The following is a 1090384-nucleotide window of genomic DNA, read 5'->3' as shown; positions in this document are numbered from 1 at the left end:
AATTGACATTTTCAAACAATGTTATTGTCTTTATAAAATTTAAAAGTATGCATCAATAATGTGCTGTTTTTTGCTTATTTGTATTTTGTTTCCATCTTCAGAATCTGACTATTTCACAGAGCACAAAATTTAATTTGTCTGGAAATGAAGCGAGGAAAAAATAAAATAAATAAATTTCAAAAAAGGAAAATGGCTAATAGTATGAAAATAGTTACGGGAAGTCCTTGGTGAAACATTAACAGTGGAAGCAGTAAACTGAACAGTTCACTGTACAGTTAAAGGGTTAAGTAGTCAGTAGCCACATAAAGAAGAATGAAAGTATTCCTAAGCTTTTGACAATTTCCTCCTTCTAACCAAACTAAAAGAAAAAAGAAATATAATTATAATAATATAAAAGTGAATCCACAGCTATAAATTTTTAGTGGAGACCATCTCAATGGCAGTTACTACCATATGACATGAGTGCCTAGCTTCTTTCTGTATCACAGTTCTTGTCACTGAGATACTCTAGTACTTTTACTCATATTGAAGTGCTAATGGTGTGTTGGCAACTATCCATTATTGTTAGTTGCAGGAGCAATCTTAGGTTGGTCAGGATGGCATAGCCACTCTCCCATTCTCCCATCCAGTCACTGTGGGTTAGATGGCCTGCTTAGGGGGACAGGTGTCTGTCGGAGGTGAGGGTGGCCGCAGTAAGGTATTTGGAGTTCAGAAAGACTCTTTATTACCCACCAAGCTAGAACAAATACAGGTGCTTGCCCTTGTCTAGTATGTGCAGCCTGTTGTCGATCCCCAGTGTGTTCGTACCAGTGCAGAAGAGGGTATTATCCCCGAAGGTCTTATATACTGCTGACAAGGTACTGAATGGCTCAGCAGTTGTAGTGGCCACAGCAGCCAGCTTAAGCTAGTGTAGCATTCTGACAGGCTAGAGCAACTGCACTTATCGCAGCTGGTGATGGCTTGGTGAAGGCTTCCCTGAAATCTCTACGCTGTCCATTGGCATCAAACCTTGGTGGGTGGCTGGCCGACTCGACACTTGGGAGTGCTGCAGACTGTTACCGAGGTCCTGTCTACCCCTTCATACAAGATGGGTTGATGATGACAACAACTTTCTGGCAAATGCTGGGTCATCCAGCAGCATGATGGATCTCTAGTTACAGCCATTGGCTAGCACAATGCTCCATTATAGAGTTGTTACCAGAGTCTCGCTATATGTCAATGTAACATTTGGGGCAACTTGCAGGTCATTGTGTCATCAGCCGTGTGTCTTCGGCACACTGAGTGGATCAATGGTTTCTGAATATATTTGGGTTTGCAGCATTTCATCCATACGGCGACATACCGTCCCTCTTCAGAGAAGTTCAGTCCCCACATTTAGGGTGCTCCCTCTCTGACAAAAGCTAGCTAGAACACACATATGGACACATTTAGGAACAAGTCTGTCCATAGTTTTTATAGTTATAGTCACTGGCTGGTTCTGAAAAGCTATGCACATGTGCTATGAACAGACACTAGGGTTGCTGATAAATTTATGCACTTTGACTTCAGTGGTTACTTTTGTCCACCTATCCATGCTCAGGTCCACTTCTCTTACAGCCCACTTACTTTCTACACTGTTCCACGAAGCCTCTAGGCAAAGCTAGTTCATAACACATTGAAAGTCCACAAAATTCCCTCATCCACTCTGCAACCATGCTGACCAGCTCTTAGGGATCGGATTCTGTGTAAATATGTAATTTGTACACCATACCCATTTGACCCAACTAAAAGTACAGAATTATATACTCACTCATATCTTCTAAATATTCTCTTTAAATACATACCCATCTTCATCACTGTATCTCTCATTATCAATATGTTCATCATCTTCCCCACAGTGTACATCATCCTACTAACCAATTACATTATTGTCTTAAAATCTGCTTCTTAAAGTAAAAGGTCAAGAATTTGGCCAAGATGACCCAAAATATAAAGTATTTACAAGAAAAATCCATGATAATCACTAATGTCACATCACTGACCATAACAGTAGTAGAACTATTGCCCAATTCTTACATCTTCATCTCTCATTGCAGAGAGAACCATTCATTGTATCGTGCTCCACAAGCTCTATGATATCACTGACATACTCGCTTAGCAACAGGTGTCTATCAGCTTCAACCTGTGCTACTTTATTTTGACTCCTGTTTCATAACTAGTACTTTTCATCAACACATTTTTCCCCTAGTATCTCGCTGGGTTCTACCATAAGACATCTTTTACCTTTCGGCCATAACTCTCTGCACTGGTTTCAGGTACATTCTTTGCTATGAGTTGTGAGGAGTCGGGAGTGGGGAGTGATGTAGTGATGATGATGTGGTAATGACACATCTTGAATCTGTGTGGTATCTCAGAAGTAACTATGCTGTTCTGAGACAGGTGAAGCATGATGCAAAGACAAAAATTATACCACAAAACACTGTTGCAACTATGCTGTATTTGTTGAGACTCTGGTCTATGGAGTACAGTGGCTTTTGCCTACCTAATTATAGAAAAGGATCACAGATAGAAGCAGGAGTGCAGTGCTGAAATGGGAAGGAAGTGAAAAATCTCTGCACGAGTCAGGCATTCAGTGGATGTCAAACTACAAATCTGCTATGATGGATCCCTCGAGGACTCTTAAATATATGACGTACATAACAACACTACTTTCAATAAATTACACCTGTACTTTATCATTTACACTCACCTACATCCATCTTCATACTGAACACATTGCCTATGGTATATTAATACAAAGGAAGAGGACATACGCAAAGCCAGGAACAATAGAAATAAGAAACCCATGAGTGGTTACAGAACACACATGCCACTACTTACTCGTAACAGTATTGCTGAAGGTGCTGCATCCAGCTCTGTAATCACATAATCACAACACTTGTCAATCTATCAACACTCCAATCCCAGATGAAAGGGTGACTGGGACATCTGACTTGTGAAACCAGCAGTGGTACTGTCAGAAATTAATGACAAACTATTTCTACACCTGTGCCTTTCCACTTCTGTCACCAGTTGTAATGGTGCAGTGACAACTGTCTGTTACTGTAAAGTGCGGAAGCATTTCTTTGATTGGTCAGAATGATGTAATTGCTCTACCATCTGGGCTTTGTGCATTTGATGGGCTTGTGAGAGAGACAGATGAACATCTGAGGTGAGGATGAGCACGGCAAGGTAGTCTGGAGTCAGAAAAACACTTTATTATTCCCAAGCTAGAGCAATTACAGTTGCACGGGTCTGGTGGGTGCAGCATGGTTTTGATCCAAGGCATCTTCATATTGGGACAGTAGAGGTGGTTGTCTCACAGCATCCTTGCATGCTGCAGTGACTGTGCTTAGCTTACTGGGTGATGATTAGGCAAAGCTGTCACGGATTCCATGGGCAGACTGCCGGTGTTGAACTCCAGAACCCGATGTGTGTGGCTGGTGGCTGGCTGCGGAACCCTTCTGATCTGACATATGGATCTGCTGTACTCTTATGGCCAAGCTCTTCCGTGACCCCTTCATACAGTTGGTGGCCCGATAACAAAGGTGACTGCTCAGCAGATGGTGGAGTGTCCAGCGTAACAGTGGCCATCTGACTATGGCTATTGGCTCATTGGCTCAAATATGCCTGCTGGCTTGACTGCCTCATGTAAATGATGCTGCAGTGAGTGTTTGTGTGGCTGCTGCAGGCGGCAGTTGCATGCACAGGTGACTGACACAATGCTGCATTGATGTATGTTAGCGGAATCCTACCACACATCGTTGTAACATGGGGGGGGTTTCCAGAATGCTGTGCAGTCAGCCACATGCCCTCCAGAACAGTAACTTGATCACTATGTCCCAAAATTCCTTTGCATCATGGTATTCCATCGATATGGCACGAAATGAATTTCGGCACACAATAATGATAACTCTCTTGGGACTTGAGATTTTTTAACAAAGTTCCATTTATCACTTACAAGTGTTAGTTAACATGTCCAGCTTCAAGAATTGCTATTTTCTTTTTCCATACTACTACTACTGACTTCAAGTTCTCCAAATTGCCGCAAACATGATATTTTTTCCAGATTGTATGGGGAATCTTGACTAATCTAACCAATTGTTTTATCCATCATAACATTGCACAATTCAGACTAATTTAAAATTGTGAGCACGTAGTTGCCTTTTTCGAGCATAATGTAGTTATGTTTCTTGTGTGGGTCAGCACGAATAATGAGATACTGGCAACCTATGGCTGGGAATCGGGTGGGTACTCTGAAAACTGCTTTGACAAGTGTGTGAACTGTTGCATATCAATCATAATAAACTGCTGTAAGACTTAGTTCAGAAGTGCTTATCTTGAACAGTGACAGAATTATTTGCAGATGTCATGTTGAATACTTTTGTTAAGTTACTACAGTCTTATTTCTGCATTCTGTGGGGGGACAATGTTAGTTTCAGGGTAGGAAGTGGGTTCTGTGAAACTTCCTGTAACATAGAAATCCACAGATAACCCATGAAAATATTGAATTTATTTGATGAAAGAGAAAATTTTAAAAAATATAAGAAATGAATAGGGTGAAAGCGAATAATATGCCTAAAAAATGAGAATGACAGAAAGTGCAAAATGGCTAAGCAGGGGTGGCTAGAAAACAAATGCAAGACTTTAGAAGCATGTAGTACTTGGGATAAAATAGATGCTGAATATAGGAAAAATTAGACATTTTGAGGAAAGCAACACAGCAATATCATAAGCTCTGATGGCAAGCCAATACGAAGCAAAGAAGTGAAAGCAGGAAGGTGGAAGGAATACTTGTTATAGGTTGACTCTTACATGGAAGATAACAGCAACTAGCCACTTTTTACAATGCTTTTTATTTATTTAAATAGTGGCACTATTTTGTACACAGCCATGGGCTCAGAATGTCAGTTTTCAACAAAAGAGCAGGAATACATAGATATGATACTGCAGAAAGAATTTAACGCAGACCTAAGTGGTAACTAGACTCCTGGAGCAAATGACATTTCCTCAGGATTATTGAGAACACTGGGAGAGCCAGTCATGACAAAACTATTGCATGTGGCATGCAAGATATACCAGTTTAACAAAATACTGCCAGATTTCAAGATCAATGTAGTAATTCCAATTCTGAAGAAGATAGGTGCTGACAGTAGTATTACTGAAAACGTGGCACCAAGCATAGGTAGTGACAAAGACAGTCCCTTAGTTTCATTATTATGTGATCATTCCATATGTAATATTTGCTCCCAAAGGTAGTAAAAGTTATTTTATGCACAGAAAGTGTTGTTATCATGATAAGTGCATGAAAATAAATCTCAAATTCATAAAGGTTGAAGATCAGTGGTAGTGCTGTAAATGTGTGGAATGTTTAGTAGAAATCAATTTAAAGGAATTCCTAACACTGTAAGAAAAGGAAATACATACTGTAAAAGATCATCTTGTGGTGATACGCTCCGAACATGAAGAACTCATAAAGAAACACAAAACAGTAACAAAAAAACTACCTACCGAGAGCTTAGTTGTAAGTAATCTCAAAGTTCTTTTGGAATCACAGGAAGAAGAAATTAATGCATAGTTGGCTACAACACATTCTGAATATGAAGACCACACGAAGAAATTCGAAGAAGTAAAGATAATATTAACAATGGAAAGTGATCAACACAACCCATGTACTGTGTGCGAGTGACTCCTGTGACTAAAAGCCAAGAATAAGATGCTTGTTATTCTAAACAAGGATCCTAGTGCTTCAGATAAGATCTCCTACAGGAATATATATGTATCCAGTAGAACAGGTCTAAATGGGGGGGGGGGGGGGGGAGAACATCCATGGTATACAGTCACTGTAAAGAAACAGAGATTACTGCATAATAGGTGTAAAACTAAGTGTAGGGCTGTAGGTGGAGAGATGCTGAATTACATGTGTTTGACTGTCAAGAGAGCAATGTGTGATGCCTCCAATGACTACTGTACCAGAATATTGTCAAGTGATCTTTCACAGAACCCAAAGAAATCCTAGTTCTGTGTAAAGGCTGTTAGTGGTATAAAAGTCAGTGTCCAGTCCCTAGTGAATGAAACAGGAACTGAAATTGAGGCAGCAAAGCAAAAGCTGAAATGCTTAACTCCATTTACAAGTCTTCCTTACAAAGAAAACCCTAGGAGAATTGCCCCAGTTGAATCCTTGTACCAGTGAAGACACAAAGGAAATAAGTATTAGTGTCACTGGTGTAGAGAAACAGCTGAAATCATTAAAATTGAACGAAGCTACAGGGCCCTATGGAATCTCTGTCAGATTCTATACTGAATTTGTGGCTGAGTTAGCCCCCCTTCTCACTGTACTCTATCATAGATCCCTCAAACAAGAAACAGTGTCCAGGCTTGGAATAAGGCACAGGTCACACCCGTCTGCAAGAAGGGTAGTAGAAGTGATCTGCAAAACTACCATCAAGTATCCGTGAAACGATTTGTTGTAAAATCTTAGAACATATTCTGAGCTCAAACATAATGAGGTATCCTGAACAGAATGATGTTCTCAATGCCAATGAGCATGGATTCTGGAAACATCGATCATGTGAAACCTGACTTGCAGTTTTATCACATGACATACTGAAAGCTTTGGTGTATCAAGGCAGTCAGGTAGATGCTGTATCTCTTGATTTCTGAGAAGCATTTGACTCAGTACCACACCTACACTTACTCTCAAAAGTACAATCATATGGGGGTATCAAGTGAAATTTGTGACTGGGTTGAGGACTTTTTGGTAAGGACAATGGAGAGTCATTGTCAGGTGTAGAAGCAACTTTGGTTGTGCCCTAGGGAAGTGTGTTGGGACCCTTGCTGTGCATGTTGTATATTAATGACCTTGCAGATAATATTAATAGTAAAATCAGGCTTTTTTTCCAGATGATGTATTTGTCTATAATGAAGTACTATCTGAAAGAAGTCACATGAATGATCAGTCAGATCTTGATAAGATTTCAAAGTATTGCAGAACTTGGCAGCTTGATTTAAATTCAGAAATGTACAATTTTTCAATTCACAAAATGGAGGGGAAAAAAGACGTAGAATGCTATGACTGTAATATTAATGAGTCATTGTTGGAATTGGCAAACTCATACAAATTCCTGGGTGTAACACTTTGTAGGGATACAAAATGGAATGATCACATAGCTCGATTGTGGGTAAAGCAGGTGGTAGACTTCAGTTTATTGGTAGAATACTGAGAAGTGCAAGCAATCTACAAAGGAGATTGCTTACAAATCACTCATGCAACCCATTCTAGAATATTGCTCAAGTGTGTGGGACTTGTACCAGATAGAACTAACAGGGGATATTGAACGTATACAGAGGAGGGTAGCATGAATGGTCAAAGGTTTGCTTAATCCATGGAAGTCTGTCACAGAGATACTGAGGGAACTGAACTGGAAGACTTTTGAAGATATGTAGTCTATTAACAAAGTTTCAAGAACTGCTTTAAATTATTATTCTAGGAATATACAATAACTTCCTATGTATTTCTCACATTGGTTTCGTGAAGATAAGATAATAATTAGAATAATTACTGCATACACAGAGGCATTCAATCAATCATTCTTCCCACACTCCATAGTGAATGGAACAGGAAGAAACCCTAATAACTGGTACAATGGTACATACCCTCTGCCATGCACCTCACAATGGTTTGCAGAATACAGATGTAGAAGTATATGTAGATGTTTCCTCTGTTTGTTCTAAATGCTGATTCCTTTTATTGTGGCTGTAAACATTGCTGTTTTATGCCACTGATGAGATAAATAGAGTCCAGATCATGGTAATATTTGAGGAATTTGGAACCAAATATGTAGATAATGTGCATATCACCAGTGACAAAAAGCCAAGGCAAACATATTGTTGCAAAAGCAGTACAGATACTGACTGCAGTGTTGATAGCTATGGCAATGAACGATTTTCTGAACAACGGAAAGCTTAACTGCTGGCTAAAGACAATGTCAGTTCAAACAAAAATCCATGAAGTAATAAATAGGCAATGTGATGTTTTTGGCTGACAGTCACAGCAGGAAATTAACTAATGTATAAAAGGTTGTAAACCTGGAACTGTGAAACAGGGAGCAAGAATGAGTGCTGCCCAAAAGATGCCAGCCAAGAGAAAATAATGCTACAAGAAACTGACCATGTTGTGCGTGTACATGGCTCGAATGACGTGGCTTGTAATAGAGCAGATGCCTGTATTACAGGTAGAAAGAAGTTTTTAGGACTTAACCAATCAAAATATTCAATTGTTGTTACAGTATCCCATAGACATGATTTAACTGCAAGTTCATGTGTCAACGGAGAAGTAAACAAGACAAACACCTAGACCATACAGCCTTGTTCACAGTACGATTACTGTGACATTATACGAGGGGCATTTGAAAAGTCCATGCAAAGTCCGAAAGATGGAACCACCAGCACGTGTTGAGGTCATGTTTAGTTAGTAGCATCTTTGGAAAGAATGCACACCAAATTTCAGTCATATTGGTCTATTTCTTTGTGTTTGGCATTTGTGTGAATTAAGGAAGTCGAGTGATTGTCAAAAAATGGATGAAGAAGAATTTTGTATGGTCATTAAACATTACTTTGTGAAAGGCAAAATGCCTCAGGAGACTAAAGAGAAGCTTGATCAACATTATGGTGACTCTTCGATTATAACAGTTTATAAGTGGTTTCAAAATTTTCAGAGTGGCCATATGGCCACAAGCGATGCTGAACGTTCTGGACGCCCTGTGGAGGTTATGACTCCAAAAATAATTTATAAAATCCTAGATATGGTGATGAATGACAGAAGAGTTAAGGTGCGTGAGATTGCTAGTGCTGTGGGCATCTCGAATGAATGGGTACATAATATTTTGCATAAACATTTGGACATGAGAAAGCTATCCGCAAGATGGGTTCCGTGATTGCTCACACTTGACCAAAAATGGAATCATGTGATGTGTTGCAACGATGGTTTGAAGCTGTTCAGGTAGAATCCGCAGGACTTTTAAGTGTTGTTTCGTCACTGAGGATGCAACATGGATACATTACTATACCCCTGAGACTAAAGAACAATCTAAACAATGGGTTACCAAGGGAGAATCTGCACCAAAAAAGGCGAAGACCATTCCTTCAGCCAGAAAGGTTATGGTGACTGTCTTTTGTGATTCACAAGGGATAATCCTCATCAACTATCTTGAAAAGCATAAAACTATTACGGGTGCTTATTATTCATTGTTATTGGACCGTTTAAAAACCAACCTTCAAGAAAAATGCAAGCGATTGGCCTGCAAAAAAGTCCTTTTCCATCACGACAATGCACCAACACACACCTCAGCAGTTGTGGTCGCAAAATTAATGGAAATAGCATTCCAGCTTGTTTCACATCCTCCCTATTCTCGGGCTTGGCTGGCTCAGACTACTATTTGTTCCCCAATTGAAGAACTGGCTGGTGGGACAAAGATTTTATTCAAACAAGGAGGTGATTGCAGCAACTAATAGCTATTTTGCAGACTTGGACAATTCCTATTCCTGTGTGGAGTTGCTAGTTTCCCATCGGGCGCCTCCCCAGGTGGCAGATTTGGGAATGTGCACCAGATATGGTGGACACTGGGGAAATAAAATACCCAGGGCGGACCAATACTAGCAAAACAATAACTGCTGCCTTGCAGTTGGGAGTTGGGTCTCCAAAGGTTAAGGGCAGAAAACCCTGATTAAAACTCACCCGCCCCTGGTAGGGGTTGGACGCAGGGTTGACATCCCCCTCTGTAAAAAACAACTGTTGCTAAACTTCTACAAAGTAAAGTCGGATGGATGAAGGAAGATGGACCTGGCATGGAAAAGGACAAAGAGAATGGAATACAAGTAAATGAAGGAGGGAAAATTAGGAAGAAGAGAAATATTAGGCGTAGATCAGATCTATATATTGGTACTTGGAATGTGAGGTCCCCATATCGACCAGGAGCACTGAAAGTAATGCTGGATCTAATAATGAGTCTGAAGCAAAGTATAATAGCACTACAAGAAATTAGATGGACAGGGAGTCGAGTTTTAGAAAAGAAAGAGGCAAATATATTCTATAGCTGCAGTGAAAGAAATCATCAGCTGGGGACAGGATTTGTTGTACATCATCAATTGAAGCATTTGGTAATAGGGTTCACACCCATTAGTCCAAGATTATCAACACTCAGGATAAAGGGGAAATTTTTTACCTACTCCATAATTAATGCCCATGCACCAACAGAATAATCCGAAGAAGAAGAGAAAGAAGTATTCTATGAATCTTTGGAAAGAGTATATGATGAGTGCCCAGGGCATGATATTAAAATAATAGCTGGAGACCTAAATGCTCAGGTGGGCAAAGAACAGATTTATAGACCGATAATTGGCCCCACAGCAAACACGCAACAAGTAATGATAACGGAGCAAAGCTTATACTGTTCACAGCATCTAGAAATATGGTAATAGGATCAACACTGTTCCCACATAAAGAAATTCATAAGGGAACATGGAACTCACCGGATGGAAACACAGTAAACCAGATCGACCATGTGTTGATAAATGTGAGACACAAATCGGACCTATTGGACATGAGGAGTCTCAGAGGCCCAAACATAGATACAGATCATTTTCTGGTATGGGCACGGGTGAGGGCAAAGATATCTAACACAGCGAAAGGAGACTGACCCAGGGCACAGAAATATAATATAACAACTTTAGAATCAATGGAAGTAAGAGAACAGTATCAGGAGAAGATAACTCGGATTCTGGAAAACGCTGGAGAATATAACAATATTGAAGATCAGTGGGAAGCGATAAAAACGACGGTGGAGGCATTGGCAAGAGAGATATTTGGAATTGGGGCAAGACAAGTAAGACCATCATGGTTTGATACCGAATGCAAAATAGTAACTGAAGAAAAGAACATATAGAAGGACACTGCGATCACACTGTACGAGGAGGATAGTAGAAGAATACAAAGAAAAACGGAGGATTGAAAAGAGGACTCATCAAAGAAAAAAGAGAGAATGGATGAAAGCAAGTTTCAAAGAAATGGAGCTCATGAGAAGCAAAAATGAAATAAGAAAATTCTATAGAGAGGTGAATGCGGCACAGAAGACTTTTGGTAGCGAAACAAGCTTAATAAAAGATGAGACAGGGAATATAATAAGTGAAGGGAAGGGAATATGCGAAAGATGGTGCAGGTATTTTGATAGTCTTGCCAACCCTAGAATAGCTACACCAGAAAACCCAACAGACATGAATAGGGAAGAGGACCCAGACAACAACACTACCCCACCAAATATAGAAGAAATGAAAACTGCCATGAAGAAACTGAAAAACAACAAGGTGGCAGGGACAGATGGTATTCCAGCAGAACTGTTTAAGCAAGGAGGCAGAGAGCTGGAACGAAGCCTTCTGAAAATGGTCACCAGAATATGGGACGAGGAGAAAATGCCCCAACAATGGAAAGAGGGTATCATACGTCCCATATATAAGAAAGGAGATAAGATGAAGTGTGGCAATTACAGAGGGATCACACTACTTAATTTGGGATATAAAATACTCTCTAATATACTATTCGACAGAATACTCCCAATCATACAGAGGGAGACGGGGCCGTACCAATGCGGATTCCTTCCTGGGAAGTCAACCACAGATCAAATATTCACCTTAAGACAAATCCTGGAAAAAACAAACAAATACGGAGTTGGCACGCATCATCTCTTTATAGTTTTCAAAGCTGCTTATGATAGCATAAATAGAGAGCAGTTATATCAAGCTCTAGATGAACTGGGAATCTCTAAAAAGTTGGTAAGGCTGGTGAGAATGACAATGAGCGAAACACAAGGTAGTGTAAGAATAGGAGGAATGATGTCCAATACTTTGAGTATTAAAAATGGAGTGCGACAAGGGGATGCATTGGCATGCCTTCTCTTTAATGCCACCCTGGAGAAGGTGATGAGAAACGCAAACCTTCTGAACAGAGGAACGATCTTCTATAAATCGGTGCAGATACTGGCCTATGCAGGTAACATAGATATAATAGCAAGAACCCAAAAAGCAATGGAAGAGACATTTACAGCTCTTGAACAGGCCCGTAGGAACATGGGGTTAATTATTAATGAACAAAAAACTAAATATATGGCAGCTGGAAAAGCACATAGAGAAAATATGCCAAATGTAATAACAATGGGCAATTATACATTTGAAAGAGTTAAACATTTCAAGTATCTGGGCTAGACAGTTACACATCTAAATGATACCTCCTTTGAAATTAAGCAGAGATTAATACTGGCCAACAGAGCCTATTTTGCCCTAACAAGACTTCTGTCCTCAAGGCTCCTGACTTGTACCACGAAATTAACTATGTATAAATCACTTATACGACCAGTGCTTACATATGCCTCTGAAGCCTGGACATTAACAGCTAAAGATATTGAAACACTGGATGCATTTGAAAGAAAGGTACTTAGACGAATTATCAGCCCAATCTGTGAAAGAGGAAGATGGAGTAGGGATACAACCATGAGTTGTATACCATATACGAAGACCAACCCATCAGAAGGATGGTGAAATCATCCAGACTGAAGTGGACGGGACATGTGGCTCGCATAAATGATACAGAAGTACTAGAAAGAATATTATAAGGAAAGCCAGGAGGGCAGAGAGGACGTGGTCGACCAAGAGCCAGATGGAAAGATGGAACTGGAGAGTATTGGCAAAGGACAGAGAGATGGAAGGAAATTGTAGAAGAGGCCAAGGCTCATCGTGAGCTGTAGAGCCAAGAAAGAAGAAGGACAAAATTCTTATTATTCAGAAGGGATCAACAAATTAGAACAGCATTGGACAAAGTGTGAAGTCTAAAAGGAGACTATTCCTATTATTCAGAAGGGATCAACAAATTAGAACAGCATTGGCCAAAGTGTGTAAGTCTAAAAGGAGACTATGTCGAAAAATAAAAAGGTTTACCCCAAACACATAAGTAGTTTTTATTTTTGGATCGACTTTTCAAATGCCCCTCTTAAATACAGGCATTATTGATTGATCTATGCAAACCAAACTTGGGTTACATTTAAATTACAAAGGGAAACTTTTTTTTGTTTGAACAAGTTAACAGATTAGTTGAGAAAAGACTCAAAACAAATAAAACGCTGAGTTCGACAAACTTTACAGTCAAGGAAGACCCAGTTTCTTTTTTAGAGAAAATTGTGAAAGTTTAGTTCCAGAGTCATCACAAAGTACAAATACTTCATGTAAAACACAGGTTCCTAATCGCTTAGAGAGAAAGAAAAGCAAATGGAAATGACTTACTCTCATGCAAGTCAACATTTGCTGTATTAGAAATAAATTATTACAATTGGAACATTTTTGTAAGATAAAAAAATGACTTATTGTGTATCTCAGAATGTTGGATTACAGGAAATCAAGTAGCACTATTATGAAAAAGAAAGTTGCGACTCACCGTATAGTGGAGATGCTGAGTCACAGGTAGGCACAACAAAATGACTGTGAGTTATATGTGTGTGTGTGTGTGTGTGTGTGTGTGTGTGTGTGTGTGTGTGTGTGTGTCATCTGTTTTCGATGAAGGCCTTATTGGCCGAAAGCTTTATTTGTGACAGTCATTTTGTTGCGCCTACTTGTGACTCAGCATCTCCGCTATATGGTGAATAGCAACTTTCCTTTTCATAATCTTGTTACATTCTGCCCTGGATTTTCCATTATTTGAGGAAATCAAGTAAATTTGTTCATATCTAATGAGTAGATCCTGGCAGGTATAATGTGCAGAAATGGGAGAAAAAATAGGGGGCTGCAATATTTGTCAGACAATATGTAAAATTTTCTAAAATATAGGCAAGCTTGTACTACTCTGAACTACATGGAGAATTTAGTTGTATGACTGATCGAACACAATATCATAACTGTCAGTTTGTTTGGATCTGCAAATGGTGATGTTAATTTATTTTTTGAGAAATTTGAACAAATTATGAGAATAATTTTAAGACTCAAAACAAATGTCACCGAGTTGTCCAGCTCCAATGAGTCCAACTCAAAAACATTTTTAAACTTATTCAGATCATTAAATTTATATTAGGCTAACAATAGTCCAATATGTGGGAATGCCTGTTTGGAAAATATTATAGTTAATTTCTCAAGAGACCTACATGCTGTTGAAATAGCAGATGAATGTTTTGCAGATCATGATCAACTACTCCCCACATACCACTATACACAGACAGATAATGATTATGTGACTACAAATAAGAAGGCATGCACTTTGCGAGTTAGAAGTCAGGAACAGGAATATATTAAGTTATTCACAGACTGCGTTAGAAACACAAATTGGGTCTTTGTTTATGAATATGATGCAGATAAATCAACAACAGTTGATTAATAATTTCTTGAAGACACATATTGACTTATGGTACTCTTGCACACCACTGAAAAGAAACAGTTCTAAACCAAACAAAAAAGAAAAAAAATCTTGAATGGTACACTGATGATGTTGCTAGTTTCAGGGAAAGAATGCTTCTATGAAAATTACATACAAGCAGCTCTGAATGGATGCAAGGCTGCCTCATATATTATAACACAAGAATCCAATTCTATCAAGACTAAAGATGTTCTGCGTGAGCCAGAAGAGCTCAATAAATACTTTACTAGTACAGTAAATGAATTAAGGTCTTAAATTAATCAGTTGAACACATCAGAAACTGATATCCTTGCTGATCAGTTTCCTAGAGCACATGAATTCCCTTGGGATCTTGTCATGCTGTTTCAAAATTTTGTATTTCAAAAAGTATGGACTCCTGCTGGCTAACTAACTGTTTTGTCTAGGAATTCTGCATACTCAGTTCGCTAGACAAACAAACAACTCATAGTGGTGAGTTTTATTATAACAAGTACAAATACTTAACTTTGACATGAGAAGTCTTTTAGTCCTTTTTACATGATCATCCACAAGTGCAATGACAGATGTGTCACAAGCAATGGGTAACACAAAATATCAGTCTTCTTCAGAATAGACAAACACAAATAACACATGTGGTCCTAGCGACCACTTCAAATGAAAATCTGTCAACTGAACTGCAGTGACTGGTGATCTCTAACTGTGCTGCTATGTAGAGACTGCTAATGAAGAGGCTACGATGCATCAGCTAACGAAACGGATAATGTTGAAACTGCTATCGAAGTGGGCTGCCACCAGTCATATGTGGCACTTACATCGTCTTCACCTAGGAGCCACTACTGCTGTTGCGTTGTCATCCTGGAGGGAGGTTGGTCAGTGTGCGATTGGGTGACCTCTTCTCTGTTATTCCGAACTGGCATGCCGATGCTGACTTTACACTATAACATTCCTTTCCCCAAAAGTGATGGACCATCATTGTATATGCAACATGGGGGGCGGGAGGGGGAGTCAGGAGCATGGACACTGTGATGGACCAGAAGCTGTGGCTGCAGGTGATGTCAAACTTCTGGTCTTACTCCACCATCTGGCCTTCGCTCTAGTTGAAATGTTCCCTGGAAAACGCCCAGGAGGGTACATGTCCATCTCCTGGACCCATGCCAAGATGTAGAAGGCGTTGACTACTGCAGCGTGAGCAGGGCCAGCTCCATCGGTAGGATGGAGGCGAAGGCTACATCTCCAAAGGGTTGTCCTACAGTGTCGTGATGACACCCACTGGTGGCTGCTGTGACTATGCTGTCCTCGGGATCCATGAAACTAGGGGAAGAGATACAGAAGGATCACCATGCCCATGACAGTGGCAAATTTGATTATGATGTTGGCACTGTAATCCATCTGGGCCTGAAATGAGATGCATGCACAAATGGACAAAGGATCTCACCTTGCGCCCACTGTCTGCTGCCACTAAAAACCCTGAAAACACAATATCATTCAGTGTGAAGCGATACTTGCAGCCTTCCATAGGCACCGAATGTTGAGGAAGGTGGAGCAGATGGAGCAGAGTCCAATGGCAGAGGCCATGAAACAGTTCCGTCGGCAATGGTCCGTCTCCCCGATGCGACCAATAGGAGGCAAGAAACAGTTGCAATGCTTGATCCGTGGTGTGTGTAGTGCAAAGTTTGGCTACCTGCTGCTTGAAGGTTCTGACAAAACATTTCACTTCTCCATTGGACTGTGGATGGAATGGTGCAATAGTTGGATGCCGTATGCCATTGTGTTCACAGAATGTTTCAAATTCATTTGATGTGATTAGAGGGCCATTGTCTGACACTATGACTTCAGGCAAATCTTCGAGGCCAAAAATGGAGGACAATGCCTGAACTGTGCTACGTGACATTGTTTAGTTAATTGACACAGCAAAAGGAAACTTGCTATATGAGTCTACCACAATCAGTCAAATGCATGTTCCAAAAAGGTCCCACAAAGTCTGTGTGCACTCATTGCTATGGTGATTGCGACTTAGCCAAGCAGAGAATTTTTGTGGCAGAGCAAACTGATATTCCACACACGCTTGATACTGTGACGTCATTTGTTCTATTTGGGCATCCATACCCTGCCAAGTACAGTGTCAACATGCTAACTGTTTTGGATGAACAACCCCACCAGTGTCCTTGGTGAAGTAACTGCAACACTTCCTTTTGCAAAGATTTGGGGATCAACACACATGACTGTCCACTGTCATTTTGAACAAGAATCACACCTTGATGTATAGTGAGACTATGCCAACATGCAAAGTATCGGTGCATTACAGAGTTCTTTATTCTATGCAATGAGCAAAGCAAAGATGTGCAAATGTATTTTAGCAAAATGTTCAAATCTGAATCAACTTCCGTGGCCTGCGCAATTTTCCTATAGTTCAGAGGAAAGGATTGAAGTAATTCAGAATCCTGAGCATTGATGTCACAATAAGGCGCAGCAGAAGAATCAAAGTGTGCATCAGGGCTAATGGGAAGATGTGAAAGTGTGTCTGCATTACCATATTGAGCTGTTGGACAATATACAATCTCGTACTGGTAGTGAGACAACAAAGCCCATCCTTGCAATTTTTGTGCAGTTCATACAGGAACCAGCTTCATTGGATGAAACAAGGACTGCAATGGCTTGTGATCCATTACTGACTAGAATTTTCTGCCATACAGATAGTGGTAGAATTTGGTGACACCATACACAATAACCAGTGCATCTTTCTCTATTTCTGAATAGTTACCCTGAGCTTTGGACAACACTTTTGATTCAAAAGCAATAGGCCTGTGTGTATCATCAAATCTGTGCGATAGCACTGCACCGATTCTGTAAGAGGAAGCATCAACTTGCAACACTTTTGATTCGAAAGCAATAGGCCTGTGTGTATCACCAAATCTGTGCGATAGCACTGCACCGATTCTGTAAGAGGAAGCATCAACTTGCAACACAACCGATTTTCAGGAGCAAAGTGAACCATGCATGCATCACTGAGCAATGCATCTTTAAGATTTTTAAAAGTTTCTTGGCACTCATCTGTCCAAACAAAGGGGACATTCTTGCAATGCAAGTGATGCAATGGAGATGTGACTACAATGGAGCTGCACTTTGGGCAGCATTCATTATGAACCAAATATAATAGTTCATTTTCCCTATGACTGACTGCATTTATGTAACACTGTGAGGAACTGGCAGGTCTTGTATGGCTAACACATGTGATTGAAGAGGAGGTACACCTTCACTGTTTATGACATGGCCAAGATACTGCAACTCAGGTTTAAAAAAAAATCACTCTTGTCAGTGTACAATTTAGTCCTGCATCAGATAACACACCAAACAAAGAACATACATTTGTAATGTGCTCTTCAGATGTATGGCCTGTTGTGACAGTATCGTTCAAATAGTTTGAACAGTTGGTACTTGAGTAGTCAGCTGTTTCAAACACCATTTGAAAATCACTGGTGCGGAAGCACTGCCAAAAGGCAAATGCAAATATTCAGACAATCCCAAACGAGTGTTCACAACACACATGGTTTGAGATTCTTCATCTTATGGGATTTGAAGATATGCATCACATAAATCAATTCTGGGAAAGTAGCGACCAGCGGCTAATCTGTCTGTGAGATCCTCTGAGCATGGCAACGGGTAAGTATCATTCACAGTTTGTGGGTTGACTGTGGACTTAAAGTCAACACAGAGGTGAATGCGACCTGAAGGTTTGGGGAGCAAAACCAGTGGACTTGCGAGCTGACTAGCAATAGCTCCGCGATCTTGCAATTCTTTGAGTTCAGCAGCGACTTTGTCCCGTAATTCAATGGGAACAGATCTGGCCTGGAAAAATTTTGGCTGAGCATTGTCTTTCGTGGTAATATGTGCAACAAAATTATTAGCCTTGGCGAAATCTTCAGGGAATTTTTTTCAGCAAGCTAGCTACACTATCTTTTGCATGGAATGCAGACACTGTCAACACATTGTCCAAATTGTTAAAGCCAAACAAATCAAATGAATCAAGACCAAATATGTTCTCACAGTCGTGTGATTGTAGTACCATAAAAGTCACTGTTCACGTATGTGAGTGATATATGGCAGGCAAAGTACATTTTCTGAGAATGGGAATGTCTTGTCCATTACAAGCCGTCAGGTGCATGCTAGGTTTAGACAAGCATGGAGACCCTAAGAGTTCTTAAGTATTATGATTCAGCAATGTAACAGAGGCACCCATGTCCAACTGAAATTTCACGATTTCCACTGAGAAGCAAATGAACAGAAAGTTTGCTGGACTGGCGTAGCACTGAAGAAACTGTTTGCTTTCTAGTTTTCCTAATGCCTATAGCAGGGCTTGAATACACTGCATTGATTGTATGAGCCTTGTGACTAGATTTTTGTGAGTGGGAGGAATTCTTATGTTTGTTCCATTGCAAATATACGGATTGTATATGACCTTTCTTGCCACAAGCATACCACTGCACTTGTGTGGACAGGCAATCTTGGTATGTGTGCCATGAATAGCACCGAGGGCATGACTTAATTCTATTCACTGATGTAGCTGCTTATTTAAAGAACTGTTTACACAGCTTGGTACATGCATGCTGTAGATACCTACTGGTCCAGTCGTAAGCAAGGGACAACTCATCCTGACAAATTGGTGGCTGCTCAACTTCTTGGCATCTATAGTACCTGAATCATGCTGATCTAGAATTTGCACTATGTGATGCTAAATGATGGATCTGTTTCACAATCTGTTCTCCAAGTGTGATATTAGTTATGTTGCACATGATCACATCACGCTACATGACATCAGAATATAAAGCACCACAAGCACATCTGAATTTGCATTTCCTTGTCATACCCTGCAAATCTATTACCCTCACTTATAGTTAGAGAACCTACAACCTGCTCATAGGAAAGTCCACTTGGAGTGGTGTTAGGGAACAATTTCTGAATGAGGCAAAAGACTGCATTTCCCACTGTTGACAAAATGTGATGGGAGTGGTGTTAGGGAACAATTTCTGAATGAGGAAAAAGACTGCATTTCCCACTGTTGACAAAAAGTAATAGGAGTGGTGTTAGGGAACAATTTCTGAATGAGGCGAAAGACTACACTTCCTGCTGCTGACAAAAAATGTAGTTTCACAGTACCTGATAATTTGTGAATAAGGATGTGGGCTTCATACTGTTGCAACCACTTGAGCCATTCCCCTTCTTTTTCGTTAAACTGGTGAAAAGGCAATGTGGCACTTGGAGCTACAGTTGTTGCATGTTGGTTGGGTGGTCACACTGCATTTGTTGCTTGGTTGGCCAGTAACTGCTGCATCGTGTTTAGAAGGGTTACAGTGTGCTGTGTCTGAAACTGAAACATCTGTGTTAGCTGCGTTGCTAGCTGAGGCACCTGAGCAGGGGGTTGGGAGAAGTGGGTTGCTCATTTTGGAATAGGCAAATGCAATAAACAGACAATGCAAGCAATGGAAATAAGCACACAAGCAAAGAAAATTTTTGCAACGACCACCTGAAAACACTGAATAGAAAAAACACTGCCAGAGACACTGTTAAAACTTGTAAACATACACCTGCAAAGAAAAGACAAGGTAGAAATAAGGCGCCAGCAAAACACAAAAGCCCACAACAGAACAAAACAGAGACAATCTGTGGCAGTTGGTGGTTCTGGGTTCGGCATGTTAATAGGTTGTCACTATGTTATTGCTCCTATGTTATTGACACCATGTTATTTGAACACCTCATTGTCACGTTGTTGTGTCTAGGAATCCTGCATACTCAGTTCGCTAGACAAACAACCAACTCGTATTAATGAATTTTATTATAACAAGACAAGTACAAATACTTAACTTTGACATGAGAATTCTTGTAGTCCTTTATACATGATGATCCACAAGTGCAGTGACACAGGTGTGTCATAAGAAATGGGTGACATACAAAATAATCAGTCTCCTTCAGAATAGACAAACACGAGTAACACTTCTGGTCCTAGTGACCGCTTCTAACAAAAGTCTGTCGACTGAACTGCAGCGACTGCTGATCTCTAACTGTGCTACATAGAGATTGCTAATGAAGAAGCTACGATGCGTTGGCTAACGAAGTGGCTAACGTTGAGGCTGCTATCGAAATGGGCTGCCACCAGTTGGGAGCAGCGTTTATGTCGTCTTCACCTAGGAGCCGATTATGTCATTTTGTCATCCTGGAGGGAGGTCAGTCAGTATGCGGTTGGTTGACTTCTTCTCACAGCCTTCTCTTCTCTGCCGTTCCTGACTGGCATGCCGACACTGACTTTAGGCTGTAACACTAACTACACAATGAAAAACAAAAAGACAACACAGCTTATTTTCAAACCACTTGCTTTTATTGTGAATAAATACCTTTAATCTGGAATTTTCCCTGACCAGCTAAAAATTTCAAAAGTTATACCTATATACGAAAATGGGGGAGGAGCATCTCCCTGAGGACTAAAGGCCACTGTCTATTGTTACAATCTTTCCCAAAATATTTGAAGCAATTTTTTGTTTAAAACGTAGTAACTACTATGAAAAATGTAACTTTCTTTGTACAGGGTGCCCCACAAACATACAGTGGCATAAATTACACTTAAAAGGCTTTGCATAAAAATCAGGAAATGAACATGTCATACCTTGTAAAAAATAAGGAAGTAAATGTGAATCACAAAAGGTAGTAGAAGTGGCCATCCATGTCTTGTAAATGCAGTTGAACACAACACTGCAGATTCTCGAATGTTGTTGCCAGAACTTCTAGTATTGCTGTGTGGATTTCATGGATGATGTTCTCTCGTAAATCTTACAAGTTGTGTGTTTTGTTCCTGTAGACCTCACCTTTTAGGCCACCCCAGAGGAAAAAGTCAGGTGGTGTCAAATCAGGTGACCTTGGGGACCACTCTGCTGGGGAAAAATGACTCAACCTCTGCCATAGTCACTTGAGACATGTTGCATGTGACACCATCCTGTTGGTATGAGCTGTGGGTAAGTTCTTCTTTGTCCAACTGGTTCACAAATTCCCAAAAAATTTTGATGTAAACTGCAATTGTCACAGCAGACTCAAAAAAAAAAAAAAAAAAATTGGTCCAATGGTGTGACACTTGCTATTGCATAGAACACACCAATTGTTTTTGAATGCAGTGGTTGCTCGACCAGTACATGTGGATTTTCATTATGCCACAAATGTGTCTTCTGAGGGTTTACATAGCCAGAGAGATGGAGCTACTTCATCACCGAACCTGTATTCCTGGCCTTTGAGCAATAAATTGCTGAAACCAATGGCAAAATGAATGCGATTATCTTTGTCATTGCCATCCAGTTCCTGAACAACTGTAAACCTGTATGGATAACAGCTGGTTCTCTTCACAGCTCTGTGACATGTGCTCCGTGACATTCCACATTCCTGAGATAAATGTCGAACAGACTTTGCAGAAGAGGCCAACAATCATCACTTCACGTGAGTCACTTTTTTTCCGATAATGGCAGCTGTCCTGCATTGTGAAGGTCCAACACTGTTCCCCTCCTCTCCATCTTGTTTACTAACTTTTTTATGCAGCATTTAGATGGTATATGTTGGTCACCAAATAGTTCAACAAACGTTTGCTGACAGGCCTTAATGGAACAGTAATCCAATATTGTTTCTCAAGAAACACATGCTCTTTGACAGAATACTAAGCTCCAGCCACAGCGATGTGCGAAAACACACTGTTGCATCAAACAATTTTGCAGAGTGCAGTTGTCATGCCAAATGTCCGAAATTACACAGTGCAATTTCAGTGGAATTGCTATACGTGTTTGTGCGGCCTCTTTTGAGTGGGACACCCTGTAGTAGACAGCATGTTTTTTGACAAGGAAAAAATACCAGTTCTGCTGTCCTTTGAAAATGTTAATCAGACGTTAACTGCATTTGAAAATAAGATTACGGTCTCTCTTGATCCATGTGATTTGAGTAAGGCTTTTAACTGTATTCCATATGACAGCTTACTAATCAAACTACAGTTGTTGTTGTTGTTGTGGTCTTCAGTCCTGAGACTGGTTTGATGCAGCTCTCCATTCTACTCTATCCTGTGCAAGCTTCTTCATCTCCCAGTACCTACTGCAGCCTACATCCTTCTGAATCTGTTTAGTGTATTCATCTCTTCGTCTCTCTTTCTCTATGATTTTTACTCTCCACCCTGCCCTCCAATACTAAATTGGTGATCCCTCGATGTCTCAGAACATGTCTTACCAACCGATCCCTTCCTCTAGTCAAGTTGTGCCACAAGCTACTCTTCTCCCCAATTCTATTCAATACCTCCTCATTAGTTATGTGATCTACCCATCTAATCTTCAGCATTCTTCTGTAGCACCACATTTCGAAAGCTTCTATTCTCTTCTTGTCTAAACTATTTATCCTCCACGTTTCACTTCCATACATGGCTACGCTCCAAACAAATACTTTCAGAAACGACTTCCTTACTTTTAAATCTATACTCGATGTTAACAAATTTTTCTTCTTCAGAAACACTTTACTTGCCATTGCCAGTCTACATTTTATATCCTCTCTACTTCGACCATCATCGGTTATTTTGCTCCCCAAATAGCAAAACTCCTTTACTACTTTAAGTGTCTCATTTCCTAATCTAATTCCCGCAGCATCATCCGACTTAATTTGACAACATTCCATCATCCTCGTTTTGCTTTTGTTGATGTTCATCTTATACCCTCCTTTCAAGACACTGTCCATTCCGTTCAACTGCTCTTCCAAGTTCTTTGCTGTCTCTGACAGAATTACAATGTCATCGGCGAACCTCAAAGTTTTTATTTCTTCTACATGGATTTTAATACCTACTCTGAACTTTTTATTTGTTTCCTGTATTGCTTGCTCAATATACAGATTGAATAACATCGGGGATAGGCTACAATCCTGTCTCACTCCCTTCCCAACCATTGCTTCCCTTTCATACCCCTCAACTCTTATAACTGCCATCTGCTTTCTATACAAATTGTAAATAGCCTTTCGCTCCCTGTATTTTACCCCTGCCACCTTCAGAATTTGAAAGAGAGTATTCCAATCAACATTGTCAAAAGCTTTCTCTAAGTCTACAACTGCAAGAAAAGTAGGTTTGCCTTTCCTTAATCTTTCTTCTAAGATAAGTCGTAGGGTCAGTATTGCCTCACGTGTTCCAACATTTCTTTGGAATCCAAACTGATCTTCCCCGAGGTCAGCTTCTACCAGTTTTTCCATTCGTCTGTAAAGAATTCGCATTAGTATTTTGCAGCTGTGACTTATTAAACTGATAGTTCAGTAATTTTCATATCTGTCAACACCTGCTTTCTTTGGGATTGGAATTATTATATTCTTCTTGTAGTCTGAGGGTATTTCGCCTGTCTCATACATCTTGCTCACCAGATGGTAGAGTTTTGTCAGGACTGGCTCTCCCAAGGTACAGTACTATGGAATAAATAACAAGGCATTAGAAATAATTCATCCTTATCTAAAACAGGAGGAAACTTGTGTCAGTATTCTTCCCTGAAGAAAGTTACATCTGAAGTGCCCCAAGACTGTGCCCTTGAACCGTTCTTCTTCATTGTTGCAGTTAATGATCTGCCACATTATGTTGGGCTTCAGTCGGTTATCTGCTATGCCAACGACACAACTCCTATCACCACAGATCAAGATAGATTAAGTTTATGCCAGAAATCACAGGATACACTCTCCTTAACACTAAAGTGGTTCACATCTAATAAACTACTGTGCAATCCAGAGAAAATTCAACACCTGCTGCTGGACTAGCTAAAGACATAGAAGCAGAATCTGTAAAAGTGTTTGGAATATGTATCGATTCCGAGATAAACTGGCAACTCTATATTAATCATACCTGCAGAAAGGCATCAAATATGTTACCTGAGATAGTGTGAAATGAGTATCTTAGGATAGCTTACTTTGGACTTTTTCAGTCTCTCATATTCTATGGGCTGTTGTAATGGGGTCACTCATATCATGACAGTGGTTATTACTGGTACAAAAAAAAGTTGCTAACAGTAAAATGTAAGGTTGTTCCAAGGGAACCCTGCTGCCCTTTATTCTCTAAGACCGAAATAATGACACTGATAAATCTTTGTATCTATGCATCATTGATATATACAGAAAACAACTTATCAGAGTTTGGCACCAGAAAGAACATACATTGTCATGACACCAGAAATTGGACAAGTATGACAAGACAATCCTAGACATAAGCCAACAAAAACAGATAACTCTCACAAAGTGAACTGCTTGAAAAAATTGGCACATCCTGCAATAAATTCACCTTTCAATAATTTTAGAAGTAAGTTGTATAAATGGTTAATAAACAATCCATTCTACAGTTTATGAGAATTCTTGGATACTAGTAGCATAGAAATTGAGTTTTAGGACTAGCATTACAATTCTGTACAACAGATTAATGTAGGATAAATTATTTGTACATGCTATGTGAACAGTAATTAATATTGTGTTTACTATTGTATATCAGTGTAACGCCCATTCTGCTACATGTAGTCAACAGCTAATAACAAATATGGTTCAGTTTAATAATTCATGGCTGCAAAATATTGACACAAATTATTTTGAGAAATATGGAAAAGCTGGTATAATCCAACCCCGAGGAAGATTAATTTATGTTCTGGAAGCATGGCAGCATGGGGTAATACTAACCCTAGGAATTATCGTAGAAAATATGCTAAAAAAAGGCAAACTTATGTTTATAGCATGTGTAGATTTAGGGAAAACTTTTGACAGTTTTGAGTGGAACACACTCATTGAAATTTTGAAGATAGCAAGGACACAGTATAGGTAGTGAAAGGTTATTTGCAACTTGTACAGAAAACAGACTGAAGTTATAAGAAGTGAAGGACATGAAAGGGAGTGGCAGCAACTGGGAACCCACACACATGACTTGGAAGAGCAGTTGAACAGAATTGTCACTATCTTGAAAAGAGATTATAACAGTGCTCACCAACATAGTCCTGCAAAACCATATCAACCAAGGCCAAACCTCCTTGTAGTACCTTCTCTCCATCCACAAAATTCTCCTGCTATGCAATCCCAAATTCCTGGAACCCAGAACACACATTGAAACTCTTGCCCTGTAGGAACTTGAGAAACATGTACAACACCACCTCAAAAAGCTCTCCATCCTGCTCACTGGCTACTCCCACCTCAGATACCACTGTCCACCACCTCTACAGCAATCTCCAACCCCCCCCCCCCATCCCCTCATAGCTGACAATCCCTGTCTGGCAGACCAACTACACTTACCCCACCCTCCAAACCTCCCTCCCACCATCACACAGAATACAGAACCTAAACAGACCCACAAAACAGTCATGAACCTTTCCTCCAGAAGCCTAAGCCCCACAGACATATCAGTCCTTTCCAGAGGCCTCAACGTTTGCCCCACTCCCAAATTCAATCATGCAGGACTTGTTAAAAAACTTCTCTCCTTTTCCTGGTCCCTACAGTGGAAATACTTTTTTGCCACCATCCTTACCAATCCGACTCAACCCAAAGACCATTGTTGAACCCTGCCTAACTCAGTTCACTCCTCCATCCAACTGTCATCCACCTCTCCTGCCCCCAAAACACCCCCTTTTAACTTTCAAGAATTTCTTAACCTCTAACCTTGCCTCACCATCATTCCCCAAATTCCTCAACATGCAAACTAACCTTACATCCACAGAAAGAACCACAGTCCACCATTTAAAAACTGATCCTGACTTTATAATCCTACCTGTGGATAAAGGCTCCGCCACTGTTGTTTTTAACTGCAAGGATTACTTGGTGGAAGGACTCTGCCAGCTGTCAAATACTTTCACCTTCAAACCTTGCCACAGTGACCCCTTTCCAGTAATCCAGTAGGATCTCCAGTCACTACTCAAATCCTTAAACCCATCCCAGAAACTCTCCCCAGAATCTATCTCTCTGCTCACCCCTACCACTCCCCGCACTCCTACCTTCTACATGCTTCCTAAAGTCCATAAACCGAATCACCCAGGACAGCCCATAATGGCTGGTTACTGTGACCCCACTGAGAGAATCTCTGCTCTCATAGACCAACACTTCAGCCTATTACCTGGAACCTACCCTCCTTTATACAAGGGTTGTCCGTAAAATAAGGTTCCCATGGCGCTATAGTCCTGAAAAGTGCTGTTACAGTGGATCCCGCGATTCTGTAGTGTACCTTGGTTCCCCCACTCCAAATCCCCTCCTTAGCGAGTTGCCTGCAGGACTCAGTCTTGGCTTGGCAGCTGTATGTAATGGATCTCCCCCTCACTTCGCCCACCAGGTGTGAGCTGCGCTCGGAGATACGTGTCCTGGCTGCAAAAAAAAGTGCAGAAATCCATTCCCAGCTATGCAAAATCTATGGAGACAAGTGTACAAGCATAAAAAACACACGCAAATGGTGCAGAGAGTTCAAGAATGGGTGTACTGACGTCCATGATGAGGAACGTTCCAGACATCCATCTGTTTCTGACGAAACAATCACAAAAGTGAAGGCAGAGGCACTCTCAGATCGAAGAGTGATGGTTAGTGAGCTCGCCGAAATGATCCCTGATGTCAGCAAAACCTCTATTGATAAGATTTTGATGGACCTTCTAGGGCATGCTAAGGTTTGCGTGAGGTGGGTGTCAAGAATGTTGACCGAAGACTACAAACGCCAACATGTTGAAGTGGTCCATGAACTTCTTCAAGATCACGCAACTCATGGCGAGGAATACCTTGACTCCATCATCATTGGAGATGAGACTTTGGTGCACTACTGCACACCTGAAACCAAAGAACAGTCCAAACAATGGAAGTACCCAGAGTCGCCGAGATCGCGAAAATTTAAAACAATGCAAAGTGTTGGCAGAGTGATGGCAACAGTGTTTTGGGACAGGAAGGGGGTATTGTTGTGTGAGTTCTTGCCCACCGGTACAACAATCAGTTCTGGTGGGTACTGCGAGACACTGCAAAAATTGCGCCGTGCAATTCAAAACAGAAGAGGGGTATGCTGTCCAAAGGGGTGCATTTGCATCAGGATAACACTCGACTGCACACCGCTAAAGCCACCAATGAGCTCATCACAAAATTTGGGTGGGGTATTGTCAAACACCCACCCTACAGCCCAGACTTAGCCCCAAGTGATTACCATCTATTCCCTGACATGAAGAAACACCTGGGTGGAATGCATTTTGGCGACAGAGAAGAGCTGGAATAAGCAGTCCTTAGATTAAGGTCTGAACTTTCCAACAATGTAAGCATTCATGAAATAAACACGTGAAAAAAAATTGGAAACCTTATTTTATGGACACCCCTTGTAAAAGATACCAACCATTTCCTCCATCAATTCTCCACAGTTCCTGTTCCTTTACCACAGTCACTATTGATGCCACTTCCCTGTACACTAACATCCCTAATGCCCATGGCCTTACTGTTACTGAACACTACCTTTCCCAATGCCTGACAGATTCCAAACCAACAACCTCCTTCCTAGTCATCATGAGCAACTATATCCTCACCCACAATTGCATCTCCTTTGCAGGCATTACCTACAAACATATCCGGTGTACGACTATGGAGACCCGCATGGCACCATCCTATGCCAACCTATTCATGGGCCATCTAGAGGAATCCTTCCTAAAAACCCAGAATCCTAAAACCCTCACCTGATTCAAGCAAGAAGCCCCTTCCATATAGCCTAGCCACCTGTGGTCATTGCATCTGCAGTGACGAGCAGTCCCTCGCGAAATATACCAAGGGTCTCACTGAAACCTTCACTGACCATAATTATACTCCCAACCTTGAACAAAAACAAATCTCGTGTGCCTTATCTTTCCAGTCACCTACCACCTCCCAAAGTCTCATCATCTGGCCACAGAGGAGCATTCCCATTATAACTCAGTACCACCCTGGATTAGAGCAACTGAATTACATCCCCCACCAGGATTTCGGTTACCTCTCATCATGCCCTCAAATGAGAAACATCATGCCCACTATCCTTCCCACCCCTCCCACAGAGGTATTCTGCTGTCCACCAAACCTACACAATATACTCGTCCATCCTTACATAACTGCTGCTCCCAATCCATTATCTCATGGCTCAAACCCCTGTAATAGCCCTAGATGCAAGGCCTGTCCCATACATCCTCCCATCACCACGTACTCCAATCCGGTCACTAACATCACCTATCCCATCAAAGGCAGGGCTACCAGTGAAACCATTCATGTAGTCTAAAAGCTAAGCTGCAGCCACTGTGCTGCATTCTATGTAGGCATGACAACCAACAAGCTGTCTGCTTGAATGGCCACCGACAAACTGTGGCTGAGAAACGAGTGGACCACCCTGTTGCTGAACACGCTGCCAAACAGATATCTTTCATTTCAATGACTGTTTCATAGCCTGTGCCATATGGATCCTTCTCACCAACACCAGGTTTTCTGAATTGTGCAGCTGTGAACTTTCCCTGGAATACATCCTATGTTCTCATAACCCTCTTGGGCTCAACCTTTGTTAGTCACTGTCCTCACCCATCCAGCCCCTTCCCTGTTTGCATTCCAGCACTAAGCAGCCATCATTCCACGACCACACCCAGTCTTTTCATCTCTCTCCTTTTCCGTTACTTCCCCCCCCCTCCTCCAACCATCACTCCTCTGGCCTCAGTCTAACTTGCAGCACTTCGCTGTCCACCAGCCCCATCACTATCCCTCCCCCTCCCCACTCCAGCCTCCTCCACCATCCAGTCGCCACTCCCATCATGCACTGGTGCTGCTGCTGGCAGTGTGGTTTCAGTTGCTGAGATGCATTTGTGTGTGTGTGTGTGTGTGTGTGTGTGTGGGTTGGGCAGTCGGTGTGCACATGTATGTGCTTATGTCTGTCTATTGTTGATGAAGACTATCACAACTATAGCTTTCAGCTGTTAAGGTAACAGCTGAAAGCTATAATTGTGATAGTCTTTTTGTTGTGCCTATCGTGACTCAGCATCTCTGCTATATGGTGAGTAGCAACTTTTCTTCTCATAATATTGTTACATTCAATCCTGGACTTTTCACTGTTTGATTTTTACATTGTTTAATAGATTCACATAAGGTTTGCATTGCATTTACATTACGTTGCATTAATACTTGTTCCATAGATCATGAATATGAAATTTTGTAATGATGTGGAACACATCAATTTAACATAAGGTTTAAAAATTACTACTTCATTCCTAAGATTTCATCTACTGCATAGAAGGAGTTGTTAGATTTTTAATGCTGTGAGGTAAATGACTAAAGACTTTTTTTTCAGCATAATTCACCCTTTTGTGTCCCAAACTTTGATTTAACCCAGAATAGTGAAGATCATCCTTTCCTCTAGTGTTGTAGCTAAGCAGTTTGTTATTATTTTTGAAGTGGGATGTATTATTAATAACAAATTTCATAAGTGAATATATGTATTGTGAAGGTACTGTGAATAACACTGGTTCCTTAAATAAATCTCTACAAGGTGATCTTAGGTGGGCTCCAACTATTATTCTGACTACAAGCTTCTGTGCAGTGAATACTTTATCTCTTGATAATGAATTACCCCAGAATATGAAAGCAGTGAATGGAAATAGGCATAGAAGGCTAATTTACTGATATGTTTATCTTCAAAATTTCCAACAATCTTTTGGAATAGGTAGGTGAACTCAAATGTTGATTTCAACCTTCTAGATTCTTCCTGTTATATGCGAAATAAACCATTTGTGCACTGTCCCACTCATACCACAATACTTAAGCTTATCTAGAAGAATTTCATGATTCACATAGTCAAAAGCCTTTGAGAGATCACAAAAAATCCCAGTCAGTGATGTTTGATTATTCAGACTATTTAATATTTCATCAGCGAAAGCATATGCATTATTTTCTGTTGAAAAGCCTTTCTGAAAACCAAACTGCCATTTATTAGCACTTCAGCTTTGCAAATATACAAAGTTACTCTTGATTACATTACTTTTACAAGATGAAGCTTTGGCTGCTGAGGTTCCAAAGGGAGGGGCTTAGCAAACAACACTTGCATTTGAGTGCACTTGAGATTTCCTGATATGCCGAAGTGTTCGGTACAGTATTGATCCTTCCTAGAACAATCATGTGACATTTGACTTGTGGCACTAGTGCAAGGAATAAACTAGAAACTATGAACTAGCCACTACAAAAGCCTAAGGCTGTGCTTAAAAATAGACTAGTCTATCAACTGTTGTATTTGAACTGGTTTGTAATGGAAGTTCTCTTAACTGTACGTGTATGGATATCATACACATATGCAACTTTCTAGGGTAATATTCAAAGGCGAAAATCTTGTCCATCAGAAACCATTACTTAATTCTAGACCCAAGTCAATAATTTATTTGGTTATGTGAAACAGTAATGATTCACCAAGCGGGTTGCAAATGAGAAATTCGTTCATTGTTCACGTATCAGAATGCCGGAGGAAAATGTTACCAACTTTTAATCAACTGTAGAACAAGATGGTGACACTTAGCTGAAATGAGAAAGAAAATTAATCCATAATTAAATACCGAACAAACGAAATAAATCACATTAAACTTACTGCAATTGTAATCACAAAAATAAATTACAGCGTAACGTGTTGTGGAGACACCACCAACAGATGTCACTAGATCACGGGATGAGGAAATACCAAATCAGAATTTTAAGGCAAATGACCACAATCACGGCTGAAGGCCTCACACGCCAAGAATGGCAATAAACCTAAAAAATCGAAACGTACTGTAAAACCGCAAGTGCAATAGCAAAAGTTAATTAAAAAAAACAAGCAACTGATCCAGATGGTGCTCCAAGAATCGACCTCTGAGAAGGTCTGGCAACAAACACTTTCACGAGTGATGAGATAGGCAGCCGAGAGTTGTATTCACTTCACAAGATGGTAACTCGGACTAGTGGCAGACTAACAAATGACTAATGATGATCTTGCTGAAGCTTCCTGACTTCCGATAAACCAAACGCAATGATGGAACAATACGCCAAAGCCAGAACTGGTGGTCTGCACTACGTCCAGAATACTGTGTTTAGAGAGCCCGGAACGAGAAAGGAATGACTATCACCAGAGTAGAAGAATCATCAACCGGCACTAACCCCCAGGGCACGTAACTGTGGCGTTAGCGGCCACCAGGCAAGAAAAATTACCGCTGGTTGAAGTTAACAAACAGTAACAAGTTGAACGCAGTAAGTAGTAGGCCTAATAAGAAGGCGAGGAAAGCTAATCAGATCCGCCTTCCCCAAGCACTCCACTCGCTGCCCTTCACCTTGGCGACACTACGAGCAGCAACAGGAACCCAGGTCACTGGAGAATCTTGAGATATCACAATGGCGGAAGTTTCTCTACTTCGATTGAAATACACTCATCATAAAGCTTGTTGGATCCGGTTTATTTTTTCGACGCGGTCGTGCACCCTCATGACCACAGCCCTTCCATTCGGCAGTCCAGACATGCCGCCAGCAGTCCCAGCATGTTCTCGCACTGTGCGGACCTGGCTCCTCCTGAGTCCCCAACCGAACTCGCCCACTCACACGACCCGGAAAACAACGATAGGGCAACAGTTACTATAACCATCGCTGCTGCCACTAGTGGACTGGCAATGCTTGCGAAACCGAGTGGCACCAGTCAACACGAGAAGAAGACAATCAACCGCAACCATGCCAACTAAACGATACCGTCTGATCTCCAAGAGAGGGCGGAAACCTACAAACAGCACCAACGCGAGCCGCAACATGGCTCAACCTCCCCCTCTCAAGAACAAACCAGGGGACAAACCCAACTAGCGGCCCAACCAAACTTAATTTGATTAAGGTGGACCCGATATTGCTTACTGGTGTGGTTGTCCTTAACCAGAAGCTTAACTGGGCCTAAAATCTGCATAATCGTACATGGATCCAGTAAACGGGGAGTAAACTTACCAAGATTGCCAATACGCACCTCACTTCCCAGAAAATTACGGACATACACCTGATCCCCCGGCTTATCCCTGAAGGCTTGTCAGTTACGGTTATAACGACCAGCTTGTCTGTTGTGGGCCCTGAGAATATTGCACCTCGCATGATTCCAGTTTTCTTTGATGACCTGAAGGGTGATCTCCGCAGGAATTATATCTTGATTTCCCAGTAAGTTCTAAAGGGGGGATTAAGAGGATAAGCAAACATCAAGGAAATGAGTAGCCTTCAGAGCCTCATGGCTGGCGGTATTGAAGGCAAAGCTAAGCCAAGGCAGACTAGAATCCCACTTACTGGAAGACTTCTGATGAAAATCTGTGCAGATTTAAGGTTACGATTGACCCTTTCCACAAAGGACCCCTGCGGATAATACGGAGTGGTAGTTACACGCTTAACACCGCTTTGAAAACAGAAGGCCTTCAAGGGAGCCGAAAGAAAGGCCAGTGCATTATCACTAACGATTTGCTTAGGAGGTCCAAAAACACTAAATACGTTAGTTAAATGCACAATGGTGGTGGCAGCAGTCACATCACCACTCGAAGAATCCAGGTACCCCTCGAAAACCCGTCAATAATAACTAATAAATACCGATAGCCCCTTTTGTTGCGAGGTAAGGGCCCCACATAATCGATATAGAGTTTGTCCATGGGGCAAGATTCACGCTCAGAACTAAGGAACCCCTGTTGAAGAGCGTTATTCGGTTTGGCCACACGACACAACTGACACCGAGAAACCATTTCTCTAATGTCTCGGTCAATAGACGGCCAAGTCAGATGCTCCTTAATCTTCTGCAAGGTCTTATAGGTTCCTAGATGGCCGCCAATCAACGAGTTGTGAAAATAATGGAAAACCAGGCATACTAGCGTGCCTGGTTGACAGATCTTAATCTCCTTGGTGCGTCCCACCCTTTTACACCAAGTGCCTTTCCTGATAATGTATTCATCCAAACGCTCCTCCGCCGAAAGCAGTTTCTTAATGGGTCCCCAGGTGGGGTCCTAATCCTGATGGTAGGCAATGTCACTAAACAAATGAGGAATACCGCCTAACATGACACAAGTAAGATTGCCTTCCGAAGCTTCTTCGGCGCCTTCACTGGATGGTCCGCGATCTTATTCTCAGTGCCTCTAATGTGCTTAATCTCGAACTGAAACGCCAAAATGCGTACCGCCCACCACGCGATACGGCCAGTTTTACGCGGCTTGGCTAGCACCCAGCTTAAGACTTGATTGTCAGTCTCTAGCTGAAATACTCTATATTCGAGATAAAACCGGTACTTATCCAGCGTCAACAAGACGGCCAATGCCTCACATTCGTAAACGGAATATTTAATCTCGGTGCTGCTTAACCAACGAGACGCTTATGCTAATGGTTGCCTTTGACCCTCGAATTCCTGGAGGAGGACTGCCGAAATTCCCGCATTAGATGCGTCAGTTTGGACAGTAAATTTCTTATTAAAATCAGGCACTCCGAGAACCGGAGGATCGGCTATAGCCGCCTTAATGTGCTCAAACGCGGCCTCTTGAGAAGGTCCCCACTCAAAACGCACCACTTTTCGGCGCAGTTCATTTAAAGGAGCCGCCAACTGAGCAAAATTAGGCACAAAACGCCTAAAATAATTCGCCATCCCTATGAACCTGGCAATCCCTCGCTTATCACTGGGCGGCGGAAGGGCTCTCAAGGCCTTAGTCCACTCCTGATCAATGCGAATACTCTCGCCTGATACTAGGTGACCTAAGGAGGATACCTGCTGCCTGGCTGGGTTCAACAGTCAAACCAGCCCCCTGCAACCTAGCAGAAACTTGCTGGATATGTTCCAAATGCTCTTGAAACGATCATCTATAAATTACCAAATAGTCCAGGTAATTGTAAATACAGACCAATTTAAAGTCTCCAAGAATATTATCCAACAAACGAATAAGGACGGCTGCGCCAGTAGCCAAACCAAAGGAGACCCTATTAAACTCAAACAGATTCCAATCATTACAAAATGCTGTAACGTGTTTACATTCTTCGGCTAAGGGAATCTGATTATAGGCTTGATTCAGGACGAGCACACTTGAGCCGTGGCTGGATGTTACGCGTTGAATTAAACCTTGGTTGCTATTCTGTGTTTAGTCTAACGCGGTTATCGCGATCATGCTGTTATTCTCTCTCTCTCCGCGAGTGGCACCAGCGGTGTGTATCGATATTCGCTCCTTGTACTATCTTTGACCTGGCGTTTATAGTTTCGGCTGTGCGGTGTGCGATGGGCAGTTGGTCGGTTGGCGTGGAGCAGCGAGGAAATCTCTGCGGCACGTAGTTTGGCCGAGGCCGCTGGCGGGCGTCCACGCGCGGTCCGAGTGTGTGCTGCTGTTCCCGTTGCTACGAGGTCCGTGGCTCACTGATCCTGGACACGAAAGTTGAGTTTTGGCTTAATCTACCAGCAAGTCACGACAGTTCACATTGTGTCGTTTGGATTTCGTTGTCGGCTGTTGGGACATTCTCGCGAGCAACAACGTGTGTTTTCAAGTTGGCAAATTTTAGCCACCCTCCGGTGTAGTTTAACTGTACTTGGTTATTTCGAATTGAAGTGTACCAGCGGAATCTTCTGCCTTGTGGCCGTTAACGTTTTGGTTACCTGCTCTGGCCGTTGACGTAATTTCAGGCAGTGTATTTTCCTTATCGTATTGTCGCTGTCCGGCACGGTGTGTAGTTTGTAGAATTGGTTGTGGGCGCCAATACCTTTTACGTTCTTCCATTGAACTCCCTGTTGTATGCTGGTCGGGTGGAGCGGAAGTTATCTGGTCGGTGGGTCCGTTGACTGTCTGACGGTTGGGTCGACTGCCTGTCTCACCTAAGCGAACGTTAGTGTTTGAATTCCAGGCCGACCCTTGGAAACTTGTGAGCGCCGTTGGGTGTACTGCCTTTTCTTATTATAGAAAACGAGCGCATAAGGCCCAAATAGAAGATCAAGGGCGCTAACTGTGAAGAACTAAAAAGAGTGTTTCAGTGGCAAGGAAGTCCATCGCTGGGTCATAATGTAGACGTTAAATCGGAAGAACTGGGAGTGGCTATACACAGAGCAGATACCTGTCAGCAGACGTCATGCTAAAGGAGTGCCTTGTATTTGGACCGAGACGCTGCAGGAATTAAGATGAGAAACAAGAAGAGTCAGAAAGCTATATCAGAGCACCATGACCAAAAAACAATTCGTGGAGGCTAACTTAGAAACTTATCCCTGGGGTGTACCACATAAAGTAGTCTGCGAGAAAATACGATCACCAACAGTCTTATCCACGCTCAAAAGGAATGATGGGACGCTAACAGAAAGTTGGGAACAGTCAGCTGCCACGCTAATGGAAGCACTACTTTGTGACAACGGAGAATAAGGCGCAAAGGATGATAGGCGTAGGTTACGGGAAATGTTATGAGAAGAATACAGAAACAATAAACTTGTTTATCTCTTCGCACAAGACGAAATTAGGTAAATAATTTAAAGACTGAAAAAGAAAAAAGTCTCCAGGACCGGACAGGATCCCCACCGAAGAAATACAAACCTGATGTGACCAATTAGATAGCCACTTGTGCGATCTATACAAATAGTATCTCCTGCAATGAAGGGTCCCTGAGCCGTGAAAGAACGCTGAGATGGTAATAATTAGTAAAGGGCAAGATAAGGGTCCAATAATACAGACTAATTTGTCTTTTAAACATTCTCAACAAGATATTTGAAAAACTATTATGCAAAGGATTGCAAGGTCAAAGACTGCTACACTGGACGAGTCCTCAGCAGTACGTGTGTAGGAGACGCAAATCAACTGAAGACGCAATTAATAAGGCGATTTCGCTAGCGACAGATACTCACTCTAAGTACACTCTAGTAATGATGACTGATATTGCTGGCGCTTTCAAAAACATATGGTGGCCGACTATCTTTGGTTGTCTTAGAGTTTTGGAGTGCACAGAAGCTCTGTATAATTGCCTGAGAGATTATTCCCACAGGTGACATGCTTCTTTAACATGCCCAGGAAGAAAATAACAAAGACAATAACAAAAGGCTATCCGTAGAGGTCAATGCGTGGTCTAGAGTTTTGGGATGTAGCACCAGAGCTGGTACTGCGGAAATTACATGACAGCTGTAACATAAGCGGACTGGTGGCGTTTGCAGGTGACGTGCTGTTCGTTGTAAGTGGTGAACTCAGAAGAATTATAGAAGACAAATGTAATGCGGCCTTCCAAGAACTTGAGGGCTAGTATCGAAGTGTTAAATTATCACTAGCACCTCACAAAACAACGTGCCCCCTGCTTAACGGAACCTAATAAGAAACTCTGAAATAAAATTAAATGATCTAACTGTTAGGAGAAGTGCAGTAACGAGAGAGCAAGGGGTACTTCTGGACAAACGTCGTAACTTTGCCCATCATGTGGAGGAAGCAGGCAAAAGAGATACAAACGTGGTGAATAAAATTCCAACCATTGAAATAGGCAATTTAAGCTTCCCTTGAAGACGACCAGAGATTACCACCAATCTATATTAGTATCAGTCGTAGGGTATGGTGCGAGCTTTTGGGTTCATAGATTGCAGCTAGTGAAGCCAGCCTCAGTAGTGATAACAGATCAACGAGGAATGCTACTATTCCAGTTGCCTTAATTTACAAACATTCCAAAACTAGTGCAATATTAATTCACAAGCAGAAATGTTTTTAAAATCATATTTAAAGTTGTAATCACAAGACCTTTTTACATACAGGATAAGCAGTCATCTTGTTTTATATTATTTTCTAGAGAATCCAAAATGTGAGTTTTAGACAATGAATTGTATTAAAGAATAGGATTGACACTGAAATTAATAAATACACACAACTGAAACATGTTTTCTCGAAGTTCTGACTCCTAAATTTTTGTAATTTAGTGTGTGAAATGAGATGATGAGCTGTGCCATTTATGACTCATTAAATGATCTTAAACAATGATTAATATGTGTGACAGTAACAAAATAAAAGTACAATTTATGTAGACCTAATATTCAAGTAATCTCATGTATTGCATAATTCACTTGAGAAGTTTGTCACCTACTCCTATACGAATCTGTTATTGGATATTTCATTATGCAGCTCTTCTAATTTAGTAATTACACCTCAACCAGGAATATCTCTAGTTGAGGGCATGAGGTGGCATCAGATTCAACCTCCACATTGATGACGGGAGTCACCATTGATTGTTAAAGATCGTGGTATGGGACACATGGAGCACTGTGCAGCATGAAACACAACAATTTGATGTAGAACAACAAGTGAGCATTTGTGGTGTACAGATTATCCACCTCACACATGTACCTCTGTTCACTGCATATTACAGGGAACAGAGATTAAAATGGCCGGGACCATCACCATTTGATGCTTGAGGATGAAAAGAATTACCCAGGCCGATGAAATTTGGTACACATCAGTTGCAGGATAGGAGTAAATTGGCAGCTGAGTGAAGACAGACATCTTGCTTACCAACAGGGTAGTGCTCGATTCTGTCTTGGGTTTGTTCTTCCAGCAGTCTTAGTTGTATGTTAATAGTGATACACAGCTGTATGTATAAGTTTACTGATGAAGAGTTGGCGGATATGTGCCTATTATATGGGTTTACTCGGCTTTGCCGCAGTGGTAACACCGGTTCCCGTCAGATCACTGAAGTTAAGCGCTGTTGGGCTGGGCTAGCACTTGGATGGGATAGCGGTGTGCTGACCACATGCCCCTCCCTATCCGCATCCAGTGACACCTGTGGTCTGAGGATGGCACGGCGGCCGGTCGGTACCGTTCGCCCTTCATGGCCTATTCGGACGGAGCATATGGGTTTACTGAATACGTCGGAAAAGTGGCACAACAACACTATGCCGAGCTTTTCCTGCAGCAATGGCAACCACTTCATATTAGAACGTTTCTTCTGTGGGTTGTCGCATTACTCTGTTTTACGTGGTGTACATTTTGATTATTGTATATTATAGGCTTCTTCACTGTTGTGAAGGTATTTTCACAAAAAAATGTTGCACAGCAAAATAGTTTTAGAGTGGAGAATAAAATCTTTGTACCGCTTGGGATGATGTCCCGACATAACGTGCCTGGCCAGTATGCATTGGTTGTGCAAAGAGGTAAACATTCAGGGATGCCAGAACACAAACAATCAAGGAGCACATTGCCACAGACTGTGGGAGAGAAAGCATCAGGAACACCTGATTCTGCACAATGACATCACTGCAAAGGAGGCGTAACAATATTTTGTTAGTGGATTACCTTCAACTCAACACTTTGCAAGAACCTATTTCCAGGCTGCTAACCTTGGATAAAAGAATGCTCTGAAGCTAAACATTAGTCCGGCAGAGGATGCTGACTGGCTAGAGAAACTGAGTATGTTTTACCACCCACATGTGGGAGTCACATCATCAACCAATATATAACACTCCCCTCCCTTTCACCCTGGCTCAGAGTCTAGTCATTTTGTTTGCATCACTGATATCGGATCCGTTTCTTGCAGGATGACCTGTTGACATACTAAAAAGAGTTGTCTGCCGCTGTCAGTTTGGAATCTACTTTTGCGTGTCTGCAGCCTTCAGCTGTGGGGGGGGGGGGGGGGGGGGGAGGAGATTTTAACTCTGTGAGCTGCCATTGCCGCCAGTCCTACTGCAAGCTGTTCAACTTGGCAGCAGGTCCCAGGTGCCGCCATTCCTTAGTAGTGCATGTACCGCATTACTGGCTGTCTGCTGGGACTGTGCTTCAGTCTGGAACCGCGTGACCGCTACGGTCGCAGGTTCGAATCCTGCCTCGGGCATGGCTGTGTGTGCTGTCCTTAGGTTAGTTAGGTTTAAGTAGTTCTAAGTTGTAGGGGACAGATGACCACAGATGTTAAGTCCCATAGTGCTCAGAGCCATTTGAACCATCTGCTGGGACTGCCCATCAGGCTGTCCTCCATGTCAGTGTTGGGATTTCCACCTACTCACCATCATGTCAACCATCATCAGGGGTTTGCAGATTTCTGGGGCAAGCCTAAGCGCAACTATGCTGAGGTGCTGAAGCTTTTCCACAGGTGTGTTAGGCTGTAGGCATATGCCGACTGATTCACTGCCACGCACAGATCCACAAAACTGGCTGCAGGCAACCACAGGCAAGTACTGACGTGCCACTCTGCATGTTCCTGTGACATGGACTCAGCTGAGCTGTTTCCAGGCTGTGCCAAGGAGGAGATTGAATCACTGTAAAACTCTCAGCAGTAAATGGATGTTAATTTAGTGTTGCCTCATTGACGTCTTCTCCAACTGTCCTGAACTCTCTTAGGGGGTCACATCCGATGAATCCCTACAGAAACAAGGGTGACTGCAGTAAAAAACTGAATAAATCATAACTCCATTATTATTCTGTAATGAGCTGTCAGAGATCATCAGTCCCTTATACAGAACTACTCAGAAGTTATCGCTGAACAATCTTTGAAAGTTTGTTGGTGGAGTTCTGGTCCACCCTTAACAGATATGATAAATTTGATTATGGCAATGCTTACTGGTGTGATAGTATCTTAAAACTGTTGTAACAATGAAGCATCAATTGAATATAAGGCTCTAGTGGACAGCAAACACTGTGAATGTAGACAGCCCTCAGCCCCTATTGTCTCTTTAAGGTTAACGAATGTGTCAGCTACTGTGGGAGTCAACACTGACACAAACATGGCGGGATAGCCATGCGGTCTAGGGCGCCTTGCCACAGTTCGCGCGCTCCCCCCGTCGGAGATTCGAGTCCTCCTTCGGGCATGGGTGCGTGTGTTGTCCTTAGCGTAAGTTAGTTTAATTTACGAGGGCAGTTCAATAAGTAATGCAACACATTTTTTTTTCTGAAACAGGGGTTGTTTTATTCAGCATTGAAATACACCAGGTTATTCCCCAATCTTTTAGCTACACAACACTATTTTTCAACGTAATCTCCATTCAATGCTACGGCCTTACGCCACCTTGAAATGAGGGCCTGTATGCCTGCACGGTACCATTCCACTGGTCGATGTCGGAGCCAACGTCGTACTGCATCAATAACTTCTTCATCATCCGCGTAGTGCCTCCCACGGATTGCGTCCTTCATTAGGCCAAACATATGGAAATCCGACGGTGCGAGATCGGGGCTGTAGGGTGCATGAGGAAGAACAGTCCACTGAAGTTTTGTGAGCTCCTCTCGGGTGCGAAGACTTGTGTGAGGTCTTGCGTTGTCATGAAGAAGGAGAAGTTCGATCAGATTTTTGTGCCTACGAACACGCTGAAGTCGTTTCTTCAATTTCTAAAGAGTAGCACAATACTCTTCAGAGTTGATCGTTTGACCATTGGGAAGGACATCGAACAGAATAACCCATTCAGCGTCCCAGAAGACTGTAAGCATGACTTTACCGGCTGAGGGTATGGCTTTAAACTTTTTCTTGGTAGGGGAGTGCGTGTGGCGCCACTCCATTGATTGCCGTTTTGTTTCAGGTTCGAAGTGATGAACCAATGTTTCATCGCCTGTAACAATCTTTGACAAGAAATTGTCACCCTCAGCCACATGACGAGCAAGCAATTCCGCACAGATGGTTCTCCTTTGCTCTTTATGGTGTTCGGTTAGACAACGAGGGACCCAGTGGGAACAAACCTTTGAATATCCCAATTGGTGAACAATTGTGACAGCACTACCAACAGAGATGTCAAGTTGAGCACTGAGTTGTTTGATGGTGATCCGTCGATCATCTCGAACGAGTGTGTTCGCACGCTCCGCCATTGCAGGAGTCACAGCTCTGCACGGCCGGCCCACACGCGGGAGATCAGACAGTCTTGCTTGACCTTGCGGCGATGATGACACACGCTTTGCCCAACGACTCACCGTGCTTTTGTCCACTGCCAGATCACCGTAGACATTCTGCAAGCGCCTATGAATATCTGAGATGCCCTGGTTTTCCGCCAAAAGAAACTCGATCACTGCCCGTTGTTTGCAACGCACATCCGTTACAGGCGCCATTTTAACAGCTCCGTACAGCGCTGCCACCTGTCGGAAGTCAATGAAACTATACGAGACGAAGCGGGAATGTTTGAAAATATTCCACAAGAAATTTCCGGTTTTTCCAACCAAAATTGGCGGAGAAAAAAAAATGTGTTGCGTTACTTATTGAACTGCCCTCGTAGATTAAGTAGTGTGTAAGTCTAGGGACCGATGACGTCAGTAGTTAGGTCCCACAGAAGCTTACCACAAATTTCCAAATTTCCAAGGAAGGAGAGAAGTCGCGATGGCCGGTGGCAGGAATCCAAAATCATCTGTACAAAACACTTTCTAATTAATAGAAAACTTTATTTCTAAAAAGAAGAGGGATATAAGTTAATTTGATTCCTGTGCTTCTTGTACCTGTTGTGCCTTCACATGCAATTGCACTATTCGCTATTACTACTCACAGAACGCAGGCTAACTAACATTTTCCTATGACTCAGTACTGATGCTCTGTAAGTCTGTGACTGAACTGCGCCGACCAGCGATGGACGGCTGGTTAAATCAGCATAGGTTGGGGGCGCTGAAATCGTGTCTTCTTGGAGGTGTGTCGCTGCCCCCTCTTTCCATTGGCGCACAGATCAGCGCCTTGATGCCGTTTCGCGGCGCTGCACTGGTCGGTGTGTAGTCGATGATTTAGGTTCAAAAATGGTTCAAATGGCTCTGAGTACTATGGGACTTCACTTCTGAGGTCATCAGTCCCCAAGAACATAGAACAACTGAAACCTAAGGACATCAGACACATCCATTCCCGAGGCAGGATTCGAACCTGCGACCGTAGCGGTCGCGCGGCCCCAGACTGTTGCGCCTAGAACCGCTCGGCCACCCTAGCCGGCGATGCTTTAGGACTGCACACTGAATACATATGCAGCAGTGTGTATGTGATAGTTATTTTGCGTTTCGACTTGCAATCATATTGAATTTATGGCAATATTTCTTGCTGAGACAAATCTGCTGCAATATTTTTCCTGATATATTGTTGGCTTCATGAGAAATAGTTGTGTACATCAAGGCCATTGTTACTAAAGACAGTATGTTTAACTAGGAAATGAGCTGTTGTTCTGAGCCTGTTTGAAACAACCGAAGTTATGTTAAGATTTATTTTATTATCTATCTGTCACGCAAACTAAGGACATTATAGCCAGTGAACAGAGTGCTTCTCTGATTTAAGGTCTAGTGCGTGTGGGTCATTTTTGTCAACGTGACAAAAACTTTTCGTCACTGTCACGTCACATCATCAAAGTGGCGTGAGCTCATGATGGATGCCGGTCATTAAACTGGCCGGCCATGGTGACCGAGCGGTTCTAGGCGCTACAGTCTGGAACCGCGCGACAGCTACGGTCGCAGGTTCGAATCCTGCCTCGGGCATGGATGTGTGTGATGTCCTTAGATTAGTAAAGTTTAAGTAGTTCTGAGTTCTAGGGGACTAATGACTTCAGAAGTTAAGTCCCATAGTGCTCAGAGCCATCTGGTCATTAAACATAGTTTTTAAATCTAAGCGTCATTTGTCAATAGCCTACGGATTTAGATGAGTCAGCCATTCTGTGCAAGCTCATGAGACCTAAAATAAAAAAAAAATCATAAAAGTGAATATTGGGAACACATCATTTGGAGTGGTAGCCTAATAAGTCGAAAATTTTACACATTGATTCATAAACTCCGACATCATCCAAAGAACTTTTTTCAATATTTTTGAATGGGTGTTGAAAGTTTTGTTAATTACTTCATATTTTACCTGCATTAACATAAAAAATACGAATATGAGAGTGTCTGTTCGAGCTGAACACAAGTTGTCCCAAGAGCTTGAAAATATTCAGCTGATTTCTTCCCAGCCATTAATTTTAATATATATGCCCGAATAATCCTTCAGATTTTTGCCGAAAAGTGTTGGTCTTTTTTCCACTTCTTCTACACTGAACAGCCAAAGAAACTGATACACCTACCTAATATCGTGTAGGGCCCCCGTGAGAACGCAGAAATGCCTCTGAATGACGGGGCATGGACTCGACTAATGTCTGAAGTAGTGCTGGAGGGATTTGACACCATGAATCCTTCATGGCTGTCCATAAATCCTTAAGAGTACGAGGGGGTGGAGATTTCTTCTGAACAGCACGTTGCAAGGCATCCCAGATATGTTCAATTATGAACATGTCTGAGGAGTCCGATGGAAAGCGGAAGAGTTTAACCTTTGAAGAGTGTTCCCGGAACCACTCTGTAGCAATTCTGGACGTGTCGCATTGTCCTGTCCGAAGTGCCCAAGTCCGTTGAAATGCACAATGGACGTGAATGGATGCAGGTGATCAGACAGGATGATTACGTGCGTGTCACCTGTCAGAGTTGTATCTAGACGTACCAGAGCTTCCATATCACTCTAACTACACACACGCCACACCATTATAGAGACTCCACCAGTTTGAAGAGCCACCTACTGACGAGCAGGGTCCATGCTCCATGGATTCATGAGGTTGTCTCCATACCCGTATACGTCCATCCGCTCGATACAATTTGAAGCGAGACTCCTCCGACCAGGCAACATGTTTCCAACTACCAACAGCCCAATGTCGGTGCTGACGGGCCCAGGCGAGGCGCAAAGCTTCGTGTCGTGCAGTCATCAAGGGTACACGAGTGGGCCTTCGGCTCCAAAAGCCCATATCGATGATGTTTCGTTGAATGGTTCGCACGCTGGCACTTGTTGATGGCCCAGCATTAAATCTGCAGGAATTTGCGGAAGGGTTGCACTTTTGTCACGTTGGACGTTTCTCTTCAGTCATCGTTGGTCCCGTTCTTACTGGATCTTTTTCTGGCCGCAGGGATGTCGGAGATTTGATGCTTTACCGGATTCTTGATATTCACAGTACACTCATGAAATGGTCGTACGGGAAAATTCCCACTTCATCGCTAACTCGGAGATGCTGTGTCTCATTGTTCGTGCGTCGTCTATAGCATCGCGTTCAGACTCACTTAAATGTGGCTAACCTACCATTGTAGCAGCAGTAACCGATCTAACAACTGTGCCAGACATTTGTCTTAGATATGCGTTGCCGATCGCAGCGCTGTGTTCTGCCTGTTTATGTATCTCTGTAATCTAAAACGCACGCCTGCATCAGTTCCTTTGGTGCTTCCGTGTATAAGGATATCATTATCGATATAGTCTTCATGCACAGTCGTATTGTGTTAAGACGTTGATGCAACGCTTGCATGTCACAGGGTCGATGGTCGGAAAACAAATGCGGAGCGGAGAATGCACGGAGAGTGACAATTTTGTCACCCGCGGCTGTCAAAACCTATTGCCGCAATGGCAGTTTTGTCACAAGCATATTTACAGGTTGGCAGACAAAAGTGTCAACCGGTTGTCGCGTCATAACATGCGCTCATATATTCACAGACGGGACAAGAGTGACGAAACAGCCACGGTGACAAAAACCACCCGTGCACTAGCCGGAAGGTATTTCTCGACATTATTTTCCTTTTATCACACAATTCGATAATCACAAAATCTGCATTGATTTCGATCTTTCGTGAGCATGCGACCCATACTTGACAATGCTACGGATTGAACCGAAAACATACTTCGCTGTAAAAACAGAATCGAAAATAACTATACGCGAGCTAGTGGAAGAAATTCGGCGTGGTCGAAATACTTTGACAGGCTCTAGTTGGCGAAACAAACTAGAATTAATATCGGCAGGAGGGATAGGAGAAACAAACCCCGCCTCACTCACTCAGGGTAGCCAATCTACACCCGTGTTTTGTGTTTCTGCGAAAGCAGAACTGACACATGGTAATAGGAATCGCCGAACACTTCTGGTGTTCTGAGGGCGTAGTTGAACTCTGTGATGCACACTTATTTCAAATAAGAAACCATCGGTTAACGCATAACACAAAGCAGTGGGTAATGAATATCGCGCAATTGCTTGTTGACGTGAACGACCTCTACCAGTATTAGAAACAACCAAAGTTCAGAACACCCGCCACCTAAAACTGCAGCGTTAAATTATCTCACTTTTCAACTTTAGCTACAAGACAAAAGTACTCATTTCTTTGGTCTAAGATGCTAGGCTCCATGGCTGAGTGCTACGTTGCACTATGGGGCGAGTATTTTATACACACCACTCAACTACTCATAGTTGGAGTGGAACCAGAGCATCGATCGCAGTGGTACTTTGTTATAACTTTTAATGTGAGATAGATTAATCTCACTTTCCTCTGGTGGTGTCACTGGTGAATGCTGTGAAAGTGTGGTCTCTGGTTTGGCGAGACTTGTTGGTTAGTTTTCTTTGAATCCTTTCTTGAACTTACAACATAATACTTATAGGTTGTGATGTGTTTAATATGTTCACCACTAAGCTTGTAATCGGATTATGTAGGATTGTTGATCTCTGTTACAGGCACTATACTGCACTGAGCCACTTTTAAATGTACCATTTATTACACCAAGTGGAAATTTTCTCCAATTCTTTTTGATTTTCACTTACTATACTTTCCCGCAAACGACAATATCGTTAGCGAACAGAACTATAGCGTATGCATCGTATCTCATAAAACGTTTACCGTATATTTATTGACAACTCTTGTCTTAATCAGGAGAGGAATATGTTGTAGTGACCTTAATCCACGGCCGCGCGGGGTAGCTAGGCTGTCTCGGGCCCCTTGTCACGGTTCGCGCGGCTCCCCCCGTCGGAGGTTAGAGTCCTCCCTCGGGCATAGGTGTGTGTGTGTGTGTGTGTGTGTGTGTTGTCTTTAGCGTAAGTTAGTTTAAATTAGATTAAGTAGTGTGTAAGCTTAGTTTGGTCCTATAGAACGTACCACCACCCCTACCTTAATCCATGTAAAACCATTCTCTGACTGAAATATGGATTGAAAGCTTACTCCTATGACTAACTATCCCTTCCAGATTGGACCATACACAATGACTATTTGTTGATGGCCATTCACAACTTCAATAAAACGTTTCCGGGTATGTGACCACGTCGTCATGTTTATAAAACGAATATATAACGCCATTGGTGCCATTTTGCCTTGGTTACATATACTATCTGAGCAGAAGTATGGGGACATCTATTAGTGGACATTAATATGGGTTGTGTCCGACCTTGTGACGGCTTGAACTCTGCTGGGGACTCTTTTCATGGTATCTGAATGTCTGTGGAGGAACTGCAGCCCATTCTTTCTCAAGAGCCGAAACCAGAGAAGGTAGTGATGTTGGATGCTAGAGTTTGGAGCGAAGTCGACGCTCTAACTCATCCCACAGGTGTTCCATTGGGTTCAGGCTGGGACTCTGGACTGGTCAGTCCATTTCCGGAATGTTAATGTTCACAAACCATTACCTCACCGATGTTCCTTTCTGATAGGGTGCATTGTCATGCTGATACAATGAGCGTGTCCGAAAGTTTCCTATACTGTGTCCACGGAGTCTTTCACGGCGGCATGTTTGAATAAAATTTCTCGATGTTCAAACCGCGTCAGTTCGAATTCTCGAGTTTTCGATGGCTATCTCTGCCATCGTTGTCAGGAGAAAAGACACTGATTGTCAGGGTTGGTACGGTTTCCCTCTGAACATCAATAAAACCGACAAACTGCAGGGACGGATTCCTAACTGGAATTGGAAAAAGGTCCTATGAACATGTGCCCGGAAATGGACAGTGTGTATAAAACGGCAACAAATCGTCCTAGAACACTACGGAACTGCATCGCATCCACCTCATAACAGAAGTTCAAAGTGGCCACCACGGGAATGCAAGTGATTGAGATAGTAGCGGTTGTGATGCAGGATACACATAATCGTAGTTTGGCTTACACCATTTTGGCGGGTCACTTACCTGAAGCTTGTACTAGGGTTCGCCTTAACATCCTGTAGACCCGGTCCTGCAAATCTGGTGTACGCACAGTCTACCACCTCCCTGTATTTTCGCCTGTCTGAAAGGACATATGATCACACAAGCGCCCAAAAAAGCTTCAAATGTTGTGTGATGTAGTTGGTGTCTGCGAGGGTACTTGTTTTGGTATAGCCGTGCTGCCTGTCGACCGTTTCCAATTCCTTGGCCGTACACGAACTCGACTTGCTCCCGACTTGGATACGGAACATTCTGCTGCTTAAAGTACGCTGCGTCAGTCACACAGCCTGCAACACACAACTAACACACGACACGTTGTCAGAGGAACTTTCATTCGTCAATATCGATGCATTTCCGAACACACATTTCCGGACACATGTTCATAGGACCTCTTTTCCTCGATTTCCAATTTGAGAGGGCCCAAACAACGGGTGCGCGGCAGTTGAGTTGGGCAGTTCGTAGCAGGTCTGGCCCGCCGCAAGACCAAGTGCCGTCATGTGGCGCAGGGGCCGGAGCCACGTTTGAAACTGCCGCTCCCGCCTCCCTACAAATATGAAGCATCCATCGTTGCTTCCTTTCGACGCCCAAAGCTCGCCCCCACGCCCTACTAAGTATGTACCCTTGCTCTCTGTTAAAATAGTTGCTGTTCATTCTATTTTCAGCCGCCTCTTTTATCATGGAATCCCACCATGTTGACGCATGAGCCAAGACTCATGTTTTCAAAATTTTGTGTCGGTTTTCCGGGCAGTGGTCAGCTACGACCGAGTTGTCAAGCTCCCTTTGTTGAATATGTCGCTTGTGCTCACTACAGCGCTCTGCAACTGTGCGAATTGTCTGACCTATATAGATGCTGCTGCATTCGCAAGGGACATCATACACACCGGGCACACGAAGGTCTATACTCTATGTCATCTTTAACAGGGGGCAGGATATCTCGCATCCTGGGAGCGGGCCCGGAACGCTGGTCTCCGTACATGTCTCTGTAGAACACGAGCTAACTTGCTGCTCGTTGCCCCACAGTATGGCAGGAAAGCTGCCGGCTTGGCCTCTTCTGTCGACTCACAAGTCGTCCTTCTTCGGTGGCACCCGGAAGTGTATCCAATATCTCTCTTGCTATAACCATTCTCTGTGAACATGTTTCTCAAATGCTGCAATTGAGACTGTGCATGCTCGTCGTCAGTAATAACTTCTGCTTTGTGTACTAACGTGTTCAGGACCTCTCTTTTGTGTACAGGGTGGTGAAAATCGGTGTTCAAGAATTGATCTGTGTGCGCCGGTTTCCTATACACTGAATGACGAAGCCGCCCTCCTGCCTTCTGTGCAACTAAAACATCCATTAATGGTAGCTTCCCATCCTTCTCAATCTCGATGGTAAATTTAATGTTGGATGGACACCGTTCATGAGATCGACGAAATGCTGTAATGCATTTTCACTGTGAGGCCATATTAGGAAGGTGTCATCGACGGAACTCGGGAAGCAAGACGGAAATGCGTGGGATATGCTGAAACGATGGGTGCAGTGCTGTGTCTCAATTCCAACCACCACAGATGAACTCTGGAACCAGGTGAATGCAGCTCGGATGGCTATACCACTGCACGCCATTCGCACCTTATAACGTCAATGCCATCACACATGGAACAAGCTATCAGGGTCCATGGCGGACCCTGCTACTAGACAACAGGAAACTTGCTGAAGCAAGGTGGCTGAAATGCTAATCATTTCTGCAGAACATCCTAATGTACATGTCCTATGAATATGAACATAATATCTCTAGTCGCTCACGGCGTTCTTTTTTTTTTTTTAACGTGAATGTACTTATACACTTCATTACTTTCGTGAAACTGAAGGATATTTTGATAAAATGATATTTCAAGAATATATATGCGTAGTAGAAACACACTTTAACCAATAATAACCTATGTGGCACAGAAGTTTAGACAAATTGAGGAATGCGAACGCTTAGATGACATATGCGGTTATGTGCACGATTATTGTCATGTAAATGTGCGCGTTTCTCCAAAGCATTCATTTTATTTAGTTTCACTTCAGCATTTATATTTTACAAATTGTTATTTACGGTGACCACAATTAAATTGCCTGTGTTCTTCGTATGGTGTGCATAAATCATGCCATCACTCGTAACACTCACCACATTTTATTCAACTCTCATCACATCCTGGAGAGACATAAACATTATTCTTTTAGGTTCCGTTCCCCCCGCCCCCACTCTCCCCCGCCCTCTGATGTGCTTGGTCCAAATCGTCACTGTTATGAATTTGAAGGTCCCTTGGTTGCTGCACTTTTTTTTTCACTTTTCATGTCATCTTGATCGGTTGAGGATTCGTCCTGGTGAGCAATTTTGAAGCTTTTTCCTTCAGACTTGCTTCCTTTTTCTTTTCTTCTTGCTCTTTTAACCTTTGCTTCTTCTCAATAATTTTCTTGTGAGGCGAAGTTAGAATCTTTGATTTCTGCTCATTTCGTTATCTCTTTTTTAAGGTTTTGACATTTAGGGATCGGATGAATGTTGATGAGAAGCATTTGAGATGAAATTAAGGGACTGGCGCATTGATTTCCTTGATCACTGGCATCTGATTATTGACCTGTGTCGTCTTTCATGGTGGTTTCTCCTGCTTCTCTCTCCTACTGGTCACCTGTCTCACTATAATTATCGCTGGAGTGAATGCTGGTTACTGATTCATCGAGATCTTTCGCCACTTGTCAGTAGACTTCTTTTGTTTTGGCTAGTAAGAAATCTTCTTCTGAGAATACATCTGGATTGTGAGGGTAAATCCATGTGTCACGGAAAGAAACTACAACATTCCAAACAGTGCGCAGAATAGACTGGACGCTTTCATTTGAGTAATAGCTGTCCCTGCACTGCTTCTATGTCTTTTCTCAATTTATTCTACATAAAATTTCTTGAATGAGACAAATATGACTTCATCTAACGACTGTAATATACGACTTGCATGAGGTGGCGGACTTAACAATACAGTACGAAGTTGTCTGCATGATACTACAGCCTAGAGGGTACAGTGAGAGGCATGGTTATCAAGAGCCAGTTAGCCGAAATAATCTGTAGAAGGCTTAACATGTTTTTCGAAGTGCTGCAACTACACAAGGAAAAGTTGAGCATTCATGTAACCTGATTCACTCACCAGGCCAAGAGATCCTGCTGAAGCATTGTTGGGTAGCTCTGGTTTATTCCGCTAATGAGGAGAAATCAGTGCAAGTAGTATGAAAATCCAGAAGGATTAAGACAGCATAGGACTGTTACTATTTGACCTTACTCTACTGATTTAAGTTTCTTTACAAATTTCTTCTCCTTTGTCGCCACAACTTTGGGAGTCTTATAAGGAACGGTAGACATGTCAGACTCGTCCATGTTGTGCAGCCTACGAGGAGGGAGCTTGTACTTCTTCAGAAATTGTTTCAGATTCTGAAAGTGCCTTTCTACTTGTACCTTACTGAACCCTACAACCCTTCCTAAGCTGTACTGCTCTGGTGTACATAAAGAGAGGCAATAGTCTTGAAGGAAACAGAATACACGATCTTTTCATGGAACCTTCAGTTCATTGCTAAAGTGATACTGTAACCCATTCTGCTCAGCAAATTCATATTCCCCTTTCATGAGTATCTTACGGCTCATTCCGAAAAATCTATCCTTGAGATCTTTAATAATGTGGGGCTAGCTGTTATCATGGAAAACTTTATTGTATCTTCCCATGGAATTAGCTATGATACCGTAACTAGAAGAATAAAATACTAATTAAAAATAAAATAATTATATTGATTATTAAATGCAAATTTAGAGAAGTTTAACGATCCCAGACAGCTGAGTTAATGCTCACCAATTTGAGTCTTTTTCTACGGGTTGCTTCACTGTAGCCAATTTTCTTCGCAACAGTTCTCTTATTGGCTCCCTCAGTATTATGTTTTCTCACTTCATCATATTGCCTCCATGAGACCTGATTTGCCGGTTTTTATTTTGTATTTTCCCATTTTATTCGAACTGAAAAAAACAAATACGAATAAGTGCGCTGTGGGCGAGCGGTTCTAGGCTCTGCAGTCCGGAACCGCGCTGCTGCTACGTTCGGCCGGCCGGAGTGGCCGCGCGGCTCTAGGCGCTACAGTCTGCAGCCGAGCGACCGCTACGGTTGCAGGTTCGAATGCTGCCTCGGGCATGGATGTGTGTTATGTCCTTAGGTTAGTTAGGTTGAAGTAGATCTAAGTCTAGGGGACTGATGACCCCAGATGTTAAGTCCCACAGTGCTCAGAGCCATTTGAACCATTTGAACGAATAAGTGCTCTCACTAGACAGAAACAGACATGGAGTGAAACGCTATAACTTCTGCCAAATACACTCTAAACGTGGAGGTTATGTGTACAAAGTCTGAATATGGTACACATTCTTGACTTGACCGACTGTATCAGTGTTTCGTTTGAGCTCATACATAGACGGAACTGGTTGTGCAACTACCGGCTAGAAATGTGCTAATCAACAAAAATAGCTTTATCCGTGGTGTTCAAAACAATCACGTTCATTTATTTTGACGACTTTGAGAGCCCATCTAAGGTCACTGTAAAGTTACAGTCAAAACAATGAAAAATGATACCTTACTTGTATCCCTGCAATAATCACGTAAATAATGCTGTTATACGATTACACCTTCTCTTCACAGTCACACTACCACTCTAGATAGTCAGCTGTTATTCTGTGGTGCCAACAGCTGAAAAAAAAGTGTGTAGGCTTACCCGCCTGCGCACAGTTACCCTCCATCACATCAAATAAACAGCGTTTTTAACAGGCGGAATGTCCAATATGGACATTCTATGACTTCTCATGCAACAAAGATTAAAAAAGTAGCAAATGAAGAGTGGAAACAGAAGTTCTAAGTGCCATTTTTTTTTACAAAAAAGGCATTTTCATTGCTATTATATTCTCGTTAATTTGCTGGATGTCTCTAGACTTGATCCAGCCGTTAATATTGAGGCACTTGTAATCATACAAGTACAGAAATAGAGCATTAGGTTTTTAACTTGTAGAACTGTAGTCACCAAAAACCAGTTTTCATGTCTTTTAAATGTTGGAACTCCGGAGGCAAGCACAACTTGGCACCAGTACCATGTTTCATTTACTAATGATGTCTGAAAGGTTTGGTTTGGCAGCTGGATCAATCTAGATACATCCAGCAGAATAACGAGAATATCATAGTAATGAAAATGTTTTTTTTTTTTTTTGTAAAAAAAATGGCACTTATTCTGTTTCCACTCTTCATTTGCTGCTTTCATAATCTTTGTTGCACGAGAAGCAATAAAATGTCCACGTTGGAATATTATGCTCTGTGAAACTCGAGGACGATATAGCTAAAGTAACATAACAAACCAACAACTTGGTAGAAATGAGTGAAAGTGCAGGAGCATGTTGCCAATAGTCTCCCTGTCGCGCACAGGAAGCTGCACATCACCTGGCGTGAGTTCAGCGTGACTATACCTCTAAATGAGGCAGTTGAAGAAATGGGAAAAGACAGTCTGTGTTAATCAGAGAGCAAGTACAGTCCAATGTGATGGTGTTCTTAATTACAACATGATCTGGAGACAACAGTTGGACGACTTAACACGAAACGGAATCATTGAGGACGAAGTGTGGCGAGTGTAGTCCATGAGTTTGGTATTGCTCACAGCATTGTTTCACGTGCTTGGGGAGCGTTCCGAACACAGCCCTGCTGTCCGAACCAAAGGGGTTGGTCGACCACGGTCATCTACAGCAACAGATGACCGCTACATTGCGCAACAGACAAGGAGGGACCCATGTCAAACAGTGCGTGAAATTGCACCCACATTTAATAGCACTGCAAGGCACACAATCTCACGCTCCACAGTGGCATGGCGACTGCATGAGGATGGGCTCTTCACCTGACGACCAGTGTCTTATGTTCCGTTGACAGCCGCACATCGACAGCGCCGTTTGCGATGGTGCCAGGAGCATAGGGACTGGACCAACGGGGAGTAGGGTGGTGTGGTCTTTTCGGACGAGAACATAGTCTGAGTAGTGGTTTTGGGCATACCTCATATGGCGACAGGTGGGAACACGTAATGCACCCGAGTCAATCGTGTTCTTCTTTTTATTATATTGTGGGGGAGATGTACTATCTGTAGTGTCCTGCGATCGGCAGTAATGAACTAACAATCAAATCTGAACACACTTTATTTGACTAAAACGCCTTCTTGGCGTGCACTAATCTTCAAACGCAAGGACAGCGAAACGCAACAATTCTTGTGGTGACAAAAGCCAGAGAAGAGTAAAGAACAATGAAAAGAAATAATAACCAAAATACTATGCTACAAAATTACAAGTGGCGTTACGCCCAACAAGATACAACTTTCTACTGAAGGCTACGGCGAGTGTTTACTAGGCTAGAGTCGGTGTAGGTATTGGCCAGAGCTGTCCTAGCTGCAGATACACACTGCCTCTGCTGGCGTGCTTATAACACCGATTCGGCAGAGTGCTACACGTAGTCACATTATTTCCAATTGGGTGATCTCCGTCACGTAGCTTTTCACGAAGTAGAGTCGTGTTTATGCGGGAAATCTGTTAACGTTTACATCCACTGGCGATGTTTTGATCTGAGCTCTTGAAGGGAGGTCGGCAGCCCACCTTGCTTGTCTGTTGTGCGGACCCTCTGAGAAGGGGCGGCTACGACACTGTTATATGGACATACGGATCTCCAAATGTTCGGACACGATACACACTCTGATCAACTGTGAAACTGTACTCCTGTCCCGTATGTTTCTTTTCAGGGGTGCAGTCGCTCCTGGCTTCGCTATTATACGTGACAATACGCGACTGTATCTAAAAGCGCAGGTGGGGCAGCTCTTGAAACGAGAGGGTACTAGGCGAATGGAATGCTGTGCCTGTTCTCCCGACTCAAAATTCTACTGAGCACGCGTGGGATGCGTTGGGAAGACGAATTGCAGGACGTCTTGCATCAACAACCATCCAACAGTTGTCCACCACACTGGTGGAGGAACAAAACGTCCTACCACAAGAACTCCTTGTGGCCAGCATGGGAGCTCGTTGCAGAGCACGTACTGCCGTTCGTTGTGAGCACACACCCTACTAAGAACACTGACCCGCCTTTTGTAATGCCCAGGGGACCGTCATATATTGTGATGAATTCAGTGTAATTGTTGTCTTTGATTAAGAGTGTCATTTTTGTTTGTCTCGCTGCGTATTTCTTTCAGTTACCTTCTGTACAATACTGTGCCAGTTCATTCTATGTGTGTTCAAAGTTTCATCGAGACATTGTGCGACGGTTGCTTTCGTCGTTAAGTTTTGCACACCATTGTAGTTATACCAGCATTAAACTCTGGAGCAAGCCTTTCGTTCTGCAGCGGAGTGAGCGCTGACAGACAGAAACTGTGTTCCAGGCCGCGATTCGGAGCTTTGTTCTTTGCGGGCAGCACTCATACTGACAAATCTATCTACGCACGATCCACAACCCTCCCTCAAATTAAAAAAAAATGGTTCAAGTGGCTCTGTGCACTATGGGACTTAACTACTGTGGTCATGAGTCCCCTAGAACTTAGAACTACTTAAACCTAACTAACCTAAGCACATCACACATATCCATACCCGAGGCAGGATTCGAATCTGCGACCGTAGCGGCCCCTCTAATTTCAGTCTCAACAGCAACTCTCCCCTGCTTTCCAGACTTCACAGATCTCTCACCACACATTGCTGGAGTAGCACTAGTGGAAGAAAAGATATCGCTTTGGCGCAGACTAGAAGTTTCTTTCCAGTGGAAGTACTTCAGTCTTTAGCGGAATGTGTTCTGTTTCGGAACTTCCTGACAGACTAAACCTGTATCCTGGACAAGAAACAGATATCGGAACCACGCTTTTGGCAGGTAATGATCTTTATCCACTGAGCTACGCAGGCACGACTCACGACCCGCCGTTACAGGTTCAGTTCTGCCACTTCCCCGTCTTTCCAAACTCACCCTGTAGAAATCAATTTCTGTGTCCGGCTCTAGTACCGGGTAACAGTAATGGCACTGTTTGAGGGAATATGCGCAGTGACAGTCGCCTTCACTTACGCAACCGCTGCAGACAGGCCTCATTTCAGAAGGTGTTGACAGTTTGTAGCGTGCTCATTTCTGCTGTAAACACCGTCCATTAAATGTCTAACGCAACAATAAAAGTTCTAAGGTAGGGGACCCTAATTCCGTCTCTACTCCTAATTTCGTCCCCACAGATAATTCCGGTTGCCACAGTCGATAAGTAATATTTAGCTGCGCGCGAAGCCACCGTCTTGTTGAGGGAGTCTGTTCTGTGCATCACGTTTTTCTTCCGTGTACGAAGGAACTGACTTTTTACGCTGAACTGAATGAGTGCAGTAGTCAGGTTAACAACCTGCTATTCATAATGTGGGCACATATTTGTGTACAAATATTGGGCTGTATGTTTAATAAGTGTCTTGTAGTTTCTGGCGTGTAAACGCTGTAGTCAACAGTTTGAAGTATGTTAGAATAGCGGCCATTTTAATAAGCATGGAGAGGTTCGTAATTTCGTTTACCTTGCAGTTGGTATTTTCGTCCCGGGAAATAAATTTATAACTGCTACAAAAATCTTATTTTATTTGCTATTTATAAACTTTTTTTTAATTTTTCAGATGAGGGAACGTAAGCAGTGGGATAAAGAGGCCATGAAACCGACTACTAAGGCAGTGAGAAAGAGGGACTGGAATACAAGCGCTCAAGTAAATTTTAGAATCCCTCGAGCAATATTGAAAGACTATGTAAAAAGATCCGTGTATAAAGATACCTGTCTCGTAAGAAAAGGAAGGTACGATGCGCCCGTTAGAAAACCTAAGGAAACAAACACAGACAGGAGAAAATCCTCTGGTTTGAGTGAAAGTGAGTGTAGTGGTAACACGTTTGTATGTCAACTGATAACGAAGATAGTGATGAAGGTGAAGCTGAATGCCCTGCCTAGGTAAGCTGCATTCATCTGATAACTACGGGGAGAAATGGATTCGTTGCACGAAATGTTTAATTTGGTATCATGGAGGATGCTGTTCGTCTACACAGATAAAAATTCACACGTGAATCATGTTTAGAAGGCTGAAAATAACAATATTGTCCCTTCATGATATTTGTGGTTCACAATAGTGCAACTGTTTGATACTATTAGACTGGAAAAATACACATAAATTAAATATGTTTCCAGAATTATTATGGGAGACGAAACTGTGAACACTTTTTTTGTATTTATGTTTCTGCAGTGTTGAAGTAAATGTCAAGTACTGGCTGTAGCATAACAGTGTGGGTGTAAACTGCCAACAAATAGAGAATAAATTCACGAACATATATAACAATTTTTAGCTTTGTCCATAACGTCTGGGTGCTTATACAGGCCCTAAGCAACTAGAAATTTGGGCTACGTACCTTAATAAATTAATCTAATAAATGTGAGCTTAGGTCCCGTTTCTATGACTGTCATTACAGTAATGCCAACGTCAGCATATGGTAAATAATCTAAGATTGTTGTTTTTTACGATTTTGACAGCCGTTAGTCGGTGAGCACCTCAAGGAAGTAATCATAGAGAGTAGAAGCTCGGTTTCTTGTATGAAACCGGCCGTACCTTTCTAAAACGAACCGTGCCGTTATGTTTCTTAAGCGACTTAAGGAAATAATAGCAGACGTAAATCTGGATGACGGCACGGGGAAATGAACCAGCGCCATCCAGAAAGCGAGTCCAGTAGCTAACCCCAGTGCGCCAGCACTCTCAGTCTTGAGCAGCTGAATGGCAGCTCTTAAAGGCTGTGACGTAGCAGACTTGCCACGTGGCGACAGCGGAGCTTCCGGCACTTGTAGTGTACGTGACCACTGCGCGTCCTATCGAGCGGCTGCCATGGTGACAGCACAACAAAACACGTGGACATCACGGCGGCACTTCTCTCAACACGTTTCTGCTGATGAAATCTGATTCCTGCCGCTGGTCTGCCCCCTCGTAAAATAACGACCTACTTCCGAGAGGCAACTGGATTCTGACCAAGAGCTTCAGCCGAATCACAGGCACGTATGCTATCTGCGTCTACATTCAATACTACATGGCGGAGCGTATTTCGTATTGTATCAGTTATTAAGGCTTTTTCCAGTTCCATTTACGGAAATAAGTTCAAGAAGAATGCTTCCGTGCGCTTTGTAATTAGTCTAAACCCGTCGTCACGATCGTTACAGAAGCGACTCTTAAGGGGTTTCAGTGTATTCCTAGATTCATTTGAAGTTGGTTCCTGAAAGCTTGTAAACAGGCGTTTTGGAGATAGTTTGCGCCTGACTTGCAAGTATCTGCCAGATCAGTTTCTTCGGTATCTCCGTCACACTGCCCTTCTCTGTACACGTTCAATATCCTCCGTTAGTCCTATTTGGTATGGGCCTACACACTTAAGAAATGTTGTAGACTGACTTGATGTGTTTTGTAAGCCACCTCTTTTGTAGATACGAGGGCCGTATGAAAAGTCCGTGCAAAATTAAAAACTACTTGCGTGTTTGGGGGAAACCTTTTTTATTTTTCGATATAGTCTCCTTTTAAACTTTTACATTTCGTCGAACGCCGTTCTAATTTGTTGATCCCTTCTGAATAATAGGAACTGTCCAAGGCTGCAAAATAGCTATTAGCTGCAGCAATCACCTTCTCGTTTGAATAAAATCTTTGTCCCGCAAGCCGTTTCTTCAAATTGGGGAACTAATAGTAGTCCGAGGGAGCCAAGTCTGGAGAATAGGGGGGATGTGAAACGAGTTTCCACTAATTTTGCGACCACAACTACTGAGGTGTGTGCTGGTGCATTGTCGTGATGGAAAAGGACTTTCTGCGGCCCAAATGCCGATGTTTTTCTTGCAGCTCGGTTTTCAAACGGTCCAATAACGATGAATAATATGCACCTGTTATAGTTTTACCCTTGTGAATCCCAAAAGACAGTCGCCTTAACCTTTTCGGCCGAAGGAATGGTCTTCGCCTTTTTTGGTGTAGATTCTCCCTTGGTAACCCATTGTTTAGTTTGTTGTTTGGTCTCAGGAGTATAATAATGAAGCCATGTTTCATACACAGTGACGAGACGACGCTTAAAGTCCTGCGGATTCTTCCTGAACAGCTGCAAACCATCCTTGCAACACTTCACACGGTTCCGTTTTTGGTCAAGCGTGAGCAATCGTGGAACCCAACTTGCGGATAGTATTCTTATGCCCAAATGTTTATGCAAAATATTATGTAAACGTTCATTCGAGATGCCCACAGCACTAGCAATATCACGCACCTTAACTCTTCTGTTATCCATCACCATATCATGGATTTCATCAATGATTTCTGGAGTCGTAAGCTCCACAGGACGTCCAAAACGTTGAGCATCACTTGTGCCCATATGGCCACTCAGAAAATTTTGAAACCACTTATAAACTGTTATAATCGAAGGTGCAGAGTCACCTTAATACTCATCAAGCTTCTCTTTAGTCTCCTGGCGCGTTTTGCCTTTCATAACGTAATGTTTAATCACCACACGAAATTCTTTCTCGTCCATTTTTTGGCAATCACTCGATTTCCTTGATTCACATAATGCCAAACGCAAAGAAATAGACCAATATGGCTGAAACTTGGTGTGCGTTCTTTCCAAAGATGCTAATAACTAAACATGACCTCGATATGCGCCGGTGGTGCCATCTCTCGGACTTTACACGGACATTTCAAACGCCCTACGTAGACTGCATTCCCCTAGTGTTCCACCAATGGAATACCTGATTTACAGTTATAGAAATCAGCATAAAGACATCGGTGTCTGCAGGAAAATTAAGAGTGTCTGTTGGAATAGCTGTGCACAATGAAATTCAGTATACTAACAAATTCAGTCATGCCTTTACTTTATATGGGTAACAGACACCATTAGTGTGAGCGCGTTGTGTGCATAAACCACGATTGTGGCAATGCCAGCCGTCCTATCCACCTCACTCCTACCCTCAAATACCTTGGCCTCACACTCGACCGCCACCTCACCTGGAATCCCCATCTCCTTACCATCCAAAACAAAGCTCACAACCGCCTCCGCCTCCTGAAACTCCTGTCCGGCCGGACGTGGGGTCTGCATCCTTCCACCATCCTACACACCTACAAATCCATGATCCGCCCCATCCTTTGTTATGCCAGCATCGCTTGGATTTCCGCCCCTCCCCGGTTCTATAAAGCCCTCCAAATCCTCGAACGCCATGCACTCCGCCTCGCCTTTCGCATCCGCCTTCCGTTCCCACGCGCATCCTCTATGACCTCATCCCCTCCCCCCACCTTCTCCTTTTCCTTGAACACATCCGCACACTATATATTGTCCGCCGCCTTGATCCCCCTCACCCCCTGGTGTCTCCCTTCCTCTCCACTCCCAACCAGTTGCCGCGTATTTACCGTTGTGTCCCTCCCTCTCTCCATCTCCACACCCTCCATCTCCTTTCCCAACACAACTTCCACCGTCTACCCCTCCCGGATGATGAGCTTCGCCCTGACATCTACCCTTCCTACCAACTCTAACCCCCTCTTCCTGCCTCCTTCTCAGGGCTCCCTCTCCTCCCCCTCCCTCCTTCTGAGCGGATTTCCCCTCCTACTCCCCCTCCATCTCTTGTGCCTTCTTTCAGTGTCTCTGCGCTCCCTCCTGCCCTGTCTTCCCTTTTCCTCTCCTGCCCCATGTGTCTCCTGCCTCTTCGTGAACCCACGGTTGCCCCTCCTCTCTTCATCCCGCCGCTTCCCCAGGTGCCCCATGCTCTCCCCTCCTTTTCCATCCTCTCTGACCTTTCCCTCGGCAGGTCCCACCTGGTAGTTTTATTCTTCGTCATGTGTGCTCCAAGTGGGTTTTAAGTGTGTTGTTTCGGAGTGTTTTTAATACTGTGGCCAACTTTTAACCTGTGCGTGCGCATCCAGTGTCTTCTCTGTGTTTTAAGAATCGCCAACTGTGTTTTTTAACTTTCTGGTGACTTTTTTAACTGTCCCCAATGAACGTCTACATGTCTGTATTTTTACCTCCATTTTCTCCCCTTACTCTGTTTTATGTTCCCCTATTTTATCTCCTTATGTATGTATTATTTTATTCTTGTTTTAGTTGTCGTGTCACTCGGCTGAAGAGCGGCGGATTGTGCTGCTGACAGCCCTCCCCTGCCCATATGGGGCAGGGGAATGAAATCACAATAAAGAAAAAAAAGCAATGCCAGTTATTATTTTTTATTGTTATTTTTTTATTATCTTCATCTTTTTAAAACAAATTCTGTAGGCTGAAGAGCGGCGTAATAAGCTGCTGCCAGCCCGCCCCCTTTAGGGGGAATCTAAACTCAATAAAGAAAAAAAAAATGGCAATGCCACGCGGAAAACAATTGTCACGTGATGAAAACGCAAAAATTGGTGCGTTCAAGGAACTGGGTCTCTAATAGTCAAACTGCCAAGAAATTGAACTGGTCAGGTACAGTGATTGATTATTTCGTTAGGTTTCTTACCAAATTCAGTATTGTACCACGAGCAGGAACTGGATATCACTGCTGATTCACGAAATTCTTACGAAAGGCATGTTGCACGCGCACGATAGATTCGCCGTAGCGAAAATAGCACTCCACCGCCAACGCACGATATTGCTTCGACCAGTGCGACCATTGCGACACGATTCCTACCTGTCACCTATAGGATGAAGCATGACGCTCCACACTAGTAACAGACGGTGATACCGTCGCTGTATCTTGTTTTTAGCGCGGATTGCTCAAATCTGAAATCGTCAGAACGTTGTGAAAGACCTTGTATCATAGGAAGGAGACAGCATATTCCCACACACGACCTTATCATTTTCACTCACACACTCTCTTTTCCTCCGACCAAAACAAGACAGACAAGACTCTATACTACGAAATGGATAGCCAGGAACACGATTACAATAGATGGCTGCCTACCTAACGGCTTCGAGGGGCATCAAAATTTTGATTTTCGATGTTATTGGTCAAATTTAAAAAAATTAAAAATGCTGTCATAATCTAGTCTTTAAGAGGTATAATCTTAAGTTTAAGGCTTAATACAGTAATAAGCATATTACAGTTAGGAACCGTGTAGCCCTACATGTCTTGATGCGGCTATACTCACGGTGCGTAAATTATCCAGACTGCATTCATCCAGTATTTGAGAATGAGAGCAGTTAGCGACTTCCAACATACTATACACATAATTTCAAATCTTTAAGATACTTTTTCTCCCTAGCGCCCTCCACTATATTTTCACTGTTCCATCAGTAAGACTTCAGCATCAACCATGGCGTTTTAATTTATTACTTCGTTACTACTAATTCTGTCCGCAACACATTTCGGAAACACTATGTTCATGTATCAGTAAATGTACTTCCAAAATTATATCATTTTACGACACATAGTTCAGTACATATGACGTCATAAACCTTGAGATGCGTGAAAAACGAGCCTTTTTCTAAAACGGAAATTACACTCCTGGAAATGGAAAAAAGAACACATTGACACCGGTGTGTCAGACCCACCATACTTGCTCCGGACACTGCGAGAGGGCTGTACAAGCAATGATCACACGCACGGCACAGCGGACACACCAGGAACCGCGGTGTTGGCCGTCGAATGGCGCTAGCTGCGCAGCATTTGTGCACCGCCGCCGTCAGTGTCAGCCAGTTTGCCGTGGCATACGGAGCTCCATCGCAGTCTTTAACACTGGTAGCATGCCGCGACAGCGTGGACGTGAACCGTATGTGCAGTTGACGGACTTTGAGCGAGGGCGTATAGTGGGCATGCGGGAGGCCGGGTGGACGTACCGCCGAATTGCTCAACACGTGGGGCGTGAGGTCTCCACAGTACATCGATGTTGTCGCCAGTGGTCGGCGGAAGGTGCACGTGCCCGTCGACCTGGGACCAGACCGCAGCGACGCACGGATGCACGCCAAGACCGTAGGATCCTACGCAGTGCCGTAGGGGACCGCACCGCCACTTCCCAGCAAATTAGGGACACTGTTGCTCCTGGGGTATCGGCGAGGACCATTCGCAACCGTCTCCATGAAGCTGGGCTACGGTCCCGCACACCGTTAGGCCGTCTTCCGCTCACGCCCCAACATCGTGCAGCCCGCCTCCAGTGGTGTCGCGACAGGCGTGAATGGAGGGACGAATGGAGACGTGTCGTCTTCAGCGATGAGAGTCGCTTCTGCCTTGGTGCCAATGATGGTCGTATGCGTGTTTGGCGCCGTGCAGGTGAGCGCCACAATCAGGACTGCATACGACCGAGGCACACAGGGCCAACACCCGGCATCATGGTGTGGGGAGCGATCTCCTACACTGGCCGTACACCACTGATGATCGTCGAGGGGACACTGAATAGTGCACGGTACATCCAAACCGTCATCGAACCCATCGTTCTACCATTCCTAGACCGGCAAGGGAACTTGCTGTTCCAACAGGACAATGCACGTCCGCATGTATCCCGTGCCACCCAACGTGCTCTAGAAGGTGTAAGTCAACTACCCTGGCCAGCAAGATCTCCGGATCTGTCCCCCATTGAGCATGTTTGGGACTGGATGAAGCGTCGTCTCACGCGGTCTGCACGTCCAGCACGAACGCTGGTCCAACTGAGGCGCCAGGTGGAAATGGCATGGCAAGCCGTTCCACAGGACTACATCCAGCATCTCTACGATGGTCTCCATGGGAGAATAGCAGCCTGCATTGCTGCGAAAGGTGGATATACACTGTACTAGTGCCGACATTGTGCATGCTCTGTTGCCTGTGTCTATGTGCCTGTGGTTCTGTCAGTGTGATCATGTGATGTATCTAACCCCAGGAATGTGTCAATAAAGTTTCCCCTTCCTGGGACAATGAATTCACGGTGTTCTTATTTCAATTTCCAGGAGTGTAGATTACCCAGACGACACTTATCCAGTGTTTGACTCCGAAACCACTTAGCGATTTCTAACAAACAAAAAGCATAATCTACAACTTCTCTAAACTTTTTTTACTTCTATACTTAACGTCAAATCTTAATGCGGGATAGCCTCTCGGTCTCGGGCGCCTTGCCACGGTTCGCGTGGCTTCCCCCGTCGGAGGATCGAGTCCATGGGTGTGTGTGTTGTCCTTAGCGTAAGTTAGTTTAAGTTAGATTAAGTACTGTGTAAGCGTCGGGACCGATGACCTCAGCAGTTTGGTCAGATAGGAACCTACCACAAATTTCCAAATTTAGCGCATTAACTCATTTGTAAAGTAATCAGGCATGTAAAGCCGTTTTATACAAGGGCGTTCGACTCTTTAAAGGTCCGGTCGGAGGGGGGGGGGGGGGGCGTTGCTGGTAATATTATATCATAAAACAAAATATTAAGTACTGTCAACATGAAATGCTTTGTTATCAAACAGAACACTTATCCATCCCGATATTGCAGTGCCTGTGTATTCTGATTACGGTGCTAAGTTCCTTTGGACAGGCAAGCATGTTCAAAGAAACAGACGCTGCGGTAACTACAGCCGTTATGAAAGACATCAGATGTATTCGCAATTGCGGATAATGACAACCATCGGCTGTACTTTGCATCGTAATCAGAATATCACAGGCACTGCAGTATCGTATTTCTCTGCCGATACCGTGCAAGCGACATCAAAGTACAGCGTCTGACCTGTACGGGAATATACATAATGGATTTACGAGTCCAGGTCGTAGACCCATGGTTGACGACATATGGAAGTTTGCTTCTGGCCGTGAGCCGTGCACGACTAGCCAAATGGTAAGGCGACCGCTCACGATAAGCAGGAAATCCGGGTTCGTGCCCCGGTCCGGCACAGATTTTCATTGTCGTCATTCCACTATACAGCTGAGGGTGGTCATTGTTTGCAATTGCGAATACATTTAATGATTATCCAATCGGTTCTAAATGTAAGTAGAACTATGGTTGCAGACAGGACATCACTGTGACGGTGTTCTAGGGTAACCAGTTCATACGTACTGTCCTCTGACGGAATCGTGTATGCAATGGGAGTCCACCCCCCTCAGCGTCAGTTACGGCCTGAAGATCGATGTACTGAGTCATCGAAACTGGCTGCAATGTAATAAAATGACATCGAAAAGACGGCTGCAGAAGTTTCATTTTATTACGTAACGTTGTGTTTCATTTTATTATGTAAAAGTTCTGCTTGTTGATCTAACTGGACGAATGGAAATGGGCCTCGCCACTCATTCATAAATTGTTTACAATGCCTTCTTCATTAATTATATTCAACATTTCTTCACAAAAACGTTTTGGGTTCACGTAATCTCTCTAAGGCTAGGCGCAAATTGAGAAGCGTATAGCACGTGTGACGTGGCACGACACTACAGCGCGACACGCACGTGCCGCACGGGTCACGCGGGTGCAGCGCATATTGCGACGCGTACACCATACTTTTCACGCGCCGACTGGCGACGCTCTGTGCTGACTGAACCGAAGCGCGCGCAACCTCTTTATCTTTCTCAAACGATTTTACAGAAACTATTCACTGAAAAATATTTGATTTTTGCCTTACTTGTAGCGTTACATGTCAGCTTCGTGGCGAAGCGCCCATCACCTCGCTAATGACCATTCTTATTGTGATGTACACATTTTAGTAAGACACTACGCCAAACTCAAAAAGTTTGCAACGAAAATTAGGGGTCGCTATGATTTTGCGTTTGGTACGTATTATACCATATGTTGCTGCGTATGAAATTTAGGTAACATGTTGAATTTTTATTTAGACTTGGGAGGAGGTCTCTATCTGCCTCCTATCTCGAGAAAATGGATGCCATGTAGCGCGCTCACTTCCGATCTCACGCTCGCGATAATGAAATACTCGCAACATCTCTCATATCTCCTAAACCGCTCGAGACATCGAAACGAAAGTTTGGCGAGTGATAGCACACAAGGAGGAGAGTGTTTTGCCAGTTCTTAACCACACGGAACTTTATTATCTATGGCGATATATCAGTATTTATACTTCCCTTTTTATTTATTTATTTTACTCCAGTAACTGTAATTTTTTAAGAGTTATCGACAGCTACTGAATCAAGAGCTTCCTTGTATGAAAATAAACATGAAATTTCTTCTTTTATGATACTGCAAAACGACACTATGAGGTTTTTCGTAAGCTATTGAGCTCTGTGATTGTCAATTACTTGATTAATGAGGCACTCCGTTTCGGAATTCTGTTGCAATAGCTGCTGTGAGATGAGTTTGGCAAATTACACTGTGACAAAGCAAGTATAATTTAACCAGTCACCAAAAGAAATGTGGCCGTTACTCACAAACTGTGATGCTTCTTCGAATGAGAAAAGTTACCAACTCACGCAAAAATAGATTGCCAATCCTGTTGGAATTTTGGTGGAATCCCCGTAACCCACCGTATTTTTAACAATGAGCGTCTGGAATGGAAACTTAACAAAGGATTTTATTCCTTCACAATGGTCAGTGTATCGTCAGCAGCGGAGGATAATGCGCGCGACAGGAATGCACAAGCTAGCCATGTGTGCCTTGTGAATTGGAGTTCGAAAAACATTGTCATCAAAGAACATCTGCCTTTGTCAGCAGTACATTTCAACAAATTAAATGTATCTAATCATAAGACTCTTTTAGGATATTCCTACTTTCGCAATAATACCGACCATTTTCTTCATTTGTGTAGCCGGTTGTATAATTAGTTTGTTAATGCTGATAATATGCATGCAACAATTGAAATGCTTTTTCTCATCACGCCGAACCAATTAAAACATGGTATTTGTGACTGCTTTTCGACTGTTTCTAGCTTGCAGTGGACATGCGATGTTCACATGCATGTAGTACAGTGTATCGTATTACATTATTACATCCATATTAGAGTACTCACAGTGAGACTTCTATACTTCAGATCTTGGACGCTTTTTAATAGGAGCACAAAGGGATCACACCTGTGGAGATTATCGCTTTCTAAATTTTTGTAACAGATCGTACAGATACGCCAGCATACTAGGCAGCGAGAAGATAACCTTGTTTTACTTTCCTACCTTGATTCTTAATCACATGATTTTATGATATTCCTTAGTTCCTTATTCAATACCCTCTGTCCCTTCTTGCGATCTGAAAACATCGCGGAGGCGTGTGATACAATTCCAGCGGCCAATGGCTCATCAATTACTGAAGTATGCATTTTTATTGGCAGAAGAAAAACAAAACAAAACTATACAGATATAAATAACAGAAAAGTATAATGTACTAACGAAGAATGCTGGAGCGCTTAAATGGCGAAAAACGAAACACTACCCAAAGGCAATAAAATTTAGTATACAGTAAGGCAAAATTTATCGTATGGGCAATGCTACCACTGCTCATATGCGCCGTTCCGAAGTGAGCATATGGCCGGGCTACTTATCCGCTCCCCGCCTCGAATTTCCCACGGTGCTAGCGAGGCACGCGCGAAGCGCGGCGCGAGAAACTGTCCCTCAACCACAACGCCGCGCGACCTGGCGCAGGCGCGTGTCGCGTCCCAGTCGCGTCGCGTCGCAATTTGCGCGGCCCCATTTGAACCTGTGATGTTACAAAAACGCGCGCTGCGCTGCGTCGCATCACACGCGCTATACGCGTCTCAATTTGCGCCTAGCCTAAGAGTTTGTACAGTTTGAATCTTCTAAGGATGATAGTGTCGTTAGTTGTGTAAAATCCGTACAACCGTTTTGTTTGTATTTCAGCGTGTTGTGCTACACCAGTGAGATGAACGATACGGGCTTCTATCGATTGCAATTCTCGCACTATCGATGTTTTCAGGAGTTCGCACTGGCGTTGCTTTCACAGTCTTCTTTATCGTCTCTAACACACGTAACACTTACCGTTTCATTAATGAAAGGCCGCTCCTGTTGGTTTTTTTAGAACTTTATTAAGATCACACGACCGGTTTCGGTCTTTATATTGCGCCATTATCAAGTGTATGTGAAACTACTAATATTAGTACATAATATGATCCATAATAAATACATTTGACTTATACTGTTTTTATCACTTGATGGTGCTTCTATCTAGTATAAGTTTTATATTATTTCTGCACTTGTACCGTACGTATATAAGCATAGTGTCTCATCTCTTATTATAAAAAAACAAAAAATATCTATATGCCCATCATATTATGTATTAATATTTGGCAGCTTCAGATACACATGATAACGGCCTTACACACTGAGGCGCCAAAGAAACTGGTATAGGCGTGCGTATTCAAATACAGAGATATGTAAACAGGCAGAGTACGGCCCTGCGGTCGGCAACGCCTTTGTAAGACAACAAGTGTCTGGTGCAGTTTTCAGAGCTTTGTAAATTGGAAATTTGTGGTTAGGTCTTATGAGACCAAACTGCTGAGGTCATCGGTCCCTAGGCTTACACACTATTTAATTTAACTTAAACTAACTTACACTAAGAACAACACACACACACCCATGCCCGGGGGAGGACTCGAGCCTAAGACGGGGGCAACCGCGCGGACCGTGACAAGGCGCCCAAGACCGCGCGGCTATCCCGCGCGGCTGTTACAGCTTTTGCGGTAGGGCCAGGTACTGGCCCCTCCGACCAGTTAGCCAGCTAGTTTGCAATAAATAACGCACAACGATATATCCAGTGCTGAGATGACAAGATCTTTATTCGTTCGCTCGGCAATTAATGTAAGTTGGGCCACCCTTCCATGTGTTTTCCTTAAATTAATCCCGACCCTTTTTCTCGTTCTCACGCGTCATAACAATAACGCTGATGCCTGAAAGAAATTCGATTCTATAGCCCGCGCTTCAGCCATATATCATACAAAGTTTCTCCGATGCAAAGAAAAAGGATCGATTGAGGTGACGCAGTTGTTAGCATACTGGACTCGTATCGGGGAGGAAAACGCTTCAGATACGTGCCAGGCCCTTCAGATTTAGATTTGTTTTGATTTCTCTAAATCGTCCCAGGCAAATTTCAGGAGACTTCTTTTGAAAGAGAACTGCCAATTTCCTTCTTCATCCTTCAAACAATCCGAGCTTGTACTCCGCCTGTAATGACCTAGATGCTGCCGGGAAGTTAAACGAAATCTTCCTTCCCTCCTTGGAACAAAATGGTTGTGTTCTTGTTTATTCCACATACATCTCGAGAGAACATGCGTATGTTCTCGGGAGAACAAAAAAAGGGCACAGACCCACGTCACTTATGTAACTAGGACCAAAAAACGCACTATTTGGGTGTTTTTTTTTGGCATCGTATCTCGGGTTTATGGGCCAATAGAGAATGGTGTAACTTATAATTTATTTCTGTAACATTTTCGAGGCTTGCTGTTGAGCCGTGTCACGCCTCAGCTTATTTGATTTACCCTCGAGATTATTCACTTGTTTTCGCCACAGCGATAGGGGGCGTGGTCGCGGAGCGCTGTTGGCGCTGGTGCGCGAAGCAACAGCTTAGGACGGCGGCTCGGTTGGGAGATGGCGAGAGGACCAGTCAGGAGTCTCGGCGAGTCTGGTCAGTCGGTTAGTTGCTCAGTGTGGGAGTCGTTGCAGTGAGGCGACAGAGTCAGTCAGAAGCTTGTTACTCGGTCGGCTCTAAGTCTCAGTCGCTGTTGGGTTGTGCAAAGAGTCGGGTTCGTCGTTACTCCGCGGCTGAACGTGTTGGCAGTCAGCAGCAGGCAGGTCCGCACGGTGCAAGTACGCGCCGGGGCTGTGGTCGACGCAGACGGAAGGCCGTTGGTCGATCGGTCGGCTGGTCGTCGGATGGCGACAGGACGGAAGCGGCTGGGAGTCAACTGGTGCCTGTCGTTGAGGACTGCGATAAGATGGCTATTTGCGAGCATGTGGGGAGGACGGAATGCTCGCTTGCTTAGGGTGGTTCTCCATGACTATACTCCATTCACCGAAACAAGAGACGTAATGTAAACACGGCAAGGCGCATGACCACAGCGCTGCCGTCGAGGGGTGTACAAGGCAGGGGCGTCAGAAATTAAAAAATGAAAGTCGTGTTTTTTATAATTTGGCACCTGAACATGATAAAGAGATCCGAGAACTACCTTCAGACGCCTTTATTTACATTACATTAAAATTTATTGTCACTCAAAAAGAGAAATATTTAAGCTTTCAGGAAAAGTTGTTTTTTCGTGTTACTCTATATTTATCACGCCATATCTCCTAAACTGTGTGTCACGCAGCAAAATAATTTTATAATTGCCTTCAGTACTATATGTTGATGACGTCTGCAATTTTTCTGCTCAATAGAGTCAGTAATAGTGAAGCAATGAATTAAAAAATGGTTCAAAATGGCTCTGAGCACTATGGGACTCAACTGCTGTGGTCATCAGTCCCCTAGAACTTGGAACTACTTAAACCTAACTAACCTAAGGACATCACACACACCCACGCCCGAGGCAGGATTCGAACCTGCGACCGTAGCAGCAGCGCGGCTCCGGACTGGAGCGCCTAGAACCGCACGGCCACCGCGGCCGGCAATGAATTAAAATCTCACGTCTGATATAGAACTGTTACCAAATCATCGTCCGAAATATAGTAAGCGACGAACTTTTTCCCTTTACATTCTTTTGTGGGGGTGTAAGCGAGAAAAGTTTCAGAAAGGTTTGAATTTAATGTTGTAGTTTGTTCGAATGCGATTGGTGCAACCGTTTGTCATTTATGAGCGATACATTGTGCGGTTCGCAAACGCGGCGCTCAGTAAGTGTGGCCGTCTCAGTTGCAGGTGTGAACTCCTTAGTGGGTGTTGTACAGCGGCGATTTCAGGATATCTTAAGTTCATCTGTAAAGACGCTTCAAAGACTCGTTGTTGATTATTAGAATAAGTATATGTGTTTGTAGTCACGCTGAGCATTCACTATTTATGTGCGCATCCAATAGCATCGCATGGTTTCTTACTTTTTATATTCACTTATTTCATTAGCGTCACATACGGCTGTCCTCATTATGTCATCCACGGATTCAGCGAGCGAGGTCGACGTGTCAGTTCTAAGTCCACCAAAGAAGCGAGCAAAGAAGAAATCATTAAGCTCTTCTTGTAGCAATTGTAAACGGTAAGGCTTCTGCTTTAGCCTTTTCCGTAAGATTTTCCAAACCGTCGGCTGTGGTACGCTTAGCTCCCTGCTTGCTTTATTCGTCGACTTCCGCGGGTTACGCGTGAAACTTGCCCGCACGCGTTCAACCGTTTCTTCGCTCACTGCAGGCCGAGCCGTTGATTTCCCCTTACAGAGGCATCCAGAAGCTTTAAACTGCGCATACCATCGCCGAATGGAGTTAACAGTTGGTGGATCTTTGTTGAACTTCGTCCTGAAGTGTCGTTGCACTGTTATGACTGGCTGATGTGAGTGCATTTCAAGCACGACATACGCTTTCTCGGCTCCTGTCGCCATTTTGTCTCACTGCGCTCACGAGCGCTCTGGCGGCTTAAACCTTAAGTGCGGCTTCAGCCGAACAAAATATGAGTTTTTCTACGTATCTGTAGTGTGTCGTGACCATATGTCAATGAATGGAGCTACAGTGAATTTATGAAATCGCTTCAATCATTTGTAATAGCCCTGTATTATGGAGAGAATTAGGAGAGGTTCAAATGGCTCTGAGCACTATGGGACTTAACATCTTAGGTCATCAGTCCCCTAGTACTTAGAACTACTTAAACCTAACTAACCTAAGGACATCACACAACACCCAGCCATCACGAGGCAGAGAAAATCCCTGACCCCGCCGGGAATCGAACCCGGGAACCCGGGTGACTTTCGGAGTTTAACGATTTAGAACAAACCAAAATTTAAATTTTTATAACGTTTCATCTTTTAGTACATATATGTTACATATAAACCAGATGGTGATCCAGCTTGTATATTAAAACACACGAGTATTCGAATGCAGTGTTGTGTCCAAGCCGGCCGGTGTGGCCGTGCGGTTAAAGGTTGCTACGTGTTATGTTTACAAGGAACGCCTAGAGTGCGAGTTCGCAAAGGGCAATGATGTTTACAGCATTCGACGGCCCACATATTGTGTGCCACGCAAACACAATATTGGCTACCTGTGGCAACAGGGGACGGGACTGGGGATCTCCAATGGTGAGCATAGCGTCAGGCTACAGGGCGTAGTTCGAACCGCTTGCTCGGCGAGTAACTCACAACAGTGCTGCAGTGCTAGTGGTTTTGATACACAGCAGAGCAATGTCTACGATAAACAAAGCAAACATTGCGTTATATCTACATCAACAGCAAGCTGGTCAGAATTGTGCTTATGGAGCCTATTTAGGAAATCTCGCATGGCTACGAATTTTGTGTATAGTTTACTCAGACTTCGTGCACATTCTAGAGGTTATAATGTATAACTCGTTATCTAGTAACACTGTGTTCTCTCTTTGGAATGAAATGTAAGTAATAGGTTTGTTTATAAAAAACATTTTTTTTACTGTCAGCCATGTTTTCGTTTTTAAATGCATTGTGTGTTTTGACCCATAGACACTTTATACAGTATATCAGTTTCCACTAGTAGGTCGCCAGATACTTTTTATCAGAAAGTAGAAACCTCGTGGGGTGGCCTGCAGCTGCGTGAACTGCGGCGGGCCACACGCCGCCAACTCGCGTAGCTGCGGCGCTACCTCCGCGAGTCACGCCGTCTACCCGCCGCACCACGCCCTGCGGCGACGTCAAGCGCCTCGACGGCTGCCCCCCCCCCCCCCCCCCCCCCGCTCAGGCGAGGGGTGCGAGCCGCGCCGCCTTGAGGCCGCCACCGATGAAGCTCTGAGCACTATGGGACTTAACATCTGAGGTCATCAGTCCCCTAGAACTTAGAACTACTTAAACCTAACTAACCTAAGGACATCACACACATCCATGCCAGTGGCAGGATTCGAACCTGCGACCGTAGCAGTCGCGCGATTCCGGACTGAAGCGCCTAGAACCGCTCGGCCACCGCGGCCGGCCTCAAAATCTCGTCAGCAATTAGTGAACCACAGGGAGGCAGTTTCAAGCTTTGATGAACTGTTTGTCTAGGTCAGTGGTCGGTAAACCCCGGCTTGCGAGCCACAAGCAGCTCTGTGGCCACTTTTGAGTGTGGCTCTTCCACAAAACACCACGTGTGGACGCACACGTACAACGCTACAGCTCATGATCATTCCCAATTCAATGAATTTTTACGATATTGCAGTGCCTGTGTTATTCTGATTACGAGGCAAATTTCCTTTGCATATGCTTGCATGTCCTAAGGAACAGGCACTGTGGCAACTAGAGCCGTTATGAAATACATTAAATGAATTCGCAATTGTGAATAATGCAATCATTAGCTGTAGAATGGAGTGACGTCAATGAAAATTTGTGTCTGACCGGTAGATGCATGCCCGTCCAAAGGACGAAATAAATCTCGGGTGAATAGCCTGGTATGTGTGTGCATAGGACACAATATTTCGGCAATGGACCACGTTGCCATCATCAGGTGCGCTGATGTACTGACCGGTGTTTTTTTTTTTTTTAATAAGAGGTGGAGCCCCTCCACGCCCACAATTTTATAATTGCCTTCAGTACTATATGTTGATGACGTCTGCAATTTTTCTGCTCAATAGAGTCAGTAATAGTGAAGCAATGAATTAAAAAATGGTTCAAAATGGCTCTGAGCACTATGGGACTCAACTGCTGTGGTCATCAGTCCCCTAGAACTTGGAACTACTTAAACCTAACTAACCTAAGGACATCACACACACCCACGCCCGAGGCAGGATTCGAACCTGCGACCGTAGCAGCAGCGCGGCTCCGGACTGGAGCGCCTAGAATCGCACGGCCACCGCGGCCGGCAATGAATTAAAATCTCACGTCTGATATAGAACTGTTACCAAATCATCGTCCGAAATATAGTAAGCGACGAACTTTTTCCCTTTACATTCTTTTGTGGGGGTGTAAGCGAGAAAAGTTCCAGAAAGGTTTGAATTTAATTTTGTAGTTTGTTCGAATGCGATTGGTGCAACCGTTTGTCATTTATGAGCGATACATTGTGCGGTTCGCAAACGCGGCGCTCAGTGAGTGTGGCCGTCTCAGTTGCAGGTGTGAACTCCTTAGTGGGTGTTGTACAGCGGCGATTTCAGGATATCTTAAGTTCATCTGTAAAGACGCTTTAAAGACTCGTTGTTGATTATTAGAATAAGTATATGTGTTTGTAGTCACGCTGAGCATTCACTATTTATGTGCGCATCCAATAGCATCGCATGGTTTCTTATTTTATATATTCACTTATTTCATTAGCGTCACATACGGCTGTCCTCATTATGTCATCCACGGATTCAGCGAGCGAGGTCGACGTGTCAGTTCTAAGTCCACCAAAGAAGCGAGCAAAGAAGAAATCATTAAGCTCTTCTGAGAAGCACATGGTGCTTAATGTGTATAAAACGGAACTTTTACATCCAGAGCAGCCGATGAGTGACATTGTTTCGAAAACAGCTGCAGCTACAGGTGTTGGAAGTTCTTCAGTGCATCGTGTGATAAGTGAGTACAAGGCCACACACTCTTTGAAGTCTCCCAAGAAAGGAAAATTACTACAAACTTTCTGAAAATGTTGATGACTTCGATAGAAATGCGATACGAAGGAAAGTACACGAATTTCTTTTTTCGTAACGAATTGCTATCAATTGACAAAGTGCTTAGAGTCGTGAACGAAGATGCAGATCTGGGCAATTTTTGGAGAACTACATTTTATAAGTTATTGAGAGAAATGAATTTCAAATATGTCCGGCGTGGGCGCGATGGCATGATAATAGACAGGGATGACATCTTTTTATGGAGGCGGCGTTATCTTCGAACCATTAAACGGTTGAGAGATGAAGGCAGACCCATTTACTATTTGGACGAGACGTGGATGAACGCAGGACATACCCGAAGTTACGTCTGGGTAGATGACACTATAAATTCCTCAAAACAAGCGTTTCTGTCTGGGTTATCCATCGGAAGCAAGGGCCCATCAGGTAAAGGGAAACGTCTGATTATCGCACACATTGGCAGCAAAGCAGGGTTCGTTGAAGGATGTTTGTGGACTTTCGAATCCAAGAAAAGTGGAGATTATCATGAGGAGACGTGCGCCGAAACCTTCGAGAAGTAATTTCAAGATGTTCTTCCTCGGCTTCAGGAAAATGCAGTGATTGTTCTTGATAACGCGCCGTACCATTCTCGGAGAAAAGAGAAAGTTCCCAATGCGAATTCCAATAAGCACGAAATATCAGAGTGGCTAAAATCTAAAAACATCGATTTCGAAGACGGTATGTTGAAGAAAGAACTTTTAGATATAGTTAAAAATCACAGAACAGCGCACAACGAATACGCAATAGATGAAATGGTGAAGAATGCAGGGAAAACTGTTCTCAGAATTGCTCCGTACCACTGTGAATTAAACGCCATCGAGTTAGTGTGGGCCAGAATCAAAGGCTATGTTGCAGCGAAAAACAAAACATACAAAATGCCGGAAGTTAAAGTGCTGCTAGAAGAAGCAGTAAGAACAGTGACTGCAGAGGATTGGAGCAAGTGCGTCCTCCATGTCGTAGAAAAAGTGGAAATCAAATGTGAAAATCAGATTGCATTATAGAGGAGAAAGAGGAGCGGTTTATTATAAACCTCAATGAAAACAGTTAAAGTTCCACAGAGTGAACCGTGTTTCGTCATTTCTCATTATTATTACTGGTGTTGTTATTAAAATTAATAATTAATTGTGTTTTAATGGAGCGTTTTGTTAGAAACCTGAATGAAAATAAATCTGCTTCGACAGAATGAACTCAGTTTAACATTATTTTAACATTGTTGTTAAATTCATTTCCTACATTGTTGCCCAGGTTTCTCACAGTCCACTTGACAGCTCGGCAGCCAGCCGAACGCCGCCAGCTGCCAGCTGCAAAGCGTGCGCCAAGGATTTTCCACACCCCTGCGTATTACGTGAACACCGAATGCTTTCTCTGGAAACGAGCGTAGTCGCTCACGTGGCACTGTTTGTGTTTCGTCCCAGCTCTCGGTGAATAGACTTTAGCTATTGTTTGTTGGGCCTAGCACTCGAGTGTAACAGGGAAATGCGTTGGTGTGGTTCTCGTCACCTGGCTAAGGCCGAAATTTTCATATACTTTTATTATATTTCATGATCATTACTTATTATGGGGTTCGTACTTTTAGCCAACATTTTGTGATTTGGAATAATTCAAAATATCATCGCGTGCCAGGCGTCTGATGTGAATAATTCTTAATTTGTTTCATAGTGTATGGCACGGTATCCACTATCATCGATCATTTTATGAAAGTTCTGTCCAAATCGTTATTAAATTACATCTTGTTAAACTTGGTGCGCTTAAATTGCAAATTCCCTAATTCTACTAATACTGCTTGGGATATAGATTTTGTGTATGCACTTAAAAGGACTGTTGTGAGTGAGAAGCACACTTGAGTGTGTAATCTTTTTCAGTTCCATTGTTACGAAGTGACCATTATTTATATTGCGTGATTTGTTGGATTTTGGTAGTGAGTGGAACTTTAATTTGTGTGATTCTGTTTTGTAGAATGTTTTTCGTGGCAGCACTTGAGAATCACTTGTTACAAGAAGTTGCTAGCTCTGAATTGCCACCTCGTTAATCAGTCATTTATTGACAGATGTGTTTGTCTGTCTGTAGCTAGAACGAGACAGCAACTGTACCTTGTTAGTACAAAAACTGTTATGCAGAAATTTGAATGGGAAGAAGGGGGCAGTCATCTTTTATTATAAAGTTGTTTTATAGTATGTAGGAAGATAATTCTTTTGAGCTGTGTTTGTTCTGTATCAATCAAATTTAGGTATCACACAGCTGGCAGAAATGACTGTTGAGCTCGTAATAGACTGTATGTGTGAAATAATTCGTGTAGTTTTGTGAGTGATGTGTTAAATTGTTTATTTGTAAGTTGTTTTGAAGATCTGAATTTTTTGTGTTTTCACCTTAAGTTGAACCAAAACAGTATTCTTGAGGTCTTGATGACTGCAGATGATATATCATATACCTTTTACTAACAGTACCTTTTGTGTAATGTTTCAGAGTGGGGCTGCATGTTCTACTGGAGAATGTTTTAAAAAGGATTTTTCTATTGCTAAAATTTCCTTTGAACTGTTAATTGTATTAACTTGGATGTATAACCAGTTACTGTTAAATAATAAATTTGCGTCCACGAGGCTTGGACCAAATAAATGTGCCTACCCCTTCCCCATCCTGGCTCTGCTACCGTCAGTACATTACAGCTGTAAATTTATTTAAATAATTAATTAACATTTTGAGAGTACATTTCATCCTTGTGTCCTGTTTCGTTATAGTGTCATCACAAACCAGGTAGCACGTCGAAGGTGTGTATATGTCAACGTTACTGCGTATATACATATATAATTATGCAGGGTGAATCAGAACTCCACCGATATATTTCCAGAGATGGTAGAATGGACCAAAACAAGAAAACGAAATCCAGTAAACATGGGCTTGTGCATGCCTAAAGAGCTATGAACACTTTCTCATCTCCGCTACTGTGAAACACGTTTCCTCTACCGGTCAATTGCTCATAAGTCTTAAAGACGCTTTGAGAGCCCATGTTTCCCGGACACTTTTTCTTGTTTTGATCCATGCCACCTCCTCCGAAAATATCGAAAGCAAAGAGCTTGCAGTAGAAGAGATGGGCTTCATAGTATCGAAGGTGAACAAGACTCATAGCTCTTAAGGTATGCATTTTAGAGGCCATGTTTATTAGACATTTCTGACTTGTTTTTGTCCATACTACCACATCTGAAACTTGTTGCTGGTATTTTCGGTCCTCCCTGTATGAATACACTGATGGGAAAAAAATTGCAGCACTAAGAAGAAGCTGTGATAGACGTATTACTGCATATGAAAGGTGATGTGTATTGAAATTTTGCGCCAGTCATGTAAGTGGCGCTAGTAAAGCAGCTATGAGGATGCAAATCAGGTTTCTTTAAATACACGATGTAACGGTCGTGAGCTTTAGTTATCTTTGAGATTGGACGTGGTGAGCCGACGTTAGTCAAGAATGCCTTTAAGGCGACCAGTACTCCAAAATCAATCCGTCAGCGAGTTTGAACGAGGTCGTGTAACAGGGATACGAGAAGCTGGACATTGCTCCTGCGATATTGCAGAAAGACTAGGCAGGAATGTAGCCACTGTAAATGACCGCTGGCAGCGGTGGTCACGAGAATGTACGATCTTAAGAACACAGAGCTCCGGACGGCCATATAGAATTACCGCGAGAGAAGACCTTCGTGTTCGGCGTATGGTTCTGACACGTCACACTGCATCTGCTACAACAATTCGAGCAGCAGTAGGCACCACAGTGACACAACGAACGGTTACAAATCGGTTACTTGAAGGACCGCTCTGAGGCAGATGACCTGTAGCGTGCTGAGTGGTGTCAAGCGAGAGCTCATTCGAGGGCAGGGTGGAGGTCTGTTGTGTTTTCTGATGAAAGCTGGTACTGCCTTGGTGCCAGTGATGGCCGTGGGTTGGTTAGGAGGAGGCAGATCTAGACATACTGGACCTACAACTGGAGTGCGATTGCGTATGACAACAGGAGCACTCCCATGGTTATCCCACGCACCCTGGCTGCAAATCTGTACGTCGATCTGGTGATTCGACCTGTTATGCTGCATTCATGAACAACCTTCTGGGGTTGTTTTCCAACAGGATAACGCTCGTCCATATACCGCTATTATAAACCAACATGCTCTACAGAGTGTCGAGATGTTGCTTTGGCCTCCTCGATCACCAGCTCTGTCTCCAATTTAGCACATATGGGACATCATGAGATGACAACTCAAGCGTCATCCATAAACAGCGCTAATCGTCCTTGTATTGACCGACCAAGTGAAACAGGTATGGAACTCAATCCCGCAGACTGGTATCGACACTTGTACAACACAATGCATACACATTTGAATGTCTGCGTTCAACATTCTGACGGTTACAGCAGCTATTAAATGTACCAACATTTTACATTTGCAATGGTTTACCTAACACTTACATTAGCTTCTGATGTTAATCACTCTAATATATTAGCTATAAGAACGTATTCCAGAAATTTCGTTACTCTACATTAATTATTTTTTGGTGTTTCCATATTTTTCCGTCAATGTATGTATGTACATACACATACATACGTACACTGAGGTTACAAAAGTAGTCATGGGACACCGATATGCCCATATACAGATGGCGGTAATATCGCGTACTCAGCGTATAACAGGTCAGTGCAATGGCGGAGCTGTTATTTGTACTCTGGTGGTTCATGTGAATATTTTTCCAAAGTCATTGTGGCCACATGACGAGAGTTAACAGACTCTGAATGCGGAATTGTAGCTGTAGCTCGACACATGGGAAACTGCATTTCGGAAATCGTTGAGAAATGCAATATTCCGAGATACAGTGTCAAGAGTGTGCCGAGAATACCAAATTTCAGGCATTACCTCTCATCACGGAGAACGCAGTTGCTGACGGCCTTCAGTTAACGGGCGAGAACAGCGGCATTTGCGAAGACAGACAACAAAACTACGTGAAATAACCACAGAAATCAATGTGGGGAGCACGACGAACGTATTCGTTAGAACAGTGCGGCGGTATTTGGCGTTAATATGCTATGGCAGCAGACGTCCGACGCGAATGTCTTGCTGACAGCACGAAATCGCCTGCAGCACTTTTTCTGGTCTGTGGCAAAGCCACGTCTCCTCAATATCCTTTCTTCCAGGGGTGCTAGTTCTGTAAGGTTCGCAGAAGAGCTTCTGTCAAGTTTGGAAGGTAGGAGACGAGTACCTGACATAATTGAAGCTGTGAGGACGGGTCGTGACTCGTGCTTGGGTACCTCAGTTGGTAGAACACTTCCCCGCGAAAGGCAAAGGTTCCGAGTTCGAGTCTCGGTCCGGCACGCAATTTTAATCTGTCTGTATGTCGGAAGCTTACTGATAAGCACAGCTACAATTCTATTCTGTGTCTTTGTGTAATAATTACCGAATCGGTTTGCTTATGGATGCTGCTATTACTGGGCAGTTTCCTCCAAAATTGCTCTGGAGCCTAACAAATAAGCCATATCAATTCAAATTACTACAGACGCATGTAACTGAAAAGTGCCATCTTGATCTCTCCATTAGCAAAATATTCCAGACTAGCCTCCGATTGGGATCTCCGGCGTGGGGACTGCCCTTGGGGAGATGGCGGTAATATAAAGGTTGAGTAACCAGCGAAAGGATAACGTTCTACGAGTCGGGCGTGGAATGTCAAAAGTTTGAACGTGGTGGGGAAGCTAGAAAATCTGAAAAGGGAAATACTAAGGCTCAATCTAGGTATAGTTAGGGGCAGTGAACTGAAATGGAAAGGAGATAAGGATTTCCGGTCGTATGAGCACAGGGTAATATCAAAGCGGCATAAAATGGTATAACGGGAGTAGGATTCGTTATGAATAGGAAGGTAGGGCAGAGAGTGAATTACTGTGAACAGTTCAGTGATAGGGTTGTTCTCATCAGAATCGAAAGCGTATCAACACCGACAGGGTTCAGGTTACATGCCGACGTCGCAACCTGGAGCTGACGAGATAAAGTATATGAGGATATTGAACAGGTAATTCAGTACGTAAAGGGAGATGAAAATCTAACAGTCATGGGGGATTGGAAAGCTGTTGTAGGGGAAAACGTAGACGAAAGTGTTACTGGAAAATATGGGCTTGGTACTAGGAATGAGAGAGGAGAAAGATTGAGTTCTTCAAAATATTACATCTAGTAATAGCAAATAATCTGTTCAAGAATCACAAGAGGAGGAGGTATTTGAAAAAGACCGTAATATATGGGAACATTTCAGTTAGATTACATAAATGATCAGGCAGAGATTTCGAAATCAGATATTGGTTTGTGAGTCGGACCCAGGAGAAAATATAGGCTCATATCATAATTTAGTAGCGATAAAAACCGCGCGAGACCGCTACGGTCGCAGGTTCTAATCCTGCCTCGGGCATGGATGTATGTGTTGTCCTTAGGTTAGTTAGGTTTAAGTAGTTCTAAGTTCTAGGGGACTGATGACCTCAGAAGTTAAGTCCCATAATGCTCAGAGCCATTTGAACCATTTTTGAACTAGCGATAAAGAGTAGCTGAAGTTTAAGAGACGAGTCGGGAAGAATCAATGCGCAAAGAAGTGGGGTACTGAAGTACTAAGGAATGGAAAGGTACGCTTGAAATTCTCTGAAGCTATAGATAATGCGATAAAGATTAATCCACTAGGCAGTTCAGTTGAAGAGGAATGGGTATCTCTAAAAAGAGCAATCACAGAAATCGGAAAGAGAAGCGTCAGTACAAACTGCGAAGAAACCTTGGGTAACAGAAGAAATACTTCAGTTGATTGATGGAAGAAGGAAGTAAAAAATTGTTCAAGGGAATCTAGGAATACAGAAATACAAAATACTTAGGAATGAAATAAATAAGAAGTGTGGGGAAGCTAGGGCGAATTGGCTGCATGAAAAATGCGAAGAAATCGAAAAAGAAATGATTGAAGGAAGGACTGAATCAGCATATCGCGAAGTCAAAACAATTTCTGCTGAAACTAAAATAAAGGGCGCTAACATTAAGTGTTATAGGAATACCACTGTGAAATGCAGAGAAGAAGGCGGATAGAGGTGGAAATAATACACTGAAGGCCTCTATGAGAGGGAGGACTTGTCTAATGACGTGACAGAAGAAGAAACAGGAGTCGATATAGAAGAGAGGGTATCCAGTATTAGAATCAGAATTTAAAAGAACTCTGGAAACTTAAAATCAAATAAGGCTGAAGGGATACGTAACATTATATCGGACTTTCTAAAATCATTGGGGGAAGTGGCAACAAAACGACTATTCACGTTGGTGTGTAGAATGTATGAGTCTGACGATATACCATCTGACTTTCGGAAAAATATCATCCTCACGATTCCGAAGACTATAAGAGCCGACAAGTGCGAGAATTATTGGAGAATCAAATTAACAGTTCATGCATCCCAGTTGCTGACAAGAATAATACGCAGAACAATGGAAAAGCGAATTGAGGATCGGTTAGATGACTGTCAGTTTAGCTTCAGGAAAGGCACAAGTTCCACACATTCAATTCTGACATTGTGGTTGATAATGGAAGCAAGACTAAAGAAAAATCTATACACGGCCATAAGATTCGTCGACCTGGAAAAAGCGTTCGACAGTGTAAAATGGTGCAAGATGATCGAAATTCTGAGAAAAGTAGGAGTAAGCTATAGGGAAAAACGGGTAATGTACAATATGTGCATGAACCAAGAGGGAATAATTGGAGTGGAATACCAAGTACGAAGTACTCGGATTAAAAAGGGCGCGAGACAGGGATGCAGTCTTCCGCCCCTACTTTTCAACCTAAATGTCGAAAAAGCAATGGCGGAAGTAAAAGAAATGTTCAAGAGTGGAATTAAAATTCAAGGTGAAAGGATATCAGTGATAAGATTCGCTGATGAAGTTACTATCCCCAGTGAAAGGAAGAACAATTACAGGGTCTGGTGAATGGAATGAACAGCCTAATGAGTACAGAATAAGGTAGGATTGTAGTCTTTCACCCCTACTGTTCAGTCTGTACATCGAAGAAGTAATTATGGAAATAAAAGAAGGGTTCAGGAGTGGCATTAAAATTCAAGGTGAAAGGACGTCAATGATGCGATTCTCTGATGACATTGCTATCCTCAGTGAAAATGAAGAAAAATTACGTGACCTGCTGAATGGAATGAACAGTCTAATAATCTGAGAATATGGGTTGACAGTAAATCGAAGAAAGACGAAAGTAATGAGAAGTAGCTGAAATGAGAACAGCGAAGTAGATGAAGTTAAAGAATTCTGCTATCTAGGCAGCAAAATAACCCATGACGGACGGAACAAGGACGACATCAAAAGCAGACTAGCACTGGCAAAAAGGGCATTCCTGGCCAAAAGAAGTCTAGAAGTATCAAACATATACCTTAATTTGAAGAAGAAATTTATGAGAATGTACGTTGGGAGCACAGCGTTCTATGGTAGTGAAACATGGACTGTGGGAAAACCGGAAAAGAGGGTTCAAATGGTTCAAATGGCTCTGAGCACTATGGGACTTAACTTCTGAGGTCATCAGTCCCCTAGAACTTAGAACTACTTAAACCTAACTAACCTAAGGACATCATACACATCCATGCCCGAGGCAGGATTCGAACCTGCGACCGTAGCAGCAGCGCGGTTCCGGACTAAAGCGCCTAGAAACGCTCGGCCACAACGGCCGGCCTGTACTTGTATTATCACAGATAAAATAAAGCGCTTCTGTATTAATGGCACTTGGAACAAAAACTTCCTTATTGGCACAGAGAAACAGTCAGTTTCCTGGTACGGCATTTTGAATGTGTACCGTTGCACGATCGATAGCTCGCGACAGTTCTCTAGGAACGCAGTCTTTGGCGTGAAGGTGGCGTGGCACGTTTGCCGCCAGTGCTGTTGACGCCGGGATTCCGTGAGAGGCAGTGTATGAAGCGGCAACGGACCGGCTGTTTTTCTCTGCCGCCCGTGTGACTGCCAAGATGGTCCGGCTGAACATCTTCCGGACACGACGGTCCTGCACTGGGAACGGGAGTGCACACGTTATTCCTTTGGCTGACGAGGTCTGGAGGAGAGCGGTGGGTCGTTGCCATCCACACATCTTCTGGCGGCTCCTAGTTTTTCCACTGTTTGTCATCGCATCATCGCACAGCGGGTGCTGAGTCCACGCTGCATTCGTAAAGGCTGAACTTGCTCTACACTGTGTGCGTGATAATTGTGACTGGTTTTCTTCCTGCGCGTGTTTGTGCCCTGCTATCACTATATTGGACTCATTTCTGCCTCCTGTTATTGTTATTCCTTGTTCCTGGCTCTGGCCAGGCAATTTGAGGGGCTTGTCGCTCGGATCAAAACGTAATAGCTTCCATTTGTTGTTATAGAGCTGTGATTTGGTGGTGTGTTTTAAATTATTGGGGTTTTGTAAATTGCTTTAATGGGTCATTATTTAGGACGTCCAAGTTTTCTTTTTCCTGGTACGTTGTGCACTAAATCGCCAATTCGCTTTCTTTAGTTCCTGGGAGCCCCCAAGGTTAAGCGGAGGTTTAGTATCTTTGGCCCGAAAAAAGCATGTTTTTGAGAATTTCATATAATGTCAAATTTGGTCAAAATGTTTATTGATATTTCCCCTACAAATTGGAATTTTTTCGACCGGAAATGTCGAAGAGCAAAGGTGGAAGTGCCGTCGGAACGGAACAAAATTTCGATGTAGACCTCCACGCGCGGTATGTCACAGGTCAGCCGGCTCGTCTGCAATAAAAATTGAGTTGACGTTAGCGAAGTATATAAGATTCATTAGGAGTTGTACCTCGCTTAATTTATTTAGACCATAGGAAACTAAATGGCTGCCATCTGAAAAAATAGGGTTTTTTTCATCGATTTTTCGTCTTCGTCGGCCAAGTAAAAATATTTATAGTTTATGGATCGGAATAAAAGTGGTACAACTCCTAATAAATTTAGTTAGCTTCGTCGGAAACAAAGAATCATGACAATCGGCTCAGTAGATTTGAACTTACCATACCGCGCGAAAAAAAAGACATTTCGAGAAAAACGCGTTTGAAGTTTCGACTACACGTAAATGCAATATTATGCAGCGTACGTTCAAGCTGCTATTCCGGGTCCATAAACTAGTCCTTCGTCATAGCGGGCGTTCTGCTCGATCTGGGCCATCCCGCACTGCTCCAGAGCCTTTCGTACGGCCAGTGACAAGCGGTTTTCGGCCGCTTGAATCCTGTGGTCGTCCGAGTGCTTGGCGAACTGCGCAGAATAGAGTCCCAAAGTGACTTCCATCGTCGTCATGGTCTTCAGAATTGTTGAATACCCTTCCTTGAAGCTCCTCACTGTCAGGAAAGTCGCAGTCTCCACAGTCTTCGCACCAGAATGCAAATGCTTGGGGGCTAACTTCCAGACACACGCGTTCAAACTTTCATTTGAATTTTGTGTGTTTCCTCCCAAGCACCGGTACAATAACTCGTCCTCCGAAAGAAAAAAACAGTTACGTGAAAAAGGCCGATTTCAGGCAGGTGTGCCCGCATCTCGTGGTCGTGCGGTAGCGATCTCGCTTCCCACGCCCGGGTTCCCGGGTTCGATTCCCGGCGGGGTCAGGTATTTTCTCTGCCTCGTGATGGCTGGGTGTTGTGTGCTGTTCTTAGGTTAGTTAGGTTTAAGTAGTTCTAAGTTCTAGGGGACTGATGACCATAGCTGTTAAGTCCCATAGTGCTCAGAGCCATTTGAACCATTCAGGCAGGTGTATTTTTTTGCTCAACCGTGAATAACAAACATTTCCGTTCCGTATTTGAAAAAACCATTTCAGGGGTGGATTCTAAACACTTTTATGGATCCAAAAATGAAATAAAAAAAAATCGATTTTTTGAATCAAAAGATAGTAAACCTCCCCTTAAGCGCCTTACTGGGTAAATCTTGTTCCATGTACTTTGGTGGGTCCCTACCTGCATACATTGCCATCGGTGTGGCCATGATCTACAAGCTGCCTCCTCAAGCGACACTCTGGGAAGAGGCCACGCCCCTGCAGCAGAGGTCGCATCACGTGACGGGAACCCGTGACAACCGACCGGCTACAACTTACGCCCGCCGCGAGAGTTGGCATTCTCTCGTGTGGTCTGTTAATGGAACTTACATTACACTGGCCGTTATCTGTTGACGACATTTGCTTTCGTACCTGACCGCGCGTGGACTTTAATACTGGGTGACTACTTTCTGTTTATGTAGCACGAAAGTTACGAGTAATTATATTAGCTGTGTACCTCTACTGTGTCAGTGTATTTCACCCAATAAATTTTATTAGTAACAGTATTCAACAGTAGGGATGAGTAATTCCGAACTCGTAGTGCACCGATATATTAGCCAAAATTTACCCGGATTTTATGAAGCAGTTTCTTCTCCAGCTGCAGGAAAAATGTCAGCTTGACAGGAACTACTGGAACAACAGCAACAGCAACAGCAACAGCAATTGTCTTTACTACAGCAGCAAATCACAGCGTTGCCCATCATGAACGAGACGACTTCGTCATTTCCACGAACCCTTCGTATCTTGACGGCTTAAAAGCTATCCAATTCAGATCGGTAACGGCCATTTTTTCTTTCGTCGTCTTCACGTAGTATGTTGGGTTTGTTCCTAAGTTGTCCCCACGAAAAATCCTGATAGTTTGTCTTTTGATGACCTTCATAAAGTGTTGTCGGATCATTAAGGGTGACAAGGCCCGTGTGGAATTTGCTAGACTGAAATTTTACTGGTGCTGTAAACGAACGTCGGAAACCTATAAAGACGGGGTCCTAGGCGCCGTTGTGACTGCGTGTTCTGAAGAATGTCACTGGTTGTAAGCTGATTCTTTTATTCGGGACTTGCTTCTTCAGAATTCGCCCGACAAGGAAGCAAGCGCACAGGCTTTTCGGCATTCGGATAGTTACATAGACGAAGTCCTTAAAATTGGTCAGGCTTTCCAATTCGAAGAGGGAACCGAAAGCCAATGAGAGACTCAGTCCGCAATGTCCGCCAACACCACTGGTTCGATGGCAAACACTTGCCGTAAGCACAATAGGAATTAAAACACTCTTGTTGGCCACTCCGGTATGCATGTCACGCCGCGTCACCACATCGACCTAGAGACATGCGAACAGGGCAGCGACACTTCAAGTGCCTTCGAACAATCTCTCTCTCTCTCGTAGTTCAATTTCAGCATCTTTTCGGAGTTTACCGTATCGACGGAACTCCAATCCACGCACTTTGCCCTCTTGTCCTCAATGTTCCCACCGACACCCACATCTGTCGGCCACTTGTTTTTCGTGCGGCATTGAGTGCCACATTAATGGTTTGTGTCCGTCGCCTGACACCGGCCAACTTAGGTAGGATGCAGAGTCTGGTTCTGCCATTCCCTCCCTAGTTGAAGCTCGTCAGTGCTTTCCTAACGAAGAAACAGACTCATCCTGATAGGGGAAAACCTGTCAAATTATTAATGCTACAAGCGAATGCTTGGGAAGTTTCTTTACAGGTGGATACTGGCTCATCCTCTTCTATTGAAATACGTTGCATTAGATGCTCCTCCGCTACAACCTTTTCGTAAGAAAGTAACGGCATATGGTGGCCATGATATACACGTGAAAAGTGTTCTTGCTAATAAAGTCTCTTATAACAATATTTCAAGGCATCTGTCATTTTTTGTTATTACTTCTCGTAATGCAGAAATTGTTAGATGCTTCCAAACAGTTTGGGTTTCTATTTCGGAGAATGTGTGTTTGGTATTCATGGCGATTCCATTTTACAGCACTGAACAATTCATATTCAGATCTGTTTACCACTGGGTGATGATGGGCTGGGATGTAGCAGTAAACCATCATCATCTTCGCCATCATTATCTCCTTCCAAGGAGTAGGTGTTGTAATCACCTATTCCGGTCATCCATCAATCTATCTCTTATGAGGCCTTCCTACTACTCTCTTTCCAGTGAGCCTGAATTCATTATCTTTTTTGGCAATCTGTTTTCTGTCATTCTATCAACACGATCATACCATTTCATTCTATTCTCTTCCGTCTCATTAAGTGAAAAGATTTTTAGATATGATATTATTGTTTCATTCCTATTTTTATCCATTTTATTACAGCCTCTTACATATCTCATGAACTTCATCTCTGCTGCTTGTATACGTGATTTTTCTTTCTTTGTTACTGCCCATGGTTTGGAACCATATACAAAAGTACAGCAATAACTGTATAGACCTTAACTTGTGTTTCTTTTCATGTTTTTCTTGCTAAATTTCTTTCACTTGTTCCGCAGATATCTTGATATTTATTAACCTTCTTCTCAATGTCTTTGTCCTAGTTAAAACTAATATCATGTCCTAGATAGCTGAAGTGCGATACTTCGTCCAAATTTTTTTCATTTGCTATTGTTTTCGACTTGACTGGATTCTTTCCTTTGAAACCCATTATCTTTGTGTTACTTTCAGATATAGTTAAGTTGTAATACATTGCGTTTTGGCTCAGTCTGTACACTGCAGCACAAATTCATTTAAAATCAGAGTAAGTGCCTCGCTTCTCGCGAGCGTACCTCATCCCACACGTCCCGAGGGGCGATGTCACGGCAAAATTAGACAGACTGGAGGCCCCCGTGGTTATTATCCCTGTCTCATGAAGCTAGTGGGCTTCACCGCTTGTGATCGAGGGAAACTGGATGGTTCTTCCGATGATATGGCAATTTGAGACCGTTAATGCTCCTAGTCATCGTGGATACTACACAAGCGCATAGGCATGTGTATTCAAATACAGAGCTATGTAAACAGGCAGAATACGGCGCTGCGGTCGGCAACGCCTATGTAGGACAAGAAGTGTCTGAGGCAGTTGTTAAGCCGGTTACTGCTACTACAATGGCAGATTATCAAGATTTAAGTGAGTTTGGACGTGGTGCTATAAATATGTTCAAATGTGTGTGAAATCTTACGGGACTTAACTGCTAAGGTCATCAGTCCCTAAGCTTACACACTACTTAACCGAAATTATCCTAAGGACAAACACACACACACACCCATGCTCGAGGGAGGACTCGAACCTCCGCCGGGGCCAGCCGCACAGCCCACAACTGCAGCGCCCTAGACCGCTCGGCTAATCCCGCGCGGCGACATGGTGTTGTAGTCGGCGTACGAACGATGGGACAGCATTTCCGAGGCAGCGATGAAGTGGGGATATTCCCGTGCGACCATTTCACGAGTGTACCTTGAATATTAGGAACCCGGTAAAACATCAAATCTCCGACATGGCTGCGGCCGGAAAGAGACTGTGCAAGAACGGGACCAACGACGACTGAAGAGAAGCGTTTAACGTGACAGAAGTGTGACCCTTCCGCAAACTACTGCAGATTTCAATGCTGGGTCATCAGCAAGTGTCAGCGTGCTAACTATTCGACGGAAGATCGTCGATATGGGCTTTCGGAGCCGAAGGCTTACTCGTGTACCCTTGATGATTGCACGACAGAAAGCTTTAAGGCTCGTCTGGACCCGTCAACACCGACAATGGAGTGTTGATAACTGGAAACATTTTGCCTGGTCGGACGAGTCATTTGAAATTGCATCGAGCGGATAGAAGTGTAATATGGAGACACAATTAATAAAACATTCCGGTCGATTGTATCATGGTGTAAGGGAGTTCACTTCAAAACCCGACGTTTCGTCCCCATCTGCGGAGGACATTTTCAAGGAGGATCGTAGCTTTGTTGAAGGTCCGATTCACACCCTGGCTCGCTACTGACTACAGCAAAATTCCGCCTCCGCGCAGTGGCGTGACGTCACATGTTTTGAATACACGAGTGCAACTTGCCGGTGTCGACTGCCGTCGTCCGCTGTTTCTGTCATTCCATGGTGGAAGACTGGTACACATCTTCTTCAGCGCCGGAATCCAAATTTCATCCAATTTCACGCCCTCCTCCTTCCCGTTAAAATTCCTGGGGTATTTCACAATCTCTATGGCCTCTCTGTATTGGCTTTCGAGGTATCCGTTTGTGGCTGCCAGTACGTGAGTCCGGTCAAAATGAATGCGATGGTCTCCGGGCTGTAAAGCATGTTCCGCAACAGCTGATCTGTCAGTCTCCCCTCTTCTGAAATTGCCCTTGTGCTCTTCGAGTCGTTTTCTGATAGTTCTTTTTGTAGTACCCACGAACACCTCCCCACAACTACACGGAATCCTGTCAATTCCATCTTTTACCAGCAGTTGGCGAGCATCCTTGGCCGATTTTAGATGACATTGTTTCTTCCATGTGGGTGTTTAAATTACCGCAATGTTTCGCTTTCTCATGATTTTTCCTGTGCTGTCAGTCACGTATTTAATGGAGACAACCTCATGACTCAATGGACCCTGCACGTCAGCAGGGGACTGTTCAAGCTGGTGAAGGCTCTGTAAAGGTATGGGGCGCTTGGAGTGATATGGGACCTCTGATACGTCTAGATACGACTCTGACACATGGCACGTACGTAAGCGTCCTGTCAGATGATCTGCATCCATTCATATCCTTTGTGATTTCCGACGGACCAGGGCAATTCCAGCAGGAGAATGCGACACCCCACACGTCCAGAATTGCTGCACAGTGGCCCCAAGAGCACTCTTCTGAGTTTCAACACTTCCGCTGGCTACCAAACTCCCCAGACATGAACATTATTGAGCATATCTGAGATGCCTTGCAACTTGCTGTTCGGAAGCGATCTCTGACCCCTCATACTCTTACGGATTTATGAACAGTCCTGCAGGATTCATGGTGTCAGTTCTCGCCAGCATTACTTCAGACATTAGTCGAGTCCTTGCCACTGAGTGTTGCGGCACTTCTGCGTCCTCGTGGGGGCCCTGCACGATATTAGGCAGGTGTACCAGTTTCTTTGGGTCTTCAGTGTATAATAATTTGTGAAGGTGGTTCGATGAACCCTCTGCCAGGCACTTAAATGTGATTTGCAGAGTATCCATGTAGATGTAGATGAAATAATTTTCAGGTCTTTTGGCCATACTTTTTATTATTTCCGAAATTGCATTACTTGTTCCGAAAATCCGACATTTTGAAAGGCAATGTTATGTCAATCACATAAAAATTTTCAATAGATACATTCTCAGTCACGAGCCAAGTGCAGTAAGAATGTTGACGAGATACAATGTGTCTATTGATCAGTTTTGTGCAACTGACATAACATTGCCTTTGAAAATGACGAATGTCGAACCGCGTTAGGCGCTATTGCAAATAATAAAGGCGTAGTCGAAATATCTGAAATTATTAAAGTGCATGTATAAATTGCTGCTTCGTGCCATAGCATTTTCATTCAAATTGCAACGTCGATACTTTCCCAATCCTCCGCCCGGAAGATTTGTTTTCCAGAATACAAAACGGTGTCTGTTATACTAAGATTGATTTTTCGGCACCCCGCACCCCCAGATCTGTCGGTGCTCGACACACCCTTTGGCCTCTAGCATTATAGCAGACTGCCCTTTCTTATTTACAGCGCCGCAGCAGTCTTCCAGCGTTACTTGGAGCAGCTGATACAGAACATTCCTTCGTGCTGCAATTATTTAGATGACATCATAGTGAGAATGGCATTAACCGATGAACACCGCTGGCCGCTGTGGCCGAGCGGTTCTTGGCGCTTCAGCCCGGAACCGCGCTGCTGTTATGGTCGCAGGTTCGAATCCTGCCTCGGGCGTGGATGTGTGTGATGTCCTTAGGTTAGTTAGGTTTAAGTAGTTCTAAGTCTAGGGGACTGATGACCTCAGATATTAAGTCCCATAGTGCAGAGAGCCATTTTAACCATTTTTCCGATGAACACCTTCAGAAATTACAATCATTCTTTTCTCAGTTAATCGAGGCTGGCCTCAAATATAACCTCCAAAACTGTAAATTTTTCCAATAGTCCGTTGAGCACCTGGGCTTTGATCAGCAAGTGCGTCATCTGTCCTACAAAGCAGCATTCCTGAGCCACAGAAAACATGCCCATTCCGCAGAATTTATGGGAAAAATTAGCTATTACAGGCGTTCCATTCCCCATTTCGCAAAACCATCCAATATGCTCAGTACATTTTGGTAACAGGGATCTTAATTCCGATGGTCTCCAGAATGTGACGCAACATTTTTCTCATGTGAACGAGCCCTCCGATCAGCACCGTGCCTAGTTCCGTTTTCATCGGAGGAACCTCATCTCCTTGCCACAGTCGGCTCGCAGTCTGGAGTAACGTTAACCGTATGTAGGCGAGCTATCGGCCGCCTAGAGTTAGTAGAAGGTAAGGTGAATTTGTTTACGAAGCTGTTCGGCCCAGGGCCGATAGAATGACTCGATCGGGCGGGCTGCCATGGCCGCTCGAGGCGAGCCCAAGCAAAGGATCGCACTCCGTCTTCAGGCCACGAGTGGCCTATCGGTGCCATCCGACCGCCGTGTCATCCTCAGTGGAGGATGCGGTTAGGAGGGGTGTGGGGTCAGCACACCGCTCTCCCGGTCGCTATGATGGTATTCTTGACCGAAGCTGCTACTAATCGGTCGAGTAACTCCTCAATTGGCATCACGAGGCTGAGTGCACCCCGAAAAATGGCAACAGCGCATGGCGGCCTGGATGGTCACCCATCCAAGTGCCGACCACGCCCGACAGCGCTTAATTTCGGTGATCTCACGGGAACCGGTGTAAGCAAAGGACCGAATGTTGGGAAAATCCCCAAGCTGGGAATTTGGACGGCTGCTACTTGCGTGTCCTTCGTGCAGGAGATGCTCCAAGAAATGGCGGAGTATAAAACTATCTTAAAGATGGCTAAGTCACAGCTCTTCGAGATTCACTCACATCCAGTATTAATGCAAATCTGAATACATTTGCAATCTTAGAAAAGTGAGGCACACCCAGTGACACAACAGTATTTCAATATCTTTAGAACTACAGGAGTTTATATATCATTCCGAATATACATTTTCAGAATGAGCCTCTGAATTAACAACTTCTAATCGCGTCATACGATTTCAACAAACGGGAGTTCAGATGATAGCATTGCGCTATAGGTGTCATCCCTGAAATCTGTGGATCTGTATCTATTTTATTTGTTGATTTATGGCGTTTTTTACATCTTTTTCCTTATGCAAATGCTTGTCAGAATATTATATTCTCCACATTTACACAGCAAATGAATGCAGCATGAATACCTCATATTTTGTTATGCTTCTGTTTTTATTTAATTACTAGTTTACTAGTAACTTTATTTAAATGTTGATTTCAAGTGCTGTTAAAAACAGTGCTAATTTAAAAGTGGTCAGTAGCATGTGTTAGCGGACACCCTTTGTAAAAGAATGCCAAAAGACACTTCTGACAAGCAGGTACAGCTAATTAAAGTTTTAAACATGGCTGCGTAGTCAGCAACAATTCACAAATTAAAGTTAAAGCAATTACAGCCCTCGGTCGCAAAATTTAAGTCTTTTGACCTGGTTTGACACTTCACTCGACCGAGGGCTTTAACTTTAAGGTGTAAATAATTGTTTAAACTACATTCAGCGATAATTCATTGTCATTTATCGTGAGCGCATTTGCGCAAGAATGCTACCTTATTTATTTAGGACCCAACTATTACTTTTATGTATTATAAAACGCCTGATTGTAACCGAATGAGTATAACATTTATTTTATTTAAATGATTTTATAATATATTAGTTTAGTTAAATCAGAGAATGTATGTAGAGCTTGACAACGATGTATTTTTGGTGGGGACACAACGGAGTCAAGTGGAGATGGAGACTTTTCGAGTGAAGAGCTCAAGGGAGCGATTCGGGGAAGTTTATGTCGAGGGTTGGAAGAAGACAGTCCTGCCTTTGGTAACGTACGCGAGTCAGTGGTGGAGATGATTGATTATGAGCGATGAACGGCCGCTACAACAGCTTTTGAAGGGACTCTAACTCACGAGAGATCTGAATCTGCTCCGGTTATGTTACGGAAGTGAGGACAGACGGAGTATGGATTACTATTCTTTGTGTCGCTAATGTTAATTTATGAAGCATCATGTTGAACTCTGAACTGTTTTGAGACGATGAATATTTCGTATACTGTGGTCACAATGTGGACTTATTTTTCGCTATTTTTGATTGTTTAGTTTGGAGATTTTGCTACCATTCTCGTAACGCTCTCCATGTAACTTTACTGCAGTTGATAAGGGTATTTTATGTCTGTATTTTAACGGAATATCGTAGGACCACTTCCGGTTTATTTGAGATGTCTTTTCTTGAATGAACATTATTCAACATAATTCTCTGTCGCCTACATCAATCACAGACGTTAGAATAGAACACTTGTTATTAAATTATTCGTTTAACTTTCACATTGTATTTTTGCGTATTTTACTAACTCACAATTCTATTCAGTGCCTAGACTGTTTGACTGGAGGATCACAGATACAGGTTATTATTTGTAGCGAATGAGCTGCGGGGCATGAAAGCAAACGTGCGCGGCTAGACCTTATGACTACATAGAGCTATTCTTTTTAAGCAGAACCGTGCGTAGCCCAAGTACCTAAAGTACGAGTAACTGAAGGTAAAAAAGCAACTGGTTTGCTGTTTAGGAAGAGCAACTGCTGAGCAGTAGCTGTTAGGTAGTGTCGCATTTGGGGCCTCGTTCGGGATATGAGCCTAATCCCTTTAGAATTGCGACTGTAATTCTAACTCGTTACAATATTCTGAGATCTAGGTCCCAAACCTGCTACGTGATAGATAGGTTGTGTGGGGGTCAGAGCATGCGTGCTTGAGAATCGGTAGCAAAAGTTATCTGTGGGGAAGTTAGCAGCGGACTTTCAAGAAAGAAGAAGGAGTCTACGCCTAGGAGTCCTGAGTTCGAGTCTGCAGCGGACCTCGACGGTGGCATAGCGGCAGTGGCGATCGTAGCAACGCGTGCGACCGGCGGCGACTTCTAGTTCATTGACAGCGTCTACATCTTCGTTAGCAGCAGTAATCATTAGGTACTGTCGAAGCACCCTACTGTGTTGGCGTCCACGACGCTCAATGCTGCCCAATGCAAGAAGCATTGGCCATCGTTTACACAGTTAAGAAATTTCACACCTATCTGTCTGGCGTGAAATTCCAGCTGCTGACTGACAACAAACCACTACTCGCACAATTTGGACCGCATTCTTGCCTCCTGGACAGGACAGCGTAAAGGCTGCAAAGATGGGCATTGTTCTTATCAGTCTATACCTATGACATCGTCTCTAAGCCTCCCAGCCCTCACGCGAACGCCGATCTATTTCCTAGCTTCCAGTAGACCCAGATCCTGAATTTGATGTACAGTTATATTTCAGGTGGACCCTGATTCTGCGTCGACCGTGCACAATTTTCCCCTTGATGATACTTTGGTCGCAGGCCAGGCAAAAGAGCAGACCCTTCTTCCTGTAGAGTTAAATACAGGTGACCGCAGCGTATCTCGACGAAGGACAATAGTCTCCTTAAAACGTTCTTTCCTTTTAAAAGAACAGCCTCTCCTTCCATGGTGACGTTCTCCTGCTGAAAACAGAACAGAAACAGCCTTGGGTGGTTATTCCCCCAGCTCTGTGCCCCAGGGTTCTTGAACTCCTCCAGGTGGGTGCATCCCATATGAAACAACTGGCCCACCATTGATACTGGTCGTCCGTCGACGACGACATCAGAACAATGGTCTGGTCTTGCACTGCATGTGCTCAGCCACAATCTGCACCACCAAACTGTTTTCGTTCTGGGGCCTTGTCAGGCCCTTGGAAGCGCCTCCATAAAGACCTCACTGGTCCTTTCTTGCATCAGATGTGGTTAGTTGCGTTAGACTCATACTCCAAATATTTGTATATGGGCCTTTGGTATCACATTTTGATGCCATCTCACGAGCATTTTACAGTTGGCAAAGGAATTGCAAGTTTCCGTGAGACGGTAGTGGTCTCGCGGGATCTGGTGGACCCAATTGTGTGTGCCCTCTGAGCCACGACTTCAGCGGCTCTGCGCTACGAACGCCCTCTTCTTCTGAAATATAGGATGGCCAGTGGCAGATACAGAGCCCACTTGCACTTGGAGCCTCAACGCTATGACACCATCGTTCATGTTAACTGCAGCTAGCCTCAAAGTAGTTGCAATTGTATGAGTTGGACTCAAATTCTTGCTGCATTATTTGTAATGAGTCTTAGTTTCCTTGGTGAAAATAATGTTAAGTAAATCATCTGTTTATTGTGCTAATTTGTTCGCTAATCATTCTTGGTCCTGTCCATCTTTCCTATGACGACAGTTTAAGCACCACTGTGTAGTCTTCCTCTCCTTGCAATGGAATATGAGGTCATACACGACCCGACCCCATGGGATTCAAGGTAATGACAAATGTGATCAAGGCCCTGTCGCAGATCTTTGCCATTGAAGGCCATATTCATGCCATCGTCTCTAACAATGGCCCCCAATGCACCTCTGCTATTTTCTTGTTTCCGTGACGAGCACAGAATAAAAGACTCTCGTATGGATCCGTTTCACCTCCAATCTAATGGGGAGGTGGAATTAATGCTGCTGAATTTCAAAAAGAAGATGGGAATCCTAGCAAAATCTACCCTGAGAACGAAGTCTTTCGCGACCGCACTTATATGTAAAACATTCTCGGTTTTCTTGCCGCGTCAATTCGGGATAAAATCTGAAGCTTTCGACGATAGCCTCCATCAGTCAGTTGCTCCTGGCGATGACGGAGGCTTTCGTGGAATGCTTGAGATTTTATCCCGTATTGACGCGGCAAGAAAACTGACAATGTTTTACACATAAAATCTACCCTATCAGATGTTGCCGTCACCTTTCCCTGGCCACCACCGGACACCCCCGATTACCTCTCTTCCAGCACCAGCTGCAACAGATCTGCCTTCCACGAGTGGTGTAGACTTGGAGGGAACCTGCCTCCATGCAGTCTTAAGTCCTCGAAAGGAAGATCTAGGAGCGTCCGGATTCAGCTCCAGTGATGCCTGATGCCCCCCCCCCCCCCCCCCTCCAGATCGAGTTCCAGAGTCCCAGGTGAAGCTGGAACAAGCCGGGGAATGGGATGGTACCACATCTATGTGTGAGGGAGGGAGCGATATGGAACTGTCACGCTTGTTGGAGATCGATCCCTATCTGCAGTTTTCTGCACTGGTGGTGTTGCGCTCTACTAGCTGTCTCCACAACCAGCGTTTTGGGTAGAGGCCACACCCCTGCAGCAAAGGTCACATCTCCTAGCAGGACCCCGTGACCACTGACCGGCTATAACCATGAGCCCGCCGTGCAGAGGTGGCATTATCTCGTGTGTTCTCTTGAGGCGAAATTTCACTTTACTGGCCGCTATCTGTTGGCGACATTTGCTTTGATGGACTTTAATATTGACTGCTATCTCATATTTGCGTAACACCAAAAAGATATATTATTAACTGTGTAGCTCTACTGTGTCACTGCATTTCGCCCATTAAATTGTGCTCATAATTGCAAACATTGCACCCTGAGTGCATGAAAAATTTAGTTTACATTTGTGGCAACACTGCGTTTCTTTATTGTAAGATCGTTCGATTCCGGAATTGGTAATCCATTTTCTTTCTAGGAACATTTTGCGTATACTGTAAATTGTTATGAGCATATATTTCAAACATGGCCCAAATGTAATTCGTTCCACAAATAGTTCTAAACACAGTGCAATAGCTGTCAGCAACATAGGAGCTCTTGGTGGTGTGCTAGTCCCGACTTGAAGAACACAAGGCATTCGATCGGTAAGTGGAATCCTGCAACAATTATATCCAGCGACCAGAATAACAATAACCCTCGCATTATATATCAGGTGATGTGGTACGAAAATAATTTTTATTAGTTTACGCAGGCCCCGCTGTTTTTCATCTTCTTCAGATACTGTCACCTACTTGTGAACAAGTGACTGTCGTATTCTGGCGTTAATGAATGGCTTGCAACATATTTCCATGTAAGAACTGAAAAAAATTCACAGAACGAAACGTCACTTGAACGCCATCTTTGCAAGCAATAACAAGTCAGTATGTGTAACTCATAGAGTTGACAAAGCGCCGATCAATTTTCAAATAGGCACATAGTCGTCAATTTCAATCGTTAACTAGCGCGCACTTCGAAGGTTATGGACACCAAAGTTAGCAGACTTTCGAAGTTCGCTGTTCAATTACTGCACTCAGTAGACACCGGTCAAACAATAATTTTCAACAAATAGGTAAAGAATTCGTAGTTGTAAGGTCAAATGAATCGACGAATTTAGTAGGACATAACCCTATTCAGTGTTTTGGTCTTCACCATTCACGAGAGAGCGAATCAAATTCAAACTGACATCCCGAATACAAAGTTAGCTCTTGTAAAAATATGATATTTTTTCCGACGCAGCGAGAAGTGTCGAAGGTTACAAGGCATACGTTATGTTGAAGCCAAAAATACTGTTCCGAAATTTTGCAAAGGATTCGGCATCTAAGCAGCAAATGAAAATGACTAGAATGAGGTTACCGAAGGTATAAGATCTACATCTATCTGAGCCGTGGCGAGCTGGCGCCAGTGTTATTTTGTTCATGTATCGTTGAGATCGATTGTAGGTGAGCTAGGTTATCTTTGCTTTTCGCGTGTCTTATCTTCCGGGTTGGCGGGCGAAGCGAGTGGGATGTTAGCATTCGAAGGGTAACCATCGAGATCTCGCGACATTCGCGCGGAGACGAGTGTCAACGGCTGCCGAACGAGCGTGATGACCGTTATACGTTGTGGTGTGAAATTGGTTGGGCGTTTTGCCAACGTGGGCAGTTTGGAGATGCAAGTTCTGTGACTTCTCTGGGAACAAAATTTGAAGGGAAGCGGTGAAGCTGTGGAACCCGCTCCTTCGTATTGTGTAGCCGATGTGGAGTAAGTCGTCGTAATTGTTTGTTCATCGACGCACTCAGAGATTTTAAACTTTATTATTATGGTGAGACTTTCATAGTCGAACCGTAAGACGGTGTGGAAGAGTTCAGTTGGCCCAGTTAAATGGGGGCCGTTATCTGAAAATTTTCTCAGAAGTTTTACTAGTCAAATGGTTTTATGTTTCTGTTCTTTAGGCCTGCATTCGATTAATACAGTTGTCCATGTGTGAGTCAAAGATTCTGCCGTGTGTTTCTATGTTTCAGAGTTATGGGAATGTCTTTGTGACTCGGGCAGAAACTTTTGATTGTGCCAGCGCCTTGGCAGGGAGTGAAATGTCATCCGAGGTCTAGGCGTGGCAGTGTTAGGAACCTGGCCACTACCGGAGTTGTTCACATATCGCCTCCCAAGGTTTAGTATTAATCTACCTTCCGTCAAGGCAGGTTAAGCTGGTATATGTATATATATATATATATATATATATATATATATATATATATATATATATATGTATGTATGTATATATAATGTGTAACCTGTTTGTATATGAACTTGTTTTTGTGTTAACACGTCTGAGCACGTGAACATTTATTTTTTAAAGATCAATGTTCCAGTTGTAGTTTTTTATTTAAGTGGTTCTATCATGTTATGTAATTGGATCATAGCTTGGTACTAGTGTTCAAGTGTTACTAAGTCACCTTTTATCTGTAATTGTTATCATTATATCTATTTTGAGGGAAGTCCTATATGGGAGTTTGAAGTTCTCAAGTTTGTCAGTAGCCCTGTTTTCTTAATTTGGAATTGTTTTAGTACTGAGTACGTTGGGTTTCAAACTGTATTTGCAAAGATTTATCTAGTGGCTCGTCCACAATTTGTAATTGTCAATTTTTTTAAAAGGGCTAATGTCAGTAAACTCCATCCCGCTTCCTCTTTTATGGTATTTAAGAAATGGTGTAAGTGTGGTACGATTAAGGAATCACGTTTCACATGTACGTACATACTCGGCAATCCATCGTACGGTGCGTGTCGGAGGGTACCCTGTACTACTACTAGTTGTTTCCTTCCCTGTTCCACACTCAAACAGTGTGGGAAAAAAAGAGTGTCTCCGTATTGGACGTAATATCACCTGTCTTATCTTGGTGGCAGTAGGATGATTCTGGAATCAGTTTTCTCTAAATTTTCTCAATAGTCACCCTCGAAAAGAACGTAGCCTTCCCTCCAGGGATTCCCATTTGAGTTCCCGGAGCATCTGCGTGTGTTATTCGAACCTACCGCTAACAAATCTAGCAGCCTGCGTTTGAATTGCATCGATGCCTTCCTTTAATCCAACCTGGTGCGAATCCCAAACAGTCCTGCGGTACTCATGGACAGGTCGTAATGGCGTCCTATATCCAGTTTCCTTTACAGATGAACCACACTTTCCTAAAATTCTCCCAATAAACCGAAGTCGATCATTCGCCTTCTCTACAGCAATCCTCACATGGTCGTCCCCTTTCATATCATTCATAGTCCTGTGCAGTTCTACCTCCAGATATTTAAACGACGTGACTGTGTCACGTAAGACATTACTAATCGTGTATCCGAACATGACGGGTTTGCTTTTGCTACTCATCCGCATTAAGTTAAAGTTTTTAGCATTTAGAGCTAGCTGCCATTCATCACACCAACCAGAAATTTTGTTTACGTCATCTTGTGTCACTTTCGACACCTTTCCGTACACCACAGCATCACCAGCAAACAACCACAGATTGCTGCTCACCCTGTCTGCAAGATCATTTATCTCTATAGAAAATAACAGTGGCTCTATCACACTTTCCTGGGACGCTCCTGACGCTAGCCTTGTCTCCGATGAACATCTCTGACGAACACTTGTCAAGTACAACATACGCGGTTCTATAACTTACGAAGTCTTTAAGCCACTCAAATATCTGGGAAAGTATCCGTGTTAACAGCGTGCAGTGAGGTACCGTGTCAAATGCTTTTCGTAAATCTAGAAATATGGAATCTGCCTGTTGCCCTTGTAATCTTATTCTCCCTCACATCACCTGTTGATTATCACTCATTTCCTAATTTCTTTTAATAAGCTTCGAAAGGAAAAGATTTACAAACAAACTTTTTAACTTATCTTCTTTTTCCAGATTGGCTCCAGTTCGTCACGTCTAGGGGTTGATTCTTAAGGCTGAAATTTTTGACATTGTAGGTTACAAATGACATGATACTGTTTAAGTAAGCCCGCTCCGTAATTTCTGTTGTTATAATGTTTATTATGTCACATTTTTCTATATCACACCGTCTTTTCGATTTCCACTTAATTTTCAAAAATTACATTTTTATTGCCAAGCATAAAAACACGTCCGGTCACATCAGAGACATACCCACTACTACTCATTCTACGGTACTAACAATATTCCAAAGAGTTCACAAACAAAAAGAGTTTACTAACTTTCTTGACAAAAGAAGAATTTTCACCAAGTTATATCATTATTTTGTAAACGAATCCAGAAATAAATTTAATAATTAGCGTCAGATTGCGTAATTAATAATAGGAATTTTAAGTGTCACAAATATTTCGTAATTTCAAATGTTTCCAAAAGAAGAGCGATTTTAACTGTACCTTCAGAGTTAATACATATCGATTGTTATGAAGTAATAAAATAATTTCTTTTTATACATTTTAGCCTGAAATGTAACACATCGTATACAAAATCATATGAAATTCTTTTAGGAAAACAGCTGAGATAATATTAATCTATACAAGATTCGAGTTCGCAGCTCGTGGTCGTGCGGTACCGTTCTCGCTTCCCACGCCCGGATTCGATTCCCGGCTGGGTCAGGGATTTTCTCTGCCTTGTGATGACTGGGTGTTGTGTGATGTCCTTAGGTTAGTTAGGTTTAAGTAGTTCTAAGTTCTAGGGGACTGATGACCATAGATGTTAAGTCCCATAGTGCTCAGAGCCATTTGAACCATTTGACAAGTTTCGAAAATATTTTTGGCATCGATTACTTCTCTTGGTGTCCCTTTACACCCTTCATCCATAGTTCTTAGTATATCAGGTGAGAAAAGGGCGAGCTGAGTTTCACATGAGCGATGATTTCTAAAACGGTGCTGATTCGTGGACCAGTAGTAGCCAATGGCAGACGTCGATAGTAGTTGTACAGAAACCGAATGTCTCATTTCACTTCTGCGGAGATTTCAAATCGATCGTTAATTCTCGATGTATTATTGTTTCATATCCTATTACCTAGCCAAAAGAAATGATGTCAAAATAAGCTGATGGTGTGTACTCTGCCACGCTAGATTTTAATGAAACATTTTTGGAAATTCTTTTGGACGACGTCACTCAGATTTATGGCGATAGATACTCCATTTGGTCTCTACCGTTACAAACAGTTATCCTTCGGAATAGCCAGTGTACCGAGTTTGTTACAGTTGTATTTAGGTCAGTCAGTTTGGAAAGCTCTGAATGCTATGACCTATATTGGTGCATTGTTGTTTCAAGTACAACTCCACAGGAACTCTTGTAGAATTTGGAATATGTTCCCAAAATACAGAGCGTTTCAAAAGGAATGACCTGATTTTGTACGATAATAATTACGAAACATGAGAAGTGATAGCAAGGAAATGTGTGTTGTTTGAAGGGGCGTGGCCTAGAGTTTCAGAAAATCACCGTTAGATGTCAATCTATGCGTCTTCTCAGTCATAAGTAAGATGGTGTCCGCTCAACAGAAGCCGTTTTGTGAGCTGCAGTTTGCAGAGAGTGAGTCAGTGATTTCAATATAGTATGCTTTTCATCGACGTTTTTGCTCGATCCGCCTGCACCCAAGATCATTCGTCGTTGGTATCGCTAATTAGAAGAGACAGGATGCTCATGGAAAGGTAAGAGTCCACGTCGACCTCGCACTTCCCATGACATGGTGTAAGGAATTCGGCAAACATTTCAGCAGATTCCCTGTTAGTCTATTCGCCACGCAAACAGAGAATTGGCAATGCCTCATACGACTGTCTGGCGATTGTTAAGGCGTTGTTTGGTCCATAAACCATACAGACTACAATTAGTGATAAAAGGAAACGGGTTGAGCTCAGTAATGCTCTGCTAGAATACATCGAAGACCATGTTTTTACCAAAGTTAATTTTCAGTGATGAAGCAACGTTTCATATTAGCGGTAGAGTAAACTGGCATAACGTGCATGCGTGGGGACTCCAGAATCCTCACAAAAGAGAACTTTTTTGTGCTGTTTCTTGTGGAAAAGTATAGGGTTTCCTCTTTTTTAGGGAAATCACTGTGACTGGAATGAGCTTTCTTCAAACGCTGCGGAAATGACTCTTTCGACAACTTCAGAAGGACTCTTATGACTTCATTTTCAACAGGGTGGAGCTCCACCACAGTGGCACAACAACGTACATCAATTTCTCAAGCTGGCCGGTGTGGCCGAGCGGTTCTAGGCGCTTCAGTCGTGAACCACACGACCGCTACGGTCGCAGGTTCGAATACTGCCTCGGGCATGGATGTGTGTGATGTCCTTAGGTTAGTTAGGTTTAAGTAGTTCTAAGTTCTAGGGGACTGATGACCTCAGATGTTAAGTCCCATAGTGCTCAGAGCCATTTGAACCATTTGATCAATTTCTCAATAACACTCTGCCTCAACGCTGGACAGGGCATTCAGGACCCCGAGACACTGCCCTTCATTCTGGACCTCAAAGATCGCCAGATATGACCCTCACGATTTTTTCTTGTGGGGATACATGAAAGAAAGTGTGTTCATTTTCCCTTTACCTCTGACATAGAAGTGAAGAACAGAACAACAGCCGCCATGAATTCTGTAAAATCAGATACATTATGTAACGTTTATGACGAATTTAGCTATCGTCTACATGTCGTTCGTACTGCTGCTGGTGGACGTATAGAGCATTTGTAATAGCATAGCTAAAACTTAAATTTTGTGTGTACTTTGTAACGCATCCTATGGCGGTAATATGTCCATGTCAATAAATATGGAGTTTTGAAATCAGATCATTGTTTCTGAAACATCTTGTACTATTTGAAATACAACGAATATAAGTGCATATTTTTTCAACGGGAAGTACTTTGGACACATACTGTGAGCATACGGCATCACCGAGCGAGGTGGCGCAGTGGTTAGACACTGGACTCGCATTCGGGAGGACGTCGGTTCAATCCCGCGTCCGGCCATCCTGATTTAGGTTTTCCGTGATTTCCCTAAATCAGTCCAGGCCAATGCCGGGATGGTTCCTCTGAAAGGGCACGGCCGGCTTCCTTCCCCATCCTTCCCTAATCCGATGAGACCGATGACCACGCTGTCTGGTCTCCTTCCCCAAACCAACCAACCAACCATACGGCATCAAGCCAATGCCACAACACATTGGCGCCATTAAAAACCTCCCGGCTCTCAAGAAAATAAAGCAATTACGATCGTATTGGGACAAATAAATTATCAGAAGTTTCTGCCTCATGCAGCTTCCATTAGTGAACCACTGTAGAAGTTGCTATATAAAGGCATCACATGGAACTGGAACAGTGAATGCCAACATGAGTTTACAAATTGAAACAATGTTTACTTGACGCCAAATGTCTTACAACATATGATCCGAGCAAAATGTGTACAGTTACTGTAGATGCCTTAGACTAAGGAATAATCACTGTTCTGAGACAACCGTTCTGTCCGGAACCGCGCGACTGCTACGGTCGCAGGTTCGAAACCTGCCTCGGGCATGGATGTGTGTGATGTCCTTAGGTTAGTTAGGTTTAAGTAGTTCTAAGTTCTAGGGGACTGATGACCACAGATGTTAAATCCCATAGTGCTCAGAGCCATTTGAACCATTTTGAAGAATCGTTCTGTCACATGGACATTATGGTTTTAAATGAATAATTGAGTCCGCTTCAAAGACTCTGACAATGGCACCAGTTGTATCTGCGGACAAAAAGTTTCATGGTTGTGTTGACGAACGTAAATTTATTCTCCTCACAGACCATAAACCTTTAGTGGCTATGGCTGAACCGAACAACTTCTCCTACACGGACAGCTCAACGTTTGCGGCACTGGGCGCTATTTCTGTCGAATTACGACTACATACTCAGATCCACAGCACAACATGCAAACGCAGGTCGGCTTTCGCGTCTGCCAGTAAGGTAAGGCAATATGTTTGACTCAAGATTAATGTTTATTTTTCAGCAGGCATCAACAGTGAAGACACCCTGAAATATTTCCCAGGTTACTCAACTTTAATTGCCAAATTTGAGCCTAAATATCCTGTTTGTCTAAGATCAGACACTATATTCAGACGGTGTGGTCTAAAATAAGAAGTTACTTAATAAACAAGAGATTAAATATTATTCGATTATGACGCATTCACTTACAATGTACAAAGGCGTCATTTTGGAATGTTCAAAAATAGGCAAGGCATGAGCGGTTATTCCTGCGGTGCTTAAATCTGAGGTATTACAGATGCTACATCAGTGTCATTGGGGCATAGTTCGCACCAAATACAGAGCATTGCTACTGGAAATATATTGACAAAGACATTGAAATTGTGTTGGGTAAATGCTGCCTACGCCAAAAATACCAATCAGCCCCATGTTGACAGTGTGGTCCGAGGCTACAGGCGTCAGAACTCTGATCGCGTCAGTATACTGATTTTTGCTTTGAAGCTACTAGTTCATCCTCATCAACGCAATCTCCATATGTGTATTTGTGATACAGATGTCATCGGTATCTTCAACAACGACTATTCAGCCTTTGTCAAAGGTCTTCTCTATCGGGGGACTGTCGCAGTCTATTATCACTGACAACAGCACACAATTTTCTTCTCAGGAATTTAAATTATTTTTTGAAACTAACGGCATTTCGCACGTCAGGACTGTGCTGTTTCATCCTGAGGCTAATGGACACACTGAAAGATTCATATGGACTTTCATGTCGCACGTGACGAAGCTGGTTCACCAATGCAGTAAAGATAATACTTTACTGATCTTCCTGTTTCAGAACAGAGCCACTCCACATGGTGCACAATCTCCAGCGGAGAAATTCCGTGGAGGAACGCATCGAACATTAATATCAATTTAAAGCTATCGTGCATCCACAAGCTGAGCCTTGACACCAGTCGAAATGTTTTTAAACTGAATGATTCGGTACTCATTTCAGTGTACAAGGATGAGAAAAAGACATGGATACCAGGAATAGTCGCAAAACTGCTCGGCAATGCTATGTATAAGATTAATGTTCGCATAGAATCACAGCGTGACATAAAAAGCAAAGCAGGCCACACCGCACTCGCATGCATATAGGCATAACTCCTAAGGGGGCGTATATTAATGACGTTAATTCAAAATGAAGGGAACGGGTCTGGCAAAATCTCAGCAAATCTCATTTAAATCTCATGTCGGCTTTTTAATTCACAGAATATGTGTTACTACACTCCTGGAAATGGAAAAAAGAACACATTGACACCGGTGTGTCAGACCCACCATACTTGCTCCGGACACTGCGAGAGGGCTGTACAAGCAATGATCACACGCACGGCACAGCGGACACACCAGGAACCGCTGTGTTGGCCGTCGAATGGCGCTAGCTGCGCAGCATTTGTGCACCGCCGCCGTCAGTGTCAGCCAGTTTGCCGTGGCATACGGAGCTCCATCGCAGTCTTTAACACTGGTAGCATGCCGCGACAGCGTGGACGTGAACCGTATGTGCAGTTGACGGACTTTGAGCGAGGGCGTATAGTGGGCATGCGGGAGGCCGGGTGGACGTACCGCCGAATTGCTCAACACGTGGGGCGTGAGGTCTCCACAGTACATCGATGTTGTCGCCAGTGGTCGGCGGAAGGTGCACGTGCCCGTCGACCTGGGACCGGACCGCAGCGACGCACGGATGCACGCCAAGACCGTAGGATCCTACGCAGTGCCGTAGGGGACCGCACCGCCACTTCCCAGTAAATTAGGGACACTGTTGCTCCTGGGGTATCGGCGAGGACCATTCGCAACCGTCTCCATGAAGCTGGGCTACGGTCCCGCACACCGTTAGGCCGTCTTCCGCTCACGCCCCAACATGGTGCAGCCCGCCTCCTGTGGTGTCGCGACAGGCGTGAATGGAGGGACGAATGGAGACGTGTCGTCTTCAGCGATGAGAGTCGCTTCTGCCTTGGTGCCAATGATGGTCGTATGCGTGTTTGGCACCGTGCAGGTGAGCGCCACAATCAGGACTGCATACGACCGAGGCACACAGGGCCAACACCCGGCATCATGGTGTGGGGAGCGATCTCCTACACTGGCCGTACACCACTGGTGATCGTCGAGGGGACACTGAATAGTGCACGGTACATCCAAACCGTCATCGAACCCATCGTTCTACCATTCCTAGACCGGCAAGGGAACTTGCTGTTCCAACAGGACAATGCACGTCCGCATGTATCCCGTGCCACCCAACGTGCTCTAGAAGGTGTAAGTCAACTACCCTGGCCAGCAAGATCTCCGGATCTGTCCCCCATTGAGCATGTTTGGGACTGGATGAAGCGTCGTCTCACGCGGTCTGCACGTCCAGCACGAACGCTGGCCCAACTGAGGCGCCAGGTGGAAATGGCATGACAAGCCGTTCCACAGGTCTACATCCAGCATCTCTACGATCGTCTCCATGGGAGAATAGCAGCCTGCATTGCTGCGAAAGGTGGATATACACTGTACTAGTGCCGACATTGTGCATGCTCTGTTGCCTGTGTCTATGTGCCTGTGGTTCTGTCAGTGTGATCATGTGATGTATCTGACCCCAGGAATGTGTCAATAAAGTTTCCCCTTCCTGGGACAATGAATTCACGGTGTTCTTATTTCAATTTCCAGGAGTGTATAATGGACAATATTAAAGTTCTCACCTATCCTGATGTCGCGAAGTGGAGCCGAGGCAGTTTCAGGTAAGTTTTTACAGTCTGACGATAATTTATGGATTTGTAGTTTTAGCTTGACGATGTCCACTATGGACAAACGGTAGTTACCGTTATTCTGAAGAAGGTTGGGTTATCCCGACCGAAACCCAGGTTAATTCTAGGTAAACGGTGCAACTGAGGCTGTTGATTATTAAAATTGAAATTAATCCTTATGGCCTCTTTGAACTGAACTGAATGCTGCACGTATGTGTATACCCAGGATTCCCCGATTTGAAACAAGTGCTGGACAAGTGTCATATTCCATTCGATGAGTTCTCTGCCGCACCATTAGTTAGTCAGTGAGTCAGTCGTGATATTCTTGAACGCATATAAAGCCGATATTACTTTGTTCAAGGTGAATTTGTATCAAAACATTTACAACGCATATGCGAAGCTGAATGCTGGCAAGTCGAAACACATATGAGAGCAAGAAGTTAATCGTTTGTGGAAGGAAGCTAAACTGAAGTTCACGGACAAGAATTGTCTTAGTGATCATATAAATTAAGAAACTGAAAAGCTATGCCATCATACGGTTCAAAGGAAGTTACAAACAATGTTGTCTTTCATCTGCAAAGTAAGTAATGTTCAATGATGTACAATGTATGCAGTATTCCAATAAATCTCAGTTTTTCAGGGGTTTGTCAAAACAGTTAATACTGTTTTCATGGAGCCAGTTTTGTCTGTCTGCCTCTGTCTGTCTATCCGAATACTACTTAGGGTTTGTATGTTTGAAATAATGTTTTCAATCACGCGTTAAAAACACTGTTCAAATCACTTTCTAAATAAAACAGTTTTCTTAAAGTGTCTTAATCAATCTCTAAAACAAATAAACACCTTTTTTACGTATTTTTAGCCAACTATGTGGTAACTCTCACATGAGGGGGAGGAGTTCCCAGCATATATCACGGGGGGAGAGGGGAGGGGTCCAGCCACATTTCACCAAATGGGGGGAGGGGACACATAATTAAAAAATACTCCTTGCGTAATTAATGAACGTCCTCTAAAGCTGTTTTCTTATAGAGAATCAGGAGAGCTAAGTGAGGGATCTTCCAATGCAGCCGGCAGCCACCCTTACTGGGGCTTCCAGTAAAGGGTCCCAGCTGCATCGAGCCTGCAACCAACTGATGGAAGTGGATGTCACGCCTCCCATGTCAGATCAGCCTACGGATATCGAAAAGGCGGAAGCTTGATCGGCTGCCCCCTTACTATGGTATTGCGTGGGTTTTCTGTGGTGCCACAGGCAATCGCCGAAAAGAGCAATGTATGCTCACCAACCAAATACACACACTGGCCAACAGGAAAGCAGGACGCTAATGAAACCAGCTGACTTCATCCCCCTCCCCCCCTCCCCCCTCCCGCCCTCACCCTCACACCCACAAGGGCGGGGTGTTGTGTACTAGGCAGAAGGTACACTACAAATACCGCGAGAGGGCGCTACCACCTAGGCACAACTACTCGCATAGTGTCTCATTTACGTGTAGCAGCATCCAGATGGTGCTGACAAACCGGAATCTCTGCCAGAATCTCTGCCTCTTTCCGAACCACTTCCTTCTGGGCATCGTGTACGCCCACAGACATTGTGGACAGAGAATAGGGAATGCTTGCTGTCAACTTCGAAGTATTTCGTTTTCGCCTTGTGCTGGCGGACAGGGATATTCTTCTGCCGAGAGGTATATTAGAGGTCTACCACAACTACGGTTCGCTTGTTTTGATGCAGTACATAAGTGACGTAGGAAATAGTAGGATTATGACAGTATTGGAAGCATTGGTAGGAAAATAAACATAAGTGAATATCTGAGAGAAACTGGGAGTCGACGACGTCTCCTTTTTTTGTTTTCCACATATTTATAACCGCACATCATTCAGTGTTAGACTGCTGTGTCTTTTATATCCTTACAAAGCATAAATTGCATTTCATAAATAATAAAAATTAACTGACTGCGTGACTTCTGCGCTCTTATACAACCAAAGCAATTACTTTTGATGCAAGCACAGTTTACATGCACTAACATAAAATAATCTAGATAATTAGTGTTATTTCGTACACAATGTAACGTTCTTCATCATGAACAAAGGCAAGGATTTCCTGTTATAATTCCTAAGTGCGAAATTTGTTTATGAATAGCAGAAATCATATGTTATAAAATCTCTACGAAGCATTGAAGCGGTGTTTGATTTGTTTTTGTTTTGCGTTTTTTTAATAGATTTTGTTTTCCTTTATTTATACTACAACATCCCTCTGTTTCACGTTACAAATAAACAATTTCCGAATAAAATCTGAATTAAACATTGACAATTTTAATTTTGATATGAAATTCTGTTTATTTTTAAGTAACAGATAGGAGGATAACCATGTAAGAAAAAAACATTCGCAGGTTATGCTGCTATTTATATTTGCTCACTCAGTTTCTGGATGGTTCACCAGTTTCTAGGTGAATCTAGTAAGACCACTGCATACACAAACAATGGAATCGAAATGCGGTGACGGCCAATAGGTATGCAATAAACTTAATGTTATGGGAACGCGGCTACGATCCTAACTGACCAAAGGTACTGCGAAAACTACAGTAGTCTACGATTAGTGGTGATAGTATACGGCAGCCTATGCTAGACTTATAGGTCTACCCAGAACTCAATATGCCGTAGACACAGATGGTTCCACACCAGCAATTAGGAAGTATTGTTCAGTGCCTACAGTTAACTCAATACAGTAGTCTGAAGAGTACCTTCCGACTTAATAGCCACTATTTACGAAGAACTACAATCGATAACAGTGTCTGCAGACATTACATTCGGTGATAGTGACTTTGGTATTGAACGTCTATCTATTATTTATTTATTGCAAATTTAGATATCTGTTACCTGAGTTTTAAAAACATGGAATACATTTCGTTTGTCATCTTTCTTGTAGATTCTTGGTTTTTTTGACTGCAATATTTGACTGGGAATAAATACTTAATAAAAGACAAATGATTTGAGGTTGAAATATAAATAAAATTTTGTGTTTTAAGAAGAATTTAAAAAGATGGTAGGGTAGAGGAGAGATTTGTTAGTGCCATGTCCTCGGAATGGTTTTGTCGAGCTGTTGACTGCCAATTACAACAAAATAATTTATAGTTAGTAGTAGAGAAATGATATTGCTGATGCTATACATTAATATCAGGTATTCATCCAGGTACAACGCCAGTTACTTTCTTGGCTAGATTGCCAGCACCTTACACTACGTTTAGTATTCGAAATCCTTAACTATTATTTGACTGATATGTACAATTTGTCAGTGCATTTTGGCTTGTTATGTCTGGTTCATAATTGTAGGTATCTTATTTGCTGTTACATTTCATCTTCCTCCTCCTCAGCGTCTTCAGTGTCACTGTTGTTGTTGCCACTGTGAGTGTTGCTATCCATCCTCTGGGGATTGTTGTTATGTTGAATATAGGGATGTCTCTTATGCCACGTCAACAAGTGGTCTTCATGTGTTGTTTTTGAAATACTGTATGTTAATGCATTTAATTGTGCCCATTGATCTTGATCTCTTATTGCTGTGTATATATGCATTTCTATTTCTGTGTAGTCTAAGTGTAACGTATGTCTGCTGTTCGCGTATTGCCCGCGGAAGAACACAGTGTGTTTTGGGGAACCTTCCTTCTCACATGTGCATGTAAGTGTCTGTCTCAGTCACACTGTTGAAGTGCGTGGGATGAGGTCCATGTTCAGTTAAAAAATGTACTATGCCGCGGCTGGGATCAATATGTTTCATTCTCACCGCCCCTTATATCAGGGAGGAAGTTGTGCAGTCTACATCACTTATGACTTACTTCGCACTCATTTAAGGTGACGTATCGTCTGTATCGGTACACCACTCGTTGTTTGTACCGTATCTAGCCTCACCATCTTTAACTAGTATCTATTGTGATATCTATCGGGCGTATTTCGAGCACTACACATTGTGCATCCACTGAGGCGGTGCCGAAGACTCCTGATAGTCTACATAGGACAGTTCCCTGCCCTTGTCTCAGTAATGCTTTGTTCGTGATCAGGTTTAGTGTGTGCCTACGTGCTAGCTGCAAAGCTGAGTACTGACTCAAGGAGCGCACAGTGGTATGTCCGTATGGCTGGTGTGTAGGGAAGCAGCCTACTCACGCCGTAATAAATTCACATCAGTCTGTCCATTGTGTGCCAGCCGAGTCCGCTGTAACTAGCTCTGACGTCATGAATATTGCGCAATACTTAAAAAATCAAGTAAATAACCTGAAACGGTTCTAGCATGTCAGGAGTAATACTAAATCAACATGTGTTGACTGTCAGTTCAATAACTTTAACCATTTTCGAAATTTGGATGTTTCTCTGTAAAAATCATTGGCGCAACAGAAAAGAGCTAGAGACTTAAGAATTTATATTTAGATTCCTTTTTCATAATAATTTAATAGAAACAGTACTTTGGATCTCACAAATTAAAATTTTAGTTGAAATTCAATATTTTCTGGTTTTTGTCTTAAAAATTAAGGAAGCAAGATAGATTAAGTAGGCTAATAAAAAAGGCTAGGATGTTTAAATTTAAGTAGAGTGGAGATCCGCTATAATCATAAAGATGTGAGAAGTTTCAACTCAATAACTATAAAACTATAGCGATAGCGTATCTCCAAAGGGCAAGTTCAGAGCTCGTCTACTGCATGTAGTGTAATTAAATTAATTCTCTCGCCTAAAATAATTGACGTAGCCACATCAGCCTTTTATTATGATTACTTACGTGTGTGCTGATTGCGCATTTAAATTGAGAGCTTCATCTGCCATCAGCAAAGGAAGCAATGATTTATTCAATAACTTAAAGTGGTGCATTACTAGCCCAGTGGCTAGTCGGGAGAGCCGATTTGATCAGGCGTTCCCTTAGCCGTCCGCACCGCAGCTTTATATATAAGAACGCTGCGCGAGGAAGGAAGGCCCCACTTCTCTCCAGACGCTGATTAGCACATCACCTGTGTTGGGAGTCGCGTCGCGTCGGTATCATTACTATAAACAGCCTCGGATGCTGTACTAAGTTACTCGGCATACGCGTAACCATGAAATAGTTTTCGAGTGAAGTGTAAATTCTTGGATGACTTTAATGATATATCTTCAGTTTGCGTATGTCGTATTTTCACGTGCCGTCGCGGGACAGACATTCTACCATTATTTAGCGTGGCGTTTGATGAGCATATTCATCAAATTATGGCGATAATTCACTTATACATTTAATTTGAACAGTTATAGTTATATCGGCGCATTAGACTCTGAACTGCTCTGGTAGTTGGATTGTGTGGATTCTTTTTTTTTCATCTGTGACTTTCAGAATATAACGAACGTTTTTTCACGATCGTTTTTGATTATGAATTCCAGACAATCTCCCAATTCCTCAGAGCTATAAGCTGTAGCTATAAGTGTATTTCTCAGATGAAGTGGGCACTAGGAATTCTAATTACAGGCTTCACGTTTTGCTAATCACTTTCTGGTTGCCAATATTGTAGTTAGACAGCCAGTGTTGCGAACGGCAAAAGACAGCATAAATAATAGGAACATTTATATAACAATTAATTCCACCTGCCACCCCACATATGGTTAAACGGCAGGGAAAAGCATCTTTTCTTCTCTACAAAACATATTAACAGTTAAATTCCAACTGCCGCCCCACAAATGGTGCATCGGCCGGGAAAAACAAAACATTTAGTATTAACAGCAATAAATTCCACCCGCCGCCCCACAGGTGGACGTAGTTCGTTCTGTTTTGGATTTAACCTCAGCAGTATATGTAGCATTTTTCCTGCTTTGCCGTTATTAGCCTTATGTGTTCGTGGAAATTGAATTACTCGTTTATGTGTATCCCAAGATAATATGTTACATATGCTTATTCGATGTTTGTGTCCCCTATTTAAACTGCAGGATTGCTTTGGAGTGATCCTTTCAGTAACCTGGCCGAGCGGGTCTAGGCGCTACAGTTTGGAAGCGCGCGACGGCTACGGTCGCAGGTTCGAATCCTGCCTCGGGCATGGATGTGTGTGATGTCCTTATGTTAGTTAGGTTTAAGTAGTTCTAAGTTCTAGGGGACTGATGACCTTAGAAGTTAAGTCCCATAGTGCTCAGAGTCATTTGAACCTATCAGTAACGTGTATGTTGTTCTGTTTTCGGCTATCCTGAATGTGTTGTTGTGACACCACTGAGTAATTGTTGGCAGTATTCCACCGGCATTCTCTTCTAGCTGGGCCCTGTTGTTTGCAGTAAATACAAATAATAGGTCATCTGCGTAAGCGGCAATTCCGTCTGACGCGTCAGACCCATCTAGGAGTTGCAGGTTTTGAACAGCATTACCCCACGGATAAAACTTTACCAGACATCCTCTTAATAAATGTTTTTTTGTTATTTCTAATTGTGTTGCCGCATTATTATTGTAGTCCCCCCTTACTAAACGAGTTTTCATTATCAAGCGTGCAAATGAGCCACTATTAAATAACCTTAGCAGGGAAATGGTTTTCTGCTACCGTGAATGTTTGGGCTGAATTAATAGTAGCATTCAGTTACTACATTTATAACAGAATGATACCTCTGTACTTAGGTTTCGAGAGGGGCAAGGTAGGGATGGGAAAAACCGACTGGTTGAAACCGATACCGATATTTTAGTTCTGAATAACCGGTATTTTTCAGGATTTATTTGGTCTCGGTTATAACAGGTATTTTGTTTACTGATAAGCAGTTAAAAACTGTTATGTCAATTTACGATGGCAGTGGTGGTAAAACTTTTTTTAAAAAAAGAGTTTGGTAGGAAGTGCTATGGATTGTCAAAGATTCGTATCGTCTTTGATTAATGTTGTTTCGCATTAAAGGAGTCAGTATACAGATCAATACATAAGAGAACGAGTATTTATAAACCAACTGCAGAATAAATATTGGCCAATGCTTTAATTCATTATTGAAATTTTGTCATGTAATCGTTTCTCGTAAATGTTATACTTTGCCTATTGTCTAACTTGTTCGTTTGAATATTCCGAAAAAGCATTTTTTATTTTGCCAGTAAAAATTGTATATATATATATATATATATATATATATATATATATATATATATATATATATATATATATATATTACTTGATAGGAACTTCAGTGTTGCATATATATACTTGATAGGAACTTCAATCCAACTAATTTTTTGCTGGCAAAATAAAAAATGCTTTTTCGGAATATTCAAACGAAGAAGTTAGATAATAGGTAAAGTATATATATATATATTTTACTACAACATGGGTCTTTATTTCGAAATAATCAAGGAAAAAGAATGTTACAAACTTGACACGGACGCCATATTTGTCCGTCATTTCTAGAAATAATAAAAGAGCAATGAAGTTATGGGATCAGTAATAATTGAAGAACAATTCATTAATTTTTGCAATAAAAATAGAAAGTAGCTGATCTGCTGCGTACGTCTAAATACTGTGCCTTTATCTGGATGTAGCCCTTGGAAAAACACACAATTTAATACGGAAAATATTCTCTAAACACAATTTTCAGACTAACCATTCGTATGATTTTTGAGACGAGATATAAAAAATTAGAATCAGTGGGAGAGAACTGATGATTTTTTTTTTTTTTGTAGCGTTCGACCCTTCATTACTTTACTAGAAAAGCAGTAAACGATGGATGGAATATGTTTTATTTATTTTTTTTCTTTACTTAGTTTCGATTCCCCCTGAAGAGGGGGGGGGGGGGCTGGCAGCAGCTTAGTATGCCGCTCTTCAGCCTACAGAATTTGTATTAAAAAGATGAAGATAATAAATAATAAAAACAGGCGATAAAATCGGAGACTTAAATGGTAACATGACGGAAAATTGTGGAGCTTAAAACATAGAACAAAGGGATGATGATGCTAATAAAATACATATGAAGCAGACAGGTAAAATAATAGACAGACAATTAAAAAACACGGCGACAGTCTGGTTTCTGTTCGCATGAGACATAAAAGTCACACCCAGCGACAACATGATTTCTGTTCGCAACACATTGGAAAGACGAGCAACACTGAACATTCACTTGAACACAGAACTAAAAAGTTGGCAAATATGACATACCAGCCGAGGGCAGGTGGGGGGGGGGGGGGAACCTGGACAGATGATGGGAAAGAAAAAGGGGGGAGGAGAGGAAAAACGAAGGGGGTGGGGGGAAAAGGAGCCGATGGAAGACGAGGACCCATAAGAAGAAGGGGGCGGGGGGGGGGGGGGGTGCTGGGCAGACGCGACACGGAGCACGGAGTAGGGAAAGGCAGAGGAGGGGAATACAAAAGGACTCGGGGAGGGGGGGAACGGGGGATACGTTTTCCTTTATTTAGCTACTTTATTTGATATTTTGAGAGTATGCTTAGTGCGAGCGAATTTAAGTATTTTTCAGTCTTTGTTCGATGTCTACGTTTAATGCTGAAATAACAGCAACAAAAAATTAAAAAAAAATGGTTATTTCAACAACCGGTTGCTTCGTACGGTTTTTCCATTCACGTTAAACTGGAGAGGGAAAGGCTTCAGCGATAACCGCCGTCCCTCTCGCCTCCATTGCTGACGCCTCTGCCTGTAGCTGATCGCTTGGACGTGCACTGCCACGTGCGTGTGTAGGAGCTTGCGCTGTGCGAGACGGTAGACGCGAACGGCGCAAATAAGCAAGAATCAGGTCAGGTAGGAAGATATGTATAGTGCAGCACGGCCATTTCCAGCCAGGAGCGGGGCTGTCTGTCCGTCCGGGCCGCTGCGTGACTGATTCGGCGCCCGGGCCTGACAGCGCGGGCGGGCTCGCTTAAGGCGCACGCCGAGCACCTTTCGGGGCCGACGGAATAGGGCCGTACACATCACGCCCGGCTGAATAATTGAGCGGCGCCATCGACCGGAAGCGGGAAGCGCCATCCAAGTGGCTGGCGGCCAGTGCGACGGCCGACGGCGCCGTGGGAACACCCTGCCTGCCTGCCTGCCTGCCTGCCTGTCTCGCTGCGTGCGCGCCGACCGCCGCGGCTCTCCACAGCGCCGCTAGGGGACAGCGGCACTGCCACCTAAGTCACCACGTAAGGCGCCGCGCTCCTCCGGAGGTTCCGAACCAAGTGAAACACCTTCTTAGAACTGATTAGCATTTTGACCTAATGCCAACATAGCAATCATTTATAACCGATTATTTATTACGATCCAAACTGCTGCATAATATACACTGAAGAGCCAAAGAAACTGGTACACGTGCCTAATACCGCGTAGAGCCCCCGTGAGCACTCAGAAGTGCCGCAACACGACGTGGCATGGACTCGACTAATGTCTGAAGTAATGCTGCGGGGAATCGTCACCATACATCCTATGAGGCTGTCCACAAATCCGTAAGAACTCAAGGGGGTGCAGATCTCTTCTGAACAGCACTTCCCAAATCATCCCAGATATGCTCAATAATGTTCACGTCTGCGGAGTTTGGTGGCCAGTGGAAGTGTTTAAAGTCAGAAGACTGTTCCAGGAGCCACTCTGTAGCAATTCTGGGCGTGTGGTGTCTCGCATTGTCCTGCTGGAATTGCCCAAGTCCGTCGGAATGCACAGTGCACAGCAATGGATGCAGTTTATCAGACAGGACGCTTATGTACGTGTCACCTTCGACAGTCATATCTAGACGTATCAGGGATCCATCACTCCAACTGTACACGCCCCAAACCATTACAAGCCTCCACCAGCTTGAACAGTCCCCTGCTGACATGGATTCAGGAGGTTGTCATCCGTAGACGTCCATCCGCTCGATACAATTTGAATCGAGACTCGTCAAACCAAGTAACATGTTTTCACTCATAGTCGGTCCAAAGCGGGTGTTGACGGGCCCAGACGAGGCGTAAAGCTTTGAGTTGTGCTGTCAACAGAGGTACACGAGTGGGCCTTCGGCTCCGAAAGCCCATATCGATGATGTTTCGTTGAATGGTTCGCACGCTGACATTTGTTGGTGGCCCAGCACTGAAATCTGCACCTGTTTGCGGAAGGGTCGCACTTCTGTCACAATGAACGATTCTCTTGACTCGTCGTTGATCCAGTTCTTACAGGCAGCAGCCGTGTCGGAGATTTCATGTTTTACCGGATTCCTGGTATTTACGGTACACTCGTGAAATGATCGCACGGGAAAATCCCCACTTCATCGTTACATCGGAGATGGTGTTTCCCATCGCTCGTGCGCCGACTATAAAACCACGTTCAAACTCACTTAAATCTTGATAACCTGCCATTGTAGCAGCAGTAACCGATCTAACAACTGCATCAGGTACTTGTTATTCTATTTAGGCGTTGCCAGGCCGTCCGCGGTGGTCTAGCGGTTCTAGGCTCTCAGTCCGGAACCGCGCGACTGCTACGATCGTAGGTTCGAATCCTGCCTCGGGCATGGATGTATGTGATGTCCTTAGGTTAGTTAGATTTAATTAGTTCTAAGTTCTAGGGGACTGATGACCACAGATGTTAAGTCCCATAGTGCTCAGAGCCATTTCAACCATTTTTAGGCGTTGCCGAACGCAGCGCGTATTCTGCCAGTTCACATGTCCCTGTATTTGAAAACACATGCATATACCAGTTTCTTTGCCGCTTCAGTGTAGCCTCATTACTAGTTTCTTCCATTAGTGCTCATCTTCAGATACCCTCACAGTAAAAAATCGCAACCCCAAACAATAAGTAACGTAGAGTAATGAAATTTTAAGAATATATTTGCCTTGGTAAACATTTTTAACTTATTGACATTGTAAGATCAAAGATTAATGTAAGCATGAAATAAGCCATTGAAAAAGTGAAATGATGGAACATTAATAACAGTTGTAACCGCCAGAATGTTGAATGCAAGACTGCAACATGCATGCATTATGTTGTACAGGTGCCGCATGTTAGTTTGTGGTATGCAGTTCCATGCCTGTTGTAGTTGATCGGTCAGTACAGGAATAGTTAATGCTGTTGTGGGTGACGCTGGAGTCGGATGACATCCAATTTGTGGTCCATTGGAGACGGAACTGCTGATAGAGGCCGGCCGAAGTGGCCGAGCGGTTCTAGGCGCTACAGTCTGAAACCGCGCGACCCCTACGGTCGCAGGTTCGAATCCTGCTTCGGGCATGGATGTGTGTGATTTCCCTAGGTTAGTTAGGTTTACTTAGTTCTAAGTTCTAGGGGACTGATGACCTCAGAAGTTAAGTCCCATAGTGCTCCTCAGACCCATTTGAACCATTTGATAGAGTACCACTGATAGAGTAGACCAAGGCAACATGTCGACGCTCTCTACAGCACGTCGGAATACAATAGTGGTGTACGGTCGAGCGTTACCCTGTTGGAAAAAACACTCCCGAATGCTGTTCATAAATGGCAACACAACAAGTCGAATCACCAGATTCGCGTACAGATCTGCAGCCAGCGTGCGTGGGATAACCACGGTAGTGCGCCTGCTGTCATACGAAATCGCATCCCAGACCATAACTCCAGGTGTAAGTGCAGTGTGTCTAGCACGCAGACAGATTGTCTGCAGACCCTTAGCTGGCCTCCTAATAACCAACAAACGGCCATCACTAACACCGAGGCAGAATACACAACAGACCACCAACATTCCTTCCAATGTGTCCCCGCTTGACACCACTGAAGTCGCAAATGGATGTGGAATGCAGACAGAGCGTCTGTACCGGAGCTGTCTTTGATGTAGCCGATTTATAACAGTTTGTCTGCTCAAATTGCTGCTGCTGCAGATGCAGTACGATGCACCAGAGCCATACGCCGAACACGATGGTCTTCCTTCTCGGTAGTGTCAAATGGTTCAAATGGCTCTGAGCACTATGGGACTGAACTGCTGTGGTCATCAGTCCCCTAGAACTTAGAACTACTTAAACCTAACTAACCTAAGGACATCACATACACCCATGCCCGAGGCAGGATTCGAACCTGCGACCGTAGCAACAGCGCGGCTCCGGACTGGAGCGTCTAGAACCGCACGGCCACCGCGGCCGGCTCGGTAGTGTCACTGGGCCGTCTGGAGCCCGGTCTTCTTGCGACCCTGTATTCTCGTGACCAACGCTGCCAGCAATCATGTACAGTGGTAAATTCCTGCCAAGTCTTTCTGCCGTACCGCAGAATGAACATTCAGTTTCTCGTGGTCCTATTGCGCGACCTTTTCCAAACTCAGTGAGGTGCTGATAATGACGTCTTTGTTGTCGTGAAGGCAACTCACCACGTCCAATCTCGAAGGTAGCTCACGTTCATCATCACCTTTACATGTTTATTTGCATCAGCATTACTAGCGCCACTCTTATGCAACTGGCGCGAAATATGAACAGGTATCATCTTTGCCGGCCGGCGTGCCCGAGCGGTTCTAGGCGCTTCAGTCTGGAACCGCGCGACCGATACGGTCGCAGGTTCGAATCCTCCCTCGGACATGGATTTGTGTGATGTCCTTAGGTTAGTTAGGTTTAAGTAGTTCTAGGTGACTAATGACCACAGATGTTATGTCCCATAGTGTTCAGACCTATTTGAACCATTTGACCATCAACTTTCAGATGTAGAAACACGCCTACCAATTTTCGTTTATGTCGCACAACTCCTTCTTGGTGTTGCGATTTCTTCTCCGTCAGAGTACACAAAATGGAAAGAAAAAATGGGAGACATACGGAAAGCGCCAAGGCAGCCTCCTGCATTATTAAATATACGGAATTGTTTGAAGTAAAATATGCACGAGGGTCAATTTTTCCATCTTCGATCGGTCGCAAAATAGAAATAGTGTAGCACTTAGCTGCACCTTCCAGTTACTTCCCTACATAGCCACCGCTCCCACTTAGACATTTGTATTATGGTTCAAATGGCTCTGAGCACTATCGGACTTAACATCTCACGTCATCAGTCCCCTAGACTTAGAACTACTTAAACCTAACTAACCTAAGGACATCACACACATCCATGCCCCGAGGCAGGATTCGAACCTGCGACCGTAGCACATTTGTCTTAGCGTGATACGAACTTTGCAATATCCTCGCCATAGAAGGCAGCCGCCTGTGATTTCCGCCTATTCGCTACGCTAGCCTGCAGTTCTTCGTCTGTGTAAAAATGCTACCCTTACAGCCAGCGGTTCATGTGAGCCAAGAGACGAGAATCAGAGGGAGCCAAATTCGGGCCGTATGATGCGTTATCAAATACTTCCTGTCGAAAGCGCCTCAGCAGCGTGTTCGTTGCACCTGAAATATGCGACTGAGAATTGTCGTGAAGAGGGAAACGCATGGGCTGCATGAAATCAGCCGAAACCCCTCGGCAGCACTTCGCCTTTGGCAGGAGACACCATTTTCTAGGCATCTTTACACGCTCACTGCGCGCTCAGAAATGAAAAGTGCTACTTGATGCAATAGACGGGCATACTGGAGACGTTGGGCAACACAATGCGCAAAACGTCGTCGTGATTTTAGTTTCGCGACCGTTCGGAGGTTGAAAAAAAAAAAAATTCGTATACTGGAAAACAAACCTGGCGCACAAGTTGTAGGACTTGATACAGTCGAAATGCGAGAAGTTTTCAATAGGAACTTATGGCCTTGGAAATAATTCGAAGCCAGATAAAGCTCTGGAATGTCGGGAACAACAAGCACAATCAGTTCATATACGCCATAAATTTAGTAAAGATAATGTAATATTTTCGTGTACGTGAGGATAGGTGTAACTGGACTTCGCATCTGAACACTTTTCTTTGCATGTACGTGACGTACTATAGTATTATATATCCCAGGCGTTGGATCGGTAAGGAAGGTCCAATTGAATGACCATCTCTGATCTGATACCATTTGATTTTTGGAAGAAAACATTCCCTGTGCAGAGACTGTGATTGCCTTCTTGCAAGGTATTATTATTTTTATTTTTGACTCAGTCACTTTTTATGACACAATCATAACCGGTTTCGGCCTTCAAAACGCATGAACACTTGATCATCAAATGCTGCCCGTAGCATTAGAAGATGGTCTTTGATGGCCTAAAATGGTTATCACGGTATCACAAAAAAGTGATTGAGTCAAAGTAAGAAAGATTTTTATTTGTTATCAAAAACCTCGAGTACGTGACAAAAATTTTCGGCAAAGAAACACGTCTCACCAGGATACTTGTAGCATCTGATGGGGTTCGTAAATGAATGGTGTACTTGACAGAGGGCGCCAGAATTATCTGCGAAGGCGTTATGCCAGTATTGAATGTGGCAGTTGCCATTCTGAACACCTTCGTACATTACCTTCGATGAACTTGTTCCTGACACTCCAAAACATGCAGGATGTTAAAAAGAAGTGTTCCATATTTTGAGACGTGGCGGTGTGGACAGAAAAAAAGACAAAAATGTCCAGTAGACGGTGTCTAAACAGCATACCTTAAGAACTATTAGCACTTCATCTTCACTATTGCGAATCACCTCTTATACTGGTCATAGCTCTTAAGGCATGAATTTTGCAGCCCATGTTTACTGGACATTTTGTCTTGTTTTAGTCCATACTACGCCTCTCGAAGTACGGAACACTTTTTAAAAAAAAACTCTTTTAATATTATCTCATACATTTTGACCACCCCAAAAAACTTTTTGTCGAAAAGAAAAAAAAATGTATCAAGGAAATATTCTTTAGCTGGCAGGGGGACATTAACCAACATGGCTCTCTTTCTTGTACGTTTGTTTGTAAAGAAGAGGCGAACAGCGGTACGACGTTTTTTTAGATAATATCCTGCGTTCTTTTTTTATTCGGTAGCCCACTTAGCCTCCTCACATATTCACATAAACTAATATTAAAATTAATAGGAAATACAAACAGGAATTTTTAATACCATTTTGTAGAGCTGCAATCCACTATGGGTACAAAAGGGGGTAGAAAATTCAAAGGCGCCCATACTGTTGACCATGGACTGTCACACACTGCCCCACACGTTGGATGAAAGAATTCATTGCTGTTTCCAACGTTGGTGCTGAGGTGAATTACAAACAAGGACAATAATTTCCTGTACGTAACTGTTGCAGTGTCGTGGAACACAGAGTCTTTTAAGCATCCTCAAAGAAGGAATTCCACATGTCAGGGGGTCGAGCATGCCAATTCACTATTCCTGCACTCTCTATCAATCTGACAAGATATCTTCCGTTCAGCAAAGCATTTTTTCTGGCCATCCACCGACTTGGTACCGCATAATCATTCTGAATATTAGTAGCACTTCACCCAGAACACGAGTATGAATTTGTGTGTGAAAGAAGCCATATGCCCTTCCATTTAGGTTCCAATTGATGAAATAAGGGCCAATAATTGTAGACCAAGCATACCACACCAGACATGAACTCTCCATTGCGGCTGATGTTCCAGCCGCAAGACATCATGGGTTTTCTTTAGAACCAATAATGCATGTTCTTTGTCTTTGCCTGTCCTTTACTCGAGAAGGAACATTCGTCGGTAAAAATAACATCGGAGAAGTAGTTCTGGTTGGCGAGAACTTGCTGCTGTGCCCACGATTCTGGAAATTATTCTCATGAAATTCTTGATGTAAGTGTACATGATAAGGACGGAAATCATGACGGGTTACAGTGCGATGTACACTGATTTTAGGAATGCGAATCGCCTGTTCAAGATTTCGTATGCTGACGTGTGCATTCACTCCAACAGAACCGAAGACAGTAATTTTGTCGGCTTCATCTGTGCGAGTTGTGCTATGATTATATTGTCTTGGGTTGAAACTACCTATTTTCTAAAATATCACAACAAGACAAGGAAACAACCGTCGAGAATATGGGTTCTTTTAGAGTTTCTCTGCCTCTGTAGCATTAGGTTTACGTTCATGCACAACAAAAGGAAAGTAACAATGAGGCAGATTTTAATCAGGGGCTATCTTGACTGTAAATACTTGCAACATATTGTTCAAAAGTACCAGAGCACTGTACTACCTGTACCTGTAGCATAAATAAGAACACGATGGCAAATACTGTTTTGCTGTCTCACATTCATCGTGTTCAATGATTTTAGAAATACGAATCACCTGTTCAAGCTATCGTATGCTAAGCTGTGGATTCATTGCGACACGACTGATAACAGTAACTCTGGCAGCTTCGTGTTATGATTGTGCTGTCTTGGACTGAAACTGCCCGTTTCCTGGAGCATCACAACAAGACAGGGAGACAAACGCCGGAAATGCGGGTTCTTGTAGAATTCCTCTGCCTCAGTAGCGTTAGGCGTACATTCAACATCTGTCTTATTTTCGTTGATGTACATTGTACTTAGGCAGATTTTCAACTTAAAACAGTTGACGGAATTACCAGTGAACGTTTTGCGTATGTTTTCATTTGTCTACTGTCAACCACAGCGCTATGGCCGATCGGTTCTAGGTGCTTCAGTCCGAAACCGTGCTGCTGCTACGGTGTCAGGTTCAAATCCTGCCTCGGACATGGATGTGTGTGATGTCCTTAGGTTAGTTAGGTTTAAGTAGTTCTAAGTCTAGGGGACTGATGACCTCAAATGTTAAGTCCCATAGTGCTCAGAGCCATGTGAATCTTTTTTTTTTTTTCAACCCGAGCAAGTCGACGAATGACATTACTCTGGACACCTGTAATGAATGATAGCGTAAGAGTCAGTAACGTGTCTGGTTTTTAGTAACGTCAAGTTTACGTGAGTGGTGCACTGTGATGAGTTTTTGAATATATTCGAGGAGAGGAGGTGGATTACCGGAAAAAATGTATGGTTATACTTAAAAAAGACATGCTGCTGTTCATATCTTCTCAACGAACAAAAATATAACAAAGGCGATCATGCAGGTTGAGGGGGAACGTTCATGAAAATTTTCACAAATACAAAATAAACTGAAAATGTGAATTTTCAGTTTATTTTGTATTTTTGAAAATTCGTGGTGAAACCTTTATTCCTTAAGTTTCAATGATGAAATCACTTGAAAAATAATTTAATATATGATGCGACCTTCCTGCCACACCCACTTCAATACTAGCTCCGTGAACAACGATTCCGGGATCCATCTAGAAGGCTGTGATATATACTCTTTGGTGTTCTAGATCATCTGTGACTCTTGTCTGTGATATGAAGGGCAAGAAGTTGGAAGGAGAAAAGGGCATTGGTGGACACAACAGACTCTCAAAGAAGATGATATCGCTCTTCAATTGTACTATGGCAAGGCTATCAGACTGAACTTATCCAGTGTAAATGACATGGAAAGTGCAGTGTGGGCTATATATTTCCATATGATGTCACCAGATGAACATCCCGTTCATCATCTGTGCCACATTAGCTCGTGTAAATATCTGCAGGCTCAGAGCAATAACAGCCCCTTCATTCACAAGGAGAGGCTTCCAAATTGTATCCTGGACGTTGTCAAGCCCACTTACAGGTTTCTGGCCGAGCCTGAACTTCTAAAAATGTGTGTTCATGCCAAAACCTAGAACCAAATGAGCTTCTAAATCCAGTGATATAGAAACGGTGCCTTAAAATAAATTTTCTGCTACAGTTATCAGAATTGCAACTTATGATGCAGTTCTTGTATTTAATGATGGAAAGGTAGGGAGGATGAAGATATTAGGCAGAATACCCTTTAAGATAGGAAATTTCACTCAAAGCATCTTGAGAAAAATAGATTTACAGTGCTTCAATGTCAGTTGAATATCTGGTAAGGGAAAGAAGGCAGAAAACAAGAATCCAGAAGAGAAGCCTTGAAAGAAATGAGGACCTGAGTACAAAGCTGGGGCCTCCTGAAAACATGGCATTAAAAAAAACGTTACGTTCAACTTTAAATTTCGCTTTCTGAATTTTTTTAAGTTTATGTACCTTTTTCTCAGCATCTATGAAGACTACAACTATGAATTTTATACAGTTATTTCTGCAAACCCAATAAATGTTGTCTCAAGAGCAAATTTTGAAATTCTGAGTGTAAGCTGATATATAGGAGAAGAGTGCTTGGAATTTCGCATGAATTTTATAATATACTTACAGAATTATAATTAAAAATTATTAAAATTTTCCTGTTATATGTATTAACAAAAACCTCAAGAGAGAAGCTTACCCTTTGCAAAAAGATTGAACAGAGAAAATTTTGTAGCAATCTCTTGAATACTTTATGAAAAAAGGTACATATATTATTTTTGGAAATAAAATTTAAATTCCATAAAGTTAAATATGTATAATGCAAGGAACTTAAAAGTAAATATGTTAGTTTAATATAAGCATGGTACAAAATTCTTTGCCGTATCTTCAAACTTGTGGATTTGGTGCACATTTAAATAGTATGTGTTTTTCATGAACGTCCCTCTTTAACGTCGCATTGGTTGCTAAACATTATTTGTCTGATACATTTTTTAAAATTTTGTTTCTGGATTAATAGTTATTTGTGGAGGACAAGATAAATGGGACATACCATATATATTACATGCTTAATGTACTTAATCTTGTACAAACTCAGATATTGACGCAGGTATGGAGTTTTGAATGGATATGCTCCTTTTACCGGCGTTTGGAAGCTCTTGCAAAGACGAGTATAGTGATACAATGGTCGCTGTACACAGATGAGCCAAAACACTATGAGCAACTGATTAATAGCATGTTCGCCCACCTTTGAAATGCAGTTCGGCAGAGGTTGTGCGTGACGTGGATTTGACAAGTCACTAAGGTTTTCTGAGGTATGTGTCACCACATGTTTAGCACGGGTCACGCAGTTACCGTAAATCACGCGCCGGTGGTTTGTGCAAACGCAACTGGCTGGCGTCCTACAGCGCCCCAGATCACATATGATCACGTGATCACGTCCAGATCACGTGAACTGAGTGGTCCTCAGACCACGTAGCACGATTCTGGCCTTGTGACATGGACGATTATCCAGCTGTAAGATGGTATCACCATCGGGGAATATATAAAACAGGAAGGGATGCATGTGGAGCACAATAATACAGGGTGTCCCAAAAAGAATGACCCGATTTTGACTTCTAATTATACTGGCGAATGTCACTAGGTAACTGAAACAGCGCTAGGTGTAAGCGGCATGGCTAGAATTTCAGAAAAAACAGCTAGATGTCGCTACGAGCGCTGACCTGAAGCGTGCAGCCAGTCTCGCGCAATATGGCGTCCGCGCAACAGAAGGCGTATTGTGTTATTGAATTTAGTCGTACTCAATCAGTGATCGCAGTTCAGTGGGCGTTTCATATTCGATTACGTGCGAAACCACCATCCCCAAAGAACACTCGACGGTGGTATAAACAGTTTGAAGAAACAGGGTGCCACTGTTAAGGCAAAAGGTCTGGTCGGCCAAGCGTTCCTGAACAAACAGTGGAACAAATCCGCCGAGCATTTGAGCAGAGCCCCTGCAAGTTTACGCGTAGTGCTAGCCGAGAACTTGCGTTACCGCACATAACAGTGTGGCGTGTGTTACTGCGTCGTTTAGCCATCAAACCATATCGATTACAACTGGTACAAACTCTTCGAGATACTGACAAAGTGAAGCGAGTGGACTTTAGCAATGCTATTCTACAGGACATGGAAGATGACCCTTATGTCACGGTTGATGTTCAGCGATGAGGCAACTTTCCATATTAGCGATAAGGTTCACCGTCATAATGTGCATATATGGGGGCTCGAAAATCCTTATGAAACAACTGAACACGAACGTGATTCACCAAAAATGAATGTTTTTTGTTCTGTTTCGCAAAGCAAGGTTTATGGACCCTACTTTTTTGAGGAAGAAACCGTAACAGGACAATCATATCTAGCAATGCTTCGGAACTGGTTATTCCCACAACTTTAAACTGACAGTTTCATCTATCAGCAAGATCGACCACCACTGCACTGGCACAACAACGTGTACAGTTTCCTCAATGCCAACGTGCCTCAACGTTCGATAGGGCGTACAGGACCGCGAGACCAGGCTTTACACTCTTGTGGCCTCCTGGGTCCCCTGACTTAACACCATGTAATTTCTTCCTATGAGGATATGTTAAACAATGTGTTTACTTTCTTCCCTTACCTAGTGACGTTGATGAACTAAAAACCAGAATATCAGCTGCTGCAGCTTCAGTGACAGAAGACACCTTACGCTCAGTTTGGGATGAATTCGGCTATTGGCTAGATGTCGTCTGTGCAGCCAGTGGAGGATATATTGAACATTTATGATGGATTTTTATAAACTTCTGTCTTTTCTGAGTAATTTAGTACGCAATTTGATGGTGTTAAGCCCTTCTTCCGATTAATAATTCTATTTAAAATCAGGTCTTTTTTTTGGGACACCCTGTATCTATGTAATAGACAGCTGTCATGGTACCTTCGATTATTACCACATGTCCTATGAAAGACAAGGTTAATAGCGCCAAAAGCACACTACTGCCACAAAAGGCTGCATCCGTGGCGCAGTCCATGTTTCGAACAGTCCTTCGCTAGATGACGACGCATCCAGATGGGACCATCGAGCTGGTGTACTAAGAAACGCGATTCATCCGGCCAGCCGAAACGTTTCTATTGATTCACGGCCCTATCTTGATGGTGTCGTCGGACATACATGGGAAGGCGTAGGGGTTGTCTGCTACGAAGCTTCTTGTACTGCAGTGTTCGCTTCTACGGTCTGCTCCGAAACAGTTGTGCCTGCACCTGGAATGTACACTGTTGTCAATCAGCCACAGATCACCGCCTATCTTCGTTTGCCTGCTCGACCAACACCTTATCACCAACTCGTGATTTTATCGTGCTTCGACCACTCTGCATAGATTCTCAAGATAGCGCACGCGAGCAGCCGACTAGCTTCACCATTTCCGAGATGTTCGTTCCCCGGCGCAGAACTATCTCTTCACGGATTTAGCCCATTTGCAGCTCATGTATCTTGTGAGGCGCCTAATTTTTGTACCCAAAATTATTTTTGTCCATTTAAATACCATTCTTTGCAGAACCAACAGTTCATAAAACAGCATTGCGGTACATTAATAAGCGAGGTACAGATATCTACTTCTTCTTTAAACAGAACGGAGCTATTTTTTCCACCAGAATACCAGACCTCCATGAGACAAATTCGGCGATCTGGCTGTTTCTGTGATCTGCAAAGACCTAACCGAGTAAAAACAGATTGACCAGTCTCATATAAATTTTGTACTGTTGCTGCGGTCGTTGAATGCTCTGCAATCCAAAAGTTTAACTATTCTCCGATGAATCTTGCTTAATTGGGAAATATGAACTGTTTATAAGTCTACGATAACACAAGTAAAAATATTCTGGCAAACATGGTTCCACAAACCAGCCGTTTCGAGGAAGATGCGAATGTGCGGTTACCAGCTTCACCTGACTTCAGTACCAAGTACATTGGCGGAAAACAATCGCGACATCAAAAGATAATTAATGTAGACTAATGGAATTTCCGGAATATACAGGGTGAGTCACCTAACATTACCGGTGGATATATTTCTTAAACCACATCAAATACTGACGAATCGATTCCACAGACCGAACGTGAGGAGAGGGGCTAGTGTAATTGGTTAATACAAACCATAAAAATATGCACTGAAGTATGTTTTTTAACACAAACCTACGTTTTTTTTTAAATGGAACCCCGTTAGTTTTGAAACTTCCTGGCAGATTAAAACTGTGTGCCCGACCGAGACTCGAACTCGGGACCTTTGCCTTGGGCGGGCAAGTGCTCTACCAACTGAGCTACCGAAGCACGACTCACGACCGGTACTCACAGCTTTACTTCTGCCAGTACCTCGTCTCCTACCTTCCAAACTTTACAGAAGCTCTCCTGCGAACCTTGCAGAACTAGCACTCCTGAAAGAAAGGATATTGCGGAGACATGGCTTAGCCACAGCCTGGGGGATGTTTCCAGAATGAGATTTTCACTCTGCAGCGGAGTGTGCGCTGATATGAAACTTCCTGGCAGATTAAAACTGTGTGCCCGACCGAGACTCGAACTCGGGACCTTTGCCTTGGGCGGGCAAGTGCTCTACCAACTGAGCTACCGAAGCACGACTCACGACCGGTACTCACAGCTTTACTTCTGCCAGTACCTCGTCTCCTACCTTCCAAACTTTACAGAAGCTCTCCTGCGAACCTTGCAGAACTAGCACTCCTGAAAGAAAGGATATTGCGGAGACATGGCTTAGCCACAGCCTGGGGGATGTTTCCAGAATGAGATTTTCACTCTGCAGCGGAGTGTGCGCTGATATGAAACTTCCTGGCAGATTAAAACTGTGTGCCCGACCGAGACTCGAACTCGGGACCTTTGCCTTGGACGGGCAAGTGCTCTACCAACTGAGCTACCGAAGCACGACTCACGACCGGTACTCACAGGCAAAGGTCCCGAGTTCGAGTCTCGGTCGGGCACACAGTTTTAATCTGCCAGGAAGTTTCATATCAGCGCACACTCCGCTGCAGAGTGAAAATCTCATTCTGGAAACATCCCCCAGGCTGTGGCTAAGCCATGTCTCCGCAATATCCTTTCTTTCAGGAGTGCTAGTTCTGCAAGGTTCGCAGGAGAGCTTCTGTAAAGTTTGGAAGGTAGGAGACGAGGTACTGGCAGAAGTAAAGCTGTGAGTACCGGTCGTGAGTCGTGCTTCGGTAGCTCAGTTGGTAGAGCACTTGCCCGCGAAAGGCAAAGGTCCCGAGTTCGAGTCTCGGTCGGGCACACAGTTTTAATCTGCCAGGAAGTTTCATATCAGCGCACACTCCGCTGCAGAGTGAAAATCTCATCCCGTTAGTTTTGTTAACACATCTGAACATATAAACAAATACGTAATCAATGCAGTTTGTTGCATTGTAAAATGTTAATTACATCCGGAGATATTGTAACCTGAAGTTGACGCTTGAGTACCACTCCTCCGCTGTTCGATCGTGTGTATCGGAGAGCACCGAATTACGTAGGGATCCAAAGGGAACGGTGATGGACCTTAGGTACAGAAGAGACTGGAACAGCACATTACGTCCACATGCTAACACCTTTTTATTGGTCTCTTTCACTGACGCACATGTACATTACCATGCGGGGTGAGGTACACGTTCACACGTGTTTTCCGTTTTCAATTACGGAGTGGAATAGAGTGTGTCCCGACAGGTAGAACTACAACACATTCTCTGTTAATGCCCATTGACAGAATTGCACTCGATGATTAAAGTCATCACCATGTAATTGCTGATGTAGCGACACATGAAACGGGTGAAAGCGGTGACGATGCAGTATGCGCATGACACTACTTTGACTCAGTCCACCGACTCTCGCAATGTCCCGTGTACTCATGTGTGGGTTCATGGCAACAGCAGCTAACACACCAACTGCACCCGCGTCTCCTGTGACGGGCCTGTTACGGACCCGTTTGCGTGCTACGACCATACCTGTTGCATACAGTTGGCGGTAGATGTTTTGCAATGTGCGGCACGTTGGATGCTCTCTGTCCGGGTACCGTTCTGCATACACCCTGCAGGCTTCAGCTGCATTTCGTCGACACTCGCCACAGATGAGTATCATCTCCGCCTTTTCAGAGTTCGAATACACCATGCTCACAGTTCCTACAACACTGCACTATCACAGACGTCTGGTAACACGGTGTGCTACAGTTGGTCTGCGTGCGGAGACGAATGCAGAATAACAATAGCAGCAAGCGCTACATGCGGACACTGCGACAGCTAGACCAAACCACAACAGTGCATTACAGCCACACTCGTAAACACGGTCGTCATCGTAAACATGTCCCTGCAGATGCTGCTCGCCGACCGTGGCCCGTGTTTGTTACAACACGCAACTGAACGTCGGAGGTTTCAAGCGTCAGCTTTAGGTTACAATATCTCCGGATGTAATTAACATTCTACAATGCCACAAACGGGACTGATTACGTATTTGTTTATATGTTCAGATGTGCTAACAAAACTAACGTGGTTCCATTTAAAAAAAAACGTAGGTTTGTGTTAAAAAACATACTTCCGTGCATTTTTGTATGGTTTGTATTAAACAATTACACTATCCCCTGTCCTCACGTTCGGTCTGTGGAATCGGTTAGTCAGTATTTGATGTGGTTTACGAAATATATCCAGCGGTAACGTTAGGTGACTCACCTTGTATTTGTATGGGTAACACATTCAAGTGATTAACATCGCAAATTAATGTAAGCGCGAGATAAGCCACTGCAAATGTGAAATGCTGGTACATTAATAACAGGTGTAAACACTAGAATGTTGGATGCAAGCATGCAAACGTGCACACATTGTGTTGTGCCAATGACGGATGTCAGTTTGTGGAACGGAGTTCCATGCCTCATGCACTTGCTCTGTCAATAGAGGGGCACCTTGTGGATGACGCTGGAGTTGTTGTCCGGTTATGTTCCATATGTGCTCGATTGGAGACAGTTCTAGTGATCAAGTAGGCCAAGGCAACATATCGACACTCTTTTGACCATGTTTGATCGCAAAAATGGCTCTGAGCACTATGGGACTCAACATCTTAGGTCATAAGTCCCCTAGAACTTAGAACTACTTAAACGTAACTAACCTAAGGACATCACACACACCCATGCCCGAGGCAGGATTCGAACCTGCGACCGTAGCAGTCCCGCGGTTCCGGACTGCAGCGCCAGAACCGCTAGACCATTTGATCGCAACAGCGGTATGCCAAATACTGCTGAGTCTACAGTATACAATATGAAGAGACACATGAATCGAATGGTCGAAGGTTCGTATCACTCGGCAATTGCGAATGTAACGTCGAAATTCTGCAATGAAATTAAATCTGTGTGTACTATCTTAACGACTTTAAATGATCAGTATGATAGTGGAAGTACTTTTGAGAATGCGGTATATTTCTGCAAACACTTATGGGTATCGATGGTCCAGCAATTAAATAAAACGTAAGTTGAATAACAGGGAAACAATCGATTCGTATTTCACGTAATCAGTTATGAGCAACAACATAGCTCGCGAGATATTCAGTTCTAATTGCATACTACGTCTCCACTGTAGAAACGACCAAAACCTGACAAGTTCGCAAGTCGGCACTCCGAAGTGTTTCTATCATCCACGATCACACGCAAACCGGTGCACACTCCCCAAGTCTCTCTCGTGGCTGTGCGTCCATCGCGCCGTACTGTCCCGCACTCTCCTGTGTCCTGTGCCGTACCGTCCAGGACTCTCCTGTCCTCTCTTGCACTGTTCTCCCTCTTCCATCCAGTCTCCCCATTCACGACCGCTGTGACTGGCTAGAGCACTCGCGCCCTGTTTCCAAGCCAACGCACACTCATCAACACATTGAAACACTTTCGAAATACTGGACTTACATTGAAATAACTTGAAATTAAATAAATTGGCTGGACCATAAACACGCTCTAACACACATTATTAAATAGATAATCAAATCAAATAAACATATATCAAAGGAACAGGAACAAAAGGAGGCCAGTAGCCCAATGCCTCTGTGCTTTCTAAAACACAGTAAATATTTAACCAATTTCTTCATGAATAGTGCATATTGGATATAAACAAAGACATAGATGAATAAACATATTTATAAGTATGCTGCTACCGTTTTTTCGTGTAACTGTGGAGTACTTATGGCCTGACGAGATCGATAGTAATCGGCCACTTTGACCTCCAATAACTCATGTACTATTCAAGCCACATGCCTGTAATTTATACCAATTTAGGTTTACACTAACAGCTTTCTAAAGACACGTTGATCGACAAAATTGGATGAACCGATTTGATTTCGGAAATTCGTTGCTGGATGTTACTTGCATAATTTATCATCAGATACTAAATTTAAAACTAATACAGATATTGAAAATCTGATTACATCATCAGAATCGTTGTGCAAATAATGGTAATGTATATGTACCTTTTTGAGGTATCATAATTCATCTGGCTACTATTAATTTCTATACGAACAGTGAAATGTCTGCCATGATGGTTTCACAAAGTCCTCCATCTTTGGCACTCTTGGCATACAAGTCTCTTTCATCGACACAGCGTCACCATGGAATTCCCAGCCACGCGATTCCTGGACCCCGGCTGACGTCGGCACCACGTGTTTGCTGCCGGGCCCCGGCTTGCCGAACGGCCCGTGCGGCAACGCCAACTCTGAACTTAGAATATTTCCAGCACGCCACAACTCGCCCGTTACCTCACAAACGCAAGCTATAGGGTCTCTGACTCGAGGCTGTCCTTCATGTAAACGATTTATAACAGTTTGTTGTGTCCCTGCAGTGCGAAATACTTCTGAAACTGGTGCAGCAGTTGCAGTAAGATGCCCCAGAGCCAGATCACAAACACTATGGTCTTCCATCGCGGTAGTGCCACGTGACCGTCTGGAGCTCGGTCGTCTTGTGACCGTTGCCAGAAATCATGTATAGTGGCTACATTCCTGCCAAGTCTTTCTGCAGCGTCGCAGAAGGAATGTCCAGCTTCTCATTACCCTATTAGACCTCGTTCACACTCAGTGAGATATTGATAATGTCGCCTTAAAGGCATTCTTGATTAACATCAAGTCACCACATCTAGTCTCTAAGGTAACTAACGTTCGCATCTGTTACAGCGCGTATTTAAAGCAAACCTGATTTTTATCCTCATACTGGTGCTACTATCGCCACTGTTATGCGACTGGCGCAATATGTGAATAGGTATCATCTTCCAGAAGTAGAAAAAGGCCCACCAACATTTGCTAATGTCACACAAGTCCTTCTTGGTGTTGTGATTTTTTTTCTATCAGTGTATTATCCTGGTTAGTACAAATTATTTGAAATGCAAACCTTTCGATTAAGCATCCCATTTATTTCGGATCAAACCACACCAATGGCCTACGATTGGGGAATCTGGTGCATTTGTGACATGGCACCATCACATTGTGCAACTGATGTAAGACATCTAACGCGCCTAGATGGTCGTAAATGGACAGGTCAAGAAGGGCGTTTTCATCGGCCGCTACCATCACCTTACCTTCATCCTGTGCAATTTTCTGTCCGGGATCATCTCGTTGATACTCTTGAAGAACTGGGAAAGTATTGCCACGATGCACGCGAAGATGTGTGTGTGTCTGAATGAATTCGTAACTCATTGCAGAGATGAGTGCAATATTGCTTCCAAACAGACAACATGTGGGACACTTTCATCTAGTACGAGTCTACTGTAAACCGTCAAAGTGCGGTGCTGAAACAGTCTTGCATTTCTTATCAAGGTAGGACGTAGGTGAATCGTGAATCTCATTAGATGGGACTTTGAAAAGTTTACACTTCAAGTACATTTGTAGTAACGAGGACAACATTTCGTACTGAAGTCAGTGGCAGCTCATAACCACAGATCCACACTTATCTCTGAAGTGGCTTGGTTGCGGACCTTTTATGCTAATAATTATGATACACTCTTGTAACTCAACAGGGTATAATTGATAACAGTTTGCAAAGTACTGCAGTGGTACATGGGGAGTCGCGACGAAAAAATTGATACATGACACTTGTGGTGGTCTACAAATGTCCTCTCGCCCTCTTACGCCACCGACTTAGTTGGTCGTAACCGTCTGAAGTTCATTCCCTTTTATCGCTAAAATCTTACGTGAAGATCAAACACACTTTGTTCTTGCAGTTACATGTCATACTGTTGGTGTCTGTGTAAATTTTACGTCCTAAGTTTGTGAATTTACCGTAAAAATTAACAATTAAATAGTATGTTTCTCTGCTCTTCTTACTACGAGACTATTGCCATTGTAAGGTGTAAATTTAGATCAAATTTACAAAAGTCTTTTTTTTCGCTACCAGGACGTTAAAGTTTACATTACTGAAATTAACGAAATAAAATGTTGCAAAAATCTGACCGATTTAGGCCGGTAGCTTAAGATAGTGAGAGAGTATTGAAAATCTCGCGCATCTCTCATGTACTGTAGCGCATATGGCTTCGGCAGACCAATTTCAGGTGGATTCTCACCTTGATATATCACATTTATTCTCTATCAAATTGTCTCAACTTCCCCTCTATCACTGTGGTACATTGTAAACAGTTACCGCATATACACATCTGATTTCACGACTGTAATTTCTACACCGACTCCGTTGATGAGGGGCAGCGTAGAAGGCTCCCATGCGGAGGACCCATGTTCAATTTACTGTAGTGCTAAGCACTTTTTCTTGGATTTTTCCTTAGTAGGAGGACTGGCATGCGATGTACTCAGCTCGTGATGCCAATTAAGGAGCTGCTTGAATGAAAGTAGCGGCTCCTAGATCTGGAAAGTCGGTAGAACGGGTGGGGGATCAGAGTGCTGAGCACACCCTTTCGACGCCGCGTGGAAGCGTATGACACGGCGGCCGGTCGACATCTCTCCAGCCTTCAGGACGCTGACGAGGAGCTCGTGTAATCACTTCAACGAGAATAGTACACTACTGGCCATTAAAATTGCTACACCAAGAAGAAATGCAGATGATAAACGAGTATTCATTGGACAAATATATTATACTAGAACTGACATGTGATTACATTTTCACGCAAGTTGGGTGCATAGATCGTGAGAAATCAGTACCCAGAACAACTACCTCTGGCCTTGATATGCCTGGGCATTGAGTCAAACAGAGCTTGGATGGCGTTTACAGGTACAGCTGTCCATGCAGCTTCAACACGATACCACAGTTCATCAGGATAGTGATTGGCGTATTGTACGAGCCAGTGGCTCGGCCACCATTGACCAGACGTTTTCAGTTGGTGAGAGATCTGGAGAATGTGCTGACCAGGGCAACAGTCGAACATTTACTGTATCCAGAAAGGCCCGTACAGGACCTGCAACATGCGGTCGTGCATTATCCTGCTGAAATGTAGGGTTTCGCAGGGATCGAATGAAGGGTAGAACCACGGGTCGTAACACATCTGAAATGTAACGTCCACTCTTCAAAGTGCCGTCAATGCGAACAAGAGGTGACCGAGACGTGTAACCAATGGCACCCCATACCATCACGCTGGGTGATAACGCCAGTACGGCGATGACGAATATACGCTTCCAATGTTCGTTCACCGCGATGTCGCCAAACACCGATGCGACCATCATGATGCTGTAAATAGCACGGATTCATAAAAAAATGACGTTTTGCCATTCGTGCACCCAGGTTCGTCGTTGAGTACACAATCACAAGCGCTCCTGTCTGTGATGCAGCGTCAAGGGTAACTGCAGCCATAGTCTCCGAGCTGATAGTCCATGCTGCTGCAAACGTCGTCGAACTGTTCGTGCAGATGGTTGTTGTCTTGCAAACGTCCCCATCTCTTGACTCAGGGATCGAGACGTGGCTGCAATATCCGTTACAGCCATGCGGATAAGATGCCTGTCATCTCGACTGCTAGTGATACGACGCTGTTGGGATCCAGCACGGCGTTCCGTATTACCCTCCTGAACCCACCGATTCCATATTCTGCTAACAGTCATTGGATCTCGACCAACGCGAGGAGCAATGTCGCGATACGATAAACCACAATCGCGATAGGCTACAATCCGACCGTTATGAAAGTCCGAAACGTGATAGTACACATTTCTCCTCCTTACACGAGGCATCACAACAACGTTTCATGACGACAAGAAGGGCATCCGGTCAACTCATAAATAACCATGCCGGATCCGTTAATGACCATGCGACCCTGGAACTATGCGGGACAAATGGCTAAGAACAAGGAGAAGTGCAGAATGTATTGAGGTGGCTGAAGTCCCGTCGAAGCGGCACACTTTATTTGCACGCGGATTGCTGTAAAATGCTTCATATTTACTTACATACAGAATTAAACAGTTGCACGGTGCACAGCAACACAATTACATAGCCTGATTTCCGTTTCATAAACTCATTTTTTCTACATACACTGCGTTTCAAACGAAAACAGTTAAAATAACGTGATATTTTGCTACTGTTACATGTTTTAATCTTCCCGTCTTTTAATAACATAAGATACTCTGATGCTAGATGCTTTTCTACTAGTTCTGAAGCATGGTGAATAGCTGCGACTAAGTTTCTGGTGGCACTGCTCTGATACGTAAGCGATGTTGTAAAGTTGTTTTTAGTGACTCAAGTTGATCTTTGGGAAGGTCACTGTAACAAATCCAAATAATTTTCTTGGAATCAGGGTATCTTGGATCTTACTTCATGTACAAAAGTATTTTGAACTCACGTTTATCCATAAAATGTTCGATGCTATACTGTTGTCACAGTACGAGAGATATTCTGTTGCTCAGAATCACCTTACTTGTGTTTTCCTATATACAAAAACTGAGGGCTTGAACCAAAATCAGGAGGAATAGTACTAAACCATCACAGAGCCTCCATTGCATCTAGCGATTGATTGTTATGGTACGCTTTACAAAGATCCCATCAGTTAATTTCTGGGATCTATCAGAGCGGAGATGAAATCTAATTCTAATGGAGAACTAGAAAAGTCAATAATAGGAAATGGAAGAGAAGGCGAAATAGTATGGGCACATGGAATGCGGAAAGAAATAAAATGGGAAGTCGTCTAATAGCATTCTGCTTTGACCATAAATGAATTGTTGCTAACGGTTTCCGGCCAGTGTGGCCGAGCCGTTCTAGGCGCTTCAGTCTGGAACCGCGCGACCGCTACGGTCGCAGGCTCGAATCCTGCCTCGGGCATAGATGTGTGTGATGTCCTTAGGTTGTTATTTTTAAGTAGTTCTAAGCTCTATGATGACGTCAGACGTTAAGGCCCATAGCGCTCAGAGCCATTTTTGAGCTTACGGTTTGTTTAAAAAGCATGAAAGTATGTTCTGCACTGGGAAATGTTCTGGGAATATCGGAAGGTTTCAAATAGATACGTTACGGTAAAACAGAATAGCGGACCAGATTAAAACTGCAAAAGATCTCTTGAACAGACGTGAACTGGCCTTAATTTGTTATGAAGTATAGATTCCAGCTGACGAAAATGGAGAAACCTAGGAAATTAAAGAGATGAGATGTGGATAAATTGAAACAAGAAGAGGTTGTTGAGAGTTTCGAAGCGATCATTGGGAAATGAGTGACAAATTCATACCAGTGCTGACTAACTACAGTTAGCAGCCCCGGATCTGAACATGAACTGCTGGGCATATCGAGATCGGTAATGATTAGTAACACGGATAATGATCGATAGACTGTTCTTCATTCAAAAGAAAAATACAATAGAAGATTAATGAGTGGCTTTGAGAGACGGTATAGTGAAGGCAGTATAGGAACAATTAGGCAAAACAACTAGGCCTGGTCGAAATGCTTCAATAAAGCAAGAGATATTAAATTTAACTAACGAAAGAAGAAAATAGAAAAATGGAGTAAATGAAATAGATAACAGAGAATACAGATGTTTAAAACTGAGACAGAAAGTACGAAATGGGAAAATGAATGTTTAGAAGCGGAAGGCAAAGTTCCAGAAGCATTGCATGACTATAGGACAGATATATGCCACGTGTCAGACAATTAAATGAATTTTCAGAGAAAATAGAGAATTTTATGAACATCAAGAGTTACGATGACAAAGAATTGAAAACTGAAAAGTGGAGTAGACAACATTCGCTCATAACAATTACGTTCCTTGGGAGAACCTACCAGGACAAAACTATTCCGTCTGGTATGAGAGTTGTATGAGACAGTAGCAACACTTCAGATTTGAAAAATAATGTAATAATCTCAATACGAAAGAAGGCAGATACTGATAAGTGTGATTATTACAGAACAATCAGTTCAGTAAGTCTTGGTTGAAAAATAATAACACTAATTATCTACAGTAGAATGGAAGGACGAGTAGAAACTGAAGTGGAGGAAGATTATTTTTAGTTCCTGAGAAGTGTAAGAATGCGTGAGTCACTACTGATGTAAAAGATAAATTTCAGAAGCACAAATCTGAGTTTATATTATTTGTGCGCGTAAAAACGCGTTTGACATCGTTGACTACAACGAAGTCTCTGAATTTCTGAAGATATCACGGATAAAATATAGAGGGCTAAAGCACATCAACAACTTGTAGAGAAAACACACAGCAGTTATGAGAGACGAAGGACGTGACGGGGAAGAAGTAGCTGAGAAGGGAGTGAGACGCGGTTGTGGACTTTACTGTATGTCACACAAACTGTGCATAATGAAAACATTAAAAGAAACGAATACAGCGAGAGGAAACAATTATTTGTAGGCTACCTATGATACTGTAACACTGCAAAAGTCTTGGAAGATAAGACGAACAGAGTGAAAGTGTCTTTAAAATAGGTTATAAGGCGGGCGTCAGTAGAGCAAGGGCACTGGAGTTACTCGAATTAAGTGAGGTGATGATAAGGGGAATTCATTTAGGAAATGAGACAATGAAAGCAGTAGACAAGCTCTGCTGTTTGGGTGGTAAGCTCCCTTTGACAGTAGTGGTAAAGAGGATATAAAACGAAGAGTAGCAATGGCAAGAAAAGTGATTTCAAAAACAGAAATTTGTTAAAATAGTATATAAATTTAAGAGTTTGGAAAGTATTTGTGTGGAGTTTAGCCTTATACGAATCTGAAATGTAGACGATAACTAGAACATTTGTTATGGCGTAAAGTCAAGCGCCGGCACCCCTGTCGGGAACGAGAGAGAAGAGAAGGCGGTGAGAAGAAGTCAACCAATCGCACGCCGACCGACTCCTCTCCAGGACGACAACGCGACAGCAGCGGCCCCTGTGTGAAGAGGACATAAATGCCGTGCCCGACTCGTCGCGGCCAGTTCTATAGCAGCTTCAAGACTAGAGACTAGGATAGAAGCGTCGACTCTGATCACTTGCTTGCACTGTCTGTGTAACACAGACTTGAGATTGTCTATAGTGTCGCCCTGTGCTTGAGACACATCCGTGTAGTTGCGAAGTTAAGTATTGCCTCTATTTCATTTTGTGATAAAACTCATTAATACGATTTGTTTGAATTGTTTGTTTAGCGAACCGATATGGCAGGGTTCCTAGACCCCATATTTGACGACAAGGCTGGATTTAATAACATATAAGAACAGAGCGGAAATATTTGAAAGCTGATGTTGGAAAAGAGTGCTGATGATTAGAGCTACTGAAGAGGCATCGAATTGAGTCTGAGAAAAAAGATGACTAAAAGAAGGGACACAACGTGAAGCACCAAGAACTAGTCATTTGGTAACTGAGTCTGTGGTAGCAGCTGTAACGGGAAACTAAATTTTATCTACAATAAGCAGGTTCAGATAAATGGTGATACTTGGAGGATGGACTAGCTCCATCAAACCAGTCTTCGGTCTAAAGACCACAATTACATCAGAACGGTCATCGGATTTAGTTCTTAACCAATTTGATCACCATCTACATCTTATGGTCTGTGACGGAGGGTGCTTGTTATTTACTGTTCTATTCACGAGTGGAAAGAACGATTGTAGGAAAACCGCTGTATAAGGTCTAATTTCTGATTTTCACGTACTGGTCATTTCGTGAGACTGGAGGATTCCTCTCGGAACACAGACATTCGGAATTTTAAAAATACTCTTCTACGTGATGAACACATAGAGCGACATGTTGAAGTGGTTAGCAAACTGGATTCACATTCTGGAGGACGACGGCTCAGATTCTCTTCCGGCCATCCAGATTTAGATTTTCCATCATTTCCCTAAATCATTTCAGGCAAATGCCGGGATGATTCCTTAGAAAGGGCACAGCCGATTTCCTTCCCCTCTTTGAAACATTCTGAGCTTGTGCTCGGTTTCTTATCACCTAGATGTCAGCGGGACGTTAGATTCTAATCTTCTACTCTTCTTCCCTGACGCATGACCCTCTACTGCAGCTTTTGTCATTGGAATCTGTCATCTCCGTAATGCTCTTGTGATTACTGGACGAACCCATGATGAAACTCGCAGATTTTCTTCAGATATTTTTCTTTCTCTTCTATTATTCCTGGATGGTCTCGTACGAACGAGCAATTCTCAGGAATAGGTCGGTCTAGTCTTTTGTAAGCTGTTAAATCCTTCTTATGGCGGATATTCCCAACCCTAAGGGCAAAGGCTTTGTCACTTTACATCAAGCATAACAGTCAACAGGTCAAATGGCCCGTCGAAGTGGCTTACAGCACAGCTACACATTGAAGATCGGACTGGTAGTAGTGGCTTGCGGTGAAAGTTGCGATCTGTTGACTGCTACCTGCGATTGTTGTCTCTTGGCTGATGTGAAGCGACGAGAATGCAATACAACTGAACGGTACCAGTCTGGAGGGAACGGTGGAGGTTGTGAGGAACCGGACTGTACTCAGTCTCCTGAACACGACCTGTTTTGCCCATTACAAGCAACAGTGTCGTGAGCACAGAGAGACACAAACAAGATGGGAAAGATAACCTGTACCGACCTTACCGTCAATTTTAGTATTTAACTCACGACTGATGACTTTGGATATTACCACTCTCAGGTTTGATGTACCAACGCTACTCAGCAACAGATTTTGATTCACTGTTGTGCAAAGACGTGCACTTTACGCTAGAAAGAGTTTATGTGCAAAGGAAAACAGAGAGATCAATAATCATAACGGGCCGCCAACGACTTCCGGCGTAAGAAGTCACCCTCATTCTGCCAACAGCCTTGTCAAAGAGGGCGGAGGAGCGGACAGAGGTTGAGGGCACTCTCTCCTCCTAGAGGTCGGAAACTGCCACTAAAGGCCGAAGAATCAGCAATAATCAACGGCATGAGGATGCAGAAGGCAATGGAAACCAATGCATTAAAGACACGTAACAGGACATGTGGCTTGTAATTGGAGAAGTGTCATAATGATCTCTCCATTGGCAAAAGACTCCGGAATACTCCCGCATTCGGATCTCCAGGTGGGGGCTGCCAAGGCGGAGATTACCATGAGAAAAAGATTGAATAATCAACGCAAGTATAACGTTCTACGAGTCGGGGCGTGGAATGTCAGAAGCATGAACGTGGTAGGGAAACTAGAAAATCTGAAAAGGGAAATGCAAACACTCAATCTAGAAATAGTAGGCGTCAGTGAAGTGAAGGGGAAAGAAGGCAAGGATTTCTGGTGAGATGAGTATAGGGTAATATCAACAGCAGCCGAAAATGGTATAACGGGAGTAGGATTCGTTATGAACAGGAACGTAGGGCAGAGAGTGTGTTACTGTGAACAACTCGGTGACAGGGTTGTTATCAGAATCGACAGCAAATCAACACCGATAGTTCAGTTATACATGCTGAGGTCGCAAGCTGAAGATGAAGAGATAGAGAAAGTGTATGAAGATATTGAAAGGGTAATACAGTATGTAAAGGGAGATGAAAATCTAATAGTCATGGGCGACTGGAATGCAGTTGTAGGGGAAGGAGTAGAAGAAAAGGCTACAGGAGAATATGGGCTTGGGACAAGAAATGAGAGAGGAGAAAGACTAATTGAATTCTGTAACAAGTTTCAGCTAGTAATAGCGAATATTCTGTTCAAGAATCACAAGAGGAGGAGGTATACTTGGAAAAGGGCGAGTGATACGGGAAGATATCAGTTAGATTACATCATGGTCAGGCAGAGATTCCAAAATCAGATACTGGACTGTAAGGCGCTCCAAGGAGCAGATGCAGACTCAGATCACAATGTAGTAGTGATGAAGAGTAGGCTGAAGTTTAAGACCTTAATCAGGAAGAATCAATATGAAAAGAAGTGGGATACGGAAATACTAAGGAATGACGAAATACGCTTAAAGGTAAGGAATGAGGAGGTTCTACGCAGAATTGGAGAGGAAAGGAATATGTGGAAAACAAGGAGAAGGGACAGGATGATAGGACATCTGTTAAGACATGAGGGAATGACTTTCATGGTACTAGAGGCATCTGTAGAGGGCAAAAACTGTGGAGGAAGACAGAGATTGGAATATATGCAGCTAATAATTGAGGAGGTAGGTTGTTAGTGCTACTTTGACATGGAGAGGTTAGCGCAGGAGAGAAATTCGTGGCTGGCCGCATCCAACCGGTCAGACGACTGATGGAAAAAAAATGAAAAACGACATATTTGTTCTGCCAGATCTGATAATTCTTTATTCACAACAGATTAGGATCTTCAGATGTTGTTTAGTTAACTTTAAGTTTAAATTCATCCTTTACTATACCGTTTTGGTTGCACTAGTTTCTATCAATATTTGATTTTTAGATCTATGTATCCATACAGAACTACCTAGTACAATGCGTTTGTGATCTTAAGAAGTTTGGTAGTCCAAATAAAAGTCAAAAAGACAACATGGCTCGTTTTTGTTCAATGTTGATTTCGAATTTAACACTGGGATGAATAGGGAGTATGTTTGCTGCATGCGGACGCGGCAAGAGAAGGCGACAGGTCCGAACATCTGATGACGCTGTTGGCCATGGTCAGCCGTCTGCTGGCTGCTCCCTCAGGATGTAGCGGCTGCGGGAAAACTGGCACTCCACATGAGACACCTCAGATGTCGCTTGATTTGCCCAGAGACTGTGCTGCCGAGGCAGCTTGATGCAGAGAGACCGCGCTGTCCTCTTGTAACACATCGCTGGAGGAGAAGGTGAACGTAGGGACTGTCTGTCTGACTTCGCGCACTCGCCCTACGAGCGGACACTTGGTTGCTCCTTCAGCAGCATACGAACATTGCTAGCTTTCGGGATGTCCAATGTTAGGCACGTAACGGATCTTGTTGGGGAAATAGCGTCCAGGGCGGGAAAAAAGACCAAGGTGCTCTCGGTATTTCTGCTAGGGAGCCTCATCCGAGAGTTGGACGATGCGGCTGCAGCCATCTTCAAGTTGGGCCCATGTCGACACCAGTGACTCCTGTTGCTTATGCCCTAAGGCCATTCTTTATTCCTACAGGCAGCTGGAGGAAGAGGTGAAGAGTGCTGGCGTGGCTCGCGGGATGTAAGCATAGTTCAAAATTTACAGTCTCATGCCCCTAGACGACAGGGGTCCTTTCGTTTGGAGAAGAATGCAAGGACTCAACTAGAGGTTCTGTCTAGGTTTAAACAGTAAATTTCCTAAGCAATCGTGTAAATATGTTCCTGAATTTACCGCCCTCCAGGAAAGCTGTCATGCTCTGTGAGAGTTAGATGAAACCCGGTGCACATACTTAATGGGGCCTGGAACATATATCGGAAAGACAGAATGGAGGGGAGTTTATTGCAATCGACAATTGTGTTTATTCAGATCTAAATTGAGCCTACCTGCTACGTTATGTGGACGCCAGTAACTGGCCTAGGTGGACTTAAACTAACCATCCGAAGATTTTACTGTCTGCCCTATTCTGCCGTAACAGTTGTAGTATCATTCAAAGAAAATATACGCAGGAGTATCCTGATCATGCAGTACCACTTCTTGGTACTTTTAACCTGGAGAGTTGCTTGAGAACCGGCAGAAATTTGTTCAGGAGGATTGAAGAATAGGACTGTCATTTTTTATATAAATAAGTTGGTAAATTTAGAGACGTGTCATGCCGCAAGAACTAAATTATATTGATGTCATAACAAAACTTACGCGTTTATCTCAGAGAATTGATGGTTGGCACTCAGTTCTAGAAGTGTGCGAGGCTTCTGTAATGAAGACCCCAGGGTGAGGGGGGAGGGGGCAAGTGGCCACTCTACTCTTGCCCGCCCCTCCCCCTTCGCCCATGCGGTCGTCTGTGCCGATTGTAGTCTAGGACGCCTATGAATTCGTTGCAGGTGGTACGGATAGTCAGTCATGCGATGAAGTTTTGAACGCTTTCTCCGTATAAAGCGACAACCATCACGCATTGGAAATATTTTAGACCTCATAGCAACAAACCAGCCCTGAGCTTATCGGCAGTGTCAGTATAGAGGCAAGGGTTAGCCATTATATCTTCTGCATGAAGGTTATTAAATGCGTCAAGAAGCCAAGGAGAGATTTTTTTCCGGAAAGATGAGATAAGCAGTTGTTAGCGTCCTACTTGCACAATAAATTGATGTTATTTATTTCCAATATGACAGATGGAGAAGTATGTGCCTAGTAAGCGGAGCAATGACGGAAAAAGAAAGACTGTTTAATTCTCGGTTCAAAAAAAGAACGTAGAAAAGTCGACAAGCAAGTCATAAATACGCTTGTCCATAAAGAGATCGATGCGTGAAGCCACGTTCGTCGTTCTCGAAAGATCTCGCCGAGAATCCAAAAAAATTCTGACTCTACATAAAATCAATAGGCGGGCCGAAGGCTTATATTCAATTACTCTTACAGTAGTACTGTGTGGCAATAGCAGAAATAAGAAAGAAAGCTGAAAGCTTAGAATTCATATTTATAAAAGCACTCACGCAGGAGGATCGTACAAATGTAATATCGTTTGACTGCCGCATAAACTCCTGTTTAGAGAACGTAGACATAGCCATCCGTGGCGCTGATAAGCGTTTAAAAGAATTGAAAATGAGTAAGTCATCAGGTGCAGATGGAATCATAATTCGGTTTTACAAAAAGTACTGTTCCACATCGGCCCCATACTTAACTAGGATTTATCGCCGATCTCTCGCTCAGAGGAAATGGAAAAAAGCACAGGTGACACGTGTGCATAAGAAGGGTAAAAGATTGGACATGCAAAATTATGCCATCGAAAACGCTGCAATGGCGTCCTCATCGCCCCGTGCAATGTGTGGTTGAGAATTATCATGGAGAAGGAAACGCATGACAGATATGTTATATGGGGTTGCATGAAATAAGGCGAAACTCGCAGTGAGGCTACTATTCTAGGCATCTTTACATCCTCAATGCGTGCTCGGAGCTGAAAAGAGCGGCATGACGCTATCTAAGGGCATAGTAGCGACACTGCCCAACACATCTGTGCAAAGCTTCATCGGGTTTTCACTGTCGTTTCCATTTTGCGACCTATCGGACCTTACTTTCCGAATATCCTTCTTAAGTTTGAGTATGATAAATTTCCGCGAGAGCTCCTATTCACAGATAAACATGAATTAATAAAGCACTGCTAGTGCGAAAATGACCTGGCTGTTTCGCTGCACGATATCCTGCGAATCATGGATGTAGGGCAACCTTCCTACAGTTATGGAAGGTGATCGGTATTACTGCAGATCATACGGAACAGGTTCTGAGGTATGTGTTTGGTTCGAAGACTTTAAGTAATAGAATCCAGTACGTTCTCTTGGAGAGTGAGTTTCATCAGAGACTAGGGTATCGTCAAAATTTGTCCAATGGAAACTGACAGAATCGCTGTTGTTCTGCACATTTTTGTTTTTTTTGTGTCATCAGTCTTCTGACTGGTTTGATGCGGCCCACCACGAATTCCTCTGCTGTGCCAAGCTCTTCATCTCAGAGTAGCACTTGCAACATATGTCCTCAATTATCTGCTGGATATATTCCAATCTCTACGTTCCTTTACATTTTTTGCCCTCCACTGCCCCCGCTAGTACTATGGAAGTCATTTCCTCATGTCTCAACACATGTCCTATCATCCTCTCCCTTCTCCTTGTCACTGTTTTCCACATACTCCTTTCCGCTCCGATTCTGTGCAGAACGTCTTCATTCCTTACATCATCAGTCTACCTAATTTTCAGCATTCGTCTGTAGCACCACATCTCAAATGCTTTGATTCTCTTCTGTTCCGATTTTCCCACAGTCCATGTTTCACTACCATACAACGCTGTGCTTCAAACGTACATTCTCAGAAATTAAGGCCTGTCTTTGATGTAAACGTCTCTTGGCTGGGTAGGCCCATTTGGCCATTGCTAGTCTGCTTTTGATGTACTCCTTGCCCGGACCGTCACTGGTTAGTTTACTGCCTAGATAGCAGGATTCCTTAACTTAGTTTACTTCGTGACCAACTTTGACGTTAAGTTTCTCGCTGTTTTCATTTCTGCTGCTTCTCATTACTTTCATCTTTCTTCTATTTACTCTCAATCAATATTCTCCAATTATTACACTGTTCATTCCATTCAGCAGATCATGTAATTTTTCTTCAGTTTCACACAGGATAGGAATGTCATCAGCGAATCGCATCATTGATATCTTTTCACCTAGAATTTTAATTTCACTCCTGAACCTTTCTTTTATTTCCTTAATTGCTTATTCGATGTACAGACTGAACAGTAGGGGAGAAAGACTACAGTCCTATCTTATATGCTTTTTAATCCGTGCACTTCGTTCTTTGTCTTCAACTCTTATTATCGCCTCTTGGTTCTTGTACGTATTGTATATTACCCGCCTTTCCCTATAGCTCCCGCTAGTTTTTTTAGAATTTCGAACATCTTGCTCCATTTTACACTGTCGAATGCTTTCTCCAGGTCGACAAATCCTAGGAACGTGTCTTGATTTTTCTTTAGTCTTGCTTCCATTATCAACCGCAACGTCAGAATTGCCTCTCTAGTGCGTATAACTTTCCTAAAGCCAAAATGGGCGTCATCTAACACATCCTCAATTTTCTTTTCCACTCTTTTGTACATTATTCTTGTCAGCAACTTGGACATATGAGCATTCAAGCTGATTGTGCGATAATTTTCTCACCTGTCAGCCCTTGCAGTCGTCGGAACTGTGTAGATGATATTTTTCCGAAAGTTCGAAGGTATGTCGACAGACTCAAACATTCTACACACTAACATGAATAGTCATCTTGTTGCCACTTCCTCCAATGATTCTAAAAATTCAGATGGAGTGCTATCTATCCTTTCTTTTCCTCCAAAGCACTTTCAAATTCTGACTGGAATACTGGAACCCATATCTCTTCTAAATCAACTCCTGTTTCTTCTTCTATCACATCAGACAAATCTTCCCCCTCATAGAGGCCTTCAATCTACGCTTTCCCTCTATTCGCTCTCTCCTCGGCATTTAACAGTGGAATTCCCGTAGTACTCTTAATGTTACCACACTTGCTTTTAGTGCTACCGAAGGTTGTTTTGACTTTCCTGTATGCTGAGTCTGTCCTTCCGACAACCATTTCTTTTTCCATTTCTTCACATTTTTCTTGCCGCCATTTCGTCTTAGCTTCCCTGTAATTCCTAATTATTTCACTCCTCAGTGACTTGTATTCCTGTATTCCTGAATTTCCTTGAACACTTTTGTACTTCCTGCTTTCATCGATCAGTTGAAGTATTTCTTCCGTTACCCATGGTTTATCTGCAGTTAGCTTCTTTGTATCCATGTTTTTCTTTCCAACTTCTGTGATGGCCCTTTTTAGAGATGTCCGCTGCTCTTCAACTGTACTGGCTACTGAGCATTCCTCATTGCTGTACCTACATCCTTAGAGAACTTCAAGCGTATTTCGTCATCCCTTAGTATTTCCGTATCTGACTTCTTTCAAATTGATCTCCCTTGCTAATCTCTCAAACTTCAGTCTGCTCTTCATCACTACTATATTTCGATCTAAGTCTATATCTACTCCTGGGTACGACTTACAATCTAGTATCCGATTTCGGAATCTCTGTCTGACCCTGAAGTAATGTAAAGGAAATCTTCCCATATCACTCGACCTTTTCCAAGTATACCTCCTCTTGTGTTCTTGAACAGAGCATTCGCTACTACTAGCTGAAATTTATTATAGAACTCAATTAGTCTTTCTTCTCTCTCATTCCTTGTCCGCAGTACATATTCTCCGGTAACCCTTTCTTCTACCCCTTCCTCTACAACTGCATTCTAGTCCCCCATGACTATTAGATTTCCATCTTCCTTTATGTACTGTGTTACCCTTTCAACAGCCTCATATACTTTCTCTATATCATCATTTTCAGCTTGCGACGTCGGCATGTATACCTGAACTATCGTTGTCGTCTTTCGTTTGCTGTCGACTGTGATAAGAACAATCCTTCACAGAACTGTTCCAGTAACACAATCTCTGCCCTACCTTCCTATTCATAACGAATCCTAATCCCGTTATATCTTTTCCTGCCGCTGTTGAAATTATCCTGTACTCATCGGACCATATATCCTTGTCTTCTTTACATTTCACTTCACTGACGCCTACTGTATCTAAATCGAGCCTTTGGATTTCCCTTTTCAGATTTTCTAGTTTCCCTACCACGTTTAAGCTTCTGACATTCCACACCCCGACTCGTAGAACGCTATTCTTTCATTGGTTATTCAGTCGCAAGGCCACCTCCCCCTTGACAGTTCCCACCCGGATATCCGAATGGGGGACTATTCCGGAATCTTTTGCCAATGGAGAGATCATCATAACATTTTTTTCAATTACAGGCCAGATACAAAATCAATCTAATGGACAGAGTGAGTGACAGTCTACGACTGTTTGATAAAGAGGCTGTGGTGAATGGTGAAAGTGTCGGCGTTGAGTGATTCTCGGAGGATACAGGATGACATGGAGAGAATTTCTATTTGGTGTGATGAATGACAGTTTCTTTTAAATGTGGAAAAATTTAGATTAATGCTGGAAAGTAGGAAAACTGTCCTGTATTGTCGGAGTACTGTAATGGTGATATGCTGTTTGATAATAAAGTCGATAAAATGTGTAAGCGTAGCGTTGCAGAGCGACGTGAAAAGGAAGAAGCGCATAATGGTCCAATATGACTGGGTTTTTGCGTTGTCCTCCTTGTTTTATCATCACTCATGAAAGTGGCGAGATTGGACTGAGTAAAGATTGGGAATTTGTACGGGCGCTGATAACCGCGCAGTTGAGCGCCCCACGATCCGAAACATCATCAACATCATAATGGTCCACCCCCATTGGGAAGTTTCTGGGAACGTCCAGCTCGTCTACAAAGAAGAGTGTGTACTTGTGCGATCCTTTCTTGAGTATTATTCGAGTGTTTCGGATCATTACCAGCTCGTATTAAAGAAGACTTGGAAGCATTTCGGTAGTGTCCTGCTGGATTTCTTACTGGTTGGTTCGATCAGCACGAGAGAACTTAAATGGGTATCACTGGAGGGAAGAAGACGTTCCTTTCGACAATCACTATTGAGAAAATACAGAAAACCTGCATTTAAATCAGACTGTAGAACGATCGTACTACTGCCAACTTACTTCCGGTGTAGGGACCGCGAAGACAAGATAAGAAAAACCAAGGCTAATATGGAGACATACATAAAGTCATTTTCTCATGCCACACTTGCAGCTGAAAGAGGAAGGGGATGACTAGCAGTGTACCGTATGTAGTCTACGGATAGCGTAAGTAGATGTAGAATGTTGTAAGATTTCTCAACTTCGCTGCACTCTTGGATCCAGAATATTGTGTCTGGATACGGCTGGTAGCTTGAACGTTGTTACAAGAATCTGACGATTATCAAGTATCGATCGAAACCAACCGAGAAAGTAAATGTGTAACTGAGGAAATAAACTAAAATTCTGATAGAGTTAACTGGGGGAAGTAGCACTAAAACGACTATTCACGTTGGTGTGTAGAATATATGAGACTGGCCACATACCATCGAACTTTCGGAAAAAATTCATTCACACAATTCCGAAGATTGCAAAAGATGATAGGCGTGAGAATTATAGCACAATCAGTTTAACAGCTCATGCAACCAAGTTGCTGACAAGAATAGTATACAGAAGAATGGAAACGAAAATTGAGGATGTGTTAGATGACGACCATTTTGGCTTTAGGAAAGGTAAACGCATCAGCGAGGCAATTCTGACGTTGCGGTTGATAATGCCTAAAGAAAAATAGAGACCGCTCCCAGGATTTGTCGACTTGGAAAAAGCATTCGACAATGTAAAGTGGAGCAAGATGTTCGAAATTCTGAGAAAATAGGGACAAGCTGTAGAGAAAGACGGGTAATATACAATATGTACAAGAAAAAAGAGGGGATAATAAGAGTGGATGACCATGAACGAAGTGCACGGACTACAAAGGATATAAGATAGAAATGTAGTCTTTCGCCCCTACTGTTCAGTCTGTATATCTAAGAAACAATTATGGAAATAAAAGAAAGGGTCAGGAGTGGAATTAAAATTCAAGGTGAAAGGATATCAATGATGCGATTCGCTGATGACATTGCTATCTCGAGTGAAAGTGGAGAAGAATTACATGATCTGGTGAATGGAATGAACAGTCTATTGAGTACAGAATATGGCTTGAGGATAAATCGAAGAAAGACGAAAGTAATGAGAAGTAGCTGAAATGAGAACAGCGAGAAACTTAATATGAGGATTGGTGGTCACGAAGGAAATAGCGTACAGGGCTCGAAAGAAATCCAACGTGCACTCGGTTTGTCCGCCGGGGGGCGTCATCCAAGATGTGGAGGCGGCCTTGCCTGCGGCTATCGAGCGTACGGGGTGCAGTCGTCTGCAAGCAGTTGCTCACGTCGGCACCAATGATGATTGTCGCTTGGGTTCTGAGGCGATCCTCAGTTCGTACAGGCGGCTGGTGGATTTGGTGAAGACCGCTGGCCTCGAACGCGGGGTGCAAGCAGAGCTCTCTATTTGCAGCATCGTTCCCAGAGTGGATCGGGGTCCTTTGGTTTGGAGTCGAGTGGATGGTCTCTACCAGAGGCTTCGTCGACTATGTGACGGTCTTGGCTGCAGATTTATAAACTTTCGCTATTGGATGGGGAATTGTAGGACACCCTTAGATGGGTCAGGGGTGCACTACACAAAGGAAGCGGCTACTCGGGTAGCAGAGTACTTGTGGCGTGCACATGAGGTTTTTATAGGCTAGCAGTAGTGCGAGGTGTCCTGATGAACACTCACCAGTCGAAGTTCAGGCAGGGAAATCAGTGTAAAGACACTTCAGCTATCAAGATATTAGCCGTAAATTTTCAGTGTTCGGAATAAAGTTCCTGAATTTACTGCCCTCCAGGAAGCGTGTGGCGCGCAAATTATTCTCGGGACTGAGACCTAGCTGAACCCTGAGTAGGAAGTTCTGAAACACTTAGTGAGGGTTGGAACATGTATCGGAAAGACAGATTATACACCGTAGGAGGTGGTGTCTTCATTGCAGTTGACAAAAATATTGTGTCTACTGAGGTCGAAGTAGAGTGTGATTGTGAAGTTATCTGGACACGTTTAACAGGGCTAGGCGAAATAAAGTTAATTGTGGGGTGTTATTACCGGCCACCAGGTTCCGCCGTGACAGTTCTAGAATCATTCAAAGGGAGTCTACACTCTGTATTGTAGTCGGAGGCGACTTCAACCTACCAAGTATAGACTGGGATGTCTATGGATTCATTACAGGTGGTACAGACAAGCCGTCGTGTGAATTACTTTTGAACACATTATCCGAAAACTGTCTTGAGCAACTAAATCGCCAGCCAACACGTAATGGAAATATTTTAGATCTGGTAGCCACGAACAGACCAGACCTCATCGACGGTGTCAGTGTCGAGACAGAGATTAGTGATCATGATGTTGTCATTACGACTATGGTTACGAAAGTTAAAAAGTCGGTCAAGAAGGCTAGGAGATTATTCTTACTAGAAAGAGCAGATAAGCAGTTGCTAGCATCCCACTTAGTAAATGAATCGACTTCATTTACTTCCGGTACGATGGACGTGGAAGAATTATGGACAAATTTTAAACACATTGTAAATCACATATTGGACAAGTATGTGCCGAAAAAGTGAGTTACGGACGGAAAAGACCCACCGTGGTTTAACAGCGCAATTCGGAGAATGCTCAGGAAGCAAAGGCAGTTGCACTCGCGGTACAAGAAAGATCGGGAGAATGAGGACAGGCAAAAGTTAGTAGAGATTCGTGCTGCTGTAAAGAGAGCGATGCGCCAAGCATTCAACCGCTACCACCGTCATATCTTAGCAAAAGATCTTGCTGAAAACCCAAGGAAATTCTGGTCTTACGTAAAATCGCTAAGCGGGTCGAAGGCTGCCATCCAGTCATTCACTGATCAGTCTGGCCTGGCAACGGAAGACAGCAAAACGAAAGCTGAAATTTTAAATTCAGCATTAGAGAAATCTTTCACGCAGGAGGATCGTACAAACATACCGCCGTTTGAGTTTCGTACAGATTCCCGAATGGAGGACATAGTGATAGACATCCCTGGGGTTGTGAAGCAGCTGAATGGGTTTAAAATAAATAAATCGCCAGGTCCTGATGGGATTCCAATTCGGTTTTACAGATAGTACCCTACTGCATTGGCTCCTTACTTATCTAGCATTTATCGCGAATCTCTTGCCCAACGTAATTACAGACCAATATCGTTAACATCGGTTTGTTGCAGGATTCTCGAACATATTCTCAGTTCGAATATAATGAATTTCCTTGAGACAGAGAAGTTGCTGTCCATGCATCAGCACGACTTTAGAAAGCATCGCTCCTGCGAAACGCAACTCGCCCTTTTTTCACATGATATCTTGCGAACCATGGATGAAGGGTATCAGACGGATGTCATATTTCTTGACTTCCGGAAAGCATTTGACTCGGTGCCTCACTGCAGACTCCTAACTAAGGTACGAGCATATGGGATTGGTTCCCAAGTATGTGGGTGGCTCGAAGACTTCTTAAGTAATAGAACCCAGTATGTTGTCCTCGACGGTGAGTGTTCATCGGAGGTGAGGGTATCATCTGGAGTGCCCCAGGAAAGTGTGGTAGGTCCGCTGTTGTTTTCTATCTACATAAATGATCTTTTGGATAGGGTGGATAGCAATGTGCGGCTGTTTGCTGATGATGCTGTGGTGTACGGGAAGGTGTCGTCGTTGAGTGACTGTAGGAGGATACAAGATGACTTGGACAGTATTTGTTATTGGTGTAAAGAATGGCAGCTAACTCTCAATGTAGATAAACGTAAATTAATGCAGATGAATAGGAAAAAGAATCCTGTAATGTTTGAATACTCCATTAGTAGTGTAGCGCTTGACACAGTCACGTCGATTAAATATTTGGGCGTAACATTGCAGAGCGATATGAAGTGGGACAAGCATGTAATGGCAGTTGTGGGGAAGGCGGATAGTCGTCTTCGGTTCATTGGTAGAATTTTGAGAAGATGTGGTTCATCTGTAAAGGAGACCGCTTATAAAACACTAATACGACCTATTCTTGAGTACTGCTCGAGCGTTTGGGATCCCTATCAGGTCGGATTGAGGGAGGACATAGAAGCAATTCAGAGGCGGGCTGCTAGAGTTGTTACTGGTAGGTTTGATCATCACGCGAGTGTTACGGAAATGCTTCAGGAACTCGGGTGGGAGTCCCTAGAGTAAAGGGGGCGTTCTTTTCGTGAATCGCTACTGAGGAAATTTAGAGAACCAGCATTTGAGGCTGACTGCAGTACAATTTTACTGCCGCCAACTTACATTTCGCGGAAAGACCACAAAGATAAGATAAGAGAGATTAGGGCTCGTACAGAGGCATATAGGCAGTCATTTTTCCCTCGTTCTGTTTGGGAGTGGAACAGGGAGAGAAGATGCTAGTTGTGGTACGAGGTACCCTCCACCACGCACCGTGTGGTGGATTGCGGAGTATGTATGTAGGTGTAGATGTACATTAAGTTAAGAAAGTCTACTACCTAGGCGGCAAAATAACCGATGACGGTCGAAACAAGGAGGACATCGAAGCAGATTAGAACTGGCAAAAAGGGGAATTCCTAATCAAGAAAAGTCTACTAGTCCTTAAACTGAGGAAGAAATGTCTGAAAATGTACGTTTGGAGCACAGCACTGTATGGTAGTGAAACATTGACTGTGGGAAAACCGGAACAGAAGAGAATCGAGGCACTGGGATGTGGTGCTACAGACAAATGTTGATAATTAGATGATCTGATAAGATAAGGAATGACGAGGTTCTGCGCAGAGAGAAGAAAGGAATATATGGGGAAGACTGACAGGAAGAAGGGACAGTATGGTAGGACATCTGTTAAGACATCAGGAAATGACTTCCGTGGTACTAGAGGGAGCTGTAGAGGGCAAAAACTGTAGAGGAAGACAGATTAGAATACATCCAGCAGATAATTAAGGACATAGGTTGCAAGTGCTACTTTGAGATGAAGAGGTTGACACAGGAGAGGAAAAAAAAAGTTGCACATACTCTTGTGACGAAGTCGGCAATACTAATTTAAAGGTGTTTGCGAGGCAATATTAAAGCTGTGGCATCATTTCCATGTAAGCTGTTGTAAACAACTAAGATATTTAAAAAAAAAGTCATTGTATTCTGCGGAAAGCTACTGTATTGTCTCACTTGTCGAAACCAGTTTCAATCATCTAATCTTCTTCAGTCAGAAGCTTTTACCAAAGAGGATGTATTATCATAAATACATAACTTCAATTTTGCGGCGAAGTTTACAAGGCAAAATCCTTACAGTAATAAATTAGAAAAGTCTCACTATTATACTTGTGAAAGTTGTCATGTCCCTTGCACAAACTGTTTAACGTAACACCGAGCTAGGTGGTGCTGTAGTTGACACCCTGGAGGCACACTCGGGAGTGGGCGGTTTAAAACTTAGTCTGGCCAATCGAGATTTAGGTTTGTCGCGATTTTCCTAAATCGATCCAGATAAATTTCGGGCCCTCCCCCCATGAACCATGGGCCTTGCCGGTGGTGGGAGGCTTGCGTGCCTCAGCGATACAGATAGCCGTAGCGTAGGTGCAACCACAATGGAGGGGCATCTATTGAGAGGCCAGACAAACGTGTGGTTCCTAAAGAGGGGCAGCAGCCTTTTCAGGAGTTGCAGGGGCAACAGTCTGGATGACTGACTGATCTGGCTTGTAACACTAACCAAAACGGCCTTGCTGTTCAAATGGTTCAAATGGCTCTGAGCACTATGGGACTTAACTGCTGTGGTCATCAGTCCCATAGAACTTAGAACTACTTAAACCTAACTAACCTAAGGACATCACACACATCCATGCCCGTGGCAGGATTCGAACCTGCAACCGTAGCGGTTGCACGGTTCCAGACTGTAGTGCCTATAACCGCTCGGCCACTCAGGCCGGCGGCCTTGCTGTTCTGGTACTGCAAGTGGCTGAAAGCAAGGGGAAACTACAGCCATAATTTTTCCTGAGGGCATGCAGCTTTACTGTATGGTTAAATGATGATGGCGTCCTCTTGGGTAAAATATTATGGAGGTAAATTAGTCCTCCATTCGGATATCCGGGCGGGGACTACTCAGGAGGACGTTGTTAGCAGAAGAAAGAAAACTGGCATTCTATGGATCGGAGTGTGGAGTGTCAGATCCCTTAATCGGGCAGGTAGGTTAGAAAATTTAAAAAGGGAAATGGATAGGTTAAAGTTAGATATAGTGGGAATTAGTGAAGTTCGGTGGCAGGAGGAACAAGACTTCTGGTCAGGTGAGTACAGGGTTATAAATACAAAATCAAATAGGGGTAATGCAGGAGTAGGTTTAATATTGAATAAAAAAATAGGAGTGCTTGTAAGCAACTACAAAGAGCATCGTGAACGGATTACTAAGGCCAAGGTAGACATGAAGTCCACACCTACCACTGTAGCACAAGTGTTAGGATTGTCAGAGTTCTTGGTGCAAGTGTTTACGTGGAACTGTGTGTAACTTCTGTGATTTCCACTGAGGAGCTATGAATGCTGTCTGCGTACTGGAGTAGTAGTTAGTCGGTTGTGACAGAGCAGCGAGGAAGTCTCCACGGCGTGAGGTCAGGGTGGGGCTGCTGGCGGCGTGCAAGTGCGGTTCCAGTTGTGTGGCACTAGCTGCGAGAGCTGCAAAGTTCGTCGCCCACCGAACCTGCATAATGGAGTTGAGTAATCAGTGAACCCGTTATGAAATCTCAACTGCTGTGACGTCTCTTCGTTGATTACTGGTTGTTGCTTCCTGGGCTGTTCCCACAAGCAGCAATGTGATGATGTGCTGGAGTTGGCAAAATTTTGCAGCCGTCTTCCTGTATGGTGTTTAATTTTTGAAATGATTATAATTTATTAGTGAAGCGCACCAGCGGCATCTGCTGCCTTGTGGCAGTTAACGTTTTGTTTACCTAACCTGGTCATTAGCGTAGTTTTCTGGCAGTGTATTTTCCTCGGCGTGTTGATGCTGTCTGGCATGTCGTGTAGTTCGACAGCTTGATGTTGTTCTCCCTTTTTCTTTGAGTGGTTATTGTGCCTTGACTGTGTTTAGATGCCAATTATTAAGACGTAGTTCTGCTGCAGTCCTCGTCCTCACTGATATTTTTGGTTGTTGTCCCATTGGTCGGGTGGAAGGGAATTGATTGGGTTGTTGGTTGGTTCTTCAGACGTCCCTAGGTCGTGCTGCCACCTGATTATTTAATGTTAAGCTTGGCTGCCCGTCTCATCTAAACTGCTGTTAGAGTTTCCTCCCCAGGCCGACCCTTGGAACACTTCTGTGCACCACTGTTCTGTTGTTTGTGATTATGATTTTCTTTTGTCACAAGTACTGCCTTCAGCCGTGTATTAATTTTTGTCTTTTCTATGTTCAGTATATTGCCTTCAACTGAACCTTATGTGAAGTATTTTAAGCTTAGGCCTTCAGCCGTGTTTTATTTAAAATTCTTGTTTGCTCTGTGTTTAGGCCATCAGCTGCATTTGTTTTAAAATTTGTGGCTTTCAGCTGTAATGTGTGTCTGTAAGGTTTCTCTTTAATTATCTTGAATTCTTAAAATGGCCTTTAGCAGTACTGTGTAAATGCTTATCTTAAGGTTTGTCTTTAATCATTTTGAATAATTGTTTGGGCCTTCTGCTGTCTAGATATTTCAAGTTTTCTTAAGATGGTTTCTGTTGTATTGTGTAAATGCTTGTCTTTAAAGTTTGCTTTTTATGATGTTGAAATATTATTGCGCTTTCAGCTGAGGAATTAATTTAAATTTTCCGTAACATGTCTTTTAGCCGAAATTGGTAAATGCTTGCCTTTTAAAGAATTTCCTTTCTTGATCTGAAATACACTCCTGGAAATGGAAAAAAGAACACATTGACACCGGTGTGTCAGACCCACCATACTTGCTCCGGACACTGCGAGAGGGCTGTACAAGCAATGATCACACGCACGGCACAGCGGACACACCAGGAACCGCGGTGTTGGCCGTCGAATGGCGCTAGCTGCGCAGCATTTGTGCACCGCCGCCGTCAGTGTCAGCCAGTTTGCCGTGGCATACGGAGCTCCATCGCAGTCTTTAACACTGGTAGCATGCCGCGACAGCGTGGACGTGAACCGTATGTGCAGGTGACGAACTTTGAGCGAGGGTGTATAGTGGGCATGCGGGAGGCCGGGTGGACTGGAAATGGAAAAAAGAACACATTGACACCGGTGTGTCAGACCCACCATACTTGCTCCGGACACTGCGAGAGGGCTGTACAAGCAATGATCACACGCACGGCACAGCGGACACACCAGGAACCGCGGTGTTGGCCGTCGAATGGCGCTAGCTGCGCAGCATTTGTGCACCGCCGCCGTCAGTGTCAGCCAGTTTGCCGTGGCATACGGAGCTCCATCGCAGTCTTTAACACTGGTAGCATGCCGCGACAGCGTGGACGTGAACCGTATGTGCAGGTGACGAACTTTGAGCGAGGGTGTATAGTGGGCATGCGGGAGGCCGGGTGGACGTACCGCCGAATTGCTCAACACGTGGGGCGTGAGGTCTCCACAGTACATCGATGTTGTCGCCAGTGGTCGGCGGAAGGTGCACGTGCCCGTCGACCTGGGACCGGACCGCAGCGACGCACGGATGCACGCCAAGACCGCAGGATCCTACGCAGTGCCGTAGGGGACCGCACCTCCACTTCCCAGCAAATTAGGGACATTCCTAGGCCGGCAAGGGAACTTGCTGTTCCAACAGGACAATGCACGTCCGCATGTATCCCGTGCCACCCAACGTGCTCTAGAAGGTGTAAGTCAACTACCCTGGCCAGCAAGATCTCCGGATCTGTCCCCCATTGAGCATGTTTGGGACTGGATGAAGCGTCGTCTCACGCGGTCTGCACGTCCAGCACGAACGCTGGTCCAACTGAGGCGCCAGGTGGAAATGGCATGGCAAGCCGTTCCACAGGACTACATCCAGCATCTCTACGATCGTCTCCATGGGAGAATAGCAGCCTGCATTGCTGCGAAAGGTGGATATACACTGTACTAGTGCCGACATTGTGCATGCTCTGTTGCCTGTGTCTATGTGCCTGTGGTTCTGTCAGTGTGGTCATATGATGTATCTGACCCCAGGAATGTGTCAATAAAGTTTCCTCTTCCTGGGACAATGAATTCACGGTGTTCTTATTTCAATTTCCAGGAGTGTATTAATCAGGCCTTTAGCCGAGAAGATATTTTAATTTTACTTAAGTAAGGCCTTCAGCCATTTGTCTGAATTCTTGTGCCTTAAAACGAAATATTTAAGGATGTTTTAATTTTACTTAAGTAGGGCATTCAGCTGTTTCTCTAAATCCTTGTCTTTAAAAGGAATTATTTAAACCTTATTACTGAGAAGTTATTTCGGCCCTCAGCTGTGAAATGGCCCTTGTTGTTTTAAAGAGAAAACTGTGCATAGTGTTTTCGAGGAATAAGGCTGTGTGTTCTTGTGTTACTAACTGTAACTGGTCTTGGCCCGTTTCCACAACCTGAATCACTCTGTCCTGCGACACCACACTGCAATATTGTTCTGTTTACTCATTCGGACGTGTATGCGTATTTGTCTGTATGCATGTATAGTATTTATACGTGTGTGTGTGTGTGTGTGTATGTCTTACACTGTCCACAGTCTCACTAAACAAAGCTTCGTTAGACGCCATCCAATCCTAAGAGTGGCTCTTTTTTATCCGGTCAGTGGTACATTACAACAGAAAGATTGAAGATTGCACACTGTTTCCATGTTACATCACAGCTTTATACTGTAGCACACTTTTGAGGAGGAACGCGTTTACGAGTAAGATGCGACCGCAGTGCCCTCTTGCTTGGACTCGTCATCCCCATAGACTGACAGTGGGAAGGAAGGAAGCCAGTATTATACTGGCATAAGAGCAGCTCCTTCATTTCTAATATTCGCAACAGTCAACACTCTACTCGTACTCACTCCGTTTCTGATCTCTGTGATTAGGTTATAATTTAATTTCATAAGGCTCAATCTTTTAGTCCCCACTCCACTTGACTCTAAGCCCTTTCACATTTGCAGATACGCATGCGATGCAAAACCTTTCTTTTAACACAACTGTGTCTGTTGCGGGATCACATCCTCTTAGAGCTTCTTAAATGTAATCACAATATTCATCGACTTTTCTATTTATTACAAACTGGACTGCAATTCCTTCCCCAGGTCATTTTCGTGTTGTCACAGGTTTACAGGTGCTGACGACTGGTGACTACTTCTGTGTTATCAGCACCTGTAACCACTTGAAAATGACCTGGGGAAGGAATTGCAATTCTAGAAAGTGCAATAAATAGTACAGTCGACGGCGAGTATGACATCCTTCCCTTTCATTAGTTGAAGAGCCTATTACTGCTTAGGTAGCAACTTATTAGCATTGTTAGGTAGTACACGTACATTGAGAGAGAGAAAAAGGAAACATAAAATCGAGAATGTTGGCGCGACTTAGACAAATGAAACATTATGCACCAAGAATACACAATAGAGCTATGTTTACTGTTAAATTTATGCCAGTTACAGTGAACCAGTAGTGTCAACGGCAGTATACCCGAAGAATTCAGAATTCCCAATTGAACATATCAATAACATGCACTGTAAGCACTCTTGAATTTTACGTAAAATTTATATGTGAACTGTTTTAAATGGAAAATCAGTATCTGTTGTGAAATAGGACACCCCTCAAATATTAATTTAAGTAGAGATGACTTTCATCTAATAAAATGCGAAGAACCCTGATACGTGTTCCCTGAAAACTCATGCATGTAAATTGACCGTTAAGTGAAAACAGGAATGTTTACTTTTTACCAGGATGAACTGAATATTACACCCAAAAACGCAAGGAAGGCTTATAAAGATATAACATGTAGAGTATTCACGCATCTGCCAAAAACAAAAGTTTCCCGGTACGAAAGCACTTCACGAAACATATTGGATGCATATGATTGGCTACTCCGTTCTAACTTAATGCCGGGCACCGCACAATGCACGAACTGCTTCAGCAAAAGCTGATAATCCATTTCGGCATTGGCACAAAAACAAATAGATATGCAAATGCGAAAGTAACACTAGAAGACAATATAAATATGCACAAGCCGTTAAAAACAGATAAAAAATAAAGACTGAATGACTTTAGTCTCACTGATAATAACAGCAGTTATTTACAACAATGTGAACTGTTTGAATTTAACAGGTTTGCAAATTCATGAAGTTTATGGCAAAAACTGGTTTAGTCAACGAAATAACTTATATTTATTATTGTGAATGTTACTGAGAAAACTGGTTCAAAACTGCATGTCATTTACCTGAAACACAGTCACCAAAAATATAATAATTGGCAAATAAAGATCTTTTCGCGAGTGTTGAGCTTTTGCGTGATAAGTCAGTCCTCACTTAGTGTTGTTGGTTGTCCGCAGCACGTGGTCGTGCGGTAACGTTCTCGCTTCCCGCGCCCGGGCTTCCGGGTTCGATTCCCGGCGGGGTCAGGGATTTTCTCTGCCTCGTGATGACTGGGTGTTGTGTGATGACCTTAGGTTAGTTAGGTTTAAGTAGTTCTAAGTTCTAGGGGACTGATGACCATAGATGTTAAGTCCCATAGTGCTCAGAGCCATTTGAACCATTTTGTTGTTGGCGAGTTGTCAACGGCCATATTATTGGTCCATAATCCTTAAGCGTGTAGTCCAGTGGTTGGCTTGCTGAATATCTTGATCATAGCAACTCCTTTTGAACGCGGCAGGAACGCGGGGGATGACTGTAGAATCATCTCGCGCATCTACATGAAGCGATGAAAGTAGAACACACATCATTCAAATAGCGCGTGACGTATCCCGACATCATAATGCTTGTTATCAGTTTCCAGTCACAGTTTTAGATTTATAGTTTTCCGCTCGGTCGGTGGTCGGCACAGTTCACGTTACCTGCCATCATACACTATGTGATCAAAAACATACATTTTTCATATTAGGTGTATTGTGCTGCCAACTACTGCCAGGTACTCCACACGAGTGACCTCAGTAGCCATTCGACATCATGAGGGAGCAGAATGGGACGCTCCGTGGAACTCATGGACTTCGAACGTGGTCAGGTGATTGGGTGTCACTTGTGTCACACGTCTGTACGCGAGATTTCCACACTCCTAAACATCCCTACGTCCACTGTTTTTAATGTGATAATGAAGTGGAAAAGTGAAGGGACGCGTACAGCACGAAAGCGTACAGGCCGCACAGTTGAAGAGTCGGTCAGTCAGTCAGCCAGTCAATCAGGCAGCAGTAGCCGACCGAGACAGACGCAGCAACAGATAAGCAAACCGCTTTTGTGTCATTTACGAGTTCCTAACCAGGAGCGAATTTTATTGTATCATCTGTGTGCTTTAACAGTTTCGTTTCTTGAGTTTCTGCGTGTAAATTTGACATCTAATAGCCACAGTTATCGCGTTTCGGTTTGCATCAGAAAGTAAACCGATTTTGTGACATATTAAAAGTTCCTGATCAGGGTCAAATTATTTAGTTTCACTTGAGTGCTTCGGTAGTTAGGTTTTTGAATATCGGCGTATTACTAGACACAGTTCATGCGTTTTCGTAAGGGTCTACAGTAGAGTTGCGCAGCACGTACCGATAGTCCGTTTATCTGAATAGTTTAGTTTTCCACGGTCTTTAGTATGGACAGGGACTGCGATTGTTGTGTGCGGATGCGAACCGAGCTGTAGACACTTCGCTCTCAGCTTCAGTCTGTGATGGTTTCGGTTACATAGCTTGAGGCTCCAGTGGATGACCACCACTGTTGTGGGGCGGCCGTGGGAATCCAACGGACGTCCAGCACGTCAGAGTCCTCCGATGACTCCTCACCGGTGGCAGACCCAGCTACTGCTCGCACTGAGACCGACCCCTCATCTGTGGTCGAGTGGGAGGTTGCCCCGGATCGAAAGACTTCCCAGGCGGCCGCAAGTAAGTCCTCCCCCCGCCGGTTTGTCTGACAAACAGGTTCCAGATGCTGTCTGTGGCTGACACTGTCGCTGAGCCGCATGCTGTCACCTGTCCTGTTTCAGAGGAAACCACTCAGCCTGCAAGATCCGGGCAATCGCAGAGGGTGGGATTATTGTTAGTTGGGAGCTCCAACGTTAGGCGCGTCATGGGGCTCCTTAGGGACTTGGATGACAAGGAGGGTAAGAAAACCAATGTGCACGCCGAGTGCATACCGGGTGGAGTCATTCCAGATGTGGAAAAGGTCCTCCCGGATGCCATGAAGAGCACAGGGTGCAGCCAACTGCAGGTAGTTGCTCAGGTCGGTACCAATGATGTGTGGATCAGCAGAGATTCTCTCTGGTTTCGAGCGGCTAACAGAAGTGGTAAAGGCTGCCAGTCTTGCTTTCAAGATGAAAGCAGATCTGACCATTTGCAGCGTAGTCGACAGTATCGATTGCGGACCTCTGGTACAGAGCCGAGTGGAGGGTCTGAATCAGAGGCTCAGACGGTTCTGCGACCGTGTAGGCTGCAGATTCCTTGACTTGCACCAAAGGGTGGTTGGGTTTCGGTATCCGCTGAATAGGTCAGGTGTCCACTACACGCAGGAGGCGGCTACACGGGTAGCAGGGACCGTGTGGTGTGGACTGGGCGGTTTTTTTAGGTTAGAGGGTCTCGGGAAAACACAAGAAGAGCTTCAGTCACAAAGGGTGCAGGCCGAACACAGGAAGAACGTAGATATAGAACCATTCGTATAACAGTTGTAAATTGTCGCAGCTGTGTTGGGAAAGTACCAGAGCTCCTAGCGCTAATAGAAAGCACTGATGCACAAATCGTTACAGGGACTGAAAGCTGGCTAAAGCTGGATATAAGCCCACCCGAAATTTTTGCGAAGAACCTAACGGTGTTCCGAAAAGATAGGATAAACACGGTTGGCGGAGGCGTGTTTGTTGCTGTCAGAAGTAGTTTAACTTGTCGCGAAAAGAAGTAGATACTTCATGTGAGTTAGTGTGAGCAGAGGTCATTGTTGGCAATCGTAATAAAAGAATGGTTGGATCCTTTTACCGATCTCCCAATTCAGGTGATACGGTAATAGTTGGTGGTGACTTCAATTTACCCTCGATATATTGGCGAACATGTATGTTTAATTCCGAAGGTAAGCATAAAATATCATCCGAAATTGTGGTTAACGCATTCTCTGAAAATTATTTCGAGTAGTTAGTTGAAGACCCACGCGAATAGTAGACGGTTGTGAAAACACACTTGACCTCTTAGCAACAAATAATCCTGAGTTGATAACAAGCATCAAAACCGATGTAGGGATTAATGAACACAGGGTTGTCGTAGCGAGACTGAATATTGTAATCCCCAAATTCTCGAAAAATAAGCGAAAAATATACCTACTCACAAAAGCAGATAAAAATTCACTTGCGCCTTCCTGAGAGACAATCTCCACTCATTCCAAATTAATAATATGAGTGTAGACCAGATCTGGCTTTAATTCAAAGAAATAGTATCGGCAGCAATAGAGAGATTTATACCAAATAAACTAACAAACGACGGAGCTGATCCTCCGTGGTACACAAAACGGGTTAGAACACTGTTGCAGAAACAACGAAACAAACATGCCAAATTTAAACAGACACAAAATCCCCAAGATTGGCGATCCTTTACAGAAGCTCAAAATTAAGCGCGGAGTTCAATGCGAGACGCCCATAACAGTTTCCACAACGAAACTTTGTCTCGAAACCATGCAGAAAACTCAAATAGATTCTTGTCGTATGTGAAGTATGTTAGCGCCAAGAAACAATGCCTTCTCTGCGTGATAACAATGGAGATACTGTCGAATACAGTGCTGCCAAAGCAGAGTTACTAAACGCAGCCTTCCGAAATGTCTTCACAAAAGAAGACGAAGTAAATATTCCAGAATTCGAATCGAGAACAGCTGCCAACATGAGTAACGTAGAAGTAAATATCCTTGCAGTAGTGAAGCAACTCAAATCACTTAATAAAAGCAAGTCTTCTGGTCCAGACTGTATACCAATTAGGTTCCTTTCCGAGTATGCTGATGCATTAGCTCCATACTTACCAATCATATACAACCGTTCGCTCGACGGAAGATCCGTACCTAAAAGTTGCACAGGTCACACCAATATTCAAGAAAGGTAGTAGAAGGAATCTACTAAATTACAGGCCCATATCGTTAACGTCGATATGCAGAAGGATTTTAGAACATATATTGTGTTCGAACACTATGAATTACCTCGAAGGAAACGGTCTATTGACACACACTCAACATGGGTTTAGAAAACATCGTTCCTGTGAAACACAACTAGCTCTTTATTCACATGAAGTGCTGAGTGCTATTGACAAGGAATTTCAGATCGATTCCGTATTCCTGGATTTCTGGAAGGCTTTTGACACTGTATCACACAAGCGGCTCGTAGTGAAATTCCGTGCTTATGGAATATCGTCTCAGTTATGTGACTGCATTTGCGATTTCCTGTCAGAGGTCACAGTTCGTAGTAATTGACGGAAAGTCATCGAGTAAAACAGAAGTGATTTCAGGCGTTCCCCAAGGTTGTGTTATAGGTCCTTTGCTGTTCCTTATCTATATAAACGATTTGGGAGACACTCTGAGCAGCCGTCCTCGGTTGTTTGCAGATGACGCTGTCGTTTATCGACTAGTAAAGTCATCAGAAGATCAAAACAAACTGGAAAACGATTTAGAAAAAATATCTGAATGGTGTGAAAAGTGGCAGTTGACCCTAAATAACGAAAAGCGTGAGATCATCCACATGACTGCTAAAAGGAACTCGTTAAACTTCGGTTACACTATAAATCAGTCTAATCTAAAAGCCGTAAATTCAACTAAATATCTAGGTATTACAATTACGAACAACTTAAATTGGAAGGAACACATAGAAAATGTTGTGGGTAAGGCTAACCAAAGGTTGCGTTTTATTGGCAGGACACTTAGAAAATGTAACAGACCTACTAAGGAGAGTGCCTACACTACGCTTGTCTGTCCTCTTTTAGAATACTGCTGAGCGGTGTGCGATATTACCTGGTAGGACTGACGGAGTACGTCGAAAAAGTTCAAGGAAAGGCAGCACGTTTTGTATTATCGCGAAATATGGGAGAGGGTGTCACAGAAATGATACAGGATTTGGGCTGGAAATCATTAAAAGAAAGGCGTTTTTCGTTGAGACGGAATCTTCTCACGAAATTCCAATCACCAACTTTCTCCTCCGAATCCGAAAATATTTTGTTGACACCGACCTACATAGGGAGGAACGATCACCACAATAAAATAAGGGAAATTAGAGCTCGTAAGGAAAGATATAGGTGTTCATTCTTTCCGCGCGCTATAGGAGATTGGAATAATAGAGAATTGTGAAGGTGGTTCGATGAACCCTCTGCCAGACTCTTAAATGTGATTTGCACAGTATCCATGTAGATGTAGATGTAGGGTCGTAATGTGTAATGGGCAGACTTCTATCCAGACCATCACACAGGAATTCCAAACTGCATCAGGATCCATTGAAAGTACTATGACGGTTAGGCGTGAGGTGAGAAAACTTGGATTTCATGATCAAGCGGCTGCTCATAAGTCACACAACACGCCGGTAAATGCTAAATGACGCCTCACGCGGTGTAAGAAGCATAAAAATTGGACGACTGAACAATGGGATAACGTTGTGTGGAGTGACGAATCACGGTACACAATGTGGCAATCCGATGACAGGGTGTGGGTATGGCGAATGCCCGGTGAACGTCATCTGCAAGCATGAGTAGTGTCAACAGTAAAATTCGGAGGCGGAAGTGTTATGGTGTGGTCGTGTTTTTTACGGAGGGGGCTTGCGCCCCTTGTTTTGCGTGGCACTATTACAGCATAGGCCTACGTTGATGTTTTAAGCACCTTACGGCTTCCCACTGTTGAAGAGCAATTCGGGGATGGCGACTGCATCTTTCAACACGATCGAGCACCTGTTTGTAATGCACGGCCTGTGGCGGAGTGGTTTTGGAAAGCCGACTTCGTGCCTTGCCTCACCGACCGACATCGATACCTCTCCTCAATACAGCACTTTGTGAAGAATGGGCTGCCATTTCCCAAGAAACCTTCCAACACCTGGTTGAACTTATGCCTGCGAGAGTGGAAGCTGTTATCGAGGCTAAGGGTGGGCCAACACCATACTGAATTCCAGCATTACTGATGGAGGGAGCCACGAACTTGTAAGTCATTTTCAGCTAGGTGTCCGAATACTTTTCATCACATAGTGTAGTTGTGCTATGATCCGCACACCGTGTATCCAAGAGTAAAGCTGCTAACATCAGTTCACGACAAGGAAGTGCGTTACCATATTTCCGTTTAACTCTACGGTCCGCGGTATGTACTAAAGGGTATGTGCTGTCTAGAAACAAAACCATGCAGTTACAGCACTCACACAGCTTCGTCGTCTGAATATCATAGTTCTTAAGATTAACCTGTCGATCGGCAGGTCGGACAAATAAGCTACGCTATACGTGTGGCTATTATTTCTATCTTTGAGGGACACATCTAAACCACAAAAACTTATCACTGATGAAACCTAATTGACCTCGGCTACGCCAGACGGTGCACTCTCACTCACGTGACACGAGAATGAAATTCATATTATAGCTCCAGACCCTTTGTTAATCAAGAAAAGCATTTTGAGGCACCGGCTGTACATATATATACACCTGTATCCTCAACTGGCATCAGTTTTAGCAAACATAATCATGCAGAGAAAGCTGGCCTTAAATTAAATTCAAATGGGTTACTGCTGCATGTCCAGTACAAATTTGCTCCATAACAATAAGCGTACGCCCAATAACCCTCTAGACACCGTCAGGACATCTTTCTCGATTCTTTTCTGTGTCGACCTATCGATATCTTTCTACATCACTCGACACTTATTATTCAGCACTACACCGAGTATTACGATTTACAGTTTCATATAAAATTGCAACATATCATTATGCTGCCCATGGAAAATGAACTTAAACATCTTAATATACCCACGAACAAATAACATCAGGAAAAATGATAATAGCAGTTACATTCACGACAACTGTTTTGTATCCCGCGTGGATAGGCGGCGCGTGGATCTGCTCCTGCAAACTGAAGGGTAGGCCGAATGTAGGAAGCGAGTAGCAGCAGGAAAAGGTGAAGTACTGCGGTACTGCGTATAAGTTAAAATTCTTTTGCTGGTGTATGAACATGTACAAATTATAATATTACTTAACTTTGGCTAAGATGAGCACGTGGGTGCGAAGCCGTGCGGGTATCAACCTTAAGAGCTGCTAGTAGTGAGACAAACTATCATTGAAGTAACAAAGTCTGTATTGACTAGCTCCCTATGAAGTTGCTTGGTCGTCGGCTCGGAATCAAATGGGCTGAATCTGTATCGGCGCTCGTAGAGCTGCGCAGCGTCGGCTAGAGGGCGCTGTCGTCGGTGTCTGTCGTAGTGCCAACCTAAGAACTTGCACCTAAGCTGTGGCATTGTAGCTATAGATACCACAAACTGCTTGATGCAAACGGAAAAAGAAGTTGTACAAAGAAATGAATTTACACAACTGACCGTAAAGAATTCTTTCGATCAATCACGAATATAAAGCGGAGAAAAAGGAAAAAGGAAATACAGGAAAAAGGAAAAAAAACGTTATATTGTGTCGTAACGTTATCTTTACACTGTAATTCAACATAATGAAACATTCCAGGGAATCCCAACGCGGTGCAGGTGCGTGTCCCAGAGGAATGTAGATCGCTGAGCGGCAAACGGGCGAGATGGCAGCGACGGTGGCGGCACCGGCGGAGATGAAGCGCGAGGTGCGCCAGCAGCGCGCCAAGATGTCGCTGCGCCGCAAGAGGGCGCTGGCGCCGCACCAGCAGCAGCAGGTCAACGGCCTCTACGTGCACTCCAGCCCGCCCAGAGGTACGCCAACGCACGCTCACCGCCACCACTACCCTGAGGCAATGCTGCTCAGCTACGGATACAAGATGGGGGCGTCACGAACACTGCCAAGAAAGGGAATGTAGTGTACTAACCACTGATATAAACAAGTGTCCCATGATAAAAAAAGAAGCATCTAGAAGACATGTTCAGATGTCAGCTTATCTTAGTACACGGTGGGTATGTAAATGATTGGAATTGCAGTTCTCTGTACAGGTAAAGTAGTCATCAGAGTGCATTACTGTTGTTCGTGTTGTTGTTACCAGGCCTAGTAGGGTATACAGGATAAATCACTTAAAACTTGCAACACAGATATTTCGGAAATGGAAAGTGCTATCGAAGTGCGGTTTTCACAGAACTGATTGGCACTGAAGATCTCGTATTGTCAGCCAATAAACATATTGCAGTAATACTCAGATAGAATATCTTCTGTGTTATAATTTCTAAGACTTTCCCGGCGATTTGTTGTCATCTCGTAGAATCGGGTGTACTGCCGGTGGTCCGCGTCTTCCCAACACAATATTTCGACGTCGTAACTGGGCCTCACCATGCTACAGAAAAATGCTGAAGATTAGATGGGTAGATCACATAACTAATGAGGAGGTATTGAATAGAATTGGGGAGGAGAGGAGTTTGTGGCACAACTTGACTAGAAGAAGGGATCAGTTGGTAGGACATGTTGTGAGGCATCAAGGGATCACCAGCTTAGTACTGGAGGGCAGCATGGAGGGTAAACATCGTAGAGGGAGACCAAGAGATGAATACACTAAGCAGATTCAGAAGGATGTAGGCTGCGGTAGGTAATGGGAGATAAAGTGGCTTGCACAGGGTAGAGTAGCGTGAAGAGCTGCATCAAACCAGTCTCAGGGCTGAAGACCACAACAACAACAACAACTGGGCGTCCTTATCAGGTGTTCCCTGAGACTGGTTGACGAGCTGACCTTGTCCCATATTAATGCCTGAGAGGTGTGTGGCTCTCCCTATGCCGTCCGCGCCCACTATGGCCATTTCTGGCGGTGGTATCAGTCTCTAGGCGCTCCATCTTCGGTCCGCGCCCGTTGCGGCTCTCTTCTCAGGTATCGGACATCCCAAGGTGTTCCGTATTGGGTCCGCGCCAGATAGGCGCGATCCTAGCACTATCATGGCTCTGTTGAAGTTCCTTATGCTGTCCGCGACCGCGGCGAGTTTCTCTCGTGGCCGAGCCATTCTCCTGGCCTTCTGAACCCGGTATGCGCCTGTGAGGTGCGCTTCCTGCATCATCCGTCTGCTGTTGGAGCTGCATATTATGATGGCCATCCTCCAAGGAGCTTGCAGCCGCCTGCTATCGCGTATGCCGTTCTGTTCCGTCACTTACGCCCTTGGACTCTGTAGTTCATTCCGGCAGGAGGGAAATTTCTTCTGTTGTTTCTGTAGTAGTTCCAAAGCAGGATTCCACGCAGTGCTAAGCTGATATCCTGCTTCCGGTTGATCAAGTTGTCTGCCAACTTGATTTCAATCGATTGATTAATGACACTAGCCCAGAATAGGGGGGTCTGAGCAAGGATCCTGGTTTTGTCCTAATCCATGGTGTGCTCAAGTTCCCTCCTCCAGGAATGAACTACAGAGTCCAAGGGCGTAAGTGACGGAACAGAACGGCATACGCGATAGCAGGCGGCAACAAGCTCCTTGGAGGGTGGCCATCATAATATGCAGCGCCAACAGCAGCCGGATGCCGCAGGAAGCGCACCTCACAGGCGCATATCGGGTTCAGAAGGCCAGGAGAATGGCTCGGCCACGAGAGAAACTGGCCGCGGTCGCAGACAGCATAAGGAACTTCAACAGAGCCACGATAGTGCTAGGATCGCGCCTATCTGGCGCGGACCCAATACGAAACGCTTTGGGATGTCCGATACCTCAGAAGAGAGCCGCAACGGGCGCGGACCGAAGATGGAGCGCCTAGAGACTGATATCACCGCCAGAAATGGCCATAGTGGGCGCGGACGGCATAGGGAGAGCCACACACCTCTCAGGCATAAATATGGGACAAGGTCAGCTCGTCAACCAGTCTCAGGGAACACCTGATGTAGACGTCGAGTTACGACGTCGAAATATCGTGTTGGGAAGTCGCGGATTCTACGAGATGTCAATATCTTTTGTGCAAAAATACACTTTTTAAAATGAAAAATGCCTACTGATATAAACAAACAAAAATTATGGTAAATTAGAATGTCCGTTCTGCTTGTAGCAGGATTATAGTGCGAGTTGTTTAAGAGATACCGTATTTTGGAAAGTTTCCACACCGATACTTGTTTGTGGCATTCAGTCTGCGTAGTTGCTGGATACAATGTTGTTACGGTTATTCACAGAGTGCTTGTGTGTTTCTTGAGTGCATTGAGACTTGCTAGTCAGTCAGTGTGTGACAGTCCAAGCAGTAGGTCGTGAGTGGACGATGGGATTTATAGATGCAGAAAAAGCCGACATGGTGAGTAGAGAGTGTAGGAAGAATGCAGTTCGTTCTTGTACGATGTATGCGACAAGATATCCTAATAGACGTCAACCGTTTCAGCAGTTAGTTATAAACATCTTCAACCAGTTAGGTGAAAGTGGCAGTGTAACACGTAGAAATCGTAACAGAAGGGAAAGAGTGACAACGGAAGAAAGGGTATGTTCCTGCCGCTGTTACAGTTGATTCACACATTAGCTCCTGCGCAATCGCACGAGGAAGTGGCATGAGTCAGGCAAGTGCCGTAAGCATTCTCCATCGATATAGATTCCATCCTATCACATCTATCTCTATCAAGAGCTGTATGAAAATATTATGAGAATCGTGGTAACTTCTGTACGTGGGAATTAAGACAGCATAATCCAGATATATCGTTCACCTTGTTTAGTGATGAAGCCACATTTACCAATTGCGGCGACGTAAACCGCCGAATCATGTACTATTGGTCTGCTCACAATCCCCGTTGGCTTCGTCAGGTGAAACTTCAGCGTCCATGCAGGGTAAACGTATGGTGTGAGATAGTGAACCATCAGCTCATAGGCCTGTTTTTCATAGACCGGATACTGAACGCGCACAGGTATAGCAGCCAACTAACAGACCATCTTCCACAGATCCTAGAAGACGTTCCTCTGAAGACTAGGAGGAACCTGAGATACTAGCTTGATGGCTGTCCAGTCCGTAGTGCACGAAGTACCACAGTATATTTTCAAGAATTGTTTCCAAATCGTTGGACGGGGCGCAGAGAACCAAAACCTTAGCCTTGTTCCCCGGATTTGACACCTGTAGACTTTGTTCTTTGGGGAAAGCTGAAAACGTCGTTTACAAGGACATACCAACTACATCCGACGATACGATGCAGTCTGCTCAGCCATCTCCCCTGGAAAGATAGCACGTGCGCAGCAGTCGTTCCATACCAGACTGGAAGCGCGTATTGCCGCTGCCGGCGGTCATTTTGAGCACAAGCTGTGATGGTCCATTGTCTCGTTACTGATCAGAACCCAATAAGTAGTGTACGCACTTATTTTGTTCGTAAGTGTGTGCTACCACACTTATTGTACAAGCGTCGGTGTGAGAACTTTTCAAAATACAATATCTCGTAAACGACTCACACTTAGAATCCTGCGTAAATACCACTGACATTTTAATTTACGCTACGTTTTGTTTGTTAATGGTTCAAATGGCTCTGAGCACTATGGGACTTAACTTCTGAGACAATCAGTCCCCTAGAACTTAGAACTACTTAAACCTAACTAACCTAAGGACATCGCACATATCCATGCCCGAGGCAGGATTCGAACCTGCGACCGTAGCGGTCGCGCGTTTCCAGACTGTAGCGTCTAGAACAACTCGGCCACTCCGGCTGGCTGTTTGTTAAAGTCTGTTGACATTGTTCTATTCTAAAAGTGTACTTTTGCACAAAAAATACAGTTTCCAAGTATTATTACAATCCGTCGAATGGCTAACAATACAAGCTGGATCGATAAGATACATAGGTGTGCTCCACGAGCCGAGAAGCAAACGTACATTAGATGTGTTCTATCTCGAAAGGCATTCGGAATAGCACATATGTCCATATGAACGTTTTTGCTTCAAATGACCATACTGTATTTGCAACATGCCTTAGGCATTTTCACTTTATTGTTCGTTATGTGGATATTTCATACTCGTAAAGTTCCACTTCTCACAAGGCTCGGAAGCACACAGGAAAGCACGTGAAGTTACTGATATCTCGTAGTCGTTTAGTCGAGATTACCTCATGGCTCCATAACGGTGTTAGACACAACATATCATTGGACAAATTCTTCATGGTGCGATACAACAGTTTTTCACGAACTGCTCAGTTATGTATCTTTTCCTAGGTTGTTATACCGTTCGAAGAGTGGTTGAGATGAATCTGCACTCTTAGACGGCAGAGTTGCTGTCGGGTTTGAAACATAATCCCATTAATAAGGTGTCATACTCGTCACTGTTGAAGTTCTGAGGAGAGTCACCCACTATATTGCTTCCTCAGACGTGTACCTCGCGATTAAAACACGAAGATAAATTTTAGAGAGTTTTGAGCTCCCACGGAGGATTACCAACAATCTTTCTTCCCATGAACCATTTGCGAATGAAACAGTAAAGGAGGAAAATGACAATGGTACGGAAAGCGCCATTCGCTACATAAGGAGTTTTGCGGAGTGCAGATGTAGACGTGGGATATTTTTACCAACCCTATTCTTCAGCTGTGCTATGTGTCTGCTGGTGGCACACCACTCACTGTAGGCATGTTGCAGAATCCGCATTGATACGCCAATAAATCAGGCAGTTTCATTCTTGATGTGACCATGGGCAAACCATAATACGATCGCTCATTTCTGCCAGGCTCTAACGTCCTCGTTTCTATCCTTACTTCGCTGGTTCCTATAACCGAATGGCGCAACAGAACGTCGTTGCCATAACTTATGTTAGCGGTGGAGTGTCACGTGACCGACTACTAGCCGATCTTACACCATCTACGGCGATCCAAAGAGATCAGTGTACATTTGTAAAGGGGTAACTAGTAACGTATCCGGTGAGCTTAAAATATTCTTTACACTTGTGAGTCCGGATGGACAACCTGATAACATGTATACTATCACAGGTACATATTTGCTTGAAAATAAACTTTTGAAACTGGCTATCAATGATAATAATTAAAGGATATTATTCAAATATGCAGCCTCAGTTCAACACCGATTACTTCTCAATATTTTGGGGGAACTTTTTGGTACAGGTGAGAATATTTTATAATTTCTTGCATCGCTTCTAGCTATTTTTTTTTCTTGTGGGATTTAACTGTTAAGGTCATCAGTCCCTAAGCTTACACACTACTTAACATAAATTATCCTAATGACAAACACACACACCCATGGCCGAGGGAGGACTCGAACCTCCACCGGCACCAGCCGCAGCTAGTTATATTTCTCGTAAATGATATAAGTTCAGAATTACTAGCAATAATGGAGTTATTAGTGTGCACTGTACAGGGTTTCCCAAGAGTAACGATTCACTTTCATGAAAAATAGATTTAATACAGAAAAGATATATCTATACGACAAGGGCACATATAAGATAGCACAAGTCATTAAAGTACAACGTGGGCAACCTGCATGCCAACACAAAGAGACACTTTTTCCACCTCAGCCCTGAACACATACCGTAGTATATGACGTGTGATGATGAAACTTCTTGACAGATTAAAACTGTGTGCCGGACCGAGACTCGAACTCGGGGCCTTTGCCTTTCGCGGGCAAGTGCTCTACAATCTGAGCTGCCCAAGCTTCTGTGAAGTTTGGAAAGTAGGAGACGAGGTACTGGCAAAATGAAGTTGTGAGGACGGGTCGTGAGTCGTGCTTGGGTAGTTCAGATGGTAGAGCACTTTCCCGCAAAAGGCAAAGGTTCCGAGTTCGAATCTCGGTCCGGCACACAGTTTTAATCCGCCAGGAAGTTTCATATCAGCGCACACACCGCTGCAGAGTGAAAAATCTCATTATGTGTGATGATGTTAGCCGCCTCCATAATCCGATCACTCTATTGATACAAGGTGCTGATTTTAACCCTATGAACAAGGGACTTGATGTAATTCCAAGAGAACCAAGAGAACCCCGCCCTTCAGGAAACATACAATTGTCTTAATACAAAATTGTTAAGGCTTTCGTGGCCACTTGTTGACAAACTGCCTATTGGCTTCTGTCTCGGGTTCTTCGGCCGACGTTCATCTAATGATTTTACTGACGTTTCCCCAGCACGAGTGGCTGGCATTGTCAAAGCTTCACCACCAGCAATGGAGGGTGAAACTTTGACAATGCCAGCCACTCGTGCTGGCGAAACGTCAGTAAAATCATTAGATGAACGTCGGCCGAAGAACCCGAGACAGAAGCCAATAGGCAGTTTGTCAATTGACTTAATACCGAACAATAAGATCAAAATTGGTGGGAGCCCCGCCCTGCTAGCACACAACGGATTTCAGAATTCCATTAGACTCCAGCTGCGGTTCCAGGAAAAGCTCAGGCATATCACGGTAACTGATATTTGTTAAAGTTCGTCTCCAAAAAGAATGGTCCTTAATCCTTAGTCTTGGTCACCCTTAACAATACGTTCAGTTTCGGGGCGTTTTACTCCCATTCTTGTATCCTAAACGCCTTCCAAAAGGTCAGTACACACTTCCATATGGGGGTCATGATCTTCTTCCACCAGGGGACTCGTTACTTGGATGCTATACGTCGTCTTCTTCAGAATAAAACGGAGAGAACGACAGACAACGGGTCATGGAATGTTCAACTCACGGCTCAGCTGATGACAGGAAGGTCGTGGGCTCCTGTCAGTGGTCTCGTCAATTGTCAGGGCTGTGTCGTCAGATGTTGATGGCGTCCATGAAGTTCCTCATTAATCGGGGCTGTGTTGTCAGATGTTGACGGTGTCCATGAAGTTCCTCATTAATTATTAATTGGTTAATAAATAATTAATATATTCTCAAAAAGTCAGATATTGGTACTTGTTGATAGCCCTTTTCTATATCATCGACGGTGCAGCTCATGCACCTCCTAGAACTTTGTGGTAAATCACGAAGTTTCCAGGAAACAATGGTTTTTCTGTTTCTTTACAGAGAGTATCTGGAACAATCGTGAGAGGTGAATTGTTTAATTTAATGTTGTCATGAAAATGAATCGTTGCTTTTGGACATCCTGTATTAAAAATACTGTCGAATCACGGGGGTATACCTGGTCTTATCAAGCAATCCAAAAAGCCTAATGTGCAGAGGGATGACGAAGAGAAAGCAGGCGGTTTGGTGATTCGAAGTGGTGTGTTGCAGTGGTGCAGATGAACCCGAGCACGATCCGGCAGTGGCTGCGCGGTGGCGACCTGGAACGGCTGGAACAGGTGGTGCTGGAAGGCCACGGCCACCGTCTGGTGGGGGAGTACAGCCCGGAGCCCAGGGTGCGGGCCTTTCTCAAGACCGTGCCGGACTACATGGTGAGCCACACACGCGCGCGCGCGCGCGCACACACACACACACACACACACACACACACACATATATATATATATATATATATATATATATATATATATATATATATGTATGAAAGGTATCGTCCTTTTAAGATAGTGCAAGAAGAAAGTTGAACTGTGATTTTTAACTAATAACTCAGTAATTCTGATTATGCCACATTTCTAGATTTCCTGAACGCTTTGAGCACTGTTCCTCAAAAGCGGCTTCTAAGCAAATCACGTGCCTATACAGTATCGTTTCAGTTGTGCGATTGGTTCCTCCCCTGTCTACATAAAGAATTTAGAAGACAATCTGATCAGCCTTCTTGTTTGTTAATGGTGCTGTCTTTTAGCCTCTAATAAAGCCATCAGAAGACCGAAACGAATTAGAAATGATTTAGGCATATGTACAGTTTAGACCGCCTCCGTAGCTGAGAGGTGAGCTTGCCTGACTACCATTCAGAGCATCCGGGTTCGATTGCCAGTACTGCCAAGGATTGTCCCTTGGTGGGAAGGTATGGGATGCACTCAGCCTCATGAGGCCAATTGAGGAGCTACTCCACCGATTAATAGCTGTTCCAAGGTTAAGAAACCCGACAACGACGGGGAGAGTAATATGCTGAATACATGCCCCTTTGTATCTCATCCGATGACGCCTTTGGCAGAGGATGGCATGGCGGTCGTTCGCGCTCGATTGGCCGTCTGTGGCCAGAACGCGGAACTTACTTTATTCTATAGTGCAAGACGTGTCAGTTGATCCCAAACAATAAAAAACATGAGGTTTTCCACACGTATGCTAAAAAAAATCTAGAGATTTGTCTGTTGCACCCCAGACTTCTGGCTCTGTGTGATGTATCCTCGTACTGAGGAGTGACCGAAGACACTTTGAAAAAATAGTGCGTATTTACAAAACTCAATTATAATGTTCCCGGATGAGCAACCGCACTACTACGTGTAACCGAAATATCTCTCCTGTGACGTTGTCTGTGATGTACTTACACGACGAATCCCACAGTCGTAGCAGGCAGCGGCGTGAAGACGTGGTATGTTACTTGAGCCGGTGCTGCCTGCGTATGATGGCTGTTGTACCACTGGTGAAGACCACTACGAACTGAGTCGTGTCCGCCGGAATGGAACGCTGAAACGAAACCGCTAGAACTGCCAACTTGTAGCGCTGAGACTGAGCTGCTGGTGCGTGCGGACTGAACTGCTGTTACGTCTACATCTACATCTACATCTACATTTATACTCCGCAAGCCACCCAACGGTGTGTGGCGGAGGGCACTTTACGTGCCACTGTCATTACCTCCCTTTCCTGTTCCAGTCGCGTATGGTTCGCGGGAAGAACGACTGTCTGAAAGCCTCTGTGCGCGCTCTAATCTCTCTAATTTTGCATTCGTGATCTCCTCGGGAGGTATAAGTAGGGGGAAGCAATATATTCGATACCTCATCCAGAAACGCACCCTCTCGAAACCTGGCGAGCAAGCTACACCGCGATGCAGAGCGCCTCTCTTGCAGAGTCTGCCACTTGAGTTTGTTAAACATCTCCGTAACGCTATCACGGCAACCAAATAACCCTGTGACGAAACGCGCCGCTCTTTTTTGGATCTTCTCTATCTCCTCCGTCAACCCGATCTGGTACGGATCCCAGACTGATGAGCAATACTCAAGTATAGATCGAACGAGTGTTTTGTAAGCCACCTCCTTTGTTGATGGATTACATTTTCTAAGGACTCTCCCAATGAATCTCAACCTGGTACCCGCCTTACCAACAATTAATTTTATATGATCATTCCACTTCAAATCGTTCCGCACGCATACTCCCAGATATTTTACAGAAGTAACTGCTACCAGTGTTCGTTCCGCTATCATATAATCATACAATAAAGGATCCTTCTTTTTATGTATTCGCAATACATTACATTTGTCTATGTCTTGAGGCGTAGGGCGTAACTGACTTCGCACCGTCGGGCGTTGGTGTAAATATTCGGCTTAGACGGATGTTCGCGTGGCTCTGTGAGGGTACGCGACCTGGCGTAGCAAAGTCGTACCCTGCTGACAGCACTCTCTGTTTCGGAAGCCACACCGTCTGTCGGCGAGGTTGGCACCCCTAGACGCTGTGAAGGCGACGTGTAACCAGGCCATACAAGGAAAATATCTCTGTGTTACACTGAGGTGACAAAAGTCATGGGATACTTCCTAACATCGTTTCGGACCACATTTTGCCCGGCATAGTGCAGGAAAATCGACGTGGCATGGAACTCCCCTGCAAAAATATTGAACCATGCTGCCTCGATAACCGTCCATAATAGCAAGAGTGTTGCCGGTGCAGGATTTTGTGCACGAAATATTATGTCCCATAAATCTGGGTGGTCTAGAGATTCGACTGAATTGTCCAGAATGTTCTTCAAACACATTGTGAACAACTGTCGTCTGGTGACATGGCGCATTGTCAGCATTAAAAATTTCAAAATAAAACACCTACAGCCGTCCTTATGATTTTATTTTATTTTGTTGCAACCAGTTTCAACGCTTCAGTGCGTCATCTTCAGGCTTGTATGCATAAAATAGTAACGACAGCATTATCAACTTATCAATCAAGTTACATAGAAACGGATTAAAACAAAATGAGAAACAATGGCAAGGCTCTACAAATGGTTTTACACCGAACATTTGATAGATCGAACGGATACATCCATTGTCACATATCTAAAATATACCATCACGAGGAACTAGATAGGTTGAGAAGGGTGAAGGGTGGTGGGGGAATGGGAACTGGCAGTTGGCAAGAAGGTAGCTAGGAAGAGGAGGTATTCAGACAGTTACACTTTGCGTGTATGCAATAGATTTGACCAATTACCAGAACTGAGTGGAGACTCGTGTAGCTGTAGATGTAGGGAACATGCAGCAGTCCTCAGCAGTTCGGAGGCCTCGATTAGTTGCAAAGTCCAACAGAAAGAAGATGGTTCTGCTGCTGGGTAGTTCGCATGGTAGAGGTGTGGGCCAGCAGTTGCAGGAAGTGTTGGGGAGTGAGGACCAGGTCACCAGCCTTATGAAGCCTTGTGCAGGGTTGGCTCAAGTGACTGACTGCATAGGGGAGTTACGTAGGAATTTTACGAAGTAAGCTCAGGTAGTGATAGTGGGTGGAGCAGGAAACTGTCTTGATAGGGACGGGGAATATGATGTAGGTGGTGCCACGGTTAAGATAGCTACTCAGACTGGTGGCGCTAATGTGCATTTAGTGCAACTGTTTCAGCGTCATGATCGGCCTCATCTTAATGCAGCTGTTGACATGGGGCTGGGGAGGGTGCTGATGGCTGAGGGTATGGGTCACACCTCAGTGGTGCCACTTGGGTCTATCAGTAGTTGGGATTTACTAGGCATGGCCTGCACCTCAGTGGGTGTGAGAAGGGGGGGCTGGCAGAGCTTATAGGTGACAGTGTAGGGGGTGGTGGTGGGATCACTCATGGAAAAATTCTTGTAGTAGTTGGTGTTAGAGCTGCATCTTTTTTAGATTGAAGTCAGCTGATAGGTATACCTGCTTAGAGGAAGTTCCTCTAACTAAGTGCTCACCTCCTGAGGATGTAATGTTTCCAAGTAGAGAAAGAATTAACATATTTCATCGAAATATAAGTGGTATTAGGGATAAAGTTAGTGAACAGCTTATAGATGTTGACTCAGAAATTATTGGTATATCAGAACACCACTTAAATAATTTGACAATTCAGAGGCTTCCTTTCCTGGATACAGATTACCTGGCTGTTTTTCAAGGAGTTCCTTGCGGGGTGGGGGAGTGTCTATGTACGTAAAAAACAATATTCCATTTGAGTCCATAGACGTAGCACCATACTGAGCTGAACAGATATTTGAATGTTGTGCAGGGGCAGTTGAATTTAGTAAAACTAAACTTCTAACTGTTGTTGTTTATAGGTCCCCTAACTAGGACTTCAGAGCATTTCCGCTCAAGCTGGAAAGGGTTCTTGATTCACTTTGTAGGAAGTACCAGAAATTAGTTATATGTGGTGACTGCAATATAAATTTTGTATATTATGGCGCAAGAAATAGGAAGTTGGTAGATCTCATAAATTCATATGATATGATGCAGTCTGTGTTTTTTCCAAAGAGGGTGCAGGGGAACAGTAGCACAGCCATAGGCAATATTTTTATTCGTTCTTAATTACTGGATGGGCATTCTGTTAGTAAAAGGGTGAATGGCCTTTCAGACCATGATGCACAAATTTTAATACTTAAAGGCTTTAGTACTCAAATAAAAGTCACATTTAATCACAAACTATGTAGGAAAGTTAATCCAACAGCAGCAGAGAGTTTTCAAAACCTTGTCAAGGAACGGGAGTGGCAGGATGTTTATAGTGTCGATAACATGGATGACAAATATAATGCGTTCCTTAACACATTTCTCATGCTCTTTGAGAGTTGCTTTCGATTAGAACGTTCTAAACGGGGTACTAGTAGTAATGGGCAGCCTGGGTGGCTGACCAGTGGGATAAGGATATCTTGTGGAACGAAGTGGGAATTATATAAAAATGTTAGTAGTCACAATCAAGCTACAGTAGCCCATTACAAACAGTATTGTAAGGTGCTTAAAAATGTTATTAGGAAGACAAAGAGTATGTGGTATACAAATAGAGTAGCTAATTCACGGGATAAAATTAAAACCATATGGTCAGTTGTGAAGGAAGTGTCTGGTCAACAGCCCAAGGTCGACGATATAAAGTCAGTTCACAGCAAAGATATTTCTGTTACTGATAAATCAGACATGTGTACAGTATTTAACAATCATTTTCTGAGCATTGCTGCTAAAGTAAATAAAAACTTGGTTTCTACAGGGAATCATACAACTTTCTTGGCAAATGCCTTTCTGAGATTGATGTCTGAAATACTCCTCAGTGATAGAGACAAGAGGGAGATTGAACCAATAATGAAATCACTGAAGACTAAGGACTCTCATGGTTATGATGGAGTGCCTAGCAGAATATTAAAGTACTGTGCTGCACATGTTAGCCCTGTATTTAGCCTAATTGTAATTTTTCCTTTAGGAATGGTCAGTTTCCTGAATGATTAAACTACTCAGTAGTAAAGCCACTCTATAAAATGGAGAAAGGGATAATGTAGATTATTTTAGATCTATTTCTATGCCATCAGTGTTTGCTAAAGTCATTGAAAAGGCTGTGTATATAAGGATAATTGATCATTTTATATCACACGATTTGCTATCATACGTACAGTTCAGCTTTAGAAGTCGTTTAACAACTGAAAGTGCTACATTATCTTTCCTCTGTGAGGTATTGCATGGGTTAAACAAGAGGTTTCGAACGCTTGGCATATTTTTTGATTTTACTAAGGCTTTTGATTGTGTTGATCACAAAATATTGCTCCAAAGTTGTATCATTACGGAACACAAGGAGTAGCTGACAATTGGTTCACCTCTTACTTTAGCAACAGACAGCAAAAGGTCATTACTCAAAGTTTTGAGAATGGCTGTGATGTGGGGGTATGTGTGGGGTACGGTCAAGTGGAGGGTGCCCCAGGGATCAGTGTTGGGGCCACTACTGTTCCTTATTTGTATAAATGATATGCCCTCTAGTATTACGGGTAACTCTAAGATATTTCTGTTTGCTGATACACTAGCTTGGTAGTAAAGGATGCTGTGGGCAACATTCGCTCAGTTTCAAATAGCGCAGTCCATGACCTAAGTTCATGGCTTGTAGAAAATAAACTAACTCTATATCACAGTAAGACTAAGTTTTTAGAGTTTCTAACACACAATTCAACAAAACCTGACGTTTTAATTTCACAGAATGGGTATATGTTTAGTGAAACTGAACAGTTTTTTTATCTTATGGGACTTAACTGCTATGGTCATCAGTCCCTAAGCTTACACACTACTTAACCTAAATTATCCTAAGGACAAACACACACACCCATGCCCGAGGGAGGACTCGAACCTCCGCCGGGACCAGCCGCACAGTACATGACTGCAGCGCTCTAGACCGCTCGGCTAATCCCGGGCGGCAAACTGAACACTTCAAATTTCTAAGTTTTCAGATAGACAGTGAACTGTCGTAGAAAGCCCACGTTCAGGATCTTGTTCAAAGACTTAATACTGCCATTTTTACTATTCGAACGGTATTTGAGGAGAGTGATCGTTCGACACGAAAATTAGTCTACTTTGCTTATTTTCATTCGCTTACGCCGTATGCTATTATATTTTGGAGTAACTCTTCCCATTCTGAAAGGGTATTTTTAACTCAGAAACTGGCGGTTCGGGCAGTAAGTGGTGTAAGTTCAGGAACCTCTTGTCGACCCCTATTCACAAGTCTGGGTATTTTGACATTGGCCTCTCAGTATATATATTCCTTACTGCCATTTCTTGTTAACAATATTAGCTTGTTCCTAAGAATAAGCAGCTTTCACTCAGTTAATACTCGGTAGAAATCAAACCTGCATTTGGATCGGACTTCCTTAACTCTTGTGCAGAAAGGTGTATAGTATAATGCTGCATCCATTTTCAATAAGCTACTACTCGAACTCAAAATCTTGGCAGTAATCCACGCGCTTTCAAATCGGTCGAGGAGCTCCTTGAAAAATTAAGCCGATTCTTGTTCCATTGTTGACTGCGTTTAGTTACACTTATGGACTAACTTTTTTCGGGTTCGTAAACATTTATTTTTATCTCTTATTACTTTTATGTTGTAATTTCATGTACTGACACGTTCCATGACTTTGGAGATTTGCTCCTCAATTTGGTCCTACGGAACTTGACGTGTAAATAAATAAATAAATAAACAAGTTTCCACTGAGTACATTGTACAATTATACTATCTATTAAATCTTCTTTAAATAACTATTCATGATTTTTATTGTACAGTCGGACATACATTATCTGCACATCATGAAATAACCTACTGTAAGACAAAATAACCGTAGAAGGTGATAAATGGAAGGAAACAATACCTCACAAACAAGTAAAAAGGAGGAACACGACCTATGTGTCGTGTCAAAGTATAAAATGCTTAGTTGTACACAGATGAGGGGCATACACTATGTCATATCTATAAAATGAACATCCAAGACGTGTTATAAACCGAACGTAGGACCCGCCTCAGATAATAGCATATGTAGAACGTATGAAAGATGCCCACAAGGAAACTGTTCATGATGCAAACATTCATATGCGAGTGCAGCATATATCGTGTACTGCCGTGAAACAATCACACACGTGGATACTAAGTAGTCGCACTGGCTCCTGGTTCTTAAGAGGAGATCATGGCAAGTTCAATTACCCGATTTCGTTCAGAGGAAGAGGAGTCAAAATAAATGAACACGTGTTTCGGCATGTCCATAGATACTCGACCGTTTCTGAAAAACCGGCGGTCAAAGTCTTCGAGGTATTTTTGAGGAACTTTATATGCCTCTTACCTCGCGATATGTTCAGACAAAATGGCGGCTCACTGGTTAGCGTCGCTGGTTATTAATTTTCCGCCGCATTTTCGAAACCCGGTTACTGTTTTTATTTATTTTATTTTATTTTTATTGTTTTCATTTATCTGCCCATGTCTAGAGGGTTTCCTACGTGAATGTTTATTATCAAATTGGGGATACAAAGGCGTAAGCAATCTTAGTCGCCCACAAAAGACTTATTACAACACAGCACTGATAATCTCTTCCATGCTTAATTTTAAATGACACCGAAATAACCTTTTCTCCTTTTGCAAAAAACTTGGGGATAATCCTGGACCACCACTTAGACTGGACTGCACACACTACTGCAGTCTGCGAGAAAGTTTCTGCATCCCTTCATTGTCTACAGACATATAAAAAAGTATTTCCATTCGTGCTTAAGAAGAAGCTCGTAGAATCTCTAACACTCCCTATTCTCGACTATGGCGATGCTATTCTTCAAGGACTTTCGTACGAAAACTCTCGCAGGCTTGAACTGGTGAAGAATGCTTGCGTCCGATATATTTGAGACGTTCATTATTACGATCATATCACTCCAGCCTATGAACAATTATCGTGGCTACGTGCTGATAAACGTAGGGACTGCCACACTTTATGGTTACTCCATCGTCTTCTCAGTCATCACTCCCTCTTACTAATCCTCAGCCATTACATTACTATCTGAACAGCACAGCAGAAATACTCGATCTCAACAAAGTAAGAGCCTCTCTCGGTACCACCACACAACACCGTCATGTTTTCAAAGTCATTTTCTGTATCAGGAACCCGACTTTGGAACAATCTTCCTCAAAATATCAGAGAAATTAAATCCCTTCCAGGCTTCAAAAAGCAGCTAATGGCTAACCTTCTCTCGCAATACCTATCTCCCCCACATACTGGTCTGCAGCCCACACTCTCCAATCCCCCCACCCCCTAGAACGTTTCCCTTCTCCTCGCTTACACAGTTATATACTATTACTGTCATTCCACTTTTCTTGTTCTTCATCCTTTCCTTTTCCGACAGTACTAAACATGATTAAATATGTTCTAAACTAGTCTATATTATTTTTAATGCACTTCGTTTTATTATTGCTGTTTATCATTACTTTCTTTACTGTGAACTGTTATTATTATTATTTTTATTATTATTACTATTATTAGCTTATTATCATTTTCATGAATGTTTTGGTAATACACTCCTGGAAATTGAAATAAGAACACCGTGAATTCCTTGTCCCAGGAAGGGGAAACTTTATTGACACATTCCTGGGGTCAGATACATCACATGATCACACTGACAGAACCACAGGCACATAGACACAGGCAACAGAGCATGCACAATGTCGGCACTAGTACAGTGTATATCCACCTTTCGCAGCAATGCAGGCTGCTATTCTCCCATGGAGACGATCGTAGAGATGCTGGATGTAGTCCTGTGGAACGGCTTGCCATGCCATTTCCACCTGGCGCCTCAGTTGGACCAGCGTTCGTGCTGGACGTGCAGACCGCGTGAGACGACGCTTCATCCAGTCCCAAACATGCTCAATGGAGGACAGATCCGGAGATCTTGCTGGCCAGGGTAGTTGACTTACACCTTCTAGAGCACGTTGGGTGGCACGGGATACATGCGGACGTGCATTGTCCTGTTGGAACAGCAAGTTCCCTTGCCGGTCTAGGAATGGTAGAACGATGGGTTCGATGACGGTTTGGATGTACCGTGCACTATTCAGTGTCCCCTCGACGATCACCAGTGGTGTACGGCCAGTGTAGGAGATCGCTTCCCACACCATGATGCCGGGTGTTGGCCCTGTGTGCCTCGGTCGTATGCAGTCCTGATTGTAGCGCTCACCTGCACGGCGCCAAACACGCATACGACCATCATTGGCACCAAGGCAGAAGCGACTCTCATCGCTGAAGACGACACGTCTCCATTCGTCCCTCCATTCACGCCTGTCGCGACACCACTGGAGGCGGGCTGCACGATGTTGGGGCGTGAGCGGAAGACGGCCTAACGGTGTGCGGGACCGTAGCCCAGCTTCATGGAGACGGTTGCGAATGGTCCTCGCCGATACCCCAGGAGCAACAGTGTCCCTAATTTGCTGGGAAGTGGCGGTGCGGTCCCCTACGGCACTGCGTAGGATCCTACGGTCTTGGCGTGCATCCGTGCGTCGCTGCGGTCCGGTCCCAGGTCGACGGGCACGTGCACCTTCCGCCGACCACTGGCGACAACATCGATGTACTGTGGAGACCTCACGCCCCACGTGTTGAGCAATTCGGCGGTACGTCCACCCGGCCTCCCGCATGCCCACTATACGCCCTCGCTCAAAGTCCGTCAACTGCACATACGGTTCACGTCCACGCTGTCGCGGCATGCTACCAGTGTTAAAGACTGCGATGGAGCTCCGTATGCCACGGCAAACTGGCTGACACTGACGGCGGCGGTGCACAAATGCTGCGCAGCTGGCGCCATTCGGCGGCCAACACCGCGGTTCCTGGTGTGTCCGCTGTGCCGTGCGTGTAATCATTGCTTGTACAGCCCTCTCGCAGTGTCCGGAGCAAGTATGGTGGGTCTGACACACCGGTGTCAATGTGTTCCTTTTTCCATTTCCAGGAGTGTATATCTGTATGTGTTGATCCTGGTCAGATGTAAGAGAGGGCCTTAAGGCCCTAATCTGGTCAAGCTAAATAAGCAGATAAATAAATAAATAATATTAATTGTAAAATTACAACTGGATTTTACAATGCGTGTCACACATTTATCATATAGTATATGTGTGTATTCCATGTTCCCCTCGTTGTTAATATTCCGCCATCCTCCGTAAGAAACCACAGTCATTGCTGAGCATGTGGCTTACAATCTTTTTAAATTCTCATATTCTGATATTTCTTTCTCATATCAATTATTACATTAATTCTCATTTTTATTCATATTTTTATTCTTCAGGAACATTTTGTGCCCACCCTTGGATGATACCGATCGTAGAAACTTTCGGGACACAGATATTCCGAATACCACGAACATCGCACGGAGATGCGTTTGCCACAGTGACATTTCTTCGCAAGAAACTTTGTCGAGGAAAAAAAACCACTGTTAACATTGGTGAAGACTTCGCGCGTTGGGAATAACTTCGCGGCAAACTATGCATAAGATATCACTTTTTCGAAAACTGGCACCTGTAGTTTATTATGAACCAAGATACTCTACAGGGATTTAACCGAAATCAATTTCAAATAATTTTCTCATTTCTTAAAATTCATTCATCTGACATACAATTACTACACGAGTAAGGAGAACGTTATATTACTATACACTGGAAATAATCGTGTAGTAATCTTCTACAGACATGGGTATATAAATGAAAAACAAAAATAAAAGAAATAATCGGGTTTCGAACACGAGGCGCAAAATTAATAAGCCCCGACGCTAACCATTGTGTCTTCATTTCGTCTGACGGTAAAGCATGGTAAAAGACACATAAAGGACCTCGAATATATCTTGAAAACTTTGACTGTCGTTTTTTCAGAAACGTTCGATTATCTTTGGATAAGCCGAGTCACGTGTTCGCTTATTTTGACCACACTTTTATTCTGGGAAACAGGACGATGGCACTTCCCATGTTCTCCTCGCTGTTAATATTCCGCCATCCTCCGTAAGAAACCACAGTCATTGCTGAGCATGTGGTCAAGAAACGGAAAAAAACGCATAACAACCACATACTTCAGAATTTCATTAACAGAACTCAGCGACTGAAGTCTAGAAAACGACTGTGACCCACAACACTCAGTGTGCAGAAGAGTCATATCAACATGCAAGAAACCTGGAACTATCAGAGGCGTGAGCAAACTTCCTTGATGCATCAACGTTGATTAAAACTCCCTGGTAGTGATCAGCAGGTTTTCATCTACTCCGATGATCCTGGTGCATACTGCATCGGATCAGACCTGACTGCGGCATTGGTGCACCTATGGTGATAAGTCTTCCTTCAATATTAGCACTGAGCGGGGTGGTGCACTGGTTAGCACACTGGACTCGCATTCGGGAGAACGACGGTTCAAACCCGCGTCCGACCATTCTGATTCAGGTTTTCCATGATTTTCCTAAATTTCTTCAGGCAAATGTCAGGATGGTTCCTTTGAAAGGATATGGCCGACTTCCTTTCCTAATCCGATGGGACCGATGACGTTGGTGTTTCGTCTCTTCCCCAAAATCAACCAACCACCTATCAATATTAATACGGCGAAGAGCATTTGAATGTTCACTCAGAGCAACCGAAGGGAAGAGGAAAGACCTTTACAATTTGTCTGCAGTAGCTTCTGGCTGGATTTCGAAAGTGGACTTACGACTCTGAATCCACTATGAACTTGTGGTTGCGTGTATGTGTCCAAATTTATATTTTTCTTGCAAGTCGTTGTCTAGTATTTTCTCTTGTCTTCGCAGGATAAATAAATAATTGGGAAATTTGGAGACAGTAGTTCAGCTATACTGCTAAATGTGTAACACAACAAGTAATTCAGTTGTTAAAATGAATGCTCGATTTGGCGTATAAATGAGAAAAACTGCTTCTGACGACTCCAATCCATCCAGCGCATAACGACTGAAACGCGGAATTTTTCCCTCCGTCACTTGATTTAGATGTTGGATTTTTAACATTAATATTGCAAAGATAGTAGTGTAAATAGGATATTGTGAAAGCTCAATATGTCTGGAAAGTTGGTCGATGTACGGACTTCTGGTAACACGCTCTTGGTTCGCTGCCACGCCACCTGGAGCGCTTCAAATTTATCGGTCCATTATCTCGTTATTTTGTTGGCTCACATTGGTCTTTCATTTGGTTTTTTCGTTTCATAGTTCACACTCAGATTCGTAAGTAATAAGAGCTACACGTCAGTCCGCAGAAGACCATGCAACGAAAACAGCCTCTGTGTTATATGACACAAAAACAAATTTGGAATCTTTTACTCCACCCAATACAGGGTGTTTCAGAATTGATGGCCATTATTCAGGGATATAACAGGAATCACCATTCAAAACAAAAAATCAGGTAAGCGCATACCTTAGGAGCTATGAACCATTCTTGATCTCAGATACCGTGAAACAAATCTCTTCTACTGCAAGCCCTTTGCTTTTTGTATTTTGGCATGTGGTAGTGTGAACTAAAACTAGAAAAAAATGTCCGGTAAGCATGTGTTCTAAAACGAATACTCTAAGAGCAATGAGCACTTGTTCATCTTCACTGCTTTGAAACACAACTCAAGGAAGATAAGCGAGCCTATGTTTACTTGACTTTTTTGTTTTGAACGATCATCCCTGTCATATCCCAGAATATTGACCATCGCTTCTGCAACAGCCAGTATAACTAGTGTGAGAAGAACGCTATTAGAAAACGAGTAACATATTTACAACAAAATTCAAAGAGCGCAATATGCGTCCCTGTCCGACGATTCTGATTTAGGTTTTCCGTGATTTCCCTAAATCGCTTCAGGCAAATGTCGGGATGGTTCCTTTGAAAGGGTACGGCTGCAATCAGGAACGTAATTTCCACTTGATAACAGCCACACGGTTTTACAAATGAATGCACTTTACAACCAGGCTTCCAGACCGAACCATAAAGTATAAACGACAAATACAATCATTTAGTTCTAGTATTTCCGCGCCACATTTCTCGTACTCAAAGTACGCTACCACGTCACTTGGAGCGCTGCTGTCGTTCTGTTACCGTGTCATACTGTGGGCATTGGACTTACGATATTTTGGTGTTCTGTGCTCAGTGGGTCTCGCGAAGTGGCCTATGAGATACATTGAAGAGCCAAAGAAACTAGTACACCTGTCTAATACAGTGCAGGGCTCCCGTGAGCACGTTGAAGCGCCTCAACACGACGTGGCATGGACTCGACTAATGTCTGAAGTAGTGCTGGAGAGAATTGACACCATGAATCCTGCAGGGCTGCCTATAAATCCATAAGAGTACGAAGGGGGGTGGAGATCTCTACCGAACAGTACGTTACAACGCATCCTAGATATGCTCAGTAATGTTCATGTCTGGGAAGTTTGATGGCCAGCGGAACTGTTTAAACCAAGAAGAGTCAGTCTGTAGCAATGCTGAAGGTGTGGAGTGTCGCATTGTCCTGGTGGAATGGGAGAAGTTCGTCAGAACGCACAATTGACATCAATGGATGCAGGTGATCTGACAGGATGCTTACGTACGTGTCACCTGTCAGAACAGTATCTAGATGTATCGGGGGACCCATATCATTCCAGCTGCACTCGCCCCACACCAATACAGAGCCTCCACCAGCTTGAACAGTTCCCTGCTGATATACATGATTTCATGAGGTTGCGTCCATACCCGTACACGTCCATCCTCTCGACACAGTAAGAAACAAGACTCGTCCGACCAGGCAACATGTTTCCAGTCATCAACAGTCCAATATCGGTGTTGACGGGCCCAGGAGAGGCGTAAAGCTTTGTGTCGTGCAGTCTTTCTTTTTTTTTGTCATCAGTCTACTGACTGGTTTGATGCGGCCCGCCACGAATTCCTTTCCTGTGCTAACCTCTTCATCTCAGAGTAGCACTTGCAACCTACGTCCTCAATTATTTGCTTGACGTATTCCAATCTCTGTCTTCCTCTACAGTTTTTGCCCTCTACAGCTCCCTCTAGTACCATGGAAGTCATTCCCTCATGTCTTAGGAGATGTCCTATCATCCTGTCCCTTCTCCTTATCAGTGTTTTCCACATATTCCTTTCCTCTCCGATTCTGCCTAGAACCTCCTCATTCCTTACCTTATCAGTCCACCTAATTTTCAACATTCGTCTATAGCACCACATCTCAAATGCTTCGATTCTCCTCTGTTCCGGTTTTCCCACAGTCCATGTTTCACTACCATACAATGCTGTACTCCAGACGTACATCCTCAGAAATTTCTTCCTCAAATTAAGGCCGGTATTTGATATTAGTATACTTCTCTTGGCCAGAAATGCCTTTTTTGCCATAGCGAGTCTGCTTTTGATGTCCTCCTTGCTCCGTCCGTCGTTGGTTATTTTACTGCCTAGGTAGCGGAATTCCCTAACTTCATTGACTTCGTGACCCTCAATCCTGATGTTAAGTTTCTCGCTGTTCTCATTTCTACTACTTCTCATTACCTTCGTCTTTCTCCAGTCATAAAGCGTACATTAGTGGGCCTCCGGCTCCAAAAGCCCATATCGATGATGTTCCGTTGAATGGTTCGCACGCTGACACTTTGCTGATAGCCCAGCATTGAAATCTGCTGCATTTTGCGGAAGGGTTGCACTTCTGCCACGTTGAACGATTCTCTTCAGTCGTCGTTGGTCCCCGGTTTTGCAGTATCTTTTTCCGGTCGCAGTAATGTGGCAGATTTGATGTTTTACCGGATTCCTGATATTCGCAGTACACTCGTGAAAAGGGTCATACGGGAAAATCCCCATTTCATCGATACCTAGGAAATGCGCCGACTATAACATCACGTTCAAACTCACTTAAATCTTGATAACCTGCTATTGTAAGAGCGGTAACCGATCTAACAACTGCGCCAGACACTTACAAGGGGAGGCCACAACGTTTGGAACGCGGATTTAGTTTAAACTTCGTACACTCGTAGTACTCCATGAGGACAACAAAATGTGTAAGCAGTAGCGCGTACTTCTCAAGCGTTATTGAGAAAATCGCAAGACGATTTGCCATGAAGCGGCTGCACCGGAGTGCTGCAGGCAAGGTAGCTCAGGGTGTTCGGTCAGAGCGTTACCTACCCTTTCTAATAAAAAAACTAAGCTAACAGATCAACGAACAAACTGAGTGGGTGTCATCAGACGTCCGCCCTGAACAAATTCAACGAACAATATGGAACAAAACATTTTTTTTTAAGTGGTTGGCGTTCAAGCCGTTAGATCGCTGGATCGAGTTCCGCTCGTCAGTTTTTTTTTTAAATTTTCGACACAGTCATCTTCTTTACTATTTATATTACAATTGATGTAATGGGGAAAATACGTGTAATCGGATGAACTCTTATTAAATGTACAATGTTATTTGTCAGTCTACTAATTTTTGCTGTCACAAATAATGTAATATTCGTAACTACCTACTAGTAAACGACCAGGTATGAGGGATTTCTCAAATCACTGACAAGCATACATTTTCAGTATCACTTTATGCGTTTTGTCGTTTACTAGTCGATAGTTACGAATATTACATTATTTGTGACAATAAAAATTAGTAGACTGCCAAATAACATTGTACATTTAATAAAAGTTCATCCGATTACACGTATTTTCCCCATTATATCAATTGTAATATAAATAGTAAAGAAGATGACTGCGTTGAAAAAAAAACTGACGAGCGGAACTCGATCCAGCGATCCAACGGCTTGAACGCCAACCACTTACTAAAAAAAAATTTGTTCCTTTTTTTTTATTTTGTTAGTTATTGATCGTTGTGTTTGGTCGTTGCAGACGTCGCAAGACATCCTGTTCAAGTTCGGTGGTTGATCCTTCCACTCAGTTTTTTTGTTACAGAGGCTAACCGGCTCTCTGACCGAACACGCTGAGCTACCGTGCCGGCTGTTCGTTGAATTTGTTCAGGGCGAACGTCTGACGACACCCGTTCAGTTTGTTCGTTGATCTGTACGCTCAGTTTTTTTTATTAGAAAGGATAGGTAACGCTCTGACCGAACATGCTGAGCTACCTTGCCCGCAGCACTCCGGTGCAGCCGCTTCATGGCAAATCGTCTTGCGATTTTGTCGATAACGCTTGAGAAGTACGCGCTACTGCTTACACATGTTGTTGTCCTCATGGAGTACTACGAGTGTACGAAGTTTACAGTAAATCCGCGTTCCAAACGTCGTGGCCTCCCCTTGTTAGTGTCTTACATTGGCGTTTTGGTGTTACCCGACCGCAGTAACTGTTTACATATCTCTGTATTTGAACACGCATGGCTATACCAGTTTGTTCGGCACCTCAGTGTACAAGCTAGGTGAACTCGCAGGCGCGGATCGAGCTGGTGCACGACGCAGCGTCGCGCGGGGACCTGGAGGAGCTGCAGGCGCAGCTGCAGGAGGCGGGCGGCTTCCGGCGGCTGGCGCAGAGCAAGGACGCGGCGGGCCTGGGGCTGGCGCACAAGGCCGTGCTCGCCGACGACGAGCGCATGCTGCGCTGGCTGCTCGACGCGCACCCCGCCGCCGCCGGCGTCAAGGACCGCGTGAGTACCCGCTCTGCCACAGAACTACTGGCAGTTCAGAAGGGTCACCAGCAAGTACAGGAACCAACTTTTTGTTGCACAGAGGCCCGTAATAAGGACTATACAGGGTCGTCCATTGATAGTGACCGGGCCAAATACAGGGTGGCGCACGAAATGTGTTACCATTTTGTTTTTGAGTATAAACTTTATTGTGAATACAATCTGAAAGGAACGTATACTACAATGAAGAGCCGTCCTTGGAGATTTTTTCTAACTCAGCACATGCTCAATATGTCCATCATTTCGTTTTCTAACTTCCTTCAAACGAACACTGAAGTTAGTGATTACCCTAAAGCCCGCATCTCGTGGTCGTGCGGTAGCGTTCTCGCTTCCCACGCCCGGGTTCCCGGGTTCGATTCCCGGCGGGGTCAGGGATTTTCTCTGCCTCGTGATGGCTGGGTGTTGTGTGCTGTCCTTAGGTTAGTTAGGTTTAAGTAGTTCTAAGTTCTAGGGGACTTATGACCACAGCAGTTGAGTCCCATAGTGCTCAGAGCCATTTGAACCATTTGATTACCCTAAGGCACATGTCTTCCGTAATTTCACTGCAAGCTTGAAGAATAAGTCTTCTAAGCTCCATTAAATCACGTGGACGTTTCAAGAAAATTTTTTCCTTTAGGTACCCGCAAAGAAAAAAGTCACACAGATTGAGGTCTGGACTATTGGGGGACCAATTTTGTCCCTCATAGAAGCGACCTGGAAACCTGAGTGAAATGATCGGCATGTCGGAATGCTCGTGCAAAACCTCCAACACAATGTTTGCAGTATGTGGCCTTGCTCCATGTTGCATGAACCACTGCGTGTTGAAGGGCAAGGCAGTAGAAAGAAGCTATTGCGAAGCATGCTCAAATAACGCTCGCTGTTCACAGTTTCTTCTAAGAAAAAGGGTCCAATAAGTCCATGACTGGAAATTGCTGCCCACGCTGTAGACCTCGGAGCATTATGTCGTTCGTGAAGCACTTGTGGGCTTTCAGTGGCCCAAAAGCGTACATTTTGTTTATTAACTACACCGTCTAAATGAAAATACGCTCGTCTGAAAACCAAACGTTGTTGAGAGTTTCTTCTCAATCATCCGCCCACTGACCAAACAGTAGTCTCTGCTGCTTGTGTTCTTCAGTGAACTTCTGTGCACAGGTCATCTTGTATGGGTACATATGGAGGTCACTTTTAAGAATGCGTTGAACGGAGCGTCTGGATATTCCCAGTTGCACTACTGCCTTTCTACACGACTTCCCGGGACTTCTCTGTACAGCAACTCGTACCGCTTCAATACTCCCCTGCGAACAAACAGGCTTAGGTCGAGGTCGCTTTGCTTCCAATACTGTTCCTTCCTGTACAAATTTATCGTACAATCTGTGGATGGTCTTCTTGCAAGGGACCAATCGTGTGTTAAACTGTTGTCGAAAACGCCTCTGACTCACAACAATGCTTCTCGTTACATGAAAAAGTAACACAATTGCCGATCGTCGCTGTGTCGTCAGTCTTCATTGTCAGCCATTGCTGCTTACTAGTCTCCTAGCGGCAGTATCGTGTATTACACGTCATTTCGTAACTCATTTGCTTTTCAAAGCTCTGCTGGTACTGCTGTAGAGATCCCAGCGGGATATCTAATGTGCGACGTAAATTCTGAAGGAAACAATTGGTAACACATTTCCTGCGCCACCCTGTATATCACGAAGTAAGTATCAAACGAAAAAATGGCAAAGAACGAAACTCGTCTAGCTTGAAGGGAGAAACCAGATGGCGCTATGGTTGGCCCGCTAGATGGCGCTGCCATAGGTCAAACGGATATCAACTGCGCTTTTTTAAATAGGAACCCCCATTTTTATTACATATTCGTGTAATACGTAAAGAAATATGAATGTTTTAGTTGGACCACTTTTTTCGCTTTGTGATAGATGGCGCTGTAATAGTCACAAACGTACAAGTATGTGGTATCACGTAACATTGTCCGCCGCTCGTGGTCTCGCGGTAGCGTTCTCGCTTCCCGAGCACGGGGTCCCGGGTTCGATTCCCGGCGGGGTCAGGGATTTTCACCTGCCTCGAGATGACTGGGTGTTTGTGTTGTCCTCATCATTTCATCATCATCCAGGAAAGTGGCGAAATTGGACTGAGCAAAGGTTGGGACATTGTACGGGCGCTGATAACCACGCAGTTAAGCGCCCCACAAACCAAACATCATCATCATCATCACGTAACATTCCACCAGTGCGGACGGTATTTGCTTCGTGATACATTACCCGTGTTAAAATGGACCGTTTACCAATTGCGGAAAAGGTCGATATCGTGTTGATGTATCTCTATTGTTATCAAAATGCCCAACGGGCTTGTGCTATGTATGCTACTCGGTATCCTGGACGACATCATCCAAATGTCCGGACCGTTCGCCGGATAGTTAAGTTATTTAAGGAAACGGGAAGTGTTCAGCCACATGTGAAACGTCAACCACGACCTGCAACAAATGATGATGCCCAAGTAGGTGTTTTAGCTGCTGTCGCGGCTAATCCGCACATCAGTAGCAGACAAACTGAGCGAGAATCTGGAATCTCAAAAATGTCGGTGTTGAGAATGCTACATCAACATCGATTGCACCCGTACCATATTTCTATGTACCAGGAATTGCATGGCGACGACTTTGAACGTCGTGTACAGTTCTGCCACTTGGCACAAGAGAAATTACGGGACGATGACAGATTTTTTGCACGCGTTCTATGTAACGACGAAGCGTCATTCACCAACAGCGGTAACGTAAACCGGCATAATATGCACTATTGGGCAACGGAAAATCCACGATGGCTGCGACATGTGGAACATCAACGGCCTTGGCGGGTTAATGTACGGCACGGCGTCATTGGAGAAAGGATAATTGGCCCCCATTTTATCGATGGCAATCTAAATGGTGCAATGTGTGCTGATTTCCTACGTAATGTTCTACCGATGTTTCTACAAGATGTTTCACGGCATGACAGAATGGCGATGTACTCCCAACATGATGGATGTCCGGCTCATAGCCCGCGTGCGGTTAAAACGGTATTAAATAGCATATTTCATGACAGGTGGATTGGTCGTCGAAGCACAATACCATGGCTTGCACGTTCACCGGATCTGACGTCCCAGGATTTCTTTTTGTACGGAAAGTTGAAGGATATTTGCTATCGTGATCCACCGACAACACCTGACAACAGCGTCAGCGCATTGTCAGTGGATGTGCGAACATTATGGAAGGCGAACTACTCGCTATTGAGAGGAATGTCGTTACACGCATTGCCAAATGCATTGAGACTGACCGACATCATTTTGAGCATTTATTGCATTAGTCTGGTATTTACAGGTAATCACGCTGTAACAGCATGCGTTCTCAGAAATGGTAAGTTCACAAAGGTACAAGTATCACTTTGGAACAACCGAAATAAAATCTTCAAACGTACCTTCGTTCCGTATTTTAATTTTAAAAAACCTACCTGTTACCAACTGTTCGTCTAAAATTGTGAGCCATATGTTGGTGACTATTACAGCATCATCTATCACAAAGCGAAAAAAGTGGTCCAACTAAAACATTCATATTTCGATACGTACTACACGAACATGTAATAAAAAATGGGGGTTCCCATTTTAAAAAACGCAATTGATATCCGTTTGACCTATGGCAGCGCCGTCTAGTGGGCCAACCATAGCGCCATCTGGTTTCCCCCTTCAAGCTAGACAAGTTTCGTTCATTGTAGTTTTTTCGTTTGACGCTTATTTAGTGAGATATTTGGCCCGGTCACGATCAATGGACCACCCTGTATGTGGTGTCTACTGTGACATATCTGCACCTCACATTATTTTTCGAAGGGTTAATTAGCGGTCGCAAGTGCAACCGAGGCCGTTGGAAATCATTGTAGTTGCCTGGGAAGAAGTTTATTTGACCTGGAAATTATTAGAAAATATTTGTTGGCGCCAGAGTGTTTCCATTTGGTTCTACCCCAAATTAACAACTATTCACATTACTAGAATAGAGCTGTGTGGCAAAAAATATGTTGTTCTCCATTTATTAAAATTGATTTAATACTATTTTGAGAGATACGTGTGTCTAATTCAGTCTTCATTTCTACAGATTTATTTTCTGTAAATGCTGCTGATACACTATGATTTACTTTTGTTTATTTGTAATTTTATTACTTTAATTGTTTATGTTTTAAGAATATTGGCGTTTGTGACATTATTAGAACATGAAGTTCTTATGTAGCATTCATATTTGTAAGGGTCCTAATAAGATATGATCTTTTGGCACTCCTCGATCTTTCAAAGATGCCATTAATTTAATCTAAGCACTAAACAATTCCTATTGTATTAAATTATTTACCTTACTAGTTTTCGTCAGTTTTCAAACCACAAATTCCTTAAATGTTTGATTATTTTTCTCTATTTTACTGATGTAAGGTCTTTTCCTTATTGAGTTTTCTATGTCGTTCTGAGTTGACCACCAATGTTGATTTGTTCTTTACTAGGTTCTTTACATTCTGCGGCTTCATCTGTTATTTGAGAAGTCAGCTTAGCTTTATATTACTATTTTTAAGTATTTTAATTGGTGAATTGAAAATTAATCTTTCATAGATTATCAATATTATTATTGTTTATTTTCTATTTCTTTTCCTTTAGTTTTAGCTTGTTTGGCTTCCTTTTTAGTTCAAAGAACCCATACTCCTCTTGATTTTGCTAAAGCATATCTTGGTAGGCAGCAGTGTTGAGTGAACTGAAAGAGGTTTATTCTCATTTTTTGCTGAATATTTTGAAATTTTTTCGTAAGTGTACGTTGTCTTATTTTTTATGATCTGATTTTTCTAATTTAATATTTTTACTAAGTTTTCTGTTATCTTTTGGTTTTATTTGGTTAAATGGTTTTTTTCCACTGTTCGATTCTTGTCTTTGTGGTTATCGTTGCGTTCTGTGCAAAGACTGGTTTGATGCAGTTCTCTACCCTAGTCTACCCTGTGCAAGTCTCTTCGTCTCTGAATAACTACTGCAACCTACATCCATTTGAACCTGCTTTTTGTATTCATCCCTTGGTCTCCATTTTCTGTTTTTGCCTCCGCACTTGCCTCCAGTATCAAACTGACATTTCCTTGATGCCTTAGAATGTGTCCTACAACGATACCTTCTTTTAATCAAGTTGTCCAGTATATTTCTTTTCTCACAAATTCTATTTAATACTTGCTCATTAGTTGCTGATCTATCCATCTAGTCTTCAGCACTCTTCTATTGCACCGCATTTCAAAAGCTTCCATTCTCTTCTTGGTTGACCTAATTATTGTTTATGTTTTGCTACTGTACAAGACTACAACGAGACAAATACATTCACAAAATACTTGCTAACACTTAAATTAACATCTTAAAAAATTCCTCTTATATAGAAATTCTTTCGTGCTATAGTCAATCCTCATTTTATATTCTCTCTACTTTGTATATCGTCAGTTATTTTGCTGCCCAAATAACAGAGATTATCTACTATTTTTAATATCTCATTTCTTAATGTAGCTGCCTCTGCATGGCTTGATTAAATTCGACTACATTACATTACCCTCGTTTCACTTTTGTTGATGCTCGTGTATAACCTTTTTTTCGAGGCTGTTGCCATTCTGTTCTACGCTCTTCTAAGTGCTTTGCTGCCTATCAGAATTATAATGTCATCGACAAAACACAAAGTTTATTCTTGTTCTTAAACCTTAATACCATCTCCAAATTTTTCTTTGCTTTCCTTAAGCAATTGCTCAATATATGTACGAGGTGATTAATGTCGGGGATAGGCTCACTTTCATATCAACCACTGCTTTCCTTTCATGCCCTTCGACCCTTATAACTGCAATCCGGTGTCTGTACAAGCTCATAACGTTTAGCTCCCTGTATTTTATCCTTCCTACCTTCAGAATTTCAAGTAATGTATTCCAGTCAAAACTGTCAAAAACTTTCTTTAAGTTTACAAGTTCTGTAAATATAGCACTAATATAGCATTCGAATTAGCTGCATTTGATGTAATGTTTTCTATTAGTTATTCTATATGGATGCACATATTACAACATAGGAGTAATATTGGTTTTAAGAATTTTTAGGGCCTGACATATAACATTCAAAGATTTTACGATGTATAGTAGCATCCCTATTACTAAACTGTTCACAATAACTCACTCTCTGCCATTTCATCCTATTCATAAAGAATCCTTCTCCCGTTATACCATTTTCTAGTTGATGTTCATATGAGACTATACTCATCTGTCCAGAAATCTTTGTGTTCTTTCCATTTTACATCACTGATCACCACTATACCTAAGTTGAGCCTTAGCATTTCCCTTTTCAGATATTGTGGCTTTCCTACCACGTTCAGACTTCAGACATTCCGTGCCTCGACTCGTAGAACGTTACCATTTTGTTGGTTACTCCACATTTTTACCATAGTCACATCCTCTTGGCAATCTCCTCCTGGGGATCCGAATGAAGAACTAATCCGGAATCTTTTGTCAGCGGAGAGATCTATATGACACTTTTTCAGTTACGTACGACATGTCCTGTAGATAACATTACGTATCTTTAATGCAGTGGTATCCATTGCCTTCTGTACCCTCATGCCGTTCATCATTGCTGATTTCTCCGCCTTCTAGAGGCAGTTTCTCACCGCAAGGGCAAGAGAGTACGCTGAAGCCTTGTCCGCTCCACCGGCCTCTTTGACAAGGCCGTTAGCTGAACGAGACTAACCTCTTATGCCGGAAGACTTCGGCCGCCATTGCTGATGATTTTATTCAAAATTCAAGCAGGAGAGGGCTTTTTCGAACCCGGGACCGAGGACGTTTTGATTACTAGTCAAAGACGCTAGCCCTAAACTACGGGTGCCACACGCTGTTCAAAATATTCTTTCCAGGCCTGTAATATATCATCTGACCGAGTGATAATGTTTCCATCGATGCCGTGAAGAGGTGCTGTCCACGGTTTATATTCGTTCCTGATGTAATGTAGGTTCGATATACTTTGCGAATGTTGTTTTCCTTCTGGTAGTTCTCAGTAGTCTCTGTATCTGCTTCAGATACAGCCTTTTTTTCTCTTCATAGGGTTTTGCTCGTTTACTTCTGTCTCTCCCTGTAGCGCAGTTCTAATTCTTCGTTTTTCCTGCAGCTGTGCCAATTGGCTGTGATGATAGCTTCTGCTATCTTTTTTTATGTATCGTTCAAACATTTCTTTTTCTTTCGTTCTGCTTTTCGCAATGTGTTTTCTGCTGACGTTTGAAATCCCCCAGATTCCATTTAGTACTTATCATTTGTTGCTCACTACCACTTGACACTGATAAGTTTCACGACTGTAACTCAGTGGTTGAACTTCATACTGCACTGTCTGTCCTTGGTGTTTTCTGTGATTTATTTTCAGCTTGTGTTCCACAGATGCAACAACCACGTTATGGTCAGAGCCTATTTAGGTTATCTGGTACATAAGAATATCTCTGATGGGTCTCCTATATGCGCGTGAGATTAATATATGGCCAGTTTGGTTTGTTGTCTTTCCATCTGGCGAATATCAGGTCTCTTTGTATATATCTTTGTGTGGAAATATTGTAGTTCTAACACTCATGCTTTTTGATTCAGCAAATGAGATCATTCTCAGTCCGAATTCATTGGTTTCCTCATGGAGGCTTTCAGTGCCTATCTTCAATTGCAAATTTCTCTCTTTTCCTACCCTGGCATTAAAGTCTCCTATTATGATTTTGATGTCTTGCAGCAGGTTGCCATACACGTTCTCCAGTAGTTTATAGACACTCTCTTTCACAGCATCTTCTTTTTGTAGGTGTATGAACATCGACAACAGATACATTGGACTATCGACCTTTCGCTTAAATGTAGCACAGTATTTCATTAATTGCCTCAAACTTCATGACAGTTTCAACGAGCTGCTTTGAAATGAGAAGTGCTATTCCAAATTCGTGTCCTTCAGTTTGTATTCTGCCGTTAGATATAGTATGTTGTCCGAGGTTCTGTTGGCATCTCCAGGAAATCATCTTTCTTGTGCTGCAGAAATTGTTACACTGTGTTTATCAATTTCTTCTTGCAATCTTTGTATCTGCCCAGGTTTCCACAGACTCCTTGCATTTCATGTACCAATTCGGAAATGCCATTTTCGTTCGCCATGTCGTCATATAGGGTTGTTTCATAGAGGGTTGTTTCTTAAATTGTTGAGAGGCGTAAATGAGGGATCCGCAACAATTTGTTGTTGCGTGAGAGGGTTTTTAGTCCTTAGCCAGCCCACAAACTGGGAGGGGGGGGGGGTAGGGGGGCAGGGGCTGTTCTGTCGGAGTTACTGTAACTTAACGAGGAAAAGATGGTGAAGAAATAACTAAGGACAGCAGGAGATTCATAGTTGCTTCATCGGCTCTTGCGGATAAGGAAACGACAGGTAGTTGTGGGACACACTTCTTTTGGCTCCTCAGTTAGACAAAAACAGAAAAATATTGTTTGACATAAAATGCAAAACAACAACACAAAAAACAATTTACGTCACGAACATTGTTTGCCTTTGGGTAATGGTTATGATTTTGACAAAAAGTTCGGTACAAGAAAACGACGTGAAAGCGTTACATAAAAAAACAAAAAAAGTAAATGATGCTCGAAAGATGTGAGATTAGAGTAATAATGTTTGCTCAAATATGCATCATATGAAGAGCAACATTACGAACAATAATTAAAACACTAAGTTAAACTTTCATCTCATTCAGTTGTTGAAGAAAGTACATGCATGTTAAGTGCCCTAGAGCGTCAGTGAAAGATTTCACCACCCAGTGCACACATCCGTATGGCTTCCTTATATTCCCAACTCAGACGCAGCTGAAACCACACACAAACTGGGCGTGTCCTTGAGGCCAGGAATGAGAACGTTCTTCTGAAGGTTACTTGGGGAGCAACCTGAAAAGACCACCGCACTGGAAGGTCTTCATGACGGTACAGCGTTCAACAGGGACCGCGCCAGTTGTCTCCGGTCTCGCTGCTGAAGGACTGTCGATGCAGCCCCTGTAGCATCCTCCGCACCAATCTCGTGCAACGCAGTAAGTCACGCTCGTCTGCAGACATGGCCGCCACATATTGTCGCTGCTGACTGTCACGTTGATGGAACTTGACACACAGATTGGTGGTCGTGTCGCCACTGATGACGTTTTGGGCATGTCATTGGCATGGCAGCCAGTGTTAAAATTAAATTGTCCAGACTATGCACTGACTAGAGTATCAGCACAGATCTGCCACGTTGAAGGGACCTGACATGCAGAGCGGTGGGCGTACGCCCTCTCATGATATCTTGGCTATGTGTCAGGCATGGCAGCTGGTGTTAAAATTAAATTGTCCAGACTCCTTACTCACCACAGCATTTGAAAATGTCTGCCACATTGATGGAACATGAACAGCTGGTGATAAAATTAAATTGTCCAGATACCGCACTGACCGTAGTATCGGAACAAATGTTCAGTATTGATTGGACATGAGACTCAGACTGGTGGACACGTTCCCTATCATGAAATCTTGGGTATGTGATACACATTACAGCTGATGTAAAAATCAAACTTTTCAGACACCAGATCATATGGCTTACCATCAGGAAAATGACATATAAGCTCTTTATATTCTTGATATTAGCTTGTAAGCAACCCAGTAGGAAACATTGTCCACTACGCTACCTTTTCTACACTTTCTTTGTTTTACGAGATTACTTTCCTGGCTGCATGGGGTCGACCTTGTTTGATTCCTTTTTTACCTGACTATTCACTCTTGTGAGACGTTGTTGACTGAGGGTCCATATTTCTCAAATTATTGCTCGTAGTGACTTAACCTGTTAATACGATCGTTTGCAGACTCGCTAGCTGTAGTTTGCAAGTTATGCGGGATAGACGTATGTACCTAGATTTCAGGTGATTATCTGTACCTCCCTGCCGTATGGTGGTCACGCACAATTCAGCCGTCATTAACATTATATCTTGTGCTACTGCGCTGTCTACACAGCTGTGGACAAACTTCTACAAAGTTAACACCACGAGAGAAATGTTTCTCGCACTTCTAGAAAATATTCGGACAAAACCGCATTGGTATTATAGTTCCACAACAGTGCATTTCCGGCATATGGTTAATTGGAAAATTGTGCTCGGTTCAATATTACTATCTTGCTGTGATCTTATCAGGTTCTTTCTCTGTCCCCTTTATAAGGCTAATAAACAACACGATCTAACCTGCAAGCCATCACCCACCATAACTAAACAACATAAGGCATTCAAAACACAAGACTCGGTTTTATTGCCCCCAGACGGGAAAGGAAGCACGACCCGAGATTTACAGGATAAAAACATCCCAGACGCGATCTAGATGACGTCCGATGCCTGGCGTTTTCCACTTGACCCATTTTGTTTCCAAATGTGTGGGGTAGTCCGCTCTAGCATCAGGCCTCGTCAAACAGTGTAAAGGGTTGAACGGTGGATGACGTCACAGGAGGGCCGCACGGCGCTGCACTACTGCTCGGGCTGCGCGGACCCTCGCGGGATGTGGTCGCTGCTGGAGGCGGCGGGGGCGGACGTGGGCGCCGTCGACTCGGCGGGCCACACGGCCGCCTTCTACATGCAGCACCCCGAGCAGGCGCCCGCCAGGCCCAGCCACAGCGCCGCCAACGACGCCTCGCAGGCGCGCAAGCTCACCACCGGCAAGGAAGGTAGGGCCGTCTGCTGTACCCTCATACAGATGGGTAGTTCGCGAACGAATGGGTGCAAAGGAACGGTTTATCAAGATGAACCAAAGGACCGAGGAACGAATTCCAAGGAACGATCTGTTCATAGTTCACTTCGGTCGCGGCGGTATACTTATAGTTCCCGGGAACGAGGAACGATCGGTTCATAGTTCACTAGTTCACTTCGGTCGCGGCGGACACTTCGGCTGTTCTCGTTCCAGTCTCGGTTGCGTGCTCGTCTCAGTATCGGTCTCCCTCGGCTGCACTCGTCGTTCTTCGCATGACCACCTGTCTCAGTTCCACTGCCGACTGCTCCTAGTTGTTCAGTATCCAGTTGTTCGTTTCGTTCACTGCGCTCGACCATTTTACATGTGTTCCAAACTGTTCTTCCAGTTGGGTCTGGCTATTCAGCGTCCACGACCGGTAATCAAAAAGTATTTTATAATTACGTAAATTATAGAAAAATCACGTTGTATGTAGTACGTACGTCTTTTCAGGTAACAAAAGGGCATATCAGCTCACTTCATTATATCGATGAACAGCAGAAGACATACTTACAACAAGGCAAGTTTTTTTTTGTTATTCGTATATTTTTTGGTTTCATCGACTTGATTTAGCAACTAACTTTCAATAATTTGCTTAATTTTTAGTGTAAGAAAATTCATATAAAACTATTTTCGTGTATCTTTCATATACAAAACATTACATTTAGGAAGGCTCTAATTATTTTTAAGTTTGATTGTTTCCAATTTGCATTACCTGCTAGTTTGGTTTCTTTGAAAAAAAAAATTGGGTTGTGGGTTATTTTGGCTCAGTAGCAAAAGTGGTGCCTCTCCATTGGAACAGACATAGATTGCCATAAAATCGTATTTACTTATTATCTCAAAAACATTTGTTCAGAAGGAGCTTTCAAACCAAAAACTTTATTACTGCGAACTTAATTATTATTATTATTGCTGCATTAACTTTAATAATGCAACATAAAAACTTAATTTTTACTAAGCGTGTGACGCAACTATGATGAGAAAATCAGATTTTATTTTATGCTTCCATGAAGTCTACTTCGCCTACGAACTCAGAGACAACGTGAAGTATATATAGGGTGTAAACGATTATTGTTTACAACGTACCATAGCTATGTAGTGGAAATCGAAACGAAGAACTTTAGACAAGACACTTGTGGTCTATTAAGTTGGGAAACAGCCACCAACAGGTTTACAAGACTACATGTGCTATAGCCCATGCGCGTCGCGTGAGATTTTCATGTTCTCTTCTCCAGCTCTCTACTCATCATCATCGATTGTTCCGCAATTGTTGCTTGCATTAGCTTATTTCTTCACTGCCTAATTATTACATTTTGTCTGTTTGTTGTATCTGCTCGTAACGGGCAACACATCGTCCGTAATTGGCGAGATGTCTGTACTCGGGGCCGGTTTTCCGTGCGCCACCCTATATTATTTCCCTGCCATCAGCCACACAACGCTACAGTTGGCTAAACGAGAGGTTCTGCAGAATCACAGAAATTCTTACACACTTCTAAAAGTGTGTAAGAATTCTGTGATGAATAAAAACTCTATACTCCAGGGGGGAGGCAAGTGCCCCCTCTTAGTGCCCTCCATCCTTCAGTCACCTACACTACTAGATTTCAGTTTTTCATAAAAACCATATACCAAGCACAAATGAACGGTGAACGAGTAAAAATGAACGGTTCCCAAAAAAGAACGATCAGCAGTGAACTAGTTCCCAAGGATGAACGAGTTTTCCCATCTCTACGTATAGTCAGTTGCAGGAATAGCCAGTAAAATAAGTTGCACTTTCAGGCACAGGTTAGCGTACATCTTACTATTTAGTTTCTGGTCCAGCACTTTATTTTACAGGTCCATATTGATTACATAAAACTTTTATACTTCCTGTTACCAGTTCCAGTTACTGCCATCTTCAGATTTGTTACAAACGAAAAAAGGTTGTAACCAACTAACTACAATTTGCTGACGCTAAATCTACAAAAAGCCTGGTGCTACATGATCAAAAGCGCTGCATACCTGTTGCACATACCATAAAATATTCTGATGTAGGTATCAACGTCAGCTTATGCATGTAAGTACACAGTAAGTGCTAGTGACGATCGGGATGCGACTGATATTTATACAAGTAACTGAGGCCAGCACAGAGCACTATAGCTAGAGTACATAAGTAATCAGTATCGCAAATTTAATAGTTAAAATGCAGTGTGCGTAACCATTAATTAAAATTACTTCACATGGCAAAATAAGAATCTGACAATAAAACATTTACTGACATACAGGGTGTTTATAAATGAATATCGAGGTTTTAACACTTTACAATATTTATTATATTAAACTTACAGTTATAAATGATATGCCAAATTAAAGAGCAACTCAAACATTGTTACCAAGGACCTTATTAATGTTCAATGAGAGCACCATTTGTCATACAGCACACATCAAGTCTATAGCTGAGTTCTTCCCAAATGTTGATAACTGTGTCTTCAGTGATTGTAGCAACAGCTGCTTCAATCAGGTTTCTTAATTCAGGGATGTCTGGTGGTAGCAGAGGGCTGCAAAAGATTAGCCGAGCAGTCAAGTGCGCTGCAGTCATGGACTGTGCGGCTGGTGCAAGCTGAGGTTCGAGTCCTCCCTCGGGCATGGGTGTGTGTGTTTGTCCTTAGGGTAATTTAGGTTAAGTAGTGTGTAAGCTTAGGGACTGATGACCTTAGAAGTTAAGTCCCATACGATTTCACACACATTTGAACATTTTTTGTAGCAGAGGCAAGTACACACAATCCTTGACGAAGCCCCAAAGGAAAAAATCGCATGGCGTTAGGTCAGGTGAACGTGGAGGCCATGCAAAGCAAGCCCTGTCATTGGGCCCCTTGTGGCCTATCCAGCATTTGCGTACAGTGATGTTCAACCAATCATGTGAGGTGGCGCACCATCTTGCTGGTTCTCTGGCTTATCTTCTTCCAACTGAGGGAAGAGCCATCGCTCTAGTGTATCAAGGTAAGAAGTGCCAGTTACAGTAGGTTCACCAAAAAAGAAAAGCCCATAAACTTTCTGCTGGGATATGGCACAAAAAAAAGTCACTTTAGGGGAATCTCGTTGCATTTGTACCACCTTGTGGGGATTTTCTGAGCCCCAGATGGGCACATTATGAGTGTTAACATGTCCACAAAGGTGAAAGGTCGATCCAGCACTGAGGACAACATGGTCCAGAAAATCTTAATCGTCATGAAACAACATTCCGTTTGCAAAGTTGGCACGTAATCCATGGTCTGCCGGCTTTAGAGCCTGTAATAACTGTAAACGGTAAGGATGTAGTTGTAAGCGTTTTCTTAAAACTTTCCAAACAGTCGACATGGGATCTTGTAATTCACGACTAGCCTTCTGGACTGATTTCTTTGGGCTACTCTCTCACTCGCAAAACAGTCTCTTCACTAAATCTTGGTCGTCCTGTGCTCTTCCCTTTACAAAGGCAACCAGTATCTTCAAATTGATGATAACATCTACGAATGTTATTATCACTTGGAAGATCACAACCGAACGTCGGCCGGAACTCACGTTGCACAGTAACTACAGATTCGATCTTTGCAAACTGCAAAACACAAAACGCTTTCTGTTCACTAGTCGCCATCTTCGCGACTACCGCTGTCTAGCGGATTGCGGCGGAAACATTGCGCGCTGCGCATGCGCACTGGTGCCAAATACAGCTGTTTGAGTTGCTCTTTCATTTGACATATTATTTATAACTGTAAGTTTTAATGTAATAAATATTATAAAGCGTTAAAACCCCGATACTCATTTATAAACCCCCTTTCCAATACGTACAATTAGATCCATACTTAAAATCCACATAACAAGTGCAAATAATAATAATGGGAAGCTCCTAGCCTGACTGTGCACCCTAAACCACTAATCATCATCATCATCCTAGCCTGACAAAGTGAAACACATAATTGTGTAAAAGCCAGTATAAGTAGTGTAAAAATAAAATCACGTCTATGAAACGAAGTCTTCCAGCTTGACAAAACAATTAAACCATAACCGTAAGTGTAAGATAATTAACAAAGGAGTGCCTATTATTTAAGAAGTCGATAATACATCCGGAGTGGTATCTCAATGGCACCGCCTCGTGACTTCTCTGTATGACGTGCTTGTTTTCCTGTGGCGGAACTTGAGGAGGAAGGCCCAGTCTCCTCGTGGCTGGCGGCCGGCGCACACGACTGCACGCCAAGCAGTTTCGGCCTTCGATGTTGCTCGAACTAGAAGGTTTCTAAATACATAAAAAGAAGCATTAAGGTTAAAGTCATCCCGTTCATTCAACAGTAATTCCGGTTGCAGTTTTCTTTGTACACAAATCTCCATTTCCTCGAGTAGGTTCAGTAATTGCCCCTTTGGCAACCTATGCAACGCTTCTATATTATTATCTATGTTTCCTGTCGAATGTTTCTCTCTGTCCAAATGTGTACCGAAAGCGTTCTTATTTTTGTAAGACGTATTCTTTCTAAAACGAGTCTTGAAATTGCTTCCCATCTGACCGATGTAACAGATCTGAATATGGCAGGATGTCGAAACCGGTAATAGTGAAGAGTAAAATATGATCACGGACTCATTTTCAGACATTACGTCTTCGTTTGATAGATCTTGTTCAGCGCGTGGAACATGATCGCGCAGGGTCCGCAACTGTAGTAATTACTTGGAACAAATAACAGCACCAGCTGCACTTTTATGTTCGGTCATCATGAGCAGTTTGGTTCTCCAAGGCCGTTTTCAACTGTTTGTGAGTCAAATGTCGTGGGAGTACACTTGCAGACTGTTTGTGAAGTGTTGGTCGTAACGTAAGTATAATCAAACGAACAAAACTTTAGTTTAATAGAAAGAAACACAATTCAGCTTAATAATGACAAATCCTGGGCATCATGAAACAAATTAAGTTCTTTTAGTTAAGCATAAACAGTCTTTCAATCCTTGGAACGACAAAACATAGTTTTACAGGTATGAACTGTGTTTTCTCCTTGCAGGATTTGAAACACTGTTCGTGCCAAATTACTTCTGAACTATCTTAGTAAAGGAAACAACTAGACGAAGTCTCGGAATCGAATATAAAAATTGTCCATCTTTCTGGCAATGAGGAAAACAATGTGATACTGGGCTCTGGCTCTAAAAGATAATAAAACGACTCTCATCATTGACTTCAGATAAACACTGTCAAGGAAAAGTTTTTAAGTCACTTAGAAAACTAACTAAGTCTGTTCAAGTTAACAACACGATAATGACAAAATCCGATATAAATTCTAAATCTGACAACACAGTCCGGTAGGGAAAAGTTAGTGTTAAGATTCAAACAAGAATGTTCTATGTCCAGCGATGCCAACAGTAGGCAGTCACGCAAATACTACGAAATCAGGACTCAGTCTTGCTGTCGGGGCTGCGCCTTCTGCAGAGTGGCCATGCAGCAGGATCCAGCGCCAGGAGGCTGGCTCGGGCAGCGATTACAGCGTAGCGACGACCACAAAGAGAGTTCCTGATTCTGGAAACGCGATAAGCATTCGGGGCCCTGCGATTTTTCCAAATGAATCTCCACTTCCTACACAGACAGTATAACCTTTGACGTGTAGTTGATTTAAATGAAAATGAGAACTATTAATGTTGGTGTGACAGACGATAGTTTACTTCCAGTTATTTCATGCTATTAAGATTATTTTACATCAACGAACTGAAAACGAAGACATTGTACGAACTACGATTACAAACTTCCCTTAAAAGTGAATGGTGACTGGATGCTCCGTGCTGCGTTATGAACAGGTTTCATAATATGTTCTTCTGTTCTGCCTGCTTTGGGTGACTTGTCGTCACTGTCCCATCACGTCAGCCGACTAATGTGATGCTTTCTTAGAAGGCGTTTGGCTAAAGAAATCAAAGTAAACAAAGTGTGTACATAAAGTAATCAATGAATTTAACACACAGAGCAGTACTTGTGCAAACTTTGCATTTTATCTGGAAATTGATCTAATATCCAAGTAGCGTGCACAATTAGATAAAAAGGATCAGGGAACAAGTGAAAGTGAAAGATTCTCCAAAAGGAACGATCATCAGAGAACTACTTCCCAAAGATGAACGAGTTTGCCTATATATACTAATGTTCATGATGTACTACGATTAATGATAATAGTTCACTTCACTTCCTATAGTTTCACTACTAATCACCAAGTATACACATAAATATACCCATAAGCATACTCATATATTCACAATTGCTCTCACATTTTGGTAGTGACATTTTTTTAAGATCCTTATTGGGTTGCAACCCTCTTACCTTGCCTGTTCTAGGATAACTCAATAAATATGCCCCTCCATGGGGTATACTAGTTACTATGAAAGGACCATTATATAGTGTTTGATAATTTGTATTTTTAGTATGTATAAGAGAGGAACTATGATAGTTGCTTAGTGATACCTTCTCTCCTAGCTCATAGCTTTGTAACTTTCACAGCCTTTATCAAAGAGCTTCTTCCTCTGAGCAGTTGTTTCAGTTAATGTTACAGTAGCTTTTCTCATTTTTCTCTTCCTAATCGATGTTATCTCTGGATTTACTTGGTAAAAGGATTTATCTGTCAGTCTCTTTCTACCCTTTGAAACACTAATTCACTAGGTGTGCATCCAGTAGATCTGTGAGGTAAATCATTAACAGCTTATTCAAACATATGTAAATAGATAATCTCCTGGACTTCTTATTGAAACAATATGTTCTAATGAATCTGTTTAGCTCTCTAATTGTTCTTGCAAATGGGTTTGCCTCTGGATGGAACCTGGAGATTAATATTGTATTTGATTTACCTCATTCACTCAAGAAACTTCTCCAGCTAACATTAGTGAAGTTCTGTGTGTAATGAGACAGTATTCCTGTAGGCTTGTCAACCTTGAGGATGTAATTGTTTACCATTCTGTTTGTTATGGCAGTGCTTGTGGCAGTTCTCAGAGTGTAAAGTTTGATATGCTTTGAAAAAAGTCATTCACTGCTGGAATGTATTTTGCTCAAGATTAAGGATGAGGAAGAGGGCCACAAACATCTGTTGTAATGATTTGTAAGATTTCATTGATTAAAATACTCTTTAGCTCTTCCTTGCAGCATATATTAGGAGGTTTCGCCTTCTGGAATACTAAACATGTCTGATAATTCTTAGCGCTTTCCTCCACCTTTTGGGGAAATAACAATAGGGACCTATCTCACTCACATACTTAATAACACTGAAATGTCACCAAGCTTGATGTGTGTACAGCATTAATTTCTTCTCATACATGACGGGAATATACACACACCAGCTGTCAGACACAGGGTCCTAGCGAGAAACAGTACTCCCTCACGAATCTCATAGTGATTCATAAATTTTGTAGGAGGATTAGTGGCTAGCTGTTGTTTAACATTGCTCCAATGTAGATCCTTATCCTGTATGCTGATCATTTTTTTGTACATATCAGTGTAGTATTTCCTGTAATGCTTATCTTGCACTAACAGGACCCCAAATTCAGATTTTTTTCTCATAACATTGTGTTTCTTCTTTCAGGTAAGTGGGATAATGAATTCATCACCATGTTATCATATAATTTCCAAAATATACTCAAGTACTATGAAGTATCACATGACAGGTCACTCATGCAGTAACCTACAACTCAATAAAAGCCTTAGTGGCTGAAGCTCGCAAAACAAGAATGAAATTTTTTGAATGCCCAAACAACTGCTAGGCCGCTAGGGCTTTTAGCTCTGCTGTCGAAAATGCTGTTTTGCACTTGAATAGTAAGTGCCTGGCAAAGGCTTTGGCTTGAACAGTTGGTGTTTTATTATCATGTTGTATTTGAATAAGACATGCACAAAATCCACCCAACAATGTGTGATAGCTAGATAAAATTCCTTTGACACATCCAGAGCAACCAAGAAGAAAAAATCTAAGTCAGATTTAAAATTTGTCTTGCTGCCAGTGAACATTTTATGTTACCAGGAAAATAATCAACGACAGTTGTTGCTGCATATGGAATTTCTTTTTGATACACTGACGCCGGCCGCGGTGGTCTAGCGGTTCTACACGCTCAGTCCAGAACCGCGCGACTGCTACGGTCGCAGGTTCGAATCCTGCCTCGGGCATGGATATGTGTGATGTCCTTAGACTGGTTAGGTTTAAGTAGTTCTAAGTTCTAGGGGACTGATGACCATAGATGTTAAGTCCCATAGTGCTCAGAGCCATTTGAACCATTTGATACACTGACAGCTATAATAATGGGTAATAAAGATCATTTTCAATCTAGTGTTGTAGGCCCTTACAGTTCTTTGCATATTGTGATGGATTATTTATGACAAATTTCACTAGCGAAAATATGTATATTGACAGTGCAGTTAAAGTGCCTATCTCCTTCAAGAGGTACCTACATGACATCTTGGTTGCACACCACAGACTATTCTTATTACTCGCTTTTTTGCAACCTATATTTTCTTCCTAAGTGGAGAGTTACTCAGAAAATTTTCTATAAGACATTATTGAGTAGAAATATTGAAAATATGTCAGGAAGTTAATTCGATGCTTCTGAAGTTAGCAATTATACGAGGAGCAAAAATGGTGAACTTAATCGTCCGTGATGCTCACTAATATTCTTCTTCCAGTTCAAGTTTTATCATGAATATGTTCACCCAAAAATTTGAACCATTCTACCCTATTTACTGACTTCTGCTCATGTAGTACAACAGTTGTTAGTATGACTCTACTTGTTGTACAAAACTGAATAAAATGTGTTTTTTTTTTCAAAATTTAGATAGAGTCCATTTTCTGAGAAGCACTTAATATTTTTCTTCTGAAAACCTAATTTAGAATCTCTTCTGTTGTTTTCTCTCTAATTAAGATTTACTGTAATACTAGTATCATCTACAAAAAGTACCAATTCTCTTTGTTGAATGTTACTGGAAGTTCATTTACAAATCTGAGGGATAAGAGTGGACACAAAACTGAACTCTGTGGGATACTCGCTTTGTGATTTCTCCCCAGCACAGACTGAATTATTCAGCACTACTTTTTACATTCCGTTTAGGTATTATTCAAAGTAACTGGGTGTAAAGCTATCAGTTCCACAAAATGTAGATTTTTACAAGAGAGTAACACGATCTACACGATCAAACACCTTGGAAAGATCACAAAAAATACCATCTGGTGACATTTTATTACTTAAGGCTTCCACTACTTATCGAGTGAATGTATAAATAGCATTCTCAAGGGAATCCAAACTTATATTTGCTAAGTAAATTGTTTCTACTTGTCAGACTACTCTTGAGCACATTAATTTTTCGAATATTTTGGAAAAAGATGTCAATAAGGAAACTGGATGACAATTATTTACGTCTTTCTTTTCAACTTTCTTATGGAGAAGATTAACAATTAATAATTTTGACCTGTCTGAAAAAAATCCCTGTGCCAACGATGCATTACGTATACCACTCAAGACACCGTTTATTAAGTTGGAGAATTTGAAATTCTCTCAACACTACATGAGATTTATGATTCAGTTAATTTCAGTGAATGTAGATGCTACTTCTTGTTCCTTAAAGTTTTGTGGAATATCATTTTTAATATATTTTCTTGCTTGTTCAGTTGAACAATTTAATCCTATTTTTGCTATCACATTTAGAAGGTGATTGTTAAAAGTACATGAAGCTTGTTAATTATCAGTCACATAATTGTTATTTAGTTTAGTTGTTATGGTATCTTGTACACTGACTGGCTCTCCTGTCTCCCATTTGACAATATCCCGTACAGGTTTGTAACATGTATGAAACTGGTTCTGATCTACCATCCTTCCATAGTTGCGCTAGGACGCTCTGTGAGTGTTATAAGAATTTGTGTTGAACCTGCGGCCTGCAAGGTAGGAAGATACCATCTCACACATGCAGAAGAGTGCAGCAGTATGGACAGTAATGTAATCAGACAATGACCTCAATGTCAGTTCCACCACACTCCCTGTAAAGGAAACGGTATCGCTAACAGAAATTAGTGTAAGGTTTCAGGCGTAACTGTATGTTAGCAAAAAATGAAAATGTTAGACTTTCGTTATTAAGGTGTATTTTTTCTCGAAATATGACTTCATGACATATTATAATACGTACATGATGGTAAAATATTGATACGGGGTGTTCACAACTGTGAAGCAAACTAAGGTTCTTTAAGAGTAAGATGGTGGATGACCATGTCCGGCGGTCGATAACAAACAAACAAATTAAATACAGTTGGGGCCAGAGATATCAATTACGTTAAAAAGCGTAATGACAATACCCAAAATTGGATGGGGGTCGGTAAAGAGCAATCAAGAAGAAGTACACAGTTAAAACAATTCAATAACGACAGGGTATAAAGCATTCTACAGTGGCTGATCAGTTCTTTTCGTTAAATCGGGTACCTCGCATTTCTCCTTCAATTGAGCCTGACAATCGTGAATATGTTTAACTGCAGGTCATGGTTGAACGTACAAAACAACAGGAGAGACGGAGACGACCGCAGTTCTGAGTGTCAACTCAATATCACTTGCCGACGTAGCACGAGAGCTCCTGTTTACCTTTCGTCGGCGGCGGCTGTCAGCGCGACCTGTGAACCTGAGAACGTGTTCTAAATCTCTCTCGACTGTTGAACCCCAGTCTGATACATTATCTACGTCTTCAGTGAATCTGAGACTCCAGTTGTTCCCTAGCTAATTTAATTGGCATTATATACGCCATTTGACTGGAATAGCGCGTACGTCGTTGCCCTCAAATCACAAGTGTTAACCGTCAGTGCTCGGTGCGATTCTCCGAACTAACAAGGGAACCTCCCCATCGCAGCCCCCTCAGATTTAGTTATAAGTTGGCACAGTGGATAGGCCTTGAATAACTGAACACAGATCAATCGAGAAAACAGGAAGAAGTTGTGTGGAGCTATGAAAAAATTAGCAAAATATACAAATTGTGTAGTCCATGCGGAAGACAGGCAACATCAAGGACAACGTGAGCACAAGAGCTCCGTGGTCCCGTGGTTAGCGTGAGCAGCTGCGGATCGAGAGGTCCTTGCTTCAAGTCTTCCCTCGAGTGAAAAGTTTAATTTTTTATTTTCAGACAATTATTATCTGTCTGTCTGTCCGTCCGTCAAATTCGAGGTAACTGCGCCGTAGTATGGGGACGCTACACCTAAACAAACATCGAAACACACGACGTCAGTCGACTACAGCGCACGGAAGAGAGAGTATTCCTGCTAACGAGGCTCCCTGGCTGGCAGTTGACTGTTCGTTACTTTGGACGAGAGTGCATTAAATACGTGAGATGTATTCCGTGGGCAATATGAATCCAGCAAATATAGAGGTTGCAAAACACAGACACTAAACTTATTACAGTGAACAGAGACGTCAGTGAACGAACGGACAGATCATAACTTTGCGAAAATAAAGGAGTAAACTTTTCACTCGAGGAAAGACTTGAACCAAGGACCTCTCGTTCCGCAGCTGCTCACGCTAACCACGGGACCACGGCACTCCTGCGCTCATACTATTCTTGATGTTGCATATCTTGCACATGGACTACTCAGTTTGTGTATTTTGCTCATTTTTTTCGTAGTTCCACACAACTTCTTCCTGTTTTCTCGATTGATATGTGTTCAGTTTTTCAAGGCCTATCCACTGTGCCAACTTATAACTAAATCTGAGAGGGGTGTGATGGGGAGGTTCCCTTGTAAGGGACATTGCAATTTAACTCCTTACGAGTTAAGACGAGCCTGTGGACAAGTGTTCACATAATGGCATTCGCAATCGTCTCAGCATAGCGCGAGTAGCCTTGGTCAAACATTCGACGATTTTCTCAAGAGAAGAGTGAATTTCTCTGTCTACATTTCCGTTTATCACAGTTGGTGGTCACCCGTTTTCTTTCTGGCCAATCAGAGCGTTCATACTTGTTATAACTCCACCCACAAAGGTTTTTGAAGCCTATCACAGGCGTTGCTTCTTTCTTAGGGCAGAGTTCAACTTTTGCTACGTACTACTGAGATAAAAGGCTTTTTCTTTCATGCGAGTTTTAACACAGGTGGCTACAGTGAGGCACCAGTGTTTTGAGTTGGGTTTCTCCGGACATTTATCTGCCCTCTCCAGCCATGTTCCTGTAGCAAGGCTTTCCGAAGTGTCGTTTTTAAAAGCAGGGACAAGGGCGGCGTTTACCGACGACCTGCGCAATGACTCCGGCGTCTCATTGTCCTACTGTGTGAGTTTCAGCCTAACATTGGGATGGGCCTTGCTATTGTAAAATTGAAACTTCCTGGCAGATTAAAACTATGTGCCCGACCGAGACTCGAACTCGGGACCTTTGCCTTTCGCGGGCAAGTGCTCTACCAACTGAGCTACCGAAGCACGACTCACGCCCGGTACTCACAGCTTTACTTCTGCCAGTATCTCGTCTCCTACCTTCCAAACTTTACAGAAGCTTCTGTAAAGTTTGGAAGGTAGGAGACGAGATACTGGCAGAAGTAAAGCTGTGAGTACCGGGCGTCAGTCGTGCTTCGGTAGCTCAGTTGGTAGAGCACTTGCCCGTGAAAGGCAAAGGTCCCGAGTTCGAGTCTCGGTCGGGCACACAGTTTTAATCTGCCAGGAAGTTTCATATCAGCGCACACTCCGCTGCAGAGTGAAAATCTCATATTGTAAAATTCTCCTTCCCTCAGAACTGCCTCTCATAGCTTGGGTTTGGGATATTACTTTTGTCCAATTACTGGTGTTAGTGGTTTATATTCACGAAAGGCTGGCTTGTTTATTCACTTTGTCTATCAATAATTCGTACATTTTCATGTAACTACACTATATGATCTAAAGTATACTGACTCCTGGCTGAGAATGACTTAAAAGTTCGTTGCGCCCTCTATCGGTAATGCTGGAATTCAATATGGTGTTGGACTACCTTAATGACAGCTTCCACTCTCGCAGGTATACATTCGATCAGGTGCTGGAAGGTTTCTTGGGGAATGGCAGCCCATTCTTCACGGAGTGCTCCACTGAGGAGAGGTATCAATGTCGATCGGTGAGTCCTGGCACGAAGTCGGCCTTCCAAAATATCCGAAACGTGTTCTGTGTGATTCAGATCAGGACGCTGTGCAGGCCAGTCCATTACAGGGATGTTATCGTCGTGTAACCACTCCGCCACAAGTCGTGCGTTATGAACAGTTGCTCGATCGTGTTGAAAGATACAATCGCCATCCCGAATTGCTTTTCAACAGTGGGAAGCAAGAAGGTGTTAAAAACATCAATGTACGCCTGTGCTCTGATAGTGCCATGCAAAACAAGGGGTACAGGCCCCATCCATGAAAAACACGACCACACCGTAACACCTCCTCCTCCGAATGTTACTTTTGGCACTACACACACTGGCAGATGATGTTCACTGGGCATTCGCCATACCCACACCCTGTCATCGGATCGCCGCGTTGTGTATCGTGATTCGTCACTCCACACAGCGTTTTTCCACTGTTCAATCGTCCAGTGTTTACGGTCCTTACATCAAGCGAGGCGTCATTTGGCATTGGCCGGCGTGATGTGTGGCTTATGAGCAGCCGCTCGACCATGAAATGTAAGTTTTCTTACCTCCCGCCTAACTGTCATAGTACTTGCAGTGGATCCTGATGCAATTTGGAATTCCTGTGTAATGGTCGGGATAGATGTCTGCCTTTCACACATTACGACCCTCTTCAAGTGATTAGATTAGATTAGATTAGATTAGATTAGATTAGTACTTGTTCCATAGAACATGAATACGACACTTCGTCATGATGTGGAACGTGTCAGGTTAATAAAAGGTGTCTATACAAGAAATTACGTGACACTTAATATTTTTAATTTTTTTGTGGGTGTTGGGGAAATTACCCACTTACTATATCCAAAAATTCATCTAACGAGTAGAAGGAGTTGCCATTAAACATTCTTTTAATTTTCTTTTAAATGCTATATGGCTATCTGTCAGACTTTTGATGCTGTTAGGTAAGTGACCAAAGACTTTTATGGCAGCATAATTTACCCCTTTCTGAGCCAAAGTTAGATTTAACCTTGAGTAGTGAAGATCATCCTTTCTCCTAGTGTTGTAGCCACGTACACTGCTATTACTTTTGAATTCGTTCGGATTGTTAATAACAAATTTCATAAGTGAATATATATGTTGTGAGGCTACAGTGAAATCTCTAGCTCTTTAAATAAGTGTCTGCAGGATGATCTTAGATGAGCTCCAGTAATTATTCTGATTGCACGCTTTTGTGTAATGAACACTCTTTTACTCAGTGATGAGTTACCCCAGAATATGATGCCATACGAAAGCAGAGAATGAAAATAGGCGTGGTAAGCTAACTTACTGAGATGTATATCGCCAAAATTTGCAATGACCCAAATAGCATAAGTAGCTGAACTCAAACATTTCAGCAGATCCTCAGTGTGTTTTTTCCAGTTCAACCGCTCATCAGTGCATACGCCTAGAAATTTTGAATATTCTACCTTAGCTGTCAATTTCTGATCGAATTCTATATTTATTAATGGTGTCACTCCATTTACTTTGTGGAGCTGTATATACTGTGTTTTGTCAAAATTTAATGAGAGCCCATTTGCAGAGAACCATTTAATGATTTTCTGAAAAGCATCATTTACAATTTCACCAGTTAATTCTTGTCTGTTGGGTGTGATAGCTATACTTGTATCATCGGCAGAAAGTACCAGCTTTGCATCTTCGTGAATATAGAATGGCAAGTCATTAATATATATTAAGAACAGCAGAGGACCCAAGACCGAACCTTGCGACACCCCATTCTTGATTGTTCCCCAGTTTGATAAATCACCAGTTTTTTGCATATTACGTGAACTGATTATTTCAAATTTCTGCACTCTTCCAGTTAGGTATGATTTAAACCATTTGAGCACTGTCCCATTCATACCACAGTACTTGAGCTTATCTAGAAATATTCCATGATTTACACAAAAATGTGTGTGAAATCTTATGGGACTTAACTGCTAAGGTCATCAGTCCCTAAGCTTACACACTACTTAACCTAAATTATCCTAAGGACATACACACACAGCCATGCCCGAGGGAGGACTCGAACCTCCACTGGGAGCAGCCGCACAGTCCATGACTGCAGCGCCTTAGATCGCTCGGCTAGATTTACACAATCAAAAGCCTTTGACAGATCACAAAAAATCCCAACGGGTGACTTCAGGCTAGTCAGAGCATTTAATATTTCGTTAGTGAAAGTATATATAGCATTTTCCGTCGAAAAACCCTTCAGGAAACCAAACTGACATTTTGTTAAAACGGCGGTCTCTGTCAGTCAACAGACGAGATCAGCCTGGACGCTTTTGTGCTGTACGTGTCCCTGCACGTTTCCACTTCACTATCACATGGGAAACAGTGGACCTAGGGACGTTTAAGAGTGTGGAAATCTCGCGTACAGACGTATGACACAAGTGACACGCAATCAACTGAGCACGTTCGGAGTCCGTGAACACTGCGAAGCGCCCCATTCTGCTGTCTCACGATGTCTAATGACTACTGAGGTCGCTGATATGGAGTACCTGGCAGTAGGTGGCAGCACAATGCACCTAATATGAAAAACGTACGATTTTGGGGGTTTCGGGATACTTTTGATCATATAGTGTATGTCGTACGACATATCGATTTAACCGAAATTGTTTCAGGAATTCAATGTAAGATGTGCTATTTGTTTGACTCCTTACTATTTTCCTCTCATTATCATAATCATTAATTCCTGTCAGGGTATACATATATTTGCACTTTTAATCAATTTCTTTAAAATACACTCCTGGAAATGGAAAAAAGAACACATTGACACCGGTGTGTCAGACCCACCATACTTGCTCCGGACACTGCGAGAGGGCTGTACAAGCAATGATCACACGCACGGCACAGCGGACACACCAGGAACCGCGGTGTTGGCCGTCGAATGGCGCTAGCTGCGCAGCATTTGTGCACCGCCGCCGTCAGTGTCAGCCAGTTTGCCGTGGCATACGGAGCTCCATCGCAGTCTTTAACACTGGTAGCATGCCGCGACAGATTGGACGTGAACCGTATGTGCAGTTGACAGACTTCGAGCGAGGGCGTATAGTGGGCATGCGGGAGGCCGGGTGGACGTACCGCCGAATTGCTCAACACGTGGGGCGTGAGGTCTCCACAGTACATCGATGTTGTCGCCAGTGGTCGGCGGAAGGTGCACGTGCCCGTCGACCTGGGACCGGACCGCAGCGACGCACGGATGCACGCCAAGACCGTAGGATCCTACGCAGTGCCGTAGGGGACCGCACCGCCACTTCCCAGCAAATTAGGGACACTGTTGCTCCTGGGGTATCGGCGAGGACCATTCGCAACCGTCTCCATGAAGCTGGGCTACGGTCCCGCACACCGTTAGGCCGTCTTCCGCTCACGCCCCAACATCGTGCAGCCCGCCTCCAGTGGTGTCGCGACAGGCGTGAATGGAGGGACGAATGGAGACGTGTCGTCTTCAGCGATGAGAGTCGCTTCTGCCTTGGTGCCAATGATGGTCGTATGCGTGTTTGGCGCCGTGCAGGTGAGCGCCACAATCAGGACTGCATACGACCGAGGCACACAGGGCCAACACCCGGCATCATGGTGTGGGGAGCGATCTCCTACACTGGCCGTACACCACTGGTGATCGTCGAGGGGACACTGAATAGTGCACGGTACATCCAAACCGTCATCGAACCCATCGTTCTACCATTCCTAGACCGGCAAGGGAACTTGCTGTTCCAACAGGACAATGCACGTCCGCATGTATCCCGTGCCACCCAACGTGCTCTAGAAGGTGTAAGTCAACTACCCTGGCCAGCAAGATCTCCGGATCTGTCCCCCATTGAGCATGTTTGGGACTGGATGAAGCGTCGTCTCACGCGGTCTGCACGTCCAGCACGAACGCTGGTCCAACTGAGGCGCCAGGTGGAAATGGCATGGCAAGCCGTTCCACAGGACTACATCCAGCATCTCTACGATCGTCTCCATGGGAGAATATCAGTCTGCATTGCTGCGAAAGGTGGATATACACTGTACTAGTGCCGACATTGTGCATGCTCTGTTGCCTGTGTCTATGTGCCTGTGGTTCTGTCAGTGTGATCATGTGATGTATCTGACCCTAGGAATGTGTCAATATAGTTTCCCCTTCCTGGGACAATGAATTCACGATGTTCTTATTTCAATTTCCAGGAGTGTATTACACTATTTCTTGAGTATGCAAATAATGTCGGATCTTGACTTATTCTGGCCTTTAAATTTCCCTCTTCCTCGTACATGAGATTTTAATTCCCTTGAGTATCCACGGCTTAGTTTTGTAAATGGATGTTGTGGATAACTTTCAGGCAATCAATTTTCTAATGTTGAAACAAATTGATTATAAAACAAATTTAATTTGTCTTTATCATCTCTTCTGCATATGACTCAACTCATACCACATCCGTTACCATTCTCTTAAAACGTTGTATCCTGTTGCCCCCAGTAAGCTTCGTTGCTTTATATGAACCCCCCCTCCCCCAGGGATACAAGGTACTGTGTTGTTTATTTCCAATGATTGTGCATTATGATCAGATAGTCCATTGACACTGTCCTGAGCACTATCTATAAAAATGTTATTAATCAGTGTCCTATTATCTTGCTGCACGTGTGTTGGTAAATTGACTTCTCAAATTTGATTCAGACTCAAAAAAATTATTCTAGTTCATTTCTCCTGTCCGTATCTTATATGTTCTGTTTCTTCTTCTCTCACAGGTTACTCAATAATGCATCTAGATTTCTGGTAAGTAGCTGAATGTTTCCTTGAGAAGATCTGAGACTGCAGTAAAAACTCACAAACACATGCTGCTAAGTTCTTATACACACAAAAACTATTCGTTTCAGTATTTTTGACTTTATGTCCAACTTTTAAATATATTGCAATTCCCCATTTTTGCACGGACTCCACACGAAAGTGATACTAGTCTGTAATCCCTGATATTTAACTTCTAGATCCATTGGTTACGTGGTGTCCAGAGAGGCACAGAACATATACCACTTCAGAATTTTTCACATATTCTAGAAGTAGCAGAAGTTCATCTATCTCATTCTTCAACTCCTTAATTTAATTTAATTTTTCTGGAAACTATTACATATATTACGATACTGCCCTGCTCTGATTTAATTCACTACTGTCTGTCTGACATTTTAACCTAAAAACGGGCCCCTTTGACTCCAGCAATCACAGGGATTTTGTCTTGTTTGGATGTAGCCCTCCTTGCCCCCTTATACTTTCTGCAAGATGCTCAGCTAATATTACCTTGCCCCTTCCAGTCAGATGCAGGCCATCATTTATGTATCCCCATCTCTCAAATGCTACAAAATTGAGTTCGAATTGTGAAACTCTCAACTGAGTACTACGCAAGTGTAGAGAAATGTAACATACTTGCGTGATTCCTCGCCCCTTGTCTAAGGTGATCTGCCAATGTGAGGCACAAAATCAGTATTAGTCAGGTGTCTTACTCCACGAAACTTTTGAATTTGCTCTTCCTCATTCTAAGCTCAAGTCCTTATGTGTATGATAATCCTGTTAATGTCAATGATGTCTACAACACGTCATACACTATCATCAGACTTATCGACAGCTAATAGCCCGTTACAATACAGAATCATAGATGGTTCTATAATTTACCATTCCAGCATTTTCCTTATTTCCTGAGTGACAGCCAATCGTTTCACCCAATGGATGGAATAGGAAGTATGGCACTATGTGTCATGTGGTACACCATTGAGGTGGCATACATAGCGTCTGATAGCCCGTGACATTCCTTCAAACACTTTGGCATACTATAGAAAAATACTTCCTAAGCTTGTGCAGTGCTCATGACCTAAGGATGTAGACTGCCCTATTCTTTATTCTATGTTTTCCTGCACGTCGGTCGCGGTAGTGAACGCCAGCAACTGATCACCTAAATAAGTGGACTTGTTGCTTATCATTTTAACTTGCAAGCTCTGATAATACGAGTATTTACGGTGCCCTACTTCAGATTTTAACAAATTCAGCTGTACTGTACCTTCTGTAATAGTCATGTGACATTGCCTCTAGTTCAGTTGTTACGTCCCTTTAATGAAGAAATTCTATGACTAGCCTATTTTTCTGTGTTTTTATTCACAATTAAAGATTCGATCTCTTGAAACATGTATCGTATGGCTACATTTTTAGTGTCATTGGTATACAGACTTGCCATTTTACGTTGTGTATCGCTTCAAGCATTTTACGATTACTAACTGGCAAGGTACATACACATTTTTCTGTACCAGGCTTATTGAACACAGCCCCAGAATTACTGTAGTTAGGATACCGCCTGCTTACACTTTTAGTGCTGACTGTGATTCTATTACACATCAGTTATCGCAGTTCTCACCATGAGAATGCAATTTATTCATCATATCATTACCATAATCGTATTTGATCAATTGGATACATTGATCGCTGTCCATGTTCTACCCTTCGACTGCCACGTTGGAGCTTAATGTCGTCTTTGGTCATTTTCCATCTTCAGTCTAGACAGACGGCTAGCAGTTCTGTCACGTGACTAATCTGAACTGTGCCATTCTGGTTCGGATTAACTGGAATATTTTGCTGTGTGTCTGCCACCGATGATCATTATGAACATTACTATATTCAAGATTAACCTGTCATTGTGGCGCCTTTGTTTGCACTTGTTCATGAGACTGTTGCAATTATTATAATTATTGTTGTCGCTACCATTCTGTTGGCCTCGTAAGCCATTCTCTAGCAGGATATGACTCGTACACTGGTTTTATCCTGAATTCTGGCTGTGACTATGTCTATTAAACTTGAGACGTTGCCTTTGCATCCTGATGAATCAGGTCAGTGGAATCTAATACAGACAGGAATTGCTCCAAGTTAGGTTCTGACAATGTAACGAGTTTTGCTCTTATATGCACAAGTAGTCTGGGTTTTAAAATCTGTGGCATATCCCGGTGTGTCATTGATTTCTCCCAATATCTCATTTTGCTAATATACTTCGCAAATTATTACCTGAGATTTCCTTGTCATGCATGGAACAGTTCTGCATTAAAAACCTTCTTTACGAAGTTGTTCCTGGACTCCAGCAGACCAGTACTTTGCGAGAAAAGCCTTCTCAAATTCTCTTCGTACGTTTCAGGGGATTCTGCAGCTTTGTAGCCCCTAACGCGACATTGCCCAAGATGTAACCACTTACCAGCCTAATTTTCTGAGCATCTGTCTACGATTTAGGCATTGCAGCTTGAAAAGAATAGATGAACACAACAGAGTGTGTTGTTCTTTCATCTGATGCGAAAATTTTAAACTACCTGTGGCATGTCAAATATCCTCTAACATGATTGTATTTAACAGTGTAGCTGCTATGGTAGCAGACTGTGATTCACGCATCAGTGCCACGGATAGTTCCTGTTGTCCTTGCTACGGCAGATTTAACACAGGCTCAGGAATGCGCCCATTCTCTGATCCTTGTCCTGTAGGGTGATTATCTTGCACGATATCTCCCATTCTGGCCAGTTGTCTTTTCACATTATCTATTTGTTCATGGACAGCATCCTGCCACCATGAAGAGTTTTGGTCTAGTCTTTGCGTAGCGTTATACAACTCAAACTCCGTTTGACTCTCCGCAAGGTCATGTTCCACTATGGCGCCGTTCGTAATTTTAGGAACCACAGTATGAACTTTCTTTTCTATGGCTTGGTCTATTGCTGTATTCTTTGCGGTTATCCAAGCCTTATTGTTTCCCTTGTTGTTCAATTTGCTCCTGCAGTGGTGTTTGCTCTTCTGTTGTCATATTATCCATCTTCGTGGATATTCTGCAGGGCTGCGGTCAAATAAGACTGCATCAGCTGAATTTCGGTAATTTCGTTTGCTAGTTTCTCTACCACTTTCGATAAATCAAGCGCTGAAGTGTCTTGGTTCCCTGCGAGTTCGTAAGTTTTGAATGTGATAGTATCCTGTTTATGTGCCATTGTCTCCCGATTTTGAGCTATTGTCTCCAGATTTTGCGACAATTTTGTCATGATTAATGACATACCTTCCAACTTTTTACAAGTACCTCGACCTAATAAGTCGACTGCCTTTCTTGTGACGTGGCTTCTTCCGCTCCAGATTCCAAAGCGACAATATTACATTCTTTCGTTTCCACAGCTAACTTTTGCTACCTGATTTTCACCATAGTTTAAAATTACCATAGATCTGGTAAATACAATGCCTATTTTGCAAATACACTGGTTCTTAATGCTATCCCGCTGTCAAGTGATAAAAGTGATTGCAACGTAAGACGCTTGGCAATGAAAAAATAATTACTTTCTGCGCAAACTAAATTAATACTCGGCGGCATTCCGATGAGAGCGACCCTATAGGCATTTCCCATTTGCCTGCCGGAGTGGCCGTGCGGTTCTAGGCGCTACAGTCTGGAGCCGAGCGACCGCTACGGTCGCAGGTTCGAATCCTGCCTCGGGCATGGATGTGTGTGATGTCCTTAGGTTATTTAGGTTTAAGTAGTTCTAAGTTTTAGGGGACTGATGACCTCAGAAGTTAAGTCCCATAGTGCTCAGAGCCATTTAAACCATTTCCCATTTAGGTTCGCACTCATCAGCCAAAGCGCCAAGTGTCAAAAAATTTAGTCTGCGCGGTCAGTATCGACCCCTAGACTGATTATTGTCAGAGGACGCAAATTTTCGACAAAAATTACTGGAATTTCGGTACTGAATGAAATTACGCTCTCTTCCTAGACAAATTTACAGAGCTGAAATTTGAGTTCTCCTCAGAAATTACCTGTTTACAAGTTTGTCTGTATGAAAAACTGAAGTTTAAAATAACGGTTTTTCTGCTCCGCCGGCGAATTCCTTTATAACTTTTATTTATAACTAGCGACAAGTAAAGGAAGAAACACAGAGTTTTACTGAAAATGTATGCCTGTAGTGATTTGCGAAATCCCTTTCACATGCAATCTGGTAAGGTAACCGGAAGTACTTTGCATCTCAACGCTCCGAGCTGCAGACACAGAAGCAGGCCCCATTTGAAGTTTACCTGCATGGTGGTGAGACGTAGCTTGTGACGAAAACTGGTCACTGCCCATCTGCCACCGTATCCTGCAAAAGCTATACCTACGATGTTTCAGCGTCTTACTATGTATGCAGCCGGCACTGCAGCACTAAAACACCTTCAATTTAATTATAACCACCAAGTACATTCTTTAATGATTCGAAATTGAAGTGTAAATATTGAGAGTCAATGAAACGATTAAAAAGTAGGAAAATGGAGCAGTTCGTGGAAAGATAATTAATATGATTATTGTGGTTTCAATATTGGACTGCCACAATGTAGATGCGCGGAAAATGTTGAAGCAAGTCCCATGTTATCCTCGTCAGGTGTGATTATTGTTTCATTCCCCTGGGATTTATCAGTTCATTAAACTTCAAAAGTTAGCATATCGATGACGTATAGGAAAAGAGCAGTCGCAAACACAACCATCTCTATTTTGGAAAACTTCATACTGTAAGTGCAACGTATACAGTTCATAGACAATCTCATCAAATTTACGTGGACGCCCCTATGTAATGCGGAATGGACCAGCAGATGTCAAGAGAGGCAAAACTACTAATAAGGAAGCAGGGAATATTTCGTTGGCAGCAGAAAAGCAGTAACAGCGGAAACGATCTGTCAGGCTCAGTAACTTCGAATGTGGACTAGTCATTGGATGTCACCTATGTCGACTGTTGTTGATGTAACTGCAAAGTAAAAACACAACAGAATACAGCGAACTAAGTAGTCATTAGACATCGTGAGAGAGCAGAATGTGGCGTTCCGCGGAACTCAAGGACTTAGAACGTGCTCAGGTGATTGGGTGTCACTTGTGTCATACGCCTGTACGTGAGTTTTCCACACTCCTAAACGTCCCTAAGTCCACTTTTCCGATGTGATAGTGAAGTGGAAACGTGAAGGGACACGTACAGCACAAAAGCGTACAGGCCAACCTCTTCTGTTGACTGACAGAGACCGCCGACAGTTGAAGAGGGTCGTAATGTGTAATAGGCAGACATCTATCCAGAACATCACACAGGAATTCCAAACTTCATCAGGATTCACTGCAAGTACTTTGACAGTTAGGCAGGAGGTGAGAAAACTTGGATTTTGTGGTCGAGCGGCTGCTAATAAGCCACACATCACGCCGGTAAATGCCAAAAGACGCCTCGCTTGGTGTAAGGAGCGTAAACGTTGAACGATTGAACAGTAGAAAAACGTTGTGTGGAGTGACGAATCACGGTACACAATGTGGCGATCCGATGACAGGGTTTGGGTATGGCGAATGCCTGGTGAACGTTATCTGCCAGCGTGTGTAGTGCCAACAGTAAAATTCGGAGGCGGTGGCGTCATGGTGTGGTCGTGTGTTTCATGGAGCGGGCTTGCACCCCTTGTTGTTGTACGTGGCACTATCACAGCACAGGGCTACACTGATGTTTTAAGCACCTTCTTGCTTCCCACTGTTGAAGAGCAATTCGGGGATGGTGATTGCATTTTTCAACACGATCGAGCACCTATTCATAATGCACGGCCTGTAGCGGAGTGGTTACACGACAATAACATCCCTGTAATGGACTGGCCTACACAGAGTCCTGACCTGAATCCTATAGAACAACTTTGGGAAGTTTTGGAACGCCGACTTCGTTCCAGGCCTCGCCGACCGACGTCAATACCTCTCCTCAGTGCAGCACTCCCAAAGAAACCTTCCAGGACCTGACTCAACGTATATCTGTGAGAGTGGAAACTATCATCTAGGCTAAGGGTGGGCCAACACCGTATTGAATTCCAGCATTACCGATGGAGGTAGCCACGAACTTGTAAGTCATTTTCAGCCACGTTTCCGGATACTTTTTTCACACAGTATATATAATGTTAACTGTGAAGTTCGAAGAAGCTGCTGTTACAGTATTGGCATGTGTGTCGCTGTTAGGGCGTGTTCGACTTATTGCGCTTAAGAAAACATTAAAACGGTATAGATATGGACACATTTACTGCATTGTGGACTGCATTGTGAACCGCATACAGTAGAGGCACAGTTTGGAGACGGTGAATGTATTAGCATGGCAACGTGCCCTGTCATAAATCAGCGTCTGTGAGGGGGCAGTGGTCTGTGAACAGTAACTTTCCTGAAATAGACTGGCCAGCGCAGAGACCCGACATGATCCCAACTGAACTTATGAGAGCTGACTTAGAACGTCGACTTCGCTCTAGACCCCAGCGTCCATTACTGCTGACCTCTCCACAAACATTCAGACATCTCACTGAAATCACATTGTCTTTATTTGTGACAAACGTGTTTTTTAACAAACCTATGAGGAATTTGCTTCACACTTTCATTACAAATTCAACATGGCATGTGTGATACAATCATAATGGAACAGAACATATTAAAATTTTCTTGGAGACCTGAAGATGACACTCTCAACTGTTGAAACCTGCCATCAGGAATAAATAGCACTGAATATGATTTTGGCTGTTGAAGGTTTCTTAAAAGCATCCCCATCAGAGTTCATGCCGTCATAAAGCCGAATGGTGGATACACAACATATTAATCCCAACTTCTAGGTGTGCCGATATTTTTCATCAGATAGTGTATATAGTTTCAATCAGTTTTTTATCCTTTCACCAAATAATACGTCATGTGAATCTGCTGTGCATAATTGTCCGTTACACGTTATTGTTTCTTAAGCGACTTATTCGTCAGTTGCCTTTTAAATTCGTTAACATTCAAATAGACTTTTACCTCTATGAATGATAGAACAGAAACTTATCCGTTTTCACCATAATTTTTATTCAGGTTCGGACGTTCGAAGTGATATACTTCTTCTTGTAAGGGTAATGTTTTCTGTGAAAACGTTTCTTGAAGTCCATGAAAGTCATTCTTGAAATTTCGGCAATATTTTCCATGTAAGTAGATTACAAATTAAGATTGTTACTCAGTGTCAGCCCATTCAAATTCTGATACTGTAGTTTGCCAACGAATTACAACAGCTGTACTCGAAAGAGTTATACGGCAAAGTTTTAATTTGCCTTCTTCAGTTGAACCGCGGACCTATTCCGAGGAAAACAAACTGGAGCATTTGTCTTTCTCTCTTTCCTGCCAGCGTCGGTTACAACCGGGAAAATCAGTTTCTGCTTCACAGACATCTTTACACAACTCTCAAGTTGCGAGAAAGCTCTGCCATTTTTATGTTCGAGCATGCAATTCGAAGAATCGTTCGTGTTCCGTGAAATGTCAGAACTCTGCTGGTCGATTGTTAAGTGAGCTGTTGCGTGTTGGGCCGTGAGTAGATCGATGTGCTGTTCATTATTCAGCGAGATCGACCAGCTGACGCATGTGAAATGTATACACGCGTCTTTCGCTGACGCTATGTAGGCTGCTCTACTGGTTGCAAAGTGTGTGTTAGTAGATCAGGGCGTACGAGGCATTTTCCAGCTGCGTGTAGCTGCTGAAGGACTATTCTACACAGTACAATACTTTACTACGACAATTTATCCCGAAACTTTATGGACATATCGATTCGAATGCTAAATAAGCCTTAACAGGATATTTCTATATGAGTAACTAATGGATATTTAGTTTTTTGTTCACATAAACGGCCTACACACTGCAGGAACGACGAGCGGGGTAACTAGGGCAACTGGCGGCCATTGGAAACGCTAAGTATTCGTCCCCGCCTTCCTCCCCTGTTGACAGTTAACTATTTTTAGTTTCATACTCATCACTGCTTAGCATGTATATTTCTTTATTGACGTCAACACGAGTTTAGGATGAAGTAAAAGATACACATTTCAATAACAGCACCGTCAGTACAAAAAGTTTCGAAACTGGATTAATAAAAATACTGAAAAAATTTAATATGGTGGTTTTAATGCTTCAGATGTTCTACGTATTCTTCTCCCCACTTCAGCACAACTCACGGAACGTTCATACAAGCAAATAAAACTGTCAGAATACCCCTTTTTTGGGATGTTGTTCAACTTGTGCTTCACGTTCGCTTGAATGTCGGTTATGTAGTCAAAACGTTGAGGGTTCGTATTGATAACACCAAGTCTCGTCACCAGTAATGATTTTTTTCGTAGAAAAGAAATATACGTGATTTGCCTTTCAATGAAGTTGCGTCAGGCGTCCACTTGTTGCTTTTGTTCGGGACACAAGATGTGCGGGACAAAATTCTCTCCTTAAAATATAACATTCTGAGGAATGTCTTGAGCAGTTGATTTAGGGATGGTGCAGCTTTGCGATTCATGGCACAAAAACGTCGACACTCTACGGCCGCAAGTTCATTACTTAACATCGCCTTTTCACAACTGACTGGTTGAATGCACACCTATTGTTCGCAATTATTAGTTTAAGCTGACACCGTAATTATAGCCCAGACATTTCAGAATTTTTTAGACGAACGTTGTATGTATAAATCTGTGTTTCCGACTGAGCTTGTTTCTTGTCAATACGTAGATCACGGAATCGAAGGAACAGTTTCAAAAATAATGTTGCAGATTCTCTTACCTCCAACACGAGGGAGAAAAACGTTAGAAGAATAGCAGAGATGACAGTAATAAGTTGTTTTTACTGAAACAGCCGTCAGTTAATTCAGTTATCCGCCGCTGAGCGACAAAGAGATTGCATATGCAGGTCCAGAAAACAGTAAATAAAGCGCTTCACTTATATTCAGACTCTTCAATAAAGCAGCACCCTCTGTTTAAAATATCTTGTATGTACTTCTTCTGACCTTTTCGCTTTGCAGATGTAAAATGTATCATTAGATGGAAAATACACTCATGCTCATCTCATAAATTAAGGATAATGCTGATACATGGTGAAACAACGCTTTGGTGGGCGGTTTGCGGGTTTAAATCACTTCGGGGTATGACCATGCGATGCATTTGACCTGCGGTCGTCACACGGTGGCGCTGGCAGCAGTCCACTTACGCAGAGGTGTGTTGGTGCATGTCAGAGTACGGTGCAGCGAGTAAGTGCGAAGACGTTTTTTAGAGGCGCTAATAGTGAATGTGTATTGCAAATGGCTCAAAGAGCACATATTGATGAAGTTATGACGGGTAGAATACTAGGGTCACTGGAGGCTGATCAAACACAGCAGATCGTAGCAAGGGCCTTCCGTGTGCCACAAAGTGTGATCTCAAGATTATGGCAACGATTCCAGCAGACAGGAAACGTGTCCAGGCGCTACTGTACGGGACGTCCAAAGTGTACAACACCACAAGAAGACCAATATCTCACCATGAGTGCCCACAGACGGCCACGGAATACTGCAGGTAGAATTGCTCGGGACCTTACCGCAGCCACTGGTACAGTTGTCTCCAGACACACACTCTACAGACGACTGAAAAGACATGGTTTATTCGCCCAGAGACCTACAAGGTGCATTCCACTGACCCCTGGTCACAGGAGAGCCCGTAAAGCCTGGTGTCACGAACACAGTACATGATCATTGGAACAGTGGTCCCAGGTTATGTTCAGGGACGAGTCCACGTGTAGCCTGAACAGTGATTCTCGCCGGTTTTCATCTGGCGTGAACCAGGAACCAGATACCGACCCCTTAATGTCCTTGAAAGGGACCTGTATGGAGGTCGTGGTTTGATCGTGTAGCGTGGGATTATGATTGGTACACTTACACCCCTGCATGTCTTTGACAGAGGAACTGTCAGGTATATCGGTACGTCATTTTGCACCAATATGGCCGCCGTTTCAGGGGTGCAGTGGGTCCCACCTTCCTCCTGATGGATGATAACGCATGGTCCCACCGAGCTGCCATCGTGGAGAAGTACCTTGAAACAGAAGTATCAGGCGAATGGAGTGGCCTGCCTGTTCTCCAGACCTGAACCCCATCGAGCACGTCTGGCATGCTCTCGGTCGACGTATCGCTGCACTTCTTCAAACCCCTATGACGCTTCAAGAGCTTCGACAGGCACCGGTGCAAGAATGGGAGGTTATACTCGACCACCTGATCCAGAGTATGCCAACCCGTTGTGTAGCCTGTGTACGTGTGTATGGTGATCATATCCCATATTGATGTCGGGATACATGCGCAGGAAACAGTGGCGTTTTGTAGCACATGTGTTTTGCGACGGTTTTCTCAGCTTATCACCAATACCGTGGATTTACAGATTTGTGTCGTGTGTGTTCCCTATGTGCCTTTGCTATTAGCGCCAGTTTTGTGTAGTGGCACGTTGTGTGGCACCACATTCTGCAATTATCCTTGATTTATGAGCATGAGTATACTTACATTGAACACTAAACTGCTATTAATTGCATTGCCGCTCACATACATGTTAAGAAGACTTACTCTCAACTAGAATAACTTCCGAATCCGTTAAACAGACCAAGGAAATACATAGACTAATTATGTTAATTGTTACTCTGGTGCTGCAACACTGATCCGAAGTTACAGGGCAAAACTCGAGCGTATCTCTGAGAAGCGATGGGCCTTGGATGCGTTGTAGGAGGTGGTCAGCACTCTACAGCACACTCCCATTGATACCCGCTACATGAAAATGAAATACATAATCTCTGCACATACGTAGCGAACACATATTTCAACAAATTCTAAAAGTTGTACAGTGCTGACTATATACGAGCACATATGGTCGGCTGTTGCAAGGATGTGTGACACAAATACCTTTGTGACACTACAACCTCCAGACAGTCCAGTGCAACACTGATTGCAACAATAATGCGATTCTTTCTTCCTTGTTCCATTACCGATCAATGCAAAGCCCTTAAAAACAAAACAATAACTCAAAACATATTCCTTACACGTTCAATGCGTAGCGTGACTTCGCATATGGAGAGAGGCCCCATTTAGCAGTCGTAAGCAGGACACAAACGTCTACAAACCAGGTGCAGGCAGGTCTTACGGAAATGTTGCTCAGCACAACCCAATCCGAATTGGCTATGAGTGCCTTTCATACACTGATCAAAAGTATCAGAACACCTGTTAATCGACATTAATATGGGTTACGTCGCCTTTTTCTTTAGGGTGGCCTCAACTCTGCTGGAGACACTTTCAATGAGGAGTCTGATTGTATGTGAAGGAATGGCAGCCCATCCTTCCTCATGAGCCGAAAGCAGAGATGATAGTGAAGTCGGACGCTAAGGTCTGGGGCGAAGTCGACTTACTAACTGATCCCAAAGGTGCTCCGACGGGTTCAAGTCGGTAAGCGGGGAAGTGCAGTTCATTTCTGGAATGTTATTGTCCACAAATCATTGCCTTATAGGCGCTGTTTTTATGGCAAGGTGCACTGTCGTGCTGATACAAATTATCATCATCTCCGAACTGTACCTTACTGTACGCAGCAGACGATGTTGAAAACTGTGTTCACATGTTTTCACATTAAGCGTTTTCTTGAGCTTTTTAAAGGGACCACTCCCTCAGCACGACAAATACCCCCACACAGTAGCACCACATTTTCCATACTTCACTGTTGGTACTACACATAATGGCAGGTAAGTTTCTCCAAGCATTCGCGAAATCCAAACCCTCCCGTGGAAATGGCAGCCGGTGTAGCGTGATTCACCATTCCAATATCACTCGTTTTCAATCATCCACTGACAAGTGACGTCACTCTTTACGCCACCTCCAATGCTGACAACGGAAATCTTTGGCTCTTGGAGAAGCTGCTCGACTATTGTAGCCCGTTCTTCGTACAGACGGTCAGTGAGCTTGCTGGATTGCTAGTAGTCTTCACGACTGATTCCTTCAAGTGGTTTCGTGCAATTTTTTTTACTACCACCCTTCATAATGATCCATAGTGCCCGCCCGTCAGTACGTGAGGCCTTCCTGGTCTTCGTTTGGCTGTTGTTATTGCTTCGTTTTTCCACTACATAATCACGTCACCACCAGTGGGCTTTGACAGCTTTGGAAGGAGTGAGATGTCCCTGATGGATACTTAAGTGACATCCAATGACTATTCTACGTCCAGAGTCAATGATCTCTCCTGACCGACATATTCTACTATTACTGCTTCCCTTCTGACAACATATACGTAGCATTCCTCTTCTGCTTTTATAATGGCGGGTCCGTCTCACGTAGCGTCTAGTGGACAATTACGGATTTCGTCGGTGTGTCCGGAATCTCTGATCAAATTATATACATGTCCACCCCTTTCCTATTATAGTATGCTACAGTCCTACAAATTTCTTCTTCTTCCATCTCCTATTTCGCCCTCCTTACTCAAATTTTTTCGGGTGTCACAGAATTGCGCTGCCACAGAAACGGTGTCCAAGGCACGCACTCAGGTTGCCGAACCGCAGTTATATCACTGGCGACAACCTACGCTGAATGGAGCTCTGGAAGGTGACAACTACCAGTCATGATGTATGCCTTAACATGTAATGTACGGTCCGGCCATATTAATGTGCCCATTGTCTATGTTCAGAGTCAACGTGCAATAACCACTCACAGACGGCAGTAGCGGAGAGTACACGAAGCGTGTCAGGGAAATGTGGAAAACAATGCAGTCGTTGACGTAATGGATAAACAGAGTGATTTTTCTAACGTTCTAAAGGGCAAAATAATTGGCTTTTCGGGCCAAAGGTGAAAGCATGTCCGAAGTACCTAACAAGGAACCACTAGAGTGCAAGGTCCCGAAAGGCCAATGATGGTTACAGCATTCGACGTCCCACATATTGTCTACTATGCGTCACAATATTGGCTGCTAACGGCAACAGGGAACGGGATTGGAGGTATCCAGTGGAGAGCGCAGCATGGTTCTACGGAGCCTAGTTGAACTGCTTAGTCGACGAGTAACTCACAACAGCGCTACAGTGCTAGCGGTGTTGATAAAAACCAGTGCAATGGCAACGATAAGCAAAGCAAACATTGCATTATAGTTACAACAATAGTTGCTGAAGTTGACATTTCGTTATAAAGGAACACAAGGAATTGTGCATAGTGGGAAAGAAGTGGGGCAATGGGAGTCTGTGGCATGTGTGGTGTCGTATACGATCGACTGTGCAGATAATGTACACGAGGAGTACAGCGATAACGATGAAAGTGGTACCGACACAGGTGTCGAGATATGTAGCTGTTCGTCCTTCTTGGACAGGGAGTCACAAATCCCATCCTCAGTAAAACGTACTAAAAGACAATAGTTGTACAACGAGCGGGTACTAAACATAATTATGTACATAGAAGATCATCTGCAGGATAATAAAAAAATTATGAACAGATTTCGAATAATTCCGCAGCAGTATGACAGTGTAGTGGATAAAAAAACTAATGAAATTCAAAGGAGGGACCCCTAGATGCACTTGTTACAAAGACAGGTGTTCGTACGTTTCAAGGATGCTCGATACAATTTATAGGACGTGCATGATATGACCTACTATGCAACGCAGCTGTATGAGTATATGCTGATGTCTCAACAGTTTTCGCCACACGTTTCCAGACGCGTGCATCGAAACTCTCATTGTTATTTTGCGTATAGGCACCTGTAAATATTTTAAACAATAATCATTGGACAGAAACTCGTGTACTGATTGAATCTTTTCTGGGACTAATTCATTGTGTTCCTACAGGGTGTGTTCGGAAAGTAAGTTAAATGACTTTTTCCTACTAACCTCGAAGGTTTTAGTGTAACAGCTCTTGGGAAGGCAACATGTTCTTTGCCAGTCGCCTCCTGACCAGTGCCCAGGGCGAATTGCTCCCAGTGCGTACCTGTGTTCGAATGATGCCGTGGGAGATCAGAATACAACATCTGCTTAAACTATTGTGGAAAACTAATCAAAAATCACACAAGCCAAGGCCATTAATATGTTATGCGTAATCGACCCTGGTCTGGCCCAATTTGCTGTTTCGCAAGTTAGAGCGATGCGCTTACGCTATGCGAGCAGGTTAACCTTCCTATACTGATATTTACAGTAATTACTTCTAGATTAATTTGCACATGTGTATTAGCAAAGGAACGGTTACTTTGGGAAAAAAAGAAAAGAAAACGTCCCTTCTCCTGCAGCAGTAAGTTGGTGTTCTTATCTAATACTTCAAACGAAATACCAATGTACTCGTAACTCCACAAAGACAACTATCAGCAGGCTATATAACGGCAAACTAACGTTCTGTCTAATACAAATTTAGAGGTGTCATCAATTTTCATTCCAGAATCCGGGAATTCTGATAAGTTGCAGAAAGAATAGCTACTGAGGTATTATTTTACTTTGTTGTTAAATGTTAGTGGAGTTTCAGTTTCCCGTCTGACGCCCACGGGCGAGCGATTTATAGTCTTGAAATGTATCTTATTTAGATCGCGGTGGAATCTTATGCAGATCATGTACTTCGTGATATCTTTCTCGTCGTTCGCGTAAAGGAGGACGTCCCACCACATGTTTAGTTTGACAGCCATTCGGCGGCAGAACGGGCGGAATTAAGAGAATTGGTAGACGTTATCTGCGCGTGGAAAAAGACACCAGTTCTAAACTCTCGCCAATCCGCGCGTGCGCACTGCATTGCGTTAACGTCCACATGTTCGGAAAGGAGTACTAAGAGTATACTTTCTGCTTGATATTGTTTACTGTGTACTGTTGTAGCTGACACCTGTGGCCAGCACCTAACATCAAGTTTTCATAATGGAGACTTCTGAGCACTTTTCAGTGAGCAAGTTTTCATAAATGCAGTAATTAAACAAAAGCAATAGTTTTTACAAGCAGACTTTCTTTTATAGAAGCTGTTTGCGAAAACCATTTTTTGTACTGGTTGCTTCGTATTCTAGAAATGGAACGGTACAAACAAGCACTCAGTATCCTAATCCAAGTGTATAGTGAATGCAAGTTTCTGTCTGATCCTCAGGACCGGCTGTATCAAAATAAGATGCCACAGCAATCGTTTATTTCTAAGTAAATAAGCATAAAACTTTAAATGTGCAATTTTCGATTTGTATTCGTAGCTCCTTAAAGGACAAAAGTTCACGTTTGATTTGATTACATCTTTAGCTTTATTTCAGCATGCTAGGAAGGAGAAACTGGCTATAGTCGGTAACAGAGTTCGCTCGCAAGATGAATAAACAAACTGTTAAGTCTTATTTCCGATTAAGTGGAACTGCCTCAAAAAAAAAAAATGGTTCAAATGGCTCTGAGCACTATGGGACTTAACATCTGTGGTCATCAGTCCCCTAGAACTTAGAACTGCTTAAACCTAACTAACCTAAGGGCATCACACACATCCATGCCCGAGGCAGGATTCGAACCTGCGACCGTAGCAGTCGCGTGGTTCCGGACTGAGCGCCTAGAACCGCTAGACCACCGCGGCCGGCAGTGGAACTGTATCCTCAGTACTATGTCACTTTAGCGAATTCCTTCCTACGACAACGAGAGCAGCTTGTACAAACAATCCATGTCCTCTAACACGAAGTTCCAAAGTTCCTTCGGATTTTCTGCCTTAGTTCGTTCTAGGAAAGGTATCTCCATGTCATCTTTTCTTCTTCGCAGCCAGGGCCGGACCCATCAACGACTGGTTTCTCGTCGTTCACAGTCTGCCCTAATCCTAAAGGTTATAGACACTGGCAGTGGCTCCAAATACAACTGCTTCCTCAAATTACTATATGGTGTATAAATCTAAATTTAGATAAAATGTCATTATGGAAGCAAGTGTCATCCCGGAAATTTTTAATTGGAATTAACGACTTTACAAGGAATCAGACAGTCTCCATCCAGTTTCTTAGCACACTGGACTCGCATTCGGCAGAACGGCGGTTCAAACCCGCGTCCGGACATACTGATTTAGGTTTTCCGTGATTTCCTTAAATCGCTTAAAGAAAATGCCAGGATGGTTCCTTTGAAGAAGCACGGCCGCTTTCCTCATCATTCCTTAATCAGAGCTTGCGCTCTGTCTCTAATGACCTCGTTCCCGACGAGACATTAAACACTAATCTCCCCCTCCTTCCAGTTTCGCGTGTTACTGCCGTCTAGGACGCCTACGCAGACTAAGTCCATGAATATCAAATGTGTATCGTGTAATCGGTCGATGCAGTTCCAAACATGTACGCTGCTCCATAGGGAGTCTTCACCTTCGCCTGCATCGTGTAATAGGGGCTGTGTGCAGATGCGCTGTATGCGCCGTCTTCTCGAAAGTCTCTGACGCTATTCTACATTCTGCTCACCGCAGTAAGAGATCATAAATGGTTCAAATGGCTCTAAGCACTACTGGGACTAAACATCTGAGGTCATCAGTCCCCTAGACTTAGAACTACTTAAACCTAACTAACCTGAGGACATCACACACATCCATGCCCGAGGCATGATTCGAACTTGCGACCGAGCAGCCGCGCTCTGCCGCACTGAAGCGACTAGAACCGCTCGGCCACAGCGGCCGGCCAGACAAAAAGTGTCCGGCGCAGTTGTTAATCATTACTGCTGATACAATGGCATGTTATCAAGATTTAAGTGAGTTTGGACGTGGTGTTACAGTCAGCGGACTAGCGAAGGGCACAGCATCTCCGAGATAGCGATGAAGTGGGGCTTTTCCAGTACGAGCATTCCACGAGTGTACCGTGAATATCATGAATCCGGTAAAACATCAAATCTACGACATCGCTGCGGCCGGAAAAAGATCCTGCAAGAACGGTACCAACGATGACTGAAGGGAATCGTTCAACGAGACAGTAGCTCAAAGCATCACCAAATTGCTGCAGATTTCAATGCTGGACCATCAACAAGTGTCAGCGTGCGAAATATTCAACTAAACATAATCGATATGGGCTTTTGGAGCAGAAGGCCCAATTGTATGCACGGCACGAAGCTTTACGCCTCGCTTGGGCTCGTCAACACCGACATTGGACTGTTGATGACTCGAGACATGTTGCCTGGTCGAACGAGTCTCGTTTCAAATTGTATCGAGCGGATTGACGCGTACGGGTGTGGAGATATCCTCATGAATCTATGGGCCCTCCATATCAGCACGGGACTGTTCAAGCTGGTGGAGGCTCAGTAATGAAGTGGCGCGTGTGAAGTTTATATGGGACCTCTGATACGTGTAGATACGTCTCTAACAGGTGACACGAACGTAAGCATCCTGTCTGATGACCTACATCCACTCATGTCCGTTGTGCATTCCGGTGGAGTTGGGCAATTCCAGCAGAACAATGCGACACCCCAAACGCCCAGAATTGCTACTGTGTGGCTCCAGGAAAACTCATCTGAGTTTGAACACTTCCGCTATTCACCAGACTCCTCAGACATGAGCGTTATTGAGCATATATGGGATGCCTAGCAATGTGATGCTCAGAATATATCCACTCCCTCGTACTGTTACGCATTTATGGAGAGCCTTTCAGAATTCATGGTGTCAGTTCCCTCCAGCAGCACTTCAGACATTAGTCGAGTCCATGCCACGTCGTGTTGCTAGACTTCTGCGTGCTCGCGGGGGCCCTATACGATATTAGGCAGGTCTACCAGTTTCTTTGGCTCCTCAATGTAGGTCGCAGCATGAAATAAGTGAGAGCAGGGTAGTATACAGGGTGTTAACAAAAAGGTACGTCCAAACTTTCAGGAAACATTCCTCACACACAAATAAAAAAAAGATGTTACGTGGACATGTGTCCGGAAACGCTTAATTTCCATGTTAGACCTTATTTTAGTTTCTTCCACCCACGCTCAATGGAGTACTTTATCATGATTTCATACGGGATACTCTACCTGTGCTGCTAGAACATATACCTTTACAAGTACGTCACAACATGTGGTTCATGCACGATGGAGCTCCTGCACATGTCAGTCGAAGTGTTCGTACGCTTCTCAACAACAGATTCGGTGACCGATGGATTGGTAGAGGCGGACCAATTCCAAGGCCTCCACGCTCTCCTGACCTCAACCCTCTTGACTTTCATTTACGGGGGCATTTGAAAGCTCTTGTCTACGCAACCCCGGTACCAAATGTAGAGACTCTTCGTGCTCGTATTGTGGAAGGCTGTGATCCAATACGCCATTCTCCAGGGCTGCATCAGCGCATCAGGGATTCCATGCGACGGAGGGTGGATGCATGTATCCTCGCTAACGGAGTACATTTTGAACATTTCCTGTAACAAAGTGTTTGAAGTCACGCTGGTACGTTCTGTTGCTGTGGGTTTCCATTCCATGATAAATGTGATTTGAAGAGAAGTAATAAAATGAGCTCTATCATGGAAAGTAAGCGTTTCCCGACACATGTCCACATAACATATTTTCTTTCTTTGTGTGTGAGGAATGTTTCCTGAAAGTTTGGCCGTATCTTTTTGTAACACCCTGTATATGATGTACTTTGGTTTCTTAGTGGTTGATCTAGCAGTACAATTGGCGTAAGATATTTTTCCTCGCGGCCAATTTAAGAACATGGTACTTCGAGATAGTTTTCAAAGATTAAATGTATCCTTTTTCACACTACAAAAGTCAGTTTGTTTTATGCCGCATATCATCAGACGGACGAGGCAAACATACTACCACATATATATGGCTTGGGGATGCGTAACATATTATAGTCTATCTTGAAATTCTTCTTCACTTTATGTATTAGGTAAATTGCCTATTACGATACCCGTCTCTTGTATGGTCTTCCTAGATTCCTTCTTACAGTGCATTTATAATTTCTACCCATTACCAGGAATCTTTCTCCACCTATGTGGTCTACTTGTTCCTAGCATTTCATCCTAGTTTACTTAATTTTTTCTTTTAGGTTATATGTTCCTCAATCTTTCCTTATATCTTCATTTTTTTTCCGATCATCCCTTTTACATCCATCGCTTCTTAGAATCCTCATTCTGCGATCCTGTATTCTACTTCCCTGGTGTTTTTTAGTTGCCCATGCTTCACTTCCGTAAGTAAGAGTTGGTTCTTCTATTGTTTTATAATACTTCAGCTGGGCTTCCTTCCTTGCTTTATTCTGCGAACGTTTTACGATGGTTTCATATGTGGAAGTAATTTTATTCAATTTTTGGTCCACGTCATGATTGTATTCACAAGTAATGTCGCAGACTAGAAATTTAAAATGTTTTACATGCTCCAAGGCTTTATTATTCAAGCCTATTTTAGATCTTACTGGTTGTCTGCCCTGAAATGCCAATTCTTTTGTTTTATATACTGGCAATGTTAGTTTGTAATCTGCGGCTATCTGCTGCAACTTATAGAATCCACCTGAAGATTATTGTCATTCTCTGTAGTCACAGCTAGGTCATCTGCCTATAAAACTGTATTTAATCTAGTGTCGTGATCTAAAGGACTATGTTTAACATTTTCCATTTGCTGATAACTCATCCATATTATATATTGAAGAGTGCTGGAGAAATTCAGGATCCTTGTCGTACCCCTCTATTTGCGTTGATTGGCTTTGTTATTATATTTCCTATATGTGCAACAGTGTCGGCTTTTGTGTGTAGAGTCTTGCTAGGATTTATAAGTTGAGACGGAAACCTGGATCAGCCACGACAGTACATAACATTTCTGTATTCACATTATCGAATTATTTCCCCAGAATCCACAAAAGCAAAATAGGTTTCGCTACTGAACTCTCGTCTCTTTGCCATTACTTGTTGCAGTGTACAAACATCGTCAATAGCTAACCGTCCTTTTCTGAAACCTGATTCTTCTCCAGATATTAACTTTTCCATGATATTTTTGAGTCTTCCATTTAGGATTTTGGCATATAATTTATAGTGTAAATCCAGAGGGCTTATACCTCAATAGTTATTACATTTATTTTTATCGCCCATTTTAAAAAATGGTTCAAATGGCTCTGAGCACTATGCGACTTAACTTCTGAGGTCATCAGTCGCCTAGAACTTAGAACTAATTAAACCTAACTAACCTAAGGACATCACACACATCCATGCCCAAGGCAGCATTCGAACCTGCGACCGTAGCGGTCGCTCGGCTCTAGACTGTAGCGCCCATTTTAAGGATAGATATTACTTTGGTTCTCAGCCAGTCTTTTGAGACCTTCTTATTTCTCCAACATTGATTAAATATGCGAAGAAGTCTTACATGTGGGAAAAACGCTCCATATTTCCACAGTTCCATATTGAACCATCTACACCCGTGGATTTCCTAATTTTGTAGCTTTACGAGCTTCCGTCAGTTGTCTCATGTCAGTGTCGTCCAGGTATTTTGTATAATTTAGTTCTAGTAACGTCTGAATTAGATAATTATCATGCCACAATTTTTTTTATTATGAGCCATCCATTTATTGTCTCCTGTATTATTAATACTTACAACATTATTTTCTTATCTGTTGAGTGATTTCATCACTTCACAAGCGATAGTTTGTTTTTCATGTAAATCATGTTCTTTGTTGCTAGTAAAGCTTTCCCATGATTCCATGTGAGTTTTCAGAGTCATGCGTTTCTTTTCTCTTTGTATTCATTATACTTTTCATCACTAAGCTTATCTATGTAGTTCTTGAGGGCTTCTTGTTTTTCTTTAATTTCTGTTTCCGTGTCTGGCGTCCCCATCCTTACACCTCTACGTTTTCTGTGTTTCCATTTCTTCTCCAGAGTCTCATTAGCTGTGTTCGATAATGCTATTTTTATATTGTTCCAGTCTTCTTCCAAGTCTTCTACCATTTCTAAATTTGCTAATGTTTTTGTTGTACGGTTTGGTAGAGACCTCTTATGCTGCTATATTCTAAAAGGCAAACTTTAAGAAATTGTTCTTCCATTTGATCCTGAATTGTTTTCTTCGGTTTTTTAAATTTTGCACAGACGTCAATTAGTGACATCAATAATAAGTGGCCTGATCCAGTATCCACACCTCGATAATCTATGGTATCTCTAACCAGTCCAGGAAATCCCTCATTTCTTATTACATAATCTACGAGTATAATAGACCTATACCCTTTGCTGACCAGATGAAATTGTGTATGTCTTTATTGCTAAAGAATCTATTGGTAATTTTTAAATGATTAAAGGTAAAAAAACCTCTGACTGTTTTTCCTTTTCTGTACATACGTGTTCTTGAAACGTGCCTACTGTTATTGGAATGTAGCATATTTCCCATTCTGGCACTGAGACCTCCTTTAAGAAAAAACTGATTTTTATTGTAACTGTTTAAGATCACTTGTAATTGTAAAAGGCTTTGCACTCGTCAATGTTGCTCCTTCTGGGTCATAAGTTGCTATTATTCTTAGGAGTTCTCTTGAACCTTTTCTTTCTACTAATACAATGCGCTCAGTTACATTTTAATAGCCTAATATTTTATCTGCCCATGATCTGTGGGTGTAGGTGGCAATACTGTTACTTCCTCTTTGTTCGTGCTTTTCTCCGTTGTATGTCATATTATTGTCGCCCACATACTTAGTTCCAGTTTCCATAATTGCTGCAAACCCTATTTCCCTTTCTTTCTTCCGAGTGTTTAGCTAATCCGACTTCGTTAAGAGCAATTCCCTTAATGTTCTAGGCGGCGATTTTCCAAGCTCAATTTTTCATTTTCTCTTGTTCCTATTTCTTGCCCCTGTCATATCCCGGTAATCCGTTCTGTTTCCGAAGCTAGACTGACTACTAGAAGTACCTCTATTGAGTCCTTGGATGGGGTACTGGCTCCCTGCATTTAAGACGTGATGGGACTGCCGCCTCTGAGCTTTATCAGCCACTGCTCGTAACTCACGTAAGTCAGTGTGGTACACCATTTCCTTTGTACTCAATGTTATGGTTGTACTGCCAATACTCGGTCTGAAATTATTCTTACCTTTGGTATTTTGGTTGAGATTCATACTGTCCATTCTAAATTCACAGCTGTTCTTAGCCGCACATACCATCAGGGATTACATCTTTGTCTGCGACTTCCTGTCCACCTTCGACAAACAGATTTGAACAGAAAAATCAGGTAAACTCTACTGTGGACACATATGGGTTATTCTACAAGGGTTGTCCATAAAGTAAGTTCCGATCGGTCGCTAAACGGAAACCACAGTGAAAATCAGAAACATTTTATTGGCAAGAGTGAGCTTCACTTTCCAGATACCTCTCTACGTAGTCGCCACTACGACTTAGACATTTGTTGGAGCGTTATACCAAATTTCCAACAGCATCGTCATAGAAGTCAGCCACCTGTGCTTTTCGATAATTCTCTATGCTGGTCTATAGCTCGTAGCCTGCGCCCAAGTGTTGTCTTCGCATCCAGCGTTTCATGTGAACAGAGATGATACTCTGGACGAGCCAATTAGGGCTGTGTTGTGGGTGATCGAACACTTCCCATCGAAAAGGCTGCAGAAGCGTCTTTACTGCACCTGCAGAGTGCGGCTGAGAATTGACATGAAAAAAGAAGTGCTTGGCAGTTTTGTTAGGTGGTCTGCATTCATTAAGGCGAAGCCTCTCAGTGGGCCATCCTTCTTGGCGGGAGACATCGTTGTTCTAGGCACCTTTACTCGCTCACAGTGCGCTCACAACTGAAAAGAGCGCCTTGATGCGATCGACGGTCATACTAGAGACACAACCCAACACATCTGTGCAAAGCTTCATCGGGTTTTCAGTGTGGTGTCCATTTCGTGAACGATCGGAACTTACTTTCTGGACAACCCTCGTATATTGTTTTTCAAATCTCCGTCATCATCTACGTGAGAGACAGCCGTGTGTTACGAAACGTAAATGCCTTACCTGCACTTGTACGCGTTACTCAATCAAGACGTCGGACCGCCTGAAACACTCGTTGGCGACTAATATTCCCTAGTCTCTAAATACTCGGTTTGGAATTCTCTCCTGTCTATACGATTTTGCGATTTTGACTCTAAAGGTTTTGGTCACTGGATCAAAATTTTTGGTTAAATTACTTCTTTTATACTCCTATTCTGTCCACTTCGCCTCTACTCCCTTAGCCAATGACGTGTAGAAATACAGTTTTGGTCTAAAATTTTTAAGCCTCTAAAGCTCTGGTGACATCACAGCCGAATTATGCATGGCCTCGCTAAATTCAAATCAGTCTGATGATATGATACTTATGTAATCACAGTACAGAGAACTTTCAAGTACGTAACATGTGAATATTAATTTTGTGTCCCGCAGAGTAGCGGTGACGATTCTTGAAACAAGGGTGCCCTGTTTATGCTCGGGGCCTTTATTGTACATTTCCACTAGCTTACCGAGCGATGCGGCGCTGAGGTAAGATACTAGGCTCTGATTCCGTAGGAAAAGCATTCAAATCCATAGCGAACTGTTCAAGTTTTCCTTGGTACCCCTAAACCACGTAATGCCATTGAGAAGCAATGTCCAATTTCCTTCCCGCCCGCACCCAGTGCGAGGTTGTGCACTGTCTCTCATGAACGGAAATGACCCATCATGGTTTAACAACGAAATGCGGAAAATTCTTATGTAGCAAAGGCTTTGGCACTCTCGGTTCACAAGAGAGCACCCAAATGACGACACGCAGAGGTTAGCAGAGATAAGTGCGTCTGTGGAAAGATGTACGCGCAAAGCATACGTTACCACCGCCACCCTTTAACAAAATATCAGGTCGAGAAGCCGACAAACTTCTGGACCTATGCAAAATCGCTGAGCGCGCCTGAGGCTTCCATCCAATTACTCGTCGACCTGCCTGGTGTGGCAATTGAAAATAGTAAAATGAAAGTCGAAGTTTTAAATTTCGGCTTTAAGAACATAACAAACACATCGTCGTCTGTCTATTGCACGGCTCCTGTACAGGAGACATAGTAATAAGCATCCCTGGTGCAGAGAAGCAACTGAAAGATTGGAAAAGAAATATATACCCAAGTCCTAATGGATTTACAGAGTGTACTCCCCATGAACCACGGACCTTGCGAATGATGGGGAGGCTTGCGTGTCTCAACGATACAGATAGCCGTACCGTAGGTGCAACCACAACGGAGAGGTATCTGTTGAGAGGCCAGACAAACGTGTGGTTCCTGAAGAGGGGCAGCAGCCTTTTCAGTTCCTGCAGGGACAACAGTCTGGATGATTGACTGATCTGGCCTTGTAACATTAACCAAAACGGCCTTGCTGTACTGGTAATGCGAACGGCGGAAAGCAAGGGGAAACTACAGCTGTAATTTTTCCCGAGGTATCCAGCTCTGCTGTATGGTTAAATGATGATGCCATCCTCTTGGGTAAAATATTCCGGAGGTAAAATAGTCCCCCATTCGGATCTCTTGGCGGGGACTACTCAGGAGAACGTCGTTATCAGGAGAAACAAAACTGGTGTTCTTCAGATCGTAGAATGGAATATCAGATCGATTAATCGGGCAGGTAGGTCAGAAAATATAAAAATTGGAAATGGATAGGTCGAAGTGCGATGAAGTGGAAATTAGTAAAGTTCAGTGGCAGGAGGAACAGGACTCCTAGTCAGTTGAATACAGGGTTGTAAATGCAAAATCAAATAGGGGTAATGCAGGAGTAGGTTTAATAATGAATTAAAAAATAGGAGCGCGGGCAAGCTACTACGAACAGCATACTGAACGCGTTATTGTAGCCAATATAGACACGAAGCCCACACCCACCACAGAAATACAGGTTTATATGCCAACCAGATCCGCAGGTGATGAAGAGATTGAAGAAATGTATGATGGGATAAAAGATATTATTCAGGTACTTAAAGATATTTAATGGAGACGAAAATTTAATAGTTATGGGGACTGGAATTCGACAGTAGGAAAAGGAAGAGGAAGAAAAACAGTAGCTGAATATGGAATAGGGAAAGGTATGAAAGAGGAAGCCGCCTGTTAGAATTTTACACGGAATGACATTTAATCGTATAACACTTGATTTAAGAGTCATGAAAGAAGATTGTACGTGTAGAAGAGATCTGGAGGCATCGGAAGGTTTCACATATTATACTGTACAGGGTAATTTTTCCACTGAGTACAAACTCTATGGATTGATCGATTAGTTAATACGGGACAGAAAAGGTCTAATGAACTTATGTTCGGAAATGCATGGTTCCCATGCAAGAGACTGCGGTCTAATACGCGCTGTGCCATACAGCCACAGTTACAGTATATGCTGAAAATGGCTTCCATGTGCCTCAACGCATGCGTGTTTGCGTCGCAGCATGTTTTGTCTCCCGCGAGACATCGGCCAGGCTGTATCCGAACAGTGTCAAAGGCAACACGAATACGTTGCCCCAATGCCTCCACATCTGGAATTTTCTCTGTACATACGATACTTTCGAGATGGCACCGTAACCAGATATACCAGATATCGCACAGGTTGAGATCCGGTGAACGAGCAGGCCTTGCAACTTGACCCCTTCGTCCAATCTATCGACCAGGGATCACACTATCGCGATGTATCCGCACGTTAATGCAAAGTGGAATGAGGTACTATCACGCAGCAGCCAGATAACAAGTCGAACCGTCAATGGCACATCTTACAGCAGGGAAGGCAAAGCCACTCGCAAGAAACACCGGTAGTTCCGGCCTGTTAGGCGATATGGAAGGAAGACTGGTCCCAAAATTGGTAGCCAACCATCCCGGCACAAACATTTCGGCTGCACCGATGCTAATGATTCGCTGTCACCATACCATGAGTGTTCTGCATACTATCTCACAGATGACTGTTATGAAAAGTGAAATACTATTCCGCGTAAAGATGGCCTCATCTTTGAATAGGATGGATGAGACAAATCCCGGATTCGTGGTTGCCAGGTGAAGAGACCAGTGACAACACTGCTTCCGACGTGGAAAGTCTGTCGCTAGTAAGCCCTGCACACGCTGTAAGGGGTTAGGGTGGTAATAACTGTCACGGAGAATGTTCCACACGGTCGTCTGGCTTACCCTGTACTGGCGGGACAACTGCTGCCTGGTACTGACACGGCGGTCACATTTTCCTGCTGGTCTGGCGTCCGAACGTTTCTGGTACGTCCTTTATGACTTCCTTCTTCCTGAAACGACCCTGTCTCAGACAAACGACGAAGTACTGTTGCAAACATTCAGTTCTGTGGTGGTTGTCGCAGGGGCTAAGTCTCCTGATACAACCTTGCTGCCCATCGCCCGTTGCGATTTGCCTTTCCGTAAGCATCCACCATGTTGGCAAGCTCCCGATTCGAATACGGAACCATTGTGTACAACGCTGCTTCACACCCACTACAAGGCGAGTCAGTAAGAGAAGTGAATCGGACACAACATTGCCAATTAGTATATTAGGAGAGGGCGCAAGGCCATGCCGTATGAGGAATAGTACCACCTTCTAGGAGCAAACCATGCATACTGTAATTGTTGCTGCATGGCAAAGTGCATTACAGCCTCTGTAACAAAATATCGTTGAATAAATGGTCTCTTGCATGGAAACCATGTATTTCCAGACATAAGTTCATTACACCTTTTTTGTTCCGTATCCTCTCATCGATCAGTCTCTAGAGTTTGTACGGAGCGGAAAAAAATCACCCTGTATAATGGTAAGACAGAGGTTTCGAAATCAGGTTTTAAATTGTAAGACATTTCCAGTGGCAGATGTAGACTCTGACCACAGTTTATTGGTTATGAACTGTAGTTTGAAACTGAAGAAAATGCGAAAAGGTAGGAATTTAAAGAGATGGAACTGGATTAACTGAAAGACCGGAGGTGTAGAGAGTTTCAGAGGGAGTCTTAAGGAACGATTGACAAAAAAAGGAAAGGAATACAGTAGAAGGAGAATGGGTAGCACAGAGACGAAATAGTGAAGGCAGCAGAGGATCAAGTAGCTAAAAAGACGAGTCCTAGTACAAATACTGGGTAGCAGAAGAGATACTGAATTTAACTGATGAAAGGAGAAAGTGTAAAAATGCAGTAAATGAAGGAGGCGAAAGGGAATACAAACGTCTAAACAGTGAGATTGACTGGAAGTGCAAAATGGCTAAACAAGAGTGGCTAGAGGACAAATGTAATGATTTAGATGCATATATCACTAAAGAATGGTGCCGCCTACATGAAAATTAAATCGGCCTTTCCAAAAAGAGAACTACCTGTATGAATATCAGGAGCTCAGGTGAAAAACCAGTCCTAAGCAAAGAAGGAAAAACAGAAAGAATGATGGAGCATATAGTGCTTCTATACAAGGGAGAAGTACTTGAGGGCAAATTATGGAGATGGAAGAGGACGTAGATGAAGCTGAAAGGGGTGATACGATACAGCGTGAAGAATTTTATAGAGCACTGAAAGGCCTAAGCCGAAACAAGGCCCCGGTAGTAGACAACAAGCCGTTAGAACTGCTGAGCCAGCCCGTGTGGCCGAGCGGTTCTAGGCGCTTCAGTCTGGAACCGCGCGACTGCTACGGTCGCAGGTTCGAATCCTGCCTGGGGCATGGATGTGTCTGATGTCCTTAGGTTAGTTAGATTTAAGTAGTTCTAAGCCCTAGGGGACTGATGACCTCCGATGTTAAGTCCCATAGTGCTCAGAGCCATTTGAACCATAGAACTGCTGATAGCCCTGGGAGAGCCAGCCATTAAATCTTCCGTCTGGTGAAAAAGAGGTATGAAAAAGGAGAAATACCCTCAGACTACAAGAAGAATATAATAATTCCAATTCCAAAGAAAGCAGGTGCTGACTGATGTAAAAACTACCGAATTATCAATTTCATATGTCACGGTTGCAAAATACTAACACGAATTCTTTAAAGAAGAACAGAAAAGCTGCTTGAAGCCGACCCCGGAGAAAATCAGTTTGGGTTCGGGAAAAATGTAGGAACACGCAAGGGAACGTTGACCATACGACCTCTCACAGAAGGTACGTTAATGAAAGGCAAGCCTACGTTTATAGCATTTATAGACTTAGAGAAAGCTTTTGACAATGCTGACTGGAATAATCTCTTTCAAATTCTGAAGGTACCAGAGGTAAAACACAGGGAGTGAAAGGTTATGTAAAACTTGTACACGAACCAAACAGCAGTCATAGGAGTTGCATGGTATGAAAGGGAAGCAGTGGTTGAGAAGGGACTGAGACCAGTTTGTAGCCTAACCCCGATGTTATTCAATCTGTATATTGCGCAAGCAGTTAAGTAAGCAAAAGAAAAAATTGGAGTAGGAATTCAAGTCCAGTGAGAAGAAATAAAAACCTTAATGTTCGCCGATGACATGGTACTTCTGTCAGAGTGTGTAAAGGACTTGGAAGAACAGCTGAACGGAAGGGACAGTGTCTTAAAAGGAGGATATAATATGAACGTTAACAAAAGCTAAACGAGGATAATGGAATGTGGTGGAATTAAATCTGGTGATGCTGAGGAACTTGATTAGGGAATGAGTTTTGCTATTTGGGAAGCAAAATAACTGATGATCGTCGAAGTAGGGAGGATATAAAATGCAGACTGGCAGTGGAAAGAAATGCGTTTCTGAAGGAGAAATTTGTTAATGTCGAGTATAGTGCCAGGAAGTCCTTTCTGGAAGTATTTGTCTGGAGTGTAGTCATGTGTGGAAGTGAAACATGGACGATAAATAGTTTAGACAAGAAGAGAATAGAAGCTTTTGAAATGTGGTGCTACAAAAGAATGCTGAAGATTAGATGTAACAAATGAGGAGGTAGTGATAGAACTGGGGAGAAAAGAAAGGAAGGGATCGGTTGGTAGGACACATTCTAGACATCAAGGGATCACCAATTTAGTGTTGAAGGGAAGCGTGTGTGGTACAAATTGTAGAGGAAGACCAAGAGATGAATACAGTAAGCTTATTCAGAGGGATGTAGGTTGCAGTGGTTACTCGGATACGAAGAGGCTTGCACGGGATAAAGCCGCACGGAGAGCTGCATCAAATCAGGTTTCGGACTGAACAACACAACAACAACAACAACAACAACTCTAAATATTGACCCCATGCTTAGTTTACATTTATCGCGAGTCTCCCACTCTGTGAAAAGTCACAAGCGAGGAAACCGCAGGTGACTCCTGTACATAAGAAGGGTAGAAGAGCGGACCCACTAAATTACAGACCAACATGATTAACATCAGTTTGCTGAAGAATCGTTGAACATATTCTCAGTTGGATTATAATAAGTTTATCGGCGGTCGAGGAGCTTGTATCCGTGAATCAGAACGGTTCTAAAAACCATCGCTCGTGCGAAACTCAGCTTGCTCTTTTGTCACATGATATACTACGAACTACGGATGTAGGGCAACAGACATATTTCATATTTCTAGATTTCCGGAAAGCATTTTGGCTCGGAGTGTTCTTAAGTAAGAAAAATCATTATGTTGTCCTTGACGGCGAGTGTTCATCAGAGATTGGGGTATCATCAGGAGTTTGATAGGACCGCTATTATTTTCTGTATACATAAATGATCTGGCGGAAAGTGTGGCCAGCAATCTACGGTTGTTTGCAGATGACGCTGTCGTGTACGGTAAGGTGTCGAAGTTAAATGACTGTAGGAGGATGCGAGATGACTTATAAAAAATTTCTTGTTGGTGTGATGAATAGCAGATAGAGCTAAATGCAGAAACATGAAGTTAATGCGAATGAGTAGTAAAAACAAATCCGTACTGTTCGGATGCTGCATTAGCAGTGTCCTCCTTGACACAGGCACGTCATTTAAAAATCTGAGCGAAAAGTTGCAAAACGATATGAAATGGAAGGAACATATGAGTATTGTGGCATGGAAGGCGAATGGTCGACTTCGGTTAAGTGGGAGAATTTTAGAAAAGTGTGGTTCAAGTGCAAAGGACACTGCGTACAGGACGCTAGTGCTACCTATTCTTGAATACGGTTCGAGTGTTTGGGATCCGCACCAGGTCAGTTTAAGGGAAGGCATCGATGCATTTCAGAGGTGGGCTGCTAGATTTGTTACCGGTAGATTTGTACAAGAAGCAAGTATTACTGTGGTGCATCGAGAACTCAAACAGAAATCCCTGGAGGGAAGGTGACGTTCTTCTCGAGAAAAAAATATTGAGAAAATTTATAGAACCGACATTTGAAACTGACTGCAGAACGATTCTGCCGCCACCCACATACATTTCGCCTAAGGGTCACGGAGATAAGATACGAGACATTTGGGCTCATACGGAGGCAAAAAATAATTGTTTTTCCCTCGCTCTATGCGCGAATGTAACAGGAAAAGAAATGACTAGCAGTGGTAGAGGGCATGCACCGTACGCTGACTTGCGCAGCGTGTCTGTAGATGTAGATGTCAAGAGAATATCGTGGATCAGTCTAGTGGGAAAAGTAAAGAGAATAGACCGAAAACCGAAATATTAAGCTCCTCGTCTAAGAAGGGTTTCAAACATGTGCTCATTAAAACTTTATTATTGATTGAGAGCGTCTCTCTCTCTCTCTCTCTCTCTCTCTCTCTCTCTCTCTCCTTACACACACACACACACACACACACACACACACACACACACACACACACACACACACATACACACGCCTAAAATATTGAACTAAGAATTTCCAGTATCGAGAAACAGCTGAGATTGCAAACGGCCCAACAGGCCGTGACAGTGTGTCTATTACATTTTACTTTGAAAGCACTGCGTAAGTTGACCATTTCCTATTTCATATGTGAATGCAGACTTCCTCCGCGTATAATACTGACGAGAAGCTATCGGGATTTCAGTCGGGTCGCGGTGTTTTAGCATTGGCATCCGACTGCAAATTCGAGAGCTTCTCATCAGTTTCGTATTTAACGTTTATCGAGCAATTATACAACAAGCGGTCTCACGTACCTGGAAAGGAAAGCAGGTCTCGCCTGTTTTGAAAGAAGTTAAAAGAATTAAACTAATATCCGTTACATCTGGCTGTTGAAGGATATAACATACAGGGTAATTTAGCTGCCCTAATGGGTTTTATGCAACAAGCAATGCTTTCAAATAGTAAGCGCAAAATATTCATTTTCTCCCGCTCGCTATGAGCAAGCTATTAGTCTACAGAAAAGTAAATAGGAACTTTCTGTAGAAAATTTCATGTACTTAAATTTTGTAGTGTGATACGTTTTCGCTAGACGCTATAGTTGTCGAATTGTACAAGAAAATCGTACAAAAGTAACTTCAAACGCGTTTTTCTTGAATAACTCAGAAACCGTGGCCTCTAGAGGAAATATGTCTCAGTACAAGAGTTAACTAAATTAAATTTCCTACAGAAGAGTCCTGTTCAGTTTTTATGTAGCAGTAATAGTATGCGCATAGTGAGTGGGAATTTGAAAATCTCGTGCGTGGTTTCTGAAGGTGTTGCAGATTGCATTAAACTCTTAAAAAATGATTCAAATGGCTCTGAGCACTATGGGACTTAACTTCTGAGGCCATCAGTTCCCTAGAACTTATAACTACTTAAACCTAACTAAGCTAAGGACATCACACACATCCATGCCCGAGGCAGGATTCGAACCTGCGACCGTAGCGGTCACGCGGTTCCAGACTGTAGCGCCTAGAACCGATCGGCCACCCTGGCCGGCATTTTAAACTCTTAGATAGGGGCAGTTGAATCACACAGTACATATCATGACATTTCTCAAGGAGGAGAGGAAAAAAATATCTCAGAGAATGAGAACATGTACAGGAGAAACTAGTTGTGGGAAACAGCTCAACTTTACCACACACGGTAGTACACACGGTAATGACTGTATACTGCTACATGTACACCCTCATTCCTCTAGATATTTAGCAGTTTATAGGTTCTCCTGTACCGAGATAGAATATGATGTAAAAAGGTTAATACTTATGATTAAAAAATTCGTATTTTGCAAGTTAATGAGCATTATTTGTGTTATACGTTTAGAATGACCATGAAAATAAGACGTGATGTTGAAAGGCTCTTTTAATAATCCAACATTTTGCTTAAAACAGAACTACGAAACTGGTGTTCGGTCTAAGTCCTCTCCCTGGAAATGCTGAGAACATGTTTTGCTATGTTTGGTCGCTTTTCGATCTTTCCTTCTCACAAGTTTCATCTAGAGAGCTTTTCGAATTGGAATGTTAGAAAATCTTAAGTAAACTAACTAAAACCACTACATTAGAAGTAAACAGTGTAACCAAAATTAACATACACTCATGTTCATAAATTAAGGATAATGCTGATACATGATGAAACAACGCTCTGGTGGGCGGTTTGCGGGTTTAAATCACCTCGGGGTATGACCATGCGGTGCATTTGGCCTGCGGTCGTCTCACGCAGAGGTATGTTGGCGCATGTCAGAGTATGGTGCAGTGAGTAAGTGTGCAGACGTTTTCAGACGTGCTAATGGTAACTGTTGTGTTGAAAATGGCTCAAAGAACACATATTGATGACGTTATGAGGGATAGAATACTAGGGCGACTGGAGGCTGGTCAAACACAGCAGGTCTAAGCACCGGACCTCCGTGTGCCACAAAGTGCGATCTCAAGATTATCGAAATGATTCCAGCAGACAGGAAACGTGTCCAGGCGCTACAGTACGGGACGTTCACAGTGTACAACACCACAAGAAGACCGATATGTCATCATCAGTGCCCGCAGACGGTTACCGAGTACTGCAGGTAGCCTTGCTCTGGACATTACTGCAGCCACTTCAACAGTTGTCTCCAGACACAGTCTACAGATGACTGATCAGACATGGTTTTTTCGCCCAGAGACCTACAAGGTGCATTCCACTGACCTCTGGTCACAGGAGAGCTCGTAAAGCCTGCGGAGTGAAAATTTCATTTTGGATTTCTAACCTAGGTTTAATTGACTCCAAAACTGGTTTCAAAATACGGGGTTGGCATTTCAACTATTTTGTCCATTTCTAAAATGTTGACCTACAGTTCTTCCTTCTCAGATACGTTTAGGGGACAAATCTCTCAAAGTAAGATCATTTGCAATGTCCTCTGAGCTCCACTTTACTTGCTTTCTCTTCTTTAACAAACAGCGAATTTGTCCTGGTGTGAATCACCGAGAAAGTGTAGTTCTTGCATCCGAACACACACATTTATGCTTCTTAGTGTGAGACACATTACGTTTTATAAATGCAACCTGTTTAACTTTTTTCATGGACTTAATTTTTTTGTTCCGTAGAGCATTTTTAATCCACAAACTTATCAATTCTTTCTTTACTTTTTGAATGTCTTGGTTCTTAAGTGAAATTACCGGATCAGTACAAAAGTCTGTGTTGTTAGATTGCTCCAGCTTACTTTTCTTCGGAGACAGAATTTTCAACGTTGAGAGAGCTCCTTTATTTTTTATTTATTTATTTGTTTTTACGTTCTAGCATTACGACTCTCTCTCTCTCTTACAACGCTATCAGTAACATTCGAGGTGCTAGGACCTGCAGTTTAAAATTTATTTCCGTGCCAGTTTGATATTTTTTGAGACGGAACAGTAATTTCCATGTAGGTAGATCCACCAATTCATTCTGCATGTTTAGTTTGTAATCACTTCCACAAAAAGTTCAGAACAAATTCTTGCACTATTAACATTAATTTTGTCCTCTCGCTTACAACGAACAATCCACTTACGCTATAGTTCAATACTTTTTTGGAAAACGATACGAAATTACGCCTTCAGCTTTACGGCCGCTATTGTTACATTCAGCAACTGCACAATGCGACGTATTTCTTAACAACTGAACACTCGGCAGGCCAAGAAATACACACAAACGATCACGAACTCACGTTTACGCCACAGTAAAATGCTGAGCGACACTATTGTAACTTAACCAGCGATAGTTGCAGTTCTGTACGGCAAGCAAAAATCCGGGACGTCGATTTTACGGCCCATGCACAGCACGCGATTCTATACGGTGGGCACCGAACGAGGTGGCGCAGTGGTTAACACACTCGCCTCGCATTCGGGAGGACGACAGTTCAAGCCCGCGTTCGGCTATCCTGATTCGGGTTTACCGTGATTTGCCTAAATCACTTCAGCTAATGCCGGGATGGCTCCCTTGAAAAAGAAAACGCCAGTTTCCTTCCCCATCCTTCCCGAATCCAATGGGACCAAACAGTGAGGTCATCGGTCCCATCGGATTCGGGAAGGAAACCGGCGTTTTCTTTTTCAAGGGAGCCACCCCGATGGGACCAATGGCCCCGCTGTTTGGTCCCCTCTCCCAAACCAACCAACCAGCGGCGGGCAAAGGCCCAAGATGTCGGTTTAAGACCCTCCTGTGCCTTACAACCTACAGAAATTTTCCATTCTTTTGGATTTTAAACTTTGCGATAAAGTGCTTGCCTGCGAGTATTGGTTAAGCTTTACTAGGCAGGGCTGGTTTGAGGCCCAAGTCACATAAGCTGCCGCTTGGGACCAAGGCAACATGTGGACAGTCTATAGAGCGTGTTGTGTTAGAACAGCGCTATTTGGGCGAGCGCTGTCCAGTTGGAGAACACCCCCTGAAATGCTGTTCGAATCACCAGACGTACAAATTTGCATTCTTAGTGCGTGGTATAACCACGAGAGCACTCCTGCTGTCATACGAAATCACATCCCAAAGCATAACTCCAGGTATAGGACCAGTGTGTGTAGCACACAGACAAGTTGGTTGCAGGCTCTGAACCGGTGTCCTTATAACTAACACACAGGCCGCCACTGGCACCGAGACAACAACAGCTTACATCGGGAAACACAACAGACTCCCACACTGCCCTCTAATGAGCACTCGCTTGGCATCATTGAAATCGGCCGTGGTTTGGGGTCAAGGGAATACACACTACAGGTGCTGATATCGAAGTAATCGATTTGTAACAGTTTGTTGTGTCACTATGGTGCCAACTGTAGGTCAGATTGCCACTACAGAAGCAGTGTTATGCGCCAGAGCCACACGCCGAACAGGATGATCTTGCTTCTCGGTCTACCCGTGCTCACTTCAATGTGCAAAATTTATCGAGGAGCTCTGTCACCCGCCAGGGTAGCCGAGAGCGCTAACGCGCTGCTTCCTGGACTCGGGTAGGCACGCCGGCCGCGTATCGAATCCGCCTGGCGGATTAACGACGAGGGCTGATGTGCTGGCCAGCCTGGATGTGGTTTTTAGGCGGTTTTCCACATCCCGGTAAGTGAATACCGGGCTGGTCCCCATGTCCCGCCTCAGTTACACAGCTCGCAGAACACATTCGCACTATTCCATGGATTACACTGGATGCAGACAGTTGGGGTACAATAATTCCGTCCCAGGGGGTACGGGTGGTGGCAGGAAGGGCATCCGGCCATCCCTTAAACATTAACATGCCAAATCCGATTAAAGATGGCTGACCCTGCTCAACTGCGGGACAAGGCTCAAGGGATAGATAGATAGAAAGAATCGAGAAGCTCTGTCGTCTCACATGCGCTAGAGATGCCCATGTCTTTTCAAGAACTGTGTGTTTGGTATGAAGTCATCATACCTGACGTTTGTAATGTGTCCAAGCTAACTCGGTACACAATCAGTTTGGTATATAGTGTCAGATCATTATTCATGAACACATCCAAAGACAAAATGGACAGCACATACTCTGTTCCCCATGTCCAATTCCGGTGAGCAGCTGATAATATACTTCCTAGACAGAGGAAGTGATCTATTTGTTCCAACGGTGGCTAGAAAGAGAGATACTGGAATCCAAAAAGGCAATTCCAGGAGCCGGTTGTGGGAGTGCCTTTGTTTTTATGATGTTGACATTCAGGCCAAGCCGTGGATATGCACTACTGCAACAAGTTACAGATATTTGCAGCTCTTCGGGTGTATGAACTGGAGATGCATGGTCGGCAGCATATTGCAGTTCAGTTACTTGGATGAGACCTGTGGACTGAATACTACGTTTAGTTTCCTTTTTCTGATGTCTCATATTTGCGCCCTAACACGATCCTACTGAAACGGCGAATTTATTGGTTATTTTCCAAAAAGGCTATGATTCCAGTGAAGATGTTAACAGTCGTATGTAACATTAAGTCTATACCTTCAGGTCCTTCTGCCCTTTTTCGGATCAAATCGCCCACAAAATTCTGCTCCGACGATCTCATATTTTTCAGGCAATGTACTTATTCATTTAGGAATATAGAGGACGAAATAGGATGATGCAACCAACTCCAGCACTCTTGAGCTAATGTCGTTGTCGAATGGAAGGAAAGGTCTGACTGTAGAAACATGTTTCTCCGTATCACGGTTCTGCAAGAGATTGGTTTCGAAAAAGAAATTGAGAGACTGCGACAAGATATGGTAAATATATTGCCCTATAGAATTCCAAACTGGTCTCTCTTGTAGTCTGGAGCCAAACAACCTACGTTTCCCCATTATGCACTACACTCACTCATTGATAAATAGGGCTGTAATCACACATCGGATCTCTGTTTTCATTTGATTTGATATCTCCTCCCAAAGCACACACATGTGCCAGAACGGTTATGATGTGTGTTAGAAAAACTTTTCGACGAAGCTATCAGCTTTGCTCGTCTCCTGTAGTATACAGGGTGAGTCATGTAAGACATAACATCATTTACATCGTGAACGGTTACACATGTCGAAACGCGGATTTCGGCAAATGTTAGGGTGTCGAGCGGCACGCACTGTTTTGTTTGGTTAATGTTTCTAGCTCTGATTTTAACGGAGATATTGAAACAAGTACGCTTTTTTAAATGGAACCGTATAATTTTTATAACCGCATTCGATAGCTCTTGAGGAGACAGTTACATTGACATAGTATTTGTTAATTTTGCCGTCAAAACCTGAATAAAAAAATTCAAGAAATGTTCTAGAATCTGAGAGCACGATGGCCTGAATCGGGATTAGCGGGGCAAACACCTCCAACCAGAACTCTCGCGCTACACTTGTCAAAATGTCAACACATTTATCTGTTTCTTGTCTGCACTGCAGATCGCTCATTTCTGCTTCAACATTCGTTTCGTGTAGACGTGTACACCAATGAGTAGAATTTGGATATACTCCTTTTATTTGGTGAATGTAAAAGAAATGCCATAAAAACAGTACAGCGGTATGGGGCTACTATCCGGATAGCCAATATCTGAAGTTTCAGGCAACTGCACAAATTATTCGAATTATTAAGACAGGTAACTTGAACGTCAAAAAGAGAACAAGAAAGAGAACACGAGTAAGCTGCTCTGACTACTAGGCTAATGTTTCCGTACAGCGGTACGGTACATGTTGCCGAGAGTGTGGTATCAGCCAGACGAGTATCGTTCGGATCCTGCATCGACAGAATTTCCATCCCTGTCATCCGTCTCTACATCAGGCACTCGACGACCGTTATTTCGAACGTCGTACAGATTTTGTCGGTTTGCGCTACAGCAAATGAGAGACGAATCTACGTTCCTCTAACGTGTGCTCTTTCCCAATGAAACAACGTTTACTAACTACGCTGATGTACATTTGCATAACACGCACTACTGGGCAGCCGGAAATCCACACTGGCTTCGTCAGGTGCGATATCAACGGGCATGGAGCGGAAACGTATGGTGCTGCATCATAGGACCTACATGTGGAACCTTACTTCATCTCCCACGTTCTAAATGGACATTCGTACGCACACTTTCTGACGAACATTTCCGGTTCTTCTCTAAGAGGTACCACGGGATATTCGACAGTATGTGTGGCTGCAACACGACGGTTGTCCAGCTAAATCGTCCCATGTTGCAACCCAAATACTGAGCGAGGGCTTTACTGAACGTCGGATAGAACGAAATTCTGTTGTCGAATGGCCTGTAAAATGTCACGATTTGACTTCTCTGGATTTGTTTCTTTGGGGAGCACTCAAAGATGCAGTCTGTGACGAAGCCCCAACTACGCCAGACGGTATGTGTCGTCGAATAGCCAGTGCTTGCTCTGCTGCATCATCCACTAATCACATCTGTTCTCGTTCTTTCGGACGGCGATTGCAAATGTCCCTTTCAGTCCATAGTCAGCAGTTTGAACACTTGCTTAAGTAAAGGATAAAGTTATTTGTTTAGAAGACAGAATATATGTTACATGATTTGGGTGGTTGCCAAATCATTGTCAGTAAATTGTTCGTTTCTCTCACATATGTACGAAACTGCACTGCAATGTCAAACAATCAGTGAAATGTCCTAGAACCTGAGAGAACGATGGCCTGAATCGGGATTAGCGGGGCAAACACCTCCAACCAGAGCTCTCGCGCTACACTTGTCAAAATGTCAACACATTTATCTGTTTTCTTGTCTGCACTGCAGATCGCTCATTTTTGCTTCAACATTCGTTTGGTTGTCAAGAGGGCAACGCGTGAAGCCTTCAACGACTACAATAGGAGAATATAGTCGGAAGATGTGTCACAAAATACAAAGATGTTCTTGTCATAGGTAAAGGCTGTTCGTATGGAGCTAACGTTAGTGTCTGAACGCTCAAGTACAAGGTAGAGACTGAAATGGAGAGTAGGAAAGCAAACGCTGAAATGCTTAACTCCTTATTCAATACAGCACGTATTGCATTGTTATTACGCGCTTACGTTCAACCTGAAACGACGTTTCGTTAAGAAGAATATTTATTTCGGGTTGTACAGGTGGTCACCAAAGTATTTTTAATAAAATGTTTAGTTCAACGAATGTACCGCATATGATATAATTTACAGCAGTGTAGGTAGACAGAATTGCCCAACAGCATGTATTTTACCTTTATGAAGTGAACAGCCACGTACAGGAAAAGATAGGTCAAATCTTCCTTCTAACATTTAGACATGTACGACAAGTTGATTTTTGCAGCGTATAATAACCCTTTATTTTTGAAGAATGAACAGTTGATTTCTTTGTTTCAGCTCACGTAAATCTGGAAGGATACACAAATGCGAAATAGTTTTGCTAGATCCTTTATGAGGTGCTAAATGCTAGCCTATGTCGTATTTCTATATACAACATTCGTAGGTGAAGCTGCATCTACGGCGTAGGTTTATTCAAGGGGAAATAAAGCTTTACTCTCGCAGCGCAGGCGTACCTTATGGTATACAATTATTCAGCCTGGTCCGAGACGCCTGCCTGGCAGTATTTGCACCGCAGATGCCGTTTCCGGCCACCATGCTCTCAAATTAAAGGACATTTCTCGAATTTTTTTTACAATAGGTTTCAACGTCAACATTAAAAAACGCTATATCACTGTAAATGTTTTTCAAAGAGCTATCGAATGTAAGCATACTGTTCCATTTAAAAAACCTACTTATTTCAATTTGTTGATACCAGCGCTAAAAACATTAACAAAAAAAAACATACGTGCCCCTCGGCGCCCTAACATTTGACGAAAACCGCATTTTGATATCTGTAAACGTTCACGAAATAAAGGGTGTGTTACATCTTACGTGACTCACCCTGTATATTGGAAATCATTACTGTGATTGCATGAGGAGCACAAGGGCCTCACTGGTAGTATCCACGAAATAATTAAATTTTATAGCTCTTTATACTTCGTATTTTTAAATATTCAAGAGGTTTCTGACGCAAATCTTAACAAAATCTGCACTCACAGCCCCTAGCATTTATTCAGCCTCAGTTGGTGAAACGATAGAGAGTCTAGATCTAGGAGTGATAAGACTCTGAGCATAGAAGACTTGAAGATTCCGCACTCCTATTATTATTATTATTATTTCAAATTTTTACGTATGTGAATTCTCAGACATTTAAGAACTTAACCCAGAGGCCCTCAGCACAACTATTTAAAAACTCCTTTGACAACGAAAGTTAAAGAATTCGGAAACATTTTACAAAATGCAAATTTAAAAGACAATAATCAAAACCAGAAAGTCTGGTTACAGTTTTTAAAAGTTAATTGCAAGGAGCCCTAAATGCAGATGCAAAATAACCACCGTTCAAGTTTAAAAAAAGTTTTAAATTATTCCAAAAATAAATTCACTGAGACAGCAAAGTTATCGATTTCTAAATTTTAAATAATTAAATCAGCACAAAGCAAAAATCAAAATCACGTGCATTCAAAAGGGGGGCTGGAACTTAAGTAACCAACACATTGTTACTGGCCTGAGCTCAGGCTAGACGTCAAACAGTTGCTTGATTCAGCTTTGACTCTAAAACGCACACAAGGTACACATTAAAATTATATAACATACGCAAATTACAAATTGCAAGTGGGTGCGTGCCCTCCTTGCTCTTTTAGCTCACAAACACAACAGACAACAGAACCTAAAAATATTCTAAAACAATTCGACAACTGATCTTTTAGAGTGACACTCAAAATACTCGACGCATGAGTGCCTTAAATGCAAAATAAGTACAGAGTTTGAGCCGCTGAGAGGTTAAAAATAAGGCACAGTTACCTGTATTAAAGGAACAATGTTGGTCTTTAATCAAGTAATAATGGAACTAGAGGTAACCAAAATATGACCTCATTTACAATTGTCTTAAACGTAAGTCGGGCATGTTCCAATTACCAAGGATGCTGACCCACTTTTAACGCCCAGGCCAAATAACGGCCACTAGCGAGAGGTGCACATTGTTAGAGGTGTGAACCCAAACCAAGTCTCAGTTAGCAGGGTCGGTTGGGAGGTTTCCGCAAATTACAACCATCACATCGCACGGAGGCTCTCACCGTTCATTTCTATGCCGGAATACGAAGGATTGAAGAATGCAGCCAGAACCACATCCATCCACCTAGGCACCAGACTGGCCGATGCAGAAGACCCAACCCGCGTCTGCGAAGGCAGAGTGAAGCAATGAATCTTAAAATGGCGTCGAAACCCTCTACTGACGGGACCCCATTTCACGAAAGCTATTCTCAGCAGTCACACAGAAAGTTTTCAAATTCTTCCCAAACCGGAAAAAAGACAAAGAAATACTTAATTATGGGGCGTGTTGGAGACATTTTTGTGTCTTCCATCAATACAGATAGACTTAAAAAAGTAACTGAAGAGTTAATATGGTAAATATGCACGTAGGCTTTAAATTCAGTTGTAATAACACTAAATAAAGGATAATTAACATGCACAAAAGTACATTGTACACAGTTACAATGAGTTTGCAGAAACGGCTCTTGAGTTTCTACATTTAGGGCAACTGAAGATACTATGAAACAGAAGATAAAATTTGTCTTGGAGTGAACGTTAAGAAAAACACCACAGCAGTTATTTTAGCCACAGTTATTAAGTCACGGCCGGTTTTATTCTATAAGAATATCCCCAGGTAACAGAGGCGGTTCGAGGCGCTACGGTCTGGAAACGCGCTGCTGCTACGGTCGCTGGTTCGAACCTTGCCTCGGGCATGGATGTGCCTGACGTCCTTAGGGTAGTTAGGTTTAAGCAGTTCTAAGTGTAGGGGACTGATGACCTCAGATCTTAAGTCCCATAGTGTTTAGAGCCATTTGAACCATTTGAAAAAGAGGCGGAAATGTGGTGATGTGACTTAAAAATTTAATCCCTAAAAAAAAGTTTAAATGTATATGTTAGAATACAAGAACTACAATATTTCATTGCGTTGACTGTGCTTGGTATTAGCACATCCAGGATCCCGTGTTTGTTACAGAACAACATGCAACACTGTAATGGGCTGCGTTTATATGGGAGCATACTCTGAGAGATTTGATCCAGAAAAGGAGAGGGGAACCTCAAGGTATAGACCTAAAGCCACCTCGTACTTCTGTCGAATTATTTCTCTTCAGTGAAATCATGTCCTTGGAAAAGTAACCTAAAAGAATGCATTTTGAGTAAGGCCATCTTACGCTACAAATGTTGTATATTTATGTGAAAAATTTTTCTTGACATACAATTTACGTGTTTTGTTCATGATGTGTCGACAGAGGGGCCGACACAGTGTTATTTTGAGGGGGCCGAATAGGCACGCTATAAGCTCACCCAGAATATCGTGAAGTCTGAAACAGGACGCTCAATGAATGCTAATAAGAAAAGAACGTAATGTCGGTTTACTTATCTTTATTATCCTTGTGGTATACACCGTTCTTGTTGAGACATGCTTTGGACGATAATTATCAATTGCTATGTAAGGCTAATGGCGACTTGCTAGGTCGTAGCCATGGACTTAGCTGAAGGCTATTCTAACTATCTGCTCGGCTAATTAGCGAAAGGCTTCGTACGTCTAGTCGCTAGCAATGTCGTCCGTACAACTGGGGCGAGTGCTAGTTCGTCTTTCTAGACCTGCCATGTGGTGGCGCTAGGTCTGCAAGTACTGACAGTGGCGACACGCGGGTCCGACACGTACTAATGGATCGCGGCCGATTTAAGCTACCACCTAGCAAGTGTGGTGTCTGGCGGTGACACCACAGTTCATAATTTATTTCTCACGAAGTAGTAGTCCTTCGTGATTTATAGTTACTGTCAATAATTAAAGTTCCGTTCCACATTAGTTTTTTTTCTTCTTTTGACGGTAATATGTACTGCCTGCGTTTATCGTAAATTAACGCTATCGTCTAATTTATTGGCGTACTTAACCTTAAAAACGTTCAAGAGAAAAAGTAAATTTGATAATAAGTTTTTCTGTTATATTAACAAATATTTCGTTTTGGCTGTTCATCGCTTCAGTTCTTAAAGGAAACAGACAATACTTGTAGCACATCAGGCTCATAAATTAAAACAGAGTCAGCAGGCTTAGTTTAAAGTTATTTGTCTACTGTTCTGTAAAACATTGCACCAGTCACAATGCAATCCCACTGCATATGCTGTTTTCAGGCACAGGATGAGTTAGTTACTATTCGTAAGCAGCTGGAAATCGCCATGACTACTGTCAAGTTGCTCTGAATGGATGTGTTGGGAGGGCTACCAAGGGTCATTTAGCAGAGGTATCTCAAGTACTGTCTTCTCCTATGGCTACTGACTCCTCTTCAGGAAGTACAGGATATATCAATACTCGTCCACAGGACTTGTGAGTGGTGTATCAGCGTTTGGTGTATGCTCCATGTTCAGGGGTGACAGGGATCAGGCACAACTCACGCTGTTACACCCAACACCCTAACCAACAAGTCTGAGGTCCTGCTCTACACTGAATCTGAAACTGAGCAAGTGAGAGCCACCTAGGTTTTTGGGGAACATGCTGTGTCTCGTGTAGTAGCGAGGAAACGACAGAACGACGGTTCAGGTGTGCGACGAATAATGGTACCCCTTACGGAAATGGCACCATGGGATGAAAAGGAACATCAGGTGTACTCAGTGCGTATACCGGGGGCCTCATTCAGCACCTTGAGAAGGCTGGTCCGACTGCAACAGGGGAGTGGGGTGCAACCAACTGCATATTGTGTAGCTTGTTTGGACAAACGATGTCTGTCGTCTGAGCACCGAGGTCATACTTGGATCATTCCATCGACTAGCAGAGGAAGTCGGGCATACCAGCCTCGTTGAAGGTGTTTCAACAAAGCTCACAATTTGCACCATTTTCCCAGATCTGATTGTGGTCTCTTGTTCTGAGTGGAAGGATTGAAACAGAGACCACGAACGTTTTGTGTCAAGGTAGGCTGCGACTTTCTGGACTGAGAACTGTATGGATTTTGAACTGTATGGATTTTGAACTGTATGGTCCCTCTAAATTGGTCAGATCAGAGGCTAGCACCCAGATAGTTGAGTCTGTGTCGGGTGCACACAGGACTTTATATTAGGGGACTCCCCATTCAGTCCAAATAACGATAGCTGTTGAAGACCCAGCAGTAGTAGTGTAAGAGCGAAAGAAATACACCTCACAGGAGATGGTATTGAAATCCTATTGATTAACTACCGAAGCATTCGCCCCAGATTTTCAAGCGCGCCTAAGAAGCAGTTAAGGTTATATAACAGTAGGTATAGAAAGCTTGTTAGCATGCGAAATTCACAGCGGTGACATTTTTTATAAAATTTAAGCGTATGTTGCCAGGATATGCTAATGGGAAGTCACGATATCCAAGAAACTGAAATTCACCCAGACAGAAAGAGAAGTTGCATGTGAGATTATTTGGATAATTCTCCGTGCCAGGGTTGGTATAAACTTATCTCAGTGAGGGTTCCTGAAACATTTAGCTTAGCACAGAAGCATGTAGAGGAACTATGACTCAAATTTAAAAGAATAATTGATCGTGCACTTGATAGATGGGGGGAGCCTCCACTCATTGTATAGTTGACATGCACTTGATAGACGATAGAACATTTGATGATGGGAGAATCTTAGGAAAGAGTGGCTCACCTGTTAAGGAAACCGCATATAGGACGCTGGTGCGACCTATTCCTAAGTATTGCTCGAGTGTTTGGGATCCGTACCAGGTCGAATCGAAGGAAGACATCGAAGGAGTTCAGAGGCGGGCTGCTTGATTTGTTACCGGTAGGTTCGAACAACACGTAAGTGTTATGGAGTTGTTTCGGGAACTCAAATAGGAATCCCTGAAAGGGATTTCGAGAAACACTGTTTTAGAAAAACGACATTTAGAGAACAGACATTTGAAGCTGACTGCCGAACGATTCTAGTGCCACCAACGTCCAATGCTCATAAGGACCGTGAAGATAAGATATAAGAAATTAGGGCTCACACAGAGGCATACAGACAGCCGTTTTTCCCTCGCTCTCTTTGCGAGTGGAACAGGAAAGGAAATGACAGGCAGTGGTACGAGGTACCCTCCGCCACGCATGGTGCGATGGCTTGCTGAGTATCTATGTACATGTAGATATAGGTGTAGACCCTCCATAGTGTACTCTCACTGTAAAGAAACGTCTAAACAGACATTGCTGAATAAAGATCTGAAATGAAGCATAGGGATATAGATGGGGAGATGCAGAATGAAACACGTATGGTTGTCAAGAGGGCAACGCGTGAAGCCTTCAACGACTACAATAGGAGAATATAGTCGGAAGATGTGTCACAAAATACAAAGATGTTTTTGTCATAGGTAAAGGCTGTTAGTGTGGAGCTAACGTTAGTGTCTGAACGCTCAAGTACAAGGTAGAGACTGAAATTGAGAGTGGGAAAGCAAACGCTGAAATGCTTAACTCCTTATTCAAATGTCTCATTTAGAAAGAAAAGCCCTGGAGTATTTCCCGAAATTTCACTGGTGTACAAAACTTAAAGAAGAAGGTAAGTTTCGAATGATGTGTCAGTAACATAGCTCGATGAAGTTTTGAGCAGACAAAGAAAGAACTATTAGTACAGGCGACTGAAAGAAATACGCAATTGCACGAACAGAAATGACACTTTGATTCAAAGACAATAATTATACTTAAGTCACTGCGCTCCATAATGGTCCTCTGAATATTAAAAAAGCGGGACATAGTTTTCACTAGGATGTGTGATCACAACGGACGGTAGTAAATCCTCTGGAACATGCTCGCAGACCTGCCACACCGTTAACAAGAAGTTCATTCGCCCACCAGCAAGGTTGACAACTTCTGGATGGACGTTGGTTTATGTGGACATGCAGGAATACGTCTCCCCAACGCATCCCACATGTGCGCGATGGGATTTAATTCGGGGGAACGGGCAGGACAGTCAGTTCCAAGAGCCCCTCTACCTGCGCTGTTCGATGGGATCGCGCATTGTCATCCACAAAAATGAAGTCAGCACCCAGTGCACCACTGAAAAGACGCACATGGAGGGGTGGGGATGGGGAGTACAATGCCACAGTAACGTTGACTGGTGAGTGTGTCGGGTTCACAAAGATTTGGAGCGCTTCATGCTTCCTCGCATGCAATGGCCTTGCCGCAGTGGATACACCGGTTTCCGTGAGATCACCGAAGTTAAGCGCTGTCGGGCGTGGCCGGCACTTGGATGGATGACCATCCGGGCCGCCATGCGCTGTTGCCATTTTTCGGGGTGCACTCAGCCTCGTGATGCCAACTGAGGAGCTACTCGACCTAATAGTAGCGGCTCCGGTCAAAGAAAACCATCAAAACGACCGGGAGAACGGTACACACTCGCCGACCGCACGCACGTCTCCATATATTTTCATTTTTCTCATTATGTCCCTGGAAAAGAATGACACATTCTCTCCACGGGTTCCCATTTAAGTTCCTGAAGTATACTTGTGTGTTGCTCGAATCTACTGGTAACAAAACTGGCAGGCAACCTCTGAATTGCTTCGACTTCTTCCTTTAATCCGATCTGGTGCGGACTCCCCAACACTTGAGCAGTACTCAAGAATGGGTAGCACTAGCATCCTATATGCTGCCTCCTTTACAAACGAAGCACACTTTTCCAAAATTCTCCCAATAAACCGAAGTCAACCATTTATCTTCCCTACCTCAGTCCTCACGTGCTCCTTCCATTTCATATCGCTTTGCAACATCACGTCCAGAATTTAAACACCGTGACTGTGTAGCAGGACACTACTAATGCTATATTCTAACATTACTGGTTTATTTTTCCTACTCATCTGCATTAACTTATATTTTTCTACATTTAGAGCGAACTGAAATTCATCACACCAACTAGATATTTTGTCTGACTCATCTTGTATCCTCCTACAGTTATGCGACGACGACACCTTTCCCTACACCACAACATCAACAACACACAGCCGCAGATAGCTACTCAAGCCATCTGTCATATCCTTTAGGTGTATAGAAAATAACAGCTGTCCTATCACACTTCCATGGGACGTCTTTGACGATTCCCCTCTGTCTAATCAATACTAGCTGTCAAGAACAACGTACTGAGTTGAGGGCTTAAGAAATCATCGAAACACACACATATGTATCAGATAATATCAGGTAATGTACAAAAGTGGCAAAAGAAATCAGGTGACTCATGCCCCCTCAAGAGAGTGACATGAGGGCAGTTGGCATGTGCAAGCAAGCAGAAGGCATCGTAGGTCAGAACAGGAAGAGAAGGCACTGACTGTCGCAGCTAAGAGATCCTAAAAGACGGGAGCAAGAGATGACATGCTTTGTCAATGACCCCATGTCAACTGACCAAATTGTTGTTGTTGTGGTCTTCAGTCCTGAGACTAGTTTGATGCAGTTCTCCATGCTATTCTATTCTGTGCAAGCTTCTTCATCTCCCAGTACCTACTGCAGCCTACATCCTTCTGAATCTGCTTAGTGTATTCATCTCTTGGTCTCCCTCTACGATTTTTACCCTCCACGCTGCCCTCCAATACTAAATTGGTGATCCCTCGATGTCTCAGAACATGTCCTACCAACCGATCCCTTCTTCTAGTCAAGTTGCGCCACAAGCTCCTCTTCTCCCCAATTCTATTCAATACCTCCTCATTAGTTATGTGATCTACCCACCTAATCTTCAGAATTCTTCTGTAGCACCACATTTCGAAAGCTTCTATTCTCTTCTTGTCTAAACTATTTATCGTCCATGTTTCACTTCCATACATGGCTACACTCCATACAAATACTTTCAGAAACGACTTCCTGACGCTTAAATCTACACTCGATGTTAACAAATTTTTCTTCTTCAGAAACGCTTTCCTTGCCATTGCCAGTCTACATTTTATATCCTCTCTACTTCGACCATCATCAGTTATTTTGGTCCCCAAATAGCAAAACTCCTTTACTACTTTAAGTGTCTCATTTCCTAATCTAATTCCCTCAGCATCACCCGTCTTAATTAGACTACATTCCATTATCCTAGTTTTGCTTTTGTTGATGTTCATCCTATACCCTCCTTTCAAGACACTGTCCATTCCGTTCAACTGCTCTTCCAAGTCCTTTGCTGTCTCTGACAGAATTACAATGTCATCAGCGAACTTTAAAGTTTTTATTTCTTGTCCATGGATTTTAATTCCTACTCCGAACTTTTCTTTAGTTTCCTTTATTGCTTGCTCAATATACAGATTGAATAACATCGGGGATAGGCTACAACCTTGTCTCACTCCCTTCCCAACCACTGCTTCCCTTTCATACCCCTCGACTCTTATAACTGCCATCTGCTTTCTGTACAAATTGTAAATAGCCTTTCGCTCCCTGTATTTTACCCCTGCCACATTCAGAATTTGAAAGAGAGTATTCCAGTCAACATTGTCAGAAGCTTTCTCTAAGTCTACAAATGCTAGAAACGAAGGTTTGCCTTTACTTAATCTTTCTTCTAAGATAAGTCGTAGGGTCAGTATTGTCTCACGTGTTCCAACATTTCTACGGAATCCAAACTGATCTTCCCCGAGGTCGGCTTCTATCAGTTTTTCCATTCGTATGTAAAGAATTCGCGTTAGTATTTTGCAGCTGTGACGTATTAAACTGATAGTTCGGTAATTTTCACATCTGTCAACACCTGCTTTCTTTGGGATTGGAATTATTATATTCTTCTTGAAGTCTGAGGGTATTTCACCTGTCTCATACATCTTGCTCACCAGATGGTAGAGTTTTGTCAGGACTGGCTCTCCCAAGGCTGTCAGTAGTTCTAATGGAATGTTGTCTACTCCGGGGGCCTTGTTTCGACTCAGGTCTTTCAGTGGTCTGTCAAACTCTTCACGGAGTATCATATCTCCCATTTCATCTTCATCTACATCCTCTTCCATTTACATAATATTGTCCTCAAGTACATCGCCCTTGTATAGACCCTCTATATACTCCTTCCACCTTTCTGCTTTCCCTTCTTTGCTTAGAACTGGGTTTCCATCTGAGCTCTTGATATTCATAAAAGTCGTTCTCTTTTCTCCAAAGGTCTCTTTAATTTTCCTACACGCAGTATCTATCTTACCCCTAGTGAGATAAGCCTCTACATCCTTACATTTGTCCTCTAGCCATCCCTGCTTAGCCATTTTGCACTTCCTGTCGATCTCATTTTTGAGACGTTTGTATTCCTTTTTGCCTGCTTCATTTACTGCATTTTTATATTTTCTCTTTCATCAATTAAATTCAATATTTCTTCTGTTACCCAAGGGTTTCTACTAGCCCTCTTTTTTTTTTTTTACCTATTTGATCCTCTGCTGCCTTCACTATTTTATCCCTCAAAGTTACCCATTCTTCTTCTACTGTACTTCTTCCCGCCACTGCTGTCAATTGTTCCCTTATGCCATCTCCTTAAATTCCCACCTTTTTGCAGTTTCTTCAGTTTTAATCTACAGTTCAGAACCAATAGATTGTGGTCAGAGTCCACATCTGCCCCTGGAAATGTCTTACAATTTAAAACCTGGTTCCTAAATCTCTGTCTTACCATTATATAATCTATCTGATATCTTTTAGTATCTCCAGGGTTCTTCCATGTATACAACATTCTTTCATGATTCTCAAGCCAAGTGTTAGCTATGATTAAGTTATGCTCTGCGCAAAATTCTACCAGACGGCTTCCTCTTTCATTTATTAGCCCCAATCCATATTCACTTACTATGTTTCCTTCTCTCCCTTTTCCTACTACCGAATTCCAGTCACCCATGACTATTAAATTTTCGTCTCCCTTCACTATTTGAATAATTTCTTTTATCTCCTCAAACATTTAATCAATTTCTTCGTCATCTGCAGAGCTAGTTGGCATATAAACTTGTACTACTGTAGTAGGCGTGGGCTTCGTGTCTATCTTGGCCACAATAATGCGTTCACTATGCTGTTTGTAGTAGCTTACCCGTACTCCTATTTTTTATTCAGTATTAAACCTACTCCTGCATTACCCCTATTTGATTTTGTATTTATAACCCTGTATTCACCTGACCAAAAGTCTTGTTCCTCCTGCCATCGAACTTCACTAATTCCCATTATATCTAACTTTAACCTATCCATTTCCCTTTTTAAATTTTCTATCCTACCTGCCCGATTAAGGGATCTGACATTCCACGCTCCGATCCGTAGAACGCCAGTTTTCTGTCTCCTGATAACGACGTCCTCCTGAGTAGTCCCCGCCCTGAGATCCGAATGGGGGACTATTTTAGCTCCGGAATATTTTACCCAAGAGGACGCCATCATCATTTAATCATACAGTAAAGCTGCATGCCCTCGGGAAAAATTACGGCTGTAGTTTCCCCTTGCTTTCAGCCGTTCGCAGTACCAGAGCAGCAAGGCTATTTTGGTTAGTGTTACAAGGCCTGATCAGTCAATCATCCAGACTGTTGCCCCTGCAACTACTGAAAAGGCTGCTGCCCCTCTTCAGGAACCACACGTTTGTCTGGCCTCTCAACAGATACCCCTCCGTTGTGGTTGCACCTACGGTACGGCTATCTGTATCAATGAGGCACGCAAGCCTCCCCACCAACGCCAAGGTACGTGGTTCATGGGGGGGGGGGGGGGGGGGGGGGGGGACCAAATCGTTAGGGAAAAAAAACTGCTGTAAAATCTACAATCTTAGGAGATACCAGGGCGATAAAGAGTGAGGGTAATAACTTTATTTCTATTCCATTTTTGGGGAACGTATCATACAAGATAAGCACACTTCTACAGAAGTAATACGGTTACAGAGTTGCCTTTTCCGTAAAAAATAGCTTAAAACTAAGAGTGATTCATACTATTGGGGTACGAGAAGATGATGTGTGATGATGATGTTTGGTTTGTGGGGCGCTCAACAGCGCGGTTATCAGCGCCCGTACAATTTCCCAACCTTCGCTCAGTCCAATTTTCGCCACTTTCCTGGATGATGATGAAATGATGAGGACAACACAAACACCCAGTCATCTCGAGGCAGGTGAAAATCCCTGACCCCGCCGGGAATCGAACCCGGGACCCCGTGCTCGGGAAGCGAGAACGCTACCGCGAGACCACGAGCGGCGGACGGGGTACGGGAAGAACATGTCACTAAACCCGGAGTTAACAAAATTACTTGTAACGACTGCCCCAACTATCACGTTGGACAGACAGGTAGACCCATTAAAGTAAGATATAAAGAACACATGCTAAGTAAAAATTGGGGAAAACTTGTACAATTCCACGTTTACTGAACGTCTATTGCTCTTACAGCATACGGCACGTGAACTGGATGACGTAGAATTGCTGCACGATGTGAGTAGGGGTTACAGGCTGGACCTGTTCGGGGAGTTAGAAATTTTCAAACATCTATCTCAAAAAGATGGATTTATTCTAAACGAACAGGTGTACCTTAGAAACAAAAATTGTTTGGACAGTTTCAAACTCCTTCTTGCTCTAACGTAAACCGAGCGAGGTGGCGCAGTGGTCAGCACACTGGACTCGCATTCGGGAGGACGACGGTTCAATCCCGTCTCCAGACATCCTGATTTAGGTTTTCCGTGATTTCCCTAAATCGTTTCAGGCAAATGCCGGGATGGTTCCTTTGAAAGGGCACGGCCGATTTCCTTCCCCATCCTTCCATAACCCGAGCTTGCGCTCCATCTCTAATGACCTCGTTGATGACGGGACGTTAAAAAAAACCCTAACCCCTAACCCTCTAACGTAAAATAGTCTGGCTGACTAGAAGCTAGTTTTCTTGTCTGTTGATGATGGTGAGATGCTCCTTTCCTGTCTTGTCGGGATTTTACGTATTTTGATGATTGTTGTTCGCGGTTTTCGATGTATATGTGTGGTTTATACGATTCTATTATGTTTTTCATTCATGACGGCAGATAGTTACGATTTACTACAACATTTTCTTCGTAATCGCTAGTATGTATCCTAGTCTTTAATTTGCGCGAGATTTTCGCGCATAACACTAGTGCCCTCTCTTGTTAGATGTGTTCCTTAGCGCAAGCTTCAGCTGCTTGACACTAGGACACAGGCAAATTGGTGTTAATATTTTCTGTTGTATGTAGGTGTTTTAAATGATTTTAATATGTTTTATTTATTAAGACAGAGCGTTTTAACTAGCACAACCTTTAAAAATTTGATACACATGAGTATGTATCCCTGGGTTTTAATGTGCGCGAGTGTCTCGCGCATACCATAAGTACCCTGTCTCGGTGAAACTGTCTGCGCCGGCCGGCGTGGCCGTGCGGTTCTAGGCGCTTCAGTCTGGAACCACGTGACCGCTACGGTCGCAGGTTCGAATCCTGCCTCGGGCATGGATGTGTGTGATGTCCTTAGGTTAGTTAGGTTTAAGTAGTTCTAAGTTCTAGGGGACTGATGACCGCAGATGTTAAGTCCCACAGTGCTCAGAGCCATTTGAACAATTTTTTTGAAACTGTCTGCCCTAGAGCTTCCACACCCTCTTTACTCTAGTTAACAGGCTAAGTACTGATAATATGCCGTGTTCGCATTGATCGTCTCTTCATAAAAATGGTTCAAATGGCTCTGAGCACTATGGGACTAAACATCTGTGGTCATAAGTCCCGTAGAACATATAACTACTTAAACCTAACTAACCTAAGGACATCACACACATCCATGCCCGAGGCAGGATTCGAACCTGCGACCGTAGCAGTCACGCGGTTCCGGACTGAGCGCCTAGAACCGCTAGACCATCGCGGCCGGCATCTCTTCATAATTATGCTGTACAGATGGAGGTGATATTTTAATTTTAACTACTGACGACGCCTTTGGCTCCATTGTTTTATGTATCTCCACTGCAGGATGTGATTTTAGTAAGTGACCAAACGTTTTTGTGGTTGTAATACCTAGATAATTTTGATGGTTACCTAAAGCTGTGTTTTTTTTCCCTTCTATCTCAGTTATGGTGCTAAGTTTTATGCTAACGAAGGTGTCTTCCGGTTCAGGTGTATTTTTGCTTCCGATGAAGGTATATTTAGATATACCGAAACCGTGGTCAAGGATTTCAATAAATCTTTATCCTGCAACTGTTTGGCTGTTATCATTTACCGTGAACCTGAAAGGAATTGCTCGGGTCAATGGATGTAGGTCCATTTCAATCAGCTTCCGAGCGAACACTGCAAAGGGGACTACATACGGTACGAGTTTGGAGTCGAGAACCTCTCGGCGACACATAAAGCTGTTCATTTTCGACGGGTCAAACAACACAGAAGCGGGACAGTAGCTGACAGGTGGCATACACTGTGGCCTCTTCTCAAATCGTGCAAAGTGTCGAGTGCGCCGACGTGCTGATGACGCGTTCAGCCCGCTCTGTGTGACGTGTGAACTCGTGCCGGAGGTGGTTGTACGGTGTTTAGATGGAGTCTTTCGTTAAGTGTCTTGAGCACAAAAGTTACTGTGAACATGAACCAGAATGAACAAAAAGTCCTCAGGTTTCCAGCCACGTCAAGTGGTTAAAATTATACGAGCTTCTGGCCAAGCACTCCTTGCCAGTTGTCAAGTGGTGTGACTGCTTGTGGGCTGCTGGAAACCCCTTTTATACACTAACTGTCGGCTGTGACATCACAGGTGCTCACGGCATCACCATACTTGGGCATACGTTGTTTTCGGTGTGCCCAGTTCAACCGCTCAATCGCTGGATCCCACGCCGCTCTGAGCTGCTGGCCATCATCTCTGTTTGGGTCGTTATGGGTGATATTTATTTCAATGACTTACAAATGGCTCTGAGCACTATGGGACTCAACTGCTGTGGTCATAAGCCCCCTAGAACTTAGAACTACTTCAAACCTAACTGACCTAAGGACATCACACACATCCATGCCCGAGGCAGGATTAGAACCTGCGACCGTAGCGGTCGTGCGGTTCCAGCCTGTAGCGCCTTTAACCGCTCGGCCCCAAAATGACTTACACAGTCCCGGAAACCGTTAGTGCGAGCTACGACCGACCTTTCATCAAATTTTATCCGATGACCATTTTCTAAAGCATGCTCAGCCAAAACGGATGTCTCGGTATAGCGTAGGCAACAAAACCTCTCATGCTCCTCCGTGCGGTTTTCTACAGTGCATGCTGTTTGTCCGACGTAAGAGAGGCAACACACGCAAGGTGTCTTGTGGAGCTCAGGTGTTCTTTAACTGGCTTCAGCAGCTGACGGATTTTCGTCGGAGGCCTGATGATCGATTTGATCTTGTTTTTTTTTTTCAGTAGGTGGTTAATCTTGCCCGACACAGTCACAGAACAGCGAGAAAGAAGGTTTCTTTTCATATTACTTGACGGTGGTCTTATTGTGATTCTTATTTGAAATCACTTCATTAATTTGATGAATATTACAGGTTGCGAGTGCGGTCAATCTTACGTCGGACAAACAGTACACGTTGTGGAACAACGCAGAAAGAAGCTTGAGAAGTTTTATCTCCTACGCTACCCCGAAAAAATCCGCTTTGGCTAAGCATGCTTTAGAGAACAGGCACCGGATAAAATCTGACGCACCGTAGTGGTTCGCACAAACGGCTTCTGGGACTTCGTAATTAGAGAAGCCATTAAAATATTACTAAAAATCTTCGATTACATCCTTAATGGAGACGACCGCCTGCGTCTCAACGCGGCGTGGGATCCAACGATCGCGAAGTTAACCCTTTCAGACCCTCCGGCTACAATTGTGTACATTAACTTTTACAGTCTGTTAGCTGCAACAGAAGTACTTGTTCCCTAAGCGAACCTGAGCCACACACTTGTAAATGTTCAACCTTTACATCACGTGCAAATGCTGCCAACCTTTGGGCATCACTATAAAAATATCAGCAAGTCAATGTAGCAGTGCGCAGCAACTCGTGACCACCAGAATACATGGTTCGCTATAATCCAGTGTATAATTGAATATTGTTGTTATTTTACATGGAAATTATTAAATGATAATTTTACTAATTATTACAATAGACAATATTTAATAATTAGTTATTTTAGTCCTTAAAGTGAAGCCAAGTGAACAAAGTAAGTTTTGGAAACGGGTACGTATTTTTCTATAAATCTTGCTCCTAAAATCATTAAAATATCAACTAAGACCACTACCACATAAGTAAAAATTTTTCTTCCTCCAGAAATATTTCGGGTCTGAAAGGATTAAAGCGGGCATGTAGAGCGCCGAGTCAACGTACGCCGATATACGGTATTGCTGCGAGCACCAGCGGCGCCAGGCCAGCGTGTAGCATGTATAAGGGCGTGTGAGGAGCCCCCAGGCGGTTATGCCACTTGACAATGGCCAAGAAGTGCTTCGCCAAAAGCTTGTGTAATTTTAATGACTTGACACGACTGGAAACCCGAGAACATTTAATGATACCGCTACGAGTCTGTGTTCTTACACGAACAGGCTGTTTATTTCAACATTTTCGGCGATCAAACGCCGAACTTTCCCTGCATTTCATGATGACTATACGTGAATTATTTCTTCTTCTGCTATGGCAATGGCTATATTAATACGTTACTGCCGCGCGTGGTAGCCGCGTGGTCTAGGGCCCCTTGCCCCGGTTGGCGCGGCTTACATCGTCAGAGGTTTGAGTCCTCCCTCGGACATGAGTGTGTGTGTTGTCCTTAGCCTAAGTTAGTGTAAGTTCGATTAAGTAATGTGTAAGCCTAGGGACCGTTGACCTCAGCAGTTTGGTCGCATAGGAACTTACCATAAATTTCCAGTTTCCAATACGTTACTGGGTCGACGACCACTCATTCTGTCACACCTCAACCTGCCTGCTAAATCACCCAGCCTTCCTTCCACAGCAAATGTCTGGGACTATTTGGAAATGTAGCAGTTAAGATCCCCGAAATTTTGTACGTCTAAGGTCTCGAATAATGCTATATGTGGCATACTTGAAGAAACTTATGGACGCTCTCTCTCGTCGAACTGAGGCAATTACAAAAATTAGAGTACGTAGTAAGTTACTTGGCCACTAGCTGCGCGGACAACGCATTAGGGCCTCCCGTATAACCGCCAGGTTGTTGGATGGAAGCATGCAAACGTGCGTGCATTGTGTTGTACAGGTGGCGGATACCAGTTTGTGGGCTGGAGTTCCATGCCTGTTGCACTTGATCGGTCGGTTGGTGCAGGCTGCGGAAGACGCCGCAATCATCGTCCAATGATGTCCCATATGTGCTCTATTGGAGACAGATCTGCTAATCGAGCGAGCCAAGGTAACATTTCAACACTCCGTAGAGCATGTTGAGTTACAACAGCGGTATGTGGGCCAGCGTTATTCTGTTGGAAAACACTCCCTGGAATGCTGTTTATGAGTGGGAGCATAACAGGTCGGATCACCAGATTGACGTACAAATTAGCAGTCAGGGTGTGTGGGATAACCACGAGAGTGCCCCTACTGTCATACGAAATCGCACCCCAGACCGTAAGTCCAGTGTGTCTAGCACGCGCACAGGTTGGTTGCAGGCCCTCGACTGGCTTCCTTCTAACCAACACACCACCATCACTGGACAAAGCCATCAGAAAACACAACAGAGCTCCACCCCGTCCCCCAACGAGCTCTCACTTGACATCACTGAAGTCGCTAATGGCAGTGGTTTGAGGTCAGTGGTTTGAGGCAGTGGCTTGAGCCTGGTCGGAGCTGTCCTTGAAGTAACTGGTTTGTAACAGTTCGTTGTGTCACTGTGGTGTCAACTGCAGCTCAGATTGCTATTGCAGACGCAGTGCGATGCATCAGAGCCATACACCGAACATGCTGGTCTTCTTTCTCGTTAGTGCCACGTGGGTGTCGGGTGACTGGTCTCCTTGTGGCCGTACATTCTCGTGACCATCGCTGCCAGTATTAATCTACTGTGGCTATATTCATACCCAGTCTTTCTGCAGTACTGGAGAAGGAACAGCCAGCTTTTCATAGCCTTATTAAACGGCCCCGTCCAAGCTCAGTGAAGTGTTGATAGTAGTTTTCTCGCCGTCTTACTGGCATTCTTAGTTAAATCGACTGAGTTCGTCCAGTCTCAAATGTAATTAACGCTCACGACCGTTATTAAAGCGTGTATTTAAAGCAAACGTGCTTTGCATCCACATAGTGAAGCAACTAGCGCCACTCTTACGCAGTTAGTGCCAAATTTGAACAGCCGTCATATTTCAGACGTAGAAACATGACTACCGATTTCCTTTCATGTCGCACAACTCTTTGGTGATGTTTGCAATTTTTTCATTTAGTATATTTGGCAAAGTATTCTTCGCTTTGCATGCTGTATTTTGCCAAAAGACCTTTCGGTATGTCAAACTGCTTATGAGGGATGTAACGAATATTTCTCTTTCACTCTATCGTTTGTGCATGTCTGGTAGCGAGTCCACTACGTCCATTCAATTTTCTCGAGATTGCAGATAGATAGAGCTCTCGTCTCAAGTTTAAAAGAGAAATTCAACATCTTAGCTACATTTTGTAATCAGCACTGTATACTCTAACATTGACGAAACGCAGACTCATAAGAAAATTGTCGAATTTCGCACAGTAGTTTATGTAGTGGTGAAATATCACAATAACTGTGATCATTAACGAAGTAATCGGCAGGTCATCATGAAGATCGATTTCCCTGTACGCCGTTCGAGAACGTAACGACAGACAAATAACTCGGATTTTTGTATGTTTATCTTTGTGACTAGGGGACTATGACCGTTCACTATTGTAAGAAACTGAAACTCGTAAAGCCGTCCTTATGATGTCATTTATTGTACAGCTGCCAGTTTTGGTGCTTCGGTGTTTCAGTGTACCTTCTTCAGGACTTGGCTGATGCTGAAGGGATTAACACCATCGGTATACACGATCCATCGTGGCCAGTATAACTGGTTTGTGCAGACTACCTGTAACTGTGATGTTGTCTCTCCAATCATCAACAGTTGACAGTTGATGGTTGGTGAGACAACTTCATGGTGAGACAACTTCATGGTGCACTGAAGCGCCGAAACTGGTAGCCGTACATTAAATGACATCAAAAGGACGGCTGTAGGTGTTTCATTTTCTTAAAATAGCTTGGATGTGGTTCGATGAATCCTCTGCAAGGCGATTAATTGTGTGTAGATGTACAAGGTCGACAACTTTGCTTCCGTCGTTTTTTCTCGAAGTTCGGAGCTCTATTGTGAAAAACTTAGCAAAAAAATTATGAATGATGGTATTGCCCATCACTGGCCACTACTGTCTTTCGGATAACGTACGAATCTCGTGGCGGAAGAACTGGGCGTCTTTTGTGGGGCTCCATGAATCGATTCAATTTTGCACTTGTTCATATGATCGGAAGTGCTGGTCAGCCAAACTGTACAACACTGATTGAAAAAGGTGGTAGTCAGAGAGAACAACGTATGGCGAATATGGCTGGAGGGACAGGACTTCTCATTTCAACGTTTCCATGTATATTTTGACGGGTTTTGCGACATTGGGTCAAGCACTGACCTGCTGCAAAATTACCTTTACGTGTCTATCGCTGTATTGTGGCCGTTTGTGTTTCAGTGCTGGGCTCGAACGCATCAATTGCTTTCAATATTGATGTCCTGCGTCTTCGTCTGTTTCAGTAGCTACGAAAACGTTCCGTCTTCCACTGCCATGCCGGTCTTCGACATCAAAATCACCGTTCTTAAGGCGTTGAATACATTCTCTGCACGTTCTTCCACTAATAGTTTCCTCACCATTGGTCTTACCCAGAATTCTAATAGGCACAGCCGCAGATTTCTTCATGTTAAAGCTGAAAATTAAAACTTCCCGCAAATGGCGAGAAATGGGTACGTAAGTTGACGTTGTTAATCGAGAATAACCTTGTGAGGCGGCCATTGTGGCCGAGCGCTTCTAGGCGCTTCAGTCCGAAACCGCGCTGCTGCTACAGTCGGAGGTTCGAATCCTGCCTCGGGCATGGATGTGTGTGATGTCCTTAGTTAGTGAGGTTTAAGTAGTTCTAAGTCTAGGGGGCTGATGACCTCAGATGTTATGTCCCATAGTGCTCAGAGCCATTTCAACCATTTTAACCTTGTGATGCAATCACAAATCAACTAATATTATTATCGCATTATGTTTACAGATGTTTAAGCTTATTAACCCCCCCCCCCCCCCCCATGAACCATGGACCTTGCCGTTGGTGGGGAGGCTTGCGTGCCTCAGCGATACAGATAGCCGTACCGTAGGTACAACCACAACGGAGGGGTATCTGTTGAGAGGCCAGACAAACGTGTGGTTCCTGAAGAGGGGCAGCAGCCTTTTCAGTAGTTGCAGGGGCAACAGTCTGGATGATTGACTGATCTGGCCTTGTAACACTAACCAAAGCGGCCTTGCTGTGCTGGTACTGCGAACGGCTGAAAGCAAGGGGAAACTACAGCCGTAATTTTTCCCGAGGGCATGCAGCTTTACTGTTTGCTTAAATGATGATGGTGTCCTCTTGGGTAAAATATTCCGGAGGTAAAATAGCTCCCCCCCCCCCCCCCCCCATTCGGATCTCCGGGCGGGGACTACTCAGGAGGACGTCGTTATCAGGAGAAAGAAAACTGGCGTTCTACGGATCGGAGCGTGGAATGTCAGATCCTTTATAAGAGGTATTGAATAGAATAGGGGAGAAGAGGAGTTTGTGGCACAACTTGACAAGAAGAAGGGACCGGTTGGTAGGGCATGTTCTGAGGCATCAAGGGATCACAAATTTAGCATTGGAGGGCAGCGTGGAGGGTAAAAATCGTGGAGGGAGACCAAGAGATGAATACACTAAGCAGATTCAGAAGGATGTGGGTTGCAGTAAGTACTGGGAGATGAAGAAGCTTGCACAGGATAGAGTAGCATGGAGAGCTGCATCAAACCAGTCTCAGGACTGAAGACCACAACAACAACAAGCTTATTAAGCCTATGACCAACCACCTGAACCCCACTTGTCGCTACTGTCGTCTATTGCATAACGGCGGAAGCAAAGTTGTAGACCTAATAGATGTAAAGCTGATGAATTGGGCTACGAGATATGAATTATTTCTTTTACCGAATAGATTGCCGAGCAGCATGCGTGTGCACATTTCCGTTCCTACTGTGTAACTCTGTGTGCGGCTAGCAGGCAAAGAATGTTTCGTTCAAGGACAAAGGGTACAGCGACGCAAACCAAGACGGCCGCCCCTTCGGAACACAGCTGTGGACTGGCCCAGTTCTCAGAACGACAATACGTTTCTGTACAGGTGCTATGCTATCTCGAGAGAGCTGTACATATATTACTGCAAAGACGTCTTTCGGGGCGATTAATTTTATCCAGTTTGCTTGTACACATCCTACGAGTAGTGAATCCTCGGAACGAGGTCAGTGGGGAAGGAAGTGACTTACTGGCCGACGACAGTGTTGCCTGTTTTCGCTGCATTCCTGCCGGTACAATTAGGGGCGCCGTCGATAGCGTCCTTTTAATAAGTAAGAAGCGTTGCGCCAGCAATGAGGACGGAGTGGTGGGAACGGCAGGTGGCGGTCAGCCGAGTTCAATACGCGCGGCGCATCGCAGACCGACGGGCAGGTAGACAGCGGGAGTCTACCGTGGGCTGCCAGTCCGTCACCATGACAGGTAGGGAACGCCGCCTGCGCTGCTCGCGTCCGCTGTACTGGCTGCCACACGCCGCGCGCACCTGTCGTCCGCGAATACTCCTGGAGAAGTCGATCTATCGAACTGGGCCAGTCTATTGTGGCGTTAGGTCGTCTCTTTACTATATCATTTTTAGCACGCAACGTTAACCCAACACATCACGGGGCTTTGCGGATTTACTCGGCAAGTGAATGATAGACAAAAGCCCCATGTCTACATCTACATCTACATGATTACTCTGCAATTCACATTTAAGTGCTTGGCAGAGGGTTCATCGAACCACAATCATACTATCTCTCTACCATTCCACTCCCGAACAGCGCGCGGGAAAAACCAACACCTAAACCTTTCTGTTCGAGCTCTGATTTCTCTTATTTTATTTTGATGATCATTCCTACCTATGTAGGTTGGGCTCAACAAAATATTTTCTCGTTCGGAAGAGAAAGTTGGTGACTGAAATTTCGTAAATAGATGTCGCCGCGACGAAAAACGTCTTTGCTTTAATGACTTCCATCCCAACTCGCGTATCATATCTGCCACACTCTCTCCCCTATTACGTGATAATACAAAACGAGCTGTCCTTTTTTGCACCCTTTCGATGTCCTCCGTCAATCCCACCTGGTAAGAATCCCACACTGCGCAGCAATATTCTAACTGAGGAGTAACGAGTGTAGTGTAAGCTGTCTCTTTAGTGGACTTGTTGCATCTTCTAAGTGTCCTGCCAATGAAACGCAACCTTTGGCCCGCCTTCCCGACAATATTATCTATGTGGTCTTTCCAACTGAAGTTGTTCGTAATTTTTACACCCAGGTACTTAGTCGAAATGACAGCCTTCAAAATTGTACTATTTATAGAGTAATCGAATTCCAACGGATTTCTTTTGGAACTCATGTGGATCACCTCACACTTTTCGTTATTTAGCGTCAACTGCCACCTGCCACACCATACAGCAATCTTTTCTAAATCGCTTTGCAACTGATACTGGTCTTCGGATGACCTTACTAGACGGTATATTACAGCATCATCTGCGAACAACCTAAGAGAACTGCTCAGATTGTTACCCAGGTCATTTATATAGATCAGGAACAGCAGAGGTCCCAGGACGCTTCCCTGGGGAACACCTGATATCACTTCAGTTTTACTCGATGATTTGCCATCTATTGCTACGAACTGCGAAATTCCTGACAGGAATTTACGAATCCAGTCTCACAACTGAAACGAAACCCCATAGGCCCGCAGCTTGATTAGAAGTCGCTTGCGAGGAACGGTGTCAAAAGCCTTCCGGAAATCTAGAAATACGGAACCAACTTGAGATCCCCTGTCGATAGCGGCCATTACTTCGTGCGAATAAAGAGCTAGCTGCGTCGCACAAGAACGATGTTTTCTGAAACCAAGCTGATTACGTATCAATAGATCGTTCCCTTCGAGGTGATTCATAATGTTTGAATACAGTATATGCTCCAAAACCCGACTGCAAGCCGACGTCAGTGATATAGGTCTGTAGTTCCATGGATTACTCCTACTACCCTTCTTAAACACTGGTGCGACCTGCGCAATTTTCCAATCTGTAGGTACAGATCTATCGCCGCCTACACTACAATTGTAAATGTTTCTTTAATACGTAACAGAAAGAAGTCGGCACAAATGGTGGTTATAATTAAGAATAGTTTGCTAGTTTTCTCCTTAATCGTCGATGTAGATGTGGTATCGATAGCTACGATGCCACGGCGTAGGTGAAGTTCTTACTTTGGTACTACGACACCGACACCGACACCGGCAGCGCCCTCTAGCCGGTGCTGTGCAGCTCTACGTGCGTCGCTCCAGATTCAGCCCATTTGATCCCGAGGAGACGACCTAGCAACATTGTTTCATTTTCATGGTGGGCGAGCCACTACAGAAATTGCCTGTGTAACTTGTTAGCGTTTATACATTCGGCTTCACACCTACGTGCATCTCAGCCAAAGTTTGGTAACAGTTTATGTATTCAACTTAAAATTGTTGCGATATAGTAAAACCACTTTAACGTATACGCAGTACCTAAAGTTGTACCTCACCTGCTCCTACTCGCTTCCGACATTCGGCCTACGCTTCAGTTTACAGGAGCAGGCCCACGCGCCGCTTTCCAGGCGTGATGCGAAAGAAGATGTATCACGCAATTTTACCCGTGTCACACACCCCAGTCATACTTTTACGTCGAGCAGCAACAATATTGTTGCTGCTCGACGCTCTTGTGATTAAAATACTATACCATCGATCCTTTGGAGCTATAATAAGGAGAGTAATGACGTCACAAACTTCAAGGTGACGTTCAGCATGTTAGTTGCCCCATACATTAGGTTCTGGTGGAAGTGTTTTCATCAAACGTGTCAGCCTGCTTCGTTTACGGGTGTACTAATCGTTCTGATTGTAGTGTAAAGGAATAACGTTTTAATCCTGAGTGGACATCGGTGATGTCGTCAGTCATACGATCACACCGCCGCCTGAGAGATCGATCCGCCGGATGCGATTCTCTCGATAAACGGAACAGAAGAACGGCTGTGTTAGCCAGAGTACACAGCCAGTCGCAGTACTTCTGCTCGCCGCGAGGCGCCGCTACGCCACTTCATGTGCAGCAGGGGAGTAGTGCGGTTGTGCCAGTCTACAGTTCGTAGCCGCGCTCAGTCGTCAGCCAGCGCCGATGTTAGTCATCGTCTGCAGCTCAGTCATTGCTGCCATCAAGTCTTTGTAGCTCCGTTCCAAGCTAGTCTTCAAATTCACCCGATTCGACTTTCAAGATTACGAGAGATTAATTCGTCACTGCAAGATTTGTGACTTGTAAATTCTGTCATTCTACAGACGCTTAGTCTAGTCGCTTCTTCTATAATTGTCAACCAACTGATCATGGACTACAGCAAAGTTAAGTAATAAATAATTTCTTATTCTGTACTCCTGCTAAGTAATTGTGTTTTCCTGTTGTAGCTACCAAGCAGTCTTGGCATAGTAGAACCCACGTTTCCACTTCCTTGGCTACCTCATATTTGCCACCTCCTGCTGATGGACTCGATTATGGTGGAAGATCGAGAGCCATCATGATCTTTTATATACATGAATTTTGGTTCCTCTGTTTACTTTTACCGTAGTGGTTTTATTTCTGTCAAATGGCTCTGAGCACTATGGGACTTAACGTCTTAGGTCATCAGTCCCCTAGAACTTAGAACTACTTAAACCTAACTAACCTAAGGACATCACACACATCCATGCCCCAGGCAGGATTCGAACCTGCGACCGTAGCAGTCCCGCGGTTCCGGACTGCAGCGCCTAGAACCGCAAGACCACCGCGGCCGGCCTTATTTCTGTCATTTGACTTTAGATTTCCTATCAGTCCAACTCTAAAAGCTCTCTGAATTAAGGGAAGACTGGAAACCGACCAAACATAGCAGAATACACTGAGGTGAGGAAAGTCATGGGATACTTCCTAATATGGCATCGACTTAACAAGCCAGTGCAGGAATTTGTGCGCGATGTGACCTCTCGATTATGTCTCATTGTTCTATGGGATTCACGTCGAGCCGGTGGTCGCCCAAATAATTCGCTCGAAATGTCCAGAATGTTCTTCAAACCGATCGCGAACAATAGTGTCCCGGTGACATTCGATCGTTGTCTGGTACCATGAAGTCCATGAATGGCTGAAATGCCTTCCAAGTAGCAGAACATAACCATTTCTAGTCAGTGATCGGGTCAGTCGGACCAGAGTACCCGGGTCATTCCTTGTGAACGCAGCCACAACCTTTTGGAGCCACCACTGGTTACAGTGCTTTGTTGACAGTTTGGCTCCATTGGTTGGCGGGGTCTGCATCACACTTGACCCCTACCAATGGCTCATACCGACTGAAATCAGGGCTCATCAGACCAGGCCACGGCTTTTCGTTAAGGCCATTGCGTTATCCGTGGTGAGAGGTAATGCCTGAAATCTGGTATTCTCGGCAAACTTTTGACGCTGTACGTCTTGCAGTATTGAATTCCCTAACGATTTCCCATGCGTCTTGCTCCAATTATCATTCAGCGTTCAAAATCTGTTAATTCCGGTGGCGCACCCATAATCGCGTCAAACATTTTCATATGAATCACCGGAGTACAAATAACAGTGCCATCAATGTGCTGTCCTTCTATACCTTGTGTATGCGATACTATCACCGTCTGTGTATATGCATATCGCTATAACATCACTTTTGTTGCATCAGTGCACGTTGTCGGGAAGAGGACATAGAACGTACATCAATTTCGTGAGTTCGTAGTAATGTAAATGCAGGATTACGAAGGCAACCTTTTCGTATCATATTCTTCTCTTGTCCGCCCTCGTGGTCTCGCGGTAGCGTTCTCGCTTCCCGAGCACGGGGTCCCGGGTTGGATTCCCGGCGGGGTCAGGGATTTTTCCTGCCTCGAGATGACTGGGTGTTGTTGTGTCGTCTTCATCATCATCATTCATGCCCATTACGGTCGGAGGAAGGCAACGGCAAACCACCTCCATTAGGACCTTGCCTAGTAAGGCGGTGCGGGTCTCCCGCATCGTTCCCCTACGCTCTGTAAAGAAGCATGGGACTTCATTTCCATTCTTCTCTTCTTCGTTATTTGAAACATATAACAATAAGAAAGTTACATAAACGAGGATATATGAGTCGTGTTACTTCTGAAAATGCCTCATGACGCTGTGTTATTCACAAAAGCAATGCAACATATTCTCCTTAAATCAACTGTTGCTTGCACACAACATAAATTGACAACAAGGAGCAATCGTAAATCTTAGTCTGCTAATGCTTTGGGGCATGTAAAATGGAGGCGCCGACTTCAAAGCAACTTACAGGGCGAGTCTTTAAGGCCAGCTTCTCCCCTTATAACACCTCCCAAGCGATACTCAACTGACTTTGCTCTTTTTGTATGGAATTTTTTAAAACTAAACCCACGCAGCACCAAAAAGAACGCATTTGACCTTCTCTCTCTCTTCCTTCGTTTTTTTAGAGTCGTTACTGATACTTAAAAGAAAGTGATTGTGCTGTTACAATATTTTGAGAGGTTAGTTACTAGAGGATTAATTATTTTTGAATCGATATCCTGCATTTCATAACCATAGGATCAGGTTCTTCGATATTCGAGCGTTTCTTTTAAACATTTTTAGTTGCTTTCAAATTAAACCAGTTTATAGTGGGCAAATTTAATTCTGTTCTTTAATATTTAATTCTTCTTAGGCAAGTAATAAAAATTTTATTTTCATATCATACTATCAGGCTGAGATAATAAGATAACTGCCGGCCGCGGTGGTCTAGCGGTTCTAGGCGCTCAGCCTGGAACCGCGCGACTGCTACGGTTGCAGGTTCGAATCCTGCCTCGGGCATGGATGTGTGGTGTCCTTAGGTTAGGTAGGTTTAAGTAGTTCTAAGTTCTAGGCGACTGATGACCACAGATGCTAAGTCCCATAGTGCTCAGAGCCATTTGAACCATTTTTTAATAAGATAACTACCAGTCCACATTGCTTAAAATCAGGGATCGAAAGATCAGCTTGACTGTTTTAAATAAAAAACATGTTTCACCTACGGTTGTGTGTAGCACCCTGAGTGATACAATAATGATATTCACAGTCTTGCCTATTGCCTTTCCCTCGTAATTGGGCGAGCAAACAATATAGCAAAAATTATTTCTACCCTCACGTACCACTTTTCCCTACCAAACAAAGTTCTTTTCCACTTTAGGTGTGATCCATTCTAATTTCATCCCAAAAATATACTATACAAATTAATCAGTCAGCTCAGATGCTACCCACTCAAATGTGAGGTGGGCGAAGCATTATTGTTTGACATAATTTACCGCAAAATATTATCGAAGTGCGACTATTCGCTGAACACACGTATTCTCTAGCCGTCAGACAATAGGCAACTCTTAGTCCGCCGCTCGTGGTCTCGCGGTAGCGTTCTCGCTTCCCGAGCATGGGGTCCCGGGTTCGATTCCCGGCGGGGTCAGGGATTTTCACCTGCCTCGAGATGACTGGGTGTTTGTGTTGTCCTCATCATTTCATCATCATCCAGGAAGGTGGCGAAATTGGACTGAGCAAAGACTGGGTAATTGTACGGGCGCTGATAACCACGCAGTTGAGCGCCCCACAAACCAAACATCATCATCATCAATAGGCAACTCTTCTTTAATTAGACCAAAATTCACGAAACTTCGATCACCTTACAACAATACATTTCATTATCATGCCAAACGAATAATGTGTCAATTGTGGTCAAGTTAATTTTACAATTTATTTAATACTCTGGTCAAGCTTCGCTGCTCTCAAGTTGCTCAGTCCGTTTATTTTATAGCTTTTCCCGCCAGATACCGCCTCCTCTATAGCTGACCACCTCGTGACTCCCACAATTGTCACTGCAACGCTAGTTAGCTATGGAACGATTAGCAAGACATATATTACACAGTCATCGTTACTACAAACAGTGTTCACTATTTGTGAACATAACACTTCGATTTGTACTACTTCTGGCGCGACCTGATTACTGTAGAGGTTTTCCTCCAAAGAAACGTTAATTAGTGATCGATTGAATTCCTGACGCAGAGCGATCCGATGATAGCATTTCTGAACAAACTAATCACCTTCGAGGAGTCGTAATGACTACTGAAGTCTCTCACTCGTCTGAAGTTATTTGCACATGTGTAATGATGTCCAAGAGTGACAGCTTTTCAGACATCTTGGTTTTAGCCTTTGCAGTTGCTACTACACGTCCTCTGTGCGCCAAGAAATGGCCTTGGCCTTATAGGATGAAAGTGACGTGGACTGTCAGTAAACCGACACAATCACCATTACTTGATGAATTAATGCATTTACGCGTACCAATGACTTGAGCTAGTGGGAAGGGGAGGGCCCGGGGGGCAATCACGTTAATTTCGTGAAAGAGGAGTGGCGAAGGCAACTAAGCGCAACTTCTTAAAAAAAATTTTCATCTGCCCTCTAATTGTTAGACCTCTTGATCTGTTCCGGTCTCTTCCAGAGGTTCCCATGCCATCTTCTCAATGTTAGACATAGACATCTTACACAGTTGCGGTGTCATTGCTGCATGGATTTTGAGATACTTTTTCAAGCCATTCTTTATAGACGTTCTCTCCAGTTGTTTTTGTAGTTCTACAGATAATGTGTGATGGACTCAGTTTTAAGTTCGTTAAACACATCTCCATTCCTTTTGTGATCGCATTTGGTATAACCAGCTGTTCGTCTCAAGAATTTCATTCACAGGCTGTTAGTTTTTTCTCATCTTTTGCATCTAGGGCCTACTCTGGTGTTCTTCTATGCTAGAGAAGGTCTCATTGCATTATTAATGCCACCCCCCCCCCCATTGTTTTTGTATACCTGCTGGATTTTTCAGTCAGTTGTGTTTTTTTTTTTCAGAAAGGATAGTTTGCAGCCTAAGTATGTGAATGTGTTCACTCTATCAGAATTTTATTTTTCAAAGAGATCTTACTTTGTACTGGGTAATTTCCTCATAAGGCCATAGGTTTTCATCACTTAACACTTCCCGGCTCACCTGACGTTTCGCCTTCGACTGCGGAAGGCATCCTCCAAGGACAATCGGAGGATGCCTTCCGCAGTCGAAGGCGAAACGTCAGGGGAGAGTCTTATGTATGGATCACGGCATCTCAGCCCGGAAGTGTTAATTGATGACAACACCTGCAGTGAAAGCCTTCATTCTATGACCATAGGTTTTGTTTTTTTTGTTGTTCAAATGTGTGTGAAATGTTATGGGACTTAACTCCCAAGGTCATCAGTACCTAAGCTTACACACTACTTAACCTAAATTATCCTAAGGACAAACACACACACCCATGCCCGAGGGAGGACTCGAACCTCCGCCGGGACCAGACGCACAGTTTTTTTTCCGGTGTCGATGTCCATTCTCTGTTTCTCGAATATAATCTGTAAATTTTACACAGCACGTTTGAGGCCATCCTCTAAAAATAAAAATAAAAAATAAAACAAATGCTACAAGTTCTAAATCATCTGCAAACGAAAACAATTACTGTTGTGTTCCTTCTGATTTAATGAATACCTGTAGCATTTTTTTCTACTCTCAGCTGATTTTATTCAAAGAAATAATGAACAAGAGTGGTGAAAGGCCGCACCTCTGTTGTACTCTAGCATGGATTCCATTCCGATAATTTCTCTTTGTTGACAGAGATTAAATCTGTTCTGTAAATTTTGTAGGCACAGTATTTTGACAAGTTGCTGGGGGATATGATCATCTGCCAGAATGTCTAATAATCCCTCTCTGTTGACATCATCAAAAGCTTTTTTTGAAGTCGACAAAGGCGATACGAGTTTCTTGATTAAGTTCTATATTTTTTTCTATTAGAAATTTCAATGAAAATAGCCATCTCAGCATTCTCTTCCATTTCGAAAGTCGTTTTGCTCTTCACTCATGATCGGTGAATAGTATCTGTAAAACTTAGTTTTGAAGATAGCAAAACCTGTATATTCCTAGTTCAATAACCTAATTCCTCTATAGTTACCACAATTGTTTACGTCTCCGTTTCTGAAGATAAGAATGACAATTGACTTATTCCAGATCTCAAGTGTATCATCTCCTGACCGGATCATATTTAAGAAGCTTAGGAATCTGTTTGTAAATGACTTGCATGCATATTTAAACGGCTCTACATTGACTGAGTCTTCTTCTCGGGCTTTATTACTTTTATTTTCTTTAATATTTCTTTAAATTCACTCTTGGAGATTGTTTCTATCGAATTAATTCCTAAGAACTGGATTGTAACATGCTCTGATGTTTGAGGCTACAGATTCTGAAAGTGTATTGAAAAAATTGTTTACTGATCACAAAACATCATAATAGATACTTGCGAGGACAAGCTGAAAAGTAGTTTTGTATAGCAAAATTCTCAAAGCTTTTTAAATAAAACAACCGTTATTAATATTCTATATCTCTATTCTTCATGTCTACATATTTCTTTTTCAACAGTCACCCTGGCAAGAACCACATTTCTCCTAACGGGAGACCAGTTTGTTGATACCGTCACTATAGACTGTTTGGCTCTGTTGACGGAGCCACAAACTCACCTGCCTGCCCCGTTCAACACTATCAACGTGAAGCCCTCGAAAAACTGATAAAATTCGATGAGAGCAAGTCAGGACTGTGTGGAGGGTGATCGATGACAGTGAGCCCAGGTCGTTCGACTGTTGCAGATGACGCAGCTCTCGTATGTGCTCTGGCGTTGTCGTGCTGAAGGAGAGGGTGTTCCATGTGTGGACGAATATTTCCTGTGGTTAGGAACTCCATTACAGAACGCTGCTTCTCACGCGCCGAATGGTTATGTTATAGCCGCCTTGTCTGGCGCTACAGTTCGGAGCCATCTACATCTACATCCATACTCCGCAAGCCACCTGACGGTGTATCGTGTAGGGTACTTTGAGTACCTCTATCGGTTCTCCCTTCTATTCCAGTCTCGTATTGTTTGTGGAAAGAAAGATTGTCGGTATGTCTCTGTGTGGGCTCTAATCTCTCTGATTTTATCCTCATGGTCTCTTCGCGAGATATACGTAGGAGGGAGCAATATTCTGCTTGACTCCACGGTAAAGGTATGTTCTCGAAACCTCAACAAAAGCCCGTACCGAGCTACTGAGCGTCTCTCTTGCTGAGTCTTCCACTGGAGTTTATCTGTCATCTCCGTAACGCTTTCGTGATTACTAAATGATTCTGTAACGAAGCACGCTACTCTCCGTTGGATCTTCTCTATCTCTTCTATCAACCCTATCTGGTACGGATCCCACACCAGTGAGCAGTATTCAAGCAGTGGGCGAACAAGTGTACTGTAACCTACTTCCTTTGTTTTCGGATTGCATTTCCTTAGGATTCTTCCAATGAATCTCAATCTGGCATCTGCTTTACCGACGATTAATTTTATATGGTCATTCCATTTTAAATCACTCCTAATGCGTACTCCCAGATAATTTATGGTATTAACTCCTTCCAATTGCTGACCTGCTATATTGTAGCTAAATGAAAAGGATCTTTCTTTCTGTATATTCACAGCACACTACACTTGTCTACATTGAGATTCAATTGCCATTCCCTGCACCATGCGTCAATACGTTGCAGATCCTCCTGCATTTCGGTACAATTTTCCATTGTTACAACCTCTCAATATACTACGTCATCATCCGCAAAAAGCCTCAGTGAACCTCCGATGTTATCCACAAGGTCATTTATATATATATATATATTGTGAATAGCAACCGTCCTACGACACTCCCCTGCGGCACACCTGAAATCACTTTTACTTCGGAAGACTTCTCTCCATTGAGAATGACCTGCTGCGTTCTGTTATCAAGAAACTCTTCAATCCAATCACACAATTGGTCTGATAGTCCATATGCTCCTACTTTGTTCATTAAACGACTGTGGGGAGCTATATCAAACGCCTTGCGGAAGTCAAGAAACACGGCATCTACCTGGGAACCTGTGTCTATGGCACTCTGAGTCTCGTGGACCAATAGCGCGATCTGGGTTTCACACGATCGTCTTTTTCGAAACCCATGCTGATTCGTACAGAGTAGATTTCTAGTCTCCAGAAAAGTCATTATACTCTAACATAATACATGTTCCAAAATTCTACAACTGATCGACGTTAGAGATATACGTCTATAGTTCTGCACATCTGTTCGACGTCCCTTCTTGAAAACGGGGATGACGTGTGCCCTTTTCCAATCTCTTGGAACTATTCGCTCTTCTAGAGGCCTACGGTACACCGCTGCAAGAAGGGGGGCAAGTTCCTTCGTGTACTCTGTGTAAAACCGAACTGATATCCCATCAGGTCCAGCGGCCTTTCTTCTTTTGAGCGATTTTAATTGTTTTTTCTATCCCTCTGTCATCTATTTCGATGTCTACCATTTTGTCATCTGTGCGACAATCTAGAGAGAGAACTACAGTGCAGGCGTCTCTAACGATAGAGGGCTGCAACTGCTCTCACCGAAGCGCGAAAGCCGACCGAATAATATGCATGACATGTAATACCTCGACTGACATTAAGAACAGAATAAAAAGTACGTCCTCGTGCTATGCACTCATTATTTAACTGACAGAAAATCAAGAAATTAGAATAAAAATCTACAAATATTACATCGCTTGCTGTACAGCGATACCTAGTTTCATGAAAGAGAGCAGTTTGTTGAGATCTGCACATATTACACTGTTCTCACGTAGATGACTTTCGATTTACGTGCGAATACTTTTTATATTCAGTTTCAGTAGATTTTGACACTGGGTGATAACAAGAGAAAAAACATCGGTAACTGAAAATCAACGCTACTGGAAATGTTTGGAATTCAGGGCCCTCTAACATTCTCACTTACAGGGAGACCAGCAGCGGACAGCGAAAACACAGATTTTGCTGGATACATTTGCTACTAGTCAGTTCAATATCCATAATTTGTATTTCTCATTACTGATGTTTCACTGGTACGTCTACCTACATGGCGAGCCAGGATGTGAATTTGTTTGTGAAGATAGTTTTTGTTTTCTAGAGGCGAGGCACTTTCTAGCACCCACGTTTTTTATACTGTCCAAGCTATACTATACCACTGACCTTATCAGGACAAATCAGCCTGTTTAAGACATTAAAAATCTCATAAACGTTCTTGGTGGTACCAAGAATCGAGTACGATTCCACCAAGTTATGCAGGCAAATGTAGAAAACTGCAGTGCTTCACTCTGAGATGGTAATTGACTAATCTTACTTTCTACAACGTATTTTTTGCCAGGTCGTATATCTTTCGATAACATAAGTAAATAATTATATCTCTGGAGAATTATATTTTAGATTAGCTGAGCTCTTTGTGAGCGTGTTAGATTTGTCTGGATGGATGTACAGTCGTTTCATGAACGCATCTGCGCGCCTGACTTCTGTCAAACAATACCAGTGTAGCAACATTCTGTTTCAAGGATACGGTCGTCTTTTCTTTTGCTACAAGTGACACATGATCTCTTATGCTCCCCTCTTCATTTCCTTCCATAGTTGTTTAGAAGAATGCGAGGTCCCCTACGCGATAAACGATCGCCTGTTGTGGATTTAGTTTCTGTTACTGTACGTGGCTGTACATACACCGAAGCGCCGAAGAAACTGCTATAGGCTTGCGTATTCAAATAAAGAGAGATGTAAACAGGCAGAATATGGCGCTGCCGTCGGGCACGGTTATATAAGACAACAACTGACTGACGTAGTTGTTAGATTGGTTACTGTTGCTACAATTTCGCCACACTGTCCTAACGGATACATTCGTCGTACGCTCCACATTAATTTCTGCGGTTATTTCACGCAGCGTTACTTGTCTGCTAGAAATGGCAACTGTTCACAAACGCCACTGCTCTCGGTCGTTAAGTGAAAGCCATCGGTCACTACGTTGTCCTTAGTGAGAGGTAATGCCTGAAATTTGGAATTCTCGGCACACTCTTGACACTGTGGATCTCGCAGTATTGAATTCCCTTATGATTTCCAAAACACAATCTCCCGTGCGTCTAGCTCCAACTACCATTCCGCATTCAAAGCTGTTAATTTCAGTCTTGCGACCACAATCACGTCGGAATCCTTTTTACATGAATTACGTGAGTACAAATGATAGCTCCCCCAAATCACTGTCCTTTTACATCTTGTGTACGCTATACTACCATTATCTGCACTGAAGAACCAAAGGAACTGGTACACATGCCTAATACCGGGTCGGGCCCCTGCGAGAATCCAGAAGTGCCGCAACACGACGTGGCGTGGACTTGACTAATGCCTGAAGTAGTGCTGGAGGGAACTGACACCATGATTCCGCAGGGCTGTCGATAAATCCTTAAGAGAATGAGGGGTGGAGATCTCTTCTGAACAGCACGTTGCAAGGCATCCCAGATATCCTCAATAATTTTCATGTCTGAGGAGTTTGGTGGCCAGCCGATGTGTTTAAAGTCAGAAGAGTGCTCCTGGAGCCACTCTGTAGCAATTCTGAACGTGTGGGGTGTCGCATTGTCCTGCTGAAATCGTCCAAGTCCGTCGGAATGCACAATGGAATGGATGCTTACTTACGTGTCACCTGTCAGAGTCGTATCTAGATGTGTCAGGGGTCCCCATATCAACCTAACTGCACACGCCCCACACCATTGCAGAGCCTCCACCAGCTTGAACAGTCTCCAGCTGACATGCAGGATCCAGGGATTCTTGAGGTTGTCTCCATACACGTGCACGTCCACCTGCTCGACAGAATTTGAAATGCCACTCATCCGACCAGACCACATGTTTCCAGTCATCAACAGTCCAATGTCAGTGTTGGCGGGCCCAGGCGAGGCGTAAAGCTTTGTGTCGCATCATCATCAAGGGTACACGAGTGGGTCTTCGGCTCCGAAAGCCCATATCGATGGTGTTTCGTTGAATGGTTCGCACGCTGACACTTGTTGGTGGCCCAGCATTGAAATCTACAGCAATTTGCGGAAGGGTTGCAGTTCTGTAACGTCGGACGATTCTCTTCAGTCATCGTTGGTCCCGTTCTTGCAGGATCTTTTTCTGGCCGCAGCGATGTCGGAGATTTGATGCTTTACCGGATTCCAGATATTCAAGCTGTACCGGTGAAATGGTCGTACGGGAAAATCCCCACTTTATCACTACCTCGGAGATGCTGTGTCCCATCGCTCATGCACTGACTATAACACCAAGTTCAAATTCACTTAAATGTTGATAACCTGCCATTGTAGAAGCAGTAACCGATCTAGCAGCTGCGCCAGACACTTGTTGTCTTATACAGGCATTGCCGACCACAGCGCCGTATTCTGCCTGTTCATGCACTGAGGAGCAAAAGAAACTGGTACACCTGCCAAATATCGTGTAAGGCCCTCGCGTGCACGCAGAAATCCCGCAACACGACATGGCATGGACTCGACTAATGTCTGAAGTAGTGCTTAAGGTAATTGACACCATGATTCCTGCAGCGCTATCGATAAATCCCTAAGAGTACGAGAGCGTGGAGATCTCTTCTGAACAGCACGTTGCAAGGCATCCCAGATATGCTCATTAATACTCATGTCTGGGGAGTTTGGTGGCCAGCGGAAGTGTTTAAATTCAGAAGAGTTTTCTGGAGCCAATCTGTAATACTTCATGAATAAAAACTTGAACTTGGTGATCGTAGTCGGCTTCCCTGAGTGTTAATAGCCGCGCGGGGTAGCCGCGGGGTCTCGAGCGCCTTGCCGCGGTTCGCGCGGGTCCCCCTGTCGGAGGTTCGAGTCCTCCCTTCGGCATAGCTTTGTGTGTTGTCCTTGGCGTCAGTTAGTTTAACTTAATTGGTGTGTAAGCCTAGGAACCGATGACCTCAGCAGTTTGGTCCCATTTCAAAACTGCGTGATAATAAATACTAAATAAGTTTTGCTTGTACTCGCAGCTGAACATTAATGAGGCTTCCACTATGCTACAATATCAATATTGAGTACCTTCAGTTACCTTGACTCTCGAAGTACATGATCAAAACAAAAATTTGTTTAGTACGTATTTATGTGTTAGACGGTGTCTTATATTTTTCTATATCATCAGCTGAGACAAAAGATACTCTTAGATCTCCTTTTTTCTGATACATACAATTTCTCTAATAAGATAAAATAAGAAAAACATCTTACACTGTACTTATACAGGACATTTTTATGCTTAGACTGGTTACTAACAGGAAATTTGCTTGACGTTAAAGAGTGTATAGCAGCATTACGCGAATTGTCTTGCTGTTTTGTCACAATGACTCCGGATTTTAGACCTCCTAATGATGCACGGATAGAAGTCCCTACCCTCTAGAAACCGTTACAATGAAACTACAACATTCTGTTACTTATTTGCACCACCCATCATATTTACTTTGGATACAGAAAGAAAAATTTCATTACCTCATGACTAATTAGGTAGCCTAGTCAGCGATAATGGATACAGTATATCAACAGACATGACACAAAACACGGTTGAGATAAGGTCATTCCGCGAGCAGCGTCTTCAGTCCGCCCGTCGTCTGCAGATGACTTCAGATTCTTTGTCACCGCGTAAATGCCACCACATTAAGACACTACTCTTCTGTTTCTACAACTTGCTCTCTTATTTCAGCTTAAGTAGAAAAGACTTCATCGTAAGGTCACAGTAGAATAAATTAGTCACTTAAGCGCACACGCACACATGAATAGTTAAGCCTTCATAGACCTTATTAAGGAATTCTGCTACCTAGGCAGTAAAATAACCAATGACGGACGGAGCAAGGAGGACATCAAAAGCAGACTCGCTATGGCAAAAAGGCATTTCTGGCCAAGAGAAGTCTACTAATATCAAATACGGGCCTTAATTTGAGGAAGAAATTTCTGAGGATGTGCGTCTGGAGTACAGCATTGTATGGTAGTGAAACATGGACTGTGGGAAAACCGGAACAGAAGAGAATCGAAGCATTTGAGATGTGGTGCTATAGACGAATGTTGAAAATTAGGTGGACTGATAAGGTAAGGAATGAGGAGATTCTACGCAGAATCGGAGAGGAAAGGAATATGTGGAAAACACTGATAAGGAGAAGGGACAGGATGATAGGACATCTGCTAAGATATGAGGGAATGACTTCCATGGTACTAGAGGGAGCAGTAGAGGGGAAAAACTGTAGAGGAAGACAGAGATTGGAATACGTCAAGCAAATAATTGCGGACGTAAGTTGCAAGTGCTACTCTCAGATGAAGAGGTTAGCACAGGAAAGGAATGCAGGAAGATCTGCAGCGCATAGGCACTTGGTGCAGGGAGTGGCAACTGACCCTTAACATAGACAAATGTAATGTATTGCGAATACATAGAAAGAAGGATCCTTTATTGTATGATTATATGATAGCGGAACAAACACTGGTAGCAGTTACTTCTGTAAAATATCTGGGAGTATGCGTGCGGAACGATTTGAAGTGGAATGATCATATAAAATTAATTGTTGGTAAGGCGGGTACCAGGTTGAGATTCATTGGGAGAGTCCTTAGAAAATGTAGTCCATCAATAAAGGAGGTGGCTTACAAAACACTCGTTCGACCTATACTTGAGTATTGCTCATCAGTGTGGGATCCGTACCAGATCGGGTTGACGGAGGAGATAGAGAAGATCCAAAGAAGAGCGGCGCGTTTCGTCACAGGGTTATTTGGTAACCGTGATAGCGTTACGGAGATGTTTAACAAACTCACGTGGCATACTCTGCAAGAGAGGCGCTCTGCATCGCGGTGTAGCTTGCTGTCCAGTTTTCGAGAGGGTGCGTTTCTGGATGAGGTATCGAATATATTGCTTCCTCCTACTTATACCTCCCGAAGAGATCACGAATGTAAAATTAGAGAGATTAGAGCGCGCACGGAGGCTTTCAGACAGTCGTTCTTCCCGCGAACCATACGCGACTGGAACAGGAAAGGGAGGTAATGACAGTGGCACGTAAAGTGCCCTCCGCCACACACCGTTGGGTGGCTTGCGGAGTATAAATGTAGATGTAGATGTAGATGTAGATGTAGAATTCGTGGCGGGCCGCATCAAACCAGTCAGTAGCTTGATGACAAAAAAAAAAAAAAAAAAGACGGCGCATCGTACGAGTCACGCGCTCAAACACGCGAGCACTGCCTTCATGTGATCATAAGAAGTGGCGGTCAGTGAGACATCTATATTTCAAACTGACATCTTACGTAAACATGGGTAACTTTGAGGACGTTACAGGGTGGCTGAAAGTGGCAATCGTGCTTCGTCGTGCCCATGGGCATATGGTGTGAAGTTGCTGGATTTGTTGGTCTTTCGCGGTAGACTGATCAACGCCTCTACAAACAGTGGTGCAACACACGTGGCCAAGAAACACGGCGTCAGAACAGTGTTCGGAAAAATATCCTGCCTGAGAGGGAACAGAGACGCGTTTCAAGGCTTCCAAATCAAAATCGCTTCCAAACTCGACAGGAATTGCTGCAGCCTGCAGGCACTTGTTCGCGAGAGAACATTGCAGCGGGTACAGCATGCGATGAACGTTTGGAGTCGGCCTCCGCGCAAGAGGCCATTCCTCACGCAAAGATACATAAAGCTGCGAGTCTTCCCTGTGCTAAGAAGTCATCAAACTTGGACAGTAGGTGACTAGCGGAACGTGATGTGGTCAGACGAACCACGTTTTTGGCTATATTCAAACGACGCACGTCGTTGAGAGCACCGAAGGACAAATGAATGGCTGCAAAGTCAGGTTCAAGCCAGAGGTGAGCTCTGATATTTTGGGGTGTTCTTATCATAAACTGGGCCAGGGCACCGAGATGTCTAATAACGTGAACCAGCGTGTTTATTAAAACACTGTGAATGATTAGACTTTGTCTTTCAGTGAATATTTGCTTGACGGATATGCTACTGATACCACTGCTTTTCAAGACAACAATAGCAGACTTGATCGGTCTGAAAGAATATTTGATTCGTTTTCTGAACACTCCTCCACCTTATTACATTTCGACTGGCCTGCAAAATCGCCTGATTTGAGCCTCATAGCAAATCTACATCTACATGGATACTCCGCAGTTCTCATTTAAGTGCCTGTTCATGCAACCACCTTTACAATTCTCTATTATTCCAATCTCGTATAGTGCGCGGAAAGAACGAACGCCTATATCTTTCCGTACGAGCTCTGATTTCCCTTATTTTATCGTTGTGATCGTTTCTCCCTATGTAGGTCGTTGCCAACAAAAACTTCTCATTCGGAGGAGAAAGTTGGTGATTGGAATTTCGTGAGCAGATCCCGTCGCAACGAAAAATGCCTTTTTTAAAATGATGTCCATCCCAAATCCTGTATCAGTTCAGTGACACTCTCTACCACATTTCGCGATAACACAAAACGCGTTGCCCTTCTCTGAACTTTTTCGATGTACTGCGGCAGTCCTATCTGGCAAGGATCCCACACCGTGCAGCAGTATTCTAAAAGACGACGGATAAGCATAGTGTAGGCAGTCTCCTTAGAAGATCTGTTACATTTTCGAAGTGTCCTGCCAATAAAACGCGGACTCTGAATAGCCTTCCCCAGAACATTTCCGCCGGCCAGAGTGGCCGAGCGGTTCTAGGCGCTACAGTCTGGAACCGCGCGACCGCTACGGTCGCAGGTTCGAATCCTGCCTCGGGCATGGATGTGTGTGATGTCCTTAGTTTAGTTAGGTTTGAGTAGTTCTAAGTTCTAGGGGACTGATGACCACAGCAGTTGAGTCCCGTAGTGCTCAGAGCCATTTGAAGCAGAACTTTTTCTGTGTGTTCCTTCCAACTTAAGTTGTTCGAAATTGTAATTCATAGGTATTTAGTTGAATTTACGGCCTTTAGATCTGACTGATTTATCGTGTAATCGAAGTTTAACGAATTCCTTTTAGCACTCATGTGGATGACCTCACACGTTTCGTTCTTTAGGGCCAATTGCCAACTTTCGCACCGTTCAGATATCTTTTCTAAATCGTTTTGAAGTTTGTTTTGATCTTCTGATATCTTTATTAGTCGATAAACGACAGCGTCATCTGCAAACAACCTAAGACAGCTGCTCAGATTGTCTCCCAAATATTTATATACGAGGGCTGTTTGGACAGTAAGGAACGATAGGTTGCAGAATGGAAACCACAGTAAAAATCAAAACTGTTTTATTTGCAACAGCTACAACTTCCAGGTACTTATTTCCGTAGTCGCCGATCCGACTTAGACGTTTGTCGTAGCGTTGAACCAACTTTCCAATACTCTCGTTATAGAAGGCAGCCACCAGAGCCTTCCAATTCTCTGTGCTGGCCTACAGCTCGTTGTCTGTGCGAAAATGATGTCTTCGTAGCCAGCGATTCTTGTGAGCAGAAATGAAACTGAGGGAGACTATTACAGGCTGTATTGTGGGTCCAGCTGGAGAGGCCGAGCGGTTCTAGGCGCTACAGTCTGGAACCGCGCGACCGCTACGGTCGCAGGTTCGAATCCTGCCTCGAGCATGGATGCGGTGATGCCCTTAGGTTAGTTAGGTTTAAGCAGTTATAAGTTCTAGGGGACTGATGACCACAGCAGTTTAGTCCTATAGTGCTCAGAGCCCTTTGAACCATTTGTATTTTGGGTAATGAAACTTTTGTATCCCGCCTGGAAGGCGGCGCGTAGGTTGGATCAGGAAAAGGTAAAACACTTCGGTATTATGGTATGAATTTAAATCCCCTTTACTCAAGCAATAAGAGTACATAACTTGGAATGAGGTGCGAAGCTGAAGCGAAGTGTCCTGGTTGGCTGCACCTGATGAAATGGGCAGAATCTGTAGCGGAGCTCGTAGAGCTGCACAGCACCAAATAGAGGGCGCTGCCGTCGGTGTCTCGTGGTAGTGCCAACCTTTGAAACTATATGGCGTGGTTACTATCGGTACCACACAAACATTTCCCACTGAAAACGATGCAGGAGCATCTTCATTGCCCCTGCAGAATGCGGCTGAGGAGAGTCTTGAAGAAGAAAACGCACGACAGTCATGTAATGTTCGCTGCATACGTTCACGCAAAATTTCTCACCAGGCCCTCGTACTCGGCGGGAGACACTGTTGTTCTAGGTGTCTTTATGTGCTGCCTGTGTGCTCAGAACTAAAAAGAACGACGTAACGCGATCGACTGGCATACTGGAGACACTGCCAAACACACCTATGCAAAAGTTCATCGGATTTTCACTGTGCTTTCCATTTCGCGACCGATCGTTCCTTACTTTCCGAATAACTCTCGTACATAATGAACAGCAAAGGGCCTATAACACTACTTTGGGGAGCGCCAGAAATCACTTTTGTTTTACTCGATGACTTTGTCAGTTACTATGAACTGTGACCTCTCTGACAGAAAATCACAAATCCTGTCACATAACTGAGACGATATTCCATAAGCACGCAGTTTCACTACAAGGCGCTTGTGTGGTACAGTGTCAAAAGCCTTCCGGAAATCCAGAAATACGGAATCGATCTGAAATCCCTTGTCAATAGCACTCAACACTTCATGTGAATTAGGGACTAGTTGTGTTTCACAAGAACGATGTCTTCTAAACCCATATTGACTGTGTGTCAATAGAGCGTTTTCTTCGATGTAATTATAATGTTGGAACACAATATATGTTCCAAAATCCTGCTCCATATCGACGTCAATGATATGGGCCTGTAAGTGGATTACTCCTACTGGCTCTAAGCACTATGGGACTTTATATCTGAGGTCATCAGTCCCATAGACTTAGAACTACGTAAACATAACTAACCTAAGGACAACACACACATTAATGCCCGAAGCAGGATTCGAACCAGAGACCGTAGCAGCAGCGCGATTCCGTACTGAAGCGCCTAGAACCACTCGATCACAGCGGCCGGCGATTACTCCTACTGCCTTTCTTGAATATTGGTGTGACCTGTGCAACTTTCCAGTCTTTGGGTATGGATCTTTCGTCGAGCGAACGGTAGTATATGATTCTTAAGTATGGAGCTAATGCTTCAGCATACTCTGAAAGGAAGCTAACTCGTAGACTTGCTTTTATTAAGTGATTTAAGTTGCTTCACTACTCCGAGGATATTTTCTTCTACGTTATCTTGGCAGCTGTTCTTGATTCGAATCCTGGAATATTTACTTCGTCTTCTTTTGTGAAGGCTTATCGGTAGGCTGTGTTTAGTAACTCTGCTTTGGCAGCACTGTCTTAGACAGTATCTCCACTGCTTTCGCGCAGAGAAGGCATTGATTGTTTCTTGCCGCTAACATACTTCACATACGACCAGAATCTGTTTTGGATTTTCTGCCAGGTTTCGAGACAAAGCATCTCGCATTGAAGTCCGTGCTAAATTTCGAACTTCTGGTAAAGATCGCCAATCTGTTTAAATTTGGAATGTTTGTCTCGTTGTTTTTGCAACAGTGTTCTGACCCGATTTGTGTACCAAGAAGGATCGGCTCCTTATTTCATTAATTTATTTGGTATAAATCTCTCAATTGCTGCCGAGCTATTTCTTTGAATTCAATCCACATCTGGTCTACAGTTATGTTATTAATTTGGAAGGAGTAGAGATTGTCTCTCAGGAAGGCGTCAAGTGAATTTTTATCTGCTTTTTTGAATAGGTGTATTTCTCGTTTATTCGTCCCACGCTTCGGTGTGTGTAGACACATGTTTTTCCAAACTTGTTACTTGTGTTTTACGTTCTGTTTTATCTTACTGTTCTGAGTATTTTCTTGACATCCGTCTCAATCTGTTACTGAGCGGGCGCTGAAGACCTTGCCGTCGTGCGCCCATACAACCCCCCTTCTTCTTCTTCATCATCATCATCTTTTTTTTTTAGAGGATTTTGGGGTTACAATATTCAATCTTGCTACGACAACTCTGTGTTCACTAATCCCTGTATCCGTTTTGATGCACGTTATTCAATGGCTCTGTGCACTATGAGACTTAACATCTAAGGTCATCAGTCCCCTAGACTTAGAACTACTGATACCTAACTAACTTAAGGACATCACACACATCCATGCCCGAGGCAGGATTCCAACCTGCGACTGTAGCGGTGGCGCGGTTCCAGACTGAAGCGCCCAGAACCGCTCGGCCACAACGGCCAGCGGTGCACCTTATTAATCCAGGATTTTTGGCACTTTTATTTTGACAAGTCCGTCTTGATCACACAGATTTCTTTACACTTTATTACCGGTTTCGACTTACCGCCATCTTCAGATATGTTATAAATATAAAAATTGTGTAATCGACCAGGTTCAGTTAGTTAAGAATAACAATATACAGTATGAATTATGCATGAAATATAAAATATAAGACATTTATAGCCATGTATTGCAGCCATACACACCGCTAAAATATTCTGATAGAAAATGATCGTTAAATTAAACATGTGAGTACATCGTACGTGCTGATAATACTCAGATTGCGTCAGGTATTTACACAGGAGCCTACTGCCAGCAGAGGGCACTTTAGCTAGAGTACATAGTAAACCAGTGTCGCCAATACTAACATTACAATGTAGTATGCACTGTCTTTAGTTAAAATTTTTCTTTGGCGTAGTGAGCGTCTGGTATTAAGAACATGTGCTGATATACTATATGTGAAATTGGACTCATACTTGAAATCCATAAAAAGCACAGATACTATACAATACAGCCCTTAGCCTGGTTAGTAACATACAACCTTTTATGAATGCCAGTATAAAAAGTACAAAACAAAAAATCACAAAATCTTCTATCCTAAGAGATCAGTTAACAGTGAACGTAATAATAATACAACTAATAAAATAGTGCCCCTTAACTGAAAATAAAAAATCTATAATCGATATTATATTAGAGTGCGGTATTGGTGGCGAATATGTCGTGACTTCTCTGTGTGACTTGTTTTCCTGTAGCTGAGCTGGCGGAGGATGGCCCAGTCTCCTCGTCGCCGGCGGCCGGCACACGCCAGTCCGCTGGGGTGCTCCACGCTATTCAAACTAGTAGGTCTCTGAGTATATCCAAGTAAGCACTCAGGTTAAACTCGTTCTGTTCATTCAGCAGTAGTTCCGGTTGTTGTTTTCTGCGCACATAAATCTCAATTTCTTCGAGCAAGTTCATTAACTGTCCCTTTGACGCCCAGTGAACTGCATTTTAATCTTTATATTGGCGACACTGGTTTACTATGTACTCTAGCTAAAATGCCCTCTGCTGGCAGTAGGCTCTTGTGTAAATTCCTGACGCAATCTGAGTATTTTCAGCAAGTGCCATGTACTCACATGTTTAACTTGACGATGATTTTATCAGAATATTTTAACGATATGTATGGCTGCTGTACATGGCTATAAATATTTTATATTTTTATATTTCATGCATCATTCATACTGTATACATTTAGTCTTAACAAACTGAACCTGGTCGATTACACAATTTTTATATTTATAACATATCTGAAGATGGCGGTAAAGCGAAACCGGTAATAAAGTATAAAGAAATCTGTGTGATCAAGATGGACTTGTGAAAATAAAAGTGCCAAATATAACATGATTGCGGACTCATTTACAGACTTCATGTCCTCAATTGATAACTCAGGATTATTTGTTGTTAAGAGGTCAATTGTGTTTTCACAACCGTTTACTATGCGCGTGGACTCATGAACTAACTGCACGAAATAATTTTCAAAGAATGCGTTTAGCACAATTTCGGATGATGTTTTATGCGTATTTCCGGAATTAAACATGTATTTTCGCCAACATATCGAGGGTACATTGAAGTCACCACCAACTATAATCGTATCAGTCGGGTACGTGTTTGAAATCAAACTCAAGTTTTCTTTGGACCTTTCAGCAACTGTATCATCTGAATTGGGAGGTCGGTAAAAGTATCCAATTGTTATTTTATTCCGGTTGCCAACAATGACCTCTGCCCATACTAACTCGCAGGAACTATCTAGTTCAATTTCACGACAGGATAAACTACTTCTGACAGAAACAAACACGCCACGGTAACCGTGTTTAGCCTATCCTTTCGGAACACCGTTAGGTTCTTCGCAAAAATTTCGGCTGAGCTTATCTACGGTTTTAGCCAGCTTTCAGTGCCTATAACGATTTCAGCATCGGTGCTTTCTATTAGCGCTTGGAGCTCTGGTACTTTCGCAACACAGCTATGACAATTTGTAACTGTTATACTGTTGGTTCCTGTATCTACGTTAATCCTGTGTTCGTCCTGCACCCTTTGTGACTGAAGCTCTTCATGTGTTTTCCCAAGACCTTCTAACCTAAAAAAACTGCCAAGTACACGCCACACAGCCCCTGCTACCCATGTAACCGCCTCCTGCGTATAGTGAACACCTGACCTTTCCAGCGGACATCTATGGAACATGTTGGGACAGCTGGTAAAAACGCTGAGATCAGTATCCTCGCAAATTGGTGTAATTGCGCCATCAGATCCTCATAGATTGGCTTAACCTAGATGCGACATACCAGCACATCCTTGTGAACGCGGTTCCTAACCGAAACCACGAGGTTATCAAGTCCAGAGACGGAATTACACGGTATTAAATGATGATTGTCATGATTTCTCTAGGGAGACAAATTTTTTGTTCACTGAGCTTATAAAGTAACGTCTTTCCTTCGGTGTTTCATGATAAAGTGATTATGCCTGTGAAGCGTTTGGTAGTAACGTTATTTACATCATTCTTCATGGTCACGGTGGATTCAGTATAAATCAGTTTTTCCAGTGAAACGTAGCTTGATGACTCAAAAAATGACGTGAGGTTCTGCAGACAGGTTCCTTTAGTATGTTGGTGCTGCTGACAATGTCTCTCTTTCAACGTATGGCGAGCCTCATCCCGTCAGGGCTCAGGTGTTTGGCGAAGTGTGTCAGTGTGAGGTTACAATTCGAAACTTGTTGCCAGTGTTCTTTCAAGGCTTCAATCCTATTCAATACTATTTGTTTACTTAAAGTACAGACTAGCCATCGGGTACTACCTTCTACGACTTTTCCAGGGTGGGAGAATCTCCTTCTTGTAGATGCGGAAAAATCTGTCAGAAGCATGAATCCATATTATGCAGATGCCGAAACAGGTTCCTCCATTTCTGGAGGCTAAACAGCGGACCGATGGACAAAAGTTTCTTTTGTTCGTCGTCTTTCTGAGCTGTGGCGCTATTGCAGAAATGGTCTTTTCGTGTCATGAGGCACTTTGAGCATAATTACAGAGCACATAGAATAGGCCATTGTATTATACGTCAGTTTAAAGTATTTCACAAGACAAAATTGTTAAGGCTTTCGTGGCCACTTGTTGACAAACTGCCTATTGCTTTCTGTCTCGGGTTCGTCGGCCGCCGGTCTGATGATTTTACTGATGTTTCGCCAGCACGAGTATCTGGCATTGTCAAAGCATCAGCCTCCATTGCTGGTGATGAACTGGAGCCGAGCTCTCGGCCCCGGACTATATGTACCTGGCGCGCCAACTTCCGAGGGCTTCTCCGCGGTCATTTCTGGTGCGGTTCTCCTCTTGCTATCTGTGACGGTCGTTCGCTGCAGCACGGGAAGCCACGATCCGTTTACCTTAAGGCTTTCTTCTTTCTTATTGAAGTTATTCCCTTGTTTTTGTATTTCTACAGCTTCTCTGAACAATCTGGTGTGATATTGCTTCTCTACAGCCAGAACTTCCATGTCGACGAATTTTACTACGTGGTCGGTCTCACATAGTGCGTGCCCTGCCACGGCCTATTTCTCCATCTGCCCCAACCTGCAATGTCGCTTGTGTTCCAGTCGTTCCGTCATAAACTTTTCCGTATGTGCATAGTACGCGGTATATTCCCGACATTGCAAGTGGGTCCCTTTTCTCCTTTGCCGATGTAAGACACTCTTTGATCTTCTTTGTCGGTTTGCAAATCGTCTTTACGCATCTTTGCGCAATATATGGCCGATTCTGTCCATCCCTCTGAGAACGTATGGCAGAAAGGCCGTACCCGACATTTCCTTTTCTGATTTGTCACTTCGCCGAGTATCTGGCTCTGTAACACTTCTAATATAACTTGTGGAGTACCCATTGCTCCTCAAAATACTTTCCAGGTGTGCCATTTCTTGTCTGAGATGCTGCGGATCGCATATTTGTCCTGCTCGCGTAACGAGCGTATTAATAATGCCTCTTTTCTGGCTCGCGTTTTGGTTTGATAGTTTGTGCAGGTATCAGTCCGTGTGTGTCGGTTTTCGATACTCGCTGTGTCCCAGGTTTTCGCCGTCCCTTGTGACCAGCGCATCTAGAAATGGTAGTTTTTTGTCCTTTTCTACTTCCATAGTAAATTTTATGTTGGCATGGAGGCTATTAAAGTGTCTTAGGAAGTCACCGAACTGTTCTTCACCATAGCTCCACGCAACGAAAGTATCATCGACGTATATGTACCACATCTTAGGTTTACGAGTCCAGTGCGTGTGCTTAGAAATGTTCCATGAAGAAGCTGGCCACCACTGGACTAAGGGGACTACGCATGGCGACGCCTTCCATGTGTTCGTAGAAATTGCCATTCCACTTTAAGTAGCTCGTGATGAGACATGCATGAAAGAGCTCTGTGATGTCTTACGGGAAAATGGAACCGATACGCTCCATTGAGTCACTGAGTGGCACTTTCGTAAACAAAGAAACGATACCACAGCTGATCAGGATTTCGTTTGGTGCTACTTTTAGTTTCTTTAGCTTCTCAATGAAATGTTCTGGGTCCTTTATGTATGTGTCAGTTTCCCCAAGTGCGGCTGGAGCAGAGGCCAAGTGTTCTGCCAGTTTATACATCTGTGAGCCAGGAGCGCTAATAATCGGTCTTAGTGGAACGTTGTTCTTATGGGTCTTGGGTAATCTGGTATCTGCCGGCGGAAATACAGAGGAACCTGCGCAACACAGAAGCCCTACCACCTTTGCTCGTAGGTAGCAAGAGGAGAACCGCACCGGAAATGACCGCATAGAAACCCTCGGAAGTTTGCGCGCCAGGTACATACAGTCTGCGGCAGCTAGCTCGGCTCCACTTCTTCACCAGCAGTGAAGGGTGAAGCTTTGACGATGCCAGCTACTCGTGCTAGCGAAACGTCAGTGAAATCATCAGACGAACGTCGGCCGAAGAACACGAGGCAGAAGCCAATAGGCAGTGTATCTATTTCACAAGACTCTATATCACCTTGGGGCAAATTTTTAGCTTGCGCATAGGATCTAAAAGTTCACAATGGCGTCAGATATAAGTTCTCGTTTCATTTAGTTGCCGACAGGTTCTCGTTGCTGCAACTGGCTCACTAGCTCGTTCACTATCCGGCGTGCACCGAATCGATACCGCGGTAACACAGCAACAGACAGGTGTATTACGTTTCCTCTTTGAAGAGGTACAATTGAGTTCCAAGTGAGCGCCATGGAACTCGTCGAAAGTACAATACAGGGTGTTTGTACAGTAGTTGTACAAAATTAACCTTTAATTGTGGAAAGGTTAATAACTTACAAAAATGTTTGATACAACATTGAATGCATTATATCTTCCAGTTTTATTCCCACGGAACAGAGTCAGTTCCCACAATTCCCACTAGGTGGCATGCACGAGTGAGTTATTCCAACAGTCATCATGGAGTCGTGTAACGCTGCAGAGTGTGCGCAGTGTTGTTTACGGTTTCATGAATCCAAATCCTTAGTTCCGAGACAATCCAAGAGTAAATATCACACGCCACCATCTCTAAGACAAACTTCTGTTAATTGATATAATCGTTTCACCGAAACTGGGTGTGTATCACATAGGACGCTGGGTCAGGGTCGGCCAGCAATCTCTGACACAGCAGTTTAACGTGTGCTGACCAACAGGTCGACGAGCCGTAACAACGGATAATATAAGCAGTTGCTACCATACATCAAGACTTACGTCATAAGATTTGGCAGGAAACTGATTACAATGGGGACATGTGTTACGTTACAAAAGGTAGCCACATTGAGCATTTGTAAATTAAACTTCAAGATATACTGTATTCAATGCTGCATCAAACATTCCTGTACATTATTTACCTTTTTCACAATTAAAGGTTAGTTTTGTATTACTAATTTATAAACACTCTCTATTGCATACCCTATATCATAAATGACGTACAAATCTCACATTACATAACTAGTCTCCAAGGTCGCCTTATCTTGCCTTGTGAGAGTTTTATTGGTTATTTTGAAAAACTATGTGCTTCCGCTTGAAAAAACTTTGGGGGACCTGTGAAACCGTGTGGCGGCGAAGATATTAAGTCTGTGGCTTCTCTGACACGAAATGTCACTTCTTTGATTACTCTCTTTGGCTTTGCATGCTGTCTTTGTTCGCTCGAGCCATATTCGACATCCATTTCTGTATTCGCTCTGTTCAGTGCCGAAGTAAATCTTACTTATTACTCTAAAAGTGTGTTATTACGGTTGTACGCCATGTAATACCCACATGTTTGAAGGACTCCATATAATTTGTTATGTAAGGCCTGAGAGAATATTAAGAGGAAACTCTTATCTTCAGATGTGTGATATCCTGCCCAGTACAGTAGTTGGCAAGAGCAGTGTACACCTACTTACACATCACATAAAGAAATGAGACAATATTCATAAATACGACTTTCACCTAAGTTGATAACAATATCGCGACTGGCATGTCTGTCGAAAGATCTTTCTGTCACCCTGACCTCATAGAGTTCATCAGTTCATTTATCGAATCGTACCAATAAATTTAACTGACCACTGCTTACCGTCAACTGCAGAAATGTCCAGCAAAATCTTCTCTCTCAGTAGCAGTGGATCGTGTGGTGAATGTAAATGTCTGTAGCAAGTATCACAAATGCATATACACGGCTGTCCATTACAGATGAAATACAATAAAGAATAGCAAATAAGTAAATTACACTTATTGTGCCTGCACAGTATAGTTGGACGAATAAACGATTTGGGAGTATACAGAGGGGCATTTAGATCGAAATGCAGCCCCTCAGGCAACAACAATGGTCTTGACCCGACTTGGCATCGAGTCGAACTGAGCTTGGAGACAGATTACTTGTCGCTTCAACTCTGTACCAGAGATCATTATTTATAGCTGACGAATGGTGGCGTGCTACTATCTCGGATAACCATGACCAGATGTTTACAACTAGTGAAATATTTGGAGAAAGTACTGGTAAAGGCAAAAAGGGAACACACTCGCATCGAATAGGTCAGGACAGCACAGGCAACATGCGGACTTTTGTTATTTTCTTGAAATGTAACGGCATGGAGACCTTCAAGACAGAACATACCCACCAACACTAACATGTCAGAAATTTAATGTCTGTTTTCCGAATTACCGACTTCGAGAACCTGAGGTTGTAGTGTTGTGTACCTCAAGGAACTGCATACCATCAATCCATATTCTGGGCCCGTATGATGATAACGAATGCAGTCTGGCATCGTCCTTTCAGCTCTGTGACTCCACACACGGATACGTCCATCGTGATTCTGTACATGGAACCGGTGATGCAATTCCTGTGTTCAGTATTCAATGCAACGACTTTACTCCATCTTACTGGGAGGGCCTGTATACCCACATGGTACCACTCTGGCTGCTCGCGTTGAAACCAACATCTTGCTGCTCCAGTAACCTCGCCATCATCCACGTGCTGCCTCCTGTGGAGTGCATTCTTCATTGGGCCGACAGATGCTCTATATGGTCATCTGTTAGGCAACGAGGTACGCAGGGGGCGCACACTTATGAGTACCGCAATTTGTGGACGACTGGATCAGCAGCCGCAACAGAGACATCGAGCTGATTGTGATCCATCAATCACCTCGAATGAGAGTGTCCACACAATCCATCATTGCAAGAGCCACAGCTGCATGCAGCTGACCGGCTTGAGATCAGACTGGTTTGTGCGACATTGTTGCCATGATGGCAGACACCTTGACCAACGGCTCATGGTGCTTTATTCACTACCAGATCTCCATAGACATTCTGCATATGAATTCTGCGCATATGAATATCTGTGATGTTCTGGTTTTTCGACAAAATAAATTAATGATATTCTCTGCTCGCAACGCACCTCCATTATGGACGCCATCTTGAAATCAGCATGTAGTACAGCTATCAGAACTTCATGAAATTATAGGGGCTGAGAGGGGAACATGTCCCACAGCAAGTTCCGCATTTTTTCAACCGAAACTGGCCGAGAGAAAAATGAGTTGCTTCACTTACTGAACACCTCTCGTAAATGATGTTAACTCTATGCACTTCGTTTGGCTCTGCTGAAATGCTAGCAGCATATATTGTCACTTTTTTTTTTAGTCATCAGTCATCTGACTGGTTTGATGCGGTCCACCAGAAATTCCTCTCCTGTGGCAACCTCTACAAAATAGCTCAAATGGCTCTGAGCACTATGCGACTTAACTTGTGAGGTCATCAGTCGCCTAGAGCTTAGAACTAATTAAACGTAACTAACCTAAGGACATCACGCACATCCATGCCCGAGGGAGGATTCGAACCTGCGACCGCTGCGGTCGCTCGGCTCCAGACAGCAGCGCCTAGAACCGCACGGCCACTCCGGCCGGCCAACCTCTACATCTCCAAGCAATATTTGCAACTTACGTCCTCAGTTATTTGATGGATGCATTCCTCTACATTTTTCATCCTCTGCAGTTCCCTCTAGTACTATCGAAGTTATTCCTACCATTCTGTCCCTTATTCTTTACAGTGTTTTCCATATATTCCTTTCCTCGCCGATTCTCCCCGCTCCTTTCCTTATCAGTCCTCTTAATTTTCAACATTCTTCTGCAGCAACACATCTCAAACGCTTCGATTCTCTTCTGTTCCGGTTTTCCCACAGTCCATGTTTCACTATCGTACAACGTTCTGCTCCAGAATGTTTTTCCTCAGATGAAGACCCTTGTTTGAAGCTCGTAGACATTCCTTGGCCAGGAAAGCTCTTTTTGCCAGTGCTAGTCTACTTTTTATGTCCTCTTCGCTCCGTCCATCATGGATTATTTTGCTGCCTAGGTAGCAGAGTTCCATAACTTCATCTACATAATGATAACCATTTCTGATGTTCAGTTTCTCTCTGTTCTCATTTCTGCTACATCTCATCTACTTTTTTTCTTTTTCGGATTTAGTCTCAACTCATATTCTGTATTTATCAGACTTTTCACTCCATTCAGCAGATCCTGTAATTCTTCTTCATTTTCACTGAGAATAGCAATGTCATCAGCGAATCTTATCCTGTCACGTTGAATTTTAATTCGATTCTTGAACATATTTTTCTTTAATATTTGTCATTGCTTCTTCGATGTGTAGGTTGGTCACTACATCCTTGTCTTACAGCCTTTTTAATACGAGCAATTTGTTCTTGGTCTTCAACTCTTATTCTTCCCTCTTGGTACTTGTACGTGTTTTATATTACCTGTCTTTCTCTATGGTTCTTGTACGTGTTTTATATTACCTGTCTTTCTCTCTGACTATGGATCTCAAAGAAAGGGAATGAATCCTGTGCTGAATAAGAAGTACGAAGTGTCATTAAGCCTTTCAGTGCCATGCGATGGCCAGTTCGCCGTCACAAGCTTTCTCAATCCATATGACATAGCATGGATGTTCAGAATTTAAAACAGAATAGTGATGGGACAAGATAGCGCAGAGAATAAAAGAAAACCACCCCTTATCCTCTTTCGGGGCTAGTTGTAGTAATAAATAATCCTTCAGTGGCAAGGGTTCGAGTTGTTTATCTCCTGGCAGAACGCGACTTAAGTTGGCCTCAGAGTCGAGCTAATCCGCAGACATTATGCAGTAGATGCCATCAGGGCACAATTTCTGACAAAATAATTCTGTCGTGCAGTGATGCGATGTGTTCACTTGCTGTGTGATGGCTCTTTCACTGTCGGCACAGGAGCTGCATTGATGGATCATTGGTAGAAGAAATATGGTGGACAACAGCTTTGGCACAGCTCGAGGACTAATTCTAGAATGAAGATTTGAACTCAGGTCTACGTCTACCTAAATAGCCCATAAGTCCTTTGTAAAGCGGATGTTTGGGGGCCTCATCATGTATCACTCAATCTGCGCCACAGAACTACATGGCAGTGTCATTAAAATATGGTAGATACTATATTATTTTTGCCTGTAACATTTGTGAATGTTCTCCACACTTGTCTTAAGATTTTTTCTCACACGTAAGAGAAGTAGCTTTTCCTCATAATAAATTGAATGTACAGCCATGCTTCTACGATGCAAATGTTTAACTAGCACAATTCGCCATTTCTAGCATACCAATAACTCCCCCAACACGCGAGTTTTTAAAGAATCGAACTCCCGTGTGTAAAACAGTTATAAACTGTTTTCGTTTCGTTCTTTCTTCCGGCTGTAAGTGAAAAAAAATTAGCAAAGGTTTGAAATTATGTTTAAAATTTCTTAGATGTCGCTAAGTTGCCTCATTATCACATTCTGGATGAATGTAATCCGGGTAATTTGCAGTCCATATCAAGAAAAACTAGTTTTTTTCCGCATCTCTGTGATTGTGACACTGTATTTCCTTAACTGTGTGTCGTAAAAACATGTAATTTTGCAATTATTTTCAGTGGTCTGTATGGATACTACCCACAAAATGTGTTGCGAATAGAGTTAGCGGTAAAGAAGTATTTGATCAACACGTCAAGGCTGATGCTGAAGTTTAACTGCTCATATTCCCAAAAATATACTAAGCGATCAACTTTTTCCCTTCACTGTTTTAGGAGGGTGTCAGTGAGGAAATTTTTCGGAGAGGTTTGAAATTACACTCCTGGAAATGGAAAAAAGAACACATTGACACCGGTGTGTCAGACCCACCATACTTGCTCCGGACACTGCGAGAGGGCTGTACAAGCAATGATCACACGCACCGCACAGCGGACACACCAGGAACCGCGGTGTTGGCCGTCGAATGGCGCTAGCTGCGCAGCATTTGTGCACCGCCGCCGTCAGTGTCAGCCAGTTTGCCGTGGCATACGGAGCTCCATCGCAGTCTTTAACACTGGTAGCATGCCGCGACAGCGTGGACGTGAACCGTATGTGCAGTTGACGGACTTTGAGCGAGGGCGTATGGTGGGCATGCGGGAGGCCGGGTGGACGTACCGCCGAATTGCTCAACACGTGGGGCGTGAGGTCTCCACAGTACATCGATGTTGTCGCCAGTGGTCGGCGGAAGGTGCACGTGCCCGTCGACCTGGGACCGGACCGCAGCGACGCACGGATGCACGCCAAGACCGTAGGATCCTACGCAGTGCCGTAGGGGACCGCACCGCCACTTCCCAGCAAATTACGGACACTGTTGCTCCTGGGGTATCGGCGAGGACTATTCGCAACCGTCTCCATGAAGCTGGGCTACGGTCCCGCACACCGTTAGGCCGTCTTCCGCTCACGGCCCAACATCGTGCAGCCCGCCTCCAGTGGTGTCGCGACAGGCGTGAATGGAGGGACGAATGGAGACGTGTCGTCTTCAGCGATGAGAGTCGCTCCTGCCTAGGTGCCAATGATGGTCGTATGCGTGTTTGGCGCCGTGCAGGTGAGCGCCACAATCAGGACTGCATACGACCGAGGCATACAGGGCCAACACCCGGCATCATGGTGTGGGGAGCGATCTCCTACACTGGCCGTACACCACTGGTGATCGTCGAGGGGACACTGAATAGTGCACGGTACATCCAAACCGTCATCGAACCCATCGTTCTACCATTCCTAGACCGGCAAGTGAACTTGCTGTTCCAACAGGACAATGCACGTCCGCATGTATCCCGTGCCACCCAACGTGCTCTAGAAGGTGTAAGTCAACTACCCTGGCCACCAAGATCTCCGGATCTGTCCCCCATTGAGCATGTTTGGGACTGGATGAAGCGTCGTCTCACGCGGTCTGCACGTCCAGCACGAACGCTGGTCCAACTGAGGCGCCAGGTGGAAATGGCATGGCAAGCCGTTCCACAGGACTACATCCAGCATCTCTACGATCGTCTGCATGGGAGAATAGCAGCCTGCATTGCTGCGAAAGGTGGATATACACTGTACTAGTGCCGACATTGTGCATGCTCTGTTGCCTGTGTCTATGTGTCTGTGGTTCTGTCAGTGTGATCATGTGATGTATCTGACCCCAGGAATGTGTCAATAAAGTTTCCCCTTCCTGGGACAATGAATTCACGGTGTTCTTATTTCAATTCCAGGAGTGTATGTGAGAGGTTATCTGGAGGTCGCCAAGTGTTCTCATTCTCAAATACTAGATAAATGTATTGTCGGTAACTTGCTAGCTGTGAGTTATGCTGTCTCAAGATATAAAACTGCCAATTTTAATACTTGACTTACTGTGTTAAAACTTTAACGCAAGATTGTAGCTCTTAATGAGGATGTTACGAAAGCATTTTCAGTTTCTAAATTCGGCCAATAATTAAATGAAATACTGGAAATAAATTTTTTGTTGCCCATGAAGCCTTTAGATAGGCAGCTTGAAACTGGGATTAGGCCGTTTGCGTGTGCAGTGTTATCAATGTTAAATTGAGCGGAAGTTTTCTAAATGTTGGCGAATCATGTAACCGAACCAACACTTGTGTACCAGCCCGGTATTAACCTAGTGGAATATGGGAAAACGCCTAGAAACCATGCCCAAACTGGCCATCATGTATTAATTTGTTAATTAGCCAGATTGATTCCATGTGGCGTCGGTGCAGCTTCGTGTTCAGGACGTGCTTCTTTAACACACTCACAGGTATCCGGGCCGCTGAATACAGCTGGATATTTTCATAGGAGATCTCTTGAAACACCACTTGGTGCGCGCGTGCGTGTGTACGTGTGTACGTGTGTGTGTGTGTGTGTGAGTGTGTGTGTGTGTGTGGTCTGGAGAGGGGTAGCGGCGTTCTGAATGCCCTGGAGGAATCTAATCTGATCACAAAACTTAGTAACCAACTACTATTATTTTTGTCATGCGACGAGACGTGCGCTATCGGAGGGGAGAGCAGCATAGTAAGACCTAAGCGCCCTGTGTGCATGTGCAACACTAGTAGTGAAGTCCTAGAGGCAAACATGAGTCCTTTCACTTTCAGTGTGGTAAGTGGACCAATATACAATGGGCTCCAGCAAAAATGTAAACACTCCTTGATAGTAACTATTAACGAAACAAAATTACATACCATTACAGCTCTTGCACAGGGGGGAAGGTTTATTATGTTATGCGTTGAAAGTGACCCCCATTAACAGCCAAACACCGTCGATGCCAATGAACTGTCGACCGAACTACGGCTGTCAGTGTTAGCGGGTGACAGGCTCAAAGGACGCTTCGATGGTTTCTCGAAGCTCGCTCAATGTAGATGGTTTCCGTTGTTAAACATTTTCCAAGGTCCCTCATAGGTAGAACAGATGTAAAATCTGGGTACTCAACAGCTCCTCTTCGACCTGTCCATCGTTCCCGTAGATGTTCATCCAAGTAAGCTCTGACAGCCCTGTGGCAGTGAGTCGTAACGCCATCTTGTTGTAGGTGAAATCGGCCTTTTCCAAACACCTCTCGGATGACAGGTAAAATCGATGTTTGCAGCATACGAAGATACACCTCACCAGTTAGGGCCAATCTGACCGCGCGATGACACCACACCACACATTAACACCCGGTAGATTAACATGTTTGTCAAAGTGAACTTGTCAGGCCAGATAACCATCCCTGCAAACCGTTCATCCTCGCGAAACATTCGCAGTACATCCTCCGATCCGGATGAAATGATAATGAAATAAAGACCCTAAGCTGTCGACAGGCGTTGATATACATCAACGGGGACATTTGAAAACGTGTGCCCCGACCGGGACTCGAACCCGGGATCTCCCGCTTACATGGCAGACGCTCTATCCGAGCCACCGAGGGCTCAGAGGATAGTACGACTGCAGGGATTCATCCCTTGTACGCTCCCCGTGAGACCCACTCTCCCAACATAATGTCCACTAACTACATTCGTAGTGCCCCTGCCCATTACACCCATTATTAACGGCAGATAATCGTACAGAGTTCCGTAAGAGTTCGGGCAATGCGTGTTCATCCAGCACAGAAGAAGGTTAATGGCCGGTTAACCTTAACTATATGAAGATAGCATCTATTCTTTCGGACATGTCCAAAAGAACAGATACCATCTTCATATATTTCGATCCGGGTTGTCCTCATTTATAGCGTGCAGCGATCTTGGATGTACACTAACCACTTTGCAGCCTTGAGAATTCGTCGTATGCTTGATCGGCTTATCGCGCTTTTGCATGCACATTGCTTCACACATTTTTGAGGTGACCAAGTAAAGTGTTGCAACACAGCAGCGCTGGAAGCTTCACTTGTTGATATTTTTGGTCGGCCAGACCTTTCCTTGGGCACATTCTGAACAATACCGTCGGCTTCAAATTTATCCAAAATACAATAAATTGTTGTACGTGTTGGTGGCTGAATTCTGTATACAATACTCCATTACCGTTGTACCTTCATGTTTTCCTACTTTCAGTACCATATTAATCTCACTCCCTCCATTGCTGCACTATCGTCTGCTGGAAGACGTGTTCCAAAATCTGTTGAGAAAACAATGGACTACGCTACCGCGCAATATTGCAGCGACATGTCATTTTGTTCCAATGATTTTAGCTACCAACGAATGCATGTCTTTCTGGAGCCGTCTGTTGTCCAAGCTGAAGCGTCGGGAGCAGTGGCATCCTAACAAGCTGTTGCGATTTCTCCTGACGCTGGTGGTAGCCAGATACCTATCATGTAGGAAGTAACGGTGCGTTTTTATCTGTCATTAAGTTTCAGGCCGATCTATTTTGTAAGATGTTTCCTAAATCTACATGACCCCAAGTGAATTTAGTGACAATGCTCCGTTTATTTGTACTTGTGTAAGACGATGGCAGCGACGCTACATTACATGTAAATTGTGAGACCTGAGTTTCTCCTGGCGTATACAACTTTCAAATAACTTCCGGGAATTCAGATAGGTAACATTTTCAGCGACCGCCGATATTTCGGCGGGAGAACACCCCGCCATTTCCAAAGCAAACTGCAACTGACAGGCGACGTACATGCAAATTTAAAACCTCGGTTCTCGGACTGATGCAGGAAAGATAACACACACACTGAACACTAGTGCCACCAAAAATGACCAAATCAGAGCTATCGATAGTGAGATACGAATTCGCAGGTGAGGTAGCATTGACTCTGTCCCTCTGGTTTTTTGACAAGGGAGAGAGCCGGATTCCAAACAGAATTTAAACATGTACCTTGGTACACAGGGCACATGTCGCTTCCGACGCTGAGACTTTGCCAGCTGAGCTGTCCCATCTTGAAGTTAAGTGTCATCAAAATGGTTACATTCATAGACAGATTGAATGTGCGTTGTGCTATCGACCAACTGTACATCGGGTGACTGATGATAATTCTGAGTCGACACCTAAGTCAATTGCCTTTTTGCCTTACATAGGAAACACTTCCAACAAGATTGGTCGTTTTTTATGGAAATACGATGTGAAATGTGTTTTCCGACCTCCATCTAAAATTAGAGTGCTTTTGAGTTCTATTAAGGATGATCCTGGTCTGCGTAAGGCGGGTGTATATCGCATTGCTTGTAGCTGCGGCATGGCACATATTGGTCAAACTACCAGGACCGTGGAGGACCGATGTACTGCGCATAAACGGCACACACGATTACATCAGCCAAGTAGATCTGCTATTGCCGAACATTGCTTGGATACTGGACACCCCACGTTATATAGTAACACCGAGATATTGACATACACGTCCAGCTATTGAGACAGTGTTGTTAAGGAGGCAGTTGAGATTAAATTAGCGATCAACCTCTTTAACAGGGATGGAGGTTTTTGTTTAAACTCTGTTAGGAATCCGGCTCTCTCCCTTGTCAAAAAACAGAGTCAATGCTACCTCACCTGCGAGTTCGTAGTCTCACTATCGATAGCTCTGACTTTGGTCATCTTTGGTGGCACTAGTGTTTAGTGTGAGTGTTATCTTTCTTGCATCAATCCGAGAACCGAGTGAGCCGTGGCGGCTCATATCGATAGTGGCACTCTGGTAGTTTATCTTTCCTGCCACGGTCAGGGCGGTAAGCAGCGCCCTCTGGGGCCTACGCGAGGAGTAACGAGGCGAGGTCCTGTGGGAGGGGTGTGCTCCGGGACGTGGTGGAAGACGGTTGTCGGGTTGACGCAACGAGTGTGGGACCGGACCTATAGCATGGAGATATACAAGTTGGCTCTGAACGGAGGGCACCGTAGCAAGCAGCGGAAAGCGGGCGTCCTGTAATTTGTGTGAGGGAGTAACGATTTTTGCATTCGATGTCTCAGTGGTTCCCGAGAGTTGCGATGGCTGCTTTCGGAGAAGAGAATCGGTAAGAGTTTGTGCTCTGCTCTTTTCAGTACGATATTCCTGCCTGCCGTTATAAACGGGTGAAAATAGGGCGCTTGTATTGACTATACGGGAACTGGTGATGTGAGTAATTTGCTATTGTATTGATGGTTATGTTGTAAAGACTGTTCTCTGGTGTGTTAAATCACGCGCTGATTTGTAGCCAATCTAAGCAGGAGTTACCATTGCTACTTGCTTATGTGCTACCGTCCTTATGATTGGCGTTGTTTGTCTTTTGATTGTGGGTGTGCTCATGTTTAAAAGAAAAAAAATACGGCTACTATTCATAAGGGTTGTCTAGTAAGGAAATTGCTTAAGCTTTTGTCATATGCTGGTCTGTTTGCCTATCACATTGGCTTTCTATGCAGTAACTGAATGAAAGTGTATGATGGCTCAAGATTGTAGGCTGACTAGTATTTGAACTGGTGTTGAGGTTAAGGGCGAGATCAGCATCCCGAAAATCCGCACATTGCGCGTGGTTAAATGTTCCGCTATTGGGGAGCCGGCTCTCTGTTCTTGGATTTTGTAAGGATACGTGATGAGTGCATCGCTGTAGTTTTTCGCGTGCTAAATTGCGGGATGTCTGTGCCGTCCTAGGGCTAGACTTGTGATGTATGTTTTGTTGAAAGGGAATTAACTGTACCAAACGTAAGAGAGCATTTAGTTTGTTTTAGGTCTGTACGTGGAATGATGTTGATATTTTGTCGATTGCGGCAATAACTTCCTGTGTGGGGAGATCCTCTGAGGGACTTGTATTGTACTGTTGCAGCGGAGACCATCTGAAACGTGCTGCTTAAAACTTGTAAATGCAGCTCTCTGATGTTATATATTACTGTTTAATCTTAAATGTCTTGGATGTAATATGGTTGTTGAGGATTATGTAATTAATTTTGATCGCTGGTTCCTTAAAGGAAGTATTTCGTTTTAAAATATCGGCTCGGTCAGAGCCTATTTAAATATGATTTTAACTCATCATTTAAATTTTCTAGTCTTGCTTTCCTAAAAGGCTTTCAGTTAAATGATTGCTATTTGTCTGTTTAAATGTTTGAGTGCCTTAAAGGAAAAGAATATTATTTTGTAATTTGTAGTGATTGTTCCTTTTGGGTAATACCTGACTTATGTGTTCAATAAATGAGTGTCTAGTCAATGGTGATGCACTGTTCTATCGCTAGCCTACCCCTTCCACTCCACAGCCTATTGAGCTGCTTTGTGTCGAAATTGTGTTCAGAACACCCCTCTGACCTGACACCTTATCGAGGTTTTAAATTTGCGTGTACGCCTCCTGTCCGTTGCAGTTTGTCTTGAAAATGGCGGGGTGTTCTCCCGACGAAATATCGGCGGTCGCTGAAAGTGTTACCTGGCTGAATTCTCGGAAGTTATTTGAATATAGATGTACATTGCTATCTCGCACGGCAGCTGAGTGTAATCAATGGCTCCCGACGACTGATGCAGGCATTCGATGTACGACGCTACTATGTACTGGCGGTGCCGGCTGCGCAGGTTTCGTGGTGACGCGGGCCAATATCCGCATCTGGATCCACGACCGCGACATGGGCCGCCTGCAGCAGATGCTGTGGGAGGGCCACGGCGACAAGCTGCGGGTCGAGACCAGCAACAACCCGCGCGTGCGCCGGCTGCTCGTCGGCGTGCCCTACATCATGGTGAGTAGGCCTACCACGCCGTCCACAAGCCGCCCACGACAGTGGGCAACGGCGCGTGTTCAGTTAAGAGGGCCGGGGCGGCCATGTGTGACGCAGACTGCACAAAGAAAGTTTCGCACCGTCCTTATTAACTGCATAGATTGTGTCTTCCTTTGACCGGTAACACTCTTCTGACCAAGATACACTACCCGCCATTGAAATTGCTACACGAAGAAAAAATGCGGATGATAAACGGGTATTCATTGGACAAATATATTATACTAGAACTGACATGTGATTACATTTTCAGGCAGTTTGGGAGCATAGGTCCTGAGAAATCAGTACCCAGAACAACCACCTCTGGCCGTAATAACGGCCTTGATACGCCTGGGCATTGAGTCAAACAGAGCTTGGGATGGCGTGCACAGGTACGGCTGCCCATGCAGCTTCAACACGATACCACAGTTCATCGAAAGTAGTAACTGGCGTATTGTAACGCGCCAGTTGCTCGGCCATCATTGACCACATGTTTTCACTTGGTGAGAATGTGCTGGTCAGGGCAGCAATTGAACATTTTCTGTTTCCAGAAAGGCCCGTAGGACCTGCAACATGCGGTCGGGCATTATCCTGCTGAAATGTAGGGTTTCGCAGGGATCGAATGAAGGGTAGAACCACGGGTCATAACACATCTGAAATGTAACGTCCACTGTTCAAAGTGCCGTCAATGCGAACAAGAGGTGACCGAGACGTGTAACCAATGGCACCCCATACCATCACGCCGGGTGATACGCCAGTATGGCGATGACGAATACACGCTTCCAATGAGCGTTCACCGCAATGTCACCAAACACGGATGCGACCATCATGATGCTGTAAACAGAACCTGGATTCATCCGAAAAAATGGCGTTTTGCCATTCGTGCACCAAGGTTCGTCGTTGAGTACACCATCGCAGGCACTCCTGTCTGTGATTCAGCGTCAAGGGTAACCGCAGCCGTGGTCTCAGAGCTGCTAGTCCATGCTGCTGGAAACGTCGTCGAACTGTTCGTGCAGATGGTTGTTGTCTTGCAAACGTCCCCATCTGTTGACTCAGGGATCGAGACGCGGCTGCACGATCCGCTACAGCCATGCGGATAAGATCCCTGTCATCTCGACTGCTAGTGATACGAGGCCGTTGGGATCCAGCACGGCGTTCCGTATTACACTCCTGAACCCACCGATTCCATATTCTGCTAACAGTCACTGGATCTCGACCAACGCGAGCACCAATGTCGGGAAACGATAATCCGCAATCGCGATAGGCTACAATCCGACCTTTTTCAAAGTCGCAAACGTGATGCTACGCATTTCTCCTCCTTACACGAGGCATCACAACAACGTTTCACCAGGCAACGCCGGTCAATTGCTGTATGTGTACGAGGAATCGGTTGGAAACTTTCCTCATGTCAGCACGTTGTAGGTGTCGCCACCGGCGCCAACCTTGTGTGAATGCTCTGAAAAGCTAATCATCTGCATATCACAGCATCTTCTTCCTGTCGGTTAAATTTCGCGTCTGCAGCACGTCATCTTCGTGGTGTTGCAATTTTAATGGCCAGTAGTGTAAATGTAAAACTGTATTCTCACTACTTTTTATTACAGTGTGACGTCTCTGCAATCATAAGCGCGACACTGCGGCTTGTGTACACTGTTCAGCCAAATTGTCTCGAAGGGTTATTTCATAGTAGTTCAAAAGAAGTCTCGTGTTCTACAGGTCAGAGCATCGGGCGTCAGATACCTTAAACGGGTAGGCAGCTTAGATGATTATAAGACACATAGATATGTTGAAGCTGCACTAATCACCGAGAACATTATAACCACCGAGCTACTATCGATATAAACCTGTCCAGATAGCAGCGTCACCTGGCGAGGAATGACTCCTAATCAGACACACACAGTGCATGTAGTATCTCTGAGCGGCCTGTCTGTGTGCATAATGGGGAAAGCGCGCGATATATCTGAGTTTGACAGAGGGTAAATTGTGATGGCCCAGAGGCTCGGCAAGACAATTTCGGAAACTGCACGACTGTTGGGGTGTTCGAAGATTGCCGCAGTGAGTGTCTTCAACATGTGGCGAAACCAAGGTGAAATCATGTCCAGATGTCATGGGGTTGGGTGGCCACCCCTCATTGTAGGTTGGACGTCGTAGGCTAGGCGGACTGGTAAAACAGGACAGGCGGCGAACTGTGGTGGAACTAACACCTGCCTTTAATTCTGGACAGAGTACAAGTGCGTCTGAAAACACAGTGCACGGAAAACTAACGATTTGCCTCCGCAACCGACGATCACGCATTTGCCAATGTTAACACCACGACATCGGCAACTACGACTGAAATGTGGACGTGACCATCAGCACTGGATATTGGGACAGTGACAGAGCGTTGCAAGGTCTGATGAATCCTGATACCTTCTTCATAATGCCGATGGGACGGGGATGAATCAGTTGTCGTCCAGGGGAACATGTCCTTGACGCCTGTATTTCGGGATGGAGCCGAGCCGGCGGCGGATCCATTACACTCTGGGGAAAATTCACGTGGGCATCGATGGGTCCAGTGGAGCCCGTGCAACATGACGGGCAAGGAGTAACATACACTCGTTACAGATCATGTACGTCTCTTTCGTAAGGATCAACAAGATAAGTGAGAAAGTTCTCAGTGAAATCGACGAGAAAAGAAAACATGTGGAATGCCGTATGAAGAAGGGGGCGGACGGTAGGATGTGTGTCAAAATACCAGGAATAATGTAGAGGGTAAAAATTTTATGGTAAGATAGAGGCTGGAATACAGAAGTCAAATAATTGACGGCATTGGCGGGCCGCGTCAAAACAATTATACAACTGATGACCAAAAAGAAAATAAATGTACTAAAGCCAAGACATGAATAACTACACAAAAAGACAAGGAACAGAATCAATCTTTAGATAACACAAGAGGTAATGAATGTTGCTGACTAAAGAAGAAAATATTAAAACATAACAAACGAAACAGGTAAAAGGGATACAGACGTCTAACAATACCTGACTGCAAATGAAAAATAGCTAAGTGAGAAAGGAAAGTTAAAGATATCTTAAGATAGAAGTAAAGCATATTATGAAACTCAAGGTCAGAAATGGCCTAGTACTGAGCTGAGAAGGAAAGGCTGAAAGGTAGGAAAAATACAGAATAGAGAAAAATTCTGCACTTGCAGTTCGGCGTGCAATTCCTCATCTAGATTCCAGACAAAAGATTATCTAGAAAAATCAGATCGGGTGCATTTTGTTAACATATGTGTGAAAACAAGGAGCTGGCAGCAATCACACATCGTGCAGCGCATCGGAATGTAGAAAAGAAAAACGTGCATCAGGGAACACACCCGTGCCAGCCGTCGTAGATCACTGAGTAGATTGCTGGGACATAAAACCCCACCCCGCATGGACTTACGATTCGAATCATAGTAAAGTTTTCATTTTTTTAGATGTCCATTCCCTGGTTCTTGTTATTTATAAGCAGGACATCAATTTGTCAGATCACAATAGCCTATCACATGACAGCGGCATCCATTACACTGCATGTACGTGTCTGCTAATCGCGCAGTGCACAATCATAACTGGGCCTGTCAAGTTCACATAGATCGGCTTCCCGGTAGAGTACATAAACGATGAACACCTCGACTAGCATTTGGTGCTGGATGCATCCGATAACAAATCTATTGCTATTGTTGCTTGTGCGTATGCTGCACTGTACTTTCAAAGGCAACATCGCTATAACAATGTTTTTCGTCACCTTTTTCGGGAACAGTAAACTTTGTACACAGCTAATGGACAGAGGACGTCCAAGGACTAGACTAATTCCACAGACAGAGGACACGATTCTTGAAACCTTTCACCAATCGTCATGGCGAAGTAACCGCGACATTGCAAGGCAGATCCAGATATACCAAAGACTAGTTGTTGAAGAGTTGCACGATAAAGAAGTGCACCCATATCATTACACGGTAACTCAACGCTAGCGGACAGAAGACTGAATTTTGTGCAAGGTTTTTGGACTAAGACGAAGATAATGGACATTTTATTGATAACGTGAAATGGGCTGACGAATCCAGCGTCACTCGTGGCAGTACTTTCAACCTCCACAACAGCCATTACTGGACGGAACACAACCCACATGTTACCTATGAACGTGGCTTTCAGGTTTGTTGTTGTTGTGGTCTTCAGTCCTGAGACTGGTTTGATGCAGCTCTCCATGCTACTCTATTCTGTGTAAGCTTCTTCATCTCCCAGTACGTATTGCAGCCTACATCCTTCTGAACCTGCTTAGTGTATTCATCTCTCGGTTTCCCTCTACGATTTTTACCCTCCACGCTGCCCTCCAATACTAAATTGGTGATCCCTTGATGCCTCAGAACATATTCTACCAACCGATCCCTTCTTCTAGTCAAGTTGTGCCACAAACTCCTCTTCTCCCCAATGCTATTCAGTACCTCCTCATTAGTTATGTGATCTACCCATCAAATCTTCAGCATTCTTCTGTAGCACCACATTTCGAAAGCTTCTATTCTCTTCTTGTCTAAACTATTTATCGTCCACGTTTCACTTCCATACATGGCTACACCCCATACAAATACTTTCAGAAACGACTTCCTGACATTTAAATCTATACTCGATGTTAACAAATTTTTCTTCTTCAGAAACGCTTTCCTTGCCATTGCCAGTCTACATTTTATATCCTCTTTACTTCGACCATCATCAGTTATTTTGCTCCCCAAATAGCAAATCTCCTTTACTACTTTAAGTGTCTCATTTCCTAATCCAATTCGCTCAGCATCACCCGACTTAATTCGACTACATTCCATTATCCTCTTTTTGCTTTTGTTGATGTTCATTTTATACGCTTTGGCATAAATCTGTGGGCTGGAATCGTGGGAGGAGTGCTTTTGGGCCCCTACCTACTGCCGGACAAATTGAAAGCGCGCCTGTATCGTTACTTTGCCTGACGCGTTAGAAAACGTTCCACTTGGTGTTCGGCAACACTTATGGTTTCAGTATGATTGTGCACTCCAACACGTTGGAATGAATATGCGTAACTATTTCAATAAATCGTTTCCAGGGAAGAGGATTGGTCATGGAGGTGCAATATCTGAGCTCCACGTTCCCTGGACCTTAATCCATTACATTTTTAGAATGAGGTTTTCACTGTGCAGTGGAGTGTGCGCCGATAAGAAATTTCCTGGCATATTACAACTGTGTGTTGAACCGAGAGTCAAACTCGGGACCTTTGCCTTTCGCGGGCAAGGGCTCTACCAAGTGAGCTACCCACGACTGACGACCTTTCCCCACCACTTCAATTCTGCCAGTAAGAACCTCGCACATAGTTTTAATCTGCCAGGAAGTTTCACACTCCGCTGCAGAGTGAAAATATTTTTCTGGAAACATCCCCCAGGCTGCAGCTAAGTCATGACTCCGCAGTAGTCTTTCTTCCAGGAGTGTTAGTTGTGCAAGGTTCGCAGAAGAGCTCCTGTTGGGTTTGGAATGTAGAAGACGAGGTACTGGCAGAATTAAAACTGTGAATAGGAGACGTGAGTCGTGCTTGGGTAACTCAGTTGGTAGATCACTTGCCTGCGAAAGACAAAGGTCCCGAGTTCAAGTCTCGGTCCAGCACACAGTTTTAATCTGCCAGAAAATTTCACTAGATTTTTATTTGTGGGGATACTTAAAGTAACAAGTTTGTACTCCACCCATAGATATAAACGAACTAATAGCTTGCTAGCATAGTATGATCCGGCGAGTGGCGAAGTGCTTTCAAAATGCAAGGTGGTCGCTTTGAACAGTTTCCCTAAAGTGAACATTGCTCGTACGTGTACGTACCGACCCTGTGAAGACAAGCCTTAATGTTAAATGCACAGAATGGAATTATTGTTTGTAGTATAATGTGCAGTCTAGTGCAGCCTAGCTATTGTGTTTTTGTACCTCAGTGAATACAGACGATATTACTGTAACCACTATTATTTTATATTGGCTTTATTTGTGCCTTAGACGAATCAGAGTGGTCGTTTATATCTGTAAGGAATATTTAAATAAAGATAACAGTAACAGAAAGAAATACACAAGATACCGCACTGTGAAGGGGTAAATCCGATACAATTTGATGCTTTAACTGAAAAGAAAATGTTCGGCGCGAACGCGACTCCAACATTAGCGAGTCTGGCACAGCCCAGAGTTCATGCTATTTGTTCTTGGCCACGCTGCACGCAGTTACAGCGTTACAGAGCCTGGTTTTTTAAATCGCATGTTAAACCTACTGGTGGGAATAGGTTTTGCTAGATACACGTTTGTCTTGACTGGGATGAGGAATCACACGCCGATCGCCAAGTGAGGCATTTTTTCTTCACCCTGTATATATGAGAGCAATATATGGGCACCGAACCCTTATAGTGGTCCAACTAAAACATTCATATTTGTTTAGGTAATACACGAATATGTAATAAAAATTGGGGTTCCTATTTAAAAAACGCAGTTGATATCCGTTTGACCTATGGCAGCGCCATCTAGCCGGCCAACCATAGCGCCATCTGGTTTCCCCCTTCAAGCTAGACGAGTATCGTTCTTTGCAGTTTTTTCGTTTGACGCTTGTTTCGTGAGATATTTGGCCCGGTCACTATCAATGGACCACTCTGTATATCTCCTCATGTACCAGCCGTCTTTGTATGTTGTATACTTGTCAACAGACAGTGCTCTGAAAACCTATGAATCATTTAGTCTAGCCCTGCATACAGGATGAACATGAATAAAACTGACAAATTGCAGGGACCGATTCCCTTCTGGAAATGAAGATGTGTCCGGTAATGGACGGTATAATTGCAACGGCAACAAATTGTTCCAAAACACAGTACTGAGCTGCATCGCATCCATGTCATAACAAATATTCAAAGTGGCCTCCGTGGGATGCAATGTCTTGCACGATACACATAATCGTACTTTGGTTCACACCATGTTGGTGGGCCTCTTGGCTGGAGCTTATACTAGAGCATTAGAGCCCTGTCCTCTAAATTTGTTATATTATGTTATGCCCCCGGTGGACCCCCCCCCCCCCCCCCCCCAGGGAACGTCTCACACCAGTCTAGTGTAGGCCCTATGTTTGCGTGGTGGAGTAATGGTGGTGTACGCGTACGTGGAGAACTTGTTTGCGCAGCAATCGCCGACATAGTTTAGCTGAGGCGGAATAAGGGGAACCAGTCCGCATTCGCCGAGGCAGATGGAAAACCTCCTAAAACCATCCACAGACTGACCGGCTCAGCGGACCTCGACACAAATCCGCCGGGCGGATTCGTGCAGGGACCGGCGCTCCTTTCCGCCCGGAAAGCCGTGCGTTAGACCGCATGCGCTACACCCGAGGACCTTTTAAGCGGTTATTACGCCGAGAAAACCTCAAACAGCACAATATTTGCGACTTGGGAGTTACCAAACTCCTTGCCCAAAACAGCTACTATTTCTTTTCAGTTAATGTCAGTCTGCCTGTATCCAGTTGAAACTGACCTCGACCACAGGATAATTTCTTATCAGCTGTATCACTTATTTAGGATAGTAATCGCTGACCTGGCATCTGATAGTATGATGACAGGGTCTCTGACTTGTTATGAATATATCGGAAACAGTGTAAGAATGCCATCAGCCGCCAGGTTAGCCGAGAGCGCTAATGCGCTGCTTCCTGGACTCGGGTAGGCGCGCCGGCCCCGGATCGAATCCGCCCGGCGGATTACCGTCGTGGGTCGGTGATCCGGCCAGCCTGGATGTGGTTTTTAGGCGGTTTTCCACATCCCGCTAGGTGAATACCGGGCTGGTCCCCACGTTCCGCCTCAGAGACACGACTCGCAGACACCTGACCACGCTCGCACTACTCCATTAATTACACTCGACGCAGACAGCAGGGGTACACTAATTCCGTCCTGGGGGTACGGGGTGGCGGCAGGAAGGGCATTCGGCCACCCCTTTCCACTAACCTTGCCAAATCCGTTCCTAACAATGCATCAGCGCGGGACATGGCACCATTGAAAGAAAGAAAGTGTAAGAATGCCGTCAGTTCTGTTCTTAGTATAGCGGAGTTGAGGCATACATTTTTCACTATTTTGAGTCTCCTGACAATCTTCTCCGCATCCTTCTTCACTCAGTGAGGTGTCGGTATGTTTGTAAAGATCGTTTGCTAGGGTTCTACGTGTGTCTCCGTTTGTATAAATGAGGGCTAGCGAGATTTTCGGCTGAAAGATGGTGCACTCGTAGATAATCTCTGAGCAGATCTGCTACTTTTCATACACGGACTTGTAGTTGCAAACTTCCCCATCTTTTCGGAAAGGCTGCCATTGAGCTAATATTTCCAGATCTACCCCGGTTAGTTATTGAAGATACGCTGAGAGCTTATATGCTGTAAAATGCGTTCGTTTCAGTAAGAGTTTCGGTCTAAAATAATGGCGTTGTATATGATCCAGGGTTCCTAAGTATACACAAGTTTTGCTTTCGGTAGCGTGTATACTATGGCAGTGATAATTAACAGCATAAAATAATCGTCACGAATAAGATAATAACGACCTAGAGAAGTAAACACGGACATATGTGGAACGTCTTCTCATGAACAGCGGTCAGCGCCACTAGTACAGCATAGACTGAATAAGCAGGCCCAGGACTAAGAAGAACAACATGGTAGCCCAGCTCGTTTCTACGTGTTCTGCGCTTACACTGCTGTGGGTTCTTCCTAGGACAGGGCCTGCTTGTTATGTCTATTCTCTACTAATGGTGCTGGCCGCTGTACATGAAAGACGTTCCACATATGTCTGTGTTTACTTCTCTAGGTCCACTCGCTATTTTATTCATGACGGCTGCGTATTTTCTGACGCCAGTTTTATGCAGGAAGATAGGGGACTTCCATTGTTTACCCTTACGGAGATGTTAAGCCATTATGTATTGAAAGGTCAACAGTTTGCTAACTGAAAATATGACAACTTCATGCAACTAGTTGTGATTAATAAATCATTTTGACCTAGCTGTTGTGGTTTTTATCATCTTAAAAATTCAAAAATTGTTGTAGTATTCTGAAAAGATGAAACTCATTTTGTCACAGCTACAAAGTGTGGAACAAAATATACCATCTTGGGACTTTTCTAATCATTATCTGATGCCATTAAAATCTTACCATCTGATCTCGGTAAGAAATTGGCCCCAAAAATGCTCTAGCGCGGGGTTTTGTAAAATGGATGTATCGTCGTTTCTTCTACGCGAAAGTTCCGTTTAGTACCGGGTGCCTCACGTAGGGCGCAAGTTCCATGTCCGGCGTTCCCAGGAGCCAGTATCCGACAACTAGGCTTCGATAGATGCATACGAACCAGCCAGTTCTTGGGACTTTTTGCAAGTGGCCTACCGTTTTTATCCGAAATCGACCGGTTACGAGCGACTCTGGAAAATAGTCCTAGAAAATCGTTACACTATTTAGTACTTCATATCGGAGTGATGGATAGTTCCCGTCATTAAAATTCTTCGTTTTGCTGCCATACTGACCATGCATTGTACTGCATGAAATAAGCTTAGTGTCTCCGTTATTATGGTTTGTTGGAAAATGATTGGTCCAATAAGTCTACAAATTCATACTTTCTTTCAGTTTAGCTTTCTGATAGCCTCGGAAACCTACTTGACACATACGTACTCGAAAGTGTTATCATCTTTGGTAGGACTCTAATGAATTGTTTCTTAGTTCCAAATTTTATATGAAATTGAGACAAGAGTATTTTTTGGGTCCATCAAATAATGAAATGGTACGTTTTTTCCTCTACAGTTTTGCTTTTTGTCAGGGGAGAGTTTCTGAGTTCTGGGCTCGTATTTAGCACAACTGTCGCACAGAGAGGTAGCTGTTTTATAGCCTATAAAATAAAACTACTTTCTGTAGGAGGTTACAGTGTAAAACATCACGAAACGACACTGACGTGATAATGAATAAATAGCTACATATTTCGTACAACACAAAAATTCTGAATTTGTACCAAAACTGCCTGCGATTGAATATTGTAAATATTTTATCTGAAATCGGCACCCACAAATTGTGCAGAAAAAACTTTTTTCTTTAAGAAAAAATCCAGGGCCCAGTGTAAATCGTGTTATATCAGTTGTCCAAGACACTCTTGTTTCCACATTACGGAAAAAAATGTTAATATAGCTAACGAGGCATTTCAGAAATCGAACGGCAATTTTCTGAGGGTTCACGTAGCACAGAAAACCAATTTGAATTGCCAAGTGGCGCGAAGATTTTCTGAGGCTTCTTTCCAATGTCGCTCTTGACTCCTTTATTTCGACTAAAACCGGTAGGCTACTTGTCAAAGTCCGAGCATCGGGCCGATGCGCATGCAGCGATCAAAGCCTAGCTCTCGGGTGTTGGCTCCTCGCAACGCCGTAGGGTGTAGATCGAGAACGCGACGGCGAGCTGTTCTACCCCTACCCGCCATTTTGCTAGGCAGCCTGGTGATACATACTTTGCCTCTCTAGATGGTGACTTGCCCATCCGACTCTGCGCAGCCTTATGTGATGGATCACAGAGTCCATCGCCTTTGTTTGGTCGTAAAAGACACATAGAGGCACCACCTTCTTAAGCCAAAACATCATATTATTTCATAGGAGAAATAAGTACCTAGTGAACTGTTGAGTCGTTCCTGTAGCCAGATGCGAGACTGTTACGATTAGCCGAGTGGTCTAGGGCACTGCAGTCATGGACTGTGCGGCTGGTCCTGGCGGAGGTTTGAGTCCTCCCTCGGGCATGGGTGTGTGTGTGTCTGTGCTTAGGATAATTTAGGTAAGTAGTGTGTAAGCTTAGGGACTGATGACCTTAGCAGTTTAGTCCATAAGATTTCACACACATTTGTTGTTGTTGTTAAGAAATTGTGATCACAGAAGAAAACGCATTTTTCAGACGAGGTGATTAAGGATATACCAGCAAAACCATAAAATATAAGTATTCTGCATACTCTGGATTACGTTCCCTTTAGTCGTAGTCAGGTTCTTTATGAGATCTGTGACGAACAGCTGCCTGATGTGCATGGAGGTTCACAGAAATCTATCGAAAAGAGGGCAAGATTCTAAAATTGCCCTTATTGATATAACTGGTTCGGCGAGTTTGATCTTGCATCGTGCCCCAACATTTAATTATTACTGCATATACACAAATCTTATTCTATCTCAAATGAGTGATTGGGGTCCACTACATTCTTATCACGATAGATTGTTTTAATACCACACAGATAACCCTATTTTATTAGGGTATGCAAAGTAACATATTTCTATATAATTAGTATGATTATAAATGCCATCTACGTCAAAATAATGATCCTATACTACATGTGATAGTGATTAAATCAAGTGTATTCATGGAGTTAGTAAATGAAGCTAGAAAACATTTGCATAACGTATCTTTATCCTTACATCAATAATATTAATTTGCCACTGAAAATTAAAAATCTGAAATTGGGAGAAAGCCGAAAGGAAAAATTCCTGTTGAATATAAACAAATATAACCAACATAAAATACTACTGAATAAAACTCCTCGAAATGGACATACAGGAAATAAAAGTTTTAAAAACCCTTATTTAACTTTGATAGCGTATATTTGCTTGCAAACTTGCCATCTGGCCATGTTAATGACTTTCTTGTATTCATGCTTTCTATTTCTTAATGTCGACTGACATTATTAAAGCTGTAGAAAAATGTGTTGTTCGTGTGAGGTACATTCCAGTCGTAATATTTGACTGCATGAACGTGACGGTATTCCCAAAATTATCTTTAAATTGTCCTGCAGAACCGACTCTTAAGAACCTAGAAATGAACCAAGACCGTCTTCGCCTCCCTTCTTAACACCTAATTGTGCAGCCATGCCACCTATATTGCCGAAATTGGGAGTTCGACTCCAAAAATTTTATCAGTAAATTGTCGAATTATTCGTAACGAAGTTCTTGAATTTACTGCCCTCCAGATAAGTTCTCAAGATTAAATTAGTCTCGGGAATTATTCTTGGAACTGATAGCTGGCTAAAATGCGAAGTAAGAAGCTCTGAGATATATAGCGAGTCTTCGAATATTTATAGGAAAGAAGACTAGACGCCTTAGGAGGGAGAGTGTTCATTGCACTCGACAAAATATATTCTCTCTACTGAGGCTGAAATTGAGTGTGATAGTGAATTTATCCTTGTTGTGCATAACCGGTCTAGGTGAAACCAAGTTAACTGTTGGACCCGACTCCGCTGTCATAGTCCTATAGTCATTTAAGGAAAGTTTATGGTCAGTTGTGCATAGATAACCAGATCATGCAATATTAGTTGGTGGTGACTTTAAGCCACCGAGTATAGATGGGGACGAATATGGACTCACTGCAGGATATACAGTCAGTCAGTCTTGCGAAGTACTTTTGCACACGTTTTCCGAAAACTGTCTTGAGCAGCTAGTTCGGTAGCCCACACGCAATGGAAGTATCTTTGACCTTGTAGCTACAAACAGACCCGATTTTATCGATAGCGCCAATATAGAGAAGGGGATTAGTGATCATCATGTCATCATAGCGACGAAAGTTAATAAATCAGTCAAGAGAGCTAGGAGAGTTCTTGTGTTAGAAAGAGCAAAGTAGTTCTTATCGTCTTACTTGGACAATGAACTGCAATCATTTAGTCCCAAAATGCTTTCCATAGAGGAATTGCGACCAAAGTTTTAACAGACTGTAAATCGTGCTCTGGACAAGTATGTGAGTAGTAAGTGGATTAAGAACGGAAAAGACCCGTCGAGGTTTAATTAGAAAATTTGGAAAATGTTGAGATAGAAAAGGATGTTGCACTCTCGGTTCAAAATACGACGGACAAAAGACTATAGGCACAGAGATTAGTAGATATTCGTGCCTCTGTAGGAAGATCTATGCGCGAAACATACAATAGCTACCACCCTCATATCTTGGGTAAAGATCTGACGTAGAACTCTTTAAATTCTGGTCCTATGCAAAATCTCTAAGCGGGGCTAAGGATTCCATACAGTCACTCGTTAACCATTCTGGTTTGGCAGTAGAAGATAGCAAAAGGAAACCGAAGTTTTAAATTCCACATTTAAGAAATCGTTTACGCAGGAGAATCGTACAAACGTACCGTCGTTTGACCATCTCGCAAGAGTCTCGTAAGCATGATATAGTAATAAGCATACCTGGCGTAGAGAAACAACTGTAAGAATTGAAAACAAATAAATCGACAGGTCCGGATGTAACTCCAATGCGGTTTTACAAAGAGTACTCTACGTCATTGGTCCCTTACTTAGATTGCGCTGGTCGAGAGATTCGCGATAAATGTAAAGAGCCAAGCGTCTGCAAAAAAGCGCCGGTGACCCCTGTGTATAAGAAAGGTAAAAGAACGGACCCGCAAAATTACATACCAGTATTCTTATCGTCGGCTTGCTACAAAATTATAAAGCATATTCTGAGTTCGAATACGATAAATTTACTAGAGATCGAAAAGATCGTGTCCACGAATCACAACGGCTTTAGAAACCATTGCTCGTGCTAAACTAGCTTGCTCTTTTCTCACATGATGTACTGCGAACTATGGCTGAAGGACAACATGCAGATTCCATGTTTCCATATTTCCGAAAAGCATTCGACGCGGTACCCTACTGCAGACTGTTAACCAAAGTACGTGAATACGAAATAGACACCCAGATGTGTGACTGGCTCGAGAATTCTTAAGTAAAGAACTCAGTATGTTGCCCTCGACGGTAAGTGTTCTTCGCAGACAGGGGTAACACCAGGAGTGCCCCAGGGAAGTGTGTCAGGACCGTTGCTATTCCCTATGAACATAAATGATCTAGCTGACAAAGCTGGCAGGAATCTACGGCTATTCGCTGGCGATGGTGTGGTGTACGGGAAGAGGTCGAAGATAAGTGACTGTAAGTTGATATAAAATGACCTAGATAAATTTTCTAGTTGGTGTGACGAATGGCAGCTGGATCTTAATGTAGAAAAATGTAAGTTAATACGGATGAGTAGGAAAAACAAACCCGTAATGTTCGATACAGCATTAGTAGTTTCCTGCTTGACACAGCCACGTCTCATAAATATCTGTGCGTAACGCTGCGAAGCGATATGAAATGGAACGAGCGTGTGAGGATTGTGATAAGGAAGGCGAATTGTCGACTTCGGTTTATTGGAAGATTTTTAGGAAAGTGTGGTTCATCTGAATATTACATGTAGGACGCTTGTGCGACCTATCCTTGAGTACTGCTAGAGTGTCTGGGATCCGCACCAGGTCGGATTGAAAGAAGACATCGAAGTAATTCAGAGGGAAACTGCTAGATTTGTTACCGGTAGCTTCGATCAGCATGCAAGTGTTACGGGTATGCTTCGGGAGCTCAAGTGGGATTCCCTGGAGGGAAAAAGACATTCATTTCAAAGAACACTACTGAGAAAGTTTAGAGAATCGGCATTTGAAGTGGACTGCAGAACGATCCTACTGCCGGCAATAAGCATTTCGCCTAGAGACCACGAAGATAAGATAAGAGAAACTAGGACTCATATGGAGACACATAGACAGTCGTTTTTTCCTCTCTTTATCTGCGAGTGGTACAGGAAAGGAAACTAATTATGGTAAACAGTACCCTCCGTCACGCACAGTACGGTAGCTTGCGGACTATATACGAGGGTTGGAACTTTAATAGTGGTAACTATTTAGTTACAGATGGTGCAAAAGTGTTTCAAAGTTTTACTGACCTTCTAGCCGGCCGGTGTGGCCGAGCGGTTCTAGGCGCTACAGTCTGGAATCACGCGACAGCTACGGTCGCAGGTTCGAATCCTGCCTCGGGCATGGATGTGTGTAATGTCCTTAGGTTAGTTAGGTTTAAGTAGTTATAAGTTCTATGGAACTGATGACCTCAGATGTTAAGTCCCATAGTGCTCAGAGCCATTTGAACCATTGAACTGACCTAAGTAGTCACCAGCATTGTGTATAACCCGTCGCCAGCGATGTGGAAATCGTAGGATACTCTTAGCAGTGCCAGTTGTGTTGACAGTTCAAGCGGCGCGATCTATTGCCCTACGAATTTGTAGCAGTTCTGAAGCGAATGCCATGAAGTGTTTCCTTCAGTTTAGAAATCGAGTTGAACTCACGAGAGCTTAAGTCAGGGGAGCGCAGTAGGTGGTATAGCACGTAGCAGCTCCATACGTCAAAAAAAAAAAAAAAAAAAATCAGCAACTGCTTGCACTGTACGTGCTTGAGCATTGACCTGCAAAATGACGGTCAGGCCCTGCACAAATTGTGATCACTTCTGTCTTTATGCTGGTCGTAGATTGTGTTCCAAAAATGATTAGCGTAGAGACAGAAGTGATGACACTTTCTGTAGGACCTGACCATCATTTTGCAGGTCAATGCTCAAGCACGTACAGTGCAAGCAGTTGCTGATATTTTTTTTTTTTTTTTTTTTTACGCATGGGGCTGCTACGTGCTATACCACCTACTGCACTCCCCTGACGTAAGCCCTCGTGAGTTCAAATCGATTTCTAAACTGAAGGAAACACTTCACGGCATTCGCTTCAGAACTGCTACAAATTCGTCGGGCAGTAGACCGCGCCGCTCGAGCTGTCAACACAACTGTCACTGCTAAGAGTGTCCTACATCGCTGGAAACGGGTTATACACGACGCTGGTGACTACTTTGAAGGTCAGTAAGACTTTGAAACACGTATCTACACTCCTGGAAATGGAAAAAAGAACACATTGACACCGGTGTGTCAGACCCACCATACTTGCTCCGGACACTGCGAGAGGGCTGTACAAGCAATGATCACACGCACGGCACAGCGGAAACACCAGGAACCGCGGTGTTGGCCGTCGAATGGCGCTAGCTGCGCAGCATTTGTGCACCGCCGCCGTCAGTGTCAGCCAGTTTGCCGTGGCATACGGAGCTCCATCGCAGTCTTTAACACTGGTAGCATGCCGCGACAGCGTGGACGTGAACCGTATGTGCAGTTGACGGACTTTGAGCGAGGGCGTATAGTGGGCATGCGGGAGGCCGGGTGGACGTACCGCCGAATTGCTCAACACGTGGGGCGTGAGGTCTCCACAGTACATCGATGTTGTCGCCAGTGGTCGGCGGAAGGTGCACGTGCCCGTCGACCTGGGACCGGACCGCAGCGACGCACGTATGCACGCCAAGACCGTAGGATCCTACGCAGTGCCGTAGGGGACCGCACCGCCACTTCCCAGCAAATTAGGGACACTGTTGCTCCTGGGGTATCGGCGAGGACCATTCGCAACCGTCTCCATGAAGCTGGGCTACGGTCCCGCACACCGTTAGGCCGTCATCCGCTCACGCCCCAACATCGTGCAGCCCGCCTCCAGTGGTGTCGCGACAGGCGTGAATGGAGGGACGAATGGAGACGTGTCGTCTTCAGCGATGAGAGTCGCTTCTGCCTTGGTGCCAATGATGGTCGTATGCGTGTTTGGCGCCGTGCAGGTGAGCGCCACAATCAGGACTGCATACGACCGAGGCACACAGGGCCAACACCCGGCATCATGGTGTGGGGAGCGATCTCCTACACTGGCCGTACACCACTGGTGATCGTCGAGGGGACACTGAATAGTGCACGGTACATCCAAAGCGTCATCGAACCCATCGTTCTACCATTCCTAGACCGGCAAGGGAACTTGCTGTTCCAACAGGACAATGCACGTCCGCATGTATCCCGTGCCACCTAACGTGCTCTAGAAGGTGTAAGTCAACTACCCTGGCCAGCAAGATCTCCGGATCTGTCCCCCATTGAGCATGTTTGGGACTGGATGAAGCGTCGTCTCACGCGGTCTGCACGTCCAGCACGAACGCTGGTCCAACTGAGGCGCCAGGTGGAAATGGCATGGCAAGCCGTTCCACAGGACTACATCCAGCATCTCTACGATCGTCTCCATGGGAGAATAGCAGCCTGCATTGCTGCGAAAGGTGGATATACACTGTACTAGTGCCGACATTGTGCATGCTCTGTTGCCTGTGTCTATGTGCCTGTGGTTCTGTCAGTGTGATCATGTGATGTATCTGACCCCAGGAATGTGTCAATAAAGTTTCCCCTTCCTGGGACAATGAATTCACGGTGTTCTTATTTCAATTTCCAGGAGTGTATTTTGTACGAGCTGTAAATAAATAGTTTCCACTATTAGAGCTCCACCCCTCGTATGTAGATGTAGAAACTCTGCATGTTGCAATTTTCAGTATTCCATAGAAATGGAGAAGGTGCCAGCTATTCAATAGGACAACTTTTCTAAGAAGAAATTTCACGCTTTTTTCTCTTTTACAATGTAGACAGTGCGACTGTTTCGTTTGGGTTTACAGTTGTAGTATAGACGTGCCAATTCTCTTTCAGGCTTTACTACAATTTATCTGACTGCAAAGTTGAATGTAGTCGGAGAAAGCCTTCACGAGTATCATTTGTCCACGGCAAAAAACGAACTGCTATTTTGATCACGTTGAGCAGTGATATTGGGGTATTCTTGTAGGATATGGGGATGGATGTCGAGCAGGTACGTTACAACAATGTGTATGTGCCGAAGATGTAGGAAGAAAGGAAGGTCATGGTGAAAGGCGCCGGAATCTCAGCTGGGTGTCGCGCCAGTCACTTACTGCAGTTTGATAAATATTGTATGAACAAGTGACAGAGAAAAAGTTTGGGGACTATTTCGACAGTGTTCTGCAGGACAGTGCTGAAACCGTCCATGCGCCAAGGGATTCTACAGCTTACTGTCACAATCGGATGAAGTGGATTGCTAAATTCAGCTATTTTCGGTCACTCTCGGCAATAGTGAATCTGCCACCATCGTAGAACCATGGAGAATCGTTTCCATAAATGAATGAAACTCCGTACTCCAGATTCTAGGAGGGCGCAATTGCCCCTCCTTGCAGGCACCTATGCTGATAGGACTCACAACTGAAATGCAAATTGTTGTGACTGACAATTTGTAATTTTTCACAAACAATTTTTATTGATGTAAGTTCACAAGGTTGATGACTGAACATACAAAGAAAGTAACAATAACGATGCCAGTAAAAGTCTCCTAATTGCGACAAATAAAAGTTCACTTCTAATTTTTCAAAAAGGTTTGTGGTAACAAACTCACACACTAGTAACAGTCCAATTCCGAGACAAAGAGTAATCTTCGACGGTCGCAGTACACGAGGTCGGAATCCGGCGGGAACTGAAGTTCGGGGCTGGTTCTAGCCCCTATATAGCTATCTCCAGCCAATTAGGTTTTCGCGTAGTGATACTTCCTGCAGGCCCTGGCTCGAGCTCACCCTGCAGGAAGTAGTGCTCGGAATATGTTTCCATTATCTTGTATGTAAATAGCTGGTGTTTACCATGGTGCTTTTGGTATGCATTTGGCATAGACAACCTCACCCTCTGTGGTGTAATATGGGTTGCCGGCATTCAGGGGCTACCTTGGCTCCGGTATAACACAAATTTTCCAGTTTATTCCGTGTATTGGTAGCGGAAATTATTATTTGTTTGAAGATATTTAAATCAACTTCTTTCGCCACAAAAATAAACTGCCCAAATAATGTTTCTACCAAGTCCCTCACTTGTAATTTGTATTCTGTTGAATCATTCAATTTGCCTCGAAGGGTCATTTCAAACTTAGACCATGCGCGCTTTGTCAATTTAGGGCAAGAAGGTGAGTCAGCACGAGATGTCGTCCCCTGAATTGGAGCACATCTACATCCACATCCGCATCTAGGTACTTACTTAGCAGGCCACCGGACGGTGCATGGCGGAGGGCATCGCGTACTGCTACTAGTCATTTCCTTTCCTGTTCCACTCGCAAATAGTCCGAGGGAAAAATCACGATCTATAAACCTTCGTATAATTTCTCTTATCTTCGTGCTCCTTACGAAAAACGTACTTTGGCGGCAGTAGAATCGTTTTGCAGTCGGCCTCAAATGCCGGTTCTCCATATTTTTCTCAATAGTGCCTCGTTAAAAGACCGTCGATTTACCTCCAAGGATTGCCATTTGAGTTCACGAAGCATGTCAGTAATACTTATGCTGACCGAAACGACCGGAAACAAATCTAGCAGCACACTTCTGAACTGCATCGATGTCATCCTTTAATCCGACCTGTTGGGCGTCCCAAACGCTCGTGCAGTACTCAAGAATGGGTCGCGCCAGTGTTCTGTGCACGGTTTTCTTTATAGAAGAGCTACACTTCTCTAAAATTCTCCCAGTAAACCAAAGCGAAAGTACGCCATCCTTACTACCGAACTCACGTGCTCTTACCATGTTTTATCACTTTGCAACGTCACGCCTAGATATTTAACCGGTCTGACTGTGTCAAGCAGCACGCTCATGCTGTATTCCAACGTCACATAATTGTTTTTACCTTCTTATCCACATCAACTTACATTTGTTTACGTTAAGAACAAGCTGTCATTCTTCACACCAACAGCAAATTTTAAGTCATCCCGTATCCTCCTAAAATCATTCACCGAAGACACTTCCACGTATACCACAGCATCGTCAGCATACTGACGTAAATTGCAGTTCACCCCGTCTGTCACATCATTTGTGTACATAGAGAATAACAGCGGTCCTATCACACTTGTCTGGCTCATTCCTGACGATCCCCTTGTTTCTGATGAATACTCGCCAGCGAGGACAACGTACTGGAATCTATAACTTATGAACTCTTCGAGGCATTCACGTATCTGGAAACCCAGTCCCTATGCTCGAGTGAAACAGGAAAGGAGATAATCAAAATATCCACGGGTGTACTGCCGGCCTATAGTGTCCAACGGGCACAATATTTCGGCGATCATACATGTCGCCATCATCAGGTGAACTGACGGACTGAGCTCCTGTGAACGTGCCGGCACGGAGATCCGTGCGCTCTGGCTGCTCAGAGGGAACTGGGTTCGGTCGCGGCGGCGGCCGATTTAAATATCCTCCGCCCGCGACGCGCTCCCTCCACCGTCCGCGCCCCGCGCCACGGTCGCGCGGTGGAACAGATTGCGAAGGCGTCCGAGATGACGTCGGAGTGTTGGCTCTGTCCGCCGTGGTCGTCACGACTATACGTTTGCTCGATTTACTCTCGATTAACCCAATTGCTGGTTCCCAAGTCTTGCTAAGATTGTAGCCACAGTCACGGTTTATGAGGTCGTCATTGGTGCGAATTTCGATGGCCTCTCTAACAACGCTGTCCCAGTATCTCGACGTCTGTACCAGAATCCTCGTGCGTTCATACTCCATAGCGTGATTTTCCGACAAACAATGTTCAGCGACCGCCGACTTGCTCGGATACATCAGTCGAATGTGCCTCTGGTGTTCACGGCATCGATCCTCGACGGCACGCATCGTCTAACCAATTTGTTCCACCACGCGACCGTGGCGCGGGGCGCGGACGGCGGAGGGAGCGCGCCGCGGGCGGAGGGTATTTAAATCGGCCGCCGCCGCGACCGACCCAGTTCCCTCTGAGCAGCCAGAGCGCACGGATCTCCGTGCCGACACGTTCACAGGAGCTCAGTCCGTCAGTTCACCTGATGATGGCGACATGTATGATCGCCGAAATATTGTGCCCGTTGGACACTATAGACCGGCAATACACCCGTGGATATTTTGATTATCAAATACGCCGGGAGAAACTCAAGAATCAGGAAAGGAGATGACTAGTATCTGTAAACGGTAGCCTTTGCCATGCACCATCCGATGGCTTGCTGAATAGCAGTCTGAGGTGGAGTTCCGTGTTAAACGCTTTCTCGAAATCTAGAAATATGGAATGTGTCTATTTCCCTTCATCCATGGTTCCCAGAATGTCATGCGGGGTAAGGGCAAGCTGAGTTTCGCCAAGAACGATGCTTTCTAATCCGCACAGATATGTGGGCAGGAGCTTTTCTGTCTGAAGGAAATTTAATACTTCGATCTCAGAACGTGTTCAAGTATTCTGCAGCAAACCGATGTTAAAGATATTGGTCTCTAAGTATGCTTGCCCGTTCTTTTACCTTTCCTGCATACGTAAGTCAATTGCGCTTTTATCCAGTCGCTTGGGACTTCTCGCTGGAGAGATTCGCAATAAATGCAAGCTAAGTAGGGCGTAAATGTCGCCGTGTACACTCTTTAAAACCTATTGATAGTCCATCTTGCCTGGGGACTTATTTGTTTTCATCTCTTGCAATTACTTCTCTATGCCACTGACGCCTATTCCTATGTCTTCTGTGCGGTAATCTGTCCGATCCTCCTACATGAATGATTTTCTGATGTAATAAAATAAAAATAGTTGACTCTTTTCCTTTACTATCAGTGTAATGTAATAGAATGAATATAAGCCGTGACTTATATAAAAAAAGAAACACACAGTAATGCAGTGGCTCAGCATAAAAGAGAAATAACTAAGGTAGGAATATTATTAACAGTGCAATATGTTGTTTAATTTAGCCCGACACGTGTAAGCACTCAGTAAACTAGCTCAGTTCTCAGGGGTTCCGGAATTGTAAATACTCATTTGTTTAACTATTAAAACACCACAGATATTCCTCAATATATGCCTAGTCGACGTAAAGTTAAAACCCGTGTGCTTGTGGCACCAGAGAATATTTCACCAGTCCATTCATTGTACAACAATAAATTCCGTAACTCAAAATCGTGGTTTCGTCTTGATTCCCAATATAGGATAACAAGCGTAGCTTTTGCATTAAAAAAAAAAGTTATACCAGAACTAGAATCCTGTGACCAGGTCTTCCTACCTGCGATGTTATCTCGCAACTTTGATAAAATCTGAAAGTGATTCTTATTAAATTATTTGCAGCGACCGCCAGGTTCATAGAATCTGAACGAAAGGTTTAGTTTTCTAACAGGCGGCACCTGTCTACGATGAGCTAAAAGAAAGTTCTTAATAATTTTTTTAAGACGGCGCCTAACAATGAAGGATTTCTGTTAAGGCCCATGTCTACTCTAAACAAGCAAGGTTTAGGATTATAAATTATTTCAACACGGACACAATTTTTAAGTCACAAACAACTCTAATTTCAGTAACTTACATTGGCTGATACAGCAAGATGAACCTTCGTTAAACGCTCCTTACGGTTCGCGTCCAGATCATAAGCCAACATGAAGAATAGTAATCGTGACAAAAGAGGTCAGAGTTAAAACACAGAATGTCAATTCCATGGAATAGGCATACATTGTAGCATAATAATTGTTCCATGGTAAAACTCGCAAGTTACTCATACAATATTTATCGTAAAAACATGTAATCTATACATTTCACATTCATGTCTACCCATGAGAAACAGCGCAATTTCTCAAATGCGGAATTTAAAACTTCAGCTTTCTGTTTGCTGTCTTATGTTGCCACCCCAGACTGGCCGACGAGTGACTGTATAGAAGCTTTCGACCCGCCTAGTGGTTTAACGTATGACCAGAGTTTTCTCGGGTTCTAGGAAAGATGTTTCGCTTTGCTATGACAGCAGAAGTTGTTATGCGCGTCGCTCATCGGCCTCGTTAAGGCTGCACGGATTCCTATTAACTTTTGCCTCTCGATATTTGCACTTTGTTTTTTGAACCGCGAGTGCAACAATCTCTGCTTCCTCAGTATTTTCCGAATTTTATCATTAAACCGCAGTGGATCTTTTACAGCCTGCCTCTGTGGCCGAGCGGTTCTAGGCGCTTCAGTCCGGAACTGCGCTGCTGCTACGGTAGCAGGTTCGAATCCTGCCTTGGGCATAGATGTGTGTGATGTCCATAGGTTAGTTATGTTTAAGTAGTTCTACGTCTAGGGGACTGATGGCTTCAGATGTTAAGTCCTATAGTGCTCAGAGCCATCTGAACCATTTGATCTTCTACATCCTTACTCCACTTACTTGCCACAAACGTCTGCAGAGCGCGTTTTACAATCAGTTCAAAACTCTTATCAGTAATTCCCCTCCGTCCGTCATCTGGCAACTAAATGACGTCCGCTCATTGTCTAAGTAGGATGTTAATAACTGTCCATCCGCTTTTTCTAGCACAAATACTATCTTAGCCCTCTTGATGGACTTACGTTGATCATCGCTATAAAGCCAGTATCGTGAGACACATCACACTGAAGAGCTGCATCGTATTGGTTGCCCGTCATCAACAGTGCCAGCTGATGCTTGCTCCAAATTACGGTTCGTAGATACCTCGAGGAATGGAGACAATGAATTTTTTTTTTTAATTTAAATTAGTATCACTCTCCTGAGACCCAAATTCCCCTCTTTTGCCAACCGCAGCAACAGAACAACATGCTGTATTTTTGGTGGTAACTGCGAGGTCTTCAGCTAATTAGTTTGACCTCTAAGCGTCCATTAATGGCAACAATACATAGCCTCCTGGACTGCGGTACGAAAAGGAGGTGAACAAGTGAATACGAGCAATTGACCTTGGATGAATGGTGTCACATGCAGAATACGTCTGATGCGTGACAGTCGTTGTAGAGGAGTGTTACCAACGCACTTAGACATGCAGTACTATGGGTTCATCAGGTAGGTGTATCAGCTGCAAACTACATGTTACCTGTGTGGAATGCATCTGCCCACACCAAGAAAGTTGACAATGCAGTCAATGAGACTGTCCAAAACTTGTCATTACGTATAAAGGCAACTACAGTCAACAATAAAGAGTGTTGGAATAGCTTCCCCCACTGTCACAAGGGTCACTGCTGCCAATGAGGAGAGGGCGAAGCAGATCCGTGATCCCTCTCAACCACTGCAATGATTATCAAGCTGTAGTTTGTCGTCTGAAATCTAAAAGCAGTTTCACTGGTAGAGCTCAAGCACTTGAAGAAAGACCGTAGTGTAACTGTCTCAGGAGACGGAAGAATAAGCTGATGCGCCATATCTCTGTAAAGAAAGAAAAGGAAGGGTACGATGTGTCCCTCCCTGTTTGGAAATCACTTAACCGTTTTACGGTGGGCGTCCCGCCATTGCAATACCAACACACAGAAATGTGGCATCCTTCTAGATGGTGGAGACGTATCCTGCAAGTGGGCCACTTGCACATATGACCGCCACAGGAACAACTTTGCACAAGATAGGACTTGGGCGACGCAAATAAGAAGGCAATCAGAGTTGCTGCGTTTTGCAAATACTGACCGGACACGGGTATGAATGAACTCATGACGCCCCTCATACATATCGAAGATAATTTGAGGGCTGTGAGGTATCGGGAAGACAGTGCAAGAGCACATGAAAGATTGCGACTGAGCAGTCAACATACCCCTCGAATTTCAGACTATCCTGTATCGGGTGAGCTTACCAATCAAAAGATGACTCCCCATACGATGGTGTGAATTTAATTACAGGTGTCATGCAGCAGGTAACGTAATGAACTGAATTTATTAAAAAATGGTGGTCCGAGAATACATGTAACTCATAAAATGCTAACAATGGAGGTTTCATCAGGTTACTGAATGTATCAGTGGTCACTATAAAATCCTGTTTATTACAGGTCTCTGTAGACTTCCAATTATACACAAGGACACAAAGACAGGAAACCGTTACTTTCGTTACACAATGAAGTTAAAATATCAATACCGCGCCAAAGATTATATAATAGACTGAGGTGAATATGTCAAAATCAACGCGATATTTGGGGAAACAATTAACTCTCCTTAATTGCACGGAAATTGCGGAACGTTAATCAACGAGGAAAGTATTAACTACAAAGGAATTATGCATGCGTCTACCATCTTGAGTGAGCGCATGTTGAACTCACAATTGTTAATAAACATACTTGAATTGAAAATACGAAATGATTATTTTGGAAAATATTAGTGGAGGTATCAGCAGTCCAATTATAATCTTCGAGGAAAAAATGGTTCAAATGGCTCTGAGCACTATGGGACTCAACTGCTGAGGTCATCAGTCCCCTAGAACTTAGAACTACTTAAACCTAACTAACCTAAGGACATCACACACATCCATGCCCGAGGCATGATTCGAACCTGAGACCGTAGCGGTCACGCGGTTCCAGACTGTAGCGCCTAGAACCGCTCTGCCGCTCCGGCCGGCAATCTTTGAGAATAATTATATCATTCTAGATCACAGGCATATTTATTCAGAGGTGACCAATTTCGATCATTACATGATCGTCTTCAGAACTAGCCATATTGATAGACACTGGCTGTGTATGGAGCAAGAACCACTGAATGACCGTTATTCAGCAGTTTAATACCAGTGGCACTGAGTAGCTGCGATGACGACTGCAAAACTCTAAGTTATTTGTTCTACATCGGAAGCTGCACTGCCGCAGAGCCTGGAATCAAATTCCCTCCCTCGCTTTCTGGCATCGAAGATATTGTGCCCAAAGTGCCCCCACAAGACAGAGAAAAAGACTACGAACGGAGATCGAGCTTTACCCTGTCTCCTTGAGAGATAGACTTGTGCGTGACTGTCATCATCATTGGCAGTGATTCTTGAGATTGCCGACCAATAGGTCTGTTCTAATAAGGCAACAGTATCCTTTCTATACTCAGTTTTAATATAATTAACTAGCCACGGAGTTTCTTAGCGCTGCAGCTCAGAAACAGGCAACCTTTGTCTTCCCTATCTGTCCTGTTTCCCGTTACAGCCATCAAAGTCTTCTCCCGTATGTTTAAGTGAGATCTTTATTTATAACAGCCAATGGTCACTGTTCTTACCGTTTCTTAGCAGAGTCAATAAGGATTCAATTAGCTTGGTGCCAGCTTGGCGACTGCAGGTGCCACACGCCCGAGCACGAAAGTGCTCGATGGTCTCTTCCCACTGCACCGTTCTGTGCCCAGCGGTTCCCAGAATAAGGTTCAAATGGCTCTGAGCACTATGGGACTCAACTGCTGTGGTCATAAGTCCCCTAGAACGTAGAACTACTTAAACCTAACTAACCTAAGGACATCACACACATCCATGCCCGAGGCAGGATTCGAACCTGCGACCGTAGCGGTCGTGCGGTTCCAGACTGTAGCGCCTTTAACCGCTCGGCCACTCCGGCCGGCCCCCAGAATAAGGCATCATGCTGAGTGCATTGCACTACGATACTAAGCGTGTTGTCGCGATTAAATAGCGATGCGCCTTCCTGGTGCCAGAGAACATATCATATTAAAATATTTCATTACATTATAAATAGTCTTTCCGTCGTTTAGGACACAAATGCAGAAGGTATGTGCCTGACAAAGCTCGGTCACACGCAATATACCAGACCCAGTGGCTTGTACCTGGCTTCTGCTTCTCTCCTCGCAGTGGCGCTCCGTTTCTTTTGAAAATGACTACAACCTCCTAATTCCCTGACACTGGCTCTATCTACCCTAATCTGCCAGCCTCCACTCAACATGCGTTCAGTAGAATTCCTAACTAATCATTTAAACAATCCTGCAGAATAAGAAATAAATGTGGAATTTTAGTAGTTAGATATGGCAATCACTGACATTAAGTTTAGCTACGATCGTACCCTCACCTAGGTTATATGGGTTTTTCAATTTAATGGTGTTTAATTGTCATATCTACATCTACATGGATACTCCGCAATTCACATTTAAGTGCCTGGCAGAAGGTTCACCGAACCACCTTCACAATTCTCTATTATTCAAATCTCGTATAGCGCGCGGAAAGAACGAACACCTATATCTTTCCGTACGAGCTCTGATTTCCCTTATTTTATCGTGGTGATCGTTCCTCCCTATGTAGGTCGGTGTCAACAAAATATTTTCGCATTCGGAGGAGAAAGTTGATGATTGGAATTTCGTGAGAAGATTCCGTCGCAAAGAAAAACGCCTTTCTTTTAATGATGTCCAGCCCAAATCCTGTATCATTTCTGTGACACTCTCTCCCATATTTCGCGATAATACAAAACGTGCTGCCTTTCTTTGAAATTTTTCGATGTACCCTGTCAGTCCTATCTGGTAAGGATCCCACATCGCGCAGGAGTATTCTAAAAGAGGACGGAAAAGCGTAGTGTAAGCACTCTCCTTAGTAGGTCTGTTACATTTTCTAAGTGTCCTGCCAATAAAACGCAGTCTTTGGTTAGCCTTTCCCACAACATTTTCTATGTGTTCCTTTCAATTTAAGTTGTTTGTAATTGTAATACGTAGGTATTTAGTTGAATTTACGGCTTTTTAGATTAGACTGATTTATAGTGTAACCGAAGTTTAACGAGTTCCTTTTAGCACTCATGTGGATGACCTCACACTTTTCGCACCATTCTGATATTTTTTCTAAATCGTTTTGTTTGGATCTTATGATGACTTCATTAGTCGATAAATGACAGCGTCATCTACAAACAACCGGAGACGGCTGTTCAGATTGTCTCCCAAATCTTTTATATTGATAAGGAATAGCAAAGGGCCTGTAACACCACATTGGGGAACGCCAGAAATCACTTCTGTTTTACTCGATGACTTTCCGTCAATTACTACGAACTGTGGCCTCTCTTGTGTGTTACCATGTCAAAAGCCTTTTGGAAATCCAGAAATACGGTATCGATCTGAAATCCCTTGTCAATAGCACTCAACACTTCATGTGTCAGTTGTGACTAAAAACGGTTGCGTTACACGTATCACATCCACATCATGAAAGCCTTACCCCAGGGGGCAGGAAACAGCCAATTAGGATGGCCTGCAGTATCAGCAGTATTTGCAGTATGTCATCGCAGGGACTCTTCTCACGTGCCGGACGACCAGACAAGGGAGTAGTCCAGTCAGACTCGTCGAAACCAAATTTGAAATTTGTCACATAGGAAGATTACAACGAAAAAATTTACCGTCAAAATTTTAACCGCTAAGCACACTGCAAGAATTAAAAATAATGATAAAGTTACTCACATTTGCCACAGAAAGAGTCGCTTACAACAGCGGTTTGTACAGTCCTTTCTGCCGAGCGAGCGAATCGGCGAATTAACAGACGCAGCCATGCCAAGAGAATAAGCGCCACGTAGCACAAATCCAGAGTGGTCACAAACGAATTTTAAGCATTTGAACCACATCAAAAACGCCTCATGTCGTTGTTTGATCGAATAAATTGCAGTACATATCAATAGCTAAACTGTTGGAGATGTAATTGTTATACAAGTGACTAATAGAGGAAAGTAAATAAAGACAATGTACAGTGTTACATTACAGACCATTTCCATCAAACAGGACATTAATTTCTAGACATAAAATAATTTATAACAATATTCTTATGATAATTTTTAAATTATCTGCATTTTACTAACAATAATGCAGTTCATTTCAGTCGATACAAAAATGAGAAGTGTCTCTTGGATGACGAAAACAGACATTTTACTAACATCAGGCACACCTATTACAGGAAAAATCAAGTAATTCAGGCACTTAACAGTAATTACTAGTTTCATTTAGACTAAATTGGGATGGAGGAAAGAATGGTCGCTTCCTTTGTTCAGCATATTATGCGTCCTACCAGGCATACTTGATCAAATTTGTAAAACATGGTGATGCAAAATGACAACCCGCAAATGCCTGAAGCTTACCAATACCGATCTGCTGACAAATCAGGAATGACAAAAGTTATCGTACATTATGTAGTCCGATAATTTTCTGAAAAATGCTTCACACTGCACTAATATTTCTTTATCGAGAGGATGAATCAAACTATCAGTTTCGGGTACAATCCAAATTATATTAAGAGTCGTTTCGTTGTCCTGGCAATGTTAAGTCCAGGCCAAGAGCCCAACAAAAGCAAAGAATTATTTTCTGCAGCTGGCAAGAGGACTTAAAGGATGTAACATTAAAACTTATTTTGTTACACTTTTTCAGATTTTTTAACCTATATTACAAGATTTTTGAAACTAAACAGTCGTTTTTTAAATTTTTTGTTGTAATTAGCCCTGAGGTTCCTGAAGAAAGATATAAAGCACCGGAAACAGTAATCGACAAATACTTATTACTTACACTATTGTATATAAATATGTCATAGCATTCATCGACTACACAAGCGACTCTCTCTTCTTTCACTCGAAATGACAAAGAGCGGTTTGGACACAGTTTTTGTGCGAAACAACGAAGATTTGCCATATACACTGTATTTTATGGAATAACAAGTAGCTTCGCCTTCACGTCTACGAATTTCACGATAATACATTACTGGCCATTAAAATTGCTACACCACGAAGATGACGTGCTACACACGCGAAATTTAACCGACAGGAAGAAGAAGCTGTGATATGCAAATGATTAGCTTTTCAGAGCATTCACACAAGGTTGGCGCCAGTGGCGACACCTACAACGTGCTAACATGAGGAAAGTTTCCAACTGATTTTTCACACACAAACAGCAGTTGACCGGCGTTGCCTGGTGAAACGTTGTCGGATTGTAGCCTATCGCGATTGCGCGATTGCGGTTTATCGTATCGCGACACTGCTGCTCGCGTTGGTCGAGATCCAATGACTGTTAGCAGACTATGGAGTCGGTGGGTTCAGGAGGGTAATACGGAGCGCCGTGCTGGATCGCAACGGCCTCGTATCACTAGCAGTCGAGATGACAGGCATCTTATCCGCATGGCTGTAACGGATCGTGTAGCCACGTCTCGATCCCTGAGTCAACAGGGGGGGACGTTTGCAAGACAATAACCATCTGCACGAACAGCATGGACTAGCAGCTCGGAAATCATGGTTGCGGTTACCCTTGACGCTGCATCACAGACAGGAGCGCCTGCGATGGTGTACTCAACGACGAACCTGGGTGCACAAATGGCAAAACGTCATTTTTTCGGATGAATCCAGGTTCTGTTTACAGCATCGTGATAGTCGCATCCGTATTTGGTGACATCGTGGTGAACAGACATTGGAAGCGTGTATTCATCATCGCCATACTGGCGTATCACACGTCGTGATGGTATGAGGTGCCATTGGTTACACGTATCGGTCACGTCTTGTTCGCATTCACGGCACTTTGAACAGTGGATGTTACATTTCGGATGTGTTACGACCCGTGGCTCTAGCCTTCATTCGAAACTGATAAACCCTACATTTCAGCAGGATAATGCACGACCGCATGTTGCGGGTCCTGTATGGGTCTTTCTGGATACAGAAGATGTTCGACTGCTGCTCTGGCCAGCACATTCTCCAGATCTCTCACCAATTGAAAACGTGTGGTCAATGGTGGCCGAGCAACTAACTATTGCTGAACTGTGGTATCGTGTTGAAGTTGCATGGGCAGCTGTACGTATACACGCCATCCCAAGCTCTGTTTGACTCAATGCCTAGGCGCATGAAGGCCGTTATTACGGCCAGAGGTGGGTGTTCTGGGTACTGATTCCTCAGGATCTTTGCACCCAAATTGCGTGAAAATGTAATCACATGTCAGTTCTAGTATAATATATTTGTCCAATGAATACCCGTTTATCATCTGAATTTCTTTTTGGTGTAACAATTTTATTGGCCATTAGTGCACATGATCTGTGCCACATGTGTCCACAAACCTACCAACAAACTTTCGCATGCCTGATACGAAGAATCAGTGATATATTTCTTTTTAAAATGGACAAACAAGCCGATTACCCCATTGGTCATATAATGTTCCTCTGCACGTTTACTTGAGGCAAACTTCGTAATTTTGCGACTCCCTTTCCCGTATAATTTCTTGTCTCTCTTTAATCAGGTAGAAAAATCCTGGAAATCAGTAATGCTCATCTCGATTCCAATTCACAGCACCGAGTCTCTTAAACCTCCCTCAGTAATGCTGCAATGACTTTCAGGAACAGTTATAAATCTTTTCACTGGACTCGCATTCGGGAGGACGACGGTTCAATCCCGTCTCCAGCCATCTTGATTTAGGTTTTCCGTGATTTCCCTAAATCGTTTCAGGCAAATGCCGGGATGGTTCCTTTCAAAGGGCACGGCCGATTTCCTTCCCCATCCTTCCCTAACCCGAGCTAGCGCTCCGTCTCTAATGACCTCGTTGTCGACGGGACGTTAAACAACACTAACCTAACCTAACCTATAAATCTTTTGGATAGTGTCACATTTTTGCGAGTTTCGCTTTGACGCGCATTTCCTACTTCGTGTAAATTTTTCTCCAATTTATACAATTCACACTCAGATTTTACGAAATGAAACCGGTTTCGCAGACTCCTGGAGTTTAGACATTCCCCCTCCGCCCCGCCTCCTTTCGTTTAACCAAAATTCAGCCTTTTGTTTGTCAATGAAAGCTATTACTGCACAAGTTTTCTTCGGGCTTGGAAGATAGTCAGTTTTTGTTACGGAATTTAATTAGCACATCAATCACCGTTCGAAGTACAATTCATAGAATCGTCCGAGTTATTCCCTGCTTCTTCTAAGACTCGTATTTCCACAATTTCTAACGAAATGTCGACGTCTTTCAAATGAATGCCCAAGAAATTAATAAATAACACATATGTCGTTCTTCAGGAGACGTACGTGCTTTCGATTGCACCCCACGTTCTTCATGTTTCATCTCTGCTAGTTTTAAAACTTTAATTAGCTTCCTCTTACTACGAAACTCTGAACATGCACAAAGTCAGATGGTATTAGAAAGCATACACGAGGAAATTAGAGCGAATAGTAACTGTGAATAACTGTGTCAAAAAACAGTCAATGGATACTGAAATTCGCTTTACAAATTAGTCGCGTTGTGCTGTGTTATCTGTTTACCGATGTACCGTCAACCAAGAACATGTGCCTGCCGTGTTGCGCATGCGCTGTCTGCTACGGCTACGGCAGGGGTATACCTTTCTCCAGCCGTCTGGAGAAGACGAACTTGGAAAATTTCAACATTTCTTTTTTGTAAAAAATACTTGCAATGTGTCTTCTCAGCTAAAAGTTTGACGAAGTCTTTCTTTCCGTGTATTCTCCCCATATAAAAAAATTATGTACGAGTTTCGACATATCGGATTGGACAGTTCCCTTGTTGAGATACGCTGTCGAACAGTGGGAGAGGCTTGAACAGTGTCTGGGCTACCTTGTACACAGCGTGCCAGTGAGCTTATATTACAGTAACCAGCAGCATGTTTCAATTTTACTATTTCTGGGAGATGTGCACTTTGGAAGTGAATGCATTTATTTTGGTCGTTGTTTTAACTTTATTTCACACTAATTTGTTAAATATAGTAATGCCTTATATTTAATTCCCTGCACATTTGGAATAGTGGCCCGTAATCGCAGATTTGCAGGTGTTGCAAAACAATTTTTGAGTCTTTTATTCAGAACCACCGGCAGGTAAATCAATGTCCGTGAAATCCCTGAGCTAGCAGGACAGAGCGGATGAGTTTATATTTGTGGAAAGTTGTCAAAATAAGTTACTGTCAGTTGCACTCAGCATATAAAATTTATTTGTTAAAATACACAATCACACAAGCAAGAATCAAAACCTCAAGGTTTTAACGAAAGACCTCCATTGATTTAATTTAGATTAGCTGAAGGCCACATCGAAAATCCAAGGCATAAGGCCTAAGCAAGGAATGAGGTACAGCCATTCTTCTGGAGGTTTCACTTCTTTAGAAAAAATTTTTTATCTTCAACATAAATAGGCTGAAAGCCTTAAATTTTTCGCATAAAACTCAGCTGAAGGCCTCACATAAATCAAGAACAATGTTACAGCTTAAGGCCGAGACAAAGATTTTCAATGTTTAATCTAAATAGGCTGAAAACTCGACTGAAGGCCGCATATCAACTAAACAATTTAACGGCTTAAGCTCTAGGATGAAGAAATTTCAATTTGAAAAGGCTGAAGGCCTTATCTTAAAATATTTCGTGTAAAACTGGACTGAAGGCCTCATATTAAAGAATAACAATCTTATGACTTAAGGGCAAGACAAGGAGATTAAAACTCGGCTGAAGGCCACACACCATGCAGAAAACAATTTTACGGCTTAAGGCCTAAAGGTAAGAGCTTTTAAATTCCAAATAAAATAGGCTAAAGGCTTTATCGTAAAATGCTTCACATAAAACTCAGCTGAAGGTCACATACGAAACCCAAACAATCTCACGCTTTAAAGCCCAGACAAAGAAATTTCAAATTTTCAACTTAAGCTGGAAAACTCGGCTGAAGGTCACATAAAAACTAGAAAATATTTCTTACGGCTTAAGGCCTAGACAAAATTTTTCAACTTTTGATTTGAAAAGGCTGAAAATTCGGCTAAAGGCCACATACCAACTTGAAACAAATTCACGGTTTAAGGCCTAGACACAAGGAATTTTCAATTTTAATTTTGAAAGGCTGAAACTCGGCTGAAGGCCACATACCAAACAAGAAACAATTTTTTCTTTTTTACGGCTTAAGGCCTAAGAAGAAAAGCATTGCATTTTAATACGCTAAAACCCGGCTGAAGACCACACAGAGTACTTAAGACTAAAAAGGAAATCACTAAGTAAAATACAAGGAGCGGTGCTGAGAAGGTTCCAAGGATCGGCTTGGGAAGTTAACAATAACTAACATTTGGGTGAGACAGACAGGCAGCCAGACCGACAACCTTGGAAGGCAACCCAGCCGGAAGCCATCTAACGAACCAACCAACAAGATCAGTTCTGCTTCACCCGACCAGCAAAACGACAACAAGGAGTCAATAGCACAACGTTATGGATACTGCTGACCAATCCAGTCAAGTCAGAATAAGCACCCAAAGCTACCAACAACACCTCAGCTGTCAAACTACACGCTGTGCTGGGCAGCATCAACATGACGAGGAAAATGCACTGACGAAAACTACGTCAACGACTAGGGCAGGTCATCGGAACGATAATAGCCACAAGGCAGAAGATACCTTCATTAATGAAGAAATGAATTAAATTAAGTTAAACACCACACAGGAAGACGGCTGCAATTCTAGAGCCGACTTCAATGCACACACGTTGTTGCTCGTGGGAATCTTCCAGAAAAGACAACCAGAATGAAACGAAGATATGTGATAGCAGTTGAGGCTTGTTAGGTTAAGTGAGCAGTCAACTGTAATGTCCAGGATCGGTGGGCGACGAACTTCGTAACCCTCGCTAGAAGCGCCTCACAATTCCAACCGCGTGTGCACGCTGCTAGCGGCTCCGGCCTGACTACGCGCCATGGAGACTTCCTCGCTGCTCTGCCCCAACCGACCGACCACATCACACACGGAAACTGTCAAAAGACCAGATACACGTCGGCCGATGAGACGACCGACCGTACCACCAATCAACGGTCGTTCCCGCTCCAGTCGCCTTCCGTAGGACAGTGCATGTGTGACCCCAGCGGTCGGCAAGGACTGTCTGTCAGCACCTCACTGGCGCTCTGTCTCCGACGCTGCTCCGTGTCCGACTGCACTCCTGGTCCGTCTCCAACTGACTTCCACACGACGACCCGGAAACACTATCTGTCGCTCCAGAGATGGTTCGACAGTGCACTTATCGATAAGCGCTGCTGCTGCCGCCACTCACAGGCAAGTAAGGCCGAAGTTAGTGACGCCAGTAATGGAATCAGAAAACGAGGCGGCAGTACCGCAAAAGATGATGATAAACAAAAAATGGCATGAACATGAGCCGCGCACTGCACAGTCTGCAGTGCATTTCCAAACCGTTTCGTTATTTATATAAATAAAAGATTAATTTTTTGTATGTTTCATAGACATTAGTGGAACGTCGTTTTCTGAAGAGCGGCCGGCATGTGAAAAAGATCCAACTCTGTAGGTGCTGCCACGAGGAACCCACTAGAGGCTGAAATGTAAGCAGTGAAAGGAATTTACGTCGCCGTCATTTGGCTGGAAAGACATGTTCCAACAATCAGGATTAAATCCTGAACCCATTCACTTGCCCCATGGAACGATACGCACAGGGTGCTGAGAAACAGTCTGCAAAGCTTGTAAGCCGGCCGGAGTGGCCGAGCGGTTCTAGGCGCTACATTCTGGAACTGCGCGACCGCTACGGTCGCAGGTTCGAATCCTGCCTCGGGCATTGATGTGTGTGATGTCCTTAGGTTAGTTAGGTTTAAGTAGTTCTACGTTCTAGAGGACTGATGACCTCAGAAGTTAAGTCCCATAGTGCTCAGAGCCATTTGAACCAAAGCTTGTAAGGGTGCTGCAGGACAGATTGTGCTGAGAAGTAACTGTTAGGAAAAACATTCGATACGCTGTGCCGTTTCCTAGTTATTTAGTATTGAAGTTAGCCAACCAGGTCTCAGCGTGAACAAATTCAAACATTTCGAAGCCTAAAATTCGTAATGTACGGACATCTGTGGATTCGTGACTCACCACTATTTAAAATATGCCCCTTTCGTAAGTGGTAAATTTAATCCAGGTGAGTAAAAGCTACGTATGTTCGGTTTGACGAAACCAAACGAAGAAGAAATTTGGCGCGCTACGACCTGATTGTTAACTTCAATGCTAAATTACTAGGAAACGGCGCAGCGTATCGAATACTTGTCATAACAGTTATTTCTCATGACAACCTCCACTGCGACACCCTTACAAGCTTTCCAGACTGTTTCACTACCCTGTATTTACGCGACGACTGATCTGAGTGATAAAACAAAAAAAACACAGTTAAAATATTATATGTATTAAAACTTTGCTGTCCGTTCGTCTCGTACAAATTTATTCGCTTGGCGCCGGCAGCGCTAATTCGGATTACTTGGTTTGTCGTCGGCAGCATCTTCGTTTTCGTTTACTCGTTTCGGAAATACGTGGACCTATTAGTTGGAGTTGCTTTATGTGACCGGAAAGTCTGTCAACCGGATCATAATGAGACGTACGCGATGTAGTGGCAACTCCCAAGTTTTGCTCCCCGCATTCATCGTAAATAATCAAATGGCTCTGAGCACTACGGCACTTAACATCTAAGCTCATCAGTCCCCTAAACTTAGAACTACTTAAACCTAACTGACCATTAGGACATCACACACATCCATGCCCGAGGCAGGATTCGAACCTGCGACCGTAGCAGCAGTGTGGTTCCGGACTGAAGCGCCTAGAACCGCTCGGTCACAACGGCCGGACGTAAATAATCGTATCGTCTCTTTCGTCTACCATGATGAAAGGGCAAAAGTACTTATAAATACAAAAAAAAATTGTTGACGTGTGTAACTTATTGTTACCTAAACAAAACACCAACAGAATGCAAAAGATACTAAAGTGCTGTTGCCGGCCACTGTGGTGTCGCCGTCCACTGAGCGATACTACGCACACGACACCACTGTGGTGTTGCCGGCCGTTGATCGCTATTTCGCACACGACACCACCTTGGTGTCGCCGGACGACAGAGTATTAATATCTTCCTTGAGAGAATACTAATACTTCTGCACCGTAAACCGCTAATGACTGAATGGCTTGTTGGTCTGAGAAAGCGGTGTGTTCATCGTTGTATAGAAGTAAATCATGGACTGGGAGAAAAAAAAACCAGAAAGGATGAGAAATGAAGCATTTTAGATAGTGCTGTAGAAAGATCTTGGAAATTAGGCGAACTTGTAAGAATAGGGTTCTCCTCAAAATCAGCGGATACATGTGGAAAACTCGACAAGAAGAAGAGATACGATGGTGGGACACGTGTTAAGACGCTTGGGAATAATATCCATGGTACTTGAGAGATCTGTACAAGGTAAAAATTGAGCGTAGAATATATCTGACAAAGAGTTCAAGAAGTTGGGTGAAACTGATACTTTGACACGTTGTCACAAGAGAGGGATCCTTTTCGGGCTGCATAAAACTAGTAAGAAGACTAACAACAAAAAAGAGCAGGTTTTTCACATAATCTATGACTCATCATAGTAAAAATAAAGAAATCATCGTCTGGCATTGTTGGCCGCGAGGCCCCATCCAGGGAAGTTCGGCCGCTGAGTGCGAGTCTTATTTCAGCCGACGCCACATTGGGCGACTCGTGTTCCGGTGATTAGTATGAAATGATGATAACACGACACCCAGTCCACGAGCAGAGGATATCTCCAATACGGGAATCGAACCCGGGCGCGCTGCATGGAAGGCAAGCACGTTAACATTCAGCTAACCGGTCGGAGACTCATCTTCATTATAATACCTCTATTGGCGAGTCCCTAGCGAATATGGGTCGCCATTGTGTTCTTTTACGTTGTGTAGGATGCATCGAAAAATGGTTCAAATAGCTCTGAGCACTAGGGGACTTAGCATCTGAGGTCATCAGTACCCTAGAACTTAGAACTACTTAAACCTAACTAACCTAAGGAAATCACACACACTCATGCCCGAGGCAGGATTCGAACCTCCGACCGTAGCGGTGCGCTGTTCCAGACTGAAGCGCCTTGATCCGCTCGGACACACGGCCGGCCAAGGATGCAACAAGACTGTCATTCTATAATCTACGGAACACAATCAATGTTTGCTTGTTACAGACTTTTACAGACATGAAACGTAGGTAGAGGGTGAAACTCTGTGTTGATACGTAGCGTACTCCTCAGCAGCAACAAGCGACCGCCAAACCTAACGTCACACGCGCTCTCCTGCTCCCCCTATGAGACACGCGATCAGACTCACGACTTCGGCTGACAGTACAGAGAGGTTGATCAGTAAACCGCTACTTCCCTCACCAAACGTTTTCTGTTGTAAATTACTGTCCACTTTCAGGGTTGCAATGGCCTACTTTCCTTTTCAATATCACTTCGCCTCCATGGTTACAACAGCAATCGCCTAATATATTTACATAAATAAACGCGGAAGGAGAATGCTTTATCGACGATGGGAACATGTTTGTGACTTGTTACTCACGAATCATAATGACCACAATCCAATGACACGCTAAGGCGGAAAGCCTCCCGGGCAGCAGTGGCGATTCGTTCTGTATCCTTTTAGGGGGAAGGACTTCCTAACGAACCGAAACTAATGGAACAGCCCTGTCAAGGGGGGTATTCATAAAGCACTATGGAGAGCCAGCAAAGGGCTTCCCGTATCGATCTGACACATTTTTTTCTTGGCAACGCCCGCCGTATTGACTGGCAATGTTTGTTGGGTTTATATAATCGATCACTCAATCGTGACGTGGCACAAAGTCTCAGCCGCCCAGGGGCCAGTTCGTAGGCTCCGAACGATTTGAATGTTAACCCTTTCATGGTAAAAATTTATTTTGCGTACATTTGAAAAATAAAGATCAAAAGCTGTCTTTCTCACTCATAAATAATGCACTTTCATTACAAAACAATTTTAAGCTGAGCGGTTTTGAAAATCAGCGGAGTGGGAGCCCTCATTCCGTGTGAACCTAGGGCTTCCGGAGTTAAATTTTTAATTTTACAACGATTCCATCATGGCAGCTAAGGAAGAAGTATAACGAATCAGAAACGAGACACATTTCTTCTCCTGACAATGAAATGCAGGAAATATGGCACACAAGTTTTCAACATAATATTTGAAGATGGCATTGATGTACCACACACCACTGTTTTGTATATTCTATGAAGTTTTCTAGGGCGCATACGTCCCACTATATACAGATCATGTACAAACCAGCAGAATTACTGAGGTGCATAGTAATGTTTCAGAACATTATCTATGATATTGTCTTCTTTGTTTTTTGGCCTCTTTTTACCGCATTTGCACATATGCAAATTGTATAGGTTAAGTCCCATCTTTAGCAACTGTAATAAGACCAGAAGCGTTTCGCTTTGTTTTAAAGCACCTGCAGTGGTCACTGTAAGAATATGATTTTTCTCTTACAATTTTGTTTTGATCATTAACAGTTCGCATGCCTTACTTATTACTGTAAACAGCTTTTATTCTTTTCATGGACGAAAATTCACAGTAAAAAAACCGTGAGTAACACGCCGTCCCATTTCATCTCTCACAGCCTTCTACGTATCTACCCTATGGTCCATAGTATTTTTCTCCAAGTTTCGAAAACCATTCGCTACATGCTAATGGAAGACAGATATGAGATACAGACGGCCCAAAGTTAAAAACAGCCTAATACTAGACGGACACATTTATCACATCAACCGCGAAAGTGTTACGCATCGCAATGAGTCTACTGATAACACTTGCACGAAAATTCACATTACACTTTGTAATATTCGAAATATTCTTTTATGTTTAGTTTATCACATTGTTTTGACTTGTTATATTATAAATTAAATTATAAAGAACAGTAAAATGAGCGCAATTCATTCTCCAGAAAAACTTTTTTTTTTTGCCATCGTCGAAGCCAACAGAAGGTTGTACAACTTGGAATACCGAGCGAGGGTGGCGCAGTGGCTAGCACACTGGACTCGTATTTGGGAGGACGACGGTTCAATCCCGCGTCCGGCCAACTTGATTTAGGTTTTCCGTATTTCCCTAAATCGCTCCAGGCAAATGCCGGGATGGTTCCTTTGAAAGGGCACGGCCGACTTCCTTCCCCATCCTTCCCCAAATCCGATGAGACCGATGACCTCACGGTCTGGTCTCCTTCCCCAAAACAACCCAACCCAACACCAACTTGGAATAACACAGTAGAATTATAACGAAGAGGAATACTAGAGTTCGACGTCCCGTCGACGATGATGTATTACAGCTGAAGATCGATGGAAGGATGGGGAAAGAAACTGGGTCCGTGCCTTTTTCAAAGGAACCATCCTGGCATTTGCCTTATGCGACTTAGAGAAATCAGGGAAGACCTATACCGGATCGCTAGACATTGGAATTGAAGGTTTTTTTTATTTTTAATGTGAATCAGAGTTTTGAAAACAAACCTTATATTAAAAGAGTTGCTAGAAAAATTATGATTTCATCGACCTGACTCGTTCAAAGCTTTTGTGAGGTATTTTCTTCATTCATTCGGTATCTGAGAGGAAATGAATAGGGAAAGGTATCAGTCAGACTCCGGGGGTCCAAGCGAAGGATGCAAGTATTTACAAGTATGAGTACACAATCGTGCCTATTGTTGCTTCAGATAGGTTATCTAGGGTGTTGCTTGGTACACGAACGCAAAAAATTCACAACGGCAAGAAGGAGATGTGCGACATAACTCCAGTTGCATAAAAGTGGCACTAGTAAGACCACTATGAATAGGCAAACAAGGTTTGCTTCAAATACACGCTGTAACGGTCGTGAGTGCGAGCTGCCTTTGAGACTGGACGTGGTGAGGTGATTTTAGTCAAGAATGCCTTTAAGGCGATAAAGACGTCATTACTAACATGTTACTGAGTTTTAACGAGGTCGTATAATAGGGCTACGAAAAGGTGGATGTTCCTTCAGCGATACTGCAGAAAGGCTTGGCAGGAATGTAGTCACTGTATATGATCGCTGGCAGCGGTGGTCACGAGAATGTACCGTAGCATGGAGACCAGGCTCCAGACGGCCACGTGGCACTACTGAGAGGGACGACAATCGTGTCTGGTGTACGGCTGTGGCGCATCGTACTGCATCTGCAGCAGCAGTTAGCGCCACAGTGAAACAACGAACTGTGACAAATCGGTTACTTCGAGGACAGTTCCGAGCCAGACGCCCTCTAGCGTGCATTCCACTGGCCCCAAACTACTCTCATCTGTGATTTAGGATGTCAAGCGAGAGGTCATTGGAGGGAATTTACATCTACATATATACTTCGGTAGCCACTAAGCGGTGTGTGGCGGGGACACAATTCGCGCCAGTCATACGAGGTGTGGCTAGAAAAAAACCGGACTAGTACTGGTGAAACAATAAAACGAATGCAATAATGCTGAAAGTCACGTGGCCTGTCACGTGACTCTCGCTCCGCCTACTGCTCGAGTTTCATCTGCCTCCTGCACTCAGTCTGCCCGTGGCGTCTGTTTTAAGTAGTTGACGTTTTGTCTGTGCGTCGGAAAATGTTGAGTGTACAGAAAGAACAGCGTGTTAACATCAAATTTTGTTTCAAACTAGGAAAATCTGCAAGTGAAACGTTTGTAATGTTACAACAAGTGTACGGCGATGATTGTTTATCGCGAACACAAGTGTTTGAGTGGTTTAAACGATTTAAAGATGGCCGCGAAGACACCAGTGATGACACTCGCACTGGCAGACCATTGTCAGCAAAAACTGATGCAAACATTGAAAAAATCGGTAAACTTGTTCGACAAGATCGCCGTTTAACAATCAGAGCAGTGTCTGAGTTAACAGGAGTTGACAAGGAAAGTGTTAGGCAGATTCTTCATGAAAGTTTCAACATGAACGAAGTGTGTTCAAAAATGGTTCCAAAGTGTCTCACAATTGAACAGAAGGAACGCCGAAGAATGTTTTGTTCTGACATCCTGGAAAACATTGAAAGTGATCCCACCTTCTTACAAAATGTTATTACTTGCCATGAATCGTGGTTTTTTTACTTACGATCCCGAAACTAAACGCCAATCGATGCATTGGAAAACTCCTGGTTCTCCACGACAAAAAAAAGTACGAATGTCAAAATCGAAATTCAAGGCAATGATGATTGTTTTTTTTTTACATCAAAGGGATTGTGCACATTGATTGGGTACCAGAGGGACAAACAGTGAATCAGCATTACTACATTAGCGTCCTGGCTACCCTACGTGAGCGAGTACGGAGAAAACGGAACGATTTGGGGAGAAAAGAGTCATGGATCCTTCACCAAGACAATGCCCCAGCTCACAGTGCGTTGTCAGTGAAGACGTTTTTGGCAAAACACAACATTCCCATCTTAGATCATCCACCCTACTCACCTGATTTGGCCCCCTGTGACTTTTTTCTTTTCCCTAAAGTCAAGTCAGCTTTGAAAGGAACTAGATTTGAGACTGTTGAAGCAGTAAAAGAAAAAGCGACGGAAGTAATGTATGGACTTACCGAAAATGATCTGCAGCATTGCTATGAACACTGGAAAATTCGTATGGAGCGGTGTAGAGACCGAGGAGGAGAGTACATTGAAGGAGATAACATGAAATTGTAAATAATTGTAAATAAATGTTTTTTCCAGCATCAGTCCGGTTTTTTTCTAGCCGCACCTCGTATTTCCCCCCCTATGTCTGAACGCCTCACTACGAGCTCTAATTGCCCTTAACTTTGATTGGTGATCATTGCGCGATCTGAATGTTGGTGGTAATAATATATGCTCTACATCCTCGGCGAAGATCAGATTCCGCAATTTAGCGAGCAGCCCCTTCCGCTTAGCACGACGTCTATCTGCAAGTGTGTCCCACTTCAAACTTTCTATGAGATTTGTAACGCTCTCGCGATGGTTAAATGTACCAGTCACGAATCTTGCCGCCTTTCTCTTTGGATCTTCTCAGTCTCTTGAATCAGACCCAACTGGTAAGGATCCCATACAGACGAACAATACTCTAACACTGGACGAACTAACGTATTGTAAGCTATTTCCTTTGGTGAAGGACTGCATCGCTTCAGGATTCTACCAATAAACCGCAATCAAGAGTTGCCCGTTACTTGTGTAATCTGATCATTTCATTTGAGATCATTTCGAATAGTCACATCCAGATACTTGTCGGATTTTACCGCTTCCAAATACTGAGTATGTATTTTGTATTAATGGGGATTTTCGCCTTGTTATACGCAGTAAGTTACACTCACTAATATTGAGAGATAACTGCCAGTCATTACAACACGCATTTATTTTCTGCAAATCCTCATTGATTTGTTCACAACTTTCGTGTGATACTACTTTCCGGTAGACTACAGTCTAATGCCGCTGTCGGTATCATCAACCTGATCGTTTATGTAAATCGTAAAAAGCGTCGAACATATTACACTGCCCTGAGGCACACCTGAAGTTACTCTTGTTTCTGTTGAAGTCACCCCTTTCAGGACTACATACTGCTCCCTGCCTGTTAGAAAACTATCGATCCAACCGCATATGTCATCTGACTGGCCGTAAGCGCGCTCTTTTTGGAGCAAGCGACAGTGCGGAACTGAGTCGAATGCCTTTCGAAAGTCGAGAAATATGGCATCAACCTGGGAGCCGGTATCTAGAACCTGTTGTATATCACGCACAAATAGGGCCAGCTGTGTCTCGCATGACCGCTGTTTCCTAAAACCGTGCTGGTTTCTGCAGATGAGCTTCTCAGAGTCTAGAAAGGTCATTATTTATAGGGTGGAGATGTGTTTTCTGATGAAAGCTGTTTCTGCCTCGGTACAACTGGTGGTCCTGTGTTGGATAGGTGGAGGCCAGCTGAGACCCTGCCACCAGCCTGTCTGTCTACAAGGCACACTGGACCTACACCTGGAGTTAGGGCCTGGGGTGCGAGCTCGTGTGACAGCGGGAGCACTATCGTGGTTATCCCACGCACCCAGACTGCAAATTTTTACGCGAACCTACTGATTCAGCCTGTGCTGCTATTCATGAACAGCATTCCACTGGATATTTTCCAACAGGATAATGCTCGCCCACATATCACTGTTGTAACCCAACATGCTCTACGCAACAGCATTAACTGTTCCTGTATTTACCGCTGACCAAGTGCAAACGGACATGGAACTCCATCCCACAAACTGATATCCCGCACCTGTACAACGCAATGCATCCACATTTGCGTTCTTGCATTCAACATTCTGGCGATTTTGTCGGTTGTTAATGTACCAGCATTTCACATTTGCAGTGCTTTATCTCGCGCTTACATTAATCTGAGATCTTGCAATGTTAATCAGATGTGTTACCTAGACAAATGTATTCCCGAAATTTTGCTACTGTACATTAATTATTTTCTGGTGTTCGTTTTTTTCTGTCGGTGTATTCTGACTATTTAGAGATTGTATTCTCATATTCTGTGTCAGAGAAAAGACCTGAATTAACATACATGTCACAGCAAGTGATGCTGCAAAAATGTCATCAGAAGTGCAACTGCAGTTCCAATACAGCTAATTATCGTTCACAGCTGGCCGTAATAAATTTCGTCAGCTACAAGGACAACCAAACGGCGTACAAAAATTATTCCTCTTAAAGCGGCCTTTTAGTCCTTATGTTGTGTGTGTGTGTGTGTGTGTGTGTGTGTGTGTGTGTGTGTGTGTGTGTGTGTGTGAAAACTGAAACACTCCCTTGAGTAGTGAAATTAAAGTACTGAAGTTTTAATATATGCAGTAAGTACGAATTTTTATGCCATAGAAAACAATTTGGAAACGCAATCCGATCTCGTACTTCTAACAGAATAAGTATCGACACACACACACACGCCTGCATAATCCAAGCGCAACAAAACGGATATTACATAATTTCTGTTCAAACATCAAATAAATGATTCATCAAGAAATTGGTTTAAGACCTGAAAAACATGTTTGATTTCGGCTTGTAGTGCAGATGAGAGTGTCTCCTCAGGTATGTAATAATTAGTTCTAAGCACAAAAGAACAATTGAACAATTAAGATCAGCACACAAGTTATGACAACCATTTCCATATAATATCTAAGTAACGTGCCCGATCACTCCGTTGTACATTGAGAAAGTAGAGCTCGTCCGTAATAGCAGCTGTCGAGTTACCTCACTGCACCTCGAACCTAATATCATGCAAAGACAAAATATTTATTGCTAATGTTTTGCTATTGCAGACTTAACCTCCAGAGCACCTAACGGGAAGCGTCCTTCAGAAACCAGGACACCGTAAAACTTCAGGGCCACAAGGAATCTAAAAACTGATTTTTAGACAGATACGAATCTGCGGGGGTGAAAACAAATTCGACCCTTCTGAAAGGGAAAAACGACACCCTGGCGAGAAAGCAGGAAGCCAGGTATTCTTCTCGTAAAATTAGTTGGTTCAAAAATGGCTCTGAGCACTATGGGACTTAACACATGAGGTCATCAGTCCCCTAGACTTAGAACTACGCAAACCTAACTAACCTAAGGACATCACACACACCCATGCCCGGGGCAGGATTCGAACCTGCGACCGTAGCAGGATCGCGGTTCCGGACTGTAGCGCCTAGAACCGCTCGGCCACGACGGTCGGCAAATTGGTTGGGTCACGAATCTTATTTTAATAGCCGCAGTAAGGGTTCACATGTGTGTAAGTGCCTTTCCTCTCATTGGCCAGGACGGAAAATCACACTCTTGGCAAGAGAACTATGAGTTTCTGCCCCTACTCTTAGTCAGCCAACATCATTGGTTAATCGAGTCAAAACACGTATGCGAAGGGATTTTTGTAAGATGTTCCTCAATTTTGCGTTGGGTGGAGCTCGCAACCTTTACTGTAATTGGTTAGAGACTTTCCGATGCTGGGGAGACAGTACAATTTCTGTAATAGCGAGCTGAGAACATTTCATCTTAGGCAGACACCGAAGAACACTTCGACTTCGGGAGCCTATCATAACGCTCTTTTCCTCCGGAAACCTTGCAGCCATCTTCACCTCCGTCTTGTAGAATTCGTACTCTGTCGCAAAGTGGTCGCAGTGTCGTGGTCATATTCAGAGACCAGTGCCACAGCTTCAGTCAAAATAGCTCTAAGCACTATGGGACTTAACATCTGAGGTCATCAGTCCCCTAGAACTTAAAACTACTTAAACGTAACTGACCTAAGGACATCACACACATCGAGACCCGAGGCAGGGTTCGAACCTGCGACCGTAACAGCAGTGCGGTTCCGGACTGAAGCGCCTAGAAACGCTTGGTCACAGCGGCCGGCCCGCTTCAGTCACCCGCCACTGCAGAACTGTAGAAGTGTAGTGAAAACGTGCAGCAATTGGACGCGTCGTGACTAGGGCATCAGAACTTGTTTATTTCGAAGATTTAATTGGCTTAACTGAATTCACATTGGCAGCTCACGTGACCCACTATGTGCTTAGGTGAGGGTTCTGTATCCTTTATATAACTTCCTGGGACTGTTATTTCTGTCTGGTCTTCAGTTCAATTGATTAGCTAAATTCTCACCCATTCGCGTTTACGTGGAGACTTTTAATCACTTTATTCACAATTCGATTTCCACCCATTCATGCCATGATATTAATATGTCATTTTGTGAATCTCATTGAATCATTATGCATTCTATGCTCTGACTGTAAATTCAGTCCATGTTTATTGACGAAATTTTACATTTTTGTAATATATTTAACTTGAGTATGGCCTCTAGTTTCATTCGGTAGTCAGATGAAACCCTTATTTAATACGTCTGGTGAGTTTACGGCAAGTTGAAAAAGACAGAGTTAGAGAGAAGAGAGAGGGTGATATATACGCCTGCATAATAAATTCTTTCCCTAAAAACTATTTCTCTTTTTCATTCCTCTTCTGTGTTACCACAGATGACATGTCACTGATCTCATTTGTACTAAGACTGCAATATATGCGAGCTGCCTATTTGCTTCCACCGCCCTGAGTGGAATGCATAAGTTCTAACTATATTCACCAACCTGCAGTCTTCTATAGTTGTTGCCCCTGCGCAGAGAACATCACGTAGGGCGCGAATCCGTAATCTTGAGGCTGTAAGAAACTCTTAGAGAGGAACTGTTGTTTTAAAAATGAATAAACTTGCAATCACGTCGTTTATACGGAATGCCACTCGCTTTTTATTAGCAGAACACGAGAAACTGCAAAATTACATTCCTTTTTAGAATCATAAATTATTTTTATTCTTCAGCAAATTAATCAACTGCATATTTCCGTATTCTGTATCACTCTGATCTCAACTATCTTTCTAAATAACCATACATTACTAATTAAGTCTTAACTAACATTGACCGCGGCAGACTACACGTGTCTTCCGACACTGCCGAACCAGCTCTGATTTACGCACTAGACATTGCTAACTAAATCTTAACTGATACCGTGGCGGACAACATGTCCGTTCTCCGAGTCTGCCGAATGAGCTCTGTTTTTACATTCGAACAGCTTCGCCCTCCATCCAAGTTAGGCGCGATCCGAAGATCACCGAAGTGCTTCGTCTGCCTTTTCATTACTCAGTTGTTTATTAGTCTAATAGTTGTTAATACATGTGTGGTAATGGAATGGTAGCACGCTATTGAGAGACGCTTTAAATATGATATGCAAGTAAATACGCTGTTTAGTTTGTCTAATATTAATAATAGAAGATTGTCACTTTGGCGCGCAACTTCCAAATGCAGCAGCTAAACGCAGAGGAGGACCACAAATAAGCGGGCTTTCTCACGATACCCGTACTGACCAAACCGTATGTCATCGGTACCTCACTCCACATTACGAGGTGCATTCAAATTCTAAGGCCTCCGATTTTTTTTCTAATTAACTACTCACACGAAATCGATGAAACTGGCGTTACTTCTCGACGTAATCGCCCTGCAGACGTGCACATTTTTCACAGCGCTGACGCCATGATTCCATGGCAGCGGCGAAGGCTTCTTTAGGAGTCTGTTTTGACCACTGGAAAATCGCTGAGGCAATAGCAGCACGGCTGGTGAATGTGCGGCCACGGAGAGTGTCTTTCATTGTTGGAAAAAGCCAAAAGTCACTAGGAGCCAGATCAGGTGAGTGGGGAGCATGAGGAATCACTTCAAAGTTGTTATCACGAAGAAACTGTTGCGTAACGTTAGCTCATGTGCGGGTGTGTGGTCTTGGTGAAACAGCACACGCGCAGCCCTTCCCGGACGTTCTTGTTGCAATGCACGAAGGAATTTGTTCTTCAAAACATTTTTGTAGGATGCACCCTTACCGTAGTGCCCTTTGGAACACAATGGGTAAGGATTACGACCTCGCTGTCCCAGAACATGGACACCATCATTTTTTCAGCACTGGCGGTTACCAGAAATTTTTTTGGTGGCGGTGAATCTGTGTGCTTTCATTGAGCTGACTGGCGCTTTGTTTCTGGATTGAAAAATGGCATCCACGTCTCATCCATTGTCACAACCGACGAAAAGAAAGTCCCATTCATGCTGTCGTTGCGCGTCAACATTGCTTGGCAACATGCCACACGGGCAGCCATGTGGTCGTCCGTCAGCATTCGTGGCACCCACCTGGATGACACTTTTCGCATTTTCAGGTCGTCAAGCAGGATTGTGTGCACAGAACCAACAGAAATGCCAACTCTGAAGGCGATCTGTTCAACAGTCATTCGGCGATCCCCCAAAACAATTATCTCCACTTTCTCGATCATGTCGTCAGACCGGCTTGTGCGAGCCCGAGGTTGTTTTGGTTTGTTGTCACACGATGTTCTGCCTTCATTAAACTGTCGCACCCACGAACGCACTTCCGACACATCCATAACTCCATCACCACATGTCTCCTTCAACTGTCGATGAATTTCAATTGGTTTCACACCACGCAAATTCAGAAAACGAATGACTGCACGCTGTTTAAGTAAGGAAAACGTCGCCATTTTAAGTATTTAAAACAGTTCTCATTCTCACCGTTGGCGGTAAAATTCCATCTGCCGTACAGTGCTGCCATCTCTGGGACGTATTGACAATGAACGCGGCCTCATTTTAAAACAATGTGCATGTTTCTATCTCTTTCCAGTCCGGAGAAAAAAAAATCGGAGGCCTTAGAACTAGAATGCACCTCGTACATCATCTTGTCACAGCTGCATTCTCAGCTGCTCTAAAAAGAGCTTCTTGTAGCCGAACGTGATGACCGCAAAGTCAGAAATATTACAAGCTACGGATCCATTACGTTTATTACGGGCACCACTATTGCCACTCCAGATTGCAGTAGTTTCTGTTGTGCGATCATTTCACTGATTAACTTCACATGATTTCGTGTCAGCTGTTACAGTTCTTACTAGCACCGCAGAAGTATGCTGAGCACCCAACCGTAGTCTCACAATTGCATACTCACAATAAGTAAAATTGAATTATTTGCTATCTTCCCTAGGTTTCGAATTTTAATGGCCTGTAGTACATAAATACTTTTTCCCCGAAACAGTGCTATCAGTGACGTTATAATGAACTGCATTATTTTGCGCCCAAAGTAAAATTCCTTCATTTCGTCTTCCATATAGTCACCAAAATTGATAAGTTTGTCACTAGCGTCGTTTCTGATGCTACTTGTTGTTTTCGTCTTTTTTTCATGTACTCTCATTCCGTATTGCCATCGCTTCCCGAGCATGGGCTTTGTAAAGATTGAGAGCCACGGATCCCTGCTACAGGGGATTCGGTGGTCAGATGCAGAGTGAGAGGGATCTTCGATTGTCTGGCGTAAATTTGCTAATTTGAATAGATATGATCAGAGGATGATGAGGATAACAATCTCTTATTAACTTGTATTTTTGTTGTGAATCTGAAGTTACAAAAAGACTTTTCTAGCGGAGGTGCCTGCACACTAAAGCAAAGTGCTTACAGAGATGCAGTGACTGTTTATCATCGCTCTATCCGCTTACTGCAACCCCCGTATGAATTCCAAGACCAGCAGAGCCCTAGCAGTTATCTAACTTCCTCCCAGCGACTGCAACGTAAGACTCTGTCTGCCGAGCCTGCAACTTCGTAACTCTGAAAGAACTCTGACCACATCTCCGTGTAACTCATATCCAGTTCCCGAACTTCGGCCACTGTCTTCATGTTTGTAGCTTTTTCTCCGCACTGCACACTTCTCCGACGACTGACTCCTCCTGAACGCTCCATCCTGGAGTTTTGTTTCGCTTTCTCCTTCGAACCCGCCTGTCCCTCACGTGACATACTGTCTAGAGCTTTACTTTACCTTATTGGCTACCCTGGTGCTTTATTCTTCAGATATCGTTCAGAGGCTGAGTGGAGGGGATAAAATTCGTTCCCTGTGAGGTAAAGAACTGCTTTCTAAGCCTTTCTTTGCCTTCTTACGACACAGCGTTTTCCCCACCATAGACTCTCTCTCTCTTCCTGTCGCAGCTTCACCTCTCTCTGCCTCTCTCAGTTCTTGCCCCCTGTTTCTAAAGTCGTGCCTTCTATCCCATTACTTTTTTTATCGAACAAGGGCTGCCGTCATTATCCTTATTTCCTTATCTACTCCATTATAATGATTCCCATAATTAATTCTGTTACTTCTTGCGTTATCGTCTAGCCCTTGCTCCATTAAGCGCGTCACTTAACTTATTTCACAGGGCTTCTCCGGTCTGCGCCGTCTGATCTCGACCGTTTGATCCCTCGTTCTACCTGTGTTTGCTTCCTCTGCGCCCCAGCTCTTTAGCATTGTCTTTACTCTCAATCATAAACTATTTTATATTCTGGACATCCGCAGCTGCTGAAAGTTATGGTGCTAGGAAGACTTCCGCCAACAGCTGGTAAAATGGTTGTTTATTAAAACGCAAATGCTTTCGGGCCTAAAGCCGCAACATCAGGTGTTACCTACATGGTGAAGAGCAAAAGACAGTATCACTACAGTTTATGGATATTAAAATTAATAAATGAATGTCTAAAACATATCACAACGTTGAAAGATCAAAGGCATACCTATCGCTCCTAGTCAGAATTTACTATTTAGTGAAAGGTGGCGAAGATCCATTTAGGACAAATTGCTGATAAGTTAAACTAGCGGCTACAGACCTACGTTTTAAAATTTTCCTGCATCTAAAACGAAAAAAAAAAAACATTTTATAGTGAGAGGACATTGAAAACGCTTAGACGGGCCGGATTCACGATAAAAAATTGTCACTGCCAACATTTCTAGTCGCGGCACTATGCACATCACTAAGTAAAATGTATCAGGTGGCAGCACTGTTTTACAGGTGTGACCGCTGGGCAGCCATGTGTTGGGCAAAGTAAGAGCTGCCCGCACTAACGTCTGAGACATACTAGCTGGGTGTCAGAATGGAAGCTATTCATGTGGACAGAGTGGCGTCACATATCTTCATAACGCTGGGTCGCTTAGCTTTACAAGCCAGAATAATATAGAATTTTATTACGTACTAAGATATAATCGTAGAAACAATGAAAATTAGCTAGAATGCTATGGTGTTAAAACACTGCAAAGCATTCAGAAAATTTGAAAATACTTCACAAAAAAGAAAAGTCATATTCTGAATATTTTAGAGGAAGTAGAAATTTTTAGATTAAAAAAAAAGGTTTCAGTAATTACCGCAACCAATCGCCGTTTTTTCTTCAATTTTTATTTATTCATGACCGGTTTCGAATCACCTGGCGATTCGTCATCAGATGGTACAATTTAATTCGGAGTATTGTGGGGGTCGGCAAATATAGAGACGAAAAATATTTGCCACAGATGCACGACCCCCACAGTACTCCGAACTAAATTGTATCATCTGATGATGAATCACCAGGCGATTCGAAACCGGTGATGAATAAATAAAAATTGAAGAAAAATCGGCGATTGGTTACAGTAATTACTGAAACCTTTTTTTTAATCTAAAAATTTCTACTTCCTCTAAAATATTCAGAATGACTCTTGTCTTTTTTGTGAAGTATTTTTAAATTTTCTGAATGCTTTGCAGTGCTGTGCCCCTCTTGGTGTAACTGCGCTGTTAATGCAGATCGGGGATTATTTAACACTTTGTACATGGTGATTTGCATAGTGCGCAAATAATCAAGTTAGCACTGACAATTTCTTATCGCCAATCCTACCCGTCCAAAATTTTCAACGTCCTCTCACTGTAAACTTTTTTTTCTTTTTAGATGCAGACAAATTTTAAAACATGGCTCTGTAATTGAATGCTTCCGTCACTTCCAACAGATAGCGTAGCTGCAGGACAGTTTCAAAATGACGAATGTAGGTGATGTACGTTACAAGCAACGCGCCGTCATTGAATTTCTCACTGTAGAAAAAGATACTTCGGGGAATATCCACAGACGCTTGTGCAAAGTCTATGGAGCATTTGCTGTCAACAAAATTACATTTAGTCGCTGGGTACGGAGGGTGAGGTCATCAAAAGGCAGTTCGGTGGAGCTCCACGATTCGCAGCGGTCGGGGAAACCATTCACGGCTGTCACACCTGACACACCTGAGCTAGCCCCCTCGGACTTCCACTTGTTTGGGCACTTTTTTTTTGGTCATCAGTCTACTGACTGGTTTGATGCGGCCCGCCACGAATTCCTTTCCTGTGCTAACCTTTTCATCTCAGAGTAGCACTTGCAACCTACGTCCTCAATTATTTGCTTGACGTATTCCAATCTCTGTCTTCCACTACAGTTTTTGCCCTCTACAGCTCCCTCTAGTACCATGGAAGTCATTCTCTGATGTCTTAGCAGATGTCCTGTCATCCTGTCCCTTCTCCTTATCAATGTTTCCCACATATTCCTTTCCTCTCCGATTCTTCGTAGAACCTCCTCATTCCTTACCTTATCAGTCCACCTAATTTTCAACATTCGTCTGTAGCACCACATCTCAAATGCTTCGATTCTCTTCTGTTCCGGTTTTCCCACAGTCCATGTTTCACTACCATACAATGCTGTACTCCAGACGTACATCCTCAGAAATTTCTTCCTCAAATTAAGGCCAGTATTTGATATTAGTAGACTTCTCTTGGCAGGAAAGGCCTTTTTTGCCATAGCGAGTCTGCTTTTGATGTCCTCCTTGCTCCGTCCGTCATTGGTTACTTTGCTGCCTAGGTAGTAGAATTCCTTAACTTCATTGACTACGTGATCATCAACCCTGATATTAAGTTTCTCGCTGTTCTCATTTCTACTACTTCTCATTGCCTTCGTCTTTCTCCTATTTACTCTCAAACCATACTGTGTACTCATTAGACTGTTCATTCCGTTCAGCAGATCATTTAATTCTTATTCACTTTCACTCAGGATAGCAATGTCATCAGCGAATCGTTTCATTGATATCCTTTCACCTTGTATTTTAATTCCACTCCTGAACCTTTCTTTTATTTCCATCATTGCTTCCTCGATATACAGACTGAAGAGTAGGGGCAAAAGGCTACAGCCTTGTCTCACACCCTTCTTAATACGAGCACTTCGCTCTTGATCGTCCACTCTTATTATTCCCTTTTGGTTGTTGCACATGTTGTATTGACCCGTCTCTCCCTATAGCTTACCCCTACTTTTTTCAGAATCTCGAACAGCTTGCACCATTTTATATTGTTGAACGCTTTTTCCAGGTCGACAAATCCTATGAAAGTGTCTTGATTTTTCTTTAGCCTTGCTTCCATTATTACCCGTAACGTCAGAATTGACTCTCTCGTCCCTTTACTTTTCCTAAAGCCAAACTGATCGTCACCTAGTGCGTTCTCAATTTTCTTTTCCATTCTTCTGTATATTATTCTTGTAAGCAGCTTCGATGCATGAGCTGTTAAGCTGATTGTGCGATAATTCTCACACTTGTCAGCTCTAGCCGTCTTCGGAATTGTCTGGATGATGCTTTTCCGAAAGTCCGATGGTATATCGCCAGACTCATACACTCCTGGAAATTGAAATAAGAACACCGTGAATTCATTGTCCCAGGAAGGGGAAACTTTATTGACACATTCCTGGGGTCAGATACATCACATGATCACACTGACAGAACCACAGGCACATAGACACAGGCAACAGAGCATGCACAATGTCGGCACTAGTACAGTGTATATCCACCTTTCGCAGCAATGCAGGCTGCTATTCTCCCATGGAGACGATCGTAGAGATGCTGGATGTAGTCCTGTGGAACGGCTTGCCATGCCATTTCCACCTGGCGCCTCAGTTGGACCAGCGTTCGTGCTGGACGTGCAGACCGCGTGAGACGACGATTCATCCAGTCCCAAACATGCTCAATGGGGGACAGATCCGGAGATCTTGCTGGCCAGGGTAGTTGACTTACACCTTCTGGAGCACGTTGGGTGGCACGGGATACATGCGGACGTGCATTGTCCTGTTGGAACAGCAAGTTCCTTTGCCGGTCTAGGAATGGTAGAACGATGGGTTCGATGACGGTTTGGATGTACCGTGCACTATTCAGTGTCCCCTCGACGATCACCAGTGGTGTACGGCCAGTGTAGGAGATCGCTCCCCACACCATGATGCCGGGTGTTGGCCCTGTGTGCCTCGGTCGTATGCAGTCCTGATTGTGGCGCTCACCTGCACGGCGCCAAATACGCATACGACCATCATTGGCACCAAGGCAGAAGCGACTCTCATCGCTGAAGACGACACGTCTCCATTCGTCCCTCCATTCACGCCTGTCGCGACACCACTGGAGGCGGGCTGCACGATGTTGGGGCGTGAGCGGAAGACGGCCTAACGGTGTGCGGGACCGTAGCCAGCTTCATGGAGACGGTTGCGAATGGTCCTCGCCGATACCCCAGGAGCAACAGTGTTCCTAATTTGCTGGGAAGTGGCGGTGCGGTCCCCTACGGCACTGCGTAGGATCCTACGGTCTTTGCGTGCATCCGTGCGTCGCTGCCGTCCGGTCCCAGGTCGACGGGCACGTGCACCTTCCGCCGACCACTGGCGACAACATCGATGTACTGTGGAGACCTCACGCCCCACGTGTTGAGCAATTCGGCGGTACGTCCACCCGGCCTCCCGCATGCCCACTATACGCCCTCGCTCAAAGTCCGTCAACTGCACATACGGTTCACGTCCACGCTGTCGCGGCATGCTACCAGTGTTAAAGACAGCGATGGAGCTCCGTATGCAACGGCAAACTGGCTGACACTGACGGCGGCGGTGCACAAATGCTGCGCAGCTAGCGCCATTCGACGGCCAACACCGCGGTTTCTGGTGTGTCCGCTGTGCCGTGCGCGTGATCATTGCTTGTACAGCCCTCTCGCAGTGTCCGGAGCAAGTATGGTGGGTCTGACACACCGGTGTCAATGTGTTCTTTTTTCCATTTCCAGGAGTGTATATTCTACACACCAACGTGAATAGTCGTTTTGTTGCCACTTCCCCCAATGATTTTAGAAATTCTAATGGAATGTTATCTATCCCTTCTGCCTTATTTGACCGTAAGTCCTCCAAAGCTCTTTTAAATTCCGATTCTAATACTGGATCCCCTATCTCTTCTAAATCGACTCCTGTTTCTTCTTCTATCACATCAGACAAATCTTCACCCTCATAGAGGCTTTCAATGTATTCTTTCCACCTATCTTCTCTCTCCTCTGCATTTAACAGTGGAATTCCCGTTGCACTATTAATGTTACCACCGTTGCTTTTAATGTCACCAAAGGTTGTTTTGACTTTCCTGTATGCTGAGTCTGTCCTTCTGACAATCATATCTTTTTCGATATCTTCACATTTTTCCTGCAGCGATTTCGTCCTAGCTTCCCCGCACTTCCTATTTATTTCATTCCTCAGCGACCTGTATTTCTGTATTCCTGATTTTCCCAGAACATGTTTGTACTTCCTCCTTTCATCAATCAACTGAAGTATTTCTTCTGTTACCCATGGTTTCTTCGCAGGTACCATCTTTGTACCTATGTTTTCCTTCCCAACTTCTGTGATGGCCCTTTTGAGAGATGTCCATTCCTCTTCAACTGTACTGCCTACTGCGCTATTCCATATTGCTGTATCTATAGCGTTAGAGAACTTCAAACGTATCTCGTCATTCCTTAGTACTTCCGTATCCCACTTCTTTGCATATTGATTCTTCCTGACTAATGTCTTGAACTTCAGCCTACTCTTCATCACTACTATATTGTGATCTGAGTCTATATCTGCTCCTGGGTACGCCTTACAATCCAGTATCTGATTTCGGAATCTCTGTCTGACCATGATGTAATCTAATTGAAATCTTCCTGTATCTCCCGGCCTTTTCCAAGTATACCTCTTCCTCTTGTGATTCTTGAACAGGGTATTCGCTATTACTAGCTGAAACTTGTTACAGAACTCAATTAGTCTTTCTCCTCTTTCATTCCTTGTCTCAAGCGCATATTCTCCTGTAACCTTTTCTTCTACTCCATCCCCTACAACTGCATTCCAGTCGCCCATGACTATTAGATTTTCGTCCCCTTTACATACTGCATTACCCTTTCAATATCCTCATACACTTTCTGTATCTGTTCATGTTCAGCTTGCGACGTCGGCATGTATACCTGAACTATAGTTGTCGGTGTTGGTCTGCTGTCGATTCTGATTAGAACAACCCGGTCACTAAACTGTTCACAGTAACACACCCTCTGCCCTACCTTCCTATTCATAACGAATCCTACACCTGTTATACCATTTTCTGCTGCTGTTGATATTACCCGATACTCATCTGACCAGAAATCCTTGTCTTCCTTCCACTTCACTTCACTGACCCCTACTATATCTAGATTGAGCCTTTGCATTTCCCTTTTCAGATTTTCTAGTTTCGCTACCACGTTCAAGCTTCTGACATTCCACGCCCCGACTCGTAGAACGTTATCCTTTCGTAGATTATTCAATCTTTTTCTCATGGTAACCTCCCCCTTGGGCCCTTAAAGGATGAAGGATGCCATTCGTGGACGTGATTTCGAGGACGATGAAGGGTTATTCACACTGTGAAGCACTGGCTCCGCCACCAGGACAAGGATGGGTACCGAAAGGGCATACACGCTTTTGTTTCGCGCTGGAGGAAGGCCGTAGAATGGGATGGAGATTACGTGGAATGAAAGGGTACGTTGATAAAACACCATTCTTTCGTGTGTGTAATTCTCATTATGTTCAATAAAGAATTGTTCAAGAAAAAAGATGCGGTGCATTACTTTCTGGGCAATGCTCGTACTATAGTGTACAGCAGTGTTGCATTCGCTCTCGTTGATACTGGTTCGCTTTTGGATGATATTTTGTCTGGCTATATGAGCTCAGCCACTACATTACCATAGAGGGCCTGCTTGTGCCATAATGAAATGCCAATGTCGCTTGCCAGTGGAAAAAATCAGAGATGAAAATGCAGCAGTTGGTGTATTTATTGCTGGTTATATATATCAACTGTTGCTCTATCATCCCTCCTATCAAGGATGGATGAATTGAAAATAATATTTCAAATGTTGTTAACATTTACATCAATGCAGTTTGTAAAAATTTCAACAAATGAACGCTACATATAATTTACTATTATGATATGTCATTTGAAAGGTAATGGTGCACGCAATCACGACAACCAGTGTATTTGTATTAAACAAATCTGTAAAAAACAATCTATTTAGGTATGTTTATTTACTGGCACAACTACGAATTCCTCCACATGAACACACTTTATAAGCTCAGCATGAGAATCTCAGTACATGATCCAACAAATTGCTATATTTAGCTAGCCATAATTCAATGTTTATAATGCATTTAAAATTAGTGAAATGTCTAGAAACATTAATATACAAATGTTTCATTAAGAGGTCGCAAACTGACCACGAACATTTTCTGTGTGGACATGAGGTACGTACCAGATGGCCCCATGCAGGTCGTCCTTCATTGACATTAGTTAATCCCGGATACCACAGACGCCAAACGGTTTTCCTAAGCATAAAAATAAAGGAGACTCCACACCAACAGAGAGAAGACCCTGCTAAACGTAAGTGCTTGAAAACAAACACTTTGCAGCTATAACTGGTCCTACAGCTCGTCACTAGAAATCCTGCTGGCTGTAGGAGTGGTGCCAAATTCTAAGAATGATTGTCCCTGACCAAAACAATAACCACATGGGCCAAAGCATATTAATTACATGTTTCGAGACATGTCGATATATAACAGCTAATTTATTAACAACACATAATGCACCAATCGTGCTTCACAATAGGCAGTATTACAATAAATGCTATCATATTGAGCCGTTCTTGGCTCGTGTTCGTGCCATCTCTTATTTAACATCCTGTTTTGGCCATACTGCCATTTCATTATGTTAGTCTCAGTTACTTGTGTCACTGAGTTGCTGCTTTGCCTGCCCATGAGCGGCAGCAGCAGCAGCAGCAGCGCTTATCGATGTAAGCCCTGCCGTATTACCTTTGCGGGTTCACCTCCTCCTTTTCCTCCAACATCTCTGCATCATTTACACTGTCTGCAGGTTGATTCCCCCCACCCCGACCCCCTGGTTTCCTCCTTCCTCTTCACCCCCCCCACCCATTGCCGCACCTCTATCACTGTATCTCTCCCTCTCACACCCTCCATCAGGACAATTTCTAGCACCTCCCCCTCCTGGATGTTGAACTTGGCTGTGACATATACCATCCTTCCACTGTGACCTGGCCTTGTTCCCCGCCATCCCCAAGGTCCCCTTTTCATTTCCCCTCCTTCTCCCATAGCGGATTTTCCTCCTTCTCCCCCCCCCCCCAAGTCCCTGCAACCCATCCTCACCTCTTTCTCTCCCACGCCCTTCCCTCCCTGGTCCTTTTCGGTGCGCCCCCCCCCCCATCTCCCGCCTCTCTTCTCCTCCCTCTCTTCTTCCCTTCTCCCTCATCTCCAAGCGCCTGGCAGATCCTCCATTTTCCTCATTGTGATCAGTGTGCTATGTCAGAGTTGTGTTTGGTGCTGTTCTCCTGTGTGTCAAGAGCTGTGATTTTAACTGTGTGCTGGACTTGTACATAGTGTTACTGTCAGTGATTGTTTTGTGCTATGCCTTCCATCGACACTTTTATGCTCCAATAATACTTCGCCTTGTTCTTTTAATTGTCCCAGTGTGTGGTTTTCTGTGTACACTACTTTTTTACGGTTTTCTCTCTCCATTTTACAGTCGTCCCCTTTTTGTCTATTGTCTTCCATAATGTTCCCCCCTTTTCTATATCTATGTACACCATATTTTCTCCTTTATGTTATTTTTAAATGTCTTCTATTGTATGTTCTGTGTCTTTCGGCTGAAGAGCAGTGCATATGCTGCTGCCAGCCTGCCCCAATGGGGAATTGAAATACAATAAAGAAAATAAAGAAAAAATCCTTTGTGGCACTCCTATTACTTCCCGGTCGTCGTGTGTTGTGAAGTCAGTTGGAACGTGCCAGCAGTGGAGTTTTGGACCTGGCAGTGTTTGAGTTGGCACGCGGCACAAGTTCAGTTGGGGCGCAGCAGCAATGAGGTCCAGACCGCCATGACTCACGTGATGGTTGCTGACACACGATTTGAGTGGGGACGACTTCGGTTGGTCATCGGTCAGTCGTCTTGTCGGACAACATGTATTTGGCCGGCGATCACTTATGGGTTGGCTGTGTGCCGACTCCTGATTCGTCCTTGTGACTGTACAGTCACTGCCATTAGCATTGTCTAGTTCTTTGAGCAAGTGTTCGTGAAACTGTGTGTAGTTTGTGCGATTTTGACTGACAAGTTATTTTAAATATTGTCAACGTACTGGTTCTCAGTTGGTTGGTTGACGTGGAGCAGCGAGGAATTCTCAGTGGGGCACAGTTTGGCCTGGCGCGCTGGTGGTCTCTACTTGATGTCGGAGTGTGTGGCACTGTTCCCATTGCTATGAAGTCCGTTGCTCACCGACCCTGGACACAAAAGTTGAGTTTTGATTTAACCTACCAGCAAGTCAAGGCTGTTCACATTGTGTCGTTTGGAGTTCTTTTTTGGCTGCTGGGATATTCCCGCAATCAAACGTGGTTTTCAAGTAGGAAAATTCTAGCCAGCCTCCGGTGGATTTTCACGGTATTTAGTTATTTGAATTGAAGTGCACCAGCAGAAACTTCTGCCTTGTGGGCGTTAATGTTCCGGTTATCTGCCCTGGCCGTTGACGTAAATTTCAAGCAGCCGGCCGTAGTGGCGGTGCGGTTCTAGGCGCTGCAGTCTGGAACCGAGCGACCGCTACGGTCGCAGGTTCGAATCCTGCCTCGGGCATGGATGTGTGTGATGTCCTTAGGTTAGTTAGGTTTAATTAGTTCTAAGTTCTAGGCGAATGATGACCTCAGAAGTTAAGTCGCATAGTGGTCAGAGCCATTTGAACCCATTCAAGCAGTGTAGTTTCCTCATCATGTTGTTGTTGTCTAGCATGGTGTGTAGTTTGAGAGCTCCATGTATGATTGGTTGTGGGCGCCAATATCTTCTACGTTGTTCCGTTGAATTCCCTGTTGGCCTGGTCAGGTGAAGTGGAAGTTATCTTGTCGGTGGGCCCGTTGACTGTCGGTCAGTTGGGTTGTCGTCGGATCGTGAATGGTTGATCCGACTGCCTCTCTCACTTAAGCGAGCATTAGTGTTTGAAATCCAGACCGACCCTCGAAGATCTGAGAGCCCTTGGGTGTACTGCCCTATTTTTTTTAAAATTTGTTCTTGTTCTTTGTACCTGTATGGTTTCTAGCCGATTTTTTTAAATTAGAGTTCTTTTGCTCTTAAGGCCTTCAGCCTAAATTAAAGAACTGTTTCATGTAAGGCCTTTGGTATTTAAAAGAAATTAATGTTATGGAGTTTTAAGTGTTAGGCCCTCAGTCGATTTGAATTTAACTCGTCTACTTCAGCCTAACTAATGTACTGTTTTAAGATAAGGCTTGAGTTTTAAATTTCTGATTATGCTTGCGTTTTAAGTTATTGGCCTTCAGCCGTTTTTAAATTAAAGTGGCTTTCAGCTGGTAATTAAGTCTCAAAGATTAAAGCTGTGTGTTTTAAAAAAAGAATTTTTTTTGATGTTGTGATGTTCGATCAAATAATAAAGTTGTCTGTTCGAGTGTAGCTGACAGCCCCTTATTTTGGCCACTTTCCACATTTTATACTATCTGTCCGGTCCTGCAGGTTTAGCAGGGCGTCTCACATATCTCTGACTACAATAAAGAACAATGAATATAATGAATATCGTAAATGATGTTCCTTTCAACCTTTGTTATAGGCTGACTGATATTTATAATTGCATTATTCATAATACAAATGTTCGAATGCATGTCCGTCTTGTTAATGCATTGATGTAAGCACCTCCGGTATTAGCATGGGCACTCTTAAGATTTCTGCAGATACTGAAGCGCAACTATGACGAACTCGTTCTTTTAACACATCTGGATTTTCCGGTTCCGTTTCTTAAAAACTGGCTTTGATATACTCGCAAAAGAAAAACTCCAAGGGCGTTAAATCGGGCGATCTCGCTGGCCATCGAATTCAACCACCGCGAGCTACTCACCGTTCGGGATACACGTTGTTGAGATATTCGCTAACTCCTCTACAATAACAGGTGCTGCGTCATGGTGCTGAAACCAGTGCCTCACAGCTGACTGAAGTGGGATATCTTGTAGGAGATGCCCAAGATTCAGCTCCTTCTGTAGGAATTTCAGCAGCCAGCCAAATAAACTGGTCCAACGATGTGGTCTCCTAGAATGCCGCACCATACGTTAACACCCCAGAGCGTTTGCTTGTGATGTGGTCGTAACCAGTGAGGATTTGCAGGAACTCACTAATGCAGCTTGTGCCTACTGATAGTGACGTCTTTGGCGAAACAGCATTCATCTCCCCTCAAAATGTCTGATGAAATCCGGATTTACGGATACTTTATTTACGAGACTGAAATCTGATTTCGCAGGACAGAGTGGATCAGGTTCTGGAAAGGGGCCAAGGTCAATTAGTTATACACGAACACACTCAACTTCATTCCTCATACTAATGCACAGTTTTATCTTTAAGTCAACAAAGATAAATTCACGGCCGAGGGCCCAAGTAACTTCTGCAGAATAAGTTTAAATGATTCCTTTTAAAACAGCAGGATTTAGAGTAACAGCTGAAGGCCTTACTTAAGTAAAATTGCAATGTCTTCTCGGCTAAAGGCCGAAATAATATTTCAGATCAGCTAAGGAAATTCTTTAAAAGCCAAGCATTTACAAATTTCGGCTAAGGCCATATCAAGGAAAATTCAAATTAATTCTTCGGCTGAAAGCCCAAGAAAAAATTTTGCATAATAAAAGAGAGGCTTTAAAGATATGCTTTTACACAGTACAACAGAAAAATATCTTAAGAAAACTTGAAGTGTCTTGTCGACTGAAGGTCCAAACAATTACTCACGAATAATTAAAGACCATCTTAAGATAAACATTTACAGAACACGCCTTAAGGCTGTTTCAAGAATTCAAGATAATTAAAGAGAAACCTTACAGACAAGGATTTACATATTACAGTCACAGATTCTGAAACAAACTCGGCTGAAGGCCTAAAAACAGAGGACCAAGAATTTTAAATAAAACACGGCTGAAGGCCTAATCTTAAAATAGTTGTCATGAAGTTCGACTAAAGGACATATACTAAACATGAAAAAGACAGCTGGCCGAAGTGGCCGTGCGGTTAAAGGCGCTGCAGTCTGGAACCGCAAGACCGCTACGGTCGCAGGTTCGAATCCTGCCTCGGGCATGGATGTTTGTGATGTCCTTAGGTTAGTTAGGTTTAACTAGTTCTAAGTTCTAGGGGACTAATGACCTCAGCAGTTGAGTCCCATAGTGCTCAGAGCCATTTGAACCATTTTTTTTGAAAAAGACAGTACCTGCGAGCAAATAAAATGACAGTCACAAACAACAAAGTGGTGCTCAGAAGTGTTCCAAGGGTCGGCCTGGTGAAGAAACTCTAACCACAGTTTAGGTGAGACTGACAGCCAAGCGCAATACTAAACAATCGGATGGGAACACGACTTAGGGTCGGCTGAAGGACCAACCAACAACCTAATCAATTCCCTTCACCCGAACAACGGCACGACCACCGAAAATATCAGCGGGGACGAAGATACCAGCAGCACTATTTTCAAATATTGGCGTCTAAATACAGCCAAGGCACAATAACCACTCCAAAATGTGAACAAACACAAAGGCTGTCGAACTGCACGCCGTGTCGGACAGCATCGACACAGCGAGGAAACACACACTCGCTGCTCTGGCCCAACCGACCGACTGGCTACTCCAGTACGCAGACAGAATTCATCTGCTCGGTGGAAATCACAGAAGCTACACACACTTCCACGTAAACACTTGCACCAAGAACTCCGACAATCCTAAAAACAATCACCGTGTAACAACAGAGAGAAATGACAAGTCGACACACACAGAGTTACCATAAGCGACCAAATAAACGTTGTCCGATGAGACGACCGACCGAACGACCAACCAAGGTCGTCCCCACTCAAGTTATGTGTGTCGGCAACGGTCGGGACGAGTCATGGCTGTCCGGAGCTCACTGCAGCCCTATCCCGACTCCCTTGATGTCCGTTCGGAACTCGGAGACACAGCGACCCTGGCATACTGGCTAGGACCCAACCATGCAGAGGGAACACTGGCCCATTGCCCACCGGACATCTCTGCACAAGGGAGTAACCGACCCAAGTCCCACAAGACGACCAATTGAAGAGGCCCAGAAGCGGTCAGAAGACCAAATACTCGTCGCCCGATGAGGCGACCGACCGTCGCCGCTCAAGTCTTCTTCCGCCGGACAGTGCAAGTGTGTCACCAGTGGTCGGCGAGTACTGGCTGTGCAGACCTTACTGGAGCTCCATCCCGACAGAACTCCCGACACAAATCGCTCTGAGCACTATGCGACTTAACTTCTGAGGTCATCAGTCGCCTAGAACTTAGAACTAATTAAACCTAACTAACCTAAGGACATCACACACGTCCATGACCGAGGCAGGATTCGAACCTGCGACCGTCGCGGTCGCTCGGCTCCAGACTGTAGCGCCTAGAACCGCACAGCCACTCCGGCCGGCTCTCGACACAGTATGACCGGGAAATACTAGCGATGGTTCCAGAGATGGTACGACAGTACCCTTATCGATAAGTGCTGCTGCTGCCACTCATGGGCAACAAAACCAGCAACATAGTGACGCCAGTAAATCGGATTAAAAGAAAGAGGCGACAGAACCATGACCGCGAGCCGCGCACGGCTCAGAAACGTCTGCAGAACGATACCCGATTTCGGAAATTGTTTCCATACAGCTGTTGGTGTAGATGCAGCTTAAAGGGATTTTGGTTCCTCCAGAATTCTTTGTATCGCAGACCTCGAGAAATGGGTATTGCTGGGCGAGATCGAATGACTTTCATAATAATGACCACAACAATATTTTTATTATTATTGTAATAATACTGCAACCTAGATGCAATAGCATGATAACACTTTCGTTTATACTATATTGTACGTACGAATTATTTTCATTTAAGCTATGCTTACCACGCGTGGGATGTGCTTCAAAATACTCAATAACGTTCTGGGCAACATCGGATGCGTCGTGGATTGATCTTTCCACTAAACGTTGTACCTGGAACGCTCACTTGCTTCTTAAACGCATCTCTTTACGTCTAAAAACATGCACAGAAAGTAGACGTTGCGTTGGAAAACGTGAATACAGCCTTCGGCCCTCAGCTGCACTGTGGTGCGTCTCCCCATAGATCAGTATCATATCCGTGTAGTCTTCGCTGAAGTATACCACAGTTGTTACCTGCTTGACTGTGAGATCTGATTCGAACTACAAAAAGACGGCTACGCAACCTTATCAGAACGGAACCAGGAGGAAAACTCACGCAGACGACGGACAGTTTGGTGGAGGTTCGCTTGTACGTGCACTTCCCCTTTGGACAGTAGTGATGAGGGGACCCTTCTTGCACTAACATATGCAAGAAACAGAAAACCATAGACGACGGCTTGCGTGGGCCACCTAGTACAGGTACATGTGAAATCAGTACTGATAAGCGAATGGTGCTCATTTTGTTTCATCTTGAGTTGAATAGTGTTCATGAGACCGCGCCTTTAAGACAGCTTGCACAGCGTAGCACGTGGCCTTTTGGTTGGTGCGGTAAAATCGATAATATTTGCGTGATCAGAGCGCTGCAGGCTTTCAGACAACGTTCATAGGACTAGACTATTTTGTGGTCGTGAGTTGAACTCTGGGAAGTACTTCGGGACTTTAAATAATTTCGTGGAAGTGAGCTGTGGACTTTGAATTCAGCTAGGAGCTTCGTAGTTATTTAACTGTTGGTAAGCAGATGTGAATTTTAATTTTTCAGTCTTCCATGGTTTCAGATTACATGACGAACATGTTCTTTATCATAATTCGCGACTGCATTTATGGCCTCTGGACCAGGGATGTGTAGTAGACTGTTTTGCAGGTACCCAATCAGCGCTCAGTCGGTTTCCGTGTTCTCTACTGTGTAAACTTCCGTCGCATTTGAGCCCGCTATGGTGTTTTAAGTATGCGAAACTACGATTGACTACAGTAGTAGTAGTAGTAGTAGTAGTAGTAACTTTATTCATCCATAGATCTCTTTTTACAAGGATATAAGAAATGTCAAACTATTTACAATTTTGGCCAATTTAAAATAAGCTAATTCGTATACACATACATACCTCTAGTTAGACACAATCATTACATTTACTCCTGATAGAAAATACTTTTTTTTACATGTAACTTCTTAAATAATGTAATTACACACCGTTCACTCATATCTCACTATCAGTCACTGCACACACTATACACACATTTTTTCATAAAACTTCACTCACTACACACACAAACACGCACTGGTGATCTCTGGTCCATTTTCTGTACCGCCACTCCCCATTTGCTATCCTGAAAAACTGAGTCAGCATCCCTCCATAGTGAGTGAGACATTGAGCTCAGAAAGAGGAACAGGTGTTAGTATTGTGCTATGCATACCTTCGGGGTAAGTATTTCTAGAAAGGAAAAAAGAAGGAAAAAACATAGTGTGTACGTGTCATGTGGAATGTTGGATGTTTTATAATCATCGTTATTGTTATTTATTTGTATAACATTTTTTATCAAACCCCTACTCTGTTTTATCTAAGTAGTCCTTCAATGTTTAAAATATATTGCATAACAGGTACTTTTTAGTTGCCTTAATAAATAAGTGTATTTTTCAATTTCTTTAATCTATTTTGGTAACTTATTGTACAGTTTTAATCCTTGGCTCTTTCCTGGAGTTTGAAAATTGTGTTCATATTTTGTGTGTTTGTTCCCCAAAAAAGAATGGCATAGCTAAGAATTGAGTGTACATATGAACAATATGTAACTAAAAGACACTGATGATATGATTCTAAGGGCATAACATGCTGATGACATTCTGTTTGCAAGTAGCTTTGTGTGTTCACACCGTTTCAACTGAGGATCAATATTCATTCTTAGAAATTTTGCAGTTGTTACAGTCTATAAAGGTGCCAACTACATTTAATTTAACATTGTCATTTTTCCTCTTCAAACTGAAATTCATGGCATTAGTTTTCTTTATGTTCAATGTCACTTTATTGTTTAGTGACCAATCATTAACTTCCTCGAAAGTTTCATTTGCTTTCTGGGCAAGGAGTTCTCTTGTTTTCTCAGTGACTAGAATATTGCTGTCATCAGCGAAGAGAATGTTTTTACCATGAGTAACACTACTGGGAAAGTCATTGATGTACATCAGGAACAGCACTGATCCTAATATGCTACGTTGCAGAACCCCCATATTAATGTATTTTGGTTCTGATAAGTGTTTTACTAAATGTTTGGATCTCCTTGAAGTATGTCTTATCTGTACTCTTTGTACCCTATCTGCAAGGTATGATCGAAACCTGTCATTAGGTACCCTCTTTATTCCTAATGTTTCTAATTTATTTAATAGAATCTTGTGATCGACTGTATCAAACGCATTAGAAAGATCCAAAAATATGCCTGTCACACACTCATCTTTATCAAGAGAATCAAGTACAACTTCTGTGAATTCTACTATTGCTGACTCCATATTTTCGCCACTTCGGAAACCAAATTGCGATTCGCTTAAAAGATTGTATTTATTCAGGTAATTCATCAATCTGTCTTTCATAATTGTTTCTATTATTTTTGAGAATGCTGACAGTAGGAAAATGGGCCCGTAATTTTCTGTCTTCTGCGTCACCTTTCTTAAGCAAAAGGTACATCTCTTGCCTGCTTTAATTGCTCTGGAAATGTCCCTGAGGTGAAGGATTCATTTATTATATTTGTTAAGGGGCCTTGTATAATCCCTATGCATTGTTTCAGTACACACATCTAAGCCCACTTACTTTTTATTATTTAGTTTCTGAACAGTTTTATTGGCTTCATTCTCTATGGTTGGAAGTAACATCATTGTATTTAGTGCAACATTATTTACAAGTGTTATATTTGTTTTGGGGAATTTTTGCAGTAACTTCTCTGCAATACTTGAAAAATGCTCGTTTACATAGTTTTATAAATGTTGTGGATCATTTATTATCTTGTCCCCCTCCCTTAGCAGTATGTTATTCTGAGTTTGTTTGCCTCTCCCCATTTCCTTTTTCATAACATCCCAGACTTATTTCTGTGTGTTCTGTGAGTTGCCGGCCGAAGTGGCCGTGCGGTTATAGGCGCTGCAGTCTGGAACCGCGAGGCCGCTACGGTCGCAGGTTCGAATCCTGCCTCGGGCATGGATGTGTGTGATGTCCTTAGGTTAGCTAGGTTTAACTAATTCTAAGTTCTAGGGGACTAATAACCTCAGAAGTTGAGTCCCATAGTGCTCAGAGCCATTTTTTTTTGTTCTGTGAGTTTTTTCATAATGGCTCAAGTACTTAGAAAGTGCGAAGTGTTTCACAAACAGGGAAAGGGACCTTATTTTTAAAGTGTGCTCGTTCAGACGAGCTGGTCTGAGAGATTGCCAAAGTGCAGGGACGCGTTGCAGCGGTCTTCGGCTATACTGGTACACTTTCAGCCGAGCTGACAACGCAGCATTCCATGTGAACTGCGCAGCTACAGGCCATTGATGATGTCGCCGACTATAGTCGCAGTAGTCTTGATGATTACCAATTTTACATTATTCTGCGTATATTAGAGAGATTTTGTGCCAACAGGCATTGAGATTTTACTACTGGCCCTTCGTGAATTAATGCACAGCTTTATGCACTTATCCCACACATGCTATTGCGTGTAAATGCTCTGCCTGCACTCGTAACAACATGTGCGTTAATGATTTAAATATCATTCAACTGATTCACAGATTTTGTCATTTAAAGGCAACCATTACCATAATTGTATTCTGGCATTTGGGTCAAACTTTAAATTATCTGGTTGCTGTCCTACATGATTTTATTTAGTTGTTCACACAATTCATTTATTATTTCATAATTTAATTCGGTAAACTGATGTTCTACTATTAATTAGTTTGATCCCTGCTCCTCTTAAAATCGATTACAGTTATGACATTATCATCCTTTCACCTTGAATTTTAATCAGACTTATGGCTCTTTCTTTTACTTCATTCATTTGTCCTTATGTATGAAGGTTGAACAAGTGGGGAGAAAGGCTGTACCCCCGCCTTGCGCTCTTTTTTAATCCAATCAGTCGCCTCTTGTCCTTCCATTCTTATTATTCACTCTTGGTTGCCATACATATCGTATATTATCCACCATTCCCTGAAGTGCACACCTAGCTTTCCAAGGTTTCCAAATGTCTTGCCTTTGAGTTTACTTTGTCAAACGTTTTTTCTAGCTAGCATTGCCGGTTTTATCTTTTCTGAAGCCAAACTGATCGTCATCTACCAGATTCATAATTTTCTATTAAATTTTTTTGTATATCATTCACTTCAGCAACTTGAATGGGTGGGCTATCAAGCTAATAGTGTGTTCTCGCATTTTTCTGCCTTTGTAAACCTGGGGACTGTGCGGGTGCTATTTATTCGACGTTCAGTCGGTATGTCACCAGTCTCATCCGTTCGACACACTAACTAAAATAATCAATTCTCGCAGTTATTTAACACCCCCCTCCCTCCTTTGATATGTTATCCACGCCTTCTACCATGATTGATTACAAATCTTCCCAATATCTATCTAATTCTGATTCCAATAATGAATGTAACATATTGGTCAAATCGACAGTTATTTATTCTTCAATGGCGTTATCAGACACTTCCTTCACTTTGAACAGACCTTGAATGTAGACTTCCCGTCTATCCACTGCCTCCTCTGTATTTAATACTGGGATTGCTTTTGTACAATTGTCGTTGACATCTTAGTAACTAAATTCTTTGTAAGTTCTTTTAAATTTTCTGTATGCTAAAACTGGCTTTCAGACGACGGTTTCTATTCCGATTTATTCACTTTTTCCCGCAGCCGTTTCTCTTTTATTTATTTCCACTTCCTGCTGATTTCGTTCCTAAGTGATTTATATCTCTATAATTATTACTTTTCCCGAACATTTATGTATTGCATTCTTTCATGGATCAACTGAAGTGTTTCTTCTGTTGCCTTCGTATTTTCGCTATTACCGTTCTTATATCTATATTTGTCTGTTCGGGTAGAGTTTGGTTAGGTTTGTGGGGCGCCCAACTGCGCGGTCATAGGCATTCAGGTAGTGTGATAACTCTTTTAAAAATTCCGTCCTCCTTAGCTGTATTCCCTACTGTGATATAAAGTACAAAAATGTGTGTGTGTGAATATCTAAGAGACCAAACTGCTTTGGTCATCGGTCCCTAGACTTACACACTACTTAAACTAACCTATGCTAAGAACAACACACACACCCATGCCCGAGGAAGGACTAGAACCTCCGGCGGGAAGGGCCGCGCAGTCCGTGACATGCCGCTCCGTGCGACTGATATACAGTACTGTAGTACTGCGAACGCACATCTTCATTCCTGAATGCTTCAGTATCTCATTTGTATGTACGTTGATTCTTTCCCACGTTTCTCTTAATCTCCAGCCTAATCTTCATCATTGTGATTTGAGTTTACATCTGCTTCTTGGGACGCCTTACAATCCAATATCTGATTTCACAATCTCTGTCTTAACATTTACATCAACGTGACTACTCTGCAATTCACACTTAAGTGCCTGGAAGTTGGTCAACCGAATCACCATTCCACTACAGAACAGCAGGAATGAGGTACATTTAAATCTTTCCGTGGGAGCTCTGATTTCTCTTATTTTTTGTCAATGACAAAATTCCTCTATAGACGGGTGCGAGCAAAATATTTTCGCATTCATAGCAGAAAGGTGATGATTGTAAATTTGTGAAAAGACCTCGCCGCAACGAAAAACGCCTTTATTTTAATGATTGTCATCACAATTCGCGTATCATATCCATGACACTCTGTCTCCTATTTAGGTACAACAGAAAATGAGGTAATCTTCTTTGAATTTTTTCGAAGTCCTCCGTCAGTCAAGGATATCATACCGCACAGCAAGACTAGAAGAGGACGCACAAGCGTAGTGTGTGCAGTCTGTTTAGTAGACCTGTTGCATCTTCTAAATGATCTGCCAATAAAATGCAGTCCATGGTTGACCATCCCCACAACATTATCTAACTAATGGTAACAATTTTAAGTTTTTCTTAATTATAATCCTTAGATATTTAGTTACATTTACAGCATTTAGATTCACATGATTCATCGTGTAACCGAGCTTATAACGGATTCCGTTTAGCATTTATGTGGAAGACCACAAAGTTTCCAATATTTAAAGTCGATTGCCACTTTTCGCACTATAATATATCTTGTCTAAATCGTTTTGCAATTGCCCTTGATTTTATGATGACTTTAGTATACGGGAAGTGACAGCATCACCTGCCACCAATATAAGAGGGCTTCTCATATTGTCACCAAAATCGTTCATGTAGATTAGGGGCAGCACTGCCTTGGAAACCGCAGATATCACTTTTTTTTTTTTTACACCATGACTTGCCGTCTGTTACTACGAACTGTGACCTTTTCGTCAGGAAATCACAAATCCAGTCACACAACTGAGACGATACTCCACAGGCAAGCAATTTGATTAGAAGTAGCTTCTGAGAAACCCTGATGTAATCAAGCTGGTATCTTCACGTGTCATTTGCGACTTTCCAGTTTCACCTTTTTTTGTGATTTTCGGACAGTGTAACTGCTATTATAAGCGGAGGAGTCTCTCTCTCTATCTCCCCCTCTCTCTATTGCCCATCCCATATTCCCCTGTAGTGCTGTGTTCTAATCTTTCGGCTACTATAACATTTAAATTTAAATCCCACTCAATAATTCGACTTTTACAGCATTCTATGTACGGTACTGAATTATCCGTTCGCTTCCCACATATACGCTACTGGCCATTAAAATTGCTACACCAAGAAGAAATGCAGATGATAAACGGGTATTCATTGGACAAATATACTAGATCTGACATGTGATTACATTTTCACGCAATTTCGGCGCATAGATCCTGAGAAATCAGTACCCAGAACAACCACCTCTGGCCGTAATAACGGCCTTGATACGCCTGGGGATTGAGTCAAACAGAGCTTGGATGGCGTGTACAGGTACAGCTGCCCATGCAGCTTCAACACGATTCCACAGTTCATCAAGAGTAGTGACTGGCTTATTGTGACGAGCCAGTTGCTCGGCCACCATTGACCAGACGTTTTCAATTGGTGAGAAATCTGGAGAATGTGCTGGCCAGGGTAGCAGTCGAACATTTTCTGTATCCAGATAGACCCGTACAGGACCTCCAACATGCGGTCGTGCCAAGCACTTAAATGTGAATTGCAGAGTAGTCATGTAGATGTAGATCCTGCTAGAATATAGGGTTTCGCAGGGATCGAATGAAGGGTAGCCACGGGTCGTAACACATCTGAAATGTAACGTCCACTGTTGAAAGTGCCGTCAATACGAACAAGAGGTGACCGAGTCGTGTAACCAATGGCACCCCATACCATCACGCTGGGTGATACGCCAGTATGGGGATGACGAATACACGCTTCCAATGTGCGTTCACCACGATGTAGCCACACACGGATGCGACCATCATGATGCTGTAAACAGAACCTGGATTCATCCGAAAAAATGACTTTTTGCCATTAGTGCACCTAGGTTAATCGTTGAGTACACCATCGCAGGCGCTCGTGTGTGTGATGCAGCGTAAAGGGTTACCGGAGTCGTGGTCTCCGAGCTGATAGTCCACGCTGCTGCAAACGTCGTCGAACTGTTCGTGCAGATGGTTGTTGTCTTGCAAACATCCCCATCTGTTGACTCAGGGATCGAGACGTGGCTGCACGATCCGTTACAGCCATGCGGATAGGATGCCTGTCATCTCGACTGTTAGTCATACGAGGCCGTTGGGATCGAGCCGAGCACGGCGTTCCGTATTACACTCCCGAACCCCCCTCCCCCCATTCCATATTCTGCTAACAGTCTCGACCAACGTGAGCAGCAATGTCGCGATACGATGAACTGCAGTCGCAATAGGCTACAATCCTACCTTTATCAAAGTCGGAAAGGTGAAATATGCATTTCTCCTCCTTATACGAGGCATCACAACAACGTTTCACCAGGCAACGCCAGTCAACTGCTGTTTGTGTATGAGAAATCGGTTGGAAACTTTCTTAATGTCAGCACGTTTTAGGTGTCGCCATCGGCGCCAACCTTGTGTGAATGCTCTGAAAAGCTAATCGTTTGCATATCACAGCGTCTTCTTCCTGTCGGTTAAATTTCGCGTCTGTAGCACGTCATCTTCGTGGTGTAGCAATTTTAATGGCCAGTAGTGTACTTTCTCGAGCTCTTCATCCTCCGTTTGTGACTTCGGCATGTCTATATGAACAACAGTTGGCGTTGTTTTTTCATATCTTATCTCTAGTCTCGTGCCCTTTTTTTTTTGCCGTATTGCATATCACGTTGTATTACGAGTTTTCTGTCGTCTGCGTTTTAGTGGTCTATTGCCCTCGGTGCGATTTGTTCTCTCATCTGCCCGTCACTTCTTCGGAATCCATTATCTGTTTAATGCTTGGATTATGATGGACTCTCTTTGCTATAGTTGATCAAGAAGCAACATGTGTACGGAATTCCGACACTGAGATCGCCATTCTGTCTGTTCAGAATATTGTAGCGATATACGTGCTTTGGGAAAGGTACCGATACTAATAAAAATCTACATCATTAAAGAGTGGAGATTTAAACCGCTACTTACGGATTCGAACAATTATGCCTTTATTAAATGGTTACCTGTTGTTTTTTCTTCTTGTAGCATTAAATTTTGAGGCATGGTTTATATTGGCAGTTCATGGTGCGGCTATACAGAGTAATCACTTAAAACTTGCACCGGAAATGTTGCGGAAATCGAAAGTGCTGTTGATGTGCGGTTTTCACAGAATGAATCGGTAGTCGATGCTCGTATTGTTAGCCAGTCAAAAGATTGTAATAATACTTAGAAAGCGTATTTGATGTGCAAACATTCACTTTTTTAAATGGAGCAGTGCCTATCGACATTAACAAACTAAAAGTAGGATAAATCATTGTGCCAATGGTGTTTGTTGCAGGAATCTAGTGCGAGTTATTTACGAGATATCGTATTTTGAAAAGATCCCACACCGTCACTTGTACTATACCTGTGGTAGAACACACTAAAGAACAACACAAGAGCATACATAGTTACGTCGCCATAACAGACCAGTAACGAGACAATTGACCATCACATGTTGTGTTCAAAATGACCGCAGGCAGCGGCAATACACTCTTCCAGTCTGGTATGGAACAACTGCTGCACGCGTGCTAGCATTTCAGCGGAGATGTGCGAGCAGGTTACAGCAGTACGTCGTTGCATATCATCGGTGCAGTTGGATGTCCTCGTAGACAGCGTCTTTCAGCTATCCCGACAGAAAAAAAAACGTCAAATCTGGGGAAGGGGCGATCAAAGTACAGGTCCTCTGCGTCCAGTCCAACGATTTGGAAACATTTCGTGAAGACGTGCTGTAGTACTTCATGCATTATGAGCTGGACAGCCATCATGTTGGTGTCACGAGTTTCTCCTACTCCGCAGAGTAACGTCTTCTAGCATCCGTGTAAGATGGCCTGTTAGGAGGCTGCGGTATTTGCGCACGTTCAGTGTTCCGTCTATGAAAAACGGGGCTATGAGCTGATGGTTCACCATCCCACACCACACGTCTACACCCCATGGACGCTGATGTTTCACCTGACGAAGCCAACGTGGATTGTCAGTAGGCCAATAGTGGATGTTCCGGCGGTTTGCCTGGCCATGATTAGTAAACGTCGCTTCGTCACTAAACAAGATACATGATATATCTGGAGTATCCTTTCTTAATGCCCATGTACAGAAGTTAACACGATTCTCATAATCGTTTCCATGCACTTCATGATGGAGGGAGATGTGATATGGATGGAACCTATGACGATGGAGAATGTGTAGGACACTTGCCTGACTCGTGCCACTTCCTCGTGTGATTGCGCGGGAGCTAACGTGAGGATCAACTGCAACAGCAGCAAGAACATTAATTTTCCCCTCTTCTGTTGTCACTTGTTTCCTTCTGTTATGTTGTCTAGATGTTACACTACCACTGTTACACTACCACTTTCACGTAAATGCTTGAAGAGGCTGATAAATAATCACCGAGATGGTTGACGTCTATTGGGATACCTTGCCGCATACACCGTACAAGAACGAACTGCATTCTTCCTATACTCTCCAGACACAATGACCATGTCGGCTTTTTCTGGATTGGTAAATCCTAGCGTTCACCCACGATCTAATGCTTAGACAGTCGCAAACTAACTAGCAAGTCGCAACGTACTCAAGGAAGACAGAAGCGCACTGTAAGCAAACATAACATCTTACCTAGCACTACACAGGTTGAATTGCACAAAGAAGTGTCGGTCTGCAAATTTTTCAAAATACTATATCTCTTAAACAACTCGCACTAGAATCCTGCAACAAACACCATTTACATTTTAATTTACCCTGCTTCTAGTTTGTTCATGTCAATAGGCATTGTTCCATTTAAAAAAGTGTATGTCTATACGGAAAAGACATTTTTTAAGTATTATTACAGTGTGTTCATTTTCCAAACAATACGAGCATCTGACTGCGAATTCATTCTGTTAAAACCGCGCATCAATAGCACTTTCCATTTCGGAAATACACTCCTGGAAATTGAAATAAGAACACCGTGAATTCATTGTCCCAGGAAGGGGAAACTTTATTGACACATTCCTGGGGTCAGATACATCACATGATCACACTGACAGAACCACAGGCACATAGACACAGGCAACAGAGCATGCACAATGTCGGCACTAGTACAGTGTATATCCACCTTTCGCAGCAATGCAGGCTGCTATTCTCCCATGGAGACGATCGTAGAGATGCTGGATGTAGTCCTGTGGAACGGCTTGCCATGCCATTTCCACCTGGCGCCTCAGTTGGACCAGCGTTCGTGCTGGACGTGCAGACCGCGTGAGACGACGCTTCATCCAGTCCCAAACATGCTCAATGGCGGACAGATCCGGAGATCTTGCTGGCCAGGGTAGTTGACTTACACCTTCTAGAGCACGTTGGGTGGCACGGGATACATGCGGACGTGCATTGTCCTGTTGGAACAGCAAGTTCCCTTGCCGGTCTAGGAATGGTAGAACGATGGGTTCGATGACGGTTTGGATGTACCGTGCACTATTCAGTGTCCCCTCGACGATCACCAGTGGTGTACGGCCAGTGTAGGAGATCGCTCCCCACACCATGATGCCGGGTGTTGGCCCTGTGTGCCTCGGTCGTATGCAGTCCTGATTGTGGCGCTCACCTGCACGGCGCCAAACGCGCATACGACCATCATTGGCACCAAGGCAGAAGAGACTCTCATCGCTGAAGACGACACGTCTCCATTCGTCCCTCCATTCACGCCTGTCGCGACACCACTGGAGGCGGGCTGCACGATGTTGGGGCGTGAGCGGAAGACGGCCTAACGGTGTGCGGGACCGTAGCCCAGCTTCATGGAGACGGTTGCGAATGGTCCTCGCCGATACCCCAGGAGCAACAGTGTCCCTAATTTGCTGGGAAGTGGCGGTGCGGTCCCCTACGGCACTGCGTAGGATCCTACGGTCTTGGCGTGCATCCGTGCGTCGCTGCGGTCCGGTCCCAGGTCGACGGGCACGTGCACCTTCCGCCGACCACTGGCGACAACATCGATGTACTGTGGAGACCTCACGCCCCACGTGTTGAGCAATTCGGCGGTACGTCCACCCGGCCTCCCGCATGCCCACTATACGCCCTCGCTCAAAGTCCGTCAACTGCACATACGGTTCACGTCCACGCTGTCGCGGCATGCTACCAGTGTTAAAGACTGCGATGGAGCTCCGTATGCCACGGCAAACTGGCTGACACTGACGGCGGCGGTGCACAAATGCTGCGCAGCTAGCGCCATTCGACGGCCAACACCGCGGTTCCTGGTGTGTCCGCTGTGCCGTGCGTGTGATCATTGCTTGTACAGCCCTCTCGCAGTGTCCGGAGCAAGTATGGTGGGTCTGACACACCGGTGTCAATGTGTTCTTTTTTCCATTTCCAGGAGTGTATTTGCGGTTCTAGTTTTAGAGAACCCGCAGTCGATGACGTGTTTAATCATACTATTCCTACTAACTATTTCGAAATTTTTATCCACGCCAACCATTACCTGCACAATCGAAAGAGCATTACCCTACGCTCCACTGTGTACCAACCACTAAAAGGAGAGCTCATTTAAATTAATAAAATAATATTCCTACACGGTCGTCAACTGCCGTAACTCATTACTGAAACTACACTAGCTTGAGGCAGTTTCTTTTCTTACGGTGGCTATTGATGTCATTATTAAGGCATCAACCAAACTTAACGTCAGAATTTCAAACTGTCTTTTGGATCAAATATTATTACGTAATTATCATTTATACAGTTGGAAATGACACTGCGAAACAATTTTAAGGACGATTCAATAGTTCAAAATAGTTTTTGAGGATCTCTCAGCTTGCCTGTTCTTTTCACGTGCAAATCATGTTTGTATTATATTCATCAAACTGGGATACAAGGGGATGGGAGGGCTAAAAACATACAAAAATCACGACAAAAACTATCACAACCAAAAAGAAATATTACATAAATATATAAATGTTGCATTTGATTCATAAATTATAAATCTGGACTCGGATTTTGCCAAATCAAAGTATTCCAAAAGTTACTGACGCATTTGCATCTATGTTTTAATGAATTAATATAACTAGTAATAGCAACAAACAATACACGAATCATACCAAAACAAATATAATAACACTTATCATCGAAAGCAAACCTTTAAACTATCGCCTTTAGCTTGATTCAAATGGCTCTGAGCACTATGGGACTTAACATCTATGGTCATCAGTCCCCTAGAACTTAGAACTACTTAAACCTAACTAACCTAAGGACATCACACAACACCCAGTCATCACGAGGCAGAGAAAATCCCTGACCCCCCGGGAATCGAACCCGGGTGTGGGAAGAGAGAACGCTACCACACGACCACGAGTTGCGGACGCCTTTAGCTTGGAACAGGTTACTTGTATCGAGACATACTATCTGAACGAAAGTATTCGGGCACCTATTATTGGACATTAATATGGAAAGCATCCATCCTTCGCTTTATGACGGCTTGGACTCTCCGGAGGCATGTCTGTGGAAGAATGGCAGCCCATTTTTCCTCAAAAGCCCAAATCAGATAAGATCACCGGCGTTAAGAGCGAAGTTGATGAACTAACTCATGCCAAAGGTGTTCTTTTGGGTTCAGGTTGGGATTCTAGGAAGGCCAATCTATTTAAGGAATGCTATTCGCCACAAACCATTGCCTCAAAGATGCTACTTTACGAGAGCGTACATTGTCTTAACTATGTGATCATCGTCTCCGAAGTCTTCCTTATTGTGCGCAACATACAATGCTGTAAAGTGTGTTCACACCCTTCTTAAGTGCAACAAGGGGAACACGTTGTAAACATGAAATACACCCCCATACCGATATATCACCTCCTCCATAGTGTTGGAACGTGCTCCAGGCTTTTCCCTGACCAAAACCCTTCCATCGGATTGCCAGAGAGTATAGCATCATTCATCACTCCAGATCATTCGTTTCCAGCTGTCCACCGTCCAGTAACGTCGCTCGTTACGCCACCTCAAGCCTTGCTTAGCATGGACTACAGAAATATGTGGCTTACGAGAAGCTTTTCGACAGTCGTACCCCATTGTGCTTAACTCTCTATGCACAGTGATTGTGCTAGCTGATGACTTCGTGCGATTTTTTACTACCATTCGTCGGCCGGTGTGGCCGAGCGGTCCTAGGCGCTTCAGTCCGGAACCGTGCGTCTGCTACGGTCGCAGGTTCGAATCCTGCCTCGGTCATGGATGTGTGTCCTTAGGTTATTTAGGTTATAACTTCTAGGGGACTGACGATCTCATATGATAAGTCCCATAGTGCTCAGAGCCATTTGAACCATTTTTACAACAATTCTCTGCAATGTTCGACTGTCCCTGTTGGCCAGTGCATGACGTCAGCCTGGACTTCTGTAACTGTGGTTGTTCCGTTTGACTATCACCAACAGTCGAATTGGGCAGCTTTAGAAGCGCTGAAATCCCTGTAATGGATTTGTTGGGTGACATTAATCTACTTTCGAAGTCACGGAGCTCTACGACCAGTTTCGCTGTTAACCACTTCTCTGCTGACAACACTATAGTCAGCGCCTCCTTTTTTATTGGTAGATCCGCCTCTCGTGAGATCTAGTGATTAATTCCGCATTTCAAGTGGCTGTCTGTATATCTTTGGTTATATCTTTGGTTATATCAGATGATATATTGTTTGCAACATATCGTGTATGAATAAAGCATGTTATATCTTACAAAAGTGGTTTTTTCTCTTCTGAGTGGTCCATTCGCAGCGTCGGAATGATGGAGTCTCGCTTTACGTATGTTGCAGGGTACCATCCGGGACGTGCACATGGGCGCCGTGACAAACGACCTGGCCCTCTTCCAGATGCGCAGCGCCGACCCGGTGCCCGTGCAAATCCTCGCCAGCAAGGACCAGAACGGCCTCACGCCGCTGCACAAGGTAACTTCTCGTTCATAAGTCAGCAGTTGATTCCTCACACACGACACTGATGTGTCTGTTACCTTGTGTAACAACCCGGTCGCGAATAGGGCGCATATGTTCTCTTCGTATAGCTCCGTATGACGATGGGCACGAAACCTACTTATTAAACTAAAATCTAAGAAATCACACGTCATCCTCATATTACGACTGTCGTTCAGCAGAGGTTTTCCTGAAACACTTCCACCAGTACTCCTTGATTCTGTCCAACAAGCAGTTCAAAAACAGTGAAAGATCTTCCCGTAAGATGCAAGAGCTTGTAAATTAGGAAGTACAAATTGTTTCAAAGTACAGGAAATATCTCCCTTTCGTACATAGAATCCACAAACTTAGAAAAATATTTGCACCTAAAATAAAACAAGTGTTCAGTTCCGCCAAATCTTTACTGCTTTGATATAGTTCAACATGACACAAACAGTGAAACCTCAAGACAACATGAGTTACCCAAGTGCGCATGCATAAGATGCGGTTGTTTGATCACAATTATTCCTCTGCAAAGGTAAAGTTGATGACACCCGACAGGTGACGATAATTTTGCGCACTCTGGTTTTCTTCGTCTGTTTTACTAGTCACTGATATTCCCAACGTCTCTCTTCACATGAAAGATTGGATATGTTCCATCTTCATTTCACAACTAATACAACATCGATTACTTCAAACAACTCGGCTACACCTTTGCGTAGCACTAAGTCCTTTACATTTCAGCTAGACGACTCTGGAAGAAAAACTACCTACTGCCCTGTTTCTTATGCAAAACAACTATACACTGAAGAGAAAACTAAAGCGTCGTCTGTTATCATTGGGGTAGCTTCCCTCTCTATACATCTTTCTGCCAAACATTCTAACAGTTTTCGTATCACATCTTTTACCGCTGCTTTCCTTGTCCCTATTTCTTGTCAGGTGACGTGACAGAAGAAGAACCATGAGTAGATAGGGAAGAGATAGGGGATCCAGCATTACTCATAATTTAAAAGAGCGCAGGAAGACTTCCGATCAAATAATGCGGTAGCAATAGATGACATTCCACTGGAAATTTCTAAAATGATTGAAGGAAGTGACAACAAAAGGGCTCGTCACGTTGTTGTGTTGAATGTACGAGACTAGCGATATACGAGCGGACTTACCGAAAAATGTCATCCACAGAATTCCGTAGATAGCAAGAGCCAACAAGTGAGAGAACTGTCGCACGTTAAGCTTAACAGCTCATGTCTCCAAATTTCTGACAAGAATAATGTACAGAAGAAAAGAAATTTGAAGATCTGTTAGACGATGATGAATTTGGCTTTGCCAGAGGTAAAGACATCACAGAGGCAGTTCTGACGTTGTGGTTGATAGTGGAAGCAACACTGAAGAAAAATCAAGACACGTTAATAGGATTCGTCGACCTGGGAAAAGCGTTCGAATGGTGAAATTGTGCAAGATGTTCGAACTTCTGAAAAAAAATAGAGGTGCGCTATAGGGAAACAAGGGTAATATACAAGTGTACAAGAACAAACAGGGAACAATAAGAGTGGAAGACCAAGAACGAAGTGCTCGGTTTAGAAAGGTCCAAGAAACGATGCCAGATATAAAAGAAAAATTCAAGAGTGAGACTAAAATTCAAGGAGAAGTTATATCAGTGATAAGGTAAGCTGATGACAATGCTGTAGCCACTGAAAGTGAAGAAGAATTACAGGATGTGTAGAATGGAATAAACATCCTAATGAGTACAGAAAATGAATTGAGAGCGAAAAAAGTGGCCCAACTAAAACATTCATATTTATTTACGTACTACACGAATATGTAATAAAAAATGGGGGTTCCTATTTTTAAAAAAACGCAGTTGATATCCGTTTGATCTATGGCAGCGCCATCTAGCGGGCCAACCATAGCGCCATCTGGTTTCCCCCTTCAAGCAAGACAAGTTTCGTTCTTTGTAGTTTTTTCGTTTGACGCTTATTTCGTGAGATATTTGGCCCGGTCACGATCAATGGACCATCCTGAATATGAGAGACTTGTACGTGATAGTAAAACTTATCGTCCAGGTGGATGCCCAAATAGTTGCTTCACTTTGTATCCTTTCTAGTTTTGCCGCTGTTACTTATACTTCTGCCCAAATTGCAAAACTCGTCTGTTACTTTTAGTGTCTTTGTACCTTATGTAACGTCCTCAAATTGATCTGCTTTAATTCGCAGCATTCCATTACCATTATTTTGCTTTTGGTGATGTTCACCTCTTTCAAGACTCCGTTCACTGTACTTCCAAGTCCTCTGCCATTTACAAAGAATTACAGTGCGATCGGCAAAGTTACTATTGTTCTCTCTTTGTATTACAATTCCGTTTCAGTATTGCTTGTTAGTCTTCTTTCCTGTTTGCTCAGTGTACTGACTGAATAACGTAGTGGATACCCTACAATCCTGCCCAACTTATTTCTGAATTACTGCCTCTCTTTCTTGCCCTTCGATTTTTATAACTGGAGTTTTGCTTCTCTAAAACTACTAGATTTAATACTTTGACTAAGAGAGTTCTATTTCTTCTGATATGACAACAGACGAATATGTGTTCTTAAGACTTGTACCCTAGAGTATTCACGTGACATCTGGCAATTATGACAAGCTCATCTCCCAGTTTTAGAAGCACTGATTCGTATTTTATGTTGTAGCTGCATTTCTTTAGAAATCAATAGGAAACTGGATAGCACAAATAATGTATATGACATTAACACACTGTTCATACAGTGTCTTTCGATATCAAGTAAAAGGAACTGAAATTTATATTCCAAAAAGGAACCATGACTAACTAAACATAAATAAAAATTCTAATTCTTCTTTTCTTTCTTTGGTACTTTCTCATTCTGTACTGAAAAGAATAGAGGGTGTTGTTTGCGCTTCAGAACATTACGTATAGTGTCATGATTCTTTTCAGTTAATTGCCAGGTGGCCTAATATTGGGACACAAGGAGTTCCAATTGTAGTCCATGTACAGAAAAAGAAAGTTATCGGTACTTATCTAGTGGCAGGGGTACTTTGGAGACCGAAAACTAACAGCTATCGCAGTGCAGAGCTGTCTTTCCACGTAGGGACTAGTTATAGATTTATTGATAAATACACTGACGGAAAAAATCCCAACACCAAGAAATAATTAATGTTGAGTAAATAAGTTTTGGGAATACATTTCTCTAGGTAACATATTGAAGTGATTAACGTCGTGAGTTCACAGGTTAATGTAAGAACGAGAAAAGCCATTGCAATTGTGAAATACAGGTACATTAATAACCGGAGTAACGTCCAAAATGTTGAATGCAAGCATGCAAACGTGCATGCATTGTGTTGTACAGGTGGGATGGAGTTCCATGCTTGTTGCACTTGGTCGGTCAATACAGGGACGGTTAATGCTGTTTGTGGATGACGCTGGAGTTGTCGTCCGATGATGTCTATATGTGCTCGACTGGAAATAGATCTGGTGATCGAGCAGGCCAAGGTAATATCCCTATACTCTGTAGAGCACGCTGTGTTACAACAGCGGTATGTGGATGAACATTATCCACTTGGAAAACATCCCCCAGGAATACTGATCATGAATGACAACACAACACGTCGAATCACCACCCTGACGTACATATTCGTAATCGGGGTGCGTGGGATAACCAGAAGAGTGTTATTGCTGTCATACGAAAGCGCATCCCAGGCGTTAGTCCAACGTGTCTCGGCCGCATACAGATTGGCTGCAGACCCTCGGTTTGCTCCTCCTAACCAACACACGCCCGTCACTGGCACCGAGGCAGAACCGGCTTTCATCAGAAAACAATAGACCTCCACTCTGCCCTCCAGTCAACTCTCGCTTGACCCCACCGAAGTCACAAACGGCGTTGGTTTGGAGTCAGTTGGACGCACGTTACATGGCGCGCGGCTGGGAGTTCTACGTGAAGTAACCGATTTTAACAGTTCAATTTGTCACTGTGGTACCAATTGCTGCTCAAATTCCTGCAGCAGACGTAGTATGAAGCGCTGCAGCCGCAGGCCGAATATGGTGGTCTTCCCTCTCGGTAGTGCCATGTGGTCTTTTTTTTCTTTTTAATAGAGGTGGAGCCCCTCCACGCCCACGCCGGCATGATGGCCAACTCAATAGGTCTACTGCCATCTCCGCATAAGGGTTAGTTTTCACTAAAGTGAGGTATCGCAGGATGTGGGTACTGCGATGTTTGCGTACGTCTGATTAAGGATAACCATTAATACGCGCTCATTTGGAGATAGATAGGGTCGAAGTCGAACGAAGGGTGGCGGTTTGAAGGGCAGAGGAAAAAAAAGAGCCAAGGCAAGAGCCAGGGGACAACAACCTCTGCGATAGTTAGGTCGGGTGGTAAGAGCAGTAGCGGATGTCTTGCTGCCTGCGATAGGTCGTGTAAGGATAGGCTTTGTTAGTAGTGGGTATCATGTATGTCGATACCTTTGACGTTGTGCGGTGGTGTTGCTCGGAGGCTGCCCCTGGGTGCCGGTGCAGAGCTCTCGTTCAGTGTCAGCAACCTGCAACAGGTTTATCATCGTTTTTGTGTCCGATAGGTCATAAATCGGGTGCACAGTATAGGGTGATGTTGGCGGATTGTTTGTGCGTCTGTGGGCGAGCTCGTCGGTGTCCCTGCTGTGGCCTGTTGGTCGGCTCTAATAGCAGCTGGTAATTACCAGTGTTGCTGATATGCAGGGGCTTGCCGACGTTTGTCGCTTGTTAGTGTATGTTAGTTTACCATAGGTGGCTATGCCCTAGCTAGTAATGTCTTTGGCCGCTTGTGCTTCCACCTATGGTGTATGCCACGTGGTCGTCTGGCGCCCAGTCTTTATGCGACCGTACCTTTGCGTGGCAGCAGCAACCAACATTCATGTGCAGTGGCTACATTCCTGCCCAGTGTTTCTGCAGTATCGCAGAAGGATCTTCAAGCTTCTTGTAGACCTCTACAAGACATCGTTGAAACTCAGTAAGCTGTTGATACTGGAGTCTTCGTCGCCTTAACGGCATTCTTGACTGACACCAACTCACTACGTCCAGTCTTAAAGGTAACTAACCCTCACGACCGTTACTGTGCGTATTTAAAGCAAACCTAATGTGCATCCTCATAGCTGTGCTACTAGCCCCACTCTTATGCGACGGGCGCGAAAATTGAATAGACACCATCTTTCAGAGGTAGAAAATGCCTGCTAACTTTCGTTTATCTGGCACAACTCCTTCTTCGTTCCGTCAGCGTATATCGCAGACCCTGTTTCGCGACAGTATAACTACAACTGTGACACTATGTTTACTTGCATACTGTTTTACTGTTGCTACAACCACTTGTGGCACTGGCACCGAATCTGTTTTCTACAAACATTGCTCATCATAATGTAGGTACAGTGCCTCGTACTCTTCTACGTACTGTTCATTGCTTATTTCTTCTACCTGTTTTCTCTTATTCTGCAGAGAGGACCTTTTATTACTCTATACTAAAGCACTTCAGAGAGTCATCCTTCAGAGAACAAAAATAGTCAGGGGCAACAGCTCCTCGTGCTCCCCAATTTCCGTCTCTAAAGTATGTTCCTGTCAAGAGGCGTTGCACTTTCTAGAAAACTCAGAAGCAAGTACATTCGTCGTTGTTTTCTGGGGAAACTATTTCCGAGGGTCGGGAGTGCTCAGCAGGACACAGTCACTGAATTACCACTCTATTTTCAGAATTCTATAGACGTTATTCGATTTGTCTATTTTTTCCTCTTACGCTGCTATACTTAGAATGAGCCTCCGCTTGCAGTCGTCATAAGCCAAATTATAAATTCGGTACAGAACCGTAGTAATTGGCGGAAAGTCATCGAGTAAAACAGAAGTGATTTCTGGCGTTCCCCAAGATAGTGTCATAGGCCCTTTGCTGTTCCTTATCTATATAAGCTGTTTACGAGACAATCTGAGCAGCCGTCTTAGTTTGTTTGGAGGTGATGCTGTCATTTATCGTCTAGTAAAGTCATTAGAAGATCAGAACAAATTGCAAAACGATTTAGAAAAGATATCTGCATGGCTCGAAAATTGAAAAGTGGCCCTAAATAATGAAAAGTGTGCGGTCATCCACATGATTGCTAAAAGGAATCCGATTAACATTGGTTACACGATAAATCAGTCAAATCTAAAGGCCGTACCGGTAAATTCAACTAAATACTTAGGAATTACAATTACGAACAACTTAAATTGGAAAGAACACACAGAAAATGTTGTGGGGAAGGCGAACCAAAGACAGCGTTTTATTGGCAGAACACTTAGAAGATGCAGCAGATCTACTAAAGAGACTGCGTACACTACGCATGTGAACCCTCTTTTTGGAGTACTGCTGCGCAGTGTGGGACCCTTACCAAATAGCATTAACGGAGCACACCGAGAAAGTTCAGAGAAGAGCTGCACGTTTTGTATGGTCGAGAAAGAGGCGAGAGAGTGTCAGTGACATGATACAGGACTTGGGGTGGACATAATTAAAAAAGAGGCGTTTTTCTTTCTCTTCTGAATGCGAAAATATTTTTTTGTCTCCGACCTACATAGGGCGAAAAGATCATAATAAAATAAGAGAAATCAGAGCTCACATGGAAAGATATAGGTTTTCGTTTTTTTTCCGCGCGCTTTTCGATATTGGAATAATAGAGAGTTATTGTGAAGGTGGTTCGATAAACCTTCTGCCAGGCACTTAAATGTGTTTTGCAGAGTATCCATGTAGATGTAGATGAAACTGCACACATAGGTTACATAGCCTATGCAGATATGCACAGCAGCCGTAGGAAATGTATCAATTACTCGGAAACACATTTACTGGTTACTTGATTGGTATAGCAGCTCAAAGTATAGAACTCAAAATACGTCTACCGACATGTGCTGAGTCTCGAATGTACCTTAATCTAAAAATGGTGGAACCAAAGGAAACTAGCGTCTGCAATTCATAGCTGTTGTCTTTACAACGTCACCAGTATGACCATTCATAGCAAAACAGAATGTTTAAAATTAAGCAACATATTTTTAAAGATAAGATGTATGAAACAGGCGAAATACCCTCAGACTTCAAGAAGAATATAATAATTCCAATCCCAAAGAAAGCAGGTGTTAACAGATGTGAAAATTACCGAACAATCAGTTTAATAAGCCACAGCTGCAAAATACTAACACGAATTCTTTACAGACGAATGGAAAAACTAGTAGAAGCCGACCTAGGGGAAGATCAGTTTGGATTCCGTAGAAATACTGGAACACGTGAGGCAATACTGACCTTACGACTTATCTTAGAAGAGAGATTAAGGAAATTCAAACCTACATTTCTAGCATTTGTAGACTTAGAGAAAGCTTTTGACAATGTTGACTGGAATACTCTCTTTCAAATTCTAAAGGTGGCAGGGGTAAAATACAGGGAGCGAAAGGCTATTTACAATTTGTACAGAAACCAGATTGCAGTTATAAGAGTCGAGGGACATGAAAGGGAAGCAGTGGTTGGGAAGGGAGTAAGACAGGGTTGTAGCCTCTCCCCGATGTTATTCAATCTGCATATTAAGCAAGCAGTAAAGGAAACAAAAGAAAAATTCGGAGTAGGTATTAAAATCCATGGAGAAGAAATAAAAACTTTGAGGTTCGCCGATGACATTGTAATTCTGTCAGAGACAGCAAAGGACTTTGAAGAGCAGTCGAACGGAATGGATGGTGTCTTGAAGGGAGGATATAAGATGAACATCAACAAAAACAAAAAGAGAATAATGGAATGTAGTCGAATTAAGTCGGGTGATGTTGAGAGTATTAGATTAGAAATGAGACACTTAAAGTAGTAAAGGAGTTTTGCTATTTGGGGAGCAAAATAACTGATGATGGTCGAAGTAGAGAGGATATAAAATGTAGACTGGCAATGGCAAGGAATGCGTTTCTGAAGAAGAGAAATTTGTTAACATCGAGTATAGATTTAAGTGTCAGGAAGTCATTTCTGAAAGTATTTGTATGGATTGTAGCCATGTATGGAAGTGAAACATGGACGGTAAATAGTTTGGACAAGAAGAGAATAGAAGCTTTCGAAATGTGGTGCTACAGAAGAATGCTGAAGATTAGATGGGTAGATCACATAACTAAAGAGGAAGTATTGAATAGGATTGGGGAGAAGAGAAGTTTGTGGCACAACTTGACCAAAAGAAGGGATCGATTCGTAGGACACGTTCTGAGGCATCAAGGGATCACCAATTTAGTATTGGAGGGCAGCGTGGAAGGTAAAAATCGTAGGGGGAGACCAAGAGATGAATACACTAAGCAGATTCAGAAGGATGTAGGTTGCAGTAGGTACTGGGAGATGAAGAAGCTTGCACAGGATAGAGTAGCATGGAGACCTGCATCAAACCAGTCTCAGGACTGAAGACCACAACAACAACATTTTTAAAGGACGAATGTAACACATGCACTACTCACGTAAAGTAGCCATTTCAGCTATACTGGCATTTGTCAACATAACCACAGTTTATCGAAAATGACCGTATTTCAATACATGCGATTATAAAAAAACCAGTGGAAAAATGCTCCTATCGCTGAACAAAAGATGCGAATTTGTTCCTGTTTATTTAAAAGACTCTGACTGAAAAGTGGGGTATCAACTATCTCATTCTACCTTGCTCAGAACCTTTAAAAAGTTCCAAAAAATATTGGCATGCGAATATATTCGCGTTTTTTTAACATGCAACTCACCTCAAACTCCCACATGCTCTCCAACTGCAACTCACTCACACCCACTAGTCCGCCGCTGTAAGTTGCTCATACCGACCCACTCCCAGTTGCCCTTTCTCACTCACTCATTCAGCCCACCTCATTGTGTCTCTCTGCCGTTGTCTCCTGTGTCACACCCAGAGTCCCCTTCGCTCTGTCACTGTCACTGTCTCCCTCGAACTCTCTCGTACTGCTAACATCCCATTCCTTCCTTCCTACAGCTGTTGTCTCTTCTCACTGTCACTATCTCTCTCTTCCTCGTTGTTGTTGTCATATACTTTGTCTCTCACTATCATTTTCTCTCACCCACTTCCACCTCCTCTTTCTTTTTATACCCCCCCCCCCCCATAGCATTGTCTCCCTCACTCTTTTTTTAGCACTTTTCTGTCGCCGTCAACTATATTCCACTGCCATTGTGTCACTCTCTTTCTCTCACACTACCACTATCTCCTTCACTCTTTCTACAACATGATCACTGTTTACTATCTTCCAGTATTTATTACCTTTCTGTCTCTTTGCCACTGTCTTCTCCACTCGGCATAAGAAAACGCGAACATTTTCGCATGCCGAAATTTTAGGGAAATTTTTTAAAGGTGCTGAGGAAAGTAGAATGAGGCAGCTGGTACCTCATTTTTCAGTCAGAGTCTTTTAAACAAACAGGAACGTATTCACATTTTTGCTCTCAGACAGGAGTATTTTTCCGCTCGTTCCCTTCTCCTCCCAGCTGCCGCAGGGTATGTAACTCCTATGGAAAGAAATGTAGTTATCAGTAAAATTTAGATAAGTTACTTACGTGAAACTGAAATAATGTAAAACTAATTTTACTCCTCAGATTGGGTTTTACGTGCAAAAAAATTGCATCTGGTTCAGTCCTACACTATGGGGTTCCCTGCTGATAATGGAGACACTTTGCAACATACACTCCTGGAAATGGAAAAAAGAACACATTGACACCGGTGTGTCAGACCCACCATACTTGCTCCGGACACTGCGAGAGGGCTGTACAAGCAATGATCACACGCACGGCACAGCGGACACACCAGGAACCGCGGTGTTGGCCGTCGAATGGCGCTAGCTGCGCAGCATTTGTGCACCGCCGCCGTCAGTGTCAGCCAGTTTGCCGTGGCATACGGAGCTCCATCGCAGTCTTTAACACTGGTAGCATGCCGCGACAGCGTGGACGTGAACCGTATGTGCAGTTGACGGACTTTGAGCGAGGGCGTATAGTGGGCATGCGGGAGGCCGGGTGGACGTACCGCCGAATTGCTCAACACGTGGGGCGTGAGGTCTCCACAGTACATCGATGTTGTCGCCAGTGGTCGGCGGAAGGTGCACGTGCCCGTCGACCTGGGACCGGACCGCAGCGACGCACGGATGCACGCCAAGACCGTAGGATCCTACGCAGTGCCGTAGGGGACCGCACCGCCACTTCCCAGCAAATTAGGGACACTGTTGCTCCTGGGGTATCGGCGAGGACCATTCGCAACCGTCTCCATGAAGCTGGGCTACGGTCCCGCACACCGTTAGGCCGTCTTCCGCTCACGCCCCAACATCGTGCAGCCCGCCTCCAGTGGTGTCGCGACAGGCGTGAATGGAGGGACGAATGGAGACGTGTCGTCTTCAGCGATGAGAGTCGCTTCTGCCTTGGTGCCAATGATGGTCGTATGCGTGTTTGGCGCCGTGCAGGTGAGCGCCACAATCAGGACTGCATACGACCGAGGCACACAGGGCCAACACCCGGCATCATGGTGTGGGGAGCGATCTCCTACACTGGCCGTACACCACTGGTGATCGTCGAGGGGACACTGAATAGTGCACGGTACATCCAAACCGTCATCGAACCCATCGTTCTACCATTCCTAGACCGGCAAGGGAACTTGCTGTTCCAACAGGACAATGCCACCCAACGTGCTCTAGAAGGTGTAAGTCAACTACCCTGGCCAGCAAGATCTCCGGATCTGTCCCCCATTGAGCATGTTTGGGACTGGATGAAGCGTCGTCTCACGCGGTCTGCACGTCCAGCACGAACGCTGGTCCAACTGAGGCGCCAGGTGGAAATGGCATGGCAAGCCGTTCCACAGGACTACATCCAGCATCTCTACGATCGTCTCCATGGGAGAATAGCAGCCTGCATTGCTGCGAAAGGTGGATATACACTGTACTAGTGCCGACATTGTGCATGCTCTGTTGCCTGTGTCTATGTGCCTGTGGTTCTGTCAGTGTGATCATGTGATGTATCTGACCCCAGGAATGTGTCAATAAAGTTTCCCGTTCCTGGGACAATGAATTCACGGTGTTCTTATTTCAATTTCCAGGAGTGTATTTCTCCGTTCTACGTCACTTTATAAACTACGTTTTCGCGTCACACCGGATTTTACGTGTGTATTTTACGTGTAAGTAGGGTAACTTTGACCCTCTGTATCCCAGAAACGGATGAAAACTAACTCCGTCCGAACAGACCTCGGAAGGCCCTATAGTACCGACCGGCCGCCGCGTCATCCTCAACCTATAGACGTCACTGGATGCAGATACGGAAGGGCATGTGGTCAGCACACTGCTCAATCAGTTTTCGTGACTGTAGCGCCTACTTCTCAATTCAAGTAGCTTCTCTATTGGCCTCACAAGGCTGAGTGCACCTCGCTTGCCAAAAGTGCTCGGTAGACTCGGACCAGAATGCATCGAAGTGCCAGCCAAGTCCGACAGTGCTTAACTTCGGTAGTCTTACGAGAATCAGTCATAAACTGCGGCAAGGCTGTTGGTTGATATGAAGCAAATTTTCAGTGTTGTTCGAGAACGAGATCTTGCGAATATATCCTAAAAATTTCAGCCGTTTGCTGTGTATTGCCGTCTTTTTTGCACTCTTCCGAGGAACAGCCCATGAAATAATGCTGACACCATAAGTCCAATCAAGCCTACCGTAGACCACATCAAATGGAAAAAGAACCAACCGATTTGCTTCTTTCGCCTGAGCAGGAGGAAGCGTGTAATATTGATACTTTAACCCGGTACTGTATGTTAGTGATACTAAGATCCTTCTGTTGGGTATACAAATGGTCCCTAGCCCAAGGTCTATACAAAACACCTGACCCTTCCTCTCTATAACCAAAAGCATCCAAGGTACGAGCACCGGAAAATCGCGCTTTTATACGCGTCGTTTTGGAACATATTAGGTACGCATGCTGTCACATGCATAGCAATTTTCAACTATGTTTGATAAAATACGTGCTATAACTGACGGCGAGCGTTACAAGTTAAAGTAATTTCCTGTAGAGTACGACTATAAAGACAATACCATAGTGCAGAAGTCTTACGGGAAGAGATGGCGATGAGCGCTTCGATTAATCTCAAATTAGTAACGCAAAGCTTGTTGGTGCTTTCTAAAACTGTTCTCACACGTTTTCGGCAAATATTAATATTGTAATCATAATTCTAATACAAAGTCTAGGCTGCACTAGGTTTTCGCAAACGGCTCACTGTAGAACCTTTCTCTAAGCGTCTCGGAAATACGGGCTCTAAACTGTATACGAAGCGAGTTCAGCTATTTGAGACTTAAACGGCGCTGTGGACAAGCTACACACCGGGCTGAATTTGTCATGACTCGTCGCAACGTCATTCAGGTCACCTTGCTTCCCCAAATGTTTCCCTTTATCGATTTGTAAGCGCCGAAACAAAGGGACGTCTTAAGTGCTTTAGTCATTACCGCAACTCCATCAATGCCCACCGACACGACGCGCACCTTCCTGGTCGTTACTTTGCTCATTTCAGAGCAAACATTTATTTAATTGACTCCTCTTATAACGTTCCTACGGTACTGTGGCGTGGAGATTTCAGTATGTATCACGAACCGCAAACAAACAAATAATAATAATAGTAACCATCTGAAACAACACATATAGGTGGGCAAACTAAAATCAAAAAAATAGAGAAACAAGAAAGGAAAATTCTCAGGAAAATTTTTGGCCCGATACAAGAGCTAGGAATTTGGAAGAAGACACCAACATCAGAATTATATAAATACACAGACAAGATTACGGATACAATAAGGAAAACAAGAATACAGTTCTACGGACACATCCACAGGATGAATGAAAACAGAATTTCAAAGCGAATTCTTAAAGTCATCAACTCAGGCAGGGGAAAAACAAAATGGATAAAAGAAGTTGAAGAGGACCTCACACAAGCAAACATAACAGTAAACGATGCAGAAAATAGAACTGATTCAGGAACGTCATCAAAAAACAAAATTTGATACCAGAACACAGAAGAGACCAGGATGCAAATGGACAACGGAGCGAAAGAAACAACACCGTGAACACATAAAGAAAATTTGGGCTCAGAAAAAACATAAACAATCATCATAAAGGGATTCAAGTTCAAACGCTCTCTTTAAATGGGAATGATTAAAAATAATAATAATAATAATAATTGTAACCACGTAACTTTGTTAAAGCTACACGATAAGTAAACAAACAAAGGAACCTGCCGATATTCATCATCAAATTTGTGCGATTTAGGCTGAGAATGTTATCAGTGATAGTGTTGTGACGCAATCAAGCTGCACTTTCCAGAAAAAAACAAATCTTGTACCCGATCTGGAAAAGCAGACCACGGCGGCCTACAGCCACTGATGAACCTGTACAAAACGTGCACGAGGCGCTTAGAGACAATCAGTGAATCATAATTACGTAAATATCGGATCGGGTATCTCAAATGTCGCAAAGAGTTTTGTACGACGTCATGGTAACTGACGGATTAGAATATCGCTGTTTATGTCCTCGTTGGGTGCCGAAATTTTTGCCTAACGACCGGAAGACCAACAGAACAGAATCGATCCATGTGTTTTGTATAGACCTTGGGCTAGGGACCATTTGTATACCCAACAGAAGGATCGTCTTAGTATCACTAACATACAGTATCTGGTCAAAAAGTATGAATATTACACGCTTTGGCAAATAAAGCAAATCATTTGGTTCTTTTTACATTCGATGTGGTCTACGGTAGGCTTGATGGGACTTATGGAGTCACCATTATTTCATGGGCGGTTCTTCGGAAATCCGCAAGAAAGGTTTTCCGCCGTCGTCAGCGGAGCAAAACGCAGACGAGGGTTCCTAGATGCAGATGAAACTAATCTTTTTCTTGTCTGATTCAAATGGCTCTGAACACTATGGAACTTAACTTCTGAGGTCATCAGTCCCCTAGAACTTAGAACTACTTAAACCAAACAAACCTATGGACATCACAAACATCCATGCCCGAGGCAGGATTCGAACCTGCGACCGTAGCGGTCACGCGGTTCCAGACTGTATAATCGTTTTCTTGATTACATTGTTTTCGGTCATGTAACATGGTTTACTTCAAATCGATCGACATACCGTATAGAGTTACGGGATAGTTATGTTTGTCCATTCTCTGGATTTCTTTTTGTCACCAATCTTTCGAGTAGTTTCTGGTTTTCATCCACCCAACAACCTGTACAGTATGTTTCACATATTCCAGTCTCTGTCTGCCCTTACTATTTTCTCCCTCTTCTACTCCTCCCAGCGGTAAGCCAACTATTTCTGGACGCCGTAGCAGATATCCAAGTAACATGTGCTGTCTTCACAGACTTCTCACCTCAGCTATTATTTTATCCATGTCTTTATTTCATTCTTTATCTGTCCACTTAATTGTTATCATTGTTCGAAAGCATCACTTTTCAGGTACTTCCAGTTTTCTCCTCTCGTGATTTATAATGGCTCATATCTTACTTTCCCTCTCCAAACACCCCCGATTTTGTTCCAAGCATTACCATCTTGCAAGGTTTCTATACGTCTTTGCTATAGAAGAGCCTGTTTTTAATTATCTAAACAGAGGAACCGACTGGCAGGGCGGTGACGAGAAGAACCCTGATAGCATCTGCTATTTTTAGTGTCTCATTTTCTAATTTAATTCCCTGAGCATTGCCTGATTTCAGTCTACCACATTCCATTACCATCGTTTCACTATTGTCGACGCTAATTGTTCTCCCAGCTCTTTTACCCTCTATGACAGAATTACACTGTCATCGGCAAACTTTCAGTTTTTTTTTAATTTATTCTCACTGAGCGTTAATCCCCATTCCATATTTCTCCTTGGTTTTCTTTACTGCTTGTTTAGCGCAAAAACTAAATAGCTTCTCGACTTCTGCATCTTTTTCATGCTCTTGGACTCTTATAACGGTTGTCTGGTGTCTCTGCAAGTTGTAGATACACATTCCTTACTGTATTTTATTTATGTTACCCTCAAAATCCCCCTCATGAACCATGGACCGTGCCATTGGTGGTGAGGCTTGCGTGCCTCAGCGACACAGATAGCCGTACCGTAGGTGCAACCACAACGGAGCGGTATCTGTTGAGAGGCCAGATAGACGTATGGTTCCTGAAGAGGGGCAGCAGCCTTTTCAGTATTTGCAGGGGCAACAGTCTGGATGATTGACTGATCTGACCTTGTAACACTAACCAAAACGGCCTTGCTGTGCTCGTACTGCGAATGTCTGAAAGCAAAGGGAAACTACAGCCGTAATTATTCCCGAGTGCATGCAGCTTTACTGTATGGTTAAATGATGATGGCGTCCTTTTGGGTAAAATATTCCGGAGGTAAAATAGTCCCCATTCGGATCTCCGGGCGGGGACTACTCAAGAGGATGTCGTTATCAGGAGAAAGATAACTGGCGTTCTATGGATCGGAGCGTGGAATATCAGATCCCTTAATCGGGCAGGTAGGTTAGAAAATTTAAAAAGGGAAATGGATACGTTAAAGTTGGATATAGTCGGAATTAGAAGTTCTGTGGCAGGAGGACTTTTGGTCAGGTGCATAGAGGGTTATAAATACAAAATAAAATAGGGGTAATGCAGGAGTAGGTTTAATAACGAATAAAAAAAATAGGACTGCGGGTAAGCTACTACAAACAGCATAGTGAACGCATTATTGTGGCCAAGATAGACACGAAGCCCACGCCTACTACAGTAGTACGAGTTTATATGCCAACTAGCCCTGCAGATGACGAAGAAATTGATGAAATGTATGATGAGATAAAAGAAATTATTCAGATAGTAAAGGGAGACGAAAATTTAATAGTCATGGGTGACTGTAATTCGATAGTAGGAAAAGGAAGAGAGGAAACGTAGTAGGTGTATGTGGATTGGCGGTAAGAAATGAAAAAGTAAGCCGCCTGGTAGAATTTTGCTCAGAGCATAACTGAATCATAGCTAACACTTGGTTCAAGAATCATGAAAGAAGGCTGTATACATGGAAGAAGCCTGGAGATACTAGAAGGTATCAGATAGATTATATAATGGTAAGACAGAGATTCAGGAACCAGGTTTTGAATTGTAAGACATTTCCAGGGGCAGATGTGGACTCTGGTCACAATCTATTGGTTATAAACTGTAGATTAAAACTGAAGAAACTGCAAAAAGGTAGGGATTTAAGGAGATGAGACCTGGATAAACTGACTAAACCAGAGGTTGTACAGAGTTTCAGGGAGAGCATAAGGGAACAATTGACAGGAATGGGGGAAAGAAATAGAGTAGAAGAAGAATGGGTAGCTTTGAGGGATGAAGTAGTGAAGGCAGCAGAGGATCAAGTAGGTAAAAAGACAAGGGCTAGTAGAAATCCTTGGGTAACAGAAGAAATATTGAATTTTATTGATGAAAGGAGAAAATATAAAAATGCAGTAAATGAAGCAGGCAAAAAGGAATACAAACGTCTCAAAAATGAGATTGACAGGAAGTGCAAAATGGCTAAGCAGGGATGGCTAGAGGACAAATGTAAGGATGTAGAGGCTTATCTCACTAGGGGTAAGATAGATACTGCCTACAAGAAAATTAAAGAGACCTTAGCAGAGAAGAGAACCACTTGTATGAATATCAAGAGCTCAGATGGAAATCCAGTTCTAAGCAAAGAAGGGAAAGCAGAAAGGTGGAAGGAATATATAGTGTGTCTATACAAGGGCGATGTACTTGAGGACAATATTATGGAAATGGAAGAGGATGTAGGTGAAGATGAAATGGGAGATATGATGCTGCGTGAGGAATTTGACAGAGCACTGAAAGAGCTCAGATGAAACAAGGCCCCAGGATTAGACAACATTCCATTAGAATTACTGACAGCCTTGGGAGAGCCAGTCCTGACAAAACACTACCATCTGGTGAGCACGATGTATGAGACAGTCGAAATACCCTCAGACTTCAAGAAGAATATAGTAATTCCAATCCCAAATATAGCAGGTGTCGATGAGAGATGTGAAAATTACCGAACTATCAGTTTAATATGCTACGACTGCGAAATACTAACGCGACTTCTGTACAGAAGAATGGAAAACCAGGTAGAAGCCGACCTCGGGGAAGATCAGTTTGGATTCCGTAGAAATACTGGAACACGTGATGCAATACTGACCTTACGACTTATCTTAGAATTAAGATTAAGGAAAGTCAAACCTACGTTTCTAGCATTTGTAGACTTAGAGAAAGCGTTTGACAATGTTGACTGGAATACTCTCTTTAAAATTTTCAAGGTGGCTGGGGTAAAATACAGGGAGCGAAAGGCTATTTACAATTTGTACAGAAACCAGATGGCAGTTATAAGAGCCGAGGGACATGAAAGGGAAGCAGTGGTTGGGAACGGGGCGAGACAGGGTTGAAGCCTCTTCCCGATGTTATTCGATCTGTATATTGAGCAAGCAGTAAAGGAAACAAAAGAAAAATCCGGAGTAGGCATTAAAATCCATGGAGTAGTAATGAAAACTTTGAGGTTCGCCGATGACATTGTAATTCTGTCAGAGACAGCAAAGCACTTGGAAGAGCAGTTGAACGGAATGGACAGTGTCTTGAAACGAGGATATAAGATGAATATATAAAAAAGCAAAAAGAGGATAATGGAATGTAGTCGAATTAAGTCGGGTGATGCTAATGGAATTAGATTAGGAAATGAGACACTTAAAGTAGCAAAGGAGTTTTGCTCTTTGGGGAGCAATATAACTGATGATGGTCGAAGTAGAGAGGATATAAAATGTAGACTGGCAATGGCAAGGATAACGTTTCTGAAGAAGAGAAATTTGTTAACATCGAGTATAGATTTAAGTGTCAGGAAGTCGTTTCTGAAAGTATTTGTATGGAGTGGAAGTGAAACATGGACGATAAATAGTTTGGAAAAGAAGAGGATAGAAGCTTTCGAAATGTGGTGTTACAGAAGAATGCTGAAGATTAGATGGGTAGATCACATAACTAATGAGGAGGTATTGAATAGAATTGGGGAGAAGAGGAGTTTGTGGCACAACTTGACTAGAAGAAGGGATCGGTTGGTAGGACATGTTCTGAGGCATCAAGGGATCACCAATTTAGTATTGGAGGGCAGCGTGGAGGGTAAAAATCGTAGAGGGAGACCAAGAGATGAAAACACTAAGCAGATTCAGAAGGATGTGGGTTGCGGTAGGTACTGGGAGATGAAGAAGCTTACACAGGATAGAGTAGCATGGAGAGTTGCATCAAACCAGTCTCTGGACTGAATACCACAACAACAACAACCTTCAAAATTTCAAAGAGTGTAGTCAATGAACATTGTGAAAAGCTTTATCTAAATCTGGAAATGCTTTACTAAATCTACAACAGGGTCGGCTAGGGCGTGGCACACAGCACGCCAGCGGGGCGTGCGGGTTGGGTGGCGGGCCAAGACCGTATTCGGAAAATAGCGACATTTCATTTACTATATCAGTGCTGCATTTTTGTACGACACAAATCTCTTCATTTCGCCAAAATAATGGTGTTCGCTATTTGTTCATGGTATGAAGGACGTTCATATGTGCAGTGCCTGGTTGCACAAAAAGAGGCAGTCTAGCGGTCTGTCGTCACAAACCTTTAAAAATGAATGGTAATGACAAAATAGATGCGAGAAGTCTCAATATACATTATTCACTCGCCTAAGCGACGGGTACTGCAAATGAGATGTGAAACGACGTTGAAATACCTTGCAGAAAGAATTTAAAGATTTAGTTGAGAATGAAAGAGCAAAAATTTAAAACGATCGACAGACTGAATTCATTGCTCTGTACATTAACAATGTGCGCTAAATTTGCAAGCATGGGGCAAGTGAAGAAAGTGGTTGTACGAATAGTAAAATTTATGAAATTGCTCGCATTATTTCCACTGTCAGTTGCAACAGTTTTCGATGCAACTGAACGAAGCGTAGGGAGTCTTTATATATACTGAGAAGTACGTCGGTTAAGTCAAAGTGCTTATGTGGAACGATTTTCGATTTAAAATTCACCATTGTTGAATTTCTGAAGGAAAAAGGGGTGCAGGAACGAAAATTAGAACACCCGCAATGGACTGCAGACCTCGCACTTTAAGCGGTCTTGACTACACACTGCGCACAGTAATACGTTACAAGATGACAAACAACTTGTTTCTGATTTCATGGGGATGTACGTTAAAAAGAAACTCGTGTTGTAGAAGGGGCACATTCTGACAAATACAACCCAGTTCCCTAACTCACTGGGGTCAAAGAAAACGTGAGGTTTGTAGAATTCATTGTGGCCTTCGAAGACTTCAGGGATATTTTCCTAAAAGTTTTGAGAACAGTGCCAGTCTTCCATCGGTTTTCGAGCTTTTTCCGAGACCGTGTGACGTTTCAGCTGAAAGCGCCGCTATGCAACTGTAACTGATTGGTCTGCAAGGTCCTCTTTTGAAGAAAAATCCTTTTAAGGTTAAAACTTCCCAGGACGTCTACATTGCTTTCATCAGGTAGATGTTACAAGAGCGCTACAATATTTTTAGCAACATATGCTTATGAAGGACATTTTTTCAATTATGAAACTGATTACGAAGTAACCTGCGTGCGAAAATCTATGAAACTGTCTGCATCTGTCCATATGCCAACATATGTATTATTTAAAGATTGTATTGTATTTTCAGCGCGTCAAAAATAATTAAATAATAATGAAAATCTATTTTGATTTTGATATATGTTGTTGAGAAATGTGGAATACAAAACCAAATCGCATGCAGTGCGACTTCACTGTGATTTAAATGGGAAGTGTTCCTCTCCCAAATCGCCTTCTACCAGTCGCCCCATATTTCTATAACGAATTTCCTCTTAATGTTTTGCAGGCATGAAAGTGATGTTTCGGTAACGTGCACCTCTGCGAGTACTTGTACTCTACAGTTTTGGCTTTCACAGGGAACATTGCTTATCGAAGGCACCTTGAAAGTTGGGAGGGATGGTTTGTGCGCCTCAGTGAAGCTGATGGCCTGACCTGCCAGGGTAGCTGAGAGCTCTAACGCGCTGCTTCCTCGACACGGGTAGGCGCGCCGGCCCCGGATCGAATCCGCCCGGCAGATTAATGTCGAGGGCCCATGCCGGCCAGCCTAGATGTGGTTTTTAGGCGGTTTTCCACTTCCCACTGGGTGAATACAGGAGTGGTCCCCACGTACCGCCTCAGTTACACTCCTCACAGACATCGGAACACATTCGCACTATTCCATGGATTACACTGGGCGCAGACAGTGGGGGGGGGGGAGGGGGGGGGGGGTACGGGGTGGCGACAGGAAGGGCACCTGGCCACCCCAAAAATTAATGTGCCACATCCAATTAACCATCAGATCCCACAAGTCGGGATAAATGCTTGGAAACAGAGAGAGTGAAGCTGATGGCTGTGCTGGCTTTAGCGTAGCTGCTGGTACGGCTACCCAAGCTGGAGAGGCCTCAACAGAGGGACTTGATGAATTGTCTTCCTCACTTTTCTCTCCAGGGCGTTCCAGCGGCAATGGATCTTGGAGAGTCCTCGTCGCCACTACAGAATTCTTGTTGGCACTGTAGAATCCTCGTAGCCACTGTACTACCATTGTACCATAAGGAAGCAGGGGTGAGGATGTTGTTATGGGTGGTCTGTGTCCTCTGTCTACAACATGAATGCATACATGAATTAATACCTTTCTTTACGTACATGAAGCTGCTACTTAACTTGAATAGAATCTGTGTTTGTGGTACAAGCTCATCAGTAGTACTCCTCTTGCAGAGAATATCGGTAATCTGGTCACTATGTCCTGTTGTGACACACTCTGCAATGCAATTGACAGACGCCAAACTGGAATGTGAGTTAGTGAGTTCTTCCGGTCAGCAGTGGCAGCCTAAATACATGATGTCGAGAGGGCGTTGGCGGGGTGTTGCTTGTCATTGTGACTCTGGCCTCTCTCGTGATAGCACACTTAGTCCAGTGCCTACTTATCGATCTTCCCACTTCATCTTTGCTGATCTGTGTACTGGCTACAGCTTACGCCATCATATTTATCGTAACTCGTGACGAACTATTCCCACTTCGTGAGTGGACTGACAAAATCAAGGTTAAGGTTGTGCTTAATCCTCGCCCTAGTGCTGTACAATGATGTTCTAACAAAGTATTTGTTTCAGTACAAACTGTTGGCTGTCATGTGAATTTTCAGTTCGATACAGATGCCTCAGTAACTTTTCTTAATCGTGCCATGTACGAACACTTAGGCTTACCATGCCATTCTAAATCTAGCAAGCATTTCAGTGCTTACAACTGACAGGAAATTCCAGTACATGGACAGTGTAGTTTGTCTGCCACTTACAAATGTGACACTAGGACAGTGAATTTTACTGTGTTGAAATCAAGAGACAGTGAGTTCCTTCGGTGAGTGTCGGCGGCCTAAATACATGCTGTCAAGAGGGCGTTGGCGGCCTGTTGCTTGTCGGTGTGTCTCTGGCCTCTCTCGTGATAGGCGCGCTTGTCCAGGGCCTACTTATCGATCTTCCCGCTTCATCTTTACCGATGGGTGTGCTGGCGACAGCTTACGCCAGCACAGACCTATCGAACCCGGGATTGCGCAGCTGGCGTCTGGTCAGCGCCACTCGGCTTCTTTTGTCATAGGCTCCAACTATAAACATCTCTCTTTCTGGGAACGTTCACGTCCCAAATTTCTCTTTTCGTTGTTCGAACAGAGCTGTTGTGCGCTTTGCAGGCGGCGGGCCTGGGCCACGAGAGCATCGTGGACGACGTGCTGGAGAGGCTGCCCACGGCGGTCAGCAGCGCCGACCACGAGGGCCGGCAGCCGCTGCACTATGCGGCCGCGCTGCGCGACGGCGGCGCCATGTACGGTCGACTCGTCGCAGCCGGCGCCGACGAGCAGGCGCTCGACAACGTGAGTACCGGCAGCGGGCGCGCGCGCGGCGGGAGTGCGGCAGCGAGCGGGATGTGCACAGTCACGAGCCTTGCAGCGTTCACGAGTTCGTTTGTTTTGCGTGTTGGTATTCCGATTGCTATCAGTCTCATCTTCAACTTTTGTAGTCCTGTCTTCCTCAGTTACGTGTAATATTACGGTATATTGATAAAAAAAAAGAATTATATACATAAAACACCAAAACAAACACACACACACACACACACATACACACACACACATACACAAACGCACACACAAATGCATACACGAACAGATCACAGATATTTCAATGATTACACTCGAAAGTTTGGCAATAACATTCAATCTTCGGCAAAAACATTTGACAGTCGGCAACAGAAAACAAAACATTGCATTGAAATAAGCGTTCAGTTCGTAGTGCTGTGGAATGGAGGGAAAAAACGCAAATTGGCATTCATAAGAAGAAGAAGAACACCAAAAATGCAACAGGAGCGTAATATGTAAGAAATTGTCGGCGCAACCTGTAAGTACAGTTCAAAACATTACTACTTAATAGGAAATACCAACCACCAGAACTGTTTATTACCTATAGGTACAGCGACAAAAATGTAAATTAAATAGCAAATATATGTACATATTCCAGGCCACTGATGATGCCTTGCAGAAAATAAAGGCGAAACGCGTATGGCACTAAAATTGTGTTTTATTCAGTTGCTGTCAGACGGTCCATAAGTAAAAATTATCACTATACCGTGCTATCAGTGTATTTATCGATCGTCATTTTTTATCAATAGTTCACCGCTGCTGTTTACACTTGGTTACTTTGCCGTCTGGAGACAGTGAGTGGAGCTGTGGAGGCCAGAAAATGGAGTGCCAAGCAGAGAAATCGGCACATCTCCGACATATTCTTTTGTTTGAGTTCAGTAGTGGGGTAACAGCAGCGGAGACAGCAAGGAATATTTTCGCTGTGTGTGGGGATAATTCCACTGGACAGAGCATAGCAAGAAAATTGTTTCCTCGTTTTAAGGAGGATAGTTTTGACATTAGAGACTCCACATTCAGGAAGACCTTCAGCGTTTGAAGAAGATCGTTTAAACACATTAATTCAAAATGATCCACGTCACTCTACTCGAAAACTGGCAAATGTGATGGACTGTGATTATTTCAACATCGTACGACATTTGCACGCAATTGGGAAAGTTCAAAAATCGGATGTATTGGTACCGCATGCTCTAAGCCAAAATCACAAAAATCTGCGGTTGGGCATATGTGCATCTATTCTTGCTCGTCATCAATTGGCTCGTGAACAACACTGATCATTCCTATCTTCTATCGTTCCTGGCGATGAGAAATGTTGCCCTTATGCTGACATACGGAAAAGAACGGAATGGCTGAGCCCAAACAAAACATCAACTGCCCGTACAAAGACCTGCACGCATCCACAAACGATAATGGTATACTTCTGTCGGAAGAGGGGTAACCATCATTGCTGACATGTATTGTCAACTACTGAGACGCAGTCCAAGACCAACAACCAGAAAGACTCCGTGAAGTGATGCTACTCTACTATAACGCCCTCCTGCTAGACTGTCAAAAGACACTATACAGGAGTTGGTATGGGAAATCATTCCATACCCTCCTATTCTACTAATCTTGCGCCCTCAGATTTTCACCTTTCCCGCTCTCTTTCGAACATCCTTCAAGGAACTTCCTTTCCCGATGAAAACGCTCTCCGAACATGGCACAATGAGTTCTTCGCCTGAAAACCACGTGATTTCTATAGTCGCCCAGCGGTGGCGGACTTGCAAATAGTGAAGGACAGTATACTGTTAATGACTAAAGTCTCTGTTATTTGTATCTTTCGTGTTTATTAAACTTATGGGAAAACGCTGCGAACTTATGCACCGAGCTAATAGTAAGCGTCATGCTAACAACATTTTCCTGCATGCAAATAGCCTGCTAGTTGCCAGACTGTTCATGAACTAGGCAATCGTTGGCACAACTTTTAATCAACTGCCTTCTTATCAACGCGGAATATTTGAGAAAGTGGTATCCTATAAGTAACTTTTTCTTGATGCACGTCTATTAAAAATGAAATGTGAAAAATTAGGAAAATTCGAAAACACATAATTGTATATGCAATTATAGGTTGATATTACACGCGATTTACTTGAATTTCTTAAATAAAACAGCAACCAATCACTTTTTGTATATTTTTATTGACGCCAAAATACGTTCCATGCTATCATCCGTCTTCTTTAGGCATAACACACCGTCCAGTCAGATTAATGTGACCATCTGTCCCAAAGCCTGAAAAGCCACCTTTTGCAGCGCGAGACGTGTAGGACGATATTCACTGAGGTTCTGGAAGGTACCGACAGGGATCTAGAACCATGCTGACTTTACTGCCCCGGTCAGTTACTCTAGATTTCTCGATTGAGGATCCGTGGGGCGAAAAGCCCGGTATGGATGGCCCCACAGATTCTCAATTGGGTTTAAATGTTTGGCGTTTGGTGGCCAGGGGGGTACGGTAAACTCCTTCTGGAGCTCTTCGAACCACACACCTACACTGCAAGCTGTGTGACGTGTTGCATTGTCCTGTTGGTAGATGCCATCATGCCAAGGAAAAACAACTTGCATGTAAAGATGGACATGGTTCCCAAGTATATATGCATATTTGTGTTGATCCAGAATGACAAGACCACACAGGGAATGCCACGAAAAAGTTCCCATAACGCCCCCCCCCCCCCCCCCCCCCGCCTCGGTTGGTGTTTGCTTTCAGACGTTTCACCCATATTCACCAACAGCGATCTGTCCGATGGAGCATAAAACGTGATTCATCTAAAAAGGTCACCTGTCACCACTCAGCGAACGTATAGTGCGGTATTGGTGTATAAATTCCAGCCTTAATCGCCAATGAACAGCAGTCAGCGTGCGTGCACGAAGCGGGCGCCTGCTGCGGAGACCCATACATAGCAATGATCGCTGTATGGTCGTCGAGGAGACACTGCTGGTAGCCTCTTGGTTCATCTGGGTCAGATGCTCAACAGTTGCACGTCTATTCGCCTGTACGCATCCCCGCCGCCGTCGTTCACCCCTGCCATCTATGGCCCAGGGTGCACCAGAGTAGCCTCGGCTCCGATTTTGTATAGCATCAATTTGCCATGCATGGAGGACTTAAACCACTAAGGCACGCGAACAGTTTATAAATTCAGCCGCTTCGGAAATGCGTCCACCCCTGGCCAGAAAGATGATCATGCGATTCATGTCCTTTCGTGCGTCAGGTAATTCGCTCTGTTCCTGCGTTGTGACAACAACTGCATTGTTTTCCGCGTCCCCCCACCGACACCTTTTATATACCATCTGCTGCTATCCTGCTAACAAGTCGTCTATGAGTGGTTACTGCATCTAAACGTCGAACATAGGCGACGGTCACATTAACGTGACTGGACTGTGTACACTTATATCTTGTTAGTATAATTTTTATCGAATCCATTTTGAACGCTGCAGTTTTTATCTATTCTGTAACTCGCAGTTCATTTTTCCTCCTGTATAGTCTAAACACAAACACTTTTAGGCTCGAAAATGTTTAAAATTTTTTTATAAAATCTTTCAATTATCTTGATCGTAATAAATACATTAATTTACAGTTAATTACTAGTTTTGGTTGCTAAACATCCATCTTCAGGCTACTTATGGTAAAAACTCTGTTTACGAACATTTTTGATTAGAATGCCTTCGTCAGTATATCGTGGCACATCGTCAATAATGGGACAGATTTCAATACGCTATTGTTTATATCAACGAAGTTATGGAGTGCAGTTCTGGAATATGGTTATTAAGAAGTGTACTAAGTACAAAGTACACATAGCCTCGCTAGGAATGGTACTTACTTTACTTCAGCAGCGGCTTCCACTCATGAGCAGTTGTCTGCTCTTAGATGTCACAACGTTTATCCTAACAGCCTTCTCAGTCATTTCGAAAGCCTCAGTTTTCCCCTTTTGTCGCTCGTTCAATGTCCAACACTCTGAACCATGTATCAGAATGCTTTCAAACACACCACACAAGCACTACTTTCTTTGTTCGTTTGAATATGTGCCGAACCCAAAAGATACCATTTAATGACCTAATAGTCACCCTTGCTTGTCTTACTTTGTGGGATATCTTCATTTCACGCTGGCCAGTCTTTTCGATTAGGCACGCAGAAGCGTTAGCACTTCCACATTTCCTACCCAGCCAAACTCAAAACCCAAACCCCGACATCGTCTACTTCAAAAAACAAAATAGACTTCATCAGTTAAAACTTACGAGTTAATAGTCGTGATCGGTGTATAAAAATTTCTCTTAACGTTTTCTTTCCGGCTGCGTAAAACATCTTCAGAGGTATAGTGGCAAACTTCAACAAGAATTCGAGGGAGCACCGAAACTAGGGCAGTGTAGAGCGCCCCACAGTCCATCACATGACGTCGACTACGAAATATTCTCTGGTAATGCAAAAAGCCTCGATTGAAAGTAACTGATCGTCATTCTTACGGTGCAGCGTTTACAGCCAAATTTTATATACTTTAACACCTTCCTCTTTTCTGTTAAAATTGTTACGGTGCTTATCCACGAAAGGCAAAAGTCCCAAGATCGAGTATCGGTCCGGGACATAGTTTTACTCTGCCAGGAAGTTTTATCCATTAACTTTCTCATTTTATATATGGCATCAACCTTGCACAGAACCATAAGTATTTCACTGTCGACAAACCTAATAAATGTAAACATTGACGTCGTATTGCCACATCCAAATTTCTGCACTGTCTATTCGAGTGTCCACGAAGAACTTCTAAACACAACTTAAATAATCGTGGTAATACAGAACATCCTTGTCTTAGCCCTTTACATGTTTTAAAACTTTTCAGTAGCTTACCCGTAACTTTTGGAACTGCACTGCTTTAGTGGTACATCCTTTTCACCTACCCTATTAATGTACCAACCACTCCAAATATTCCCAATGCTGTCCATAGCAATATCCTTCGCACAGAATCATAGGCCTTTTCTAGATCAATAAACACCAAATGGAGATCTCGATTTTTTTTCATCCCTTTTCTAACAGATCTGGCGTACACAAAAGAGCTTATCTCAGCAGTAAAACTCGACTGTTCCTAAGATACAACGACGTGCACAATCTATTCCAATCCGTTCTTTACACAACCCACTCATAGAAGCCATTACTCTTGTTCCGGTGTAATTAGTCAGATCTCTCTTGCTCTCTTTCATATATACGGCGATAATATACACTCCTGGAAATTGAAATAAGAACACCGTGAATTCATTGTCCCAGGAAGGGGAAACTTTATTGACACATTCCTGGGGTCAGATACATCACATGATCACACTGACAGAACCACAGGCACATAGACACAGGCAACAGAGCATGCACAATGTCGGCACTAGTACAGTGTATATCCACCTTTCGCAGCAATGCAGCCTGCTATTCTCCCATGGAGACGATCGTAGAGATGCTGGATGTAGTCCTGTGAAACGGCTTGCCATGCCATTTCCACCTGGCGCCTCAGTTGGACCAGCGTTCGTGCTGGACGTGCAGACCGCGTGAGACGACGCTTCATCCAGTCCCAAACATGCTCAATGGGGGACAGATCCGGAGATCTTGCTGGCCAGGGTAGTTGACTTACACCTTCTAGAGCACGTTGGGTGGCACGGGATACATGCGGACGTGCATTGTCCTGTTGGAACAGCAAGTTCCCTTGCCGGTCTAGGAATGGTAGAACGATGGGTTCGATGACGGTTTGGATGTACCGTGCACTATTCAGTAACCCCTCGACGATCACCAGTGGTGTACGGCCAGTGTAGGTGATCGCTCCCCACACCATGATGCCGGGTGTTGGCCCTGTGTGCCTCGGTCGTATGCAGTCCTGATTGTGGCGCTCACCTGCACGGCGCCAAACACGCATACGACCATCATTGGCACCAAGGCAGAAGCGACTCTCATCGCTGAAGACGACACGTCTCCATTCGTCCCTCCATTCACGCCTGTCGCGACACCACTGGAGGCGGGCTGCACGATGTTGGGGCGTGAGCGGAAGACGGCCTAACGGTGTGCGGGACCGTAGCCCAGCTTCATGGAGACAGTTGCGAATGGTCCTCGCCGATACCCCAGAAGCAACAGTGTCCCTAATTTGCTGGGAAGTGGCGGTGCGGTCCCCTACGGCACTGCGTAGGATCCTACGGTCTTGGCGTGCATCCGTGCGTCGCTGCGGTCCGGTCCCAGGTCGACGGGCACGTGCACCTTCCGCCGACCACTGGCGACAACATCGATGTACTGTGGAGACCTCACGCCCCACGTGTTGAGCAATTCGGCGGTACGTCCACCCGGCCTCCCGCATGCCCACTATACGCCCTCGCTCAAAGTCCGTCAACTGCACATACGGTTCACGTCCACGCTGTCGCGGCATGCTACCAGTGTTAAAGACTGCGATGGAGCTCCGTATGCCACGGCAAACTGGCTGACACTGACGGCGGCGGTGCACAAATGCTGCGCAGCTAGCGCCATTCGACGGCCAACACCGCGGTTCCTGGTGTGTCCGCTGTGCCGTGCGTGTGATCATTGCTTGTACAGCCCTCTCGCAGTGTCCGGAGCAAGTATGGTGGGTCTGACACACCGGTGTCAATGTGTTCTTTTTTCCATTTCCAGGAGTGTATGATATCTTCCATTCTTGGGGTACTCCATCTCCTTGAATCACTTCATTAAAAATAGTTAATAGTGCTGCTTCTACTTCAGGTCCTTTGTACTTCAATAATTCCGTTACTATGCCTCCAGAACAGACTGCCTTTCCATTTTTTTAATTTTATTTTTGGAGACCCTGATAAACTTCATTGTCAACCATCTCTTCCACAGCTGCTCTTCTCAATACTCTTCCGTATCTCCTGTAAGACGACGTTTAAATTGTGCCTTTCATTCAGAAATGGCAATCATTCTAGCCCCTCTTCTAACTTTAGCAGGGGCTCTCACTTAACATATAAATCACCAGGCTTCTGTTGACCTGTTGTACTCAACTAAATGTTCTACGTCGACATATTACGTCTCCCACGACTCTTTAGCTCCGATAACCATCCCTTTTACGCCTCTCTTAACTGTGTTTCAGTGATCCCCATCTTCCTGCCTTTTAGAGCTTAACTATTTCTCGTAAACGGTCTTCTTTTCTTCAGTCATTTCTTTTAAGGCCTGAGTTATCCACGCACCACCCATCCCTCCTCCTCGTTCTCTTCCAAAAGCTCACTCAGTAGCTCGCAGTAAACATGGTTTTAAATCACTGTGCAGTGATGTTGCAGCTACGAATTGTAGCTCGTCGATATATTTTACATATCATATGTATGTATCGCCATGTTTACTATATCTTACTCTTCGAATATTGTCGAGTTAAAATTCGTTGCGGCGATGTGTATACTTTGTACTCAGGTACACTTTTTAACAAGCACGGTTCACAATTGCACTCTGTAACTTCGTTGGTATGCTGGTCCTGGCACAGGTTCCCTACCCCTGCGTGGCGCAGTCAAGACTTTAACGATATTGTGGGTTTAGTTTTCTTTTTTATTAACCTTTGCAGTGGAGATGAGAGGGAGAAAATCTTAGTTGGAGGGGGTTACGTTATGGAAGATTGATAACTCTTGTGGAGTTAGGAGGAATGGTTTGATGAAGTAGCAAGTTATTAATCTTTCTTTAATCAATTCATTATTCTAACAAAAACATTTACTTAGTGAAGTGTCGGACCAAAACCCCTTATCAGAATGTCAGAAGCTTTCAATAACAACTAGAAAGGACGTCTATCAGAGACGAGTGCTTGAGTGTTACTCAGTCTGTTAACTACGGGCCACTTGGCCTAAATAATCAGTCATCAGCACTATGACCCATTTCACTAGTACTCACAGGCCTCTTTACCCACTATACAAGAGACAAGTATTAAGCAGTAATTTGTTCCTCTTATTCACTGAAATTCCGATGTTGTGGCTCCTCGACACACAGAAATACAGTCGCTGTTCAGCACCATTCTAATGGATGTTGTAAAACACTACTTAGTACCCATGTATTGTGTGTCCACCACGCCCGCATCTCGTGGTCGTGCGGTAGCGTTCTCGCTTCCCACGCCCGGGTTCCCGGGTTCGATTCCCGGCGGGGTCAGGGATTTTCTCTGCCTCGTGATGGCTGGGTGTTGTGTGCTGTCCTTAGGTTAGTTAGGTTTAAGTAGTTCTAAGTTCTAGGGGACTTATGACCACAGCAGTTGAGTCCCATAGTGCTCAGAGCCATTTGACCCATTTTTTTGTGTCCACCACAATCTCACCGTCTTCTCTTAGTGTTGAAGTGTTAGTGCACCATCAGATGCTGCTGCGGAGCATCTCTGCCCTCTAGACGCTCGATGCTAGAACTAAATACTACCCCTACACCCTGCTACGCCACTCTTTTGTATCAATCTTAATGGACTCTGGTTGCACATGCCCCTCTTCAGTCTCCATCTAGAACATTCCCTTCGACCCTTCCCTGGACTGTGATCGCCTTAATGTTTGATTGATTGTCTCTATAGATCGTAATCTGGATTCTTCCATTACACACGTTGGAAAGTTTAATACTATTCCGTTGACCTTGACCCTCGGCGCCTTTGGCGGGGTGTCAAGTGTAGCCTACCACTTGCTGGCGTGTTTGGCCAACCTCGAAGAAGCAAATAGTGTCCAGCTGCTTAGGGAAGCATTATCTAGCCCAGTATCCTGTTTGACTTCTCTCTTTCATGCACACAGGTAGTCTTGCATATGAAGCTCGGCTACCTCTCTCGTTATGATCTGGCATGTAATAAGATTAATTAAACTTTTCTAAGGTCATGACAGGTATAACCAGCAGTGTATTGAAACCTTTCCCATTAGTGAGCATGTGCCGAGATATACTGACAATGGCGTACTAGTCTGCAGTGTACATAGAGAAAATTTTTACCATTACTGGGCTGAAGATGGTTGTTTGGCAGCACAAACTAATAATCGATAGTAAAGTATTGTTTTTCTGCTATAAAATCAGTTGACATTTGGCAAAATTCCTTAAAAGTTTTAGAAACACATATGGTCGCTTAATGCCAGGTCTTACTACCTTCTAGATCCACTTATGCACTAATCCAGCTCTGCATTCCTAGTACATGGTATAAAGCACCTGCTATCTTTATCCATTTATACAAAGTCCCTCACTGTGAGTTGGTTCATCTCTCACTAGAGTGCGCATAACGTAACATGGCACATACTTAGCGCTGAAAGCCTGACAGGGGAGGGGGAACAGCGGCATTGGTGGGGGTTCCATTGTGTGTGGCGCCCATGAAGCGGTAGGGGAAGTGCAGTTCAACTACTGAAGACTACTAACAAGCAGAATTTTAAATCTGCAGCTAGCGACTCTACCAATATTACATTACATTACCATTTGTTCCATAGATCATGAATACAACATTTGGTAGTGATGTGGAACATATCAGTTTAACCTAAGTTTTCACTACTTTTTTTTGACATTACTACGTCATATCTAAAAATTCATCTATCTAGTAGAAGGAGTTGTAATTCAGAAATCCTTTTAATTTGTTTTTAATTGCTGGTTGGCTTTTGTCAGACATTTAATGCTATTTGGCAAATGACAAAAGATTTTTGTGGCAGCATAATCAACCCCTTTGTGTGAAGTCAGATTTAATCCGCAATAGTGAAGATCATCCTTCTTCTACGATTGTAGCTATGCACTTCGCCACTATCTTTGAATTAGAATGGGTTATTAATAACAAACTTCATAAGTGAATGTATTATATGAAGGTACTGTGAATATCATGAGTTCTTTAAGTAAATGTCTGCAAGATGATCTTGGGTGGAGTCCAGCTAATCTGATTACACGCTTTTGTGCAAGGGACACATTTTCTCTTAATGATGAATTACTTCAAAATATGAGCCACATGGAAGCACTGAATGAAAATAGGCATAGTAGGCTAATTTACTGATATGGTTATCACCAAATTTGCAATACCCCTAACAGCATAAGTATCTGAACCTAATAGTTTCAGCAGATCATCAATGTGTTTCCTCCAGTCCAATTTGTCATCAATGCACACACCCAGAAATTTTGAATTTTCTGCCTTAGTAACAGACTGCTGTTGAAAGTCTTTATTTGTCAGTGGCGTTATGCCATTTACTGTGCACAATTCTATACACTGTGATTTCTCAAAATTTAGTGAGAGTCAATTTCTGGAGAACCAATTAATAATTTTCTGAAAGACATTATTTGCCATTTTCTCAGCTAATTCTTGTTTTTTGTGTGAATGCTATACTTGTATCCTCAAAAAAAAACTAGCTTTGCATCTTCATGAATACAGAATGGCAACTCATTAACTTATATTAAGAACAATAAGGGACCCAAGACTGCACCCTGTGGGACACCATTCTTGGTATCTCCCTACTTAGAGGACTCTACTGACTTTTGCAGACTATCTACACTGTCAGTTTCAAACTCCTTCATTCTTCCAGTTGAATACGAATTAAGACATTTCTGCACTGTCCCACTCATACCACAATACTCTGGAAGAATTTCATGATTCACACAGTCAAAAACCATTGAGAGATCACAAAATATCCCAGTGGGTGATGATCGGTTATTCAGAGCATTTCATATTTGATCTGTGGAAGCATGTATAGCATTTTCTGTTGAAAAGCCTTTCTGTAAACCAAACAGACATTTTGTTAATACTTCATTTTTACAAATATGTCAAGCTACTCTTGAATACATTACTTTTTCAAGAATTTTGGATAAAGTTGACAGAAGCGTGAATGGATGGTAGTTTTAGCATCAGACCTATCCCCTTTTTTATGCAATGGTCTAACAATAGCGTATTTTAGTCTATCTTAAAAAATGCCCTGTTTCAGTGGGCTGCTACATATGTGGCTGAGAATCCTACTTACCTGTTGGGAACAAGCTTTTAGTACTCTGTTGAAAATGCCATCAATTCCATGTGAACTTTTACTTTTGAGTGAATTTACTATTTTCCTAATTTCAGTAGGAGAGGTGGGTTGAATTTCAATTTTATCAAATTGCATACATATTGCCTCTTCCACGTACATCCTTGCATTATCTAATGAACAGCTGGATCTTATTTTCTCTGCAACACTTAAAATATGATTATTAAAATATTTTATACTTCTGACTTATTGTTAACTAACTTTTCATTGAGTTTGATAGAAATACAGTCTTCCTGTGCTCTCTGTTGCCGTGTTTCCCTTTTAACAATATTCCAAAGTGTTTTAATTTTATTATGAGAGGTGCTAATCTCAGACACAATGCACATACTTCTGGACTCTTTAATAACTTTTATTAATACAATGCAGTCGTTTTTACAATGTTTGACTGTTTCTGTATCATTACTACTTCTAGCTATAAGATATATTTCTCTTTTCTGTTTAGAAGATATTTTCATCCCTTTAGTAAGACATGGCTTTTTAGATGGTTTCTTACAATTATCTTTTACTATTTTCTTAGGGAAACTGTTTTCAAATATACTCACTTATTAACAGGTTATGTCAGACGATCAACAATTCAACAAGTCGGTAGTCTCTATCTAGAGCTCCACATAAGAAAGCCGGCGGTGGTGGCCGTGCGGTTCTAGGCGCTCCAGTCCGGAGCCGCGCTGTTGCTACGGTCGCAGGTTCGAATCCTGCCTCGGGCATGGGTGTATGTGATATCCTTAGGTTGGTTAGGTTTAAGTAGTTCTAAGTTCTAGAGGACTGATGACCACAGCAGTTGAGTCCCATAGTGCTCAGAGCCATTTGAACCATAAGAAAATCTCCGCATAAACAATTGAAATGTATACTTCAAATGAACCCATCGCACAGCTCTGCAGCCGACAGTAAACTAAGACAGTCGCCCACTTCGGAATAAAGGTGTGAACGCGCCCAGCGCTGATAGTGAGAATGCGTAACTCTGCATGTGCTACGTTTTACGCACGAGATTTATTTCTGCTACGAGGTATGATCTCACATGCTAAAAAGGCTGGCATCTAACCATCATTGCTGCTGAAAGTACCAAGCCTTAAACTACCTGTTTTCAGTTCCGTGGTATAATATGTGCTACCTCACTTTAGAGCCTTTTAATTCGAAAATAATGTAGACCTAATCCGGTCACGTATCATATTAAGGATAGTTAAAATATTCCAATATTAGAAAGCATGAATATGACGATCATTCGAATAGGAAATGGAGATATTCTGCAAATAGGGGTAGAATCGGAAACGCAAGGATTCTTAGAAAAACATTATCATTCCACAAAATACCACGTCAGAGATGAGGAAATGAAATAAATTGTAATTATTAAAAATTTCAGTAAAACCTGACTATTACCAACATTGGTTCTTGAGAGAGAAGGGTCCGCCGCTCGTGGTCTCGCGGTAGCGTTCTCGCTTCCCGAGCACGGGGTCCCGGGTTCGATTCCCGGCGGGTCAGGGATTTTCACCTGCCTCGAGATGACTGGGTGTTTGTGTTGTCCTCATCATTTCATCATCATCCAGGAAAGTGGCGAAATTGGACTGAGCAAAGGTTGGGAAATGGTACGGGCGCTGATAACCACGCAGTTGAGCGCCCCATAAACCAAACATCAACATCATCATCATCTTGAGAGAAGGGACTTTATTACATTGAACGGAGAAGATCTCTAGTGCTTTTTGTAATGGTTAACACCGTCAAAAACTGTAGGTTCCAAAGAACATGTTATACAAAGTATAATGCTGGACATGTTTCTAGTATTTCGTGAACTTTTCAAATGCTTCGATGATTATGCTTTGAAACAATTCATTTCCTATATTCATGTACTCTCTTGAAAATAAACATCGTTTTGAAAAAAGTGGAAAATATTATAATGAAATTTTAGTGTTTTGTGTTTTTTAGATATCTCAAATATGTGGAGGACATAATGAAATGAAGAAATTTCGACTAAAATTACGTTTTTCTAAAATTTTGTGTGTGTGTGTGGGGAGGGGGGCGGGGTTAGGCACCACAATTGTTACGGAACATCGAGACTTCTACGTTGTAATACATTATTCCATAGCCTATAGGGAATTGCTTTTATAGCATCAACCTACCCGATGAAAGCTTTCAAGGCCATTGTCTGCTTCCGTTTTTACTTCTGGGATGAGAGGCTGTGGGTCATTCTATGGCCAAGAAAAAAGTTTTCTAGGAATAATGGAAAACAACAGGTGCCTGTAGGAAAAGTTTTTTTCCCATTTTAAAATGACTTACTGATCACACTGGAAAAGTTTTGATAAAGCATTGAATTGAAAACAATTTTGAAGACCACCAGCAAAAAAATGAAATCCTTAGATTTGTAACAGATGTAAATATTCACTTGGGACAATTCAAATTTACAAAATTACGTGCAGTTTTGGACAAATATATGTTGCGAGTAAGGGAAAAAGAATGAAGAGCTGTGACCCATTTAACAGAACACAAGAGGAGCTGTCGGTTTGCAGAAACTTGTAAGAACGCTATAGTGAGACATGCTGTTTAGTGCAGAGACCATGAAATAAAATTTCATTTAGTCAAATGGTTCAAACGGCTCTTAGCACTATGGGACTCAACTGCTGAGGTCATAAGTCCTCTAGAACTTAGAACTACTTAAACCTAACTAACCTAAGGACAACACACACATCCATGCCCGAGGCAAGATTCGAACCTGCGACCGTAGCGGTCGCGCGGTTCCAGACTGTAGCGCCAGAACCGCTCGGCCACCAGAGGCCGGCTCATTTATTCAAGATAATGCATTATCATGCATGCTTGTATGTAAGGGCAGTAGAAATTTATGAATATTGTAACACAGTAATTTCAACGGAAAGTAAAGTAGTGTTTAATAACAAAATGTGGATGACGAGAAAGAAAAGAATTGCAACAATAAGTTAAATGTATACCAACATCACCTTTCGGGGATAATCATATGCATTCAGCTTCACGTGACGAATAGTGATTTGGAGGAGGAGGGAGGAGATTAGTGTTTAACGTCCCGTCGACAACGAGGTCATTAGAGACGGAGCGCAAGCTCGGGTGAGGGAAGGATGGGGAAGGAAATCGGCCGTGCCCTTTCAAAGGAACCATCCCGTCATTTGCCTGAAGCGATTTAGGGAAATCACGGAAAACCTAAATCAGGATGGCCGGAGACGGGATTGAACCGTCGTCCTCCCGAATGCGAGTCCAGTGTGCTAACCACTGCGCCACCTCGCTCGGTACGAATAGTGATTTCTCTATAAAGCTCATAACGACCTTTACATTATGGGACCCTCGAGTTTTTTTACACAGTTGCCGATGTTTCATCTCTGGAGATATTCTCTGAAGATAGGAACAATCAAAATGAACAACTTGTCATCGGCAACAGGCTCTCAACCAGTACTACAGAGTGAGCACAAAGTCTTGCCATGATTATAAACATTTATAACAGATTGACAGTTTGACATAATAATATACATTTCATGCCGTTAGATAGGTTAGTGTTACTAGTTTTTTTTTAAGACCACTTACGTTAGTAAACCTCAACGTGTGCTCCCTTGGTAGCTCGGAGAATGTCGAGACGGTATTTCGGTTCTCGGCAGGTGTTTCGTAACATGTGTTCTGTCACAGCACTCACAACAGATTGTACCCTAGCCTTCAGTTCGTCGACGTCACCAACTGGTGTGACGAAGACTCTGTCCTTGATATAGCCCCAGAAAAAAAGTCAAAGGGCGTAATGTCTGGAAAGCGGGGTGGCCAGGGTGTTGGGCCGTTTCTTCCAATCCACCGATCCGGACATTACTCCCCTCTCCAGACATTACGCCCGTTGACTTTATTTTCTGGGGCTATATCAAGGACAGAGTCTTCGTCCCACAAGTTGCTGACGTCGACGAACTGAAGGCTAGGATACAAGCTGCTGTGGGTACTGTGACAGAACACATGTTACGAAACACCTGGCGGGAACTGGAATACCGCCTCAACATTCTCCGAGCTACAAACCGAGCACACGTTGAGGTTTACTAATGTAAGTGGTCTTAAAAAAATAAACTAGTAACGCTACCCTATGTAACGGCATCAAATATAAATTATTATGTCCAACGGTTATTCTGTAATAAATTTTTATAATCAGGGAAATATTTTGTGCTCACCCTGTATTTTGGATTATCAGCGTGCTTGATTAGTTGCAGGACATCAACTTGTGCTAATCAGTACGATGTAGAAACACTTAAGTTGTAACATTCCATTTTATTTGCGAGTAACTAATGACTAGTTTCGGGTTACCTAAACCCAGACAGACAAAATAGTATTTTATATGCTAGTGCTGAAAATACTGATTTGTCTATGTGGATGATTTGAAAACGGGTTCAGCTCACCCGAATCTAGTCAACGATAAACTGAAGAGTGAACCTTGCAACTGTGCATGTTTCTGTATCGTACAGGATTATTTTAATAGATAGATAGATAGACTGCGTTCGCTGCAGTTGGGATATGATTTTTCTCGTGAGATGAACAGTAGATTTTTCGGTGGATTTTGTACGCTAGAAGCAGCCTGCATCGCGTCAGTCGGTCAAGCCTCCTTTCCGAGCACAGCTGGATTCAGGAAGTGTTCGCACATCATTCGGCACAGGCCCCAGTTGTCAGAAGTTGTTTCGATAAGAATGACAGTGTTCTGTTTGCTAGCAATTCCGCAGTCCATTCAGAAACCTGGTCTGATATTCTATACACTGATAATTACTTCATTAGGAAACAGTACACAACAGTATCTAAGGCCTTCCAGGAATACGATATGAACCTGGTGCCGGTGGCTAACGACTTCTCCTAATGAACAGAAAGAGCTGGGTTCTACAGATCGTTGTTTGTGGAATAAATGTAGATTCCTATAGATAAGATATTCGAATACAGAAAGGTCATAATAAGTAAGCATAAACGATGTTACAGGTAATTTGTTGCACAATTTTACTCTTTGGCAGCAAATGCCGTTTTGAGTTTCATGTTTGTTGTTCCTTGGTTAATACAGACTCAATCATTGCACTGTCGACTTGTGGCGCGACTAAGGTGACCAGATGCAATTGTTTAAAAACGAGGACAAACAGCCTCAAAAAGGAGGACAAAGGAAGAAAAAAGAGAACACATCAAACGGGTCAACTGCAGAAGAGGATATCACACGTCAGCTTTGGACACGTCACGCGACTGCTAGGAATTACCGGTAAAACTAGTCGTTAATTGTTACTGAAGGCTAGGTGGTTAACTGAGCAATACGAAAAAAATTAAAAACAGTAATTGTGGTGACAGTGTGGCGTCAATCGTTTTATGTCAACAACACGGAATTGTTTACAAAGCGAAAAACGTAACACCCTTCACCTCCCTTCACTCGACGCACCGCTACCAACATCTACAATTCAAGCAGTAGCTGATGACATGTAAAAGGCACTTTAACCTTCCGAATTCAAATAAATTGAATGACTATGAAACAATGAAATAAAACCATGACAGTTAACCTGTCGAGTTATTTCTTACCTTTATGGCCACTGAGACGCACGTTCCAGCTGCACATATCTTACATTCCGCTTCAAATTCATTTCTCCCTTTCTTGAAAGCCGGATATTTGGAGGAAAGGACATCAGAAAATGTACACTTTCGTTTAGACATAGCTAAATATTTTACGTAACTCACTCGGTTAAAAATTACTCTCACAAGTCATACGTGTGCTACAGGAAGCCAAGCCAATACAAAGTGAAGATACCAAACAAAAATTTTGAATAATCGATATTTGCATTCGCTTATAGGTCGATCAACGATACCATCGACGATCCTGGTGCCACCTACTAACACCGCCTTCGTGCGTGTTTATCACGAAGGCAGTGCCAATAGTTAAAGTATTTGAGAAAAGAGCAATAGAACGGGACGAAATGTAAATTTAACTGTATTACGCTCAACTCTGCGAAAAAGCCGGACACTGTAAAAATCCGCCCGGACCCCCGACAAAGAGCTAAAAAGGAGGACATGTCCGGATTAATCCGGACGTCTGGTCACCCTAGGCGCGACGGAATTTGAAGACACCACACTGTGTCATCATACAGTGTAAGGCCGGTATATTGCGAGAGAGCTGCAGTGTCTTTTACTTTGATGCAGACGCAGCTGTGACGGGTGCTCAGTGTGACCCTGTGTGTGTTCCTTTTCCACTGTTGCGGACGCTGCGCAGCGCGGCCGCCCCGCTGCCTGGTACCGGGCCCACCCCGGCGAGCTGGACGCCAAGCTGCTGTCTGTCATTCCGGAGGCTCCGAGGACGGCGTCCGTGGTGCCGCCCGGCTGGGACTGGCGCATCGCGGGGGGCGGCGCGGGGGCGGCGGCGGGGGTGGCGGCGGCGGTCGCCGCCTCAGAGGCGCCCACCGCACCCGCCTCGCAGGTCACCACACCCGTCTCGCCCAAGGTACGGCCGCACAGCTTCCCCACCGTTTCTGATAATCCTGGGACATTTCTAGCAATTTCGTTGTAAGCTGACAGAGAGCATAGTGTGTGTGTCAACCGTAAGTTGCCCTATATGCTCCCCCGACCTGCGGTAGGTTTCGTCCTGTAGTCATTTGCTTCTGGTTGCAGCCAACGTTTCCTTAGACCACAGTACTGTTTGAGGTAGAAATTGTCTTCAGCTGTGTTACGATGTTACACTTCACACTGTTTCGTACTTTGTCATTTCCTTCTGAAAAATGAGTGCGTAAGTGTTACAGTTACAGTCAAGGTCTCAGTGCTTGAGAAGATTTCAAATTTGATTACGAACAATATTTAACCAATAGTGATCTTCGTGTATGACTTTTGATTTTGTGGAAGTTCAGGGCACAGTGTGGGAGGCAGGCGTGGCTTGTTCCACCCTCATCACTTGGCAGTCTGTAAGGACCGGGCTTGCTTCCTGTGCTTCCCACAAGCCTCTTTGGCAGTCGGACAACTTAACAGTCGGTCCGCAGTTCGTGGTCGTGCGGTAGCGTTCTCGCTTCCCACGCCCGGGTTCCCGGGTTCGATTCCCGGCGGGGCCAGGGATTTTCTCTGCCTCGTGATGACTGGGTGTTGTGTGCTGTCCTTAGGTTAGTTAGGTTTAAGTAGTTCTAAGTTCTAGGGGACTGTTGACCATAGATGTTAAGTCCCATAGTGCTCAGAGCCATTTGAACCATTTGAACTTAACAGTCGGCACACTATATATATGCATGTTATTTCGTACGACGGTCATAATGAAAGTCGTGAGCAACCCATTGTTAAAATTCCAATTCTAACAATGTAACAAAAACGGTATCTTACCCACAAATCTTGTGGAACAGACAGTGGCGTCTGCTCCAGTTTTACAGGGCTTTAGTTCCATCCCAGCTGGACTGTGGCTGCACAAAATGGTTCAAATGGCTCTAAGCACTATGGGACTTAACATCTGAGGTCATCAGTCCCCTAGACTTAGAACTATTTAAACCTAACCAACCTAAGAACATCACGCACATCCATGTCCGAGGCAGGATTCGAACCTGCGACCGTAGCAGGCGCGAGGTTCCGGACTGACGCGTCTAGAACCGCTCGACCACAGCGGCCGGCTGTGGCTGCACAGTGTACGGGTCAGCGAGCCCTTCGTACGTGAAGATCAACGCTGTGCATCATGAGGAGATAAGGCTGGTCACGGAAGCTTACAGAACGAACTCCATAGCCAGTCTCTGGGGAACCGCCACTTACTATCCGGCAGTAGCTTCTCATGCTGCGACAGACACGTCAGTTTCCCGTTACGCCCAATTCCCCAGCACACAAACCGTTGCTCGTCCAGCTATGGAACCCCAATTTACCAATCAGCCGCGCTACGGTCGCAGATTCGAATCCTGCCTCGGGTATGGATGTGTGTGATGTCTTTAGATTGGGCTTAAGTAGTCCTAAGTCTAGGGGACTGATCGCTACGGTCGCAGATTCGAATCCTGCCTCGGGCATGGATGTGTGTGATGTTCTTAGGTTAGTTAGGTTTAAGTAGTTCTAAATGCTAGGAGACTGATGACCTGAGATGTTAAGTCCCATAGTGCTCAGAGCCATTTGAACCATCTAAGGGACGCCAGATGTTAAGTCCCATAGTGCTTAGAGCCATTTGAACCATTTGAAATCCAGGATATGCAGGACGCTCTAATGCGGGAACAAAGACTAGGGAAGAAGACGCCCTACTGCTGGGTGCCAGAGCACATGGGTACTGCAGGGAACGAAACAACGTATGTAGCGGCCAAGGAGGCGTGTCGTGTTCCTCGGTCAGCTCAGTATGCCATCCCCCTGGATGTTGTTGTCTCGCCGTTGAGGCGCAGAGTCGATGGGAATATGAGTGACTGGAAGTAACAGACAGCAATCTCCCTCCAGTAAGGCCCACAACGCCGCCGTGGTGTACCTCCTTCCAGCACGCAGGTGAGACGAAGTCCTCCTTACTCGTCTTCGTGTAGGCCACAGCAGTATGGCGCATGGCTTCTTGATCCGACGAGAGAACCCTCCACTGTGCGTCACTGTGCGCCACATTTTATTAGTGTTTGTATTATTTTCCGACCAGTGGGTAGCGGTAGATTTGCCAACAGATCGTCCCTCTATCGTAAGTAGCGTCTAAAGAAATGTGTTGAAATATAAATCTGCAGGCTTTCGTGGCCGTTGTCACTGAATTTAAAATCTTCTGGGTTATTATGATGCATCATATTTCCTCTAAAATGATCGAAGTTTCGACCCCTCTGCTGGGATCTTCCTCAGGATCTTCCGGTGTCCACTAATGCAAGAACGCTGTCAGAGACGATTGTCGTGTCCTTTTATAAAGGGGAGTTTTCCCGCGTTCGTGCTGGAGAAGTGGTAATATTAGTTAAAATTCTAATGGCTACAATTGGTGGGCCATAGCCAAAGGCTTATATTCCCACACTGATGCATATGAAAGGGTGTTGTTGGCTAAACTCCTGTGGTTACTATTGGTGGCCCATCGTCATTGGATAGAAAGGCACTATTCCACACTTAAGCTGGAGAAGGGTTATTAGTTGAAATTCGTCCTACTGTTATTGCTTGGCCGTCCTCATTGGCTATATTCGAAACGGACAGAGCAAGAGAGGGGGAATGTTTACCTAAAATTTTCCGCCGATGTGACTTGCAACGAATTGCTTACGTCGCTCGCACACTGCGGCTGCATATTCACTTCCTCGATGGCGGGGAGCCATGATGACGGAAGCCTATAGCCGTCCTCTCTATTGAAATTAGATATATTCTTGGAAATTTCAACCGCTTCTCGGACCTTTCTTCTATAAACGTTAGTTTCCATAGTCAGGACACGTACGTTATTAAAATCTGTGTCAAAGTGACAGTTCTCGTGATGTTCCGCTACTGCCGATTTTGCAGTTTGTTTTAACCGCATGTGCCGTTCGCGTTCCTTAATGCGTTCTTTAACAGGTCTTCCCGTTTCGCCTATATACACTTTGCCGCAGCCACATGTCACTTGATAGACGCCTGCATTGTGAAGGCAATCAGGTGCATCCGTTTGCCGTCGGAAATAATCTTTTATTTTGTTTTGTCTAAAGAAAGATGTCTAAATACCATTATTCTTTAGAATTCTGCTTGTGTGGTCAGTGACCCCAAAATCAAATTTACCTTGGAGGGTGAGAGTGAGGTCGGTCTCCCGTTTTTAGTTATGTTGGTATAAAGAAGATCTGATAACACTCTAGCTCACAGAGTGTATAGAAAGCCGACCAACTCAAACAGGTATTTAGATGCCACTTCACACGACCACCCAGCCCAGAAGCAAGCAGTACTCAACATTCTGTTTTCACGTGCCTTCCGTACCAGCGATGGCAACTTGGAATTTTTTTAAAGAGGACATTGAAGGCAAATGGCTAGGATAGTTATTCAGTCGACAGAGATTTTAGGCGGAATATTAATAACGCCAACAAGAATGACAAGGAACTGCCTTCTCACTCGGTTAGGTTACCGTTCGTTTCTGGGGTCACTGACTGCATAAGCAGCATTCTAAAGAATAATGGTATTCAGACATCTTTCTTTATTCAAAACAAAATAAAAGATTTTTCCCGACGGAAAACGGATGCGCATGATTGCCTCCACAATGCAGGCGTATATCTAGTGACATGTGGCTGCGGCAAAGTGTATATAGGCGAACGGGAAGACCTGTTAAAGAACGCATTAAGGAACGCGAACGGCACATGCGGCTAAATCAAACTGCAAAATCGGCAGTAGCGGAACATCATGAGAACTGTCATTCTGACATAGATTTTAACAACGTACGTGTCCTGGCTAAGGAAACAAACATTTATAGAAGAAAGGTCCGAGCAGCGGTTGAAATTTCCAAGAATGCATCCAATTTCAATAGACAGGACGGCAATAGGCTTCCGTCATCATGGCTCCCCGCCATCGAGGAAGTGAATATGCAGCCGCGGTGTGCGAGCGACGTAAACAACGCGCTGCAAGTCACATCGATAGACAATATTTTGGGTAAACATTCCCCCTCTCTTGCTCTGTCCATTTCAAATCTATCCAATGATGACGGCCAACCAACAGCAGTAGGAGGAATTTCAGGTGTGGAATAGTGCCTTTCTATTCAATGATGATGTGCCACAAATAGTATTCACAAGAGTTTAGCCAACAACGCCCTTTTATCTTCATCAGTGTGGTAATATTAGCCTATGACTACGGCCCACCAATGGTAGCCATAATAATTTTAGCCAATGCTATCACTTCTCCAGCACGAATGCGGGAAAACTACCTTTTATAACAGTACACGACACTCGTCTCTGATTCCCTTCCCCCACCTCCTCCTGTTCCTCAAACATCTCCGTATCCTTTACATTTTCCGCAGGCTTGATCCCCCCCCCCCTCTGATTTCCTCCTTCCTCTCCACCCCCCCGCCCATTGCCACGCCTCTATTGCTGTATCCCTCCCTCTCTCCACCTCCACATCCTCCATCTCCTTCATCAGGGCAATTTCCAGCGCCTCCCCCTCCCGGATTATGAACTTCGCTGTGACATCTACCCTGTAACCTGGCCTTGTTCCCCCCCACTCCCTAGGGCCCCTTTTTTCCTCTCCCCTCCTTCTCCCAGAGCGGATTTTCCTCCTTCCCCCCCCCCCCCGAGACCCTGCACCCCATCCTTGCCTCTTTCCTTCCCACATCCCTCCCTACCTGGCCCTCTTCGGCGCGCCCCCGCCCATCTCCCCCTCCTCTCTTCGCCTCCCTCCCTCCCTTCTTCTGGTCTCCCTCATCTCCTTGCGCCTGGCAGATCCTCCATTTTGATCATCATCAGTGTGCCATGACAGTGTTGTGTTTAGTGTCGAGAGGTGTGATTTTAATTGTGTGCTGGCATTGTACTTAGTGTCACTATCAGTGTTTGTTATGTGTTACACCATCCGTCGATACTTTTATGCTCCGGTCATACTGTGCCTTGTATTCTTCTAATTGTCCCAGTGTGTGGGTTTTTTTGTGTGCACTACTTTTTTTACAGTTTTTATCTCCATTTTACAGTCGCCCCTTTTTTGTCTATTGTCTTTCATGATGTTCCCCCTTTTTTATATCTATGTTCACCATGTTTTCGCCTCTGTATATTTTTAAATGTCTTCTATTGCTTGTTCTCCGTCTTTCAGCTGAAGAGCAGCGCCTATACTTCTGCAAGCTCACCCCGATGGGGAATTGAAATACAATAAAGGAAAAAAAATCGTCTTTGACAGTTTTCTAGCGGTAATAGACACCAAAAGATCCTGAGGAAGATCCCAGCAGAGGGATCGAAACTTCAATCGTTTTAGAGGAAATATGACGATGCCTAATAACCCAGAAGATTTTAAATTCAATGTGCTGAAAGTTTTAAAGTTTTCTGATTTGTCCAACTCGTTTCCAAAAATTTTAGGAAGAAGCTTCTAACGTGTTAACTGGGTTACTGGCCACCCACGTTTTTCCTAAGTGGACAGCTAGTCAGATTTCCCTGCGCATTTAGATCCTGTGTCGTTTTACATATGTTTAAATCCGAGTATGACACCTTTCTCCCTTTTCTCGTTGTCTTAAGGCGTGTGAGATAGAGTGATTGTGTAGGCCAAAGCGTGCTGTGATTTACCTCCTTGTTAAAGAGGGGAAAATGTTTTGCTGAAATTCACCTCAGACTTTAACATGCCTATAGAGGTATCTGCTTGGGCGTCAGCTGTATTGGATGGGTGAGACATTTCATACGTGGAGTCACCAGTATCCAAATGAGCCTCATACGGATCGCCATTGGAAAGAGATGGTGAGCTCATAGGAGAAGACAGGCATGTCACTGAAAATGAAAACGCAGTAAAACGTGCAGTTGGACACAGTTCAGTGAAGAAGTGATTCAAAGCTTAGGGTATCAAAAAGTTTGTGGCCGTTGGGTTCCACGTTTATTGAGGAAAGACCACAAGCTTCAGAGAAGAACCATCACCCAAAACAATGAAATAAATTCTCTATACATTCCTGACTTGGCACTCTCTGACTACCATCTTTACCCTTCTGTTAATGACCAAATGTGAGGCCAATGCTACGAGATGGTGGAGGACATTCGGTAAGTAGTGCATCAGTGTCCTCGGGAAGCGGGAATGGAGTTTTATCGTAAGGGCGTTTCCAAATTTGCAGACCGCTAGGAAAAAAGGATGCAAAGAAACACTGACTATTTTCGAAACTTACAGAAAGTATGTAGGTTAAGATGAGGTACTGGTTTGACTAAAAACAAAGGATTAAAAATTTTAAATGTTGTTGCTCATTACTTTCAATATGGCCGTCCTACATAAAATAATAAAATAATTTGAAAAATAACATACAGATATTTTATGACAATATTTGTCTAAGAGTAAGAAATAAAACAGACTAGAGAAAAATTTGATGCGGCATTCAGTGACACCCGAGATCATACACAGCAAATGATGTCCCAAATTTTTACCGCTTCCATTAACACAACAATAGTATCTCAATGCCACACAACAGCAGCCTACACGGTCTACATAATCCACCAGAAAAATATCCTCTAGTACTCTTCAGAATTCTAAGACTCTAAGTTAAAGTCTGAACTTGAAATTCTCAATCGGCAACCTATTTGCTGTACGTGATTACGGCTGTCACATCTCACTTTTAGTCAAATAAATTCACAAAACATTCAAACGTTATGTTTCAAAAAAAATTTTATTGACCTCAATTCTCTAATTAAATTGATCTTAATCATCCTGATTACTTACAAGCAATTAATCTTTATTGCAAAACTATACCTCACACTGATCAATTTGATACCTTATTTGTCCATTTAAAGCTCTTCTTTGGGCTATGAAAATTTGGACAATAAACCATTGTGTAATTTTCCCCTCAAATTACTAATGGAGTTTCTCTTAATTATTCTGATTACCTTCAAGCAGTTGCAGGACTAGATCAGTTTGCCCACTTCCCACCCTTCGTTTGGCTGTGAAAGTTCGGAGAAAAATTTTCCTTCAAATCACAAATTAAGTTATTCTCAATTATCCTGAACACTTTCAAGTAATTAAATATTTCTTTACAAAAATATATTTCATGGTGGTCAATTTGGTATCCCATTTGTCCATTCCCCACTTTTCGTTTGGCTACGATAATTCGGACTAAAATCCATTGTGGGGCGCGCGGGGTAGCTGCGCAGTTTGAGGCGCCTAGTCACGGTAGTTAGTTTAAGTTAGAGTAAGTAATGTGTAAGCCTATGGACCGATGACCTCACCAGTTTTATCCATAGGAACTTACCACAAATTTCCAAAGTTTTAAAATCCATTGTGTACTTTCTGGGGATTAAAGATGGAGCCCTCCACGCCCGCACCAACGTGGTGAGCACACCAAAAGTTCTACTGTCACCTCTGTCAACATGTTAGTTATCTAGTAAGTGGATCACAGGATGCTGGGCTGTGATGTTGTACGTGCGTCTGGGTAAGGCTACGCATTATCACGGTCCATCAGCTGATAGATAGTGGACGAAATGCGAGTGAGGGTAGCAATTTGAAGCGCAGAGGGAAAAAAGTGCCAAGGCTCGTGCCGTGGGAAAAAAACCTCTGCGACAGTGGGATGGGTAGTAAGAACAGTAGTGACTTACTAGCTGCGATTGTTCATGCAAGGTTGGATTTGTTAGTATGGGTATCATGCATCATTACCGTGGCAAGCGATGGTGATGTATCCCAGTTGCTGCAGCCGCTACATTCCTGGAACAATCAAGATCGTTATATAGTAGTGCGAGATCGGCCATTGATCATCTCACTTTGTGGGGCGCGTGGTGCCAGTTATTCGGCAGTGTGTTCCAGCTGGATATCCAGTAAAGGCGTCTGATTAACAGGGGCTCACCTGTACCGTTGTGTTTGCGTGTGCTTGGCCATAGATGTTAGGTCCTTACAAGTACGTCTTTTGGTCTTTTATGTTTCCATCTGTGGTTGTGGTCGTAGTTCCCCAGATTCAGAATAAACGGGTTCTGCGAATGTCTGGAGTTTCTGTGTAGTCATGTGGTGAGTTTGCAGATTACCTCCGTGAGAGTCTCAAGTCGGTATTCCCGGTGAAGGTCCGCGATGCTTGTGTATCGTGGAGCATTGCTTATGATTTTGAGTACTTTGTTTTGTATGAGCTGCAGACGGCGCAGGCGTGTAGGCGCAGCGTATCCCCAGACAGGAGCTGCGTGCGTCATCAGGGGTCGAATAAGTGTCATGTACATGGACCTTCTGTTCAGTGTGCTACGCCTGCTGAATATAGGGTAGAGCTGTTTGAGCCTCACGCTTGCTCGGTTGGTCATGTGTTGTATGCGGTCCCCCCAGAGTAATTTCCGGTCCAGCCAGACACCGAGGTATTTGACTTTCTCACGGAAACTTATTGGGCGTGCCTGTAGAGTTATTGGTCTGCAGTATTGGTGTTGCTTCGGTCTTCTAGTGAACAGAACGGCTTCGCACTTGTCGACGTTTACTTTCTGGGGAGTCCTTTTTTCGATCCGCTGAAACATTACATCAAAAAACGAAAAAGCAACCAACCACTGTTAATGGCGTCATTTATCGAAAACAGATAGGATCTTTACCAGATTCATACTGGCAGATTCACCATCAGATGGCTGGTCTTCTCTAATTTTTTAAAATGAAATTATGCTGCACACGAGACGTCAGATCTTTTTACCTGAGAAGAACGTATTTTCATCTGCATTTACATCTACGTGAATACTCTGCAATTAACTCGTATGTCCCTAACATTGAGCCACTTTCACGCTATTTCTTTGCCGTTTCGCTCTCGGCTAGGGCGAGGGAAAAACGAACTCCCAAATCTTACCACGTGAACTCTGATTTCTCTTATTTCATCATGATGATCATTTCTCCCTATGTAGGTGAGCATCAACAATAATTTTTCGCGTTCAGAGGAGAACGTTCGTGGCTGAAATCTCTTGAAAAGATTTCGCCGCAAAAAAATAAAAATCACCTTTGTTTTAATGATTGTCAGCCCAGCTTGCATGTCATATCCGTGACACTCCCTCCTGTATAAAACGAGCTGCCTTTCTTTGAATTTTCTGTACGTCCTCCGTCAAACCTATCTGGTAAGGGTCCCACACCGCACAGCGATACTCTAGCAGAGGACGGACATGCATAGTGTCCTCAGTCTTTTTGGTTGATTTGTTCCATCTTCTAAGTATTCTGCCAATAAAACAAGATCTTTGATTCACCTTCCCCACAACATTATTTATGTGATCGTTCCAATTTAAGTTTTTCATAATTTTTATCCCAATTGGTTGAATTGACAACCTTTAGGTTAGTATGATTCATCGTGTAATCAAATTTAACGGAGTTCTTTTGGAACTCATGAGAATGACCTTATACTTTTCATCATTTACGGTCAATTGTCACTCTTTCACCAAACAGGTATCTTGTCTAAATAGTGTTGCAGTAGGTTTTTGATCTTCTGATGACTTTACCGGATGGTAAATAACAGCATCATGTGCAAACAATCTAAGCTCGTCGCTTATATTGTCTCGTAAATCACGTATACAGGGTGGCCCATTGATCGTGACGGAGCCAAATATCTCACGAAATAAGCATCAAACGAAAACACTACAAAGAACGAAACTTGTCTAGCTTGAAGGGGGAAACCGGATAGCGCTATGGTTGGCCCGCTAGATGGCGCTGCCATAGGTCAAACGGATATCAACTGCGTTTTTCTAAATAGGAACCTCCATTTTTTATTACATATTCGTGTAGTACGTAACGAAATATGAATGTCTTAGTTCGACCACTTTTTTCGCTTTGTGATAGATGGCGCTGTAATAGTCGCAAACGTACAAGTATGTGGTAGCACGCAACATTCCGCCACTGCGGACGGTATTTGCTTCGTGATACATTACCCCTGTTAAAATGGACCGTTTACCAATTGCGGAGAAGGTCGATACCGTTTTGATGTATGGCTATTGTGATCAAAATGCCCAACGGGCGTGTCTACGTATGCTGCTCGGTATCCTGGACGACATCATCCAAATGACCGGACCGTTCGCCGGATAGTTACGTTATTTAAGGAAACAGGAAGTGTTCAGCCACATGTGAAACGTCAACCACGACCTGCAACAAATGATGATGCTCAAGTGGGTGTCTGAGCTGCTGTCGCGGCTAATCCGCGCATCAGTAGCAGACAAATTACGCAAGAATCGGGAATCTCAAAAAAGTCGGTGTGGAGAATGCAACATTAACATCGATTGCACCCGTACCAAATTTCTATGAATCAGGAATTGCATGGCGACGACTTTGAACGTAGTGTACAGTTCTGCCACTGGGCATAAGAGAAATTACGCGTCGATAACAGATTTACTGCACGCGTTCTATTTAGCAACGAAGCGTAACAGCGGTAACGTAAACCGGCATAATATGCAGTATTGGGCGACAGAAAATACACGATGGCTGCGACAAGTGGAACATCAACGACTTTGGCGAGTTAATGTATGGTGCGGAATTATGGGAGGAAGGATAATTGGCCCCCATTTTATCGATGGCAATCCAAATGGTGAAATGTATGCTGATTTCCTACGTAATGTTCTACCGATGTTACTACAAGATGTTTCACCGCATGACAAAATGGCGATGTACTTCCAACATGATGGATGTCCGTCACATAACTCGCGTGCGGTTGAAGCGGTATTGAATAGCATATTTCATGACAGGTGGATTGGACGTCGAAGCACCATACCATGGCCCGCACGTTTACCGAATTGACGTCCCCGGATTTCTGTCTGTGGGGAAAGTTGAAGGATATTTGCTATCGTGATCCACTGACAACGCCTAATAACGTGCGTCAGCGCATTGTCAATGCATGTGCGAATATTACGGAAGGCGAACTACTCGCTGTAGAGAGGAATGTCGTTACACCTATTGGCAAAATCATTGAGGTTGACGGAGCATTTATTGCATTAATGTGGTATTTACAGGTAATAATGAGTTCACAACGGTACATGTATCACATTGGAACAACCGAAATAAAATGTTCAAACGTACCTACGTTCTGTATTTTAATTTAAATACCTGCCTGTTACCAACTGTTCGTCTAAAATTGTGACCTATAAGTTTGTGACTATTACAGCGCCATCTATCACAAAGCGAAAAAAGTGGTCCAACTAAAACATTCATGTTTCTTTACGTACTACACGAATATGTAATAAAAATGGAAGTTCCTATTTTAAAAAAACGCAGTTGATATCCGTTTGACCTATGGCAGCGCCATCTAGCGGGCCAACCATAGCGCCATCCGGTTTCCCCCTTCAAGTTAGACAAATTTCGTTCCTTGTAGTTCTTTCGTTTGACGCTTATTTCGTGAGATATTTGGCCCGGTCACGATCAATGGACCACCCTGTATAGATTAGGAACAGCAGAGGGGCTGTGACACTTCCTTGGGGAACGCCAGATGTCGCTTCTGTACAACTCGATGACTTTCCATGAATTATTACGAACTGTGACCTTTCTCAAAGGAAATCACGAATCCAATTGCGTAATTGAGACGATAGTCTATAGGCACGCAATTTGAGTAGAATCCGCTTGTGAGAAACGGTATTAAAAGCCTCCTGAAAATATGGAATCAATTTGAAATCCTTTGTCGATAGCACTAATTAGTTCGTGAGAATAAAGAGCTCGTCGTGTTGCACAAGAACCATATTTTCTGAATCCGTACTGACTATTTGTCAATAGAACTTTTTCTTCGAGGTATTTCATAATATTCGAACACAGTATACGTTTCAAAATCTTACTGCAAATAGATGTCAGTGATATGGCGCTGTAAGTCAGTGATTACCTCTGTTTCCTTTCTTGAGTATTGCTGTGATTAGTACAACTTCCACTCCTTAGGTTTGGATATTTCGTCGAGCGAGCGGTTGTAAATGATTGCTATGTATGTAGCTCTTTTACCAGTGTACTGTGACAGAAACATAACTTGTACACAATCTATATAGGAAGACATACTTTTATTACGTAGGCTTTCGCGGCGTTTGCTTAGCAAGACGTGGAATCCTGTATCATCTCGCATCAAAACTGAACGTTCTTCGGTGCGGCCTTGATTGCGATATATCGTTGCCAGCAGTGTTTCACTAAGGGCGGCGCCACCTCCCTGTTTTGGAAGACAGAAACCGTGATGGGCGGCGCATGCACCGTGTACTGAACGATGGCCTATATAGGACGTCGATTTACAACCTGGCGTCAGTTCTCAGCGGGACTCATCAGCAGAAGCAGCATTTTCCTGAACATGGCGACCAGTTGGATCGCCGAAATATTAAGTCAAGTTGATTTTAGGATCCAGCAGCAAGCCGGAAGAGACTTTCATGCTTTTATTAACTGATTTACGTTGCTTCGCTACACCAAGGATGTCTGCTAATATATGATATTAGCAGCTGCTCTGATTCGAATTCTGGAATATTTACTCCGTCCTCTTTGGTGAAACAATTTCGGAAACCCGTGTTTAGTAACTCTGCTTTAGTGGCACTGACATCGGTTGCGCAGTGAAGGTACTGACTGCGTCTTGCCGCTAGTATATTTTACGTACGCCCAGAGTCACTTCGTTTTTCTGCCAGATTTCGAGATACAGTTTCGTTGTGAAAACTATTGAAACCATCTTGCATTGAAGTGCGCTCCAAATATCGAGCTTCTGCAAATATCGGCCTATCTAGGGGATTTCGCGTTTTTTTAACTAGGCATGTTCCTTTCGTTGCTTCTGCAACAGAAGTTCTCATCCTTTGAGGATCAGTTCCATTAATTTATTTGCTATAATTCAGCCAACACCAGGTTTTCCCTTACACAGTTGGTTCGTAAGAAACGGAGACCTTCTATTAGGAAGGCATCAAGCGAGTATTTATGTGCTTTTTAAAACAGATCTCTTGTGCATTTATTTTTGGTGCGTTTGGATGATATGGTGTTCAAGGTTTGGATGATACGGTATTCAGTCTCGCTACAACGTTCTCGTGGTCACTATTCCCTGTATCCATCATGATGCTCCTCATTTCCTCATGATTATTTATTATTAAGAGGTCAAGTATGTTTTCGTAACCAGTTATACTTCGAGTGGGCTCCTGAACCATTTGCACAAAATAATTTTCGAAGAAAGCATTTAGTACAATTTTAGACGATGTTTTATGCCTGCCACCGGCAGTGAATACGTACTTTCGCCAGCTTATCGAGTGTTGCTTCAAGTCACAACCAACTGTAAATGTTTAAGTGGATACCTATTTGAGATGAGACTCAACCTTCCTAAAATGGTGTTTGTGTGAGTATGATGTTCTCACATCGTTCACTTTCATTAAATGTTCGCAGTATTTAATAATGGCTGTATCAAATAGTTTCAGAGAACTATAATTTAAATTGCAACCTTCGTCGAAATTCATCTTGTGTATAACCTCTATTATGCCTAGTTCAAAAACAATACTAGGCACCAGTTATATGTGTTACTGTTACACTACTGGCCATTAAAATTACTACACCAAGAAGAAATGCAGATGATAAACGGGTATTCATTGGACAAATATATTATACTAGAACTGACATGTGATTACATTTGCACGCAATTTGGGTGCATACGTCCTGAAAAATCAGTACCGAGAACTACCACCTCTGGCCGTAATAACGGCCTTGATACGCCTGGGCATTGAGTAAAACAGAGCTTGGATGGCGTGTAAAGGTACTGCTGCCCATGCAGCTTCAACACGATACCACAGTTCATCAAGAGTAGTGGCTAGCGTATTGTGACGATCCACTTGCTCGACCATCATTGACCAGACGTTTTCTGTTGGTGAGAGATCTGGAGAATGAGCTGGCCAGGGCAGCAGTCGAACATTTTCTGTATCCAGAAAGGCCCGTACAGGACCTGCAACATGCGGTCGTGCATTATCCTGCTGAAATGTAGAGTTTCGCAGGGATCGAATGAAGGGTAGAGCCACGGGTCGTAACACATCTGAAATGTAACGTCCACTGTTCAACGTGCCGTCAATGCGAACAAGAGATGACGAAGACGTGTAACCAATGGCACCCCACACCATCATGCCGGGTGATCCGCCAGTATGGCGATGACAAATACACGCTTCCAGTGTGCGTTAACCGCGATGTGGCCAAACACGTATGCGACCATCATGATCCTGTAAGGAGAACCTGGAATCATCAGAAAAAATGATGTTTTGCCATTCGGGCACCCAGATTCGTCGTTGAGTACACCATCGCAGGCGCTACTGTCTGTGATGCAGCGTCAAGGGTAACCGCAGCCATGGTCTCCGAGCTGATAGTCCATGCTGTTGCAAACGTCGTCGAACTGTTCGTGACGATGGTTGTTGAATTGCAAACGTCCCCATCTGTTGACTCAGGGATCGAGACGTGGCTGCACGATCCGTTACAGCCATGCGGATAAGATGCCTGTCATCTCGACTGCTAGTGATACGAGGCCGTTGGGTTCCAGTACGGTGTTCCGTAGTACCCTCCTGAACCCACCGATTCCATATTCTGCTAACAGTCATTGTATCTCGACCAACGCGAGCAGCAATGTCGCGATATGATAAACCGCAGTCGTGATAGGCTACAATCCGACCTTTATCAAAGTCGGAAACGTGATGGTACGCATTTCTCCTCCTTACACGAGGCACCACAACAACGTTTCACCAGGCAACGCCGGTCAACTGCTATTTGTGTATGAGAAATCGATTGGAAACCTTCCTCAAGTCAGCACGGTGTAGGTATCGCCACCGGCGCCAACCTTGTGTGAATGCTCTGAAAAGCTAATCATTTGCATATCACAGCATCTTCTTCCCGTCGGTTAAATTTCGCGTTTGTAGCACGTCATCTTCGTGGTGTAGCAATTTTAATGGCCAGTAGTGTATATTATCTTCTTTACCAGTAAACTGATGGTGATAAACTTCTAAAAACGTTTGGTGATGATAGTACGTTCTATGGCACAGCACGAGACTGGACACCTTTTATGTTTTTAGAAACCGTTGTAACAATTTTTTTTAGTCATCAGTGTTCTGACTGGTTTGATGTAGCCCCCCCCGAATTCCTCTCCTGTACAACTTGCAACCTACGTCCTTAATTATTTGCTGCCTTTACTCCAGCCCCTTTATTCCTCTGCAGTTTTTTTTTTCTCTACAGTCCCCTCTAGTGTCATGTTCCTCGATGTCTTAAAAGATGTCGTCAGTGTTTTTCAAATATTCGTTTCCTCGCCAATTTTGCGTAGGACCTCAGCATATCTTACCTTGTCAGTCTACATAATTTTCAGCATTATTCTGTAGCTCCACATCTCAAATGTTTCGATTCTCTTCCGTTCCGGTTTTCTCATAGACCATGTTTCACTACCGTATAATGCTGTGCTCCAAATGCCCGTTCTCAGAAATTTCTTCCTCAAATTGAGGCCCAAGTTTGATACTAGTAGACTTCTCTTGGCCAGGAATGTCCTTTTCGCCAGTGTTAGGCTGCTTTTTATATCTTCCTTACTCCGTCCATCATGGGTTATTTTACTGCTAGATAGCAGAATCCCCCACTGCTTCATGCTGTTCTCATTTCTTCGACTTCTCATTATTTTCGTCTTTCGTCTATTTACTCTCAATCCATATTCTGTTCTCACTAGACTGTTCATTCCAGTCAGCAGATTCTATAAATGTTCTTCACTTTTACTCAGGATAGCAAAGTCATCAGAGAATCCTATCATTGATTTCCTTTGACCTTGAATTTTAGTCCCACTCTTGAAGCTTTCTTTTATTTCCGAAAGTTCTTTTTCGATCAGTATATTGAACAGTAGTGGTGAAAGCCTACATCCCTGTCTTATATCCTTTTTAGTTCGAGCACTTCGTTCTTGGTCTTCCACTCTTATTCCCTCCTGGCTCTTGTACATGTTGTGTATTGCCCGTCTCTTCCTATAGTTCACCCTTGTTTTCCTCATAATTTCGAACATCTTGCGCCATTTGACATTGTCGAACGCTTTTTCCAGGTAGACAAATCTCATGATCATGTCTTGATTTTTCTTCATTCTTGATTCCGTTATCAACATCAACGTCAAGACTGCCTCTTGGCTGCTTTTACCTTTCCTAAAGCCAAACTGATCCTCATCTAACATATCCTCAATTTTCTTTTCCATTCTTCTTTGTGTTATCATTGCCAGCAACTTGAATGCATAAGCTGTTAAGCTGATTGTGCGATAATTCTCGCAACTGTCGGCTTTTTCCATCTTCTCAGTCGTGTGGATGATGTTCTCCCGAAAGTCTGGTGGTGTATCGCCAGTCTCATATCATTCTACATATCAACGTGTACAGTCGTTTTGTTGGCACCTCCCCCAATGATTTTAGATATTCCGATGGAATGTTATCTATTCCTTCTGCCTTATTTCACATTATGACGAGCAAAGCTCTTCTAATTCTGATTGTAATACTTGATCTCCTACTTTTTCCCTGTTAACTCCTATTTCTTCTTCTATCACGAAATCAGACATGTCCTCCACTTCGGAGAGACATTCAGTGTACTCTTTCAACCCATCTGCTCTCTCCTCTGCTTTTAACAGTGGAAATTCCATTGCACTCTTAATGTTACCGCCCTTGCTTGTAATTTCACCGAAAGTTGTTCCGATTTTTCTATATGTTTAGTCAGTCCTACTGACAATTTTTTCACGTTTATCATGCAGTCATTTCACCTTACCTTCCCTGCACTTCCTATTTATACAGTTCCTAAGTGACTTTTATTTCTGTATATCTGAATTTCCCTGCACATTTTAGTACTTTCTTCTTTCGCTGATTAACTGAAGTATTTCTTCTGTTGTCCGTGGTTCCTTCGCAGTCACCTTTGTTATATCTACGTTTTTCTTTTCAACTTCTGTGATTGCCCTTTTTAGAGGTGTCCGTCCCTCTTCAACTGAACTGCCTGCTGAGCTATTTGTTATCGCAGTATCTGCAGCCTCAGAGAAATTCAAGCATATCTCTCCATTTCTTAATATTTCCGTATTCCACTTCTTTGAGCATTGATTCTTCCTGACTAGTCTCTTAAACTTCAGCCTATTCTGTATATATACTAAATTGTTATCTCTGTTTATATCTACTCCTTACTACTACTTACAATCTAGTATCTGATTTTGGTATCTCTGCCTGACAATGATGTAATCTAACTGAAATCCTCCCGTATCACCCGGCCCCTTCCAAGTATACCTCCTCCCACTGTGATTCTCGAAAAAAGTATTTGCTATTACTAGCTGAAATTTATTGCAGAACTGAATTAGTCTCTCTCCTCTCTCATCGCTAGTAACAAGAACATTCTCCCATCATCTTTTCTTCTACTCGTTCCCTTACAACCACATTCCAGTGTCGCACGGCTATTAGATTTTCATCTCCCATTACGCACTGAATTACCCGTTCAATATCCTCATACTTTATCTCCATCTCTTCATCCTCCGCTTGCGGACCCGGCATGTATATTTGAACTATTTTTGTCGATTTTGATTTCACTGAACTCTTCACACTGAACTTTTGACAGAAACTCAGTCTCTGTCCTATCCTCCTATTCATAAATAATCCTCCTCCCGTTATACCATTTTCTGTTGCTCTTGATATTACCCTATACTCATCTGCCCAAAAATCCTTGTCTTCTTTCCATTTCTCTTTACTGACCTCCACTGTATCTAGATTGAGCCTTAGAAATTGTCGTTTCTCATTTTCTAGCTTGTCTACCATGACCAGTGTTTCGATATTCCACGCCCAGAATGTTACCCTTTTCTCGTGGTCAAATCCTCCCAATGGCAGTCACTTCCCGGAGATCTGATTGAGGAACTAGTATGGGCCACATATCTTGTGGATGCATGTTACGTGTCTTTAACGTAATGCTTTCCATTGCCTTCTGCGTCCTCCTACCTGTGATCATTGCTGACTCCTCCGCGTTTTAGGGACAGTTTCCCACCCCAAGGACAAGAGAGTGTCCTGAATCTCTGTTCGCTCCTCCAGCCTCTTTGATAAGGCCGTTCGCAGAACGATCGTGACTTCTTATGCCAGAAGTCCTAGATCATCACTGTTGATAATTTTTATTCAAAATTTAAGCAGTAGCTGGTTTAAATCCCGGGACCTAAGATGTTCTGATTATTAATCTAAGTCGCTATCCACATACCTCAGGTAACACTCATAGGTATAGAAACATTCAATTTAAGGGTGTATTCAGCCCAAAAAATAAATAATTTCATACTTACAGTAATTTAGAATGCCTGTTTCTGTTTTTGTCTAATGTTTTAGGTAACACGTATTTTCTGTCTGGTCAGGTTACTGTCGAGCATCTAGGTCGTACGTATTTTTAGCAGACATTTTAAGCTTGTAAAGAATATTGTGACACTTGACGAGTATGACAGATGGTGAAATCATTAATTTCAGGCTCTGTAATGCCTTACACTGTGTATGGTATATTAGTCGAACTATGGGCTTTTACCAGTGCAACCATCTGTTGGGGACGTCAAGCGACAAGACCATAAAGCGGCAGTTAATTTTATTAGAAATTTTTTTATATTTTGCGGAATAGTATTTAAAGTGTTACTCATTTTTCGCAACTCCATATTTCTAATTTGTCAATTACGTTGCAAAATTGAACATTGGTTTTTAAATACACTCCTGGAAATTGAAATAAGAACACCGTGAATTCATTGTCCCAGGAAGAGGAAACTTTATTGACACATTCCTGGGGTCAGATACATCACATGATCACACTGACAGAACCACAGGCACATGGACACAGGCAACAGAGCATGCACAATGTCGGCACTAGTACAGTGTATATCCACCTTTCGCAGCAATGCAGGCTGCTATTCTCCCATGGAGACGATCATAGAGATGCTGGATGTAGTCCTGTGGAATGGCTTGCCATGCCATTTCCACCTGGCGCCTCAGTTGGACCAGTGTTCGTGCTAGACGTGCAGACCGCGTGAGACGACGCTTCATCCAGTCCCAAACATGCTCAATGGGGGACAGATCCGGAGATCTTGCTGGCCAGGATAGTTGACTCACACCTTCTAGAGCACGTTGGGTGGCACGGGATACATGCGGACGTGCATTGTCCTGTTGGAACAGCAAGTTCCCTTGCCAGTCTAGGAATGGTAGAACGATGGGTTCGATGACGGTTTGGATGTACCGTGCACTATTCAGTGTCCCCTCGACGATCGCCAGTGGTGTACGGCCAGTGTAGGAGATCGCTCCCCACACCATGATGCCGGGTGTTGGCCCTGTGTGCCTCGGTTGTATGCAGTCCTGATTGTGGTGCTCACCTGCACGGCGCCAAACACGCATACGACCATCATTGGCACCAAGGCAGAAGCGACTCTCATCGCTGAAGACGACACGTCTCCATTCGTCCCTCCATTCACGCCTGTCGCGACACCACTGGAGGCGGGCTGCACGATGTTGGGGCGTGAGCGGAAGACGGCCTAACGGTGTGCAGGACCATAGCCCAGCTTCATGGAGACGGTTGCGAATGGTCCTCGCCGATATCCCAGGAGCAACAGTGTCCCTAATTTGCTGGGAAGTGGCGGTGCGGTCCCCTACGGCACTGCGTAGGATCCTACGGTCTTGGCGTGCATCCGTGCGTCGCTGCGGTCCGGTCCCAGGTCGACGGGCACGTGCACCTTCCGCCGACCACTGGCGACAACATCGATGTACTGTGGAGACCTCACGCCCCACGTGTTGAGCAATTCGGCGGTACGTCCACCCGGCCTCCCGCATGCCCACTATACGCCCTCGCTCAAAGTCCGTCAACTGCACATACGGTTCATGTCCACGCTGTCGCGGCATGCTACCAGTGTTAAAGACTGCGATGGAGCTCCGTATGCCACAGCAAACTGGCTGACACTGACGGCGGCGGTGCACAAATGCTGCGCAGCTAGCGCCATTCGACGGCCAACACCGCGGTTCCTGGTGTGTCCGCTGTGCCGTGCGTGTGATCATTGCTTGTACAGCCCTCTCGCAGTGTCCGGAGCAAGTATGGTGGGTCTGACACACCGGTGTCAATGTGTTCTTTTTTCCATTTCCAGGAGTGTATTTGTGGAGAGTATATTTTATAATCGTTCTCTTATTCCATTGCGAATGCTGTCTAGTTTCCCATGAAATTTACAAATACATATGGCGAGACAAACCATAAACAATTATTTGTAGTCAGGAAAGAAAACAGAGTTAGAAACATGATTTGTTAGCGTTATCTGGCGCAATTCAGGCGGAGGCTACATATTTTTTAAGTGTGTGTGTGTGTGTGTGTGTGTGTGTGTGTGTGTGTGTGTGTGTGTTTTTCGTGTGTGTTTTGCTGAGCGCAATTTTAGGCCAAATAATTCATGTCCTTCAGATAGTTTTGAGCGTGGTGAAAAAGTTCAGATCATTCAGACACTTTCGAGTACAGCCAAGATGTTGTTTCTGAGGTATATTGTGATTGGCTGTTGATTTTAATCACCCCTAAAATACTAGCCTGTGACTGGCTGTGGAGGAGGAGGGGAAGGGAGGCATGGAGGCGTGGCTTGTCATGAGACAACGTCAATCATAATGTCGATGAAGTCACTAATAAGAGTAACGATGTCACTGATCAAGGAAACCTGGCTTTTGAAGCCACCCGTAACACGCTGACCTGGGTCACAAGATGTCACAAATGTGAACAAAATATTTCTGCATTACCGTAGATATACTGCTAAGGGTATTCTGTAGATTTGTTCAAATAACTTACGGGAATGCAGAAGATGACATCTTCCACAGCCTCCGGTATTTTCAACGCACAAATGCAGCAAGGGAGTGCTGTGCAAGGAAATTTAAAACATTGGTTTGCAGAGCATGTTCAGAAAGATAATACAAAACATACACACAAACAAATGGTTCAAATGGATCTAAGCTCTATGGGACTTAACATCTGATGTCATCAGTCCCATAGACTTAGAACTACTTAAACCTAATTAACCTAAGGATATCACAAACAGCCATGCCCGAGGCAGGATTGGAACATGCGACAGTAGCAGCCGCGGAGTTCCGGACTGAAGCGCCTAGGACCCCTCGGCCACAACGGCCGGCACGCACGCACACACACACACACACACACACACACACACACACTGTACACCTTAGCGATTGACGTTAGAAGTTTTCGACAGTGAATATTAGAAACCAATTGCCGAAATAGCAATAACCCTGTCCCTCCGTTTTTTACAAGGGAGGGACCGGGATTCCGTGAGGAATCCAAGCGAAAACATCCATCTATGTTTATAAGATCACTAGCTAATTTAATTTCATGCTTCCTTAGCATGGAAATGGAAACAGTAAAAATCAAAACTGTTTTATCTGTAGGACTTTGCACATCTTCCAGCTACTTCTCTACATAATCGCCGCTTTGACTTAGATATTTTTCTTAGCGTTGTACCAACTTTCCAATACCCTCGTCACAGAAGGCAGCCGCCTGTGCTTCCCGCCACTTCTCTACACTGGTCTGCAGTTCTTGTCTGCGCTAAACTATTGTCTTCACAGTTAGCGGTTCATGTGAGCAGTGATCAACATCGGAGGGAGCCACGTCCGGGATGTGTGGTGGGTGATCAAACACTTCCCATCGAAAACGCTGCACGGCGTCGTCTGACCCCTGCAGTGTGCGACCGAGAATTGTCATGAAGAAGGAAATACCTGACAGGTACCTTACGTTGGGACGTATGAAATCAGACAAAACCTCAAAGTTGGAGCCCATACTTGGCTGGAGACTCCATTGTTCTAGGCAACTTTACATGCTCAGTGTGTGCTCAGAACTGAAAAGAGTGACGTGACGTGATGCCCTCTACAGGCATACTGGAGACATTACCCAACACATTTGTGCAAAGCTTCATCAGATTTTCACTGCCGTTTCCATTTCGTGACCTATCGGACATTCCTTTCCGAATAGCCCTCTTATATTCCACAGGCTGACCGATACCAAGGCGATGTTCTGCGGTATCAAATTTGCTCGACTGTTGTAAGCATGTGTGACACTTGTGCTCAATTCACCGGTCCTGCACGGTCGTGATGGTCTGACCAATATACGAAATGCGACAACTGCAAGGAATACGATAGACATTCGTCTTACACAAATCAGGATCACCCTTTATGGAGTCTAAAAGGGCCCTAATCTTGAATGGTTGTCGTGAAATACATTTCACATCACATTTCCGAAAAATACAACCAGTCCTGTTGCAAACGCTTCCTGCGTAAAACAGACTCTGGTGTTACTTCGGTATTATCATTACTCATCCGGTGCATTGATCTGTCTTTCACTATAACCATTCTCAAGAAAGGTGAGTTAACTCACCTTTCAAACTTTTAGAGTCTGAAATAACGTGGGCCTGTAGGCCAAGGTAAAAGTGTCCCTTCACGCTGAGCCAGATAGTGACAAATATCAGCTTGTAGATACAACTCATGTCTTATTGCCTGTGACTTATAGCACTTAGTGGTTTTCTTCTTTATCTGTCTATACTTTTTGATAAAATCTTCTTTAGCACTCTGTTTCAGATTTTCTCGTGGGCCATGTTCCACTTTCTGACTACGGCCGTCCTTACTTCTAACCAACAGCACGTCGTTCAGTTCTCAATCCTCGGCATGGTTGCGGCAGGGCAGTGTTAGGAACCCTGTGGACGTCTTCTGATAAATAAAAAGCATAAGACTGGCATAAGTTCAGTCACAAGTTTAGAACAATGGAAACATCATTGCCGGCAGTCAAAATCGGGCTTCGGCTCTGTGGAGCATTGAGGATGCCGATCTCAGCAAGCAGTTTCAGCCGCGGTCGTTCCTGGCGTAACCAATCCGTAGTGGCAGTGTCATTCGTCGGCATTACGGCGGTGAGGAATTGCCACGTTAGGGCTCTGGCCACGATAGCTTGCGGATGCATCAGCCTCCAGGAAGGACTTTAGCACTTGCTGGAAGTGGTGTGTATCTATGTGCGGAGCACGGCAATATGTACAGAGCTGAACTGCGGATCCTGTTGCGGACGGCAGCGTCAATATTGGTAGCTGTAGAATTTGCCTGCAAGGGGTGGCGACGTCTTAGCTCCTAGGTGGTCCAGGTGTGAAACACAAACCGCCAAGTAGGCAGCCTGGAATGGATGGAAGTTAGCCAGCAGGTGGCCATCTGGCTGGAAAGCACCAATTTCGTAGCACTCAGACTTAGGTGCAGCTAGCAGACATGTAGCTGGTGAAGACAATATCTAGCAGTGGTGTAGACTTCACCTTGTGGCTGGCTGCAGGAAGTGGTGCTTGTCTAAAATGGATAGTATTTATAAGAGCTTGGGCCATAATTTTTTTTAAAAAAATTGGCATTTCTTTCTCTCCCCTAAGCCACAATAGAACACAGGCACGAGGATTGGTTGTTTGGCAATCATGTCGCCTCCACTTAAGTTTCTGGACCTTCGCATTGTATCTGCGATACCACAGTCCTGGCTGTGCCGTGATGTTGCAGGAGATCCAGCTGGAGATATCTGTGGTATCAGCGTGGTCTGAATACAGCTTCTTACCCAAGAACACCTAACTGACTCCTGTCTCAGAGCTTTCTTGAGTCACCCCGCCGTGACGTCCTCTGCTGAGCTGGTCACGAGACTCTACTTCTAAACTAAGCGAACCAGTACTGGAACAGCATGATATTTTCTTCTCTCACAGACGAGCATGTTAGTTTACTAAGATATCCACGGCTTTTTCACCTCTACTTTTGCTTTATCTATATTTATTGCATTGCATTCTTCTTCAGATGAATTACTTTAGACTGTTTTAGTAAGTATAGCTTTATCACACAGTTTTTGTTATTCTTTCGAATTTCTATCTAGTGCTCGACCAGTACTAGATTATGTCCTATGTCTGTGTTTGAACTTGGCATGCTTTGTACTCCAGGGTTTAATTTCTGTGTCTTTCTTTGATCACTGATCGTACTGTATCTCATCTGTTACGTACCCATGTCTCTGAGTCTTCTGCAAGCATATTGTAAGTTGTCAAAGGGTGGTGTGCAGTTAAAACCAGTATTGTAAGTACAGATGCCTTCCCCTCTTTTTTTATTTATCTCTGCGATACTTCTCCTGATTGTAATAGTATAGCTTTGTGTTTAGATAAACCAACGCCACTTTTACAACCCGTAAAATATTTTGTCAACTCATCCTATTTTCTCATCAACAGACTGCTGCATGGCCATGCAAATCTAGAGAAATGATGGCTGGAGTTCGTTTCTTTTTAATTATCAGAAGTAATATTTAGTCACTCTCTTCCACTAACGCCTCAGCCTGTTTACCTTTATATTCAAATCATTTACTCAGAAGTTTGTTCTCGCCCTTCAAGTAAACGACTATAAATTTTTATTGTCTTTCCGTTATTCGACACTAATTAGAATATAACTCAATTTAGTCTTCTCATTTCTCTCTTCAGTGTCTATTGTTTACCTGCAATATAAACACTTCTAACGGATTTTGTTTCAATTCCTGATAACTCAGTCCCGATCATCGTAGTATAGCGAACAGAAAAAATATTACAACCAATACTTCTACATCCAAATTACATTTTTCAAACCTAACTAAGTTTGTGCAACAGCACGAAAGACTTTTCATGTTTTTGCTTTTCACGTATTTGTATTTCAACAGACATCTATACTACACTCCTGGAAATTGAAATAAGAACACCGTGAATTCATTGTCCCAGGAAGGGGAAACTTTATTGACACATTCCTGGGGTCAGATACATCACATGATCACACTGACAGAACCACAGGCACATAGACACAGGCAACAGAGCATGCACAATGTCGGCACTAGTACAGTGTATATCCACCTTTCGCAGCAATGCAGGCTGCTATTCTCCCATGGAGACGATCGTAGAGATGCTGGATGTAGTCCTGTGGAACGGCTTGCCATGCCATTTCCACCTGGCGCCTCAGTTGGACCAGCGTTCGTGCTGGACGTGCAGACCGCGTGAGACGACGCTTCATCCAGTCCCAAACATGCTCAATGGGGGACAGATCCGGAGATCTTGCTGGCCAGGGTAGTTGACTCACACCTTCTAGAGCACGTTGGGTGGCACGGGATACATGCGGACGTGCATTGTCCTGTTGGAACAGCAAGTTCCCTTGCCGGTCTAGGAATGGTAGAACGATGGGTTCGATGACGGTTTGGATGTACCGTGCACTATTCAGTGTCCCCTCGACGATCACCAGTGGTGTACGGCCAGTGTAGGAGATCGCTCCCCACACCATGATGCCGGGTGTTGGCCCGGTGTGCCTCGGTCGTATGCAGTCCTGATTATGGCGCTCACCTGCACGGCGCCAAACACGCATACGACCATCATTGGCACCAAGGCAGAAGCGACTCTCATCGCTGAAGACGACACGTCTCCATTCGTCCCTCCATTCACGCCTGTCGCGACACCACTGGAGGCGGGCTGCACGATGTTGGGGCGTGAGCGGAAGACGGCCTAACGGTGTGCGGGACCGTAGCCCAGCTTCATGGAGACGGTTGCGAATGGTCCTCGCCGATACCCCAGGAGCAACAGTGTCCCTAATTTGCTGGCAAGTGGCGGTGCGGTCCCCTACGGCACTGCATAGGATCCTACGGTCTTGGCGTGCATCCGTGCGTCGCTGCGGTCCGGTCCCAGGTCGACGGGCACGTGCACCTTCCGCCGACCACTGGCGACAACATCGATGTACTGTGGAGACCTCACGCCCCACGTGTTGAGCAATTCGGCGGTACGTCCACCCGGCCTCCCGCATGCCCACTATACGCCCTCGCTCAAAGTCCGTCAACTGCACATACGGTTCACGTCCACGCTGTCGCGGCATGCTACCAGTGTTAAAGACTGCGATGGAGCTCCGTATGCCACGGCAAACTGGCTGACACTGACGGCGGCGGTGCACAAATGCTGCGCAGCTAGCGCCATTCGACGGCCAACACCGCGGTTCCTGGTGTGTCCGCTGTGCCGTGCGTGTGATCATTGCTTGTACAGCCCTCTCGCAGTGTCCGGAGCAAGTATGGTGGGTCTGACACACCGGTGTCAATGTGTTCTTTTTTCCATTTCCAGGAGTGTAGAATATCTTAGACGATAACTACAACTCCAGAACCCCAATGAAGCAAGTCACCATGGTTACCCGTAATAACATACAAATTAAAGAAACCTATACCACTAATACATTTGTTTTAATACACGTGTCTTAGTACATTTGACGGCTGAAAACTAAAAACTTGACTTTTATTTAAACTTATTAAGTCACTAAACACTTCGAGTTATTCTTTAGGTACTGGTTACAAGTACTGTGAAGAAGTACATTGGGTATGAATGTACGTGGCAGTGTCTTTAGCGACTAGGTGAACAATGAGCTACAATTGCCTGTGTATGAACTTGGATGAAATCATTGCTGACAGAGTAAAACCTCCAGTATTTGCTTGGATAACTGGCAAACATTCACCCATCAACTGAACAGCAACATTTGTGTCAAACACCGGCCACAAAAACTTACTGTCTCAACGAAAAATGTTGTGCTGTTTAAGCTAAGTTTCATTTAAGTTATTTACACTCTGTCTGCAGCGCCCGAAGATTAGCTCATTAAATCTCTAAATGCATACTGATCAAATAATTTTAAAGAAAATCTAATTCCGTGTGCGGTAAGCTGAGAAACATATTTACATTTTCAAATACAGTGTAGTGGATCAAAGAAACTAAAACGGTATTTGTTAAAGTTATACATAGCTAAAGTTTAGTTCTGCTTGTCGCCAGAGGTAACTATTGAACAGCTCGTGACTAATGCAGCAATTTGAGAATTCGAATGGGCCAACAGCATTTTTCGATATTGATTGATTCTTAGTCATAAGTAATATTTATGATAAATTATACTTAATTTTGGATCCATAATTACAAGCATACAAGCGAATGTAGCCCAATAACTCCCATTCTATAAGGACTAGACACAGTTTCAGAAAAAACTATTAACATCAGAAGTATAGGTGAAAATTCTTATTCCTGTGGGAGGATAATGCCGAAAGCTTATTAAACAGAAAAGTCGCCCATCAGTGTAACAAATGAAAAGGAAGAGAATAAAATGCTGAAAACAACTGTTATAATGGTGAAGGGCATTAAAAAATTTTAGTGAAAAGATGACAACATGAGCCAATCAGTTCCGTTCAGAATTACCAAAATATCTAACGGAGTTGCGTCATAATTCTATTTGACGTATATAAGTTATAGATTACGTGTATCACATTTCGAGAGTAGTATGCCCTCAAATTACCAAGGAAAGAGGAACCAGGTAAATATGGTAGTTAGTGCATAGTCAACCCTTTTCAAAGTAATTCACCCGATTAAGACACAAAAAATGAGAAAGGAAAGTTACCTGTTTTACTCCGTAAGGTTCTGGCACGAAACACGTTTAGTCTTTTACTTGGAAATGGAATGAAGCATCAAAGGAAACAAGAATTCCCTCATGTAATTTCCTCATTTAGAGAGAGATTCCTACTTTGTAAAGACGAACAATACGTTCTGAATTTTGGGGAGAATATTGGGCTACATAAAAACAAACAAATAATTTAGAATATCAACAAACGAAGAACGGTATCATCAAAAGTGGATTGTGGAAAAGGTCATGTACGTAGAAAAAGTGTAGAAGATATCAGATGGACTTTTTATCCTACAGTATGCCGAAACAAGTAACAGAGGAAGTGAAAAGTAAATTTTGCAGTAGATCTGGAAGTTCTCTTAGGAAATTTAGCTAAGTTAAGATTTTTAAGCAATAGTGCATTTGTTTGTCAGAAAAGAAGACTTACAAAAGTGGAAAGGCCACCTTGGAAAATATTTAGATGGGCACAAAAACACTGACACGGATGAGGAATGTTATATTCTGTGGGACAAATATGGCATGATCAAAAGTGTCCAGACGCAATTATGTAATGCAGAATTGACCACTACTTGTTGCGAGAGGCGGACCCTCCAGTATAGAAAGAGGCGGGGAGTGTTGTCTTGTCGGTAGCGAAACAGCAAAAGCTGAATGGGTCGGTCAGGAGAATTCAATGAATTCGTACATGGGCTAGTCAAGGGATGTCACCTAACAAATCCTTCAGAGACAATTCAACCCTTCTAAAGCTGTCCAAGTCGACTGTTGACGATGTGATCGTGAAGTGGAAACAGCTAAACCAACACCAGGCAGAGTTCATGTACTGACGGACGCGAACCGTCATGCATTGCGTTGTAAAAAATCGCATGAATTCAGCAGAGGGAATCACTCGAGAGTTGTAAAGTGCTAGCAGCAGCCCAGGTAGCACAACGACTGTGCTTAGAAGTTAAAATTAATGGGTACAACGGTCCACCAACTCCTCATCAGCTTCATACACTACTGGCCATTAAAATTGCTACACCAAGCAGAAATGCAGATGATAAACGGGTATTCATTGGACAAATATACTATAATAGAACTGGATTGTGATTACATTTTCACGCAATTTGGGTGCATAAATCCTGAGAATTCAGTACCCAGAACAACCACTTCTGGCCGTAATAACGGCCTTGATACGCCTGGGCATTAGAGTCAAACAGAGCTTGGATGGAGTGTACAGGTACAGCTGCCCGTGCAGCTTCAACACGATACCACAGTTCATCAAGAGTAGTGACTGGCGTATTGTGACGAGCCAGTTGCTCGGTCACCATTGACCAGACATTTTCAATTGGTGAGAGATCTGGAGAATGTGCTGACCAGGGCAGCAGTCGAACATTTTTTCTGTATCCAGAAAGAAGGGATCGAAATAAGGGTAGAGCCACTGGTCGTAACACATCTGAAATGTAACGTCCACTGTTCAAAGTGCCGCCAACGCGAACGAGACGTCACCGAAATGTGTAACCAATGGCACCCCATACCATCATGCCGAGTGATACGCCAGTACGGCGATGACGAATACACGCTTCCAATGTGCGTTCACCGCGATGTCGCTAGACACGGATGCGACCATCATGATGCTGTAAACAGAACCTGGATTCATCCGAAAAAATGACGTTTTGCCATTCGTGCACCCAGGTTCGTTGTTGAGTACACCATCGCAGGCGCTCCTGTCTGTGATGCAGCGTCAAGGGTAACTGCAGCCATGGTCTCCGAGCTGATAGTCCATGCTGCTGCAAACGTCGTCGAACTGTTCGTGCAGATGGTTATTGTCTTGCAAATGTCCCCATCTGTTGACTCAGGGATCGAGACGTGGCTGCACGATCCGTTACAGCCTTGCGGATAAGATGCCTGTCATTTCGACTGCTAGTGATACGAGGAATTTGGGATCCAGCACGGCGTTCCGTATTACCCTCCTGAACCCTCCGATTCCATATTCTGCTAACAGTCATTGGATCTCGACCAACGTGAGCAGCAATGTCGCGATACGATAAATCGTAATTGCGACAGGCTGCAATCCGACCTTTATCAAAGTCGGAAACGTGATGGTACGCATTTCTCCTCCTTACACGAGGCATCACAACAACGTTTCACCAGGCAACGCCGGTCAACTGCTGTTTGTGTATGAGAAATCGGTTGGAAACTTTCCTCATGTCAGCAATTTGTAGGTGTCGCCACCGGCGCCAACCTTGTGTGAATGCTCTGAAAAGCTAATCATTTGCATATCACAGCATCTTCTTCCTGTCGGTTAAATTTCGCGTCTGTAGCACGTCATCTTCGTGGTGTAGCGATTTTAATGGCCAGTAGCGTATTTCTGTAGGTGCTAAGCGACAATTGAGGTGACATAAAGCGTGACGCCTCTAGAGAGTGGATGACTGGACCTGAGTGATTTCGTGTGATGAATCCCATTATTTCCGACAGAGCGATTTTGATTTGACGCTATCTGTGATTAAGCACAATGCCAATAGTGAAATACAAAGGAGGTGGTATTACAGTGCGGGGGGGGGGGGGGGGGAGGGGAGGAGGAGTGCTTCCTGTGATTAGGATGTGGCCCCATACTGCGCCAAGAAAACGCTAAATGCGGCAGGACACGAACACATTTTATAGGATTGTGTACTGTGTACATTAGAGGAATAGTTCTGGGCCAAGGATTGTAGCAGCATGACAGTGAACAGTGGCGTAAAACGGCGTATTTGAGGCAATGGTTTGTGGACCATAATATTCCTGAAATAGACAAGCCTGCCCAGTCTCCTGACCTGAACTCGATCTTTGGGATGAGTTAAAGCGTCGACTTCACTCCAGGCTCCTGTGTCACTTTCTTCTCTGGTTTCAGTTGTTGAGGATGAGCGGGCTACCATCCCTCCACTGATATTCAGCTACTTGATTGAAAGCGTCATCAGCATATTTCAAGCAGTCATAGAGGCGAAGGAGTGGGACACCTCACATTAATGTCCACTGACAGACATCCAGATATTCTTGATCAGTTATTGTACATGTTTGTTCATAAACTATGGTGAAGAACTGAGGTAAACGTTAGTGAACTGTATAGGGGGAGCACAGATCTGCTCCCTGTGACGCAGTTGTGTACAAAATAGGAAACAAAACTGTTCTGGATAAAAAGCGATGGGTTTTTTTGGGTTTCGGTTTATGGACTGAGAAATTTTGAGGGATACATAATGTAATTCACTAAAGACTTCTATTAACTCAAACGGAAATAAAAGGTAAATTCAGATAAAACAAAAATAAGTAGACAAATTAACTGTAAAAGAAATGGAATCTATGGCATGTATTATGTGAGATGTTAAACTAAATTATAGTAAGTTTGAACATACAGTAGAAACAGAGTAGATTTTGCAAGCACTGGATGTCAATCTTTTTATTATTTTTGAAAATTCAAAAGAAGATTTATCATTTCGTGACAAGTTGCTGAAGGAAAAGTTGAAGCAGAAGCAAACTGGAAATTTATCCTCTGGATAATGAGCAGTTGCAGCTCGCAACTCCTATTATGACAAAATGAATTATTTTCACTTTCCCATACTTCAATTACTGTCTGTTCATTGTAAAAGGCATTTTATCGACAATACAAATTTATGAGGCTAATAAGAAATTAATGCTTTATTTGATAGCAGGTGATTACTAAAAATGGTTTGGATGTAAAAGAGCTCGGGGAATCACACCCACTGTGTCATGTGCTATTTCCTGATCTATTGTTTTATGCTGTGCAGAGCAAAGACGGCGATACAGAGCCGTCGGAGGAAGTGGCATCGGAAGAACAGGTGAAGGCTCCAGAAATTAAGAAAGCAGCAGAGGGGCAGACGCCGGAAGATGAGGTGGACGAAGGCGTAGGCGAAGAAGGTGACAATGGAGACGACGAAAGTGGTAGTGGGGGCAGAGACAGCGCACAGGCGGAACAGGAGGAGGAGCAGCAGAAGGGAGAGATTGAAAAGGAAGCGACCGAGGAGAGCTCTGGCATAGGAGAAGGGGAACTGGCAACCGAACCGGAAAGCAGTCCGGATGAAACTGTGGGAATGGACAATGGAGAAGAGGGAGAGAAAGGAGAAGAGAATGAGGGACCGACGGCTAGTAACGAGGAGAAAGGGGGCGACGGTGTCGACGAAGAGACTGGAGAAGGCACAGACAGAGATGCAGGCTACGAGGAGAACAGGGATGAGACGGAAACGGAGGAGGACGGGCATAAGAGAGAGGAGGTGGAGAGGGAGGCGACGGAGAGGGAGGAGGCAGAAAGGGAGGAGAAGGAACGGCAAGAGGCGGAGCGGCAGATGCAGCTGGAGCGAGAACGTGAACTGGAGAGGGCCCTGGAAGAGCGCAGCAGGCGACGGCGCAGCCAAGAGGTACGTGCCCACACCACGTTCTCCTGTTATGGCATGCCGCTGTGCTAGTCTTGGCTTGCATGTCAGTGTGCGAGCATGTTGGCCGTCGCGCAGCGCTGCATGCCGCACATTCCAGCATCGTGACACGACGTGAAGAGGACGCTCTCTGCTTTCTACATACGGGAAGTTGACATAGAAGAAGCTGCACTTCGTCATTCTGTTGTACCCCATCTGCACATCTATCTCATGTACGGGTAAGAGTGGGAGAATACACTGAGATTACTCAGAGTAGAAAACAAGAATATGTATAACAATATGAGCTATTTGGTCGATTTGGACGTCGTCGATTGTTGTCTATGACTTACATGCCACTTCCGAGCCTTCTGCAACTTAAGATGTGTAGATGACAGTTAGTATAGAACAACGAACATGTAGTAGTCAAACTGAGCAGTTAATTCCGTTATGGTGGATTTCTTTAGGCCCCACAGCTGTGAAGTCGGGAGGACGACGGTTCAATCCCGCGTCCGGCCATCCTGATTTAGGTTTTCCGTGATTTCTCTAAATCGCTCCAGGCAAATGCCGGGACGTTCCTTTCAAAGGGCACGGCCGACTTCCTTCCCCCTTCTTCCCTAATCCGATGAGACCGATGACCTCGCTTTCTGGTCTCCTTCCCCAAAACAACCCCAATCTCTAATTAATGTTTAATCATTTAAATATAGCAGTAACGATTATACATGGTGTTGCGATCTCTACGTGACAAACGTCTAGGAGTGATACATAACTTCATGTACAGCTTCTTTTGTTAGAGACAAAGCTACCTGGCGACGCCAGGTGTCTTACATAATCAATTACGCCGCTGAGAGGCAGCAACGTGTAGGCACTCTGTGGTGTTCGTATGCAATGTGTGTTGCCTATAAACCAGTTATATTCTCAGCGTGAAAGGTGGTAGGCCGAATTTCTAAAATATCTTTCTCCGCTTAGAGACACTCATTCTTATAGTTTTCTTGTTGAAAATCACTCTGTCATTTTACTGGGATAAGTAACACACAGATGCAACGCAGCTGGTTAGTAGGCTATGCTAATTCGGTGAGATCTCGTCGTCCCATGGCCGATGGGAAAAATGGAAAAAAATTCAATAAAATGACGACTACTGTCGCTGGTAAGCCAGCGAAGTATTTGTCACTAACAAAAGTTATTCCCCATCACCCGTGAGCTACCATCCCTACACGTTTATCATAACACCCTATACACACAAATAAATGGATTAATTAATTGTGCCACCTCCAGCAATATTTTGTAGAGTACATTACAATCGTTTTATTTGAATAGAATATTCTGTTTTGACCACGCCTATTTCGTAGCTCCTCATTTCCTCACCTGGAACATCTCTAATACCTCGATTCCCACCTTTTGTGGTTTTCCTACTGTCTATGATTCACTTCCATGCAACGCTGTACTCCAAACGTACCGGGTGATCAAAAAGTTAGTATAAATTTGAAAACTTAATAAACCACGGAATAATGAAGATAGAGAGGTAAAAATTGACACACATGCTTGGAATGACATGGGGTTTTATTAGAACAAAAAAAAAACATATTGCTAGACGCGTGAAAGATCTCTTGTGCGCGTCGTTTGGTGATGACCATGTGCTCAGCCGCCACTTTCGTCATGCTTGGCCTCCCAGGTCCCCAGATCTCAGTCCGTGTTATTATTGGCTTTGGGGTTACCTGAAGACGCAAGTGTATCGTGATCGACCGACATCTCTAGGGATGCTGAAAGACAACATCTGACGCCAATGCCTCACCATAACTCTGGACATGCTCACAACATTATTCCTCGACTACAGCTATTGTTGAGGACTGATGGTGGACATATTGAGCATTTACTGTAAAGAACATCATCTTTGCTTTGTCCTACTTTGTTATGCTAATTATTGCTATTCTGATCAGATGAAGCGCCATCTGTCGGATATTTTTTGAACGTTTGTATTTTTTTGGTTCTAATAAAACCCTATGTCATTCCAAGCATGTGTGTCAATTTGTACCTCTCTATCTACATTATTTCGTGATTTATTCAGTTTTCAAATTTATACTGACTTTTGATCACCCGGTTCATTCTCAGAAACTTCTTCCACAATCAAGACGTGTGTTTAATACTAGTAGACTTCTTTTCCTGTTCTTGTTTGCGTCTTATATAATCCAGTCGTCATCTATCGTGCGTAAATTTGCCTCACATCATCTACATCGAGTTCCAAAATGAACGTATTGAGCGGTCTCTGAGTTTGAGCTGAAGTACCTTACATCGGTTCTAACAGCCAATTCTCTCTCATGAAGCATCACGCAGAAGTTCCTCATCTTGAGAGAACCTCTACTTTATCATTAGCATATAAACAGCCATTTCACTTACTCCCTACAAATACGCATGGGACGCAACCTCTCACATATCAGCAAGGACAGAGGCGAATGTGCGTGGAGGAGAATACAGTTTCTCACAGGTGGCTGAACTCATACCGTGGGATATCTCAGCCAAGAATAGCTTATGACAATTACATTCATATTTTTAAATTATAACTTAGGGGCCCTCCTACGCAGCTGCTTCCGCCACTGGCACTAGGCAGCTACAGGCTTCCTCTTGGCTGGGACAATACAACCGTTTTCCATGGTTAGATAATAATCTTCTGGTTTTCACACAGACGCAGAGGGTGGATTATTTTAAGAGAGTATTCTCTCTTAAATTCGTCTTAAGATCTTCGGCAGACGTTTTTTAAGAATTTTTCTCCCGTTTCACCAGTGCAAGTCGCTGGCGGTCTCAAAGATTCACCCTCAATTGCTGATGGCGTAGAGTGAATCTTTTAGTATGCAAGCCACTCATGCTGGCAAAACATCATAAAAGTAATTATACAAACGCCGGCAGGAGATCCTGGGACAAATACAAACAGGCAAGACGAAAGCCCGGACAATTTTGAACGTTTTATTATTTTAATTTTTTGTTGAAAAAAACTGGGACAGATGTGTATCATGTTTGGCATAACGTCCATATCGTTCAATACACTTGTTTCAGCGCTTAGGAAGTGCATGTTTTCCTCCGGAAAAAGAAATTATTTTCGTCGTGTGCACAGCCACTCATGCATTTCCTGTTGCACCGCTTCATCGGAACGAATTGCTTTCCTCCAGTTCCCTCTTGGGTGGTCCAAACACGTATCAGTCACTCGGTGCAAGGACTGGTGAGGTGGCGGATGTAGTATCGGACTGCAGGTCATCGATGGGTGCAAGCGTTGCACGGGCAGTATGAGACCAAGCGTTATCATGCCGCAAAATGACACCTGTAGTCACAAGGCAAGTCAGTTTGATCTTGTTGCAGGCGAAGCTGATTTTTAAACACGTAGGATTCCAAGAAAATGCCTCATTCGTCCCCAAAAGAGATTCAGCAAAACCTTTCCAGCGGATGATTGCATCTGGAACTCCTTGCGTTTTGGTGATGAGGAATGGCGCCATTCATTGCTCGCTCTCTTTGATTCGGGTTGGTGGTTATGTACCAAGATTTCGTCTCCTGTAACGATTCTCGCGAAGTAGCCATCACCTTCTCCTTTAAAGCACCGCAAAAGTTCTTCGCAAACGTCAATGCGTCGCTCTTTCAGTTCTGGAGTGAGCTGCCGTTGCACTCATCTTACAGACACTTTCCGAAACTTGAGCGCTTCATGAATGATGTGATGTGCTGAGCCGTGACTGATATTCACATCTGCGGCTAGTTTATCCAACGCCAGTCAGCGATTTTCCCATCACAGTAGTTTCAACTGCTGCAGCAGACTCTGGTGTCACAGTGCGGAGTGCCTGACCTGGACAACGCATTTCCGAGCCTTTTGCTCCACTGATCAACTTTCTGCAGAGACAGACACGCATCACCGTACTGGGCCTTCATTCCCTGATGGATATCAATAGTGTCTGTACCTTCACTGCTCAGAAAACGTATGGCAGAACGCTGTCGTTCCTTGGTGCATGTGGCCGCGTTTCGCTTGCCTGTAGGCGCTTTTAGGGCATTTTTTGCATCGTTGGTCTCAGTACTGCCAACGTACAGAACAATAGCGTGAAATGTCGATTTTTAATTAAACTTTTAAGGTTTCAATTTGACTCGACCTCTTATTTGTGAGCACATAGGTGCTCATGTGAACATGTGAAGATGACTCCATAATAATTGAAACTGGACATATTATTGAAATAAATGTGCCATTGAACTTTTATTTCGTTTTCCTTTTTATTCCTTTCATTTAAGGCTTATTTCACCATCCACAACATTAAATTAGTGTACATAGCTGACACACAACGAAAGCAGCATATTAATTTACTGAGACGAACGAAATGGCAAGTAGTTTTCGCATTGGAAGTTTTGAAAGATATGAGGCATAGCCTTAGAAAAAAATATTCGATGATTTTCAAGATACTGTGCTGCGTAATTGAACTTCGATTATTATATTAATTAGATTCTGCCAAGATATGTACAATGTTCTTGACACGAGTTAGAAGTCGCTGTTTGGCGAGGGTATTAATTTTAACTTAACAAGCGCCATGTTTTCAATAGTTTCTTTCCTTCTGAGTTCAGAGTTGATAAACCAAGGATAGCGTACAGTATGTTACTGTATTGTCGAATAACATGTACTTTTTGCGTTGCGGTTTTGGTACGTTAACATAGACTATTCTTTCTTTGGTTTGTACTATAAAAATCAGAGGTACTTCAGTAGGAAGTGTGTGTTCACGTTTGTCGTCAGTTGGTCTGTGTGTTCGTTGCCCGTTATACCTACATCCACTGTAGATGGATCAATCTGTGTGTCTTCTTCGTTCTGTTAGCGCTTCCCAGCATGTCGTCTACAAGGACTTCACAGTTCTGCCTTCCGTTTCCTACGTAAGAGACTCGAGGGCACTCATCGAGTCCATATATTATTATAACTCTATCTAATTGTAAATCAATTGTATAAAGAATAGCCCAGAGAATAACAAAAAGTCGGACAGGTAATACCGATGCTTCTTTAGATAACAAGAACGATTGCCCCCACTCATATTTTTCATCAAATAAACCAAATCCTGCAGACGCGTAATACATATTGGAATCTCCTTCGAAAATGTTTACCTGAGTGTAAATTTATGACATGGCAATAATTGTCCATCGTACAATGTCTCATAAATTTTTGAAGGTGTATAGATAGTTTACCATAGTCCTTCGCAAAACTCATAACGTTGTGGAGTCGAATGCACCGTAATTTCACTATACAATAACACAGTATTATATGTTTGGGTTTCTTCGCCCAGTATGAATTAACCTTCATTAGATTTAGTAATTACAGTAGTTTCGTTTACTTAACATGTGTGCTGTCACCATAGCGGAGGCAGCCAGTGCACGTCTATGGGTTGGTGCTCGATCTGGAGGCAGCCGATTCGACTCTTGGTGTTGGCGGATATTTCCATTGCCAATCTGTCAACAGGAGAAGCGAGAGCCTACAGTTGCCCATCATAGGACTGTAAGCCTAACTTCTTCACAATGTCTCGTGGAGAGAGGGCAAGAAATGTGATACTGTCGATGACCTACATAAAAGATAGATACATTAATCAATACTGAAGATATTCATCCCAGTTGGCAATCGTGTGATTATTGCCAGAACATGTTTCACGACAAAATTATCCCATTTTCAAGTGCTTACAAATGTTTATGCTGTTAGGCCTCGTCACACCTTAAAAACAAGCTGCACACGTACATTGTCAACTCAAACCATGAAACCTGACACAGTTTGCAATGGCACCTCGGGAGCGGTGAATGCACCGGCTTGTGATGTGTCAAGTTTTATGGTTTGAATTGACCATGCACGTGTGCAGATTTTTTTAAAGTTGTTACGAGGTCGAACGAGATAAAAAAATTTAAGCACTTCAAAATGGGATAATGTTGTCTCAAACATGTTGTGGCAATAACCACATGATTGACAAATGGGTGTATATCCTCAATATTGCTTGAATAAAAAAAAAATGGTTCAAATGGCTCTGAGCACTATGGGACTTAACATCGATGGTCATCAGTCCCCTAGAACTTAGAACTACTTAAACCTAACTAACCTAAGGACATCACACAACACCCAGCCATCACGAGGCAGAGAAAATCCCTGACCCCGCCGGGAATCGAACCCGGGAACCCGGGCGTGGGAAGCGAGAACGCTACCGCACGACCACGAGCTGCGGACTTGATTGAATAACAGTTGTAAGATGATGTCAGATACGTTAATTGCGGCAGCCTCCCTAATTACTCGAAAAGAGTATGCTACATGCTGTCGATTAGTTTCGCCCTCCATCTTCCTTCATTTCCTTAATCATCTATACCAACAACAAAAAATACGCTATAGGGATCAGTTTTATTCTTTTCAACTAGACACAAGTACTCATTAGACTGAGAAAAGGAGCGCTGCTGTACCTCAGAAATCGAGTAAGGGTCACTAAAATCTTAGCGATAAGCTCTCACTCAGTGACGAAAGTCGCAGAAGTTTCTTTGCTATTACTGTACTTAAATTCTGAATACTGTTTGAGCTACTCTTCCGAACGTGCGATATCGCTGCTCGTATACTAATCAGTAATTCTATACTGAATTTATAAGCTTCTCATCTATTCCGCTCTCTGTTCTTGATTCGTTGCTGACTCAAATAATTTCCGATATTTCCTTTCAGTTCGATATCTAAACAGCAGAGTATTTATGTTGCACTTATAATGTGTGTTATTGCTTTCAAAGAGAATTCATGTGGCTGTCACGAAATATTTTAATTTTGTTCTTGAGTGAATTACATTAATTGATTTCATAAAACTGGACCCGACTTCTCAATTTTAAGTCAGTTATCGTTAGTTTCATTTTCATTTCGCTTATACTAACTCCGCTTTCCTGAAGAAAATTTCTCTCTTTCTGTTGCGATGAAAATGAATATGAAATTAAATGGCTGTACCTGTGAGCCTCTGGCACAATGAGTCTGTTCAGTAACGCTGTTACTTCTTGCGATGTGGTTCTAGAGAATTTTTCCGTCTCTTACAAGGCACACGAGGTATGCCAGAAAAGTAATGAGACTGATTTTTTATCTACCCAAGGTTCTATTTTATTTTTCAAACAAGAATATTGTCCCCTTCACAGTAGTTCCCATAGGCAGCTATAAACCGGTACGAGCATATGGGATTGGTTCCCAAATATGTGAGTGGCTCGAAGACTTCTTAAGTAATAGAACCCAGTACGTTGTCCTCGATGGTGAGTGTTCATCGGAGGTGAGTGTATCATCTGGAGTGCCCCAGGGAAGTGTGGTAGGTCCGCTGTTGTTTTCTATCTACATAAATGATCTTTTGGATAGGGTGGATAGCAATGTGCGGCTGTTTGCTGATGATACTGTGGTGTACGGGAAGGTGTCGTCGTTGAGTGACTGTAGGAAGATACAAGATGACTTGGACAGGATTTGTGATTGGAGTAAAGAAAGGCAGCTAACTCTGAATATAGATAAATGTAAATTAATGCAGATGAATAGGAAAAAGAATCCTGTAATGTTTGAATACTCCATTAGTAGTGTAGCGCTTGACACATTCACGTCGATTAAATATTTGGGCGTAACATTGCAGAGCGATATGAAGTAGGACAAGCATGTAATGGCAGTTGTGGGGAAGGCGGATAGTCGTCTTCGGTTCATTGGTAGAATTTTGGGAAGATGTGGTTCATCTGTAAAGTAGACCGCTTATAAAACACTAATATGACCTGTTCTTGAGTACTGCTCGAGCGTTTGGGATCCCTATCAGGTCGATTTGAGGGAGGACATAAACAATTCAGAGGCGCGCGGCTAGATTTGTTACTGGTAGGTCTGATCATCACGCGAGTGTTACAGAAATGCTTCAGGAACTCGGGTGGGAGTCTCTAGAGGAAAGTTGGCGTTCTTTTCGTGAATCGCTACTGAGGAAATTTATAGAACCAGCATTTGAGGCTGACTGCAATACAATTTTACTGCCGCCAACTTACATTTCGCGGAAAGACCACAAAAATAAGATAAGAGAGATTAGGGCTCGTACCGAGGCATATAGGCAGTCATTTTTCCCTCGTACTGTTTGAGAATGGAACAGGGAGAGAAGATGCTAGTTGTGGACGAGGTACCCTCCGCCACGCACCGTATGGTGGATTGCAGAGTATGTATGTAGATGTAGATGTATATGACTTGTTGTTAAAACTCTTCAGCAGCGCTGAAAGGCTTAAACGGATAGGGCATTTAATATGTCAGTCAAATTCTTTTGAATGTTCTCCGGAGTCCCAAAATGGCATTCTTTTAAGACATTTTTCAATTTCAGAGGAAAAGAAGAAAATCGCAAGGACTCAGATTGCGTGAATAAGGGTGCTGTGGAACCAAAGGAATGCCTTTTGAGGTAAAAAATTCCGTGATCGAAGTGGCCGTGTGACATGGGACGTTGTCATGATGCAGCTTCCACTTGTCTCCAATGTCTGGTCTCACTCCATTCACTGTCAAAAAAAAAAAGTCGGCAGTGTTTTGATCTTTAATTTGCTCGTTGGAGCGCCGCGCGGGCTTAACCGAGCGGTCTGAGGCGCTGCAGTCATGGACTGTGCGGCTGGTCGCGGCGGAGGTTCGAGTCCTCCCTCGGGCATGGGTGTGTGTGTTTGTCCTTAGTATAATTTAGGTTAAGTAGTTTGTAAGCTTAGGGACTGATGACCTTAGGAGTTAAGTTCCATAAGATTTCACACACATCTGAACAATTTTGCTCGTTGGAGCCTTTTTCAGTCAACATGTTGTCGGCCTTCCATAAATTATTTGTGTCAGCGAAAGACTTGTGCTCTGGATAAGGAAGGTTCCCCTAGGCTGTTTCAACTTTTCGAAGGTCATACTCTCGGGTTCCCCATGTATAACACAGAATTTGATTCCATAACTTTATTCTAAATTTCTCTAATTTCGTAACACACGACAAAAACTCAACTTCACTGATGGAACTTTCACAAATCACATTATGGCTGTACGGAGCTGAAACTTAGATGGAACATCTGGAAGGGAGGAACACGCCGGTAAACACAATTAGAACCACACAGAGTTTTGTCAGTCTCATTACTTTTCTCACACACTCCGTGTATAGTAGATACAAACTTTAAAGTGACTGTTTTCTGATCGATGATATTCGGCTGAGTTGAGGCCGCTACGGAATGTCTATGCTCGTTGCCAACCTAGCTCCATAACAATACTGTGCACCATAGCAAGAAATTAAACATTGTGAAAACAGTGTTGACAGGTGTCTTGTATGGTGCATAGTGGATATTATAATTATTATATTTATTGTTATTATTATTCAGGCCCTGTCCCCGAATCGCCATCAACTTTTGTGTCACTTCCGCGATAAGCTATCAGCTGGCTGCCCTGGGAGAATAAGACAAGGTTTGCTACCCGTTAGATTTGGAGACCTTCGTATTGGCTGGAAGTCGGAATCGGATGAGGATTATGACGTCTTAGTTAATCAAACACGCTCTTTGCAAATTCTTATTTAATGGCAGAATGGATAGTTTCGATCGTGGGCAAGACAGTAGAAAGGCACGAGCAGAACGGAGAAGAACTATACTTTACTGTACTGTACTGTATTGTCAATTCATCGTCCAAACTGTCATTATGTGCTTTTACAAGAATTCTTGAACTTCCCAGCATACTTCAAAGAGAGCCGCCGCGCTGCAATTTTGTTGCTTCGTCGGAGGCGGGCGGCCTTTCCCCACCTGGAAAACTCCTGCGACTAGCTTCTGTCGGTTTCTACACCGTATCGTTTGTACCTCCGTTCTGCGACCTCACAAGTCGAAGTTCTGAACTGTTCCCCTTGTGGTATACGAATTTTGCTTTCTTTGAGACTCACTGAACTTCAAAAAAGGGCAAAACAAACCTCCAAACATGTAATTAGCCCGGTTTGTGTGCTACTAATTTTTCTCATTAGTGTCCGCGGCTCGTGGTCCTGCGGTAGCGTACTCGCTTTCCCCGCACGGGATCCCGGGTTCGATTCCCGGCGGGGTCAGGGATTTTCTCTGCCTCAAGATGACTGGGTGTTGTGTGTTTTTCATCATCATTGACTCGCAAGTCGTTGCAGTGGCGTCAGCTAAAAAGGACTTGCAATTCCGGCGGCCGAACACCTCGCTTGGGGTCTCCTGGCCAACAATGCCGTACGATCATTTCATTTCTCATTAGTTTTTGCATTCACAAGGCTGTATGATCTTTTAACTTGTTTGGAATGTGCTTTTATCGCATGCATAAAACACAGATGGAAATTTGTGAATATTAGGTAGCACGTTGTTTTTCTACTTCAACTTCTTCTTTGAACAATTATTTCTTTCCTACATCTGATTACAATATCTACGTACTCGCATAATATGGAGCTAAATCTACGAAGTATCGCAAGTAGAAACAGAAGATACGGCTCTTCCAGCCAATCGATAATAGCAGCAGTTAGAAGAGGGAAACTTCGGATATGAAACCATAAATGGCAGATGCCATACATTAGTAGGATTTCATGATAAAGAACAAATGTGAATAAAACTGAAACTGAATATAGTTTATCAATATTGAAACTGAAAAGAAAATGGCGTCCCTTTCCTATTCGAATCAGCAATGTCCATAGTTAACAGAGTATTAGTTGACAAGGCAACGATGCAGAAACCAACAGAATGAATACTGTACATACGTAAATGAAAGAAATAATTATTTAAAAAATTTTTGTGGTAATTTCCTATGGGACCAAACTGCTGACATCATCGGTCCCTATGTTTACACACTACTTAATCTAACTTAAACTAACTTGCGCTAAGGACAACACACACACACACACACACACACACACACACACACACACACACACATGCCCGAGGGAGTACTCGAACCTCCGACGAGGGGGGAGACGCGCGCACCGTGGCACGGCGCCCAGGACGACGCGGCTACCCCGCTCGCCGTAATTATTTAACACAATAATTTAAGTAAACAGCAAAGCGAAAAAGAATATCTCAAATGGAACAAAGCTGTTACTAAGCAGGAGCCGGGAATTGAAGAAAACAATAATAGGAAAGCGATCTAATAGACTGAACTGAACGAAAAGTATATGGAAATTTCTTCGACAGGATATGAGAAGATACAATGAATATTTCATGAGAGAAACAACTGAAAAAAAATGAATATTTGATGGCACAAACAATTGAAAACAAGGCGGCCGGAGTGGCCGTGCGGTTCTAGGCGCTACAGTCTGGAACCGTGTGACCGCTACTGTCGCAGGTTCGAATCCTGCCTCGGGCATGGATGTGTGTGATGTCCTTAGGTTAGTTAGGTTTAAGTAGTTCTAAGTTCTAGGGACTGATGACCACAGCAGTTAAGTCCCATAGTGCTCAGAGCCATTTGAACCATTTTTGAATTGAAAACAGTTAGGCCGGCCGGTGTGGCCGTGCGGTTAAAGGCGTTTCAGTCTGGAACCGCGTGACCGGTACGGTCGCAGGTTCGCATCCTGCCTCGGGCATGGATGTGTGTGATGTCATTAGGTTAGTTAGGTTTCATTAGTTCTAAGTTCTATGCGACTGATGACCTCAGAAGTTAAGTCGCATAGTGCTCAGAGCCATTTGAACCATTTTTGAAAACAGTTAGAGCATGAAGGAAACAAACAAAAATTTACAATGGATACACATCAGATTCGCCAGATAAGATGGTACATGGCACAGTAATTAAAACAGGATGCTGATTAGTAATACACGCCGGTGCGAATAACAATATTGACTTTAAGTAGTGCCCGATGAGTTGCATAAACCCATTCAAAGAATAAAGAAAGGAGTGTCACCTAAAGATAATGGTGTTTCATTAAAAATGGTGAAACGTAATACAAAACTTTTTACACATTGTCTACAGAGGAACAAAATACAACAAAACTGGGACAATACTGGAACAATTCTACTTCATGACGAAGGAGACAGACAAGATATAAAACTCATAGCTCTGTCAGACAGGTCTCCGTAATGTGCCAGACGTATAGTGCTTTATCCAGACACATAAATAAGTTCTCGAGAAATGATTATTTGTGTTGGATTCGTAGATGTTCGCAAGCTGTTTACTTAGTTTCTACTTTATCTGTAAAAAAGCCCTTGGAAAGCAAGACATGCTAGTATACTGAAAAATATATACGTCGATGCCACGGCTTTCAGTTGACTGGATCATCAAAGTGAAAAATTTAGAACTGAAAGAGGAGAAAGGTCAGAAGTTCCCTTATAACTAATACTATTCTCAGCACTACTGGAAGTAGTTTAAGCCTTAAGCCAGGAAAGTCAAGAAGTAATCCCAGTTGATGGAACGTATCTGGCCTTCTTTCGCATGGCTAATGATAGTCTATTGCTTATCTCTAGTGCAGGTAGACTTCAATAACAAATGTAAATGAATGTTTTTAACGGAGCAAATCTGTATAATACTCATGAAAATCAGTTATAATAACATAAAAATTGTTGTTTGTCTGGCCTCTCAACAGATAACTCCTCCGTTGTGGTAGCACCTACGGTACGGTCATCTGTTCCACCGGGTAAGCTACTACTAACAGCATAGTGAACGCATTATTGTGGCCAAGATAGACACGAAGCCCACGACTACTACAGTAGTACAAGTTTATATGCCAACTCGGTCTGCAGATGATGAAGAAATTGATGTAATGTATGATGAGATAAAAGAAATTATTCAGGTAGTGAAGGGGGACGAAAATTTAATAGTCATCGGTGACTGGAATTCGAGTGTAGGAAAAGGGAGAGAAGAAAACATAGTAGGTGAATATGGATTGGGGGTAAGAAATGAAAGAGGAAGCCGTCTGGTAGAATTTTGCACAGAGCATAACTTAATCATAGCTAACACTTGGTTCAAGAATCATAAAAGAAGGTTTTATACATGGAAGAATCCCGGAGATACTAAAAGGTATATAGATTATATAATGGTAAGACAGAGATTTAGGAACTAGGTTTTAAATTGTAAGACATTTCCAGGGGAAGATGTGGACTCTGACCACAATCTATTTGTTATGAACTGCAGATTAAAACTGAAGAAACTGCAAAAAGGTGAGAATTTAAGGAGATCGGACCTGGATAAACTGACTAAACCAGAGGTTGTACAGAGTTTCAGGGACAGCATAAGGGAACAATTGACAGCAGTGGGGGGAAGAAGTACGGTAGAAGAAGAATGGGTAGCTCTGAGGGATGAAGTAGTGAAGGCAGGAGAGGATCAAGTAGGAAAAAGACGAGGGCTAGTAGAAACCCTTGGGTAACAGAAAAAATATTTAATTTAATTGAGGAAAGGAGAAAATATAAAAATGCAGTAAATGAAGCAGGCAAAAAGGAATACAAACGTCTCAAAAATGAGATCGACAGGAAGTGCAAAATGGCTAAGCAGGGACGGCTAGAAGACAAATGTAAGGATGTAGAGGCTTATCTCACTAGGGGTAAGATAGATACTGCCTACAGGAAAATTAAAGAGACCTTTAGAGAAAAGAGAACCACTTGTATGAACATCAAGAGCTCCGATGGAAACCCAGTTCTAACCAAAGAAGGGAAATCAGAAAGGTGGAAGGAGTATATAGAGGGTCTATACAAGGGCGATGTACTTGAGGACAATATTATAGAAATGGAAGAGAATGTAGATGAAGATGAAATGGGAGATATGATACTGCGTGAAGAGTTTGACAGAGAACTGAAAGACCTGAGCCGAAACAAGGCCCTCGGCGTAGACAACATTCCATTAGAACTACTGACAGCTTTGGGAGAGCCAGTCCTGACAAAACTCTACCATCCGGTGAGCAAGATGTATGAGACAGGCGAAATTCCCTCAGACTTCAAGAAGAATATAATAATTCCAATCCCAAAGAAAGCAGGTGTTGACAGATGTGAAAATTACCGAACTATCAGTTTAATAAGTCACAGCTGCAAAATACTAACACGAATTCTTTACAGACGAATGGAAAAACTGGTAGAAGCCGATCTCGGGGAAGATCAGTTTAGATTCCGTAGAAATATTGGAACACGTGAGGCAATACTGACCTTACGACTTATCTTAGAAGGAAGATTTAGGAAAGGCAAACCTATGTTTCTAGCATTTGTGGACTTAGAGAAAGCTTTTGACAATGTTGACTGGAATACTCTCTTTAAAATTCTAAAGGTGGCAGGGGTAAAATACAGGGAGCGAACGGCTATTTACAATTTGTACAGAAACCAGATGGCAGTTATAAGAGTCGAGGGACATGAAAGGGAAGCAGTGGTTCGGAAGGGAGTGAGACAGGGTTGTAGCCTCTCCCCGATGTTATTCAATCTGTATATTGAGCAAGCAATAAAGGAAACAAAAGAAAAATTCGGAGTAGGTATTAAAATCCATGGAGAAGAAATAAAAACTTTGAGGTTCGCCGATGACATTGTAATTGTGTCTGAGACAGCAAAGGACTTGGAAGAGCAGCTGAACGGAATGGACAGTGTATTGAAAGGAGGGTATAAGATGAACATCAACAAAAGCAAAACGAGGATAATGGAATGTAGTGGAATTAAGTCGGGTGATGCTGAGGGAATTAGATTAGGAAATGAGACACTTAAAGTAGTAAAAGAGTTTTGCTATTTGGGGAGCAAAATAACTCACGATGGTCGAAGTAGAGAGGATATAAAATGTAGACTGGCAATGGCAAGGAAAGCGTTTCTGAAGAAGAGAAATTTGTTAACATCGGGTATAGATTTAAGTGTCAGGAAGTGGTTTCTGAAAGTATTTGTATGGAGTGTAGCCATGTATGGAAGTGAAACATGGACGATAAATACTTTGGACACGAAGAGAATAGAAGCTTTCGAAATGTGGTGCTACAGAAGAATGCTGAAGATAAGATGGATAGATCACATAACTAATGAGGAGGCAATGAATAGAATTGGGGAGAAGAGGAGTTTGTGGCGCAACTTGACGAGAAGAAGGGACCGGTTGGTAGGACATGTTCTGAGGCATCAAGGGATCACCAATTTAGTATTGGAGGGCAGCTTTGAGGGTAAAAATCGTAGGGGGAGACCAAGAGATGAATACACTAAGCAGATTCAGAAGGATGTAGGTTGCACTAGGTACTGGGAGATGAAGAAACTTGCACAGGATAGGGTAGCATGGAGAGCTGCATCAAACCAGTCTCAGGACTGAAGACCACAACAACAACATCATAAAAATGACGCTCAATGAACTCACCAAAAAAAATTAGAAATTAACAATAAAGTCACAAAGCCAGACGATGAATTATTGTACTTCGGGCAGTTAAAGGCATTGGATGGACAACAGCAACGAAGAGAATAGCATAATTGGCCCACAGTGTCTTTTATGAACTAAGCTAGTTATTCAAAACAAAAATTCCGATGAGTCTGAAATGTGATGTTCACATACAGTGAGATACGAACTTTCTGTCCACCCCGATAGCTGAATGGTCGCCGGCACGGTAGCTCAGCGTGTTTGGTCAGAGGGTAAGCTGTCCTCTGTAATTTAAAAAAGCTGAGTTAATGGACCAACATAGTACTTCCACAAGCGTCATGGGACGTTCACCCCGAGCAAATACAACGAACATTAACGAACAAAATGAGATCAACCAAAGGGTCCCGTGTTCGATTCCCGGCTGGGTCGGGGATTTTCTCCGCTCAGGGACTGGTTGTTTTGTTGTCTTCATCATCATTTCATCCCCATCCGGCGCGCAGGTCGCCCATTGTGGCGTCGAATGTAATAAGACCTGCACCAAGGCGGCCGGACCTGCCCCGTAAGGGGCCTCCTGGCCAATGACGGCTAACTCTTCATGATCATCATCGTCATGTGCGCAAACCATTTAAAAATTGTTTCTCAGTGACCTCAGTTGAGATGGATGTTGAGGACTACTAGACGACTCAATAAAACAAAGAAACAAATCTGGTAGCATGCTGACGTTGAAGACATACTTATTTAAAATTGTCCTAAAATCGCAGTTCCTCACTACGTATAGTCCTGTTGGAGGTGTACTGTACTCCTGTCCTGCTCCGTTGGAGCAGACTTCCCCAACCAGTTGTCGGAGGACTTGCAGTTCAACTTTGGCCTCCCAACCGTGGTAAAACGTAACTTTTTTTGTGTAATCATTGCAAGAAGTGAAAGAAATGATAAGTAATTAAAGTGATTTGGAGACTTGCACATTGAACGTATCGTAAATGGACCAAGGAAGTTCTTTCCGGGATTTCAAGTTGTAAGGAAAAAGCGAACGACACTGTAATTAATGATGGGTAAATTATATTATTAAATATGGAGGGGCAACGTACTTGCGTGTTGCCGAGCGTCGAAGTTCATAGTCCACTGAAATGCCGTGAGGAAACCTTTAACGCACATGGGATGACACACAGCTCGTGATAACGAGCAGATAGAATGACATTCTTAGAGTAAATAGTATGAATTCTTCCCTGGAATTGTTTTAATGTTAGGATTTTTTATGCTGTAAGTATTGCAAGTTTCATTTAAGATGTGAAGCTACAACACACAAGAAAGTGGTTTGTGCAGATTACGAGTGGAAGACATAGGACTAAATCTATAGATTTCTCTAATGTAATTATTTTACTCGACTTTTGTCAAAGTGATACTAACAAACTCATATAACAATGTCGAAATGGAAGCCTTAAATATTCTTTTTTGTTTTCTTACAATATTTGATAAATAACAGGAGCTTCATTTATCAAATTACCATGCGCTTAGTTGAAAATTCTAATTTTTAACTTTATACTGTCTTGCATTTCTTTATCTTCAGTCAACTAACGGCCAGGTTTAAGCCAACAAGTTGACCTTAAGCTTTTACAAATACTTTTCACCTATTGACATTTTTCTTTCTTGACTTATTGGAATTGCTTTCTTTTGGAGGCCTTTCTACTTTGTATTTTTCTTTCTGTGCTTTGGCCTACCTTGAATTCCTTGGTTATTTATAATAATTTTTTTCTAGATCTCCATGCGCTTGTCATTAGCTATTCGCATTGAGTTTTCAAAATGTACACATTTCCTTGTCATGTGCTAGGACATGTTCTTTGGGTGTGACCATATTACATTAGTCTTCTCTTTTCTAATTTCATATCTAAGATTCTCTGCATGTTTGTAAATGGCTTTGTGATTTATTAATTCAAATTTTTTATGTTCTCCTGTTTTCTAATATCTTATACCGATTTTTTTTCCGTTTCTGATGTCTTACTATCCTTTTATCTATACTAATGTTCATGTTTCTGATGCAATTCTGACCGAATTACTGTCTCATAGTGATAAATCGTATATGTTAGTGAGTGAGATTTTACCTTAAATTTCTTTTGTTGTTTGGAATGCTAAGTTCATCTTTCGTAGTTTTTCTCTGATATCTTTTTGCCAGTCATTAGGCTGGATGATTTCTCCTACACATTTACATTTGTCTGCTATTCTGATACTTCCATATATTGCGCTTATTTTTGATGGTGCAGTATTTTTGCTTGTAGGTAAAGGCGATGTTCTCCTTGGTTCCAGCTCCCATTTAGAAACGTACCACTGACACACCACCCACAGCTAAATGGCTGCACAATTATAGACCCTGGACTTCTTGTTCAAGAGACAGTATCAGTTGGAGAGGACAATACTTGAGATATCTCTGATATCTCTGGCACACGATTCTTGACATTTCGCCCAAGGCACCCACCCACCCGATGTTCCTTTTACACTGTATTTTGTCCTACCGTTACGTAGTTCTCTCATAATGAGTCGTTCCACATCAAGACGGTTTATCAGGCAAATTGATCCACGGAACATTAAGTTAACTAACTAACTAATGATATAAATTCCTCACAGAAGTCACAGTTGTTCCTACATCTTCTTCATTTGGTGGTTGGATTGGATACTGAGTGACTATAGGCTTACTAAATGTTAATGTTCCCTTTGTTTCCTTTCTATTTAGTATTTATCGAAGAATTTGGCTTAACTTATTACTTTTTTCCTTACAAAGGTTGCTTTATTCTCTGCTAAAACACAAATCCTGTCTGAACTTTCCTTAATTTATTTTTAAATAATTTGAAAAAATTTCTTATATTATGTTCCTTGACATTCCGCTCAGTCAGATCTAAATGCTATTTTTCGTACTTTCCCTGATAATATTTTTACAACTGCTAACTCATATTCTTCTTAGCAGTATTTTGTCTTGTTTTTGTAACTGTACCAGTTTTTTAAACATTTAATCATTCGTATACTGTTCTGTTGCACTCCATTCTCCACCATTAGTGTTTTCCAATTTTTTCACTGGGGTCGAATGCCAGCACTAGTTAAACCCTCTTTCATTTTTTCCCAACTCTTCTCATACCTTGATAAATTTTATATTATTATCTTTCAGTTTTATTTCATTATATTTTTTATCTTTGGGGCATTAGGTGTACCCTTATTCTGTTACTGCTGAAGGTAAGAGTCACAGTCTACGTTGATCCCTATTTTAAACTCTTACATTCAGTAACTCTTTGAAATCTTGTTTAATAGAATTGGACTGTCTCTGAAATATGGAAGGAAGTGACCATCGTATCATATGCCATTTGTGAAGAACTGAAGTTGGTCTTTAGTGGGATCTGGCATTTATCCACGTGGTTGTCTTGCGCTCGAAAAGTCTTACGTTTTCATTACTCATTCACTTTATCGCTATTGTCCACCTCCCCGCCCTTTCCCCTTCTACAGATACAAAGAATCATCCAGATTGTAATAAGATATATGTGTATTGTCAACACAGTACGTGTGATCGAATAATTAACCAGTAAATATTTTCCTCTTCATTACCTTAAGGTACCTCTTAATGAAACTGCGCCGGCCGGTGTGGCCGTGCGGTTCTAGTAAGCGCTTCAGTCTGGAACCGCGTGACCGCTACGGTCGCAGGTTCGAATCCTGCCTCGGGCATGGATGTGTGTGATGTCCTTAGGTTAGTTAGGTTTAAGTAGTTTTAAGTTCTAGGGGACTGATGACCACAAATGTTAAGTCCCATAGTGCTCAGAGCCATTTGAACCATTTTTTTGAATGAAACTGCGATAAATCTGTTTATTTGATAAATTAGCTGCACTCAGAAAGACAAAATCCGGTTTGCGACGGCATTTAAATGAACTTAACTTGGAGATGTTCCCAGTTCCACGAAAACATGTTATTGTTGCCTCCACAAAAAGAAAAAATAACGACAACTGCACGAAGACCAGTTTAGTTTCAGGAAGGGGAATGGTAACGACAGAATCAACGTTGGACTTGCGCTTTAGTAATTGATTTAGAGAAAGCCTTAAACAATATAAAGTGGAATAAGATGCTAATAATCCTTGGAAGTCTAGGTCTAAAGTACAAGGACAGATGACTAATGTACGACATCGACAAAACCGAAATAGGAGTAATAAAGATGGAAGACCATAAAAGGCAAGTTCGTGTTAAGAAGGGTGTAACACAAAATTGCAGATTAGCAGGGTTTGTCAAATTGTACGACGTCAAAGTAATGAAGGAAGTGAAGGAAAATTTCGGAAGAGGATGAAAAGTGGAAGGGGAGCAGATATCAGTGATAAAGTTTGCTGGCAACGTGGCCTAATTTAACGAAGACATACACTCTCTGATCAAAAGTATACAGACTCCTATTAATGGACTTCAGTTTGGGGTTTGTGCACCCTTCGCTTCTGTGATGACTCGAACTCTCCTGGAGATACTTTCAGTGACGTGCCTGAATGTCTGTGGAGGAATGGTAGCCCATTCTTCCTCAAGAGCCAAAACTAGATAAGTTAATGGTGTTGGACGCGAAGGTATTCCATTCGGTTCAGGTAGGGACTCAGCGAAGGCCAGTCCGTTTCAAGGACTTCACTGTCCACAAACCATTGCCACACAGATGCTGCTTTAGTACAGGGTGCTTTGTCATGCTGATACAACCATCGTCTCCGAACTGTCCCTCTGCTGTACGCAGAACACAGTACTGTAGAATGTGTTCATATCCTTCCACATTTAGCGTTCTCTGAAGCGCAATAAGGGAACCACGCCCAAAACAACCGAGCGAGGTGGCCCAGTGGTTAGCACACTGAACTCGCATTCTGGAAGGTTGACGGTTAAACCCACGTCCGGCCATCCTGATTTAGGTATTCCGTGATTTTTCTAAATCGCTTCAGGCGAATGCCAGGATGGTTCCTTTGAAATTGCACGGCCGAGCTCCTTCTCCATCCTTCCTTAATCCGATGGGGCCGATGACCTCGCTGTTTGGTCACCTCCCCCCAAACCAAACAACCAACCAACGAGGACACTAAACAGGAAAACATCCACGTACCATAACATCACTTCCTCCATACTTCTCTGTTGGCGTCAAACATTACGGCAGGTCACGTTCACCAGGTATTCGAAAAACCCAAAACCTTCCATCGGAAAACTGAAATTTGTGGTAAGTTCCTATGGTACCAAACTGCTGAGGTCATCGGTCCATAGGCTTACATACTATGTAATCTAACTTAAAGTAACTTACGCTGAGGACACACACACACACACACACACACACACACACACACACACACACACACACACACACACACATGCCCGAGGGGGACTAGAACCTCCGATGGAGGAAGCCGCGCGAACCGTGGCAAGGCGCCCAAGACCGCGCGGCTACCCCGCTCGGCCCTTCCATCGGATTGCCACGGGGTGCAGCGCGAGTCATCACTATAAATCAGTCATTTCCAGTCATCCAGTGCTCAGTGGCGTCGCTCTGAACACCACCTCAAGCGTATGAGTGTTTATGTAGAGCTGTTCGACCACTGTATCCCAGTCTTTTTAACTCCTTATCCGCATTGTCCTAGCTGGATTGATTGTAGCAGATTGGAAATCACGATTCATAATACCGCTGACTTCATGCGATTCTTACAAATATTTCTCGCAATGTTGGACGATTTAGCTGTGGATGTTGCTTTGCACATTACCAAAAGTTGACGAGGGCAACTTTGGAAAGGTTGAAATGTCCCTGCCTAATTTGGTACACAAGTGGCATCCAGTGACTAACCCGCGTTCGAATTCCCTGAGCACTCCTGATCGATCCTGTCTGGTATTAACTTCCTGCTTCTATTAGCGCAATAAAATCCTCACCGCCTGCTTTTGTAGTAGCGGGTGCGCCTCTCCTGACTACTACCAGTCAATTCTGCATTACATAGGGATGTCCAGATACTTATGATGAGATAGTGTACTTAGGCTTCGGAGTTATCAATGTTAGTTGTGAAGGTGTACTAGCTTTTGAACACAGCGCTAACTACAGAGGAGAATACTGGGTGGAGAGAAAGGAAGAAAAGGCAACCTGCCGAATTTTTGGAAGTAGGTAGCTACGACAGAACGTATGACTAGAAAGTAATGCATGATGCAGTTCGTCTATGTTCCAAGAAAGAAAGTTTTGAGTGAGCCATGTTTGAGTAAGACAATGGATTCAGGAGATCCCTGTATCGTTTTTCTATCATAATGTATAAACTGCGTAGCAAATAGTTATTATTATACACAAGCTCAATATCATCCTTTCAGCTACCATTCCAGTCCTTCCTTGATTATCGTACCACTAGCAGAGTTTTTTCACTCATACTTCGTAAGATTCTCATAGGGAATTATAAAACCGGAAGCAACTCAGTCTTGCTCCCATATTAAGACCCAGCTAGAGAGATCATGACTCTCCAAAACACATCTAGTAAGATCACGAATATTTCCTGAACTCACATGTGTTGCGTTTATTTGTATACGTTTCAGATACTTCTGCAGTCTATAACGGAATGTACTTTGTAATGAAACTTCCTGATACTTTACATCAGGAGGTGAGAGCCGAGCTTGAGGCCGAAACTTGGCAAAGTTTGAAACATTGAGGAAATTATATTTCGAATTCCACTGAATTACGTCTGTCGGTGGTTGTATATCATAATATCAAACAGATAATTAACGATTTAAGTCGACGTGAGGAACTGCCTGGCTATTCTAGCCATTTACGAGGTATCTTAATAAGGTTCGAATTATCGTCTCGAAAAAATAAGTTTTCTGTTGTTGTGGCTTCCTTCAGTCCGAAGACTGGATGGATGCAGCTCTCCGTGCTAGTATCTTGTGCGAGTCTCTTCATATATGCCTAATTAATGCAAACTTTATCCATTTTAATCTGCTTACAGTATTCATCCCTTGGTCTCCCTAAATAATTTTAGCACCCCACATTTCCCTCCACAATCAAATTGGTGATTTATTTATTCCTCAGGATGTGTTCTATCAACCAATCCCTTCTTTTAGTCAGGTTGTGCCACAAATTTCTTTCCTCTTCAGTTCGATTCAGTAAACTTATCTACCCATCTAATCTTCAGCATTCTCCTGTAGCATCAAATTTCAAAAGCTTCTATTCTCTTCTTATCTCAACTGTTTGTCGCCAATGTTTCATCTTTTTACAAGGCTACACCCCACGCAGATATTTTCAAAAAGAACTTCCTAACACTTAAATTGATATCAGATGTTAGCAAATTCCTCTTATTCTGAAATGCTTTTCTTACTATTGCCAGTCTGCATTTTATATCTTCTCTGGTTCGGGAATCATGAGTTATTTTGCTAATCAAATAGCAAAACTCAGCTACTATTTGCAACGTCATCGGCTAACCAAAATGTTTTCATTTCTGCTCCCTGAACCTTAATTCCGTATCCAAATTTGCCCTTTGTTTTCTTTATAGATTGCTCAATGTACATACTAAATAACATTGTGGATAGGCAACAACCCTGTCTCACACCTTCTCAACTACGGCTTACCTTACATGTCCTCCACTCTTGTAGCTGCCGTCTGGTTCTTGTGCAAGCTGTAAACGACCTTTCACTCTCTGTATTTTATCCCTGCTATCTTCAAAATTTAAGAGTAAAATACAGTCCGCATTGTTGAAAGCTTCCTTTAAATCTGCAGACGTTACAAATGAACTTTCCCGCTTCCACAACATACCTTTTAAGATAAGTCCTACAGTCATTACCGCCTCGTGTGTTCCTGCATTTCTCCGGAACAAAAACTGATTTTCCCCAAAGTCGACTTCCTGCAGTTATTCCTTTTATATGGACCTTCTGCATATCCTTTCCACCTTTCAGCTTTCTTTTCTTTACTTAGTACTGGTTTGCCATCTGGAGTCTTAATGTTTATACAGTTACTGTTCTTTACTGCAAAGGCCTCTTTAATATTCCTGTAGGGAGCATCTGTCTTTTCCATAGTTTTGTTTGCTTCTACAACCTTGCATTTGTCCTGTAGCCATTTCTGCTTAGCCATTTTGCACTTTCGCTCAATCTCATTTTTTTAGGTCTCTGTTCTCTTTCGCTTGCTTCATTTGCTGCATTTTCGTATTACCTCCTTCATTCAGATAAATGCAGTACCTCCTGAGTTATCCACGGATTTCTGCAGGGCCTTGTCTTTTTACCTTTCTTATACCGGCTTCCCTATTTCATCTCTTAAAGCTATCCATTCATCTTGTATTGTACTGCTTTTTTCAGTCCGACGTATTTAATATTTTGCTTGTTTGGACGTACATTTATACAGCTCTGGTACACACTGAAATACCAGCTCCACAGGGCAGCACCACAGTTCTAGAGGTAAAAGAACATAATGGCGCAATCCAACTCCAGTTTATTGTCAATGGGTTGCGCAATATTGCTTTAGCTCTCAGGCCGCGCGCTATGGCACTGTGACTCTGGGATTTCTCTGCGTACCGGAGCTGCAAACATGTACCTAGAAACATGCAAAAAAAAGTTAATTGCGTAATTTAGTGTTTCGAAGTTATAATTAAAACGGTATGACTGCTCTTCGTCCAGTGCATAAATCGTTCTTCAGTAGTTCTCAAAGGTGTCTCATGTTTACCGAAAACAGTACTCTATAGAAAAGTAAAAACAGCCGTGGAGCGTTTAAATAACTTACGAGAATGCAGCCGGGTGGCGTCATCGACAACCGCCGATATTTCGACAGGTGCACACCCCGTCATTTTAAAGGTAAAACTGCGGAAAGTAAGCACTATGCAAGAGAATTTAAAACCTCGGTTTGCAGTGCAATTCCGGAAAGACAACACACACCCACACACACACACACAAACCCCCCCCCCCCCCCACACACACACACACACACACACACACAGTAAACACTAGCACCAACGAAACCGACGTTGACCAACGTTAGACGTTATCGATCGTGACTCTTAATAACCAACAGGGGAGGTGCCATTAACTCTGTCCCTCTTTTGTTTGACCAGAGGAGGATTCCATGTATAGTTCAAACAAAATCCTCCATTTCCATTTATAATGTCACTCGTTAATATAATCTCAACTGCTTTCTTAATAACACTATCTCAATGGCAGGAAGTGAGTGCCAGATTCGTCGTGTTGGCATTTATTCTATAGGCTGACCAGTGAGAAGGCAACACATTGAGGTGTCAAAGAGTCATGGAATAGCAGTATGTACATTTAAAAAAGCGATAGTACCAAGTGAGCAAGGTATAAAAGACAGTGCATTTGCACAGCTGTCTTTCGTACTCAGGTGATTCATGCGAGAAGGTTTCCAAAGTGATTATGGTCGCACGACGGTAATTAACAGACTTTGAATGCGGAATTGTAGTTAGAGTTAGTCGTATGGAACACTCCATTTCGGAGATCGTTAGGGAATTCAATATTTCGAGATCCACAGTGTCAAGGGTGTGCCGAGAATACCCAATTTTAGGCATTCCCCCCCCCCCCCCCCCCCAGTACGGGGACAAAGCAGTGGCCGACAACTTTCATTTAAAGACCGAGAGCAGCGGCGTTTGCATACAGTTGACAGTGTTAACAGAGAAGGAGTACTACGTGAAATGACCGCAGTAATCAGTGTGGAACGTATGGCAAGCGTTGTGACAGTGAGGCGGAAATGTGGCGTTAATAGGCTATGGAAGCAAACTGCCGACACAAGTGTCTTTGCGAACAGCACATCGCCTGCATCGCCTTTCATGGGCTCGTGACCATATTGGTTGCACCCTAGACGACTGGAAAGCAGCGACTTTGTTGGGGTTGGGTTGTTACGTGGAGGAGACCAGACAGCGAGGTCATCGGTCTCGTCGGATTAGGGAAGGACGGGGAAGTCGGCCATTCCCTTTCAAGGGAACCATCCCGGCATTTGCCTGGAGCGATTTAGGGAAATCACGGAAAGCCTAAATCAGGATGGCCGGACCCGGGACTGAACCGTCGTCCTCCCGAATGCGAGTCCAGTGTGCTAACCACTGCGGCACCTCGCTCAGTAGCTTGGTCAGATGAGTCCAGATTTCAGTTGGTAAGAGCTGATGGTAGGGTTCAAGTGTGGCGCAGACCCAACGAAGCCATGAAACCAAGTTGTCAGCAAAACACTGTGCAAGTCGGTGATGGCTCCGTATTGGTGTGAGCTGTGTTTACATGGGATGGACTGAGTCCTCTTGTCCAGCTGAACCTATCACTGACTGGAAATGGTGATGTTCGGCTACCAAAAAAAATGGTTCAAGTGGCTCTGAGCACTATGGGACTTACCAGCTGTGGTCATCACTCCCCTAGAACTTAGAATTACTTAAACCCAACTAACCTAAGGACATGACACACATCCATGCCCGAGACAGGATTCCAACCTGCGACCGTAGCAGTCGTGCGGTTCCGGACTGCGCGCCTAGAACCGCGAGACCACCGCGGCCGGCGTTCGGCTACCTGGAGACCATTTGCATTCATTGACTTCATGTTCTCAAACAACGACGGGATTTTTATGGATGTTAGTGCGCCATGTCACCAGGTCACAGTCGTTCGCAACTGATTTGGAGAACATTCTGGACAATTCTAGCAAATGATTTGGCCACAGGTGGTACATAATAGAGAGGTCAGTTCGTGCAGAAAATCCTGGACCGGCAACATATCCGCAATTATGGCAGACTGTAGAGGCAGCATAGCTCAATATTTCTGCAGGGGACTCCCAACGACTTTTTGAGTCCATGGCACATCGAGTTACTGCACTACACCGGGCAAAAGAGAGCCAGACACGGTATTAGGAGGTATTCCATGACTTTTGTCACCTCAGTGTATTCTGCAATAGCAGATTTACTCGGCTGTCTGTAACCTGTGAGACGCTTATGCTCAGTACATCACTTCTCGGAAGTCCTCCATCGGTGTACTGAGTATAAAAGTCATGCACATTTAGAACAGCAGAGCAAATCTGCTGTTGCATAACATTATCTTGGCACCGATTGCTTGAGATTCAATTAGTGGCATAAAAAGAGATAAATGTGGTTGCTTAAATTCTAAGTGGAATCTATGCCCTCTTCCAGGTCAAATAACAGAGGGACAGATGTATGCTACTTCGCCTGTTGTTTATTAATATCCACTATCGATAACTTCTGATGTCTGTCATATTTGGTTGTGTGATGGTGTTAGTGTTTAAAGTGTGTATATCTGAGTATGTGTATATATATATATATGGCGGTCCATTGATAGTGACCGGGCCAAATATCTAACGAAATAAGCATCTAACGAAAAAACTACAAAGCACGAAACTCGTCTAGCTTGAAGGGGGAAACCAGATGGCGCTATGGTTGGCCCGCTAGATGGCGCTGCCAGAGGTCAAACGGATATCTACTGCGTTTTTTAAAATAGAAACCCCCATTTTTATTACATATTCGTGTAGTACGTAAAGAAATGTGAATGTTTTAGTTGTACCACTTTTTTCGCTTTGTGATAGATGACGCTGTAATAGTCACAAACATATAAGTACGAGGTATCACGTAACATTCCGCTAGTGCGGACGGTATTTGCTTCGTGACACATTAACCGTGTTAAAATGGACCGTTTACCAATCGCGGAAAAGATCGATATCGTGTTGTATGGCTATTGTGATCAAAATGCCCAACGGGCGTGTGCTATGTGTGCTACTTGGTATCCTGGACGACATCATCCAAGTGTCCTGACCGTTCGCCGGATAGTTACGTTATTTAAGAAAACAGGAAGTGTTGAGCCACATGTGAAACGTCAACCACGACCTGCAGCAAATGATGATGCCCAAGTAAGTGTTTTAGCTGCTGTCGCGGCTAATCCGCACATCAGTAGCAGACAAATTGCGCGAGAATCGGGAATCTCAAAAACGTCGGTGTTGAGAATGCTACATCAACATCGATTGCACCCGTACCATCTTTCTATGCACCAGGAATTGCATGGCGACGACTTTGAACGTCGTGTACAGTTCTGCCACTGGGCACAAGAGAAATTACAGGACGATGACAAATTTTTTTCACGCGTTCTATTTAGCGACGAAGCGTCATTCACCAACAGCGGTAATGTAAACCGGCATAATATGCACAATAGGGCAACGTAAAATCCACGATGGCTGTGACAAGTGGAACATCAGCGACCTTGGCGGGTTAATGTATGGTGCGGCATTATGGGAGGAAGGATAATTGGCCCCCATTTTATCGATGGCAATCCAAATGGTGCAATGTATGCTGATTTCCTACGTGATGTTCTACCGATGTTACTACAAGATATTTCACGGCATGATAGAATAGCGATGTACTTCCAACATGATGGATGTCCGGCACATAGCTCGCGTGCGGTTGAAGCGGTATTGAATAGCGTATTTCATGACAGGTGGATTGGTCGCCGAAGCACCATATCATGGCCCGCACGTTCACCGGATCTGTCGTCCCCGGAATTTCTTTCTGTGGGGAAACTTGAAGGATGTTTGCTATTGTGATCCACCGACAACGCCTGACAACATGCGTCAGCGCATTGTCAATGCATGTGCGAACATTACGGAAGGCGAACTACTCGCTGTTGAGGGGAATGTTGTTACACGTATTACCAAATGCATTGAGGTTGACGGATATCATTTTGAGCATTTATTACATTAATGTGGTATTTACAGGTAATCATGCAGTAACAGCATGCGTTCTCAGAAATGATAAGTTCACAAAGATAGATGTATCACATTGGAACAACCGAAATAAAATGTTCAAACGTACCTACGTTCTGCATTTTAATTTAAAAAACCTACCTGTTACCAACTGTTCGTCTAAAATTGTGAGCCATATGTTTGTGACTATTACAGCGTTACCTATCACAAAGCGAAAAAAAGTGGTCCAACTAAAACATTCATATATCTTTACGTACTACATGAATATGTAATAAAAAATGGGGGTTCCTATTTAAAAAGAAACAGTTGATATCCGTTTCACCTAGGGCAGCGCCATCTAGCGGGCTAACCATAGCGCCATCTGGTTTCCCCCTTCAAGCTAGACAAGTTTCGTTCTTTGTAGGTTTTTCGTTTGACGCTTATTTCGTGAAATATTTGGCCCGGTCATGATCAATGGACCACCCTGTATATATATATATATATATAATGATTTGACTTACCACACGAAAGCGCTGGCACGTCGATACACACACAAACATACACACAAAATTCTAGCTTTCGCAACCAACGGTTGCCTCGTCAGGAAAGAGGGAAGGAGAGGGAAAGACGAAAGGATTTGGGTTTTAAAGGAGAGGGTAAGGAGTGATTCCAATCCCGGGAGCGGAAAGACTTACCTTAGGGGGAAAAAAGGACGGGTATACACTCGCACACACACACACATATCCATCCACACATCTACAGGCACAAGCAGACATATACAGAGGCAAAGATTTTGGGCATATATTTTTTCCCACGTGGAATGTTTCCTTCTATTATATATATATATATATATATATATATATATATGTATGTGTGTGTGTGTGTGTGTGTGTGTGTGTGTGTGTGTGTGTGTTACCTTTCTGCATATGCTCTGCATACCGAGGGTTTAAATTTCCTTCCGGGGCACTGTCTCGTTGCATTTGTGACTTCAGTATCAAAGGCGTACACCTGCCAAAATATCGGCGGTTGTCAAAGACGTCATCGAGCTGCATTCTTGTAAGTTATTTCAATTTTCTATACGTTGGGAGGAACTCATGTTCCAAATCGTAGGTTGGATAATGAGAAACGACGAGAGAGGGCTTATTAACTGTTTTCTGCTTGTGCTACAGCGCACCGCAGCATCTGGCCACTTTGTGTGCAGGTGAGCAATGAAGACCTGGCAGAAACCAAAGAACAGCGGGGCGATGAAGACGGCGGTGAAGAAGGCGGCGAAGATGGCGGTGAAGAAGGTGGCGAAGAAGATGAGAAAAAAGGTGGTGACGAGGGCAGTGAAGAGGCCGGCGAAGCAGGTGATGAGCCCGAGTCCAACGGCGACCACGAGAACGGCGTGGGCGAAGAACAGCCCGTGGCCGAGGGTGTGGTCACTGGAGAGGGGGCTGGCCATGACGTGCAGCAGGGACAGGCCGACGTCTGGGTATGTGCGAGCAGCGCCTGTCTCTGCAACCGAAAAGTTTTAGCTCTTTCTACGCATTCACATGGAGATATTTATCTTATTTTATTTGCCTACTCTTTGACAGTCTGAGGCAAAGTTACTTGTTCAAGTGCCTACCTTCCTATCTAATAAATTCGGTGTGTAATTATACTGTCATGAGCATTTGCTAGAATGCGCAATAAATTCCTGTAAACAGGAGACATATTAAACAGTAGAAATAGCAGATGCAAGCCGCTCTGTCAAGTCCTGCTACGTCTTCACAGGTTATGTCGAACAACTTTGGTTGCAGTGCTTCACAGCTGTTGAGAAGTATGATCGAGGTCATTACACATCTCTTCACATAGGTTATTGCGTTACTTGGGAACTAGAGAAGTACATTGAAGTATTGATGTTGCTTTTTCTAATAATCCTGCAAACGTCTGCAGTTATGTCTCACTGTTCAAATACTACGTTATATTTTTTCTCTTATTTTAGGAAGCTATCATAACTTCGAAGTAATAAAGTTTTCTTCAAATGGCTAGCACTGATTCGAGGTTAATAATCACAGTATATTGCTAATGATTTAATCTACCGATACCGGGAGCCCCATTACTTAGTCGATAGCACAGCATGAGATTGGGGCCTAGTGAATCAGACCTGATATCAGGTCCCACAGATTGTATTATCTTTAGGGGTCTTAACATTCGAGCATACAAGGTGGGCTAGAGGGAACAGAAGTAAGGCATCTTCTGCTGCATTGAACAAAAGCAAATACTGATGTTTCTAAGTGCTGTTGTTGGTATCGCAGGTATCTGACTTAGTCTTCCAACTTGACGATGCTATTTAGCGCACGTACCAGCTCAATAATGAAAGTTCTGCAAATTCTAAATACATAATTTATGCTCAACAAATAAAAAGGAAAACAAATACTCTTGTGAGGAGAAGATGATTACATCTGTCATCCAACAATGAGCATTTCTATGTTTGTGATGATTCAGGCTGGTTTTATGAGAGCTTCCATCTTCGTAAGCGACAATATTCACCAGATACTGGCCAACATAAAAAAATTCTGAGGACGTGTTCATAACCAAACTGAGTCATAAAATCTTTCGTGTGGTTTACTGGTCCTAGAGAATGCCACTGAAACAGTCCCTAAACTATAATATTGGCCCTGTGGCCAAATACTCTTCCACAGTGTTCGTTCTTCTGTGTCGTAAAATGTTGATGACCGGAACGTCCATTTCAAAGGAACCATCCCGGCATGTCAGCCAAGTTATTTAGGGAAACATCAGGAAACCTACATCTGGATGGTCAGATGCGGATTTGAATCACTTTCCTCACAAACGCGTGCCCTGTGTCTAACCACTGCTCTTTCTGAATCAAATAGCACTATATTTTGGAGCCCCTGTTAAAGTTTAATTTCTCCTTATAACGGGTAGGTACGTTAGCCGGAAGCATGGCAAAGATACGCTTACCTGCTGCAGTAGCACCATACGTAGTGAGTCGCTGCGCTGCTCCAATCATACATCGCGTTGTTGACATCCTAACTTTTACATACCACTCTTATTCCTTAGATTCTAACATAATTTTATTATTGTGACACTGTTTGCATGCTACTCAATGATTACGTATCTCTGTGTCTAATGCGAATGATGATCATGTTGTCTACACTGTTTCCTAAGCGCAGACCTCTGCACCTCTGTCTTCATACAGATGCACTGTGCACACTGTTTTCGTTCTGCAAGTTTAACTGTAATTTCCTACTAGTAGTTTATCCCATCGCTTTTCGTGAAGCTTCCATTTTCGTACATGAATCAATGTACGTAAAACTGTCGTGTTATTAATTAGAGTTGTGTATTAGCATGCTCTTTATCTTCACTAATTATAGGCTGTTTTCCACATGTATTAGCAAGTCTTATGATGAAGATGCTAGCTGTCCACTTGCCATCTTCACTGTTTTGCACATTTCGTGACATTTCAGATTTTGGACGGAAATAAAACCGTAAATTATCACAGTTTATTTTCACTAAATAGCCTGTAAAATATTTTGAGATGTCTCATAGATAAGAAAGAATCTTTTCATTGCATTAATTGATACAGCAAGAATAATACATTGTATGCACTCACTTTCCGTTTGTAAACAACTAGGTTAGAAGTACGTTAACTACATATTCTCGTACTTTTTCTAAGTGAGAGCAATATTCCGCACTGGCTGTAACTGGTTGGATTAAAATATCCCTTTATTTTGCATCCGCCAGTACTGTGCAGATTCGGCTGTGTAGCCATTTTCAAGTTATCCCGTAGTACGACCCATCAGGTGAAGCGTCCTCCAAACACGTGACTATGGAGCTGACCACATGTGTCGTTGTACACAGTAGGACGCTCTTACATTCTTATATGGTAGTAAGGTCTTTTCCATTTACCAGACACTTCGTGTCATGTCTTTAATTGTAAAGTCAGGCCAACACGCTACGTTTTTACACCAATGCGTGACTTGAAGAACGCTTCAACTATAACCCGAGTCTGTTATAGTGATGGTTTATGCTGCATAACGGAAACTGAGCAATAGTGGTGAATGCAAAATAAACTGACATTTTAATTCATTCAAAGCACACCGAAATGACAGAGTGTAACCACTCAGAAAATGAGAGATGGCTGTAATCCTATTGCAACCAAAACATATTTTACTCGTGAAATTTGTTATATGTAATCCATTACATCCCATAATGAAAAATGATGCCCATAATTACATGACTATAAAACCGACTTAAACGCAGACACTGATGAATAATGGTTGGTCTAAGATCTTTGTTCACTTACCTAATTACTTAAAACTACTGTTAAACAAGCAAAGCTGAATTTGAAAATAAACCGAAAAAAATTTTGGGGGCCTCTCCTTTTACTTTGTACAGGAGCTCTTTACTTAGAATCTTATAACTTAAGTAGTTCATATGGAATATATACTTCTGTCATTATATTACATTTTTGCTGTTTATATAGCCATGAATAATAGCTAAAAATACGAATTATGTTTGATACCGTGTAAGGATGTTCGACGATTATCGGAATTTATGAAATATAGGTGTTCGGAATTTAGACAACGATGTTTCAATATCGACAGCACCGTCAATAATTGTTTAGTCATTTAAAATAACTTTTTTCTGAGCATTCCCGTAACGACTCCAGTGAAATACATAAATAAAAAAATGGGATCCGGATTGCTTTTTGTTAAAATATGTAGTATGAGCGCTATGTACCGTAATGACGTAAAAAATTAGTAATTCTGACATGTTCATGAGAGCGAGGAAACTGAACAAGGCAAGACGGAAAGGAAAATAACTTTTATTAAGAAAAATAATATTTCGTAGATTGACCTTTGCGAAACAGGCGGAAACGGCCAAATCAGGCAGTATTGCTCCCCCTTACAGTGTTGCATAGCCGTAGCCTGCAAACCTGTGTTCACAAAGTTAGTGATAAATGAAATACTTGTAATGGAGGATGCACACTTCGATTTTATGTAGTGTAAATTATGACCTTATAAGAGTTGTGAAAGTTTGTTACTCGTAAGTCAGCTGCATGACATGCATATATCCAACATTTTCTGAAGTGTGAGTTCTTTGCAGTTATGCTATAGCGAAGTACTAAGCTCTGATGTAAGCAAATTATTAATTTATTATTATATTAAAATATTTGTATATTTATTATTATTAAAGTTCCTGGCATGTGATCTCGGGATTTGGTGAGGGGAAGAGGGGGAGAGGGGTGGAGGTAGGGAGCTGCGGGGGGGGGGGGGGGGGAAGGGAAACAATTAACAGTCACTGTCGGCATAACATTGAAAGGAGTCTACACACTAAACAACATCAATGAACACTTGTATTTGTTTTGGGGTGCAGTCTCTTAGAATTTTTAAATGACTTCATATTCACCATCGACTGTACTATTTATTTATAAGATCATCTATTGCAGTTTCGTGGGTAGGTCATTTTGAAATGGTTACAAGTGCTGAAAACAGCTGCAGTCAACATTAATAAACAGAATAAAAATTACATGTGTCTCGATGTGATAATGGCCGAGATGAACAATAGAGACCACACCATTCTTGTTCTCTTTCTGTTGAACACTGCTGTATTTTCAGCATCTTTAACCCCTTGAAAATGACCTAAGATCGAAATTGCAATCGTGGATATTTTAAATAAAGAGTATAGTCGTTGGTGAATATGGAGTCATTTAAATAAGACAACAATTAACTCGGGAAGAGTGTAGGAATCGCTCTCATTTTCCTTTCCTCCAACAGAGGAAGATAAACTTAATTGCTTAGTTTACTTTGGTTTACTTTACTTTACCTTAAGAGACACCGTGACTTCCCCGAGAGCTGATCCCTGGCCTCATGCCTGGGCTACAGGCGGTGTTAAGGGTGAGGGTGCATCAAAAAAAATCATCCGATTTGGTACGTCTATATTTCTGAAACTAATAAACACATACAATGAATTTTGTTTTTTGATGAATGGGAAATTCAAAAAGAGTTTTTTCATACCTTTTCAATCTGGAAACACCCCCCAGGTTGTGGCAAAGCCATGTCTCTGCAATATCCTTTCTTCCAGGAATGCTAGTTCTGCAGGTTCGCAGGAAGTGAAGTTTGGAAGGTGGGAGACGAGGTACTGGCGGAATTGAAGCTGTGAGGACAGGCCGTGAGTCGTGCTTGGGTAGCTCAGATGCTAGAGCACTTGCCCGCGAAAGGGAAAGGTCCAGCATTCTAGTCTCGTTCCGGCACACAGTTTTAATCTGCCAGGAAGCTTCTTTTCACAGGTGTTCAATATGCCCTCTTGAGATGCACCGCATATGTGAATGCCGTATTCAAATTCTTCCCATACTGCAGCGAGCATGTCTTGAGTTACAGCTTCCACAGCTGTTTTTATGTGATGTCTCAGTTCATTCATTGTTCTAGGTAACGGAGGCACATAAACAATCTTTTACAAACCCCCACAAAAAATAATCACATACAGTCAGGTCTGGTGACACACCCCCGCCAGGGTAGCCGAGAGTGTTAACGCGCTGCTTCCTGGACACGGGTAGGCACGCCGGCCCCGGATCGAATCTGCCCGGCGGATTAACGACAGGGGCCGATGTGGCAGCCAGCCTGGATGTGGTTTTTAGGCGGTTTTCCACATCCCACTAGGTGAATGCCGGGCTGGTCCCCATGTTCCGCCTCAGTTACACGGTTCGCACACATCTGAACACATTCGTACTATTCCATGGATTACACTCGATGCAGACAGTTGGGGTACGGGGTGGCGGCAGGAAGGGCATCCGGCCACACCTTAACCATTAACTTGCCAAATCCGATTAATGATGGCTGACCCTGTGTACCTGTGGGAAAGGCTCAAGCGATACATACATAGTCAGGTCCAGTAACGTTGGAGGTCAATTATGTGTTCGACGTTCGATGTCTGTATCAGACACTCGGGGACGGCCTGGCCATTTGCCTTCACACACATAACCTGTTTCTCGGAGCCGTTCATGCCATCGTCTAATGCTCAGTGTTGTAGGAGGATCCACACCATACCTAGTACGAAAGTCAAGCTGAACAGTTATTACTGAACGTAGAATATAAAACACTTTCTGTTGTCCCGACACCATTTTTACCAGAACTGAACTGGGCGCACACTGGTGCTACCTAGCGAGAACCATGTAAAACTCGAGAATTTGCTCTTTCCAACAGTACGTTGTTCGAGTACATATCTCAAATAACATAATAGTTATGATTTTTTAAATAGGATGATTCTTCTTGATACACCCTGTATTTTGTGCAGTGTGGTTATATTTGTCCCAGTGCCAGTCGTCCATCATAACGTCTGCGTATAAGGCATAACCCATTGGAAGAACTGCAGTATGATTAGTCCACTGGTCTAATTTCTGCATTACTCGAGCTGTAAATGTAATTTTCTGTTTCAACCGACACGCTCCTGACTTTTCCGCGTGTTGCTCAATAGTTTCACCGTTGCTGACAGGTGCGGAGCGAGGAGGAAGACGAGGGCGAGCAAGCGGACGACGAAGACGCGGCAGGGGAGGACGAGCAGCAGGACGCGGAGCAAGAGAAACCAGAGGACGCCGAGCAGGCGGGAGACGAGGAGGTGTCGCGGCTGGTGGCGGCGGGCGACGTCGACCAGCTGGCGGCCATGGTGCTCAGCGGCGACGGCGCCCGGCTGGCGGGGCTGCGCGCGCACCACCCCGACGTCCAGGCCTTCCTCGACAACGTGCCCGCCTACATGGTCAGTCCCACACAGAAACCTACCTACATTGTTGTTGTTGTTGAGATTGGTTTGATGCTGCTCTCCATGCTATTCTATCCCGTGCAAGCTTCTTCCCAGTACCTACTGCAGCCTACATCCTTCTGAATCTACTTAGTGTATTCATCTCTTGGTCTCCCTCTACGATTTTTACCTTCCACGCTGCCCTCCAATACTAAATTGGTGATCCCTCGATGTCTCAGAACATGTCCTACCAACCGATCCCTTCTTCTGTTGTGCCACAAGCTCCTCTTCTCCCCAATTCTATTCAATACCTCCTCATTAGTTATGTGATCTACCCATCCAATCTTCAGCATTCTTCTGAAGCACCACATGTCGAAAGCTTCTATTCTCTTCTTGTCCACGTTTCACTTCCATACAAGGCCACACTCCATACAAATACTTTCAGAAACTTAAATCTATACTTGATGTAACAAATTTTTCTTCTTCAGCAACGCTTTCCTTTCTATTGTTAGTCTACATTTTATATCCTCTCTACTTCGACCATCATCAGTTTTTTTTGCTCCCCAAATAGCAAAACTCCTTTACTACTTTAAGTGTCTCATTTCCTAATCTAATTCCCTCAGCATCACCCGACTTAATTCGACTACATTCCATTATCCTCGTTTTGCTTTTGTTGATGTTCATCTTATACCCTCCTTTCAAAACACTGTCCATTCCGTTCAACTGCTCTTCCAAGTCCTTTGCTGTCTCTGACAGAATTACAATGTCATCAGCGAACCTCAAAGTTTTTATTTCTTCTCCATGGATTTTAATACCTACTCCGAACTTTTCTTTTGTTTCCTTTATTGCTTGCTCAATATACAGATTGAATAACATCGGGGAGAGGCTTCAACCCTGTTTCGCCCCCTTCACAACCACTGATTCCCTTGCATGTCCCTCGACTCTTATAATTGCCATCTGGTTTCTGTACAAATTGTAAACAGCCTCTCTCTCCCTGTATTTTACCCCAGCCACCTTGAGAATTTTAAAGAGAGTATTCCAGTCAACATTGTCAAAAGCTTTCTCTAAGTCTACAAATGCTAGAAACGTAGGTTTGCCTTTCCTTAATCTTTCTTCTAAGATAAGTCGTAAGGTCAGTATTGCCTCACGTGTTCCAGTATTTCTACGGAATCCAAACTGATCTTCCCCGAGGTCGGCTTCTACTAGTCTTTCCACTCGTCTGTAAAGAATTCGTGTTAGTACTTTGCAGCTGTGGCTTATTAAACTGATTGTTCGGTAATTTTCACATTTGTCAACACCTGCTTTCTTTGCGATTGGAATTATTATATTCTTCTTGAAGTCTGAGGGTATTTCGCCTGTTTCATACATCTTGCTCACCAGATGGTAGAGTTTTGTCAGGACTGGCTCTCCCAAGGCACAAAAAAAATTAAATGATCGTATGCCATTATTGTCAGGGAGTGGTTGGGCTCACTAGTGCAATTATTTCCATTTTACGGCACTTCGGTGACTTGCGTGTCGATGATGATGAGTTGAATAAAGGCAACAGAAACACCTAGTCCCTCAGACGAGAAACTATCCGATCCGGCCGGGAGTCCAACACGGCAGCCCAGGATCTGTACAGGCAGCAATGTCAACCACTATACCACGAGCTGCGAACTGTAGGCGCAAAGGAGGGTACCAACAAGCAGGGTATTTAAATTCTTTTATTTTTATTATACTTTGCAAATCACACTTAAGTGCCTGGCAGAGGGTTCATCGAACCACCATCAAAATAATTCTGTTATTCCAGTCTCGAACACCACGCGGAATAAACGAAATTTCCGTGCGACCTCTGATTTCCCTTACTTTATAACCATGATCATTTCTCCCTACGTAGGCCGGCGTCAACAAACTATTTTCGCATTCGGAGGAGAAAGCTGGTGATTTAAATTTCGTGAGACAATCCCTCCACAATGAAAACCGCCTATGTTTTAGCTGTGTCCACCCCAAATCTTGTATCATGTCAGTGACATTCCCTGCCCTATTTCGCGATAATACAAAACGTACTGCTCTTATGTGAACTTTCTCCATCTATCTATCGCTTGAGCCTTGTCCAGCAGTTACGCAGGGTCAGCCATCGTTAATCGGATTTGGCAAGTTACTGTTTAAGGGGTGGCCGGATGCCGTTCCTGCCGCCACCCCATACCCCCTGGGACGGAATTAGTGTACCCCAACTGTCTGCGTCGACTGTAATCCATGGAACAGTGCGAATGTGTTCAGAGGTCTGCGAGCCGTGTAACTGAGGCGGAACATTGGGACCAGCCCGGTATTCACCTAGCGCGATGTGGAAAACCACCTAAAAACCACATCCAGGCTGGCTGGCACATCGACCCGTTGTCGTTAATCCGCCAGGTGGATTCGATCCGGGGCCAGCGCACCTACCCTAGTCCAGGAAGCAGCGCGTTAGCGCCCTCGGCTACCCTGGCGGGTTTGTGAACTTTCTCCATCTACTCCGTTAATCCTATCTGGTAAGGATTTGAGACCCCCCTCCCCCAGCAATATTCTAGAAGAGGAGGGATAAGTGTAGTGCAGGCAGTCTCTTTAGAAGATCTCTTACATTTTCTAACTTTTCTGTCAAACTCTCTATGAAGAGGGTCCATCTGCAGAAGAAACGTTCCAAGCTGGTGAAACATTTCTGCAAGCCATTTCAGCAACTCGCAAGGCCACGTGGAGTAACCTTGTAGAGAACCTCGACATGAAGCTGAACAGTAGATAAGCCTGGAAACTGTTTATAAACCTGAGTGGCAACCCTACAAAATCACAAGACAGTTTCACGAGTGTGACTCCTGATAAAGTGGCAACCCAGCTCCGGCAGAACGGCAGAATAAAAGGAAGGACGCACAAAGAAGCTCTTCAGCACGAGCCAGAAACAGAGCCTTCTCCATGGCTGAACTCGAAGCTGCCACCTTCAATTTGAAGATGTATAAGGGTGCAGGTGTCGAGGATCTTAGAGTTGAACAGGTAAAGAACCTCGGCAGTAAAACAATGGAGGGGCTTCTAAGGCTAAAGACCACATCTGTCGCCAACCTACACATCCCCAACATTTGGCGGAAGTCTCGAATCATTGCAAGACTTGAGCCTGGGAAGGAACCAAACGACCCAAAATATTTTCGGCATATCTCCCTTTTATGCCGTTATGTTAGAACGGCTGGTACTTAACCGAACCAGTGCCACTCTCGAAGTGAAGTTAATCCCACGACAAGGACGTTTTCGTGTTGGCAAATCATACTGTTGTCAGATCTTGAATCTAACTCAGCACATAGAGGACGGTTTTGAGCGTAGTGAGATTACTGGAGTCGCTTTTTTTATCTATCAGCAGCATACGACACTATGAATCATTTGAAGAAAGTGTATGACGTTACTAAGGACTATCAACTAACATCCCTTATTACCGCCTTCCTTCAGAACAAAATATTCCATGTCTAATTACAGGGTGGAAATGAGCGTTTGGCATCATTGGCCGGGAGAAACCTTGCGGAGCAGGCCGGCCGCCTTGGTGCAGATGTTATTACATTCGATGCCACATTGGGCGACCTGCGCGCCGGATGGGGATGAAATGATGATGAAGACAGCACAACTCCCAGTTCCTGAGCGGAGAAAATCCCCGATCCCCGGGAATCGAACCAGAGCCCGTAGGACGGCAACTGTCACGCTGACCACTCAGCTATCGAGGCGGCCATTACAGGGTAAGAGAAGTAGATGGCGAACGCAGAAGAACGGTCTCCCCCAAGCCAATGTGCTTGCTCCAGCACTGTGCAACATCTACATAAATGATCAGCCAATACCAGCAAGTACTAGGCTCCTCATCTATGCAGATGACTCAGCAGTAGCTGTTCAGGGGACAACCTTCAAAGAAGTAGAGGCAAAACAGTCTCTAGCAATGGATGAACTCTCCAAGTACTATGATGCCAACCACCTGAAGCCCAATCCCAGTAAAACTCAAGTCAGCGCCTTCCACTTACGAAACTGGGAAGCACAGCAAAAGCTGGACATCACATGGCGAGGAGAGCAACTGAAACATTGCCCAACACTGGTCTACCTAGGTCTCACACAGGACAGGGCTCTAACGTACAGGCAGCAATGTCTAAACCTGAAACAGAAAGTCACTGCTCACAATTGGATACTTAAGAAGCTGACTGGCAATAGCTGGTGAGCCAACCCGCACCTCCTAAGTATAGCCAACCTGCACCTCCTAAGAACTTCTGCACTTGCGCTTTGTGTATCCACTGAGTATGCTCCTACTGTGTGGAACGCTTCAGCTCATGCTCAGCAAGTCGATATTGCGGTCAACGATACTGCAAGGATCATCTCAGGATGCTTGAAGCCAACACCAGTCCGATTGTTGGAATAGCCCCACACCACCCAACATCCGGAGGGCCACTGCTGCAGGCAATGAGAGGACAAACCAGGAGAATGACCGCTGACATCCTCTGTATGTTCATCAGGGAGCAAGATCCCGCCTTAAATCCCGCAAGAGTTTCCTTGCTAGGACTGCGCCACTGGAGGGAGCACCAGAGGCAATTCGTCTTGCAACATGGAAGAGCTCACTGCCCTTAGACGTATCACCAAGAGGAGAACTAGCTCCTGGTTTTAAAAAAAAATGGTTCAAATGGCTCTGAGCACTATCGGACTTAACATCTGAGGTCATCAGTCTCCTAGAACTTAGAACTACGTAAACCTAACTAACCTAAGGACATCACACACATCCATGCCCGAGGCAGGATTCGAACCTGCGACAGTAGCAGTCGCGCGGATCCGGACTGAAGCGCCTAGAACCGCTTGGCCACCGCGACCCGCAACTAGCTCCTGGCGCAAACCTACAATACCCTTTATGGAGGTCCCTCAACCGCCTAAGAGTGGACGTCCCCCGATGCAAGACCAGCCTGAAGAAATTGGGAATCCTTCCGGCGAGCTCAGACACCTCTTGCGACTGCGAGACTGAAGAAGATTCAAGCCACCTACTTGTATGCCCCCACCTGGACAACCCGCGCACAATACAACAAGACGTTTACGAAGGAAATGACAAAGCTGTCGCAGTTGCTATATTTTGGAAATGCTGGCCACACATGGAAATGAATGACTGAAGTGAGTGTTCTGCCACCTCTCTACTAGGATTTAGCACCTTTTCTCGTTGGCTCATTGTGGCGTGGACTAGATGTTGAGAGTCGCTCTCATGAACAGTCACTCAACAAAAACTCACTAGCACTGTGGAATATTAATTAGCGTCAGGCGCATTGTGTACAGGATTTCCTGGGAGTGCAGTAGCCCATGCTAGGCGTAGCGAATCCTTTACTGGGAGAAAATGTGTGATAAAACATCAGCAGTATGATTCATACACGGAAGGGCCAGAGAAACTGGTACAGGCATGCGTATTCAAATACAGAGATGTATAAACACGCAGAATACGCCGCTGTGGTCGGCAACGCCTATATAAGACAACAAGTGTCTGGCGCAGTTATTAGATCGGTTACTGCTGCTACAGTGGCAGGTTATTAAGATTTCAGTGAATTTGAACGTGGCGTTATAGTCGCACGAGCGACGGGACACAGCATCTCCGAGATAGCGATGAAGTGGGAATTTTCCCCTACGACCATTTCCCGAGTATACCGTGACCATCAGGAATCTGGAAAAACATCAAATCTCCGACATCGCTACGGTCGGAAAAAAATCCTGCAAGAACGGGATCAACGACGACTGAAGAGAATCGTTCAGCGTGACACAAGTGCAAACCATCCGCAAATTTCTGCGGATTTCAGTGTTGAGGCATCAACAAGTGTCAGCGTACAGACCATTAAACGATACATCATCGATATGGGCTTTCGGAGCCGAAGGCCCATTCGTGTACCCTTGATGACTGCAGGACACAAAGCTTTACACCTTGCTGGCCCGTCAATACCAACATTTGGAATGTTGATGACTGGAAACATGTTGGCTCGTCAGCCTGCCGGTGTGGCCGAGCGGTTCTAGGCACTTCAGTCTGGAACCGCGTGACCGCTACAGTCGCAGGTTCGAATCCTGCCTCGGGCATGGATGTGTGTGATGTCCTTAGGTTAGTTAGGTTTAAGTAGTTCTAAGTTCTAGGGGACTGATGACCTCAGAAGTTAAGTCCCATAGTGCTCAGAGCCATTTGAACCATTTTTTTGTTGGCTCGTCGGTCGAGTCTCGTTTCAGATTGTCTCGTGGGGATGGATGTGTACGGGTATGGAGACAACCTTAAGAATCGATGAACGCTGTATGTCAGCAGGGGACTCTCCAGGCTGGAGGAGGCTCTGTAATGGTGTAGGGCGTGTGCAATTGGAATGATATGGGACCTCTGATACGTCTAGATACAACTCTTACAAGTGACACATACTTAAGCATCCTGTCCGATCACCTGCATCCATTCATGTCCATCGTGCATTCCGCGGACTTGGGTAATTCCAGCAGGACACTGCGACACCCCACACGTCCAGAATTATTACAGAGTGACTCCAGGAACACTCTTCAGAGTTTAAACACTTCCAATGGCCACCAGACTCCCCAGAGATGAACATTACTGAGCATGTCTGGGATGCCTTGCAACGTGCTGTTCAGAAGAGATCTCCACCTCCTCGTACTCTTACGGATTTATGGACAGCCTTGCAGGATTCATGGTGTCGGTTCCCTGCTTCAGACATTAGTCAAGTCCGTGCCACGTCGTGTTGCGGCACTCCTGCGTGCTCGTGAGGAACCTACACGATATTAGGCAAGTGTACCAGTTTCTACATGAATCATGTAGATTTTGATGCAATTCAATGCAGGTCCAAATAATTTACTTAATATCATAAAACACATACTAAGACAAAAATCACTCACCACGAAGGAATTATCCGAATGGGACGGAAATCGGTAGATGTGACGTACATATACAGACATATAAATCATTCAGACATATTGGGTAACTTATTCAAGAGAAGAACTTCACAAACGGAACAAGTCAGTAATGCGTTTGTTCGCCTCTGGCTGTTATGCAAGCAGTTATTCGCCTTGACATTGACTGATACAGTTTTTGGAGATTCTGCTGACGGATATTGTGCTAAATTCTGTCCAAACTAAAACTTCTAAGTCCTGAACTGGTTGGAGGGCCCTGTCCATAATGCTGTATCAGACATTTCGTGTGTGGATGAGATACATGATGGGCCAGGTGGTAGGGAATCAACGAAACTACAGAGATGTGTTGCAATAGACGCTGGAAGGACTGTGCGTGAGAGCAGATGTGGACACAGTTTCATATGCTGTAAAAGGAGTAAACTGCTGCGGTTTTTTCCTGTAACGATTGACCCAGGAGGAACGTTGGGGACTGGAATCGTCCGGAATAATGACGACGCTGACCAACGGTTCTAGTGCTTTGCCAGAAGCAGGAAACTATTGCAGACATGTCTAGAGGTGGTTTACACTGGAAAAGCGTATGGGACAGTGGCTCGGAACCTCTGGTGTGGAGATGTCAGCCATCTGTTTCATAACCTACATTTGTTGTATGTTGGAAAGCAAAGGTAGGACATGAGGCGTCGCTTCCATGTTGAGGATGAACATCTGGAAACTAGACATGTTGTGCAGAAAATTACTATCAAACTCATTGCGAAGTAGGAGCCACACAAACACGCACGCAAACACACACACACACACACACACACACACACACACACACACACTCCCAGATAGTCTATGGTGAAGAATATGCGTGCAAGTTGGCTAAGTACACAGAAAAATGTCACATACTTTGGGACGGAACTTGGTACTGGAGCCGAAAGAGCTGCGTGGGCCCGAAGAATCCTCGTCGCCAAATGATATGGGACGGAACTTGGAGATGACACAGGAACTGATGGAGGTGTCAGGGCCTGAAAAATCCTTATCACCAACCGACATGTAACAATAACAAAGATAAGGCAAAGCTCAGGTCGAGGTAAACAATATAGAACAGTTTTATTAATAAATGCATCAACGGAAAGCTCCTGTTGGGGAAAAGTTGTGACTTACAACAGTTCGTAAAGTTTTGCAACTAGCACTGAATTTGCACAAGTCTGAACGTAGGCTGAAGGTCTTAATGATTAAATAGTCAAAGTTTTATATCAGGACGTTTCTGCTTCCGTGTGCCCTGTGATCGAAAATAGTGCCTCTAGTATCTCTACACAGCCTGGGTATTTAGGGTGGAGCAGCGCCACTCCAAACCAGTCTCCCATCGAGCTCTGGCCCAAGCGCTGACTGCACCTGGAGTGCTTCAATAAGAGTCCCTACCAAAACCTGTGCCGTGCATGATACCACGCCACTAGTCGCACAAAAAACAGTCTAAGGTTTACTTGGTAGAAGAACGATGTACGAAGATAAGATTGACGACTAATACCAAAATCCTGGTCACTCCCGATGCGAAGGCCACGTACTAGTGCTAGTGGTGAAAAACACTGGCAACTCTGTCTGTCGGCAGTGGCTGACGAATGTTCAGAATGTTCAAATGTGTGTGAATTCATAAGGGACCAAACTACTCAGGTTCGTTGGTCCCTTGACTTCCCGGCACTGAGGCAAGTGTGGTGCACCACAGGCCATAGATGACAGGGGTGAACAACGGATGTGGAGTTATGTACCGGCGAATACACGTGCAACTGTTGAGCAACTGACTACCCAGACGTGTCTCCTCAACTACCATTCAGCGAACGTTTCAACATAAGGCTGTCCACAGCAGGCGCCTGGTGCATGCACCCAAGCTGGCTGCTGTTCATAGGTGACGAAGGCTGGAATTTGCACTCGAATACCGCAAGTGAGCGGTGACAGATGGTCTGTTCAGATGAATCACGTTTTATGCTCCATCGGACAGATGGCCGTTGGTGTGTACAGCGTGAAACGTCTGAAAACAGACATTCGCCGGAAGGGTGAAAACCGGAGGAAGGAGCTTTATAGTCTGAAGAGTGTTTTCGTGGCATTCCCTTGCTGGTCTCGCCGTTCTGAAAGCCATAATGGATAAGCAAAAGTATGCATCTGCCCTTGAAGAGCGTGTCCACCCGTACATGCAGTTTCTTCTTGTAGGGACGATGGCATGTACCACTAGCACAATGGAATACGTCACATAGCTCGCGGCTTACGTACGTGATTTGAAGAGCACTAGGATGATTTTACCGTACTCTCCTGGCCATCCGAGACACTGGATGAAAACCCAGCCCAGAATCTATGGGACCACCTCGATTGGGCTGCTCTCTCCAGGAATCCACAACTGAGAAATCCGGTCGCAGGTTCGAATCCTGCCTCGGGCATGGATGTGTGTGATGTCCTTAGGTTAATTAGGATTAAGTAGTTCTAAGTTCTAGGGGACTGATGACCTCAGAAGTTAAGTCCCATAGTGCTCAGAGCCATTTGAGAAATCCGGTACAGTTGACGACGGCAGTGGAGTCTACACGGCTCGACATCCCTGTCGGTACCTCACAGGACCTCACTGATTCCCTTTCCGGAAGTCTCGCAGCCGTCCGTGCTACAAAAGGTGGCTATTCAGGCTTCTGGCAGGTGATCGCGTCAGTGTGACTGGACGTAGTGTTTCACGACACGAAACGCACAGTGTGACAGCTTCTCCAAAAGTGAGGTTAAGTTTGAGAGTACGGATTAATACGTACTTATTTGACAAACGAGGCAACGGCCTTGCCGCAGTGGTTACACCAGTTCCCGGGAGATCATCGAAGTTAAGCGCTGTCGGGCGTAGTCGGCACTTGGATGGGCGACCATCCAGGCCGCCATGCGCTGTTGCCATTTTTCGGGGTTCACTCAGCCTCGTGATGCCAATTGAGGAGCTATTCGACCGAATAGTAGCGGCTTCGGTCAAGAATACCATCATAACGACCGGGAGAGCGGTGTGCTGACCCCACGCTCCTCCTATCCGCATCCTCCACGGAGGATGACACGGCGGTCGGATGGTCCCCGTAGGGCACTCGTGACCTGACGACGGAGTGCTTTTTATTTGACAAACATGTGGATAGAAAAGAGCGAATTTGACAAACAAGTTTGGTCTTTACCAGAGGGCTCGAGTCCTCGTCTGTTTTCGCTAGCGGCCGGCTGCCAAGTTAAAATGTACAGCTGTCAATCCTAAAGTAATTTTGAATATAATGCATGACTCGTTTTTAAAAGCTTCGTGCTCGTGTGGCTAGCTTTTTCGCTAGTAAGTAGGATGGCAGCCCCTTGCTGTACAGAGCCCGTTTGCTGTGCGGTGCAGGAGAAGATCGCAGCGGTGCACGCGGCTGCGCGCGCGGGCAGCGTGCGCGAGCTGCAGGCGGCGCTGGACCGGCGGCGCTTCGCAGTGGCGCGCGACGCGGGCTGCGTTGCCAGGCCGACGCCGCTGCACGCGGCCGTGCTGCTGGGACACACCGACGTCGTGCGCTACCTGGGCGCGCGATTCCCGGAGACGCTGGCCGCCAGCGACGCGCGCGGCCGCACGCCGCTCCACTACGCAGCCTGCCTCGCCGACAACGGCCACTACTACCACCTGCTGACCGCGCTCGGCGCCCGCGCCGATGCTCTCGACCAGGTACTGCCGCAGCACGCCCTATCGTTCTCCACGTTCTCGACTTCCTAGCTTAAGATTCCTTTCTAGGCCATGATCGAAATATACGAGGGGTGCTGAAAAATATGTCTTCGAATTATATACGTAAAAACCTCTTAAACCTTTTTAAATAATTTTTTTTATTAATTTCTATATTCTTATTGCAACCTTCTGCTTCTAGAGGGCTCCAAGTTGTAGCATGTAACTTGACAGTGTGCAAAGTACACTGTGTAATCAAAAGTATCCGGACACCTGGTTGAAAATGACTTACAAGTTCGTGGCGCCCTCCATTGGTAATGCTGGAATTCAGTATGGTGTTGGCCCACCCTTAGTCTTCCACTCTCGCAAGCATACGTTCAATGAGGTGCTGAAAGGTTTCTTGGGGAATGGCAGTCCATTCTTCACGGAGTGCCGCACTGAGGAGAGGTATCGATGTCGGTTGGTGAGGCCTGGTGCGAGGTCGGCATTCCAAAACATCCCAAAGATGTTCTATAGGATTCATATCAGGACTCTGTGTAGACCAGTCCATTACAGAGCTGTTATTATCGTGTAACCACTCCGCCACTGGCCGTGTTGAAAGATGCAATCGCCATCCACGAATTGCTCTTCAACAGTGGGAAGCAGGAATGTGATTAAAATATCAATGTCGGCCTGTCCTGTGATACTGCCACGCAAAACAACAAGGGGTGCAAGCCCTCCCCATGAAAAACACGACCATACCATAATACCGCCGCCTACGAATTTTACTGTTGGCACTAAACACGCTGGCAGATGACGTTGACCTGGCATTCGCCATACCCACACCCTGCCATCGGATCGCCACATTGTGTCCCGTGATTCGTCTCTCCACACAACGTTTTTCCACTGTTCAATCGTCCAATTTTACGCTCCTTACACCAAGGGAGGCGTCGTTTTGCATTTACCGGCGTGATGTGTTGCTTATGAGCAGCCGCTCGACCATGAAAACCAAGTTTTCTCACTTCCCGCCTAACTGTCATAGTACCGGGTGATCAAAAAGTCAGTATAAATTTGAAAACTTAATAAGCCACGGAATAATGTAGACAGAGAGGTAAAAATTGACACACATGCTTGGAATGACATGGGGTTTTATTAGAACCAAAAAAAAAATTGCTAGACACGTGAAAGATCTCTTGCGCACGACGTTTGGTGATGATCGTGTGCTCAGCCGACACTTTCGTCATGCTTGGCCTCCCAGGTCCCCAGACCTCAGTCCGTGCGATTATTGGCTTTGGGGTTACCTGAAGTTGCAAGTGTATCGCGATCGACCGACATCTCTAGGGACGCTGAAAGACAACATCCGACGCCAATGCCTCACCATAACTCTGGACATGCTTTACAGTGCTCTTCACAACATTATTCTCGACTACAGCTATTGTTCAGAAATGATGGTGGACATATTGAGCATTTCCTGTAAAGAACATCATCTTTGCTTTGTCTTACTTTGTTACCCTAATTATTGCTATTCTGATCAGATGAAGCGCCAGTAACGGTACCAACAAATAAGTCCCTGGTTTGGAGTAATGAGTTTGTCGACAGGGTGACTATGTTGAGAAATAAATATGTAGACATGAAAATATGGACGTAGACTATTAATAACGTTTGTTTTATTTAAAAGGCTTTAAGGGCTTTCCAATTAGGAGACATTATTTGTCAGCTGGCTTTCGTAAAACTCGTCCCTGAAGTTCAATCAACTGTGAGACACGCCTTTGGAGGTACAACGGCAATTGCATCAGTGGCTCGAGGAGCGTCATTTAAATAGAGCTACATAGAGGGCACCCTCTCCACCGTAACGTTAATGGAGAGGTTTATGTGTCTCAGTCTTTCACTGGTCTATACTGGCGGGAGCTAAGCTCCTGCTAGGGCCATGTGTGCCAGATTGGTCAGTAAGTGAGAAACCAAACAAAGAGTAGTCGTACTAGGGAGGTCCCTTCTTGAGGCTATGTGGGTGGCAATCACATGGAACTTTAGCTAAGTCTCTTGGCCCATCTTGGCCAACTCTTGTTTTTCTTCGACCCCAATGGTACTATGTTGCGAGGACCAAAGGTCTCTTTCATTTTCATTTCTCATTTTATCATCCGTGGAGGAGGAAGGCCTCCACTGGCATGGTGAAGCCATTCTTCCTAGGGGACCAAATCCTTAAAACAAAACATGGTCGTCCATGTTGGGGGTTATGTGATAACGCTGGCAGCCTGTCCATGTGAAACTCTTCATATTTGCAAGCCTCAAAATAAACCTTCGATAAAAACCGAAAATCATGGATGATGATCAGGCAAAGAAAAAGATAAAAATTTCAGAACTTAAGCGTTACTCATTGTGGCCACGTGGAATGTGCAAGGTCTGGGGACACACGAGATTGAGCTTAACAAAATACTCAACGGTTACAGTATCGTTTTAGCAGTCATTACAGAAACAAAAAGAAGTTATAGGAATCAGATATCTAGAAGATTACTTTATATGCAGTAACATCTGAGCAAAGAGGATGTGATGGAGTGGAAGTCTTGATAGCAATATCAGTATAGCAGTCATTACAGAAACAGAAAAAGAAGTTAAAGGTACCAGGTATCTAGAAGATTACTTTGTGTGCAGTAACATCTCAGCAAAGGAGATGTAATGGAGTGGAAGTCTTAATAGACAGAAAATGGGAAGATAACATACAGCAGTATGCACCAGTAAACGAAAAGGTCATCACAATGAGACTGAAATTTGATAGAGGATATCTAACAGTTATAGGAACCTACGCACCAGAGGAAGGAAAGAAAGAAGTAACACATTTGTACTACGAAGACTTACACAAACACCTGAATGAAGCACACAGCAGGAATACATATAACCAATGCACAAAATTAGAACATAGCACGCTCATTAACATAACCAAATCTAATAAACAATCATGCAAGAGCACAATTATTACTAACTACACAGATCACGCAAATAAAGTTATAAACGTCTTTGGAAAAAATAATATTAAAGAAATGCAAACAGATTCCATGAATAAATATGCAACTTAAACCATTAAGACTTGTCACAAAATGTTAACTGAATACGAAAATAAATCTAGCATTGTTAAGAGTGTTCGGCCACCAATACTAAGGAGTCAACCAAAAGTACATAAAACACTGATTCCTTTAAGCTTCATAGTAAACAGTAGATACATCCCACCATACCACATAACCAAAAAAATGCATGAATGGAAATTTACAAGCAAAAACTCCAGAACACTGTCCAACAATGTAAAGGACAAAAAGTTACAAACAAAGCAATATTTGTATAGTTATATACACCAACACTCCTATAAACGAAACAAAGTTCTCATACAACAAAATCTAAAATACAGAATGTTACCTTTCACAGGTGTGCAAGAAATGACAGAGGTTCTCAAACTTTCAGTGTCACAAACCTAATTCAAATTTGATGGAAAATCCACAAACAAGCAGATGAAGCAGCCATGGGCAACAGAACAGACTGAACACTAGCTGATATTTTCTTGAGTAAGCTAAAAGGAAAAGTCTTCCTGTCACAAAATCTGCTCTTAAAGAAAATGGCCTGTTATTACGCATATGTAGAAAATGCATTATGTACATAAAAGTACCACAACTAGTTGCCCAACTAATCCACCAAGAACTTACATGTAAAAATAAAATTACCATGTAAAATGAAAACCAATAAGTCCATTGGCTTTCCGAACCTAAAAATATGCAACATTAATAACAAGCATACCGTCAAAACACATAGAAAGCCGGAAACATCAAACATATGATAAATTACAACTCTTGCTATTCAAAATACCAAAATTAGGCCTTTTTCCAAGCAATGATAAACAGAATTACACATTTACCTTTGAAACAAACAGCCATACAAAAATAAATAACACTGAGATACACAAATATAGTACAACAACTCTATAACAGAAAGAAAACCAAATAACAATCTATAAAACAAAAAATAACAGTCATACACGAAAACCCACCAAAACAAATAACCTGATACAAATTCTGAAACACTATAAAACGACATTAAGGACAAAAAATTGCAACAGGGAGTTATTACAGAAACGGACTTAGGAAGCAAAAGAAAAATATAATGAAATCAGAAATGAAACCAAAAAACAGCCACATAGATCTTTGAAGGATACATTTATAAGCAGATTTGCACATGACATACATGGTATACAGGACACAGCATATAAAATGATCAGATAGCTGAAAAGAACAGTGAAGGTACTCCAAATAGAAATATTATTCCTTCAGTAGACAGAATATATAAAATTATGGTATAATCCAGATGCAGAAGAGCCAGTGGAACAGAGAGCAGAGGGAAAGACAGAGCTAATAGATTTGACAAAATTAAAGTAGGCATTCAAGAAAACAAAACATAGAAAGACACTTCTATTAAATGGAGTTATCTCAGAACTGATAACATATGTTTAAACATTTCTAGAATTCAGAATCCTCCGTCTATACAACATTCGTTGCCATATAGATGAAAATTCCAGAAGAATGGAGATGTGCTGAAGTTATTTCACAATTTAATGAGGAAACAGAAGTAAAACAACCAATTACAGGGAATGCAACTTCCGAATGCCTCCTATAAAATCTACAGCAAAATAATTAATCAGAGGCTTCAAAAAACTCTGATTCAATTTTATTGGAACAGTAAGCAAGCTTTCATAGAGGAAGATTTTGTGCCAGCGATGTTTTAGCTCTGAAACCAATCATAGAAAAAAGACGAGAATTCAGTTCCACACAAAACAGTCTACGTCTACGTCTACATGATTACTCTGCAATTCACATTTAAGTGCTTCGCAGAGGATTCATCGAACCACAATCATACTATCTCTCTACCATTCCACTCCCGAACAGCGCGCGGGAAAAACGAACACCTAAACCTTTCTGTTCGAGCTCTGATTTCTCTTATTTTATTTTGATGTTCATTCCTACCTATGTAGGCTGGGCTCAACAAAATATTTTTAATTCGGAAGAGAAAGTTGGTGACTGAAATTTCGTAAATAGATCTCGCCGCGACGAAAAACGTCTTTGCTTTAATGACTTCCATCCCAACTCGCGTATCATATCTGCCACACTCGCTCCCCTATTATGTGACAATACAAAACGAGCTCCCCCTTTTTGCACCCTTTCGATGTCCTCTGTCAATCCCACCTGGTAAGGATCCCACATCGCGCAGCAATATTCTAACAGAGGACGAACGAGTGTAGTGTAAGCTGTCTTTTTAGTGGACTTGTTGCATCTTCTAAGTGTCCTGTCAATGAAACGCAACCTTTGGCTCGCCTTCCCCACAATATTATCTATGTGGTCTTTCCAACTGAAGTTGTTCGTAATTTTAACACCCAAAGTACTTAGTTGAATTGACAGCCTTGAGAATTGTACTATTTATCGAGTAATCGAATTCCAATGGATTTCTTTTGGAACTCATGTGGATCACCTCACACTTTTCGTTATTTAGCGTCAACTGCTTCCTGCCACACCATACAGCAATCTTTTCTAAATCGCTTTGCAACTGATACTGGTCTTCGGATGACCTTACTAGATGTTAAATTACAGCATCATCTGCGAACAACATAAGAGAACTGCTCAGATTATCACCCAGGTCATTTATATAGATCAGGAACAGCAGAGGTCCCAGGACGCTTCCCTGAGGAACACCTGATATCACTTCAATTCTACTTGAAGATTTGCCGTCTATTACTACGAACTGCGACCTTCCTGACAGGAAATCACGAATCCAGTCGCACAACTGAGACGATACCCCATAGGCGGCCCGCAGCTTGATTAGAAGTCTCCTACTGACAGTGTCTGTGATGTTTTCTACATTTGTGTACAGTTAATAGCTGTGCTGTCTTCTGAATTCATCATTTTCTTTGATTGGACCTCAGATTTTCCTCAAACTCACTCTTTCTCTGATTTCTAATTTCTCGATCAGACTTATTCTATTCATAGCAAGCCGTTCCTAAGCATATTGAATCTCTGGTCATATTACCATGCAGTAATGTCGTACCTTGGCATTAAGAGACATTGATTTCGTCTTTTCTTAGACTAATTGACATGCTGTTTCCATTTTTCTGATCCATAATGCAACGGCTTCTTTCTTAGAGATGTTCGGCTCTATCCACTCTACTAGATATTTAAACTTTTCCGTTCGTTTGATATCCTCTTCTTCTACCTGCAGTATTCTGGGCTGTGACTTGATAATCTCTATGGAGATTGGAGTCCCACCTTTGCTATTTGTGTCTTCATTTCACTGTCTTGTTCTACAACTGTGCCTAGCGCATCAGAAAAAATACCTAGAGGCCATCTGCAAAGGTCAGACAGTCGACTGTCAATTTCATATTTCTGTTGCCAAGTTTGATTCCAACATCTTTGTCACTCATTCCTTTTCACTGCTCGCAGATCACTTTCCAAAGTACAGTGCTGAAAAGTAGAGGCGAGAATCTGTCTCGTTGCCGGACTCCCTACCAGATTTCGAAAATATTTCAGATCTCTCTCATGAACTCCACTTTGTAGCTGCTGTCAGTAAGAGGCTGTTAGACAATAACCTTTTTTTGCCATGTAAGCCAAATTTTTTATGATTTCGATAAGAGTTATTTGGTCAATTGAACCAAATGCCTTTTTGAAATCTACGAAGGACGCTACGAATTTGTTACGTCTACATTCCATGAAAGAAAGAAAACATTTAACATTATTGACATGCTCGGCACATGAACGTCCTTTCCTGCAATATCCATGCTATCGATCCAGCTGTGAGTCCTTTTCTACCATAGTCCGAAGAGCTTTGGAAAAATGTTGTAGTTATTAAGAGAAGAGAGAAGTCACAATAATTGTCCATTTATTACCTTTCTTATGAAGTTGGTGGGTCAATGCGGAAAACCAGCCCCCTGGAATTTCCTCGGTCTACCAGGTGTTGCGTGTTATCTGAGTTTGTTTATCACTAGCCCTTTTTCCAGGATTATTCCACAGTTCGGCAATGATCGAGTCATCGCCTGGAGCCTCGTTGTTCTTTACTGTATGTATGATCTCTTCAATTTGTTTTCTTGTAGGAGGTGATGAATAAGGCTGAATGGGTGTGCTGTTTACGAACTTGAACCTGGTTTGGAGCCTTACAACTCAGGAGGCGTCATTGCTTACACTGGAAGGAGAAATACATCTTTGTGATAAAATTTTATACCAAAATAGAGCATTTCAAGAATGATTAGTTAACGCGTGTGCCAAAATACAATCTGCCTATTATTTAATTGCGAAGATGGAACATACCTCCATGAAACGTAGTTTGTTATCTGAACTAATCCTTGCCAAGCCCATCTTCCAATGACACCTGCTTCAGTTATTTAAAGGCTCCATCCACTGCCCTGTAAGTCCTCCCCTGTTCAATCACTGGGCTCAGAAATCGGTTACAAAAATTGGAAGAAACTAATTATAACACGACACCTGCACACTGGAACCTCCCTAACGAATTCTAGTGCGATTTCTGTACTGAACGGTTATTATTGTCGGTGGATCGCTAACTACCGACAAAAGAGTGGTTGACTGATGTCTCATATGCAGGAAATCTTACTAGTTACGGCCAATTTCCCGCTACTAGCACCTCTTAGGTGAGTCTTACCTCCTGGCAGGATTTAAATTTTGTTGTTTTCCATTTAACGTTGCTGGGAAAATACCTAACGTCTATCACAATACTTGGCATGCATTGTGAATCTGCCCAACAGTGCACTTTACATGGACCATTAAAGAGCAGTTCGAGATAAAAATGCAAACTTTAACTCATGGTGACTTCAACGTCTCTCAAAAATTCCACCAGAGGCTGGTCCTTGCCTCTCTGAGGTCACGTCCTAAGGCATGACTGCCAACTGGCTAAGACTCAAATTAAATCACTGCTTCAGTTACAACACATGGTGCGCCGCACTTTAAAAAGAATTCTGTACGTTATTGCGAGAAGAGACGTGCAACGATCATTGTCCATTCTAACACATTTTATTTGAAGTCGGTGAATCAATGCAGAGGACAAGAAAGATGGAAGTTCCTCAGTTTCCCAGATGCTGTAGTTTCAAATCTTGCTTCAAAAACCTGGCGTCGTTTCGAGATAAAATAATACATACAAAAAATTGCTTTTATAGGCCATTTTAGTTTTCTGAAGATCGTCTTCACTTTTACACGTAATCGCCATTCAATTCTGAGCACTATTTATAACGTCCGCCGAGCATCTTCAACTCCTCTACATTGAACCAATTGACAATGCCAGTATTTATTTCCGCATATTCTTTAAACCATTGTTCATCAACCCACTGTATTAACTGCCAAAGAGATAATAATATTTGGGCGCATGCCTTCTCAGTGGTAATCCTAACCTTATTCTTGACATGGGCAGCGGTGGGAACGTGCGTCATCCGCAGAAGGACCGTCCCGAACGACACTTTCCCATTCCATCGATTTTGGATGGCACGCTTGGAATTGGTAAGCGTTTTATGCACAGGTCAGCTGTATGTCTTGACCTACGTTCTACGAAATTATCTAAAAGAATGCCCTTTTAATACTGAAAACAATGGCCATCATTTATTGACATGAGCAAGGATACTGGTTTTGTTTTCAGTTTAGGCAAAGTTGAATGGCGTTACTGCCTTGACTGTTGTTTTAATTCTGCGTTGCTGTAGCGTATCAACGAACAGTGTTGGCATTTTTCCGTTCTGTACGAAGTGCTCACTCTGTCATCATATTGCTAAGTCTAAAACGACCCTGTTTTGTTTTGAACTTTCTGGTTTCCGCTATTGGTATACGTTCAGTGAACATCAAACGATGATTGTTGCTCCGTTTACAGTTCATCCTTTCGCAACGCACTGAACAGAAAACGTTTGACATTCTCCGTCTGTTTGTGTTGGTTCGTAAACATCTATGTTCCATACCTTATACACAATTTGCGATATCCATATGTCACAACTGTCATGGGGTCATCTCTGGGTGAACGCGTTACTAAGAGCATTTATATTTTTACATAGGGCCTATATCAATTTCTAAACTGAACTTCGAAAAAACTCGAAAAACCAAGACTGCTAGTAAAATATTTATTTAGATGAGCGGTCTCGGTAATGCTATTACTATTCTCGGATCTCCAAGGACAGAACTAGACTGAGAGTATAATAATTTTACAAAAGGTGTAACCAAATACAGTTGACATGTCCATACATATGGAAAAGTTAAATACATTCAGCTTTACAAATCATACAATCTCGGCTGTCTGCCCTTTGTAGGGTGTAATATCACAAATGTATGTGTAAAGACCGTGGAACACTCCGGACGATAGCTTGTCATAATTAAAATAACTGTATATACAAAACATAAGATTAATGCATCGACTACCAGGGTTCATGCTCATGCCACAGCTGAATACAGACTGCGATGTCTGAAAGTTATTTGCTCTGATTCGATCGTTTGTTCGCTCAAGACCATTAAAATGTTTCCCTGCTCTTTATTCAAAACTGACTGTACTGTCTTCTGTTACAAAAGGTTAAACTGAAATTACTGTTGTGAACAGCGTCTCTCAGTGCACACATTTACATAAAGACAAAACTACCTGGCGTTCACTGTGCAGGAAATTAAATCAATACTGTTACTCAAAAACCACTACCAAAATCAAACTGTGCATTACCCAAAAAAATCGAAACACTGAAATTACGTAGAAACTATGTTCACTGATCCATTAAAAATCTGAATTACAAAGAATGTGCTTAGAATTTGTGCAGTGGAAACGTGGGATGAGAAGTGAAAAAACCAACAAATTATGAAAAGAATCTCACCTGATATATTATTACATAATCAGCAGCAACAACACAGCATGAAGAAATCGCGCCAGATAAAATATGCTAGAGTAAAACTAAACTACTGGGAGAAAGATTGCAATGATTTCCTCATGCTAGAAATGGCTTCTTACTAGAAGTGAAAATTGAAATGAATTAAACTAAAATGACCTAAACTGAAGTGGGGAGGTGGTGTGTTGTGTTGCAAGAATCGCTAACGTTGTTAATACGTGCCAACAAAAAGTTATTACCTTAAAACATCTGTATCCATAACGCAAAGCCATTCTCTCTGTACCGTAAATGCTGCGGCTGTAAGTCCTCCCATCAGATGAATAATTCCTAACAATTTTCTTCAGCAAAATCCTCCTTCAATTGCGCTAAATGTTCTGCCAACTTTCTCCACGTCCAACACTCGGTTACTCTACGCTTTACAACTGAGCCTAAGATAAATAAGTTCAGAGATACTATTGTCTGCCTCAAGTCGACTATTCCACAGATGTCGCTACTGTTTCTATCTCATGACATGATATTTCCACTTATTCTGAAACTCTCCGCAAATAAATGCCCAGTCCACCTATATATGTCCAACTTTCATGTCAAGTAAACACTACATCGTAAGCTCGCCAGATGGCACTGGAGTACCACAGTTTACAATTTAGTTTTACACAACGCAAGGCACAATTATACAGTACTAAGAATTGTTATGGTATCAATTAAGAAAGCTGTACAATAACAACGATTTTTAAAATCATTATTAAAATGTTTTTCAAAATAGTCACCTTTCTCATAATCCTTTTCTGGTTCTCAATCCAATCAGGAATTTTAGTGGTGTTGACCAGACAATGTTATAAAACTATTCTCATATTAAAGAAAACTCTTATAATAGTCTTAGTGACGTGTAACTAGAACATCGAACCGTTCTTTCTTATACTGTGTACCATACGTCGAAATACACAATCTTATTTGCGATTTTTTATGTGCAACTGAACATTCAGAGATAGCTCTGGTAACAACTCAAATTCCATTCATGATGGCATTGTTATTATTATTAACGTTAATTCCCCGTTTTCATGGCACTTTTTCTGTCTCTTTCTTTTTTCTTCCCAAATACCTTACATATATTCACTGTGTTTCTTCTTCCTGTCTTCTTTCCCTTCTTTCCTGTTCTCTTTGAGCGTTTGCTGAAATTCCTGTTTCCTGATTTTTTTCACTGTACTTTTTCTTTTCTGTCTTGTCTTCGGTGGAGATGTTCAGTTTCTTGACGTCCTCCATGGGTTTCTTTACCCAGTTGGTTTTCACTATATTAATAGTCACTATGTTAAAAATTTTATTGGTCAATCATTTTCGTTCCTCCAATGTATGTGTCCATAGGATTTTGTCCTCCTTTTCCTGATGTTGTTTTTAATCGTTTCTGTCTGTTTCTACAGTTCTTTTGTTTGTCTCTTTATCCAGGTGGTTAGTGTTTAACGTCCCGTCGACAACGAGGTCATTAGAGACGGAGCCCAAGCTCGGGTTAGGGAAGGATTGGGAAGGAAATCGGCCGTGCCCTTTCAAAGGAACCATCCCGGCATTTGCCTGAAACGATTTAGGGAAATCACGGAAAACCTAAATCAGGATGGTTGGAGACGGGATTGAACCGTCGTCCTCCCGAATGCGAGTCCAGCGTGCTAACCACTGCGCCACCTCGCTCGGTTGTCTCTTTATCCAGATTCCCTCTTTCTGAACTGGTCCACAGATCTTTCTCAGTATTTTCCTCTCTTGTCTTTTCACTTCCTTGATTTTCATTGTTCCCTTGATTACTGCTGTTTCTTAGATATGCAAGGCCTCTGGTAAGGCTAATGTACTGTGGTGTCTTAATCTAGCATTGATGGAAATACTTCTTTTGTTGTAATTGTTCCATGTAAGCTTTCATCCTTTTTGTAGGTTTGTGATCCTTTCTTGACTGGATGTCACGTTGTCCTGTTTAATGTATAATCTCTCCCACGCATCTAAAACTTTCTACTTGTGTTATTTTCCTTACTTTGTTGTCATTGAATGTCCATGTATTGCGTTTTTTCATGTGAGATTTGCAGTCCTGTTTTGGTTGAGATTTCGTGTAGTGTATCTAGAGCTTCCTTGGCTTCGTTTCTGTTATTTGTTATGATGGCTGTACCATCGGCATAGGCCAGACATTTTATGTTGGTGATTCTATCATTGTCTCCCTATCTTCAACCTGTTGACGCCTTTGTCCATGCCTTGATTTTTTCTCCAAAACCCAGTTAAATGCAATGGCTGACAGGCCACTTCCTATCTGTTTCCGAGTTTTGACGATTCTGTGTATTTTCGTTGTGATGTTTCCGGGTCCTAATTTCCAGATTTTCGCATTCAACCCATATTCTACAGGTCTCTGTTATTTTTCAGTATGTTATTATTTTCACAACCTCTTGGTGTGTTGACTGTTTGGAATGGAGTTTGGGTTCTGGCTTATCAAACTGGAGTATCTGCATTGGTTTACGACAGATTAGTAGTGTGTCAAAGTATTGCGCTAATATTTCACAGTTCTTTTTTGGATTTATTTCCAGCGTTCCAAAAATGGCTCTGAGCACTATGGGACTCAACTGCTGTGGTCATAAGTCCCCTAGAACTTAGAACTACTTAAACCTAACTAACCTAAGGACAGCACACAACACCCAGCCATCACGAGGCAGAGAAAATCCCTGACCCCGCCGGGAATCGAACCCGGGAACCCGGGCGTGGGAAGCGAGAACGCTACCGCACGACCACGAGATGCGGGCCAGCGTTCCATCTTGCCTTTTGACGCATAAGCTCGGTGGTTGGTATCCTCTATGTTTTCTCTGAATGTTCTGTAAAAATTATTTTCGAAGTGGTCTTCTGTATCCTGTTGAGCTGTTCCACATTTCTCGGATGTTTTCGGATGTTCTACGACTGTTAAATCCTTTCCAGGCTAATATACTGTCTTCTGTGCCTCTATCACGTGACATGTTCCACCATCTGTGTCGTCATTTTTCTCGGTGGTTGCCCAAATTTTATCTGTTCCTTAACTTCTTCTGAGAGTTCTGTTCAGTCGTTACTGTTGATTTTCTTCATTTTTTCTGTTATTTCTTTCTTGTTTAATTGTACATACTCTGGGTCTGTTCGGAAATTTCCGTTGGTCCTCTTGATCTGCCTAGTGGGTATAAATTTCGCTTTAATTTGGAGTAGGTAGAGATCGGATTCGACAAATCCTTTCCTTGTTCTTACATTCATAATTTCTCCGGTGTTTTTCATGGATATCACAATGTGATACATCTGAAATTTTCCTAGGGCGTTGTTGCGGGATTTCCAAGTTCTTAGTTTCTTGGTGGCTTCTGGAATTGCGTAGCCGTGATTTTGAGATCGAAATTCCTACAAAATTTTATCAGGTTCTCTTCATCTTGTTTGTCAGCTTGTGGGCCCTGTGTTTTCCTGTATTGACTTTGAATTTTATTTCTCTGCGTCCGCAGCTCGTGGTCGTGCGGTAGCGTTCTCGCTTCCCACGCCCGGGTTCCCGGGTTCGATTCCCGGCGGGGTCAGGGATTTTCTCTGCCTCGTGATGACTGGGTGTTGTGTGATGTCCTTAGGTTAGTTAGGTTTAAGTAGTTCTAAGTTCTAGGGGACTGATGACCATAGATGTTAAGTCCCATAGTGCTCAGAGCCATTTTTTTCTTTCTCTGCCTAATTTGGCATTAAAACTGCAAGTAAAACTTTCACATGCTTCGTGGGGATTTTGTTGGTGGTTTCTTCCAGATCTTCCCAGAAATCGTCTATCATCTGTGGATTTTCTTTTTGTATTTGTTTGAAGGAGCATGTGCATTGATTAGTGTATAGGATTTGTTTCCAGAGCGTATTGTGAGTGTTGATATTTTTCCGATTTTGAAGTGAAATTTTTTACAGAGTCCAGTATCAATTTGTGTACAACAAATCCTCTTCCGAAGAGTTTGATATTTCCTCCTGGAATAGTTGGGGGGTTCCTCTTGTATATTCAGTAGTTTTCACGAGTCAAAGTGGTTCTCGTCTGAGTATCGTATTTCCTCTATTGCCGGAATTTTGATTTTGAATTTATCCATGGTGTTTGTCAGTTGTTTCAGTTTATCTGGTATCAGTGGTGTGTTCGTGTTGAGTGTTCCCATGTAAAATATTCTCTTAGTTTTGAGGTTTTTAGTGAAACTCCGATTCTTCTTTTCATGAGATGCCTGATCCCCTGGAATCCGATGATCAGGTCTGCTGGCCAGTCTTATTGACTGGGGCCCAGAGTAGTGGATTCTTTCCCATTGTTCTGTCATGAGTATTGGTTTGTGTTGAGATTTTGGTGGTGAAATCCCAAAGGATCTCACATAGCTTCGACTGGAGTTTCGAGATTCGGAAGATTCAATCACAGCCGATCATCTCAAAGAGCAAACAGACGCTAACCAGAGTACCGGGGGCTACCACACAGACGTGTCTGGATTTTGGAGTCTCACCTGTAACCCTAGGCATGGGCCCTCACAGGGTGCTACCATCTGGAGCCAGATGGACCTAGGTTTTTTAACGAGGTTTGCAATTCCTGCCCTTCATCTTTCCTCATCACATGCAAGATAAGGCCCCAGGGTTGGGAACAACAATGGTGGAATTTCATGAAGGCATTATATACTTGTAAAGTATTTTGCTACATTATTATCATTAAAGCCTGATATCTATGTACCTGTACAGTGTTACCTAATGTCTAGGTTAATTTTTATCGTGGTCTAGACATTGATAATGGCGTTAACGGTATACATTAACGTCATAGACACAGTGAAAATTATAATAAGTTAGCAATAATTCAGGTAAAATATTGTGTAGACTGCGCATTAACTCCGCTTCATATAAAATTTGTTACCAAATTCAGGTGAACCATAATGTGTCGCTCGATGTCTAGGTTACCTACAATTGTTTTTGCCTAAACATGGAGTGAAGATTTTTTAAACCGAATTTTGCTGTTTCATAGGTACGATAAACCATCAAATGAAACCACATAAATAAAGAAGATGTACTATACAAATTACTCTTCATTACACGAAAAACTTGTAGCTTGATGTCTAAGTAACGCTAGCAGTTGACATAGAAACACCTGTTTCTGGTATGCTAATGAAACTCACTGCTATCCTACTAGACGACGCATCTAACAATAACAGCGTTCATGCACCAGATGGGGTTTAAAAAAATTGTAAATTATAAATTGTACTACTGTAGTGCCATGTGGCGAGCTTATTATGTAATGCTGTGTTCACTTCATATCGTAATCTGTATTTATTGTAATCTACATTTATGGTAATCTGTATTCAGCTGTGACTGAGCATGAACGCTGGCATTCCGCACATTAACCTTATGTTTTATATATACAGTTATTTTCGCTATGACATGCCGATATCCAGCGTGTTCCACGATCCTTACAAACAGACATTTGCGATATGACACAGTATAAAGCGCAGACGGCAGAGATTGTGTGATTTGTACAGTTGAAGGCATATAGTTTTGCCATATGTACGAACATACCAGTTGTGTTTGGTTACACTTTTTGTAAAATTATTAGCCTGTTAATCTGGTTCTGTCCCTGCACATCCGTAGATGTTAACACAGTCTTACCGAGACCGGTCGTCTAAGTAAATACTTTACTAGTGATCTTGGCGTTTGGAGTCTTTATACTACAAATCGCCCCCACTCTGCCAGTGTCAGGAATGTACAACTTCGAAATTTATCAACTAACTTTAGAACTTGAAAACTAAAAGTCACATAAATGACAAGCTGTGTTTAACACAAAGCTTTTCTGTTAGCCCATATGCTTGGGCTAGCAGCATGACTAGCTGCACGAAGTTTCCCGACTGGAAAAATATCAGCATACTCCCCCTCCCCTCCCCTCCTTCCCTTTTAAAGGCACCCATAGCCATAGTCTAAGATCCAGTGTTCACAATCTTAGTGCTATGTGAAATACCCATAATGGCGAGAACACACTTTGATTTTAATTCTTGTAAATTACGACGTTGTCAAAGTTGCTCGACTTTGTTCTATTATAGCGCTTAAATCAGTTGCATAACATATGTAGTTCTCAAATTTTCGGAAGAATACTTTTTAAGTGATATGTTTCTGTTAACTGCAATATCTTGGAATTTATGCCAGATTGATGTGTTTAGTACTGATATTATTATTATTATTATTATTATTATTATTATTATTATTATTATTATTATTATTATGTTATTTGCGTCGAGATCCTGTAGGATCACGCAAAGCATTCTGCCTCGTTTGAGCATTCATTCTGATCTTCCATGATTCTCTCATTTTCTCTCCATGGAGTCTTTTTCTATCCTCAGTGTACTTTGTTCCTGGTTTATTTGGGACTTCATTCTCTGACCTAACAGCCCACTTGCTTACCTTGTCTTTTTTTGTGTTTCTCTCTTCTGTTTCTATCGGATCAATTTGTGCTTTTTCTGGGTCAAATTTATTGTTATTAGTATATAAATATTTCTAGGAGTTAATTTGTGATATCCGAACTGAACCGAGACAGTCGTGTGAATGGTAATGAGTCCAGCGTGATGAAACTCGTTAGAAAGAACATCAGTGGTCGAAGAGATCCCAATTTCTGGTCCAACAGTTGCACGATTTCAGTGACCTGTAAACTGGATTGGTTCCCTTTGTACGACCACTTTCCCTTCATGACTACAGGTCAATAAACTAGGCACAACTCATGATATATTTGAGCACCTTGTAACCCATTCACCTGTCACTGTTTGTACATGTTAAAAACACAGAACATACAATGTCTCCAAGTAAAACAGCTCTCCACAGTTGTGGCTGACTGAGTTACAGGCGCACGTAATATAGCGCAACTGCGAACCCACCTTTCAACATGTTGCTTACTGCTACTCATTTGGCATCAGCTACGATACAGTCTACCAAACACTCGCCTACCACACTTGATCTGCACGAGTTCTGACGTCGCGTCCCAGCTGGTGGTACATGCCCTATATTTCAATTAAATGCTGGGCCTTAGAAAAGGCTGGTTGACCAGAAAATAAGTACCCAGCTTATCTGGTAAAATCAGACTGTGTCGTAGAAGCTCTGTCCTATCCAGTTAACTTGTTGTGCATCTGTATCAATGTCAAACCAAAGATAAATACATATCACACCAGAAACATTCATGGAGCCTTCATGGGAGCCACTAATTAAGTCATGGTTTCTGCAATGTATGATGAACTACCGACACCAGTGGGATATCAGACAAAATAAATTGTCACATGGAACTTTATACCTAAAACGACAGGACAGTTAAGAAATTACTTCATGTCTCGCCCCACAAGCTTCTCCAAGATTATTATGTTTTCACATTCAGTTGTAAGCAGAAGACCATCTGCCACTGTTTAGCACAGGAACAGCCTAGAACTCTGCATGTGTGCAGAGATCTCCCATGCATGCGGATCTCTCTCACCTGAGTGCACACATCCCTCACCACTACACCAAGCTGTCTGAACGGGAAGAGGGGGAAGCTGCTAATGCGGTGCATTATATGGCAACACAGACGCTCAAGAAACGTTGGATAGCTTGTATGTGGCTTGGTTTCATATTTCTCAACAACGCAAAGAAAACTTGTGCTCACCATTATTTATTTTTGGTTCTCTGAAGACGTAATAAAGTTTATGTCAGGCAGAAACTAACGGCACACGGCCAGACTCAGTCATTCCTGCAGATCTTCGTCAAGTAATCGTGGCTTATATAGTTTCATAATCGAAAAAAGTCTTTCACACACATACACTGAAGCGCAAAAGAAGCTGGTGTAGACCTGTGTATTCAAATGCAGAGATATGTAAATAGTCGGCAACGCCTATATAAGACAACAAGTGTCTGGTGCGGTTGTTAGATCGGTTACTGGTGCTACAATGGCAGGTTATTAAGAACTAAATGAGTTTGAACGTGGTGTTATAGTCGGCGGACGGGCGATGGGACACAGCATCTCCGAGGAAGCGATGTAGTGGGGATTTTCCCCTAAGACCATTTCACGATGGTACCGTGAATATTAGGAATCCGGTAAAACGTCATATATCCGACATCGCTGTGGCTGGGAAAAGATCCTACAAGAATAGGACCAACGACGACTGAAAAGAATCTTTCAACACAACAGAAGTGCAACCCTTCCGCAAATTGCAGCATATTTCAATGCTGGGCCATCAACAAGTGTCAGCGTGCAGGCCATTCAACGAAACATCATCGATATGGGCTTTCGGAGTCAAAGGTCCACACGTCTACCCTTGACTACTGCACGACACAAAGCTTTACGCCTCGCCTGGGCCCGTCAACACCGATATTGCCCTGTTGATGACTGGAAACATGTTGCCTGGTCGGACGAATCTCGTTTCAAATTCTATCGAGTGGATGGACGTGTACGGATATGGAGACAACCTCAACTGCATGTTGATAAGAACATTGATACCACTTTTGCAGCCTCGTTGTGGAAACTCTTCCCAAGTGAAACTTCGTAGAGCTCAAGTATGTTTTAACGTAAAATAATTTCTTTTTTAAAAGGGAATTAAACTGCTGATTGATCAGTTCCATCTGGACTTGCAAAGGCATTTGAAACAGCAAGCGGTCCCAAAAATAGCTCTAAAATAGATGTGAGACTATCAGTGTCCTGAAAACGTTTACAAAATTGTTTCTATAATTCTTTCAGTGTCGCGATGAATTCTTCAAAATTCGCATTTTCTTGAACATTAGTGAGCTTAGGGAAACGGACTGTGCTCTTCATGAGATGTTGTCCCTTCCACAATGCGATTTTCTTTTAAAATGCATCAAATGTCTTCATCAAATCAGAAATAAATTGTTTCTCACCTTGTAATGTCCCGTTGACGGCGTTCAACCGTGAAATCAAGTCCACTAAAAATGCGAGGTCTCCAGTCTGTTTCGTATCTTCTCGATTTCCTTTTTGCTTCAGAAATTCAGCAATGTTGGGTATGAAACCGAAAAATTGCTGCAGACATGCCGCTCGACTTAATCATGGTACTTCGCACTAATACATAACGTCTCCAGGTTTGGTTCGAGAACATTTGTTCACACAAGCACCATATTATTTGGTGCCTCTTCCCTCCCGCACTCATCATTAGCTGCCGTTCCTTGGTCTCCCGCTAAACCGTTAAAAATAAATATAAATTTCGTTAGCGTGGAAATGGGTCCTTCTCACTATTGATTACGATACACCCTATGTACAAATTTTGCGTTAGGGGCGTCTCTGGCTTCCCTGTCAGCTTGGTGCTTGCGTTACTTGGGCCTTAAACCGGCCCCGAACGTCTCCATACTCTTCGTTCATTTCCAACAGAAACTATTGAAACTGACGATGTAACGAAAGATGCGACTTCAGAAAATTTATCATTCGTACCACCAGTTTCATTACGTGCTCCATGCCTGCAAATTGAGCACAAAGTGTATCTTGATGTCCACCTTGTGTTACCTTGCATAACAATGGTCAGACATCACTGCCGCTCGCAACCGCGAATTCTGATACTCTGCTAGATTAAAAATCGCTAAATACTCAAACCAAATGTCGGATATAGAGGTGGCTTTTATCAACAAATTACAATGTTACAGCACCACATTTTATGATTTGTTCTACAACAAGTTATATTTTTCCTCAAATTAAGAGACTGTAGAATGTTTATGTTCAGAAATAAGCACAGACAGGGAAATACCATGCCACTGCCACGTTTCACGCTGTAGATCCTTCTGCATACAAAGCTCACACTTTGCAGCTGATGGAACAGCGGCCTCCGAAGCCACTGTTGTTTGCTTTCTGTCGGAATCAATTACTGAATCTAAACAATGACTTACTGTAGCTTCGTAAGGAGTCAACAAATGGCACTGGATTCGTGCAACTTTGTGCAGAGCTACCAACATTTAAACACAGGCAAGCGGCCCTTTCTCGGAATATGCCTCGTATAATGCAAACTGTATAGTTCCTACTCCGAACAGTCGTTTCGGTAGGCTTTCAAATCATATGTTACAATTGTTTCATTCTGTTTTTCAGGACGGCCACACGCCAGAGTACTACCTGCAGCATCCGGATGAGCTGTCGCACCGCCAGCTGCTGCAGGACATAGGCGCCGATGACACAGTGGCCGACAACCTTGTCGATAAAGGTGAGCATGAGACGCACTGCTGCATTCCTTAATAGTATCAGCCGTACACAGCAGGAACCTGCCTTTTTTTCCTGGTGATGCCCCACAGCTCGTAAGTACTAAATGTTGTAGTACACAGCAAAGAGCTGCTTCTTTATTTTAACTGGTTTCTGTTCGCAGAACATTATCTGCTATCTGCTATTCTTCAGATAGCAGCGTCAAATACATCACAAATTACTGATGCCAAATAGTAAAATACACTGACGGAAAAAATCACAACACCAAAAAATAATTTCTGTAGAGTAATGAACTTTCGGTGATCCATTTAAGAGCTTATCATTGAAAAATCACAGGTTAATTTAAGTACCAGATAAGCCACTATAAATGTTAAATGCTGGTTCGTTAATAACCGGGTGTAATGGCCAGAATTTTGAATGCAAGCATGGAGACGTGCGTGCACTACGTTGCTCTATGCCTATTGCAGTTGGTCGGTCAATACAGGGACAGTTAATGCTGTTTTTGGATGACGCTGGAGTTGCCGTGCGATGATGTTCAATATGTACTCGACTGGAGACAGATCAGGTAATCGAGCAGCCCAATGCAACGTGTCGACACACTCGAGAGCATGCTGGGTTACAAAAGCGATACGTTGGCTAGCGGTATCCTGTTGGAAAACAACCTTGGAATGCTGTTCACAAATCGCAGCATAATGTGCGCGGGATATCTACTAGCGTGATCCTGCTCTCATACGAAATCGCACCCCTGACCATAACTGCAGGTGTAGGTCCAGTTTGCCTAGCAAGCAGACAGGTTGGTTGCAGATCTTCAAGTGGCCTCCTCCTAACCAACACAAGGCCATCTCTGGCACCGAGGCAGAACCAGCTTTCATCAGAATACACAACCATTTTACACTCTTGCTCATAAATTAAAGATAATTGCAGAAAGTGGTGCCACACAACGTGGCACTACACGAAACTGGCGCTAATATCATAGGTACATAGAGAACACACACGACACAGGTCTGAAAGTCCACGGTATTGGTGATAAGCTGAGAAAACCGTCCCGAAACACATGCGCTACAAAATACCACTGTTCGCTGCGCATGTACCCCGACGATGACCACACTGTCTGGTCTCCTTCCCCAAAACCAACCAACCAACCCCGACATCAATATGGGATACGGTCACCACGTACACAGGCCGCACAACGGGTTGGCATACTCTGGATCAGGTGGTCAAGCAGCTGCTGGGGTATAGTCTCCCATTCTTGCACCAGTGCCTGTCGGAGCTCCTGAAGTGTCCTAGGGGTTTGAATACGAGCAGCGATACGTCGACCGAGAGCATCCCAGACATGGTCGAAGGGGTTTAGATGTGGAGAACAGACAGGCCATTCCATTCGCCAGATATCTTCTGTTTCAAGGTACTCTTCCACGATGGCAGCTCAGTGGGGCGTGCGTTATCATCCATCAGGAGGAAGGTGGGACCCACTGCACCCCTGAAAAGGCGAACATACTGGTGCAAAATGACGTCCCGATATACCTGACCTGTTACAGTTCCTCTGTCAAAGATATGCAGGGGTGTACGTGCACCAATCATAATCCTACCCCAGACCATCAAACAACGACCTCTATACAGGTCCCTTTCAAGGACATTAAGGGGCTGGTATCTGGTTCCCGGTTCACGCCACATGAAAACGCGGCGAGAATCACTGTTCAGACTATATCTGGACTCGTCCGTGAACATAACCTGGGACCACTGTTCCAATGACCATGTACTATGTTCGTGACACCAGGCTTTACGGGCTCTCCTGTGACCAATGGTCAGTGGAATGCATCTTGCAAGTCTCCAGGCGAATAAACCGTGTCTGTTCAGCCGTCTCTAGACTGTGTGTCTGGAAACAACTGTTCCAGTGGCTGAGGTAAGGTCCCGAGCAAGGCTACCTGCAATACTCCGTGGCCGTCTGCGGGCACTGATGGTGAGATATCGGTCTTCTTGTGGTGTTTTACTGTGGACGTCCCGTACTGCAGCGCCTGGACACGTTTCTTGCCTGCTGGAATCTTTGCCATAATCTTGAGATCACACTTTGTGGCACATCGAGGGCCCGTGCTACGACCTGCTGTGTTTGACCAGCCTCCAGTCGCCCTAGTATTCTAACCCTCATAAAGTCATCAATATGTGTTCTTTGAGCCATTTTCAACACACAGTCATCATCAGCACGTCTGAAAACGTCTGCACACTTACTCCCTGCACCATACTCTAACATGCACCAACACACCTCTTTGTATGTGAACTTCTGCCAACGCCACGGTGCGACGACCGCAGATCAAATGCACCGCACGTTCATACCCCGAGGCGATTTAAACTCACAAACCGCCCACCAGAGCGTTGCTTCACCATGTATCAGCATTATCCTTAATTTATGAGCATGAGTGTAGTTTCAAATGGGGTCAGTGGAATGCAGCTACAGGGAGACTGGCTCGGAGTATCCTTGAAGTAACCGATTTATAACAGCCCGTTGTGTCACTGTAGTGCCAACTTCTGCTCAGATTGCTGCTGCAGATGCATTATAATGCGCCAAAGACATGCAGCGAACACGATGGTCTCCTCTCTCGCTAGTGCCACATGGCCGTGCAGAGCCCGGTCTTCTTGCGACCGAATATTCCCGTGACCACCGCTGCCAACAATCAGGTACAGTGGGTGCATTCCTGCCAAGTCTTTCTGCAGCATCGCAGAGGGAAATCCAGTTTCTCGTAGCCCTATTACATTACCTCGTTCTAACTCAGTGAGGTGCTGAGAATTCCGTCTTCGTCATCTTAAAGGTATTTCTTGACTAACATCAACTCATTAACGCTCACGACCGTTACAGCCTGTCTTTAAAGCAAGTCTAATTTGCATCCTCCTAGTGGCTCTTATGCAACTGGCACGAAATTTTAATAGCCATCATCTTTGAGATGTAGAAACACGCCTACCAACTTTCGTTTATGTCGCACGGCTCCTCCTTGATGCTGCTTTATTACGTTGACTAGTCTTATGTTGGTCGCCATAAGCCATGTAACCTGTTTTAAATATCTTATGGTATCTGATGATGGCCTGTGGACTGAAACTAGTTGAAATAAAGAAGTGTTTATTAGCAGCTCTTTAGTTATTACAATTATAACGATATACGATTCACCACGGCATCATCTAGTGATGGCTTGTATCGAAATTATTGCCATTTTTAATAGGAAATGAGGCAGAGAAAAATGTTTTCTCGCAAAAACGGAATGTTGAAAAAGGTAAGATAAACTGTAAGTCCACAGTTACACGTTTGTACTAATTAAGTACAATGAAGCTCAAAATTGTATAGGGAGAAATGTACAGAATCCTGTTATTCCTTACTAAAACTTTTCCATTGCTTCCGAGCACGAGCAGTGGCGTTTTCAGTTCCTCTGCTCTAAGTCTCCCACACAAAGAAAACAGTAACAAGAAATGAAGTATGTTGAGTGTGTTATCAGATAAAAATAAAAACATAACAAACCCCAGTGGTACAGATCCTTACAAGCTGTGAACTTCGAAAACTTTCATGAATCCGACATAAGTTCCTGAGTGCTAAAAAGAGCGCTTTTTTCTTCATACAATCTGTAAATCGTTCTCTCTCATTCAATTTACACATAAGCTCCTAGTTCCAAAGTTGCTGTTTCCATAATTCAAATAATGTATAGCTAAATTTTCATTACACAGAAACAGTATTAAATACGTAAGTCATTCCGCATGCTATAAGTCTGCTCGTGGTAAACAATCATTACCGATCAGCATCATCAAAAGCCAGTTTTTCTTATTTCATCTTCTATTCAGCTAGAAAGAACATCCATATCCTGCAGTCGATAATGAAAGGAAGGCATCTTTTTAAATAAAACAAACCTTATTAATATTCTATATCCTTACCCTTCTGGTTTACATATCTTCAGCCCTCTCCCGCCGGAGGACTTCCAATTGCAGCATGTAACATGGTGGTGTGTAACATAACTTCTTCGAAGCTCGAGAAACAGCGAACTGTAATCCAGTTTCGAATTCGAGGAGGTCGTCCAAATACGGAGCACCCTTTTCTGCAGCATGACAATACTAGACCATACACGAGCGCTGCGACATCTGGAACAACCTGACGCCTTGGGTGGACTGTCATCGATCATCCTCCATACAGTCCCAACATGGGCTTTATCCGATTTTCGTCTGTTTCCAAAACTTAAATAAACGCCTTCCAGGGCTTCACTTTGACAGTGATGATGCGATGCAAGCAAAGGTGAGATTGTGACTACGACAGCAAAGTCAGATATTCTACAATCACGGTATTAACAACTTGGTCTCTTGTTGGGAGAAATGTGTACGTCGCCAGGGTGACTATGTTGAGAAATAAATATTCAGACATGAAGAATATAAAGATGCAGAATATTAATAAAGTTTGTTTTGCTTAAAAACCTTTAAGAGATTTCACATAAAAAATTCATTGCTTTTCAGCACGTCCTCGCACAGTTGCTTTTCATCAGTACAGTAAAAATATCTAACGTAAAAAAAAAACATCTGTAATAAGTACTCGTGAATCCAAAACTATCTGCGTTCAATACTGGAAGTACAATTACCTTGGATTTGAGACAGTTCGGAAGTTATATAGTAAAATGAATCAATTAACCGACTACTTGACAGCAACTATGCTGATCATTACACCACCACCGGCCAGCTATTGTCCGTCACGCCGCGCTGTGTCTGCTTCCCGCCTGTTAGCAGCGGCTGAGGGTGAACGTAGCTGTAGGCGCATCTGCCGTTGGGTTTGCTGGCAACCAACATCCCAACTGCACCCGTCACTTTAATTAGCCAAATTTTAGGGGCAAAGCACATCATCAGATGATGTGTATTCCCGAGTAGACATCTGAAGCTACACATCGGAGGACACTAATAGGTACATTGAGGCAAACGTATAAATATTTAAGTAAATATTTAGACAAATTATAAAGCAGCAGTTAGAAAATACAGTGAAAAAATTGAGTGATCATTCTTAAACTATGACTTACTCTTTCATACAGCATATGTATCGCACCACGCAAAGAATCCAGTAAGTTACTAACGTCCTGTCCTACTTCTAGAATCTTCATGGATTTTTTAGTGGATTACACTAGCCAACAATGAAAATGTTTCGGGCTCAAAAATAGTTAATTCTTTTGTATTTCCATCTGTTGACTTAAAAAATCACGATAAAAATGACAGATTAGCTCTTGATTTTGAGATAAAGTGACACTTCATTTTTATAGTCAACATTTTCATTTGGGGGAAATTTTGTTTTCGGAGTTGGCACATCTGTCCAATAACAGAACATAAATGCTCTTAAGCTCTTTTTAAGTCATAAACATAGATACTGTTGCTGTGACCGTCAGTTTCATGTAGTTTCCTTTGTAATTAAAGCAGAATTTCTAGTATGAGAGTACTTTTACAGTGTAACATTTGTAAAAATGCCACGAAAATGTTATTTGTTACATGTTCCTCACAGAAACGCAATCTGACGGCTCTTGCTTATCAGCATTATACGGTATGAAAGTAGGGGACCAGGATAAGTCTAGGACTCCACACATATGTTGCATGCGTGTTCAGTTGTACTGCGAGAATGGCTGAAAAATAAGAAACGATCTATGGCTTTTACTGTGCCTATCGTTTGTCGCATCCTACAAACCATACAGATGACTGCTATTTCTGCTTGACTCCATCTATAAAGGCAGGATTGTCTATGAATAACAGTTTAATACCCGCATCTTCGATTTGCTAATCGACCCACTCCGCATTCAGAGAGTTTACCAGTTCCTACTCCATCTGAAAATTGTGTGTTTGAAGTAGAAAATGGAGACAGTTTGGAACAAGAACAAGAACAACAACAACAAAAACAATCATCAACACCACCAAATAAGCCTTCCACAACCCCTGGCCCTCATTTTCAGGGAAAAGATGATAAACCGCACAGACTGAGTCAAGCGTAATTGAGTGATCTCATTAGAGAACTCGACCCGTCATTGGAGAAGGCAGATATTTTTAGGTCTCGACAACAGCAATGGAATCTTCTCGAAAGTGGTATCACAGTCTCACAGTAAAGAAAACGTCACATGGAACTGCTTCCCTCGTTGGAGAAGAAAAACAATCTTGTTTGCTGTGACATTAATGGCTTGATGAAATCTTTGAATCTGAACCATGATCCAGCTGAATGGAGGTTATTCATAGACTCCTCCAAGCTTAGTTTGAAAGCTGTGTTACTTCATAATAGCAACCGTCTTCCTTCTATTCCTGTTGGTCATGCTGTTCACATGAAGGAGACGTATGCAAATACGACAACCCTCTCGAACTCGAACAAATACCATGAACAAAAATGGAAAATCTGTGGTGATCTAAAAGTCATTGCTGGGGTACACAAAACATTCCTGTTTCTTATGTGTATGGGACTGTAGGGGTAGGAAATCGCATTATATTAAAGCAGTCTGGTCTGAAAGAAATCTTAACCCTAGCGAGAAAAATGTCGTTGCCGAGCCCCTCGCGGACCCAAAAGATGTTCTTCTTCCGCCCCTGCATATCAAGCTGAGTTTGATGAAAAATTCTGTGAAAGGTATGAACTAAGAAGGACAGGCCTTTAAGTACATAAGAGTGAAATTTCCGAAATTAATTGATGCAAAAGTTAAGGTAGGTATTTTTATCGAGCCACAAATTCGAGAACTTTAAAGGATCCTGCATTTCACCAAGTCTTGGAGGGGAAAGAAAATGAAGCTTGGGAAGTCTTCAAGGGATTCGTTCGTAGGTTTTTAGGCAACAAAAGAGATGATACCTACACTGAGTTGGTGAAAGTGTTCCTGTAAAAATACCACAACCTTGGATGCGACGTGTCCCTTAACATCCATTTTCTCCACTCCCACCTAGAGTTTTTCCCTCCTAGTTGTGGAGCTGTCTCTGATGAACATGGAGAAAGATTACATCAGGACATTTCTGTTATGGAACAAAGATATCAGGTCCATGGGAATGAAGCAATGCTTGTGGATTACTCTTGGATTTTGAGTAGGGATGCTCCGGAACTCAGTTACAAGATGTAAGCTAAAGGACAACGATCTCATACAGCTAACACATGATTCTCTTTAGACACAACCATCTGCGAGGTATTCTTCCAGAAATTTAGAACTCTTAAAAATGTAACTACGTTTAAAAACAATTCAAATACACTTCAATGTTGTTAGAAAATGTAATTAAAATGTATCTTTTTCTCTTAATCCGCTAATATGATATACTTTCACTCTGTGTGTATCACAGAAACTAGAGCTAAGGAAAATTTTTCATTGTCATATTCGTTTTTTGCGACCCAAAATTAATGAGAATTGACTCATGAAGTGCAGGAAACATTCAAAAATTGTTTTTCTGTTGGCCAGTATTATACGGATCATGCATTTTTATGTGGGTAAACCCTTGGACCCAGCCAGTCATAGGGAAACATACAGTTTAACATGGATCCTGAACTAGGATGAAACTCGGCATTTTTTACATCAATAAGCATTGCAAGAGGAGAAAGAAAGGATAGGATGCAGCAAAAAAAACTCTAGGAACCACTGCCGACCGAACACGGACTCTTGATTTGTTGTGCCACATACATGCCTTTTTAATTTAATTTAATTTTTTACAATAGGTCTCTGTCTTTTCCTTACAATCTAGCCTTTCGCTTGTCATTAATTCCGTCTATGGGCTGCCTTGTCTGCCTTTAACATCCAAATGTATTGAAATGATGTTGGGTTGAAGTGCTATCCTCAGAGCAGAACAACATCTTCTCTTTCTTAAAATATAATAAATAACTAAATAACTCACGGATCCTGGAAAATACTTCCTCTTCAGATAAAATGTTCTCTGTTAACTTGCCGCATCAGATTTGGTTAAAATTTCAAGCTTTCGATGATTGCCTCCAACATCGTCTCCAGGAGCTGACTGTCGTGAAATTGGCGTGGCTCCTATTTTTATGCCCAGAGGGCGGCATCTGATTGGCTAGATTATGTCATGGAGGTGGCTCATGCTGAGGCAGCGCACTCTATGACTATATATTACATTTACACTTGCTGTCCAGCGTTGCTTTCAGCGCCACCACTTACGTAGGCAATAAATTATGAGACGTCTTCCCTTCTGTTCTTTCTTTAACACGTGCACGCTTCCAGCAATTTCCGGTGTCTATCTTGACGTTATCATATAGTCTAATTCCCACTGGTTTTTGTAGAAGCTGAAGAGTTAGTTCTCTTGCTGGGCGACAAGGGAAATCCCACGTAAGTCAAAGAAAGCATACACTAAGTTCTTAAATGGGATCCCAGATCAGCGCTTAGTCGGATGGCAGGGGAGCTACGAAATAGATCTGACCTCTCTGACAACCTTTCGAAGAATCTGAGGCCATGAGCACGTTGGCCATCAAGGATCTGCTTAAAATACGCAAAGGTGGAGTACCGCTGAGATCAATAATTAGTGCTGTCGGCTCTCAGCAAACAGTATGGCAAAGTGTCTAATTAGATTATTGGCAGCCACTACAGACACCATATTAATAATATTTGTAGATAGCAATAAACAGATGCGGTTAGGCTCAAGTGAAATCATAGCCTTTTATGATATTACAAGTAGAATTGTCGACACACCTTGACGACGATGCATTTTTTGTATGATGTAGATTAAAACAGCCATGGTTTCGGCACTGTCACAAGCCATATTTAATTTTTTCGTGGAGGTTTTTCGAAGTATAACTGTTAAATACTGCCCGCCTCCATCCAACCTGTTTCTTTAGAGATGTCGATATATGATGTAGAAAAATTTCCGCTACCAGTCATAATAAAAGATTACTTATTCGTCACACGACCGGTTTCAGGCTTGTGCCCATCATCAGGTTTTTATTCATTCATATACATGTTTATCTTGCTGGAGACCACTGTATAAATACAAAAAAATTATTTTCTGGTGGCTAAACAGATACAAGTGGAACAATTGTAAGTGGCAATGCAGTATTTGTCGAAAATATATCTGTACTTACAAAATGATGAAGCATCATTATTATAATTACGCTGTGGTGACAGTTTTTCCACTTAGTTGCACTTTTGTTATCATTTTCACGTCCATACTTCAGTTTTATAAAGTTTATTTCTCTATTACGATGTGCACTCGTGAAATACACTGCATTTACATACAAACATGTAGGCTATAGTCAAAGAATTTAGCCATAGAAACTGCAAAGATGTTGCACATATAAAAACTTAAAAAGCTTTACCCTTTACAGGTAAAATTTCATACCAAATTGCTAACCTCTTTCGGAAAACTGGTATTCAAATTTCTTTCAGCACTAACAACAAGCTAGAACAGCACATCATCCACAACAGTAAGACAACCAATGTCACCACGAATCAGGCATTTACAAACTATTATGTGACAATTGCCCACAGTTCTACATAGGCCAAATTGGAAGAAGTTTCACTATAAGATACCGTGAGCATATGGATGCCTTCCTGCTAAATAACTTTGATAAATCCACCTTTGCAATGCATCTAAAAGACCACGGTCACTCAGCCACAGTCATTACAGACAACCTACACACTGTCAACAAAGGAAAGAAAATGAATCTGCTCGAAGAGCTGGAAATTTACATCCACAACTCTAACTCACCACACCTTATTCTCAACGAACAAGTGGAGCTTGCAAACAAAACTTATCTCCACATATTTCATGAAGTATTCAAAAACAAAAGCTCATTATCCTCTGATATAATAACAAATTAATATGCTATGGAAATCCGATGCAGCAATTATACAACAGTTCAAGTGTTATTATCGTGATTTGTAAGTCATATTGTAAACACAAGGTTTAAATGTCATTTTCGTAATTTGTAATAGCTTTCAAAATTTCATGTGTATAACATTATTGTACTTTCTAGATCTACGTTCTATGACAACAGTGTGGTTCAAAACAGTTCTGTCATTTTTTAATTTGTTATAGCTTTTAGTAATATCATATAACATCATTGTACTTCCTAGATCTAAGTTCTCCGACAAAAATGTGGTTCAAAAAAATTTCATTATGTGGATCAAAAAAACTTCGCAGCTTATAATAGTTTTTTAAGTTTCTATATGTGCAACATCCTTGCACTTCCTATGGCTAACTTCCTTGACCATAACCTACATGTTTCTGTACGAGCAACATCTTTATACCTCCTACGTCTAAGTTCTTTAACTATAGCCTACATGTTTGTATGTAGCCGGCCGCTGTGGACGAGCTGTTCTAGGCGCTTCAGTCCGGAACTGCGCTGCTGCTACGGTCGCAGGTTGGAATCCTGTCCCGGGCATGGATATGTGTGATGTCCTTAGGTTCGTTAAGTTTAAGTAGTTCTACTTCTAGGGGACTGATGACCTCAGATGTTAAGTCCCATAGTGCTTAGAGCCATTTGAACCATGTTTGTATGTAAATACAGCGTATTTCACGAGTGCACATCGTAATAGTAAAATTTGCAGCTAAACTTTATAAAACTGAAATATGGACGTGAAAATGATAGCAAAAGTGCAACTAAGTGGATAAACTGTCACCACAGCGTAATTATAATAATGATGCTTCGTCTTTATGTACGTACAGATATATTTTCGACAAATGCTGCCTTGCCACTTAAATTGTTCCACTTGCGTCTGTTTAGTTACCAGCAAATAAGTTTTTTTGTATTTATACAGTAATCTCCAATAATATAAACATGTACATGAATGTACAAACACCTGAGAATAGGCACAAGCCCGAAACTGGTCGTGTGATGAATAAATAATCTCTTATTATGACTGTTAGCGGAAATTTTTCTACGCCCTATAAAGGAACAGTCACGAAGTTCAACAGCATCCACTATGGATAAAATTCACTTACGTCAATATATTTTTAATCTGGTCATGGCGAGAAGTGCTGCAGCAGTTCATTGACCACATGGACAAATATCCAAACATAAGACATATAGTGGAGATATCATGGTCAAATCGAATCAGATAAACGACTCAGCCATTCTCATACTGTCTGTATCTCAATGGACATCCCTTTCACCATCCAGTTCAGAAGAGAGCTATGCTGAACACCTTAAGGTGCAGTGCCAGGAGTACCTCGGTCAAGCCACTAAGGCTCCGAGATTAATCATCTGACAACGCTGTTCCGAAGGAATGGCTATTCTGTACATGATATTAGGTCAATGCTGTCTAGGAAACCAAAACACAGTGCTCTTCAACCAATGACCATAGCGCAGCTTCCATTCTGCACTGCTATAACTAGTAAGATTGGTAGAGCTCTAAAATGTCATGGAATCGGATCGGTCTTCCGTTCACCCAGGAAACTTAAAGCAATGTTGTGATTTGTAGAATTATCAGGTGTCCGCCTGGGTCTTGTAAGTTCTCCATGGTATTTCGGCAGTCTTGATGTAATCTTCAAGTGGTTCCTGATTATCCCTGCTCTGCTCGTTTCGGCGTCCTATATTCGTGGCCTTTAACCCTTCCATCAGTCCCCCCCTGTCGCTGTCCGTGCAGCTGTTTCTGTCGGTAGTGGCGGTGGTGGGAGTGACTCCATGTAGCTTCTAACTACAGTCCCCAGTCTGTACGCTATTGTCGACGGATGCAGGCCTCAAAGTATGCAAACGCTTTGTTTTTTCTCGACTCAGTACAGGGTTCCACGCCTAACTCAATCGTAGCCCGCGCTATCTTTGTTCAAAAAATTTGTGGTAAGGTCTTATGCGACCAAACTGCTGCGGTCATCGTTCCCTAAGCTTACGCTAAGGACAACATACACACACCCATACCAGATGAAGGAATCGAACCTTCGATGGGGGGAGCTACTTTTGTTAGTTAGACTGTCTTGAACCCTAGTTTCAATGGGCTCTTCAATCATGGAACCCCAGGAGGAGGAAAATTGCGCATGTTGATATTGTAATCTATGGTATGGATAATTTTTTATAATTTGGTGGGCCAGGGCTGAATTGTTGGTCTAGCGTAATTCAGCATCGCGTCACAGCACCTCTCTTCTACCATGCGTGCAGCTTTCACAATCTGTGCCTTGTCGCATTGGCATGGGATTTGGTAGACCCAAGATTTGTAAAGGCCTTTACTGAACCTAGTAGCATCAAAGCTTTTGGGAGGTTCTCTAGAGGTCTTTTCACGTAGCTCGTTTTCTCAATGCCGACAGCTTGTGCCTTAATTTCAGTTCCCTCCTTCACTTCTTCCTTTCCTAATGCGTCTCTCATAAAATATTTTGTCTCGTTACTTTCCTTAAGTAAATCTACTGTACCTGAAACCTTATCCTCTTGTTTCTGCTGGCAGTATTGGCACTGATTTCTCTCTTGTTAAATGAATTATTGTCTTCGCTACCGGTGGGCTGGATTGTTCTTCCGGATACTTTGCTTACCGGATATGCCGCCTTCAAATGATCCATAGAAGCTGAGATGGGGCACGTCCGTGGCTGCCTGTCGTAAATAATAAGGGCCCTTAACATGTCTACTATGATGCACTGTGGGATGTGTCGCTTCTAGTACATTATATTCCACTATCTACTTTAATCTGTTATGAGTATTCATCGACTTTTCATTTTGTATTTGAATATTTCGTATGGGCCGCGCAGGGTAGCCGTTCGATCTGAGGCGCCTTGCCAAGGCTCGCTCGGCTCCCCCTGTCTGAGGTTCGAGTCCTCCCTCGGGCATGCGTGTGTGTGTTGCCCTCAGCGTAAGATAGTTTAAGTTGGATTAAGTAGTGTTTAAGCCTAGGGACCGATGATCTCAGCAGTTTGGTCCCATAGTAACTTACGACAAAGAAATTTCGTAAGGTGTAGACATTTGAATAACTGTATCGTAAGGTGTAAGTATTTGTTCAGCTTTGTACTCGTATATTTCTACTGTCAGGTTAAACATTCAGATGAAACGCTAGCGTAGTCATGCATATTAGTCGGCCACAATAGTATTGCACCTGGGAGTGAGGCACTTCTGGCTGCTTATCGTGAGTTTTTATCGTGATATTTCACGAAGACACGCTGAACCACTTGACAGTATATGCACAGCTGACCTGAAAGCATTGACAGTGCGAGGAGTTTTTCTTAGTCAACACTGTACGTGTTTACTGCAAGGTCACTGGGAGTTTCCGATAGCGGCCACGGGAGGCCAGACTCAACAATATCATGGTCGTGTAGTAAGTGATCATCACTTTATTCACTTCGGCACTTGATCAAGTAAATAGTAATTACCCTTGAGTTTCTTCGACGGTTTTGGAAATCTCAGTATGTCATTATTAAGCTGTATGTGCAGCGCATCTGTGCTTTACTTACTTTACCCGCTGTGCTTTACTTACTTTACCCGCTGTGCTTTACTTACTTTACCCGCTGATCTACGTCTGCTACTTTTGGCCACATTGAGTCAATGAGAAAAGAAGAGCGTAGAGCTCCAATCCTGCATCGAAACTGCTGTACTCACGATAGATAACGTCATTACCTCGTTATCACCTTGCAACCAATCATCTCCAGGAGCAATGCCCGAATCTTAAATCTCTGTGTAACAACTGCAACCTGTTCCACCCAGCCTACTCCTGTACCTTAAAGCTAAGCCTCCTCCCATCAAATCTAAATAAACAGTTCCCGTCTACCCTATCGATTTACCGTTACACTCAAGCAATTCTTTGCGTCCCGCATCCCCCACCGTAAATATAATCCATTTTGGAACTCGTATTCTTCGTTTGACAGGCGCCATATCCTCCACAAAATTCCTTATTTCACTATAACGACTTAGCCACGAGCCAAACACTATGACCACCTGCTTACTGGCATGTTTGACCGTCTTTGGAACGAAATTATTCACTGATTCTGCGCATCATGGATCCGACAGTTTGTGGCAGATTTTTGGAGGTATGTGGCATTTTATATCTACGCACAGGTCGCGTAATTCGCGTAAACAAATAGGCCGCTGATTTGCGTACGCGGTGATGGCGCCCAATAGCCGCTCAGATGGGTTCCATAGGAGTTACATCAGGCAAATTTGTTCGCCGAGAGCTCAACGTTAATTCACTGCAATGCTCCTCAAACTACTATGGTACGGTTCTGGCTCCGAGACAAGAACAATTATACAGTTGAAATATGACATCGCTATCGAAATTGTCAACCTGTCTTCGGTCACTACCACAGGTCCCATGTAAGCGCAGGAGAATGTCTCTCATAGCATAATACTGTTCCCACCAGTCTCCGTCCGTGGCGCGCTGCACGTTTCGAGACACCGTTCACCTCAATGACGGCATTTGTGGAGATGACCATCGACATAGTGCAGCAAAAATGTGATTCACCCGAAGAGCCGACCCGTTTCCACTGATCGACGGTTGAATCCCCATAGTCCCGAGCCCAGTGCAATTGTAACTGTCGATGTCGTTTGGTCAAATGGCTCTGAGCACTATGGGACTTAACAGCGGAGGTCATCAGCCCCCTAGAACTTAGAACTGCTTAAACCTAACTAACCTAAGGACATCACATACATCCATGCCCGAGGCAGGATTTGCACCTGCGACCGTAGCGGTCGCGCGGTTCCAGACTGAAGCGCCGAGAACCGCTCGGCCACTCCGGCCGGCTCGTTGGGTCAATATGTAGGGGTGACCTGCTGCGTAGCTCCATGTTCAACAATGTACGATGAACGGTGGTCTCCGAAACACTTATGCGTGCATCAGCATTGTGCTCTTGTGACAGAGATGCCACAGATAGCACCTTTCCTACTTTACAGAGTAGAGAATCCTCCGAAACCCAAGATCTGTGAAAGCTCGTGGACGTCTAACCGTCTAGCGCCTAATGGTAGTTTTAGTGTCCTTCGATCTCTTTCCGTAGATGCTTGTGACACTAGCACATGGACATTCGACCAGCTTCACCGTTTTCGAGATATTCGTTCACAGGCTCTGCGCAATAATAATCTGCCCATTGTCAGAGTCACTTGACTCAATGGATTTCCCCATTTGCGGCCCTTCCGTCTTCTCTGCGCTTACATACTTTTCATAGCGCGTCAGGTGTCCGCAACGCCACCAAGCAGCATCCAACGTCGTCGTGGTCAGTGGTCATAACGTTCTGGCTCTTCAGTGTACTCCCAGAACAACTCCCATTTTACTTTCACCCATCTAGGTGCCCTTGTCTGATACCAGCACCATCTCACCCTGCGCAGCATACCTGTCCTATGGCACTTATTCCCGTCATAAACACAGCTTTATCCTGTTCCATTATTTCAAACCTCAGAATAAGCACTAAAAATTTCCATTGCCCAATCCGCACTCTCATTCCAACTTTCCACCTGTACCTCCACCTCCTCTTTGCACCCCATAATTACATTACATGGAGCCCGTAATCGACCGACTGAAACGACCTCGAGCTGAACTACAGCAGCTCCAACACTTAACACTGTCAGCAACATTACAATCCCAACCCTATCGCCATTCCAGGCATCCATCGCCCCGTCAAGATTATCCAATTCGATTAATGAAATTCGAAAATTTTTACTATCCTTTTTTATTTTTAGATTCAACTTCAATGTGATCACTACCAGTAGAACTCAAGTGCAGATATTTAACTGCTTTCATTCCGCTTCCCTTTGCGGGAGGAGTGGGGCGGGGGAGATGAAAGAACTACAGAGACAGAAAGATAACCACGTTGTGTGCTTTTGGGCCATCAAGAGCTTCCAGCTACGCTCATCTCCTCGCCACCATTGTTGCAACGGGAGCTCGGTGAGCTAACGCACGACGCACTGATGAATAAAATTCTAATGGATCCCTGTGGTCTGCCTGTTCCAAGCACTGAGTACCATGTTAGGAAAATACTATTTCCGGTTGTGGGGGAAATCTTGAGGGTGTCTGATAATCTTTTCTCTTTCTATTATCCTCTCTTCATGATATCTTTCATTTGCAGGCACTAGCACATAAGCAGGGTATAAACGATACCCCGGTGGTGTAGGGAAAGTTGAGGCGAACAATTTGATACAGGACACTTTTGGTCTGTGAAGCCGGAAAACAACCTCAAATTGGCCTATCAACCCATCTAAGTTAAAACGCATGTGCGCCGCGCGAGATCTTGGTATATCCTCCCGCCCTCTTATGCCAGTGTAATAGTCAAGCACTTTCAACCTGCAAAATTGAAGTTTGTATAAATTATACCTCACAATATTGTGAATTTTAAGAATTAAATCGTTTTGTTTCTCTGGCCTATCTACTACTGTGTCTGTGAGGATTTAATTTAGAAAGTTGGGAAACGTAACTGTTTTTTGAATAATGAGTTCAAAGGTCTTTTTCCCTCACAGGAAAGGTTAACACAGTAATGTTTGTAAAAGCCGGTGGCCTAAGAGAACTAGAAGATATGAAAAATCCTTCTTGGCGCGCATGTGCTGTAGCTTAGGTGCCTTTTGTAGGCCTATTTGAGAATGTTTCCCGCCATGGTAGACTATGTCTGTCTTACCTCTGACTGTTCGTCTCGACTTCCTCAACAGCACTGTGGCACGTTGTAATCAGTTATAGTTTAAGCCTCGTATACTCCACAAATCGTTTTGCAGTGTGTGACTGAAGATGCTTCGCATTTTTGCCAGTTGTACATTTTCCTGCTCAGTTTATATGTAGAGTGAAGGCTTCGTGTGGGCAGCCTTTTCTCTTTCTCGTGGACCTCAGCAGTTTACATCAACTGCACTAGAATTAAACGCCACTCATGCATTCGGCTTTAAGCCTGTTCAGCATGGCCGACTGCTGCTTACAAGGCAGTACAATGAGCGATCTATGATCGTGGGACAATTGATCAACATGACCCCAATCCCACTGATCATTAATGTCTGTGGATGAATTCTTCTTTATTCGTACCTTCTTTATTCAAGAAGCTCCTCATTTGGCTTCTTGATGCTGAGTATACTCCGTACTTGATCTCTCTACCTCAGATAAAAATCTGAAAGGTACTGGGAATCGAACCCGGGCAGCAGAACTAACCTTTCGACTATAGTGTGAAATACGAAATTAAATAATTTTCCCCTGAATTTTCACTTTCTTAAATTTAAGTGCCCTGGGAATCTTTCGCTATCGTCCATCTTGGCCGACTCGTCGACGATCCTAATTATTGTGCCATACTCAAGGACAGCTCGCAAAAGGTACTACGTGTATCGTGTCCCTTACGAATATGCAATCCGCTTCAACAATTTTCTGAATAAATACGAGTTTGTGTGTCCTATTCATATCGATAAATAAGGCTACCTCTACAGATACAACGAACTAATTTACTGTAAGTCACTCTACTGTGACTCCATGTCGTAGCGTACAAACACAAAACATTCAGCCTCATTTAAGAAGCAAAAAGACAAATACAAAAATCTTACTTTCTTGAGGGGAGGGTTCTCAGCTTGTACATATTGTTCGAAGGGCGTCGTGTGCTTATAATAGCTGTTTTCTTTATTAAATGCAATAGTCATTTCAGTGTCTAGTTCATCTTTCTTCGACATCTATTTGTGCCATTGCACGGTATAAATTTAAGTTATAGCTGAAAAGAATCACTGTATTCCTCAAGCCACATCGTAAATCCTAAGAGACCTGAGACAACCAAATAACGGATGTAAATTTAACACTCCTCATTGTATTATCATCTTACAGTCGTTACCCAAGTGGCCGATCCACAGTCGAATTCTCAATTTCGCTAAACGATTTCACAGATCTGGTTGTACGATAAACACTAACGTCTACAGACATATATGACTGACATGCTTATGCTACTCTTATGCAGTCAGGAGCGACAGTCACGATGAGGATACATGTAAGAACAGTATTTTCGGCCACAGAGTTTCTCAAGCGGATTGAAATACCAACACATGTTACTATACATCTGCGAGAACGTCGGGTCATGACATCGGAAGTCAGGAAATCCAGAAATATTATAAATGAAGACAATGAAGTTACGCTGTTATTCAGCGACTTTACTCTTCAGAATTGTGGCCGCCAGATTTCCAAATTTCTGGAGAAGAAGCCAGAAGCCTTTTCAGCAAAGTAGTTAGGCTCAAAAACTAACGTGGAACTAACCTAGTAAAGATCTTTTTACACTCGCATACATTTTTTGGCCTCTAGCTCACATGCCACTTTGTTACCATTATTTAAGACTTTCTGCTAATACAAAAAATCTAATGTGTGTTTTCTCTGATGTCCAGGAATACAGTACACACTGTTCCCGCTTTCGTAAACTGGTCCCACTCGCTTTGCCACTGTTTCATTTTCTAGAATTTTTGGCTTCCTTCGTCCGCGATTCAGGAACTTGTAATTTCGTAGACATTGGTTGGGTCTTGACGCCGGAACCACTACGATGCAACCATTTATCTGAAAATTATGTGGATGTGCATACGCCAAGACTCAGAAATAGTGCATCAGTCGATGATGTCCATATATCTCAGGTGAGTCTTCGTAGGCCGCTTAGCGCTGGCCTCAGAGCCGTACTTCTGATGTGCAGTAGTAATCGATGTGACCGTACAATCATTCCAAAGCTGGCTAAGGTGTTAAAGGTGGTATTATGATATACTTGCGTAACGTGCAGTGGTATTTTGTAGTATGCAGAACCGGTTTGATTTTGACCACCTTTTCTCAACATAAGTCGTGAACATTAATTTACCATCAAGAAGCAAACCCAGATACGAGCAAACTTTTTTTTGTCATTGCAATGTCTTGTCCACACACTATTACTGCATTTTGGAGAGTCTCATTCGCACTCTCCGCTAGCTTCGCTCGCGAATCGGCAGAGAACATACTAAGGATATTAGTGTAAGAGTCTGCTCCGTCCGTTTCAATCGCTCTTCTAGCAGTTCCAAGAGGGGTTCTGTTGTTAGATCTCAGAATATACATCCACAATTCACCTAAAGGACAGCAAGGGGTGACTTCCTTGATGACGGTATGCCAGCCAGCAAACCGTTCAACTGCATGATCTCAGCAATAGCCTCCAGAGCTTTCTCAGAGTAATTTGAGTACCCGGAGCTCTTTAAATAGCGTGATCATCACAGTGAACATCGTCTACACAGACAACGAAACAGTTTAACGAAATAATTTTTTGGACTCATTTTTTCTACAGTTCTCTCACAATGCGACTTCGTTCTAAATTAGAAAACTAGTAAAAGACACGAAATTGAAATTAAAAGTACTTTAATTTGTCAAAACTTTGTTATGGTTTTATTCAAGCATAAACAAGAAGACACCTCTATGTTAGATAGGCTTATATTTCCTTTCCCTCTTCTCCTTAAAGTATGTAATACAGGAATGAACTACCTGTTGTAATTTCTGTTAAGTGACCAACTATAGCTTCCATCGTATTGGTACTCCAGTGGCCTCGATACTACCTTTCCATCCATGTCTTGATGAAAGTTCTTACCTTGATTTACGCTGTCCTCGAAGTTTTCAGGGAAAATGTTCAAGGTAACTGATGAAAAAGTGGGTCATGAGGTTCATCACACAGCCTAACTCTTGAATTTCCCCAGGATGTTGATTACAACAGAAATATAATGTGGGCCCTTTTTGCTGCCTAAAAATCTAGCAGCAACTTTCTTAAATTATATCCAAGCGTTCTTCTCAGTCGTTTCGGATACTAATTGTAATCTAATATCATTTTTCGAATGTCAGATATAACAAATACTCACTCTTTCAATTTTGTTCCTCTCATAGATACTTGAAACATTCACCATCTTTGTAAGGCTTTGTACAAACTGTGCTAGCAGATCCAACTTCATGTGCCGAGACACCGGTGGTAAGAGAACGTTTTTGAATTACAAGGTTCTTAAACAAAAAAGAAGTGCAAAAGCTTGCCATAATAACTAACACATTACAAGTACTAACCAGGGCAACCATAGCCACCGAAATATAAACTTCGAAATATTATTAACTGGTATAATTTATGAAATATAAATCATCATAATCGCTAAAACGTATTTCTAATGTTTGGTGTTATTTATAGAAAAATTACAGAGTGACCACATTTTTGTTAGCATTTTACGGTTCAGCACTCGAGAAACCACAACAATACGCAACTTTTATTACAAAAGGGTTTTCGTGTGCCTGTCCTATCAAAAATGCGTGTGATTTCTATCATAGCTGCCATTGCGTATTTCGAGATGTCTGATCGATAATTTCTAAGACCCTTTTCATCGTATCATATACTGACAACCTATCCGAAAGTCCTATTGACTTGTCAATTGGTCTGTAATTTCTTTCGTTCTTCTGTAATTTCCTTCATTCTCGTGCATCTCTACACTTCTCAATAGCTTGTGTTCTGACTTATTTTCCAAGTTGCGGGTACTCTTCCGAATTGTAACGACTTATTGATGAACGATAATAAGGCTCATTTATCGGCGCTTTCCTTTGTAAAATGTAAGGACAGGCACCATTCTGACCCAGAGTATTCTAAATTGCCGACATTGATTCCTCGTAGACAAACGACATTACGCTAGGTAACCCCTGTGTTCTTCCTGCATCGCCTTCCTGAGGCACAGATGTTCTTCTGTGTCCCTAGGTGTCCGTAGGTCTCTAGAAGAGCGTAGCGTTCCAAAGGATTGGAAAAGGGCACATGTCATCCCCGTTTTCAAGAAGGGACGTCGAACAGATGTGCAGAACTATAGACCTATATCTCTAACGTCGATCAGTTGTAGAATTTTGGAACCCGTATTATGTTCGAGTATAATGACTTTTCTGGAGACTAGAAATCTACTCTGTAGGAATCAGCATGGGTTTCGAAAAAGACGGTCGTGTGAAACCCAGCTCGCGCTATTCGTCCACGAGACTCAGAGGGCCATAGACACGGGTTCACAGGTAGATGCCGTGTTTCTTTACTTCCGCAAGGCGTTCGATACAGTTCCCCACAGTCGTTTAATGAACAAAGTAAGAGCGTATGGACTATCAGACCAATTGTGTGATTGGATTGAAGAGTTCCTAGATAACAGAACGCAGCATGTAATTCTCAATGTAGAGAAGTCTTCCGAAGTAAGAGTGATTTCAGGTGTGCCGCAGGGGAGTGTCGTAGGACCGTTGCTATTCACAATATACATAAATTACCTTGTGGATGACATCGGAAGTTCACTGAGGCTTTTTGCAGATGATGCTGTGGTGTATCGAGAGGTTGTAACAATGGAAAATTGTACTGAAATGCAGGAGGATCTGCAGCGAATTGACGCATGGTGCAGGGAATGGCAATTGAATCTCAATGTAGACAAGTGTAATGTGCTGCGAATACATAGAAAGAAAGATCCCTTATCATTTAGCTACAATATAGCAGGTCAGCAACTGGAAGCAGTTAATTCCATATATTATCTGGGAGTACGCAATAGAAGTGATTTAAAATGGAATAATCATATAAAAGGTTGATCGTCGGTAAAGCAGATGCCAGACTGAGATTCATTGGAAGAATCCTAAGGAAATGCAATCCGAAAACAAAGGAAGTAGGTTACAGTACGCTTGTTCACCCACTGCTTGAATACTGCTCAGCAGTGTGGCATCCGTACCAGATAGGGTTGATAGAAGAGATAGAGAAGATCCAACGGAGAGCAGCGCGCTTCGTTACAGGATCATTTAGTAATCGCGAAAGCGTTACGGAGATGATAGATAAACTCCAGTGGAAGACTCTGCAGGAGAGACGCTCAGTAGCTCGGTACGGGCTTTTGTTAAAGTTTCGAGAACATACCTTCACCGAAGAGTCAAGCAGTATATTGCTCCCTCCTACATATATCGCGCAAAGAGACTATGAGGATAAAATCAGAGATATTAGAGCCCACACAGAAGCATACCGACAATCCTTCTTTCCACGAACAATACGAGACTGGAATAGAAGGGAGAACCGATACAGGTACTCAGGGTACCCACCGCCACACACCGTCAGGTGGCTTGCGGAGTATGGATGTAGATGTGGATGTAGATATCTATGGTTTCATCTCAAAGAAGTTTGTTGTGAAGATACTCTAATGACTGTGGGTCTGAAAGACGGCATGTCCAGAGCGCTTCCCTCTCTTTCATTTTTATTACTGTTAGACGTTTAATGAAGGTGGGTTAACAGTTATTGCGTACTGCATGCCTCGGAAACTGGTTGCACTGGGTGATTAGAAGCGACGGGTCTTCCCTTCTGTTCGGGCGCTGATGACGGCGCAGTTGAGCGGCCCACACACCAAACCATCGTCATCATCATTTCCTTCTGTTGACTAAGATTTTGTGATCTATCTGTGCTGCTGCTATTTTGTGTGGACAGGCGCACTGTTAGGAGTGTTATCGCCTTATTAATGAGCCGATTTCTGGGAATGCAGAAGCGGCTCGCCGCAGGTAGAATGACAGAAAGCATCTGGCGGCTGGTGGCCAGTTTCACATCACGGTAAACGTTCGCGCAAGGGCCTCGACAATGCCACGGAAAGTCTCCAAGCGACCAGTAGCGGCCTGCTGCTGATTGATTATGGGGTGTCGTTCCCCTCGAACTTTTTCAGAATCTGCAGGTATTTGTGTGCCGGTCAGCCGAGGACCGGTTTTTTTGGACAACTGTATCTGTTAGCATTGTAAAACGTTTCATCTCTGAATTTGTTCTAGTCTCACGTTGCTTTATGCCCGACAGTTTGTCGTCGTCACAGCCGGTGTATTTTCACGGAAAGTCTGGTCTCCACGCCAAGTGATTTGCTGTGCACGTTGAAAATATCCCATGACTGTGAATCAGACGGTGACGTCAGGGACGTATTATTTGCGTCAGGAAGTTTTGGCAGCAAGTCATTCTATTGGGGGAGTGACTTTTGTCATCTCCTGGAGGGAAACTGTGTGCCGGGTTTTGATTATGCGATTGTCCGCCCCCGGTAGCTGAGTGGTCGCCGGCACGGTAACTCTGCGTGTTCGGTCAGAGGGTTAGCTGCCCTCTGTAATACAAAAACTGAGTTAATGGATCAACGACGAACTGAAACGGGTGTCTTGCAACGTCCGCCCCGAGCAGATGCAACGAACAAAAACGAACAAAAAAAAAAAGTGGTCAGTGCGACAGAATGTCAATCGTAAGGGCCCGGGTTCGATTCCCGGCTGGGTCGGAGTTTTTCTCCGTTCAGGGACTGGGTGTTGTGTTGTCCTAATCATCATCATTTCATCCCCATCGACGTGCAAGTCGCCGAGGTGGCGTCAAATCGAAAGACTTGCACCCGGCGAACGGTCTACCCGACGGGAGGCCACAGTCACACGACATTTCCATTATGCGATTCACATAGAGGAACCTCGCCGTGTGCAATTGGTAGGTTAGGTTGCGTTATTAGAGGTGTTCCACGTTGAGTATTTTTTGGAGGAAAGGGATGGGAAGGATTTTTTTTAGGTAGTTCGTTCGGAAAAGGCATTGTGTATGCATTGGTGAGTTGATCCGGGAACAACGAGCGAGGAACTTCGTTCGGGGACGCTCAGCCGGAGAGTTCATCCGCGGACAGCGATTGAGGTGGAGTCCAATACTCGGGCCTAAGCACGGGCACACTGGTCGCGGACTGCAGATTTCTTGCAGCGCCGAGCACGGAGCTCACCCGCAATGGGCATCTTTCCCTTACATCTGTGCTGCCTTATCTTCAGTGGCGTGTCCTTTCAACTTCCGGCAGCAGTTGTTCAGTTAATGCATGCTGCACAGCCCTTCAGTTTAGTGGTTCACAATCACTGTCAAGAAAGACAGAGTCAGTCAGACAGCGTTACAGTTGATACGCAAAGAGGGAGACGTCGAGAAGAGAATTCCAACCCTTCACGCAACTTCACCAACAAACCATTACAAACGACATACTTGTTATTTAGGCGTATTTCGTTGGATATTTTTTTCTGTATTATTTACTTTGCACATCATATTCCATGCCCGATTCTATCGTAATAAACTACACATTTACACTAAACAGCTTTTCCTGCTTCAATAGATACTGTACCCTGTTCATTTAGAAATTTTGTTTTTGCCGGGTATTTCATGTTAGTTATTGTTTTATCACAAATTGCCAACTTAGGGTTGATTACTAGGGTCAGATAACATCATTTAGCGTGCAGGTATTCCACTGTAAACAGATTTCAGTAGTGTTATCTTAAGAGCGGATTTGTGTCAGGGGTCATTCCTGTGGAGAAATTAATCGCAAATAATTCCCGCATTACCATACCACCCTGGCATCTTGTAAGTCTATCCAGCCTTTGGTAGTCACTGGTTTTTACGTCAGTAGATGGTTGGGTTGACGCCAGATACCGTGTTTCATTTGCTACCAGAGGTAATGCTCACAGTTGGTCTTCTTGATTTCGAGCAGTTTAATCAAGCACACCGAACAAAAAATTAGTCACCTTCAAGGAGTCATCACAGCAATATTATTTAACACCGCATCTAGCCACAGTCGAGAGGATTAGGCTCCACAAGTCTTTCCAGCTGAAATCGCTCACTGACGATTAGATCTCGTCGAGATGTTAAAATGCCAATATATTTCAAGTAAGTGGTGTCCTCCTGCTCGTCAATATTCGTAAAAGTAATGATCATTGCCAAAAGCTGCTGATAAAAATTTCTTTATTATACAGTCACTTCCGATCCACAGATTCTCATAAGGTATCATAATATATTTACAACAGCATACAAGGCGACATTAAGTCAATGTCGTCAAATAATATAAAATCAATGATTCGTCACTGTTATCAAATAGTATTCTTAACAACATCAACTCCAGTAATAGTGAACGAGACATTGCTCTCCTTCGTGTTACACTGACAGTCAGCTTACAACTGTACGAGAAGCTGACTATTGATATAATGTGGGGGAGAGAAGTCAGGTACATTTTTATTGTTGACGATGTAATTTATATTACTATTTGACAAACGTGACGAATCATGGATTTTAAATTATTTGATGTTTTTGATTTTATATCGGTAAAGAAATTTTTATCAGCAGCTCTTGGCAGTGAATCATGACTTTTTCAGTCAAAATGCGGCGATGTTGATTGCTACGTTTCACCCTCTGCTCCAGATAGTCTCAGACATTTTTTATGGGTTTAAGATCGGATAATCACCGAGCCAGTTTACTATATGTTTCCCAAGAATTCTTTAAACCAAGAAGATAATACGTTTAGCCTTGTGGACACAGCTGTTCTTATCTCGGATGATGGGAGTCTCTACAGCATACTCACCAAGAAGTTGTAAAAGAAAAGGGAACACTTGGTCACCGAAAACGTCGAAATAGACACCCTGCTTCATGCTGGCGGTAACCTGAATAAGTGAGAAACGTAGCAAAACAACCGCCGTCCCGAACTACACGCCCCACATAATGTGGGTTATCGCCTCACTGGGCCGTCGATGGAATTCAATGTCATGTCATATCCAGCATTATTGAACTTATGTTATTTTCTTCACTGTATCTAATTTCTAACAGTTCTTCTTTGCAAGTTGTATCAGTCTCTTTGGTATTTGTGGTAAAAGGATTTTCCGTCCTGTCATACACTTGCAATTTCAAAAGATCTTGAAACCGTTTTTCCGTGTCCAATCCAAGTTCCTTGAGGTGGCCACTGATTCTGTCAATATCCTCAGGCGTTTCATCATCTTTTATAGATGACAATGCATGAAAATGATAAAATTCTCTCTTGAACAGGTTACAATGAAGAAGTTCAAGTTTTTAGATAAATAATGACGCATATGATATTTTCATAATATATTGGTTTCATTAAAATAACACACATATGAGATCATTAAAGCTTTATTATCTGTAGTGGCAGAGTCGTCCAAATGCATGGAAAGTGAAGAGTTTTGAAGATACTTACAAGTTTTTTTTTTTCGACATTAACTGCCATTATTTTGCTATCGCTCAGGTGCAACGTTTTTAAAATTTAAAGAATATCTTGAGGCATTCGTGCTGAGAAAAATTATTTTATGGAGAGCATTATTACAGTTTCTCCAATACTACAGCGTTCACCACTTTTTGCACTTAATTGTGAAATGCTATGGTTGGCAATTAACCCATCTTCGTTCGCTGCGTTTTGTTTCTTAAATGAAGCAACGATTGTTGAAAGATTTTGAATGTTTTTTGTATACTGCCTGAAAATATTCATCGGGCTTTGCAGAAAGATGTTCTCGCGATCGACGTGGTTTCATTCCCTCGTTGGATAATGTTTTATGACAATGATACATCTGAAATTCGTTTCAACAGATTTACAACAGTCTATGAAAACCACACACAGATACTCTAGCAAACACCTGCGAACGTATTTCTTGTTTTTTGAGATATTGGTTCTTAATATTTCACAATATTTGTTTGAAGCTGCAGACTTGTGCTCACTCTCACAAATATAACTGCTTACTGACCAATGCGACCGCAAACAAAACAGCCTGTGCAAAAATGTATGAGCATGCCCCACGCCCCAAGTGGATTAGATTTAGGGTGAGGTTGGCGCCGGATACCAGTTCCTCTTGCCTTTTGCATGTGAATGGTGTGTGTGTGTGTGTGTGTGTGTGTGTGTGTGTGTGCGTGTGTGTGGAGAAAGGGGGGGGGGGGGAGATGATCGAGATATTCCGAGCCGAGATGAGGCTCTTTTATTAGCGGTAGTACTATAGTGCTACTGAGATTCAATTACGTAGCGTGAGCTAAACTTAACGTGCGGGCGATACAAATAGTGTATTTACTGTAATTTAAAGTATCAAGGAGAATTTACGAAACCATAATGAAAATGTGTTTAAAACCGCTACCGCATATCATGAAAGCCAGATCACCCACTAGTGACTAGTAGGGACCAGGCTGACTACCAGTGTAAGCTTAGCAAAACAAAAATTGAACCGAGTGATATTATTTTGCATATTAAACTACAGATATTGAATTGCGGAGTACCACTCTGGAATCATATTTTGTCAAGGCAACGTATTTTGAATATAATCGATGTATTGCTTTATGTTTTAATTGCTTCATATTAATTACATTTTATTTTATGGGAAACTAGTTGCCTGAGTGGAGCTATTTTGACCACTGTTTCGATTGAGATAGCTCATTTGTTTCAAAAGGTTGTTTGTAAATAATGTCGAAGGACAAGTGAATCGGTGCCCTCCTGGGAGTTATCCCAAAAAAATCTATTATGTTACTCCTAACAAAAGATGGTCCTTACTTTCATTAAATGTTAGTAACGCTGGTATAACTTCTAAAAAGGAAAAGAAAGAAAGGAGGTTTAATGTTTGTCGTTCCGTCGACGGCGCGGTCATTAGAGGCTAAACACAAGCTCGGACTCGGGGAGGAAACCAGACATGCTCTTCCGAAGGAAACAGCTCGGTATTTATCTTAAGCGATTTATGGAAATCGCAGAAGAAACACCTAATCTGGATGGTCAGATGGGGATTACAACCGCCGTCCTCCCGAATATGAGTCTAGTATTTCATCGCTAACTCGCCCGGTTTCTAAAAAAGAAAACCGAAGGTGTAATATTGAGTTAGACGATGGGAACTGATAGAGTAACAGTAAGTCAAAAGATCAGTATGAAAAGAGCCAGATAATCTTCTTCTTTCTTCATGTGTGAGGCATTTACCTCTTAAGTTCTCATTTTCAGTGACTGTATTACCTAAGTTTAATTTCTATTTGACCTCTCCACCACCTTCTTGGTCATGGTACCTACTAATCCTTTCCCTATCGGTACGGATGCGGCAGTATGCGCTACCTGGTATGTTCCCAAACGCCGTGCATGAAAACTGGACTTTTCGGGACTCATACCTTGGGACCCATTGGTGACAGTGAAGTATGGTCAAGTGTTTTGGATAACCCGTTGGCTAGGAACCATTTCTATATCCAACAGAAAGATCGTCCTGCTGTAACTATTCTACAGTACACGGTCAAAGTTTGAATGCCACACACTTCCTATAGCTTAGGCAAATGGAGCAAGTCGGTTGGTTCTTTTTGCATTAGATGTGGTTTACGGTGTGCCTTAAGAGCCTTATGGAAGCTTCATTTACTTCAAGTGTGGTTTCTGAGAGAACCAGAAAAACATAAATTTTGAGTACCAAAACCGTGCCGCGGATTCCAAGACAGCTACACACAGCAAATAGCTGAATCTTTTACGATATATTCCTGAGATTCCGATCTCGAACAAGCTTAAAAATTTAATCATACTCTTACCCGTTTCTGAGATACAGAGGTTCGAAGTTACTCTACTTGTATACATAAAATAAGCACGTAAAATCTGGTATGAGGCGAATCTAAATAATAAATGACCGTAGAAAATTGATCAAATTTCATCGGTATATTCTCTAAGCCAGCGGCCGTCAAACTGAGGCCCAGGGGCCGCATGGGGCCCGAATTATGTTTTCGTGCGGCCCACGGTTCTCAGATGTATTTTATAATAATAGACATCTGCTAACTAACAGTCGAATACAAAAATGTCAACTAACGTTAAGAGCTTCTTACGAGTGTAATTTTCCTACTCAGTAACAAACAAAAACACAGAGACAGTAGTATTTTAAGGTGTGATTATGTTTTACTTTACTTTCTTGAATTTGCCCGTGAGCTAAGGAAAGCTGACTGCTTTCCTCAGGGACTGAGGGCTAGCGTGGCCACTGCGGATATAAATGATTTAAGAGTGGGGAAGGTTTTACTGTATGGCTTTGTGACGTGTCGAATTGGCATGGCTGGTGTCACGAGGAAGATCGTTCACAAGCGTAGTTACAGGCCATCAGTAAGTGGCTAACTATATACAGGGTGAAAAGTATTTAAACGGAAAAACTCTGGGAGGTTGTAGGGGACATCAAAACAAATATTTTTCCCTAATGTCATTTTTTCCTACGAGGAGTATTTAAACTGGTAGAGGAAGATTTCTCTGGTAGCAAATTAATTAAACCAACAAACACTTTTCTATTTTTTATGACCAAGAGACAACACATTGATACAACCCAATTTCAATTACATTATATTTTCAAAAATGCCTCCATTGACACCTAAACAAAGGTTACACCGTCGGTTCATGTTCTGTCTGACACGGGCAAAAACCCCAGGAGTATCCTGAATTGTTCCTGCTGCTGCTACTATCCGGGCAGCCAGATCCTCTTCTGATGCAACAGGATTTGCGTAAACAGGATTGCGCATCTAGCCCCGCACAAAAAAGTCCAGAAGTGACATATCTGGGGATCGAGCAGGCCATGGTACAGGACCACCTTTGCCAATCCACGTTTCTGGGAACCGTCCTCGGTCCAGGAACCGACGCACACTACGACCGAAATGTGCCGGCGCCCCGTCATGTTGGAACCACATGCGTTGTCTTGTAGGGAGCGGGACGTCTTCCAGCAATTCTGACAATGCTCTGGCGAGAAAATTGTAATACCGCCTGCCATTTAATGGCCTAGGTAGCATATACGGCCCAATTAAACAGTCCCCAACAACACCGACCCACACGTTAAAGAAGAACTGCACTGATTGAAGGATCCCGCTCCACATGCTGCAAGACAGCTTCCTCAAATTGCAGCGTTCTTACAGTGCGACGGCGTCCCTGTCCAGGTAATCTGCTAAATGACCCGGTCTCACGCACACGTTGGTACACAGCAGCAAAGGACGTATGATGCGGGATACGGCGATTAGGATATTGTTGTTGATAAACCCGCTGTGCAGCTCGTCGTTGTGGTGCGCTACGTAGTACGCACCAACCATATCAGTGTACTCACTCCAGGTGTATCGCTCCATTAGTAAACAGAGACAATGCACCACTACACTGGTGGACAGCAGTTGCCTACAACTGAAGAGCGTAATACGCCCTCTAACAACTGAAGATCGTAGAACGGCCTCTAACAACTGACGAGCGTAATGCGGACTCCACCGGTGTAAATAATCCTCATAGGAAAAAATTACATTAGGGAAAAATATTTGTTTTGATGTCCCCTACAACCTCCCAGTGTTTGTCGGTTTAAATACTTTTCACCCTGTATAGCGATCTCTCCTAAGAGTCGTCAGGCGCATTATATCTGGAGTTTTGGCAGATATTTGCAATTTACTTTCTGCCAACTGTGCCAACTGTAGCTGGAGTCAGCCCAGAAAAACTGCTCATCATATGGTTCAAGCAACGCCCAGTATCGACGGAAAGCGTCGGTTTGTTTCCTTTACAAACACAATGATTTGTTTAGTGTTACCTGTCTGTTCGATAGAACGATTTCTAAATAGTCTAGTGCTATATTATTTTTATCGATATATAGTAATAGGGGTAGTAACACACAAAGAATAACAAGTAGGCCACCCTAACGAGTGAGAAGCGCTCTGCATGACGGTACAATTCAGCGCCGTCCAGGATGGTGTTGGCTCTGCTGGAGTACTGATTATCCTTCGTATTTTACTACCCCTGTTAGTACATATGGATAAGTAGAATATCACATTAGACTAATTTGGAACCGCTCGAACGAAATTCCACTTTGAAAACCTTTTTGTTTTTAAAGGGAAACGAACCGATCCTTTCCGTTGAGATTGGGCGTCGTAGGAAAAACGTGATAAACAGTATTTGTTTGGGCCGACTCCAGCTACACTTTGTAAAATGAATGTATCTGCTGAAATACGAGATGAAATGCGTCTGACAGCTCTTCCGAAGGCAATACAATGACGAGACGAAACATTATGAACGTATGCTTAAGACCTTGTTTGTCCGTATTTGGTACGAAATGCATCGCTGATTCTGCGTATCACCGATCCGACAGTCTGTTGGTAGGTTTGTGGAGGTATGTGACATTAGATATCTACGTACTGATCACGTAATTCGCGTCAATAACGGACCGCTGATTTACGTACGCGGTTCAAATGGTTCAAATGGCTCTAAGCACTATGGGACTTAACATCTGAGGTCATCAGTCCCCTAGACTTAGAGCTACACTACTGGCCATTAAAATTGCTACACCATGAAGAAATGCAGATGATAAACGGGTATTCATTGGACAAATATATTATACTAGACCTGACATGTGATTACATTTTCACGCAATTTGGGTGCATAGATCCTGAGAAATCAGTACCCAGAACAACCACCTCTGGCCGTAATAACGGCCTTGATACGCCTGGGCATTGAGTCAAACAGAGCTTCGATGGCGTGTACAGGTACAGCTGCCCATGCAGCTTCAACACGATACCACACTTCATCAAGAGTAGTGACTGGCGTATTGTGACGAGCCAGTTGGTCGGCCACCATTGACCAGACGTTTTCAGCTGGTGAGGGATCTGGAGAATGTGCTGGCCAGGGCAGCAGTAGGACATTTTCTGTATCCAGAAAGGCCCGTACAGGACCTGCAACATGCGGTCGTGCATTATCCTGCCGAAATGTTGGGTTTCGCAGGGATCGAATGAAGGGTGGAGCCACGGATCGTGACACATCTCAAATATAACATCCACTGTTCAAAGCGCCGTCAATGCAAACAAGAGATTACCGAGACGTGTAACCAATGGAACCCCATACCATCATGCCGGGTGATACGCCAGTATGGCGATGACGAATACACGCTTCCAATGTGCGTTCACCGCGATGTCGCGAAATACGGATGCGACCATCATGATGCTGTAAGCAGAACCTGAATTCATCCGAAAAAATGACGGTTTGCCATTCGTGCACCCATGTTCGTCGTTGAGTACACCATCACAGGCGCTCCTGTCTGTGATACAACGTCAAGGGTAACCGCAGCCATGGTCGCCGAACTGATAGCCCATGCTGCTGCAAACGTCATCGAACCGTGCAGATGGTTGTTGTCTTGCAAACATCCCCATCTGTTGACTCAGGGATCGAGACGTGGCTGCACGATCCGTTACAGCCATGCGTGTAAGATACCTGTCATCTCGACTGCTAGTGATTCGAGGCCGTTGGGATCCAGCACGGCGTTCCGTATTACCCTCCTGACCCCACCGATTCCATATTCTGCTAACAATCATTGGATTTCGACGAACACGAGCATCAATGTCGCGATACGATAAACCGCAATCGCGATAGGCTACAATCCGACCTTTATCAAAGTCGGAAACGTGATGGTACGCATTTCTCCTCCTTGCATGAGGCGTCACAACAACGTTTCACCAGGCAACGCCGGTCAACTGCTGTTTGTGTATGAGAAATCGGTTGGAAACTTTCCTCATATCAGCACGATGTAGGTCGCCACCAGCGCCAACCTTGTGTGAATGCTCTGAAAAGCTAATCATTTGCATATCACAGCATCTTCTTGCTGTCGGTTAAATTTCGCGTCTGTAGCACGTCATCTTCGTGGTGTAGTAATTTTAATGGCCAGTAGTGTACTTAAAACTAACGAACCTAAGGACATCACACACATCCATGCCCGAGGCAGGATTCGCACCTGCGACAGTAGCAGCCGCGTGGTTCCGGAATGAAGCGCCTAGAACCGGCTACGTACCCGGTGATGGGGCCGACAGCAACCAAGATGGATTCCGTAGAATGTACATCAGGCGGATTTGGCGGCCGAAACATCAACGTGAATTCACTATAATGCTCTTCAAACTGTAGCACGGTTCTGTTTCCAACACGCGGACAGTTATACTGCTGAAACATGACATCGCCGTCGGGAACGACCTCAAGCCTGCAGGGATTCAGGTGGTTCGCAGCTGTCAGCTTGTCTAAGATTTCTACTATATGTTCCACGCAAACGCAGGAGAATGTCTCCCATAACATAATACTGCTCCTACCAGCCTGCGTCCGTAGCGCGCTGCACGTGTCGACCCGCCGTTCACCTCGATGACGGCGTTTCTGGAGACGACAATCGACCTAGTGTAGCAGAAGTATGATTCACACAAAGAGCCGACACGTTTCCATTGACCGACGGTCGGATCCCGATCGTCCCGTGCCCACTACAATCGTAATTGACGATGTCGTTGAGTAAACATGTGCACATGCAGAGGTGGTCTGCTGCGGAACTCCATGCTCTACAACGTACGATGAACGCCGTGCTCCAAAACACTTGTGCGTGTACCAGCGTTATGCTCTTTCGGCAGAGATGTTACAGATCACCATCTATCCTTCTTTACAGAGAAGAAAAGCCTCCGAACCCCACATTCTGTGAAGAGTCGTGGACGTCCAACCATTTAGCGCCTTGTGGCAGTTCCACTGTCCTACCTCTTTCCGTAGATGCTCACGACAGTAGCACGTGAACATTCGACCAGCTTCGCCGTTTTCGAGATACTCGTTCACAGCCTTTGCATCCGTCTCTGCTGCACTTACATATTTTTCATATCACGTCACGTTCCCGCAGCATCACCAGGAGGCATCCAACTTCGCGGTGGGCAGTGGTCATAATATTTTGCTTTATCAATGTGTGTGGAGGGAGTAAATGAAAAATTCCGATGCTTATGGTAGCTAGCAGTGCGGAAGCTCCACGAATGTAAAGGGACTACTGCAAACACGAAGTAGGCCCCTATATGATTCTCCGGCGACCTTCAGCTACAATATACTTATTGTTAAAAAGTACTAATAACTGCGTTCTTTTGTCGATCTGTGATGGTTCTTAATTTCTGTAGAGGCTTAATGGCAATTGTACAGAAATTTTAGTCCCTAGAAAATCAGATATTTGAGCGCCAGATGGGTGAGTCGACTATTATTTAAAATCGTAATATAGAAGGAATCAGGTCGGTTTAAGTATGTGCACAAGACTATAAATTTAATGCTGTTCCGATAAACGGGATATTCGATTAATTTACGTTATGGTCAATGAACAGAATTTGACTAAAGTGGTGACTTCAGGGTCCTGTGGCGGGAAGGAAACATAATTTAATGAAAACTAAGAGGGTTACAAACGAGTAATTTAATCCGAAGCAACTCAAATCTGAATTAACAGTGGTGTATAGAAATGAAATTTTGATCGGAAGGGTCTCCGATAAAGTAGTTTGCCTGTGCAGAGCCTCGTCCATTGAGGGTGGCGTCTGTTAGTTAACGTGGGAAGGATTTTCGTAAGTTGCTTTGGCGCTGTTGATAAACTGAAGTGCATATCTGATAACGCAACAGGGACTACTTTTGAGTCAACAGATCGTTTCAGCTGATGACGGACATTTATATCCCTCAACTAAAGTAATATTACTGAGTTGAATTCTCAAAAAAAGTGCAACGTTATTAGTCACTCGTTTCATGTGTTAGATAGAGTTTCCACATTTTTCTAAACTAAAACTGGGAAAAATAATTTAGCTAGAAGCCAATAGCTAAAGTAGTTGATAATTGTTGCATCTTTGCTAATTGGAAGTGTTCAAGTGGCGGTGGCACTAATATGTTTTATGGGCATGAGGATGCACTGGAACCTGATTTCAGCAAGTGTACTGATTGAAAAGAAATAAAACTTCAGCCTCGGTTATAGTATCTAAATAGAAAGTTTTGGTCTGTTCGTATGACCTGTTCATATGATGATAAAAATATAGTTCTGGTGAAAGAACACTTCACAATGAAAAGACTTGAAAAGCAATAACAATCATTCCATTGATAAAAATAATGAAAAATAATTCACAGTCATATTATTTAGAAGTTATTACGAAAGGAAAGAGAGAAAACATGTAAGAAAAATATAAATGTATATAGTTATCACGACATCAGAGGGACATCTTAATAAATTTACTTCATCCTAGCGTTAATATCTCCGGCTATTGAGTTACTAAGTCTCTGTTATATTGCTACATTTGAAAACTAAGGACAGTATTACCAAAACTCTTTACGTAACTTTGATAATCAAAAATTTCTAAAGAGAAGCGTTAGTTATCACTGCAGAGCCATTCTTTTAAATGGGGTACGGTACTTTTAAATAAGGTACGACTGTCCACAAATCTAAAGCTATATTAACTTTTTTATAGCAATAAAGTCAGAGATTACTACTAGCTTGCCGTAATTACTAGTTGTCTGATTCCAATTTACTTACATCACGCAATAAGAAAAATATGCGTCTAAGATCAAATTTTTTATAAGAATGCACATGAAGTGAATAAGCAGGCAAGCTCGTAGCTGGTCAGTTTAACACAGAATGGTATAAGCACTCTTACGTAAATACAATTAGTCACAGGCTATCATCATCCAACTACTACATACAGACAGTTTATACTAAAAGCATATTTGTATACCGTCACAGAGGAAAAATTAAACTAGATAACTGCAGGGCATACTTTGAGCCAGTACATCTTCCAATACTGACAATTCACGGGCGCACGCGACTCGTATCGATCAGCTAATATGGTATCAATTTCAAATGTAATCAATGAATTCTGGATGCATATTATAGGGACGATCAAAAAATGTTTCAAATGGATCTGAGCACTATGGGGCTTAACATCTGAGGTCATCAGTCCTCTGGAACTTAGAACTACTTAAACCTAACCAACCTATGGACATCACACACATCCATGCCCGAGGCAGGATTCGAACCTGCGAACGTAGCGGTCGCGCGGTTCCAGACATAGAGACGATCATCAAGTGCGGCAGATATTTGTAGCAAGGAATATGAAATCAAATTAGGCTGTTGTAATATAACGCAATGAGTAGATGAAAAATTACATTCAAAAAATTTAGTAAACATTCGTGACCGTGTCTCATAATGCATTTAAATATAAGTACACTTACTGTAACTAATCAACTCATAATCCGCTTGCACAGGCGACACACAAACACTTCGTCAGACAATTACAGTGAGTCAATTTTGGGGTCGCTGAGGCTGGCAGCAGTCTGAAACACAGAACATTGGACACGAAGTGTTCAGAATGTATCTGACATTTAACGATCAGTAGTGGCGGTTGGCGGCCAACTCATCGCACCCTTAATACAACTATTTGTTTTATTCAGATTTTGTTTGAAGAGTTAATTCCATTCTTAGCTGAATGTCTTTGGATTAAGTCCCATGTAAAAATACCTTTCATACGGGTCAAAGGATGTTACAAAATATTTGAGCCTTTTATCATCCTCTGTAGCCGGGATTCTGGGAACATAAAGTATCTTTTTGATTAATAAAATACAGAAGACGGGAAATTTATGTTTCAGTTATCTTCTGTTGTTTTAGTTCATCTTAAGCATTTAAAAAGTTCGAGAATGCATTCCTTTACAACTTTACACTATGCTTTGTAGATAAGAACGCCACATTTCTTTGATGCTAATTACTCTGTACGCAATGGCTGATATCAGTAAGTGGCGTAGCCAGTTACTAAAAAGCGTCTGCTTTCTCACAATGGAACTGAACTTCTATGGTGTCGATCCTGTCTTCGAAAAGAAACAAAAGAACACACAAAGCGTATAATAAATCTATGCTCTACATATCGTTCGTGATAACATCCGTATAACATTATGTATCGACATGAAAACTTGCTATGTTGGATGCACAAAATTAGACGGCGATGTTACATATTCTTCTGGGAGCCGGTATCTAGGTTACCCATTAAAAATAAGATTACTACAGATAGGGCCCGAGGTGCTCCCCCACAATGTTAGTATTAACTCCTGGGCAAAAAAAGTTTGAGACAATGCTCTTGGCATTTATCTAGAAGTTCCATCTTCCCGTTTTCAAAAACCTGTAGTCGTTATCGAGAAACACCCCAAAAACATAGTTTCGGGCACAGAAACCGAGCCACGAATTCCAGAACGGCTTTAAACAGCAAATGGCTATACTTTTATGATACATTCCTAATATCCCGATCTCGAACATTCTTGAAAATTTTCTTGATATCTGTATCCGTATCCGAGATAAGGAGGTTCAAAGTTACCCCACTCGTACAAATAAAATCCGGTGTGAGGCGAAATCTTAGTTCACAAAACGACGTAGCACTGAGAAATATGGTGTAAAGTGTCTCTTTTCATCAAAAGGGTTCTGGGAACCCGTTTTATTGTGGTACAGAAGCACATGCAGAATTTTTGTACAGGTAAAATTCTGACTGCAGTATAAAATTTTATCGTTTTGCGATAGTTCGATTTGACGTAGCTAATTTAGCAAAGTTTTGCTCACACATAAAATTCTTTTCATATGAGTGATACACCTTGTTCTAGCAGGGGAAAGAAGGGAAACAGCGGAAAAATGTTTCCATCAGAGCAAAAAAAAGGCGAATATGCTCCTGCTTATTTAAGAAATCTGACTGTAAAGTTGGTTACCACTTGCCTCTTTTCACCGTCCTCAGGACCATTAAAAATATTCACAAAAATTTTTGCATGCAGACGTATTCGCTTTTTTATGCTGAGAGAGAGAAAGAGAGAGAGAGAGAGAGAGAAAGAAGGAGATAGTGGCTGTTGGAAAGAGACGGAAAAATAATAAAAAATGGAAGATAATAGACAGTCTATGCCAATGACAATGAGGGAGAAACAGCAGTTGTAAGAAGGTGTAAATGAGATAGCAGTGGTAAGAGAGAGCAAGAGGGAGAACGTGACAATGAGAGGAGACAGTAGTAGTTAGAACGATGAACTAGTGGGTACGAGCGAATTACAGTTAGGGGACCTTGTGGAAGTGAGAGGTGAATTGCATGTTAAAGAGAACGCTAATATGTTCGCGTGCCAAAATTTTTGGGGAAATTTTATATGGTGCTGATGAAGATAGAATGAGGCAACTGGTACCCCACTTTTCAGTCACTGTTTCAATAAACATAAGAACATTTGCCTTTTTGTGCTCTGATAGGACCATTTTTCCTCTAGTTGCTCTATACTTCATTATTATTTTTGGCATTCAATTTTTATTCATTCTTGTGACGTTATCTGTCCATTTATTTCTTGATCTGTACATTTATGCTTTTAAGTCCTAGTTTTTGTCTGATTGTTGTTTTCCCTCTCATATCTGACAGTCTGTAGCCATCTGCCTTCTTTAAAACTTCGTTTCTGTAACTTGCATTTTTCGTTCACTTCCAGCTGTTAATCTCGAAATCTGGTTGTCATAAAGTATAGATGGTACTGCCATTGCTTTGCAGAAACTTGATTACAGTTTCTTTTCTCGTCTTTTCATTCAGCGTACTGTGCATGGTTCCATTAATGTAACTGAATCCGTCAATTTTTTCGGTATGTCTTTTTCGATTTTGAAGGAGGTGGTATTTGTCAACAATCTGAATTCATTCACTCTATTTTCTGGTCGTTTACAACGAGTTTTCTTGGGAATGGGTCTTGACCTTTTTTAGATAGAGATTGTTAAATTACAGCTCTTGGCAGTGAAATTTAATTTATAAAGAACTTCTTGAAGAGTATCATCGCTGTCATTTATAAGAAGTTAGTCATTTGCGAAGAGTATTGTCATTAGACAGTTTCGTTGATTGAATTTGTATGTGTAAAACTGTTTCTCTTAATCATTCTCTCAACACATTACTAACACAGACATTAAAAAGTATCGGAGACAAGCTGCATCCTTGTCATAAATCTAGAATTGTTATTTTAACAACCTCCTTTTACAGCAGCGGAAATTGTGGAGTCTTGGTGCGTTGGTTGGTCTACTGTTTGGGAAGTGCTGTGTTATGCTTCTCCCGCCTATTATTTCTCACAGCGTACTCTTATCTATGCTTTCAAAGTTATTCATGTAGTCAGCAAACAGTAGATGTGTTTCTCAGCTGAATTCTACATATTTTTCAATTATTTGACTGAACGGGACTTACCCTTCCTGAACCCATGTTGCTCCTTCACCAATATACTCTTTAAAACGACAAGCAATTGTCTGTGGTAACCGACATTTGTCAGAAACAACTTTTAACGTGTGAAAATTTAGATGGCAAAGAACAAAGAGCTTGTAGTCGGAAGCAATCGATACTTGGCTGTTAAAAAGCAGTTAATACGAGTACAATAGAATTATATCAGCGGGATTTAGTGAAGATCACTTGAACAGTAATCCTTTTTCTGCTTACGATGCGGTGTTTGTAACAGAAAATATTAGTACCATATAATGTTTCCCTTTCCTCTTCTGCGTAAAAACCATTTTTGCAGTAATGGCTCTGAACTGCATCACAGCATAAGCACTGAAATCACTCATGCACAACAGTATTGTTCGGCTGGGAGATAGGCAGTGCCGTCTCCTATGACCTATTTGTCGACGGGGCGTTAAACCCTAATTTTCCTTAGACGTTGCTAATACAGAACAGACTTAACAAGGCAGGAAAGAAACAAGATAAACTAAGTCCATAGAAGAACGACAAAGTGAGTAAAATTTATACTCATCTATGTTGCAGTTCCAAATTTCACGCTCGTTGTCGTTTTTCTCGAGACAGATCAGAGGTCCTGGGTTTTTTTATTTCAGAGTAATGACTTCTCTTCGCAGGACCGCAGCACAAGGTTTAACTACACATTTCTTTATGACGGCAAAAGCGAAAATTTTCAGCAAACACTCTTTTTATGTTAAAGAGAGCTTCTGCACTCTCGCGCGTTTTTCATGATAACAAGAAAACTCAGAAGCAACTAATACAAAGAAAACACATATTCGCTGCCAACTACAGACTGACACTAAGAGCGCGTGCTTGGCGCACAGCCGATGACAGGTTATAGGCTTGTTGGTGACTGAACAGAGACTGCCCCATTTCACTGGGATTCATAACTATGTATTAGAACGTGAGCTTCTGATATGTTCTAGGAGTCAAGTTAATAATTATATGAACTTCCAGTTTTTAATTAGTTAACGATTTAAACAAAATTCTATATTTTTATGATTATAAAAATATGAGAATAGTAGTTTTAAATAATTGTGAAATATAACTAGAGTTTTCTTTATATGTAGTTATAAGAAAAACTAAACTGTCGACAAATTACACTGCAAGGACCTTTATTTGAATTAAATTACATATTTTACATATTTTGAGATATAATACATAGTTCACATTATATTACATAATTTTATATATTTGAATATTATTGCAGAATTATTATGCATTTTCGTTAAGTCCCATACGTTTTTGTTGTATAGCGAACAAGTAAAATAACTCAAGCTTTATTCTTGTGCTTCTCACATCGTCGTCAATCCCGTTGTACTTAAAGCTAAACTGCACACATTCGATGCGGACAACAGTGACTCGTTTAAACGCTTTCCTTTCTTGTTCTCAAACACTTGATAATGAATAACGGACAGTAGCTTCTAAGATTCTAAGTTAACCATAGCACAGGCTTCGTCTTCGTCGGCATCAAAACTGAAAACATGGATTTCTATTGACAGCGCTTTAACCTCTTATCGTAATCTTTGTTGATCCATTATGGACTGTGGGACAACAGCTACCATGTATTTCTTGATGCCGTATGCATTGTAGAAATTTATTTTATGAACTTCTTATGTGCTACCAGTTTCAGCATTACATTGATGCCATCTTCAGGCCCCTGTACAATGAGTAGACCAAATGTACTATTATAAATATATAGAACATACGTTAACAATTGACAGGTATCGTGTTAACTATGTAAGTGGCTCAAAAGAACATATTGTATATCATTAAAACTAATGTAACATTAGGGCAAATATGCTTCTGCCTATGTCATGCTGTGCTAATATTTTTCACTGTTTTACTCGAATATAGCATAATATATGAACATACGTATACGCTACTGTTCATAAATCCGTACCACACAGTTGTAACAGGCCATGCAACACAACAATCAAATGCACTGCATTCAATCATATGTCCAGTGTAAGAATATTTTTTTTAAATAATTAACTAATATAAATAAATAATAATATAGATTAATATACAATAAAACGTGACATAACCATGTCAGCATACATAAGTTACTTATGTGTAGCCTAGGTCGTGGTATGTGTGGTACGATAAATGGCTGCCGCAATATTAACGATAAGAAGCATAAAAAAATTTGTCTTAAGCCCAATTGCATTCACGAATTAAATCAATGCAATCGTACTATAAAAATCATCAAACACCTGGTCCTGTAGGCACTACATTAGAACGCCTATATAAGACCACCTCGCACTGTGCTGAGTGGATTAATGCAACGACAGTAGCTGCCTCATATAGTCATAGAGTCAAAGAAGATTCTCGATCTCTGTATATCAAAAAATGTCGACCTCCCTACATATAAGTCCAATACAATTACGTAGGATTACACCAAGTGGAATCGAATGAATACAGAGGAAAAGAAGAAAAAGAAAAATTTAGGAGGCCGCCTATAAGTCCGAACATAAACCTCAAAATGAAAGGTATACCGTCCCTATGACTGAGGGTACCACCTATAACCATGTCAAACCATTCTCAAGGTTGCAGTAAGGCCGGGTGTAGTAAAGTATAAGATGACTATCAGGATCCTAAGTACATCACCCAGTGTCATCATATTCTGTCTAATGACCTTAGTGAGTTGGGAACTGCCTGCATGGATCTAAATGTCACGGTACCTAAAACCTGGTCAGAATATTTGACTAGTTAAAATCAAACAATAACGAATTTATAGCCATCAGCTACGTGTCAAGGAAATGCAATGTTACATCAAGTATAAAAATTGATTAAGTGGCAATTCAAGAGTGCAACGACAGGTGAACAGTACAGTAATCCAACGGGGTTAGAAAATGACATGTAAATTATTGCATAAAGAAATCTTATCGTAATATATTCCCGTGCCAAAACTGGATGTACGATGAAATCACAAACTGAACAGTATTTATGAAGCAATCTACAGAGTAGAAATGAACAGCGGATTTCTTCAAAGAAACAAGTTCCACTTACACAGTTGCAGGAACAACATATATCATCTAATAGTGAATTTTACAATGAACTATGTTTTGCGTTGACTGCGGGGAATAAACTCCAAAACAAACTTCGGGCAACTGAATTTAAATATTTCTTATAGAAATATTGCAACCGCAAAATTCCAGATGTGTCCATTCTCAGGAATAATTACCTGGACTCTTGCTATGTTGACATATTAGAAAAAATCAGGGCAGACATTGGAAAATCACCTATATGGGTTTCTGCTGGTGAGACAACAGATGCTGCAGCCTGTTTCATTGTTAGTTTAACTGCAGGCTAGTTGGACTCAGGCTGCATCTAAAACCTGTGTAATTTATTGTACACCTTTGGTGGCAACAAATAGTTCAACCATTTCTAGATTCATTAAGTCGACTTAAGATACTGTAGCCAGATGGCCTAAAATAAGAGATGGCCCTACTGATGTGCTCAGATTCAGCCCCATACAGGTTGGAAGAGAGCAAATCGCTTAATGCATTTTATCTAAACTTAGTGTGTATTACATGTACTGCTCATGCATTGCAACGAGTGGTAGAGACAATTAGATATTAGTTTCCTGATGTAAATACACTGATATCAGCAACGAATAAGATTTACAATGCTCCAAGTAGCAGCTACCTGATGTACCTCTGCCCCTGCACTCAGTGATAGCAAGGTGTGCAAAATGGATTGAAGCTGCAATTTACTACATTAAGTACTTTGAAACTGTTAAGTCAGTGACGGATAATTATCATTCTGATCCTGCAGGGTGTATGAGTGAATCCTTGTCAGCATTCTACAGTTTTAAAGTTCTCAGTTCAGTTTCATATATCGCAAGTCTCTTCATTTATGTCGCTCCAAGAAGCTGTGGTAATAATGGAAGATGCAGTTCATAATGTCAGTGTTGTACCGCGTGAAGTGGGTGGTGTAATTTCCAGTAAACTCCAATATACGCTGAATAAAAACCCGGGATACTCAAATTTTGTCATTGTGCCTCGCTTATGTAATGGTGAAATTGTAGAACCTTCTGAATAAATATGCGCCGTTGGCTTCTTGTGAAGTTGAGCGATCTTTCTCTTCTTATAAATACATTTTGTTATGTAGAACACGGTGCATGCCAACAGAACATTTGGAAAAGTACATCATAACTAGCTGTGCTTTCTCTTCCAGTGCGACTTAAATGCTTGCTTGGGAACACTTGTATTTCAGTACTTTGTAGAAAAAGTGAATTGATTAAAAATGAACGTAGACAATTGACTAGCCTGCCTATGAACCTATATTTTGTATGAAAAAAAATGAAATTTTGGATTTTACACATAACTGCATCATTACATATTTACTTACATATTTCACCAAAATCGGCTACATATTTGTGCACATATTTCTTAATTTTATGTTATATAAAATGCAGACTCTAAATATAACTTCTGAAACTTTTAAATATGCCACATGTAAAAGCTATCAAATATTTAGCTTTTCGACAATGTGAATGTATTTATGATAAGTTAAATATGTTTTTGAAACGTAGCTATAAATTTCTACTTATTAAACAACAAAATTTCATGAAAAATTATGTAAATTATACTTCGAAAAAACATTTGACATATGTTGCATTTGTCATAACTCATGTAAAGTGGAAACTGTAGGATAACTAATTTTCATAGCACAACATTATCTCACAGAAACATGCAAAAATTATGTTATCAACAAATTTTGAAAGATAGATTTCGCAAATGCACCAATGTATAACTTAACTATTTGAGAAATATGAATCTCATACTTTGTAGCTGAAAATCAGAGTAAACATTATTGAAAAAGAAAGTGGTATGGCAAACTTCAGTTAACCCATGAAGCTGCTGTAACCCTTGGTTTCTTACATTGTCCCCCTCACACAACGTCTGGTATAGAGTATGCAAGAGATTGTGTGATTCAATGGAACACATACTTTTATAAAAAGTAATCATCCCATATTGTAAAAATGTGTTGTAAGATATTTTGAAGTAAAATATGCTTCTATTTTGTAACGAAAACTTTCATACAGAAAATGTATAATTGAAACATACATTAATGTGAAGCAACATAAAGTTGCATATTTGAATAAAACTATATTTTGTATAAACTGTGCATTACTCAGGCTATGTAATAAAAAACAAATATCAAATTATAGGTTTGATATGACTGGATGTAGTATATGGACTGTTTACAAAATATAGTACAGCTTTTATATGACCACAAATACACTATATGGCCAAGGAAGCATTTGTATAGATCCTAATAAAGGTCTCTTTAATGAAATTAAATCATCAAAAATATTGGGAGAGATTTGTAAAACATTTTTTTAAACACTATGGTCAATGTTGATAATACTTTTTTACAATTTACTTTTTTGTTGTACGAATCAATATACAAAGTGAATAGAAATTTACAATTGTTTTATCATTTTTAATAATAGATGAATTTATTTGTCCATAATTTTTCTTTCAATATTCATGTAAAATAATACAAATGAAACTAATAGTATTCCTTGAGTATTCAAATAATATAATGAAGAAAATAATGTTTACTCATCATTGTGCAAGCTCACCTGATGATACCAAACCTCGATAAACATTTCTCGATATAGTTGTGATTCTTTTGAAAGTGGTGTAGGGACATTCACTATAACTGGTCATGCCTTCCCACCCGAGACTGCGCTAGTTAATCTAATACTTTCTAGGATTACCTTAATTTATTGGCGCATAAGATTTCCTCCTACCTGCTTTCTGTGAATATTTCGTAGATGTTGTCCCTTGAAGCAGTTCTTCTTGCGCATTAGGTTCTTCAGAAAATGCAAGCAGGCTACCTGTCATTATAAGTGGACGTGCGGATAGCTAATTTACTTGAAGTTCTAGGATGCCATTAGGATGCGTTTTTTAGCAAATACCATGAAACAGTTACGATTAAATAGTCTGAAGTGATTCATCTCAAGACATTAATAAACTTCTAGACCATGGTAAAACCGACTGTCACAGAAGGATAAGCTCCGACTACGTCCTATCACTGACTATCACATATGAAAAAGCTCTGAGTATGTACTATCGCCGAATGTCGAGATTGGTGCGTAGCCGAAATCCCTTGCTTACATCGCCACACTTCGTAGCCCTTCGTATGTCTTCGGTAATGTAACAATATTCATTAGTCTACTGAATTAAGTGATTTACTGCGTAGCAGTATTGGTATATTAAAGCTCTGATGACCCGTGTGCTCGCCCTAGTATTTGCTATGCCAAAATTGAACTTTTATAACTAATATTTAATAAAAACAATTCCGATTTTCGCACCAGAACAATTATGGTTCCCCAACGTATCGATTGCTAAGCTATATCCGTTCTCGAGGTTCGCATACTTCCCCTCACTACAATGTTTCATTACCATGCCATAAGGACCTTTCGTCACCACAATCTTCGTGGTAAACAGCTTCCTACTCGGTGTTACCGTGTTGAGCAACGCTGCTTAATGCTTAACCCAATGAACTGGTTACGCTGTCTGCAGATCCTAATTACAATATAAAGTCTATGAAAATAAACTACAGTTCAGAACAGGAGGGACCTCACAGCTGGTGTTCAGCTCCTTTCTACATTGCGATTTTAGGCTCCTTTTTCTTAGCCCTGTGTCTTTTTCAGATTTGACAGCCTCGGTCTGGATGAAATTGACATTTGCTCTTTCTGTGTCAGCCCCTTTCTTTTCAAATAAATATCTGAAAATATCAATGCATGAGGTTGGAGTACTGGCAAACTTGTGTTTAAAAATTGTGTTTAGCCTTTCTGGCATTGGGTGTGGTTCCACAATATATTAAGTGTTACATAATTTTATAGGAACAGAGGTCGTTAGTATAGCAAATTCGTGATTCAGGGAAAAATGAAATATTCCATGAACAGTTGCTGCTAACTATGTAAATGAAGTGTGAAAAATTTCATCTTGCCGTATTCAGCCTTCCAGATACAGTCCCCGGTTCGTACCTCCTTACGATAAATTTGTCTAACGTATGAGGATTTTTAATGATTCCTTAATTTGATAATGTTATGACAGTGTTGTCGCCGGCCGCAAGCTGTCTTATAGCACGGGAATTCGTGTTTCAGTGCAAACAGGCAATACTCTTCCACTTCATAATCATATCTTCCCCATCATTAATAGGCTCCAGTTCCTTTCTGCGAACCCGAAGTAAATGCGCGATAAAACTCGTGGATCATGATTGCTAATTTTCTGGAAACAATAGGAGCTGTTGCTACTCCAGCCATAATCTTTCTGTTAATATGTTTGGTTATGGGTGTCGTGACAGTTCAGTCAATTAATCACGCACTACCGCAGTCTTTTAGACGTAACATTCCTCAAAGCCACTTCAAAATGTTTTTATGTAGCTCAGTCAGCCAGCGATTGTGTTATGAATCACAAACGGATGATAGCGTTTCTCGACAAATAGTTATTAATACTTTTCAAAGTTCCTCTGCACTATTTGTCTGTGTATATTTACTACGACATATGAAATCGGGAGTCTAATAGCAGTTTTTTACTGAAGTCTCATAAAGTAGCTACACTGAAACTCCGATCATCGTTTTCGTAGCTTTGTGTGTAATTATTTGACAAAGTATATGAAACTGTCTCATGTAGTCACTCGCGTTGAATCATCATTCCTCTAATACGACACAGAAACCTTTTTTGACCATAAAAATCTCCAAAACCACGTAACGAATTACTTACGTCTCGCTATAGCAAAATTCGGTAAAGTCAGTGATATTGTTTTATACTTCGCGCTCCTACTAATCATGGTAGTAACTCGAGCTTAGGGATGTTTGTATTTCCTGTAAGATGTCAGTAGGAGAATCATTGCTTAAAACTGCAAACTGTCCGTACGCCTTGTGAAAATTAACTCTTGGAGTCTTTTGAAACTAAATAATTTCTTTTTTCATTATATCTGTCCGGTTCTTCGAATCTCTACATTACGTCTCTTCGTAACCATCTCCAGTCACTACTAGTCAGATTTTTTATAGAGAACGAATTTTAAATGGTCTGCTCACTAGCTCAGATACAACAGTTTAAATAACACTTTTTATTCATTTTATTTCAATTTTAATCGAAGGAATAGCAGGACAATATCTTCTAACTTCGTAGGAGCTCGCTGGCCCCCGGTCGGGCTGCAATATCTCTCAGCTACCCCTGACGCAGCGACGGCTGGAACACCTTATTGTCCCTCATGATGTCTATGATACAGATAAAGCACATACACAAAAGCAATACAACAACTGCAGTAGCATTAACAGTGTAATTATAGAAACATATATCAATACTTAGCTGGCGTCGCTCGGCGGAATTTGTATACTTGATGTCCGACGAATGTTTCATTTTAAAACTTTACAGTCTGTTGAAGGCCTAGCTATGTCGCCCACAGGAAGTTTTAGTGATATAGAAATTGTAGAATTGTTTCCTGCGTATTGAAAAGTAGGAGAAATATTAAATTGCAGCATAAATTGAAACTTCTCTGTACAGTTACTGTGGAATAACTCACTCTTGCTAAGGAGCAACTCTCAGTTGCTACGGAACAATCGACACTTGCTACGGGACACCCGACGAATGACAGTAAAAGGAAATGTAGAGGACAGGACGTGTTAACTGCTGCGAAGTCTTTGTATTCGACTGTTCATGAAGTTCGGTGTTTGACGAAGGTTGTTGTGGAACCGAGTAGTGCGACTATATGTGTGGTACGGATGGCTCGAAGACAGTTAAAGTGACACTACTGTCGCCACAGCAATACGTGTGTCCAAAAGTCATCTCACGATTAAAACAGGCCGCTGAAGGTGGAAAAGCTACGTGTATGTACGCCGGTGGTCGAAGATTGACCACTACATGGTCGAAGATTGACCACTACACCCCAAGAGGATAGATACGTAGTCCAAGGGGCGAAAAGGAACAGACATCTAGGTCCTAGCCTGGTCACTACAGACCTTGCAACAGCTACCAGTAAATATGTCTCTGCCAGAACTATTTCTCGGTGATTGAATAAGTCTGGTTTGTAAGCTCGTAAGCCTGTTAAATGCACCCCACTTCAACCAAGCCATCGTCGAGAAAGAGTTCGTTGGTGTAGGGAGCACGTTGTTTCCGCTCAGCAATAGCGGTCCATAAAGATGTTCTCCAGCGAAACCCACTTCACTGTGGTAAGTTATTCTGGCCACCAATTAGGGAAGAGTGAGGGAGAGGGGCAGAACATGTTACACATCACAGAATGTTCATGAACGTCATGAGTATGACCTAGGCGTTATGGTGTGGGCAGGCATTATGCACAATGGCCGAACACTACTGCATATCTTTGCTCTTGGTATCATTGCAGCACAGTGGTAATGCACGGAGATCATTCCGGGTCATATCCGTATGTTTATGGGTGCGGTGGGCCCCAATTTCCTGTTCATGGACGACAATGCTGCCCACACAAGGCCTCTGATGTGTCGGACACACTGGAAAGTGAAGATATTGAATGTATGGAATGGCTAGCCTACACCCAGTGCCTAAACCCTATAGAGCATTCCTGGGACGCCCTTGGCAGACGCGTTTCTCAACGAACACCCCCTCCCTGAACCGCGCAAGAATTGAGACCACCTTGAGAGAAGAGTGGGACAGTATTCCCCATAGGAACTTACCATAAATTTCTTGTTGAGGACTGACGTTACCAATGTATATTTCTTCACAAATAAAATTTTATGATGCTCTGTTTCTGAGTAATGGACAATTCACGCTTATACGAACGTATCTAAAGTGGTACTGCGGTGACAGCAAATGGGCTAAAAGGTACCTTAGCATGACAACCAAAAATTATGTAAATCTGGAAAGACTAAAAATTCCGTAAAAAATTTCTAATAAAATTTTTACTCTTTTCAGATAACAAATCGTAAGTTGAAGATTTTCAGTTTACTGCGATCTATGAGCAGAGTATTCAGAAAAAATACAAAGCAACTGATTTTTTGTTAACATTGTATTATGCATACCTTTTTGTTGTTTAAGTGCTTCAAAGTATATAAATGCGTCGAAGAACATAGACAAACTGTCAAAACATTACTGACTTATAGAATTCGTTTCACACTGGGTTGCCAGAAACAGCCTGAAAAATTTATAAGGGAGTTGCAGGGGGCGCTATGCTGAGAAATAATTGTTAAGAAAAAAATTCGATACGTTATGTCATTTCCGCGTTATTTAGCATTGAAGTCAGCCAATCAGGTTGTTGCGCGCGCAAATTCAAGCACTTGTACGCGCTAAAATGCGGCCCATGAGCTACCACTTGGTAAATTCCCACTGTCAGTTAAAATTTGCCTTTTCCGGAAGTGATAAATTTAGCCTAGGTAAGTAAAAATGTTCATTTGTTCGGTCTGAGGAACCCGGACAAAGAACACGTTTGGCGACACCACCTTTGGAAGGCTGCTGGAATGTGCGTTGGCTCACAGCAATGCTAAATAGCTCGGAAACGGCGTAACTTATCGGACTTTTTTTCTTAACGATTATTTCTCAGCACAACCTCCCCTGCAACACCCTTACTTGCTTTTCGGACTCTTTCTGACCACATTGCATAAGCAGAACACGCTGCTGTAGCAGGGATAAGAAGGGAAACAGGAAAAACGCGCTGTTGGACCACAAAAAGGCGAATAAGTTTCCCTTTGAAAGATCATGACAGAAAAGCGGAAAACCAGCTACCTCAATCCTCATTCTGCCTTCCTCAATTTCAGGCATGCGAACGTATTCGCACGTTTTTGTGCTGAACGAGAGTAGCAGAGAGACTGACGGCGGAAGAGAGAGGAGACGGTGATGACGATAGAGAGGAAACGACAGTGAAAGAGAGAGATGGACGAAGATAACAGCAGTGGGAGCCAAGGGGAGAGGAGATATTGATGGTCAGAGAGAGACAGTGGCAGTAACAAAGAAAGAGAGGTGGATGGACATAGAAGTTGTGGGAGCAAACGAGAGAGGAGACAGTGGGAATGAAAAATGTAAGTGAGTGGAGAGAGTGATAGAGAGAAAGCGGCCGTGAAAGAGAAAAGATTAATGAAGACAACAGCAGTGGGAGCCAAAGGGAGAGGAGATATTGATAGTCAGTGAGAGACAGAGGTAGTAACAAAGAAAGAGAGATGGATGGAGATAGAAGCTGTGGGCAAAAGAGAGAGGGGACAGTGGAGATGAAAAATGCAGATGAGTGGAGACCGTACATCGGCTTGGGGTATCTGGATCCTGCCAGACCGGCGAACTTTAACAGGTAGGTATAAGGGAGGGCGTACTTCGGACCGAATTTTTTAATATGTGAGTGTAGAAGAAAAAAAGTTGTACCATCCATAATTTTGAGCCGCTGTGTTATGGTGAAGATAATAGCAGTGGGAAAGATAGTGTAAGTGTGAAAGACACTTACTCTGGAATATATTGTAAATCAATAGGGAAAAAAGGAGACAGTGATAGAGAGAGAAATGTACAGACAGTGGCAGTGAGAGGGGGATGCTGAGTATGAAAGATTCTCTATACAGAGAGACTGGATTAAAGGATTTGGAATGTTCTGTAACAAAAGAAAAACGAGGATAATGGAATGTAGTCGATTTAAGTCGGGTGATGCTGAGGGAATTAGATTAGGAAATGAGACACTTAAAGTAGTAAAGGAGTTTTGCTATTTGGGGAGCAAAATAACTGATGATGGTCGAAGTAGAGAGGATATAAAATGTAGACTAGCAATAGCAAGGAAAGCGTTTCTGAAGAAGAAAAATTTGTTACATCAAGTATAGATTTAAGTTTCTGAAAGTATTTGTATGGAGCGTAGCCATGTACGGAAGTGAAACATGGGCGATAAGTAGTTTGGACAAGAAGAGAATAGAAGCTTTCGAAATGTGATGCTACAGAAGAATGCTGAAGATTAGATGGGTAGATCACATAGCTAATGAGGAAGTACTGAATAGGATTGGGGAGAAGAGAAGTTTGTGGCACAAGCTGACTAGGAGAAGCGATCGTTTGGTAGGACATGTTCTGAGGCATCAAGGGATCCCCAGTTTAGTATTGGAGGGCAGCGTGGAGGGTAAAAATCGTAGAGGGAGACCAAGAGATGAATACAGTAAGCAGATTCAGAAGGATGTAGGTTGCAGTAGGTACTGGGAGATGAAGAAGCTTGCACAGGATAGAGTAGCTTGGAGAGCTGCATCAAAGCAGTCTCTGGACTGAAGACCACAACAACAACGACATATATATGTATATATTACGCAAGCGGGAAAATGTTGAGCACATGAAAGGTTCCCCTTTAAAAGACCCTGGCAGAAAAGTGGGGCCGGCCGCGTTGGCCATGCGGTTCTAGGCGCTCAGTCCGGAACCGCGCGACTGCTACGGTCGCAGGTTCGAATCCTGCCTCGGGCATGGATGTGTGTGATGTCCTTAGGTTAGTTAGGTTTAAGTAGTTCTAAGTTCTAGGGGACTGATGACCATAGGTGTTAAGTCCCATAGTGCTCAGAGCCATTTGAACCAGAAAAGTGGGGAAACAGCCGCCTCAATCCTCATTCTGCCTTCCACGCCAAAAATTTTGGCATACGAACGAATTCGCTCTCATGTCATCGGCAAACCTCAAAGTTTTTACCTCTTCTCCATGGATTTTAATACCTACTCCGAATTATTCTTTTGTTTCCTTCACTGTCTGCTCAATATACAGATTGAATAACATCGGGGATAGGCTACAACCCTGTCTCACTCCCTTCCCAACCACTGCTTCCCTTTCATGTCCCTCCACTCTTATAACTGCCATTTGGTTTCTGTACAAATTGCAAATAGCTTTTCGCTCCCTGTATTTTACCCCTGCCGCCTTCAGAATTTGAAAGAGAGTATTCCAGTCAACACTGTCAAAAGCTTTCTCTAAGTCTAAAAATGCTAGAAACGTAGGTTTGTCTTTCCTTAATCTAGTTTCTAAGATAAGTCGTAGGGTCAGTATTGCCTCACGTGTTCCGATATTTCTACGGAATCCAAACTGATCTTCCCTGAGGTAGGCTTCTACTAGTTTTTCCATTCGTCTGTAAAGAATTCGCGTTATATATATATATATATATATATATATATATATATATATATATATATATATATATCACGAAGTAAGCATCAAACGAAAAAACTACAAAGAACGAAACTCGTCTAGCTTGAAGCGGGAAACCTGATGGCGCTATGGTTGGCCCGCAAGATGGCGCTGCCATGGGTCAAACGGATATCAACTGCGTTTTTTTTTTAAATATAAACCCCCACTTTTATTACATGTTCGTGTAGTATGTAAAGAAATATGAATGCTTTAGTTGGACCACTTTTTTCGCTTTGTGACAGATGACGCTGTAATAGTCACAAACGTATAAGTACGTGGTATCACGTAACATTTCGCCTGTGCGGACGGTATTTGCTTCGTGATACATTACTCTTGTTAAAATGGACCGTTTATCAGTTGCGGAAAAGGTCGATATCGCGTTGATGTATGGCTATTGTGATCAAAATGCCCAACGGGCGGGTGCTATGTATGCTGCTCGGTATCCTGGACGACATCATCCAAGTGTCCGGACCGTTCGCCGAATAGTTACGTTATTTAAGGAAACAGGAAGTATTCACCCACCTGTGAAACGTCAACCACAACCTGCAACAAATGATGATGCCCAAGTAGGTGTTTCAGCTGCTGTCGCGGCTAATCCGCAAATCAGTAGCAGACAAATTGTGCGAGAATAGGGAATCTCAAGAGCGTTGGTGTTGAGAATGCTACATCAACATCGATTGCACCCGTACCATATTTCTTTGTACCAGGAATTGCACTGCGACGACTTTGAACGTCGTGTACAGTTCTGCCACTGGGCACAAGAGAAATTTCGGGACGATGATATATTTTTTGCACGCGTTCTATTTAGAGACGAAGCGTCATTCTCCAACAGCGGTAACGTAAACCGGCATAATATGCACTATTGGGTAACGGAAAATCCACGATGGCTGCGACAAGTGGAACATCAGCGATCTTGGCGGGTTACTGTATGGTGCGGCATTATGGGAGGAAGGATAATTGACCCACATTTTATCGATGGTAATCTAAATGGTGCAATGTATGCTGATTTCTTACCTAATGTTCTACAAATGTTACTACAAGATGTTTCACTGCATGACAGAATGGCGATGTACTTCCAACATGATGGATGTCCGGCTCATAGCTCGCGTGCGGTTGAAGCGGTATTGCATAGCATATTTTATGACAGGTGGATTGGTCGTCGAAGCACCATACCATGGCCCGCACGTTTACCGGAACTGACGTCCCCTGATTTCTTTCTGTGGGGAAAGTTGAAGGATATTTACTATCGAGATCCACCGACAACGCCTGACGACATACGTCAGCGCATTGTCAATGCATGTGCGAACATTACGGAAGGCGAACTAGTCGCTGTTGAGAGGAATGTCATTACACGTATTGCCAAATGCAATGAGGTTGACGGACATCATTGTGAGCATTTATTGCGTTAATGTGGCATTTACAGGTAATCACGCTCTAACAGCATGCGGTATCAGAAATGATAAGTTCACAAAGGTACGCGTATCACATTGTAACAACCGAAATAAAATGTTCAAACGTACCTACGTTTTGTAGTTTAATTTAAAAAACCCTACCTGTTACCAACTGTTCGTCTAAAATTGTGAGCCATACGTTTCTGACTGTTACAACGCCATCTGTCACAAAGCGAAAAAAGTGGTCCAACTAAAACATTCACATTTCTTTACGTACTACACGAATATGTAATAAAAATGGGGGTTCCTATTTTTAAAAAATGCAGTTGATACCCGTTTGACCCATGGCAGCGCCATCTAGCGGGCCAACCGTAGCGCCATCTGGTTTCCCTCTTCAAGCTAGACGAGTTTCGTTCTTTGTAGTTTTTTCGTTCGATGCTTATTCCGTGAGATATTTGGCCCGGTCACGATCAATGGACCACCCTGTATACTGCTTGACAGTTGATAATGAAAAGATACAATGTTGGGCAGAAATAATCACAGACAATGATGGACGGCATAAAATGCGGTACATACGTAGTAGAAGTGGAGTGGTATGTTTATAACGAACAATGGTACAGATTTTACCACTTGGAAAAGCAAGAAGACAGGCATAATTAACGTTCATGTTTGGCACAGGTCAGACACTCAACATAAAGATCGATATCGGACTCTTAGTGAAGGGTACATTTTCCTCCGGCACTAATGCATATTTCGCACCTATTATTCATGCTAGCTACCAAACTGTTGAGGACTACCGCGCGGGATAGCCGCGTGTTCTAAAAGCTCCTTGCTACGGTGGTTCACGCGGCTGCCCCACGTCGGATGTTCGAGTCCTCCCTCGGGCATGGATGTGCGTGTGTGTGTTGTCCTTAGCGTAAGATAGTTTAAGTTGGATTAAGTAGTGTGTTAGCCTAGGGACCGATGACCTCATGAGTTTGGTGTGTCTGTCTAATGTACCACTTGCCACACTCCAAAGGAATTCGATACACGCCATGTATTCGGAGACTTTTACGTAATGAAAAAAAAATTCTTATCTTTGAAGGTGATCGGAATATGATCCCTTTCTTGTTCACAGCTCGGTCAGTTCTTGCAGAGGCTGTGCCAGCATATGGTAGGAAGGCGATTCTGTGATCTCTTCCTTGGCTTTATTTCTACTAGGGTTGCCCAGAAAGTAATGCACCGCATTTTTTTCTCAGCCAAAAACAATGCTACGAATGCGAAACGTTACGTGTATATTGTATAAAGTCTTCTGAGTGAGCGCGCCAAGTTTCCGTCACTTCCGACAAATAGCGTGGCTGCAGGACAGTTTCGAAATGGCGTCTGTAGGTGATGTACATTACAAGCAACGTGCAGTCATTGAATTTCTCACTGCAGGGAAAGAAACTGGGGGGAATATTCACAAACGCTTTTGCGAAGTCTATGGAGCATCTGCTGTGGATAGAAGTACAGTTAGTCACTGGGTCATCAGAAGGCGGTTCGGCGGAGCTCCACGATTTGCAGCGCTCGGGGAGACCATCCACAGCTGTCACACCTGACATGTTGCAGCGCCCAGATGTTGTCATTCGCAAGACAGACGCATTGCGGCTCGGCAGTTGGCGCTGCATCTATCAATCAGCAAAGGAAGTTCACACAGTGAAGCACTGGCTCCACCACCAGGAAGAGGATTAGTACCGACGGGGCATACACAGCCTTCTGTCGCGCTGAAGGAAGGCCATAGAATGGGATGAGAATTAGGTGGAAAAATTGGGTGTGTAGATAAAACACCATTCTTTCGTGTGTGTAATTCTCATTATGTTCAATCAAGTATTGTTGAACAGAGAAACAGATTGTTGAACAGAGAAATTACCACCTGATTGGACACAGTTCTGATCCATCCCCATCACAAAAAGGGAGATGTTACAGATCTAAACAACTACCGGGGAATTTCTCTTGTCCCAGTAACATACAAGATTCTCTCCAAGGCATTACTAATAAGGGCAGAAGATCAACTGGGAGAATACCAGAGAGGCTTTGGGAAGACCCGATCCATTGCTGAACAGATCCTCAAACTTAAGACGGTTCTGGCATACTCCAAGATGAGAAACCGCAAAGTGGTTGTCACCTTTGTTGATTTCAAGAAGGCCTACGACTCTGTTGATAGAGAAACGCTTAACAAAATACTCCAGTAATTAGGATTAGACAACAAAACCCGCAAACGCAATTTAGAAACATTGACAAACACCCATTCGAAGGTCAAATTTAGAGGTGAGATCTCAAAAAGCTTCGAGATAAAAACTGGAGTGAGACAAGGGGATGGACTCTCCCCTTTTCTCTTCAACTGTGTCCTCGAAAAGGTTGTGAGAGAATGGCGCAAATAACTGACCAATTTGGGTGTCCAGAGTGGTGTCTACCCGGGCCATGAGAAAGAAGGACTGATCGTAGATTGCCTGGCTTTTGCAGGCGACGTGGCAGTGATTGCTGATTCTCTTGAAATGGCAACAATTCAGGTAAACTGCCTCAGAAAATATGCAGCCAAAGTGGGTCTTTCAGTGTCGCTGGTGAAAGCAGAGTTCTTCACCAACATCAAAGAAGCTAACAAAGAGATGTTACTAGACGAGGCGCAAATAACTGACCAATTTGGGTGTCCAGAGTGGTGTCTACCTGGGCCATGAGAAAGAAGGACTGATCGTAGATTGCCTGGCTTTTGCAGGCGACGTGGCAGTGATTGCTGATTCTCTTGAAATGGCAACAATTCAGGTAAACTGCCTCAGAAAACATGCAGCCAAAGTGGGTCTTTCAGTGTCGCTGGTGAAAGCAGAGTTCTTCACCAACATCAAAGAAGCTAACAAAGAGATGTTACTAGACGAGGGAGAGATCAAAAGGAGTGAGAAATTTATCTCGTCGAATGGATTGCACCCAACTTATCAGAAAAAACGTCATTATTCATGAGAGTCAACAAGTTGGAACTAGCCTGTCGACTGACATACAACAAGAAATGCCTGTCACGCAACCTGAAACTGAAGCACAACAATCAATCATACGACCAGAAGCCCTGTGGAGAAATTGGAAGTCAGAGAGAGGAGAATCCTCAGGAAGATCCTAGGCCAGGTACAAGAAGCTGGGGAATTCAGAAGGAGGCATAGCTCGGAGCTCTACGAACATATCGAGAGGTTCTCTGAGTGTGCAAGAAACAGAAGGGTATCTTTCTACAGCCATGTTGCAAGATTGCCTCCAAGCAGATTGACCAACCATCTGTTCACCTTCTCGCAAAACAAGAAGGTTCGCACCACTTGGGTGACAGAAGCTTAGAAGGACATTAAAGAACTGGGAATAATTGATCTCCAGAACAGACAGTCTGTAAGACACACCCTTGAAGGAAGTCCGAAGATTTCAGGAAAAGCGTCGAAGAAAAGGTACCCCCTGGACAGAAGAAAAGAAGGAGTTACGCGGGCAGAAGATGCGACAGTACTGGGCAAAGATCAAAGCCCAACAGTTGAACAAGCGTGGTCCAAAGTAGGCCCATTCATAACAAGAAGAAGAAAGGATTGTTGAAGAAAAAAATGCGGTGCATTACTTTATAGGCAACACTCGTATACGTCGGTGCCCTCAGCTACTTAATATCTTCCCTCTTATAGCCACTGGAAGCAAAGATATTTTATAGAGGATCCCTTTCCCTTGGTAGGTCGTCCTTGTCACATACAGTCTTCGTCCTGTGTCTCAACAAAGTAAGACAAATAGTTCACTGTCTTGAGTGATGGCAGGTTGTAGCTCGGAAATGTAGGTTCGTATGAGTGGGTTTTCTGTACACCTCACATCGCAAAAAATGTTCAAATGTGTGTGAATTCCTAAGGTTCAAATGGTTCAAATGGCTCTGAGCACTATGGGACTTAACTTTTGAGGTCATCAGTCCCCTAGAACTTAGAACTACTTAAACCTAACTAACCTAAGGACATCACACACACCCATGCCCGAGGCAGGATTCGAACCTGCGACCGTAGAGGCCGCGTGATTCCAGACTGTAGCGCCTAGAATCGCTCGGCCACCCCGGCCGGCTGAATTCCTAAGGAACCAAACTGCTAAGGTCATCGGTCCCTAGACTTACACACTACTTAAACTAACATAACGCTAAGGACAACACCCACCCATGCCCAAGGGAGAACTCAAACCTCCAGCAGGAGGTTCACATCGCAGAACACCATCAGGTTTTTCCTATAGCTGGGAAATGTAGGTTCGTATGAGTGGGTTTTCTGTACACCTCACATCGCAAAAAATGTTCAAATATGTGTGAATTCCTAAGGGACCAAACTGCTGAGGTCATGGGTCCCTAAACTTGCACACTACTTAAACTAACATAACGCTAAGGACAACATCCACACCCATGCCCAAGGGAGGACTCGAACCTCCGGCGGGAGGTTCACATTGCAGAATGCCATAAGGTTTTTCCTATACATGTACATGTCTTGTCAATGCCTTTGGTGAAACTGATTTTTTTTTAAATGTTGTTTAGGTGGTCGAGGAATTCATCGAGAGAGTTCCCATTATATTGCCACACCACCTGGCGTCATCACTACACCACGAGACCCTTCATTTCCATAACTGTTTTCCCATATAGCAGAGGACATCGTTTGTTGGTACATCGTAACTGCTATGTAACAATCTGTTTTGTTTCATACCTATACACACTGGACAAGCAAAGGCTTTACTGTGTCGCAACTGCCTCCCCTCTTCCATCCTCCCCTCTGAAGACCCCAAAATAATTGCAACATTCATCAAGTGAGGTGTCAGAGGGTAAAGGACACAACTGTGAAGGTCCAGGATTCAAATTCCCGTCCAGATTTAGATTATCTGTCGTTGCCATAAACTATTTAAGGAAATTACTGGCTTGGTTCACTTGAAAAAGGTCACAGTTGATTTCCTACACCGTTTTTGGTCAGTCTGAGCTTACGCTGAATTTCCAAGGACCACATTGGTGGAGTCATACAATACTTCAAATTTTACACAGCGTTGAGAGTACACTACATTTTCCCATATCGTAGCACGGAACTGAAATTTTATCATCATCATCATCATCAGTTTTCTGCTACGTTCGCGGGTAATTTGTGTCTCTATTTCAGGCAGCCTATCGCATCATCCTTAATGCTGCAGTATGTACTACAATCAAGTACGTCTTCTAGGTTCTGAAATATCTTCCTCTGTCGTTTCCTCTTCCCTTACACATCCCTTTTGTTTTTATAAGACCTTCCTTCTATATTAATATATAAGCTATCCAGCTTCTACTCCTTCGTTTTATTACACTCAGTAATTGTCATTACTCATACACTCTTCGGAGACCTCCTTACACTACTGGCCATTAAAATTGCTACACCAAGAAGAAATGCAGATGATAAACGGGTATTCATTGGACAAATATATTATACTAGAGCTGACATATGATTACATTTTCACGCAGTTTGGGTGTATAGATCCTGAGAAATCAGTACCCAGAACAACCACCTCTGGCCGTAATAACGGCCTTGATACGCCTGGCCATTGAGTCAAACAGAGCTTGGATGGCGTGTACAGGTACAGCTGCCCATGCAGCTTCAACACGATACCACAGTTCATCAAGAGTTGTGAGTAGTGAGTATTGTGACGAGCCAGTTGCACGCCACCATTGACCAGACATTTCAGTTGGTGAGAGATCTCGAGAATGAACTGGCCAGGGCAGCAGTAGGACATTTTCTGTATCCAGAAAGGCCCGTACAGGACCTGCAACATGCGGTCGTGCATTATCCTGCTGAAATGTAGGGTTTCGCAGGGATCGAATGAAGGGTAGAGCCACGAATAGTAACACATCTGAAATGTAACGTCCACTGTTCAAAGTGCCGTCAATGCGAACAAGAGGTGACCGAGACGTGTAACCAATGGCACCCCATACCATCACGCCGGGTGATACGCCAGTATGGCGATGACGAATACACACTTCCAATGGTACACCATCGCAGGCGCTCCTGTCTGTGATGCAGCGTCAAGGGTAGCCACAGCCATGGTCTCCGAGCTCATAGTCCATGCTGCTGCAAACGTCGTCGAACTATTCGTGCAGATGGTTGTTGTCTTGCAAACGTTCCCAACTGTTGACTCAGGGCTCGAGACGTGGCTGCACGATCCGTTACAGCCATGCGGATAAGATGCCTGTCATCTCGAATGCTAGTGATACGAGGCCGTTGGGATCCAGCACGGCGTTCCGTATTACCCTCCTGAACCCACCGATTCCATATTCTGCTAACAGTCATTGGATCTCGACCAACGCGAGCAGCAATGTCGCGATACGATAAACCGCAATCGCGATAGGCTATAATCCGACCTTTATCAAAGTCGGAAACGTGATGGTACGCATTTCTCCTCCTTACACGAGGCATCACAACAACGTTTCACCAGACAACGCCAGTCAACTGCTGTTTGTTTATGAGAAATCGGTTAGATACTTTCCTCATGTCAGTAAGTTGTAGGTGTCGCCACCGGCGCCAACCTTGTGTGGAAATCTAATCATTTGCATATCACAGCTTCTTCTTCCTGTCGGTTAAAATTCGCTTCTGTAGAACGTCATCTTCGTGGTGTAGCAATTTTAATGGCCAGTAGCGTAATTTTGGCTCTATCCACCTAACGTATTCTTTCCATCCTTTCTCTCCATCGTACTTTCTTTCCATAATTTAGAATAAGTTGGATAGCTAGAAGGAAGAATGAATGAAGTATGTCACTTGCTTTTTTTCTGCGGCTGATTCTACAAAGTCTTATCTCCTTCTATTGATAGTTTCGGAAGAAACAACGAAATGTGTAACTTGCTTTTTTTTCTACGAAGTCTTATCTCCGTCCATTGATAGTTTCTACACAGCGATAGTTAAAACAGTTACCTTAATAACAAGTCCGCTGTCAAGTTAGATGACATCCCAGAAGACGAACCAGAGAAAAAGTGTCATAGGTGAGGCTTGTCATCCCTGGCGTTTTTTTTTTTTTTTGCGACCTCATGAACGCGCACCGAATGCGAACAATGCAAAAGATACTGACTGGCAACTGGAGACTATCAGCGCACTACTAACACCTGAGCCCATAACTCCCACAGACAAGTAAGCGCTAGAGCACTGCGTCTGCGAGCCGAAATCAAGAGCGGCAGTGAGCCCATCCCGCGAGGTCTTTCTAGAGGTGGATTCACACTGGGCATCAACAGGAGCCGACGTCACTGTCAAACGGTCGTGTGTTGGCACTAGTAAGAACGCAAACACAACATCACTTAGTTTAGCCCAGTATCAATTGGTGAAAGTGGGATTATGAGATACCATCCAAGATAGAAGATGTGGGAATATAGTATCAGAATAAAGGCACTAGCAATGATAAGGTTTATTAGTGACCAAAGAAAAATTCATAACGGATGTCCCTGAGAAAGTTTGAAAGGTAAACAGCTGTGAAATACAGCAACAGGAAGAGGGTTTTACAGTATTTCATCTTACTTCCAGTGTTTAAAAAATTTATAAAAGCTGTGGACACACATTACAGGAAAATAACGGGCAAGGTGTCGTCCAGACATTTAAAATCACCGACACTTCTAGAGAAAATGAATACAAACACGTTGAATAAAGTTTAGAAGCCAGTACGTTGACCATTTTGCCTTATTTATTGATTTTTTAAATTTTTTGTGCTTCCTAGGAACAAAATCGGTATCCTGAGTGAATGTGAAGAAGACTTACAGGATCTGTTGGATGGAATGAACAGTCTAGTGAGTACAGAATATGGACTGAGAGTAAACTGGAAAAAGACAAAGGTAATAAGCAATAGCAGAAACGAGATTAATGGGAACCTTAACGTCAAAGTTGACAGTCATGGAGAAGACGAACTTATGGAATTCTGCTACTTTGGAAGCAAAATAATCCCTTGACGGATGGCTCAAGGAGAATATAAAAACTACACTAGCACTGGCAAAGAGAGCATCCCTGGCCAAGAGAAGTGTGCCAGTATCAAACATAGGCCTTAATTAGAGGAAGAAATTTCTGAGAATGTACGGATGGAGCACAGCATTGTACAGCAGTGAATACTGAGAGCGGGAAAACCGGAGCAGAAGAGAATCGAAGCGTTTGAGATGTGCTGCTGCAGAAGAATGTTGAAAATTAGGTTGGCTGATGAAGAAAGGAACGATAAGGTTATTCCCAAAGGAAGGAACATACAGAAACGCTACAAGAGAAGGGACAGAATGATACGACATATGTTACATCAGGAATGGTACTGGAGGGAGCTGTAGAGGATAGGAACAGTAAGGGAAGACAGGGATCCGAATACATCCAACAAATAATTGAGGACGTAAGTTGTGAGTGCTACTCTGAGATGAAGAGGACAGCAAAGGAGAGGACTCGTGGCGTCATCAAACCAATCAGAAGAGTGACAACTAAACAGAAGTGTAAGCTTTATTTTTGACCAGAAATTAATAAACGTAATCTGTCTGTTTTGGATATTTGGCCTCTTTTGTAAAAGAACGCTCATGGAGAAAATGTCTAAATCGTCATGAAAGATTTGTAGTGTGTTACAAAAACACGTCAAACAATAAAATAAAAACTATAAAGAAGCAAGAGCACAAATCTGATTACTATGTTGTAATTGAGTGTTTTGAGAATAGGCTAAATTACGGTTTCAGCAGATGATGCACCCCTCCCACTTCCCTCCCCCACCAACGCCAACGTCAGTACTTTCCTCTCAAAACGCATGAGAAAGACAGGCTGCTGCGTGTGCGTCAAAGTATGTGAGACAGGTCTTACGAGTGGTAGCAGCCATCTCCGGCGAGAAGAGAGTAACTATTTAGCGAGTTTAATTATTACTGACTCCGTGTTTAAATGCATGCAGACTTTCGACAGCAATGACAATGTAAAATGTATAGTGAGTATATTTTCATTGCCATGTCGATTTCCCGTGGGCCCTGCAAGGAGCCGAGAGTTTGCGAAACATGGTGGGCAAGCTCACTAATGTGACGTCACAAGCCCGTTGCGAGGCCTGTAATTCTCGTGAGCCCCATTTTCTCCCTTCACATCCCATTGCATCACCTCCCAACCTCTTCCGCCATCTCTAATGCATTGCAGGATATCGAGACATTCTGTTCCATGAAATGAAGTGTGAATAAACCTTAAAGAAAGTGCACGGAACATTTATACACCACAACTTCGCATCCTACACACAACCGGGTATACTCGTATGGCCACGCAAACTGCGCAGAGGCTTTGTCGTTAGGTGAGGTAACTTCGATAACTTCGCTAGCTACGCCAGGTTTATTTGCCCTGTTGTGAAGCATACCGCAGCCGAATGCATACCACTCGGATCTGCGACGCGCGTACAATGCTCTAGTACAGGGGTCTCCAAACTGTTTAGTCCACGGGCAACATTGACTCCTCCGCGACCTCATAAGAGCCAAGATCTACCTAGTGGGATTAAAGCACCCTAGCACTCCATGATCACCGTAATTTAAGGCTAAAGGAAAGATGAAATCGCAAAAATCTAAGGTTGTGGGCATAGCTAACACTGAAACAAACTACGATTTTTTTAATTACATAATTTTGATTGGTGGACGTACCTGACCGAAATTCTGGCGTATTTTATTCTGGCGAATTTCACAGACAAAATAGTATGCCACTGCACATTCTTCACGAAAGCGTCCTGCAAAGTTAACGAAATCTCAAAATCATTTTTAGCAACACTATTGCTGCAAGACGTAACAGAGGTAGTCAACGAATTGTTATTTCAAGCTGTGCAACAATAAGTTTAGTTATGTAGTATTGTAGCGAGTAGCAGAGCCAGTGTCGCGGTGTATTGGTCGCGATAGGCCTCGGAACTCAGTTGTTGGCAATATAGGTACCACCCCAAATATTTGGCGGGCCGGATACCGGGGATGGCCGGCCAGCTAACGCGGCCCTCGTGGGCCGCTTTCGGCCCGCGGGCCGTAGTTTGGAGACCCCTGCTCTAGTAGACGCGATGCTGAGCCTGTGTCGTTTGGATGCGCGCAGTGGGCAGTCCCGACCGCGTGAGCTCGCGGCGCGACCTGGAGGAGGAGACGGCGCGCGCGCTGCTGCGCTGCTACCAGCAGCTGGACGTGGCGCTGGCCGCGCGCAGGCACCTGCCGCCGCAGCGCTTCCAGCAGCTGAGCCGGCGCCAGACGCGCCGCGACCACTGCCTCCTCGACGTCATCTGGCCCGCCGCGCGCCGCGACGCCGCCGTCACGGCCGCCGCCGCCGCCGGGAACGGCCCACCTCCCGACCCCGACCAGCTGGACGAAGCCGTCTACCTGTGTGGCGGGGCGCTCGCTCCGGACGCCGAGTCTTACGCCGTGTTCGCAGAGCTAATGGTACCCCTCGCGTGCGAACTCCACGCGTTGGCCGGACCTCACCAGGTGCCCGCGGACCATCCCCCTTCCTCGTTCCGGAGCGACCGAGACCTCCGAGAGGGAGACGACGCCCTACTCGCGCTCCCGGACGTCGACTCTTCCGGCAAGTGCGTGCGAGACTGTACTGGGGAGGTCTGTCGAAACCTGGACGGGTTGCCCCTGCCTCTCGGTATGACGCTGTCGGAGCTGGAAATGGTCGAGCGTAAATTTCTGAACGAGCTGGAGGGCGGTGCCCTCGAGGGAGGCGACGTTTCGGACGGCGTATACGTCACTCTACAAGACGTGCTCGACGGGAGGGGCGATCTCCTGGCACGGCTCCGCGCCGAGGGATTGGCCATTCCGCTGCCGCCGGCGCAGACTGTGGGCTCCGCCAGCCTGATCAACGGACCGCACTGGCCGCACGGGCGCGGCGTCTTCCTCAGCGCCGACGGCGAGGCGGCCGTCTGGCTGAACGTGCAGGAGCACCTGCGGGTGGTGGTGCGCGCGCGCAGGCCGGCCGACTGCGTGGCGCGGCTCGAGCGCGCGCTCGCGCGGCTCTCCGCGGCCGCGTCCGACGGATTCGCGCGCGACCGCCGGCTGGGGTTCGTGGCGGCGCGGCCGAGCGCGCTCGGCTGCGCGCTCACTCTGACCGCGCGCGCGCGCCTCCCGCGGCTGTCGCGCGACCAGCGCGCGCTGCGCCGGCTGTGCGCGGCGCGCGGCCTGCGCCTGGGGACCGCCGGGCCGGCGCACGCGCCGCCGCTGTTGCTGCTCTCCGCACGCCGCCTGCTCGGCGTCGACGAGAGCGCGGCTGCCGAGGAGTTCTGCACGGCGGTCGCCAACGTCGTCCAACTGGAGCAGACGGCGGCCGCTTCGGAAGGTTTCTTTGGCGGCATATTTAAGAAAAAGTGACGTTGATTCTTACAAGTATATGTTGTGATGATCACTTGTGCAGCACCTGCCCACACGGTATTGCAGTTTTCGCTGTATAAAATATAATTAACGTCCTTGTTTCTACTGTCGTCGTATTTTACTAATTATATTTCCACTTCTCTGTGCAGTCGTCAGTCTGTTGGCCACCCACATCAAGGAAAGAAAAGCAATGAAGAGAAACAGTGAACTACACATTTCCATTATTTACTTTCTAGAAATTTCATCTCTTATGATCTTTGTTTCCGAAAGGCGTTATAAACGTTCCCCTTCGATTGTTTCTTACACCTATTACTTTATTTAATTTCTCGTGATTGATTCCCAAGTACTGTATGTATCAACACGTCGTAATATAAGGGGTGATCAAAAAGTTTCCATTTGAGGGCCACGCTAACACCTTACCTACATACCGATGCTTATACACTGTGATTCAGAAGTAACTGTACACACTTTCTGGGTGCAATGTATGCATCAAAATAAGACTAAAATGTTAAATAAAGCTTTGTCTGAAACTGCTTTATTTCCAAGCTACAATGCATAATGTCATTTGTGGTTGACGTTCACCTGCATATTGATTAATATCGCTTTAGCCGAGCGGTCTAACGCGCGAGGTCTGAAGCGCACAATAATCCTGGGTTCGGTGTGGGACGGCGGAGGGGTGAAGTGGACGGCAATAGTCGTTGTGGCATTGTGGACCACTGCGGCTGCGGCGAGGACAGTGCCTCTCCATCATTTCTAGGTCCCCGGTTAACATACAACATACAATATTGCTTTGAACAGCCCTTTACATTGCTTGATTGGTTCTGATATGAAATGCCTTTGTTAACTTTTGTGTGGTCTGTTGTACTCTACAGCACTGTTGTAGCACAGCAGCACCAGATGTACTATGTACATTCATTGTGTCCGTAGTTTACAGACTGCAGTCATTGTGTGCAGTACAGTTGTGTACTCAAGCAATGTATAAGTGGGTAAGCACTTCCTTTACAGCACAGCAGAAGGCAAGGCACAATCAGCAAGACGGTGGTATATGGGAATATTTCCAAACAGATGAGCCCTGAAAATGATAGATGAAGCTCCTACCATATGTAGCTATCATACAATTGCGACTGTAGGGGTTTCTCAGTCAACCGTATGGCACCTGCTTTGTAGACACTAATTCCTCTCATTTCACCTACAGAAGGTAGAGCAGCTGACGCCTGTAGACTACCCTGATCATCAGAATTTCTGTCAGTAGTTACTCGAGCACCATGCTGCTGATCCACTATTCGAACATTTATAGCATGCACTTGTAGGCATGTGAGACTCTACAGTACAAGGATCTCAACATTGTTTTGGAGTGAGCATTTGGTATAGTACAACACAACCACTTACGCAGACTGCATTTTGTTCCACAGCACCTGGCTGGCAGAGTGTCCCAACAATTTTTGGTCTCCTTCATGATATCCCACAATCTACATGAAGCAACTTATAGTTTATGCATGATGGTGCCCCTGCACATTTCAGTCTTGATGCAAGAGAGTGTCTCAATGTTGCTTGTCCTGATAAGTGAATAGGTCGTGGAGGACCATTTTCTCATTTTCTTGACCAGCCAAATCTCTGGATCTTAACTCCCTGGACTTCCATCTTTGGGGCCATCTCAAGGAGCTCATGTATGGTGTTGCAACTGAGAATGTAGCACAAGTACAGCAGTGAACTGCAATGATTGGCAACTGACAAATCTGCAACATTCCCAGAGTGGTAAGACATCCAACGAGCACATCACTGTCTTCGCCTACATGTTCTGGGGTAAATGCGCAGTATGTAGTTGTGTTGAATGTTGGGTCCCTTCATGTTGTTGCTTGCTGATTGTGTTGTTTATGTTGCACTTTGATACCTACTGTACCGCACAGCTCTGAAATAAAGCAATTTCAGACAAAACTTTGTTTAACATTTTATGCTTATTTTGAAGGATACGTTACACCCACGAAGTGTGTAGTTGCTTTTGAATCACTCTGTATACTTGCATCAGAGTCGCGCTCGGTTACACATATGCTGCAGTAAAGCACTCAAATATAAACAATTTTAATCGCCTTTTTTCCTTTATTGTTATTTCATCCCCCCACACCCCATATGGGCTGTCAGCGGTACAGGCAAACCGCTCTTCAGCTAATTGACAATGAGAAGTTAAATGAGACAATAAGAAAGAAACAGATAGTGGGAATAGTTACACTGAATTTAAAATTGTTTAGATGTGAAAAATAAAATGGAAGTTTTCTTTGCTAAACGAAAGATGACTTTTTGCACTGGTATTTAAAAATCAGTAATAATAAAAGGTAAAATGAAACACAAGAAGTACACATTTAAAACATTCAAAAGATGTTGCCGAAACACTGATACTTAAAAGATCCATTTTCCTGTCACTAGAAACTGGAAGGACCTGCCACGGGATAAGGAGTCAGCTGCTGATAAGGAAAAGGTTGGCTGTTTAAGAGGGTAGGGATGTGAGGTTATAAGTATAGAGGGCTGATGCAAAGCAGCGATAGGGTATGAGTGGCTGCTGGGGCAGAAGATGGGGTGGAGCAAAGGTGGGATTTGGTGACAATAATAGTTGTAGGGCAAAGAATGGCGTGCAAAGAAAGGCAGAAGGGAAAAGGAGGAGTAAGGATATATGAGGATGGAAGGAAAAATAAACCTTGATAAGGTGGATTGAGTGGGATTGACTTATAGGTGGTAGGCTGCGGAAATATCAGAGCAGAGTTCACGATCTGGGAAAGGGAGATGGTTGAAGTTTCTTTGGGAGAGCATGTGGAGGATGTGTAAGTGAAGATTTGGTGGAATGTGTTGGTAAAGGTGCAGCAGCATGTAAGAATTGGAAAGTACAGGGGAAACAATAGGATTAATGGAGTCCAGTTTGTGTATGGTGTTGGTTGTTCAAAGGTGTTCAATGTGAGTGAGGAGATGCGGGATGTGATGAGTTGGTAAGGGATCCTTGTGGGGGAAGGTAAATGGATGCGAAGAATGAGGTGAAATGCATGAGGTTCGAGAGTCAGGAGGGACTTATAGGAAGTGGGAGGGGCAGATAACCACACAACATTTGCACATGGAAGGATGGGGTGGATTAGGGATGTGTACGTGTGAAGGACAGTGGAGTCTCCATGTTCAGCCAATTAGTAGTTTTAGTCGATTCGTTGCTTTCTATAGGTTGGTTATTTGGTGGATTCCAATGCTAGTTGCCAGTTGAAGGTTAGTCCAAGGTATTTTAGTCTGTTAATTAGCAGGATAGGATGGTCATAAATGGTAAGACAGAAGTCATGGAGACAGAAGGTGTGGATAGTGTGTCCTATAATTATTACCTGGGTGTTGGAGGGGTTAATCTTAAGGAGCCAAGGCTACACCACAAGGTAAAGTGACTGATGTTGATTTGGAGGGATTGTTGGTATTTTTGGAGTGTAGGATAGAGGGTGAGGAAAGCACTGTCATCAGCATACTGAAGGGGCCAGATGGAAGGAGGCATATCAGCAGTGTATAAGAGGTAAAGGAGGGGTGAGAGAGTGGGATAGCACTCCTGCAGGGGGGGGAGGGGGGGAAGTTATGGGAATTGGTGTTGTTAACGAGGACATAGGATGGGCGATTGGAGAGGAAGGATATTAGAAGGTGGACATAGTTAATAGGAAGCAAATACGTCTGGAGTTTGGAAAGGAAACTGGAATGCCATATCATACACTTCCTCTAGGTCAAAGGAGACAAATATGGCGCATTTACAGTTGTTGAGCTGTTGAGACAGGAGATGGGTGAGGTTTGGGAGTTGTCATCAGCAGAGAAGAAGGGACAGAAGCCACATTGGGTAATAGGAAGCAGATGGTGTTGGTGCAGATGGCGGTGGACGTGATGACAGAGGATGGATTCAAAGATCTTGCTAAGCACTGAGGTGGGGTAGACGGGGTGGTGCGAGGAGGCCTTTGGGGGTGAAGTTGTTTGATTTGAGAAACAGAAGGAATTTGGAGGTTTTCCACAGTTTGGGATAGTAGCTTGTGGAGAGGATAGTGTTATAGAGGGTTGCAAGGAGAATGGATATTTTTTGAGGTAGTGATAGGTAATACGGTGGTGACCAGGGGGTGTGTTGCATTTGTGTATAAGCCAGGGATGGAACTGTAATATCTGTCTGTTCATGGGCAGTAGGGAATTGGGAGTAGTCAAAGTGAGGGTCGTCAGGGATGGAGAAGAGGTCAGAGTGATTGGCTTCTCTCAGGTCATCAGGTAAGGAAAGGTTGTTGTGAAGGATCAGATGTCAATGGAATGCTTTGCAGGATCGTCCCTTATATATCCCATAATTTAGCAGTGCACATTGCAGTCCTGAAAACGAGAATATACACGTGTTAGTGCCAAATTTAAAGCAGAATTTTACTGACTGCAGTAATATTCATGATAGAAACACTTGCCTCGTTCTTAGACACTGTATGTGCTCACTTTCGTTCGTAAAAATAAAAGTGAGCACATACAGTGTCTAAGAACGTAGCAATGTTTTCTGCATTGTCAATTAAGTAAACAGTCTGCTTTTCGGCTCACACTGAAGACGGCCGAACGGCAAATGTCCGAAATATTAACAGAAGTGCCATTTGTGGTTGCACTCCCGAAATTTAATGGAGCATTCTGGTTTAAATTTGACAGAAGCACGTATATGTGCTGGCTTTCAGAACTGCCATGTCTATTGTTAAATAGACGTATATGTTACGACATGTTGGCGTCTGCAGCACTTGATAATGGCCTGTAAAGGCGATATTGGCCAATCGTGTTAAGTTAAATAAAGTAATTACATACAAACAACAGTCGAAGTGGAACCTACACAATGTCCTTCAACAGATATACAGGCGTGTGGTACCCCACACGAAGAAAATTAACAATTTATTTTTTTGTTTATCGCACCTTCACTTAGCACTTTTGAAGGGAGTTTCGGGAGCAGTGTATGCACGTTACCACTGCCTAGTGGGTGGGCTGCCGCGCTGGGGGGGGGGGGGGGGGGGGGACAAACCCGCCACTTCCTCACACATGCCACGTAGCTCACGAGAATCAACATTGTATTTACAATGCCTCCAACAATGCTATATTTCTACAACACACTGTTCCTAGTTAGGTGTGACAATGGGCGGAAACAATCCGTACCAGCCCCAAGTCATCCTACTTCTAGCGATTCTCTCCTCGCCGAAAAGTGCAGACTTATATTTTGTGTATAATGCACGGGACGTTCCTGTTATTTATTTTCGTCTCAGTGGTACCTCATGATTTAAGACATCACATATAACCATGTGTGTTTCACACACAGACCAAAGAGTGCTCTTGCTAATAAGGCTGCGAGCTATTGCACATAGTTCAAAACTAGACAGAATGTGACTCGTCTCGAAAGAATAAAAATGTTTCACTTCTCAGTTACAATTACTTTGGCACTAAGATGGGCATCCGACCACGAAGTTAAAATAAATAACTTTCCTATCGTGAAGCAGTAGACCACAAATGCAAAAGCGAACTCTGTAACCACGGAACAATCACTGGGAAGAACAACAACATTGAAAAACTAGTACTACAAGTTCTACAGCATCTCTACAAAACCCAGTTCTTTATTTCTGGTTGTCCTCAGTATGTGTTATTTTCAGTCAATTAAAACTTGACAGGAGCATCATAAATGCCTCAGGGCATTTTACATTCAAAGCCGTGTGTGCATTTTGTGGCTCTTCAGTATTTTCTCCACGGCAAGAACTTCTAAGAGATGTGCAGAGTGTAACTTACCTACTACTGTTAACATTCTATTAAGAACATATAAAACAGTCGCCCTGTATTCTAAACAACGCCTTCTTTGTGCCGATCTTGGTCAGGATTCACAACTGCATCTAACTGGAGACGAAACTTCACTGATCTCAGTCCGAAGTATGTTACAGAATGTCAAGTATTCAAAGCGGAAACAACTGAGTATTTTTATTTCACTGAATCACTAGTTAGGCTCCATTTCGACTCTCAATGGCCATGGTGGGTAATGCTGGATATCTGTTAACTCGCCAAGAAAGATCTCAGTACCCTCGCAACAATTTAAAAGCAAACTTCAATGGTAGAAACTTGTGAGTAGACTTCAAGGAAAGTTCCATCAAAATGTAACACCCAAGTTCACACCCCACTTCCCTCTGCAAGAGTGCCCCTCCTCCACGACACACACACTTTTGACTTTCATCTACCTTGAAATGGCTGAGCTGGTATTGTGAAGCAGACTCACGGTTGCACATTTCCTCTTTATGTTAATTCATGGATAACGAAACTTCCTATGTTATTTCAACGAGGTATTTTGTTGCCTGAAGTAAATAGTGTTCTCTGTGGGACGATGATTCCCATCAGCCAAGAATGAGTTCAGATAATTCACCACATTCAGTAAGATACATAAGTACGTGGATGAAATGCAATGAAATTATCACATTTTTTCAAGTCTTAAAATATGGCTATTACTTTGATTTCAGATATTTAAATGTATGCATCATTTTGTTAAATTGCTCATATATACTCATTTTAAAACTTGAAATATCTGTCTATAAGATATTTAATTTAAACTATCCACACATTGATATGATGTAAAAGATCATACAATTCTCTTACTTTGCATCAATGTAAAAATAAAACATAAACTACAAAGGAGTCATGAATATTTAAATTTGGTTTTTCAAGTTTTATGTAAAACTCTTCATTGTTGGAAGGTAATGTAAAATACTTGTAGAAAAAACTTTTGCTTCAATATGTTTATTAACTGAATCTATATCTATCTGCAGAAACTGTTTTCTTACAATTAATTGATACATTTTACAGTAACTGTTGCCATTCACATTTTGTCAGTACCTTACTTAAACTGTGTTTGTACAGTAAACATAATCGTCAGGAAACTTATGATGGTACAAACATATTTATCATATTCAAAAAATTATCTTTTCCATTGTATTGTGGTCTTGACGTATGTGACGGGATGCCTGCAGAAAATTTAAGTAAGGTACCTAGAAATGTTATAAAAAATTTCCAAAGTTTTCAACCCTGTGTGTGCTTTACGACCTTGAGCTTTGTAGCATCTAGCACAGAAGTTAGGTGCCTAAATCCTTCCGCTCTGTAATGAAGTGCATAATAGCTGTTGTTATTCTCACCTATACTGAGTGGTTTCACGTTTGTTCAAATAAATACATGTGTCAAAATTTTAATCGTTGTACTGAAATATTTGTAATGATTTTATTCAGACGTTTTGTATTCATATACATTGGTTTCTACAATAAAGTAATGGAAATAAATTAAGACAATATTATATTCTTTCAATTCTCTTTAATGTATACTAACTGTCCCTTAATATACGCAAAGCAAATTACGTCTATGCTGTAAGACAAATAGTATGCAGAATGTACGATTACAGGTGAATTCGTTTATTAATTACAATAAAACTTAAATTGTATTGTGCATAATTTTTGCACTGATGCGTTGCCACCATTCATTGTTGAGGGAGGGAGGGAGGGTTCTCAGACAATGACAGACTAGCGTATTTTGTGCAGTTGGTGATAGTTGTTCAGTCTATCAGAACTTCCTGTTAAGTGTAGGAAGAGATAACAACCGCACACAAAGAAACTGACTTGACCCTCCAGCATGCGCGGTTTTTTTATTGCACGAGCAGTCGCGCTACGCTTTTTGTGCGCCACTTTCGCTGCTCAGTTCTATAGTTGTTTTCATATGCTCTCACACTAGTATTGACATTAATTAGTTTATTATTTTTAAGGGTAGATATAGTACCACTCAAATTTATACTAATAATATCGAAATAACAAATTTTATTGTGCAATTAACACAAATTATTTATTATGGAATCTCATCTAATCTAAATCCGCAACGATCTCGAAAAGCTTGAAGTTTCTCATCAATGGTTAAAAACTCACCAATGCTGCACATACTTTTGCAGTTGGTTACAAACTCATCCAGAATCAAACGTACTGGGCCAACTCAGATCTTCTCCGCTCTTCTCTTGTGCTTTTATCGTCGAAACGAATAGGCCTACAACGCAACAAGAGGAGAAACCACTTGTGGCCCATCACAGCTGCTCCAATTTCGATTCCTGATCCATCGGTATTCCATAGTTCCATTACATTCGAGTGGTTAGCTTTCTTCATTCCGAAGAGATAAAGTGCCAGTATTTCAGTTCTCGTCGTTTCTTTTTTGTCTCTTTCTCTCTGATTGTCAGAAAATTTTGGTTTTAGCTGAATATATTTGTTTGTATATTTCACAATAGTATCGAACATTTCCACGTTAATTATCCTGAGGAACCCGGAAATCTCTGTTGTTATGTCCCTGGCAATAGCTTTGGGCCCAGGAAAAATTTTTACACTATTTTTCCTTCTCGCATTGCTTGTGGCAGAGCTAGTACTTTTCCTCCATTTAGAAGTTTTGTCTGTTCCCACAAACCAGTCACCAGTAACATCTGGTTGACAATTATTATCTTCATTTTCAGCTGACTCATACTCTTTTTTCACTTTCAGTGTCATGGGCATTACGAGTAATTACTTCCACTTCCTCATCAGTATCATCATCCGATACAGTATCTACATCTTTCGTAAAATCTGGATCTTCATTCAAGAGCTATTCATGTTCCTTATTAGTTAAATGCTTTCTTGGCCTAAAATAAAAATTTGTATTGAATACGGGCCACTATGTTCGAAGATGTAGAGAAATACTTACACGACCAGTCGTGCGGTGCACTGAGTGCACCAGAAATGACAGCGTTACACTAAATTCTCCATTTAACAAATCCCTTAGCACTGACAATTACTGCACTGTACATAACAGTTTTCAGAACAATAATGAAGGAATATGTCGAGTTTCAAACGTCTCGACTGCTGCCAACACGTTGGATACGCATGCTCGAGGATTAAGTGGTGGCACAGGAAGGTTTTACATAAAACCATATCATGTTTCAGTTCAGATCAGTAACAGTATGTTACAAAATTACCACGAATAATGATTCTCTTGTACAAAAAGTAATAACTGAACAACAGAACTGAAAGTAAATATGTAATGCATTACAATAATGCTACTTAAAGCTATAAATTGTCTGAATTTTGTCAGTTCAGTAAGTATGTTTACCAGTCTTTATGTGATCATGTGGTGTATTTTTTTCCGTTTGCAAAATATTGCTACTGTTTTACAGTGGGACGATCTAGAATTGTGATATCTGTAAAACCATTGTTCATTTGACCATGCACTTGATAGATCATTATGTAGTATATCAGTTCATGATGGAAGCATGCTCTATGGTATACAGTAATTGTACTGAAACTTCTAAAGAAAAAGAGCCACTGAGTAAGAGATGTGAAACAATACATGGGGCTACAGATAGGGATACACTGAATGAAATGTGTTTGTCTGTCAGCAGAGCAACACATGAAGCTTTCAATGACTTATACAGCAGAATATCATTGAAGGATCCCTTACAAAATTCAAAGAAATTCTGGTTACATGTAAAGCATGTTAGAAGTACCAAAGTTAGTACTAGCCATCCTGATTTAGGTTTTCTGTGATTTCCCTAAATCGCTCCAGGCAAATGCTGGGGTGGTTCTCTTGAAAGGGCACGGCCGACTTCCTTCCCCGTCCTTCCCTAATCCGATGAGACCGATGACCTCGGTGTTTGGTCACTTCCCCCAACCAACCCGACCCGACCCAAAGTTAGTATTCAGACACATATGTCTGAGAGTGACAGAAATTGAGGGTTACAAAGCAAAAGCAGGAACAATGAACTCAGTTTTCAAGTATTCCTTTACAAATGAAAATCTAGGGATATTGCCCCAGTTTCATTCTTAAACCACTGCAAAGATTAGTAATATAGCTATTAATGAAAATGTTGAGAAGCAGCTGAAAATCACTAAAACTGAACAAAGCTCTAGTGCCCCTACCTTTCATTTTATTCTAAATTGAATTTGCAGATAGGTTAGCCCCTCTTTTAACTATAATGCATCCCACAAACAGAAATTGTGCCCAGAAGTTGGAAGAAAGAACAGGTCACAGCCATTTACAAGAAAGTTAGTAGAAGTGATCCACAAAACTAACATCCAATATATTTAACATACATTTATTGAAGAATCTTACAACATATTCTGAGCTCAAACATAATTAAATGTCTCAAAAAGAATGGTGTCCAATATACCAGCCATCATTGAATCTGAAAATATAGATCAACTCATACTTTTCTCACACACCATGCCATGATTCAAGGGATTCCTGAAGATGCAGTGCGTTTTGGTTTCCAGAAAGCATTGAACTCAATACCACATCTACACTTACTGCCAAAAGTATGATTGTTTGGGGTATCAACTGAAATTTGGAACTAGACTGAGGAGTTGTTGGAAGGGAGGGCACAGCATGCTGTCTTAGAGGCAGTGTCATTGCCAGAAGTAGAGATAACTTTGAGTGTCCCCCTGGGAAGTGTTCTGGACCCTAGCTGTTAAAGTTGTATGATCATGACCTTGCAGACAATATTAACAGTAACCTTAGATTTTTGCAGATGATGCAGTTATCTGTAATGAAGTACAGTCTGAAAAAAAAATATCAAAAATTCAGTCAGATTTTGATAATTTTTCAAAGTGGTGCAAAGACTGGTAAATTACTTTAAATGTTCATAAATGTAAAATTATGCCCTTCACAAAACAAAAAAATTGTAGTATTCTATATCTACAGTGCTACTGGGTTTTTTGTACTAAGCAGAACCAATGATCAGAAGCCATCCCAAAATACATAAAGACAATATTCCCATGAAACCAGTCATCAATTTCAAGACTGTTCTACATATAAAATAGCAAAGTGTGCACACAAATACCTAATTGAACAATAAAGAACAACAGATATGCAAGAAATTCCTTGGAATTAGTACAAAAACTAAAAGATACACACATCTCATCAACTGAAAAACATATCCTTTGATGTGACAGACATGTACACAATAGTCCTATTGCTGACATAACTAACATAATTAAAGAATAACTGATATCTATATCTGAAACTCCAAACACCACCACAGAAACACTGATACAATTCATAGAATCAGTCTTCAAGCAAAACTACTTTCAATTTAATAATTAATTATATTTACAAAATTAAGGCTACCCAATGGGAAAACCAATCTTGTACGCACTAACAAATATCTGAATGAATCATTGCATTAGAATTTATGAAGAAATGATAAACAAAAATATAAGATTTGATACTGGCACAGATATATGGGCAATTAATATTCCTCATAAAGGAACAGCAGTTTACACAGCCAGATAAATAACATTCAATTTAGAAACAGAAGAAACAATAAACTATTTCAACCTCAGATTCACAAAATCTAAGGAAAGACAAACCTTCAGCATTTTTGGACAGGAGACAGCTACAGACATGATAAAATGCAAAAAAATCAAACCACTCATATTCTCAAAAAATGGTAGCCATCACACTTATAACATAACAGACTGTGCATGACACCTCTAAGCAAAAAGAACTCTGAAGGAGCACTAAATGTGCACATCAGCATAGCAAAAAGTGATTGATATGATAATGAGACAGTACACAAGCTATGCAACATGATGAAAATGAAAATACAGTCAGAAAACAGCAAAATTAAAAATGACCTAGATATAACAACACATAACAGTAACACACAATGTACAGTCACATCATAAATCTCATCCCATAACATAAACACCTAATGGCACACCATCACAACCTGCTTAGTAACATTTTCAGAAAACGTAAAATTTATGTATCTTTAAAGACAAATACCATAATACAAAAGAAATTAAAACTGCAACCAAGGAAAAGTATGAATACAACAGTTCAAGACCATATGGATCAATGTATCATAATTGCAACCCTAGAAATTTTAATGTCAGGTACAAAGAACACATAAGGGCATTGAAGAGTGAATGTACCCACTCCTCACATGCAGAACACCTTATAAAAGAAAACACCACTGCACTTGGATAAAAACAGACATGACGGTCTTATACAATAACAACAAAAGAAAGCGAATGCTCATATACACATGTATATGCGGATGGATATGTATGTGTGTGTGTGCGAGTGTATACCCGTCCTTTTTTCCCCCTAAGGTAAGTCTTTCCGCTCCCGGGATTGGAATGACTCCTTACCCTCTCCCTTAAAACCCAAATCCTTTCGTCTTTCCCTCTCCTTCCCTCTTTCCTGACGAGGCAACCGTTGGTTGCGAAAGCTAGAATTTTGTGTGTATGTTTGTGTTTGTTTGTGTGTCTATTGACCTGCCAGCACTTTCGTTTGGTAAGTCAAATCATCTTTGTTTTTAGATATATTTTTTCCCACGTGGAATGTTTCCTTCTATTATATATATGTCTCCCAGTTAAGCTCATGTTTACAGCAGGGACTCAGAATGTCATGCTGCAATGCTGTACTTTGCAGTGACTTGACTGTCTTATGAATGACAAAGGGTTTTTACCTCAAATAACCTTAGTTAAACATTCTATCCCAGCTGTAAGTATATCTAACAGATCATGTGGCATGCCACACGGGGTAGCCACACAGTCTTAGGCGCCTGGCCACGGTTCAAATGGCTCCTCCCATTGGAGGTTCGAGTCCCCCCTCGCGCATGGGTGTGTGTGTTGTCCTTAATGTAAGTTAGTTTAAGTTAGATTAAGTAGTGTGTAAGTCTAGGGACTGATGACCTCAGCAGTTTGCTCCCATAGGAACTTACCACAAAATTTCCTAATTTCATGTGGCACACAGTAACATGTGCTGCAGTGAGATGGCTCAGTACTAAACAGGTAAGAATCTGGACAGTGAAAAACATTTATTAGTGTATTAGGAGTATTATGAGACAGGAACTTAAAGATTTCCAATATTCCATATAATACCATCATCGTTGTATAGAGTTAAATGATATTTTGATGAGTGAATGCAACATTGTCTGTAGTCAAAACTAAATGCAACGGACCTGTAAAATAGCCTTTCACTGGAGACAACTTTTGGCAATATGGCTCTATGCATTCAGACCAAATATGTAGATTCTTTGATGATTAGATACCATTAATTGTTACTGACTTATCACTTTAACACATTGAGGCACATTAAGCAACCATTACATCTATGTCTACGTCTACGTCTACATGATCACTCCACTATTCATAATAAAGTGCCTGGCAGAGGGTTCAATTAATCACCTTCAAGCTGTCTCTCTACCGTTCTACTCTCGAACCACGCACAGGAAAATTGAGCACTAAAATTTTTCTGTGCGAGCCCTGATTTCTCTTATTTTATTGTGATGATCATTTCACCCTATGTAGGTGGGTGCCAACAGAATGTTTTTGCAATTGGAGGAGAAAATTGTTGATTGAAATTTCATGAGAAGAAGCCATTGCAACGAAAAATGCCTTCGTTTTAGTGATTGCCACTCCAATTCACATATCATGTCTGTGGCACTATCTCCCCTATTTTGCAATAATACAAAACGAATTATGCTTCTTTGAACTTTTTCGATGTCATTCATCAGTCCCACATGATGCAGATCCCACACAGCACAGCAATACTCCAGAACAGGGTGTACAAGCATGGTGTAAGCAGTCTCTTTAGTAGACCTGCAGCACCTTCTAAGTGTTCTGCCAATGAATCACAGTCTTTGGTTGGCTGTACCCACAACATTATCTATGTCATCATTCCAACTTAGGTTATTTGTAATGGTAATCCCTTTGTATTTAGTTGAATTTACAGCCTTCAGATTTGTGTATCTTATCACATAATCAAAATTTAGCGGATTTCTTTTAGTACTCATGTGAATAACTTCACACTTTTCTTTATTCTCGGGTCAATTGCCATTTTTTGGGTCCGCAGCTCGTGGTCATGCGGTAGTGTTCTCGCTTCCCGCGCCCGGGTTCCCAGGTTCGATTCCCGGCGGGGTCAGGGATTTTCTCTGCCTCGTGATGACTGGGTGTTGTGTGATGTCCTTAGGTTAGTTAGGTTTAAGTAGTTCTATGTTCTAGGGGACTGATGACCATAGCTGTTAAGTCCCATAGTGCTCAGAGTCATTTTTGAACCACTTTTTGGACCATACAGATATCTTATCTAAATCATTTTGCAATTCATTTTGACCATCTGATGACTTTACAAGATGGTAAATGACAGCATCATCTCCAAACAATCTAAGAGGGCTACTCAGGTTGTCTCCTATGCCGCTAATATAGTCAAGAACAACAGAGGGCATATAACACATCCTTGGGGAATATTGGATATTATTTCTGTTTGACTCAATGACTTTCTGTCCATTACTATAAACTGTGAGCTTTATGACAGGAAATCAAGAATCCATTCACACAACTGAGCCAATATTCCAGAGGCATACAGTTTGGTTAGAAGACGCTTGTGAGGAATGGTGTCAAAAGCCTGCTGGAAATCTAAAAATATGGAATCAATTTGACATCCCCTGTTGATAGCACTCATTACTTCATGAGTATAAAGAGCTAGTTGTGTTTCACAAGAACCATATTTTCTGAATCCATACAGGTTATTTGTCAATAAATCATTTTCTTTGAGATAATTCATAATGTTCGAACAAGTATATGTTCCAAAACCCTACTGCAAATCGATGTTAGTGATATGGGCATGTAATTCAGTGGATTACTCCTATTTCCCTTTTCAGGTACTGGTGTTACGATCAATTTTCCAGTCTTTAGGTACAGATCTTTCTATGAGTGAGTAGTTGTACATAACTGCTAAATATGGTGCTGTTGTATCAGCATACTCTGAAAGGAACCTAACTAGTATAAAATTTGGACTGAAGGCCTTGCCTTTATTGGCTGGTTTAAGCTGCTTTGCTTCACTGGGGACATCTACTCCTATGTTTCTCATCTTGGCAGTTGTTCTTGATTGGAATTCAGGAATATTTACTTCAACTTCTTTGGTGAAGGAGTTTCAGAAAGCTGTGTTTAATAACTCTGCTTTAGTGGCACTAAATAAAATAAGTATCCATATAATATACAGTATAATATTTCTTCAGATCAAATTTTGAACGTATAAGGGCATGCTGCAAAGTAATGCTTCTGAATTTTTTTTATTCTGTTCTCAATATCAGTTTAGGTATTACATATCATCCATATAACTCAGTCAACTTTCCGACTTCACTGACACAGGTTGCAACCTTTTGCCACTAGAGTACATTAAATTGTAGCATGTAACTTGACAGTGTGCAATGTGACTACTTCAGTGCATGAGAGTGCCTCAGAAAACTCAAAGCATGAATTCAAACAGTTCGGCCACACATGAAGCACCCTCTCCTTCAGCATGACAATGCTACACCACACATGAGTCAAGTGACACCTGTAACAATCCAACACCTTGTCACTGATCATCCTCCAAACAGTTCTAATTTGGCCCCATCTGATTTTCATCTGTTTTCAAAACTTAAAACTACACCTTATGGGACTTCCCTTTCATAATGATGAAGCTCTGTCAAATAAGTCAAACATTTTACAGTGATGGTATCAACAAACTGGTGTCTTGTGGGGAGAAATGTGTTCACCTCCAGGGTGACTATGTTGAGAAATAAATGTATACATGAAGAATAAAAATTTAGAACGTCATTTTATGTAAAAATGTTTAAGAGTTTTCACATAAAAAATTTGAAGGCATTACTTTTCAGCAGGCTTCATATACAGGGCGTTTCACTATTAATGTTACACATTTCTAGAGGTTGTAGAGGGGCTTTAGTAGATCAAGTTCTACATAGGAGCACATGTCCAGAAATGTCACACAATGACACTATAGAGCATCAAAGTTGTAGGCACTGGCCCGGCATGTACATATAGTGTGATTCTGTGATGATGTTACAAACTTTCTAGGATGATGAAGAAGGATAAATGTTTCAATTTGAGGTAAATATCCTTGCACAGGAAACACATGAGTCAAAAATAATAAGCAACAGTGGAATGCATGTACTGGTACGATTGTTACTAAAATTATAGGGTAGGCAACTTCCAAAGGTGGTAGTGTGGAAAAAACAAGAAAAACATATTTGGTAAACATGGGCTTAAAAATGCATACCTTAGGAGCTATGAGCACTTGTTCAATAGTGGAGATGTGCTTCACAGTAATGATGATGAACAAGTGCTCATATCTTCTCAGGTATGCATTTTAGAGCTCTTGGTGCTTGACATTTTTTCCTTGTTTTTGTCCATACTACCATCTCTGAAAGTTGCCTACCCTACAATCATAGCAGCAACAGTACCAGTGCATGTATTCCACTGTCAGAGGTATCAGATCAGTTTTTGCTTATAACTTCCAACTCGTTCATTTCCTGTACAGGGACCCTTACCTCAAACTGATACATTTATCCTTTTCCACCTTCCTAGAAAATTTGTAACCTCATCACAGAATCACCCTGCATATATACATATATTTCCAGGTGCTGGTACCTATAGCTTTGACTGCACAGTGTCATTGAATGACGTTTCCAGATCTGAGTTCCTGTATAAAACTCAATCCACTAAGTCACCTCTACAACCTCTAGAAGTGCGTAATATGAACTGTGAAACACCCAGTATATACTGGGTGGTCAGAAACAGTTTGAAAATCTTCTAAGGGTGTTGCAGGTTAGAGCATGCTCAGAAATAATTGTTAAGAAAAAATTCAATATGTTGCACCATTTCCAATTTAATTAGCACTGAAGTTAGTCAATCAGGCCATTGCACACAAAAATTCAAGCTGTCCATCAGAAATAGTGTCACCAAACACATTCTTTGTTTAGTTTCCTAAAACCAAACAAGAGAGAGATACAAAAATTGAACATGGGATGGTAGTAAGGCTAAAGGCTGAGCAGTCTCTTGTGCTATCATCTGCACTATGAGAACTACTGACACTAATTGTGTCTGTTGGGCTACTTGAATATGCACATTCAGTTGCCTGATTGCCTAACAACAACGCTAATAACCTCAGAACTAGCAAAAAGTATTGAACTTTTTTTCTTAACAGTTATTTCTCAGAACAATCTACCCTTCAGCACTCTTACAAGCTTTACAGACTGTTTCTAACCACTCTGTTTGGTTTGTGGTTTGTGGGGCGCTCAACTGCGTGGTTATCAGCCCCCGTACAATGTCCCAACCTTTGCTCAGTCCAATTTCGCCACTTTCCTGGATGATGATGAAATGATGAGGACAACACAAACACCCAGTCATCTCGAGGCAGGTGAAAATCCCTGACCCCGCCGGGAATCGAACCCGGGACCCCGTGCTCTAACCACTCTGTGTATATGTTCATACACACACTGCATAATCTAATATAGACCCATATCCTGTGCTGTATCCTGAACAGTTGCTGGCCAAATTAACTGGGGGTCACTTGTTTTCCAACATTGAATTAGTAGATACCCATTTACAACAGCCTGTGAACCTGAACAAACAATGGATAATAATAGTATTAGGGATGTAAAGGTGTGATAGATTACCATTTGGAATCATAAGTGCTCCTACAATATTTCAAACATGCTTATAGCAATTCATCCAAGGGATACTGCAGTGCTTTAACCAGTTGAATGATGTTATAGTGATGTGATCTATTTTGGGGGAACACTTAAAAAATCTTGAGGCTTTTTTAGTCAGCTCCAGTCAAATGCTAACTGCAGCAAATTGATAAATATAGTCTCTTTCAAACTAGAACTGAATATTTGGGGCACTTATTACGTAAATTGGAACTTATGCCATCAGCAGAGCATGTTGATGCCATTGATAAACTGCCTATGACCAAAAATTTGGAAGAACTTAGCTCATTTCTCAGTAAAGTTTTGTATTAGGGCAAATATATTTGGAAGGTAGCTCTAATTGGCAACCCATTAAACTGGCTACATAAGAATGGTATCAGTGTTAAATAGCCCATGCCCTGGCCGAAGGCCTTTATGTAATTAAAGCAATGCTTAAACTCCGTACTAATTCTGGAACCGATACACCCACCAAAATGCTCATGCTCACAAAAGGCATATTGTAATATGGGATTGATGTAATTCAGTACACACAAATGCTAATGACATAGATCAACCAACTGCAAACACCAGTAGAACATTATCAGTGGCCAATCTTAATTGTTCTCCAACTGAGACAAAGGCATCAGCCATTATTTTTGGAATCAAGAAATTTCATGTGTACCTGTACAGTATGAAATTTCACTTAATCATGGGCCATAAGCAACTGATTTCACTGTCCAGTTCCTGATTAAATGTTTACGGCACTGTGTAACTACCATTTTTTTAATCCACTATTGTCCCATCACCCAAGATGCCATCTCCTGCCTACATGTGGACTCAGATATTACGACCAACAGGAAAAAGTGTTCTTTCAGATTAACAACTGTGTGTGCCATTTGTTGGATGAGTTTCCCATCACATCCCACAAAGAAACTCAAGCAGACAGCAAGATCAGTTACATACTTTTTTGTTATTACTGACACAATATGGATGGTCAGTTTACCTGTCAAAAACAGAGGATCCTGGCTTCCAAATGTATTTTGCCTTATCCCACTGGAAGAGATTGCATACTATTCTTAGGTTTGAAAGAAACAGAATGTGGGGTTATCATTCTACACTCATCCACACTCAGGATCCATATCCTTCAATTGCACCATCAATCACACTGGGGATTTGCCAAATGAAGCACTGCTTCAACATCATGTTTACTGGCAACACACAAACGCTGACACTGAATAATTTGTCTGAATTGGCAATGCCTCTGTCCAGAATCAGGCAGCACATGTGCAGCATTTCCTATCATGTCCCAGTCCACTGTGCCCTTGTGAACATTTGCAGGTACATTGCTATGCCTGTCCATTACGCACAGCATTGTGCCTGTTGGAAGTGGATGCACTATCTAATTTTGTGTATGTGGCACAAATGTCAAGAACTGCCATGTGGGCTGCCATGTGATTCATGCCCTAACCATTATTTTTCCTGCTAAGGGAGCTCCACATACCATAGTGTTGGATAACTGTCTACAACTTGTGTCATCTGCGTTTACTCAGTTTTGACAGCATAACGGTATTCAGCATCATTCCACCTGATACACAGTTCTGAGATGAAGAAATTGGCCATGATGTTCAATATGCGTGACTAAGATGATGTGGGCAATTACTACCCTGATTAAGCTTCATTGCCACCCACCTGTGCATGTTAACCATGTTCTGTTACCCCTTGAGTACTGGTGCCACATGCTATTTGATCTCCTGCACACTGTCCAGCATACACAGAGCCCATGCATCATCCCATGTTATTGTATGTATTCCCACATCTTAAACACATTCCCTTGTATCCCCAGATGGACTCAGCACATTGTCATCAGAAACAAGAGCCTCAAATGTTTAAAATTGCTGTTACTCAGGACCAGCTGATCTTCCACTGGAATCAGACCACATACACCCAAAAATTACAGCACAGTCCCTGTCCAACCACCATCCATGACTAATGCCATCAGTTCCTTGGAGTACCAGCTGATATCTGACACCCGTTTTGCTCCAGCCTCCAAGCCCACATTGATATGACATTCATACTTATCATTGTTCTTCAACATGGAACCAAAGAGTGGTGTCCCAAGACTGAATGTGGGACCTCATGGAGATGGGATAGTGTTCCCTATCCACAACCAACTCTTGGCCCATAGCAGCTAAGACAACCACCAAGATTCCATATACAGAGGAGGATGCACGGAGTACCACAACCAAAGCCCTTCATCCCATCATGCCCTCGGCATGAATACTATCAGTTCACCTCCTCCATATGCTGCTGGTGCAGACCACACCTGACATTATCAGCCTTATGCATCAGTTAAAGAAGACAGGGATCTAGGGACTCCACTGCACAGTGATACTAGTACTAACAATCCAGGGAGTAAAACTACTGTATGCATATCACACCACACATTTTGTTTCCTTGAACTGTAACAGATATGTAAAATAGACACAATACTAGTCAGATCCAACTGCTGTCATTTATAAAGCTTCAAAGTTTGCACAGCAATTCTCTTCTGATAATGAACCCATCTTTGTATTATGATTTCACACCAGAGATTATTGGACTGTTTATATTATCTTACAACAATGTTGTAATGCTCACTCTTTTTTTGAAAGTTTGAGATCAGGACCTGTTGCAGATCTGTTGCACTCACACATATCATTCGCAATGCACAATGCTTTGGTGTACCTACAGAGATATGAACATAGGTTATACATGCTTATATTTGAAAAGTCTTATGAGCATAGCTTTTGGAGCCTTAGTACTTCCGATAATGGTAATAATAAAAGTTGATATTTTACTGTACATAGTATAGCTACTCACTTGGCTATCCAAGGATAAAAGAGGAACATCTCATGTGATGCAGCTGAGAATTTTGGCCTGTGTATTAGGGGATGAACAGAGACCACGCATAATTCCAACAAAATACTTCTACCATCTGTTTCCCTTCAAAATCTATTCAGCAGTAGAATGTTTTTAGACATGTAGTTGTGTGTATGAAATTCCAGTCTGAAACTTCCTGGCAGATTAAAACTGTGTGCCCGACTGAGACTCGAACTCGGGACCTTTGCCTTTCGTGGGCAAGTGCTCTACCAACTGAGCTACCGAAGCATGACTCACGCCTGGTACTCACAGCTTTACTTCTGCCAGTACCTCATCTCCTACCTTCCAAGCTGTGAGTACCGAGCGTGAGTCGTGCTTCAGTAGCTCAGTTGGTAGATCACTTGCCCATGAAAGGCAAAGGTCCCAAGTTCAAGTCTCGGTCGGGCACACAGTTTTAATCTGCCAGGAAGTTTCATATCAGCGCACCCTCCGCTGCAGAGTGAAAATCTCATTCTGGAAATTCCAGTCTGTAAGCTGAAGTGGGTGCCAGGTCAGGTAGGTGTGGAAGAACTTACACCAGGTAGACAATAGCATTAGATTTACTAAATAAAACATAAATCCACTCGCTTCTGTGCTGGAGTATTAATTAACAAGAAAACAATTTGTTTATAGTCAAAGTAACTGCCTCAGTTTATACTTCTGGTAGGCCAAGAAAAAGTTCAACAGAACGCCTAGAATGGCTACTTCATTGACTATCAGATAAAGTCTATGTCTTAACAACCACAAGATGAGATGACTGTCTCTGACCACAAACAGAATAACAAGCCAAGATACCAAAGTCCTGGATGACCGAGCATCGAGAGGCCAAGTTGCAGTGTAGGAAGGACCAGGACTGCTGGCAGTTCCAAGTAGCTCTTATGGTGGTGTTCCCAGGTTGGTGAGCAGGCCTCAGCTGCTGCATTTGTGTTCGGTGTCAGCTTCAGTACCAACAAGCAGAGGGATTGTAAATGAACTATTTCTGGCCATGTGACGGGTCAGAAGCAAATAGGTCCATGCTAGCTGCACCTCCTAGGAGCAATGCTGCTGCTGCCTGTCAGGGAGTCAAGCATCCTAAGTTATAGAGGTGGCATCCTGAGTTATACTCCATAACATACCTTGTGTTATTGCTATTGTTGTAAGGGAGCACATTGTATGGGCTCTTATCGTTGTGGCCCCTACACTATTGTGTGTCGGCAACTTGTGGCACAGTTCTGTTTTGTTGGTGGGCTACATGTCCAGACATAGCATAAGGCTGGCTGTCATATCTGCCGTCCACCCATCCAAGTTGTGCATGTCAAGGTACAGCCTGACAACAATATGAAGTATAAACTCTCATTCAGGAAGTAACAAATACTTAATTGCTTGATACAAGAAGTAAACTTATTGGAAGTCAACGGCTTTGCTGAAGTTTTAGATTTAAGTAGAATCTTCCTTTGAAAAAATAAAAAATTATCTATTTAATCCGTAACCAACAAAGTAAGAAATGTATTTACTGAAAAACAAATACTTAACCAGTCCAAGAATAAGCACATCCCTAATAAGAATAAAACAGCACCTCTCTCTCTCTCTCTCTCTCTCTCTCTCTCTCTCTCTCTCTCTCTCTCTCTCTCCCTCTCACACACACACACACACACACACACACACACACACAAATGCACTTGTGACACAACATCGCACAACACTGCACAAGGATAAAAATCAATGTCATACAAGGTGCAGATGAGAGAACAACAGGCTGCTGGACAGTTGTATGACACCTTCCTTTCAGCACGGCATCAAATTCTGCCTGTGGAGTGGCTAAGCAGTCAGCAGATAGACCTCTGGGTCTACATGAGACAGGTGGTCCATCAGCAGTTTTAAAATGGTGTACTGTGTTGTGACATACCTCTTTAGGTGACCCGTGCAGTCACATGAGGGCCAGAAATTGTAAGTAGGCCCACAATAATCTTGGTTGTGGGCAATGCTGCACTACATCAGAAACCTGCAGCAGTGAGGCCAGTGATACTGTTGATGATTCGTATGTTTGCCATGTCTGGTAGGAGCAGGTAGTATACTAAGAAATTGGCTCCAGTGATGTGCTCTGTTACATCCACAGTTGTGAAGTCCCACGCAAAGACGCAATGCTGCCCCAGATCTAATTTAATTCACTGCAAGCATCTGTATAGAAGAGTTGTTCACTGCAGTCAGGCAGAACAATGTTAGTGTTCAACAACTGTGTAATAAAGTTCAAGGAAATATGCATAAATCAGACCCACTGTCCACTACATACTTCTGGCCAGACTTCCTTATAAACAGATGCTGCAATCATGCTCAGCATTTGGGTGATGCAGCTATGTCCAATTGTTGCTGGCATTTTGGTGAGTGCAAAGTGAGATGCATTTGTGCACCTGATCTCTAAATCTATAATGATACCAACAGATGGAATGTTAACCTGCTCCAAAAGTTCAAGAGGTTGTGAAAGAGTGGATTCTTGACCTCTTGCAGCAGCAGTTTCTCTTGCACTTATGATGACACTGAGATAACTGCTCACTGATATATTTGGTGAGCACATTAACATTGGCTGCAAGATTGTCATCATCTGCGTGTGTTATCATTGTCGACAATACGCTGCTATGCGATTCTGTCACCTAACTTATTGGGGCAGACGTCATTGCATCTATTATCTTGTCAGCCAAGTCAGTCACCGCATCCAAGGGCATATTGTAATTGCCTTTACTTGCGGTGGTAGGTGGCTACTCCGTAATGCACATAGCAAATTATTGGGGAAGGTGCCGGAGTCAACCCTGCTTCTCAAGTGTCTCAGATACAGTGATGGCTTCCACTTGCCAATATCTTCCTGAGTCATAACTTGCCTAATGCACTCTTCTTTGGGTAGAGAGACTCCATCTTCAGTTTCTCACAAGAGTTTGTTGTAGTTGCCATGATTATCACATCTTAAATTTCAGCAGTGTACTGATGGTCTAGTTGAGTCACCACCATTGCAAACATTGTAGAATACATTGTGATCACTACAAATGGAAATTGATCTCCACTTGTTGAAACCACGGTACAGGTTTTTGCGGCCTTTTGTGATGGTTTGTAAATGCTCAGCATGTCTGGAAATTGATGGTTTACAAGTAGAGATTCAGTTCTTCCTGTGCTATAGTGCAGGCTAGATCATGTCAGGGTCACCACTTGTTAGCTGGTTGCCGTGTCTGCTGCCTGACCATCCAAATCAAGATCTTGCCTAGCTGGTATACTAAATATAAGTTCTTTTACAGGAATGAACAAAAACTTATAGCTTGAACAGGAAGTGATGTTGTTAGGAGTCAACAGTTCCAGAGAAGTTTTACATACAAGTTGAATCATCTCTCTAGAAACATAAATAACTCTCTCTTTAGTGTATAACAATAAAGTAAGACATGTAATCGCTGAAACACAATAGTTAACCAATCTAACAATAAAAAAATTCTTAATAAGAATAAAACAATGCCTCTGGCAGCTGGTGCAAAAAATGTTTTGACAGCCATGACGTAAATACACACACACACACATATGCAACTCAACATGACACAATACTGCACAAGGAGGACCACAATCACTATCACTACAAGTATGTTCAAATAATTATTCGTAACATGACAAGTCTTTTCTCAAAGTACCTTCAGAGACACTTTACAAAAATAATAAGTGAATGCAACTTCTATTTTGCAAAACAAAATTCATGTTGTAATACAACTAGTACAATATTACCAGTAATAAAACCAGATAAAAACTGAACATGAAAGAACAGTTTTACAATGTGTAGGCTTCTGTTAGGATTTAGGAATGTTAACTTTGATCATTACAATAATGGTCATTAAGCCATAAGTTCATTTTTATGTTGTGCATCTTTAGTAATGAATAAATTAACTTGTTCTTCATTTCATATGCATAATTTTATTTGTTTCTTTCGTTGTCTATTTATGTAAAGGTAATACATTACTTAACAATGCTCAAGTTATTTGCTACAAATCTTACTGAAGAAATATCTGTTTGAAACTTTCTGCAGATTAAAACAGTATGTCAGATGGGGACTCAAACTTGGGAGCTTTGCCTTCTGTGCTTTCTGGTAATATCTGTGCATATGGTTACTTGACTTGCAACATGCCAGTGTAGTGTTATTGTTGTGATGATAATGGCTTTTATTACATGATTGTTTGTCTTAAGATAGTCAAATCATCTGAAATTATCTAGTCACTTAGGAGATAAACAGTCCCTTACCATATAAAAATTCAAACTAAACAATATATTTGCAGTAGTAATACTTTAAGAAAAGTAAGTAATGTGAAGCAGTCTTTATTTGAAGTGGTATAGTCACCACTTCTGTGGTGTACAATATGAGGAACTATGGAGATCCTCAGTCAAGTGAGGTTACTCATCAAGCAAATTATGAGTGAATATGTGGATCACATGGACTTTAAACTATGCTAATGAAACAAATTAGTGGGTATCTGAGGTCAACAAAAGAACATTAGGCACAGTGATAATGTACGCACTAAAAGATGATACTGTGACATATCCACAACAATTTTAGATACACCATAAATTATGACATAGACTGCCAATGGTATCCTCTACTGTGGCACATAAAACATCAGTACAAAGGAAGTGATGAGGTCATGAGACATGGAGCACAAGGTCAGATAGGTCATGGAAACCAGCAATATCCCTTTCTAAGGAACCATTCTGGAATTCTCCTTGATCAATTTGGGAAAACCTAAATGATTTGCATGAATTGCTGTGGTCACTCAAGAGAGTCTTGTACTGGTATTCTAAGCTCTCCAGAATAAAATTCAGCCATTAGCTGCAAATATATTTTTATTATGATTTACCAGTTTTGACAAATTAATTTGTCATCTCCATAAGCTTAGTAATTTTTACCAGATGTTAATATCTTCTTCCTAGTAGCGCAACGCCATGGGATGTCCAGAAATGTTCATACTGTATGTGATTATTGTAAACCCAGATTGCCAATTTACAGTAACTGAATCTCATTTATGTACCTGTTATGCTAGCAGCAAGATTCTAAGTATTTACCTGAGTATTTAACTGCTACAGAGTAGTTTGCATAGCTTCCCTATGATAATAGTTTTAATGGATCGATAGGATCACTTAATTAATGGGTGTAAGAATCCAATGTATTTCAGACTTTTAATTCTATATATAAAGTAAAGGAAAGGCAACCACTCACCTGTAGCAAACTGATATGTGAAACATAGAATCACACAAAGAAAACAGTATCTACAGTAGTTTTTGAACTCTTGTTCTTCCACTAGCAAAAGTATACACAATCACAAAATGACCACACTGACACCCAAACACACACTCCTGCTGCCCTGCTGCTGTGCAAGATTGACTATTGTTTATCAATTATTGAGAGCAGTTAACTACAGGAATGGAGGTGGAGAGGAGGTAGAGAAGAATGCATGAGGCAAGGAGGGGCTAGTGGGATAGTGTTAGGCAGGTCTTTTGACAGATGATTCAACAGCTGCACAACAAAATGAAATGACTTCAAATGGTAGAGCATATAAGATATAGAATGAGGGAGAGGGGGATGGAAAGGGAGAGGAGGAAAGGATAGGAAGATGGAGATGAAGAGTGAGCCAGGGAGGCAAGAGAGAAAGGGAAAGAGATGGGCAAGGAGGAGGAAGAGAAGGGAAAGAGAGGTGTGAGAGAGGGGGTGGGGGACAGAATTAAACCTTTTGCTACAATTAAGAGTGTAAGGAGGCAACCATGGTCTAAGGGTAGTGTCTTCTACTATAAATCAAAATGCCCTGGTCCCAGGTTTGGTTCCAGCCACTGCTTACATACTGAATAAAAATTATCAGGAACACCAGCCAAAGACTTCCAGTACAAGGAGGCAGCCTTGTTCTAACAACAGCCTAGTCAAAGAAGGTGGAAGAGTGGCCAGAGTTTCAGTGGCAAAATATTCCAGATTAGTTCCCAATTTGGATCTCCAGGAGAAGACTGACAAGGAGGAGGTAACCAAACCAAAAAGACTGAATCACCAATGAAAGTGCAACATTCTATGAGTCAGATAGTGGCATCTCAGTAGTCCAATTGTGTTAAGGAAGATAATATGTGAAATCTCAGTTTTCTAGCTATGGAAAGGAAGCTAAAAAATCTGAAAAGGGAAACTCAAAAACTTGGTCTCGGATAATGAACAAGTAATTCAGCATGTAAAGGAAAATGATAATGAAATAGTCATGTGGGACTGGAAGACAGTGGTAGGTGATGGAATGTAAAACAGAGTTATGGGTGAATATAGTTTTGATAGTAGGGATGAGGGACTAGAAACACTGATTGAATACTGGAATAAGGTTCAGCTAGTAATTAGGAATACAGTGTTCAAAAATCACAGGAGGAGGAGGTATTCTTGGAAAAGACATAGAGATAAGGGACAATTCTGGCTGGATTACATCATGGTCAGACAGAGATTCCAAAATCATCTTTTAGATTGAAAGCATACTCATTAGCAGGTATAGACTCAAATCAAAACTCAGCAATGATGAAGAGTAGACTGAAGTTTAAAAGAATCATCTGGAAGGATCAGTATGGGAAGAAGTGTGATACTGCAGTGTGATAGTGAAGAAAGAAAGAGTCTGGGATCTAATATGAAAGACACTGATTAGCATGAGCTGAAATTATAAATACATTAACCTCTATCTGCAAGGATGGTCTTCATTTTCTTTCTTGCATTATCAATTTCAGGGCTACCAGCCCCATCTTTAAATGCAACATGTAAATACAGCCAATCAATGTCAGGTATAATTTCCTCAGAATCACAGATTTTTGTCATTACCAATAAGAAATATGTGCAAAATCCAGTGTCTACAACACCATCCAGAAAATAACTAAACCGCAAATGACATTCTTTTTTACAATTCCCATTTCCTGGCATGGGTGTGTATATTTAAGCTTTCTATCATGATGGGAGGTGGGAATACAGTCACTAAATGAGTCAAAATTGTAAATGAATTAGCCTCTGGCTGCAAGGATGATCTTCAATTTCTTTATCAAATTATCAGTTTTGGGACTACCAGCCATTTCTACAAATGCACCTTGTATATATAAATCTAATTTCCTTGGGATCAAAGCATGAATCATCACCAGTCAGTAATACATGCAAAAACCTGTGTCAACAACACGAAACAGAAAATGACACTTTCAACATTAAATATTGATAAAAATTGACACACACGTTAAAAAATCTCTACAAGCTATCTGAGACAAGACACACATTTTCAATCACAAAAACTTCTGAGAGAAATGTATGGTACCTGTCACATGTGTGTAACAACTTATTTATGAAACTTCCTAGCAGATTAAAACTGTGTGCCTGACCAAGACTCAAACTTGGGACCTTTGCCTTTTGCAGGCAAGTGCTCTACCATCTGAGCTACTGAAGCACGACTCATGCCCGGTACTCACAGCTGTACTTCTGCCAGTATCTCGTCTCCTACCTTCCAAACTTTACAGAAGCTCTCCTGTGAATCTTGCAGATCTAGCTCTCCTGAAAGAAAGGATACTGTGAAGACATGGCTTAGCCACAGCCTGGGAGATGTTTCCAGAATAAGATTTTCACTCTGCAGCAGAGTGTGCACTGATATGAAACTTCCTGGCAGATTAAAACTGTGTGCCCGACTGAGACTCGAACTCGGGACCTTTGCCTTTCGCGGGCAAGTGCTCTACCATCTGAGCTACCAAAGCACGACTCATGCCCGGTACTCACAGCTTTACTTCTGCCAGTATCTCGTCTCCTACCTTCCAAATATTACAGAAGGTCTCCTGTGAACCTTGCAGAACTGGCACTCCTGAAAGAAAGGATACTGTCCAGACATGGCTTAGCAACAGCCTGGGGGATGATTCCAGAATGAGATTTTCACTCTGCAGCGGAGTGTGCACTGATATGAAACTTCGTGGCAGATTAAAATTGTGTGCCTGATCGAGACTCAAACTCAGGACCTTTGCCTTTCGCGGGCAAGTGCTCTACCATCTGAGCTACCAAAGCACGACTCACACCCAGTACTCACAGCTTTACTTTTGTCAGGAAGTTTCACACCAGTGCACACTCCACTGCAGAGTGGAAATCTCATTCTGGAAACATCCCCCAGGCTGTGGCTAAGCCATGTCTCCACAGTATCCTTTCTTTCAGGAGTGCTAGTTCTGCAAGGTTCACAGGAGAGCTTCTGTAAAGTTTGGAAGGTAGGAGACGAGATACTGGCAGAAGTAAAGCTGTGAGTACCGGGCGTGAGTCGTGCTTCAGTAACTCAGATGGTAGAGCACTTGCCCGCGAAAGGCAAAGGTCCCGAGTTTGAGTCTCGGTCGGGCACACAGTTTTAATCTGCCAGGAAGTTTCATATCAGCGCACACTCCGCTGCAGAGTGAAAATCTCATTCTGGAAACATCTCCCAGGCTGTGGCTAAGCCATGTCTCCACAGTATCCTTTCTTTCAGGAGCGCTAGATCTGCAAGATTCACAGGAGAGCTTCTGTAAAGTTTGGAAGGTAGGAGACGAGATACTGGCAGAAGTAAAGCTGTGAGTACCGGGCATGAGTCATGCTTCGGTAGCTCAGATGGTAGAGCACTTGCCCGCAAAAGGCAAAGGTACAGAGTTTGAGTCTCAGTCGGGCACACAGTTTTAATCTGCCAGGAAGTTTCATATCAGCGCACATTCCGCTGCAGAGTGAAAATCTCATTGTGGAAACTTATTTATGTTCTGAAGGTCCATTCTGAAAATTTGTCAAACACATGCGAGTGTGTGTGTGTGTGTGTGTGTGTGTGTGTGTGTGTGTGTGTGTGTGTGTGTGTGTGTGTATGTCAGTATGAGATTACACTCTTCTTGTATTTTACCTTTTCAGAAAGGAGGATAGCCTCTTCACAAGGTGAGCCAGTGTTTTGGACTGAAGAAGGGCGTTACCTGGCAGCATGTGAGTAGAAGTTCTTTTATTTAATGTGAAGTTTGGTTATAATGACTGTGATGTACATAACCATAACACACTAGCTAGTGAGCTAGCTATGTATTCTGCCTTCCCTGTTTTCTAATCCCTAGCACCAATAATTATTGGTGCTAGGGATTCGAAAACTGGGAAGGCAGAATAATTAAAATATGTTCCACACCTACTCTGAAGGGGTACACTTAAGAAACATAACTCATATCTTAACATGGTAAGACGCCAATACAATGAGTGATACAACTGCACAATTTGGTGCCTTAACAATCCCAACACTATACAACACTGTCCTTGTTATGTATTTCACAGCAGTGATAGAATTAGTCATAACACAAGGATCTGCATAAGCATAGTGTGAGTTGTTCATGCATTTGTACAGAGATGGCACTGATATAAAAAATTATATGTTTTCAATATGCTGATCCATGTTTTGCAGTTGTTTAAGTCAAATTTAGACCTTTGTTTAACACAAATAATGAAAAATATGAAGGAACGACATGTGATATAGCTGAATATTGAGAGGTCGATAGGCTCTCATCTTTGTGCAGATAGGGAAAGTTGCATTTAAGATGAGGACCTCCCATAGATTGTGATTTTTTTATAGATATTGAACAAAAATCTTAATTGGGCACACCACCTAAAAGCCACTATAAGAAAATGTTCTGGCCAGTGTTAGAAAAGATTCTGGCCAATAAATCCTTATGTTCCCTGTCCATTTTGTTTCCTGGTTTGCCACTTATATGCTCCCATCAAATTCTGAATCTACTCTTTTAATATCAGCTTACATGGGCCCTATACTTTCTGTGATTTCCAGCTTTAATCAGTATTTAATAAGTAATAAATCACAGCCAGAGTCCAAAACTGTTCCGGGAAACTTTTTGCAGTTTAAGATCTGGCTTATAAATCTTTATATTATAATTAAATAATTTATTTGAAACCCTTCAGAGTCACCAGGTCTGTTGAATGCATACAGCCACCTTTCATGTTTTATAATCCAAGTGTTATCAACAATTTTCCCAATGCAAAATTCTACCAAGCAATTTCTCAGTTTATTCCTTTCCCTCATTCCATGTATCCCTCCTATCTTCCTTTCTCTTTCTCTTCTTCTTGTGGAATTCCATTCTCCAGTCACAGTGAGATTTTACCTCCCATAATACCTGAAAAATTATTTTTTTAAATCTTGTTACTCATTTTTTTCAGTCTCTTAAATCATCTCCAGAGAAAGTAGGCTTACTTATTTCTAATACTGTGGTTCATGGCTTTTCACTTAACTTGTCTTTGTGTAATGATACTTAGATAATGTAGCTACAGTATTAAACTAGTCCTGTTCTCATGGACTATTTCCAAGTTAAATTTTGTAAAACTCAACTAAAAAGTTTTTATACCACCAAGTTATTTTATTAATACCAGTACAGATTTCTTTTCTTTTTTAGCACTTGGTGATCCACTCATAAAGGGACTGAAAGAAATAGCAGACAAGAGACCACAGGATCCTGTGACTTATCTTGCAACATATCTCTTCAATGCTGCAAACAATCACAAGTCTATTGATAATATGCAGGTACGTATAACATGTTTTATATTCTTCAGAAGAGTATATACTAAAATCGACTTCCATGACAGCAGAGATACTTGAACTCATTTCTCAGACTGATTCAAAACTTGACTTGCCACCATCTCTCCCCTTCTTTTCCAAATCCCACAGAGATTTTCCTCCTAACATTATAAGACCACAAAGTCCAGAAGAAAGACTGTTTGTAAGAGAAGGCAAGACATCCTTTTTGTTGGTTGCAAAATTAAATCACTATTGTGAAGTAAAAAAATTTATGCAAAAAAATAATGTGTATAAATAGAACTCAAGAAGTGCCATTTGCCATCTATAAGTATGAGAAATGCATAGATAAGTGAGGTGACTGTTGCCTGAAAATGCAAATATCTACCCCACATACCCAAAAATGAGGTAATAAAAAAAAATCCTCACCACAGTTTGCTGACTAGACATTCAAAATACTGCAAACTAAATCTTATAAAGCTAAATTTTTGTGAACTGAGTTGTGTGGTTGTCATTTGTTACTTCATCTGAATCAAAGTGAAGCCAATGTCCCACAGTATTTTGGATATATTGTAAATTAACAGGTTATAGAAACATGATCAAACTACTTTATTCATCACACACCTACAGCCATTTGGTGAGTTAATTATGGATAGTCATAAGTGGAAAAATCATTTAAACTCAATTGTTTGCCTAATATTTGTAATAACCCTCACCCCCTTCCCAACAGATGATTTGCTTTTGCTTCATCAGAGGTTTTGGTGTAAATGTTAAATCTCCATTAACAAGGTTTTTGTTAGTTTATTTCAGCAGCACATCGGTTTTAGTCTACATGTCAATAAAATAACCGCTTGGTATTAGAGTTTCATTTACATCTGTGTGTGACAATATTGGTTTGACATAAATAAAGTACATTTCACAGGAAAACAACAGGCTGATAGCACCACCACCACCAGCAAAGGGACGTCTAGAAGCTGCTCCCATACCATCTGACATGGATCCACAAGAGGCAGATATTGAGGAGGTGCCAGAAACACCAGAAAACAGTGCAATAGACAGAGTAAGTGCTTCTTTATCTGGTCCCCATAATAACAACTATTACTCATACATTTACGTATTGTGTTCCATAAATCAATCAAAAGTCTCATTTATCCTGTCACATAATGCACAACATTAACACATTGTTATTAGTCACTAATTTTTAAAATCTATTGGCTGCACTACCTAATACATCATGCAAATATACTCTGGTCCACAAATGATGGCAGTTTGCACACCTCGAGAAACAGATGGGGATTTCATTCTTGCTGGTTCCAAGCGAAAGTTGAGGTATATGCATAAATGTGCTATGTGCTTCATGTAAGCATGTACCCTGCAAATTATGTCTCTCACTTGCTTGGGTAGTATGTTGCTTCCCATCACCAGCATCCATGGCAGTTCACAAAAAATAGAATAAAAATTAACTAAATACCTCACTGTGATCAATACCTCACTGTGATCACATTTAATGCTAGCAATGGGTAAGACATTCACAGCAGAGGGCTCAAAACACTACTGAACACTCACTGGCTGTCAGAGAATGCTTGATGTAGGTATGCAGAATGAGCCCAAACTCTACCACCATCATTTGTGACTCCAACTACAGTATTTGATGGCAATATTTTTAGTTACATAATTATGACTAAGAAGTGTGAATGAGCTTATTTAGCTGATGAATTTGCTCTGGATGGCCTAGATTTAAACAGGTTAGTGTCTGTAAAATTCAGCAAGATGTTTATTGACAAGCACACACTTATAAACAATAAGGGAAACTAAATGTGAGTGATGGGGATGACAAGCTGCTTAAAGGAATAAAATGTAATAATATATTCTTAAAACAATAGGTAATAGTAAAAGCACATTTCTGGTGCATTTAAACATCAGTGGCTTACATAAATAACATATGAGTGGCAGAGAAGCAAAAATTGACAATCTATAATTTTTTTGGCAAGAAGGCGACATATATTAGTCCTTTACCCACATGAACATTGGCTAACAAAAGACTGTATCAAAATCCTTCATAAATTATGTAGCTACATTGTAGCCAGCAGCTTTTGTACAAGTAACAAAATTCATGGGAGTTTATGCATATTAATTAAAAATTCTGTAACATATAATCTAAGAGATGATTTTAATTTTCTAAATGATGAGGACATATTTGAAAGTTGCTGTATTGAATTATAGAGATAAAAAATTCTAATAATTTGAACATACAGAATACCAGGTAAAGAAGTTACAGAAGTAATTATGTTTAAGCTAAAGAGTCTCTTCCAGAAACTAACAAAAGAGCAGAAGAAAAGATTATCATAACTGCTGATTTTAACATAAACAGTGAATCAACAGAATTTATTGATTTGATGAAGCATTTGGTTTTAAGCAGTGAAAAAGTCATTCCTCACTAACACTGCGCACATAAACTTCCCATGGTGTGCTAATACTTATGGCTGGTAGTGGGGCAAAAATGAGCAGGACATAGAAACTGTGTTTTATGGTTTTTCAGCTCCGTTATTGGAACAGTATAAAGTTACACAAAAATTAGCAGGAGGACAATAACACAGTAAAAGTATGTAGCAATAAAAATGGACACAGGGCAAATAATTCCTGTAGGACATGGTAGCCTCACTGCACTGATGGTTGCAGTGAGTGGAAAGTAGCCAATTGTAAATGTCAAAAACTATATACAGATTTACTTCAAATGATTTCACAATTACCAATAAGGACTATCATCAGCTGTAGAATGGTTGCCACAGAGCCTGTTCCTTTCGACACGCATACATGTCGAAAGGGACTTTGCATCATAATCAGAATAGCACAGGTACTGTAATATCATATATACAGTGATTCTATACCTAAGAAAAAACAAGGAACAAAAAGTAAAGAGTTCACAAGTATGCCTTGCATGGAATTGTTTAATCTAAGTGTGCATCATGCCACTACAGGTGAAAAGCTAAGTATAAGCCACAAAGCCACAATGGCAATATCACAAGGTCTCATGGTTGAGGTGTGTATGCCATTTGTACACATGTGATCATGATGATGATGCAGCAGTCAATCAAAAATAAATAAATAAATACATAAAAATGAAAAACTTGTGGACACACATGATAGTCTACGGCAATCAAGCAACATGCGGCACACAATCAGTTAGGGTGCAATTGTTACTAAGAATTCCTTGCTGTGGTAGTAGTCTACCAATTCTACAGAGCTGCTGCTATCATGTGAAAACATCAATATCAAATTAGTCTGCATGAAGAATAATTTAATGATCCACCCCTAGTGCTCAGTAAGGTTCACAGATGCCAGCAATTATTGTTCAGCCAAAGCTTATAGTACAGACTCACCAGCATCATCATCTCTCCATCCGTGAATGTTCAAAATACCATTACTGTGCCTTGTGGCAAGCGTTTTCTTCGTGTTCATACAGCACAATTGGCACTCTTTACAAAACAGTATCTTGTTCTGTCAAGCAAGTCAGTCATTAAGCATCGAAAAAGGAACTGCTTGTCCAGGAGCTCTTTCCATCACAAGCTTCTCTCTGGAAAATGCCAAAGCTGCAACACTGCAGTGTATGGCAGAGAGAAATTCCACTACATAGGTCCACTTTGCTCATGACTGAACAGTGTGTCACCTATTGTTGTAAACTGCTGAATCAGATGGGTGGCAGGTGCTCATGGGTTACAGTGTATCGCTCCCTGTGAGAAGGAGACAATGTGAGGCATTGGCGACAGCAGTGGTGGTGGTCAGGGTGTGGCCCCCATGCTGGATGGCAGCAGTGCTGGTAGGGTATGTCATTTGCTGCGGCAATGAATGAACGGGTAGCGATGACACTTATCATAGTCCCCGTGGCCGCCTGCAGGGCATCCTCAGCAGCGCCAGCATTTGCCACAGGGGTTGGCATGGTGACAATGTGCACAGTGAGCTTGGCATTGTCCCTCAGCAAACCTGGTACTTGGGTGATGTTACTGGACTGCCAGCCAGGGCTGGGAATGGCACTGCAAGACGATTTGCTGGCATGGTGAAGCATGGCATAGTGCAGGGTCAGGGTTTGGCAACAGATGGTAGTATGCTGGTGATACATGGCACGTGGCACTCAGGGTGCCTGTGTAGGTGGTATACTGTTATGTGTAGGTGCTGTGCTGAGTGACTCATGTTGGTAGCCTGGGTCACGCATTGCAGTGTGGGCATGTACCAGCAGTGTGGCACTGGTGAATGGCCTCTCAGTACGGGGGATGTGGCGTTTTTGGCTGGTGACTTAGACATGCTGGCCAGAGAAAGGTCCAGTGGCAGGGGTGGTGTCTGACAACCTCAGCAGCACTGTTGGGTTGGCTGGAGGGATAAACAGGAAGACAGCCTCCACCCTGATGTTCTACCGAAAACCACTAAGATTGGTGGTGTTTGGTGAGGCACCACCATTGTTGCTTGGTTCCATCTTGGTCCTGATGGCTAGCAGTGCACACAGGCTCATATATGCTGGTTTCAGGTGATTGATTGAGACCTTGGTGGTGGTGTCTTGGAGTCACAAGGAGATTGGTTTTGGACCACATGACTGGATCAGATGCTGAGTACTACAGGTGTAGCGGTAGCTGGCTGGCATCCAAGCAGTGCATCACACGCCGAGGACCTGTTGCACAAAGGGCTGGCATTTGCCATGTTGCATGCATGAAAGGTACCCAGCACAGGCACATCATTGAGACATGGAGCTGCTGCACAGAGGGTGGAATGCAGGTTGTGGACAGCAGGGGGTGTGGCTCAATGAGATCACGTGGTAGTGTGAGCAGCAATCTGTACATAAGCTCAGCGGTGGGAGTGCCCAAATCTGCTTATTGCAGACCTAAGAGGACTAGAGGCAGAGTGGTAGACCAAGCTGCAGAGTGGTTTGTGAGGGCAGATCTTAGAGACCTGGCTAATCACTCCACCATGCCATAAGTGCTGCCAGACGTTGCTGTGGGAGTCTTAAGTAAACAAACTGTGAACTGCCACCTGCAGTTGGTGGTGATGTGTAGGGGGCACCTGAAACATGAGACCGCACGTCTATAAAGGCCTTTGCCACTGTGTCCAGAGTTATGTCGGGCAAAGGCACTGTTTCAGGCCATGGCGTGAATCCATCAATGATAGTAATGAGATACCGGTGGCCCTGGTGCCCCACGGATGATGGCAGGGGGCCTGCAATATCCATGTGTATGTGGTAATAGCGATGATCCAACAGGGAGAAACAGGTATAGGGGCACTCATATGCCAGCCTACTTTAGAGTTCTGGCACAGGATACAGACACAGGTCCATTTGGTGCAGTTGTGCTAGATAGTAGGCCAAATGAAATGCTAGTGAATGAATATGGCAGACACACAGATTACACGGTGGGCCAGGCCATGCAAGTACTCGACGTCTGCCTTTCAGAAGTCTTGGGGAAGGTAGAGGCAGATATGGTCAGTACTGGTGTGGACGTCACACCAGACAGGTTTGTGCATGCCTGGTATTGTGTGCAGTTGCAGGTTTAGATCCATATTTACATCTTTTCAGCGCCACAGGAGCTAAGGGCCAGCAATGTGGGTAGTGGTGAGGATCATACAGTTGAAGGGAGTGGTAAGGGCACACAGAAGGCTAAGGCAATCACTGATATGTTGTCTATTCCGGCAATGTACCAGAAATAAGCAGTGAATTGTGCAATTTACTCCTGCTGTTGTAACTGGCAGGGTGAAATCCGTATGCCATCTTTGCAACCAGAACTCACTGTCAATGGGCAGTGGTCAGTAAGAACATTAAATGACGCTCCTCTACCAACGGGTGGAAATACCTACTTAACTGCCTCATACATGCAAGGAGCTCTCCACCATATGTGGTCCAATGCTGTAGTGGTTCCATGAACTTCACAGAGAAAAACACCAGGAGTTGTCACGTCCTTCAACAAATTGATGCTAGACTGTGCTTTTGGCAGACTGCCTGGTTTTGGTGACAACTGCAAGTGGAGCAGTCTGGCTGGGGGGTGTGCTACAAGGGCATCTTGTAAGAGGTTATGCTTTGTTGCTGTTGTTGTTGTTGTGATCTTCAGTCCAAAGATTGGTTTGACGCAGCTCTCCAGAATACTTTATCCCATGCAAGCCTCTCTATCTCTGAGTAACTAAGGCAACCTACATCCTTCTGAATCTGCTTACTGTATTCATCTTGTGGTCTCCCTTTATGATTTTTACCTCCCCCCCCCCCCCCCCACACACACACACTTCTCTCCAGTACTAAATTGGTGATCTCTTGATGCATCAGAATGTGTCCTATCAATTGATCCCTCCTTCTAGTTAGGTTGTGCCACAAATTTCTCTTCTCCCCAATTCTGTTCAGTACCTCCTCATTAGTTACGTGAGCTACCCATCTAATCTCCAGTATTCTTCTGTAGCACCACACTTTAAAATCTTCTGTTCTTTTCTTGTCTAAACTGTTTATTGTCCGTGTTTCACTTCCATACATGGGTACGGAGAAAAGACTCCCTGACACTTAAATCTATACTTGATGTTAACAAATTCCTCTTCTTCAGAAACACTTTTCTTGCCATTACTAGCCTCCATTTTACATCCTCTATACTTCAACCATTATCAGTTATTCTGCTGCCTCAATAGCAAAATTTTTCTATTACTTTAAGTGTCTCATTTCCCAATCTAATGCCCTCAACATCACCTGATTTAATTCAACTGCATTCCATTATCCTCATTTTGTGTTTGTTGATGTTCATCTTATATCCTTCTTTCAAGACTCAAGACACTATCCATGCCATTCAACCGCTCTTCCAAGTCCTTTATTGTCTCTGACAGAATTACATTATCATCAGCAAACCTTAAAGTTTTTATTTATTCTCCCTGGACTTTAATTCCTACTCCATTTTTTTCTGCTTTCTTTACTGCTTGGTCAATACACAGATTGAATACCATTGGGGATAGTCTACAACCCTGTCTCACTCCCTTCTCAACCACTGCTCCCCCTTTGTGACACTTGCCTCTTATAACTGCCATCTGGTTTCTGTACAAACTGTAAATAACCTTTCGCACCCTGTATTTTACCCATGCCACCTTTATAATTTCAAAGAGAGTCTTGCAGTCAACATTGTCAAAACCTTTCTCTAAGTCTACAAATGCTATAAATGTAGGTTTGGCTTTCCTTAGCCTATCTTATGTGAGAAGTTGTAGGGGCAGTATTGCATCGCATGTTCCTACATTTGTCCAGAATCCAATCTGATCTTCCTTGAGGTCAGCTTCTACCAGTTTTTCCATTCTTCTGTAAATAATTCACATTAGTATTTTGCAGCTGTGACTTATTAAAGCTATAGTTCAGTAATTTTCAGACCTGTCAACACCTGCTTTCTTTGGAACTGGAATTATATTCTTCTTGGAGTCAGAGGATATTTCACCTGTCTCATACATATTTCTCACCAGATGGAAGAGTTTTGTCATGGATGACTCTTCCAAGGCTGTCAGTAGTTCTAATGGAATATTGTGTACTCCCATGGCCTTGTTCCTGCCTTTTCTTTCAGTACTCTGTCATTCTTCACACAGTATTGTATCTCCCATCTCATCTTCATCTTTGTCCTCTTCCATTTCCATAATATTGCCCTCAAGTACATCTCCCTTGTATAGATCTTCTATATACTCCTCCCACCTTTCTGCTTTCCCTTCTTTACTTAGGATTGGCTTTCCATCTGAGCTCTTCATATTCATACAGGTGTTTCTCTTTCCTCCAAAGGTCTCTCTAATTTTCCCATAGGCTGCATCTATCTTACCCCTAGTGATATATCCTTCTACTCCCTTACATTTGTTGTCTATCCATTCCTGCTTAGTCGTTTTGCACTTCCTGTCGCTCTCATTTTTTAGATTTTTGTATTCTCTTTCACCTGCTTCATTTACTGCATTTTTATATTTTTGTTTTTCTTCAATTAAATTCAATATCTCTTGTGTTATCCAAAGATTTCTACTAGCCCTCACCTTTGTACCTACTTGATCTTCTGCTGCCTTCACTATTTTATCTCTCAAAGCTACCCATTCTTTTTCTTTATTTTCCCCTTTTCTTGTCAGTTGTTCCCTAATGCTTCCTCTGAAGTTCTCTACAACCTCTGGTTCTTTCAGTTTATCAAGGTCCCATCTCTTAAATTCTTACCTTTTTGTTGTCTCTTCAGTTTTAATCTACAATTTATAACCAATGAATTGTGGTCGGAGTCCACATTTGCCCCAGAAATGTCTAACAGTTTAAAACCTGGTTAAAAAATCTCTGTCTTACCATTATATAACCACTCTGAAAACTTCCAGTATCTTCAGGTCTCTTCCACACATAGAACCTTCTTTCCTGATTCTTAAACCAAGTGTCAGATATGATTAAATTATGCTCTGCACAATATTCTATCAGGTGGATTCCTCTTTCATTTCCTCCCCCCCCCCCCCCCCCCCCCCCCCCAATCCATATTCACCTACTATTTTTCCTTCTGTTCCTTTTCCTACTATCAAATTCCAGTCCCCCATAACTATTAAATTTTTGTCTCCCTTAACTATCTGAATATTTTCTTTTACGTCATCATCCATTTCTTCAATCTCTTCATCATCTGCACAGTTACTTAGCACATAAACTTGCACTACTAAGGTGGGTATGGACTTCATGTCTATTTTGGCTACAATAATGCATTCACTATACAGTTCATGGTAGCTTACCCACGTTCCTATTTTTTTATTCATTATTAAACCTGTAACCTCCCCCTCACTTATCGACCTTAATGACACTGAAAAATTAAACCGCGTGTATCTAATGGGAATTTGGGAAAAGCAATCGTCACCAAAGTTTATCTCTCGGTAAAGAGGGAGGAAAGGGTTACATCTAAATGAAACGAAAAATGCAAATTAAATTGGTGAAAATTAATTTTGAGAAAAGGGTAAAATTAATAAAGAAAGTAATTGTGCGGCCGTTACATTAACAATTAATTGGCCTTAATTAGATATTTGAGATTTGGGGAAAATTACGGTCGCCAGTCCTATGGACAACTACTATAATAACTGAAAATGAAAGATTAATGCACATATAATTAGCACTAAAAGCGTGGCAACTGAAGGTTGACACGTGTTGTGTGAAAACTGAATGTTTGTCAGAAGTAATACATTTCACTACACTCTGACTTAATTTAGCAAAAGAATTAATAAAACCGGAAAATTGAAAGTTAATTTAGTGACTGAAATTAATTGTGAGCTTTGTTTCTGAAGCACATCGAAATTCAGTAAAGTACGGTTAGGCTTGGGCTACCTCAACAATCATTTCAAAAGCTACTTGAATCTACGCAATTTAGCAATAAGAGATTTAACTTTGAACTTGAATTAAATGATTCTGAAAAATTAACAATAGTACAATTTAGTACATACCAAGCTGAGCTGCAGTAATAGGTAAGCTAAAATATGCTAACAAATCTCGCACTCTTAATTTGTGCTTGTGTAATCTAAATATTGTAGCCAGCTATGAATACTTTAACTGAACTTTGAAATTAAAGCAGTGAAATGGAATGATATTACTTTAATGCTGGCGTCTGAATTTCAATGACACTCAGGTTCATTCCGGAAAAGGAAGGGACCCTGCTTGGTAATGCAACTGGGACAATGAGCAACAAAGGTTCATGCTACGTTGCTGTAATTTTGTGCTTTGAACAGTTTGAAAAGCTGAGGTCTACCATACAGTTCTAAAACTTTACGTGCTTCCAGTCTTCCTTGTTGGTTGATTGAAGGTTTGAAGTCATCGATCGAGGAGGTGGCGACAGTCACTCCTTGTCGGCCATCGCTGTTGCAGAAGCTGGATGATGGCGCACCTTCTTCTCGACATGGTCACCAGGCAAAACGGGCTCTTGATGTGCACCAGCTAATGCTTCCCGTCCGCAACACCGTGTCAGAAACTATTGTAGCAAGTCGAGCGCAATTACATGCTGCCATACCCCGAAAGCGCGGCAACTCGCGGGAGCGTCACACAGCACACCTGCTCCACTGCCCTACTCCAGCTAGACTCTCTCTGCCTGCACTCCATGCGGCAGAGTTAACCCTACCAAAGATCCTAAACACTTTGGTTCTCCACACGACCTATCAATGTAATAGTTCGATAGCATAGTTTTCCCTAAGCCAGACCCAGCGTAAAAATACAAATAATATTTACAAAACAAACTAATTATATATATATTGTGTAACCTAAACAGACTCAGAAAATGTCCCAAAAAAAAAAAAACAGCGGAAATGCATATGCTCAAAACATCAAGTAATTTTAGCATTAGGCGAATTAATCATAAACCAATTTTTAGACCATAATAATTGGGTGGAGACACTCCTAACCTTATTGCACTCTGTCATCTGACACAAAAGAAAACAGATTGACAACATATTAAAATTCGTAGAAAACATAGAAAATGGTTTAGCTATTCAAAAAATCAAAATTCCTAACAGTATCAAGAAATGAATACTATTTACAAAATTAATCAGAGTTTATGGTCATAAAAACAGGTAGATCAAAATACACAAATTAGTAATTAATTAAATAGAATGCACATTTTTATATAATCTTTTGATAATTAATATTCTTGTCATGAGAGTCCACTTAACGCTAAACAAGAAAATAATACACAGCAGATCGACAAAAACATAAATATTGACAGCAGAATTCTTTCACATCAGCTGTCCGGGAAGAAAAACAACTCCGCCTTCCGTACCCGCAAGTACAAAGAATGCCGAGAGCGGCACAAGAGCCGACAGTGGCTCCGCCTTGCCAGTATTGTTGCGCCCGTCTGTGCGGCACGCTTGATCTCACTCGTCTGTGTAACGGCATTTCCAGAAGGTCCGTTTCATTAACACTAACACAGTGGATAACTCAATACTGTCCATCATCACACGTATGTACTAGCCTGAAACTTAAAACAGCGTCTAAGTACATCGGCAGTGACTAGTAAATCGCATATTTATTAAATCTTACAGCTAGTTACAAAATCATATTTACATCTTAATCTACTGTGACTCAGCTGAAAACTTAAACTAGCAGCTTGGATTTTTCAATTGATTAATAATCAGTTACTCTTAAATCATTTAGTCAAAATTACTTATTAATTACAACTTCTTTAAAGTCCTCTTGGTCAGGCAAAAGCATGACAATCTAGCAAATCGTTAAATCTTACACTCTATATTTACATACTGTACAAATTACTCATTCTGTGGTATTAATCAATCCTTGGTTGGTACAATTTCAAGTCTACAATGTTCCGTATACCTAATAGTTTTCCAGAGCTTGGATACTCTAAGCAATAAGCATTTGTGTGAGGTATACCAATGACTTTATATGGTCCATTATAAACAAACTTAAATTTAGAGATTTCATTGTCTATCTTGCTCGATTTCTCATGAGCTTTTACAAGTACTAAGTCTCCGATTGCAAACTTAGCAAAACGCGCTTTAGCGTCATGACGACGTATGCGAGCATCGGCTTTTAGCTTCAATATTTCTCGCAAACGTTTTTTTTTCACAACAATACTTGTGTCAATACATGGAGGGAATTTTATTCTCTTCCACAAGTCCCGGTTTGTCTGAAAACACACTTTTATTCCTCACTATTACTTCATACAGGCCTCGTCTTTGTTCATGTGTTATATTTGACACACCGTCTACAATACTTTCCAATTCACTTTCTACACTATTGTCAATGCCAAGATTCCTCACGTTACAGTAGTTCAAATTCATACCTACGTCAATGGCATCCGGCCAGTTAACAACGTGTATAGGCTGGTATTGCCTATGCACACCATCTCCTGCTTCGTCAAAACTAACTACTATTGTTTTATCTTGTGACGTACATGTCAAAGTTTTGCTTTCGCAATTAATCACTGCATGGTACTTTAATAGCCAATCTAACCCTATAGTGACTTCCATAGTTAAGTCTGGCACGACGACAAACTCTTGTTCAAATCGTGCCCCACATATCTCTAAGTGGACAAAAATCTGTTTTGTGACCGGTTTACTGGCCTTCCCAGTAGCACCGATAATTTTCACTCCTGTTACTGGCATAACTACGATGCCAGGTCTGTCTTTCAGTAACTGAAATATTTTTCCAGATACAGCACTCAGTTCTGCACCGATGTCAATCAACACGTTTAGTTGTAGGCAGTGCATATTAACAGACGCTACTATCTGTCTACACTTATCCGGCTGGCCAGAGTGGCCGAGCAGTTCTAGACGCTACAGTCTGGAACCGCGCGACCGCTACGGTCGCAGGTTCGAATCCTGCTTCGGGCATGGATGTGTGTGATGTCCTTAGGTTAGTTAGGTTTAAGTAGTTCTAAGTTCTAGGGGACTGATGACCTCAGAAGTTAAGTCCCATAGTGCTCAGAGCCATTTTTTTTACACTTACCCTCGACTGTTTCTTTATTTTCCCACAATAAATCCTCGTCTATATCCAGGTCATCAGAAAAAACCATCCAGCTTTGATCGTAAATCCGGCTTATCTGGCGGCTTTTTCAGCCTCTGTTCACATACAGTTTTAATTTCAACACGTTTGTCCTGAGGCTTAGTCTGTAGCTTCGCCTCCAATACTGAAACCTTTTCCTGTAACTCGTCAACTAGTGAGTGTTGCTTTGCTATCAGTTCACTAATTGTCACCTTCGTTGATTCCTCTTTGGCCAGATTGATCTCATCTGCCAATCTACCTGGAGGAATGTGCCCAGTAGTATCTTCCTCTGGAACTTTCCGTTACTACTTCAACATCCAACTCCTGCAGGACGAAACACGACAAATCTTGCTCGTGCTCCCCATTAACATCAACTATTTCTGGTAAAGTCTGCCGGTTAGGGCCAGAACTTTCTATCACTTCACAAATACTATCTTCCTGTGGGACGAGACGCGGCAAATCCTGCCCGCACTCCCCATAAACGCTTCTCCCGTACAGGCCCCTATAATCTCTTAGTTCGTCGTATAAGCGACCGAACTGCCTTAACCAGATCTCATCCCTCTCTGCATCCCCTTGCTCGATGATGGACATGTTATCTGACATCTTATCTTCTCTCAACAATAGCGAATCATTCTTAAACTCAATCTCCAGTTCCGCTGTGGGTGTTACAGCTGCCACTTTATAATCGATTTCCGGAACACTACTTAAATTGTTCTCACTGACAGTGAATGTATTTTCTGCTGCCATGTCTACAGCTGATCTACTACTTGTGGGCGCACTCCTTTCTCCTAACACTGGCACACTCTCCCGCCTTTGATTATTCCATACGAAATTTTCGTAACGACGACACCTCAGTTTTCTACTGTTATTGGGCCGCCAAAATTTCTCCACGCCCGGTCGGCCCCTCACCGGCGCGGCTAATGGTTTCCCTGTCTCGTCCCAGCAGATACACTCCCCGGATGCTGCTGAGGCAGCTGATCACACCCTCTGGCGTTATTACTATTCTGCGAAGCCCGTATCACGCTAGTATGATACTGGTTTCCATCATTCCTGTTATTAATTGCTTTGTACCGATTGTCATTATGGCCCGAACCACTATTGTTATTGCTGCCAAGATTGCGGTATGAATTGTTCCCATAGTTATCATTGTTGTGGTTGCTGTGGTACCCGTTGTTGTTACCACGGCCTCTACCACTGTCGCGATTATTGCGCCATTGTCCTCGTCCTCAACTCTGTCCAGGAAATCATTGATTGTCCTGTAATTGCTTCCTACGTAGCGTTTTGTATCATCTGGAAGCTTCTTGTAGAGTTCCCAGACTATTTCGGATTCTGTGCGGCGATCACGCAAATATTCCAACTTGCGGATCCAGCCCTCACAAAACTGCTTCATCGAGCAGCGCGAATTCACATCGAAAGGTCTCGATATGACAAATTCGCTCCAGACACTTTGTTGTTTTTGCTCTGACCAGTATTCAGCCAGAAACAAATTTTTAAACACGTCAAAAGTCAGGTTCATGATGTTGAGGTTTAAGCCCCAATGCTTGGCATCATCAGCCAACACGTCAATAACCGCATTAATTTTTCTCTCATTAGTCCATGATCTGGGTAAAACTCTTTCACAATTTTTAATGAAATCCGTCGCGTGTATACCGCCTTTTTTCATGGGGTCGAACCGCTCCTCTTTCGTCAACAATTCCGAACAATCAAGTTTCTTTTCTAATTCCGACACTCTCATAATTACTTGGCAAGTGGTTGTCGCAAGCGTTTCCACTTCCCTCTTTTTCTCTTCGCAGATATTAGCCTGCTTCCTCACTTTAGTATCTACTTTGGACACTAAAGCCTTTAAAGTTTCCACCTTCTGCTGATCCTCTTTTTTCACTAATTGAATTTGTTCCGTCACCTTATTCTCGATGATCAGAGCAACTGCTTCTCCTACACTTTTCTCGATTCTGCTAATTTCGGAATCAAAACGAGTATTTATGCTCGCAATTTTCGCCTGAACGCCTATCATTTCCTGTTTAAGATTACCGATTTCGGTATTAATTACAACAATATCTTCTTTTATTTTATCAACTTTTGTGTTAACAACTCTAACATTGTTGTTAACAAAATTAATAGCTTTGTTCTGATTGTCTAGCTTCCTGTCAATTTTTTCAAACTGAGCTTCTTGCTTGGCAGACTGAGCTTTAATTTCTGCTGATTGAGTTTCTATCTTGCTAGACTGAGCCTTGATTTCGTTAATCAAAACATTAAATAAATCAGTTAAATTCCCGGAAGCCAACGGTTTTACTTCCATAGGGGGTGCCCCTTTAATTGTCCCTCCGTATTCGTCATCAAGGGGTTCAAATTTGATTATCACTTCCGATTCCGAAACATTTTCTAGAGTTTGGAATTCCATTTCTGCTCTTTGTTGCGTTTCGGCGGTCGCGTCTTTCATGCTAGCCGCCTGCCCCTGAACAATGGGTACCGCGGTGCGCGTTTCCCACTGTTCGACCGATTGTTCCGTATCCAAGTCTACCAAATTTTGGTAATCGTTGCCTTCACTCGTTAGGATTACTCCCACTACTTATTCTCGCTGACGTAACTACCTGTTCGTAACCAGTACTTTGTTAGGAGATTTGCACAATGCAAAATCCGTGTCCAGAACCTCAAATCCGAAGATTGTCCTGTCACCAGGTCGCCACATGCAACCTCCCCCTCACTTATCGACCTTAATGACACTGAACAATTAAACCGCGTGCACCTAATGGAAATTTGGGAAGTTAATTTGTCAGTAAAGAGGGAGGAAAGGGTTACATCTAAATGAAAGGAAAAATGCAAATTAAATTAGTGAAAATTAATTTTGAGAAAAGGGTAAAATTAATACAGAAAGTAGATGTGCGGTCGTTACGTTAACAATTAATTGGCCTTAATTAGATATTTGAGATTTGGGGAAAATTACAGTCGCCAGTCCTATGGACAACTACTATAATAACTGAAAATGAAAGATTAATGCACATATAATTAGCACTAAAAGCGTGGCAACTGAAGGTTGACACGTGTTGTGTGAAAACTGAATGCTTGTCGGAAGTAATAAATTTCGCTACACTCTGAGTTAATTTAGCAAAAGAATTAATAAAACTGGAAAATTGAAAATTAATTTAGTGACTGAAATTAATTGTGAGATTTGTTTCTGAAGCGCTACGAAAGTCAGTACAATACGGTTAGTCTTGGGCTACCTCAACAATCATTTCAAAAGCTACTTGAATCTACGCAATTTAGACATAAGAGATTTAACTTTGAACTTGAATTAAATGATTCTGGACAACTAACAATAGTAACATTTAGTACGTACCAAGCTGAGCTGCAGTCACAGGTAAGCTAAAATATGCTAACAAAACTCGCACTCTTAATTTGTGCTTGTGCCTGTACTTGTGCTAATCTAAATGTTGTAGCCAGCTATGAATACCTTAACTGAACTTTGAAATTAAAGCAGTGAAATGGAATGATATTACTTTAATGCTGGCGTCTGAATTTCAACGACACTCAGGTTCATTTCGGAAAAGGAAGGGACCCTGCTTGGTAATGCAATTGGGACAATGAGCAACAAAGGTTCATGCTAAGTTGCTGTAATTTTGTGATGCAACAATTTTAAAAACTGAGGTCTGCCATACAGTTCTAAAACTTTACGTGCTTCCAGTCTTCCTTGTTGGTTGATTGAAGGTTTGAAGTCGTCGGTCGAGGAGGTGGCGACAGTCACTCGTTGTCGGCCGTCGCTGTTGCAGAAGCTGGATGTTGGCGCGCCTTCTTCTCAACACTGTCACTAGGCGAAACGGGCTCTTGATGTGTGCCAGCTAATGCTTCCCATCCGTGACACTGTGTCAGAAACTATCATAGCAAGTCAAGCGCAATTACATGCTGCCAAACCCCGATAGTGCGGCAACTCATGGGAGCGTCACACAACACACCTGCTCAACTGCACTACCCCAGCCAGACTCCCTCTGCCCGCGCTCCATGCGGCAGAGTTAACACTACCAAAGATCCTAAACACTTTGGTTCTCCACACGACCTATCGATGTAATAGTTCGATAGCACAGTTTTCCTTAAGCCAGACCCATCGTAAAAATACAAATAATATTTACAAAACAAACCAATTATACTTCGACATAAATGCATAAATATATATATACAAATAGTAAAACAATTACAATACATAAAGACACAGAAATGTCATATCTTCAGGTAACAAAATAGGGAAAAAAATTATAGTAAAATAGATGTAAATAGGAGGATATGCATTTGCGGCATTACAAACCTACTCCTGCATTACCCCTATTTGATTTTGTATTATAATCCTGTATTCATCTGACCAAAAGTTATGCACCTCCTGCCACCGAACTTCATTAATTCCTGTTTTACCTAAATTTGACCTATTTGTTTCCATTTTTAATTTTTCTAACCCACCTGCCTGATTAATGGATCTGACATTCCATGCCAGATATCCAAATGGGGGACTATTTTATTTTTGGACTATTTTACCCAAGTTTATGCCATCATCATTTAACCATACAGGAAAGCTATACACCCTCAGCAAAAATTACGGCTGTAGTTTCCCTTTGCTTTCAGGCATTCACAGTACCAGCACAGCAAGGCAACTTTGGTTTATGTTTAAAGGCCAGATCAGTCATCCAGACTGTTGCATCTGCAACTACTGAAAAGCCTACTGCCCCTCTTCAGGAACCACATGTTTGTTTGGCCTTGCAAGATATACCCCCACTGTGATTGCACGTATGGTACAGATATCTGTATCACAGAGGCACGCAATTCTCCCCACCAATAAAAAGGTCCATGGGGTGGCTCATGCTTCATTTGTTCAAAACTGATAAACATTTGTGCCACCCTAGGAGTGGGCCTTTTGTGTGGTTGCCCTGGAGTGTGGCCATAAGAGGTGCTTGCATGTTTGTGACGTCCTTTATGTTGCACCAAAAAAATTCACCATCTCGAGGAACCTGCTGAGAATGTATGTAATGGGCCATGGGAACTTTGACACAGCCCAGACCTTTTTGTTTAGGGAGTGAGGGCCCATGGACAGCATCCTGTACCCTGGAAGTTGATCTCTGGAACATCAAAAATGCACTTCTCCAGGTCGATAATGATAGCAGCCTCCTGGAAGTGACAGCATACCTCCCAGAGACCATGGTGGTGCTCCTTGGGATCACATGAATAAATCAGGATATCATCCAAGTAGGTGAAAGACCCTCAAAGGAGAAAGCCATCATGAGAAATAAACTTAGCGCCAAGTATAGGGTCTGTAATGTTGGTCATGGTAAAGGTTCACAGGAATGCCTACTGAGGCCTAGATTGGTGGATCAGATATGAGAGCAGTAGATTGTGATGGATGAGCCATTAACTGCTTTGAGGAGTAGGGGGAGAAGGTGGACAGTGACCAGCAGAGAGATGTAACTATGAGGGATAGACGGAAATGTCTGAACCTGTGTTGAGGAAGGAGAGTGTTGAGGATTGAAGATTACAATGATTGCACACAAATAGGCTCTGTGAAATCACAGAGCAACCAGGTGTGGCTACTGTTGGCTGCTGTCAGAGTTTGGAGGAGGAGGGAGGAGGAGATTAGTGCTTAACGTCCCGTCGACAACGCGGTCATTAGAGACGGAGCGTAAGCTCGGGTGAGGGAAGGTTGGGGAAGGAAATCGGCCATGCCCTTTCAAAGGAACCATCCCGGTATTTGCCTGAAGCGATTTAGGGAAATCACGGAAAACATAAATCAGGATGGCCAGAGATGGGATTGAACCGTCGTCCTCCCGAATGCGAGTCCAGTGTGCTAACCACTGCGCCACCTCACTCGGTGTCAGAGTTTGGGGCTCATGCACATGGTACATGGCAGTGTGCAGCATCTCTGCCAAAACACTTACGGTACCAACAATTTCATCAATATGCACCAGCTCTCCACATGCCATGGAGGGGTGAGGTGCCTGTGCAGGTGTGCGTACTGTTGGGCAGAGGTGGGCAGTGCATGATGTGGGGCAGGTGCATGTACTCCGAAGCAGTAGTGAGCTTGCTCGTCTCGCTAATCATCTTGGTTATTAGCTGTGCTGTGTCTGCAGGGGGTCCGGGGGCCGGGCAGTGGGAGACGGTGGAGGTTGCGCGAGATTGCGGTCACACGTGCAGGCTTCGTGATGCTGCATAGTGGCAGTGATAGTTTGTGAGTCAAGGGCTTCAAACACGCTGTCAGTGGTGGTGACTGCTGTACTGGAACTCTGAAACTCCTGCGCAGTTAACACCATGTGTATTTTGACAAACAAATGCATGTGCAAAGTTGCTGCTAGCAGCCTGCAGGGAAGCACTGCCGGTTCATCTAGCATGTGGCAGTGGAACTGTGAAGGATACGTGTTGGCACACATGATGATGCATGTTCCTGCACAGTGACAGCATCTGTGAGCTGTGCAAAGTGGCTTAGGAATGCTTGGAATCCATCCATTTGTGCCTGTGGGCTGAACGGGGCAATGAGGGTTTGGCCGTCATTGGGGGCAAGACCGATCCTGAGTGGTGTAGCAGGATCGGTCTGTATAACAGTTCACTGCTATCTTTAGTAGTGGTGGGCTACCAGAGGGATAGTAATGCCTCTGTGATGTGGCTGCACAATACACATGACCTGGCATGGTGATTGGTGGAGGTGGTTCACTTGAGGATCACCAGTGTGAGAAAGGCATTCCTCACTAATATTGCACACATAAGCTGCCTACATAGCAGTAGTACATATAGCTGACTGTGGGAAAAAAGTGAACAGGACATGAAAAGCGCATTGTTCGATTTTTCAGTTACTTTATTTGAACAGTTCACATTTAGATAAAAATTAACAGAACAATAACACAGTAAAATTATATAACAATGAAAATCAACACAGGGGAAATAATTCCTATAGAACACAGCAGGCTCACTGAACTGAAGGTTTCAGTGAGTGGAAAGTAATAAATTGTAAACGCCAAAACAATATGCAGTGATTCTACACTTAAGCAAATTTCTTTAAGGAATAAAATGTAAAGGATTCACAAATATGTCTTGTATTGAATTGTTTATTCTAAGTGTGCATCATATCACTACAGATGAGATGCTGGGTTTAAGCCACAAAGCCAACACCATAAGGTCTCACAGATGAGATAAGTATACCACTTGTGCACATATGATATATGATCATCATGATGATGCAGGAAGAATTCCTAGATGTGGAAGTAGCCTACCAATCCTGTGATACTGCTGGTATGGCATGAAAACATCACTATCAAATTATCCTGTATGAAGAAAAATTTAACGCTCCACCACTAGTGCTCAGTAAGGTTAACTGATGCCAGCAGTTATTGTTCAGTAGAAGTGTACAGTACAGACTCATCAGTGTCATCCTCTCAACACTCATACATGCCCAGAACACCATTACTACACCTCATGGTAAGTCCCTTCTTCAAGTTCACATAGTACAATCAACATTCAGTATAAAACACTATCTCGCTTGGGCAAGTGCATCAGTCATTCAGCATTGGCATGGGTAATGCTGGTCAGGGAGCTCTTTCTGTTGCCTGTTTCTCTCAATAAAAACCCCAGAGCTGCAGCAAACCAGTGCATGGCAGAGAGATATTCCACTTCTGAGGTTCACTTTGCTCATGGCCAATCCACATGTCATCTGCTGTTGTATGTTGTTGAAGCAGATAGCTGGTGTGCGCTCATGCACTGCAATGTGTTGCTGGAAAGTTAAACTTCACAGAATTCACAAGAGAGAGTTAACAGACAACAACCTGCCTAGATAACATTCTGATGAATTATTCATTTGATGAGACAAATAAATTTTGCATTGATTCAGGTATTTCATATCATTCTGCAGTCTTTGTATCCACCAAAATAAATCAACCAGCCATTAGAAAAATGTGCATCAAATGATGCTTCAGTAAGGTAAATATAAACTTGGTTTATTTTAAACTTGAAGAAGTAAACTAAGCAATGTACCATTGCACTACAAGTTCTAAAAATTGTGACGATTTCTTGGAAGTTTTTTTGCGTATTTCCAATGAAATATTTCTCCCGAAAGTCTGCCACAAAAAAGGGACAAGCAACTTGAAATGAATGATAGCTGGTATAAAATAGTCAAGTGCCTGGAAAAGACAGTTACATAATGAGCTGAAACATAATACAACTTAGATTTTATAAACTACATACAAAGGTAGAAAACTGTTTTTAGAAGTGTGGTAAAGGCAGCAAAAGCAATTTCACACAAAAAATTCATTCTGAACCACACAAACAAATCAAAGGTAGTAAGGTAAGTAATAAAATCTGGACTTCTGGTCATTGTTCGCAGTCCATAGATCTCCAAAATTAATATAGGTGACAAATCTACCATCAGAAAGACAAGAACATTTCAATAATGACTTATTTTTATAAACGTATCAAAATCATATGTAAATGTAAGTGGTTACAGAGAGAATGTCCAACCATTAAGTTTCAAACAGGGTAACAGGGAGTTTCTAATTTAATTTCAATGAATTACACCTAAAGATGTATAAAAAGTAGTATTATCCATTAAAAATAAAAATTCTGCTGGATGGGATGAAATACCCACTAGCATAATTAAAACAGCTTCTGGTATAAAATCAGAACCCATACCTGAATTAATAAACCAGTCATTTGAAGAAGGATGCTTCCCAGATGCTCTACACATCTAAAGTATGCAGTAGCATAGCCATTCTTCAAAAAAGACTGAACAGAAGTTGCAGGAAACTACTGACTAGTAAATCTTTTCCCAGTATTCTCAAAACTATTTGGAAAAGCTAAAATCCATATCCAAAATTTCATAATAAAAATCTAAAATTCCAGAAAGTGAAGAGTGCAATATGGGCCATCAATAAATGTTGAAGAAATTTGTTTATCTCTGGACAAATCCCAAAAAAGCACAGGAATTTTCTGAGACTTTATGAAAGCTCTGAGAACAACTTTCTACTGTTACATAAATTAGGAAGATGCAGAATAAAAGGTAGTGCTTTGAAATGCTTCAAATCATATTTAACAGATAGAAATCATAAGGTAATTGTAACCTAGGGTACAGGAAATTGTTTCTCAGACTGAAAAATTACTTCACAGGGAGTCCCACAAGGTTACATTTTAGGCCCAATCCAGTTTTTATTTTATAGAAATGATGTACTTCTTAATATAACATTGCACTTAGTTTTATTTGCAGATGACTCATCTGTACTCAATGAAAGTGAGGCCACAGAAAAAATTCCCCAAACAGTAATTGACACCTTAAATAGTTCTCCAATTCTTATTCTTCTTCTAAAATGTCTTCATTTTTCCGCAGAAATCTATCCATGATGGTTTCAGTTCATGGTTTGTTTACAAGCTAATAATTCTCAACAAGTGTTCTGAATGCAGATCCACCCTGTACCATGTCACCTGTTAGGCCAATTTCCTGATGTCTTTCAGTTTCAAACAGCCAATGTTTCTTAGCTTTCATTGAGATGACAAGACTGAGAATTCTTTTATCAGGCTATTATCATCCATTCTGAGAATGTGGCCGTAAAATTTTAATCTTCTCTTGCAGAAAGTGTCAGAAATTTTCTCATTACTGGTGTAATTCTTTTTTCTCCAAATTCTTCCTATGCAGTGTGGGCCAAAACCTTCCCTTAAAAATTTTCTTCCTTGTTTTTGTGTGTCTTGGATGAGCAATCCACCTCTGCTCATTTAAGTTTTCATGCACTTAATGTTCATGGTTTTGTTAATTTATTGTAGTGTCATAGATTTGTGTTCCAAGATATTAATTTTTCATTATATCTGTCCCAGGTGGTTTTGTAGGCATTAAGCAATTTAGAGATCCTCTATTATTAGCTTAATGATTTAATACTAATTATTGTATAATTTTTCCTAATGATTTGAATTTAGGTTACATGATGTATTTTGCCAAATTGAGTTTCTATAAATTGTCCATCATCCCACATACTGAGTTTTTTATGTATTTTCAGTTATGACTGAAATTTCATTAAGTTTTTCTTAGGAATAAATAACTGTTTCTTCTATTGTTGGAGGGACTGAACCATAAGGATCAAACATTGCAAAACAGTTTTACTAGGTGTGTTTGAAAAGTTTGGTAAATGGTTTCACAAAATAAAGGAAACAAGGGTTACAAAAAATGTCTTTACTAGCCTTAAAAGTAATTGCCATTAGTGAGAACATACCTGTGACATTGGTTGTATGAGTGTCAGAAATTGTCAACAAATACTTCTTGTGGCATCATTCACAGCACCGTGGCCATGCATTGTTGGATATTTGCAACTTTGTAAAGTGTAAGCCTTTTGGAGGTAATTTAATACAGGGAAACAAAAAAAAGTCTGCCTGTGCCAAATCTGGAAAAGAAAGAGGTTGTTGAAGAACAGTCACCTTGCATTGAGTGAGAAACTTGGGCACAAGGACAAGGTGTGGACAAGCATTGTTGTAGGGGAAATTCCACTGACTACTCCAGAAGAGTTCTAGCTGAACTTACTGGATCCATTGCAGCAGCCATTTCAAAACTCCTTCATAAACTTCCTTTTTGACAGTTTCATCATTCGGTAGATATTCATTGTTATCAAAAAAGGCAATCAGCATCATTTTAATCTTGGATTTTGCTAGTGTTCTTTTTTTGGGAGGTGGGGAAGATGACGAACAGCATACCGTTCCCTGTTGTTTGGTCTCTGGATGGTAGTGGTAGTTGCCAGACCTCATTTCTGATATTGATGGTTTCCAAAAACTGTGGATTCTAGTCAGACATTTTAATAACATCTGCAGTTGTTTCTATCCAAGGTTACTTCTGCTCATCTGTCAGTGTTTGTGGTGCAAACTGAGCACAAATCATCTGCTTTTTCAAATGTTCGTGAACAATTGTGTTCATACTGGCTTTGCTCATCTTCAGTTCTACTGCTGTCATTCTCAAAGAGAGCCACCAACTATCTGCAAGCATCTGTTACACCATCGGTATTGTCTGGGATTGTGCATGTAGACAGTCGGCCCAAATGCAATTCGTCCTTAACACCTTCCTTTCCATTTCTAAAGCATTTAAACCACTCAGACTCACAATTTCTACTCATTGGTTCAACATCATACACTGCTACTTTGAGTCTCTGTTGCCATTTTCCCTAATTTGAAGACAGCATCATGTTAACATGTTGTTCCATTTTGCACTTCATTTAACACTGAGACAAGTTCTCACTGTCTCTGTTAGCTTGGTTTCAGTGTGTACCACTGCTTCACTTTGGTGAGTTACTTGATTTGGGGGGGGGGGACTTTTTGACATGTCTCTCAATGCTTATGTGCTTGTTTCTCATACTAACCAGCCTTGTTTTTGACATATGGGACCATTCATCAAACTTTTCAGATGCACATTGTATTTTCACATAGTCTGCCAATATTAATCCTATTTACATCTTTTACTCACACCCTGATTACTTATTCCAGTACAAGATAGGACAATGGAGACAATTCTGTTTTCATATAAGAAATTTTGAATATTTTGCATGTGAATTTAGTTTTTGCGGTGGCATTAAGTCCATTTTATTTGATCATTTCTCTCTCTTTTTCCCTTCTTTGAATGCTTCTAATATGATGATGAGTTTATGTCTATCAAATAATATACCTTTTGGAGTCTACGAAAATGATCACTATTCATTTGCCTTTTCAGATTTGTAAGTTGGTTGTGAGGCTGAGAATTTATTCTGCACAGGATCTTTATTTTATAAGTCCTGCCTGATATTCAGCAGTTAAATGATCTGTCTGTGCTTCATATTTCTTGAGTAAGACTTTTGACAATTTCTTAAGTGAATGGTGGCAAGGAAATCCTTTTGTAATTATTCAGTCTGTTTCGATCAGCTTTGTAAAATTATAGCAAAGTTCTAATTATAGATTGCATTTTCCTCAATAACTAAATGAGGAAATTTTTTGCAAATTTTAGAAGTTTAAGACCAGGAAACATTACGTTTGTAATGGATACTTATCTTGAATAATTTGAGGGTGATGTTCATTATCATTCAAGTTTTTTTGCTGCAGATGTCCTGGTTCCATTGGTTTTTTTTGGATAATGCTGAAATCTTTAGCAACACACTTTGAAATAAAAACATCCAACACAGAGACACCAATAATTTTCTTCATTTATTCATTCTAACTGACTGCAGCTCCAGAACAACCTGAACTGACTCACACTTGAACTGCCACTAACAACTAACATGAACTGACAACTAATTACTTTGGCCCAACACTGGCACTTATATGTGAAAGTAACAATTCATGGTATTTGCAAAGTTGTAACAATTAATAGTGTAGGTAATTTCCAATGGAGAAAACTTAAAATTATTTGTGTCTACAAACATACTTTACAAATGTGGTTTCGTAATATATAGAGTATTCAAAATTTAAATTTGGCATGATGAATATTTTTAACAATCAATATTATGACATGTAAGTTTTCATTTAAAATAAGTTAACACTCCACTTGCTCATAATAGTGGAAACTCCAACGCTAAATTTTCATTATTTTATACGAAATACAGTGTTCCATCCTTTACTGGAAACTAATAACTAAATCTGGTGTAGATTATGAAAACCAGTGAATTCATCATTTAATAAGTTTGTATAGAATTACTATCTTTTAAATCTAACCATGTAGAGGAGGTGTTGAGTCACAGAAAGGGACAATGACAAGACTGCTATACATTTTAGCTTTAAGCCAAAAGGCTTTCTTCTGAAGTACAAAACACATACACATTCACACACACATGACCAATGTAGCTGTCCACATTGGATAGACGCAGTCCATCCACAGATTGAGACTGGCCACAGTGGCCAGAGACAATGCTCATGTATGTGCTAGGTGTGCTTGTGTGAATTGTTTGTGTTTTCTACTTCAGAAGAAAGCCTTTTGGCTGAAAGCTAAAATGTGTAGCAGTCTTTTCATTGTGCCTGTATGTGACTCAGTGTTTCCATATAGCCAACAGCAATCTATCCTTTCTGTAATACTGTTGTTATTTCATCCTGGACTTGTTGTTTGATTCTGCTTATTCTTTTAAGTCTGATCATTACTCTTCACGACATTGTACAATAACTGGTATACAATGAAAACCAGTCCATGGTATTACATGTCTTTTTACATAGTGAAATTTCCAATGTATTGAGGGGTATATTAAAATAATGTACTGTGTGTTACATTTAGTGACTCTCAGTCTTTTGTGTAACATAGATATCACAAAATCAAATTGATCTTTTATCTTATTTGTTGGTTCTTTTGTGAGCAGGTTCTGTATTTCTTTTCTTTGCTGTTTTGTGCATTGAAGTCTCTGTTGAAATTCCTGGACACTTCTGACCTCAGCCATTTTGTACAAAAGAAAAACATCAAAATTTTGATGTGACACAATGGGACTTAAGTTGTAGTTTCTTTTGATAATTCACAGAAATTCTCTATTCTTATTGGGTCTTTTTGTTTGTAAATATTTAAAGGTATTGTAAACTCTATAATTTCCTGATTCAAAGTGGTTTTCATTGAAACATCTTGTTTCTTGTACTATTACAATTTGGATGCTGAGTTCATTTAATGTATTTGCTAGTTGCACCAAGTTTGCCAGTCTTGAGAAGGCTATTGGCCCCAGAGATTGTACACTAATGATTTCCATGCCTCAACAGCCATCCACTTAAAATGGGCATGATTTCATCTAATACTCTTCCATCTCATTAGAAATAGACTAATAGTTTGTACAGCTAAGTAATTTAGTTTGTGTATAAAATATTTTTCCATTCTACTCAACGTGATGTATAGATGTTCAGTGGCATGCACCTAAATGCTGCAAATGTATTAATTGAGGGCAAGTATGGACATTATATTGAATTAAATGTTGGTTAGAGCAGCATCATACTCTAATAGACACTAGAGACAGTAAGTTCTTGCCATCCTCTTATTTTTAAATGGCACACCCAGCCAGTTGTGTAAGCACCTAAGGTTTAATCTCGAATTTGAAATAGAGACCAATATGATTCACAGCCACAGAGCAATATCAAAGTTGCAAAATCTTGTTAAATGCCAAAAAAATTTCAAATGTTTGTGAAAGACTTAGTCCCAGGTCTTCTGATTTATAGTCAGCAAACACACACACACACACACACACACACACTGTACTACGTTTATCAAAACAATAAATGTCCATAACTGATAGAATTCTCTAAAGCGAATGCTGAAAGTCAAGATTACTACATAAAGATGCTGACTTCTGATCTAAGGAGAAAAAAAGGGTACTGGGAAGGTACAGTCTAACAGTTCAGCCTCATTCCATGTTTTTTTATGCACACCCTCTAGTGACCCACTATCATGTCAGAGACATATAATCAAATTACATTACAGTTTACAAATTGTGAAGTGCACTGCGTTTTGGACGAAAATTGTCTGTGGAGAATGACCACACCACCTTTTGCCATTCTCAAAACAATTAAAAGGTGTTAGGAGCAACAAGTAACAATCAGTTTCTGAGCAGTCAAGCATGGCATAATGTAGTAACCAAGTAATACATCAAATTGATTCAAGTAACATAAATATGGCTTTATTCACAAACCTCTGAACAATAGTGGAAATAAGGCTCTCATAAGATGTAACATGTGATACACAGAACAATTGATGTGAGTGGTACAAACTAAAAGAACACAGTGAATGTGAGACAGCACTGCTTTGTTCACACACAGGTGTGAGTCACTGGCAGAAGGTGTGGTGATACCGTACCATGTGCACACTTCTCACATACAGCCTCTAGTGGCTGGTTTGTGTTGATACAGTTGGCGGTTGATTTATAAGTACACACATGCAGTGACACTATACTTGGCGTGCTCACACTCACATTCACTAGTAGCAGGATACAGCACACCTCTCCACTCAGAGAAAACCTCCTTCAGATTTGGAGTGGCAGCACTGGTGGCAATGGCAGGAGCAGGATGATGTGCCGGGCAGGCACCAGAGCATAGGACCAGAACGTGCAGAGAATCCAACATGCCTGAGGGTGGTAGGCCCATTCAGCACCCAACAACAACAGCACTGGTGGGGGGGGGGGGGGGGGGAAAGGCGCCCTCACCATCTTTGCTTCGTCATCTGCAGACGAGACGAGGCTGGACCAACTGGCACCAATGGCTGAGGTGATGATGGTGAGGGGGCCGTGGAGGCAGCCTGATGGGAACTGCAGACTGCGGCACTGGACCCAAGGCCAGAGAGGGACCAGTTCCAGGCACTGGGAAGCTGAAACCCCAGGGCACCACACATGGAGAAGGCAGCCAATGGTACAGAGGCATCTCCACAGCAGGTGACAAGCAGTTCAAAGCGAAGGGTGGTGGTGTGGGCTGCAGCAATTGGGGCCACACCCATGAAATGGTAGCTTCTGGCAGTGAGTAGAGGTGCAGCTTATCAAAGTGATGTGCCACCAACCCATCGACCACACAGACATTACAAAGATGTTGTCTCTAGTGGTGGACTACAGTGGCTAATATCCACAGGGACCAGTGTCCAAATTCTTGTGCCCACACCAGGGATCCCAGTGTGAAGTAGCTGCATGAACCTGGCTGCCACAGGTGTACTGCAGGCCACAGAAGGTGGAGGAGCATGCATCACTGCTGGCCATGAATTAACTATGTTGGGCTCTGCTCCCCCATAGGCATGAAGCAATAGGACCTGATAAAATTGAGAAGGGCATCATCTGGTGAAGAATCCACAACAAGCCTTTTCGTTTGGAACTTAAACGCACTCACTAGTCATTCCACCTCACCATTCTATTGAGGGTGGAATAGTGAAGCTGTAACATGATGAAACTGTGACAGGAACAAAACAACTGAAAGATATGAGAAACGAAGGGGGTACATTATCAGAAACTAAGGTACCAGGCAATCTCTTAAAAGAAAAAGCTCTCAAAAGTGTATGAACTGTGATCCCAGCCAACATTGATGCATACTGGAGACTGTAAAGAAACTGGGAAAGTGTATCCACAACTAAGAGCCAATAGGAGTTCAAGAAAGAAACTGCAAAGTCTACATGAATGTGTTCCAGTATCTGCCATGGAGTGGGCCAGGGGGACAGAGACACCCTGGAAGCTGCCTGTTGTTGGGCACATTGCTCACAAGCCATGACAAAACAGACAATTTTGCCATCAATACCTAGCCAAAAAATATGTCTCCTAGCTAACAATTTAGTGTGTGAAACTTCCCAGTGGTCTTGGTGGAGAAGATGTAGAACCTCATGCAGTAACAATGTGGGAATGATTACTCTGGGAGAGAGGTCTTCCGTGGACAACAGAAAACACCATGAAAAACAGAGGGGCAATACCACAAGGAAAAATAGTTGTTTAGGGGGCTGAAGCCTGACCAGGTGTTTTATCTGGCCAGCCCTACTGAACAAAGTGAACCACCTGGCAGAAAACTAGGTCAGCTGCAACTGCAGTGGCTACATGCAAGCTTGTAATTGGGAAACCTTCGACTGCATTCTGTGTTTCAGTAGCAACATGGAAGCAAAGCAATTCTTCACAATCAAAGTCAGGATCAGGACCCACAGGAAGGTAGAACAAGGCATCTGCATTATCAGTTTAGATGTAAAACTTCCTGACAGATTAAAACTGTGTGCTGGACTGAGACTCAAACTCAGAACCTTTGCCTTTCACGGGCAAGTGCTCTACCATCTGAACTACCCAAGCATGACTCACGACCCACCCTCACAGCCTTAATTCTGCCAGTACCTCATCTCCTACCTTCCAAACTTGATGGAAGCTCTCCTGCGAACCTTGCAGAACTAGCACTCCTGGAAGAAAGGATATTGCAGAGATATGGCTGCCTGGGAGATGTTTCCAGAATGAAATTTTTCACTCTGCAGTGGAGTGTGCGCTGATATGAAACTTCCTGGCAGAGAGCTTCTATGAAGTTTGGAAGGTAGGAGATGAGGTATTGGCAGAATTAAGGCTGTGAGGGCAGGTCGTGAGTTGTGCTTGGGTAGCTCAGATGGCAGAGCACTTACCCACAAAACACAAATATCCCGAGTTTGGGTCTCAGTCCGGCACAAAGTTTTAATCTGCCAGGAAGATTCATATCATCACACACTCCACTGCAGAGTGAAAATTTCATTCTAGAAACATCCCCCAGGCTGTGGCTAAGCCATGTCTCCGCAGTATCCTTTCTTCCAGGAGTGCTAGTTCTGCAAGGTTCGCAGGAGAACTTCTGTGAGGTTTGGAAGGCAGGAGACTTGGTACTGGCAGAATTAAGGCTGTGACAGCAGGCCATGAGTCGTGCTTGGGTAGCTCAGATGGTAGAGCACCTGCTTGCGAAAAGCAAAGGTCTGGAGTTTCAGTCTTGGTCTAGTACACAGTTTTAATCTGCCAGGAAGTTTCATATCAGCACACACTCTGCTGCAGATCAAAAATTTCATTCAGGTTTGGATGTAGTTCAAAAATAGATTTCGTAACTGTAGTGTGACAAGAGCAGCGTCCAGTGCTGTAGGTTGTATGCAGCCTTGTGAGGCAAGAAAGGGTGTGAGTTAAACAAGGAAACCAAGGGCTTACAGCCTGTAATAAAGCAAAACTTGGAGCCACACAAAAAAATGTAAAATTTATGGCAAGAGCCTCTTTCTCCACCTGAGAGTACTGTTGCTGGGATGGAGTGAGAGATTTGTAGGTGAAAGCAACGGGTCATTTGGAGCCGTCAGCATATTGGTGTGCTAGGACCATGCCGAGTTCGTATTGTGAGGCATCATTCGCCAAAACTATATGCTAGTCCAGAGAGAATGTAGCTAAATAGGCTGCCAAGAGTGGTTTGGGTTTCAACATTCAAAAAACACTTTTCAGTCCAGGATCCAGCAAAAATGTACATTCCTGTGTAACAATACATGCAACATGTGGTCAAATGTGGCTGCCCTCTTCATGAATTTGTGGTACTACACTATCTTCCCTAGGCAGGCCTGAAGTTCCTTTGTGGACGAGGGGTGAGGTGTAGATGGAACAGGAGAGTTGTGATCTGGCAGAGGGGGGGACCCCATCCTGCAAGACCTTGAACCCCAAGTAAACAACCGAAGGTTGAAAAAATTGAGATTTCACAAAGTTGCACTGTAAGCCTGAGGACTGAAAGACAGAAAACAAGCTGTGCAAATTTTTCAAGTGATCCGCCATGAAGGAGTCCATGATAACAATATCATCCAGATAATTAATGCAACCTAGGATAAGCAAGTCAACTGCTCTAAAAATCATTGGAAAATATCATGGGCGGTAACCACATGAAAAGGAAGGTGCAAATAAGCATAGTTTAGTAGTGCTGCTTTAGTGGTACTTGTTTCTAAAATTGTACCAACATGTTGTTAGCACTTCTCTTAATGCAATTCCACCAAATAAAATTAAGTGAAAACTGATTTTCATTTGTCAAAAATATGTTTTCTTTATCATAACTGATAGTTGGGCTTCTATGACTATGTTTTCTACACTTTGCATTTGATACCATATTATTCTGTTTATTCACAGTTCCAACAATATATTGCTTCATTCTCAAAGTCAGACGTTGACAAAAACGAAGGTAATGAAAAAATAGAATGAAAGAAAGAGAATATCAACCACAACCTCCAATGTCTGAAAGATATAAAGATATAAACAAGGAAAACCAGCTATACTTATCAACTGTTTTAACAAAAATCTGATCTCATGGAGAGTAGTACAAAATGTGGAGGGTTTAAACAATGATTCTTGTACTGAAATTTGGGAAAGATCATACTAGCCTAAATAATTACTGGAGTGTTGCCTTGACTGGTGAAAAGGAAAGATTAGTAGAAGATCAACAGCTCTTTAATGTGTGTTTTGCACATTCCAGGAATGGATAGGCTACTGAAGAAAGAGAGCATATAAATGTTCAGGACTGGGGTGTTCAAGCCTTTTAAATGTGGGGTCTACTGAATATAATGTGTTATTTTTTAGCTTTATTTCAGAAATTAATTATTTCAGGAAGCTTCATTTTGCATGAAATATTACTATTTTGTAACTTTCTTTTAAATTTGTAATGTATTTTATAAGTTTTAATCTTTATAATGTTTTATAACAATTTATCTCAATAAACAGCAGCAATATTGTGCAATTCTCAGCCTGAAAAGAATTTGTATTTTGCTATAAAAAAAGAATCTGGTGTATTACATGAAGTCCACGTTTTCTGTGTTGCATTAATTGAACTTTTATGGACATCTTTTCTCTATCATTACATCTTCTCATCTTGTATATTTCCTCTCCATCTCTAGTATCTCCAGTACTACTCGTTTCTTTCTTTCATATGTATTCAGTTTCTGAATTATGAATGTTTTCTTTCACAAGCTCTTAAAATACCTGTTTATTTATTAATATTGCTGTTTCTTTTATCATTTTCAACATTTTGGTGAGTGTGTTTTATTTATCTTGATTAACATATTGAGGTTAGCTTGAATTAATACTTCCCAATTAAGACTATAAAATGTAGTTATGTACAAATTAAATCAGATAATTTTAAATGTTTACCTGCTCAGAGATAATGTCTTGCACAAAACCTCAGCAATTTATGTCTTTCCCTTTTTCAGGATGAACATGGCCAGAGCATGCTCCATTTTGCTGCAGCAAGAGCACATGGACGTAATGGATTATTCCAGCTCCTGCAGGAGACTGGTTTGAATGCTGGCTACAGGGATGAATTGTATCGCACAGCACGAGATGTTGCAATCCAGGCTAATATTCCTGACAATATTCATGACATTGATAAGTGGGTCCTTCATCTTGCTGCAAATGGTACTACTGAACATTATTATGCCTTCCTATAAAATAAAATGCATCAGCAAGCAACTATCACTACACTACTACACATTATTTTTACTTACAAAGAGTAAAATTAATACAATAAAATCTGAAAGAAGCTATTAGATTCTCAGTTATACTTAATAGCTATTGTTTCTTCTCTAGTATCTTCTCAGTTACTAATATAATTACATTGTTATCAATGTCTATGTTCCACCAAACCTATCATACAGAAGAACCTTAAGGGACATGTAACAAGTCAAGGCATTCATTGACAAACAGCATCAGATGTCAAATCATTGCCTTTTTCATGTCAAATCGTTGCCTTTTCCATGTCCTAGGAATTTTTTGTTCTGAGTTTGCCAGAGCTATCACTCTCCACAGGGCAGAATTGTTGGATTTAAAGGAAATTGGGGTAACCAAAATGAGTATTACAGGACTGTTACTGTTCATGACATATAGTGAATGACCCAATGGATAAGATGAGAAGCTCCGTGAAGCTGTTAATAAAATGTGTTTTTGAAAGAAGGAAAGTTTTGTTGCCAGAAAATTGTAGCAAAATGTACAGATACCTCCTAAAAATAGATACCTGATGCAGGGAATGGCAATTCACACTTAAAATTAACAGATGTAATGTATTCCATCATTGTCCAACCAAACAATCAGTGATCAATTCCTGAAAACAATAAAAACCATAAAACATCCTGCTGAGGAGCTAGTATTGTGGGCTACAGTGCAGTTGCCTTGTCCAGCGATATGGACAAAGACCACAATGGCAACAAAGGTGGAGAGAAAAGACTTCATTACAGTGGAGCTGGCAGATATCGCAACTTTCAAAAGGGAAGATTTGTCTCTGAAGTCTAGAAATACAACCAGTCTAAGTAAATAACATCCCTACAGAAAATCTTCTAGTCCTCCAGGTTGGGAGTTGAGGTAATGGGTGTGCAGTCCATCATTTTTAGAAAACCACAAAATGCACAATTTCTCAACAACTCAGAAATGTTCCATGAAAAATGTAAACAAAAACTGGCAAAGAAATGTGTTCCATGATTAGGAATGTGGAATATTCAAGGAATATCATCTAAAAGAGAAGTATTTCAAGAATTAGAATGGTATGACATGCAGCAGTAGATGACTGATGCGAGTGCCTTTGCTAACAGTATGACATTGCCTGCAGCACCTATCCTGGGCTAGTGACCATATGACACTGGTCAGATGTGTCCTTATTTCAGTTGGTAAGAGCTGATAGGGTTTGTAATGGTGTTGGCTGTGTTTACATTGAATGGCCTGGGTCCTCTGGTCCAAATGAACCAATCATTGACTGTAAATGGTAATGTTTATGTATTTTGAGAACATTTGCAGCCATTAAAGGATTTCAAATCCCCAAACAACAATATCGTGTCAATGGGGTATGTTTGAGGAACACTCTGGACAAGTCAAATGAATGATTTGGTCACCAGGATCACACGTCATGATTCCCATCAAACATTTATGGGACATGATCAAGAGGTCAGTTCAAGCACAACATCCTGCACCAGCAATGCTTCCACAATTATGGGTGGTGTAGAGACCCGGCCTCCCGCATGCCCACTATACGCCCTCGCTCAAAGTCCGTCAACTGCACATACGGTTCACATCCACGCTGTCGCGGCATGCTACCAGTGTTAAAGACTGCGATGGAGCTCCATATGCCACGGCAAACTGGCTGACACTGACGGCGGCGGTGCACAAATTCTGCGCAGCTAGCGCCATTCGACGGCCAACACCGCGGTTCCTGGTGTGTCCGCTGTGCCGTGCGTGTGATCATTGCTTGTACAGCCCTCTCGCAGTGTCCGGAGCAAGTATGGTGGGTCTGACACACCGGTGTCAATGTGTTCTTTTTTCCATTTCCAGGAGTGTATTTTCATCTTTATACTTTAAATCAGTTTTTTCTGTTCGCAGAACATTTTTTGTAATATATATGATCAAAAAAGAGAATGTAATAGCATGTGCTTGAGACTGAATGCACAATAATAATTCTCAGTATGTTCAATAAAGAAAATTCAGTACAGTTGCTCACACTGATTAGTGAATTACTAACTTGTTCCACATCTATGAATATCCTGCTGTGTGTGTGTTCAGTAACATTTTCAATCTAGTGAGTGTGGCTGCCAAATGGTCATCAGGTAAGGAATATGGAAGAGGGTTGTACCTTGAGGTGGTTTGTACCCTGACCCATTCTCACAGCTCTAGTCTTTGCTCTCTAACTTCAGTCTTTTTCATGCCAATGGTATGAGTAAGACAATTTAGTTACAGAAACAAATATTTAAATTTCCTTGACATGTATCATTGCTTTTTTTTTTCTTCTAAAAGTAACTTTTTCTGTTCTTAATTCAATGTTACTCCAGCTACAGATGCACAAATAAAATTAATCTTAAATGGTTAATATTTATGATAGACATTTATCATACGGTAATAACCAAGCTGCCATTTGATTATTTTAGGTTATGTTAACCATTTATTGAAGTGGGAGGAAAATTGTACCTTGGGCCAAGTGGTGATATTACACCATGATCATGGCCCAAGTACTTTGTAATAGACCTTTATAATATGGTAATAGAGATTAACATAGACTTCAAACAATAAAAGTAATTTGTTGCTTTTAAATATTTATTAGCATGAACCAGTTTGTTAACAAAAAATTATTTTCATGTGTGTGAATTTGTGTATTGTGTATCAAAAACTGTTCGATCTGTTATGAGAAAAGAAGATGTCAGTATAACAGAGAAAATATCTCTCCAAACAAGTGATAAATGGTAAAGCTGTTGCAGATTCCAGTATAACATATGTATCTTTCCATGATATCTTCATGTATATTGGTGACTGGTCACCATTAAGTACAAATCCTTTTATGCAGAGATAAATTGCTCAGGTTTTAAGTTTTCCCATGTTCCAAGCTCTGATGTTCTGAAAATCATAATGTTCCTAAAAAATTTAAACTCATTAGTTTTGGATGAGGTTCCCACTACAATCACTAAGTTAGCCTGTCATAGTATTTCATATCCACTTTCCCTCATAAGCAACCACTCTTTTGATGAGGAATGTTTTCCAGATTGATTAAAATACACTAAAGTTTAAGTCTGACAAGCTCTTAGAAAGAGAAAACAAGATGAAATGGGGAGCTGTAGACTTATCTCATTGTTTCTCAAAAATATTTGAGAGAGTTGCATGTGATCAGTTGGGCCCAGATTGCACTGACCTAAAATACATCAAAATATGCAAGCACTTATGACCTAAAACTTATACAAATATAACCTTAAAAATAAAATGAGTTTATATAAGTTCATTTAAAAACATTCTTGTAGATTGGTTTTGATACCATGTAAGACAACATTCACTTCTGAACAAACTAACAAACTGTGAGTGTAGTAATTACTTTTTGCAGTGTTTGAAACTATTTTTGAAATGTCTACATGTGCCTTTTTTTTAAAAAAAAAAAAAAAAGTGAAAGTAATGAAACCTATCCAAACAATAAAACCCCTTCAGATTGCTGCTCGCATCCCATGGGATAGCTGCATTCCAGCCCGAGGTGCTGGAGTTGGTAGTCATGTATGCATGAAGGGTGCTTGCTTGTGTGTATGAATGGTGTGTGTCACTCTTTTACTGATGAAGGCTGTGACCGAGAGCTGTATGGGTCTTTTAATTGTGCCTTCTTTACAGTAAGTAGCAATCTGTTTTTTCCTACATTGCTGAAGTTCCTATCTGGAGTTCCCATTGTTTTAAAATTTCTTATCTACATTTGAAATGGACAGTTATTACTTACACCTAGTTTTCTTATCTCAGTGTATCTATGGAAGCAGATAAATTATTTATTATAAAATAACACGCTAATTGTAAAAACCGAGGCTGGATATGGGAAATGCCTTACTTAGTATATTCCATGTTTCTATTTTTAATGTTCTTTCTCTTCTTCCAGTCCGAGTAGAGTTTCATTGTTATTTTGTGAGTTGGGTTGAGAAGTAATTATGCTGTTTCCAAATTCTTATTCCAGGAGAGAGGGAGAAGCTTATGGAACTTCTGCTAGAGGGTTATGATCATATACTTGATGTCGAAAATGATGATGGACTATCAATAATTGAGGTAGTAGCACAAAGTGAACAGCCTGAGACATTACAATTTTTGCAGTCTATATCTGACTTCGAGGTTTGTATTTATTAATAAAGGCAATTAATAACTAAATGTTATGGCTAAATCGAAACACAACAAAAAAAGTTTGCACTTGTAGAATTAAAAGGCATTGTCATGATAGGAAAGAAGAGAGGAGCTTCATAATGCCGTACGACAGGGGAATCTTTTGAGAGTTCATGAGCTTCTTGAAGCAGATGATGCAGAACTTCTTGCTATTGCAAAGAACATATATGGTCGAAGCAGTCTGCATATAGCTGTGCTGTGTCAAGATGAAGAGATCACACAGTTTCTGACTGATAGATTTCCTGCAACACTGAAAACCGGAGATAATGTAAGTATGTCATTCCATTCCAACTTGTACTTATTTACCCCATTCATTAAGTATTACAGCCAGCTATGTGCCATACAAATAACAGTTATCCAAAAGGAAAAAGAGAAAGAGAATTGGTATAGCACTAGTGCATAAATGAATCACAACATTATATGCCATTTACAGGTGGAGTCATTATAGTTATTGATATATGAGTGGCATGTAATCAGTAAAACAGCTATACCTGCTGCAGAATAAAATGAAGTAAGGAACACTGAAATATGTACTGATGGAAACTTTGGAGTAGAATAAAATAAGTGTAAAGATAGATCATCAGTTCCTCATCAGTGAGCAGGTGTATAGAAGAGATTGAAAATTTAATAGTTTTTAGACAAAATCTTTCTTCAGACTTAACAAATTCTCTCTCTCCCTCCCCCCCCCCCTCTCTCTCTCTCTCCCTCTCTCCCTCTCTCCCTCTCCCCCTCTCCTTCCCTCCCTCCCTCCCTCCCTCCCTCCCTCCCTCCCTCCCTCCCCTCTCTTTGTTGCTCCTGACTACTTTAACAACAATTTGATTCTCTAAACATGTAACTACAGATCTATGAATATGTGTTACAGGAAACATGTAACTACACATCCACGAATATAGAAGTCGCAATGCATTCCATCTGATAATGAACAAAAATAATTAAAAAATTTAGCAGTCTTTATTTGCAGGGCCAGCAGAGAGACAAGGCTTAGTGATCTTGATGCTAGTCTTAGAGTGGTGATAATAAATGTGGACAAAATATTTATCGAGAATGTTATAGAAGGTTTGTGTGTCTGGTATATCTAATACACAATCACTTACATCCTATCAATATTTCAGGCATACTAGTACCATTTAGATCAAAAGTGAGAGATAGCAAAGAGTTGTAAATTCCATTCTGAATAAACATGTATCAAGTGAGGAATAAAATACAGCAAAGTTATCATTTGGGAAATGTTGAGGAAACAGATTGTAACTCTTTCAGATCAGAAGAGATTGCTGGGAAGCTGAAAGATTAATACAAACTCATAAATTTGTCAGTTGATCTATGCTGAATCTAATGAAAATTTTGTCCATCATATTTCAGAAAATAGTAGAACATTTTGGTCCTATGTAAAGTTAGTGAATGATAAAACCTGTCATCTCACCTATTATGGATCACTCCACAACAAGAATAACGGCTGAACATTTTTTTTTTTTTAATTTAAAACTACAATCCTGTATAGCTACTGCACTACCCTCTGTCTGCAAGGCTGATGAGTGATATTGGAATAACCATCACCAGTATTCAGAGACAACAAAGAATACTGAAAGTAAACAAGTCACTAAACATGCTAAACTTTCTATTAGACAGAATTTTTAGGGAATTAGTTCACAAACACCAAGAAACACTCACGTGGGGAAAACATGATTAGAAAAGAGTGGATATCATTCTACTGAATGTTATATGATATGTACAATGAGCACTGAACTCAGAGTCAAATAATTATACATTGCAGAGAAACATGCGGAGCAGATGAAGTGCTTAAACAAAGCAGACTGTAAATCCAAAAGATAAAACTGCTTTATGGTAAAAATAGTTACAATGTTAAATGTGAATAAATGAATGATTGAAAATCTTTTATCTTTCTTGTGAAGCCAGATAAAAGTCATTTCTGCTAATTATATTTTTCTAAAATGAAACTTCAGACCTTGTTAGAGTCACAGTTGTGAAAGAACTCACATATTCTCCAATTTCGATTATTTACCTCAAGATTTCATAGAAATCTGCTCTAAAAAGATAGCAAATTTTTATCCAAAGCATTGCCGGCCATGGTGGTCTAGCGGTTCTAGGCGCTCAGTCTGGAACCATGCGACTGCTGCGGTTGCAGTTTCGAGTCCTGCCTCGGGCATGGATGTGTGTGATGTCCTTAGGTTAGTTAGGTTTAAGTAGTTCTAAGTTCTAGGGGACCGATGACCACAGATGTTAAGTCCCATAGTGCTCAGAGCCATTTTTATCCAAAACATTGAAAGAATATGCATCTCAGATTTACAGCTCTTTACACACAGAATACAGCTCAGTGTAATACTGAAGGAGATATGTTAAATCGCTGTTTTGAAGTGAGAAAACATAAAAAGTCAGTTTATACTCATTTACTCATTCATACACTATTTATCAAGTCAGCAGGTAGATTGGACTGTACAAAAGGTCCAAATTTTCTGAATTTTAAATATTGTATGTAGTGTACTGTAATGTAGAATCCAATTTTTAACCTAGAGAAACTTGTGCTAGTTTGGGAGGAGCCATCAAACTGAAATTTTGACATTTTTTCCCTTAGCATCGGATGCAAAATATCTTAAACCTTTCTTTTAGAGTGTACTAAAATACAGCAAAATCATAAAAAAAGTTAAAGGGACAAGTTCTAGAATAATTTTTAATTGTACAACTTTTTTTCAAAAGGATAATGGTAGGTACCTCTTATGTTCGACGTTTAGCAGCAAAAACACCCCTCCCCCCAATCATGTCTGCTAAGTCCATGTAAAAATGGCAAAAACTGCAGCTTCTTTGTGGCAGATGCTTCTAAACTAGCAATGTTTAGAACCCTATGGTCACCTCCTTCCTTACTGTCTTCAATGAGATCTGTTTTCAGTATAGATCAATAACTACACAGAAAAGCATAGTTTGTCATCTGTGCAATGACTCTATAAAATTTCCATTACATCTAATATGATGCCATTTCTTACCAGCTACATGGATATTTTAAAAATGCAAATTACTCCTAATGAAAAAACGATTAAGAGAATACAAAGTCACTTGAGAGAAGTCAATGCCTTGACTAATTTTGCCCAAATGACAAGTTAGATTTTCCATCAGCTTCTTCCACTTCAGTAATGATGTCATTGGGTGGGATTTTACTGTTGTCATAATCATCAAAACGGAATCTGCAGCTGCATTCATCATTGTCATTGTGTGAATCATCCCTCCTCTTGTTAGCTGCTAGCCCCAAACAACTGGAATAACTTCATTACCCAGTCAGGTCTGCACATACAGGTCAATACAAAAAGTATTATACTGGTTGGCATCGTGAGAAGGTAAGAGTTTCATGAAGATGGAATTTGGGTAATGCAATGAATTCAGAGACTTGTTGGTAGTGAGTTTATTCAGTCTCTCTGTAACCATTTGTTCAGCATATAATGTCACCATAAATATCTTCACTGTGGATAGCAATGTTAATGTTACTGACGACAGCACCACTAACTTGTCATCCTGCATAAAACTCTTCAGGATGCATAAAATGATAGTAAGAATCATGGCTAGAAAAATAAGGAACAAACCCTGCATCCCACTATTTAAAAGGATGGGGATTCTTCCTTTTCCATGTATTTACATCTTTGAAAGTGCAATGTTCACTAAGCAATATGCAATAACAAATCATAGTGTCCTCCTCAAAAATGAAAATCTGCATCAACATGACACAAGATAGAAAACTGACTTACAAATGCTCCAAATAAAAACCAGTTTATGCCAAAAAGGAACACTAAGCTTTGGCAAAATTATTTACAATAAGTTGCCAAAATAAATTAAAGTGATAAATGATCTAAAATAAATTAAAGCAGTATTAAAGGAATATCTATTAACACATTGCTTCTATAGTCTGGATGAGTTCCACCAAAATTGTTGAGAGCCTAAGAAAGTTATGTGTATAAGCCATATTATTTATCACTTTTAAAAATTGTGTAAAAATGACTACCTACTTGTAGCATGTAAAGACTGTAATCATTAATATTAGTTTATTCATGTTTTCAGTTGTAATTTTCTAGTACAATGGTCAGAGATGAAAAAATATATACACTCCTGGAAATTGAAATAAGAACACCGTGAATTCATTGTCCCAGGAAGGGGAAACTTTATTGACACATTCCTGGGGTCAGATACATCACATGATCACACTGACAGAACCACAGGCACATAGACACAGGCAACAGAGCATGCACAATGTCGGCACTAGTACAGTGTATATCCACCTTTCGCAGCAATGCATGCTGCTATTCTCCCATGGAGACGATCGTAGAGATGCTGGATGTAGTCCTGTGGAATGGCTTGCCATGCCATTTCCACCTGGCGCCTCCGTTGGACCAGCGTTCGTGCTGGACGTGCAGACCGCGTGAGACAACGCTTCATCCAGTCCCAAACATGCTCAATGGGGGACAGATCCGGAGATCTTGCTGGCCAGGGTAGTTGACTTACACCTTCTAGAGCACGTTGGTTGGCACGGGATACATGCAGACGTGCATTGTCCTGTTGGAACAGCAAGTTCCCTTGCCGGTCTAGGAATGGTAGAACGATGGGTTCGATGACGGTTTGGATGTACCGTGCACTATTCAGTGTCCCCTCGACGATCACCAGTGGTGTACGGCCAGTGTAGGAGATCGCTCCCCACACCATGATGCCGGGTGTTGTCCCTGTGTGCCTCGGTCGTATGCAGTCCTGATTGTGGCGCTCACCTGCACGGTGCCAAACACGCATACGACCATCATTGGCACCAAGGCAGAAGCGACTCTCATCGCTGAAGACGACACGTCTCCATTCGTCCCTCCATTCACGCCTGTCGCGACACCACTGGAGGCGGGCTGCACGATGTTGGGGCATGAGCGGAAGACGGCCTAACGGTGTGCGGGACCGTAGCCCAGCTTCATGGAGACGGTTGCGAATGGTCCTCGCCGATACCCCAGGAGCAACAGCGTCCCTAATTTGCTGGGAAGTGGCGGTGCGGTCCCCTACGGCACTGCGTGGGATCCTACGGTCTTGGCGTGCATCCGTGCGTCGCTGCGGTCCGGTCCCAGGTCGACGGGCACGTGCACCTTCCGCCGACCACTGGCGACAACATCGATGTACTGTGGAGACCTCACGCCCCACGTGTTGAGCAATTCGGCGGTACATCCACCCGGCCTCCCGCATGCCCACTATACGCCCTCGCTCAAAGTCCGTCAACTGCACATACGGTTCACGTCCACGCTGTCGCGGCATGCTACCAGTGTTAAAGACTGCGATGGAGCTCCGTATGCCACGGCAAACTGGCTGACACTGACGGCAGCGGTGCACAAATGCTGCGCAGCTAGCGCCATTCGACGGCCAACACCGCGGTTCCTGGTGTGTCCGCTGTGCCGTGCGTGTGATCATTGCTTGTACAGCCCTCTCGCAGTGTCCGGAACAAGTATGGTGGGTCTGACACACCGGTGTCAATGTGTTCTTTTTTCCATTTCCAGGAGTGTACATTACTGTAAAAATGGAGATATATTTGCATTGACCTGCCCAATATTAGATGCGCTGCATTGTACATGTAAGATTTACTGGACAAAATAAACACAAATACAGATAGTAAACATGGTTTTTCAAAATTCCTTCATCAAAAGAGACAAACTAAACATTCCAGAATGCAAATAAAAATAGCTGACAAGATGGGTATCTTAGCAGAAGATACCTAGCAAAGCAACTTAAGGCACTTAATAAAAGCAAAACTTCCAATCCAGATTGAAAACTAATTAGGTTCCTTTCAGGGTATGCTGATCTAATAGGTCCATATATTTCATTCATATACAACTGCTCACTCAACAAAAGATGTTCACCTAAGGACTGGAGAGTTGACAGATTACGCAAATACACAAGAAAGGAAATGAAAGTAGTGCACTGTATTACAGAATCATGTCACTGGCATTGTTTTGCAATGGGATTTTGGAACATATGTGTTCAAATGAGAAAACTGACTATTGACATAGTGAGCATGGATTCAGAAAATATCATACTTGTGAAACACAACTTGCACTTTATTCTCAGTAAGTAATGAGTGCTGTTGACATGGTATATAAAACTATTTCCTTAATTTTAGGTTTACAGAAAGCTTTTGACACCATTCCTCCCAAACAGCTCTAAAAAAATGGCATGCCTATGAAGTATCATCACAGTTACACAACTGAATTTGTGACTTCCTGTCAGAAAGATCACATTTCATAGTAACTGACAGAAAACCACTGAGAAAAACAGATGTGTTATCTGGTGCTTCCTGATGAAGTGTTACAGATGCTGTGCTGTTTCTAATATGTGTAAATGATTTAAGAGACAATCTGAGCTGCCTATGAGATTGTTTGCAGATGATGGTGTTGCTTACTGCCCATTTATGTCATTAGAAGATCAATTGCCAAGTTATTTAGACTAGATATCTATATGGTGCAAAATGTGGCAAATGACTCTAAACAACAAAAAGTGTGAGGTCATCCACATGAGTACTAAAATGAATCTGCTAAATTTCAGTTGCATGATAAATCACATAAATTTAAAGGCTGTCAATTTGACTAAATACCTAGGGTTTACAATTAGGAACAGCTTAAATTGGAACAATCACATAGAAATTGTTGCAGGGAAAGTGAACCAAAGAGTGTTTTACTGGCAGAACAGTTCAGTGATGCAACAGATCTACAAAAGAGATTGCCTACATTACACTTATCTGTTCTCTTCTGCGGCATTGCTTCATAGTATGGGATCCTTATCAGATAGGATTGATAGAAGGCATCAAAAAAGTTAAAAGAAGGGCAGTTCATTTTCTGTTGCCATGAAAAAGAGAAGAGAATGGCACAGGTGTGAATAGGGTGGCAATCATTAAAACAATGGTATTTCTTGTTGCATTGAGATCTTTTCACTAAATTTTAATCACCAACTTTCTTCTCCAAATGCAAAAATACTTTGTTGACTCTCACCTACATGGGGAGAAATTACCATTTTAATAAGGAAAAAAAATCATAGCTTGCCCAGAAAGATTTAAGTGTCAATTTTTCCCACGTGCTATTCAAGAGTGAAACAGTAGAGAAATAGTCTGAAAGTGTTTTGATGAACCCCCTATTCATATAGATGTAGATGTAGCTCCCTCATATCTACATGTTGCTCAAATGTTCCTGGCCATAACTCAGCGAACATCACTACTTGTTCTTTGATGTACTAGAGGTGTGAGCCTGCCCAGTGGAGTGAGTAGATGCCTGTTGAGAATTTTTCAGTATGCAAATAATGAAGTAGCCTTTAGCAATGACCTTGTTAAATTCCTAAGGATCCAATTTGTCTTTCAAGCTGATTCTGACCTGGTAACACAGATGTGTACTATTAGCATAGTTGAAGTGAGCTGCAGCCTAGAAGTAGGGACTCATTTCTTTGACACATATGACTTGTAAGTTCCAATCCATCAGGCATTCAGCTTTAAAGTAGTGTTTCATTAAGGTACATATGCAGAAATACTGGCCTCATAGTACAATGTGAAGAAGCCCCATTTTATCAGCCCAGGCAGATATACAGGATGGTCAGGGAAGGGTGGAGGGTCAAACCAGTTTGGATCTCATGAGGACATTGGTCAACCTGGTCACCCAACTCTTCAGCCCAAGCAGAAATGAACAACAGTCTCTCTCTCTCTCTCTCTCTCTCTCTCTCACACACACACACACACACACACACACACACACACACACACATACACACACACACACACATTGCTACTTCAATAACCAAGCATATCACCACTATATTCTATATTTTGTTTATTGTCTATCAGACAGTTCTCTTTGTAGTGGCTGGTGATCTGCTCTGTACCATTATCTATTTTTCATCCAGGATATTCCATGATTGTATTACATACATTTTTCATTTGCATGCAGCTTGAAAGGACTGCATTACACTATGCAATGGGTGTGGAAAAAGTTGAGGAACTAAGTACATTCCTCATAAGAGCAGGAGCCAGAAGAATTGCAAAGGATCTGGTATGTACATGTCTCATGACTTAAGAAAATCATAACACTGTTAGGTTATGCTATTCTTAAGCTCTTTATGGTGACTCATGACTGAGTATAAAATTTATTTCAGCTCATACTTGTTGTTTAACTAGCTTAAATTATAATTATTATGGCACTACAGAATGTAATAAGAAATGTTCTGATAGTAAATTGAAATGTAAAATTGTTTCTGTAGTACAATTCAAAAATGGTTTATTTTTGATTAATACATAATTTTATTTTCATTTGCCACTTTATTTTTCAGAAAGGGAGACAGCCAAGCTACTACTTCATGAATAAATCAGATATACTCAGGCTCCAAGAAGATGAAGATACCTTTAAAATGTAACATCTTTTCATAAGGTCCTTAAATGTATGTAAGACATGGACTAAAAGAATCCCATTTAAATGTTGTGACCCACTTAAATAATGGGCCAAGTTGTAGTTCAACAAACTAATAATACACATACATCTTGTTGTGAAAATATAAGTAAGATTATGTTTAAGAAAACAGTATTAATCAGTTTCCAGTTGACAGTGTTACACTATTAGCCTTCCAAAAATATTTTCATTGTGACTTTCTGTATCTGTATTAAAAGAAATGGAATCAATCACTTCATTGTGTAACGTGTAATATTTCAATATTTTTCACCTCTTTAATGTTTTCTTTCTTTGTTGTTTTATGACAGTGACCACAAGAGCATCTGCATATTACAGCCTGTTGGGAAAGCAGCCCTCATCAACTGACTGATTTATTGTGAGGCAGATTGGGATGTAATAGTGTGATAACCTGCTTTTATATTTTTATTAGAACTTCATCTCAGCTCACAAATTTATGATTTTAAAGATTTTATAATGCTAGCCACTTCATGACAAAATATCTGAGTAAATTTATATTCTGCAGAACTGTGCTGCATTATGTTGGGGTCTATTTGAGGAGGAGAGAAGTCATCCTTTTTATTTGAAGTTTTACAGTTCCTGTTGAATTATTCACAGATTTCTGTGGAGTTTTTAACAGTTTTCTCATCAATTTCTAATTCAGGATTAAAATTAGTAGCTTTCTCGGCACCTACTTCAATCTTTACATTCTACTATACCATTTTTAATTTGTTTATGTCATATGAGATGAATTTACTGTTAGCCAATTGTCCTGCTTACTTAATAACTCTGTCAAACATTCTTTTGCACTTGTTTACACACTTGAGAAATTCTGGATCATGCTTATTATATGCTTCCAAGTACAGTGTCTTCTTTCTAAAGCTAGAGATCCTGACGCCCTGTTATCCAAGAGTTTGCTTTGCTGGATTTGTCATGTGCTGTTTGAAGGGAAAATGTTCATTGAACATATGCATGAATTCTGGTTAAAAAAAAAAGCATTGCAGTTAGTGTTACCATGAATCTGACAGTATAATGATCTGAGTACATGGTGCCGAATTCAGTGTAGTGAAACAATGTGAATAACACTGACAGATTCAAATGTTACTACCAAATGGGATCCATGAATGTTCATTAAAAGAGAAAAAGGTTATTAACATTTGTGAGGACTTTTTATGTTGATTGGAGGATGAGAGTGACAGTTCTCTCCATATGAAAATGTGAATTCTTTGTCAAATAAAAAGTTTGTAATGAAATACTCACAAATAAAGTTGTGTAGTTTGTCTTTTAGAGGAGAAATAGTTCAAAGATCCCCATTAAACAATCAGATTTGAGTGCCAAATTATGACAATGTCAGCACTGTAACCGCAACAAGCCAGAGTGTTGCCAATGAAGAGAATATACTTTTTCATAGAATTTGAGAATGCCAAGTCAAATACCAGTTCAAGGACTATAAAGGAAATTGACAAATTTGTCTTGCATACCATTTTCTTCTGTATGAAACAGTACAGACAGATCATCATCATTGATCCATCTGTTGCTATGGACAATAATTTCTACAGTTGTGACATTATGATAGCCAGATTAATTATATGAAATAGCGGCTGTACTTTGCTGTTTCCGACATTTTGATCACAGCTGTAGAAAACCCAAATTCAGTATTAGTGGTAATATTGAAAAAGTGTTTCACAAGTGAAACTCTATGGAATGGATAACGTTGTGGTGCTCCTACTGTAATGTTCTTGGAAAAAGGCTTTTATTTTAACCCTCACATTAGGACCAACAACATTTATTAAGCGCAATTAACATTCCATAACAACAGATTAAAATTATCTAGTAGTCCACAAACAGATATAGTTCTTCATGAAAAAGAATACAAGCATTAGTTCCCAATGGAAATTAATAACCAAATTTAATGTAAGGACAGACAGTACTACTTCATTATGTATCCATATGGAAATTATAGCATTAAGCACAGTTCTACTTAAGACTTGTAGTGAGACCACATGCACATTAGGTGAAGCACTATCCAACACAAGTCCAAACTGGTTCAGGTAAACATCAGCAGCAGTCATAGTTCACTTGCAGAGACAAAGTCAGATAATAGTAATTGAGAGCAAGCCCACCATCTCATATTTTCACATTACAGAAGTTAACATGAACGGCCTGTCATGTCACCAACTTTCCCACTGAAAACTTCCTTTCTGGATGTGGGCAATGTTACACATCCATATCTTCCATTCGCCCATCTGGTGGTGAAGTAAATTTCTCCCTCCTTGAACCAGCATGATGTGCCAGTACCTGACTGGCCAGTGTGTCAGAAGGCAACAGTGGAAGGAGGCCAGGAACTGGGCAATATCATGACGAAAGGTGCCCAAGAGACATATTGGGTCACCAATGATGATGATGTTGGTTTTGAAGAGATTTGCAGTCCTAGAGAATTCTGGGAATGAAGATGTTGCTGTGAGATGTGGCAAGTCTGGTGATTCAACCTTTGTTGACACTGGATCAATGAGGGTGCTCCACAGCTCATGAGAAGAGAGAACCAGACAACTATCCTCAGTGGCCAGAAGTAGAGAGCACTAAAGTATGGTTGTGACAGCAGAGATGATGGACTCTGATGAGGGAGGCCACTGACCATGTTGTAATGGCCACTAACTCCACTTAGCACCCCCACTGTTCTTCCAAGGACTCTTGGATCCACCCCAGATTATGCCAAAATATGCTTGCCCACATTGGGTACCCACACAGAATAGTGTGGATGCATCTGCTTGGTGTTACAGGGTGGAAACAGGAGGCCAGAAGAACTTTGTGAGGTTGTCCATGAAAAAAGCTCTGCTGAGTTTCAACCATTGATCAGCATGCACCTGTAAAGCTAGGGAGATTTTTCATACTGAAATCAATTTCACACACCTGAAGGTTTTCATATCTGAACTTTGAGTATACAAACAAACCGTCCTGCCAGCCCATTTGAGGCTGGATGGAAAGGGTTTTGTGGGTGCATAACCTTTTCAAATCAGTAGCTGTGAATTAGGTACCACTGGTGGATACACCCTCTATCATAACCAGCCATTGTTGGCTACTTCATCTTCCAGTGCAATGTCTGTCACCAGTGGGTAGCTGCTCCTAGACCACAGATGCTTCTCCTCCAGAGAATGTTAGGGTGCCACACAAGTATTTTGTGTGAACAGAGATGGTACTGCTGACAAATAATCTGTTGACATGCTGACCACTAGCAGGCATCACTATGGGTACCAGCTTTGCTCACAAGCAGCAAACACATTAGCAACAGTGGTGCTGCAATCAAAGGGACTAGTTTGCATCCTCAGGACACTTGCCTCCCAGGTGCAGTCACTGCCCAACTGCCAACAGGCATCACTTTTTGCTCAGTTCTGGACTACACCAGTCACTTACAGAGGCCCATCTATCAGAGACCAACCCAGGGGGCCACATCTACACTTCACCATGACATTGTGCCAGTAGCTACCAGGGATGGAATTTAGCTAGTGAACTGGAGCTTAATTGTGACCATCATGACTGGCATCATTAAGGACTCTTGACTGTGTAATCCTTATATCTGACCAGGATGATCTTTTATTTGTGTTATTTCTAAATCTGCTCCTATATTTAACTATGCTTAAATGTATGAGTTTGTAATAAAGTGTACTGGAAATACTACCTGGGAATCATCACTCCTGAATCCTCAATTATTTGTGTTCAGCATTACAACCAAGGAAATAAAAGTTGGCATGAGGATAAAGCCTGCATCCCCAGTGTAGTCATCATTGTCACAGGATATGGAACCAGATGCAGCTGTGTTCTGCTGGCTGCTGTCGTCCCTGTTGAGCCTAATGCTATCTTCGCCTTTGTGATGGAGATGTAGCCATTGTCCTTCTTCCTCGCATGGGTGGCACAGCACTTCATACCTTCACTCTTTCAGGTGTCTTATGACACCATGCTGCTGTTCCTTGCTTCCTTTGATGCACTGCCCTCTCCTCTTCCTTGCATTTCTGCACTGCAGGCTATGACACCTTTCATTATGCACAATTCCTGCAACTCTCACTGCTATCTTTGCGTGCTCCTAGACATGTTGTGTATCTGGTGACATCTATCTCTCCACTTCTTGCCACCTGACAGCCGTTTTCCTCTCTCAAGATGCTCCACATGCCACGCATACTGGGCTGTCATTCCCATTCTCCTGGGAACTATAGCTGTCATTCTGCTCTCCTTGTGCCTATGGCATTTCTGCCACCATAGCCCACTGTCCACCCTCTGGGTGTGATGTCTGCACTTTCACATACTTCCCTTTGTGTGCCAATGTCCATGGCCTTTGTGGCTTTCCAGCCATCCATTCTTTCAGTGCCCATGGCACCTTCCCATCACCCCACACCCTGTCTCTGCCCTCCAGGCAGGTTCCTTTTCCCTTTTTCACTGCTTTCACAATTGTCCTTACAGTGACCTCTGCCCCATATGATTCCTTTCCATCACCTGACTGCCCTCAGCTGAGCCCTGTATCCCATCGGCTTCCTGTGGACTTGCTCAGCAGATGCAGGTGCTCCTTCCTCACTGCAAGGTCCACATCTCCCATGGCATCACAGCTTCTGAACAAGGAATTCTGCTTGATGCAGTCTTTACACTTGTGCCCATGTCTGCACTGTGCAGGGGCGGTCTTTTCCAGATCTTCCATCTTCTGATGCCATTGTCATCCACAGGACGTATCGCACTCCCCACATTGTACCAGTTGGTCATCAGAACTACCTCTTTGGGCCACCAGTTGATCTTTGCTGGCCCTGCAGCCAATCCTTAGAGACACTACCCACAACAAGCTGGCCCATGCCAGGCTGCACCTCTTGGGGTTCAGTCCTACTGCAACACTTTCTTACGCATTTTTTGCTCCTTTTCTGCTTTACTCCATGCTAGCATATGCTGCACAGCTTCAGGTCCCAGATTCTGAGGCACACAGTAGTAGCTGTCCCGAGACCCCTGCTCTATTTGACATTGTCTGCATCGACCTTGGGTAGGTGTCTCCTCTGTGTGGCCACCTGTCTGTTATCATCTTTGGTTTGTGAATGCCATCTTCCTACAATAGGGGGATGCAGGATCTATGGCCAATGTCAAGATGGGTCCACTATCTTTTCTTTAAGGGGAGGGGGTCTAGGAATATTATACCTGTTGCATCAACAGTGCTGCTGTAATCAAAGGGACTAGTTTGCATCTGTGGGTAATCTGTCTGCCAAGCACCTGTGAATATCTTACAGGCTGCATAATGAAGTCCCCACCCTACCACCAGCAGGCAGTGCTTTCTGCTAAGCTCTAGACTTTACATTGGTCACTTCTAGCAGCCTATCTACCAGAGACTAGCCCGGGAGGGACTGCATTTATGTTGGATCATAACAAAATGGTTCAAATGGCTCTGAGCACTATGGGACTTAACATCTATGGTCATCAGTCCCCTAGAACTTAGAACTACTTAAACCTAACTAACCTAAGGACAGCACACAACCCCCAGCCATCACGAGGCAGAGAAAATCCCTGACCCCGCCGGGAATCGAACCCGGGAACCCGGGCGTGGGAAGCGAGAACGCTACCGCACGACCACGAGACATAACATTATACCAGAAGCCATCAGTGTTGGAACTGAGGTTGTGAAATTAAGCCTAATTGTGACTATCATGACCAATTTCATGAATGATTCATGGTGTTATTTCTAATTCTGCAGTATGCTGAACTGTGTGTTTCCAATGTGTGGTGTTGTAACAAAGTGCACTGGCAATACTAATTTGAAATCATTACTTGTCAGTCACCAATTATTTGTGCACAGCCTTACAACCAAGGATATAAACCCTCTTACGTGAAGATCTGCCTCAGTGTTCCCACCATGGAATTTACTGGAGGCAGACAACATATGGGAAGTGGGAGAAGGAGACCATGACAATTAACCGCATGGACCACGAGAGAGGGCCAATGAAGTCAGCATAAATCTTGTTCATGGTTTTGTCAGCAGTTGCCACAGAGAGAAGAACTGAGGTCGAGCTGGCTGGTGTGCCTGGCAAACAGCATTCTTCTAACCACTGAAAAGAGACTCACTTTCCACTACTTGATTTATAGGGTGGTGTATGGAGGATGTATGGAGAATAAATAGGACATAGTAATTAATTTTTCCTAAAAATACTTGACGTTCTTTAGCTTTTTTAGACACAGGCTTGTTGTGACTACATGTTATTTGGTGGGACCTCATCATTGAAGAGCTAGCCCAATAGGTGGCTGTTCGTTGAAAGAAGGTGCATCTTGAAAAGTCACAGGCCTTTCAGTGCAAGAGCCACAAAAACTGGACATATATTGCACAATTCATGTTCTCTCATATGACCAGTGAACAGAATAGCATAAATAATTTGGAATCCTTGCACTAGTCTGTTCAAGAAACCTCTGGAATATGGTGAGGATGCTACTCACACCAAAAGGCAATGTGTTTTATTGGAGTGTCCAGATGGTATGTTCAAGAACCCACTTTAGAAAAGTAGTTTTCCTCCTGGAGAGAGAGAGAAAAAAAAATCGCTTAAAGTCTCCACACAACCAAAGACTTCCTAACCACCAATATAGTGGTGAAGCCAGTGATATCATCTTCTTTTCCCATGCAGGTGTCCTCATCAGACACAGGAAATATAATGCATATTGATACGTCCATTTGACTATCTGACAGGGGAGACCCCCTGCAAGATGCATTATGTGATTCTCCTTGAGTATTGTGTATTTTCAGGTTCTGTTAATCTACTGTAGTATTTAGGATCAAATTTGTCGATGCCACTTATCAAGAATTGCGACACCCTACTAGTATGATTCCATTGTGTATGCTGTTTGTCTATAATTCATTTTGAATGCATATCTGTATGACTTATTTGATCTTGTTACTGTCCCTGGTGATTACATTCCTTGTTGTTTCCATTTATTTATAGAGTCCATCACATCTATCACATGTTTCCGCTACAGTCTTCTCTATTTTCGTGGCATCACTACGCACTGTTTGTAGGATGCATTCTAATTCTACATTTTCTTTCTTCATATGTGCATGCTCTTAGTTGTTCCCCCACAGCTGCATCTGTTTCAGATTTGTTTTTTAGTCCTTCTTCCAGTATTCCTCTGGTTTCAGCCATTATGAACAATTTTCAATCGTACAAGCTTAACAATCAACATTAAACTTGAAAAAATACTTAAGATACAATTCCAACTCAGCTCTAAATCTTCACACTGTATTTCACATCCTAAAATACAACTGTTACCACAAAAAATTCTACTGCAGCAATGCTAGGCAAGACTACAGTGTTGCTTCCTGCGAGACCTACTGCTACTTCCTGGTGTCTCGAATTGCTGTGGTCGCATGGCATACTGTGCTCTGCAATACTGAAAACTGCTCCAAGGTGTTCTTGCTATTTCTGTGGCTGTTCAACACATAAACCTATACCAGTTTTTTACTTCACAGTTTGTTGAACACTTTGTGCCGGGCTGTATGGTTCTCTTTGCAAGTTTCCACTTATTCAACAATGTGTACTATCCCCACTTTTGTCTTCCTTTAGTGGTGCATAGTGCTAGCCTCTTCATCATCACTTCAAATTTTAATATTACTGTTTCAGTTTGTTTTCGCTCACATTCTCCTTCGCTTTGCCACAGCCACTAATTTTAGGTCTTTTGAGTGTACAAATTGATAACATTCCGAGTTTGGGCAGTAACCCTACATCCCAATCCAGCAACCCACCATTCCTAAATAGTGTCACAATGGTTAGAAAAGTGTTCCACTGTCACAAGTGCGTTTGAGTAGACCTCCATATCACCTAACTTAAATCCCACTGAGCTCATCTGAGATGCCACAGAGCAAGATGTACTTTTTGGGCCGAGTTACAACTAAACTTTGTTACATGTACGGGACAGTCAAGCGATCTTGGATAGGGACGACATCCCAACGCATTCAGTATATCATGTATTACATGCCATGCCTCTGTCATCAGGGCAAAAGTTTCAGTCAGCTACGCTCTTTGGTCCATCGTGGATGATCTTCTGTCCTAAGTAGCCCATTGTTTTATCAATATGAATAAGCCTAGTCAGAAAATTTACTGTAAGAGAGAATGGTAATAATAATAATTTCTACTTTTGTGTCATTTGATAATAAATTATATTGTTTAACCTCCCCATTAATTTAGCTTAGATTTCATGAGATGTATTTTTTGTTCCATGGATCAATAGTGAGCAAAACCTCAAGGATAGAAGAACATATTGTAAAACAACAATACACAACACATATTTGCAAAGAAAAAGAGATATTCTAATGTGCCTTCCCCAAGTCCCAAGTAAAATGGTCAAAATGGATGTTGATTTAGTCATAAAACGTATTATTTTCATTTAAAGGCAACAACGAGAATGTCACAAAACATGTAAATGTAGAATACACAAAAAATCAGTTTACAACACTTACGTTCATTGATCACATTACTGCACTGAAGACGTACAGAGGTCACAATTTAGGTAATACAGTACACTCACGTTTATCCGAAATGATCGGGCGGTGGCCGGTTCGGATTACGAAAATTTCGGATAAACCGAAGTCCCCGTTTTCACGCATATAACACCCGGAATTGCGTCAATACCGCAAAATATGATAGTAAAACGTGCGTAGGGTACGTAGAATGTTATTGATATGGTTATGATTAAGCCTGAATGTTTTTGACTGAAAAAATTGTGTTGAAGTGTTAAAAAGGCGCCAAAGTATGATTGAAAACTTTTGAATGCTGAATAACAAAACTCGTTTATTTTGCGTTCTTACAGAAAAAAATCCTCCTTATTTGGCAGCAGGAAAAAACAGCAGTTTTAATTTTATTACCTACTCTTTTGAATAAAAAATAAACTAATGTACAAAATTATGAAACAAATCTAGAGATTACCCAAAGGAACGAAAAGTTTGTCTAGAGGAACTGCAAAAAAAAAAAAAAAAAAAAAAAAAGAACTTTTGCGTTATGTTGAAGTTCTAGGACGCTTCATTAGAATTTCTTTGTTTTTTAGCTTAGGAAACTTTTGTTGCGACAATATATCTCCAACGTTGGAAACAAACGATTTCGGAACAAGTTGCCTCCTCCTGTTGGCTGATGTACTCCAGGGCGGTTTGGATCGCTTCGTAACGGACTGTGTGAGGAATCTTTTTCTCTGCCCCGTCATCAGAAACATATTCTTCTGACACTTTCTAACTGGTCGCAATATGGTCGATTTCTTCCTCAGTCAAATCAAAAACGTCGTTTTCCATCCACCCTTCAACGTCTTCGAAGTTTGCGTCTTCACAACCCGGTAGCTTCTCCAGTAAATTCACAAAGATTGCGTCATTTTCATCTGTTTCTGGCGCGTCAGCTTGAGTTTCGGTGTTGCCTGTTTCTTCCAACCACTGATGAGTTGCCTTATGATCTAACAGTTATTTCCAAGACTTAACGAGAGAAATTGGATGAATTAGGTTCCAAGCGTCAGCAATCCGGTGAATGACACTTAAAACACCGATTTTTTTTAAGAGCTCGCACAAAATCTTCTTCAGCATCAATCGCATCGATTAAGTATTCCGGCAGCTTGCGTCTGCAGTGTTTTTTTCATCGGCTCAAGAACACCTTGGTCCATCGGTTGACATAGAGACGTGACATTTGGTGGGAGAAACGCTACTTCCACATTCCCATCTTATAGATCTTCTAGGTGAGAAGGAGCGTTGTTCACAAGAAGCAGCGCTTTTCGAGGAAGTCCATTTTCCTCCATATGTTTTTCTACAGCTGGAACAAACTCTGCCTGGAACCACTCTTTGAAGATGGCACCGTTCATCCATGCCACAACGGCAAAGATTTATCAGCTGGTTGTCGTCTAAACGCTCGTGGTTTTCTGGATTCGCCAATTAAAGTACGGCGCTGTATGGTTGCCAGTGGCATTACTGCATGCGAGGACTGTAACTCTTTCCTTGCTTTTTTATACCCGGATGCCTTTTTTTCTTGTTCAGAGGCAAGGCTTTTTGTTGACAACATTTTGTAATTCAAACCGGCTTCATCACAGTTGTAAAGCTGATCACCAGTATAACCTCCTTTGTCAATGATTGTGTGCAGTTTCTTCTTAAAATCAGCAATAGAGGCTTCATTCACGGATAATGATTCGCCGCTGATGGCAATTTCACGAATGTCATGCCGCTTCTTGAACCGATCCAGCCAGCCATCACTTCCAAAGAATTCTCTCCTTATAAAAAGTCATCGTTTTTGACGAAGCAGAGGACCTGAAACTGACACACCTTAGGGTCTTATTTGTTCGTGCCACAAAGATAAGGCCTCTTCCAACTGAGGATGTGCACCTTTTCTCGTTGTTTTTCGAGATTTCACTGCGCTGCCTTGAATAGAACAATTTTTTTTTCAATTTTCGATCGATTTGTCTTCCAATCAGTAACCATACTCCTACCGACCTTCAAACCCGTAGCACCTTTCGCTGGTGGCGCGAAGCTTTTGTTCCAAAGAGAACACATTCTTTTCTCGTTTCGCGCCCGTAGTCACGTTCAGGGTTTTTTTACCGATACTCGACTGATTCTTTTTTGGTTTTCGGCCACTTATATCTTTGGACATTTTAAAGCATGTAGCGCGAGCACGAAACGTTAAATCGAAAACGCACGGACGCCCGACTTGACAACACTCGAGACGCACTAGACAAAACTTTTGACTTTTGAAACCAGGCTGTGGCAGTCATCGAATGAAAACATTCGATACATCTATCCCCTCTCCCCTGTCCCACCCGAGCCCAAGCGGCAACACAATTCGTTCACTGTTAAACTGTTGAAACGTTCGGCTTCGTCTCACCGACCGACAACAGGCGGAAAGTGTTTGGCGCCGCGCTTTCATTGTCGGTTTCGACAGGGCTACGTCACGCTGCATAGAGCAATACTGTACTTCCACGGAGTCCAATAGATGGCAATGGCATGAAACCACGCAATACGAACAAGAAACAGGCTAAAACTACAACCAACACACGCACGAATTGACGACATTTGGACTTTCGACACGCTCGAATGCAGTGATTAGCAGTAGACTTCCGATTTTCCGAAAAACACCAGCGAATGCATGACTCCAAGCGCAGACAAGTTGAAACTTGTCAAGTGTCAGTCTAGCTAGCCAAAAGCGTAGCTGCGCGTCAATGTGAGCTGGGAAAATCTGAAAAATTTGTTCGGATAAAACGGATTTCGGATAAACGCGATTCGGAAAAAGGGGTGTTTACTGTATGCACATTATTTGACGTTCTTAATAATATATACATATCAGTCACTTCCAACAAGAAATTTTCAGTGACGTAGGAATTCGATATCAACAAATCGTGTAGGCTCTTCTTAAGCTCAACTTTGTTTCTATTTAACCTTTTTATCATTGCTGGCACGTAACTGAAAATGTGTGTACCTGAGTAATGTACCGTAAATTGGGGCTACATTGCTCCTATGGGGGTTACTTTGCCCCAGAAATGAAAAAAGTTTCAAAGCCCTCTCTAGGGAAAATCTTCAACTACAACCAAAAGCTTTCAGCTTTAAATCATAGATGGCATCACAGTCTTCCTTCCAATACTTTCTGGGTCTGCCATTTTGTTCTTACAAATCTTTAACATATTGTGCTTTGTTGAGTGGAAACCACTGAGATGATGTGTTATTTATTAATCTGAAATTTGCGTTTGAAAAGTTGTCTCTACAGAACAGAATTTTATTACTGAAAGGGTAAGTATACAGCCATTTGTTGTATAATTTAATACTGAGTTAAAATTTACTTTGCCTGATAATGCAATTGCGTTTGTTTTTCTCTTATTCAAAAATAAATAAGTGAGTTTACATTTTCTACATTTCAGGCAATCATCATAGGTCGTACCACTCGCTCCTTCAGGCTCCTGGATTTCTCCCTTACCATCTCCGCCCGTCCTGTCCGCCTCTCCTCCACCCTCACCTACCTTGGCCTCACCATTGACCTTCACCTCACCTTTTCTAAATCTAGTTGCTCCATTATGATATGTGGCAGTGCATCAGGGTAACTTTTGCCACCCTATGTCATCTACAACTCTGGGCAGCTGTGGAACACATGGATGGAGGGAGGTTTATTAACGTCTACGAAAATTCATCAACTGAGTGGCCCAGATGTAAAAGCCGCTAACTGCATGAAGAGCGAAACTGAGATAATCGCGAAAAACTCGTCCCACCCAAACTATTAAAATCTCAGATTATCTTTTTCGAATTAAAGTCTTAAGTGGCATATTGACATAGAGGTTTTTGCACCCAATATAGCAATTAGCACGTTTTGCAAATGCATCTATCCAATTACAAAGCAAACGTTCAGTTGCAAAAGCCGCTATTCGGTGATAAGTTAGGAATGACAGAAGGATTGAATTTAATTATTGTGAATGTAAACAGAATACGTTTTATTTTAAAGAGAAGTATGAAATTTCTACAAACCTGGAAACAGAATACGTTTTATTTTAAAGAGAAGTATGAAATTTCTACAAAACTGGAATATAAAAATACGAAGATGGCGTTATTTTACACAGAAAAACTGACTTATTTAACTGTAAGGGACGAATGTTCACGACAGCGACAAAAAATTCTAAAAAATGAAATTACCTGAAAATTACTTTTCAGTGACATCAACCTCAACACTGTGCATCAACTCAAAATCGCTTCCGGCTTCTTCCTCGTTCTGAGAGTTGGCAGCAGCAGAAGCAACTCTAGGAGTGCCTTCTTGCTTGGTCACCCAGTCTTCCACCAAAGTGTAACTGCTAAAGATTTTTGACGTCTGCATGTTTGACTTTAAAATTATACACCTGCTGTGACTGGTGCTGGGCCGTTTCCTTTGATGACAACATATGGCCTTCGCAATTTACGCGTAGAACACACAGATTCAAACACTGGTGAGCCAAAACACTACGACCACTTGCTTAATAATGCGTTGGTCCATCTTTGGTAAGCAATACAGCAGCGATTCTGCATGGTATGGATTAGAGAAGTACTTGATAGATTTCTGGAGGTATGTGACACCACACATCTATGTACAGGTCACATAGTTCCCATAAATAATAGGCCGGTAGTTTGTAGACAAAGATAGAGTCCCATATGCCTTTATTGCGTTCAGATCAGACAAATTTGGTGGCGAAGACATCAGCATGGCTTCACTTGTCATGCTCCAAAATTAAAGCAACAAACTGTTATTTCCCTGTCCTATGACTAATTCACAATGTAATCAAACAAACTGTCAACAGATGTCGTTACGATCGTGATGCACACGGAAGATGGCATTCCGATCAAAAGACAACCACACCAACAATGGTGTCAGGACACCTATCAAGTGGAGTAGATCTGCAGGATAGTCCCACATCCACAATCGCAGGATAGTCCCACATCCAAGACGGTGCAATGTAGCACAGAGAAGACGCCTACAGACTCTCTGCAGTGGAGGACCATAGGAAGAATGGAAGCAGGAGAGTCGCAAACTGATGTGGCCCGATGGCCTAATGTGAATCATTCTGTTGTTTCTCGGATGAGGCAACAGTTTATAGAGACTGAAACTATATCCTGGAGACCAGGACAGGGCCGACCGTGTGTGACATCAGAAAGATTGGATCGTTATTTGGATGTAATGGCATGACGGTACCACGTTAGTACTGCACTGCAAACGGCATCTGACCTCATAGCTTCGCCTGGACATGTTCTATCGAGGCGAACCGTGTACAGAAGGTTTCAGCAGAGTGGCCCTTATAGTTGGAGACCTGCTGTCTGTTTACCTCTGGCTTATCTTCACAGAAGGGAACATCTAGAATGGAGCCATCAACATGTCACCTGACGGTCGAACAGTGGGCCAATGTTCTTTTCACAGATAAGTCCTGATATGGTCTGAAGAGTGATTCTCGATGGATTCGTATCTGCAGGGCACGTGGAACACGATTTCAGGACCCAAACATTCCGAAAAGAGACCGATATCTAAGGGCATCCCTAATGGTGTGGGCAGGGATTATGTTGACCACTCGAACACATCTACATGAAATTGTACAGGTGAATCAGCAAAATTTAACGGCTGTCAGGTACTGTGAGGAGATCTTGTGATCTCATGCACGATTGTTGCGAGGTACTTTGGGTCCAGACTTCGTACTGATGGATTATAATGCTTGACCTCATAGAGCATGGGTGGTTGATGTCTTTTGGGAAACGGAAGATATTGCACTCATGGCGTGGCTTGATCACTCTCCCGATTTTAATGCAATAGATCATGTCTGGGGTGCACTAGGAAAACAGGTTGAATCACATCAGCATCCACCAACCACTCTCCAAGGCTTTTGAGCAACTCTGTAGGAAGAACGGTTGTTATTGCCTCAACATAAGATTGGCGACTTTGTTCACAGTATGTCCCGTCGTTGTCAGGCTTGTATTGGTGCCAGAGGTAGTCATACCCCATACTGAGCACATTAACCAGTTGTCAGAACGTATGTGCATATCGGTTAAGTTGGAAAAAAAGCCCAGAAAATCTTTGTCTACCGTTTTGCATGTTGCAGTTGATTACATTCTGCATTCTTGACATTGTTTCTACTTCACTATCACCTGTTTGTACTATTTTGTGCCAAAATAAACGCAACCTCGCGAAATTTCCGTTTGTTGCTTTAATTTTAGACACCTGTATATAAAGCGTAATGTCCTGTCTGACTGAATCATCATCGCCCAGGCCAAAATGCTAAGGACAGAAACTTGAAATTGATTGGGAGGGGGTGCTGACCTTATACCGCAGGGGTCGATTAAGAAGGGATTTTTTTGAAATGGCACCCCTAAGAACGTGAAATATGGGATAAAAGGTTTTTTGAAAAATGTGTCACCAGTAGACAATTTTGAAGCTAGACCTACCAAAATTGGTATTTGGTTTCTCGGTCAGAAATAAAGAAATACATGTTTCAGCATCTTTGGAAATTTAACCCCCAGGGGGGTGAAATAGTGACTGAAAAACTGTTTGGAAAAATAAATCATTATTAAAGAACCATTCAGGTATTTTTAAAGCTACATCTATGGAAATTTGTATTTGACTTCCCAGCTAAAAATTAAAAAAGCGTGTTTCAGTGTTTTTTAAATAGGGGATGAAAATTTTTACGAACAGTGTGCTGCTGTAAGCTGTCGCCAGCACATGGTCGGCAAAGATGTAGTGTGAAGATCGATAGTAGGCACTGGATCAAGCTCACCTGTCAGGAGAGAGGCCAAAGACACACTGACAAGCAATATGCCGCCAACACTCTCTCGACAGCAAGTATGTAGGCCGCCGCCGTTGACTGGAGGGCCTCACTGACTCCCTCATCGAATTTGGCGTCTGTCAATACATTCGCAGTGCGGGCTCAGTTCACATCACAGGTTATGACAGTACATAGCGTCCAGATTATGGACTATAGTGAGACTAAACTTTGTAATAGCAAGATTACCGATGCTGTCTACCAGAGGACTTTTACTGATGGGCTTGTACCACAGTACATGGTCACTATTGAAGATAAGCAAGACTCTAGAAATAGTTTTGTTGTGGAACCATTTTAAAGGTAAATCTTTAAAAATCGGTATTTGCCATCTCAGAAATGACGTGTTTCACTGTTTTTGGAAATACAACACCTAAGGGGGTGAAACAGAGGACGAAAATTTTTTAGAAAATATTTCGTTATATTAGAAAAATTTTAACCCAAAACCTATGAAAACTGATATACCACTCCTCGGTTAGACATAAAGCAACATCTCTTAGAGTATGATATCATCATCATTTTCTTGAGGCCTTATTCCCGCGGCAATGCGTGGTCGGCCTTGTTACTATTGTTTTGGCAGTGTTAGTTGCTGAGGGTGGCCGGATGCCTTTCCTACCGCCAGAATTAGAGGATGAAAGTTTCCGTGGAAATATCACCACAAGAACGCAAGAGGCACGATAAAAACCTTTGGTCAGAAGTACATTCGGAAAAGATTATTATTCTATGTCCTTAGTTAGTCTATGACCTTAATTAGTCTATGTCTTTAATTAATAGTTTAGGTGGTGTTACAATTTGTGAACAACATAAAAATTCGCTTAAAGAAAAACAAAAACAAAAAAATCTGTGCAGACCATACAGACTACGCAAGCGTAGCAGTGGACGCTAAGCTGGTCAAGTATAAAGGGATACAGATGGTTCGTAGTCCACAGCTGGAGCCTTCGGCTTCTACCGCAAGACCCACGGAAGGCCAGGTGAATATCCTCCATAGCTTATTGTTGCCACCACTGGCTGCTTCTGTGGCGCGGTGCATGCTTCGAGCTGCCGCTCTCCTGAATGACGGTGTACCCGATCTGGTGTAACAAGAAATGTGATTCAGCTGTCCAGGTGACACGTTTCCATTGATCCAGGGTCCAGTCTCGATGATCTGGTGCACCCTATAACCGTAATTATTGACTATGTCGTTTGTGATTTACAAAGAGGCAAGCCCCTTTCTATGTTCTGTGACGAGGCGTGGATGTGCGACACCTCATCTCCTACTCAGGCTTTCACGGTCCTTCAATTACTTCCCATAGATGCTCAAGACAATAGCACGCGAACAGACTACTAGCTTCGCCTCTTCCAAGATGTTCGTTCTGGACAGTGGTCATAATGTTTTGACTCATCAGTGTGTTTCTGTAGTCCGAAGAAAAATAACACTGCGTCATTAGAAGTGTTAAGGATGTATACTGACTACATCTGGTTGGAAATAGTATATAAAAAATACATATAAAATTGCCAAGTTAGAGACGTTACAGACAATTTACAGCAGATGCTGCGCATAATTCATGCTACAGTTAGGTCGTCATTGAAATACATTGCAAGCGCTGGAATAAAGTAGTTTTCGTCCAATCCCACACTGAGGTAGCGATCTCTCTCATCAGGAATGCCATTGTCGTGCAGGGTCTTGTTGAAGTCCAACACGCGACCCTCAAATTTGTAGGTGTAGCTGAATCCATGTGTGTTAAACGGAAGAGCGCGTTCCACTATTCGCTTCAGTTTATCTTCACAGCAAACCTGTCGACAAGAAACAAAAGTGCTGTTACTGAATTGCCGTAGCAGCCACTAAAACACTACAATATTTCAAAAGTAGAAACGGTAGAATTATTTCAAGTGCCCCTCTCTAATATTCGGCCACCCTGTTGCGTCAAGTGTTCTTTTAAATTTTTGAGAAAATAAATACACAACACAGGAAGGACACAACGAGATGAGGAAAGTACATTAAAAAATATAGGATGTTTCACTTACGACATAAACAGCGTCTTCGATGTTGTGCGAGATAGCCAATAGTTGCTGAAAAGTTCAAAGAAAACTTGAGTCTCATTACAAATAGGTACCCCTCTCATACAATTATAGTCAGTGATGACTTCAATCTACCCTCGATATGCAGGAAAAATTATACGTTTCAAGCCGGCAGCTGGCATAAAACGTCATTCGAAATTGTACTGAATGCTTTCTCAGAAAATTATTTTGAATAATTAGTTCATGAGCCCACTCGAAGCTTAAATGGTTGCGAAAGCATACTTGACCTCCTAGCAACAAATAATCCTGGACAAATTGGAAGTATCGTGACGAATACGGGGATTAGCGACCACAAGGCAGTTGCGGCTAGGCTGAATACCGTTAACACCTACAACCATCAAAAAGAAACGCAAAGCACATCTATTTTAAAAAAGGTGATAAAAATGTTCTTAACGTCTTTTTAAAAGACAGTCTTCACTCCTTCCGATCTGATCATGTAAGCGTAGAAAAGATGTGGAATGATTTCAGAGAGATAGTATCGACGGCAATTGAGAGATATATACCGGTACCACATAAAGTAATCAATAGTGGTACTGATACCCCATGGTACACAAGACGTGTCAGATCGCTGTTGCAGAAGCAACGAAAAAAGCATGCCAAATTTAAAAGAACGCAAAATCACCAAGATTGGCAAAGTTTTGCAGAAGTTCGAAATATGGAACGTACTTCAGTGCGAGATGCTTTTAATAATTTCCACAACGAAACTCTGTCTCGTAATCTGGCAGAAAATCCAAAGAGATTCTGGTCATATATAAAGCACACCAGTGGCAAGACGCAATCAATACCTTTACTGCGCGGTAACAACGGTGAAGTCACTGATGACAGTGCCACTAAAGTAGAATTATTATACACGGTTTTCCGAAACTCCTGCACCAAAGAAGACGAAGTAAATATTCCTGAGTTCCAATCAATAACAACTGCCAAGATGAGAAACACAGAAGTGTAGCAAAGCAGCTTAAATCAATCAATAAAGGCAAGGCCTCCGGTCCAAATTCTACACCAGTCAGGTTCGTTTCAGAGTAAACTCATACAATAGCTCCATATTTAGCAATTATATACAACCGCTCGCTCGCAGAAAGATCCGTACCTAGAGACTGGAAAATTGTTCAAGTCACACCAATATCTAAAAAGGGAAGTAGGAGTAATCCGCTGAAGTAGAGTTCCATACCACTAACGTCGATTTGCAGTAGGGTTTTGGAACATATACTGTGTTCGAACATTATGAAGTACCTCGAAGAAAACAATTTATTGACACATAATCAGCACAGATTCAGAAAATATTTTTAGATTTCCAGAAGGATTTTGACACCGTTCCTCACAAGCGCCTTCTAATCAAACTGCATGCCTAAGGAATATCGCCTCAGTTGTGCGACTGGATTCGTGATTTCCTGTCAGAAAGGTCATAATTCGTAGTAATAGACGGAAAGTCATCGAGTAAAACAGAAGTAATATCCGGCGTTCCCCAAGGAAGTGTTGCAGGCTCTTTAGTGTTCTTAATCTATATTAACAACGTAGGAGACAACCTGAGCAGCCGTCTTAGATTGTTTGCAAATTATGTTGTCATTTACCATCCAACCGCGTGACCGCTACGGTCGCAGGTTCGAATCCTGCCTCGGGCATGGATGTGTGTGATGTCCTTAGGTTAGTTAGGTTTAAGTAGTTCTAAGTTCTAGGGGACTGATGATCTTAGTAGTTAAGTCCCATAGTGCTCAGAGCCATTTGAACCATTTACCATCCTGTAAAGTCATCAGATGACCAAAACGAATTGCAAAATGATCTAGGTAAGATATCTGTATGGTGCGAGAAGTAGCAATTGCCCCTGAATAAAGAAAAGTGTGAAGTTATTTATTCACATGAGTACTAAAAGAAATCCGCTAAATTTCCACTACGTGATAAGACACAAAACTGAAGGCTGTGAATTCAACTAAATACTTAGGGATTACAATTACAAATAACCTAAATTGGAACGATCACTTAGCTAATGTTGTGGATAGAGCAAACCAAAGACTGCGAGTCACTGGCAGAACACTTAGAAGGTGCAACAGATCTACTAAAGAGACTGCTTACACTACACTTGTCCGGCCTACTCTGGAGTATTGCTGTGCGGTGTGGGATCCGCATCAGGCGGGGCTAACGGATGACATCGAAAAAGTTCAAAGAATGGCATCTCGTTCTGTATTATCACTAAACAGGGGAGATGGTGGCACAGACACAATACGTGAATTGGAGTGGCTAATCATTAAAAACAAAGGCGTTTTGCGTTGCGACGGGATCTTCTTGTGAAATTTCAATCACCTATTTTCTCCTTCGACTGCGGAAACATTCTGTTGGCACCCACCTACATAGGGAGAAATGATCATCACGATAAAATAAGAGAAATCAGGGCTCCCACAGAAAAATGCTCGTTTTTCCCGCGTGCCGTTCGAGAGAGGAACGGTAGAGAGACAGCTTGTGGTGGTTCATTGAACCCTCTGCCAGACAATTTATTGCGAATAGCAGAGTAATCACGTAGATGTAGATGAGATACCCTTACAGGCTGATCCCGTTCACCGCATTGCGCTCACGGACAGTGTTGCATAGGGTGTATCCGTTTCAGGGGGTAACTAGGCTTGGAAAGGTGTAGAAAAGAAACCATTGTGCCTTCTAGAACTTCAGACTGGCAAGTACGAGGCATCGACTGAAGGATTCAGACATTGCTAATGCAGCTGGTCATTGCTGTCTGTGAAGGATGGATAGGATTAAAATATCTCCTGTACTGCCACAGGCGAAGTGGCGATGTGTGCGCCTGCAATGAATGTCCTGTACGAAATACATAGAGATATTTTCGATAGTTGCTAGTTTTCTGAAACAATATTGCGGTATTTTCTTTATATACCTATCAGATGTTATGCCGTGGTGAGAAAAGATAGGTGCAATAAATCGTGTTGCACTAATTGCACACCACACTCCCGTTTCCACGTCATTTAGAGATTCATTACTGTAACTGATGACGATTTGTAGAATTCAGCGACGATTGCTCTGTGAGTCGAGGTACCTCCCTAAATGCAGCCACGCCTCATCACAAAAAAATTTGCATTTTATCCTCGACTACAACAGGTGCGCTACTGCCAAACAGTGTGTCCTGAGGTAATCGGGGCCCGCTTTCTCTGGCTCCCGGGTAGCACGTGGAACGGCCTGTATACAGGGTGTTACAAACTTTCAGGAAACATTCCTCACACACAAAGAAAGGAAATATGTTATGTGGACATGTGTCCGGAAACGCTTACTTTCCATGTTAGAGCTCATTTTATTACTCCTCTTCAAATCACACGAATCATGGAATGGAAACACACAGCAACAGAACGTACCAGCGTGACTTCAAACACTTTGTTACGGGAAATGTTCAAAATGTCCTCCATTAGCGAGGATACATGCATCCACCCTCCGTCGCATGGAATCCCTGATGCGCTGATGCAGCCCTGGAGAATGGCGTACTGTACTCGTATCACAGCCGTCCACAATACGAGCACGAAGAGTCTCTACATTTGGTACCGCGGTTGCGTAGACAAGAGTTTTCAAATGCCACCATAAATGAAAGTCAAGAGGGTTGAGGTCAGGAGAGCGTGGAGGCCATGGAATTGGTCCGCCTCTACCAATCCATCGGTCACCGAATCTGTTGTTGAGAAGCGTACGAACACTTGGACTGAAATGTGCAGGAGCTCCATCGTGCATGAACCACATGTTGTGTCGTACTTGTAAAGGCACATGTTCTAGCAGCACAGGTAGAGTATCCCGTATGAAATCATGATAACGTGCTACATTGAGCGTAGGTGGAAGAAAATGAGGCCCAATCAAGACATCACCAACAATGCCTGCCCAAATGTTCACAGAAAATCTGTTGATGACGTGATCGCACAATTGCGAGCGGATTCTCGTCAGCCCTCACATGTTGATTGTGAAAATTTACAAATTGATCACGTTGGAATGAAGCCTCATCCGTAAAGAGAACATTTGCACTGAGATGAGGATTGACACATTGTTGGATGAACCAATCGCAGAAGTGTACCCGTGGAGGCCAATCAGCTGTTGATAGTGCCTGCACACGCTGTACATGGTACGGAAACAACTGGTTCTCCCGTAGCACTCTCCATACAGTGACGTGGTCAACGTTACCTTGTACAGCAACAACTTCTCTGATGCTGACATTAGGGTTATCGTCAACTGCGCGAAGAATTGCCTCGTCCATTGCAGGTGTCCTCGTCGTTCTAGGTCTTCCCCAGTCGCGAGTCATAAGCTGGAATGTTCCGTGCTGCCTAAGACGCCGATCAATTGTTTCGAACGTCTTCCTGTCGGGACACCTTCGTTCTGGAAATCTGTCTCGATACAAACGTACCGCGCCACGGCTATTGCCCCGTACTAATCCATACATCAAATGGGCATCTGCCAACTCCGCATTTGTAAACATTGCACTGACTGCAAAACCACGTTCGTGATGAACACTAACCTGTTGATGCTACGTACTGATGTGCTTGATGCTAGTACTGTAGAGCAATGAGTCGCATTTCAACACAAGCACCGAAGTCAACATTACCTTCCTTCAATTGGGCCAACTGGCGGTGAATCGAGGAAGTACAGTACATAGTGACGAAACTAAAATGAGCTCTAACATGTAAATTAAGCGTTTCCGGACACATGTCCACATAACATCTTTTCATTATTTGTGTGTGAGCAATGTTTCCTGAATGTTTGGCCGTACCTTTTTGTAACACCCTGTATAACTTCATTTACTCAGAATTCCAAACACACAACTACAGATGAAATTTCCCTTCTCTTCGTTCAAATGACGCCAAATCACCCCGTTTTAATATTGGACCACGAAGGAAACGAGAGAAAAATGTAATCAAATGAAACTACAGTATATGTCTCGAGAGACCATTCTAAGAGTCAAACATGTATACATACAGAGCGAAGCGACGAATGAAAATTTATACCAAGGTTGGGATTCAAATCCGGGCTTTCTGCTCACTAGGCAGATGGGCTAACTATTACGTTACCCAGGGACAGTGGCTTTGCACAACTGCGCAGATAGCACTGCTCCTCCTCAATCTGAATTCCAATACACGCCTCAGCCCATTTGGCATAATGGAAATTCGGATTGAGGAGGGAGGAGTGCTATCTGCGCAGTTGTGCAAAGCCACTGTCCCTGGGTAATGTAATAGTTAGCCCATCTGCCTAGTTAGCAGGAGACCCGGCTTCGAACCCTGGCATTGGTACAAATTTTCGTTTATTGCTTCACTTTGCATATACACCCACAGATGCCTGAGAGTTAAAATGGTATTTGGAACCATCTAGTCTCACACCGATGCCTGGGTTTCAGGTATGATCTCTCATTTCGTTTGATGCTGAGATGCTATTGAATACAGTTAGAGAGCTTCTGCAATGCTGTTAGAGTTTATGGGAGCACAAAGCGGGTTGAGGCGTGAGTGGGAATTTGGATTGAGGAGGGAATTGTGCTGGGAATGTTGTGCAAAGCCATTGTGCCAGGGTTATGTAGTAGTTAGCGCATCTGCCTAGAGAGCGGGAGACCCAGGTTCGAATCTCAGACTTGGTATGAATTTTCACTTGTCGCTTCTGTCTGCATATACACACGTAAGAAATGTTATGTAAGCCCTAACGTGAGTGCATTTAAACTTTCTGCTGAAATTGGGAAGAATGGGAACTTGGTGAAATCTGGGAAAAACTGTACAGTCAGAGATCCAACATGTCAATAGCAAGAAGTCGAGGTTTGGTGGACAAGTGATACAGCGAACGACTGGAAGCTGAAAGGTTGCAGGACAGAATCCCGGTCGGACCACGTAGTATTTCATCCTCTCAATGATGTAACAATTAGCCACAAACGATGTGTGATTCGAATACTACGGTAAACTATAGGCCCCCTTTTCTCCCAGTAGGATTACTGTGACAGATTGGGGACAAACAAGTCCGCCGAAGTACCGTGTAATCGAAAGACTTGTAGCAAATCGTTGAGCCATACGAAATCACTAATGGTAGAAAGAAAAAAATCCGATCCACTATCAGCAGGGTCACCGTAACGTAAAAGAGGGCGCCAATAACATCGTTGTTGATTTTGATTGGTATTAGTGAACGCACACGCCCATGTAGGAGTTGTTGGGCTCCGCAAGGTCTACATTGTAACGATCTCGAATGATGTGAATACATTGAATTTCCACATTAAACCTCACTGATTTCCAAATGCACTTAGAAAAAATGCTGTGACATACACATACTTGGATCTGCATTATGTAAAGTAGGCCAAAAAATTTAGTACAAAAAATTAATACAGTTCCACAAGGGCACCTTTTGTAACCCGTAAAATGTCTACACAATACGCTGCCTCAATCCACGTGCGCACAAGCATGTCTGGAGTGATGGAGGCTACTGCATCCACAATTTTTCCGTGTGGGTCGCCAAGGTCGCGTACAGGCGAGATACACACACATTGTGTTTAACATAATCCCACATGAAGAAATCTGCTGTCTCACCACCGAAGACATTCAGTGTTCGAAAGCTTTCTAGTTTTCTCTTGCCATTACAGACAATCCCAAAATTCGATCTTTTTTTAAAGGAGGTTATTTTGTCATTAGCTGAAAACTGGTGCCTGTTTTACTTGTAATGACAGGTTTAATTCATTAATTTTTCCAAATAGATCCGCCAGAAAGCTAGTCTGAACAGCCAAGTCCCATTGCTAAAGCTCTTTATATTTAGAAGAAATGTCAGTCATAAAAGTTAGTAATTCAGCCCTTAGTTCGAATAATCTTCTTAAGCTCTTACCCCAAGATAACCCCGGAGTTATGTCTGCTACAATAATCTTTATGCTGCATTGAAAAATATCGGCAGTGAAGAGACCGTGATTTAACTCAATTGATTATTGTTATTGATCCATCAACAACCAGTTGTGGATTTGGCAGCGTCTTCTTTACCGGTAGTGCTTGTCTGTGCATGATACAATGGCTGTAACTACTGTTTGGCGCTTTACTTTCTGTTAGCGTACTGCTCCTACCGTTTTACCTGTCATTGCCTTGGCCCTTTCTGTGCAAATATCGATACAATCATTCCATTCGAGGTGACTGATTGCAAAAAAATTGTTAATCGTGTTAGAAATTTCTTTTCTGTTGGTGTTAATTGACGACAATGTGCACATATGCAAATCTTCGCCTGGCTGTTTTATATGGATATCGTACAATTACAAGGGTCGTTCATTAACTAATACAACGTATTTTTTCTGAAAGCAGGTTGGTTTTATTCAAGATTGCACTACGACATATTATTCCTCATTCTTCTGGCTACAAAACCCTATTTTTCAACATATCTCGCTTCAACGCGACCGTCTTACGCCATCTTACTGGGAGGAACTGTATGGCCGCATGGTACTACCCTATTGGTCGACACTGGAGCCAAAGTCTTGCTGCATCCAAGAAGTGTTTCTTTCATTGGGCCAAACAGAAGGAAGTCGGTAGGTGCGAAATCCAGGTTGTAGGGTGGATGAGGAAGAACAGTCCAGCGAAGTTTTGAGAGCTCCTCTCAGATGTGCAGACTTGCGTTGTCATGGAGAAGGAAAAGTTTTTTTTTTGTATTTTTGTTGGGACGAACATGCTGAAGACGTTCCTTCAGTTTCCTTAAGTTAGCACAATACACTTCAGAGTTAATCGTTGTACCATGAAGTAGGATCTCAAACAGAATTACCCCTTCAGAGTCACAAAGACCATCGCCATGACTTTACAGGCTGAGGGTGCCGCTTTGAATTTTTTCTTCTGAGGAGAGGTGGTATGGCGCCGCTCCATGGACTGCCGTTTTGTTTTCGTTTCGAAGCGATGAACCTATGTTGCACCGTCTGTGACGATGTTCGACAAAAAGTTGTCACGATCAGCTTCGTACCATGCAAGTAATTCTGCACAGATGGTCCTTTGTTTTTTTTTCTGTTAGGCGGCGAGTAGCTCAGCAGGTCGATCACCTCGAATAACAGTGCCTGCACGTTCTAACACTGCAGGAGTCACAGCTGTGTGCGACCGGCTGGCATGGGGGAGACTGGTTTGCACGACCTTGTTGCGATGGTGACAGACGCCTCGCCCAACGACTCTCCGTGCTTTTGTTTACTACCAGGTTCCCGTATAGAGATGGGTCGAACTCGATCATTCCTGTGAACTACTTCATTCATTTCACTCTTTGCCGTGAAGCGTTCAAATGAAGTAGTTCATTCATGAAGTACGGAAGCCTGGCGAAGTTGGCCAGTTCGCCGCTCAGCTGCTCAGCGCTCGCTTCGCTTCGCCTCGCTCGTACAATAAAGCTTCGTAATACTTCATAATAATACCAACAGATGGCCGAACTATGCAGTAACGTGCACGCAACGTTTTGCGCACTTATAGCGTTCGAGTTAAACAGAGCATGGTCGAAGGGGACAAACGAAAGATAAACAGAGAAGCCTGTCACTTATAAAGAAAGTATTACATTTAATGTTGCTCGACATTTTCTCATGAAGCGCCAAATGAAACATTATTTGTTGTATTCATGGACTGAAAACTAGGACTACGAACGAAATGCAGTCCAATTTTATGTTCCTTTTAAAATTTAGTCCAAAATAGAATGAGTATGTTTACCACTGTCATAAAGCCTATATACCTACGTTAAGTAATTATTCAGAAGTTTTCCTGTAGATTTTATTTTTGTTGAGAATAATAACCCTCCAGATTCAAAACGTAAACTGTCACCTGCAGTCACTGGTACGATTTCAGGTAAAACCCCTCTTTCAGTGTTATTAACTAACAGCCAGCCTCTTCGTTTGTATCTTTAATATTCATTTGTCTGCAAGCGCTGCCAACGGTAGGCTACCCGTAGACGCGCCGATGTAGTGGGAGAGGGAGAGGGGAAGAGAGTGAGTGAACTAGAAAAAAGTGTGGAGTGTGCTATCTGTGAAGAGTTTGAAGTACCAGTTCATTGAAAATGAGTGGTTAGTTCACACTTCACTGGAATGAAGCGTTCATTTGAACGACTCATTCACGAGCTCCCCATCACTATTCCCGTAGTCTTTCTGCAAGCGCCTATGCTATGCTATGGTTTTCCGCCAAAAGAAAATGATAGCTGTCTCCTTGCAACGTACCTCTGCAACAGAAGCCATTATGAAAGCTATGTATAGCGCTGCCACCTATCGGAACTTCATTAAACTACAGGAGCTGAAGCAGGAATATTCCACGGTGTCCCACAACAAATTCCGCATTTTTTCAACCAAAACTGGTCGAGTAAAGTATGTGTTGTATTAACTATTGAACATCCCTTGTATCAGCAAGATGGCCAGTCAGAAACATCAGCTGACTCATTCATTTGGAAGCTGATTATTGTGCTGATGGCAACCAAGTATTTCTTGCGCGAGGCAGTTAATTCGACGCAAAACAGTGGTCTGAAAGCTGCGCTATAGAAAGTTGCTTTCCAGATTATTCAGCGAACATGTGTTATGTCTGCCAAGATGGTTTTATTAAATTGTCAGCGGTAGCATGCGCTTCGCCCACTTTAGAATCAACAAATCCGAGACTGATGCAAAATTCGTCACACTTTCTTATCGCCGTGCCGAATCTGACTGCGTGTCAATAATAGCAAACTCGAGTAAGAACTGTACCCTGTGCTGCATGGTGCGAATCTATAGGCTACACTAAAAACGGAGCTTCCATGAATTACGTGAGGCGGTTAGTGGACGAGGCGGTCGAGCCGAACCCTCACCTCGTCTGATAGAATGGGATTGTCAGAATCAATAAATAATGCCCTTGAATATCTGAAACTAGCCTTTACAAATAGCTTCAGGTACATGAATATGTCACTCACTTCTCCAAAAGAAAAAACTGCCATAATAAAATCTTTAAAAACAAAGCATTCTAGTGGTTACGATGAAATATCAACAAAGTTAATTTAGGCATGTTCTTGTGAGTTTAGTATAATTCTAAGTTACTTGTGTAACCAGTCAATTATAAGTGGGACATTTCCTGACTGTCTAAAATATGCAGATGTTAAGCCTCTATTCAAGAAAGGGGATAAAGAGATGCCATCAAACTACAGACCGATTTCACTTTCGTCAGCATTCTCAAAAATTTTAAAAAAAGTAATGTACAGGCAGCTTCTCAGCCATCTGACCACAAATAACATATTATCTCAAGAACACAGTTTGGATTTCTGAAGGTTTCTGATATCGAGAAGGCTATTTACACCAACAGTAAAAATGTACTTAATTCATTAAATAACAAATTACAAGCAGCAGGTATTTTCTGTGATTTGTCAAAGGCATTTGATTGTGTGAACCACAACATCCTTTTAAATAAATTGGAATTCTATGGTGTCATGGGTAGTGCTGCAAAATGGTTCAAGTCATACCTCGCTAACGGAAAACAAAGGATGTCAGTGCAAGGGACTAGTGAATTAAGTCATCAGTCATCATCAGAATGTGAAGAAATTACATGTGGTATCCCACAAGGATCCATCTTAGGGCCATTGCTTTTTCTTGTGTACATTAATGATCTCTCATCAGTTACACTGCCAGAAGTAGAGTTCGTTTTGTTTGCAGATGACACAAGTATTGCAATAAATAGTATGTTGAGTGTAGTTCTAGAAAGATCTGCTAATGATATTTTCATGGATATTAATAAATGGTTTAAAGCCAACTCACTGACATTAAACTTCGAAAAGACTCACTATATGCAATTCAGAACCTGTAAGAGGTTTGCACCCAGCATATGCATAAAGTATGAAGAAGAGCAGATAGAAGTGGTTGACAGTCTTAAATTCCTGGGATTACAACCTGATAATAAATTCAGTTGGGAGGACCACACCACAGAACAGCAGAAACGTCTTAACAGATCTGTATTTGCAATTCGAGTGTTAGCTGACGCAGGCGACATAAAAAAGAAAAAGCTTGCTACTTTGTCTACTTTCATTTCATAATGTCTTATGGTATAATATTTTGGGGTAACTCTTCAAGTCAAACTAAAGTTTTCGGAGTTCAAAAGCGTGTAATACGTATTATTTGTGGAGTAAATTCACGGACGTTCTGTAGAAACCTCTTCAAAGAACTGGGTATACTAACTACTGCCTCTCAGTATTTTACTCCTTAGTGAAATTTGTCCTAAATAATATATCTCTTTTTCCAACAAATAGCTCAGTTCATACATACAATACCAGGAACAAAAATGATCTGCACAAGGAATTGAAAGCACTTACTGTAGTTCAGAAAGGGGTCCACTACTCAGGAACACTTATCTTCAATAACTTGCCAGCAAACATAAAAAATTTAGTTACAAATATAGATCAGTTTAAAAGGATCCTGAAAGACTTACTAGTGGCCAACTCCTTCTACCCCATTGAAGAATTTTTTAATAGAAACAAATTATGTATTGTATATATTCATACTATTAGTATTGTTATTTCAGCTTTAAAAAAAAAACACATGTTCCACATCCACGAGGATCTCCTCAGCACGGATCTATGGAACGAAAAACTAATCTAATCTAATCTAAACGTGGGGGGAAGGAATGGCTCGGCAAATATCACGTATTTTTTTTCCTCAAGAAACAGTGTAAAATTGCGAAAAAACTGGGTTAAACTGAGTAACACATGTTACTCCATTAAAATACGGCCAAATCCTACACAGTAATATTTGTCACGGTTATGCGAGCGCCACGAACTAGCACAGTAGCCCTCAGTCGCCAACGACCAGCCATACGTACGACTCGACGAACGCCGCGGCGTAAACGAATAGATCCCGACTTGTGTTTACCCCCTAAATGGTTCGTTACTCGAAGGCTCATTCAACGCTGTCACTCATTCAGAATGAGTTAACATGCTTGTTTTGTTCTATACGTGAAAAGACACGTCTACAGGACGAAGAAGTGCTGCCAGGAAGAAGTGACGAAGTTATCGAAAGCAGCGAAGCAGATGTTCCGGAAAAAGGAAGACTTGATGCTGCACGAACGCACGAGATCGAACAGCTCATTAGAGAAACGGCGGAGAGAAAGGCCTGGATTACTCTGGCATTCCTTAATAAGGTAGGCTAAACACCTTTCTTTCTACCGAGCTTCTGTGTGCAGGCGACAGCGGTTTGGAGTGACTACATGAAAGCAAGGCTGAGGTAGCAGATGATTTTGCTGAAAGTCACATGGACAGTAGCCACTCTATAGACCAGACGAGTCCCCATGGACTCAATTTGAATGAATATTCTGTGGTGTCACCGCCAGACATCACACTTGCCAGGTGGTAGCCTTTAAATCGGCCGCGGTCTGTTAGTATACGCCGGACCCGCGTGTCGCCACTATCAGTGATTGCTAGAGGCACCTGTTTTTCGCAAAGCGCGAAATCGCGAAATTTTCACGAAATTTTACACATTTTGCTGAAAACGCGAAATTATTTACTTTTAAGCCAAATCGCGAAATAATTGACGAAACTTTGCAAAATCTCGTCATTTGAACTTAACTTTGGAAATTCGATTGGAGTTATGGTAATACAGTCTGGATACCGAGATTGTACACCATTTCGATATGTATAATATATCGAGTATTCCAAAGACATTCTACGATGTTCTGGATGTTCTGGGGGTGTATTCAGTATTGCGTGTTGGAAATCGTTGTGGATCGCCGGTGCATTGAGTGTGGTATTTTGTATTGTGTTGTCGTGCTACAGATGATTAATATGGTAGTGACAGTTTTCGACCGAGAAAAGGAATTTTCGTCCGAAGGATTTTATGTTTTCGACAAAAGTAGGAAGATACTGGCTGTCTCTGAGCACTATGGGGCTTAACATCTGAGGTCATGGGTCCCCTAGAACTTAGAATTACTTAAACCTAACTAACCTAACCACATCACACACATCCATGCCCGAGGCAGGATTGGAACCTGCGACCGTAGCAGTCGCGCGGTTCCGGACTGAAGCGCCTAGAACCGCACGGCCACAACGGCCGGCTAGGAACATACTTATGTGCAAATACTGGAATGTGCGTATTGAGTGGCAGAGGAAGGACACGTGCCTGAAACACATTAATAACATTTCTTCCCATAAGAAGAACAAGGAGAAGGCGCTAACAACTACTGGTATAAAAAGACAAGCTACGCTCACGGGAGTCACTGCAGGGGCAAAACGAGCGAAAAATGATAAAGAAGAATTCATTTTATCGACTACACGAGCTTTCATTGAGGCTAACATTCCGATGGAAAAAGTTGATCATCCGAAGCTGAGAGAATGGATGAACAGATACATACCAGGTTTGTGTAAGGCTGTAGTGGAGGCTTTGTGGATCCCAGTCAGTAATGTTGATAGTGAGAGATCATTTTCTAGATACTGCAACATAATGTCTGACAGGAGGACAGCTCTGACTCCCAGTAATATGGAAGTCATCGTATCCTTGGCTTTCTCGTGCTGACTTGCGTGTTGTGTACACAGACTAGGACAGGATAAACGTTTTCCAATGATTTATAATTTTTATGCTTTTTCAATTTATGTAAAATAAAAGATTTTTCACTGCAAATGTGCCATAAATGTATTTCCTGTACCTTTTACTGCTGAAAAGTGGAAATAAAATTTAACGAAATTATTGACGAAATGGAAAAAAAACTAGCGAAAAATATACCGAAATAACTTTTTAAAAATGACGAAATCGGGAAAAATTTTCACCACAAACAGGTTCTTCTAGTGATTGCAGACCGAGCGCCGCTACACGGCAGGTCTAGAGAGACTCCCTAGCACTCGCCCAGTTGTACAGCCGACTTTGCTAGCGATGGTTCACTGGCTACATACGCTCTCATTTGCAGAGACGCCAGTTTAGCCAGCCTTCAGCTACGTCATTTGCTACGACCTAGCAAGGCGCCGTATTCAGTTGCTAGAATGTATTCTGAACAGATAATATTGTGAGTCATGTACCGTCAAGAGCGACTTTCATCGTTAATGGGTTAAAGTTAAGTATCAAAATAATTACGTCGGCTCTCTGAATTCTAATTCCTTGTCATGTTCCAGGCCTCACGTCAGTATAGTCCTTCCCTCCTCACGCCAGCCTGCGTGAGCTAAAACTCGTGCATTTCGGTCTCCTCTCGTAACACGGTGTTGGCTCTTCTGCCAACAAAATGGTTCAAATGGCTCTGAGCACTATGGGACTTAACTTCTAAGGTCATCAGCCCCCTAGAACTTAGAACTACTTAAACCTAACTAACCTAAGGACATCACACACATCCATGCCCGAGGCAGGATTCGAACCTGCGACCGTAGCGGCCGCGCGGTTCCAGACTATAGCGCCTTTAACCGCTTGGCCACCACGGCCGGCTTTCTGCCAACACATACTATTCCTTTAAGAATTTTATTAGTTCCTTTTATTTGAGTATTTTATTGTTATATTTTCTCACTGTGATTCTAGATTACGTTCTGTCTTAAATACTAGTCTTAACAAGCATTCAATAAAAATAATTAAGCAAACTGTGGTTTTTAAACAAATCCAACGCAATCAAGCACAGATTAACGTATTTACACTGAAAATACGCGTTCTAAAAAGTCTCACGTGAGGTTAGGGATGAGGGAGGGTCGAGCCAAATCTCACGACATCTCACCAACGGCGGATGTGGGCCCAGATCACGTAAGAAACGTGATCTGGGATGTGGGGACGTAAAACGCCAAAACCACCTCATATACTCAACGGATGCTCTCCAAGCCAAATCATTATGACCACTGCCCACTGGAGGGTGGATGCCGCCTGGTAACTTTGCGACACGTGGCGAGCTGTGATTGTACTGCAAATGGGGAAATCAATGGAGATAAGCGACTGTGGGGAGGAACAGATCATTATGAAAGGCCAATGAACGAGTATCTCGAAAACGGCGAAGCTGGTCGAATGTTCACGTACTACTTTCGTGAGCATCTACAGAAAGAAATAAGACAGTGAAACTACCACTAGGCGCTAAACGGTTGGACGTCCACGACTCTTCACAGAATGTGGGGTTCGGAGGTCTGTCTGCTCTGTAAAGTAGAATAGATGGTGATGTGTGGCATCTCTGCCGAAAGAGCATAATGCTGGTGCACGCACAAGTGTTTCGGAGATCACCGTTCATTGTACAGTGTTGAACACGGAGCTTAATAGCAGACCACCCCTAGGTGTTCACATGTTGACCCAACGACGTCGCCAACCGCAACTGCATTGGGCACAGGACCATCGGCATTCGACCGTCGATCAATGCAAATGTGTCGGCTCTTTGGATGAATCACATCTCTGCCACACTAGATCAACGGTCTCTTTTTTTTCATAAAGGATGGGGCCCCTCCACGCCCACACCAACGTGGTGACCAAACCAAAAGTTCTACTGTCACCTCCGTACAACATGTTAGTTTTTGAATCAGGAGTCACAGGATGCGGGCTGTGATGTTATCCATGCGTCTGGGTAAATTACTCATTAACATGGTCCATCAGGAAATAGAAAGTGGACGAAAGCTATCGAAGGGTAGCGGTTGTAAGGGCAGAGGAAAAAAGTGCCAAGGCAAGCGCCAAGGGAAAAAAACCTCTGCGACAGTAGGACAGGTAGCAAGAGCAGTAGCGGCTTGCTATCTGCGACAGTGCATGCAAGGTGTGGTTATGTTAGTGCGAGGTATCGTGCATCGTTACCTTTGTCGTTGGTTGGTTTGTGTGCTGTGTACAGTACAGTTTCCCTGCGGTCGCCTGTTTTTCGGCGGGTCGAGCATCTGGGGTTACCAGTAGTAGCTGTGTTGCAGGGGCTCGCCAGTACTGTCGTGTTAGCGTGCTATGGACCATATATGTTTAGTTCCTAGCCAATAGTGTCTTTGTTACGCTTACATCTATGGTTGTGGTCGTAGAAAAGATAAACGGGTTGCGCGAGTGTCTCGTGTTATTGTACAGTCGTATGGAGAGTTTTTGGAATACCTGCAAGATTGTATCTAGCCGATATTCCCGGTGAAGTTCTGCGATGCGTGTGTAGCGCGGAGCTATGCTTATGATTTTGAGTACTTTGTTCTGTACGAGCTGCAGACGGCGCAGGCGAGTGGGCGCAGCGTATCCCCAGACAGGGGATGCGTACGTCATCAGGGGTCGAATAAGTGTCATGTACATGGACCTAGGCACCCTCCTATTCAGTGTGCTACGCCTGTTAAGCATAGGGTAGAGTTGTTTGAGCCTCGCGTTTGCTTTGTTGGTCACGTGTTGAATGTGGTCTCCACTGAGTAGTTTCCTGTCCAGCCAGACACCGAGGTATTTGACCTTCTCGCGGAAACGTATTAGGCGTGTGTGTAGTGTTATTGGGTTGCAGTGCTGATGTTTGCGCAGTTGCTTCGGTCTTCTAGTGAGCAGAACGGCTTCGCACTTGTCGACGTTCACTCTAACACGCCATTTCACCAGCCAAGGTTGGTTGGTTGTTTCGGGGAAGGAGACCAGACAGCGAGGTCATCGGTCTCATCGGATTAGGGAAGGACGGGGAAGGAAGTCAGCCGTGCCCTTTGAAAGGAACCATCCCGGCATTTGCCTGGAGCGATTTAGGGAAATCACGGAAAACCTAAATCAGGATGGCCGGACGCGGGATTGAACCGTCGTCTTCCCGAATGCGAGTCCAGTGTCTAACCACTGCGCCACCTCGCTCGGTCACCAGCCAAGACTGTGCCGTTCTGAGTGCAGTCTGTAGTCGTGAGTTAATGTTAGACGGCTTCCAATCTTGCGCATGGATGGCGGTGTCATCTGCGTAGATTGCCAGCGTCGTGTTGTGTGTAGATCAACGGTCGTCTCCACGAACGCTTCCATCGAGGTGAACTGCGGCTCGAAACGTGCAGAGCACCACGGACACAGGCCAGTGGCAGCAATATTAACCTATGAGAAACATTCTCCTGTGCTTACATGGAACTTGTGGTAATCGAGGACACGCTGACAGCTGCGAACCATCTGCTTCCCTTCAAACTTTATGTCTTCAAATGGTTCAAATGGCTCTGAGCACTATGGGACTTAACATCTATGATCATCAGTCCCCTAGAACTTAGAACTACATAAACCTAACTAACCTAAGGACAGCACACAACACCCAGCCATCACGAGGCAGAGAAAATCCCTGACCCCGCCGGGAATCGAACTTTATGTCTTCCCCGACACCGATGTCATCTTCCAGCAGCATAAGTGTCCCTGCCTCGGAGCCAGAACCGTGCTACATTGGTTTGTGGAATATTGCAATGAACTCACGTTGATGTCTCGCCGACCAAATTCGCCTGATGTAAATCCTATGGAACCCATCTGGGTCGCTATCGGGCGCCATCGCCATGTACGCAAATCAGAAGCCCGTTATTTACGCGAATTACGTGACCTGTTCATAAACATCTAATGCCATGTACTTCCATAAATCTACCAACAAACTATCGGATCCCTGATACGCAAAATCAGTTAAGTGTTTCGTTCCAAAGACTGACAAACAAGATATTACCTAAGTGGCCATAATGTTTGGCTCATCAGTATATAGCCCCGGGCAGTGAAGCATTGATAGCGAAGCGAAGAAATCCTTTAAGAAGTTTTGAGGTGTTTGTGGATGAGAAGGAGATGGAGATAGCATAGTGAAATATTCATGATGTGTGTGAATGAGATTATGCACAGCGAAAGAAAGAAAGAGAGAGAGAGGGAGAAAGCGTCAAAATGGCTGCTTCGTGCTTGTGTAGTGACGTGCCCACTTGTACAAACTATATTCTTTTGTTTGTAATTTTTGATCGTAGCATTGTTGTAGAGTTGTTATACTGCTTCACTGTAGGTAGGGCCTATATTTAAAAGAGTTGTTTTTCTCAGTGTGTGACAAGATTTGCTGTGGTTTGTTCTTTAGGTTGATATTATTTTGGCGGATCCCTCGCAGAGGCCTTGTGTAGCCGTAGGGCTGCCCTGAGTGTCTTATATATGATATGTGGTGAAGGACCTTGTATAGCGTCGGGGTAATGAAACTCTAACAAATGAATGAGTTTGTGGGGTAAAGCGAAAGCCTGTGTGTGTGTGTGTGTGTGTGTGTGTGTCGTTTTCTGCCTTTCACTCTTGTCATCATAGCGAAAGCCTGTGTGTGTGTGTGTGTGTGTGTGTGTGTGTGTGTCGTTTTCTGCCTTTCACTGTTGTCATCATTCTGAATTGTCACTCTAAAGAATACGACAGCACACGTACTTCCATATTTTTTCTTCATAGAAAGTCTGTTGCTCATTTGGGCTCAGACCAGTAGTTTTGTTGATAATAGAAGCTACATCTGAAACACAGAAAAAAACAGTTTTCATCGGATCTTATCAACCTGATAATGAACCTATCTACAAAACAAGCACCGTTCTATGTAACTGAAAGAAAATCAAGTGCATTTTCTACAGTCGCAAACTGATGGCCTGTGGCTCAACGAATATCTTTGGAGTAAGCTGGACCATCTGTTGTGCGCGAAATCATTCTTTCAAAAACATGGGAAGACTTTTTCAACAGTCATCAAGAAGACTGGCTTATAGTTCCTGTTACAACTTGGGAAATTCAGTGGAAGCCCTTTTCCGATGGCTGAAGCTGACTCGTAGCTACATCTCTTTGGAACGAACAGGTATGGGTGTCTAGAGGCTTTTAACTGTACACCGAAGGTCATAACATCTGTACTTAATACCCTATAATAACACGATAGTACTTGTGAAAACATGTTGACTGAGGGCGAAGGCAAATGACAACAGTTACACCATGTTTTATACAGTACTTTACGCGAACTGCAAATGTGAATAGAAACTATGCACAATTGCAATAGCAAGCAGAACTTAGATGTGTTACTTAACAGTTTGGGAGATTACTGAACGACGTTAAAACTGTAACATCTTTTATTTTCTATCTCCATGGCGGTGACAAAACAGATCAGTCATTCTGAAATAAATAGACTGTTAGCAATAAGTAAACACAACCTGTATTCATATAGGCCACAGTGGTTTCCTTTCGTTTGTCTCCCTCTTTCTCAAAGATTGATACGATGAGCAAAGGCAGTGAGTTCCTGTACACCATTCAAACTGATAAGACCCATTTGCCTACTCATCCGCAATTAGCCTTAATTTAATGAATAAAAACTGCAATCCGCAATTGCCTGCAAGCTTAATCGGTGTAAGACAGTATGTGTCTATATCAATATTTGGAAAAAATCATTAATATCAAATCGCATACCTCCGTGGAAAGATAAATAATAATCATTAAAATCTATTCATTGTCTTCTGTACACTATAAATCTAAACTGAGGTTTTTGTTACCAACCTCCTATACTAAAGTACGTAAATTTGTTTATAATGTTCCTCGTCCCAAACAGAAAAATTAAAGCTGTTTTAAGGAATAGAATTAAAGGAACAGCATAAAGAGAACACGAAGAGAAAGAAGGAACCGTAAAAATCTCCATTTGTCAACGAGTACCACCATCCAAAACTAAAGGCAACAAATATGTGGGTATGGACTATACAGTTTCAAAATAAACAAATGTGTGAATTTAGGTAGTATGGGCATTTTAACTGTCGATACTATTTAAATGTGAGTGTTTAATTAAAGTTTTCAAGTAAGTGGTAGTAAATACTTCGGAAGGACGCAGGAAATCACATATTTTCGTCTCTCCACAGAATACTCCACAGTGTCACAGCATAATATTACGTAACAAATGTTTTTTCTTCTGAGTCATTTAAAGAAGTACGAGGTACTTTGCAGTGATTCTTATTGTTCTGTTAGACTAAATTTATCTAATTTGTTCTCTACGTGGGATGTAAGAGAAGCTGTCAGAAATGAGAAAAAAGATTCAACAATAGATAGTGTACTCTGACATCTCTGAGTAAAGCACGTCCTTTGTTAAGTTTACCTGCAAAGCGAATGCAGAAAATTATGAGTATCGGTAACTCGTTTACGTATGTCAAATCACATCCTTCAGCATTTATTCTCAGCACAATTTAAAAATATATGTTTCCTTCAATTGTTTTTTCAACACGTAATGAATCAGATGTATTTCAAAAAAGTTGGATAACTTTATCCCTGTGACGTAATTTCAATAGAATGCACTTACAGTAAGCGTGAACTGCTCCCCAGTGTTCATGTTACGTAGTCGAATAGGCCGTGCTCGCTTTGTGAGGTTCCCCACGATAAGCTTCTTATCTTCCCACCATGGAGGATGTGTTAGCTGCCTCCAGGCTGTAGTTGGTACTTGAGGTCCAATATGGGGCAGTGGACCATGTGGTGCATATGGTACAGAGACGTCGATTATTGGATGAATATAGTGCCTAATCTGCAAAACATTCCATTTATCAGTTTTGAAATATTGTATATATTGAATAGTATTAAACTATGGAACACCACGAAAGAAACCAGCAAATGATACAAAACTTACTGCCCATTCAGAGCAGGGAATGGCATGTAAATGACTCCCACTCATTTGCATTAACCATTATGTAAGACGCAACATCTTGAGCAAAGTAGTAATAGAAATTCTTTCTGTTATCGAGCTACATCAATGATTATACACCTTCTCACCCTTTCTTTCTCTCTCTCTCTCGCTCTCTCAAAAAACCAATATTATCGTTAAGTAGGAATCAGTACCGTCTTTTCCCTGTGTCTCGCTTCAATGTGAACAACAGTCACAGCTGATTATGAGTGTGATCTTCGTAAGTGACCACAGCACCAAGAGTAAACTATCCAGCCTTACACTGAATGAATACCTTGCGAGACGGTTCGGGAAGCCTACAGGAAATTCAACAAACTACTCCCGAAGTTTATGCAGTGTGCTGCCCTCACATCATTTCGTTGCCGGAGCGGTGTCCTAACAACTAACAACAATATAGTCCTCCATACTCCGTAATGAATAAAATGTCATTTCACAACTCTTTTCTTCTCATGGCTCTTGAAAATGCTGCATATTACGCATATCCGGTAAAAAAATGTTAATTCTGTCTTGTGACCTTTCAAAACACACGAGCATCGACGCAACCATAATTGTTTTCCCCTTCAGTATACTCTTACGGGAGGAAAACTTCCTCTCGATGTCTTAAATGGCTCAGGAAATATTTGACTCTGTGCCACACACTGTAGTTGTTTAAGAACTTTTCCGATCTCTTGAACGATCGCATGGCGCGCGCGCGCGCGCGCGCGTGTGTGTGTGTGTGTGTGTGTGTGTGTGTGTGAGAGAGAGAGAGAGAGAGAGAGAGAGAGAGAGAGAGAGAGAGAGTCCACGTGCCCACGAGTTCGTTGCCGTGCAGTGTAGTACAACCATAGTTCTGAACATCTTATGATAGCTGACTTGTCAAATAAGTGTAATGGACCGTAGAACCCTATCAAATCACAAAAATATTCTACATTGTTATTAAGTGGTACATTTATTTCAGTGCAGTGTTCTGAACGGAAACAATAATGAAGACACTTTCATGCTATTCACATACTGTATTTGGCTAACCATATTTCACCTGACGTTACATAGATCTAAGATTAATACTTCGTGACGATTTCTGTAAGTATGGCTCCCAGACAATACGAAAGGAACTATACTTACTCTCACTAATCTTTTGCGTCATTCAAGTTGCTTCTCTCGCTACGTGCTTACATGAAGTGATCACTGGGTCTAGAGGAGGGTGACCAAATTATTTTCGGTGAAAACCGGGACACATTCACCTGGGTAACAATGGACACCTCATTCCACATGTACCCAGGTTTCTTAATTTTAAATATTAATGTTTTGTTGATACATTTTGTTAACCCGGTTATTATAACTAATAAGAGGATACAAAAGATTGATATAATCTAGATTATCTGTATAATTAATGACATTTAATAAACGTATACAGTAATAAAGAAATGTATTACGATTTTACAAAATTTAACAGCCATTCAACTTTTAATAAATTAATATTAACATGAGCTTTAATATTACTGAGCACTTGTAGATGGAATTGACTGTCCTTGGAGAAAAGGTTATTTTTCACTGTCTTTCAAGCCTTCTTGATCATGACTTTGTTCTTTGAGACACAGTGATAAAACTCGGCACAATCCATTTTGTAGTTGTACAGCATCTGCAGGATTGCTTCAAGAGAGTCCACCTCCATTCTGTTTCTTTCATCAGTCCACTGGATATTCATGAACGAAAATATTCTTTCCACATTGGTATTATGGGCTGGGATTGCAAATAAATACCTTGCAATTATTTCCAACTCAGAGTAATGCTGAAAACAGCCACAGCTTTTAAAAAAACTCACCCACTTCTCATGGCGTTCCCATGGTGTTTTTTTTATCATTCCACTTGTGAAGACTTTCTTCAACAAAATTTGTCAGTATGCCGAACTGATCAAAGAGGATGGAATCATCGATTTCATTCTCTTTACTCTTCAAATAAGAAACTGTCTCTTCAACACTTTCCCATTTTGGCACTCTCTTCCGTGACATCCAAACACCGGCGATGAGGGTAAATATGAGGCGCTCCACTTGCTGAGATATTCTACGCAAGTGTCATAAAACTTGTTAACTTCTTCTCTAAAACTCCTTTCCGCTGCTTCTGATACTTCTGCTCTTTTAAGGACAGATTTAACATTAAAAGAAATGAACTGCTGTTCTCTCCTCTTAGTAACAGTTTCCAGAGTATTTTTCAAAACATCATTTAGCTCTATTACACTTTTCGTGCTTCCCTCAATTTCCTTTATCCCATGCTGCAAAGTGCTAAGCTGACTGTGAATGAACCATAAGTAGGCTTCACTTAAAGGGTCACTGAAAAACTAAACCAATATTTTGGGGGCTTTGTCTTCATTTAGGAAAAAAATCTTTTAACGGTTCAAACAGGTGGATTACTCTTTCAACTGCTGGAAACAGTGATAACCAGCGAGTTTTCGAGTGACACATTACATTCATATATTCAGTTCCCACATAATCACAGAACTCCTTAAGCCTCTCTGTTCTAACAGTATATATGTAAAAGTGTGAGTATACCCTCATGACGATAGTTTCAACATCACAGCTCAAACTGTCAGCAGATGTCGGCACGCTATTGTGTAAAACATATGCAAGGCACCGTATGTCTTCAATGTTTTCATGCAATGTTGCCTTTAATTTGGTAAATACGTTGCATTTGCCTTGTCTTTTTAAACCACCAAAGTTTGTGTTGGTGTTGTCTCCACAAAATGCCACACATTTATTTTTCTCAAGATCAAACATTTCGATAGTATTCACACAAAATCTTGAAATTTTGTCAGATGTTTCATTAGGTAGGGAACTCACCTTCAAAAGTTTGGTCTGAATTCCCTGATTAATATAGAAAAACTGAACAAGAAAGGGAAATATTTTAGTGGCCTTATGATTGCTGGCATCAGTGGATATCCCGTAGAAAGAAGACTTTTTGATGTATTCAAGGCTTTCCTTTACACTCTGGGGAGCAATAACTCCTTTCACTAAGGCTGACACTTTAGTTCTTGCTGAACTAAACTTTTTTGCAACGGAAGAATCATCAAACATAATGCTGTTAAGCTTATTAGTACAATCACTAGATCCATAAGTTTCGTGATGTTTTACCGTGTGGTAGGCTAGTGTAAGCTCGCCCGCTCGAACTTTCGTCTCTTCAGTTGACTGATGTTTCACAAAATAATTTTGTAGAGTTTTACTGCTGCTCGGTGCACTGTATCTGTTAATGTGTTTCTTTGACTTGATGTGATCAACTATGTCGAAACGTCCACCATGACTTATACTAATAAAACAGTTACATACGTAACACTCTGCTTCGTAATCAAAACGACCTTTGTTAATGAAATTCCATTCCTTGGAATAACAGTCACTGAACTTGCAGGCACGTTTCGGCATTGCGTTTCACAGTACTGCAGCAATAATACCACTAATATGAGAAAAAACTATTGCAGTTTGTCTGACAAAACATCAACTACTCCACTGTTCTGACAATGAGTGTGTGAGTAAGTGGCGCGACAGTCGGACGGTTTCATAGCTCTGTTACAATAATACAACTTACTACTTGTTGACCAAAGACCGCTCAAAGTAAATTATTGCCTGAGTGTATCAATACTGATACTGTGATTACTAGTATGGGACAATGGAGGTTTTAGACAAATAAGCTAAAATATATTAATTTCTTGTGTTGTATTTCCTTTAATATAGCGAAATCCCAAAATTTTGAGAAAGTTTCATGAAATGTATTTAAAAACAGAATTCCGGGACTCGAAACAAATTTTCGGGACACCGGAACACAGGGATGAAAACCGGGACAATTCCGGTTTTCCGGAACGTTTGGTCACCCTAGTCTAGAGGAATGTTCGCTAGTAACCGTCGGCTTTGACCTGCAACGTAATGGCTGCTGTGACGTCACGTTTTGGTGCTGTTTTGAATTGAATTTCTGTGTAGCCTTACATTCTATCGATCATAATCTCGATGGTTAATCCAGAAAGTAATCTGTTAATCTTTGCGCGGGATTTGAAATTGCTTTTCAAGTAATAGTAGCATCGCGAAATATGAGGCAAGTACGGGGCCAAGTTCTGCTCCTGATTTTTAAGACGTGAAAAGAGTGGGAATGAGAGACAACATAATCCTCACGTTCGTTTCACTATTATGAAATTGGCTGATGAATTGAGAGAATCAATGAATGTCACCAGTTTTGCCAGACAGCACAAATTAATTGTTTGTGGCAACGACATCGTATTTTCAAATTTTTGGATAAACACAGGAACAATTTGTTCATGTAGTGCTGTGCAAAAGATTTTGTGTGGGGATCTCTTCGTTAGAGAGACATGGTTTGAGAAATCAAGACTTCCTATGAAAAGTATTTTATTACGTTCTTACATTTTCTATTTAAGATCTCCTGGTTGGCTTGCTGCTTATGAGACAGAAATAGGCCGCAAAACTGTTATAGACTGGTACTCATTTTTCCGGGAAGTTTGTTCCGATATTGTTATGAGACGGTGCAAAACTGGTGGACCGGGGGTTATAGAAATTGACAAATCGCAGTCTGGCAAAAAAATAAATCGTATGAGAGGGCATGATACTTGTCGGACCATGGGTGTGGTGGAGGGGGGGGGGGAGTTGTTTCGGGGAACCACTCTTCTCCAGACATTATTTTTAGGGTAATAAGGAAAGGGCAGCTTGTACTGTGTTTCATTTAGTAAAAAGCTATATAGCAGATGGGCCAATCATAATGTCAGATGGGTGGGCTAGTTATAAGAGATTAGACGAAATTGGGTAAATGGGTACATGCATTTGGTTGTGAATCATTATCATGAATTTACGGACAAAAATCAGGGGTATGTACAAACACAGTTGAAGAGTATTTGGGGGCAATAAAAAGTATTATTTGGCGAGGGAAAAGAGAATTTGAGTACTAGATAGTCATTTAAATGGGTATGTCTAGAGGAAGAATGTTCCACAAAATCGATCTTGTTTGAGGTTTTTATGGAGTTTGTGCGGAGGATGTATTTGCCAAAGAAAGAGAGTTAAGTTTCTTTTTTCGAATGGTAGTGCATTTTTCGTTTTTCATTTTAATGTTTGCAATTACTTTTGTTTGGCTAATTTTGTTTCTTGTTTGGTTTTGAAGTATCAGGATTTTTTAATAGTTCGCAGATAGCCTTAATTTCTTGGACGCCAACCTACTGGGGATATTAATTCGCTATTGGTAAGTACTGGTGCATACACCATAACCGTAATTTTAACTTCTATTCTACTTTTGTCTAACAGTGACTTCCTGTGTCATGGTTCTTGCATTGTGCTGATGTTGGCAATTGTTTGACGTTGGTGTTAGCGAATTTGTAGACAGAAATTGAGTACATGTAGAGCAGGAGGCGGAGTGAAAAGAGAGACGCGTCTTTTGGAGTTACTGAAGAAGTTCCGAATTTCCGAGAGAATGGTTACTTCGTGAGTCAATAGAACAGCCTCATGTCACGATAAAGATCTGATTTAGCCGGAGGTCTGTCTTACGATGGAATGTGACGATTTGGATGTGGATTGGTAAAGCCAATGAATCTTACAGCGGAAACGGTATCTGTGGTGACACACTGATCAGTAGACCACGGATTTTTAGGTCGTAAAAGTGTGTTTTAGGCACCTAAAATAGGCTCCTTCAGTAGTTCATTTAGGCTATATAAAACTTAAAATAGGCTCTAATAAAAATGATACAGAGAAAATAAAAATAAATTAAAATACACAGTGTTGACAGTATGAACATCTTATTAGTCATTAAAACAAGGAGAATGAATATTTACACAGTTACAGAGCACAGCAATCTACAACATTAATGTTGAACATAACACCAAATATTTTTGAGTTCCTGCAAGATAAAGATTTCCGTAAAAAAGATGTGGCAATGGTTTAATTAATACATTCGTAGTTTCACATATTCTGACCATAGTTGGCTTCTCAATAAATAACCAAAATCTTTTCTAGGTTTTCTAGTGCAAAACTGTGGCGCTTGTCAGTCAGAATCAATTTATACGCTGAAAAAGAACGTTCTACATCAACAGATGTGACAGAGGCGTACTTCATTTTCGGCACATGTTGGACAGGAATGCTGCAGTCAGGAGTGCTGGATTTTCCACTAAGTATGCCGGCAGCTGCACACAACTCCTTCAGGCCAGTGTTCTTCTGCAAAACCGTTTGCATTTTTGACCGTACTTTTTCCCCTACTTCACCTGGCGCTTCATTAATTTTCATTTGACTTCTTCAAGCAAAGAAATGTTGTCTTAGATAGGTCTCCCTGAGCCTTCTAATTGTGAAATTATTCTTGCCATAAATGTGTAGTGGGCCCTAATGTAAGATAAGTCCAGTTTTAAAGAAGAATCTTTGAGTAACTCCATTGCTGCAGTTACGGATGCAGCATCCTCCGGTATATTTACAACCACCTGATGGACAGCTGAGAGTTGCGTACTGTAGTATTCTGCTGCTATGAGCCACGTGCCCCAGCGAGTGACAACAGGCTCTGGCGGCAATGGGATATCTGGAAGCTGTTCTTTTAATGCCTGTATTCTTGATGGTGCCTTAACAAAAATTTTCTTCACCATAGATTTTACTTTATTTACTTTAGGAAATTGTAGCTTACATGCTCTGCTATGCGGTTGATCCCATGCACTACACAAGTTACGTGCAGCATCTTAATAGTTGAAACGCTGCTATCATATATGCAGCAGCGTCAGTGACGGCCACAAGCACCTTATTCTCATCCACTCCGTTTGGGTATAGCACCTTAAGCCCATTGTTCACAAACTGTGCTATTGTTTGTTGGTTAGTTTTTGCAAGCTATTTTGAGTAAATCAAATGAGCCCTGGCTGGAGCATCTGGATCTAGCTTGCCAATAATCAGGTTTGCAATGTAAAGGCCAAGACTGTCAGTAGTTTCCACAGGAATACATATACAAGATTCTCCAACATCTTCTCGGATTCTGTGCAATGCAGCATTGTAAGCTGAATCCACATAATTCTTACGTAAAGTTGACTCTGCAGGAACAGACTGATGGTAGTACTTCTCAAGAAAACTTCTGCAGATAGGGTTTTCTAGTTTCCGAAAGGGCATGTTTGCTGCCACAAGTGCATGACACAAATCACTTCAGAACTTGTTTTTTTAGGAGGATTCACCAGATTTATTGGTTAAAAGAGTTTGCTTCAATTTTGACTTTCGTTCAACATAGCTTTATGTGCGATTCCATCTGCATGCTGAGTTAAGTGAGATTTCTTAACACTCGAAACCTAATACGGGAGAACAGGGAAATGCAGTTTAGAATCGTATATTAAGAGTATTTCGTATTACTAAAGGATAGCGATAAAAAAGAATCCTAAGTGACAGGAAAATATGAAGTCTAAGAAAAACATCAACTAACCTCCTTGTTGCATGTTTGGCAGAAAATAATTTGCCATCTGTTGTATAATGCGTAAAATCTTGCAGCCACTGCCTTATAGGAGTAGACTTTGAACCAGCAGTTTCCTACGAACGAAATATGACCATTCAACCGTGCCGAGTGCTGTTGGTAGTAATGCAAGCAAAGGAATTGTAAACAGTCTCTAACGACCTTCGCCTTCGACGAGACGTAAAGCCCTAAGTTTAATTCCTTTTTCTAATCTTTGAAAACACAAGAACTCTATGTCAGATTAACGAAATAGGTACTTTTTAGGATTTTGTTGCCGAAATAGGCAAAACTAGGCGTCAACGTCGAAATACGCAATTATAGGTCCCATAGAACTAACGTTATTCAGTTTAGTCAGTCATGAAACGCAGAAGTACCAACTTATATGCAAATTGGAGCTTAGGAAAAAAACAGGTTTTAACCTAAAGATCTGTGATCTATTTTTTACATATTAATAATAAAACACCTATAAAGAGTATTTGTTATTGACAGGGATAGCGTTATAAAAAAATAAAAAAAGACCGAAGTGTTAGGCAAATACGAAGCATGAGCACATATCAACTAGCCACCTTTCTGCACGCTGGGCAGAAAATATTTTTTTCCATCTGTCGTATAGTGTGGAAAAACTTGGAGCCACTGTCGTATATGATGAAATAGGCACTTTTTAGGATATTAAAGCCGAAATAGGCAAAAATAGGCACTAACGTCGAAATAGGCTTTTTCAGGTCCTATAGAATTAACGCTATTAAGTGTAAATAGTCATGAAACGCATAAGTACAAATTTATATGCAAATAGGAACTCAGGAACAAAATAGATTTTTACCTAAAATCCGCGGTCTACTGATCAGTAACGTAACCTGACGTCTAGGTTAGGTTGGAATGCAACATTGTAGTTGTCAGTTGGCGAAGCCAACGAATCTGACAGCGGAAGAGCTTTCTATGGTGACAGACTGATCTGGACCGTAGCCTGAGGTCTAGGTGACGTTGGAACACAACAGTTTGGTTGTGAGTTTGCGAAGCCAATGAAAAGAGGAAAAGACTTCTGTGGTGACAGGCTGATCTGCATCGTAGCCTGAGGTCTATTTTAGGTTATAATTCAACAGTTTTCTCTTTAAAGCCAAGAAAACTACGCATGGTAAGACTCACCTGTAGTAGAGCAAGAGATCTGTGTTAAGTGTAATGCGCAAATTTTTTTGAGGTGTCGAAGGAAACGAATGCAAGCACGAATGTTCGGTACCTGGTTGATTTGTATCGTATGTAGTTATATATGATGCTCCTCGCAATATCCTACTTGTATTTACGACTTCGCCGAATATTTGAACGATGTAGTTCAATTTATTATCTGCGAATCAATACTATTGTCATTGGCTGACAACATACTAACGTTCGTTGTGATGCTTGTTTGGCTTAGTTCCGAATATGATTCGATTTACAGGTAATTATTTATTTGGAATATTTCGCTGTTTCCGACTATAATATGAGCCATGGTTATTCAGGAAGCAAATGTGATTTCCGAGAATTATGGGAGCTAATATCAACTGTAGCAGACTTCGGAAAAGCCGCTGAGCCTGAGAGTGTACTTCTAGTTTACTTTCTGTGTGCGATAGTTTTGACTTTTTCGTTTAGCAGCATGGTTTATTTCGGTTACATGGGCTGTATTTTGAGAAAATTAATGCGTATTTTTTATTTTGGTAATTTCTGGCGTTTTATTGTTTTTTAACAGATACCGGTATATACAGGGTGGTCCATTGATAGTGACCGCGCCAAATAGCTCACGAAATACGCGTCAAACGAAAAAACTACAAAGAACGAAACTTGTCTAGCTAGATGGTGCTGCCATAGGTCAACCGGATATCAACTGCGTTTGTTTTTAAATAGGAACCCCATTTTTATTACATATTCGTGTAGTACGTAAAGAAATATGAATGCTTTAGTCGGACCACTTTTTTTCGTTTTGGGATAGATGGCGCAGTAATAGTCACAAACGTATAAGTACGTGGTATCGCGTAACATTCCGCCAGTGTAGGCGGTATTTGCTTCGTGATACATTACCCATGTTAAAATGGACCGTTTACCAATTGTGGAAAAGGTCGATATCGTGTTGATGTGTGGCTATTGTCATCAAACTGCCCAACGGGCGTGTGCTATGTATGCTGCTCGGTATCCTTGATGACATCATCCCTTTGTCCGGACCGTTCGCCGGATAGTTACGTTATTTAAGGAAACAGGATGTGTTCAGCCATATGGGAAACGTCAACCACGACCTGCAGCAAATGATGATGCCCAAGTAGGTGTTCTAGCTGCTGTCGCGGTTAATCCGCACATCAGTAGCAGACAAACTACGCAAGAATCGGGAATCTCAAAAACGTCGGTGTTGAGAACGCTACATCAACATCGATTGCACCTGTACCATATTTCTAGGCATCAGGAATTTCATGGCGACGACTTTGAACGTCGTGTACAGCTCTGCCACTAGGCACAAGAGAAATTACGGGACGATGACAGATTTTTTGCGCGCGTTCTATTTAGCGACGAAACGTCATTCACCAACAGCTGTAACGTAAATAGGCATAATATGCACTATTAGGCAAATCCACGATGGCTGCGACAAGTGGAACATCAGCGATCTTGGCGGGTTAATGTATGGTGCGGCATTATGGGAGGAAGGATAATTGGCCCCCATTTTATCGATGGCAATCTAAATGGTGCAATGTATGCTGATTTCCTGCGTAATGTTCTACAAGATGTTTCACTGCATGACAGAATGGCGATTTACTTCCAACATGATGGATGTCCGCCACACAGCTCGCGCGCGGTTGAAGCGGTATTGAATAGCATATTTCATGACATGTGGATTGGTCGTCGAAGCACCACGTCCGCTCGTTCACAGGATCTGACGTACCCGGATTTCTTTCTGTGGGGAAAGTTGAAGGATATTTGCTATCGTGATCCACCGACAACGCCTGACAACATGCGTCAGCGCATTGTCAATGCATGTGCGAACATTACGGAAGACAAACTACTCGCTGTTGAGAGGAATGTCGTTACACGTATTGCCAAATGCATTGAGGTTGACAGACATCATTTTGAGCAATGTGGTATTTACAGGTAATCACGCTGTAACAGCATGCGTTCTCAGAAATGATAAGTTCACAAAGCTACATGTATCACATTGGAACAACCGAAATAAAATGTTCAAATGTACCTACGTTCTGTATTTTAATTTAAAAAACCTACCTGTTACCAACTGTTCGTCTAAAATTGTGAGCCATATGTTTGTGACTATTACAGCGCCATCTATCACAAAGCGAAAAAAGTGGTCCAACTAAAACATTCATATTTCTTTACGTACTACACGAATATGTAATAAAAAATGGGGGTTCCTATTTTAAAAAACGCAGTTGATATCCGTTTGACCTATGGCAGCGCCATCTAGGGGGCCAACCATAGCGCCATCTGGTTTCCCCCTTCAAGCTAGATAAGTTTCGTTCATTGTAGTTTTTTCGTTTGACGCTTATTTAGTGAGATATTTGATCCGGTCACGATCAATGGAGCACCCTGTATATGAAACAGTGGTTTTAAAAAAATAACAGCGTCGCAAAGCAAACAGTATTATTTGAGTTGTGTATTTTCCAATACTTTCCATTTTTACCAGAATCAATTCTTTCCACTTCATATTTTATGTTCCGAAGTCCATCATAGCGGTAGAGTCTGTCTTTACGACAGTGCCTACTCGATTTCTTTTTCGCTCTAAAAACTATTTCTTTCAATGCAATATTCGTAATCCGAAATGCTTGCTTTGCGACGTTGTTAATTTTTTTATTCACTGTTTCAGTTTGCTACATTGAAGGAATCCACACTGATATGATGTCATATTGGACATAATATTTACGACGTTTGTCGCCTGTTTTTTACGTCACTCGCCAAAGCCAACGACTCGTATCGAAGACTCCTCTTTATCCGTAGTTGCTGTTCTGGTTACTGATGTTGTCCACTTACCTGCCCTGTTTCCTTTTGAAACCAGTGGGATATATCTTTGCCGGCATTCGCCAAAATCGGCTTTATTATATCACTTCCCTCATACTGTTTGACCAGCGGCGTTAGATCGTAAATTTTTCCCAAGAAAGACACCCATATGTCGTCTGGCGTGTTATGTACGTACACTTCTGAGGGAGTAAAATAAGGAAGCGATGACGACATGATGCTAACATCAAGAACAAAACTGATTTAACCAACTTCTTCCTATGCGGGGTTCACAATTCCAAAGAATAAATATTTTAGTATAAATCCATAAATAAATCAAAGATTTACGTTCATGATTTACATGTATCGTGACTATATGCTAACTGTCGTAAACCTGATTTAGAAATACATGTGCTCTTATGCGGTGAAAAAGTAAGCCAATATTTTGTCATGTTGTTCCCAAAGTAGTTTTTTTTTTTGTTTAAACGTTCGTTCACTAACTTATAAGTCAGTTTCGACTTCCATAAAAAAGTTTTATCTCTACTGTTTGGCAATTACTGTAGTCCTTAAGGACAAGCTAGCATAAGAATCATTCTGGAAATTCGTGTTAAGCTGCCGATTTAGTGAGCTGTTTCTGTAATCTTTTCAATGTAGGTGGTTTGTCATGCAGTTTGTGAAATTCTGGTCTCCCAATGGTGAAATATGATGAGCAATAACTTCAGCGACGTCACGTGCTTTCTTGGTCACAGAATGGCTACATCAACCGTACCTAAGTAAATGTATTATGAAATATGATTATATGACCAACTACTTTTATTGTATGTACAAGACACAATTTATACTAACTACTGTGATTTATAAAAAATTGTTCATTACCCTTTAGGAAAGTGTGTGGGACGGCGCAGTCGTTGGGGTCTTGAACTCACCCTGGACTGCCAGCTCCTCCTTACTCTGTTTTAAAGCGCCCTGACGTCCCAACAAGGCCGGAAAAATTCCGATTTTTTGAGTCCAGTCTCCTTGTCCTCATCGGGTTCTGTCAAGATGCCTAAACGTTCTGGTTTTTAAAAATCAAACCTAATTATTGGTCATGTAGTTTTCAATAGGTAATGTTTTATATTTCTAGCATTGTACAACTAGCTATATTTTTTTCAATATCGTATATTTGATATAGCAAACATGACGGTCCGCAAAGAGAAGTGCATTCACACGGCTTACTTGATGATGCGTTCCAGTTCGACATCTTCAATTACACTAGCGCTTAAGTTGGGATTACTGAGCTGATTTGTTTGACGGTAACCCTAACGCTGTCATGTGTAATTCGTTGGCTTAAGTATTCAAGGACAGTACAGGTAATAGGTTCTTTATTCAGTTTGTTCTGACGGTAACCAGCTGAAACGGCACTGCATTTTCAATTCGGAACTTCAGACGAGGTAAGTAACGTGTTGGCGTCTGCTAAGCGGTTGCGTGTCGTAGGCGTAGTCGATAGTCAAGTTCGCGCCATAGAGTAAATATCTCTGGAGTTAGCATTGCGTTCTGCGCATGTTGTCAACATTAAACCAGGATTGTCACGTGATCTCGGGACTTTGCTGTGCCTGTGTGCTTTCTGCAGCGTTTGAAGTTTATAATATCAAGAGTTTTTGTTGTGTTTCACCGTTTGTTGATAGTGTAATGGCGATGGTGAATTACGTTGTTGCTACGGATGCAAAGAAAAATATGTGAAAGGAGGGATAGTAACTTTTCATGGGTACATTCCATATAGTTCTAATTATAGTTTTCATTTTAGTAAGAAACACTGTATACGTTTAAAAATTTCGAGACGCATTATAATTAAGACTTGATTCTGTAGACCTATTTTTCTACGATTTTATGACTATATAATAGATATTACGGCTCGTACAAAAGCTTACAAACAATCACTTCCTCTCGTAAATTTGCTAGTGGAACAGGAAAGGGAAAGGTTGGTTGTTTCAGTAAATACTATCCTCCATGCATTTATCAGTGACTTGTCAATTATGTATATAGATTACTCCGTCTACTATTTATTTAATAAACTGGGAGCAAGTACTTAAAATGCGTTAAATAAATACCTCGAAGTGCCACCAGTAAGAAAAATTGTCCTTTAGGTCGCAAAAACGAGAAAATAAATACGCAGAAATACAAGAAAAAAGGACGAATTAGCAAGAATATAATCGCTAATGTGTGGTAAATTCGGTGTTTTTCGGACACTTGTGAAAGTACTAACGTAGTGTCAAGTCGTTTTGCAGGACTATCACTGCAGAAATGTACTTCAGGCTCTGTAATACTATAAAGTGCGGTATCATACCAAAAACTACCAAAAATCGAGTGCATCTGAACTGTGGTGTCACCGCCAGACACCACACTTGCTAGGTGGTAGCCTTTAAATCGGCCGCGGTCCGCTAGTATACGGCGGTCCCGCGTGTCGCCACTATCAGTGATTGCAGACCGAGCGCCGCCACACGGCAGGTCTAGAGAGACGTCCTAACACTCGCCCCAGTTGTACAGCCGACTTTGCTAGAGACAAATTACGCTCTCATTTGCCGAGACGATAGTTAGCATAGCCTTCAGCTACGTCATTTGCTACGACCTAGCAAGGCGCCATTATCATTAGCTATTTATCTTGTGATGCATGTACCGTCAGACCGGTGTTCACCAATTGTGGATTAAAGTTAAGTATTCCAGCAGCTACGTATTATTTTTACTATACTCAACTCCTTTAACTGTTCCAGACCCCACGCCAGCCTGCGTGAGCTTAAACGCGTGCTTTTCGGCTACCAATCATAGTGGCTTGGCTGTCTTGCCAAGTCACAACATGAACTATGACACCTATCGCAAAGAAGCTGAATGTAATATCACATACCCTTAAAAGTAACGTAGCTGGTTTATTCCCGGTATCAAATGGATACTGTTAAAATGTCTGCGCAACATATATAAATAATCCACGACACGTACGAAAAGAATCCGTCTGTACTAGGAACGTAGTGACATTCTAAATATACAGGGCGCTATACGAACAAACACACGACGTCCCGAGATCACGTGACCAGGCCGCCAATGTATGTAGACAACACAAAATCTGTTCTGCGCATGTGAGTGCTCACTCCAGAGATATTTACTCTATGGTTCGCGCCAGTGATGCTCGTGTGTTCAGAGGTGTGGGTATAGTATCGCGTGTGCGCGGATAACAAGTGAAGCGCAGCTGTTGGGGGCGCTGTATTTTCAAATACGACTTAACGTCTTTGTGTATTCTTTATTCCTCGCTGCGAATTTTTATATCTTTTGTACGTTCTGTGTTTTATGTTCCGTTCTTGATTCTGTCACTCCGGGTTACAGTAATCGCTTACTGATTTCCTCTCGAGGATTTGTACACTCAAGAGCGATTTCCACATGGTTTACGTTCCGATCAATACTTGACGGACGGTAATAATTGCTGTACCCCCTGTTCACCATGTTCGCCGAATGCAGTTGCCACAATAAATTATTTTGTTCCAGTAAACCTACAGTCACTGTGTGTTCACGTTTTGCAAAGGTCGGACATCCCAAATTGAGATGTACTCGACTGACGTATGCATAATCCATCGTCATAAACAATCTAATATAATTCTATTTTTAATTAAGTTTAAGCAAAAAACTAGCAAACACTATCATTTACTTACTTTTAAAACCTTTATCTATTCATAATAAATAGAGTTCGAGTAGACAAGCCGACAGAAGTGTGCTGATTGTTGAAACACAGCGACTGGCAGGCTTGGCCGGTCAGCAGCGCCATGTGAAGGCCCCATTACAAGCATTGTTCCGCCAGCGGTGGTCCAGTGCTGCGACTACTGTGGGAAACTTGGATTGGGAGTGAAGGGGATGATGGACGGTAGGGTGGGAGAGTAACAGGTGCGAGCGAGTACACAGTTCGGTTAAGCTGTCGTTCGGTTGACCAACGTGCGGATATTCGACGCTCTACTGTACTAGCCTCGCATCTTCCGGAAGTTGAACGTGCTTCTTTCGGCAAATTGTTCTATGTGAGCATGAACTTAAACTGTCTGCAGGCACATGTGCCTTTCGTTTAATACAAGAAAACCACAGCTTTTGTTCATGTGATTGTACTTTTAAAACTTATTCAAAAATGCTCCAGATCTCAGTACACTTGTGGCCGTACAAAATACCAAGCCATTGTTGTTAACGTGCTCGCACATTGTCGTGATGAATTGCAGCGGGAACTGTACAAAGCACACGCATTATTATTCTTTCCAATGCATCTAGTCATTGAAACACAAAAAAAATCTTCCCTGTTCTTGTCCGATACTTCTTGCCTCTTGAAGCCATATGTGTGAAAATTTTCCAGTTTAAAAAGGAGCCTGGTGAAGCTCCAGATATTGCTGGAAACTATGTGATACTGTCGTAGAAAATAATTTAACTGATATGTTTGTAGCAGAAAAATGCCAACATAAACGTTGGTGGACGATCTCGAAGACTGACAAACAATGTTTTTAGCTTGTCATGGCATTATTGGTGCAGGATGTGTAGCGCACGTGGTGCATAGCGCTATAAAGACAGCTGTACGTTGTTTATCCGTCGATGTAGTGTAGAGCATGTCGTTCACAAGATTTATTATTACTTCAACGTAAATTCTGCCCGTGTAATTTTTTAGACGTGCGAACGTCGAAATGGCAGATATTGAGATAACCGGTCGCGGAACTGAAAAGCAGCTACAATCGCTTATTGGAGGAAAGGCGTCAGTACCAGATGAGATACCTATAAGATTCTATAAAGAATTATGCGAAAGAACTTGCTCCCCTTTTTAGCAGTAATTTATCATAGATCACTTGAGCAACGAAAGGTACCGAACGACTGGAAAAAAGCACAGGTCATTGCTGTTTTTAAGAAAGGCCATAAGACAGATATACACAATTATAGACCTATATCGTTGACGTCAATCTGTTGTAGCATTATGGAACACGTTTTATGCTCAAGAATTATGCATCTCAGGTCATCAGTCTCCTAGAACTTAGAACTACTTAAACCTAACTAACCTAAGGACATCGCACACATCCATGCCCGAGGCAGGATTCGAACCTGCGACCGTAGCGGTCGCGCGGTTCCAGATTGAAGCGCCTAGAACCGCTCGGTCACCAGCGGCCGGCTATGACATTTTTGGAAAATGAACATCTCCTCTATAAAAATCAACTTGGATTCATCAAACAGGGATCCTGCGAAACTCAGCTCGCTTTGTTCCTTCACGAGATCCACAGTGTAGTGGACAACGGCGCTCAGGTTGATGCCGTGTTCCTTGATTCAGTGAGGCATTTGACTCCGTCCCGCATTGCCGTTTAATGAAAAAAAATGCGAGCTTATGGAGTATCGGAGCAGACCTGCAATTGGATTCAAGACTTCCTTGCAGATAGAACTCAACACGTCGCTCTTAGCGGTACAAAATCGACTGATGTACTGGTAATATACGGAGTACCACAGGGAAGTGTGACAGGACCTTTGCTGTTTACAATGTATATAAATGATATGGTACAAAGTGTCGGATGCTCTTTAAGGCTATTCGCAAATGATGCAATTGTCTATACCAAAATGGCAATGCCGGAAGATAGTAAGAATTTGCAGAACGATCTGCAGAGAACTGATTATGGGTGCAGGCTCTGGCAGTTGACTCTGAACGTAAATAAATGTAACACATTGCACATACGTAGGAAAAGAAATCCACTGCTGTACAGCTACAGTACTGATGACAAACAGCGACCTTAAGTGGAATGACCATATAAAACAGACAGTGGAAAAAGTAGACACCAGACTCAGATTCATCGGAAGAATCTTAAGGAAATGTAACTCATTGGCGAAACAAGTGGCTTATAAGGAGCTTGTTCGCTCGATTCTTGAGTATTGTTCACCTATCTGGGATCTCTATCAGGTAGGACTGATAGAGAAGATCCAACGAAGAGCGGCGCGTTTCGTCACGGAATCGTTTAGCTTGCGAGAGAGCGTTACGAAGATGCTAAACAAACTCCACTGGCAGATGTTACAAGAGAGAGTTTCTATTGAAATTTCGGGACAGCATTTTTCAGGAGGCCGGACAACGTAATACTTCCCCCCACATACATCTCGCGTATTGACCATGAGGAGAAAATTCGAGAAATTAGAGCCAATCTACATCTACACCTACATGATTACTCTGCAATTCACATTTAAGTGCTTGGCAGAGGGTTCATCGAACCACAATCATACTATCTGTCTACCATTCCACTCCCGAACAGCGCGCGGGAAAAACGAACACCTAAACATTTCTGTTCGAGCTCTGATTTCTCTTTTTTTATTTTGATGATCAAACCTACCTATGTAGGCTGGGCTCAACAAAATATTTTCGCATTCGGAAGAGAAAGTTGGTGACTGAAATTTCGTAAATAGATCTCGCCGCGACGAAAAACGTCTTTGCTTTAATGACTTCCATCCCAACTCGCGTATCATATCTGCCACACTCTCTCCCCTATTACGTGATAATACAAAACGAGCTGCCCTTTTTTGCACCCTTTCGCTGTCCTCCGTCAATCCCACCTGGTAAGGATCCCACACCGTGCAGCAATATTCTAACAGAGGACGAACGAGTGTAGTGCAAGCTGCCTCTTTAGTGGACTTGTTGCATCTTCTACGTGTCCTGGCAATGAAACGCAACCTTTGGCTCGCCTTCCCCACAATATTATCTATGTGGTCTTTCCAACTGAAGTTGTTCGTAATTTTAACACCCAGGTACTTAGTTGAATTGACAGCCTTGAGAATTGTACTATTTCTCGAATAATCGAATTCCAACGGATTTCTTTTGGAACTCGTGTGGATCACCTCACACTTTTCGTTATTTAGCGTCAACTACCACCTGCCACACCATACAGCAATCTTTTCTAAATCGCTTTGCAACTGATACTGGTCTTCGGATGACCTTAAATTACAGCATCATCTGCGAACAACCTAAGAGAACTGCTCAGATTGTCACCCAGGTCATTTATATAGATCAGGAACAGCAGAGGTCCCAGGACACTTCCCTGGGGAACACCTGATATCACTTCAGTTTTACTCGATGATTTGCCGTCTATTACTACGAACTGCGACCTTCCTGACAGGAAATCACGAATCCAGTCGCAGAACTGAGACGATAGCCCGTAGGCCCGCAGCTTGATTTGAAGTCTCTTGTGAGGAACGGTGTCAAAAGCTTTCCGGAAATCTAGAAATACGGAATCAACTTGAGATCCCCTGTCGATAGCGGCCATTATTTCGTGCGAATAAAGAGCTAGCCGCGTTGCACAAGAACGATGTTTTCTGAAGCAATGCTGATTACGTATCAATCGATCGTTCCCTTCGAGGTGATTCATAATTTTTGAATACAGTATATGTTCCAAAACCCTACTGCAAACCAACGTCAATGATATAGGTCTGTAGTTCGATGGATTACTCCTACTACCCTTCTTAAACACTGGTGCGACCTGCGCAATTTTCCAATCTGTAGGTACAGATCTATCGGTGAGCGAGCGGTTGTATATGATTGCTAAGTAGTCAGCGTAATCTGAAAGGAACCTAATCGGTATACAATCTGGACCTGAAGACTTGCCCGTATCAAGCGATTTGAGTTGCTTCGCAACCCATAAGGTATCTACTTCTAAGAAACTCATGCTAGCAGCTGTTCGTGTTTCAAATTCTGGAATATTCCATTCGTCTTCCCTGGTGAAGGAATTTCGGAAAACTGCGTTCAATAACTCCACTTTAGCGGCACAGTCATTGGTAACAGTGCCATCGGCACTGCGCAGCGAAGGTATTGACTGCGTCTTGCCGCTCGTGTACTTTACATACGACCAGAATTTCTTCGGATTTTCTACCAAATTTCGAGACAATGTTTCGTTGTGGAACCTATTAAAGGCATCTCGCATTGATGTCCGTGCCAAATTCCGCGCGTCTGTAAATTTTAGCCAATCTTCGGGATTTCGCGTTCTTCTGAACTTCGCATGTTTTTTCCGTTGCCTCTGCAACAGCGTTCGGACCTGTTTTGTGTACCATGGGGGATCAGTTCTATCTCTTACCAGTTTATGAGGGATGAATCTCTCAATACAGAGGTTTAACGTCAACCATTCTTCCCACGCACTACTCGCGAGTGGAACAGGGTTTAGAGGCATCAGTTAGTGGTACTGAAAGTATCCTCCGCCACACACCATTAGGTGGTTTGCGGAATATGATGTAGATGTAGATGAAAATACTTATTTTAAGTGTTATCATAGACGCAAGAATATTTTTATTTATTACGCCAATATTCATCCACAAGTATGACTTCCGCCTGCAATTAGGCCTCTAAGAAGAGGCAGTAATTTCTTCCATCCTGCAAGACATCTTAAAATATATATGTGCTAATCATCAAGATTTAATAGATAGACTGTATGATGGAGAGACTGTATGATCGGCAACCACAGAAAATTAGAGATAAATTAATGATGTCAGCGTAACACAATAGTGATTTCTATTATATATACATATGTGTAATAATCGAACAGTTGACCTTTTTTTAAGCACCGAGTTAGCTGCAAAATACGGTTTGTGTGACTTCAGTATTGGTACGTTGCATTGTATTTCTCTTACGTTGGGAGGAAGACTGTTCATGGCGCCAATTTAGTTTCAACAAGAATCCATGCTTTAATTCCAGTACTGGAAGTAGCAGTTATCTCTCATTACATAAATCTCATCCCGATTCACACTCTTTGTGTTAGCTGTTGGGTTGCCTCCTAGAAAAATCGACCAACAGACCTAACACAATTGGCGACCGATATTCCAGGACAAAGTCATAGCTAAACATGAACAGACTTTTTCTAGCGAATGTTAAACGAACATACGAAAAAATTTTGCCATTATTGTGAAAGAGAAAAACTAATTATTGTATATTTTCTTATTGCATGAATACGAGAGCAACAAAAGCCTAATGTTATGGAAACGAGGATCAGATAATTAAAAATACCAATTTATCCACCAACAGGAGACTTAAGTGAGCTGCTTGACTACGCATAGAAGGAAGGAAATTTGCGCAATGTCTTGTCGTATTTATTTTTCTTTCCCTTTCCTCACCGTTTACCTACTAGAAAATTTATTAATCGATAGGAATCAAAAATCATCCCAAACGTTGACTCATCTGTATAGTGTAAATTATTACGAAAATTTCAATCATTTGTGTCGTAATACCCCAGATCACGTGATATGGGGTAGTACTTTTAGACAACTTACAGAATTTTTCGGAACACTATTTCACAGAAAATTGCAAGGTTTCAGATGCAAGATTTATTTACATAAAATTTTTTTCTACTGATATTTCTTTTTTATGATTGTTAGTACGATCAAAATGACTGACCAAAATTACCCATTGTTGATCGTAATACAGAATGTGCAATCAGCCAAGATGGCGGCGATTTGCACGAACAGACAAACGAAAACGAAGCGCCAACCGCGCAGCTAGCAGAAAGCCGACATAAATCAGAGATATGTACGACAGATGTGACAAATGACAGCACAGATACACAGACAAACTAGGACGATACCATGACGACTGTCGATGAGACTGTATCACGCACCTCCCGAAACGATATAATGCTGCTAAACGAAACAGAGGAATATGAAACAGCAATGTATTTTGACAACATAGGACGTACACCGATTATCGGTAATCCGAATATTAACATGCAAGGTACAACTAATAGCGACGATAACAGTACCACCCATGCGCTATTACAGCAATTACTGACAACTGTGAACGATGTGAACACGAAATTAAATACAGTTAAACAACTGCTTAGTAACTTGAACACAAAGTGTAACGATTTGTCACAAGGTTTTTCAGATTTCAAAACTGAAAAAAACGTGTGTTGGAGGATTTCCAAAACAATGTCATACAACAGTTCAATGATCTGACAGAAAATATACACACGGAGATATTTGCAAATTTAAAAGAAATGTAAAAACAACTAGAACAGGAGGTTATTTCTGGCGTTAAAGAAAGTATTGATGTTTGGAACGAAAAGGTAGGTTCAGTCAGTGACAATCAAGAACACGTAGAAAGTGAATTAAAGAAAATCACGGACACGAATAATAGTAAAAGCACAAATCAAAACAAATGAGTAATACTGAAAAGGAAGTGAGCGCTACTGTCGACAAGCTACACAAGCACTATGAAGGGTTACCATTGGCAGTGGAGGAGCTAACATTAAGAGTACAAAGCTGGAATTAGAATCTGAATGTGCCAAAAGTGAAAGAACTTAGATAGGGAAAAATTTAGACGATATAACCATAAGAGTAGAAACGGGTACCGTAGAAGAAAGTAGTACATTAGCGCAGAAGGTAGTATCTGAATGCAAAGCGTATGTATGTAGACGTGGTAGAATAGGCCATGAAGAAATCATCAAATGAAGTAGGTCAGGTTGCAAATATTCAAATACCTGTGCCCAAGACGGATCCATGTAATAGCTATCTACATCTTGTCACAAGCCCGATAACGAGCACAATTGAAGATTACAAAATTCGTAATTTACCTACAGCAGTACATACAACACATGTGAAATTGCCACACAGTGTTCCGCGCACTTGTAATAACACACCGATGTCAGATAATACCACATGTTTACATCCATCTTCGTTGATAAAGGGTTGCTTAGAGATAGGCAGGTTCCCACGTATTCGACAGATGGAAAGCATATGAACCCGGTACATTTTATCAGTGCATTCCGCAACGTATTTCCGCGTAACTGGATAGAGGCTCAAAAGATAAGATTTGTTGTTGGTTACACACAAGGTGACGTTCTTCTGAGGGCCACTGCACTGAAACGGCAGAACGTTGTCACAGTTACGAGCAATTTTAACGTGCTTTCTTAGACAAGTACTAGTCGGAAGCCGTTCAAGAAAGAATAAAACGTAAAGTCTTTATGTGGTGTCACCGCCAGACACCACACTTGCTAGGTGGTAGCCTTTAAATCGGCCGCGGTCCGTTAGTATACGTCGGACCCGCGTGTCGCCACTATCAGTGATGGCAAACCGAGCGCCGCCACACGGCAGGTCCAGAGAGACTTCCTAGCACTCGCCCCAGTTGTACAACCGACTTTGCTAGCGATGGTTCACTGACAAAATACGCTCTCATTTGCCGAGACGATAGTTAGCATAGCCTTCAGCTACGTCGTTTGCTACGACCTAGCAAGGCGCCATTACCAGTTACTATTGATACTGAATCATGTACCTTCAAGAGCGATGCTCATCATTAATGGATTAAAGTTAAGTATTCCACCAGCTATGTCCGTTTTTCTAAAGTCTAATTTCCTTGTCATGTTCCAGACCTCACGCCAGCCTGCGTGAGATAAACGCGTGCCTTTCGGCTTCCTCTAATAATACGGTGTTGGCTCTCCTGCCAACCCACAACATTGGCGACGAGGCAACACCGCGTTCGTAACTATACTGCCCTGATTTACTTGTGTAATGGCTTCGCCACCATCTGCAGATGTACTGTCCGAATTTTATCGCTTACAGAATCAGCAGACGCAGGCCTTACTGGATGCCCTTGGACAGCTCGTCCAGGGTCATCGTGCAATGCAAAACGATGCGGCAGCCGCCGCTCCACCGCTAACACAGCCACAACACGCAGTTGCACCAACTTTTCGTCCTTTTGATGCTGCACTGGAAAGCTGGACGGAGTGATCATGCCAATTTGGATTCCATCTCGCCGCCTACAGAATTCAAGGTAACGAGCGGCAGCCTTTTTTGTTATCCTCCGTAGGGGTGCACACGTACCGTGTGATAGTCAAATTATTTCCCCAATGCGACGTAGCAACTCTGTCTTACGACGAAATTTTGTCTGCATTAGATGCATATTTCAAAGAATCAGTCAATGTAGTTGCCAAACGGTATACCTTCTTTTGTACAAAACGTATGGCAGGTCAGACTAATCGGGAGTGGGTTGCAACCTTGCAAGGCCTTACTAGGGATTGTGCTTTTGAGTGTCAATGTGGACTCCCTTATTCAGATACTATGGTGCGTGATGCAATTGCACAGAATGTTTCTGATGTTTGTATAAGGGAACAGATTTTGAAACTAGTCAATCCCTCCCTTCAACAAGTGATGGACATATTGGATCGGCAGGACACACTTGACTTTGCTCAGGACTCATTTGAAACTTCGCCACCCATGTGTCAGGTTAAACAGCCCACCGGGCGAGCTGCACAGACCAGTAAACAGTCCTCGCGCCCGGCCGCGCCGCTGCCGACAGGCTCTCAGCCACGTGTGCCGCGCCGGCAAGCAAATGCAGTGCTAAACTCATGCCCGCAGTGTGCTACTAGACATTCGCGTGAGAATTGCCCATCAAGCCAGGCTATTTGCTTTTTCTGTAATAAAAAATGACATGTTCAGAGTGTTTGCCAGAAAAAGCTCAGATCGGAAACTCAAAATCATTCCAGGCCCTTTGCTTCGCGCCGGAATCGGAATCGCACCAAGGATACTCAGCCTCGCGACACTTCACCCATGGAAATTCATATAGTTCATGCCCTCCACCCAGTGCCACTCTCTCTAACAGTGACTGTGTTCGTCCCACAAATAGTGTGCGTCAACATCCCGGAACTCCCGTCAAGTCGCAAGTGATTTTGTACCAGTGTCAGTTCACGTTGCACGAGACAGCCGCTCTTGTCGTCAGCAGGGCAATAAACTGTTTGTGGACTTGGACATTAACGGCAAAGTGATACCATTCCAGCTCGATACGGGGGCTGCAGTTTCACTGATCACTCAAGGCACTTACAAACTGCTGGGCACACCTCCGTTGCATGCCGCAACTGTTAAGTTAACTACCTATTCAGGTCACAAGATCCCTGTGTTAGGACAGTGCAGCCTTCTTGCAAGGGACAAACAAAACTTGTGTCATTTTACGTCCTTCGTTCTTCTTCTGCAGTGAACTTGTTTGGTTTCGATTTATTTCAGTTGTTTAACTTGTCTATAGTAAATCAGCTCCTATCAGTAAACCAGACTGTGCCTTCCGACAGTGTTTCTCGTCTATGTGAAGAATTTGCAGACATTTTTGCACCAGGCCTCGAATGCGCTAAGAACTATAAAGCACATTTGGAACTGAAAGTCAACACGCAACCGCAATTTTTCAGAGCGTGCAATGTTCCCCACGCATTGCGTGATGAGGTCGCAAAAACATTACACGATTTGGAATCACAAGGTGTAATTGAACGTGTGCAGGCTTCTCTATGGGCATCACCCTTAGTAATTTTGCCAAAACCTTCGGGAAAATTGAGACTTTGTGTGGACTTCAAGGCAACAGTGAATCCACAACTAGTGCCTGCAACTTTTCCTTTACCCCGCCCCGAAGATCTTTTTGACAGACTGTGCCCGGGTAAATATTTTTCGAAGTTGGACCTAGCAGATGCGTACTTGCAAATACCGGTGGACGAAGAATCCCAGCGCGTTTTGGTGGTTAGCACGCATCTTGGTTTGTATGGATTCAAACAACTGCCATTCAGGTGTGCATCCGCCCCTGCATTGTTTCAGCAATATCTACAAACTGTTTGTGCGTCGGTCCCTACGGCAGCAAACTATTTGGACGATATTGTGATCTCCGGAAAGACTGAAGAAGAACATTTAGCCAATCTCAGAACATTATTTCAGGTCTTGCGACAAAATGGTCTTCGCTTGCGGAAGGACAAATGTGTGTTTTTTGCTCGTGACTTACCCTATCTGGGACATGTACTCAATGCCCAAGGCATACATCCCAGTCCAGAGCACCTCCGTGCCATATAAGACTTGCCTTCGCCGCAGAATTTGAAGCAACTACAGAGTGTGCTGGGAAAAATAAATTACTATAAATTACTATATGTGCCACATGCCTCTTCCATTTCAGCTCCGCTTCATCGCTTACGCCGTAAAGGTGTTCCGTTCGTCTGGACGACGGAATGCGAACGCGCCTTTCGCCAGTTGAAATCGGCGTTGCTTTCCAATACTTGCCTTACGCCATTCGATCCCCAGAAGCCCCTTTTGTTGATGGTGGATGCATCGGATTTCGGGATCGGTGCTGTGCTTGCGCACAAAGATGGTTCGCACGATCGCCCTATTGCCTTTGCGTCCAAATTGCTCTCGTCTGCGCAACGAAATTATTCACAGAACGGGAAAGAAGCATTGGCTTTCGTATTTGGTGTTACAAAGTTTCATGATTTCTTGTATGGTCGTCACTTTACCATCATCACAGACCACAAATATTTGACATCGTTTTTTCATCCGACCGAGCCTGTACCTCCACGTACAGGGCAGAAATTCATTCGCTGGTCTATTTTCCTCTCGCAGTACCGCTACGATATCTTGTATCGGTCCACTGCTAAGCACGGAAATGCCGATGCGTTGTCCCGTTTGCCTGTTGCTGAGGATAGAGCATTCGATTCCTCCGAACTTGCTTGCATGTTCATTGATTCGGAAACCGATGACGTGGTCGAATCGTTTCCCATTGATTTTCGTCGTGTAGCTACAGCCACAGCTGCCGACCCTGTCCTTGCTACCGTTCTGCGTTTTGTTGCTACACAATGGCCCTTGTCAAAGTCACGGATCGGGGATCCGTTGGTTCGCCGATTTTTTGCTCACAAGGAGAGATTTTTTGTACGACGTGGTGTTTTGCTGTTGCGTTCTGATAATGACCAGTCCAGGGTCGTGGTCCCACGTTCGTTACAGTCCTCTGTCTTACGGCTTCTCCACCAAGGACATTGGGGTATAGTGAGAACGAAACAACTTGCTCGTCAGCACTGTACTTGGTTCGGAATTGATGCCGCGATTATGAATATGTACTCTTCTTGCATGGTGTGTGCCGAACAACAATCAGCACCACTGCAGAAATTCTTTGCATAGCCAAAAGCCACTTCCCCTTGGCAACGCTTACACATCGATTTTGCTGGTCCATTCTGGAATGCTCGATGGTTGGTTGTGGTAGATTCATTCAGTAATTTTCCTTTTGTTGTCCGGATGTCTTCCACGACGTCATCTGCCACCATCCAAGCGTTATCCGCTATCTTTTGCATTGAAGGTCTTCCACAGACTATTGTTTCCGACAATGGCCCACAATTCGTGTCCGCAGAATTTCAGTCACTCTGCAAGGCCAATGGTATTCACCATCTGACGTCCGCGCCGTTTTCGCCACAATCAAACGGTGCCGCTGAACGATTGGTCAGGACTTTCAAGTCACAGATGTTGAAGTTGAAAGAGTCGCATTCTCGGGAGGACGCGTTATTGCTCTTTTCGTCCTCGTATCGCTCTCAGTCCCGAGATGGTCGCTCGCCGGCTGAGTTGATCCACGGTCGCCCTCATCGAACATTGATGTCTTTGCTACATCCGCCGCATCAGGTTCCTGTGCAGCGGCAGACACCTGCTTTTGCCCCAGGCGACGTTGTCTGCTACCGCAACTATCGAGGTTCACGGCGTTGGTTCGAAAGGCGCATTCTTCGCTGCCTCGGCCGCGCTATGTATCTGGTTTTGGGGGCCTCTGGTGAGGTGCGTAGGCATCTCAATCAGCTGCGCCTCTGTCGTCGCAAGGGATCAGCCGCTCCCCGTCTGCTTTCAGCGACGGTGCCGTCCGGTCAGCGCCCTGGGGACCCATCTACTGGCTCGCCTCAGCCCCAGGTGTCACCGACGCTGCCTTCCATTTTGCCCCATGGCGACGCGCCGCTGCCACCGCCGCCGCCGCCGCCGCCTGTGCTCCCGCCGGCGACGCCCGCAGTGGACGCGTCGCTGCAACCGCCGGGCGCCTCCCTGGGTCACGCGCCGCCGATCGCTTCCCGTGACCAGTTGTCCTTCGACATGGAACTCTTGCCCGTCGGGTGCCCCGGCCAGATGGAGGTCGACCCTTCGGCCCCTCCTGTCTCTCTACTGGCGCATACACTGCATGTTAGCATGTTGGCGTGCACCCGGGAGCAGGTTTTGAGGCGTTCCCTAGCTCCCCGCGGTCCGGATGGCAGGGTGCCGGTGGCACAGCCTCGCCTGTTGTTAGGCTCCCCACCTCGTCGCATACGTCAACATGGGGTCCTCCCCACGGCGGGTGGAAGCCTTATGCCACAACCGTACGCCGATTTGCGGGGGAGGAATGTGGTGTCACCGCCAGACACCACACTTGCTAGGTGGTAGCCTTTAAATCGTCCGCGGTCCGTTAGTATACGTCGGACCCGCGTGTCGCCACTATCAGTGATTGCAGACCGAGCGCCGCCACACGGCAGGTCTAGAGAGACTTCCTAGCACTCGCCCCAGTTGTACAACCGACTTTGCTAGCGATGGTTCACTGACAAAATACGCTCTCATTTGCCGAGACGATAGTTAGCATAGCCTTCAGCTACGTCATTTGCTACGACCTAGCAAGGCGCCAGTACCAGTTACTATTGATACTGTAATCATGTACCGTCAAGAGCGACGCTCATCATTAATGGATTAAAGTTAAATATTCCACCAGCTACGTCCGTTTTTCTAAAGTCTAATTTCCTTGTCCTGTTCCAGACCTCACGCCAGCCTGCGTGAGCTAAAACGCGTGCCTTTCGGCTTCCTCTAATAATACGGTGTTGGCTCTCCTGCCAACCCACAACACTTTAACCCGGCACCATTTAATAGCAAGCATGGAAGCTTTCGGGGTTATCTCGAAAAGTATTTAAATACGACCAGCTATTGGACCAATCCCATATCACAGGTGGATATACTGAAGATATTAAAGAACCGACTTCCGCCACAATAAGGGAAAAATTAGAAACCTCACCAGAACATGACACTGAGTACTTTTTGTCAGTTTTGGATTCCATTGGCCTGATTTATGAAGAGGTAACATAAAGCTGCAGTTAAACACACGCCTAAACCCGTCTTTGGAAACCAACCTGTAAATAATAGTGTTACTACACGACAAGCATGGCAACCATATCCGACACAGTACATACGAAAAGGGAAAGGATATGGTAATGGGAATGGAAAACAAAAGATTTAAGCGAGGTTATCAGAGCATCATGAACAATTACAATGGACAAGCGAACTGCGGTCCGCTTGTACCACGCTATCCGCTGCCCGTAACTACAATACGTTCATCATAAGAATAAACCTGATGTAAACATTGCACTATGTATTCTTCCGCGTTTGCGGTAACCTCATTGGATTTCAGTTTCACGTGGGACTGCAGCCAACCTGACTCAAGTACTGTCAGGTACGATAATAAGAGTGCGTTTTGTGCTGTGCGTTGCGCGCTCATCAACTTGGCGACAATATGGGACAACAAAACCGGCGCATTTAACTTGGATAGCACTGGCCGGTCAGCTGGTACAGCTAGCCTGCGACTCACACGTAAAAAGAGATGATCAGAGGAGCAATACGGCTTCAATGTCATTTGTTTTTTAAACAGAATGAAATAATACACTGCAAATCTCGCACAATATGCTTCTTGGACGACTAGACGCAAATCGCAACACGTTATCGTTTTTAGCTAACGTACTGTTGTAATTAAAAACAAAAATTTTGAAAATTCCTGACTTAAACACAGGGTAATTTTTCTGCATGAGCTGTGTGTAACGTAAGAGAGTATTGAAGGATTTCACAGTATAGTTAAATATTGAAGCTACTGAAGGTATTACTTACAGTCAGTCGTCTGGTAATCTCTTAGCTCTTTCCTTATCCGAATCCGAGAAATACATTTCAGTTCTGGAAGTGTCACCTGCTACGTTGATAACGAGCCTATCGACAACAGAATCTACGAAGCCAACCAGGCTTCTTTTATGACGAGCCGTTCTGCACCCCGCCAGCGTTCGGCAGTGACGAGGCCTCAGGTCAGTTCTATTGGGTTCATATTGTAATGGTACAGTAGCAAATGTAAAAATGCAGCATTTGTATGATGTGCTCGATACTGTGAAAACGATTGTTTTTCATGTTTCTACGATACTTATCTACCTCTGCGTTATAAAGTAATGGACATGGTCCAAATAAAGAGGATTTGGTTTTTCATTTTTGCCTTTTCTTAACGTAAACAACTTTTATGAACAATCTTTCATAAAACATCGATAATAAAGAATTTGTATTTGAAATGAAAACAGGAATTTCGCGTCCAATATATAATTAGAAACAAGAAGACGTGTATTATCATAAAAATGATGAGTTTTATAATTACCAGATGTAGGTACTTCAAATTGAACGAGAAAAAAATAATACTCGGGAGTTTGAACTATAGCAAGAATATCCGCATGTGGTTGATCACAGTACTGGTGTTATATTTTTTTAGTAATTATTATGATTTGTATCACAAACCATTGTTCTTTATAGTATTTTGTATACATTTGAAAAATAATTAAACGAAATTTAAAAAAAGCAAAGTTTGCTTAATTCTGATATGAGTTTTTAATTTAGGAAGTATTTTTTAAAAGGGCGTAAATCAATGAAGTTTATAATTCAATTACACATTGCATAATTACTTAAGTTGAAAACCCTTCTCACATAAACTCAGAGATTGCTGTACTAATCTCATAAAACCACCAAAAAGCATCTATGTTTCGTAGTTTGGAGTGGACACAGTTTTTTGTGTGTCCTGAAAAATTTACTCAGCATGAGATACGCCCTTTTAAAAAAACTCGATTCAAACAGATTAAATATGTGAGAAATTGCTGCGGTTGGGTCTGTTTTTGCACGCTCTTGTCTAGTAATTGAGTCGTCAAAACGGAGGGCAGGTAAAATTATTGCAAATCTGCATCTGCAAATTTCTCTGTCAGTCCCATCAGCTGCAAATACTGAGTTCAAATGCTCGTCATTTGATTTGAAAATAGCCGTAAAAAAGATAAGGCCAAGGAGTGCTTTCAACTCCACAATATCAATATCTACTACCAAATATTTTTTATCTCTAAAGTTATTTCTTATGCCCACTATTTTTTTATTTGAGCGTAATAATACTTCTTCTAAAATATCATTTGTAAAAATACAAGACCAAGCATCTAGCTCAGAGCAACTTTTTCCAAGTAGTTTAGCAGGACCTATAACTCCTGGTAAATGGGTTCATACATATATGGCAGGTGGAGTGGAACACCACTTGAACCTATTTTTTCCAAAATAATTCTGAGCTGTCATGCCCTGAGATGCAACATTTTTCTGCACACTGCATCCTTGTTCGTAATTTTCCAAAGAAATACCTGATTCGGCTTCATGTTCCTTACTGTCATCAGTACCGTTATCTAACTCCGAATTCGAATTACGGCCAGTTTCTAAATCTGGATCAAAGTCCTGGTCACTTCCACAATCGCTCATAGCACCTTCCAGCCATTGCAGAAAATTGGGATCGTTAACATTCATCGACTGTCGTTGTGAATATGCCATTTTTGACTGAAACAATATAAATTATTTTTAATAAAAGAGTTTCAGTAATGGTATGGTGGGATCACACGGATCCCACGCTCCGCTAATAATTGAATAAAACTCATAAATCACTTACCGCAGAACAACCACTTCTGTCAACAGCTCAGAAGCTACTGCCTGAAAGGTACTGTGAACAACAGCTCCTAATAGCGGCCCCTGTGGGAATAACAGAATAATATAAGTGGCTGGAGTTCCCAGGACCCCACCATACTGGTTAAGGGCTCTGGTTGTCATATCTACCCGGGACCTCGTTGGCGCACTCTGAGATGGGGGAGTGGATAAGAAGTAAAAAATTTATTTAATATAATTACTTTTTATTTAGAACAATTACAATGAACTTGTTGCGGCAGAAGTACTTGGTACACTATATTTTCCCGATTTTAACCTTTGTAGCAAGTCTTTTTTCCCTTGTACGTATTTACAAAACTCAATGCAACTCAGCTTGTAGTTAAACTGGCACTGTACGATTGAATGCCGGCCGCTGTGGCCGGGCGGTTCTAGGCGCTTTAGTCCGGAACTGCACTGTTGCTACGGTCGCTGGTTCGAATCCTGCCTAGGACATTGGTGTGTGTTATGTCCTTAGATTAGTTAGGTTTAAGTAGTTCAAAGTCTAGGGGACTGATGACCTCAGATGTTAAGTTCCATAGTGCTTATAGCCATCTGAACCATTTGTATGATTGATTCTACAGTCCCTGGCAGCAGTCGATTTGTTGGTCTTCAGTTTCCTTAAGAAAATAAATCCACCTTACTTCCACGGAGTGTTTAGACTTCCATTCCTCCGAGTCACGCTTAGTTTCTAGAAAGCTCTTCAGACACATATGATTCTGAAAACAATTGTCGACTGGAATCTTAACCATATTTTTAGTCAGGTACATAATAGTGTTTTCAGTGATCACCGTATCTGGGGTTTCAGATAGCGTCATCCAATCAGATACATGATGTATATTAAAAGAAATAGCTTGTGTAATCAAATGCTGTGGTATAGAAAACCATTGTCGCGACCTCAAATTTCGAAGTGAACTCAATTATTTATTGAATATAGAACAACTAAAAGAAACATCTTTTCAGCCTTGTAGTTCGATGTGTCGGTGCCTATGCCGTAAAATGAAACTTCTTGCAATTGTCTTATGCCTTCGGACACGGTGTGTGGTGCGAGAATATTTTTAACAGTTGCTGTAGCTTTGTTCCTGGCTGTGGATTGCTGGGCGGCGACTTTGCAGTCAGGATACACTGCGGCATTCAGTTTTACGGTACTATCGAGGGAACTGCAAGATTGATGATGCTTGACAACGAGTAATTCTTCCTGGGTACCTTATTTATTGACGAATGTAGAAATAGGCTTTGATGTCAGTGCTACCGTGAATCTGTTGTATGATTCTTCGTAGAAATGTGATGCCTCACATCTGCCTTACCACTGTGAGTTACTAAGATGAAACAGCTATAAATCTCATACAACGCATGCTGACCCATATGCCTTTTCTTGAAATAAGACCATTCTTTTGTGTAATCATTCGAAAAGCGACCTTTTCTTTTTCCATCCTTAATCATTTTCGTAAGCTATGGCAAGTTTATTAGATGTTAAACAGTCGACAAGAACACTTTAGTCATCGAAGTACTCATCACTATACAGGGTGTTACAAAAAGGTACGGCTAAACTTGCAGGAAACATTCCTCACACACAAAGAAAGAAAATATGTTATGTGGACATGTGTCCGGAAAGGCTTACTTTCCATGTTAGAGCTCATTTTATTACTTCTCTTCAAATCACATTAATCATGGAATGGAAACACACAGCAACAGAACGTACCAGCGTGACTTCAAACACTTTGTTACAGGAAATGTTCAAAATGTCCTCCGTTAGCGACGATACATGCATCCACCCTCCGTCGCATGGAATCCCTGATGCGCTGATGCAGCCCTGGAGAATGGCGTATTGTACTCGTATCACAGCCGTCCACAATACGAGCACAATACGAAGAGTCTCTTCATTTGGTACCGGGGTTGCGTAGACAAGAGTTTTCAAATGCCCCCATAAATGAAAGTCAAGAGGGTTGAGGTCAGGAGAGCGTGGAGGCCATGGAATTGGTCCGCCTCTACCAACCATCGGTCACCGAATCTGTTGTTGAGAAGCGTACGAACACTACGACTGAAATGTGCAGGAGCTGCATCGTGCATGAACCACATGTTGTGTCGTACTTGTAAAGGCACATGTTCTAGCAGCACAGGTAGAGTATCCCGTATGAAATCATGGCGGTGAATTGAGGAAGTACAGTACATACTGACGAAACTAAAATGAGCTCTAACATGGAAATTAAGCGTTTCCGGACACATGTCCACATAACATCTTTTCTTTATTTGTGTGTGAGGAATGTTTCCTGAAAGTTTGGCTGTACCTTTTTGTAACACCCTGTATACTTCACGCCCTATATACCCACAGTAAACATGTCAGACATTACTAACTTGCACTCGTTGTTCGTATTGCGTTTAGAAAGAATCTTCTTATCAGATTGCAATCAAATGGGAGCTGCCTGATTCTTCTTTTTTTTTCTTTATTATGATTTCATTCCCCTGCCCCATATTGGCAGGTGAGGTCTGTCAGCAGCACAATCCGCTGCCCTTCAGCCGAATGACATGACAGCTAATACAAGAAGAACATGATACATATAAAGGCGATAAAAAAGGGGGACATAAAACAGAGTAAGGGGAGATAATGGAGGTAAAAATACACTGACATGTAGACGTTCATGGGGGAACAATTAAAAAAGTCGACATAAAGTTAAAAAACAAAGCTGGCGATTTGTAGAGCACAAAAAAAGACACTGAAGTCACATGCACAGCATTAAAAACACTCCAGAACAACACAATTTAAACCCACTTGGAGCACACACGATTAAGAATAAAACTGCCAGGTGGGACCAGCCGAGAGAGAGGCCTGAGAGGATGGAAAAGGAGGGGAGAGCAAGGTGCAGCAGAGGAAGGGGCGGGATGAAAAGAGTAGGGGCGTCAGCGGGTGCACCAAGAGGCATGAGACAGGTGGGGTGGGAGGTGAAGAGGGAAGACAAGACAGGAGGGAGTGCAAGGACACTGAAGGGGAGCACAGGAGAGGGAGGGGGCGTAGGAGGGGAAAGCCGCTCAGGAGAAAGGAGGGGGAGGAGAGGGAGCCCTGAGAGGAGGCAGAAGGAAGGTGGGGCTATAGTTGGTAGGACGGGTAGACGTCAGGGTGGAGCTCATCATCTGGGAGGGGTAGATGCTAGAAGTTGCGTTGGGAAAGGAGGCGGAGGGTGTGGAGATGGAGAGACGGTGGGACACAACGGTAAAAGCACGGCAATGGGCTGGGAGTGGAGAGGAAGGTAGACACCAGGGGGTGAGGGGTATCGAGGCGGCGGACAATATACAGGGTGTGGATGTGTTCAAGGAAAAGGAGAAGATGGGGGAAGGGGATGAGGTCGTAGAGGATGCATGTGAGGGACGGTAAGTGGAAGCAGAAGGTGAGGCGAAGTGCATGGCGTTCGAGGATTTGGAGGGCTTTATAGAACCTGGGAGGGGCGGAAATCCAAGCAACGCTGGCATGACAAAGGATGGGGCGGATCAAGGATTTGTTGGTGTAAAGGATGATGATAGGATGCCCGATTCTTCGGCGTGGCCCTGCTTAAATAGTTCCAGCCCCATACTACTGGAGAGGACTAGTATTTTGTCGAATTATGGCACTAGACGTAGAAGGTGGTTGGATCGTCGATGTAGGATGCGCAACACGCAACGCCATCTATGAGACGACCTTGTCAATACAAAGTTGTTGACATAAATAAAACTAAGTGAGGCTGCACTTACACGTTGCGCTAGCATATGGCGTTACTTTAGTACTTGAGCCAAGCTCGTAGCAGTATTTTGCAAACTCGGGACAAAATTGGGTCTTGTCGGGATGTCGGGACAAGAAGGTCCATAACAGAGATGGTCCCAATATGTTGGGATGGGTGGCAACCATACTTATACCGCTTCTCGTGAGCCAAATACCTGTTTTCTTCTGTGGAGTACAATATGTGTTCGCAGCGCAGGAACGCGTCAGTTTTAACTATCCTAAGCGTGATGAAATTGTTTCTGTAATACAGACCAAGAAGTAGGAGAAAAAGACGAAGAGTTTACAACAGCTAGTGATCACAATTCTGCTAGAGGACGATCGTTCAGAGTAAGAACTTCAGCGCAGTTGTAATGGCACCTTCTCCTCAATTAAAATGAAATAAAAGTTAGTTAAAACCTAATATGTTACGAGTCACGATAAAGAAAAAATGTAGATTCCAATTATGAATGTTAATACTGCAGAGTTTATTTTTTACTTACAGAAGGCAATTTTTGTGTGCAATTTTTTATCCTCAACTTTACTTTTATGTGGAATTTTACTTGCAACAGAGGTACTGAAATTTTTCATAATGTAAAATTCAGTTCTCTAACGGTTCATTCACGTGCACTATTAAAAAAAATCGCGCAAAAGTATATGATTGAGTGTGATTAAAAGTAAAATCTGTAGGCTTTTTAGTGCATTAAAATCAGCAAAGTATATTTAAACAACATTTAAAAATTGTAAAAACGAATGTTACATACTTAAAATTTCATATGATTTATGCCTTAAATCTCGGTTTAAGCCCAGGGGTCCCAAAGATCCCACCTCACAGTATACAATCCAGAAATGTCACCTGGTGAGTTATGGGTTAAAATAAAAAATTGCCTCTGTTTTAGTACCGAGGTGCGTGGATCCCTTATAATGGGCTGTAGTCACGATCACTTTGTACGTGATTATGTGGCTGAATCTTGTTAGTGGATAACTTACATGGGTTTGTCAACATTCACTATCAAATCTCGCGTTTCGTCGCGTCAAATTCCCAGTGGCAACTGGTTGAAAGTGTAGCAGTGAAGTTGGCAAAACTAGTAACTTTAACTGTTTCGCTATGATTGTCACTTATGTGTCCCCTGATACGTCATCAGAAAACCAGTACGAATTTGTTGCTTGTTACTAGCATGTGTCAATGTCCCACGGAGTAAAAGGAAGCCTGCTAATGGTCTGCAGAATTTTGATAATTACAACTTGAACGTGTAGGTTGCACTGTCTTCAAGTTCCTTTGCTAACCCTCCGCTCTGGTCCGTATTGTCGAATCGAATTAGTTGGAACCTGCAGTTAGGCAACTCAATGAAATTTGTAGCGGGGGCTGCCGGTGTGCTTTTCCGGACAATTTCTGACAACAAACTGCACGAAAATATTGAGTTTGCCGCATCACAAACGGTGCCCATATTGAGCACCTGTAGTGTGAGTTAAAAACTTGGAGGGATATTCTATCCACTGACCTGTATGTCTTGTAGTATAAGTCTCCTGAAACCCAGGTGATTACTCGATAGGTCCCACCCCTCCCAACAATGGAAAACGAAACGGCGGTTAATATTTTTTTCATATCGCTACTTGGTTATGACATTAATTAAAAGCCTGCCGGAGTGGCCAAGCGGTTCTAGGCGCTACAGTCTGGAACCGCGCGACCGCTACGGTCGCAGGTTCGAATCCTGCCTCGGGCTTGATTGTGTGTGATGTCCTTAGGTTAGTTAGGTTTAAGTAGTTTTAAGTTCTAGGAGACTGATGACCTCAGAAGTTAAGTCCCATAGTGCTCAGAGCCATTTTAACCATTAATTAAAATAACTATACAATAATTCTTTCAACGCGGAAAAAAGTTAGTGGTGAAATGATAAAAGAATAGGTAACGGAAGATTGCCGGTCTGAAATGAGTTCGGTTCAGTGGAAAGTCTATTTGTCCCCCACCTTATTTCGTTCAAACTGGAACCCGTAAGTGTCCTGTTAGGAAAATAAATGCCACTGTAGACCATCACTCGAGGTTGTCGGGCCGTATGGCGAGCGAGACTCATGCTGGTATCCTACCACTGTCCAGGGTGTCTCCAGCGACGTCTTCGGCTTGGAATCTCATTGACTGGAGTAGAATTGTCTTCAGTGATGAGTCCCGCTTAGAACTGAGACCTGATGACCAGCAAAGAAAGAAAATGGTTCAAATAGCTCTGAGCACTATGAGACTTAACATCTGAGGTTCCCTAGAACTTAGAACTACTTAAAACTAACTGACCTGAGGACATCACACACATCCAGGTAGGATTCGAACCTGCGACCGTAGCGGTCGCGCGGTTCCAGACCCAGCATAGAAGCCAAACTGCCCGACAACTAGGAATGATAGGTCTGGGGTGCCATTTCCTTTAATAGCAGGACCCCCTTTGGTTGTCGTAGACGGCATCCTTACAGCACAGCGGTAGGTCGACGATGTTCTACGCCCCGTTTTGTTGCCTTTCGTGGCAAGCCATCCTAGGCTTACATTTCAGCAAGATAATGCCGACCCATACAGGGCGAGAGTTTCTAATGGTTGTCTTAGTGATTGTGAAACCTTACCTTGGCCAGCAAGATCGCTACCTCTCTCCCCAGTTGAGAACGTTTGGCGTATTATGGGCAGGGTCCTCAAAGCAGCTCGGGATTTTGACGATCTAACACGCAAGTTAGCCAGAATTTGGCATGATATCCCTCAGGAGGACATCCATCAACTCTATCAATCAATGCCAAGCCGAATAACTGATTACATAAAGGCCAGAGGTAAACCAACGTTGTATTGAATTGCCCAATTTGTGAAGTGCTTTCTCGACAAAATCACCAATTTTTCTGAAATTGTAAGCATTTATTTGTCTGTAAATGTACATCACGTCTACCGATCTCCGCCCATTCGCGTAATTCCTTCGTGGTGCGTCTTTTTTTTTTTTTTTTTTTTTTTTTGTGTAATATGTATAGCTGTTTACAGGGTTGCTAAGAAACGTGATTGACACCCTTGGTGATTTTAAATTCTTTCTTTTTTTATTAAATAAGTTAATTAAAAAAGGAGTGTACATACAATTTATACAATAAATGATACACCTGAAACGCAATGTTAGAGTCTTTTAATTCGAATATTACTACAGAATGCTATTTTTCCTTCTAGCTGTCATAAAATTTCCTTTGCTATGGTCCGCAACACACGTACAGCCTAGGGGTCTATGCTATCTGTACTCGATAAGTCATCGAATGGGGCGTGGCGGTGGGTGCATAGCGTAGCGTAAAGTAACGTTTGTTGCCCCTTTCTATATCATTTAAGGTTGCTTCCTATACTATCTAAGGCTACGTGGAAGGAACGTCTGTCGGTACGTCTCAAAATGAGCTCGAATTCTGTTGCATAGCGTAGCATATAGTAACATTTATTGCCTCTTTCTGTGCCATTTAAGGCTCCTTCCCACCATCTAAGGCTGCGTGGGAGAAACGTCTGTCAGTACGTCTCAAAATGATCTCGAATTCTGCTATTCATAGGGTGATGGTAGTTAAACAAAATACATAGAGAGAGTAACATGTATATTGACAGTACGGGCCCCATCTTTTTGTGACTTACAATTAAGCACATACGTAACGAATAGTGTAACTTTTAATCGATTTTCAACCAGGTCTTCAGTTAACCAATCTTGATAGCTCTGATTGACGATCAGTTAGTCGGACAAGAGTTTTGTAAACGATCTTCTTCGAGGATACGTTACACTACTCTACCATTCTTCCAAAGCCATTTTGTTATTTGGCTTCTCACTACTAGATTCGCGTTGTCTTTAACTATTAAAATATTCTGCTTGGATATCCCAGGATATCAGACATTGTGACTGACACCAGTCATTAATCGGCACTAATGTAATTGCACAATATCAGTATCAGTTGTTTCACCTGATAATGCAGTTAGATATACGTCTTAGTTTCCCTTCCTCACCAAATGTCACCTAATGTCGCCGTGTTGCGACAATAAGTAAGGAGTTGGCTTGTGGTTACTACATTATCTGATAAAAAGTATTTGCAGACCTCTATGTAATGCAGAACTGACCACTACCGTGTTGTCAGTAGAGAAGCAATAACAAGAAAATGTGTCATCAGGAGGGCTCAGTGACTTCGAACGGCGATTACTCATAGAAAGTCACCTGAGTGACAAATCCATCAGGGACGTTTCAGCCCTACTAATGTTGCCCATGACGACCGCTGGTGATGTGATTGCACGTGAAAATGCGAATTTAAGTCTCATCTTTACCTACGATAATGATGGAAGCTGAAGAAACAAATTAAAATTTGTTCTACCATCTGGTGAGCAAGATGTATGAGACAGGTGAAATACCCTCAGACTTTATGAAGAATATAATAATTCCAATCCCAAAGTAAGCAGGTGTTGACAGGTGTGAGAATTACCGAACTATCAGTTTAATAAGTCACAGCTGCAAAATACTGACACGAATTCTTTACAGACGAATGGAAAAACTGGTAGAAGCCGACCTCGGGGAGGATCAGTTTGGATTCCGTAGAAATGTAGGAACACGTGACGCAATACGGACCCTACGACTTATCTTGGAAGATAGATTAAGGAAAACCAAACCTACGTTATTAGCGTTTGTAGACTTAGAGAAAGCTTTTGACAATGTTGACTGGAATACTCTCCTTCAAATTCTGAAGAGGTCAAATACAGGGAGCGAAAGGGTATTTACAATTTGTACAGAAACCAAATGACAGTTATAAGAGTCGAGGGGCATGAAAGGGAAGCAGTGGTTAGGAAGGGAATGAGACAGGGTTGTAGCTTACCCCGATGTTATTCAATCTGTATATTGAGCAAGCAGTAAAGGAAACAAAAGAAAAATTCGGAGTAGGAATTAAAATCCATGGAGAAGAAATAAAAACTTTGAGGTTTGTCGATGACATTGTAATTCTGTTAGAGACAGCAAAGGACCTGGAAGAGCAGTTGAACGGAATGGACAGTGTTTTGAAAGGAGGATATAAGATGAACATCAACAAAAGCAAAACGAGGATAATGGAATGTAGCCTAATTAAATCAGGTGATGCTGAGGGAATTAGAGTAGGAAATGAGACACTTAAAGTAGTAGATGAGTTTCTCTATTTGGGAGCAAAATAACTGAAGATGGTCGAAATAGAGAGGATATAAAATGCAGACTGGCAATGGAAAGGAAAGCGTAAGTCTTTTTTGAAAGTATTTGTATGGAGTGTAGCCCTGTATTGGAGTGAAACATGGACGATAACTAGTTTATACAAGAAGAAAATAGAAGCTTCCGAAATGCGGTGCTACAGAAGAATGGGAAGATTAGATGGGTAGATCACGTAACTAATGAGGAGATACTGAAAAGAATTGGGGAGAAGAGGAATTTGTGGCACAACTTGACTAGAAGAAGGGAGCGGTTGGTAGAACATGTTCTGAGGCATCAAGGGATCACCAGTCCTGTACCTCAGGTGATCTTATAGATCTTATAATTTTTTCAGCCGTAGATAAAGATGAGATTTAAATGTCCGAGGCAAAATTTAATTATGAGATGCTGTAATGGTCAGCATTCTTGTCTAGTAAGCAAGGAGACTCAGCTCCGAGTCCCAGCCGTAGCACAAATTTTAATTAATTTCTTCAGCTTCCATCATTATCGTAAGCCTCATGTACTGACGGAGAGAGCCGTAGGGCATTGCGGAAGATGGTTGTTCAAAATCGCACGAAATCAGCAAAATGAATAACTCATGAGTTCCAAAGTGTCAGCAGGAGTGTAGCTAGTACGATAACAATGCGTATGGAGTTAAAAAGAATGGAGTACAGTAGTCGAGTAGCTCCCCCTAAGCCCCATATTTCTGTAGTCAGTGCTAAGTGGCGCTTGATTTGGTGTAAAGAGCGACACCGCTGGACACTGGGTGAGAAAACGAATGATCTGGAGTGATGATACGAGCTGTACCCTGCGACAGTCCGATGGGAGGGTTTGGATATGGTGAATACCTAGTGAATGCTAACTGCCATCATGTGTAGTGCCAACGGCGAAGTACCGAGGATATGCAGTTAGGGTAGGGAGGTATTTTTCGAGGTTAGCGTGTGGTCCTCTTATTCCGCTTACCGAACTCCACACATGGAAGGATATGAATAAATTTTACAGCATTGGGCACCGCGTTCAGCAGGGAGTTTAGAGATGATGTTCGTTTTTATCAGCATGTCAACTCACCTTTCATAAAGCAGCGTCTGTGAAGCAATGGTTTGTGTACGATAACATTCCTGAAACAGAATGGCCTGCCCACAATCTCGACCTCAATCTAATGGAACAACTCTGGGCTGAGCTTCTCTGGTTTCAGTTCTCGAGAACGAATGAGCTGCAGTTCCTTCACAGACATCCAGACACGAAACTGAAAGTGGCCCCAGCAGAGTCAAATCGTCATAAAGGCGAAGCATGGATTCACCCCATATTAATGTCCATTAATAGGTGTCCAGATGCTTTTCATCAGATAGTGTACATGGATCTGGCTGACAGGTGCGATAACGTTTGTCTTATGTTGATTTTCTCAACTGTAAAACTTCAAGTATCCAAGAACACAGATATGTGGTATCATTCCTACACAAGGTAGTGACGTAAGGCCTCAAGTTGTTCATAGCTCTCTCTCATCCAGGTAGTGGATCAAGTACAGTACACAAGGGCGCCCATATCTGGGGTCAGGGCGGGGGGGGGGGGGTGCTTCCTGCAACCCCCCTCCACACCCCCTCACCCCCACCCCCAGCTAGGAGGTAAAGGAAAAACTATAATGCAGTCCGGTGCTTTTCTTTTAAGAAAATAATATAAAAGTCGATATTATGTAGGTTTTTCACACGGTCGGAAATAGAATTTTTTATGGATACTTACAAGTCACCATTCGTCTACCAAAGTATTAAAAATACACCCTAAGACTAATGTATGGGCGCCATTGACGTCAGGTGAATAAATTAACACAGGCCACTCTAAATATACCCATAAAGAGTAAAAAAAACATCCTGAGGAACTGGCTTCGCTAAGTTGTAGTAGATAATGGGGGTAATTTATTGGGCACGCAAGTAATTTTTAACTTTATAGCTGCAGAATTATGATACAGACGTTATTTGTGTAAATGGAAGTTTTTATGATGCATTGGAAAGAGCTTCGAAGATGTATGGGAATAAATGTATGAAGTTTGATCAAATAGTCACAAGACAACAGCGTCTCAGACCACTCTACCACCCTGAATAACAGAGATCCAACGAACTTCTGCTTTACTGCGCCGAATGTATGCAAACGCGTAGAGCAATCCGCATACGAGTCATGTGTTGATCTGTGCAACTGAGGCCTACCAGTCTGTACTCTGCTGTTATAGCGATCAGCTCGTGAAGCTACTCGGAGATTTACAATGTATTCGACAGTGGAAAACGTCGGTATTGTTTTGAATACGGTAAACGTCGCTCCAGCTTTTAAACCAGAGATGCCATTGTATGCTGAAATATACCCCGATCCTGTCAGGCCCTCAGCTTTTCGAACACAATTAGAGAAAATTCAGGAAACTGGAAATGTGAAGAATTAACTATCCCAGCGAAAAAAAGAACATCTCATTAGAGAAATGTAACTAACGTTTTATCGGTGACAACAAAAAATCCACGTATCATTATGAGGTGGTTTGAATATCCAAATACTATCAGCCAAAGAAGTGCTGTGTGAATACTTATCCCGGCGCATTCTAACCCACATCGACCAGAATATTAAACGCTTACCGGCAGCAGTCTCCTACTAATCGAAGCTTAATTATGGTCATGGCTTCGTTGTTGAGAGGGTGGTCCTATCGGATGTTTGAAGTAGCAGATATGCTTTCACTGGGGACGTATTCGTTTGAACAAGCAATCAACCATTCTGCAATCTTTCATACAGGGCGGAATTTTAATCATTTCTCACTATCTGTTTGCCCTGTCAGCTAAAATTTTAAAGCAGTGTTTAATGAGGTCGCAAAACGTCTCCATTTCCTTATAAAGAGATTTTGCCGTTCTGCAGTATCATACACTGAGGCATGTTTTGCTTGTTTTTGGTATTGTGCAGTCCACTGCCCAGCATTATAATTCTAACGCCAGGAAAGGTAGCAAACAACAACATTTTATTTACTGTGCGTATTCAGTGTAATTGGTTCGCATGCAACAGCATGCTTATCAACCTGTTCCAAAATGCCGTCCATAAGAACAGGATTTTTCCAAGGCTCTTACCTCGGGTTTTATTAGTGATAGAAAGGTAGGATCAAATGCTTTGCATAGCCCTTGGATTAGGGATCATTTGTATATCCAACAGATTTGGTGTCGCTAGCCTACAGGACGGTCAAGGTATGAATGTTACACACTTCCTCCAGTTTAGCCCAGTAGAGCAAATAGGTTAGTTCTTTTCGCATTTGATGTGGTTTATGGTGGCCCTTATGAGATTAATGGATGCATCATAAGATGATGGGCGGTTCCTTAGAAAACCTAAAAAAACTTTTTACCATTTTTTTCATACCAAAACCGAACCACGGATTCCAAGACGGATAAGCACAGCAAGGGGCTGAAATATATATATATATATATATATATATATATATATATATATATATATATATATATATATATATATATATATATATATATATATATATTCCTAAGATCTCGAACTGGAACAACATGAAAGTGTTTACTTGATTTCTAATTCCGTTTCCGCAGATAGAGAAGTTCAAAGTTACTCTGCTTGTACACGTAAAATCCTTTGTGAGGGGAAAACGTAGTTTATAAAGAGACGTAGTATGGAGAAATATACTGCAAAGTGTCTCCGTTATCATCATAAGGGTTTTGCGAATCCCACATTGCGGTACTGCAGCACATACAACATTTCTGTGCACATAAAATCCGGTTTGAGATGTAAAATTAGTTTTGCATTATTTTACTTTTACGTATGCAAACTATCAAGACTTTAATCACCAATAAATTTCTTTTTATATGAGTGACATTCTCTGCTGCAACAGGGAAAAGAAGGGAACCAGCTGAAAAATACTCCTAGAAGAACACAAAAATGTTCCTGTTTATGTGAAAGACTCACTAAAAATTGAGCTAGCAGCTGTCTCATTCTACCTTTCTCAGAACCTTTAAAAATTTTCCCAAAAATTTTGGCATGCCAACATATTCGCGCTTATTTGTGCTGTGAGAGAAGGAGACAGCGGCAGTAGGAAAGAGACGGAAGAGTAGTAAATACTGGAAAATAGTAGAGAGTGGTTGTGGTATAGAAAAAAACGAAGGAGACAACGGCAGTGTGAGAGATGGAGAAGGACACAGTGGCAGTGGAATATGATTGATAGTGACAGCATAGTGCTAGGAAAAGAGTACAGGAGAGAGTGCCAATGGCAGAGAAATAAAGACAAGGAGAAAATGGACATGGCTGTGAGCCAGTGATCAAGAGAGACAAAGTCTGTGATACTGAGAAAGAGAGAGATAGTGACAGTAAGAAGAGATAGCAGCAGTGGCAAGGAATGAATGAAGTAGTAGCAGTAAGAGAGAGCGAGAGGGTGAAAGTGACAGTGAGAAAAGACCACAGTAGGACAGAATGAACGAGACTGTGGCTGTGACATCGGAGACAGTGACACAGAGAGAGAAAGAGGTAATGACAATGAGTTGGGCTTCTTGAGTGAGTGGGAATGGACAAGTGGAAATGGATGGTATGAGCCACTTTCAGCAATGGACTAACGCGTGTTGGGCGAGCTATAGTTAGGGGCGCCAGTGGGAGTTGGAGGTGAGTTGCACGTTAAAAAGAGCGCGAATACATTCGCAAGCCAAAACTTTTCAGAAAAATTTTAAAGGTGCTCAGAAAGGTAGATTGAGACAGCTGGTATCTCACTTTTCAGTCAGTCTTTTAAATAAACAGGAACATATTCACATTTTTTGTGCTCTAATAGCATATTTCCGCTGGCAGAAAGCATACGGGGTTAAATTTGAAAGCGTTTTGGGAGTGTACATTGCGCACGGAATTCCCATATCTGCCAGCACCAATGGCTATGACCAGGATGGCAGCAGCTCGAGCTACGGTTACATCGTTCCACGCTGCTTTAACTTCATGAAGGGACAGGTGCAAGGGGAAATTATCTCATCCACTTTCCCTCTCGCAGACAAAGAAACTTTTACTACAAGCGTTTAGATTTATAATATATAAGTTCTCAGTTAACATTTGGAAAATAGAGTAGCGTGAATACTGTCTGGAAAATGGCAGCGAATTCTAAAAAAGTACAAACTCGTTCAACACAGGATACTTTTCGGTTTCTCGCCTCAGGGGCAGCTCGCGTGGAAGCGCTTGAGTCCTGATGTGCTGCACAGAACATTCCAGCGAGGAAAATGCGTCCACTCACAGCCCGACCGTACCTGCCGCCAATTACGAACCTGACACGGTTCGTGAGTCCACAGGCAGAACCGGCAAGACACAGGAAGCTGAGTAAGGCAAGGCCGCCAAGTGAGAAAAAAAGAAAACAGACAGACCGACCTTCTCGAGAGATAGTAGCGACTGAAAAAGACACCATTCTCGAATGTAAATTTTATAATTCCCTCAGCGAACTGAATATTCAAAGAAGTAGTAAGAGTAGCAGTAGTAGTAGTAGTTCAAAGTTCGGAGAGCCAGTCATCGTTTACTATACTCCACTATATTTCGACTGGACACCTGCCAGTCATACACTACCTGATGAAAAGTATGTGGACACCTAAATGGACATTAAAATGTTTGTCCACCATTCGGCTCACTTTCAGTGAGGTATCTGAATGTCTGTGGAGGAAAGGTAGCTCATTCTTCCTCAAGTGCCGAAACAAGAGATGGTAATGAGTGATGTTCGACGCTGCGCCCTGGGACGAAGCTGACTCATTCCAAAGGTGTTCCATTGGGCTTTGCAGGGCTCCGGGCAGGCCAGTCCATTTCAGTAATGTTATTATCCACAAACCTTTGCCTCAAAGATGCTTCTTTATGACACAGTCCGTTGTCATGCTGATACAATCATCGTCTTTCAACTGTTCCTCAACTGTACACAGCACACAGTACTGTAAAATGTGTTCATATCTTACCGTATTTAGTGTTTTCTTAAGCGCATAAGTGGACAACACCCTAACAACGAAAAATAACCTCATACCGTAAGATTACCTCCTCTGTACTTCTCTATTAGGCCTACACAAGACGACAGGTAAAATTCTCCAGGCATTCGCCAAACCCCATCGGACTGCCGCAGGGTATAACGTGATCTATCACTCCAAACCATTCATTGTCCAATAGCGTTGCTCTTTACTCCACATCAGGTGTCGCTTAGCATTAACTTCAGAAATGTGTGACTTACGAGGAGCTGCTCGCCAATTGTATCCCATTCTTTTTAACTTCTTACGAACGTTTATTGCTCTAGCTAAACTGATGGTAGTGCTTTGGAAATGACGTGATTCTTTTCTCTAATTTCATGGGATTTTGTACAATCACCCTCTGCAGTTCTCAGCTGTCCCTGTCTGTCACTACATGATGTCTCCTTTGTCTTGGTTCCGTTGTAATTCTTGCTTTGGGTTACACAATTACATCTCCAACAGGCGTATTGAGCAGTTTCAGAAAGGTTGAAATTTTCTGGATAAAGTTGTTGTTCGGGTGACATCAAATGACAAATCCAAGTTCAAAGTCACTCAGCGCTCCTGAACGACTCATTTTTCTGTTACTGCTTCTTTACCGACAATACATTGCTCCCCAGCTCCATTTACATTGGTAGATCCACCTCTCGTGACATCTAGTGGCCAACTGCGCATTACATAGGTGTAGCTGGATACTTTTGATCAGATAATGTATTCAGGTAAGCCATCGAACACTGAAGAGAACTTCGCTGGTCCCACACTTTCTAACCGCCCTATGTGTGTCCCGTAAATGCATTAAGATCCCCAATTTACACACTCGCAGTATCTGCAACCCTTTTGTTCACAATGGCAGTGCAAAGTGAAGAACTGATAGTGGGAAGTGTGCACTTAGATTTTAAATCGTGCGAATTATGACATTTCCAGCCTGCCCGGCTAGCCGCGTGGGATTAGTGTCCAGGTCTGGTGTGCAGGCCAGCCTGTGGATAGTTTTTTAGGCGGTTTTACATCTGTCTCGGCGAATGCTGGCCAATTCCCCTTATTCCGCCTCCGTTGCAACATGCCAACGATTGCTGTGCAAACACTGTCTCCACGTACGCATATACAATAATAACCCTATCATGCTAACATTTGGAGTTACACTCATCTCGTATGAGACGTTCCCGACGACGGGCGAGGGGTCTGCTGTGGGCCGAACCGTGGGTTCGGTGTGGGGCGATGGTGAGGCGGGTGGACTGCTGCGGCCTGTTGTGAAGTTGTGAACCACTGAGGGCTACAGTGAGACGAAGCCTCTCCATCGTTTCTGGGTCCCTGGTTTCATGCACAATACACAATACACAATACACAATGACATCGCCAAAGTTGTGACAATTAGTAACTATTATAGTTCTTAAATCAATTGTATGACGCATGAGCCTCTCAGTCTCTCGGACACATCTTTTTCAAATGATATACAGGGTGTTCGTGTTATTTGAGACAGCTAAATATCTCGAAAACAATGCATTACATGAAGAAAAAATTAAACCATTGCCGTTATGTACCAACCGACTGTTGTGCATTTCCTAAGCTCAGAAACCAACTTGTCTCCACAATGGTATGGATAGACATCATTGCAATACTGATCATATAAACGTTACGGTATCACTTCAGTAGCTGAGAAGCTGGTCATGATGTAATGTGAAAACATAATAACTAACACCGTTAAGGCGGTTAATGGGGCAACCTATCTAATATTTGTAAATACTTGTTTCTAGGTTCTAGATTCGTTAACAATAATAATCAAAAACATGTTTATGCCACGTGACCCTGGCATCGGCCATCATCCCCAAAAGGAGGTACTCAAAGTTTGACAAAGTGATAAATGAAAGTCCAGCATTAGCATGACCTCAAAAGCAGAGTTATTTATATGTGTCATGATCTGCCCACAACTGTTTGCACTGATGTCAGGCCTCTTGTCCATCCTTCTCATGAGTGTTACGCTTGCAGGTAACTAATGATCTGATAAAGAATCTGATGATATCCAAGTCGTTTAAAAAGCAGTAAAAAGCAAAGTAGAAAAAAGTGCTATAAACCTATGTACAGGAACAAATACTTGTTGTGATGCAGGTCATTTCACTTGTTTCGAGAATGGACAGTACTCAGTAGTGTAGGTTCTTTTCCTGCTTATGCTCAATGCTCACTTCATAATGATTGTGTTCCTCCCTTTACTTAGTTATTTGACTGTGACGCTGTTATCAATTGCATCTTGCGACTCACTGGTCGTGTTGCTGACTGGTTTAAAGTTGGAATCAGGATGCTATACACAGCCAGTCAGGAGTGCGGCTAAGATTTGAGTGAATGCAGTATCTCTGCTACACTCATTCACATGTGTTACAATGGGAATTATTTCGTTGAAATGGCCAGGTATTTGCGTTTTATATGTGCGATAGAGAATACAGAATGTTTATAAATGAATATCGGCGTTTTAACGCTGTATAATATTTATTATATTTAACTTACTGTTATAAATGATATGTCAAATGAAAGAGCAACTCAGTTTTACCAAGAATCTTACAAATGTTCAATGTGAGCACCATTTCTCACATGGCACACATAAAGTCTACAGCCGAGCACTTCCCAAACATTGATGTGTGTCTTCAGTGATTGTAGCAACAGCTGCTTCAATCCGGGCTCCTAATTGAGGGAGGTCTGCTGGTGGCGGAGGCACGTACACACCTTGATGAAGCCCCAAAGCAAAAAATAGCATGGCGTTATGTCGGGTGAACGTCGAGGCCATGCAAAGCAACCCCTGTCGTTGGGACCTTGCGGCCTATCCAGCGATTGGGTCAGTGAGGTGGCTCACCATTTGGTCGCCGTCTAGCGGATTGCGGCGGAAACATTGCTTGCTGCGCATGCGCACTGGTGCCAAACACAAGTGTTTGATTTGCTCTTTCATTTGACATATCATTTATAACTGTAAGTTTAATGTAATAAATATTACAAAGCGTTTAAACCCCGATATTCATTTATAAACACCCTGTACTCAGCAAGAAAGCATTTGAATGCTCGCTTGAGAAGTGTGACAAAATATAGTCACATGGAGAAGCTACGATTAAGTGCTCAAAAAGTGGTAGCAGCCTTAAATTTAATTTTTTGGCTAAGATGTGACTACTTGTGGAGCAACAAAACGTGGTTCAGAGTGTGAAAGAAATCAGTGAATTCCGATTGAAGTATGGTGAGTTAAGTGCACACTGCAAACTTAAGTTAGTGGGATCCATTGTTGATTGTTTTACATAAGGTAGGTGGGGGTAAAGCCTGGGAATTTTCAGTTTTTTCTAATATTGTGGTCAATGAGGGGAAGATTTTCCCGCAATGCAAATTCAAGTTACAGTTTAAGTTGTTACCTGTAACGTATACAACTTCCAGGTCTGTTTAATTATTAATTACAGAGAAATTTACAGTTTAGCTAAAACAAAAATTGTTGGATTTTACCCACAGTGCGGATTTTTGCCCCATTTGATAACCACATAGCCGAAAATGGGTGACTTCACAATAAAAACAAGAAATAACATTTTGTAACATTGTTTCCTTGTACCCAAGTTACCCAACACAATACTGAACTGAAATGTCTTATAAGTCTGAACATAATACTTGAAAATGCCTGTACAAAAATAACACTGTCTTATCTAAGAAAGGATTATTGATAGGATAATCTGAAAGAGTTCAATTTTGAGGCTAAGATATCTAGGCATCTAGTAAATAGTGTACTTTTTTAGGTCCCCTGATTCTTCCTTGGATTTCTGCCTCTTCTTCTTCTTTTTCTTCTTAGAATGCTGTTTCACCAAATAGTAATAGTATATCTGAGATACTCTCATGATGTGAGAAGTTTGGATCGACTCTGAAAAAAAAATCAACTAGCTGTTTGACCTATGTTCATCCTTTCTTGTCATTGATGCGATGATATCTAGCTTAAGTCGTTTTGTTTCTAAATCACACTCTTTTCCTTCTTCGGCACGTCTTTCCTCCTCAGCAGCAAGCTTTCCTCTTCCCATGCCTTCTTTTTTCATTCGTTGTTTGTTGTGTGTTGACATTGGAAGCACAGATTTCAATGCTTATTCAGAAAGTTTCCTCCAAATCTTTATTTTACCCAGCAGAATTATGTCTTCAGGTGACATAATCTCATGCAGTGTGTGTGTTGAATGTGTGTTATAATTGACGAATTGTCATAACATTGCTGAACCTACAGCGATTTACCCAAAAACAAGTGTGGGTATTTGTCCCAATCCTCCATTTTCTGACAAATGCCACATCTCGACTTTGGGGAGCAACTGGACAATTATTTCAACACAAAAGTGAAGCTTATATGGACTAGTGTCAACAAGAAACTCCTTGATTTTCCTTTTCAAACCCTATAGTATTCAGTGTTCATGTAAAACATGATGAAAGTTACATGTACGCAGTAAAAAATAGACTTACCTCATTTTCACACCTCTCCAGCGACCTGCCAAGATGAACTGTCATGGAATAATAAGTTGCAATCAACTGAAATGCTCTCTGTGGGTTTTTATCCCATGACGGGGCCTATGCTCACCTAGCCTACTTGCCTGACCGCTCATTTTTAATCATTATCTGTGTTGGCCAATAGAATATGCGCTTATCTGAAACCGCTAAAAGGCCCATTTCACATAAACTGTACACTTACCGTATGGTAGGTTCAATATAGGTTAGAGTGTTGCTACTAAGTACTGCACACAGAAATTAAATCAACAAAATTACACCAGTGGTGTTAATGATTTATATGGCTATCTAACAGTGTAATTTATGTTTGGAAGCCTGCTGTTTATGTTGTACTTGTTGAATGTGAATGTATATTTTTAAAACATATATCTGTTATCAGAAGTATGAGAGTTGTGGATCTTACAGTAAGAATAGCACTGAAACTGTTTTTCTTGGGTGGTTTTGTTTTAGACTTTCTGAAATAGAAGTCTGAGGAAGAGAGGAAAACCAAAAGAATTTATGTGTCTCCTTATGGCACAAGCATTCAAAAGAGGGCTCTGCAAAAACTACATTTGTGTGCCACAGAAATGATAGTTTTACATCGAACTCAGAAGGCAAAAGGTTTTGTAAGTCCCAGGATACTTGCAAGATGGGAAACCATAGTACTGCTGTCATAGAGGTTCACGAAGAAGAAGGTGCATTTGTTGTGTCATTTACTGCAGAACACATTCCAGTCACAAACAGTGAGTTCTAATATTCTTCGCTTGGGAAACTGCAGAGACGGTATTTTTGCTTCGGTTTAGCGTTGTTAACAGACCCAAGTCATTTACACTGAATGACATCCTCAACTGCTGCATCGTACCTGCAAAAATATTCAACAAGTTGTTTGTTTCAGTGACTTTGGAAACATATGGTCATTCTTAACAACGACAAAGGAACGAGACAGATGCTGCACAAATCAAAATCTGGTTATAGAGGAGCAAGTATTGCAATGAGTAGGCGATCTTGAATATGATATTTCAAGGTGAGTTCTACACAAACAATTACTTTATCCATATCATTTCAAGCATGCGCAAACTCTCAACCACAAGACCACCATGCAAGATATCAGTTCTGCCACTAAATTCTAAGATACAATACTGAAGATTCACAGTTCACAGCTTCCATTGTAATTATGAGTGAGATAGGAGTATGCATAATAGGATAATATATTACCACAAAATCACATTTGAGCAAATGCAAATCCTCAAGTGGTCATGTAAACAAGGCATTAGGTTCTCTTTAGTACCAATGTGTGTTCAGCAGTTATGCATGATAGACTCATAGGGACATACACTTTTACCACATAAATAATTGGTACTGTTTTGTATGCTACAGATTATATGTGCTTTTGGAGAACATTATCTTTGCATAAAGACAACGGATGTGGGTTGTACAGGAAAGGACCATGTCCATTTTCTACGCCTCATACAGCAGTACCTAACACAACTGAACACTAGTATGTCCAGCTTCAAGCTATCTCCTAGAATGCCCAATGTGATCAATTGATTGCTAAGGTTTTTATTAAATTTTGAACTTTTCTTTTCAAAATGTAACTGTATTACGTATTCATTGTCTTTAATATTGATTTTATTATTTTTGTGTATAATGATTATGCAGGCACATTTTATTTGAACCTGCTAAATTTTATTTTTGTATTATAACATAAAAAATGACACTGTACTAGGGTTACATAAAACTGATTACGTTTTCAGTATTTTTAGTTTACATCATGTAATAATAGATGACAAATGTTATTATCATAAAATTGCTTATCTATTCATTAATAATAATTTTATCCTGTAACAAAGTAGTACTATTTTGCTGGACACTTCCATATGGAGAACACTTAACATTCAGAAATCTCAGTTGTACTTTTCGTATGTTCTATTAGTTAGACACAAACTGCATACAAATATTTTACATGTAAAAACAGTTATCTATAGTTTTGTTTTTCTCACACAACCCAACTTGGCAAGCTTTTTGATTAGGATTTTTAGATATTTCTTCTTCTCTGTCAACATTCAAAATGGGTAGGTCTGGAATTGCTAAGGATGAGAATTCCTGATTCTGACCATCAATTCTTCTACTGGTTTGATTATCAAAGAGCATTGAGAGATTGTAGAGCCAGTTATCAACTTGTACAAGGTTTGGGCATTGATCATAGGTAGATCTAGCATATTATAGAAAATATATATGGGACAACTCTTACACTATATTTGCACACATTTGATCATCTGTACTTACATCAAATTTGGTACTATTATAAAAAATGACTGTTTCTGGAGTTTTCTTTCCTGCAGCTTCATCAATTTTTACACTGGAATACATAGAACGAAGAATAAGCACATTTTTCTTATTCTTCACTTGGTAAAACATTAAAGTAATGTCATCAACCTTGTAAATAACATTTGAATGAAGTACATCTTGCTCTTTTCTCAGAGATTGTGCACATCTTTCTACCCCTAATCAAACTGCCAAAAATGCTTGAAACCCCTATTTTCAACCAGATTGAATGAAGAGAAGAAGCTGTCCTATGTAACATTTCACTCCTTTTGTTGTAAGGGTTCATGAGATGTAGCATAATAGGAATATTACCCTAGGCTAGTATCCACATGTCTCACTTCATCTTTTCTCATCTAAGAAAAACCATTCAGAACCTATCTAACTGCAGCATCTGTGAGCAGCCAATATTTAATTTTCAGCTTCAGAAAAGTCACGAATATGGCAGCAATCCAATATAGTTACTAGTTGTACTTTTAGTGACAACAAACAGACATGCAAAAACTGTTGGATACAACAACACATAAAGTTCATCATTTTTGGTTAACAAGAGTAGGTAAAATGCATTTCTGTGAGAAGTGATCAACTGATCACTGCGATGAACTAATGGCAAATATGCAGGTACCTTACAAGTTTATAGTTACAAAGAAAAACAATTAAGGAAAATTGAACCATCTTTAAAGCAATTAAAAGTTATAAAATCACAGGAATAGACTATTTTAGACAGCAAAGAAATTTTCATCACAAAATAAAAAATGATCAATTGATCTCCACTGAAAGATTAAGTGTTAATAAGCAATAGACTCAGTGAGGAGGCAGGTAATATGGACTCATCGCTGGCCAGTGTGGCCGTGTGGTTCTAGGCGCTTCAGTCTGGAACCGCATGACAGCTACGGTCGCGGGTTCGAATTCTGCCTCGGGCATGGATGTGTGTGATGTCCTTAGGTTAGTTAGGTTTAAGTAGTTCTAAGTTCTGGAGGACTGATGACCACAGATGTTAAGTCCCATAGTGCTCAGAGCCCCCCTTTGGACTCATCATATTGCTTAACTTAACGCCTAGATTTCCCATTATGGGGCTTTTAAAGGGATTAGCTAGCCCCATGCCTGCAGAGAACGTCCACACATTACAGTAGTCTGAGTCCAATGCCTTGTGACCAAATCTGAGAGCAACCAGGCATTTTTCACCTTTTCATGTTTCTTATCTACCTTAAGTGGATGGTGTATTTGCTGTTATATGGAAAAGATGAGAAAATGAAGAAAACAAACATAATTTTATAAGAAGCACCAAGTAAAATAGGACAGGAAATTAATAAAGGATGAAATGAAATACATGATACTGCAGAGAAGAAGTTATGAAAAACTGAGATAGAGTATGTCGAAAGAGTAGCATGTCACAGACACTCACTTAAAATATTTGTTACTTCCACATTTTGAGATAATATTCATATCTTTGATTAAGTGTGATGTGCTGGGTGTCAGTGAGTGCCTGAGCTAGTATGGGTACTGTGCTAAAAAATACACTCAATTAATGCATTCAGAAGAAAGGTAAATGATGCACCATGTTGCTTCTAAAGCTCAGATGTATTTGTTGGTTACATTAGGGTGGAACTGTTTGGGGGGTATACAATTCATACCTCGAATATTTATTATTTCAGTAAAGTTTGTGGTAATCAAATGGAGATTGCTGAGTTAAATTGTAGACACCTTACCTATTCAGATATTTGGGTGTCTCCCTGACAGTATAAAAAAACTTTTAATTTATATATAAAGGATGAAAAAAAATCCTGCACTTGGATATTGGCATGCAATTCCTTGTCCAGTTTCAAGACGAAAGTTTATCTTGCAAAATCAGATTGGGTGGATTTTGAAGACAAATGTATGAAAACGAAGAGCTGGCAACACTGTCACACTGTGCAGTGTATTGGAACATACAGAGGAACGTGTCTCATCCTGCACTACCATACAAGCCGTCATAGATCGTTGGGTAGACTGATGGGCCATCAAACCCACATCCACCATGGGGCTATAGTTCCAATCCTCACCAGGATCCTTTATTATTTTTTTACACATCCAGTGCTAGTTCTCATAATTCATAACCAGGACATCATTTTGTCACATGACAATAGCATATCACATGACAGTGGGATCTATTAAACTGTTTGCATGCGTCTACTAGCCATTCCTATCAAGTGAAGCACACAAATGATGAATAGATCGGTATGCCTATAATCAAGCTACTGCTGCTGCTTGTGCATACACTGTATGGTACCCTCAAAGGCATCAACCCAATAAGAAGGCTTTCCTTGCCTGTAGCAACATCTTTGGAAAACGAGTAATCATTGTCCACTACTACTGGACAGAGGTTGCTCAAGGAGTAAATGTACTCCACAATGGATGTGATACTTCGAACCGTTCACCTCCATGAGGTACTCATGATACTGCAAGGCATTTCCAAATATCTCGAAGATCGTTTATTGAAGAGCTGCACGATTAATAACTGCTAATTGCATCCATATCATTACACATTAACTCAAAATGATTGGCCAGAAGACCACATTTGACAGGAGAACTTTTGTGGAAGATAATGAAGATTTTGTAAATAACATGATATGCACTGACGAATCTAGTTTGAGTCTTGAAGGTATTTTCAACCTCCACAACAGCCATTATTGATCGGAACACGACCAATATGTCACCCACCATGAACATAGCTGTCAGGCATACTTTGGCATAAATTTGGGTACTGGAGTCGAGGAGGGAGAGCTTTTGGATCCTTACCTATAGCTGGACAACTTGAATGCGTCCCTGTACAGTACATTTTTTACTAAACTTATGATGATGCTTCAGAAAACCTTGTACTTGATGTTCAGAGACAGCTATAGTTTTAGCATGATGGTACACCGCCACACTTTGGAATGAATGTGCGTAACTATTTAAATAAAGAATTTCCAGGGAAATAGATGGGTCATGGAGGTCCAGTGTTCTCGCCTCCAAGTTCTCCACCCCTTAATACCTTGATTTTCATTTTTGGGGACACTTAAAGGAACAAGATTATAGTACTCCTCCAATAGGTGTATACGACCCAGTAGTTTGCGTGCATACTTTGGCAGTGGTGGATGCAGCTGTGTTGCATATGATTCAGCAAAGTATGATCCAGTGAGTGGCGAAGTGTTTGCAAACGCAATGTGGTCACATTGAACATCTTCTCTAAAGTGAGTGTTGCTCTTACGTGTACATACTGACTCTGTATTATTGTGCATAGCATAATGTGCTCTGTGTGTAGCCTACCTAATGAATGTTTCGTACCACATTAGATGCAGACGATGTTATTGTATCCACCATTATTTTCTGTTCGGTTTATTTGTGTCACAGACGAATCAAAGTGGTCGTTATGTCAGTGAGAAGTTCATGTTATGTCTTACTCTTTAAACAAAGGTAACAATAACAGAAAGAAATACATTAAGTGCCACATTGTGGAGGTGTAAACTGGATACACTTTAACGCTTTAACTGAAAAAAAAAATTCATTGCCTGGCATCACTTCATTTCACTGGCTATTGGGACAGCGCTGGCACAGCACACAGTTTGTGCTATCTGTTCTTGGCCACACTGCATGCAGTTACAGCATTGTCAGAGCTAATTTTTGAAACTGCATTCCTATTAAACTTATTGGTGGAACTAGGTTTAGCTGTATACACTTATGTCTTGTATTGGGATGAGGAATCTCGTGTTGATTGCCTAGTGCAGTATTTTCTCTTCACCCCTGTGTACTGTTCTGTTCAAGGTCACACCAGCTGCACAACCCCCCAGCTGTACCTCATAATTTATAAGTGGGAAAATTATCCAATAGTGCGCTGATTTCAGTGTTCCACTACATAACTAGTATTTTGGACAGCTTGCTAAGTAAGTACTGCTTATTAAGTTAACATGATTTTCTCACTTAAGAGCGCCATACAGGTGCAAGCCAAGGAATTTACACTCTTCATTGTCTGTTTACAAAATTCCACATGTATTTCCTATACATATATGGCATAAGTTGCCCACTTTGAACTCCAACAAATATGTTTGTAGTATTGACTTTTAGACCAGGTTACAAAAATATTTTGTCACTTTTGATATTCCCATATTTTGAAAAAAAATTGTTGTCTCCTTCTCAAATTCACTATTAAACTGCTGAGATGTGTGATCAGCATAAGTAATTACATAAGAAAAGAAGGCTGTACAATACCGTTTACACACTCAAGAAATATAACTAGCTGCAGTACTGTGCATTACTAGTCAGGCACAGAGGGAATGTTTATTATTCTCATTCCATTTTAGTAGTTGATACATGTACACTATTTATGATTTTCAAGTATGTAGACAGGAGTTTAAGAGACATATGTCTGGCATTCCATGCTGTCGGTTTCTATAAGAGCAGCGCATGGTTGATTGAGAATTCCCACAGTATTTTCCCTCCATATAGAGAACTCTAGACTTTACGCATAAATTCTCTGGTGGGGTGCTGTGGTATTGTGATATTTTCTAAATCTATGTTGGGTTTCTGTGTGGTAATTATTTTTAATGAAAAAGGCATTAAGCTGCATAAGCATCACTGACTCATAAATCTTACTAAATATGGGAATGGTCTTTTCTGCTCACTTTGATACTGACTCTTATAGTAGAAAGACTTTTCTCTAAATTGACCATTCTTTGGAGCACCTAACGTAAAAAAGGCTTGTGTTTGGAGCATTCACACCATTTTAACATTTTCTTGCTTGTGATGTAATCTGAAGTTCCCTTCTTTCTTTGATTAGCTTCTGTGTTACTAGCTGCTTCCTGTACCATTGTAATTACATCATCTACATAGATACTCTGAAGGCACTGTACACTGTGTGGCAGAGGATATCCTATATGACTACTAGTCATTCCCTTTTCTGTTCAATTCACAAATAAAGCAAGGGAAAAATGACTCTCTACATGCCTCCATATGAGACCTAATTTCTTGTATCTTATCTTCATGGCCCTTACCCGAAATGTGTGTTGGTGGCAGTAGATTGTTCTGCAGTTAGCTTCAAAAGCCAGTCCTCTAAACTTTTTCTAGAGTGTTCCCCAAAAAGAAAGTTGCCTTCATTCCAGAGATTCCCATTTGAGTTTATGAAGATACTCCATAATACTTGCATCTTGTTCGAACCTACTGGTTAGAAACCTAGCAGCTCCATACTGAATTGTTTCAATGTCTTCCTGTAATCTGAGCCAGTGCGGAACCTAAACACTCGATAAGTGCTCCAGAATAGGTCGCACTACTGTCCTATACATGATCTCTTTACAGATGAACCACACTTTCCCAAAATTCTCCCAACAAACTCAAGCCAGCCATTCGCCTTCCCTTTCACAGTCTTCACAAGCTCGTTCCATTTCATATCACTTTGTTTGCCTAGATATTTAAACGACTTGACTGCGTCAAACAGGACACATCAATGCTGTATGCAGAAGTATGGGTTTCTTTTTCCTACTAATTTGCATTACCTAATTATTTCTCCATTTAGAGCTAGCTACCATTCATCACACTAACTAAAAATTCAGTCTAAACCATCTTGTATCCCCCTACAGTCGCTAAACGACAACACCTTCCTGCACACCGTACATTGCCAGCAAACAACCGCAAATTGCTACCCATCCTGTTCGCCAGATCATTTATCTATACAGAAAAAATAGCGTTCCTATCGTTCATACCTGGGGCACTCCTGATGACTCTCTTGTCTATGCTGAACTCCATGTTCTAAGTGGAACCTGCGACCAGTGCCAGTCGACTCTTACAGTGTTTTTAAGTGCACTTGCAACAAGCATATTTCCAAAACTATTTTCTCTTATGTAACTCATTTAGGATGCAGGAGTGAGTATATTGCCTCTCAAGGCTCAGGAGTCAACACATCATGTAAAAACTTTTGGGAATGTGGTTTATAGGGTGTATAATTAGTGGCATAGACATGTATAGCTGACAGTACACGCTAATAAAAGCAAAGGAGTCTCAAGTGAACGTTTGTGAGGTATTTGCGACTTTGTGGTTACCAGCCACCAGTGGCTGGACTTTCTGTAAGCGTCATCCCAGTCAGAAAAAGGTTACAATACTCTGCAACATTCAAGAAAATTATTAGAGATACTCTGGTAGAAGAGCACGTGTTTTGAATGAATATCATGAGAGTTATGAGTACAAGACATTATTCATAGTTAAAGGAGATGTTCAAAATATCATTGTTGTACCTAGATATAGGCCTGTACCCATTGCTGCGATGAGTTTTGAAATTTTTGAACATGCTTCAGTCATTTCCAAGTTCTTGATAAGTTTTGACAAATTTCTGCTCCAATTCTTCAACCATGTTTATTGGAGTGCCATACACTACATCTTTAAGGTACCCTGCAACACAGAAATCCATGGGGGTTCAGATTATGTGATCTTGGAAGCTGCAGCACTGATACTCGTTGCCCAATCCGTCTTTGGCGAAACTGGCGAGTTAGATATCATCTGACCATAGCAACAAAATGTGCTGGTGCTCCACCATCCATGAACCACATCCTCCAGCACTGTTCCAAGGATCTGCCCCGTTAGCTGAGTAGTCAGTATGTCGGAGACTGGGTATTGTGTTGCCCTCCACATCATTTCATCATCACTGACGCTCAGTGTGACATCAACTGAAAAGACTTGCAACTCAGTGGCTGAGCTTCCCCAGGTGAGGACCTTGGCATTTAGTGCCATACGATCATTTCGCTGCTCTAATGGAACATCCTCAAGCAATGCTGCAGGAACCAATAGTAATTTGTCCACTGTGTTTGTTAGATACGATGTATGGCCCAGTGAGACAATCATCTAGTACTCCTAACCACACAATCAAAGGAAAAACGTCGCTGAATGTAGAGACTCATGCACAGTATGTGGACTGGAGTCTAGATGACTCCAGATGTGAAAATCAAGGTAAATAAAGACACAATTGTAAATGAATCCTGCTTCATCTGTTAATAAAATGTTATTGTCAAACTTAGGGTTGTCAACAGCTTGTTGTTGCATCCACTGACAAAACAGTACTCTCGGACTAAGATACTGAACTCATTGGAGGTGGTATGGGTACATTGCATTGCGATGAATTATTTTCTAAACACTACTGTGGCTCATTCTAGAAATCCATGTTGCAAGTCTCCTCGTCGAGATTCCTGGAGAGTGTTTGAGTGTTCCCTGGACCACATCTTCAAAAACAGATGCAGTTTGTGCAGGCGTACCAACTCCTGCAACAAGTGCAAAGCCCCCAGTTTCCCAGTTGGACGCACCATTGCAAACGTTCTACTCTCAGGGTGCCTTTGGGCAGGGTATACTTCTTTGTACAAGTGTGGAGCTTCTCGTACATTGCTGTTAGTCCTGCCATATATGAAGTGCTATCTGCACATTACATTTTTTATTAGTGTAATGTCCCATGTTACCACCAACACTTGTACAACACAACTGATATTCTGCGAACAGCTGACATGAGTGGCAATCTGGCTGTGTACTGTTCCATCGTATCTCTTCTGTCTGCATCTCCACATCTCGAAAATGCAAACAAACACCACATTGGCGTCAGTGTTTACACAGAATGTCATCAGTAATGGCTGGTAAACACAAAGTCGCAATTGTATCACAAATCGTTTGTTTACAGACCTATGTGTATTGAGACTTTTCATGTACTTTCAACTGTATGCGTTTACACCATTAATTATGATACACCCTGTATACTGGAGAGATACCATGCAATTGTTGGCTGTCAAATATCAAAGTGCCATTTGTAGTTTCACTCGAGCAAGTACTGTGTTCTAACATGAGTAACGAATTTTTTAATAGAGCTAGACAGGCAGCTCAACAAGCATTCGAAATTTACTTTTGTTATTCCTAAGTAGTCCTACTACGTTTATAACTCTGTTTGATACTCACTTCAAAATCCAACACTAATGCTTTCTCTTCTTCTTAATGGATTCTTGGATAAATTCTAATGCCATAATCTGAAATGACATCAACATCTCTTTCAGTAATCTCACTTGACGCCACATTGCAAACAGTACCAGAACAAGTTTGACAGAAGTGGGTGGAAAAATACTGAGTAGTATTTATATATGTAGTATTCTGTTTGCAGTACATGCACACACGTGCGTGTCTGAAGGAGCAGACACTGTAATGATCTACAGCAAATGTACATCTACAGCATATTCCGCAAACCACCTAATGGTGTGTGGCAGAGAATACTTCTGATACCACCTACTGATCCCCCATTCCCTGTTCCACTCGCGAATGGCGCGTGGGAAGAATTATTGATGGTAAGCACTAGTATTAGTTCCAGTTTCTTGAATTTTCTCATTGTGATCATGTAGTGAGATATATGCAGGAGAAACTAATATGTTGTCCAACTCTTCCCAGAAAGTGCTCAAGCGAAATTTCAATAGCAAACTTCTCCATGATGCACAATGCCTCTCTTGTAACCTCTGTCACTAGAATTAGTTGATTGTCTCTGTAACATTCTCACACTGGCTAGTCGAACCCACGGTGAAACGTGCTCCTCTTCATTGCTTCTTTTCTTTCTATTCTACCAGTGCTGTGTGGTATAGATCCCAGATTCATAAACTATTATTAAGAATCAGTCGAACAAGTGCCTTGTAAACACTTCCTTTATGAATGAGTTACATTTCCTTAAGATTTGTCCTATGAATCTCAGTTTGGCATCTGCTTATCCTGATATTTGTTTTATGTGGTCATTCCACGTAAGGTTACTCTTGGTAGTTACTCCTAGATATTTTATAGTAGATATTACTTCCATCAGCTTGTCATCAATAGTGTAGTTGTACAGTAGTGGATTTTCTCCTATACATGCACAATATATTACATTTATTTACATTCAGGGTCAACTGCCAGAACCGGCTGGAGTGGCCGTACGGTTCTAGGCGCTTCAGTCTGGAACCAAGCGACCGCTACAGTCGCAGGTTCGAATCCTGCCTCGGGCATGGATGTGTGTGATGTCCTTAGGTTAGTTAGGTTTAATTAGTTCTAAGTTCTGGGCGACTGATGACCTCAGAAGTTAAGTCACACAATGCTCAGAGCCATTTGAACCAACTGCCAGAGCTTGTACCATTCATTAATGCTCTGGAGGTCACTCTGCAAATAGGTATTGTCTTTTGCCATTGATAATGTCTTATAGACAACTGCATTATCTGCATAGAGTTTTAAAGAGCTTCTGACAGTTTCTAATAGATAATTTACACTCCTGGAAATGGAAAAAAGAACACATTGACACCGGTGTGTCAGACCCACCATACTTGCTCCGGACACTGCGAGAGGGCTGTACCAGCAATGATCACACGCACGGCACAGCGGACACACCAGGAACCGCGGTGTTGGCCGTCGAAGGGCGCTAGCTGCGCAGCATTTGTGCACCGCCGCCGTCAGTGTCAGCCAGTTTGCCGTGGCATACGGAGCTCCATCGCAGTCTTTAACACTGGTAGCATGCCGCGACAGCGTGGACGTGAACCGTATGTGCAGTTGACGGACTTTGAGCGAGGGCATATAGTGGGTATTCGGGAGGCCGGGTGGACGTACCGCCGAATTGCTCAACACGTGGGGCGTGAGGTCTCCACAGTACATCGATGTTGTCGCCAGTGGTCGGCGGAAGGTGCACGTGCCCGTCGACCTGGGACCGGACCGCAGCGACGCACGGATGCACGCCAAGACCGTAGGATCCTACGCAGTGCCGTAGGGGACCGCACCGCCACTTCCCAGCAAATTAGGGACACTGTTGCTCCTGGGGTATCGGCGAGGACCATTCGCAACCGTCTCCATGAAGCTGGGCTACGGTCCCGCACACCGTTAGGCCGTCTTCCGCTCACGCCCCAACATCGTGCAGCCCGCCTCCAGTGGTGTCGCGACAGGCGTGAATGGAGGGACGAATGGAGACGTGTCGTCTTCCGTGACGAGAGTCGCTTCTGCCTTGGTGCCAATGATGGTCGTATGCGTGTTTGGCGCCGTGCAGGTGAGCGCCACAATCAGGACTGCATACGACCGAGGCACACAGGGCCAACACCCGGCATCATGGTGTGGGGAGCGATCTCCTACACTGGCCGTACACCACTGGTGATCGTCGAGGGGGCACTGAATAGTGCACGGTACATCCAAACCGTCATCGAACCCATCGTTCTACCATTCCTAGACCGGCAAGGGAACTTGCTGTTCCAACAGGACAATGCACGTCCGCATGTATCCCGTGCCACCCAACGTGCTCTAGAAGGTGTAAGTCAACTACCCTGACCAGCAAGATCTCCGGATCTGTCCCCCATTGAGCATGTTTGGGACTGGATGAAGCGTCGTCTCACGCGGTCTGCACGTCCAGCTCGAACGCTGGTCCAACTGAGGCCCCAGGTGGAAATGGCATGGCAAGCCGTTCCACAGGACTACATCCAGCATCTCTACGATCGTCTCCATGGGAGAATAGCAGCCTGCATTGCTGCGAAAGGTGGATATACACTGTACTAGTGCCGACATTGTGCATGCTGTGTTGCCTGTGTCTATGTGCCTGTGGTTCTGTCAGTGTGATCATGTGATGTATCTGACCCCAGGAATGTGTCAATAAAGTTTCCCCTTCCTGGGACAATGAATTCACGGTGTTCTTATTTCAATTTCCAGGAGTGTATATACACTGTAAACAGTAATGGTCCTGTCACACTTCCTTGGTGTACTCTGGAAATTAGCTTCGCATCTGTCGATTACACAGTAAAACACACACACTGCAAATAGTATTACATGTCTAGATAGATTATAATAATAATAATAAAGTCTCTCCCTGTGCAGGATTCACAGGATGTGGACACTCAGTGAAATATGGAGGTTTTGCTCAAGCCAGAAGGTGCACTCAGATGCGAAAGTGGTTAAGGGTCATATAAATTCGGAAATCCAGGTCTGTGTCCCAGTCTGGTACAAATTTTCATTTGTCACTAATAAATTGTGACGCTAAAGTCTAATTGTGTTCGCAATTCCAAATACTGTTCTTTTGTTTAGAGGATATTGTTACTAGTTTTCGTCTCCACAGTATACTTGCTGTTTTACTAGGATACAATTTTACTGTTTTGATATGAGTATGTATATTATGCCATTTAAGAAAGTAGAACTCATAAACAAAAATCCATTCATGAAGCACTCTCAACTAACAAAAGTAATTTTCTAGTATTTGTATGGCTGCAAATAGAACTCTGTTGAAGAATCTAGTACTCACATTAAAGATACAGTACTGGCTTGAATGAAACTACAAGAAACACTTCGATGTTTCACATCTGGCAATTACCAGTCATCTCTCCAATATTTGTACAATGCCCGAAAAGTACACTTTCAGAATTCTTTTGTGATGTGTTGGATATTAATTATGATGCATAGTAGACTCATTTGAAAGCTAACCTTTTCAGCGAAGCACCCAACAACAGTTAATTATACTTAATGTTATAGTTATTCCATACTGAATTTTGGAGTTGCATTTTGCAAAGGTGTACTAAAAGGCATAGTAATATACTTGCTCATTGGATATTCATGTTCATTTATCAAATGTACCAGTCAAGCTAAAACTATAGTGCCACGAGAATTCTTGTTAGTTTCTTTCTCAGATTCACTGGACAATTATTTATGTTGACAGTGCTAGACTCTGAATATACTGCCACAATTGCATTGATTTTCAGTATTTATCGAATTAAGTGATGTACTGTGAAACTGTAAATCATCTTTCACTAATTACTCAATAATACTTGTATATTCACAAATATATATCGTCCTAGAATGTGATTGCAGAAATATGCTCTCACCACATAAATTAACCATTACGTGCTCGTAAATGCAATGGTCAACCCGTTAACTAACAGAAATTTTGTATGTAGAAAGTTAATATTATATTCCTATTAAAACAGACAACCTATTGTCAAGGTCAAGGACACCTACATTAGAATAGAAACACACACAGCCTATTGTTAGAGTTTCTTGGTACTCCCCATACAGAATGAAATCATGCTCCATATCAGTTTGCTGTCATGATAGCAAATCACGTACCATAGAACTTCAAGTGGTCTATTTTTTGCACTGGATAAGCACAGTAATAACATCATTTAACCAATTTTCACAAACATTCTCCCTTGTATTTTAAAGAAATGTAGGTTTTCTTGTGAACACACATAAGAGAAAGTGACAAGTTTTTTGGGTTTTTGATTTTATATACATCCATACATTTTCAGAAATCAATCTTTCTGGGTGCTACATGGGTCTGCAGACGTAACAGTCTAATGATATTTTAAAATTTGTTGTACTTCGTGGTGTAGGCGCTGTGAACGCTTCTCACTTTAGCTTTTGCATACATAAGTCACAACATACCATCTGTAATAATGGTGTTCCGAAATTCTGCCGAGAGGTGGCGGTCAAATAACATTACTTGATGGTGGGGAAAGAAAACTCATGTTACAAAGTATTACAATTATTTTCGGCCATAATGGCTACGTTTGTGAACTGTAACTGTATGGGATAATTATTTATTTGTAATGTCTGTTAGCAATCACTTTTATTTGTTATATGTTTAGTCTAACGTGATACAACGTGTATCGAACATGTTCTGCTCATCATCAGGTGTTTATACATACGTACTGTAACGTTTCTTAGCAAAAGACATATTATGTAATAAAAAGAAAACATTGTGTATCATGTTTTGTTCTTGTATAAAATTATGTACTGTTTTTTTTATTTATTTTAGATAATATCTGTGTCGGTGAGTACTGAAACCGCCACAGACGATACTTACTAAATATCAAACAAAGATGAGAATATGTGACTAGTATAAATAATACAGACCGAACATTAATTTCTCTGTTGTCTTCTTGGAGTTACGTGAGTAGGATAGCTTGTGACGTTATATCATACTCTAGCGTAGCATTCTTTTGTCAAGTTTGTAAGAGGGACGCCATTAAGTGAAGTCTTGGAAAGGTGTGTAATTAAGTGAATTGTTTAAATGGTTTGAATAGAGTTACTTAGTGAAACCTTGCATTATGATTTGTAATAAGCTTGCCTGGTATTTTATCCCATCCCTTCAAGACATTTTCAGTTATTTAAATATTATTCGTGGTGCAGAGCTGCGCTATGAACGAACGAGCCATTGCCGCGGCGCATTCAAATTGCATTAAATGAAATCTATCATACCGCAAAGAAGCGGGCAGGTAATAGTGAAGTAAAATTATTTCTTTCAGCTTTCGGAGTTGCAGAGCAGAGCAGCAGATTTTATGATGTGTTTTACAGGTTGATGCGGGCTGCTGATAATATATTACTAACAGTGCAAAAAGATAATTTACTTTCATAACATAAAAGAAATCTTGCTGTGCGTAGTTCTGGTCTGGCAACCTTATAGCAAAAACATCTTTTTTCTCCGATAATAGTCTCATGTTCTCGTGTTAGTCGTGATACTTATTGTTGTTTTACTGTTAACAAAAATCCACTGCAAAATTATGATGTTGAACAATCATTGCATACTGTAACATCAGTATTGATAAAGAAGTAATTTTCATTAACCTTTTCAATATACATTAAAGTAAGGAAGATATGTTGAACTTTATGGCTAGTTACAGTAACGAAAAAATGTTCCTTTAATAGAAAGCCAGATCCAGAACAATAAGAACATAATATATTTTGTTTTGTTGAAAATTAATGATCCAAAGAAAGGCATAGCACAGCATCACTAAAAGGTATTTCGGGTCTCTTTTCGTAGTAACATATTTTATCTCATACATTAGTTGTTACGCGAATAATAATAATAATAATAAAACAAAACAAATAGAAAAGAGATGAAGCGAAACTGTCGCCCAAAAACGCGGGGCCCGAATTTGCAGTGGCCACGAAAATAACTGTTTTATGTGTTTTCTTTCATTGTCTATTGTTATATACATGTATGTATTTAGTGATAAATGTATGTATGTGTATCATGATTAATGCCATGTATTAATGAATGTACAAACATTCTTTCATGAAAAAACGCACCACTGCAAGCGAGTCAGAGGAAACGATCCTGATAGTACTGAGAAACTGTAACGACTACATAATCCGGGGGCAGCCGAACCCCGAAATCAGATAAACTAAAGGTAAGACTACAGTGTAGTTGTCCTGTTTGTAGAAGCTTAACTCCAGAGAAGTGATCTCATATCGCTAGTGGTGTGCGTAGTTTGACGTTAGTATTTATGACAGGGCAAAGTTGAGTGTAGATAGTAATTTTTAGTGTGCAGTGTATTGTAGATAAATTAACATATTCTGTGTGCAAGTGGCAAAACTGTCAGATCTTGTGTTCGAGTAGGTAATTTATGAATATGGTTAAATTGCGTAGTCAACGTCCGAGCAATATGGATACTGAGGAACAGCCATTAGTTAGTGCAGGAAATGGAGAAACGGGTGCATTAAGCAGTACAAGTACTCTCTTTGAGGATATACCATGCGAAAATGTGGGGGCAGGGGCACAGGAAGTGATGCCACCGCCCACCAGTGCTCAAGGAGATGTAGATAAAGAAATTGCACCAACCACAGAAAAGCAGGAACCAGAGAGTGGTAATCTGCCTGGTGGGTATTCACTTCAGGCGATATTAGAGCGCGTGCTGGATTACCAGTCAAAATTTGCACAACAACAAGCTGAAAAGGACGAAAAAATTGAGATCTTTCTCGCACAGCAAGCTGATCGGGATCGCCAGTTAACGAAAAATTTCCTTGCACAGCAAACTGAGCGTGATCGCCAGCTAGAGGAAAAGTTTCTTGCCCAGCAGGCTGAGAGGGATCGCCAGCAAGCTGAGCGGGACCAGCAACTTGTGCAATCGTTAGAAATTATGAAGAAAGAGATTGCCTGTATGAAACAGAATTATGAGTCGATACCTAAGGCCGTGCAGGAGTTGACTGTACAGGTCAACAACCTGCAAGTAGCAAACACTAACATTGTAGACGAGATAGGTGTCTTGGCCAACCGATTAGAAAAGCTAGAAATAGATTCCACACAGCTTGTAGAGCAGAAGTGGAACGAACAAGCGACTAAACTTGAAACCGAATTCAACTCTTGGCTAGAAGCAAAGGAGAGCGAGATCGACAAAAATATTAATTCTAAGGTACAAGCAGCCATGGCAGATAGAGATTCCGAATCGTTCAGTACCTCAGTAAATAGTCAAGTACAGAACGACGTGCAAACCATCAAACAACTACTCAGTGAGGATATTCCGCAGTGGCAAGTGAATATTAGCAAACGGATATCCGACTTGGTAAAGGGTTTAGCACAGAGCAGCAAACATCTTGAACATGAAACCATGTCGCCGACAGCCAATGTTTTTGGCAACGTACAAACTTATACGCGACGCAACAATGGTGAATCTTTAGGCGATAATGCGAAGAGCTGTAGCTTCGGTTCGGAGCACACAGCCTATGTCCCAGGAGCAAACCAGTATAGTCCAAAAATATTGGTTGAAGAAAGTTTGATCAAAAATAGGCAGTTTCAAACGTTTACTACTGAACGGAAGTCAGTACACCCAGTAGTATTCATAAAAAGCTTTAAAAATATCTTGCCTAGTGTGTGGAACGAAGCACAGAAAATTCAATACGTAATGTCATACATTCAGGGTAATGCAGCGTTGTGGGCTACGGAAGTAGCAGACAGCTGCATGACGTATGAACATTTCGAAAGGGCGTTTTTGTCGAAATACTGGTCGCCTTGTATATAAGAGCGGCTAAGAAAAGAAGTATACAATCCCGAACCGTACTCACCCCGTCTTGAGAATCTGAGACGGTATTTCGAGAACTATATAAACAAGACGCGCTACTGGGATGAGCCTATCTCACCAAGAGACATAATAAGACTCCTAGAATCACATTTACCCATTCATATCAAAGAGAAACTAATACACGTATCAGAGAACGACATGGAACATTTCCTGTCTCTTCTAGATTCAATAGACTTAATCCAGGAAGACGCAAAAGCAGCGTGTGATCACTCGTGGAATAATGGATCAGGGTGTAAACATGACAGAAATAATAGTGCACAAAACCACAACCATGGAAATGGTGGGGGTGGTAACAAGCGAGCGGCAAGAGCACTCGCAAAATTGTAATAATGGGAGAAGTCAGAACGGGTATGGTCAACCGTCCCATAATAAAAAGCGTCGATTTGACGAGCGGTACGATTCCGGACTGCCAGGGACCAACCGCTGGAAAAATGCGTGAGGTCAGTGGCATAGCAATTACAGCGACAGTAATCGAAATTGGAATCCGAATCAGCAACCAAGCCCAGAACGGCAAGGTAATGACCGGTACGATAACAACAGACCACCACTGCAAAACGCGCCTATTGCGCAGTCGTGGCGGCCTACAAATCAAAACGTACACATAGTAGAGGTCGCGGACAATAGCCGTCCAAGTACCTTCCAAGCAAGTCATCCAACAAACTAGAATCGGCCACGATATGCTCTCCATCGCTGGCCGAGGGGTGGAGTGAGAGCAACACGAATGACAATAATATCCCTGGAATACATATGCTGCGATACAACGACGGTATCAGTATGGATAAAGATCTACTGACCGAACTGCATGAATGTAAGAAAGATAGCAACGAAAATGTGCAAGCCATAATAGAAGCGAAAATCAATGATGTTGCCGTGAATATAATCATCGACACTGGTGCCTCAGTGAGTGTAATGAGTACAGAATTGTTTAAAGCGCTGGGGAAAGGACGTAGCATACCGACTTTCCAGGTTAATAATTGCAAGGTGTCTGGAGCTATAAGTGCACAGAGCCAATTAGTTAAGTACCAGGTGCAGGTGGAGATTTGTAAGGAGGGCGAAGCCATAGTGAGCTCGTTCCTCATTGTTAAAGGGTTAAAGGTGGCCTGCATTCTGGGAGTAGATTTTCTCCGTGAGAGGGACGCAGTGATCGACCTCTCCTCGGGAAAACTAAGCATGGTTAATAAAGGTAGAAAGATTGAGTTGTCTATGATGAAATCGAAGGAGGTACTTGTGCCATGTTGCAACCGAATAAATATCAAATGTAGGAACCCCTGGGTACTACACTTCGATGATTATTCACATGTGGCAGATCTCTATTATCCTAGTATTGAAGATAGAAATTCTGAAACAAATGTTGATGCATTTCAAACCAAAGTATAGGAATCTGAAAGTTTAAGCAACATACAAAAGCAACAGTTTACGCAGCTGCTATTGGAATATACCATGGTATTTACCGATCGACCAGGAATAATCAAGGGGTAACACTATCACATAGAGGTGATGCCCCACAAAACATACTGTCGCGCATCTTACTCCATCCCTTGGTCGAGGAGGGAAGTAGTGGCTAAAGAGATTCGAAAGATGTTAGAGTGGAATAGTAAAATTATTTATTCAATGACATGTCAGATGTAAATAGTAGCAGTAAGAATATTTCAGTTGTGTTTTTGAGTATAAGTATGTTAGCTTTAAGAAAGAATTTGTGTGTATTTAAAATTTGGAGGAAAGCAAAACATAAATAACTAAGCATAGCATGAAAGTAGAATCAGTAAACTGAGCAATAGCATGCAAATTGAAGACTTTGTTTACAGGCAATTAGTGTCATTAAAATACTGTATGCTCATCAAGCAATGAAGAATCTTTTTGTTGATAAAATAATGATTAATTTCTTGAATCATTTTTCATTTGTAGTAAGTAAGTACAATTAATGATGAGACTTCATATAGTAATGTAACAGATGTAATTGTGTTAGAATTAAGGAACCCTGAGAGAGAGTCTCTACAGAAAAAAAAATGACTTTGTAGTACGAAACAGTTATGTGATGTAACGTTACTGCCAATAGTGATCTGAGAACGACACTGGAGCATAATTCAATCAAAGACAAACCCATTCCGTGTAACCTACGCTTTGTATGTATTGATGCTTCAATTGAAGCCCGTGTACTTGGTACACGTCCTTGAATATTAATTATGCGGTACGCGAATCAAGTCAATCAACATGGAAACTACACTGTAGTCCTGTAGGACAGATCATTAAAGAAAATACTAGTAGTAAATGAAGTATTTATTGAGCAACATGCCCAAGTCCAGCTGTCATGCACATGGTAAAATCTGTTTGCTAGATGGGTGATAACCTGGCAAGCTACACCATAAAAGGAAAAGAAAACTATGTACCAAAAATCACACACCTTTAAATAATTACAAAAAAGAGCCATATATACCTAGTAAGATTACTAAAAGTGTGTAGTGACATGGTAAACACAGTGGACTCAATGTAGAGGAGAGTGATTATGCTAAGAACAGTTGATATGCATTAAAAATAAACTGTGTGCATAAACAATCCAGGAAAGGACGGAATATTGTGTGTAGCAGGGACAGAAAATGACTGTTGTATCTGCACCAATATATACGTCAGAATAAGTCAAGTGTTGAGTGACTAACTGTCGTAGTGCAGTGCTCAACAAACAATAAATTTACTGTGTGTAAAAACGGTAGTTAGTGATCCGTTCGGAGTCGATTCAAACAAACATCGCTCGACGGAAACATTTAGTGTGTGTGAACCGAAACATTTTCGCGTGTTGAGAGACGCTCTGGCAGCGTATCGACCGTGAGAACAAATGAAAGTGTGTAGTACAATGTGCGTGTGACGAACCCTGAATACCATTGTCACAATGCGATTCACTTGTGAAGCCACAAGAAACCCGTTATCACGCCAAAACATCCTGTGCATACCAGCGAAACGTCGGCTTACTGAACAATAAACGCTTTTAACCAAGTTGCATTTTCTTCCACAGCTAATAATCTGTATCCTTAAAGACAGTACACCGTTGTGGAATATTTGTTTCATGTGTTATAATGGGGAGCCATGCGGAGAAGCAGAGACGAGTGCCGTGCCGACAGCCAGCCGGTCGCAGGAAACAACTTCAACACGCCGACATTGGTGAATGGTTCGGCGCGGTTCGCGACTGCGCGGGCGCCACCCCATCACGCCGTCGCTGTTACGGCGAGCAGGTCGTCGACCCCAGCGGTCGTTGGCACGCCGCGTTCCAGACGACGCTAAGCAACAATTGCTTCGCACCGCCCGCTCCGTACGACATTGTCGACATTCAACCGAAAATTACCAACTACGCTGTTAATGTACTAACATGAAAATGATTTATAGGACACGAAGTTTCGTGAAAAACAGTTTTTCTTTAATTTACTGTGTATAAACTCAAAACATTCACTTGTTCGATGATATATGTTATATGTTTTCGTCATATTAGTGAAGCAAACTGACACGAATGCCATACCATGGTAGAACATTTGTCGTGAGTAAGTGTAGAGACAATCCATTACACTACTGTAAAACTATTTAATGATTTACTTTTAGTGTGACACAGAACACAAATATTACCACGTATGTGAAAGAGAGTAAAAGGTACATTTTCAACAAGTGGACTAAAAGTTTAACATTTTATCATAAATAACCTTCGTTATCTGTGAACATTTGATAAATGCCAACCGTTTTTGATGAACAATCAGACTGCGTTTTACAACAAACCAGGCGAGATGACCATGGCTCCGGCGCAGTTTTCCCAGGTTTTCTGACTGCACATAGCCCGAATGGGGGAGCCAGAAAACTGTAATAACCCTGGGACTAGGTTTACGGTCACCTCGCAAAGTGTGAGAAAACCATAAAGAGTGTGATTAAAACTATAGTGCAAAATAGCAAACAAGTGAATAGTGAATATTCCAAATAAGCTGACAAACAATCACAAAACGAACGTTAGTGGCAGCATATTGCCGAACATTCTTAACGTTAGTCAATTGCTGCCAGGGGGCATTGTAACGTCTCTTAGCAAAAGACATATTGTGTAATAAAGAGAAAACATTGTGTATCATGTTTTGTTCTTGTATAAAATTATGTACTGTTTTTTATTTATTTTAGATAATATCTGTGTCGGCGAGTACTGAAACCTCCACAGACGATACTTAGTAAATATCAAACAAAGATGAGAATATGTGACTAGTATAAATAATACAGAACAAACATTAATTTCTCTGTTGTCTTCTTGGAGTTACGTGAGTAGGATAGCTTGTGACGTTATATCATATGCTAGCGTAGCATTCTTGTGTCAAGTTTGTAAGAGGGACGCCATTAAGTGAAGTCTTGGAATGGTGTGTAATTAAGTGAATTGTTTAAATGGTTTGAATAGAGTTACTTAGTGAAACCTTGCATTATGATTCGTAATAAGCTTGCCTGGTATTTTATCCCATCCCTTTAAGACATTTTCAGTTATTTAAATATTATTCGTGGTGCAGAGATGTGCTATGAACGAACGAGCCGTTGCCGCGGCGCATTCAAATTGCATTAAATGAAATCTATCATACCGCAAAGAAGTGGGCAGGTAATAGTGAAGTAAAATTATTTCTTTCAGCTTTCGGAGTTGCAGAGCAGAGCAGCAGATTTTATGATGTGTTTTACAGGTTGATGCGGGCTGCTGATAATATATTACTAACAGTGCAAAAATATAATTTTCTTTCATAACATAAAAGAAATCTTGCTGTGCGTAGTACTGGTCTGGCAACCTTATAGTAAAAACATCTTTTTTCTCCGATAATAGTCTCATGTTCTCGTGTTAGTCGTGGTACTTATTGTTGTTTTACTGTTAACAAAAATTCACTGCAAAATTATGATGTTGAACAATCATTGCGTACTGTAACATCAGTATTGATAATGAAGTAATTTTCATTAACCTTTTCAATAAACATTAAAGTAAGGAAGATATGTTGAACTTTATGGCGAGTTACAGTAACGAAAAAATGTTCCTTTAATAGAAAACCAGATCCAGAACAATAAGAACATAATATATTTTGTTTTGTTGAAAATTAATGATCCAAAGAAAGGCATAGCACAGCATCACTAAAAGGTATTTCGGGTCTCTTTTCGTAGTAACATATTTTATCTCATACATTAGTTGTTACGCAAATAATAATAATAATAAAACAAAACAAATAGAAAAGAGACGAAGCGAAAGTACATACCGAGAAACTTTACTTACAAATAATTTGTCTTAAATTAAATTACCCTAGAACTTTTTGCCTGTAACGTACCCATGGGCAAAAAGTACTAGGTTAATTTAGTTAATGACAATTAATTTTTTAGTAACATTTCTCGGTGTGTATGTATGTATAAACGCCTGATGATGTACAGAACATGTTCGAAATGCATTGTATTATGTTAGATCAAACATACAACAAATATAAGTTACTGGTAGCAGAAATTACAAATAAGTAAATATTACAATACTATACCTTCTGTGGCATGATGAAAGTGGCGTCACTTCAATGATACCACCAAAACCTGGATGTTCATGCTTGCGGCTGTGGTGCTATTGCAGTATTCCACTAGTTGCATCAGCTCTTTAGTTACCTGAGTTAAAGCAGCATAAAGCAATAACAGTTAACAATAAATCCTTGAAATAGTTGTATATCATTGGAAAATATGGAAACTAGGAAGTCATTGGAAGGTCAGTGATGAACAGTACTGCAAAGAAATTGAATGGTAGTGTATAAGAAACAAAAGTAAGACATTGTATGATAAGTGGATGAATTACACAAGCTAAATGATAAGATTGCAGAAGGCAGTTGAATAAGGGAGATATAAAAATGGATTGAAGCAAGGTACGATCTTTCTGATTCGAAGGAAGAAGGAAGGAAGATTGGTTTTAACATTCTGTTGACATTGAGGTCATTAGAGACAGAGCATAAGCTTTTATTGTGTCAAGGATGGAGGGGGAGTGGGGAATCTGGCTGTGCCCCTTCAAAGGAACCATTCCAGCATTTCCCTAGAGCCATTTAGGGGGATCCTAAATGAAGGGAACCTATATCTGGATGGCCAGATGTGGGTTTGGACCATCAGCTTCGCAAATGCGAGTCCAGTGTGCTATCATTGCACCAACTTGCTTGGTGTTTCTAATTTGGCTGACAAGATGAGCTTCCTAGCAGTGGTACTGACCTTTTGAAACCTTGTATATGGTGGTGCAGAGTAGGGTTCCAGGTATCACACTATGCAGCCATTCAACAAAGTGGGCCCTCATTTACGAAAGACCAACAAAAAACAATTTCACATCAATCTCTATAGCCTTACAAACAGATTTGTTATAGAGAGTGGCAGTGTAGTGTAGTAGTTAGGATATGTTCTTGATGTGTAGAAGGTTTTGCGTTTAAATTCTTTCTGGTGCTTCCAAATTTTTCATTTCTAAATCTTTATTGGAATGACTTTGATCATTATTTCCGTTCATTTAATTGTTTTAAGCGTAATTTTTTAAAATTTTTAATGCTGTACTGTGTTATTACCATCTCATATTAACTGTTACGTCTGATATAATTTTTACTTCCTGTTATTCTATTTTCGTTTGGAACATTTGTGTGTGTTGTTTTAATTACTTTTATTTATCTGTCATAATATTTAAAGGTTTTAAAATGCAAATTTCTTGTTTAAAAACAAAAAATAAAAGAATATATTTATACTGACTGCTTAAAAGTTTCAAAAATGGTTTTCATCACAGGACATAATTTTTGGGTGGTACTGGTGATACAATCATTTAAAATATAAATTTTCTTTGACTTCCCACAAAATAGCGGAGATGAAGTTAAAACAAAAGAAGTGATTTTAAACAAAATGTGAGTTGGGCAGTAAACTTAAGCAAAATGAGATATGAAAACATCGAATTCATTAACATAGAAAAATATAAAAGTCGAAGTTAATATAAGAAATAATTAAGATTAAATAAACGTAGAGTCCAAATGAAAAACGAATTATAGGAAGAAAAAAGAAATTGTTGGAAAGAAGCTAAAGCGAGGAAAAATAATAGCGATTTGGATCAATGAAAAAGTTTAGGGACGAAAGCAGAGACATTGTTTACATTGATGAAACTCATCTTATCGTTACAAGTAAGTGGAAAAATTTTGGAATGACAGTATAGCTCATAGTTTCCTCAAACCAATATCAAAGGGACAAAGCAAAATAATAACTCATGTACATGGTGAAAATGGCTTTATTCCTAATGCACTAATCACGTGGAATCAAATCAACCAACACAACACTACAACTGCAAGAAACCAACAAATTTAAGAAAAATGGTTTGATAGGAATGGTGTTTCCCAATTTGAAACCTAACTCTGCACTAATTAGTGACAATGATCCCTGTCACAATGTTACAATAAACAAATCTCGAATGCCTGATTCTATTAAAGGTGATATTAGAAAGTGGATAACAAAGAAACATATCCCATTCTTGGATGACATGCTGAAACCTATTCTGGATGAGCTTATTCAAAGAATGAAGCCGAGGACCATCAAGTGTTCTACAAACTGCTGGCCATGTTGCTTTGTGCCTTCCTGCTTATTAACACCCAGAGCTAAATCCAAATGAGAATATTTGGTCTCTTGCCAAAGGTTGGGTAGTTTCTAGGAACATCTTTGTAATGTACCATCTGTGAAACATTTGTGTGAGGTGAAATTTAACTCAGTGAGTCAAGAAGATTGAACTCCGTCATGTGAACACATTAAAAAATTGAGCGAGAATATATGCAGCAAGAAATCTTCTTCAACAATGAAATTAATAAAATAATAATACCGTTAAGTGGCTTAGGTAGTAATAGCGAAAGTGATTATGGTGATCTGCAAGAGAACTGGAAGGAGTAATTGTGCTGCTTGATAGTGATTGAAGGCGAGTTCTTGCAGTCAATATTTACTGTTCAGCACACATACGTTCATGCTGAGCTCTGCGCCAGTTCTGCCCATGACATCAGATATCTGCCACCGATTGTAAGCCCATTTCCCAATGATAATGATTCCAATATCACTCACATGGTGGTATTGTATCCTTTGTTGTGGGCAAGTGACACTGCCACTGACTTCGAAATTTTCCATTTTTTTCTTCATTGAATGAGAGTGTCATAGATTTACCCTTTCCAGTTTCACACCAGAGGCTGCTTCTAGGCTTAAGTGAACGCCAGCTATGTGCATTTGTAGTTATTTATAGCTAATATAGCCTTCTACAAATTCCCTGAATCTTGATTTATTCAGACTGTTCCTTCTGGGAGGTACAAACAGACACAAGTGTTTGCACTGTACCCATCACAAAATCTAGTAAATTATTGTGGCGAATTTATCTGTATTAAATAGAAAAATATGACCTACAAACAAAACACTTGACTAGCATTTAGGGCAAGTCAGATGTAAGCCTTCATTCCTATTAATTCGATTATATTTTCAAAGCCTTTGCTAAATCACTCCAACAAAATACTGAGATTACTCATCCAACTGGAACAAATACAATTAAGAGGATTAAATAGGATGTCTTATTCAAAACTGAGAAGAGTCTCATGAATGAGAAACAAATAAAACAATTGGTAGCTATTCTGGTGTAAATTAGTACAGTAACTTCAATAAGTCTGTAAATGGACGTATGATTAAGTTCATAAAATAATAACACTGCAAGAGACAGCTATTATGAGGATGTGAGTAGAGCTGGTTCACTGTCAGCAGGCACATTCCCAGTTCACTCCTTTCACTCCTTTCCAGTTTTTTCCTCGGAGGCGCGATGATGACCTGTGGTCGCCAGAAGGTGCAGTGAAAGAAGATGCAGAATTTGTTATTTATTTCCATAAAAATAGAGGAAGCGTCTTGATTGGCATCGTTTGTCAATGTCCACTGAGGATTTGCGCTGTAAGCAGCCTTCAACCCGCTAACAGCAGGTGACCCACAACTTCGTTCCAGCCGGCTACTGCACTGGTGGTTTGCCACTTGCGCTGGCCCTGGCTCTGGCTGTACTGCAATGCCACGGCAGAGTGACGGCGGCGCATGTGTTGAACTTCCACACACCGACTTGGGACGTGCTCTATCCCCTCCAGCTCACTACCTTTTTTGTCATCCACTGTACCGCAATGATGGTTGCTGTGTAGTCGCGAAGTTTGACAATATTGACCCACCATCTAGTACGTCCTATTCAGTCCTCCAGAATGTCAGGAACCCTGGTGTCCTCATCCTGGTATGACAGAAAGACCTCCAGGACCTCCCATCTGCGACAGAGGCAGACTACGCAGTTGAACTCTGTGACTGGTGATTATGGTGAGGAGGGCTGCTTTTGTCCATACCATGCAGGAAATCTATAACAGACTTGTGCCAGTCGTCACATCGCTGCAATCAGGGAATCAAGCGTGAATGTCATGTACACCATCGATTTGTCTGACCAATTGACTTAATGAGCTAAACTGCTGGGGTATTTATGGAGTGAAATAGTGGCTCATGTTTACCTGATGTTATCCATTATGACTGGCTTGATATTGCGAAGGTATCAGCGTTTTCCATTATGCTGTGCTTGCTTAACGAGTTTGTTACAGCTTAGAACTGATTCGTAAGGACTCTTGGTTCAGTTTCTTGCATTCGCCTTAGCCTTTCTTTCATCCCATAACGAAGGTGACGTGACCCTGTTTGGCTGTTTTGACCCACTATATCCTGCTAAAGTCTGTTTCCTGTCTCGCCAGGGACACTGATGTGTGTTCTGCTCGGTGACTATATGTTTTCACTTCGACCACCTCGTTTAGACATTGCTGCAATATAGCAAGATACCTTCACTTTGGGACTAGGAAAATTATATCCGTTTCACTGCCATATACAACGTTGGTACACAACAATATCTAAGCTGTTTCTGCCAACAATTATCGAAAGAAGAGAGTTTCTAATAATACTGGTCGCTTAATGTTACATAGAGCATACATTTTATGATATTAATAATAATACATCGTCATCACATCATTGTCATCACCACCACCACTATCTTGTACAGTTTTCCAGTACTGACAACGTCTGCTTGGAACACATGCCTCTCTATCGTCTCCAATTTACCCAGTCTTCTCATCTGAATGCTTTCTTCCACTCCTTTTAGCTACTTGTCCCTTGAACTTCCCCTTGTCTCTGTCTCCCATCTAATGCATCTTCCTAAGCATCATTGTCTCGTCGATTCTCTTCATGTGACCATACCTTTAATGAAGAGTTACTTTCCTGCAAGAAACTTCATTTCACTTGCTTGCACTATACGTTTTCTCTTTCCTTCATAAATCTGCATCCTGCAATGTGTAACAGAACTTACAAGAAGTATGAGTATTTGTGTGACTGCAAAATACAGATAACACTACATGTGACATAACTAGTATCCACTCTAAACAAAAACCAGATGCACCACGAACTTCTTACCTGAATGGGACGGAATCAGGTAGCTTTGATGTTACCTGCATGCAAAAACAACTGATTAAAATTTCAGAAAAAATGGTTTATTTAGTCAATAGAATGAGCTTCAGAAACTAAGAAAGTCAGTAATCCATTGGTCCATCTCTGACCCTTATGCAAGCAGTTACTGGACTTGGCACTGATTGATAGAGTTGTTGGATGTCCTCCAGTTGGTGCATTAGCTGGTTGGATGGTCCTGCCCATAATGCTCCAAACATTCTAAGTTAGGGAGAGATCTCTTTCGATATTTGTTGGCAGAAACAGCTTAGATATTGTTGTGTACCAACCTTGTATATGGCAATGAAAAGGATATAATTTTCGAAGTCCCAGAGTGAAGGTATCTTGCTATATTGCAGCAATGTCTAAACGAGGTGGCCGAAGTGAAAACATATAGCCACCGAGCCGAACACACATCAGTGTCCCTGACCTTACTGGCCAAGATGGAGTTTGTCAAGCAGGAAGACCAGCAGTAAAAACTCACCGTGTGTTGGCAGGTCTCATCTTAATGAAATGTAAGCCCAGGATGGCTTCTAATAAAGGCCAACTAAACAGGAGATGGAATATCGTCGACATATTGCTATGCTGTAAAAGAGTCGCAGATGACTATCAAAGGCATCCTGCTATGGAAAGAAAAGGCATGCCAGTCCTATCACTCCTGGTTGTTGTGTCTTGTAACAGGCAACAGTCGGGTTGGTATCCCACTGCTGTCCAGGGCGTCTTCATGCACGTGTTTAGCCTGGAATTTCATTGACTGGGGTAGAAGTGTTTTCAGTGATGAGCCACGCCTTGAACTGAGCCTTGATGACCAGCAAAGACGTGTCTTGAGACACGCTCTACAGTGACAGATCTGTTAGCCAACATATGGCCTGACAGCCAGGAGTGATGGCCTGGGGTGCCATTCCATTTCATAGCAGGACCCCCTTGTTTGTCATAAGCAGCACCCTTACAGCACAGCAGTACGTTGACAATATTCTACATCCTGTTTTGTTGCCCTTCACGCCAAGCCAGCCTGGGCTTATATTTCACAAGATAGACCCGCTTGCACACAGTGAGAATTTCTACTGCTCGTCTTCATACTAGCCAACCCTACCATGGCCAGCGAGATCACCAGATCTCTTCCCAGTTGAGGAACATCTGAAGCTTTATGGGCAGGGCCTTCCAACCAGCTTGTTGTTTTGACAATCTAACACACCACTTGGACACAATTTGACATTATATTCCCTCCAGAAAGCATCGATCAACTTTATCAATCAGTGCCAAGCTGAATAACTGCTTGCATAAGGGCCACATGTGGACCACACTATTGACTTCCTTAATTTGCTAAGCTCTTTCTGTTGGATAACTCATTCAATTGTTCTGAAATTTTAATCATTTGTTTAGGTGCACATGTACATCACATCTATCGATTTCCATCTCAACTGGATAACTCCTGCATGGTGTGTTACTTTTTTGGCTTAGAATGTATAAAGTATTTGTTATTTCACCTTATTTTTCTCGTGGTCCTTTTGGTTCATATAATTCTTCTCACACATCTCATAAAACTAACAGCTTGACTATCATGTTCACTTATCTCTCTGTCATTCTTTCCATTTTTCTACTCTATACTCCATGAGTACTTGAAACTTCCCTCTCTTTTCAGCTGCTTCCCATCCAGTATCATGTTTACTGTAAGCTTACATGTTTTCTTATTCTTATAACAAACATGCTCCTTTTTGAGAACTTGTAATAACAATATATATTTCAATCAATTCTCTTAAGAAATTTGTTAATGAAGTAGAGAAAGTTGAAAAAGAAAAAAAATATCAGTAAATGTTAGAGATTATTTTTAAGTTTGGGCACTTAGTGACATAACTTTTTATATATGCTGCTCAGAAATGAACAAAAATGGCCGCTTTTAAATATTTTTGTAGATAATTCATATTTCTAATATTGGTTTTGTAAACAGAGCTGTCAGTTTCATAAAGATATATTTAGTTTATAACAAATTTTATTGAAACTATGGATTAGTTGTTAGTTAAGATCACTACTTTGAACAGGATTCTGCAGCATATCTTTCTGTTTAGTAAAACTAAGGACTACATGACATTATGGTGTGAAAATTGTGAAAATGTGTTAACTTATTTATAGTCTCTAAACTGAAAAAACTGCATTAGCGTAGTTTTATTATAGCATTTTATAAGTTATGTTCTGCGATCCTCTGAACAGGGTTTCTTATGAATTGTAATTCTAATTTACAGCATCCTTGAATCTTCTATTTGCATATTTTTAATGTCCTTTCCAGTGGTTGGTGGAAGCCTCTTTTGGATTATGCACTTCATATTTTGTATCAATGAACTGACAATAGATCACTTATTCAAGTGTTACTAACAACCTAATTTTTAAGTCCTTGCTATTGATATACATCGTTTCCCTTTCTACAGCATTTTCTGTGGCATATAGTATTGTGATCTACTTAAAATATTTTTCTTTCAATTCAGAGAATCAAACACATTGTCCAAGTTACAAAATATCATTAGCCCAGAAAATGTATACTAGTGGATAAAATACATTCACTCAGTATCTCTTAATATCATCATTAGTGCAAGAAATCCTCACAAATTCAAGCTGTATTTAACATATATATTAACAAATTACTGCCAAATGTGAAATTCAACAGAAGTATTTTCACCTCCTTTTATGAAGAGAGACATAGCTTCAGTACATTCAAACAGTTTTGAATATTTACAATATTAAAACAACTACATTCATAAGTTTCTCTTTAATTCACTTTGTTTAATTTTGTTTATAATCACTAGTTTTTTAAGTATAAGGACTATGTGATGGAGATTACTTCTATTGATATAGTGAATGTCACATACATCATCCTTTAGTAACCAGTAGAGGCCAGTCTTGGAAACCTGTGACCTTTTTCGTTCTACTCACTTGGAAAAAATCTTGCTATTGCTGAATTATTCCAGGTTACAAAGCTGTGCAAGGTCTATTCAGTAAGTATTTGTTGTACAAATGAGATGAGTTTAAAGGATTTGTTTCTCTTTAGCATAGTCCTTTTCAGGGATACACATTTTTTACAATGTGCCAGACATTTTTAATCCCTCCAAATAATAGAAATCTATAATCTCTTTAAAATATGCGCATGTCCCAATGATGACTTTTTTGTTTGAGCAGAATTGTAACCTGTAAACAATTTATTCACTTCTAGGTTCAAGAAGGTATTAATTTGAGTCAATGCAGAGTGTATGGCAGTGTCTCACACTGATGGAGCGTTCTCGGTGATCCTCGTGAAAAACATGTGTTTGGCCACATTTAAATTCGTTGAACCAACAGGTAACTCTTACCACAAATCGTCATTAAAAACACCCAATTTTTATGTTCGCCACTTCACTTGTTTTCCTATCAAAAGGTAAAAAACGATTCACTGAAAGATACTACACTTTGATTAGTGGAAATTATATAGTACAAGTATCGAAAATAGCTGTTCTTTTGGCTTTGTCTATCAGATGGTGACATACAATGGTAACAACCCTTCCAAAAATTGCGACCTCCTCATATGCTAATGCTTTCCTGTTCTTCAGTTGTTTCTCAAACCCACTGTTTCTTTTGAGTCCAACCCCACTAAAAACCTGTTTTCCTTGTGCCCTTTCTAGCTTCTAAAAAATGATACTCTGACAGATGTAACCCCTTCTATATTACTCTAATGACAGTCCCAAACTCCCTCCTCCCCCGCTCTTTAATTGTTGACAATGAGCTCCGATAGTTTTCCCCTCTCTCTCCTTTGGTAGAGAAGGTTGTGCTTACTATAATCCTTTTTATTGTTAAAATCAGCAGGAGTCACATAAATGTGTTATCTCCCATACAACATCAGCAGTTGTTTCTACTTGAAATAAGACTCCTTACTGAGTTCATTATCCATCTGCATAGCTGATGTGCCAGCACCTCAAGCTGCCACGTGGAGGATGCAGGTTCAGTTTCTGTTACAGTCTGGGGTATTTCGTTGGTGGGAGGACTGGAGTCGGGTACACTCAGACTCGTGAGTCCAGCTGAGGTTCTGCTTGAATAAAAATTAGTTGCTTCAATATCTGGAACACTGAGAACGACTGGGAGAGAGGTGTGTTGATCCCATTCTCCTCCATACTGCATCCAAATTACGCAAATTGGCAAAGGACAATATGGCGACAATTCGGCACATCGTGATCTTCTTGACCTGACCTCTTAACTAGCATTTTTTTCACGCAAGTGATACTCGATAATGTCGAGTCTGTATAGAAAGAAACTAAAGATTCGATGATGTTGCCATGTTTACAGAAACATTTTCTTTAGTGTATTTAAATTTTCTGGTAATGGTGTTCCCTGACTCATACACCTTACCAAATGTGTCTTTTTTGTGATTTTCCACTTTATATTCATCAAAATGAATTAACGAGACAGTTTTAACGGACGTATAGTTCGTACTCTATAATAAAAATAATTAGAATAGTTTAGTTTGTAGTTATTGGGTTTTGTCACTGTCTAGGCTACAACTGGGTATGCTTGTAGGATATAACTGCTTCCCTCCATCGATAACTAATGTTCTTACTTTCGCCCTTCATACTTTTATAATAATCAAACAATGGATTTAGCCCTATTTATTAATTTTTCTTTTGGCACGAAATGTAAATAAGGAGGTTAACATGTGGACTTGGGGCTTTGGCGAAGTTAAAGGTTGAATAGATTTCTGTATTAGTATTTAATTATTAATACGTTATTCAACTGAGGCTCTTTCCGTTAATAATAACAATTCTATGTCATCTCTCTGTTACCAGGACGGAGGATGCAAACTAGTACCGGTATTCGACTTTCACAAAGACAAAACTAGTAGTGTTACTGGAATAGTACGAGACCAATACATATTTGGTAGAGCGCAGTATAAAATTCCTCAGATTGAGGGATCAAAACAGTTTGTCTTTTACTACCACGATAAAACAAATTTTCATATTACTTAATGCTGGATCTTTTTCTCTTGTCCCTACAATTTTATATGCTCCGCCACGTTTTGTGTTGTTGTATAAAGATCTTTGGCAGTGCTGTGTTCCGTATAGTCATTGGTTGGTTCCCTTCTAACCGCTCGTAAAAAGTTGACTTAACGTTGCCAATATACTAAAGAATCTGGGATATTGTTATTCTTGTCATTTTTTGTAATAGTGTGACTTGTCAAAATTGTCAGTGTATAATACCGTCCGCAAAACTTTTCGCTTGTTTTCATACAGACGGAATGGAGATTACTTGTACGTACTGAAACACGTTTCAAATAATTCGGTTTTTGCACATGTGCAGACTGCGAACCTAACTTCCTGTTAGAACACGCACGTTTCCAAGGAAAACGACCGCGAGTGTAATTTCACGTCTCAAGTTTGCTTTGTGTAGTGCTGTGTGTGGTGTGTAAACACAAAACCATACGATGGCAGATGTTGCAACCAAGAAGGTGAGGGCTAAATACGATTAGTTCGATGAATGATCTACCTTAAATAATTAATAATCATTTTAATGTATTAATTTTGCTGTTTATATTTGTCGCGTTTTACGTGCTGTTGTTCTGTTCAACACAGTAATATTGAGTTTACTTTAAAGGCTTGAAATCAAGCCTGGTATGATTTACACAACAAATTTTAGTCACGTTCCTACTCATCGTTGGGGAATGAGTTAAGGATACGGAACGACGTCCTTTGAGAAAACAACATTTGTGGAAATGTAATTGTGTGTTTTTATTGTTTCAGGTTCAAGAGTACAAAGATTCCCTGAAGTCAAAGGTAAATGTCAACACCGTGGCTATAACTCATACCAAAAATAACTTGAGTACATAATGACAATTAGGTATTGTTATATTATTTCTCTGTGTAATTTATAGCGGCACAAAATTCTTCGAAAGTTCTGTTGTCCAGTCAGGTAAATTCCGTTATTAAACTCGGTCAAGTAATTTGTTTTCGAGAAGCGCTCATCCGGCAGGTGACGGTGAGCTTTACATTGGTGTCTTAAGTGCAAACATTTGACTTCTCCGTTTTTTGTACTCTTCTGTGTGTGGTTGGTATTTCAAAGCTGTGTATTGAAAACTCCCAATGCACTTTGGAAACTGCACCAGAGTTGTTTCCATTGATGACATTTCAGAAGTTTTGTCTGTTGGTTTACTTGAGTTTGCGTCATTTTCTTCCATTAAGGTTTTTTCAATCAATGAATTATTGCTTGTATGGAATAAGATTTCCATTTACTAGTAATAACAAGAAAGAGTAAAATATGAACCTATGCGATGTTGTTGTTTAACCTGATCCATAATAACACATTGAAAGTTTGTAGCAATGATAGATTTTTGTTGCCATTAAATTAGATACAGCAGCAGTAACATTAGGTGTAAGTTATTTAGTGGAAGCTGTGAGTTAATTGTTCACACAGTACAAATATTTGGCAGCATATGATGAGGTTTGGATCTGGTAATTAGTGTAGTTAGTGCAACAGTGTACGCACACATTGCAGCAGTTTGTCCTGCACTGATTACATCAAAATTTTTTCCCTGTTACATGGGCAGTTGTGTTCCGTTTGTACGAACATAATAACCATTCTTTTGTCCAATCACTGCTATTATCAGCTACTCTTTTATGTAAATTAAATGTGGTTCACAACAGAAACAAATTGCAACAGCCATAAGTGTCATCTCTGAATGACTTCGCAAACTGGCACCTGAAGTAACACACACAAGAGCAGAAGGTATGACAACGCTCATTCTTTGGTTGTTGACGTGCTACCTGCCCTTATAAATGACTAACAGTCAGTCAGTTTGTTATTCAGCTCCAGCTGTAGGGTGGCAACCTGTCAGTTTCATGTAGGGTGGCAACCTGTCAGTTTCATTTAGTCGTCTGGAGTTTGCTTCTGGGTGTTCGGTGAGAACCATGAATAATAGTATGTTGTTGTTATTGTTATTATTATTATATGTTTGGGGGGGGGGGATGTTGATGGTTGAGGGTGGGTAGATCTATGGAGTTATTAACAAGGCAGATATACCTGTCTTCTGAAACAACCAATGATTGACACCAATAACAACACAACATAGCAAAATAAAATATGACAAATTAAATGGCCTCTTCCAGAATAAGAGGTTTTTGGCACAGGAGTGTACTTGTTAGTAATGCCTTCAAACCTCTTAAAAGCTTGAAAGTACATGATCACAATGGGCAAGTAGGGATTGTAATCATGGGTGTAAATGTAACTGTCGGACACACTGTGTGTTCACTATCTACAATACTTTGTTGGTCTGGTAAACAATGTGATCAAAGCCACCACCTACAAGATACAAAGTGCCAGTCAAATTGTGACCACAGCCTATGTTTGACATCAGTGTATAATAACCATTCACAGATAGCAGCACTGCAGTGGAGGGTATATATAAAGCATGTCTGTGGATGCGGACAACAGTGCAATCGTTGTTGTAATGCAGAAACGGAGTAGTTTATCTGATTTCAAAAAGGTTGTGATCGTTGGCTTTTTTGGCCCAAGGATGAGGGCATTTCCAAAACAGCTAAGTTTGTAAACTGTTTGTCTACCATCATGGCTAAAGCACACCGTTTATGGCAGTGATGCTACCCAAAATTGGCTCAGAGGCAGCTGTGGTGCGCCACACGCCATACATGACAGAGGTGAACAACGCCTGTGGAGATGTATATGGGTGAATTAATGTGAAACTGTTGAAAACTGACTACTGCAATGCACCAGGGGGCCACCAGTGATGTCTCCTCAACCACCATCCAGTGTATGTTGCTTAAGGGCCTCTGCATCAGACACCTGGTTCATGCATCCATGCAGACTGCTGTCGATTGGGGACAAAGGTTTTAATTTGCTCGCCAGTACTGCAACTGGATGTCAACTGAGTGATGGCAGTGGCCTTTCCAGATTAGTCATGTTATATACTCCATCAGACAGATGGCCATTGGCCTGTAAAGATGAAACATCCGTAACACCCTGTGACAATCATTGGAAGGGTTCAAGCCAGAGGAGGAATCATTGGTATGGGGAATGCTTTTGTGGCATTCTGTTGGTGATTTCATTCTGGAAAGCCAATCGATCAACAATTGAGTGTGTATCTATCCATGGGGTCCATGTCCACCCTTACATGCAGATCATTTTGCTCAGCTGGTACCATCTATCAGCAGGGCAGTGCAACATGTCCTGCAGCTTGCAGTTTGTTTACATGGTTCGAAGAACACTAGGATGAGTTTACTGTACTGGCCACCAAACTCTCTGGATTTAAAACCTACCTAGTGCAGCTGGACACAATGTTGGAGTTTGCATTGCTCCAAATCACTGTCTGTGCCTTCCAGAACCTTACTGTTTTATTGCATGTTTTACAGCAGCCCATGCTGCTGAAGGTGATTACTTGGGATTCTGGCAGGTTGACCGATCATATGCTTCAGATTGTTGTACAAATGATTCTGCTTTGTCTGCGATATTTTGATGATCGACTTTGTTGTCCTAAAGTACTACAAACTTTGTGGTCTTAGCTGTGATTGGATCAGTTTCACTGTAGGTTTCTGTTGCAGAATTGCATCTACATACATACTCTACAAGCTATCATACGTCACATAGTGGAGGATATCTTGTAACACTTATCACTTCCTTTCCTGTTTCATTCACAAATGGAATGATGGGCAAATGACTCTGTGTTTCCGTATATAAACTGTTCTGTCAGTTAGCTTCATGTGTGTTGTGATGAAAGTGTCTAGTGTTTATAAGTGTGTCTCCAGTGGTCCAATGGACTACTGATCTGTTGAGTTTAACATATGGACCTTAGGACTGCTGCATGGCATTAATCACCACATTCGCAATCTCCTCTTACGGGCATACATCAGATTCAACAGGGAATGTTTTCATTCATGCGTTCATTCGTTCATTCAGTATATAATGTGCAGCCCAAAAACCTCACCGCCTTCCACTGGTGTGGAGGTTTGTTGGCTTCATCAACTCACTACGAAATTCATTCATTCCAAAATAAACTAGGCCTCGGGCTTTGTGGCTGGGTTGTCTGCCAGCACAGCTAATTTTTTCCAAACACAAAAAAAACAGCACAAAAAGCAGTAAGCAACCATAAAAAACCTGACAATCATATCTCTGAGAGTTATCCAAGTGCTCTGCTTATCGAAAGCACACATGATTAATTCTAATTTTCTGCAGAAAGAAATCGTTAGATTCAGCAATTGTCATTGGCTGCTGTATACTATTGCCCTGTTGGCTTTAACCAGTGTCAACAAGAGCCACTGACACATGAAGTGCACTTTAGCCCCAAACGGCATATCATTTCTGTAGATATGAAGAGGAGAAGATGATAGCCATCGTGAAGAATGTATACAACTGTAACATCATAAAACTAATTATGTCAGTTAAGGAATCACAATATTTTGCTGATCTGTCTAAGAAACAAATCAGATGATTGATCATAATTGCCATGATGGGCATGAACACTATATGTATTAATCATTCCGTTGGATATTCACTGATGTTCCAGAAACGAAGCTTTGAGCAATACCAAATGACTTGAAGATAATGTATTACATGGAAAATGAAGGATATTAATTCATTTTAAAATATGAAGGACCGGGCGTAAAATCCACAGTCTTTGTATGGAGCCTCATGGCTAGTGGATTTCTGAGAGGCATTTACGTATTCAGCAATCATGTATCTGTAACATTAAGGGGGTATCTTTCTTACAGTGGGGTTCTCAGCCAAAACAAATTTTATTATAACTGCACTGGCTGTCATTGGTTGGCCTTTTGAATCTAACCAGTGATAGCCTGTGCAACAGATTATCGTTCACTCAAAATGTTTGAGAAGTACATGGTCCATTTCCTTCATCATCTGTGTCCAATACAAATTCTGCTTTTTCTCTAATGATTTTATCATTGATAGAATGTGAAGCACTATTCTTTCTTTCTTTACAAGGACATTTTATATATATATTGTATATGTTAAGAATCCTTACATCTTTGGGATGCATCCGAAGTTGCTTCCACGTTGGATGCTTTTTTCCTTTAAGAACAGCGTGTCGTGTTCTGTCTGCTGGGAAGTTATTAATCCAATCATGAAGTTGGTCTAACATTTTTGAAACTCACATTTAGTTCACAGTGTGACCATTAGAACCATTTTGAATGCCAATCAGAAGTCAAGGAACACTGCATAAATCTTGGGACTGGTATCTGCTTTCTTTTGGATCTCATGGATAAGCACTATGACCAGAGTTTCACAAGATGGCTGTTTGTGGTATGTATATTGATTCGTGCAGGCAATTCTTTCAGTGTCCAAGTAGATCATAGTTTGCATACATAAAATGTTTCATTACTTTACAGCAGTTTGATGTCAGCATTATAGAACTACAGCTACATACATCTTGCAGCCCTTGTCCTTATTGGAAGCAGGAATGACCCAACCCTTTTTGTAATAAAATCATCAGCCTATAATAAAAGAATAAGAGAAATAATCTATAAAAAATCACCTTAGTACCCTGTCAGGTCCACTCAGATTTGAGTGATATTAGCTAGTTTTCTATTCCATAACCACTTATCTCAATATGTCATTTTGGCTGTTGCATGAGAGTTCAAAGGAGGAACTGCAGTAGTCTTCACCAGTGAAACACTTTCAGTAGACTTAACGAAATATTTTGCTTTCTGTGGCATCCTCTGTTTTGGGGCTGGTTTTAATGACATTCGTACCAGGTTGGCAATGGCTACATTAGGCATGGGAAATTCGCTTAAGTATCTGCTGCTTGCTGTCTGTGTAGGAAAATATTATGTCCCAGCTACGGCAGTTCCAAGTGCCAAGCTAAATGCATGTGAAACCTGTGCCCAAATTAAAAACTTGTGCAGATAATGTTCTGCTATGATAATCCACCCCTATAGTTCTGGAAATGATACTGCACATGTGTGGAGAACAGATGTGCAAATTTCACTTTCTCCCTTGTAGATACATGAGGTCACTGACAAAGAAGTTCTATCAAATTTTTGTGTTGTGAGTTGACAGTAGCGGCATTTTACTGTGGTGAGGTGGTACATAATGAATTAGGTTGCTCTCCAGTATTTGACAGCAGCCAATGTGTTCTGCACTATAGAAATATTGTAGTGAATATCTTGGATATGGAAGAAAAATTTCACTATTTTCAACATGGCTGTCAGCAGCAACTGTAAATAAATTTTCATTATATAGAATTTACAGCCAACCGGTTACTTAGGTTTAATGTAAAAATCTTAACCAGGTTTCTATAGCACTAAGGTACTTCCTTCAGAAGGAAGCCACATAATTTACATGACATTAACATGGTGGATATACATGATGACCCAAAGAGCTTGAGTCAAACAGCAAAAAATATAAAATAAAATCTTCCATGGGAACAGAGAAAAAATCAATAACATGCCAAACCAATGCTTTTCTTGTCATGGAATAGATTTTCATCATTTGCCTGTGAGCAATCTTGTGTTAAGTGTAACCTAGTGGCACTGGGTGTGGACCTAATGCCACCCACAACCATAGTCTGTAGCCCATTGCCACCACTGTTATTGAATAGGTCCAAAATTAGTGAATATTTACTGAAGTGCAGGAGAGTTAGCAGTCTTGGCAGTATTTTTTATACGTAAATTCTATGAAATTTTGAATTAATGCTGCAAATATATATCATCTTCCAGATTTGGTGGTAAGCAGCTGCTGTGTGGTTTTCCCTTCATGTCTTCTCAAGATACAGTTACTGAATGAATTTGCAAACTAAAGAGCTAGGTGATATTCAGGACACCGGAGCAGACTTAAGTGACATTCATACTCCCTAAGCACCATTCAGCTACACAAATATGCGGCACACAGACATATCCACAACACCCAAGAAACCTTTCCCGTGCTAATAAAACTGGGAAAGGAGATGTCAATGTCTTGGATACCAGGATCTGTGGGAATTGTAGCAGATGTGGGAGCTAAGGAGATATGTACTAGAAATCCTGTGGTACAGTTCTTCCTACTTCCAACAGCTCCTTATGTATTTGAAGAATATTTTATTTTGAATGACAGCATTTACATTTGTCTGCATATTTCTGTGTATGAAATTAACCTAGATTAGCTCTCTTAGTATCTTACAGGTGGATGTTCCATGCCGCAAGAGACTTGGCTGTCCTCAGCAGTTCATTTTTTCCCAGTAATCATCAGAGAAACATCATTCTAAGGATACACTTTATCTCCTCTGTTACATTAGAAAATTCATACTATAAACGTACTTGCCGTGTGAAAGTTTTTAGGCTTCCACAGTCATTATCAATTTGAATTAAGTCTTTTTGGATATTAGGCAGTGTCTTTACAAAAAACTAAAACTATTAAATTACTGGGGCCTCTGCAACAGCTGTCTTCAGTGTGACTAAGTATTACACAATATAAATAAGGAGAACCTGATGGTGGCAATTATATCCTTCAGACAGGTGACTTACTAGGTGTTGTCCAGGAAGACAATAAATAGAATAAAACAGGTGTTGACTCATTTTATAAGCATACACAAGATTGAGAAACAGAGGCAGTTGATACTATTGGTTGGGAGTGGGGACATGAATGGAGTTGAGGTAGGCATATCTTGGGCCCCATACAAACCAGGAAGAAACTACTGCCAGTAAAGTAGAACGAATGATTTGATTTGTTTGTATGGTAGTTTATATTTTGCTCTCCATAGAGGGCAAGGATGCTAAAACTAGCATCATGTGCCTCAGCCTTGAAGAAATTGCTTGCAAGGTCATTGCTGCAATACAAGTAGAGCCAGTATTGCTGTGCCTTTCATTTGAGCATGCTGAGAGAAAATATGCCACTAAGTTCTCAGTGTGGTATATAGGCAGTGGTTTGTACGTGTATAGCTTCTATCTGTTAGACATTACTTGCATATGTATCCACAATTCGTTTATCTTCATTTGTGGGTATTAAAATTTTGTTGGCCACATTAATTCATTGGCTACAGTGGAGCTCAGACAATACTGTTGCAACTGGTCTGAATTTTCGTCTGATGAAGTCTGATTTTGTAATTTACTTTCCATTGGATGAGAATATAGGGGCCAGTCATGACTACAGTTTGAACAAAACAGTTGTCATAATCTTGATATGTTCCCTAACTTTTTGTAGTGACACCAGAAAACAGTTTTATGAAATTTTGTGTGGGGTGTTATTGCTGTATTGGGAAGTCAAATGCAGTCATGTTAAAAGTTGTAAACAAATCTGTGATACTGTTAAATGTTACACAATAGTTTAGCAACAACAGTTAATTCAACATAATGTTAAATGATGATTGTGTTCTACAGTTCTGAATGTAATTGATGTTTCATAGTAGTCATGTAAATATATTTAAGTGAAATGTTGATAGATTCACTGATGTGATACACAACACTATTTATGGTATGTGAGACAAACAAACAGGAGTTTAACCATGAAGCAAAGTTTCCTGCAGGTGAAATGTCTTAGATTAGCCTTCGTATCACTTTCTAGCAGCTTTTGACTATTGCACAAAAGATTGGTCACTGCAAACAAGATAGGAGTGACTCAAATGTAAAGCATGTGCTGGTGTGATGAAAACAAGACACATGTGTGTCTGTACAGAAAACAGGCAAACAGCCATGTTGCCATCATGAGCCCATGAAGATTTCAGCAAGCATCTATCACCTCTGGGATATTGGGCATTCAAGCCTTTGTAGTGGTGCTCCACTCCAAATGAGTGATAAATGACACAGAGCAACAATAATTACTAATTGAATATAATGCAAATCGACAAAAATTGTAACATTGACACTCTTTCAAAATTAACCAGAGATTGTTATTAGGGATATGTGCATTGGTGCAGGCTTTTATGCACAAAGTAATTATTACTATAGATATCAGTTTAAATTTGCATCCAGGCTGACGGCTATGTAGAGGGATGACAGTAATATTAATTATGCGATCTTCTTTGAAAGCACTTTCTTGGAATTATGAGATCAGCTCTTGTACTGAATATCAGCCCATCTTACATATGGGAATGGGTTATAATACACCTCACCATTTAATCAGGCTTCTGTGATCCCTCTGAGACAACCTGAGTAGCCTTTTTAGATTGTTTGCAGATGCTGCCGTCTTTTTACCATTTAGTAAAGTCATCAAAAGATCAAAACAAATTGCATTGTGGTTTAGACGAGAAATTTGCATAATCCGAAAAGTGGCAATTGAACATTTAAACAAAACAAAGTGTGTTAGGTCTTCGTCAAAAGTAGTAAGACAATTGTTAAATTTTGGGTATATGATAAATAACACAAATTTAAAAGTTGTTGATACAGCTGAAAATCTAGAAATTACAGTTTCTGATAACTTAAATTGGATACATTACGTAGAAAATGTGTGGAAGGCAAACCAAAAACTGTTTTATTAGCAGAACGCTTGAAGATGCAACAAATCTTAAATGAGACTGCTAACACTTAATTTTCCATCCTCCTATGAACTGTTGGTGCATGGTGTGGGATCCATACTAGAAAAGATTGATGAGAGGACACAATAAAGTTCAAAAGAGGACATCTCACTTTGTATTATTGTGAAATAGGGGAGAAAGTGAAACACATGATTAGTGAGCTTGGGGTGGCAATCATTAAAATGTACATTTTATGTCACGGCAAAATTTTTCACAAAATAATTTGTTGACTCCCACCTACATAGGCAGGATTGACCATTATAATAAAATAAATCAGAGCTCACTCTTTAAGATTTAGGTGTTTGTTTTTCCTGTGTGAAGTTAGAGTGGAACAGTCGAGATGTAGTCTGAAAGTGGTTCATTGAACCCTCTGCCAAGCACATAGGTGAGAACTGCAGAGTAATGACGTAGACGTGTATGTAAATATTGTTGATGTAATGTTTCTCTGTAACCTTATGAAATATATATATATATATATGAATATAATAGAGGGAAACATTCCACGTGGGAAAAATTTGTCTAAAAACAAAGATGATGTGACTTACCAAACGAAAGTGCTGCCAGGTCGACATACACACAAAATTCAAGCTTTCGCAACCAACCGTTGCTTCGTCAGGAATGAGGAAAGGAGGGGGAAAGACGAAAGGATGTGGGTTTTAAGGGAAAGGATATGGAGTCATTCCAATCCCGGGAGTGGAAAGACTTACCTTAGGGGGGAAAAAATGACAGGTATACACTCACTCGCGCGCGCGCGCGCGCACACACACACACACACACACACACACACACACACACACACACACACACACATATCCATCCCCACATACACAGACACAAGCAGACATTTGTAAAGGCAAAGAGTTTGGGCAGAGATGTCAGTCGAGGCAGAAGTACAGAGGCAAAGATGTTGTTGAAAGACTGGTGAGGTATGAACGGCGGCAAATTGAAATTAGAAATTAGCGGAGATAGAGGCCTGGCGGATTAATTTCTAATTTCAATTTGCCGCCGCTCATACCTCACCTGTCTTTCAACATCATCTTTGCCTCTGTACTTCTGCCTCGACTGACATCGCTGCCCAAACTCTTTGCCTTTACAAATGTCTGCTTCTGTCTGTGTATGTGTGGATGGATATGTGTGTGTGTGTGTGTGTGTGTGTGCGAGTGTATAGCTGTCGTTTTTTCCCCCTAAGGTAAGTCTTTCCGCTCCCGGGATTGGAATGACTCCTTACCCTCTCCCTTAAAACCCAAATCCTTTCGTCTTTCCCTCTCCTTCCCTCTTTCCTGACGAGGCAACCGTTGGTTGCGAAAGCTAGAATTTTGTGTGTATGTTTGTGTGTCTATCGACGTGCCAGCGCTTTCGTTTGGTAAGTCACATCATCTTTCTTTTTAGATATTTTTTTCCCCACGTGGAATGTTTCCCTATATATATATATATATATATATATATATATATATACCTAAAAACAAAGATGATGTGACTTACCAAATGAAAGTGCTGGCAGGTCGACAGACACACAAACGAACACAAACATACACACAAAATTCAAGCTTTCGCAACAAATTGTTGCCTCATCAGGAAAGAGGGAAGGAGAGGGAAAGACGAAAGGATGTGGGTTTTAAGGGAGAGGGTAAGGAGTCATTCCAGTCCCGGGAGCGGAAAGACTTACCTTAGGGGGAAAAAAGGACGGGTATACACTCGCACACACACACATATCCATCCACACATATACAGACACAAGCAGACATATTTAAAGACAAAATATATATATAGCGCTGGCACGTCGATAGACACACAAACATACACACAAAATTCTAGCTTTCGCAACCAACGGTTGCCTCGTCAGGAAAGAGGGAAGGAGAGGGAAAGATGAAAGGATGTGGGTTTTAAGGGAGAGGGTAAGGAGTCATTCGAATCCCAGGAGTGGAAAGACTTACCTTAGGGTGCGCACACACACACACACACACACACACACACACACACACACACACACACACACAAATGCTGTCAAGCAGAAAAAGTGATTACCATTAGAGATTCCAATTCTACTAAATCAGAGTAGCGAAGTATAATTCTGCGAAATGAAGTGTGATCCATTTAATTAATACTGGTGCAGTAGTGAAAAAGCTTTCAGTCGGACTTCTTACAGTATGAAGTTTCCTTATTGTGCATTTTGTAGTCATACCTCATATGCATTTTACGCATAAAAGTTGAATCAACCTTTCTTTTGGTATGCAGGTTGACCAGTATAGGTTACTCCCAAGTACCATTTTCAAAAATCTCTCAATCCTTCCTAGAACTTAACATGACACTCTTAGCAAAATAAAATGTTTTAAATTATTCAGTATACATGTTGATGTTTGCACAGAAATTTTCCGTGTCTTTCAGTATTTCCCAGAAGCATTAGTTATGGATCACATCATACAAACCATTAATTTAAAAGTTGTTGTTTTGAGAAGTGGCCAGAATATTATAAAATTTGTTAGTCTGCATAATTTGTGATGCATTGGATTTGACTTTGTCATTTACTTGACTTGATTTTTGTAATACTCCAGTTTTCTGTTGCAGGCTGAAGAACTGATATTGAAGGGTTTTCCACAGAAGATTGTTGAACTTAATGAACTCTTGGAGACACCTCCATTCGCCCGTGAACTGAACACTGTTCATCAGTCTTTGAATATACCAGTCCCAGATCCAATTGTTCTGAACAGGTATATCTTTTTTCTGTACAATAAGTCTTTCTGTTATTGAAAAACCATCTTACTAGGAAAATCCAACATGCTTTGGCATTGGCGTGATATGGGTGTGAACTGCATTATGAATGACAAGGCACACATCTTCTGTCTTACTGTTAGCTCGTATAAAATGGTAAGTAATCTACGAATATTTCAGAAGTGTAGTCACAAATCTATTTACAATGAGTCATTCTTACAACTCGTGGCAAATATCAATGCTGATATATTGTATTGTTGGTTCAGAATAACAAAGTGATAGAGAGCTATTTGTTTATAATACAGTGATCATGGAAACAGCTTATTGGAGAATGAATGTAGTCTCACCTCCTGAATGTAGTCATGCCTATTGTATTATTTACGATTCTCATATTGCCCTGTTGCTTTGTGCTGGTTGACAAAGTTAGTTGTAGAAAATGCTTGTAGTTGGTGATGTAAGTTGTGATATGTTTTGTTGTTTGCTTTGTTTCTCTGTGTGCTGAGTTTATTTTACATGACAGAATGTCAGAAACCAGTTGGAAAAAGTGTGCAGAAAAGTGATTTGGCTATGACCAGGACTACATGGTAATGAGGAGCATGTGAATGTGCATGGTACAGGAAGTGTAGCTATTGCTCCTACAGCTAGATTTTGCGTATAGGCAAATGTGTTGGACTGATAACATTCCCTCTTTCCACCAAGCCTTACAGAATATTTCGTTATTTTGTGTGAAGTATGTAGATTGTAAGATTTACTCCTTTCATTGAATTCATAAAGACTTGCTTTATTCTGGGGGTAGCCAGGGTGAATATCAAACCCATGAGAATATCGTGTAGGAGACTTGTATCTCCCTTACGCACCCCCTCTAAGACCATCACTCATGTAGGTATTCACAGTGCCAGTGAGTAGTGTGCCTTGAAACATCCCAGTGATAATGCTGTAGATATAAACTGAGACTTACCATGCCATAACTAGGAAGAACATAAGAATTACATAAAGGAGATCAATATAGAAATTCTACTTGCAGACAAGAGCAGTGATACTGCTCTTTGTTTTATGAAATCTTATTTTGGCAATAATATTAATTTATACTTTGCATCTCCTGAAGAATTCTATTAATACAATCTGTGGAATACATTCACTACTGTTCTTCTCACACAATAGTGTTTATGAATAGTCACCAGTTAGACACTGTATCTTACCAGTTACAGAAAGAAGGTTTCTTCTTTGACAAGTTGTTGGCAGCCCAAGTGGCCCAGCATACTACCTGTTGAGCCCAAGTGGCCCAGCACACTACCTGTTGAAACAACTGGTTTCTTAAGAGTCTATTGATAAACAGATGTTCAACACCCCAAGTTCCTCAATGAGATACGACACAAATGATTTTTTTTTGTCTAGTTTACCAAACATATGTATCTCTCTGCTTGTTTCAGTTCTCCTTTTTACGTTTGTAATCATTGTCGCCACAACTGCTTTATGGTCATTGATACCAGTTTTGGTGTGGACATTCTCAAAGAGGTCAGGTCTACTTGTTGCCATTGGATTCAATATATTTCCGTCATGAGTGGGGTTTCTATCTGTCTGTTCTAGTTAGTTTTCAGAAAAGGCATTTAGTAAAGTTTCACCAAATGTCTTATCACACCCACCATTAACAAAACCATAATTTTTCCCAATTAATTGTTGGATGATTAAAGTCTCCACCAGTGATTACATTGTACTGGGGGAACTTATGTACAAGTGAAGTGAGATTTTCCCTGAAGTTTTCAGTTACGTCAGGAGGCAACTGGATCCTTCTATTATCATTTTATGTCCACCTCGAATATTAAGTCTGGCCCAAGCAATCGCACTTGCAGCTTCAATTTCTGTCTCAGTGGATTTGAATTTTTTGTCTATTGTGACAAATGCACCACCCCCATGTTCCATTTGCCTGTCCTTTCAATATACAAATAAAATTTCCCCAGAAATCTCAGTGCTGTCAATTGCAGGTTCCAACCAGCTTTCTGTACCTAATATTATGTGAGCTTCACTGCTTTTCATGAGTGCTTCAAACCCTGGCACTTTGTTGCAAATGCGTATGCAGGTTACCATTATGATTTTAATATTCTCATCTTTGGGAGGCATTTCTTTCGATATTACACTGATACTTGCGGGTTTGCTACACGTATCGTTACCTGGATTGGGTCGAGAGTCGCCTAAACTAAAAAGTCCTTGTGGACACCCCACACACAGTCAGCTGTGTTTGTGGTAGACTCAGATTTGTAATGCATACTCGACCTCTTGAGAGGGCCCTACAGCTCTCAACCCTACAATGCAAGTCCTGGAAGTTGCAGCCTAGCTTGTCACAGAATCTTCGAAGTCTTTGATTTGTTCCTTCCACTCTACTCAGAAACAAAGGGCTGCGATCAGTTTTGGGACAGTAGCGCAAATTGTGAGCTACTTTGAAACTCCATGCACAAGGCTGGTCTTCTCAACAATTCCTGCCAGTTACTGGAATGACACAAGGATGACCTCAGAGCTTAGATGACAGGTATCATATGTTCCAATGTGTGCCACAATCTGCAGTTGGTTGCACCCTGTTCTCTTATGGCTGCTAGAATAGCCTCTTCAACATGTTGAATGAGACCCCCAGGTGTATACAAGTGAGTTCACCTGGTATCCTTCCGTCCCTTTGCTGCCATTTCCCTAACTGCTGATGGTTAATTGACCCCTACCCTTTTGTGTTTGCCTCCTGCTGACAGTGAACAAAACACGTTTCCCCCAAAAAGGTGAAGGTAGCCCCACTGTCTCAGTTTCTTTCAGTGATAGACAGCACCTCAAACTTATTGGTTAGGGGAGTACAAGACCCTGAAACGTCACTGGTCACCGTCCACTGTGTACAGGGTGTCTAGATCCTCCATTGGCATGCCACTCACAGTCAAGTGGACGGTAATGACAGATCATGTACTGTACTTTCTGCAGAGGAGACAGGATCCACTGGAGAGAATAGTACTTGAGGTACCTCTAATACAGGTATCACAGATACAAGGCTCTTGGGAGTGCTTCCAACCAACTGTTTTGCAGCAGCTACCAATTGTTTGGCAGTAGTCAGGGCAGTTTCTAGTTGCTTACGAACATCAACCAACTCGTCCCGTGTTTGAGAACAGCATTCACAATTGGGGCTACATTTTGGCTGGTGCAATATATTACAATGCAGTGAACAAATGACTTTTATTTAAACCTGCTGATTATCTTCTAATCTTTTGAGCTAAAAAGTTGCTAATTCCCTTACAAGAATTGAAGCAGATACACAAAAAGAGATTTCTGTTACGGCAAACCTGAGGTAAAAGTTACTCCTTTCCCAAAATGTTTTGATGTTGATAATGGTTAAACTTGAAAACTGAGTTAATTTATGATAAATGCAGATAATTTTATAGGGCTATGACTCTCTAGTGGAAAATGCATATAACACAATACTTTAGTTAGAAAATCTGCTGCAGCAAATTAAATAACAAACTCCGATTTGTTGCAAATCTCTGGTAGGTTATGCAAAGGACAATGGTAGATTCCAAAAATTCTCAGAAAAACAATATTATTTGTCCAGAATGAGATTTTCACTCTGCAGCGGAGTGTGCGCTGATATGAAACTTCCTGGCAGATTAAAACTGTGTGCCCGACCGAGACTCGAACTCGGGACCTTTGCCTTTCGCGGGCAAGTGCTCTACCAACTGAGCTACCGAAGCACGACTCACGCCCGGTACTCACAGCTTTACTTCTGCCAGTATCTCGTCTCCTACCTTCCAAACTTTACAGAAGCTCTCCTGCGAACCTTGCAGAACTAGCACTCCTGAAAGAAAGGATATAGCGGAGACATGGCTTAGCCACAGCCTGGGGGATGTTTCCAGAATGAGATTTTCACTCTGCAGCGGAGTGTGCGCTGATATGAAACTTCCTGGCAGATTAAAACTGTGTGCCCGACCGAGACTCGAACTCGGGACCTTTGCCTTTCGCGGGCAAGTGCTCTACCAACTGAGCTACCGAAGCACGACTCACGCCCGGTACTCACAGCTTTACTTCTGCCAGTATCTCGTCTCCTACCTTCCAAACTTTACAGAAGCTCTCCTGCGAACCTTGCAGAACTAACACTCCTGAAAGAAAGGATATAGCGGAGACATGGCTTAGCCACAGCCTGGGGGATGTTTCCAGAATGAGATTTTCACTCCGCTATATCCTTTCTTTCAGGAGTGCTAGTTCTGCAAGGTTCGCAGGAGAGCTTCTGTAAAGTTTGGAAGGTATGAGACGAGATACTGGCAGAAGTAAAGCTGTGAGTACCGGGCGTGAGTCGTGCTTCGGTAGCTCAGTTGGTAGAGCACTTGCCCGCGAAAAGCAAAGGTCCCGAGTTTGAGTCTCGGTCGGGCATACAGTTTTAATCTGCCAGGAAGTTTAATATTATTTGTGTTGATTTACAATGAAATTCAGGGGTGATGTATACTTTGGTTGAATTATGAAACACAAACGCTGATGTGCTATGAATTAAATCACACATAAAACACTCAAACTACTAACTTACGAAAACTTAGTTTTGTAAATGCAAGAAAATTCTAAACTTATTGATTTCTCACATAATTGTACATCGTAATTAGAGAAAGTTTGTTTTGAATGATGATAGATCTACTAAATGATGATAGATCTACTACACCTTAACAATTTTAAAAAGAGTACAATTTAGTTTAAGTATACGATTGATGATGACAATACTTATTTAATGCAGCACTCACAAGTGTTTGAAATTTCACACTGTGTCACAATACAAATGGTTATTACTGTGTCGAAGAACAACACTGCAGCGTAAGTTTATTTCGATCAAAATTGCTAAAATTCGCAGCCCCAACAAAAGCACATCTTCTTCCTGTTGCAGCTAACTCTAGGTAGATATCATAAACTACTCACTTTATATAGAGCAAGAACACTGACAAATGTTTTCTTAACTTTTTTTCCCTTTTTGAAATTTGAAAGTCCTTACTTTTTGTAAAGGTTGGGGACTAGTTATTTCTGGTAGGACTGAATATAAAAATTTGATCATTGCCAATTTTGTGCATTTTTATGATAGCAAAGTACTATAAAAACATTGATATTTGACTGTGAACAAAGATTAACATTTTAAAAAAATGAGGAAATAAGTTATATTATACTACGATTGGTCTTACGGTTGCTGCCTGTTTAAATGGTTTATTCCTTCATAAAATTTAGTTATAACCTATATTTAGTTAACACTATCATCCTGTATTTAGTTAACACTATAACCCTATATTTAGTTATTGTGGTTGATTTTAATAAAAAATATTAAACAATAGGAGCTTTTGCTTTAGTTCTGCATTTAAAAAATTGCCCATTTACATATAGATTTATTCTCAGTTGCGTAGCACATTATTACACATTCAAAACGATAGAAGTAAAATGATGAACATGTGAAATTTCTTTATTGTTGAGAAGTCTGCAGAAGAGTTCAGCCTTAAAGACGAGTGTGTACAGAATTCAGTGGACAGTGTAGCAAGTCAGCCCAGGAGTCAGTGACAAACGAGTCAGTGACAAACCTGTACATGAACTGTGTATCTCTGCTAAATTTGCTGGGTGTGGCATTGCTGTAGTCAGTCTGTTCAGAAACCTCTGTTAGGGTGAATGTACAACCTTCGTTGAGAGTGGAGAATATTTTATGTGCTTTTGTCATGAGTGTAATTTTTAACTAAAATAGTTTTAAAAATTAATAATAAATACATTTGAAATACTAATTGGAATGCAATAAAATTCATGAGCAGTGCTCTATAGGACATATAGTAAGTGAAGTGCATCACAAAACAGTTTATGGTGCAGTTTCAAAAAACTTAAAAGATGTTAATGTCTTTGATTAAGATAGATAAACTTGGTTTAAATTACAAGTAAGTTCTTCTCTATATTTAAGTTGTAAGTATCATGAGAAAAAATATGTTCTGAAGTACAATAACATTTTTGGAAAAAAGATTTCTCTGATCCAGCCAGAGTTTATAAAAAGCCAGTTATTAAAGGTTTGAGGGAAATAAAACTTGAACATTTGTCCTTGTTAGGTGCAAGTAAAACAACTTCCCGAGTGACTTAAGGTGATTCCTGGAAATTCCCTGTGGTGAAATTGTTACTCAAAAATATTTATTGTGAATGCAATGCACAACCAGGAACATGTAATATTGTTCATGACAATTTATATTCCTGATGAGGAAGCTGTTAGCAAATTGGATATTGCTTGTTGTAATTTAGAGGCATCTCCTGCTTCATAAAAAAAAAAAAAAAAAAAAAAAAAAAAAAAAAAAAACTAGTGGAAAAGAAAAGCAACTATTGAAAGGAAGGTACAACAAATTAGAAGAGACTCAGAATTGTGGTTAAGAGGGGAAAAAAAAAATAGTTTAGGAGTTCGTCCTTTCTGATTGTTCAGTTAGACTAACCCAAAATTTTAGTGAAAGAGCAAGGCATTTTACCAGTTCTAGGAAAGAAGAAAGCAGTACTCATAAGTGAAGAAGAAATTGAAAAGATCCTGCAGTTTTTTAAGGTGATGAAAGCAGTAGAATGTGCCTGTGTAGCAAGGGTAGCAAAAGAGTTATTGTAAGTGGAGTTAAACTAACAAAGCAAAAATAGTGCTGTCAAATTTAGATGAACTTTATGTATAATTTCAAAAATGCTCATCCTAATGCAAAACTGGATGGTCAAAATTTTGTGATCTTTGCCGTAAGTATGGTGTATTTTGGCCAGCTCCCCAGGACATCAAAATGTCAAACTGATGATTTTGGGTGCAAAACTCAGTGATGTTATCTACAGAGAGCTACTAGATTTAATGGTTTGTGATGCTAACAATTGTGACTGCATTATGAGTTTGCGTGATGAAATGCCCTACTAAAGAATCTGCTTATGAATTGTTTAATGAATCTGAGGAGGAAATGCCCAAAATGTTACCTTCAAACAGTGGGTCACAACTGACAGCAGAAATGACAAGTCATTGAATCTCAGTAAGAGTACTTTCAATCTTTAATTCATAACTGAAAAAATCTTAAGTCACCCTGATGTTTCTAAAATTTTTGAAGGACAAAAAAAAAAGCACAACTTTATGAAATTGAATGCATAGTCATAGCTGATTTTGCAGACAACTTTACTTTTGTGTTCCAGAATGAAGTGCAAGGGTACCACTAGGTCAGTAACTAGGCAACAGTGCAACCACTTGTTCTGTACTTCAGAAATGAGGAAGATGAAGTTTGCAGTTCTTCAATTTGCATTTTAAGTGACTACTGGGAGCATAATGCATGGGTTGTCCATGTGTTTTAAAAGTATGTAACAATCACATGAAAGAAAAGTTGCCCAAGGTTGAGAAGCTCATATACTTCTCAGTTGGAAGTGGTAGTCAGTACAAGAACAAAAAGAATTTTTCAAATCTTTGCAATGACAAAGTAGATTTTGGGTTGCACTTTTTTGCCTCTTGCAATGGTAAAAATGCATGCAGTGGAGTAGGAAGTACAGCAAAATGTGAAATGAGTAAAGCAAGGTTACAAAGATTGACTACAGATCAAATTCTTAAAATAGAGGACATCTATGCCTTTTGCAAAGATTAATATTAAAGGCATTGCCTATTTCCCCACCAAGAAGTAGTTTTCATATCAAAACAACACTTCAAACCAGATTTGAAAGAAATAAAAGGAACAAAGCAATTCCCCAAATTACTTGGCTTTGCAGAAAACTTAGTTCTATGCTATGGAACATCAGAAACCATAATTTATGAGGATCGTTGTGTCAGTAAAATTACATCTCTGTCTTTTTAACGTTGAATGACATAGTTCTACATCTACACATATACTCTGCTAGCCACCAAGCGGTGTGTGTGTGTGTGTGTGTGTGTGTGTGTGTGTGTGTGTGTGTGTGTGTGTGGTCAATGGTGGCTTTCACAGGTTGAAAGAATAAGTTCGGAAAACAATGATATTTTTGTGCTTTTTTTTTATCACCCTATTGACCCAAGAACATCATTCAAGAAATCTCCTAGTGACAAAAGTTTGGGGACCAAAGAAAAGTGTGTTAAACAAGTTTTCAGTGCTTGAACTGAGTGGTCTTATTCTATATAACAAAAGCTGTCTGAAGAAATGTGTTCTTAGCACTCACCACTAGGATTAGGATGCATTGCGTCTCGTATGTTAATTGGAAATATTTATTTTAAAATTGTCAAGATAATATAAAAGTTTAGTTCAGTAATTTTTTGATTTTTACGTATAATTCAGTTCTTAATTTCAATAACAATTGATTACATCTAGCAAATATCACACATGAATTAGGCAACAGCCATAAGTAGTTGGTGTAATGTGAATTATTTCCTCATTTTCAAAAATTCATATCCTTGTTCAGTCAAATATAATTGTTGAAATTTTTACAGTACTTCACTATCATATACCGTATTTACTTGAATCTAAGTCGCACCTGAAAAATGAGACTCGAAATCAAGGGAAAAAAAATTTCCCGAATCTAAGCCGCACCTGAAATTTGTGACTCGAAATTCAAGGGGAGAAACAAAGTTGGTCCATTGTAATATGAGACACAATTTAGGTCGAATGAATGACGATACAGCTACAGTAGTGTGGTTCGAGTCGTAAGTTTAGCAGTTAAGCTTTACCAGGTAGCCATTGCTATGCGTCAGGCGCTCCGTCCATATTTATACGGGTACCGGTACTCTTCCTTTTTCATGTGCTTCATCTGGTTTGAATTGATTACTTATTTTTCTTTAATCTGATAGCTGCCGTTCTCTTTGTTATAGGTGTTTACGTCACTTAGCTGAAAACGCATTACTGTACTGTGTCGTGCAGTTTGCCGCATTCTGATAATGAGTGTTTACGGCCTGTCACCGCTCGCGGCGTGGCTTACTTTTGTGCGTGCCACAGCCGCTTTTTTTTTTAAAAAAAAAGAGAGGCTCAACAAGAACCAGATAATAGACTGCATATGATAGATGATGTTCTGAACGAGAGTTTCGCGAAAATTTTTCTCCGTTTGAAAATCTTTGCACACGCCTCTTTAGTACATAACATTCTGCACAGAAATTAGAGTCGTCTTAGATTTAAAAATCTAGTCAATTGCCATGCCTTATTTCTGAGTGTGTCACTATTAGGCATAAGAATAATACGAATATGAACATGGCATGATATGTACATTCTTCCGCATTTGCTGTTGTCTCATCTAGTTTCGTAGTTCATTAAGCAGACATGGTTTAAATGAGATAGCAGCAAACACGAAATAATACTTGGCAAAATGTTTATATTCGTATTATTCTTATGGTGAAGAGAATACTGCATGTGATCCACAATTCATAAAAGTTACTATTAGCAACCATATCTTCTCACAGGTAGGAAAAAATTCAGAACGTAGAGTTGGCCATATTGACAAAAATCCCGAACAGTCTTGCCAGTCGGATTTTCGTAGTACATTGAAAGGCTGCTACATTTGAAGATGAACAATATGGAATTTGTATTTACTTCGTTGGATAATGTATGAAAATGCAGTGGTCGAAACTCGGGGTGGAGAGAAAAATGCTAGTTTTCCACCTTTTTTTTAAAAATTTATTTACTGGCGCAGAGGTTTTGGCGCCAGTATTTATCTTTGTGCCTGCAAAGCATGCCTGTGTAGTGCTACATATATTTGACGGCAGAAGTTAGTTGTGGCGGCACCTACCAACATTTTTCAGAACTTCCTCTTACTTTTGCACTCGATTCTAAGCTGCAGGTGGTTTTTTGGATTTCAAAAATCGGGAAAGAAGTGCGGCTTAGATTCGAGTAAATACGGTAGGTGTACAAATTGTGCTAAAACCAAATTTTTACATTCAGTCCCCAAACTTAACAGAAAAACAATTTTCAAATTTCAAAAATTTATAAAAAATTAAGGAAACATTTGTCAGAGCTCTTGCTCTTACTTTTGAATTTAGGGTATTTTAGGTAATAAACAGTGTTGTAGAGGAGACTTTTCTAAAAACAATCATATCAGTTACAATACTGTACTCAGCCCAGCACGGAGATATTCACATTAACACTGTTATCTTCAAATTGAAAAACTCGTGTGCTTACAAATAAAAATGGCCGCCATTCAATAATGGTACAAGGTAAATTTTTTAAAACTATTCTGAACTACTCTATTATAGGGTAATTTCACATAAACAAACCAAAATATTTAAAAATTGTCAAACAACCAACATAAATTTTATTGGATGACTGTAGTTGTATGGACCCAAGTATTTTAAATGCAGAAGAATGAGTTTAACATTGCGTTTATATGACTTGAAACTTGTCAGTAACTGCATGCTGTTTGTTGGTAATACTCTTCCTGAGTTGAGCAGTGAGAACTGTCAATGAAAGGCTATGTTAAATAGTAATTATATTCATCATACTTTTATCCAGCACAGCTCATCATGAAGCAGATCCTCCACCTCCTAAGAAATGGAAGAATGATGCTGGGAAAGAAGAGAAAGTTGGTGGCACAAAAGTGATGGTGTTACCTACAGGGTTGGTACCCTGTAACAAATACCTCTGTGAACTTGTGCATGTTGTCAAGCCACACATTCGACAACTGGTTGAAGATGCAAATCTTGTAAGTTTATTTTTATACATGCACTACTACTTGAACACCTTTGTGAGAAAGTATTCTGTGAGGTTAGAGAGAGTTTTCATGGGCATAAAGTGATCTTCCCAAGGTTTTTTAAAATGTTTTTGAGTAAAAAGATAAGCATAAGAGCTATCAGAAACTGATGATATACAATCTTAGTGAGGAGTGATAAATATGATTTATTCTTACAGATGATTGTGCAGTTACTGTTAATATCCCTGTACAACAACAGCACAAATTTTCATTATAATACAGTTGTAAGAAAACAGCAAAACAGATGTCTAATGGGGACTGAGATCGCTGATATGGAGTACCTATCAGTAGGTGGCAGCACAATGAACCTAATATGGAAAATGTATGTGTTTGGGGGTGTCCGGATATTTTCAATAACATAGTGTAATTACACTCACTGCTATGTCTCCAGCTCACATGGAAATATTAGTTTAAGTAATGAGACGCTGCATTCTGCAACAAAAAATGACATTTTAGTTTTTGTGTTCTGCCTCTTGCAGTGTCACAGTTTCTCTTCTGCCATCCTACTAACATACAAAGTACTCACCTTAGTGAGTTTCTCAGAAGCATGACCTTCCCTGTTGTGCAGTATATTGTTTCTCAGCTGAGAAAAGCTGTAAAAAATTAGCTGCACAACGTGTCAACAGGTTGTATATGTACACTCCTGGAAATGGAAAAAAGAACACATTGACACCGGTGTGTCAGACCCACCATACTTGCTCCGGACACTGTGAGAGGGCTGTACAAGCAATGATCACACGCACGGCACAGCAGACACACCAGGAACCGCGGTGTTGGCCGTCGAATGGCGCTAGCTGCGCAGCATTTGTGCACCGCCGCCGTCAGTGTCAGCCTGTTTGCCGTGGCATACGGAGCTCCATCACAGTCTTTAACACTGGTAGCATGCCGCGACAGCGTGGACGTGAACCGTATGTGCAGTTGACGGACTTTGAGCGAGGGCGTATAGTGGGCATGCGGGAGGCCGGGTGGACGTACCGCCGAATTGCTCAACACGTGGGGCGTGAGGTCTCCACAGTACATCGATGTTGTCGCCAGTGGTCGGCGGAAGGTGCACGTGCCCGTCGACCTGGGACCGGACCGCAGCGCCGCACGGATGCACGCCAAGACCGTAGGATCCTACGCAGTGCCGTAGGGGACCGCACCGCCACTTCCCAGCAAATTAGGGACACTGTTGCTCCTGGGATATCGGCGAGGACCATTCGCAACCGTCTCCGTGAAGCTGGGCTACGGTCCCGCACACCGTTAGGCCATCTTCCGCTCACGCCCCAACATCGTGCAGCCCGCCTCCAGTGGTGTCGCGACAGGCGTGAATGGAGGGACGAATGGAGACGTGTCGTCTTCAGCGATGAGAGTCGCTTCTGCCTTGGTGCCAATGATGGTCGTATGCGTGTTTGGCGCCGTGTAGGTGAGCGCCACAATCAGGACTGCATACGACCGAGGCACACAGGGCCAACACCCGGCATCATGGTGTGGGGAGCGATCTCCTACACTGGCTGTACACCACTGGTGATCGTCGAGGGGACACTGAATAGTGCACGGTACATCCAAACCGTCATCGAACCCATCGTTCTACCATTCCTAGACCGACAAGGGAACTTGCTGTTCCAACAGGACAATGCACGTCCGCATGTATCCCGTGCCACCCAACGTGCTCTAGAAGGTGTAAGTCAACTACCCTGGCCAGCAAGATCTCTGGATCTGTCCCCCATTGAACATGTTTGGGACTGGATGAAGCGTCGTCTCACGCGGTCTGCACGTCCAGCACGAACGCTGGTCCAACTGAGGTGCCAGGTGGAAATGGCATGGCAAGCCGTTCCACAGGACTACATCCAGCATCTCTACGATCGTCTCCATGGGAGAATAGTAGCCTGCATTGCTGCGAAAGGTGGATATACACTGTACTAGTGCCGACATTGTGCATGCTCTGTTGCCTGTGTCTATGTGCCTGTGGTTCTGTCAGTGTGATCATGTGATGTATCTGACCCCAGGAATGTGTCAATAAAGTTTCCCCTTCCTGGGACAATGAATTCACGGTGTTCTTATTTCAATTTCCAGGAGTGTATATTTAACTGTATTATGCTGTTAAAGTGAGTAAATTTTACCATGTCTGGCTATATCTATTAAATGAAAAAAAAATTCGTAGAATTACATCATCTGTATCGTCAGTTTCTATACACATACTTACAACAAAGTCCCTCCTAAAGTACAGTTCCAGAAATGAATTAATGAAAACAAGCACTGTTTTTACTAATCCTTTCACATTTATACGTCATTCCCTCTATAGTAGCCAGTTTAACTGTTGGGCAGACAAACAGTTTTAATATATATAACATGAGCAGGCATGTGGCATATTTCGTTCACATGTAAGTGCAAAATCACAAAGTAATCTTAGTTGAATTAAGCAATGATAAAATAAACTTACATTCTACGATCTAAATCACTGTTTAGTTAAACAACAATAAAATAAACCTTTCATTATATAACAATGCTGCTGCATACGAATGCTACCACACAGTAATAAACCACTCAAAACATTAAACAGCACAGTTGGATCAGATTCCTGCCAACCACATGTTGGTTTACTAATTATCTCAGATAACTGCCTGATCATGGGATCATGCTGCTAGCTCGGAATCTGGACATTTTCTTGCGCAGATCGTAAGTTTTTTTCTCACCTAGGTTGCTGTTTATTTTATATTACTGCTGATCATTTTAAAGTATGACAACACAACTTAATACTGTGTTAGCTGAAGCAATATTGAAGTAGTATGTACAGGCTCGCAATTGTAAAACAACAATGGAACAGAACAAAACTGTTATTTGTGATTGGTGCACTTTATACACAGGCATGCCTTCTCATGAGTTGAAGTATTAACTTGGACCCCATACATTCCGTCAGTTAAAAACAATTTGTCAAAATCACACTATGTTTAGTAGTTTTAAATACTTGCTCAAATACTGTGCAGATCATACTTTGGGACTTCAAAAATTTGCAATTATGACTGTACAGCATGCCATGTGGAACATCTGCTCTTACTAAACGATATAACATTTTTGTAGACAACATTCACAAATGATCATAAACCTTTAATAATAAATCATATTCCCCAAAGAACTGTGTTTACTCAGCTTTAACGAAATGCCTAGAGCTCCAAGTTATGTGACCACTTATCACAAATGCTGAACAAGGACTTCTTTTAGCTCACAAGTGAAATTCTTCCCCTGTACCAAAGCATGCAAAAGACCTCTTATCTGATTTGCTGGATAACACTGTAACCAGTTAGCTTCATATTTCAATTCACGTACCGATACTCTCCCTCCTTGGACCAATCACTGTCCAGAAATCTGTTACCTAAAATCACAAAATAAAATATTCTCAGAAACCAATTAGATACAAATTAACTTCATCTTTAATTGTCTGAAGGTCTGAAATGAGTTTTGTTATTCCAAAATACTATAAACTGACTGGTTTGTACTATCATTTTCTCCCATATATGTAACTCACTTTTACATGCATAATTCATCCCCTCATTCGTCCAGACAACAAAAAGACGGAAATAATATTGAGCAGTATATAATCCCCCCTCCTCTATATGTAAGAGGGGTTTTCAGTAAGTTATGCAACACATTTTTATTTATTGTGGATGGTTTTATTCAGGATTCCAATACCTGTTATGGTTCCCCACTCTGTTGGCTACAAAGCTAATGTCATGGCTTTAAGCCACCTTACTGGGAGGACCATACACCCTCTATTGACCTGCATTGGAGCAAACATCTTGTCTCAATAACCTCCCCATTATCCATGTACCGCTTCCCATGGAGCACACCCTTTATTGGGCCAAACAGATGGAAGTCGGAAGGTGCGAGATCTGAGCTGTAGGGTGGATGAGGAAGAACAGTCAAATGAAGCTTTATGTGCTCCCCTCGGTGTACAGACTTGTCTGAGGCCATGTGTTGTCATGGAGGGGGAGAAGTGTGTTTGCATTTTTGTGCAAACGAACATGCTAGTCATTTCTTCAATTCCCTGAGGGTAGTATGGTACACTTCAAGAGTTGATTGTTATGTCATGGGGGAGGGCATGAGACAGAGTAGCTCCTTCAGAGGCCCAGAAAACTGTTGCCATGGCTTCTTCGGCTGAGGGCGTGGCTTTGAAGTTTCTCTTTTGACAAAAAATTGTCATGATCAGCCTCGTAAAATGCAAGCAATTCTGCAAAGATGGTCCTGTGTCGCTGTTCATGGTTTTCTGTTAGGCAGCAGGGAACATAGCTGGCACACACCACTGAGTACCCCAACTGGTGGATCAAATGCCACAAAAGTGTCAGCACTACCAAGAGACATCCAGTTGATTATGACCTGTCGATCACCTCGAATAATTGTGTCTGCACATTCCTACATTGCAAGAGTCACAGCTGTGTGCAGCTAGTCAGCATGTGGGAGATCAAACAGGTTTGCACACTTGTTGCAATGACGACAGATGCCTCACCCAATGACTCGCCATGTTTTTGTTCACTGCCAGGTCTCTGTAGACATTCTGCAAGTGCCTGTGAATATATGCAGTGCTCTGGTTTCCACCAAAAGAAACTCGGTGACAGGTGTCTGCTTCGAATGCACTTCGCTGTTATGGACTCCATTTTGAAGGCTACGTATAACGCGATCACCCATCGGAACTTAACGAAACCACAGGGGCTGATATGCGAATATTCTGTGATGTCCGATGTGCAAATATCCCGTGATGTCCTGCAACAAATTCCGCATTTTTTCAACTTAAGTTGGCTGAGAAAAAAGTGAAATTGGCTGAGAAAACAGTGTTGCATTACTTATTGAATGCCTCTTGTAAAATTTCTTTCTTTCTAATATTGGTTGCAAAAAAATAAGGTAAGGGAGAAAGAGGAATTACAATTTTGATGGGAGTAATCAAAATTGGCAGAGCCTGTATTGGGAGCCCATCTTTAACATGACGATGCAAGACTGAAGAGACAATTATGTTTTGTTCAGTATTGTGCATGTAATAAAACAGTGCTCTAAAAAGGAATTTTACTTCGTAATGGGACTTCTGAGTGAAGATGGGTTCTAACGTAGATCATGCAGTCTGCTCCTAAAGCTGTGACAGTGGCAGCCAGTCAACTGCATCATTGTCTTAAGATGACCAACATAGAACAGTTTCTGTGAATAATTTGCTGAGAAGTATCTAAAAATCAGATTAGGACAATGTTGTTTATTTCATTATTTAAGGCTCATGTGTTCATTTAGTGTTCTTCATTGAGATAAAAAAAAATCTAGTCACCAAGCAGTAGCAGAAGTACATACATATAACAAAAGGTTTTACTTATCCAAGCTTTCGGAGATACTGGCTCCTTTTTCCAGCAGAAAGGGTGAAAGAGAAGGAACTGTAGGCTTTAGGAAAATGTGTAGAGTTCAGAAAAGTCACCCAGAACACAGGGTCAGGGAAGACTTACCGGACGGGAAGAGAAGAAATGACAGTTTATTTGCAGAATGTCTACAGAGACCAGCAGAATTTTCAGTGAGTAATTTCTCAAAGGACATTGTAAATTGTATTTTAGGTGATTTATATCAAAACTTACATAAAAAGTGAAATTCATATTGTTGTTGACTATTATCTTCACATTTTATACTAAGTTTCATAAAAATTGTCTTATTAGAACTGTCTTTAACAATTCATAACAGTGTATAAAGTATTGGATTGCTGGACAGTGCATGCGCTCGCCTTGAAGAGCAAGCTTATTCATGGGCAAATACATATGTTGCTCACAGCATGTGGTAGTTTTTTCCGGGGGTCATGCTCATTGCTTGTGGCAAGAAAATTTGTCAGATTCGCTACAGGCGATGAATATTGCTGCGCCTCACTCCCTCTGCCATAAAGTGTTTCAGTGCTTTGTCAGTGGTAGTCAGCCTAGTCCGCTAGTGGGCGTTCCATTTTTCATGGTAGGCAGTGGGGGTTTTAGAACCTTTTCATTGGGTTTTCATAAAATTTTAACAAAGTATTTGCTAAGTAATTATCATTATGCTGTAAATCTCCTCATAAGTGTTACAAATTACAGTTTCTTCCCTACTTTATAAATTACCACTACTATGTAACTGATGGCGGTTAGATTTTAGGCCTACTACTAATAGAGGTACAAAAGAGGGCAGTAGATGAAAAAGTTTGACTACTCCTGATTTCTTCTATAGGTCATATTCATAATAAACACTATGGTGTGGAAAAGCCTACAAAACTATCTTCTGTCCAATCAGTACTTTCTGCCTAAGTAAGGAGCTATCCCAAAGTATTACCACATAAGACATCAGTGAATGATGATTTGGGATATAGAAGTCAGTTAGTTAATATATTTTGCAAATTTGGCAGTTACTGCTATGCCAGAAACAGGTGAATCTAAACATTTTTGCATCTCTACCGTATGGTTTTTCCAGTTTAAATTTCAATCAGTTCACAGACAAAGAACTTGGAGCTCACTCCCTGTTTATTATTTCTTGTTGTTATAGTAGGTTCATAGGAGGTCGATGTGCTTGATGGTACAAAACAGTATGATATGTATTTTTTCAAAGTTATAGCTAACCCATTTGTGCAAAGGCAGTCAGTAACTTGCACAAAAACATTATGTACTACTTTTTTTCTGTTGATGCTTCTTTGCCCGGCTTCACAGCAATGTTTGTTGTCATCTGCATATGGAAATAATTCTTCTTACTGACTTAAATAAAATGGAAAATCATTAATGTAAAGCAATAACAATACTGGGCCAATGATTGCACTCTTTGAGACTCCCTTTGTAATTTCTCCCCATTCAGGTGATGTGGTGTCTACCTTTGTATTACTAAAATGGCCTAAAATAACTTTCTGTATTCTATTTCTTAAGTAAGAACTAAACCAGGCATTTGCTGAACAAGTTATTTCATATAAACTTAACCCCACTAACAGAATATTATGGTTGACACAGTTGCTGTCAATAAAGTTCAGAAGGGGCTGTAGAACATCAGTGTGTCATACTGGAGTTAGTAACAGAGCCAGACAACGACAGCAGGAACGTATGTGTGTTAGAGACCTTGAATATTCATGCAATATTGTGAGCATGCCTGGTGTGATGCCACATGATGTAGGCAGTGCCCATCACCTTTGATTGTATATAGGGTGTCCCAGGAGGCATGGTCAGTATTCAGGGATATGACAGGAACAATCACTTTAAGCAAAAAAAAAAAAAAAAAAAAAAAAAAAAAAAATCTATGTAACATGGGATCTAGAATGCATACCATAAGAGTAATGAACACTTCTTCATCTTTGCTACTGTGAAACACCTCTCTGCTACTGAAAAAGTGCTCGTAGCTCTTTAGGTATGCACTTTAGAGCTCATGGTTACTGGACATTTTTCTTGTACAAGTCCATATTACCTCCTCACAAAATATGGAAAACAAAGAGCTTGCAGCAGAAGAGATTTGTTTCACAGTATCTAAGGTGAAATAATCGCCGTAGCTCTTAAACATGCATTTTCGAGTGCATGTGTACAAGACTTTCTTGCTTCAAGTGATTGTTCCTGCCGTATCCCTGGATACTAACCATTTCTCTTGGACACCTTGTTCGTATGGCGATACCTTCAATAAGTGTATAATATGACATGGGGTGGCAGCCTTCTGTGTCTGTAACTAAGATTTTTCAGTTACTATCACGTGAACTGTGACTTTTATTTGGATGTAGCTGGGATTTTTATTATTTGCTTGTGTTGTTAAAGAAGTGTCTCATCCTGCTTGTGATGTCTGGTGGTGCACATGAAAATTCTGAAAGATGTTACAGTGTGATCACGTATCGTTTTACTACTCTGTACATAGCATAGCTCTGATAGAAAACAGTGAACTGTAAAGTCTGCCAGAGGGAATCAATCAGGTCCTCTTATGGCCATTACAGTTTGATTGTTAATACCAAGATGTCATAAACCAAAATTTATTTCTCAGTTTTCATTAGACAAAGACTGAAAGTGGACATAATACTATATGAAAAATGTTAGGAAATAAATGGACTAGATCACTTGAGCCGCATCAAGTGGCAGAAAGTATTTAATTCACAAGAGCACTGCCACATTTGAAAACAGATTGCTCACAGAGTTGAAGGCTTGCTACAAACTGCTGTTGCTACTGTCCAGGCAACTTCTGTAGATCATGAGAAGTAAGAATTTATTATGTCAGTGACTTCCACAAAAGTTGGAAGAAGCATAGAGACACGTGTGAGATTCTTAACCTTAGAGAGGCCGCACCTGTGTATAAAGTGCGCCAACCACATATAACATTGTCTTTTACCATTCTATTGTTGTTTCACAGTTGAGGCCATACCAATTCCTTCAGTATTGCTTCAGCTAACACAGTGACAAGTTTTGTTGCCATACGTCTAAACGCCCAACAGTAAAATACAACAAACAACAAGCTAGGTCAGAAATAATTTACAATCTGTGCAAGGAAACTCCCCAGATTGTGAGTTAGCGGCACGATCCCACAATAAGGCAGTTGCCGAAGAGATAATTAGCAACTGAATAAGCAATTGACCAGAATCTGATGCAACTGTGCTCTTTAATGCTTTGTGTATTGGTCATTACTGTGGGGGAACACTTACGCTTGGAAACAGAGTAATATAATGAAAGTTCATTTTATTGTTGTTCAGTTAAACAATGATATAGGTCACATAATGTATGTTTATTTTATCGTTGTTAAATTGAACTAAGATTATACTGTGATTTTGCTTGTACTTTTTTTTTTACAGTGGTGACATAAAGGTAGCTATTCCTTACATGTGTACAAAGTACGCTCCACACCTGCTCCTATTATAAAAAGCAGTGCACCTTCTTGAGGATTAAAGAAAAGTCTGAATTACACATAGACCTAAACAAAGGCTTCTTAAGCTGTGTTATTAAAAAAAGCTGCAGATAAGTTACATCCAATCTCTTTATTAGGTACAGAAATGACATTTCAGGAGAAAACACCACTAGCTACCACCGACATCAGAAGAAAGTTTTAAATTACAATGGTAGTCATCATGTGCCAATAGAAAGAGCACACATTCAACTACTCTTTACATAGTTTGAAAGTTAACATATGCTGTTTTCCAGGGCTGTAGTAACTGAAGTTTCAGGACAATGACAACATGTATCGCATCTACCCAACGACATCAAAGTGACTGCTGATCATATGTATTGAATGATTGTCAGATCAGTTGGATGTGAGATTTAGATGAGCAATTTAAAAGTTACCCAAACGACGAGACAAGTGACACACCAGAAGAGCCAAGTAATGCAACGTAGTTTTAGTATGTCCATGGAAAATACCCATGTTGTTGTGTTCTTACTTTTATTACACACACACACACACACACACACACACACACACACACACACTCACTCAAAAGGTTGTCTGAAATAGATAAAACATTCATTCCCTGTCTGCTCTATTTCAATGTTATAACTAAGTTTTATTTAACAAGCCGCAACCAAGGTAAATTCATTACACACAGATAATTTCTAGCATTTAAAGGAAAATCTAGTAGGCTTGATTTGGTAAAATATGAAGGCACTGTAAAAGGGCAATATATTAAAAGCCTGTAAGATGAACTGTAAAGCAGATTTAATATTTTCTATAAATTTTGCGTATTTTGCTGAAATAGTGTGTGTTCATTCTGCATGCTCCTATGTTTCAGATCTAGCTCTCATAAATTATTTGTGAAGCTTTTACAGAGTCTAAGAGAAAATAAATTGCACATACAACCTGCAGATGGTTGTACTGGAAATTAAGAAAATTCTTTTCATGGAATAATTAGTTAATTGTTGCAGTAATTTAGTGTATGGGGAAATATGAAGTGGGTATGAAATTAATGCCTTTTAGGATATCTTTATTTCTTTCAAATTATAAGTGCTAAGACAGTGTTCTACTTTGTAACTGTCAAGGAATTCTGTGGAATTCATCAAATATAGTGAAATCTGTTGTGACTCGCCGATCTTTCAAAGTGCCACTGCGCAGTTACGCGCGTCCTCTACATGCGGTGCTGTCTGCCAGCCATGCAGCAGCAGCGCCACCTAAACCGCCAGCCAGCCAGCGGCCGCTAGACTTGGACTCAGTTATGAATTGACTGTTAAAGTGTACGCACGTCTTACTCTGTTTACTTGATCTGTGACTTTCACGTATAGTGTCTTCTTTAAAATATATTTGTTCAACTTGAAGTTATTCCAATTGGCGATGAGGATGGGATTTTTCTTTTCCGTCGTTGACCCACATGTTTCTGTGGCTACTTTAGAGCAACTATTGCAACGTCTAATAGAACAGGAAATGCTTCTCACAAATGCGATTCGTGATTTCGTCGCGGCATCAAATGCGGGGTGTCTCTCGTCGTCGTCGTCGTCGTCGTCTCTACCTACTTTTCCTCCTTACGATGAGACGGCGGAAGACTGGTCCGATTACGAAAAAGTCTTCGACAGCACTTCTTGGCATTTCATGTTGCGGACGAACAAACATGTAAGTCTCTGTTCCTTTCATGGATTTCACCTCAAATCTATCGGTTGTTGTCGCAATTGGCTCCTTTGAAAGATCCTGCGTCTTTGTCCTTTGCTGAAATGTGCTTACTTCTGTCCGTCTATTTTCAAAAGCAAACGCATGTGGTAGCCTCTTGTGTTGCCTTTTATCATCGTCAAAAACAACCAAATCAATCCTATCGCGCTTGGGCTGCTGAACATTACGGCCTCAGTAGAAAGTGTCAATTTGTTACTGAAAGAATCCTATGCCGATTTCATGGTACGGGATGCTATTATCCGATCGGCCCACCGACAAAGTAGTTAGGCCCTTCAGTTGGCAAATCTGACTCTAGATGAAGTCCTATCCATCGCTCAGTCTTCTGAAATTTCTCGCGCCGCTGGAGCGCAAATAGAGGCATGGAGCGACGTCGGGGAAATACAACCTCTGTGCGTTGTTGACAAAGCGTGTGGCGTGTCCCCGCCGGCCGACGTGACCGCAGTACGCTCCCAAGCGCAGCCTCGACCTAACCGTAAACAAACCTCTAAGAAACTGCAGCAAAACCCATGGCAACTTCCTTCATGTCTGCGGTGTTTTACGAAACATTCACAAGAAGATTGTCCACAATGTTGGGCCGTGTGTGACAATTGCAAAAAAAAGTGTCATGTGTCATCCGTTTGCAAATCGGACCGCATAAACATGATGTTCATGAACATGACGCTGATTCTGATTCTGCGTTGTCTGTCAATTGTACTTCTTCCCTTTCAGCGAAGTTATTCCTCACTGTCCAAATACTTGGTCGAGATGTTCGCATGCTGGTGGATACTGGTTCTGCTGCCACTATCATCAATTCTCAGACGTATCTTCGGTTGGGTTCTCCAATCCTGTCACCTGTCACTAGGCAATTACGGACTTTCAATAAACAGAAGATCTATCTCTTGGGACAATTTGATGCTGAGGTGTCTTACAAATCCGTCATTCGCACTGTTCCCATATTTGTGGTCGACCATAGTAATGCAGAGAATCTTTTTGGTTTTGATGCCTTTCGCGATTTTGGTTTCTCCATAGATGACTCTGTCACTATCGTCTCTGATGCTATTCCTTATGCTCAATTGGAATCCTTTGAAGCTCATATCATGCTCAAATCCACTGCTTGGCCTAAGTTTTTTCGGGCTCAGCCCATTCCTGTGGCCCTTCGTGATCAGGTCAAACGGGAGCTGGATCGTCTCACTGCTTCAGGGGTCTTGCTTCCTGTCACTTCCAGTGAGTGATCCTCTCCTGTCGTTGCCGTTGCTAAGCCAAACGGCGATATTCGTCTCTGTGGCGATTTCAAAGCCACTGTAAATGCTCAATGCCTTATCGACACTTACCCTATGCCTCGACCTGAAGAATTGTTCACTAAACTTGCTGTAGGCCAGTATTTTTCTAAACTTGACCTGTCAGAAGCTTATCATCAACTTCCCCTCGCTGCTGCTTCCCAGCAGTTTCTGGTCCTTAATGCGCCTTTCGGCCTCTGTCAATACCAACGATTGCCATTCGGGGTTGCCAGCACCCATGCTCTCTTTCAGCGATTCTTGTAACAATTATTGCTCACTGCCCTTGGGTGTATAAATTACCAGGACGATATTGTTGTCACTGGCTCCACCACTGATGAACATCTTCAAAATCTCCTCACACTTTTTCATGTCTTACAGACTGCTGGTCTTAAGTGTAATCTTCAGAAATCGAAATTTTTTCATGTATCTATCACGTACGTGGGGTTTCAACTCTCTCGGGATGGTATTCGTCCGCTTCAGCAAACTGTCGCTGCAATCAATGCCCTTCCTCGCCATAGATCTGTTAAGAAACTGCAGGCCTTCTTGGGGAAAATAGCATACTATCACAAGTTTTTACCGTCTGCTGCTTCGGTGGCTCAGCCCTTGCATCGCCTCTTCCATAAAAATGTGCCTTTTCAGTGGTCCACGTCATGCGATGTGGCTTTCCAGAAATTGAAGACCATGCTGAAACAGGCCCCGTGCCTAGCTACTTATCGACCTGGCCAACATCTTGTTCTTGCCACGGACGCCTCTCAATACGGGGTCGGTGCAGTCCTTGCGCACAGTTTTTCTGACGGTTCTGAACAACCCATTGCTTATGCATCCAAAACGGTCATGGATGCCCAACAAAAGTATTCTCAAATTGAAAAACGGCCATTATTTATGCTCTTCATAAGTTTGGTGTTTTTTCTCTATGGATCCAAATTTCATCTTGTTACGGATCACAAACCACTTGTTTCCTTGTTTCATCCATCGTCACTCCCCGACAAGGCTGCACACCGCCTCCAGCGTTGGGCTCTTTACTTGTCTCGTTTCAATTATGAGATTCATTTCCGGCCGACGGCTCAACATGCGAATGCTGATGCACTGTCTTGCCTTCCCATGGGTCCTGATCTGGCATTCGATAGGGACGAACTTTCGTGTTTCCACCTGGATGTTGTCGAGCAGCGGGTTGTGGACGGGTTCCCCGTCATTGGGGACCGGCTGGTGGCTGCTACAGGTTCTGACCCTACCCTCTCCCGGGTTTTATGCTGTATTCAGAAGGGTTGGCCAGATCGTCCGTCCGCTAAGGAAGGAACTAGTACGCTTTGTGTTACCGCCTCACGGCTAGGGATGGTGTTATCCTCCTTTCCACCGAAAATGCTTCACCGCGTGTTGTTGTACCTGCGTCTTTGTGTGCTTCGGCCTTGTGCCTCCTTCATCAAGGGCATTGGGGTGTCTCTCACACAAAACCTCTTGCGCGCTGTCATGTCTACTGGCCTGTTATCGACTCTGAAATTGCACACATGGACGCTGCCTGCGGCCCTTGTGCGTCACAGGCCGCCGCCCTGAAGTCACCTTTGTCACCATGGCCTTCACCTGATGCTGACTTCGCGGGACCTTTTTAGGTACTTATTGGCTTCTCGTTATTGATGCCTACTCTAACTTTCCTTTCATTGTCCGTTGCACGTTGCCTACCACCGTGGCAACCACCAATGCTCTAGCACGCATTTTCTATTTGGAAGGCCTTCCCTCTACTCTTCTTACTGATAATGGTCCGCAACTTGCCTCTTCCAATTTTGCGGATTTTTGTGCCCATCACGGCGTCATGCATGTCACGGCCCCTCAGTTCGATCCACAGTCAAACGGTGAGGCTGAACGACTGGTCCGCACATTTAAGGGTCAGATGAGGAAACTCCTGGCTTCTTCTGCTGATGATGAGCTTCTCCAATTTCTGGCTTCCTATCGTTTCGCCCCCATAGGCGACCACAACCCGGCTGAGCTCTTACATGGCCGACAGCCCCGCATGCTACTTCATCTTCTGCGGCCTTCCACCTCATGGCCGAGGGTGCCTTTGCTTGGCCGGTTCACCTCCGACGACCTTGTATGGGTACGGGGTTATGGCAGGCGGCCAAAATGGAGTCCTGACCGCATCTTAAGACACCGTGACCAACGCCTGTATGAAATCCAGACGGACATGTGTGTTGCAGTGCGTCATTCGGACCAGCTTTGGCCTCGTGTGCCGGCAACGCCTGTTCAAGATACCACACCACCACCTTCGGCTCTACCTGATGCTCGGGATACTGGAATGTCTCATAACTCACAACGCAGTCTTCTCACCATCATATCGGTGCCATCACGAGAACTGACGCCACCAGGAGACATGCCCATGCAGGAACCAGATGACCATCATCTGTCGGAGCAACCCACTCGCCTCCTTCTCCTATGGACACGGACACATCGCCCATGTCTCCTGATATAACAACCAGACTTGCCGCAATGGGCAGATTGGTGCGCGGGTCCCCAGCAGATTCGATCCCCGTGTCTCCTGTCATCTCGACCCATTATCATCGGGGACACTTCCGTCCATACAGGTAGCCTCCTCCTCGAGCCTTTACGGCCAGTCAAACAACACCTATGGGCATTAGCGTTCTCCAGGCCACCTCCATCAAGACCTGTGCAAAAAATTCCAAGGGAGGAAAAGTGTTGTGACTCGCCGATCTTTCAAAGTGCTGCTGCGCAGTTACGCGGCTTCTAGACTTGGACTCAGTTATGTATTGACTGTTAAAGTGTACGCACGCCTTATTCTGTTTACTTGATCTGTGACTTTCATGTATAGCGTCTTCCTTGAAATATATTTGTTCAACTTGAAGTTATTACAAAATCCAGCTTCATTGCTTTGAAATCTGGTATTTTTCAGTCCTTTTTTCCTCTATACATCTAGGAGTTTCGAATGAAAATGTTTTTACGTTCTGTCACTGTTTATGATTACCTCTTATAGGTACTGTGGATGAAGACTGCCTTCCAGTGCTCACGGCCAGATTTCTTAAGCAGTGTCGTTATGCTAGTCAGTAGAATTATTTTATAATTTACTAAAAATTAAAGTTATGTATACTTGCAAAATAACATAATTATGTTTCAGCTCACTTAGTAACGTTCATTTCTAGTTATCGGACACAAAGTAAAAATCACAGTAAATCAACAGTTTCTGATTTAAATAATCATATTGATGCAATAATTAAGAAATCTAATTTGTTTTAATGTGCCTTCATATTTGTCTGAATTAGTCTACTTTTAGTTCGAGTATAATTTAAGCAAGAGGATTAAAAATTATCTGAAATACAAGAGAAGCCAAGTACCTCAGCTGATAAACGTGGATGCAATGTATCAAATATAGTGAAATTATAAGGGACTCTTGTCAGAAATAAATATACAGAAACATAAATTACATAAATAAAATAGAAAGAAACATTCCACATAGGAAAATTATATTAAAAACAGAGATTCCATGACTTACCAAATGGGAAAGCGCTGGTAGGTAGGCACAATAAAAAACACACAAACGCACACACAAAATTTCGAGCTTTCGCAACCCCCGGTTGCTTCGTCAGGAAAGAGGGAAGGAGCGGGGAAGATGAAAGGATGTGGGTTTTAAGGGAGAGGGTAAGGAGTTATTCCAATCCCGGAAGTGGAAAGACTTACCTTAGGGGGGAAAAAAGGACAGGTATACACTCACTCGCACGCGCTCACACACACACACACACACACACACACACACACACACACACACACACACACACACACACACACACACACAATCATTGTCTGCTTGTGTCTGTATATGTGTGGATGGATATGTGTGTGTGTGCTAGTGTTTACCTGTCCTTTTTTCCCCCTAAGGTAAGTCTTTCCGCTCCCGGGATTGGAATGACTCCTTACCATCTCCCTTAAAACCCACATCCTTTCATCTTTCCCTCTCCTTCCCTCTTTCCTGACGAAGCAACCAGGAGTTGTGAAAGCTCGAAATTTTGTGTTTGTGTGTTTTTTATTGTGCCTATCTACCAGCGCTTTCCCGTTTGGTAAGTCATGAAATCTCTGTTTTTAATATAAAACATCAATTATGTCGTACTTAACCTTCAGACAATAATCTGTTTACTATTTGGTATCATTTGGCTCAGAAAACCACAGAAATTACTTCTGTAACATTCATTTTATTCAAGTAAAAGGTAAACTACTTTTTAAGAATTTCAGTAGGTTTTAATTACCGTATTTACTCGAATCTAAGCCGCACTTTTTTCCGGTTTTTGTAATCCAAAACACCGCCTGCGGCTTAGAATCGAGTGCAAAGCAAGCGGAAGTTCTGAAAAAGTTGGTAGATGCCGCCACAACTAACTTCTGCCGTCGAATATATGTAGCGCTATTCAGGCATGCTTTGTAGGCACAAAGATAAATACTGGCGCCAAAACCTCTGCGTCAGTAAATAAATTAAAAAAAAAGGGTGGAAGACGAGCTTTTTTTCTCCACCCCGAGTTTCGACCACTGCATTTTCATACATTATCCAACGAAGTAAATGCAAATTCCGTATTGTTCATCTTCGAATGTAGCAGAATTTCAATGTACTACGAAAATCCGACTGGCAAGACTGTTTGGGATGTTTGTCAATATGGCCAACTCTACGTTCTGAATTTTTTCCTACCTGTGAAAAGAGATGGTTGCTAATAGGATCCTGATGAAATTTGAATCACATGCAGTATTCTCTTCACCATAAGAATAATACGAATGTAAACATTTTGTCATGTATTCTTTCGTGTTTGCTGCTATCTCATTTAAATCCTGTCTGCCTAATAAACTACGAAACTAGATTGAGACAACGGCAAACGCGGAAGAATAGACGTATTGTGTCATGTTTATATTCGTATTGTTCTTATGCCTAATAGTGATACAGTCAGAAACGAAGCACGGCAACTGACTAGATTTTTAAATCTAAGATGGCTCTAATTTCTGTGCAGAATTTGATGTACTAAAGAAGCGGCCGCGAAGATTTTCAAACGGAGAAAAATTTTTGCCTAACTCTCGTTCAGAACATGTTCTATCATACGCAGTCTATTATTTGGTTCTTGATCATTATCAAAGAAAGCAGCAGTGTAAGTAACAGCAAATAGCAGTCTCTTGTCATTGTTTCGCTAATGAGACGATCCCCCCCCCCCCCCCCCCCCCCCCCGCCTCTCTCTCTCTCTCTCTCTCTCTCTCTCTCTCTCTTTTTTTTGTAAGCGGCAGTAGCGATCACAAAAGCAAGCCATGCCGCGAGCGGCGACGGGCTGTAATCACGCACTATCAGAATGCGACAAACAATGCATGACACAGTACAGTAATGCATTTTCAGCTTTGAATGACGTAAACACCTATAGCAAAGAGAACGGCACATATCAGATCAAAGCAAAATAAGCAATCGATTCAAACCAGACGAAGCACGTGAAAAAGGAAGGGTACCCGTGTAAATACGGACAGAGCGCCTGACGCATAGCAATGGCTACCTGGTAAAGCTTAACTGCTAAGCTTACGACTTGAACCAAACTACTGTAACTGTATCGTCATTCATTCGACCTAAATTGTGTATCATATTATAATGGACCAACTTTGTTTCGATTTGGAGGTGCGGCCTAAAACTTTTCTCTCCCCTTGAATTTCGAGTCTCAAATTTCAGGTGCGGCTTAGATTCGGGATTTTTTTTTTTCCCCTTTATTTCAAGTCTCATTTTGCAGGTGTGGCTTAGATTAAATACGGTACACACCAGGTGTTTAAAAATGGAACCAAGAAGAGCTATTTAATCAATTTGGTATTGACGTACTCAATCCATCAGGTTGCTATCAAACAAAACAGAATTAGGTTTAATGTTAGAGTGAAACTGTTGTCAGTGATCCTTATGTAAGAAAGGAAGATGTCATAATTATTATAATATTAATAAAGTCTTGTTCTAGTATTAGTGCAGGTAGGACATTTAACTTCTAGTATTGTAACGACCTTTCACAATAAATTGTGTTGCATGAGCCAGTTTCATAAAAATATCATGTGTAATGTTATTTCAGTTGAAGATGTGGATCTCTTTCATGATACCGAAAATTGAAGATGGAAACAATTTTGGAGTTTCTATTCAAGAAGACACATTAGCAGAAATACAGTCAGTTGAATCTGAAGCTGCAGCCTTCTTTGATCAGATATCCCGGTACTTTGTTTCAAGAGGAAAAATTGTGTCTAAGGTTAGTACATGGCAGAATATGACCTACTGAAATGACAGATTCTTGACAGTTTTAAGTTGAGTGTTGTATGGATTCAATCCAAATAGGAGTTTGTATATCAATGAAAATAATTTTTGGTTCTGGATTCTGGGCAACTTATTTGTAACTATTCTCATTTCCTAAACCTCAGCAGTCCTTTTCGTTCACTCTTCTTCATGCCCCTGGCCCACATAACTTGCACATTTCTTTAACTTTTATCTGTGTCTTCCCCTGCTGCCACTTGGTCAGGAGATTTTTTTAATGTATCCAATTATATTAAGTATAATTCAATAGATAAAAAATCTACTCACTAAGCAGTGGACGGAGAACACATGCATTAAAAAAGGTTTCAATTATGCAAGCTTTCAGAGCTAGTGACTTCTGGTAGAAGGGAAGGAATGGGGTGGGGGGAAAGGAACTGGAGAGGTTCAGGAAAAAAGATAGTGTTCAGAAAAGTCACCCAGAACCCTGGGTCAGGAGACTTACCAGATGGGATGAGAAAGAACAATCAGTCTTTCCTTCTCATTCTGTCTGGTTAGTCTCCCCTCATTGACTTTTCTGAACTCTACCCCTTTTCCTAAACCTCTTCAGGTCCTTTCCCTTCACCCCCCTTCCTTCGCCTTCAACCCTCCTGCTGGAAGAAGCAACCACCCTGCATAAGTAAAACCTTTTTTAATATGTATGTACTTCTGCTGCCGCTTGGTGAGTAGATTTTTTTATCAATCCAGTTAAATTATATTGTCAAAAATTCATTAATTATATTAAATAGAAGATTGATCACCCAGTCCAGCCCTGATAGTGTCAGTATTTTGTATTTGTGGATGACATGTTCGGTTTATTTTAGCTTCACATTTTCGTTATGGCCTTATTTTATTTGGGTAGTTCCTATTTTCATTTGTCATCTGACATGAGATGTAGAAAATTTGTTTGTGGCTTAAGACTTTGGGTATGTAAAGATTGCGAGAGATGAAACTCCAAGAATTGTTTCACTGAGGCTTGTTTATCTCTTGATAATCTTTTTATTAGCCAATAAGTATTGTGTGCTGACAGTCTTTTTTCTCCGTGTCATGACATGTTGGACTTAAGATTATTTAACGTGTATAACAAATATTTTGTTCATTACAGGTTGCAAAATACCCGCATATTGAAGACTATCGTAGGGCTGTTGAGGAACTGGATGAGAAAGAGTATCTGAGTCTGTGGTTGGTGATGTGTGAGGTGCGCAATCGTTATTGCACACTCCATGACATTGTTATAAAAAATTTGGAGAAGATAAAGAAGCCCCGTACAGAAAATTCAGAAACATTGTACTGAAGGAGTGTTCCATTTTGGGCTGTTCTTTTGTTGACGGCAAAGATCTTGAAAATAGATCCAGAATTGTCACATATTTAAAGTGAATACAGTGCATTGGAGTTTATACAGTATTGAGCAGTGAATAAAAATGTCAACCTTTTCATTCCCAGTTGTCATACAACTTTAGTTTAGATTGCATTCAACGTCCTGTGCAAGGGATATTCATCATTTGTATGTGCAGTGCATTTTCAGAATAATTTAGTTTATATAGTTTGTACTTCCTATGTTACAGCATTGCAAAAGAGAGACATTATTTAAACTTTTTACCAGTATGTTAATTTTTAGTGCTGTAACACTTGGAAGCAAAAACATTGGTTTAGATAATTTATTGGGTATGCTTTGGACTGTAAGAAGGCAGTGGGAAAAACAGAGTAATGGAAATTTATAAAACTTTTTATGCAGCTGACGTATGTATGGCCTAGCACATATTTCTTTCTTCAGACATTGAAGGTTTACTTATGATGATGATAAAAGAACAGAGTGAGAAATGTGAAAAGTGGATATATGTGTGTTATAGTGGTGGGAATGGAATGGCTGACTTAATACTCATTGCTGTGAGGAATTATGTTATGTTGAACAATGTGAAGACAGATCTTAATATTTTTGTCTCAAGTGCTGGTGTTAAATATTTGATTTATTTTTCTCTTGCAATGTGTGAGTGCATCTGGAAATTTGTTGAGGTCATTTTCTGCTAGATAACTTAAATATGTAACTCCAGTTTCTTTTCTGTTGCTGCATGGCCGTCAGTGGTCATTTTCATTTTATAACACTACTTTACAATCAGTTTCATTGTGGTACATCATTTTAGTTCTTTACAGCGATCTGTATGGTATACAATTGATTGTATTATACTATTTAAGAACAGACTTTTATACCGTTCTTCTGTGAGGATTTCTTTGTACCAAAAGAGCTTGTTTGTCCAATATGTTGCTTTGTGGGATGTAACTCAGTGAGGTCGTAGAAATTTCAAAATAAAGCATCCATGTTTAAATGTATTTTGAAATTGTAAAAAACTTATCCTGTTGGTTGTGTGTGGTATCCATTTTTAGAATTCTGTGATTATAATCTTGAACGCCGTAACATGAATTTTGCAAAAGTCGTCACTTGTGCTGACATTTTTTCCTCGTGTAGGTGCATGTAAAAATGTTAAAGATGTATTTTGTGTGATCTGTGACTTTGATAATGGTCTCCGAGGAATAAAAATTGTAATGTATAATCTTAATTTTTGTCAGTTGGAGTGTTCAGTTGGACGAAGCCTGTTGTCCCTCAGATGTTAGAGGTTCACAAAATCAGAATGTGCATTTTGTATTTGATTGTCAAGAGGCTTTGTGCATTTTTCTTCTGTTCCCCCCCCCCCCCCCCCCCCCTCCAGCTGTTCCCTTAAAACAGTTTAATCAATGACTCTGAAACATTATATGAGAATGTTGTTTCTACAGTTGGAATTGTTTTTATTCGTGCAGGATAAGTTATATTGTGAACTGAACAATGTATCTTGCAATAGTTAGTAATTTGAAAAATGGACTAAAAAAAGATTGTGATATGGTCTCACAGAAATGTCAGATGCCTCTATTTTTGTGCATTGACTAAACAAAGCTTAGGGTTATACTTCAGCATGCCAGATGTTTTCCCCCTGTAGTGCAGATGTTTGCTCTTACATTTTGTCATTGTTAGTTATATAGGCTATAAATTGTTTTTTATTTACTATTACCCCTGCTACTGCTGCTACTACTACTACTACTACTACTACTACTACTACTAGTTTTGGGCTTTTTTTGTTTTGGAGTTTGTTGGGTAGATAAAGGAGAAGTATTAAGTTGCTGAGGAAGTTGTTGAAGTGTAGAAGAAAAATCTCCAGTGGAAGAATACCTATATTGTTTTGAAATTGAATATACAGGTAGACTGGAGTTAGAATTAGTGAAGCTGTTTAAATACATCTATACAGACCAAGAGGAATGAGTAGAAGTATTTTTTATGTGAAATAAATTTACTGGCATTTAGATTGTGTTTTCAGCTATTTCTCTTTGGCTTGTGGAAGACACTTCTTACTGACTGTAAAGGCACATACCAGTGTGTCATATGCATTCAACATTAGTTTTAGAATGACATTAATAGACTCCTACTGAAGTGAGTGGTAGAAGCTGCCGGTTGGGGATGTAATAATAGCATCATCTGGAAACAAGCAACTGAAAAGGTATCTAGTTGCAGTGAATAAAGATTGTGAGCACATTAAATACAGAATTTTAATGTTTATATCAACAATGTTTTGGTTTGTGGTATAACAGGGCTACCAGGAAAATTTTTGCACCTAGTGTTACATCACCTTTGAAAGAGAGATGTGAAATGAACAAACAAAAATGTAAAAGGGCAAGGGCCAAGTAATCAGGCCATTCAACAGTCCTGTTGAATGATTAGTCTGAAGAGGACCCATCCATGGTGATAATTTGTTATGAAGTGCTGAAGAGAAACAGAGTTCCTTCTCTCTATCCACAACTGCTATGTATTTGCAATCTCTGCAGCAAGAAAGAAAAGGCAGCTTTATGAAAATCTCAAATGATAACATGGCTGCTGTTCTGCATTGGAATATGAATGGGTTTAAGGTTCTTCTCCGAGGAACCCGCTCTTGACACAGGGCAGACACCTGTGTCTTCAAGAGATTAAGAGTATGACTACCCATATGGGATTATAGCATAAAGGTGGAGTGGCCATATTCATCAACGATAAATACCCAGCCTTAATCCAGCAGCTTGTTGTCACCATCTGAATGTAGAAAGGAATATGTTTGACTTCATTTCCAATGATGCTGAGTCCAATAACTAGCCCTTTTCCACATGAAAGCTTTATTGAGCAATGCCTAAGGCCTGTGATACTGCAACTGAATCAACTACAGTACACTGCAGTTGAATAAAGTACAGTATGCTGTGGCAATAGATAAAAAACGAAGGAAATGCTAGAACTATTTAATGCAGTATGACACACACAAAAATTTCCCAGCTCATGGAGTGAGGCAATTTTTGTCCCCTTCTCAAAATGGGAGGACTTAACAAGCCCCCGTTGTTGCTGTCACTAGCTGTATAGGAAAGACCCTGGGGCATATGGTGAACCATTGGCTGGTTTAGTCGCTCTCAGTGTTGATTCCAGAGTTATTGATCGACTACTGACAACTTTATCCTCTGAAGGTGGCTATAAAAAAGGTTTTCCTGCAGTGACAGCACCTAGTAGCCATATTCCTTGAGATAAGAGGGCCTGTCAAATGAAAACTGAACACTCATCACACTAGGACCATGGAATGGTTCCATTCAAAAGTAGTCACCACACTTGTTAAGACATTTATCCCATTGGGAGATGACAGTCAATTTGTGTTTTGTAGAATGCGGTCAGATGTTGACGGATCCACAGCCGCACCCACTCTTGTACTACTATGTCTCTCTTCTTCGTCCGACTGTAATGGACGCCCACGCATTTCTTTCATCAGGTCGCCAAAGATGTGAAAATCATATGGTGAAATATCTGTGCTGTATGGAGGGTGTTCCAGTGTTTTTTCATCCAAATAGCTGAAGGGCAGCCTTCATCCGATTGGCAGGGTGGCGGTGGGCATTATCGAACAACAGGATGATTCCATCTAGCAGCATTCCAACAACCCAAGGGCAAATGGCAAAGCCACAGTTAAATCATCCCACATGTCCTGTGCCAGAGAAATCCAAAGCTGTTCACACATGTTCTGATAAGGTCCTGACGACTTCATTTTTTGACTGCAGGGACCCTCTGCTCATTGCGTTCCTCAAGTGTGGAACCACAAGCAGTATGCTGCACTGTGAAGACACTTTGCAGGATCTGTAAGGTGAGAATGCTATCGGATGGAATCATCCTGTTGCACAATAATGCCCGCTTCCCCATTGCCAATCGGGCAAAGGCTACACTCAGGCGAATTGGTTGGGAGGAGCTGCAACATCCTCCGTACAGCCCGAATCTTTCACCATATGATTTTCATAGCTTTGGCGGCCTGAAGAAATAGATGTGTGGACATCGGTTTCAGATTGACAAGCAATTGAAAAAGTGGGTGTGGTTGTGGATCCATAAAGAGCTCACTACCTTCTACAAAACGGGAGTTGAGTATCTCACTTCCCAGTGGGATAAATGTCTTAATGTTTTGGTGATTATTTTTGAGTGGAACCATTCCATAATCCCTTTGTGGTGTTGGTTCGGTTTTATTTGAATCGCTATTATAGACAAGTTATATAATATTAATTGGGAGCACATTATTCTCAGACAGCTCCAGCAGTGGGGCTTCCACGAAAGGCTGTCTGCACTTGTATGATCATGGTGCAGACTTGCAATGCAGTTTTGAGGGTGCTATGGCAGCTGGCATGTATCTGTGGTGAGAAATTCCTCATTTGCTCAGACTTCCTCAGTAACCTTCAATCTACTCAATGAATGTACGCAGCAAACAGATATACGAAGGACACACTGCCTGCAGAGGCTGGAGGAGGAGATCACATTCTGCTGAGAGCTAGGGAATAGATTCAGCATTGTGGCCTCCAGGGAATTGTTTTACGTAAACCAGCCACTCGGTGCACTGTACCCCTCTATGCTATATCCCCACAGTTGAGGTACACAGTCATGCATCGGTGGAAAGAGGAGTGACTAGATGTGATAAAAAAATAGTTGTTAGTTTAAAAATAAGTTGTTAGTTTAAAAATAAGTTGTTAGTTTAAAAATAAGTTGTTAGTAAAACTACATTCATGTTCAGAAAAAAACTGAACGAGTAGACAGGACATTCATATTCACAGGACATGTACATCAGCATATACTGCAGAAATGATCAGCATTTCAGTCACCTCGGTTCAGTATGTTTCCTGTTGCCTAGTAGGAAGAGGGTTTGCCACCGGCCCTCATAACTTGCTCCGCATGTATCAGGTGAGAATGGCGTCATGTAGTATAGCCATCCATGCTGCATTCAACTGTTTCCAAAGGTCATCTGTAAATGCTTGGCATTGGGTCACAGCGCACCACTTGTCGTTTCACCATATCCCACACATTTCCGATTGGCAATAAGTCTGATGATGACCTGGCAGGCAAGGGTAAAAGGCTGACATCCTCTGATATCACGGAGGCACATGTTCACGCAGCAACATGTGATCGCGTATTGTCGTGCTGAAAAAAAATGGCGTCTGGGTGTTGTGCAGAAAGGGTATGACTATGGGTGGCAGGATGTCATTCACGTAGGTCACACTGCTCACTGGACACGCGCCAACTGTGATTTGTGGCTGTATCCAATAGCACCTCACACTATAAGGCCTTGAGATGGCACTGTATGTATTGTGTGAATGCAGTCAGTGTGACAAAATGGGACCATCATTATCAAACTGAACCTGGATTTGTCTGAAAACACTGTCACTCCTGGCCCCATGGATGTCATTCCCTACCCAATTGCTATCTAGCATGTTTCTGGGCATTTATCAAAGGTAGGCAGAGATGTGGGCTATGCACACATAACCCGTGCCTTAGTAAACGGCACTGGACTGTCACCCCTGATAGTGTACCATGTGTCACACTGTTGTGCCAGAGCCCAGGAGGATGCAAATCTGTCCTGAGCAGTCGATCTTCTTGGGGCGTAATCTGAGTGATGCGACCTGGCCTATCACATCGTATACTATGGCATTTCACGAACCATTCTGCACACGCCCATTGTACTGCTGAAACACTTTGTCCCACAGAAGGATGGATGCATTGCATTCTCTCGAGCCAGTAATGTACCCTCTTTCAGACACTGATTGACGGCATGGTCCACACATACATCTGCGAGGCATCCTGCATGTCTGCTCAAGTCAACACTGATCCACTATCTTCGTTTTATAGTACCGACGAGAGCCACAGAAACATTTTACTGGTAGGTGGTGTTGCATTGCAATATTGATGTTGATCTATGACCCACAGGCTGACATGGTTCAGATCCTTATCAGGTATAGAGAACATAATAATGTACCTGTCCTGTGAACATGAATGCCCTATGTGTAGTCATTCAAGATGTTCTGGTTTTTTCTGAACATGTGTGCAACTACTAGGCAGTTGCGTTCATTCTTCCAGTTACAGAGGCAATATGAAATACGTTTCACTCGCTACCAGAGAGGATACAGTCTGACACATGGCTTCCTGCTCTGGTGGGATGATCCTTTCATCTGTGGTACTTGTGCAATACAGATTACAGTATGCCACAACTTAATTTATTTTATATTCAGACAAGACGACAGAGGGTAGTTTACTGTGACATTATATTTCAGGCATTTTTAGTCTCTCTCTCTCTCTCTCTCTCTCTCTCTCTCTCTCTCTCTCTCTCTCTGCAGGGATATTATAGCTGTAACCTTATGGTGTCTCATTGCGCATGATTTGCCCTGGTATTCTTGGACAGTAAGATTTAAATTTCAGATGGGGTAGTGGTTCACACTTCACTGTCCACAGCCAGTTATAGAGTGAATGGTATATTATCACCAGCATGCCACCTTTTTGATACATGCAACATGACAGTTACACGTTGTGACTGAGGCATTCATGGTAATTCCATTATGTTGTCAATGTGTAAACAAAGATACATTAAACAAGCAACAGCACTGATGTGTCACATTAAAGTGTCCCTGACTAATATTGATCTGGCGCTGGGAGGATTACACACAAAACGTGTGGACTTCCTTGTGGGGTATAAGAAAATCTTATACCTTGTAGCACTTCGTGAAACAACACACAGGATGAAAATCAACTCACTGGTGCTACCCATCTTCAGTATAATTACATGTCTTCGTTGAAGTTACCTAAATTCATTGGGATTACGTACTAACATACAAGGACTTAAATTGTTACACAAAAATTGACAGATCAGGATAAAATCCCTATTGTTCTGCATCACTGGGCTTTTAGTCTGTGATATTTTTTCTGCAACTTTGTTATTCATGAACTCTAAGGATAGATGACTTCATTCTTCATGCATAATGCCTTATCAACGTGTTTGAAAATAATTTTCGGTTTCTTTCCGAGAAGAATGGTGCTCAGTGACATACCAGTACTGTCATGATTCAAATTATGAAGACTTAATTCAAGCCTTGACGATTTTCTGAGTGACCAATGCATCCTCTACAGTGAGAACAAAATAGTCAACCAAATTCACACATGAAATGGTTGGCTAAATTACAAGCTGGGTGATAATTGAAGTTAAGTATGTGCTTTATGCCATTATCCTCTGCAGATTTTGCTTACAGTTGAGATCTGAATTGAAAAGGATCAGTCCTTAAGATGCATTTGAACAGTCTTCATAAAATAAAATCCTCGTGCAATGTAGTAATCAAAATTTATCATTTGCATTTATTAGTCTTCTGATCGATTTGATACAGCCTGACATGAATTCCTCTCTTGTGCCAACCTCTTCATCTCAGAGCAGCGCTCGCAATGTATGTCCTCAATTATTTTCTGGATATATTCCAGATTAGAAACATAATTTAGAAGGAGTTTCTGGCATGACCATGATCTGAGAACATTTTGTTTGCTTCTTGGCTAAGCTTCCAAAGTATCAGTGGTAATTAGCTGTGCAGATTTGTGTGATATGATATTTTATGATATGGTGCTTGAAGCCTTTATGCTGAACTGTAGAAGCTGTAACATTCTGACAGACATTGAAAATTCGTAGTGATATTAGCAAATATAACATGTTCTTGCAATTTAAGCATACATTGCTTTGGCCAGAAATGAGCATAGCCTAGGTGATGTAGTTAACAAGTACTTTGATGCAACGACTTGGAACACATGGTCTCCTGTTAACAGAATTTAAATTTTTTCTCCTGTGAAGCTTTTCTTTGAGGTAGTTTGTTGAGATTCTGACTGTAAATGAATCCTCAGTTTCTGTTTCACTATTTTTGATGTACTGTTTGCTTCTTGTTTGGCCTTGACATTTTTGAGTAACGTTCTCGTTACATTATCCTTAAACATCTAGTCTACATCTGTACTCTCCAAACAATTGTGAAATACATGGCAGAGAGCATAGTCCACTGTACCATTTATCAGGTCTTTTTCTTGTGTTCAGGGGTGTTGCAAGAAAAATTGTTTAAATGCCTCTGTGCGTGGTATGAGTAATCTCATATTATCTCCACAATTCCTATGGGAGCAGTATGAATGAATGGGTTTGTGGTATATTCCCATGATCCCTTTAGGAATGATATGTAGGAGGTATGTATTCCTAGGGTCATCATTTTAAGTTTGTTCTTGAATATCTGGATGTACGAGTATTCTCTACCTTGAATAGTCTGCCAGTTCAGGTCTTTCAACATCTCAGTGACACTCTACCATGGGTCAAACAAACCTGTGACCATTCGTGCTGCCCTTCTCTGCATTTGTTCAATATCCCCTGCCAATCCTATCTGTTACGGGTCCCACACACTCGAGCAATATTACAGGAGATATAGATTGACTGCATTTTCCTAGTATTCTAGTAGTAAGATTGACATCATTGGTCTCCTGGTACACATGATAAAGCATTTGGTATCACATTCCTGGATACTGGTGTGTAACAAGTTTCACAACCATTTTCTAGCATTCCCAATGCCTGCCTTGGTAAAATATTGTACATCAGCTATCACTGTAACAGAAACGAGAGGTCTTCATGGTCAGTCCTTAATACATTGTGCTGACCCAACAAATAAAATTTCTCGAGCCCTCAGGTAGTAGCAAGAGCTTCTCATTTGGTAACTATGTACGTCTTGGAAGTAAGCAGCTTACAAATTGTTAACGTGTTATTCTTGTGGTAAGTAGCAGTGTGTTTTTTCCTTACATTGTTGGTATTCCAACCTCGAGTTTGCATTGTTTGTTGTTAAAAGTGAGCCCTACTTGTGAACCATTACCATTTGTCCATAAATAAAAAGTTTTTGTTTGATCTGGGTGGTGTAAGATTTCTGCTGATGACGAATAACGTTCTATGGTGAAGTGGCAAGAAAAATTACAGAAGCAAGCAAATGCCTTAAGCTGTAGGCTCTGGAAAATTCTCGATTGCTTCTTTGTTTGCAGGATCTAATTCAGTGTCCACTGGTGACGGTGAGTGACGTGAAATCAATTTTTAAAATTTAGAATCCGTATTTTTCAAATGTGTAGTAACTCCTGATTTCTGAAAAATTACAGAACCCAATGAAAATATTGAGAAGTTCTTCCCAGGACAATGAATTAATTAATATATGACTAACATAAATGGGAATGTTTTGCAGTAATGTCTCTCTCGGTTCTTGGTCCAACTTGTGAATAAACATTGCTGACAAAATGTTTAATCCAGTAGGATCCTCATGAATTAGCTACATCTTCAATGGTAAAGAGATCCATGGACTTCCTGCTCTTTGGATGAAATTCTAACACCCAATGTTTGGCATCAGTAAATTTTTGCAAAAGGCTTTCTAGATTATCAGTATGATCCTTTAGCAGAAGAAAGTGATTATAGCTCTTGCAACACTAACTCAGGCAGACCTGTTTTTTTGTGCCCAAAACATGAAACCAAATTGCAGTATTTATTCTTATGATAGTGTTATTTAAGATGTGTCAATTTTGTTCTCTCTTTACTGATGGAATAGCATAACTTTTGCTCCCAAGTGCAAACCTTTCAGTGGCTGACACATTGTCTCAAAACTCCTGGTTTTTTGGGAAAAAATATTAATAATCCACAAAATTCTTCACTCATTGCTTCAGGCAAGTCTACCAAGTCTTCTGTACTGAAACAGATTGTGTCTATAGTGTTTCGATTAAAATCTTTCCTGTAAATATTGCCGGTTTTTGGAAGCTGACCCCTTCCTCCCCCTTTCCTCTTTCTGACGTCCTTAACATTCTCAGATTCGTGCCTGCACTGCTGCTATCAACATGTCCTTCAAATTATATCATTTTTTTACATTCAAAGCAATGAAAGTCTAGGATGAAATAACAATAATGTTAAGAAAAGGATAGAATGCTATTCATCTCATAGAGGAGGCGTCGAGTTACAACTATTTTCATATTCTGCAGATATGCACATTCGTGACCAAAATCTTACCAGCCTTTCACTTGTCAGCCGATCTGTATGCAGTTATCAATCCCATTCTTAAGATTTAACTATTGGAAAGTTATGTTCATACTCTTCATTTGAATCTTGAGCTTTAATAGCACTTTTCCTCAAATTAGGTTGCATTTTTTACCAACTGTAGTGACAAAATTTTTACTATTCACAGGAAAAACCATGAACGTTTCTCATTGTTCCAACATCGTGAAACATTTTTCTGACATCCCCCTCAATTGTGCATTACAGTCTAGAAGTGAGTCAGATCAGCCCAAAAGGCATTGAGATCAATAAAAGGCCTCAAGAGTTCTTCCATTGTTGTTGTACGGGGTGATCAAAAAGTCAGTATAAATTTGAAAACTTAATAAACCACGGAATAACATAGATAGAGAGGTAAAAATTGACACACATGCTTGGAATGACATAGGGTTTTATTAGAGAGAGAAAAAAAAAAAGTGTCACTAGATGCGTGAAAGATCTCTTGCGCGCGTCGTTTGGTGATGATCGTGTGCTCAGCTGCCACTTTCGTCATGCTTGGCCTCCCAGGTTCGCAGACCTCAGTTCGTGCGATTATTGGCTTTGGGGTTACCTGAAGTCGCAAGTGTATCGTGATCGACCGACATCTCTAGGGATGCTGAATGACAACATCCGACGCCAGTGCCTAACCATAACTCCGGACATGCTTTACAGTGCTGTTCACAACATTATTCCTCGACTACAGCTATTGTTGAGGAATGATGGTGGACATATTGAGCATTTCCGGTAAAGAACAACATCCTTGCTTTGTCTTACTTTGTTATGCTAGTTATTGCTATTCTGATCAGATGAAGCACCATGTGTCGGACATTTTTTGAATGTTTGTATTTTTTTGGTTCTAATAAAACCTAATGTCATTCCAAGCAAATCTGTCAATTTGTTCCTCTCTATCTACATTATTCCGTGATTTATTCAGTTTTCAAATTTATACTGACTTTTTGATCACCCGGTACATCACATTCAGGTTCTTACTGCTTCACATTAAGTTGGATAACATGTGACCCATTTTCCAATTTGTGTATTTCAATGTGAATCTTGGTCAAAACCAGCTTCAGTTTACTGAGTAGTGTGGAGGCTGCCCTTGTTTGTCATTCGTTTTGGATTGCAGTGAACTTTCAAAATTCCTATGCTCTTGATTTGAGTGCAGTAATTCTAATGTGGCAATTGTCGTTGCAGTGATGCTTACCTCATGATTTTACCCTGTTTCCTTGGTGATTCCATGAATTTAGTAGTACATAAAGCGATTCCTCTTTGTGGCCGTTCTGAATTTTGAATACTTCATTCAAAACTATTGTCACATTCTTGCCATTCTTCTAATGCTTCAAGGCTATTAACAGCTAGGAAATGTTCTCACTGTCTTTGTACTGGATTAAAGCTAAATTCTCCCACACTGCCAATTGTAATTTTTGTATCAAGCTAGCCGCAATCTCATGATACTTGATTGGATTGTATAAATAATTGTTCCACTCCCAGCACTTCTGTGGAAATTATTTGATCATGCTGTCATTTGTAACGGAACATATTAAAGGCTTTGCTGTACCGAAGTATGCGATACCCTCCAAATTCAACCAGTTTAACGAGTATTTATGATTATAGCAAAGGTATTGTGTATGTTAACAATGATTGCATAACATGTCTCCATAAACAGTCAACCCATTAAATTATACTGAATAACTGACCCACACAAAAGTTTATATCACTTGATCACTGATACAGCAAATGTCATCATGTAAAAACACTAAGTTCATCTTAAATAATTAATATGAAGTACGAAAAATAGTGGCCAACTTAGGTATTTTTGGATCTCCTTAAATAAAATTCACCCAGTGAAACCTATTTGTTCATTAGGAGCGTTTTCACTCAGTATTCACGAAATCAATCCTATTTTAGACGAAAACCAATGTAATTCTTAATAATTCATGTTAATTACTTATTTATGCAAATTAGAGAAGTCAATTGACAAACTTCTAAAAAACGGCCTTTTTGTAACAAAGAATTATTCTGTCAAGTCAACAAATCTGTCTGTCATTTTAATAACATGTTAAATTATGTCACTCGATGCAAATTAATAACTTTTCTGCACAAATTATGATAACAGATGTACATGTGACTTGTAAACTATATCTCTTTTTAGTAGTTCTTTGACAATGTTATAAATACAAGCAGCAAGAACGGTCGGGAGGCAGTCGGAATGTCACTTTGGTAAAGTGTGTTTGTGTGTTATTGTTTGAGGTGGATAAACATAGCAAAGAACATGTAAAGGAAGTACTACTTCGTGTTGTGTCATGGTCTTTGGTGGACAGTGGAATTAAGATGGCCACCAGAGTAATAAATATTTGAAGTTTACATATTTGTTGGTTTCGCTCGTTCTTTATCATCAAAAGCACATGAAAAACATGGGACCTCATGTTTTTAACCCTAGACAACCAGATTTAGAGCCAGCATCAACATCGAGAGACAGCAGCGATCCAGCAAGCAGCAGTGATTACTACAATTCATTTTAATGGCGCCAACCTAACATCAAGTGCTAACAAGCTCCGTAAATGGGAGTGAAATAGTGCGATTATAGCAATTAGCAATATCTACGACTAGGCGACCATTACACATTGCATGTATAATTATGGGTGTAAGGAACTTTACCTCACAAATGTAGCTATTGCATACTAATATATGTTGAAAAAGGCAACTTCAGTGTTGTTGAAAAAATTGTTGAACCTGCCTATGAAATGTATTTCCCACATATGTGGGCCAAGCCACATGCAGCTCACACTAACTTTCCCTTTGGACATAATCTGAAAAATGCATTCAGAAATGCTTCAGTAAATGCCACTGGATTGATTCTGTTAGTGGGGTAGAACTCTTGAAATTGCCAGATGATCGTTGTGGTAACCTGTTACTGAGCTTGGAACTATGAACAAAAATTCCTGATGTCTATCATATAAGGCAGAATCACCTCCATCATGTAACAACTTTTTGATTGGACCCTGCAAACAATTTTCATGTTCAGTAATCATCTGAATTTGTTGTACAGTTGTTTCCAAAGTTGTGCACTGTTGCTGGACATCACTAATTAGTTTAAACTGAAGAGTCCTTATTTTGCACACATTTCCCTTTTACGTTAATAATTCAGTACAGTGTTTTCACTTAACCTGCAAGGTTTTCAATCAACTTTTGCAATTGTTGACAACTTGATACTGGTTTTTTGTCTTTGATATCACCTCACACTACATTGTCACGTTTGCTCTGGAATTCAGTGCAGTTTGATTTGTTCTGAATAAGTTAAACTTGCTCAGGTTTTCAAATCTTTTCCAGTGCAGTCCCCAACAATCAATCTTTCTTTCTCATCCCATCCGGTAAGTCTCCTCTGACCCACCGTTCTATATGATTTTTCTGAAACCTTCCCCATTTTTCCTAGACCTCTCCAGTCCTTTTCCTTCACTCATCTTCCTTACCTTTCAGCTCTTGTGCCTGAAGAAGGATCCAATGGCTTCGAAAGCTTGCCTTATTGTAACCTTCTTTTATGTGTGTGTTCTGCTGCCGCTTGGTGAGTAGATTTTTTATCTATTCAATTACATTTTAATTATTTTTGTAAAGTCTCTAGCAGATGATTTGACAAAGCTGATGTCTGGTGGTGAACTATGCAGTATCTTAAGTAAGTGTAATGGATCTTCCTTTTATTTTTTAATATGTGTCACTGCTCCTGTCATCAGGGAATTGAATATCACTTGTGTTGCTAAGTTCATTCATTTTGTGCCTAATAATTCAATGAATTGCACTTGCTGTTTTTATGCAGTTCTGATTTTTGTGTGCGAAGTACATGTTTCTTGCCTTTTTAATGAGATGATAAAATTTTTCAATAGTACTTGTTGTGCTACTTTAATTCTTGGTGTGCATTAAATAAAGTTCTCTCTTCCTGGCACGAGATACCTTCATCCCCAATGTTAGCCATACTTTCCATCTGATTCTGCTGTGATTGTTCTCGAGTCTTTGTAAAGAAAAGCTGGATCCATAGTGTCTTAAGAATATTTTTAGGAAAGAATTAATGTTCTCATCTACTACATGTACCATGTGTCCTTGGTGAGGTTCATCCTGTAAATTCTCTCTGAGTTATGGTTCTATGAAGTTGTTTGTTTCCATCCATAATTAAACCTGATTGATGGAGGTGCTTTATTGCTGACATTTGACTTTAATGTTCAGATAAACCATTTATTATAAGGGGCTCAGTTGTTGTTGCACAATGTCCACATATTCTTGTAAGAAATATTTCTGTTGGTATCGAACTGAAGCTCGACATAAGCAACCCTAAGTGCCCTCAATAAGAAATATCTGGGATGAACTGAATATCATAGAAGTTGTTTCTTCCAAAGAACAACACTGCAGCCACTGACTGTTATTAATGATATTTATTTACACAAATAGTGCTGTTACAGGTCTCAAATCAACAGGTTCATCTACTGATGGCTGTTCATGCCTGTATTCCATTTTTCGTTGTTTCCATTAGTTACTGAAAAAAGTCAACAACTAATGTAAACAACAAATTAATATAAAAATGAACAGTCCCTGAAGTTGAATGTATTATTAAGAAACCTGTGCTGGGCAGTTCGTATAAATAAACAGCATTATTACCAGTTGCTTGCTTCTGTTTTCTTCTTTGTAATAATCAGCTTGTAAAAACTTTGTTATTGGCTCTTAGATCCAGTCAGTCTCCTGGTATGGCACTTACAATATTCACAATAAAGTATTTATTTTCTAATTTGTCTTATTTTTTATGATGAGCAGCATAATTCTTGGGTATCAGAATATAGTGTCAACTTTTTGTATAAAAATCTGTTATAGTCAAACCCTGAAAATTTGATAGTTGATAACATGAGAAATTTTTCCTGTCCATTGAAAAATACTTGATACAGTGGGGATAAAAAAAATCAATGTTTTTTTACTCTCTCGGTAATTTGAAGTTGTACTGATGATGGCACCTCACAAACAGTATAATTTGATGTAGGAGTCCCCACACATTCTATAATTGGAAGTCCCCAATCAATGTGATTACCATTGAAATCCTCCTACAGCTGTGATTCCCAGTAGAAGCTCAGCCCACATATTTATTTCCCAATGTATATCCCATTCAGTCTGCTTTCCTGCTGTGTTGTAATAAGCCCATGTTTCCTGTACTGCAAAACGCCATGAGTGCTAGAAAGAACAAGTGTCTTTTAAGTTAATAATAATTTAAAAAAAAAGTCACACTTGTGATTCAAACTGTGGACAGCTAATAGTGACATGAAAAAGGAGAAATGCAAAATTTTACTGTTTTTATACAACTGCACCAGATGTAACAACCCACCTCCATCAGATCACCTAAAGTTGATTTTATTTTCCTACCCAACATGACAAATTGTAACCATTAGAGCAGGACATAACACACAATTTTAAAACTGTCTACCATGGAGAAATTGTTCCACTTCTGCTGAATAGTATTGAAAAACATGCAAAGGTGAACATAACAGTTTTGACTACTATAACTATGATTGATAAAGCCTGAAAAAATATAAGCCCTATCACTGTTATATCTGCTTCAAAAAGTGAAAGTTTTTAATGCAGAGAAAAAATATGGAAGAACCATCAGTCACGACAATTAACCAATTTAATCCTGCCAGACACAGCGTGAGAACTTCTACACCGGCATACCCTAAGAAAAAAACGGGTGACGAATTCTTCTCAGCTCTCATCACCATCAAAAATTTGCTTGACAGTGCTAGATGGAATCATGGAAGTCACTCCGTCAAAAGGAAATCGCTGAATCTTTTTCAAAATGACGTGCAACATTTTGGTTGGTATGTATAAATGTATGTACCAGACGTGTATTACTTTGCACATTACTGAAATAAAGGTGAACGTAGATATGTATGTATTATAATTTACTTCAAATCAAAACTCTCATTTATTTGAATTTTTTCTTCAGTCCCTTCCGATTATTTGAATGCCTTTTATCTTGAACTCTCAGTAATTTGAACTTTTTCCCTCTCTGTTGACAAAAGATTTAAGAATCGTCCCTCTGTTCGGGTCTTTGGAGGAGATGACAAAGGGAGAGGTGACCATGAGAAAAAGACTGAATAACCAATAAAAGGATAATATTGTATGAGTTGGCCATGGAATGTCAAAAGCTTGAACGTACTATGGAAGCTAGAAAATCTGAAAAGGAAAATGGAAAGGCTCCGTCTAGATATAGTGGGGTCAGTGAAGTAAAATAGAAAGAAGACAAGGATTTCTGGTCAGATGATGAGTATAGGGTAATATCAAAAGCAGCAGAAATTGGAATAATGGGAGTAGGATTTGTTCTGAATATGAAGGTAGGGCAGAGTGTGTTACTGTTAACAGTTCAGTGATAGGATTGTTCTTATCAGAATGTACAGCAAACCAACAGTGACAACGATAGTTCATCTAAACATGACCTCGCAAGCAGAAGATGAAGAGATAAAGTGTTAGAGAATACTGAATGGGTAATGCAGTTTCTAAAGGGGGTGAAAATCTAATAGTTATGGGAGACTGGAATGCAGTTGTAGGGGAAGGAATAGAAGAAGAGGTTATAGGAGAATATGGGCTTGGGATGAGGAATGAGGGAGGAGAAAGACTAAGTTCTGAAATAAATTTCAACTAGTAATAGTGAATTATATGTTCAAGAATCACAAGAGGAGGAGGTATATTTAGAAAAGGCTGGGAAATATGAGAATAATTCAGCTATATAACATCATCGTTAGACGAGATTCTGAAATCAGGTACTGGATTGTAAGGTATACCCCGGAGCAGATATAGATTCAGATCACAATATAATAGTGATGAAGAGTAGGCTGAAGTTTAAGAGATTAGTCAAGAAGAACCAGTACACAAAGAAGAGGGATACGGAAGTACTAAGGAATGAAGAGATAACACTTGAAGTTCTCTACGGCTACACAGGTAGTGCAATAAGGAATAGCTCAGTAGGCAGTACAGTTGAAGAGGTATGGATGTCTCTAAAAATGGGAAACATAGAAGCTGGAAAGGAAAATGTAGATGCAAAGAAGGTAACTGTGAAGAAACTATGGGAACAGAAGAAATAGTTAAGTTGATCGATGAAAGAAGGAAGTACAAAAATTTTCAGGGTAATTTGGGAACACAGAAATACAAGTTGCTGAGAATTAAGTAGATAGGAAGTACTGGGAAGCTAAGACACAATGGCTGCATGAAAAATGTGAAGAAATTGAAAAAGAAATGATTGTAGGATGGACTGACTTAGCAAATGGGAAAGTCAAAACAACCTTTGTTGAAATTAAAGCAAGGTTGCTAACATTAAGAGTGCAACAGGAAAGTCACTGCAAAATGCAGAGAAGAGAGCAGGTATGTGGAAAGTGTACATTGGAGGCCTCTATGGTGGGGAAGATTTTTCTGTTGTGATATAAGAAGAAACAGGAATCGATGTAGAAGATGTAGGGGTCCAGTTTAGAATCGGAATTTAAATGAGCTTTGGAAGAATTAGGATCAAATAAGGCAGATGGGATTGATAACATTCCATCAGAATTTCTAAATTAATTGGGGGAAGTGACAAAATGGCTATTCATGTTGGTATGTAGAATGTATGAGTCTGGCGACATACCATCTGACTTTTGGAAAAATATCATCCCTACAAACCTGAAGACTGCAAGAGCTGACAAGTGTGAGAATTATCACACAATCAGCTTAACAGCTCATGCATCCAAGTTGCTGACAAGAATAATATACAGAAGAATGGAAAAGAAAATTGAGGACATTTTAGATGGCAATCAGTTTGGCTTTAGGGAAGATAAAGTTGCTAAAGAGGTAATTCTGATCTTGCAGTTGATAATGGGATCAAGACTAAAGAAAGTAAAGACACATTCATAGAATTTGTCCTGGAAGAAGTGCTCAGTAATATCAAATGGTGCAGGATATTAGAAATTCTGAGGAAAGTAGGGGTAAGCTGTAGGGAGAGATGGGTAATATACATGTACAAGAGCCAAGAGAGAATAATAAGGGTGGAAGAGCAAGAGCAAAGTCTCAGATTAAAAAGTAGGGATTTAGTTTTTCGCCTCTACTCTTCAGTCTATACATCAAAGAAGCAATGACGGAAATAGGGTTCAGGAGTAGAATTAAAATTCAAAGTGAAAGGATATCAATTATATGATTCACTGGTGACATTGCTATCCTCAGTGAAAGTGAAGAAGAATTATATGATCTGCTGAATGGAATGAACAGTCTAATGAGTACTGAATATGGACAGAGAGTAAATCAAAGAAAGACGAAAGTAATGAGAAATATCAGAAATGAGAACAGCGAGAAACTTAACATCATGATTGATGGCCACAAAGTACAAGGGTGGTTTGAAAAGTTCTTGGAATCACCACGAGAGGTCAGCGCTAGTGCCACGAGTTGTTCATGTGATACTCATTGGACTGCTGCCTGTGAACACGTTCCACGTCAGTGCTCTTGAAAGGGAGCTGTGGTGGTGATGTGGCTCTGTTGTTACCGCTTAGTGATTTTCGAAGATGGAAAAAAATCTAGATTCGAGCAGTGGTTAAGAACTTTGTAAAGAAAGGTACAAAAGGAAAGGACATTCATGTCAATTTCCAGAATACTCTGGGGGACTCTGCTCCTTCATATTCAACTGTTGCCGAGTGGACGAATGAAATTAAATTTGGTCGGGAGAGCTTAGTTGACGATCCGCGCAGGGGTCGCCGAGGATGTGTCACTAATCCCAAAATCATTGCAGAAGTGCACAAAATGGTCATGGTAGATTGCCGATTGAAAGTGCTTAAAATGGCTTATGTTTGCCAGATGTCATCTGAAAGGGTGTATTACATTTTAACTGCAGAATTAGAAATGATAAAATTATCTGCAAGATGGGTGCCGCGACTCTTGAGGCTGGATCAAAAACATCTGCCATCGTCATGACAAAATTACACAAACTAAGGTATGAATTGTTGCCACACCCACCTTATTCACCTGATTTGGGCCAGTCAGACTTCCATCTCTTCCCAAACCTGAAAATTTTTCTTGGTCGACGAAGATTCACTTCAAATGAAGAATTGATAGCCGGAGTTGACAAGTATTTTGCAGTCCTGGAGGAAACAAATTTTCGAGGCACTGGAACATCGTTGGACAAGGGGACTACATCGAAAAATAAAAGAAGTTTCAGTGATGTAAATACTTTTTTTCTATTCTGCTCCGAGAACTTTTCAAACCACCCTTGAAGATGAAGTTAAGGGATTCTGCTATGTAGGCAGCAACTCTGCCAATGACAGGCAGCAGAAGGAAGCATCAAAAGCAGATTAGCACTGGCAATAGGGCATTCCTGAACAAGAGAAGCCTACAGTATCAAACACAGGTCTTAATTTCAGGAAGAAATTTCTGATAATGTTTGTCTGGAGCATAGCATTATGTGGTAGTGAAACATGGGTTGTAGGAAAAATGAAACAGAAGAGAAGTCAAGCATTTTACTCGTGGTGCTATAGACAAATGTTAAAAATTAGGTGGACTGATAGATAAGGAATGAGGAGGTTCTGCACAGAATCAGAGAGGAAAGGAATATGTGGAAAACAGAAGAAGATGGGACAGGATGAGAGGATATCTGTTAAAACATCAGGGAATAACTTGCATGGTACTAGAAGGAACAGTAGAGGGTAAAAACTGTAGAGGAAGACCGAGACTGTAATATGTTCATCAAATAATTGAAGATACAGGTTACAAGTGCTACTGTGAGATGAAGATGTTGGCATGCGAGAGGTATTCAGGGTGAGCCGCATCAAATCAATCAGAAGATTGATGACACACACACACACACACACACACACACACACACACAAAAGAGAAGCCATTCACTCCTTCTTTCATATTACCCATAGACTAGTGACTAATTGAATACTAACATATATCCAGCTAGGTAAATGATTCCCTACATGGGAGTAAATGCCTCCAGTGGGGTAAAATGTAGTTTCCTGAGGGGTAAAAACAAAAGGGTTCAACTATATTTCAGTTATGACACTAAATTATTTTTAATAATCATTACCATTATCAATTCAATCATGCAGGACTTGTTACACCTTCTTTCCTTCTCCTGGTCCCTACAGTGGAAACACTTTTTTTGCCATCAACCTAACCAATCAGACTCAACCAAAGACCAATGTTGAACCCTGCCTAACTCAGTTCACTCTTCCATCCAACCGTGATCCACCCCCACTGCCCTCAAATCGCCACCTGTTAATTTTCCAGAATTGCTTAACCTCGAACCTTGCCTCACCATCATTCATCAAATCTCTCAACATGCAAACCGACTTACTGATTCTGACCTTATAATCTTACCTGTAGACAAAGGCGCCACCAGTGTTTTGAACTGCAAGGATTACCTGGCATAAGGACTCTGCCAGCTGTCAGATACAGCCACCTAACCTTGCCACAGTGGCCCCCTTCCAGAAATTCAGCTGGATCTTCAGTTACTCCTCAAATCCTTATGCCCATCCCGGAACCTCTGCCCGGAGTCAATCTCTCTGCTCACCCCTATCACTCCATGCACTCGTACCTTCTACATGCTTCCTGAAGTCTGTAAACACAACCAACAAGGACTTCCCATTGTGACCAGTTACTGGGCCCCCACTGAGAGAATCTCTGCTCTCGAAGACCAGCACCTTCAACCTATTACCTGGAACCTACCCTCCTATATAGAAGATACCAACCATTTTGTTCACCGACTCTCCACAGTTCCTGTTCCTTTACTACCGGTGCCCTGCTCATCACTGTTGATGCCACCTCCCTTTACTCTAACATCCCTAATGCCAATGGCCTTACTGCTATTGAACACTACCTTTCCCAACACCTGACGGGTTCCAAACCAACAACCTCTTTCCTAGTCACCATGACCAACTATATCCTCCCTCTCAATTCTCCTTTGAAGGCATTACTTACAAACAAATCTGAGATAAGACTATGGGCACCCACATGGCACCATCCTAGGCCAACCTGTTCGTGGGGAATCTAGAAGAATCCTTCCTACACACCCATAATCAGGTTCAAATTCATTGATGACATCTTTGAGATCTGGATCGAGGTTGAGGACACCCTATCCATATTCCTACATAGTCTCAACAACTTCTCCCCCATTTGCTTCATCTGGTCATATTCAACCCAACAAGCCACCCTCCTGGATGTTGATCTCCACCTCAAAGATGGCTACATCATACCTCCGTCCACATTCAACCTACTACCTCCACCAGCAGTACCTCCACTTTGACAGCTGCCACCCGTTCCACACCAAGAAGTCCCTTCCATATAGCCTAGCCACCCGTGATGGTTGCATCTGCAGCAACAAGTGGTCCCTCTCGAAAAATACTGAGAGTCTCACTGAAGCCTTCACAGACAGTAATTATCCTCACAACCTTGTACAAAAACAAATCTCCCATGCCTTATCTTTCCAGTCTCCCACCACCTCCTGAAGTCCCTCTGTCCGGCCACAAAGGAGCATTCCCCTTGTAACTAAGTACCATCTAGTACTGGAGCAACTGAATTACATTCTCTGCCAAGGTTTCAACTACCTCTCATGGTGTCCTGAAATGAGAAATGTCCTACCCACTATCTTTCCCACCACTCCCACAGTGGTATTGGATTGGACTGTTTGGGGGAAGAGACCAAACAGCGAGGTCATCAGTCTCATCGGATTAGGGAAGGATGGGGAAGGAAGTCGGCCATGCCCTTTCGAAGGAACCATCCCAGCATTTGCCTGGAGCGATTTAGGGAAATCATGGAAAACCTAAATCAGAATGGCCGGACGCGGGATTGAACCGTCGTCCTCCCAAATGCGAGTCCAGTGTGCTACCACTGCGCCACCTCGCTCGGTCACAGTGGTATTCCGCCAACCACTGAACCTACACAATATACTTGCCTATCCCTACGCAAGCCCTGCTCCCAACCTCTTACCTCATGGCTCATACCCCTGCAATAGACCTAGATGCAAGAGCTGTCCCATACACCCTCACACCACCACCTACTCCAGTCCGGTCAGAAACATCATCTGTCCCATCAAAGGCAGGGCTACCAGTGAAACCAGTCGTGTGATCTACAAGTGAAGCTGCAACCACTGTGCTGCATTCTATGTAGGCATGACAACCAACAAGCTGTCTGTAAACATGAATGGCCACCGACAATCTGTGGTCAAGAAACAAGTGAACCACCCAGTTGCTGTGCATGCTGCCAAACATGACACCCTTCATTTCAATAACTGCTTCATAGTGTCTGCCATATGGACTCTTCCCACCAACACCAGTTTTTCTGAATTGCACAGGTGAGAACTTACCCTGCAATATATCCTACATTCCCCTAACCCTCCTGGCCTCAACCTCCATTAGCGACTGTCCTCACCCATCCAGCCTTTCTGTTCCCATTCCAGCACTATATAGCGCTCACAGCCCTCATTCCACCATCACACCCAGTCTTTTTACTTCCCTCCTTTTCTGCTACCCCCCTCCCCTTCCACACATCTCTCCTGACCTACGTCTAACCTCCCAGCTGCACATGGCTGCCCTACCATCTCTCCAACTTGTCCCTGCGCACTCCTCAGCGGCACTGCACTGTCTGCCACCTCTACCATACATCCCTCCTCCTACCCATCCCAGCGTCCTCCTTACCCCCATCCAGTCGCCACTCCCATCATGCACTGTCTATTTTTGATGAAGGCCTTACGGGCCGAAAGCTTTATTTGTGTGTGTGACAATGTGGTGGGGGTTACAGTGTCTGTAACAAATGCAGAAATCCACACACAGGATACATATGTACCCAGTAGAACAGTTCATAATGGGAGGGACCCTCCATAGTATACAGTCACTGCAAAGAGACTTCTAAAGAAACAGAGATTACTGCATAATAGGTGTACAACAAAGTGTAGGGCTATAGATGGAGAGATGCTGAATAAAATGTGTTTGGCTGTCAAGAGAGCAACGCATGATGACTTCGGTAACTACTGTAGTAGAATATTGTGAAGTGATCTTTTGCAGAATCCAAAGAAATTCTGGTCGCATGTAAAGGCTATTAGTGCCACCAGATTTAGAGTCCAGACCCTAGTGAATGAGGCAGGAACTGAAACTGAGGGTAGCAAAGCAAAAGCTGAAATGCTTAACTCCATTTTCAGATATTCCTTTACAAATGAAAACCCAGGGAGAATTGCTCAAGGTTAATCATCATACCATTGAAAAATGACTGAAATAAGTATTAGTGTCAGTTGTGGTGAGAAACAGCTGAAATCATTAAAATTGAACCAAGTTCAAGGCACCGATTGAATCCCTGTCTGATTCTGTACTGAATTTGGGCTCCCCTCTTCTAACTATAGTCTATCACAGATCCCTCAAACAAAAAACCATGCACAGATCCCAGAAAAAGGGTAGCAGAAGTGATCCACAGAACTACCATCCAATATCCTTGACATCAGTTGATTGTAGAATCTCAGAATATATTCTGAGATCAAACATAATGAGGTATCTTGAACAGAATGACCTCCTCAATGCCAACAGTATGGATTCTGAAAACATTGATTGTGTGAAACCTAACTCCTACTTTTCTCACATGATGTACTGAAAATTTTGGATCAAGGCAACCTGGTAGATGCAGTGTTTCTTGATTTTCAAAAAGCATTTTACTCAGTACCACATCTACACTTATTGTCAAAAGTACAATCACACGGGGTACCAAGTGAAATTTGTGACTGGATTGAGACTTTTTTGTAGGCAGGACACAGCATGTTATCTTGGATGGAGGCCATTGTCAGACATAGAAGTAACTTCAGTCGTGTCCCAGGGAAGTGTGGTGGGACCCTTGTTGTTCATATTGTATAGTGACCTTTCAGACAATATTAACAGTAAAATCATGCTTTTTGTAGATGACACAGTTATTTATAATGGAGCACTACCTAAGAAAAGCTGCATAAATATTCAGTCAGATTCTGATAAGATTTCAATACGGTGCAGAGACTGGCAAATTTCTCTAAATGTTCAGAAATTTAAAATTTTGTACTTCACAAAACGAAACAATGTAGTATCCTATGACTATAAAATCAATGAGTTACTGTTGGAATCAGCCAACTGCTACAAATACCTGGGTGTAACACTTTGTAGGGATATGAAATGGAATGATCACATAGATTCAGTCATGGGTAAAGCAAGTGGTAGCCTTCAGTTTATTTGTAAAATACTAGGCTACAAGACACATTGCTTACAAATCACTCTTGTGACTGGTTCTAGAGTATTTTAGAAATGTGTGGGACCCATCCAGACAGGACTGACAGGGAATAGTGACTGATAGGACTAACAGGGAGTAGTGACCGTATACAGAGAAGAGCAGCACGAATGGTCACAGGTTTGTTTAATCCATGGGGGCATGTCACAGAGATACTGAAGAAACTGAACTGGCAGACTCTTGAAGAGAGACATAAAGTATCCCATGAAAGTCTATTAACAAAGTTTCAAGAACTGGCTTTAAATGATTGCTCTAGGGATATACTAAAAACCCCTACGTGTCACATAGGGATCATATGGATAAGATTAGAATAATTACTGTACACACAGAGGCATTCAAACAATCATTCTTCTCATGCTCCATGTGTGAATGGAACAGGAAGAAACCGTAATATCTGGTACAATGGGACATACCCTCTGTCATGCACCTCATGGTGGTTTGCAGAGTATAGATGTAGATGTAGAAAATCGTCTTCCTCCATAGTACACCCCCCCTACACAAGTATTTTGTACTATGCGCCTATAACAGTAAAATTGAGACATATATGAGTACACCATACATACTTAAATGTGTCATGAAAATGTATCACCCAAGTTGTATGTAGTTCCTATCAATCTGATACTGCTTCATTATTTGTTTTGCAACAGTAAATGAACGAACTGACAGCACAGCACAACAATAACTTTTGAATAGGTACTACACTGTTGTAGGGCTTACACAGTATTATTATTAGTGTTGTTGTTGTTATTACCAGTTGTTCGGGACAAAGCATTGGCATCCAAAAGTGTTCCAATTCCTACCAGTTCAGAAGTAAGGAACCCACCAATAAAGTGATTTACAGATAGTAACCCTAATTATTGCACACATATTTTAATTTGGTTAGTATTAAATGGGTTGCAGGGCATGGATGGAACAACTGTGTGGGGGGGGGGGGGTTTCGGGGGGGGGGGGGGTTCGGGGGGGGGGGGGAGAACTGATGTTTTGTTACTAGTGTCTACCCTCTGTAGTGGCGCCACCATTTAAGACAGGAAAGTTAGATTCGGTGCAATATTTGTGAGCGCACAAGTTACAGCCAGGCGTGGGCCTGTTGACATTAAGTTACGCTGACCAGTGGTTGCGAAGTAGAATGGAGGCCACAGGGCTGTCGAACAGCTGAAAAGAGTAAACGCAGCGGTTTGCATGGGGCAAGTTACAGGTAGAAGGGGCCCACTGGCGCAACCTAGGTGTTATGAGTACGTGACTCGGAGTGGCGCGTTAGCAAAACAGAGGTGCACAACCGCATATAAATAGGTGCCGGTTTTCTAATGAGGGGGATTCAAGTGCGGCAGCTCTCCTGGGCATGTCACACCACCGGCTACATGCAGCAGCAGATGGGGCACCAGCGTTCTACTCCACGGTGGGTCGCTGGTTCGACCCTCTGAGGCCAGTGCGGGCTCCGTAGCCAGCCAGCGGCGAGCCACTCAACGGTTCGCTACCACGGGCGGTCTTTCTGGCTCCCAAACCCCCCCCCCCCCCCCCCCCCCCCACGCCAAGCCGCACCGCTGACAGCAAAGTGGCGTCCCCGGCATCACGGGGCCCAGTGACGCAGACAGAGAGGAACGCGGCACTGTAGCTGGGAATAATAAAACACTTGAAGGGCCGATTTTTAATGTGGCGCATCCTGACAGTTTCCATCTACATCCTACATTCCTCCACCGCACGCCAACATCTACATTTGGCAGTGGCAGCTACATTTGGTGTCAGAATAGCGAGCATCGCCTATACAGTACGACGCTCGAGCCCACTACCCGCATTACAGTCACAAAATGTGATGACTGTTGACCAATTTTTCTTTTTGAGTGTTGAACGTTTTCTTTCTTTGCTTTGTCAGAGTGTTAGTGTGTTTGGGGCAGTAAGATTTTTTTTTTCTTTCATGGCATTTAATTACTTTTGTATGATGATTTGTGTATCTCTGACCAATTTTTCTTTTTGAGTGTTGAACGTTTTCTTTCTTTGCTTTGTCAGAGTGTTAGTGTGTTTGGGGCAGTAAGATTTTTTTTTTCTTTCATGGCATTTAATTACTTTTGTATGATGATTTGTGTATCTCCTCCAAAACGTAAGATGAGATATTGAGCTGTAGGAAGTCAGTTTATTTTTGTAGTTAAATGTTTTGTTTCCTGTACAGTACGACGTTCGAGCCCACTACCCGCATTACAGCCACAAAATGTGATGACTGTTGACCAATTTTTCTTTTTGAGTGTTGAACGTTTTCTTTCTTTGCTTTGTCAGAGTAAGTGTTAGTGTGTTTGGGGCAGTAAGATTTTTTTTTCTTTCATGGCATTTAATTACTTCTGTATGATGATTTATGTATCTCCTCCAAAACGTAAGATGAGATATTGAGCTGTAGGAAGTCAGTTTATTTTTGTAGTTAAATAGTTTGTTTCTGTGGGTTTCTGTAGTTTGAACTGGACTAACTGGGAATGAAAGCAACACAATGGCAGAGTCAAGGACGCAAGATGTGTCGGAACCAGAAGTGGTACGGATTTTGTTGGAAAGGGTAGCACTATTGACAGCAGGCAATACGCAGTTAAGTAGTGAATTAACATGTAGGAGTGAGCGGGAAACCGCGTCTGATCAGTCGTTGTTGCCTAGGGTGCCACAACAGGAAATCGATCCAGCTGCCGTGAGTTTGATTATTCAGTTTTCTGGCAAGGCATCTGAGGATGTGTATTCGTTTGTGGAGGACTTGGAAATTTCATCTGTGATGAATGGTTGGTCTGATGATCAGTTGTTACATGTAGCCAAGATTAAATTAATGGGCGAAGCGAAGACATATGTAAGGTGTTCTCAGGCCTTAAGGAAGGCAGGACAGTTTAAGCAGTTGAAGGAGGGGCTTTTACAAAGGTACAAGAAACAGAATAGCGCTCGATACTTTAGAGAGAGGTTGAGTACAATGACGAAGAGACAGGGGGAGACGGTAGAGAAATTTGCGGACAGAATAAGAGAAATTAACGAGTATACTTATGAGTTGGGTCAGAGCGATGAAGCGAATGGTGTTCTGTTGCAGGAGGCCGAACACAGGGCACTTGATGTATCTTTGAGGGGGTTACCGGCGCATATGGCGCGGAAAGTGCGTGAAGGGACTCCGAAACATTTGTATTCGGCCTTTCAGCTGGCAATCCAATGTGAGGAAATAGATATAGCAATGGGGCTATGTGATAGACAAGCAGTGTTTACAGCGGGTATAAAATGTTATGAGTGTGGTCATACGGGACATGTGCAGAGGATTGTACCTAGTCACTGAGGAATGGAGGAAGGGGTGGAAATCAGCAGCGTAGAGGATGGAGAAGTAGAGTCAGTAGAGGTGGACAATCGTTAAACGCAGAGGGGACCGAAGACCCACCTAAGGAAGCTCCCGTTTAATTTGAGTGCTACAAATACGTATGCAGAGGTGGAATGTTTAGTGGTAGGATCCATAGGAACTAAAAAGTTTAAAATTTTGTTGGACATAGGGGCGCAAGTGTCAGTGGCTACTAAGAGTTTAATGGGACGAAGGAAGTTAGAACTCCCACGTTATAGGTTGCGCGGAGTGGGATAAGGAAGTCACACCTTTGGGGTCAGTGACAGTTGACCTTCGCATAGGGAAAATCCGATTTGATGCATGCCTGGAGGTAGTACCATGGGTAGGCGAGGACTACGACATGATCCTAGGAGTAGATTTCTTGCACCAACATCATGCCAAAATTGACCTTGGACAATGAACTGTGGAACTTGGTGGAATGTTATTTCAGGTAGGGGAAACTGTTATCGATGGAGAGCTGCCACGAGGGGCGTTCAACGTAATGACCAAACCAACTGAGCTGTGTACATTAGCATTAAGGCTTAATTCGCATGAGTGTGTGTCTAGTGGTACCGGGAAGTCTCTTTGGTTGAGTGTAGAGTCAAATCTACCTGTGGGTACGGTATGCGTTATTGAACCAATGGAGGATAATGAAGTTTTGGATCCATTAGGTTGTTTTTTGAAACGTAGTATTGTACACGTACAAGAGTGAAACGACGGGCGAGTAGTCGCTGTGAAGGTGGATAATTTTAGTGGTGTAGACGCGAATTTGGGAAAAGGAGTTTTAGTAGAGAATATGGATGTACCAGATGACTTAAGACCAGTGTTCGAGAGGTAGGTGCAGCGATAAACCACTAACTGCCGATAGAACTGCATTGCGTAACAAAGTCAAGCATTTGAAAGGAGGAGAAAAAGAGCATGTGGAAGAATTGTTGTGGGAATTTAAGGATTTGTTTTTTACGTGAGGGCCGTTACCAACAACTCCATTAGTTGAACATAGGATACCAACAGGGAACGAAACACCTGTTTACCGTAAACCATACAGAATACCGAGGAATTTGCAGCCGATTGTGGAGGATTTCATTGATCAGCAGCTTGCGGACGGTATTATAGAGCATAGTAATAGTTGCTGGGGAGTGGGCATTGTCGTTGTGCCTAAAAAATCTATGGATGGAACTAAGAAATACAGGTTCTGTTGTGACTACCGATACATCAGTAATAAGACAGTAACGGACGCATACCCCATTCCAAACATATCGGAGACTTTGGATCACTTAGGACAGTGGATTTGACAAGTAGTTATCATCAGTTAGAGGTGGCTCCAGAGGATCGTCCAAAAACTGCGTTCTCTACTCCTGGAGGCCATTACCAGTACTTCAGAATGCCATTCGGTTTGAAAAACGCTCCGGCAACGTTTCAGATGTTGCTAGACAGTGTGTTAAAGGGTTTGAAACCACGGCAATGTCGTGTCTATTTGGATGACATTACAGTGTTTTCAAGTAGTATGGAGCAGCATAGACAGTGGTTATGGGAAGTCTTTATGAGGTAAACAGCGGCTCACTTGACGTTGAGTCAGGAGAAGTGTCATTTTGCATTGGAAGAAGTGAAATATTTAGGTCGTATCATCAGTAAGGACGGAGTGCGAACAGATCCGAGGTTGGTACAGGCCGTAAGGGATTTTTGGGAGCCACGTAAATAGTTAAGGAAGTGCAATCATTCGTCGGAATTTGCAATTTCTATCGAAAGTTTGAGAAGCGTTTTGCAGATTTAGCACAGCCATTGACGCGATTGTTACGGAAGGGTGTGAAATTTGAGTGGACAGAAGAGGGTCAGAAAGCGATTGACAAACCGAAAGAAGTGTGAACATCAAGTTCAGTTCTTGTGTTTCCAGATTTTGAAAAGGAATTTATTCTAGGATTGATGCTTCGAATCAAGCATTAGGGTGTGTTCTTAGTCAGGAAATTGATGGGAAAGAACATCCTGTAGCCTATGCGTCTAGGCAGTTGAATGCAGCAGAGAGGAATTACTCAACAACAGAGAGGGAGATGATTAGTGTAATCTATGGAATCACATATTTTAAATGTTATTTATATGGTAGAAGATTTTGAGTAGTGACAGATCATGCTGCGTTGAAGTGATTGTTGGGGTTGAAGGATCCGTCCACTAGACTCGCTAGGTGGGCTGTGAGGCTTAGTGAATTCGACTACGAGGTGGTGCACAAGCCTGGGAAGAAGCATGGTAATGCGGATGCACTGAGTAGAAAGGTGGCAAAAATAGAAGTCATAGGTTATGACCTAGCAATATGGCAAGAATTATAGGACGCTGACAACGATTGTAAATTGTATCGGACACTGCCACAATTTGTTATGTACGATGGTCTTCTGTGTAGGGAAACGGGCCAAGTGTAGTAATGTCAGCGAAGCTGAGAGATGAGGTCTAAAAAGAAGCACATGATCACTTGTTATCTGGTCATGGTGGGAGTAGAGCGACGAATAGGAGAGTGGCGGAGAGGTATTGGTGGAGAGATAGGAAAGCAGATGTCGATCAGTACGTCAAGGATTGCATACCATTTGCGCAGAGAGCAGATTTGAGTCGGAAACGGATACAGCTTCACCGATTGCCGGAAGTGACATGTCCATTTTCTACGTTGGGAATTGATGTATTAGGACCTTTCAGTCGAACACCATAAGTGAACAGATTCGTTCTGATAGTAACAGACCGTTTTTCGAGGTATGTGGAGATGGTGGCTATGCCAAATCAACAGGCAGCAATGGTCGCGCAAGCTTTAATAAACAACTGGTTTTTGAAGTTTGGTGTACCGGAGGCAATAATTACTGGCCAAGGGATCAACTTTACCTCGGATTTAATGAAGGAACTGTGTAAATTGTTGAACGTAAAGAAGTTGAGGACGAGCGCGTTGCATCCCCAGGAAGGACAAAAATGGTTCAAATGGCTCTGAGCACTATGGGACTTAACATCTTAGGTCATCAGTCCCCTAGAACTTAGAACTACTTAAACCTAAGTAACGTAAGGATATCACACACATCCATGCCCGAGGCAGGATTCGAACCTGCGACCGTAGCAGTCCCGCGGTTCCGGACTGCAGCGCCAAGAACCGCACGGCCACCGCGGCTGGCCCAGGAAGGACAGAACGGGTACACAGAACAATCGTGAAGATGCTGAGTTTTTATGTGGATTCTCATCACCGTCAGTGCGACGAGTATTTGAAGCATATTGTTTGCGCATACAGTGCAAAAGTCCATACCAATACCAGTTTGTCTCCATTTGAAAAAGTGTATGGGCGAAAAATGCCATCACAGTTTGATTTAGTGAAGCTACAGAAAGGAAGGACCGGTGAATCTGTACGTCAGCTCTCGAGGACAACTCGGGATGTTTGGAAACGGGTACAAAAGGTGAATACAAAGGCTTTGGAAAGGCAGGAAGACACAGTGAAGTGGAAAGGAAGTTCACCGCAGTATAGAGTAGGGCAATGGGTAATGCTATCCAGCCCCTATACGCCAAAAAGGGAAAACAAAGAAATTTGTCACGAGGTATCAAGAGCCATAATAAGTAGTTGAAACCACATCCCCCATTAATGTTAAGCTTCAGCTGCCAACTAGAACAACGATAATACACATTGGGTGGTTGCACCCATTTAAGGGTTGTCCAGATGTGATTCCAGACATGTCACAGGAGGGGAAGAGGAAGAGGAAGAAAGAGAGAGTGGAGAGAGGTGTTAGCGCAGGGAAAACCAGGAAGATAGAGTACAGCATGATGTACCGTATGCTCTGCGATCCAGAAAGTTGTAGAGTATTTGTAGTTTTTTGTTTTCTTGTTATGTATCATTGGGTTTGTGTAGATTAATTAGGCAGTGTATTTTCATTTGTTGTATGTGTTTTCGAGTTTCGTGAGCGTGCTGGGGACAGCAGTCTTTTTGAAGAGGAAGGAAAGGTGATGGTGATCACTGTCCTCAGGTCACTGAGAAGGGGAGCGTTGAGCAAGGTGGTAGAAGTAAAAAACCTCAGGAGGTATTCATGATCTCGGCAGTTAACAGCCAGTATGCCAAGGTGACAAGGGAGGAATTACAGAGCTCCCCTAGAGGGAACGTAACAGTATATCCAGCCAGGTTGATAAGCACCATTCTGGACACGTGCATGGTGCCGTTATTTTTAGCCAGGAGGAAAGAAATAGACTGTCCAAGGGACGTCTTGGAGCCAAAATTGAGCCTGTAACGCGTCGGGACGCACTGGAACTTCTCCACCTACGAAAATCTCATAGTAGTAGCAAGCTCTTTTGAGCAGGGAGTATTTGCAGAAGCGAAACGTATAGAGCTCTAGGGGAGCTGAATTTTAATCATTGGAACTGCGTGTAACGTAATAGGACCAACCTTCCATATGCCAGCGTCAATTTCAGGAGTCATGCAACTGAATGTTATACAGCCACAGCTGTACTAGCCAGAAGCAACTTTAGAGTTTTTGCCAAGGCAGAATCTGACATTGTTAAATCAAACTCTGGAATCAGGTCTGTTGAGATCCATAAACCAGTTCATTTCAGGGCAAGAGGGGCGCATATCAGCCGAACAGCTTGTGCAACGACAAGTAACGGTCAGTTTGAGCACCTCTGTGCCAAGTGCCATTACAGCCTTAACTTTGTTGTGTGTTGTTTTCATTCTGATCAGGTGGAGAGACAATTCCGAGAGGGAACTGACGGTAGTCCAAATCCCAGTGGATTGGATACCGAAGGTGTAAGACGGGTAGGTAAGAGGTTGATCGAGCATTAAATTGAGTGGTCGTCCAGTAAGAAATTTTTACGTTTTGTCTCATGTCCTGTGTTTAAGAGGGCTAGACCACATCTAAATTTTCTAATAGTAGTAGTAAATATGTCATAAGTATGTGCCGACCCAAACAAGTTTAAGAGTGGTTAGAGGTCGACCTGGGGACCGGGTCTTTCAAAAGGGGGGAATAATGTAGCGGCACCACCATTTAAGAAAGGAAAGTTAGATCCGGAACAATATTTCTGAGCGCACAAGTTACAGACAGGCGTGGGCCTGTTGACAGTAAGTTATGCTAACCAGCAGTTGCGAAGTAGAATGGAAGCCACAGGGCCATCGAACTGCTGAACAGAGTAAATGCAGCAGTCTGCATGGCGCAAGTTACAGGCAGAAGGGGCCCACTGGCGCAACCTAGGTGTTATGAGTACTGTGAATCGAAGCAGCGCGTTAGCAAAACAGAGGTGCACAGCGGTGAATAAATAGGTGCCGGTTTTCTAACTCTTATTTGAGAAGTGAAGAATGTGTTGGAAGAATGACTCCCATTGCACAGTTAAGAAAAGCTGGTGGTGGAGGGGAGGATCCACATGGCCTGGGTTGTGAAGCAGCCACTGAAATCAAGCATGTTACGTTCAGCTGCATGTTGTGCGACAGGGTAGACCACTTTGCTCTTGGCCTAATTCAGTGGTGACCACACATCCTGATGGACAGCTGGTTGGTATTGTTAACAATGTATAAAAAGCAGTACAATTATTGCAGAAGAGTTGGCATATGATGTAACTGCTTTCATAGGTGACCTGGCCTCTGATGCAGTGGCATAAGCCCGTGACAGGACTGGAATAGGAAGTATTGGGTGCGTGGACTGGGCAGGTCTTGCACCTGGGCCATCCACACAAATATGGCCCCTGTGACAAACGGCTAGGATTGGCAGTGACACTTTAGCAGGGTTGGGAAGGATGTTGGGTAGGATGTCCCTCATTTCAGAGTATGATGGTAAGTAGTCAAAGTCCTAACGAAAGATGTGGTTCCGTTGCTCCAATCTGGGACGGTAGTGGGTGATGAATGGAGCACTTCTTTGTAACTCATTCCTGGGGTTGGGGGGAGGATTGGGCATATGTGGGAATAACACACGGGGAGAGTGCCTGTCTGTGAAGGCCTTTGTGAGACCTTCAGCATACTGGGCAAGGGAGTTCTTGTCACAGCAGATACACTGTTGCTGGGTAGTCAGGTTGTATGGAGGGGAGTTTTTGGTGTGGAAGTGTTGACAGCTGTCAAAATGCAGGTACTGTTGGTGTTTGGTGGGTTTAATTTGAACAGAAGTGCGAAGGAGGATCTTGGCGTAGAGGAATGTGGCACACTGCAATGAGGAGTACCCGGTGAAGTGGATGGGAGAGAAGGCATTGAGGTTGTGAAAGGAGTGTCTTGGTCCTGAGTCTAGATAATGAAAAGACCAACAAACCTGAATGACAACAGGGGTTTGGGGTCTTGGAATGCTATGTAGATTTCCTGTACATGGCCACAGATTTGTTCGTTAACTTCCCTTGAAAGGAGAACTAGTTGAGTGTTTGGATATAGTTAGTAAGGTGTATGAGGAATGAGATGGTGGGTTTGGAGTCCGATGGACAATGGTAGAGGTATAGTGTTCAATAATGGCAAGACCATGGGCATGGGGTATGTTTATGTATATGGAAGTGGCATCCAGAGATCCAGGACGTAAGGGAATGGGGATGGTGGAGAGTCAGTGAAGGAAGTGGTTGGTGTCTTTGCATGAGTGTCTAGATTTTATGCAGTTGGTTGGGGTGTTGCTCTATATGGGCCAAAGTTCTTTCAGTTGGTAGCAGGATAGTGTGAGGCTGGCCTTTTTCAGAGGACTCAGAGGCTGCATAACAAGATGAAAGGAATTCATAGGGTAGGGCATATAAGAGATAGAGAGGAAGGGCGGAGAAAGGGGAGGAATAGAGAAGGAGGTGGTGATGAAGAGGGAGATAGGAAGAGTAAAGGAGAGGGGTAGAAAAAAGGAGCTGAGGTGGGGAGAGAGAGATAGATAGATAGATAGAGAGAGAGAGAGAGAGAGAGAGAGAGAGAGAGAGAGAGAAAGTGGGCCTGCCTGCATTGGTGGAGGGGGGGGGGGGGGAGGAAGACTGGTGGAAGAAGGCACAGCATGATCTGTATGGAACGGAGTGGTGTGGACAGAAGAGAAAAGGTGAGCCGTGCGTGGCTCATGTTCCCACCATCATGTATTTTACACCCTGTTTTTAATGTACTTCCACCTCACTACATTAATTTAAATTACTGGTGTCCCTGAGTTGCTGCTTTGCCTGACCGTGAGCGGCGCTAGCAGCGCGTATCAGTATCTCCAAAAATGGTTCAAATGGCTCTGAGCACTATGGGACTTAACAGTTGTGGTCATCAGTCCCCTAGAACTTAGAACTATTTAAACCTAACTAACCTAAGGACATCACACACATCCATGCCCGAGGCAGGATTCGAACCTGCGACCGTAGCAGTCGCGCGGCTCCGGACTGCGCGCCTAGAACCGCGAGACCACCGCGGCCGGCCAATATCTCCCCTCTCGTAGTAACTTTGCTCGACTTCTATCACTTCCCGGTCATTGTGTGTTGTAAGCGAGTTCGGGTCGCGAGTTCGGGCTGCCAGTCAGTTGGAACGCTTCTGGAGCGCAGTCTGGACCTGCCAGTCGGGGAGTTGTAATGTAGCACTAGTGCAGTTGGGTTGGAACTAAAGGTCCTCGTCGGCATGGCTTGCCCGACCATTGCCACCATGCATCACTTGAGCCGGGCCTTGGTCTTGGTGGATCGTCGGTCAGTCGTCCTACCGGACGACGCGTTTTGGCTCGCCGGTCGTTCATGAGTCGGCTGTATGTGTGTGTGTGCATCGACTCCCGATTGGTCTTCGTGCATGCTAAGTTACTGTTTGGTATCGTTCAGGCCTTTGTGCATGTGTTTGTCAGGTTGTTTGTGTAGTTGGCGTTATTTCCACTGACGACTATTTTAGATGTTGGCGGCATTATGAGGGGAGTTGGTCGGTTGGTGCGGACCAGGGAGGATATCTCTGTGTGGCGCGGTCGGCTAGGTCCGCTGACAGTCCCTGCACAGTGTCGGAGCTTGTGTGGAGCTGTCCGATCGCTTCGAGCTGCATGGTTCACCGACCCAGGACGTCAAAGTTGAGTGGTGCCTTAAGTACCCAAGCCACCTCTGTTCATGTTGTGTCGTTCGTTTTGGTGGTTCGCTGTTGGGGAGCCTTTCCTGTGAGTAACACCGAGTGTTTGTAGTGGTGATATCGAGCCACCGTGCGGTGGAATTAACTATATTGGTTCACTACAGTTCAAATGCACCAGCGGATTTTTCTGCCTTGTGGCCGTTAGTGTTCTGGTTACCTGCCCTGGCCACTGACGTAAATTCAAAAAAATGGTTCAAATGGCTCTGAGCACTATGCGACTTAACTTCTGAGGTCATCAGTCGCCTAGAACTTAGAACTACTTAAACCTAACTAACCTAAGGACATCACACACATCCATGCCCGAGGCAGGATTCGAACCTGCGACCGTAGCGGTCGCTCGGTTCCAGACTGTAGCGTCTAGAACCGCACGACCACTCCGGCCGGCGACGTAAATTCAGGCAGTGTTCTTTTTGGTGGAGTTAACTATATTACCTTATTTCAAATCCATGTATTCCAGCGGAATTTTCTGCCTTGTGGCCGTTAGTGTTCCGGTTACCTGCCCTGGCCACTAACATAATTTCAGGCAGTGTCCTTTCCTCACCTTTTGTCACTGTCCAACACGGTGTGTAGTTTTGACAGCTTAATACATATTTCATTGTGGATAATCACGTCCTTAACAGTTTGGTCTTTGAGTTTTCATGTACCGATTGGTGGCTAGCAAGTTGTTTGGTCCGTCGGTCCGTAACTGTCTCTTGGTTGGGTTACCGACGGATCAAGAATAGTTGGGTCCACCATCTGTCTCACCAAAGTGAACGTTAATGTTTCGAGGGCAGGCCCAACCCCCACCCCCAACCCCCCACCCCGCCCCTGGAGGAGTCAGAGTGCCGTTGTCTATACTGTCCTTTTCATGAGTGTTTAATGGTTTGTTGGTAGTCTATTATAGCCAATGCTTTAAAAGAAAAAAAGTTTTTTATTGTGTTTTATGTAAATCAAGGGCCTTCAGCCAGTATAAGTAAATTTGAATTCTGGCAAGTGGCTATTTTGCTGAAAGTTACTTTTGTTGTGCTATTTTTTCATTTAGTGCGCTGTCAGCCACTTAAAAATTAAAGTTTTCAGCTATTTTTTGCATTTTTGGTAAATCAACTGTGGGCCTTCAGCCGCTTAAAGCCTTATTCTTAAAATTTCCCCTTAAGCGAAAACAATGCGGCCTTCTGACTTAAAAGATTATGGTAATGTATTTTAAAATTCTGAAATTTAATTGTGGCCTTCAGCCGTTGGTATTGCACCTTGTTTATGTTTGTTCTATCCACTTTTGCCTTGAGGCTTTCAGCCTAGATGTGATATATACGTATATATTTTAATTATTTTATTTGCAATTTTAACTGCGTGTCTCCAGTCACTTGAAATTTATCTTGTTGACTTTTAAGATTTCTTGTTTGGAGGCCTTCAGCCGGGAAAGAATTGGATTTTGAAACTCGTAGTTATAAAGGTTCGGCTATGTGCCGTTTTGGTTTAAATGTGTTATTAAATTACAATAAATTACAATTTTGAAGTGAAACTGACCGCCACCTTATTCGGCCCTTTCCTCAATCCTAATCACCTGTTCTGCCCTGCGGGTTTAGTAGGCGTATCAAAAGGGAAAAGATAAGTTCAGAAACAAAGTTAGCTGAGGTTTAGGCCAAAGGGATTGTGAGAGCACAGGATCTGATACAGTCAGTTGCCACCAGCATAGTTCAGATCAACTTTTTCAGGGAGGGAGTATCCAAATGGCCTGTGTAGTGAAGCAGCTGTTGAAGTCATTAGTGTTGTGGCACTCGGTATGTTCAGCCAATTGGATGGTTAATCTTCGGAGGTGCTCCTGGTTGTGCTGTCTTGCCGACGGCTGAAACATCCTGTCGTGAAAGCCTTCATTGTATGATACCATTAGTATTGTATGGAAGCGAGCATTGGATAAATAAAACGAAAGGTGAAAGCAAAATACAAACAGCAGAAATGACATTCTTGAGGAAAGTAAACGACTGCACAAGAAGAGATTCAATAAAGAATGAAGATGTTCAAAATGAGATCAGTGTACGTGCTGTTAATGAGGAAATAACTGAATAGTGAGAGAGATGGGAACAACGTGGCAACAGAGTGAGAAATGGAAGACCACCCAAGAAAATCTTGAACTACAGTCCAAGAGGAAGGAGAGGCACTGGTCAAGAGAAACGACGGTCTTAAACTCTGTGAAGGCGAAACAGCCAGATACCTAATCCCTATGTGTAGGACGACGACAATCTGTGTTAAAATCAATGGTGACAGCATAAAATGTAATAAATGAATAGAAAAATAAAAAAACAACGTCTTTCTTACAAGCTGACAGCTTACTACTTTAGGCAATACGCCGCACTCTTGTGGTACACAGACAGCCTATGCGGAAATATTGCAGGCGCTCCCAATGTATTGCTGTCTAACTATCAAATGTTCATCTCTGGGGGGAAATAGAGCAGAGATGCGGATGTGCGGTAACAACTCTATATCTTATTCCATCGAGATGTTTTTATACTCATGTGCGTACAGATAAATCAATAGTGATTCTAGGCGGTGAAGGTTTGTGAATGAGCCATTCAGCTATTACGTTTATTCACTTAGTATTCCCTAAATATGTGCAAACTACTATCAATTTTTGTAGCTCCCAGACGGCCATGGGTTGCTAATAGCGACAAAAATTGCGTGCTAATGTACGATCAGTCACGATGTTAAGCGAAGAAGTTGCATCAGCACCAGAGAAAAGGGGAAACAGAGCGAGGGAGAAAATACGCCAAATTGTTTTCAGTGCACTTTTCATTTAATTCGTCAATGTGTGGATCGTAATTGTTTCCAGAAAATTAAACTCACTCCATTCATGTCCGTAATTTGCCACAATCACTCCTCAGTATACATCTTCCCGGAGAACAAGCAATTATATGTGGTAGCCATGACATACTAATGGAGGATACTTCAGGAAAGTCAGCACGTCACACTTTTCACCTTCTTTACGGACCGAAATACTGCATAATGTTGCATTTCGAACAAAGTAATTTAGCTATGGGTATCACGCCATATGGGGATCACTCCACTGATTAGAAGTCCAAGAAGGAAAAGCACGCACTACGTCTATATTTCATGCCTTGCACTGACCAAATATTTATTGAACAGTACCTTCCTTGCACCTCTGCTGCAATTTATTTTTTTCTACTTCAAAGTAATGTTCCAGATTTTGCATCCGTTTTCTACTGTCCCGGCAGTAGAAGTAAGGCTGCAGTTCATATTATTTTATTTACGTCGGTGTGAAAAAACAAGGATAGAAACCCTGAAACGGAGATCAAGGGGAACATACACTCAAATCAAAATTGCTTAGCTTCTCCCTCCTCTACTTGTCTATAAGCAACTTACTCGTTATATACAATAAACACAACGTAAACTCTAAGGAAAAAGGGAAAGACGCACCACGGAGGAATGATCCAAATGGGACGTAAATCGGTAGATGTAATTTACATGTACAGACAAATAAATGATCACAAGTTCAGCAAAACTGGATGATTCATTGAAGAGAAAGAGTTTCACAAACTGAGTAAGCCAATAAAGCGTTTGTGCGTCTCTGCCCGTTATGTAAGCAAATATTCGATTTGGGACTGATTGATAGTTGGATGTCCTCCGGAGTGATGTCGTGCCAAATACTGTCCAATTCAAGCGTCAGATCTTCAAAATCCGAAGCTGTTTGGAGGACCCTGCCCATAGGGCTCCAAACACTCTCAGTTGGGGAGAGATTCGGCGATTTTGCCGACCAAGAGAGAGTTTGACAAGCACGAAGACAAGCAGTAGAAACTCTCGCCATATGCGGGCGGGCATTATCTTGGTCGCAGGTTCGAATCCTGCCTCGGGCATGGATGTGTGTGATGTCCTTAGGTTAGTTAGGTTTAAGTAGTTCTAAGTTCTAGGGGACTGATGACCGTAGATGTTAAGTCCCATAGTGCTCAGAGCCATTTGAACCATTATCTTGGTGAAATGTTAGCCCAGGATGGATCAAATGGTTCAAATGGCTATAAGCACTATGGGACTTAACATCTGAGGTCATCAGTCCCTTAGAACTACTTAAACCTAACTAACATAAGGACACCATACACATCCATGCCCGAGGCAGGATTCGAACCTGCGACCGTAGCAGCAGGATGGCTCGCCATCAAGGGCAAAAATCGGGGCATAGAATATCTTTGACTCACCGCTATGATGTAGGACCAGAGGGGTCATGCTATGAAATGAAATGGTACCGCCGACTACCACTCCAGGTTGTTGGTCAATATCGCAGGCGACAGTCAGATTGGTATCCTACCGCTATCCGTGCTTCTCCAGATACGTATTCGCTGGTCATCGGGGCTCACTTCGAAGCAGGACTCATCACTGAAGACAGTTTTACTCCAATGAGATTCCATGTCGAATATGCCCGATACCAATGCAAACGGACTTGTTGGTGTACAGAGGTCAATGGTAGTCGACCCAAGGGACGCCACGAGCTCGGCGCCTTTTCCGTGAGACGCCTGTTAATCGTCCTCGAGATCACTGAAGCGCGAGCATCAGATTGATGATAATGATGAATCCGGGGTCCAGAGTGCCCCTCTGATGACTGCTCGGTCCTCGAGTTCTGCCTTCTCTCTAGGCCCTTCACTTCCTTCTTGATGTTGTGTCGGACATCGTTCACCCATTCCTGCGAACATCGTCGCTTGATGGCATCGCTTCGTTTCAAATGTCAAGTGATTCGCCGATTACTCCAACTGGCTTCTTTGAGCCCAGCTGTACGTCCTCTCTCAAATGCTGCCATGTGTTTGTATTATTCACGCACCTGTTTGCGAGGCGTAGTTATTGTCCAACAGAATACACAGAATGAAATTCACAAAGACTTCATGCCCTGCTATGGACATGTCTCCCGTTCACTATCCTTGCCAGCTGCAAGGCGAAATTGCGTTGCCGCGTCACACATCCGTCAATCGACCGCTAAAGTTTACATCTTTGCATTTTTTGTCGATAACTGTATGAATATTAACTTGTGATTAATTTACATAATTTTTTCTAAAAAGTGGGTCCGTTTTTTTTGTCTTAAAGTGTATTAGGTAAGTATTGAGGAAAGCGAATGGAAGGCTTAGATTTGCTGGAACAGTTTTAGAGAAGTGAAGTGCATCTATACCGAGGCGCCAAAGAAACTGCTACAAGCATGCGCATTTAAATACAAAGATATGTTGTTGTTGTTGTGGTCTTCAGTTCTGAGACTGGTTTGATGCAGCTCTCCATGCAGTAAAGCTGCATGCCTTCGGGAAAAATTACGGCTTTAGTTTCTCCTTGCTTTCAGCCGTTCGTAGTACCAGCACAGCAAGGCCGCTTTGGTTAGTGTTACAAGGCCAGATCAGTCTATCATCCAGACTGTTGCCCCTGCAACTACTGAAAAGGCTGCTGCCCCTCTTCAGGAACCACACGCTTGTCTGGCCTCTCGACAGATACCCCTCCGCTGTGGTTGCACCTACGGTACGGCTATCTGTATCGCTGAGGCACGCAAGCCGCCCCACCAACGGCAAGGTCCATGGTTCATGGGGGGGACATGGTTGGATGACACTTAGGTTAGGTTAGGTTAAGTTATGTAAACAGGTGGAATATGGCGCTGTGGTCGGCAATGCCTATATAAGACAACAAGTGTCTGTCGCAGTTGTTAGGTCGATTACTGCTGCTACAGTGGCAGGTTATCAAGATTTACGCGAGTTTGAACGTGGTGTTATAGTCGGCGCACGGGCGATGGGACACAGCATCTCCGAGGTAGCGATGAAGTGAGGATTTTTCCGAACGACAATTTCACGAGAGTACCGTTAATGTCAGGAATACGGTAAAACATCAAATGTCCGACATCACTGCGGCTGAAAAAAGATCCTGCTAAACGGGACCAACGACGACTGAAGAGAATCGTTCGATGTGACAGAAGTGTAGCCGTTCCTTCAACAAGTGCCAGCGCGCCTCGCCTGGGCCCATCAACATCGACATTGGTCAGTTGATGACTGGAAACTTGTTATCTGGTCGAACGAGTCTCGTTTCAGATTGTATCGAGTGGAATGACGTGTACGAGTATGAAGAAAACTCATGAATCCATGGACCCTGCATGTCAGCAAGGGACTGTTCGAGCTGGTGGAGGCTCTGTAAACCATTACAGAGCCGTATGCGGCGTACGCAGTTGGAGTGATACGTCTAGATACGACTCTGACAGGTATCACGCACGTAACCCTCATGCCTGATTATCTGCATCCATTCATGGCCACTGTGCATTCCGACGGACTTGGGCTATTCCAGCAGGACCATACGACACACCACACGCTCAGAATTGCTACAGAGTGGCTCCAGGAACACTCTTCTGAGTTTAAACACTTCCGCTGGCCACCAGTTTCCCCAGACATGAACATTATTGAGCATATCTGGGACGTCTCGCAACGTGCTTTTCAGAAGACATCCCCACCCCCTCGTACATTTACGGATTTATGGAAAGCCCTGCAGGATTCATTGCGCCTGTTCTACATCTACATCTACATCCATACTCCGCAAGCCACCTGACGGTGTGTGGCGGAGGGTACCTTCAGTACCTCTATCGGTTCTCCCTTCTATTCCAGTCTCGTATTATTCGTGGAAAGAAGGATTGTCGGTATGCCTCTGTGTGGGCTCTTATCTCTCTGATTTTATCCTCATGGTCTCTTCGCGAGATATACGTAGGAGGGAGCAATATACTGCTTGACTCTTCGGTGAAGGTATGTTCTCGAAACTTTGACAAAAGCCCGTACCGAGCTACTGAGCGTCTCTCCTGCAGAGTCTTCCACTGGAGTTTATCTATCATCTCCGTAACGCTTTCGCGATTACTAAATGATCCTGTAACGAAGCGCGCTGCTCTCCGTTGGATCTTCTCTATGTCTTGTATCAACCCTATCTGGTGCGGATCCCACACTGCTGAGCAGTATTCAAGCAGTGGGCGAACAAGCGTACTGTAACCTACTTCCTTTGTTTTCGGATTGCATTTCCTTAGGATTCTTCCAATGAATCTCAGTCTGGCATCTGCTTTACCGACGATCAACATTATATGCTCATTCCATTTTAAATCACTCCTAATGCGTACTCCCAGATAATTTATGGTATTAACTGCTTCCAGTTGCTGACCTGCTATTTTGTAGCTAAATGATAAAGGTTCTATCTTTCTGTGTATTCGCAGCACATTACACTTGTCTACATTGAGATTCAATTGCCATTCCCTACACCATGCGTCAATTCGCTGCAGATCCTCCTGCATTTCAGTACAATTTTCCACTGTTACAACCTCTCGATACACCACAGCATCATCTGCAAAAAGCCTCAGTGAACTTCCGATGTCATCCACAAGGTCATTTATGTATATTGTGAATAGCAACGGTCCTATGACACTCCCCTGCGGCACACCTGAAATCACTCTTACTTCGGAGGACTTCTCTCCATTGAGAATGACATGCTTCGTCCTGTTATCTAGGAACTCCTCAATCCAATCACACAATTTGTCTGATAGTCCATATGCTCTTACTTTGTTCATTAAACGACTGTGGGGAACTGTATCGAACGCCTTGCGGAAGTCAAGAAACACGGCATCTACCTGTGAACCCGTGTCTATGGCACTCTGAGTCTCGTGGACGAATAGCGCGAGCTGGGTTTCACATGACCGTCTTTTTCGAAACCCGTGCTGATTCCTACAGAGTAGATTTCTAGTCTCCAGAAAAGTCATTATACTCGAACACATCTTTCCAGCACTACCTTAGACAGTAGTCGAGTGCATGCCACGTCGTGTTGCGGCACTCCTACGTGCTAACGGGGGTCCTACACGATACTAGGCAGGAGTACCAGTTTCTTTGGCTCTTCAGTGCATAAAGGAAGTCGCAAACTAGACACTAGTGGAACCAATTTTGACACATCATTCGAGTGTTCGGAGTCGTTACCAAATAAGCACGACAACAGGTGTCAAACGCATTCAGATAATCGCTTCTAGTGTAGTTACTCGTGGTCTAAAGGAAAGTAACAGAAATGATCAGCAGGACTTAGAAGAAAAACTACGAAGTTCTCTCGAAACCCTGTTGTGCATATTTAGAGAAGTTGTATTTGAAGATGGCTGTGCAGGTATTATGCTGACGACACCAACGTATATCTCGCGTAGGGATCACGGGGAAACGATACGACAGATCAGAGGACACACATACGTATTTAGACAGTATTTTTTCCCTCACTCAGTAGACAAATGGAATAGGAACGAAAACAGATATTATTGGTTCGATGCACCCTCTGCCATGCGCTGTACAGTAGACTGCGGAGTGTTAATGCAGGTGTTAGTAACAAAGCACTTACAAGACACAAAACAAAAACGATAAAATAACTGAAAAAATAACAATGACTAATACACACAAATCATCACATAACAAATCGAAGAAGTAAAATAAAAAAATAATAACAAAAAGAATCACAGCACAATATAAAAAGTGTGCGAAACTCAAAGGCGAGCTTAGTAGAGTATACAATATTAATTTACCGGCAGAAATGAATGAAAGTGCGGATCATGTTGTCAGATGTACAGGGAAGTGCAGTTATGTTACATATTTGCATTTAGTACTAATGCATTACAACATGCATGTTACATGTATTCCGTTGAAAAAGACGAACCACGTCTTTTACAAAAAAAAAAAAAAAAGGTTCAAATGGCTCTGAGCACTATGGGACTCAACATCTTAGATCATAAGTCCCCTAGAACTTAGAACTACTTAAACCTAACCAACCTAAGGACATCACACACATCCATGCCGGAGGCAGGATTCGAACCTGTGACCGTAGCGGTCGCGCGGTTCCAGACTGTAGCGCCTAGGACCATTTGGCCACCTCGGCCAGCCATCATCTAGACTCCCTGCCTTCACTGAACAAACACTCTCTTCACCGAAAACATTAATTAATAGGCACAGATTATCTTAGCACAAGTGCCCGCACATTAGTGGACATGGAAAATACGTGAAACTGAAAGTTGACATACGTTACACGCAACTTTCAGAGTTTTGTGTTTAATGTTTGATTACCGGCACCAGAGATACGGAACATTTTTATTGCAATCAGAGGCCAACCTAGGGCCGCAGTTTTAACTGCATACCGACGAAAGTATATCTCCCAGGTAATAAGGACCCTTAATGTAGTGTTTCACCTACGGTAAATTACACGAGCTAACTTACATTTTTGTTGAACTTTAGCGCTCGGGAATGGAGTCTATTAAATAAAAATAAAATCCTCCACCTTCTAAGAAAGCGGTCCGTCACTGCATATACAGTGTACACGTGATGTCTGTTTCATTCTCCAAAATGATGGGGTGGTGCAAGGTGCTTGAAGGCATGCAGTCCGCCATTTTTAGCCATATTTTGTACAAGCACAATTTATTTATTACATATTTCTTCCGAAAGTGCCAGTGGTTAGTGGTTATACGAGTATTTTACATATTATTAAAAAAAAGGTATTACCCACTTTAGATATTCATAGAAAGAAAGAATTATAAAAAGAAATAATTTGAAACTTGTTTAGGTCTTTGAGGTGTTTTGTTTGTGTATTGTGTATTGCGTTCTATAGCTAGAAGAGACGTAATGTTGATAATATTACATATTGAAACGCAAAAATTTTGACATAAAACCAGAATAATATAGCTGTTGTTAATGGTACAGTAGGTGGTTGAGAGATTATGTAATCGCAACTGAATTTTTAGAGATAAAATTTAGGTTGCTCACATAGTGGTTATTGCACAACACAGTAGCTAATGGCGCAATTAGGCAAGGACAAGTTATTAACAATCTAAAAATGATTTTAAGAATAATGTTACACAAAGCGATAGTGCACGTTAGCCAACCATCACAGTGCCGAAGGGGCAGCATGGCGGCGTCTACAGTGGTAATTAATTGTAACGTGCTGTATAATTAGCTTAATTCTAATGCGTGTTTGTGTGTGTGTGTGTGTGTGTGTGTGTGTGTCTGCCCTGGACGCATGTGGGTGTAACTGTATCAGTGTGTTTTTAGCTTTTGTTCTGTCTTTGGTTGAAGTGAGGCGGTATTGTTCCATCCATCGTCAGCGGTTGAATAGTAAGGGCAATGTGTGGACATCCGTGATGATTTACAAAGTTTCAGGGATGATGGAGAAGCATAGATGTATCAGTTCAGGGTAAGGAACCGTAGTCCGGAAACGACCGACTCGAATGGTATAAGGGGAAATCTACTCAATGTCCACCTTAAGCCTCGCACAGTGCTCCACCTAAGGTTCCCAGCATCCGTACTCTGGTTTTGATGTACAGAATTGCCGCTGAATATTCCCCGATGCACTGACATAATTTCCTCTGTTGGTGAACTAGTAACGGCTCAAGTAACTTGATGTCAGAGCGACATCCTAAGTCCACGGTACAGTAACAAGAAATTCTATTTACCCATGCAAGTTTCACAAATCGCTGCATTTACAACAGTTCTTCAAAATGGCGTGCCACAGCGTCAATGAAGGCGTGACATCGTCGCACAAAGTTCTGTCGTACCCGTTCTAATACAGCTGGTGTTGTTTGAACAGCGTGCAGGCAGCGAATATTCTTGCCAGACGTTGCTTCTTAAGTAATAGAACGCAGTACGTTGTCCTCGATGGTGAGTGTTCATCGGAGGTGAGGGTATCATCTGGAGTGCCCCAGGGTGTGGTAGGTCCGCTGTTGTTTTCTATCTACATAAATAATCTTTTGGATAGGGTGGATAGCAATGTGCGGCTGTTTGTGTGATGATGCTGTGGTGTACGGGAAGGTGTCGTCGTTCAGTGACTGTAGGAGGATACAAGATGACCTGAACAGGATTTGTGATTGGTGTAAAGAATGACAGCTAACTCTAAATATAGATAAATGTAAATTAATGCAGATGAATAGGAAAAAGAATCCCGTAATGTTTGAGTATTCCATTAGTAGTGTAGCGCTTGACACAGTCACGTCGATTGAATATTTGGGCGTAGCGTTGCAGAGCGATATGAAGTGGGACAAGCATGTAATGACAGTTGTGGGGAAGGCGGATAGTCATCTTCGGTTAGTTGGTAGAATTTTGGGAAGATGTGGTTCATCTGTAAAGGCGACCGCTTATAAAACACTAATACGACCTATTCTTGAGTACAGCTCGAGCGTTTGGGATCCCTATCAGGTCGGATTGAAAGAGGACATAGAAGCAATTCAGAGGCGGGCTGCTAGATTTGTTACTGGTAGGTTTGATCATCACGCGAGTGTTACGGAAATGCTTCAGGAACTCGGGTGGGAGTCTCTAGAGGAAAGGAGGCGTTCTTTTCGTGAATCGCTACTAAGGAAATTTAGAGAACCAGCATTTGAGGCTGACTGCAGTACAATTTTACTGCCGCCAACTTATATTTCGCGGAAAGACCACAAAAATAAGATAAGAGAGATTTGGGCTCGTACAGAGGCATATAGGCAGTCATTTTTCCCTCGTTCTGTTTGGGAGTGGAACAGGGAGAGAAGATGCTAGTTGTGGTACGAAGTATCCTCCGCCACTCACCGTATGGTGGATTGCGGAGTATGCATGTAGATGTAGATATCCTCTTAAATCTCGACAGGCATCTCGCACGCAAGACTTTTCACATGGCTTCACAAGAAGAAATCAAGTGGGGTGAGATCAGATGTATATGCTGGCCGTGACGTCCTCTGTCTATCCACTTGTCAGGGGGAATGTCTGATGAATCCTCAGTCCGAAGTGAGGTGGATTACTTGCGATATTATCCAAATTTCTACACCTAATTGCTTGTCGGGATTACCTACCGTAGAGTCTTACAAGGGAACCTCCCCATCGCACCCCCCTCAGATTTAGTTATAAGTTGGCGCAGTGGGTAGGCCTTGAAAAACTGAACACAGATCAATCGAGAAAACAGGAAGAATTTGTGTGGAACTATGAAAAAAATTAGTAAAATATACGAACTGAGTAGTCCATGCGAAGATAGGCAACATCAAGAACACTGCGAGTCAAAGAGCGCCGTGGTCCCGTGGTTAGCGAGAGCAGCTACGAAACGAGAGGTCGTAGGTTCAACTCTTTCCTCCAGTGAAAAGTTTAATTTTTTATTTTCAGTTTATGTGACAAACTCTTATCTTTTCATCACTTTTTTGGGAGTGATTATCACATCCCCAAGAAAACCTAAATCGGGCAAGGTAGAAGTATCTTTTTACCCATTCGCTAAGTGTACAAGTTCGGTGGGTCGACAATATATTCCTGTCATGTGACGCAAATGCCGTCACCAGTGTCGTATAGAATATATCACACGTGTTTTCCCGTGGAGGAATCGGTTGACCTATGACCTTGCGATCAAATGTTTTCGGTTCCCATTGGAGAGACACGTCCTTTCGTCTACTAATCGCACGGTTTTGCGGTGCGGTCGCAAAACACAGACACTAAACTTATTGCAGTGAACAGAGACGTCAATGAACGAACGGACAGATCATAAGTTTGCGAAAATAAAATTTTCGGTCGAGGGAAGACTTGAACCAAGGACCTCTCGTTTTGCAGTTACTCACGCTAACCACGGGACCACGGCGCTCTTTGCCTCGTAATGTTCTTGATGTTGCCTATCTTCGCATGGACTACTCAGTTTGTATATTTTACTAATTTTTTTTACTGTTGCACACAATTTCCTCCTGTTTTCTCGATTGATCTGTGTTCAGTTTTTCAAGGCCTATCCACTGTGCCAACTTATAATTAAATCTGAGGGGGGTGCGATGGGGAGGTTCCCTTGTTAGTAAGAACATCGGCTGTACGTTCCAGTGTCGGACGTATAAGAACGATTTTGGCTTATCACTTTCGACTCCGCCATTTCCAGACGAGGGTCCCGTACTTCAAATTGATACATTTACCATTCTCCGATGATGATAATGATGAGTCCCATACTTACAGAGCGTAGGGGAGCGACGCGGGAGACCCGCGCCGCCTTACTAGGCAAGGTCCTAGTGGACCGTAATGGTGATAATGATGAAGACGACACAACAACACCCAGTCATCTCGAGGTAGGAAAAATCCCTGACCCCGCCGGGAATTGAACGCAGGACCTCGTGCTCAGGAAGCAAGAACGCTACCGCGAGACCACAAGCTGCGGACTACCCTTCTCCATCATTCCTGAAAGTTTGTAACATTATCACGGGATCACCCTGTAAATTTGAATTTGGGCACCTGTTACTTTGTTGTCTTGCTGTCAGTAGTTCTTCCACGTATGACAAGAAGACATCGTCCATAGTTTGCAAAATTTTTACCACTGTATGAGTTCGCCACTCTTTGAGCAGACCTCTTGCGGTGAAGCGCGCATGTGTTCCCGCCCTGCGGCGTGGCACGCGCCTTTGTCCGTGGAGCAGCGGGCGGGCCGTTTGCCACGCTTCACTGTGGTTTGTGGGGGGGGGGGGGGGGGGGGCTATGAGTACCGAGTTGATGGGTTGCAAGTGCGGGAGAGGGGGAGGGGGGGAGGGGGAGAGCGAAACGCGAGCCGAGCTCCTGCTGGCAGCCGGTGCAAGCCGAGACCCAGCCGGTGCCAGGAATGCGGATCACTTGCAGCGGGGTTCTCTGCAGTACTCTCCTCCGTGCATCGCAAACAGCGTCCTCGCTTGTGCAACTCTGTGTTAATGCTGGCCAAATTTTCTTATACTTTGACTGCAGCGCGAGACTCATGTAAAATTTAGGTTGGTGGTGGGGTTTAGGAGACTGGTAATGAACCTCCTTAGTCTGCTGCGCTTAGTACACGACGGAGTCACTGCTTGCAATACGAATAAGACGGAGTCGAAACTTACATATAAATTAACTGAAATACCACTATCAAAAAGCGGGGAAGGCGTCGAGAAAGGATGGAGCAAATTATGTAAAAAGGCCTAGAGTACAAGCTCCGAGCTAAGCCAGATTCTCATTCCTGACAAAGTTCAGCAAATATAATTTTGCATTAAAAGAATACGTAATCTTTTAACTTTAAATTACTCTGCCAGTCAAAAAAAGTGAAGCAACCGGAAGGGGAGGAGGAAACGAAATGAAACTTTACAGGTGGAGAGGGTACCAGACGTTATTTCGGGGATTACAAAATCGGGTCAGATTTACAAAGAACTTGGTAGTATGAGCTAGGGACGACGATTATCACTGAAACAACCTGTTTTTGGTTATCTCATTTTTTTCCAAGTCATTTTACCTGACCGTTAAAACCACTCAAAATAATCGGTTTGTGAAATGAACGGTTTCGGTTTTTTAGTCCTATTATTTCTTATAATAATCGTAGAAATCGAAAAAAAATCGAAAAGGTTTGGCTCTCTCAGTTTCAAGATACACAAATCAAAATATTAAATAGACAAATAAAAGAAAACTTAGTTCTTTCAGCGTTAGTGTTACTGAGAAGTTATTGAATACTACAAAAAATCACCAATATTCTCCTATTGATACTAAATTCTTGAAACTCTGCTCAAAAGGCATGCTATAATCGGGGATCATAACACTACCTGGGTGTTACGAATAGTAAGTGCCAAATGGCGAAAACTGAGAGAGAATAACTCTATTTTTTGTGTGAATTTGTCTCTTCTGAAGGGCTACTAGCAGACAAAGGCATATTATGTAGACACAAACAGCTGATCAGCTAATTTCTATTTTTATTGTATACTATCAATGAGCTGTCATTAAGTTTTTAATTTGTTACTGTATCATAATTTCCTTCTTCTTTTATTTCATAGAAACGGCAGACAATTCTTTAATCTTTTGAGGCAAATGAAGCAGTGTAATTCATTGCTATGTCACTTCGTAAAAATATTTCCAGGCTAGGGTTGGTACCACAACGGATGTGTGGCGACGACAGCGAGAGAAATTACCAGAAAGACCAGGTGGGAAGACTCACACACACTGCATGTTCACGCAACAGGAACGTTATTGTCTCAGCCATGTGTTTGTTGCTTGTTTCTGTCGGCATTTTTATTAAAACGGCGCTGTTCACTTTTCCCATATTCTATAATAACGCAATATTTCAAACCAACGCAAATTTTACGAATAAAAATGACAACTTTTTTTAATAAAGGTTTGTTTAAAAACGACACATTTTACCATTGCTGCTATGGCTAACTGATATTTCGGTTTTTACTCTGTTATTAATAAAAAAAATTAAACACACCCTTTGCAGCCGTGACAAAATAAAAACTGAAAAATACCGGTTATTCAGAACTGAAATACCGATACCGGTTTCAACTTGTCGGTTCTCCCCCCCCCTCCCCCCTTCCCCATCACTAGCATGAGCCCACTTATCAGTACGACATTTAACTACCTCTGACACAGATGCATGCACTATTTCTGTTGGGAATGGTGTCATAAAGCCACAGTATCCTCTCCTGAGGTAAACTGGCGCACAACTGTTGCTACCTGATCCTTGGTTCAAAATGGCTCTGAGCACTATGGGACTTAACATCTGAGGTCATCAGTCCCCTAGAACCTAGAACTACTTAAACCTAACTAACCCTCGGACATCACACGCATCCATGCCCGAGGCAGGATTCGAACCTGCGACCATAGCAATCGTGCGGTTCCAGTCTGAAGCGCCTAGAACCGCTCGGCCACCGCGGCCGGCCCTGATTCTTGATTAGCTGTTTATTGGCGTTGAGACGGAGTTGACAATTCGAGCTGGTCCCACATATGTTTCAGTGATAGATCTGAGGATCTTCCTGGCCACAAGAGTACTATAACATCTTGCAGACAGTTCATAGAAACACCAATAAAAGTATCTGCACTTATACAACCAACACCCTCTCTATGACGCAAGCAAACAGGCTCCAAATGTTATATTAATGTACTCCATCCCATTCCTGAAAGACACTCTGTGTCAGTTCATGGAACTGTTGACTGGAGAGACTGGAGACTGCTATGGAAGTATGTCTTCCTATCGCATTCCAGACATGCTTTTTGGGTGACATTTCAGAGGACTGAACAGGCCAGTTATGGATCTGTAAATTTCTCGACGTCTTTGCTGCTGCTATAACTGAGCATGTAGCACGTACCTCAGGTAGTGTTAGTGTTTTTGCAGTTCACGAGAACTGTCCATCCCATGGTCAACAGTATGGGAAGTTTTGCGGTCTCTTTTGCAGTGGTATCCGTACAAGATCCAGACTATGCAGCAACTGAAACCTCTTGGTCGGCAGCAATGTTGTGTATTTGTTCTTCAGTTGCTGCCATGGATCAAAGCTGATGACATGTGGTCGGGCAATGTTTTGTGGAGTGATGAGGCACATTATACACTACAGGGTGCAGTGAATACACAGAACTGCCGAATTCGAGGTACTGTTAACGCGCGTGTTGTGTATGAAGAGCCAATGCACTCGCCGTATGTCGCTGTAAGGTGTCGATTCACAAGCGCCTTTGTTCTTGGTCTGTTCTTCTTCGAAGAGAATACACTCCAGAGGGCCTGTCAGATGTACTGTGACGTTTCCATATTATCCAGGTCTCCACAGCACGTGATTCCTGCTTCGGAAGAAGGCAACTGTGTTTTCATGCAAGATAGGCCAACACCTCACGTCGCTCGCCCAGTGAAAGATCTGTTCAGTGCAACGTTCCACGGACGTTTTACGCGCAGAGGTTTTCCAGATGCGTGACCTGTAAGATCGCCCGAGCTGAATCCATGTAACATTTGGTTCTGGGGATATCTAAAATAACGCGTTTACCAGGGACAGGTTTGGTGTCCACCTATTTTGAAGGCCAGTATACACGAACACGTTGTTCAGATACCAGCAGAACTGCTGCCAGCAACTGCTGATCACGTCGTTTTACAGATGCAGCCTTTCCTCGACGTCTTATAACAGGTATACATTGAAAAATAATGAAGTAAAAATAAGCAGTAGAAAGTGATGTGCACTGCAGGTTATTAAGCCTTTTTATCATCTAAACGGTGGTCTTCAAGGCTTATGCTTTGTGCCTACTAGATACTACCGAAAATTGATACGCAGGCTTCCGTTCCGACACATTACGCCAGCCGGCACTGAATTTCTCCGTTTTGGTTACACGAAAATAAAAAGGACGCTATGAAATTAAACTTCTGCATTTGCGCCCTGTATCTTCACTGATTATCTGGAGGATTTTTAGCTCACATACCATCTTCTGTAGATGCCTCGTGGACTCCATTTGTAAATACTGATGTTCCCATCGGATTCTTCGTTTCAGCAGGTGGCGAATTCGTTGCTAGGAAGAACAGTGGTGCAACATAAATTTCCAAATTATGAAAAAATAGTTCAAATGGCTCTGAGCACTATGGGACTTAACATCTGAGGTCATCAGTCCCCTAGAACTTAGAACTACTTAAACCTAACTAACCTAAGGACATCACACACATCCATACCCGAGGCAGGATTCGAACCTGCGACCGTAGCGGTCGCGCGGTTCCAGACTGTAGCGCCTAGAACCGCTCGGCCACACCGGCCGGTTCCAAATTATGACTCGGCCGAAATAAAGGAACGGACACTGACTTAGGATGCCACAAATGCCTCTCCAAATTTATCCAAACTTTGCCGTGAACAGCCTGCAGATGCACAGAGCCAGTAAAAGTAAATTTTGAAACTTGAAATATTTCATGAACACCTTTAACAACAGTCTCATTGCACGGAATACGCGTTAAAATTTAGTTTATATGTCTCCCGGTAATATCATACGAGACATTTCAGTGTCACACAGTGTCCTATCACTTACAACACAAGTATTTACACTTTTCAGTCCCTATCGCAACTTAAAACATATAACTTGTGTCATAAAAATGATTGAAGTTGTTGAAATTATTAAATGATTGTTGTCAGTACAAGCAAGACCACCGGTGTGGTCGGAAGTTAAAATGTAATAGTAATCTGAAAAAGCAAATTGTGAACGATATGGGGCTTGGCGTCCCATCCCATTCGGCACTGCTCCAGTATAGGACGCCTCTCGAACGTTCCGTGTTCCCACACTACATGACTATCTGACGTCGCGTGGTGTGAGGGTCAGTTACCGAATTCCGGTAACTGTTGCAGCTTCGCTCTATACACTGTGCAGCCTATAATGTAATGTAGGAATAAAAGCGGGGCGCAATGTGACATAAATGTCACGGTCTCCAGTGCTCGTATTGAACAAATCGTCTAAGTTGCGGTTACTAATAAAATCAACATTTATGCGTTTCTCACTTGTTTGGCTTTTCCTGCCCACGTCCTATTCCTAATCCATTACATATGGAAACATTTCCATACGTCTCTCTTGCATTCACAGCTCTGGATTTGCATCTGGTGGCCTAAATTAGAACGAATTTTTTTGCAGCGTAAAGCGGTTCCACATGAACACTTTAGGATATCTACCATGTTTCACTGACATACAACAATTACAGCCCACTTTGGACCTCTGTGAGTAGCTGCACCTCGCTCTACACCATGAAAGCGTCCGTTGTCTTTGGTCAGTGCTAAACGACTTACGGCAACTCGTGATCTGAACCTAGCTGTCAGTAATCCGTTTTTGACGATCGTTGTAACACTCTGCCTAGTAATCATCATATGAGAAGTTGCATTAATGTTAGACACATCCAATAGTCATTACATACTCATACCATTCGCCATCTGTAGGAATCTACATCTACATCTGCATGATTACTCTGCTGCTCACAATAAAGTGCCTGGCAGAGGGTTCAATGAACCGCCTTCAAGCTGTCTCTCTACCGTTCCACCCTCGAACGGCGCGCGGGAGAAACGAGCACTTAAATTTTTCTGTGTGGGACCTGATTTCTCTTATTTTATCGTGATGATTATTTCTCCCTGTGTAGGTCGGTGCCAAAAGTATGTTTTCGCAACCGGAGGAGAAAACTGGTGATGAGAAGATCCCGTGACAACGAAAAAGTCTTTGTTTTAATGATTGCCACTCCAAATCATGTATCATGTCTGTGGCACTATCTCCCATATTTCGCGATAGTAAGAACGAGCCTCCCTTCTTTGTACTTTTCCGATGTCATCCGTCAGTCCCACCTGATGCGGATCCCACACCGAACAGCAATACTCCAGAATAAGGCGGACAAGCGTGGTGTAAGCAGTCTCTTTAGCAGACCTGTTGCACCTTCTAAAGTGTTCTTCCAACTAATCTCAGTCTTTGGTTTGCTCTACCCACAACATTATCTATGTGATCGTTCTGATTTAGGTTATTTCTAACTGTAAACCCTAAGTATTTAGTTGAATTTACAGCCTTCAGATTTGTGTGACTTAGCGCGTAATCGAAATTTAGCGGATTTCTTTTAGTATTCACGTGAATAACTTCACACTTTTCTTTATGCAGGGTCAACTGCCACTTTTCGCACCTTGCAGATATCTTATCTAAATCATTTTGCAATTCGTTTTGGCCATCTGATGACTTTACAAGACGGTAAACGACAGCATCATCTGCAAACAATCTAAGATGGCTACTGAGATTGTCTCCTATATCGTTAATATAGATCAGGAACAACAGAGGACCTATAACATTTCCTTGGGGAACGCCGGATATTAGTTCTGTTTTACTCGATGACTTTCCGTCTATTACTACGAACTATGACCTTTCCGACAGGAAATCAGGAATCCAGTCGCACAACTGAGGCGATATTCCATAGGCACGCAGGTTGGTTAGAAGACGCTTGTGAGGAACGGTGTCGAAAACCTTCTGGAAATCTAAAAATATGGAAGCAATTTGACATCCCCTGCCGATAGCACTCATTACTTCATGAGTATAAAGAGCTAGTTGTGTTTCACAAGAACGATATTTTCTGAATCCGTGCTATGTGTCAATAAATCGTTTTCTTCGAGGTACTTCATAATGTTCGAATACATTATATGTTCTAAAACCCTACTGAAAATCGACTTGGGCCTATAATTCAACGGATTACTCCTACTTCCCTTTTTGGGTATTGGTGTGACTTGAGCAATTTTCCAGTCTTTAGGTACGGATCTTTCTGTGAGCGAGCAGTTGTATATAATTGCTAAATATGGAGCTATTGTATCCGCTTACTCTGATAGGAACCTGACTGGTATACAATCTGGACCAGAAACCTTGCCTTTATTAAGTGATTTAAGGTGCTTTGCGGCACCTTCTTTATATCCAGAAAATGCTGAAAGTAAGTTCTGGTAAGGATGACATATTAATAAACGCGTCACAGAGGAATGGAAATACTGCACTGCCAGTTTGGTAACGTTCGGCCAAGGTGTTCATGGTGTCCCACTTTCCATTTTGGTCAATGTATTAGGGGTGTTCAAAACATTTCCGTTCGAAGTCCAAACGAACCCCTTTGTCTACCTGCCGGTGCTTATATACTCCCATACGAGTCGCTCTGGATCATACACTACAGCAACGCATTCATAAAGAAAACTTTCTGATCGCCCCTTATATGTAAAAAGATGCACATTACAAAACCTGAGTTAGGCTCATCTCCCGATCAGGTGTTTGACCAACGTTATGAACTTTTACAGAAAAAGAACATGGAGTCCAGGAATTTAATACTAGGTATTCAAGCATACGGTATATCACAGACCTGGGCGAGATAAGGAAAACAAATCCTCTCCCTTGCAGTGAGCCCTAGCATCGAGCGATCATCGCTAATAAACGAAGTTTCCTCAGCAAAGTGAAAATAGAAACTAGACGAACAAGAGAAACGCGATATTAATCTTGGTTGATTTGTACTATGATGAATCTTCCAAAACATCACAAGTTACTCCGAACCATATCATCAAGCGATGCTTCAAAAGTACTAGTAAAATGCTACCAACAAACCAATACAAATGTATCCTCAAGGAACTGAATACAAATAATAATATGAAATAGGTGAGTGGGCAGACGGCATTAGTATTCAAATTAGTGCTTGTCAGCTGGGAACAAGCCTACAGCTCGTTCAACTGTACGCAATGAACGGATCCAGGAAGACCAATTGGTCACTTTGCCTGACTAACTCTCTTTGTAGAAAACTCCTTGTCACTGAGAAAGAGAGAATAAACTTACCAACCTAAATGTATATAGTGAAAGTAATGAAAAAGACTGCTTTCAGTGGCTTTCCTCATGCACAAAATACTGATACAGTGTACAGTGTTGCATAGGACGTCCCCCTCCAGTCCTCGCCTATTATTGCCCGCAAGAAATTTGGACAACTCGTGAGCAAAATGCTGAGTAACCATGGTTGAGAATGCAAAGTTGACACGATCACGGTCGATGTACATGCTAAACAATTGTGAACGACCTCTGTGAGACAATGAGTAAGTATCAGAGCTCAGGTCCAAAGGTTCGTTCCCCAGCTGAACCTATATATTTTCTGATACTTACTTCTTTTTACACCTAGGGCAGTGACTTCTTAAAGTGAAATTGTCGAGTTGCATCGTAGCTCAGAGTCCACGTTAAACTGTGGACACCCCTACAATTGTTTGAACAAATTCGTTCAAAGCTTGGAGGAAGCAAATTATCACTCTGCGTGTACAATTGTCACATACAATACGTATATTTTTGGACATCTCATGGCATTGTGTTTCTGTGAAGAAGATATTGACATCTACTAAACCAGTATTTAATTTCTGGAGGTGACTGATTAATCTGTCGAAATCGGTAAAGCAAAATAAATTTTCCAGTTGTTCAACCGATTACTGAATTTTATTGTGAAAGTTATTCCACAGTTGCTGTGAGAATAATAGCTATGATTAAAGTCATAATTGTGAACTGTGTTCGTTTTTTCTATTTCTGCACCACAGAATTACTAAATGTTACATATTTTCTATATTAGATGTTGTTGATGGCATGTTTATCGTAATGAATGAAATTCAAAACGTGTAGAATGACTGGTTAGATCTAAGAGAGGGTCTGTTGGCGCTAATCTTTGTCAGGTTAAATAAATCGATAAATAAATGAATCAAGATACAGTCTGAGGAGTCGCTGACATTCAAAGCGCTTTTGACAATGCGCAGTGTTGCAAGTCATCTGTAATCTTGGGGAAAATTGGTACACACTGTAGGGAAAGTCTTGTAATATACATGTCCAAGAACAAAGAGCGGAAAATAAATATGAAAGAATAAGAGGTTAGTGCTCGGATTAAAAAGACGGGGATACATTCTTTCGTCACTATTGTTCAAACTGTAAATCGAAGGAACAATTAAAGAAATAAACCAAAGATTCTGAAATGGCATTCAATATCAGGGTGAAAGGATATCAGTGATGAGATTAGATGATGACTTTGCTATCTTCCGTGAAAGTGAGGAAGAACTGCAGAAAATTGAGGAAATGAGATGACCGACAGACATGACATTGAAGCTGGGAAACAATAGACGAATCTAAGGATTTAGTGAGTAAGAGATGTACCACAGATGACATACTGAGTAGACTAGCAAATGAAATGAGAACATTCCTCGCCAAAATAAGTTTACTGGTATTACATATAACGTTTAATTTGAGTAATAAATTTCTAAGAGCACTGCTTTGTTCTGAAGTGAATCATTGACTACGGGAAAATCGGAAACGAAGACAATCAATGCTTTCAGATACGGTATCACATAGGGCTACCGAAAACTGATATGGGCTGATAAATGAGGATGTTGAAACGTCCCCTTAGAAAAATTTATATACGACTGTGCTTAAACTGACACACAATATTTTTTTAGCGCAACGCAATCTGACTTTCAGAAATCCCTACAAAGGAATGGCCCTGACTAACATTAACCTGTACCTTTCACAAATCACTTACCTCACAAAAATCTTCGTTACTCAAGCTACTGCAATACAGCGAGTGCCACTACTGCCAGCTAAATAAAAGATTCAAACTACAGAAGGCACTAACTACTGATAGGCATAGTTAGCAAATGAAAGATTTTAATAGAGAACAAACAATGTATTTACCTTAATAATCATAATATATATAGCAGTTCATGCCATCCAGTATTACAAATTTCAAAACTCCGCCATCTCTCTCCCCACATCCACCACTGTTGGCGGCTCACCTCCAACTGCGCAACGCTAAGCGCTGTTCACATCCAGCTGCCCAACACTACAATGGCAGACAACAATGCAAACTAGCCACAGACTGCACACAGCACAGCCAGTGATTTTCATACAGAGAGCGCTACGTGGCGGCGGCGTTACCAATATAAGAACCTAAACAGCCTACTTTCATAGCCCCCATGCTCCCCACAAAAAATTTTACAAATTGTTTTGGGCACTGGGCAATACATATTTGTTAAAATTTTTCATAATCATAATTACAATAACAAAGAAATCAAATGCACACACTTATTGATACAATGTTGGTCAAAAGCTAAAATTTTCTCACAGTCCATAAAGATAGTCCTGATCATTCATCATAATAGTAATTACAGGTTTTTTTTCACAAAGTCTCATTAGTAAAAGAAATTGCACACAGAAGTAGTGGGTTTCCATGCAGTCTTGAAGAAGTAGTGTTGTCCTTTCAACGGAAAGACAGTGCTGACTCTTGACATGCTGACAGGTAATGGGCCACAACAGAGCAAACCCACACGTAAGTAGGCTGTTTAGGTTCTTATATTGGTAACGCCGCCGCCACGTAGCGCTCTCTGTATGAAAATCACTGGCTGTGCTGTGTGCAGTCTGTGGCTAGTTTGCATTGTTGTCTGCCATTGTAGTGTTGGGCAGCTGGATGTGAACAGCGCGTAGCGTTGCGCAGTTGGAGGTGAGCCGCCAGCAGTGGTGGATGGGGGGAGAGAGATGGCGGAGTTTTGAAATTTGTAATACTGGATGGCATGAACTGCTATATATATTATGATTATTAAGGTAAATACATTGTTTGTTCTCTATTAAAATCTTTCATTTGCTAACTATGCCTATCAGTAGTTAGGGCCTTCTGTAGTTTGAATCTTTTATTTAGCTGGCAGTAGTGGCACTCGCTGTATTGCAGTAGCTTGAGTAGCGAAGATTTTTGTGAGGTAAGTGATTTGTGAAAGGTACAGGTTAATGTTAGTTAGGGCCATTTCTTTGTAGGGATTTCTGAAAGTCAGATTGCGTTGCGCTAAAAAATATTGTGTGTCAGTTTAAGCACAGTCATGTATAATTTTTCAAAGGGGACGTTTCAATATTCTCCGCATTATCGTCGAGGAAACGAGTATGTGGTGAACGTCAACTAGAAGAGGAAACAGGATGATAGGACATGTGTCAAAACATCAGTCAGCAGCTGATAAATTTCACGATGATGGAGGGAGCCGTAGAGAATAAGCACCGTAGAGCAAGACGGAGACTGGGATATATCATGGTCGATCATACCGTATACCGGACGAAGTGGCATGGTTAGAAGCAGTACTCTCCAAGACTAGTACGCACACGACTGGTCGTCCAAAGAACCTCGCCACATCAGTCGTCTTGTACGCTAGTGGTCTGACAGCCCGGGGAAATTATTTCAGGGACAGACAGTACGGGCCGCAGCCCTGTACCGACCCTTGTGGTATCTGCAGCACATTCAGAAGATTTCTCGTGGACCAACAGGGACGCAGCTTGTACGCACAGAATCCTCACCTACGAAACAATTTAAGAATAGCAGTTGATGATGATGGTATCTTAGGATGCGTATTGATTCATTCGGTCGACTAATTTAACCTACTTAATGAATGAAATTATCGAACAATAAATACAGAATAGAATGAAAAACTACGGATATCTATGATTAATGAGTAACAAATTGTCTGCAGAACAGCTCATACTGTGACGAAAAAGTGGAGAGCTCTCGGCCTCTTTTAGTTGAAAATCTACTTTTTTTTTTTGTCTTAGCGCAATCCACACGACCAAAGTTCTTACAGTGAGTCTAACGAGGGTCGTTCCAATGCAGGATCCACTGAGTGTATTGTGTAACGAGTGTCTTTCTAATGCATGGTATATGATATGATATTTGCTATCGATAACAATACCTAAAATATTATCTAGATCACGTTCTTCCAATAAATAGATTCAAACTCTACCGTCATTCTAATACCAGATTCGGTATGGCATTTGGTGCATTTTCGTAACTTTTAAGCTTTCGTTTAATACAAAGTAGCTTATTTTGAATAGAAGGTGAAATATGAAAATTACATGTCATTCATACAAGGCATTATTATAAGCTTTTTTTTCCCACAAGGGCACGTTTTTTTTTTAGCACCCCTAATTTTGCTGTGTTTGCATGAACCAACTTGAGTATAAAATCAACACTCCATCCATTTTCCCAAGGTGATGGACAAATACTTCATAACATTCAGAAGGCTGTTGCACGCAGCGACTGTTATATTGAATTGTAGATAATAGATTTCAGCTGTCAGTCGTCCTTTTTACATTTTATTGGCAGATCTAGATTTCAGCTAGAAACTAGCCATTCTCAATGCACTATCATTTTTGATCAATGCATTTAATGCCTGTTGGTCGGGCTTCATCCACAGTTCATTGAATATTACCAATGAATAGTATTCAATGAACCAACAGGTATTACATGCATTGGTCAAAAATGATAGTGCATTGAGAATGGCTAGTGTCTAGCTGAAATCTAGATCTGCCAATAAAATTTAAAAAGGACGACTGATAGCTGAAATCTGTTATTTACAATATACTTAATATGGCTCATAGATGTTGCTGAAATCTGAGAGTTCATTATAGACTGCAAATGTTATGTCGTTTGTACTATCTAACTTGTATTTTCTCTACACTACACAGATACTGCATACAATTTAATTCTCATTAAACTGATAGTGGAAGACTGCTATATTCTCCAACGCCATTCGAATATTCTGACAGCGATGTTGTGATATTTCGTATGATATTGTGAAATTATCGTACACTTGATATCGATACCAGTACCACAGATATTCAAACAGAAGTATCGATGTATAACCGCATAAGCAATATCGGAACTTATCTATGCATCACTGAAGAGTGAATCTGAAAAATATCAATTTACGATTATCACAATTCTTTAACTGCTCTCAAAACTGATTCAAGCCACTGCCTTTCTTGTATGTTTAAAAAGAGGTTAGTAAGACGGTGACAACCACAGTGGACAAAGTCGATTTCCCAACAATTTGTATCTTAAGCTCCTCATCCTCCGATTGCCAAAGCATATGAAATGCCCTGACGAAATATGAATTCTATTGTTATCCATGCCTCGCTCATATATTTTTACCTACAGTTGATCCAGAAGACTTGCGTAGTATTCATCAGTTATATTTGCTACATGTTTCAGCCATGTCAAGTACAGCAAACGATTATTGTAGGTAGTCTCCTGTAAGCAGTCAATACAGCTGAATTCGGTTCACGTGCCTGTAACGTATCGTTTACAGGTTCAGATTGACCTAACTTTAGAATCATGCCACCTCCACTTCCTTGCGAGTTAAGGAAGGTCATATTGTCAGATGTGCACGATTATTTCTTACATGAAATACTCTGTTCGAATAACTCGAGAAGTTATCTAGATACAGGTGGTTGCCTAACATGAAATAAAGTGAAAAGAATTAGGCACCAATTTCTCAGCCGTTCCTTTCTCCCTATCAAAACTGCCATCTCATGATCTTCTAAGCTCGTATCTTTAAGTATTTATTCTTTGCGGTCACACTGGCGAAATTAAAACAAATTGAATGTTCTTCTGCTCTTGTGACCTATCACGACTCTGTACCAGGAAATGTTCAGGAGAGCGATCGGAGAAAGTTTGATCCGAGATATAAAAAGCAAATACTTTTTTTCCTACTTTCATGTCGTTTATCTGCTACGGACTGTCATTGGTAGTGACGCAAGCGAGATACTGCGTAGAGATTTAGCAAGTAAGACAGACAGGTAAATCAAAGTAAAGTCCGAGCGAGGCAACACATTAAGACAATTGGTTTGGTTCAGAGACCGTATTTCATGCGATTTTTGTGCAGAAATTCAACATGGATTTACAAATTCCGAACTATTCGTCAATATTGCGTCTCAGATACGAAGTTGGTAAAATATAAACCGCTCAGTAGAAATTGCTAGATTTCCGGCGTATGTTAAGTTCACGTTCTAACAATAGTCTGAGGAAGGAAGGAAAGAAGGAAGTTTTACCTTTAACGCATGTCGATGTCATAGTCATTAGAGAAGAGCGCAAGTTCGGAATATTTTGAGAAAGGATCGGCGTGTCCTTTCGAAGGAACCATCGTGGCATTTGCCTAGAACGATGTAGGAATATCGCAGAAATCCTACGTCTGGAGGGCTGGGTGCGGATTTGAGCCATCATCTTCCCGAATGTGGATCCAGTGTGCTAACCACCGTGCCATTCCACTTGGTAATCGTCTGAAGATTTGGAGTAAGAAATAAATAAAGCATTCAAGGAATGTAAAATAAACTGCGTGTACGAGCGATAGTCACAGTTTTAACTATCACACCTAAAAAAATGAAGTTGCGTAATGGAGTTTTTTGTTTTCTTGTCGATATACAGGGCGTTTGGGGTGTAGGTGCAGATATTGTGATAATGGTACCTTAATATGTACCCACTTCAGTGTGTTAGTTGTTTCTTTTCTGCGTCTAACAGTCTTCCCCCAAACAAATCACTTCACTGCCTGATGTTTTCTGTACGATCATAACAGCGCCAGGAAGTGGACTACAGCTTTCAGTATAGACATCAAATTTTGCGTCCGCCTGTTCACATTTCAGCATCTGACCCACTGCCCAGGAGAAAATAACCGTTAACGGCTTGCTTGTGCCACACGTACTTGGACGTACTAACTACCCTAAAAACATACAACTCGTAATAGCTACAATTAAGTCAGCAATGAACTGATGTAATGTTGCTGAGTGCACTGCCCACAGTCATCAGCAGAAATATCTGTATTTATATCCCTAACACACTGCCTGCAGTCCAGGTATGCATAAAAACACTGTGCCGTAATACCGTAGCCTGCCACTAGAGAAGCCAAAGGAAACTGGCCCATTGATAAAGTGGACTAGGGTCTAAGGTGCGGAGACGTGATGATTCGTTTCCTGCTTTTAACGTGACAACGATGAAAGAATCTCTGCTGAGTTGGCAGAAGTGTACAGCACACTGCCACATCATATGATACAGTGGTTACGTGGCGCATACGGTTCCTGCATAGTCAAACAAGTCTGGATGCAGGACGAAAAACGAAGGGAGACGTCTCACCGTGAAAAACAGGAACTGAAAGAGAAATGGAGGCTTGGTGCTGGAAAACCGGTGTATCACAATCCAGGGGACAGTGGAAAAAGCGAAAATCGATAAGGTGTCAGTTTCAAACTTCTTGCACTGTGAGCATGACATAGGTCGTCGTCCGCTGGGTTCCGCAACTGTTCATACCGAGACAGCAGCATAAAACTTGGAGCTATCTCAGTCCAAAGCAGGTGACTTCTCTAGCTGTCATATCACCAAGGGCGAGTGCTGGGTGTATCACTATGACATTAAGTCGAAGGAGTAGTGCAAACAAATGGACAAGTGGATTCACCACCGACGAAAAAAACCTAAGAGCCAACCATCATCGGGCCAAGTGATGCTGAGTATGTTTTGGGAGTGCCGTTGAGTGATGCTGAAAGATTATGCTCATAAGGGGGAAAACCGTCAAAGGGGCACACTAGTGAAACCTCCAGACGAAGTTAGGAGGTTGTTAAGATGAGGCGTAGAGGAAAGGGGTCCGAGAGGATGCGTTTGCTCCACGACAACGTTCTAGCTCATTCTGCGCAGGGCACAGTCACACATGCCGTTTCTAAGAGCATGCGACTGCTCCAGATGACTTAGCGTTGTAGCCTGATGAGTCCTAGTTTCTTGCGTCACCGATTCTGAGGAAAACCTCATTTCTGATCAGCCTACGTGGTATTCAGCATTCTTCTGTAGAACTACACCTCAAATGCTTCGATTCCCTTATATTCCTATTTTCCCACGGTCCATGATTCATTGCCATACAATTCTGTGTTCCAAACGTACATTCTCAGATACTTATTCCTCCAATTAAGGCCTATGTTTGATACCAGTAAAGTTCTCTTGGCCAAGAATGCCCTCTGTGTGTTCCTATGCCTCTTGTGTCCTCCTTGCCTCATCTATCATGGGTAATATTGTTTCTAAGGTAGCATAATTCCTTCGTTTACTCTGGAATCCCCAATTTTGATGTCTGAGTTCTCGCTTATCTCATTTACACTACATCTCATTACCTTTGTTTATATCCAGGTTTCTCTCAATCCATATCCCATACTCATTAGACTGTTCATCCAATCCAACAGGTTTTGTAATTCTTCTTCACATTCACCGAACATAACAATGTCATGAGTGAATTTTATAATTGATGTCCTTTCACCCCGACTTTTAATCCCATTCGTGAAACTTTCTTATATTTCCATCATTGTTTCTTCGATTCATAGATTGTAGGAGCGAAAGACTACATCTCCGTATTACATCCTTTTCAATCCGAGCACCTCGTTCTTAATCTTGCAGTCCTATTGTTCCCTCTTGGTTCTTGTGAATATTGTATATTAACTGGTCTTCTTCTATAGTTTACCCCTATGCTTCTCGGAGTTTCGAATGTCTTGCACCATTTTACATTGTCGAATGCTTTTTATAGGTCGACGAACCCTATGAGTGTGTCTCCATTTTTTCAGCCTTGATTCCATTATCAATAGCAACGTCAGAACAGCCTCTCTGGTGCCTTTAGCTTTCCTAAAGCCAAACTGATCGTCATTTTCCATTCTGCTGTATATTATTCTTGTCAGCTGCTTGGGTGCGCGAGCCGTTAAGCTGACTGTACGATAGATATCTGCCTTGCTATCTTCGGAAGTATGTGGATGATATTTTTTCAGTGATCTGATGGTACGTCACCAACCTCACAGATTTTACACAGTAACTTGAATAGTCGTTTCGTTGTCATTTCTCTCGATGATTTTTAGCAATTCCGATGGAACGTTATCTACCCCTTCTGCTCTATTAAGTCTCAAGTGTTCCGGAACCCTTTTAATTTCTAATAATGTATCCCCTAAGTCCTCCATATCGCCTCCAATTTCTTCTCCTAATACGTCACCAGAAAAGTGCTGATAGAGGTTTTGAACGCCTGTCCGTTTTCTCTTCTGCGATTGAGAATGGAATTCCCATTGCACTCTTAACGTTACCACTCTCGCTTTTAATTTCACCGAAAGTTGTTTTAGCTTTTCGGTATGCTGAGTTAGTCCTCCTGACTATCGTTTCTTTTTCGATTTCTTCACAACTTTCCTACAGCCATTTCGCCTTGTCTGCAGTGCACTTCCTATTTATTTCATTCGTAAGGGATTTTTATTACTGTGTGCCTGTCTTTTCCTGAACGTTTTCATACTTCCAAACTTCGTAGATAAATTGAAATACTTCATCTGTCATCGAAGGATTTTTCGCAGTTACCTTCCTTATACCTTTGTTTGTCCATCTGTGGCTGCCAGTTTCAGAGATGCCCACTCCTCTTCCTGTGAACTGGGCCGGCCGCTGTGGCCGAGCGGTTCTAGGCGCTTCAGTCCGGAACCGCGCTGCTGCTACAGTCGCAAGTTCGAACCCTGTCTCGGGAATGGTTGTATGTGATGTCCTTAGGTTAGTTAGGTTTAAGTAGTTCTAAGTCTAGGGGGCTGATGACCTCAGATGTTAAGTCCCATAATGCTTAGAGCCATTTGAATCATTTGAACCTCTGAAATGGCTACTACGGTATTCCTTATGGCGGTGTCCACACCTTTAGCCAACTCCAAAGGCGTCTCATACTTCCTCAGTACTTTATGAAACTTCTTTCCACACTGATTCTTTCGGACTATTCTCTTAAACTTCAGCCTACTGTTCATCATTAATAAAATGTTATTTGAGTCTATACGAACCTTAGGAGATTGTTATTGCGAAGTCCGACGCAGAAAATCAGGTGTTTTTTTGGTTCGGAGTGGAAAGCGTTTAACGGCTTAAGGAGGCGGTAAATATATAGGGAGTAGGACTAGGGCAGGGGACGAAAAGTGTCGGTTGCTAAGTGTGGGCGATGCTTGCAGAAAACTAACGCGCCGGAGAAGCTGTGAAAAAGGGAAGGCTTTGTTAATGAGAAGCCATCCTAGCGACACAAAAGTAAAACACTGAGCCACTCCATCTGTTAGAATAATCACTGAGATTTCCATCTCGACAGAAATATCATTATTTCCATTTCAACTGCATGTCGTTAGATGGAAAATAATGAGGCATTCTACCTCAGGGAGGGAGGCCAGAATAGCAGAGTTATCGATCGCAGACTGGAGAGGGACGAGCTACAATTAGACGCCGCGATACGTGAGTGAGCCGTTGAAGGCCCGGCAGAGCACAGGGCCGCAGTGTGGCGAAATCTTGATAAAACTGAGCTGGATGGAAGCGGTGTACACATGTATTAAAGTAAAAATTTTGTTATTCTACTTCAGTTTGTGTGTTTCCTTTGCAGTAGTTAGTCTATGCCTTTAGTCCTCTAAAATGTTTTTTGTACATTTTACTGTGGTCAACAATGACCGGTTAATAGTTTCCCTGCATTTCACCATTTCAAAGACCGAGACGCAGAATTTCGAGACTGACGTAGTCAAGATTGCCTAAGAGAACCTAGCAGCTGGCAGTCCTCGTTTCTCTGCGTCTGAAAAATGAAATGGGAGTGGCGGCGCTAGTAGATTATGAGGTACGGAGATGGTCAAACAATCGAAGGATGATTTGGTTCTTAGTTACGTACGCGTGCAGTGTCTCAAGTGTAGATGTTACAGGAAAGTGTTGTACCCAGAGGTTTGTGCACCTAGGACCACACGATGCTGTTTGGTCGGTGCTTCACACTAGTCACTGATTTTAAAATTACACGAAGAAATGCGCACTAAAGATCGCCAAAACAGTTACTGCCATTTTCTACCGTTTTCGTTGTTCACATTTAAGTGCTGTATAGTGTATTAAGCTATTTGGAATGTATTGTTTATTCTACAATTACAGAATTTTGCGGTGAGTAAAATGCTATATATTTTTAAAACTATTTATATAAGATGTTGTCAGTTAAATCATACTTCGTGGGTCGTGTATCATATTCTACTTTGGAACGAGTGATACTTGCAAATGAACTGAATTTCTCTAATGTCTTAACAATCTGACCTATCTTGAAAATAGAAATTTATGTTAGTTTCCAGTAGCTTCTGTTTTTAAAAGGTATTTAACTTGTAACTGGCTTTTGATGATACTTCTGCTCTCTTACTGATTATTGGTGTGCAGTAAGAGTAATAATGTTAACATAAAGACGATTAAATGCGGTACTGACAGGTATTTTATCGATTGCAACGTTATTAATCTTCAGTACAATATTTGTTCCTGGGTTCGTGATCATGTTGGGCCTTGGAACATGTTTCCACATATGAAAAATCTTAATTTACTGGAGTAATTTTTATAATGTCCGAAACATACCGCAGCAAGTAAAAAGTTAATCGCACCATTTAAAAATGGAATAAGAAAATATATTAACCTATTACAGGGCTGGCTAAATATATACTCTCCCGTACTGTTTAAAACGAATATGAGAGGAGAAAGAATAAGTACATTATAAAGTATCTGTTGAAGGGTAACATTTGCAAAACATACCTTTCATTTTGAAAAGAGGGAGCTGGCGCCTTGATTAAAGTGCTGGAATCGCATTTCTTAGGAACGGAGTTGAAATCCTCATCCTGGCATCAGGATTAAGTCCTACAGTAATTACGGAAAGAAAGGGAATGATTCCTTTGAAAATGTCTCTGACGATACCGTGCCCCAGCCTTGTCCATTCCGAACTTCCACTTCGTCTCTAATAGCCATGTCATCGACGGTACTTCTTTACTTTGAAATATCGTACACTAGATAGCCTGCACATCCTGATTTCTCTCGTTTGTACTTTCTTCGTTTATTCAAAGGATGGCTAATTAACACTGTCCGCCCCTGGTAGCTGAGTGGCAGCGGGATGGAATGTCATACCTAACGGCCCGGGTTCGATACCCGGCTGGGTCGCAGATTTTTCTCCGATCAGGGACTGGGTTTTGTGTTGTCCTGATCATCATCATTTCATCCCCATCGACACGCAAGTCGCCGCAGTGGCGTCAACTTGAAAGACTCGGAACAGGCGAACGGTCTACCCGACGGGAGGCCCTAACCACACGGCATTTACATTTAATTAACAGTAACATTTTTAACAACTGTATGAACAACACTGAAGTGAAAGAAATGCACACTGAATATACAGGCGTCAGCTTTAAGGAGGTTTCATTCGTTTTCTCTTTCAGCTGACGAATCGAAAAATGCAGTACGTTGTATTTTCGTAGTAGGGAGAGGCAGGTCGTTTGACCGAGGGTACTGCAGGCGAAATACAAGGGTCTGACTTCGTTTCTCGCTCCAGCATCCAGTTTTAATGTGTTGACAGATTCATAATTATGGTTACCTGACATGGTCATTCAATGCAGGAGGGAATCTATAACTTCGTGCTGTAGTCTTATTTTGAAAACCAATTTATTTGCAAAGATCGCTGTGTTAACACCATTACTGGATTACTAATTTCGCCAATATGTAATGTCATTGTAATGCCTCGATTTTTTACAAATATTATGTAGTCCTTACGTGACAGAGAGGTGTAAGCATTGCTTGATGTAACTTCCTCTACTGTCTGCCGTCGGGTTCCCCTAAATGGCAGGCAGCACAGCATAACAGCCGCGCTATGAGGGAAACAAACCAACAGCCAAACAGGCGAAGACATCAGGTAAACACGCCGAAGATTCCAGTCGATTAATAGGAACCTTTCCTTGCAGAGGTCGCCACGACATATCCGGCCACGGATTCCTAAGCCGGGTTTCTATTGGCTGCAGCTCACTATATAGGCCCGGCCGGTCGAAGGCAGACCAGTCTCCTATTCCTCGAACATATCCGCATCCTCTGCACCTCCCGCCGTTTTGAACTCCCTCACCCCCTGGTTGCTCCTCTCCTCTCCCATCCCCGCCCCCTGCCACGTCTTCACCGTTGTGTCCCCCCTACCCTCCATCTCTACACCCTCCATCTCCTTTCTCAAGGTGGCTCCCTCCATTTATCCTTCCTATCAACTCTGATCCTCACTCCCCCTCCTTTCCTCTGTCCTTTCCCTGGGTTCCCTCTTCCCCCCCCCCTTCCGTCCTGTTTTCTCCCCACTAAACCTCTCCCTACCTCCCTTCTCCCCCCCCAAAGTCCTTTTGTATTCCCCTCCTCTGCCTACCCCACTCCCTGTCGCGACTGCCCCCCACCCCTCTTCTGGGTCCTCATCCTCCATCAGCTCCTTTCCCGGTTCACCCCCTCGCTTTTACTCTCCTTTCCCCCCTTTTTTGTTTTCCCATCTTCTGTCCAGTTTCCTCCCACCTGCTCTCGACTGTGGTATGTCACATTTACCAACTTTTTAGTGCAGTGTTCCAGTGACTATTCAGTGTTGTTTGTCTTTCTCGTGTTGCGAACAGAAACCATGCTGTCGCTAGGTGTGAATTTTATGTCTTTTGCGAACAGAATCCAGACTGTCGCTGTGTTTTTTAATTGTCTGTCTATTGTTTTCCCGGTCTGCTTCGTATGTATTTTATTAGCATCATCACCCCTCTGTTGTTTGTTTTAAGTTCCACGATTTCTTTTCGCCATGTTACTCTTTAAGTCTCCGCTTTTATCGCCTGTTTTTTATTATTTATTCTCTTGATCTTTCTCACAAAATCTGTAGGCTGAAGAGCGGCATACTAAGCTGCTGCCAGCCCGCCCCCTTCGGGGGGAATTGAAATTCAATAAAGAAAAAAAAAAGGCAGACCAGTCTTCGTCCGCTGTTAATGGCAACCGCTATAGCAGAGTCTCCGAGAAGATATCACCGAAGCCGCTGTACTGCACCGCCGATCGAAGTACCAGCCGACCGAGAGGAACCACATCTCCGGCTAGATCGACGGACGTCTACATCTATTGTACAGTCAGCTATTGTATTGTAGAAGAAGTTACGTTCAATAAACTGTTGGAGAATACAATACTTCCACTACCAGGTTTTATGGATCTGAGGATAGCAATACATATTGCTGAAAACAGAACTCCTGTAATTGTAACATAGCGACCTTGGCAAATAAGTTGGATTTCAAAAGAAGACTATAATACATATCCGTAATTTGTCTTTATTTCTCCAAACCTCCAAGTGGATTCTACTTGCCCTCCGCTTTCCTCATCGATGAGAGTAGTAAATAACATCTTTGTTGTCGAAGTGGGCATTAAATACCAATATAAGATAGTGGACCAGCTACAACAAAAACTTCCTTCAGAAACATTTTATGTTATTCACTTCCATATGCTTTCATATTACTCGGCCTCACGTTGTACTACGCCCACTATCAATTAAAATTGTAAACCATCCAACAAAAATCATAATGGTAAGAAATGTACTGCTCGCTTGGATATGCATATTTGTATATGCATTTCATCACAACAGCACAAAGTAGGTAGATGTTACAGCGCCTTCTTTCTGCATACAAAGGAGGGTTACGCAGTGATATTCTCATTCAGAATTCTCATTCATTCTGAATGTCATTTGTTTGTGTAACAAAGCGTAATGTTTACCAGTAGGTGTCAGAATTAACAGCGCAGGATCGTGCCCTATCAAGGTTGTGGCGTGTCGTTCCGCGTTAAGCTGCTTGCGTTGGTCGCGATCCCATGACTGTCATGCAAATATGGAATGATGTGTTCAGGAAGGCCAAACGCAACGCTAAGCAAGCTCTCTACGGCCCAACGCGACCAGCGCAGGAGAGGACAGACATTGTTTGCTCTTCCGTGCAGGATCGTAAGCTACGTCAGGTAACTTGAGTCGGGAAATGGGCTTGTAAGCAGAAAGACAAGGATCCAAGAGGATAGTGCGACGACGTGTGGAGCAGCGCGGGCTGTTAGCATGGCGCCGGCCGCGGTGGTCTAGCGGTTCTGGCGCTGCAGTCCGGAACCGCGGGACTGCTACGGTCGCAGGTTCGAATCCTGCCTCGGGCATGGGTGTGTGTGATGTCCTTAGGTTAGTTAGGTTTAAGTAGTTCTAAGTTCTAGGGGACTTATGACCTAAGATGTTGAGTCCCATAGTGCTCAGAGCTATTTGAACCATTTTTTTGTCTGCATGGCGACCATAGTTGCGGCTTCCCCTGACACACCAGCACGGAGAGGTGCGCCGAGTGCGGTCCGCCGAGCTGTAACACTGGACGCAGCAGTGACCCCACGACGTTTACTCAGAGGCCTTCCGGCGCTGCATACAGTATCGTGACGGATGTGTCCATGTATGGAAGCTCCGATAAGCGCTTACGTTGCCAGCGTGTATTCGACATCGTCATGTTTGTGCTGTACCTGGCCTGATGGTATGGGATGTCATTGGGTACGCGACAAGACCATCTCTCGCAATTAATAAAACGTTCCCGGCTGTTACGCTGTGGACGAATCGATTCCACACTAAAAACCCAACGTTTTGTCCCAATCTGCGAAGGACGTTTTAAATATGAGCTTTAGAACCACCGCGAAAAAGTGACAGCGATGCACAAGCTCCTGTGAAATCAAAAGTTTTCCTGTCTTTCGTTAAGAACGACACTGACGACATATGAAAAATATTGAAAAAAAAAGCGGAACATGGTTGTTATCTATAACATAAATCCACCCGGAAGACATAGGTGCCAAGGATGCTCGCAAACCGATGGAAAAAGCAGAAGTGTAGTTGAGGAGAGGTGTACGTTCAGGGAAAGATGGGAATACAGAAATATAAATCCCTTTTTTTTTTGTCATCGGTCTACTGACTGGTTTGATGCGGCCCGCCACGAATTCCTTTCCTGTGCTAACCTCTTCATCTCAGTGTAGCACTTGCAACCTACGTCCTCAATTATTTGCTTGACGTATTCCAATCTCTGTCTTCCTCTACAGTTTTTGCCCTCTACCGCTCCCTCTAGTACCATGGAAGTCATTCCCTCATGTCTTAGCAGATGTCCTATCATCCTGTCCCTTCTCCTTATCAGTGTTTTCCACATATTCCTTTCCTCTCCGATTCTGCGTAGAACCTCCTCATTCCTTATCTTATCAGTCCACCTAATTTTCAACATTCGTCTGTAGCACCACATCTCAAATGCTTCGATTCCCCTGTTCCGGTTTTCCCACAGTCCATGTTTCACTACCATACAATGCTGTACTCCAGACGTACATCCTCAGAAATTTCTTCCTCAAATGAAGGCCGGTATTTGATATTAGTAGACTTCTCTTGGCCAGAAATGCCTTTTTTGGCATAGCGAGTCTGCTTTTGATGTCCTCCTTGCTCCGTCCGTCATTGGTTATTTTACTGCCTAGGTAGCAGAATTCCTTAACTTCATTGACTTGGTGACCATCAATCCTGATGTTAAGTTTCTCGCTGTTCTCATTTCTACTACTTCTCATTACCTTCGTCTTTCTCCGATTTACTCTCAAACCATACTGTGTACTCATTAGACTGTTCATTCCTTTCAGCAGATCATTTAATTCTTCTTCACTTTCACTCAGGATAGCAATGTCATCAGCGAATCGTATCATTGACATCCTTTCACCTTGTATTTTAATTCCACTTCTGAACCTTTCTTTTATTTCCATCATTGCTTCCTAGATGTACAGGTTGAAGAGTAGGGGCGAAAGGCTACAGCCTTGTCTTACACCCTTCTTAATACGAGCACTTCGTTCTTGATCGTCCACTCTTATTATTCCCTCTTGGTTGTTGTACATATTGTATATGACCCGTCTATCCCTATAGCTTACCACTACTTTTTTCAGAATCTCGAACAGCTTGCACCATTTTATATTGTCGAACGCTTTTTCCAGGTCGACAAATCCTATGAAAGTGTCTTGATTTTTCTGTAGCCTTGCTTCCATTATTAGCCGTAACGTCAGAATTGCCTCTCTCGTCCCTTTACTTTTCCTAAAGCCAAAGTGATCGTCACCTAGCGCATTCTCAATTTTCTTTTCCATTCTTCTGTATATTATTCTTGTAAGCAGCTTCGATGCATGAGCTGTTAAGCTGATTGTGCGATAATTCTCGCACTTGTCGGCTCTTGCCGTCTTCGGAATTGTATGGATGATGCTTTCCCGAAAGTCAGATGGTATATCGCCAGACTCATATATTCTACACACCAACGTGAATAGTCGTTTTGTTGCCACTTCCCCCAATGATTTTAGAAATTCTGATGGAATGTTATCTATCCCTTCTGCCTTATTTGACCGTAAGTCCTCCAAAGCTCTTTTAAATTCCGATTCTAATACTGGATCCCCTATCTCTTCTAAATCGACTCTTGTTTCTTCTTCTATCACATCAGACAAATCTTCACCCTCATAGAGGCTTTTAATGTATTCTTTCCACCTATCTGCTCTCTCCTCTGCATTTAACAGTGGAATTCCCGTTGCACTCTTAATGTTACCACCGTTGCTTTTAATGTCACCAAAGGTTGTTTTGACTTTCCTGTATGCTGAGTCTGTCCTTCCGACAATCATATCTTTTTCGATGTCTTCACATTTTTCCTGCAGCCATTTCGTCTTAGCTTCCCTGCACTTCCTATTTATTTCATTCCTCAGGGACTTGTATTTCTATATTCCTGATTTTCCGGGAACATGTTTGTACTTCCTCCTTTCATCAATCAACTGAAGTATTTCTTCTGTTACCCATGGTTTCTTCGCAGCTACCTTCTTTGTACCTATGTTTTCCTTCCCAACTTCTGTGATGGCCCTTTATAGAGATGTCCATTCCTCTTCAACTGTACTGCCTACTGCGCTATTCCTTATTCCGTTAGGAATGGAATAAATAAAAAGTGCACGGCAGCTAAGACTGGCTGTAAGAAAATGTGAGGAAATCGAGAAAGAAGTGCTTGTCGGAAGGACTGACTCAGCATATAGGAAAGTCAATACAACCTTCAGTGAAATTAAAAGCAAGGATGGTAACATTAAAAAGGCAATGGGAATACCACTGTTACATGCAAATGGGAAAAGGAATATTTAGAAAGAATACGTTGAAGACCTCTGTTATGGGGAAGACTTTGCCTGACGTGATAGAAGACGAACCAGAAGTCGATGTAGAAGAGATAGGGGACACAGAAATAGGATCAGAATTTAAAAGTTCTTTGGAAGACTTATGATCAAATAAGGCAGAAAGGGTAGATACCATTCCTTCGGAATTTCTAAAATCATTGGGGTAAATAGCAACAAAACGACTATACACGTTGGTGTGTAGAGTTTGGAGACCAGCAGAGCTGTTTAAACTCAGAATAGCGTTTCTGGAGCCACTCTGTAGCAATTCTGGACGTGTGGTGTGTCGCATTGTCCTGCTGGAATGCACAATGAACATGAATGGTTGCAGCTCCTCAGACAGGATCCTTACGTTCGTGTCACCTGTCAGAGTCATATCTAGACTATCAGGGATCCCATATAACTCGAACTGCACGCGCCCCACACCGGTACAGAGCCTCCACCAGCTTGAACAGTCTCCTGCTGACATCAGGGTCCATGGATTCATGATGTTGTCATCATACCCGTACTCGATACAATTTGAAACGAGACTCGTCCGAACAGACAGCATGTTTCCAGTCATCAACAGTTCAATGTCGGTGCTGACAGGCCCAGGCGAGGCGTAAAGCTTCGTGTTGTTCAGTCTTCAAGGGTACACAAGTGGGCATTCGGCTCCGAAAGCGCATGTCGATGATATTTCGTTGAATGGTTCTCACGCTGACACTTGTTGATGGCCCAACATTGAAATCTGCAGCAATTTTCGGAAGGGTTGCACTTCTGTCACGTTGGTCCAGTTCTTGCAGGATCTTTTTCCGGTCGCAGCGATGTCAGAGATTTGATGTTTTACCAGAGTTCTGATATTCACGGTACACTCCTGAAATGGTCGTACGGGAAAATCCCCACTTCATCGCTACCTCGCAGATGCTGTGTGCCATCGCCCGTGCGCCGACTATAACACACATTGAAACTCACTTAAATCTTGATAACTGCCATTGTAGCATCAGTAACCGATCTAACAACTGTGCCAGACACTTGTCTTATGTATGCGTTGCCGTCCTCAGCGCCGTATTCTGTTTACTGTACGTATCTCTTTATTTGAATACGCATGCCTATACCAGTTTTTTGGTGCTTCAGTGTAAATACGCGGTTTTACAAGGTATTGTTAGTATTCTTGACTGATTAATTATCCGTCTCGTGTGCTTATTACGGTTGATGATGACGTTCTTCCAGTATTTTAAGACTGCTTTATTTCGTTGGCCTACCGTCTCCGCCTCCCACCAATTAAAGCGAAGCCGTCGAAGCAGTTGGGCCCCGCGCCCGGCCTCGCTCTATCTGGCAGTGCATCAGGCGCCGTCAGCTTGTCACCGGACAGGTCGGCCCATCGGCGAAGCGCGAGGCCGTTACAAAACCGTCGGCCGTGCGTGAGAAATCGGAATGGCCCCTCGCCGCGCCTGCCCCCAGTTGACCGGCGAAGCTCCTCTGCTGTGCGAAAAGCGCCGTGGGAAGTGGCCGGCCGGCACGCAACACGGCAGCCGCCACCTGCCGACCGGTCCCCGCGCTTAATTTGGCCGTCCCGCCGCGGAAAGGCCCTCATCTGCGCGAGGGGCGTGGAATCTTTCCCGTCGATTGGCCTCTGACGTAAATGCGAACGGTTAGCTTCCGTTCTCTCGTAAACTGCGCCTCCGACCGTGAAGTAGGGGTCACGGGTATGGATGTAGCTTCTCGGCCTTCCGTTACCGGGCATGTCTTACACAGGCACGCAAAATGGAATGAATAGTAGTTGAATGAAAAGTATGAACTAAATATTGTAAGCCCGCCCGGTTGGCCGCGCGAGAAGGAGCGCCTGGTCCCCGGCACGAACCGGCCAGTCTGTGGAAGGTTTTTAGGCGGTTTTCCATCTGCCTCGGCGAATGCGGGTTGGCTCCCCTTATTCCGCCTCAGTTACACTATGTCGGCGATTGCTGCGCAAACAAGTTCTCCACGTACGCGCACACCACCATTACTCTCCACTACTCTACCACGCAAACATAGGGGTTACATTCGTGTGGTGTGAGACGTTCCCGGGGGGGGGGGGGGAGGGGGGGGGCGTCCACCGGGGGCCGAACCGCACAACAACCCTTGGTTCGGTGTGGGGCGGCGGAGGGGTGAAGTGGACTGCGGTAGTCGTCGTGGGGTTGTGGAGCACTGCGGTTGCGGCGGGGACGGAGCCTCTCCATCGTTTCTAGGGTCCCCGGTTAACATACAATACATACAATACAAATATTGTAAAAAATTGGAACTCTTATACTTTACCAGTCTAAATAGAGAACAGTATGAGACACGAAATACTAAGTTGTCAACGTTATGTGGAAGCGTTTGGATTAAAGTATTGGGTGCAAAGCACACTGTTGGATACACAATACAATTTCTTATATAGGATGAGGCAGCTAAGACAGGTCGTCCCAAATAAATCCAGATCCAGAAAATACTGTATCTGATCAAAATTATCCTGACACTTATTAGTGTGCTTTGATATGCGGTGTGTGCACCCTTCGCCTTTACGATTCCTTGAACTCTGTTGGGGACCCATTCAGTGTCTGAATGTTTATGGAAGTATGGCAGCCCATTCTACCTCAACAGCCGGAACCAGAGACGGAAGTCATGTGGAACACTGCGGTCTGGTGCAAAATCAATGTTCTGACTCATTCCAAATGCGATCGACTGGGTTCAGCTCGGGACTCTGGGCAGACCAGTTCATTATTGCTACACACCAATGCCTCACAGATGCTACTTTACGATGGGCTATATTGTCATGCTAACAGAAACAATCATCGTCTCTGACCTGTTGTTCTACTGTATCATGTACGCAGTGCTGTAAAATGTGTTCATGTCCTTCCACTTCTGCCTTGGGAGACCATACCCCAACCACGAAAACCACCTTACACACTAACACCACCGCCCCCACCTCTCACTGTTGGCACTACACACAATTTTAGGTAATGTTAGCCAGGCATTCGCCAAACCGAAACCCTTCCTTCGGATTACGATAGGATGTAGAGTGATTAATCACTCCAAATCGTTTTCAGTTATCCACGGAGGAGGAGGAGGAGGGGAGATTAAGGTTAGTGTTTATCGTCCCGTCGACATCGAGGTGATTAGAGACGGAACACAAGCCCGGATTAGGGAAGTATGGAGAAGGAAAGCGGTCGTGTCCTTTCGAAGGAACCACTCCGCCATTGTCCTCCTGGCTGCCCTTCATACTCGTGTCTCGTTCCGTACACCCTTGCAGCCTTTCGACTTGCCACAGGGACGACTTCGTTGGCGTCAGTTTCACCACTCTGTATCCACTGAGAGACGTTCTGATTAGTGACTTTTCACACAGCCCATTCCCTTTAATGAAATAAACCCTTCATCGTCTCAATGTTCTCACAAAAATTGTTACATAAATATATCACTATAATACTAACAATATAAGGAAAAAATAGATTGCTGCTCTCCATAAAGATGAAACGTTAAGTGCAGACAGGCACTTCGTCAGAGAAGGAAACACACACGCATTTATTCACACAAGCTAGTACATTTCACACACATATGACCACCATCTCCGGCAGTTCATACCAAGGCCCGAGCCATTTCCCCTCACAACTTTAATCCATCAATCGCAAGTATCAGCTACGAAAGAGTGCCCTCTTCGTCACCCAATACCACCCTGGACTGGAACAACTGAACCACATCCTTCATGCCACGAAATGAGGGACATCCTACCTCAGACCCTTCTAACCCTTCCTGAAGTGGTATTCTATCACGCACCTAATCTCTTCAACATACTTGTCCATATCTATGGCACTCCCAATCCCAGTCCCTTGTCAAAGCGACCATATCCCTTGGAAGACTCAGGTGCAAGACTTGCCCAATCCACCCATCCAGCATTTCCTATTCCAGTCCTGTCATCAGCTTATTTTACCCCATCAAAGGTAGGGCCACCTGTGAAAGTAGCCATTTCGTATATCAGCTCTGCTGTTACCGGTGCACAGCTGCCCACCAGGATGGATGGCGACCATTAAACTGTGGCCAAGAGCAAAGTAGACCACACTGTGGCACATTATACAACTGAACATAACGAGTTAGATTTCAATGGCTGCTTCACAACCCAGCCCATCTGGATTCTCTCCTCCACCACCAGCTAACCCTAATTGTGCACAGACGAGTTAACCTTATAAAACATTCTCCATTCCCAAACTAATCTTGGGCTCAACTATGGTAACCCACTGTCCCAACTCCCTCCACACAACAGTTGTCAGCTCCTTCGTCATATCACCTCCTCCCTATTCTCGTCTTCCACTCTCGATGTGTGCCATCCTCTGTCAAAGCACCTGAGAGCTGGGTTCTCATGATGGATCAGGATAAGGTTACGATTGTGGACGGGGCCGTAATCAGCTACTCTCGGTTGCACAACAAATACGTAAATTTTATTTGAAGAAATTAAAATTTTTAAAACAATCTCTTAAAAAACACAATTGACTGTATGACGGCGGAAAGCCTTATCACGAAAGAAGTAAAATTATTGCTCAGCTGAAGGCCACACACAGCTTCAATTAACAAACAGCTGAAGGCCTGAATTATAAGTCAGAAGAACAATACAAAATAGCACACATTTCAACAAATACTTTGCTTTTAAAACAAGTTTGCTTAAAAAAAACTTATTGTAACACTGCTGAAGACCTTACTATGAAAGAAGTGAAACTATTGCTCAGCTGAAGGCCACACACAATTTCAAAGCACAAACTGCTGAAGGCCTGAGCTGGAATTCAGAAGAACAATACCAAAATGGACATATTAAGATAAATACACAAACTGTAACACAGCTGAAGGCCTTATTAGAAAAGAAGTGAAATTATTACTCGGCTGGAGGCCACAAACAATTTCAAATAACAAACAGGTAAAGGCCTGAATTAGAAGCCAGGTAAACGATTCCAAATAGCACCTTTTAAAATAATAACTTGCCTTTAAAACTAGTTTGCTTAAAAAAAACTTACTGTAACGTGGCTGAAAGCCTTATCACAAAAGAAGTGAAATTACTGCTGTGCCTAATGTCCGATCACTGGTACAATGATGGAATATTTTTAGGCAAGGGCGTAGAGATAGACAGCACTATGTCTTCAGGAAACACCAAGGCTGAAGGAAACACTAGAACCAAGGTAGATCCCCCAAAATATATGCACAGTACAATACAAGAAGCTGTCGAACTACACACCTTGTCAGACAGCATCAACACGACGAGCAAAGATACACTGTCGGAAACTATGCTAACCTCCAGGGTAGGTAACTGAGGAGTTAGCGGCCACAAGGCAGAAAATACCGCTGGTTTCACTTCACTAATAAGAATAATACTAAATTTAATGATGAATAACACATAGAGAAAGACGGCTGCCCCTGGTTCAGCGGCCCTGGGGGCAACAAAGGCGAAATCTCAGAATAGTCGACGTTGCATTAGCGGTTAACTCTTTACTCAACTTAAACGTCCAGGGTTCGGTGTGCGACGTAGTCGTCGCTCTCGCAGCCAGCCCTCCTCCATCCGGCAGTGGCAGCACGCCGCCAGCGGCCCCGGCTTGCTGACGCGCTGCACGGACCTGCTCGCTGTTGCGCCCCAACCGAACTGATGTCCGTTCGCGACTCTCTGCTCCACACAACGCGACCCGGAAATACTAGCGGTCGTTCCAAAGATAGTACCACAGTACTCGTATCGATAAGCGCTGCTGCTGCCACTCACAGGCAGGCAAGCTAGCAACTTAGTGTTGACAGTAAATCGAATAAGAAACGAGATGCCATAACTGCAATGCCAAGATGCCAAGCAATAAACGGCATGAACACGAGCCGCGCACGGCTCAGAGTGTTTGTCCTAAGCAAAGTCATTGTGTAAATCAAAATTAATTGTCTGTCTCACTGCTTCTGCTGACATGCTAATGATTACACTAAAGTCCTACTTTAGTATCACATGGTTCCTTATTAAGAATTTAAAGTACTTTATTTTTAAATTGTTGAATAAATCCATACGTTTGGGATAGCGATAGTGACCATGATCGAGAGCTAATGGCAGTCACACTGTAATCTGACGCTGCAATAGTATCCGTATCCATTTATATATACAGGTTGGGGAGAAACAGTCTAAAAAGCTTATAAGGGTGTTGCGTGGTAGGTTGTGCTAAGAAATAACTGTTAAGAAAAAAATTACATACATTGTGCCAGTCCCAATTTGATTAACATTGAGGTTAGCCAGTCAGGTAATTGTGCACACAGATCCAAGCAGCTTGCCAGAGGCACTTTTGTCAAAAGCGTTCTTTGTTTGGTTAGCTGATACTGAACAAAAAGGAAAAAAAGATTGGAAACCATAGGATGGTTATGAGTTAAATCCTTGCTATCGTCCAATGTCCAATTTCTGTATTGCTCTCTTACTCGTTTTGAGGAAATCAAACGAAGGACAAATTTGGCAGCACACACCGGGAAAGGCGAGTTCGATTTTTATCTGATCATGGTTGGTTGGTTGGTTTTGGGGGAGGAGACCAAGCAGCGAGGTCATTGGTCTCATAGGATTAGGGAAGGATGGGGAAGGAAGTCGGCCGTGCCCTTTTAAAGGAACCATCCCGGCATTTGCCTGGAGCGATTTAGGGAAATCACAATCTGATCATGGCATATGCCATCTTTGGGATAGTAGACATACTGATAATGGTTTCAACGTCGTCCGCCAACGGACAGCGTATTGGCATAGCTTCAAGTACGCCATCTGTGTGTACCCTCTTATAGGGAATGTTGTGCTAGTGAGGTGCAAATGTGTGCAGCAAGCTGGCAACTATGTCGCGAGACACCCTCGTGCTTCCTACAGCCAACTGAGCGAGTTTGAAAGAGGTCAGTGGTGGAATGGTCCTTTCGGAGAACTGTCACACAAGTTGGACGTGCTGCGTCAGTGTTGTGATGATGCTGGTATCGATGGTCACGTGAACATTCTGAACATCACGCAGCACAGAGGCCCGCCAGAATTGTCATATCGTAAGGGCATCAGAGGCAGATCGTACAGCTAACACAGCGCAGACAAGAGGGCTTGTGAGCCCAAGGCGTGTCAACACGAACTGTTGCGAATCGGTTATTAGCAATGGGACTACGGGCACGCACATTTCTAGCCAGTCTTCCACTCATCCACAGCATCACCCTCTATGGTGCCTGTAACGGTGCCGTCAGAGGATCTCTGGAAGAAGGAATGGCACTCTGTAGTCTTCAGCGATGAAAGTAGATTCTGCCTGCACGCAAGTGATGGTCGTTTGCGCGTTCGATGTACACCTGGTGATTAGTGTCTCGTAGAGTGCGTTCGTACAACACACACTGGCCCCAACCCAGGCGTTATGGTATGGGAGGCGAAAATCTTGCGAGGTGCCAGGGCTAGCAGTGTATTTAATACTAAATTCTTCTAGAATCTACATATGTAAATGATGCTCTAAGCCCCCCCCTATTCTAACTCCGACTTTTGCTGTTGCACATGGATTAAAAAGGAACGCGAACTGACTGTAATCGACCCTGCAAGTGGAGTAGAAAAGAGTTTGGCACCTGCAATAATTTAATTTGATAAATAAGTTAAATAAAGGAAAGTTTCATTAACGTAGTGAGAAATGATAGGGTTGCTCTACAGATTAACAGAATGAAAGTTCTGTCCAAAATAACAATTTGATTTATTATGACTAAACTCAAAATCATAAACAAAACACATGAAACATTTACAGTACATCAAATTGGATCAAATTGGATACTCAAATAAATGCTGTGAAGGTGAAGTTGTCCATAAACTAGATTGTGACATTTATGAAGAAGTGGTATGTGGAGCCAGATCCTTCCAACTCAAATCTTAAGAGAAACACACAGACAACCCAACATTAATTGCTGCTACAGTAGTGAGAACTCAGGCAATGAACACCCAAGACAGAACAAAGTTAGAAAAAGACGAACAGGCGCGCTCTGCTGAGCTCTGATTATCACCTAGGAAAATCCCTATCTGCTGGTGCTGCGGACATACATTACCAAACTGTCTTCTTACCTGCCAGAACACGATCTGGTGTACCGGAGGCGATGGCTGGTTGCTTCGACGTCCCGTCATGGTGATGATAATGTCGCGAGTATAGCCCAAAACAAATTATCCTGGTCTGGTTGTTCCAGACTAAAGACTTCCTAGCAATACAAATGGGCCTCTGAGGGAGACGAAGAAGGCTCGCCACACAATCACTGACGGTACAGTGATTGATTTTAACAAGCGACGTCACCCAGTAACTCCGATACAGTCAACTTTAGCCAAAACTGCTCAAGACAGACAACATAGGCCTCTTGTACCCAGAACGCTCAATTGCCAACTGTACTCGGAAAGTTACATTGAAGTCGAAACTTCAGCAACTTCGTCAAACAGTTACAATTAAATAAAAGTATATTAGACAGCCAGCGGAAGGCAGGCTGATCAGAGCAGCGAGAGCTCAGTCTTGTAACCTACTCCGACCGAAAGGTGAGAGCCGACCCTCACCAGAGCACCCGTACAAACCGAACACAGAACATTCCCGCCCCCACGACAGTGGCCGTGGTTAAACGTTCCAATCAGAAACTCGAAAACCGGCGGAAAATTCCACTCTATTGCCAAAGCACTACCATTCCACCAATGGAGATTCTTGGCGCCAATTTCTGCGCCGATTTTGCTACGTCATGGAGCTATGCCCTGAGAAAGCCAATCAGAGTTACGATTTTGCAGAAAACGCGGTAACTGCCTGGGAACACAAGTCATTCCCACGCCTCGCTTGTAGCTCGCCATAAAGTGTTTTCGCTAAGTTTCTGCAAAGTAACGGAATCTCTAGCCCAGCCGCTCCTTCAGGCCCCTGCGGGCGTGTCTTTTGACAATGTCGGCGTCTGGAAAGCGTTTACTCGACTCCCTCACACCCGTCGGCTTAACCCTTTCAAGATCAGCAGAGTCCGCCTGTCACCAGACCACCTGGGTGACGAGCGACGCTGTGTGGGAAGTCCGCATGTGAAGGAATAGCAACTTTTCACTGCATGCAATTAGAGAGGAAGATCGAATTACTCAGACTAAGATAGAAATATGAGAGGGGGCTTCTGCCACCTCTCAATCTTTAACTCTCATTTACTTTGGTGTATCTGGAAGGGCCATTAACCAGCGCTCTCCCTACTTGCAGAATGTTCTTAGACCCGTTCTTTAGCCATTCTTGCTACAGGAATGTGGTGTGTTGCTCCAATGGGATACTTCTCGCCCATACATTGCCTGTGGAGCTCAACATGTTCTGTAAGACGTGCAGCAACTTCCCTAGTCAGCGCAATATCCAGTCCTACCCCCGATCGAGTACACGTGGAATGTGATGGGACGAAAAATTGACTTGTGCGACTCATCTGTCAACAATTATTACAGAACTATGTGAACAGGTCGCGCAGGCATGGCTTAGTGTATCTAAGGACAGTATTCGACTAGATGCCAGAGTCAGCGACTGCATTGCCGCCCATGACGGCTACACCACGTACTAATATGGGATTCCCAGTGGGGTCAGGGATTTTCTATGCCTCGTGATGACTGGGTGTTGTGTGATGTCCTTAGGTGAGTTAGGTTTAAGTAGTTCTAAGTTCTAGGGGACTGATGACCATAGATGTTAAGTCCCATAGTGCTCAGAGCCATTTGAACTAATATGGGTGTTTCAGTATCGGTCGATACCTAGTACCTCAGAACCGCTTGTGCTGTTGATCTGTAAATGTAAGAATATACACTGCTGCAACAATAAATCTTGAGTGAATTGGAAACCCCTGAAAGGGTGTACTAACTTCTTTCCGTCAGTATGAAAGGAAAACAGACAAAGCTAGATAGACTGCAGAGGATTTGAAAAAGATGAAATAAGCTTTTGCTGATGGCTGATCGATTAGAAAGGCTGCTGAAAGTTTTTGAACACCTCCCAGCACACTACGAATCCGATTAAAGACTGGAATTGAATCGGACCATATTCTATGAAGAAAATTCGACTTTCCTCCTTCTGCACACGAAGCACACCTAGCTGAACATGTTAAAACACCTGAAGCTACAGTGTATTTGAGGAAGCAATCGACCATGAAACGCATTCAGTGTCAGTACAATTTTATTAAGTCGGATAAAGCTGCTGAAACTTGGTTTGCTGCAAGAAATGTTTTTACTCGAATTGGCACAGCCTACTGTTGTAATAGATGATATTCTAAAAATTGTTGCAGGTGAATAAATACTTTATATTGTGTCGATGAACAAAGAAATGTAATATCTTTTTGTAATAAATCTATATCTATTCTATTTTTGTTTATTTTATTTCCTTTTATTTCCTTCCTCTCTGTAATATATTTTGTTGTTAATGCTTCATTCCAGTGAGATCTTGATCTTGTTATAATCAGTTTGTAATTGTAACTGAAATAGACTCCAAATATGTATGAGTTGCTGCTTTAAGAAAACTAAAACTGTTGCTGAGACTGTGATTGCAGAATTCGGAATCATTTATAAACAAACTTAGGTACAACATAAGTTATCGTTATGAGCAGAAGATGTTTCATGTTTTTCTACTACAAGATCAAACATGTACCCTAGAATTCTACTGTACAAAATCATGGAGTAGCTACGAGGTTCTTAGTTTTAATCATCTCACTCTCTGTATATAAAGGGCAATGTCCTGACTGGCTGAGTCATCATCGTCCAGTCCAAACCGCTAAGGACACAAACTTGAAATTTTGCAGAAGGTATTGATCTCGTACTGTGGGCATCGTTTAAGAAGGGATTGTTCTAAATTTTACCCTTAAGGGGGTGAAACAGGGGCGAAACGGTTTTTTGAAAAATGTCGCTGTTAAGGTAATTTGAAGCTACAACTATGAAAATTGGTAACTGGTTTCTCTACCAGAAATAAAATATGTGTTTCAGCATTTATGAAATTCAAGTCCTTGGGGGTGAAAAAGTCAGTGAAACCTCTTTTGAAAATAAATCATCTTTGAAGAACTACTAAAGCATTTTTACAGCTAAATATATGAAAACTGGCATTTGACTTCTAAGTTGGAAATAAAAAACGTGTTTCAGTGTTTTTGGAAATTCAACCACTAAGTGGATGAAACAGAGGATAAAAAGTTTTACAAAAATATTTCATTAAAAGCGTTTTTAAAAGTAAATCTATGATAATTTGTATTTGGCTCCTAGGTTAGAAACAAAAAAAGAAATTACATGTTTGAGTGTTATTAGAAATTCAGCCCCTACGGCGGTGAAAAAGGTGGTGAAAATTTGTATGAAAATACTTCTTTGAATCAAAACACTTTTAAAACTAAATCTATGAAAATTGGTATTTGACACGTCAGTTAGTAATAAAGAAATATGAGTTAGAGGATGAAAGTTTCCGTGAAAATGTCAGCACAAGAACGCAAAAGGCAGCGTAAACAAAAACCTCTGAATCCAGCTACCAGAATCCCTTTTTGATCAGAAGTACATTCGGAAAAGACCATGCTTTTACGGCCTTAATTAGCGCGAAAATTTGGCAACCGAATCAAAGCAAGCTGTTTAACAGTCACCACGACAAATCGGCTTTGTCAGAATTGCGAAGACAAAGAAACAACTTTTTAAGACATTAATTTTTCAGTAGGCCTAATAAATGTTTATAAAATTATTTTTGTTCTAATTACTATGTAAAAGCAGATGAAGCAGCGAGCGCTAAGCTAGTTTTCAATAAAATGCTAATAACTACCAAAACTATTGTTTACAAGGTTATAAACCGATAATAAAATAATGATAGTACGCAGTTCCACTAAAGTAAACTATCAGCCGGCTCGCTGTGGAGAATGGCAGCCCCTCCATGTCATATCGCGCACACTCATCTTCTCACCTGCTACACACTCAAGTATGGAAATGCGTCAGCGTGACACCTTGCCCAGGTGTGATTGTGTGCACGCGCGCGCGTGCGTGTATGTGTGTGTGTGTGTGTGTGTGTGTGTGTGTGTGTGTGTGTGTGTGAGCGCGCATACACATTTTTTGACAGATTACCGAATACTTTTGAAGGTGGCACCAATCTAGTCACTTCAGGTGAAGCTTACATAATTTTTTGGAAGTACTGAAGTATTATAAATATCTTTGATAAATAATTGGGACTTCTGAACATGATCGACTATCTTGGTAAAACGTTGCAATGTGATTGGCTATTTCTGTTTAAGGGTTGCTAAATTTTTAAAAAAAATTTCAAGCTGCGCCATCCTGCATTTTTTAAATTTCCCGCCACCATCATTTTTCTAACGTCTGTGGCATTGCACGGTTCAGTATCACGTTTAAGTGCAATCTGACCTCCAGCTTGGATTGTGGCGTCGTGGTTCCGCAAGATTCAATACCGCATTTAAGTGCGATGTGTGACTGTTATGAAATGGGAATTTAGACAATCTGGGCAGATAGCAAGCCGAAGTAATGGAGTAGGGTCAAAAGAAATTATTTACAGGATTCCACGACATTGAAAGAAAAATATTTAGTCGATGACTTAATGGAAGATGTATAAACTAAATCATGAAAAAAATGAGGCACATGTAGTAGTCTAAGGCTGAATATCGAAATTTATGAAGAAATCTGCAGCAAGTCATTAACAAGCAGAAAGTAAAAAAAAAAGAAAAATGTTCGCCATAGATGATGTTATGCGCGAATGTGTTACTCTTTCGGAAGTTTTATTTTCACGCCGAACTTCGTTTACTTCCGTTAACAACCTTCTTGGTCGGCATATTAAGTAGGTGAGAATATGAACTGCGTCGTTAGCGTGTGCGTTTTTAATAACTGCTTCTTTCTCGGTGCACAACTTCCATATTGGCCACTTAGTGGTCATAAACTTACAGCTGGTTTATAAACTGCGGCAACTGGCGGAAGCTAGGCGGCGAAGTTTAAATTTAGTGCCGAAGTACGGGACGTTAATACTTCCAAACGACAGCGATTATGCGCCAAATAACATCGCTGGCTTGAGTGCTGGGCTGTGTCGTCTAAACTGGCTTCGCGGCGGTTCACCTTCTTCGCAAGACAGCAAGAAGTAAACGCTGTGTTAAGGGGAGGTTTACTAACTTTGGCCCGAAAAAAGCATGTTCTTTGAGAATTTTTTTATCGTGATGTGTTATAGATATCAATGTCAAATTTGGTCAAAATGTTTATTGATATTTTTTCTCTACAGATTGGAAGTTTTTCCACCGGAAATGTCGAAGAGCCAAGGCGGAAGTGCCGTCGGAACGAAACAAAATTTCGATGTAGACCTCCACGCGCGGTATGTCACAGGTCAGCCGGCTCGTCTGAAATCAAAATCGAGTTGGCGTTAGCGAAGTATATAAGATTCTTTAGGAGTTGTACCTCGCTTAAGTTATTTGGACCATAGGAAACAAAATGGCGGCCATTTGAAAAAAAATTGTGTTTTCTTTCATCGATTTTTCGACTTCGTCAGCCAAGTAAAAATATTTATAGTCGAGGAATAAAAGTGGTACAACTTCTAGACAGTTTAGTTAGCTTCGTGGGAAATAAAGAATCATGCCAATCGGTTCAGTAAATTTCAAGTTACCATACCGCGCGATAAAAAAAAGTCATTTCGAGAAAAACGCGTTTGAAGTTTTGAATACATATAAATGCAATATTATGCAACGTATGTTCAATCTGCCATTCCGGATCCCTAAACTAGTCCTTCCTCTTCCTCAAAGAGGGCGTTCTGCTGGATCTGGGCCATCCTGCGCTGCTCCAGAGCCGCTCGTACGGCCAGTGACAAGCGGTTTTCGGCCTTTTGAATCCGGTGGTCGTCCGAATACTTGGTGAACTGCGTCGAATAGAGTCCCAGGGTGACGTCCATCGTTGTCATGGTCTTCAGAATTGTTGAATACCCTTCGTTGAAGCTGCTCACTGCCAGGAAAGTTGCAATTTCCACAGTCTTCGCACCAGAAGGCAAATGCTTGTGGGCTAACTTCCAAACACACGCATTTGAATTTTATGTGTTTCCTCTCAAGCACCAGTACAATAACTCGTCCTCCGAAAGAAAAAAAACTGGTGCGTGAAAAAGGCGGATTTCAGGCAGATGCATTTTTTGTTCAACCGCGAATAACAAACATTTCGGTTCCGTATTCGGAAAAACCGTTTCAGGGGTGTATTCTAAACACTTTAATGGACCCAAAAATGCAATTTAAAAAAAATCGATTTTTTTAACCAAAAGATAGAAAACCTCCCCTTAAGATTGAAAAGTCAGAATTTCCGACCTCGGACAGAGACAGACTTGAAATCAACGAAATTTTGTTTTTATCACGTTCTAGAGAAGGCTATAATGGTAGAAAAAGCCATTCGAGGTTTGCGTCCCTCAGACATCTACCACACAGTCCATAACTGTGCAGTTCTCCTATCCAAAACTTTGAAATACTTTCGGCTAACACTCGATCAAAACCTAATTTGTAATTTTCGCCAGATACTCATCGAAAAGAAAGCCCAAATTAACTTCAACGGCTAACCGACGGAAATTTGGTTCAAAAATGGTTCAAATGGCTCTGAGCACTATAGGTACTTAAAATCTGTGGTCATCAGTCCTCTAGAACTTAGAACTAATTAAACCTAACTAAGCTAAGGACATCACACACATCCATGCCCGAGGCAGGATTCGAACCTGCGACCGTAGCAGTCGCGCGGTTCTGGAGTGAGCGCCTAGAACCGCTAGACCACCGCGGCCGGCACGGAAAGTTGGGATTAAAACTTAGTACTGTCTTACGTACCCACAAAATTCTCATCCCTCTCATTTCCACCTTAGCATATGTTTGTAGTGGACCAAATTTTGCGGTACACTACGTTCCTGGAGAGCTGAGTAGCGTTAGGTGAGCTTACTATGTTTGAGTGACAGTGGTAACCTGATAAATGAAACCACATAACTGCAGTTATTTTGTCTATTAAATGTCACCGAGCGACATTTCTCCTTTTGTGACTGGTTGGTAAGCGCCGGACGTGTAAAACCTGCCAGCCGATGGGCAGACCGCGGAAGAAGATGCAGCTGAACTCGTGTGTGTCGCTGGTATTTAATTACAGCGCAATGTTAGAAAGAAAAGAAAAACACTGTAAGTCCTTCTGAGAGGAATCAGTTCACTGTTATTAGTCATGAGAGCACATTTACGGTTTTTACGTGACATATGCCTCACAAAAAGAGCGAGGCACCCAGAAGACGAGGAGGAAACGAACTGATACTTCACATGTAGAAAGGATATATCATGTTATTCCAGTGATTACATGATCTAAGCAAATTTACAAAGAAATTGATAGTATAGCGCCGCTAATCAGTATGACTTTGCACCTCTGCTCATTTGCTTTTGGTTAGGAGACGTGTTATAACGCCATTGAATCCTCTTTTGATACAAGGTGTTTCTTGATATCTTGGATACTCGGAATTGGACAGGTTAAACGTCGGAACTGGTCCCATACAGATGCTACAAGTGATAGATCTGGGGTTCTTGCTGCGTCTGGAACGTCTGAATATCAAACAGATAGTTCATAGAGGCATGTGCCACAAGTGGACGAACATTGTTCTGCTGGAAAATGGCACCACGATACCGTTGCATGAGAGATAACACATTAGGACGCAGGGTGACCGTGACGTAGCGTCCTGCCGTCAGATATCCCTCAACTACTACCAGCCGTGACATGGCGTCATAACCGCTAGTTCACCACATAAAGACACCAGGAGTAACACTGCTGTGCCTGACCAAAACATTGGAAGAGTGGTACGTCTCCTCAGGTCGCCGCCATACTTGCCAACGACGCCCATCGTGAGCAACGCCACCTGGGAGTAAGGCTGCATCACTAACCGTGTGACGTCAGGGCGTGTGGCCAGCCAACGCCAGCACCCATTGCCTTCACTAGCGCTAAAACGTAAAATCACTTTCGCTACTTTGTAGCTGAGAATCCAACATGTTAATGCAATTGAACAGGCAGAGAAAAACGATTTGGCACACAATTAAAGAAATAAGACTGCAGCTGCACGTACATCACTTTATTAGCTGTCAAGTGATACACGCGAAAAATATATCCTATAAACCAGAAACAATTTGAAATAAAACAACTGACATAATTAAAAAAAAGGGCTATTTCACGAAGCGTTTTGCGCTGCAGCCTACTACATATACACTACTGGCCATTAGAATTGCTACACCAAGAAGAAATGCAGATGATAAACGGGTATTTATTGGAAAAAAATATATTATACTAGAACTGACATGTGATTACATTTTCACGCAATTTGAGTGCATAGATCCTGAGAAATCAGTACCCAACGGCCTTGTTACGCCAAGGCATTGAGTCAAACAGAGCTTGGATGGCGTGTACAGGTACAGCTGCCCATGCAGCTTCAACACGATACCACAGTTCATCAAGAGTAGTGACTGGCGTATTGTAACGAGCCAGTTGCTCAGCCACTATTGACCAGACGTTTTCAATTGGTGAGAGATCTGGAGAATGTGCTGGCCAGGGCAGCAGTCGAACATTTTCTGTATCCAGAAAGGACCGTACAGGACCTGCAACATGCGGTCGTGCATTATCCTGCTGAAATGTAGAGTTTCACAGGGATCGAATGAAGGATAGAGCCACGGCTCGTCACACATATGAAATGTAACGTCCACTGTTCAAAGTTCCGTCAGTGCGAATAAGAGGTGACCGAGACGTGTAACTAATGGCACTCCATACCATCACGCCGGGTGATATGCCAGTATGGTGATGACGAAAACACTCTTCCAATGTGCGTTCACCGCGATGTCGCCAAACATGTATGCGACCATCATGATGCTGTAAGCTGAACCTGGATTCATCCGAAAAAATGACGTTTTGCCATTCGTGCACCCAGGTTCGTCGTTGAGTACACCATCGCAGGCGCTCCTGTCTGTGATGCAGCGTCAAGGGTAGTGTAGTGGGACGCGAAATTGAAGCGTCACCCATCCACCAGTGTCAGCCCAGTTTGCAGGTGACTATAAGTGTAATTTAGTTTGTTTATATATTTTTCTTATTATTTGTAATAGATATGAATTATCTAAAAGTTTTGTATTTTTTTGTATGTTTCATGTACGGAGAGGGCGGCGCAACGAACGGAGACAGCATCTTCGTTGCCGCGACCAGAGAGGAAATTGCTGGCCGCTATACGTCGCGGGTCGACAGCCGAGGAGCAACAGAAGATCCTGGAACCGAGTTGTTGCGTCGTGCTTCTAAAAATTAAAAAGAATGTTTTATACTCTTTTTTGTATAACAATGACGTCATAGAGATCTTAATCTTATTGAAAAGTCAGTCCGAATCTGTTAAGCCTGAGGTTCAGAACGTCTGTATATAGAAAGTTAATAAAACGGTGTATACTACTAAAGTTGAAACACGTGTTCTGAGGAATTATTTATGAAGAAGTATGTGAATTGATTAATAGTATATTGGACAAGATTATTGTGGTCATCGCAACTTCGAATCTAAAAAGTTTATTTAATGTGTGGTTCTAATTTCAATTCAATCAAGATAACGTGTATCAATATAAGTTCTGAGGAGAAAACAAACGAAGTTTAAATCGAAAAGTTTACGAAAACCAATTGGCCCAAGTGACGAAATTCTTTGCTTACGACTCAACTGATGTTTTACAGTTTCGTTCAAGAACCATTCTGTGACAATTTAAAAAGAATATAAATCATTTTTGAAGTGGGTTGTAACTGACGTAGGTGACGAAGTCTGCACATGGTCATATGATAAACGAAAGTCATTTATAAACAAACCTATACGTCGTTACACTACACCGTGGCGACCTTAGAAACAGGACTTGTGTGCAACTAAGGCACACAGGTACGAAATTGAAACATCAAGAGTCCTTCGGAAGTCAACGCGAGTTCTCGTGGAGCCTTCACCAGCCAGCGGCGACTTCGCGGGCGTGGGCATCTGACGGAGCGCAGCCAAGCAGTACGGTCACGCAGTTATTCCACGAGAAGGCGCATCTGTTGGGCAGCAGCTGAACGCTGCAAACCCCGACAACCCTTTTTCTCCCTAAACTAACAGGCCCAGTACGTCAGCTGGAGGGCGTTCCTCCGGCTGGTATTAGAGGTGTTGCTGAGGGCTTCGCCTGTCTACGGCGGTGCCGGGCGTGGTTGCAGCCAGTGACGTCTCCGGTGTTCGACTCAGCGTCCTGCCGGTTGCGGAAGCGGGGTCGCAGCATCTCAGCGGCTGCATCGACGGCTGTTACATCTGCAGCCCATAGCAGCACACTGATCATCGAGAACTACAAATTACAATATTAGTGTCCGGTGAGTCTGTTTCAAGTTGGAAGTGGAGTGTTGTACATAGGGAGTGTGCTTTTACAGGATTGTTGGTTACAAGTCTGCGTGTGTAACTAGTTAATATCTTACAATAATGTCGGGAAGTGAAATGTCAGACGAAGAGCAGTCTATGTCCGATAGGAGCATGAGATCCCTTTTTAGGGCGATCGCTAAATTAAAACAGTCTAACGGGGATTTTTTAGCTGAACTAAAACAGTCTAACGAAGAATCTATGGCTAGATTAAAACAGTCTAACGAAGAATCTACTGCTAGATTAAAAGCTGAACTAAAACAGTCTAACGAAGAATCCATGGCTAGATTAAAACAGTCTAACGAAGAATCTATGGCTAGATTAAAACAGTCTAACGAAGAATCTATGGCTAGATTAAAAGAGGAACTAAAACAGGAACTAAAACAGTCTAATGAAGAATCTACTGCTAGATTAAGTGATAAAATAGAGTCTTCTAAAGTTGAAATGCAGGAAAAATTAGCAGGACTTAGTAATAAGATTGCTGATAATTGTAAAAGGTTAGAAGAACATATCCAGGAATCGCGCGAGGAAAAAGCTCGCATGCGAAACGATATTACTGACTTAACCGAGAGACTAGATAGTGTCAATATCTTAGTTGTAAATGAAATACAGAAAAATAACGATATGTTACGAGATGAATTTTCTATGCAAACGGAAACTGTTCGTAGAGAATTATTGGAATCTATTAAAGAGGTCTCTACCAAACCTGTAGAGATTTCTTCAATAGATAATGTAGAATTAGAGACATTAACTCATCAAGTAGAAAAGGACCATACCGAAATCGAAAACATGAAATTTTTAATTACTGAAATATGCAGTAACCTTGAGACTGCCAAAGATAAAAACATTGACGAAGGTACAGAGCGTTCACATCGTGAACACAGTGAAGAATCGATATTAGCTAATCGCGTTTCCAATACAGAAATGCGAATACAGGAAATTACTAAACGGTTATCGGAATTAGATAATCACGAAAACATTTCAGATAGCAGAGGTAATAACATAATCAGAGACAACAGTCGCATCGAATTTGCTAGCTCGGACGACAACAATATGAATAAAGAAATCACGGCAAGCCAATCCGATGCAACTCCGTCTCCGCAATCTAAACAAAATCCGACTATTTCTCTCGCAGAATGTCTGGATGATATAACGACAAATTCAAATGTAGCAAGTCGATTTCCTGTATTCAAACCAGGAGGTGAACTTCACCCTATAATCTTTATAAAAGCTTTTGAAACATCATTATCTCCCAAATGGAGTAATGAAAAACGCATTCAATTTGTAATAGGACATTTAGAAGCAGAAGCTGCGGAATGGGCAGTACTGCATAGAACTGAATTCAGGGACTGGGATGATTTTGTTAAGCAGTTTAAACAACATTATTGGTCAAGAGGAAAACAACAACACTTAACTTTAGAGTTGTTAGACCCTCCTCCATATTCTAAGCGGTGGGGAGGTTATAGGAATTATTTTGAATGGCATTTAAATCGTGCTAAATTAATTGAAGAACCAATTATTGAGAGTCATTTAATACGAGTCCTAATTAGTAGGTTACCGTATTATGTAAAGGAAAGAATGATAGGAAAAGAATGGTCACAGCCGTGCGAATTGTTAGGATATTTAGAGCAGCTAGATATACTTAACAGAGAAAGGGAAGACGAGAAGTTTAGATTTGGTAGAAATGACAATCCTCGAAATAATAATAATAATTCAGAACAACGAAAAGCTAATAACAACAATCATAGCCGGTTTTGTTATATAAAGCGTCAATCTAAAGATAAAGAGAGCCAACAAAATCGTGGCAATAACTCGAAAATGCGGAAATTACACAATAACGATCATGAAATAAATCATCCTCAAGTAATTAATGAAGGTCAAGTGGTAGGTGACGTTATCATAGAAAGTTCGGAAAACTAGTAAAGTCCTTTAGTACGGGTCAACTAAAGGGAACTGTTAGTCAAGATTATACAAGACCCAATTGCAATTTAGCATTAAGCTGCCAAAAGGACGGTGACTGGCAACAAGATTTGCTTCAGGAAGACAATCTGATAAGGGAGAATATAACTTATAAACCCGTTATTAAAGGTTATATTAAAGATACCGAAATAAATATTATAATTGATTCGGGTAGCGAAGTAAGTATTTTATCGAAAGAATTATTCCAGCTTAAAAGAAAATATTGGAATTTCCCAACCTTACCTGTAACTGGGGTGAAAATTATAGGAGTTACTGGTAAAAGAAGTCAAAATATTACTGAGGAAGTTTATTTAACTTTTGAGATTGCTAAACAATTAATTGCTCACTCTGTACTTGTCGTAGCCAACTTAAATGTGGCCCTAATTTTAGGTATAGATTGGCTGTGTAAATATAAAGCTATATTAGATTTTAAAGACTCTTCCTTAACCATCCGTAAGGAGGCATGTGCTTTTAAAGTGAGGTTTTCTGATAATCAAGTACCGGAAAATTGCTACGAATCCTTACAGATTAAGTACGCACAGACCATGAGCCTATTAACAGATTTTAGTGATCTTGAATATGAAGTATACCATGGTCAGGCTAGTAGCAGTATCGAAACCGAAGTGAAAGAAAAATGTTATTCTACGAATTATCTATCCGAACAAGAAAAGGAAGAGTTGGAATCTTTGTTGTTAGAATTTAGAGCCGTCTTCTCAGATGAACCGGGGAGAATTAAAGATTACGTCTGTAAACTTAAGATTAAAGATCAAAAACCATTCTTTAAGAAACCTTATCCTATTCCAGTACAATTCAAAGAACCGGCTAGTAGAGAAATAAGTAAGATGCTAGAACAAAACATTATCGAACGATCATGTAGCGCTTTTAACAGTCCTTTGTGGGTAGTTAAGAAAGCTACTGGTGGGGTACGACTGGTTCTGGATGCCCGTGAGTTAAATAAAATTATAGAGATGGAGAGAGACAGACCTATTCCTATGGAGGACGTACTTCTTAAGATTGCTGGTTCACGTTATATGAGTACAATGGATTTAACTGCTGGCTACCATCAAGTAATATTACACCCAGATTCACGGCAATATACGGCTTTTCTTTTCGAAGGCAGATCATATCAGTTCCAAGTTTTACCTTTTGGACTTAATATATCAGTGTCAACTTTCATTAGGGCATTAGATTCTGCTTTGGGTCAGCAATTGTTACAAAAGATTATTTTATATGTAGATGATATTTTGGTAGCCACCAAAACGTGGGAAGAACACGTAACGATATTACGGGAATTGTTTGACCGTTTAATTGACAGAGGAATTACTTTAAAATTATCTAAGTCTTACTTCGGAAAGGAGGAAGTGAGATTTTTGGGACATATAGTGGACAGTAAAGGTATTAGGCCAGACCCAGCACGCATTGAAGCTATTGCTCGATGCCCGAGTCCTAGAAATCGGAAACAATTGAAATCATTCTTAGGAATGGTAGGATTCCTGAGAAGATTTCTTCCAGGGCAGGACATTGTTAATCCTAAATTACTAGATTTATTGAAAGAGAAGTCAGTATGGCTCTGGGGACAAGAGGAAGAGGAAGTTTTTAATAAGATAAAAGGAGCGTTGACCGAAGCCAAGGTGTTATACCACCCAGATTTTAATCAGGTCTTTTGTATGTGTACGGATGCCTCTGATTATGGTGTGTCTTGTGTAATATTCCAAGGTGATCTGACCAATGAAAAGGGATTATATCGGCCTATTGGATTCGCTAGTAGAACTTTAAATAAACACGAAAGAAATTATTTTGTAACCGAGAAGGAAGCTCTCGCAGTGGTATGGGGTTTTCTACGATTTAGAGGATTATTAATGGGAAGAAAAACAATTGTATATACTGATCATCAGGCTTTAATCTTTCTGAACAATTGTCGGTTACTTCACCGTAGACTATTACGTTGGGTATTATGCTTGCAAGAATTTCAGTACGAAATTAGGTATATAAAAGGATCTCAGAATGTAGTTTCAGATGCTTTGTCGAGACTCCCCGTAGGAATGGAGAATATTAATATTGCAGAAGAACCAGGAACAAATTACCATGTTTATTTCCTTTTAACTAAGGAGAACGAACGTAAGGTTAAACGGATAGTAACTGCTGTTAAGTGCAATCAAAGACATGACGATCAATATAGGGACCTTATACAAAACCTTAATAATGGGGACGAAACAGTTAACACCCGGGGTGTGTGGTTATATTTTAACGACTTGTTATATTGGAAAGCACAGAGGGAACACCAGAGTTGGAAAATCTGCATTCCGAAAACTGTTGTGTACGAGTTAATTACTTATATTCATGAAGGTTACGGGCATTTTGGAATTCATAAATGTATTAAACATCTAATGAAGTATTATTATTTCAAAAATATGTCCCGTATTGTGAGAAGTATTATCAGGGCTTGTGAAACCTGTCAAAAGATTAAAGTTAATAACAAATCTAAGCGTTATAAATTATATGCTGTAATTCCTCGAGGCCTGTGGGATCTACTGTCATTAGATTTTTTCGGCCCCCTGCCTCGTAGTTCAGGAGGATTAACTTATGTGTTTGTTGTAATGGAATGTTGGTCCAAACATGTGAAGCTATATACTTTGAAACGAGCGAATACAGCAAGCGTTATACGTTGCCTCACCCGAAATTACTTTGTTAACTGGGGCATTCCTAAACGACTTATGTCTGACAACGGTAGTGCCTTTATTAGCCAAAAGTTTCAAGATATGATAAAACAATATGGGATCAAACATATCTTAATTTCGAAATATCACCCTCAAAGTAATTTAGTAGAAAGAGTCATGAAAGAATTAGGACGATTATGTAGAACTTATTGTGCACATAAACATACTCGGTGGGCCAAGCTAATGCCTGAATTCGAAAAGATATTAAATGAATTACCTCATCTAACGACGGGATTATCACCTATAGAAATTTTAGGCAAACGAATTATAGGTGAGCCTTTACTAGCTGCTCTACCTTGGCCACCAGCAAATGAGATCCAACAATGCATCCCAGACGAAAAAGTTTGCGAACAGATTATTAAAAATGCCGAACGGAGAATTAAAATTCATAATCAACATGCTATAGAACCCCCATTTCAGGTAGGAGATCTTGTGCTAGTACGATCGCATCCTAAAAGTTCGAAGATCAGTAAGGAATGTAGAAAATTCTTCTTTATCTTTGAAGGGCCATATGTTGTACATAAGATTGTACATCCCAAAGCGTTACTTCTTATGGAACCTTCATCAGGTGTAATTAAAGGATTATATAGTGTTGATCAAATGAAACCCTTCATTCCTAAATAAGTTAATATTTAGTATGTGTTACACACGGAAGAGCGTTCATAGTTTATTCATGTGAAGTTTTCGTGATAGTTACGTGTTGTTTTAAAGAAATAACAGAAAGCTTAAACAAGTGTTCTACAGTAATCTACTGGTACTTCAAAAAGAGGAAGATAACCAAAAGGAGGATTTATATGGAAGAAATTTTGTTATTAGGTCAAGAGGAATTTTGTATATTTTATGTTTACTCGGATAGTAGGAACCAAAGGGGATGGTCAATAATTTTAGGGACCATGGGCGTCCAGAGCTATAGGGCTCACGAGAACATAGCAGAGTGCCTTTAATAGAGGTTTGTAATAGTGTTAATATAGAACACACCAAACGGGGCTCTCTCGCATGTTTCTCCTAAATAAATTGCCATTACCCAACAAGGTGTCCGAAGGCAAAGAAAGCCGTGCCGAGATGCTAAAGAAAGTTTTGCTTGATTTCTTCTTGACCTCAGGCGTAAATAAGGTATTAGGGAAAAGAATGAAGTAAAGTAAGTAGTACTATTAGTTATTGTGAGAAACTAATTAGTAATGTACATTTTAGGAAAGAGTAACTCTAGTAAATGAATAAAACTGAAACTAATTTATCGCAATTTGAACGCTCTGTCCTAATGTAACCACGTGAAGGAACGAAATAAATTGTTACTTACTAGCAACTATTAAATGAAGAGGAATAATCTCCATATATTCGGTTATGAATTACCACAATGGCACAATTAAGGGTAAATGACAAATAGTCGCGACAATATCGTATTAAAAAGATTAAATCTATCTAAGAGCAAGGGCTCTAGGGTAAGTAAAATGTGAGGGAAATGTATTAACAGTTAAATATTGTATATTGAAAAGTTTTATTTATCGGTTAAAACCTGACAAACTGAGCTTGTGGGTGGGGTATGTAGTGGGACGCGAAATTGAAGCGTCACCCATCCACCAGTGTCAGCCCAGTTTGCAGGTGACTATAAGTGTAATTTAGTTTGTTTATATATTTTTCTTATTATTTGTAATAGATATGAATTATCTAAAAGTTTTGTATTTTTTTGTATGTTTCATGTACGGAGAGGGCGGCGCAACGAACGGAGACAGCATCTTCGTTGCCGCGACCAGAGAGGAAATTGCTGGCCGCTATACGTCGCGGGTCGACAGCCGAGGAGCAACAGAAGATCCTGGAACCGAGTTGTTGCGTCGTGCTTCTAAAAATTAAAAAGAATGTTTTATACTCTTTTTTGTATAACAATGACGTCATAGAGATCTTAATCTTATTGAAAAGTCAGTCCGAATCTGTTAAGCCTGAGGTTCAGAACGTCTGTATATAGAAAGTTAATAAAACGGTGTATACTACTAAAGTTGAAACACGTGTTCTGAGGAATTATTTATGAAGAAGTATGTGAATTGATTAATAGTATATTGGACAAGATTATTGTGGTCATCGCAACTTCGAATCTAAAAAGTTTATTTAATGTGTGGTTCTAATTTCAATTCAATCAAGATAACGTGTATCAATATAAGTTCTGAGGAGAAAACAAACGAAGTTTAAATCGAAAAGTTTACGAAAACCAATTGGCCCAAGTGACGAAATTCTTTGCTTACGACTCAACTGATGTTTTACAGTTTCGTTCAAGAACCATTCTGTGACAATTTAAAAAGAATATAAATCATTTTTGAAGTGGGTTGTAACTGACGTAGGTGACGAAGTCTGCACATGGTCATATGATAAACGAAAGTCATTTATAAACAAACCTATACGTCGTTACACTACAGTAGCCGCAGCCATGGTCTCAGAGCTGATAGTCCATGTTGCTGCAAACGTCGTCGAACTGTTCGTGAGATGGTTGTTGTCTTGCAAACGTCCCCATCTGTTGACTCAGGGATCGAGACGTGGCTGTACGATCCGTTACAGCCATGCAGATAAGATGCCTGTCATCTCGATTGCTTCTGATACGAGGCCGTTGGTATCCAGCACGGCGTTCCGTATAACCCTCCTGAACCCGCTGATTCCATATTCTGCTAACAGTCATTGGATCTCGACCAACGCGAGCAGCAATGTCGCGATACGATAAATCGCTGTCGCGATGGGCTACAATCTGACCTTTATCAAAGTCGGAAACGTGATGGTACGCATTTCTCCTCCTTACACGAGGCATCACAACAACGTTTCACCAGGCAACGCCCGTCAACTGCTGTTTGTGTATGAGAAATCGGTTGGAAACTTTCCTCATGTCAGTAAGTTGTAGGTGTCGCCACCGGCGCGAACCTTGTGTGAATGCTCTGAAAAGCTAATCATTTGCATATCACAGCATCTTCTTCCTGTCGGTTAAATTTCGCTTCTGTAGCACGTCATCTTCGTGGATGCAGCAATTTTAATGACCAGTAGTGTACAAACTGTTAACATTTGTTCGATGCCTACCAGTAAAAATATTTTACTGTATGAACATATTAGCTGTCAAGTGCTAGAAATGAAAACTATATTCAATAAAGTCGAAATTGTTTGAAATAAAATAACTGCCAAAATATTAAAGTAGCGCCTATTTCTTTAAGTTTTTTAGACTCTAGCCAACTTCATATACAAACTGTTGAACTTATTTCAACAATTATCAGTGAAGCTCTTTTACTATATGAACAACTTACGTATAAACAACAAATAAATATTGAGCCTGGGATTTTACTCATCAAAAAAGTTTTGCATCACCCCGGTTCTCAGAACTCCTGAAGATAGACGTAGACTGTGGATATTGTATCACGGACACAGCTCCTTTGACTGTTCAGAGATGTCACTTAACCCGCCCAAAGATGTAAACAACCGTGAATGAGCAGCGCCTATTAGACGGAGGGGGTCCGACAGCCGATCAGTTCCAGTCATTCCACGAGGAAGGAGGTACACGGCTCGTGTTGTCTGTAGGTCAACCTTGCCTAGACGTTCAACAACGCGGTTCGATCGCCTCCACATTGTTACTTTGTGCCAGGAAGGGCTCTCAACAAGGGAAGGGTCCGTGCATTTCGGAGTGAATCAAAGCGATGTTGTTCCGACTTGCAAGAGATACAGAGAGACAGGAACTGTTGATGATATGCCTCGCTCAGGCCGCCCATGGGCTACTACTGCAGTCGATATACGCTACCTATGGATTATGGCTCGGAGGAACCCTGACAACAACGCCACCACGTTGAACAATGCTTTTAGTGCAGCCACAGGACATAGTGTTACGACTCAAACTTTGCACAGTAGGATGCATGATGCGCAACTTCACTCCCAACATCCATGGCGAGGTCCATCTTTGCAACCACGTCATTTTGCAGCGCGCTACAGATGGGCCCAACAGCATGCCGAATGGCCCGCTCAGGATTGGCATCACATTCTCTTCACCGATGAGTCTCTGTTATGACCTCAACCAGACAATCGTCGTCTTTGGAGGCAACCCTTTCAGGCTGAACACCTTAGACACACTGCCCAGCGAGTGCAGCAAGGTGGAGACTTCCTACTGTTTTCGGATGGCATTATGTGGAGCCGACGTAAGCCGCTGGTGGTCATGGAATGCGCCGTAACGGCTGTACGATACGTGAATGCCATCCTTCGACCGATAGTGCAACCATATCGGCAGCATGTGGCGAGGCTTCATGGACGACAGTTCGCGCCCCCATCGCGCACATCTTGTGAATGACTTCCTTCAGGATAATGATATCGCTCGACTAGAGCGGCCAGCATGTTCTCCAGACATGATCCCTATCGAACATGCCTGAGGGATCTAAGCCGAATCGCCGTTGAGTAGTGGGACAATCTGGACCAACAATGTCTTGAACAACTTGTGGACAGCATGCCACGACGAATACAGGCATGCATCAATGCAAGAGGTATCGGTGTGTACAGCAATCTGGACCACCACCTCTGAAGGTCTCGCTGTATGGTGGTACAACATGCAATGTATGGTTTTCATGAGCAAGAAGAATGGCGGAAATGATGTTTATGTTGATCTCTATTCCAATTTTCCGTAGACGTTCCAGAACTCTCGGAACCGAGGTGATGCAAAACTTTTTTTGATATATGTACTAATGGCGTGAATCAAATTTTAATTTTAATTTTTCTTCGAATTATTTTTATGCAAAAACGTTATTAAGGAAGCATAGTATTTTATGTGAAACGTAATTACACATACATTTTAGCTTTTATTTCAGTTTTTAGTCACATACAACAGTAGATTTTTAATTTTTTTTCAGATACTGGGAGCTTTGTTCAAAGCATCAGTCACTTCTTTTGTGTAATTGTTCAATAATATACTGACAGAAACACACAATTTGCTTAAGCAGAAACAAACTATGGACATTTAAGCAGTGGTAGACAACAAATAAATCATTTGCCCTGTTCCGTAGGCTCTGGAAGAACAAAATTTTTGTTTAATTTGCTGCAGTAACATTTTGTTTCAGTTTCTTGTACAAGTTTACATTTTGAGTCTTTTACAATTAGTGACACTTTTTTTATTCAAAGCATCATTCACTTTCTTTGTGTAATTGTTCAGTAATATATTGACAGATCAGTACACAATGTACTTAAGCAGAAACATTACACTACATGACACAATTGTTCTTTACACTATGGTGGCCCACAAATAAATCATTTGCATGTTGTGTAGACTTTGGTGCAGCAAAATTTTTCTTTGATTAGTTTGTTGCAGTTATGGATTTTCTTTTTCTGTAATTATATTTCTTACGACAATATAAGTGTAAGTTACATATCAGGAGAAGGATAACACAAGCCACACCTGCCAGTTGCTAATATAAGACTGTTATTCTCTGTAAAATTACATTCTGTTACCAGAAAAACTTTATAATACTTATATTTAGGTTTTTAATATAGTTATATGAACAGTAACCACTGTTGTAATGGCACAGAGGCCACATATGTTCATCTAGAATTTCAGTATCATCGTCACCGACTTCCACATGTCAATCCTGAGCATAGTTACAAATCTGTTCATCCACGGTAACTGATTCATCCAAAATAATGTCATCTTTTGTAATCCGAATGTTTCCACTAAGATCTGATTTCAAAATTGATGAAAGATAGCTCTGAATTCTTAATTTATTTTCTACTTCAAGTATCTGACGAACTGGTACATTGCAGTTGCCACCACATATCTGTCGATATTTTCCAAATTATCTTCTAATGTGTACTTTACCAGGCAGAAAGTAGCCCTTCCCCTTGCTATTAAGCCAATAGTAAGCCAAATCAATGATGGCATCAGTTGTGTGCTTAAGGGCATAATGTATCTCTCTGCTCTGTCCACACAACGGCATTTCCTGAGACCACTTGCTTAACCACTTTGAAAATTCTTGCTTAAAACTGAAAATACGGTCAGAATTTTGTGTAATTGGCTCCTGCTACCTGTTCTTCAACCTGTAACCTTTCAGTACCGTTTTTATGTTAAATATATCCCACCATTTGCATTTGGGTTCAATAAGTGAAGCTGTATCTTTCCAGTTCTGAATGTTTTTATTGGGACCAAATTAATTAAGAGCAATGGCTGTAGAAGAATTAAAAACCTGGAGGGCAAGTTTAACAGTCTGCCTCTCTAGTGAAGTAGGATATGAAGATTTCAAAGTCAATGTGTTATCAAATTTTAATAAGTTCCCTTTTTCTGGCATGTGCAGTGTCTTCAGAGACTTGACAGTTTCAGTGCCATCAGATATTTCAGAGTTAAATTATGAGAAATGTATAATTTGCTCACTTCGATTCAGCCTGTTGTTACGTACACATTTTAAAATACGGACACCGACTACTGGCCTTAAAATCAGGTTTCAGTCTTAATATTCATCTCAGGAGGATTGCTCAAATATGACATGACCTTTCAGTTAACTGTGCTATTATCAAATACAACACCAACGACTTCATAGCCTACTTTCCCCAAGTTAATGATGATGACCTTTCTAGTAAATTCGAACAAAAACTTAGCGTCAATGGCTTTCACTGGCGGAATGTGAGCCACGTCTTGATACTGTGCTTGCAGGCTACAAATCATGAGAACGTATGCACTAGATGCACATTCAGTACCAGCATATGCTTGGCCTGTAATATTTGCACCCTTATAGTCTAGCTGTGGCTTTAAAATGTATTTCTTCAATGAGAAGCAGTACTAGTCTATCATCTGTGTTGAGCATTTATATTTTTCTAGACAAATAACCAAGGAGATGTCTCGGATCCTGCTCTTTTATGACACTTGTGGAAAAGTTATTACACGAGCGAGGCAATGTAACAAGACTTGGCAATGTTAACACACCCGTACTTCGTAGAAATTTATATGAGTGCGGTGGTGTTGAATGAAGCAATGAACACAAGGTTGTTGTTCGCAAGTGTACCTCGCTCTTGTTTTCGTAGTAATCAACATGCTAACTTGCTCTGACAAAATTTTTATGCTTTCAGTCTTACCTAGCAGCTGGAGTGAAATGTTTTGCAATAATGTATTAACTACACAGTTATACTTCTTATGTGTTTCTTCAAGTATTGAACTTAAGACATTGAAATTGTCAGCCCTAACTGGAAGACCTGTTCTACCCACTTTCTTAACCTGTACGTCAGTAATGTTAACATAAAGAACTAAGTCATTACCAATGATAACATGACACACAGTTTTGGGGTCTGGAACGTCTTTCACAAGCAAGGGCCGAATAGCATTTTCAGTATTTTGAAGTAGCCACTCACTATGCGTTTCACATTTCTTTATCACTCCTTTCGGTTCATATAGGGACTTGAATGACACACGTTTTAAATACTCTGTCTTAAGGTTAATACGTTCTCCAGGCGTATCCTACGATATTCAGGATGTTCCCTTCTACATGTTGGTGTAGATATGTACGTAGGGCAGCAAGGCATCTGAGTGAGAATTGCATCTGGAAAAATCACGAATATTATGAAAGTTACCTACAATGAACGATCAATTGAAATGTTGTAATAGTGTACAACAGTAGATATTTCCGATAATTAAAGCAGATGTTAAATCGGGCTCCATATAAAGCTTGCAATTACGAATTTAATGTAGCTTTCATCCAGTTTAAGAAGGTAACCTTTCTTCAGACGAGGACAATCTAAAGGAGCAGAGAAAGTTTCTCCTGTTTTACTGTCAGTGACAGTCTGAATTCTTTCTCTATCGTGTGGCTGAAACTACTGTTCACACACCTATAAACAAAAGAAAATGCAGGTTAGGAATCGTGTTCTAAACAGGAATTTGAACGACCGGTAGACTTTTTGGTAGTTTACAATACGTTTTTCAGCATGCCACACAGACAATATTTTCTTTAGTTACATGTTTAGAGGTGAAGGAAGAAATAATTTATGGGATACTTACTACAGACTGTTTCTTTGGAATAAAATTTTCTCTATGTATCCACCGTGTCCACTTCCTACGTAATATTTTGTCAGTTGGGAAACTGAATAAACTAACTTTAGGTCCTGACGCGTAATTAGCTTTGCAGGCAGGAACACACTTCCTTGTCATTACATATACAATTATCAGAAAGATCAACACACGAAACGATCCACGCAACACACGCTACAAGAGTGGACGCGGGGTGTGACGTCACAGAAGCTTCAAACTTTTCAGTGTTCCGGTCTTATTTCCATGTGGCGTTTCCCTGAGTAGAGCAGAACTGTGATTCATAGTTTCCAGTCACGGTAACTTTCCAAACGCAACCTTTCGTACTGCGACCTTGGCGGCAGGCTACGCTTCCCTTTTTTTGTCAGGTTTTGTAAATCCCGAATGAAGTGGTTTTTCTGCAGACCTTCAGGTCTTTCGCATTGGTGGAATACGTTTGGAACTTAAGTCCGATTCCTGAGGGAACTACGCTTACATTTATACGAAACACATTGAAAACGGAGGCTGAAGAACTACTGCTTAAATCTGAATAGAAATTCTATGTATAAAAGTTCAGATATAACGATGAGCGATAAAGGAATCGTCCTTTGGTAATGAAGGTAAGTTTGGAGGCGGGGGGTAAAAAAAGTAGATGGAGACCAAGGTACAAATACAGTAAGGTGGTATTAGTTGTGGTTTAGTAGTATTAATAAAAGTTGTTGCTTTCCTAGTAGACAGTGAATTTCGTGACCGCTATTGTTAGTTCTATGAATAGTCCTACTGGTGTTACTGAACTTAGGTAACAGACGTTTAGTTTTTTTCAGTAACGGTAAAATTTTACCATGAGTGAGATGTGTGGGCTCTGTCGTAGGTATGTGAGAAGTGGGTTACGGTATGGGATTTGTTCAAAGTATTTTAATTTGGGGGGGATGCAGTGGGGAAGCCAGTGGGCATTCTAGCGAGAGTGCAGAATCTGCAGTAGAAGTAAGTTGATAGAGGAGCAGGAGCGCCCATGTGTAGTTACAATACGCAAAGGAGGAACTAGATACGTTGAGGAGGGTGAAGGGTGCTGGGGAATCGGAAGTGGCAGTTCGCAAGAAGGCAGCTAGGAAGAGGAGGAGGTATTCAGACAGTTGTACTTTGCGTATATGCAATAGATTTGACCAACTGTCAGAGTTGAGTGAAGAGGAGCCTCTTGTAGCTGTAGGTGCAGGAAACATGCAGCAGTCATCAGCAGTTAGGAGACGTAAGTCAGTTGCGAAGTCTAACAGAAGGAAGAACGTTCTGCTGTTAGGTGGTTCACATGGTAGAGGTGTGGGCCAGTGGTTGCAGGAAGTGGTGGGGAGTAAGTACCAGGTCACCAGCATTGTGGAGCCTAGTGCAGGATTGGCTCAGCTGACTGACAGCGTAGGGGATTTACGTAGGAATTTTATGAAGGAAGATCAGGTAGTGGTAGTAAGTGGAGCAGGGAATAGTCTCGGTAGGGACTGGGAATATGATGTAGGTGATCTGGTAAAGATTGCTACTCAGACTGGTGGCACTAATGTGCATTTCGTGCAACTGTTTCAGCGTCATGATCGGCCTCATCTTAATGCAGCTGTTAGGTGTGTTAACATGGGGCTAGAGAACGCACTGATGGCAGAGGGCATGGGTCACATTGCAAAGCTACCAGTTGAGTCTATCAGTAGATCGGCTTTCACTAAGCATGACCTGCACCTCAATAGGTATGGGAAGGGGAGGCTGGAAAAGCTTATGGGTGACAATGTAGTGGGTGGTGGTGGGATCACTCATGGAAAAATTCCTGTAATAATTGGTTGATAGAGCTGCCCATTTTTTAGATTGAAGTCGGGTATCCCTGCTTAAAGGAAGTCCCTGTAACTAGGGAATCCCCTTCAGAGAAAGTCATGTTTCCAAGTAAAGAAGGAATTAGCATATTTCATCAAAATATAAGAGGTATTAGAGATAAAGTTAGTGACCTGCTTATAGATGTTGACTCTGAAATTATTGGTATATCGAAGCACCACTTAAATAGAGGTTTCCTTTACCAGGATACAGATTAGCTGGCTGTTTTCCAAGGAGTTGCTTGCGGAGTGGGGGAGTGGCCATTTACGTAAAAAACAGTATTCCATTTGAGTCTATAGACTTATCACGGCACTGCACTGAACAGATTTTTGAATGATGTACAGGGGAAGTTAAATTTAATGAAACAAAAATTCTAATTATTGTTGGTTATAGATCCCCTTAACTCTGACTTCAGAGCACTTCTGCTCAAGCTAGAGAGGGTTCTTTATTAACTTTATAGGAAGTACTAGAAAGTAGTTATACGGTGACTTCAATATTAATTTTGTATATGATTGTGCGAGAAAAGGATGTTGTTAGATCTCCTAAACTCATATGATCTGATGCAGACTGTGTTTTTTCCAACTAGGGCGCAGGGAATTAGTAGCACAGCGATAGACAATAGTTTTATTCATTCTTCATTACTACATGGGCATTCTGTTAGTAAAAGGGTGAATGGCGTTTCAGACCATGATGCACAAATTTTAACACTAAAAGGCTTTTGCACTCAAACAAATGTCACATATAATTACAAACTATGTAGGAAAGCTAATCCAATGCTAATAGAGACTTTTTCGTACCTCGTAAAGAAACAAGAGCGGCAGGATGTTTGTAGTGCTGATAACATAGATGACAAATATAGTGCTTTCTGTAACACATTTACCATACTTTTGAGAGTTGCTTTCCATTATAATGTTCTAAACAAGGTATTAGCAGTAAAAGGTAGCCTGGGTGGTTGACTAGTGGGATAAGGGTATCATGTAGAACAAAGTGGGAACTAAACCAAGATGTTAGAAGTAATCACAATCAAGCTACAGTAGCCCATTACAAACAGTATCGTAAGGTGCTTAAAATGTTATTAGGAAGGCAAAGAATATGTGGTATGCAAATAGAATAGCTAATTCACAGGATAAAATTAAAACGATATGGTCAACTAAGAAGGAAGTGTCTAGTCAGCAGCACAAGGTCGACAGTATAAAGTCAGTTCGTAGTAAAAATATTTCTGTACCGATAAATTAGATATATGTACGGTATTTAACAATTAATCTCTGAGCATTGCTGGTGAATCAAATAAAAAATTAGTTTCTAGAGGGAATCATATAACTCTATTGTCAAATGCGTTTCTGAGATTGATGTCTGAAATATTCCGCTGTGATGCAGACAAGGGGGAGAATGAGTAAATAATTAAATCACTGAAGATTAAGGACTCTCATGGATACGATAGAGTGCCTAGCAGAATATTAAAGTACTGGCTGCACATGTTAACCCTGTATTTAGCCATATTTGTAATTTTTCCTGTAGGAGTGGTCAGTTACCTGAACGATTAAAGTACTCAGTAGTAAAGCCGCTTTATGAAAAAGGTAAAAGGTATATAGTAGACTATTTTAGATCTATTTCTATGTCATCAGTGTTTGCTAATGTTACTGAAAAGGCTGTTTGTGTAAGCCTAATTTCTCATTTTATATCACATAATTTGGTATCAAATGGTTCAAATGGCTCTGAGCACTATGGGACTTAACATCTATGGTCATCAGTCCCCTAGAACTTAGAACTACTTAAACCTAACTAACCTAAGGACATCACACACATCCATGCCCGAGGCAGGAAATTTGGTATCAAATGTACAGTTCGGCTTTAGAAGTCGTTTAACAACTGTGAGGTATTTAATTGGTTAAACAAAAGGTTTCGAACGCTAGGCTTATTTTTTTATTTAACTGAGGCGTTTGATTGTGATGATCACAAAATATTGTTCCTGAAGTTGGACCATTACAGAATACGGGGAGTAGCTGGCAATTGGTTCCCCTCTTACTTAACAATAGACGGCAAAAGGTCATTATTCACAGAGTTGAGAATGGCTGTGATGTGGGGTTTGAGGGGGAGGGGGGGTACGGTCAAATGGGGGAGGGGAGGAGGGCGCCTCAGGAATTAGTGTTGGAGCCACTCCTGTTCCTTATTGATATAAATGATATGTACTCTAGTATTACGGGTATCTCTAGAATATTTCTGTTTGATGATGACACTAGCTTGGTAGTAAAGGATGTTGTGTGCAGCATTGGCTCGGTTTCAAATAGTGCAGTTCATGACATAAGCTCATAGTTTGTAGAAAATAGGATAACGCTAAATCACAGTAAGATCCGTCGTTTTAATTTCACAGAATGGGTATATAATTACTGAAACTGAACAGTTCAAATGTTCAAATGTGTGTGAAGTCTTATAGGATTTAACTGCTAAGGTCATCAGTCCCTTAGATTACACACTACTTAACCTAAATTATCCTAAGGACAAACACACACACACCCATGCCTGAGGAAGGACTCGAACCTCCGCCGGGACCAGCCGCACAGTCCATGACTGCAGCGCCCTAGACCACTCGGCTAATCCCGCGCGGCCGAACAGTTCAAATTCCTAGATGTTCAGATAGATAGTAAACTGCCATGGAAAGTCAACGTTCTGGATCTTATTAAGAGACATAATGTTTCCATTTGTACTATTCGAACGGTATTTGAAGTAAGTGATCGTTCGACACGATAATTAGTCTACTTTGCTTGTTTTCATTCGCTTATGTCGCATGGTATTATATTCCGGGGTAACTCTTCCCATTCCAAAAGGATATTTTTGGCTCAGAAACGGGCTGTTCAGGCAATAAGTGGTGTACCTCTTGTCGACCCCGGTTCACTAAAATGGGTATTTTGACATTTGCCTCTCAATATGTATATTCTTTACTTTCGTTACTTGTTAACAATATTAGCTTATTCCCAAGAATAAGCAGGTTTCACTCAATTAATACTCTGCAGAAATCCAACCTGCATTTGGATCGGACTTCCTTAACTCTTGTGCAGAAAGGTGTGTAGTATACTGCCGCATTTATTTTCAATAAGCTATCACAAGAATTAAAAAAATATTAGCAGTAATCCACTCACATTCATCGAAGCTGAAGAGTTTCCTCATGGGTCACTCCTTCTATTCTGCTGCGGATTTCCATGAAACCGTAAGCTGATTATTATGCTATTTTGTTGATTGCGTTTACTTAGATTTATGCCTTAACTTTTTCTGGGTTCATAAACATTTTATTTTTACCTGTTATTACTTTTAATTTGTAATTTCATGAACTAAAACGTTCCATGACCTTGGAGATTTGCTCCTCAATTTGGTCCTACGGAATTTGGTGAGTGAATAAATAAATAAAAAACAAAATATCTTGCATCACTCTATCTTATCGAAGCTTTTAAAAGTCGACAAAAATAATGAATGTATGTTGATTTTTTTTTACTTCAAGCTTTCCTTATCCAGTATGAGTACAATGTCAGAACTGCCTCTCTTGTGCCTTCACCTTTCTTGAAGCCGAACTGACCATCATCTATCGCATTATCACCTTTTTTCCACTTGTCTGTTTGTTATTGCGGTCAGGAAGTTGGATGAATGGTATTTAAAGCTGGTTGTACGATAGTAGTGCAACTTTAGCTAACTAATGTGATAACCCGAAGGAACCGGTTTTTCGGCGGACCTACAGGTCTTTTTCTTTGGGGATACATTTGGAACTTAAGTCTGATTCTTGAAGGAAGTTCGTTTTCGAACAGAGTATGCTCTTTTTCTATAAAGTCACTGAAAACGGAGAATACTTGACACTGTAGTATTGCAAAGCAGGCAATAGTTCAGCGTTGTTTACGTCCAAAATACAGAGAAACTGAAGCTGCTAAGGTGATGTAATTATATGTAATGGCTAGATACTCTTGTATTTGAAAACAATTAATATAACTGAAAGTAAAATTTCTGGTATAAGGTGGACAAGCATTCGGATGGATGGTTCAGTTCACATCTGGTCATCCAGATTTAGGTTTTCCATTATGTCTCTAAATACCATGATGGTTCCTTTGAAAGGGCATGGCCGATTTCTTTCTTCATCCTTCCTTAATCCGAGCTTGATGCCCATTTCTAATGACCTCTTTGTCAACAGGGCATTTAACACTAATCTTACTTCCTTGCTATATTATAGGAAAAGAGGCTGAAGTGTTGAGGAGCTCATCTCCCGCAGAATGCTTGGCATGGCTGCCGCACTGGATATTTGGATATGTTAGATGTATGCGCTGGGTTAGAACTGGATGAAGTACCATGATGAACATGGTAGGATGACATAAGAAGAGGTTTCGCAGGGAGGTTTGTTATGTTTGTACTTTTCAGCAGTAGAAATATTTTGGATGTCTTAAGTAGGGGGATGAGACTGGTGCGGCCCCACCCTGCATTGTTGGCAAATTTATTCAAGGTGACAGATCCAAGATGGCAGTGGTAGAAGCGGCAATGTCGCAATGATGTCATGGCATAAGTTCAAATTTTGGTGGGTCAATTGGGCTACCTCCACTAACCTAAATCCCTCCCCTCCCCTTGCCCCACCACTGCCCAACCCTCCCTCTCAAAACGGCAGAAAATTTTGACATGAAAGAAGGTTACTTGGGCTACCTTCACTATCCTAAGAAAATGGCTGGAAAATTTTGGCTTGAAGAAAGCTCGCTTGGGTTACCTCCACTAACCTATGTCATTCAACCACCACCTCTTCCTTGGAATTGGTGGGGAAAGGGTTCTGCCTGTGCTGGGCTGCTGGATACAATAGATATAAGTCTTTGTTTTGCATGCAGTGTTTATTTAAACACTTTGAGTTGTCATAGGCAGTAGCTCCATCCAGTGTCTTCACCATAAAGTCTGGAGTCGAACTGATCTGGTACACAGTACCACCACCAGAGGGCACTGTCATCCCATGTTGGTCTGGGGAAAATTAGAGGGAAAAGGACTCAGTCTGTGCCCAGGTGCTGGAGAGAGGAAGGAGTGTACTTTATTTATTTTCAGTGGGAAGTTGGAACAATTTACTTAGTGACGGGTTTCATGTAGTTTATCACACAGATACAAAACACTCGCCCTGACGTGCTTGGGGCCACTATAAATAACCTACAGATCTGCAATCTGCTCGTAAATAATCGAAATAATACAGTACACTGATGTACACATACGTAAACAGCTCGTAAATTGTCAAAATAATGCATTCATAACGTTCTGCAAACACGCTCACTAATTGTGAACTATCGATAAAACGCATTGCACAGCCTAAGACCTGCAAACTACTCGTAAATTACTGAATTAATACAGTACACTGATATGCAGACACGCAAATAACTCGTAAATTGCCTAATAATGCATGTAAGACGCCCTGCAAACACGCTCACTAATTATAAACCCTAGAAATAATGTGTTACACACCCTACATACCTGTTTACAAAATAATGCACAGACACATTCACTACACATAAAATTGTCAAATATAATGCATGTATAACGCTCTGCTAACATGCTCACAAAACTTAAACAGTCGAAAATTATGCAGTGCACAAAAACTCATTGCACGTAAATATCGTTAAGAAATTCGACCGCGATGTATCAGCAAACTGTTCCCTACAGAGTTCCCAAGTCGCTCACGCCACAGTGATGCGCTCACACTGGTCTAATCCGTCCCACATGCGAGAGGCCTCTGGCTGCACGCACGTGTTTACTTAGGCATCACTGCTGGTGTGATGACGCGGCGACACGAGACGTTTACCTAGCGACTCAGCCTCGTAGGTGCAGCTAAAAGGTTGTCAGTGTTATACTGACGTCTCTTGTCTGTGTAAATAACAGCCAAGTCCCCATCTAGACGTTCTATACAAGTCTCTTGCAATGCTTCCCACAATAACACAGGATGCCTTCTTCCTAGCGATCCTAATGGGACAGCCTGTCACACATCCGAGACGCCTCTGGCTGTGCAGTGTGTACCTAGCCACCGTGTACATCTGCGAGTCCATTGCTGGCCTAGTTGACGAGTGAGATGTTTCCCTAGCGATTCACCTGCGCAGGTGCAGGGGGAGGTTGTCAGGGTTAGACTGACACCTCATATCTATATAAGTAAGAGCTAAGTCTCCTTGGAAATCCTAAAGTGTCACAGAGATAGTTAACGTTCGCTTTTGCTGTTGTAGGAGCTTTCGTCATGTCTCAGCTTGTCTGCATGGAAATTTTCCCCTTAAAAGGACCTGTTTACGAAAATAGTTGAGAATAACACCGAATGCATTCTTCCTGATGGTCCTAACGAGGCATCCCATGCTGCCCTTTTTAGAAATCGTTATGTCCTGCTTTCAACAGACATCTCACAAATGGTAAACGTTCTCACTGCTAAAAGCCTTCATCATGTATTGGCACACTTGCAAAAACAGCATTAGTCATAAAAGCATTCTTGTTGTTTGGAAAGAGAGCACTGTCTACGCACAGACAGGGGAAATCAAAACAATTATGTAAACAGAATTCGAAGCGCTGTCCTGCAGAAGAGACATATGGCTGGAATTTTTGGTATCTTACAGCTACTGGTCTCGAGATCTCCCAATGCCAAAATGGCGGATGAGGGACAGCATCGTGCTAGAGATGGATAGCTTGCTTCAACTTGTCTTTGAACACTTGAACATCACATTACTCTCAGAATCTTCTGTAGATACCTTGCTCCCATCTTGTTCAAACCATTCTGTTGAGTTCCTATGTCCCAGAACAAAGGATGTCTTGCGAATGAATGGAGTATTCAGATTGGCTCTTACTGAATTTACCCACCAAATTACTGGTCCTGATGGTATGGGAGCACTGACCGCCATTTTTCTTTTCAGAAGGGACTTTCAGGGGCAAAACTATTTCGTTCAGATCGCCATATCACACTGACAGTTAAACCTTGCAAAAGTGGTCTACAGATTATGAAATACAGAAAGACACTCACTCAAACACACTGCTCTGCCACTGACGATGGAAGCTTGAATATTAAAGCGTGAAACTGATCTGCAACCCCACTATATATCACCATGTATCGTGTTGAAACAGTAAACACACAATTCTTATTCTTTACAAAACAAAATCATCACTTCTGCATCCTGTATATAGCAAGCAACCATCATACACTCGTACATATACCACGAAATAGATAGGATAAGCACATGGATCGTATAAAGCCCTCACAGCACTAGATAATTACTGCGAGGTCGATAGGTCATCCACCACAGCCAACCATCTCAAGTCATCTGCCCCACACATGCACACCAGTCGGATGTATGACCAGAGCACTCTCAGCGGACCGAGATCATGCTCTGAACTGTTGTACAAAGGCTGGCTTGGTTACCCTTGGCACAAAGGCGTTACTGTTCTGGTCCTGACCTGCTTGCTTGCTTGCTTTCCACACCCAACCCCAAACTCTGGGATTACATGAGTTTGCCAGAATATCATACCATATACTCAATACTTCTCGAAATCAAGCAAATAGCATTATGTCAGCGATCACTTGCACTGTATAAGACCGAAGATATACAGTGGAAATTATTTTTCTAGATACCCAAAACTTTAGCGAGGTGGAGAGTGCTGTAAACCACTGAGTAACTAGAAACTTATCCAGTCTGCGAAAATCTTTACCCAAAAACTCGAAAAAAATAGAGGAAACTGATATTTCCACTTGCGAAAACCAATGTTGGTGATATAACAGTTTCCATATCGACCCTATAATTTACAAAGTCAACTGAGGAGCTTCTCATGTCTAGAGAACCAGCAAACGTGTCTTAAACCAGTCTTTCAGCTGCTAGATGCACACACCACAATCTATGTTCTCTAAACCGAAGAAAGGCGAAGGTGGAACATGTGCAGAAGCAGTCAACCAGACAATTTACATGGGAGAGTGTAATGGTCCAACGAAAACACAAATCCATATTGTATCTTCCCGAATTTCGGCAGAGAACATACATGATCATGAAGGCTATTCAAGACATAGTGAATAGTGGTTCATTATTCAGCCATCTAGAGGGCGACACAGTTAAGTCAACTACATTCCTGTACCCCAACCAATCTTTCCATTTGGACGGCTGCTGTCGTTAGCTTGAAACGTGACTCATTTCCACCATAGGCGGTCCTTTTAAGGGAAGAATTTCCATGCAGACAAGCTGAGACATCGCAAAAGCTCCTACAACAACAATAGCAAATGTTAACTATTTCTGCGGCACTTCATGATTTCCGAGAGAGATACTTAGCTATTATTTATATAGTCATGAGACGTCATTGTAACCCTGACAACCTTTTAGTTGTGCCTGCACAGGTGAGTCACTAGAGAAACATTTTGATGTGTAATTAGGCCAGCGCTGGTCTTGTAAATATGCACAGTGGCTAGGTAAACATGTGTGTGGCTGGAGGCATCTCTCATGTGGGATGGGCTGTCCCATTAGGATCAAATGGGCTAAATGGCTGTAAGCACTATGGGACCTAACATCTGAGGTCATCAGTCTCCTAGACTTAGAACTACTTAAACCTAACTAACATAAGGACATCATACACATCCATGCCTGAGGTGGGATTCGAACCAGCGACCATAGCTGCAGCACGGTTCCAGACCGAAGTGCATAGAAACACTGAGCCACAGTGGCTGGCCCTGTTAGGATCGCTAGGAAGAATGCATCCTGTGTTATTCTGGGAAGAACTGCAGAAGATTTCTACAGCACATCTAGAGGGGGATTTGGCTCGTGACTATGTGTCATCGCACCAGCAAAGGTGCCTAGGTAAACACTTGTGCATGGTCAGAGGACTCTTGCATGTGGGACGGATTGGACCAGTGTGAGTGCACCACCCTAGCATGAGTGCCTTGGGAACTCTGTAGGGAAGAGTTCGAAAGTTTTTTATGTACAATTAGTGTTTGTGAACTGCATTATTTTCGACTGTTTAAGCATTGTGAGCGTGTTTACAGAGTGATATGCACGCATTATTTTATGACAATTTTATGTATAGTGAATGTGTCTGTGCATCAGTAAACTGCATTATTTTGTAAACAGGGCTGTAGGCTGTGCAATGCGTTATTTCTACAGTTTCTAATTAATGGGCATGTTCGCAGAGTGTTTTACATGCATTATTTTGGCAATTTACGAGTTATTTACGTATCTGTACATCAGTGTACTGCATTATTGCGATAGTTTATGGCCAGATTGCAGATCTGTAGGCTATTTATTGTGACCCAAAGCACGTCAGTGCGAGTGTTTTGTATTAGCATAATAAACTATGTGAAATCCATGACTAAATAAGTTGTTCCAACTTCCCACTGAAAACAAATAAAGTACACTCCTTCCTCTTTCCAGGACCTGGACACAGACTGAGTCCTTTTCCCTCTATTTTTCCCCAGTCCAGCATGGGACGACAGCGCCCCCTGGTGGCAGTACTCTGTACTAGGTGAGTTCGTCTCTGGACCTCATTGTGAACACACTGTATGGAGGTACTGCATATGACAACTGAAATTGTTTAAATAAACACTACATGCCAAATATAGACTTACATCCATCTTATCCAGCAGCCCAGCACAGGCTTAGTCCTTTTCCCGCCAATTCGAAGGAAGAGGAGGTGGTGGTTGGATTACTTAGGTTAGTTGAGGTAGGAAAAGTGACCTTTTTCCACCAAAATTTTCCCGCCATTTTTTTAGGTTGGTGGAGATAGCCCAAGTGACCTTTTTTCCTGCCAAAATTTGCCCACCATTTTGTGTGGGACAGGGGGGGGGGGAGAGTGTTGGGAGGGGAGGGAGTTTGGTTAGTGGAGGTAGCCCAGTTCACCTATTTTTCCCATCAAAATCTGAACTTCCCGCCATGACGTCATTGCGACGTTGCCACATGTGTCTCCGCAATCTTCGATGCGCCATCTTGAAATAATTTGGCAGCAATGCAGTGTTTGGCCGCACCGGCCTTGTCCTCCATCTGTCTTATATGACTGGGAATAAAAACGTATAGTATGGCACTGAAAGTGTTGTTAAGTCTCATAGGATAGAATAGAAGATTTCTTAGAGTGGTAGGTAATGGACTGGTCTGTGTCTTGGAATTCTTGTTTTAGGGTATTGTGCTGTAACTACAGTGTTTAATTCAGTTTCTAGCGTTGCTGAAGTGATCAACAGTCTACGGAATGTGAAATGTAGATTAAGAGTAAACCAAAGAAAGGCGAAACTAGGAGTTTTACGTGTTTGCCATAGCACTTGTGGAGAGCAGCAAGTAGCACAGTTCTTTAAACAATAAAGAGAAATGCAGTAAAAGTGAGATCAGTGACAAACTTAAGAGCAGAATTGCACGGATCACGTATTAGGTGAAATAAAATGATTCTGCTAACCTTCAGAGCTTGTTCTCAGGATGGGGCAGGATAGGGTTACGATTGTGGACGGGGTCGTAATCAGTTACTCTCGGTTGCACAACAAATACGTAAACTGTGTTTACATATATTTAAATTTTAAAAACAATCTCTTAAGTAAACACAATTGACTGTATGATGGCTGAAGGCCTTATCAGAAGGAAAAATTATTGCTCGGCTGAAGGCCACACACAACTTCAAATAACAAACGGCTGAAGGACTTATCAGAAAAAAAGTAAAATTATTACTCGGCTGAAGGCCACAAACAATTTCAAATAACAAACGGCTGAAGGCCTGAATTAGAAGACAGAAGAACAATTCCAAATAGCACACATTTCAACAAATACTTTGTTTTTAAAACAAGTTTGCTTAAAAAAATTTTCAGTAAACCGGCTGAAGGCCTTATCACGAAAGAAGTGAAATTATTGCTCGGCTGAAGGCCACACCAACAATAAATAGAAAATTACAAATATCCTTAAAACATACATAACAATCAGGACAAGCAGTTCTTAGCAAGTGTTCCAAGGGTCGGCTTGCAAAGGTAACTCAAACATAAGATGAGGTGAGACAGGCAGCCAAGAGTTTTACTCACATAACAGGATGGCAACTCAAACTAGGGGCAGCTTACGCACCGATCGACCGACCGACTCACCAATGCGCCTAACCTCCGATCACCGGTACACGTTGGAATATTTTTAGGCAAGAGCAAAGAGACAGACATCACTACATCTTCAGAATACACCAAGGCCAAAGGAAACACTGGAACCAAGGTAGACCTCCTAAAATATATGCACAGTACAATACAAGAGGCTGTCGAACTACACGCCGTGTCGGACAGCATCAACACGACGAGGAAAGGTACACTGCCGGAAAAGTACGCTAACCTCCAGGGCAGGTAACTGGTGCGTTAGCGGCCACAAGGTAGAAAATATCGCTGGTTGCATTTCACTAAAAAAAATAATAAATTCAATGATGAATAACACTTAGAGAGAGACGTCTGCAACATTTCACCGCCTCGAAACACTTCACTCGTTGCCGCCAGGCTCAGCGGCCCTGGAGGCAACAACCCGCCGACCAAAGGCGATGTCTCAGAAATGTCGCGGTTGCATTAGCAGTTAACTCTTCACTCAACTTAAACGTCCAGGGTTCGGTGTACAACAAAGTCGTCGCGACTCATGACCTCAGATGTTAAGTCCCATAGTGGTTCAAATGGTTCAAATGGCTCTGAGCACTATGGGACTTAACATCTATGGTCATAAGTCCCCTAGAACTTAGAACTACTTAAACCTAACTAACCTAAGGACAGCACACAACACCCAGCCATCACGAGGCAGAAAAAATCACTGACCCCGCCGGGAATCGAACCCGGGAACCCGGGCGTGGGAAGCGAGAACGCTACCGCACGACCACGAGATGCGGGCTAAGTCCCATAGTGCTCAGAGCCATTTGAAGTCGTCGCTCTCGCAGCTACCCCTCCTCGATTCGGCAGTGGCCGCATGCCGCCAGCGGCCCTGGTAGTCGGCACAAACACGGAAAAGCCAGAAGCGGTCGGAAGACCAAATGCATGTCTTCCGCTGCGACGACCGACCGAACGACCAACCAACGGTCGTCCCCACTCAAGTCAGGCACGGGAAAGACCCCAGTATAAATCGTCACAACTTTCAGCCATAAGGACACTTCGAGGGGCAGACACACACACACACACAGGTGAAAATTGCACTACATGAGTATCACAGTCCATTCAACTAAAACTCGCTGAATCCGGTCCTTGACGTGGTCGTGCACTCTCGCGATCACATCGTCCGCCAGCGGTCGGATGAGTACTGGCTGTCCGGGCCTCACTGCTGCTCCGTCCCAACTCAACTAGCCCGACACACGACGACCCGGAAATACTAGAGAGCATTCCAAAGATGGTACCGCAGTCCGCGCTAGTAATAAGCGCTGCTGCTGCCACTCACGGAGAGACAAGGAGAGCGAACGTGGTGGCGCCTGTGAACACACTAAGAGAATGAGACGCCACTATCGCTATTACAAGATGCCAAGCTATGAACGGCATCAACGCAAGCCGCACTCGGCTCAAATGTGAAAACAAAATGGTATAATTTCACTGCTGCAACAGCACACTTCCAGATTTCCCATGTAGTAAAAATGAAATGGCGAAAAGAAAAAATGAACGTCATCGTCACTGTGAACGTGGTGACGATTGTACTGTGGATTTGGTTACTGCTTGGATTCTCCATAGCACGGTTTTGTGAGAGTTTATAATCGGCTTGGCATCTTGTAGCGATTTTTATTTATCTTGTGATTTTCACGAATCATTGTGCTGCCCACAATTCAGGGATTACCGGTCTTTGTTGTGCACTGTAGCTGCACCAAGTGTGCACATTCCTACTGCACGAATACTGTTAGCGTGGATCCCAGAAACTGACCGGAGAGCGGGGCCGTGGTTAACACGGCTCGGGGCGCCATTAGACGGGGCAGGCGCGCGTGCTGATGGGCAGCGTGTGGCTGGCCGCTAATAAGACACGTGGCGGTGGCGCCGGCGGTCACGGTGAGCGCGTCTGCCGCAGATAACGCTGAACCAGCCCACTGCCACTCCGGGCCATGATCACTTAACGCCGCGATAAACCTAGCGCAAGTCACGACCACCTCGCTCCTGCCGCTGCCTTGTAATTATCCCCGCGTTATTACTTTCGGTGTAGCTACCAAGTGGCAGTGGGCGGGCTTGTCTACTGTCGCTCTTAATTTTAATGCGTAACGCTAGCGGCAGTCTGCCGCCTCAGCAGATCGCGCTAATGCACGCCGGCTCACTGGCGCTCGGTCTAGAGGGCGTAGTCGGTTCGAATCCTGGTAGCGGCAGAAATTTTCATCGCTAGACAGCCTGCTCGTTAACATGCATCTTGACCACTCTATGCAATGCGGATAGACCACTAGATGTCACGAGAAGGCCGACCTGTCAGTAAGAAAGAAGGCGGGGGGGGGGGGGGGGGGTGTTCTGAAATCTGAATAGGAGCACTAACAGCGAATGGGTAGGTCAGGAGACTTCATTGACTTCGATTGTGAATTTGTGATAAGATGTCACCTAGTAAGAGATCCCGCTGGGACATCTCGCTCCCCCTAAAGCTGCTCAAGTCAACTGGTGGTGATGTGATTGTCGAGACGTGAAGGAACAATCACGACTTAACCAAGCAGTATGAAGATGGTATCTGTTCTTTCGGACATATACGAAAGAACAGATACTATCTTCATATACACTACTGGCGATTAATATTGCTACACCAAGAAGAAATGCAGATGATAAACGAGTATTCATTGGACAAATATATTATACTAGAACTGACATGTGATGACATTTTCACGCAATTTGGGTACATAGATCCTGAGAAATCAGTACCCAGAACAACCACCTCTGGCCGTATTAACAGCCTTGATACGCCTGGGCATTGAGTCAAACAGAGCTTGGATGGCGTGTACAGGTACAGCTGCCCATGCAGCTTCAACACGATACCACAGTTCAACAAGAGTAGTGACTGGCGTATTGTGACGAGCCAGTTGCTCGGCCACCATTGACCAGACTTTTTAAATTGGTGAGAGATCTGGAGAATGTGCTGGCCAGGGCAGCAGTCGAACATTTTCTGTATCCAGAAAGGCCCATACAGGACCTGCAACATGCGGTCGTGCATTATCCTACTGAAATGTGGGGTTTTGCAGGGATCGAATGAAGGGTAGAGCCACGGGTCGTAACACATCTGAAATGAAACGTCCACTATTGAAAGTGCCGTCAATGCGAACAAGAGATGACCGAGACGTGTAACCAGTGGCACTCCATACCATCACGCCGGGTGATACGCCAGTATGGCGATGACGAATACACACTTCCAATGTGTGGTCACCGTGATGTCGCCAAACACGGATGCGACCATAATGATGCTGTAAACAGAACCTGGATTCATCCGAAAAAATGACGTTTTGCCATTCGTGCGCCCAGGTTCGTCGTTGAAAACACCATCGCAGGCGCTTCTGTCTGTGATGCAGAGTCAAGGGTAACAGCAGCCACGGTCTCCGAGCTGATAGTCCATGCTGCTGCAAACGTCGTCGAACTGTTCATAAGATGGTTGTTGTCTTGGAAACGTCCCCATCTGTTGACTCATGGTTCGAGACTTGGCTGCGGGATCCGTTACAGCCATACGGATAAGATGCCTGTCATCTCGACTGCTAGTGATACGAGGCCGTTGGGATCCAGCACGGCGTTCCGTATTACCCTCCTGAACCCACCGATTCCATATTCTGCTAACACCCATTGGATCACGATCAACGCTAGCAGCAATGTCGCGATACGATAAATCGCAATCGCGATTGTTTACAATCCGACCTTTATCAAAGTCGGAAACGTGATGGTACGCATTTCTCCTCCTTACATGAGGCATCACAACAACGTTTCAGCGGGCAACGCCGGTCAACTGCTGTTTGTGTATGAGAAATTAGCTGGAAATTTTCCTCATGTCAGCACGTTGTAGGTGTCGCCAGCGGCGCCAAACTTGTGTGAATTGTCTGAAAAGCTAATCATTTGCATATCACAGCATCTTCTTCCGGTCGGTTAAGTTCCGCGTCTGTAGCACGTCATCTTCGTGGTGTAGCAATTTTAATGGCCAGTAGTGTAGTTAAAGCTAACCGGCCTTTGACCTTTTTTTTCTGTTCTGGATGCACACGCATTGACCGAACTCTTACGGGACTCGGTAAGATTGTCTGCCGCGGGTAATGAGTGTAACGGGCAGGGGCACTACGAATGTAGAGTGTTTACATCATGGTGGGAACGTGGGTTCACGGGGAGCGTGCTAGGGATAAATCCCTGCAGGCGCATTATCCTCTGTGCCCTCGGTGGCTCAGATGGATTGAGCGTCTGCCATGTAAGCAGGAGATCCCGGGTTCGAGTCCCAACATTTTTACCTGTCCCCCGTTGATGAATATCAACGCCTGTCGACAGCTTAGTGTCTTGATTTCATTATCATTTCAAGACCAAGCAGTCCTCATGTACTGGTGGACACTGGTCGTTGAGCGTTGCAGAGGGTCCTTGCAAAGAAGTGCATGGAGTCATAAGTCATCGGAAGAAATGGCTTGTGAGTTCAAAAGTGCTACCAGAAGACCATGTGACACAATGATTGTGCTTAGGGACTTAGTAAGAACGGGGTACAATGGTTGAGCAGCTCTGCATAAGCCACAAATTTCTGTAATCAACGCTAAGCGACGCTGCAGGTGGTGTAAACAGCTACGTCAATGGACAGTGGATGACTGGAAGCGGATTATCTGGAGCGATGAATCGCACTACACACTGCGGTCTTAGAATCGAAGGGTTTGCGTTTTTGCCTGTCTTCAGGATGCTGCCTGCCATGATGTGTAGTGGCGCCTGTGAAGCACAGAGTAGACGGTTTTACGGCGCGGAGGTATTTTTCTTTTTTAGGGTGTGGTCCTTTAATTGTGCATGAAAAATGCGGAAGGATATGAACAAATTTTATAGCATTGTGTACTACGTACAGTAAAGGAACGCTTCGGAGGCAATTAATGTTTGTGTCAGCACGGCAATGCACTTGTCATAAGCGCCATAAGTGAGACAATGCTTTTTCGACAATACAATTCCTGAAATGGACCAGCCTGCCGTGTGTTCCGACCTGAACTGCACAGTTCGCCTTTGGGATGAATTTTAGCAACTCGACTTCGCTCCAGACGCAGCGTCTAATGTCACTACCTTCTCTAGAGCTCTTCTAACGTAGGCTGAACCGTCCACCATGTTTTCCCCAAATCTGGGGATTAGGCAATGTTTACCTTGTAGGTGCTTAATCTATTCACGCAACTTTTTACAATATTTCTTTTAAAGTATTTGATATTACATGTATGAAGTGTCCCGAACAGTAATTAATGTGCACAGAGGTATTGAAAAGGCCCTTTAGAAAAACTGAAACGTAATAGTACACAACTATAGAAATGTGGGTTCCGAACTTGTGAGGTGGTTTGTAAATATTAAATGTAATGAGTCAAGATATCGGAACCAGTGCCTTCAAATATGGGTGTTATGCAGTAACAACCGGTGCCTATTTATTAGTTTCTGCCCGTATAAAGGCATTTGCAAAAGTGGTGTTTATTTTTTAATTGTAAGAAGGTGCTATTGTGCATCTGGAATTCACGATGTTATTAAATGTCGTTATTAGCACAAAAATAAGACAGTAAATTTGTTGTTGGTGGAGTTATGGTAAAGCTCCATCCTTAGGAAGGTTATGTTACATGTGCAGATTCCATAATCACTCGTCCTACCATAGCTATATGGGTGGACCATTTTAATCCATAATGTGGAATAAATCGGGATAGAGGTGAGATAGAGCAAAATACTGTAGTTAAAAGTTGCAGGCCTCAAGAGTGTCACTCATTGAAACTAACGGCCGTGACCATGAACGTGATTTTCAAGGTCATTTGGAGGTTACAGTATTTTTTTTTAAACTGGAACCAGAATATTTGATTTACCGTTTGAAAAGAGTGGTAAATTTTACGTAATAGGATAATACATTATTCAAGGTCATGGCAAGGTTCAGTGAAGGTCAAATAAGCAAATATTCTTTTAGTTCTTGTAGAGACTAACACGGGACAGATGAGGGGGGTACAGCAAAATGTGTACAATGTTAGATGCAAATTGAAAGGGTCATAATGCGTCACGCATCTTTACCAATAACCATGATCCTCAAGGTAATTATCGAAGGTCATTCGAAGATGGAGTTTTGTTTCATGAAAACCACTACTTGTGACGTCGAATTTGCAAAAAGAAGTAGCGTGTGTGTCTATGTCCTGTGCAGAATTAGCTGGCATTGACGTGGAGAACTGTTGTAAACTTGGTGGAACTCAGCATGGATTGTTGCAGCCCTTTTGCATCCTGCAGCAGCGTGCTACGTTACTGTAGCGCGGGAACTTCTGTGTGCAACTAATTGCATAATTTCCCGTCAGTAGGTGTCAAAACATTGAGACAATCAGTGTAAGATGGCTAACAACGGGTCCGCGCCTACTCGTCATCACCGATTTCGTTCAGATTTATGGTATGTCGAGGGTTGGCCAGAATGAAAGTCACAGAAGTGGGAATTTCAGATGACCAAGCGTCCAGAAACAAGTAGCTTCTTTGATATGGGTCGGGCGCGGCATGAGCTATTCATGTCAGCGGAGTTTCCGGACCACGGTAGGCGTTGCGGAAACAGTGCAGAACGGTAATCCGGGCATCGCAGGATGAAGTCCCTATGCGTCAACTTTTTTTTTATTGAAAAATTCTAGGTGAATACCACTTCAAGTAAACAGAAATAATCCTCAATATTTTGTACTTATTAATATTTTCATAAAAGACATTAAAAGAAAAGACAAAGGAAAATCTGGATTGCAAATAAATTTCCAAGGAAGGTTTGCACTTATGGAGTCCACGAGTACTCTGCAAATAACTTGCCAGAAGAGGTCGTAATTACGACGTACAGTGCTTCATATTCTCTTAGTTTCATTTTGACCTTCGAAAAGACTTCGGCAGCTGCACGGGAATAATAGGTTCCCGGTGCAGAGTGTATGAAATCGAACTTGCTAGCTCTCGATCCCAAATGCACTCCGCCAGCGCAACTTTGAGACGTATGCTTTTATTGTCAGGTTGAAAGGTCTCTGTTGGATTCCTTTCATGTTAATTTCTTAAATCTGTTGTCATTTACGGCATAAATTCCTCTTCTAAATTTACTGTGGTGTTTCTGACTATCTGCGAGGAGACTCAGCAGTGAAACGTGTTACTTTTACACATAAACAAGAACGATCTGTCACACTACTACACTTTAAAACACAGTTTATATGTAATTCATGTCACACAGTCTCATACGGAAACTACATCCGCTTTCTTTTATATACTGTATATGATAAGATACTGTCATCCCCCTTCCCTTCTGTGTGAGAGGATGAATGAGCAAATGTATTTCTAGTTGCATGCTGGATGGTAGCAGACAAGCCTGTCTGCTAGAGAACAGTAGGACCAACGTCGGAACAGGTAGCTACGCTTTCTAAAAGCAAAGAGGTTTCTATCCCTAGTATGGTCCTGTCCGTCCCTTGTCATGTTGGTGTAGAAGCTGCCTCTCTGGTCACTTCCGTTTATATTTGAGAAGCACACTCGGTAGGAGCCCAGGTCAGTCTGTCCGCGGCGAGCGTCTGAAGTGGTAAGATCTCCGGCTAAGCGCATGTCTGCTAAGTCCATAGGACAATGGATTTCTTAAGTGCAGCCTAACTGAAAATTTAATCACCTTTATTTCAGGTTTAGCTCTAAAATATCTAATGTTATCTTAAATTGCAACGCAGTGTGATTCGAGTGTACAGTTCAAAATATCTTACAGTAGTTGCTTTGTCACTACTTTGTGAGTAAAGTGGAACCACGTGTTGATCAGTAACTCTAACTAAGATCATCAATCTTAAATGCGAATGTGCGTGAGATTATAACGTCTCGTCTTGACAATATTTTTCAATATAGCAACTTTTCTTTATGTTCAACCCAGGTGGGGTGTACTTTGTGAGACCAGTACCACGTGCTTATACAATTGTTTGACCCATCAGGTTAATAGTAAGACGTAAGTAACCAGTTCGAGGTTTTTCTTTTGTAAATTGCTTTTCGATCTAATTTATTTTAATTATCAAAATTATTGTGGAGTTACACTCTTTGTGTAAAAAAAGGTGGCCACGTGAAGCATGTGGTGTAATCATCAAAGTAGCCCTCAGCTATTCTTTTCGGGAAGATTTCACAGAGAGTTAGTATGAATTTAGTATACCAGTGTGTGGTAATTACATGACGGACAGGATTGCGCTACGAACGTAACTTCTTTGGGTGAAAATTGAATCGGTTGGTAGTGGTTAATTTCGTCTTGCGTGTGTTTCAACGTTCTTCGTGTGTAATTTTATGAATGCAGTGTTGTATGCAGTCACCCAATCTTGGCTCCATATTTGATGTGTTCTGTAAGATTACAGACTCACATTTTCACAATCCTAAATAAGGCACCAGTTTAGTTATGAATCAAGTTTAATATGCTGAAATTTCAATGATCAATGTTAAAATAAATTTCCAAATATAAACTGATTTATTTCTTTTTATTTAAATTCTCTTATATATATATATATATATATATATATATATATATATATATATATATATACACTCCTGGAAATTGAAATAAGAAAACCGTGAATTCATTGTCCCAGGAAGGGGAAACTTTATTGACACATTCCTGGGGTCAGATACATCACATGATCACACTGACAGAACCACAGGCATATAGACACAGGCAACAGAGCATGCACAATGTCGGCACTAGTACAGTGTATATCCACCTTTCACAGCAATGCAGGCTGCTATTCTCCCATGGAGACGATCGTAGAGATGCTGGATGTAGTCCTGTGGAACGGCTTGCCATGCCATTTCCACCTGGCGCCTCAGTTGGACCAGCGTTCGTGCTGGACGTGCAGACCGCGTGAGACGACGCTTCATCCAGTCCCAAACATGCTCAATGGGGGACAGATCCGGAGATCTTGCTGGCCAGGGTAGTTGACTTACACCTTCTAGAGCACGTTGGGTGGCACGGGATACATGAGGACGTGCATTGTCCTGTTGGAACAGCAAGTTCCCTTGCCGGTCTAGGAATGGTAGAACGATGGGTTCGATGACGGTTTGGATGTACCGTGCACTATTCAGTGTCCCCTCGACGATCACCAGTGGTGTACGGCCAGTGTAGGAGATCGCTCCCCACACCATGTTGCCGGGTGTTGGCCCTGTGTGCCTCGGTCGTATGCAGTCCTGATTGTGGCTCACCTGCACGGCGCCAAACACGCATACGACCATCATTGGCACCAAGGCAGAAGCGACTCTCATCGCTGAAGACGACACGTCTCCATTCGTCCCTCCATTCACGCTTGTCGCGACACCACTGGAGGCGGGCTGCACGATGTTGGGGCGTGAGCGGAAGACGGCCTAACGGTGTGCGGAACCGTAGCCCAGCTTCATGGAGACGGTTGCGAATGGTCCTCGCCGATACCCCAGGAGCAACAGTGTCCCTAATTTGCTGGGAAGTGGCGGTGCGGTCCCCTACGGCACTGCGTAGGATCCTACGGTCTTGGCGTGCATCCATGCGTCGCTGCGGTCCGGTCCCAGGTCGACGGGCACGTGCACCTTCCGCCGACCACTGGCGACAACATCGATGTACTGTGGAGACCTCACGCCCCACGTGTTGAGCAATTCGGCGGTATGTCCACCCGGCCTCCCGCATGCCCACTATACGCCCTCGCTCAAAGTCCGTCAACTGCACATACGGTTCACGTCCACGCTGTCGCGGCATGACACCAGTGTTAAAGACTGCGATGGAGCTCCGTATGCCATGGCAAACTGGCTGACACTGACGGCGGCGGTGCACAAATGCTGCGCAGCTAGCGCCATTCGACGGCCAACACCGCGGTTCCTGGTGTGTCCGCTGTGCCGTGCGTGTGATCATTGCTTGTACAACCCTCTCGCAGTGTCCGGAGCAAGTATGGTGGGTCTGACACACCGGTGTCAATGTGTTCTTTTTTCCATTTCCAGGAGTATATATATATATATATATATATATATATATATATATATATATATATATATATATTTATCACCGGTTGTCGTATGACTATTAAAATATTATAATTAATGTTAGTCTGGTTGGGAATTTGGTAAGCTAGACTGGATACCTGGAGAAACAGTTGCTCAGTAATGCAAGGTTAACTTCCCCAGACAGCTCACAGCTTTTAACCCGCTTTTATTGTCTATCAGCACCGCTTTCAGAATAAATTAAAGCAACAACATTACAAGGTAAACAGTTTGATCAAAAACTTTCACAACTGCTCTTATCTCACCGAGAGACGAAAAGCAATCACATCCTGAGAAGAGTGCATCAAAATGTACTCCATTGTACCTTCGCCAATATTTGGCGAAATGATGCGTTACGCGTACTTTGCTCCCAAACAGTGCGATCATTGAGGACCTTTTATGCCGTGAGATTCACTGCTTCCCCAGTTTTACGACGAATATCAGCCCAGCACCTGTAAATCATCAACTGTAAAATAATAAAAGTATCCAATTTGAAGTATGAAGTTCTCGTATATGCTTTACAATCCCTCCCTGAAAATTTATTTGCAATCCCAAATTTTCCTTTGCCTTTCTTATTCATACCCTTTACGAAAATATTGAAAAATACCGTGCACTGAGCATTATTTCGATTTATTTGCACTATCAGTCACGTAAAAATTAGAAGAGAGTTTTCACATAGGGACTTCAATCTGCGATCCTCGAATTACCGTTGTATACTCTTTCCGCTGCGCCAGATTCTGCACGGAAACTTACGAGTTCCTCGTCCAGGCTCTGCAGTCCAAGGGCTGTTGACCGGCTGCCGTGTCATCCCCTGCTATGCGGCGTTATGCACATGCGGTATTACGGGGCATGTGGTCAGCGCACCGCTCTCCCGACCGTTTTGCCGATTTCCTAGACTTTGGAGCCGTTAATTCTCAAGCAAGCAGCACCTCAGTTGACATCACGAGATTGAGTGCGCTCCATACCGGTATACCCACCGAAGTAAAACCGTTGGTAGCTCTGGTAATCGAACCCGCGTCCTCTGCATGGCAGTCATCTGCGCTGAGCACTCATCTGCGCTAAGACAAATGGTTCATGTGTAAGTAGGCTGTTTATGTTTTCTTATTGGCAACGCTACGTAGCGCTCTGTATGAAAATCACTGGCTGTGCTGTGTGCAGTCTGTGGCTAGTTTGCATTGTTGTCTGCCATTGTAATGTTGGGCAGCGGCAGCTGGATGTGAACAGCGCGTAGCGTTGCGCAGTTGGAGGTGAGCCGCCAGCAATGGTGGATGTGGGGAGAGAGATGGCGGAGTTTGGAAATTTGTAAGACTGAATGTCATGAACATGTATATTATGGTTTTTCAACACTATTAAGGTAAATACATTGTTTGTTCTCTATTAAAAGCTTTCATTTGCTAACTATGCCTATCAGTAGTTAGTGCCTTCCGTAGTTTGAATCTCTTATTTAGCTGGCAGTAGTGGCGCTTGCTGTATTGCAGTAGTTCGAGTAACGAAGATTTTTGGTGAGGTAAGTGATTTGTGAAAGGTATAGGTTAATGTTAGTCAGGGCCATTCTTTTTTAGGGATTTCTGAAAGTCAGATTGCGTTGCGCTAAAAATATTGTGTGTCAGTTTAAGCACAGTCATGTATAATTGTTGAAAGGGGACGTTTCATATCTTCAAATTGTGTTTTTCTGTGTTATCGTGTGAAATATTGTGACAATAATGGCGTGTGAAAAACGTAACACTAGGCTCCAAAGTAAACTGAGAAATGACAGTGAAGACGAAAGTAGTGTGTTAGCGCCACCGTGTAATGAAGTAACTAATGTTCAAAGTAGTAATTTGGTAATTGTGCATAGGGAAATGGAGCGGGCGGTCCGAGGCCCCCTAGGCTTTCCAAGGCTATGACCATACCAGACTTTGTTTCCAAGTAATTCGCAAAGCCGACAGGGTGACGACGACTACCCTTTAGAAAAAAAAAAAACTGTAATTACTATTATGATGAATGATCAGGACTATCTTTATGGACTGTGAGAAAATTTTAGATTTTGACCAACATTTTATCAATAAGTGTGTACATTTGATATCTTTGTAATTGTAATTATGAAAAATTTTATCAAATCATTATTGGCCACTGCCCAAAACAATTTGTAAAATTTTTTGTGGGGAGCATGGGGGCTATGTAAGTAGGCTGTTTATGTTTTCTTATTGGCAACGTTACGTAGCGCTCTGTACGAAAATCACTGGCTGTGCTGTGTGCAGTCTGTGGCTAGTGTGCATTGTTGTCTGCCATTGTAGTGTTGGGCAGCGGCAGCTGGATGTGAACAGCGCGTAGCGTTGCGCAGTTGGAGGTGAGCCGCCAGCAGTGGTGGATGTGGGGAGAGAGATGGCGGAGTTTGGAAATTTGTAAGACTGAATGTCATGAACATGTATATTATGGTTTTTCAACACTATTAAGGTAAATAAGTTGTTTGTTCTCTATTAAAATCTTTCATTTGCTAACTATGCCTATCAGTAGTTAGTGCCTTCCGTAGTTTGAATCTTTTATTTAGCTGGCAGTAGTGGCGCTCGCTGTATTGCAGTAGTTCGAGTAACGAAAATTTTTGGTGAGGTAAGTGATTTGTGAAAGGTACAGGTTAATGTTAGTTAGGGCCATTCCTTTGTAGGGATTTCTGAAAGTCAGATTGCGTTGCGCTAAAAATATTGTGTGTCAGTTTAAGCACAGTCTTGTACAATTGTTCTAAGGGGACGTTTCACATGCCTTGACCGGCCCGCGTAACGGCTTGGCCTTCTGCAGCTTCCAGTTCTGTCACTTTCATTTCTGGCCAACACCAGAATATACCGCAAATTTGGACGACATCGGTCACAACGAGGAGGTGCGGACCCCTTGTGAGTGTGTCCAGGCCTCGGTGTGCTACGAGCTTACAGTTCAAACGGGAAAGCTCTGGATGCATGCTTTCCCCTAACTAGAACTCTTTCCGAAAGTGGTGTTGGCGGTCACAACTTTCACGAAAGCAATATTCGCCATTGATGGACAGCTACAGCGTCCGCGAATTACTCGTAACATTCTTGGTAGAATTTAATACGTAGTCTGCGCGATGAAGCCGTTGGATGGAGAGTAAGAACGTCCGAAGAAATCAGAGGATATCGTGAAGTGGTGTGACCGCAACGGGAGATTAGCTTTCTGCGTTCCCTCCTTCCGTGTGCGCGATGCAATCCTTGCTGGAATTCCAAGTATCAGGTCATCTGAATGACGAGTAACGGGGGTAATCAGAACCAACGAGCAATTAGGGGCCACAGCAGCAGTTACGCTTTGGTAGTAAAGATCATTCCGCCTACAAACAGATAAGCTCTCTTAGACTCGTTCTACAAAGTGAATCTGTAATACTTTAAGCGGGATGGGAAGCGCAGACATATACATTTTATGTTAAGAAGATTAGATTTTATCGTCATGTTGAGGACGACATCATTAGATTTTGCATACGCCATCTGAGGGGAAGAAAATCGGACATGCCCTTTTTTAACGAACAGTTTCGTCATTTGCTCTAAGCGACTTAGCAAAATCACAGAAAACCCAAATATGACTGGTATGATGAGGCTGATGGGGATCTGAAACACGTTCCTCCAGGAGGCGATCCCAGAGCCGGCAGCACATCTTACAGTGTGATAATTATTGAACTATATGAAATAAAATCGTCATAACTTGTGAACGGTTTGAGTTAGGACGTTCAAGTTGCACGACTGGCCGCGGGGCTTGATGGGAAATAGTATGCGCGTTATGGTTTTGTTTATCGACGAAGCCAACTTTAATTTGGATAGGTTCGTCAATAAGCAATACTGGTGCCTGATCGTGTGGCGTGCAGCGTCCAGTCACGGAATGATCGGTTCGATGTTCTTTGATGGCAAGGTGGCTACCGAACGGTTAATGAAGGTTTTGGAAGATTATTTCACCCCCATTATCCAAAGTGACAAAATGTGGTTCATTCAAGACGCAGCTCGACCCCATCGAAGCACGAGAGTTGTGTCCTGGAGGAGCGCTTTGGGAACCGCGTTCTGGCTCTGGGGTATACAGAGGCCACTGACATGGGCCAGGATTGGCCGCCAAATTCTCCAGATCTGAACACATGCGACTCTTTTTGGGGGGCTATATTAGAGATAAGGTGTACAGCAATAATCCCAAAACCATTGCTGAGCTGAAAACAGCCATTCAGGAGACCGTCGACAGCATCTATGCTCAGACACTTCAGCGTATCATGAAGAATTTCGCTGTTCGTGTGCACTAACACCATCGCCAATGATGGCGGCCATACCGAACATGTCGTAATCTAAATCAGAATATCTGTGGTGACGTTTACACGTTGATTAAAGTGTGTGCAGGCCATAGTTTGTAACTAATTCAGAATTTTTTTCATACAGTTCAATAGATGTCACCCTACACTTGCATACGACTGTAGTAAGAGAAGTGAGCTGGCTATTCAATAAGCGTGATGTCCTTGCGTAGGAGGTATTAGTTCACCACGGAAGCCGTGAGTGGCTGTCCGAGCATTATTATCCATCAGATCAAATATAGGTCTATATCCACCACCAAATAAATGAGCATACCGTTTCACAAAAAATGGTTCAAATGGCTCTGAGCACTATGGGACTCAACTGCTGAGGTCATTAGTCCCCTAGAACTTAGAACTAGTTAAACCTAACTAACCTAAGGACATCACAAACATCCATGCCCGAGGCAGGATTCGAACCTGCGACCGTAGCGGTCTTGCGGTTCCAGACTGCAGCGCCTTTAACCGCACGGCCACTTCGGCCGGCTACCGTTTCACATCCAATGGCATTCGCCCTTCTAAAAAGATGCCACCTCTAGCGAAAAGAAGCACTGGTACCACCGAATCCAGCATATTCACAAGGTTGCGCCACGAAGGGATTATCCGAATGGGATGTAGATGGGTAGACGTGATCTGCATGTACAGATAAACAAATGATTTAAAATTTCAGAAAAAAACTGGATGAATTTCACAAACTGAGCAAGTCAATAACGCGTTGGTCCACCTCTTACCTTTATGTTCCCGTATTTCGGCTTGGCATTGATTGATACAGCTGTTGGATGCCCTCCTGATGGATATTGTACCAAATTCTCTCCAACTGGCGCGTCAGATCGTCAAAATCCCGAGATGGTTGGAGAGCCCTGCCCATAATGCACCGAACGATCTCAGTTCAATTTGGGGAGAGATGGATTTGTCAAGCACTAAGACAAGCAGTAGAAACTCTTGTCGTGTACAGACAGGCATTATCTTGCTGACATGTTAAGCTCAGGATGGCTTGCCACGAAGGGCAAAAAACGAGACAAAGACGTAAGGGTACCGCGGGTGACAGCCTGTGGGGCGGCGAGTTAACTTGTGAAAATTAAAATAATTGCTGTATAAATGCTTGCAATACAAATGTTTGAATGTTGAATCAGTTTCAGGCTTTTAGAATGTTGTTAATGCTGTCTTTCGCCGTTCTCAACACTGGCTCTCTATTTACTTTTTTAGCTCCAAGAAAGTGATTTAACCAAACGTGAAGCCGGTAATTAGAGATCCTAGTGCCCACTTCATCTGAGAATACCATTATAGCTGCAGCTTATAGCTCTGAGGAATTAGGAGATTGTCCGGGATTTCTAATCAAAAACGATTTTCCAAAATAGTTGAGTAATTCTGAAATTCACTGATAAAAAACACAAGTATCCCTACAACCTAACTAACAGAGCAGTTCAGAGTCTAATGCGCTGATGCAACTATAAATTTCCGAATTAAATGTTAAAAAGAATGCTCGCCAAAATTTGATGAGAATATTTCATCAAACGCCACGCTAAATAATTGGTAGAATGTCTGTCCCGCGACGGCACGTGAAAATACGACAATACGCAAACTGAAGCTAGATAATGAAAATCATCCCAGAATTAACCCTTCACTTGAAATGATTTCATGGTTCCGCGTATCTCTAGTAACTTAATATGGCACCCGAGGCTGTTTGTAGCAGTGCTACCGAAGCGACGCGACTCGCGACACAGCTGACGTGCTATTCAGCGTCTGGAGAGAACTGGGGCCTTCCTTCCTCGCGCAGCGCTCTTATATATAAAGCCGCGGTGCGGACGGCTAAGGGAACGCCTGATCAAATCGGTTCTCCCGACTAGCCGCTGGGCTAGTAACGCACCACTTCAAGTTACATAATAATTTATAGCTTCTTTTGCTGATGGCCGATGAAGCTCTTAATTTAAACGTGCATTCAGCACGCAGGTAAATATTGATAATAAAATTTTGACGTGGCTAAGTTAAATATTTTGGGCGAGAGAATTGATTAATTTACACTGCACGCAGTAGATGAGCTCTGAACTGGCCCTTTTGAGATCCGCTATCGCTATAATTTTATAGGTATTCAAAAGAAACTTTTCACATCTTCACAGTCATAGCGGACCTCCAACCTATTTAAATCTAAACATCCTAGCCTTATTTATTAGCCTACTTAATCTATCTTGCTTCCTTCAGTTTTGAGACGAAAACCAGAAAATCATGAATTTCCACTAAAGTCTTAATTTGTGAAATCCAAAGTACTGTTATTATTAAATCATTATGAAAGATGAATCTAAATATAAATTTTGAAGTTTCTAGCTCTTTTCTGTTGCGCCAATGATTTTTTCAGAAAAACGTCCAAATTTCGAAAATGGCTGAAGTTATCGAACTGATATTTAACACACATTAATTTAGTATTATTCCTGACATACTAGAAAAGTTTTAGGTCATTTGCTTGATTTTTAAGGTATTGCGCAACATTTATGACGTCAGAGCTAGTTACAGCAGACTGGCTGGCACACAATGGAAACTGATGTGAATTTACTACAGCGTGAGTAGGCTGCTTCCCTACATCATCCTCTACTTAAATTTTTTGTTTATGAATGTTAATGAATGAAAAAAAATTTAATTACAAAAAGGGAAGCAAGAGTACAGTTTAACTCCCTATAAAAAATCAAAATTGAAATATAAACATGTAGAAACATTAAAGAAAACTGATTACCTACATTAATTATTTAAATTGTGGGCATGTTCACTGCCTTTTAAACAATGTCACTACTCAAAATTTTAATCAAAGTCAATGAAATATTTTGGCATACGTATTGCCTTAGACAAACAAACACATACAAATTGAAAAATTATGAAAATCTTAGATCCATTAAATACATTAAATACATTTTTACATACACAAATTCAAAGAAAATAACATGATACATAAACAGATGATTATCTCTTAGCAGTCTTTTCTAAACCTGACCGAGCGAGGTGGCGCAGTGGTTAGACACTGGACTCGCATTCGGGAGGACGACGGTTCAATCCCGCGTTCGGCCATCCTGATTTAGGTTTTCCGTGATTTCCCTAAATCACTCCAGGCAAATGCCGGGATGGTTCCTCTAAAAGGGCACGGCCGACTTCCTTCCCCATCCTTCCCTAATCCGATGAGACCGATGACCACGCTGTCTGGTCCCCTTCCCCAAACCAACCAACCAACCTAAACCTGAAAGAAAAGTTCACAAATAATTTTTACACACGTGGTTGTAGCCGCTTTGGCTGGCGTCCAACATTTCCATTGACAAGGGTAGAGGAGGGGAAGTTGCTATGGTGTGCGTCCTTCACGTTCTCTCTAAATTACATGGGGGAAAGGGGAGGGGTCACTGTGAGTTGTGTCCAAGTCACTCCACGCTTTCACGCAGCTACCAGGCTGCCATTATCTGGTTTGTCCTGTAGAACAAACAAAAAGAGTGTCTCAGACTCTGTTCACTTAACATTTAAGGGTGGGTCACAATGAAATGGGTATATATACATTTTATCCTTTAATATTTTGCTGGAACAAAGTTAACAGAACTTTTTCAACATTACTCTCGCGGTTACTTAAATGTCATAAAATCGGTAAACAAATGGCTCAAAACGCCGTTAGTCACGTACTAGAGAAAATCTATGCTCAAGGCATACAATCATGAATCCTATTTAACATCAATTTATTATTTCTGGGCCGGAACACTGAACCAATGCTCGGTACATTCCTGACAAATCTGCATTTTATTTACTTAACTGACTCATCTTTGATTACCTTATTCTTAGAGATAGTATGAGTATATTTGATTAGTGGTTGTTTTCTCAGCTTCTTTGTACATGTGAGTAACTTTTGGTAATAGTACAGTTCTGAGTGTTCAAAACACACTACGTTTAGTTGACTACAAAATCCACTTATTGGTCCTCTGCTGTTGTGTTAGTTCCACATCTGCAATTAGGTACTTACTTACTTTGAAGTGTATTTATGCTGAGCTAAAATTAATGTTTCACGTCTGTCATTATGTTACTTATTTATTTTGCTAGTGTATGTACTTATTTAACACTCACTCTATTAATATTTAAAGCATAGGATAGCACATTTATTTCATATTCATAGTGTATTGCAGCTGATTAGTTTGCTCACGTGGCAATCCATTTCCACTCGATCGGACGCTGAAACCACAGGTAGTCTCTCTCGACCTACCACTAAAGTGCATCAAGTAATTATGGACGAGCGTAATGCTAAATTCCTTAAACCTATAGGACACCATGAGCTGCTCTGTCTCATCTAACATAAGGGTACCTATGGTCGCATTCACGCCTCCAACTCATAACCTCAATGCGTGTAGGTGTATCCTGTCACACACTACACTAAAATAATGGCCAGCTCCAACCTTATAAATACTTCAGGGACGTGTCCTTCACGTCTCAACCACAAACACTGCTCAATTCTATTACACTGCCTTTCCTTGCTACACCAGGTGAGTTTAATCTTACAACTTATCTGCATATTTTTCCTAACACTAAGCAATCTCTTTTACTATTTCTTGGTTAGCTCTAATGCATACACTAGGTTTCACTACCACTTCAGATCCTGCTTGTATATGAATTCATATATCTTTTTAAATTACTGTTGGTGGACCATTTCCAATAAAACAACACTTTGTACTTACCATATTACCAGGGTACTATACATAATTGTTACTCGAATACATTTGTATCTTAATTACGTCATACTTCTTTATTGTTTGTCACTATTAGGTTTGTCACATTAGGTATTTTTCTTCACTAATCGGTAGATAGAATGGTTACATAACTCATGGCTTGATAGCCATGACAGAAAAATTTCATGTCTGGAAAGAAGAGGTCGAATTTTTTTGTGGATAGGAAAGATGAAGAATGAGTGAGACCTGAAAGGGAAAGAAGATCTCACACAGCTGGGACTGCACAGCTGCCACACTGTGTAGAGGTTACAGAACAACCTCCTCCCTACAGCATTCATTGGCTGAATGCTGGCTTGATAGACGTACCGGAAGATTTTAGTTTTTGAGAGTAAGAGCTGAAATTTTGGTGGATAGGAAAGATGAAGAATGAGTGAGACCTGAAAGGGAAAGAAGATCTCACACAGCTGGGACTGCACAGCTGCCACACTGTGTAGAGGTTACAGAACAACCTCCTCCCTACAGCATTCATTGTCTTAATGCTGGCTTGATAGCCATGACGGAAAATTTTAGTATTTAGAAAGAAAAGGTCGAAATTTTTGAGGACAGGAAAGAGGAAGAATGAGTGAGACCTGAAAGGGAAAGAAGATCTCACACAGCTGGGACTGCACAGCTGCCACACTGTGTAGAGGTTACAGAACAACCTCCTCCCTACAGCATTCATTGGCTTAATGCTGGCTTGATAGTCATGACGGAAAATTTTAGTATTTGGAAAGAAAAGGTCGAAATTTTTGAGGACAGGAAAGAGGAAGAATGAGTGAGACCTGAAATGGAAAGAAGATCTCACACAGCTGGGACTGCACAGCTGCCACACTGTGTAGAGGTTACAGAACAACCTCCTCCCTACAGCATTCATTGGCTGAATGCTGACTTGATAGTCATGACGGAAAATTTTAGTATTTGGAAAGAAACGGTCGAAATTTTTGTGGATAGGAAAGATGAAGAATGAGTGAGACCTGAAAGGGAAAGAAGATCTCACACAGCTGGGACTGCACAGCTGCCACACTGTGTAGAGGTTACAGAACAACCTCCTCCCTACAGCATTCATTCATAACCTTTGACCACGCCACGTCGATCTGAAAATACCTTATGATGCCTCTTTAGAACCTGTCTCAGTTCTTCCTTTTGATGGTCTGAAATCTTATCGATTTCCTGCAATTTAGCTTCTATTTTGTTCACAATAATTGCTTCTTCTTCTTTTTCTGTGTTCAGCTTACTGTTACTAAGATTAACACCTTCGTCCCAATACCTCCTATTTTTCAGAACTCGTATAGGCAGCTCCCAAGTTTAATGATCAGTTACTACATGTTTATCACTAAAAGGTACCGTAATTACTCCGGTTATTGGCAAGACCATTTTTAACTGGCTTCTTTCAAAGTCAACCACACTCTGATATTTCGACAAGAAATCTATACCCATTAAAACCTCAATACTGAGATTGTTTACAATTAAACATGGATGATCAATTAAATTACCATTAATGTTAAAGGGCAGTAAAGCTTCTTGCTTTACCGTTTTTGAAACCTTGCCAGTAGCACCAATTATTCTTAGTCCTGATACCCTCATTACTGTAAGCTTGTCTTTACCAGGTAATGCATCAAAGAAGGACTGAGATATTGCATTCACCTCACTTCCACTGTCTAAGAGACAACGTACATTGATACCCAACATATTCACTATTATTATAGGGTGGCTTATTCTAGGTTGTACAGGTGGCTCCTCAAACTCATCCAATAGTTCCTTTTGGATTTGTCTCCAACTAAAGTGATCGACATCTGTCTTCATTACATTTAGGTCACAGTGTGTAGGGGTTTCCTGAATTACATTTTCAGCTGCCTTTTCCAGTCGGTCTATTAATTTTAAATCGAAACACCGCACGACTTCATTACATTTAGTTTGCTGAACATAACCCAAATTACTGTAGTCTGAGCGATTCTGCGTCTCCAGACCGGGCATAACACTAGTTACAGCTAAACCACTTTTACCATTATCGTCGGTTTCCTTCTCAAGTGACAACTGGTCACAGCTACTGGGTTCATCGACCCTCAACAGCCTACCCTCTACATTTTCACTTATCTCCTGTCCTAAATCTATTAGTACATTATCAACATCCTGCACAGGCACTTTAGATAAGAGCACATCATCTTCATCGTAAATATAAGCATGAATTTCTTCTGCTTCTTCACCTGTCAATTCAGTATTTTGTAGCTCCTCCCTATCGTTACACTGCTGCGCCTTCTCTTTCTCTTCCCACTTAGAAAGCGTCTCTAACACGGTATCTATCAAATACTGTGAGTGATCTAATATTTCTGTTGTATCCTTAGATGCTACCGAGTCTTCATCCACATGTTCAGTCTGAGTATTCTGATCTGTCTTACCAATTCCCTTAACTACTCGCTTAGGAAAAGTAACCGCCTGGTGAGCGCCAGTGTCCTCATAGACGGGAACTAGTTTTCCTGCCTCGGCCTACTGCTGTTTCCTTTAGTTTCATTATAGTTGACTGGCACAGCATTACTTTCCGTACTGTTGTTTACATGCATATTTCTGTTTGGAACAAAATTATTATCCCTTGGACTCCATTGTTGGTTCTGATAATTATTTCCCCAATTCCTACCCCTCTTAGGATGGCGAATACCTACTGTTCTGATGTTTACATTGCCATTTTGCTCATTCCTAAAATTACTATTATTGTTATTGGCATTTCTGTTATTACGTGCCTGCTCCTCATTGGCAGCAACACGTTCTACACGTTCCAAATATTCAATGAAACGATCAAGATTGTCTCTAGGGGCAGATATAATTCTAGTTTGCCAATACCATGGCAGTTTGGCTTCAAGACCTAGTATAATCATTTCCGGTTTCAGCTTTTCGTCCAAATGTGACAAACGTGAAATCCATGACCTAGCAAATTCTTTAATAGATTCCTTGCCTGCGTTGAAGCGTTTTCCACTCCAAAATTCTCTCAACACTTCATTTTGCTTATTGCTAGACCAATACTCATTAATGAAAGCTGTTTTAAACTCCGCTAATGTTTTACACTTCAACATAACATCAGCTGACCAACGCATGGCGTCACCTGCTAAATGGCTTCTAATAAATGAGATTTTCTCTCGTTCAGACCAAGTTGGTGGAATCACATCTTCAAAATCGTTCCAGAAATCTAGCGGGTGAATATTTTTATCTGGATCAAACCGCAAGAACTGCCGACACCCGATAAAAGCGGCATTTGCAGCTACAACTTGTTGTATACTACCATTACCAGAAGTTACTGAAGCTACTTTACTCTCAATGTTAGCAATGTTAGTACTGATATTTTCTACTCTCAATTCAACATTATCTACTCTTTGTAAAATATGAGTAGTATCAGTTTTAATTGCATCTACGTCTGCTTGACATATGTTTACTTTAGTATTAACATCTTTAAATCTATCTGAGCACAGTTCAGATTCCGCTTCTATCTTTTCTGTTAACATGTGCTCCAGCTTCGCATCTTCCATTTGGAAGTCTTTGCGAACCTCAGCAACTTCGGATTTTACTGTTTTATACCTTTCGGAAAATTGTTGAGCAACCTTTTTCTTAATATCCTCATGGTTGTAATCAATTTTATAATTCAAGCTGTCCAGATCCTCTTTCAACTTATTGCAACCAGCCTTGAAGGTATCGTCCATTACCTCCAATCGTTTATTAAAATTAGTTTGGCTGGCAACAATCTCATACCTTAATTCAGCATTGTCATTGTCTTGTGACAGCCAGAGCGAGAGCACCAGCAGCAGCGAGTACTGTTTGTATAAAGCGTTTATTTTGCATTTTGTTTACGACCTTCTACTAAGGAAGGGATTCTATTTGTGTTTATCTGCTCTGCATAGTAACTAACAGTTCTTGATAAAACTTTACGTAGTTTTCGTGTTAGATTTCTTAGTGTTTTCTTGATCGTTTAGAACAGAAAGCGCCCTAAAACCGTCTTTTGTTTGTTTCGCGGCCGTTAGCCACTAGTCACTTGAATCAGCAGTTGTCTTGTGACAGCCAGAGCGAGAGCACCAGCAGCAGCGAGTACTGTTTGTATAAAGCGTTTATTTTGTATTTTGTTTACGACCTTCCACTAAGGAAGGGATTCTATTTGTGTTTATCTGCTCTGCATAGTAACTAACAGTTCTTGATAAAACTTTACGTAGTTTTCGTGTTAGATTTCTTAGTGTTTTCTTGATCGTTTAGAACAGAAAGCGCTCTAAAACCGTCTTTGTTTGTTTCGCGGCCGTTAGCCACTAGTCACTTGAATCAGCAGTTGTCTTGTGACAGCCAGAGCGAGAGCACCAGCAGCAGCGAGTAGTGTTTGTATAAAGCGTTTTTGTACTTATTTGCTGCGCTTAGCTTTTAAATAGTTTTTCTGGGAAAACCTAGCGTAGTTTTCGCGTCTCGTATTTCAGTGAGTGTTTCTTGATTATCAGAGTAGCTCATCAGAAGATTATCTTGGGAATTTGTCACCGTATAGGGTAGGGTAAACATAGTCATGCGTAGGGACTGTGGTTGTTGTGAGCGGACGCAAGGAGAATTGGCCACTCTTCGGGGGCAGGTGGAGACTTTGTCTGTTAGGCTCATCGAGCTCGAGGCGCAGGCGTCGGCTCGTAGTGGCGTTGGGGCAACTGTGGTGAGACCTATGCCTACTTCGGTGGCCTTGGAATCACATGGAGCCCCTGATGTCGCTGCGTCTTCCGGCAGTGAGCATCTTACCGGTCAGCCATCACTCCAGGGTGAATGGCGGACAGTGGTGGGCTCGCGCGTGCCTGGCCGAAAGGCGAAGGTGGGATCTGGCCGCGTGGCAGCTGCCTTACCCCTTTCCAACAGGTACGGGGTGCTTCCTAGTGGTGATGACATCGTTTCCGAGCCACCACAGGATGCCTCGCCTGTTGGGCCAGTGGCCGATTCTCCGGCAAGGTCCCGACAGTCACAGAGGGCGGGCCTATTAGTTATAGGGAGCTCCAACGTTAGGCGGGTTATGGAGCCCCTCAGGAAAATAGCGGGTAGGTCGGGGAAGAATGCCAGTGTGCACTCGGTGTGCTTGCCGGGGGGTCTCGTCCGTAATGTGGAGGAGGCCCTTCCGGCAGCTATTGAACGCACTGGGTGTGACCGGCTGCAGATAGTAGCACATGTCGGAACGAATGACGCCTGCCGCTTGGGTTCTGAGGCCATCCTTGGTTCCTTCCGGCGGCTGGCTGATTTGGTGAAGACAACCAGCATCGCACGCGGAGTGCAAGCAGAGCTTAATATCTGCAGCATAGTGCCCAGAGTCGATCGCGGTCCTCTGGTTTGGAGCCGTGTGGAGGGTCTAAACCAGAGGCTCAGACGACTCTGCGACTATAATGGTTGCAAATTCATCGACTTCCGTTATTGGGTGGAGAACTGTAGGGCCCCCCTAGACAGGTCAGGCGTGCACTACACACCGGAAGCAGCTACTAGGGTAGCAGAGTACGTGTGGCGTGCACACGGGGTTTTTTTAGGTTAGAGGGACCCCCCCCCCCCCTTGGGCGAAACGATAAAATACCTGACGGCTTACCAGAGAGGACATTATCATCGTTGATAAAGAACGTCCGTCCTCAGAGACCAAAAACAGGGAAAGTTAACGTAATATTGGTAAACTGCAGGAGTATCCAGGGCAAGGTTCCTGAATTAGTATCTCTTATTGAAGGAAATAGTGCGCATATAGTATTAGGAACGGAAAGTTGGTTAAAACCGGAAGTGAACAGTAACGAAATCCTAGACACAGAATGGAATATATACCGCAAGGATAGGATAAACGCCAATGGTGGAGGAGTATTTATAGCAGTAAAGAATTCAATAATATCCAGTGAAGTTATTAGCGAATGCGAATGTGAAATAATCTGGGTTAAGCTAAGTATCAAAGGTGGGTCAGATATGATAGTCGGATGCTTCTATAGACCACCTGCATCAGCAACCGTAGTAGTTGAGCGCCTCAGAGAGAACCTGCAGAACGTCGTGAAGAAGTTTCGTGATCATACTATTGTAATAGGGGGAGACTTCAATCTACCAGGTATAGAATGGGATAGTCACACAATCAGAACTGGAGCCAAGGACAGAGACTCTTGTGACATTATCCTAACTGCCTTGTCCGAGAATTACTTCGAGCAGATAGTTAGAGAACCAACTCGTGAAGCTAACGTTTTAGACCTCATAGCAACAAATAGACCGGAACTTTTCGACTCCGTGAATGTAGAAGAGGGTATCAGTGATCATAAGTCAGTGGTTGCATCAATGACTACAAGTGTAATAAGAAATGCCAAGAAAGGAAGGAAAATATATTTGCTTAACAAGAGTGATAGGGCACAAATCGCAGAATATCTGAGTGACCACCATCAAACGTTCATTTCTGAGGAAGAGGATGTGGAACAAAAATGGAAAAAATTCAGAAACATCGTCCAGTACGCCTTAGATAAGTTCGTACCGACTAAGGTCCAAAGCGAGGGGAAAGATCCACCGTGGTATAACAATCATGTACGAAAGGTACTACGGAAACAAAGAAAGCTTCATCATAGGTTTAAGAGTAGTCGAATCATAGCTGATAAGGAAAAGCTGAACGAAGCGAAAAAGAGCGTAAAGAGAGCAATGAGAGAAGCATTCAACGAATTCGAACATAAAACATTGGCAAACAATCTAAACAAGAACCCTAAAAAGTTTTGGTCATATGTAAAATCGGTAAGCGGATCTAAATCCCCTATTCAGTCACTCGTTGACCACGATGGCACCGAAACAGAGGACGACCGAAGAAAGGCAGAAATACTGAATTCAGTGTTCCGAAACTGTTTCACTGCGGAAAATCGTAACACGGTCCCTGACTTCAGCCGTCGCACGGACGCCAAAATGGAAAATATTGAAATAAACGATATCGGAATTGAAAAACAACTGCTATCACTTAGTAGCGGAAAAGCATCCGGACCAGACGAGATACCCTTAAGATTCTACAGTGATTATGCTAAAGAACTTGCCCCCTTTCTATCAGCAATTTATCGTAGATCGCTGGAAGAACGTAAAGTACCTAGCGACTGGAAGAAAGCGCAGGTCGTTCCCATTTTCAAGAAGGATCATAAATCAGATGCGAATAATTATAGGCCTATTTCGCTTACGTCAATCTGTTGTAGAATAATGGAACATGTTTTGTGTTCTCGTATTATGACGTTCTTAGATAATACAAATCTCCTTCATCATAACCAACATGGATTCCGCAAACAGAGATCATGTGAAACTCAGCTCGCCCTATTTGAGACACTGGCGAGCAGATTGATGCCGTATTCCTGGACTTCAGGAAGGCATTTGATACGGTTCCGCACTTACGATTAGTGAAAAAAATACGAGCTTACGGAATATCGGACCAGGTTTGTGATTGGATTCAGGATTTCCTAGAAGAAAGAACACAACATGTCATTCTTAACGGTTCAAAATCTGCAGATGTGGAGGTAGTTTCGGGAGTACCGCAGGGAAGCGTGATAGGACCTTTATTGTTTACAATATACATAAATGACTTAGTTGACAACATCGGTAGCTCCGTGAGGCTATTTGCAGATGACACGGTTGTCTACAAGAAAGTAGCAACATCAGAAGACTCGTACGTACTCCAGGAAGACCTGCAGAGGATTAATGCATGGTGCGACAGCTGGCAGCTTTCCCTAAACGTAGATAAATGTAATATAATGCGCATACATAGGGGCAGAAATCCATTCCAGTACGATTATGCCATTGGTGGTAAATCATTGGAAGCGGTAACGACCGTAAAATACTTAGGAGTTACTATCCGGAGCGATCTGAAGTGGAATGATCACATAAAACAAATAGTGGAAAAAGCAGGCGCCAGGTTGAGATTCATAGGAAGAATTCTAAGAAAATGTGACTCATCGACGAAAGAAGTAGCTTACAAAACGCTTGTTCGTCCGATTCTTAAGTATTGCTCATCAGTATGGGACCCTTACCAGGTTGGATTAATAGAAGAGATAGACATGATCCAGCGAAAAGCAGCGCGATTCGTCATGGGGACATTTAGTCAGCGCGAGAGCGTTACGGAGATGCTGAACAAGCTCCAGTGGCGGACACTTCAAGAAAGGCGTTACGCAATACGGAGAGGTTTATTATCGAAATTACGAGAGAGCACATTCCGGGAAGAGATGGGCAACATATTACTACCGCCCACATATATCTCGCGTAATGATCACAACGAAAAGATCCGAGAAATTAGAGCAAATACGGAGACTTACAAGCAGTCGTTCTTCCCACGCACAATTCGTGAATGGAACAGGGAAGGGGGGATCAGATAGTGGTACAATAAGTACCCTCCGCCACACACCGTAAGGTGGCTCGCGGAGTATAGATGTAGATGTAGATGTAGATTACTGCTTTTGACCTCAGTTATTTCAGACTTTAATTCAGCTGTCATTTTAGCATTACTGCTTTTGACCTCAGTGATTTCAGACTTTAATTCAGCTGTCATTTTTGCATTACTGGCAGCTATTGCTTTCCCGGCCGATGCACCATATGTGGGGCGGCGAGTTAACTTGTGAAAATTAAAATAATTGCTGTATAAATGCTTGCAATACAAATGTTTGAATGTTGAATCAGGTGACAAAAAACTAGCTCCAATACCAGAATCATCAAAACTAAATGAAACTTCTGATTGATTAGTCATATTTAACTTCTCCTTCTTAAACTCTACCATCTCTGACGACTGTTTCATTTTTAATTCATCAGAGAAACTATCATCCAATAAATTTACAATTTATACTTTCTGCTTTACTACAGGGGTCTCTACTATTGAATCATTACCCCTTCCCACACTACTGTCAGGAGACAATACTTCATATTTCACTTTAACATTACTACTTTCATGCATATTTACACTTGAACCGTTGTCTGGATTTACAGTTCCCTCAACAGACATAGGTTCTGATATAAGTTTAACCTCAGTTTCTTTTGGCGGTTCAATCGCCGACAGTCTTTTAGTGCAGGTTAGTAAAATTTTTAACAGCTTTTCACTTAACTTAGTTCCTTCTGCACGACGTATGGCGTTGCGGCGTACCAGGATTACTGATGCGACGTGGCACGTTGAACTGCAGACGGCACTTCGACGGCTGTTGTGTGTTTGCGTGGCCCGTAACTGCAGGCACGGCTCCGGCTGCTGCGGCGGACGACTGCGGTACGGCGAAACTGGCTTCTCGCGATGCCGGCAGCACCACTAGACTCAGTGCCAGCTCCGTCAATCCAGATGCGTTGTTAATCCAACTGCGTTGTCCACATGCCCACGTAACACTTTCACTGTTCTATTACTCAGCTGCGTGTCGCATTCCCCTCGCGAATCTGAATAGTAAAAAAATAAATCACTTTCACTTAGTTGATTTCCCGGCCGATGCACCATATGTGGGGCGGCGAGTTAACTTGTGAAAATTAAAACAATTGCTGTATAAATGCTTGCAATACAAATGTTTGAATGTTGAATCAGTTTCAGGCTTTTAGAATGTTGTTAATGCTGTCTTTCGCCGTTCTCAACACTGGCTCTCTATTTACTTTTTTAGCTCCAAGAAAGTGATTTAACCAAACGTGAAGCCGGTAATTAGAGATCCTAGTGCCCACTTCATCTGAGAATACCATTATAGCTGCAGCTTATAGCTCTGAGGAATTAGGAGATTGTCCGGGATTTCTAATCAAAAACGATTTTCCAAAATAGTTGAGTAATTCTGAAATTCACTGATAAAAAACACAAGTATCCCTACAACCTAACTAACAGAGCAGTTCAGAGTCTAATGCGCTGATGCAACTATAAATTTCCGAATTAAATGTTAAAAAGAATGCTCGCCAAAATTTGATGAGAATATTTCATCAAACGCCACGCTAAATAATTGGTAGAATGTCTGTCCCGCGACGGCACGTGAAAATAGGACAATACGCAAACTGAAGCTAGATAATGAAAATCATCCCAGAATTAACCCTTCACTTGAAATGATTTCATGGTTCCGCGTATCTCTAGTAACTTAATACGGCACCCGAGGCTGTTTGTAGCAGTGCTACCGAAGCGACGCGACTCGCGACACAGCTGACGTGCTATTCAGCGTCTGGAGAGAACTGGGGCCTTCCTTCCTCGTGCAGCGCTCTTATATATAAAGCCGCGGTGCGGACGGCTAAGGGAACGCCTGATCAAATCGGTTCTCCCGACTAGCCGCTGGGCTAGTAACGCACCACTTCAAGTTACATAATAATTTATAATTTCTTTTGCTGATGGCCGATGAAGCTCTTAATTTAAACGTGCATTCAGCACGCAGGTAAGTATTGATAATAAAATTTTGACGTGGCTAAGTTAAATATTTTGGGCGAGAGAATTGATTAATTTACACTGCACGCAGTAGATGAGCTCTGAACTGGCCCTTTTGAGATCCGCTATCGCTATAATTTTATAGGTATTCAAAAGAAACTTTTCACATCTTCACAGTCATAGCGGACCTCCAACCTATTTAAATCTAAACATCCTAGCCTTATTTATTAGCCTACTTAATCTATCTTGCTTCCTTCAGTTTTGAGACGAAAACCAGAAAATCATGAATTTCCACTAAAGTCTTAATTTGTGAAATCCAAAGTACCGTTATTATTAAATCATTATGAAAGATGAATCTAAATATAAATTTTGAAGTCTCTAGCTCTTTTCTGTTGCGCCAATGATTTTTTCAGAAAAACGTCCAAATTTCGAAAATGGCTGAAGTTATCGAACTGATATTTAACACACATTAATTTAGTATTATTCCTGACATACTAGAAAAGTTTTAGGTCATTTGCTTGATTTTTAAGGTATTGCGCAACATTTATGACGTCAGAGCTAGTTACAGCAGACTGGCTGGCACACAATGGAAACTGATGTGAATTTACTACAGCGTGAGTAGGCTGCTTCCCTACAAGCCCTATAGATTACTTCTACAAGTACGTATATCAGATCTACCGATCCATCCCATTCGTATAGTTCCTTAGCTGTGAGTCTTTTTTTTGTCTTAGAGTGTATGTGAAAAACACAATATCCCTATTTTTTGGGTCGAGGGCACAACATATCACGTTTAAGTCTGAATGAATGGCAATGGTTCACAGGAACAATTGACAGAATCAGATTTCATATGGCAGGAATTTGACGTTTCTTTTGCATCTAGTCCAATAGACAGCCGTGTCTGGATACTGAAATCTTGGGTGTTAGCGACTCAAGACTAGGCGTCTGATACACTTTCCCCGAAATTCAGAAGTTTCAGGTGTTCACTTCTAGGCATGAAACTGATGCTTTGGCCTTACACGAGAAGCATTATCAGCAGAAGGAGATGACTAACGTGAATGCCCGCGTTCTACTCATAAGGCAGTGCATCTGAAGAGTTGCTATGATTAAAATGCTTTCGGAAACTGCTTGTGCCTCGCGAATTTGAAGAGTGTGTCAGCAACTCTACCAGGTGTAGGAAGCAGACAATTGGTCCTCTGGGGCGAGGGTGCTGTTTGATAGGATTCCTGATTCATAATGTCGGAACACAGAGATCCGTAGTGTTCGAAAAACTTATTCTTGCATTATAGAAAGCTTTAAACATTTTGCAAGTGCGTTTTCGTGCCCAGGTATAAACTCGTAATTAAGTTTTTTGTTACTACGGGATCTTTTTGGAGCTTAGTGGGTGCATACATGGTTGATAAACTAATGAAACGGATCCCGCTTGGAAACAAAGCACCCAACTCGCTTTTACGGCCATTGCCTAACACATCAAACACATCTTCCATTGCAGGCGTTATTACCCTTGATCACAATGATGACAGCCAACCACGATTAGTTATCAACATGAGGCCACAGAACAACTCTAATTAAATAAGAGTCGACTAGAGATTCCATTAAAGAGATATGTTGCTTTGTAGCTACCCATGAGCACATTTTTAAGAAGTCTCACACATTTTAATAAATTAGAAAGCTCTGAAATGAGTGGGGAAAACGCTGTTACGTAACGAATTAATATTTAGGGACTGGCAGGAAGCTCTCGGTTCGTAAGCAAAAACCGCACACATCAATATTTACAAATATAGAAATTAAACAAAAAATATTAAGAGCGAGGGAGAGAGAGAGAGAGAGATTTGTCTAATAAAGGTACACGGCTCAAAACGTGAAAGGTTACGAAAAAATGGCTCTGAGCACTATGGAACTTAACAGCTACGGTCATCAGTCCCCTAGAACTTAGAACTACTTAAGCCTAACTAACCTAAGGACATCACACAACACCCAGTCATCACGAGGCAGAGAAAATCCCTGACCCCGCCGGGAATCGAACCCGGGAACCCGGGAACCCGGGCGTGGGAAGCGAGAACGCTACCGCACGACCACGAGCTGCGGACGTGAAATGTTACGTTACCAGTGGCATAGAAGGGTTGTGGCCCGATTGCCAATGTAATTCACGTTGCCATCGTGTTAGCGATATATCCAACTGACGTAACTAGCGCGCAACGATACTGTAAACTTTTTTTCTCGACGAAACTGGCAGCTACCCCAGAACGTCTGAGACCTTAGGCAATCAGATAAGCAATTACAGCACGGCACATAACCTGTAGCTTCATATGGCCTGAAGGCTGTTTGTACTAAATGTGGAAGCACCCTTGTTTGCTCGACCAGCAAATTGAGGCCGACGGCTAACTGTGGGTGCTCTTTGAAACCTCAGCGCTCACAAGAAACAGTAGTTTGTGCAGAAACGGACTACTTTTTACAGTGTAGCCAGGGTAGTTTATTTACACAGTTGGGCAGCTTTTGGAAGGCTACCCATACTTGCTAGGTTGCCAGCAACTAGTGTCTTCTATCGGTTGAACTGCGGCACTGTTGCTCCCATACGCGGAGCGCCGCACAAGTTCCCACGAGGGCTTAAATTTAACAGAAAACGCCATCTTGGCGGAAATTACTAAGTTTTTAAAGAAGTGAAATAACGATCCACAAACATTACGGAAAAATTTCTCTAAACGTATATATCCTCTACAGGTATTAAGCATCTTTCGTCTATCCTCGTATAATATATTAAATTCATAAATGAAAAACCAAGTACTCGGTAATAAATTAACATTTCTACTGTATTTCTGGACGCAAAGAATTCCTGTGCTTTAATTACCGTGATTTATTGAATGTATCCACCATCAGAGAGTGTGGCCCCTTCTCAGCTATCTGGAGATCGTGTTTGATGGAAAAGACGGAACAGAATTGGCGAGTTTTATTTAACACTAGTAAGCTATACTTGTTTCTTTGGAAACTGAAGTCTTTAAATTTTGGCGCAACTATCGAATTATGTAATTTTGGACTGTTACTTTGTTCCCCCCCCCCCCCCCCCCCCCCCATGAACCATGGACCTTGCCGTTGGTGGGGAGGCTTGCGTGCCTCAGCGATACAGATAGCCGTACCGTAGGTACAACCACAACGGAGGGGTATCTGTTGAGAGGCCAGACAAACATGTGGTTCCTGAAGAGGGGCAGCAGCCTTTTCAGTAGTTGCAAGGGCAACAGTCTGGATGATTGACTGATCTGGCCTTGTAACAATAACCAAAACGGCCTTGCTGTGCTGGTACTGCGAACGGCTGAAAGCAAGGGGAAACAACGGCCGTAATTTTTCCCGAGGGCATGCAGCTTTACTGTATGATTAAATGATGATGGCGTCCTCTTGGATAAAATATTCCGGAGGTAAAATAGTCCCTCATTCGGATCTCCGGGCGGGGACTACTCAAGAGGATGTCGTTATCAGGAGAAAGAAAACTGGCGTTCTACGGATCGGAGCGTGGAATGTCAGATCCCTTAATCGGGCAGGTAGGTTAGAAAATTTAAAAAGGGAAATGGATAGGTTAAAGTTAGATATAGTGGGAATTAGTGAAGTTCGGTGGCAGGAGGAACAAGACTTCTGGTCAGGTGACTACAGGGTTATAAACACAAAGTCAAATAGGGGTAATGCAGGAGTAGGTTTAATAATGAATAGGAAAATAGGAATGCTGGTAAGCTACTACAAACAGCATAATGAACGCATTATTGTGGCCAAGATAGATACGAAGCCCACACCTACTACAGTAGTACAAGTTTATATGCCAACTAGCTCTGCAGATGACGAAGAAATTGAAGAAATGTATGATGAAATAAAAGAAATTATTCAGATAGTGAAGGGAGACGAAAATTTAATAGTCATGGGTGACTGGAATTCGAGTGTAGGAAAAGGGAGAGACGGAAACGTAGTAGGTGAATATGGATTGGGGCTAAGAAATGAAAGAGGAAGCCGCCTGGTAGAATTTTGCACAGAGCACAACTTAATCACACACAGCTAACACTTGGTTTAAGAATCATGATAGAAGGTTGTATACATGGAAGAACCCTGGAGATACTAAAAGGTATCAGATAGATTATATAATGGTAAGACAGAGATTTAGGAACCAGGTTTTAAATTGTAAGACATTTCCAGGGGCAGATGTGGACTCTGACCACAATCTATTGGTTATGACCTGTAGATTAAAACTGAAGAAACTGCAAAAAGGTGGGAATTTAAGGAGATGGGACCTGGATAAACTGACTAAACCAGAGGTTGTACAGAGTTTCAGGGAGAGCATAAGGGAACAATTGACAGGAATGGGGGAAAGAAATACAGTAGAAGAGGAATGGGTAGCTTTGAGGGATGAAGTAGTGAAGGCAGCAGAGGATCAAGTAGGTAAAAAGACGAGGGCTAGTAGAAATCTTTGGGTAACAGAAGAAATATTGAATTTAATTGATGAAAGGAGAAAATATAAAAATGCAGTAAATGAAGCAGGCAAAAAGGAATACAAACGTCTCAAAAATGAGATCGACAGGAAGTGCAAAATGGCTAAGCAGGGATGGCTAGAGGACAAATGTAAGGATGTAGAGGCTTATCTCACTAGGGGTAAGATAGATACTGCCTACAGGAAAATTAAAGAGACCTTTGGAGATAAGAGAACCACTTGTATGAACATCAAGAGCTCAGATGGAAACCCAGTTCTAAGCAAAGAAGGGAAAGCAGAAAGGTGGAAGGAGTATATAGAGGGTCTATACAAGGGCGATGTACTTGAGGACAGTATTATGGAAATGGAAGAGGATGTAGATGAAGATGAAATGGGAGATACGATACTGCGTGAAGAGTTTGACAAAGCACTGAAAGACCTGAGTCGAAACAAGGCCCTCGGAGTAGACAACATTCCATTGGAACTACTGACGGCCTTGGGAGAGCCAGTCCTGACAAAACTCTACCATCTGGTGAGCAAGATGTATGAAACAGGGGAAATACTTTCAGACTACAAGAAGAATATAATAATTCCTATCCCAAAGAAAGCAGGTGCTGACAGATGTGAAAATTACCGAACAATCAGTTTAATAAGTCACAGCTGCAAAATACTAACACGAATTCTTTACAGACGAATGGAAAAACTAGTAGAAGCCAACCTCGGGGAAGATCAGTTTGGATTCCGTAGAAATAAAGGAACACGTGAGGCAATACTGACCTTACGACTTATCTTAGAAGAAAGATTAAGGAAAGGCAAACCTACGTTTCTAGCATTTGTAGACTTAGAGAAAGCTTTTGACAATGTTGACTGGAATACTCTCTTTCAAATTCTAAAGGTGGCAGGGGTAAAATACAGGGACCAAAAGGCTATTTACAATTTGTACAGAAACCAGATGGCAGTTATAACAGTCGAGGGACATGAAAGGGAAGCAGCGGTTGGGAAAGGAGTAAGACAGGGTTGTAGCCTCTCCCCGATGTTATTCAATCTGTATATTGAGCAAGCAGTAAAGGAAACAAAAGAAAAATTTGGAGTAGGTATTAAAATCCATGGAGAAGAAATAAAAACTTTGAGGTTCGCCGATGACATTGTAATTCTGTCAGAGACAGCAAAGGACTTGGAAGAGCAGTTGAACGGAATGGATGGTATCTTGAAGGGAGGATATAAGATGAACATCAACAAAAGCAAAACGAGGATAATGGAATGTAGTCGAATTAAGTCGGGTGATGCTGAGGGAATTAGATTAGGAAATGAGACACTTAAAGTAGTAAAGGAGTTTTGCTATTTGGGGAGCAAAATAACTGATGATGGTCGAAGTAGAGAGGATATAAAAAGTAGACTGGCAATGGCAACGAAAGCGTTTCTGAAGAAGAGAAATTTGTTAACATCGACTATAGATTTAAGTGTCAGGAAGTCATTTCTGAAAGTATTTGTATGGAGTGTAGCCATGTATGGAAGTGAAACATGGACGGTAAATAGTTTGGACAAGAAGAGAATAGAAGCTTTCGAAATGTGGTGGTACAGAAGAATGCTGAAGATTAGATGGGTAGATCACATAACTAATGAGGAAGTACTGAATAGGATTGGGGAGAAGAGAAGTTTGTGGCACAACTTGACCAGAAGAAGGGATCGGTTGGTAGGACATGTTCTGGGGCATCAAGGGATCACCAATTTAGTATTGGAGGGCAGCGTGGAGGGTAAAAATCGTAGGGGGAGACCAAGAGATGAATACACTAAGCAGATTCAGAAGGATGTAGGTTGCAGTAGGTACTGGGAGATGAAGAAGCTTGCACAGGATAGAGTAGCATGGAGAACTGCATCAAACCAGTCTCAGGACTGAAGACCACAACAACAACAACTTTGTTTTCCGCTTATTTCTGTGGGAGTAGCAGGAAACCTGTTTGGAGGCGTGCGTGGATTGTTAGTAGCGGACAATGACCATTCCAGTCGTCGGATCTCGTAATATTTCTAACTCCATTTAGAATGCTACAGGATATTTCCCATTGATATTGCAGTAATGACAGCTCTGACCCTATCTCGCGGGTCAAAGCGATGCTTTTGACCCTCATTAAGACAGTAGAGGTTCGATAACGATCCTGATTGTAGCACATGTTACATGTTACTTGTGCTGCCGCTTCCTGCTTCCTGTAATCTTTTACACAGTGATGTATGTACCATTCACTGCAGGCACACATTTCACTGAATTTGACTGGTCTCTAATATACCAATGATCCGACTGACCCGTTCGAACGAGTGGGATACACAGTAAGCTCACTGGACAAAAGATTAGTCATCCCAGTTCTCACAGAGAGACGAATCGTGGAATCTTTACAGACGGCGCAGCGATCGAATCACACGGTCAACCGCGTGTGCCGTGTCCCTACGTGAGCAGAAGCGATCAGTGAGACATTTATGTTCCAAGCGGATGTTGTACGTAAACATGGGCAAATGTAAGAACATGATAGAGTGGCGAAGGTGGGCAATCGTGTTTGGCCGTGCCCATAGCCATACGGTGCATTAAGTTGCTGTATGTGTCGATGTTTCGCACTTCTACATACAGGGGTGTAACACGCGTGACCACGAAAATGAAGTCAGAATTCTGGTCTGACTGACAGGCACCAGAGGCGCGTTTCGTGACTTGTGAATACAAAATCGCTCCCAAATCCGACATGAATCGCTGCAAGCAGTTAATGGACCTCGATCCCAACCTGTTACCGAGAGACTGTTGCACCGGGAAATGCAAACAATGAACATATGGAGTCAGTTACTTCGCAAGGGGCCATTGCTTACAGAGGCAAATAAAGACGACAACAACGATGTTCATCGGGCTGGAAGAATGTGTAACTGGTTTCCTGAACACTGCTCTACCCTATTACACCTCGACTGGCGTGAAAAATGACCTGACTTGAACCCCATAGAAAGTCTGTGGGGCATATTGCAACAGCGGGTAAAACGCTGATGTCAGCATCCCCGCAATTTGGTTCAAAAATGGTTCAAATGGCTCTGAGCACTATGGGACTCAACTGCTGTGGTCATCAGTCCCCTAGAACTTAGAACTACTTAAACCTAACCAACCTAAGGACATCACACACACCCATGCCCGAGGCAGGATTCGAAGCTGCGACCGCAGCAGCAGCGCGGCTCCGGACTGGAGCGCCTAGAACCGCACGGCCACCGCGGCCGGCGCAATTTGGTGGAACTGCGCAGTGAAATCTTCAGCGAGTCGCTTAACCTGGATGCGACATACCTGCACAACCTTGTGGACTCACTTCCTAATCAAATCCCGGCGGTTATCAAGTTCAGGGACGGAATTTTACCCGGTGTTAAATGACGCTTGTAATAATTTCTCTAGAGGTGACTAATTTTTTGCCCGGTGAGATTGTATGTCTGTGTATCTTTTCTTAAGGCGAGAACTTGTTTACCTTTCATGCCGATTCGGGCAAGCAGGTGCAACGCCGACTTACGCCGGATTAGTCGTGTGCTGGAGTGGGTTGTTGTGACGCTATTACTAGCGATGGGCTAGATGCGGTATATTGCCACATTATCGTCCATTGTGGCCGAGTAAGGAAGTTGTTCTTGGTGCTTTTCTACTTCCGGTGCGTTTGCTGCAGTCCAGGCCTACAATTCAGACCTGCTACTGTCATCCCGTCAGATCTCTCTTAAAAATTGCCTCAGAACGTTTACTTTTGCTGTTTGCCATAGTTAATGTTTTACTTGTGTGTATATCAATATCATTTGAGCGTTAGTGTAAGTGATAGCAGTAACCGATGTTTGCAGTACACGTCTTATTTTTCTTTGGGTTGGGTGCTAACAGTTGAGTACAATGTTTAATTTTTTTTTATTTTTTACCTCAGGTGAGGGTCTTTTATAACTATCTTTTGTTGCTTAAACTATTTAATTAAGCATAACTGTCATCTCCCTTATTTTTATTGTAGCCAAATATTACAAACTATTGAAACTGGTGTTATAACAATGTAAATGCTCTTTTTAATTGTGTTTCTCTCTTTCTGTTATAGACTGAAGTGCCAAAGAAACTGATATAAGCATGCGTATTCAAATACAATGATATGTGCACAGGCAGAATACGGCGCTGCGGTCGGCAACGCCTACATAGGACAAGTCTGGCGCTGTTGTTACTCAGTTACTGCTGCTACAATGGCAGGTTGTCGAGATTTAAGTGAGTTTAAGCGTGGTGTCATAGTTGGCGCACCAGAGAGGGACACAGCATCTCCGAGGTAGCGATGAAGTGGGGATTTTCACGAGTGTACCGTGAATGTCAGGAACCCGGTATAACATCAAAACTCCACATCGGTGCGGCCGGAAAAGGATCCTACAAGAACGGGGCCAACGGCGACTGAAGAGAAGTGCAAGAATGGGGCCAACGACGAATGAAGACAAGTGCAGCCCTTCCGCAAATTGCTGCAGATTTCAATGCTGGACCATCAACAAGTGACAGTGTGCGAACATTCTACGAAACATCATCGATATTGGCGCTCGGAGCCGAAGACTCATTTGTATGCCCTTCTTGACTGCACGACACAAAGTTTTACGCCTCGCTTGGGCCCGTCAACACCGACACCGGACTGTTGATGAATGGAAACATGTTGCCTGGTCGGACGAGTCGAGCGGATGGACGTGTACGGATATAGAGACAACCTCACGAATCCATGGACGCTATATGTCAGCTGGGGACTGTTCATGCTGTTGAAGGCTCTGTGATGATGTGAGGCATGTGCTGTTGGAGTGTTAAGGGATCCCTGATATGTCTAGATACGACTGTGACAGATGGCACGTAGGTAAGCATCCTGTCTGATCACCCGTATCCATTCATGTTCACTGTGCATTTCGACGGACTTGGGCAGCACAAAGTCAGAACCACTACCTGGTGCATCTAGCCCTCTTGCTTGCTCGCACGTTCATTATCGTACGTGTGTCGAGATGCCGAAAACACGACTGCAAATGGGTTTCTGCTTTCTCCATTTCAACAGGTGCAATTCAGTTAACTGTGCAGCTTGATTTTCGCCGAGAGCACGAAATTGTGGTTCCCACGGCGTAAAGGACCTACTGATCTTGTATTACATACTATATCACGACTGACCTCCAGGATCGCATGATCTGACGGCATTAAACCTTTTGATGGTGTTTGTGAAAGATTCCGTCTATGTGCCTCCCAACAATTTTTGGTCGACTGCTACGCCACATAGCAGCAGTCAATGCAATTACGCCAGACATGCTTCGAAAAGTATGGCACACGTTTGACTATCATCTGGATATTTTTAATGCGTGTGGTGGAAAGAACATTAAACATTTATGACAGGTAAATAATAAACATTTGACCCAAAACGCAAGTGTAAAGCGTATGATGTGTGTGTATGGGTAGAAATGTACCCTTGTAAAACTGGAACGTTCTTTTGAATATAAAAGCCTTGCAGCCCTATGCATACGATGAAATTTCACCCCAGTTTTTGTCATACAGAAGATACAGTCTTGTGAAATCAGAGGAATGTTTTTGATACACACTAGAGATGGGCAAACTGAAACACGTAACTGTTTCGAAACAAATGAAACAGTGCAATGTAATGTTTCTATACGCTGTTTCGAAACAGTGGAACAGTTTGTGTTTTGTAATCTAATAAACCTAGACATTTTATCATCTTGAATGTCTACTGTATAGGTATGTCCATATAAACACAAATGAGGTGCGAGAGCGCTAATCATATCGCAGAAAGTATGAAACTATCACTTAGGCGTCTTGGCAGTTTCGTATTTCATGCAGCAAATGCGCTGCTTTCGTGTCGTGTGACTTTCATACTTTTCAATTGGCTGAGGACAGTCATAGCTGAAGACAGAAGAATCACCACGAACGGAACTGGAGGTGGGAGCGAACTGCAGAAACAACGGATATGGTACTGGGATTCCCACATTCCGCTAGTATGGGAATATACCCATCCTGCTAATTCCCATGCACACAAAGGGAATCATTGTGGATAATAGGCACAGTGACTATAGACTCACAAATAATGCCAAATAATTCGAATAAATAACAAAATATAACAGAAAAAGTTTTGTCTTTCAAGGTGTTTCGAACCGTAACTATAAATTCACCATGCTTCCCAGCCCTTCCCGTTCACCATTACACTATCAGTGATATGTCAAACAGATTGCTTGCAATTATACCTACATTAAATTTATGTATATGTATAATAACTGTCACTCTACGCCTTTTTTTTATTCAAAATGTTGTAGGCTTACTTGCGTTTCTTAATATGATTACTGTACTTGAACAGAGAAACGTATGTTATAAAAAAAAGTGTAATTTAACTGAATGATTTTCACATATTTATTATTTTGAATGTGAATAGTATGCGTTGTTTTATTGTTTGGTTAATGTTTATAAAGCAAATGTTACGCCATTTCGGAATAGGACAGTCATCTAGAAACGAAGCTTTATTTTCGGATATCGTAAGCTTCATGCTATTGCTTGTCAAGACGATTTCGACACTCTTGAAAGTGTTTCACGAAGTGATATGTTGTGTTTCAGTACCTGTGCCGAGCCCGAATCTCGTCCGACACAGAGCGGAATGAAACATCACTGTTTCGATACAATCAGTCCGTTCCAAGCACAGGTGGACTGAAACAGCCTTATTTTGAAACAACGATACAGTTTCTGTGTCTGGCTCGAGATCGAATCTGGTCCGGATATCCGAGACAGGGGCGGAATGAAACACCACTGTTTCGAAACTGTGAACCACAGCCGTTCCGAAACACTGAAACAGTTCCACGTATCGATACACTATATCGAAACATAGAAACAGTGGCCAAGTCTACTACACACTGTATTTCCATCTCCCCCAATTTTAATGTAATTTGTTTTTTACTCCGAAGTGGTGCGACCTACTACAAACCAGTACCCTCTACAAAATCTACGTCCCTTAAGCATACAGTGAGCAGACGTTCAGTGATTAAATTCTGCTCGTAGCGATGGAGTCTGGATCGTAAGTTCCCCTCCACAGTTTGGAGAAATAATAAGGGGTCGCAGTGAAGTGTAGTGCGGGCTGCAGATCGCGGAGTAAGCCTTTCAGTACATACTTTGTGGGCCGTTCCCCATCTTGATTAGCCGACCGGGCAGTAGATATGGCTCGCTGACACGGAACGCTGGAAACTGTACAGGCAGCCGTAGCCTGCTGGCTGCGTGATGCCGGGAAAACGGATGGGCTTCTGGTTCCAATACAACGGGGACAGCGGGTAGTAACTACGATATAATGTATACACTGCAAATAAACGAAACGTGACTTCCAAATATACTTCTGTTTAACCAACTTTGTTCTTATATTAAAGAGCGTTTATTTAGATTGGAATATCATGGTCTCATATGCTAAACACGAAACCATGCAAGCTACACCCCTCAAATATGAAATATAGGGCTTAAATAGGAAATATTTATGAATGAAGCTCTCAGTCGCATCATCTGTGGAGTCCCTCACGGTTCCATATTATGGCTCTTAAGTACACTCCTGGAAATTGAAATAAGAACACCGTGAATTCATTGTCCCAGGAAGGGGAAACTTTATTGACACATTCCTGGGGTCAGATACATCAAATTATCACACTGACAGAACCACAGGCACATAGACACAGGCAACAGAGCATGCACAATGTTGGCACTAGTACAGTGTATATCCACTTTTCGCAGCAATGCAGGCTGCTATTCTCCCATGGAGACGATCGTAGAGATGCTGGATGTAGTCCTGTGGAACGGCTTGCCATGCCATTTCCACCTGGCGCCTCAGTTGGACCAGCGTTCGTGCTGGACGTGCAGACCGCGTGAGACGACGCTTCATCCAGTCCCAAACATGCTCAATGGGGGACAGATCCGGAGATCTTGCTGGCCAGGGTAGTTGACTTACACCTTCTAGAGCACGTTGGGTGGCACGGGATACATGCGGACGTGCATTGTCCTGTTGGAACAGCAAGTTCCCTTGCCGGTCTAGGAATGGTAGAACGATGGGTTCGATGACGGTTTGGATGTACCGTGCACTATTCAGTGTCCCCTCGACGATCACCAGTGGTGTACGGCCAGTGTAGGAGATCGCTCCCCACACCATGATGCCGGGTGTTGGCCCTGTGTGCCTCGGTCGTATGCAGTCCTGATTGTGGCGCTCACCTGCACGGCGCCAAACACGCATACGACCATCATTGGCACCAAGGCAGAAGCGACTCTCATCGCTGAAGACGACACGTCTCCATTCGTCCCTCCATTCACGCCTGTCGCGACACCACTGGAGGCGGGCTGCACGATGTTGGGACGTGAGCGGAAGACGGCCTAACGGTGTGCGGGACCGTAGCCCAGCTTCATGGAGACGGTTGCGAATGGTCCTCGCCGATACCCCAGGAGCAACAGTGTCCCTAATTTGCTGGGAAGTGGCGGTGCGGTCCCCTACGGCACTGCGTAGGATCCTACGGTCTTGGAGTGCATCCGTGCGTCGCTGCGGTCCCGTCCCAGGTCGACGGGCACGTGCACCTTCCGCCGACCACTGGCGACAACATCGATGTACTGTGGAGACCTCACGCCCCACGTGTTGAGCAATTCGGCGTGTACGTCCATCCGGCCTCCCGCATGCCCACTATACGCCCTCGCTCAAAGTCCGTCAACTGCACATACGGCTCACGTCCACGCTGTCGCGGCATGCTACCAGTGTTAAAGACTGCGATGGAGCTCCGTATGCCACGGCAAACTGGCTGACACTGACGGCGGCGGTGCACAAATGCTGCGCAGCTAGCGCCATTCGACGGCCAACACCGCGGTTCCTGGTGTGTCCGCTGTGCCGTGCGTGTGATCATTGCTTGTACAGCCCTCTCGCAGTGTCCGGAGCAAGTATGGTGGGTCTGACACACCGGTGTCAATGTGTTCTTTTTTCCATTTCCAGGAGTGTATATTTACTACCTCTCAGCAATAAAATTATTGGAAGCTTACTTTGGTTTTCTTGCAGCTCACAAAAAAGTGACAATAAACTGGAAATCGCACTCATGTATTCAGCCTGTTTTATTTCTATAAAACGCAATGATTTACCGTCAAGAGCTGCTGATAAAATTTCTTCATTGAACAACCAATTTCGATCCACGGACCATCAGGTTGCTGCATACCAGTGAAAGGAAATTAAAAGAGCTACAAAACTGAATTTCACTATCGTGCTACTAATGTAAATGTTTACGTTGTATGTTAACCTGTTATGATTATCGTATACTAATAGTAACATATGACACAAAACATTTATAAGCGTAAGATATCGTACTGGAATTATCGATATATGCAGACCTCTAGATCACTTTTTGTTCAACTGGTAAACATTAATAAGCTGTGAAGTCAGCAGTACATATATTGCCTTTGTTCGTAACGTTTATGCTGACTGTGAATATAACATGAATGAACGCACTGTTAGGCAAGTTTATTATAATTGACGATGTAATATATATTAATATTTGACAATAGGTAACTCCGTATAAATGCGATGTATTTGTGTTTTTCGTGATAACATTTTACGAAGCTGTTAAGTTATGCTGTGTCGTACTTCTGTTTCCAGTGACGAAATAATGGATTGTATTACAATGACGGAAAAAATTCGCAACACAAAAAAGTAATGAAATTTTGGGAATAAATTTGTCTAGGTTACATATTTATTTGATAAACATTGCAAGACCAAAGGTAAATGTAAGCACGAGATAAGCCACTACAAATGTGAAATGCTGGTACATTAATAACCTGTGTAACAGCCAGAAAGTTGAATGCGAGCATGCAAACTTGCATGCATTGTGTTGTACAGGTGCCAGATGTCAATTTGTGGTACGGAGTTCCATGCTTGTTGCACCTGGTCGGACAGTACATGCACGGTTGATGCTGTTTGTGGATGACGCTAGAGTTGTCGTCTGATGGTATCCCCTATGTGCTGTATTGGAGACACATCTGGTGATCGAGCAGGTCAAGGCAACATGTCATCACACTGTAGAGCACATTGAGTTACAACAGCGGTATCTCGGCGAGCGTCATCCAGTTGGAAAATACCCCATTGTATGCTGTTCAAGAATGGCAGCATAAAAGGTCAGATCACCAGACTGACGTACAAATTTGCAGTCAGGGTACGCTGGATAACCCCGAAATCGAGGGTCACACCGTAATGGTATGTATGTCCGGCGTGTCTAGCATGCAGACGGGTTGGTTGTATTCCCTCTACTGGTCTCCTTTTAACCAACACACAGCCGTCACTGGCACCGAAGCAGAACCAGCTGTCATCAGAAAAGGCAACAGACGTCCACCCTGGCCTCCAATGAGCTCTCGCTTGACATCACTGAAGTCACAAACGGCGGTGGGTTGGGGTCAGTGGAATGCGTGCTACAGGACGTCTGGTTCAGCGATGTCCTTGCAGTAATCGATCTGTAACAGTTCACTGACTTTAATGCGACTGCTGCAAAATTTAAACAGACGCCATCTTTCAGATGGAAAATCAAGCCTACCAACTTCCGTTTATGTCGCACAACTCCTTCATGGTGTTGCGATTTTGTTCTGTCGGTACCACCTGCTGCTCAGATTGCTGCTGCAGGTGCAGTAAGATGCGCCAGAGCCACATGCCGAACACGACCTTCCTTCTTGGCAGTGCCATGTGACGGTCTGGAGCCCGGTCTTCTTAATGTAAACAGTTGCGACTTCACGCTCATCGGAGGCAATTTGTTGTTATGAGGCATTTCATAGTCTTCCTAAAGCCTTTGATACATTTTGCTGTTGGCAGACGCTTGCACGAGCACAGTGCGTCGTTGTTGTATATGGCGCATTTCCTTTGCAATATAAGTTATTTTCGTTTTTTTTCTCTATGTTTTGTTGTTGAAGTATTATACTGCAGTAGCGGTATACAGTAATATCCTTTGTCAGAGTATCGATTCTTAACAGCCAAAATTACAAAAAATTTAACGGAAAACTAAAACAATAAAAATTTCCGGATATCTGAAAAATTCCGGGGTTTTTCCCGGTTTTCTCCCGGATGAAAAAGTTCTCGGCTTTTTCCCGGATCTCCCGGTTGTCCCGGGTCGTATACACCCTGGACCACATCAGTAAGGATGTAAAAAGATTAAATGAGAAAGCTGAGGCCGGCGCCTTTGACAGATATTCTACCTTAGCCGAAAATGCGTCCGATAACAAAGAACTTGCGTTGACGCGGTTGGAGAGATCACAAACGAAAGAGAACATAAAATTCTCGTTGAAATGGACAAACATATGAAAGCTATTGATGGTAAGATTAATTCCGAACTTACCAGTGAAAGAGATAGTACGAACAAACCGGCTACAGCAACTAATCCCAACAGGAAAACAGTACTAGACTGTAGTCACACGAACATTGTTTCACCCAAGTCAGACTATGACAAAAGCGAAGGAGAACAGTTTGCAATCAAACGAATGTGCCAGTATCACTATACACAGCATTGCCCCCCCCCCTCCCTCCCCAAAAAGACGTACGACGGCGCCGCAATCTGATGTCGTAATGCCTGGCCTATCGTCAGTAATAATAGACGAAGGTCTAATAAAACATAGACAATTCTCAGTCATCTCACAAGAATCCAAGAAGGCACACTCCGATGCCTCTTTGAGAGCTTTTAGAAATGTTTTACTTCGGTATTGGTCCGAAATGCAAAAGATTCAGTTCGTGTTGGTTCCTAGAAGGTGATGCGAGGTTGTGGGCAGTCGAAGAGGTAGATCATTGTCGAACGTATGAAGAATTTGAGCAGGCCATCCTAGAGAAATACTGGCCTCAGGGGATTCAGGAAAGACAACGAATGAAAGTTTCTGACCCACAGCCATATAAAGCAAAACAATGCGGACTGCTCCGGTATTTCGAAAGATTCTTGAACAAGACTAGATACTGAAGCCATCCGATATCACATGTCGATATTCGAGAATATTAAAGAGTCGATTGCCGAGAAACTGGTAACTTTGCCAACTTACGACCTGGAATACTTTCTCATGGCCGTGGATTCAATTGACCTCATTTAAGAGAGCATTCAGATCTCAAATGAGTGTAACAGAAATCAATCGGATCCTCCGAAAAATTTTAGTGGTAACGGTAACAACAACAACAATAACAACAACAACAATAACAACAACGGCAGTAATAGCAGAAATCAGTACGGCAACGCGCCGAGCGGTTAGCATCCTTATGCGCCGCCGCAGGGATATAACGGAAATGGTGGATTCGGAAATCGTCAAAGTAACGGCTTTCAAGGGAGAAACAGTAGAAATTACAATTCAGGGTACCGTGGCTAACCATCAAAAAATAACCGTAATGGGTGGAATAATTGACGCGGTACCGGCAACAATAGACAACTAGAGTATAGGAACTGGAATGAACATCCATACATAAATAACGGTTATGAAAACAACGGCTATGTAAGCGGCATAAACCAAAATCAGTGACACGCCACCCCAATAACGCGCAGAATAGAACATGGCAAAATACAGATGGCAAAACACAGATAAAGTTGTAATCATTGTAGAAGTGACTAACGAGAGTGGAAGTATCCCACCTTCCCGACAGTAAATGGCGAGCGCTCGGCCTAATGGAGATAAGATAAATGATATAAAAGGAATTAACGATGAAATACACGCGTTGGTTAATGCGAAAATAGGCACAACAGGTGCACATGTGATACTAGACACAGGAGTGGCTACGAATCTTGCTAAACCTACCTATTTTACCTGTGCAAAACTGCCATATTTTAACAGCTGTAGGAAATAAGCCAAAAAGCATCAAGTTACAAATCTATATTCCAATAACTTTTGCTGGAACCGTAAATACTTGCACATTCTTTGTGGTAGAGAAACTAATATAGGTTGGTTGACTCTCACACAGAAGATCGCAGCAAGCAGCCACCTTTTACAGTGCTATTTATTTATTTATTTAAAAAGCGTCATTCCTACGGGTGGTGGTGCCGATAAAGAATCCGCACCATTAGGTTCCAGTGCAGGTTGCTCATCATCTTACACCAGTGAATACTGTAAGCGCGCCACTTAACAATGAATGTAAAACACACAGCGCGTCATTCAAACATTAAGTAGTGAAAATTCTGATATCGGGCCGCGCGGAAGTCGAATGATCGCCGGGACAAACTGAAGTTGATGGCCAATAGAGGGCAGTGTCGCCGCAGCGTTGCACTAGCCTACTGAGTACGTCACTGTCCAGCGTTGCCAACACAGAAAAAGTTATTCCGTTAAACGGAAGTTAAAATTCCGCTAAAATCCGCTAAATGCTTATTGTTGTATTTACCCTCCTAAAAACGAAATTTCAAAGCACTGATAACTTACAAAGGAATTTTTTGTCATCGTCATAGCATACTACAGGGTGCGTCAAAAAAATGTATACACACTTTGAACTGTCATAGACAATTTATTTCCCGTTCCACAAGGTGAAATATCTGTGAGAAAGTAATGTTATGTTTCTTCAACAGGTGGCAGCAGTGGCAAGGAAGTAACTGCAACATGGCGGACGTGCGTTTATGCTTTGAAGCGAGGAAGCAGATAATTAAGTGGTACTGGAAGTTCGAGACTGTAGCTGCGGTTCGAAGACAGTGGAGAAGTGAGTATGATACAGAACTACCTTCAAGGTTAACAATTACACGTCTACGAGACAAATTCGAAATTCGTGGAACAGTGTCTGGTGTGCATAAAGGTCGATCAGGGCGACCTCATACAGCTACAAGTGATGATTCCACAACTGCAGTCTTGGGACTGTTTCAGCGTTCGCCTCAAAAATCTTCAAGGCAAGCGACACGTGAGAGTAATGTAAATGTTAGTAGTGTGCTACGCATTCTGAAGAAAGGCAAGTTTCGTGTGTACATTCCAAGGCTGGTGCAACAGCTAAGGGCTGTGCTTCGAATGTCTCACCAGGACATCCATTTCCAGATGGACACTGGGGCCACGGTCTCTTTGATTAATCAGATGACTTATGTCTGACTGGGTTTACTGACTTGTCCCCGCCCTCGCGCAATTCCTCTTCCCAGGCAGTTCTCGATTGCAGAAACTTACAAATACGGCTTCTGACGTTCTTTGTCATTGACCATCCGTCGGCTACAAAAATTTTTAGCCTCGACGCTTTCACGGCATTTGGATTTTCTATCTCAGATGGAGTCAAGATGGTTTCCGCTAGAGTTTCTTTCCAGAAACTGGACGACCTCTGCACAGAGTTTTCGTCTCTTTTTCAAGCGGATTTGTGGTGTGCTGCAGACTTTCAGGTGAACATCGCTCTTCGTTTTTTACCGCCCCAGACCGATTCCGCCGGCCTTGCTGGCTGCCATGAAGCAGGAACTCGATCGTCTACACTTAGATGGAACTGTCGAACCTAGAGCATAGGCCACGCTCCTAGTCATCATCCGAAAGCCGAATGGGTCTCTTTGCTTGTGTGGGGATTTCAAGGCTAACATAAATGCTCAGTCGCAGGTAGAAACCTATCTTATTTCCTGGCAAGAAGATCTCCTCACCTACTGCCTGAGGGGGGGGGGGGGTTCCAAGATCGACCTCACCAACGCGTACCTCCAGCTGCCCTTTGAAGCGTCTCAGAACATTTCGTCCTTAACAAGCTAGGGTCGTACAGGTACAAGCAACTTTGGCATTTTCTCACCTCCTGCAATATTCCTGCCATTTCTGGAACAGTTGATAGAACATATTCCGGCTTGCACAAATTTCTTGGATGACTTTATTGTCAGAAGATCTTCCCACAAGGAGCATTGGGCAAACCTACGCATCGTGGTCACGACTCTGCGGGACGCGGACCTGCGTGTCTGTTTAAAGAAGTGCAGATTTATTCCACTATGTGTGGAGTACTTCGGACACTAGCTCTCTAAAGAGAGAATCCAGCCTACAAATCTGAATGTTGCCATCATTACTTCATTACCTCACCTGGCGAACTTAACTGGATTACGAGCGATTTAGGGCAAGCTCAACTATTACACTAAATTCTTACCCCCAGGTGGCCCACATTGTTTAACCTCTCAATGAGTTGCTTACAAACATACCTGGACCTCTGTTTGCGACCAGACTTTCATCAAATTGAGAACAATGCTGAAATCAGAATCCTGCCTCACGCCCTTTTCTACTGATTACCTATTGGTAGCAGCAGCCGAAGTGCCCACCTACAGTATCAGAGCAGTCTTGGAACACAGGATCAGAGAAGTCGTGGGGCACGGGAATAGGGATGGTTTGAAACAGCCGATAGCATACACACCCAAGACCCTGACCCCAGCACAGTGCAACTATTCTAAGATCGAAAAGGAGGCCTTGTCAATAATGCTCACAATCCGTTCGTCTAATTACAGCTCACAAGCTGTTGATGGTGCTACTCTGGCTGCATTCCAATCTCTCAGAATGAACAGACCAACGCCTCCAGCGTTGTTCCTCAATCCCTACAATTATACTAGCTGGTACAAGCAGACAGCCCAACATTCTAATGCTGGACCACGTCTTGGAAACAGCCTTCTCACCGCCTCTCGGTTGTGGATGGTGTCATCCTCTTGGATACTGAAACAGATGCACATTGAGTGGTTATTCTGGCTGAACTGCATAGACAGGTATTGAGTTTGCTCTACTAGGGTCATTGGGGCATGTCCTGCATGAAGACACTGGCACACCACCTTGTGTACTGGTCTGGGATCAACAGCGACATCAAGAAGATGGCCCTTAATTGTGCAGTGTGCATCCAGCACCAGGCAGCGCCCCCTCAATGCTTTGCCCCCTGGCCTACTTCTTGCATCCCTTAGGACCTCGTCCTTCTCTATATTTCAGGCCCATTCTTGAGTTCTATGTGGTTACTCATTGTCGATGCTTATTCAGAGTACTCCTATGTCATACACTTGGCATCCACCATAGCCTTAGCCTTAGCCAAAGTTACAGACATCGAAGGGTTGCCTTGCACATTCTTCTCTGATGAAGAGATTTCTGTGCTGCCAATGGCATCAAACACAGCTGTAGCCCCCAATTTCTAATTCTTCCAACAGTGAAGCTAAGTGTCTGGTCTGGACTTTTAGGGAGCACATGAAGAAAACTATCGAATCCTCCGCCACTACAGTGGTCTTTTGTTTTGGAGCACCACACCTATCACAGCCCTGCACAACTCCTTCACGGTCATCAGCCTTAGACCTTGCTTCATCTACTGACACCACCACCATTGCAGCCTAGCTCGCATCCCTTCGGGGATTACGCTGCTGGCACAGCTGTGTTAGCATGCTCTTACAGGAGTGCTCAGGCTTGCACGCCAGCAATGGTGGTGTCCACCCATGGGCGACGAGTTATGTTGGTCCAAACACAGAAGAGTCTGGAGCCAGTCACCACAGCCAGCTTTGGTGTAGGACATAGGCATCCCCTTTGAAGGCCCCTCTTCCACTGCCTTCTGGTGCCAATGTGACACAATGGCCAGAAGCCTGTACTATGGTTGTCCCATTGTCGCCTCGGCCCTCCCCTCTCACTTCCTGTGGATCAGTGTTTCTGCCTGGTTAGCTCATCTCCAGTGATGTTCCGATGCACACTGCCGACTGCCCCACAGCCTACAGTTGATGAAATTCCTCCTTCACCTGTGCCTTCGTTTCACCTTACACGGCACCGTCCAGGGCATATCCGGCCATATGCACCAGTTTCGGGGAGAGGGGTCTGGTATCAAGTAGTGTGGAAGTTGAATGCCCTCCGGAACAAATGGATTTCGATGGCCGATAGAGGGCAGTGTTGCCGCAGTGCTGCACTCGCTTAGTGGGTACGCCCCCCACCCCCCGCTCCCTACTGAATACACCAGCCAACAGTGTCCTCGCTGCCGGCATAAATACCACTGCACCTCGACCGCTCTGTCAGTCATACGAGTATACTTCGTCTGATAGCATTCATTACTATCTCCACTATACTACTGACGACTCTTCGACGACTTCGCTTTGGTATTATTTTTTCTCTTTCGTCTCGATTTGGATTGTCTCGTACTTGACCTGTTGACAGCAGCCGGCCGGTGTGGCCGAGCGGTTCTAGGCGCTTTAGTCTGGAACCGCGGGACCGCTACGGTCGAAGGTTATAATCCTGCTTCGAGCATGGATGTGTGTGATGTCAGGTTAGTTAGGTTGAAGTAGTTCTAAGTTCTAGGGGACTGATGACCTCAGATGTTAAGTCCCATAGTGCTCAGAGCCATTTGAACCATTTTTGTTGACAGCGTCGTGCTGAAGGTTCGTTGTCGTGTAGGTTGCCGTTGAGTTGCCCTTGTTGGGTCGGGTCCACCGTTCTCTCAGTCCGGTTGCTAGAATCCGGAATGGGTTTGAGGACCGTCCGCAGGCGGTCGTCACCGCTTGTCTCTGAGTTTCTGACGTGTGAATCGGTGTCAGGGCACTCGAGGATATAGCAAAAATGACAAAATAAGACTGAATTGTGCAAAGGAAATACCATGAATAAACAGCCTTCAGTAAACGCTGACATGTGTAAGACCAGTTCATAGGAAATTCGACCAGGTTAAGTAGCAGTTTTTCCATATTACGTAGACAACTACTTATAGGAACAAAGTTACACTTGATAACCAGTGTAGATAGCCACTTTTTATTTTCTACACAAATTTTCCTAATATGAAATATTTTATCTAATGAAAAGTCCATTATGTCACGTCATCACGTGGCAAACTTCAGAACCAGCTTCACACATACGTCCTTTTTTCGAGTCATCAGTTTTCTGACTGGTTTGATACAGCCCGCCACAAATTCATCTTCTGTGCCAACCTCTTCAGTAGCACTTGAAACCAACATCCTCATTTATTTACTGGTTGTACTCCAATCTCTATCTTCCTGTACAGTTTTACCCTCTACAGCTCCCTCTAGTGTCACGGAAGTCATTCCCTGATGTCTTAACGGATGTCCTATCATCGTGTCCCTTCTCATTGTCAATGTTTCCCACATATTCCTTTCCTCTCCGATTTTGAGCAGAACCTCCTCATTCCTTACCTTAGCAGTCCACATAATTTTCAACATTCGTCTGAAGCACCACATCTCAAATGCTTCGATTCTCTTCTATTCCGGTTTCCCCAATGTCCATGTTTCACTACCATACAGTGGTTTGATACTAGTAGGCTTCTGCTGACCAGGAATGCTCTTTTGCCAGTGCTAGTCTACTTTTGAAGTCCTCCTTGCTCCTTCCGTCATTGCTTATTTTGCTGCCTAGGTAGTAGAATTCCTTAACTTCATCTACTAAGTGACCATCAATCCTGATGTTAAGTTTCGCGCTGTTCTCATTTCTGTTACTTCTCATTACTTTCGTCTTTCTTAGGTTTACTCTCAATCCGTATTTTGTATTCATTAGATTGCTCATTCCTCTCAGCTGGTTGTTTAATTATTCTTCGCTTTCACTCAGGATAGCAATGACATCAGCAAATCGTATCGTTGATATATATTCACCTTAAATTTTAAAACCACTCCTGAAACTTTCTTTTATATACATCATTGCTTCTTTGATACATAGATTGAATAGTCGGGGCGAAAGACTACATCCCTGACTCTCACCCTTTTTGATCCGAGCACTTCTTTCTTGATCGTCCATTCTTATTAGTCCCTCTTGACTCTTGTACACATTGCATATTACCCGTCTCTCCCTACATATATCTTACCCCTATTTTTCTCAGAATTTCGAACATCTCGCACCATTTTACATTCTCTAACGCTTTTACCAGGTCCATAAATCCTATGAACGTGTCTTCAATTTCCTTTTCCATTCTTCTGTATATTATTCTTGTCAGCAACTTGGATGCATGAGCTGTTGAGCTGATTGTGCGATCATTCTCGCATTTCTCAGCTCTTGCAGTCTTCGCAGCTGTGTGGATGATATTTTTCCGAATGTTGGGTGGTATGTCGCCAGACTCATATATTCTACACAGCAACGTGAATAGTCATTTTGTTGCCACTTTCCCCAATTACTAGAAATTCTGATGGAATGTTGACTATCGTTTCTGCCTTATTTGCTCGTAAGTCCTCCAAAGCTCTCTTAAATTCCTTATTCTAATACTGGCTCCCCTATCTCTTCTGAATCGACTATTGCTTTTCCTATCACATCAGACAAATCTTCCCCCTTATACCTTATAGAGGCCTTCAATGTACTCTTTCCAATATCCGCTCTCTGTTTTGCATTTAATAGTGGAATTTCCGTTGCACTCCCGATGTTTATTCCCTTGCTTTTAATTCCAGCGAATGTTATTTTGACTTTCCCATACGCTGAGTCAGTGGTTCCGACAATCATTTCTTTTTCGATATCTTCCCATTTTTCCTGGAACCATTTCATCTTAGCTTCCCTGCACTTCCTATTTACTTCATTTCTCAGCGACTAATATTTCTGTATTCCTGAATTTCCCTGAACTTTTTGTACTTCCTTCTTTCATCGATCTAATGGAGTATTTCTTCTGCTACCCGTAGTTTCTTCGCAGTTACCCATGTTTTTCGTTCCAACTTCTGTGATTGCCCTTTTTAGAGATGTCCATTCCTCTTCACCTGTACTGCCTACTGAGCTATTCCTAATTGCTGTATTTATAGCCTTAGAGAATATCAGTTTTCAGATTGTTACTGGAGATGTAAAGATTTTGAGAAGTAAATTCGTTACTCACTGAAACAAGCAAAATATGTGTGTGAAATCTTATGGGACTTAACTGCTATGGTCATCAGTCCCTAAGCTTACCGACTACTTAACCTAAATTATCCTAAGGACAAACACACAAACCCATGCCCGAAGGAGGACTCGAACCTCCGCCGGGACCAGCCGCACAGTCCATGACTGCAGCGCCTAAGACCGCTCGGCTAATCCCGCGAGGGAAATAAACAAAAAGGAGAAAATTTTCTTAGAGTAAAAATGAAGGAGTCAGTTAAAATTATTTACGACAAACCTCGAATTAGAATATAGGTAAGATTTTCTTGTAACTGTGCTTGTATGACGTATTTGTTTCATACCTTTGTGAATATGTTCACGTATATTTGTAAACCTGTGAAAACAAATCTTACACTGTAACAGATGTGTCAGGAAGTGCAAACATGTGTGAAAAATATGTTCATGTACATTTTGTAAACCTGTGAAAACCAATCTCATACGACGTCAGACGTGTTAGAAAGTGCAAGTAAGTGTAAAAGAGCGCTACGTGAGTTGTGCAACGTATCTCAAAGATGTGGAGTTGTCACCCAGTGGTTAAAAAATTGTGCTATGCTGCGATGCAAGTTCGCAATCACCAAGCGACTCTTCAATGCTGTGCGACGATTCAAGTTCCGAATCTCCAAATGATTCGCCATCTGCAATACAGAAAGTTTAACGAATCTGCAGTGCCACGCTGAATAAGAACAGTGGCATGCGTGTGCTAACGGAAAGGCGAATATTCGCGAAAATGTCGATGGGGCTGGTCCAGCAGGGTCCTTCGGCTTCACGATGCATCGGAGACCATCTTAGCTCACGATATCCGTTGGCAGATGTAAGTAGTTACCCTGAATGGAGACTGCTAACTGTTCACATTCCATCACGTGCGCGAGTAATGCTCTACGTGGTGTGGAAAACAATAGCCGCGAGGAACTTTTAAACAATGGAGCCAGCTCACGCCGACGATTCAAAGACAATCGAAAAACACGGGACAGAGAGGACACAAATTTCTGTTGCAAACTAAAGGAGAGAAACGCAATTTTCATATGTGTAAACAAAGATAAATATTTAACTGAAGCCGGCCGTGGTGGTGTAGTGTAACGACGTAAGGTTTTTATAAATGATTTTCTTTTTATATATGACCATGTGCAGACTTCGTCACCTACGTCAGTTACAACCCACTTCAAAATTATTTATATTCTTTTTAAATTGTCTCAGAATGGTTCTTGAACGAAACTGTAAAACATCATTTGAGTCGTATGCACAGAATTACGTCACTCGGGTCAATTGGTTTTCGTAAACTTTATCAATTTTTGACGTCGTTTGTTTCTCCTCCGAAATTATATTGACACACGTTATCTTGATTTAATCGATATTAGAATCACACATTGAATAAACTTTTGAGATTCAAAGTTGCGATGACCGCTGTCAAAATTCAATAATCTTGTCAAATATATTATTAATCAATTCACATAATTCTTCATAAATAAATCCTCAGAACACGTATTTCAACTTTAGTAGCATTCACTAGTTTATTGTCTTCCTACATACAGATGTGAACCTGAACCTTGACATTTTCAACAAGATTAAACTCTCTATGACGTCATTGTTGTACAAAAGAATTACATATTTTTTCATTTATCAATTTTTAGAAGCACGACGCAACAACTCGGTTCCAGGATCTTCTGTTGCTCTTTGGCTGTCGACCCGCGACGTACAGTGGCCAGCAATTTTCTCTCTGGTCCCGGCAGCGAAGATGCTGTCTCCGTTCGTTGCGCCGCCCTCTCCGTTCATGAAACATTAAAAAAAATACAAAACTTTAGGCAATTCACAGCTATTACAAAATATTACAAAAATACATAAACAAAAACTAAATTAAACTTATATTCACCTGCAAACTGGGCTGACACTGGTGGATGGGTGACGCTTCAATTTCGTCCCACTACAGTGGCCGTGCGGTTCTAGGCGCTGCAGTCCGGAACCGCGGGACTGCTACGGTCGCAGGTTCGAATCCTGCCTCGGGCGTGGATGTGTGTGATGTCCTTAGGTTAGTTAGGTTTAAGTAGTTCTAAGTTCTAGGGGACTGATGACCTAAGATGTTAAGTCGCATGGTGCTCAGAGCCATTTGAACCATTTAACTGAATGTGAAAAATGATAACATGATGTGTAACAAAATTTGTAATATTTTCCTTATATGTGTAAAGTAATTGATTTATTTGTAATTTTAATATAGTGGAAATTTTTTTTTGGAAAATAAGACAATCTTTTATAAAAACGAGTTTTCCACGTAGCTGACACACATTAGTCAAACAGTATATTAAAGAATAATAGACAAATATGCCAATAGCTGAACGGCCAAAATAAAAGTTTCTGACTCTTTAGCCATGAAAACAGATGACTGCACATTACCTCTGAGGTTAAAAAAATGTATAAATTTATACAAATTAATAAGAGAAGGAATATTTGTCCTGTGAGCTATGTCTATGAGTTCACAGCCAACAATAGGGGGCAGGTATAACGGCACTTCCTAATTATTTCCAGAGATATATGCATAAGATAAAAAAGGAAGTAATGCGCTACAGCAGAGATGCTGTTAGATGTGACTGTCACTATTTCCTCTTTTTTAAGTCGACAGATGAGTGGAGTCTGTGGTGTGTCTTCATGAACAGAGTTGTTGTTGTTGTTGTTGTGGTCTTCAGTCCTGAGACTGGTTTGATGCAGCTCTCCATGCTACTCTATCCTGTGCAAGTTTCTTCATCTCCCAGTACCTACTGCAGCCTACATCCTTCTGAATCTGTTTAGTATATTCATTTCTTGGTCTCCCTCTACGATTTTTACCCTCCACGCTGCCCTCCAGTACTAAATTGGTGATACCTGGATGCCTCTGAACATGTCCTACCAACCGATCCCTTCTTCTAGTCAAGTTGTGCCACAAACTCCTCTTCTCCCCAATTCTGTTCAATACCTCCTCATTAGTTATGTGATCTACCCATCTAATCTTCAGCATTCTTCTGTAGCACCACATTTCGAAAGCTTCTATTCTCTTCTTGTCCAAACTATTTATCGTCCATATTTCATTTCCATACATGGCTACACTCCATACAAATACTTTCAGAAACGACTTCCTGACACTTAAATCAATACTCGAAGTTAACAAATTTCTTTTCTTCAGAAACGCTTTCCTTGTCATTACCAGTGTACATTTTATATCTTCTCTACTTCGACCATCATGTTATTTTGCTCCCCAAATAGCAAAACTCCTTTACTACTTTAAGTGTCTCATGTCCTAATCTAATTCCTTCAGCATCACCCGATTTAATTCGACTATATTCCATTATCCTCGTTTTGCTTTTGTTGATGTTCATCATGTACCCTCCTTTCAAGACACTGTCCATTCCGTTCAACTGCTCTTCCAAGTCCTTTGCTGTCTCTGACAGAATTACAATGTCATCGGCAAACCTCAAAGTTTTTATTTCTTCTCCATGGATTTTAATACCTACTCTGAACTTTTCTTTTGTTTCCTTTACTGCTTGCTCAATATACAGATTGAATAGCATCGGGGAGAGGCTACAACCCTGTCTCACTCCCTTCCCAACCACTGCTTCCCTTTCATGTCCCTCGACTCTTATAACTGCCATCTGGTTTCTGTACAAATTGTAAATAGCCTTTCGCTCCCTGTATTTTACCCCTGCCACCTTCAGAATTTGAAAGAGAGTATTCCAGTCAACATTGTCAAAAGCTTTCTCTAAGTCTACAAATGCTAGAAACGTAGGTTTACCTGTCGTTAATCTTTCTTCTAAGATAAGTCGTAGGGTCAGTATTGCCTCACGTGTTCCAACATTTCTACGGAATCCAAACTGATCTTCCCCGAGGTCAGCTTCAACCAGTTTTTCCATGAACAGAGTATGTGAACATTTTTATTGCTTTTCCTGTTGTAACTGATTTCTGGATAAGTTTTTATTTTGGGTTCACATAAAAGTGAAGTGAAACACAGTGCCTTTCTATTTACTTAACAAACAGTTCATCTCAACGCATCTAAATAGAAATTCCTTTCATAAGGCGACACAGGCAACGATTAGCAACTTCTACGGTGGCTATATTTGAGACGACCATAGCAGCAGAAAGATGTAAAGTTTCCCAGTAAGAAGAAAGTATAAGTAAGAACATTTACCATTACATTTCCTAGGAAGTATATTTCAGATATGTTTCATGGTGTCTGTTTGACAGCCAGGCGTAAAAGAGTTTCATTACCTTCAATTTATGACTTCGCAGTTAAAAGTCGTATGACGTCTTCAATTCAAAATCTCTACCTCATTATCCACCCAGTAAGTAGTAAAAAAATAGAACAGAATACACACGGCTCAATACCACATATTTTTAATGTCCTCTCTAAAGTCGCATGGTGGAAAACATCTTTTTTCGCGAAATGACAATCACATAGTAGCTGAACTACAAGTTTCCTTAGAAAACAGATGAAACTTTGGGGCTAAATTCGCCTGAGCTGTAGCTGAAATAAATGTGAAATGTATTCAATATATGTGAAATACATATGTGTGGGAAATATCATTTGCGTACATGGACGAAGCAGTGGGCAAAAAGCTGCTATTTCAGTTAATTCAGAATTAAACTCTAGAGCACTCAAGTATAGCGGCAATTTTAGAATGCAGTGTGTAGCCAAAGGGAAAAACACTGGTCTGAACAAGCATTTCACTCGAAAACGTTTCACGCACCAGAGTATCAGCGATTTCCTGAACACAATCTACGATTGGTGTGCGTGTATGTGATTTGCGCAGGTTTGAGCAAAGGAACTAAAGGTTTGCGCACATCTACTATCAGCTCAAATTTCTGGTCAATATGGTACGATTTAACTGTGCAGTTATGATGTGCTTAGACATTCTCATAAACAGATCGTTGCTAGTGCACCGGCCTTAACTGCTTCCACGACTAACAAGGGACATTTGTCATGCATACCCGACACTTAATGATGCTGGCACAGTGCAGGGTACATGTTGCGGACAAAGAAGTTAATACGGGAAATGTCGTCCAGGGCAGGTTATTGACGGCATTGCTCACTTTGAGTGGGCAATAAGTGGAGTTCAAAGAAGTTAACAACAATGCCTTAGCTACCTGGGCGAAGAAGTTTAAAACAACGGTGTCCGGGCAGTTTCGTAACTTTCAGAGCCTACTTGTTTAACGTGTAGTGAACGTGCTCTTTCGACGGCAATGCATGGAGTGGTTTCAAGAAACAGAAATGCTGCTGTAATTATAAAACAGAGACGACAATGCATGAAAAAGTCCAGAGAGCATTTGCAGAACAAAGCAGCTAAAATAATGAGGCTGTAATCAAGCAGATTTCCATCAGTTAACAAAGGAAGAACTGTACACGTTCATCAGATGTTGGCCATACTCGAAGGCCTTCTCGAAATCTGACTGACTGTGGTCAAAGAAGTTGAGAACGGCACGCATAAGCTCTGAAAGTACCAGTTTGACTACAACTTCCTTGTAAAACGTATAGTGTATCTGAAGAATATAAAATTATACCACTGGTTAGTCTAAATGTATGTGTGAAGTAAGTCTGAAAGTAGTTTTTTTACCATTATACTTTCATGAAATGACGGTATGAGGGTCCAGAGACCTTTTCAAGTCTCAAACATCTATGATGCATTCATCCATACTGAAGTGACGAATGAAAATTTGTACCAAGGCTGGGATTCAAACTCATGTCTCCTGCTCACTAGGTAGATATGCTAACCAGCGCGCCACCCTGGAACAGTGGCTTTGCATTACTGTGTGGGATACCCTAGCATGCTTCACCTCCACAATCCAAAATTCCTGGTGAAGTGCTGTTCCAAAACAGTTGGAGAGACTCTGTAATGATGTTCGAGTTTAGCAGGAATACCAAGTGGGCTGAGTGGTGACTAGAAATTTGGCTTCTTGAGGGAGGCGTGCTAGGGTAGTCTGTGCAGTTGTGCAAAGCTACTGTGCCAGAGTGGTGTAAACGTTAGCTCATCTGGCTAATGAGCAGGAAACGCAGATAGGACTCCTGTTCTTGGTACAAATTTTCATTCGTCGCTTCAGTCTGCATATTCATTTGTTTCAAGCGCTTATGCCTGGGTTTCTGTCAGGATCCCCCATTTCGTTCCATACTGAGATGCTATTCCAATACAGGTGGAAAGCCTCTGCAATGCTGTTAGAGTTTAGGGGGAATACCAAGTGGGCTGAGGCGTGAATGGGGATTTGGATTGAGGAGGCTGGCATGCTGATGTAGTCAATGCAGTTGTGACAGGATGGCTTAGTGGTTAGCACAGCTACCTAGGGAGCAGGAGTCCCGGTTTCGAATCGCGACCTTGGTACAAATTGAGTACAAAAAAGGGAAAAGGATGTAAGTGCCAAAAATTAAAAAAAATGACTTTTATAGTGAAAAGAGTTGTATAAACAAAGCGTAATGAAACGAGAAAGGTTGAAAGTGCCAGAAAAATTCCTGCTAGATTCAAGATCAGTTCGAAGATAGCAGCACTGTGCAAGCGCCAGCGGGGCTGAGATGGGAGAGGATGTAAGTCCCACCGCCATGATGTATGTGCCTCAGCTACACAGTTGCTTTAGTTGGTAACAGTACGTTGACACGGCAGTGATTTCGGTCGTTTCACGAGTTTGTTTTAGAGTGTTCTTCGGTTGTGTGTTTAGTGTACCAACCAGAAAAAAGGGCCAGCCGTACATTAGCAGTCGTGGGAAAGACATACCCGCAAAAGAAACATCAGTAGAACAGGCAAGCTGCTCCTGTAAGTAAAAGTGTAAAAACATAAGCAGTGAACAAAAACAGCTATTGTGAAGTGAATAAAAAGTCAAAATATTATGTATATAGCTGAGACACCCAAAATAAATTTAGACATCTGATTCAGTTTTTGGTTCTAGGGGACTGATGACCTCAGATGTTAAGTCCCATAGTGCTCAGAGCCATTTGAACCATTTTTTTAAGCCACCAATCACTTCATTCGACATACCTGAAAGCAAAATCACATTTTCCCTACACAAAATCCCCATTTACAAACTTTCATGAACTCATGCGCCTAAAACAAATTGCAGTCCTAAACAACAAGCAAAAAGAGGCCCACAATTTAATAAATTTTGCATTACAGCTAAATACTGTCCCAGTGGTTTCATTTCTGTAATAGTTATAAAAGCTATAGTACATATTCAAATTTACATCACAGTAGCTTAGACACACTTGTTTACGCAGCCAATAATCTCCTCAATATTGCTAATATAAAAAAAACCGCATGTCGGAATCACCTACAATCACACAGCAGTCTCCGCGCTGACTGCTCCTTTGCATACTACGACTGCTACAGAGCACTGCATTCGTGGAAGTACCTCAGAGTGCCACTAGAAGTCTCCGTCTTGCACTAGAGTCGGTGGTTTCATATGTAAAGCACCGGTACGTCAAATTCAATAAATAAATAAATAAAAATAATTAAAAATTATTAAAATAGTGGTTTTAGGCAGAAACCACAGGGTCTCAAAGGGTTAAGCAGTGGACGTGCGGCCGTAGTGAGTCAGCGTCGTTGTGCCACAAATGGGAATGGAATAATATTTCTCCATCAAGCGTTCAAGACTTTCTCCAGAATATATGTCCGAAAGAAGAGATACCATCTTCATATAATTAAGGCTGACCGGCCATTGACCTCCTTCTCCTGTGCTGGTTGCACACGTATTGTCTGAACTTTTACGGGACTCTGTAAGATTGTCTGCCGCGAGTAATGAGTGTAACGGGCAGGGGCACTACGAATGTAGTGTGTGGACATGTTGGGAATGTGGATCTCACGGGGAGCGTGCAAGCGATAAATCCCTGCAGTCGCATTATCCTCTGTGCCCTCGGTGGCTCAGATGGATAGAGCGTCTGCCATGTAAGCAGGAGATCCCGGGTTCGAGTCCTGGTCGGGGCACACATTTTAAACTGTCCCCGTTGATGTACCGGGTGATCAAAAAGTCAGTATAAATTTGAAAACTTAAAACCACGGATTAATGTAGAGAGAGAGGTAAAAATTGACACACATGCTTAGAATGACATGGGGTTTTATTAGAACCAAAAAAATACACACGTTCATAAAATGTTCGACAGATGGCGCTTCATCTGATCAGAATAGCAATAATTAGCATAACAAAGTAAGACAAAGCAAAGATGATGTTCTTTACAGGAAATGCTCCGTATGTCCACCATCATTCCTCAACAATAGCTGTAGTCGAGGAATAATGTTGTGAACAGCACTGTAAAGCATATCCGGAGTTATGGTGAGGCATTGACGTCGGATGCCGTCTTTCGGCATCCCTAGAGATGTCGGTCGATCACGATACACTTGCGACTTCAGGTAACCCCAAAGCCAATAATCGCACGGACTGAGATCTGGGAAACTGGGAGGCCACATATCACGAAAGTGGCGGCTGAGCACACAATCATCACCAAGCGACGCGCGCAAGAGATCTTTCACGCGTCAGTTTTGGGATGGAGCGCCATCCTGCATTAACATCGTACGTTCCAGCAGGTGTTTCTGATTCTCTCTCTTATTACAGCTCATTTTATACACGATTGTCATGCGCAGTCACTTACGTTTTGGGTGTCCAGCGCCATCTGTCGGACACTTTGTGAGCTTTGTTTTGTTTTGGTTCTAATAAAACCCCACGTCATTCCAAACATGTGTGTCAATTTTTACCTCTCTGTCAACATTATTCCGTGGTTTATTAAGTTTTCAAATTTATACTGACTTTTTGATCACCCGGTACGTCAACGCCTGTCGACAGCTTAGGGTCTTGATTTAATTATCATTTCATTTCTCCAGAATGTTTTGAAGAAGAGAAAAGTGTGTGCAGAGCCTGTTCCGTATATCTACATCTACATCTACATCCATACTCCGCAAGCCACCTGACGGTGTGTGGCGGAGGGTACCCTGAGTACCTCTATCGGTTCTCCCTTCTATTCCTGTCTCGTATTGTTCGTGGAAAGAAGGATTGTCGGTATGCTTCTGTGTGGGCTCTAATCTCTCTGACTTTATCCTCATGGTCTCTTCGCGAGATGTACGTAGGAGGGAGCAATATACTGCTTGACTCTTCGGTGAAGGTATGTTCTCGAAACTTTAACAAAAGCCCGTACCGAGCTACTGAGCGTCTCTCCTGCAGAGTCTTCCACTGAAGTTTATCTATCATCTCCGTAACGCTTTCGCGATTACTAAATGATCCTGTAACGAAGCGCGCTGCTCTCCGTTGGATCTTGTCTATCTCTTCTATCAACCCTATCCGGTACGGATCCCACACTGCTGAGCAGTATTCAAGCATTGGGCGAACAAGCGTACTGTAACGTACTTCCTTTGTTTTCGGATTGCATTTCCTTAGGATTCTTCCAATGAATCTCAGTCTGGCATCTACTTTACGGACTATCAACTTTATATGATCATTCCATTTTAAATCACTCCTAATGCGTACTCCCAGATAATTTATGGAATTAACTGCTTCCAGCTGCTGACCTGCTATTTTGTAGCTAAATGATAAGGGATCTATCTTTCTATGTATTCGCAGCACATTACACTTGTCTACATTGAGATTCAATTGGCATTCCCTGCACCATGCGTCAATTCGCTGCAGATCCTCCTGCATTTCAGTACAATTTTCCATCGTTACAACCTCTCGATACACCACAGCACCATCTGCAAAAAGCCTCAGTGAACTTCCGATGTCATCCACAAGGTCATTTATGTATATTGTGAATAGCAACGGTCCGCTGCGGCACACCTGAAATCACTCTTACTTCGGAAGACTTCTCTCCATTGTGAATGACATGCTGCGTTCTGTTATCTAGGAACTGTTCGATCCAATCCCACAATTGGTGTGATAGTCCATATGCCCTTACCTTGGCTGACGAACAAAAACGACGACTCGAGGACGCCTGCCGCGACTTGATTGAATGCAAAACGGGGACGATTCTTTTTGTGGGAAAAAAATCATCACGGGTTGTTAACACGAACCTAATACGACAAAGTGCAGAAATTCACACAAATGGTCAACATTTTGACGACATAACTAACCGTAGGACTTTTCTGACAGTTTCACACTGTTGTGCGAACTTTTACTAAAGTGGAGGGAAACTACGTGGAATAGCTGAAGCATTAAACCACGAACGTAGCTTTCCCGAATTTTTTTTTACTAAACCAGTGTCGGAACTTTTTGGGGTGACGATTGGTGCGCTCGGTCGGTTGCCGAGTTGGGGCGTGCCGCGCGGCTGACGGCGGACGGGCAGCGCGCAGCCCAGAGCCCGGAGCCCGGAGGCCGCTGGCTGCTGGCTGCTGGCTGCTGGCTGGTGCTGGATGGCCCTCGCGGTTCCCACGGCAGGCGGCCAGCGCAGGGTCGCCGACCTTCGCCGCGCCTCGCCTCGCCTCTGCCTCTGCCTGTGCTGCCTGCCGGCTTTTGTCAGCCCCACACCCAGCCCGGGCCACCTACCGAATGCGAACACCGACACTGGACACCTGCCAAGGTCACTCACTCCGCACGCGACCAGCCCTCAACCACCAGTCACGTTGAAACTGACTCACTTTTATCAACAGCAATTAGCTTGTTCGCTTTATCATCTTCAGTTTCCACGTGCTGTCTGTGATAACTTGTTCGTGTATGAACGGGCAATTTTGTTGTTGTTGTGGTCTTCAGTCCTAAGACTGGTTTCATGCAGCTCTCCATGCTACTCTATCCTGTGCAAGCTTCTTCATCTCCCAGTACTTACTGCAACGTACATCCTTCTGAACCTGCTTAGTGTATTCATCTCTTGGTCTCCCTCTACGATTTTTACCCTCCACGCTGCCCTCCAAAGCTAAATTTGTGATCCCTTAATGCCTCAGAACATGTCCTACCAACCGATCCCTTCTTCTTGTCAAGTTGTGCCACAAACTCATCTTCTCCCCAATTCTATTCACTACTTCCTCATTAGTTATGTGATCTACCCATCTTATCTTTAGCATTCTTCTGTAGCACCACATTTCGAAAGCTGCTATTCTCTTCTTGTCTAAACTATTTATCGTCCATGTTTCACTTCCATACATGGCTACACTCCATACAAATACTTTCAGAAACGACTTCCTGAGACTTAAATCTATACTCGATGTTAACAAATTTCTCTTCTTCAGAAACGCTTTTGTTGCCATTACCAGTCTACATTTTATATCCTCTCTACTTCTACATCTACATCTACATCTACATTTATACTCCGCAAGCCACCCAACGGTGTGTGGCGGAGGCCACTTTACGTGCCACTGTCATTACCTCCCTTTCCTGTTCCAGTCGCGTATGGTTCGCGGGAAGAACGACTGTCTGAAAGCCTCCGTGCGCGCTCTAATCTCTCTAATTTTACATTCGTGATCTCCTCGGGAGGTATAAGTAGGGGGAAGCAATATATTCGATACCTCATCCAGAAACGCACCCTCTCGAAACCTGGCGAGCAAGCTACACCGCGATGCAGAGCGCCTCTCTTGCAGAGTCTGCCACTTGAGTTTGTTAAACATCTCCGTAACGCTATCACGGTTACCAAATAACCCTGTGACGAAACGCGCCGCTCTTCTTTGGATCTTCTCTATCTCCTCCGTCAACCCGATCTGGTACGGATCCCACACTGATGCGCAATACTCAAGTATAGGTCGAACGAGTGTTTTGTAAGCCACCTCCTTTGTTGATGGATTACATTTTCTAAGGACTCTCCCAATGAATTTCAACCTGGTAACCGCCTTACCAACAATTAATTTTATATGATCATTCCACTTCAAATCGTTCCGCACGCATACTCCCAGATATTTTACAGAAGTAACTGCTACCAGTGTTTGTTCTGCTATCATATAATCATACAATAAAGGATCCTTCTTTCTATGTATTCTCAATACATTACATTTGTCTATGTTAAGGGACAGTTGCCACTCCCTGCACCAAGTGCTTATCCGCTGCAGATCTTCCTGCATTACGCTACAATTTTCTAATGCTGCAACTTCTCTGTATACTACAGCATCATCCGCGAAAAGCCGCATGGAACTTCCGATACTATCTACTAGGTCATTTATATATATTGTGAAAAGCAATGGTCCCATAACACTCCCCTGTGGCACGCCAGAGGTTACTTTAACGTCTGTAGACGTCTCTCCATTGATAACAACATGCTGTGTTCTGTTTGCTAAAATCTCTTCAATCCAGCCACACAGCTGGTCTGATATTCCGTAGGCTCTTACTTTGTTTATCAGGCGACAGTGCGGAACTGTATCGAACGCCTTCCGGAAGTCAAGGAAAATAGCATCTACCTGGGAGCCTGTATCTAATATTTTCTGGGTCTCATGAACAAATAAAGTGAGTTGGGTCTCACACAATCGCTGTTTCCGGAATCCATGTTGATTCCTACATAGTAGATTCTGGGTTTCCAAAAACGACATGATACTCGAGCAAAAAACATGTTCTAAAATTCTACAACAGATCGACGTCAGAGATATAGTCTATAGTTTTGCGCATCTGCTCGACGACCCTTCTTGAAGACTGGGACTACCTGTGCTCTTTTCCAATCATTTGGAACCTTCCGTTCATCTAGAGACTTCCAGTAAACGGCTGTTAGAAGGGGGGCAAGTTCTTTCGCGTACTCTGTGTAGAATCGAATTGGTATCCCGTGAGGTCCAGTGGACTTTCCTCTGTTGAGTGATTCCAGTTGCTTTTCTATTCCTTGGACACTTATTTCGATGTCAGCCATTTTTTCGTTTGTGCGAGGATTTAGAGAAGGAACTGCAGTGCTGTCTTCCTCTGTGAAACTGCTTTGGAAAAAGGTGTTTAGTATTTCAGCTTTACGCGTGTCATCCTCTGTTTCAATGCCTTCATCATCCCGGAGTGTCTGGATATGCTGTTTCGATCCACTTACTGATTTAACGTAAGACCAGAACTTCCTAGGATTTTCTGTCAAGTCGGTACATAGAATTTTACTTTCGAATTCGCTGAACGCTTCACGCATAGCCCTCCTTACGCTAACTTTGACATCGTTTAGCTTCTGTTTGTCTGAGAGGTTTTGGCTGCGTTTAAACTTTGAGTGAAGCTCTCTTTGCTTTCGCAGTAGTTTCCTAACTTTGTTGTTGTACCACGGTGGGTTTTTCCCGTCCCTCACAGTTTTACTCGGCACGTACCTGTCTAAAACGCATTTTACGATTGCCCTGAACTTTTTCCATAAACACTCAACATTGTCAGTGTCTGAACAGAAATTTTCGTTTTGATCTGTTAGGTAGTCTGAAATCTGCCTTCTATTACTCTTGCTAAACAGATAAACCTTCCTCCCTTTTTTTATATTCCTATTAACTTCCATATTCAGGGATGCTGCAACGGCCTTATGATCACTGATTCCCTGTTCTGCGCTTACAGAGTCGAAAAGTTCGGGTCTGTTTGTTATCAGTAGGTCCAAGATGTTATCTCCACGAGTCGGTTCTCTGTTTAATTGCTCGAGGTAATTTTCGGATAGTGCACTCAGTAAAATGTCACTCGATGCTCTGTCCCTACCACCCGTCCTAAACATCTGAGTGCCCCAGTCTATATCTGGTAAATTGAAATCTCCACCTAAGACTATAACATGCTGAGAAAATTTATGTGAAATGTATTCCAAATTTTCTCTCAGTTGTTCAGCCACTAATGCTGCAGAGTCGACCATCATCAGTTATTTTGCTCCCCAAATAGCAAAACTCCTTTACTACTTTAATTGTCTCATTTCCTAAACTAATTCCCTCAGCATCACCAGTCTTAAATCGACTACATTCCATTATCCTCGTTTTACTTTTGTTGATGTTCATCTTATATCCTCCTTTCAAGACACTGTCCATTCCGTTCAACTGCTCTTCCAAGTCCTTTGCTGTCTCTGACAGAATTACAGTGTCATCGGCGAACCTCAACGTTTTTACTTCTTCTCCATGGACTTTAGTACCTACTCCAAATTTTTCTTTTGTTTCCTTTACTGATAGCTCAATATACAGATTGAATAACATCGGGGAGAGGCTACAACCCTGTCTCACTCCCTTCCCAACCGCTGCTTCCCTTTCATGTGCCTCGACTCTTATAACTGCCATCTGGTTTCTGTACAAATTGTAAATAGCCTTTCGCTCCCAGTATTTTAGCCCTGCCACCTTTAGAATTTGAAAGAGAGTATCCAGTCAACATTGTCAAAAGCTTTCTCTAAGTCTACAAATGCTAGAAACGTAGGTTTGCCTTTCCTTAATCTATTTTCTAAGATAAGTCGTAGGGTCAGTATTGCATCACGTGTTCCAACATTTCTGCGGAATCCAAACTAATCTTCACCGAGGTCGGCTTCTACCAGTTTTTCCATTCGTCTGTAAAGAATTCGCGTTAGTATGTTGCAGCTGTGACTTATTAAACTGATTGTTCGGTAATTTTCACATCTGTCAACACCTGCTTTCTTTGGCATTGGAATTATTATATTCTTCTTGAAGTCTGAGGGTATTTCGCCTGCCTCATACATTAAACAGGAATAAAAAAAACAAACAATTTCAATCTCAGCTGATTTAGTGCGTGAAGCGCGAGTTAAGCCAATAACTAGGTAAACTAAATTTGAATCTGTCTGGCATTAAACAGGAATAAAAAAAAACAATGTTTTATATGTTTAAATTACAGCAATTAGGAATTCCAAATCTTTCCCTTTTCTAGGCGGAGGCTGAGCCAGAAACACAGAATGCCACAAAAACACATTTTTACTGTGAAATCTTACAGGGCACCCGGAAGCAGTAACAGACAAGGGGTCGGAACCCACAAATAACACAGGCTAAGAATGAGGCCGGGAGCACATCCTCCGAGATCTTGTTCACACTACGCTCACGACAAACTGTAGACATTCCGGCCGAACATCCGCTTGCGGTGGCTGCCAGAAGGACGAAGCAACCAACAGGCCCATGCCGTGCTTCTCACACAGGCACCTCAATTTGTACAAACATCTGGGCCAACACCAACTCCGGACTCCCCTCTCACTGCGAGGCTTGGCACAGTTTATACGAAACGCCTTCCAGGCAACCAGTCACCGCCGCAGGAGTTTCACGATTCGCAAACAGACCCAGCGTAACAGCCATCACACATGTTCTTACGCCCGAGCCACAACTCCGCCAGTCTCACCGGCCACCCCAAACCGACTGCCTCTCGCCGTCCCGCGCGCCCCAGCCGAAAACGGAAAGATGCTCATGCCCGGGGACGTGCCAAAGATAAGCCGATCGCTGATGATCGACCAGCGATCTGGCTCACTGGCTATAGAACACACAAGAGGAAAATTGAAGTTTCAAATTTCGCGTTTAACAACTAATTCCCCAGTCCTTTCAGTCAGACCACACAGGCATAGACAAGATGTGGTTTGGATTCAGAGGAGTAGTATCGACCACCATTGAGAGATATGTACCAAATAAATTAATAATGGATGGTATTGATCCCCCAATGGTACACAGAACAGGTCAGAACACTGTCGCAGAACCAATGAATGAATCATGCCAAATTTAAAACAACTCAAAATCTCCAAGATGGTCGAAATTTTACAAATTCAGTGTGTGCATCCATGGGTCCGGCTGAGCTCCTGGAAGGCACCGTGACGCACAAGGAGTATCCTGTACTAGTTCCAGACCACATACACCGCTTCACGACAGTCATGTTTGCCGACACCAATGGCATTTTTGAACATGACAATGCGTCATGTCACAAAACGAAGAATGCGATGGAATGATTCGAGGAACACAGTGGCGAATTCCAATTAATGTGCTGCGCTTCCCCCCCCCCCCCCCCCCCCCGCCTCCCCAACTCGCCAAATCTGAGCCCAATCGAAAACATTTGGGCTGTGATTGAACGCGGCATCAGAGCCAATCGTCCCCCTCCCCGGAATTAACGGGGATTAGGTGATTTGTATGATGTGGTGCCCACCCCCTCCACCCACCTACCAAGGCCTCATTGCTTCCATGCCAAGACACGTCGCCACTCTTATCCTTGCCAGAGGTGGACATACCGGCTGTTGTATATGTGGTCGTGGTGTTCTGGCTGATTAGCGCATTGCCTGCTACATTTTTATAGTATGGTACAGTATCACAGTTCTAAACATATGATTGAAAGACGCTACCTAATGAAATGTTGTTCTACGAAATTTGGGATGATAAGAGGCAGATATTTGCAGACTTGAAGCTGTGGAGGCAAGTCGTGGTCGTGGCTGAATAACTTGTTTTGCGCCTGTAAAATTAAAAAGCCTATGTTCTGCCGTAGTGGTCTATAAGTTCCACATAAAATATCCCGATAAAAGATAGAATACTAGTGCATAAAGCGCAAAAAGGATAATATAATTAAGTAATCTTACTGCCTTTCAGGTATTATTCGATACAGACACACATACTTAACGCAAGTGATACTCTTTGGCATCTGAAATTATTTACTGTTGTTAACAGAGTATTTTTCTCATCACTGAATCCAACCCTTCATCCCATGTGCATCATCTAAAATTGCGCCCAGTACGAAGTACAGGAATCAAGTCGTGGATTCAGTTATGGCTTATAATAATTAACTGTTCGCAGCTAGAAATACATCGTTCCCACTAAACATAATATCAGATGCCGAAAAATGCTGTTCTGGAATTCTCTAGGCAAACTTACCTTCTCGAAACAGAAAAAAAAAATACTAAAGTAATAGAAATCTTTGCTCGCAGTACAACTAGTACGACATGAGCAGTGGTTGTCATCGAGCTAATAACTGAGATGAAGGCACAAGATCTTTTCTCTTATTGTTCTTCAGCAAGGAGTTAGTGTAATGTCTCAAGGTTACACAGTAACACCATCATGAAAAGTACAATTGGATAAAGGAAATTGATGAAAGGAACGAAATATATACAAAAATATAACGTTTTCTCTTGACTTGTGATTATTAGCACCCAATGAATACAAACGATTTTACACATGACAATAAGATTAACATTACGCCACTATCACACTAAGATCTACTCTTCTGACGAGTAATGAAATATACGAGCTGCAAAAACCCTTTGGCAAATTAAATACTGGCTTACTAAACTAAATTACGAAGAAATACGGCATGTAAACAGAATAGAAACTGCCCCATACCAGTAGTTCAAAAATGTGTGTGAAATCTTATGGGACTTAACTGCTAAGGTCATCAGTCCCTAAGCTTACACACTACTTAACCTAAATTATCCTAAGGACAAGCACACACGCCCATGCCTGAGGGAGGACTCGAACCTCCGCCAGGATCAGCCGCTCAGCATACCAAAAGTAATTACGAATACCACTCTGCTATTTATTCTGCTTTAGTAACCATGGAATATTACTTTTCCAATATGGCTCACCAAGTCGTAAATCAGGAAACACTTTACCTTGTATTTCAGAGATGATGATGATGTTTGGTTTGTGGGGCGCTCAACTGCATGGTTATCAGCGCCCGTACAATTTCCCAACCTTTGCTCAGTCCAATTTCGCCACTTTCCTGGATGATGATGAAATGATGAGGACAACACAAACACCCAGTCATCTCGAGGCAGGTGAAAATCCCTGACCCCGCCGGGAATCGAACCCGGGACCCCGTGCTCGGGAAGCGAGAGCGCTACCGCGAGACCACGAGCGGCGGACCCTTGTATTTCAGAGTAGACGTATGGAGAATAATTGTGCACAATTCTTAATATCATTTGACGAATAAAAACCGTAAGATGCTTTCTGATATGGCTCTCCATTTTACTCGGTGTAATTCAACGGTCAAAAGCACGCCTTCACTCCAGAACAGCTCAAACAGAATAGAAACTAAGAAGGAGAATGCTTTCTTCTCCTTCATACTTGCAAGTCTTGAGGAATATCACAGCGCCCACAATTCTCATTGGTCGAGGCTGTTCTCGCCTCAAAGATATTACACAAGATATACTAGAATCGAAGCCGCAGCAGTCAATCGATCAGTGTATGCAGATATGACAGCAAACATTGCGTGTGAGTCGTAGCCACATAAGAAAATAACATACGGCGTGTTATGGGTATACGTGCAGATATTTGTCTTGGTGACGGAGGACAGTGTACTGAACAATATTACAGCGGTATTTACTTCAGTTGCAGACTAATAATTTTAGCTATTAGGAACAGAGGATTTTTGGGTTGATTAGTACCCACAAGTACATGTGGCAACATCAAGCCATTAATGCTTATTTTCTCATGGGCAGCAGGTCAGCTGTTAAAGGCGGACGTGTGAACGAAAAAAGGTGAATCTATACTGACAGGCGTAGTACACTCAGTGGTGCAGTTACGACGGTGCAGAAAACATCTGCTAGACGCAGAGAAAAAACAACTAACACACAATGTGGGTGCATATTAAGGTACCAATGATCACAATATCTGCACTTATGCCCCTAACACCCTACGTATAAGTTTCCAAATTATAACAGACAGTTTTCAAGCTCAGTCGAGAAGAGTATTATCTGTGAAGGCTGATGATGTTGATTTATGGGGCGCTCACCATCGTGGTAATCAGCGCTCGTACAAGTTCCAAATATTTACATTTCCAGTCTCGGCACTTCCGAATGATGATGAGATGATGAGGACAGTACATACACCCAGTATTCGGCCGGAGAAAATCCCTCATGCGTCCGGAAATCGAACACGTGACCTCATGATCCAGAAGCAGGAAAGCTGGCCTGTAGACCACGAGCTGCGGACTATCCGCGAAAGGAGAAGATGTGGGTTCATACCCTGTTGTGCACACAGCTATAATCTGCCAAAAAGTTTTAAAATAGCTCACATTCCGCCACGAATGATAGTTTCATTCTGTAAATAACCCCTAGCCTGTGGCTTAGCCACTTCTCTGGGGTACCATGTCTTCCAGGAGTGTTAGTCGAGCAACGTGTGTGGAGCCTGGAGCATAGTCCACGATACTGGCGGAGTTATAAATGTGAAAGCGGGTTGTGAGTCGTTACTTGATAGCTCAGTCAGCAAGAGCATTTTCGACGAGAGGCCCGAACTCTTTGACTGCTTTGATCTCTTCGAAAATTTCACAACTCAGACGTTGCCGCAGAGTGAAAGATTCACCCTGAGACGCTACAAAGTTATTACCAATTTTGACATGCTGTGCACGTAATATTCATAGTGTAAAACAGTGTTGTAACCGTTTTTGGTGCCGAGAAAATACTTGCAAGGTAGTGAGTCTCAATTAACAGTTACACGTTAAACATGTCGAAACATGATGTAATCTTATAAGCGTTTTTCAACCGATTTTTTTAGAGTCATCATATAAGCAAAATCTGATCAAAAATATCTGGACACCTATTAGTGGACATCAACATAGGGTATGTCCATCCTTTGCCTTTATGATGGTTAGAACTTTGCTGGGGACTCTTGCCATTTCGTTATTAGGTGTCTGAATGTGTGTGCGGAGGAATGGCAGCCCATTCTTTCTCAAGAATCGAAACCAGAGAAGATTTGACGCTAGGGTCAGGAGCCAAGTCGGCGTTCTAACTCATCCTGGTGTTCCACTGGGCTCAGGTCGGGACACTGGGCAGGTCAGCCTATTTCAAGAACTGTCCACAAAACGTTGTCTCACAGATGCTGCTTTATACAACCAATCATCGTATCCAAAATGTTCCTGTACTGTAGGCAGTATCTGCTGACACTACATATCCTGATTTGAATTTTAAAATTTTCCCGGTGAACTGAATGTTCAAACAGATTTCGGACTTGCCCCTACGTATGATTTTGTCAAACATCTTGCTTGGTTACTGAGACCGTTGGTGGGACAATGCCATCACATCCGTAACTGAGCTGAGTTTATCAGTAGAATGGAGGCACTCCGACTAAGCATTTCCGACCCTTTGTTAGGTTTTATGTACTATCACCTTTTACAAAGGTCCCTCTCGCAGATTCTTTGCCACTAATTTTCAAAAAGTTTCTGTCGGACATCACTGCTTTGTTTCGGCATGCCTTGTCCTCAACCTATCTCATATTCAACCAAGAATATTTAGAACAGAGTGTCTCGCTTGGCCAGTCCTTTTATGGATGATTCAAGGAGAAAGTGCTTAAATAAGCTGCTCTTAAATCAACTATATTTTGGAGGTACGTGGACGATACTTTCATTGTGTGACTTCATGGAGAAGATAGACTGACGGAGTTTCTTCACCATCTCAACTCCATTCGTAACATTCGGTTCATCTTGGAAATAGGGAAAGATGGTTGTCTGCCTTTCTTGGATATCTTGCACGAAAGAACAATGGTTCTCATGGGCGTTCAGTTTATCACAATCCCTCTCATACCGGTTTGTATTCGCAAGCGTCAAGTTGTCGTCACCTGTCGCAAACCACGAGCGTCCTTAAAACACTCGTACACAGAGCTCACACTGTTTCAGGTCTAGATAGTTTACCTAAAGAGCTCGCCCACCTAAAGGAAATGTTTAGAAGGAATGGATATCCCATGCAGCAGATTAACAGGGAGTTGGGTTGTTTGGGGGAGGAGACCAAACTGCGTGGTCATCGGTCTCATCGGAGTAGGGAAGGATGGGGAAGGAAGTCGGTCGTGCCTTTTTCAAAGGAACCATCCCGGCACTTACCTGAAGCGATTTAGGGAAATCACGGAAAACCTCAATCAGGATGGCCGACGCGGGATTGAACCGTCGTCCTCCCGAATGCGAGTCCAGTGTGCTAACCACTGCGCCACCTCACTTGGCGAGATTAACAGGGCACTGTCAGTTAAAATGAAGAACCAGGAAGTGGATAAACAGGAGAACAAGCCGGCGAAATCTTTTAATTTTCTTCCTTTCTGAGGCAACATTTCGTTAAAAATGAGAAGAATCCTCAGCAAATTTCAAGTAAAAATGATTTTCCGTCCACCATCTAAAGCTGCAGACCCTTTGGGGATCGATGGAGGACGACTTGTTACCGCGGAAAGCCGGTTCAAACGGCTCTGAGCACTATGGGACTTAACAGCTATGGTCATCAGTCCCCTAGAACTTAGAACTACTTAAACCTAACTAACCTAAGGACAGCACACAACACCCAGCCATCACGAGGCAGAGAAAATCCCTGACCCCGCCGGGAATCGAACCCGGGAACCCGGGCGTGGGAAGCGAAAACGCTACCGCACGACCACGAGATGCGGGCAGGAAAGCCGGAATTTACAAAATATCTTGTCAGTATGGCTTACATGTGACAGACTACAAGCACTCTGAAAGAACGCTGCACTGAGCATCAACGTTGCACTCGCCTTTTGCATCCAAGCAAGTTCGCCAAATTCGCTATTGCCGAACACTATTTCCACTGAGCATTCAATGGAGTATGATAGAACTGTGATTCTGGCCACAGTAACATCGTTTTGGGACTCCATTATTAAAAAATACGTGGAAATACGCCTGGCGGAAAATCTGATGAACCGTGATAGCGGCTACCAGTTGCGTAATGTGTGGAACCCCATCATCTCCACGATTTGTTCTAATCGAAGACGACAGAGTACGCCAACGGCCGCGCCTAGCGGTAACAGAGGACAACTGAGTTCGGCGGTTCCACCAGCGAGGGCGCTGCCGCCGGGAAATGTGGTCAGAATGTGAACTTGAATTCTGACGCTTGCGCGGAACACTCGCAACGGTACAGAGCGAGTCTTCGCCAGTCCTCGATGATTCACCTCAGATGGCTGGCAGTAGCCAAGTCGAAATATCGTGCAGTGAATTAATCGACGACCGGCTGCACGTCCGAAATTTGTTTGAACTACGTATTCCGGCAGCTACCATTCTCCAGGCGCTTGCCGACCTCAAGTCGCAGCTAACAGTCTCCAGGCGCTTGCCGACCTCAAGTCGCAGCTACCATTCTCCAGGCGCTTGCCGACCTCAGTCCTTCTATTGTATTGACGCAGGGTATAGCTTGATGACCATGTCAGACCAGGGTTTATAGTCGTTCACTGTCGAGTGGCGTCGCTCTTTACGCCACGTACAGTGGCCGGCTGCTGTGGCCGAGCGGCTGGAGGAGCTTCAGTCCGGAACCGCGCTGCTGCTACGGTCACAAGTTCGAATCCTGCCTCGGGTATGGATGTGTGTCATGTCCTTAGGTTAGTTAAGTTTAAGTAGTTCTAAGTCTAGAGGACTTGATGACGTCAGATGTTAAGTCCCATAGTGATTAGAGCCATTTGAAACACCTACAGTGTCGCATAACATTATAATGAGCCTAGGGTTTTTAAAACACCTTCCGAACCTAGGGTGGAAAGTATGCGTGGGTGACTTAAATTTTTATTACTGTTATAAATTTTTGAATGTATGCAGTAGTCATCCACACTATCAGCTCATTTTTTTATCATTTTGTTATTATCTTAAACATTAGAAAAATTAGATTCAAGAAAAGTGAAGTAAGTTCAAACTTTTATATTATTTTGAAATTCATCAATGTTCAATAAAACGTGTAATACATGCCAAGTCTGTCTCAAAGCTGGTGACTTACTTGCAGTTGTAAATTAATTAAGAAAAGTGTTTCTTAGAGGGGGTTCAGTTGACATAAAATGTGATTTTCAAAGAATAGGAAACAGAAAGAACAGGAAACGGGAAGGGATACCGCATTCAAACAAGCACACAAAGATAGTTCAAGGCTACACAGAAAAGGAACTGAACCATAACCAATCCATTATATTCAGGCAAAGAAATTCCGCTCCTAGTGTAGTCGCGTTTCCAATGGATAACCACAGACTGGAATTGGATGTATAGACAAGGATCACATGGTTTGAGATAACCACAATCTAACCAAAATGCTCTATAATAATCTTTCTAGAAATTGTAAAATAGGAAAACTGCTCGCGATAGCGATTAATTAAGTTTGAATTCGCGAAATATTATGCAAAAGAGTAGCTGAGGGCTAGTTTTGTTACTATAGCACATCTTCCACGTGCAAAAGTACTTTTACAGAAAATATGTAATTCCACAACGATTGTAACGAAGAAATCAAATCCAAACAGATTACTTACAAAAAAAATCTTCCGAACTGCATTAATAACCATAATATTGACCTAATGGCTCGTTAAACAATTTTACGAGCACATGGTACTGTTATTACAAAGCACACACCACGTGGACTACACAACGAGAAATTATTAATTTGTAGAATTTCAGTGAGAGAAAACCTTACAATCATACGAAGAAACAATTATACGCACATTCACACTAAAGAGCGATGACTTTAATCAGAATTACGCCTCATAATTTAACGTGCTTCCGCTTTCCTTTATTGGAGTGGTTACAAAGCAACTACTGCAATAAACTCCGAAACCAACACTGAAATCGCACTGCATGGCGATTTTTTTTAAAAAATATAAAAAACATTTTCGATATAAATCTGTAAGAAAAGTAATTAATATTTCAGTTAGGCTAAAAACAAGAATTTCATTGTGCTTCGGACTCACCAAACACGCGCTTACCCGACAATGTTATCACATGAGAAACTGTCCGCAGGCTCACTAGCATCCGAGGGTATCCCACAGATACAGTAGGAAGTGACCAGGGAGGTAGCTTCCCTTACCAACTACAAAAGCGACGGACAGAATGACACCAAGGAGACAAACCTCTTTGCCTTAGGAATCGTATCTACCCACTCAGACGTTGGTACCGCCGTTCTCTAGCAGACAGAACTTCTCTGCTATCACCTAACATGCAACTACAAATAATCACACTCATTCATCCTTTCACACCAGAAGGGACGGAGATGATAATATCTTAAGAACATGATATACGCTACGCAAAGGAGGCGGATGTGGGTTTCATAGGAAACTCTGTATGATAAGAATAACATATAAAAATGTGTTTGAATGTGTTGTATGGCAAGTTGTTCGTGTTTATACGTCAATATAAAGTATTCCACTGCTCCGTCTCCTCCCAGATAAATTTAGAAATTTAGAGGTGAAAATGTATGACGTAAACAACAATAAATTGAGCAAAATAGCGTGAAGAAAATGTAACAGAGACCTTTCAACATTCCCTATGGAAATACAGGGTTATTACAAATGATTGAAGCGATTTCACAGCTCTACAATAACTTTATTATTCGAGATATTTTCACAATGCTTTGCACACACATACAAAAACTCAAAAAGTTTTTTTTAGGCATTCACAAATGTTCGATATGTGCCCCTTTAGTGATTCGGCAGACATCAAGCCGATAATCAAGTTCCTCCCACACTCGGCGCAGCATGTCCCCGATGTAGAAAGCATCGTTGATGCGAGCTCACAGTTCTGGCACGTTGTTGGTAGAGGAGGTTTAAACACTGAATCTTTCACATAACCCCACAGAAAGAAATCGCATGGGGTTAAGTCGGGAGAGCGTGGAGGCCATGACATGAATTGCTGATCATGATCTCCACCACGATCGATCCATCGGTTTTCCAATCTCCTGTTTAAGAAATGCCGAACATCATGATGGAAGTGCGGTGGAGCACCATCCTGTTGAAAGATGAAGTCGGCGCTGTCGGTCTCCAGTTGTGCAAGAGCCAATTTTCCAGCATGTCCAGATACACGGGTCCTGTAACGTTTTTTTCGCAGAAGAAAAAGGGTCAACCGTTTCTTCGCTCACTGCAGGCCAACCCGTTGATTTCCTCTTACAGAGGCATCCAGAAGCTTTAAACTGCGCATACCATCGCCGAATGGAGTTAGCAGTTGGTGGATCGTTGTTGAACTTCGTCCTGAAGTGTTGTTGACTGTTATGACTGACTGATGTGAGTGCATTTCAAGCACGACATACGGTTTCTCGGCTCCTGTCGCCATTTTGTCTCACTGCGCTCTCGAGCGCTCTGGCGGCTTCAACCAAACAAAACTTTATGAGTTTTTCTACGTATCTGTAGTGTGTCGTGACCATATGTTAAAGAATGGAGCTACAGTGAATTTATGAAATCGCTTCAATCATTTGTAATAGCCCTGTATGTGCCATATGGGGAGCTGTTCGTCCATTGCACCTCATTCTTTTTATGTTCCTACTCAGTCATTGCGCTAACTGGACTGCTGATAGCACTTTGAAACGGACGAGTGATTCCTTCCGCTGATTTAATGCGATTTTTTTGCAGCCACCCTCCGCAATACTCAACGGGCCTGTCCGTCAGTACATGGGATCTTCCTGGTCTTGGTTTAGATGTGGCTGTTCCTTCGCGTTTTCACTTCACAATCACATCACCAACTGCCGACTAGGGCAGTTTTAGAAAGGTTGAAATGTCCCTCATAGATATATTACACAGGTGAGATCCAATGTCCAGTCTACTTCTGAAGTCACTCAGTTATCCTGACGACCTACTCTGCTGTTACAGCCTCTCTACTGACAACGCAGTACCCTCCGCTTCCTTTTACGGTGACGGCTCCGTCTTCCTCGACATCCAGATTATAAAGGGCTCTCCGGATACATCTGATCAGCGTACACGTACGCACCTTTAAAAGTGGGACTTAGTGGAAGCGGAATACCTGAGAATACTTTGCAAAATGTCATTTCAGAGACCTTCGACATATTTAACATACAGGAAAAGCAATAATCTATAGCTAAGTAAAGGATTTTATATGCAAGAGGAAGCTGTGAAAAAGAGAATGGAAGCTTTTTAAATATGGTACTATAGAAGAACGCAGAGGGTAGATGGGTAGATCGAGTAACTGATAAGGAATCAACTTGGGGAAGAAAGAAATTTGTGGCGCAGATTGACTAAAACAGGGTATCGGTTAATAGGACGCATCGTGAAGCATGAAACGATTGTCAGAAGAAGTGTGCATGGGGGAAAGGGGGGAGGGGACGCGATAAATTGTAGGATATATTGTGAATGAATGTTGCAGTAGGTATTTAGGGATGAAGAGGCTTGCGCAGAATAGGCTAGCGTAGAGAACTGCAACAACCCAGTCTTCGGACTGAAGACCACATCAGGCAACTATGATGTTGCTCGGTGGACCAGTAACAAATGAAAACTCCGAGGGTCCAAGATTCAATATTCGTTCAGTATGGGGACTCTTTTCCGTCATTTACCTTCATACGGTGACTGACGTTCCAACATACTGGCCATTAAAATTGCTACACCAAGAAGAAATGCAGATGATAAACGGGTATTCACTGGACAAATATATTATACTAGAACTGATATGTGATTACATTTTCACGCAATTTGGGTGCATAGATCCTGAGAAATCAGTACCCAGAACAACCACCTCTGGCCGTAATAACGGCCTAGATACGCCTGGACATTGACTCAAACAGAGCTTGGATGGTGTGTACAGGCACAGCTGCCCATGCAGCTTCAACACGATACCACAGTTCAGCAAGAGTAGTGACTGGCGTATAGGTGTTGCTCGGCCACCATTGACCAGACGTTTTCAGTTGGTGAGAGATCTGGAGAATGTGCTGGTTTGGGCAGCATATAACACTACCGTCTGCCACTGCTATACCATAACCTCAAAACTGGAGGCAATTTGCAAATCAGAATTATTTTGTTGGAGTAATAATGGTATAAAGCAACAGAGCAGTGTTACCCCCTGAGAGGAATTTTGTTACGTTGACCGTGTTGTACCTAACGGAGGTAGCTTATCGGAAGTGAAAGTCAGAATTACGTAAATACAGTATTTGAACAGTACGAACAAAATTTTGCCTACCTGCACTGTTCAACTGATAAAGAAAACGGTCGCCAGCCTAACTAGGCAAGAGAATGATTAACATTCTCGTTTAAGAAAATAGTTATTAGTAATTTTAACGAATAAACACAACCTATACTTTGTCACACGCGAGTGCAATGAACTCTGACACATACATATGTTTACGGTAAGATTGAAACTAACAGTTAGAGCAGCAAAACTATTTGCAAAATTATAACAGATACCGAAACACACTATTACTTTCAGGGCTTACACAATCTGAGTGGTCTTCATAACATTACCATTAACATTCCCTCCAGGATCATAAATTGGACATAGGTTAAGTCTCTCTCAGTTAAATACTTTACTATTTAAAATGAAAGTTAGTTGAAATTCACTGACAGGTTACTTATCACTGTCTTTCTAATAAATAGATTATGGTTTTCATAAATAGAGATCTTTCCGTTACTTGTTACCTAGCATTAGCACAATAGACAGACTGTGTATCTTGTTATACTATTAATATGCACTTCCAATACACAAGAGAGACAAACACTTAGCAATCATGAACATATAATTTTCTACTATTGCAGTTTCCCACTTTTACTACAGCGAAACACAATGTTGACAAAATTGCAAGAAACTGACTCATCTTTTAGAATTTACTACAGACTACAATGTGATCATTTACTTTATAAGCCTCAGTCTTAAGAACTTTTAATTTTGAAGTTGGCAACAGCACTTTAATAAGCAGTTTTAATAGGAATATTTTCAGCAAACAACATTTACTTTAACTCACTCTCTTGCCACATTAACTTTAACTTTCTTTTTACTATGTTGAAGAGGCATTAATGAGCAAAATACTGGGCTTTAATGTTCTTTTAGTAAGGACACTCAGATATCACTTTAGCTCAAACGGAGAGGAACCTGACGAGGAGAAAAATCAGGGTAGGTACATAAATTGAGATATAAATTACCTTATATTTGAGCACACTAACACATCCATTAAGCTGATCCTTCACTGTACATCATTGTAGTATTCCGATGCAATGACTGCGCAATGTGGTGGCAACCGCATGTTGGTAGGTGGAATTGCAGGTAGAATTGCTGGACTCTGTCGTTTCTTGGTGGCGATGATAGATACAAATTCCAGAATAGTTCCAGCTATTTATCCATACATCCGAGGCATTGGAAAGGAGCAGAAAAAGCCTCTTTCGGAGCCAGAACAATATGTCACTTTTACATGGCAGTGCACAGACTCGTAGCTTGTCCCCGACTCGTAGCTCGTCTCGTCCCCGACTCGTAGCTCGTCCCCGACTGACTATCAGTTCCACCTTTTCTACATGGGCCAACCACAATTTGTGCGCACTACACAGTTCCGTTCCCAAGGGGAACCACTACACCTTTTACATACAAACTAACTAAGAACCCTAAATGAGGATCTGCAGTTTACATAACAGTAACCAAATGCATTAAATAAAACAGAACATTTGCACATACTGACATTTCTAAAAAAAATTATTCACACAGAAATTACAATGACATACAGTAAGTTTTGTTCCCTTCGAATGAGACAAAGAATTTAAATGACAGATATACTACATTGCATAGAATCAAACCAGGACATCAAAGTTTTAACAAAGAAAGGAGTATACAATTTTATGTTATCGATTCAAACACATTTACAGAAGATCAACAATGTAACATTAAATAAAACAAAAGCAAAATAAATCAGTAAAGTATTACAGCTATGGTGTTACACATGCCCCATGTTTCGTTGAAGTTTCCCATCAGGGACACATCAAGAAAACATCTATAACACCTAATTGGTGTTGGCTATAAAAAAAATTATTCCATCCAACTTCAGTTGGGAGAAAAAAATACATATTACAAACATACAGTATATACATTAAGGAAATTCATACACTTCTTCCAAAAATATTTTCAAAATAGGACATTTACAATAATTTTCATTTCCACACTAGTTTAAGGTAAGTAATTTTCATCATTACACAAGATATTTTAGCATGTTCATTTCATACACACACAGTTCAAATAATAGACAAACAATACACAAAATAAATCTGCATTTTAGTAGCAAAGGTATAGCCTTCAAAGAAAATAAATTTAAAAAAAATGAACACATATACAATAGCACAGAACATTTTAACTTAACAAAGCAGAAATTTGTCTTTCAATGTTTTTGAAGAATGTAAATATTCACAGACACACAAGCATGTTAATGATCATAGTACATTTTACAAGGTTCAGCAATTAATGGAATGTTAAAAAAATTCATTTTGCATCCACATATGTACCAACATCTACACAAAACAGCTATGAGAACTTTTTCCAACTGATTCCTTAAACACAAAATTAACTTTTCAAGATTTTTGTTTCAAAAAAAATTTTTAACTTTAAAGCTGCTCTTCATTAATAGCAGTCCAAAATGTTTGTAGCACATAAACACATTAACATATTCAGAACCTATCTTTAATCATCACTTCTGTGTTTTAAAACAAGGCAGTCCAAAACTTTAAGTTATTCCAAAAAACCTAGCATCAAAACATCTACATCCATTTGGGTATGAATGCATATATATTTTATAATAACTTTTCGCTGACTTCAAAAAGAATAGTCAGTTCATAACACATTGACCAATAAACCTAACTTACTTCACTGCTTGCCTCAGCACTAGCAGTCCATGTTACATATTCTGCCCATTATTGATTTGGCAGTCTTTGTATGTAAACATTTAGGCACAAAAACACATTTTAGATTAAGAACGTTAAAATACACATTTTTAAATTAATACACTGCCTCATCCTCTAGGTTTGGCAGTTCGTGACCACTTTATCAACCTTTTGCCCCACAATGGCAAGTTCTTTGGCTACTATTCACATAGCATATTTGGGTAGCCCTCAGCTTTAGGACCACAGCATTTTTATTCTTTTGTCTTGTTTTGCTGCCCAACAACATAATTTTGACCAGTTTATTGTCTTCATCTTAAAGTTTTTCATCATTATGTCACATCTTTGTTACCAATTGCATTGATGGTATAAAACATTAAACCTGTAACTTTGAAACAGTAATTAGACACTGGTAATATTAAATCTTCCTTTACACAATGACAAAATCAGGTAAAATACACATCATTAATAGAGAAAAATTTTAATTACAGTTTTGGTATAATGACAATGTTCAGGGGTTGTTTGAGAGTCCCTGATTTGTGGTTTTTCTCCCCACTTTCTTACTTAGTAATATTTCTTTTAAAGTCAGTATTTAGTCAATTATTTTTCCACACATTTAGGTCATCAGATATGTCAAGATCAGAACAATAATTTTACATCCTACTGTAAGTGATTTCTGCCCACTTTTGGTGGCACTAGACACACAACTCTTACATCTATTTCACATACATTAGTCAGGTTTATCTCCTCAGTTTTTCAATATCATAACTATCCCTATTTTCAGAAAAAAACATTTGCATTCAGTCATATTATAGTATTCATTTACCTTGTTTTTAGTATTCTTACCTTTTCTCACCCATATTCCTCTTTCCAATTACTTTTCTATTACATATTTCCTTTACAATATCCACTACACTTTCATTATTCTTGGTCATTTTCTAGTGTACCCAATTTAATTATTCATTTACTTGTCCACAAACAATACACAGTATCTTACATTATTTCTACACTTTTCAGTTTACTCTGATAGAGAAGAAGGAAAGAAGATAGTAAAAGTTCTGAATGATGAAGAGGAAGGTTGGCAGCACGAAAATAAATGGATGTAGTGCTGACAACGACTCGGGTCCCTCGTGCTCGTCAGGCACCTGACAATGCAAAGAGTGCATTGTCTCCTGAGGGTTAACAACCCTCATCTGAGGGCATGTGTCTTTAAATACATAACATGGTGCAAACATAAGCCCTCTCTGGTCTTTAAGTACAATAGAAATTAATTATTATCTTATGAAGTTCTTTGCACTTTCATAAAGTTACGATAAGCATAATTATTCATAAAGTTTTCAGGTTTCTCACACTACATGGCCCTCTCTTCATAATTAGACTGGCAACAATAAGTATTCAATTAAAGTTAAACATTTCCTAAGCAAAGTCAAACAGTACAGTACAGAACAGTACAGTAAATAAGCAACACCTGCCCCATCCTCAAGATCAACAAAACAATAATTCACTTTCAGGTAACACTCAGATATAATAATAATAAAGTCATGCATTGAATTAACAGTATATATACATACATCCTGCCCCCAGTCTCTTTATTAACAAGGCAGTCTTTTATGGTTCATAAAATAGTTACTAAGTCTGGTGGCTTTTTAGGCCTCCTATCTTCTACATCTTTCACTAACCCATTCAGATCTTGCCAACGTTTTGTTTCATCAGGTGGCTTTTTAGGTTTTGGAATTTCAAAGTCTTTAGCAAGATGCAACATCTCCTGTCCTGATATTATTTTATCAGGTGGTTCTTTTTGTTCCTGTAATTCACACTCATTTAAAACATTTGTTGAGGCTTGCCCCAGTATAGTATCATCTGGAGGTTCCTGCAAATTATGCCCCTGTGTTACATTACTGAATAATTCATTCGGTTTTGGCCCAGTCCTACTTTCTGTATTTTACTTTGGAAAATTGTCACTAATTTACTCATACCCTCTCTCAGTAAAAGTATATTCACTTTCGTTTACACCTGAAAACTCATCTTTGCTGGAGTCATCACTACTCTCTTCCTCACCATAAGATTTACTTAAGTACTCGACTTTTGAACAATAGGGAAAGTTAGTACATTCATTCCTATCTGTATTCATATATCCTTCATCATCTGAACTATCACTGATTTCATTTTCGTCATCAGATTCGAGTAGGAAAGCAACTTTTAAACAGTGAGGCAGATTATCACTAGATGTTTCAGCCACTTCGTTTTCGACTCATTTTCTACCCACTGCACATCGTTTGGAGACTCAGGCGCTTCTGGTGTATCACTTTGAACGATCTCAGCCTTAGTTTCGTACATAGTATACTCATCATATACATTGATAACCTTCGTTTCACTGATTCCTTTACTATCAGTTTCAGATAATCGTGCGAAATCCCTATAGACCCTTCTGCATTCAAGCCACAAAACACCTTTCCATCAACAATAATTTCACCTGCACTGCTTATAATGTCATGTTCACTAACGTCCTCCTTTACATCACTTTCACCTATTATTAATTGTGCACACGTCTTTTGTGTGGCATATTCTACCTTCCTTTCCTCTTTATTCATCATAACCTCCCTCACATCTACGTCTTTTACCTCATACACATCATTAACAGTACAAATATTCCCCTTTTCACTCGCCTTTTCTGTCTCCCTTTCTTCCTTTAATAATGTCTTTTCGCACGATTCCGATATTGAGTTATCCTTATCACATGACATATTAATTTTATTTCCATTTTTACATTCATTTATTACTGAAATCGACTAACGGAAGTGTCCGATCCCGCCTCATTTGTTTCTCCTTACGGCAGCCATCTTGTTCTGACGTCTGCCATTTGTGTGTGCTATTAAGTGCAATGTATGCTGCTCCGGCAACCGCTGCCCCGAGCACAAACAGTCACGTGACTTCGCACTGGGAACGCCACTATGTATCACTCCGCGCCCATCTTCCATAGGCGCGTCCTTAACCTTCCTGCCCTCTAGTTTACATCTTTCCTTCTCGAATTTATTATTTGATATCTTTTCTTTGGGCCCAAAACCGGTTTCCGCGTGAATCCGGCCCGTAACACACGCGGTTTTCAGTTTTCCATTTCGTCTCTATTTTGGAAATTCCGCGCCATGTATCCTCTGCCGCGCGTCGCATAATTTCCTCTACCTCTCGCACGACCTCTTTGAATCGTGTTTACACGAAATCTATCGTTTTCATGTCGTTCAGCTTGGTCATTACTTTCTCGCGAATAATTGTTGTTATTATGGGGACGAAGCTCGCGATTTCTTCGCCAGTGATCTTCATCCTCGACCCTTTCCAAAAACGCAGAAAAACTTCTATGGGTACTCCCAACATACCGTTTAGAATCCTCAGGCAGTTTCTGCCAAAGAACCCAAACGATCTCGGCTTCAGTCCTCATAGCCTTCAGATGTATCAGCTTTCTGTACCATGATTCACAAAACTCTTTCATGGTTTGCCTACCTCTGATATCATACAACCTGGCGATTAGAAACTCCCGCCACAACTGGTCTTGTTTTTGTTCCGACCAGTACTCGTCAATAAATTTTTGTTTAAAGTTTTCAAAAGACATCTGGTTTGTATTCAGATTCAACCCCCACCTTTTTGCTTCTCCCGTTAATGCACTGATTACAACATTAATTTTTTCCTGGTCAGATAAATATTCAGGAAAGTTCCTTTCGCAGTTCTTTACAAAATCAAGGGGGTGCCATGTCTCTTTGCAGGGTCGAATTTTTCCTCGCCCTCTAATATTTTACTGAAAGCAATCCTTTCTGTAAATTGTGTAGGTCCTGTTTGTATTTTTCTTTCCAAGTCATACATTTTGCCTTGGATTTGTGACGTGTTATGGTCACACTCCTTTTCGCAATTAACAATCTGTTTGGTTAGTTCCCTACTTTTTTCTGTTACAGATTGTTTAATCTGTGCAAATTCCGCGTTACATTCTGTTTGTATTTCGGATTTAATACCGAATACCTTTTCGTCCACTTTAGTACAGACTAAGGGTTCTATTTGATCTTGAATTTTAATTACTTCAGAGTCAAATCTTTCGTTAATGTCATCAATTTGTCCTTGTACATTGGCAATATTGCCATTGATGACAGTAATTTCGCTTTTAATACTTTTGATTTCATTACTCACTATTCCTACCATTGAGGTGACTTCTTCAATTTGTTTACTAAGTCTGATGCCCTGCATTTCGATTTGTTTACTTTGTGCACTAATCTGTTGGTTTTGCTCAACAAGCTGATTATTAATGTTTCGCCCCTGTACTGCTATTTGTGCATTAATATTGTCACTGTGTGCTGTAATTTGTGCCTTAATATTGTCATTTTCTGCTGCATTTTGTTGTCCCTGTGCTGCGATTTGTATATTAATATTGTCATTGAGTGCTGCAATTTGTGTTGCAAATTGCGTAGACAACATCCTGAACAAATCAGTCACATCTGGTGTCTTTTCACTTTTGGTTTCTACTGCATTTTCGTGTTCAAATCCTACAGCAATTTCTGTTTCTGGTGATTCAAACATATCCCACGATTCATTAACATAGCCACTGTCTTCCACAACATCACTCATACTGTCTTGCTTAGTACGTGCGACTCACATAGCTTCAATCTGTTTATTGACGTCTGCGTGATAACGTACGTAATTTAACTCGCGCGTAATGCCATCTGTTGGTGTGCTGCCTGAACTGCTCTCGGGTGCATTCTGTTCTCGCGTGTCTAGATTTATTTCTAGTTTCCTGTCCATTTTAGCTATTATTAAGTACTGATACCTTTCATTTACAATTTAAACTGAACTTTCACTATCCGGTCTGTCAAATGATGCACAGGTTCGTGTCGCTGGACGTTTTATGTTCACTCTATGTTTGTAAAATGCTAACTACTTATAATTTTTTCCTGAACTGAACAACGTCCTGTCACGGTCGCCACGTATAACTCTACCGTCTGCCGCTGCTATACCATAACCTCAAAACTGGAGGCAATTTGCAAATCAGAATTATTTTGTTGGAGTAATAATGGTATAAAGCAACAGAGCAGTGTTACCCCCTGAGAGGAATTTTGTTACGTTGACCGTGTTGTACCTAACGGAGGTAGCTTATCGGAAGTGAAAGTCAGAATTACGTAAATACAGTATTTGAACAGTACGAACAAAATTTTGCCTACCTGCACTGTTCAACTGATAAAGAAAACGGTCGCCAGCCTAACTAGGCAAGAGAATGATTAACATTCTCGTTTAAGAAAATAGTTATTAGTAATTTTAACGAATAAACACAACCTATACTTTGTCACACGCGAGTGCAATGAACTCTGACACATACATATGTTTACGGTAAGATTGAAACTAACAGTTAGAGCAGCAAAACTATTTGCAAAATTATAACAGATACCGAAACACACTATTACTTTCAGGGCTTACACAATCTGAGTGGTCTTCATAACATTACCATTAACATTCCCTCCAGGATCATAAATTGGACATAGGTTAAGTCTCTCTCAGTTAAATACTTTACTATTTAAAATGAAAGTTAGTTGAAATTCACTGACAGGTTACTTATCACTGTCTTTCTAATAAATAGATTATGGTTTTCATAAATAGAGATCTTTCCGTTACTTGTTACCTAGCATTAGCACAATAGACAGACTGTGTATCTTGTTATACTATTAATATGCACTTCCAATACACAAGAGAGACAAACACTTAGCAATCATGAACATATAATTTTCTACTATTGCAGTTTCCCACTTTTACTACAGCGAAACACAATGTTGACAAAATTGCAAGAAACTGACTCATCTTTTAGAATTTACTACAGACTACAATGTGATCATTTACTTTATAAGCCTCAGTCTTAAGAACTTTTAATTTTGAAGTTGGCAACAGCACTTTAATAAGCAGTTTTAATAGGAATATTTTCAGCAAACAACATTTACTTTAACTCACTCTCTTGCCACATTAACTTTAACTTTCTTTTTACTATGTTGAAGAGGCATTAATGAGCAAAATACTGGGCTTTAATGTTCTTTTAGTAAGGACACTCAGATATCACTTTAGCTCAAACGGAGAGGAACCTGACGAGGAGAAAAATCAGGGTAGGTACATAAATTGAGATATAAATTACCTTATATTTGAGCACACTAACACATCCATTAAGCTGATCCTTCACTGTACATCATTGTAGTATTCCGATGCAATGACTGCGCAATGTGGTGGCAACCGCATGTTGGTAGGTGGAATTGCAGGTAGAATTGCTGGACTCTGTCGTTTCTTGGTGGCGATGATAGATACAAATTCCAGAATAGTTCCAGCTATTTATCCATACATCCGAGGCATTGGAAAGGAGCAGAAAAAGCCTCTTTCGGAGCCAGAACAATATGTCACTTTTACATGGCAGTGCACAGACTCGTAGCTTGTCCCCGACTCGTAGCTCGTCTCGTCCCCGACTCGTAGCTCGTCCCCGACTGACTATCAGTTCCACCTTTTCTACATGGGCCAACCACAATTTGTGCGCACTACACAGTTCCGTTCCCAAGGGGAACCACTACACCTTTTACATACAAACTAACTAAGAACCCTAAGTGAGGATCAGCAGTTTACATAACAGTAACCAAATGCATTAAATAAAACAGAACATTTGCATATACTGACATTTCTAAAAAAAATTATTCACACAGAAATTACAATGACATACAGTAAGTTTTGTTCCCTCCAAATGGGACAAAGAATTTAAATGACAGATATACTACATTGCATAGAATCAAACCAGGACATCAAAGTTTTAACAAAGAAAGGAATATACAATTTTATGTTATCGATTCAAACACATTTACAGAAGATCAACAATGTAACATTAAATAAAACAAAAGCAAAATAAATCAATAGAGTATTAGAGCTATGGTTTTACAAGCAGTCGAACATTTTCTGTATCCAGAAAGGCCCGTACAGAACCTGCAACATGCGGTTGTGCATTATACTGCTGAAATGTAGGGTTTCGCAGGGATCGAATGAAGGGTAGAACCAAGGGTAGAACCAAGGGTCATAACACATCTGAAATGTAACGTCCACTGTTCAAAGTGCCGTCAATGCGAACAAGAGGTGATCGTGACGTGTAACCAATGGCACCCCATACCATCACGCCAGGTGATACGCCAGTATGGCGATGACGAATATACGCTTCCAATGTGCGTTCACCGCGATATCGCCAAATACGGATTCGACCATCATGATGCTGTAAACAGAACCTGTATTCATCAGACAAAATGACGTTTTGCCATTCGTGCATCCAGGTTCGTCGTTAAGTGCACCATCGCAGGCGCTCCTGCCTGTTATTCAGCGTCATGGGTAACCGCAGCCATGGTCCTCGAGCTGATAGTCCATACTGCTGAAACGTCGTCGAACTGTTCGTGCAGATGGTTGTTGTCTTGCAAACGTCCTCATCTGTTGACACAGGGATCGAGAGGTGGCTGCACGATCCGTTACGGCCATGCGGATAAGATGCCTGTCATCTCGACTGCTAGTGATACAAGGCCGTTGGGATCCAGCACGGCGTTCCGTATTACCCTCCTGAGCCCGCCGATTCCATATTCTGCTAACAGTCATTGGATCTAGACCTACGAGAGCAGCAATGTCGCGATACGATAAACCGCAATCGCACTAGGCTAAAATCCGACCTTTATCAAAGTCGGAAACGTGATGGTACGCATTTCTCCTCTTTACACGAGGCACTACAACAACGTTTCACCAGGCAACGCCGGTCAACTGCTGTTTGTGTATGAGAAATCGGTTGGGAACTTTCCTCATGTCAGCACGTTGTAGGTGTCGCCACCGGCGCCAACTTTGTGTGAATGCTGTGAAAAGCTAATCATTCGAATATCACAGCATCTTCTTCCTGTTGGTTAAATTTCACATCTATAGCACGTCATCTTCGTAGTGTAGCAATTTTAATGGCCAGTAGTGTAGTAGTTACGTAGAGTTCAAACGATTATATCGAGATAGAAAAATATCGAGGCCATACCAAGTTAGTCGAAAGATGTAAAAAGGCATGACCGGTTTTTTTTAATAGTAGTAACAATCGTCCTAATGTAATGAATTGAATTAGAGGATGTTTTATATCGAGCTGCTCGGCAGCAAAGAGACGTTATGTAGATATTCGAGGGGCGTTCAGTATGCAATTATTCATATTTTCTTCTTGGAAATGTCAGTTGAAAAAATGCGATCTTTGTTGTGGAATATTCCCGCTTCAGCCCCAATAATTTCATAAGTTCAAGCAGTCGGCGGCGCTTACGTAGCATTCAGAGTAGCATCCGTAAAGGAGGTGCGTTCCAAGTAGGGAGCTAGCTTTGAGTTTCTTTTTGCGAAATTCAGAGCGTTGCAGATATCCGTAGGCGTTCGAAAGGATGTCTACGGAGACTCGGCAGTGAACAAAAGCATGGCGAGTCGTTGGGCAAGGCGTCTGTCATCATTGCAACAAAATTGCCCGATGTCCAGCTCTGACTCGTGGAAAATACGAACACTCTCATTCGAAGTGCTAGACGGTTCACAGTCAAACAGCTCGCTGCACAACTGGAATTGTCTGTTGATAGTGCTGACACGCTCTTCCACCAGTTTTGCGCCTGCTGGATTCCTCGCCATCTACCGCCTTCTCCCTGTTTGGCCCAACGAAGGATGCACTCCGCTGGTGAGTACGAGGATGATGGGAAGTTATTGATACAGTAAAAAGCTGGCTTCGACATCGACTAGTAGAGTAATACCATGCCCGCGTACCCTCCCTATAAGGTGGCATAAGGCCTTTTCACTGAACGGAGACTATGTTGAAAAACAGAGTTTTATAGCAAAACGGTGTGGAATAATATGGTGTATTTGAAAGTTTAGTATAGAAATTATACTACAGTTTGTTTAATTATTCCGTGTACAACGTCACTGAATTTGCTTACTGAAGAAGGAAGATCAGGGTTTAACGTCCCGTCGACATAGTCATTAGAGATGGAGATCAAGCTCAGATTTATTCAGGGAAGGGGAAGGAAATCACCCGTGACCCTTCATAGGAACAATCCCGGCATTCGCCTGGAGCGACTTAGGGATATCACAGAATACTTAAATCTCGATCAAGCTCAGAATTATTCAGGGAAGGGGAAGGAAATCACCCGTGACCCTTCATAGGAACAATCCCGGCATTCGCCTGGAGCGACTTAGGGATATCACAGAATACTTAAATCTCGATCAAGCTCAGAATTATTCAGGGAAGGGGAAGGAAATCACCCGTGACCCTTCATAGGAACAATCCCGGCATTCGCCTGGAGCGACTTAGGGATATCACAGAAAACTTAAATGTCGATCAAGCTCAGAATTATTCAGGGAAGGGGAAGGAAATCACCCGTGACCCTTCATAGGAACAATCCCGGCATTCTCCTGGAGCGACTTAGGAATATCACAGAAAACTTAAATGTCGATGGTCGGTCACGGATCTGAATCGACCTCCTCCAGACTGTGACTGTAGTGTGCACACCACTGCACCACCTCGCTCGGCTTAGGCATTTAAGCTCACGTCGGTGCACGAGAATGCCGTTTACTACTCTGTATATAGTTTGTGGTCTTTGAATCATGAAGTTCACTAAGAACTGAATTGAAATGGAAATTACGTAAACATTGTAAGACATTTGATTAGATCTTCGAGTCAGTCTTCATGGCATCAGTCGGATATTTAACTACAGCAACAGGAATGGCTATTTAAGACACAAGTATTAAAAGCTATTTATTCTCTGTTAGAGTTAACGGTCGTAACACTTGTTCGAGCATTGGGTAATAAATTTTCTAAGCCACTGTACATTTCTTTTACAGGAAAGCGAAGACGATTATTTATGTGTGATATTCGTGCTAGGCGTTCATTAAACATTCTCCTGCATGACTTGGCGTAATAATTTACACACATTACGTTAGCAGTATCAAGTCTTGTACTGGTGTAATTCACGAATTTTACTACGGACCAGGAGTCATTAACGACATGATTACTTATAATACGTCGTGACAGCTCGTGCGTCGTCTACACAAACTGTGAATTCTTTTTAATACTGTGTATAAACCAGTTTCACGTCTGATTCTTTACAGTGTAAGCGAATGATAAAAAGAAGGAAACCTCTGCTACTGGACTTCTCCTCCTGCGGCAGTAGTATCACAACCAATTCCTGACTATGTCAAATAACAGCGCAGAATACCAACTCGTACATGTTAGTCAATCTTATGTAGACTCAAGCATTTAAAAAAAATCTGAATTACTTGAAAGAATACCGTGTAAGAACTCATCGATCAAAATTTAGCTGTATATTCGTGAGACCAATTTTCTTAACTCAATTACTTATCACTAATTAACCACTTAAATATAATCTTAACTTTTTCTAGAAAGGCATAAGGTACATCAAGGGCTCAATTTTGATACATGTGAGTACGAGCACGGCGTTCCACAAGAGCGCCAGCATGGTCTAGTAGAATGCAGGATCCAGGGAGTATGTTTACAAGCATGCGTTCCAAAGTCATCCGAAAATATCTGCAAGTCAGCTTACATCTGTGTCCATGTAAAGGCTTGTGTATTCCACTCAACTAATGTTAAACTCCTGCCAAACTCTCACTGCGTGCCCGCACTCTGCTTGTTATATGGCAGTGTTTTATGTTTGCTGGAGAATGTGGTTTCGTTTTCTCCATCAAATACTGATATTCATGTTGAAAGACCCCTTTATCCAGTATGAGCTGAAACTTAGCATCATCGGGATGTGGAGCTCAAGTGAGATTCATATTGTTTTGATGCATCGTTTCAGCAAGATTCTGAAGTACGCTTGCACGAATCTCAGCAAGTCCAGGAAGTGCAGCGTAATATTCTTCGTGCTTCTCTTTCAAAATGAAATACGTTGCTCTGTTATGTCAGGCAGGAGATTAAGTTGATCTTTGCAGAGACAGAATTCAACCAAGGGCTCAACAAGGAAATGAGAATTAAAACCACTTAAAATCGTAGATGAAAACAGGTACGTGTTGTTGGAGTTTGTAATTCAAGTTGCATCAACGGTGTGCAGCACCATAGGATTAGCCAGTTAGATGTCAATGACCTCTTCATGGTATTTCAGCTTTATTAGCTGGTGGCTGCCCATAAATATAACCATCAACTGCATTCTTAATTTTCTGGAAGACTGTCCTCAGGAAAACATCGACTGATAAAATTATACTAAAATTAGTTCAATAAAACGGTATAGATCGCATGAAAGTTGCATGTATTTCATTTGGTGAGCGGTTCAGGTCTTTTATCAGACCGTCGTTAAACAATTTTTTCAGAGTATTATATACTGTAAGTGGTTGAGAAATAATTTCAATCTTAGAAGTAAAATTACACTACTGGCAGCAGTCGAACATTTTCTGTATCCAGAAAGGCCCGTACAGAACCTGCAACATGCGATAGCGCATTATACTGCTGAAATGTAGGGTTTAGCAGGGATCGAATGAAGGGTAGAACCAAGGGTCGTAACACATTTGAAATGTAACGTCCACTGTTCAAAGCGCCGTCAATGCTAACAAGAGATGACGAAGACGTGTAACCAATGGCACCCACACCATCACGCCGGGTGATATGCCAGTATGGCGATGACGAATACACGCTTCCAATGTGCGTTCACCGCGATGTCACTAAACACGGATGCGACCATCATGATGCTGTAAACAGAACCTGGATTCATCAGAAAAAAAATGACGTTTCGCCATTCGAGCACCCAGGTTCGTCGTTGAGTACACCATCGCAGGCGCTCCTGACCATGATGCAGCGTCAAGGGTAACCGCTGCCATGTCTCCGAGCTGATAGTCCATGTAGCTGCAAACGTCGCCGAACTGTTCGTGCAGATGGTTGTTGTCTTGCAAGCGTCCCCATCTGTTGACTCAGGGATCGAGACGTGGCTGCACGATCCGTTACAGACATGCGAATAAGATGCCTGCCATCTCGACTGCTAGTGATACGAGGCCGTTGGGATCCAGCACGTATTACCCTCCTGAACCCACCGATTCCATATTCTGCTAACAGTCATTGGATCTCAACCAACCCGAGCAGCAATGACGTGATACGATAAACCGCAATCGTTATAGGCTACAATCCGACCTTTATCAAAGTCGGAAACGTGATGGTATGCATTTCTCCTCCTTACACGAGGCATCACAACAACGTTTCACCAGGCAACGCCGGTCAACTGCTGCTTGTGTACCCGAAATCGGTTGGAAACTTTCCTCATGTGAGTACGTTGTAGGTGTCGCCAGCGGCGCCAACCTTGTGTGAATGCTCTGAAATGCTAATCATTTGCATATCACAGCATCTTTTTCCTGTCGGTTAAATTTCACGTCTGTAGCACGTCATCTTCGTGGTGTAGCTGTTTTAATGGTCAGTAGTGTATGTAAAATTAATGGCTGGTATACCCTTGGTGACAACTGGGGCGGGTTGCTCTGGAGGTATGTGGAACACTGCTGACGCGATCTCATTACTTGTGGTTTTACAACGGAAGCTCTGCCCACACCCTTCTGCATAACTTCACCAGCAGGTAATCGTAGACAACCGTTACTATAATCTACAAGGCCTGTTTGTTACTTATATCAAATGAAAGTGAAGGAGAATTAAATGATCTGCTGAACGGAATGAACAGTCTAATGAGTACACAGTATGGTTTGAGAGTAAATCGGAGAAAGACGAAGGTAATGAGAAGTAGTAGAAATGAGAACAGCGAGAAACTTAATATCAGGATTGATGGTCACGAAGTCAATGAAGTTAAGGAATTCTGCTACCTAGGCAGTAAAATAACCAATGACGGACGGAGCCATGAGGACATCAAAAGCAGACTAGCAATGGCAAAAAGGGCATTTCTGGCCAAGAGAAGTCTACTAATATCAAATACCGGCCTTAATTTGAGGAAGAAATTTCTGAGGATTTACGTCTGGAGTACAGCATTGTATGGTAGTGAAACATGGACTGTGGGAAAACCGGAACAGAAGAGAATCGAAGCATTTGAGATGTGGTGCTATAGACGAATGTTGAAAATTAGGTGGACTGATAAGGAATGAGGAGGTTCTACGCAGAATAGGAGAGGAAAGGAATATGTGGAAAACACTGATAAGGAGAAGGGACAGGATGATAGGACATCTGCTAAGACATGAGGGAATGACTTCCATGGTACTAGAGGGAGCTGTAGAGGGCAAAAACTGTAGAGGAAGACAGAGATTGGAATACGTCAAGCAAATAATTGAGGACGTAGGTTGCAAGTGCTACTCTGAGATGAAGAGGTTAGCACAGGAAAGGAATTCGTGGCGGGCCGCATCAAACCAGTCGTAGACTAAGGACATCACACACATCCATGTCCAAGGCAGGATTCGAACCTGCGACCGTAGCGGTCGCTCGGGTCCAGACTGTAGCGCCTAGAACCGCACGGCCACCACGACCGGCTAACGTATATGATCATAGAGTTAAAGTCATAGAAAAAACAATTAGGGATATTATGAATATAAATGAAAACCGTGCATTAGACAAATGCGAGTCGATATGCTCTACCGTGAGCTCATCTTTCTTACAACTGACGGATTTAATGCAAGAGGAGGTTAATCCAAAATTTACGAAAAACTGTTTATTGTTCACCTATATGTTCAGTAGAGTTACTTTCATTTTTGATGCAAGAGTGAGGTAGATCCACTGGAAACTGACGGTAACGCAGGGGATAAAAACTACTCCTCCTTGCATTTGGCGCAAGAAAGAAGCACATGCAGCGGTAACCTCTCACTAGCCCCAAAGTGGTTCAGCAATCGCTCGGTGGGGAGAAGCACATTCCGATTCTTGTGCATGTTACTTTGCTTTCTCCAACTGATAGTTGGAGAAACGGCAGACAATATTGATGTGAGTGAACCTTGTGCAGATGTAGGCAGTGAATTTAACTCCGGTAATGATACAGAAAGTGAATCTTCAAGAGTAAATTTAAATGTGAGTCGTTAAAGCAATCGAAAGCGATCTAGAAATCCAGTGAAGTGGAGCAGGAACTTGAGGAATGTGGAACGTGCTAGGGGTGAAAAATATACGTTACTGTAACAGTTGTACCAAGTATGAAGCCTGCTGTTGATTGCAAATGCAAGGGTAACTGCTTGTCGATACTTACAGACGATGAGAAAAGCGATATCTTGACATATTTCTGTGAAGTAGAAAGTCAAGAATAACATGGTTCATACATAGAGTCGTGAGATGCAAATCAACAACACGGACAAGGACGTGTCGAGTCTGAAATTTCGAGCGTAAAGTATGTGTGAAATGCAACACTTTCAGAAATGTTTGTCTGGTTATATGTTGTATGTAAAGCAGCGAAGTTTCGTGCTATATTGTTTCTTTTTAGGTTCGGATGGGACCAAAGGAATTTAAGCTATGCAGGACAGGATCTAGTCTAATGTATGGGATCAGCAAAAGCGTGCAGAGCGAATTAAAAATTACATAGCAAACATCACATCTTTACAGGACAAGAGAGGAAAACATGAAATAAGGCCCAATGCCATTCGAGAAATCAGCAGCAAATAGACTGTCACATTAAAAGTTTTCCGAAACGTTCGTGCCACTACTGCAGGAAGCAGAGTAATAAATGTTATTTGTCTCCTGAGTTAAATGTGGGAAAGACGTGTGACATGTATTTGGAGAAATGTGAGCGAGATCAGTATGTTTTGAAGGTAGACGGTAAAAGCTGTAGACCTATAGTTTCATATGATTTCTACTACAGGTGCTTTCAACAGGACTTTAATATGCGTTTGGGAGCCCTCAAACGGACAGCTGTAGAACCTGTGACACAATAGCAAATCAAATGAAGACTGCTGCATCTGAGGAAGAAAAGAAGAAACTTGCAGCTGAGAAAGATTTGCATCTTTGAAAAGCCGAATGTTTCTGCAGTGAACTGAGAGATAAATCTGTAGAGGCACGGGAGGAGGCTTCTGTTAAAACAGTGTGTGTTGACTACCAGCAGAACATGCCACTAGCCAAGGTATCAACTGCTAATGTATTTTACAGTCCCAACTTTGGGTGTATAATTTCTCTGTCCGTGGAGCCAAGACTAAGACAACACACATTTACATTATGATGAATCGACTGGGAAAAAACTGCAAATGAGGCAATCAGCTTTCTGAATCACTACTTTGAGAATATACTGAGTGAAGATATTTATACATATTCTCAGACAACTGTTGTGTCCAAAATAAGAATATCATACTAGTTAAGTTTCTCTTTACATACGTTAGCGTTGGGAGACTTGAAACCATTATCCATCGGTTTTCTGGACCAGGTAATAGTTTTAAGCACTTTAATAGGTGTTTTGATCTAATACACGCAGAATAGAAAGGATTTTTATGCCACGGGAATAAGAGAAAACATTGAAAAAGACGTCATCATTGGCGTTCCATGCAATCAGTGTGAACACTGATATAATAAGAGACTACGTGAATCATTAACACCTTGCTTCCTAAAAATCTTTAAAAGTGATACCGAAGATGGATTTGTAATGTCCATTTATCGAATATTTTGTTACATTCACAAGAGTGATGTGATAGAATATAGTGTATCTGCAAGCAGGTCTATCTTCTACAAGTACAGGCTGCTGTATCAGTGTCAGCAAATAACTCTCACTGCTCCATATGCATACCAAGGAAAGCTGCTATTAAAACTCGCAGAAATAAAGGACATGATGGCACTGACAGAGTAGTATGTATCTAGTAATGACATGTCACACTGCGAGGCACTGTAACGTACCCTGTGTGAGGGAAGCGAAGACTACGCTGACTCTCTTACAAAAGACGAAGACAGCGCTTAAATACTGAACATTCCACGTGCTATGATGACTATTTTTGTTTTATTTTGTTTGTAAATTTGGATTCAAAGACCACAAGTCTGTATTCTACACTCTGTCATCTTCCACATTAATGATTTAAATAAGGACACATTTTCAGATATTTAAACATATTTTAATGTTTTGGTGCAAGACAGAGGTAATTCCGTTTTAAATTTATGTTAATAAAAACAATACTAATCAGTTTGAACTTTCAAATTATAGCCAGGCATTTCCACTTTAAAGTATGTGCTACGAGAACAGGTCTCTCCGTGCTACTGAAGCTATATGAAATACGTTAATGTGTTTAATGTCTCTCCTGAAAAATGTTAAAATGGGTTTACCCCCCTCTTGCACCAGACCCTTTAATTTCTCTCGCAAGCCAGAAGGGACCACGCAAAGCAACATTTATCGTTATTTTGGACATTTACAACTTCTTGTTTTCTGACTATATCTTCTGGAAGATGGATATAGGAGGACCCCCAAGTAATGGATCAAACATATGTATGAGAAACTCCAAATACAGGTCTCTACTGAGAGTTTCCCCAGAATCTCTTCCTTAGAATTAAAAGAATCAGACCTGTAGTAGGTTCAGGGTAAATTCCTCAAACCACTCAGAAACTAAGGAAACCAACAATATCGTGCTATTATCATCCTACTTATATACAGGGTGTTACAAAAAGGTACGGCCAAACTTTCACGAAACATTCCTCACACACAAATAAAGAAAAGATGTTATGTGGACATGTGTCCGGAAACGCTTAATTTCCATGTTAGAGCTCATTTTAGTTTCGTCACTATGTACTGTACTTCCTCGATTCACCGCCAGTTGGCCCAATTGAAGGAAAGTAATGTTGACTTCGGTGCTTGTGTTGACATGCGACTCATTGCTCTACAGTACTAGCATCAAGCACGTCACTACGTAGCATCAACAGGTTAGTGTTCATCACGAACGTGGTTTTGCAGTCAGTGCAATGTTTACAAATGCGGAGTTGGCAGATGCCCATTTGATGTATGGATTAGCACGGGGCAATAGCCGTGGCGCGGTACGTTTGTATCGAGACAGATTTCCAGAACGAAGGTGTCCCGACAGGAAGACGTTCGAAGCAATTGATCGGCATCTTAGGGAGCACGGAACATTCCAGCCTATGACTCGCGACTGGGGAAGACCTAGAACGACGAGGTCACCTGCAATGGACGAGGCAATTCTTTGTGCAGTTGACGATAACCCTAATGTCAGCGTCAGAGGAGTTGCTGCTGTACAAGGTAACGTTGACCACGTCAATGTATGGAGAGTGCTACGGGAGAACCAGTTGTTTCCGTACCATGTACAGTGTGTGCAGGCACTATCAGCAGCTGATTGGCCTCCACGGGTACACTTCTGCGAATGGTTCATCCAACAATGTGTCAATCCTCATTTCAGTGCCAATGTTCTCTTTACAGATGAGGCTTCATTCCAACGTGATCAAATTGTAAATTTTCACAATCAACATGTGTGGGCTGACGAGAATCCGCACGCAATTGTGCAATCACGTCATCAACACAGATTTTCTGTGAACGTTTGGGCAGGCATTGTTGGTGATGTCTTGACTGGGCCCCATGTGCTTCCACCTACGCTCAATGGAGCACGTTATCATGATTTCATACGGGATACTCTACCTGTGCTGCTAGAACATGTGCCTTTACAAGTACGACACAACATGTGGTTCATGCACGATGGAGCTCCTGCACATTTCAGTCGAAGTGTTCGTACGCTTCTCAACAACAGATTCGGTGACCGATGGATTGGTAGAGGCGGACCAATTCCATGGCCTCTACGCTCTCCTGACCTCAACCCTCTTGACTTTCATTTATGGGGGCATTTGAAAGCTCTTGTCTACGCAACTCCGGTACCAAATGTAGAAACTCTTCGTGCTCGTATTGTGGACGGCTGTGATACAATACCCCATTCTCCAGGGCTGCATCAGCGCATCAGGGATTCCATGCGACGGAGGGTGGATGCATGTATCCTCGCTAACGGAGGACATTTTGAACATTTCCTGTAGCAAAGTGTTTGAAATCACGCTGGTACGTTCTGTTGCTGTGTGTTTCCATTCCATGATTAATGTGATTTGAAGAGAAGTAATAAAATGAGCTCTAAAATGGAAAGTAAGTGTTTCCGGACACATGTTCACATAACATATTTTCTTTCTTTGTGTGTGAGGAATGTTTCCTGAAAGCTTGGCCATACCTTTTTGTAACACCCTGTATAATGGTGTTTTCGAAGACACCCTCCTTTAGCAGCAAAGTGGTACACTTATTGACTGGATACCGTGTACCTTTTACAATGTTGGATAGTACCATTTCCAAACAAGTACACAGGTATTCGGGAAAAAGCTAGCACCATGTTATCTGATCATACTACTGATGGAAGCAACAGACATCCTATCCCCAAGTGCACCTCAAAACACTGCTTATGGTAATTATGTGTGACCTATCCAATCACCATCATTCTCACGATCAGACTGGCAAGAGAGACAGAGAGACTGCAGCTGACTGATGCTGCGCTAGTATTAGTCTTAGTCATAGGAAAGGGGAATTTTGTTAAAATTCAGTAAAGGCACAGTTGGGCGATGAAGTCTGGGGCCGCTGACAGTGTGTGGTAACAGTCGGCAGCCAGTAGGACAGACTGGGTACACATGGTGCAGAGCTGCAGCGGCGTATTGCACGTACGATTTGTTTGGCGTGGAGCAACAGCGAGGCAGGGAACTGTGATGTATGAGGTGAGGCAACAGGCCAGAGCCGGGAGTGGCGATGTGTAAGGGGCTGACGTATGGGAATTTACCCGTGTCATAATTTCTGTCTCTCTCTCTGACACTATGTCAGAAGCGGGGGGAAAAGCAGTATAAATAGCCAGGCACCTTTAGCTTGAGGGGTGCCAGGTCAGTCGAGAGTCGGATTGGACCTGCGCTGGTCTATGCTTATAGAGCCCAGTCTGGCAGCGATGTTGTAAATCTTCTGTGTAAACATGTACTTTGTTTCTAAGTACTTGTTCAGGCTGTATTTCGCCTCTGGGGACACAACACGGGATGGAATGGCAGCCGGGTACTAGGAGATTGCACGGTCTGCTTGAAGAAGGGCGGTGACAGCGGTCTGTAGCGGGTCCAGGACGGGCCACGTTTGCTTCCCACCTGGTGTACCAGGGTCGGGGCGAGGAATACGCTGCGGGAGGGGCAGCAGCGGTAAAACGGCGTTAGCGATGGCGGTGGGTGTTGCCATCCGGCAAGCACCACTAGCAGCAAGTTGCGGCACGGCGTCCAGTAGGGCACGGGTTCGAGTCTGGTCCTGTCCTGGGAACAGCAGCGGCTGAGGCCCACGGGCGACCAGTACAACAACTTTCATCCCATGGTCAGACACAGCAGGCCAACTGGGGCGGAGGGCGGTGGGGACCAGCGACTGTAACAGTCTCCGGAATCACAGGCAGTGGAGCGGCACCTCGGGGGACGACAACTGGGCGAGCGCGGCTGACTTTGATCGTCGGGCGGCCTTGATGACCACAGCAGTGGTGTTGACAGTCCAGGAGTGCCGAGACAGCCGGACTCGCGGAACAGCGCGTGGGTGGCACGCCAACATTACGCTTCTGTAAACCAGCTGAATAAAGCAATACTGCCGAATACCACTGTACTACTCAGCACTGTCCCTTGACTCTATTGAACTTGCTTGGCCTACTGACGATAAATGGCATGGTGGGCCCTGGCTTCATCTCTTCCAATTAGAGTCCCGGGTTCGACCACTGATGGTCTGCAACACTACGAAAGAACTTCACTAAAATTATGAAGATCTCATCCAGATGGTTATGGTGCTGCTGATGGCGCTCATGATGATACAGGTACAGGTGACGCAGTCAGTGCCAGTCTTTGTGGTTCAGGCATGTGCTGTGTCACAGGTGCTGGTAATGGCACCAGTGATGTGGGTGTCACCAGTGCAGTGTAGGATTCTGGGATGTGTGAAGAATGATGCCACTAATGATGCAGACGCTATATGCTGCCAGTATGAAGACCCAGGTGCAAGTGATGTGGGTGGCTGGTCAGATTTGTTGAGGATTTCGGAGAAAACCTACACAACAGTCTGTAAACATCATGTGACAAAATTTAAACACACACACACACACACATGTGCTCAAGCTCTTACGTAAAAATTCTGCCTCAGCTCAATCACTCCATTCTGCCTTTGATGCCCATCGCTCTACCTCTTTCATAGCACTTTTCACGTGTTCATTACTGTCTGGGCAGAACGGCTCACGCATATAGTTTTAGGTATCGTGTTCCTAGGTGGATTGAGGAACTGTGAAGTGAAAACAAGTTAGTGATATACAAAGATACATTTAACTGCGCTGTGATATGTAACCAGTGTAGTAAAGCAATTCGCTGGCTGCGGCTGTGGACAGATGTAACTAAGCAGTGGCCTGTCAAGGCATGCACTACTGAATACAACGTCAACAATATTATGTCCATCCTGGGCGCCATACTGTCAGTCACTGTGATAGACACTAGTTCCTATGTGAAGGCTAAAGGCGACTTCACTTGTAGTCTTGCAGGCTGGTTTGCACTAAGAATTGTAGATACGTACTGCAGCCCTGGAACTCTGTCCCGAAACTGCCATATGCCAACTCTGAACATTTATCACAATGTGGATGTCCACCTCATTGCCAGTGGTGCAAAGATTGTTGATTGGGCCATGCTTGTGGTTGCCATGGTGGCAGTCAGAACCTGTCGCAGAGTGCCAGCTCTGGTTCTGTCCATTGACAAAATGCAATACTCATCTTGGTGGTAAGACTGTGTAGGTGCAGCTAATACATCATCATCATCATCATCATGTTCCTGAAAAATGTGGGCAGGTTCATCAGGATATACTGATCCATGAGATATCACAGGCCTTGTGTCTGGCTCACTTGAACAAAATATAGCACTTGTTATATAGACAAGCACACCAGCACTTGACATGTATATAAATGTAATGTAATATATGTATGTAATAATATTACATACCATCATTATCATCATCGTGGTCCTGAGACAGAGTGGCCAATATTTCCATTTAACTGTCGATACAGTGAACTGAGTGGGTGGCAAACATCATAATTCATAAATCCTAGAAAAAAATGTCGGTTGATAAGTACATACCTTAGAAGTTGAGTCCCACAGTGCTCAGAGCTATTTGAACCATTTGAGGGACAAATCTGGCACAAAGCAGACTGCATTGAAAACCTCAGAGCCCCTCTGCTCTGAACTCGAGTTAGGTTTTTCACACTGCTAGCTGTAAGTTCTTTGTTAAATTGTTTACATTACGAGCGCGTGCTGGAAAGAAATGCCTCCAAATTTTTTATGTGAAAAATCATAAAGCCTTTTATATAAACCAAACTTGATTAACATTCTAGATCTTTATTCTTTTTGTCTGTATGTCTATTTCTCAAGAGTCATTCTGGTGACGAACACATTTCTCCAAACGAGAGAAGAGTTTGTTGATACCACTGGTGTAGAATGTTTGAGTTGCCTAACGAAACCACAATCACACCTCTGCTTGCAATATCAAAGTGAAGTCCTCGCAGATGCTTTGGAAACACTCCAAGCTCTGTCAGATACGCTGGGGTAAGCACCACTGTTTCCTTCATTATAAGCCCAACGTCACACATTATTGATGTTGACACAAGTATCATCATACGCAGCGTTCAGTCCTCTATGGATTGCAATTGGAGACACGTTTTCTGCGTTTAAAACTCGATTACAGCAAACTGTTTCTTACGCACCAATGTAGTTACGTTACACACCGCCATTTTGCGCTCTACAATTTGGACCTCTCTAGCGACAGAGGGTTGCAACTTTCGTCAGCAAAGCGGGAAAGTCAACTGAATAATATGCATGACATGTAATATCTTAACCGGTGTTGAGGACACAATATCAAAATTCGGAGGCATTACTTCTGAGCACGTCTCGTATTTAACCTCGCAACATATTTTGCGATATAACCTCATCATCAGGCAAAAAATTACAAATCAGAAACATTTAATTTAGTACTTAATGCATTAGTTTTCTATCTTAATGTGTGCTGTTGGCTGATGAACGGAAACTCAGGCAGGAATCTACTTCATTCAGATCCACGTCTACCAATATTAAATGTTTCTCAGTTGCTGTTCTTCTCTCGTGACGAGATCATGTGTAGCAAAATTGTAACTTATTACGTGCTCCCTAATCTTACTGCCAATCAACTATGTAACCATGTGTCTTACGCATGTAACTTGCTGAAAACAGACGCTACACCTGCCTCAGGATCAAGCCCGTAACTAATATGCTTTAGCAAATCATCTTTTTGAAAACAGCTGTGAAGTATATCAACACGATCAATCAACAATAATCTACGTCACTGAATCGCTCTGTAGCCCTACTCTGCAAATCATACGCGCTTTTTGTGTTGACACTCTAGAGGCTGAAATGTAAGACAAAATAAAAAAAAAAGCGGAAGCAATTGCTACTTTACGAACGGCTGAGGGGAAGTGCCAAATAGTTCACTATGGTTACGAAATTATACCAGCGACAGCTGTAATTCACTTATATTGTCAGATGAGACTACTTTGGCGTTAAGACAGGCGCCATTGACGTAGTTCTGACGTTGTGCTTGACAATGAAAGCAAGACACAATCAAAGTCAAGCCATGTTCATGGGATTTATCGATCCAGAAAAAACGTTAGAGAATTTAAAATTGTGAAAGATGTTTGAAATTCTCAGGGAAATGAGGAAGCTATAGGAAAAGATTGGTAATATACAATATACATAAGAACGATGAAGCAACAATAAGAATGGAAGAGCAAGAGCGAGGTGTTTGTATTAAATAGGGTGTAAGACAAGGAAGCTTTTCTCTTATTGTTCAGTCCGTACATCGGAGAAGCAATAACAGAAGTAAAACCTTCAGCGACGGGATTAAAATTCAGGGTGGAAGACAATCAACAATAAGATTTTCTGATGACATAGCTATCCGTAGTGTCCGTATGAGCCGGCCAGGGTGGCCGAGTGGTTCTAGGCGCTACAGTCTGGAACCGCGATACCGCTACGGTCGCAGGTTCGAATCCTGCCACTGGCGTGGATCTGTTTGATGTCCTTAGGTTGGTTAGGTTTAAGTAGTTCTAAGTTCTAGGGGACTGATGACCTCAGAAGTTGAGTTCCATAGTGCTCAGAGCCATTTGAACCATTTTTTTGTCCGTATAACTCATCTCAGAGGATGGGCTGGAGCAAATACATTTTTCTAGCATTCTAACTATGAGAGTGTTGATAGGTTTACACTAATTCATTAGGCAGCAGGGAGAAAATACAGGGAGCGAAAAAGTTATTCACAACTTGGGGAGCACCCAGACTGCAATTTTAAGAGTCGAAGGACATGAAAGGGAAGCAGTAGTTGAGAAGGGAGTGAGACAGGGTTGCAGCCTATGCCAGACGTTAATCAATCTGCTCAGCGGATAAACTGTAAACAAAATCAAGGAGGAAATTGGAAATGAAATTAAAGTTCAGGAAGAAGAAGTGAAACCTTTGAGGTTTGCTAACGAAACTGTACTTCTCTCAGAGACGGTAAGGGAGTTGAAAGAGCAGTTGAGGAGAATGGATTGTATCTTGGAAAGAGGTTATAAGGTAAAAAAACAACAAAATTTAACTCTTAACTGTATTCTCAGGTTAATTTGTTACCCCACGCGTCTCTCTTTTGTTTGAAATTTCCTTCCTATTCCAGCGTTGACACTCCGATTCTATGTAATCTTAGTACCGGCTGAACTTTTGGATTTTGCAGGAGCGTACTAACAGCGACCATTATTTCCGTAGGTACGTAACAGTTGAGTTCGAAATGTACCCCACGAAGTTATAAAAGTGCTTTTCTCATTTGTCATCATAAATAGTTTTTAATTGTGTTAAGAAGAAAGAAGAGCCATGTGAAGGATGATTAACCTTTGAGTAGTCCAGACTGGGAATAAGCTCTTACAGAAGAAACTTTATGCCGTTTACTTCTTGGAAAATCGTGAAGATTGTAGATAGCCCTTTCACGCACGCAGTTGCAATGTTAGCGGAATAGTAAAATATTTTGGAAAATTCTATCTGGGCTACCAGAAGCTGAGAGGTCTAGTGAATCTATTTGTAGCATGTTTGGAACGAAGTAAAATTGTGATCCGCATTACGTATGAAGATTTGCAACCGGTTACTGGGGAAGAGCTAATTGTTCAGCTGGAGACCACTTCGACGACCAACGATGAGCGAAAAGAAAATTGGTTCCAGCCAGCCTAGTAGCTGTGACACTGAAGTGGCATCTCATTTCGGCGTATGGTTACCTTAGCAAAAATTTATCAACTTCATATTTGCCTTACACATTTTTGGGTAAAAGTCTAAATATGGAATGCCAGTTGAGTACTGGGCCTGCCAGGCTGGTAGGAGGCAGAGTGAAGGTACCATCACATCGTAGTATACGTGCAGCGAGGAAAGCACTCATCTGATACACCAGATTCCATTCAACATGCAGCCAACTTTAATCGCAATGAAACATGAATATTTGATTATGAAGAAAACCAAGAAACAGTAAGACAGTCCGGTTAGTGTTATGCAAAAAACCCTTATAATGAGCAGTAAGATGGTACAACGAGATTTTGTAAAACAACTCGACAAGGCTCTGATCAAGGCAAATATCAAAGAGAGAAAAACGAATTCCAGAAATTTTTATAGGGGCTTGCAGACTGAAACGGACAAAAATACTTTGCAAAATTTTGAAAATAATAGCAGGGCAGACAAATTAGAACTAACACTCCACGTCAGCCAAAAAAGTCACAAACGTCACGATGGCACATACAGGTATGACCATACCTTAACGACAAAAACTACCAGAAGATGCCCAAAATGTCAAAAAAATATGTGCAAAAAAGTATTTCATCGATAAAAGTTTATGTTTTGACTGTGATGAACGAAAATAAATACTTGAAGGTCACTGTTTATTTCTTTCTTTATAGTTTACTTAATTGCTTACCCCATGAACCATAGACCTTGCCGTTGGTGGGGAGGCTTGCGTGCCTCAGCGATACAGATAGCCGTACCGTAGGTGCAACTACAATGGAGGGGTATCTGTTGAGAGACCAGACAAACGTATGGTTCCTGAAGAGGGGCAGCAACCTTTTCAGTAGTTACAGGGGCAACAGTCTGGATGATTGACTGATCTGGCCTTGTAACACTAACCAAAACGGCCTTGCTGTGCTGGTACTGCGAACGGCTGAAAGCAAGGGGAAACTACGGCCGTAATTTTTCCCGAGGGCACGCAACTTTACTGTATGGATAAATGATGATGGCGTCCTCTTGGGTAAAATATTCCGGAGGTAAAATAGTCCCCCATTCGGATCTCCGGGCGGGGACTACTCAAGAGGACGTCATTATCAGGAGAAAGAAAACTGGCGTTCTACGGATCGGAGCGTGGAATGTCAGATCCCTTAATCGGGCACGTAGGTTAGAAAATTTAAAAACGGAAATGGTTAGGTTAAAGTTGGATACAGTAGGAATTAGTGACGTTCGGTGGCAGGAGGAACGAGACTTTTGGTCAGGTGAATACAGGGTTATAAATACAAAATCAAATTGGGGTAATGCAGGAGTAGGTTTAATAATGAATAAAACAATAAAATTCGGGTAAGCTGCTACAAACAGCACAGCGAACGTATTGTTGTGGCCAAGATAGACACGAAGCTAACGCCTACTACAGTAGTACAAGTTTATATGCTAAGTAGCTCTGCAGATGAAGAAATTGATGAAATGTATCATGAGATAAAAGAGATTATTCAGATAGTGAAGGGAGACGAAAATTTAATAGTCATGGGTGATTGGAATTCGGTAGTAGGAAAACGGAGAGAAGGAAATGTAGTAGGTGAATAAGGATTGGGGGTAAGAAATGAAAGATGAAGCCGCCTGGTGGAATTTTGCACAGAGCACAACTTAATTATAGCTAACACTTGGAGCAAGAATCATAAAAGAAGGTTGTATACATGGAAGAAACCTGGAGATAATAAAAGGTATCAGATAGATTATATAATGGTAAGACAGCGATTTAGGAACCAGGTTTTAAATTGTAAGACATTTCCAGGGGCAGATGTGGACTCTGACCACAATCTATTGGTTATGAACTGTAGATTAAAACTGAAGAAACTGCAAAAAGGTGGGAATTTAAGGAGATGGGACCTTGATAAACTGACTAAACCAGAGGTTGTACAGTTTCAGGGAGAGCGTAAGGGAACAATTGACAGGAATGGGGGAAAGAAATAAGTAGAATAAGAATGGGTAGCTTTGAGGGATGAAGTAGTGAAGGCAGCAGAGGATCAAGTAGGTAAAAAGACGAGGGCTAGTAGAAATCCTTGGGTGACAGAAGAAATATTGAATTTAATTGACGAAAGGAGAAAATATAAAAATGCAGTAAATGAAGCAGGCAAAAAGGAATACAAACGTCTCAAAAATGAGATCGACAGGAAGTGCAAAATGGCTAAGCAGGCATGGCTAGAGGACAAATGTAAGGATTTAGAAGCTTATCTCACTAGGGGTAAGACAGATACTGCCTGCAGGAAAATTAAACAGACCTTTGGAGAAAAGAGAACGACTTGTATGAATATCAAGAGCTCAGGTGGGAACCCAGTTCTAAGCAAAGAAGGGAAAGCAGAAAGGTGGAAGGAGTATATAGAGGGTCTATACAAGGGCGATGTACTTGAGGGCAATGTTATAGAAATGGAAGAGGATGTAGATGAATTGGGAGATATGATACTGCGTGAAGAGTTTGACAGAGTACTAAAAGACCTGAGTCGAAACAAGGCCCCGGGAGTAGACAACATTCCATTAGAACTACTGACAACCTTGGAAGAGCCAGTCCTGACAAAACTCTACCATCTGGTGAGCAAGATGTATGAGACAGGCGATATACCCTCAGACTTCAAGAAGAATATAATAATTCCAATCCCAAAGAAAGCAGGTGTTGACAGATGTGAAAATTACCGAACCATCAGTTTAATAAGTCACGGCTGCAAAATACTAACACGAATTCTTTACAGACGAATGTAAAAACTAGTAGAAGCCGACCTTGGGGAAGATCAGTTTGGATTCAGTAGAAATATGGGAACACGTGAGGCAATACTGACCCTACGACTTATTTTAGAAGCTAGATTAAGAAAAGGCAAACCTACGTTTCTAGCATTTGTAGACTTAGAGAAAGCTTTTGACAATGTTGACTGGAATACTCTCTTTCAAATTCTGAAGGTGGCAGGGGTAAAATACAGGGAGCGAAAGGCTATTTACAATTTGTACAGAAACCAGATGGCAGCTATAAGAGTCGAGGGACATGAAAGGGAAGTAGTGGTTTGGAAGGAAGTGAGACAGGGTTGTAGCCTCTCCCCGATGTTGTTCAATCTGCTTATTGAGCAAACAGTAAAAAAAAAAAAAAAAAAGAAAAATTCGGAGTAAGTATTAAAATCCATGGAGAAGAAATAAAAACGTTGAGGTTCGCCGATGACATTGTAATTCTGTCAGAGACAGCAAAGGACTTGGAAGAGCAGTTGAACGGAATGGACAGTGTCTTGAAAGGAGGATATAAGATGAACATAAACAAAAGCAAAACGAAGATAATGGAATGTAGTCGAATTAAATCGGGTGATGCTGAGAGAATTAGATTAGGAAATGAGATACTCAAAGTAGTAAAGGAGTTTTGCTATTTGGGGAGCAAAATAACTGATGATGGTCGAAGTAGAGAGGATGTAAAATGTAGACTGGCAATGGCAAGGAAAGCGTTTCTGAAGAAGAGAAATTTGTTAACATCGAGTATAGATTTAAGTGTCAGGAAGTCGTTTCTGAAAGTATATGTATGGAAATGAAACATGGACGATAACTAGTTTGCACAAGAAGAGAATAGAAGCTTTCGAAATGTGGTGCTACAGAAGAATGCTGAAGATTAGATGGGTAGATCACATAACTAATGAGGAGGTACTGAATAGGATTGGGGAGAAGAGGAGTTTGTGGCACAACTTGATTAGAAGAAGGGATCGGTTGGTAGGACATGTTCTGAGGCATCAAGGGATCACCAATTTAGTATTGGAGGGCAGCGTGGAGGGTAAAAAGAGATGAATACACTAAGCAGATTCAGAGGGATGTAGGCTGCAGTACGTACTGGGAGATGAAGAAGCTTGCACAAGATAGAGTAGCGTGGAGAGCTGCATCAAACCAGTCTCAGGACTGAAGACCACAACATACTTAATTGAACATTATTTTATCTCAAAACGTTACCGAACGTTGTTGAAGAAGAGTTTCTGTATTTTAGAGTTTCTTTATTTTTCACATTAATTCCAAAACCTCTGTTTAAGACGCCAATGTTAATATAAGAGCCTTAATTTTTAGTAAGATTATGTTTTCTAATAAAGACTGATTCTTCATAAATAGAAACCTTCCTTTTATTGGTTATTTAACAACAGTTTAGAGAAACACAGAAGTACATAAGTATCAGATGGTTTTCGTTTTGTGGTCGAAAAACTACCCCACGAAGTTACTAATGTCAATCTAAATAGCGAGTGTAGATAAGAGTTAAATATGGGTAGTGGAACAAAGGCGAATTAAATCAGGAGATGGTGACGGAATTAGATTAGGAAATAAGAGGCTAAAAGTGACAGATTAGTTTCGCTATTTGGGAATCAACTGACTGTGACCGATGTAATGCAAAGTCGGTATACGAAGAAGAGCATTTCTGGAAAAGAGAAATTTGTTAACATGCAATATACACTTAAGTGTAAGTAGGTCTTTTCTGACGTTACATTACCTAATGAAAAGTAACTGGTCGCTTATTAGTGGACTCTTCTTCTTTATAACAGCTAGAACTTTGCTGGTGACAATTTCAGCGATACGCCTGAATATATGAGAAGGACTGGCAGCCCCTTCTACACCGAGAGCTGAGACCAGACAGAGTAGTGATATTGTACTGTGGGTCTCGAGCGAAATTGAGGTTCTAACTCATCCCAAAGGTGTTCTGTTGCTTTCAGGCAGGCGCTCCGGACAGGACAGTCTACTTCTGTGACGTAATAGGAGGTAATGAGCGATGAGGGCTCGATCATAAATTAAAATTTTTGTTTAAGAACATGGCAGAAATTTTATATTATAACCAAATAACTCTAGGCGTTGAAATCCTCGAAGCAGTTATCAGAATCGGACGGAAATCGGTAAATGTGATGTACATGTTCAGAGAAACAAATGACTACAGTTTCAGAGCAACTGAATGATTTGTTCGAGAGATAGAGCTTCAAAAATCGAGATCATCACATATGTTTTAGTTATTCTCCGGCACGTTTGCAAGCAGTTATTTGGTTTATCATTGATTGATGGAGTTGTTGGATGAACTCCTGTAGGACATTGAGCCAGATTCAGTGCAATTGGCGCCTTAGACAGCCCAAATCCCGTTGGTTGGAGGGGCCTTGCCCATAATACTCCAAATATTCTCAATTGGGAATAGATCCGGTGACGTTGCTCGGCAAAATAGGGTAGGGCAAGCAATAGCAACTCTCACCATGTGCGAGCGGGCATTATCTTGCTTAAATGTAAGTCCAGGATAGTTTACCATTAAGGGCAACATAAGGGACGTAGAATATCAATATAGTGCCACTGCGGTATAAGGATTCCGTGGATTACAACCAAAGAGGTCCTGCTATGAAGTGAAACGGTACCCCAAACCATCAGTCCTGGGTGTCGGGCTGTATGGCGGGCGACAATCAGGCTGGTATTCCACCGCTGTCTGGGGCGTCTCCAGACACGTCTTTGGTGGTCATCGGGGCTCAGTTCGAAGCGGGACTTATCACTGAAGACAATTCTACCCCAGTCAATGAGATACCAGACCGGTGACGTGTCTAGAGACGCCCCAGACTATGGTGGTGAACCAACTTGACTGTGGCCCGCCATACAGCCTGACAACCAGGAGTGATGGTCTGGGGTGTCATTTCATTTGAAACGTCCCCTTAGAAAAATTGTTACAAGACTATGCTTAAACTGACAGACTGTGCTTAACCCGATAGACTGTGCTTAACCTGACACACAATAATTTTAGCGCAACGCAATCTGACTATCAAAGATCCCTGCAAACGAATGGCCCTGAGTAACATTAAACTATACCTTTCACAAATAACTTACCTCACAAAAATCTTCATTACTCGAACTACTGCAATACAGCAAGCGCCACTATTGCCAGCTAAATAAAAGATTCAAACTACGGAAGGCACTAACTACTGATAGGGATAGTTTGCAAATGAAAGATATTAATAGAGAACAAACAATGTATTTACCTTAATAGTCATAATATATATAGCAGTTCATGACAAATTACAAAACTCCGCCATCTCTCTCCCCACATCCACCACTGCTGGCGGCTCACCTCCAACTGCGCAACGCTATGCGCTGTTCACATCCAGCTGCCGCTGCCCAACACTACAATGGCAGACAACAATGCAAACTAGCCACAGACTGCACACAGCACAGCCAGTGATTTTCGTACAGAGCGCTACGTAACGTTGCCAATAAGAAAACATAAACAGCCTACTTACATAGAGAAAACATAAACAGCCTACTTACATAGCCCCCATGCTCCCACAAAAAATTTTACAAAATATTTTTGGGCAGTGGCCAATAATGATTTGAAAAAATTTTTCATAATTACAATAACAAAGATATCAAATGCACACACTTATTTATACAATGTTGGTCAAAAGCTAAAATTTTCTCACAGTCCATAAAGACAGTCCTGATCGTTCATCACAGTAAAACTGCCGTTTCTTTTATCAAAGTCTGAGCAGTAAAAGACAATGCACACGGAAGTAGTGGATGTCCATGCAGTCTTGAAGAAGTAGTGTTGTCCTTCCAACAGAAAGACAGTGCTGACTCTTGAAATGCTGACTGGTAATGGGCTACAACAGCGCAAACCCACAGCAGAGTCATTCGACGTTTTGAAGAAGATTGGTAGGTAGGTCATCACAGAACAGACCCACTGTAGTCCTGGTAGAGAATATGGTATTGGTGAGTCATCAAAGGTGTAGACCCACTGTAGTCCTTGTAGAAATAATGGTATTGGTGAGTCATCAAAGATGCAGACCCACTGCAGTCCTTGTAGAGATGGCCAGCAGCCATCTGTTGCGACTGTGCAGGTGCACAATCACCATTGAAGAGTCTTGCGGATAATATAGCAAGTCCATAAACCACCACTCGTGCACTCACAAAGCTTTTTTTCTAATTGTCCTTAGAACCAGCAATGCTGTTATCCAGTCCCTTGCTGAATTATCAACACACGTGCAAACACTAACAGTCCCTACTTCTCACATATTGTCCATATACCATGACCAACAGAAATGTGTGCAGTGAAATGGAACTTACAAGTTAATAATTTGATGAACTGGTGTCAATTACCATTGTATAACATGAGAATACAATAACAAAGGTACAAAATACATCATTAAAGAACATAACAATACAGATAACATTTGTAGTAATACAGGCTTTACAAAAGAATAGTAATAGACATATACATCAGTGTTACAGGAATTATGACATGAGTACATACATAAAAGATCAGAATAATTATTGAAACATCAACTTCACACATGAGCATTAAAACAAAACAGAATAAATAATGTCTAAGCATCTTTATAAAGAAAATAACATATTATTAATGCCAATTATATTTGAGGAGAACAGTATTCCTCATCATAGTGAATGTAGCTTAATATTAGAAGAAAAAATTGTATGAAACTACACAGAGACAGGAAGAAAACAAATACACAAGGGTACACAAACACATAGTGGGATAACACAAGGAAAGGACAGGGTTTGTTTTACTGCAGTATTTTGCATTGAGATCTCCCTTCGTTCATCATTATTCCCAAAAGTCCTATCTAAGCCTGATTTTTTGGCCAAACCATTTTCATATAGCTTCTCAATACATTTCTTCCAAGTCATCATAGTTAGTTTCTTATATAGTCTACCCCTCTTAAGCTAACTTAAATCTACTGAGCTCAGATATATATACCAAGGGACGAGGCAATGCAGCATCACATAAAACAATTAATATAAACAGCAATGAAAAAAACGCAGATTTGCGAAGCAAGCAGCATTAAGAAATTAGCAAAGCAATTGTAATATTACAACTAATCTAAGGCAATGTGCAGCAAACAATAAAAATAAATTATTAGTAAAACTGGCTTAACAGAATAATACAAAGTCAAATTCAATAACACTATGCCTGGCAAACAGCAGCAACTTATACCTAAACATGACATAGCTCAAGCAGAAAAAAATATTACAGTAAAAACAACAATGCAGATAAGGGAAATGTCTATTCACATCTTAATGTCTATGTAATTAAAGTGGTGCACCACAAAAACTAACTCTACAAAAGAAATTACCAAGTACTTGAAAAGAAAATTATATATGCAGTTACTGTTATTAGTCCCTTCTTATTGTTCTTTCCATTCCAAGAGCTCCTTTTTCGAAGAATGTGGATCAGAAAATAATTATTTAAAAAATCTGTTGACAGAAAGTGGTCACCTTAGCAGATGCATTTAAGTTTATTTTATAAAACCAATGCTGAAACACAGCTGGAAAACAGGTATCAAATGAAATAAGCAATTACGCAAACCAAAGCATAAAAACATCATTCAATAGTCATGTGAGATTTCATAAGTTAGTAGAAATTCTCTCAACTCTCGTAGAAAGACGCTTGTCGTAATCAGGTGTGCAGATGTAAAAATATTTCTCGTCATTTCATTAGGCATTTCAGTAAATATCATAAATTACGAGCTCCACAGTATTCTTTCAACAAGGAAATGTCAATAGCGAGGATAATGACCTCCCTTTTTTTTCTACCTGTGCTTCTGGAAAGGCACACGCTAATGGCTTGTTCTCCAGGTGTCTGACACAGCTGTGTGCCCACGACGCACGTGCAGGTGGTCACTTAACTTTCTTACCGAAATATTTATGACAGCAGTTTCCGCTACAGTGACAGTCTCATATAAAAATTTCACAGGTCGAGAATTTACGTTGCAAATGTGTAGAAACAAAATCCTGTGAATATAACAGTGTCTAAAAAAATTTTCGCCGGCATTGTGATACATTCACGCATTTACACACATTTCATAACTCTTAAAGTACGAATCTTGGTTTCCAACAACCTTTTTCACAAACCAGAGTCCCTAAACACTACTCATTATTCCTTACCTTATTCGTCGACACTTCTTCAATATTTCATCATAACAGCTACATGGCTTAATCAAATAACTCATATAGCATCAGCCTATTAATCATAAACATACCTCAGCAGCATAATACACATCGTCGTCGTAATAATAACATCATAACACCTCAGTCAAATCTCAAAATCATCGTAGCTTCCTCCAATAATTTCAAAATCTAAAAAGAATTCTCTGCTCATTTAAATAGTGTCATCTACCTCACACGTACTTTAAAAATCATGATCTCATACCAAATACATCATTCAAAGCTCTCATTGTATCACAATGGTTCCAAAAAAATATGAAGAGTTCACACAGTACAGACAAAATACAATTTCATAAGTGTGAAGTTACCCATCTGTGTAATTGCATAAACATGTGTCACTGATGTAGTAAAAAAGTTTGTCTCTCTCAGTTAAATGATCAGATAGCTGTGTAATTTATGTATTAGAGAAATATGGTACCGATGTGTAAAGTTGTATAAACAAATACCATATTAGCTAGGGCTCCTTGTGCTTGCCACACACATGGTACACAAAGTAAGCGTGTACCCCCCTGAGGATTATTGTAATTATACCCTCAGGTGTTACAGATTACAGCAATGGAATGAAATGTATCACGGAAAACTTTCTTTGTAATTCAAAAATCTTTAAAAATAAATGTTTCAAGTATAAAATTAATCACTCAAATACGTGTCCTGTAGCGCTAAATGTGCGTCTTGCTGTAAGATAATCTCTGTGGAAGTGTCATAGTTATTGTCCTCCGAAAGCTAAGTTCTGCAGAAGTCAATGTACTTACCTCATGATACACAAAAGTGAAATGCTTTGCGTATAGATAACTTAGTTATTATGCTTATTGCCATGATGATTAAAGTACTGTGCCATAACGTATTGTTGTCCTACGGAAAAGGCTGTCTCCTTGTAGCCATACCACAAAAGTTACTACTAAACATGTTTTGCTTTCCAGAAGAATTCGGAAAAACCGTGCAGATATAAAACAGGTACTCCGCAAAAGCAACAATGTAAATTGTGTCACACATTAGTAATGTCGTGATATAATCGTGTAGCTGTCACATAAACTAACCACTGTGTCATCTGGTATCTCTCAAAAAGTACTTCAAATCCAGAATCCACTCTCAAGCAAACCAAAATGTTGCATGAAAATCTCATTAGCAGTGCCGGTATATGTTCCAAGTATGTGAGCCTCATAGTCGTTACGCAATCGTGCAACTAACAAGGAAGAATGTACACACACAGTAACACTGTGTCCTCTGTTCACTATCACAATGCAGTGGTAATTACTGTCTAAATATGTACCCTAGGTTCTAGACTGGATAGTTAGTTAGCTTTAAAACATAGTTGCATGTTAACAGTTTGTAAGTGTGACAAAGAGTACTAGTAACGTGAAGTGAAAAATTTTATGGCAAAGACAAAGTTAAAAAGCAGATTATCTCTCAATAAATAGTTTCACATGTGAAATGTGGTGTAGCCCTTTGCTCTTCCTAGTACGCAGAGTTTCAAATTCAACGCAATTATCATGCGGTATTCGTCCATAAAGAATACTGGAATTTTTCTCAAGGTTAGCGTCTAAGTTATTTTTCCCTGAGCCAGCTGGCGCAGGTGGCTGCCTGCGGTGCGAGTCATTGTCTGTTTCTTTGTTGGCGCGTGTCGTTCCTTGGATTAGGAGACCTAACTTCTACAAATTCGCCTTGCCGAGAGGGCCTGTCGTTTTGTCGGTAGTTTACATAGTTTCTTGTTTGTCGGTCATGTGGTGGAGAATTTCTCCCGGAATCGTAACTGCGCGCTGAACTGTTGCGTCTGAAGTTATTCTGTCTCCCTTGATAATAATTGTTTTGGTTTCCATATTGTCTGTTCCTATGGTTATCTCTGTGATACTCATTACCGTGGAGAGGTGATCTTTCCCTGTAATTATTACTACTCTGCCAACGGTTGTCATACGGGTGGTGTCTGTTTTGGTCACGATTTACGTTATAAGAAGAGCCTTGTTGTGTATTATTTCCATCATCACGGCATTGTGACGGATGTGATGTGTAGTGATTGTTTTCCTGTTTTCGCATCCCGCGACTGTCTGTGTCAATTTCTAATTCTTGTAAGAGTCCCTGAAAAGCTTCAATGTCGTCTTTGCAACGTCCTGCCAAAATAATATGCTGCAAATGTTCAGGTAATTTGATTAAGCAAATGCGGATGAGTTCTGAGGGGCTGTATGGGTTTGACAGGTACTGATTCTTGTGCAACATGTCTTCAAAATATTTGACAAGACTGGAAAATTCAGATTGTTCAAAGTGTTTCATCATCATGATGCTATGTTTTACTCGGTCTTGTGTAGTTTGTGACCAATATGCTGAGAGGAACGCATGGTAAAATTCTCCTTCACTGTGACAATCGTGAATGACCGATCGCATTCTTACAGCTGGTTCATTCTCCAAGTAGCCACACATAAATTCTAACCTGTGCTCCAGTGACCAGTTGGGAGGAAAACAATGAGAGAATTGATGGAGCCACGCTTGTGGGTGAATGTCGTTGGCAGAATTCTTAAACGTTTTGAATTTACATGTAGTAATGAACAGCTTATAGTCAAAATCATCGTGTCGGCGAGTAGCATGTCGGTCATTGTTACGTCGTGTCGGCGGTTCGATCTCAAAATTCGATGCACATTGCCAATTTCTTTCATAACTTCCGAAGTGCCTTGTGTTATTAATTTGTGGCTGTTCCGTATTTCTATGTCCCTCTTCCCGTATTGGAGCGCGAGTGTCCTCTGAAATACGTAATTCTTGTATTACCTGTGTCAGCTGATCTTGTACTTCCCTGATCTCTCGTTGGTGTTGCGTATCAATTTGATTCAGATTTTGTTTCAGTTTCCTAATTTGTTCGCTCTCTTCTGTGTCATTAAAGACTACCGGTTCTGCGTCATTCAGATTATCATCTACCTTCGTAGATAAATTATTTAGCTGATCCGAAAGTTCAACTACTTTCTCTGATAATGAACACATTTCCTCAGTGTGTTTTTTTGAACCAAGCTTCAGAGTGTCCATTTGTGTTGAAATCGAATCTACTGTGACCTTTAAGTTTTCCTGAGTTTTTGCAAGTTGCGTAACCGAATCGGTAGATGCAACTGAGTCAATTTTAGCCCACAAGGTCTCATGATTTTCATGAACAATGGTTTGCAGTTCTTTTATGGCTGCTTCGTGATTCTGTAATGCATTTTCATGCCGCGAAAAAATAGGTTGAAAATGCTCACAAGTTTGTGTTTTTACGTCATTACACACTTTCTGACATTTCGATTCAATGTTATGTAACTCAGCAGTTAAATCTTCACGTGTTTGTTCGAGAGTTTGTTCCAATGAGTCTAACTTTTGAAGCTTTTGCTGTGTTTGTCTCTGATTTTGTTCCATTGTGTGTAACTGTTGCTGTGTTTGTCTCTGGTGTTGTTCCATTGTGTCTAACTTTTGAAGATTTTGTTCCATTGTGTCTAACTTTTGAAGCTTTTGCTGTGTTTGTCTCTGATTTTGTTCCATTGTGTCTAACTTTAGAAGATTCTGTCCCATTTGTCTCTGATTTTGTTCCATTTGTTGCATTAATTGCAATAATAATGTATTAGTGTCTGGAATCTGTTTCTCTATGCTTTTTGGCAGTGCATTTTCACCGGCAACATTCACATTTTGACAAGCAGAAAATGTGTCTTGACTCATTTGAGAAAACGGTGAGGCCGCAAAACCTGAATCTACAGTATTTGCGAAATTGTGTCCTATCATTTCGGATTCCTGAGGCGAGCTGTTGCCGACCGATCGATCGATAATGCTTCCCTGTTCACTACCTGTTTGACTGTCTACACCATTATTTGCCGCCCGCTCCATCTCCCTATGCACAGTTACCAAATTACTACTTCGAATGTCTGTTAATTCACTACCCAGTGGTGCTGATAAGCTACGCTCGTCGTCACTATTATTTCTCAGTTTACTTTGAAGCCTAGTGTTACGTTTTTCACACGCCATTATTGTCACAATATTTCACACGATAACACAGAAAAGCACAATTTGAAGAGCAAAAATAAGAGAACACATTAACATAGTACTGAAAATAATATCTAGTTAATTGCAGCTGCGAAATACTTGGTGCAAATCTACATGCATGCCACAACTGTTTTACTGTACAACAATGAAAGGCTGCAACTACAAAGGAGATTCTCTCTACAATTACGCGCTAGCAATAAACAAAATCTACACTAATTACACAAACTACAAGAAAAAATCAGAAGATTCCAGTGAGGTATCCTCGACTAAGGGTCGATATATGAAACGTCCCCTTAGAAAAATTGTTACAAGACTATGCTTAAACTGACAGACTGTGCTTAACCTGACAGACTGTGCTTAACCTGACACACAATATTTTTAGCGCAACGCAATCTGACTATCAAAGATCCCTGCAAAAGAATGGCCCTGAGTAACATTAAACTATACCTTTCACAAATAACTTACCTCACAAAAATCTTCATTACTCGAACTACTGCAATACAGCGAGCGCCACTATTGCCAGCTAAATAAAAGATTCAAACTACGGAAGGCACTAACTACTGATAGGGATAGTTTGCAAATGAAAGATATTAATAGAGAACAAACAATGTATTTACCTTAATAGTCATAATATATATAGCAGTTCATGACAAATTACAAAACTCCGCCATCTCTCTCCCCACATCCACCACTGCTGGCGGCTCACCTCCAACTGCGCAACGCTACGCGCTGTTCACATCCAGCTGCCGCTGCCCAACACTACAATGGCAGACAACAATGCAAACTAGCCACAGACTGCACACAGCACAGCCAGTGATTTTCGTACAGAGCGCTACGTAACGTTGCCAATAAGAAAACATAAACAGCCTACTTACATAGAGAAAACATAAACAGCCTACTTACACATTTCATAGCAGGAACTCTTTGGGTGTAATCCTCAGAATCTTTACACCACAGTGGCACGATGATAATATTCTACGCCCCTTTTGTTGCCCTTCATGGTGAACTATCCTGGGCGCGCACACGAGAACGGTTTCTACTAATTATCAACGGGCTTGCCAAATCCTCCCATAGTCAGCAAGATCACGCTCCCTCCAACAGTGGACGTTTAGACCATTACTGGCAGGGCGCTCCAACCAGCTCGGTATTTTGACTAGCTGACGCATCAAATGGATAAAAATTGGCATGATATCATTCAGGAGAACAGCCATAAAATCTGTCAATCAATTTCATGCAGAATAACTGCTTGCATACGTTGCAAACGAGGACCAGCGTGATTCTGACTTGCTCAGTTTGTGAAGCTCATTCTTTTAAATGAATCGTCCAATTTTTCTGAAAATGTTATCAATTGTTTGATCGTACATGTACTACAAATCTTTCGACTTTTGTCCTGTTCGGGTAATTCCTGCGTGGTGCGTCCTTTTTGTCTTAGAGTGTAGTCACTGAGCTGAAAAAAGTTGTGGAATGCTGTCTAATGTCATGTAGAGCTTCCGTTTGCCCGACGTAGTGCAGTAACTCGATGTGGCATGTACTCAACAAGTCGTTGGAACTCCCCTGCAGAAATAAAAAGCCATGATGCCTCATAAACGTCCACAATTGCGAAAGTGTTGCCGCTGCAGGACTTTGTGCACGAACTGACTTCTAGATTATGTCCCATAAAAGTTCGTTGCGATTCGTGTTAGGCTATCTGGTTGGCCAAATCGCTCGCTGGAACTCCCCTGAATATTTTTCAAATAATTCGCGAACGACTGTGGCCAGATGACACGGCGCATTGTCATCCATAAAAATTTCGTCGTTATTTGGGAACATGAAGTCCATTAACGGTTGAAAATGGTTTCCAAGAAGTCGAACATAAACATTTCCAGTGAATGATTGATTCAGTTGGACTAGAGAACCGAGTCCATTCTATGTAAACTCAGTTCACACCATTATAGAGCCATTACCAACTTGGTTCAAATGGTTCAAATGGCTCTAAGCACTATGAGACTTAACATCTGAGGTCATCAGTCCCCTGGACTTAGAACTACTTTAACCTAATTAACCTAAGGACATCACACACATCCATGCACGAGGCAGGATTCGAACCTGCTACCGTAGCAGCAGCGCGGTTCCGAAATGAAGCGCTCAGAACCGCTCGGTCACAGCGGCCGGCACCAACTTCCACAGTGTCCAGCTTGGGTCTGTGGCTTCGTGGGGTCTGCGCCATACTCAAACCCTGCGATCAGCTCTTACCAACTGAAATCGTGACTCATGTGACCAGGCCACGGTTTTCCGGTCTTCTAGGGTCCAATTGAAATAGTCACGAGCCTAGGAGAGGCGCTGCAGGCGATGTCTTACTGTCGCCTGCTATCATAGCCTATTAACGCCAAATTTCGCCTTACTGTCTAACGGATAATTTCGTCGTACATCCCACACGTCCCACATTGATTTCCGCGGTTATTTCACGCAGTGTTACTTGTGTATTAGCTCTGACAATTCTACGCAAACACGTTAAATGAAGTCGGTCGGCCTCTGCGTTATCCGTGGAGAGAGGTAATGCCTGAAATTTGGCGTTTTCTGCACACACTTGACACTGTGAATCTGAGAATATTGAATTTCCTAACGATTTCCAAAACTGAATTTCCCAGTGCGTCTGCGAAATGTTCCATGCTTGTCGCTCTAACTACAGTTCCCCGTTCAGAGTCGGTTGATCCCGTCTTGCGGCCGTAATCACGTCGGAATCCTTATAACGTTAATCAACTAACTACAAATGACAGCTTCGCCAACGCACTGCTCTTTATACCATGTGTTTGCGATCCTACCGCCATGTGTATACGTGCATATCGCTATTCTATGACTTTCACCTCAGTAAGTACAACTTTGCTCTGAATGATCGTCCCGACAGCCTCTGCCCAGTAACGCAAAAGGAACCAGAGCAGTAATTACAAAAGCCGATCAAATGCATCAAAATATGCCAAGGGTCTGCATTACTTAGACGTGCTTACATCACCTGGCAAAGGTACAGTAACATAACCTGGTGGTTCCCTGATTATCACTGCACACCTGTTCAAAGTGATTACAGTATAAGTACTCAAAATCAGAGGTAATCCATTACAAAAATGCTTAACAGACACGCAATAATAAACAATCACTCTCAGACAGCCTAAGAATTCATGTGCAGACTAATGACACTGTCTGCACGTTACCAGTTGTATAAGGGAGAGAGGTAACAACAACTTGCACCAGAAATGAGGGAAGTGCTATATGACAACACAGATCAAGACTCTGGCCAAATTTGACTTCGCCGGGAACCGCAAGGCGCAGACCGTTCTATAACAGCGGACGTCCATACTTCCATTGTTCGGATAGCACGCGCTTCTTATCGGCCATCGACTAGACCACGGCTACCCAGGCATCCGCTCAAATCCCTCCTTTTCGACGGGTTGGTGCTGCTCCAGGGTTCCCTCTCACATTCTATTGTATTGAAACTTCCTGGCAGATTAAAACTGTGTGCCCGACCGAGACTCGAACTCGGGACCTTTGCCTTTCGCGGGCAAGTGCTCTTCGCAGAAGAGCTTCTGTAAAGTTTGGAAGGTAGGAGACGAGATACTGACAGAAGCAAGGCTGTGAGGACCGGGCGTGAGTCGTGCTTCGGTAGCTCAGTTGGTAGAGCACTTGCCCGCGAAAGGCAAAGTTCCCGAGTTCGAGTCTCGGTCGGCACACAGTTTTAATCTGCCAGGAAGTTTCATATCAGCGCACACTCCGCTGCAGAGTGAAAATTTCATTCTGGAAACATCCCCCAGGCTGTGGCTAAGCCATGTCTCCTCAGTATCCTTTCTTTCAGGAGTGCTAGTTCTGCAAGGATCGCAGAAGAGCTTCTGTAAAGTTTGGAAGGTAGGAAACGAGATACTGGCAGAAGTAAGGCTGTGAGGACCGGGCGTGAGTCGTGCTTCGGTAGCTCAGATGGTAGAGCACTTGCCCGCGAAAGGCAAAGGTCCCGAGTTCGAGTCTCGGTCGGGCACACAGTTTTAATCTGCCAGGAAGTTTCATATCAGCGCACACTCCGCTGCAGAGCGAAAATTTCATTCTGGATTCTATTGTATTGTATGGAACCGGGGACCTAGAAACGACGGAGACGCTTCGTCCCCGCCGGAGCCCGCAGTGGTACCTACCCTCACTACAGGCTACAGCAGTCCACTCACCCCACCGCCACCCCATACCGAACCCAGGTTTATTGTGCGGTTTGGACGACAGTGAATCCCCCCCTCCCCCGGGAACATCTCACACCAGACGAGTGTAACCCCTATGTTGCGTGATAGAGTAATTATGGTGTACGCGTATGTGGAGAAAGTGTTTGCGCAGCAATCGCCAGCATAGTGTAACTGAGGCAGAATAAGGAGAACCAGCCCGCATTCGCCGAGGCAGATGGAAAACCGCCTTAAAAACCATCCACAGACTGGCCGGCACACTGGACCTCGACTCCAATCCGCCAGGCGGGTTCGTGTTGGGGACTGGCACGCCTTCCCGCCTGGAAAGCAGTGCGTTAGACCGAGCGGCTAACCTGGCGGGCTACCCACTCATATTACTCGCTCGGTCGCACTTCCCGTTTTGCCGAAGTGTCCATCTGGTCTCGCACGCTGACTCGCGCCTGCATCAGTGATGCAGTGCTCTCTTTGACAGCGCCCTCATGAAGACGCGCTGCCGCAATCGCAATTTTGTTCATAAGGTTTTCAAACTCCTGCTGCTTAATGAGATATTTTGATGGGACAATTTCAAGAATGTTATTGTCCACAGATCATTACCTCACAGGGGCTGCCTTATGACATGGTGCGTTGTCATCCTGATACACTCAGTCTTCTTCTCTGAACTATTACTGTATGCGCTACACAAAACTGTAAAATGTGTTCACATCCTTCAGAATTAAGTGTTCGCTTAAGCACAGTAAAGGGGCAATACCCTAACCATGGAAAACAACGCCACACTGCAAAAGCACCCTAGGCGCGCAGTCGGGAACCGCGCGACTGCTACGGTCGCAGGTTCGAATCCTGCCTCGGGCATGGATGTGTGTGATGTCCTTAGGTTAGTTAGGTTTAAGTAGTTCTAAGTTCTAGGGGACCGATGACCACAGATGTTGAGTCCCATAGTGCTCAGAGCCATTTGAACCATTTTTGCAAAAGCACCTCCTCCGTGCTTCACTGTTGGCACGACACGTCCTATGGGCATTCGTCAACCCTAAACCCTTCCATCTGATTGCCAGAAGGGTGTAGCACTGTAAATCACTCTTTCCAGTCATCCACTGTCCACTGGCATCAGCTTTTACACCACCTCAAAAATCGGTTAGTACTGACTAGAGAAATACACTCCTGGAAATTGAAATAAGAACACCGTGAATTCATTGTCCCAGGAAGGTGAAACTTTATTGGCACATTCCTGGGGTCAGATACATCACATGATCACACTGACAGAACCACAGGCACACAGACACAGACAACACAGCATGCACAATGTCGGCACTAGTACAGTGTATATCCACCTTTCGCAGCAATGCAGGCATCTATTCTCCCATGGAGACGATCGTAGAGATGCTGGATGTAGTCCTGTGGAACGGCTTGCCATGCCATTTCCACCTGGCGCCTCAGTTGGACCAGCGTTCGTGCTGGACGTGCAGACCGCGTGAGACGACGCTTCATCCAGTCCCAAACATGCTCAATGGGGGACAGATCCGGAGATCTTGCTGGCCAGGGTAGTTGACTTACACCTTCTAGAGCACGTTGGGTGGCACGGGATACATGCGGACGTGCATTGTCCTGTTGGAACAGCAAGTTCCCTTGCCGGTCTAGGAATAGTAGAACGATGGGTTCGATGACGGTTTGGATTTACCGTGCACTATTCAGTGTCCCCTCGACGATCACCAGTGGTGTACGGCCAGTGTAGGAGATCGCTCCCCACACCATGATGCCGGGTGTTGGCCCTGTGTGCCTCGGTCGTATACAGTCCTGATTGTGGCGCTCACCTACACGGCGCCAAACACGCATACGACCATCATTGGCACCAAGGCAGAAGCGACTCTCATCACTGAAGACGACACGTCTCCATTCGTCTCTCCATTCACGCCTGTCGCGACACCACTGGAGGCGGGCTGCACGATGTTGGGGCGTGAGCGGAAGACGGCCTAACGGTGTGCGGGACCGTAGCCCAGCTTCATGGAGACGGTTGCGAATGGTCCTCGCCGATACCCCAGGAGCAACAGTGTCCCTAATTTGCTGGGAAGTGGCGGTGCGGTCCCCTACGGCACTGCGTAGGATCCTACGGTCTTGGCGTGCATCCGTGCGTCGCTGCGGTCCGGTCCCAGGTCGACGGGCACGTGCACCTTCCGCCGACCACTGGCGACAACATCGATGTACTGTGGAGACCTCACGCCCCACGTGTTGAGCAATTCGGCGGTACGTCCACCCGGCCTCCCGCATGCCCACTATACGCCCTCGCTCAAAGTCCGTCAACTGCACATACGGTTCACGTCCACGCTGTCGCGGCATGCTACCAGTGTTAAAGACTGCGATGGAGCTCCGTATGCCACGGCAAACTGGCTGACACTGACGGCGGCAGTGCACAAATGCTGCGCAGCTAGCGCCATTCGACGGCCAACACCGCGGTTCCTGGTGTGTCCGCTGTGCCGTTTGTGTGATCATTGCTTGTACAGCCCTCTCGCAGTGTCCGGAGCAAGAATGGTGGGTCTGACACACCGGTGTCAATGTGTTCTTTTTTCCATTTCCAGGAGTGTATATGACTCATGAGGAGCTAATCGATGATCGTACCCCATTATTTTTAACTTCCTAAGCACTGTGACTGTACCAGATGGGAACCTGGTAGTACTCTGGAACGCAGAGTGATTCCTTCCATTGATTTTACATGATATTTCGCTACACCTCCCTTATGCTCGACGGTGCCTCAGCACAAGAGGTATGTGTGGCCTTCATTTAACTTTAGTTGTTCTTTGGCATTCACACTTCACAACCCCTTCAGCACTCCACACCAACAGCTAGAAGGGTCGAAATGTCCTTGACGTATTTGTTAGTCGGGTGCCATCCAATGACCAGTCCATGGCCCTAGTCACTGAATTCTTCTGACCGACCCATTCTGCTCTTACTGCTTTTCCACTGCGAAAAGAGTATTCTCCAACTACTTTTATCCTGGCGGGGACGCCTCTCGTGACATCTAGTGGTCAGTTTCGCATTACATAGTGATGTCGGATACTCTTGTCCAAATAGTGTGTGTGTGAAATGTATTCCTGTACAGAAGTGAAATTTGACCTTAAACGGTTCAGACAAGAATAGAATAATAGCATTTAAGATGTTGTTCCAGAGAATATTACTGAATATAAGATAGGTAGATCGAATAACTAATAGAAACGTACGGAATCGAATTTCAGCTAAAAAGGTGTTTGAGACACAAGTCGAATTAAAAGAAGAATTGGTGGATAGGAAAACTCCTTCCCCCCCCTTTTTTCCCCCTCATCTGTCCAGGTCCCCCCCCCCCCCCCCATCTACCCTTGTCTGTGGTGTGCCATATTCGTGCCAACTTTTTAGTGCAGTGTTTCAAGTGAGTGTTAAGTGTTTGCGTCTTTTCCGAAGTGTTGCGAACGGAAATCATACTGTCGCTGGGTGTGATTTTTATATCACTTGCGAACAGAAACCAGACTGTCACAGTGTTTCTTTTCATTGTCTGTCTACTATTTTACCTGTCTACTTCCTGTGTATTTCATTAGCATCGCCACCGCTTTGTTTTATGTTTTAACTTCCACAATTTTCCGACATTTTACAATTTAAGTCACCGTTTTTATCGCCTGCTTTTATTGTTTATTATCATCTTCTTATTTTTTTAAAATTCTGTAGGCTGAAGAGCGGCGTACTATGCTGCTGTCAGCCCGGGAGGGGGGGGGGGGGGGGAGGGATTCGAAACTCAATAAAGGAAAAAATCCTGACGCGTCAAGGAATCGTCAGTTTGGTAATGGTGGGAAGTTGGAAGGAGGTGGGAGCAGGGAGGGAATTGTAAATGGAAACCAGTCTGCAGTAGTTACCCAGAGATGAAGAAGAGACGTAGGTAAAGATACTTGTACAGGATGGATTAGCATGTGCAGCCACATCAAAGTAGTGGCCAGAATGGAGGTCACAACTAGAGCAACAAAATTTATTTATTTGTCGTGTTGCAAAACATAGACAGAGATTGGAAAACTACTACATGTCAAAATTCAGAGACAGCTCTCCAGCATAAAATAACACAAATCACAACAGTTATATACTAATATAAAGGTCTTTTTGTATTTTATCACATAACTCCGGAAATCTTCGAAAGGACCCTCGTAGGTATCTGCGGGGCATTCTGAACGAATGCGAACAACTGTCTGCCGTTCTGCACCACAGTAACGCGATGGTGATGAGGATTTGCCCCACTTGTAGTTAGGTTTTGGAAATCTTTTATGACCCGTTCGGATGCAGTTCAAGGTAGTCCTCATTGCCGAGGCTCGTCGAATCTAGGAGGTTTCTTCTGGACCCAAAGCAAAGCTGTAAAGTTCTGGTAAGTTCGTATGGGACCAAACTGCTGAGCTTATCGGTCCCTAGGCTTACAAACTACTTAATCTAACTTAAACTAACTTACGCTACGGACAACACACACACCCATGCCCGAGGGAGGCCTCGAACCTCCTACGGGGGGAGCGGCGCGAACCGTGGAAAGGCGCCAGGATCCAACGCAGTTTCAGGCACTACGGAGGACAATTGTGTTGCCAGGATGGTTTCCATTCAGCGATGGTTTTGAATTTAGTTTCCGTGGGAGTCCTGGCTGATGAGAGTCGGATGTCTTGATTTTAGTATTTTTCGCTCCACAGAGAATACATCGTTCAATACTGAAAGGTCAGTGTTACCAGGAATCTTCTGGTATTCGCACAATAGGCTGCTCTTACGTCTGTATCAAGAGATGGAATGTGGCTCAAGATGGATGATCAGTATGCGGGAGTAAATCGCACAATAACAATGCGCATGGCCTCACTAACTTGTACATCTGTCTATTTTACGTGTGGGCTGTTAAGCCAGAGAGGAGCACAGTACTCTGCTGCTGAGTATGCCAATCTGAGTGCTGATACGCGAAGACTGCCTGCTGATGGTCCCCAACGAGTGCCATAGAGTTTAAGGAGAATGTTGTTTCTGCTTTTGAGCTTAGCAGATGTTCGTATCAAGGGCTCCTTAAAAGAAAGTATCCCATCTAATGTGGTTCCAAAGTACACTCCTGGAAATGGAAAAAAGAACACATTGACACCGGTGTGTCAGACCCACCATACTTGCTCCGGACACTGCGAGAGGGCTGTACAAGCAATGATCACATGCACGGCACACCAGGAACCGCGGTATTGGCCGTCGAATGGCGCTAGCTGCGCAGCATTTGTGCACCGCCGCCGTCAGTGTCAGCCAGTTTGCCGTGGCATACGGAGCTCCATCGCAGTCTTTAACACTGGTAGCATGCCGCGACAGTGTGGACGTGAACCGTATGTGCAGTTGACGAACTTTGAGCGAGGGCATATAGTGGGCATGCGGGAGGCCGGGTGGACGTACCGCCGAATTGCTCAACACGTGGGGCGTGAGGTCTCCACAGTACATCGATGTTGTCGCCAGTGGTCGGCGGAAGGTGCACGTGCCCGTCGACCTGGGACAGGACCGCAGTGACGCACGGATGCACGCCAAGACCGTAGGATCCTACGCAGTGCCGTAGGGGACCGCACCGCCACTTCCCAGCAAATTAGGGACACTGTTGCTCCTGGGGTATCGGCGAGGACCATTCGCAACCGTCTCCATGAAGCTGGGCTACGGTCCCGCACACCGTTAGGCCGTCTTCCGCTCACGCCCCAACATCGTGCAGCCCGCCTCCAGTGGTGTCGCGACACGCGTGAATGGAGGGACGAATGGAGACGTGTCGTCTTCAGCGATGAGAGTCGCTTCTGCCTTGGTGCCAATGATGGTCGTATGCGTGTTTGGCGCCGTGCAGGTGAGCGCCACAATCAGGACTGCATACGACCGAGGCACACAGGGCCAACACCCGGCATCATGGTGTGGGGAGCGATCTCCTACACTGGCCGTACACCACTGGTGATCGTCGAGGGGACACTGAATAGTGCACGGTACATCCAAACCGTCATCGAACCCATCGTTCTACCATTCCTAGACCGGCAAGGGAACTTGCTGTTCCAACAGGACAATGCACGTCCGCATGTATCCCGTGCCACCCAACGTGCTCTAGAAGGTGTAAGTCAACTACCCTGGCCAGCAAGATCTCCGGATCTGTCCCCCATTGAGCATGTTTGGGACTGGATGAAGCGTCGTCTCACGCGGTCTGCACGTCCAGCACGAACGCTGGTCCAACTGAGGCGCCAGGTGGAAATGGCATGGCAAGCCGTTCCACAGGACTACATCCAGCATCTCTACGATCGTCTCCATGGGAGAATAGCAGCCTGCATTGCTGCGAAAGGTGGATATACACTGTACTAGTGCCGACATTGTGCATGCTCTGTTGCCTGTGTCTATGTGCCTGTGGTTCTGTCAGTGTGATCATGTGATGTATCTGACCCCAGGAATGTGTCAATAAAGTTTACCCTTCCTGGGACAATGAATTCATGGTGTCCTATTTCAATTTCCAGGAGTGTATTTTGGATGCATATTATGATGAAATCTGTCTCCCTCGAAATAGACATCGAGGGCTCTGTGTGCCAATCTATTGGACAAACGAGAGCATCAAATTTCTCTTTTATTCGAGTTTGGTTCTCGTCCATGGCATTCCATAAGTCACAAGTGTCCTCTGGCTGGCGCTAAAGAACGGTCACTTCAAGGCATCTAAAGCGAAGAAGTAAAGGCAGCCACTTAATATCAAAGACCTCCTGACTAAAATGGATTTGTCATAAGACATGAACTCTCACGTTACTTCTCAGGACCCTCCAGTGATAAGCTTTGAACCTGTTATCAAGGGCAACAACAAATGTCAGGAAAGAGTCACGGTCGAATAACAGCCACTATGTCTTATATTATTTCTCACATGCGCAAGTTGTTCTGCAGTTCACTTGCAGGCCTCTAGTCCTGCATTTGTTCAAAATGGTTCAAATGGCTCTGAGCATTATGGGACTTAACTTCTGGGGTCATCAGTAGACCGCGGATTTTAGGTAAAAACCTATTTTGTTCCTGAGTTCCTTATTTGCATAAAAATTGGTACTTGTGCGTTTCATGACTATTTACACTTATTAGCGTTAATTCTATAGGACCTAAAAAAAGCCTATTTCGACGATAGTGCCTATTTTTGCCTATTTCGGCTTTAATATCCTAAAAAGTGCCTATTTCATCATATAAGACAGTGGCTCCAAGATTTTCCGCACTATATGACAGATGGAAAATAATAGTTTCTGCCCAGCGTGCAGCAAGGTGGCTAGTTGATATGCGCTCATGCTTCGTATTTGCCTAACACTTCGGCCTTTTTTATATTTTATA

The 1090384-nt window shown here is 42.4% G+C and overlaps 4 protein-coding genes and 5 non-coding genes across 9 annotated transcripts; 5 read left to right on the top strand and 4 right to left on the bottom strand.

Moving 5' to 3' along the window:
- Positions 1 to 128240: 128240 nt before the first annotated feature.
- Positions 128241 to 128315, bottom strand: Trnag-ccc (transfer RNA glycine (anticodon CCC)). Its single transcript has one exon. It is a non-coding gene; the product is annotated as a tRNA-Gly (tRNA).
- Positions 128316 to 128541: 226 nt separating this feature from the next.
- Positions 128542 to 128616, bottom strand: Trnag-ccc (transfer RNA glycine (anticodon CCC)). The gene has a single exon. It is a non-coding gene; the product is annotated as a tRNA-Gly (tRNA).
- A 226-nt stretch (positions 128617 to 128842) lies between these two features.
- Positions 128843 to 128917, bottom strand: Trnag-ucc (transfer RNA glycine (anticodon UCC)). Its single transcript has one exon. It is a non-coding gene; the product is annotated as a tRNA-Gly (tRNA).
- A 74278-nt stretch (positions 128918 to 203195) lies between these two features.
- Positions 203196 to 438545, top strand: LOC126176483 (uncharacterized). The gene is made up of 5 exons (XM_049923637.1): positions 203196 to 203314; positions 320629 to 320789; positions 398970 to 399101; positions 420839 to 421018; positions 438252 to 438545. The coding sequence occupies exons 1-5, from the start codon at positions 203224 to 203226 to the stop codon at positions 438543 to 438545; spliced, it is 858 nt and encodes a 285-aa protein (XP_049779594.1). The 5' UTR covers positions 203196 to 203223.
- Positions 215891 to 215965, top strand: Trnas-uga (transfer RNA serine (anticodon UGA)). Its single transcript has one exon. It is a non-coding gene; the product is annotated as a tRNA-Ser (tRNA).
- Positions 438430 to 676747, top strand: LOC126175594 (inversin-A). Its single transcript, XM_049922458.1, has 14 exons — positions 438430 to 438479; positions 469605 to 470231; positions 499281 to 499553; positions 505559 to 505819; positions 516048 to 516359; positions 536240 to 536351; positions 629986 to 630054; positions 631512 to 631639; positions 632553 to 632690; positions 663682 to 663886; positions 667923 to 668074; positions 668181 to 668390; positions 676069 to 676170; positions 676448 to 676747. The coding sequence occupies exons 2-14, from the start codon at positions 469908 to 469910 to the stop codon at positions 676529 to 676531; spliced, it is 2370 nt and encodes a 789-aa protein (XP_049778415.1). The 5' UTR covers positions 438430 to 438479; positions 469605 to 469907; the 3' UTR covers positions 676532 to 676747.
- Positions 676748 to 693375: 16628 nt separating this feature from the next.
- LOC126176482 (cytochrome b5 domain-containing protein 1) lies at positions 693376 to 725936 on the bottom strand. The gene is made up of 3 exons (XM_049923635.1): positions 725736 to 725936; positions 713943 to 714161; positions 693376 to 693606 (listed from the first exon to the last, which is right to left on the bottom strand). The coding sequence occupies exons 1-3, from the start codon at positions 725934 to 725936 to the stop codon at positions 693376 to 693378; spliced, it is 651 nt and encodes a 216-aa protein (XP_049779592.1).
- Positions 725937 to 798251: 72315 nt separating this feature from the next.
- Positions 798252 to 841638, top strand: LOC126175593 (proteasome activator complex subunit 3). The gene is made up of 6 exons (XM_049922457.1): positions 798252 to 798640; positions 798933 to 798965; positions 810203 to 810345; positions 820762 to 820951; positions 838875 to 839045; positions 840189 to 841638. The coding sequence occupies exons 1-6, from the start codon at positions 798617 to 798619 to the stop codon at positions 840375 to 840377; spliced, it is 750 nt and encodes a 249-aa protein (XP_049778414.1). The 5' UTR covers positions 798252 to 798616; the 3' UTR covers positions 840378 to 841638.
- A 178627-nt stretch (positions 841639 to 1020265) lies between these two features.
- Trnat-ugu (transfer RNA threonine (anticodon UGU)) lies at positions 1020266 to 1020340 on the top strand. The gene has a single exon. It is a non-coding gene; the product is annotated as a tRNA-Thr (tRNA).
- The last annotated feature ends 70044 nt before the right edge of the window (positions 1020341 to 1090384 follow it).

Source organism: Schistocerca cancellata, chromosome 3 (assembly GCF_023864275.1).
Source record: "Schistocerca cancellata isolate TAMUIC-IGC-003103 chromosome 3, iqSchCanc2.1, whole genome shotgun sequence".
In the NCBI taxonomy this organism is placed as follows: Eukaryota; Metazoa; Arthropoda; class Insecta; order Orthoptera; family Acrididae; genus Schistocerca; species Schistocerca cancellata.
This window is presented reverse-complemented; position numbering and strand designations above follow the sequence as displayed.

Bases quoted from the DNA above. Each gene is read 5' to 3' on its own strand.
- LOC126176483 (XM_049923637.1), top strand. From the start codon at position 203,224: ATGCAGCACCCCGAGCAGGCGCCCGCCAGGCCCAGCCACAGCGCCGCC. The intron at 203,315-320,628 runs GTAGGGCCGTCT...CCGGCTGCGCAG, and splicing joins GCTCACCACCGGCAAGGAAG to GTTTCGTGGTGACGCGGGCC. The intron at 421,019-438,251 runs GTGAGTACCGGC...GACGCTGCGCAG, and splicing joins ACGAGCAGGCGCTCGACAAC to CGCGGCCGCCCCGCTGCCTG.
- LOC126175593 (XM_049922457.1), top strand. From the start codon at position 798,617: ATGGCAGATGTTGCAACCAAGAAG. The intron at 798,641-798,932 runs GTGAGGGCTAAA...TTATTGTTTCAG, and splicing joins CAGATGTTGCAACCAAGAAG to GTTCAAGAGTACAAAGATTC. The intron at 798,966-810,202 runs GTAAATGTCAAC...TTTCTGTTGCAG, and splicing joins AAGATTCCCTGAAGTCAAAG to GCTGAAGAACTGATATTGAA.
- LOC126175594 (XM_049922458.1), top strand. From the start codon at position 469,908: ATGGACAATGGAGAAGAGGGAGAGAAAGGAGAAGAGAATGAGGGACCG. The intron at 499,554-505,558 runs GTATGTGCGAGC...CGTTGCTGACAG, and splicing joins AGGGACAGGCCGACGTCTGG to GTGCGGAGCGAGGAGGAAGA. The intron at 631,640-632,552 runs GTACGTATAACA...TACATTTCACAG, and splicing joins AGTCTATTGATAATATGCAG to GAAAACAACAGGCTGATAGC.
- LOC126176482 (XM_049923635.1), bottom strand. From the start codon at position 725,936: ATGTCGTCATCGCTTCCTTATTTTACTCCCTCAGAAGTGTACGTACAT. The intron at 714,162-725,735 runs GTAAGTGGACAA...AATGTTTTGCAG, and splicing joins TTCAAAAGGAAACAGGGCAG to ATTAGGCACTATATTCATCC. The intron at 693,607-713,942 runs GTAAGTGCATTC...TCTTGTCGACAG, and splicing joins GGGAGCAGTTCACGCTTACT to GTTTGCTGTGAAGATAAACT.